The 1153433-nt window shown below is 45.6% G+C and overlaps 1 protein-coding gene across 6 annotated transcripts; it reads right to left on the minus strand.

Annotated features, from left to right (window-relative positions):
- Positions 1-11675: 11675 nt before the first annotated feature.
- SLC67A1 (solute carrier family 67 member 1) lies at positions 11676-949659 on the minus strand. Of its 6 annotated transcripts, none has more exons than XM_085644744.1 (11): positions 949558-949659; positions 858332-858534; positions 845178-845275; positions 808869-809014; positions 741860-741992; positions 375653-375762; positions 361417-361527; positions 336909-337009; positions 231275-231376; positions 37452-37572; positions 11676-11915 (listed from the first exon to the last, which is right to left on the minus strand). In XM_085644744.1, the coding sequence occupies exons 2-11, from the start codon at positions 858506-858508 to the stop codon at positions 11728-11730; spliced, it is 1287 nt and encodes a 428-aa protein (XP_085500870.1). In that variant the 5' UTR covers positions 858509-858534; positions 949558-949659; the 3' UTR covers positions 11676-11727. The 6 variants fall into 6 exon arrangements, with proteins under 6 accessions (XP_085500870.1, XP_085500873.1, XP_085500871.1 ...); XM_085644747.1 differs by lacking the exon at positions 949558-949659 and adding an exon at positions 893631-893689; XM_085644745.1 differs by lacking the exon at positions 949558-949659 and adding an exon at positions 877971-878213.
- Positions 949660-1153433: the final 203774 nt, after the last annotated feature.

Genomic DNA, 1153433 nt, shown 5'->3' on the forward strand with positions numbered 1-1153433 from the left:
GCATTACTTTGTCTTGCCCCTTTTTGTCTTAAATCTTTAGAAATTCAGATCTCCAGTTCCCATTTGTGTTGTTTTGGCATCCTTTTACTCAATACATATTTCTCTATTTTTCTTAACTGGTTGTGGGATTTTTCTTGTGTTGTGTTTTCACTTTTTTCTTACTATGAAATACTTCACACATTTTCCATTACTACATTGATTATTTAAGAATATCCGTACAGAACGACAGGGGTTTTCCCGGGACCTGGGCCTTTTGAAATTAAAACATAAGGGGCAGTATATTGTAGGGATAAATTTGGTGAACTTTCCCCCACACTTTGCAAGTGACGGACCGGAGCAACTGCACGTAGCAAATTCACAATAAAGACAGAATTCCTTTGTCTCCTCAGTACATTTTTCCTGCACTATGAGGAAGTAGCTTAGCTTTAAGCCCCCGGAGGAGTCAGGTTCTCTTACCTTCCTTTGTCCTGATGAGGCCTTAAATCATAATCGCCAAAACGCGCCAGCCTTTAGTTTGGAGGAATCCAACAATATATATTAAGGTTTGATTAAACCAATCATAAGGAGAAAGTGAGGGGTTATTACACTGAAGGCCTGCCTTGTCTCTGTGACTATCTCCTGGTGGATAGAAAGTCAGATTAATGATATAACCACCTTCACATCTTTAATAATAAGTAAGCAACAAGGAACACAAGGACAATGAGCTATTCTGCAGATCCTTGTAATATATGAGAGGTTTTGTTTTTGTGATTGTCATTTCTTAATTTTCTTTCCAGATACCTAGAAGTAGGTTATGTTATGATATAGGCGGATGATACATTGATATGAGAAACCTAGGTTTGATTGGGTCAAATTCACAATGGAATTAATTATTATCAAAGTATACACGACAGACAGTGTGGAAATATAATTGAGTGATTATATGGGGTGAATTCAAAAGAGGTTTGGGGAAAGACTTTAAATGAGAGGAAGAGGTGTGGTGCAGTGGCCAGGGCAACTGACTCCGGAACCCGGGGGCTCACGGTTCGATCCCCGTTGCCTGTGGCAGATCAGCCCAGTACCATGTGACTTTGGGCAATAGCTCTCTTAATCTTCCCGATGGCCCCCAGTGTCTTGACACCTTCTGGTAATTGTTTGCCCTTTACAAATACTGGACATTTACATCAACTAATTTTAGAGAAACATCACATGATTAGGTAAACTGTGGATTGGGATTGAGATAGATGTCTATCAGTTTGCTTATTTTGTGTTGTCAATTAAGCCTTTTATCATCAAATCTTGAATTTACAACCAGTTTTTTAATTAATTTATTTGTACCTATGTTAAATACAATACATATTTAGACATAATAATATATAAATGATCAACCTGATGCAGTAGACAATGGGTTTGTCTATCAGTTTGCTTATTTTGTGTTGTCAATTAAGCCTTTTATCATCAAATCTTGAATTTACAACCAGTTTTTTAATTAATTTATTTGTACCTATGTTAAATACAATACATATTTAGACATAATAATATATAAATGATCAACCTGATGCAGTAGACAATGGGTTTGTGCTAAGGGCCTCTTGTTTCTCCCTTTTCAGTTATCTTCAACCCTATTTGGGTTCAAAGTAAATATTTGCAGGAGAGATGTGAGATGAAAAAAGTTAAACGTATGAGCTGTTTAACTCAAAAGATGGTGCAATTCTTAGGCTGGAAATTAGTGGTAAACAACTAGGGACCTCATTTAGAGGTCTGCAAGTTGCCAGTTTTAGAGTTTCCCACCCGTTCAGGTTGAAATGTTTGGTCAAAAATGAATTCAACGAACAGGCAGAAGCAAATTCAGCAAAAAAAAAGAATGATATCTAGCCCTTCACGCCTTGGCAACAAAAATATTTCTCCTCGTTACGCCTGCCTTGAGGAGGGGTGAGATTTCCGTGCAAATCCCGGTCTACAAATGTTCGGTAGATAGGGACTTGGTCCATGGGCGGTTGCGAAGGAACGTCTATGTACCACCTAGGAAACATCCTTTGACTCAAAGTAATGCAAAGCAGTGCATGTCAACGTCCCATAATTCATCTGCTCTGCCACATCTCGGGCAAGTGGCTTATCTTGTTGTGTATATCCTATTAAGTTGTAGTTTAGCATAGTAGGTGTGGTGTAAGTAATAAAATGTGTCAATTTAAACTTGACATTGCCACATTCTGCATCAATGAAAGGCTATGCTTCATTCACTCTCAAACACGGGTTCCAACAGATCAGCATTCATGACATTGAGCCTTTAGCATCACTTTCTTCTTGTCCCTTTTTAAGGCATCACATGGGGTTAAAGATAAGGCACTTGTAAGACCCCCAAATATAACAACAATTACAGAGTCTGAGATGTCTTAGGCAGGGCCGAGAAACCATTCCAAATTTCACTCAAAGCTTTTGACAGTTTGGTGAACTTAAGAAATTGGCCTGGGCTTGTCCCAGAAGACAGCTCGGCTTCCTGAAATGTAAGAAATCCCTCCCCAGCGTACAGGTTGCCAACATTTGGCATTCGCCGTCCCGCCATCTCTGTAAGCATATAACCTCTTGTATCCAGTGGAATGGTTGCAATCACCAGAAATGTACCTGCCTAGCAAAAGGCACTCCGTTCTTCCTTACCACAGCCTCCCAAACTATGGAGACTACATTAGGACAGTCCGCTGGAACTTGTTCTCCACTCATGAGGTACACCAGGAGCTCCCCAACCCCAACTGTGCCAGCTAGAAACCTTTGGATACAAAGAGGAATCATTATCACACCAATTTACCGCATGTTGGAGCTGTCTTGCCATATAATAAAGCTGTAGATCTCAAATTTCGAAGCCCCTTTCGCTAGTATCTTGTTTTAATGTGTCTAAGTTGAATCTACTTCTAATATCAGCCCATGTGAGAGAGATCAATAAACTATTCAACCGCCTAAAAATCGACCATGGAACCGGGCATATAGTTGACTGAGGGACACAAAGAAACCAGGGGAGAAGCACCATTTTGCTAATTGCTATGCGACCCACCACCGAGACTGGCAGCATATTCTAAAACTTCACTGAAGCCGCAAACCCCCAAACAAAGCTACCCATGTTGTAAGCATACTGTTTGTCAGGTGTATGTGTGACGTTAATCCCCAGATAGTGGTACTTATCCTATTTCCAGGACATCTCCACATTTAGGCGATTCATTAAGTCCCTCCGAACCAGGCCGGATAAGGGGAAAAAGGACCATCTTCTGTGTGTTAATAAAGAGACCAGAACCTTGGTTAAATGAGTCCAAAGCGTCCAACATTACAGACCTCAAACTTTGAGGATGCTGAAGATAAATTAATGCATCATCAGCATACATTTACACTATGTGCATGCTATGACCAACCTTAATACCCCACTCCTGTAGTACTCTTCCCAAATGTTTTGCAAGCAGATCCATCACTAACGCAAACAGCAAACGGGAAAACAAGCACCCCTGTCTGGTGCTCCTCTGAACCTCTCAGTTGGCAGAACATGCCTCAATTTCATCAATCCAATAAATTTAGGGCCAAAGCCCATCCGCTGTAACACCAACAGCATCTTCTCCCATCCAAAAGCATTCTCAATGTCGAGCAACACAAGTGCACCCTCCATCTCCTTGCCCTCTACCATAAGCATCACATGGTTGAGTCGTCTCAGGTTCATGCGTATACCCCAACTAGGCATACAACCACAGTAATCCTCATGAAGCAAGGAGCTTACGTTTCTGTACAGTCTTTCAACCAGAGCCTTGTACAGGACCTTTGTATCCACGTTTATCAATGAGAGAGGCCTATATGAACCAGGAAGCATGGAATCCTTATTTGGTTTTAATATCATTATTATAATAGCCACCCTCGTAGATTGCAGCAAGTCACTCTTTTCTTTAGCCTGGGACAGACCTTGTAACAGTCTGTAAGGGAGCTGAGACAGGAAGGTGATACATCTTTGAAGGGAGGCCATCTGCCCCCAGCACCTTGCAACGTGGCACTGTGTTTATAGCTTCAAGCAGTTCCTTCCTTCCAAGGTTCATCTCAAAGACAGAGATCCCTGTTCAGGTATAAGCTTGGTATCGAGACCATGCTCAGAAAATCCCTCACACTGGAGCTATTCTGTGGGGGTGGATTTGGTATAAAATTATCAAGAAGAACCTCATTGATGCCCATCTGTGTTATTACTAGTGTGCCATCTAGTCTAGACAATGTCAGTATCATAGCTAGAGGCAGTTGTCTCTTAAGAAGCCAGGCTAACAGTCTCCCTGCTCTGTATCCATCTGTGTAACTGTTGTCTATACTCACTATGAGTAAAAAGCTCAAGCATCCAATGTATCACTCACCCTAGGCATGCCCATCAACATCTCCTCTCCATGTGACAAATCCTTAGGGTACACCTTGTAGTCAGGCTAATCCGTCTCTCATATTCTTACAGAGCTAGCTGCAGCTGTTGCCACATGCCATATATTGTATTAAGACACCCCCCCCATTGAGCACCACCATAAGTGCCTCTCACTCCTGCATCCTGGTATCTGTTGAGACCCAATCGAGATCTAAATATGTGGTTTTGGAAACCTGTAAATCAGCCTTAAACCTCTTAGTTAGTATTAAATGTGTTTAATCTCCAGAGGGGAATACAAGTAACCCACCCACTAGTATATGCGATCACTAAAGGGGCATTGATCTGAGAGGAATCTATGCAAGTATACTGCCACTAGAAAGTAGGATATGTTCTAATCGCTATGTGTATCGTGTACTGAAGAATAATTGGAGAATAACATGAGAATGCTTCACATTCTGAGAGTAACTCCCTCCAAATATCTATATAGTTTATATTCTTCATTACCTTAATCAATATATTTGTTCATTGCTGGCTTTGTATTCATTTTAGGAGGTAGTCTGTCCAGTCTAACTCATAATTATAATCTCCAGCACAGATTACTGGGATATCAATATATGGTGTGATCACCTCCCTTGAAACCCCCAAAAAGGCTTTGTCATCTACATTAGGGTTGAACACATTCACAAAGCATATTTCAAATCCATCCAAGGCCTTACACCAATATATACCTGCCCTCCACATCTTCTTTGAAGTATCTTAACTGAAAGGGCAGAGTCAGAGCCATATTAATACCCAAATGGAAGACAAATCTGGCCCCTCTATTTCCTGCCAACCTTTGGTCCTTACCAATGCACCAAATCGTTTTTTTTAAGGAAAACAATCCCGCTATTAAGGTCTTTCAAAAAGAAGTGCAGTCTGTATCTTTTCGTATAATTATGCATCCCACAGGTATTCCACCAAGCCATCCTTCTGGATCCTGCCACCAATTTTCATGTTGGTTCTGAAAAGTTATCCCTGACCACGGGCTGTTTTGTTCATGTATGCACATCACCAACTCACACCAAGACCCAAAGGGTATTCCACAGCAAAGCAGCTGTTCTCACCTGTGAAGCTGCACATTAAACTTAATAATATCCACCTCCCAGTCCATGGGTAAACACTCAAGATATCAAACCATCTGTGTCTGACCATCATAACTGCCCTTCAGTTTCAACTTACTCAACTCTGGGTTCACTATCAGCTAACCCAGCTATCACAGATCTTGTAAAAGCTTCAATCAGCCCAGAAAGGGGTGTTCCCCCAGCAAACCTAGCCTATAATGATGAGTTCAGACCCAACCATATCCACATGAGGGGGAATGGGAGGCGTGAGGGGATTAGGCACAGTGGCACATCAAATCTTTCTCCATAAAGCGTAATCAAGTTCACCAGGCCGCACTGTTCCAACAATATAGTCTTCATGGAATAAGACGCCAGTTGACATCTCCACTTTTACTCACTTGAGGATATTACCTACATTTTATAACCAGGCACCTAACACACAGAGAACCATTTTTCCCCTCTCTACACCCACTTCACTGCCCCATAAGGCAAGTACATCCACAAGCATCATTTCTTATAGTTGACTTGGCTTGAGCACTTCCCTGTGTCACCATTTTTAGCACAGTCATATGCTTCAAACTGTCTATACTGTGTCCTAGACTGTTTCTGGAGACCTCATTTCCTCCTCCTGCTGGCCCTCTAGAGCTATTGTTCCTTCTTGTCTGATCACAACTCTGTAACTATCCTATAGAGGCTAAGTTATTGTCTGGGTCTCCTAGACAACAATCTGATCCCTTTCCATGGGATCTTTGGAATCTAATTGGGCCCTTTTCTGAGCCACACACGGCCCCTGCTATGGGTGACTTTGAGCCAATCCCACACCATCCAGGGGTGTGTGAAAAAGGAGACTTTCTGCTATATAGTTCCTGCAGTATACCGAGGTATAATAACATATATTTGAAGTCCATAGCTTTAGATTTAGGGTTCACCTCCACAAAGGATTTTCTGTTTTTGGCCATTTTACGGATAGTCTGGGAATTGCTGTCCAATTTAGTGCTAGTCTCTGGATTTTCTGACAGCTTGTAAAATCACATTCCTATGGTGGTAATTCTGCATTTTTGCAATGACAGTTCTTGGGGGTGCCCCCAGCGGCGGGGCAGCCAAGGCCATACTGCTCACGCCATCACAGAAATTTTGGATAGTCTCTCTGGTCTCAGGACATACCTGATCTATTGCTGTAGGAAAAGTTTGGGGGGTATTCCTTCCCCCTCAGGGAATTTGAAAAAAATGTCAGTTACAGCAACTAGACCAACCCTCAGCATCTTCTAGCCTGTTATCCAGCCATCAGGTGAGGGCCGTAAAAGAGCAGACAGTGGATCTGAGTGACTTCACCTCTTTTTGCAGCCTTTGGACATTCTGTCGCCTGACTCCTCTCCACAAATATTCGCAGATCTGCAAAGAGATAATGACATTTATTTCCTCCAGAACGAATTTAGAGTTCTTGATCGCAACCAATCTCTGTGCACCAGAGAGACCTTGCAATTTCTGTGGCCTGACTGCCGAGCTGTCCTCGTTCTGGACCCTGCTTGCTCCACCGCTTCCAGACTCATACCAGCCCATTTTTGTCTGTTTGGTAGCCTTTGTGTGCCTGTCTTTACCCATTGTCTTACTATAGTGTCCTTATAGCACCCAAACCAAGCCAGTAAGCAGAAAGCCACAACCACCTCATTCTAGCAACCGCATTCTCCAGACTAACCCTTCCGTAGCACAGGAGGAGATCAAGCAGTCAGCAGTGCTTCACAGCTACTGCTGTCCTCAGGTCAAAGCCACAGTCGCCTGCCTCAGGAATCATACCTAGGTGCTCTGCGGTTCAGACACTCATGCTCGTCCTTTTGGCCTCTTAAGGCAGGCCTCATTTCCAGGTAAGAATCCAGGACTGCAATCCCTCATGGGCATCATTTCCACCTCATCTTATGTCAGCCGGGACGGACCTCCCTGTTTCTAAAAGGTCATCCTGCCATCCTGGGGCTCCCTCCTCGGATCTCTGCAGCCAGGCCACTGGGGGTAGGGTGACCAGATTTTGAAAAGCAAAACTCAGGACACGCCAGAAATAAAAGTTGAACTAAAGCCTTTAGTCTTACTAAAAGCCTGTCCTGGTTTATGCTTAGCCCTGTAACTGTGTGCCTACATACATACATACATGTATGCATAAATATATAAATATAGGAAACTATAACTCATGCCTTAAGGTAACTATAACTTGCGCACCCGCCCTGCACAGTATTCTCATCAATAATTTCATTACAAATGTTGCAGTGATATTATCAATAGAAGATGTCATGATTGATGTAATATGTGGGGTACTTACCAATGCATGGTGAGGGTGCGAGTTATACTTTCTTGAGATAACTATAACTGCTGAATTTCTATCATTTTACGTGTGTAAAATCTGAACCCAACTATAACGTTCCTGTAACCTTTGCTTTTTTCAGTGAATTTCAAGTTTTTTTAAAATGGAAAGATCTATTTAATTACCATACGTTATTCCAACCGCTACCGTACATCACCTTCAGCCCTGCGGCCAACCTCTGTGGCCCCTGGGTGTGTATGCGGCTGTGTGGGTCTGTGAGTGTGTGTGTCACTAGCTGTATGAGTGTGTATGTGGCTGTGAGAGTGTTTGACTGGGAACGTACGTTCTGTGTGGGTCAGTCAGTGGTTGTATGAATGGTTCTCTGGGTCTGTACATGGGGGTGAGAGTGGCTGTTTGAGTGTGTGCATGTGTGAGTGGTTCCTGGGTCTCTGACTGGGTATGCGAGTGGCTGTGGGAGTGGTTTTCAGGGTCTGTCAATGGGTGCGTGAGTGGCTGTATGGGTGTCTGAGTGGATGTGTGAGTGGTTGTGTGAATGCCTGAGTGGGTCTGTGAGTGGGTGTGTGAGTGGTTTTCAGGGTCTCCGAGTGGATGGACCAGTGACTGTATGAGTGTGTGAGTGGCTATATGGATGTATGACTGGGTGTGTGAGTGGCTGTATGAGTGTGCACATGGGTGTGTGAATGGTTTTCTGGGTCTCTGGCTGGGTGTGTGAGTGCATGAGTGGGTCTGTGATTGGTGGTGTGAGTGGTTCTCTGAGTGGATGTATCAGTGACGGTGTGTTAGTGGCATTATGGATGTGTGGCTGGGTGTGTGAGTGGTTAACTGGGTCTCTGAGTGAGTGTGTAAGTGGCTATATGGGTGTGTGAGTGGGTGTGTGGGTGGTTGTGTAAGTGAGCATGTGAGTGTGTGATGGGTGGGTGTGTAAGTGGCTGTGTGGTGCTCTGAATGGTGTATGAGTGGCTGTATGGGTGTGAGTGGGTGTGGCAGTGGTTTTGCTATACTGGAGTGTGAGTGAGAATGTAAATGGCTGTGTGGGTCTGAGAGTCCAAAATCTAGCTTTCTGCCAAATTTCTGAGTAATTCTGTTCACTTTTTCTGGCTGTAGTCATGTCCTGTTCAGGTATAAGCTTGGTATCGAGACCATGCTCAGAAAATCCCTCACACTGGAGCTATTCTGTGGGGGTGGATTTGGTATACAATTATCAGGAAGAACCTCATTGATGCCCATCTGTGTTATTACTAGTGTGCCATCTAGTCTAGACAATGTCAGTATCATAGCTAGAGGCAGTTGTCTCTTAAGAAGCCAGGCTAACAGTCTCCCTGCTCTGTATCCATCTGTGTAACTGTTGTCTATACTCACTATGAGTAAAAAGCTCAAGCATCCCATGTATCACTCACCCTAGGCATGCCCATCAACATCTCCTCTCCATGTGACAAATCCTTAGGGTACACCTTGTAGTCAGGCTAATCCGTCTCTCATATTCTTACAGAGCTAGCTGCAGCTGTTGCCACATGCCATATATTGTATTAAGACACCCCCCGACCCCTTGAGCACCACCATAAGTGCCTCTCACTCCTGCATCCTGGTATCTGTTGAGACCCAATCGAGATCTAAATATGTGGTTTTGGAAACCTGTAAATCAGCCTTAAACCTCTTAGTTAGTATTAAATGTGTTTAATCTCCAGAGGGGAATACAAGTAACCCACCCACTAGTATATGCGATCACTAAAGGGGCATTGATCTGAGAGGAATCTATGCAAGTATACTGCCACTAGAAAGTAGGATATGTTCTAATCGCTATGTGTATCGTGTACTGAAGAATAATTGGAGAATAACATGAGAATGCTTCACATTCTGAGAGTAACTCCCTCCAAATATCTATATAGTTTATATTCTTCATTACCTTAATCAATATATTTGTTCATTGCTGGCTTTGTATTCATTTTAGGAGGTAGTCTGTCCAGTCTAACTCATAATTATAATCTCCAGCACAGATTACTGGGATATCAATATATGGTGTGATCACCTCCCTTGAAACCCCCAAAAAGGCTTTGTCATCTACATTAGGGTTGAACACATTCACAAAGCATATTTCAAATCCATCCAAGGCCTTACACCAATATATACCTGCCCTCCACATCTTCTTTGAAGTATCTTAACTGAAAGGGCAGAGTCAGAGCCATATTAATACCCAAATGGAAGAAAAATCTGGCCCCTCTATTTCCTGCCAACCTTTGGTCCTTACCAATGCACCAAATCGTTTTTTTTAAGGAAAACAATCCGGCTATTAAGGTCTTTCAAAAAGAAGTGCAGTCTGTATCTTTTCATATAATTATGCATCCCACAGGTATTCCACCAAGCCATCCTTCTGGATCCTGCCACCAATTTTCATGTTGGTTCTGAAAAGTTATCCCTGACCACGGGCTGTTTTGTTCATGTATGCACATCACCAACTCACACCAAGACCCAAAGGGTATTCCACAGCAAAGCAGCTGTTCTCACCTGTGAAGCTGCACATTAAACTTAATAATATCCACCTCCCAGTCCATGGGTAAACACTCAAGATATCAAACCATCTGTGTCTGACCATCATAACTGCCCTTCAGTTTCAACTTACTCAACTCTGGGTTCACTATCAGCTAACCCAGCTATCACAGATCTTGTAAAAGCTTCAATCAGCCCAGAAAGGGGTGTTCCCCCAGCAAACCTAGCCTATAATGATGAGTTCAGACCCAACCATATCCACATGAGGGGGAATGGGGGGCGTGAGGGGATTAGGCACAGTGGCACATCAAATCTTTCTCCATAAAGCGTAATCAAGTTCACCAGGCCGCACTGTTCCAACAATATAGTCTTCATGGAATAAGACGCCAGTTGACATCTCCACTTTTACTCACTTGAGGATATTACCTACATTTTATAACCAGGCACCTAACACAAAGAGAACCATTTTTCCCCTCTCTACACCCACTTCACTGCCCCATAAGGCAAGTACATCCACAAGCATCATTTCTTATAGTTGACATGGCTTGAGCACTTCCCTGTGTCACCACTTAAGGGCTGTAGTCATGTCTAAAATTCCTATGGGAATTTGAATGGGGAAAATGTGTTTTGGGACCCCTCCTTTTTCTCAGCCCCCACTTGACAAATCACCCTGATACTTTCAAGACAGCAGCTGAAGTGAGTGGCAAACTAGTTTTGAAAATAATTGTGAAGATTCGTCAAATTACCCCAAAGTTATTAGCAAAAAAAAGTGGCTGCATGGGTATTTATGTGGCTGTGGGAGTGGGTGTGTGAGTGCCTGTGTGCGTCTGTGAGTGGGTGTGTGAGTGATTCTCTGGCTGAGGAGATGTATCAGTGACTGTATTTGTGTGTAAGAGGATGTGCGAGTGAGTGTATGGATGTGTGAATGGGTGTGTCAGTGTGTGAGTGGGTGTTTTTTTTTTTATTGGGGTCAGGATCCGCAGATCTGTTGCAGATTTACAAGGGGGCCGCACAGAGTGCCATGGTGGAAACGCAGATCCTCGCGCTTGAAAAATAAAACGTTTTTGGACAATGTCTTGCCCATCGGTCCCATGGGGTCAGGATGCCTCAATCCTGACCCCTTGTAGCCTATTTCTACTTTATTACCTCTTCAGGGCTGCGGCGCTGCCTCACCACCATTTTACAGCTGACGCAACGGGCCCTCTACTCTCCGTCTTCTAGCACCGTGGGAGCAAGATCAGCTACCAGGTGGCCTGTATCCTTTTATTCATATTGCATCACACAGGTCCAGTTCGATTTAGGGACCGCCGGGGCACAGGATATTGACGGATTTCACCTGGGATGCAGGAGCTCCAATTTAGTACCTGCGATCAGGCATCTGGTCAGCCACGCTCCCCACTTCACCCACTTCACAAAGAAATGCAAAACGAAAATGAAAAGCTTACATTCTTTTTTTTATTAACCACTCAACTTCTTTACTACAAAGGCTATTCCAGTTTTTGCCCTTTAGAGTGAAAGCTCCTTCTTAAAAGATAGAACACAAGAATTAAATTAATTGTAAAATGCAAACATCCAAATGCTGAAACGCCAAAGCTTTGGAAAAGAACTCCTCCGATGGTGGGTGCCACTGTGCGAGTTAAAGGGTGAATTGATGAACAAATCCCCAGCATGGCCCCTAGTAATATAAACAGAATACAACAGTTATATCTGAGTTTGTTTTCTGGTACTACCAAAGAGCCAGATGTATTAATCTTCATTCTTATAATTGTTAACATTGATTTTTTTCACTTTGTCATTACTTACATCCGTTCTCATTTCAAGGCAAGAAGGCCAGTCTTACCCAACAGATCTGAACACCAGTGGATTATTAAGGATAATAAAGTGCACGTGGGCTCCTTATAGAGTCACTATAAAGCATACATTAAAATCGTTACAAGGTCATAGTCATTTATTTGCATTTCAAGCTGGCACGTTAGGGCTTTCAGTAAACTTATTTCCCTCTGTTTATGCAAATGTATACTCAACGTTCGGTAACACATATTATTGTTTGAAATCTTTCTGCTTCTAAATACTGGCAAAGGAACAGCCAACATAGTGTTATCGACTTCAAAGTTATTGTTTCCTCCCTGTTACATGAGGGTTCACAGATAAATGTAATTCATTTTCGTGTACTCAAAGACTACAGGAAAATATGTCATACAGTACTTCCAACATTGCCTTTTTAGTGAAAAATACTATTCATGTTGCTTGGTATATACTCATCTTAACAACTCATAATGTTCATTTATGCTCTCTACTTCTCATTCTTAAATAGAGAATGTGATAAAACGTCATTGCTTTTATCAAAATGCCCAGTGGCATCAGAACAAGAAAGTTTCTGATGGATGGCAATACCATTCAAGCAGGAGATCGGTTACCGTCAAGGCACTAAGGGGCATATTATCAAGACAGGCGATAAAATTATCGCGCAGAAAACTGCCGCTAAAACGGCGATAATGGGCTTGATAATATGCTCTATGGAATTCCAATTGAAGCCCATGTTAGATGTGAAGGACGTCTAACATGGACTTCAATTGGAATTCCATAGAGCATATTTTCAAGCCCATTATCGCCGTTTTAGTGGCAGTTTTCTGCCGCTAAAGCGGCGATAATTTTATCGCCTGTCTTGATAATATGCCCCAGAGTGACTAATGCTTTGCGCCGGGTTGGAGTTACCAGATCTGGATTTGCGTTGGATAGTATCCCAAAGTAACACAAACTTGTGCAATGTGCAGCCTTATGTTACTCTACATAATGGGGGTGTTTCATGGGTGGTGCAGGGGTTTTACCATTCAATCACCCATAGATTTTGACGCAAAGCCCAATCTACAAAGAATCATAGACAGAGACTTGAGCTCAAATCCTCCTCGAGGCAGTCACAGGAAGGATAAATGTTTTAATTTCGCCTCGCTTTTTTTTACTTTGCGCATGAGCTGCATTGTACAGCACACATACAAAGTGGGAAAAGACTTTAAGCATAATTTTTGTTGTGAAAGAGACCTCTTCCAGTACAAAACCTTTGCTTTAGAGAATGAAGATACCCAAGACAGTGATACACACTGTGCGGGGCTGATGGGTGGGGTGGCACTTTTGACCCTCTTGCCCCTTACATGTGGCCTTCCTGGTGAACAGCAGCACAAGCTGCTTTTTACTAGCTGGGCACTAATATTCTGAAATACGGGCAAGCATTTATTTGCAGGTTAATTTAAGTCAGGAAGTAACTACGGTGGTGTCCTGCGCCACCTAACTTTAGTTAACCTGCAAATAAATGCTTGCCCGTTTAACATTTTTTTAGACCTCCTTACATATCCAACCAGAATCCCTACTACCACCCTGCTGGCATCAGTGCGGCCATCGGTCACACCACAGACCATATTTTGTGGCCGCCGGGTAAATGTTTGCTAGTACTCATGCCCTAGCACGAGGGCTCAAGGGAGTCAATCAATCAATCAATCAATCAATCAATCAATCAGGGGCATCTAAGGTGCGCTACTCACCCGTGAGGGTCTCAAGGCGCTGGGGGGGAAGGGGGGGGGGGGGGGGGGGTGAGAATGGGGATGCAGTTCCAGGGCAGTCGAAAAGCCAGGTCATGAGGCACTTCCTGAAGGTGTGCAGCGTAGGGGAGCGTCTGATGTTGACTGGGAGCTTGGGCCAAGCCCTGGGCTGTGTCTTGGGAGAAGGCTCTTCCACCTGCTCTGGTTCTGAGGACGTGCAGGGACTCGGCTAGGGCGAGGTTGGCAGAGTCGAGGTTTCTTTTGGGTACGTGGAAAGAGACTCTTTCGTTGAGGTATTTGGGTCCGATGTTGTGGAGGGATTTGTAGGCGTGGGTGAGTAGCCTGAAAGTTACTCTCTTCTCGAGGGGGAGCCATTGGAGGTCATGCAGGTGTTGGGTCATGTGCTCATGTTGTGGGATGCTGAGGAGGAGTCTTCCTGCGGTGTTCTGGATGGTTTGGAGTTTGTGTAGTAGGGATTTGTTGATTCTAGCGTAGAGGTCATTTCTGTAGTCCAGTCTGCTCGTTATGAGTGCGTGGGTGATGGTCTTCCTGGCTTCGTAGGGGATCCACTTGAAGTTCTTGTGGAGGGAGTTGAAACATGTGGAGGCGACAGTGTTGATCTGGCGAGTCATGGTGAGGGAGGAGTCAAGAATTATGCCGAGGTTCTGGGCGTGGTCCGTCGGGGTGGGTGGGTTTCTAAGGGCCACCAGGTGTTGTCCCCAGCGGTGAGGGAGGGTCCAAGGACGAGGACCTCCATCTTCTCCGAGTTGAGCTTTAGGCAGCTGTTGCTCATCCATGCTGTGACGTCTTTCATTCCTTCTGGAAGCTGCCTGGTGTCTTCAGGGTTCTTCGTGAGGGAGAGAATGAGCTGGGTGTCATCAGCATATGATACTTTGCTGAGCCCATGTTGTCTGACGATGGTGGCGAGGGGGGCCATGTATATGTTGAAGAGCGTAGGGCTGAGCGATGATCCTTGGGGTACTCCGCAGTAGATCTCTGTGGGTTTGGAGAGGAAGGGAGGGAGACTGATCCTTTGAGTTCTGCCGGATCCAGTCGAGGGCGGGTCCCCGTATGCCAGAGTCGAGGAGCCTGGCAGCAAGAGTGCAGTGGGAGACGGTGTTGAAGGCTGTGGAGAGGTCTAGCAGGATGAGGGCCGCGGTGTGGCCCTGGTCAAGTAGCATGCGGATGTCGTCGTTGGCGGCCAGGAGGGTGGTCTCGGTGCTGTGGTTGCTGCGGAATCTGGATGGGGAAGAGTAGAGGATGGCGTTCTCTTCTATGAAGATGGTCAGCTTGGCGTTGACGAATTTCTCGGTGTCTTTGGCTACGAAGGGAAGGAGAGAGATGGGCCGGTAGTTTTTCAGATCCGTTGGGTCAGCCAATGGTTTTTTGAGGAGGGGCTTGACCTCTGCCCGCTTCCAGTCATCGGGGAAGATGCCAGATACGAAGGTGTCGTTGATTGTCCGGCATAGTTCGGAAGCTATGGCGGCAGCGGCTCTGTGGAAGATGTGAGGCGTTAACACATGGCTGCCAAAAGTGCTCCAGCGGAAGGAAAGAGAACAATGCCACATCTTAGTGGACAAGGCGCTGGTCTTCTCTCTCCTTTTCAGCAACTTTAGTTATTGCACAGCATTGTGTGATTTCTCAGTAAATGGAGCACAAGCAGCCCCAATCCGTCACTTGCCCTTGTCTAACCTCTGCACCATTCCTCCGTTTGCCAGGATGACATTCACATAAACTGAAGAGAAAGAGGTGTCCTCCTTTTAATGTGCTATGTTATGCTCCCTTTCTGCAACTTTTCTAGAATTCTAGATTCTAGACCATCTGGCGGACACCCGACAAAGGAACCGAAGAGGCAGCAGGTGGGAATACTTTGGCATGGTATGACAGACATGCCAATTTAGTAGGCTGCATAGCACCTATGCTATCTGTGCAGGAAGGCTGCTTCAAAGTACTGAAGGGAAACAAAGGGGGAGGTGTGCGCATGAGGGAAATGTGAGAAGGGGAAGAAAAGGAGGCATAAGAGGGAGGGAAGTAGGAGAATCAATGTTATATCATGTGGTTTTCTTGATTAGAACTCAGGGCCACTCCTGTGCCAGCCCCCAGGGTAAGCAGGGGTCGCAAACAAGTCTTCCCCCAAGGCACTTCATGCAGGCCGGAAGGACAAGGTGGGAGGGGGTCTCAAAGGAGGGAGTTAGGGGCGGGGCAGGTTGGTCTATAAAGTTAACAGGAAGAGAGGTTCGGGCCTCTTTCCTGACACCTCGCACCACCGGGTTAGGGCAAAGAAAGATAGTTAGTAGTAAGTGCAGGCAGCTGTTAGTTGGGTTAGAAAGGCGCTTTCGAACGGAGGCCCCTTCTTTTAGAGTCAGTGTGAAGTGGGGGTCATAAGACTGCCTTCCTTGACAATCGGCGTCGAGATGGTGGAGCTGACAATGACATGGTGCATGAGGTGCTGCGGGTGCTGGGACAGGCAGGCCGGGTGGACCTCCTCCGACCCGGCGTGCTGGAACAAGCACCGTTCGGCATGGTCCGACCTCCGCGGTCCGTGTCAGTGGGTGTGGCGGCGTGCTGCGATGAGCCACCAACTGCAAAGAAGTCGTCTGGGCCCAGAGGGCGGAACCAAAACAAGACGCTGCAGAGCGGATGCAGGAGACAGAGCCTGCCCGCGCGGCTACCTGAAACAATTGAGCACGGTGAGGACAGTGGAGAGGCGAGGCTGGTCCCATCACAAGCCGGCACCACTGAGCACAGGCGCCGGCAAGATAGTTAATGAGCCTGAGGCCCAAGGGAGAGCGGCCCATTAGACCTCATGTGGAGGCCTTCCACCGGGGCTGGGACAGAGGAGGAAGTTGCAGGTCTGGCCCCTGCGTTAAATAACAGTTGACGGGGGCCCAGGTGACAGCCCAGATTGCGGGATCCACGGGCAGGGTGCTGGGGGCCACAGAAGTGTCCACTGGGGGGGGCTGGGGCAGGACGATTTTTCCCTCCTTCTTTACCTCTTTGGGAGAGTTTAAGCCTCGAGGACAAAATAAGGGAGCAGAGGCGAATCATTCATGACAGTGAGGAGAGACGGGCAGCCATGTCCGAGGCCAGAGAGAGGGCTGGGCTGGGAGATTTTGGGTGGGTGGAGGAGGTGGATGCAGGAGGTATGCAGGAGCCTGAAGACGAGACGGCAGGAGGCAAGTGGGTATGGATCACTGCTAAGCAGCAGACAGGGTAGAAAACAGGGACAGCCAGCACGGCGGTGAGACCCGGTGGTGCAGGGGACCCCCCAGGTTGGAGCAGCCTGGTGGGGGTGGAGAAACTGGCGGGTGAGGCTAGTAGGTGCGGGGTGACACCAGTGGGGCACACAACGGCTCCAGAAGGCTAGCCAGAAGCAGCAGGGTGGTCCGCGGCGGCCTACTCGCCAACGAGGGAGCGCGCAACGCCCGCGGCAACAAAGAAGTGGGCCGTTAAGACTGGTGTAGTTGTGAGAGGACAGAAGAGGGTGGTGCAGGAGGAGGTGAGAGAGACAATGTTGAATGAAGCTGAAGTGGTGTTGGATCACTAGGAGAAGAGTGACGAGTGGGAAGAAGGTGAAGTGCGAGATGATGACGAAGGAATTATGGGGGCCCCCGGGGTCTCTAAGAAGGCAACCAAGAGAGTTGGTGTTTTACAGGATACAAACACGGCCAAGGACAAATTGAAGGCAGTGGCGCAGAAAAAGCACAGCAGCCGGGGCAAAGACAAAGAGATCCAAGGAAGACCCTCAGGTACTGGGGACTGGTGGACAGCTTGGGGGGGGGGGGCTGAAGGTAAAAAGGGGAAATCCTGCCGGTCGGTGGGTGTTGGTGAAGGGAAGGTAAGGGATTTGGTGTTAGACGCATCACCCACTTTTAGCGGTCAAAGAGACTGGAGGAGCTACAAGCTTAGTAGGAGCAGGTGTCCAGACGGACAAAACTGAAGTGACTGAAGGGAAGGAGAATAAAATAGATGACAAGCACCACAAAAAACTGCCATACATGGGTTCACACCTCTCTGACAAGACAAAAAACAGGATTTGGAAGCACGAATACGTCTACGTTTTTAAGTTATTGCAGAGAGAGATACAGGCTAAGGAGGGGTCGAAAGAAGAAGAATGAGAATTGACAAGGAGACCGAGGGTGACCATTAATATGGAAAACTAGACCTCGGCATTCCTGATATACGCTAGCATTTACTGCGAGAAGTACCTGGACAGGGTGGTCGCCTTGTTAAAATACATGGATATTATCTGAAAAGCTCAGACGAATTTCGGTGGTTTCGCATGGCTGAGCTATGATAAAGAATTTAGGGCCAGGGTTAGCATCAATCCTAACAAGCCGTGGGGGGAGGTGGATCAAGAACTATGGATGCAGTGGATGTCATCCACACAATACTAGGCATCCATGAATACGGCCAACGGCCTGCCGGTGACGTCTCGGTCCTTTCAGGCACGTCCCGGTCAACAAGGGGCAGGAGGGGCTAGTTTCAGGACAAGTGGAGCTAGTGGGCCACCAAAACCGATGGGAGCCACAACTGGGGCATGCTGGAACTTCAATAAGGGCTTTTGTTCCAGGCACCCATGTAAATTCAAACATGAATGCTCCAAATGCGGGGGCAGACACCCAATCATGCAGTGTTTTACCCTGGCCACAACAAGTGAACAGTGGATATCCACGAAGGGGAGGGGACAGTCTGGACAGAAGGGCCCCTACTCCAGTTAAGATTGTGGCTATGGGCCTGTGGCTCTCGATTTACCCCTAAATGAGAAACTGCAGTCATCAGGCTCAACTTATAATGGGACAGTCCCATGTCACTATTGTGGAGATTGCAACAGTATCATCAAAGGCAATATATTGACCCACCCCACCCAAGGCACTCCCATCAAATTAAAAGTTAATGCTACATGTGATACCACCAACGTCGTATATCTACTTAAATTTCTATGCGGTTTACCCTATGTGGGAAAACCGGAACGAAAAATCAAAATTATACTCACTGAACATAAAAGTAACATACGGACCAAAAATACTAAATCATTTGTAGCCACCCATTTTACAGAAATGGATCACAACGTCAGCCAATTATGGTTTATGGTGCTTGAAAAAATTATGGATACTGAAGGAATAGATAATAAGAAATTCTTGCTCCAACGTGAACTGTTCTGGATACACAGATTGGACTCCCTACACCCGAAAGGGTTAAATGAAAGACTTGAATTCAGTTGTTTTCTATAACATTCTAGTATAGCTATACATTGTTCTACCTGTGATACTTTGATCTCTCTTGACTGTGTCCGGTATGGTCTCTTTTTTCCTTCTCCGAAACTTCCTTGCTTCCTAGTTTTCTCTTCTATTATAATATTACAATATTCGTATACTCCTTCATTACAGCTTCATTTACATAAAAAAAATTCTCCTCTTTACCACTCTTTTCTTGCTACCTGTTTAATCCCATACTTTGCTGCAATCACACCCTATGTCATCTTTTCTTCTTCGACTTTCACATATAATATGTTGTTGTAATTGTTCACATTGTTTGTGTATAATTCTAATTCCGGTTGTGTTTTACTTTAGCACACTCTTGCAGCTGTTCTTTCGGAGTTCAATTAACTTGATTGACATGCCTTCTCGTATCTCCGCTCTATGCGCGGTCTGTCCTTTATTTTTACTTACACTCGGGTTCCATTTCCGGTTCACAGGTTTTTACATCCTGGGTCACCTCGTACTTTCCACTCACCCTGGTGGCGTCCATGGATCACCTGCACGCTTACTAGATACCACAGGTTACAGCCTACAGGTATTGCATTTTTGGATTAAATAGTTACGTTCCATTATGTTAGCACAAGGCACTGGTGTTTTTTTTGTTTTGAGTTTCGGGTCTACGACATGCTGCTACACACTTTGTACCACTGTTACTGCTTTCAGCGCCGACACGCTCTTAACAGCACGCCGTTTGATTATGTAATTGACACTTGGATACCCTTGGCACTTATCAGCCTTTTATGCACTGTATATTTGCACAACAATTGCGCGGCACTCCGCGTACGTATTTCTAGTGCCACTTTTCCTTTCCTATGTCACAAGCCTTTTTACCGTTCCTCGGTACACAGTTTTTTCACTCTGTCCTTATATTCGCCTTTTACTCTATTATATGCACATTTTGGACAACTCTTGGTTTTGCACATAGTGTTTTTTCTCTATTTTTTCTGAATATTTCCCCTGAAGAAGGGCACCCAGCCCGAAATGCATCGGGAACTAATCTAAAATCTGGCGACCCGATTGTATACTTGTATCTGTTCGAAAAGTCTTCACTTACTTTTGGAATACATAAACACCATGATCACATTATTTCATATGACGTAATATGAAAGAATAAAACTTACGAATAAAACCTTTATGGTTGAAGATTACAAATTGTTTGCTTGAATAAACTTTCAGAAAACAATTTCATCGTTCTGGAGTGCTTTAGATTTAAGCCCTTCCCGTCGAAGGGTATTCTACATACTCTCGATTTACCCCGACAGGGAGGCGGCCTTGTGTTTGCAATGGGGTTTTATTGAGAGCTTCAGGGTAGGTAATCGGGGTCCACGGGGACGTAGATGGGCGGACAACTTTAAATCAGCCAAAGACTTACCGAAGGTGATGGCAGCAAAACTGGGAAAAGAAGTTGAGGAGGGAAGGATGGCAGGCCCATTCACGGACTGGCAACTTGAAGATTTGATTGTGTCACCCCTAGAGGTGGTCCCCAAAAAGGACCCAGGGGAGTTCAGAATGATTCATTACCTATCATGGCCAGAAGGGGGATCAGTCAACGATTCCATTGCTGAGGAAGACTCTAGGTTACTGTATGCCCCAGAGGACGATACCGTCCACTTGGTGAGGGCTTGTGGGTGGGGAGCGGAAATGGCAAAGTGTGATATCAAGTCTGCTTTCCGTCTACTGCCCATACACCCGGTGGATTTTCCATTACTAGGGATGCAGTTTGAGGGGGCCATCCATGTGGACAAAGTCTTGCCCATGGGGTGCGTGATTTCTTGCGCACTGTTTGAGATGTTCAGTACATTCCTGCGGTGGGTGTTCGTCAAGAGCCGTGGTCACAGAGAGGTGTCACATTACCTGGATGACTTCCTGTTCGCAGGGAAAGGAGGCTCCAGAGAATGCGAGAGAGGGTTACACCAGTTTGAGGGATTGACACAAACATTTCGGGTGCTGTTGGCACCAGAGAAAACAGCTGGTCCCAGCTGCAGGATGACTTTTCTGGGCATAGAACTGGACTCTGTGCACTGGATAGCATGACTGCCCAAAGAGAAAGTGGATGACATTCAGGCCTTCCTGGTACAATTGATGGGTGAAAGGAAGATTGAGTTGAGGGCTGTGCAGAAGTTGCTGGGTTTCCTGAACTTTGCTTGCAGGGTGGTGAGAGTGGGGAGGACTTTTTGCAGGCGACTTAGCATGGCCATGTCATGCACAGTATTACCACACCACAGGGTCAGGATCTCAATGGGGGTCAGGGCAGATTTGGGAGTGTGGCAGACGTTTTTGGCTGAATGCAATGGTATATCTTTGGATTTTGTGGAGAAGAACAGAGTCTGGCAAGTTCAGGTATCTTCGGATGCTGCAGGCACTTCAGGTTTGGGTTTATTCTGGGATGGACGTTGGTGTACAGAGAGTTGGCCGGCACATTGGTTGAGACAAGGGTGGAGCATTGCATTTTTGCAGTTTTTCCCACTTCTAGTGGCATTGGCGGTGTGGGGCAGCGAACTGCAGAATCGGACGGTGCTTTTTCATGTAGACAACATAACAGTGGTGGAACTGGTAAACAGACAGAAGGTGAGGGATTTGAGGGTGTTGAGACTGTTGCGCAGGTTTATGCTGAAGTGTCTGTAGTTGAATGTGGTTTCGCGTGCTAAACACGTTCCAGCGGCTAGCAATGACGTTGCAGACTCTTTGTCTTGTTCGCAGTGGCAGCGATTTCGAAGACTGGCGCCCGGAGCGGAGAAGTGCAAGACAGAGTTGCCGGACGACATCTGGGCTTGGGGGGAGTGAGAGTTGTAGACCTGGTCGAAAGGTCATTGGCGGACTCCACACGACGGAGTTACAGGCTGGCATTGTCCGAGTTTGGGGAGTTTTTGGGTCAAGCGGTGGCGACAATGAGTATCACACACCAAGTGGCAGAGCAGGGAGTTTTGTGTTACCTTGCATAGATAAAGGTTTGTCACAGACAACAATAGCAGGGAAGTCAGCTGGAATATCCTTTTACAGTAAGCTATATCTTGGTTTTGATCCCGCCAAGGATGAAATTCTGAGTAGCTGAAAGGTTGGGGACGGGAGCGGGGGGCTTAGGGGAGAGCTTTGAGAGAAGCCATCACGTTCGATTTCTTGAGGGAGTTGTTGGGGGTTTAACCAGATTGTTGTTATGACACAGTTGAAGTGTTCATATTCAGATTATGCATGATCTGGATGTTTTGGGGGCTTTCAGGGTCTCGGAATTGTTGGGATCACTACGGCAGGCGAGGCTGTCATATGGTGAGGTGTGTTTGGACCAAAGAAGACTGGGAATTTGGCTGAGTCACTCCAAGACGGATCAGGCAGGTAGGGGAAGATGGGTGTGATTGAAGGAGAGTGGGTGCAGCGAGGTGTGGCCGGTGCGGGAATGGCAGGAGTACATGTCAAGTTTGGGGCAGTCCAAAGAGGTGGTTTTCTGTCATGCTTCAGGGGAGCGAGTGGCGGCTTTCCAGTTACTTGCGGTATTACGCCGGGCACCTCGGGTGGTGGGTAGAGAGCCAGCTGGCTATAGGACACATTCCTTCCGCATAGGCGTGGCCACATCAGCTGCACATTTGGGTTGGTCATGGGGCAAAATTCGCCAAATAGGACGATGGCTTTCCAGATGTTGTGAGAAATATGTGAGGAAATAAAGGGTGGAACTGGGGGTAGAATAACGGGGGATAAAGGGCCGAGTGGGTGATGAAGAGGTTTGTTTTCTGGAGACTAATCACCATCTCTTTATACTACAGGCTGCGTGAGAGGACTGGGAACCAAGACGGTTACCTGGATTGTGGGACACTCTTTCGTGCACTGGGCAGCCAAGTATGCAGACCAGCAAGTGTATGGACGTACCCTGGGTTTGAAGAGCAGCCATCATGAAGTTTGTTGGTAGGGAAAAGGTGAGATGCACTACTGGGGTGCTTTACTGCCATGGTTGACAAAGATGTTACCTCAGAGGGGTTGCCCAGATAGGCTTGTGTTACACCTAGGAGAAAATTACTTAGTGAGAGTGGCAGGACTGGCACTGCTGCAGCACATGCAAGGGGACTTGGAGGTGTTGAAGAAGAATTTGGCAGGAACATGCGTAATATAGACTAAGTTGGTGCCTCGTAGAGTGTGGAGGAGGGCCATCAGTCATGCGGCCATTGACAAAGAACGCAGAAAATTGAATAGCGCTATGAGGGTTTTCTGCCAGACAAAGGATATACAGGTGATCGCCCATGGGGGGGTTAAGGCTGGATGAGCCAGTCCTGTTCAGGGATGATGGGGTGCACCTTTTGAGGATGGGGAATGCATACTATATGATGGTGCTACGGGATGTGATTAGCAAATTATGGAACAAGCTCATATGGTGTCGCAGGGAATACTGAAGGATACAAAAGGTGCACAGGATAGGTTGAAATGGGGCAGGTAACCGGCCCTACGCGGGTTCCCTGTTTGGCGAGTCTTTGGAGAGGTGGTGAGTCACATACGGGCGGAGCTACCCCTCGGGGGAGGGGAGGTACACAGGTGACTGATAGAGGGGCGCAGGATGCAAAAAGCAACAGAAGAAAGTCAAGAGAGGATGTTTTAGAGGGCAGTGTAGGTGATAATGGATGTATGGAGGAGGTTGCAGAGAGAAAGGGAAGGAGGGAAACAGGTGAGACGGTTTGAGAATGGAGGGGGAGAATGAGTTATTGTTGTGATAAAAGTTATACATTTGCATTTATGTTTTGTTAATCGAATTGGATTTATGGCAACCTTGTCATGATAAAATGGCCTTTTACACTTCAAGTAACAGTGTGGAGTGTAGTAATTGCGTGATGCCGGCCCCCGGGGGAAGCAAGGGTCACAGACCAGTCTTCCCCCGGGGCACTTTGCGCAGGCCGGAAGGACAAGGTGGGAGGGGGGTCTCAAAGGAAGGAGTTAGGGGCGGGCCAGGGGTGGCCTATGAAGGTGTCAGGAAGAGAGGTTCCGGCCTCTTTTCTGACACCTCGCACCACCGGGTTAGGGCAAAGAAAGTTAGTCTACCCACCCACCCTACAGGTAATAAAGAAAGGGTGTTGGTGAGGGCCCAAGTATTCCAGTTTAGGACAGGTTGCAAGGCTCTAGGGCAGAGGTCTTCAAACCTTTTTGCTCTGAGCCCCCCAAAGCAAAATGTTTTGAGGTCGGGCCCCGCTCCAAAACATTATGGCAAGGATTGGGAGAGCAGGATGGACATGGCTAGGTGCAGGAGGCGGGGCTTATGAGATGATTTCAGGAGTACTTTTTCTATAGTCATAAACCACACTAAATATGAGACTTATAAAACAGCAAATGCATCAAACAAAAACATGTATTGACCCAAAGACTGGTAACCAGAATTGGGTTAGTTTGTGAGCCCCTTACACCCTTGGACCCGAATGCAACTACACCTACTGGACTAATGATAACTGCAGTCCTGAGTAGCAGGCTATCTCCTCTGCATCTTTCACCTCTTCCCCATCATGCCTGACCATCACTCCAATCTTGAAACAGGCTCTCTGTTCCGTTTGAAAAAAAGACCTCCCATGTTGTATCCCTTTTTTCTGCAAGGGTGAACTCTGTCGTAATGATAGAAAGGAAAATAATCTCCCATGCCCCTTTTTTAAAGGTAGACAGTCATATTTGTGAAGCAGTGGGCCCCTTAACCCCCTGGGCCCCAGCCCTGCTGCATCTACTTTATTAATGATAACCAACAGTGGCCACTCACACACCTGGCAGCAGGACCTGCTGCACTGATGAATGGCACTTTGAGGAAAAAAAAAGAAAAGGCCACTTATATTGTCCCCTTCTTTGGGGTATCGCTCTGAAGAAGCTGTCTCTGGCCATTTGTAAACATAAACATTAGTCCCCATACAGTGCTTCCTATTCTGGGTCATCTATTTGACAACATCCATGAATCTCACTCCTTTTCTTTTTCTCCTGGACCATTACTCTGAGGTCCCAGGGTCGAGAGGATTAAGGCTCTACATCTGAATGCAACCCAGCTGGCCTTCTACCTGCCTCCCCATGGACTTGGCTATCACAATAAAAACTGTCCCTGAACAGTTAATGCTGCCTTTGAGGTGCCTCTGCCTGAAAATGAAGGGTGTGGTCGTAGTGTAGAAAGTTAAAGAAGAAATCAGCGTTCTTACCAGCCTTAATTGATTTAGTCACTTGAAGCCAGGGTCACCAGAATTATGAGTTTCTGCAGCAGCAGCGTTTTCCACATAATTATGGGCTCACCGCATTTGCTACATAATCCATCATCTCCTGCATAATCTGCAGAATTTAGCCCAAAGAAAATTTATTCCAGCTCAAATGGAACAAAAGTTACTTAAAACGTAACAAAGTGTTCAGGAGCAGTGGAAGGTCTTTTGGAAAGATTGACTGGTAATCTTGTAGCTGCTTATTGCTGTATTTGGGTGTTAAACTGGTACTAATGAGGTGAAAAATTGCCCCTAACAGCATAACCATGAGGTCAAATGTCAAAATAATGAAGTAATGCTAACCACAAAATGTGCTGCATTGTGCTGTATAATTTATCTTTTCTAGCTGCATAATTTATTCAACCCTTCCGCATAATGTGGTCCTCTCCTGCTGAATAATTACAGTAGCTCTGCTTAAAGCTTCATAGTGGAAAATATTTATTCTGTTTGAGATGTAATGTTGGGGTGCTATCAGCTGAGTTCTGGAATAATAGAGACATAAAAATGTCTGCATTAGATACAGTCTGATTACTTATTACTAACAACTATATTTTGTAAAAACTTGCTTTATCTCAAACACTGCATCAATTTGCAGCAGCCTAGCTTAGACAATGCGAAATACTATTTTAAAATAAGGACTTACATTACAGTGCTTTCTGCCACAGGCTGGGACCTCACAGCACTACAAACAGGGCCACTGGAATTATGTGGCCGGAGAAGGCCAAATTATACAGCAGGGTTAACAACATTTTGCAGCAAACAAAGGCGAATTATGCAAAATGATGCTGAACATTTTGTGATAGCATTACTGAATTATATTGCCATTTTTTTTACACTTGTTAACCCGGCATATTTTCCTTCATAAGTACCAGTTTAATACCCACATATAGCAATAATGCACTTATATTACTGCGAATACACATAAGGAAGACTTTGGGGCAGATTTACAAGCCCCATGCCCACATTTACGCCGCCGTCACTTCTGTGACGTAAACCATGCGCCACGTTGCGCCTTATTTACAACGTGACGCATCTAGGGATATGCGTCACGTTGTAAAGCCCTGGGCAGAATGCAAGGAGCAACAGAAGAAAGTCAAGAGAGGATGTTTTATAGGGCAGTGAAGGTGAGACTGGATGTATGAAGGAGGTTGCAGAGAGAAAGGGGAGAAGCGAAACAGGTGAGACAGTTTGAGAATGGAAGGGGAGAATGAGTTATTGTTGTGATAAAAGTTATACAGTTGCATTTATGTTTCGTTAATCAAATTGGATTTATGACAACCTTGTCCTAATAAAATGGTCTTTTACGCTTCAAGTAAGAGAGTGGAGTGGAGTTACTGCGCGAAGAACAGCAAAAGAGCGGACCAGAGATGGAGCAGACATAAGAGGGAGGGAGGAAGGGGACACCATGTTGGTAGCCTTTACAGTTAATGTACTTCCCTTTGACCACTTCAGAGCTCTGAGGTCAAACTGATGAGAATAGGATAAGAAAGGGAAGGATGAAACAAGAAAGAGTGAAGAGGAGAACATGGTGTTATGGCATGGTGTTTGCTTGTACAGTCTGTGTTGTATGCTGTCATAAAACTACTTCAAAGGGATTGGCGAACATAATAGAAAAGAATTTGGTCCCTTCGCGCAATGGCATTCTTTGCATTCTGCTAGGTACTGTGTAAGAAGGGTGGTGAAAGGTAGAATGAGGAAGTCAGAAGGCCAGTACAAAGCCTGAGAAATGAAACAAAAAACACAATATTTGCACACTTGCCGTCAGTTGGCTTTCATCCAATATTAGAGGCAAGGTACAGCCAGACAATCCAGGTTTGGTCTGCAGGGGAGCTGACTTTGCATTAATCAGTTGGGCAAATACAGTGATGGGGGCAGCGCTGGAGAACAAGGTAACCACAATTACCACTGGCTTTGGGACAATTTCCCTCGCCTCTACAGATTCAACAGGCATTAGCAAAGACAATAGGTCTTGTGTTGACTGCCAGCCTTTTGGCTTTGAAAATTATTAATTTGACATGTTTTTTTAAAAACAGATTGTTGGGGGAGCTACTGGCCCTAATCAATATAACAAACAAATGTTTTGACTAAAAGCAAAAATATGTTTTTGGTATCAAAAAGGCACATTACCTCAGTAGTCCCTGACGCAGTAAGGAACTACTTGGGGTGCTGATGTGGTCTTTGAGACAGAGCAAAATACCATCACTCACAGTGAAGTCAGCCAATGTGTGAACTGGGCTGATTTACTGCCCCACGCTGTATCGTAGTGGGTGGAAGAAAAATTAAAATGCCACAATAACAGGTCAAAGGATGAATGAAAGTTCCTACAAGTAAGTGCATTATGCATGTACTAGCTTCTGTATGCTGGTTTGGAGTGAAATATATATAAATATATATATATTTTTGCTCTCACTGTAAACAGGACATATGAGGAAAGATATATACATGTATACATATATACATATATATATATATATAGCCCTCGTGTGCGTGATATTATCTACTGGCGGTCGCCAGTAGATAGTTATAGTTAGGATCGTGTTTCCATAAGAAATCTCAAAATTCTATTTTGAATAACTTTGGGGCCGGTTGACGAACCCTCGCGAAATTTTCAAAACAAATGGGGCGCTCCGCTCAGCTCTTACCCTGAAAGTCTCGGAGTGATTCGTCAAGCGGGGGCCGAGAAAAAAGGGGGGGTCCCAAAACGCGTTTTCTCCATGCATTTTTCCATAGGACCTTTAGTCGAAGGTACAGCCCGAACGGCTGAACAGAATTACTTGAAATTTGGCAGAGAGGTAGTCCTCAGGTCAGGGAAGTGCCTTTTGCAGGTCTGGTGTCAATCTGTTCAGTATTTCCTGAGAAAATAGCATTTAAAAGCATATAAATATCTATACGTGCGCACCGTGCGCGCACGGTGTCGTGCGCACCGTGCTCGCACAGTGCCGTGCGCGAGCGAAATTCTGATTGGTTGTTAGATGTCGGTAAACATTCGAATCGGTCGAAATCAGGAAGTGTCGGCCGCCATTTTGTCTCTCGCACTGAAAAGGAAAGGGGGAAAAAGGTGGAAAACGTCAAAAGGGGGCAGGGAAGAGAGTTCCTGACCCCTAGCCTTTGTCAGGGGGTCACAGAAGGACCCCCAAGGGGATTTTTTTTTTTTTTTTAAAACGTACAAATTCACTTAAAAAACCATAGGTTTCACACAGGTTATAGTTAGGTGGATATTTCACTCGTAAAAAACCAATGAAATTCCCCCGTTATAGTTTGTTCAGATAACTATAACTCGCACGACCGCCAATCTATCACAAGGATGATGTCATCAGTGATGTCATGAGTGATGCCACTGACCATGTCATGAGTGATGTAATATGTGACGTCATGAGCAGTGGATTGCGGGCGCGCGAGTTATAGTTATCTGAACTAACTAACGGGGGAATTTCATTGGTTTTTTACGAGTGAAATATCCACCTAACTATAACCTGTGTGAAAACCTATGGTTTTTTAAGTGATATATATATATATATATATATATATATATGCAGTTTACTTCGCCAAGTAGAATTTTCTGCCAAAGGATGACGAATGCAGACCCGTTACTGGTGCAAGTTTACTTTATTTCGTGGATGCCCTGCAGCACCGCCATGACGCGTTTCGGGCAACGCAGTGCCCTCGATCACATGACGCGCATGTGGAGTGCTTTCATATATTTAAAGTGACGGTGCTAGCACGTGATAGTTTCAAAAAAATGCATTGGCGTAATAGACATAGAAGAAACTTATATTAAATTGCTTAAAAAGACACTGCAATGTCCCAATGCATATATGGACAGAGATACATATATCATAGTCAATATTAATATACACATTAAAGAGCACATGTTGGTGAAATATTTACAACAATTGATAACTATTTAAAACCAAACACGGGTAAAGCAAATTTGGAAAAATTTAAAAAAGATGCTATAAACGGCCTTAACAAGTGTTTCACTGAAACAATTGTCATAAACAGGAAAAAACCAATGTTCAATCCTGAAACCATACATAAATCAGTCAATTGGCCACGATACCTGTGTACAGACTATGTATGAGTACTGAATCTGGTCTGATAATACCGTTTTGCAGTAAGGGGTACAAAATGCAGTTAATTTAGCCGAGTCCTGCCCAAGTGGGCTTTAATTAAAGATGTTTCTATGACTAAAGTTGCCTAAAGTGCATGTGTGAATAGTGCAAAAAATTCACCTGTAAAAATCACGACCGTGACTTACTAAAGTGCAAATGTACAAGAAAGTAGAAAATGAAAGCTAAAAAATGTTTATCTTGTAGGCAGCAGCTAAATGAGTTTAAGATCATACTTAAAACATCATTTAAAAGCAAATGGAATCAATTACAGACATGTGTAAAAATCTTCACTTGAATTCAGACCCTGGGGTATCTTACTATCGAGTTCTAGGATGTACCTAATCTCAAGTCTCCTGAGCATGGCTTCCCGGTTGCCTCCTCGTTTTTGGGGAAGGATCGTATCTAGGAAAAAGTATCTCGGATTGTCTAATTTACTATCATGATGTTCCTTGAATTGTCGGGCAACCGGGTAGGTGGCATTGTTGTTTGTGATGGCCCTCAGGTGCTGGAGCACTCGTTTATGCATCTGCAATTTTGTGCTTCCTACATACTGCAGGTTACATGAGCACTCCAGCATGTAAACAGCATATTCTGTTTTGCGATTGAGACTTTTGGTAATAGGTACTGGATTGGATTTGAATGGAGTTATATATCTGGTTTTATTAACCCCATATTTACATGCCTTGCAATTAGTGCAGCACGTAAATCCTTTTCTAGAACTCAACCATGTTTTAGGTATCACCACCTCTGGGCTACTTTTGACTAAGGAATTGCTCATAGAGTGAGCCTTCCTATAGGTAATGCAAGGGGATCTTGTGACCTGACTGCTCAAGCCAGAATCACTTCGCACCAAAGCCCAGTTCTTATTAATGATTTTATGTAGGGCTTTTTGTTGTAAATTGTAAGTAAGGATCAGTCGTGTGGGTAACTCAGAATGCTTATCATCAAAATCTTTGTTGCTGATTTTGGCGAGTGCTTGGGATCAATCTATACGGGCAGTTCTGTTCATAGCCCTATTGAGCATTTTTTCGGAATAGCCCCTGTCCAGGAACCTATCCCTACTTTGTATCTGGGCCAACCTGCACTAAGTGTCAGAGCTACAAATTCTATGGATGCAGAGCATCTCCCCGTATGGGATGCTGTTAATCAAACGTGAGGGGTGATGACTTGAGGCATGTAAAACTGTGTTTCCAGCAGTTATCTTTCTGTGTAGTCTAGTTTCCATCTGGTTACTGGCAATGAATACCTCTACATCAAGAAAGCAGATTGTTTCTCCACTCATCTGTGCTGTGAAGCTTAAATTCAGGTTGTTACAATTAATTTCCTCCACAAATTTGTTAGCACTGCTATCCGTACCTTTCCAGATCAGAAATATGTCATCAATATATCTATACCAGCATAAGACATGCTTTGATATAATTTTACCATAAGAAACCATGAAGACCGGTTCCTCCCATAGCCCCGTATGTAGACAGGCATAACTGGAAGAAAAACAGGCCCCCATGGCTACACCCCTGATCTGATTAAAAACCTGATTATTTTGGTATTTAAAAAGGGGAGATTTGACTGCAGGTCTTGCCTGAACCAGAACTGATGCAGCCCAGATCCGGATTCACCCTTAATATGGGCTTATGAGCAAAGTATAGCTTGATTCCAGTGGCACAGTGAGCACAGTACCCACGTCTGGGCATACCCATCAAATTTAGGGCATCAAAAAACAAACTGATGGATGGAATGCTTGAATTAATCTCAGCCACTGTTAATCGCTTGGGGTCACATCCCAAGCCATAATTTTTTGCCCGCCATGTCAGCCTTGACCCTTCTCCAATAGGAACAGTCCAGCCCAAGATGCCCAGCCAGGTCCTCCTGGCTCTGCCCTTAGTATGGGCTCATCAGCTAGGCATATCTTAATTCCAGTGACACAGTGAGCACGGGAACCTCGTCGGGGCACATATGTATAATCATTTTACAAGGCAGCTTCCGGTTGCATTGACGTTGTATGACATAAATCCAAACCCATAATGGTGAGGAATATTATTGCTAACTTACTGTCTTTGTCTGGAGAACAGAAAGTATTTATGTGACTCTATTTACATTTTGTACATTACTTTTTGTAAAGGAGGTTTTCAGTGAAACTGTTTCCAAGGTTACAAACTTAGATATTAGTCATGATGGTGTTTTCTGAATGTGTGGGAAAGACAATAAGGCAGTTATCTGTACTGGCAACTTTGATTCTATTAACAGGAGGTTGCTAATGAAGTAATTAAGTTTTCATTTTTTTTATCTCGAACTCCTATCTGAATGTCTCTAGGGCATTTATCTATGATGGAGAAATTACACGCTCTTCTACTTTAACTGTAATCAGTTGTCCTCTGCACAGGAATGTAATTGTATCCTATATTTTCACATTTTTTAGAATGAGGAATGACGCTTACAAGCACTGGGAAGATTTGAAATAACATAATTAAATGGGATTAATTCCATTAGAGACAACTAGCATTTCCAATGCAGGAATTCAAATCTGAAAATGGTGGTATTTATCACTGAAAATTAAAAGGAGCTATGTGCTGGTCAGCACTGGCAAATTCATAGACAACTTCCACTTTCACATTTGAAGGCTAGGTTGGCCACTATACATTTGACCATTGACTTGACTTGACTATTGAAGCGATCATTTTTCGGCTATACACCACTCTGTTTCTACTCATTCATATGAAGCTCTCCATTTTTCGTTCACACTCAATCCCAAAGTGACCTTCAAGGGGATTCTTCTCTATCGTCCTCCAGGTACCCGCAACACTTTTTTAACCAATTTGGATATTCTGTTCGAGCCAGTGATTTTAAATTCAGATTTTAGTATTCTTGGAGATTTTAACTTCCATTTAGAAGATTTAGAAAATAAAGACACAATGGGGTTATTAGATACCTTAAGATCATTTGGACTCACTCAATTGGTGCAGTCACCGACGCACACAGCCGGGCATACGCTGGATGGCGTTTTTTCATCAGCCCATGGCCTTACGGTCAAGGAAACTCTTCCACTAACTTGGTCAGATCATTCTTTAATTAAGTTTAACCTCCCTTTCTCCAAGGTGGGAGAGGGTGACATCACTAAACGTCCAGCCTCTATCGGGAAAGCTTGGAACAAAGTGGACAAGTCATCCCTTTTTACTTATCTAGAAACCTTTCGCCCACCCCCTCAGAACCAGGTGGACTTAGCCGTTACCAACTACACTAACTGGATTCTGGGTGCAGTTAGCGCTTCGGTTCCTTTAAAAACATTTTCAGGCAATAGGACTACGCCATCCGCTCCCTGGTTTTCTGAATGTCTTCGGATAGAAAAACAGATGTGCCGCCATCTAGAACGACGCTGGCGTTTAAATTATGATGAGCCAGATAAATTAGCCTACAAAATGGCGCTATCAACCTACAAAAATTCTTATTTCAGAAAAGAAAAAATATTTTACTCTTCAGATTGATTCAGCTGCCAATTCCCCCAAGGAATTGTTTGCGGTGATTAACAAACTGGCCACATCCAATAATACAGGCAGGAAGGTCAATCAAAAATTTTGCAATGACATCGCCAATATCTTCAAATCTAAGGTCCTAGATATCTTTCAAGCATTTAAAGAGATTTCTGATTCATGCCCTTTACCACTCTCATGCGGCTTAGACACTACCAATCACTTGTCATTTGCGTTCTCCCCGGTTTCATTAGACGAAGTAAGAAAATATGTACTTCAATCTAAGTCTGCTTCACCTTTGGATCCTTGTCCACCGACTTTCCTTAAAGGATTGGCAAATCTGGTGAGCCCAGGCCTTACAGATATTTTTAATTTGATGTTTTCCTCCGGTGTTTTTCCGACCAGCTGGAATGAGACATCTATTTTGCCTCTACTAAAAAAATCCACCTTAGACGCTTCCAACCCCATCAATTATCGACCCATTGCGAGACTGCCTTTGCCAGCAAAAATAGTGGACAAAATTATGAACAATCAACTGTCACAATTCATTATTGCGAATAGCTTGCTGGATCATACCCAGTTCGGCTTTCGCAAAGATCATAGCACGGAGACTGCACTGATCAAAGCTTCAGAAGAGATTAGTGCAGTTATGGATGGAGGAGGCGCGGCGGCTCTCGTGCTTCTTGATCTATCCGCTGCTTTTGATACGGTGGATCACTCCCTTTTGCAAAATTGTTTGGAGAAATTGGGAGTAGGAGAGACGGCGCAGGCACTCTTGACCTCCTTTCTCACTGATCGAAGATCCACCGTATCTATTGATGGCTTTAACTCAGACCCCTACACTCTTCCATGTGGTGTCCCTCAGGGCAGTTCACTAAGCCCCTCATTGTTCAATATCTACATCTCTGAATTGGCCCCTCTCATCCGGGAATTTTGGTTCAATTTGACCACGTATGTCGATGATACCCAGATTGTGGTAGCGGCACATAAACCTCAACATTCCCCGGCCTCGCAGTTTAGATGCTGTATGAGTGCCATTAATAAATGGATGACGTCACACTGCCTAAAACTCAATTCCAATAAAACGGAAGTCCTGATCTTTGGCAGTATACAGCCTCTCTGGAATGATCTGTGGTGGCCAGCAGAATTGGGTCCTCCACCAAAGCCAGTGGTTAAAGCAAAGAATCTGGGTGTGTTAATGGACAACAGATTGACTCTCTGCCATCATACGAACGCCGTGGTGTCTGCCTCTTACTTTCTCATAAAGAAAATAAGGAAAATGTTCCCTTACATTCCTGACAACACCAGGAAAACAGTAGTTTCTTCCCTTATTCAATCTAAGCTAAACTACTGTAACAGCTTATACCTCAACGCCCAGAAGCAGTGTCTGAGAAAACTTCAGATGATTCAGAACTCGGCAGCTCGCCTTCTTTCTGCGATCCCCAGACACTGCTCAGTCTCTAATGAAATTCGTAATCTTCATTGGCTTCCAGTATCTTGGCGTATTGAATTCAAGACTCTATGTATCGTATTCAAAGCTCTACACCACCTAGGCCCATCTTTTCTGCAGGATCTTTTTAAATGGGACCAACCAACTAGACATCTTCGGTCTTTAGGGGCACGACTGTTGCTGGTGCCGAGAATTCATACGGCTCACTGGGGAGGCCGTAGTTTTTATTATGGTGCATCGAAATTGTGGAACTCTCTTCCCTTTCAACTCAGGAATGCTAGCTCCTTGACGGTTTTTAGAAAGCAACTAAAAACCTGGCTCCTTCAGTACTAGGGGCGAGTTTGCGGCTGGCATTTTCCAGCGCCAAGACACCTCTGGGTATTTGTGCGCTCTTATAAATCTTTTTAACATAACATAACATAACAAGGGGGGATGTTTCTGTCACAGTGCACTTATCAATGGCTTGCCATATCATGATCATTGACGCATATTCATACTGATTTTTTCCTCAAGGAACCATTGTGATACATGTGTCGGTTTTGCTCCTGGCCCCAGGTGATTTTTCTTAGAGCAGTCCCTATTTCTGTTGAGCTTATGTGAAAGCTAAGAACAGGTGACAATTGTCAGAGATTCTATTTTACGCATGGTGTCTCTGTTTTAGAGGCAAGATTTAGTTCATGAAGGCATAAATGATGTTTTGACTGCTGTGGTACCAGAGGTGTTATATAAATCAGTTGAGGAAAACAGGGTAACCAAAGGCTGAGCAGTATTAAGTCTGCTCTGTCTTTGGAGTTTGACACTTTGTAATGCTTTTGCTTATGACAAACTATATCTCATGGCCTTGTGACCAATTTAAATATGAAATACTACAAGAAAGCTTTTACACCAACGTCAGCATTGGTTCTTGCATTTTATCCAATAACAGTATCCCAGTATCAAGTGGTTTAGCAATGCCACGCTGAAAAAATATACAAAATCATAAAGTGAACAAAGTTTTCTTGACATAGCAATGTGGCAAAAATTACAGTCTCCTAGCAACAACTAATGCTTCTTTACATATGGGTAGGCTTTTCTGTTTTAAATGTTGTTTTTGTTGTGAATTCTGGTGAGGTATTTGCAATGTTTTTCAGTTTTCCCCAAAAATATCAAAATCAGTGGTTATCAGTGTTCACACTTTTGTGCTCTGTGAAAAATAATGAGGATGGTGTTTTTCCAGTACTGATAAAGAATTTGGCTATTATTTTCTTCCTTGCCTCATTCATTCTGGCTTGTATTACTTCCTTCCTTATTTCTTGTTCCTAATGAGCTTATCTGTACATTTCCCTTGAACTTGCTTTACCAAAGATCATTTATTATTTTCCGCACTTCCCTGCCTGTCGCATTTTCCAGCACTCGAACTCCTCTTTCGAGCAGCCCAGCCCGGTCCTTCATCCACGCGCATGGATGGTGATGTTTGCACCCCATTGGAATTTAATCGCAGCAGATAAAATGTTAATGACGAGTATTTAACACACATCCCTGCTGCACTATTCTTCGGACAAATGACAACTTTTCACTGAATAAAGATTTTCTACTTGGGACAGGAAATATATTTAGAGACGCTCCTTGCTCTGGTATTGCTAACCAAGGTCACTCTGCCCTGTTCTATGTCTTGAGGTACCAAGAAGGGGCCGGGCTAATAAATACGTTACTGTTGTCTGGTTCGAACATCTCGCTGCTCAACATGGTCAGAGGGAAGATCTCTGCTAAGGAATTAATATGCAGACTGTCTTGTGTGACAGCAAACTCTGCTGCTTTCCAGCTGAGGTAGAAGACTTTTCATGACCTCCCTTGGGTTGTTTGCCTGTGCAAATGACACCATGAATACCTTTATTTTACATTCTTGGCCACGCCTAAAGGATTTTGAGTTTATTTGAAGGCTAGCTCAAGTACTGCTAAAAATAGTTTTTGCCAAGCATATGGGCCTTTGTTTATTTGAAAGCAGTGCGGGGACTGTGTTCCACCTTGGAGAAAAGCCCAAACACAGCTCTCTATGACTCAATTAAATACATCACCTTAGTTGGTACAGGTGATTTAGTCAAGTAATAGGGTTTCTTTCAGTATTATAGGTTCCATCATTTTCATTGGTTAGCAACAGGACTCAAAATTGAAGTTGGTCGTGCTAGAGCTGAATCAAGAACATGTTCTATTTCATTATGCGGGCTCAGATCCGGTCCATGCACCTATTTTTACTCATATTGCGCTGTCTGCAGCACATACTTGAAAACAAAGAGTGGTGGTTGTCTTTTCATGTCTCTAAGATGTATTGTCTGCAACTTATACATTAACTTGTAGGTTTACTGAGTTAATGTGTGCACCGTAGGCAGCTCCGTTTCAGCAAAACCGGTGCATGGATCTCGTCTGAGCCTTTTCTGGGTTCCTGAAGATGTTCATTGGCATGTAAATCATTCGAACAAGAGTGTTAGGTGCAGCACTTTAAGAGAGGACATTGATTCTTGAGGTATCTGTATGCACAGTGATCTTTGTTGCCACAATCTTAATATATGAGCTTTCAGACAGCAAAGCTCCGATCCACTCTCATAGTAGGAGGGTAACACCATGATGATGCCCACTGTCAGGAATGAGACCCTACTCATAGTTCAGCTGTGAACCTGCTAGCCACCACACAGCAATGTGCAGTAAACAGTGAGCCGAATCCATATAACATGAGCCATACTTCCAAAGTGGGAGTATAAGTAGGATCAGGAAGTCCATGAAGCTAGAGGATGGTCAAAAGGGCACATACGTAGCTTACCATGGCCCAAGACTGTCATAGCGGGAGCATCCATCACGGAAGTGCTTAGAGGTTGAGCCTACTCTCTTACTGCTTTCATACTGGAGGGCGGCGAAGCAGAAAAAAGTGCAGCAAAATCCATTGTTTTCCAGTTTCCCTTTGGTGGCATTTTGTCAGTTAAAATCATCATTGAGTGAAAACCAGACACCCTGCATATGGATAATGTAGCAACGCTACTGTTTACTAGAGAAAATCATATATTGTCTGCAGGCCTAATAAATAGGGCTGTATGAACCTGTTGGACTTAAATAGTCATTTGTTGTGTATTAAAAAGGATGACAAAAAGCATAACACTTGCGATGTACAACAAGACATATATATGATAGAACATGACGGCAGACAAAAAGTTGCTTTTAGAACTCACCAGTGTCTGATGAAGGGACTGATTTTGTCAAAATGCTGTCAGTAATCACTGTCAGAATGGCGAGTGCAAATACCAGTGGAATGGCAATAACACAGAAATGAAACACATTGCCCATCAGCGCCTGCAACATTAAATTAAGAAACATAAACAAATGTCAGTTTAAGCTTCTTCCATTACGATTGCACTATCCAATTTATATTCCATTGGCATAAAAAAACACATGGACAGCCAGGCTCCCTGTAAATGTGTTTAGGTCTCCTGAAATTCTAGCAACCTGCCCTGGGACTGAGATTGCCACCCTGCACAGTATGGAACCATGTTACCCTTATTTGGGTTAATAAATGAGACCCGAAGGAACAAAATGTGTGCTTAGCTGAAATAATGGTCTCCAGTTTGGGTGGCTTTTTTTCTGACCGAGACAAGACAGTGCCATAATATAAAGTACCAGCATAGAGCAAGCAATGTAACGCACTGTGATTGAAGTACTGCTTTTATTTTTTCTCCGTCCATGTTGTCCTTCTTGAACCTCATGCCATTTGTATCTATATGTTACTTTTCCACACACTTCAAAAAAGCCATTTCTGCTTTGAAATGGATTTTTACTGAGACAACAGATGTTATCTGCTTTTATTGTGACAACAGATGTTACCTGCTTCCAAATGTATTTTCACAAAGGCATGGACATGGCCGCAATTGTTTTCTTTATGTGATAGGATTTTTTGCCAAATGTCATATTTTTTTCTTTTTCATGCATGGGCAGATTAACTGATTTGCTCTGAATCACATGGGCGTTGTGCCGAGACCCAACAAGCATTGGCAGCGCCAATAGGTCTTGCCTGTGAATCTATTGGCTCTGCCACTTCCTTTGTTCATGCTGTCCACCATAGGCGGTGGCAACTTTGGCCATGATTTGTAGCTATGCTGTATAGCAGCATGGCTGCTGTTTCGCATAGCCAAGAAATAATAATATTAAAAAAAGGACTATGATGCATCCAGCACTAATGTACTTTTAAAATAAGAAGTGCATTAGCCTTGGCTATGTCATAACACTTTTTAAAATTGATTTTAGACACACTGCAAAGCATCTGCACAACTGTACAGTATGGCTACAAAACATTGTCAAAGCCAAGAGTTCTAAGAGGCGATCCCTATTGGCTTTGCCAAACCTTGATCTACATTCCAACATAAGAAAAGGACAGATTTCCTTCAGATTCTTTAATAGAGGATCTATAGAGGGCAATATCTTATTAATATGTGGTGACTAGGCTAAATTGTTATTAATAGCGACCCCTTCCTTTACTGCAGTTGCCACCAGGACAGAGGATGGCTTATCGTGACAGCCACCACTCTGACAGAAGGCTATCTTCCTGACCCCCAAAAATCAGGATTTATGTCTTATCAGTGTTGAGTTTTAAGGAACTCTCTCTCCCATCCACTGGGTATCGTGTAGGTGAATCACTATCTGGGTATCATAAGCCTATCTCATAAATATTAGACCTAGAGATCTAATTAGCTGTGCCAGGGGAGCTACAGGGTGTGCACTGTGGTACACCCTGTTCTACTGGCTTGAATGTTGAAAGAAAAGAAGACAGTTTTACTGCTTGGCATCTGTCCTGTAATTATGATCAAAGACATTTTCGGGAAATTCTGCTGATCCTCATGTGATTAATTCTGGCATCCAAGATATCATGGAACATGGTGTGAAAGATGGCAGAGAGAGCGAGATAAATCAACGCTACTCTGCCACCCTCATCTAACACCCAGTGGATGTCATCCAAAATGGATGCTGAGACTATAATCTGTGTTGTAACTGCTGACTGTGCTGCAGAGTCTAAAGCTGCTTGCTAAATTAGGAAGGCAGATGGTTGTCCCATTACATGTTTTCCAAGAAATTAACTGGTATTGAAAGTTGAGAGATGGGATAATAATTACTTGGAATGTTTGGGTCCACTGACAGCTTTTTAGGTTTCACCTAGACAACACATGTGCTGTCTCTTCGAGACATTTTTTTTCCTAACAGTGGGCTTGAAGACCGCCTAATACTTACCATTAGTTTTCTTAATTGTCACTCATTTCCTTGCTTCTTATTGGTCAGCTGCCAAAGGCTCCTTCCTCTTCATGGGTTTGTCCCTCCCTTGGACCATGGACGCATTACTTGTGTCCTTCCACTGCTCATTTTTTTGGCACTGCTTTCATTTGTTCTTAAGCACTCTATGAGTGACCGTCTTTTTGAGCTGTCTTGCTCATGTACTTACGCCCCCTCCATTTCCCTCCACCCTGCTGCCCCAGTGCTGTCTGTTTGCTAGCCCCAGCCCCTCTCTCCCACCCTCTGTTTTAATCAGCTTGCCACCAGCCCCTCTTTCCTCTTGCTGCTGTCTGTCTGCTTGTCTCCCTTCCCTTACTTCCTGCCCTTTGTTGTGGTTAGCTTGATCCAGCACTTCCCTTCCACCTTTCATTATCGTAATCTTGCCCTAGCCCCTCCATCCTTCTAACCTCCGACATCATCAGCCTTCCCCAGCCCCTCTCTCCTACACTCTGTTTTCATCAGATAGTTCTCAGCCCTCCATCCTTGCTACCTACCACAGAGCTGCGGCCGTTCCATTGGGGCTGAGGGGCCATGCACCCCCACCTTTTGCCCCTCACGAACAGTGTCTGTAAGGCTGAACAAAGGTCAGCCTGACAGACACTGTTCATTTTCAAATCAGGCAGCCAGGTGCCAGACATGTGCTAAATGCGCAGGCTCCTGGCTGCCTGAGATTATTTTTGCTGGGCAGAGGAAGTCACAGCTCCTGTGGGCGTAACCTCCTCAGCTCAGCAAAGTTCCCTGAAGCCCTCCCCTCAGTGACGAGAGGTAGCGTCACTGATTGCCTCGCACCTGGACGATTCAGTTTTAAGCCCTGAAGTGCCCAGGGTCGAGAGTCAATTAGTGACACTTCATCGTGGGGTGGGGTCAGCAGTCTCACTGATCCCATCCCACTCTGTGATGACGTTGGGACTGATGCCTTCCCTCATTGGCTGACCTTAGCTGTCCCAAGCCTCCTAGGACCTCCGAGGCAGAGCTGCAGGAACGAGTGTGTATTTTTAAAATTAATGTTTGGTGCATGAGTGAGTGTATGCAGCAGCGGCGGGCACAGGTAAGCACGGTGGGGGCAGGGCGTGGCGGAGGGGAAGTCAAAAGATGACGGAATAGGTATTATTTATTTATTTATTAAACCTATTCCGTCGTCTGTCGACTTCCCCCGACTCCCACCCCACCCCGCCCTGCCCACTGCGCTTACTTGTCCCGGCCGCCGCTGCATGTATGTATCAATGTTTGCTGATGAGTGTTGTGAATGGAGGTGTTTGTGTGTGCGCGTGTGAATGCATGGCTGTGAGTGTTTATGTGTATATGTTTGTCCCGTCCGCCCCCCTCCCTCCTAAACTTACCAGCCACCACTGCTGCTGGTGGAAAGTTTTTCAGCATTCACCTGTCAATCATCATTTGTTTAGCAATTAATTCAGAGTCCCTAAGCTGAGCAATTAATATGTAAATGAGAGGCCCGGGTGCAGCCGCATAACGAGTGAACACATTCATTGAGAATTTTACACCTGGGATTGGGAAGAAAGAAGCAGAATTAAACACTTCAGATTATCTGACCCGGAAGCGCAGTAAACTCTGCTGTTTTCTTTTACAACATAAATTTAGTTGGCGAGAGAAGTCATGTTGCCGTCCGGAATTGCACATGGCGCCAAATAGAAAGCACAAAATGCCTACGTCTACTATCTGTTGGTTTCATAAAATGGCATAACATCGGGCATCACAGGGTGGACACTGACTGCAGCCGAGCCTCGCCGCCTCCACTTTTATTACTTGGGCCCTGGCTGGTGTCCAAGAACGCCAGCCGCCCCCAGGGGGCACAGCCGCACTCAGGCACACAGTCACCCCCGCCTGTGGACGACGCCCAGGGCTCGAGTGGGGATCAGCGCCCGGTCTCGGGGTGTCGGACCCCATTCCAAAAATACAAGCGTGCGTGAACTCGGTTCACCAATGGGTTGTTATACCACTGTATTCCGTGCAATAAACCAACACTAGCCTGTAATATGCACATCCTCGCCTTATTACGAAAGAATACCGTCACGTCACACACTGCAGCAGTATCGGTTTATTATATTATTTTTATTATTTCCACCAAGGAAATCAGTGAAAATGAAAAGGCACCGCTTCATTTGATAGAGCGGCTCCGGGAGCCCCGGGCCCTCGCTCGCAGCCTTGATTTTCCTAAACACATATTGTTATTTTAAGTATTCTGCCAGGCTCCTGTTAATTGAATGATTTCCCCACGTCAGCCTCCATGACAAATGAAGGACAAAAGGCAGCATTTTCGTTCCAATACTCCTAACCCCACTGGAAGCGTGACGAAAACACCCCCAGTACTCACTGTTTTCAGCTTGATCAAGGGATTTCTCTCGGACCGGGTTGAAGCTGGTTCAAGAAAGGAGGGAAATGCGAAGTTCGAACTCAGCGCAGGAAGCAGTACTTGAAATCCCGCCTCTGAGTCTTGTCATAGGGTGACTGTATCAATGTCATCCAGTCAGAGGAGGAGGCGGGATCCAGGCTAGAAGAATGTTCTGAGCTACGTCAGAGATCCGGGCGAGCCGAAAATTCGACCGAAGTCCTGGAAAACCAGCTGCTTCAGGTAGCGCCTGCTTACCCTCACCACTGCCTCACAGACACCCTCTGCACATGCGTGACTTGGGCGTTATTGAAGTCGAACGTCCACCACACATCATGCGCAGGGTGTGTGCACTGCTACCAGAGTGACGCAGCCTCAGACCACCAGTCTCCTTTCAAGGTGTCTCTCTTGTCTTCCTCCGACCCGATCCCCGGAGGCTGGTGGGGCAACACCCCATTCGCCCCTATGCACCAGCCGCCCTTGACCAGCAGCAAGATCCACAACTTGCTGAATGTTAATCGTTTCCAGGTGCCGGTGGTTATCTCAGCAAGCTCCAGGCCCGCAGTTGTGCGCTGACTGATAGCCATCTCCCCGCACCGTCCGGCAGGGCCTCGCGTGTCAGTGTGAGGGATTTAAGAGGAGAAGAAGACAGAGGGAGAGGAGGATGGGAAAGGGGTAGAAGAGGTGAAAAGGGCAGAAGAAGATCACAGGGCAGAAGGGGGGCAGAGCGTAGATGGGGTGCATCAGAGTGTAGAAGAGGAGCATAAGGCGCGGAGGATCAGAGGGCTGAGGAGGTACATAAAGCTGAGGAGGTACGTAAGGCAGAGGAGGCACAGAGGGTAGAAGAGGCACGTAAGGCAGAGGAGGCGCGGAGGGCACAGAAAGCGCAGAGGGCAGAGGAGACACGTAAGGCAGAGGAGGCACAGAGGGTAGAAGAGGCACGTAGAGCAGAGGAGGCTCGTTTAGTGCTGTAAGATATGGGGTATTTTGTAATGTATTTGCATATTTCAAGTCTACACCTTCAGAATTGCTTTATAAACATTCTTGCCCTCTCAAATTTGCTGTAAAATGCTCCATTTGCACACACTTCTCAAGTCCCTCTCCCCTCGAGTCCCTCCTATGATAGTCGGCTCGCTCGCTATCGACATAACACTTATCCTCAACTTTTACGTCCCACCAATTTCAAATGTCACCAGCCGCCCCTGAGTTTACTACTACTGTCCCGTCAAACACAAATGCATGATTGGGTTGTCTGTCCAGGGTAAACAGTGTGAGCATTACCAAATTACATTTTTAAGGGAGGAACAAATTCTAGCTACAGTGTAGCCGCTTTCTGTGTCAGGAAAAAATGCACGTATTATGATTTTATGCCCCCCTCCTCCTATCTTGACAAGCATTTGCTCTGATAATTTTATATCTTGGCGGAATGACCAGCAGTAAATCATGCTCCGAAGTGCAAAGAAAGGTCCACTCGAGGAATATTCTTGAAAGCTTTATTCACATTGGAGCACCAATGTAAAAGTAACGCGCAATGACATATACATCCTGCTCCAATCCTTCCTCCAGGCAACTGACATCTCAAGGTTCTACATCTTGTTCAAAAGATCTAGAACACCAAGAGGCTGCAAGCGATAATGCAAAAACCTACAAAGTGTACAATGTTTACATTTATAACATTCCAATATATGTCTTTACATATCTTCCCCTCTTACCAATAAAAAAATAAAAAATAAAAATAACAAAAAACACTATCCCTCTAACCCCTCATTGTCATCTTCTCACACATAGTACGATAACCATTGGGGCTTCACACGTACCCTCCTACCACAACTACTCTCCTCTACCCTAAATCAATTGCCAGTAGGTATATTCTCCATCTGATTGCTATCTACCTCGTCAACTTCCTCTTGCAGTACCGTACAGTCAGAACTAGAGTTTTCCTCCAGCTTCACCAGACCATTCTCGCATTCAGAGTCACTTTCCCATACCACAGGACTCTCAACTTCAGAAGATGCTAATTCAAAGCCATTCATTGTCAAAGGATTACACTCCAACCCATCACTTTCAAAAGAGTCCCTCAGTGCATGAACTGCCACCTCAAACCTCTACTTATACACCGCAAAATCACTCTTCAAAACCGCAATCCTTCTAAGGATCCCAACTATACCATCACTCAATTGAACAGCATTGAGCAACAATCTAGAAACCCTCAAAGGTTCAGAAAACTGGAGTTCATCCTTCCTTACCTTCCAAGCTTTTTTGACTTCTTTAACCACCACACCTTCCGTACCTCTCTTCCAATCAAACATCTCCTTATACTTCCAATGATTGTCAATAATCTTTTTTCTCACTTCCTCAACAGATACATTAGCACATAAGGACTGCAAGGACTGCGACATCCACTTGGGATTAAATTTAGTTCTCGCTCCTCCTCCCCCCATAACTTCAAAAGGAGACACTTCTAGGACCTCATAAATAGTAGTACTATACATCCATACAGTTTTAAATCTTGCACTTCCCAATCATCTTTATTCATCACCGCTAGCTGCACTGCATTTTTAACTACTCTATTAAACTGTTCAATAATTCCATTTCCAATTAGATTATAAAGTGAAGTAGTTCTGTGTTTCACTTCCACTTTCACAAAATAACTCTTTGCCTTGTTAGAAGTAAACTGAACACCATAAAACATTTTGTCGATGAATTTCAGAACCTCAGTGGTAGCCACCTTGTCCACAATTTTGTCAACGGGCCACATTGAAAACACATGTATCAATGCAATATTATATTTGGATTGAGAACCAATGGATCCCATAATGTCTATAGCCACCTTTCTTTAGGACTATGGGCTGACATATATTTGGTCTCAAAGACCTTAAAGACTTGTCTAAATTAGCACACAACACACAATTCCTCATCACTCTCTCCAGAATTATATCCATTCCTGGCCACCAATATCACTTCTTCACCCTCTGCTTAATTTTTACAATGCCCCCGTGACCTTCTTGACCAATTTTCACAAGAACGTTTCTCATGGTAACCAGTGGAACAATCATGTGACCCCTATGGATATGGAAATTTGTGCCACAGATAATTATTTTCTAATCTCCCACAACTGTTTCAACTCTGGGGTAACTTTTAGATTTCCTAGGCCACTTATCTTCCAAGAAACTTTCACGTTTCTGTAAACCTGTGTCCTTAATGTATTTATGATTCCATTTCTCCTCATTGAAGGTTGGTATGCCTTGGTCATGGATCAAAGCCAACTGATGCTCTTTCCACTCACTCCTGACACATTCCTGAAATCAACAGACACCATGGCAAACAATCTGTCGTTACATCATAGCATAACATGTGTATTTGTAAAGCGGATGTTCACCCTAGGGTATCTTTGCGCTGAGATGTTTATTGTTACTCAATCAATTGCACTTATCCTGTTTCCCAGGTTTGTACTCCATTTTATAGGTACATTTTGCAGTCTCATTGACATTCTCTCTATCCTTGCAATTAAACCTTCTTTAGTTAACAATTTGACAATGGTTTATGGTCACTATACAATGCACTGTTTACCCCACACAAATGACCTACAATACTGTAATGCCCAGATACACGCAAGAGTTTCTTTTTCAATTACCGAAAATGTTCTTCAACTGGTGATAAAGCACGTGAAGCATAAGCAACAATAGTTTAATTTCCTTCTGCATCTTTTTGCGAAAGGACTCCCACCAATTCGTTATTACTAGCATCTGTAGTATAAACGTTCTCCAAATCAGTATCGAAATATTTCAATGCTGGGGCTGTAAAAATTGCTTTTTTAATGCCATCAAATTCTTTCTGAAATTTCTCGGACCATGCAAACTTGATTTTGTTTTTTAAAAGTCGCCTAACATGAGAGACCTTGTGTGAGTATCCCTTCACAAATTTAGAATAGAAGTAAACCAGGCCAAGGAATGACCTAACTTCATCTTTCCTTGAAGGAGGCGGAGCATTTTGCCTCTACTAATGCAGATTTTGGAGAAACACCATCTTCACTCAAACACGTCACACACTGAACTGTAAATGTACACTTAGAATACTCTAAGCATGTTTGCTCCAAGGTACTCAAAACTCCATCGTGTTACTGCGTATCCTTGCCATATATCCATATATCATCCTGAAAGCATCTTACATTCTTAAACCTTCCAAATAACTGATGCATAAGTCTCTAAAATACCGCAGCAGCCGATGCTAACCCAAAAGGCATTCTTTTATACTGGTGACAACCCATCGGGGTAATAAAGGCTGTGCATTTCTTGCTTTATCCCTGCATGGAAATTTGATGGTATGCTGCAGACAGATTCATCGTGGAACACAATTTTGCACCTTTAACTAATCCCAACATTTCAGATATCTTAGGAAATAAGAACGTATCTACAACAATATTGTTGTTCAAATAATGCCAGTCAATCCAAAGTCTGATCTTCCAACTGCTATGTCTGGCCACTACCACAGGGGAAATCTATTCAAATGACTCTATTGGCCCAATGATGTCAGCACTCACTATTTTCTCAAGTTCTCTTTCAACCTCATCCGTGAGTAAAATGGGAATATTTCTAACCTTGTGAACCTTTGGATGTACAACAGTTTTCACAATTATGTGGAGTTCAAATCCTGTAAGATTACACATTTTTTTACTGAACACATTAGAGAACTTCCTCAACATTGCTGCACCAATATTTTCACCTTTATCCACAATCATAACCGTTCTGGGTTTTCCGATTCAATATCATGTGTAGATTACCTTGATAGTGCTATCCTAGAATCTAGATCCTCTTTTATCAATGCATAGTTTCCCAAGGGTCTTTCTGTTTTTAAATCTATAAACTAATGGTCTGTACCCTCCCATATCAATTTGTTCTCCAGAAAACCTCTCAGGGTGTATGTTTGGCTCAAGTAATTTGTCTCCTATGCTGTTCACAAAGTCCCCCTTCCAAACTTCTTCATTGACAATAGTACATGGATTACAGGAGTCGGCATTCATTTGCACCTCTACATCCCCAATTGACATCAAGCACAGAGGATTTTTTCCTATCTTTTCAGGGCCACCATCAATATTCAGAATGAAGTCCTCCTTGGACTCAAAAATATTCTTAGCCTTATTTTCTTCATTACTACTGATATTCTTAACTCTATTTTCTTCAACACTAGCATTTCCCTCATCTACACATTTCACAATAAGATTCTTCACATTCCTACATACCTTTCTGAAGTGTCCAACTAACCCATATGACAAACATTATTGTTTGATAGCTGGGCAGGACTTACTTGAAGCTAGGTGGGAACTTTTATCACAACCGTAACACTTCGGACCCTCTTTAGTAGGCTCTTTACCTTTGGAATTGTCCTTTTGCTACTTAACTAATTCTTTGTTTCTTATTTTACCTACTACATCCGTGTGGGAGTCTCTAGACTCTGCTTTTGCAGTTTAGCTCTGCAACTGCACAACTCAGATACGCTAAAATATCCGTAAGTTCTACATCCCAGTTAACCCATTGCCTCTCTAAAATAAAGGGACCCCTGGTATGCATAACAGCTTGATCCCTAATCAGCTGTCCCTGTAACCAACCAAATTTACAATCTAAAGATAATTTCCTAAGTGATGCAACATATTCATCAATAGCTTCAATCACTTCCTGCTTCATTTTGAAGAATTTATATCTTACGACGTCAATTGAAACAGGTGCAAAATAATTGTCAAAATCCCCTGTTGCTTCATCAAATACATTTTGTCAATTGTTTCTAAGTTGTTGGGGAAATAGGATTCCCACTCAGCCCACTTCATGCAAGGGTTACCTCATGCTGTCCAAAATGCTTGTGGAGGCTGAAATTAGAAATTCTGTAAACTCATGGTTATTCTCTTCCAAGTCTTGTTTGTAATGACAAACACAACAGAGGAGAGTAGTGCCCCTTCACCCAGATGAATGGGACTAGGTCACACAAACAGTACCCCTGCATAAAACATTGTCCAACTCCAGGAAAATAAAATAAAATTGGGGTAAGTATCAAAATCATTCTCTTACTCTTGCAGTTAAGAAAGGTCCACAGTCAAACACCTTTAAATTGTAGAACTTCCTGACCAACAAAGATTTCCACACATTGCATTAATAGACCCCCAAACACCAGAAAATAGTGATTAACACAACATCGAAGATGGCGACATGTATTCTCACGCTGTGTGAACTTGGCGTCCTAAAGAGATAACATACTGTAGTGTAGACGAATCTGACGAGAGAGAGGATGCAGACCGAGCTACACTTTAACATGGGGCTCTATGTCGCATGGGTCGCCAACATTCCAATGGCCTCAAGACGGAAAGTGCACTGGATTTAAAGGATGCATGCCAACTGCTGCTGCACTGACATGCAGTATATTTAAAAATAGCGGTATGTTTAAAAAAAATAGGGTAAAAAAATTACCCAAAACGATCCAGTAAGATTGGAAACTTCGTTCTCACTTTTGCCACCTTGACAGAATTGCTGCATATATCCAGTGTACAATAAACAAAAAAATGCCAAAAGAAATCCTTAAGTCGTGGGTTCACTGGTGTTCCAGCAGCTAGTCACGAATACTGTAAAGTAAGATCTACTCAGGATAAATTCTTGAAAGCTTTATTCACACTGGAACACCAATTGATGAGTAACGAGCAATGACATATACATCCTGCTCCAATCCTTCCTTTAGACAACTGACATCTTAAGGTTCTATGGGGCACATGAATCAAGCAAAATACCGGTCGCAAACGGGCCGATTTGCAGAATCGGCCCCTTTGCGACTGGCATTTTGCCATTTGGGATGCATCAAGCCCAAAGCAAATCGCAAATTAGGGAATCGCAATATTTGCGATTATATATTTTGCTAATGCATTTAGGGAATCGCAATTTGCAATTCCCTAAATTCCCTAAATGCAATGTAGTAAGCAAGAAAAAATTGCGACCCTACATTAAGGAATCACAATTTACCACCAATTTCAAGTTGGTGGTAAATTGCAAATCCTTAGAACAGTCACTTTTTTGCATTTTTCTAACTGCCATGTGGCGCACAAACAAGCCCTTAGGGCATGTATTTGTGCCACATGTGCACACTTACTTGTTTTGGGGGATGCAGCAGGGTGGTCTTTTGGCCCCCTATGACCCTTGAAACTGCATTTGCAATTTGCGAGTACCTATTTGGTACTCGCAAATTGCGAATGCCTACCCATTCATTCCTATGGGACCACAGGAATGAATAGGAAGATATTCCTTAATAGCGAATCGCAATTTGCGATTCGCTATTAAGGAATATGTAGGAATCGCAATTTCATTCACGAAACCTACATGTATAGGTAATTGCGACTCCCTAATAGCGATTCCTTAATAATCGCTATTAAGGATTCGCAATTGCCGACTTTGATGCATGTGGCCCTATATCTTGTGCAAAAGATCTAGAACACTAAGAGGCTGCTTGCTGGAAGAATGTTAACACTACTACTTGAATGATAGAAAATCATACAAAGTGTAAAATGGTTAGGTTTACAACAAAGTGTACAATGTTTATGTTTACAACATACCAATATACATGACATTACACGAAGCTTTGCGCAACCAAGTCAGAAATGAAATGTCAATGCACAATGTTATTGGCACAATGTCATGAAAAGAATTGAAGCGCAATTTGCAAATATAGGTGACTTTTCTTTTTGATGGCAGCCAGTTGCTTGTCAAAGGATGTACATTGGCAGACAATACCAAGTCATCAGCCACATCTTGGAGAGCCTGTGTTAGGTCAAGTAGGCTGGTACAGCTGTATTTCTATAAAATGTATAGGCGTATTCCTAAAGTAGGAACTGTGAAACCAATCATGTATTTCTATTGCTTTAATATCAATGTGCACTGTGTTTTATATTCCAATATGTATTTTGTTTTCTTATTAGCCTGAAGGGCCCTATTGCCTCAATATACCTCCTAGGTATCATGTTTCTAATAGGCTTATAAGGCCTTTTATTTGCAGTAGTACATTTTCATATTTCCTACATCTCGTTGTAAAAGCGTAGTCTCAGTTTGAGTGAATTTAAGAAAATTAATGAAGTCAGCAGTGTATGTATTGTATTGTTGCTTCAGTGATCTCTTTCATTTTCTCCTTGAGAAGATCCTGCCACCTGTTCATTACATAGGTTTTCATGAAAGTAACAAGTTTCTGTCACCTGTTTGAGCCCCATAGACTTGAATGGAGAGGAAAATGCATATATACTATTCAATGTTACATGCTTTTTAGCATTACTTGATCCAGCTGGCTGCTTTGGAAAACTGCTCTTATCAATTCAAATGGCAATTGTCTCTTGATTATTTGCTGAGCTACTTTTGCATTAAACACGTTAGACTGTTTGGCTTTCCATTGTGTTGGTGGCGAAAAATCAACTCCCCAGCAATAGAGAGGAGAGTGCAGGACTGCACTCTACACAATCACCACAGGCTCCACAGGTAAGGGATAGGATTCTCCAGGAGGACTGTGGTGGATCATGGCCCAGCACTAGACCTGAAGACCTGTCTAAAAGCGTGAGCACAATTGAACCAAAATGTTGGTAAAGTTATGATATATTTGTTCGCTTGCTTGCTTTGCATGTCCTGAGTTGTTTTACAGAAGTAAATGTGTTGTTAAAAAAGAGAGCACACAATTGTCGGGGGAGGAAACAACAGTGGAAATATGGTGATTGGGCAGGTATGATTTGCAGCATCACCTGCCTCGAAGGCGAATATGTGTGAGAAAGAGGCTCTCAGATCTACCTGCACTGATCCCTTTATGAGCCACGCCTCCGGGTGTTGACTAAAGGTTCGAACTTAAGGAGATCCTGGCGTGAGAGTGTGTGATATCTTCTCCCCTCCCCTCCCCAGGAGATCAAGTTAGAAGAAATATAACTGAGGGAATCCTGGTCTGGTTTTCGGTCTCCTTTTTCATTCAACCCTCTCCCCCTCCCGCCCCAACCACCAAGAGATGAGCGCCTTCTTTGTTACTCATGTGTGAGTGAGCAATAAGAAGCAGAGAGAGAGGCAGAAAAATCTAAATGTAGAGAGCCCCCCATTGAAGGGACTCCTACCCACACTGTGTCAACAATACGGTATGCTACCTTTGCAATAGAAAAATTAGCACATTTAAAGAAGAAACTGAAGAATCCCAAAAATAAAATAGATACTGAGCAACGGCCTCTCTTTCTACAATGGCATGAAGAGGCACACAGGCATAAGCATGAATCCAAAGTTGAGAAATAAAATATACCCAGGAGAAACTAGAGTACCAAGTCAGTCAACTTAGGAACAGAGTTAGGACTTGTGCTAACTGCTCTGCCTCCTCCTCACACCTATTCCTCCAGTTTACTAAAAAGAGAAGGAGCGAGAGGTCCCCGGGGAGAGGATGCTGGCTGAAGAGGCTGGGAGTGCCACCGCAGATGCACCCAGAAATGGAGCAGCGCAGTGGAGTTGGGGGGACATGGGGAGTGGATTGCGGAAGGGCCGCCTTATGGAAGATGGGTGGGGGTGAAGGCCAGCCAGGAAAACTGAGATGCATTTGAACATATAACCGATGTGCCTAAGTTGCTGTTGTTTGTTGATTCTCAAATATTGGGTTTTGTTTTACAAAAATATCAATAAACTGTGATTTTCAAAAAAAAGATATGGAGCAGCACTTACAGGATCGCCGGAGACAGGAGCACAAAGAGATAAAGCGCAAGCGAGCACCGCAATATGACTGACTGCCAGTAAAGCGCCTAGCAGTGGAGTCGAGTAAGCATACAAGAGGCTGACTCCACTGCTATGGATTGGTCAAGGACCCGGGTATGGCCAGTCCTGGGCAGTAGACTGTAGTGGACAAAGCCCTACTATAACTCTCAAACGTTTTGAGACAAACTGCAGAATGACTGTTTAGGGGGTGTTTCCCTTCTACTCACTCAACTGACACTAATCATAAAGACCCTTCCTCCTCCACCCTTCTTCCCTCGAGGGACTACCCCAAAGCTGGGGGTAGAATTATGGTCCCCATCCCTCTGACCCATTCTGATTTAATGCGTATTAGGAAACAACACTACTCAGTTCTAAGAGAAACTGTAGAGTGTTTTAGAAGAATACAGCTCTAACTGGGAGGATGTGAATCACATACTGTGATTGGTGGGTCCAAGTGAATTGTGAGAAAGATTGGCGGAGAAGTTTCTGTGGCCGAGGGTTGCCCCTGGTAATGGAGAGTTAACTGCAGCAAAGGATACAATGCTAAATGGGAAGGCAGATGTGTTACGGATGAAAATCAACTTCAGTAATATTTAGAACTGTAAGCGCTGGCTGATTATTTAAACAGACTTAAGGATGTGTGTTAGAGATATTCTGGTATAGCCCATCCTAAAGAGATACCTCAGAACTCTGAAGGTGCTGCTATTGTGCATGGATTATTGAAGAATGTTTGGAGTCAGTTGCTGACTTTCTGCATCGGATACAGATAAGAGAGTAAGATAAGGGAGTGAGAAGGTGGTCGAATTGGTGACGGTGGGTAACCATTGAGCAGTGTCGCTGTAGAGAAAGAAGGAGAACATACAATCAAATCTGATGTCGCTGCAACAGAAGAATATGCAAAGGACAGTTCCGGGTGGGGGCGTGGAGCCCTACAGAAGGAGGAAGGGAAAGAGGGTAGGGAGAGCTGGGAGAGCAATGGACGAGGCAGGGAAGAAGCCCCGGGAGCCGAAGGGTCTTGTTTTGCTTGCAGACAGCTGAGGCATTGGAAACAGAATAGTCTCAACACTATGTTTAATGCACCCGCCTTCGCTGATCAATCTGGGTTTTATCAGATTACTCAAAACTCTTATCTTGAAATTTAGGATTTGGCCCTAGCGGTTCTGACTGTATGATGAATATCTTAATTGTAACTGCCGACATAAAGATCCCAACTTCAATGAGAGGGGCAGATGTTAGGTTAAGGGCCCGTAGGGCATCCCCAGTGTAGCAAAGTCTGACCTCCTGTCCTGGGTCTCGGCGAGCAGCATGGCTGGTGCTGGCCACCTCCGGGACGCTGACGGGCGCTGACGGGCGCAGACAGGCTTGCCTTCGGCACACCAAGGGTGCACCCGCAGTACACGTCCTCTGCGCATCCGCGCAGCGCGCATTGAAATAGCCCCAGCCGCCAAAAGACTAGAGAGCGCACTATCAAAAAATGGCGTCTCTCAGTGGCAGCACGGGGAAACAGGAAGTGAATTAATGGCAGCGGTCCGATTCAATAGAAGCAGCACACACAATACTAGAACAACATGTTTTAAAAAGGTTAGTGGTTTCAAATTGATTAAAAATATTCAGAGGGCAAAAGATCTTGTGCAAAATAGGCAAACAGTGCAATTTGCATGCTGAGGAAACCTGTTTTCTCCTTCCTACAGAGTTTAGTCTCTAAAATTGTGATGTCAATGTTCCTCGTCTAGCATTGACCTCAGGGCCATAGCCACGGGGTAGAGCCTGAGGGGCTGGGCTAGTTCATATTTGATTTGTTTGGCCTCCCTTGAAATGTAGAGCGATAAAGAGGGTTGCGAATTCTAGATCATTCTAGACCACAGATGCCTAGCTGGGACAGTTCCTCACAGTCACACTGCAGTTATTTTGAGACCTGGCACCAAAGTGCATGTGGGGAGTCAGATTCTATTCCTTGCTTGGCGGTGCACAGCAAGTGACAGGCCGGTGTTAGGCATTGCAAAAAGTGCCCCATCTGCTTTCTGCAGCACATGGCACCAATGGCACAAACTGACTGTAAGCATAGCGCACACAGGAGGCAAAAGGCACGAACTGTACCATGGATGAACATGGACTGCAGATGAAACTCAAGTCTCTCTTTCAGTTTGCCCAGGCCACTGGGTTGTGGCCTTGTCTTGCCCATATATATCAGGCACTACACCGTCCACTATCTCCTCTGACAGTCTCCTGCTGCTGACCACGGCTTTGTTATTGCCCTGCAGAGGGTACACAAATTCTACTGTAATGTTTCAGTGCATGCCATTAACATGCAAATATTATATGATGAGAAAGAGATAGGATATTTCATATTTTAAAATCACTAAATAGTGTGATGATGAGGTCCATACAGTTTTCTATGTTTCAGCAAGATGTTTAATATGCTCTATGCGCAACAGTGGTGCAAATTTTCCTAACAATTGTGTAAAATTGTCGTAACACTATATTATGTTATGACTTGAAATGCTTTAAAATGCACTATTTTTCACCTATTTCTCCCAAACATGTGGAGAAGAGAACTATAGTCATAAATTAAAATATGTTAAAATCTCCCTAGTATAGCATAACTATATAAAAAATATTAAGGAGATGGAACTCTCCTTCCCCAAACCATCCTCAAGTTTATGTCTTGCCTACACAGCGCATATGCTGTGCTGTGTGACTTATTGTTTACAATTCAGTGTGCGTACAATCCGCTGGAACTGCTAGAAACCGGTCCCCGGATGCTTGGTTCCGGTTCAGGGAAGACCTGGCTTGGCAGTTCGGGCTGGATTGTTCCCATGAGGCACAGGGTCAAGACTGATTTGCATATAGCTGGGTCTGAACTGAGGTGGCAAAGTGAGCTAAAGAATGATGATCGATTCAACTCAGATCTGTGCCTGGAGGTGAGTGTTTGAAAAATGTCAGCGCTCCGTCCATCATTTCCTTGTGTTTGCTTTGTTCACTCTAAGCTGGCAGGGTATGCCCGGATGTGGTTCCCTTGCTCACTTTGCCACTGGATTCAAGCTAGCCTGGCTGATGAATAGCGTTACCCAGAAACTGGTCCCAGGATGCTCGTTTCTGGTTCAGGGAGGACCTGGCTTGGCAGTTCGGGCTGGACTGGTCCCATGAGGCACAGGGTCAAGACTGATTTGCATATACCTGGGTCTGAACTGAGGTGGCGAAGTGAGCTAAAGAATGAGGATGGATTCAACCCAGATCTGTGACTGGGGGTGAGTGTCTGAAATGTTTTAGCGCTCCGTCCATCATCTCCTTGTGTTTACAATCCGCCCACAGCATATCATTACTTGTTTTCGTCATCACTCTCATTTACAATCTTTCGATTGGTTAGCGCCCATAGGCTTCTCTTCCTTTTTTTTGTTAGCTCCTCCCTGGAGCATGGACCAAGTACATGTGTTCTTCCTCATCTTTGTACTTCCTCGTCTTTTTGCAACATACTATTTGTTTTATTTTATGAGCATGTTGGTATTATTCCTGAACGTGCAACCTGCCTTGCTACTGTTACGACAGTCATATTAGTTATGTTTCTTTCACTCTATCTGCCATCTATATTGATGCCTTAGTTACTTACACCCACAAATGTACTACTCTATGCCACTCTTCTCTAAGCCACTTCCCTCTATGCCACTCCACTCTACTCCACTCCACTCTACTCTATGCCACTCCACACAATGCCACTCTACGGCCCTCTACTCTGTTCCACTTTACTATACGCCACTCCAAGCCACTATACGCCACTCCACCCCGTCTATGCTACTCTACGCCAATCCATGCCACTCTCTGCTACTCCACTCTAAGACACTCTATGCCATTCCACTCTACTATATGCCACTCCACTCTACGGCACTCCACTTCACTCAACACCACTCTGCTCTATGCAACTCTACTCCACACCATTCTACTCCACCTCCCACACTCTATGCCACTCTGCTCCACATCACTCCACTCTACACCAACCACTCCATGCCATCTTGATTCATCTCTTTTCCACGCCACTCTACACCACGCCACTCAATTCTAAGCCACTCCACTCTAGTCTACTTCACGCCACACAATGCCACTCTATGGCACTCCACTCTACTGTGACCCACTCCACTCTACGTCACTCTACTCTAGCACACTCCATGCAATGCCACTCCACTCTATGCCACCTCACTCCACTCTATGACACTGCACTTCACTCTATGCCACCTCACCCCACTCTATACCACTATACCTTACACCACTCCAGTCTATTCTCTGTCACACCACTGCACGCACTCTATGCTACTCTCCACCACTCTACGCCACGCCACTCCACTCTATGCAACTACATTCTACACAACTCTACTCCACCCCACTCTATGCCACTCTACCCTACACCACTCTACTCTATGCCACCCAAACTCTTTACCAATCAACTCTATGCCACTCTACTAATGCCACTCTATGCCACACCACTCTGTCTATGCCACGCTTCTCTATACCACTCCACGCCATTCTAACCTACGCAACTACACTCAAAGCCACTTAACTGTACACCACTCTACTCTATGCCCCTCCATTCTATGCCACTCTTCTCTATGCTACGCCACTCTACTCTATGTCATTCTACTCTACTGAATGCCACTCTTCTGTACACCACTCCACTCTATGCCACTCCACTTTACACCAGTCTACCCTATGCCACTCCACACCACAACACTATATTCCAGTCTACGCCATTTGCCATTCAAGCCTATGCCATTCTACTCCACTCTCCTCTATGGCACTCGCCTCTACGCCACTCTACTTTACACCACTAACTTTTAGCCATGCTGAACAACAGCCACGTTGCTGTAAAACATGGCTAAAACACATTGGCAAAGCCATTAGCCATCCCATTAGCGAGATCTATTGGCGTTGCCAATGCGAGTTGTGATTACTGAGGACTGTGCCCTTCAAAACAAATACTGCTGGGTACAGCCGATTGACCTCCAGCTGCTGTTAGTTTATTAGCTACACACACAAAGGTCTCGGTGCAGAGGGCCTTGTAAGTGATGCAGCTTAATTTGACGGTGACCAGGCTTACACGCCGAGCCAATGTAGATCCTTTAGCTTGAGGGTGATGTGGTAGAATTTCTTCAGCCTCCAAACACACTCCTCAAACTTTCCAGGCAGGTACCTGTTTGGGTTTGGTTGTTTTTACAATACCAACTTATTATTTGCACATCTTGCAGCTGTTAGAAAATAGGTAAAATAAGATCAGTAGGTGGAGTAGAGTGTGAAATTATTTTGTAAGGCAGGGCATATGTTGCAGCCATCTTTCCAGAAAAGCCTTTGCATGACCCTGCGCTGTTCACGTCACCTCAGATGTACCTCACACAGGTTACACAAAAACAGACAGGTCTGTGCCAACAAGGGCTTGGGTTTTTAAGCAAATCCTCCTCCAGCTATCTGCTCTTAGCAGGAGACCCAGTCCTGACATGCTCTGGTGAACAGGCGGATGTCTTCTCTTCAACCCTTTCAAATGTGAGATTTTAGGTAAGCGCCACTTGGCTAGCAACCACTCTGCAGCTGCGTTTTTTTTGGCAATAATGGCTGTGAGCGGCATTCATTTCGGATCTCTGTCTTTCAACTACTCCTGGCAGGCAGGATGTTGGGAGCCCTCCGGGCTTGTACTAATTGGTACCTTCGAACAAAGGCGCAGGCTTCTTGTCAGCTGCCCGCGTGGGTTTGAATTTCAGTGAAACTGTTGGGAGCTGTTCGCTGTCACGGCAAGAACTTGAACCCCACATTGACAAGACTTCGAAAAAGAAAGTACAAAATATTTCAAAATGCCAAGCTTGCTTCGTTATGTTGCCTCTACATGTACAGTTTTACTACATAACAAAATCAAAAAATTATATCAGCATGAACTCAAACGACACAGTTCCCTGCCCCAAAGTTGCTAATCACAAAAAGAAACAAGCATTTGCAAGGCAATAGGTCTCGCATTTACGAAAGTTTGAGCTATTGGCATTGTAAATGACAGTGTCTTTTATTTAGGTTTTGGTTTTATAAACATAAATAAAAGGCATTGTCATTTACAATGCCAATAGCTTAAACTCGCGTAAATGCGAGACCTATTGCATTCCAAATGCTTGTCTCTGGAAACCATGAGATGGGCAGAGGCTATTCAAGTCAGATGAGTACCTTGGCCTCAACTGTTTGCGAGATTTGGGTGACACTCTCCAGATGGAAGCTGTACATCAAAACGGGGAAGAGCAAAAATAAAACCTAGCACTCCGCTGGGCCTGACTACAGATTAAACAAGCCCCAGGCTGAAAAGGGCGAGGGCAGCGCTGCCCCACAGCATGCTACCAGCAGGCGGTGGTCTCAGCCCCTGCTGTCGCTCGGCTTTGAAGCACTGTGAGGAAGAGCAAGAGCTTGGCCGTAGGGTACAGTTTTATTTCTGCCCCCAAGGCAGCCTAAAGCAGAGGACATGAAAACCACCAACTGTTGCTGCCAGTGAGTTTGCACCACGGCCGGCGACGGGCAAACTTAAACCAGCACTTCCCAGGAAGACGGTGCGAGCTCTTGTCATACACGCTCCCCCATCGCCAGGGATATCCTCCTGGCTTCTGTCCCACATTATACTGCTTTCTCACTCTTAGTTTAACTTTTAACAGTGTCAGGATGTTTAAACAAGCACTGGCAAAGCCAATAGGTCTCGCAATGGCTTTGTTTTTTTTATATTCTGATACGAGTTGGCTTTGTAAATGATATAAAAATGTCGGCACAAAAGTAATTTCTTTGGGCAGTAGTAACACAGAGGACTATGCGGTTCTCCGGTAATATTCCGATTTTCGAGAACCTCGCCAACACACTTACCTGTCTATTGCCGTGAGGGAAACGGCCAGCAAGAGACTCAGCAGCCATCCTTCCGCGTCTTGCATCCTGCCGTGAGCGGAACGGCCAACGTGAAGTACACCTCCCAGCGGCCCTGCGCTCACCCCAGGCGCTTGCCTTTGATGCCAGCAGGCAGCGCCGGGGGAGCATAAAGCCGCTACTGGTGCCCCGCAGCGCGGGACTCGCCGATATTCGAGAACCTCGCCAACACACTTACCTGTCTATTGCCGTCAGGGAAACGGCCAGCAAGAGACTCAGCAGCCATCCTTCCGCGTCTTGCATCCCGCCGTGAGGGGAACGGCCAACGTGAACTACACCTCCCAGCGGCCCTGCGCTCAGCCCAGGCGCTTGCCTTTGATGCCAGCAGGCAGCGCCGGGGGAGCATAAAGTCGCTACTGGTGCCCCGCAGCGCGGGACGCGCGCGGGATGCGCCCGGGCGAAGCCTGGGCCAAGGGCGGGCCCGTCCAAGCCTGTCACAGACCGAAGGAGACCGGACCGGGCCAACCCTCTGACCTCTAGTAGGAACTGTGAGTACCATCTATAACCTGTTCCTAATTCTTATTTCTGACTATCATGGCAGCCAGAAGGGGTACGAAACCGACACCAACAGGGCATGTAGCTGGGACCCTAGATCAATTTATCCTGAGAGCATCATCGGTATTGGAACGTGAAATCGCAATGACGGAACGCCGTCTGTCCCAGGATCCGGTCTTCTTAAGGAGATCTTCCTTGGGCCCTGCCGCACAAGCATGCTCACCAGGTTCCTCCCAGCAAAATATAGTTACTGAAGGGATTTCTACCAATTTAAACCCCACCGAAATCAACATACTAGACCTGGCGGATGGGCCAACTCAACTATTATGTGGGCAGACTATAAACACGACACCTGCCCACTCAGAACCGAGTAAAAACCCGCCGGACACGACAAGATGCAAAGAGGGTGCTATTCCTAAAAGGAAGAGGGCCGGCGCCCCACTTCGGGGTAGAAAACCCAAAACAGTCTAAACATAACAGCCAACTGGATTCCTCAATTGCAGAACAACATGAGCACAGTGCTCATGTGGTTTCCTTAGATAGCTCTGTTAGGGTTGGCACCGATTTTACACCTATATGCCCCATTGACTTAGACCTACTGGTGGGAAAACTAAGTAAGGTTTTATCTACTGCTATCCAGCCCATGGAGCAAAGATTGAAATCTATAGAAAAAAGGCTGGGGAATATGGAGGAATTGCGTGTGAAAAACATGGGTCTAGCAAAGGATCCATTGGTCATCCAAGCTTAAGTTAATGCCCTGGCCATCACAGCGAATGTCCCGCAGACCCAGCACAAGCCAATACCTACTACTCCTAATGGTTGACCCATTGCGACCACTAACCAGGGGTCTAACCCAAGCTTCGGCAAAACTGGCCCTAAAACTGGTCCCACAGCTGTGAAAAAGGCACAGCCCTTGCTATCGGCTAATCCTGTAAAAATTAAAACCCCAGGAAAAGAGTCCACAAACCGACCTTGGGGAAACGACTTCTCTTCAGATCTACCATGCATCAACTTATCCCCGGATTGTGCTCCGTACGTGGTCGTCCTTATAGGGGTTCCTAAGTTGACGAATGACAGACATGAATCGTACGAGGAACTTAAGAATAAGACGATGCATTGGTTGAACACCCATAGACCCTTGCCTAGAACCATCCAAAGAAAAATGTTGTTTGTTAGAAGGGTGGGGTGGGTGGGTTGTAAACCAAAAAATGTGGACGGGGACTGTGTAATTATTAACTTTGAGGATCATATGGCAGTTGACCATGTATGTAGTAGGCACCATACAAGCCCAGATACAACTATCAAAACACTGAGGCTAGACCACTTTTACCAAATGGCCAATGTACACCGCGCCATTAACCATAGGCCCTATGATCTATGGCCTCAGCAAGAGGATTCCTGGCACTATGTAGACAGAAGTAGGCGTGGACTGACTTCATATGCCTCCCAGCCCCCTAATGGTCCATCCAATGGATGCTAATAAAAGGGAGGGCGGTTTGAAGTCTACCAGGATGGATTATTTGGGGGTGGCGAACATCGTAACCGACCTTCCACCCTCCACTGAAGCAAGAATGTTCCCTGAGGGAAAATCTTATGCAACTATAGGGGAGCCAGGGGATGGCCCACTTCCTCCTGCGATTGATAACCTTATACCCTTGCCGCAACATCAGATTGCCCGCCCACACTTGGACCAGCATTCAGCTGGTCCTGGAGTGCGTGGTCTTGCCAGGCTTGGTCAGGAGGGAACTTTGGGAAATAGGCAGACATTGACGAAGGGGACCCTTAAAATTTTATCCTGGAATATAGCGGGTCTCGCATCCAACCTAGACATCCCGGATTGGTGCACATTCGTGGATTCACACGGGGTCTGCTTATTCCAGGAAACATGGGCGGTAGACCCCACTCATAGAATGGGTTGCGTAACCTTTGCGGAACCTGCAGTAAAAGGCCCGAGAGGTAGACCATCAGGGGGGCTGTGCATATGGGTGGGCGTCCATCTTGGAATCACACTGAAAAGGCTAGAAAAAAATAGTCCTGATCTAACGTGTATCCTGATGTCAAACAAGGAAACACCAAAATTGGCACTCATTAATATATACTCACGGCCAGTGCGATTGGGGGGAACTTCTAACACCTTAGACAAACTGACCACCCTATTGCATTCGCTTGGGGGTGACATTGCCTTGTTGATCGGAGGAGACTTCAACTGTCATTTCCAACCGTTACAAGGGGTCCCTCCGATCACAACTGAAGAAGACGAAACCTGGTCAGTACCGCCCCCCAACGCCTACCCTGTGGGAAATTGGACAGCTCTTGCCCTCCAGTTGACTTCCCTCACTTACACGTTTTCCATTAGAGCTTGTAATGGCCGATTTCAGAGTGACACTCCAGCTCAGCTAACTTATAGTGGCATGGGGCATGCATCTGTAATAGACTATTTTATGGCCAGCTTGGTCCTCTGGCCTCAAATTATAGACTTTAGTGTCCCTCCTCGCATTGAAAGTGATCATAATCCCCTGATAATTGAGATGGACTTTCAACTGACCAGTGAGGATAGTGCAATGATGATTACCCCAAGTAGTGACTTGAGAATAGTGCAAGGTGGGAGAAGAATCCGATGGGCAGCTGTGAAATTGTCCACCGAAAATCTGGCGAAAATGTATCGAGATGTAATCCCCCTGCTTGAAAGGGTAAACTCCAGCATTATTAATCCCTTGGATAATGATATGGGTGGCCTTACAGGCATCCATAGGGAAATGGTTTTAACATTGAAGGACACCTTTTATAAGACAGGTCTCACCAAGCCTAAACTTTGTGATGATGGGAATCCATGGTTTAATAGGTGCTGTAGGGACGCGAAAGAGGCACTATTGCTGGCCCTAAGGCAAGGTAACAAACTTTGTGTTACAGAAGCCAGGCAGGTATACAATAAGATGCTAAGTAACGCAAAATCAGAATGGGAAGCAGATCGTTGGTCTGCTATCACATCTGCACTTGCGGCAAAGGACCTAAGGTCATTTTGGAATCTTGTCCATACTGGAAAACCAGAGGGCAGGACTACAATTGACCCAAACATCTCTGAAGAAGCATGGTCTTCTTATTTTAAAGACCTTTACTCTCTCCCCTCTACATTTATAAGTGAGCCCCCACCGAGCCTATTGGCCCTGAATCCCACGTGGTCAATACAACCTTTCACGATGGTTGAAGTTCAATCAGCCATTTCAAGTATCCAATCGAATAAAGCACCGGGATTGGATAGGATCCCAGGTGATCTATATAGAGAAGAACCGACAGTTTGGGCCCCATACCTTTTAGTTCTATTTAATGCGATATTGCAGGGCTTACCACTTCCAAGTACTTGGCTGGGGCGGAGATAATTCCCATTTATAAGAAGGGCTCTCCGCTCCAACCCTCTAATTACAGGCCTATTAGCCTTATCGATGTGACCCAAAAAATGTATGCCAGGCTCCTTCTACAACGTCTACAGGCCTGGACTAATGACAATAATACTTTGACTCCGCTCCAGGCGGGATTTAGGGCTAAAACAGCAACAATTGACCAATTATTCCGGCTGCAGGTCCTTCACTGGAAGCATGTGGTCTTGGATGGGGGTAGGCTATATCTTACATTTGTGGACCTAAAGTCCGCATTTGACATGGTGGATCGGAACCAGTTATGGACCATTTTATTATCAATGGGGGTTCCGCCATATCTATGTCATCAATTTAAGATCTTACACGAAGGCACTTTTGCCAGAGTTCGTTTTGGCAAGCAAGGCCAGTTAACTGGACCATTTCCGATTAGAAAGGCGTTAGACAGGGTTGTGTGCTTGCCCCGTCCCCGTTTTCCCTCTTCCTCAACGGGCTTATAGAAGATCTTCTTGCCATAAACGACATTGACTCCCTCAAACTGGCCGCCCAAAGATTTCCCGCATTAATGTTTGCGGACGACACTCTGTTGCTTTCAAAGTCTCCAATGGGTATGCAGCGGGTGTTGAATCAATTTGTCAAATTCTGTAATAAAAGGAACCTGGTGGTCAACATCAATAAGACCAAGTACATGGTTTTTAATGCTAGTACCACCAACTGTCCCCATCCTATGATGGAAGGCAGACCCCTCAAAAGGGTCCCAATTTTTGATTACCTGGGTTTAACCTTGAACGATAAAATGGGGTGGGGTCCTCAATTGGCCAAGGCCAATCTAAGATTAACTCAGGCAGCTGGGGGTATCTTAAAAGTGCAGAAGAATTGTACCCACAAAATAATAAGCGCCCCCCCTTGAAATTTTTAGAGTTCAAGCCAGAGCATCATCCCTTTATGGGGCGGAACTCTGGGGACATATATCAGCAAGTGACTTATCCATAACGCAAAACAATTTCTTAAGGCAACTACTGGATTTGCCAAGAAGTACTCCCTTGGGCCCGCTCAGATTGGACTTGAACATTCGCCCAATCGCAGACGCTATTGCTGTTCGGCCCCTACTCTATTGGAGGCGGCTGTGGAGCACTCCTGAGCTGGTGAATTATAAGGAGGAAATTAAAGTGGTCATGGCTTTACCAGGATCTGGTAGGATCCCTTGGCTATCATTTGTAAGACGATCACTCACATCGATTGGGCTCGAGGATCTCTGGTTAAACCCTGAGGTCTCTTGCCCATCCATTAAAAAAAAAAAACATGACATGTGTTGTAAAAGATTTTAATTTAAGGAATCTCTTCCGCTCAGCAAAAATTTCAAGTTTAACTGACATCTTCCTGGATGTTAAATCTTTTTATAGTTTTGAGCCAGAGATTGATGCAATACAACCCACTTTGGCGAAGAAGCTCTACCTCCTATTCAGATATGGCACTTTGCCTCTTTATTCCAACATTGATAGGTGGAGAGGGGGCCCACACATCCTTGCCCAGGTTGCCGAACTGAGGAAGAAACTCCCGTACATGTTATCCTTTTCTGTCCAGCATATGTTAACATTAGGAGGAAATGGATAATTCAGTTGTGTAAAAATCTGGGTGTAAAGCAATATTTGGTTTTTTTCAGGATCTTAAAAACTGACACCAATGCAGTGATTGTGTCTGCAGTAGCCAAATATTTGTTTTCAATGTGGTCAATTCGAAGGAACTTGACAATTAATATTGTTACACATCTGCACTAAGTCTAATGGACCAGGAGAGAACAGATAGTATTTTATCAGCATAATAACCATTGTTTTTATCAATTTTAGGGCTCTAGACACTATTTAAATTTTATAGTTTTAAAGGATATGTTCACCAACCTAGTTATACAATTGTGATATACGCATGAGTTGTATTGATTGATTAACATATTGTATAGAATTGTTTTTTATATGCTTTTATGGTAAATCAAACCGCAATAAAGCTTAAAGAAGAAGAAGAAGAATCTTTAATTTGATTCTGAGGCCCTCACTATACGCTACTGCTCCAACACTTGGCTTGCTACTGGCCATGTTATACTTGTCAACAGAGGAAGGTGTGTGCACACTGCAATCTGCCACCATTTGGGATTCCACTAATTTTGAAATGTATGCTTCTAACATTTTTTTAAATTAAGTCCTATAACTACGGTGGACACTCTACGCCATGTCACTACAGACATTGTTTCTAGTCCTGTGCTTCTCACACTTAAATAATGGATATCATGTGTTAGTTTAATTAGATCCACTGACACTAAGACTACAATGTCGAGAATGCATTACTTTGTCATACACAAGCTTAGTCTTGGAAAGTGACAGTAATGACACGGAGTGAGGTTTTCACCTTGGCTATGAACTAAGTCCCAAAGTGTAAAGTAGGCTGCGACCTAAACTGGGGCAACTTTGGTGATTCCAGATGATTCTAAATTAGGTGTGAGTAGTTAAAGTAATAATTTTTCTTCCTGTGACTTCTGATACTTGTGCTGCTCACAATGTTAAGCGCTGAAGAGCCTTGGGCCCAAAAATAAAACAAGAATTAAACGTTATGCTCTGCACTATTTTCTTTTTCAGCTGCTTGCGTCCGAGTGTCCCTCAAAGTGTTACACGAGACATTTAAATTTCACAAGTACGCATACTGAAAACTTGGAAGCTATATTTTGTGATGTTGCATCCTGGTGGACAGTAAAGTCATCATTTACTGTGCTTTAAAAAAGAATACAATCGAGTACATAATAAAAAATATTTTGCGGAACGCTCTCCTTTTTGCCATTTCCCCCCACAACCGATACGGTGTTCGGGAAGGTGGAGCACAAAGGATTATCTGCAGAAGAGCACCCCTTTGGAGTAATGCAGACCCCTGAAGTCGATTTTAGGCGCATGGCCTCACCCAGAGAGTGGGGTTTGAATAGAGCATTCCCAGCTGGGTGCTAGCTCCTCGCGCCCACATGCTCACAGAGGCGCTACATGGAAACCCGAGGGGAAGAGCTCCTGCCAAGGACAGCGCCTCGCCCCCTCAGCCCTTCAGCTGGGAGCTTTGCTTAACAGGTATTATTTTAAGTGGGTTTCAGAAGAGCCGAGTGTAATGTCCGGCACGCGTGAGGCGTTCTAGCCTTCCGCGCTGCCGGGGTGCGCTAGCGCTGACGCGTGACGTCAGACGCTAGCGTGTATAAATAAAAAGGCGTGGCCTCGGCGCTGCAGTCGGGCATGTAGATAATAGTGTTAGAAACGCTACACTGGCGATGAGGGGTGTATTGAGCCCTGCTTTGATGTCTCTCTGCCCCTCAGTGTGGTACATCGGCCACCCATGTATCCTGGGCCTGTACCTGGTGTCCCCTCCTCATGGTGACCTGGCTGTGCATGCTGTTGGTTCCGGTGGGAGACACTGAAAGAGCCCTGAAGGCCCATCCTGCAGCCTGTGGAGACACTGAGAGGGCCCTGGAGCTCCATCCTGCAGCCTGTGAGGGGTATGTCTCGCCTGGGTGGTGGAAGGCCTGATGCCACGAGGAGCCTGACGACGGCCGCACCCTGCCCCAGAGCAAGCCCGAGCCTGGTGGAATCGCCCAAGCCCCTGAACGCCCTGAGGGTCCCGATGATGACTCCTGGAGGTATGCGCGCCCGCTGGATGGTGTAGAGGCACGGTGAGAGACCATGCGCGACACCCACAAGGGGGTGCCCACCTATCGGCTTCGAAGAAGAAGAGAGGTAGCTGGTTTCCACCGCGTGCTGCGCACGTGCCAAGATGGCGTCGATTCCCGCCATTGAGCCGTTCGTCGTTGACGGCGCCCCGTCGTCCCTCGCCCCGCGCTGGAGGGATTGGACAGACAGCCTACAAATTTATTTTGAAGGGGCAGGCATCTCGAGGGAAAGGCGCAGAGCACTGCTACTCCACCTAGGAGGCAAAGACATCCACCGCATCTACAAAACCCTTGTGGAGGCAACGCCGAAAACTTACCGCACGATGCTGAACGCTCTCAACGCCCATTTCGAACCCATGGCGAACAGAGACTATGAAAGGTTCATCTTTCGTCAAGCCAAACAGGAGGCGGAAGAGTCCCTTGATGCGTTCCACGGCAGACTGAAGGAGTTAGCTAGCACGTGCGGGTTCCGCGATGAGCAAGAGGAGATCCGAGGGCAGATCATACAAGGGTACTACTCGTCCAAGCTCCGGGTCACAGTCCTCCAGGAAGAAGGAAAGCCCCTCGCGGACATCCTCACCCTCGGACTGTCGAAGGAGCTCTCGCAGGCGAGGGCCTCGCACATGGAAGCAGCCCTACATCGTCCCGTGAAAACGGAACAAGTGCAGGTGGCGGAAACGGTGAACGTGGTACGGCCCAAAGGGAGACCAGCCGGAGGGAAAAGACAACCGGAGACGAAGAAGAAAGAATGCGGATACTGTGGCGGCCAGCCCCACCGCATGCAAGACTGTCCCGCCAGAGGGGAAAAGTGCAGCGCCTGCGGGTGGATGAACCACTTTGCGGCGGTGTGCCGGTCCACCAGGGTCAAGAAAGAGGCAGCCCATGCGGTGCAGGAAGGGGCGGACAGCGAAGACATGGACGATGACACCGAAGAGTACCCAGTCCATTATGTGTTTGCGATCAACCAGCCACAAAAGAAGAAGCGCAGACTTCCGAAATGTCGCATCTTGGTCCAACAACAGGTGGTAAAGGCGACAATTGATACTGGGGCATCCATTGAGCTGATGGCCGCCAATGTCTACCACCAACTGCGCACCAATCCTCCGCTGCGAGAGGCGAAGATTCGAGTGTTCGCGTACGGCCAGAAGACACCCATCCCTCTCATCGGGTGCTTCAAGACTGAGCTGCAACATGGAGAGAGGAGGATCAGCACCACCGTCTATGTCACAGAAGAGGGCAGCGGGATGCTACTGAGCGGGCAATCGGCCGAAGAGCTGAGACTGATCTCGTTTGCCATGGCAGTCCTAGAGGAAGAACTGGATACCATCATGGAAGAGTTCGGAGAAGTGTTCAAAGGCATCGGGTGCCTGAAAGGAAAGGAAGTGTCCTTACACATCGACCCGTCGGTCCAACCAGTGGCACTGAGGCACAGGCGAATCGCGTTCCATCTGAGGCAAAAGGTCGAGGAGGAGCTGGAGGCCCTGGAGAGACAAGGCATCATCGAAAAGGTCAGCGGGCCAACCCCGTGGGTATCCCCGATCGTCATCGCCAGGAAGCCGAAACAGCCAGGACAAGTCCGCATTTGCGTGGACAAGCGCCTCCCCAACGCCGCAGTAAAGAGGGAATGACACCTGACGCCCACCATTGATGACATCCTGGGAGAGCTGAACGGGGCCAGGTGGTTTTCGAAGATGGACCTACGATCAGGCTATCACCAGCTGCCACTCCACCCGGACTCGAGGTACATTACCACGTTCTCCACACATGTGGGCCTCAGACGGTATCGGCGTCTCAACTTCGGCATCTCGTGCCGCCGAGGTATTCCAAAATACCATCAGAGAAGTCCTCAGCGGGCTCCCCGGCGTGCTTAATGTGAGCGACGACCTGCTGATATACGCGTCAACCATAGAGGAACACCACCAGCGGTTGAGAGGGGTCCTCAAAAGAATTCAGGAGTCAGGCTTGACCCTGCACCGAGAGAAGTGTCAATTCCTGCAGAGCAAGATTAGCTTCTTCAGACACACCTTCTCGGACCAAGGAGTGGCCCCAGACCCGGACAAGGTGAAGGATGTCCAAGAAGCCCCCGCCTCGACTAACATCTCGGAGGCCAGGAGTTTCCTGGGCATGGTCAACTTCTGCGGCCGCTTCATTCCAGATCCCTACAACCTCACCAAACCCCTCAGGGAGTTGACCAAGTCGTCGACCACGTGGCAGTGGGGCCCGGAACAGGAGCAAGCATTCCAAGCAACGAAGGCGGCCCTCTCGGCGGACACTACCCTCTCGTACTTCGACCCGGCGAAGCCCACCAATGTGGCGGTGGACGCAAGCCCTTTTGGTCTGGGAGCGGTATTGACTCAACTCCAGAGCAACGGAGAGTGGGCCCCCATCGCCTATGCCAGCAGGTCCCTGACCGAGACTGAGCAGCGTTACTCGCAAATCGAGCGAGAAGCCATTGCCATTCACTGGGCCTGCCAGCACTTTCATGTATATGTGTACGGCCATCACTTCACGGTGACAACCGATCACAAGCCCCTCATACCTCATGGTCAGCCTCGAAGCCGCCACCCTGGATCGAAAAGTGGATACTCCAACTACAAGGGTACGACTACAAGGTGGAGTACAAACCGGGGGCAATGAACCCGGCGGATTATCTGTCAAGGCACCCGCAGAAAGCCACATCGGAAGAAAAGGAAGAGGCAGAGGATACAGAGGAGTACGTCCGGTATGTGACAGAGTGATCACGACCCCTCCCGATGAGCCTAGCTGCAATCATAGAAGCGTCGAGAGGTGATGAATGCTTGAGAGCAGCGGCAGAGGCCGTCAGGTCGGGGGATTGGAGAACAATCCAAGAGTCGCTAAGTCGTAGGACCCCCCAAGCCAAACTGACACTGGAATCCTTCTTGAGAGTGAAGAGCGAACTGTCCGTTGACGCCCAAGGATGTCTTCTGCGTGGCCCGAGACTGGTCATGCCGGCAAGCCTCACCCAACAGGCGGTAGACCTCGCCCACAGGGGGCATCAAGGAATGGTGAAAACGAAGGGCAGGCTCCGAGCCAAAGTATGGTTCTCTGGCATGGATGCGATGGTGGAGCAGGCGGTGAGAACCTGCACGTGGTGCCAAGCGGCAGGACAGCCGGATCGCCCTCACCCGGTGGCGACCGAAGAAAACCCCCTGAGGCCGTGGGAGTGCGTGAGCGCCGACTTCGGACACCTCCCGGATGCACGGTACGCGTTAGTCATCATTGATGACTTCACCAAATACCCAGAGGTCGAAATCGTGGGGAGCCAGACAGCCACTGAAGTAATAGCGAAGTTTGAGAAAACCATCGCCACTCATGGCATATTCGGGTTGGTCAAGACTGACAATGGATCCCCCTTCCAGGGGCAGGAGTTTGCAGAATATCTCAAGAGCTGGGGGATCCATCATCGCAAAGTGACACCATGATGGCCCCAAGCCAATGGAGAGGTGGAGTGGTTTATGAGGACACTCAACAAAACCATACGCATAGCCATGGCTTACGGATCTCCACTGGAGAGGGCGATCTACAGTTTCCTGAGGGAATACCGGATGACCCCCCCATGTCACAACAGAGGCAACGCCAGGAACAGCCACCATGGGGAGAATAGTGAGTGACACGATCCCTCACCACCCGACTTGGATCCCGGCACAAGCCACTAATTAAAAAAAAACCTAGCCAATCGGACGCGCTCGAATGACCAAGCCAGCCGACGAAGTGGAGCTAAGGAGTCCACGATACAATGGCAGGATCAAGTGTATGTGAAGGACCGCTACCCAGGCAGCAAGTTCAGACTTCCTTTCGAACCACAACCGTGGATCGTCACCCGCCGGACAGGCACGATGGTGACCGCCCAAAGAGAAGCTGAAACGGTCACCCGAGATGTGTCCTTTTTCAAAAAAGTCCATCCAGGGACACCTTCACATCCCGGGGCCGAACCAGAGGGACCCGGCCCCGACCAGCTGAGCGGAGACCAGGAAGGGGAGGACGGTCTGGGTGAAGACTGTGACTCCCAGTCTATACCAGCCACACCTGGGGGTAACCTGCCCGGCTGCTCCCCGTCCCGGGAGGAGCATAAAACCCCAAGGCGCAGAACCCCCGAGGTTCGCCCTACCCAGAGGCGGCCAATCCCGGTACAGCCTGCGGAAGAACCCGGCACCGTCGTCCCAGTTGGCGGACTATATGGTGTGACCTGAAAGGACTGGCAGACTGGTAACAGACTCATCGTTGGTTTTGATTTTGCATTTTGATTTAATGTTTTATAAAGGTTGGAAGGAGTGTAATGTCCGGCGCGCGCGAGGCGTTCTAGCCTTCCGCGCTGCCGGGGTGCACTAGCGCTGACGCGTGACGTCAGACGCTAGCGGGTATAAATAAAAAGGCGTGGCCTCGGCGCGGCAGTCGGGAGCCGCGTGTAAAGTATAAAGTACCGGCTCCTGTGATCTTTTAGCGCGACTGCGCGAGCATGTAGATAATAGTGTTAGAAACGCTACACCGACAATACCAAGGAGCCTTCTAATCACGGGTAAATGGATCAAAGGCCAGCGCCTCCCGCGGATCCAAACACCGTGTCAATGGCAGGCAGTTATTGAGGAAGATAATTTACTTAGCACTGCTAAGCACTTCCAGAAGCAGGCCCGCTCGGAAATCAATCTTTAATAACATTATCCCTTAAAACTCTCACATTTACCTTTCACACACGCGGCCCCTCTCTCTGCCCTGCGTGTCATGGGCTCTTCCTTAAACTATCTCCCATGATAATAATGTCGCCAGCTGCCGAAGTTAGACCTGCAGGGCCAGTGGATGGCCAAAGATCGCCTGCGCCTGGGACCAAAGCATCTTTCCGCCTGCTGCCACCTTTTTTTGCTGATTTTTAGGTGATTTTTGCACTAAGTGCACAATGTGCCAGTGCCTGTCGCAAGGGACTGGCCTCCCACTGCCCACTGGGTTAACATGCCCCGCTGTGGGCACATGAGGCTGAAGGCTCACAAGTCCTTCACGGCCATCAGCATTCCAGACAATGAGGTGGCCCCTATGCCCACCCAGTCACTGCTGCCACCGTCACAGAGGGGCAACCGGCACGATGGGGCCCAGGCTACAAGGGAATGATGTGCCTCCACCCCTCCATGCTGACGAAGAACCCACCCGGGGCTTTCAAGCTGACGACCCTCTGCCATCCGGGTGTTGAGGATGTGGATGAGTTTTAAGGCCCTGATGCCAACACTCAGGCAGCCGTGAAAACCTCCTGGGGGCGATATTTAACAGGGCTGGAGCAGGACCTCCCGGCCCACTTGTGATGTAATGGCCAATGGCCACATTTTAGGAGGAGGGCGGGGTCCTGTTTAAAGGACAGAAGCCACATTCCTTCATTAAGGCCGACAGCAAGCGACTTAACCCTCGGAAAGTGTCTGGAAGGTTAAATGCCCTAAGACAGTGCGTCTATTATTAACAGAACGTGTTCACGCTGCACGGCCTGGCACTGATGTGGTTCCTCCAGCAACGGTTTTAGAATACAAATGGTATTTTTTCTTTTTTTGAGCCACAGTGTAAAGCCAGACGCAATTGTCCAGAGAGGATGTGCCGTTTCCAGAAAGACCTGCCTCGCTGTTCTGCTTAAGCAAATACAGTTTCATCGTAAAGCATATGTTGATGCAAACACATTTTAGAAAGATGATCCGTGCATTGTAAAAGCAGAAGTGATGGAAACAAGGCACTTGCCACCAAAACAGAGTGCACTCCTGTAGACATACTCCTGCCCATTATGGATTAGAAGTAACAACGTATACAATATTTTTATATTTTCGACAATATTGATGAAAAATGCAGCTCTCACCCACTTTCAGCATGCACAGCCACACCTACCTCAAAGGTTAAAAATAAAAATACCACAGCAGCACTGCTGCCAGTGCACAAGATCCCCTCCAAAGACCCGGCGTGGATCACAAGAGCACACTGGAAGAAGGAGAGGTAGTTAGAAAGTTTATGAAGCAGCTGTAAACAGTAACCTGACCTACGAAGAATGCTGCTTGTAATGTCCGGCGCGCGCCGAGGCGTTCTAGCCTTCCGCGCTGCCGGAGTGCGCTAGCGCTGACGCGTGACGTCAGACGCTGGCGGTTATAAATAAAGAGGCGTGGCCTCGACGAGTCAGTCAGAGCCGCGTGTGAAGTCTAAATCACCGGCTCCTGTGGTTCTTTAGCGCGAGCGCGCTAATATGTAAATTAGCATAAAACAAACGCTACACTGGCGACGAGGGAGTGTTTTGGACCCTGTTAAATGTACCCATGTCCCTACAGGGCTGAGTGCCTGCACCATGCTGGTGGCCAGAGATCGGTGATCTCCCCCTGGAGGCCTGCAGAGGCGGCTGGTACTGCGTGTGGGAGGAGAGGTGAGAGCCCCATCCATGTGCCCCGGGAGCATTGCCCAACGACCTCCTGGTGGCTGATAATGAACTTGGTGTTTGCCAGCTCATGCCTGTACAGTGACCCGGAGCAGGCCCATGCCCTGTTGCAGCGTCAAGACTCCTAGGACCCTGCAGCTGAATCCATGAGTGATGTGCCCCCGCAGGGTGGAGGGGTAAGGAGGGACCACACCGGAAGCGCATAGGGCGTCGCCCTCATTTGTGGCCGTCCAGGGGAAGTGAAGCAGACAGTCTCCGCAGCACGCTGTGCACGTGCCAAGATGGCGTCGATTCCCGCCCTGGAGCCATTCGTCATTGATGGTGCCCCGTCGTCCCTTGCCCCGCGCTGGAGGGATTGGACAGACCGCCTACAAATATATTTTGAGGGGGCAGGCATCTCGAGGGAAAGACGCAGAGCATTGCTACTCCACCTGGGAGGCAAAGACATCCACCGCATCTACAAGACCATCGTGGAGGCAACGCCGAAGACTTACCTCACGCTGCTGAACGCTCTAAACGCCCATTTCGAACCCATGGCGAACAGAGACTATGAAAGATTTATCTTTCGTCAAGCCAAGCAGGAGGCGGAAGAGTCCCTAGATGCGTTCCACGGCAGACTGAAGGAGCTAGCCAGCACCTGTGGGTTCCGAGATCAGCAGGGGGAGATCCGAGGACAGATCATACAAGGGTGTTACTCGTCCAAGCTCCGAGTCACTGTCCTCCAGGAAGACGGCAAGCCCCTGGCGGACATCCTCACACTAGGATGGTCAAAGGAGCTATCGCAGGCGAGGGCCTCGCACATGGAAGCAGCCCTGCATCGCCCTGTGAAGACTGAACAAGTACAGGTGGCGGAAACGGTGAATGTGGTACGGCCCAAGGTGAGACCTGCCGGAGGGAAAAGACAACCGGACACGAAAAAGAAAGAATGCGGGTATTGCGGAGGCCAGCCCCACCGCATACAAGACTGTCCGGCAAGAGGGAAAAAATGCAGCACATGCGGATGGATGAACCACTTCGCAGCGGTGTGCAGGTCCACCAGAGTCAAGAAAGAAGCTGCACATGCGGTGCGAGAGGAGGCAGATAGCGAAGACATTGACGATGACACCGAGGAGTACCCAGTCCACTACGTGTTCGCGATTAACCAGCCACAAAGGAAGAAGCGCAGACTTCCAAAATGTCGCATCTTGATCCACCAACAGGAAATAAAAGCGACCATTGATACAGGGGCGTCCATTGAGCTGATGGCCTCCAACGTCTATCACCAGCTACGCACCAAACTCCCGCTGCGAGAAGCAAAGATCCGAGTATTTGCATACGGCCAGAAGACGCCCATCCCTCTCATCGGGTGTTTCAAGACGGAACTGCAACACGGGGAGAGGAAAATAGGCGCCACCATCTATGTCACAGAAGAAGGCAGCGGGATGCTGTTGAGCGGGCAATCGGCCGAAGAGCTGAGACTGATATCGTTTGCCATGGCGGTCCTAGAGGAGGAGCTGGATACCATCTTGGAAGAGTTCGGAGAAGTTTTCAAAGGAATCGGGTGCCTGAAAGGGAAGGAAGTGTCCTTACATATTGATCCATCTGTCCAACCGGTGGCGCTGAGGCACAGGCGAATTGCGTTCCATCTGAGGCAAAAGGTCGAAGAGGAGCTGGAGGCTCTGGAAAAACAAGGCATCATAGAGAAGGTCAGCGGGCCAACCCCATGGGTATCCCCGATCGTCATTGCCAGGAAGCCAGAACAGCCCGGACAAGTCCGTATCTGTGTGGATATGCGCCTCCCCAATGCCGCCGTAAAAAGGGAACGACACCTGACGCCCACCATTGATGACATCTTAGGGGAGTTGAATGGGGCCAGGTGGTTCTCTAAAATGGACCTCCGATCAGGCTACCACCAGCTGCCACTCCATCCGGACTCGAGGTACATAACCACCTTCTCCACACATGTGGGCCTCAGACGGTATCGGCGTCTAAACTTCGGCATCTCGAGTGCCGCCGAGGTATTCCAAAATACCATTAGAGAAGTCCTCAGCGGGCTCCCTGGAGTGCTAAATGTAAGCGATGATCTGCTGATCTATGCGTCAACCATAGAGGAACACCACCAGAGGTTGAGGGGAGTCCTCAAAAGGATCCAGGAGTCAGGCCTGACCCTGCACCGGGAGAAATGCCAATTCTTGCAGAACAAGATTAGTTTCTTCGGGTACACCTTCTCGGATCAAGGAGTGGCCCCAGACCCAGACAAGGTGAAGGACGTTCAGGAAGCCCCAGCCCCAACAAACATCTCAGAAGCCAGGAGTTTCCTGGGCATGGTAAATTCCTGCGGACGCTTCATCCCTGACCTCTCCAACCTCACCAAACCTCTCAGGGAATTGACAAAATCATCGACCACATGGCAATGGGGCCCCGAACAAGAGCAAGCTTTTCAAGCAATGAAAGCAGCCCTTTCGGCAGACACCACCTTATCGTACTTCGACCCTGTGAAGCCCACCAACGTGGCGGTGGACGCAAGCCCCTATGGTCTGGGAGCGGTGTTGGCTCAACTTCAGAGCAATGGAGAGTGGGCCCCCATCGCTTACGCGAGCCGGTCCCTGACCGAGACAGAACAGCGCTACTCGCAGATTGAGCGAGAGGCCATTGCCATCCACTGGGCCTGTAGACATTTTTACGTATACGTGTATGGCCACCACTTCACGGTGGTGACTGATCATAAGCCCCTCATACCTCTCTTCCAAGGGTCAGCATCGAAACCACCACCCCGAATCGAAAAATGGATACTCCAATTACAAGGGTACGACTACCGGGTGGAGTACAAACCGGGGGCCACGAACCCGGCGGATTATCTGTCGAGGCACCCGCGGAAAGCCACCAAGGAAGAAAAGGAAGAGGCGGAGGACACAGAGGAATATGTCCGGTTTGTGACGGAGCGGTCACGACCCCTTCCGATGAGCCTAGCTGCAATCATCGAAGCGGCGAGAGGAGACGAATGTTTGTGAGCAGCGGCGGAGGCCGTCAAGTCAGGGGATTGGAAGGCAATCCAAGAATCGCTAAATCGGAGGACACCCCAAGCCAAACTGACACTGGAATCCATCCTGAGAATCAAGGGAGAACTGTCTATTGACGGCCAAAGATGTCTTCTACGAGGCCCCAGACTGGTCATGCCGGCCAGCCTCGCCCAGCAGGCAGTAGACCTAGCCCACAGAGGGCACTAAGGAATGGTGAAAACTAAGGGCAGGCTCAGAGCCAAGGTATGGTTCCCTGGCATGGACGCTTTGGTAGAGCAGACTGTGAGAACCTGCAATTGGTGCCAAGTGGCAGGACAGCCGGACCGCCCTCACCCAGTGGTAACCGAAGCAAACCCCCAGAGGCCGTGGGAGTGTGTGAGTGCAGACTTCGGACACCTCCCAGATGGACGTTATGCACTAGTCATCATCGATGATTTTACCAAATATCCAGAGGTCGAAATAGTGGGGAGCCAGACAGCCACCGAGGTGATAGCGAAGTTTGAGAAAACCATCGCCACTCATGGCATATTTGAAGTGGTCAAGACTGACAACGGACCCCCCTTCCAAGGGTAGGAGTTTGCAGAGTACCTCAGGAGCTGGGGGATCCATCATCGCAAGGTGACACCACGCTGGCCCCAAGCCAACGGAGAGGTGGAGAGATTTATGCGAACCCTCAATAAGACAATACGTATAGCCATGGCAGACGGCTCTCCATTGGAAAGGGCGATTTATAGTTTCCTGAGGGAATACCGGATGACCCCCCATGTCACAACAGAGGCAGCGCCGGGAACGGCCACCATGGGAAGAATAGTGAGTGACATGCTTCCCCACCACCCGACCTGGGTTCCGGTACAGGCCAGTAACGAGAAGACTCTGGCCAATCGGACTCGCTCGAATGATCAAGCCAGCAGACGGAGAGGAGCCAAGGAGTCAACGATCCAATGGCAAGATCAGGTGTATGTCAAGGACCGATACCCTGGAAGCAAATTCAGACTCCCTTTCGAACCACGACCATGGACCGTCACCCGCCGGACAGGCACGATGGTGACCGCCCAGAGAGGAGCGGAAACTGTTACCCGAGACGTGTCCTTCTTCAAGAAAGTCCATCCTGGGACGCCTTCACGGCCCGGGCTCGAGCCAGAGGGACGAAGCCCCAGCCAACTGAGCGGAGACCAGGAGGGGGAGGAAGGTCCGGATGAAGATGAAGATGGTGATCCCAGAGATTGTGACTCCCAGTCCCTGTCAGCCACTCCTGGGGGTAACCTGCCCAGCTGCTCCCCGTCCCGGGAGGAGCACAACACCCCAAAGCGCAGGACCCCCGAGGTGGCCCTATCCAGAGGCGGCCAATCCCGCTACGGCCTGCGGAAGAATCCCGCACCATCGTCCCAGTTGGCTGACTATCTGGTGTAACCCGCAAGGACTGGCAGACTGGTAACAGATCCATCATTCATTTGCATTTTGTGTTAATTAGTTGTTGTTTTGATAAAGTTTGGAAGGAGTGTAATGTCCGGCGTTCTAGCCTTCCGCGCTGCCGGAGTGCGCTAGCGCTGACGCGTGACGTCAGACGCTGGCGGTTATAAATAAAGAGGCGTGGCCTCGATGAGCCAGTTGGAGCCGCATGTGAAGTCTAAATCACCGGCTCCTGTGGTTCTTTAGCGCGAGCGCGCTAATATGTAAATTAGCATAAAACAAACGCTACACCGCTGACCGCGGCCCCCGCAGGGGGCCAATCAGCGGTCGGCGCCTTAGTGCCCCCGGGGCACCGGCCACCCCTCCCCACCCCACCCCCTCCCACAGGGAGGGGGCGGGGATGCCGACCGGAGCCCCCCTCCTCGGGTTGGCCGGAAGTGACGCGCAATGCGTGTCACTTCCTGGCCCTGGTGTGAGGGGGAGGCTATTTAGCCTTCCCCCACCCTCCTGGCGACCTCTTTGTCGCCCACCTCGCCACATATCGGTCGTGTATCGTCGCTCGTATCCACGCTGCATCGCTCGCCGTCTTGTATCTCACGGTGAGTCTTGTTGCACCCACTCCACCCTGGCCCTGTCCCTGGGCATGACCAGGTTGACGGGGCCCTGTGGCTCGGCTGGCCACGGGCGGAGGGGGCGCAAGATTAGGCATGGGTGGCGAGTTTAATGGGCGGTTGCCGCGGTCGTCGGCGGCGATGCCGAAGGGCGGCTAGGAGCAGTACAGCAGGGAACGTAGCCTTATTAGTAGAGAGCGCGAAAGTGTAGCGGGATCAATGCCCGCACCCCCCACTTTATTGTAATCTCCGTAGGGGGGCTGGCCTTGAAGCTGTTCGATCCCGGGTTAATGGTTCACCCTCCCCCGCACCTCGAGCTAGGGTTGGGGGGGGGTCGAGGCAGCGGTGCCCGCACTCTTGGGCAAAATGGTCCTACTGTCCTCGCTGCCGCTATGGTGCGGGGAAGTAGCCTCGAGCCGTGAGGCAGTGTCCTCGGATCCTGGCCGATTGCATTTAACCCCCCCCCATGCCTCAGTTGGTCCGGGTGGGGTTGGGGTAGTGGGCGATATCAGGCCTCTGTGCGTGTGTGGTCTGGCTGCTGTGCGGCCGTCTTTGGGGTGGCAAGTCGATTTCCGGGCCTCGTGGTTTTATGCGGATGTCATTTGCCCCCCCCGTGCCTCGAGTCCGGGGGGCGGCACCTGAACTGCAGCGCTGAGGGGAAGATACAGGACCCCCCACCACCTCAGGCTGGTGCGGGGAGTTTCGTGTCAACTAACAGGGACTCCATAGCGCTCAGTCAGCGCATGAGTATCCAGGCACTAATTTCAAGAGCACTGAGAACCCAGTATCCGACTGTCGCCGGACACAGCCATCATGGCATCGGCACCTCCCTCGAAGGCATCACTTCCTCATCGAGGTTTCCCCGGGTCAGATCGACCATTCACTCTGGGTCCGGTCGATTCCTGAGTTTGGGACACCGTAACACCAGGGATCCACCGCCTAACCCGTGGCTTCTTTAAGAGCTCTCCAGTTTCGGGAGGGGATGTAGCACAGTGGTAGAGCGCATGCTTTGCGTGTAAGAGGCCCGGGTTCAATCCCCGGCATCGGCAGATGGGCTTTGGGTTAACTGTCTGCTTGAGTAGCTCAATCGGTGATGATGTATCTTTGATTAGTGGGGGGGGGTAGTCTTACCCGTATATTTGTAAAAGCTAGATTACAAATATCCGAGTGGCTATGGACTCGCAAGCCCTTTTGACACCTGACCAAATACCTGAATTGAAGTGACAGAGCGGTTTGTCCATGGGTGTTAACATTACACGACATCAAGCATCTGCAATGCCATCCCTTGGCAACCCAAGGCATTCTGGGGGTTGTAGTCTTGGTTGCTCCCAGCGAACTAATAAGGCTTCCACAGCTGATAGAAGTGGCCTTCATTCACCGCTGCATTGGAGGGGCAAAGCACTTATCTCCCTGTGCTGGAATGGTAATGTAAATACGGGGCTCATGTAAAGCGCGCCAATACCTGCGGGTCGAGTTCGCACGATATAGATATGTTGAGCTACAAAAGAGGGGGAGCATCAATTTCGCACTGTGCTTGGATGATGAAATAAGGTTTTGTAACACTTTAAAGATAGTGTGGAAATGTGGATTTTCCTGATCAGTTATGTCCCCTATCTTGGACCCCAACGGTTCTATATGCATGTTACAAGTACATGTATGTTCCCTCCAGTTCCAGTTTCTAAGACGCAAACATATGTGTGTCTACCGTCGACATGTTCTCTGTCAGATCCGCCATCAATGGGCTGGATATTCGATTCCTAAGCATGAAAGGCCACCGACTTTATATGGCTAAGTTACTCAATTTTTACAGTTCAGGCAAGTAGGCCCGATTCTGTCCTCAAAGCCTTTCCCTGCTCTCTGTCTTTTGACAGCTTCAGCTTGAGCTCGCATCTGTATCCATGAACTTTGTCCTACTCCCTGTGCAGCTAACGGTGCCTGCCTCGGCCAGTTTTCGCCTGCCTGCCAAGAAGCTGTATTTCACCTTCGAATTATCTATTTTGCTCTCCAGCCGATGCATTCCTGTCTAGTGATTTAGGTAAACATTTCCTTTAGCTCACAAGCAAAGGACTCAGCCTTTCCGTCCTCCTGCAAGTGATTCATAGCCCTGCTGCCATGGAAAGTTTTCTGCCTCTCGCATCTCATATAGACACTTAGGCGTTTGTGCACGCACACAGTCAGTATAGACTAGATTCTGTCCGAGAGTCCTTCCTTGTGGATAACATAGTTCTTTAAACATAGGATGTTAGATATGATTTGGGATTAGGTTGACTTGACCCCCCAGACTTCTCGTCTCCACATGTAGAGCTAAATGTCAAGTCCCTTCACCCCCTAGTTGCACGTCAATCACACGTCATGCTGCTGCGCGCGCATCTATGCCAAGTATTATCTTATAGATCCACCTATGTCTGATAATCCTAACCAATCATGTTTCTTTTATTCCTTATTACGCCTAGTTTCGATTACGTACCTGTTTTGTCACTTTTCTTATCAAATGTTACGCCTTCTACATTCGTTTCATTGTAATGTACTTATTATAAAAATGCATGTCTGTCAATAAAGTATTGTACTTCACTTCCTGAACCCTCGTGGTGACGGAACCTGAAGGCCGCGACTCGAGTCGGCCATTTTTGATGGAATAAAGCCCATTTAGAAACTCTTATACCACGGATTCTGCCTCTTGTTATTCTGAGCTATTTTATTTTATTTCAAGATCCCGTATGAAATTCAGTCCGGTAAAGAAGATTTTTGTTTACCACATAATGGCGCCCGAATAGGGACACTTTCTCATCTCACGCGCCGGCGGTGCGTTGCAGGCCCGGTCTCCTGCCACAACTGGACGGACCATAAACGCGTACCAGCAGGATTTCCTGTAAGCTCCCTCCGGTCAAGCGGGGGCGACTGAGGCTGCGATCAACCCAGACGAGGCGGTGAGAAGTGCGAAGTATCCCGACCAGAGCCTAGCTGAGAGAGCAAGATCCGAGGTATACAGAGGCCCACCAGTTATTTCGAAATCCCGATGTCCAGAGGGTCCGCTGTCCGCAGTCATCGAGTCCTGTCCATTCTCTGAGGCCTTCCGTTTCAAGGAGCTACTCGGTGAGTACCATCGCCGGGGAGGCGTGTTGACGCGCACATAGGTTGTGCCGGTCAAGACGGATTTGGGTACACAAATCCGGTCTGCACTGTTTAGCAGTGTATATGTACTGTTTAGCAGTATATCAAGTATTCCGAAGTATGCAGTTATTGTCAAGAATTCAGCGTGGTGATTAGTTAGGCAGACTGTCATCATTGTCGGTCGTTGTTAAAATGTTTAATGTTTAATGTTTAAAGTGTTCAAATATTGTGGTATGAATGAGTGTTCATTGTTCACTGTTCATTATTGTGTTTTTCGTATTAAGTGAGTTCAAGAGTAAGTATCAGATCAGTTGTCAATATGCCGCTCTTCTCGAAGTTAGGACAGATTACTACCAGAAAAGGGGTGCTTGAAGAAGCAGTTCCTATTCCTCCTAGGGACACTCCAGGGCATTTTATGTACCATAAGCATGGCTTAGATGCCATATTGTTTCTTGATCTATGGGTAGACTATACCAAGGGATTGCCGGAAAGTCAAAGGTGGCCCGTAGCGGGAACCTGGGATGCAGAGTGCATCATGAAAGTGGAGGAAGAGTTATGGAAAAGAAAGGTCAGACAGTCACAGAAAGACGCTGTTGAGTTATGGCGTAAAGAATCTCATAGACGAACAGAAAAAGCACGTAGACAAGAAGAGAGGAGTAAAGAAAGTTCAAATAAAGCTCAAGAAAATCTATTAATTGAGGAAGGTATCCGAGTGAAATCAGAACAAGTAAATAGACAAAGAAATGCTCTTATGAATGGTATGTATCCCCTTCTAGCCGAAGGACTACCTAAGGCTGCTCCAGAAATGCCAAAAGACTTGCCACCCCCATTATTTCCAATTAAGGTACATCCAAAAGGGCATCCCAGAACCGCAGAAGATGTTTTTCTTTCCTCATATCTAGACGACGCAGCTCCCGAATATGCTAACGCCGCACCACATAGACCGTCTGGTGTAGGGGTTCAACGTCAGGATCAGGTATCTGTCCCCGTGCAACAGCAAGTCCCGACGCAAGCGTCAGCAAGCACATCTGTTTCCGCATCTGTCTCCGCAGTCGATTCTACAGGGGTATCGACACCCATAGTTGCTGTGTCACGTTCAACGAACCCATTCACACCCGACGCCCCAGATGGGGCCACGGGAGGTGCTAGCATTACCTTTACACCACCCAGAATAAATAAACTTGTTTTTCAAGAGTCAGCGCATTCACGTACACCTAAATTCGTAAGTGAACGTACGCTTAAGGAACTCCTTGTAAATTGTAGATATGACCCGGTGGTTGGTAAAGAGGACGAAATGGTCCTGGCATCATTACGTATCAGGCGAGCCGCAGAGTATTTAGCAAGGTTACCAGGAATGATTACGCATCTAGATAACATATATCATTTTGTTCAAACAGGACGAGATCCAGGATGTATTAACAGAGCTATGGAATTCCAGAAAGTAGAGATACAGGGGGAACTGTTACGTTTCCTCATAAACTGTGTGATCAGAAATCAAGACCGCCCGGGGGTAGACCCGAATACAATGCTTATTCTTACAAGATGGAGTCAGAATATATCAGAAGGGAGACACGATAAGCAAAATTGTATAATAGCCATGTGCCGAAAAATCCGTAAAGAAATAGAGCGTATTCATGAAGAAAGATTGGGAACAGACGAGTTTGAGCAAGATGAAGTGTCCGAATCAGGGAATTCCGCAAGACAGTCAGAGACCATAGCCTATGTAGGCAGAGGAAGATCCTGTGATAATGCTAGATGTTTTTCTGATCCCATACACTCTGTATGCCCAAATAATAGCAGAACGTATCCGACGCCTATAATAAATCTGAAGTCTCCTGAACATTCGTTTCAAGCCGCAGATAAAATACTACGAGAACGAAGGGGTTACCACCTCCTCGATTCCATGGATGAGCAAGAATTAGCCAGATCAGCCGTTCACTGGATTGACAGTCCTGAAAAATACGGTGATGAGACCGTAGCACACACGTTTTTTAATCTCAGTACAGATGAACAACGTTTAGCTGGAATCTATATGATTCAGCAACTCCTCATATTATATAAGAGCCAACATGCTGACCCTGGTCCTTTACCTGATATATTAACGGAACTACTCACGAACAGATGGAGAGGTTCTAGTAACAAGCTAATTAAAGAGATATTAGTGTCACGTAAGCAGTATGTCCTTTTTGTAAGTCCGGATTCTCTCTCGCTGCCCCGCAGAGAAAGAGCGCCGTACTATATGGATAGACAAAATCCCCTACGAGAAGTGCACCCAATAAAAGGCGAAGACAATGAGTTTCACCGTGTATTTGTTTACACACCCATATCAAAAATGGAATTATTGGAAATGAAGAAAGTAGTACCTAGTCATGACAAAGACCCAGCGGGTTTCCACCGAGAAATTAAAGACATGTTACTGATGGGAGAGTACACCTTTCCTGATATTATGACGATATTAAAGGTGCTTTTGCCTGCTGGCATTTATGAAAAACTGAAAGAAAAAGAGTGGGAAGTGGGTGACCAAAAGATAGACTGGACAGCATTAGCAGAGGAAGAAAGGGGCCGAACTGCAGGTTCAGGGCTCGGGGATAAAGTTAAACTGTTACCAGGTTTACTAGTACAGGTACTGCCACGTTTATTAACTACAAAAAAGGAAGATTGGGGTGCAATCACAGCCTGCAAACAAAAGCAAGATGAAGACACAAGCGATTATTATGCTCGATTTGAAAAATGTTTTGGTATAAATAGTGGTATAAAAGCAAGTAGTGACTCATATCCACATTTATTTGTGACAAAATTAGTGGAAAATGCATTGCCTCCAGTAAAGAATAGAATATTGAAATTCGAGAGTACCTGGCAAAGTAACACTCCGTCGCAAATGCTACAAATGTTACAGTATCATCACAATAGAATTAGGGATGAACAAGAACACGAGCATAGACGCATGAAGGATACAAAAATGAAAATGCTAGTTTCTCAGACAGTACCAGCAGATGGTCACAAAAAGGGTGTGACACATTCTGGTGATTCTGCAGTTCCTGTAAAAGGAAGCTGCAATTACTGTAAACAACTGGGCCATTATGTACACGATTGTCCAGTCCTGAAACGTAATATAGCTACAGGTATTGCAAAGGAGAGACCACGATTAGTTAGACAAGATCAGAATGAACAAGGAGCTATGCAGCATGGACAGTCCATGCCAGTTCAACAACAGTCCATGCCAGCCTCACAGCAACCCATACAGTTTGTGCCAGCTGCACCACCGTTGCCTGCTACTGCCACACAAACCACAACACGACAAATGTATCAGACTGCACAGTATGAATACCCTGAGTATCAGCGTTACGCATGAACCAGCCTAGAGAGGGAAGTTGACTTACCGCTTATCGAGATTCCTGTAGATCAAGAAGGACCTTATGTACATAGTGAATTATTAGGTCAAGATAGAAAATTCTTACTCGATACAGGGGCAAGTCGAACAACCATAAAACGTAGTGAAGTTCCAGGGGCACCCCTCTCAGGCTCTCAAAATATTTCCCTTGGTTTTTCGGGAAAACCTATTGTTAATGAAGTATCACAGCCTCTACCACTTACGATAGGACCTTTGACACGAACTACAGATTTATTGCTTACTAAATCATGCCCAGAAAATCTGTTAGGAATTAAAACTCTGAAAGCACTAGGAGCCATAATATGTTGTTCTCCGGAAGGAGTAAGGTTGTTTTTACGTGATTTTAAAGGTCACTATGTGTCTAGAGACATGGATCCCCGACTACAGACTTTACCAGTACATCTATGGGCACAAGGCCCTACGGATGTTGGCTGCATGAACATTACACCCTATCGAGTCACCCTGAAAGCAGGAGTGGTACTACCACGAATGCGCCAATACAAGTTACCGCATGATGCTGTAGTGGCTTTGCTGAAAATCATTGATGAGCTGATTGTCCAGGGAGTAGTTGTAGAAACAGACTCCAATGTATGTAATTCACCGATAATTCCGATTCTTAAACGAACTGATCCTACTGCCCCACCAGTGTACCGATTGGTTATTGATTTGCGTGAACTAAACAAGTGTATTGTACCACAATTCCCTGTGGTCCCTGATATATCATCATTGTTGACAGCAATTGATTCCGAAGCAACATTCTTTACTGTAATCGATCTCAAGAATGCCTTTTTCAGCGTCCCAATAGATCCGGAAAACCAATATTTGTTCGGATTCAGTTTAAATGGGCGCAGCTTTAAATTCTCACGCGCTCCCCAAGGATTCACAGAAAGCCCCAGCATCTACAGCCAAGCACTGAAACGAGAACTTGACAGTATCCACATGCCAGTCAATACTGCACTGCTTCAATATGTCGATGATCTGCTGATCACAGCGAGAAGCGAGCCAGAATGTGAAAAGGCTTCTCTGACAGTTTTACATTTTCTAGCCGACAAGGGGCACAAGGTGTCTCCTTTTAAGCTGCAATTCTGTGTCCAGCGAGTTATTTATCTTGGTCATTCGCTGTCCAAGGAGGGAAGGCAGCTTACACCAGATCGCATCCAGTTAATTGCTAACATGTCAATACCCCAGACACAAAAGGAGGTGCGGGCTTTCATAGGCCTCACTTCATATTGTAGGCAGTGGATCCCTCAGTACGCATTTCTAGCAAAACCACTCATTCAGTTAACCACACAGGAGGCAGCCACATCGACTGTTCTCCCTTGGACTCAGGAACATACACAAGCTTTTGAAAGCCTAAAGGAAGCTTTATGTCAAGCACCTGTTTTAGCAACACCATGTTATAGCAAACATTTTACACTCTTTGTTACAGAACGCGAAGGTACTGCCTTGTCAGTACTCACTCAGGATCAAGCAGGATCACGCAAGCCATGTGCTTATTTTTCCAGTACATTAGATCCCGTAGCTCAGGCTTTGCCTGCATGCCTGAAATCAGTGGCAGCGACAGCTTTAGCAATCAGACAAAGCGATGCCATAGTGTTAGGACATCCATTGACAGTACAAGTACCACATGCAGTAGAGGTTCTTGTGAACCGAACACAAACACAACACTTGACCATAGCAAGACTTACCGGTTATGAACTGACATTGTTTCAACCACACATAGAGATCCGACGGTGTAATACATTGAATCCTGCTACACTATTACCTGTAATTGGAACAGACCCACTAGCTCATGATTGTGTTGAAATCATTGAAATAAAGACGAAACCTAGACAAGACTTGACAGACGTTCCATTGTTAGATCCAGACCTGACGTTGTATGTAGACGGATCGTGCATGAGAACAAGTACAGGAGATTTAGTGGCCGCGTATGCAGTCACAACAGACACTGAAGTTATTGAGACAAATTGTATAGATACTTTGTCAGCCCAAGCAGCAGAACTTATTGCTCTAACACAAGCCTGTATTCAAGCCACAAATAAGAAAGTTAATGTATACACTGACTCACGTTATGCATTTGGAGTTGTACACGACTTCGGCGTGCTGTGGCGAGAGAGAGGTTATTTAACCTCCCATGGTGCCCACATTCAGCACGGACCCCTCATTCATGCTTTGTTAGACTCAATACATCTACCCACTGCTATATCGATTATGAAATGTAAAGCACACACGAAGGTTACTGATACCATTTCTCAAGGCAATGATTTAGCTGACAGAACAGCTAAACAGACTGCTCAGAATCGCACATTAGACATGACAAAGCCAATAGTTCAGACACCAACACAGTGTATGACAATTAAGGATCCCGCACTTGACGTAATTGACATACAGACACATGCCACAGCAGAAGAAATAAAGAAATGGACTGAACTAGGAGGGATCCAGACAGATCAAGGATGGATGACGAAGGAGAAATCTGTATGGTTTCTCCCTGATTCCATGGTTCAAGCCATTATAGCTACAGTTCACAGTCCAGCACATTTAGGAGAGAAGGCTATGCTAGACAGCATTCAGCACATTTGGTTCAACAAACATTTACGAGCAGCAGCTAAACAAAAAGTTCGTACCTGTATGATATGTTGTCAGTTTAATCCAGGAAAGAGTGTTCCCGTAGAGCAGGGTGGATTTCAGCCTCCTGATCATCCTTTTGAAGTGCTCCAAATGGATTATATCCAGATGGAACGATGTCGAGGATTCAAATATGTTCTTGTAGTTGTCTGCGCTCTCTCCCGTTGGACAGAGGCGTATCCCGTATCAGATTACACTGCCCCGACTACTGCCAAGCAGCTAGTTCGAGAATTCTTCCCACGGTACGGTTTACCACGTGTTGTATATTCAGATAACGGCCAGCCTTTCTCATCCGAATTAATGAAACATGTCTCACTTTTGTTGGGATATCAGTGGAAGTTCCACTGTGTCCGACACCCCGAGGCAGCAGGTCTCGTGGAACGACATAATCAAATTTTGAAAATCAGATTGTCTAAAATATGTAAGGAGAAAGGTGTTGATTGGATAGTAGCCTTACCAGTTGCACTATTTTACATAAGAATGGTAGCACACTCTCGAACAGGGCTATCCCCGTATGAGGTGATCTTCGGAAGACCACCAAATATGTGGGGGACGCCTGTACCACGTAAAATAACTGATGTTAATTGTAATATGCTGACAGATTACCTGGCTTCCTTGATGTCTGCACTACAATCTTGTCGTTCACAGGTAGCTGCAGCTTTTCCTGACAACACTGAGGTGAAACCCCATGACGTTGCTCCGGGGGATCTGGTGTTTGTGAGGAATTTCGATCGGAAAACCCAATTGGAGCCCAGGTGGAAAACACCGAAGCTAGTCCTGCTGACCACAAGAACAGCCGTGAAAGTGGAGGGCCGCAAAGGATGGATACATTCCAGTCACGTTAAGAAATTTCATGGACTATCCTCGGATATAGACACTGTGCCCTGCACTCCCTCACAGACTGATTCAAAACTTCCCTTTGTTGAAAGGAATGACTCTCAGAACTATAAATTAAAACTTAGGCCCAAACAGTCGAGCAATTTGATTGTTTAAGTCCTCTCCAAGGTGAAGCGGTTGAATTGTCTCTGACATGTATCCCTTGGACCTGAGTAGAGAAAATACCAGAGAAATGTTGAAACGACAGGCGTATTGTAAATCACTGCGTAGCTACTGTGTGAGGACATTATTAATTCTGTTTTTATTGAGTGTTTTAATAATCATTACGAGTGTGATTTTGCACATATATCATCCTATTTCTAGACATGTTTATAATATTACTGCTGAACATTCTTTTAGTGACCTACCCCACATGAATTGTCCTATAGACTTGCGCTGCGCAATAACACCTTCATTAGTATGTTACATCATTCCCATCAGACTAGTAATGCCACCAATTGTTGGGTGTGTGGCCGACTCCCTCCCTATCAGAATAACAAAGGAGTTCTGCCTTTCTTTCCACATCCGTTCACACACAATGGCTCCTGTGGAGCATGGTTTAGTTTATTAAATTCCATAGACCCAGACACAGCAGTTTATCAACAACATTGGATATGGGGAAATCTGAATCTAGTTTTATTCAAAGTCTGTCACCCTAATAAGGAGGGTCACCCCAGTAGAACAGGAACTGATTTAGAAAATGAAGTGTATAAATTAGGTAATTTTACACCTAATCTTATGATTTTGAATGTCAAAACCGAAGTTGAACTAATTCTGCCCACTATGTCTGTATTTCCAGTTAAGGGTGAATTATGTGTGAGAAAAGTTGGTTCCATACATATGGGCCATAGCCAATGCGTTACTACAGTAGAATATCGTGATCAAGGTAAATCTTCATTTAGAGCTTCTCGCCATTCTTACTTTATATGTGGTCAGACTGCATATATGCGTCTGCCTCTAGATTGGGATGGTACCTGTTACATAGCATTCCTTCTGCCACCTGTTTTCCTAGCCCCCCCTGATTATTATCGAAATGTTCATTTAGTACACAATAGAGAGCGAAGAGATCTCCCAGTTGTCGATTATACTGAGACGGCATGGGACAAGTATGTAGATTTCAATAAAGGTATCTTTCCCTATATAGGTACAATATCAAATAGTAAGCTGATACGCAGACTAACCAAGACTCTTGAAGCTGTAGTAAACGAGACTATAGCCGCCCTAGGCAATCTGACAGAAGAACAATCAGTGATGAGAATTGTTGTTCTCCAGAATCGTCTTGTCCTTGACGTCATCCTGGCCGATAGGGGCGGAGCTTGCAGGGTCATCGGATCCAGCTGCTGCATATTTATACCAGAAAATTCGCCATCTGTATATAAAGCTATAACACGCCTTCATAAGATTGTGAGCCAGATACACGAGAATCCAGGCACTTGGACGTGGTCCGGGTGGTTTTGGAGTGTGATATCAGCCTGGGGATGGAGAGTTCTATCCTTCCTAGGTATTGGCCTTCTTATGCTCTTCAGTTGTTGTTTATGCCTGCAATGTGGACCAGCGATTTGTGGTCTGTGTGCCACATCATGCATTCCATATCACAGTTCTCGTTCAAAATACCGGAAGAAGAAGGAAGAAGAAATGATGCTCCATGAGCAAATCGATGGAATGATGAAGATTGATATCTCTTGAAGGGCAAGTAGGGGACAAGGAGGGAATGTGGAAATGTGGATTTTCCTGATCAGTTATGTCCCCTATCTTGGACCCCAACGGTTCTATATGCATGTTACAAGTACATGTATGTTCCCTCCAGTTCCAGTTTCTAAGACGCAAACATATGTGTGTCTACCGTCGACATGTTCTCTGTCAGATCCGCCATCAATGGGCTGGATATTCGATTCCTAAGCATGAAAGGCCACCGACTTTATATGGCTAAGTTACTCCATTTTTACAGTTCAGGCAAGTAGGCCCGATTCTGTCCTCAAAGCCTTTCCCTGCTCTCTGTCTTTTGACAGCTTCAGCTTGAGCTCGCATCTGTATCCATGAACTTTGTCCTACTCCCTGTGCAGCTAACGGTGCCTGCCTCGGCCAGTTTTCGCCTGCCTGCCAAGAAGCTGTATTTCACCTTCGAATTATCTATTTTGCTCTCCAGCCGATGCATTCCTGTCTAGTGATTTAGGTAAACATTTCCTTTAGCTCACAAGCAAAGGACTCAGCCTTTCCGTCCTCCTGCAAGTGATTCATAGCCCTGCTGCCATGGAAAGTTTTCTGCCTCTCGCATCTCATATAGACACTTAGGCGTTTGTGCACGCACACAGTCAGTATAGACTAGATTCTGTCCGAGAGTCCTTCCTTGTGGATAACATAGTTCTTTAAACATAGGATGTTAGATATGATTTGGGATTAGGTTGACTTGACCCCCCAGACTTCTCGTCTCCACATGTAGAGCTAAATGTCAAGTCCCTTCACCCCCTAGTTGCACGTCAATCACACGTCATGCTGCTGCGCGCGCATCTATGCCAAGTATTATCTTATAGATCCACCTATGTCTGATAATCCTAACCAATCATGTTTCTTTTATTCCTTATTACGCCTAGTTTCGATTACGTACCTGTTTTGTCACTTTTCTTATCAAATGTTACGCCTTCTACATTCGTTTCATTGTAATGTACTTATTATAAAAATGCATGTCTGTCAATAAAGTATTGTACTTCACTTCCTGAACCCTCGTGGTGACGGAACCTGAAGGCCGCGACTCGAGTCGGCCATTTTTGATGGAATAAAGCCCATTTAGAAACTCTTATACCACGGATTCTGCCTCTTGTTATTCTGAGCTATTTTATTTTATTTCAAGATCCCGTATGAAATTCAGTCCGGTAAAGAAGATTTTTGTTTACCACAATAGCCTAAAATTAGCACCTTCAAAACAATGCAGATAAGCTTGTAACACGATAGGGTGCTCCAGCTCCATACGCTGTGCTGGGTTAAGCGCTCCAATACCTTCGGGTCGCACACGCGCTAGATAATAGGCAATCAAGAGCCCTCCCTTTATCCTGACTCGGAGAGGACGGGAGTTGAACGATGTGTCTTCACGGTTTGCAGTGAGGCGGGAACCCGGGCGGGCTCTCCCTCCTTTGCCTGCGACATGTACGTGTTAAGATTCCCGTTTTTGAACGGACTGCGTGCTCTGCCGCCACTGCCTAGTGCATGGCTCCCTGGTTTAGGATTGGTCGATATTAAGGCAATTAGGCAAGCCAATTCACCCAATGATTGAGCTGTTTTGATCGGCGGGTATCGCTGTACTAGGTTCAGCGCTCCAATACCTTCGGGTCGCGCTCGCGCTCGTTAACATACATTTACGAGCCCTTCTTTTACACGGCGCATGAAGCTGTAATGTGCACGCTGTGCCGGGGAAGCGCTCTAATACCTTCGGGTCGTGCGCGCGCTAGATAACAGGCATTTTATTTACCCTGTGCCTGGATCGGTAATGTAAGCGGTGTGCTGTGTGAAGCGCTCCAATACCTTGTGCCCGCGCTAGATAATATGCAATTCAGAGCCCCAGTGCATGGCTCCCTGTGAAGCGCTCCAATACCTTGTGCCGCGCTAGATAATATGCAATTAAGAGCCCCAGTGCATGGCTCCCTGGTTTTGATTGGTCGGTATCACGGCAATCCACACACCAATACCACGCAGGTGTTGCGGTAGAGGTACCATACAGTGGATGACGGGTATAGTGGCTTCAGGGCCCGTGCTTGGTTATCATGTCAGGCATACCAAATCACCAAAAAATCGAACTGTTCCTGATAAATAAGGATGCAAAGTAGTGAAGGGTGTCAATCAATCCAGTGCGAATAAACGCACGTGACTTGCTGCTTGGAGGTATAGATCAGGCAGCGGAGCAGCGGTCAGCAGGGAGGCTAAACATTGTGGTCAAGAGCGCGCATCCAGGTGGAGGTCTAGACCCGACGGCTGAGTAGCGGTCGGCAGGGAAGTGGGGCGGAGAAGTGCGCGAGCAGCGCAAATTCACCTCTCAACGCCGCAGCAGTTGTGTACGTGCCGCGGCTAAACATTGCGGGGGAAGTAGGGAACCCCCCCCACCCACCCCCCCCATTCTGGGCATGTGTGTTCCTGGGCACGTGTGTTCCTTGTCTCACATATGGTTTGTTGTTACAGCATCATTCTCGCCAGATTACAGTTGGACACGGCTAACTGAGGGACCAGCAAACGACAGCGGACGTCCATCTGCAATTCCCATCGTTTTAGGGTGTAAGTACAGGCTAGTCGGGGGGGATCGGAGCCGCATCCATTGTCCTAGGAGCAAGGCTTCGAGTGCCTCAGGGGAGGAGCATAGCGCTAAATGTTGTCTTTTCCCTCCCCACAGACCAGAAGCGGGAGGGTGGGGCACAGGGGTGCGCGAGCCGGCGTGAAGTGACCCCTCCACGCCGCAGCAGCCGCGTGCGTGCCGCGGCTAGATTGCGGGGGGAGAAGGTACCCCCTCCTCCCCAATAACACTAATCTCCCCGTGCCTGAAAAGGTAAACGTCATTCGGGGCGAATCTCTGAACCCACCCCCCCCCTGTGCCTGAATATGTAATATAAATACGGCACTGCGCTCCAACACCTTCGGGCGAGTCCGCGCACCGGCTGACTGACTGTCTAATCTATAAAGACAGTCACTAGTTACAGGCTTGCCCATCTTGCAAACGGTACGCCAACGGTGGCACTGTTGACTAACATTAATCATAGATGTGCATGTCTAAATTGACAACAGTCCCACAATATCGATGTCAGCACAGTTTACTGCATGTGTTTTAGCAGCGGCGGCATGAATGATGCTTCGCAGACGCCTCCACACATGCCATGTGGGAGTTCGTCACCAATTAGGGAGTTAACTGTTGGTGCCATCGAGAGAATTCGAACTGTACCGGCAGATTGCATCACGGGTCCCGCGGCCCCAACATTTTGCTGATTAGGGCCATGGGCAGGCTGTTATTGACATCCAAACCCCCATTGCTTAGGGATTCGCGCTCCCAAGTGCAGTAGACCTTGGGCAGGGCGGACCAGAGGGGGATAGTCCTAACGTAGACCGGTCATTGGGCTGGGCTAGTAATGTTAAACATGGAACGCTGCCTACAGGCTAAAGAGGTGGGCTATAGCCGCAACTCTACCCCCCCCCAACGTGCTCATGCGGGCCCTGACCTGAGCACGGTGTGGGGGTGCTCGCAATAAGGGGCCAGTCTTAGTCCTTCACCTGCCACTCCGAGTTGCACTGATGTGGGAGAAACCACACATAGCTAACTGAATCCTAGCCACCCAGGTGGGTGCCTAGTTCTTGGTGGGCAAGGCAACCGAGATAGAATGGTAGTTTAGTATCTAATGCAGATGGAAGCCTGGAGTACGCCAATAGATGGGTGTAGATATGGGTGTAGCTTAGTGCCCCAATCGCATCGAATACGGGGATGCACCGACATAGCGGCAAAAGAATAAGTGGTCACCACATAGCGCCTCACTAGGGCCTAAATCACGACACAAAGTTCCAGTGTGATTTGACCAAGTGTTTTCGGGTGCGCCGCTCGCAAGCGAATTGCGAACTGGCGCTGGGGATAGTCTGCCACAAGCTGGTGCGGCCTGTAGATAGTAGAGATGACCCAACAGGCTTGGATCTATGCGTTTGGGATGGAATTCACTGTTGCCAGCCGAATAAGTATACAGGGTTCCGTATAACTGCCTTGCGGCGGAGGAGCGCGCGTATGCCAATTTCTAGTTTTGCGTTCCTGGTTCTCTAGGTACATTTTGCCGCGAATAGCTCTAGGTTGGTGGTTGTTTGTCACTCTGCCTACAGCTGGCACTAATCAACCCGATCGGGTTGCATGTGATCACTCAGTTGTTCATTGTTCCCAGGACCCCCGCCCCAGCATCCGTGCAAGTCAGTGGGAATAAGAGGGGCCTCCAGAGAGGTACATCTCTTCTTCAGCGGGTGGGACTTGCGGGGTTTGCTGTGCAGACGGTCCATGCGCGGGCGTATGGGGCCGCCAGCCCCTCACTTGATAGTCAAGCAAAGCTTTACGAACACTAGATTATGCGGCCTAGAATTTTAGAAGGCACAACATTGCACAGGGCAGGCTGTAAGCACACTGCCCTGTGGGGTGCCAGGCAGAGAACATTAGCATGGGACTACCCACAGGCCACGTTGCGTAGCATAACGTTGGCCGAATGGCGACACGGTGCCCGCGGCACATGCCAGGGGCGAGCTTGCTATTCACTGAAGGGAGACACCTAGGCTGGTCAACACAGAAAGGTGACAGTCCCACCATTTCAGAATGGAAGCAACTTTGATAGGCTACGAAGCGAAGCCAGAACTGTGGCTTCGGTCATCTTCTCCAACTCACAAGCCTCGTCGAGCCATCGGCACTGGGGGTTGTAGGGGTAGTGTGATCTTGAAATATACATTTGGAGCCTGAGGCGGGGGGGGGTGCAATTCCTGCTCCGGCGTCTCAAATAAGTCGATAGGTACGCGGGGGTGGAGGTACCATGCAGGTCCTGTCCACCACTGGGTTTCCCCCCAGGCGATGGGATCAATCCAGGTGGGACCACGAAGTCAACGAGTCCTGGGTAGCTGCCAGTGGTAGGGCATTTAGCAACAGATAAAGTATCAGCGAGTGGGTAACAGACTTCGGCTCTCCAGTGTGGAAATGTGGATTTTCCTGATCAGTTATGTCCCCTATCTTGGACCCCAACGGTTCTATATGCATGTTACAAGTACATGTATGTTCCCTCCAGTTCCAGTTTCTAAGACGCAAACATATGTGTGTCTACCGTCGACATGTTCTCTGTCAGATCCGCCATCAATGGGCTGGATATTCGATTCCTAAGCATGAAAGGCCACCGACTTTATATGGCTAAGTTACTCCATTTTTCCAGTTCAGGCAAGTAGGCCCGATTCTGTCCTCAAAACCTTTCCCTGCTCTCTGTCTTTTGACAGCTTCAGCTTGAGCTCGCATCTGTATCCATGAACTTTGTCCTACTCCCTGTGCAGCTAACGGTGCCTGCCTCGGCCAGTTTTCGCCTGCCTGCCAAGAAGCTGTATTTCACCTTCGAATTATCTATTTTGCTCTTCAGCCGATGCATTCCTGTCTAGTGATTTAGGTAAACATTTCCTTTAGCTCACAAGCAAAGGACTCAGCCTTTCCGTCCTCCTGCAAGTGATTCATAGCCCTGCTGTCATGGAAAGTTTTCTGCCCCTCGCATCTCATATAGACACTTAGGCGTTTGTGCACGCACACAGTCAGTATAGACTAGATTCTGTCCGAGAGTCCTTCCTTGTGGATAACATAGTTCTTTAAACATAGGATGTTAGATATGATTTGGGATTAGGTTGACTTGACCCCCCAGACTTCTCGTCTCCACATGTAGAGCTAAATATCAAGTCCCCTTCACCCCCTAGTTGCACGTCAATCACACGTCATGCTGCTGCGCGCGCATCTATGCCAAGTATTATCTTATAGATCCACCTATGTCTGATAATCCTAACCAATCATGTTTCTTTTATTCCTTATTACGCCTAGTTTCGATTACGTACCTGTTTTGTCACTTTTCTTATCAAATGTTACGCCTTCTACATTCGTTTCATTGTAATGTACTTATTATAAAAATGCATGTCTGTCAATAAATTATTGTACTTCACTTCCTGAACCCTCGTGGTGACGGAACCTGAAGGCCGCGACTCGAGTCGGCCATTTTTGATGGAATAAAGCCCATTTAGAAACTCTTATACCACGGATTCTGCCTCTTGTTATTCTGAGCTATTTTATTTTATTTCAAGATCCCGTATGAAATTCAGTCCGGTAAAGAAGATTTTTGTTTACCACATAATGGCGCCCGAACAGGGACACTTTCTCATCTCACGCGCCGGCGGTGCGTTGCAGGCCCGGTCTCCTGCCACAACTGGACGGACCATAAACGCGTACCAGCAGGATTTCCTGTAAGCTCCCTCCGGTCAAGCGGGGGCGACTGAGGCTGCGATCAACCCAGACGAGGCGGTGAGAAGTGCGAAGTATCCCGACCAGAGCCTAGCTGAGAGAGCAAGATCCGAGGTATACAGAGGCCCACCAGTTATTTCGAAATCCCGATGTCCAGAGGGTCCGCTGTCCGCAGTCATCGAGTCCTGTCCATTCTCTGAGGCCTTCCGTTTCAAGGAGCTACTCGGTGAGTACCATCGCCGGGGAGGCGTGTTGACGCGCACATAGGTTGTGCCGGTCAAGACGGATTTGGGTACACAAATCCGGTCTGCACTGTTTAGCAGTGTATATGTACTGTTTAGCAGTATATCAAGTATTCCGAAGTATGCAGTTATTGTCAAGAATTCAGCGTGGTGATTAGTTAGGCAGACTGTCATCATTGTCGGTCGTTGTTAAAATGTTTAATGTTTAATGTTTAAAGTGTTCAAATATTGTGGTATGAATGAGTGTTCATTGTTCACTGTTCATTATTGTGTTTTTCGTATTAAGTGAGTTCAAGAGTAAGTATCAGATCAGTTGTCAATATGCCGCTCTTCTCGAAGTTAAGACAGATTACTACCAGAAAAGGGGTGCTTGAAGAAGCAGTTCCTATTCCTCCTAGGGACACTCCAGGGCATTTTATGTACCATAAGCATGGCTTAGATGCCATATTGTTTCTTGATCTATGGGTAGACTATACCAAGGGATTGCCGGAAAGTCAAAGGTGGCCCGTAGCGGGAACCTGGGATGCAGAGTGCATCATGAAAGTGGAGGAAGAGTTATGGAAAAGAAAGGTCAGACAGTCACAGAAAGACGCTGTTGAGTTATGGCGTAAAGAATCTCATAGACGTACAGAAAAAGCACGTAGACAAGAAGAGAGGAGTAAAGAAAGTTCAAATAAAGTTCAAGAAAATCTATTAATTGAGGAAGGTATCCGAGTGAAATCAGAACAAGTAAATAGACAAAGAAATGCTCTTATGAATGGTATGTATCCCCTTCTAGCCGAAGGACTACCTAAGGCTGCTCCAGAAATGCCAAAAGACTTGCCACCCCCATTATTTCCAATTAAGGTACATCCCAAAGGGCATCCCAGAACCGCAGAAGATGTTTTTCTTTCCTCATATTTAGACGACGCAGCTCCCGAGTATGCTAACGCCGCACCACATAGACCGTCTGGTGTAGGGGTTCAACGTCAGGATCAGGTATCTGTCCCCGTGCAACAGCAAGTCCCGACACAAGCTTCGGCAAGCACATCTGTTTCCGCATCTGTCTCCGCAGTCGATCCTACAGGGGTATCGACACCCATAGTTGCTGTGTCACGTTCAACGAATCCATTCACACCCGACGCCCCAGATGGGGCCACGGGAGGTGCTAGCATTACCTTTACACCACCCAGAATAAATAAACTTGTTTTTCAAGAGTCAGCGCATTCACGTACACCTAAATTCGTAAGTGAACGTACGCTTAAGGAACTCCTTGTAAATTGTAGATATGACCCGGTGGTTGGTAAAGAGGACGAAATGGTCCTGGCATCATTACGTATCAGGCGAGCCGCAGAGTATTTAGCAAGGTTACCAGGAATGATTACGCATCTAGATAACATATATCATTTTGTTCAAACAGGACGAGATCCAGGATGTATTAACAGAGCTATGGAATTCCAGAAAGTAGAGATACAGGGGGAACTGTTACGTTTCCTCATAAACTGTGTGATCAGAAATCAAGACCGCCCGGGGGTAGACCCGAATACAATGCTTATTCTTACAAGATGGAGTCAGAATATATCAGAAGGGAGACACGATAAGCAAAATTGTATAATAGCCATGTGCCGAAAAATCCGTAAAGAAATAGAGCGTATTCATGAAGAAAGATTGGGAACAGACGAGTTTGAGCAAGATGAAGTGTCCGAATCAGGGAATTCCGCAAGACAGTCAGAGACCATAGCCTATGTAGGCAGAGGAAGATCCTGTGATAATGCTAGATGTTTTTCTGATCCCATACACTCTGTATGCCCAAATAATAGCAGAACGTATCCGACGCCTATAATAAATCTGAAGTCTCCTGAACATTCGTTTCAAGCCGCAGATAAAATACTACGAGAACGAAGGGGTTACCACCTCCTCGATTCCATGGATGAGCAAGAATTAGCCAGATCAGCCGTTCACTGGATTGACAGTCCTGAAAAATACGGTGATGAGACCGTAGCACACACGTTTTTTAATCTCAGTACAGATGAACAACGTTTAGCTGGAATCTATATGATTCAGCAACTCCTCATATTATATAAGAGCCAACATGCTGACCCTGGTCCTTTACCTGATATATTAACGGAACTACTCACGAACAGATGGAGAGGTTCTAGTAACAAGCTAATTAAAGAGATATTAGTGTCACGTAAGCAGTATGTCCTTTTTGTAAGTCCGGATTCTCTCTCGCTGCCCCGCAGAGAAAGAGCGCCGTACTATATGGATAGACAAAATCCCCTACGAGAAGTGCACCCAATAAAAGGCGAAGACAATGAGTTTCACCGTGTATTTGTTTACACACCCATATCAAAAATGGAATTATTGGAAATGAAGAAAGTAGTACCTAGTCATGACAAAGACCCAGCGGGTTTCCACCGAGAAATTAAAGACATGTTACTGATGGGAGAGTACACCTTTCCTGATATTATGACGATATTAAAGGTGCTTTTGCCTGCTGGCATTTATGAAAAACTGAAAGAAAAAGAGTGGGAAGTGGGTGACCAAAAGATAGACTGGACAGCATTAGCAGAGGAAGAAAGGGGCCGAACTGCAGGTTCAGGGCTCGGGGATAAAGTTAAACTGTTACCAGGTTTACTAGTACAGGTACTGCCACGTTTATTAACTACAAAAAAGGAAGATTGGGGTGCAATCACAGCCTGCAAACAAAAGCAAGATGAAGACACAAGCGATTATTATGCTCGATTTGAAAAATGTTTTGGTATAAATAGTGGTATAAAAGCAAGTAGTGACTCATATCCACATTTATTTGTGACAAAATTAGTGGAAAATGCATTGCCTCCAGTAAAGAATAGAATATTGAAATTCGAGAGTACCTGGCAAAGTAACACTCCGTCGCAAATGCTACAAATGTTACAGTATCATCACAATAGAATTAGGGATGAACAAGAACACGAGCATAGACGCATGAAGGATACGAAAATGAAAATGCTAGTTTCTCAGACAGTACCAGCAGATGGTCACAAAAAGGGTGTGACACATTCTGGTGATTCTGCAGTTCCTGTAAAGGGAACCTGCAATTACTGTAAACAACTGGGCCATTATGTACACGATTGTCCAGTCCTGAAACGTAATATAGCTACAGGTATTGCAAAGGAGAGACCACGATTAGTTAGACAAGATCAGAATGAACAAGGAGCTATGCAGCATGGACAGTCCATGCCAGTTCAACAACAGTCCATGCCAGCCTCACAGCAACCCATACAGTTTGTGTCAGCTGCACCGCCGTTGCCTGCTACTGCCACACAAACCACAACACGACAAATGTATCAGACTGCACAGTATGAATACCCTGAGTATCAGCGTTACGCATGAACCAGCCTAGAGAGGGAAGTTGACTTACCGCTTATCGAGATTCCTGTAGATCAAGAAGGACCTTATGTACATAGTGAATTATTAGGTCAAGATAGAAAATTCTTACTCGATACAGGGGCAAGTCGAACAACCATAAAACGTAGTGAAGTTCCAGGGGCACCCCTCTCAGGCTCTCAAAATGTTTCCCTTGGTTTTTCAGGAAAACCTATTGTTAATGAAGTATCACAGCCTCTACCACTTACGATAGGACCTTTGACACGAACTACAGATTTATTGCTTACTAAATCATGCCCAGAAAATCTGTTAGGAATTAAAACTCTGAAAGCACTAGGAGCCATAATATGTTGTTCTCCGGAAGGAGTAAGGTTGTTTTTACGTGATTTTAAAGGTCACTATGTGTCTAGAGACATGGATCCCCGACTACAGACTTTACCAGTACATCTATGGGCACAAGGCCCTACGGATGTTGGCCGCATGAACATTACACCCTATCGAGTCACCCTGAAAGCAGGAGTGGTACTACCACGAATGCGACAATACAAGTTACCGCATGATGCTGTAGTGGCTTTGCTGAAAATCATTGATGAGCTGATTGTCCAGGGAGTAGTTGTAGAAACAGACTCCAATGTATGTAATTCACCGATAATTCCGATTCTTAAACGAACTGATCCTACTGCCCCACCAGTGTACCGATTGGTTATTGATTTGCGTGAACTAAACAAGTGTATTGTACCACAATTCCCTGTGGTCCCTGATATATCATCATTGTTGACAGCAATTGATTCCGAAGCAACATTCTTTACTGTAATCGATCTCAAGAATGCCTTTTTCAGCGTCCCAATAGATCCGGAAAGCCAATATTTGTTCGGATTCAGTTTAAATGGGCGCAGTTTTAAATTCTCACGCGCTCCCCAAGGATTCACAGAAAGCCCCAGCATCTACAGCCAAGCACTGAAACGAGAACTTGACAGTATCCACATGCCAGTCAATACTGCACTGCTTCAATATGTCGATGATCTGCTGATCACCGCAAGAAGCGAGCCAGAATGTGAAAAAGCTTCTCTGACAGTTTTACATTTTCTAGCCGACAAGGGGCACAAGGTGTCTCCTTCTAAGCTGCAATTCTGTGTCCAGCGAGTTATTTATCTTGGTCATTCGCTGTCCAAGGAGGGAAGGCAGCTTACACCAGATCGCATCCAGTTAATTGCTAACATGTCAATACCCCAGACACAAAAGGAGGTGCGAGCTTTCATAGGCCTCACTTCATATTGTAGGCAGTGGATCCCTCAGTACGCATTTCTAGCAAAACCACTCATTCAGTTAACCACACAGGAGGCAGCCACATCGACTGTTCTCCCTTGGACTCAGGAACATACACAAGCTTTTGAAAGCCTAAAGGAAGCTTTATGTCAAGCACCTGTTTTAGCAACACCATGTTATAGCAAACATTTTACACTCTTTGTTACAGAACGCGAAGGTACTGCCTTGTCAGTACTCACTCAGGATCAAGCAGGATCACGCAAGCCATGTGCTTATTTTTCCAGTACATTAGATCCCGTAGCTCAGGCTTTGCCTGCATGCCTGAAATCAGTGGCAGCGACAGCTTTAGCAATCAGACAAAGCGATGCCATAGTGTTAGGACATCCATTGACAGTACAAGTACCACATGCAGTAGAGGTTCTTGTGAACCGAACACAAACACAACACTTGACCATAGCAAGACTTACCGGTTATGAACTGACATTGTTTCAACCACACATAGAGATCCGACGGTGTAATACATTGAATCCTGCTACACTATTACCTGTAATTGGAACAGACCCACTAGCTCATGATTGTGTTGAAATCATTGAAATAAAGACGAAACCTAGACAAGACTTGACAGACGTTCCATTGTTAGATCCAGACCTGACGTTGTATGTAGACGGATCGTGCATGAGAACAAGTACAGGAGATTTAGTGGCCGCGTATGCAGTCACAACAGACACTGAAGTTATTGAGACAAATTGTATAGATACTTTGTCAGCCCAAGCAGCAGAACTTATTGCTCTAACACAAGCCTGTATTCAAGCCACAAATAAGAAAGTTAATGTATACACTGACTCACGTTATGCATTCGGAGTTGTACACGACTTCGGCGTGCTGTGGCGAGAGAGAGGTTATTTAACCTCCCATGGTGCCCACATTCAGCACGGACCCCTCATTCATGCTTTGTTAGACGCAATACATTTACCCACTGCTATATCGATTATGAAATGTAAAGCACACACGAAGGTTACTGATACCATTTCTCAAGGCAATGATTTAGCTGACAGAACAGCTAAACAGACTGCTCAGAATCGCACATTAGACATGACAAAGCCAATAGTTCAGACACCAACACAGTGTATGACAATTAAGGATCCCGCACTTGACGTAATTGACATACAGACACATGCCACAGCAGAAGAATTAAAGAAATGGACTGAACTAGGAGGGATCCAGACAGATCAAGGATGGATGACGAAGGAGAAATCTGTATGGTTTCTCCCTGATTCCATGGTTCAAGCCATTATAGCTACAGTTCACAGTCCAGCACATTTAGGAGAGAAGGCTATGCTAGACAGCATTCAACACATTTGGTTCAATAAACATCTACGAGCAGCAGCTAAACAAAAGGTCCGTACCTGTATGATATGTTGTCAGTTCAACCCGGGAAAAAGTGTTCCCGTAGAACAGGGTGGATTCCAGACCCCTGATCATCCTTTTGAAGTGCTCCAAATGGATTATATCCAGATGGAACGATGTCGAGGATTCAAATATGTTCTTGTAGTTGTCTGCGCTCTCTCCCGTTGGACAGAGGCGTATCCCGTATCAGATTACACTGCCCCGACTACTGCCAAGCAGCTAGTTCGAGAATTCTTCCCACGGTACGGTTTACCACGTGTTGTATATTCAGATAACGGCCAGCCTTTCTCATCCGAATTAATGAAACATGTCTCACTTTTGTTGGGATATCAGTGGAAGTTCCACTGTGTCCGACACCCCGAGGCAGCAGGTCTCGTGGAACGACATAATCAAATTTTGAAAATCAGATTGTCTAAAATATGTAAGGAGAAAGGTGTTGATTGGATAGTAGCCTTACCAGTTGCACTATTTTACATAAGAATGGTAGCACACTCTCGAACAGGGCTATCCCCGTATGAGGTGATCTTCGGAAGACCACCAAATATGTGGGGGACGCCTGTACCACGTAAAATAACTGATGTTAATTGTAATATGCTGACAGATTACCTGGCTTCCTTGATGTCTGCACTACAATCTTGTCGTTCACAGGTAGCTGCAGCTTTTCCTGACAACACTGAGGTGAAACCCCATGACGTTGCTCCGGGGGATCTGGTGTTTGTGAGGAATTTCGATCGGAAAACCCAATTGGAGCCCAGGTGGAAAACACCGAAGCTAGTCCTGCTGACCACAAGAACAGCCGTGAAAGTGGAGGGCCGCAAAGGATGGATACATTCCAGTCACGTCAAGAAATTTCATGGACTATCCTCGGATATAGACACTGTGCCCTGCACTCCCTCACAGACTGATTCAAAACTTCCCTTTGTTGAAAGGAATGACTCTCAGAACTATAAATTAAAACTTAGGCCCAAACAGTCGAGCAATTTGATTGTTTAAGTCCTCTCCAAGGTGAAGCGGTTGAATTGTCTCTGACATGTATCCCTTGGACCTGAGTAGAGAAAATACCAGAGAAATGTTGAAACGACAGGCGTATTGTAAATCACTGCGTAGCTACTGTGTGAGGACATTATTAATTCTGTTTTTATTGAGTGTTTTAATAATCATTACGAGTGTGATTTTGCACATATATCATCCTATTTCTAGACATGTTTATAATATTACTGCTGAACATTCTTTTAGTGACCTACCGCCACATGAATTATCTTATAGACTTGCGCTGCGCAATAACACCTTCATTAGTATGTTACATCATTCCCATCAGACTAGTAATGCCACCAATTGTTGGGTGTGTGGCCGACTCCCTCCCTATCAGAATAACAAAGGAGTTCTGCCTTTCTTTCCACATCCGTTCACACACAATGGCTCCTGTGGAGCATGGTTTAGTTTATTAAATTCCATAGACCCAGACACAGCAGTTTATCAACAACATTGGATATGGGGAAATCTGAATCTAGTTTTATTCAAAGTCTGTCACCCTAATAAGGAGGGTCACCCCAGTAGAACAGGAACTGATTTAGAAAATGAAGTGTATAAATTAGGTAATTTTACACCTAATCTTATGATTTTGAATGTCAAAACCGAAGTTGAACTAATTCTGCCCACTATGTCTGTATTTCCAGTTAAGGGTGAATTATGTGTAAGAAAAGTTGGTTCCATACATATGGGCCATAGCCAATGCGTTACTACAGTAGAATATCGTGATCAAGGTAAATCTTCATTTAGAGCTTCTCGCCATTCTTACTTTATATGTGGTCAGACGGCATATATGCGTCTGCCTCTAGATTGGGATGGTACCTGTTACATAGCATTCCTTCTGCCACCTGTTTTCCTAGCTCCCCCTGATTATTATCGAAATGTTCATTTAGTACACAATAGAGAGCGAAGAGATCTCCCAGTTGTCGATTATACTGAGACGGCATGGGACAAGTATGTAGATTTCAATAAAGGTATCTTTCCCTATATAGGTACAATATCAAATAGTAAGCTGATACGCAGACTAACCAAGACTCTTGAAGCTGTAGTAAACGAGACTATAGCCGCCCTAGGCAATCTGACAGAAGAACAATCAGTGATGAGAATTGTTGTTCTCCAGAATCGTCTTGTCCTTGACGTCATCCTGGCCGATAGGGGCGGAGCTTGCAGGGTCATCGGATCCAGCTGCTGCATATTTATACCAGAAAATTCGCCATCTGTATATAAAGCTATAACACGCCTTCATAAGATTGTGAGCCAGATACACGAGAATCCAGGCACTTGGACGTGGTCCGGGTGGTTTTGGAGTGTGATATCAGCCTGGGGATGGAGAGTTCTATCCTTCCTAGGTATTGGCCTTCTTATGCTCTTCAGTTGTTGTTTATGCCTGCAATGTGGACCAGCGATTTGTGGTCTGTGTGCCACATCATGCATTCCATATCACAGTTCTCGTTCAAAATACCGGAAGAAGAAGGAAGAAGAAATGATGCTCCATGAGCAAATCGATGGAATGATGAAGATTGATATCTCTTGAAGGGCAAGTAGGGGACAAGGAGGGAATGTGGAAATGTGGATTTTCCTGATCAGTTATGTCCCCTATCTTGGACCCCAACGGTTCTATATGCATGTTACAAGTACATGTATGTTCCCTCCAGTTCCAGTTTCTAAGACGCAAACATATGTGTGTCTACCGTCGACATGTTCTCTGTCAGATCCGCCATCAATGGGCTGGATATTCGATTCCTAAGCATGAAAGGCCACCGACTTTATATGGCTAAGTTACTCCATTTTTCCAGTTCAGGCAAGTAGGCCCGATTCTGTCCTCAAAACCTTTCCCTGCTCTCTGTCTTTTGACAGCTTCAGCTTGAGCTCGCATCTGTATCCATGAACTTTGTCCTACTCCCTGTGCAGCTAACGGTGCCTGCCTCGGCCAGTTTTCGCCTGCCTGCCAAGAAGCTGTATTTCACCTTCGAATTATCTATTTTGCTCTTCAGCCGATGCATTCCTGTCTAGTGATTTAGGTAAACATTTCCTTTAGCTCACAAGCAAAGGACTCAGCCTTTCCGTCCTCCTGCAAGTGATTCATAGCCCTGCTGTCATGGAAAGTTTTCTGCCCCTCGCATCTCATATAGACACTTAGGCGTTTGTGCACGCACACAGTCAGTATAGACTAGATTCTGTCCGAGAGTCCTTCCTTGTGGATAACATAGTTCTTTAAACATAGGATGTTAGATATGATTTGGGATTAGGTTGACTTGACCCCCCAGACTTCTCGTCTCCACATGTAGAGCTAAATATCAAGTCCCCTTCACCCCCTAGTTGCACGTCAATCACACGTCATGCTGCTGCGCGCGCATCTATGCCAAGTATTATCTTATAGATCCACCTATGTCTGATAATCCTAACCAATCATGTTTCTTTTATTCCTTATTACGCCTAGTTTCGATTACGTACCTGTTTTGTCACTTTTCTTATCAAATGTTACGCCTTCTACATTCGTTTCATTGTAATGTACTTATTATAAAAATGCATGTCTGTCAATAAATTATTGTACTTCACTTCCTGAACCCTCGTGGTGACGGAACCTGAAGGCCGCGACTCGAGTCGGCCATTTTTGATGGAATAAAGCCCATTTAGAAACTCTTATACCACGGATTCTGCCTCTTGTTATTCTGAGCTATTTTATTTTATTTCAAGATCCCGTATGAAATTCAGTCCGGTAAAGAAGATTTTTGTTTACCACACCAGCAGCACCATGCCCTGGGAGCATGTGTGTTGCCCAAACTCTGAGGCCTACCCATAAGGGGGAAGAGTAGCAAGAAACAAGTAAATAGGTTTCATAGGCGGGCCTCACAGCTTTGGGAAAACAACATCATTCAGAGATAGGCACTGGTAAGAATAGGGCATTTCTGAATGTCCGGAAGACCGTTGCAATTGGTGGTATCCCCTAGCGGAGTCACCGGTCGAGTACTGCAGCTGCAGGAAACTGGGAACCTGGTTCACGGACACTTTTACCCCACTTTAGGGGATGCGGCCAGCTAACATATGGTGCTGCCGTCCCAATAACTGGGGTGTCAGCGGGCCAAGCACAAGGGGACATTATGTCAATAGAACATTTGGCACGCCCAAGGGGTCACTAAAACTCTACTTCAACGGAGCAGGAACTTGGCACCGCAGGGGATGCTCTGGGCTGGCGGGGGGGCACCCCCCTACCACCCTCCCACCGGGGAGCATGATGGGAGGGGCGAAATAGGACTTAGTCAAGCCTCAATGCTTGAACCATACAGACAGCGCGCACTGCTAAAACCAGACAGATTCCCGAAGCTGGCATACCAAGGGGTTTCATCACTGAGGAATCTGTAGGGGCATAAGTCCCATGAGAAATATGGGACGGTGGGCAGAGTCGCTCCTTGTCCATGGTCACGCACTGTCAGCTAGGAGCACTCCTGTGCACCAGGTTTAGCATACAGAAGGGACTGTCCAAAGGTTAAGTAAAACCCTTCTCGCCATATTAGCCAAAGCAGGTGGGCGAGCGGTCACCCAGCGAGTGGGCTGCTGTCCCAGAGATGGGCACGCAGGTTCAGGCTCACCCGGGGCGGAGGGCGGCAGCCAGGTGAGGTCATCAAATTGATGGGGCTTTGCGAGCCTGGCTGCCGGCTTCCTCCCACCCAGACTTGTGAAGAGGGGTAACTTTCCCGCAGGAGGGCCAATAGTTCTTGGCACATCCTCACAGGCCCAACGGGTCCCTTATTTCAGCAGACCCTTTCCGACCCAGGATAGCGTCTAGGGCTTTGGGGACATAGATGGGGCCATCTACAACACCAGGAGCTATAGCTCACTGGTAAGTCCTGTGCCTATGGTTGTAAAGGATCTCACAGGGCAAGGGTTTGTGTCCCTTTAGCGCTGTCAAAGGGTCTTAAGGTGGCAACATTGCAAACTCACCTTTCTGCAGGGATGGTTCCCTTCTAGCTAGATGCTGCCCTAGACAGGAGAGGTTGCAGGGAAGACTATAGCGGGTTGGTGGGGAGCCCTGGTTGCGACGGTGAGCCGCCTCCAGGGATGTGGCGGAGTTACAGGGCGATCTGGAAGCAGGCCGGTACAAAGGGTACCTCTGCACGGCACCATAAGGGGTGCCTGAGCAAAAACAGAGTGTAGCCGTGTCGGCGCCCCACTAGTCCTGCGGGTGGTTGTGTGCCTGAACAACCGTGGGCTTGCTAAGCGACGCTCTGCCCCGAGTAGGGGGGCGTGAGTAGAATTTACCAACGGCTCATCAGGCGGGCAGGCGACCCAGTTGGTTGCCTGCCCTTGGATCACTCGTAAGATAACCCACCCATTACATATTCTGGAAGTATGTAATAAACCTGCAGCATTGTTACCCAACACCAACTGTCTTGTGTGTGTCATTTGGGTAACCTACCATGGGGGAGGGGGGACAGCGGGGTGCCCCTGGGGGTACTATGCCGCTGACCGCGGCCCCCGCAGGGGGCCAATCAGCGGTCGGTGCCTTAGTGCCCCCGGGGCACCGGTCACCCCTCCCCACCCCCTCCCACAGGGAAGGGGCGGGGACGCCGACCGGAGCCCCCCTCCTCGGGTTGGCCGGAAGTGACGCGCAATGCGTGTCACTTCCTGGCCCTGGTGTGAGGGGGAGGCTATTTAGCCTTCCCCCACTCTCCTGGCGACCTCTTTGTCGCCCACCTCGCCACATCCCTCCCTACCGCTTACCCAGCGTAGGCGTTGGGTGGGGGGGGGGGTTTCTGAGCGTTGTAATATTTTCTTTTTTCGTTGCAGGCGGAGTTACAGGGCGATCTGGAAGCAGGCCGGTACAAAGGGTACCTCTGCGCGGCACCATAAGGGGTGCCTGAGCCAAAACAGAGGAGCCTCATGGGAGGGTCCCGGAAGCCGTGTCGGCGCCCCACTAGTCCTGCGGGCGGTTGAGGGCCTGAACAACCGGGGGCTTGCTAAGCGACGCTCCGCCCCGAGTAGGGGGGCGTGAGTAGAATTTACCAACGGCACGTGATCGTAGAAAGAATCACATGGATGGCAGCATCAGCGGGCATCGCTCCCGCGCTGCCCGGCTCATCAGGCGGGAAGGCGACTCAGTTGGTTGCCTGCCCTTGGATCGCCCGTAAGATAACCCACCCATTACATATTCTGGAATTATGTAATAAACCTGCAGCATTGTTACCCAACACCAACTGTCTTGTGTGTGGCATTTGGGTAACCTACCATGGGGGAGGGGGGACAGCGGGGTGCCCCTGGGGGTACTATGCAGCTGCCATCCTGCGCACTGCTGCTCGGTCCCGAGAGCAAAACGTGGGGGGAGTCAGACCCACACGAAGTAGTTTAGAGTAGTTACAAGAAGCCTCGCAGAGTGCGCTGCTGCTCTAGGCTCGACCTAATAACCAGCGTGAAAAGGAGCAGCGGGGGGTGGTGTAGGATGGCGCAAGAGCAGAGGCAAAGAAAACAAGCATGAAAGGCAGCAAGGGGCGGGTGGTGGTGAATGGACGGTGCGCGAGCTGAGGCAAAACAAAAAGTAGTGCACCAAAAGTACTTCAGTGGTTAAAAGTGAACTGATCCATGTAACTGAGTCAGTCGCCAGGGCAGAAACAAAAAAACAAAAGGCAGGACAAAGACATCAAAGGTACCATTCAAAAGCAAGATTTTACATGGGGCTCTACAAAGAACCAATTACAAGTGATGGGCCTGGCCACACAACACAGATGGAATAGACCATGCCTCGCAGGCAGCGCATGGCACTGCTTAGGCTCGACCTAAATGTTCGCCGTTTTTATTATTTTTATATTGCTGTCACTCTGAGCATCTGACGCTGTGCAGCGCTGCAAGGTTGTTTCAGAGCATTTCAAAATCTGTCTTGGCTTTTATTTAACACAGCGGACAGCATTCCAGAACATTCTGGTGCTTGTAGGGTTCAAAGTTCGTATTCGATTCTGCTGAAGTGGGAGAAAGTGCATAGGACATACAGGGTCTGAATCACAAACCTCTGCAGGTTTAAGTCTAATGTACACATGTAAATAGCCTTTATTTTGAGTGCAAAACCACTTTTGTAAATAATGTTAGTCTTGAACTCTTAGAAAGGATTTACTACCACGTTGGTTTCTGTCTAAGTGAATCTAATGTGGGTGTGCAGTGGGCATTTCTCAGTTGGAAGACTATTGATGTTTGTGAGTACTTAAAATGTAATGATTGTGGATATTCATAAACCATTTCCAACCCTTTCTACCCTGGAAATGTTTCGAGATTTACTCCTGTTATTGGTAAAAGTAAATTCCTTTCCAAATTCATAATGGAAAACACATACATTTTTCTGAGGGTACAGCATGGCTCATATTTTCACTTGAGGAAAAACATATTTCCGGATTATATCTGGTCAGCCGCAGCTGGCTGGATTTACAGGATTCACCTGAGAAAGTTTTGTCAATTCCACTCATTCCACACTCTTGCAAAATAGTAAATCTGTAGGAGCAGATGTACGACAGGTGTTTCCAGTAGCAATTCTAATAAGAGATTCCAAGGTGAAATAATCTGTAAAGGTCTGCCAACACAAAAAAACAAGCATTTGCAATGCAATAGGTCTCGAATTTATAGGAGTTTGAGCTATTGGCAATATAAATGACAATGCTTTTTATTTAAGTTTGTTTTTTTTAAAACATATAAAAGGCACTGTCATTTATAATGCCAATAGCTCAAACTCGTATAACTGCGAGACCTATTGCATTGCAAATGTTTGTTTTAAATACAAGAGGAGAGGACGAAAAAGTGAAGAGGAAGATGGTAGGAGAGAAGGAGGTACATTGCGGTGGATGAAGGACCAGGCAAAGGGTTAGAGGGAATGAGTGAGAAAAAGAGAGGAAGGCGGTAGATGATGTCAGTAGTAGGCAGAAGAAAGAAAAAAACGAAAAGTTGAAAGAGGGCAGATGAAACAGGTTTTGATGGAATCAGTAGGAGGCAGGGGAGGGTGCAGTGAATAGAGGATGAAGAGGGGTAGGACAAAGGAAAAAGGTTGATGAAAATAAACGAGAGGGAGGCTCTGACTAAGGGAGAAGTGCCTTATTGCTTTCCCCAGAGCCCAGCTTTGGCTCAATACTCGCTATGTTATTCAAGAGTATCAGTAAAATGTAAGCTCCTGCTGAGCCCCGAATGGAAAAGGCTTTTCACTGCAGAGTTAGAATGTCAGAGGAAGGGGGTGCATGTCACTGAAGGAAGTGTTTGGACTGCAAGAGGGTTCCTCCCCCTACATGAAAATGGCTGCACAAAGAATTCTGGAGACGGAGCGATCGTGACGAAGTGGCTGGGGGTACCTAAAGCATCATCATAGCAGCTGCTCGCACGAAAAAAATAGGTCTTGAACCACAACCAAAAATATCAGGAGGAATAACCATAAAACATGCTGAGAACATAAGAATGCGCCACTGTAATGTGGAATAATTGATCAAAAATGCTATTGCTAGGACCTAAGTCCAAAGCAGATTGCTGCTGCTCAAGCCATGTCATCCAGTTTTGTAGCAGAGAAAGTGCACAATTACCCCTTCTTCCTGACAAAACTCTGACTTAATCTTGAGTTGATCATCTGTTAAGCAACCACAAAAAACAAGCATGCAGGACTTAAACACATGGGGGCAGATTTACAAGCCCCTTGTGCCACTTTTGCGTCACTTTTAACATGGGAATAGTGACACAAAAGTGGCGCAAGGGGCTTGTAAATCTGCTCCATGATGAGCTGTTTCACAACATATTGAACGGATGCAATCTTCCTTTAGTATTCACCGAGATGTTTACAAAGGGGCACCCCTCGCAAGTATTTCAGTTCAGCGCCCACGCAATCATTGAAACAGGAACAGTGGGTAAGCAATATTAAAATTAAGGACCAAAGATAGGAAAGTGAGCTAATATTAAACAAAACGCACACAGATACTTTGCAGTCTTAGACAGTACTGCATAGCAGAGGACACATGCCGCCTGATACTTTACAGCCTTGGACATTACGGTAGAGAGCACCCGCCGCCTGAATGAAGTGTACTCGTTCCCCAGGCAAATCTATGCACCCCTGCGAATTCGAAGAAAGAAAAGTGGATGAGAACAACAGATACGATATCCCCTAAACACACTCTGAGTAAAAAGAGCGGCAGTGAGCAATTAAAGAAATATCAAATGGATGTAATGGAGCGAAGGAACAGCTTACCATCACATTAACAAGCCAGGTATGAAGATTGCCGGCTAGCCAGAGATGCAGAAAGTTCTATCGAGCAGGAGACCTATGTATTTGTTCAGAAACTTCAGACACAAACTTCAAGAGACACCAACCAAAACAAGTGAGCGGCACTCAGGAGCAAGGGAAATGTTCGAAGATGGATGAGGGGTGGGAGATGAAAGGCTGGGGCAGGAAAGCAAGTTCAATCAACAGTGAACAGCGGGAGGGGAGGGGGGCGAATTGGTGACGGGAAAAGAACCAGCTGTCGACTGAACACATTCGGAAAGGCAATAAATTAGTTTGCCAGTCTGAAATAAAGAAATTAAAATACACTGTAGAGGTTTGTGGAAGAAAGCGGCACAATTCATACACAGATGTAGGCGCGCGCTTAAAGTCAAAGCAGTGCCGTTCACAAATAAAGGCACGAGGCCATGCCATGTGTTATAGCGTGGCGCTCACCTCTGCCACTCCTTATATTTCAATTGAAAGTGGGGTAGTAGAGAAAAGATAAAGGTGCACTACTATGCCACTCCTTAAATTTAAGTTGAAAGCAGCACCATGCAGAAATGAAGAAAAGCGTGTGCCATGCTGTGTAATAAGCAGAAACGTTTTGCAGTCATGAAAAACAAGCATTCGGCCGCGCGGCCGAAAACGAAAGTAATAGCGATCGCGATCAAAGCGAAAGTGATCGCGATCGCTTGGACGGGAGCGCTGTGTGGCAAGCACGCGAGTGGTGCGCGCGCAGCAGTGATTGGCGGCTGCGCGCGTGCACGTTCACGTGCACTGTAGCTTTAGGCCACGGCAGCACTTTGAAAAGCCCAGTTATAAAATGTCTCTTCGAGCCTTTGGCTCGCGAGACCTAATGACACTTCTCACCAATGATGTATTCCTGAATTGAACGTGAACGTGGGAACGAGGAACAAAGAGAGAAAGAGGAAAGCTAATAATGAGAAACAGAAACAGTAAGAGGAACAAACAAACAATAAAACAAGAGATTGATTAAAAACGAGAAGGAAGAAGAGTTAGGATAACAGGGAGCAGAGCGAGAAAAAGAAACAGAGAGAAATCGTGGAAAAGATAGGGAGGAAACGGAGACTAGCGAGATAAAACGTGGAAGAGAGAGTAAAAACAAGGAGCAGAGAGAAAGGAGACAACAAAAACAGAGAACAGAGAGAGAATAGTGAATAGAGAGGAACCTAGAAACAGAGATGATACAGGTTAGACAGAGAAAGAGAACAGGGAATAGAGAGAATAAAGGGATGAGAGAGGAAATAGAAACACGGAGAGAGAGCAAAACTGACAATTCATGCTTTAGGAATCTGCTTTGTTGGAACATGCCATATGGACAATAAGAATTTAGAAATTGAGAACACAATTGGGCTGGATGTATCGAATCTGCATATTCGCATCACTGAGTGATGATACCTCAATCCCAACAATTTACATAATGGTTTGAGGCAACATACACAATATCTTTTATAGGCAGGACAAAAAAATAAAACATGTTCAAGAGATTCCACAACTGCACATCCCATAGGGCAGATATTTCACTTAGTGACACCATCTTCCCAAGTGCTGGTAAAAGCTAATACAGGTAAAATATAAAGTGCACATGTTTAGGGTTTAAGAACCATATCTAATTAAGAATCATATTCAAAAGTACATTTATGGGAGAGTAACAGGTCTGCCAAACTATACGCTGTCGTACTTTGAATTTTTCCCTAGGACTAAATTCCAATAGGCCACCATTAATATTGTTTTTGATTTACATGGCAGGTCTAGGGGGGTGGGACCAAAAGTCTCCTAAACCAAGCCTAAAAAGACAGCTTTTTATATGTCTCCCCCGGGGATTTTATCAACACATGAATCCACCAGAAAGCATTGGAGCCAATCGCGAAATACTTCTAAATCCTCTGTTGCCCATACCTTTAGCCAGTACAGTATCAGTCTCAATGTCACAATATCTGAAATAGATCTCGTATTTAGATCCATACCAATGGGAAATGTTGGGGTACTGAGGGCTAATCTTAATAGCGATCGTAGAAAAGTATTCTCTGCAACTTCAAGCAAATTTAATTTGCAATGCCCCCACACTTCTGCCCCATATAATACGGCCCCACATGCTTGGCTTCTACAGATTTCAATTAGAGGGCTATCGAGAAAGTAGTAGCCCTATTCGTAATTATTATGATTGGCCCCACACCCTGTGTTAACCAAAGGGTACTGTTTTAAATCTGGGCTGACAATTTATGGGAGTCCTCCAAACTCACTCCCACATAAACAAACTCAGAAACTTTTTCAAGGGACTCTCCATCCAGCTTTTTATTTCTTCTACGCTTTTGCTTTCTATCTCCAAAGACCATATACTTTGTTTTAATCTTATTAATGTCCAGACTTTAATCCCTACAAAAGAGTGTAAACTTCTCTAGAAGTTTTGATAGTCCTTTTGGTGTTTTAGATATCAACAAAGTATCATCAGCAAATAGTAAACATGGAGTCATACTATATTTAATCTTTGGAGAATCATTCTCACAGTCAAACAGGTAAGGGAGGCACTCATCATTATAAATGAGGAAAAACGTATGGCGTACATCTCTTACCGGATTGATTTCATTAGTTAGTTCACCCTTACATTCTCACATTCTTCTTGCAAAATTATCCACCTGGAATCCCTTATAATCTTAAGAAACCCCAACGGTACCCCATGCCTCGCCAATGTTTCTCATAGTTTAGACCTGGGGACAAGGTTGAATGCAGATCTAAGATCTATGAAAGCTACAAATAATTTCCCTCCTTCTAAATCTACAGTTTTCCATTTAGTAGCTAAAAAGCGTATAATTTGGTCAACCGTACTTATTTTGTTGCAGAACCCTGATTGCAAATTCGAGAGAATCTCTGCATGTTCTATCCAGTCCAATAGCCTATTCAATATTTTGGAACAAAATATTTTTTGCGTGTTGTCAATCAAACTTATGGGCCTGGTATTTCTCTGTCCCCCTTTTTGTGAATCAGTACAATAATGGCACCTTTCCATGAACCTGGGATCTGTCCTCCAACCAAAATAGCGCTGTACACAGCGATTAAATAAGGACCCCATATCAGAGGTTCACTCCTATAAAGGTCCATAGGTATGGTATCTAAAACAAGGGGCTTTCCCCGATTTCTGTACTAAAATGGCATTAATGTTTTCCTTAAGGGAAAACTCCATGGGACCTGCCTCCTCCACCAAGGAAACTAGAGCTCGAAAAGAGGCATCTGTTTCCATTTGGGGGGAGTTCGTCCTCATACAGACTTCGGAAATGGGAGACCCATGCGTCTGGGAGAATATGACACTCTGGCCTAGCTGTATCACAGCGCCCATGCTGGGCGACCAATTTCCAAAGACGCCTGCTATTTTTGGCTATCACTGCTGTTAAAAAATTGTCCCATACTGCTCCCTCCCACTGCGCTTTACTAGCTTTAGGCATCCAAACCAAGGCTATTAAGGGGGGTTTCGCGTCTCAGTGGGTGCAGGTTTAACCACCCTTCATATAGGACTGAAATACAGGACAAAAACAGAATATTCTCTGCTGACGCCTGATGTGGTCTGCGTGTAAGCAGAACATGGACTATGGACACCTAGGTTTAGAATAATTTGCACTACCGTTTTTATGGTCTCTCAATGAAACCAAAGCTCCACTTCCAAGTACCGCCCTCACCCAGCTGAGCTTTCAAAGGTATTTTTATAAGCAATTTTCAGAGGAGGGATGGATTGCTTTGAAGTCATTATCTTATCGCCTTTCATTGATATATCCCACTATAAAGTTTCATTGCATCTTACCATCAACCGCTGCTCTATAGAGAAAGCAATGCTGGTAATCTGTGAAATATGATCAGCAGTGACTAAGGTGGCCTATCTCAGGTTTAATGTTTGACTATTCTGCTCTCGACAATGGGCGAAAAGGTTAATAGGAACACCGGTGAATGGCATTCCACCTCCAGGTTGATACCATTGATTATAGTCCAAAGCCTGATTGGTGCTAACACCCGCCTTATTTCACTGAAGCTCTTTGAAATGGTTGCCAACGGCGTCCTTAAAGTACCCTGGACCCAAATGTTCTTAAAATAACTTACATTTTAGAATTTTCGGTATATTGCTTTCAATTCCAGTCCGACGAGATGGTCTCCAGAGCAGCCACATCCCACCATGTCACTAACAGTAAGGAACCCAACGTATTTGTATCCTTTTTTTGGGCAAGGAGCCCTTTCAGTTGTTGAAACAAAATACAGAGCCGTTATAGAATAAGAAAAACAAAAAATAAGCAGATTACGAGGCAACAACCCAATCTTTCCAAGGTAGGCCAAACAAGGCAAAGTCCCCAAAAAGCATTGGCAAATTCAATGTTTCACATATGGGCAAGCTATTGGCTCTCCCAATCTAGTGGGGGTGGAAAATGGGGGGCGGTTGTAAGGAGGGAATGGGGCGGCTTAAAAAAAAACAAGCACTATGAAGCGGCCGCATCATAGTACTTTTTTCCCTCATGGTGATTGGGAAGGAGGCAAGAGGGACAACGTGAGGGTGGGAGAGAATAAGCAACAGGAGGAGTGGCAGGGGATTATGCAATATAGTCGGGGGGAGTGGATGAAGCAACATGGATGGGGTGGGAGTGAAAGATGCAAGATGGATAGGGGTGTGGAAGAGGAAGAAGCAACACGGACTGGGCAAGGTGGTAAGGAAACAAGCAACACAGACTGGGGCGTGGGATGGGAAGAAGCAACATGAACGTGGGTGGGAGAAGAAGAAGCACAAATGGGGAGTGGGAGGGGAAGAAGCAACTGGTTGAAAGAAGAAATCAAAGTGAATTGTGTTCCTACCAAAATTATTAATGCAGCCATCTGACAAATTTGTTTCAAAGAAATTAGCTCTGTAGCAATTGATCCTGCAAAACACAGTGAATATAGTTTCCCACCCATAGTACGCTGAGCACTTCAACCTGTAAATACTTTTAAAACATACAGCAACGTCTAAATTGTGGCATTGAGGCCAGATTATCCAGCAGTATTACAAGAACAATAATCTTTCAACGGATCCGCCTGAAAGAAATTCTCAACGGAAATACTTCACACTTAAAAGGCGAAAGAATGGGTCAGTAGAAATACTACTTATGGCGGTCTGAGATAGCTGGAATGGATGAGGAGAAACACCTGCCTAGCAGGGAGCCGTGGAGAACGTTCTGCATGAACTGAAGACCTCAACCAGCCGGTGGTACAGAGTAAGAGAGATTGAATTAAAGAGACCCAAAGTACAAGTGGGGAATCGCAGAGGTCGGGTCAGCAAGAATGGAGGTGACGCGCTCATCAATAAGCACAGGCTCGGTGGCTCTCCAGTAAGAAATTGCGCCAAGACAAGGTGATCCAAACCTGAGCCAACTGAAACCGCGTCTACCTAAAAAAACTTACCAGTATTACTCCCATTCACACAAGTCACTGAAGGCTTCCGATTGCTTTCTACACTGGGTAAGTGGCTCATCAGACAGACTGCATTGTCAAGTCCCGAACTGTATATTATGTGATTCCAACTCTGAAATCCAAAAGCAAGCATGATCTCCCCATGAAACGAAGCCCAAAAGAAGTGCAAGTTCTACCAAACAAAGCCCAAAACAAGACTAGCTCCTAAATAACATGAACACAGTTTGAAAAGAATAGATGGTAATTAACAAATCAAAACAAAGATGTATTTATATAAAATTATTCAGATAAAACTCAGTCGTTTAAAAGACAAGTGCAGCACAAGCGTGTTGCAGGCAAAACCTTAAGACAATAGCTCCCCTAAAGCAGATGGAAACAGTACTTTGTTGCCGAGAAACTGATAAGAAAAGCACACGAGGAAAACATGAGGAACAACAGGAACAGTATGCTGCAGACAATAGAAACAGAGGAAAAGTAAATGGCAAGCACAGGAACCAATGAAAGGTAAGGAAAGCAAGGGTTTGGGATGTAAGCTCCTTTTAAGATTTATATTAAATACAATAGATTTCAGAAGCACAGCCAGGCGCTGTGCAGCAAAACCTTAAAATAGAAGCTTCTCTCTTCTAAGCAGATGTTTAGAATACTTCAAAATCAACTGTCGCTCAGAGCTGAGAGAAAGAGCTGTAGCCCCAGTGAATTTCAGAAAAGCACTGGCTGTCTTATTCCGTATCTCACATTCGCACATATATGTTTTGCACAAATCAGTGATTGACTGGCCCTTATATAAGCTCAACGTGAATCACCTTAATCACACAGATATTCCGGTACCCTCAGACAGGTTCTTTGACCTTACAGCGACAAGCTTCCTTTACCATCACAGCGACAAGACTCTACTTACTCATTTTACACTGTCTACCCCCAGCCATCAGAATAACAGAGGACACCTTAAAAAGTTGGGAATGCCTTCAAACGTTCATGGTCCTTTAAATACCCTTTCAATGTGGGTTTGAAGTTCACAGAACTGTGGGTAGTTGGATTATAGTCTAGAGGAGTTCCAAAGAAGGCCCAAAAGGAAAGTTAGACTCTACTGAAGCACAATTGTTAAGAGTGCCCCTCAAGAGAATATTGAAATGATATTGGCTAGCTATATAATTCAGAATAACTGCCTCAACTATGTTGTATGTGACTTGCTAGATGCCCACTTTTACAGATCCCAAGATACTACAATCTCAAACAGAAGCAAAACCTTTCTCTCGCTGCAAGACGTAGGGTAAGGACTGATAGCATGGTCTGTGTATTCTCTGGCTTCTCACCCTGGCCAAAATGTTTTACTTTCCTACCCCCCTTACATCATAGAGCTCAACTGAGCTTTGTGTGGGCTTGGGTATAGTGCGGGGGACGATGGTGGGGGGGGGGGGGGTGATCACTCAAAACATGACTGTAACAGCCTGGCTGTGCATATGCATGGCATATAACGTCAACATATGTCAGCGCCGGGCTCTCATGTGATGCACGAGGTGCAGGGCACCCAGGTCATTTCTGGTACGGCTCTAGGCTGTCAGGGAGCACAACATACTCACACAAAGATGAACCTAGACCATGAATAGCTTTGCATTTTCACAGCTGACCAGGGGCCGGAGGTACTTTCCATTCACCTAACAGCACTACTGGCTTTCACCTAACAGCACTACTGGCTTTCTGGATGGAGTAGTTTAGGTTGGGGGCAAGGCTGGTAATCGTAATCAGAAAGCAACCTCCGTAAACTTTGTGAGTGAGGCACCATTAAGAAGATAATAAACACGCCTGCTTTCGCAGTTTATAGGACAGTTATTATGTAAATCATTAATGCTTATTTGATAACAGAAAGCTGTCCCATGTACCGCACCCTTCCTACCTGAAATCAAATATTTTGGTGCATTAAATTAACTCCATATCATATGTTAGCCACATTGGCTTCTTCAGTCCCTCCTGGGTGTCCATCCTCATTGCATTATCAATATGTGTGAAAGAGCGCTGGACACTACAACGTGGTCTCTTAGTCATATCATTAAAGATTTTCCCCATTGGTCGTATGGACCTTTGTTGGTTGATGTGATGCATTAAAAGGGAGAAGACATCAACAATACATTTCAGTATTGTGAAGTGACTCCATAATAAGGACCAGGAATCGCCAAATATAGTGAAAGGGTTCTATTTGGATTGCCAATCAATCCAGTATATATACTAACCAAAAGTAAGTTCAATAGATACAGTAATACAGCAGATAAGCTGAAATGTCTTAGTTAATTGAGTCACAATAGAATGAGATACAGAATTGTTATAGTCATGACAATAAAGAAGATAAAGATAATGATTAAAGTAAGCAGGTGTTCCATAAAGAAACTTCCCTTCTCTCTTCTAAACATAGAGCAAATATAGGATCATCTATCAAGGGTCTCATGCATGGATCAGAGCAGCGAATGACAAGAAAACAGATAGAAGTCAAGAAAGAGTGAAGAGGTCAATCAGGGCATTCCAAGATGCAAGGTGGGATGCACTAGAGAAGAGGTGGAGAGTGGAAACGATTGAGGGGGATAGATTGTACCCACTACTAGAGAAAACATAAAGTGCGAAGGCAAAGAGCGTAGAAGAGGATGATAGTGATACGGATGACAGTTTGGTAGAGAGGTTGTTGTCAGAAAGACCGCCTCAGTTCAATCCAGATTCCTACGAAGGAAAGTTGACCCTAGCAGAAGGGACTAGTGGACTACAGATTCAGCCAGATATGAGAGTAGAAGGGAAAATTTTGGCAGGAACGGAGGACATGAGAATCTAGTCTTTAGCGAGTACACAAGCTGCGAAGGGTGCGAGGTTACCGGATGCCTTAAAAGTACCGGCTACCATTGGACCCATAGTTTCAGTCTATAACCCAGATCCAGAGAAAGTTGGTAGTCTAGCACAGTCAACTGCAGGACAATGGAATGCTGCTGAAGGAAATGGTACAGTGAGTGAGATGGAACAGCTCCGAGACCTATAGAATGGAGTACGCCATTGCCAGCCACCGCAGACTCCTCTAGAGGACAGGTGGATGTGAGACCGGTAAGATCAAGGCCTTTGGCCGAGTCAAGATCAGATCTGAGAATGTGGGAACCACCTGCGAGGAATCAGAATGGTAGGATAACAGGGAATTGGGAACTAGATGAGTCGGGTAACAGATCAGGATCTAGGGACACGTCAGAAGAGAGTAGGTCGAGAGATCAGAGCTGCGAGGGGAATGAACGCAATGGAACAGCTTGTCGAGAACCATTGAGAGGTGCCATGAGGGCACAAATGTTAGAGGTAGTGAGATTGAAAGCAGAAGTGGATGAAATAATAAATGGGAATTTGCCTCTGGACAGGATAGAGATTTATGAACAAGATGAGTTGCTCTTTGTAGCCAAGGATGTGACTCGTAAGGCAAGGACTGCACATGAGAAACTGACTGATTTGGCCAAGAAATACGAGGTAGATCTGTCTAAGATGAAGTCACTGCAAGGGAGCCACAGGCTGCAGTAGAGTGACCAAGAACTGGAAGAGAAAAGGGTCAAAGGACTGAGGACACATATCAGAGACCTGATTGTAGGGATGCGTGCATGGATTATGCTTGACAAATGGGAAGAAAGGTGGTCTAAGAAGAAGAGTTCCAAAAGGACTGTAGGAGAGACGCCGCCTCCAGGTGGAGGGATGCTAGGCATAGGGTATTACCCTTTACGAGAGGTACAAAATAAAGGGTACATGCATGTGCCATGGACTAGGGGTGATTTGGCTGCATTCACAAATGATTTTCCTGGGCTGAGGGAGAAGCCTGTAGAATGGTACAAGCAGGTTGATCTCTTTGTTAAGATCTCGAAAGTATTGTGGATTGATTTGAACAAGTTGTTTGACATCATGGTTCCAGGGGATTTATGGTCTGCATGCAAAGTTGCTGTTGAATGGCCGACTTCGGAGCCTGAAAAAGGGATCCTGTCACGAATGGTCCGTCACCCATAGTTATGAAAAAGTTTGAGCAAGTGATTACATGTTTAAAATTGAAGATCTCGCCTCAAGATATCTATTTGGTTAAGATAGATTGGACTGTTCAAGAACCAAAAGAGACGGTACATGAGTATTACAAACGCCTTTTGCAAGCCTTCAAACAGTACAGTGGATTAGATACCTTGGATTCTAAGGACATGGGACAGTTTGTTTCGAAATTTGTTTTGGGATTGAGGCCAGAGGTTAGTCTCATGATACAGCATCATTTGTTTTTTTGGCAGAACAAGCAGGTAGATGAAATCTTGCGGTATGCCAGGTACTGCAGTGATGAGGTAGATTCGAAACACAGAAAGCTAAAGGATAAAATGATGCTTGTCCAAATGCAAACAGCCCAAGCTCAGTCTAATGGAGGGACGTTAGGAAGGAGACATGGAAATAACCAAGGAGGGAGTCAGGACGTGCAAGGTCAGGGAAGAGTAAAGTCTGTTGATTCTAAGACAGGAGTGGATGTGGCGACATTGAAGAAGACCACTGCGTGTCATCTTTGTCACCAGACTGGACATTGGAAGCGCGAGTGTCCTTTGAACCCAATTAATTAGGTGCAGCAGGAGGTAGAGATAGTTCAGGTACCTGTACCTGAAGCGGTTCCTACGGTGACTAGACCAAGGTCAATGAAAGGGGGGATGTTCAGTCTGCAGGTACAAGTTCCCCAGCCACCTAGGGTTCAGCAGGGAACTTGGACTTACCAGCAAATGCCCTTGTTTGAAGGGTATGATGGTTACAATCCAGACCCGTTGGCATGACGGTGCCTGAGGGGGGAGGAAGACTGCACACTTGGGGCAGTCTTGGAGGTAGATTAGAGGGGACCTTTTGTGGAAGCAGATGCTGATGGTTACCTACCACCTTTTTGGTTGACACTGGTGCTACCGGTTCTACTGTAAGATCAGCAGTAGTCCCTAACCTACCCCTCTCGGGACAATCCAAGTTGTTGGAGTAGCGAACAAGAAAATGACTAGTCTGTTAACAGAGCCGATTCCTGTAAGAATAGGAACCTTCCGAGATCGACATCAGTTTGTGGTGTGCGACATGAGTCCAGTATGCCTGTTGGGAAGAGACCTGCTGTGCAAGTTAAATTGCACCATCTATTGCACACCTAAGAGAGTTAAAGTACAGACAAAGGACGACGACGTGACTTTTAAGGTTGCCAATCAGCACTTGTTTATAGAAATGTACCCAGCGCTGACAGTGGAAGAGATTCCACTTGACCTGAGAGATTCTGTGTCACACGAGGTGTGGGACTTCACCGGAGAAGAGATTGGGTTGATCAAAGGTGTAGAACCAGTGAAGATTCAGGTCAAGCAGAATGTAGAATTCCCTAGGACGCCCCAGTACAATTTGTCACCCGAGACTATTGCAGGGATCAAACCTGTAATTGAATCCATGATCAAGTAGGGAATTCTGAAGAAGATTATGGGTAGCCCATGTAATTCACCTATCATGGGACAGCAGAAACGGAGCAGGAAATTCAGAATCGTGCAAGAGCTGCGAAAGGTTAACACAATAGTTGTTCCATGTTGTCCAGTGGTACCGAATCCATCTGTGATACTGTTTCAGATCCCATGTGAGGCTGAGTGGTTTATGGTGATTGATCTGTGTCAAGCATTCTCCTCGATACCACTCCATGAGGAAAGCCAATTTATTTTTGCTTTCCGGCTGGAGAATCGTGTATTAATGTGGTGTCGTATCCCTCAAGGGAATACAGAGAGTCCATCAATCTTTAATCAGATCTTGAAGAAGAACCTTGAGAGTCTTGTGTTGCGGCAGAACTCAGTTCTTGTGCAATACATCGACGACCTACTTATTGCGTCAGAAACGGAAGACGCTTGCAGGATCGATACTATCGCTCTACTGAATCATTTGGCAGAGAATGGACACAAAGTGTCTCCGAACAAATTGCAGTACTGTTTGAGCGAGTACAATATTTGGGTCACAGAATTGAGAAGGGCAAGAGGAAGGTGTCGCCAGATCGCATTGAGGCAATTATGAACATGTCTGTGCCTACCACACAGAGAGAGGTCAGAATGTTCCTGGGGGTGGTTGGCTACTGCCGCCAATGGATTCCCAACTTCTCTTTCGAGTCGAAGCCTTTACAGCGACTGACACACAAGGATGTGAGTGATCCGGTACCATGGGACAACAACTGTTTGATGTCGTTCTTAAAGCTGAGAGAGGCTATGTGTCGTGCCCAAGCTTTGGGAATGGCTGATTACAACAAGGCTTTCTCAGTGTTCTGCTGCGAGAGAGAAGGTTGTGCATTGTCAGTTCTGACTCAGAGTCATGGAGGTGTCCGTAGACCAGTTGCCTACTTTTCAGCTACTTTAGATCCAGTAGCTTCTGCGTTGCCCGGATGTCTCAAATCCATTGCTGCAACAGGTGTCAGCATTGAGAGGTATCAGAGTATTGTGATGGGACACCCACTGACAGTCTATGTACCACATTCTGTTGAATTTTTAATGACGAGGACCAAAACACAACACCTCACGAACAACAGATTAACACGCTATGAGCAAGTTATACTTGCCACAGAAAATGTGACTTTGAAGAGGTGTTCTGTTTTGAATCCTGTGACATTGATGCCTATTCCCAATGCAGATGATGAAGATTGTGAGGACCATGATTGTCTCGATGTAACTGAACTATGCACCAAATCGAGACCGGACATTGTCGATGAACCACTCCCTGATCCTGATGAAATTTTCTTCGTGGATGGTTCATACTTAAGAGACAATGTTGGTAGATTAAGAGCAACATTTGCTGTATGTACCATCACTGGAGTTGTTGAAGCTGCTTGTCTAGAAGGAGTACACTCCGCACAGGTAGCTGAAATCATTGCTTTGACCCGTGCCTGTATGGCTGCTGATCAGATTCGGATAATGATCTACACTGACAGTCAGTACGGGTTTGGTGTGGTTCATGACTTTGGGCAGTTATGGTCACAGAGAGGTTTCATGACATCTTCAGGTTCGCCCATCATAAATGGGGAATATGTGAGACAGTTGTTAGAAGCATTACAGTGTCCCAAGGAAATTGCAGTTGTCAAATGTTCCGCTCATGGGACTGATTTTGTTTCGTTGGGTAATAATTACGCGGACGAAGTTGCCCGCTTCTTTGCCGAACAAGGATGCATATTTACAGGAGGTTACACCGGAGAGAACCAAGAAAGAACCAAGCTCAGCATGATGTTAGCCATGGCAGACACTTGGGAGGAACTAAAACGATTGCAAGATGAGGTTACCGAACAGGAACGAGATGGCTGGATAAGGTCAGGATGTGAGAAAGGAGATGTGGATGTGTGGGTCTCAAGTGATGGTCAAGCTGTGTTACCGGAACGTTTGTTGAACCCGATGGCAAGACTGATACATGGTGCAGTACATCTTGGCAGGGATGCAATGGTGCGAGTGTTTAGGCAGACATGGTACAATCCGAAGTTTTGTGCGGTTGCTGAAGCTGTATGCCAGAGATGTGTTACGTGCCAACAGATGAATGCAGGAAAGAAGACTGTGGTTACTTTGAGTCATATTGGGAGGTCGAGAGGACCCTTCAATAGGATACAGTTGGATTTCATTGAGATGCCAAAATGTAATGGGTTGAGGTACATTTTAGTTGTGGTGTGTGTTTTCTCAAGATGGGTGGAGGCTTACCCAACACGTAGATTTGACACTCTCACTGTAGCTAAGCTGTTGTTGAGGGAGCTTTTTCCAAGGTTCGGTTTTCCGACCTCTTTGGAATCAGATAGAGGGACACATTTCCACAACGAAATCATGAAGTTGCTCTGTGCTGCATAGAATGTGGATCAGAGACTACATTGCAGCTATTGACCTGAGGCTTCTGGGATTGTAGAGCAGGATAATGGAACTTTGAAAGCACGGATGGCAAAAGTGTGTACATCGACATCTCTGAAATGGCTTGGTGCATTGCCTTTGGTCCTTATGAGTATTCGCAGTGTCCCAGACAGGGGAACTGGGTTGTCACCACATGAAATTTTGATGGGGAGGGCAATGCGACTGCCAGCAATACAAGCTACCACTCTAATTAGCATCACTGATGCCTTGATTCTCGATTACTGCAAAAGACTGGTTGATGTGGTCCGTTCTGTGTCTCAGCAGGTGCAAGCAGCAACTGTTCCAGCCTCGAGTGACCTGTGCCACGACCTGTGTCCGGGAGACTGGGTGCTTGTCTGTAAGCACGTGAGGAAGAGTTGCCTGGATGCTCGGCGGCGTGGCCCGTACCAGGTAGTACTGGTCATGAACACAGCAGTGAAGTGTGGAGGGTTGCCGAACTGGGTGCATGCCTCCCATACCCGCAGAGTTCCAGCGCCCTTGGAAGAGACAGACCCTCTCGTGAATGAAAATCCAGCTGAGGTGCAGAGCCATTTGAGAGGGCAAGTCAAGCTGTAAGGGTTGCTGATGCAGCTGGTTGTGCACCGGATCGAGTTGAAGGGGGTTGCGACAATCAGAGCTCCGAATTTGACTCAGACGGAGAAAGTACCGCTGTGGGTGGAGTAGAGTCAAATTCAGCCAAAGAAGGAAGTAGTGCACAGGGTACCCAGGGAGAGAGCTGAAGTGCGACCAGAGCAGAAGAGGTTTGGCCCATGAGCCAGAGACGGCTGAACCTGAGGTTGGCACCTGAGAGAGATCTTGCCCGAGTTTCTGAAACATCTGAATCCGAACAGAGTGACGAAGAACAAGCTCGGGGAGGTCTGAGGAGGTCCAGGAGAGCAAGAGTGCCGTATCAGAGATACGCCACACCGGAGTGGACGTATGTTGTGACTGATGCCAGGAGTGGTGAGTTCGGGGAGGTTGAGGTTCTTGACTGTGGTCAGCAGGATCCCGAATGGGAAGATCGATGTGGGATTGGTAGTCCCAGGTCTCGAAATTGAAGGAGTACTGACCCTAACGGTTCCGAATCCCCCACTTCTGAGTAAAGTCCGTGAACTGATTCTGCAAAGATTGGTCTTTTCAATGTTTGGGTTTGAGGCATCGACCCATGAGGTGATCATTCTTCGTCTTGAACTTTTGCAACATGTTTTAGAGATTCTGGGAGCTGATCTTATTTTGGACTGAAAGTGCACTTGTTGTAAATAAATGTCTATGAAGAAGATAACCTAGGCCAGAGTGGAAGAAGAATAAACTTAGGGAATTTCCGCAGAGAGGACGAAAGGAGGGCTAGGAAGTCTTTTTATGGACTGTGTAAATAAGGAAGTGAAATTGCAAGGGGATTTCCAGCTATTGAAGTATTGTTCGAACTGGTTAGCAAGCGACGTTTGGAGGAGAAAAGAGACTCTTAATTGTTTGTTGCTGAGACCAAGAACTTTGAGAACTTCACGAGATCATGGACGCTGGAGATACCCATTGTAGATCCAGATTAGTAGCAGGTACACTTGTAGGTGGAGTGATAGTTTCTATAATCATAACAGTTGTAGTTTCATATATTGTTCCACATGAGCAGGGAGCAGAGGTACAGGGAACACCTACGCCTACCACCCCTAGCCAAAAGGAGGTCACCATAGGAGCTGAAAGAGCTTTACTAATCGAAGAAAGTCGTAGATTTCACATAGATTTGTCCACCAGTGATTTGAAGCTTAATGCGTATGCAAGGCTGCTATATGAGTACGTAGATGCTATGGATGCGAAGGATTGCTAGGTATGTATTGAGTTACCTGCCTCAGTGGACGAGAGTATTAGATAGCACCATCTTCCACTTACGTATGGGATTTCATGTAGTTTATTCCTTAGTATCTTTTATGAAAGAGGTCAGTTTGAGTATTTATTTTCCAATTACGATGTAGTGCTTCCTGAAGTTCCAGCTTACAAGCACCTGAATAAGTATGACTATTACAAGTCAGAGGACAGGCTTAGGGAGTACTTCAAACCATCTTTGGAACGGGATACGGCTTATGCTCATCGGCATAACCTGACCTGTTCATTGTCAGATGTAGAGAAGAAGTTTGTAGATCAGGTAGAAGATAGATATAGAAAACTAACACAGACACAGGAGACAGTCCAGTAGATTGGACTGAAGAGGAAAGATCTGACAGAGCTAGAGGGAGTTATGGTCCTATAGCATTGGACAAGGAACAGAGAGGAAAGCTGTGTGTGAGACGTTATCAGATCTATTATGAAAAGATCCCGGTGGGACAAAGTACGTGTGATCATATTTTCACTATGGAAGATTCTGCTAAGAACTTTTTGCAAGGCTCTGTACAAGTGATTCCAACTGTTTATTATGTGTGTGGAAAGAATGCCTATATATCAGGTTGCCTGCGAACTGGTATGGTGCGTGCTATTTGGGGATTATTTTCCCGAAGATTTACCATGCAGAGGATTTGGAGCTTTTGGAGGATGGACGGCATTCGAGAGTGAAGAGAGCTGAGAGTGCAGGAGCAGTGACTGGGGATGTCTTTGGAGCGATAATACCAAGTTTGGGTGTGGTTTTGAATGATGTGAAGATCAGACGATTGGCGACTGTGGTTGATGAGTTGTCGATAAATACAGCAAAGTCACTATTACTTGTGGATAGAGAGATGTTGTCGATAAGGACGATGGATTTGCAGAACCGCCTTGCTTTAGATGTATTATTAGCAAAAGAGGGCGGAGTCTGTAAATTACTGATGGTCCAGGAACGTTGTACGTATATTCCTGACAACAGTAAGGATTTGGAGCAATATGTAAGTAATATTACTACGATCCATCATGAGGTAGAGGATTTGACTGAAGGGGGTGTTTGGGAAAAAGTTGGTAATGGATTTAGCCGAGTGGGAAGCTGGTTTGCCAATTTGGGGAAAGGGTTCCTTGGCTTTGTGTTAAGACCACTCATCATTGTTTTGGTTTGTGTGGTTTGCTTGTGGGGTTTTGTCAGAGCCTATAAGTGGTATTAGGGAAACGGAGTTGAGAGAGTGAAATGCGAAAGGCCAGACTGCAGGACAGTCAATATCAGAACCTAAAGAACATGGAGAGACTCCGACGGGGGAGGATGGCAACAAGCACTGTTTAGGTCGGTTCTTTCTCCAAGGGAATTGTGAAATGGTGTGATGACACTAGTCATCAAAGGGGGAAACTGATAGAGCGCCATGTTATCCTGAAATTTGTAGGGGTGTATCATAATCACTGTTAGTCCGCACCCATATATTTAGTGGAAATGTATTAACGTGTGTCTTAGGATTTTAATACTAAAAGCAGCATATATTAGAACGAATTAGAAATGTAATCATGTCATTATGAAGCTAAAGTGCAGTGTTAATCGAAAATGTATTAGAACAACGCAAAATGAATTGGTTCCCGTATAATGTGATGCATTAGGGTTAAACGTGCACCATATTAAAGTCTGCACGTGTAGGTTGCTTACTCATAATTGTTGAGTAATGAAATCAATTCTTATAATGGGGAATTAGAAATGTGTGTTTAGATTGTGTAAAGGCCTGATCGCATATAGGTTTAAGAGAGGCCTGTTCGTTTCTTATGTTAGCTAAACATTGTAGGTCGAAAATGATTTTCCTTGGTAAGGCTCTGGGTTTCAGGGATGTTAGAAAAATCTCAGAGAAGTGGAAAGTTTCTTGTTCCCATGTTTCTGTTGCAGGTGCAAGGACTGATTTACTGTATATGACTTGGACTACCCTGTTGTAGCCTTAGTTAAGACTGCATAGATTCAGGGGTGTAGCTTCAGGGGGTGTTGGGGTGTGATTCTCCCTCCCCCCCCCCCCCCGAATAAAGGCATTCTTGGGTTTGGTAGTTGGGTCTGGTGGCCCGAGTCGGGTCTGTTATCTCTGTGTGTTTTCTCTCGTCCTGAACCAAGATTGAAAGACAAAACAGCGACCTTAGATGAAAACAGGAAAGAGACCGTGATACCCATCTGATGGTTGAAATCCAAAATATAAAAAAAGATAACCTGGAATCAACACCGGCTTCTCTGCTTGACCAAATTGCGTGATTCTAGGCTAATAGTTTATTTCACATAGCCTCCTTTTTCTTTACTGCTACATATGACCGCACTTTTAAAAACTTTTCAGGATGTGTGCTGTACAAGCACTTCTTATATTCGATTTTATAAATTGCAATGTTGCTCCATCTATAAGAAGAATCTAGGCCACATTTAGGGTTTACATGACTACTGACTTGCCTCTTAGTTCAGTAATGGCATTGTCGTTGGGGGGGGGGGGGGAGCCATGAATGCTTCTAAAAACCATTACTTATAATAAATGTCTGTTTATACAGTGATATAATCTGATGTACTAAGGTGGAATGCTTCTGCATGCACATTTGTTAATATTGAATTATATTTGTACATTATTTTTCTTGCATGATATACATGCCCAACGTTTTAGCGCATCTTTAGATGTAGTTACGTTTGTATCTTTACAAACGTTACACAGGTAATACATGTAAGACTGGGACAGGTGATAATAATATGCATTAACTGCTCTCTGTATATTACATAGAGCAGTGGTTCTCAATCTGTGGTCTGGGGGACACCTGGAGGTCCGCAAAGCCAATTAGGGAGTCCGTGACTGCTTCGAAAATTGGATAATATTAACAGATTAATAAAGTGTTTATAAATAAAGAAGCAACATGTACAATTGAAACATTCTTTAAATGTAAAGGAATTTGATATTGGAGGCAAACAATTAAGTTAATATCCTCAGAATGATTCATGGGAGCAGTGCATCAAACATAATATATCATAGACAATAAGTAGCCTCAATTAAATTTACAAAAGCTACAACCTTCTGATTAAAATTAAAATCTAGATTATAAAAATATTTATTTAAGAATTAAATTAAATAATTCCTGATTCATATATTTGTTTGATGAATGTTTGTTTCTATGTATTTTATGTAGTTTTTTCCAGTTAAAACTATTGGAAATGCTTATGCTGGGGCCCCTGGCTTACAGTAATTACTCAGTGGGGGTCTGCGAATTCCAATAATGATTTGGGGGGGGATCCCTGGGTTCCATTAATGTTTACATGGAGGTCCACACAGGTCAAAAGGTTAAAAACCACTGACAGAGGACACATACTACTCCTATTCCAAACTGTATTTTTTTTATCGTGTATGTTCTGCAATGTCCAGTAAGTTAACGTATTTTTACAAAGAAGTTATGAATGAAAGAGTGAAAGCCCAAATACATTTCAGGGGGTGAAGATTTGTAATTGGCAACTAATCTCTTTAGCCATTAGGCTTTAGCATATAAAGTTTGCCTCTGTCATTATTCCTCCTTGCGTCAATGATTTATACCTACCTTGTGCTACGTTACTTGTTGGTCAAATATTAGCAGCATCATATTATGTCAAATAATTATCCAATTTCTGATTTACACCTGTAGCTTGGTTCTTACAGTACTTCCAGATAAGCACTAGTAAAATGCCATCTAATCAACCAAGTAACCTTTTCAGATGAAGTGGTGAGATGTTCTCCACATTAACACACACGAAATTCCAGCAGCTAGACCCAGAAACCATTTTTAGGTCTCACCTGAAGCAGTGCATGCGCTGACACTTGCGAGTTAATAAAATTTAAAACATTTAAAAAGAGCTTAGTGCCCACCCATTATTTACAACTGGCTGGCTTCGACATCACTCTCATTTTCTTGCTTCTCATTGGCAGCTACTACGGTTTTCCTGTTCTATTTTTGTATATGTTGGGTTCTGTGGAGTATGGATAAGTACAGCTTCTTGTCTGCAGCTAGTGTCCATTCATAGGCATATGTCATGAAGGAGGCCTCCAGACAAGGAGTTCTTGGATGCACTGTGATCCAAGAGGTACAGCCAGACCTATGTCTGTATATCTAGGGCCTCATTTATGGCATTTTGGCATGAAGCACCTTGCTGCGCTGCCTAACGCCAATGTAAAAGGGCAGGAATGCACCATATTAAGCAATACGGTGCATTCCTGTCCCTTCTGACTGCGCTGGCGCCGTATTGGCAGCCTAGCGCTAACGCAGGCACCCTTGCAAGGTGCATCCGTTGCAGGCAGGATTGTTTTTGTGCTGTAAGGGGCACCTTCCTGCACAAACACAATCCTATGAGGCGTTTTCCTCTTTCTATGTGTGCTGCAGAATGCACGGAAGAAATAAATGATGACAAGTTTCATGTTGAAGAGAATATTGTAAAGAAACAAAGTTTATTACGATCAAGTTCATAACACAAAATCTAAATTGTTTAAGGTTGGAGATTGGGTTATTGTTAAAAAATACAGTGAGAGTACAAAATGGAGAATCAGTATATTCTTCACCTGCACAGGTGTTGAAAATATGAGACAGTGTTTTACTTTTAAAGGACAGAGGATGGTGGAACTAAGGTGCAGTTGTTCTACTTACACCAGGTCAAGAGATCATGTTGAGTAATAAGGAAAAAGCATCTTGTGGTGATGTTATGTGTATTAGATGTTACTGTTGAAATAAAACAGACGTGATATCTTTCCTCTTTGAGTGCTGAAATCTTTCACTACAACACCCATTTATTGTAATCTTTATACACATGTGGTTAACAGTTCCTGCATGGTGTATAAGCAGTTGTGTAACAGGGTTCTGTGGGGCTGTGTCTCTATCACTCCTGGGTGGACCCCACACGGCAAATTGTCTAGTTGTTAAACACTGGTTGTCTTACATTGCTTGTTTAACTTTGCCTCCAACGATTGGGGCTCTCTCACTTCCAGATGTATCCCTTGTAACATACCCTCGAGTGGACTTCACCTATCCCCAAGCTATGTGCTCTATGATGGTCTCAGTTTTATGATACCGGTTGCTTCAAAAACAATAGACAGAAATGGCTGCATTTATTCTCACATTCTCTGCAACACCCCATATTTGTGCACAGACACTTTGCTGCTGTGTCTGAAGATTACCTTTGAATACTGCAATCCTCATCCAACATATGCCAGAGTCCATCCAACACCTAAACAATCAAGGCCTCCAAAAGCGTGCCAAGAATTTGGTGCAAATGAGAGTGTTCCCTCACTTGTCTGGGCTATGATTTGCATTATAAATTTTACAATAGAATTTTTGAGATGAAAAAGTTATCTGCATAGTAAGAGACGTGTACCCCTGCCCTGCGTGCCCAACTGTACTGTTGTCTGTATCCCTAATGCAAATTGTTTTGTAAAGACGAACATGAATCGTGTGTGTGCCATGACATAGGCCTGTTTCACAGACTGAACAGGACCTTTTTTCCCAGTGTCACTGGAGTGAGACCTACAGGCTCACTCACCTTTTTAAAAGTTCTGCTGCAGTATGCTTAACTCACTATTGAAGTTCTGCTTAGCACAGGAGTAGTGACTCTGCTTTAGTTGTATGTGTGACTGGGAAGGGTACAGTACAACGATTAAGCAATTCTGTGCAGTACATGTGAGGTTAGTACATGTGCTGGGTGTATTTATACCCAATTGGAATATATTACTTGAGAGATGTAGAGCTGGGTGTATGTGTGCCTGCATGAAGTACAATACATGAAGAGTGAAGTGTTGTGCAGCACATGCGTAGTGAGTGTGTATGCTGGCAGTGTGTGTGTTTGTGAATAGCATACCCTGATGAAAGAGGGAAAAGCTTCAGTGCTGAACAGTATATGCAGATTTAGTGTGTGAACTGAATGCATGTGTGCATATACAAGTTGTAGGAAAGAAGGATCTGCTTTTATAGTTACCCCCACTTTTTGCTTGATATAATGCTGCTTCTGATTAGTCTGACTGGAATCCTGCTAATCAGGACGCCAATCTGTGTGCTTTCTCCCCTAAATTGGTTTGGTAATACTTGGGTACATCCCAGATTGGATACTGGTATCATCTTATCAGTCCATAGTAGATGGTACTAAGGTAACCATGGCATAGGTACACCAGGGGTCCCCTATGGGCTGAAGCATGTATTATGCCACCTTTGGGAGACCACACAATTTGTAACGACAGGCCTGCCATTGCAGCCTGTGTAAGCTGGTGCTAGATAAAGATATAGGTTTCCATATATCTAAGGTCACTACACTTAAAACCTATAAGTCACCCCTAAAGCAGGCCTTTCAATCCTGAAGGCAGGGTGCTCGGTTGTAAGTGTGAGTGTGCCCCTGCATGAGCAGGACAGCCCTACAGACCATGGAGTCCTTTCTCCCGGGTTGTAAGTGAGACAGCCATATGACATAGAGAGAGACACCTTGTCATCACGCGGTGACCATCTCGAAACTGGCTGTAACGAATCAGTGGCATAACGAAACTTGAGGAGACCCCCCCTGCAAAGCACATGGAGGGGGCCCTCCCGGTGGCCCGGCCCACCACCTACCACTTTGCCCCACCACCCTAAAATCTGGGATATTTTGCTTTGAAACCTCCAACATTGAAATGAAATGCCTCTATATTGTATTTCTCAAAGTTCTAATGAGAAAGTGGGAAACCCTCTTAACATATAAGCTAAGCCATTTGTAACAATAATGTCAAAAGTAAGGAATAGGCAGAGTGTGGCCCAGGGGGTACTGGAACCAGAAAAAAATTTAAGCCTCAGTAACCAGTTTACAAAGGTATGAAAATATGCAAATGGTCTCTGGCCTCAAGGCAGTTGCCTTAAACCCCCTTGCTGCTGGGCCTGGAAGCTCAGTTCACCTGCATCCATCGCACGCGGCACGCACCATTTAATTTATGAGGCAGGAATGTTATGAGGCAAGTGGCAACTCACTGGTTCAACCAACGCCGGTGAGAGTATAGTGCTGCCTGTGTGCGCTACAGCGCTAATGGGCCCCTGGAGGCTGGAACACGGGGGCTGCTGCGGGGATAGCTGCCAAGGTTTGATTGCCATGTGTGACATTTTCATAATTTCAGTGTAATTATGAGTGACATTTCAACAACTATGAGTGACACTTTCTTGCAAACAAAATTACGCAATGAAGACGATCAAAACATATAAATATCAGAAATTACACCCATTTGAGCAAAGAGAAACTCTGAGAAGATCTTAAAGCACCAGAAATGGAAGGGCAACCTGAAATGGAATGGCATGATATGGCCTCTCTTTGTATAGTAGATGGGCATGTACTGTGTGTGTCCTTCCCCTTTAAAACTACTACAGCCACCTTGCATATCCTCAAACCAAAAAATTGTAAAAGGTGCCTGAAACGTTACAATCACCTGAATCCGGTATACTCCAGAACAACAACACAAATGACAACCTCCCTACAGAACATCCATCCACCCACATAATGCTTCACATGGATATAATACAAGATCAAGTCAGCTAGATAGTTTAACGCACCAGTAAACAATAGTTTAGTGCACACCATCCTGCCAGTCGCCATCCAAAAATGTGTCCTATCTAAATGAAATGAAACATATCCAAATGCAATATCAACAGCTCACTTTTGTTCCAGAACTGCAAATGGTGCCCAGTTTCAGAAAGGGCTTCGATGGTGGGAATGTGCTATACAAACGCACGTGATGTAACATTTATATGGCATACACCACAGGCTTATTAAACCTTTGTCATAAAAATAGTAGGCGATGTTATCACCCAGGATAATCATAGTCACGGTATCGAACACTGAAGGATCGAGGGCTAAGGTAACACTCCCAGATTTCAGACCAGTAGCCATACACGGAGCTGTGCAGCTGCCCTCAACCCGCTGAGCTATGTGGTGTGGCTATTATTATAACTGATAAAACATACACGGAAATTTGTGAATCTCAAACTGGATCGAACGAATGATGTCATGCAGCAAAATGTTCCATTCTATCTTTTTATTAGCATCAATATTTTATCAGTTTTATAAATCGTAATTTTTAGCACTATATTCTTTACTTTGTCGTGAAGGTTAAAGTCCCAGCACCTCACTGAGTCAGCGAAATGTATAAAATATTAGTCTACGATGTATCATTGAGACTGCACTAGTGAACCCGTGAAATAATGACAAATCGATGCAAAGCACATGTGTAAATAACTGCCTCTCACTCCCTTGGCAGGGCAGGGAGGCCATTGTGAGAGGTGGATCTCGTCAAAAACTTACCACGCTTCCTAGATCAGCCTTTTAAATGTTATTCACTCCCACAGCACTGCACAGGTGTTAGAAAGTACAGTCTTCTTAGATTAATACATTTAAACAAGCTTTTTTTTATCGAACTGATCATTGGTGCGTGGTGGCGGCAGGCCTGCAGCTTCGGAGGAAGGTGCGAGCGGGCAGCAGAAGACAGGGCAAGGCTAGCCAGGCATGGGCCAGTACTCTAGTAATAATTAAATTATCCTGGCACGGCGGCCGCACCCTTCTCAGTACAGTAGTCTCTGGCTGGGTCCTCCTGGGATGCCTCACCACAAGTCATGCACACTTTTAATTGCAATGCGAATAGAAATGGTAGGCATTGGTCACCAGCCCCACCCTGGACTATGCCCCACCCTGAAGACCGCGGCACCGCGGACACAACTGCGCCATGCACCATTTCAGTATGAAGAGCCTCAGAGGCCCGCACCGTCCAGCCCGGGGCCCGGGCGTACTGCGCACCAACTATTTAATTAATTTATTAAGAGGCCGTCAGGCAGGGCATGCGCACGGCACCATTTAATTAATGAAGAGGCTTAGAGGCCGTCACCGCGGCGTCTGACATCCGCGTGTGCACCATTTAATTTATGGGGACTTCGGGAGGTCGTGCGCAGTTGCGCACCATTTGATTTAATTCGTGGAGACTTGAAGAGGCTTGCTTGCAGCCGGCTCTGCTGAGTGAGGGGACCCCTGGAGCGCGGGGGACCCCCCGCACCTGTAACGAATCCTAGCATGTTTGGTATCAAACATGGTGTGGAGGTATGATGCCATGCATCGTAAAGCTCCTCTGGGAGGCCCTCCGTGCTCCCTGTACCAGTTTTCCAGACCCGAACAGCAAGCTAGGGCTGCTGCCAGACAGACACGTTTCTGCCCTCCTGCTGCTGGGCCAAGCTCGGGCAGAGGAAGGCAAAACAATAGGTATCCTGTCACAGGGAGGTGTGACCACCTTCCAGGCAGAGTTTAGTGCATAGGGGCAGGGTAGGGGCTCTTGCCAGGGCCACATAGACTTGGTGCCCTCCATGCATAGTCTGGATCAAACCAGTTCAGGGAGCCGTTGGCTCTCGTGCGAAACTGGACAAAGGACAGAGGAGTATCTTTCTCTTTGTCCCGCCCCTTAAGGAGGGACCCCTGAATTGTCCCAACCCTTTCCTTAGGGTATTTAAGGGCTTACCTGTGGGTGGGTCCCTAGATTCGTCGAGGGACAAGATTAATTTCAGACACCACTTCTTCTTTAACGGTCTGGGCTCTCTGGACTCCGCTCTGGGTATCAAGGCTGCAATAGGGAAGACTCCTGCTGCTCCTGATCTCCTCACTCTGCTCGTCTGCTGCAACATTTGTGCCTGTGCACCTTTCAGGAACGTTCCAAGGCCCGTGGGCATCCAAGACACCTGAAGGAATCTCCCTTGAAGTGAAGGAATCACTTTCCTGCATCTGCAGGCACTGTAACTAGTCTGACCGGTCTGCTGATCCTGGGCTCCCACGGACTCCGAAAGGCTCAACAACACAGGTGGTGGTTCTTCTCATCCCCCAAGGGATGCCCTGTCCTCTCACCAGTATCTCTCGTTGGAGCTGCAGAAACCGAACTCCTGTGCACCGTGTCGACTTGCAGTTGCAAAGGCTTGTTGGCTTCCTTCCACCAAGATCTTATGGCTGCAAGTAGCCCCAACCACAAGCATCTTCTGTGATCTAGATCTTCGTCCTCAACGCATCACGTGCACCGTGGGCTTGCATCTTTGGTGAGCTGCTCGAGGTCCTCTCGTGACTCCAGTACCTCCGGTCTGTGGGTCCTCTTGAGGGTCATCTTTGGATTCTTTGGGCTGCCCTGATTGCTCGGGCGTGCCTCGACTCTCCTGCTTGTGGTGAGTCTCCTGGACCTTGTTGGTCCCAACATTGCACCTTCTTCGACTTCCCTGTTGGTTGCAGTTGCCAAGGCTTGTTGGTGATCCCGACGGTCACTGACCCCTCAACTCTCGACATCCAGCATGGGACAACTTGTATCTGGCTCCTGATCATCCACAGCATCGCCTTGTCCGCACAGCTGCTGTTTTAAGGTCAACGTCAGCTTCCCTTCAGCACTCGACATCGGTGGGCATTCGTCTTCCATGCCTCCTGGTCACTACTGATTGGCATAGACTCTGTCCCCTCTGGTTGCAGGTTCTTCACAGTTTGAACCCACCTTTGGGTTCCACCGGATACTTTCACCTTCTCCAGCAACGGCATCTTCCTGAAGTCCTCCATTGAGTTTGACTACTGTTTCCGATGCCAATTCACACCTATGCACCCGGCTTCCCTGGGGCAGGTATCCTGTCTCCTAAGGTATCCATGGGTGGGGTGGCTCTCCAACCTTCTGTCTTCCACTGGGTTTCTTCAGAGTCCACTAAAATTGCAATTGCGACTTACCCGTTGACTTGCATTGATCCCACTCTGCACACGACCTCTGTGGGGTTCCTGGTTACTTACCTTGAGTGGTTCCTTGGGTCCCCAGCACTTCTACATCTCCTCGTTATAGTCTTTACTCAAGTTGAGGTTTGCATACCACTATTTTAGTATATGGTTTGGTCTCCCACTAGTGACCAACATGTATTTCGTGCTACTTACCTGTTTCTATTGGAAAAGTATTGTGTGCATTGTGTATATCTCCGGCTATGTGTTAGTAAGCGTCTTATAATAAATACATATTTTTATAAATACACTGTGTTGTTCTTTTTCACTTAATCTATACCTATAAGTTGTATTCTGGTACAACACGCTGCTTTAAACTCCTTCTGGTCTAAGTCTGAAGGCTGATGTCCACAGCTACCACTTAGAGAGCTTTCTAAGGTTGTCTAAGAACACTAAAATCACCTTAAGGGTTGTCTGGATTGGTGTAGGGTGCTCACTTACAAAAGTGTGCATCATATACCAAGCCAGCTTTGCACAAGAGTACAATGCATAGAGGTAACGGTGCTAGACCCAGTGTGCTGTGAATGTACACTGAGTGAGTGTGCCTGCAATGGTACAGTGTATGGAGGACCCTGGGTTGTATTTTGGGAAGCCCAGGCATGCCTGGTAAAATACATGAGGAGGAGAGGAATCCCCCAGATACGTAGATTGCTGCTTTCTTTTGAACTGAGTGGGCACACACCTTTGAGGTAAGGAAGAGACTCCCTTTCCTCTCAAAGTACTGCTCTTTGAGTCAGTGATAAATCACAAGGAAGGGGCCTGGACACATCTTAGGAGGGAAATGGGGCTGATAAGCAAATCATAAAGAGTAGGGTTGGGGGTCTGAGATTAACCCTTTGATGCAAATATCACTGTAGCTGACACCCAGGTGTAAACTCTGGTCACTCCCATGATTTATGTTGTAGACACTTAGGTTTGGAGGCTTTCCTGCTGTCACAGACCTCTTTCATGAAGGAAGATGAAAAGGAGAAGTGCCCAATTCAAAAGAAGTAGAATCCCAACATAAAACTTCAAAGACCCAGAACCAAAATTTCATTTGCTGTCTGTAAAAGGTCTATATAAAAGGGAGGTGAGCCCGAAAAATGTGTAATTTGCCAAGCAGCCAGATGGGCTGTGTGAGAAGGATAAGTCTTCAAGACTTCCTATCGTGACCAGGACTGGGGGCAAAGGCCTGCTAGTCTCCCTGCTGGGTGACACCAAGATCACCTGCCCTGGAGCCTGGACCACCATCGCCTGCTTGCCAAGACCAGTGTGTCCTGTAATGGGGAGGAGAGCATTGGCGTGAGCAAGGTCCAATAGGGAGTCCTGCACGAAGATTCCCTGAGCAAGGTGTGGCTGGGCACTAATCGGGCCGCTGCCCGTGTGCCTTATCAGCTCTGCAAACCTTGTATGTTAGGAGAAGGCTGCATTGTTCTGAGTCATATTGGAAGGGCTGGTTGGGAAGCACCAAGCCACACTGTTGCAGTGACCCTGTATGCCAGAGGGAGTCACCAGTTAACTGAGTTTGGGCCAAGTGCACAGGACCTGTGACTGCAGAGATCAGCGACCCCATATGCCAGGAGGGTCCGCCGTAGTGAGGATGATCACCTAAGGAGAGTCTGCCCCCTAATTGTGAGTACCGTGTAAACCCTGTATGCCAGGAGCGGCGGCTGGTACCACTTTGGCCTACAGTTCGGTCCATCGCCTCGGTCACCTAAATTCCTCTTTCACTACTGTGAGACCGAATATGCCTATAGGTTAAAATTGGGAATTGCTTGATACACTTTTAAGCTGTAATTCAGGATTAGACCCTTCTTTGAAGTTACCACCACTTCAAAGACACAGCTGGGTATAAGTACTGGGTACCTGACTCCACCAAATCAGACACTTCTGGACCTGTAAAGAAACCTTGGAGAGAAGAACTGCTGTGCTGCTACAAGGACTGTCACTCAGCTGGACTGCTGCTCTGGAAGAACCTCTTTTCAGCTGTGCTGCCCTGCTGCCTGCTGCTCGCCGACCCTGCTGAGGGAGAGCTAGACTCTTCCTTGTACCCAGAATGATCTCCAAGGGCTCATTGGCTTGCCTTCTGTTGCTTGAGACTCAGAGCTATCAAAGTCTCTATCCCTGCTCCTGTGCCTGGGTCTCTGGAAGTGGACCAAGATACTTGCACCAGAGAAATCAATGCATCTCCAGTCTGCTTGGAGCAGAACCGACGCATCGACCTTGTTGCAGGAATAGAATCGGCGCAACTCACATGGACCCGCCGCATCCAACCGGAACTACCGCTTTGGAACCAATGCATCGCTGCCACTGCGTGGAGAAGATCGAATCATCACCCCTCCAGCATGGATTAACCTAGCACATTGCCTTCAGAACCGCCGCACTTGGAACTGGTACTTTGCTCAATGGACCTGATGCATTGCTGCAGTTGCATGGTGAAATCCAGCGCAACTCCCCCCCTGCATTGGGTTCATCGACGCATCTTGTGCTGCGGCAAGTGTAAGGACTTTGCATGGGTACTGTAGCCAGCCTGCGCTCTATCGCGGGCGGAGGGAACTCTTGACTTTGTCCTGGCCCAGCGTGACCAGATATCCCCCATTGGTGATTATTGGTTTTAAGCGCTAGAACTCTTTTTATTCTTTAAAAATTCATACCTCGAATTCTACTCATTGGAGTTTTGCCATTTTGGTCTTGATTTATTTATAAAACTATTGTCTATTTTCCTAAACCTGTGTAGAGCCTTTTTGTGGGGTTTCCATTGTGTTACTGTGTGTGTGTTGCACAAATACTTTACACATTGCCTGCTTAGATAAACCTGACTACTCCATGCCAAGCTACCAGAGGGTAAGCATAGGTTATCTTTTAGTGTGTATCTGATTTACCCTTAATAGGATTGTGGTTCTTACTTGGACAGGGTGCATACCAGTGCCAACCAGAAACCCAATTTCTAACTCTGAGGTTCACTGAGATGCAGCCAAGAATGTTGCATGCTCGTTGGAGCTCTGGTCGAGAGCCAGGGGGTCACATCAGCAGCCCCTGCTTACCCTCTGCTAGGGGGAAGAGCAACTTACATTTTGTGTCTTCCATCCCCTGGTAACTGACTGGCAGTGCTGCTCGACAGGAAAAAAACATTCTGTCGGGTGCTGTCGGGTCCATCAAGAGCAGTTCGACTTCGCCGTCCAGGATCCGGATTGGGGAGCGTCAGATGAGAGGACGCCTGCTGCACCGCTGAACACTGCCAGACCTCCAGAGCGGGCAGGACTGAAACTGGGCCTAGAAGACTCTGGAGGCCTTTCTACTAACGGTGCTATGGCACCATAGACAGTTTTGACTAAGTTCTTAAAAGGTCAGAAGGGAGAATTCTTGAGTACAGCCCAATAGTTAGAGTTCCCTGATGTGGCCACCAGTGAATGGCGAATAACCCTGAAAACGTTACACTAAGGGAAGGAGGGTGGGAGAGGAAGTCGCCTGACAACTACTAAAGCTCTGACCTCAAGGGGGATTGTTTTTGCATTTGAATGTTTCACCTCTTGACATGCGTAGAATTATAAATAAAATACTACCTTTGCTTTTAAAACCAAGTATTAGGCTGGATATTGATTTATTGTTCGTACTGTTTGCGTTTTGAGTTATGAGACGTGTTTACTGGCCTGTATTGACATCCACTGAGGGAGCCTTGATTGCTCAGCTACAGCTGTCACTGAGAGTAAAATGCAGAAGAGTTACTTGGCCCAGTTGAGCGGCGTCCATAGTAGGTCGGGGCCCGGGACATTAGGAGTAAAGGGCCTGAACCACATCGCTTGGGCCCAGTAACCCCTGCGTGCCCGGTGGCCCTCTGAAAGGGGTTCTGACAACAATATTGCCTGCAGCGCCATCAGCGTCACAAAAAGTTGGCTGCTGAAGTGTGTGTGCACATTTGTATGCAGGTGCCTGTCAGCCTATGCAGGCATTGAGCTTCATCAAAGGGCATGTCCTTTGCTCATGAGAGGATAGTAATGATGGCTTCAATAATGTTTGGGGAGGCCTGTTGTCTTGGCTTTTCTTAAAGATTGCACATTAGGTTGGTTGCTTTGCGTCTTTGGGTTGCACCTAACTTGTATGAGCAGGTTTCCATTGCTGGATCTCAGGTACCAGCAGGAATGTAATTCTGAGTTGGGAGATATTTTTTGCTGTGACCAAGCAAGAGCTTTAAAAACAGATGCAGAGAAGTTTCAGCTTAATTCTCTTTGAGCCTGCTAGCCATTGCAGGGCTTCCGAGGCTGGTGTCATCTGGGCAGATTTCTTTCAAATGAAACAGGATCTAGCGGCGTGGTGCTGCGGTCTTTGGAGTGCCAAGATCTCTTATTTAAGGCTCAGGCACAGACAATATTGCAGCATTGACATTTCAATAACACCAAGGTCCTGGTCGACTCGATGCGGTGTTGTAACAGGAGCACTGAAAGGATCTTTTTCAGCAGCAAGAGCTACAGGTGAAAGCTGTAATTTCATTCGCAAATGTTATTTCTGAGTCAAAGCAAACTCTGATTTCTTTACTTCTTAGGGAGGAAAGTCGGGTTGTGCCTAATTCCGACAGCTAACAAACATAGGTACAGTGTCTGTCGCATGTCTGACTGTAAGAACTTCAGGCTTTGTTCCGTTTATTCTGAGGTAAATCTCCTTTATCTGGATGGAAATACGTTTCAGGCAGGAAGCAATGGAATTGCGTCAATCTTTACCCTTGACAAATGGAGGGGGTAATAATAGAGCAACTGAACAAAGAGAGAGAGAGCGAAATAAGAAAACAAGACGACGTGAAGGGATGGGAAAAAAAGCTGCAGACAAGCTGAAAATAAGAGACGAGATGGATAAAAAAGGAAAGGAATGAATACATAAAACTAGCAGAAAGATAAACTTGCTCTTTATGTTACTGGTTAAAATATGTTAAAACCACATGAAATTAATGTATCTATTGCAGAGAACTAGGTCTCTGGTTTCAATTCTTGTCATATAGTGCACTGACTGAGTTCATATCCTGACTCCATAGAGATATTGTGTATGTGTGTTCCTCCGATCCATCGTGCAGGTCACAGATCCTAACCCAGTGAGATAACTCTGATCGTAAATATACCTAATTCAGAGATCGGTGTTTATCCTGCAGGCCATGGATTCTTATCCAAGTGAGAAAACCCTTGGGGTTAATGTACCTCATAGTGATAATTCGCTCTGAGTTTGGGGTCACTTTTTCTAATGTTATTTCTAGGCCTGGGCGGTGAATTCCGTTCCGCTCGCGGACTTTGCAGGATTTGGGTAATTTTGCGTTCTCCGCGGAATTGGCAAAAATCCTGCGATCCGCGGCTTCGCGGAATTTTTTTGCTTGTTCGCGCTATAAAATTGCGTGTTCGCGAGATATTCCCCCCCGAGCACGCAAACAGCGTTCGCGAACAGGAAAAAAGCATTGCGAATGGGCGGAACAAGCAATTCCGCGTGCTCACAGAATTTCTGCGCGCTCGCTGAGATTTGTTACCGTTACGCGGAGCTTTGCGTTGCGCGACTACGCAAATTCCGCCCACCCCTAGTTATTTCCTTGGTGCCAGAGGGCACTTTTTGTTCTTTCATGTCTTACATAGAGGCATCTATTTGGATCCACATTTTTATGATATTATCATGACTGTTGCTGTAAAAGACCAGAACTTGCAACGTTGGTATAACCTTTCAGATATGTTTACTGTCAGAATGAGAATCGTCTCTGTAACCTGAACAGAAACTGGACTGCCTGAGCCTGTGAGATCTTTCACTTGAGAGGTATGTCTGCTGTGCACTGCCTGAAGTTATGCGGTCTCTATTACTTTTCACCTTTTCCACCTCACCCCTTCCAAGTACATTTCTCAGTCATAATAAATGACTAAGAATTTACTTGCAATGTGCAGGATGGAGTAAGACTAAACCGGGGAAGAATGCTACTAATGTATGAAAAAACGCAAGAAGTCCATTTAAAATGTTAAGGCTTGATTATTTGAATGACTTTCAAATGCTTTGAAATATTAGCCAAATTATTTAAAAGACACATAGCAAAAAACACAATTTGGCTCAATTTCTTTAAAACAATCTCAAAGACAATCACCCTTGAACCAATCTGCAAGAAGCCAAGCATTCTCGCTTCATTCACTCAGTGGAGTTTTCAGTGCCTATTCATGCCCCACCACTGATGACTTGGGAGTGAAAGGAAGGAAAGGAAAAGGCCATCAGAATTGTTAGCCGGCAGTGACTTCATACTCCCTCTTTTGTTGCCGGGTACACAAGTTACTCTTGTTCTGAATGTTGAGGTGGACCACACCACTATTCGCCCTAAGTTCACAGAGTCACACCTCAGACATTATTAATGTACAGCTGTACCACATGTGCGGTAGGGGCCTATTTTCTATGTCACACTGTATATGGCAAAATGATACCCGTCATGCACAATGGCATTTTTAGGCCGTTTATTTTGAGAATGTGGAAAAGTCCTTGTGTTGAGGAACATGAGTAGGTACAGAGGAATTTTCCTACGAAAAGTTCAGAATTTGCTGTCATGCCTCTGCATTTGCTGTGCCTTTTCCTCTGTCACCTTAGCCCTTCTTTCGCCATCTATCTTCCTTTTCTTTCCATTCTTCTTTCTTTTTTGTTCTCTCTCTATCAGTGTCTATTTGTCACATGCTCCATTTTTCTCTATCTTTCTCCCTTCAAAAAACGTAGTATGTGACTGACATTCCCACGCCTCCAAATCTTGGGATAGAGCCCTGTGAATGTTGCAGCGAGACTCTAAAGTCCAATACATACAGCTGGTCCAATATCTCATTTTTTAAATGTTCCAGTTTATCGCCTAGAAGCTGCTGAGCAAAGAGGTCAAAGCGTGCAGCACATGACCAACACTGGATTGCCAACGGTCAAAATGATGATAATGTTCTCTTCTTTTATGCAAATTTGATGCTGCTTATTGAGTTTTATAAAGCACACTGCTACCCAAAAAGAGTGTCCTGGTGCTAGACAATACACATAGCTAAGGGACCAGAAAAAGGGATGATAGATTATAACTACATGTGAAATAGCCAGTTTTTTAGGTGCTTTCTTAACAATGGGTGAGATTGGATGGTTTTGAGAATGGGAGAGAGAGAGGTCCAATATTTAGCCGCAACGATGAAGAATTAGCCACCAATAAGACTATGCTAAAAATTTGTGGAACCAGAACAAGATTGGAGAGTATAGGCGACACGTTCGGAGATAAGGCACAATTTTGTCATAAATGAATGTAGGACCAGAATTGGACAGGGTATTATGAACTACGCCAAGAGATTTGAAAATTGAATTTACCTGATGCAAAGCTAGTGAATTGCACGTAAGTGAGAGTCAACTGATTGACGGTTTGGAAGATTGAGACTACAATGGACCGCTAAATTCTTCACTGCCTATAGGGGAGAAATAAGATATGAGGAATGGCGGGGTAAAGTGAACTGCCGTAATCCTGGTGTGGGCTTGGATTACTGATTCTTGCAAAGAGTTTCAAAGTGAAGGATTGACTTTTCTTAGGGATATCAATAGGACAAAATAGATAGAGGCAACTTGATTGATTGAACAAGGAAATTCAGATTGTTAAAGTGGATGGGAATAGGGGTCCAGAGGTGACACTGATTAAATGAGCCAAATGGACGTTGTGATGTATTTTTTAGTTTAAAAGGCTGCTCCACAACATCAGATTGACCTCTTCTCCACCCTTGTTCTTCAGGTTGGATATCACTCTTTCCCCACTCACCCTAAAAGTGCTAAATAACTCAAAAGAGCGAATTAAATTGAGCAGCTCATTATAAAATAGAAATGTAAAGATACACAGCAATAAACCCCTTGCATAAGAGTCCGGAGGGCGAGGTGTGGCAGATAAACTAGCCATTCAAGTTTAACCATTGAAGCAGAAGAGGCCATCTCGTGGCTTTCGCAGAACTTCATGTCAAGTCGCAATGCGTTCTTTGGGAATTTTGAAGGATACTTCAAACTACAGATTCTTCACTATAGGATACTCCTCAGTCACTAGACACGATGGGGAAACTTTATTAGGAATTTTCACCGCTCATGCAAATTCATGTTCAAATCACAGCCATTGTTCTCACAGTAGCAGTTATTGCAAAAGGATGCTCAGAGTTGAGAAGGAAAAGAAATATTTCAATTTGTGTAGCTCTTTTTAAGGTTTAAAGCGGCTGTTAGTGAAACACTTATATAACACATTGGTAATGTAGAATATTGTTCTGCACGTCTCTTTTTGGGACAGTTTCAGAAAGTTGTAGGCTGCCCGTGTACACCTGTGCTACGATTCCAGTGGAGCAATGCATCACTACTACATACTATACATATAGCCACTCTACACCATTTTTTTACACAAACTTTATTGCATTTTAGTGATTCATATCTATTACTTGCATGTCACAACACGATGTATAACAGTCAAGCCATAGAAACAGTAAGAATTACCGACAGTAATACAGTAGCTGTGTTGACAAACAAAGCAGCTTGTAAATACCTCAGCCAAACTCACCGGTGAACTGGCATGTAGAAACATTGCAAGTAATATTAGCGTCAGTAAGCTTGACCAGACATATGTATGGATCTATATAATGCAAACAAAATAATATAAGTTACAATCCCATATTGCCACCTCACCCCCTCACTCTTCCCCAAACTCGTCATCGCCTGCATGTACTTGTATGCATGGGTGGTGTGCAAACATCTGCATCACCTTTGCAGCCGGTAAGTAGTGTCCGTCTCTGAAGTATCGAACAGTGAGGGAGTAAGTACGCTTGCGCTGCATGCCCATGCACAGGCAGGGTCTACAACCATGAAAATATGGCCAGCAGGGGTGGGGTGAGTGCGCAAGCGCGCGCTGCTCGGCTAAATGCTTCTGGCTGTGTGAAGTGCTACGTGCCAGTATCCCCCGCTATTCGCAGTGAGCGGAGAGCCGGAGCCGCAATCAAGACAAGCATTGAAAATGCAATAGGTCTCGCCTTTGAATAAGTTACAGCTATTTGCTTTGCTAATGGTATTGTATAGCAAAGCAAATGGCTTTAACTTAATAAAAGGCGAGACCTATTGCATTTTTAATGCTTGTTCTAAAGGGTCAACAGTGGTCTGCTGAGCTGGTTTATACCGTTAATTTCCGTAACATTAAAGCAAGCATTGCCTGCAACAAGATCGCGTCCCACGCATTAGTCAATATTTTGGAAAACACTCATACCCCGTGTCTTTACAAAGTTCAAATAAGGGCCACTTTTTTCTCTCACTAATTCCCTTTTATAATGGTGCCCGGGGGCATTGTCTCTCCCGGCCCTGGCCTTACCCCATTGCGCTGCAGTTACCCACCTCTGTAGTTAGCTGCTCTTGACTGTCCGGGAGCGGATCGGCTGCAGGGCCAGCCAGGTCTGCTCTCTGCAGCTCCTCATTCAAGTTTCACAGTTATACTGAGCCACCGGCCAATCAAAAACATTTAACGGGTTATGGCCGGGCAAGGTATTTCTGGGAAATCATGCCGATGTAAAGCAGTGCTGACTCTGCACTCCAGACACCTGCCCCTCCCCCACCCCTTTCTTTTTATGTTCTTGTTCCTGTGGCGCACGCGCCACACTGGCGCGCAATGTGCCCGTGTTTTGTAAGAGAAAAGCTCATTTTTCAGAAGATTTATAAACACCTTTTTTTTTATACAAAGGAAATGTAGCGCCGACGCCGAGCAGGCGCTTTACATTAAACCATGGCGGTTAACTGCTCCATTCGATTACATTTATTAGGCACTTTCAGCGCACAGAACGCACAAAGGGAAACACAATGCACAAACACAGGGAGAAATTAAACAATCACAAGGACTGGTAAAGCAAAAGGGCCTGGATACGTCAAAAGTAAAATCATGCCGAAGTAAAGCAGTAAAGTTAAGGACATTAATATAAGGCCCGATAGGGACCCGTTTCAATGTCCATTTTTAATTAGTGCTGGGTCTGAGACCCAGCCCACTTACAGTTCTGCATGTTCCTGAATGCGTGCATGTGAGGCAGCGTGGGGACAGGTGACCTAGAGAACCTGTATTATCCTGCCCCATTCATTTTTTTCTGGTCAGCCTTACGTTTTTAACCAGTGAAATAGAGGATATGTAGGTCCACCTGAGGTGCTACACATTATGACAGGTGTTAAACAAGAGCTTACACTCTACTTACACGGCGCAGACCAAGTGTTTAGAATAGTAGGGTTGAGATTTTTGTAGGGTATGGCACGAAGCATAAAGAAAAAGAGAGAGAGAATGTGGCTTCAGGTACAACACCTAGTGTACAGTTCCACAGGACGACGGTGAGTCAAATGCATACATCCAAGGTTCTGCACCGTAGCGCAGATCCCGCTGATTGAGAATCTAAAACCTTGAAGCCTAATCTGAATCACCTCACAACCCATAAAATTCAAAGACCGTCTAAAATCTATGTGCAGAGGCTTGCTGCATGTACCTCACACGTGGAGTACCATTTTAAGCACTTTGTGTAACCCTCATGTCTTCAACAACAATTACTCATTAGGTCGAAGGCTCATATTGGAACTTTATTATTGGCCATTTTCAAACGCCAAGCTGGCCCTAAAAGAGCCCGAAGCTCTATAATCCTAATTTTGCCGATAAACTATTAACACGTTGCCCAAGGACACAAAGTATCGTTCCTAAAAGACTTTGAACCACTAAGATGTGACTGACACTAAGACGTGCACTAAACCAAGATGACTTCAGATTGAGCGAGACCGGGCGAGTGTGTATTCTAGTGGTCACACTATGTAGTAAACACGGGTGGCTAAACTATGGGACTAAGGCACAGTTCCCAATTAAAATGCATATTGTTTGTACAGAAAAAGGCTCATTTAAAAAATAATATATTTTCAACAATAATTGCCGTCACAAATTACGTCAGGGTTCAAAAGCAGAGAGGCATTTCGGTTAAGAACGGCAGTAAAATCGTAGTAATGCTGAGGGCAACCCCTGTTTCTTCGCCTCACTTTTAACGAAACACTCCTTCGGTAGACCAGCTCACGCGAGTCCGAGGATCCGGAGCTTTGAGCAGGCGACGTCGGTGCAGCGTTGACTAAATAGTGACCGTATGGAGGTCACGGGGCTGTCTAAAATTAATATTTCCATTTACGGGTGGGGGGGATGAGCCCGCTGGTCTACCGACAATCGTATGTTTTCTACGACTGTAAATATTGAGTAACTAAAATGGAGAATCCAAACCTGTTTCTCAAACCAGACACACCAGATAAAACCATGAAAGGCGGAACACCGCGGCCACTGTCAACGAGCGCTTGCCATGACATATTTGCTCGGCTTTCTCGCCTGCTAAAAGGTTTCTTGTCTTTATGGGGCCATCCATAAAGATAAGAAACCTTTTGCGATGAACGCAAAGCAGGCGAGGCTGTCCAAATGGGACGGCCGAAAAAGCCGAGCAACTACGTCACAAGGAGCTCTTTTCCAATGGCTGGCCACCGTTTAGCATAAACGGTGACGCCAGCCAATGGAAAAGAGGGGCGGGGCTTAATGACCCTTACAGAAAATACCCCATAGCATTAAATCTCGCCAGCGAGACTGCGCATGCGCGCAGCCTATGCCAGTCGAGACCTAAAAAACAAGATAAATGGTGTGAGCTGCAGGCCATTTCTTGATGTGGACTAACATATCAGAGCCACACGGCACATGCAGCTACTAACTTTGACCATGTTTTCTGGCCATGGATCATGACACTGCTGCTACGAAGCTCTCTTCTTTCCTGTTGCTCATGAAGTGCATACAGAGTCTGTGATCTTAAATCTTAGCAGCAGCAGTGCCACCGTGTGAGTGTTAGTACTGTCCAATAACTGAGAAATGGAATCGAAGCATCCTGAAGGGAAGAACAGTTTTTGAAATAAAAAAAAAGTATTCCTTGGTGATATGACCTTGTCTCTAACTGTGAAGAGTTGCTCTCTGCAAAGATAGAGCATTATTGGGACAACAAGGGGTTAATGCACCTGCTTGGGAGATATGTGGGCAACCCTGCAGGCCACATATATATATTTTTTGTAATTCTTTTTGTTGAACAAGTGTCAGCTTGCATATACATTTGCATAAACACAGATTATAATACAGGTGCCTCATCAACATTCACAATTTACGTATTATACACATATAGGGCCAGTTGTAACACCTTTGAGTTCTACCTGTATGACCTCAACCACCCACCATTCCCTCTCCTCCTATCTATCGGATGCCCCCCCAATCCCCCTAAAAACGTCCCAGTGGTGCCATCCTTTCTCATATTTTTTGGGGCAGCCCCAGCTCTCATAAATTGTCTTTTCTGCCGCGCAGCACCAGTCCATATCTTTCTTCCATTGGGACACTGTCAGCGGTTGACTTGCCCTCCACGCCCCCGCCACATTTCTCTTAGCCAGTATAGCAGCCACATGCAGCCAGATCCTATGATACTTGGGCCATGTCAATTCCCCAGAGATACATAATACGTGCCAACTGGCATCTAGGGGGACTTCCTGTTCAATCACCTATGACATAATCCTAGTCACCTTCCTCCAGTATTCCTGTACTATCGGGCAATGCCACAGGATATGGAAGAATGTACCCATATGGTTGCACCCCCTATGACATTTCTCCGTTGGAATACGTCCTAGCTTGAACATGAGTGTACTAGTATAATATGATCTATGTAGGATTCTCAACTGGACCAACCTGAATCGTGCCCGGATCGCCACCTCCCTAGGACTCTGCACCGCTTCCGCTCAATTGTCATCTTCTAATAGGCTCATTTCGGATTCCCACGCCTCCCGCAACTTTATGAGTAGGTCTGGGAAATTGTTCATTATCTTCTTGTATGTGTATGAAGGAGCCTTTTCTGGAATGGGGATCAGGAGTACCCTGTCCTCCATCGGACTATATTCGGGGATCTGTTCCCCTTTCTTGAGGTGCCTGCCCAATGCATGTTTCAGTTGCAGGTATCTGTATTGTTCTGTGGTTGCCAATTGATATTCTTTCTGCAGCTCCGGAAGTGGAATCATTGCTTGCCTCTTCCACACATCTCTCAGGTGTGCAATATCTAATAATTTCCACTTCGAAAAGCTCTGTAGTCTATAAACTTCCCTGAGTATTTCATTGCACCACAGAGGAGTCTGTTCCTTTAGCCGGTTAGCCCAACCCAAAAATCCATTGGTCTTTGACCACACTGTCAGTACAATCTGCGTTTGTGAGGGCATGCTACCCTTTCTCACTTAGCCGTACAATGCCCCCAGACACCCAGCGGTCCCCATGGCCAAATGGTCCACCTTGTATGAGGGTCGTTCTGTCTACGAATACCCAATCATTAATGACCATTAGGTGCGCAGCCCAGTAGTATTTTTGAAGGTCTGGGATAGCCAACCCTCCCTTGTACACCCCCTTCTGTAATTTGGCAAGTGCAATCCGTGCTCCCCCCGCCATCCCACAGTAACGTTCTTAGCTCGCTGTCAACATCTTTAAAGAATTTTTCCGGTATTAGGCAAGGGGTATTTTGTAGGATGTACAGTAACCTCGGCAGGGACATCCTTTTGAAGAGGACTGCTCTGCCCATAAGTGATATTGGAAACGTCCTCCAGTGGGCCACATCCCTCCTCAACCATTCCAGTTGTGGCTTTAGGTTCTTTGTCAAAAACTCTGAGTCTGTTTTCCCTATATGTATGCCCAGATATTTAAAACTATCTTTAATCTGAAGCTTGGAGTCTGCTCCCAGTAGGGGGGGTGGCCCATTCGATAACATATATAGGAGTGACTTATCCCAGTTAATATGGTATCCAGAGTATCCTTCAAAAAGCTTAAAGATCTGGAGGAGCCAGCTAATTGTGAACCGCAGTCTCAATGGATCAATAGAACGTCGTCCGCGTGTAAAGATATTCTCATCTCCCACTGCTCTCTCCCAAATATGCCAGATATCATCGGGTCCCCCCGGACCCAGGCCGCCAGTGGTTCCAGCGCCAGTGCAAATAATATCGGTGATAAGGGGCACCCTTGTCTCGTACCCTTCCGGAGAGCAGAAGAGCGGGACACCGCACCATTCACTCGGACTCTGGCCCGGGGCTGCGTGTACAGCAGCTTGATCCGTGATTGAAATTGAAGGCCGAAACCCATCCGCTTCAGGACTTTGAATAGATAGTGCCATTCTATACTAGCGAAAGCCATACGGGCGTTCAGTGACAACAGCGCTTGCACTCCTGGGTTGGTCTTTACCAGATGCATCACCCCATACAACTGGCGAAAATTAAGTCTGGTGCTTCGGCTGGGAATGAAGCCCGATTGGTCTCGGTGTATTAGGGTCGCGATCGGCACCAAAAGTCTGTTCACTAGGACCTTGGCCAATACCTTAACCTCAACATTTAACAAAAATATTGGCCGGTACGAACTACACTGATCTGCTGGCTTACCTACTTTAGGGATTACTACAATAGTGGCCGTCTGCTGGTCAAGCCATTGAACATAGCTAAAAGATGTGGGGCCGCAGGCCACATATTTGAATCTATGTAGGGCTAACTCTAAGGAGTATTTTCCAGAGGCAATGGAACACGTACCATTGTGTTTGGTACCAACCGGTTGCGCAACTAGGTCAGAACTTCGGGAGAGGGGCTAACACTCCAAGCCAAGGCTGGCCCTAGCACTGATCGCAGATGGTGCAACAGTCTTTTTTGACGTCCCCTCCCCCATTTCCTCCTTCTCCATGAGTTCCCTCAGTACCACTCATCTCTCTATAGCACCTTTCTGACAACCTTTCATTTTTTAAAGCGCTACTCATAGTTTACTCACACTCAGTTCTGTGATAAGCATGGTACACGTTCTTTGTAGCAGGGACATTAACCCTCTGCGCTGTGTGGGTGCAGGAGTGCCCATGTGAGTGCATGGCTATTGGCTTTGTCAAAGGTTGTTAGTTGCATAAGATAACTGCACTACATGCATACACACAACTATGGCTTTGTTGTATATAATATTAAAAATGCTTTAGCTCTTGTACAAGAGATTGTGGTGTAATGGATACAGCTGCCAACTTTGGAGCTGTCATGTCCTTTAGGCTAGTCCTGTCATGTATGCCTCCTTTTTTACATACATTGTCCCATCCACACGGCATTACCGGCTCTGAATAGGTGACCTTTTACCTAGTAGTTTGCTCCTTTCTCTTCAACACCAGGCTCTTAGTATTTTATCATAATCCCTGTACCTGATGCACATAAACATGTCCTCAGGCACTGTATAATTATTTTGTATAAGGGTCACCACTTCCTTGGCCAAAAGGCCCGCTGTGCATGATCACATTGTCTAGAAAAATATTTATGATTATTTTCAAAATATATCAATTCCAGAAGAAACCCTGGTGTGACCACTCTAGTATATATAGACCCTTATTCCTCCCTGCAAATTAGAGGAGAATTCCTTCCACCGTGACACATGGTCCTGCATGCTGAATCTTCAACACGCAGCGGTCTGACATCCCTTGTGGGGCGTCATCCACGGAGCAGAGACAGTGTCCTTCATTCTCTACCATCGGGTGAGGGGGTTGGTTCTTCCATAGGGGATTCTTGGCAATACACATATATATCTATAATATACATGCTACACCTACATATCTACGCTAGGTACATTTACGCAAATTAAGGAGGGCGCACATTGTAGGAGTATGCAAGTGCTACTGTCTTATCTGAACTGTATATGTTCATCTTCTTAGCACTATAGTAGAAATGTGTCTACTGTTTACTATATTGGTACTTGCGATTTCTTTCGTATGCTTCTGTCTCCTGATTTTCACAGCAAATATGTTTTACATAAGACTGACGCTGGACCAATAAATACTTATTGAAACGTCCTAGCCGCCATCCTGTGTATTTTCTGAGAATAATTAAGCACGAGTGACTGAATGAAAAGTCCTGTACTGTTTTCCACGATCCCTGAGGAATCGGGGTTGTCATGTTCAGTGGTTGCCAGAAACTACCTACACCACTGTAAGATATAGGGGGGTGGTAGTGGAACTGTAGAAGTAGCTGATCTAACGGCTGACGCATCCTGGGGGGTGTCCGGAATGGGTTTGGACACCAAGCCCTCAGTTTAGGTCATCCAAAATGTGCAGGTCCTGAGGATTCCTAGGAACTACACAACAGAGCTGAGGAAGCAGGTTTGAGTGAGTGTCTTCCCAACATCCTGTGCCTCTGGGCAAATCACTTAAGATGTCCTTGATGGTGCTCGTGTAAAGCACTTCGAGTTTAGCAATACAGAACTGCAAAAAAATAAAAGTTACATCAAAACAGTAAACTGCTGCAGAGTTAAGATTTTTTTTGCATGCTGAGTGTGAGGGTGAAAATGAAGAGCCTGATAGGAACCCGTCTCCGCGCCTGCTTTCAAGAACTACTGATGCTGAACACTGACAGGACCTGGCCCACTTAAAGCACTGCTATTATGGCATTTGATTTGATTTGAAATTTGTAAAGGGCAGCAATCACCCTAGGCGCTGAAGACCAGCCATCCGGAAGGAAATTGAAAAACCACCCCAGATAGAAAGGTAGACAGAAAAAAGCCATGTCTTAATCAGTATTAATCAGGGATTGAGGGTGGAGGAAATAAATAATGTGCTGATCCTGCAACAAACTTCCAGTTTTATGATTAGGGTTGCCAGTTTATTATTTTGATGTCCCAGACGGTACAAAAATAAACAGTCACCTAAAGCGGTATTTTCACCACTTATCTGTGCATACTTCGAAGAGCAAATATAAATTGAAATCACTTTTAATTGTGTTCTAGGGCTGCCTGAATGATCCATGATAATTAAATGGAACAAAGACAGAGAAGTCACATTACAGATGAATGCATACTTTTGTGTTTATCACCCTATTTAGTGTCAAGACAAGGTCTTTGCAGACTCTATAAACAACACATGGATGGCATTTTTCTTTTGGCAAAGCTACTTTATATTCCTTTTCATGAAATGCATTCTCACACTACGGCAGTAAATGCAAAATACAAATGTAAGGGGGGCTATGGGGTACTGGAACCAGAAAAATAACTAAGCCTTGGTAACCAGTTTGCAAAGGTATGTAAATGGTCTTTAAAGACCTGTGTAAAACCTGGGCGTGCCGGAGACCAGACTCCAGACACTGCACAGCTGAGCCCATAGCAGCCCGGGCTAAGACACACAACAGGGGGTGGGGAAGGGGCTGGAGCCCTTTTAGCCTTATGGGCGTTGCATGCCTGGTACCAACAGTATCTTATAATTAATGCATTTTGGGGCTGCATCAAACACTGTATGAAAAATAATGTATGCTTCTTATGTCACGAGGAAAAACTGGAGAGTACAGTCATACAAACCCATAATGACCCCACATCGTGTAATGTCTCAGCAACCAACATGTCTGGGTCCCCAAACCACAGAGGAAGCACAATCTTATTCCCCAGCCCTCTGCCCCAGCCAAGTTAGCCTTCAGAAGGAAATAAGAGACAAGCAGGAAGTAAAGGCAGCAGGACGAGACTTGGCACAAGGGTTTGCCAAGGCATTAATCATTTAAAAGCTTAAAAATGTTTAAATATTGCGGGACGCAGCAGTCAGTATACAAAAGATACAAAGATGTTCTGAGAAAATCATGCCCGTCGTAAGGGATGTCGACAGTGAAAAAACAGGTCTTTCGAGCTCATATCTTATCCAGCAGGAGCAGGAGCAGGAGCAGGAGCACAATGCCAGCCATGTTTACCCATCCCTCCACATGGGCAGGTGCATAATGCTCACTGAGTAGTGCATAAAAGGCACTTCAATCTCCACATCATCTCCACAGCCCCGCGCAAATGAGGGAATGCCCTCTTGAAATACCACTGGTGCTACGTGTTTGCTAGTGCTATCTGTTTTGCAGAGGAGGCTGCACAAGCTTTTCCGGCCCCTTCTGTAATACCAAAGTGCCCCGAGGGCACGAAAAGCGGACGCAAATGTCTGTTGCGCTCTTGGGGCACTTAGGTTATACAGCACCAGGAGTCATAACGATGCACACAAGATCTGAATAAATACTGCTTTTTCAAATAGTTTACCTATAAACGGTCAGCTTAATTTGAGTCTGCAGTTTAACAGGTCAGCATGAGTGAGTCCTTGATATTAGTTGCCTGGGTTGGTATGACCCTAGGGCATGTTCAGAGGATGTCTTGAACAGTGGCGGCTGGCATCTATAGGGGGCTGTGCGCAAATATTAATATTAAAATAAAAATTACCTGAACCGACATCCTCTGCTCCGGACCTCTTCTGAAGAATTGGATGCTGCAGTGTGGGTGCCAATCATGGCGTTGCTCTTATGCTGTGAGAGCAGTGCCCTGATTGGAGGGAGCAGTCTCATTTGGCACTCCCCAGCCCCCTAGAGGCCGCCTTTAGACAGCTGGGTTAGAGGTTTTTAAAAATTGCATGTCTGGCTGGCTGTTCCAAGACGGCCGGCCAAAGAGACCTGCGCACTTTGAAAAGTGCACAAACTTCCCACCCTCCTCCCTGCTGTTGTCATTCAGCAGCGGCCCCTGTCCCCATCCAGACGCTCGGTTCAGGATGGAAGGATGAAAAATAAAATGGTAATGAATAACCATTTTTTTTTTCATCTTTGGGGGTAATATAAGTGGGGCAACACTCCTCCGCTCCAATGGAGGAGCTGCCCCTGGTCTTGAATATATTTGAGGGCAAGAGTATAATCTCACTGGCAGAACTCAGAGGGTCAGACTCCCTCCCTACCTCTTGGAACTGACAGAGACCAACTGTGACGTGCACCAGGGCACCTCCCTCAGCCCCACCCTCTTCAACGTCTACATGGCCCGCTCGCAACCATCATCAGGAACCACGGGCTCAACATCGTCTCCCATGCCGACAGCAACCAGATTATCCTCTTCTTCACCAACAAACCCAACATCACCAAAAACAACTTCCAAGAAGGGACGAAAGCTGGCGCCACCAGGATGAGGAACAGCTGCCTGAAACTCAGCTTCAAGAAAAGAGAAGTCCTCATTCCTGGCTCCAACCCCTCCGCATGGGACCACTCCTGGTGCCCTCCCCCACCCTCGGAAATCCCCCTACCCCGACGGACCATGCACAAAACCTCTGCATCATACTAGACCAGGGGTCTCCAACCGGTCGTTCGAGAGCTACCGGCAGCTCGCCGAGACCCAGTGAGTAGCTCGCGATGGCATTTTAATTTTTTAGCCCTTTATAGTCTTTATAAATTTTTAGGCCTTTTTTTAAGAGCCGTTGCCCGCCCTCACCTTAACCAGGTGCTCTGATAGGCCCAAGAGCTTTGCTGGGGCGCGGTGGGGTGAGCTGAAGAGGATGACGTTATTTGTATCATCGTAGCGTAGCCCATCTGCTCCCCCTACCTTCAAGAGCCTGGCACCGCGCTTTTCATTCTGCGCAACGTGTGCACTACTGGAATGAAGCTGCTCCCACTCCCTTCAGGAGCCCTGCACAGCACTTACATCCTGCGCGACGTGCGCACTGCAGGTGCGGAGCAGCAGGGCCGAAAAGCTTGTTGGCAAGTGGCATGGCACAGGCAGTATTGAACTGCACCAGCCCTATCAGTGCCTGCGCCACTTGCCTTTTCCGAGTCCGACTCCGAGTCTTTCTCTAGGTAAGTCCTGGCCAGATCTAGTTGCTGCGCCCTGGCCACTGAATTAATTGTTAGCCCCTGCCCTAGCCTTATTCTTTCTAAGCCCCTGGTGCCAAAAATATTCTTGCCCAGAGCCACAGTCAATAAAGAGAAGAGGGCATGCCGTGGAGAGGGTGAGGAGGGGGAGAAGAGATCAATAATGCACTCGTAATTTATATATAGGAAAAAAATATCCGTCACAGGTATGGAACTGAACGTTTTAAAAATGCTGTCTTGCTTAATTTAGATCGAAAAAAAACTATTTTAATTTTTCTTTGAATTGACGCTTTCTCTCATTAGAAAGTTCATGCCTCCTCTCTTGTAATATTTTTTTTACATGTAGTAGTGATGTAGAACCACCAAAAAATCATGGTGATTGTGTGGTGGTTCCACATCACTACTTGCATGTAAAAAAATATTTCGAGTTTGGAACTCTGCTCCCCCACCTCTGTAAACTCAAGAAGATTGAGCCCAATATTCCAAAGACGTTTTTTCATTTTACTTCAGAAGATGCGCCGATCCCTTTGTCACTGGCCTTTCTAATGGCAAAAAAGGACATGGGCTTGGTAACTTCTCATCTACCTTGAACATGGGTGTCCACACCTGCTCCTCAAACCCTAGATCCATGGCACATTTTCAGGACAGTGATTGAATTTGTATTTTTATTCATGGTATGTTTCACCTGTTGCTATTCCTAACACCCAGCATACTGGACCTCATGAACTCATACTAGACGCCCCTTGCCTAAAAAATATGTATGACGTCCCACTGACATCCTCTTGGTCCCTTCTTAAGAGTTAGCTTTTATGCCTATTGGCAAGACAATATTGATGAACATGGTAACCAAAAGGGTTCAGTTATATTTCTTCAGCACATTCATCAGCAATGAATTTGCAGTACACATCTGGTGTCCATATGCTCTGCTGTTAAAGAACATACTAATTTATTCAAAATAAGAACATCGTATTTCCGCTGTGCAGTGTCAAGTCTGTTGAATGCTCTGCTGCTTTGGAGCAACTGTTTAAAGCAAATGCCTTCTTATGTTTCCTACCTTCACAAAGGAGTCAGTTAAAAAAATGTTTTTACTTCGTGCAAAGAATTCATATTAAGCTAAGTCAAAGGCTCCCGGTGGGGTGGTATTCTGCTGTTACCATCTGCTTGTGACAACAAGTGTTACAGTCGATCGGCTATCCTTCTATGTTTATGATCAGCCTGGTTTTCATCCAGACATCCTTTCATTTTCAGTTTCTGGTCTGATTATCATTCTAATCTATATATATATGTATTGAGCAATGAGTAGGCACACATGCCACTCTGCACACGAAGGGCTGACTTCTGAAACAGGCAGACATGATGGCTGAACATTTGAAATGCAGCAGAGAACGGGAGCTCTGTATGTGAGGTGAAGGGACAGATAAACATGATGATATGTGAGGTGTAGGGAACACACTGATGCTGCGAATGTGGGGCACAGGGAGGGGGTCACTCAAGAAGCTGCACTTGAGGGGCTGGCACACATGAAGATGTGCATGTGAGGTGTAAGAAACAAGCAAATATGACTGTGCATGTGAGGTGCAGGGAACACATTTACATGACAGTGAATGTGAGGTGCAGGTGCAGAGGCTGTACATGTGCCAAGCGGGGAGGCATTCATGAGGTTGTGCATTTGAAATACAAGCACAAGATGGCATGATGCTTTGCGTGTGAAGAGAAGGGAGCAAATAGACGACTGCATGTAAAATACGGGGAACAAACCTATGACATTGCATGTGAGATGCAGGGAGCAGGCACTCACAAGGCTGTGTATGTGAGGTACATGGAAAACCCTGTTTTTCCTGTCTGTTCAATAAGTGCTGTGCGCCAAGGTATTGTTTTTGAGAGCACGTTAAAATCTAAATGGGAGTACTGAGACACCTTCAGTACCAGCCTCCATCTTCCTATTGCCAGGGATCAGAACCCCATACTCAGCTGCCCAGTCTAGTCAGGACGCAGCTTCTGTTCCATTTATAACAGCATTCAGGTGTTTTCCTTTCCCTTCCAACACTCTCTGTTTTGTTTGTAGCTCAACTAGAGAGTGCCCTTCAGAAACCGTATCATCATGGCATGTACCGCTTGAATGTGAGGGTGACTTGTGATGTTTTAGTAATCGAAGATGGAATGAGTACTATGGAATCATTGAAATAAAGCAGAATTTTTTAAGCGTTTAATGTGCCCTAGAGTAAAATTTGAAACATGAGAATATATTCTATGGAACTTTAAGTATTTTGTTCAAACCACAGTATGGGCTCACGATGATTTTCACTGATCAGAAGTAGCTCTCACTACAGAAGAGGTTGGAGACCCCTGTACTAGACTCATCGCTCACAATGAACCACCATATCAACGCCGTATCCTCGACCTGCTTCAACACCCTCCGCATGCTTCGTAAGATGTTCAGATGGATCCCATCCGCATCCCAAAAAACTATCACGCACGCTCTCATCAGCAGCAGACTGGACTACGGCAAAGCTCTACGCCGGAATCAACAAGAAACTCCTTTACAAACTCTAGACCTTCCCTAATGCTGCAGCCAGACTGATCCTTGACATCCAGTCACATCACTCAAAACACTTCAAGATACAGGCCAGCCCTACCACCACTCTCCGAGGAACTCTCATCTACCGACCCCCCGTACCCTGCGGATCTTTCACCAACTCCATCACGGATATCATCTCCACGCAAGCCATTGCATCCACCAACTACACCCTGCTGGGAGACCTCAACTTCCACCTCGACAACCAACTAGACTCCAACATCACATCCCTCCTGGACAACCTCCACAACATTGGGCTCCGCCAGATCATGACTGAACCCATGCACTCAGCAGGACACACCCTCTACCCCCTCTTCACAACAGGAAACTCCATCACTTTAAGCCACACCACCGAACTCCCATGGACAGACCACCAAAGCGTCCACTTTACCTTCAGAACACCCACCATCCACCGACACCAGCATCTGCTCCCACAAAGAAACTGGACCAGAATTACCGATGACCAGCTCACCTCCTCAATCAGCAATTCCACCCCAACCATTGTGAAAGACGACGACCCCAACACCGCAGCCCGAACTCTGCACAGATTGATCTCCGACACCACCAACACCATAGTCTCCCTCAAGAAAAACAACAACACACACGCCAAGAAAGCCAGATAGTTTACCACCGAACTTCGAGAGTCCAGACGCACATGCCGCCACCTGGAAAAGGCCTGGAGGAACTCCAAATCCACAGAAGCCCACAACAACCTCAGAGCCGCCACCAACTCCCACCACCAACTCATCAGAAAAACGAGGAAAAAAGCGATTGAAGACATAATCTCCACACACGCGCACAACAGCAAAGAACTCTTCAGCATCATCAAGGAGTTCGCCCAACCCACCAGCGAGTCTACTGACATTCCTCCCTGACAAGATCTCTGCAACAAACTCAGCACCTTCTTCCATCACAAACTCAAGAACATTTACGACAACTTCGACGAAGACAACCAACACGCTGAACCCTCGCCAGCCACCCCTGACACCCTGAAGCTAATGATTGAAAACTGGACAGCCCTCACCACCGAAGACACACTGAAGTCAATGAATTCAATCCACTCCGGGGCCCCCACGAACCCCTGCCCCCACCACATCTTCAACAGAGCCGCCGACACCATCGCACCCATGCTCTGCCACACCATCAACCGCTCCCTGGCGAACGCCTTGTTCCCTGATGACTGGAAACACACCAAGATCAACCCCCTCCTAAAGAAGCCCTCAGTGGACCCCACCTACCTCAAAAACTACAGACCCATCTACCTGCTCCCGTTCCCAGTGAAAGTCATCGAGAAAGCCATCAGCAGCAACTCGCCACCTTCATCGAAGAGAACAACATCCTCGACTCCTTCCAATCGGCTTCGGAAAAAACCACAGCACAGAAACCACTCTCCTCGCCACAACAGACGACATCCGCACCCTACTGGACAGAGGAGAAACAGTAGCGCTCATCCTCCTTGACCTCTCAGCGGCCTTCCACACAATCTCTCACTGCACCCTAATACGCAGACTCCATGACACAGGGATCCGGGACAAGGCCCTCGACTGGATCCACTCCTTCCTCTCTGGCAGAACGCAGAGGGTCAGACTCCCTCCTTTCCTCTAGGACCCTACACCAACCACCTGCGGAGTCCCCCAGGGGTCCTCCCTCAGCCCCATGCTCTTCAACGTCTACATGGCTCCACTCGCCCCCATCGTCAGAACATTGTGTCATACGCAGATGACACCCAACTCATCCTCTCCCTATCCAACAAACCCAACACCGCCAGACAGAACTTTCAAGTAGGCATGGAAGCTGTCGCCAAATGGATGAAAAGCAGCTGTCTACAACTCAACACCGAAAAAACAGAAGTACTCATCATGGGCCCAAACCCCGACGGCTGGAACAACACCTGGTGGCCCCACGCCCTTGGAAGCCCACCCACCCCCACGGACCACGCACGCAACCTCGGAATCATCCTGGACACTGAGCTCAAAATGGACTGCCAGATCAACTCCGTTGCATCCTCCTGCTCCTACATAAGACCTTCAAATGGATCCCCCTCGAGCACAGAAAGACCGTCACTCACGCCCTCGTCACCAGCAGACTCGACTACGGCAACGCACTCTACGCCGGAATAAACAAAAACCTCACCTGCAAGCTACAAAACATCCAGAACGCCGCGGCAAGACTGGTCCTCAACCGGCCAAGACACTGCCATATCTCCCAGCACCTGCGCACACTCCACTGGCTCCCCATCAAGTCTAGAATCACCTTCAAGATTCTCACCCACGCACTCAAGGCCCTCCACGACACCGGACCAGCATACCTGAACAGCTGACTCAAATTCCACGCACCCCAAAGGACCCTACGATCAGCCCAGCTCTCCTACACCGTGGTCCCCTGCATCAGAAAGACCAGATCGGGAGGCTGCTCCTTCTCCTTCCTCGCGGCCAGAGCCTGGAACGCCCTACCGCTCCACTTCAGACAGACAACATCACTCCCAATCTTCGCGAGAAACCTCAAAACATGGCTCTTTGACAGACCCCCTCCTTGATGGACTGGAACCTGCACATCCCCCCCCCCCCCCCCCCCCAGCGCCTTCAGACCCTTACGGGTGAGTAGTGGCGCTTAACAAACACCTGATTGATTGATCTCCACTGGCTCCCAGTCGAAAGAAGAATAACCTTAAAATTCCTCACCCACTCATACAAGGCCCTTCACAACACCAGACCCACACACCTGAACAACCGTCTCTCCTTCTACGCACCCAAAAGACACCTCTGATCATCCGACCTCTCTCTGGCCACCGTCCCACATATCTACAAGACCAGAACAGGAGGAAAGTCCTTCTCCTACCTGGCAGCCAAAGCCTGGAACAACCTACCCCTCCATCTCCGAAAAGCTCCCACATTGCTCCAGTTCAGGAAGGACCTCAAGACCTGGCTTTTCGGATGACCCCAGCACTCCCCCTTACCCCCATTGCCATGAGACCCTGATGGGTGAGTAGTTGCGCTTTACCAACCCTGACTGATGATAATTTTGATCAGCATTGGGTTTATTCTATGGAGATTACTTTGTTTGAGCTGAGATTTAATTTTTGATTAGCACAGGCAAGTTTGGGCTTATTTGGAGGATGCTTGTGTCGTTGGCTGTCTTTGATAGTAAGAAGGTTCCAAGTTCATTGGCTTTTATTATTAGGTGTTGCATATTTCTTAAGTGTGCTTCATACTGTATAAGGTGCATGCAGGTTTCAAAATTCTGAAATCATTTGGAGTGTTTTTGGTCAAATACCATGCCTCTGTAATGAGATGTGAGTTTTCAGGCTTTTTTAACACTTGCTTTATACATTTTGCATTGTTGCTGTACTTTTCTTCGTTATGCTTTTTTCTCCCCTTTCATTCAAGACTGTGATTTTCCTTTGTTATAGTTTTATGTTGAAATCAGAGTCAACCAGATTTCTGGTGAGGCTGCTGATTTCTTGCCAGTCTCAAGGGGACCACTTTGTCAAAAATGTCTCTTATCCAAACATCAAACTGATTGATAGACATTAGTGGGTTCAGAGGCCTTGTTGCAGAAAGTACTGATTAGAATGGATTTATGACAAACCCCTTCGATTATGGTCTGTCAAAGGATAGCGAGTTGGGTGTTGTTGGGGACTGGGGCAGAAGTGAGAGGATAAGGTTGTATTTGATGATGTGGTGATCACTCCAGGCGGTGGGAATGGTTCATTTTACTGAGATAAGATTGATTGAGGTGAAAATGCAGCCAAGGGTCTGGTCTGCACCATGTGCCAAACCTGTGAGCACTTCAAGATTGGAAGTTTGGGTTTGCTCATCCAAGAGTTTAGATCTCCCAGTATGCATAGGCTTGGTGGTTGATTGTGATATCCAATACAGAGTCAAGGAGAGCCTCATGAAGACTGTTTTATGTGGAGCTGGTTGATAGATGATAAGAAATGAGAAATAAGAGGTGTTGGACTTGGACTTTTTGGCTTAAGTTCCCTAAACTTTATGCCTTCCCCCTAGACCTTTTTTCTGACATGGTGTTGCCAACTTAGATGCTGTGGGCGCTTTGCCACTGCTGATCAGTGTGAAAGTGCACGTGCTCCATGTATAAAGTGTTATGGTACTTGGTTGTCCATAATTAGTATGTTTGCCTTACTAGTAAAGTCCCTAGTAAAGTGCATGGTGTGTGCCAGGGCTGGTAATGCAAATGCTACTAGTGGGCCGGCAGCACTAATTGTGCCACCCACACAAGTAGCTCTAAAGAGAGAACTCAGGCCTGCCACTGCAGTGACTGCGCGCAGTTTGTTAAACTGCCTTGTTGTCCTGACAAGTGCACCCACTTGCCAGGCCTTAACCTTACCTTTTTATGCACATCAGACACCCCTATGGTAGGTCCAGGGTACACCCCTGGGCAGGGTGCAGTGTATGTGAAATGTAGGACATGTACTGAGGTGTGTACCATGTCCTAACAGTGAAATACTCTCCATTTCGTTTTTCACTGTTGCAAGGCCATCTTGGCTTAGGACAGAATGGGGAAGGCTGTGTAATATGTTTCCAGCCTATCTTCCCATAGGTTTGAGATGGAGAGGTGAAGTTGAGTGTGCCTGAACTCACAATTTAATAACACATCTTTTTGTGAAGGTGGTTTTTGCATTGTGTGTTTAGAAACCGCGCTTTTAGAAGTGGCTGGTTTCTTTGTTTTAACAATTCTGTGTGTCTCTGCTTGGTTGTGGATTGACTGTCTCGATTTGAATGTGAAATGATCTGGGAAATGTTTTGAGCCAGTGGAGGAGGTGAGACAGCAACAGGCTGACCTGCATCTGGAGTGTAGGGGGGAGGAGTAGCCACTGCAGGTGAAGAGGCCTGGGCTGCTGCCATAAAACAATGGCTCCATCTCCTCCTGAGTGATTGAGGATCCAGACCCCCACTATCGAAGGAAGAAGGTGTCACTGGCAGGGAGACACCCAGAACTGGTTTGGACAGGGGTCAGTGCCCCCTGAACACAAAGCCTTCAAAGACATTTAGGGGTATAACTATGAGAGCTGAAACCCCTGAACGTTGGACTGATCAAGACTGAAAAGGATTGAAACGACTTCGTGGTCAAGAGGAACCTCTGCAAAGAAAGAACAGCTGAAGAGACTGAAGAGAAGGACTGACCCTTGCTGTGTGTTCTGGAGCTGGCCTGCAGTTTGCTGATTTAACTAAGGAGAGGCTAAGGGACTTTGCTGTGTGCTGTGTCCCCCTGCTTGAAAGGACTTTGCTGTGTGCTGTGTCCTGAAGTAACTTGTCCCCAAGGGCCCGAGGAGAGCTGGCTCCCTGTTGTGGAAACTCAGGAACATAAAAGTTTCCAAGTGTGTCTCAGCAACGCTGTGTGCACGTGCTTTTTGTAGCCTGAGACCTTCGTAAGAACTGCCCCATGATCGTGTGCACCTGGAGTCCAAGTGAGTCTCAGCGACGCTGTGTGCGTGTGCTTCAGGCAGCCTGAGACCTTCGTCAGGATTGTCCTGTGAACGCGTGCACCCGGAGTCCAAGTGAGTCTCAGCGATGCTGTGTGCATGTGCCCTGTTGCAGCCTGAGACCTTCGTGAGAAATTGCCCCGTGACTGTGTGTCCCGGAGCAGTCTTGTTCTCTGCTTCGATCGACAGCGTGACCAGAAGTGCTGCGATCGTCCTTACCATCGGCCCGGACCGGCATCCCCAGAGGAGCTGTGAGAATTCACTGCCGCCAGCCCGAGCCTGCCTTTGCCATGGAGAGACCTCAAACCATCACCGTCGGGGGTCCGAGTTGCATTGCCCAAGATCAACGAAGTCGCATCGGAGGCCCAAGCCGAGAGGAGAGTGAGATCGTACCCCCCCAGGTAACGCTCAGCGAGCGTGCGTGTGTCGACGCCTGGGGCGGGGTGTGGGCTATGAGAGAAACGCTCTTGGCCTTTCCCATCTTTGCAGCGCGAGCCTCCGCTCAAGTTCGTATCGCGGCCTGTACTTGCTGAGGAGTGGCAGTACTGGGGCCGGAGTGTGGAGCTGCACTTTGTTTCCATCATACCCGTGTGGGGGGCATATTTTGGCAGTAACTGACTGAGTCAGTAAGAGTGGCATAGAGACCATCCAGAGCACCGCGATCGGTGTCGGAGTACATTATTTTGGCATTACAAACTGCCTGATTGTTGCATTACGCATTGCATTATTTTTGCATTACAAACTGCCTGATTGTTGCATTACGAACTGCATTATTTTTGCATTACGAACTGCCTGATTGTTGCATTGCGCATTACATTATTTTGGCATTACGAACTGCCCGATTGTTGCATTACGTATTGCATTATTTTTGCATTACGAACTGCCAGATTGTTGCATTACGAATTGCATTATTTTTGCATAATGAACTGCCTGATTGTTGCATTATAAACTGCATTATTTTTACATTACGAAGTGCCTGATTCTTGCATTACGAACTGCATAGCATTGCATTAGGACTGCATTGGATCATCGAGAATTGTTCACTAATACTGCAAGAACCTACAAGGGCTTGCTGGCCTAATAAGCGGCAAGGTGAAATATTACAAATACGCATAAGTTGGACTGTTATCGTGTGGTCTCATCGTATATCTTTTTTATAAACATATCATTGTTTTTTATGAAACTCGTGTGGAGTCCATTTGTGGTGTTGTCACTGGGTTACTGAGAGCATGGTTGCAAACACTTTACACATTTCCCTTGGAGATAAGCCTGGCTGCTCGTGCCAAGCTACCGAGGGGGTGAGCACGGGCTATCTGAGAAGGTGTCCTTCCTTTCCCTTACTTAGAAGCAAGGGTCCCTATTTGGGCTAAGGTACCTACCTCAGCCAACTAGAAACCCCCCAGTTCTAACAAGAGGTTGGGAGAGGGAAACCGCAAACAATTGGGATTTACACTTTGTTATTGAGTGATCTTTCATGAAGGTGGTAGCTAGTGCATTCTTGTAGGTTATAACAAGCCCCACAATGCACCCAGTGGCGTCACTAGGGGGGTGCGGGGGGTGCGGACCGCACCGGGTGACACCATCACATGGGGTGACACCATGTGGAGGTACGGACACGGAGGAGTGTGTAGCAGCGCAACAGTTAATAAAGCAGAAGTCGAGTCGTACACCCGCCCTCGCGCTGCCCTGCCCCTTGAAATATTTCCGTTTCCGGACAGCGCGCACGATAGCACCTCAGACAGTAATTGTAATGATGCTTCAGCCTGTCGTGGAAGGGGGACTTAGGTTGGTTTGGCGAGTGGGGAAACTGTTGATAACGACGTCTGTTCTGAGCTATAGTCTGTAAGAGCCCAGCGGGGCCATTATCTTTTGAAGTTGTGCCATGTTCCTGTTCCTGTGGCTTGCAGCACCAAGCACGCAGGCAGGTGGTTCCTCAACGCCTCACCAGTGCCAGGGCACATATCGTAAGTGGGATGGCTCATGCGCGCGGAGGCGTTTGCCGCTTTTCCATGAGTATTAGTGTTAGAGCTTTCAAAGTGTTAGAAACGGGCCGTGCAGCGTTGAAGTGCAAAATTCTTTACTGCGCAGCACGCCGAAGGCTTAGCCACTTTTGCATTTTGGACACTGTACGGTTGTCCTTGGGTGTTTCAAACTTCAAACTGATTAAATTAATCCAGCAAACGTGGACATGTCATATTGGCCAGGAATCGCGACTAAAATAACACGCGCAGGTTGCGTTGGAGCCATTTCAAAAAGCTAATTTACCACAAATCAAACTCAAATGTTTTGATTTCATTCTGGACATATTTCTGAAGTTTGATGCCGTTAACCGGTCCAGAAACAATTTTATGCAATGACCATGGCCAATTTATTACACCTTCATATTTCATGTTCAGTAGAGAAGTGTGCCTTTGTTTAATGCAAAGAGTGAGCATGTGCTATTGACTTTCATCTCCTGTAGACTCAGGCCAATGTGGAACGCTGCGAGGAAAACAAAAACGTGTTTAGTGGAATTGTCGAATTAATCCCAGCCACTGGCAATTAAGAGGGGTCAGAAAACTACTTCTGTAGCATGCTCTGAAACGCGTGTGATTTGCGTAAAATAAAATGATAACCTCACTGCTGAAGACTGGGGAGTAATGTAAAAACACAGTGTTACACCACTTTTCAAAAACAATTAATGTACTAACAAGGTAAGTGACACTACAAGTCAGGTTTTGTAAAATAACATTGCCAGTGGAAGGTGAAATGGAACCACTGAAAACAGGGCAGAGAGACCCTATGAACAACACACAGACTCGAGCGAAGGCCTGTGAAGGAATGAAAGACTCCTTGGCACAAAGCGCAGACTCACATCTTTCCTTTTCATGTGGCGAGGCTCGTATTACTTTGGACTGAAGCACTGTTTCTACATGCTCTAGGATTAGGTGGTGATATCCCACAGTTATGCGGTTGAGATGGGCATGTGGCTTCATCACTGTAAAATTCGGCATTTTGGAGTCAGGACAACTAATGGTTTATAAAGATGAGGACCCGAGTCACAAATGTAAACTTACACTTTTGTGTAAGTTTACTATGTGGTATTCACAAACTATGTGCAGTGTTTAACTATTCTACACTCCCTATACTTACGTGGGCGGAGTTCTCCCCCCGAATACGAAGTCGCTGGGTACGGAGAACTCTGCACACATAGCATAGAGCTAGTGGCGCCACTAGGGGGGGTGGGGACCGCACGTCACCATGAGTTACCGCACTGGGTGACAACAACCCTAGTGACGCCGCTGGTAACCATGTTGTTTCTGCTTACATTTCACATGCTTTACTTAATATTGCATTCCCTATGAGTGGTTGCTTTAACTTTTTTTGTTAGGCAGCATATTACTCTTATCAAGTGCATAATTTGAATTGAGCCACATCGAAGTGTTTATAGCGGGCACAATTAGGTTGTAGCTGAAGGCTGTGCGAGTTTCTCTCAGTGGGGCAGTATGGTGTTCAGTGGGGGAGAGGATGTGGCACTATGGCCAGAGCTGTCGAATTTGGAACTGGGGAATTGGGTTCAGCCTTCATGAGCAGTCCACCAGACCACTCTACTGAGGGAGCATATTCCCATGCTAGACCTTACAAGGCCCCACTAGACCTTAGAAGGCTTGATGTCTAAGCACAAGCAGGTGTACCCTAGTGGTGGCAGTCCTGATTGTGCAAACCCAATGCAGAACGGTTACAACCTTATCTCCTGTAATAGTAAAATTTAAAGTTTAATGTCGAAAAAGTAACATTTTCTATGTAGTTCTTAGTTCTTAACTTATTACAGTCTTTTACCTCTGACCTTGTTGAATTAAATTTTTCTTCTATAGCCTTTGTAAATATAGGACCTACATTTACAAACGTTACTAAGGATTCTGTATGGTCCCGTTATTTGCCAACTGTGTCCACTGGTGGACTCGGAGCGGAGGAGGTCCATGCGGTAAGTCGTGAGGGGGTGACACCATGAGTTACCCGCCCCGGGTGACACCAACCCTAGTGACACCACTGAATGCACCTGTTTGGGTAGTTTCTGTGTTGAGCGACTGGCACTTAATTTGAATACCCATACCAATCAGTTCGACTGGACGTCATCAGCAATCCAAGTTTCTGTGATGAAGAGGCGTCGAGGTCTTGACTCAGAAAGTAAGCCATGCATTAGATTCCATTCGTTCTCACTGATCTTGCATTGATCAGGATGCAGGGGTGGTAATTGTGATGAAAATACAATAAAAACAAATACAAAATGCCATGAATGACATCATTAAACGGGTGCTATCAAATAGGAGGCACCCAAAAGACTAATATCCTCCTTGATTGTGGAGGTGCCACAAATTGACATTGCCAGTGAAAAGGTTGTCATTCTGCCATGTTTTATTTTTACAAGTTCGATGCTCGCTTCATCGTATTTGCAAAATAATTACATATTCAAAACATTAACTGTTTAAAACTATGTATTGTTTCATGCGACTCGTGCTCCTCATTACAAATTTGTGAGGGTCACAGCATATGTTAACCCAGGAATGTATATATAAATAGTTTAGTTGTCATGTGGTTTGTAACCAGAATAGGGGACTAAGTGAAAATAGAGTTTAAAGGACAGTGCTGAACAATAGTGCTGCCTTATCGCCTTTCCATCTGAGCACATTGGAATGTTGAATGTCATGTTGTGACTTCCTTAGTTACGTCAACGTAGAACAGAGTGTTACACAACACATAGGAAAAGCAGCAAAAGAGACCGACAGGAATGTTCTGCCAGTGCTGGTCGGGCCGGCATATTTTGCAAACCGAGTTTCAAACCCCTCATTGTACGAGACTGTAAAAGGAAGTCCGTCAAAAAAACTTCCCGATGGAGATCTCAAACTCTGACGTCCTCTAGATTTTTCTGCCATGCAAAAAAAACCTATATTTTTAGCAATTTGGGTTTTATTGTTTCCATATGCCTGATAAGACGCCTAGAAGCCATTTCTATGTTCTGAAGGCGCACTCCGTGATTGTACTGTTGAGTTTATAACGAAAGCATTTTTTTAATTTGTGTTCCCTTGTATTTATTTATTCCTAGATATTAAGGATTCAGGGAAAGGTTTTTATAAATAAATTATTCCATTAGGAGGCCATTGTTGTTTATATTGCTGAGACAAGTTGTTTTGATCTAAGATTTATTTTTTCATCCATGAGTTTATCTGAATCTGAAGAGGCCAAATTATCTCCTAGAGTCTTCAGTATTTAAATTTAATTATTGAAAAGACCCCACTGATCAGCCACCTTTGTCCTTAAGAACTTACTAACAATTAATCTCAAACAGGAAGATTGTTATCTGGTCCACTTGTGAAGAGAGGAGAAATCTAGCAATAAAATTATCAGCACTGTCCAATCTTAGAATAACATAACAGAAATACATAGTTCTACAGATCAAATTCATCCCTTGGGGCTGAATAACAGGATGGGTGAAATGCTGAGCGCACTTGCTGGGATTCAAACCCGTGGTGGTGAGGCGAAACACAGGCCTCTAGAGGGGTGCATTAGTCCACTGAGCCACGAGACTCAGCCGCGCTCGTGCCCTCCCTGCACATACATGGCCTGTCTACTCACTAAAGGTGACTGGTGACATTAAAAGGTGGTGGGATGTAATATTATATCATTGCAGTTAATTTCTGTTACCATTTTAGAAATGCAATCAAATACATGATTGCCAAACATACTATTCTGGTTAGGCAGGCGTTAGTAACGTGTAACGTGTCTATGTATCCACAGTGTGTTTATTAGAAATGAGGGTGGGTGTTTGGAGATTATTTGGAGTCCCTTCCCTTTTGACACACACTCCCAGCCAGGATATAAATGATAAAAGATGTCAGTGATGGATCATTGCAGGGCAGCTTACTGCAACTCATTTTTCCACTGAAAACAAAGCAGTTGTCAGCATAATGCTTCTTTTGGCCAGAGTCTGGCGCCCCCTCCCCACCCATCACTTGAGGCCCCCCTAGGGGTGCCAGCCCCCAGTTTAAAGACCCCTGGGTTAACTCCCTGGCAAGCCTGTGAACAGGCCGACGAGTGAGGAGCTCGAAAAGGGGAGCTCCGAGGCTATGGATCGAAAAATGCCCAATATCCCTATTAGCCCCCAGCCATGCTCAGATAACGTAACCAGATTACAACAGAAACAGATACATCTGAAACGGACTTCAACCGAAATGGATTGATTGGCACTACTCACCCTCATGGGAGGTCGTAACCTCGTTGCGGAGAAGCTGAACGAACCCGGAGCAGCTCGGGCATCACTGGAACCGGACCTCTCCTTGCGAAACAGGGCGAACGGAGCAGTCTTGATGGGAGGTGAGGAGGGCTTTGGACTCTTGGACACGCCAGAGACAGGTGATCGTTTTCACCGGCTCTGAGCAGATCCAGGCGTCTCCCGCGAGTTCTCTACTCGAAGTGGAGGCAGGCACGAAAGACATTGGAGGGAGCGCCCTTGTTGCCAGACCCCCTTTCATCAGCTGGGGTTAGGCGACGGAGCAGTTTGCCCTCACCCGCGGTGCCAATGCGCGTTCACGCAGAGCACACAGGGACAGTTGACGGTGCTCGGAGGCTGTGAGGACCCAACCCCGACGCGAACGACCATCGCGGGAGCATGAAACAGCCGTGGGCTGTCGGCCTGCATGTACTGCCTCCCGGGCGAGAGGTCGTAGTCTCTTTTGGGATCCCCTTCCACTCTCAACGAGCCCCACCTCGAACCTAGGCTCATCAGGAGGGATTGCATTGCTCGCAGAACTAACTTTGCTGACATTGTTTTATTTTTTTCCGTTCTGCCCAAGTTATCTCCTGCTTATGGAATGCCACACACGTATTTCATAACTCAAGGGGGCATTACAGGGACCCCATTTTGAAACCCATGAAAACGACTTTTTCCAGATCCCCTTCGCAGGCAAGATGGCACACAGAAAGAGTGATAAGATTAATCTCCACACAACCCTCCACGAAAAGGAAAAAAGGACCACCCTAATTCAGTTCATATAGAGAGGTACATAGGACTTCGCCCCCAAAACTGTCCCACTCACAGAAAGAGTGATAGGACAGGACAGGACTGCTCCCCCCTCACTTCCCCTCCTTTCCCGTTACCTCTCACTCTTCCCCTTTCCCCCTTTCCCGTGACCTCTCTCCCCCTCACAGTACCTAACTTATCGCACCCCTAATTGCACAGGACCGGCCCTGTTACCAGCCACAACTCACGACCACTGTTCCCTTTAAGGTGCGCATGCGCAAACCTCTCTTCCTGCGAGCACGCACTGCCGTGTGGAGCGCTCGCTCACACCGGACATCCCGAGAGAGTTCGCGTCGCCGCTCTAAAAAAGCGAGCGCGCAAAAATCTTCCTGGATGCGGCGTTTGGACTCTGGAGTGCAGGTAAGGCTGTCTGGCTTGGGGCTTGGGGTTTCCAGCTGTTAGGAAAGCGCTGTGCGGGGCATATTGTGCGCTTTAGTTTAAGTATTCGTGTTAATCACAATCCCTCACGAGCTGTGATTAACATGAATACTTAGACAAAGGCACACAATGTGCCCGCACAGCGCTTTACTTACAAGAGTACAGCAAGTTTAAAAACACAGCATGTACTTTCAGAATAAATTGAAAGTACACGCTGTGTTTTTAAACTCTTTTGAGTAAAGCGCTATGTCCCAAAAAGGAGGCAAGTTTAAGGTTCAGGTACCCATAGCTGCCAAGGTTTCAGATCGCTATGTGTGACATTTTTATAATTTTAGTGAAATTATGAGTGACATTTCAACAACTATGAGTGACACTTTCTTTGCAAGCTAAAGCAAGCAATGAAAACGCGGGAAACATAAATATCAGAAACTATACCCATTAGAGCAACGTGACTGTGACACCAAAAGCAATTTTATATACCATAGCAAGTCAGTGCAACAGTAGGAGATCAGGACGTACACCTCAGCAAACACGGTTTCAGGGTGTCCTCATAGCAATGTACGTGTTTTGCATGCCAGATTCCATCCATTTAAGCGTACTGCAGGGTTTTCTTTCCTTCAGAAAAATCTGCAGTCCTGTCCAGCCCTAGCTCGATAAGCCCATAAACAGACAAAACACTGACCTGACCTGCCACCTCAAGATCGGAAAGCACTGGTGGCAGAACAGCAACGAAAGAGATAGCTGCAACCTCATCTCAGGGGGCAAATCACCATGGTCTCAGCTCTACCCTTCGTGCGCTGACAAAAAGCTTGAGGCCAGTGTAGGCTTCATTGAAGCTCCGGGCAGCCCACCCGTCCAGCGCCAAGTTAGTTATAGATTCTCTCATTGTGGCTAGTCCAGACACAACCCCTTCCACCCTCCAGGGCACAGGCTTCCTCGCTGTGCAGTTCTGGGGTCAGGAGGAGCGATCTGCTCCTCTCAGTGCTTGAATGTCTGCTGCAATTGTGTAGTGCGCATTCACTTTACAGCTGCAAACTCTGTCCTGCACAGGGTAACCTAACGGTGCTCTGGCCTGTGTCACCCGAGATTCGCTGTAGGTGGGCGGGATCAGCTGGCACCACCACTGCTCCCCGATACTATGCCGATGTGGCCCTTTCTGCCTTAGAGTCCCGGTCAGAACCGAAATGAAAGGTTGCCGGGCACGAGTCCCAGTCAGGATCGAACTCGTGGCTCACGGGGCACCGGACACTGAGACAGGGCGTGAGCAGAGCTGTGACAGGCTCTCGGCATGTATGCTCATGACGCTTTAAAATTAAAAAATAATTAGGATTTACCTTACCTGTGAGTAGACTGGCAGAGTGAGCCACGGTACTGCAGACAAGCTTATGAGAGGCTGTAGGCCCCAAACTCGACTCCGGCAGCTACGGCTTGGATGAACTCATTAAGCGGAGATGCTTGCAAGCACTGGATGTTAACTCTCTCTCCAGGACTGCAGCGGCAGCAGGTTCAACTCTCTGGTCCAGACTCTACTGACCACAGCACATTGATGAGTCGAGGCTGCAGCACGCACCATACAGGCCGGCAGTGCGAGCAGCGGCACACTCCACGCTGGTGTTAATCGGCAGAGAGTGTGGGCTGGAAGACAGCCTGGTGGGCGGAGCCGCGGGCAGCCCGGAAATTAATTAATTAATGCAGCCACGCTGGCAGGCGGCTGAGGCCACAAATGTAACATTGTAGCACTGCAACCAGCACTCTCAGTGACTCACTCAACCAGAGCTGAGGAGAGCACAATAATTTAACTGTTTATGAGCCACACAGCCAGAGCTGCTGGCGGCAAGTCTGGAGCAGCAGAGCCGGCGCGCTAGCACCAGTGCGGTAGCCAGTTTCAGTGGCATTAAATATGCGTGACAAAGCATTTCAGTGTGGTGATGTGGAACACCACACTGAAATGCGTTAGTGTCACACGTGATGCGTGATACTTGGCAGGACTGGGTACCAGGTCAACGCAATCCTTTCTGCTTTTGAAGCAGCCGCCGCGAGAACCCATTGCAGCAAGGCAACAGTGCACGCATCTTTGAGGCGGTGTATAGCCACAGAATCATACATAGCTGCCAAGGTTTCAGATTGCTATATGTGACATTTTCATAAATTCTGTGCAATTTTGAGTGACATTCAACAACTATGAGTGACACCGTCTCGTGAGCAAAAATCAAGCAATGAAGATGAGGGAGACATATAAATATTAGAAATTACACCTATTTGAGCAGCCAGAAACTCTAAGATCTCAAACCGCTGCAAACCACCAGTGATGCTGGGAAATTCCATCTGTAGTTGGCTCTGCATGAGGCTGTTATTGTACAGAAGTAGCGCTCCTACCGGCCCACCCGCTCCTCTAGTGGTTATCAATGCTGCTGGCCTCAGTCAGTGAGCACCTCGTCAGCTTCAGTGCTCCCAGGTCCCACGTATCTCCAGCGTGCTCATCAGGCGGTTATGCCTATTTTTTGGTGCATTTTCACATAGCATGTCGTGATTCCTCCCAAGCCTTACAGGCCCGTATGCTTCCCCGCGTCATGATCGTGTCTTTGTGGTGCAGGCCCACGGGCACTGCAAGCAGGTAGGGGGGGGGGTAGGCTCTGGTACTGTTAGTGTTAGGTGATGCACCCCGGGCGCGCCCCAGCCCTAGAATGTGTTGCAGAACATTGTGGTGAGAGTGGTCCCCAGGTGGCACCTGCTAGCAGCTTCAGTTTAACTGGGGCCTAGGGCAGTGAGGGAATAGTGCGGCCCTCCGGCCGTCTCAGGTCACATCCTCCGGGTTTGCACACTGCACTGCAGCCATGTCAGAAGTCTTGCGCACGTACAGCTGCCAGTCAGAAGTAGGCTAAACGTCAAAGGCTGCTGCATTAGTCCAGGGGGCAGGGAGATTCACAAGTGCCAGCCTGCAGGGTGGTGGGGGCGCAATAGAAATGTAGCCATGTGCAATAAGTTTGCTACCATTAGCAAGAAATTAGATGGGTAAGCAATACTTTATTGCCTGCTGGGACGGCATTCCAGCTAGTTTCATTCAGCATAGAAGCGCTACGGCTTAACTACCGAGCCAAGCGCTATACCTAAAATGCGTGATTTTCCATTTCAGTGCGGTGATGTGGGTCACCACACTGAAATGCGTTAGTCCCACGCCTGGTGCGTGGCACTTGGCAGGCATGCACATAAATGATGCTGTTAATGTCGGTATCTATCGCACTGTGATTGATTGCTGAGCCCGTCGGTTGCTCCTTAGCGCTGCGAAGTGCCCATGGAGCTATGTTTAATGTGATGCTCCTGTTACTGAGATCTTCGTGTAACCTCCAGCGCGCTGTGTTTTTAAACTTGCTGTACTCTTTTGAGTAAACCACAGTGCGGGGCATATTGTGTGCTTTAGTTTAAGTATTCATGTTAATCACAGCCCCTTCACGAGCTGTGATTAACATGAATACTTAAATAACAGCACACAATGTGCCCCGCACCGCGCTTTACTCAAAAGAGTACAGCAAGTTTAAAAACACAGTGTGTACTTTCAATTTATTCTGAAAGTACACGCTGTGTTTTTTAACTTGCTGTACTCGTTTTTTTGTTAGTAAAGCGCAGTTCGGGGCACATTGTGTGCTTTTGTCTAAGTATTCATGTTAATCACAGCTCATGAAGGGGCTGTGATTAACATGAATACAGCAGTGAACAATCGGGGTTATGGCAGAACGGAGCAGAGAAAGCTGGCGTTTCTGACTTAGTAAAATTGTATGATGGTACCACTGTTGGCGTCTTGTGCTTTTCTAAACCTGAAGTGTACATGTCTGTGTAACCAATTCATGTCATGGCGTGTTTATCCAATTTGTAAACCTGCTTTAAGACCCTTAATGTGGCGCTGTATGTGTGGAAATGCTGAATCTTTTCACTTTTTTAAGTAAACGTTTAGTGACATTTGGCTCTGCACACACGTGCGGTCTAGTTCCTGGCGCACGTAGCCATGGTTGCAGCGCTCAGAGACCCTCCACTGCCGCACACAGAGGAAGAAAATTAGAGGGAACATTGCTCACGACCGCTCATAATCCCTCCCTCACGCCGCACATCACCCCTCCACCATTAGTGCACTCCCCCTACCTGTCTACCCCTCATTTAAGCACCAATATCACGATGGAGCGCTCAGGTCAACATACTTATAACATCAAGTACCCCCTAACGTCTAAAAAAAGCAGCCAAACTTAAACTTTTGCTGCTAAAAACATACCCCGAGACCCCAATATCAGACCCTTATACTCTACAAATACGGGCTCTTTAATCAATGACATTATTTTTTACACAAAGAGAAGAGCTCAATGGAGGAAAGCTTTCTACGCCCTGCTCTCAGTTTCCTCGTCCAGGAAAACAGCACACGGTCTCAAGATCTCTATCATCCCCTCCACGCTTTACAATGCATCAGCTACAATCACCATTTATCACAATGGGATCATCCTCATGCAATCTTCTGACCGAAATTAAATTTTACTCGACAACATTTTCCCTCTTATCAAAGATAAAGTCCTTAGACCCTTTTCCCCCGCCACAGGCACCCCTAATTCCATAACGCCCCCCATGTCCACGCCGATAACCCCCCCCATGGCATTCTCCTTCGAACCTTTCCTTCCATACTCCCACCCAGACGCCAGGAGACATCCCAGCTTTTCAGAACCACACCCACAACTCCTACATCACCACCACCTCATCTAGTATCCAATCAATTAACATCCCTTACAATCGACCCCCGTACACTAGGACCCGCCCATGCCCCTAATCTCGACGCACACCCCTCCGATCCATACCTCTCCCCCTTTGGCAATTCCCCCCTCCCCCTCCCCAGACAGCCTTACTGGTAGATCTCACTATGCAGACTCAGATCACTGCTACCCCTCCAATCTACACCCCAAACCCATCCCCACCTACCCTACCCCCAGACCAAACTATTAACACGCCTCCCACACCAGACCCTAGACTCGATGAAATCCTACTTTCACTACAATATATTAAAGATAACCTCCAAACGCTACGGAACCTGCTCTGGCAGCAACCCAAGATTAGACGACATGTCGATGATAAGAACTGGAACCCTCACAGCAACAGCCCCACACTCCAGCATCAGTTGCAATTACGATCCCCTAATCATCCGTCCCCAAGATGGAGAACAGTACCTAACCGCAATTCCACAACCCGACCGATCCACAGGAAGAATACTCTATCTGCCAAGGATATACACTCCCTACTCCTTATGATCCCCCGCCCACCCAGCCAGACCACAGTAGACCCGAACAATCCGAATAAACCCTCCCTAATCGAAACCATCCATCTCATTACACACAGAGCCCCTACTCACAACACCAGAGGTATAACCCTTGAGAATCTGATGCAAGTTCCATTAACACTGGAACCTCCAACTACCACCAAGCCGTGTCTCAAATGCATTCTACTAAATTGTAGATCAGCCTCAAAATACGCAGCTGACATAGCTGACCTAATACTCATTCATGAACCTGACCTCCTAATCCTAACCGAAACATGGCTAAATGAGTCGTCCACGCCGATCCCAGACATACTGGTTCCCCCCAAACATGACATCACCAGACTTGACAGACCTGATAAGACTAGTAGGCGGTATTGCCCACATTCACCGGAAGAGTCTCTCAGTGAACCGCTCACCTTCACCGGATCTATCTTCATGTGAATACCTCTGCTTAGATATCACAATTAATAACAAAACAATCGGGGAGGAGCCTAGCGCGCATCCAAGATGGTCGCGTGAGCACAGGGCTCCCCGGACCCTTTCTGCTCCTCGGAATTTATCCTGAGTATATCCTGATGTGGTTTATGGAATCTGGGAGATGAAGACCTGCTGAGCACATATCTCTTTTCAAAAATCATCTCGGACCTGGGAATCCTGAGTTGTCGTCGTCGGAACTTTTGGGACCCACCCGACGGAGGTGACCGGGGTGAAGGTGACCCGTGGGGCCGGGCTGCAATTGAACAACAGCGGCTTCAGCGCGGTGCCAGTTGCCGATCCACCACTGTCGGTTTCGGTTTTGGACTTCAGGAGACCAGCTGGCGGGTGCGCTCGGGGTGGCGAGGTGCTTCCTGGGCCTCTGCACGAGGTTTTCCTCCACCTGCCACTAGAGTGCCTATCGCCTCGGACCCCCTATACCGACATTTTGAGGTCTTCTTGCTGTTGCCCTTACACCTCTGGATTGGAGGTCCCCTTGAGTGACCGTGTTCACATGGGGGGCAAAGGGGGTCCCGAGGGGCGCAAGACCAAGGCCTCCCTCCGCGGGGGAGCGATCCAGAGCAACAACATGGACCGCTACACCCAGGGCAGGGGGTCCCCTGGCACTGCTGGCCTCCCCCCGGACGCTGCAGGGGGAGGCACGAACGTCTCTACGGAACTTTCCCTGCAGGACATTATGGGCGCCATCGCTGGCATCAGGGAAACCATCGCCACGCAATACGAGGCCCTGGCCCGTAAGATCGACACCGTCGCGATTGATGTCACCCTGATCCGGGCCGACCTCTCCAAAACTAACGAGAGGGTCCAGGCCCTCGATACACGGACCTCCACCCTCGGTGCGGAGGTGTCGGATCTGCGGGCCGCGCTTGGAGACATCAGGGTGGTCAACGATCATATGGCCCGGCGGCTTGAGGACTTCGAGGGACGGGCCCGACGCAACAACATCCGCGTCATAGGTGTACCGGAGTCCTCCGACGGCCGCCCGGTTGACCTCGTGGTCGAGGAACTTATCCTGCAACAGTTGTCCCCGGCTGGCCTCAGTAAGTTCTTTGCCGTGGAGCGGGCCCATCGAGTTCCGGGCGGTCGGCCACGGCCGGGGGCCCCCCCGAGGCCTATCGTGGCCAAACTATTCCACTACAGGGACCGCGACGCTATTCTGCAGGCCTCACAGACCCACGGCCCGGTTCGTCACGAGAGCTCGACCATCAATTTTTACCCGGACTTCACGCAACTGGTCCAGAAACAGCGGATGGGATTCCAAGGGGTGAAGCGTCGTCTCCGCGAGCTGGGCCTAAAGTATTCGATGCTCTACCCTGCAAAACTCCGAGTGGAACATGGGGATCGGACAGCCTTTTTTGACTCTCCTGTGGCCGCAAGTGACTGGCTGGACTCGCTGCCGGACGGAGGTGGCCGTCCCGGACCCTCTGCGGGCACCGCAGGTGACGGGTCCCCTTTAGAATGACTTTTGGTCCTTGATTTTGACGTTTTGCACTGTTCAGTTTGGTCTTACTTCTTTTGTATATTGTGTTTCACCAGGACCTGTGAGGGGGGCGGGCGGGGACGGGTCCCTTTCCTCCTCCGGGGTCTTTTCGTAGAATGGGGTTAGTGGGGCGACAGGCACACTGCAAGTTGGGGGGGTTTTTTGGCCCGCAGGGGTGCAGGGTGGGGGGAGTTGGACTTGGGGTGGGGTTGGGGGGGAGGAGGGGTTGTTTTGTTGTGTGTTTTTTGTTTACAGGGCGAGGTATTGATTTTTGTTCACATCTGGGAACTGTGCTGCAGGCTGGGGGACCCTTGATCTATTGGAGGGGATGGGGGGGGACGGGTTGAAGCTTATGTCATGGAACGTCAATGGGTTGGGGGACCGTATCAAGCGGGGTGTAGTGCTGCAATATTTGCGTCGTTTGACTCCTGATGTGGTGTTTCTCCAGGAGACGCATCTGGTTGGTAATGTTTGTCATGCAATGAACAGGGGGGGATATCGCCTCGTAGCCCATTCTGGTTTCACAACTGGTTCCAGGGGGGTGGGCATTCTCCTGCGAACCTCCCTTCCGGTGGAGATCACTAAGATAGTCTCTGATGACAGAGGGCGCTATGTGTGTTTGATTGGGAGGTGGGAGGGGCAGCCCCTTACCCTGGTTTCAGTCTACGTCCCCCCGGGCCTCCAGAACTCCACCTTCACTGACTTGGGTCGAATGCTGCTTGACCTTCCGGACAGCCTCCTGCTCATGGGCGGGGACTTTAATTCTGTGGTTTCGGGTGAACTGGATCGTCACCCACCAAGGACCCTCCCCGCTGCCCAGGCATGGCTGGGTGGGATGTTGGAGACCTTCGGCCTGGTGGATAGCTGGAGATTAATGCATCCGACCCAATGTCAGTTCACCTTTCACTCGGGGGCGCATGGGAGTCTCTCTAGGTTAGACTACTTCCTTATGCCCGCGGCGCAGACTGGTCGGATTAGAGAGGTCAGGCACCTGGCGCGGGGTATCTCCGACCATTCTCCGCTGTGGCTTCTTTTTGACACCGGGTCGCGGTCTGCAGGGCGGATCGCTCCCATTAACCCATGGTACCTGCGAGACCCTACGACTCGCGACAGCCTGGTTAAGGCTATGGACCAATACTTCCTTGATAACGAGGGGTCGGTGTCGTCTGCAATGTCCCTGTGGGAAGCCTTTAAAACCGTGATCCGCGGACACGCCCTCTCCCAGATAGTGGTGGCTAAGAGGGTCAAGAGTGAGGCAGTGGTGAGGCTGGAGACTGACATCTCGGGGCTGGAGTCGGCCTTGGAGGCGAATGTCACTCCGGACGGGCTCCATGCCCTCAGCCTGAAACAGTTTGAATATAGGTCCCTGGTCACTGACGCGGCCAAAACTATGTATAGGGAGCAGCAGGGTAGACTGTACGACGCCGGGGACAAGGCGGGAAAGTTGATTGCGTGGCTGGACAAAAAGGAGAGAGTGAATCGTGTGGTCCCGGAGTTGCGTGCTGCGGAAGGTGTGTGTGTGACTGAGCCGGATGAGATTGTGGAATGTTTCGCCGACCACCTCCGGGCTGTGTACTCCCCAGTGACTGACAGAGATGAGGACGACTCTCGCCTTCTACTGAGGGATATTGCCTTGCCCGGCCTGTCCGTTGAGGACCGTGAGCGGCTGGACGCCCCCTTGTCGGCGGATGAAATAGCGACCGCGATCCGCTCCCTTCGCTCGGGCAAGGCTATGGGTCCCAACGGGCTGCCCATTGAGCTATATAATATGCGCCCTGATAAGCTTGCGCCCTTCCTCAGTCGCATGTTCCGTGAGTCTCTCGCGGCGGGTTCCCTTCCGGCTGACCAGCGTTTGGCCACGATAGTCGTGATCCCCAAGGAGGGCAAGCCGCGAGACCGCTGTACTTCCTACCGGCCTATTTCACTGCTAAATGCAGAGCCTAAAATCCTGGCGAAAGTCCTTGCCAATCGTTTGTTGAGCGTCGTGTGCGATCTTATTCATCCGGACCAATGCGGCTTCATCCCGCACCGCAACACCGCTCTTAACTTGCGGCGTCTTCACGGCGCCCTGGCCAGGGCGGAGCTCCTCTCCGAACCGGCCGTGCTGGTTTCTTTGGATGCCACGATGGCTTTTGACACCATCGAGTGGCCATTCCTCTGGGCTGTCTTGGCTAAATTTGGCTTTGGGGAGGGATTTATTGGCTGGGTGAAGCTTCTTTACACGGGACCCATGGCTCAGGTGGTGGTGAATGGGCGCGTCTCTCGGCCCTTCGCCCTCGGCAGGGGCACGAGGCAGGGGTGCCCGTTGTCCCCTTTGCTCTTTGCTCTCGCCCTGGAGCCACTCGCTGCTTGGCTCCGCTGGGAGCCCTCGCTTAGGGGGATCCGGTGGGCCCCGGGCTTCGAAGATCGGGTCTCGCTGTATGCGGACGATATTCTCCTGTATCTCACCTCACCGCGGCAGTCGCTCAACGTCCTCTTTGACGTTCTGACTTCATTTGGGAACAATTCGGGTCTCACGATCAATTGGTCTAAATCCTGCGTCTATCCCATCTCTGGTGGTCCTCCTCTCCTGCCGCCTCGGCTTCCGATCCAAATATCTCTGAGCGGCTTTAAGTACCTGGGGATATACGTTTCGCTGGACCCGGTGGCCCGCTATGAGCAGAATCTCCTGCGTCCACTCCGGCGATTGCGGGAGGACACGGCCCGGTGGTGCAGGCTGCCCCTGTCCCCGCTGGGTCGGGCCACGCTGTTCAAAATGATGTCCCTTCCCAGGTTCCTCTATGCACTCCAGAACTCCTTCGACGTTATCCCGGTGGCCTACTTTCGGGAGGTGGAGAGCCTGCAGAGGAGACTGGTGTGGGACGGGCGGGCGCGTATTGCTCTTGCTAAGCTTACTCTCCCATGGTACGACGGGGGCATCGCGCTTCCTGACATTCGCAGGTACTATTGGGCCTCGCAGCTATCGGCCATTAACCATGCCACGTATGCGCCTGGCTTGAATCCGGCGTATGAGATGGACAAGTTCCTGCTTCCCGGCGGGAACTATAACAGGGCACTTTACTCCCGCTCGGCTGGCCGGACCCTTACGGGTCCTACTAAGATTGCGGTGCGGACCTGGAGGGCTGCCACTGTGGCCACGGGCTGGAGTGAGCGACTAACATGTGCTACTCCTTTGTTTGCCTCCGACCGCCTGGGCAGCCTCTGGACTACGAAGGGGTTTGACCAGTGGGATACGATTGGTATCAGCAAAGTGGGAGACCTGTGGCATAAGGGCACGGTTAAGACTTTCGCGGCACTCCAGGCCGAATACGAGCTTACGGACAGGGAGTTCTTCCGCTATGCCCAGGTTCGACACGCCCTGCTCTCGGTCTTTGGGGAGGGGACCAAGATCCCGGTTTCCTCGCCCCTCGAGGACCGCATACTTGACGGACATGTCCCTGACAGTACCATTTCTTTAACTTATAAAAAACTGATTAATCATCGGGCTGACCTCTTTGTGCGCCTCCGGGAGGCTTGGATGGGGGATGGGGTGGAATTGGACGACGAGGACTGGCAGTCTGCACTGTCGTCCCCCAAGGAGGTCGCCATTCCGGCCCGTCTCCGGTTGGTACAGCTCAAGATTCTTCACCGGGTGTATGTGACGGGTCCTCGCTTGGTCTCGATGGGATTTTCCGACGACGGGCTCTGTAAGCGGGGTTGTGGGCTCAGCGCCACCTTTCTTCATATCCTGTGGGAGTGCCGCGAGGTGGCGGACTACTGGCGCCGGGTCCATACTATTATGGGACAGGTCACTGGGGTTGTGCTGCTGCCGGAGGTGCGTCGCTGTGTCCTGAATGTGTGGGAGCCCAATGATTACAGCGCGGCTCAGACTCGGTGGGCGGCCCTGGGGAACATGATTGCCAAGAGAGATATAGCGCAGCTTTGGGGCGCCCAACGGCCGCCCACCGTGTCAATATGGAAGGAGAATATGGACTGGTGTATGTTCAGGGAGAAGACTGTGTATGTGGCCCGTGGTAAGCCGGGGGCATGGGGTAGAATCTGGGGGCAATGGAATGCGTATCGCGGGGGTATTTGTACGCCCCCCCTGGTGGACACCGATATCGCCATGTCCCCCTGACCCTTGATGGTTCCTGGCACCTTTTGTAATAACTACATATGGACGTTCATCTTCCTTGACCCCCCCCCCCCGTCCCCAGCCTCCCGGTACTCCTTCCTTTTGCCGACTGCTTAATGGTCTGCACTGAAGTTCCCCGGAGGAAGCCTGACCCGCACTGTTTGCCCTTATGCCTCGCCTTTTGTTTCTCTTTTAGTTTTTGTGTCTGTTGGACTTAAGTCTCCTGTTCCTTTAGACCTATCCGGAGCCACTAAAGGGCTGCGCCCCGGGACTTGACTGCAGCCTTGATAAATGTATATTCCATTCTGTACCTAGCGGCCGGCCCTGGTGGTTGTAGGCCCGTGCTTGTAACCGAATTATTGCTCACTAAAAATTAAAAAAAAAAAAAAAAAAAAAAAAAAAAATCTGTTCACTGCACACATTCTACCACCCGCCAGGCGATAACATCACCTTCGTCGAGCAATTCAAGGATATCGTGACCACTCATACTGGTCAACAAAATACCCAAATATTCCTTGTTGATTTCAATCTCCATTGGAATGACCCTAACGACCCAGCAGTAAATAGCCTCAAAACATTCCTTTCGGACCTTGACCTCACCCAAATCTGCAATAGCCCCACACATGTCAAAGGCTCAACCCTTGACTTGGTTATTGCCAACCCAGAGGCTATCCAGCTTAACACAATCCTCCCATGTGATTGGTCTGATCATCATGCCATCACCTTCTTCATCAAGGAATCAGTTAAACTACCCTTAGTACAACCTTCGAGACCTAAAATATGGAAGAGGAACCTAAAAAAAAACCTCACAGACCTATCCACATCTGCCAGTGTCAACCTCTTGCTCCCCCCGGAAGACCTAACTGATGTTCAAGCTTTGACACAACACTACTTTAACTCTATGTCCACAATTTTAGATACAACCGCGCTTCCACAACTGAAGAGGCTCTCCACAAAAGACTCTAAACCTTGGTATGACAGCAGACTCAACGAGGACAGACGAGCCCTTAGATTAGCTAAACGGCGATGGAGGTCATCTCCATCCACGGATCACCTCAAACTGCTCAGATCCATCAGAAACTCATCATATAGAAAGATCAGACACTCAAAGGCAAATTTTTTCAAAAATCAGCTAGATCAAGCCAAGAACCGACCCAAAAAACTATTTGAACTAGTCAAAACTCAATCTATTGGCTTAGCTCACCCTCCCCAAGCTGGACAATGTACTCCACCCAGCTGCGAAGAATTTTCCTCCTTCTTCATGAAAAAGACGGAACTCCTGAAAACGGACCTACTTAAGGCATCATTAGCTCAGACTGACACTCAGAAGGACTCGTCATCTCACACTCTAGCAACCCCAATCACCTGCACATCTAAGCTCGCCCTAAAAAATAACGCCTCCTTCACAACCGGTAGCGAAGAAGCAATTCTAAAAGCACTCACGTCCTTGAACCCCACCAACCACTTCTCAGACCCCCTGTCTGCAAACTACCTTAAAGATCTCATACCGGCGCTACTGCCACTTTGGACAAAGATTATCAATGACTCCTAAGTCCAAGGTATTATTCCTGAAATTCTCAAATCGGGACAAGTTTCCCCAACCTAAAAAAACCAACAGCGGACCCCGCAGACCTAAATAACTACTGACCAATTCCCAGCATCCCAACTCTGGCTAAACTCCTTGAAAATGTGTTCTCAGCCAGTTAGACAACCAGATCACCAATTTCCACCTGCTCAATAAATTCCAATCTGGCTTCCGGGCAGGGCATAGTACTGAATCGGCTATGACCCACATAATAGATGACGCACTAAAAATCCTAGACCAGAACAAAACCTGCCTACTTATCCTGCTTGACTTATCTTCGGCCTTTGACACCGTCAAACATGATAATCTACTAGACCTCTTGCACTACAGAATGGGCTTATCATGGTCAGTACTAAATTGGTCTACCTCTTTCCTGTGGAATAGATCCCAAAGGTTCATGGTCAACCAATGCCTGTCCATGGCCGTCCCAGTCACATTAGGAGTTCCGCAGGGCTCCTCCCTCTCACCTACACTGTTCAAAATATTCATGGACCCGCTCACTGAGATTCTCAACTCATCAAATATCCACTTTCACATGTACGCAGACAACACGCCACTATACTTAAAGATAAACTCTCCAGATTACATCAAATCTCTCAATCTAACTTTACAAAAAACGCAGTCATGGTTGACTGAAAACCACCTCAAAATAAAACCCTCAAAACTGAATTCCTACTAATCCCCCCACCTAACCAACCAGCCACCATACACGAATGGCTTAAAGAACTTACAGCGCTCAACTGCCAACCTCTTATAATCGATTCAGCAAAATCACTGGGGGTAACTCTGAACAGTAACCTAAACATTTAAAAACACATCAGTGCCGCAGCAAAAGGAACAAACTTTCAGATGAACACTCTGAGAAAATTAAAACCCTTCCTCCCAGTAAATGACTTCAAGCTGGCAATCCAAGCACTAGTAATTCTCAGACTAGAATATGGTAGTGCAACTCTCTGTGGACTCCCTAGATCTACAACTGCCCCTCTAAGAGCATCACTCAACTCAGCAGCCAGGCTCATCATAGGTTCCAAAAGAAATAGCCACATTTCCCCTGACTTCAAACCGCTCAATTGGCTACCCTTCGAAGCAAGAATTCAATAAAAAAAATCGCCTCCATGACGCACAAAGCCATACATCACAACACCCCGAAGTATCTGGCCCAGAAACTGGATCTCTCGTGTGGAAACAGATCATCCAGGAGCACCAGCAACCTTCTTCTAAAGCCTCAAAGATTTGCCAAGAAGAAAACATATAACCGCGCCTTCTCTGGAATTGCTCCAAGGATTTGGAATGCACTATCCACAGAAACCAGACTTAACCCCTCAACTGCCTCCTTCAAAAAAGAAGTCATATCTCTTCTCATGACGAAATTCACTTGAACATTGAATCAGACTCTTAGAACAACCAGCTGGAACTTAAGACATTATTTCGAAATACTATGTTTCTTTTGTACATTGTCGCTTTTGTATAACTACCTCACTTGTAAAGCACTCTGATACCCGCAAGGGTCATGTTCGCGCTATATAAAACCTTCAAAATAAAAAAATAAAAAAATTAAATAAACCCTACATGTCAAAAATTACTTTCCTTACAACCTCCAGCATGCAATGGCCAGCATTTTGTCACGGGTGACACAGTATGTCACAGAAGCCAAACTTTTGCCAAGAAATACTTTCAATATGCCAGTGCCAGACTTTGACCCTGGGTCTCCCCCCCCCCCCCCACACCCATGTACCAAGGGGCATATATAGATCCTCCAGTATGCAAGGGCCAGCATTTTGTCATATTGGTGCCCTCTGCTATGCCATAAATCACTTCCAATCTGTCAGCACTTGCATTGTGACATGGATGTATCCACATGCTCAGAATTATCTCCAGTATGCCAGAGTCTGCATTTTACCCCAGGTAACTCTGCACCAATGTGCCATGGGTGCCTTGGCACATAAGGCAAGAATAGGCTGAAGTATGCCAGGGCCAGCAGCACACCTACGAACATAACACAGAAACCACCTCCCACGTTTAAAGACAGACTCTACATGACACAAGCAATTGTTAACTGGTCTTCTCTGTACCTCACCTTACTTAAAGAATCTCCTATTTTTCGTAGGACAGATGAATTACACCAAAAAGTTACAAAGCAGTCAAAAACATTATGCATAGAAGCTAGTCAGATTTGAGCAATAGACCATGTATAAAGTCTTTTTAGTTTCAAAGCTTATTTGAATTGTGTCTCAGCCGGCTACGCAAACACTTCACATTGGATGAAAGGTAAAGTATATACAACCACGTGGTCTATGGTAATACAAGTGGTGCTTGGTAACAAACACATTCGACACACTATTTTAAAGTCAAATCAAATGGCATTGTCGACGCTTGTTTCCATAGATGATGTGAATAAAGTAGCACACTTTCCTAAAATAGGTGCACACGGTTTATTTATAGTTGGTTTTATTTAATGAGACTAAAGCAGTAAAAATATTGGAAATGGACTAGACCAGATTTTAAAACAGCGTCTAGGTGATCTGAGGTCACGTGAGATTCCTTCAAACTAGCCAATCTGAATGGTGGGATTTTCAACCGCTGCTCAATGTGAAAACAGCCAACAAGCCTCAGAATGCAGCATTGTATTGTCGTGCATTGTAGTGCCTGAAAAGCCAGGACTGGCTCACGGTGGAGCCACACAGGAAAATGGGCCCACTGGCAACCCTTTAAAAAGTTTAAAAAACATCATGTTTCTAATGTTGAGCCTTAACTGTTAGAATCAATCAAAGGTTAATCACTGCAATAGTGAAAGAGCAGAGACTTCACTTTAATTAATGGGCAAAATTCACACTCCTTTCAAACAATATAGCCTACTAAAAACTTTAGTGCCTACCACAACGAGAGCCACCAGGGGCCGTTGGCCCTAAGGCCTGGTGTCATCTCCAGTCCCCACCCCTCCTGTCCAGCAGCAGCCTCAGAGGGAAGGAAACTGAAATTAGAAGAGAAATAAAAGACTCACTGCCGGACCCTCTCTTCATAGGCAGGGCCCAGGCTTTGAGGCTCTGCATAAGAACTGCGTTAAGCTTTGACAAGCCCCTCAATTGAAGTATTGTTGGGGCTCGACCCCAGTCCCCCACAGAAGCTGGCATCCATGCCTGTGATCAGAAAGTATACCAGGACTAGAGAAGGAATATAAGAGGGGTTTTGGGGTCTTAGTTTGTAGGAGCAAAGGTTAGGGAATATTAGAAGAATTATTCTCATGGCCTTAAAAGCAGATTCTGTGAAGCCCTGGCCCGCTGCTCCACGCGACCAAGACATGACGAGTCAGTCAGTGCAGACTTTCGGTAAAGGGCCGTGTAGATAAATCGACAGAGAGCCCCAGGTGTGGGTGGGGTGGGGAGTCGGGAATTAGTGTGGCTGGAGTTTCAGGCGGTTTTGTCAGCGAGTGACACTGGTACATTCTTTTCATCTCATTTTCTGGTTTCCATTTTTAGGTCGCGCCTAGAGCAGCGCATGCGCTGCGTGCTCGACTTTTAGTACAGGGGTAAAAAAAAGTGCTACCAGATGCTGCCATGGCCGGCCTAGAGCTTGAGTGCATGTGCGCGGGTGAGCGCTTTGCGTGCCTCCCTCCGCGCTTCAATTCCCTCCCCCTCCCCCATCACAGATCTCATCACTCTGCTGGCCTCATTAAGTGCATCACGATCGCGATCACTTTCACTTTCACACACAACTCCCAGACTTCTCTTGCGTTTCTTCCCCCACTGTTCTTCCTTTAATTCCGGCTTCAGCGTCAGCTCTTGTTTTCTCTTTCCTACCATTCCCCGTACTTCTCTTCACCTACTGCTCCTCCCTCTCACCTTGCGTCTCTTTCACTGCTGGTTTCTCTCGTCCTATACTGTTGCCATTCCCCGCTATTACCTCACTAAGGTAATAGGTGCATCTGTCCATCTCGTTTTTCTCTCTCCTTTCCGTTGCTCTCCCGCTTGCTGTTTCTGCCCCAACCTTCTGATTGTCTCTCCCTGTTGTCTCTCCTTTTTCTCCCCCCACTTCTGTTTCTCCGCCTTTCCCTCTACTCCACCACCGTATTTTTTGTGTTGCAGTCCAAAGGTGCTCTATAAAAATATTACTTTCTCTCTTCAACAACCCACTCATCTCCTGGACTTCTGTCACCACTTCTCCTGCCAACTGTTGCCTGTGCTGCTTGTGAATATTTTCCTTTCCCTCCTCCTGCCTTCAGAAACCCTTTTGTCTTCCTCTCCACATCAGTCTTTCATATTTTTCTCATGTCATAACTCCTCTTAAAACGCACCTGCGGCCTCTCATGATCTGCCCGCCCACTCCTTGTAAACAGCCGCTCGTCTGCGCCTCTTTCATGCATGCAATTAGGTGTGAAAGATTCCATTAATAGACGGAGAACACTTTGGGTAAAACGTTATTTACATGTGCAATGATAAAAGGCACCCACCACACAATTTGCACTCTGATTTACTGTCTGAGCCCACTCACTTTATCCAGTTGGGCGAGTTTTTCTCTTCTTTGTTGAAGACGTTGTTTTGTCATGGAGGTCGACGGCGACATGGATAGAAGGTGGGTACACAGTTGTTTGCGTTTTTGGGCACATTGCCACCTAGAGTCATTTACCCAAACCTGATTTTTTGACCTCCAGCAGTACACTTCGGTTTACATTTTCTTACGATCCCTGCATCACTGATTTGGTGCATTGGTGCTTTATCAGTATTTATTCAATTGTAGCCTGGTGCCAGAAAATGCCACTTCACAGCACTACTTAGGTCATCGGATTGGATGCAGGTGGAAATAGTGTCTTCACCAATGTTTGGTTGGAGCACGTCTCAGTGTTGGCAGATGCAGGGGCACTGTGGAGGGTGGTCTGTCTGCTTGGTCCGCATTAGAAAGAAGCCTTCTATTAATGTGCATGCTGCCAATGCGGTGGATTTTAGGATGACACTTGTTATTTGAGGGGTTTGGTCCCAAGATCTGCGTGGCATGTTCATGTTCTGCCACCCTTGTTGAAAAGGAGGGTATCGGGGCTAAAGTTGCTGCCAGCTTGCTCTATTAGTGGGGCATTGATAGAGTTAATGTTTCTGCCGGCATGTTTCTGATGTTTAGTTGGGCTCAAACACGTGGCCAGGTTGTGGAGGCACTGGGAAAATTCTTGAATTCAAAGATTGTCCAGAAGTGGGCAATAACACGTTTCCATCGAACATTTAAAGATGCACTGGCAGGAAGCTCTGTATTTTGCCATCGAGTAGCCTGGTTTTGATTGTACCAGCTCACCAGCTATGACATCATAGCAGCTTGCAACCTATCGCACTAACAAGCTCCAAATGGGTCACAAAGCAAACATGGCTGAACCCTGAACATCTCTGAGAGAAGTTTGTCTTGTCAGATAAAACCCTGTTTGCCCTGTGCAGTTGTGGGCATGGTTAAGATAAAACAGCAAACTAAATCCATTGACAATCTGAAAAGGGAAGCCCGTGTTAGAATTTTGGGCACACTCCAGTGCTCAAAGAGGATTCTCTTACTACAGTGGTAAATTGTTTCACAATCTGTTGGAGCTTCAGAGTGAAGGAATCAGCAGAGGGGTGTGTAAAGATTACAAGCTGCCGTCAATCCAAAGGGAAGTGACCCCCAAAATTTGGGGTACCATGATGCTCTCCCTGTCATCAGCAGGCATCCACCACGTTGGACGTCAATTCACCAAAATGCCAGAGGTAGCGGAAGGTACTTCACATGCCCCTTGACCTTCACTTTCACTCACACATACATATGCTTGTATATACACTCACATTCACACACACACACACACTCTGCCTACACATGCACACACATACACACACTCTGTCTTATATAAACACACTAGAACGGCAAGCACGCACACAACATACATACATTTAAAAGCATTTTTTTTTACTTATCTCAGCTGCCAGGGAAAGTCATATTCCCGCTATTTGCAAATAATGTAATGTTATTCACTACTAATATAATAAGAAATTGACAAAAAAAACGAGGTGAGTGAAGCCCCCACTCACATCCATAAGGACTTGCTGTTTTACTTCTCTGTTTACCTTTCTTGGTATCCATTTCTAGTACCTTTTTCCTTCTGCTTCACTCTTTCACTTCTCTGTTCCTTGTTCTCCGCCAAGAGCAATGGTGCCAGTGAACTGGCAGCTACATTACAATGTTCTTCACTGCGCAGTTCATTTTGAGCTCGTAAAGATCTCAGTATAAAGTGCATGCCTACAGCAGGGCATGACTGGCACAGGGAAAACGTGTAAGATAGGGGGCAAGGGGACTGGTCTTGTGAAATCTTGACGACCATGCCCTCTGGAAAATCCGCTTAGGAAGAGTGTGGTGCAAGGGTGCATGTGTTACAGGAAGGATTGTTTTTGTGCAGGAAAGGATTCCTTCCCGCACAAAAACAACCCTACAAGGATTTTTCCTCTTTGTGTGCTGCATTCTGCAGCACACGTATGAGAAAAAATACTGGAGAAATAAAGATATCTCTCCTAATGCTTTCCCTGGGGTATCATTCAGACGCATACCCATGTCTACCACTCATGGTAAATGTGGGAATGCTTCAGAATCCATAGATGGATGCATGGGAACACATACACTCCACCCATGGAACGTCTCCCTGGGGCAGAGTAACGCAAGGCAGCGACTTGGTAAATCTTATTAAAGGTTTTGGGCTGCCCTGCGCCCCCTTGCGTGGCACAAGGACGACGCAAAATCCTTGATAAATATGCCCTTATACGCATGAATCTCAGTTCAAAACTTAATTGCAAAGTCAATTGTTTTACATTGTTGACTTACTCAATGGCGGCTGGTGACATTTCAAAGTGGTAAGCCGAGCAAACATAGCAGCTTCACCACAGTCTAAGTAACTGTGCTCTTTACAGGCACACAGGTGCCAATGCCAAGAAGGTGGTGTGGAATCCCAGCCTCAGTGCTGCACCTGTTCGAAATGTTGAGTGCCGTCAGTGTATCTGATTCAATAACTGTTTTGGTGGCTGGGCCTATTTTCTGTCCCAGTCGGACCTTGTTACCTGATCAGCTGTATGGAATATATCACGTAAAAAACACAAACTAAGAAGAGTAGAATACGTTATTTTTTTCTGTATCGTAACCAAATGTTTTAATATCCTACAGGAATAAAACTTGGTAAGTAAGAGCCAGTGGTGTGGCTGTATGCTTTTCTGATATCGGCTGTTCATCTGTTTTGCAATTTCCTATTCAGTGTAAAATGGGGCTGTATTGCAAGGGTGACACATGCACTTATCTTCATTATCGCTCTGTAAATGTTGCTGCCCAGGTGATAATGCGCGAGCCAGCATGCGCATCAAGAAACAAACGTCGGAGACCATCATGACTGAAAGGGTGTGTGGGAGTAGCGGGGCGAGCGAGCGCCCAGACGCACAAATAAAGTACGGATTCACGAATATTTTTCCATTATGAGTAAAATGTACACCTTGAAAAATTAGCAACTTGCGAGTGTGTGCTTTAGGGTTGATTCACACAGCATGAAATGAAACACGCATAAATGCATACAGTGGCAAACCTGCAACCTTTAGAGGTTTCTGCTGCAATTGTCTACTCTCACCTCCGGTACTTTCATTACTACATTCAGTGCCAGTGCCTCGCCCGCCCATAGTCGGTGATGTCCCTAGAGCCCACTCCCCTAACTAATCTCACCCCTGCTTTCATGCTGTTACCTAACATGAAAGCAGCCTCGGGATTGCTTGGAGCAGGCTGGCTCACCGCTCATACTGGCACTAGGAGCTGGTGCGGTCTATGCACCCATACAGTATAACAGCTTGGGCTGAAGTATTTTAAACTGCGCAGGTCAAGCTGGCTGTCAAAAGAAAGCCGGCCAAAGTGACATGAGCAGTTTCACCTGGGGTGGCCACGCACCTCTCCGCTCCCAGTCTGCACTGTGCAATGGCCGCGCCCCGCAATGCCCTAACACTCAGGCTCGGCAGCTGGCAGAGCAGAAAATAAAATGGTAATTAAGCCACTTTATTACCATTTTATTTTTCGCTTTTCCTGTGCCCACAGCAGGGGGGCAACGCTCCTCTGTTGAAATGGAGCAGCCGCCGCTGGACTTACTACGTGTAGCGAGATCAATATAGTGTGTTATGGGAGGAAAGTGGAGAAGGTGGCATTATTGAGAAAGTACGTTGTAGTCAGGGGAATAATGATGACCCCTGCAGCCTCTGTGGCGTATGAGGGGAACCTTTCAAAGGAGGGGCGGGGTGGACAAAGCCACAGGGGGCCTTCATTCAGCCAAGGGCCAATGAATATCTGTGAGATATGGGAGACTCAGGGGGCCACATCACAGTGGGATACATCATTTTGCGTTAAACCACAGGTTGTGGGAAGGGAGGGAAGGAAATGAGAGGAAGATGTAACAAGCATTGGCATAACCAATAGGTCTCGCCTTTGGGACCTTATAAGTGTTTAGCCATGCATCACCTTATGGGATTGAAGAGCTATACAATTACTACACACTAGGTCATCTGGTCTGACTCAGGAATACGTCCTGGCTATTTCAAAATACTCACATTGACCATTTATTTAGACTTTTTTGCTTAGTAGAAACACACACCGTATTAAAGACATTTGAAACTGGCTAGGGAGTTCACGGTGGTTTCATGACAAAGTGCACTGCGCTCTCTTGTACTTAAAACCCCAAAAAACTGAGAAAAAATAGTTACATTGTTGGCAAAAACAGGGCACTAACTGAATACATAAAAGATACTTTTACAAAAGCACAAAGGGAGCCTGCAAATTGTTTTAAACAAAGACTGAGCGTGTCAACAGATATTCACCATGAACCCGGCTTCTTAAAAGTCAAACAAAGAAATACCGTTCACACAAAGAGTGAACATATAGGACAAGGCCCACAAACGAAAACGTACATTTTAGGACTCTTCTGGAGAAGTTATTGTATCAACACTAAAGGGAGAAAAAAAAAAAAAAAAAGTGGAGTGCCTTGTTTAACTAGATACTATAACTACCAAGTAGAAAGCATGAAGCTGCAGGCTGGTAAATTATTCAGACTACACACATCTCCCCTCGCCGCCTGAACAGCTGTGGGGGCCATTACACCCATCACATGGTGCACGTACTTAAAGCACGGTGCTTTTCCAAATGCTGAAAGGGCATGAATAAAGGTAGCCTTGAAAGAGGGGTCCGCTGCCTTTAAATCAAGATTACTGCAGACTGAAATTAAGAGGTGCAGCTCCTGATGAGGGGCTCGGCTTTTACATCATAGTAGAGGAGAATGAGGGCGGTGGTGCCTGTCCCAGCGGAGGGCTTCACAGCACGGTGGAAGCTCGAGAAAGTCCGTGGTGGGGCTTGAGAATGGTCCACCGTAAGCTCCGTATGAACTGCTCTAGCCCTACAGGCCACTTGGAATGCTGCATGTTCCCCTTTAAGGCAGTTACGTCTTCAACAAGACTTCTCGTTCAGCCCAAACTGAACGAACCCATTAAATGTCCCAGTCAGTTTTTCTTTCTAAAGAAATGATTAGTTTCACTTTTAAGGCTCCACAAACGGGCAGTTCGTTACCAACACCAACTGGACGCCCGCCCTGCCGGAAACTTCTCAACAAAGGTTGGAAAGGGTGTATTTTTGGCCAGCTGTTGTCCCCGTGATCGCGTGCTCAGCCTGCGCGTATCTGAAGGCATCCTGAACTGACCCGCTCCACACTCGACAGAACTGCAAAAACAAACCTGGATCAAGCAAGTGTCGAGAGTTCCTAACAAGTGGGAGGGGTGGGGGGAGTGCAGCCGAGAGCACACACAGCGTTTCCCTTGCGGGAGCGAGCAGGGGCACCATCTGTTTGCAAGTTAATTACAAACAGATGTCGCCAAAGCTCGCTCCCGCAAGGGAATCGCCAAACGTGCACGCGTTGCCATTGAAAGCAATGTGTGCATGTTTTTGGCCTAAAAAGCAAATCTATTCCAAGAGGTCTCCTCCTATGCAGCGCATGTGCGCTGCGTAGGCGAGACCTAAAAACAGCACAAGGATAAGGGATTGAAATGGAAAGGAGGGTGAGGAGGTAAGAGGAGAGACAGGAAAAAGGGAGTGAGGAGGAAGGTAAGGGAAAAGAAAGCAGTGGGTGTGAGAGAAAATAATCCATGTCCACATCAGAAGAGACTACCTTGTGGACGGCCTTTGTAAGAGAGTCAGCTGGTTACATTATTAGAGATATTTTAGGGGGGGCTTGAGAGCAAGGCGTTTGTATAGTTTGTACACCATCATGTGGATGACAGAAAGTAAAATGGGAGCGTTTGGAGATAAACTTTAAGGAGCTCGAGGTGAAGCAGGAGGACACGTGGGTCCTATGTGTAATGGGCAGTAGGAATACCATGGGTGAACGAAAACGTTCTTCATGTGCTGTACTTGTCAAGGTTTTCAAAACAACAATCTTTTTCCTGGGTGGACACTTTAATTGACATGAGTAGTAGTGCGTTGGCACAGAGGCTGATCATCACGGCAGGGCAGGATGACCCAGTTTATCAGTCTCTAGGTCATCTTCATGGTGATACATATGCATAATGATCAGAGGGGATGGAGGACATACAGATATCTGACCGTGGCACAGGCAAAATGCGCAGAAGGAAAAGGAAACACAGGTGAGGCATGAAGACCGAATACCATGACAGTAAACCATAAAGTACCAGTACACAATGTCAAGCGCAGAGGTGTAGCAATAGCCCACAAATCCCCCACAGTGTGGGAAGGCCCTGAGCTCCAGGGGCCCCCTCCGGGACTCTGCAGCGGATCCCTGATCTGAGAGCTCCTTACTGTGTACAGAACTTGGGGGACGCCCTCCATGTACTTTGCAGGAGGGCACCCTCAAGTTTCGTTACTCCATTAGTCAAACGCATGCATCCCGTTTCAGTATAACATTGTGCATTTGCATAAAGTAAATCGCAATCCACATTGTAGTGCAATTCATATAGATCGCAGAAGCGGCCAGTATTCGGGCAGAGTGGCGGGGGGGAGGGGTTAGGGAGACAGATGACGACAATACAAAAACAAAAAACAGAACTTACCTGTTTTGCTGCCCGCCACATCGCCACTCATCTGCTCCTCACTGCAGCACAGGCTCCCAGTCTCCCCTGCGTCCAAACAGAACGCTGCTCTCATGCATGAGAGCAGCGCCAGGATGGGTCTGAGCGCACTTGCTTTGCTCTCCCAGGGAAACTGGGAGCCTGTGCTTTGCTGTCTCCAACCCTGCAAAGCAGCTGGGTTGAAGACAGCTCAGGGCGCCTATCAGGTGGGCAAGGCTCCTCCACCATAGCAGAGGAGTCGCCATTGATCTGTGGCATGACCACTTTACAGGAGAATGACACGTATGGCAGGAGAATAAGCAGCAAGGTTGGAAAGTGACAGTGCTGTGGGTTACTTTGTGTCTAGCTCCATTCTTCATCAAGCATCTCTATAATATGGCTCTGATGTCTTGCAGTACACCATGAGAAGCCAAACTATAATAAGCACTGGCAATGAAACATATTGCCTTTGCCACTGCTTCTTTGTTGGGTAGCCACCATTAATGCTTGCACATCCATGGTGGTCTTTTAAAAATGGATTTGTTCAACTATTGCAAATGCATTTAGAGTGGATGAACAAACCTATTAAAATATGGCCATGGTGGATGTGTGCATATCCACAGCAGTGATCTTTGAATTGGTTTGCTCAAATAATGCAAATCCATTTCTTGGTGCTGCCAACCATGTATGCACACTTGTGGGAGGCCATCCTGAAATAGGTAAAAACCCCATCTTAAGTTGATCACTTGCCAACAGCCAAGCTGGAGAAAAAAAGTTGAAGGGGAGCTGGGGTGCGGGGAGTTAGAAGCAGGGGGGCCGGGGTGGTCTGGCGACAGGGGAAGGAGGCAAAATACTGTGAGGGTGAGAAAGAAGGACTATGTTTTGAAAAAAAGAGTGGGATGGAAAGGAAATAGGAGGAGCTGCGAGAAACACAGGAAGCAACTGCCGTGCTGGGGATGATGGAGGAAGCAATGTAGAGTGAGGAAGATGGGCAAAGTGAAGGGGGAAGCAACAGAGATACAGATCAAGAAACCATATTCACTGCCATGGAGGTTTAAAGTAGAAAAGAGAAAATGGTTCCCTGAATGTAAGAAATGTCAGCACTGAATGGATGCAAGTCAACAAATCTGTAAATTGTGAGAACGAAATAATCCTGAGCAGGAAAAACTCAAGCAAAGGGAGGCAAGGCACTGAAATTAAGAGAATCAAAAGAATACAACAGAGATAGGCAACTAAGGCATCCAATTATGAGCAAGAGGCTGACTCAAAATTCACTCTCAATATACATTATAAAGAAGAGGTCTGGCCAAAGCAAGATCTAAAAAATGATCTACATGACAATCAATCTGAAAATGGGTGATATAGGTAGATTACCTATAAAATCAGTGTTAGAAATTGAGATTTCTGGTTAACAGAGTAAACACCCTGTCAAAGCAGGAGCCACAATCCTAGTCAGGGTAAGTCAGATACACAACATAAATGAACCTGTGCTCACCCTCTGGTAGCTTGGCACAGAGCAGTCAGGCTTAACTTAAGAGACAATGTGTAAAGTATTTGTGCAAAGCTTGAATTACAGTAACACAATGAAAACACCACGAAAAGACTCCACACCAGTTTAGACGAATAGAGAATATTTATCTGAGCAAATAAAGACCAATATACCAAAAGTACAATAAGTAGAAGTCGAGATGTGAATTTTTAATGACTGAATCAAAAAGCAGTGCATCAGCCTGGTGATGGGCCGTCTGGAAGCAAATGCCACACCCCTTTTCCCTTTGTGTGACTGTCTAGAGGGAATGCACAAAGCCTAGCTGTCACCCAACCCAGATGTGCATTCAGAGATAGGCAGAGGCGGAGAATGGTTAAAGTAAGAAAATGCCAACTTTCTAAAAGTAAAAGACACACAATTGAGGACGAATTGCAGAACAAATCAAAACATGCACCCCCAGTCAAGATTCAAGCTGGTTTCAAGCTAGCATGGCTGATGAGGAGTGTTACCCCAAAACTGATCCCGGGATGCTTGTTTCCAGTTCAGGGAAGACCTGGCCTAGCAGTTCGGGCTAGACTAATCCCATGAGGCACAGGGTCAAGACTGATTTGCATATAGCTGGGTCTGATCTGAGGTGGCGAAGTGAGCTAAAGAATGATGATGGATACAAACCAGATCTGTGACTGGGAGTGAGTGTCTGAAAAGTTCAGCCCTCCGTCCATCATCTCCTTGGGTTTGCTTTGTTTGCCCTAAGTTGGCAGGGTATGCCCAGACGTGGGTCCGTTGCTCACTTTGCCACTGGATTCTGGCTAGCCTGGCTGATGAGGGGTGATACTCCGAAACCGGTCCCAGGATGTTTGTTTCCGATTCAGGGAAGACCTGGCTTGGAAGTTCGGGCTGGACTGTTCCCATGAGGCACAGGGTCAATACCAATTTGCATTTAGCTGGGTCTGAAATGAGGTGGCGAAGTGAGCTAAAGAATGATGATGGATTCAACCCAGATCTGTGACTGAGGTTGTGTCTGAAAAGTTTCAGAGCTCCGTCCATCATTTTCCTGTGTTTGCTTTGTTACACCAGAGTTGGCAGGGTATGCCGAGACGTGGGTCCCTTCTTTACTTTGCCACTGGATTCAAGCTAGCCTGGCTGATGAGGGATGTGTAGGAAGGTGGATATCTGACTATGGTTACCCCCAACTTTTTGCCTAGTGTCTAGCTGGTTTTTCGACTTAGTTGGCCTGAGATCCTGCCATTCAGGGTCTCAGGCTGTCTGCTCTCTCTGTAAAATGGACTCCATGTACCCTAGGTACATAACCAATTGGTAAGGATCACCTTATTGGACCCTGTACAGTGTACCCTAGGTACCCAGGGCATAGGTGTACCCTAGGCCTCCCAGGGGCTGCAGCATGTATTATGCCACCCCTGGTCTGGCCTTCCAATCAGACACAACTGGCTGATCACTCAGCTGGGGCAAGGTCGTGTAATCACCCCTTGCTTAGATATAGTATGCCTATATCTACCCTTATATATAGACACATGTGTACCTATCAGTCACTCCTATGGCAGGCCTTAACAATCCTGGAGGCAGAGTGCTTGGTAACATGTGAGATGGTGCTCTAGCATGAGCTGAGCCTGTCTGCAGCGTTCGGAACCATGTCCTTATAGCTGTTCTATGATATAGCCTACCATATACTCTTAAAGTGCCTTATAATCTTAAACGGTTATGGTAACTATGGTTTGGCTTTATCAAAACATGTCGTGTAAGGTGTCTAACACTTTGGAATAATACCCCCATACCATTTCTGGTGATGAGGATATTATTCCTCCCTTCTAGAGGGAGAGACATGTTAAAATCCTACTTTGCTGTTTAACTCTAACCAAAGCCTCAGCATCACAAAATGGATGCTGCTGCCACAGACACAAGTCTGACCTCCTGCTGCTGGGAGTGATCCCAGCCAGGGAGGCCTGGACAATAGGTTTCCTGCTTGGGGAGGTGCTAGCACCTCCCCAGACAGCCTTTAGTGTATTGGGGCAGGGTGGGCTGAAAGGAATGAGACATGCCTGGGGCACACAAGGTGTTCCTTGCATAGTCCAGTTCAAACCGGCGCTGGGGCACTCCAGCCCCAGCTCTGGCGCGAAACTGGACAAAGGGAAGTGGGTGTAACCACCCCCTCCCAGGTCCCACCCATAAGGCGTGACCTAGCAGGTATCCCAGCCCCCCAGATTAGTATAAGAGTGGGAGTTGGGCCTCAAGACTTTAGATTATCCTGAACCTGCAAAACTGAACAGAAACTCTGGACCTTCGACATTCGACGAAAGAAGAAGACTGAAGAATCTCCCTTGTAGCCAAGGAGTGGCTACCCTGTGCAAACAGGCACCATCAAGAGACTACCCTTTGCTTTGCGACACGTTCGACGAGGAACCGACTGCAGAGCCCGACCAGAGCCTTGATTTCCAGACTTCTCCGACCCTCATCCACATCTGCAGCAGAGCTGAGATCCGTGGAGGCGACGAGCGACGTGGGACCGGCTACCTGGGAAAAGTGGCTAGTAACTTACAGCGCAGCTTCTGAGGTACCCTCGAAGTTGTACACCGGGGATTGAGAAGCCCCAACCCCAAGCACCATCTGCACCAAAGACCAGCCCCCCACACTCCACGAGTCCTGCGTGGGGCCCTTCAGCATTTTCCTGCTTGCCGCGTCTGTCCGGTTGCTTGCCCGCTGGCTAGTGGCCTCGGTGACGACGCTCCCTGAAATCTTCTGCGCTGGTTTGGCTCCTCCCGACTGGCTCCCGCTTCTCTGCAAAGAAGAAGCACCCCAGACCTTCCTGGTCTGCACCAGAAGCAAGTCCCTTGTTCTTCGTGGGTTCCGCTTGCCAAGGCTTGGTGAGTCCTAGTCCAACTTCGACGCCGCCGACAGCAAGAGCCTTCGTGGGACAGCTCGCCTCCTGGTCCTGGTGGTCCTCGACGCTTCCTGGTCCTCCTGGCTGCAGCGACAAGCTTCACCTTCACCTGCAACTCTTCACGACATCGCCTGGTTCCTTCCTGGTTCCACGTGGTCACTGGCTAGTGACCTTGACTCTGTCCCCTCTGCTTGCAGGTTTCTTCTCTTCGTGATCCCAGCCTTGGGATCCACCGGACACTCTCCCCTGACTGCCTGTCAGCATCTTTCTTCAGGCATCCATAGGAGTCGACGACGAAAACGACGCATCTTCACCCCTATGCACCCGCAGCCTGTGGGCTAGGTAACTTGGGTACTCCGGTGCTCATCAGGATAGTGACTATCCTAGTGTCTAGTTTTCAAGTCTCAACTTCCTAGCTACTCCGGAAGTGTCCTAAATCTATCTATTTCTAAACTGTAACATTGCTATTGACTTTTACGCATTACGCGTGAGTGTTTCCACTCTGCACACGAATCCCGTGGGCCTCCCACTTCCTAACTAACGCTAGTGTAGTGTAGCCCCAGCGATTCCCTAGGCCTAGGCCTATTCTATTTCCGTGACAGTGGTTCTTATACCACTTACTTAGTATATGGTTTGCGTGGCCCCTAGGGCCTAACTGTATTACTTTCCTGTGTGACTTACTGTATGCATTAATAAGACTGTGTTGTACTTACCTCTAAACTCATAAAGAGTGCTGAGGGTTTGCTTAGAATAAATACACTTTATTTTATATATATATCTGTTGTGGTGTCCTTTCATTTGGTATTCAAGGGATTATATATGGTATCACAGCTGGCTTCACATGCCATTCAGAGTTTAGCCTAAGACTGCTCTTGTCCATGCTACCACTAGGATAGCTGGTCTATAAGGTTGACTTTACAACCAATCACCATAAGGGTATTTGGACTGATATAAGGTGTACACTATAACTAGTGACATCATACATCAGGCCAACTTCTCACATTGGTGAGCAGCGGTTGGGATCTGAGCTTGCTGTTGTAATACCATTGTAATCTTGAGATACTAAATTGAAAGATCACACAGATATTGTCTAGGTACATATAACATAGTTATAATACTTAAGTCCTACTGGACTTAGTAGTTGTAGGTTGAAGGGAGTAACACACCCTGACTACAACTACTAGAGAGGTTTAGTAGATACAACTAGTGTAGGTAGGTGCACACACCACACCCTCACTAGAATCATGCCCCTGGATGGAGATCACACTGATGCTCCCTCAGGAGAGGAGAATCCTAGACAGGTTCCCTCTAGGTATGATGCATTCACATTCCAGGAGATGAGACAATTGTGTACCTCCAGAGGAATAAAACAGGGTGCAAACCCTACCCTTAGACAGCTAGTGGAGCTTCTGGAGGCCTATGATGCTGAAAGAGCTGCCAGGGATGGTGCCATAGCTGTAGATAAGGGTCTACCCACCACAGATGAGTCAGATGGGACTTCAGAGGAAGAGGTAGACAGCCAGGGCCAAGTAGGAAGACTTAGCCAGGCTAACCTAAGTTTACATGGGAGTTTGCATGGGGTCCCCCCATACAGACCCACAAGTAGGCATTCACAGAGAAGCAGGAGGGACAGATCCCCTTCAAGGGAATCCATCCACTCCCATGTTTCTAGCATCTCTAATGCTTCCTCTCACAGGGGAATGACTTCACCTGAGAGAAAGGAGCATAAAGCCAGAATGAGGGAAGCTAATCTGAGGATTCAGAGGGAAGAAATTGCCCTTGCCAAAGAGAAGCTTGCTCTGGCTAGAGAGCAAAAATTGTGTGGGTCAGAACCCACTGGTGGCAGCAACATTCCTAGAGATAGGGATAGGTCTTATGACCATAGAAACCTAAGCAAGATAGTCCCCCCATATCAGAATGGGGATGACATCCACAAATGGATGACTGCTTTGGAGAGGGCCTGCAAAGTACAGCAGGTACCCCAAAGTCAGTGGGCAGCTATCTTGTGGCTCTCCTTTTCTGACAAAGGTAGAGACAAGCTCCTCACAGTCAGTGATGAGGATGCAAACAATTGCAAAGTCCTGAAGAGTGCTCTGATAGATGGGTTTGGCTTAACCACTGAGCAATATAGGTTGTTGTTCAGAGACACCCAGAAGACACAGACACAGGACTGGTCTGATTTTGTGGATTGTGCCACTAAGGCTTTGGAAGGTTGGTTAAATGGCAGCAAGGTGCAGGACTATACAGGATTGTACAACTTGATTATGAGGGAGCAGATCCTTAATAATTGTCAGAACCAGCTTCTCCATCAACACCTGGTAGACTCAGATTTGACCTCTCCCCAAGAATTGGGAAAGAGGGCAGATAAATGGGTCAGGACCAGGATTAGGCCTAAAAATCAGGGTGGTGACCAAAAAAAAGATACCACCAAGCCTCAAGAGAAGGGTGGGGATAAAACAAAAGAGAAATCTTCCTCAGGGCCCCAAAACTCCACACAGGGTGGTGGGTCCCAAGCTCCCTCCTCTACCACAGTTAAAAAGCCTTACTGCCATGTGTGTAAAACACCTGGGCATTGGAAAACTGACAGCAGTTGCCCACAGGCTAAAAACAAAACTGTTCCTCCAACTACTCCTGTCACACCACCTATTGCTGTCAGCAGTAATCCCCCAGGTGGGGGGAGTGCCCCCAAAAATTTGGTTGGGTTTTCTTGGGGAACACAGGGGGATCCTGGCTTAGCCAATTCCCCTGCAGCAGCTACTCTTGTCTGTGATGGTGGCATGGGGTTTGCCAACTTCACTGCCTGTCCCAACACTTTGGGTAGGTACAGACAGGAACCCTACATCAATGGTAGAAAAGCTGAGGCCTACAGAGACACTGGAGCTAGCATCACTATGGTGGCCCATAGGCTAGTTCCCTCTGAGCAGCTTTTGCCTGGTTTCTCATACCAGGTAACTAACATTGATGGCAAACAGAACAGTCATCCCATGGCAGAGGTATGTCTCAGCTGGGGAGGTGTCACTGGCCCTAAAAGGGTGGCAGTGTCTCCAACCTTGCCTGTGGACTGCTTGCTGGGGAATGACTTAGAACTCTCAGCTTGGGCTGGAGTTGAACAAGACACCCATTCTAAAATGGTAGGCCTTTCCAAAAAGGGTAGTGGGGTTGTGCCAGTCACAACCCCTGTCCAAGTAGCTTTCCTCCCTGAAAAGGTTGGAAGGGCAGTGGTAGCCACAGCCCAGGCCCAGACAGACTTCCCTGTAGAAATTGGCAGAGCTGTGACAGTCACAGCTCAAACACAAACTGAGTGCCTTCCTGAAAAGGTTGGCAAGGCTGTAATGGTCTCAGCCCACACTCAGACTGATATAGGTGTAGTGAAGCCTGAAACTATGGATCACTCCACACAAACAGAGAGTAGTGGGGAGGAAGAAAAGTCTCCCTCTCCCCAGACATTAGGAAAAGGTCAGCCTCCTCAGGGATCTGACCTCACCCCTTGTGAAGGAACTGCCCCAGAGGTAGCCAGGCCTGGCCTGGCAGAGCCTCTGATGTCAGTGGCCCCTTCCAAGGTGGGACCCAGTCTGGTGCAGGTAGCCTGCCTCTCTCTACCCTGCCTCAGTCAGCCCAGGGCTGCAGAGGTCAGGGAGGCCAGTGGACCCCAAGAGGGCCCCTGTCCACAAGAACCCCCCCTTCAAAAGAATGAGGATTGCCTGGTTAGTTGCCCTAGCCAGGTGATGGGTAAAAACATTCCTGAGGGATCCCCTTCACAGGTAGTTAGGGACCTCCCCCAGAGGGACTCTGTTGGGCACAGGCAAACCTGGGACCTTAGGGCCCCAAACCTGACCTGTCCCTCCAGTAAGCCCACAAAAGGGACCCAGCCTCCAGCTTTAGGTAGCCAGAGGCTGACCCTGAGAGCACAGTGCAACTCAGTTAGAGAAAGAAAGGCATCCATGGTGGAGGATGATTGGAGGAAGCTGAGGCCTCACTTTGGGGACACTCACTTCAGTACTCCATCTCAACACCAGCCTTTTACTTTGCAAAGACACACCAAAGGTAGAGATTCCCTATGGTGGAGACCCTATGATATCCTTAGGATGAGGGATTGCTTAGTGGACCATGAGACAGGGGGTAACCATGCCAGTGCTGGTTCTTCCTTATATGGCCACTCAGGCAATAGAGGCTTACCTTGTCAAGGCCAGCCTTATCTCCTTTCGTTTGGGGGGGGGGTTGTGTAGGAAGGTGGATATCTGACTATGGTTACCCCCAACTTTTTGCCTAGTGTCTAGCTGGTTTTTCGACTTAGTTGGCCTGAGATCCTGCCATTCAGGGTCTCAGGCTGTCTGCTCTCTCTGTAAAATGGACTCCATGTACCCTAGGTACATAACCAATTGGTAAGGATCACCTTATTGGACCCTGTACAGTGTACCCTAGGTACCCAGGGCATAGGTGTACCCTAGGCCTCCCAGGGGCTGCAGCATGTATTATGCCACCCCTGGTCTGGCCTTCCAATCAGACACAACTGGCTGATCACTCAGCTGGGGCAAGGTCGTGTAATCACCCCTTGCTTAGATATAGTATGCCTATATCTACCCTTATATATAGACACATGTGTACCTATCAGTCACTCCTATGGCAGGCCTTAACAATCCTGGAGGCAGAGTGCTTGGTAACATGTGAGATGGTGCTCTAGCATGAGCTGAGCCTGTCTGCAGCGTTCGGAACCATGTCCTTATAGCTGTTCTATGATATAGCCTACCATATACTCTTAAAGTGCCTTATAATCTTAAACGGTTATGGTAACTATGGTTTGGCTTTATCAAAACATGTCGTGTAAGGTGTCTAACACTTTGGAATAATACCCCCATACCATTTCTGGTGATGAGGATATTATTCCTCCCTTCTAGAGGGAGAGACATGTTAAAATCCTACTTTGCTGTTTAACTCTAACCAAAGCCTCAGCATCACAAAATGGATGCTGCTGCCACAGACACAAGTCTGACCTCCTGCTGCTGGGAGTGATCCCAGCCAGGGAGGCCTGGACAATAGGTTTCCTGCTTGGGGAGGTGCTAGCACCTCCCCAGACAGCCTTTAGTGTATTGGGGCAGGGTGGGCTGAAAGGAATGAGACATGCCTGGGGCACACACGGTGTTCCTTGCATAGTCCAGTTCAAACCGGCGCTGGGGCACTCCAGCCCCAGCTCTGGCGCGAAACTGGACAAAGGGAAGTGGGTGTAACCACCCCCTCCCAGGTCCCACCCATAAGGCGTGACCTAGCAGGTATCCCAGCCCCCCAGATTAGTATAAGAGTGGGAGTTGGGCCTCAAGACTTTAGATTATCCTGAACCTGCAAAACTGAACAGAAACTCTGGACCTTCGACATTCGACGAAAGAAGAAGACTGAAGAATCTCCCTTGTAGCCAAGGAGTGGCTACCCTGTGCAAACAGGCACCATCAAGAGACTACCCTTTGCTTTGCGACACGTTCGACGAGGAACCGACTGCAGAGCCCGACCAGAGCCTTGATTTCCAGACTTCTCCGACCCTCATCCACATCTGCAGCAGAGCTGAGATCTGTGGAGGCGACGAGCGACGTGGGACCGGCTACCTGGGAAAAGTGGCTAGTAACTTACAGCGCAGCTTCTGAGGTACCCTCGAAGTAGTACACCGGGGATTGAGAAGCCCCAACCCCAAGCACCATCTGCACCAAAGACCAGCCCCCCACACTCCACGAGTCCTGCGTGGGGCCCTTCAGCATTTTCCTGCTTGCCGCGTCTGTCCGGTTGCTTGCCCGCTGGCTAGTGGCCTCGGTGACGACGCTCCCTGAAATCTTCTGCGCTGGTTTGGCTCCTCCCGACTGGCTCCCGCTTCTCTGCAAAGAAGAAGCACCCCAGACCTTCCTGGTCTGCACCAGAAGCAAGTCCCTTGTTCTTCGTGGGTTCCGCTTGCCAAGGCTTGGTGAGTCCTAGTCCAACTTCGACGCCGCCGACAGCAAGAGCCTTCGTGGGACAGCTCGCCTCCTGGTCCTGGTCGTCCTCGACGCTTCCTGGTCCTCCTGGCTGCAGCGACAAGCTTCACCTTCACCTGCAACTCTTCACGACATCGCCTGGTTCCTTCCTGGTTCCACGTGGTCACTGGCTAGTGACCTTGACTCTGTCCCCTCTGCTTGCAGGTTTCTTCTCTTCGTGATCCCAGCCTTGGGATCCACCGGACACTCTCCCCTGACTGCCTGTCAGCATCTTTCTTCAGGCATCCATAGGAGTCGACGACGAAAACGACGCATCTTCACCCCTATGCACCCGCAGCCTGTGGGCTAGGTAACTTGGGTACTCCGGTGCTCATCAGGATAGTGACTATCCTAGTGTCTAGTTTTCAAGTCTCAACTTCCTAGCTACTCCGGAAGTGTCCTAAATCTATCTATTTCTAAACTGTAACATTGCTATTGACTTTTACGCATTACGCGTGAGTGTTTCCACTCTGCACACGAATCCCGTGGACCTCCCACTTCCTAACTAACGCTAGTGTAGTGTAGCCCCAGCGATTCCCTAGGCCTAGGCCTATTCTATTTCCGTGACAGTGGTTCTTATACCACTTACTTAGTATATGGTTTGCGTGGCCCCTAGGGCCTAACTGTATTACTTACCTGTGTGACTTACTGTATGCATTAATAAGACTGTGTTGTACTTACCTCTAAACTCATAAAGAGTGCTGAGGGTTTGCTTAGAATAAATACACTTTATTTTATATATATATCTGTTGTGGTGTCCTTTCATTTGGTATTCAAGGGATTATATATGGTATCACAGCTGGCTTCACATGCCATTCAGAGTTTAGCCTAAGACTGCTCTTGTCCATGCTACCACTAGGATAGCTGGTCTATAAGGTTGACTTTACAACCAATCACCATAAGGGTATTTGGACTGATATAAGGTGTACACTATAACTAGTGACATCATACATCAGGCCAACTTCTCACAGGATGTTACTCCAAAACCGGTCTCAGGATTATTGTTTCTGGTTCAGGGAAGACCTGGCTTGACAGTTCTGGCTGACCTGTTCCCATGACGCACAGGGTCAAGACTGATTTGCATATAGCTGGGTCTGGACTGAGGTGGCGAAGTGAGCTAAAGAATGATAATGGATTCAACCCAGATCTGTGACTGGGGGTGAGTGTCTGAAAAGTTTCAGCACTCCGTCCATCATCTCCTTGTGTTTACTTTCTAAAAGTGGGACTTTCAGACTTACAATTTTTAAAATCCGACTTCGCCATAAGTTGTGGTTTTAAATTTTGAATTCAGAGATACTAAACTCCAAATCTCCATCTTTTCCTAATTGGAAATTACACTTAAAAGATGTTTTAAGGCAATCCCAATATTATCCTATGGGAGAGATAGGCTTAGCAGTAGTGAAAAACAAATGTAATAGTTTTTCACTACCAGGGCATGTAAAACTCAAAAGTACATTTGCTACCTTTTAAATACACTTCATCCTGCCCATAGGGCTGCCTAGGGACTACATCAGGGCTGATTTATATATAATAAAAGGGAATGTTCGGTCCTGGCAAGTAGGTTAACTTGCCAGGTCGAAATGGCAGTTTAAAACTGCAAACACAGGCTCTGCAGTGGCAGAGCTGAGGCATGCTTAATGGGCTACTGAGTGGGTGGCACATTCAGTGCTGCAGACCCACCAGTAGCATTTAATTTACAGGTCCTGGGCATATATAGTGCACTTTACTAGGGGCCTAGAGGTAATTTAAATATGCCAATTGTGTATAAGCCAATGTTGCCATGTTTTCAGAACAGAGCATATGCACTTTAGCACTGGTTAGCTAAAGTCCTAAAGCCAACAAAAACAAATTCAGCAAAAAGGGGAGGAGGAAGGCAATAGGTTTAGAGGTGACCCTGCAGAAAGGGCCCTTGCCATCAACCAGGCTGCAGGCCTTCCTCACACGCATGGTATCCAAGCTCAACTCTGCCAATTGCATATAGCTTTGTGCCCCAGTATTTATTATAAGTAAACCAAAACAAAATTCAGAATGTTGCAGCAAGAATACTCCTCTATCTACAATCCAGGTAGCACATCACTCCTATGAGGATTCCACTGGCTATGGGTAGCGAGAAGACTAGTGCGCAAAGCACTATGCACAGAACCTCCCAAGGAAATGGACCTCTATACTTTCAAATAAAATTTAAACTGTACAAAGAAAACAGACATCTTTGCTCCAGATTAGCCCCTCACATTAGCATACTTTCTGACAATAAAAAATCTATAGGAAGATGTTATCTTCCAATCTGCAGGCAAAGGTCGGCTGCATCCCCTAACACTTAAAGTTCAAGAGAGAGTTGGAACCCCTGCCATTCCCTAGACAGCCAACCCCAATACCCTGAAACATCATAATCCAGTAGACAGTAACTTCTGTTGGCTGGCTCAGCAAGACCTGTCTCTATATGAGATGGTTACCCTCACCCCTCCTTTTTGGCCAGCTGCTATGTTAAACACCAAAGTGTATCATTTTCACCTGTAACTAAGACAAGCTATAAGATGCAGCTACCCCATCCATATATGAATATGATCAAAACACATTAATACACTAGGTGATGACATTTGCACACATTATCATTATATGCGGTAAAATCGTATCTCGCTGCAAATGTACTCACTTGACACAATATGCCACTCCAGTCTATGCCCCTTCACTCCACTTATCCCATTCCACTCTACCCCACTCCAATCTACCCCACACCATTCCAATCTATCCCACCACACTCCATACCAATGCACCCCATCCACTTCACTCCAATCTACCCTAATCTACTCCATTCCAATCTACCCCACTCAATTCCACCCAATCTACCCCACTTGAGTCTACCCCCAATTTGCCCAGCCCACCCCAATCTACCCCACTCTAACACATTCTACCCCACTTCCCTCCAACCTACCCCAATCCACTCCAATCTAATCTACTCCACTCCAATCTACGCTCCTCACTCCACAATAAAATACACCACTCCATTCTATGCCCCACCGCTCCACACCACTTATCCCACTCGACTCTAACTCTCTCCAATCTACCCCACTTAATTCCAATCTATCCCACTCCACTCTACACCAATGTACTGCAATCTCCCCCCACTCCACTCCACTTTGCTACAATCTACCCTAATCTACTCCACTCCAAGCTACCCCACTCTGCGCCATCCAATCTACCCCATGTAGGAAGGTGGATATCTGACTATGGTTACCCCCAACTTTTTGCCTAGTGTCTAGCTGGTTTTTCGACTTAGTTGGCCTGAGATCCTGCCATTCAGGGTCTCAGGCTGTCTGCTCTCTCTTTAAAATGGACTCCATGTACCCTAGGTACATAACCAATTGGTAAGGATCACCTTATTGGACCCTGTACAGTGTACCCTAGGTACCCAGGGCATAGGTGTACCCTAGGCCTCCCAGGGGCTGCAGCATGTATTATGCCACCCCTGGTCTGGCCTTCCAATCAGACACAACTGGCTGATCACTCAGCTGGGGCAAGGTCGTGTAATCACCCCTTGCTTAGGTGTAGTATTCCTATACCTACCTTATATATAGACACATGTGTACCTATCAGTCACTCCTATGGCAGGCCTTGACAATCCTGGAGGCAGAGTGCTTGGTAACATGTGAGATGGTGCTCTAGCATGAGCTGAGCCTGTCTGCAGCTTTCGGAACCATGTCCTTATAGTTGTTCTATGATATAGCCTACCATATACTCTTAAAGTGCCTTATAATCTTAAACGGTTATGGTAACTATGGTTTGGCTTTATCAAAACATGTCGTGTAAGGTGTCTAACACTTTGGAATAATACCCCCATACCATTTCTGGTGATGAGGATATTATTCCTCCCTTCTAGAGGGAGAGACATGTTAAAATCCTACTTTGCTGTTTATCTCTAACCAAAGCCTCAGCATCACAAAATGGATGCTGCTGCCACAGACACAAGTCTGACCTCCTGCTGCTGGGAGTGATCCCAGCCAGGGAGGCCTGGACAATAGGTTTCCTGCTTGGGGAGGTGCTAGCACCTCCCCAGACAGCCTTTAGTGTATTGGGGCAGGGTGGGCTGAAAGGAATGAGACATGCCTGGGGCACACAAGGTGTTCCTTGCATAGTCCAGTTCAAACCGGCGCTGGGGCACTCCAGCCCCAGCTCTGGCGCGAAACTGGACAAAGGGAAGTGGGTGTAACCACCCCCTCCCAGGTCCCACCCATAAGGCGTGACCTAGCAGGTATCCCAGCCCCCCAGATTAGTATAAGAGTGGGAGTTGGGCCTCAAGACTTTAGATTATCCTGAACCTGCAAAACTGAACAGAAACTCTGGACCTTCGACATTCGACGAAAGAAGAAGACTGAAGAATCTCCCTTGTAGCCAAGGAGTGGCTACCCTGTGCAAACAGGCACCATCAAGAGACTACCCTTTGCTTTGCGACCGTTCTACGAGGAACCGACTGCAGAGCCCGACCAGAGCCTTGACTTCCAGACTTCTCCGACCCTCATCCACATCTGCAGCAGAGCTGAGATCCGTGGAGGCGACGAGTGACGTGGGACCGGCTACCTGGGAAAAGTGGCTAGTAACTTACAGCGCAGCTTCTGAGGTACCCTCGAAGTTGTGCACCGGGGATTGAGAAGCCCCAACCCCAAGCACCATCTGCACAGAAGATCAGCCCCCCACACTCCACGAGTCCTGCGTGGGGCCCTTCAGCATTTTCCTGCTTGCCGCGTCTGTCCGGTTGCTTGCCCGCTGGCTAGTGGCCTCTGTGACGACGCACCCTGAAATCTTCTGCGCTGGTTTGGCTCCTCCAGACTGGCTCCCGCTTCTCTGCAAAGAAGAAGCACCCCAGACCTTCCTGGTCTGCACCAGAAGCAAGTCCTTTGTTCTTCGTGGGTTCCGCTTTGTGGTAAACAAAAATCTTCTTTACCGGACTGAATTTCATACGGGATCTTGAAATAAAATAAAATAGCTCAAAATAACAAGAGGCAGAATCCGTGGTATAAGAGGTTTTCTAAATGGGCTTTATTCCACTCAAAATGGCCGACTCGAGTCGCGGCCTTCAGGTTCCGTCACCACGAGGGTTCAGGAAGTGAAGTACAATACTTTATTGACAGACATGCATTTTTATAATAAGTACATTACAATGAAACGAATGTAGAAGGCGTAACATTTGATAAGAAAAGTGACAAAACAGGTACGTAATCGAAACTAGGCGTAATAAGGAATAAAAGAAACATGATTGGTTAGGATTATCAGACATAGGTGGATCTATACGATAATACTTAACATAGATGCGCGCGCAGCAGCATGACGTGTGATTGACGTGCAACTAGGGGGTGAAGGGGACTTGACATTTAGCTCTACATGTGGAGACGAGAAGTCTGGGGGGTCAAGTCAACCTAATCCCAAATCATATCTAACATCCTATGTTTAAAGAACTATGTTATCCACAAGGAAGGACTCTCGGACAGAATCTAGTCTATACTGACTGTGTGCGTGCACAAACGCCTAAGTGTCTATATGAGATGCGAGGGGCAGAAAACTTTCCATGGCAGCAGGGCTATGAATCACTTGCAGGAGGACGGAAAGGCTGAGTCCTTTGCTTGTGAGCTAAAGGAAATGTTTACCTAAATCACTAGACAGGAATGCATCGGCTGAAGAGCAAAATAGATAATTCGAAGGTGAAATACAGCTTCTTGGCAGGCAGGCGAAAACTGGCCGAGGCAGGCACCGTTAGCTGCACAGGGAGTAGGACAAAGTTCATGGATACAGATGCGAGCTCAAGCTGAAGCTGTCAAAAGACAGAGAGCAGGGAAAAGCTTTGAGGACAGAATCGGGCCTACTTGCCTGAACTGTAAAAATGGAGTAACTTAGCCATATAAAGTCGGTGGCCTTTCATGCTTAGGAATCGAATATCCAGCCCATTGATGGCGGATCTGACAGAGAACATGTCGACGGTAGACACACATATGTTTGCGTCTTAGAAACTGGAACTGGAGGGAACATACATGTACTTGTAACATGCATATAGAACCGTTGGGGTCCAAGATAGGGGACATAACTGATCAGGAAAATCCACATTTCCACATTCCCTCCTTGTCCCCTACTTGCCCTTCAAGAGATATCAATCTTCATCATTCCATCGATTTGCTCATGGAGCATCATTTCTTCTTCCTTCTTCTTCCGGCATTTTGAACGAGAACTGTGATATGGAATGCATGATGTGGCACACAGACCACAAATCGCTGGTCCACATTGCAGGCATAAACAACAACTGAAGAGCATAAGAAGGCCAATACCTAGGAAGGATAGAACTCTCCATCCCCAGGCTGATATCACACTCCAAAACCACCCGGACCACGTCCAAGTGCCTGGATTCTCGTGTATCTGGCTCACAATCTTATGAAGGCGTGTTATAGCTTTATATACAGATGGCGAATTTTCTGGTATAAATATGCAGCAGCTGGATCCGATGACCCTGCAAGCTCCGCCCCTATCGGCCAGGATGACGTCAAGGACAAGACGATTCTGGAGAACAACAATTCTCATCACTGATTGTTCCTCTGTCAGATTGCCTAGGGCGGCTATAGTCTCATTTACTACAGCTTCAAGAGTCTTGGTGAGTCTACGTATCAGCTTACTATTTGATATTGTACCTATATAGGGAAAGATACCTTTATTGAAATCTGCATACTTGTCCCATGCCGTCTCAGTATAATCGACAACTGGGAGATCTCTTCGCTCTCTATTGTGTACTAAATGAACATTTCGATAATAATCAGGGGGGGCTAGGAAAACAGGTGGCAGAAGGAATGCTATGTAACAGGTACCATCCCAATCTAGAGGCAGACGCATATATGCCGTCTGACCACATATAAAGTAAGAATGGCGAGAAGCTCTAAATGAAGATTTACCTTGATCACGATATTCTACTGTAGTAACGCATTGGCTATGGCCCATATGTATGGAACCAACTTTTCTCACACATAATTCACCCTTAACTGGAAATACAGACATAGTGGGCAGAATTAGTTCAACTTCGGTTTTGACATTCAAAATCATAAGATTAGGTGTAAAATTACCTAATTTATACACTTCATTTTCTAAATCAGTTCCTGTTCTACTGGGGTGACCCTCCTTATTAGGGTGACAGATTTTGAATAAAACTAGATTCAGATTTCCCCATATCCAATGTTGTTGATAAACTGCTGTGTCTGGGTCTATGGAATTTAATAAACTAAACCATGCTCCACAGGAGCCATTGTGTGTGAACGGATGTGGAAAGAAAGGCAGAACTCCTTTGTTATTCTGATAGGGAGGGAGTCGGCCACACACCCAACAATTGGTGGCATTACTAGTCTGATGGGAATGATGTAACATACTAATGAAGGTGTTATTGCGCAGCGCAAGTCTATAGGACAACTCATGTGGGGGGAATTCACTATAAGAATGTTCATCAGTTATATTGAAAGCACGTTTAGAAACAGGATAATACATATGCAACAATATACTTGCAGTAACTAAAAAATTCAAGAAAAACAAAATTAATAAAGTCACAATACAGTGGTTACGCAGTAATTTACAATAAGCATGTCGTTTCATTATGATTCTGGACTCTACATGATTCAGACCTAAGGGATACATGTCGGGACAGATTCAACCGCTTCACCTTGGAGAGGACTTAAACAATCAAATCGTCCGACAGTTTAGATCTGGACCTGAGTTTTAATTTATAGTTCTGAGAGTCATTCCTTTCAACAAAGGGAAGTTTTGAATCAGTCTGTGAGGGAGTGCAGGGCACAGAGTCTATATCCGAGGATAGTCCATGAAATTTCTTGACGTGACTGGAATGTATCCATCCTTTGCGGCCCTCCACTTTCACGGCTGTTCTTGTGGTCAGCAGGACTAGCTTCGGTGTTTTCCACCTGGGCTCCAATTGGGTTTTCCGATCGAAATTCCTCACAAACACCAGATCCCCCGGAGCAACGTCATGGGGTTTCACCTCAGTGTTGTCAGGAAAAGCTGCAGCTACCTGTGAACGACAAGATTGTAGTGCAGACATCAAGGAAGCCAGGTAATCTGTCAGCATATTACAATTAACATCAGTTATTTTACGTGGTACAGGCGTCCCCCACATATTTGGTGGTCTTCCGAAGATCACCTCATACGGGGATAGCCCTGTTCGAGAGTGTGCTACCATTCTTATGTAAAATAGTGCAACTGGTAAGGCTACTATCCAATCAACACCTTTCTCCTTACATATTTTAGACAATCTGATTTTCAAAATTTGATTATGTCGTTCCACGAGACCTGCTGCCTCGGGGTGTCGGACACAGTGGAACTTCCACTGATATCCCAACAAAAGTGAAACATGTTTCATTAATTCGGATGAGAAAGGCTGGCCGTTATCTGAATATACAACACGTGGTAAACCGTACCGTGGGAAGAATTCTCGAACTAGCTGCTTGGCAGTAGTCGGGGCAGTGTAATCTGATACGGGATACGCCTCTGTCCAACGGGAGAGAGCGCAGACAACTACAAGAACATATTTGAATCCTCGACATCGTTCCATCTGGATATAATCCATTTGGAGCACTTCAAAAGGATGATCAGGGGTCTGGAATCCACCCTGTTCTACGGGAACACTTTTTCCCGGGTTGAACTGACAACATATCATACAGGTACGAACTTTTTGTTTAGCTGCTGCTCGTAAATGTTTGTTGAACCAAATGTGCTGGATGCTGTCTAGCATAGCCTTCTCTCCTAAATGTGCTGGACTGTGAACTGTAGCTATAATGGCTTGAACCATGGAATCAGGGAGAAACCATACAGATTTCTCCTTCGTCATCCATCCTTGATCTGTCTGGATCCCTCCTAGTTCAGTCCATTTCTTTATTTCTTCTGCTGTGGCATGTGTCTGTATGTCAATTACGTCAAGTGCGGGATCCTTAATTGTCATACACTGTGTTGGTGTCTGAACTATTGGCTTTGTCATGTCTAATGTGCGATTCTGAGCAGTCTGTTTAGCTGTTCTGTCAGCTAAATCATTGCCTTGAGAAATGGTATCAGTAACCTTCGTGTGTGCTTTACATTTCATAATCGATATAGCAGTGGGTAAATGTATTGCGTCTAACAAAGCATGAATGAGGGGTCCGTGCTGAATGTGGGCACCATGGGAGGTTAAATAACCTCTCTCTCGCCACAGCACGCCGAAGTCGTGTACAACTCCGAATGCATAACGTGAGTCAGTGTATACATTAACTTTCTTATTTGTGGCTTGAATACAGGCTTGTGTTAGAGCAATAAGTTCTGCTGCTTGGGCTGACAAAGTATCTATACAATTTGTCTCAATAACTTCAGTGTCTGTTGTGACTGCATACGCGGCCACTAAATCTCCTGTACTTGTTCTCATGCACGATCCGTCTACATACAACGTCAGGTCTGGATCTAACAATGGAACGTCTGTCAAGTCTTGTCTAGGTTTCGTCTTTATTTCAATGATTTCAACACAATCATGAGCTAGTGGGTCTGTTCCAATTACAGGTAATAGTGTAGCAGGATTCAATGTATTACACCGTCGGATCTCTATGTGTGGTTGAAACAATGTCAGTTCATAACCGGTAAGTCTTGCTATGGTCAAGTGTTGTGTTTGTGTTCGGTTCACAAGAACCTCTACTGCATGTGGTACTTGTACTGTCAATGGATGTCCTAACACTATGGCATCGCTTTGTCTGATTGCTAAAGCTGTCGCTGCCACTGATTTCAGGCATGCAGGCAAAGCCTGAGCTACGGGATCTAATGTACTGGAAAAATAAGCACATGGCTTGCGTGATCCTGCTTGATCCTGAGTGAGTACTGACAAGGCAGTACCTTCGCGTTCTGTAACAAAGAGTGTAAAATGTTTGCTATAACATGGTGTTGCTAAAACAGGTGCTTGACATAAAGCTTCCTTTAAGCTTTCAAAAGCTTGTGTATGTTCCTGAGTCCAAGGGAGAACAGTCGATGTGGCTGCCTCCTGTGTGGTTAACTGAATGAGTGGTTTTGCTAGAAATGCGTACTGAGGGATCCACTGCCTACAATATGAAGTGAGGCCTATGAAAGCCCGCACCTCCTTTTGTGTCTGGGGTATTGACATGTTAGCAATTAACTGGATGCGATCTGGTGTAAGCTGCCTTCCCTCCTTGGACAGCGAATGACCAAGATAAATAACTCGCTGGACACAGAATTGCAGCTTAAAAGGAGACACCTTGTGCCCCTTGTCGGCTAGAAAATGTAAAACTGTCAGAGAAGCCTTTTCACATTCTGGCTCGCTTCTTGCGGTGATCAGCAGATCATCGACATATTGAAGCAGTGCAGTATTGACTGGCATGTGGATACTGTCAAGTTCTCGTTTCAGTGCTTGGCTGTAGATGCTGGGGCTTTCTGTGAATCCTTGGGGAGCGCGTGAGAATTTAAAGCTGCGCCCATTTAAACTGAATCCGAACAAATATTGGCTTTCCGGATCTATTGGGACGCTGAAAAAGGCATTCTTGAGATCGATTACAGTAAAGAATGTTGCTTCGGAATCAATTGCTGTCAACAATGATGATATATCAGGGACCACAGGGAATTGTGGTACAATGCACTTGTTTAGTTCACGCAAATCAATAACCAATCGGTACACTGGTGGGGCAGTAGGATCAGTTCGTTTAAGAATCGGAATTATCGGTGAATTACATACATTGGAGTCTGTTTCTACAACTACTCCCTGGGCAATCAGCTCATCAATGATTTTCAGCAAAGCCACTACAGCATCATGCGGTAACTTGTATTGTCGCATTCGTGGTAGTACCACTCCTGCTTTCAGGGTGACTCGATAGGGTGTAATGTTCATGCAGCCAACATCCGTAGGGCCTTGTGCCCATAGATGTACTGGTAAAGTCTGTAGTCGGGGATCCATGTCTCTAGACACATAGTGACCTTTAAAATCACGTAAAAACAACCTTACTCCTTCCGGAGAACAACATATTATGGCTCCTAGTGCTTTCAGAGTTTTAATTCCTAACAGATTTTCTGGGCATGATTTAGTAAGCAATAAATCTGTAGTTCGTGTCAAAGGTCCTATCGTAAGTGGTAGAGGCTGTGATACTTCATTAACAATAGGTTTTCCTGAAAAACCAAGGGAAACATTTTGAGAGCCTGAGAGGGGTGCCCCTGGAACTTCACTACGTTTTATGGTTGTTCGACTTGCCCCTGTATCGAGTAAGAATTTTCTATCTTGGCCTAATAATTCACTATGTACATAAGGTCCTTCTTGATCTACAGGAATCTCGATAAGCGGTAAGTCAACTTCCCTCTCTAGGCTGGTTCATGCGTAACGCTGATACTCAGGGTATTCATACTGTGCAGTCTGATACATTTGTCGTGTTGTGGTTTGTGTGGCAGTAGCAGGCAACGGTGGTGCAGCTGGCACAAACTGTATGGGTTGCTGTGAGGCTGGCATGGACTGTTGTTGAACTGGCATGGACTGTCCATGCTGCATAGCTCCTTGTTCATTCTGATCTTGTCTAACTAATCGTGGTCTCTCCTTTGCAATACCTGTAGCTATATTACGTTTCAGGACTGGACAATCGTGTACATAATGGCCCAGTTGTTTACAGTAATTGCAGGTTCCCTTTACAGGAACTGCAGAATCACCAGAATGTGTCACACCCTTTTTGTGACCATCTGCTGGTACTGTCTGAGAAACTAGCATTTTCATTTTTGTATCCTTCATGCGTCTATGTTCGTGTTCTTGTTCATCCCTAATTCTATTGTGATGATACTGTAACATTTGTAGCATTTGCGACGGAGTGTTACTTTGCCAGGTACTCTCGAATTTCAATATTCTATTCTTTACTGGAGGCAATGCATTTTCCACTAATTTTGTCACAAATAAATGTGGATATGAGTCACTACTTGCTTTTATACCACTATTTATACCAAAACATTTTTCAAATCGAGCATAATAATCGCTTGTGTCTTCATCTTGCTTTTGTTTGCAGGCTGTGATTGCACCCCAATCTTCCTTTTTTGTAGTTAATAAACGTGGCAGTACCTGTACTAGTAAACCTGGTAACAGTTTAACTTTATCCCCGAGCCCTGAACCTGCAGTTCGGCCCCTTTCTTCCTCTGCTAATGCTGTCCAGTCTATCTTTTGGTCACCCACTTCCCACTCTTTTTCTTTCAGTTTTTCATAAATGCCAGCAGGCAAAAGCACCTTTAATATCGTCATAATATCAGGAAAGGTGTACTCTCCCATCAGTAACATGTCTTTAATTTCTCGGTGGAAACCCGCTGGGTCTTTGTCATGACTAGGTACTACTTTCTTCATTTCCAATAATTCCATTTTTGATATGGGTGTGTAAACAAATACACGGTGGAACTCATTGTCTTCGCCTTTTATTGGGTGCACTTCTCGTAGGGGATTTTGTCTATCCATATAGTACGGCGCTCTTTCTCTGCGGGGCAGCGAGAGAGAATCCGGACTTACAAAAAGGACATACTGCTTACGTGACACTAATATCTCTTTAATTAGCTTGTTACTAGAACCTCTCCATCTGTTCGTGAGTAGTTCCGTTAATATATCAGGTAAAGGACCAGGGTCAGCATGTTGGCTCTTATATAATATGAGGAGTTGCTGAATCATATAGATTCCAGCTAAACGTTGTTCATCTGTACTGAGATTAAAAAACGTGTGTGCTACGGTCTCATCACCGTATTTTTCAGGACTGTCAATCCAGTGAACGGCTGATCTGGCTAATTCTTGCTCATCCATGGAATCGAGGAGGTGGTAACCCCTTCGTTCTCGTAGTATTTTATCTGCGGCTTGAAACGAATGTTCAGGAGACTTCAGATTTATTATAGGCGTCGGATACGTTCTGCTATTATTTGGGCATACAGAGTGTATGGGATCAGAAAAACATCTAGCATTATCACAGGATCTTCCTCTGCCTACATAGGCTATGGTCTCTGACTGTCTTGCGGAATTCCCTGATTCGGACACTTCATCTTGCTCAAACTCGTCTGTTCCCAATCTTTCTTCATGAATACGCTCTATTTCCTTACGGATTTTTCGGCACATGGCTATTATACAATTTTGCTTATCGTGTCTCCCTTCTGATATATTCTGACTCCATCTTGTAAGAATAAGCATTGTATTCGGGTCTACCCCCGGGCGGTCTTGATTTCTGATCACACAGTTTATGAGGAAACGTAACAGTTCCCCCTGTATCTCTACTTTCTGGAATTCCATAGCTCTGTTAATACATCCTGGATCTCGTCCTGTTTGAACAAAATGATATATGTTATCTAGATGCGTAATCATTCCTGGTAACCTTGCTAAATACTCTGCGGCTCGCCTGATACGTAATGATGCCAGGACCATTTCGTCCTCTTTACCAACCACCGGGTCATATCTACAATTTACAAGGAGTTCCTTAAGCGTACGTTCACTTACGAATTTAGGTGTACGTGAATGCGCTGACTCTTGAAAAACAAGTTTATTTATTCTGGGTGGTGTAAAGGTAATGCTAGCACCTCCCGTGGCCCCATCTGGGGCGTCGGGTGTGAATGGATTCGTTGAACGTGACACAGCAACTATGGGTGTCGATACCCCTGTAGGATCGACTGCGGAGACAGATGCGGAAACAGATGTGCTTGCCGAAGCTTGTGTCGGGACTTGCTGTTGCACGGGGACAGATACCTGATCCTGACGTTGAACCCCTACACCAGACGGTCTATGTGGTGCGGCGTTAGCATACTCGGGAGCTGCGTCGTCTAGATATGAGGAAAGAAAAACATCTTCTGCGGTTCTGGGATGCCCTTTTGGATGTACCTTAATTGGAAATAATGGGGGTGGCAAGTCTTTTGGCATCTCTGGAGCAGCCTTAGGTAGTCCTTCGGCTAGAAGGGGATACATACCATTCATAAGAGCATTTCTTTGTCTATTTACTTGTTCTGATTTCACTCGGATACCTTCCTCAATTAATAGATTTTCTTGAACTTTATTTGAACTTTCTTTACTCCTCTCTTCTTGTCTACGTGCTTTTTCTGTACGTCTATGAGATTCTTTACGCCATAACTCAACAGCGTCTTTCTGTGACTGTCTGACCTTTCTTTTCCATAACTCTTCCTCTACTTTCATGATGCATTCTGCATCCCAGGTTCCCGCTACGGGCCACCTTTGACTTTCCGGCAATCCCTTGGTATAATCTACCCATAGATCAAGAAACAATATGGCATCTAAGCCATGCTTATGGTACATAAAATGCCCTGGAGTGTCCCTAGGAGGAATAGGAACTGCTTCTTCAAGCACCCCTTTTCTGGTAGTAATCTGTCTTAACTTCGAGAAGAGCGGCATATTGACAACTGATCTGATACTTACTCTTGAACTCACTTTATACGAAAAACACAATAATGAACAGTGAACAATGAACACTCATTCATACCACAATATTTGAACACTTTAAACATTAAACATTAAACATTTTAACAACGACCGACAATGATGACAGTCTGCCTAACTAATCACCACGCTGAATTCTTGACAATAACTGCATACTTCGGAATACTTGATATACTGCTAAACAGTACATATACACTGCTAAACAGTGCAGACCGGATTTGTGTACCCAAATCCGTCTTGACCGGCACAACCTATGTGCGCGTCAACACGCCTCCCCGGCGATGGTACTCACCGAGTAGCTCCTTGAAACGGAAGGCCTCAGAGAATGGACAGGACTCGATGACTGCGGACAGCGGACCCTCTGGACATCGGGATTTCGAGAAACCTGGTGGGCCTCTGTATACCTCGGATCTTGCTCTCTCAGCTAGGCTCTGGTCGGGATACTTCGCACTTCTCACCGCCTCGTCTGGGTTGATCGCAGCCTCAGTCGCCCCCGCTTGACCGGAGGGAGCTTACAGGAAATCCTGCTGGTACGCGTTTATGGTCCGTCCAGTTGTGGCAGGAGACCGGGCCTGCAACGCACCGCCGGCGCGTGAGATGAGAAAGTGTCCCTGTTCGGGCGCCATTATGTGGTAAACAAAAATCTTCTTTACCGGACTGAATTTCATACGGGATCTTGAAATAAAATAAAATAGCTCAAAATAACAAGAGGCAGAATCCGTGGTATAAGAGGTTTTCTAAATGGGCTTTATTCCACTCAAAATGGCCGACTCGAGTCGCGGCCTTCAGGTTCCGTCACCACGAGGGTTCAGGAAGTGAAGTACAATACTTTATTGACAGACATGCATTTTTATAATAAGTACATTACAATGAAACGAATGTAGAAGGCGTAACATTTGATAAGAAAAGTGACAAAACAGGTACGTAATCGAAACTAGGCGTAATAAGGAATAAAAGAAACATGATTGGTTAGGATTATCAGACATAGGTGGATCTATACGATAATACTTAACATAGATGCGCGCGCAGCAGCATGACGTGTGATTGACGTGCAACTAGGGGGTGAAGGGGACTTGACATTTAGCTCTACATGTGGAGACGAGAAGTCTGGGGGGTCAAGTCAACCTAATCCCAAATCATATCTAACATCCTATGTTTAAAGAACTATGTTATCCACAAGGAAGGACTCTCGGACAGAATCTAGTCTATACTGACTGTGTGCGTGCACAAACGCCTAAGTGTCTATATGAGATGCGAGGGGCAGAAAACTTTCCATGGCAGCAGGGCTATGAATCACTTGCAGGAGGACGGAAAGGCTGAGTCCTTTGCTTGTGAGCTAAAGGAAATGTTTACCTAAATCACTAGACAGGAATGCATCGGCTGAAGAGCAAAATAGATAATTCGAAGGTGAAATACAGCTTCTTGGCAGGCAGGCGAAAACTGGCCGAGGCAGGCACCGTTAGCTGCACAGGGAGTAGGACAAAGTTCATGGATACAGATGCGAGCTCAAGCTGAAGCTGTCAAAAGACAGAGAGCAGGGAAAAGCTTTGAGGACAGAATCGGGCCTACTTGCCTGAACTGTAAAAATGGAGTAACTTAGCCATATAAAGTCGGTGGCCTTTCATGCTTAGGAATCGAATATCCAGCCCATTGATGGCGGATCTGACAGAGAACATGTCGACGGTAGACACACATATGTTTGCGTCTTAGAAACTGGAACTGGAGGGAACATACATGTACTTGTAACATGCATATAGAACCGTTGGGGTCCAAGATAGGGGACATAACTGATCAGGAAAATCCACATTTCCACAGCTTGCCAAGGCTTGGTGAGTCCTAGTCCAACTTCGACACCGCCGACAGCAAGAGCCTTCGTGGGACAGCTCGCCTCCTGGTCCTGGTCGTCCTCGACGCTTCCTGGTCCTCCTGGCTGCAGCGACATGCTTCACCTTCACCTGCAACTCTTCACGACATCGCCTGGTTCCTTCCTGGTTCCACGTGGTCACTGGCTAGTGACCTTGACTCTGTCCCTTCTGCTTGCAGGTTTCTTCTCTTCTTGATCCCAGCCTTGGGATCCACCGGACACTCTTCACTGACTGCCTGTCAGCATCTTTCTTCAGGCATCCATAGGAGTCGACGACGAAAACGACGCATCTTCACCCCTATGCACCCGCAGCCTGTGGGCTAGGTAACGTGGGTACTCCGGTGCTCATCAGGATAGTGACTATTCTAGTGTCTAGTTTTCAAGTCTCAACTTCCTAGCTAATCCGGAAGTGTCCTAAATCTATCTATTTCTAAACTGTAACATTGCTATTGACTTTTACGCATTACGCGTGAGGGTTTCCACTCTGCACACGAATCCCGTGGGCCTCCCACTTCCTAACTAACGCTAGTGTAGTGTAGCCCCAGCGATTCCCTAGGCCTAGGCCTATTCTATTTCCGTGACAGTGGTTCTTATACCACTTACTTAGTATATGGTTTGCGTGGCCCCTAGGGCCTAACTGTATTACTTACCTGTGTGACTTACTGTATGCATTAATAAGACTGTGTTGTACTTACCTCTAATCTCATAAAGAGTGCTGAGGGTTTGCTTAGAATAAATACACTTTATTTTATATATATATCTGTTGTGGTGTCCTTTCATTTGGTATTCAAGGGATTATATATGGTATCACAGCTGGCTTCACATGCCATTCAGAGTTTAGCCTAAGACTGCTCTTGTCCATGCTACCACTAGGATAGCTGGTCTATAAGGTTGACTTTACAACCAATCACCATAAGGGTATTTGGACTGATATAAGGTGTACACTATAACTAGTGACATCATACATCAGGCCAACTTCTCACATTGGTGAGCAGCGGTTGGGATCTGAGCTTGCTGTTGTAATACCATTGTAATCTTGAGATACTAAATTGAAAGATCACACAGATATTGTCTAGGTACATATAACATAGTTTATAATACTTAAGTCCTACTGGACTTAGTAGTTGTAGGTTGAAGGGAGTAACACACCCTGACTACAACTACTAGAGAGGTTTAGTAGATACAACTAGTGTAGGTAGGTGCACACACCACACCCTCACTAGAATCATGCCCCTGGGTGGAGATCACACTGATGCTCCCTCAGGAGAGGAGAATCCTAGACAGGTTCCCTCTAGGTATGATGCATTCACATTCCAGGAGATGAGACAATTGTGTACCTCCAGAGGAATAAAACAGGGTGCAAACCCTACCCTTAGACAGCTAGTGGAGCTTCTGGAGGCCTATGATGCTGAAAGAGCTGCCAGGGATGGTGCCATAGCTGTAGATGGGGGTCTACCCACCACAGATGAGTCAGATGGGGAGGTAGACAGCCAGGGCCAAGTAGGAAGACTTAGCCAGGCTAACCTAAGCTTACATGGGAGTTTGCATGGGGTCCCCCCATACAGACCCCCAAGTAGGTTTTCACAAAGAAGCAGGAGGGACAGATCCCCTTCAAGGGAATCCATCCACTCCCAGGTCTCTAGCATCTCTAATGCTTCCTCTCACAGGGGAATGACTTCACCTGAGAGAAAGGAGCATAAAGCCAGAATGAGGGAAGCTAATCTGAGGATTCAGAGGGAAGAAATTGCCCTTGCCAAAGAGAAGCTTGCTCTGGCTAGAGAGCAAAAATTGTGTGGGTCAGAACCCACTGGTGGCAGCAACATCCCTAGAGATAGGGATAGGTCTTATGACCATAGAAACCTAAGCAAGATAGTCCCCCCATATCAGAATGGGGATGACATCCACAAATGGATGACTGCTTTGGAGAGGGCCTGCAAAGTACAGCAGGTACCCCAAAGTCAGTGGGCAGCTATCTTGTGGCTCTCCTTTTCTGACAAAGGTAGAGACAAGCTCCTCACAGTCAGTGATGAGGATGCAAACAATTACAAAGTCCTGAAGAGTGCTCTGATAGATGGGTTTGGCTTAACCACTGAGCAATATAGGTTGTTGTTCAGAGACACCCAGAAGACACAGACACAGGACTGGTCTGATTTTGTGGATTGTGCCACTAAGGCTTTGGAAGGTTGGTTAAATGGCAGCAAGGTGCAGGACTATACAGGATTGTACAACTTGATTATGAGGGAGCAGATCCTTAATAATTGTCAGAACCAGCTTCTCCATCAACACCTGGTAGACTCAGATTTGACCTCTCCCGAAGAATTGGGAAAGAGGGCAGATAAATGGGTCAGGACCAGGATTAGGCCTAAAAATCAGGGTGGTGACCAAAAGAAAGATACCACCAAGCCTCAAGACAAGGGTGGGGATAAAGCAAAAGAGAAATCTTCCTCAGGGCCCCAAAACTCCACACCGGGTGGTGGGTCCCAAGCTCCCTCCTCTACCACAGTTAAAAAGCCTTACTGCCATGTGTGTAAAACACCTGGGCATTGGAAAACTGACAGCAGTTGTCCACAGGCTAAAAACAAAACTGTTCCTCCAACTACTCCTGTCACACCACCTATTACTGTCAGCAGTAATCCCCCAGGTGGTGGGAGTGCCCCCAAAAATTTGGTTGGGTTTTCTTGGGGAACACAGGGGGATCCTGGCTTAGCCAATTCCCCTGCAGCAGCTACTCTTGTCTGTGATGGTGGCATGGGGTTTGCCAACTTCACTGCCTGTCCCAACACTTTGGGTAGGTACAGACAGGAACCCTACATCAATGGTAGAAAAGCTGAGGCCTACAGAGACACTGGAGCTAGCATCACTATGGTGGCCCATAGGCTAGTTCCCTCTGAGCAGCTTTTGCCTGGTTTCTCATACCAGGTGACTAACATTAATGGCAACCAGAACAGTCATCCCATGGCAGAGGTATGTCTCAGCTGGGGAGGTGTCACTGGCCCTAAAAGGGTGGCAGTGTCTCCAACCTTGCCTGTGGACTGCTTGCTGGGGAATGACTTAGAACTCTCAGCTTGGGCTGGAGTTGAACAAGACACCCATTCTAAAATGGTAGGCCTTTCCAAAAAGGGTAGTGGGGTTGTGCCAGTCACAACCCCTGTCCAAGTAGCTTTCCTCCCTGAAAGGGTTGGAAGGGCAGTGGTAGCCACAGCCCAGGCACAGACAGACTTCCCTGTAGAAATTGGCAGAGCTGTGACAGTCACAGCTCAAACACAAACTGAGTGCCTTCCTGAAAAGGTTGGCAAGGCTGTAATGGTCTCAGCCCTCACTCAGACTGATATAGGTATAGTGAAGCCTGAAACTATGGATCACTCCACACAAACAGAGAGTAGTGGGGAGGAAGAAAAGTCTCCCTCTCCCCAGACATTAGGAAGAGGTCAGCCTCCTCAGGGATCTGACCTCACCCCTTGTGAAGGAACTGCCCCAGAGGTAGCCAAGCCTGGCCTGGCAGAGCCTCTGATGTCAGTGGCCCCTTCCAAGGTGGGACCCAGTCTGGTGCAAGTAGCCTGCCTCTCTCTACCCTGCCTCAGTCAGCCCAGGGCTGCAGAGGTCAGGGAGGCCAGTGGACCCCAAGAGGGCCCCTGTCCACAAGAACCCCCCCTTCAAAAGAATGAGGATTGCCTGGTTAGTTGCCCTAGCCAGGTAATGGGTAAAAACATTCCTGAGGGATCCCCTTCACAGGTAGTTAGGGACCTCCCCCAGAGGGATTCTGTTGGGCACAGGCAAACATGGGACCTTAGGGCCCCAAACCTGACCTGTCCCTCCAGTAAGCCCACAAAAAGGACCCAGCCTCCAGCTTTAGGTAGCCAGAGGCTGACCCTGAGAGCACAGTGCAACTCAGTTAGAGAAAGAAAGGCATCCATGGTGGAGGATGATTGGAGGAAGCTGAGGCCTCACTTTGAGGACACTCACTTCAGTACTCCATCTCAACACCAGCCTTTTACTTTGCAAAGACACACCAAAGGTAGAGATTCCCTATGGTGGAGACCCTATGATATCTTTAGGATGAGGGATTGCTTAGTGGACCATGAGACAGGGGGTAACCATGCCAGTGCTGGTTCTTCCTTATATGGCCACTCAGGCAATAGAGGCTTACCTTGTCAAGGCCAGCCTTATCTCCTTTCGTTTGGGGGGGGGGTTGTGTAGGAAGGTGGATATCTGACTATGGTTACCCCCAACTTTTTGCCTAGTGTCTAGCTGGTTTTTCGACTTAGTTGGCCTGAGATCCTGCCATTCATGGTCTCAGGCTGTCTGCTCTCTCTTTAAAATGGACTCCATGTACCCTAGGTACATAACCAATTGGTAAGGATCACCTTATTGGACCCTGTACAGTGTACCCTAGGTACCCAGGGCATAGGTGTACCCTAGGCCTCCCAGGGGCTGCAGCATGTATTATGCCACCCCTGGTCTGGCCTTCCAATCAGACACAACTGGCTGATCACTCAGCTGGGGCAAGGTCGTGTAATCACCCCTTGCTTAGGTGTAGTATTCCTATACCTACCTTATATATAGACACATGTGTACCTATCAGTCACTCCTATGGCAGGCCTTGACAATCCTGGAGGCAGAGTGCTTGGTAACATGTGAGATGGTGCTCTAGCATGAGCTGAGCCTGTCTGCAGCTTTCGGAACCATGTCCTTATAGCTGTTCTATGATATAGCCTACCATATACTCTTAAAGTGCCTTATAATCTTAAACGGTTATGGTAACTATGGTTTGGCTTTATCAAAACATGTCGTGTAAGGTGTCTAACACTTTGGAATAATACCCCCATACCATTTCTGGTGATGAGGATATTATTCCTCCCTTCTAGAGGGAGAGACATGTTAAAATCCTACTTTGCTGTTTATCTCTAACCAAAGCCTCAGCATCACAAAATGGATGCTGCTGCCACAGACACAAGTCTGACCTCCTGCTGCTGGGAGTGATCCCAGCCAGGGAGGCCTGGACAATAGGTTTCCTGCTTGGGGAGGTGCTAGCACCTCCCCAGACAGCCTTTAGTGTATTGGGGCAGGGTGGGCTGAAAGGAATGAGACATGCCTGGGGCACACAAGGTGTTCCTTGCATAGTCCAGTTCAAACCGGCGCTGGGGCACTCCAGCCCCAGCTCTGGAGCGAAACTGGACAAAGGGAAGTGGGTGTAACCACCCCCTCCCAGGTCCCACCCATAAGGCGTGACCTAGCAGGTATCCCAGCCCCCCAGATTAGTATAAGAGTGGGAGTTGGGCCTCAAGACTTTAGATTATCCTGAACCTGCAAAACTGAACAGAAACTCTGGACCTTCGACATTCGACGAAAGAAGAAGACTGAAGAATCTCCCTTGTAGCCAAGGAGTGGCTACCCTGTGCAAACAGGCACCATCAAGAGACTACCCTTTGCTTTGCGACCGTTCTACGAGGAACCGACTGCAGAGCCCGACCAGAGCCTTGACTTCCAGACTTCTCCGACCCTCATCCACATCTGCAGCAGAGCTGAGATCCGTGGAGGCGACGAGCGACGTGGGACCGGCTACCTGGGAAAAGTGGCTAGTAACTTACAGCGCAGCTTCTGAGGTACCCTCAAAGTTGTGCACCGGGGATTGAGAAGCCCCAACCCCAAGCACCATCTGCACCGAAGATCAGCCCCCCACACTCCACGAGTCCTGCGTGGGGCCCTTCAGCATTTTCCTGCTTGCCGCGTCTGTCCGGTTGCTTGCCCACTGGCTAGTGGCCTCTGTGACGACGCACCCTGAAATCTTCTGCGCTGGTTTGGCTCCTCCAGACTGGCTCCCGCTTCTCTGCAAAGAAGAAGCACCCCAGACCTTCCTGGTCTGCACCAGAAGCAAGTCCTTTGTTCTTCGTGGGTTCCGCTTGCCAAGGCTTGGTGAGTCCTAGTCCAACTTCGACGCCGCCGACAGCAAGAGCCTTCGTGGGACAGCTCGCCTCCTGGTCCTGGTCGTCCTCGACGCTTCCTGGTCCTCCTGGCTGCAGCGACAAGCTTCACCTTCACCTGCAACTCTTCACGACATCGCCTGGTTCCTTCCTGGTTCCACGTGGTCACTGGCTAGTGACCTTGACTCTGTCCCTTCTGCTTGCAGGTTTCTTCTCTTCTTGATCCCAGCCTTGGGATCCACCGGACACTCTTCACTGACTGCCTGTCAGCATCTTTCTTCAGGCATCCATAGGAGTCGACGACGAAAACGACGCATCTTCACCCCTATGCACCCGCAGCCTGTGGGCTAGGTAACGTGGGTACTCCGGTGCTCATCAGGATAGTGACTATCCTAGTGTCTAGTTTTCAAGTCTCAACTTCCTAGCTAATCCGGAAGTGTCCTAAATCTATCTATTTCTAAACTGTAACATTGCTATTGACTTTTACGCATTACGCGTGAGGGTTTCCACTCTGCACACGAATCCCGTGGGCCTCCCACTTCCTAACTAACGCTAGTGTAGTGTAGCCCCAGCGATTCCCTAGGCCTAGGCCTATTCTATTTCCGTGACAGTGGTTCTTATACCACTTACTTAGTATATGGTTTGCGTGGCCCCTAGGGCCTAACTGTATTACTTACCTGTGTGACTTACTGTATGCATTAATAAGACTGTGTTGTACTTACCTCTAATCTCATAAAGAGTGCTGAGGGTTTGCTTAGAATAAATACACTTTATTTTATATATATATCTGTTGTGGTGTCCTTTCATTTGGTATTCAAGGGATTATATATGGTATCACAGCTGGCTTCACATGCCATTCAGAGTTTAGCCTAAGACTGCTCTTGTCCATGCTACCACTAGGATAGCTGGTCTATAAGGTTGACTTTACAACCAATCACCATAAGGGTATTTGGACTGATATAAGGTGTACACTATAACTAGTGACATCATACATCAGGCCAACTTCTCACACCCCATGCCACTCCAATCTACCACACTCGAGTCTACCCCACCCCAATTTACCCACTACAACCCAATCTACCCCACATCACTGCAATCTACCCCAATCTACCCAATCAAACCCAGTCCACCCGCTACAATCTGCTCCACTCTACCCCACCCCACTCAATGTAACGCAATCATCCCCACCCCACTCTACCCCCACTCCACTCTTTCACAATCCACTCAAATCTACCCTACTCGGCTCCAAACGGCCCGCCTATCCCTTCCACTCCAATGAACCCCAATCCACCGCACTCAAATGTACCGCAATCCAACCTACCCCATTCCAATTTACCACACTCCATTCCAATTTTCCCCACTCCAATCCAAACTCCACTGCAATCTATCCAGCTCCTCTCCACTCTAATCTACCCCACTCCACTCCAATCTATCCCACTCCACACCAATGTAACCCACCCACTTGACTACAATCTACCCAAATCTACTCCACTCCTATCTACCCCACTCTACTCTACCCATTCTACCCCTGTCCAGTCTACCCCCTCAATGAATCCACTCCGGCCCAATCTACTGTACACCAATCCAATCTATCCCACTTCCCTCCAATCTACCCCAATCCGCTCCAATCTAATATACTATACTCCAATCTACCCCACTCCACACCAATCTAAGCCCCACACTCCACAATAAAATATTCCACTCCATGCCCCTTCACTCCACAACACTCATCCCATTCCACTCTACCTCACTCCAATCTACCCCACTCCATTCCAGTCTATCCAACTCCACACCAATTTACTTCAAGCTACCCCAGTGCACTTTGCTACAATTTACCCAAATCTACTCCACTCTAACCTACCCTACTCTTCTCTATCCAATCTACCCCATGCCACTCCAATCTACCTCGCTACAGTCTACCCCCGATTTACCCACCACACCCCAATTTACCCCACACCACTACAATCTACTCCACTCTACCCCACTCCATTCAATATAACTCAATCAATCCCCATCCCACTCTACCTCACTCCGCTCCACTCCAATCTTCCACAATCCACTCAAATTGACCCCACTCTGCTCCAAACGACCCACCTGCCCCATCCACTCCAATGCACCCCAATCCACCACACTCAAATGTACCGCAATCCAACCCACTCCACTCCAATTTAGCCCAAGCCATTCCAATTTACTCCACTACACTCCAAACTCCACTGCCATCTATCCAGCTCTTCTCCATTCGAATCTACCCCACCCCACTCCAATCCAATCTACCTCACTCCAGTCTACCACAACCTATCCACTCCACTCCAATCTACCACTCTCCAATCCACCCAATCTACCCCACTTCACTCCAATCTACCCCACTACACTCTATCAAACTCCACTCCAATCTACCACACTCCTATCTACCCCACCCCATTCTACCCCAATCTACCCCTATCTACTTCATTCCAATCTACTCCACTCCACTCCAATTCAACTACATAATACAAAGTATAGCAAACTAGAGCTGAAAGTAAAAGACAAACATAAATCGCATTTTGGTCAGGAGACAGCTACAACAACTATTGACAGGCACTCAGCACTAACATAATAAGGCAGAAAGAAAGCTTACCATAGCCACGCCCACTGCGCTGGAGACAGCCACGCTTAGTAAGAGAAGAGTGTCATCAGAATATCGCTTGGTCAGTCGCCCAATCACAACGGCTTGCATAAACTGGAAACGAGATCAGAGAAAACAAAGGAAGTCATATATGTATATAATATATTCCACATACCAAGAATTCTTTTTTTGCAGATACACAAATTTTTAGCTCGTTTGTCAGGCAAATACACTGCCCTAAGTACAATAACAAACAAGGCTGCTGCTCGCACAGTGAAGTAGGTGATGCCAGATCAGACGACCAAAGTCTGTTCCATCTTTAGCCTCTATTAAGAAAAACCTAATGTATACTGCTGGGCAAACTTTAAACAATGTTACAGGGATGTCACAGGAGACAGGCTCAGCATTTCAGCTACATTGTGTGCTGAAAAACACCCAGCCCGGGTCATGGTTGTCGATTTCCTAGTCAGGACCGATGCACGCCATAGAAGGACGCCACAGAGTGGTACCTACAAATGATGAAAGTAGCACCATCTCTCAGAGGATTTCTTTCTTTTCTCTTCATTTGGCATAATTGGACCCCCACAAGCTTAGTAAGAAATAAGAAGCCAGACTCCCTTAACTAATATTCACCAGCGTATAAACAACACTGTCAGAACAATAGCTGAGTAAATGTATAAACATCAACTTGAATGACAAAGGATACGTTACAAGTTTCGCTTGAATGCTTTGTTCGCACACGGTTCCGGGCAACTAAAATGAATGGCAAAATACAGCCACACCATACACATCTACCTGACATCAAACTTACCAACAATGTTTGGTGAACTTATGTATTTTTCTACTCATGCAGCACATTAAAAACCATGGGATTGGACCTATGTGATGTGATTTAAGACATATTGACCCTGCATCTTGCAACTTAATGGGTGTTGACACACATCAGCATGACCAGAGATCTGTTTTAATCCACTCACCATTTTTTAAATATCTCACATCAATCTACAATTGTCTTGATATTACAAAATAGTAATGACAATAATTTACGTGAGCTTTATCTAAGCAGCACCCACATCTTAAAAGCACTATAACCCTGTTACATCGCACTTTCTTCACTGAGACAATGACACTTATAAAGCAGCATTAGAGTACACGGTTCCCCTACAGTTTCAGACTGGAGGATTTCCTACGGTTACAGTAGTGAGACGGCCCTCGAAGTGTATCCTGTCCTGTGACTATTATATCATGCCGGGAATGGGCACGGCTCTGCAGAGCGGCGAGTATCTGCATGCCTAGCTTGCAGTCCACGTCATGTGGTGAGCAAACTCTGCCTTTTCTTTGCTGCAACTGGAAGTTGGTCCAGGACTGTATCCGGATAGTATACAGAATTAGAGGCACCTGTTGTTGAGGGCTAACACCAGCCCTAATCAAGACTTCACAAAATAAACTCACTTTTGAGACAGTTGTGAAAACACTACATTTGTTAGAAGGAAACAGCATGCGTTTCTAAAAAGTTAGACCGAACCAAACTTAGTGCAGGAAAACAAAACAATATTAATAAAATACCCATATTATATCAACAGAAGGGTGTTCAACAGAGCTTCATTTGTGCGGGTGGTTGTAGGTGGTGGACACTGGCACTTAGTTTGTGAGGACCGGACCGAGGCTTACATTTCATCGTCAGACTTTGCCCCAGAGTAAGAGAGTGAAAGGCAGAAAAGGGTGAAAGAAGGCAGAAGAAAAAGATGGGAAAGGAGACAAAGGGAGAAAGAAACACAGGATGAAGAAGGAGCTCTTAAGTGAGATAAAGAGACAGGAAGCGTAGGGTGGCTCAGAGAGGGGCATGAGGTAGAACCAAGACCAGCACTCCCTGGCATCCATTAACAGCGGCATTCGCCAACTCTGGAGAAGGGCCCGAAGTAAAATATTTGGCCACATTATTTATTTATTTATCTTAATTAAGGACTTGTCTCTAAGGAGGCCCCACGGACTGTGCGGTCTATTCTCCCGTGCGCCCCATTATTGTAATGTGTCAGGCCTGCCTACGCGGATACCCGGAAAGAGAAGCCGAGTGTAGGACTGCTACAGTGGGGCGCAGTCTTCTTCCGACCCTCACACACCGGAGGGCACGCAACCAGGGCTGTCTTACAGACTGGAATCTCTGCTAGTGTGACCGGGTTGGTATTTAGTGTCTATTTTGTGATATATGATACGACATAAGTTACTTGGTGGTGTCGAGTTAAGGTAACCGAATATAAAGGTGTCTGTAAAGAACACACACAAGTCCTCAGTTCCCAGGTAAAAGAACACCAGCCGTGAGTGAAACGGACCCTGCAAGTAGCCTGACACATATACTAATCCAGGCTCTTTTGCCGGAGGAATGATATTGAGAAAGGTTAGTCAGCCAGTAAAGTACCTAAGATGGTGTCACGGTGATACAGAGCACACTGATATGCCCTGAAACTGGCTTGGTAACTGATTTATGCGGAATATTGTGAAACATAACATGCAATTCGATCTTCTGTGACTCTGTGATCAAACAGTGATGGTGGCGGTAGTCAACATGTTAAGTCGTATTCACACACGGTTATATTGTTTGCCATGGACTCTGTGATATTGGTAAGCCGTGATCTTGATATGCACTGGTATAATACCAGTGAGCATGGGTCCCATACTCTGAGTTACCATCAGAGCCCTAATGCTTTCCGCCAGGTTTGGGATACTTTTGTAACGCAAACTCCACGCAAAGTGTTATGCTGGGATTTACTAACCAAGGCAATTCAAATTTTGTGCTGGTTAGCATCCCAAAGCAATGAAGAGTTGCCATGCCACCAACCTTGGGGTTTGACACAAATCCCTAACTACAAACAGTTGTAGACGGATTTGCATCAAAATCTTACACTTCCTCGAAGGAAGGAGAAATGTTTTCATTGCTCCCGTTTTTCCTACTTTGCATACATTGTACAGCACACATACAAAGCAGGAGAAGTCTTTAAGGACAGTTTTTGTAATAGACGTGGCTCCTTCCTGTACAAAAACAATTCCTTACAGAACGCACACACCCTAGCACTGTGGCGCAAGGGTTTGTGCATTAGTGCATCGCAGTCTAAAACAGAAAGACAAGAAAACAGTTCCATATCTTAGGAGCTGTGCCGCTGTTCTGCACACTTCCATTTACACATTGCGTGCATTTTTTATAAATTTGGATCGAGATATATAGAATAAAACTATGCTTCTGCCACATATTTAAAATATTTCTTTTAAAAAGCTCACAGCATGGACCAGGCAGCTCTCTCACTGTAAGTACACTGGGTAATAAGTGTATCTCAGAGATGTCGGGCTGTTGCACTGGTGTTGTGTGTTGTAAGTGATAACCAGACAAGAAAAGGTCTAAAACAGACTCTGCTCTTCATTGTTCAGACGTTTGGGACATGCCACTGTCAGCTGTTGTTAGGCAGCTGTCATAAGAAGTGTACGTTGTCATTTGTTTACCTATTTATGGTACCTTGTATTTTTTTTATGGCTTAAAGGATATAAAATCAGAATAAAGTCTTCCTAAAGATAAATGTATGCATATAGATGCCAAAAACAGCATAGTTTTGTTACTTCGTCTCTCACCCTTGATGTGCAGAGTGCCTGTTTAGCTTGGTCCTGAGTTACAACCCGACTGGTGCTCACGTGCCTTTGAAGGTCTGAAAGGTGCTTGGGCCGTGAACCCCTCCTCAAAATATTGGCTTCCTTCGGCTCACCAGAAGTGGGTGGACACTGAGCCTTATAAAGTTTGTGTAGCTTCTGCTCATGTTGTCAGCCTTGATTGCTATTTCACATCCTTCCTCTTTCGCAGGATGTACTTATTCAGCCGTAGACAGTGTCACTGCCTTTATCATAAAATTAAATATAATGGTGCATATTTACTTATGTTATCAATTCCCATTCTTGCCCTTTTGGTATCCTTTAACTAATTTGACAACATCTCTTTGTGGCGTATGTTGCAGTATGGATTACTGGGCCTTCTCTGATTACCCGCCCTACCCCTTTTTGGTCAATTGGTACACAGCATCCAACTGCCCCTGTGGCTAAGCTGGTTAGTCCTTGGTATAATTTACATGTCTATCTCACATAGCCTCACCCATCACACCACCAGGTGCTGCGTCCCATAACACGATAACCACATCTCAGTGGTACTCCCCCAAAATATGACAACACTTCTCGTGTAGGCTCAAGACAAAAACATTGCCCTCCAACCATACATACTACACCAGGGGTCTCCAACATGTTCAATGAAATTATGCTGAACTGCTAACATTATTAGTGTTGTAATAATGACCACCTCAGACAAGATTACATTACTGCCCACCATATATGCAAGATTACTAGCAGTGATCACCGCACTTCATCAGGAAAGGTCGTCAGCAGCAAGGTAAAAAAAAGTCTTTGTCAATTGTGAATGCCTCTACACAGAGTCAGACTGGAACAGAAAATAGGCTAGGGCAATAGTTCTTAAACTTTTGACTTCTGTGAACTCCAACTTAGGGGCCTATTAGTATGGGGGGGCAGATCGCCAACCGCCTAAACAGCGGTGGCAATCTGCCCGCCATAAAATACCACCCGCATGCACATTACCCCCCGCCATATCAGTATGGCGGGCGGTACCGCGATGGACGGTAAGACCGTCCGCCGCTTTTCCGCATGGTCGACGAGTTGACCGGGCGGAAAAGGGTTTAATATGGTGGCAGTGTCTGCTAGACACCGCCATCCATATCAAGATGCAGGCGGGAGGCAGCCTTTCCGTGGCGCCTTTGCCGCCACGGACAGGCATGCGGATTTTGATGTTGGGGGCCCGTTGCGGGCCTGTTGGGGAGGTGGGGGGGCCACATGAAGGGTACCTGCATTTGCATGCACAACATGGCAGGCATCGCGCGGTGCCTGCCAGGATGTACATGCAAATGCACAACATGCATTTTTGGCATTGCAGCGGGTGATGCTGAAAGCACCGCCCGCCGCAATGTTAAAAATGCAGGATGCACCCGCCAGTGTGGCGGGCGCATCCTAATCACCCCCACGGGACCGTCGCACTTATGGCGGGCGGTACCTTTTTACGTCAGGATGGTGGGCGGACAAAGTCCGCCTGCCTTCCTAATGATGCCCCTAATCTTTACTGGAACTTAGGGACCCCCACTAAATCGGTATTGTAATCTGGGGACCCCCAGTGATTAATTACTGGAAGCCAGAGACCCCGAGCTAAGCATTTGCGATGATTTGAACCACAAAACAATACACAAAAAATACAGAAAAAAACACTCATCAAACAAATAGGCAAATGATGAAATATTTTCTTTAATATTTAGACAGATATACAAAAAAAATCAAAATGTTTATTTTAATAGGAAGATGGAGCTTTTCTAAGTTCAATTGAAGCCACTTATTGTCCATACTGTATTCTGTTTGTTGCACTTGCACTCGCCCTACAAACCAATCCGATACTAACAAAGGGCCTTATTATGATGCCGGTCGGAGGCGCATCATTTTTGGGATGGAAGCCGCCCAACTAGTAGTCAACGAGTATCATCTGACAAATTAGGATGCAACTGCCCATGAGGCGTACATATACATCCATTTTTCCATTGTGGCTTGTGTTGCGGCCAGAAAAGGGCCGGAGCACAAGCCACATTGGAAAAATGGATGTTTCAAACATTCATGCACTGTGTGTGCCTGCCACGAGGACTATTGATGCTTGGGGGGGCTCCACAGGTGCCCCCCCAGGCCTCATAGCGGAGGCCGTGGGGAGACAGGGCCCTGCTAGGGGTCTCCAAAGTCACTTTTGACAATTTTTTTTATGGCAGTCGGACCGCCATTGAAATGATATCTGAAAGGTACATCGTCATTTTTACGGTGGTGCCTGAGCAGGCACCGCCTCTATTGTATGGCAAACAACACAAGAGTGGTAGTAATGTATAGCGGATTGCACCTCAGAGAGCAGTATATAATCAAACTGGGCAGTCAAAATATTTTACTTAATTTTCTTATTCACAAATGACAAAAAGCAATTTGTTGTGGTGCCACTCGGGATAACAAATGCACCTTACTATCTTAGGTGCATAAATACACAGATCCTACAAATAGTCACTATGTGAAGCAATATAATATACAAGTATCCCGGCACTCAAAAGTGATACCCTGTTTTTTCCCGTATATAACCATTATAAGCAAACTACATATAATTGTGTCAATATATCACTGGCGACAAAAAAAGATAGATTCATACAAAAATGTTCTTTTTAATTTAAAAAAACATGGTGTAAAACATCACAATTTTCAAGCAAGACCATAAAGACCCATTGTCCCTAAACAAGCATTACATTGAAGAGTCTATTTATAAAGGGTATTTGTAGCTTTACAGTCTTGATCCGAATGAGCAACAGCCTGTATGGTCCGATGGGCTCCTTGAGCCTGTCAGAAGCATCAGTCAGTCCCTCCATCAGCTGCCTCCGACTGCTCACAGCATATTGTGGTGGTTGGACCGCGGCACAAGATGTCGGTCGGCCTGGAATCGATGGCCTGTCGGTGATGATCTGACCAACATCATAATGAGGCCCTTAATTTTTAGCCTCCAATTAAAATTCCTTCATGTTTTCTGACCTTCCCTGGTAGGTCACTCCCCCCGCTGCAGCTCCGCCTGCACCCCCGCTGTCTCTGCTGCTGCCGGTGAAATCGAGGCCCTCCACCACCCGCAGGCTTCCACCTGCGCCTCATCCCTGGTGGCCAGTGGTGGCCTTAGGTTCGTTTCCGCTTGTTGCCTATTGCTTGTGTGCCTGTAACTGTCTGCCCGCTCCTCTTCTGTGCCCCCCTACCCCCCGCTCGCCGCTTTGCTTCCGTGCCCCCTTCTGATTTCTGTACCCCTCGCCAACCTCTGTGCCCACTTTTATTCTGTACCGACTGACTTCTGTGCCTTCTGTGCCCCTTTGATTTTGTACCCCTTGTGCTTTTTTTGTACTTCTGTGCCCCCTTCTCGAGTCCATGCCCCACGCTGGTCTCCTTTCCCCCGTCCCCGCCGCTGCTTCCCCTGCGGCCCCGCCCCCTCCGTGCCCATTCGTTCCACCTGTCCCTCGCCTCCCGCCTCCCAGCTGCTCCTCCCTCCCCACCTCCCCATATATGGCGGCCGCTGCACGGTGAGGAGAGCGACCCTTGACCTTCCCTGGTAGGTCGCTCCCCCGCTGCAGCTCCACCTGCACCCCCGCTGTCTCTGCTGCCGCTGGTGAAATCGAAGCCCTCCACCATCCCTGGTGGCCAGTGGTGGCCTTAGGTTCGTTTCCGCTTGTTGCCTGTTGCTTGTGTGCCTGTAACTGTCTGCCAGCTCCTCTTCTGTGCACCCCTGTCGCCAACTCGCCGCTTTGCTTCCGTGTCCCCTTCTGATTTCTGTACCTCTCGCCAACCTCTGTGCCCCCTTTTATTCTGTACCGACTGACTTCTGTGCCTTCTGTGCCCCTTTGATTTTGTACCCCTTGTGCTTTTTTTGTACTTCTGTGCCCCCTTCGCGAGTCCGTGCCCCGCGTCGGTCTCCTTTCCCCCGTCCCTGCCGCTGCTTCCCCTGCGGCCCCGCCCCCTCCGCGCCCATTCGCTCCTCCCATCCCTCGACTCCCGCCTCCCAGCTGCTCCTCCCTGCCCACCTCCCCATATATGGCGGCCGCTGTGTGGCCGCGCGCAGCAGGTGCGCTGCTGGCACGCCAAAGCACGCCTAAGGCAAGCCCGTCTGTGCCCAGCGCCAGAACCCCTGCCCCCCGCAGCAGCCACGAGGACCGCTGACGCTACGACGCCAACACCCTCGTCGCTCTCAACCCAGGAAGGACCCACAGCTGCTGCAAGGCCGCCCCGAAGCGCACCCAAGGTCCATTCACCTGCCTGAACTGCAGCTTCTCCTGCCTCAAAAGCGCAGAGACGCCTGCCACGACGGGACCCAACCAGCTTAGATGCATCCTGATCAACACCCGCTCTGCACACAAACACGCCGTCGAACTCTGGGACCTACTCGACACCGCATCACTGGACATCGCCTTCCTGACCGAGACCTGGATGAACGAAGCCTCCTTGCCGGACATCGCCATAGCCATCCCAGACGGGTACAAGATCACCCGCAGAGACCACACCAACAGGGCCGGAGGAGGAATCGCCATCGTCCACAAAAACACCATCAGGGTCTCAACAAACACCAACGACACCCTCAGCACCGCCGAACACATGCACTTCCAGATCCACACGGACCCCAAGACCACCCTAAGAGGCACCCTCGTCTACAGACCGCCAGGACCATGGCCTCAATTATGCGACTCCATCGCCTACCTCATCAGCACGCACGCGCTGACCTCCACCGACTACATCCTCCTCGGAGACCTGAACCATCACCTGGAGAACAACTCCTCCACCCTGATCGACAACCTCGCCAACCTTGGACTGAAACAACTCGTCACGACGCCGACCCACATCGCCGGCAACACGCTAGATGCCATCTTCTCCTCAAGCCCCCACGTCACCTTCAGCCACGCCTCCGAACTCACCTGGACAGACCACCACTGCATCCACTTCTCCTTCCGAAAACCCCTCACACACCACCGCACCCTACAGACCCCCCGCCGCTGCTGGGGCAAAGTCACTGAAGAACAACTACAGACAAGCCTCGCACTCAACCCTCCAACTAACCCCACCAACCCCGATGAGGGTGCACTCACCCTCGAACGCTGGATGAACGACTGCGCCAACACCGTAGCCCCGCTGAAAAAACCCACAACAGAGACCCCAGTAAAAGAGTCAGCTGGTTCACCCCGGATCTCCTCGACTCAAAACGCACCTGCCGGAAATTGGAGAACATATGGCACAGCGACAAGACGCCAGACAGCCGCGCTGCCCACAAAGACACCATCCGCAACCACCACCACCTCATCAGGACCGTCAAAAGGACCTCCTTCACAGACCGCCTTGACAACAACGCACACAACAGCAAGGAGCTCTTCACCATCGTGAAGGAACTCTCCAACCCCAGCGCCAATGACATCCCACCATCGCAAGCCCTGTGCGACTCCCTCGCCACCTTCTTTCACCGGAAAATCACCGACATCCATGACAGTTTCGAACCCCGGATGACCCCTGCAGACCTCGCCGCACCGGACCCACTGCACCCCACCGCTCACGACACCCTGACAACCTGGGCCAACGTGAGCATCGAGGACACAATCAAAACCATGGGCACAATCCACTCCGGATCCCCGTCCAACCCTCTCCCACTCCACATCTTCAACAAAGCCAGCAACTCCATCGCACCCCACCTGCACAAAATCATCAACCTCTCCTTCGAGACCGCCACCTTCCCTGAGAACTGGAAGCACGCAGAGATCAACGCCCTACTGAAGAACCCCAAGGCGGATCCGAGCGACCTCATGAACTTCCGACCCATCTCCCTGCTTCCGTTCCCAGCAAAGGTCATCGAGAAGATAGTTAACACCCAGCTCACCCGTCACCTCGAAGACAACAACATCCTGGACCCCTCCCAATCAGGATTCTGCAGCAACCACAGCACCGAGAACGCCCTCATCGCAGCCACAGACGACATCAGGATCCTTCTAGACAACGGCGAGACGGCGGCCCTCATCCTCCTGGATCTCTCTGCCGCCTTCGACACCGTCTGCCACCATACACTACGCACTCGATTCCAAGACGCAGGGATCTGGGAGAAGACCTTGGACAGGACCACCTCCTTCCTCTCCGGCAGAACTCAGAGAGTCCGCCTCCCCTCGTTCCAGTCCGAGGCCTCTGAGATCATCTGCGGCTTCCCTCAAGGATCTTCCCTCAGCCCGACGCTGTTCAACGTCTACATGGCACCACTAGCACGCATCGCCCAACAGCACGACCTCAACATAATCTCCTACTCCGACGATACGCAGCTGATCCTCTCCCTCACCAAGGACCCTCTCACCACCAAATCCAACCTCCACCAGGGAATGAAGGCAATCGCCGACTGGATGAAGGAAAGCCGACTTAAGCTGAACTCAGACAAGACGTAGATCCTCATCCTCGGGTCCAACCCCTCAGCATGGGACGACTCATGGTGGCCTGCATCACTGGGGACCCCCCTGGCCCCCACCGACCACGCACGCAACCTGGGAATCATTCTCGACTCAAAACACACCATGACCAAACACGTCAATTCAGTCTCCTCCACCTGCTTCAACACCCTCCGCATGCTCCGCAAGATCTACAGATGGAACCCGACAAACACGAGGAAAACAGTCACCCAGGCCCTAGTCAGCAGCAGACTCGACTACGGAAACGCCCTCTACGCCAGAGCCTCGTCCAAGCTCATCAACAGACTGCAGAGAATCCAGAACGCCTCTGCACGCCTGATCCTCGACGTCCCGTGCCGCGACCACATCACCCCCCACCTGAGGAACCTGCACTGGCTCCCCGTCGACAGGAGAATCTCCTTCAAGCTCCTGATCCACGCACACAAGGCACTCCACAAGACCGGACCAGCCTATCTCAACAGTCGACTCTCCTTCTACGTACCTGACAGGAAACTCCGCTCTGCTGACCATGCCCTGGCCACGGTCCCGCGCATCCGTAGAACAACTTCCGGAGGCAGGTCCTTCTCCCACCACGCCGCCAGGACCTGGAACACCCTCCCCCTCTACCTACGACAAACCGAAGACCTGCTGACTTTCAGGAGACAACTCAAGACCTGGCTCTTCGACCAGTAGCAGCAGCACCCCCCTTACACCCCCAGCGCCTTGAAACCCTTACAGGTATGTAGTGCGCTTTACAAATTACATGATTGATTGATTGATTGAATGTTTTAAACATTTTCTAGTCTACATTTCTCATATTTATTTATATACACTTTATTAATCTGTTAATATTATTTCATTTTCTAAGCAGTTGTAGACCTTCTGAGTAGACTTCGTGGACCCCCAGAGGTCCCTGGTCCAGAGATTAATAACCACTGGGCTAGGGCCCAAAAATAAAAGCGGCCCTCACTAATGAATAAAACAGTTAAAAAACAGAAGTCCATATTTGCAATTGGGGGCAGTTTTGAACTTGCAAATTCGCGTTATCTGAGTGTTGCAAGGAAGCAGTGACTGTATGCATTTGTGCTTGCTGCAGGCTATGTTTGAGACAATATCAGGGAAATCAATAATCCAAAAACGTCCCAGCATACTGTGAGATGTTGGCCTGATGTATGATGTCACTAGTTCTAGTGTACACCTTATATGAGTCCAAACAACCCTTATGGTGATTGGTTGTAAAGTCAACCTTATAGACCAGCTATCCTAGTGGTAGCATGGACAAGAGCAGTCTTAGGCTAAACTCTGAATGGCATGTGAAGCCAGCTGTGATACCATATATAATCCCTTGAATACCAAATGAAAGGACACCACAACAGATATATATATAAAATAAAGTGTATTTATTCTAGTCAAACCCTCAGCACTCTTTATGAGATTCGAGGTATGTACAACACAGTCTTATTTAAGCATACATTAAGTCACACAGGTAAGTAATACAGTTAGGCCCTAGGGGCCACGCAAACCATATACTAAGAAAGTGGTATAAGGACCACTGTCACGGAAATAGGATAGGCCTAGGCCTAGGGAATCGCTGGGGCTACACTACACTAGCAACAGTTAGGAAGTGGGAGGCCCACGGGATTCAGGTGCAGAGTGGAAACACTCACGTGTAATGCGTAAAAGTCGATAGAATTACTAGCAGTTAGAAATTAACAGTTTAAGGACACTTCTGAAGCAGCTAGAGAGTCGAGACTCGGAAACTAGACCCTAGGATAGTCACTACCCTTGTGAGCACCGAAGTACCCAAGTTACCTAGCCCACAGGCTGCGGGTGCATAGGTGTGAACTTGCGTCGGGTTTCGTCGTGGACTTCTATGGATGCCTGAAGGAAAGTTGCTGACAGGCAGTCAGTGAAGAGTGTCCGGTGGATCCCAAGGCTGGGATCAAGAAGAGAGGATACCTGCAAGCAGAAGGGACAGAGTCTGGGTCACTAGCCAGTGACCACGTGGAACCAGGAAGGAACCAGGCGATGTCATGAAGATTGCAGGTGAAGAGGTGAAGCTTGTCGCAGCAGCCAGGGGTACCAGGAGACGTCGAGGACGACCAGGACAAGGAGGCGAGCTGTCCCACGAAGGCTCTTGCTGTCGGCGGCGTCGAAGTCGAACTAGGACTCACCAAGCCTTGGCAAGCGGAACCCACGAAGAATGGAGGACTTGCTTCTGGTGCAGACCAGGAAGGTCTGGGGTGCTTCTCTTTTGCAAAGAAGCGGGAGCCAGTCTGGAGGAGCCAAACCAGCAGTGAAGATTCAAAGGTGTGTCGTCACAAAGGCCGCTAGCCAACGGGCAAGCAAACGGACCGACGCGGCAAGCAGGAAAATGCAGAAGGGCCCCACGCAGGACTCGTGGAGTGTGGGGGGCTGATCTTTGGTGCAGATGGTGCTTGGGGTTGGGGCTTCTCAATCCCCGGTGCACAACTTTGAGGGTGCCTCAGAAGCTGCACTGGAAGATACTCGCCACTTTTCCCAGGTAGCCAGTCCCACGTCTCTCGTCGCCTCCACGGATCTCAGCTCGGCTGTGGATGTGGATCAGGGTCGGAGAAGTCTGGAAGTCAAGGCTCTGGTCGGGCTCTGCAGTCGGTCCCTCGTAGAACTTCAGCAAAGCAAACGGTAGTCTCTTGATGGTGCCTGTTTGCACAGGGTAGCCACTCCTTGGCCACAAGGGAGATTCTTCAGTCTTCTTCTTTCGTTGAATGTCGAAGGTCCAGAGTTTCTGTTCAAGTTGCAGGTTCAGGATAGTCTAATCTCCTGGGGCCCAGCTACCACTCTTATCCAAATCTGGGGGGCTGGGGAACCTGCTAGGTCACGCCTTATGGGTGGGAGCTGGGAGGGGGGTGGTTACACCCCCTTCCCTTTGTCCAGTTTCGCGCCAGGACTGGGGCTGGTGTGCCCCAGCACCGGTTTGAACTGGACTATGCATGGGACAGCTTGTGTGCCCCAGGCATGTCTCATTTCTTTCAGCCCTCCCTGCCCCAATACACTAAAGTCTGTCTGGGGAGGTGCTAGCACCTCCCCAAGCAGGAAACCTATTGTCCAAGCCTCCCTTGCCGGGATCACTCCCAGCAGCAGGAGGTCAGACTCGTGTCTGTGGCAGCAGCATCCATTTTGTGATGCTGAGGCTTTGGTTAGAGTTAAACAGCAAAGTAGGATTTTAACATGTCTCTCCCTCTAGAAGGGGGGAATAATATCCTCATCACCAGAAATGGTATGGGGGTATTATTCCAAAGTGTTAGACACCTTACACGACATGTTTTGATAAAGCCAAACCATAGTTACCATAACCGTTTAAGATTATAAGGCACTTTAAGAGTATATGGTAGGCTATATCATAGAACAGCTATAAGGACATGGTTCCGAAAGCTGCAGACAGGCTCAGCTCATGCTAGAGCACCATCTCACATGTTACCAAGCACTCTGCCTCCAGGATTGTTAAGGCCTGCCATAGGAGTGGCTGATAGGTACACATGTGTCTATTTTAAGGGTAGATATAGGTATACTATATCTAAGCAAGAGGTGATTACACGACCTTGCCCCAGCTGAGTGATCAGCCAGTTGTGTCTGATTGGAAGGCCAGACCAGGGGTGGCATAATACATGCTGCAGCCCCTGGGAGGCCTAGGGTACACCTATGCCCTGGGTACCTAAGGTACACTGTACAGGGTCCAATAAGGTGATCCTTACCAATTGTGTATGTACCTAGGTTACATGGAGTCCATTTTAAATAGAGAGCAGACAGCCTGAGACCCTGAATGGCAGGATCTCAGGCCAACTAAGTCGAAAAACCAGCTAGACACTAGGCAAAAAGTTGGGGGTAACCATAGTCAGATATCCACCTTCCTACACAGACCATAAACAGGCCCACAATCCGCCATGGAAAAGGCCAACACACTGACCTGTAATGTAGACTATAAGGCACAGCACCTTGCCATATAGACCAGTCCGACACTGCATATACATAGGTAATAACGGCTATAGTCGCAACCGCACTGACACCAAAATAATAAGCATCCCCAATGTGACATGATTTATCACTTAGATATCAGTGTTCAAATTTAGAAATGACTTCCTTTTTCGCCAAACATACACTCTCAATGTTGATATTCATATCCTTTCGATGAAGCAAAAGCTTCTAATTAGTAAGGTGGGCTGCACAGAGGTGAGCTACCAGTAGCTCACAAATTACTCATTGGGGAAGCCTGCCATACAGGGGCCGCTGCTCCGCATCCCCCCACTGCTCAGAGAGGAGTTTGAAAAGGAAAAATAAAATGATAATCATCTAGCTATTGTCATTTATTTTTCAATCCTGGTTCAGCTGGGGCGGGGCGGGGCTGGGCTGGGCCATCACAGGTGGAGTGGAGGCCTCTCTCTTAAGTGCGCGTGACGGATTGGCTGGCTGTCTTGGGCCGGCCAAACAGTCATGCGCACTTTGCATGTTCTCCACCGGCTGTAATGCACAGCCTGGGTGGAGAACATGCAGAGGCTCCCAGTCCCTGTCTGAGAGCCGAACCACGGTGTCAGACCAATCTAGCTTCGCGATTGGCTTGAGGAGCCTGGGAGCTTTCTGCCTCCTGGTCGAGGACCCAGTGGCGATGGCCGGCCTGAAGGTAAGTGGATTGTTATTGTGCCCTAGGAATGCACATTGTGTTAACTGTGAACAGACGCTGCCTATATCATGGCTGCCATCGCCTGGCACTGCATACTGTGATGTTGTTACCTGGCTCTACACAGCGGAGCTGCTGCATCTGACTGACACTGCACGCATCAGATACTGAGGCCTAATACTCAACGTGGTATTGGCAGTGACCTAGCTATACCCGTTGCTCCGACGACATGCCCGTGCTGTGACGTCGTGGCTATCTTAAGTAGGACTGTACATCGAGGGAGAGACCTCAGTGACTGTACCTCACCCATGATTAGTGTATTCTGATTCTTGGAGGAAAAAATTCCAATTCAAAGCAAGTTGATTTAAACGTGAGCTAGTCCTTTATTTGCACTCATACATAGGGGTGGGTATGAGAAAAAACCAAGGGGTGGCACAGCCAACACGTGTTTCGCCCCCTACATGGCCTATAGGCCTGGGGCTTCTTCAGGGCTGTTCATTTTAAGGGTAGGTAAAAAACATTTGGGATATGCGAATGCATATGACATGTTAAGCACAAGAGTTAAAGAGAAAACAGGCCAGTGAGTCAAAATGTAAGAACGTTAATGGGAGAAGAAAACAGAAAGAACAATAAGATACACATTTAGGAGTAATGTTTAACAGCGGAGAATTAGTAGGGAAAAGGATAGTGCGTTTTATAGAAGAAAGCCAAAGGAAAAAAGAAGGGGGGTTTGTTTTAATTATTTGGAGAGGTCACGTGAGGGTTAGTGTGGACGGTACAGTAGGTATCAAGAATAAGTAAGTTAAAGGTACAGTGTGTGACATATTATAGGATACAATACAATATTGTGCATGTCCATATTAGAGAAAGAAGGATCACAGGACGTAATGGAGGTCATCAAGACCAAAGAAGTCAAAGGTTCCATATGCCACAGATCATTCGAGTGTATAAACAGAAACATTGTCATATATCGAGAAAAATACGTTATTTGTATCAATTTACAGGGTAAATGTAATGTGATCCACATACGCGTAACGGTATGAAATTTTCGACAAGTCATAGAGTATGGAACACGAGAGTGAATAAATAACAGTGCCAAAAAAGTATACATTGGTGAAGAACGGCAATGACGAAACGTATATATGACACATTGTGGGCCAACAAAACATTAAAGTTTGGTGTGTAAATAAGTAAAAGTTATATATTTACAGGTTTGTACCGGGTCATGGGCATCAGGGTGATGAGTTGATATTGCGTCGGTAGGGTTTGTCACGAGAGAGAGGATTTAAATTAGTCTTTATAATGGAACTGGTCGTAGCGCATGCAAGGCGAGTATGGTGATATCTCAATTATAGACGAGAAAAATGAGAAGGCTTAAAGCCAAGTGGTCGTGATTCAGTGATCAGGTAAAATCAGGTGGCGTGGTTGTTGTGTAATAAAATGCTCGAGGTGAGTATCTTGGTTGGTTGTACGCGAGATCGTGAATAGGGTAATCAAGGAGGGAATTTACAGGCGTCTGAATCATTCGAAAGAGTTCATTAACGTGCACTAGGTATTTCATGCGTGAACTTATAAATCGGCCGTCAAAAAGTCGAGGTCGGCAGCACGGCAAATTGTGGTCCCAAACGGGATAGACGTATTTATATTTACGTGGCGCGGTATTGTGAGGGCATATGTAAAAGGTTTAGCGTGCTCTTGAATGATGAAGTTAAGTAGAAACTGATAATACAGTGGTGACAAGACTTGACGTGATTACAGCAAGACGTGATCAGAGAGGCGTTTTCACTGTGCGTGTTTAATTTTAAATTTAAAAGTATAACAAAATACGAGTATTGTGGTCGTGCAGATTTATATTTTACAGTGATGGTATTCGTGACGAGTGAGGTATTTAAGCGTTAGAGGCAAGGAAGGGCAGAGTAGAGCTTACCGGGTATTACTGAAAATGGTCTTGATGACCTCCATTACGTCCTGTGATCCTTCTTTCTCTAATATGGACATGCACAATATTGTATTGTATCCTATAATATGTCACACACTGTACCTTTAACTTACTTATTCTTGATACCTACTGTACCGTCCACACTAACCCTCACGTGACCTCTCCAAATAATTAAAACAAACCCCCCTTCTTTTTTCCTTTGGCTTTCTTCTATAAAACGCACTATCCTTTTCCCTACTAATTCTCCGCTGTTAAACATTACTCCTAAATGTGTATCTTATTGTTCTTTCTGTTTTCTTCTCCCATTAACGTTCTTACATTTTGACTCACTGGCCTGTTTTCTCTTTAACTCTTGTGCTTAACATGTCATATGCATTCGCATATCCCAAATGTTTTTTACCTACCCTTAAAATGAACAGCCCTGAAGAAGCCCCAGGCCTATAGGCCATGTAGGGGGCGAAACACGTGTTGGCTGTGCCACCCCTTGGTTTTTTCTCATACCCACCCCTATGTATGAGTGCAAATAAAGGACTAGCTCACGTTTAAATCAACTTGCTTTGAATTGGAATTTTTTCCTCCAAGAATCAGAATACACTAATCTTGCCTTGACAACCCATCAGAACTTTTGCTAAAACTAGGGGGATAGGGGTTTCCCCCTGTCATTGGGCAAGAACCAGTACCTCTCGACTAACGCTTATTACCTGGCGAGTAAGGGATAGGGGCCTTTCTCCCCTCTTCCGAAGAAAAACTGTACCTCACCCATGCACTGCTCTCAGTTTTAAAGCCACCTGGACTCCAATATGGCGTCGGGTAGATTCCATTTTGTTTCCGCCAAAGGACCCGTTGCTAAGTAAGGCATTGCCACCGCAGCTGATCCCGTCAGCCGGAGGGCAGAGTTCTGGTGACAGGTGACCAGAGCTGGTTCTCACAGCCTGTGCTGTACCGGAAGGCGGTGTTATCTCCTGGAATGGCAGGCGCTCCGCCTTCCTGTGGTGCGGTAAAGCCGCATACCTGGGAGTGGAGGCATTCTGCGCCGTCACAAAAGCTCGCATACCTCGCGCGCTCAGGGAGGTCTTGCCTTTGAAGCTGAGCCTTTCATTGCACTTCTGCTTCTATATTTATCGCAGGTGTACCTTTGCCTCGTTCTGTAAATGTTAACCATCTGAGCGATAGGCCGCGTGCTTCAACAACAGCTGGCACATTTCCCCGCAGATACCGCCTGCTATCTGCCCAGGTCGAAGCAGCTTGGGTAATAAAGACATTACTTTCGTTTCCATTTCTTTCACACTATTTATTATGCCGGGAATTGGGTGCCATTAGTTGTGGATACTCGCATTTATCGGATCTCACGAACAGTGTCAAGGTAGTTCGCGTTCTCGCCTCTGTGGGCGGATCACAAGACCTTCATTCCACTGCTCCATGTACCTGCCTGATCCGCTCCCAGCTCGCCTCACCCGGAGATGCGTGCATTCACCTCCCGCGCGGTCACATCTGAAGCCACACTGAGGGGTCTGACACTTGTTTTTAGCATCATGGCGCGGTTTAGGGGCCTAGTAGCAGTGGCACGGGCTCTAATGCAAGCAAGAACGAGCATTGCCAATAGGCCCCCGAGGACCAACTGACTTTGTCAATGTCCTTTGGAAATGCTGTACAGCGTCAGCAAGAGGCTGCGCAGCATGGCCCAAGGAATAGAAAAAACAAGCACAATGGAGTGATTGCAGCGCATACATCATTATGCAATTGCACCTGCGGGTGGCAATTTTATTGCTATTTACCAATCTAAAATGAATTGGTAAAAAAAAAAACAAGAAGTAAAGTGGAAGTATTTTTTTTTAGAGGAGGAGAGTCTCACAGCAATTTGCTGCCATGTCTGCCCTCCCACCCGCCCCATAAAAACGTTATAAAAAAAACAAAAACAAAAGATGGTGAGCATGAGGGGCAACCGAGGAGCAGGTGAGGAGAAAAGCAGCATATGAGGGTGAAGCATAAAAGTGTGAAAGCAACACAGAGCCAGGGGAGGGAGTATGGCGGCTGGGAGGGGGGGCGGGAGGGGATAAAGAGCCCACAAAAGAGAGCTTGCAACATGATGGAGACAGCAACAAGGAACCTGGGGGGAGGGGCTGTTTGGCAGTAGGCAGGTGAAGCATAAGAGGGACTGGAAACCACTTGCATTCTCATGCACTGATTAAGCAACAAGAAAAAAGTAGTTCCCTGAAAGTGAGACAGGCAAGTAAAGTCAGTCAAAAGGAAGCAAGTATATGAGACTGACAATAAAGCGAACCAATGGCAAGCAGTGGCTGGGCTGTAAGCCCCTGTAAGTTCTTGGTCAGACCACAACAGGTGTTTTGTAACCAGACAACCAGCGCTGTCTAGTACACTCAACCTAAAAATGGGCTCTAGCCACTGGTTGAGCAGTAAAAGACTGCCTTGTTTGGGGTTCATTGGGCCCCTCACGCCAATAGTTCCTGGTGTCACTGCATCTACTGTTATATTGTCAGCTGCACCACTGTCATGGTATGCAAATTCTGAGTAGAAAAGGTGGAAGATAATTCATCTGTTGGACTCACAGCAGAGAGATAGGGGGATAGGTACGAATGGGAAAAGAAGCCATTGTTTTCAGTCATGTTACAAATTGACTCAGTCAATATTTGGATGCCACATGAGGAGAAACAGAGATATTTTAGGAACATCAAAACTTATCTATGTCTTATGAGTGATATCTACGTGCAGAGCATAGGCAACAGAGGCGTGGGTGGCAGCACTGTGATACATACAGAGCCACCACCATGGTGCTGCATTGGCAGTTGCCAGCCGCAGCCTATGAAGGTAAGAGCGGTGGGGCGGTGGGGCCGGGTGGGGGGGATTTTGACAAATAACGACAAGGGAAAATTGATTATTTCTTTAATTTTCCCTCCTCGTCTGTCTACATTTTCCCCCAACCGGCCCACCGCCACATTGCTCTTACCTGTCTGGGCCGCGGCTGGCACTTGCCCTTCACCTCATTTCCCTAGATGGATTTTGAACTAGTACTGTTGTATAGTAACTTATTACTGCTTTTGTAACACTCTCGATACCTCTTGCAAGGGCTACAGAGCTTGATTAGGACAGATACATGGAATGAAGGATTCCACACTTCGAGATCTCAGGTAAGTTTTATTCAAGAAGCAGCCCTTGGAGCAGCAGTATAGACCACTCCATTAGCAACTCCTCCCTTCAACTAAGTGGTTCCTAAACTTTTGACTCCTGAGGACCCCACTGTGTTACCACTGGAAGTCGGGGACCCCCACGCAATTTGTATGATTTAAATTTCAAACTTTAAAACTGTAATTCGAAAAAAATAAACACATGTGTGCACACAAAACAAATACTCGAATTACTAAGGATTTTAGGGGCATATTTACAAACCCCTACCACCATGGAAACATCACTTTTTGCAACATCGCGTGTCGATAGGGGCTTCGCCTTATTTACAAGGCAGCGGTAAGCCACTTAACATGCTGCCTTGTAAATAAGGCCCCCTTTCGCGCAATGCTTAGCGTGACAGGGGTGGGTAGTGGGTTTTGCAGTGGGCGTTCCACCGCAAAACCCATTGATTTTGATTCTTAACTTGGCGAAACGAGGAGAAATGCTTTATTTCTCCTCATTTTTGCTTTTTCCATGTGTGCTGCCTTGTGCAGCACAAATGGAAAAAGCAAAACGCCTTGCATTGTTTATGTTCAGGAAGGTGACCCTTCCGGCACATAAATAATCATTAAAAAAAATGGCATTTTGTAACTTCCATGTGTGCTGCATTAAGCAGCACACATACAAGTGACAAAACCCCATTTCAAGATTGTTTATGTGCAGGAAGGGGGCACCTTCCTTTACATAAACAATCTTCCCCTGCACGCAGACACCCTTGCACTGTGTTGCAAGCCTGCATTGGCGCTACACTGCTAAGCGTAGGACCAGCACAGGGCGAAATGTGGGGTTGCACTATATTCTTGTAAATATGGTGCAGTCCAGTGTTTCTGAAGTGGCGGCGAGTGTCGTTAAGCCACAGAGGCTAACGACACGCTCCACCACTTCTTTTGTAAATATCCCCCTTTGTTTTTTTTATTGAAAGAATTTGCAAAAAACTAAAATTTTAATGGGCAGGTTAGTGCTGCATCTCTGTGACTAACTTTTAAATGGTTGGTTTTATTTTGCAGTGAGAGGCTCCTACTCCTGCCAGGGCCAGACTGGAAACCCAAAGCAGCCCTGGCAAATGTTTTCAGACCATTCTCCATACGGTGCACACCAAGTACATTGAGTGTGCCTGATCACTACAGAGGGGGCTTTGGGAGGCTCTACCCCCAAAGAAATTTAGGAAACAATGGTGCAGTCTACAACACGTTTATCACTTTACATCACACACATATAGAGACAATTAATCATAAGTGTAAATCAGTGTATAGAAAATGTTACATAAGGCAAAGGGGACTACAAGGTGTAGGATTCACATGTCATTTATACTGGTAGGCATTTTTAAAGAGTGCTTGGTCTGGAGAAGCACAAAAAACTCGGGATTCAGAACATAAGACAGTGGTTAGCATTGACTTTAACAATAAAAATGTATTTCCACCCTTTTTAGCAGCATCGGGATAATGAAAGACTGGGGGAAAAACATAAGTTACTAACTTGTACCATGCAGTTTGCAAGCAGCTCTTTGATGACAGTTTATAGGTCACTGTGCTAGATTAAGGTTGTCACTTATGTACTGCACAGTAACAAAATAATCTTTGTGACAAAAGCAGTAACCCACTCGCCTATGCACATAAAATACTGTTATTTAAAATGCATGGTACACGTTCTTTGCAGTAGGCATATTAACCCTCTGTGCTACATTAGATAACTCAAAGCTGCCACAGGACAAAACTCTAATTTCTCTCCAGCAGGTACATTAATCACTGTGTTATCTTGACACTTTTATTGTTGCTGGAAAACAGCTAATTATACAAGTGCAGTGCTTTCTAAACTGCTGTCTGCGGACCCCCTGGGAAAGTGTCAGGGACCCCTGGGGGTCCCCGGACCACAGTTTGGGAAACACTGAACTATGCAATCCAAGAGTTGCTCACATTCTTACAATACAGAATGTTCCACGTTACACTTACATAGCCACGCCCCCTTTAAGAAGCGGGCTATTTTACCATGCGCAGTGCCCATCGGCACTGGTCTCAGCTCCCATGAGGAGTGCTAGGCTATCAGCCGATCATCACTGCTGATACATTGTTGCATTCCTTTCCTTGTATCGCTTAGACCGCGTGGAGGTGCCGGCCTCAATACTTTTTGGGAGCCATCTTAGAAGAGGCTACACATAGTGCTTTTAATGCATTTATAATTTATGTTTCTCACTTTTTTGTGTGCTTGTACTCTCATCTGGCAGGGAAGCTTCCAGGAGGGAGGGGAGCTGCTGGGTTCCAGGTTGTTTTATCTTGCCCTCCAGGTTTTGGTATTTGTCATGACCATAGCCGTTTTAGGAGGTGGGCTATTTTACCATGCATGATGTGCGTCCGTGCACAGTGGGTGCACCGCTGGCGTGCCGAAGGCACACTTAAGGCAAGCCCATTCGTGCCAGGACGGTGCCTGGGACCAGAACCCCTGGTTGGTTTGGGTCAGCTCCCTTGCAGAACTCTAATTTAGAGCTGCTGAACCTCGGGACCTCTCAGCCCAACATGCTGGAACCTGCTGTGACAAATGTGGGTTCTTTGTATCACCCTCCTTGGCCACGATTGGGGAGGTAAGTGTCCCAGCCTCAGCTTTCTGCTAATTTATTTTCTCTTAACTGCAGGCCGCTAATTAGGCATAAACTTGAGGTTTATGATTTTATTTAAGAGCATATGCCGGATGCAGTCTTTCTGACTGAAACCTGTCTTACTGAACATGCCTCCCCTGACATAATACAAGCCATTCCCCAAGGTTTCACGATTGTGAGACTGAACAGGTGAACCCAGAGAGGGTGAGAAGTTGCCATCATCTTTAAGCAGACACTGCACTGCTCCTTCTCTGAGTTATCTATGGATGGGTGTGGCCACCTGCTCAGCCGCCACGGAGGGCTTACAGCTCTCTCTCATACTTAGGCATACTCTCAATCCCATGTTTTAAGATCATGTCCTTTTTGTGACTGATTCTCCCCTTCCACTTACCTGGTCTGACCACTCTGCTATCCTTTTTTTTGTTTCCTATGTTAAGCCGCCCACTAGTCATGCTCCAGCCCATGTTGCACGGACTCGTCAGTGGGCTAAAATTACCCCCTTAATATTCACCCAAACGCTAGACATCAGCCGACCCAACATGGATAGCTGTGTCAACAAGGGCAAAACACAACTGGAATACTGGATGTGTTGAGTTCTCGACCAAATAGCCCACCACCCTTTGTAAATCGGACTTTTAACAGTCAAAAACAATTGGCTGACTGGTTTAACGACAAACTCGAACACCTCTGGCACAGAGTTTATGGTCCAACTTGCAAAGCCAATTACCTAATTGAGACAGGATGTGGCAAAATGGCTAGAGCGGCCGACTTTTCGAAGTGGGGGAACTGGATACGAGTCTTGTCGGGAAGCTCAACATCCCGTGATTCTGGACAAATCACTTAATGTCTCCGTGCCTAAAAATTAATGTGTCCATCTGTAATGCAACTGGTGCTCATGTAAAGTGCTTTGATACCCTCGGGTCGAGTTCGCACTATATAAAACTGCAAAAAACAAAAACAAAACAACAGCTCTGAAATTCTACCTTTGCCATATTAAGCAAACTTCTTGCAACTATTACTTAAATAACATTTAATTTACCCAGAACTTCTCTCAGGAAATTGTCGCCACTGTTAAGTCACTCTCCTAGCTGTCCCTAGTCTCAGCTTGAGAAACTTTAACGTAACTTCAGGCAGTGCACAATTGACTTTCAAGTGATTTATTCAACTCTCCTGCTTTACTATTGTGGCACGCACATAATACAACATGTCATACGATGAAATCGCAAACTTGACGGAATCCAGGGCGGAAACATTTGCTTTCGCCAATGAAGAAGTATCCAGAATATACGCGTTGATACAAGAGGAAACAACTGAACACACTACTAATCACACCAAAGAACAGAACATCAGGCAACTACTATATTTATCGAGAAAGGAAATCAATCAACGATTGCACGCTAGCACGATGATAAGATACCACAAGGCGCAAAGAATCCCGAGGGGCCTGAGAATATCCCTAAAACCTTCACTATGTAAAAATGCACAAAAGTTCACAGACAGATGGTACGCCATATTAAACAAATGTTCCTTGGATTTGATCCTACTAATTATAGAGGAACTTTCGAATATATTGGAAGAACTAAATCAAGAAATTCTGCAAGTGAAAACAGAGCTAGATAAATCTATGTCTGCTGAAGAACTCACGAAAGTATTAGAAGACATCAACAGCCAGCTCCTCAAACACACACAAGAAGTTAATGAAAGAAAAGTTTGCAAATATCGTAGAGATACGATTGATTACAAGATGGGGGAAGTTTACACGTGGGCTGACATTTACGCAAAAAGGCGACAGAATAGACCATACACCACGCAGACCGATACTTCATCTTCAGAAAATGAAACTACAGCAACACAAAGACGCAAACAGAAACCCTCAACTACGCAAGAAATGCAAGTTCCAACTACTCGCGAAACTCCTTTTTTAGAAGTAAGCCGCGAAGAACAGGACGACCCAGGCGGGGAAAAAGAAAAAGACAGAATGAAAGGGAAGGATCAACCCCAAACAAGGAATGTCACAGCAGCCTAAAGGGACAAGAACAAAAAGGGAACACAATAGAGAATTTGTTGATAAATATATCTGATCATCATTTCAACGATTTTGAACTTAAAACATTATAGAAGGGAACGTCTTTTGTACCCACAACACATTCGAATCAGTGGGAACTTCACATTAGCCTCTACAAATTCATGAGGAAAATACGTCTTCGACATTTCTTTGAGAACATCATAACGGAACAGGTTACAAAAGCAGAAGACCCTTTGAGAGGTTTGAGACCCACCAGCACATATGTGGCCCCTATGAGCCACAAAACCATAGATTTATTTGAACAACTGGTCAAGCAAGATCTTGCTAAGATTAACTTTTATAAAAAGATACAACATCGAAATCTCAGCACCAAAGAATTTGCGGTTTTAAGATCAATATCCAACAACACCATGATTACATGTCAAAAGGCGGACAAAGGGGGAGCCCTTGTGATACTTAACACTACTTACTACCTGGAATAGGTAGAATCACACTTAAATAATGAGAACACCTATATGGAAATGGCAACAAATCCCACAGAGGAATTCAAAGCAATCTTATTACACATAATACAAAGAGCAATGGATGGAGGCATCATTAATGAAAAAGTGAAGAAATATTTAATTCAAAACCACCCTAAAAGTCCCAAGTTCTATATGGTACCAAAGATTCACAAAGACCCAATTCAACCACCTTGTCGTCCAATAGTCTTGACTCGAGGAAGCCTTCATGAACCAGTTGGCAAATTTCTGGACAGCTATCTACAACCATGTGTATTGAAAATGAGATCATTTCTTAAGGATACTACTGATTTTCTCAATAAACTTAATCAAATCAACATCACAGAAGAGGAATCCACATTACTTTGCACCACAGATGTAAAATCTTTATATACATCGATCCCTCATCAAGCAGGCATAGAGTCCGTTGGAAAGGCTCTATTAAATACCGAATATGAAGAAGGTATGAAGGTGTTTTTGATGGAACTCCTGGAATTCATTCTTTTACACTCTTACTTTAAGTGGCAGAACACATGGTATTTACAGAAGACCGGCACTTCGATGGGCAACTGTGCCGCGCCCACGTATGCCAATATTTTCATGAACGCCTATGAGGAAGAGCATATTCTAAACGTTTAACCTTGGAAGAATCAAATATTACTATACTTGAGATTTATTGATGACATTTTTTTGATATGGAAAGGTGCAGAAAAAGAACTAGAGGATCAAATTCACTTACTCAATCTAATAGACGACAGAATACAATTCACGCATGAGATAAATGAACACACCATCAATTTTTTGGATTTAAAAGTCACCAAAACTTCCACAGGTTTTGAAACGAATCTTTACAGAAAAACCACAGACAGAAACAACACCTTGGCATATGACAGCTTCCATCCTCAACCTCTTAAACAACATTTACCATATTCTCAATTATTGAGGGTCAAAAGGATTGTCTCAGACTCCACGAAAAGACACAGAACAACAAGAAGAAATGCTACAAAGATTCAGAACGAGAGGATATTCGGAACACATACTAACACAAGCTAAAGATCGTGTTAATAACACAACCAGACAACAATTACTATCCATGCAACCCAAAACTAAGGCAGACAGAATAACATGCGTAAGCAAATACTCAACCATGAGTCAACATTTCAAGAGAATCATCAGAAAACACTGGACGTTGTTACAATTAGAACAAGACTTCAAAAACATCTTTATCCAGGAACCAATGTTCGCCTACACTCGTGACAAAAACATAGGTGAATTGATTAAACACCCTAATACGGAGAAGCTTCAAGTTGCACATAAAGGCACCATCCCGTGTTGGAACTGCAGCAACTGCAACAATATAATTAAGGGCCCTATATCACGCACCCTATAAAAGGCCATAAAATCAAACTGCAAGTTATGGCTACATGCGACACATCCAACATAATATACCTGTTGAAATGCCCTTGTGGGAAAGCATACGTTGGTCAAACAGAACGGAAACTAAAAGTTCGGATGAATGAACATAAAAGCAACATTAGGACCAAACAAATGAAATCAATGGTAGCTCACCATTTCATTGAAGCACAGCATCACAACAGTCAACTAAAAGCTTGTGTACTAGAGATAGTACAAAAACAAGAAGGGAAAGACAATCACATGTCATTACTTCAAAGAGAAAACTTCTGGATATACCATTTGAATACATTACAGCCACACGGAATGAATGACAGAGTGGAGTTTTCATGCTATCTTTAAACCATTTACAGTGCATAGACACTCGCATAACATTGTAGTAATTGTCTACAACACCAAGACATTAACCCATTTGTTTACTTTGGGTACCATGTCGGACTGCCAGCGAGACATCGTTGTGTTTACATCATTACATTGCACATTGTGAATTTATACATACATATGAATGTATAGCCGCAGATATAAGCTATTCAAATATCCATATATGAACTTTGAAAATAATTGCATCATAGACGCACCAATTATCTGCTAAGGTCGACACTTCATTCACTCCAGCACTTTTTTCGTTCTTGAATTACTTTATTAACACATACAACGGGTCTCAACACACCAAGATCTGTCCTCTTTTTATGTTTAGTTAAAACACGCAAGTACGCTATTCACGTTATAAACCACGTAACGGGTAGTCAGGAATTATCACCACACAGACGGCAGGTCCCGAGCAGAGAGGCATGCTACCACGAAGCACCGGTAAGATTCAGAAAGATTAGGCAATCAATCAGCTGGGTATCAAAGGTTAGTTTCACACTAAAAACCCATTCACGCTTTTTAATGCTAACATCACTAACTGGAAGACAACATCATTAGCATTCACCAACACGTTTATCTATGTTAAAGTCACACCGTGTATGAAAAGAGACTAACGCACCTTGATTAAATGCACGTTATTATCACACATTTTAGTTGCGTTTATCACGGATAATCTGTTACGAAACCGTACAACTATAAAACATTGTAAACTTTCCTTAAGACAATAACATGATGCGATAAAAATAGTGATTCATGTAAAAAAAAAATGTTGTATTACACACAGATGAATTTTGATTTTTATAGATGTTCCCTGATGAAGGCGACTCGCCGAAATGCATTGGAACGCTAAATAAGAGGTTGCATTGATGCATACATAAATATTGCATCCTGGGAAATGAAGTTTTTTTGGAATACAAAGATGTGATTGTGAAAATAAAACAATCTTGAATATTCAGCAATTGATTGAGAAGCACATTGCGTCATTTATAATCAAGTGAAAGGCTAATCTAGCCACAGACCATTGCCCAGGGAGACACCCCACGAAGGTGGGGTTGCTACCATTCAGCTTCCACTTCACCATTGGAGGATGGCTGCAGTGCCATAGCTCAATTTCTTTCAGAAAAGGTGGCAAATATTTATGCCTCTTTTCCTGCTAATGTCAGAGATGCTCCTTGCCTAAACACCTGGTTCGATCCTTCAGATGAGAGGTCTAGGCTGCTGCACTTTAAGTCCATAGAATCTTAGGAGCTGGCCTTTCTTTACACTTCAATCAAGTCAGGCTCACCCGCTCGATCCAGCATTCCCCTCCTTCCTGGAGTCGGGTCTGGAAGTTGTCCATCCTATACTATGTGATCTATTAAACAGTTCCATGGCCTCGGACCCCGCAGCGGTTGAAGCATGGTGTAATGGTTCCTCTTCTTAAAAACCCTCTGCTGGACCCCACTAAACCCAAAAAAATATTCCTCCCTTTCGCTGCTTCCACTATTCTCCAAAATCACAGAGAAACATGTCAACAAACAGATTTCTACCTTTATTGAGGCCAATGATCTGCTTCACATGACCCAGTCAGGTTTGTGTCCCTCCTATCACACCGAGTCAACCTTGCTGCTAGCTACATAATCTATCTTTCAAATTGTGGATGCTGGTGACTTGGCAGCACTATCAATGATGGATCTCAGTGCTGCATTCAACACTGTGTCTAATAACATCCTTGACTGAATTTTTTTGGAAGTGCAGTATCAGCCATAAAGCCCTGGTTTGGGTTGCCTCCTTTCTGCAGGAGCATACCTTCCAGGTGTCCCAAAAATCATTTCAGTCTAAGGTGCTCTCATTGCAGCAAGAAGTGCCACAGGGCTCCTCCCTGAGCCCAACTTTCTTTAAAATATACGTTCGCACCCTGGCTGAGGTCATCAGACGCCGTGGGTTTACCATCATCTCATATGCGGATAACACTCAGCTCTTCATCACTCTACTACATAACACTACCCATATGACCTCCTCTCCATGCATTTGCCTTGCGGAGGTCGCCAAGTAGATGGACTCAAACTGTTGGGTACCCAACAGAGGTACTGATGCTGTGTAAACAACCTAACATCAGGTCTACTGCTTGGTGGCCTGATAACCTTGGTCCATTGCCTCTTCCCAAGGCCAAGAATTTGGGAATTTGGTTTCATGAGAAGCTCTCCTTTAATAGCCAAATCAGTGCACTTGCAGGAAAATGTTTTGGGCTGCTAATGACTAAAAGAATCTTCCACTTCCTGCCAGAGTCTGTAAAAAAAACAGTAGTTGAGGCACTGATCATGTCTAGGCTAGACTACTGTATAGTTCTGTACCTAGTTGTATCACAGACTCGGGTGAATAGACTCCAATGAGTGCAGAATGCTGTGGCATGTTTCCTGCTGAATCTCCCAAAATGGGTCTGTATCGGGGCTGCGCTCACCAAGCTGCATTGGCTACCACTGAAGCAGAGATCCTCCTTCAAAGCCCTGTGCTACTGTTACAAGGCACTCACCAACAATGGCCCACAGTATCTCCAATCTTTTATCAAACCTTATGCGTCATCTAGAAACTTGAAATTCTCAGGTGTCATGCTTGCTAGCATCCCCAAGGTGAAGAGAGCCTGGATTGGTGGTCATTTCTACTGTTGTCTAGTGCCCAATCTTTGGAACTCTCACTCTCCTTCAGTCTGTGAGGCCCTTTTGGAATCTCTTTTTCAGAAAAAGCTAAAAACCTGGCTATTTAGATTGGGCTGTTACGATGGAAATTGTTGCGCTTTTGACTTGCGAGTGTCTGGACCTTAGCGCTGGGACATTTCACCTGAAGTTGTTACGTGCTCTACAAGCTCCATTATTTTTATATTATTCATTTTATTATTAGCAGAAACATAAGCCCCACTACAATACATTTATCACTTCCAGCAGTGCTCAGTCATTTCCTGGTGGCAATCATAGGTCTGGGCGACAAGCTTTTAAAGAAGACCAGCCTTCCCATGGACCGTGCATTAATTTAGTGTAGGACATTATGCATCCATACAGACTGTCTCATTAGGTACCTTAAATCCTGGCTGAGATGTTTTACAGCTTGTTTCTTTAATTTTACGTTTGTAATTATCTCTTTCCTACACTATGGAGGTAGTGGTCACGGATATGAGTACTGTAACATCAACAGTTGAGAATCTAGTGGCCATTTTTACACCCAATAGGCAGCAGTCGACACTTGAACATGACAGCATGAGATTGTCAGAATGGCCAGCAACCCTGGTGGGGATTCCATGCCATGACTTGAGTTTGCCCACCTTTGGCATGAAAAAATACACTTCTCAAGGGAGCCTTGAAAATGGACTTTATTCCTGGCTAGGCATGACAGCCACATCAAGTACTTGAATCCTGGAATTTAGAGGAGAAGACTTAAGTTCTAGATTCCTTAAATCAGGGCAGGTGTTTTTAGACTGTTCAGATAAACACTTTCATAGAGCCACCCACTCCTCCCACATTAGATATTATGGAGAATATTAATGCAAGACTCAATCTCACCCTTGGCCTGACATCCATCGGATGGACATACAGCACAGTCTAAAAAATTACAACAGCTTACAGTTGTACCTGATAGAGCACACATTTCACTTCCTTCTATGTTACCAGTAGAAAGTACTGTTTGACCAATGGTACTCAACGGACTGCGATATATGTATTTTTAAAAATCTCTTCTCAGTACAGTAGCTCCAGCATGTTTGATTTATCCTGATCTGATGGTGAGGGTGGGCATTGCCTCCCTGGATGGAGAGCCTCCATTGATGGAAGCAATAATTCATCATTCTAATGGAGATGCACTACACCAACATCAATGCTTTCAGAAGAACTTCCATTTTATGATCTCCTGTGTAAATGTACCTCCACCTGTTGGCCTGTGAATGAGCCAACACAATAGGAGTCAAGGGGGAAATGAAGGCCAGGCCGCCCCCCACTCAAAGTCTTATAAACAACAAATGGCCTCGCCTACACTACACCCAATCCTTAGACTATGACAACAGGGTTTTCAATATTTTTCAATTCCCTAGAGTGTGTGCCCTATCACTACTCAGATTGTCATAGTGTATCAAGTTAATGTCTTAAAAAACATCAGCGGCTAAACCCAACCCGAAAATAACCAAAGGAATGTAAAAAATGTGAGAAAAGAGAGAGAGTACCTCACGGTAGAAGCACCCAGAGGGCGGACCGCACCGGGTGACACCAACACATGGGGTGACACCACACCATCGGGGGACTGGGGGCGTGCTTTCCAAATGGAGCCATTGACTTCCTTTAGGCCATCCACCTGACGCATATGCGCACTTCTCCGTGCCTACACAGACACCGAACATGAAAGGAACCACTGCAGCGCCGCGAACGCAGGAGCCTGGTGTACACAACTGACACACAATGAAGAAATACAGGTAAACCATAAAGAAGGAAACACAAGGGGGCCGAGGGGAGCAATTAGGGAGAAAACAACAAAAGTAAGGGAGCGGAAATGCAGTGAGCGAACTCTAGCAAGCATCGAAAGAATCACAACAATCATTGCTGCAAGGCGGCTTGCCCAGGCACACATATGAGCTTAAATGCTCTGTTTGCCACTTCCAACCCTTAAGCGTGCCCGTGGGAAATAATCCCTACTGTGGCTCGAATGCAATGATATTTCACACAGACCGCCAACATCGGAAATAAACACAGGATGTTTTTGGCGCCCTAGAAAAAGGCAAACTAACACAATTTCCTTGACACTCTTGCTTTGTAAACTTGAGTGGCACACTATTATTACTGACAATTGCGTCTGGCAAGCTGTCGCTCTCTCGTGACGTTAAGTCGGCCACGAGTAAGGTGAAATAATGGCAGGTGTCAGGGCCCTTCCGGATACTTCATTTGACCACTAAACTTGAAGTCGTTTGCCGCCTGATAAACCTCTGGCTTGCCTGTCTCCCCACCGAGGAGGCAGCTGCCTGTCAAGGGATGCTCTCGAGGGGAGGGGCGACCAGCGCGGCAGCTCCTGTCCAGTGGCGTCACTGGGCGGGTGCGGGGGGGGGTGCGGACCGCACGGTTGACACCCAGTTACCGCACTGGGTGACACCAACCCTAGTGACGCCGCTGGTAGGCGAGGTCATTTGTTGTTTATAAGGCCTGTGAATGAGACCTGATCAGTTGATATTATCTATCAATGTGCTCCAAGTCAGGCCACAGATTAAAACTCAGCTTTTAATACAGAAGCTCAGTTTCATAATACGATCTATTTGCTGTAAGAGAACAAGCCTCTACCAGGAGTATGGTATAGTGTCATCCTACCGAGAGTGTGGCAACGCAAATGCTGTGAGAGTTATGCTGGCGTGGCCCATTTGATACTCCTCAGAGTGAACTATGATGTGCATGAATAAGGAAGGCCCAAAAGCATGCTCAAACCTGCCAATGTTTCTGGCTCTACAAAACACCATTTCATTCACATGGTATGTTTCCTATTGACTCCAAAATATTGCCTGACCATAACATCAAGATCAAAATATCTCCAAATTGGTCTCCACTTTAAACGTGGGAACGTGCTATGGGTTCCAGACTTCCTTTTTTGCATAGTTTACATGGCAGTCTAAGCCTGAATGGGCGTTGCTTTGACTTGGAGTGGATGTTCCATTATGTCTGGAATAGCTATGTTTCTGTACAGAGCACTAAAAAGAAAAAAATATTGCTTTTATTCATTCCAGGTCGGTTTGGATGGTAATTTACAAAGGTGTAATACTGTGCCTGGAGTGGTAAAAGGCTTTTATCATTTTTCAGCTAGGGTGGATGACACTAGTTAATTGTGTGCTTTAAAGACTTTGATATAAAAATGGCAAAAGACTTTGTCACATTGCTAGCTCGACGTGGATGATACCATTCAAATCCTATTCTTAAAAACTCTGTTGGATAAAACAGACATTTTAGGTGAACAGTTTTAAATTGTCTATGGTGATTTAGATTGAAATATGAAGGAGCTGCACTCCACCTAAAACTTGGGAACTAAACGGAGAGAGATATCCTACTGGCGGTTGACAGTAGGTGGTTATAGTTAGAACCTAGATTCCATTGGAAAAGCATTTTTTGACTAGCCTAAAATTTGGCGTCGTTTGACCAATCTTCATGAAATTTTCCAAAACAAGTGTCAAAATATGTTCTGTGTGTCATGGAAAGTTTGGAGGTTATCCGTGCAGTGGGGACCGAGAAATAGGTGCGCAATATAAGGGCGCGTTTGTAATGTTTATTCCCATAGAAATGCGTTGTCGAACCTACAGCCTGAACCGCTTACACCAAATTTGGCAGAAAGGTACATGTTGTTACGCAGATTGGTGCAAACCCGTTCAGTAGTTTTTGAGAAATTAAATCCGAACAATATAGTGATATATCTGGCCATGGATATTTTGCAACGGTTTAGCAGTGATTGCGGTTAAATCGTGACGAGTTTCCGGTAAATCGCGAAGATGTGCGCCAATAGGGATGCTCTGATTTGCTTGATGCAACCTGAACAGAAAGTTGCGGCTGCAATTTAATCGATCGAGAACAGTTCTCGGGGCTGAAATTTTTTGTCAAAGCTAAGATAAGGGGTCAGAGTGGAGATACTCTGACCCAATGTTTGAGAAATGGGGGTATTAGTGACACAAGTTGTGTCCAAAACTGATTTTGTTTTTTAATCGCAGGCGATATATGCTAGAATGCAGCGATCGCCAGTGTGGCCGCCCATGTACCATCACCGGGACGTTGCGAATATCGTGGCGACACCATGAATATTACTGGAAATATAAAACAAAAAAAATATTTATATATTTGTACACACTCGCTGGTCACTGTCACAGACTCATGCATTATACACCCATTCACATACCCACTCACATACTTATACATTCAGTCGCATACCCACTCAGATACTCATGCACCCATTCACATACTCATTCAGGTACTCATGTACCCACTTACAGACTCACGTGGAGAGTGACGTACCCATGTACAGACCCACTCAGAGATACACGCACCTACTTAGAGACCCACTCATAGACTCATGCGCATAGTCTCATACCCACTTAGAGACTCTTACACCCACTCACAGACCTACCTGGGCAATCGTGCACCCACTCACAGACCCACTCAGGTGCTCATGCATCCACTTACAGACTGAGTCGGAGAGTCACGCACCCATGTACAGATCCAGTCAGAGATTTATGCACCCACTTAAAGATCCACTCACGTATTTACTTACAGATGCTCCAAAGAAACCCATACACCCACTGACAGACCCAGTGAGCCACTCATACACCCACTCTCAGACCAACTCAAACACACACACACACGTAGTCACTCACACACCCACTCAGAAACATATGCATCCAGTCACTCATACACTCAGAGATGCATGCACCCACTCACAGTTGCACTCAGAGACCCACTCACCCACTCACAGAGCCACTCAGACACTCACACTACCAGTCATAGACCCACTGAGACTCATGCACTTAGTCACAGCCCCACTCAGACACTCATGCACCCACCCACTCACCCACTGAGACATGCACTTAGACACTTATGTATCCACTCACAGATCCAGTCAGACAGTTATATACTTACTTACAAAGGCACTCATGCACTGACTCACAGATTGACTGAGAGAGTCATGCAATGAATCACAGACCCATTGAGACACTCATGCATCCACTCATAGATGCACTGAGACAGTCACGCAGTCTCTAACAGAACCACTGACAGACTGATGCACCGTCTCACAGATCTACTCAAATACTTTTACAGTGAATGAGAGACTTACTGACACGGTGATCCATGCAGTCATAGATTCCATTGAAAGAGTTATACACTGTATTATAGAGATATTAAGGGAGTTATACATGCTATTATAGAGTCATTTAGATAGTAATGTGTTTAGTGTGTTGGTTAAATCTATTTTGCAGTTATAAGTTCTGAATGTGGTGGTGGATAAAAGTCACTTAAAAAACCAAAGGTTGCAGGTATGTTATGGTTAGGAATTAGAATTTAAAAACCTTATAAAGTCACTGAAAAAAACAAAGGTTACAGGGGCATTATAGTTAGGCTGACATTTCACTCGTACAAACCCATATAGAGTTTAGGGAGTCCCTCCATCAATGTTATGTTCCACAACCCAGAAATCAGTTCTGAATAGGATTGTGTCGAAGAGCCTGATTAAGATCTTTGCAGGACTACCGCTGTCCTGCCGCAGCAGTTGTTCCAAGTACTTCATCAAGCTGATGGCAGTCCGCCCGCCCGCCATATTTAGATGTTGTGGCAATAGATAGTTGACCGCCACTGCAGCAGTCTTCTATGCTGGTTAACAGTACTCCGTCCCCGTCATGCCTGCGGGTTTGCTCCGAGACGATTTAGTGTTCCTGTTGTGCTTGGGGTGTTAAGGAAGCAGGGTCCTGATGGAGTGAGGCCATGGTGATGTGGGGAGAGGTAAGTACTGCTCATCATTATCTAACTCCACATATATGTTGTGAATGTGTCGTAATGTATGTGTAGGTAGTGTGTCATGGTCTTTATTTACATATAGCATTGCACTCCAACACCATACACACACTATTGAATGTACACCCACATGCACCACAAGCACCACACCCACAAGCACAACAACAATATTTTTTTTTTAAGTGTCAATATGTTGTTCGTTATCAGTGACACCATCTTTGCTGGACTCTTCTGCATTCATGGCTTTCAAGTCCATCCTCCGATAGTTCCACTCACGACCCAATAGAGTCTTTCACCTTTCCAAGTCCAGCTTTATCTCTGTCAGTGCAAGGTTTGCTACTGCCTGATTCTCCTTAGCAGCCAGGGCTTTAGCTGCCTTATTGTCTTTAGCTACCAGACTGTTGTATGTTCTAATGAAGCACATGGGCGGCCTCTCTCTCCTCAGCAGACAGAGCAGCTGTGGAGTTTCTCTTTAAGGACAAAGATTGCCTTTTTTTCTTCAAGTGCAAGAGCAGCAGATTTCAATTTCTGATCCCTCTCAGCCTTGCTGTCCTCATATTCCAACGTGGAATCCTCCGGTTCTCATGGTGACAATCTATGAGAAGAAGTACCACTCAAACCCTGGAAAAAACAGTCAAAGAAGCTCCATGAGGCAGCCCATCTTTTGCACTGCTGCTTCTTCAATGCCCTCATCATCAGAGGTGACCTGCACTTGGCTAGCTTCTTGCCAAGGCTTTCTAAAATTCAACCTTCTTGGAATTGTGGCACAATTTAAGGTCCCCTTACCTTGCCCATGGTCTTCATCTCCTCCATGATAAGGTGAATTAGGGTAGACAGAGCCACTTCTGTGTTCAAGGTGCAAACATTTGATCAAAAATTTAAAAAACAAAAATATTTCTTAATCGAAAATGAGCAAAAATACTTCTTGCCACTTAATTTAAATCTGAAAAGGATGCTCACCTGTTAAAGCTGAATGGCAACCGGTAAAGAATATTCTATCCTACCAGTGACACCAATGTCAGAAATTGGGTTACTGATTTGTGAGGAATTTACCCCTCACAACTTAGCAAAATCTGTTTAAGTTACAACATAGAATTTCTGGTAGCAATGGCACAAGCAGCAGAAAAGTTCCCCAGAGAAATATGCACCACATTCAAGCTGTAGGCATAATTAAAGTCAAGAACACAAAACAATAACATTTCCAAATCAATTTAAAAAAATGAAGAAATAATGAATGGGCAAAAATAAACCAAAAGGATTAAAATTGTATAAGGGAAACTCGAGATATCAATTTTTAAAGCAAAGCTTTAAGACAAAAAGTGTCAAGAAAACTCAAAATCATGGACTGGACTACTGGTAAACCAAATAGATCTCACTGGTTAAAGTTTTTACCTTGGAACCTAAACGATTTTTTAGTTTTAAGGCATTTACACTGCCCAGTGCAGCACATGGTGGTCTCTACTGCGGGGTAGGGGTGGAGTGGTGTGGGAAGAGGTTCAGCGTTTTACAACCCTCGAGGGCGGTATCCCATTCCATTGAAATTAGACGTTTGCGCAACCCTCTCGCCTCTTCTCGCCTGAGTGCTGAACTCTCTGCGCTACACCATCGTACAACCTCGTCAGACCATGCAGATTGCGTAGGGGGTCTCGTGGATTTCCATCACATGGTAATTGCACGTATAGCTAGGATAAGGGCAAGATCTAGGAAGCAAAGTTGAACCTTTTGGGCGCTTGTGCGCCTGCGGAGACCCAGTAAGCATTCAGTTATATTGTTTTCAATCTGTAAGTGTGTAACCTCCCTAATTGCATCTCGCACTCCCTCCCAATAGTTACTAAGATGGGGACAAGCCCATTGCATGTGGACGGAGTCCGCCTCCTCACTCTTGCAACGAGGACAGCAGTGTTGGGTGTCTGATAACATACGGTGTAAATGTCGCGGGGTTAAATAGGATCTGAGCAGAACGATTAATTTCACATACTTTTGTTGAAAATTCACATTATTAGCAAATTGCACAAATTTTGCACACAACTTGAAAAAATCATCCTTACAACTCCCAGGTTCAAAAGGCAGGTAATAGGCAAAAAGTCTGGCCAATTAAGGCTATTTAATTTTCGAGTCCACAGCTGTGCCTTCTTTAAGTCAGGGAGCCCTTCTCCCACTTGTGCCCCTGTAGTAGCCACAGAAGCCCGACCCTTCGGGGACAGTTCCAATTATTCGGTTCCAGCAATTCTTACGGCTTCCTTTTCCAGCAATCAAGCAGATTCTTCTTCTGTTCTGATGTTTCTTTTTGGGTCCAGGAATGTTCTGAGGAGGTGGCAGAGAATGCCTATCTTATCCTCTGCACTAGCTATCGACTGAAGAATTATCTACACCAAATCCTGGCAACTTCCTTACAAAAAAATCAACCTTGAGCACTTCCATGCTCGGTTTACTACAAACCTTCCATGAACCTTCATTCAAAAGGGCGCTGCCTTTTCTCCAGCTACAAGAGCCTCCTCCCTCCTTCTAACCACTCCTCTGTGGACATAAATGGCCAGATTTATATACTGGCAAAAGGGCATTCCATCGCAACGGTGACGGAGTTCCCTACCCGCCAATATAGTGGTACTTAAGTTCAGCCTCAGAGGAGGCTACTCTGTCTACATGTCGGCCCACCCAAATTAGATTGGCAGACATGTAGTCATTTTTTCTTGTTTCTTACAGACGAACAGTAAAATCATTAGAATGCTCTCCCTGTCAGGGGAAGAAGACTCCTATGGTGATTGGAGCATTCTATTTTTTCTTTCAGAAAGATAACCCTATTTTGGGATTTAAAAAAAATGAATAAAAGAAATACAACCGGGCTATGTCCTGCTGGTGCAACGCCGTAGCAGAGAGTAAAATGCATCAACAGGAAACTCAGTTGCTGTGGTTCCTGGCAATGCTTTATAAATGACTACCTGCCTGTCATTTATAAATCTGGCGGGCAGTCCTACCATCAGGGCAATGGAGTAATTTACTCTGTTGCCCTGGAGGACCCATGGGCAGTCTGCCAGCATTTAAATCAGGCCCAAAGTGTCCTCACTCTGTGAGTACTGAAACAGGTTTCCACTCTTCCTGGAAGCACAGACAGAAAGGCTATGGTGGCTCTTGGCAGGAATGATTTCGATTTCTGAGATCCACATTTGGGATCTCCACTTCAAAAAGAAGCTGGGAAAGCAGTCATTTCTGATACCTACTCTTCCAATACCCTTCCAGATGGGTATATTCTGCTAATTGCCTACACTTTACCATTTCAGCCTTCCTGCTTCTGGAGGCACTCAATTTTCCTGCAAGAGGTAGCAGCCAGCCAAAAATATATTTTCAGTCTCTAAAGTAGGGCTGCTTGACAAACCAGCTCTAAAGTAGTCTGATCTCAGGCAGCACAAAGTACACTTTTATAAAGTTATTTTTGCACTAACGTTATCAAAATTATACTTTCGCCTTTGAGCTAGATTTTTAATACCAAGCAGAAATAGCTTTTGTTTGGAAGTGCTATTACTTTCCCAGGTGAAGATACAATATAGAGGTTTTTATTTATAACTAAGCCTATTCATGGAAAGCTTTCTTTACCTATAACCTCAACTACGCAGCGACTAACAGAGTTTTGTAGCTGTTCAGTATGGGGACATAATGTTTCTTAATGTGTTGTGTGTCTTACTTTTATACATTAAGTACAAAGCCATCTGTACTTTCAGAGCATACTCTAACCGTTACGTTGCATACATATAAAAGTACGTTTTCCTTTATGGCAAAACACTTTCTCTTGCAATGTGACACTGTAGACTTTTAAACTTCAGCCCAGCCAGAGCCCAATGGTGCTCTTTTGAGCTGTACACTTTAGTCATAAATGTGAGTGATTGTATCCAACGTATGACATTTAACTTCCACAACACTGGTGCATTTTCTGCACCAACTACAACGCCCGTAATGGAAGGTTACATTTGACAATTGGGTAAATTTAATTTTTAGTATATTTTGAGGGACAGAGTTCAGTCACATTGGCACCGACTGGCATTGTCACACTGCGCAAAAAGAATTCCCAGAGAATGATGAAAATAGAGACACAGCAGAAAAAGACATTTCCCTTAAATGAGATTTTAGCAATTATAGTCGATCAAGAGATTCAGCTGAACCCAAAACCTTGCAGGAGGAGATAGCATGCTGAAAAATGTATCTAGAAGTTATTCCATTCACTGTACAGTAAGATGGACAGATCACATCTGAAGTAATGAAACTAGACCCAGGCAGCGTCCTATTCTGTGAATGACAGGCAAGTGAACATCAGAAGCATGGCTCCTCCCCCCAAAGCAGATATTACCTCATTCAGTTGTAATGGTCAAAAAATGTCACTCACCTGCTTAACATACTTCTAAGTGCAAAATATGCTGCAGGCAAGAGCGACCTGAAAAAAACACCTTGTCAGATGGACGTGACTGACAAAACGTTACCCAGAGTGACGCAAAGCAACCTTTACTTTCAAGTGTTCAAATATTTCCGAAAAGGAACGCATTTATTTTAGGAACCCTCATTGTACGTTGATAGGAATTCACCTGTAGCTCTTGGAATGCGCTGCATTTAGAGTGCACAACACGCTTGCTTTTCTTTATGTGGTGCAAAGTAGTCTCAAAATTACAAAATATTGTAACTAACAAACTAACGAGGCACTGATTTTCAATCTTTGTGAAATTACAAGTCTTGAAAAATAGTTTTACAGGTAAAACGTGAAAGCACCATTTTTGGAAGGCACACAAAATATGCTGTTCCGCATTGTGGTTTGTTTTTAAGTTGTATTGTTGGAGCTTTGCAGTGATGTTGTCGGGTTCTCCTAGCTACATATACAGTGTATTAATATATAGACAACGCACTATTGCTTTGGCTACAAGTTGTAGCTGAGCATGATTCAATGTATGTATGTCATGCATTTGATTCCAGAAGTGCTGCTGACCGGCGGAATACTGTGGTGCAAGAGTGCAGTGTGGTGGGGCGCTTCAAAGCAGCTACTGTGCTTCTGAGTGCAGGCGCCCGCCTCTCATTAATGCAGCAGGTGCACTGGCACCAGAGCACTAGCTTGTGAAGGTCCCATTGTAGTGTATTTATAGTAGTCTTTACTACCCACCCTTATTGGGGAGGGGTTGGGGGGCACAAATCCTTTGGTTTTTAGGGCTGTGCTGACGAACATCAGAGCCCACCAGTTTAAAAAAGCATTTGACCTAGTGCTAATGTATGTGCACCACCCTGCACACTAATTTGTAAGACACACACTTGTTGCAGTTGTGTTTAGTATAGCAGAGAAAAGTGCTGTAACTCGTTGGTGTAAGGTAAAGAGGGGCTTCTGATAATCCCATAGGGGCTTATTGCGAGTCTGGTAGTCGACGGACTGCCAGACTTGCGGGGGCACAGCAGTGGCTTTCTTCTGACCACCCTATTAGGACCAGGGCAGTTGGGTTGCCCTAGGACCACTGCAACTGCCAGGGATCAGAGGACAGAATTTGCTTGGTGGGGCCACTGCGGCTCGCCAAGCATATTACACGTTTCCTCACCACCACACTTTTCATGGCGGTGCGACCACCATAAAAAGTGTGGCGGTGAGGAACGCCACGTGGATGCACACAGGGAGGTACAACATGTGCCCCCCTGTGTGCATGCACACCAGTACCTGCACGACATAGACTGCAGCATTCCATGCCGTGTAGGTACTTCCTTTGACGTTCCCATTGCGGTGCCTATTTCATAGGCACCACCCTGGGAATGCCAAAGAACTTCCCACCAGACAAGGTGTCATGTAGTTCCTAGGAATCCCTCAGGACCTGCGCGTTTTGGGTGACATAAACTGAGGGCTTGGTGTCCCGACCACTTCCGGACACCCCCACAGGATATGTCAGCCGTTAGACCAGCTAGCTCTACAGAGCCACTACCACCCCCCTGTATCTTACAGTGGTGTAGGTAGTTTCTGGCAACCACTGAACATGCCAAAGTTCATTCCTCAGGGACTGTGGAAAACAATACAGTAGATTTCGCTCAGACACTCGTGCTTGCTTACTCTCAGAAAATACACAGGATGGCGATTAGGACATTTCGATAAGTATTTATTGGTCTAGCGACAGCCTTGTGTAAAACATATGTGCTGCGACAATCAGGAGACAGAAGCATACAAAAGAGATTGCTAGTATCAATATAGTAAATAGTAGATACATCTCTACCATAGTGCTAATAAGATGAACATAAGCAGTTCAGATAAAAACAGTAGCAACTTGCATATTCCTAAAATGCGGGCCCTAAGTAAATTTGCCTAAATGTACCTAGCCTAGATCTGTATGTGTAGCATGTATATGCATGTAGCTATGTCTATCTGTAGCCAAGAAACCCCTAGGGAAGAACCAGCCCCCTCACCGGATGGTTGAGAACGAAGGACCCCGTCTCGGTTTTGAGGATGACACCCCGCAAAGGATGTCAGACCGCTGTGTGTAGAAGATTCAGCATGCAGGACCCCGTGTCAGCTTGGAAGGAATTCTCCTTTAATTTGTAGGGAGAAATAAGGGTCTTTCACACTAGAGTGGTCACTCCAGGGTTTCTTCTAGAATCAATATGTTTTGAAAACAATCATAAAGTTTTTGGAAACAATCATGAATGTTTTTTCAAACAAATGCAATCATGCACAGCTGGCTGTAGGCCAAGGATGAAAAAAGTGTTGACCCTTACACAGAATAATTATACCGTGCCTGAAGACATGTTTATGTACGTCAGCTACAGGGATTATGATAGAATACCGAGAGCCTGGTGTCGAAGAGACAGGAGCAAGCTACTAGGTAAAAGGTCACCTGTTTAGAATCGTTATTGTCGTGTGGATGGGACAATGTATGTAAAATGGAGTATACATGACAGGACTATCATAAAGGACATGACAAAGGAGAAAACACCTGATCTGGCAGGTGGGTCCTACACGGGTTTGGCGGTGTGGGAGCGGGATGGTCCTGCTCCCGCTCTGCCAAACTCATAAGAAAGCCCATAGGCTACAGTTGCAGAAAGCTCTTTGGATAGGCAGGTATATGTAGTGCTTAATTTGAGACAGTGGTTTCAGGTGCTGGGCACGGCACTTAATTCTTAGTAGTGGCACTTGTGACAGTGTGCCAGATGGTGGAACCATCTGCTAAGTTTTGGTACAAGCAAAACAGCTTGGTACTGAAATTGGCAGTACTGGCAGGGGCAATGGATGGTGCAAGCTGCCATGTCCTCCTGACGAGGGCCCTGGCAAATTAACCACTGAGTGCATGTCGGAAGGGTGTAGTATTCTGCACAATATCGGGTTTGTGCCTCTTCTATAACATAATAGACGTTTCATTTAGTCATGGTCACAGATCCATTACTGAGGTGGAACATTGTGCCTGCAACATCATACGTATAATATGTCCTGAACTCTACTTGAAGGCAAGTGAACTCAGGGATGAAATGAATTATTTTTGAGCCTGAAGGTCCTGGGCCCCATCAATCGTTCAGCCGTGCAAGTGTCTCCCTACAGCTAAGGCTCGCCCTTCCAATGTTGATTGACAGCCAGGGAGTTGATAGTTCATCATATTGCATCGAATAGTTAACGACACTTACATAACAATAGAGTGATTCAGAAATAGGTGAATCCAAGGTCTACATCTTTAACAACCGACTTTTTCCGTCTGTTTCTTTAGGCCAAGAACACAACAAATAGCCAGATACGACCTAAACTGTAGGCCTATAGTCGTTTATGGAGTTTGGCACACGTTGTCAGTTTCACAAAAATGTTGCACACTGTGTGGCTTAAATGTGCACAACAAGTGGAATGTGCGTTCGGAATTACTGACTACTGATTCAGGGATTCGCGAATTGCAGATTTCTTTTCACTGCAGACTCCACTTGCTCGTGGGGAAGTCTGCAAGCAGGCCTTTTACTGGCAGCAATAGGTGTGAGATCAGGGGTGAAACATGGGTCGTCTCAAGGAGAGGGATGCTGTGGCTTACACAAAGGCTGACCTTTTGTCGGGATTCACAAGCATTTTACATGTCCTTGAACTATACATCAATTTTCACCTACAGAAATGTGTATATCAACATATTTCATGAAGGTGGAGTAGTTTCTCTGCCTTGAAGTATGTTTTCCAGGCACATGGAATGAACACAAATTGCCTTTGCTATTGCATTGCACCGCTTTACTTATTCCTATGGGTTGTCCACACTATGAACTCCAAAGGGATAAGTCTAGGGTCAAAGGAGTAAGCATTGAATATAGAATAAGATAGATTTCCATGGTTACTCCTGTGGATGTAAGAGGATGCCATAAAAGGTCTAAGATCTTCTGCAACCTTTGGAGAAAAACACTGAAATATTGATTTCTGACTGACAGCTTCTTCTGTCTACCAGAGCTTGGGTCATCAGTACAAAGTACATCCAGAGAGGCCTTGGGGCCACTGCTTGTTTGGAAGGGACCTTCACATTTCGGACCAGCAGGGACTGAATCCATTCAGCAGTGTGTGAATCACTCTGGGTGCAGTTTAGCCTTCTTGTGCAGGCTGATCATCTGAATGGCCAGGAGTTGTTTGAAACCACCAGAGAAGAGACACAGTCTTTTCCTGAGTCACAGCTGTGGGCTTAGGAAGAAGGAGCTGGTGGTAGATGGAACTGGAAGACAGTGCCCTATGATCTCGCTGTACGTAGCTGGGTGTAATGGCATGAGCAGCAATACATTGTGCAGTGCTGCATTAGGCTCCTTCTCTACTCCTCTCTAACTTACATGGGAGAGGGGGGAACATGAGATGACAACCCCTACACAACAACGGGAGCAGTGTGAACTTATTCGTCATCCTTGGAGGTGCAGATGTGGCCTTCCAGGCCAATTTGATGATCAATGGTGAGGTGTAGTTGGGCTTCCCAGGTTGATTCTGTATCCAACAGCAAGGTGCATCTGTATTTCATGGTTCACAACTGCAGCGGCAGCCTAGCCTGGTTGAGTACAGTTGTTTGGTCAGTTCCTTGTCAATAACCGCATAGAGAGACCAGGGGTACCCCATCACATTCTGGGTCCCTTCTGCCTTCCTCACTCTCAGCTTCTGCTTTCTCTGGGTGCTCCACGCACAGAGAAAATACTGCCCTTCTCTTCCTTGATAGTCTCTCCTACTGCAGGACCAACCACACCGTTTCCTCTCTCAGCAGGCATGCAGGCTTCTAGGAGGCTGGCTGTCAGGCAGGCAGAAAGTAGCTCTGATTACAGGGAAGCTCTTCAAGAACTCCGAGGAGGACTACCTTCTTTGGTCATGAAGAACATGAAACTGGAGCAAAGGTGGGTGGTTCGGATCCCACTTTAATCCACATTTTCTAGGCAGAGGGTGTGGATCCACTGTCTCAAACTTCAGAACCCCTTGAGTGTGGCTCTCTTTCAAATGTCCTTTTTAGGGACATCTCCAGATGCAGCCTTTATGAAAAGTGATGCAACAGACCCCAACATATTTGCACCATGAAATGTCAGATCTCTGCACCTGGCTGTCATCAGCCTTTCTAAAGCATTAATCAAGGACAGACAAAAGGGCAGGTCTGGCCTAGGATCTTCCTCACGTTGAACAACAGAAACTGCAGTGCCAACCTGCATCCCTACAATCTACCAAAGAGCAAAGCTAATCAGCGGCCGGATGCTGCCAAATTCTTCATGCAATTTAAAATGGTAGCCCTGCCTTCATTCTTATCACTTCAATGTCTGAATCACTGCTTTCCAGCACAGGAATGCAGGCAATACACTTTCACGATCTGGGAAAGCTGCTCTCATCCTCCATCTTGTGTAGTACTGAACCAGCAGGATCCTAGTGCGGGCAGGCTCGCAGGTATTTAGGAATAAAGAAATAAGTAGGAGTTTGGGCTGGGAAACCATGAATAGGATATATACTTAGACGTAAGAGGGGAAGGCAGGGTTGGTTTTCACAGATGAGTAGTGTTTACTAGAGGATGGGACTCAATAGTCAATACTGTTAGGACAGTGTTTAAAGTAATTTAGAGTATGTGGCTAAACCAATGGATGTAAACAGTGTGAGCTCTAGTTGCTTCAATAAAGCAGCCTTTTTCTCAATACACTGAGTGAGTGGGTGGTTTGTCCTGCCCCAAAGATTCATGGTCACATGGACGCTGTCCGTGTGAAAGTTCTGCTTTGTTACCTACTGACACACCTTCCCCAGGATAGGAGATCTTTTGGCAGGTTGCATTGCAGACTAAGAGACAACAAGCCCAGGGTTGGACCGGTTAACCTGGTGTCCACACACTGCACATCTCACAAGATGTGCTGTGCTTCCCTCTCCTGTGGTGTAATTTCTCGAAGACTCAGGCTGCAAGGTAGGTGTTGTTTGTACTCTGTAGTTGTATGGTGTACAGCAGAATGCCGGTTTTACTACACATCCCCTCCATCTCTTTAATTGCCTGCACCTTCCAAACTCAGAGGTACAGAAACGGATTCATTTTATGACGTCAGCATGTGAAAACACCTTTAAGGAATGCTGAGCCCATATGGCGATCTTGCTCCCTGCTCCTAACTATTATCTGAAGCCCAGATAACCAAGCTTCTCATCCACACTGCGCAGTGCTACAGTAGGGGCTGGAGGGCAGCGGCCGCTCTTCCGCTAAGGTGGAGGAGCATCGCCCAACTGCTTTTCAGCAGTGCAAAACAAGGAATAATAAAAGAATAATAACACAATGGTATTATCATTTTATTTTTTCCTGCTGAGGCAGTTTTGCGGGGCAGGGTGGGGTTGAACAGCTCACAGAGCAGGGGGAGGAGTGGTTGGGGCACTTTCTATGTGTGCATGACAGTTTGGCTGGCTGTCTTAGGCCGGACCAGGCGCGGCTGCTCCCGGGAAGCAGCAGTGGGGCGGGGAGGGGGCAAGTATTTTTTTTAAACTGGACAACGTGAAAGAGAAAACAAATTGTAAAATGATGGTTCGCAGTAACCTTGGACCACAAGAGATATATTCACGGAGCTGCCTGTGAAAATCAATTGCAAACCGTTTTTTGTAAACTTTTCAAGCGAGGAGGTGAGGTGCCGTCCCGTCTGCCTTTCGTGGATGGCTGAACCTGGATGGGGAACACAGTTGCGGTTTTGCAAGTCCTGGCCAGAAGTAGCAGCCTTTAAGGCTAGTGTACAAATGCAGAAATAAGGATTCTAGGGGGGCTCGAAAGCAGCCTCCACTCAGGACTTGGGTGGGGCAGGACTCGGAGGCTCAGAATTCATGTTAGCCCTTTCGATTGTATTTCACTTGAGTTTTGCACATCTTAAATGCTGGCTCCATCAAATAGTTTCTCACACTTTTTGAGACAGATCGTTGGTTGATCAGAGCCCTAGCTCAATTTACTGCTGTCAGTTGCTCAAATGTTTGGTGGCTGTGCGGAGCTGTTTTTTTACATATTTTTAATTGGTTTGCGATTCTCTTCCAAATATCTTTTTTACTGCGACAGCATGTGGGTTTTTTTTGGGGGGGGGGGTTTGCATAAAAAGAATCCATGCTCAGATTAAACAGCGGAAACCAGAACATGTCCTGCACATACGTAATGTGGTTCTAAGTAGCACTTGTGTGAACATTTTCACAGTTAAAAAAATCCCTCCATGCCATGCAGTTTATGTAATGTATCTGCATATATATGGTATGGTGGTAGTTCTGTAATCAGTATTTGGGCTTACAGTTGTATTTCCTTTTAATATTTTCATAGGAATTCCATGGCAGGAACTGCAATCAATATATAAGAAAAAAAGTTACAACTATTTTTACTTTTGTCAAAAGGTAAAACGGAGATCAGGCTTTTATGCACGAATGTATGAGTGCTTTTGAATCTTTCATGCAACTATACAATGTATGCTCTTTGGACATACATGAGGATGAATGTGCACCTAATGACCTGCAAAATGACCGGTGCCGTTTTATGCAGTGGTCATACAGTGAGCTAATAAGGTAAACAGAACTGTTTCTACCTTCCCACCATATAGGTAAGATACATTTTTTTAAATGGTAATCTTGGATCATGCAGAGAAACTCACATTTTTTGCAGTAGTGAGCCCATCATACAGATTCAGGCTCAAATTGTTTTCTGTGGAGTGGCTTTAAATGTTGAAAAATGTGTCAGTCATTCTTTCAAACAAACAGAAAGAAATGTAATGCATATCACAGGAGCCGCAAGATTGTCTTTAACAGAACTGTCAGCACTCTTCAGCTTCAGGGCAGGGGAGAGTTCCAAGCAGGCAGTTTAACCTTGCTAATAAAAATTCGCCGGCTCTCCCACAAACCCTTAATGCAGTGATTAAGCCAGCCTGGATGTATATGTCCTTGCTGCTTCTGTCAGTCGGGGGACGACTGAAGCAATTTCTGGTGACACACTTTGAGGAATCAGAGCCAATTAGGCTGCAGTGTTGTTTACCGGTGTAGGATACCAACAGTGCTGTAGCAGTACTTTATTAGTACAAATGATAACACCCAATATGTTCCCCGGTATGGCAAGCCCTGCTCACCCTGTGATCTACGAGCATCAATTTGAACCTCAACTTTCTCTCGAGGGAGGGAAATCTCGCAACCAGCAGTTGACGGAGCTAAGCACGGTTGGCAACGTACAATTGCAAACAAAAACAAACTGATGAGGGAGTCAGAGCTGAGGCACAGGCGTCACTAGGGTTGGTTTCACCCAGTGCGGGTAACTCATGGTGTCACCCCCTCATGACTTACCGCATGGTCCTCCTCCGCTCCGAGTCCGCCAGTGGACACAGTTGGCAAATAACGGGACCATACAGAATCCTTAGTAACGTTTGCAAATGTAGGTCCTATATTTACAAAATGTGCCTGTTAACGACAGTGTGATAATGACTCATTAATCAGGTGGTACAGTGGGCTACCTGCTAGTCAACAGTTTATTGGAATTTATAATATCATAGGTATGGTACGTTTTACTGATGTGGTGTTCCCACTATCCAGCAACATGATATATCAGTGGTCGAAGTGGGGGAAAAAAAGTAGGGGAACTGTGGGCGGAGAATCAGAGGGCGGGAATAACCCAAGGATTGGATCAGTGGGCAGAGACATATTAGAGCCATCTGGGACATAACATTATGCCTGCTGGTCTCTAGTTCTTTATAAGCACAATGTATGATAATTGATTTATCTTCCTGTAGGTGATGATTGCATCCTGCAAATGAAGGCTTCGCACCAAGCGAGGTTGTATGGTTCTTCTTATTAAAGTGTTTAGAAGTTGCTTGGTTAATGTGCAGTAGCTGCGATTTGGTCCTGAAGAAAGCCTGGATCACTTCCGTTTAGGCTGAAACATGTTGACCATGTATAAGGAGTCACAGTGTTTTCTGCTATGAATCAGTAGCGGGGGCTTTAGTTAACTCCTTTTGTTTTTACTAGGTGTGAGGAAAGAGATATTGTCAAAACATCTTTTCACATAACCTTTTTATATCTCACTGCACTGCATTACATAGTTTTTTCACAGTTTTTTCTATGTTTTTTCAACACACTGTGGCATTATTGGTTTGCCTTGGTGGGGAATGGCATCCACGAAGAGCGTATGAGCTCGCCACGGAGGGCACCCTTATGATCTAAAGGTCACCCTCATGGATGTGGCAGATTACCACGTGATAATAATGACCTACAGGGCTTGATAATTTAGCTCTATTACACGACACAATTTGATGGAAATCATGCTCAGCTCGGTTTGCCAGGGATAAAAGAAGACCTTCTATCAGCATACACATCACTTATTGTGCTTTCTCGTAGACCCCCAGTCCCTTTTTTGTAGTTGCATTAGTTTGGAATAGGGGATTTGGACTTGGGCAGGTCTTTAAATTATTTTTCCCTTAGACCCTCCTCTCACTTGCTGTTTTGATGTTCTTGAGCAGCTGTTTAGCTGCGGGTCGGTGTTCATAACTACACTATTTGGTAGTTTCATTCCATATCAGGTTAGTGGGATTTTCTATTATTTCTCTCACCCCCTTATCTTCTCTTTGGACCTTCTCCTGTTCAGGTGTTTAAGGACTTGTTTTGATTGACTGACCAAGATGGCAGAATTTAGTGGCTTGGCATACGATGACACAGTATATCAGGCGATCTTGGACAACATGCCAAGTATTTTGGATATAGCTAGTACTTCCTTGCCGGATGCTAGTAATGACTGGGGCAAAGTTTTGTTTTTGAAAAAATCTCATTCACGGGCCTCTATACATGGCGCAATAATGGCGGAATATTTACGGGCCAATTGTGCCCCTCCAGGCTTGATAGTAAACAATGCACCAAGACTTTTTTTAGAAGATAAGACCTTTCGGAAAGACTGGTCTTTAATAGCTTGGCGATGTACCAGAGATTGGTTAATTTTAATAATCAGCACCGCCAAGCGAGTTGCAGACTCTATCCTTGTAGAGATACAAGTATTGGAGGCACAAATAAAAACCACTGTGACAGCAACCCTCTTCAAAAAAAACCTGGAGGAATCTAATAAGAGTAATAAAGAGTTCAAAGACTCAATATTATTGGCCAAAATTGATAAGTTCAAAAAAGAGTTAGCGAAATTCAAACCTGAGAAAGTCTATCCTTATACGAGTGAAGATTACTCACCACCAGAATTCAAGAGTAATGGCAAAAGATATGGATCAACTTATTCTGCATCCAGTTCTGATGATATCTCAAGTGATACTGATGAACCCAACAATCAGCGGCCTAGATTTAGAGGTAGAGGGAGGGGGATGCGACCGTTCAACCAACGAGGTCCTTACAATCCACATTTCCAACAATGGTGGCAACCACCACCCCCTTGGGGTTTTCAAACACCTATGTTCCCTACCCCCATGACACCCTATCAAGCAACATACGATGACCAGTCTTTTTTAGGCTATGGCCCACCAAGACCAAGAGGCAAAAGAAGAAACCAACAGGCCCAGGTTCATTGGGACCCAAGTACAGGCCCACATACAGGGACCAGGAGCAACACAAGGAAGAACTCAGCTCAGACAGGCCCATAACAGAACCTAACCTAGTAGTGAATTTGAGCAGACGGACCTTAGCCGAAGATGAGGAACGTGTGCTAAATAGGGGTCTGGGTTTCGTCATAACATCTGAGGGCGATCCTTTCCAAATACAGTGTGAGCTTGCAAAGTTTTTTAGAAAAATCAGGCTGCACTATTTCTTTAAGGACAAAGATATGACTACAACAGAGGATATTGAACGGAATACAGGTATGAGAACAAAATCCACGTTCAACCCTCCTAGCCATGTGGTTCCACCACAGGTTTTAGCCTTTGAAAACACAGTCAGGAGTGAGATCAGTGATCTATGCACTCGACGCAACAACAGTTATAAAAACTTACCACGTTCGGAACAGTTGGCTCTTCAAACCTTAGCCAAACAAGATGATATTGTCAAAGCCGGCGGATAAGGGTGGGGCTATAGTCATCCTAAATGCTGATGACTATAGAACTGAATGCCTCCGCCAATTACACAATGTGAATTCCTACAGGCTTTTGCATGATGATCCTACTAACAGATTGAAGACCACTATTCTAGAATGTAGTGAAGAGGCACTTAATGAGGGATGGATCACAGCACAGGAAGCTCAGTTTCTAAGAACTCCATTTCCTGTCACTCCCTATTTTTACATCCTCCCGAAGATACATAAAGAGCAAAGACCTCCGCCCGGAAGACCTATCATCTCGGGCCAGGGCTCTATTCTAGAGCCTCTGTCCACTTTTGTGGATTTCTTCTTAAGACCGATTGTACAACAGATGCCGACGTATCTTCAGGATACCAAAGATGTATTGAGACTATTACCGACAATTGAATTCGATGAGGAGAGGGACTACTTGGTCTCTTTTGACGTAGAGTCCCTCTATACTTCGATTCCCCAGGATGAAACCTTGGAGACCATCATGTCTATTTTAGAGGCCACTGATCTGCACTCTATAACCCCTGTCCATTTCATCATGACATTGGCACGCCTGGCCATGAAAGAAAACTTTTTCAGATATGAAGACTCCTTATACTTGCAGACTTCCGGCACAAGTATGGGAAGTGTCTTCGCGCCCAGCTTGGCGAATTTATATGTGCATGCATTCGAACAGGAACACGTCCTAGCTCCCACCAATCCATTTTTGGCATCCATTCGCTTGTGGAAGCGATATATTGACGACGTCCTGGTCGTTTGGCGTGGAGACCTTGATTCCATCTTTGAGTTCCACCAGTGGCTAAATGCACAAAATGAATTCCTCAAATTTACAGTCGAAGCGAGTAAGACCAGGTTGGCATTTCTCGACCTGTCCATCTTTGTAACATCTTTTGGCCTAGAGAGCGAAATCTATAGAAAGCCGATGGCGAAGAACTCGCTGCTCAGATATGACAGCCAGCACCCCAAGGCACTCAGAGACAACTTGCCTTACGGACAATTTCTTCGAGTGAGGAGAAACTGTTCCACTACGGAGGGTTTTAAAACACATACCCAGTTGCTGACTGCCAATCTTCTGGAAAGATATTACCCTCAGAGTTTGATAAGACGCGCCCGCAGGAGAGCTGCTAACAATCACCGGGAGTCCCTTTTAGAGCCACCGATGCAGAAGCCTCCTGTAGATAGACTCACTTTTGTACATACTTTTAGTACACTCTCAAACCAGGTACAGAAGTGTATCAGACACCATTGGCGTTTACTGAATTCGAGCAAAGAAAAGATCCCTCTTCCCTTGTTTGCATTCAAAAGAGGCAGTAATATCAAGGACAAATTGGTTCATACACGCCCCAAGTCACCATTACCGAGACAACTGGGTACGCTCTGGGGTTTACCGGCGGCCACAGGCCACCATCCCTGTGGCGAATGCTCTATTTGTCCACAGACCTCTCATTCAACAACTATTGATATAGGAACCAGCAAACCTTGGGTTCAATATCAATTCACTAACTGTAACAGCAGCAATCTGATCTATTTGATCACTTGCTCGTGCCGGATTAACTATGTCGGGATGACCACTCGAAAAGTTAAGGCACGTATGTTAGAGCACAAAAGTACATTTAGATGTAAGAAGCTCACTACAAAACTCATGAGACATTTCAATGAATATCATGGACCAGAAGATTTCAAATGGACTGTTCTTGAAAAACCCAGTATACCCCTCTCTGTCAGTGATATATCTAGATATCTATTTGTTAAAGAGCAGAAATGGGTGTACAGACTGCACAGTGATACTCTGGGTCTGAATGATGACATTCCCTGGGTTAATCTTTAATTTGTTGGCAGGTCCTAATAAGTCTCAGTACACTACATACCCGATGGTTTGGTCATTGGGGATTACGGCTCTGACTGGTCACTATGTAACTTATATAAACATCATGGCTACCACTAGTATATGATGGCCATTAGATGACCATCAAGAGTTCCCAACACGAGATGGAGCACGTAGATATAATGTAACAATGTAAATCTATGTACAACTGAGCCGACTAGAGGCATGCCTTTTATAAGATACATATGGTGACATCACTTGTTTGAGGGTACACACCATGAATGGGATGTTCATTCCACTTCTTTTGCAGTGTTGATTAATTTAATAGGATTAATAGGGACGTTTGAACTATCACCATTGCCCTCTGATTATTTAAAAAAAAATTCTTTAAATCTAGTGACACGTGTTGAGGAATACGGAATGTTATTCTGCCTGTCCCCTAAGACAATATTTGGTGTTCGATTCTTTACATATGGGGCGATCACTACTTAAAGGGCAATACACAATGTAGGGTATGTTTCCTCCACCACTAGGGATGTACCTGTTCTAGCCTTGACTAACACAATAAGATTAATAGGGACGCTTGAACATTAATTACTGCCCTATGATTACAAAGAATATATTTTTTCCCCTATTTCTAGCGATACTGGGGAGTGAACACAGCATTTTGCCCTTTCCTAAATAATCGATGGAGATGATAATTGGTTTTGACCTCCTAACTAAAAAAAATGTTCGCGCCTGACTTGTGTGTAAACGATAGATTGAACTACTGGACAGTGACGCGTGACGTCATTCTGTAGTCTAGCGGCGCCACGACATTTTATACCAAGCGCGCGCTTCTTGAAACTACAGAAAAGAAACGCGTGACGTCATTATGTAGTCCGGCGCTGTTATGCCGCCGTTAGCAGGAGTGCGCGCTTTCCAAACCGGAATTAGACCAAGCACTAGAAAGTGTATTTAAACCCAAGAAGGTTACGACTCCGGTGCCTCCTTCCCTGAACTCGGCGGGAGTCCAGAGGTACCGACGGACAGGTTAGTGTGTGCCTGAATGAGAGCAAGTAACGTAATTATGTAGCGCTACGGAAATCAATCCCCTAGTTAGGGTCCCTTCATGTAGCGGTGCAGTAGCCCAAGTCAGTTGAGAACACACATTTGCTCACTGACGCCGGGCTTCTAATTTATAACTTTTTACGTTTGGGCTATTGTCTATTTTCTATTTTCTATAATGAAGACGTTCTTCTCATTTCTGTCCTGATAAAGGGAATTATTCAGACTTGGGCTTAACATATACCATGTCTATTTTGACTGATTGATTTTTTAAGTGTGCTTTTGAGAACTTGGAGCCACTAGACACTAACAGGATACCCATGAAGATTAGGAGACGTAGAGTAGGCACACAGCTAGCTGAGCCTGCGGCTGTGTCTCCTCCTCACAATAGTAGTTCCTACGATCTTCACAGGTCATTGACCTCTGGCAGGTTTTTGTTTTAAAGAGTTTAAGGGAGTGAAGTGTGATTGATATGTAATCTGGCTGGACTCTATACTTCGGATAGGGTTTTCTTTGGTTTTTGAGTTTTGGTGTTGGTTGAAGAGCCCTTCCCCTTTTGTTCTCCCCTCTTTCATTATAGAGCGGGGCCTCATCTACACCCGAGGAAGGTTCCAGGGAGGTGAGGTTTGGGCCTTGACCACTCAGGGTAAGCAAACATATTAGAGCCATCTGGGACATAACATTATGCCTGCTGGTCTCTAGTTCTTTATAAGCACAATGTATGATAATTGATTTATCTTCCTGTAGGTGATGATTGCATCCTGCAAATGAAGGCTTCGCACCAAGCGAGGTTGTATGGTTCTTCTTATTAAAGTGTTTAGAAGTTGCTTGGTTAATGTGCAGTAGCTGCGATTTGGTCCTGAAGAAAGCCTGGATCACTTCCGTTTAGGCTGAAACATGTTGACCATGTATAAGGAGTCACAGTGTTTTCTGCTATGAATCAGTAGCGGGGGCTTTAGTTAACTCCTTTTGTTTTTACTAGGTGTGAGGAAAGAGATATTGTCAAAACATCTTTTCACATAACCTTTTTATATCTCACTGCACTGCATTACATAGTTTTTTCACAGTTTTTTCTATGTTTTTTCAACACACTGTGGCATTATTGGTTTGCCTTGGTGGGGAATGGCATCTACGAAGAGCGTATGAGCTCGCCACGGAGGGGACCCTTATGATCTAAAGGTCACCCTCATGGATGTGGCAGATTACCACGTGATAATAATGACCTACAGGGCTTGATAATTTAGCTCTATTACACGACACAATTTGATGGAAATCATGCTCAGCTCGGTTTGCCAGGGATAAAAGAAGACCTTCTATCAGCATACATATCACTTATTGTGCTTTCTCGTAGACCCCCAGTCCTTTTTTTGTAGTTGCATTAGTTTGGAATAGGGGATTTGGACTTGGGCAGGTCTTTAAATTATTTTTCCCTTAGACCCTTCTCTCACTTGCTGTTTTGAGAGCTAGAGACGTGGCCAGAATGCGCAAACATCCCAATTTTTTGTATTTGTTTGGTTTCACTGCCCAGTTTTATCAACCAATGGATACACATGATTATTTAAGGTTATAATGAGTTATTGACAGTAAAATGTATTCACAAAGTGGGATATGCTTCTAATCAAAGAATGTCCCCAAATACGATAAAATGTGGAAGCACAAGCCATTTGTCTCCGAGCCATGGAGTGTCTGTCATCAGCACTTCTCCCTTTTCCAAAACAGCAGTTCAAACATGAATGGCTAAAAATCCTAGTTTGCAAATGTTTTCTAAATAATAATGGCTCTGCCATATTTGACTCATAATGCAAGATCTGCAGCATGATCTGACCATTTAAACTGATAAATTGTTTGTAGCTCAAACGTATCAAAAGTTAATAAAAAATGTGACTTGTGTTGCTGCGGAGTAGATGACAGTTAATAGCTCACTGTTCTATGTTAGGATTTTAACTTATAAACTGCAAGTAACAAAAGGATCTCTCTGACAAAAGCAGTAGCCCACTGGCCTATTTACATTATGTGCACTTTGTGATCTGCATGGTACATGTTCTTTGCAGCAGGTACATTAACCCTCTGAGCTACCTTTCCATCAGTCAAATCTTCCATTAGACAAAATTCCGATCTCTCTCTAGGAAGAACATTAATCATCAGTCATCATGACATTTTTATTGTTACCGAAAATTACTGGAGGCCAGGAAGGAGGCAGCAAGTGCTTTTAAAACCATAATATACTTGCAAAAATTATGCCTCCACCTAAAGTCAGCACCTGGTGCGGCCACACCGGTTGCACCACCCTAGAGCTGGCCCTTCTCAAGGGCCCTGTAATCTCAGTGACAGGGTCACTGTTGTTCTAGGGTGTACTGCTTCATAGGCCTGCCCGCAAGACTGGAGGTGAACTTCAGTATGAATAGAGGTGGACAAGCCTTGAAGGTTAACCTACACTTGTCATGCTAGGGTCCACCTGCTGGTGCTAAGACACCAGCGCTTCTAAGGTCTTGCGAAGCCTTCTAAGGTCTAGCATGGGATTGTGCTCTCTCAGGAGAGTGGTCTGGTGGACTGGTTATTAAGGCTGAACCTGGTTCCCCAGTTCCAAATTCAGCAGCTCTGGCCATAGTGCCACATCCTCTCCCCCACTGAACACCATACTGCCCCACTGAGAAAAACTCAGACTGCCTTCAACTACAACCCAATTGTTGCCGGCTATAAACACCTGGATGCGGCTCAATTTAAATTACGCACTTGGCAAGAGCAATATGTGGCCTACTAAAAAAGTGACAGCATCCTGGAAAAAGCAAACAATCATAGGGAATGCAATATTTTGCAAACCATGTGAAATGTAAGCAGGAACAACATGGTTACCTTAACGCTTTTACACTCACTGTTCAGAAATCAGTGAGTGTTTTTGCCTGAAAAGTTAAGGACATGACAACAGGGCCCTGAATGGACCCATTTCAATGGCCATTGCTTATATCCTTACAAAACGTAAGCAGTATGGTAAAAAAAGACAACATCCCTAGATGCAGAGCAGCAGTACAAATTTTGTTTTTCAATCCTCACATTGCAGTACCTCCAGGATTGGTGCACTAGTTCCAAGCCCAGGGAAAACAAAGCCAAGACAACAAAAATAGCTCTTCACTGGCAAACTCTGTAAAAGTGGCGCTAATGTGTTTGGGTGTGAATAAAATCAATCTGGCCAGTTTGCTACCACTCTGTCTTACTTTATTTAGTTATTTATTTTTCATATTTTTAAACTTTTATTCCAGATGCTGCACTTTGGAATTAAATGTCCGAAAAGTACGACATTGATTTCCGGCAAAAGTGATTTTCTTTTTTGGATCCATTTCACAGGGAAGCAAATAAAAGAAAGGAGAGGAGACAGTGCTACTGCGCACAGGCACCTCCTCCTCCTAAAAGGTTAAGTTGCTCTGCGCACACCGGCCCTGTTGGTGTCACCCCATGTGAGGGTGTCACCCGGTGTGGTCCGCACCCCCATAGTGACGCCGCTGATCTGAGGTTTAGGGCCACCGAGCGTGGTGTGCAGACGATAATACTGATCATGTGGCAATGCCTGGACCAATCAGGGAGTGAGGCTTTATTTACCACCACTTCCAAAACGAACTGATTTTACTATGCTGTGTTTTTAGGCTGCTGGGGAAAGGATGTCAAATCATGGAATGGGTGTGGGGCGGCCCTACCCGTAAAGTGTGTGAGGCGTTACAGTGTACTAAAAACAAAACTGCACTCAGTAATGAATGTTCTGCACATTTTAACCATCGATAGGCAAAAACCTCACCCTTCTTCCCTTCGTTATTATGTGCAAAAACATACAAGACATACGGGAGAAGGCTATAGTAGGTGTGTTAAAAAGATGAGTAAGATGTGGTGCCAAAAATGAATATGCCCCGTTTAAAGGATGTCTTTGAGTGCGTGGTGCCAGAAGGGCATCTAAGCGAATGCTCGGATCTGGTGTAAGATGAGAAAATGAAAATCCTGCTCTGGGTCAGACCAGACGCAATGTGAGATCAGTCACCTGAGCATATCTTATGATTTGTCCAAAGAAGCGGGAGTCAACCACGTTTTGGAAGGGCTCACTCTCCTGACATTAATAAGTTCCCTTTCCAGGACTGTCACACGAAACAGAAGTCTTTGGCAGAGCTTTTTTTAGCAGCCCCTTACTCCACAGAGAATGAGTTAGCTCCTCCCACGACTATCACGACGATTAGTTGCCTGGAACAGTAAAGTGTACGAATGGTTTTAAGCAGAGGTGTGCGAGCCGAGGTGTGCGAGCCGCGCTATGCTAAACAAAAGAAATGTGCGGCCGCCATACTTAAAGATAATATTTCAAAACACAAGAGCGACCCATATGTCCTTGTGAACTGGGTATTTGCAAGAAGCAAGAAACAATGTTCACAAGGAACTTATTTTGTATATACCACTTTGTCAATGAAAAGCAAAAATTACTTGCAACTGGTTAAATCAAAATAAACATTCGGATAATTTGAGACATTAAATCAATTAGATCACGGCACGGATTAATTACCATATATGACTGTAAATTAATACTAAGAAAGCCCAGGAAAAGGTTATTTACTTCAGCCAAAGTAAATATAATTTATTTCATGTTCATCAATTAAACTGTGATTATCATCCTTGCCACAGTAACATTTTTATTATTGCACAACAGGCACAACATTGTGAAGGATGAAAAAGTGAGTCCCAGTGAAGTGATCTTAGCCTAAGAAAGTGAAAATTAAGTGAAAATGAAAAAAGGGCATTAAGAACAACAAAGAGGGGCTTCCAGTAATGCGATGAATCTTTCTTGCCCTCTCTTTGTAAATGTCGACGGCGTTTCGACCCACTCTTGATATGGGGTCTCTTCAGGACAACTTATCTAGGGACTATAAGTTACTTAGTCTTGTGTTCCCACAAATCTGGAACCACTGGACAATGCAGGGCTACGACTTGCACTTGACCGTATTTATAAGGGCACAATCGGGTAGGTGTGTCACCGTTGATTCAATTAATAGTAGAGGAGCGTTTAAGGATTGGAGCGGTTTAGCGCTTCTTCTTTAGAGTTATACATTAACTCAAGGAAGGCAGGATACTTCGGTTCAAATTATCTGAATGCTTATTTTGATTTAACCCGTTGCAAGTAATGTTTGCTTTTCATTGACAGAGTGGTATATACAAAATAAGTTCCTTGTGAACATTGTTTCTTGCTTCATACTTAAAGGTAAAGCATGGCATACCCCGCTGGAAGTGCTCCGTGTCAAAGTGAAAGTAAAGCGCAGCATGCCGCGCTGGAAGTGCTCAGTGTCAAAGGAAAATTTTTTTTAAAGATAAAGCGTGGCATGCCGCACTGGAAGTGCTCCGTGTCACCGTAAAAAAAAGTTACAAATACAGGACATACAATAGCACAAGTGAAAGACGACAAGTCCTGGGGGTGATCCATGAGAGTCAACAATCGAGAAAAAAAGTGGCACATGCAGGAACCATTTGCCAATTAGAAGCAACACTTTTTGAAGGACACTGATAAAAGCCAAGCAGAACCTGGAGGTGGGCTGTAAGCCCATAGACTGAATACAGCATGTCAAAAGACAGTGCATGCGCTGCCTAAGCTCAACCTAAAAACACACTGGAAGGCTGATTATCCTCTTCGCTTCACTGTGATCAGTGCACCACTAACGAAAAACAATGTTTAAATCAAATTAATAATCTTAAAGTTGTAAGCAATAGAGCCGATCGCGTAGGGCATTGATCACTACCTAGACTGCAAATTTGGTGATCGCGAGTCAGGAATATCAGACTGAGGTCAAGCCCTGCATTCGCTGGGACTCCAGCCAGGCCAGGTTCTAGAGGGAGGGCCAGGCCCTCCCAAGGTAGTCCCATGGACTACCCGAGACCAATATACAAGAAGAAAACCAGCTTTTATTCTTTTCCTAATGATTCACCTGGGCCTTCAGCCTCTCTTTCTCATCTTAATTGTTTGGCTTTCATGATAAGCACCAATGTCCTGGGCAGATCAACGTGCCTGGGATATGTATAAAGTCAGTCAGGATGGTGGCTGTAATAATGCATATCTGAATAGCAGGGTTACCTGTGACACTCCCGCTACATCAGAAGAGACCGCCCCAAGCTCTCATCACATAGTACGTAAGAGATGCCATATTGCAGAAACAATCTGATAGGATTTTGCCATTCTAATAAAAGTAATTGAAAAATGAGCGTATATATATGCATGTATGTAGTGGTTTGCATTATTTTCTTCCTGCTGCGAATCTATGCTTAACCCATGTCCATATATGTAAAAGAATTTCTGCGAACAGACTTTAGCTAATTGTCATGGAACAGCACTGGAAGCTCTCTTGAGGCAGGACCGCCAGCACATGCTGTCATTGTGCAACGCAACTTATGCTGCCACTGTCCTGCCTACTCCCAATATCCTGAGTATGCTAATATAATTTGACTGAACGTTAGGCTTAGATACCACACTTTGCGGCACTGGTGGCTGTGCATTTATTCTCTCACAAAAAGTGGTCTCTTTTGTGTATATGAACTAGAAAGCACTGCTGCAACAGGTCCTAAACTGATAAAATAATATTGTTGGCTAATGCACTTGCTACTCAGATGTTCCTACAATTTGTGGTTTCACAAGTTCAAATTTTCTTACTCAGCCTTTTGACCCAAAAATGGGGCAGTAGCGCTGCAAATAACTTTAATGTCCTGTCACTGATGTAAAAATTCTGAGTGGCTAGTTGATTTGGATAGACATACTTATTTGAGTTTTAAATAATTGTGATGTTTTGGGGCATTTTGAAAGGTAGATTTGTGGAAATGTGCTTCTTAATGAGCACACCGGTGCCGGGGTCACCCTTCTCTATCCACGGGTCCTTAGACCAACAAAATAGAGATTGGCACTGAAGCTGGTATTCAAATAACAAGTTTATTAATCACTCATGAGTGGGACTACATCTACACAGCACTCTCAAGTGCTGTCTGAGGTAGTACATTGAAGTCACAGAACACAGGCCTTATATACAGCTTTTTCTGCAGTGGTAAGCATGTGGATACAAATAGAAGGTACAGGCCTACACAGGAATAGTTACCGACAAACATGGGCAGATGGGAAATCACCTAGTCAGCAAAGTGGGAGGGGGAGCTGTTGTGTTTCGATTTAGATACCCGTACATAGGTTTCCCTGAATCATGTCCTTATATAGGCACAATTCGCATTGCCCTTATTTAGGCATAGAATCCCAGTCCTTATTTAGGCATTTGCCATGCTATCCAAATACAGGCATGGTCACCTACATCCGTCCATCCCATGTCACAACAAGTTCTTAGAAACCAGACCCTTAAGCCATTGGAACGTTCCGTAGCTAGGATTATTGATTTCTCCAGGAACTCATCTATTATGCATGATCTCCTATTCCTTAGGGGTTCATCCATGACGTCTTCCTCTGCCCGACCTTACGTCAATGCTAGCATTCCTAAGCACCTTCCAGGTATAAATATACCTTCCCTTACCATGGCAAACCACGGCACGGCTCGGCACGACTTGACTGCACGGTTCGCCATGGCAAGTTCAGAAGAGACCATATCCCGGTCTGATGCACTGACCAGACGCTGTCATCCCTGCTCGTAGAGAATCCGGCTTCTAGTGTTCTGCCTCCCTTCGAGGGGTGTTAGAGTTTGAGACCCGGAAAGAGATTCCCACCTCTCTCATTCTAAGGTATGAAGTTGACAAGAACCTAGAGGGACTTTTGGCATATAAACTTAGTATATATAATACTATAGAAAACAGCAAACTCTTACCTTGTACTCCACTTAGGTTAGGTACACTGGGGTAGAACTATTTAGAAGCATCGGACGAGTATTCACTTTTTAGCCTGTGTTATTTATGTATGTATATATGAATATATGTCATAGCTAAAAGACAATGCTATTGCAGAATTATTTCTTCTTACTGTTTACGCTGTGCGTATTATATCTTGCTTACTGTCTAATGATTGTAACAGCTCATATCTCTTACACGAGAAACAAGACTGTTGAATAAACCCTTTTATTGAAACGCTCGTCTATCTATTTCTGTGTAACTCTGAAGAAACTAAGCATGCATGATTGACTAAGTTAAACTGTTAGCTATTGTTTCCACGATTTTGAGACGCGTTCCGATTCTAAGGGAAACAAAGTTGTCATGTTTATGCGGTTGTCAGAAACTAATCCCATCTTGTTCATTCGAGAAGCTTCTAGTGACCCCTGAGTTAGCTGGCACACACAAGTAATTAAGTTTAATGTACTCGATAGGAGAATACTGACCTTAATCCTATGCAAAAACTATAGTGTATATTATTCCAATGCGCAGAGCCTATAAGGGAAATAGCAACTACACTACAGAGCAGGAGTGCTTATGGCAGCAGTAAGAGATTCGACTGTTGAGTCTGAGACCAGGTTTTATGGCAGCTACAAACTCTTAGCATGCATATTGCTTTTAGCTGAGTCAGGAAGTCAACTAAAATAGACAACACAGGCAGGGAAAAAGACGAGCAGCAGAGGATGGGAGAATTACAAAGCCAACAAAATGGATGCCACAACCAAGATGGCTTCAGCTTATGCTAACAGAAATTATTCCAGATTTCCACAGATTGAATATACCAGTAAATCTTATTATCTATTGAGTAAGCAGAAACTGTGAACGTGGTGGAGTCCTTGCATCAGAAGTCCTGGAAAATACAGGGCCAACGTTTTCACAACCGTGGTGCTAATGCAAAGCGAACATGATCAAACATTCTAGGATCTGGACAAGAGGAAACTGTGACAGGGCACAGAGGTGGGAGATAGAGAGTGATTATAGAAACGAGGGAGGATTGAAAATATGAGGGCAAGGAAAAAGAAAAGGAAGAATAAGAAAAAATGAACGGTAAGTAAAGAGGTGGAGAAAATAATAATGAAGGAGTGAGTAGAAGGGAAAAGAAGAAATATCATGACAGAGAGGGTAAATAAGAGAGGAGTAGGAGGGTCATGACTGTCAAAGTAGAGAAGGCACTAAAGATGTTGTGAGAGGTGGATGGAGGAAGATGAAAGAGGAGTCTAAGGAAGTAGGACGATAGTGCAGCTGGAGCAGGGGAATGATAAGCAGTGTTTGTTGGGTGGAGGGCAACGGGTAGGCAGGTGCTAAGAGTGGGGGCCATGAGTGGTGATTAGAGTGAGAGAAGTAGGGAAGTGTGAAGTGTGAAGTGTGAAGGCAAAGGATGAGGATGCTGAAGGACGAGTATGAGGAGAATGAAAGGTGGTCAGAATGAAGGGTGATGAGCAAGTGATCACGGGTGAGGGAGAGACCAGGGAATACAGGTGAAGAGACCTGACGAGATTCGTAGAACAAAAGAGACAGTGGAGAGTGACTGAGAAGGAAATAGAGGGTGAAAGGACTAGGAGAGACTAGTGAGAAAAAGGAAGAAAATGTGAAAGAGGAAGGATCATGCCAGTCGCAATTTAGGAGAGACAAGTCAGATTTGAGGCACTCAGAGCTGTACATTCCTATTTGTTTGCCTTAAAATGGATTCTGCTCAAGGAACTGACAACAAGATATTCTGTCAGAAAATAGCCCCCAAATGAGAAGCCCAGCCGTCAACCTCAGAATGTGCACTCCTGGCGGCGCAGTGCGCAGCTATAGGTAGAAACAGGCCCACATTTGATGTTCGGTCGGTTCTCCTCAGGTGGCCAACTTTGATTGCTCTTCCAATTGTCATCGCTCTTGTTTGGAGTAAATGTACAGCAGAAGGCGCTATTCTCAACGATAAAACATTGCACAGCTTCTCACTATCTGTACTACTGTACAGGTATTTAGAGCAACCAGGAGTGCACACACTAGCAAACCACACAAGTGCATGTCCACACACTTGGATGGCAGCAGTTCAAGCTTCCTTTACATGCACCAAACCACTGCCCCATATGCAGCAGCAGTGAAGGTGATGCTGACAGAAGATGCTGAGGTGGAGAGAGAGGGGAATGAGGTGGAGAGAGAGGGGAATGAGATGGAGAGAGAGAGCGAGGGAGAAAGAGAGAGAGAGAGGAGGATGAGGTGGAGAGATAGAGAGAGAGAGAGGAGGAGGCCACAGCAAGGAGAAAGGAGGATGAGGTGGAGAAAAAGAAGGTGAGGCAGAGAAAGAGGAGGATGAGGTGGAGAAAAAGAAGGTAGGGCAGAGAAAGAGGAGGATGAGGTGGAGAGAGAAGATGAAGTGGGAGGAAGCAGAGGGTGAGGTGGGCAGGAGAGCAGGGTGAACGGGAGAACGCAGAGTATGAGGGCGAGGCAGAGAGAGCAGAAGAGATGAAGCACATAGTTACAAGCCCTCTGGAAATACAGAGTAAAATTAGTAGGACGGCCCCAACAGTAGCTAGAGTATGCTACTCATAGCCCTACAGAAGCATCCTGCATGTACAGAGCCAGCTCGCAGGCACTTGGCAGACCATAGGCAGCCCCATTCATCTCATTACTGCCCCCCCCCCCCCCCCCCCCCCCCCCCCAATGCTGCATCATGGCCCGCAGATCGAGAATCCTGGAGCCAGGTCTGACTCCAGCTACCCAAATATCTGACATTCTGAATTTTACAGTGCTTTTAAGTAATTGAGGTGTAGTGCAGCGCTATATAAAACTCCTGAATAAACCTCCCCTTTCCTGTCGACATCTGCTGCGGATGTTTCCCCCAGGTGCCGAAGATTGTTTTTGTTTGGACACAGGTTGACCGAGTACTCTGCAAGAGTGATCGCATCAAGGAATGAATCTGTCAGTCATATGCGCGCGCCTGCCCTGGGCGAGATCCGGGCACATTGTTCACGCGCAGCGCGGCTCTGTAACCCGACCGTCCCCGAGCGTGGAGAAGAAAGGATCACGGTTTACGGGAACCGGCTCTGTCATTAGCACACAAAGGAGAAAGGAAATAGTTTGCAAGTGAAATGGCCGAGCCACCCATATTTGTTTATGGATTCCGGCGATGAAATGTTTCCAATACAGGCAATCCGGCCCCGCCTCAAACGGAAACACGTTACTGAAACCGCACAAACCGAAGCCATACCCCGGCCCGTCATGTGCCGTGAACATTTATTAAGAGCAAAGGATGTGACATGAGGCTACACTTAAATCAGTGCCCCGATTGTTCAAGTACTGTTCGTACGGACATGAGATGCTTTTGAAGTGGGAACATTCCAATTAAGAGGGTCTACGGCCCACTCTTGATGGAGTGACGCAAATACGCGAAGCCACAAATATGTCCACACAAAGAGTAGGCGAGCTTTGAGGTTCCGACTTGTACATATGCTGCCCTATAAAAGGCACAATTCATAATTAAATAATGTAAGGTATGTATGCAATCTGTTGATGTTGCTTGTCATTTGCTGTTTCAACAAAACCAGTTTTATTGCCACTCTAGGATAATGTGCATTTGAGCCATCGGAGGCTGTCTTGTAACCCCGTCTGCCGTTTCAGCAGTATGTGCCCCAACCAGCTGTCTTTGCTTGTGCTTAAATGTATGACGCCCTACCTTTTATACCGCCATCCTTGGTGAGACCAGGTGTAACAGGTAAGTGACAACCGACTGTCAGAGGCAGACGCGAACATTGCAGCTCTGCCATAGTTCAAGGTACAGACTGGTGAACTATCGTTTTATTAAATAGCCTATTTCTTCCCGACGCCCTTAATTCAGTCATATAAAGTAAATGTGCCTCGTGACATCAGCCTGTACATTGTAGGCTTTTTTTTGCATATTTATATAGCGCGAACTCGACCCGAAGGTATTGGAGCGCTTTACATGAGCACCGTATTTACATTACACATTCAGGCACGGGGAGATTAAGTGATTTGCCCAGAATCACAGGATGTGGACGCGACCTCGAGGCTCCAACTCTGGTTTCTAGCACCAAAATTGGTAGTTTAAGCCGACGGACCACACATCCTACATCTACCAACGTTCTGAGCCCTGCTCTAGGGCTGTATTTGCAACTTCCCCGTAGAGCTGGTACACGTGTGACTTGAAGTGTACAATTATCCCGTTCTCGGCCCCAGTTATGTCCATAAAGGCGAAGAGGATGTTCTGAATGACGATGGTCCCTGTGCTGATGTCAGAAGGGAGGTGGACAATGGATGGAATTCAGCTGCATTTGTACTAAAAAGATTGTTTCTACTCAAACCACGTGCCACGTGTGAGGATACACTTTATTAAGACTTAAAAGTGGTCTTGTTAAAGACTTTTAGCTACGTGGAGCAAATGGTCTCAATGTAGTGACCAAGGGCGGGCGCTGTGGATTTCAGCTTTGCTTCTGCATTGAAACTTCACCCTCCCCAAGCGCTACCACCACCAATCCTGGTGAAACATGCATAGCTCGGATGTATTTAACACAGTGCACTGAACTAGCGCCTCAAAGAATTGAGAACAACAAATTAAGCTTTGATCCAAAATGGGAGAGAGAAAAAAATAACCATGTAGTGGCCAAATTGCACAACGTAAAACCAGGAAAACGTGGATCAGTCCAACTTTCATATGAACACATTGTGTGATCCTGGGAAATGACTTTTTTTCACAGTGCCTCCTCTTCCTTCATCATCACAGGAGAGCACCTTTAAATACATCACTTCAGAGTGTGCTTTGCACACAAAAAGGACTGTAATAAGGTCTATAATAACACCCTAATCCACAGATGGGGCAAAAGACAAAAAGATAACTGACTTCCCTCTTCCTTCACTAACAGCCTTGTCGTCAGAGCAGTGGCTGAGGGGTGTGAATGATTCTAAGTTCATGATTAGGATCGCTTCTAACAAATTTCACTCAAGGTAATGGTATCTTGGATCTTAAAAGGGTGGAGCAGTCTTTTGTCAGAAATTTAATTGGTCTACCGCCTAGTACGCCTTTGATCCCTCTCAGATTCGATCTTGGGTTGATTCCAATTGAGGAGATCATAAGCGCTAGACCAATTATGTACTGGAAGAGGTTGTGGTCTGTTTCCGAACTGGCTGACTATAGAGTAGAATTCTCTGAGATTTGGCCTATTCTTAGACATAAAGCGATCCCTTGGCTTCAGCACATCAGTACAGTTTGTACTCGGCTTGGCTTCTCCGGACTATGGGATACTCCGGAGACTAATTGCACTGGGATATCTAAGAATATACTCCTTTCTCATATTCATATGCTAAACCATCAGATGTTAATGAGCTCTACATCATTAGGTAGGCTGTCATCTGAGTTCCTCTTAATAAAAACAGAGCCTAAGGCCGAGGAATTCATGGACTTAATTGAACCTCCAGCTGCCCGTAAGCTGTATATTCAGCTAAGACACGGCACCCTTCCCATAAGGTCTTTCACTTCTAAATGGACCAAATCGAACACTGAAGCTTGCCCTGCATGCACCTACAATATTGAGAATATTTCTCATGTTTTGTTTTTCTGTCCTGCCTATTCTGCACTTAGAAAACGTTGGTTGATCCCTATTTGCAGGAACTTGGGATTCCTGCATTTTACACAGGCTTGCAGGATATTGACTTACGATACCCATCCTCCTATTGTGTTTGCGGTTTCTCGCTTCCTTTTGTATATGTGGCGTAGTAGGCAGAACTTTTTAACCTAACTGTTGTATTTATTGCTTTATTTTTTTAAGGTTTATTGTACTTTTTATGGTCTGTTGACCGAAATAAAGTTATTACAACAACAACAGGTATCATTTAATTAACTAAACTGAAAGTGTTGCAACAATCCCATTTTAAAAGCATGCACTTTTGTTTGTTTATATATGTGCTGGATTCTCTGGGATAAGCAACAGCAGACCCTTCCCCGCCCCCTTCTCACTGAATCCCTGAAGATCTGCGCCGCTCATGACAACCCTATAGGAGACAGGAACCAAGCAAATGCAAAGCAAATGCTTTTGAAGCAAGCGTGGTGAGACTGGGAACACTTTGAAATCATTTGTTGCACATGGTTTGTCTGTAAAGCACTAAAGTGTTGCAGGCACTTTGGCTGACTCAACCCCCAGAAACAAAACTGGCCCCTACCAGAAGTAAGACCAGTCACGAGTCACCACCATGCCTGCCCACAGGAAAACATCTGGTGTCTGCTACGGCCAGTCCAGTCCAATCCAAGGTGTGCTGCCATGAAAGGCCTTCTCCTGAGAGGGAGTGGGTGGAGCTTCCCTATACTGGATAGAGAACTAGGAAGTGGCGGCTTCTGCGCTAAGGCAGAGGAGCGTCGCCCCACTGCTTTTAAAGCAGTGAAAAGGGGAAAAATAAAATGATAATAACAAGGTTTTTATTGGGTTTTATTTGGTTGCTGCGGGCTGGGGCGGTGCTGGTGGCTCAGGGTGGGAGGTCGTTTTGGCCGGCCAAGCTGTCAGTGCACTTTGCATATTCCCCATCAGGCTGTAACGAACAGCCTGGTGGGGAATATGCACATGCTCCCTGTCCCGATCTGAGTGCCGATCCATGGCGCTCAGCCCAATCACAACGCTGCATTGCAGCGTTGTGATTGGCTCAGGGGAGTCTGTATGCCGGGTGCTTCCTGCAGCTTCTTCCGGACTGGAGTCAGGAAGAGCAGAGAAGCAGGGGAGAGACGCGGCCATCGGAAAAGGTACGTGTTTTAATAAATATACATTTTCAACACCCCCCTCACCACCCCCATTCCCTACCAGCCGCCACTGGAACTAGGAGGCTCATCTGAGCCACTGGAGTTCAATCCTTTGGGTCAGAGCCTGGCGTGGACTGTGTAGGTTGGAGAGTAGAATGGATCCTGATTGCTATAACAGAGCAGGAGCAAACTGGAATCAGCGCAGTAGACATGTGTTTAACAATATCAAGTACCACTAATGTTTTTAACAATCTAAAGTACCACTAGTCAAAGCCTAAAGAAGTGCCTCAGAAAATCTTCTCACTGTATTATTATTATTTTATTTTTTTAAGTGTGAACATTGCCAAAAATACCTTAGGGAGCACAGTATATTAAAAAATCATGAATAAATATATGACAACAAATACAATACCTTTCAGAAAGCAAAATAAAAACATCAACAAAAACAGCAATAATACAAGAGTCCCAAGATGAGATTTTAATTTCTTCGTAGAAGACGGAAGAAAAGGATCAATACTCATAGTCAAAGGGATGACAATCCATCAAGTGAGTTTTTTTTTATTCGAGGGCAATTGATTCACAAAAGTCTAAAAGTAAGTGCAGCGATGTACACCTCTGCTTAAATGTACATTTATACTTTTTTCTATTTCACAAACTTTTCCAGTAGTATGACACAGAAGCTGGGGGTTTACATGGGCACACCTGGTTAAGACGTGACTTCTTGTGAGGCCGAAGCATTTTCACGGTATAGATGTTTTTCAATTTGGGAAATGCAACAGCGCTGGAAATAAATACATTTTTCCCCATGGAAAAATTTCTTTTACTACATTCTCACCAAAGTTAGGGTGGTTTCTTTCCGCCCCACCCTGTTAATGCAAACCACATGTTGTAACACCAACTTCCCACCCCTTGAATAGGATTTACACATGCATAATTATATACTATTGTAGTTTATAATTACATAGGCTTAATGGATTTACATCTGCTACACAGTCATTTGTGAATACCTGGCAGACATAAGTTCAGCCATTGTTGGCTGTAAATGTACGCTTAATTCACAAAATACCTTTGTGAGTCAGGCCTTAGGAATCTAAAGATGAAAGATTTTCTTGCTTTTTTAGGTCAAAGCCTACCAGACAGACAGATTTGCTAATGACATATTGGGGACATTCGGAACACTTCCCTGGGCATGCATTCCACCCACTGCTTAGCATTGGCTTTGCGGTTTGTGTCGTGTCGCAGCGCCGCAAGAAAGACACAGTATACGGTAGGGTGTATGTAACCTTTATTCTTCTTCACTCCGTGTGCCCACGTCTGCCCTGCTCCTCCGCTTCCTGCCTTCTGTCCCCTCCCCACACCCTTGACCGGATGTGGTGTCCGGTGACCTCCCTGCCCTTCGCCCAGTTCAGGGTCCTAGTGTCCATTCCCAGGACACTACATCTCCCTCCTTTGTCACAAATCAGAGATGCACAAGTTAGGTGAATGATAGTTTGATAACCTAGATGGAACATAGATAGATACATCTAATAGGTGTATCACATTTCTTCTATTAGTCTTTTCGGTCTGTTTGTTGTTGTTCTTGGCCGTTGCCCCATGTCCTGGACCCCTGCTGTCTCCCGGTCACCTTCTGTTTCTGTGTCATGTCGTTCCCGCTCTGCTGTTCCTTCTGTGCTTGGTGTTTGCTCTTCTTTCACCTCCTCTTTCAGTCCTTTGAAGTGTGAGCTGTTTCGCGTGATCCTTTGGCGTCCTGACTCTGCCGTGATCATGGTTCCCTTCACTTTGGTGATTGTCAGCGGATCATGTGAAAACGTGCTGTCAGATTTCCGGTGCTGTCGCTGTCGCACTATCACGGCGTCTCCCTCTTGTAGATGTGACGTGGTGGCATTTCGTCTGCTATCCGCATATTCTTTCATTCTTTCTTTTGCCTCCTTGTCTCTGTCTGCTATGCTCTCATGCCCTGATGTTGTTGTTGTCTCTGCTTGCGGGAGTCTTGTCCTGCTTGTCCTCCCCAATACTAGCTCCGCTGGGCATTTTCCTGTGGAGCCATGTGGTGTGTTCCTGTAGTCGCGTAGCACTTGGCAGAGTGCTTGGCCTAGCGAGATCTGTGACAGTTTCGCTCTCTGAACCGCCTTCGTAATGTTCCCCATGAACCTTTCGACCATGCCATTTGCCTGGGGCCACAGCGGCGTTATTTTCTTATGTTGTATTCCGAGGTATGTCATGAATCTTCTGAATTCACCTCCTGAGAATGGGGGACCGTTGTCTGTTTTCAAGCTTTCTGGGGAGCCCCATGCTGCAAAGATGTCATCCAAGATCGGTAAAGTTGCTGTTGCTGACGTTGACGAGGCTGGCCTCACGATGTGGAACCTAGAGTACTCGTCAATGACTACCAGTAGATACTTTCCTGTATCCAGCGGTCCAAAGAAATCAGCTGCTAATGTTGTCCATACCGCTCTTGGCAGTTCTGACATGTGTAGTGGTTCTCGCCTTGCTGGCTGTCCTGTCACTTGACAGAGGTGACATGTCGCGATGGTGTCTTCCACTAGATGGTCTAGCCCAGGGAACCATACTTTCTCTCTCAGCAGCTTCTTGGTTGCAACGATGCCTCTGTGCGATTCATGTGCAATGTTGACTACTTGGCGCCGTAGTGAATACGGTATCACTATCCTGGTGCCTCGCATTATTATGCCCTGACTTGCTTCCGACAGTTCTTCACTTATTTTCTGCAATGCAAGCATCTCTTCTTTGTTCACTCCCCTTCTCCACGTGGAGTTGTTGTTCACATGTCTCCACCGTTGTTGTCTCATTGTCTCTTTGGCCATTTGTAGCGTGGCGTCTTCCTCAGTCTCCTTTCCTATCTCCGCTAGTGTTATGGGTGCTGGAGAGCTTTGTTTTAGCACGAAGTTGAGGTATTCCTCTGCTACTGACGCTTTCTCTTCTCCATTCGGTAATGGGTGTCTCGACATGTAGTCTGCTGGATTGTGCTCTTTCCCCGGTTTGTGGACAATCGTGAAATCATAGTCCATTAACCGGATTCCCCAACGCTCGATTCGTGGCGGCATCTTTGCTGACGGGTTGCCATATATTGTTACCAGTGCTTGGTGATCCGTGATGATCGTGAATTGTTTCCCATATATGAACATGTGATAATGCTCACACGCCCATACCACCGCTAAGCTTTCTTTTTCTGGCTGCGAATACGCCCTTTCAATGTCCGTAAGGCTTTTGCTGGCGTAGGCAACAATTCTCCTTGGTGAGTCCCTCCCTGGTTGGTGTTGCGCTAGTATCGCCCCTAGTCCTACAGGGCTTGCATCCACCGTCAGTTCAGTGCAGAGTAGAGGGTTGAAATATGCTAGATGTTCCACTGTCATCACTGCCTTCCTGATCTCCTCGAACGCCTCGTTGCATTGCTGAGACCAGATTAACTTTTGGCCCTGTTTGGTCAGTTCCCTCAGCGGGGTGCTCACCGTTGCAAAGTCTTGTATGTATCTGGCGCAGTAGCTGGCCAGTCCTAAAAATGACCTTATTTCCGCTGCATCTTTTGGTGGTTTCGTGTTCTTCAGCGTCTCCACTTTGCTGGGATCTGGCCTCATCCCTTTTTTTGAAAATATGTGTCCGAAAAATACCAGTTCTTTTCTTTCTAGTTCACATTTTTCTCCGTTTAGTGTCAACCCTGCTTGTTCCAGCTGCTTGTATACTTGACGTAGAGCACTGTTGTGCTCCTCATCAGACTTCCCAAATACTAGAATGTCATCGCTGTAGTTGAAACTATTTTGTACTGGTCGTATTACTTGCCGTATTGTCTCCTGGAATATCTCAGCAGCCGATGATATTCCAAAACTTAATCTTTTGTACCTGAATAGGCCTAGGTGCGTGGAGAAAGTTGTTATATATCTTGATTGTGGGTTTAGTTCTAGTTGATGATACCCTTTACACAAATCTAGCTTCGAGAACCTACACGCCCCTGTTAGACGGCTTATCATGTCATTCAAATGCGGTCCCGGATGGCGTTCTCTCGAGATGGCTGTGTTCGGTATTCTCATGTCCACACAGATCCGTATTTTGGAGGTGTTCTTCTTCGGAACTGCCACTATTGGTGATACCCACGGTGTTGGTCCTTCCGCCGGTTCAATTATGTCTTGCGCCAGTAAGTTTTTTCTTCTTCTACTTGTGGTTGTAGATGTATCGGGACCCTCCTGTGGTGCTGGGCCACCGGTCGGACTGCTTCATTGATGTGCAGCGTTATCTGCTTCCCTTTCAATTTTCCCAAACCTTCTAGTATTTTCGGGTATTCTTGCAATATTGTCTCTTTTTCTGACATGTGATAAGTCATGGCAAGTAGCCCCATGACCTGTGCCGTTACATTGCTCAACAGGCAAGGTGCTGGGACGTCACCTTTCAGTACGTGTATGTCTTCTTGGTACGTCCTATCCTTGTATGTTAAAGTCTCTGTGAATTTTCCCATGTTTTCCACCGGTTTCATTGAACCCCAGGTGAACACATCTACTGTCGATGGTCGTAATGTTGGCTTGATTCTCATTTTCATGTATTCAGACATGCACATGATGTTGCATGTCGCTCCACTGTCAAGCACAAACTTTGCTAGGTGGTTCCCGACCTCGATGTCCACAGTGGCAGTCTTTTTTATTGTCTGCTTCTCTACCAGCTGGATGTGTTCTTGCTGTCTTTCTTCTTTGGGCACATCGGACATTAGATAGAGCCGAGCTTCTCTCCCAGGTGCTGTAGTGCCGTCCGACTCGTCGGACAAGCTTCTCTCCGCCGTCTCTATGTGTCTGGCATATCTGGTGTTGGTCATCCTTGTTCTGGCTGCACGTCCTCTCTCACTTCTGAACTGTCTGCTCATGCACGTACTTGCGAAGTGATTGTCTCTGTTGCATTTTCTGCACTTCTGGCCCATTGCTGGGCAGGTGCCGACATGGGGAAACTCAAGACCGCACCTGTAGCATGTGTTGTTGGTCTTCCTGGGAGGTGGTCGCTCTCGGTGTTCCTTTTTCCTGAAGTTTCCAGTGACATGATGTGCCAGTGCCGTTCCTTTTTCTTGGCCCATTTGGATTTGCTTGGCGTGCTCCATGGCCCGTGCTTCTGTGCGGGCCATCATCAATATTTTTTCAAGTGACGTAGGTTCCTTCAGAATGCGTGCTCGGAACTCCACCGACTGACATCCTTCAATGAGACGCAGACGTATCGCTTGGTCGTTGTCAAACTTTTCAAATTCGCAGTGTGTGACTAATTTCCGCAGCCGTGTCGCAAAGTCATCCATACTCTCCTCTGGCCTTTGGCACGCCGTGTTGAACGTGTATCTCTCGAAATCAATGTTGCGTTGGGGGTCAAATTTCTCCGTGAGGCATGCTAGTGAGCCTTTGTAGTCTGTTATTTTGTCGCTGGGAAACGTCAGGAGCAAATCCTCTATGTCGTCTCCCCCAAGATTCACGAGCAGATCCAGTTTCTTGCCCTCCACGACGTCCGTTGCCCGCATGTAGCGTTCAAATTTCCTTATCCATTTCTCGCATCTGATGCCCGCTTGAGGTTCCGATGTGTTGAATGGTAGTGGCCTGCGGAAGACAGCTTGTGTGCTCTTTTTGTCGTCGTCACTCATCTTCTTTATTTTTTTTTCTCTTTTTGCTTCCTTGTTTATTTCTTTATGTCACCCTTTTCCTTCTTTTATTTGTCTTTTGTTTCTCTATTTCCACTATTTGTCGTTGTTTTGTTGTTATTTCCCTTCAATTCAGTCTTTTTTTCTTTTTTTTGTGCTTGTTTTGTACTTGCCTGGCCTTTCAAAATGGCCGCCCTGTATTCATGGCTCCTTATTGGTCCTCTCGCCTGACTTCAAATTGGCCGCCGTGATCTCGTGAGAGTTCGTTAAACTCAGGCGCGCGAGATCCTTATCTCTCCAGTTCACCGCTCGCCAGCCTCGCGTGATGCTCCTTCCCAGCTTTCCTTCTTACTTGGTTGCCACTACCGGGATGGGCTCCCGCACCGACGTTTGTTCGTCCTTTCCTCTTCTTCTTGGCGCTCCGGACCAGGGTGGGCACCTGGCTCCGATTTTAGCGACACCGGGTGGGCTCCGACAGTCGCAGCGACGATATTCTTCGGGATCCCACCTTCGTCGCCAGATGTCGTGTCGCAGCGCCGCAAGAAAGACACAGTATACGGTAGGGTGTATGTAACCTTTATTCTTCTTCACTCCGTGTGCCCACGTCTGCCCTGCTCCTCCGCTTCCTGCCTTCTGTCCCCTCCCCACACCCTTGACCGGATGTGGTGTCCGGTGATCTCCCTGGCCTTCACCCAGTTCAGGGTCCTAGTGTCCATTCCCAGGACACTACAGTTTGTAACTCACATGTGCTTGCTTTCTATTTGTTGGCTCTATCTGCTTTAGACTGTCTAGCTTGAGTTCGTCCCTTCCCTTGCCCAAACCCTATTTACTGTATTCTTCCACCAGTGCTTCAAGAAACGTAATAATGGCACGCAGGCACTATCTCTTCTTGAAGACAAAATCACGTTTTCAAACGAGCGCACTCCTGGTTCATCATCCATTCGTACAAATCCCTGGCACAACAACCTTACTTAACTTCCTGCTGGCCTTCCAATGCAATACAAAGGTTTCTGCGGCTACGTTTGGGAGACTTTCCAACTTTAGATCTGTACCCAAAATGGCTTATAACAGCAAACGGCAACTACGGGGGGCGTGGCCAAGCCGGCTACCATGGCGGCTGCATCTTACTAGGGCTCCGCGATCGGGCCGGACAAGTGGCCACTTCCAGACGTTGCACCCCCTCGGAAAACGCACCTCTGGGCTTCGGAGGGTCCCGGGCATCTGCTGCTCCGTTGCGGTGCAACGCTGAAGGGGAGAAGCGGAGTGGCGGCATGATACAGCTCCGGACCGGGACCCGGGATCGCAAGATGGCGGCGAGCGGACCCTGAAGTCCGCGATCGAGGGACCGGAGGACCACTGGACAACGGGTACAGTCGGCAAACCTACCCTGTGACCCCCGCTGAGCCTAACCTGGTACCTGCATGCCGCTGAGGGATGGTGGAGCCCCGGAGACAGGCTGTAAGCGTGAGCGTCCCCTTCCCTGTCCTGGCGCGAAGAGAGAGAGCGGCCATGACACCTGCAGAGCGCGTCCCACGCAGCAATCGGCCCCGCAGCTGAGAGGACGAGGCACACCGGATAAGAACCGACGCTTTCCCTGGGGGCGCCTGGAGGCTACGACGCCCGCGGTGAGTGCGGAGCTGCGGGGGGAGCCGTGGTGGGTCTGGAGACAGGATCGGGATGCCTGACCCTAAGATGGCGCCCGACGGGACGTCACCACATTAAGGCCTGGAGCCCATCACTGAGAGCGGAGGGCGCCGGTATTAAGGGAGAGCGGCCTACATTCCTCCCGGATCCTACCCAGGATACCCCACCCTGCGGGACGGCATAAACCCGGACGGCACCCAGAACTCGAACATCACCGATGGGGGTGGCCACCCTGGGGACCTATCGAAGAGTGCCGAGCGGTGGAGTGCCTTGCGGGGGCTCGCTTTGAGGGAAGACACGAGACGGGATGACGCCTCCCATATGCTGTGAATAACGATCCCCGAGATCGACGGATGGCGGCCTCCTCATAGCGCACAGACAGGAGCAGGATAGCGGAGGATCTCGTGGAGCTACGGAGGCCTGTGGCGGAGCACGGAGAGCCCTAGTGGGGGCACTAATCCTTGGTGAGAGCGAGATCGGAGCAGAAGCGCGCCCCCCCCCTGCCTCTTCGGGAGGAGAGGGAGCCCGCGTCCCCCGGCAGACGGGCGCGGAGGATCACGCGGAGCTGAGGAGGCCGGTGGCGGAGTACGGGGAGCCCCGGTGGGGACATAAACCATTGGTGTGAGCGAAACCGACGACGAGACGACCCCCCTGCCTCCTCGGGAGGAGAGGGAGCCCGTGTCCCCCAACGGACGTACCTCGACCACAACCATGGGGAAGCCCCGGGGGACCCAACAGACGGCGGTTCCCGAGACGGCCCCAGAGAAGATGCCCAGAGCCCGGACGTGGGTGGGCGCGGCGGAGCCGCTGCCTGACTCCTCGGTATCTGTCAAGTTGGACCAGGTTCTGGCCGCCATAGAGCACTCCAGGGTCTCCATGGAGGAGCGGCTCGGGACACTAGCGACGGACATTAGCCTTATCCGGGATGACCATCGGAAGCTGGTGGATAGAGTGAAGGACGGAGAGAAGAAGATGGAAGACGTACAGCCAACGCTCGATAAACACCAGCAGACGCTCCAGGAGGTGCTGCATCGCCTAACCATCATGGAGGAGCGGGCGGACGATTTAGAAGGGCGCTCACGACGCTGCAACATTCGCGTAATAGGGCTACCTGAAGGAATCGAAGGCACAGACCCCCTGCAATACTTAGAGACTTGGGTGAAATCCTTCACCCCGGATAAGGATCGCTCCACATTCTTCTCTCTGGAACGAGCCCACAGGGTCCCGGCCCGCCGACCGCCCCCAGGGGCGCCCCCGAGGCGCTGCTAGCGAAATTCCTCCACTTCCGCGACAGGGATGCGGTGCTACGCGCGGCACGAGTGGCGGGCACCCTGCGGGTCGACAACCAACGTGTTATGGTGTTCCCCGACTATGCACGAGCAGTTCAACAACAACGTGCCTCCTTTCTGAATGTAAAGAGACGTCTGCGCGAGAACAATATCCACTACTCCTTGCTTTTCCCGGCCCGTCTCAGGGTGGTCTATGCCGACTCTACTGTGTTCTTCACGAACGCCACGGAAGCTCAAGATTGGGCAGACCAGCACTGCGCACGACAATCTAGGGCGGAGATCGCAAGAGACCCGCATCCTAAGCCTCCACGATCCGGAAGGCGGTCGCAACGGCGCCCACGCGAGGGCGTGAGTGGCAGAGCACGTGCCCGCACCCAAGACTCTCCTGACCTCGAGCAAATCGTGAAAGAACGGAGGGAGGCCTTGCAAGCGGTGATCGACCTGCAGGCATCTCCTCTACCGGATGACATTGATCGGCCACCGCATATCTTTACCTCGGAGGAGGAGAATGACAGTGATGGAACAGGGACGGGGGAGAACTCCGTGACACCCCCCATGGTCACTCCGCAGACGGCGGACCTCATTCTAGATGGACAATCTGGCTCCCATGCGAAATGAAAGGGGACTCTTGTACCTACCATTGGGCCAAATGTACTTTCTTCCCCGCCTATTGAACTTCGGCCCTAATCTCGTAGCCTGCTATAGCAGGTGCAACGTCCATTTCTCCTACTACTGGCCCGATTCGTTTCTGGCCCAGCACGCATGCACTGCCGCCCCCTTCATATATTGTTGTATTTCCCCTTAAGTGGGTAAACAGGTTTGGACGCACCGTCCTTGATGATGGGTCCTAGGCATTGGGGATGTTCCCCGACCCCTTTGGTTCAGTTGTATACCCCAGTTGCACACCTTTCCCACCCCTCATATGGAATGAAACAGATCCAGCCATCTCCCACATATGCTTATGCGGCGTCGGGGGACGCAGACACCCTTAGCCACCTGGAGCGACCGAGGTATACGCACCTCAATAGGCGTAGTCCCTGTGCTTGGCGAACAGACACAGACCATGACGCATCACACGCCACACACTGATGTCACCATCCTCACCCTGAATGTTAGGGGGCTTCACACTCCACGCAAACGATATGCGGTGTATTCCTACGCAAATCGTCACAACACCCCGATAGTCTTTTTGCAAGAGACGCACCTCATTGCAAAAGAGGTCGGGAAACTACAGTTGAAATGGCGGGGCCTCCTGTGTGCCACAACCTACTCTGCGTATGCGCGCGGGGCGCTGGTCTGGGTGCGACCGGGAACTCCCTTCCGGGAGCTTCGGAGAGTAGTCGACAAAGAAGGTAGATATGCACTACTGGAGGGTCTTTTAGACGGACAGGTAGTACTTCTCGGTAGCATTTACGCCCCTAATGTTGACCAAGACAAGTTTTGGGACCATCTCACAGGGGTCCTTGCCCCATTTGCTTCTATACCCTGGGTTCTGGGAGGAGACTATAATTGCTCACTTGACCTGCACCTTGACCGATCGCACCCACCTCCACTGCACTCCCCGGCACATAAGCAAACCACTAGATTCCAGGCATGGATTTCACACTGGTCGCTAACTGATGCCTGGCGGCTGCGCCACCCCCTGGTCCGCTTGTATTCCTTTCATTCCATCCCACACAACTTGCGCGTCCGACTTGACCGCTTCTTATGTACGGCGACTATCCTACCCAGGATCGCCCACACAGACTACCTGGGCAGGATTATATCCGATCACGATGCTCACATTCTCCAGTTACACTGGCGGCCCCCACACCCACCGGTCCCCACGTGGCGCTTGCCGCGGGACTGTCTATCGGACCAGATCTTTCGTCACGATCAGGAGGGTAGCATCCAAGACTATTTCACGCGCAACTCGGGGACGGCGTCCTCTAGGTTGGTGGAATGGGATGCGTTTAAGGTGGTGGCCCGGGGAGAGTGCCTCAGGCAAATAACGGGTGTTAGACGCGTGTTGGAACAGGCCCTCACCACCGCGGAACACCGCCTGGCGACCCTCACCAAACGGGATGCTACGTCCGAAGAGGAGACGCGGCGTATAGCAGAAGCCAAAACGGCCTATCACTCGGCCTCCGCGGATCTGCGAAGGTGCAACTTCCGATCATATGCTACCCGGATGCATAACGAGAGGGACAAGACGGGCACTCTACTGGCGTGGTTAGCCAGGCAAGACACGGAAGTCAAACCCATCACCGAGATACTGGACCCTGGGGGGGTGTTAGTGCACTCCCAAGCGGAGATTCTAGGGGCCTTCCGCGACTACTATGCCGAGACGTATAGCGACCCCACCTCTACCCCGCAGGATGTAGTGGATCACTTTCTCGATCCTTTACCTCTCCCAACAATCACGAGGACAGAGCAAGAGGCCCTAGATACCATACTAGTTTCGGCGGATGTGACGCGGGCCCTGCGTGCCCTGGCCCGAAATAAAGCTCCGGGGCTGGATGGGTTCCCCCTAGAATATTACACAACGTTTTCAGTGCACCTAGTCCCTCGGTTAGTGGAGGTGTTTGCGGCGGCGTTGAAGAAAGGAGAACTGCCGGAATCCATGCGAGAATCCGTAATCGTGACATTCCTGAAACCGCATAGGGACCCACAACGAATGGCCTCCTACCGTCCGATATCGCTATTGTCTGCCGATTGTAAACTCTTCGGGAAGACCTTGGCGGATAGATATGTCCAAATTATACGCTCTCTGGTTCACCCGGATCAGTGCGGATTTATACCCGGCAGATGTACGTCCCAGAACATACGTCGAGTCTTCCACATTCAGGATCAGGTACAGGGGATATACCCTCGAGCGGCCTGTCTCATCTTAGATCTCGAGAAGGCCTTCGATTCCCTCACATGGCAGTTTCTGTTCTCGGTGCTGCAGCGAGTAGGCATAGGGCCCACCCTCCTCGCCTATACGCGCTTACTGTACACCGGACTGACCTCGCGGGTGCACCTAGGCCTATACATATCGACGGAGTTTGCGGTTCAGAGAGGCACGCGACAGGGCTGCCCGCTATCCCCTCTGCTTTTTGCCCTGGCGGTGGAGCCTCTAGCCATACGACTTCGGCGGGAAGGAGAGGGCTGGGGCATGCCGATAGCAGGCACGGTGCATAGTGTTTCCTTATACGCGGATGACCTGCTGATCTATGTGCGGGACATTGCGGACGATCTGACACCCCTCTGGGAAACTTTGCAGGAATTTACCGTGGCCTCAGGACTACGAGTAAATTGGGATAAATCCACAATTTATCCGCTGCATCCGGGACTACCTCCACAGGAGGTTCACATAGGAACCCAGCGAGTGCCTTGGAGCGCGGAGGCCCCCCGGTACCTTGGTATTCGTCTCTACCACTCCTCCACAGATATGTTCGAGGGTAACCATTGCAAGGCACTGGTGAGCATTAGGGCTTCGATCGGATTTTGGAAGAGCCTCCCATTGGCTCCAATTGGGAGAGTAGCGTTGGCCAAAATGATCATGGTTCCGAGATTGCTGTATTTTTTTACCAACCTGCCCGTAATCCCGCCCAGGACCTTTTTCCAGGACCTAGACTCCCTTCTTAGTGCGCTCATCTGGGGGTCCAACAGACACAGAATAGCCCTGACAAAACTACAACTGCCCACCACGCAGGGTGGCTTGGGAGCCCCATCATTCGAAGCCGACTTCTTAGCAGCACAACTGCAATGGCTGTCTCATTGGACAGCAGACAGGTACACTGTGGAAACTCATACCATCGCAGGACGGGTATCGGTTCCGGAGATCCGTCGCTTGCTCCTCCCTGGCACACACCCAAAGCCCACGTACCCCTTACAGGTGTTGGTCGCACGTAAGTGCATGCTGCGGATACACCGCATGTCCCCGGGGACCCCGTTGTACTCCCCTTTACTCACTCTGGTAGGATGGCCCAATCGGGAACACTACTACACGAATAGCGCGCTTCGCACATGGACGGGGTGTGACTTAACGGAGGCAGCGTCCCTTTTCGAGGACGGGCAACTAAGACCGTTCCTTAGTTTGGTGGAGGAATACGGGCTTCCCCCAGGGCAGTTCCTGCTTCACCGCCAACTCCTAGATAGTTACCGACCGCATCAGGACCTAAGTAGCGGGGAACCACACCCACACCCAGTGCTACACACGATCCTACATATGGGAGCAGGACGCCATCTAACTACATGGCTTTACAAAGCCATACGGGAATTGACTAATAAACCATTGGCGACCCTCCGGGCCACCTGGGAGGCAGAAATCGGGCAGGTGCTCCATGAAGGGGAGTGGGAGAAGGCTTTGAGATACCCTAAGAAAGTCTCCAGAAACGCACGATTTAAAAACATCCAATATTATATCCTACACAGGGCCTATCTCACACCTGGACGCCTCCAACGATTCTACCCTGACACTCAGTTCCTATGCCCCAGATGTCACGAACAAAATGCAGACTTTCGGCATATGTTTTGGAGCTGCTCCGTCATTCAAATCTTCTGGCACCACATTCACACCGCTTTGGGTACCCTCACTGGGCTAACTTGCATGAACACTTGGGAGGCCAGCGCCATAGGCATCTTTCGCGTCAGTAAGCAGCACAAGGTGCAGACTCGCTTCCTCTCCTTAGCGGTGCTCTTGGCCAAACGCAGCATAGCCATGCATTGGCGTTCCCCCACCGGCCCTCCGGTGGCAGCGTGGGTGGGAGCTACACTCAAATGGGCGGCGGCGGAGGAGGAGACATTACGGGAGGAGGAGGTGAAAGGGACTCGCAAGCACCCTATATCAATGGAATGGGCCATGTTATTATACCAGTTTAGGCAGCTCTCCCCGGGGGCGGACCCACCAGATGACGCATCTACACAACTAATCCGGAGTACACAGTCACAGGCTCTGCCCACCTGAATCCGTAGGCTCCCAGCCGCGCGAGGTCTTGACAAACCCTAGCTCCAGGCACACTATTACGATTTTCGGTCGTAACGACCAGGATAGGCAAACATGAGTATCAGAGGTGCCTCACCATCACGACGCTGCATTCCCCCCCTAGTGCAATTGGATATATTCTTCCATATTCATTCCCTAGTTTATACCTCTGTTAAACCCCAGTTCCTTTGCCATATATGGAACCCGAGATCGTAGGATGTGAACGTCACGATAACTGTATACACTGTTTATGCCTCTTGGTAACGAATCATCAATCAATACAATTGTTAAGTATCCTTACAGGATGTATGATCGAACACGACCACTTGAAGAATATGAATGATGTACAATGTATGAAATGTGAAAATGGCAATAAAAATAAGTTTAAAAAAAAAATAAAAAAAAAAAAAACAGCAAACGGCAACTACTGCAGAGGACTTAACAAAGCACCTGAAACTATCAGCACATAATCTGCGTCTGCCCAGCATTCCAAAGCGAGCGCCGGTACAAATTGAGCCTTTGTTTCAATAGTCTGAGAATAAGTACTTCATGGCAAGAAGAAATAGCATGTTTATTGAGGCAAACACAAGCTTAAATGCACAAATGTCAAAATTGCTGCCTCACGATGCAAAAAAACTCTGCATAAAACATAGTCACAAGTCAATACATGTAAATGAACTCATGAACACAAATCCGAGTGCTCCTTGAACGAATCTTATAAATAACCAGGCACTTTATGCAAACTGCATCCTACCGCCCTGTGTCTTTGAGAATGTATACTCATATGATTGACTCATTTTGAAAGTCCCCCAAATTTTAATACTTTTTATCAGTGTATTTTATGGAATGGTTTTTATTAACTAAGCATATAATACAATTTTGAAATGTTCTACCAGTGCTCGATTTCAGTAAAAAGGCCTTTAAATCCTGTTCTTATCTTGCCACAATTGCTGTGCATTCAAAGACAGAGGTCAGATGCCATGGAGCTTGGGGTTTAGTTTTCTTTCTCTGACTTCAAAGTGAGTGTGCTTGACAAAGACTTGACAATTTTGCTTTTTCTAGCAAACAAAATATAAATGTATGTAAAAAAGCTGTGCCGATATTTCAGAATATATCAGAAATAGAAAAGCACAAATGAAGCACATTTTTGAGTAATTCAGTAGTGTGGTGGGAACAAATATTTTAATATGATCAAAACAAATAAATCACTAGGTGATTCCATTTCCACTCATTATCGTTTGTGCACTGTATACTTTTAACAGAAAAACTGTATGACTGCGCAAATGTAAAGGTCATTTCAACTGAAGATGTGTTGTGTGTAATGGCAATATGCTACCACACCATGCATACTCCACTTTACCCCACTTAACTCTACTCTGCACTGCTGCACACCACTGCAGTCTACTCTGCACCACTCCACACTACGCCACTTCACTCTATGCCTCTCTCAGGGGCGTAACACAGGCCCCAGCAGCCCCTGCGGTGCAGGGGGGCCCCAAGCTAGAGGGGGCCCCCTCAGCACAGCACTCTGGCTGCAGAACTCCTGATTGAGCCTGGAGGGGTCCCTCCACGTGCTTTGCAGGGAGGCCCCCTCAGTTTCGTTACGCCAGGGGCCTCTCTGCTCTACACCACTCTACTCTATGACAATGCACTGTGCCACTCCGCTCTACAAAACTGCATTCTACTCTGCATCACTGCACTCTACACCACTTCACTCAAAACCAATGCACTCTATGCCCCTCTACTCTACATCAGTGCACTCTACACCACTCTATTCTACTCTGCACCACTGTACTTTATGCCACTTCTCTCTAAGCCAGTGTACTCTATGCCACTCTATTATACACCACTGCACTCTATGACAATCTACTCTGCAACACTGCACTCTATGCCACTGAATCAGCCTAATCTATGCAACACGACTCTTGCCATGGCACTCTAAGCCACTGCACCACTATATGCCACTATACTCCATGTCTCTACACTATGCATCACTCCACTCTATGCCACTACACTCTATCCTGCACCACCCACTCTGTACCACTTCACCTTATGCCATTTCACTCTGCACTCTATGCCATTAAACTCTACACCACTCTTCTCTGCACCACTGCACTCTATGCCACTGCACTTTACTCTGCACCACTCTACTGCACTCTACGGTAATGCACTGTGTGCTGCTACATTCTAAACCACTCTACTCTGCATTGTTACACCACTGCATTCTATGCCAATCCACTCTAATGTACTCTGCACCACTGCAATCTACCCTGCGCCACTCCGTGCCTCTCTACTCTAAGCCACTTCACTCTACACCACTTTACTCAAAACCAATACACACTATGCCACTGTACTCTAGGCCAATCTACTCTACACCACTGCACTGTCCGCCACTATACTCTATTATGCAATCCTCTATGCCACTGCACTCTACAAAAATGCACTCTACACCACTGCACTCTACAATACTCTACTCTGCAACACTGCACTCTCTGTCACTGAACTCTATGCCACTCTTCTCTGCACCACTGCACTCTACTCTATACCAATCTACTACACTCTACGTCAATGCACTGTAAGCCACTAAACTCTACACCACTCCACTCGTAGGGGCCTATTATGATGGCGATCTGCCCGCCATAACTCCCCGCCGGGCCGCCATATTAGCATGGCGGGGGTACCACGGCGGACGGCCCCCGCTTTTCCGCCAGCAGGCAATCGTCATGATTGCCTGCCGGGCGGAAAAGGCCCACAATATGGTGGTGCTGCCTTGCAGGCACCGCCATCCATATTATGATGACTTTGGGTGACTTTGGGGGCCCATTGGGGGCTCCCAGGGGAGTGGTGGGTGGGTGGCTCCACTGGAGGGTACCTATGGTACCCCCTACCCCCCTTCATTGCCATACACAATGTGGCAGGCACCGCACAGTGCCTGTCACGTTGTGCATTGCAATGCACAACATGCACCTTTAACATTGTGGTGGGTGCTGTGCACAGCACCGCCTGCCGCAATGTTAAAGGCAAGAGGCGGCGCATCCTAATTGGCCCCGTGGGACCGCCGCACCTCTGGCTGTCGGTCCCATTTTCCGTTACTGTGTGCGCCCGCCATCATAATGGGGCCCTAAAACACTCTAATCTACAGAGAACCACTGCACTGTATGCCTCTCTACTCTGAACCACTGTACTGTATGTCAGTGCACTCTATCCCACTCTACTATGCACCACTGCATTTTACACCACTCCAGTCCAGGCCACTCCACTCTACTCTTTACCACTCCACTCTATGTCACTCTACTCGCGAACACTGCACTCTATGCCAATGCAGTCTACACCATTACTCTATGCCACTGAAGTCTGCCCTGCACCATTCTACCGTGCACCACTCCACTCTACACCACTTGACTCTACTGTAAAACAGTCAACTCTACACCCCAGCACTCTACGCCACTCTTCTCCACTCTGCACCACTCTACTCTATGCCACTGCACTCTACCCTGCACAACCCCACTCTACGCCACTCTACTCCACTCTGCGCCACTATATACGCATATGGTATTTTACGCTGCGCCACTCTAATCCAATCTACTCTGCACCACTCCACCTTACGCCACTGTGCTCAATGCCACTCTACTCTAAACCACGGCACTCTACGCCAACACACTAAACACCACTTTACTCAAAACCAATGTAAATGTATTGTAAATGTATTTGTACTTATATAGCGCACTTCTACCCAGAGGTCTCGTAGCGCTGTATTCATACCGCTGTGGAACCCCTCCTGGTTTTTCCTGTGAGATGTCCACTCCTGGGCACCCCCCAAGGTGAAGCCAGGCATCCTAGAGCATGCTACTGCAAGTTACCCCACGCTCAACGCTGCGCTCTATGTCACTGCACTCTATGCCATTCTATTCTACTTTGCAACACTGTACTCTAGTCTACTGCTCTCTGCGCCACTCTACTCTGCATCTGTCAACTCTACACCAATCTACTGCACTCTACGCCACTATACTCTACATCACTACACTCTACGTCTTTACACTCTGCATCACTCCATGCAACTGTAAACTACTCTGTATCACTGCACTCCCCAGCACTGCTCTCTACACCTCTCTGCTCTATGCCACTGCACTCAATGCCTTTGCTGTACCCTGCACCACTTCACTCTACTAACAAACAATCTACTCTATGCCACTGCAATCTACTCTGCAACACTCTACGCCACTGCACTCTTCTTTGCTCTATGTCACTGCACCCAACACCAATTTTACTCAAAGCCAATGCACTCTACGACAATTTACTCTGCACCACTGTACTTTATGTAACTTCACTCTATGACATTCTACTCTCTGACGTGCAACTCCATTAAACTCCACTACACAACACTCTACAACCCTACTCCACTTTATGACTCTCTATGCAACTCTCTCTATGCCACTTTACTTCACTGTATTCTATGACACTCTCCTCTACACCACTCCACTCTATGCCACTCCACTCCATGCCACTCCACTCCATGACACTCCACTGTATGACACTTTATGCCACTTGACTCTACAACACTCTACTCTACACCATTCCACTCTCCTGCACTACTCCACTCTATGCCACACCACGGCAATCTACTCCGCTTTATGCCACTCTACAACACACTTCTCCACTCTATGCAACACCCTCTACACCACTCCACAACACTCTATGCCACTTCACTCTATTCCACTCTGACACTCTACTCAAATCTACTTCCCTCTATGCTCTTCTACTCTACAACACTCCATTCCCTCCATGACATTCCACAACAATCTACACCACTCCACGCCCTTCCGTGACACTCCACACCACTCAACTCTACGCCACTCCATAACACTCCACTCTACTCTACTCCACTTTACGACAAACCACTCCACGTCACTCTCCCTTATCCCACTAATTTTTAGCCCTGCTGAACAGCAACCACGCTGGTGTACAACAATGGCTAAAACATATTAGCAAAGCCATTAGCTCTTGCATAGGTGAGACCTACTCGCTTTGCCAATGGTTGTTCCTTGTTCTTTCTTCCCTCTAGCTACCACAAGTTTCGAAGCCAAAGAGACAGGCTTCCATATCAAAACGGGTTAAAACACACAACCTTCCTTTAAATGAGGCCTAGAGGTAAGAGGCACCCAGTGGAGAGACCGGATTATAGGCGCGAGCCTATCATATATCTGACGGCCCAGCTTAAGTAAGTGACAGAGACACCCTCTAGTGGCAGAAAGTAGCATTGAAGGAGCACAAATAAGCTGCATTTTTTTCTACTTCAGAAATGTAAATAACTTGGACCTCTGAACTTACAAAAGAAAATCTACCTTAAGCTCTCAGTCTGAAGGTTGTGGAGTTCAAATTCTCAAAGATACCAGTAAGTAAGTAAAGTACCCAGGGTACCTGCAGGTCTCTTACTATGCTCATTTTACTACCTTACTCGTCCCTACTGTGGCCCTGTTTCCTTAGTGGTGAGTTGGTCCCTTACCTGTATACCTGTAGTGTTTGAATTACCCTGCACAAACCCTAAATATTACCAATAAGGCACGTGCGATTGGGTTTGAGAGTGCGTACTGCATCTATGTTGACTCCGGCTTCAAAATGCACAGTAAAACTCCTCCTGTAAGCACGCAGTCTATAAGGAAGTCCTGGAGCTGGTATTTCATCTGTCCGAGAGGGCTTCACCCATAATACACAAGATGGATAGCATGACTTGTAAGTAAAGACAAACCCCTGTGGCACTCTCTTCTCCCAAAAACTCTCTAACTCAGAAAAACCCTAAGGTATTTTTTTCTCTCTACAAAGTGTACACACTGCTTCAGGGCTACAAACAATACATATATATTTATAAAATTAATATACATTATTTACAAAAAATTATTTTTATAATACACTTTATACACTACAAACAGTCATTACATCTCGTTTTATAAAATAAGCAAACCATGTTGTTTCGAGTTTCTTAATTCTTTCTAACAAAGCAATAATTCAACAATTCTTTTAACATGTAAAAATAAGGCAAAAGGCTTCTAATATAGCTCCTTCTTTTACCCATTCTTATTCATCTTATATAGGATCTTGATCAATCTGCTGATTTCAATGTTAAAAAGGAACAGTTTTATACTATATTCCTAAGGCATATCATTTTCTTACATTCATGTATATTTTTTGCATGAATATTTTTAGTCATACTGGAGCATCACAAAACCTTTAGCCATTAACACAGTAGTATCAATTCCATATCGCTTACCATTAGTTAGTGACTTTATTTTTCTGTGGTCTGTGCTCTACCGTTTAAAATTGCAGAATTCTTTCTTTATGGTCTTTTTGTGTACTCTTACGATATCTATCAAAGAAATCATTTGTTTTTTTAGAGCACAACACATACATGGCTTGAGTGACATATTGTCAAAGATTATTATTAGTTTTATGCTATTTTTTCATGGATATTTGGTAAAGTTCACTATCCATACCTGAGGGGGAGTTATGGCGATTAGATGCTTCGTATTCTTTGTTTTCACAGTTCGTTAAATTATTCAATATCAGCCATCCCTCAATCAGTAGTTATCTATCCATTGAAACAAACAGCATTGAGTATGTAACTACTCATATCCATAAACATCACAATCTAATATACATAGGTCTCTTTACCGCATTAAAGAGCATAGTAATTTAAAAAAAGATACCTGTCTAATACACTCAGCTTTTATACCAATTTCTCAAAGAGATGATGTTAATTATTTATCTACAGCGAGATAAGTTTAGGTCCCAGTCCCATATTTTTATATGAATATAAATTAAGCACACTCATAGTAAGGCTGCCAGCTCATAAGGTGTCCCTCCATCCTGTTATTAGGTACATATAAACTTCCTCATTATTTCATAAACATTTGTTTTAAGTTAAAATGTATTGTCTTACTTTTTTATCACACATATATTAGGGCTGCTAGCTTAGGCAGTCTACCTACTGTCTTATTCACCCCCCACTAGGCTCAAATCTATTCCATCTATAAATCCATAAACTTACTTGTCAATTTCAGTTTGCCGGCATAGTCGCGTGGCATCAGAGTAGCGAATTACAGCTTACTCACCGAGTTTAAATACCCCGCTGATATTATCAGGATTCAAAACACCTGCACGAACTAAGTCGTCTCGCCCATTTTTCTGCCTAATCTTGGCCGCCATCTTGGAATGGTTAATTCGTCGTGGATTACATGCCTTTTACATCTTTTATTTGCATAAGAAATTTGAAATTCGACTCAATCATATTTACATAATTATTTTATTTAAAAACATGTTACAAACTCTAATAATGTAAGTATATTTTGTTTTGGTTTTAGTATTCCAAATGCGCATATTATCGGCGCTATTTGTTTACCATAGTGCGCTATATAGTATGTCCTATTCGTTCAATTTTCAGATCTTTTTTTCTCCTAAGCATGATACGGTGAGCCATCTTTTAAAAATTCCACATCGTCATTTTAGAGTGGAAGAATTTTGTTTATGTAAGAAGCGCACCGCCATTTTGGAATGGGAAGGTTTTAGTATGTTTCAAATCTTCTCGTTTTACAAATGCACATATATTAGTGCCATATACTCATTTGTGGATAATATAAAGTTCCACATCAGCTTTTGATAGTGGAAGAGTTCTGTTAGTTTCGTTCCGAATCTTCTCATATATGGAGTAGACACCGCCATTTTGGAATGGGAAGGTTTAATTTATTTCGAATTTTCTCGTTTTTCGAAATGCACATGTATTAATGCAATATGAGCATATTGCATTAATACATGTGCATTTCGAAAAACGAGAAAATTCGAAATAAATTAAACCTTCCCATTCCAAAATGGCGGTGTCTACTCCATATATGAGAAGATTCGGAACGAAACTAACAGAACTCTTCCACTATCAAAAGCTGATGTGGAACTTTATATTATCCACAAATGAGTATATGGCACTAATATATGTGCATTTGTAAAACGAGAAGATTTGAAACATACTAAAACCTTCCCATTCCAAAATGGCGGTGCGCTTCTTACATAAACAAAATTCTTCCACTCTAAAATGACGATGTGGAATTTTTAAAAGATGGCTCACCGTATCATGCTTAGGAGAAAAAAAGATCTGAAAATTGAACGAATAGGACATACTATATAGCGCACTATGGTAAACAAATAGCGCCGATAATATGCGCATTTGGAATACTAAAACCAAAACAAAATATACTTACATTATTAGAGTTTGTAACATGTTTTTAAATAAAATAATTATGTAAATATGATTGAGTCGAATTTCAAATTTCTTATGCAAATAAAAGATGTAAAAGGCATGTAATCCACGACGAATTAACCATTCCAAGATGGCGGCCAAGATTAGGCAGAAAAATGGGCGAGACGACTTAGTTCGTGCAGGTGTTTTGAATCCTGATAATATCAGCGGGGTATTTAAACTCGGTGAGTAAGCTGTAATTCGCTACTCTGATGCCACGCGACTATGCCGGCAAACTGAAATTGACAAGTAAGTTTATGGATTTATAGATGGAATAGATTTGAGCCTAGTGGGGGGTGAATAAGACAGTAGGTAGACTGCCTAAGCTAGCAGCCCTAATATATGTGTGATAAAAAAGTAAGACAATACATTTTAACTTAAAACAAATGTTTATGAAATAATGAGGAAGTTTATATGTACCTAATAACAGGATGGAGGGACACCTTATGAGCTGGCAGCCTTACTATGAGTGTGCTTAATTTATATTCATATAAAAATATGGGACTGGGACCTAAACTTATCTCGCTGTAGATAAATAATTAACATCATCTCTTTGAGAAATTGGTATAAAAGCTGAATGTATTAGACAGGTATCTTTTTTTAAATTACTATGCTCTTTAATGCGGTAAAGAGACCTATGTATATTAGATTGTGATGTTTATGGATATGAGTAGTTACATACTCAATGCTGTTTGTTTCAATGGATAGATAACTACTGATTGAGGGATGGCTGATATTGAATAATTTAACGAACTGTGAAAACAAAGAATACGAAGCATCTAATCGCCATAACTCCCCCTCAGGTATGGATAGTGAACTTTACCAAATATCCATGAAAAAATAGCATAAAACTAATAATAATCTTTGACAATATGTCACTCAAGCCATGTATGTGTTGTGCTCTAAAAAAACAAATGATTTCTTTGATAGATATCGTAAGAGTACACAAAAAGACCATAAAGAAAGAATTCTGCAATTTTAAACGGTAGAGCACAGACCACAGAAAAATAAAGTCACTAACTAATGGTAAGCGATATGGAATTGATACTACTGTGTTAATGGCTAAAGGTTTTGTGATGCTCCAGTCTGACTAAAAATATTCATGCAAAAAATATACATAAATGTAAGAAAATGATATGCTTTAGGAATATAGTATAAAACTGTTCCTTTTTAACATTGAAATCAGCAGATTGATCAAGATCCTATATAAGATGAATAAGAATGGGTAAAAGAAGGAGCTATATTAGAAGCCTTTTGCCTTATTTTTACATGTTAAAAGAATTGTTGAATTATTGCTTTGTTAGAAAGAATTAAGAAACTCGAAACAACATGGTTTGCTTATTTTATAAAACGAGATGTAATGACTGTTTGTAGTGTATAAAGTGTATTATAAAAATAATTTTTTGTAAATAATGTATATTAATTTTATAAATATATATGTATTGTTTATAGCCCTGAAGAAGTCCGCGAGGATGAAACGCGTTGGCTATGGTCTGTTTTAACATGTTTGAAAGAAATTTCTGAATAAAGGATCGAAGAAAAAACCAACTCTGCTGAAAGTCCATGTTCTTTTATGGAAGATAATCTGTTGACAATTACTTGTGTCATAACAATGTTTAATACTTGAATTGCATTTTGGGTGCTGGACCATTGGATTGTGTTTATGGTTATTTGAAGCGTTGAGCCTCAGGAGATTTAGGGGTTTTGGATCTCCGGTCATTAGCACCATATTTATATAAAACTCCACTAGGGATAGGTGCAATTGTGCTTTGCCCCAAACCCTTTCTTTTTTCGCTTAAATAAAGTGTACACACTGCTATTTGTTTCCATTCACAGGGTCAAGCTGGTGTTCAAATCGGGGACTCTCTGTTAACACTTAGTACTCAGTTACACATCCTATACAGAAGTGCCCTCACCTGTGTATTTATACAGGCGTGGCCTCCTTCATAGTGGAATAGAACAGCACACCTCACTGCCCTCCAGTAGATTACTTAGGGGAATGAGAAGTTACAACTACTCCATACATGAGGGTGGACATGCAACACAATGGAATCATGGTGTACAGAAAGCTCAGAAAGATACTTTTTTCCCATTATTCCTACAAGGTCAGCCAATTTTGGTGTAACAAAAATCTAGATTTTGCCTACGTTTCGCCAACTGCTGAATGCTTCAGTTGTTTTACAGAAATAAATGTGACACTCTAGTCTTCCGCTTCATTCTCCCTATATGATCATTATGCTACACATCATTTGTTGTTCACCATCAACCAAGGGGTTGAGAGACAGATGGAACAGCATCATTCAAGTTGTAGGATTTTATAGAAAAAACCACGCTGGGAACGCATAGCTACAAAATAGCTTTTCCCACAAGGATTTGTAGGAGGCACACTGTCGATTTTATACAAGAGACTGAATTTAATAAAATGGCTGACGTAGTACCGACGGACTGAGTATAGAGAGGTGAAGTTGTATATTTAAACTGTTCAATATGTGTACAAAATACATATCGAAACAGAAATGGTGATTTCGCATTCTGAAAATATTTTAACAAGCTAAAAAAAAAAAAGAGTTCTTAAGGTAGTCAAGACAAACAGCAAACAAGTGGTTGAAAATGAATGAATAAGTCATGTTACATCGCATGCATTTACAACGCACGCCATTACAACGCGGTCATTACAACGACCGTGCAGTTACATCGTATTCCATTACAACGTAAGTCATTACAAAGACTTGCTGTAGGGGGGTGCTAGGTTTTGGAATAGTATAGTTTACTATCCCAACTCCAGTCTGTTCAACAGTAGGGACGGTGTTGGATTTTAAATCTAACACCTTCTGCCCCCTACAGCAAGGCGTTGTAATGACTTGCATTGTAATGGTATGCGAAGTAACAAAGCGGTCGTTGTAATGACCACGTTATAATGGCATGCGTTGTATCGCATCCGTGGTAAACGATGCTTGCCAAAATACATAGTTTTCCCAAAATACAGTCAAACGGACATAGTCATCTTTTTTGATAGACCAAGCCGAAGACAAGAGAGCTCTTTACAAATATCACATAATTAAAAAATATACGTCTTTCATGAGCAACACAGGACAGAAAACAGTCAGCTAGACTATGGGAGTTTGGGGATGGTCCCAGTAAAAGCAAGCAAAATATATTTTTGGCCCAAACAGAATTTAAAGCAATAATGAAGGTTATGCCTCAAAATTTTAGACACTGGTAAGAGTACAGAACTATGTGCAGGAAAAATTCCACACAGAAGTTACCACAAAAGACACGAGGCACGATGCAAATTTGGATATTTCTATTTGGACATTTTAAATCTTTTTTTTGAGAAGCAGATATTCTCTCCCCCACCTGATGCCAGTGCATTTTTGTTCAGCTGAGGTTTGTGCAATAGTTTACAGTGCACCTAAGAAATTCAATTGGGCGAGGAGGCACAGGACTCCTTGGTCAAACCGCAATAAGATGTCTTACACTAGCTGGTTCTGGCAGTTTCTTTGCTACACCAAGTGGGACATATCAAACAGGTCCTCGTCACCCAGGGTCATCAAGTTTGTCAACACACCAACATAGTGCAGGTGTCTGCATGCTGATATTTCGTCTAAGCAACACTACCTTGGTTTCAGTTCATGAAAGTCTTCACTGGCTCTCTAAAAAGATAAACCAGAGTATTCAAGGCTATAAGAGGGCAGCATTGACCATTCAAACCTCTGTTTCATAAAGTAAGGCTGACAGTGGAGCACAGTGGATTACTGTGCTTGCTGGTGAGATTTATGCACAACTTTTAAATGGCCTGCTCCAGCAGGCAATGGCTGTCGGAGCCTGTCATCCTCCTGAGATTGAGATAATCAGTACCACTGACAAGAGTAAAATAAAAAGCCTAACAAATTTGGCCCCAAAACCCTCTCTAGGAAAATCTGACACAGCCAAGATTGGAAAGACACAAATACGCAGATCTTATCATCAAAGCTCACTTTACCAATATAAAACATGAGACACACCAAGCAAAAACACATGAAAAAGATTGTTAGGACAGTGAGAAGATCCACAAACCCAAGTCAGATGATGTCACCAACATCACCAAAGAAATATGTGAGCAGCTATCCACATTCTTTGCAAAGAAAGAGAAAAACATATAACTCCTCTTCACCTCATGAATTCATAAAATAAAGAGTCAGAAATCGCCTGCTTTACAAACGTCAAACCCTATTATTCAACCTATGCTTAAGATTTTGATACATGCCCACAAATTCCTTAAGAGTAACCAGAGACTACATAAAAAGGCTACCACATCGCATAACACTGATATTTAGAAAAGATAAACAGACTATTTCCTGGGATATATGGAAGAGAGAAGGTATTCTGATATTGGATCACCTGCTCACTCTAGAAGGTGAGCTTAACTCCTTTACCACGGCGCAAATTTCGCCATGGTGTGGGAGTTCTAAAGAGTGGGCGGGGCTGCGTCGGCCAACGATCGTGCGCAGCACTGGGCAGGTAGAGCTTGCGTCGGCAGTTGGCCGACGCAAGCACAGAACGGGTTAAAACCTTTGAAATGCTTCAGATAGAATTTCAATTCTGTAGCTCTCAAGAGGGGACATACAACTAAAACAAGGTCTATTTAAAAGACTAGGAGCATATCAGTGAATACTTGAATGAATAGGAGCTCTGGACAGTATACGCTGTAAGAAACATTGAAAAGGAGCTACTAATTCTGGTTTAGATATTTTATGGAATTAGTTAGGACTAAGTCGATCCCAGCAGCTATTGCAAGGGGCACACTTCATTTTTTTTTCTTTTAGCTTTTACATTCCATCAGATGCAGCTAAGTCTCTCTGTTGGTTGGAAGAAAGAGATGGTAATGCCATTGGCTTTAAAAAAATGTGCAATGTCCAATATGTTTAAAGTAATCTAGCATCCACAGTTTATAGCTGGTGATAATACTGTATAAGTGTTTTATGATATCATGCACTTTCCAACATATATTATCAGCCATATCTCAAGCTTCTAGTACAAGTCAATGTGTGTAATTGTGTGTTTTGTGAGACACAGACAGAAATGTACCCCTTCTGTCCCCAAAATGTGGGGCACAGCAGTTGCCCTGCTTTTGTGGGTCTATTCCCTATAAAGCCTAGTGGCCAAGTACAGAGCAATGACTTCGCTTTGTAGACTCACCCTTTTACATTGTCTAGAAAAACTAGTGTCTTCAATTTGAGAATCCTGTATTTTGTAATTTCATTGTGTAGGAAGAGTAGGGGTTTTCGTGCTGGAATTCTTTATTTAAAAAATAAATAAAAAAATAACCATAGGTTTTCCGAAGCCGACATAACAGAGAACCCTGATATAAGACTTACTTTTTGCTAACTTATAATCATGTTTACAGTTTGGTACAGTTGTTAAGAAGTGGCTTTATCTACAAATACGGTGGCTTGGCACCGGGCTAGAACAAGGCTGGGGAAATAGCAGAATAGACCCCAAACTACGTTAACCGCAAGCTGGGCCAAAGGCAGCATTCCTTCAGTTTTATTACCTAAAAAGTATTGAAAATAGTGCTGAAGTACGTTTTCACAAAGTGCTAATCGCTTTTCTAAATTGAAAACGTGACAGGAAACACTGCAACTGACTAGAGGTAAGTGTCATCTCAATACGATGCTACTGTGCAAAAGGTGGTCTTTCAGTACAGAAAAGTAACATACCATGCCACCAGCAGGGGTGGTGGCTATAGGCACTGTTGGGTGCTGAAGGCGGCACAGTAACCTTAAAAAGTGCACCTCCCTTTATTATGTAACCTTCTAAAGAGAAGATCTGCTGTCAAAAGTTCTACTTGCTGTCAGGTGTGTATGCCTCTTTCCCCATGCCCTTCACTCTCTCATGTGTGTGTTTGAGTTCCCACCTCCCCATGCTGCAGGTTGGAACTTCTCTTCCCTGCAGGGTTTTTCTCCTGCCTTCCGTGTATGCTGGATGAATGGAGACTGGGAAAAGCAGGCCATGCTAGCCTGCCTAGTACAGCGCTTGTGTCTCCTTACCTTCTCTGACCCTCGCTACCCTTACCCAGTAGCGTGCTCAAAGCAGTGTTTAATTTGTGAAATAAAGAGTCCCGGTGCCCGAAGCTCCTGCTCTGAAGTCCACGGCCGCTGCAATTAAACTTCGGCCTCTCTAATCCACCAACAGAAACTTCGTGTCCCTTTATCTCAGACTTGCAAGTTGCTGCTTTCTCCCATTGTGACAGTTTTTTGTCTTTCTCTTTCCCCGTTTTTTACAATTTGTGTTTTTCCCCCTGTTGCTCTTGGGGAATAACTGATGCGAAAAAATAAGTGCCTGTGGCCCCCACCAGCAACCCCGGCTCAAATTCACACTGGTCCAGGGTGGGCGGTGCTGTAAGAATGCAGAGCTGTACTAAGTTACCAACTTCACCGCAATCTGTCAATTTCCCAGAGGCGATTCAAGTGTTTTGGGGGGAAGCTAATCGAGTTTCTATGCTTGGTACCAGTACTAATTGTTTTAGTCCACCAGTGCTTTTTTTTGCTCGAACCTAATTAGGGCTAATCAAGAAATATAGTGCTAATATTTACACCTGTTCTCACAGACAATCTTTATTTTACCGCTCTGTTCTACCATTTATTTTTGACATCAATCCCTAAACGACTCTCTAATTCTGTTAAAAAGCTTCGAGATGTTACTGATGCCGTGCTTGTAATGTAACTATTTAACAGAAACGTGCCTGGCCCCATCACAGGGCAGCGTATGTGTCTTCTGTCACGGCTTCTCCAACATAACCTGATTTATGAAACTCAAAGGCCGAGTTTTGAATTCTCTCAACCTGCTCTTTGTGTGAGAGGTACACTGCCCATGCGTTCCTCCTCCGCTCCCAGCCGGATGTTTGTCGTGTTACAAGGTCTATTTTTGGTGCGGATGCTTTATCGGCAATCGCTGGAGTTTTGAGTGTACACAGAAGCAGAGGTATTTTAAAGTTTAAAGTAAATAAAGCTTCTGGCAATATTTCTATTGGCGACGTGAAAGAAGGCAGCTGCTTGCAAAGCCGCACTTTGTCCGGACAGAAAGAATTTACACAAACACTATCTCGGATTCTAATCGTGGGGCCTGTTGGAAAGGAGAGGGAAGCAACTTTCATGGCTGGAGTTAAACCTGCTTCCTACATGGGAAAGACAGAGGTGTCTGCCACGTTTGGATAGCTTCAAATTCTAGAGAATCTAGTTCCAGTTTTATCATTGATCCTTCTTATTGGATTCTGATACCCGTTATCAATGGAATAGAGATAGAGGAGACATTGTGCAGCCTTAGAAAGGATAGTTGGAACTAGGCAGACGTGTTCGTGACCGACTTCAACTTTCTGGCATTTGCCAGATTACAGGATATTTTCTAGGATGGTCTAAAATACGTTCTAAGCTGGGATGAAGATAAGTCTCGCAGTAGGTACTAAGATCTAAAGTTACATTTTTAAAACAACAGAACTCAGTAGAACGATAGTGCAAAAGACAAATGGAAAAATCAATAAATATATTTTGAAAAATCCATATTTCGTGATACTTGCTGTCATCCAAATCAGTTAAGAGGTTAATAAAAGCCTCCATGATTGTAAAATAATGTGAAATCTTAGTAACTAGGATATTGATTTAACCTATCCTAGATAAATAAACAATATTTATTGTTCTCTTTCAAGGAAATTTAAGCCTGTTGCTTCTAGTGATAAACAAAAACATAAAATCAACATAATTATAGTGCAAATCTAGCACACAGGTAGGATAGTTTTCTGAGTAATTCAGAACAGCAGGCTGGCTGTTAATTCTTAATCTTTGAAAAAAACAGTGACAAAGTATTCACAAACTAAGACAAGGGAGTCTTTTGAAAAAATCCAAACTTTTGTCTATGTAATGTAATAAGAGAAGAATCCAAAAAGAGAGTAGGGCTCAACTGGCTGGATGCCTAAAATGCATGTATTTTCCAAGGGTCCCGCTTCGCATCTGGGGGCATTTGGACGCTTGAAGCAGTTACCGGCATCGGATGTGCTTGGAGGCTGAGGGGGCGCCTCTGGGTTGTCACAGCGCGAGGAGGTCGTAGCACGGGACTCCAGAGCCCAGGAGTCCGTGCGAGGTACCAGCTGTGTTCCCGCCCGCCCACCCGCCCACTACCTCGTTATTACAGCTCGCGGAACCCGCTGGCGCGGGTCCCGCTTCGCATCTGGGGGCATTTGGACGCTTGAAGCAGTTACCGGCATCGGATGTGCTTGGAGGCTGAGGGGGCGCCTCGGGGTTGTCACAGCGCGAGGAGGTCGTAGCACGGGACTCCAGAGTCCAGGAATCCGTGCGAGGTACCAGCTGTGTTCCCGCCCGCCCACCCGCCCACTACCTCGTTATTACAGCTCGCGGAACCCGCTGGCGCGGGTCCCGCTTCGCATCTGGGGGCATTTGGACGCTTGAAGCAGTAACCGGCATCGGATGTGCTTGGAGGCTGAGGGGGCGCCTCGGGGTTGTCACAGCACGAGGAGGTCGTAGCACGGGACTCCAGAGCCCAGGAGTCTGTGCGAGGTACCAGCTGTGTTCCCGCCCGCCCATTCGCCTATTGGTCTTCGCCCCTATTTCATCTCGTGTCTGCCGCTACGCGGGACGCGCCGGACGAAGCCCGGACAAAGGGCGGGCCGTCTGTGGCCATCAGGGGCCGGAGGAGGCTGGGCTGGGACACCCCCCTTGATTTCCACATCCGGGAAACTAACAGTGAGTTATGCCTGTTGTGACTTAGTGACTGTAAAAACAGACATATAGTCCTGTTATCCGAGACTTCGCCATTTGTTACAATAACTTTGCTTGCATTGTATTGCGTGCAAGCCGTGATAGGGGTGGAGGGGATACAATTGTTTTAATTCCACGCCGGGTGTAGTGAAGGTGAGGTTTGGCGTAGGGTGAACAAGTATCCCCACGACACCTTTAAGGGCAAGGACCAATTGTTGCTGGGAGCATGACAGGTAAAACTGTCACACGCTCGATAAGAGCAAAGCTCAACACTCCCTCTGCACCCCAGGAGCACAAAGCGGATACTAGTTCACCATTCCCCGTTATTATGCAGCCTACAGCTATTAATCGTATGCTCAAAAGAGCATTAGGGGCTGTGTCTAGTGAAATCGAGCGCACAGAGAGGCGCCTGTCCCTAACCCCAGCATTTGACCCTTCCGTAGCTACTCAAGATCAGGACCAGGAGGTCGTGTTAATCCCATCGCCCAGCACGCCAGAGTCTAGCGAGCAGGATATCCCGTGCGCTCAACTGATTACCACTGGGAAAAGGGAGGATTTAGGCCTACCCAAAAGCGCTACTTTGCATAGGAAAAAGAAAGGCTGCCCAAAGAAGCAAAAGACCAAAAAGAGCACAGATAGTTCCTCCCATTTTGTGAGTAGAAACAACACTGGGGTAGAGCGAGCAATACAGACAACCTCTCAAACAGATCCACTAATATGGTTGACTCAAATCACGTTAGATCTACAAGCTCACCTAGAAACATTTATTGTAAATCAGCTGAAACCATTGGCAAGCAGGCTGGACAAGATTCTAAGTGAATTAAAAATAGGGAGACAAAAGGCAGATTAGTAGGGGAACTAAGTAATTCCATTAGCACCCCAGCCACTAATTTAGTGCCCCAAAGGCATAGGAACCCCAGTAATACAAGGGATGCACAAATAATAACTGTAGAGACCCATATACCCCCGGCTCCTCAAACACAAGTGCACAAGCCCAATAACCCATATGATAGAGGAATGCACACTCTTAATGGTCCAGGTGTCCAACAACCGGACAAGCGACCCCAACTCTCTGCTGACCCCAAAGTAAGAACAGTACATAATGGAGAGAGGGCTACTACAACAAACCCCCATTAAGGTACTACCCACTGTAAATTTACCACCGGAGTCATGCCCACTGGTGGTAGTTTTTGCTGGGGTCCCGGAATTAAAATACGACCAGAGAGAATCACACCAGGAGCTAAAAAATAAACTTATCTATTGGCTGACCCAAAATAGACCACTAGCTGACAATCAAGATGGGGAAATCCTTCTGGTTAGAAGAGTGAACTGGTTAGGAATCAGACCCAAAAACATTGAAGGCAATTGTATTATTTCTAACTTTAGGGATAGGGGGGTGGTTGAGCATATTCTCAGACAGGGGCCACTTGGGAGTGGGAGTGGCATAAGGCCTCTGTCACTTAGTTATTTTTATCTGAGGCAGCAGGAAACCAATGAGGGACAGTTTAACACATGGAGAAGCTGGGAGGGATAAATTTGATCTCAAATAGGGCCCCAAATTGCACACGAGGAATGGCAGGGATTTGGGAAGGTGGACACCCATGCTGGGTAAATAGGTTTAGCCCATTAAGGTCTCTAGAAGAGACTGATTGACTAATCGCCCCATATACCCCAGTAAAGCAGGTCGACATGGTACACAAGAATCTTGATTTGGACGTATTGACTGGGGGAATATCACCCACATATTTTTTGGTCAAAGAGGGTAGACAGCCAATATTAGGGGTGGGAAGGTGTAGGACCCCAATAAAGATCATGGAACCCTCTAACCCCATTGCCAAGGGACACCCGCAAGTACCCTCAGGGACAGGAGTTATAGCCCCTGATCCAACACAGCAGGGCAGGGATTTACAGAGGCCACTTCTTAGGAACCAAGAGGGGTTGGTTAACATCTTTCAAGGCATGGCCGGGACAGGGACTGAAAACACTGAGAAAGAGGGACTGAGAATTATTTCTTGGAACATAGCAGGTCTTGCAGGTAAATTTGATAACGAGGATTGGCGGCAATATATGGCCCACTTCCATATAATTTGCCTGCAAGAGACCTGGGTAACGGACAACACCCACTTTCATATGGCTGGATATAAATGTTTTTTTATCCCAGCACAAAAAACCACCTCAGGCAGAGCCAAGGGAGGATTGTCCATGTATGTTAACCTAATAATACAAGGTAAATGGTCCAGTGTGGACTGGTTCACATGGAACATCCAGGCCCTGAGGTTTAGGAATAAAGGGTTAAGGCTCGTGTTGTTTAATGTGTATAACACTGGTTCTCCAGGAAATGACACTCCCATTCTGAGGGAACTTGACTCCAGACTGAGCCAAGAACTGGTGTCTGTCAACGGTGCTCCGACCCCATCGACACTAGTAGTGGGTGATTTGAACTGCCACTTATGTCCCCTGTTGTTCCCGATTAATGTGAACTGGTCACAATGCCCAGTGGAAAAAGGTCCCCATTTTAGCCACTCATTGAGCGGTATAGAACTGGGAAAGCTCCTATATTCTCATGATCTGGAACACACGGTTGATATGATCCCACTGGGGCCAGATGGCACACTCCCCCCCACTTTTAAAGGGAGAGGGTGCTCCTCCCACATAGATAATATTTTTGCCTCTAGTTGTTTAAAGAACCGGATCACTGACGTAGGAATTGAGTGGAGTCCCTTCAGCGACCACAATCCCTTGGTCATGGAGTTTTTGTACCTGGCGAAACAAAAGAACAGCTCTGCTGGGGGCATCTCTGAAAGAGTGACGGACCAAGGTAGAAGACTTAGGTGGGCAAAATTAGACGAGGATAGATTTTACCGGTCCTTAATGTAAAAAGGTAAACCACTCATTGACGAATGTTTAGATCTCTCTGTGGCAGGGGCTCGTTTAATGAATGCATTTGGCCAAATAATTTGCCTGGTGGAAGGGCTATTGTGGACCAAGGCCCCAAAGAAAAACAACTCCAATTCTCCGAGCTGGTTTGACGGGGACTGCACACGAGCATTGAGCGAGTTAAAAAAAGCCCTTAGTAGTAAACCTAGGGACTCAATAAAAGTCAACATGTGCAGATTAAAATATAGGAAGGAGCAAAAAAGAAGGAAAGCAGCACTGCAGGGTGAAGCGTGGGCGGCCTTGAGGGAGGCCTCCGAAAGAAGGTACATCACAGAATTTTGGAGACTAATAAACACCCCTTGTTTTCAAGATAAAAACGCCCCTGTGGTTGCTACAAATATCCTCCCGGAACAGTGGACAGCCCACTTTGAGGGCCTGTACAACCACGGGGCGGAAGACAGGGCAGAGGAGATGCGGGTGGCTAAGCAGGGACAGGCACTGGAGTTTCCCCTAGAAGAAATTGTTTTGGGTATTGAGGGACTCACTAAAAACAAAGCCCCAGGCCCGGATGGGATCCCCCCGGACCTGTTTTTGAGTAATGTGGAGTTATGGGCCCCCATTTTAACCAGAGTAATAAATGCAGCCATTAAGGTCGGCCTGCCCCGGTCTTGGTCACTGGCTATTATAGTTCCCATTTTTAAAAAGGGCAACAGAGATAACCCCCAATGTTATCGCCCAATTTCTTTGATACACGTCACAGCTAAAATCCTAGGAAGAGTAATCCTGAATCGCCTGACTGTATGGGCCGAGGATAATATTATTATCTCGGAGGTTCAATACGGTTTTCGGTCCGGCAGGTCCACCAGTGACCAATGCTTGAACCTCTACATGCTGGTGGCAAAGTATACTAAAACCAGCAATGAAGCCATTTACCTGGGGTTCATGGATTTGGCCGCTGCATTCGACCATGTTAATAGGAATAAGCTGTGGGCGATGATGAACCACCTGGGAATTGACCCAGGTATAATTTGTACCCTGAGGGAATTGCATAGAGAAACCTCTGCTAGAGTACGTTACAATATGGATGGGGGGATGACTGATTCTTTTAGATGCACTAGTGGTGTGAGGCAGGGTTGCATATTAGCCCCTTTTTTATTTACGTTATACTTAAACAATTTAGAGCAGTCCCTGACCAATTTAAAAACAGATTGCCCAAGGGTGGGGACACGCAACATCCCAGTGTTGCTGTACGCAGATGATGCGGTTCTTTTGGCGCGAACCCCCAAAAGCTTGCAGATTCTAATTGATGGGTTTGTCAAATTCATGGATGCGTTAGATCTGTCTGTCAACTTAAAAAAATCTTATGTAATGGCAGCAGGTCATAAACCACGGACTAGCTTCCCATATAGAATTGGAAATCACACACTAGAAAGGGTGCAATCCTTCTCGTACTTAGGGGTGCTCTTTGATGAGTCACTGAAATTTGCCCCTTTGGTACAGGAAAGGTGTGGCAAATTGGTGGCATCAACTGGGGCCATAGCAGGTTACGGGAGAAGAGTTGGCCGCTGGTGTCCGGAACAAACAATGAACCTTTATGGTTCAATGTGTTGTTCCAAAACCATGTACGGCTCAGAAGTATGGGGTTTTACAAATCTTGAGTCACTGCAAAGGGAGGAAAATAAACTCTTTCGCTCAATATTGAAAGTCCCTAACTGCACACCAGCTGTTATAGTTCACAGAGAATTAGGAAGACCCTACCTAGAGGACTTGATCAAATTTAGACCAATTCTGGCCTGGCTCAAAATTTGGATAAACCCGGATGCCGCGCTGAGTAGGTAGATCCTAAAAGACTGCCTTGGCAGAGATAAAAGCCTGAATATTCCATGGCTTAACTATGTCAAAACTAGCTTGGAAAATATGGGTTGCAAGGAGTTTTTCTCAAACCCTTCAGTGATCACCTCACAGGATAAGTTTCACCTCAAGAGAATTTTTCTGGATCTTAGATCATCTGTTAGAACCACACTGGAAGGGGTTAAACCATCAGTGAGTGCTCACAGCAAGCTTGAAACCACTGAGGGGATGGAACCGTATCTTTGTGTTTTGTATAATGCTCAAGAAAGGTTTTTAATGTCACGTTTTAGGCTCAATTTTTTTATCATACTTGCTAGCCGACCCAGCTGGTTTTAGTCATTCAATTGAGCAGAAGGGTGCCTGCGGCTGCGACAATAGGTCTCCGCAGGACACCCTTCATTTTGTACTCTTATGTCCTCTATATGCAATACCAAGACGAAGATTTTTAAAGGAAATTTAAAAAAAGGCTAGGTTCACTCGAGCCAAAGAGGCACTGATTTTTTTTACAAAGGGCTAGTGACCCACTAACACTGTGTTCTGTTATAAGTTTTTTTAAATTTGCACTAAGATTAAGGGTAACCAGAGGCCAGAACCCCTTGTGATTCCTGCAGGTTTCCCTACCCGTTACTCTGTTCAAGCCACCAAGGTGGACTCATTGTGAATAATGAATTATTTTATGTATAGAGATTCAGTCAATGTTCTTGTATAATGATTTAATACTATTTTAATTGTATATATGTGTACTCTTTTATGATGGTTTTTAACCACCGAATAAAGAATTATTGAATTGAATTGAATTGAGTAATTCAGAACAGCAGGCTGGCTGTTAATTCTTAATCTTGGAAAAAAACAGTGACAAAGTATTCACAAACTAAGACAAGGGAGTCTTAAAAAAATCCAAACTTTTGTCTATGTAATGTAATAAGAGAAGAATCCAAAAAGAGAGTAGGGCTCAACTCGCTGGGTGCCTAAAATACATGTATTTTCCAATGATCCCTCAACAGAGGAGCTAAGTTAAATAGTGGAAGTTCTTCACTTGATCTAGGTGAAAATGGTTGTGTAATGCACATATATTATGGGACACATGTACAATGGTGTCGTTTAATGCAGCCAGTTGTATTTGCAGAGCTGTATTGTGCTTTTACTGTCTGTCCAAACACAATGATCCCTTTTCATCAGGCAGGGGCTGAGCTCTAAAACCGAAACAGAGTTGCTTTTAGATGTTTTAAAAAAAAACAAATGGACTTTTATAACTCTATTGTTCAGCAGATCATGGTTAACAGGCAGGGCGCGCCTGTGAGGGGAAAACCTGACCCACCCTGACTGTCTTCTTGGGTCTGGGTACTGGAAGAAGGAGGACGGCTTTTCCTTAGAAAACGAGGGCCAGGATGATGAAAAGCTCGACAGGCCATACACTTGGATTTCCAGGCCAATCCCTTTTCACTTACAAACTAATGTAGCTTTTATTTAGCTCTGTAGTGATATGGTTGTTTTTGGGCCATTTAAGAATCCTGCATACCACATGTTTTGTGCTCCCTGCAAACTGGGAACAAGAAGTCTCAGTGAGTGGCGCTAGATCCTATTCAGATACTTATTTACCACCCGAACAGAGCCAGAACCACTTGAATTTTGTGATAAAAAATGAGTTAAGAGAACATGAAGCACAGTAGGTTTACCTTACTGCTGTACTTGACAGGATCCATGCAATGGGATTGCTTGCTGTCTAGTAGACAGAATGTGGCCAGTTCTGAACCCTTCTTCTGCTGAGATGATCCTCTGTTCTTCTGAGAGAGTTTTGCCAAATTTCACCCTCACTGCAGTTTCCTTGTATTGGAGAAGACTTAGGGAGCTTTGGAAACTAAAACATTGCTAAAGCTGTCTCTAGGACACAATACATCATACAGGCCTGGATACAGTGTGGAGAGTTCTGAAAAGCTTGATATTAGTACACAAAGCTGAGAGTCCACAGCATGCTGGTGGATGATGGTAGGATACTGCAGGAGTAATAATGTAAGTACAATTTGTATGTAAAGTAGAAGAAATACCGCTGGTGCAAACTTCAAGGTTAGGCCTATGGGTACCATTGGTCACAATGGTAAATTAGCCTTGATTTTGCAACGAATGTGGCAGTAACAGACAAACACAGCTAGAAATTACAAGACAACTCAAAAAGCAAATGTACTGGAGCATGCACTTTATAATGCATTTCTTCTCGTTTTTCTAGAAGTGTTTTTTTCGGATTAGTTGTCTTGCAAAGTGAAACATTTGTCCTTACCATTTGAATGACTCCAAAATACGACATCAAATATCCAGATTGTTGAGGATCCAGTCCAAAAACATTGATACAGATGACAGCAAACATAATCATGAACAGGCCTGAAAAAGAATAAAAGTGTTGGAAAAGTTATTAACAAGTAAGGATTTTGCATTAAGATGTTCTTCATCGTGCAGCTAAACAAACATATGCATTCAAAATCTTAAACCAAAAAAACGAAAAATCTATTTATAAAGGATATTAAAAATTGCATGTTTGTTACTGCAACATTAACTCCAATTTTTGGGAGTAGGTCTTTGAATAAACATATAGCCCAAAAAAGCGTTTAAATAGCACATGCAATAGAACAAAACAAAAGTGGAGAATACATCGTTGCAAAGAGATGAAAGGCGCATGGCCATTTCACTTACATTAATGTATTTATCATGGATAGTTCTGACTGACACTCAGATCTTACTAGCCCATTGTTACTCGCCATTTTGACCAACTCGCCTCCCAGCACTCGGGCTGTTCCGTGGGTTTGCATAGGTGGATGTTATTTGTTGTTCCAATCCACAACTACGAGTAATAATAATAATCCACATTTGTAAAGCACGAACAATCACCCGTAAGGGCCTCTAGGCGCTTGGGGCCGTCGGGAAGATTAAGCAAGCTATTGGCCAGAGTCACATGGTGCTGGGCTGACCTGCCGCCGGTGCCAGGGATCGAACCGTGATCCCCAGATTCCGGAGTCAGTCGCCCTGGCCGCGGCGCCAGTGCCACACCTCTTCCCTGTAGCCTGTAGATGTGCACATTTTGCCAGTTGTGCAGACAAGGAAGCATAGAACACAGGTTGATGGATGTCTTCGCTTCCGGTGGTGTTATATGGCTATTACAGCATATCATTACAAAGTTTTTGTTTTTAAATTATTAAGTCTTCAGCACACCTTTTGTTTTTCTATTTCCTTCATTGTCTCTTCCCTCCTTTCTACAGTTTAGCCATCTCCGTTTCAGAATGAAGGCTTCAGAATCATGAAATGCATTCGAGACCGGGAAGTTAGTGAAACATAATTAGGTGAAATTGAGAAATGAATGGACACAAAAGTGGAAACTTACACATGAATAAAGTGGAATATATTAATAAAGCAAGATATGAATATAGAACCTGCTGAATCTCTGGTATAGTTCCACGGAGAAAGAAAAAGCAATTGTGAATCAAGGAAGTGGTTATAGGAAACAGAAGTTGTGCCTGCGTAAAGGATGCCGTGCAAAGAATCTACAGCATTTCACACCACCCTCTATTCTATGACCTCTTTCTCTATCGGGCTCCACAACCTGCTTTTCCTCATATCTCACCCTTCCCTGCGGGACAGAAACCACATCCACTTCCTCCCAAACCTTAAACACAAGCTCGTAATTCTTGTATTCTTTATGGCCTGCGCTGCGCTCGAGGCATTGAGAATCGGGGGATCAGGCTACAAGTTCAGAAGGGGGCCGTGTAACCCTGTGTTGCTGAAAGTTCTCCTTTAGAAGCACCCTTGCCCATCCGTTTCCTCCAGGTGTCAGCACATGTTGTTCAGTGCCCTCCCACTAACCTCATATCCTCTACGCTCACACTGTGTTCAGTGGCGGCTCCTCCACTAAGGCGGAGGAGCGTCGCCTCACTGCTCATAAGGAAAAATATAATGATAATGCATTATTATCATCATTTTATTTTTCCTATTGAGCTCAATGGCTCTCAGGGTGGGGATAGCCAGAGCAGGGATAGGAGTGGATTACACTCCTTAAGTGGGCGTGTCTGCTTTGCAGGCCCTCTCTGGCCGGCTCAACAGTCCTGAGCACTTTGCATCTTACCCACCAGGCTTGCTTTACACAACCTGGTTAGGAACATGCAGAGCCTCCCAGTCCCCGTCTGAACGCCGAACCACAGTGCTCAGACCAATCACCACGGTGCAATGCCTCAATGACGCCATCGCATAAGGTGCCGACATGTGGAAATATTTAGTGTTTCTGCTATAGTTTATATTTCATATTGTGGACGGATTTTATAGTTATGTTCCATTTAGAGCTGGTATTCAAAGGGTATTTGTTACAGTGCGTGGTTGTGTCGGTCGTAATGTTTTGAAGTTTGTATGCATTGTGTATATTTATTTGTGAAGAACAGAGGGGTGATATTATCTCACTTGTCAAATTCTATACACAGTATGTGTCCTGACTCTTCTAAGGTTGACTAGGGTGTTTGTATTGTATGATGGGTTTTGATGGGAAATACCATTTTATTCAGTTAGTGCGTAAAGGAGTTAAGTTGGTTCCATGGTACCTCATCATTGAGACTGAGTATATGTGTCCTCAGGCGGTGCACCCACCTCTGTTCTTTTGTTAGGAGTGTTTTGTATGGATCATTTGTACATTTTATCTTTTCAATGATGTTCCACCGTAAATCAGTGTCAGTGTTGTCTTTTTCAAGCAAGTGTGCCGCCAGTTCAGTGGTCGCACGTCTACACCTGATGGTGCTCCTATGCTCATTTTTGCGGATCTTCACTTTGCGGGTAGTCATCCCGACATATCTGAGACTGCATGGGCACATGATTGTGTATAACACGTTTGAGCTATTACAGTTTGTGTGGGATCTTTGTTCCCACGGAGTTCTCATTCCCAGATCTACACTGTTAGTGTGGGATGTAAATGGGCATACAGAGCAGTTCCCGCACGGGAAGTGTCCCAGGACTGGCGGTAGGTTCCACAGGGTACTTTGTTCCGTAGTTGTCTTTCTATTCATGTCACTGTGGACCACTCTGTCTCTAATACTCCGATTTCTCCTGAAGGAGAACAAGGGTTTCTCAAAATCCAAGGTATTGTAAGGGAGAATACGCCAGTATTTGTTGATTGTTTCTCAAAATTTGAACCAGTGTTGTAGGTCATGACACAAACGAGGTTGTTCTTGGCTGGGCGATCTGTTTTCTCTAGAAGGGAGTCTCTTGGAATGTTCCGTACTCTTATTCACGCCTTTTCAACAATGTGAGCAGGGTATTGTTCACTATGTAATTTGTTTGCCAGGTTTTCAGCCTCCTTTCTGTAGTCTTTTAGTCTGGAGCAGTTGCGGCGTATGCGCATAAACTGACCTACTGGGAGGTTCTCCCGGAGTGCCCTGGGATGGGCATTCTCGAAGTGCAGCAAACTGCTGCGATCCGTAGGCTTCGTATATAACGATGTGTAGAGTTTGCCATCTTCTGCCACAATGTTAACATCTAGAAATTAGACCTTCTCATTGTTGTGGGTCATGGTGTATTTTAAGTAGGGATTCCTCTCATTAAGCCATTCATTCAGAGATTCAGGAAGTACATTGGGAGTACTCCAAATGACCAAGATGTCATCTTTGTACCTGACCCACATCTGTATCTTGTCTGCAAGGGGGTTGTTCCATATATTTAGGTCCTCAAACCACCCCATGTACAGACATGCCACACTTGGGGCAAAAGTGCTGTCCATGGAAGTCCCATGACGTTGCAGATAGAATCCATCCTCAAACCTGGAAACGTTTTCTGTTAGGGCCATTTTGGCTAGCTGCATCACCCAGTCTATTGGTGCATACCCTTTCCATTCTTCAGTGCGTAGTAGGTCATAAATAACCGCAAGACTTTCCTCTTGAGGGATACTTATATAGAGTGATTCCACATCTAGACAGATTAACGTTTCTTGTCCAGAGTCGAAAGTTCTAGTATGGAACCGATTCCTGAGACTATCGGTCTCCCTGGGGGCGGTGTGCGCCCCTTATGTATTTTTGGTATGGTGTGGAATCTAGGGGTCCTGGGTTCTTTTGCCCTAAGGAATTCTTTCTCCTTTTGGTTAATCAATCCCAATAATTTGCCAGACCAGGAGTCTTATGTTTACTCTATACGACGGGGTCACGTAGCCCACCAGTTATGACATTTCCACTAACATCCTTCTGAGCCCGTAGCCACACCCAATCAGGGTCCACAACGTGAACCAGGAGGCGGGGAGATGACGTGGACCTATGGGCGTGACCAATCGGTATGCGCTGGGCCAGCTGCACAGAAAGGCCGGTATTTAGCTGCAGCAAGCTCCCACGGCACTCGTGCAAGCCGGGGAGCCCGCGGACTACTAAATCCATGCAGGGAGTACCTTTGACGAAGTAAGTAGGTGGGGTGGCTGGTCCTATGAGGGGCAGCCTGGGGCGCAATTAAAAGTCTTTTAAGGGGCACTTTAAATGAATTTGATTTACGGGCACGTTTTGAATTAATCTACTATGATTTGGCCATTTATTTCACGCTCATAATATTGCGCAAAACACTTACGCGTACTCCATTTTAAAAGCCGCAGTACAGACAGTAACAGTATCACTTTAAGTTTTTGGTAAAGGCTGAAACATTGCCGATCCACATAACGCGAAAGGAGTGTGTGGGTTAAGGACAGACACTAATATAATATCACTCTAAAATGAAAGCAAATTATTCCCGGCTCAGGTGCTTGAATATACAGGCATACGGTATCGAGCATTAAAAAATGCCTGAGATAACACATGGCAGCACCTTCAAGTTACCGTCTGTATACACCAAACGGATTACGACCAAATATGACAATAATTCGTAAGTTGTTTACTATCTTCTTATTGTCACCCACAGAGTGTGACAATAAGGCCTCCCTCCCGAGCTCCCTCAGGGACGCCTATGCCCTGAGTTACAGGGGTAAGTGCCTTTGAATCTTCCCCTACCACATAATGTTGACAATGGAAGAGTATCAGATTCTGTGGCTGGATGAATGATCAGTGATGAGTATATTGTGAAAGAAATAATGCATGTCTGCATTTATGCATACCACATGTGAAAGGCACATGAGTAGAAGTGCATGAAGCATTTTGAATACAATCACACCAGCAAATTGCTGAAACTTTGGGTTTACAGGGTGCAGCACACCCACTTTTACCACAATACTGGATATAAAGGGAACAAAGTGTTAATGGTGGTCAAACGATAATTACCTTATGTATGTTGTGTTTTATGCATATAATTTGTGCTTTTCTCTTCATACATGTAATTCCTCAACAAGACCAGTGACAAGTATTAGGCTTGCTCCTTTTTCAATTCACGTAAGAGTGCCTGAAACAAGTAGTTGACACGCACGTCTTTGGGGGAAGTAACTTCTTTACATCCCACCCTGACAAAAGCCCGGGACCTTGTTAGGCCAGTTAGTTGAGGCTGAAACATGTTGGTGCTAGAATAAGGGTCATAGGACCATCACATCCTTAGTCACCCTGTTTGTTTATATTTTAACCTTCCCTCCCACTCTATTATTAAAGATTTCTTTAGGAGTGGGTGAGGAATGTTATCTTTAATAGTACGCCCCATACAAAATATCATTAAGTGCTCGCTGAAACATGGTTGAGCCCACCCCGACCTTTAGCAGTCGGGGTGAGCCCTATGATGAAGCATGTTACGATTAGAGCGAGTTTAGGGCTATTTAAAGAAAAGGGTAATTTTCCCTTCCCACCCTTAACAATGGGTTGGACACCATTTGAATATTTCCCTTGTGACTGTGTTCATGAGAGAATCACCATTATACATTTAGGGACCACCACCCAGTCGGGATCGCCCTCGAGTTGCTTTGACCTACACAATGAAAAGCAACCAGTTGACCAGTGAAGGGACATTCTTGTGCATATGGGTAGTTTCTGGCAACCACCAAACACGACAACCCTGATTCCTCAAGGATCGTGGAAAACAGTACAGTAATTTTCGCTCAGTCACTTGTGCTTACTTATTCTAAGAAAATACACAGGATGGCAATTAGGATGTTTCAATAAGTATTTATTGGTCGAGTGTCATTCTTGTGTAAAACATATTTGCTGCGACAATCAGAAGACAAAAGTATACAATAGAAATCGCAAGTACTAATATAGCAAACAGTAGATACATTTCTTCCACAGTGCTAAGAAGATGAACATATACAGTTCAGATATGACAGTAGCACTTGCATACTCCTAGAATGCACTCCCTATGTAGTTTACCTAAGTTTACCTAGCCTAGATATATAGATGTAGCATGTACGTGTAGAGCTATATATATGTGTGTAGCCACGAAACCCCTAGGGAAGAACCAACTCCCTCGACTTGATGGTAGAGAATGAAGGACCCAGTCTCTGCTCCGAGGATGACATACCGCAAGGGATGTCAGACTGCTGCGTGTTGAAGATTCAGCATGCAGGACCCATGTCAGCATGGAAGGAATTCTCCTCTAATTTGTAGAGGGGAATAAGGGTCTTATATACTAGAGTGGTCACTCCAGGGTTTCTTCTAGAATCAATGTGTTTTGAAAACAATCATAAATGATTTTCCAAACAAATGCGATAATGCACAGCGGGCTGTTGGCCAAGGATGAAAAACAGTTCTGACCTTTATACAGAATAATTATGCAGTGCCTGAGGACATGTTTATGTACGTCAGGTACAGGGATTATGATAGAATACTAAGAGCCTGGTGTCGAAGAGAAAGGAGCAAGCTACTAGGTAAAAGGTAACCCTGGGCGTAGTGGGCGTAGTGGGGCTACGTGGAGCATCGCGCAGTGTGGCCAAATCTATGCACACTCGCGAGAAATGCGCATGCGCAGGCGTCCGCGCATGCGCTTCTGTGAGGAAGAAGTTGCCGCTGAACCAGGATGAAGGAGCCCCGGGACGCCGCACCTCAGGTAAGGCATTTTCTTACTTTAAAATACTTTAAGTTATTTTAAAATGAGGGCAGGCGGGAGGCGGGTGGCGGGCAGCTCTGCTCCGCTGTGGCATGTGCGTAGCGCTGCCTGCTACGCCTACTTCGTGGACCACGAAGCAGGCAGCACTACGTACACTCCGCGGGCGGAGCGGAGCACTACGCCCACCCTTAGTAAAAGGTCACCTGTTCAGAACCGTTATTGTTGTGCCGATGGGACAATGTGTGTAAAAAGGGGGCATACATGACAGGACTATTCTAAAGGACATGACAGGACAACATCGGCCTCAAGCAGCTTGTCACTGACCCCACGCACAAAGCAGGACACACGCTGGACCCTATTTTCACGCCCAGCAACAGAATCAAATACAGGCACGCCTCGGAACTCACTTGTTTGGACCACTCCATTATATACTTCATCCTCGCCGGACCTCTCCGCACTGGCCCCCAAATATCCACAGCGCCCCCTACTGCAACTGGACCAAGGTCACTCAGCAACAATGGACAGACGCCCTCAGAATCGCACAGCCCAACATCACCGCCAACATGGACCAGGCAGTAGAGAAAATCAATGCATGGATCACCTGCGCTGCCAACCTATTTGCCCCCTCCAAACCAGCCAAAATGCACAGGCCTACCAAACAAGCCACCTGGTGGACTCCGGAACTCAGTACGTCGAAGCTCAGGTGCAAACAACTGGAAAGTAGATGGCGCAGCAGCACGAACTACACCGACTGAGTTACCTTCAAATCAGCCCTCAATGACTACCACCGCCAGCTCAAAGCTGCAAAATTTGAGGCCCTAACCCACCGGATCGAGACCAGCACCAGCCAAACCAAGGAACTCTTCATCATCGTCAAGTAGTTCACCTGCCTGTCAGCCATCGAAAACTCGATCCCCATCTCACAGTAACTCTGCGACGCCCAACCTGACCACTTCCACAACAAGATAGCAACCATCTATAGAAACTTCGTTCCCCAACACTCTGACCTCTTCAGCATGCGATTGACCACCACGCCAACCACTCACTCACCACCTGGGAACAACTCAGCACACTGAACACAACCACTCTTATAAACTTCATCCTCTCTGGAGCACCCACCAATGCATGTCTCCAAAAGGCTTTTTAAACCCGGAAGAGATGAGATCAGCCACCAGCTGCCCTGATTCTGCATGACCTCTCTGTGGGCTTTGACACCATCTCTCACCCCACACTCATCCATCGACTACGCCAGATATTGGAATAACAGACGTGCTCAGATGGATGGCATTTTTTTTCACGGATCACACACAGAGAGTCCGTCTTCCTCCATTCACCTCACAGCCCAGACACACCATCTGCAGCGTACCCCTCAGTTCAACCCTTTTCAACATCTACATGATTCCACTAGCAGACATCGTCAAATCGCATAACATCAACATCATCTCCTATGCTGACAATACCCAGCTTGTCCTCTTGCTCTCAGTAGACCCCACCTCGACGAAGACCAATTTCCACAACTGTATGAAGAACGTCTCAGCCTGGATAATGGACAACTGCCTAAAGTTCAACACAGAAAAAACAGAAGTTCTACCCTTCAGTAGACACACCGACCTCTGGAATGACTATTGGTGGCCTATCAGAGCTCGGATCCACCCTCAAGCTGAAAGACCACACCTCCAACCTCTGCATCTTCCTGGACAGCGAACTCTCCATGAAACTTCAGGTCAACGCTGTCTCTTCAGCCTGCTTCCACATGCGCTGCACACTCTGCAAAGTTTTCAAATGGCTCCCCATTCGCACCAGGAAAACGGTGACGCAGGCCCTCATCACCAGCCGAGTGGATTAAGGTGACGCACTCTATGCAGGCATCACCACCGAAGTCATGAAAAGACTCCAAACGATCCACAACGGAGCCGCCAGACTGATACTCATTCTGCCCAAGAGGACCCACTTCACCCAGCACCTGAAGGACTTCCACTGGCTCCCTGTCCAGAAGAGATGCCATTTCAAGCTTCTGACCCATGTCTACAAAGCCCTCCACAGCCAAGGACCTGTCTACATGAACCATTGCCTGCACTTCCACTGACCTCTCAGAAATCTCTGGTCCGCACACAATGGCCCTCGCACAGATACCATGCATCCGCCGCTCCTGCTCCGTAGGACGCTCCTTCCGCCTCACCGCCAAAGCCTGGAACACCCTTCCCCTTCACCTCAGCATTGCACCCTCGCTGACCCACTTCAGAAAAGGGCTCAAGACCCGACTCTTTGACTGATACCTGCAGCACAGCATGTGGATACCTTTTTGGGTGAGAAGCCATGTTATACAAGTAATACTTGATTGATTGATGATACTCTAGCCACCTTTGCACTACAATTTAGGAAACTAGGGCAGTGCAGATTACCGAACGGAAAGTCTGATCATTATATGTTCGATAAAGTGTGCAATCCAAATGCAATAGTTAATTCATTAATTCAGATGAATTCCAGAGCTACCATCTTCTATTACACAAAACAGAATGCCTGCATATCAAACTAGGCTGTATCAATCTGCTGTTTTAGGAGAATTCCATTATGCACCATGCAAGTAAGCCCCTTGTCCAAGATCCATGTACATGTATATGTATGGGTATTTCACTATTTTGCCATTTTATTACACTATACTGTCTGGGAAAAAGTTTCACCTCATTTTTACAATGATCAAATACACAAATCAAAATTCAATTGTGTAACAGTAGGAGCAGAAATCTCAAGATAGAGAAGCAAACAAACACACATACCCAGAAGAATTGGACTGGGCTTGGCTCCCCACAGCTTTTACGACTACAGGGCGCTCAAACTCCAAATATCCAAGGTAAGTCGAAAGTGATTGGCTCCTGTGCCATAGGAGTTTTCAACCTCGGGACGCCAGCAGTCCACGTCTTAGTCGAGCGCATGGATTAAGAAGTGGACTGCTGGCGTCCCAAGGCCAATCAATTTCAACTTACCTTGGATATAGAGGGTACAAGCCGACTGTGGAGTTACAGACAGTTTGAACTTTGCTGCGTAATTGCATTTCAAACCAGAGTTAAAAACTTGAAACTCATATCAATTAATGAGCCCAGTTGAAGTCCTCTGAAGTGGTACGAAACGCGTTGGCTGCTTGGTGCTTTTTATCAAAAAAGAAGAATAAAGAAACTTAATAGTAACAACATTGGATGGACCAAATTATTCTTTGGATCTTGAGTTTGGTGGTGCAACCCACAGTTGTGAAGACTGCTCTGTAGAAACAGCGGGATCGGTGGTGGTGCACACCATTGGAGTGTAATACTCCAAGCATTGGACCTTCTGTGGGATATTTGTGTGGGAAACTTTTGTATCTTCCTTCGGGGGAGGTGCGTCACATACACACTTAGTGTGTATGTTTGGTTTCGCTGTTTCTTTCTTGTATTACAATACATTATGGCCACCTTGCGTATCCAGGAAGGTTAACTGAGACATTAGCGCGCAGTCTCACAACCTCATATAAGAAAATATTTGGCATGCCAACCAACACTCAGCGCATCCTAATCCAGCTGGAATTCAATCTAGCAACCATGGACATAATCAAATGTTATCTTCAGGTGAGCTGGGCAGATCTTGAGTCTTTGCATGGTGCCCTTAAGGCAATGTTTTCAGACAAGAAAGGAGCTTGGGCGAAGTAGCTGGACAGAGCCAGATTAACGCTAAATATGGACCCAGCACTCTTGTTAGCTTCCCCAATCACTAAAGCACAACTAAATAATAAACTAAAGACACACACCAGGAAGAGTTTGAGGGAATTGGACATAAACCAAGTAAAAAGCATCACAGGACCCATTAACTGACTTTTAGCCCTCGTACTGCTGCTTGTGAGGATCCCGGTCGCGGGTGTTGAAACCCGCCAACGCCGCATATGAAGGTGCTTGCCGCCGCTGTTTGTTTGCTGCCCCAATCATCTTGACTGCCCTTGGGAACCACATCACCCAGGGTGCATCACGGCCAGCCACAGCTGTTCCAGGACCCGCTGACGAGGGGGAGGCACTGGTCCATCTCAGCACATAAAGCGCAGCCTCTACCCCCGCAGTGCGGGACGTGCCGGGCGAAGCCCGGGCCAAGGGCGGGCCCGTCTGAGCCCGTCAGAGACAGGAGGCCATCTTATTGACAATTTAACCTGTGTAAGCTGTTCTCTGCTTTTCTGTTGTTGGTTTCACCTTCGTATATGCATCTGTCTTTACACTTTTGCTGTCTAAACAGCGTGGGGTAATGAGTAGAAACAAGCGTAGGGGAGGAGGGGGCCTGGTGTAGTGGGCACACTGGATGCGTGTCTGTCGCGGGCTGAATCAGTTTTAACACATGAGATTCAGCTGACAGAAAGAAGACTCTCTCTAGAACCTTAGAGTCTCTCCAGTGGAACCATACCAATTGTATTATCATCAGTTTCTGAACATACAGATGTTACTGACTGCCCCCCTCAACCGAGGCAATCCCCCCCGGAGTGTCAGCATAATGAGCCCCCCACGCTAGACTGCTCAGCTAGTACTCTTACTACTCCATGTAACTCCATTGCCAGTACACTAACCCGCCAGTTAAGGAGTTCTATAGCGGTAGGGGTGGCACATAATCAGAAAAAAAGGAAAGCGTGCGCCCTTCCTAAATCAACGCAACAGGCATCCAAAATGGTGAAAAGGAAGTCCGTGCCTTGCGGGCGCAAGGGAGGCTCCAATGAAGTGATAATTTCAGATGCTCAGGGATTATGTAGACCTAGTAATGTAAGTAGTACTAACGAGACTGAGTTCCTAAATAGAGTCGAGGAAAAACTTATGGCCCTTTTAGATCCGCTAATAGTAAAACTGGCCTGCATAGATAAGAGACTGGCCACAATGGAGCGGCATCTATTTAGTGCACCCCATCCCCCCAGCAGACAGGGACAAGGACAAGTGGGTATGGTGAGTCCAGACAGGAGAGGATTGATGATAACAGACCTTCCACAAGTGCATCTATCCCAACTTCCCATGTTGAGGAAAGGGCGTTAATGACCAACCTCTTAGTACCTCCAAATACTAATACAACCCATAGAGGGGGTTTAGTTGGTCTGCGGGCTCCCAAGCAACTACAGGGGGGGATGTGAATGCTTTTACGTCCTTGCATCTCCCATCTGAAGCAACACCCTACACAGTTGTACTGGCAAATGTAACACTGCCCCTCTCTAACACACAGGAGCATTGGTCATCGATTAAGAGCCCTACATCTGTTAAATGCTAGATTAGTGGTAGGGAACACACTATTTAGTGAATTTAAAATGGTGCGAAGAATTCCCTGGGTTGGTAAATCCCCAAAGGCTTTTATGGGAAATTGCGTGGTCCTAAGCTTTAGGTCTCCGCGATTGGTCCAGGAAATTTTGGAAAGGGCTGGGACTGGATGCTTAACTAAGGACGATATTAGTATACTTCCCTTGGGTTTCTTCTATAAACCGCGTGGTAATCATGCTAGAGCTAGGGGAGCCCTGAGCGACGTTTTTTGTGAACAAGGCATATATAATTATGCGGTCCCTACATGTAATAGGTTTGAAGTATTCACCTCCCTAGAGGATATTGATTGACTTGGACGCAAATTAAGTGCCATTAATCACACAGTGCCTACGACCACCTGTATATCAGCTACGCTCATTTTCACTAACATCATTAAATGAAAACAGACTGGATAGATCCCCGGGTAACAATACGGTGTGTGAAGAAGGGGATTGTGGCTTATCACATCGGAGTATTACGACAGGTGAGGGGGTCCTAGGGATTGTTCATGTACGCCAACCATGGCCATCGGTGTGTAAAGTAAACAAGTCTCACTTTGGCCCTGTTTTGAAATTAGTTTCCTGGAATGTAGCAGGGTTATGTTCTAAGATAACCTCAGTGGACTGGGCTACTTTTATTGAAGGTCATGATATAATGATCTTCCAGGAAACTTGGGCATTGGACCACGTTTATTTCCAGGGTTTTATACATTTCTCTAAACTGGCTCAAGGAGGATTGAGGGGAAGACCTTTGGGGGGACTAACAACATGGGTAAGGCAGTCCGATTGTTTTAGGGTGGACACACTGTTTATTGATTGCAGGGACATTCTAATAATTAGACTACAGATGTTAGATGTCCCTGATTTGTTGTTTATTAATGTTTATGCTAGGGGTATGCAAGGTGGGAAAGCCTCCCCCACTGTGGCTCTCCTAGATATGTTTTTAAATGATTATAAAGGTGTAAGCAATATGATAATAGCTGTAGATTTTAATTGCTCTTTTGAGCCCCTTGATGATAATGATGTCAACCTCAGTTATGAGGAGGATGCCCTGTGGAATATACCACATTTGGATATTCCTCCTATTAAAAAATGGACTGGTGTCAGCCCTGCAGTTAAAAGTGTTTTGCTTGGAACAAGGGGTAAGGGCTGTAAATGGAAGATCTCTTTTGGATAGGCAGGGCTCACATACTTTTAATAACGGATTGCGAAGTAGTCGCATTGATTTTATTTTCCTTAACAAGGAATTTTGGCCCTCCCTATTAGATATGGTAGTTTGGGAGGGGGCTGAGAGCGATCACAACCCATTAGTGCTCTCTATGCAGCTCAAAGGTATTCCCATTATCGATAAGCAGGTGCCGGGAACTGCTTATGTAGAAGTTCACACAACAAATGACGCAAGGAGGGTTTAATGGACAAAAGTTATTAATAATGTAGAGTATTTACATCAGATGAGGGAGCTAGTGACGAGTGCATTAGCTACTCTACAAATTTGTGCCACTCAAGAGGAGGTGAACTCAAAGGTGGCACGGGTCCACAGTGAATTGTTTAGTAAGCTAAAAGTTTTTTTTACCAACTCGGGCAATCAATCTAAAAGCCGATCTGGCGTTAAGGCTGCCACCTGGTATGGCGATTCATGTAGAGCAGCATATAGACTCTTAGCTAGGGCCATAAGATCTAAAAACCGGGAGGATATAAGAAAGGCTAGGGAGGGGTATAAGTCGGCCCAATTGAAAGCAAAAAGGGAATGGGATGACCAATATTGGGTGGAGCTGCTTAAGGCTTGTACAGGGAGAAGCATGGCTGCTTTTTGGCATCTTGTGAAATGGGGCAAGGGAGATTCGAATCGGGTGCCAGAAAACCATGTACCTCTCGCACACTGGGTATCCTATTTTAAGACCCAGTTTGCAATTATGAACCCCTCCCAGGAAATATTTGAATTGACACCTTCTGAATCCTTCTTGTATTTTACCAAAAAAGAGGTGGAAATAACACTTAAATCAGTCCCAAGAGGCAGGGCACCCGGGTTAGACGGTATTCCGGCGGATCTGTTCCTTTACGATATAGATATTTGGGCATCCTCTATCCAGCTCCTTGTGAATGCTATCGCTAGTGGAGCAACCATGCCCGATCTTGGTCAGGAGCGGAAATCCTCCTGATTTTCAAGAAAGGAGACCGTTCTAACCCGGGTAATTATAGGCCAATAAGCCTCATTGACTGTATATAGAAAATTTCTGCTAGAATGGTACTGTGCCGAATCCAAGCCTGGATGGAGGAATTTGACATTTTGTCACCGCTCCAGGCGGGTTTCCGCTCATGTTCCAGCACCATCGACCAGGTTTTTAGGTTTATTTTAGTTTAATGGCGTGTGGTTATTTCAGGTGGGGGTACAATCTATGCTGCATTTGTCGACCTTAAGTCAGCTTTTGATCTTGTTCCCCATGCCAAAATGTGGAGAACCTGTTTAGAATTAGGTATGCCACTAGAAATTTTAGCCTTTTTAGTTACTCTACATGATGCAAATTATGCGCAGGTACGTTGTGACTCTCAAGGAAGTGATACGCAAAGGTTTCCTATAGCTAAAGGGGTTCGACAGGGGTGCGTTTTAGCACCAACCCTTTTTTCATTGTATATTAATAAGGTAGTCCACTACTTTCAGCATTTTCCCACAGATGCTCCCACGTTAGCAGGCCTGAAAATCCCCTTGCTTATGTTTGCAGACGACACCCTCATACTTTCTAAGACTCAGAAGGGTTTACAGTTAGCTTTGGGGAGATTTGAGGAGTTTTGTCATGACCATGTTCTCCTAGAGAATGTGGAGAAAACAAATTCATGGTCCTACATAAGCACAAGGTGATTAATGGTAGAGTAGAAATGAAGGAAGGTATTCTGGAACAGACCCAGTCTTTTACTTATTTTGGGGGTAACAATTGGCAGCAAACTTAGTTGGAAGCCTCAGATCAATCTATTAACTTTTAGGCATACTCAGCTGTCAGGTGCCCTGTTGAAGAACCAGCAATCTTCATATACCAAACCCGTCACTCCAGTTTTGAAAATTTATAATACAAAAATTAGTGCTTCGGTCTTGTATGGGGCCGAATTGTGGGGATTTGAGAATCTTGCCCCCCTTATAACAGCCCAAAATAAATTTTTGAGGGTATTGACTGGTCTCCCTCAGTCAACTCCCTTATTGCCCCTATTTTTAGATCTTGGCTGTTATTCTGTCGAAGATACGGCGCAATTCAGACCAGTAGCGTACTGGAGAAGATTATGGGTCACCCCGGAACTGTCCCAGTACGCACAACCCCTTTTGGAAGTTAGGGAGGCTGATAGCATGCATAAAAGTTCATGGCTGAGACGAGTAAAAATTACCTTGTCGGAGATGGGAATGAGTAGTTTGTGGCAAAATCCCATCAAAAACTCCTTTCCTTCTAAGAGCGAATACAAGGCAGCATATTGGAACATGATCAAAATGAAGCGCTTCTCTGCCATAACAGAATCATCCTTATCCAGAGACTTTTTAGAACATAAACATGAAGTTAAGTATGAAAAGTACTGGGATTTTATTACCTCCAAACAAGATAGGAAACTGTACAACCAATTTAGGGTGGGATCTCTTCCCACCAATTTATTCGCTAGTAAATGGAATGGTCTGTACCACAGTAAATGTCCGTTTTGCCCCACACAGAATGAATCATTGGCACATATTTTATTTGCTTGTCCAGCTTACAAAGTCCCTAGGCATAGATGGTTAAAGCCTGTCTGTTTGATCTTTGGGACTAGGTGAAGCAGCGAAGCTTTTAGGGTTCTAAAAACATCTACAAATGAACCAATTGTGATTGCCGTCGCCAAATTTCCAAGCTGGATGTGGGCTATACATGCTAAAGAGAGGAGGCAATGTTAAACTTACTCTTCTTCGAGTACGTGTTGGGGGCGATTAATTAATTAAATGTATTGTGATGCATTGACCTTAATGTATCCAATTGGCAGCCTTTATAGGATTTTATGAGTGTTACGCTAATTATGGTGGGGGATCTTTTTTTAAAAAAATTATTTTTATTTTTTATTTTTTAGTGAATTGTATTATTTGTTTTTTTAAGTACATTCTAACTTTGGACCGGTTATCTTTCTGTTCATCACCTTTTAAAGGAACAATTTTTGCTAAATACCCATGAATTGCTAATGTTATATTTTGATGTATTTCGATTCTTTTAACCTGGTTTTAAACGGTATTGTCTTTTATGATATTTTATCGAAATAAATACTTATTGAATTGAATTGCATCACAGGAGTGGAGGAGCTTGCAGCATCCCATGAAGCCTTCTATTGCCCGAGCAGCTGTTGGAAAATATGCGTTCAGAAATATTTTATCAGTTAGGCTCCTAATAACGGCCACAAGGGAATACAGGGCACTTTGGAAGAACTGGGCTCAGGGACAGTAGCAATGCAGCCTGTGCCAATACCACTCTGAATTGGTTGCCTACATTGTATGTTGCTGCATAAGCTTATTACAACAGAGGCGGTGGTACTTGAGGTCAATGTTTATGCAGCATGGGATAAGAACATGCAAGTAAGCACTATTGCTCATTCACATCTCTGCTATAATTTCTTAAATATTTGATGGTGCTTCCACTTGCATTTATTGTAGTATAGCTTTACTCAACTTACACAATTTACATAGATGCAGTTTGGCCCAGTAAATATCACATAAGTAGATACAACTAGTGTACTGCACCTCAGATATGAGGTTAGTGAATATTATGTAGTAAAACATGGTCTGAGTTTACAATGAAATCCAGACTATTGTGCGGGGTTCCACATGGTCTGCCTGTTCAACTGCTCATTTGCATAAGCCTATCCAACCCATCTAAGTATGCACATGTCGTTCTGGCACTTTTTATATAGCACCTGATTGAACTGAAAAATCAGATGTGTAATTGTATAGATTTTAAGTTTGATTCAACCATGTTTGCAATATTTTTGTTTTGTTTAATCTATTTTAATGGACCTAATTGTCTAAATTAATTAAATTAAATTATAAGTATTTATAAATGATTATAATCATAATCTTTGTGTGAAGCATATATTAAGCCTCAACTGAAGAATGTTGCCAGTGAGGCAGTTTTAGTCAACACAACGCACAATGTACTTTATGGTCCCTGTAAACCAGGCCATGGTCACATTGCTTATTTTGTACACTGAATCAACCTCTTAATTTTGAAACATCTAATTAACTTCGAAATGTTTATTATGTTCCTTTTAAAGAATGAAGCTTGTGCATTTCTAGCTAACCTCATGAGTTCTGCGCTGCCAAATAATGTATGTTGCTTTGACTATTTCTACACAAGGAATTAATATTTGATGACAAGTTAATCAAGTTTATTTTAACTAAACAACAAACCTACACTAATCAGCAACTAAAGGTCACTGGTTAAACTTTGCAAAGGATCAGCCTGGCACAGCACAGCACCACAGGTGCACCCTTTTGAAGGAACCTTTGATCCATTTGAGCTAGAAACTGCTTTGCTTAAATCTGCAAATTATACAACAGATGGGTTATGTGGCAGTAAATCCATAATTATGTGGAATACGCAGTGGCCCTGGTTATATTGTAAGACACATTTTCTTTCACTTGATAAAAGAAAACTAAAAACTGAGATTTGGCAAAAATTATATGGTCTTTATCTGAGGTGGCAAAACTTCTAGACATTGAACAAATAAATGTATAATCATACTCTCTCAATCTCTCAATGTCATTCTTAAAGAAAACTCTTTCAAAACAGTTATGTCTTGGGTTATTTGAAGAGGATAAAAAATATATGGTGCATAACAATTCTCATAGTGGCTTTTCCTGTTACAAAAATTTGAAAGAATCCTGTATCTCTTTCATGACTCAAGAGATAAATCAGCTCTCCATCATGGCCATAGTGGGATCTTTGGAAAGGGAAGGATTAAAAGCCAATCAATCCAGACTAGGCATCTTAGTACATTAAACTGACCTGCAGGCATTATTGGATTGTTATTTTATTTTAAGGTAAATTAACGGATTATATACTGCCAATAATTGATTTGTCATATTAATTCAGCCAAATAATATTTTAAGTTATTTGTAAACTTTACAATAAATCACAGAAATACGATGAATTGCTGAATACTTGTACTTGTTTTATCTAAGTTACATACAAGCCTGATAAATATTTATAATTGTTTGCAATAAAACATCTATAAGATTGGAGGTGAAACATCTGAGGATCATGTCTACTTTCCAGTTTTGAACCAATGATTGAATGGCACAACTTGACTGCACAACAGAAGGAATTCAGCCTTTGTTGAGTCGAGGTTAGGTAGTTGCTTTTTATCCAGGCACGTTTTAAGTCCAAGTGTATCCTCCACTGAGGATATTTTGAAGTAGAGTTGTGTGTCATTGGCATACTGTTGGAGTGTGATGTTATTGTTGGTGAGTAAAGTACCTATGGATTCACATGGATGATAAAGTAGGACAGAGGATAGGTTCTCAGGTGACTCTGCAGGAGATGGGACATTTCCCATCAGGAAGGAACAGGTCAGTTGTTAAGGTAAGAGATGAGCCATTGTAGGACTTCATTGGCAAAACCATCTGAGTTTCAAGGGTGTTGCTAAGCGAAAAGATAAGGAGGAAGGGACAATGTTTGTCACTGATGAGTAGATATCTTTGCGCTGAAGTGCAGTCTGATCTGAATGATAAATCTGTAGGAGACTATTCTTGAGGATCTGGTGTTGCAGTTGGAGACACACCACTTTTATGATGATTTGTCTGATGAAAGAGAAGTGAGTAATAGGTTGTTTGTTTGTGGGTTCATCTGCATTCAGGTAAGGTTTTTTCAATGAGCAGATTATCTTTCCTTTTTTGCAGTCACCTGGAGAGGTTTGATCCTTCCAAAATAAAACATTTGTAATGGTGGAATAATTGAGTACAAAGTAGGCTTTTTAATTAAGGGAGTGACCTTCGCCTGCCACAGGGCCTCAATCTCTGAAAACTCAAAAAAAAAGCAATCATGAAGCGGATATTCTTTATGGCTAATTCAGAAATATAAAAATTCATAGTGGAGCTAGAGGTGGTTTTAATATTATTAATGATGTCAAACATGCCACAAGAGGTGTAAATATAACACTTGAAAGATAATCTAGGGCTGCTTACTTGCCAAACCTATTGTATTTACCTTGAGATGATTTGCCAAGATCACTGTTATTAGATGGCAAGAGTAGCTTGCAGCTATGCTCGGACATCACCCTGATACCAGTGCATGCTCTTATTCTTATAGACTTCTTATAGAATACTCACAATGTTGTTGTTTATTGCATAGTTTCAAGCATGCAAAAGTTGACATCTCAACTTTCGAGAAATGTAGTGAATTTACTTCTTAGTAAATTCGATTTTAACATGAAATATCACTGCTTGAAGACCTTACTTACTTCTGAGTTATCGTTCCCATTATATTTGTGGGATATTTCTACATGTTCTCCAGCTTGTGCAGGTAACGTTTAATCTGTGACAATACCACCACTGATTTAAAGGTTAGGGTTTTGACCTTTTTCATCTCATGTGGTACAGATTGCAACGGGACTCACTTGAGGAGATGTGTTTCAGGAGGAAGACAGAGCATCTTTGAGTCGCAGTGGCATGTTCCCTTGGACTCACAACTTTCAAGATGAATACAGCATATCTTGGTTTCTCACAGTCATGGTGCAATCGGTTTTCCTCCAGACTGCCCAGCTTACACCAGCGTCTCAGCAGTTGCCTAGAGTGGTTGTCACAAATGAAGTAGACTGCTGATTGGCTAAATGGCTGTCAGCCTGTAGCGACATGAAGAATGTCAAACATGGAGTTTCCCTTCTGTTGCTTACCATCTCTTGGAAACCCAATTCTCCCAGAAGCTTAGAGGTAATTAGGCTTTTGTTTATGCCCATTCAAGACGGTCTTCAGTGTTTGCTCCCCGAAGTTCTCAATCAAAGATGGTGTTAACCTCTGTGCTGTAATTTCATGCTTAGACTATACTTATGAAGGTGTTTACAAAAGAAGGATGCATCACAATGCACTTCATTCCCTTATTTTTTGTTGCACTCATCGTCCATTCAGAACCCCTTTTGTCTCTTTTTCTTCAGTAGGATAAGTTTTGGATTATTTCTTCTGGAAGATCATACGCTGGACTCTTTCTTCACCCTGAATCAGGGGGATTTTGGTGTTACCCTAAGTGACAAGGGTATTCCCAGATGTGGCGTCCCGTGCTCACTCTGCTACTGAACCAAGCTATACCTGGCTGATGAGCCCTTATCATGGCGAAACCATCATAGGTTGCTTGTCTTCAGTGAGGAGCTGATCTGGCAGTTCAGCTAGACTGTTCCCATCAGGAGCAGAGTCGAGACTGATTTGCAAATGGCTGGGTCCAAACTGAGGTGGTATGGTGTGCAAAAGAACAATGGGTTGGAGTGCTACCTTAAGCTATTCTTCCAATCACATATTGTGTGTTTGATGTACTGCCCTAAGCAGCAAAGGTATGCCCAGAGTGGGTCCCATGCTCACTGTGCCACCCGAACCAAGCTATACCTGGCTGATGAGCCCTTCTCTTGGCAAAATCGGTCCTAGGTTGCTTGTGTTCCTGTTCAGTGAGGCCCGGACCTGGCCTGGACTGTAACAATGAGGAGCCGAGTAAAGGTTGATTTGCATATGACTGAGTTCAAACTGAGGTGGCATGATGTGCAAAAGAACGATGGGTTGGGATGCTACCCGGAGTGACTCCCAGTAGTTAGACAAATTGCAAGCATTCCTTCCATCACCTTCTGTGTGTTTTGCATTTCGACCTCTGAATTACCCATCAGCTACACTAAAGAATTACACAAATTGCCAGAAAGGTTTTTCCTGCATCTTATCTAGGACCATATTAAGGTGAGTCTTGACATCTTTTTCACGTATACAATGCAGGGCACAGCAGGCTACTGGAATATCCATTTCCTTGGATAATCAAGAGGAGACTAGAGGTGCCTTTACTGTGTACAGTCCATGATTGTCAGGTGCATAAATTTCAGTGATGTGTAGAGCGGAACAAAGCCAATGTGACACTGACAGAGCTGGCGGACACCCACTAGGTGACAAATGTCAGTGAATTCATTAGAAATACACTGAATGGTTAGTGTTGAAGCAATAAATTAAAGCGATAATGTTTAACACTGAAAAAAACAATTTTTCAAAATGAAAACACATAATAAAAGTAACTGGACGAATTAAAATGAAAGGCCTAACATGATCACAAACAAAAAATATTAAAAACAGACATTGGCTTTTAATGAATAACTTACTAGATACACACCATGTCATCTTTCCTTAATTAATAACTAACTATGAGTGCATCCTACTCTTTGGCTCCATAGTCCCTCATGCATTGCTTCACGTTACTTTGTTTAATATGAAGCATAATGGAAAGCCCATGGACTCCCTAAACACGTCTCTCACGCATAATCTTCTACAAATACAATTTAAAGAGGGGGCTTGGAACATAACGCAGCCATCCCTGCCTTCTTCACGTAAAAATAGTAAATTTTTATACCAATGCAACCTCTCCTTAGTGCCTTGAGTAAACTTTTCAACCCACATTTGGGGCCTCATGTAGGTAGCCAAATACCGGTCGGTAACGGCCGATTTTCGGTAATTATACCGTTACCGACCGGTATTTTGGCTTTTGAGATGTAGGGGGAGAATTTCTGTATTCGGAAATTACCGAATCGGTAAAATTACCGATTCGGTAATTTTACCGAATCGGTAAATTCCGAATACAGAAATGAGATGTAGGGGGACTGTGTGGTGTGTGTGGGGATTCGTTATTTACCACCAACTAATAGTTGGTGGTAAATGACGAATATGTGTGTAAATGCAATTTTTTGCCCGTAGATGTGTGCAATATGGCAGACACACATGCCCTCAGGGCATGTATGTGTGCCACATGTGCACACATGGCCGATTCAGGGGTGCAACAGGGTGTCAATGTGACACCCTGCCACCCTTGCATGTGCTCCCCCATTACCGAATCGGTATTTACCGATTCGGTAATGAGGCATACCTTCCCATCAATGGGAAGGTATGCCTCATTACCGAATCGTTAAATACCGATTCGGTAATTACCGAATTTTTCCGAATCGGTAATATTTACCGACCAATTACCTACATAGCATTTACCACTTCATAAATACCGAATCGGTATGATTCGGTATTTATGAAGTGGTAAATGCCAGCCCACCTACATGAGGCCCTAAATATATAATTTGAAATATACAAATAAAAAATGCATTAACATCACCCTGTCTGGATCACTCTACATCCATAAAAATGCAGTTTTATAAAAACACAAGTGACAGCCACAAAACCTAAACAATAGGCAAATACAACAATTTGAAAAACACTTATAAATGGATGTTTTTCAACTAGTTTGCCTTTCTTAAGCATGAATGCGAATAGCTTTTTTAAATACTGAGGCGCTTATTACGATGTTGGTCAGAGTTGCCTCCAACCAACACCATCTCGGACTCCGGACCGACCAACTTCAGGTCGCAGTTCCGACTGCCTGATTACAATGTGACCGAACACTGTTCGTCGCATACTCACTTTACTCTATGGGAGCTTGGGTCATGGCTGTAAACCGTCCATAATACAGGCTCTTATAGAGAAATGGGTGTGTGTGTAAAACCCTGCACCATGTGGCAGGCACCCCATGTAGCCTGCCACACAATGCATGAGCTTACAGGGGGGTACCCTAGGTACCCTCAATAATCAACCGTAGACCTCGGTGCAAGGGGGCCCTGTTAGGTCCCCCAAAGTTGCTTTCTGACAGCCTTTCCATCTCGGAAAGGCCGGCACGGAAATGCTATGGGAAACTAACATCGTAATTGGCCCCTTTTGTGAATAAACACAACACCTAATTTAATGGGGATGTTGTCATACCCAAAAATTATTGCCCATATTTTGCTGAAATAGGATCATGGCTATAGATTATGGATTTCATCTTGTTTTAGTCTGATTTCCTTCTCTTCAGTTAATTAGTCTCTAAGCATGTCAATATGTTTGAATGATAAAAACAACAAAACAGACTACTTCTTAGCTTCAACGTTGCTCTTTGTTTAATCAACATCTTTCCATCAAAGGTAAACAAAATCTCTACGTTCTGATTGCAATTATGGTCCACTATTAGCTGGATTACCAAGAGCAGCTTCAAAAATCATCACTTTTCAGACAAATGTGGTTCTGAACCGCACCTTCTCAACAACGTAATAGAACATTTGTATTGTTTTTACTAAAGAAAACCAACCAGTATTGTCCAGTATTTACTTACTATCTTCACAGAGTATGATCCTGTGTACTTAACTGTTTCTACTATTCCTGTAATCAATTCCAACATTTCATGTACTTTTCAGAGATGAGACACCAGGGACCTAATTTTATTTTGCACATCAAGGGTCTTCTAGCAGTTTGACAGTAGCGTTAATTTGGATATTTGTTGCCTCATAGTGTTGTATTTTCTCACTATATTTGAAATGTTTAAACATGCTTTGCATAGCCCCAGTGCCCCTCTTTGCGCTAGCTGTTACGGTCTCCAATTTCATCTCTGCTGATGCCACAGCTACCTCTAGCTTGTAAGTTTCAATGTGGAGGTGAGTAAGGAAAGCCCTCTAAGCTCCTTCATAAAGCTCACCTAATTAGAATAATTACCTATGCAGTGCCTTCTTTGTGAGTCTAGGGCTTGGAGAACCTTTGCCCTTAACTGCTTACCTCTTTTGTCCATCATGCTCTCTTTCGCCCATAGCACCATGACAAAGTTTCTGTAATAGGTATTGTAGAATCAATCAAAGTCTTGACACCTGCGGCTAAGAGTTCCACTCCATCACACTCTAGATAACTCTTCCCCTTGATCACTGCATCAAAGCCTATTGGACTATGCCACTCTGAGGGTTCGGAAAACCTTCTCCACCACACAAGGATCCTGCCACCTCAGTCTGTCACAGGCACATAGCAATCTTATGGTCTTGTCCACAAAGTCCAGGCATCTGGTGCCCCACAGTTTCAGTTGAACTGTGGGCCCCCCCAAGATCTGGCCTCACGCCCCGCCACTAACCCACAAAATTGCATTTATGAGACTCACCAGATGCCATGCTCCAAGACAGCACACTCTGTTTCAGACTACTCTACCATTTGTACAGCTGTAAGGCTGTTCTTCCGCTGTGTTCCCATTGGGAAGTGCAAGAGCTGGGTCCGCTGCCTGGTGGAATCACTGCAAAAATTGAAGAAATTTCCAGGTTCCATATCAGTTCAGGCCCCTTAATGCAACCCTTGACAGCACCTGTTCATCAGGAGGTCGACCTAGCACCAACACCTAACCAACACCGTCTTCGAGCATGGCCAACTCTGCCCACATAGGATTTTGTGCAGTAATATCTGCTCTTTCGTGCCTCTGTATTAGTTATGCATACTTGTGACAGCCTTATACAAAACATGCCAAATAAAAGAAAAAATTTTACTTACCAACTGGAAGTCCTGATAAAAGCTTGACTGTGAAAATTGGCGTAACTCCAGGTAACCTCATCAATCGCGTTATTTCTCTGATGTTAAAAACACTGCTTGGCTTTGACGGATCTGAGAAAAAAAATACAAAGTTGATACCTTAATTGTATATAGTTTCTTGTCAGTGCACAGATTTGGGCGCTGGCCACATTGGTTCCATATTCATTAGTAAACAACCCTACAAGATTGCTGCTTAGTTTAACATGCTCAGGTTAATTGTTTGCATTAAAATTGGACTGACCCAGTAATCAGTTTCACAAGCAATGCTCATCAATCTAAAAAGCTAATTATCTTGAAGCCATAACTACACCTCTGCAAAAACACCTACTGCCTCGAGCATATAATCACAACACACCTTTATTGTATATTGAATGTACTTCTTATCATACAACAGAGGAGATGCCACACCTGTGCTCTTACAGATACTGGAAATAAGGATGCGGATATAAACAAACCTTGGGAGGTGACAGCAGGCGGCTATTGTGTTTTAAGAAACATGTGGTCAAGGTGGTGATATACATATATTCCCATTGGTTCCCCATGTCTTTTGGAGGAGGAGAGGCTTCAGAATGGGAGAAATATATTGCCAAGGAGGGATCATAAATAGCTTGATTTACATACATCTGAGGATACTGTAGAGAAGAAGAGAGGACGTCCACAATGAGTGGGGCATCCGATAACCGATATGTACCTTCATGGTAACTAGAATAGACAGGTGGAACGCAGATAACTTTGGGATTTACTCTACAGTGCTTTAAATTTGGGATATAGAGCACAGTTGATGACCTGTGGTACCTTGTAGTATGAGGAGTAGCATGGAGGTACTAGCATTGATAGATAGTTTTAGAGGGACTATTGAAGGTGCCACATGAAGGTCGCTCCGATATCCCAATGAATAAGTCATTTGGTCTAGAGTGACAAAGGACAGACGGTAAAGATTGATTTCAGTTCTGCCATGACTTATAGATAATAGAGTCTATTAAACCGCCTTCACAAGAATACATGGCCACACAGTTCCTGATATCACGTATTGTTCTTTCTCAGTGAATCAATCTTAGCAATATATTTGCATATTTCTTTAAATGTAATGAGTATAGCAGTATACATGTGGTAGGGTGTAGAAAGTACATACTGGATTGCTACTCTGCCCAGAATTATCTGCAAAATGTCTTCTCATTTAGTATCTATTAGTACTTGAGAGGCTTGGGGTGGAATCTGATTTACAAAGGGGACAGCTTCTCCTATGTTTATTGCTCTGGGTGGGGGATACAACATTCCCCTCTTCATGACATCATGGCCTGGATTTCTTTTAAAGAAACTCCTTAAAAAGAAATGGTTCTAGGCAGGGAAAGCGAACGCAGGGATGGTGGTCTTCTATTCCTTTAAGGGCTTTACCTCTATGTCTGCTGCCTCTCTCAGGGTCACAAAATGCCTCCTGGCTCCCTAAAATTAATGGGGTGAGAGATTCTGTTACCTCCTGCGAATATCCATATTGCCGTGCGACTGATTAGTGCATCGGTTGCATTACTAAATGAAGGGCAGTTCACAAACCAGTCGTTGTGTAGTTATCACATGTTGTATCGCGAACTGCCCTAACCACTTCAGGCCCTAAATGTGGAAGCTGTAGTGGGCGAGGAAAATGCAGTTTAACCAATTAAAAGAAACAGATGCATCATCAAACACTCTAAAATATTAATAAAATGGATTCCTTTTGACTGCAAACGCCTGTTTGGACATTAGGGAAGGTATATGGCTTAGTGGGACAAGCCTGGAGGTAGAGAAAGCAAGGAGAAGCAACAAAAATAAAATGCCAAAATTGAACATTTCAACATTTTATAGATGATCCCTCAAGTTTGGAAATAAGACTTTCATGAATGAGTCAAGAATATGTGGTCCGAACTGTGCTGACCTGGCAAGCGCTTCATTTGGTGGATTGTATATTTGATGATTCCATTACAACATGGAAAAATAAATAAAAATGGATTATTTATAAAGTTAATATAAAAAACAATATAGGAGAAACGGGGAAAACACAGTAACATGTAAATGCATAATCCAATGTGACATTTCTGATTAACTGGTAGTAGTGATCTACTGTCATTTTAAAGCAGTTGGGGGTCGAAGTGACAGTGCCGGCTGTGCTTCAGGACACTTCCTCATGGGTACACTGCACTCAAACCTACATATGCAGTGAAATCACTATTTGGAAAAGGAGCTTTTAAAAGACTGTACAATGTACTGTTGTCTTCTGTGTGGAAGACTGTCATATTGGTCCTCTGTGTCACTGAGAAGTCTTGGCACCTTCTTTAGCTTCCAGGGACATTTTTTAGGTCTCGCCTGACCCAGCGCATGAGAGGGCTCCAAAAAGTGCTACCAGGCCAGCCTAGAGCTACAGTGCATGTGCGCGGGTGCGCGCGCTGCGCTTTACCGTGATTACTTTCACTTTCGTGGCCGCACGGCCGCTTTGATGTTTGATCGTGATCGCAATCACTTTCACTTTCGCGGCCGCAGGGCTGCTTGGCATAGCCAATAGGTCTCGCTTTTGGGACCTTATAAGCATTTAGTTATGCAACTGTTGCATGGCTAAACACTTATAAGGTCCCAAAGGCGAGACCTATTGGCTATGCCAATGCTTGTTATAATTTGGTAATCACACTTCTTCTTTTGAGCATCCCCATAACACCCCTTTAGAGTTCCTACTATCATGTGCATGTTGCCCCCTACATAATTGTTTCTTGACCACAGACAGAAGTTGGATTCTCTTCTTACTCTCCATCCAAGCACAGTTGATGATTCTTTTCAAGGATGCCTTGACTTTGAAGGTCTCTTGTAAAGCCCCATTACCACCGTATTGCGATGTTATCTTTTTTCTAACCTTAGCACGTATTGCCTATAATAATTAGCACACTAGTCAAAAAAATTGATTCTTTCATATATTCTTCTTACACAAACATGCATCCTGCCTTCTTTTCTGTACATCCTTAAGTGCAGAGGTTTTTCCTCCCAGTCCTGAGCCATTTTTGGCATTTTGGCCAGCATGCAGTAATGCCTGCATGTTTTTTTTCATAAAAAATATTCAGTATAAATGGGGAAAAGTGTTGTACAAGAAGGGAGGGGCCATTTTTTATGAAACATGGCTACAACAAAATGTTTGCTGTGCCAAGATCACCCTCATCACAGCTTTCAGGAACAAACAAAGGAGTTAAAAAATAATTTTTTTAGACGATGTACGAAGTTGTCATGCAGCGCAGTGGAGCAACCAAATTTACATTGCATGAGAGGGAGACAGCAGGACAGTGCCATATCTACTACGATAACCACTTATGCTGTCTTACATAGCGCTGGCCTAAAACCAGGGTGCCTAGTGCCACAAACACACCTTTTTACCATAGTACAAAGGTGTCTGCGTGATGTCTAGCATAGGATTTTACTGGAAGGTTACCCTTCCAATATAAAACACTAAACTAAGACAAACTTTACAACTTTTCCCATTTTGAATGTATGCTGTACAGTGCAGCACAAATGCAAAGTTAGAACATTTTTTTTTTTTTTTTGAAACCTTTATTACAAATTTCAATAGATATACAGGTACGGGCCTACAACCTCCGGGCCGGCCGCTAGTAAACAATAAGGTCATAAACATATAGATATAAACACAAGCAGCAAGCAGTGTAGGTCCCAAGGATCCGAAATATCATTTGCGGCTATAGGCCTTGACATCCCAAATGACGGTTTCATTTTAAATGAAAAAAGAAACAAACCCACAAGGCGGCAAAAGTCCAGGTGACATTATGCGCTCCCCTCGGGAGGGGCCTACCAAACTACAATGGAAGGAGGGGGGGGAAGGGCAGGGGGCAGAGACAAAGGTATCCCGATAACACAGAATCATGGAGATGCGCAGACTAGGGAGACAGGGCCTCAGCAGAGTCACGCGTTAGGGGCGGGGCGCAAATTCCGCCACGATAGGAGTTCCAGGGGCCCCACACCTTTACCCATTTCCCAGGCTTGCCTCTCGCCACATACACAGTCTTTTCTCGGAACATACACCAATCCATATTTTCCTTCCACACCGAAATCGTGGGTGACCTCTGGGAGCCCCACAATTGTGCTATGTCACGCTTGGCCACCATATATCCCAATGTCACCCACCACGTTTGCGCCACCGTGTAATCAGTCGGCTCCCAAACATTCAACAAACACCTCCTCACCTCGGGGAACAATGCAACATGCGTGACCGCCTGCAATAGTGCATGCACGCCACGCCAGAACCGAGTCACCTCCGGACATTCCCACAAAACATGGAGGAAGGTCCCAATCATACCACACCCACGCTTACACATCCCATCCACCGCATATCCCATACGCATCAGGCCAGGACCCGTAACATACACCCTGTGGAGTATCTTGAGCTGGACGAACCGAAGGCGGGCCGGTATGGCCACCTCTTTCGGGGAGGCCACCGCAGACACCCAATCCTCGTCATCCAGCTCCAATCCATCAGCGACCCATGCCTCACGAAGGGCGGCCAGCAGCCCCGAGCGATCATTGACGAGCTTTTTATAGATTAATGAAATAGTGCTATCCGGCACATACCCATCTAGTACTCTATCTTCCAATGGGGAGCACTCCGGGATGGACGCGACCTCCGGGAATACGGAGAGCAACGCATGACGAACCTGCGCATACCGAAAGTACTCCCTGTCATGCAATTGGTACTCCGCTTTCAGCACATCAAACGTTTTAAATCCCCCCTTCGTCCAGAGATCCCCTACCCTGCTAATGCCGATCGTGTCCCACTTCTCAAAGCCTTTCGTCGTCCACAAACAACCCAATCGCTCAGAAGCATACAATGGCGTCGCCCGGGTCAACCGATCCTTCCACCCCATCGCCGAGTTTGCCGCGTGCCACACACGTACCGCGACCCGTGTCGGACATCAAGTCCTCCACAAAGAGATCCGCAGCCGAATCCTCCAATCCCTCAGGCACTCCGATAATGCGGACGTTGTTCCTCCGGGCCCTACTCTCGGAATCCTCCAGTCGCCGATCCGTGAGAGCACTGGCCTGCCGGAGCCGACGTACCTCCGTTTGGAGGGCAGCCACCTCAGTCGTGAGGCCCGACGCGGTGAGGGCCAAAGAGTCAACCCTATCATTTGTCTTGGAAAGATCAGCCCTAACAAGGTTGACATCGATGAGAACCGCGTCAAGTTTGTGCGCCAGGGTGTCAAACTGTTGACCCACCGAGGTCTTCATCTCCGCTATGGCGCCCATGATATCCTGCAAGGTCAGGTCCGTTGGCAAATCCGGGGCATCCGCGGGCCGCTCCGGAGACTTATGCGACCCGCCGGGAGAACCTTTCGGCAGGGTGTAGCGATCCATAACGTTGGCCTGGGTGGAGGCACCACGCCGGGCCGATTTGGCCTTCAGCCTCTCTCCATCCTGCTTCATCGCCATCGCCCTGTAATCCGTGCACACACGAGTCCAGCGACGGGGGGCGAACAATCGAGGCCGAAGACCCCAGAGGTCGCCTCAGGAAGGCGGAACGGGTCCCCGCAGAGTAGGCAGGGTCTCCCAGTGAGCCAACCACCACACTCCGCGAAAGAGCCGAGATCCCACTTGTGATGATGGCGAGAGGGCTCGAAAGCGAAAGTGAAAGTGAGGGGTGCGCGCCCCGCCAGGCTCGTCCCGCCGTTGTTATTCACTTCACCACTGGATCGCCCCTCAACTCAAGTCCGGGGTCAGAGGAGAAGCAGGCCGCAAACTTCAAGCGAAGCCCATCACGGCACCCGGGGTCCGATTCGAAAACGGAAAACGGGCACCACCTCGGCTCAGGTTCACAAACAAAGTCCCCTCAACCAAATCAGGATGAGGACAGGATAGATGTAGGAGTTCGTGGAGGTCCTCGGGAGCCTCGCACCTACGTGGCCATCTTGGTTGCGCGCTAGGCTCCTCCCTGCAAAGTTTCAGTTAGAACATTTTTGAGAAATAAAATAATTACTCCATTTTAACACCTGCCTCAAAGAGGTGTTAATGTTTGGCGTAAAACCCGGTCTACCATTGCTAGTAGTTAGGCTTGGCATCAAAAACCATGGGTAGTTGCATGGGAACCCAGTGTATCATCCATGGAATGTCCCGCTGATGCTGGGTAATGCAAAACAGTGCAAAGTCCTGATTTGCTTTACCTTCAGGCAACTTTCCAGCACAAAACTAATCTTACACTGGAAAATCTAAATAAACATTTTTCACCCGTTTGCATAACTCAGCGCAAAATGTTAGTACATCTTCCCTGTTTGTTGACTGGCCAAAAGCACGAGATACTCAGAGCCATCAACCTAGCAGCAGCTTGCAATGATTTTTCAACACGTATGAAAATGCATCAGTTCGTAAGGTAAACTCTAATGAATGTAAAAGAGGTGTGAAGGAAAGCAATGGGGTTTTTAAAGGTGCCAAAGAATATAAGGTTTCCCATAATATCATGTGATTTCAAGGTCTTTTTGCAAACTGTGTTCTTTTTTGCACACTGATTTACATTTGAAAGCCACCAACTGAGAGAAACTATATAGCTAATACCAAATATTCTACTATTCTGTGTTCCCACACTTCCCTGACAAAAAATTGTCATGATTGTGTGGATGGGATTATCACCTATAACAGGAAAGGCCCCAAAATGCAATGTGGAGTCGTCAAGAGTTTCTCTTCGAATTTTACTCTTGCTGTGGAAGTGGGTAGCTGTGACACTTGGATCAAACATCACTGGAATGCATGGGACCAACCAATCCCATACATTTTCTGAAAATTAGACACCCAGAGAAGTAGTGAAACCTAGCAACCACAGACATTTATGAAAACTAGATAAACGTGGAAGTCCAGGGTGGTGTTGTTGCATGGATCCCAATAACTTTTCTGACCCCGAATGCCCTTTGCAAACACCGAGGGTCATATTTATCAATTTTTCACGCAACGCAAAGCAGCAAAGTACCTACTGCCCTGTGCTGCGAGAAAGGGAGAGGACAGGAATGTGCCATATCTCTCAAGATTTGCACTGGAGCGATTTTTGCTGCCTAGTGCCAACGCATGCACCATGGTGCAAGGGTCCCTGTTGTTGCAGGCAGGATTGTTTTTGTGCAGGTAATCCTTCCTGCACAAAAACAATCCTTTACGGCTTTTTCTTCTTTCTACATGTGCTGTAAACTGCAGCACATGTAGAAAGAGGAAATAATTAGGAGAAATACAAAATATTTCTCCTGGATTACCCTTTCTTGGGAAGGCATAGCATTTTGATGCATTTCCAGGTCAACCACTCATGGTAAATCTGGAATGCGCCACAATCCATGGGTGGATGAATGCGAACACCCACACTCTACCCATGGAACGCCTCCCATGGGCAGAGTAATAGAAGGCAATAACTTGCACTTCCTTTGCGTTACTCCAGATTTACCAAGCACTGCAGGGCCACGCAAAGTGGCCTTGCACGGCTTAGTAAATCTCATTTAGGTTTTGTGTCACCCTTGTATTACCTTACATTGCACAAGGGTGACACAAAACTTTAATAACTATGGCCCAATTGTCTACTAAAATCACAGATTTTCTCATATTTCAATGATTGAAAATTCTGAAATCTCCAGGAATGGACAAAAGTCCTGTCATCCAGAGTTTCCATACTTCTGATGAAAATCATACCCCACTTATGTGGGTGAGCCTATCTCCCACGACAAGAACAAGTCAAAACTTAGATCATGAGACATCAATGTAGAGTCAAAGTGATCTTCATAGAAGAACAGTTTTAGTCTGCTCCCATGGCATGGGTTAGGGCCACCACACATGGGGAAGGGGGTGGGGGGTAGTGTTTTTTATCGACAGAAGTATCGGAATGCAGGGTGGCAAGACATCAGCCTCAGATTTCTGTGACATAAATATGGGGAAATTGTGTTTGTTTGACCAATACTGCAACATTCTCAGGTATTCTGGATATGAAAATGTACTGATATTCAAGCAAGCCACACCACCCTGGATTTCCCTGGGTCACTAGGTTTCAGAAAAGCCTAGGTTTGAAAGTGTTCCCTGGCTGCCATACAACCCCAAACTGTTGCAGCAATTCTTCAAGGAAAGAGAGAGGACACTGCATGCATTAGGTATGGTTCGGACATTTGTGGGACACACAGAGAAAGTAAACATGCTAGGATCCAGACAAGTCACACCACCCTAATTCCCCAGGGTCTTTAGATGTCAGAAATGCTGACCCCGGGATGAAATGTTGCAACTATTCCAAGTGGATAGTAAAAGGTAGCTGTGTTTGAGGCATATTTTTCCTATTTGCAGGATATTCTGTGCAAAACAAATGTTGGGTCTTTAGATTTTGGGAAACTGGGATTTCTATGGTTTAATATTTTCGACATATGTGGTGAAGAGATAGGCTAAAACCCCCATTCTGCCACCACGGATGCATAGGTACTGTCTGGTGCCCAGGTGTGGGGCTTGATGCGAAGACGGTCAAGTGCCCCACTAGCCCTTTTAACTACTCTATGGTCTCCTCTCACAAGGATCTTTAAGCGAACTGTATTTAATTTCCACTTCAAAACTGGGGTTTTCTGGAAGTTATTAGGATTTTTATCACACCAATGCTAATATCAGTAGGAATGTTAACATTTCTAATAATAATAATTATGATAATTTTACTATCTCTAATAATAGTCTATAATTATTATTATTATTGTTGTTGTTCTTACTATCATCATCATGATTGAGGTAAAAAATATACAAACTGAAAACGACAGCTAGGTGACGTTTAAGTAGGAACCAAAAATGACTAGTGATTAGACGAACAGAAGAAGTGAGTAGTAAGTGGCATTGGCATCTCAAGTTAAGCAACCAAAAAGTAAAATGTAGTGAGCCAATGAAGAGGAGGCAGCTGCAAAGTGTGAAGAGACTGGCGTTTCAGAAGGACAAAGGTGGTACATGATTGGTGATTGGCCTGCCTTCTTAAGTGGCATGAGACATAGGCAGGTGACTCATCAGGTTTCTGGAGTGGTGTGGCCATTGCACACAGAGCAGTGAAAGAAGGTGCCCTGTTAGGTGTGCCACATTAGCATCTTGCGGAGAGTCATCAATGGTAGGTGTACTTGATGTCACCATTTTGAGGATGCCCCAATCTACATCTCAAGCAGGTGCTGATTTATTGGATATTGTATTGCATTGTAATTGCATTTATATAGAGCTTTCTACCCCCGACGAGGCGTGGTAGCGCTATTTCGCAGAGTAGCACGCTACTCTGGAACCCATAAAGGATTAGTGGTGAATTAGTATAGTGAAAAACTAAAGTAATTTGAGTGGTGGATATGTTAGTCTGTTATTTAGATTGAGAAGGATGGTGGGGGGATAGAAGAGGGAAAAAGATTTGTATTTATATAGCATTTGTTACCCCTGATGAGGTGTTGAAGCACACTTTCTGCGAGTAGCACGCTACTCCGGAACCCACAAAGGATTAGTGGTGAATTAGTATAGGGAAATATGAAAGTAATGTGAGTGGTGGATATGTTAGTCAGTTATTTGGATTGAGAATGATAGCGGAGGGATAGAAGAGAGAAAAAGGTTTGCATTTGTATTGCGCTTGCTACCCTTGAAGAGGTGTTGAAGCACTTTTTCGGCAAGTAGCACGCTGCTCCGGAACCCATAAATGATTAGTGGTGAATTAGTATAGTCAAATATGAAATTAATTTGAGTGGTGGACATGTAAGCCTAATATTTGGATAGAAAAGGATAGCAGAGGGATGTTTTGGAGCTCTTAGCAGTAGGAGGAGGCTTGGGATGAGTACAAGGGAGATGGAGGGGGAAGAGTCAGAGTGAAAGGTTTAGAAAAGCTTATTTTGGGTATCAGAATAGTAAAAGAGGTATGAGATGATGCAAGGAGGGGTAGAGCAGGGATGACTCTGGAAAGGGTTATTTTGGGATCATGCTAGTGGTATGGGCTTTTGGATGAATGAGAGAGTGGAGATAGAGGATATATTGATAGAGATATAGTGGGAGAGATAGGGTAGTGAATTGGAAAGAGTAGTAGAAAGATGTTTGAGATGAGTCAGAGAGTTGAGGTAGAGGATATATTGAGAACGGTATAAAGTGAGAAAGATCTGAAGGTCTATAGTATTTTATAGGAAATTGTCATCTCTTATATGAAATAAACAATTGAGCGCATACCACTCAAACCTCTCTCAACCTTAAAACAGTGCTGTGAAGAGAACAAGACACCTTGGTGTAGATTTATTAAAAGTTATGGCAAGTCAGGAAGAAGGTTAAAGCCAGGAGGTCAAACAGCAACAAGTAGGGTATACTCAGGAGAGTACTAGACAGAGGAAGCTTAAGTGTACCCAGGAAGAAGTTGATATTTTAATCAGGGAGGCAACCGAGCAAAGTTTCCATTACCTAAAAAGGCTAGTTTGTGGAGAGTAGCCTGTTGACCAAGTCCATGCTGTAGCACCAACACACAGCATGGAAAAATTAGTTTTTTATTGATTTGGGTCCCAAATCTGAGGCCACAATATAAAAAGATTGCATAGTCACAAAAATAAATAACCCTTCTAACCAGGTTGCAAAACAAGAATCTTAAAATGACAAGCATCATAATATATCATTTAATTTGGTTGAATTCATCAGTATAAAATACATTTGTAGACTGAAAACAGCATATTGTGCAACCTTGATATAAATTTAAAAAGTATTAAAAAATAAAATATTTTGCAATACAATTTAATTTGGTGGATTATATAAAAGGCTATGTGCTTTATGTACAATGGAAATCTCACTGTATATAAATAATGGTTTTAAAAACTTTAGTTGTTGCAAATATAACACTGGGCAGACGAAAACTGCACGATCTAGGTCCTGGATTCCTTTTGAGGATAGGGGGCGAAATCTTTCATTTCTCTTGATATCCCAAGCTCCAGTCACACTCCTTAATGGCAGCATTTGAAGTTTAATAAGCAAACTTTGTGCCATATATTCCAACGCAAATTAGGCTGCATTTGTTTTATAGTGCACGAGGATCGGATCCATTCCTATCTAATCGGGGCAAAGCACCGGGCCATATCTAATTGCATGCTTAACTCCGGCCTTGAGCCCTTAAGGAAAGCCTTTAATTCCAGACGAGACAGGGCCCTAGTGGGTCTTGCTTTAATTTAAATAGATCTAGGGCAGTGGTAAAGTTTCCCTGAAGATGCTCTCTGGTAGCTGCTCTATGAATATGTCTCTACAGAGCAGCTTTCTTAAGGCGCCCTCAGAGTGAAGTAAACGATAACCTCAGCGGATGATAGCCATCAGGCACAACACGTGTGCGGGTTAGGCCAATTTCCAAACGAAGCGCACTTACAGAGAATAAGCAGTTCAACCCACAACGTTTATGGAGAATTTTACCCTCGATAGTGTTCATGAAAGATCAATGATCAGTTCCCACAATCTCCATTGCATACCACAGACGGGGCAGAAATTTTAGGCAAAACAAAAGGAGTGTGGCAAAGTGTCTCCTCTGTGACCAATATAGAACCTCCTCAGGCTGTTTGCTGACTCCACGCTTTGGAGCTAAGGTGAGAGACATGATCCTTCTCCAGTAGACTAGGACTGAATGTCTTCCCCAAGTAGAAATCATTTTTGACCAGTTTCGTTTTTCTTTTCTTTCCTCGAGTACTTGCTAAAATGTATTGGCTTTAAACAAGGCTTTCCTTTGAATGTAAGTATTTTGCTTTTGGAAATCTTTATTTTTAGATTTCATCTGCATAGGATTGGAGTAGATAAAGTGATCTAGACTCTTGTAGGCATTTGGGGGTAAGGTCTAGTGGCACTTTATCCTCCGCGTATAGTAACCAGCTTATTTTTTCACCACCAACTCTTGGGGGGGTCCCCTTTACTGATGCGAGGCCTGCTGGTAGATTGTAGACGTACAAAGAAAACAACTTAGGGGCAAACAAGCACCCCTGTTTTAGCCCATTATTTGAATCTACATTTGTAGAAAGACCCTGGTTTCCTCCCAGCAGCACTTTACACTAGGTCAAAGTGTGTAGTGCTACTATTAGATTCAACAAACATTGGGTAATGCCAAGAGACGTTAATTTGTTTCAAAGAGTCAGTCTAAATGCTGCAGAATAATCTATGAAAGCTATACAAACTACCTCCTTGTCTGTACATATTTTTCAGTAATTGCTTGAATGATTGCAATATTGTCAAGTATGACACATTTCAGTCTGAAACCTGCCTGTTCTCTCGGGAGGATCATTTTTTTGTGAGCCCAACTTTGTAAATGGAGTAAAATCCTTTCTGCGCATAACTTGCCAGACACTTCCAGCAGTGTTATTTGTAGGTGGATACTCATCACGGCCCGATTCTGATCTCGTTCCAAAAGCATACCGACCGAATCGGTTCTGAAATACTTTCCGTACAACTCGGATCAGGGGAGTACGACTGAGCGATTTGGATGCATCCGTATGCATCCGGATATGATTTGGTCTCAAATCCAATTGACTCCAATGGGAGCCTGTGTTCCGAATGTGAATATAGGCTCCCATTGAAGAAAGGGGTGGGTAGGGAAATTCGTAAACCCTGTGGTGGGCACCCCATGGTGCCTTCCACACTGTGCATGGTTGGGAAGGGGGGTCCCATGGGTACCCCCATGGGCCCGATTCGGAGGGCCCCAGGTGAAGGGGGGCCTTCTACAGGCTCCCAAATACCGATTCTGATAGCCGTTTTGTTCCAGGCAAACTGAATCGGAAAGGCTGTCCGGTCATCGTACTCACTTGCTCGGAAACCGAGTCCATAGAGCTGCACGAATCGGCTCCAGAAAGGGTTGACCTGTCCAAATGCTTTTTGGAACCGAGTCGGACAGCCCTAACGGTTTCCAGGCATCGAACTTGGTTGTTCGGAAGTGTGTCCAAATTGGTCAGAAACGAGGGCTCTGGATCGGATTCAGCAAACCCGAATCCGATTCGGAGCCCTGCCGACCGACATTGGAATCGACTCCTCAGAAGGGATCATTCTAAAGAAAAGGTTTGCAGATTTCTGTGCAGAACATCCATGATCTAAGAAGAGATTTAACCCACTATCTACAGCTATACTAGGCTTTGGGAAATGTAGGCTTTTCAGGTTAAAGAGGCTGCCAACAGCAACGATTTGTGCTCCACCAAACAAGAAATCCCTTGGCATGAGTAAACCGCTCAGTATTGTAGCTGGTGATGGGTATCGTTGGTGTAGGGTAGCTTGGCTTGGCACGGGTGGGATAAGAAATGTGTAGTGCATGGTTCAAAGGGGCCGGATGGTGGGAGAGATTACCCTCTCTCTTCACTGATGTTGCTACCCTGTGTGGCTTTGTTTTTTGGCAACAGGGTTGTTTTATTATGAAATGTGGTGTTTGTCCTGGCTGGTATCAGATCTCACCGTGTGCTGTATTACTAAGATCAGCTTATCACGCTCATTTTATGTTCCTGCGCACAGGAAGGATGTGTTTATCTAGTACACGGCAATATTTTAGCAGATGAAGGGATCAAGCATGGGCCGCGTGCAGTATAATTTATCTCGCGCACACAGAGGCGCTGTGGTGACAGGTTTACTCTGGTTTGCTTCCAGCCCATGAGGGGTTTTGTTGTGGTTCCACTGAGAGCCGGCTTTGTTGATGTACTGGGAGGGCTGCATCCAATGTCTGCTAAGACAACACTTTAAGATAAAGAGGAAAGCATGGTAAAGCGTGGCACGGTTACAGGATTACTTCACTGAGCTGAAAGATAAGAGGAAAATATCTAACACTGCATGAATTACAGTCGAAAGTGTACGGGTCTTGATATTGTAAATATCAAAGGAATGAGGGAGCGCCTCACCACTGCTGTGTACCGCGCAGGGACAGCGTCAGTATGCAGAGGTGCACACTGGGAAGGTCACACTGGCTCGTCCTGTTCACTGCTCTGGAAGAGTGTGAATCCGCTAATCAAAGCTGTGTGTGAGGACTGCTAGTGAAGAGCTTTCCTCCATCTCCCCCCACAACTATACAATATGCATAATGAAATACAGAAAATATGTATGTGTGCTTCCTGCGCATTGCGCCCCCCTCTTGAACAACCATTGTATATCCCTCGGCACCTCTGTCAAGCACACACCTACTGCAGTAACAGCACACCGATAAAAGCTTCGACCAGACTCCACACCGCATCACTGCCTCCCCCACACTTACTCGCTTGGGTCCCGCGTTCATCTGGCACCGTCCGGGGTGGGATGTAAACCAGTACTGCCGGGATGCACAGAAGATTTACTGTCAGCGCAACAAATGTTGGAAACTGCAGCCTGTTTAAAGAAAGGAATACAATAATTAACTTATCAAACTGTGAAATATGAATATGTTAGGTGCACACGCCACTGCGTTTTCTGACAGCCTTCGTAACTGTGATAGGAACCATGTGTATTACATGGTCTGTGTGGCTCTTGATTCATTGCAATATGAAACACGAAAATCTACATACAGCTAAACCTAGCTGCACTTGAAAAGAGAGAACACACCGTAACAACACATATGACCCCCTCTCCACCCATAGCCACAGAAGCCTTGCATTAAGTTTTACGCAGATATATCTCTCAACCATTCTAACTCCATTAAACTCATCATAAATAGTTCACAGCTCATCAATTAGTCGTTACTAACCCTCCTAATTTTATATCTTAAAAAGATAGGCCTCAACCATCGTTATCTTCAACTGAGATTTAAAAAGAAAAACAGAACAAAACAAGCGTTGGCAAAGCCAATAGGTCTTTGTCATGTTGTACACCAGTGTGGCTTATGTTTAGGATGGCTAAAAGTTAGTGGAATTAAGGGGAGTGGAGTGTCATAAAATGGAATAGCTTGGAGTGTTATGGAGTGGCGTAGAGAGTCGTGGAGTGGTGTAGAGTGGAAGTGGAGTGTCATGGAATGGAATAGAGTAGAGTGGTGCAGAGTGTTATGGAGTCTCGTGGAGGGAGTAGAGTGTCGTAGAGTGGAAGGGCACAGAGTGGAGTAGAGTGGAGTGGCGAAGAGTGCCAGAGTGTAGTAGAGTGTTGAAGAGTGGAGTGGCATAGGGGGTTGTAGAATGTTGTAGGGCAGAGTGGAGTGGAATAGAGAGTGTTGCGTAGAGTTTTGCAGAGGTACGTAGAACGGAGCAGCTTGTCGTGGAGTAGAGTGTTGTAGAGTTGAGTGGTGTAGAGTAGAGTTAAGAGGAATACAATGGAGTAGAGTAGCGTGTTGTGGAATCGAGTGGAGTAAAGTGGCATGAAGTGGCATGGAGGGAGGTGTATTGAGTGTTGTAGAGTGGAGTAGTGTCGTAGAGTGGCATAGAGTTGAGTAGAATGTCACAGAGTGGAGTAGAGCGTCAGAGAGGAGTATTGTGGAGTGGAGTGTCGTAGAGCGGGCTGGAGTAAATTAGTGTAAAGTACAGTGGTGCAGAGTAGGCTGGCATGTAGTGCATTGGTTTTGAGTAAAGTGGTGCAGAGTCCATTGGTGTAGAGTGTAGTGATGTAACGTGGCACAGAGTGGAGTGCAGTGGCGTAGAATAGATTGTTTCTGAGTAGAGTGAAGTGGCGTAGAGTGGTGCAGGGTAGAGTGCAGAGGTGTAGGCTAGAGTGGTGTAGAGTGCAGGGGCATACAGTAGAGTGGTGTCAAGTACAGTGTCATGAAGTAAAGTGGTGCATAACAGATTAGAGTGGTGTAGAGTAATGTAACGTGTAGTGGCGTTGTGTGTAGTGGCGTAGAGTGCATTGGTGTAGAGTGCAGTAGAGTGGTACAGAGTTGAGTGGTACACAGTGCAGTGGTGTAGAGAGCCGTGACAGAGATTGCAGTGGCATATAGTAGAATGTCGAGTTCAATAGCGGAGAGTGCAGTCTTGCAGAGTGTAGTGTTGGAGAATGCAGTGGAGTAGAGTGCAGTGGAGTAGAATGCAGTGACTTATACTAGAGTGGTGCAGAGTACAGTAGTGCAATGGCAAAGAGAGCAAGGGTGCAGAGTAGAGTGGGGTAGAGTGCACTGGCATGGAGTAAAGTGATGCAGAATAGAAAGGCAAAGAGTGAAGTGGCGTAAAGTGCAGTGTCATATAGTGCAGTGGTGCACAGTAGATTAGAGTGGTGCATAGTAGAGTGCAGTGGCAGAGTAGAGGGGGTCAGAGTAGAGTGGCGCAGAGTTCAGTGGCAGAGAGTGAAGTGTTGTGGAGTAGAGTGTCAGAGTGCAGTGGTATACAGTGGCGTAGAGTGCATTAGTCTACAGTGCAGTGGCAGAGAGTGGTGCAGAGTAGATTGGCATATAGTATAGTGGCTTAGAGTGAAGTGGGGTGGAGTTCAGTGCGGTGGAAAGCAGCAAGGTAGAGTGCAGTGGAGGGGCACAGGATAGATTGCAGTGGAATGGCGTGGTATAGAGTGACATGGCTCAGACTTAAATAGAGTGGCGTAGAGTAGATTGTTTCAGAGTAGAGTGAAGTGGAGAAGAGTGAAGCGGCATAGAGTGCAGTGTCATAGAGAGCAGTGGTGCAGAGTAGATTAGAGTGGTTTAGAGCGAATTGGCATAGAGTGCAGTGTCGTAGAGTGCAGTGGTGCAGAGTTGATTAGAGTGGCTTAGAGTAAATTGGAATAGACTCCAGTGGTGCATAATAGAGTGGTGTGCTGTAGAGTGAATTGGAATAGAGTAGAGTGGTGTAGAGTAGAGAGGCGTTGTGTGGAGTGGTGAAGAGTAGAGCGCAGTGGTGTAGAGTGGTGCAGAGTGGAGTGGAGTGAGATAAAGTGGAATATGCATGGTGTGCTAGTGCACTGCCATTACAGTAAACACATCTTCACCTAGTGTATTGATTTGTTTTTATTGTATTAAAATATTTGTTTCCACCATACTTCAGAATTACCAGAAAATGTGCTTCATTTGTGCTTTCAATATTCTGTAGTACCTGTACAGCTCATTTACAGATCTTTACATTCTATTTTGTGCTAGAAAATCGCACAGCATTATGTCTGGGAGGAGTTTGGTGGTTCTGCCTCACTCCACAGAGTTCCGCGAGCGCCGGAGTGCAGCAAGTGCGGTTCTCGTGCTGATTTTTGCACCGGGAGTTTGCTCTGCACTGTAAAATCAGCATGAACGGCGCAGCACTCAGCGCAAGAGGGCGCAGCTTCTATCTGCTCAGGCGGCAGGTTTCTCAGCGCAAGTAGTAGCGACCTGCTGTGACCACCCTGTGTTGAGAACTCTCGCCAAGAGGGGTCTAGCGCATGATATAACTTTGGTGAACCATGTGGGAGAAAAAACTCTGCGCCACTTTGCAAAGATTTTCGGAACTCTGCACGGAGTGGGCAACACTTCACAAACTCTGCCGGTGGGATGGAATTCATCACCCATCCCTATAAGGTACCCCCAAGAAGCCAGCATGATTGTCACATAAATCCTCTCACTTTGAAGTCAGAGAAAGAAAAGTAAACACCAATCTCCCTCGACGACAGCGTCTGACTTTAACCTCTATCTCTGAGGCACAGCAAATGTGACAATATAAGAACCAGGTTTAAATGCCTGTTTACAGAACTTCAGTACTGGTGGAAGAATAAATTAAATTGAATTTGTGCAAGGGACGGGACAAACTCAAGCTGGACAGCCTAAAACGAATAAAGCCATTAAACAGAAAGCAAGCAAATGTGAGTTACAAACCACAAAGACAATGGTAAGCAATGAGTGAATTGCATTCCAGGTGAAGCTTTCAGAATGTCCCCAAGATGTTGTTAGCAAATCAGAACGCTGCGCTGTCTGGAAGGATTCGATCTAAAAAAGTATATCAACGGCTCCTATGATAACTCATCAGATATGCAGGTAGAATGTTTATATTGATTCGTGGAATTCGTCCACTGTGCATTTGTTGTTGTGAAGAGTACAATCCCCAATCAAAAAATAAGAAATAAGGACCAGATGCACAGAGCATTTTTGCACAAATTATCCGATTCGGAGTTCCTGACTGCAAAAATGCTTTTTCTTATGTACAAGTCCTATTTTAGCAGTCGGTAAACTATTATGGAATCCTAAAATGGGATTGCAACATGCTACCAAATTATTTGGAAGGGGTATGTTGTGGCCATCCCTTTCAAATACCAAATTAGTGTTATATGTATCAATGTTCTGTAACCCAAATCTGGGCCCGTATTATGATAAGGGCGCACTTTCCTCGTTCGAACAACGCGCACCTTCAAACAGGTGTGCCATGTGCAAACAGGTAAAGTGTGACCTATAATGTTGAATGCGATGCCCTCAGAGCAGCCGCAAACCTGTGCTGCTCTGGGGGAAGCGCATTCAAGTGAAACACAGAGCAGCTGCTTCAAAGCTGCTGCGTAGTTCACTGTGCAGGCGGCAACCCGACTGCACTTTCAAAAGGGATTAGAGATCCCCTTGCAGGCGGGTGCAGTTAGTGACTACACTCAACTGTAAGGGGATGTCTGAGAGGTCAATAGGACCCCCCTTTCTCCACTCTAGAGGGCTGCCATCAAGGGTTGCACTGACAGTGTGCCACCTTTTTGTGGTAAATTTTCAGTGCGCCTCCTAACTGCTTCTCTGTCTTTGTGCCTGCATCTATAAAACAGTATGGGCCAGAGGTAAAGAAATTCCCTAATTTGCATAGAGCCATGCCCCCATGCAAATGAAGGAACCTGCTCTTGAGATAGTGCTGGTGCTACATGTACAAGCATCTACGGCCCCTTCTTTAATACCAAAGTGCTCCGGGGGCACACGCCCATTGTACCCCTATGGCACTTTCTGCAATACAGCCACGGGTAATAAAATATTGAAAAAATACAGACTCCCGAATTGGGTTGGTAATGCATTTACAAAAGGGAACGGGTGCCCTTGAGACCCTTTCCATGTGAATTTTAAAAGGTGTGATGGCGAGTAGGCAGAGATCAAGGGGTACAACTACCAAGTCTGAAATAAACTTCTGAAAAAAGTAAACTTTTTCTAAATCAAGCCCTTTTTCATTCAAGGAAAAGGGAGTACATTTAAAAAACATTTAAGTTTACTTTCTTAAAAAGTGATCACAGACATGAACGTCTGATAACCCTAGCAGGCTACCATCTCGTTTATGTCCTACAATCATAATGAGTTGTAATTTGCAACCTACCTCACTAATACTCATGGGGTAGGTCGGATTACAACCCTCTATGATTCATAATTTTATGAACTGACCACTCAATACACAGGTTAGTTTGTAAAATTCTTTACAGGTCACAAAAATACTGGTGCAGATTGTGAGTAGAACAAAGATTGGGGCATGCTTTTACCTAGAGACACCTGGGCTAACTGTACTCACTCTTAACATGAAGCAGTTCAAAAACACATTGAAAAGGTTGGGGCGAGTAGACAGCGCTAGCGTACACCGGTCTCACTGGCAAAAGGCCCAAAAAGCTCTACTCAATAGTACCATATGTTAATTGATTCCCAAGAGCCTGAAGTATCCCAGAAATTCCACAATAAAGATCAGTTCAGCAAAAAAAAAGCATCACTCATTTCAACAGAGTGCAAGAATAGATGGCCTCTATCTAGAGGTAAAGCAGATAAAGCTAATCATTTGTTCCAAGTTCGTGAAGCTCTGCTTGGTAGAGGAGATGATGTGCTTATTTAGGATGCTCTTAATCTGTGGTAGCACAGTTTCGGAAAATATTTTGCCCACAGTAAGATAGGGGACTCAGGCACCTGCTTTTATATATATGCCCAATCTCCGCTCCTTTCCACTAGGAAGGAACCTTACTGGTAGACAAATAGCATTAAAGATACAATGTACCACCGAAGAACGCATGCCTTTACCAAGCATCCTTTACCACGCATTGCCTTTACCATACATTGCCTTTGCAATACAAGCCTTCACCATGCATATATCTTTACCACGCATGACATTACAGCGCAAGGTAATTATATACAAGATAAGTGAAACACATATATATATATATATATATATATGTATCTATATATATATCCACACTACTCCGGCGATCCAGTCAATTGTCATTCGTTTTCACAAGAAAATCACTGGTGCCGTGGCCTCTATAAACAAACGTGTTTTTTTCGCAACACTGCCACGTTTAATCACTCACTTATAGAGTCAGTCATGCACCAACAAAATTATCCATTCACACACTTATACACCCACTCATTCTTCAATATGCCTTTCCCTATATATAATAAACCTATTTAAACTTTACAGAAACACACAGACACTGGATGATGTCATCAGTGATGTCATCGGTGATGTCATTTGAGATGTCATTAGTGATGTCACTGACCATGTCATGAGTGATGTAATATGTGACGTCATCAGCAGTGCATTACGGGGGCGCAAGTTATAGTTAGCTGAACTAACTATAATGGGGGAATTTCTATGGTTTTGTACGAGTGAAATGTCCTGCTAACTATAACGCCCCTGAAACCTATGTTTTTTTCAGTGAGTATATATATATATATATACACATACGTACATATACACATACATACATATATATATATACACATACATATACACATACATACATACATATATATTTGGCGTGCTGTGTGGGTGCTGATTAACATTAAATACCTGTGAAGCACGAGTTGGTGTCCGTGTGCTTCTTCCTCGCCGGTTGGAGGTGGGAGACAGCTGTTTGGATTTACATACATATATATATACACATACATACACATACATACATACACATATTTAGATATAGATATATATATATTCTTCATTTGAAGACCAACAGGCATTACACGTTTCGAGTGCTACGACTCTTAATCATATGCCACTTGCTGTGAAGTCAGTGGGTTTGTTTGATTTTAAATCGATTTGTTCCTTCGTTGCAGATTTTATTAGTTCTTAGCCACGCCTATCGGGACTGCCACTCCCAAAATGCTCCATAACTACCCTTTTCATTTTTTACTGGTTTTCAAAGTCGATTTTGCCAACACAGCACTTATTTCACTGTGTGCCGAGTGCAACACTTGCTTTTAAAAGGACAGTTCCATAGCTCGGTCACAGTGTACCTAAGTAAAGCCCCGCTACCACTGAGTTTCTGTACAGCTGTAGTTTGCCTTTCAAAGCCATTACCTCAAGCACGAAGTGCTAAGGAAAGTTCCTCTTGCAAATCCTGGCTGCTGAAAAAATTAACTGCCCCTTTAAATCTGGATGACTGGACGGTTGTCCTTTTTCAATGTCTTAGTAGTTACGTTATTTAAAATCAAACGAACCCACTGACTTCACAGCAAGTGGCATATGATTAAGAGTCATAGGACTCAAAACGCGTAATGCCTGTTGGTCTTCAAATAAAGAATCTTTTAAAGCACTGTTGGTGTGGCCCGTACTGCGTTGCAGAATATATATATATTTCCTAATTAAACAGAGGTTAAAGGGATGCTATAGTTAGTTTCAGATTTTACACACACAAAACCATAGAAATTCGGCAGTTAGAGTTATCTCAAGTAACTATAACACATGTCCTAAGTTAACTATAACTCGCGCCCCCCACAATGCACAGTTTTCTCATCAATTAGTTCAATGCAGTGATATTATCAATGATGTCGTAGTAGATTTCAAGAGTGATGTAATATGTGGGGTAATTAGCAGTGTATGGCAAGGGTGTGCGTTATAGGTAACTTAGGGCACAAGCTATAATTACTCCTTCCTGGTTTTGGGGTAATCCGTCCAGTGGGAACTAAGAAAAAGGGGGGTCCCAAAATGTAAAATCCCCATGCATTTTCCATAGACATCTTTAAGACGGGCCACAGCAAAAACTGTTGAACGGAATTACACCAAATTTGGCAGGAAGCTAGATCTTGGTACACAGATTGAGACTGAGATTTTGAGAAATTAAGGGTTAACAATAATTTCATATTGGGACGGTTGTGTCCGCGAGAGTCTCATGAGAGTCCCACAAATTCAAAACTAGAGTCCTGTGATTGGTCGAGAAGCCCCACGAGTCCCTCAAGAGAAAGTGCTCTGATTGGCTGGCTGTTGGAGGTTTGGAAATTAAATGGCCACAGTAAAGGTATCCTGTCCCCCTAGATTTTGACATGAGGTCCCTAAGGTATAAGTACTCCAAAAAAAGTAATTGTATATTGTTTTAAAAGAAATGTTTAGGTATTGTAGGTGAGTTGTTAAAACACTCTACTAGTATAAATGCATATTGTGCCCTATATATTATTGAGAGAAGGTGTATAAGACATAAGAACTGTGATGGCCAAAATGTTAATACTTAAACAAAAAAAATTACAATCTTGTGAGACACTTATGAGATTGTGATAAGTAGGAAGGAGTAGCTGATCTTTAAATGCACTCTGGTATGCACACTTGTTACTGAAGGAAGGAGTCTTAGCGGAGATGGTGTTATTCAGAGCCTGCTATTTATGCCCATCTGCTTTGGAAGAGCTCTGAGTAGAGTTAAGACTCTTCCAATAACCTGCTATGCACAGTCGTCATACAATAGAGGGGTATCACCGGAGAGGTCAGTCCCTCCACACACCCTATTAGGCACATCCGTCATCTGAGAGAGAGGTCTAAGTAGAGAGGCTAGTCCCTCCACACTCCCTACTATGCTCACCTGTCATCCGAGACAGAGGTTTCAGAGGAGAGACTTGTACCTCCCCCATACCCTACTATGCACACTAATTATCTAATTATCCAATAGAGGGGTCTCTGTTCACCCTACTATGCACACTCATCATTCCATAGAGAGGTCTCAGCAGAGAGGTAGTACCTCCATATATCCTACTATGTATGTACATCATCTGACAAAGGGGTCTCTGTGGAGAAGCCAGTCCTCCCACACACCCTACTATGCACACTTGTAATCCAAGAGAGGGGTCTCAGTGGAGAGGCCAGTTCCTCAACACACTCTACTAAGCACACCGTCGTCTGAGAGATAGGTGTGAAAGGAGAGGCCAGTCCCTCTTCACTCCTTACTATGTACACCCATCATCCAAGAGAGAGGTCTTAGCAGAGAGGACAGTCCCTCCCCACACTGGCGGAGGTTGGCTTTATTTATGATAACAAAATATTACTTTACGGGGAACAAAACCAGAAATTCACCTAAAAAAACTGTTAAAGTAATGTTATAGTTAGGTATAATAAAAAGATCTGTTTTTATTTAAAAAAAAGAAACCTTACAAATTCACTGAAAAAAACATATGTTAAAGTAACGCTGAATTTAGATGAATTTCTCAGTGACAACATTAACGTTTTGAACTACAAAAACCGCAGAAATGTACCAGTTATAGCTAGCAGAGCTAACTATATCTTGCTCCCCATCATCTGCTTATGACGTCACATATTACATCACTCATGACATGTTCTATGACATCACTGATGACATCTCAAAATCAATATTGATGACATCACTGATGACATCATTGATGAAATCATCCAAGCTTCTTTTGTTCACATTGCTATATAAACGGGTATAGCATTAGAGCTCTGAAAGTAAGTACAAAATAGCTAAGAAGAATATGAGGCATCATTAATGCAATCACAGAAACAACTCCCTTAGGCATAGAAAACATGGGTTTTGTGCCATAATGACCCTATACCATACACTTCACGGGTTGTGCAGTTCACATTAACAATCAACCGCAAATATATGGGAAACCCTCATTGCATACGGTGTTCAATCTCTATACAAATGTTGAGAGAAAGACAAGTTCCTGAAAATACTGAACGTCTGTTCCAAAACGAATGCTCTACCATGGACAGATTTTATCTGTATCAAACCCCTGAGAGTCACCGAACCTACATTGAGAAATGAAGTTGATATGAGTAGCGAAGTGGGTACTGTAAACAGTATTCACTCCGTGGAGAGAGTTTACCCTGTACCACACTGTTTGCAAACAGTGAAACTCTCATGAGACATACACTACAGAGTATTAAAAAGTATAGTAACACCAGTGAACACTCTATGCAAAACTTGGCAAAAAAGATTATATTTACTTAAAATAAGCAACGTCTGATGGTGCTGATGATTATGCTACCTGCAGACTCCATACTGCGGTGAAAACTTTACTGATAGCCCATCTTCTGAAACAAAACAAGCACATATACATAGCTTAATACCTGGTGCACACAGTCTTCTATATGAGATAGAAATTGTCATACTGAGAAGATTCTGTCTAATAACTCAAGACTGCTTGCAATACTTAGTATGCTGTATGTAGAATCTTTCACCTGTTGCAAACGTTTTCTGCAGAGCCTAAAAACGGGTGTGGAACATAATGGGCACAAGTTGTCAACTGTCATCCGCACACAGGGTTACTCTTCAATGCAAACATTTATAACCTGTTCAATACCGCTACACACCTCTGATGCAGTAGGAGCACAAGTGTTTTGCAAACACAAACACCCATTAGCTGGACCCAGGCTTTACACAAATAGGCAGAAAAATAATATGTTAGTTACTCCCCACTATGTAACCTCTAAAACAAACTAGCACACTCATTGGATGATGTAATCAGTGATGTCATCGATGATGTCACCTGAGATGTCATGAGTAATGTCATAAATGATGTTATAGAACATGTCATGAGTGATGTAATATATGAGTTCTTCAGCAGTGCATTTCACGAGCACAAGTTATAGTTAGCTATGCTAAATATAATTGGTGCATTTCTGTGTTTCATTAGTTTAAAGCAGTAATGTTGCCACTAACAAATTCAACTAACTATAATGTTTCTTTTAACTTCGGATTTTTTCAGTGTATATATATATATATATATATTATCTACTGGCGGTCGCCAGTAGATAGTTATAGTTAGGACCGTGTTTCCATAGGAAATCCGCAACATTCTATTTGGAATAACTTTGGCGCTGGTTGACGAATCCTCGCGAAATTTTCAAAATAGGTGGGGCGCTCCGCTCCGCTCCTACCCTGAAAGTCTCGGGGGGATTCGTCAAGCGGGGGATGAGAAAAAAGGGGGGTCCCAAAACGCGTTTTCCCCATGCATTTTCCCATAGGACCTTTAGTCCGAGCTACAGCCCGAACGGCTGAACAGAATTACTTGAAATTTGGCAGAGAGGTAGTCCTCAGGTCAGAGATGTGCCTTTTGCAGGTCTGGTGTAAATCTGTTCAGTAGGTCCTGAGAAAATAGTATTTAAATCAATATATATATCTGTAAGCGCGCTCCGTGCGCTTACGGTAAGCTTACCGTACGCGTACGGTGCTGTGCGCGAGCTCAATTCTGATTGGTGGTTACATGACTGTAAACATTCGAATCAGTCGAAATCAGAAAGTGTCGGCCGCCATTTTCTGTCTCTCGCACTGAAAAACAAAGGTGGATAACGTGAAAAGGGGGCAACAAAGAGAGTTGCAGACCCCCTAGCGTTTGTCAGGGGGTCCACGAAGGACCAAAAAGTACGAAAAATACATTTAATAATTTTTAAAAAAAATCGCGGAGTGCGCGTACGGTTAGCTTACCGTACGCGCACGTCAAAAAAAATTTTTCAAAAAAAAAAAACGAAATAACAATCACATTTATTAAATAAATTGAAGGACCCGCAAGGGAGAAAAAAAAATTGTTACTGTGTAAAAAAAAGGCGAGGCACGCACGGTATGAACTGCGCAACGTGGGAGCTCGGTGAGCGAAGCGCACCGAGTGCCCACAGCGCGCGCACCGTGCGCGCAGGGTGTGCGCACGGTGAAAAATCAGAAAATAAATAAATAAATAAATACATAACTTAGCATTTAAAAAACCGTATAAATTCACAGAAAAAACCATAGGTTTCACACACGTTATAGTTAGGAATTGGCATTTAAAAAACCTTGCAAATTCACTTAAAAAACCATAGGTTTCACACATGTTATAGTAAGCTGTACATTTCACTCGTAAAAAACCAATGAAATTCCACGTTATAGTTAGATCAGGTAACTATAACTTGCGCGACCGCAATCCACAATGTGTCATTTCAGATGTCATCATTGATGTGATGAGTGATGTCACTGACCATGTCATGAGTGATGTAATATGTGACGTCATCAGCAGTTTATTGTGGGCACGCAAGTTATAGTTACCTGATCTACCTATAACGTGGAATTTCATTGGTTTTTTACGAGTGAAATGTACAGCTAACTATAACATGTGTGAAACCTATGGTTTTTTAAGTGAATATATATATATATATATATATATATATATATATATATATATATATATATATATTCACTTAAAAAACCATAGGTTTCACGCACGTTATAGTTAGGAATTAGCATTTAAAAAACCTTGCAAATTCACTTAAAAAAACCATAGGTTTCACACATGTTATAGTTAGCTGGACATTTCACTCGTAAAAAACCATTGAAATTCCCACGTTATAGTTAGTTCAGATAACTATAACTCGCGCGCCCGCAATCCACTGCTCATGACGTCACATATTACATCACTCATGACATGGTCAGTGGCATCACTCATGACATCACTGATGATATCATCCTTGTGATAGAGTGGCGGTCGCGCGAGTTATAGTTATCTGAACTAACTATAACGTGGGAATTTCAATGGTTTTTTACAAGTGAAATGTCCAGCTAACTATAACATGTGTGAAACCTATGGTTTTTTTAAGTGAATTTGCAAGGTTTTTTAAATGCGAATTCCTAACTATAACGTGCGTGAAACCTATGGTTTTTTAAGTGAATTTGTAAGGTTTTTTAAATGCTAAGTTATGTATGTTTTATTATATTTTTTATATATTTATATATTTTTTTGATGTTTTTGTCCGTGCGCGCACCGTGCGTGCACCCCGCGATTTTTTGAGAAAAAAAAATGTTTTTTTCAACCTTGGGGGTCCTTCAGGGACCCCTGACAAAGACTAGGGGGTCAGGAACTCTCTACCCTGCCCCCTTTTCACGTTCTCCATCTTTCTTTTTCACTGTCACACACAACACACACAAAATGGCGGACGACACTTCCTGATTTCGACACTTCCTGATTTCGACCGATTCAAACGTTGACTGACATGTAACAACCAATCAGAATTACGCTCGCGCGCACGGTGCGCGCCAAGAGATATTTATGTACTTTTAACTGCAATTTTCTCAGGAACCACTGAACAGATTGACTCCATATATGCAAAAGGCACATCCCTGACCTGAGGACTACCTCTTTGCCAAATTTCAAGTAATTCTGTTCAGCCGTTCGTGCTGTACCTTCGACTAAAGGTCCTATGGGAAAATGCATGGGGAAAACGTGTTTTGGGACCCCCCCTTTTTCTCAGCCCCCGCTTGACGAATCCCCCTGAGACTTTCAGGGAAGGAGCAGAGCGGAGCGCCCCACCTATTTTGAAAATTTCGCGAGGATTCGTCAATCGGCGCCAAAGTTATTCAAAATAGAATATTGCGGATTTCCTATGGAAACACGATCCTAACTATGACTATCTACTGGCGACCGCCAGTAGATAATATATATATATATATATATATTCACTGAAAAAACCATAGGTTTCAGGGGTGTTATAGTTAGCTGGACTTTTCACTTGTACAAAACCATTGAAATTCCCCCGTTATAGTTAGTTCAGCTAACTATAAACTCGCGCGCCCGCAATGCACTGCTGATGACGTCACATATTACATCACTCATGACATGGTCAGTGACATCACTCATGACATCACTGATGACATCTCAAATGACATCACTGATGACATCACTGATGACATCATCCAGTGAATGTGTGTTATTCTGAAAATTAAATATGTTTTATATATGTATATCTCAAGGTCGATGGAAGAATAAATGGGTATATAAGTGTCTAAATGGATGATTTGTTTTTGAAAAATTGATTGTGTAACTGACTGATTAAGTGTATCATAGTGAATACATGGCTTAGTGAGTAATGTTTAAATATGTAAATATCTGTATCAGTCTCTCACTTTGTGTATAAGTGGCTGCATGGGTTGGTGAGTAGCTACATGGGTGTCTATATAGGTTATTAGTTGGTTTTTTGAATATCAGTCTGAGTGTCTGCATGGTTCGGTGGGGGTATTACGTAGTGCATAGGTGCATGAATGAGTGACTCACTGTTTGTATGTGTTGAACACAGTATGTGTGCAGGACTGTATGGGTGGATGAGTGTGTGTATGGGTGTGTTAGTGAGTGAATGACTGTCTCAATAGTGTCTTTATGAGTAACTACATATGTTTTAAACTAGTATATGTGACTATTGGTGTATATATGTGAGTATATGTGAGAGTGAGAGATTGAAAGAGTTCCTGTATGAATAAGTATGTGTTTCTATAAGTGATTGTTTAAAAGACTAAGTATGTGTAAGTTTCCGTAGAAGTAAGTGTGGTGGTGTGTGTATAACTGTATATGCAAGTAAATGTATGTTTGATTCTTTATTAGCATGAGTGACTATGTGTGTGAGTAACTCTATGGATGAGTGGCATTGTGTAACAGGATGTATAGGTGTATGAGTACATATGATGAGTGAGTACATGTATGAGTGACTGTATTGGACTGTTGGTGAATGAGTGGATGTGTATGTGGATCTTAGAATTACTGAAGAGGTTGTTGTAACTGGTATTGGTATGTCCATTGTTTTGAAAATTTTAGTCTCTATTTTTGAATGTGTGTATCAAAGGTTATATTAGGGTGAGAGGAGGTCTGCCACTCTATCACAAGGATGATGTCATCAGTGATGTCATCAGTGATGTCATGAGTGATGTCACTGACCATGTCATGAGTGATGTAATATGTGACGTCATCAGCAGTGCATTGCGGGCGCGCGAGTTATAGTTAGCTGAACTAACTATAACGGGGGAATTTCAATGGTTTTGTACAAGTGAAAAGTCCAGCTAACTATAACACCCCTGAAACCTATGGTTTTTTCAGTGAATTTCTGAGGTTTTTTAAATGCTAATTCCTAACTATAACGTGCCTGAAACCTATGGTTTTTTCTGTTAATTTCAAAGGTTTTTTAAATGCTAATTTCTAACTATGCCTACAGAGATAGGACATGTGAAGAAAGAAGAAAAAGTGCACAGAAAGAAACAAAAGAAGTGCAGAAAGAAGCAACAGAAGTCCTCAAATACGAAGATAAGTGCAGGAAGAAGGATAACGTGCAGAAAGAACAAAAAGAAGAGCAGAAAGAAGCCTTGTTGCAAAATCATCCTGTACCCTCAACTTTTTCAGACGGATACTGGTGGTAACTGAGTCTGACTAACCAGTCCTAGAGCCAGTGCTATGTTAAAAGACACTTAGAATACAGTGAAAACCCCTACATACACTAGGGAACATTATGCGTTGGGGTCGCCCTGTGATTAGCCTTACCTCCTCTATAAGCCCCTAGTATATAATAGGGCATGGGGATTAAAACTACCTCTTAAAACAGGCCACAGGGCGTTTTTGCATACGTTAACTCAGGCCCCGTCCCCTCCTTTCACCATTGTGTAAACACGCCCTGTGTCCGTTTTTAGTTGGGAGATTAAGTTCATTTGAGTCCTGAGGGTCCCTAGGGTCCAACTAGCCCACTAGGTACCTCCAGTAAGTGCCACAGAGCTGCGTTGCAGAGAGGTGTAAAAAGTGGCACGGCCTGGACCACCTCTCTGCAATGCAGCTCAGTGGCGCTTACTGGAAGCACTTGGTGGGCTAGTTAGCCCCCAGGGGCCCTCAGTATTGAAGGGAAATTATATCCCCAATTTAAAACGTGCCATGGTGCGTGTTTGCACACGTCACCTCAGGCCCCGTCCCCTCCCTTCACCACTGTGTAAACGCGCCCTGTGGCTGTTCTAAGTTGAGAGATTAAGTCCCCTTGAATCCTAAGGGTCCCTAGGGTCACACTAGACCACTAGGTACCTCCAGTAAGCGCCACAGAGCTGTGTTGCAGAAAGGTGTAAAAAGGGGCTTGGCCTCAGAACACCTGTCTGCAGCGCAGCTCCCTGGCGCATACTGGAGATGCCTGTTGGGGGCGCGTTTGCAGAGTGCTGCATGGAGGGGGCATGGCCTCCGGCACGATGCCAGTCTTTTATTTATTTTATTTTTTTAAGAAGGGGGGCTGTGTGGTTCCCCTTCTTATTCTAATTTATTGGCCCTGATGACCCCATCCCCCAGGGCCTGTCTCCTAATTATATTTTTTTGACCCCAATCCCCAGGGCCGGCCACTGTTTTTTATTATTTTTAAAAAATATATATTTATAGACACACCTAGGACATGCTGGACAAACCGTACGTACCTATCACCATGACGATTTGCGTGATATTCATTAAAAGGCGACTATGCATGCAATTAATCCACGTGGAATGTATTTACACCACTAGTGAAGCTCTGACATGTCTGATGCTCTACCGTGCCTAATCCCGGTAGACACCCTTGTCGTTTATTTATACAAACATGGGTAGCTATTGACGGGCACATTTAATACACATGCACACCAAGCCATTCAAAGGGGATTCGACAAAAATTCGACCAAAACTATGCAAGAAACCCCCCTCACAGTTAATAAAACACACATCCACTGCCGGATGTGTAATACTTTTTATTTTACTCTCTGGAAAGGGGACGAACATCACTTGCGAGTCACAGCGCGCTCCTGACAGAGCCCAATGCTGTGTTACACCCACCATTGCCTGCCGAGTGCCACACACCTCTGTATTGTATTCCACTAGCTAGTGCATATGCTATGACACTCTCTAGCCCATGTGCACTGTAACACCACCCCGTGAAAATGTCATGCCACACTTGTCTTCGCACGGGTTATATTGCCCCATCTAACGTGCCTTCCTCGATGCCTATGTTATAACGCACAGTGCTATGCCATACATATTACAATTTGGGATCCGTATCTTTGTCACAGTGCATATGCAACGTTACACTCCCCAGCACATATTTTATATTACAACTTTAGAGACTAGTTAGGTTACACAACACTGCCCTGTGCATATTACACTCCAAGGCGCATATCGCATAGCACGCGCTAGTGCCTGTGCTATCTCGCGCTCTCCAATGAATCTGTCATTGCGCACAATGTATTGCATATTATATTTCACGCCTGGTTCATCTTATATCACACTTTTTGGTGCATAGTTTATACCATACACTATATCTAGTTTTCATTTTCAATCGTGCTCTCAGGACTATGTTCTATATAACACTGTGTTCACCTACCCTTTTCACGGGCATTACATTTTGCGATAGGGGGTGGAGGGTCAGGGGGTGTTTTTGCCAAGTGAGCCCGGAGTCACAGTCACTAACGTCTTCTTCTTCCTGAATAAAAGTGAGATTATGCTGCATACTTGTTCATATTTTAAGTAGTTTGCACAGACAAAATGTTTTAAAAACAATAAAGTTTCTAATACCCGCCTTCTCTGAACAGTTAGCTTGCTGCCCCATCCCCCTCCTCCCTATCCTCTGTTGTGTGAATCCATGGACTAGCCTCCTCCCTCCTGCCATGCATGGTCTGATGTGCTGCCACTGCCCTCAATTTAGTATGATGTACCAGTCCACTCCTCCTGCCCTCCATTGCCCAATTCTATGCCCCATCATTGACCTCCTGCTTAAACTCTGTGCTTAGCTTGCTGCCCCTATTCTCCTTCCCCCTGCCCTCCGATGTCTTTGTGCATGCCCCTGCTCCATCCTTTTTGCCCACCATGTCCCATGGACCTGCCACTCCTATCTACTCTGAGTGTTCTGTTGAGCTGCCACTCCCCTCCCACCTGCCTAGCATTGTCAGATGACTGTAACCTGTCCCTGCCACCTCCACCCTGCCTGTCCACATGTCATGCCTCTATCCTCTTCCTCCTGTCCTACATGGTCCATTGTACTGCCACACCCTTCTGCCCTCCCTGGTCTGTTGTGCTGCAACTGCTCCTCCTGCCTGCCCCGTGTGGTCTGTTGTGAGGCCCCTTCCCCTGAACTTTCTTGTCTGTGCACAGGTCCTGACCCTCCCTTCTATCCTCCATCGTCCTTTGTGCATGCCCCTGCACCCTCCTTCTTGCCCATCATAGCCATTGTGCTGCCACTAACCCTCCCACTTGCCATGCATGGTCTTCTGTGCTGCCATGGCCCCTCCCACCTTCCCTGTGTGGTCAGTTAGCTGCCCCTGACCCCCTCCCACCTTCCCTCCATGGTCTGTGTGTATGCCATCACAGTCTCACTGTTGCTGTTCATGTTGTGTCTTGCTTCTAGTGCCCATCCTGCCTGACCTCCATGGCCATCTTGCTGCTCCTGCCCTGCCCCCTTGCCCCCAGCCCTCTGTTTACATGTGCAGACCCCTACTCCCTCCCTCCTGGCTTGTCTGTTCCATTGTAATGCCCCTGATCCGTCCCTCCTGCCCTTTATGGTCTGTTATGCTGCAGCCTTCTCTCCTGTTTGTCCATTATGGTCAGCTAGCTACCATTGCCTCTTGCCCCTCTGTTCTCTGTTGTCCATGTGCATGGTCCTGTCCCCTCCCTCTTGCTTTCTATGGATTGTTGTGCTGCACTCCCATCCTGCATGCCCTGTGTGGTGTATTGTGCTGCTGCAAACCCTGATGCCTGCCCTGCAGGGTCAGTTTGGTGCACCTCTCCATGTCTCTCCTGTCCTCTGTTATCCAAGTCCATGTCCCTATCCCATTTCCTTCCATGATCCAATGTACCATACTTGCGAACATTTTGAACTTGGTAAGAGGGAGATTTTGAAACAAACTGGGGTATTGATTTTCCCCTTTGAGTTACATTGAAAAAGAGGATATTGTAGACAGGAGACAGATCAAATAAAGCCCATTTGAGCTTAAAAACATTGGACGTTTCCTGGCTGAATCGGGTCTGTTGGCATGTATGGTTGTACTACCATTGCCTCTTCCTTCTGCCCACAATGGTCTATTACATTGCCACAGCCTTGAAGGAGGGTAGATTTTGTATCACAGGGGGCCCCTGGCCCGTTCTGTCCACACCTGAAGTATGAGACCCTTGTCCTTGCCCTGCCAGCCGCATTTGTAGGCCGTATTAAATTGACCAGCGGGTCCTGTGTTGCTATATAATTATCCTGAGACATCCTTACCACTCAGCCAGCATAAAACCCCTGTGTAGGCCCTTCTGTTCAATATGTAGGCCTCTTTGTTAAATTGACCATAGCTCTGCAATTTTAGTGTATAGCAGTCTGAAGGCAGGTCTGCGAGGCCTTCTGCTCCAAACTAGTAGCCCCCACCCTACCCGAGTGCTCCGTGCTCGGTATCAAAGTTCAACATCCCCCTGAAGCTGTCGACATACAGTAGGCTGCATCCTGGACTGGTACTTGCTTCCTGGGCAGGTTTCCCGCTTTTAAGGAAGTGGCAACCGCAGAGCGTCAAGTTAGGAGAACTGAGGAGATTTTATACATGAATATATTGAATTCCTGTACAATACCCATTATTTTCTGCTTGCTCTATGGAACTTACGATAAGCGATTGGCCTGAGAGACTGACCTTTTCACCCAGTCCATTGTCAGCATTAAGTGGGTAAATGACGAAATGTCTGGTAAAATCTGCAGACGAAGCTTTTGGGTAGCATACGTAGGTAGATGTAGCGTGCAAAGGAGCCCACAAAATGATATAAAAAGGGAGCACCCACAGATATCGACGGACAACCTCGCCGTCTGTATGTAGGTTAACAGGCTGTGCAGGTTTTCCCCAAGAACTGGGAGCTCTTGTCTTCCTTTGCTTAAAATGTCTTGCTCTGCTTTGCTTGAAGTATCCTATTCTATTTTACCTATATGAAATGTCATGTTATGTTTAACCATTGTTCTCTTTACTTTTGCATTTAAAAGATGTTGTATTGTAATTGCAGGAATGCTTGCTCTAAGAGTAAATGTGAGTGTCCCTAGGTAACATTTTCCTTGGTGTAACTTGTTTCTCATGATGCATTTATAGATGTGTTTTCTCTCTCTCTCTGTCAGTCCATTAATTGAGATACAGAGAATATCATGACAGCTGTATGATTATCTGGATTCTGTATTTTGTACTTTATGTCTCTATTCTGCGGTTTCTTTGAAGTTGCATCTTCTCATTAAACTGCCATTGTATTCTGCCTCCAATTCCATGTCTCATATGTCTGTTTTCTTCATTTTTGGAGCAAGCGTTCCTAGGCACCCCGGCTCAAATTAAGGTGCCCCTTTTGTCCCTGACTCACTCTCCTGCTCAGTTCTGTGGTGGCTCCCGGGGCTCTGGGGACCGCCCCTAGCTTCCTTGACCCGTAATAGATCTTCCCTCCAACAGCCTCTCTTGCAAGTCCTGTATTGTTGGTTTGTTGCCCCTGCCCCCCTTTCCACTGCCCTCCATAGTCTGTTGTGCTTCCACGGCCCTTCCTGCCTGCTCAGTGTGGTTAAATTGTTGCCTTTGCACCCTCCTACCTGCCTTCAATTTTCAGAGTCCGTGCCCCTGGCCTCTGCCTCTCAACAGTATCCTAATGAACAACTAGATTGCTAACATTCTATATTTATTACAAAAGTGTGGAACGCCTGACATCATCTTGATGTAATCAAAACTGTAATACCTAGAGCATTCCTTTAGAAATTACATATATGAGAGGGTCTTATTGGCATCAAAATTATGGTTAGTGCTCTAAAAGACTAAAATAAGGACATATTTTCTGAGTTTTCAAATAGCGACAAAGCACTTTTAAATTATTTGTTATCTTTATGCTTTTTTATCTAGTTGACAACTTGATTAAATGTTGCACTTAGGGGAGAGGATGTGGTGTTACTTCCAGAACTGCAGACTTTGCAACTGGGGAACCAGGTTGAAGTTTCTGCTTCAGCTCGACATTCTGTGATTCTGGTCAAATCACTTAGTCTCCCCATGTCTACAACCAAAATGAATTTGTTCTTGTGTGATGTAACCAATGCTCATGTAAAGCACTCCAATACCTGACAAGTCTGCACTATATAACACTGCAAAAACACAAAATAATAAGTGTTTTGCAGACTTCTGTCATTGGGCTATATTTGGGCTATATCTGGGTGATTTTGGGCTACATTTGGGCTCTTTTGTCTCCGGTGGCCATCTTGGGAGATTTATTTGTTATGAAGTTTCCTAATTTCCTCATGTACTGCAGTCTCCTCAGTCGGAAATGCTTTCAGTTTTTTACTTTGATTCCATCATGAAGGTATTCAGATATGTCACACATTTGCCATGAATTCTGAATGTTAGCACTCTAGTTGCTCATTAGATCACTGTAGTAAAACTACTGTTCACCATGGAAGTCTGCTCCTGGTATTAAAAGTGCATGTTTCAGTCTGCATGTCAGAATTTTTTAATGAAATAGAAGAGGATTTGAGAAGTCACTCAAAATGTGCCCTCATTTTCTTTCTTCAGCATTAATCATAATTTCTATGGCAAAATGAACCCCCTCATTGTGTTCCTTTTTAAATTAAATGTTTTAAGTGTTACCAGTTTATTCCAATCAAGATGGCTTCAGGTGTGCCATACTTTTGTCATAATGAAGACAGTAAGTGCTCTAGTTGTTTTTAAGAACATTCTTGGACATTCTGTCATTGGGCTATACTTGGGCTACATCTGGGTGATATTTGGGCTACATTTGGGCTCTTTTGTCTCTGGTGGCCATCTTGGGAGACTTATTTGTTATGAAGTTTCCTAATTTCCTCATTTACTGCAGTCTCCTCAGTAGGAAATACTTTCAGTTTTTTACTTTGATTCCATCAAGAAGGCATTCAAATGTGTCACACATTTGCCATAAAATCAGAATGTTAGCACTCTTTTTGCTCATTAGATCACTGTAGTAAAGCTACTGCTCACCAGGGAAAACTGCTGCTGGTATTGAAAGTGCATGTTTCAGTCTGCATGCCAGGATTTGAGAAGTCACTCAAAATGTGCCCTAATTTTTCTTTCTGCAGCACTAATCATACTTTTTATGGAAAAATGAACCACCTCATTTTGTTCCTTTTTAAATTAAATGTTTTAAGAGTTACCACTTTAATCCAAGCAAGATGGCTTCAGGTGTGCCATACATTTATCATAAGTAGGACGGTTAGCTCTCTAGTAGTTCTTTGGAACACTCTGGAAAGCTGCAGTAGAACACAAAGGAATCAACTGACAGTCTCTGCCCTTGTTGGATGTACATGTTTTACTGAGAATGTCAGACTTCATTCTCACATGACTGAGAAAGATAATGTGAATTTACAGAAAATAAGCTCTCAGTTTAGCTTATAGATCACCTTCCAAACCTCTGTGGTAAAAGCATGAGAAAATATTTTTCTCTCAATCATGATATCCCAGCAGAAGGCTTTTTCACATGGTGAAATCACCTTAGAACATACCACAATTCCTAAAATGAGTATGGTACCATCAACAAATGATTTATAATGTAACTAAAGTCTTAAAATCTTCTATTAACTGCAATGCTTTTTAATGAGGTGCTATCATGTATATTGGTCCCAAGATGGCTGCCAACACTTCTTGGATGAAGTGCTGACAGCCAATCAGATCTCAGGATGAGATGTGTGGTTAGGCTCCGCCCACATATATATATTGATTTAAATGCTATTTTCTCAGGAACTACTGAACAGATTTACACCAGACCTACAAAAGGCACTTCCTTGACCTGAGGACTACCTCTCTGCCAAATTTCAAGTAACTCTGTTCAGCCGTTCGGGCTGTAGCTGTGTCTAAAGGTCCTATGGAAAAATGCATGGGAAAAACGCGTTTTGGGACCCCCCTTTTTTCTCAGCCCCCGCTTGACGAATCCCCCCGAGACTTTCAGGGTAGGAGCGGAGCGTAGCGCCCCACCTATTTTGAAAATTTCGCGAGGATTCATCGACCGGCGCCAAAGTTATTCCAAATAGAATGTTGCAGATTTCCTATGGAAACAGGGTCCTAACTATAACTATCTACTGGCGACCGCCAGTAGATAATATATATATATATATATATATATATATTCCAAAAACCAGCAAACTATACGCTCTCAGGATAAGAGGCAGGACAACAGACCAGTTAATCCAAGTTTAATTCACAACGCGTTTCGACTGAGGACAGTCTTGATCACGTGAAATGAACACACAAATAATGGTAGCTAATAAAGTTGTACACATGTGAAATTCATAAAAATAGAAAGAGGAATAATCTTATGACCGCGGCGGCCATATTGAAAAGGTATAACAAGCATTGCTCAATGTATGAATAAATACATTTCAATAATATGCCCGTAAATTATACCAATGCAAGACATACATGAGTTGGTCAAACTGTATGTAATTTGGCATTTCTAACATGACTTAAATGACGGCTCAAGTTCCAAAATATCGAATCTATGCCATATGGCCAATGAAACTTACAGGACTAAACCGAAAGTGCAAAGGACGTGTTAGTGCCGTTGGCGGCCATATTGGAAGAATGAAAAAAGCATGTCTAAAATAGAGATACATACAAATTCCGATTCTATACACAAACACTATCAAAATGTAATTGTTCCCGATGTACAAAACAGCCTAGTTGTATTGTAAGTACCGATACTTAGTGTATTTACGAACAGTACATCTATAAGTATAAAAGTGTAAAAGGAATTTGTATGTATCTCTATTTTAGACATGCTTTTTACATTCTTCCAATATGGCCGCCAACGGCACTAACACGTCTTTTGCACTTTCGATTTAGTCCTGTAAGCTTCATTGTCCTGTAAGCTTCATTGGCAGTCGCGCATTCAAAGTGTACACATCACGGTGGGTGCGCGCATTCTAGCCGCCATTTTTGAAAAGTCAAGAAGGATCCGTGTATGGTGTGCGACGGCTGCGTGTTTTTCAGTTACATCATATAAATTTAATATCACGTGCTATGCGCGATTGGTATGCGACCAGTCTGCGACTCCTGCTCCTGCGCATTCGTGACACATGCGCATTACGGTACGATATGTTTGCACGCTTGCGGGTCCCGCGTGACATCATATACGTGCTGGGGCGCGCTGGGTGCGCGACTCCCGCAAAAAAAATTATGATATGTATGTGTCTTTAATATACATATTAAGGCAAGAGATTATGTAAGATATTCATCAAAATAATATATTTGTACTTATAAGAAACTTACATTATTTTTAAATATATTTTCGTGAAGTCGGGTGCGTGCGTCGTGAGTGCAGAAAACCAGGTCCGCAGAGCTGCTGTAGAGCCAGAGAACCAGGTCAGCAGAGCTGCTCTAGAGCCTAAGAACTAGGTCAGCAGAGCTGCTCTAGAGTCGGAGAACCAGGTCAGCAGAGCTGCTGTAGAGCCAGAGAAACCAGGTCAGCAGAGCTGCTTTAGAGGGAGAGAACCAGGTCAGCAGAGCTGCTTTAGAGCCAGAGAACCAGGCCAGCAGAGCTGCTTTAGATCCAGAGAACCAGGTTAGTAGAGCTGCTTTAGAGCCAGAGAACCAGGTCAGCAGAGCTACTTAGAGCCAGAGAACCAAATCAGCAGAGCTGCTTTAGAGCCATAGAACCAGGTCAGCAGAGCTGCTTTAGAGCCAGAGAACCAGGTCAGTAGAGCTGGTCTAGAGCCTAAGAACCAGGTCAACAGAGCTGCTCTAGAGCCAGAGAACCAGGTCAGCAGAGCTGCTGCAGAGCCAGAGAAACCAGGTCAGTAGAGCTGCTTTAGAGGGAGAGAACCAGGTCAGCAGAGCTTCTATAGAGCCAGTGAACCATGTCAGCAGAACTGCTTCAGAGCCATAGAACTGGGTCAACGGAGCTGCTTTAGAGCCAGAGAACCAGGTCTGCAGAGCTGTTGTAGAGCCAGAGAACTAGATCAGCAGAGCTGCTCTGTAGCATAAGAACTAGGTCAGCAGAGCTGCTCTAGAGCCAGAGAACCAGGTCAGCAGACCTGCTGTAGAGCCAGAGAAACCAGGTCAGCAGAGCTGATTTAGAGAGAGAGAACCAGGTCAGAAGAGCTGCTTTAGAGCCAGAGAACCAGATCAGCAGAGCTGCTCTAGCTGACACTGACTGACTGACACTGATTGACACTGACTGACACTGACTGACTGACACTGACTGACTAACACTGATTGACTGACACTGACTGACACTGATTGACTGACACTGACAGACTGACTGACACTGACTGACTGACATTGACTGACATTGACTGACACTGACTGACTACTCTCTACTACTCTACTACTGACTCTCTACTACTCTACTACTCTCTCTCTACTACTCTCTCTCTTCTACTCTCTACTACTCACTCTCTACTACTCTACTACTCTCTACTACTCTTTCTCTACTACTCACTCTCAACTACTCACTCTCTACTACTCTACTACTCACTCTCTACTACTCACTCGCTACTACTCTCTACTACTCACTCTCTACTACTCACTCTCTACTACTCTCTACTATTCACTCTCTACTACTCACTCTACTACTTTCTACTACTCTCTACCACTCACTCTCTACTACTCTACTACTCAGTCTCTACTACTCACTCGCTACTACTCTCTACTACTCACTCTCTACTACACTCTCTACTACTCTCTCTCTACTACTCACTCTCTACTATTCACTCTCTACTACTCACTCTCTACTACTCTACTACTCTCTCTCTACTACTCACTCTCTACTACTCTCTCTCTACTACTCTCTACTACTCCTCACTCTACCACTCTCTACTACTCACTCTCTACTACTCTCTCTCTACTACTCACTCTCTACTATTCACTCTCTACTACTCACTCTCTACTACTCGCTCTCTACTACTCACTCTCCACTACTAACTCTCTACTACTCGCTCTCTACTACTCACTCTCTGCTACTCACTCTCTACTACTCACTCTCTACTACTCTACTACTCTCTACTACTCACTCTCTACTACTCACTCTCTACTACTCTACTACTCTCTACTACTCACTCTCTACTATTCTCTACTACTCACTCTACTACTCTCTCCTACTCTCTACCACTCACTCTCTACTACTCTACTACTCACTCTCTACTACTCACTCTACTACTCTATACTACTCACTCTGTACTACTCACTCTGTACTACTCACTCTCTACTACTCACTCTCTACTACTCTCTACTGCTCACTCTCAACTACTGATTCTCTACTACTCGCTCTCAACTACTCTCTACTACTCACTCTACTACTCACTCTCTACTACTCTACTACTCCCTCTATTTCTCTCTCTACTACTCTCTCTACTACTCACTCTCTACTACTCACTCTCTACTACACACTCTCTACTACACACTCTCTACTACTTGCTCTCTGCTACTCGCTCTCTACTACTCTCTAGTACTCACTCTAATACTCACTCTCTACTACTCTCTACTACTCACTCTCTACCACTCCACTACTCTCTACTACTCACTCTCTACTACTCACGCTCTACTACTCTACTACTCTCTACTACTCTCTCTCTACTACTCACTCTCTACTACTCACTCTACCACTCTCTACTACTCACTCTCTACTACCCTCCACTACTCACTCTCTACTACTCTCTCTCACTCACTCTGCTACTCACTCTCTACTACTCTCTACTACTCACTCTTTACTACTCACTCTACTACTCACTCTCTACTACTCTCTACTACTTTCTACTACTCACTCTACTACTGACTCTCTACTACTCTCAACTACTCACTCTCTACTACTCACTCTCTACTACTCACTCTACTACTCTCTACTACTCACTCTCTGATACTTTCTCTACTACTCTCTACTACTCTCTACTACTCACTCTCTGATACTTTCTCTACTACTATCTACTACTCTCTACTACTCACTCTCTACTCTCTATTACTCGCTTTCTACTCTCTACCTCTCTACCTCTCTCTACTACTCTCTACCTCTCTACCTCTACCTCTCTACCTCTACACCTCTACCTATACACCTCTACCTCTCTACCTCTCTGTACATGCACACATATGCACATATACATATGCATATGTATTTATATATATGTATGTGTGTATATATATATACATATATAAACATATAAATATAATCTGCATATCTATATAAATATAAATTCATGCAAACATATACATATACATATATGCATACATATGCATGGTATGTATATGAAAGTTTGAAAAACTCTAATACAAGCAAAGCTAAAAAGCCACTTAATTACAAACAGAATTGCTTTAACTTAAACGAGGGCGAGACCTATTGCATTTTCAGTGCTTGTTTACTTTGATTCCATCAAGAAGGCATTCAGATGTGTCACACATTTTCCATAAATTCTGAATGGTAGCACTCTAGTTGCTCATTAGATCACTGTAGTAAAGCTACTGCTCACCAGGGAAGTCTGCTGCTGGTATTGAAAGTGCATGTTTCAGTCTGCATGGCAGAATTTTTTAATGAAATAGAAGAGGATTTGAGAAGTCACTCAAAATGTGCCCTAATTTTTCTTTTTTCCTCACTAATCATAATTTCTATGGCAAAATGAACCTCCTCATTGTATTCCTTTTAAATTAAACTACTCACTCGCTACTACTTTCTACTACTCACTCTCTACTACTCACTCTCTACTACTCACTTTCTACTACTCTCTAGTACTCTACTACTCTCTACTACTACTCTCTACTACTCACTCTCTACTACTCTCTACTACTCTCTACCATTCACTCTCTACTACTCTACTACTCACTCTCTACTACTCTCTACTACTCTCTCTCTACTACTCCCTCTCTACTACTCACTCTACTACTCTCTACTACTCACTCTCTACTACTCTACTACTCTCTACTACTCTCTAGTACTCACTCTCAACTACTCACTCTACTACTCTCCACTACTCACTCTACTACTCTCTACCACTCACTCTCTACTACTCTCACTCTACTACTCTCTCTCTACTACTCACTCTACTACTCTCTACTACTCTCTCTGCTACTCACTCTCTACTACTCTCTACTACTCACTCTCTACTACTCTACTACTCTCTACTACTCTCTCTACTACTCACTCTCTACTACTCTCTACTGCTCTCTCTCTACTACACACTCTCTTCTACTTGCTCTCTACTACTCACTCTACTACTCACTCTCTACTACTCCCTCTCTACTACTCTCTACTACTCACTCTCTACTAATCCACTACTCTCTACTAATCACTCTCTACTACTCACTCTGTACTACTCTCTACTACTCACTCTCTACTACTCACTCTCTACTACTCACTCTCTACTACTCTCTCTCTACTTCTCTCTACTACTCTCTACTACTCTCTCTCTACTACTCTCGATTACTCACTCTCTACTACTCTCCCTACTACTCTCTACTACTCACTCTACTACTAATTCTCTACTACACATTCTCTACTACTCTCTCTCTGCTACTCAGTCTCCACTACTCACTCTCTACTACTCTCTACTACTCACTCTCTATTACTCTCTACTACTCCCTCTACTACTCACTCTCTACTACTCTCTACTACTCTCTACTTCTCACTCTCTACTACTCACTCTACTACTCTCTCCTACTCACTCTCTGCTACTCTCTCTCTACTCTCTATTATTCATCCTCTACTCTCTGCCTCTCTACCTTTCTCTACCTCTCTCTCTACTACTCTCTACCTCTCTACCTCTACCTCTCTACCTCTACGTCTCTACCTCTACACCTCTACCTCTCTACCTCTCTCTACCTCTCTCTACACGCAGACATGTGCACATATATGCATATGCATTTATATATATGTATGTGTATATATATATATATACATACATATATAAACATATATATAATCTGCATATCTATATAAATACAAATATAAATGCATGCATACATATACATATATGCATGTTATGTACATGAAATTTTGAAAAACACTAATAAAAGCAAAGCTAAAAAGCCACCTAATTACAAACAGAATTGCTTTAACTTAAACGAGGGCGAGACCTATTGCTTTTCCAATGCTTGTTTACTTTGGTTCCATCAAGAAGGCATTCAGATGTGACACATTTGCCATAAATTCTGAATGGTAGCACTCTAGTTCCTCATTAGATCACTGTAACAAAGCTACTGCTCACCAGGGAAGTCTGCTGCTGGTGTTCAAAGTGCATGTTTCAGTCTGCATGTCAGAACTTTTTAATGAAATAGAAGAGGATTTGAGAAGTCAAAATGTGCCCTAAGTTTTCTTTCTGCAGCACTAATCATAATTTCTATGGCAAAATGAACCCCCTCATTTTGTTCCTTTGCAAATTAAATGTTTTAAATGTTACCACTTTATTCCAATCAAGATGGCTTCAGGTGTGCCATACCTTTGCCATAAGTAAGACTGTTAGCGCTCTAGTTGTTCTTTAAAACACTCTGGGATTTCTGTCATTGGGCTATACTTGGGCTACATCTCGGTGATATTTGTGCTACATTTGGGCTCTTTTGTCTCTGGTGGCCATCTTGGGAGACTTGTTATGAAGTTTCCTAATTTCCTCATTTACTGCAGTCTCCTCAGTAGGCATACTGTCAGTTTTTTACTTTGATTCAATGAAGAAGGCATTCAGATGTGTCACACATTTGCCATAAATTCAGAATGTTAGCACTCTAGTTGCTCATTAGATCACTGTAATAAAGCTACTGCTCACCAGGGAAGTCTGCTGCTGGTATTGAAAGTGCATGTTTCAGTCTGCATGTCAGAATTTTTTAATGAAATAGAAGAGGATTTGAGAAGTCACTCAAAATGTGCCCTAATTTTTCTTTCTGCAGCACTAATCATACATTCTATGGCAAAATGAACCCTCTCATTTTGTTCCTTTTTAAATTAAATGTATTAAATGTTACCACTTTATTCCAATCAAGATGGCTTCAGGTGTGCCATACCTTTGTCATAAGTAACACTGTTAGCGCTCTAGCTGTTCTTTGGAACACTCTGGGAAGCTGCAGTAGAACACAAAGGAATCAACTGACAGTCTCTGCCCTTGTTGGATGTACATGTTTTACTGAGAATGTCAGACTTCATTCTCACATGACTGAGAAAGATAATGTGAATTTACAGAAAATATGCTCTCAGTTTAGCTTATAGATCACCTTCCAAACCTCTGTGGGAAAAGCATGTGAAAATAGTTTTCTCTCAAAGATGATTCATGATATCCCAGCAGAAGGCTTTTTCACATGGTAAAATCACCTTAGAACACACCACAATTCCTAAAATGAGTATGGTACCATCAACAAATGATTTACAATGTAACTAAAGTCTTAAAACCTTCTATTAACTGCAATGCTTTTTAATGAGGTATATTGGTCCCAAGATGGCTGCCAACACTTCTTGGATGAAGTGCTGACAGCCAATCAGATCTCACAATGAGATGTGGTTAGGCTCCGCCCAGATATGTATAGGATTTTACTTTTGATTTTCTCAGGAACTACTGAACGGATTTACACCATATATGCAAAAGGCACATGCCTGACCTGAGGACTACCTCTTTGCCAAATTTAAAGTAATTCTGTTCAGCCGTTCAGGCTGTACCTTCGACTAAAGGTCCTATGGGAAAATGCATGGGGAAAACGCGTTTTGGGACCCCCCTTTTTTCTCAGCCCCCGCTTGACGAATCACCCCGAGACTTTCAGGGTAGAAGCTGAGCGGAGCGCCACATTAGTTTTGAAAATTTCACGAACATAAGTCAACCGGCGCCAAAGTTATTCAAAATAGAATTTTCAGATTTCCTATGGGAACTCGGTCCTAACTATAACTATCTACTGGCGACCGCCAGTAGATAATATATATATATATATATATATATACATACATAAATATGTATATATATATATATATATATTTTCACTGAAAAAACCATAGGTTTCATGCACGTTATAGTTAGGAATTGGCATTTAAAAAACCTTTGAAATTCACAGAAAAAACCATAGGTTTCAGACACGTTATAGTTAGGAATTGGCATTTAAAAAACCTTTGAAATTCACAGAAAAAACCATAGGTTTCAGACACGTTATAGTTAGGAATTGGCATTTAAAAAACCTTAGAAATTCACTGAAAAAAACATAGGTTTCTGGGGCGTTATAGTTAGCTGGACATTTCCCTCGTACAAAACCCTAGAAATTCCCCTGTTATAGTTAGTTCAGCTAACTGTAACTCGCACCCCCGCAATGCACTGCTGATGACGTCACATATTACATCACTCATGACATGGTCAGTGACATCACTGATGACATCACTGATGACATCTCAAATTACATCATTGATGACATCATCCATTGAGTATGTGTTTCTGAACAGTTTTATTATGTTTAATATATAAAGGGAAAGGCCTGTTGAAGAATAAGTGGGTGTACAAGTGTGTGAATGGATGATTTTCTAGGTGCGTAACTGACTCTATAAGTGAGTCATTAAATGTATCTTACTGCAGACTAGTGACTAAACTGTGTGAATGTCTGTATGTGTCTGTGTGTTGGTGTATAAGTGGCTGCATGGTTTTGTGAATAGCTATATGAGTGTCTATATGGGTTATTGATTGGTTGTCTGAGTATCTGTATGGGTGCCTGAGTGTTTGTGTGGGTAGGGTGTGTGTGACTCTGTGACTAGATGTGTGAGTGGGTGATTCACTGGGTGCATGGTTTTAAGAGTGCATCTGTGATGGACTGTATGGTTGGGTGAGTGTATGTATGGGTGTGTTAGTGATTGAATGTATATCTCAGTTGTACATGTGTCAGTAACTACATATGTGAAACGCAGTGTATATGTGTGTAAGAGTATATAACTATCTATATGTGAGAGTGTGTGATTTTGGGAGTGGCTGTATGCGCCATAGTGCAAGGATATTTGTGTCATGTGCGGTTTGTTTTTTCTGCAGGAAGACACAGAATTTGTTAGTATTTTTATGAGTAAGTGAACTTGAGTGTGTTTAACTGTATAGGTGAGTAAATTGGACTGTGATTAATTATTTGCATGACTGACTAGATGTGTCAGTACCTCAATGGATGATTGGCAGTGTGTTAGTGTCTATATAGGTGTATAACTGCACAGAGTGACTGTAAGTATGAGTGACTGTAGAGGTGAGTGAGTGGACATGTATGTAGACCTAAAAGTCAATGAGCGGGTGAGTAGTTATTGGTATTGGAGTATCTATGGTTGTCAAAATGGCCATCTGAAATTTTGAGTCGGTGTATCAAAGGTTATATTAGGGTGTGAGAAGATGCACTAATTTATCACATGAATGACGTCATCAGTGATGTCATTTGAGATCTCATCAGTGATGTCACTGACCATGTCATGAGTGATGTAATATGTGACGTCATCAGCAGTGCATTGCGGGGGCGCAAGTTATAGTTAGCTGAACTAACTATAACAGGGGAATTTCTAGGGTTTTGTACGAGGGAAATGTCCAGGTAACTATAACGCCCCTGAAACCTATGGTTTTTTCAGTGAATTTCTAAGGTTTTTTAAATGCCAATTCCTAACTATAACGTGCCTGAAACCTATGGTTTTTTTCAGTGAATTTCAAAGGTTTTTTAAATGGCAATTCCTAACTATAACGTGCATGAAACCTATGGTTTTTTCAGTGAATTTCAAAGGTTTTTTAAATGCTAATTCCTATCTATAACTTATCTCTGAAGATATCATGTTTAATGATTTTGATTGGATTTCTATATTTTTCAAATTCAGTGTGTCATTTCATTAATTACATTTTTTTTTAAATACTTTTTTATCACCATTTTTAAACGTATTTTTTCAATTAATTCTTTTAAAAATTAAAAAATATTATTTGAACTTAATGGGTTTTTCAAACATATTTTTTATATTTTTCAAAATATTTGTTTAACTATATGTGCAAAACTTTATTTTATATATATTTTTTCCATGTTTTTGGATCCGCGCACCCTGCGCGCACTGTTCTCGATCCCTACGCAGTAGCATCCGTGCATGGTATGCGTCGGGTACGTGGTTAATGCGCAATTCCAATGCGACCGGTACGCGACTCCCAGCCTATACGCGACACGTTCGATGTACGTAACGTGATGTTTACGCGCTTCCGCGATGCGTCATCTGCGTCTATGACGCGGTGGGTGCGCGGATTCCGCAAAGTATTTAACATTTAAAAAAACATATTTATGTATTTCATGTGAATATTAATTGAAGACAAACTCTAAACTAGTCTTAAAAGTAATATAATTTGACATCTAATCCTATATTTCTTTTTAATTCAATTTCGCGGATGCGCGCTGGGTGCGTGCTGCGTATGTGCAGGGTGCGCGGATCCCATGTGGCCTGCAAAAAAAGAGATTTGATTGGTTCATTACACTTCCTGTTCTAACTACTGAAAGACCCCACCCATTTCAATCATTCTTCTTTGAGCTTCTTTTTAGAACCACCTCTTTGGAGAGAAGAAGATTTTTTAGACTAAGTTTACACTTAGCTTTAACTTTTTTCAACCAAAAAAGGCTTCAGGGCAGCAGGCATCACCTGCATCACCTCATAGTTCTGAGGATGAATTTTTGCCGGAGGCACCACTCAAAACACGTTTTTCTTCAGTGGTGTGGAAATGTTTTACTTTTCCTGAGGGGCAGAATAAGACCAATGCCACCTTGGTCACGTGCAAGATTTGCAAAAGAGTCCTATCGAGAGGGGATCCTAACAAGAAATACTCTTGCGGCACGGCAAGTATGATGAAGCACATAAGGACCCTTCATCCAAACAATCTTGCAAAAGAAGAGTGCCGACGGATGAGAAACACTCCTGCTCCTGCGCCATTCACCTCATCGCAGCCGAGCACATCAAGAGTGCATCCATCAGCCCAAACCTTGGACATCCGTCCTCAATTTCAATTTTTAAAAGTGCTCTGCACTAAGTGTAATAAGACTTTGTGCTATGGCGAGCAGTCGATCGATCTGATCTGCCGCCGCCAAGAAAGTCACATTTGCTAGTTATTTTTTTTTTTTTTATTGTTCCCTGAAGTTCATTGTTTGGTTTCTCCGGTTTTTTTTGTGGTTTTTTCAGAAAAACCAAAAAAATCACAAAATTGTTAGAAACCCCCCAAAAAAATATAAAAGAAGAAAGAAGAAAAAAAAAAGTTCTTGTAAGAACTAACTTTCCTGGTTTAAACAAAGAGCTACATTTCTTTGTTAGTGTGTGAAAGTTTAGATGAATGTATCTGTAGTACGTAATTGACTGAATGAATGCATTAGTAGCGTATGGTGAATGTATAAGTGCAGAACTATAAGGAAGTGCTGCAGCATCACACAGTAACCTCTTTAACTGCAGTGTGCTGTAGTACTTCCGAAGCACAGGGATGCAACATATGTACATAAATAGGTTGCAAATCTATGCTTCTGTCTGCACGGCTGCTTAAACTGCAGCCATGTGGTGACACAGGCCCCCTTGCACCGTAGTGCAAGGATATCTGTGTCATGTGCTGTTTGTTTTTCTACAGGAAGACACTCCTTCCTGCACAAAAACAATGAGAAAATGCATTTTTCTCCTTCAATGTATGCTGAACATTTCAGCATGCATTGAAGATATAAAAATGTGGAGAAATTAAAACAATTCTCTTTGTTGTGCTTTCCTACACCAATTTTAGAATGGTGCACCACATATTGAGATTTATGATTTCTGATAAATCTAGACATGTGTCTTGTTCTATGAGTATTAAGTGCAATCATGCACAACAACACTTATAGAACACCCTTTCAACACAAAGTGGTCTAAATGATGACGTTGTATTTACATGGAGTATAAAAGTGCACAGAGTGCCTTTTCCTCTCTTTGTAAATATAAAAGAGTATCTTGCACAATAACTATGTTACAAAAAGTGACATATTTCCGTTTTTAAATTTCCTTGCGAATGATAGAAGGTAAGCACAGAGTTTTGTCTGCAAAGATGTTCAAAGAAGAATGATTGAAATGATTGCGGTCCTTCAAGAGCTAAAAAGGTGAAATATTATGAACCCCTCAAATCTCTTTTTTTGCAGGTCACATGATATCTGATTATGGTCAGATTTCAAAACTACATAAACAGAGTGTTTTTAGAAACGTGTTTCAACTTTGTAGCTTCTTGCAGGCCTCTTCATTCTGCATATTGAGACTTAGTTAAACTTACCTTCACAGTAATAGGAATAAAAAATGGTATTCATTTTTTGCTGTTTTTCATTCAAATATAAATTCTTAAAAATTGCTTATTTTAAAATTTGGATCTGTGAAAGAAAAGAAAAAAAAATTATAACATATAATAATACTTTTTTTACAACACAACATTAATTTCCACAAAGTAATTTGTTTGCCTTTTTGCTGTTCTCAGAATATATTGAATTTCACTAAAAATAGTGATTTCAATCGTACTCATCACTTAACAGCGGGCAAAAAAAAACAATCAGAAAGATTGTTAAAAAAAACAACAACAATGCTATTCTCAGCAAAATACCACAAGATACAAATCACAGATATATAAAGTGCTTACAGCTAACAAAAACTCATTCACTAGTCGACAAGAGGTAAGGGTACTACACACAATCTACATATTTAAGTACTGCACTTTAAATGAGTCAGGCATTGACACTAATCAACGCATAAGCAATGACTGGCTTCTAATGCTACTAAAACTTGACAACATGACAGGTTTTAAAACAGTTATCTGTCAGCAAATACACGATGTTACCAAACGCTTCTCTCACAGTGGTTCCCAAATGCACACAGACTCACAGTGTGATTCTAGACAAGCACCACTATCCCTAGGAGTTTACCAAAACACATTCACTACAGTGGAAGTGGTAAGGGAACTGCACACAATCTACATATTTCACGACTGCACTTTAGTGTCAATGCCTGACTCATTTAATCAACGCATAAGCAATGACTGGCTTCTAATGCTACTAAAACTTGACAACATGACAGGATTTAAAATAGTTATCTGTCAGCAAATACACAATGTTACCATATGCTTCTCTCACATTGGTTCCCAAATGCACACAGACTCACAGTGTGATTCTAGACAACAACCACTATCCCTACGAGTTTATCAAACTTTATTTACTACTATGGAAGTGGTAAGGGAACTGCACACAATGTGCATATTTCAAAAGTGCACTTTTGTATCAAAGCCTGACTCATTTAATCAACGCATAAGTAAAGACTGGCTTCTAATGCTACTAAAACTTGACAACATGACAGGTTTTAAAAGAGTTATCTGTCAGCAAATACAATATATTACTAAATGCTTCTCTCACAGTGGTTCCCAAATGCACACAGGCTCTCTGTGTGATTCTAGACAAACAACACTATCCCTTGCACTATACCAAAACACATTTCTTCATCTACAAGGAGTACTACAGTTTAACATAACTCATTTCACAAATTCATAAACAATGACTGGTTTCTAATTCTACCAAAATATAAAAACTGCATAGTTATCTGTCTACAAACACATGAAAAAAACAAATCCTTGTCACAAAATGGTTCCTACATGCACACACACTGTCAATAAGATTGTAGAGAGAAGAAAGTACTCCCTACACTTTAGCAGAAGAAATACATTACTCTGATTAAAATAAAAATAGTCTACATACATCCCCTCACAATTAAATAACTCACCTTTCAAGATGTTTTGTAGATTAAGAAGTATATCAGTCACACACCAGATATCAGTCACACACCAGATTTTCTTATACAGAATCTCTGCACTGTGCACCTGTTAGCAGAACCAAAGAATGACAAAGTTTCCCTCTCATTTTCCACACATATACATGTAAACATCAAATCACATTCCTTCCCCCATAAATTCAAAAGCAAACACACATTTCTATTGGTTAAACATTTCAACCCTTTCCAAATGACATAAACTTCAACCCTTCCCCCAATCTGCCTTCTGCCTGTTACCATAGAAACAGGTCATGGAACACTGTACTGAGCACACAGGTCACAAGTTCAGCACACACAATGTTGCTAATCAAAACAGCAAGTGTGCTTGACTTCTCAACATATCAGCTTATCATATATAATGTTCCTTACAATCAGTTTTTGTTAACCAATAAGAATCATGCGTTTAAAAAACAGAAATATGCACCCCACCTTTCAGTGTAGAAGGTTGTTAAACAACCAATGATTTCTTGTCTTTTTTCAAAATTGCATCTTAGCCTCCATTTTAGAAACATCTTACTTTCCAAACTGCCATTTCATTTACAGAGACCATCTGAGTGCATCCCGACCTCCTTACAAGATGCTTACAGTGTGGATTGTGGGACACAGCTACATTTTCTGGAGCCAAAGGTATGCAGAAAACAAAGGCATTCACAAAGACCTAGGTTTGCCAAATGTAGACATTAAATGGATTGGACAGAGAGGGTTAAAGTGGCACCAATTGATGCCATTGGTGAAATCCTTCATGCAAATCCAACACCCTGACCTCATAATAGTGCACTGTGGTGGCAATGATCTAGGCACTTTGACTGGGGTAGGTCTGGAAATGCTTATGAAGGACACCTTTGCACAACTGATTTCACTTGTCCCTAAAACGGCCTTTGTGTACTCTAACATATGCCAAAAGCAGAAATGGAACTGGTCCGATCATTTTTGTCCACAGATTGAGAAAGCTAGGAAACATGTGAATAAATCTGTTTCTGCTTTTCTCCGAGACTACAGAATGGGGTCCATTTACAATAACAATCAGTGCTTTCATATGCAAGAGATGTGTAGGAGAGATGGAGTACACTTTACTGATGAAGGAAAAAGAGTCTTCCTCAACAACTTTAGACTCTGTATAGGTACTTACTTATAAGTACCAAAAACTCTCAATGAACACAACAGCTCTTTTTAGAGCCACTCAAGAACAAAACACTTAAGCGTAATCTTTATCTCCCAACAATTTCATTTTTTTCCCTTGGATCCGCGAACCCACCGCGAGAGGATCCGTGCATCCAACGCGATAGGATGCACGCACCATGCGCGCATTTTGCTGTTTTTTTTGTTTTGAAAAGGGGGGCCAGAGGGGGTCCTTCTGGGACCCCCTAAGCACCTCTAGAGGGTCAGAGTATTTCCACTCTGCCCCCTTTATATGTTTTACACACTTATTCCCCTTGCTTCTTCAGCCTCGCTTCTACCGAGGCAGAAAATGGCCGCCAACAGTTCCTGGTTTCGAATGTAGAGAGACACTCGACAGCCAATTAGCATTCAGCGCACGATCGGGAGGGTGCACGCTCGGTTCGGAGAGGGTGCGCGTACGGTGCGTGTACGGTCCGCGGATCCTCTGCGGCCATAGATATCACTAACTTTTTTACCCTAATTTTCAAAGGAACTACTGAACAGATTCACACCATTTATGCAAAAGGCACGAGTCTGAACTGAGGACTACCTCTTTGCCAAATTTGGTGTCATTCCGTTCAGCGGTTCGGGCTGTAGCTGCGACAACAGATCCTATGGGAAATTGCATGGGGAAAACGCGTTTTGGGACCCCCCTTTTTTCTCGGCCCCCGCTTGACAAATCACCACAAAACTTTCAGGGTAGGAGCGGAGCGGAGCTGGCCAAAAGTTTGGAAAATTTCGCGAAGATACGTCAATCAGCGCCAGACTTATTGGGAATAGAATGTTACGGATTTCCTATGGAAAATAGGTCCTAACTATAACTACCTACTGGCGACCGCCAGTAGGTAATATACATATATATATATATATATATATGTCATAGTTGGAAATGGTATTTAAACCTATATGACAAAATAACTGACTCCGTCGTGGTTATGGAAAACCACAATATCTAAACAGTACGGTCAGTTTGCTCACTTTGCACATCATCTTTTTTAAGTCTTACAGATATATTTGTATTACTTATAATGTTTTTAACTTGTTGGAAGTTTAATGAAATGAATTATATTTGCGGGCGATAAGACAAAGGTGATTGAGTACTCAGTAAGCCTGCTGTTATCTCAAAAGTAGATGTTGGGTATTTATACCATAATTCAGTGGCTGATCTGTGTATAGGGACAATTATAAAAGAAATGTCCATGAAAAGTTTAACAGATTGTAGGGTCTAAAACTGTGTTTACATACAAATATGACTGATACTTTGTTTGTTTGTTTATATATGCACTGGTCACTTTAAACACAGAGAAAGAAATGGTATACAAAAGATCAGCTGACTATACAGCGTGTCGTGTGATCAAGACTCTCAGGAGCCGAAACGCGTAATGGCCGGCATGCTGATGGGAAAATAAAACTATTATTCAGCACCTTATACGTGGTCCGTGCTCCATTCTTCAAGATCGAAGCGCCAGTGGCAAGTGGAGTATTTGGGATATTGAAAACCGGTTTAGTTTTCTCTGGTTGAACACAGACACCCTCTTGATGTGGGCAGGCAGCTCGCAAAGAAAACACAGTCTGGAAACGGAAACCACTCTGCAATCCAGTAAGATGTACGGTGTCCTGCCCCCCAGCAGCGCTAACGTTAACAGCTACAGGCTCCACGTCAGGACAGACTCGAGTCGGAAGACGCGGGGTGAGCTGACAACAGAACCAAGGTAGGATTACGATAGGCAATACGCAGGGTAGAGAGGTGTGCTAATGATCTCCGGGGGGTGTTTTGACGAAGAAAGTTTAAAACGCCAAACCCCGAACTTGGTCGAATTACGAAATCCAATCCCTTAAACATGTCGACCGATGTGCTGAGAGACCGCGAGGCAGCCGCAGCAGAAATGTTCAGTGACAGGCATACACCCATTATGGACTCATTAGTCCAGAATGTACCAGTAGGAGCACGGAATACTAGTCTCAGGAACAAATACAAGACATTGGAAAAACTGATGAAGAATGAACAAAGTGGTGGGAGGGGAAGTCCCTCCAACGTCACCTCGATTATGGGAGAATACAAAGAAGATTAAGAATCCTTATAGCCCCAAGCTATGAGACACCGGATCCCAGAATGATGAAGGAATGGGTCGAGACTAATTTAGAATCATCCAGAAAATTAGTAACCATATTGGTGAAATATGCAGAATTGGACAGACTTAAGTTGCAAGAACAAATAGAAGCCCTCAATGAGGAAATTAGTAAGATGGGACGCAGTGAGGAGGAAACCAAACTTAAGGAGGAGATGACTATAAACACCTTTAAAAGGAAGAGGATAAAATAAGAGAATGAAAGACATAAATACCATAGAGATAAAGCTGACTACGAATGCGGGAGAATATTTACGTTCACAAAAAAATACGACTCAATGAAGATATCAAAATACAGTGGTCCCTCCACAACACAACTTGGAAGCAACAGAGGCAAAAAGGTAGACTCCTCAACTTCAGAATTAAGTTCAGCAATCGAAAGTGAATCTGAAACGGAAACCAGAAATAGGGAAGGTACACAAGCACCAGCAACCATCTCACTGGAAGAAGAGCTGAATTTGTTAGTGGAGGAGAGAAAAGAGACATTACGACCCCGGCAACAGCAAAATACAAAAGGAAAAGCAAAACAATCAAACTCCGGGAAAGGAGACTTGCCAAACGAAGGTGAACCGAACAAAAAATATCAGACACGTCGATGGACCCCCAGATAAATTCGAACACAAAGCCGGGACAGACCAACAACATCACTGTAATGAATTTAGCTCATATAGATCTAAACAGAGCATAACTGCAGTTACTCTCTCATGGACTCTCATTCTGTCCTGAGAACATGTCTGATTATGCCGCAACTAGGATGGATATATTTAAAGGCATTAGAAAACTTAAACTTAAAAAATATCATCTCCTCAAAGACAAAACCAATGATGAAACACAAAAAGAGGGAGATATGGAGCTTGGACAAATCTCATCCCCATATAACCTAACTGCGGAAGACATGCCATTCCTAAGTGATCTTCGGGACCTGGCTCAAGAGAATACAACACAAGGAACTTGCAGCCAAATGTCAACTACAGAGGCTATAAATAGACCCAAAGCCCATGCAAACTTGTTCAAAGCAAGATCTACTTTCATCCCCGTCACGCATAGGGATGCAATAGACACATTCCATGAACAGATCACGTTGGGGCTTAAACAACTAAATCGCAAAATCGAAAATACAAGGAGAATCAAAAAGAGTAAACAAGAAATTGAATACCATCAATTAATGATCAAACTTAAAAACAACAAAGATATTATCATAAGGAATGTGGACAAAGGGGGCAATTTGTTCATTTGGGCTAAAGGAGACTACAGAAAAGAAGCCATGGAGCAACTGGCTGACAGACAATGTTATCGAAGGAGTGATCCAGCATTCTTAAAAGCCACATACAACACCTATTACAGTAAACTAATGGCTTGGAAAGGTATGGGCCTAATTACAAAGGATGAATACAAATTCCTAACAAACGATACACTAACAACTCTGGTAATCTACTTTATACCCAAACTCCATAAAAACCCATTGAAATCACCAGGCCGCCCAATTATATCCACCATGAATGGACTAACGGAATAAACCTCCCAGTATGTTGATCACTTTCTTCAGGAGTTTGTTCAACAACTACCATCATTTTTAAGAGATACAGGAGATTTCCTGGCTAAAATTCTCAATTTTTCTTGGCAACCTGATTATCTGCTGAATACCATGGACATCACAGCGCTCTATACGAGTATTAATCATAAAGATGGGCTGAAAGCGGTACAACATTATCTCAGAAAAAGAGCGGTGAAAGAAGAACAGCACAGTAAAATGCTCTTGGACATGATAGACTTTTGTCTAAATAATAACATCTTTTTATTTCAGAGCACGCTATTTCAGCAGCTACGGGGTGTAGCCATGGGGGCCAGCTTCTCCCCCAGCTATGCTTGCCTCCACACGGTTTGGTGAGAGGAGCTGGTCCTACACAGAAATTTGAAAAGACCCTCAATACGAATGTAAAAACATGGCTGAGGTATATTGATGACTTGTTTTTAATATGGCATGGGTCAGAGTCAGAAGCAAAGAGTTTTATTGAGCAACTCAATGTAAATGAAATTAATCTACAATTCACCGCTAACATCAGCCCAGTAATGGTTGCGTTTCTAGATATAGAAGTATACATTCATAATGGCAAACTAGAGACCAAGGTACACAGGAAACCGGCAGCGGTAAATTCTGTCTTGCATGCGGCTAGTGCACAACCTAAACATCTCATCCAAAGTATTCCCTACGGGGAGATGATTCGATTAAAAAGAATCTGTAGTACTGAGATAGAGCTACACGCCGCTCAGGAAATCAGTCGAACAGGCTTCTAGGAAAAAGGGATACACCAAAAAATGTATACATGCCGCCATACTCAAAAGCCAGAAGATAGGCAGGGTTACCCAACTAAAACTTGAAGAATCACAACCAAATGTAGCCACAATACAAAAGGCTGCCAACATAAATAGTAAACAAACCACTGAAGATACCTTCAGAATGATAGTAGGGTACAGTAAAACAAAACAAAACCATTAATCGGAGTATTAAAAGAAACTGGCCAATCGTGTGTAATGATCCCATGATTGGTCATTTACTACCAAAAAGACTGTCTATCACCCACAGAAGAGCGCCCAACATGAAAGACCAGTTGGTGCAAAATAATTCCATTGATAGACAGAAGGGGAACTGGCTGAGTCAAAGAAAAGGGTTTTACAAATGTAAAACCTGTAAGGCCTGTCAACATGGCACTAACAAAGTATCCTATATGACAGCGTTCAGCAACCAGGAGCAGTGTATAACCAAGGCTCTGACATGTAAGACAGAGTTTGTTGTATATGACCTGGAGTGTCCCTGTGGGCTTCGGTACGTGGGAAGTACCAAGCTACAGGGACAAAAAAGGATATTAAGAGCAATAAAAAACCACGACCCTGTGTACCCTGTAGCGCGTCACTTTGAGGAATACCATCACTCAGACCCCAAGGATCTAAAATATTACCTTATAGACAGTGTATCAGCTACTAAAGGGGGTGGTGAAAGGGAAAGAGCATTACGAAAGCTAGAAACAAGGTACATTTTAGAATTCGATTCCAAAAATCCGGGAGGGTTAAATACCACCGAAGACCTTTACACATGTCTCTAAAAAGCTCAAAGTTATAAGCAAGATTATACAGAAACAGAGAAGAAGCCACTTAATTTATCATGATGGATGCTGCTAACAGTCAAACGGTAACAAAAGTCAGCAGAGTAGTAATGATTTTAACGTTTTTTTATTGATATCTTTTCTATATATGTACATTTAGGAATATACTAACACCAGCACTTTCAAATATATTTGTACTAATTTCACTCTTATGGTCATATTATTACACAGATTCTATTGTTTAAGCCATTTACAATCTGGTGGGTTATAATAAGAGTGCCACGGTTAGACTACTACTGTATATTATGCGTAATTTGCACAAGAAATAGGCATGTTCATGCAATTTAATTTTTGGTTTTATAATTTTTAGACCAAAGCTTTTATTGTAAAAATATATCATAGTATTTACATTTCAAATAAAATCCCCAGGGAGAGAGGCAATGTCATAGTTGGAAATGGTATTTAAACCTATATGACGAAATAACTGACTCCGTCGTGGTTATGGAAAAACACAATTTCTAAACAGAACGGTCAGTTTGCACATAATCTTTTTTAAGTCTTACAGATATACTTGTATTACTTATAATGTTTATAACTCGTTGGAGGTTTAATGAAATTAATTATACTTTGCGGGCGATAAGACAAAGGTGATTGAGTACTCAGTAAGCCTGCTGTTATCTCAAAAGTAGATGTTGGGTATTTATACCATAATTCAGTTGGGGAGTATAGGGACAATTATAAAAGAACTGTCCATGAAAAGTTTAAGAGATTGTAGGGTCTAAAACTGTGTTTACATACAAATATGACTGATACTTTGTTTGTTTGTTTATATATGCACTGGTCACTTTAAACACAGAGAAAAAATGGTATAAAAAAGATCAGCTGACTATACATCGTGTCATGTGATCAAGGCTCTCAGGAGCCGAAACGTGTAATGGCCGGCATCCTGATGGGAAAATAAAACTATTATTCAGCACCTTATACGTGGTCCGTGCTCCATTCTTCAAGATCGAAGCGCCAGTGACAAGTGTTTGGGAGATATATATATATATCTCCCAAACAACGCAAAAAACGCTTTTCCTACGGAAACATGGTCCTAACTATAACTACCTACTGGCAACCGGCCGTGGGAGTTTCTGTAGGAAAAGCGTTTTTTTTTACCTGCCTATATCTTTGACGCTAGTTGACGAATCATCATGAAATTTAAAAAAAAGTGCCCCAGTGATTCTTGTTGTATATGGAAAGTGTCTGGGAGATCTGATCCGTCAAGCAGGGTCGAGAAAATGGGGGGGGGGGGGGGAAATAATAAAAAAAATTATTTCCCATGCTAATTCCTACAGGAATTTTAGACCCTACTACAGACCCAACCTTTGAATGGAATAAGATCAAATTTGGGAGAAAGATGGCTGATGTTCCAGAAAGCGACCTTTTTGTGAATTGGTGTAAATCCGTTCAGTAGTTTCAGAGATATTACAGAAGATTCAACTGTTCAATTATAGGGACGCAAAGGTTTTGAAAACCCTCCCAATCTCTTGCTGAGATCTGATTGGCTGCCAACACTTTAACCAGGAAGTGTTGGCAGCCATCTTGGGACTCAACTTCAGCCGAGTCCCAGAAAAAACATAAAAAAATAAAAAAGGGGCCACGGTAGGAAGACCCTGACTACTTAGCTCTCATCATGGGGTCCAAGAAGGACCCAGACAGGGTCAGAATCCATGTTTCTAAAAATAAATGAAGCGAAAATGCAATGGAGCTGCAAATCCGCTGCCCCCCCCCCCAAAAAAAATAATAATAAGCGCGGGCTCCCACTCTTGTTTTGAATATAGCCCCCAGGTAGGCCAGGCTGCAGGGGCATTTTTTTTTTTTTTAAAAGGGTCGGGGTGCACGGGCACCCTTTCTGAGGTTTATTGAGCCCCAGGGACCACCACCTCCCCGCGGCTTAATAAAGAATAACGGGGGGCTGTACGGACCCTCCGAGCCCTGGTAACCACCACCTCCCCGGGGCAAAATAACAAGTAAGTCACAGCCACAGCAGGATTGCTATGACTTTGTCGGCAGACCCACCCTGAAAAGAGGCCTCCTGGTGCACTACTGGTTGGGGGGATAAAGTCCCCTTGGCTGCTGAGGGTCGTTGGGGGCCAAAAACCCCTATTGTTGCCACAAGTAAGTCCCCAACAGCGGGAATGTTCAGACCTCGTCAGACGACATGTCCCCTTTTCTCAACCACTCTGCAAAGGGATCTCCAGGTGCACTACTGGCTAGGGGATGACGTCCCCTTGGCTGCTGAAGATCGTTGGGGGCCAAGAACCCTTATTGTTGCCACAAGTAAGTCCCCCACAGAGGGATTGCTCAGACCACGTCGGAGGCCCCGCCCCCTTTTCTCAACCATTTTGCAAAGGGTCATCCTGGCGCACTACTGGTTGGGGATGAAGTCCCCTTGGCTACTGAAGGTCGTTGGGGGCCAAGAATCACTATTGTTGCCACATGCAAGTCTCTCTCAGCGGGACTGCTCAGACCTTGTTGGAGGCCAGCCCCCTTTCTCAACCACTCTGCAAAAGGGCCTCCTGGTGCATACTGGTTGGGGGATAAAGTCTCCTTGGCTGCTGAAGGTCGTTGGGGGCCAAGAATCACTATTGTTGCCACAAGTAAGTCTACCACAGCTGGACTGCTCAGACGTTGTTGGAGGCCCACCCCCTTTTTCAATCACTCTGCAAAGGGGCATCCTGGTGCATACTGGCTGGTGGATGGAGTCCTCTTGGCTGCTGAGGGTCGTTGGGGGCCAAGAACCCTATTATTACCACAAGTAAGTCCCTCACAGCGGTACTGCTCAAACCTCATTGGAGGCCTAGCCCCTTTCTCAACCACGCTGCAAAAAGGCCTCCTGGCACATTACTGGTTGGGGGATGTAGTCCCCTTGGCTGCTTAGGGTTGTTGGGGGCCCAGGACACCAATTGTTACCATAAGCAAGTCCCCCACAGCAGGATTGCTCAGACCTTATCGGAGGCCACCTCCTTTGTCAACCACTTTTGAAAGGAGCCTCCTGGCGCACTACTGGTTGGAGGATGAAGTCTAGGGGTGAGGGCTCTGGTAAACTCCGCTCCACCGGTGGTTGGCGCAACTTTTGCTGATCTCTGCATTTCAAGTAGACCGCAGAGTGACAAAACTCAGCAAACCCTTCCAGTGGAGCAACGTTTACCACCCACCCCTATCAGAGACTCACACACCTACTCACAAACTCATATACCCACGTACAGCCACACTCATACTCTCTCACAACCACTTACAAACCTACTCAGACACTCATACACCCGCCAAGACACTCATGCACTCATTCACACACTTAGTGTCAAAGGTTAGCAGTTACAGTTAGAAAATAAGATTGAAAAAACCTTACAAATTCACTTAAAAAACCAAAGGTTACAGAGATGTTAAAAACTGTAGAAATTCACTGAAGAGATCAGAGGTTACAGGGATGTTATAGTCAGTAAATTGAATTATAAAAACCTTAGAAATTCACTGAAAACACAAAGGTTACAGGGACATTATAGTTAGCCTCAGATTTCACTCATACAAAACCAGTGAAATTCAGCAGCTATAGTTACCTGAGCGAACTATAACTTGCGCTCCTGCAATGCACTGCTTAAGACCTCACCTATTACATCACTCATGACATGGTCAGTGACATCATTGATGACATCTCAATGATATCACTGATGACATCACTGATGACGTTCATCCAGTGACTGAGTGTTTTAAAAAAAAATATGAGTGTTAAATATATATAACCACGGTGTATTGGTGAATAAGTGGGTGTATGAGTGCCTGTATGGATGATTCCCGTGGGTGTGTGACTGACTGTATAGGTGAGTGATTATGTGCCCCAGTGAATGTATGGGTGAGTGACTGGTTGTGTGAATGTTTGTATCAGTCTGGTAGTTGATGTCTAAGTGGCTGTATTGATGTGTGAGTGGGTACTTCAGTGGCTGTATGGGTGACTGGTTATCAGAGTACATGTATAGGTGTCTGACTGTGTGGGTGGGTGAGGGTGTGTGTGACTGTGTTGGAAGAGTGAGTGGGTAAGTCTGTGGCTGTATGGGTTTCGTGAGTGTGTGTGAAGGGCTGTATGGGTGAGTGAGAGTGTGTATGGCTGTGTGGGTGAGAGGATTTGTCAGCGGTATATGGGTGAGTACTTAGTATATGAAAAAAGCATACATGAGTGATGGAGTATATGAGTGACTGTATGGGTGAGTGAGTGAATGTGAGTGGAGTATGGGTGAGTGTGTGCTTGTGTCAGTGACTGTATAGGTGAGTGAGTATGTGTTAGTATCTGTATGAGTAAGCAAGTGGGTGGGTGTAAGTGTATGGGTGAGTAAGTGGCTGTGGATATGTCAGTGGCTCTATTAGTGAGTGAGTGCTGTATGGATGAGTGAGTGGATTTGTGTATAGATCTATGAATCAGTGAGTGGGTGTGTAAGTACTGGTATAGGTTTGTGAATGGTTGTGTGGGAGTGGGTGTACGAAAGGTTCTATGGGGTGTGAGTAGGTGCGTTAGTAATGCTGTGATGATGTCATCAGTGATGTCATTTGAGACGTTGTCAGTGATGTCACTGACCATGTCATGGGTGATGTAATATGTGAGATCATAAGCAGTGTCTTGCCGGGGCTCGAGGATGTTAACTATAACTGATGAATTTCACTGATTTTATAGTAGAGTGAAATCTGACCCTAATTATAACAACCCTGTAACCTTTGTTTTTTCCGTAATACATATATATATATATATATATAGAGAGAGAGAGAGAGAGAGATACACACACATCTTAACTATACATACCTTTCTTTGTAAAGGCATATTTGCTGTAAAGGCATGCGTGGTAAAGGAAATGTGTGGTAAAGGCAGTGCATGGTAAATGATGCGTGGTAAAGGCATGTCGATGTAAATAAACACTGCATTGTAAAGCCTGTCTCCCTTAAAGATAGAACAGAAAGCTGAAACCTAGACGTCTATTTCACTTCAGTAAAATTCAACCAAGATACAATCTAATTCTAAACCCAAAGTCTGGAATAAACTGTGGGCACCGAAAGCATTCCATACCACTGTCAAAGTAACCGGTGGTAACCCGCCCAGATTTGCATTAGCACAACACACGACGTAAGGGTTGGAGTCACTCATTCAAGAAGAGCCACTAGTATATAGTAGAACAGTGGTTAAGCCAGGGTGATTTTGATATGTTAAGTGACCCCAATGGGGTAGCACTACTCATGCCCTAATCAATCAGTGACTAACAAAGCAACCAGTTACCAACAAGACTGCTCTCTTTGTATTTTCCCAAACACACCCATTGGTTCCCTCTTTACATTCAATTGGTCTTCTTATTGAACAGCTGGCAATTAGCGCCCTTAACAAGATGACCATAAACTTGTATCACTTTTTACCATTCACTGCAAGCCAGCAAGGTGAAAGCAACATTATATGAAGAAAAGTAAGTGTGACCGTCCAATCTCATCTCAACTACATTAGGTGTAGTACAGTATAAAAGCAGAACCAGAACCTTAGACCACGAACACTGTTTCACAAAGAGAGACTTGGATCCTCTAACCCAATGTCTGGTAATACTATGCTTTTACAAAGGTCACAACCATTATATCTATATACACAACACATAGTCCCAAACCATCGCCCACTAGATATAAATCAAATGTTAAATTCACCACATATGTGGGCACAGTCATTGAATATAGCTTGTTTAGACATGAAATTGAATCAGCCATCTTGTACAGTGTGATTTCAGTCTGGAACTACATCATTGGTGAATTGTGACATAGTTATTTGTTTATTTAAGCTCAGAAGCTTCGGGGGCACTGCGATCAATGCGAGATAGCACAACAGGCGCATGACCAAATGGCAGAAATCCGGCTCTATTGGATACCAGCAATTTTAGGCCTTGTAACTGCTATTGTGTCGAAACGGGAATGGCGGTGCATCTGCGATGCATGTCTCCCTTTGGGTTTTGGGAGATGATGAATTTTACTTGAAGGCAACTTGAAGTATTTTTTTTGCTTTTTTGTGGTCAATTCTTTTATGCAGTTCAGGCATGACAATGTTGGCACTATATGTATTAATTTTGTGAGTCATGCTATTTTTTTGTGTTCGCAAAGGCGCAGGTATTATGTGAATCCACAGCTTCTTCTATGTAAATATGTATTTATCATGCCTTGAACATAATCCATCAGCTGCCTAATGTGCAGATTTTAACAAAAAGAATTGTTTCTAGCTCACACAGGTATAACGTTAATACTAAAAAATCACGTACACGGTACGCAATGGTGCGCCAAACGCTTTGTAAAATGTAATTGATCACCTTTCAGATGTTGACTGCTCTATTCAAGCTTTTAGGGAGGTGACAATTTTGCACACGTGATGATAACATCCCCGATTAATTGGCTGGTGGAAGGGCTGTTTGCAGGAAGAAACAAAAAACGATGCTTGCAAATATAATTAGACGGAGTAAAAAAGAAGGTTTCCTTCCTTATTACGCAAATGCATGTTTACATTACAGACATGGTTATCAAACTATAACTTATTTAACAGACACCATTCTCAAAACAACACCTAACAGCACTCCTACTTAAGAACAATCTCAAACAAGTGGCATCCTCTTTTAAAGGTTGACGTTATAAATCATAAAGTAATTCCTGTTGAGATCTGTACATAATAAATAATTAAAACAATAAATCCCTGTAAGTTTAGGAAAATCCCCGTAAATTAAGCTGTAAACACATTGGGGGAAAAAGGTTTGCTGGCGGATGACACGCGGGTAGGGATAGGGACGATTCCACAATTGCTTCATGAGGGGGGGAGAGGTGATGCTGTGGTACCATATCTAATGAAACATAAAGCCATATTTTTGGAACGAACAGTGAAGGTGGTACTGAGATGTGCTCCCTTCGCCAGAGACTTTGTATTCTGGGACCTCCTGGCATTCTGCCTGTTGACCGCCGCGGTGGAAGCTACTGCCTGGAGAGAGGGGAGGTGGAGGGGTGTCGTGTTGAGGGCGCTAGGCCCACATGGTGCTTAATGAACGACACAGACACCGTGATTGTAATCACTCAACTGGCCACGAGCACGTGCACTCGGGCCCCTTTATTAGCCAGGTCACGTCACTCGTGACGCCGGTGATGGATGGGTGTGGGGTGTGTGTGTGCCCACTCCCATAGGGGAGTGGCTACTAACTCTGTGCCTGTCGAGACACTAGAACGTGTCTCGCAGGACACAACATTCCTCCCAAATTTTAATAAAAACAACAGTTCCCTAGTCCAACCTGTAGGGAGAAATAACAATGAAATATACACCACAGGATCCATGAGTTTCTCAAGTCAGGCATGCAGAAAACAATAGACCAGGACGGGTGACTCCAACGGTAGCAGGACGATCTCGGCGAGCCTTCATCATTTAACCTGTGTGATTCAGGATACGAATGCTTGCTTGAAGATGTCTGCGGCACTCTAGTAACGTGTCTATGGAATCAGGCCCTTTGGTCCCAGATGGCTTCTTTTCGCTGACCTTGAGGATGGTAGGTGGTGATTAAGAACAGTTCATTAACTGGGTGCGTCAAGATCATGGTTGGAGTCTATGGTGAAAGTTCACTGGATTATTTCTGTAAAGCCGGAAGTCTCTATGAGGCTGCTTTGCTGTGTCCGGTGACCTAACGGTGGGACAATGTCTCTTCCAGCTCTCCCGCCTGGGGAGGCCCTTCTTCGGACTTGCAACGAGACTGCTGATCAGCTGCGATTGGGGTTGCGTATGTGCCGGCTGGGGGCAGCTGCAAGCCGCCGAGGAGCCAGTAGCCAGTCTCTCGCATAAACCTCAAGGGTGCATGGATCTTGGTCAGGACATGCTCTCGCTGCCGCAGTTCAGGTGCAGACCAGGTTAGCAGGTAGCCTCTGAGTTTTCTTGTTGGCTAGTTTGGCAATAGCATAAGACTCCACTCCATGTGTCTTCGAGATTGTGTCGGTTGACGCACTTGATGAGGACTGGCATGGTGACGTTGCCAGCCGGGTGGTGAATCTGGACTGTGGCGGGTGACGACTTGCCTTGATGGATGCAGGCATCTGGTCGGGAGTCGATTACCTGAGGCAGGGAGCGGCCAGGTACCTCCATGTTCTCTGGGGAGGCATTGGCATTTGTGAACCTGTGCTTCTTGGGCTGTTGGGACTTTGATGAAGGAGGAGTGATGAACACGCTGAGAAATGTAAGGCTTGAGACTCGGTTCGCGCAGGCTGTGCGGCTTACTCTCGGACTCCCGCTGTGCGGCTGCCAGTTCCTTCTCGGGCTATCATCCTCTTCCCTTGCTGTCGCTGTGTCAGGACTCACTCCTGTTGTAGCTTGGGTTCTCTTCATCGTCCGGCCCTGCCAATCATGACTCCCCCTTCTGGCCTCAGTTGGTTGTCCGATTCTTGGTGCGGACCCTCCGGTCACACTTCCACGTTTCCTGCTGAGTGCGGTGTCATGCACATGGCACTGATGACATAGCTGCCATTGGGCCTGGACGACAGGTGGTGACGATTAACTAGGAGATGAAGCTTCTGGACGGACGTCGTAGCCACATGATTGCCTCTTCTGGATCTTCTATTGCACCTCTGGCATTTGCGGTCAGGAGCAGGGATGCCACTCAACTCCAATTGCCGACACTCGGGGCTAGACGGTCTCACTGTGAAGCGATGGGAGCAACGCGGTTTGCGCTTGCTGCGGCTTACGTGTGGTTCTCCCTTGGTGCTGTCGCCAGGGCCGTCGGTCCACCTTAGTGGCTGTCTGGGGTCTTTGGTGGTGTTCTCGGCTTGTGGTGCTATGAGTCCTCTTGCTTCTCCTTCCTGTGTCTTTGACACACCTCCGTTTGTCCAGCTCGTCGGGGTGACACGACCTTCACTCTTCTTCTGCTTCTCCTCCGGATGCAGTGACATGCACCGTGTTCTAACAAGGCCAACGGGCCTATTAACTTCAATGGTCTCTTGACCATTCAGGCGAACTTTCAGTCGCTCTTCTCGGCTGCATGGCGAGCAGCCATTCATCTTGGATGCTCCTTCTTCAGGCAGCTTCTCAAAGCTCCTGCTCCGGGTGTTCCCTCTCCAGGTAATGGTTTCCGCGGGCAGTGGTGAGCTGTGGTGGCGGCTGGCCACTTGTGGTGTACGACTCTCCTCTCGTCAGCCTTGGGTCACTGACGACACCGGCGTGAGGCCGTGTGAGGGAGGACACTGTTCTGCGTTTGGCCCCTTCTAAGCTTCGTTGAGGCGACGGAGATTCTTTTTGATGCCTTCGGCATTTACCCTTCTCCTCGAGAAGGTCTTGCTCTCCTGGGCGACTGCCCATGCAATCAACTTTTGGGTGCCTTTGTCACGCACCTCTGACTTGGCGCTCTTCTACCCTCTTCTGGGTATTCGTGCTTCTGTGCGTCTGCGCAACCACTTCTCTGTGTTCTCTCTGTTTGCATCGCTTCGGCGAGATTCTGACTGCACCCTTCGCTTGCTTCATTGCTGCGGCGGAGATGTTGGGGCTCTCCCTGCTGATTCCAGCAGTGCTTCTGTTCTTTTCTCCGGAGAGGCCTCTTTCCTTCCTGGGCATTGACCCCTGTGGGTGCGCTTCTGAGCGCATGTGGCACACACCTCGGATGGCACACTCTTCGTCGTCTGTTTGGGTGCCCTCTTCTGGCACCTCACGTGCCTGCTGGTCCTCTCTGCGGTGTTAGTCGTTCACCGCTAGGGGCGTGTGGCGCGCTTTCTTCACCAGCATTTCTTTTCCTTCCTGCAGGGATGGCCACCTTGAGACATTGGTGTCTTGTGGATTCTCCAACCTTGCTGGTGGCCGCAGTCGTTGGCGTTGCTGCTTTGGCCCCCCTGTTTTGGCTTGACCTTGCGTTGCGTGTGCAGACCTTGTGCAGGTTCTCGGTAGAGTGAGCAGTCTCTCTCTGTCAACCTGACAGGCATCCCATGGGGCCATGTGGCACGGTCTTGATCCGTCTATTGCTGTGAGATTTGGCAGCGCTCAGTGTCTCCAACTCTTCCCTCTTCTGATGGTTGCGCTGCGCCGTGATCTGTGCAGTAGGGTTGGGCACCTGCTCTCTCTTTTCCTTGTCCAGTGCTGTACACAGTGTTGCGTTACATTGTGCCCTGCCTTGCTGCTCTGGTACTTGGCAGCAGCTCTGGGTTGCAGGGGTGGTGGTGTACACTAGGAGACACCAGGGTGCGCAGTCTGCCCGCATTGTGGGTTGTCTTTCCTTTGGGGTGACTACCATCAGGGGCCTTCCTGTGCTTACTTTCGCCTGGGCTAGGGCAGGGCTGGATATGCCGGTGCAGGGTTTTCCTCAGAGCAGGCACACTGTATCCTCCTGGTACTAGGCGGCGCTGCAGTCACTTTCCACGCGTTCACGGCCAGCTACAGCCTCTCACCATCTGTGCTGTGTAAGGGAGTCCTTGTGTTCCTACTCCCAGGCCGGGCTGGATCGGTGGATATGGGACAGAGATGAAGGGTCTCACCTCTCATGGTGGAGCGCTGCCCTTCTCTGTTGGCTTCCTTCCTAGTATACATGTGTTTGTCTGCAGCCTGAGTGAATCACCTGTGACAGTCTGGGTTGTGCTTTCCTTGGTGTGCTGTGGTGGGGTTAGCTGCAGTATCACTGGTGATCCCTGTGTGGCAGTACCATCACTCCTTTTCCTTTTGGGGATGACCCTTTCATCTTTGCGTATTTTTTTTTTTTTAAATTAATTTATTTTCCTCTGGGGACACTTCTCAGGTGTTGTGCGCTTGTGCTGAGCCTCGGGCTGAAATCGGGGGTGTACAGGTCAATCTGCATTGGCGCAGAGTGCTTTACCCATGCAGGAGCAGCAGGAGTTCTCCTTCACTCCGAGGGCCGCTTGGTGTCCAGGATAGCCTCTGCGTTTCTGCATGCAGGCAGGCTGGGCAGCTCGATTTGACTTGGGGTGCAGTGCTCACAGTCGACCGCTAGGTGGCACTGTTTGAACGTAGGCCTCTGCAGCGCTGTGGGCGTTGAGTTTGCTGGGCCTTCTCCGTCGACGGTGCGGCGGCTGCTTGGATGCCGCGGGTTGTCTGGCCCCCATGGGCCTCACGGGAGCAGCTGCAGAGAAGAATCGATGGCTCGGCACGCACGGTGCCTCGCCATCCACCGGGTGAGTGTCCCTGCGCAGAGGCGGCCACACTGTATCATCCGGCAGGTGGGGCACAGCGCTCGTATTTGCAGCGGCGTCCTGTCTGCCCTAACCTTCAGTCTTGGGGGTTGATGACTGGAACACTGGGGCACGAGCACCACAGCGTTGTTGGGAAGCACACGCGGCCGCCCCACTACAGGTGCATGGCAGGAACACACCCACCTCCGGCTGTGCAGTAATAGGGAGCCTGCGGGAGCCGAAGCGTCTCCTTCTCGCTGTCCGTTGCCGTTTAAGGATCTCTTAATTGCGGAGGCAGCAGTCTAGGCGCAGCGGCAGGCACATTGCAATGGTAGCGGGGGTCTGGGGGCCCTCCCGGACTACAGGCAGGTGCTGGGTCACTAGGTTCTCTGGACGTGCAAGTGAGCCGGGCAGCGGGTGTATTGCTGGCATTGCGGGGCATTCGCACTCACCAGGGTCGCATGTCTTCCCCTCCACCGCAGACGCTGGTGGGGATGAGGCAATGGCTGGGCTCCGATCGTTGCTTCGTACACTCGGAGATCACTGCCATCATGGGTGACCATGGATAGCTCGTTGAGAGGTGCCGCCTGCCGGGCCCATTTCCTCCCCCACGACGCAGATCAGAGTAGCATGCACGCAGGTTTGACTACCCGCCTCGTCGCCAATGTCGTGTTGAGGGCGCTAGGCCCACATGGTGCTTAATGAATGACACAGACACCGTGATTGTAATCACTCAACTGGCCACGAGCACGTGCACTCGGGCCCCTTTATTAGCCAGGTCAGGTCACTCGTGACGCCGGTGATGGATGGGTGTGGGGTGTGTGTGTGCCCACTCCCATTGGGGAGTGGCTACTAACTCTGTGCCTGTCGAGACACTAGAACGTGTCTCGCAGGAAACAACAGAGGGGGTGGGGGATTCGTGTTTGACCTCTACCCCACTGATATGTTTATTACGTTTGAGGCGGCGCAGGAGACTTTTGGTGTGGGGAGAGGACAGTTTCTATTGTATGCAAGTCTTGTGGACATAGTGCATGACATCTTACCTACATACCCGGATGTACCAAGTTCCTCCGAAGTGTCGAGGGAGCTGTTAGAATTTGGCACTTAGCATCACACTTATATAAAGCCATGATTATAGATAAACCTAGGATCAGGTTTCGGGCTAGGACAGCCTGGGAAGAAGAACTGGGGGCACCGATAGAGGATACACCGTGGAAAGGTATTTACACATTAGTTAAGCAGGAAACGTGTAATATGAGGTTCAAAGTTGTACACTTCAATTACATACATCACACATATATCACCCCGGTGTTACTGCATCGAATAGACCCCATCAAAACAGACAGATGCCACAGGTGTCATAGCCAGCCTGCAACCTCTCGATATTTAGCCTGGTACTGTGCTGCTTCGGTGCATGCTTATTGGTAATTAGTGGTTCAGAGACTGCAAGAGTGTGGTGGTGGAACTGGACCCGACCACATGCCTGTTGGAGATTGTCAGGAAGCAAAAGGGCAGGAAAATGGAATGGAAATGTTTGCACCTAGCCATACTGCTAGCAAAATGTCAGGTCGCCATTTCATGGATGCACTCACTCGGTCCTAATGATCAAGGATGGTTCAAAGATGATAAAGTGAGAGTGGTACTACAAGAAGTCCGACTTCGGCAGTGTAGGAGGGACAAGCATGTGGAGGAAGATTTGAAAATCTGGGGGGGCCCTAGCAAGGTTTGAAGAGGTGAAAGAGATGTCTGAGCAAGAATCTGAGTGGTAGGTGTGTGTTGGTATTCATCCTTGGAAGAAGGAATAACCAATGGTAAAATCTAATGTACTGTAAAGTAATCACTGGTTCCAGGAAGTAGGAATATTCCTGATCTACTATGTGTTTGGGAAGATGGCTAAAATGTTTCAAATTGTTAAAGGTGCAGTGTGTTTTTCTTTTGTCTTCAAATTCAATAGAAACTTAAGGCTTCTGATTTTTTTCAAAAACATACTACCAGTCACAGAAGAAAAAGAACAGCCAGCATTTAAAGAATTGAAACCTCATAGCACATACACCGCTCCAGTCTCACACGAAATGTTGTATACTTTTGAAATCCTTATAACAAAGATTTAGCCACAATAAATCTTCAATCAAAATGCAGACCAATCTTAATCAATAATGAGTACAGAATTCGCAGAGATTTGTCTCAATCTCAACAGATAATTTTTCAACCTGCTGATAAAGGCGGAGCTTTAGTGGTCATGGACAGGAGCTTCTACTTGAAGATTGTAAAAGAACATGTCATGGATTCCTCTACATACTTACGATTAGAAAATGATCCAACATCTGACATTAAGAAGACTCTAACTGTGGTCCTGGAAAAAGCAGCAGAAATGGAATGAATTTCACCAAAAACACAAAGTTTTCTTACAGTACAACATCCAAGACGTCCTCAATTATATATGCTTCCAAAAGTGCATATAAATCTCCATGATCCTCCATTCAGACCAATTGTATCAGGGTGCGATACCCTGTTTGAACCACTACGTAGATTACTTTTTGCAACCATTTGTACAAACTTGGAAATCCTACATAAATGACACCACACATTTCTTACAACTTTTGCAAGACCGTGATTGCAGAATATACAATTAAGGGTTAATTTGTACAATCAATGTCACATTGTAGTGTAGTTGCTATATCCCTGATAGGCTCTGCGCATTGGAATAATATACACTATAGTTTTGACATAGGACTGAGGTCAGTATGTCTTTATCAAGTACATTAAACTTAATTACTTGTGTGTGCCACCTAACTCAGAGGTCACTAGAAACTTCTCGAATAAACAAGAAGGGATTAGTTTCTGACATCCGCATAAACATGACAACTTTGTTTCCCTTAGTGTCGGAACAATCTCAGAACCGTGGAAACAATAGATAACAGTTTCACTCAGTCAATCGTGCATGCTTCATTTCTACGGAGTTGCACAGAAATAGAGAGACGGGCATTTCAATAAAAAGGGTTTATTGAACAGTCTTATTTCTCATGCAAGAGATATGAACTGCTACAATCGTAAGACAGGATACGAAGTACAATACGTACTGAGTTAGCAGTAGGATAAAATAATACTAAAATAGCATGGTTTGTAGCTATGACATATATTAATAAAATACATGCATATATAACACAGGCTAAAATGTGGATACTCATCTGATGCTTCTAAATAGTCCTACCCCAGTGTACCTAACCTAAGTGCAGTATGAGGTAAGAAGTTGGTGCTGTTTTCTAAAGTATAGCTAGCTATAGTTTTAGTTTTGCCAAGAGTTGCCAAAAGTTTCTCTAAGTTCTAGTCTGCTCCATTCCTTAGAATGTGCGAGGTTGGAATCTCTTTCCGGGACTCGATGTCTAACACCCCGCAAGGAGAATCAGAAACACTGGAGCTGGATTCTTTGCGAGGAGGATGACAGCGTCTGGTCAGTGCATCAGGCGGGAACTCGATCTCCTTCCGAACTTGCAGTGGCGAACCGCAAGTAGGCAGTCAAACTGGACCGTACGGGAACCGTGGTTTGCAAGGGCAGGTGCAGGTATATTTATACCTTGAAGGTGTTTGAGAATGCCTGTATTGACGTAAAAGTCGGGCATCGGAACGTCATGAATGAACCCCTAAGGAATAGATGTTCATGCATACTAAATGAGTTCTTGGAGAAATCAATATCCAAGCAAGGGAAATTCCTAAAGGCTTAAGAGTCTGGTTTTCCAAGAACTCGTTGTGACGTGGATTGATGGATGTGGGAGGCCATGCCTGTATTTGGTTAGCATGGACAATGCCTAAATAAAGCCTGGATTTTCTATGCCTAAATAAGGGCAAAATGAATTGAACCTATATATGGGCATAAATCGGGAAACCTATATACGGAATCTAAATCTACACACAACACCCACTCCAGTTTCGTATGAACGACATTACTAAATCCCAAACATACTAAACATATCTAAAAGAGAGTATCGCATGATTAGCTAAAACATGCTACAACATATCTAAATACATTTGTCCTAAAAATGCACTAAAAAACCATTGCTATGCATAAGGTGCTGTACATATTAAAAGCAATATTTCATTCTAAGCATATGTGTGTAATGGTAATGCTAAAAAGAATGAACCAGAAATATATATACAAGATGAAATGGCTCGTTAATACAGAAGAAAAAGGGCCGAAACCATTTCATATCAGGTTAACACAAATCAATTGTTGATGTAACAAGGTGGCAAAATGTCCCTGGAAGATATTCAAAGAATTCTGTTCTCTATGAATAGTTCTACTATAAGCAGATTACTGTGCCATAAAATTAAAAAAATTCAAATTTGGCAAAAAAAATTAATCATTGGAAAAACGTTCCAAAGTTAGTCCCATGTCTGAAAAGAATGAAGGACAAATTCAGAGTCTCATCGTAACAGTGTGTGCCTGAATCAAAAGTCAGTGTGTGGGCCTGGAGAAAACATGAAATCTTCAAATGCTGTAGACAAAAAGTCGTCTACCGTAGTAGGTGAAAGTTGGAATACCTCGTTTAGAAGATTAATTGCACAAAGATGTGAACTATCGCCTTCAGCATTGGTTGCTTCAGCAATGTTCGAACCGGATGTTACCTGCGTGCCTGATGTTTCCTCTCGTACCTCAGCAGTAGCAATTTGCGTCTGTGAGAACTCAATGAATGTCGTCATCAGGATTGGTAGCCGCTGAGGACAACACACAGCATGGGCCGTTACCGGGTCCAACAGAGAATCGATATCCGTAGGCATGACTGATGGGAGTGTTAGACAGATGTCTAGCACGCATTCTTCACCGCAGAGCAGGCAGCGTAGAACAGGTAACATGCAATCTTGCCAGATTGGTCTGAATGACAGAAACCATGTGGTGTTTAATTCTCGTAGACGAGGTAAACCCAAAATGTGGACGATGCGACACTTCAACTCCAATAGAGCTCTCTCTCTCTTTGACTGCATAAATTGGGCATACTTGCAGAAAGTTATTAAATACAATAATCTAGGCCAGAATTCTTCTAGGATAATCGCTAACATATACTCGGCTCCCATAGGGAAAATACTTATCAATGGTTGTGTATCAAAAGGTTTTCAAATTAAAAGAGGCACCAGACAAGGGTGCCCGCTTTCCCCCCACCTTTTTAACTTATATATAGAACCCTTAGCTAATATGATCAGGACCTCTAGAGAAATTACCCCCTTTAGTTTTAAGGGCTGAAATTTGAAAGTGGCACTATATGCTAATGACTTAATGATTTATACGAGCAATCTAAATGACTCTTCTAATAGCATAACATACTTATTAACAGAATTTGGGAACATCTCCGGTTATCAAATTAATCATCAAAAAACTGAGGTTATGCATTGGAATATGCCTAGGCCACTGATAAAACCTAAGAATAGAATCAAATATCTCGGGATCCATGTCTTATAAAACATTGATGAAATTGCCCAAGTAAATTTGGAGCTAAAAACCAAAGAGATGAGGAAACTATTAAAATCATGGAGTTGTTTATCTCTCACTTTTATGGAGAAAACTAACGTGATAAAAATGGCCCTACTACCGAAGTTTACTTTTGTTTTTAACGCAATTCCTTTGGAATTTAATTCATTTTGCATAAAAAAGATCCAGAGTGAACACCTTTATCTGGGCCTCCAAAGGTGCTAGGATAGCATGGAATAAGCTTCGCCAGAAGAAAAATCGAGGAGGGATAGATAGCCCAGATCTTATGATGTATTACAAAGTTTTCCACTTCAAGAATGTAAGACATCTTTTTCGAAGTTATGGGACCTACCCTGCCTACTGGAAAGCAGTTATTAATCATGACCACTGCCTCTACACATTTGGCCACCAAAAGTCCTTTAAAAAAATTAGGCTGAAGGTACCAAGAACAGCGTTTAAACTATGGTAAGAGATAAGGAAACTATGGCACTTCCCATATTGTAGTCCCCAAGCTCCAATATGGAACTCTCCCGGAACTCCAGAGTGTATGAAAGATTCATTAGCAGATCCTCTGAAAAGAGCAGGGATTGACAAGTGGGGAGATCTCCTGGAAAATGGTAATTTAAAGTCATGGGACGAACTAGCGAAAAAAACCAACAATGAACCATCTACGTTTAAATAGGTTTAAATACTACCAGCTGGTCAGCTGGTCAAGTGACAATCATTTGTTTACTTTGCACAGATCCTACTGGACGCCTGAAAAACTCTCAAAAATGAATAACCAAGAGATGAAAAAATGTCCTAAATGTGGTGAGAGGAAAGCAAATGATATCCACATGTTTTATACATGTTCCCACCATGAAGCATTTTGGAACGAAGTTGGTAAGATCATTGATAAGACTTTAAATACCAGCATCAAGGTAAGCGCTTTTATTATTATCTTTGGCATTACGGATATCGATGATTCTAACAACATTTTAACTAAAAATCAGAAATATCTCTTATTTACATTCATGTAGCTTGCCAGACGTGAGGTGTGTATAAATTGGATTCTCCCATCCTCTCCAGTAGTAGAGAAATGGGGTCGGGCAGTAGAAAAGTTCAGGAATCTGGATAAGTCCAAAGGCGAAAGTAAACGTACAAAACACTGGAAACTTTGGGATAACACTTATGAGGTAGGGCAGGAAGGGACGTCCAATGATTTAAATTAACGCGATCAAAAATTCTTGAGTCTCTTTGTAGTGACATTATGACATATAAACTCGAAGAAAGTGCTGGTTATTAAGACATGGTTTCACTTCATCTCCAAGGGTCCCTAAATAAGAGGTGACCCTGTTGCTATAACCACTAAGATCGCATAAATGAGGACAAAAAAATAGGATCCCTGCAACGAGTGCTAAAAGGAGCGGCAGTCCGCCAAACACAGAGTGCACGAAGTTTGGAAATATGCTGAGGACTACTTGAAAAGGTGCTAACAGTCCTGCACATACGGTCTTAAATATATGTATAACACCGCCCGTATCAGACATGTTTAAGATACAACATAACATTTCTGAGAAATGTACAGGGCAGTTTGTATACAAAAGGGTATGTATCTCGGCAGAAGTCCTTGTGACTTGCAGATCATAGGTTTCTTTGGCCGAGGTCAGTGGCACTGTTTTCTGTAAAAGAATGGCTTTCATTCTGCTTAGAGTATCAATTCGTATAGAAGAGATGTTCAGTGAAGGCCATAAAGGCGACTCCCTGACTGTGTCTATTTGTGGAAACAAGACTTGCATACAGCAAGTGACCCTGGATGTAACCGTAACTAGATATGGAATACCTGGCAACATGCCACAGCAGCTGTGATCATTCAACATAATGTACCTCCCATTAGAAAGTTGGCTGCAAATTGGATTAATCACTGCAGCCGGTGAACCTTGTAGGCGACAGGATAAGTTTGTAGCGCAACCATCACAGGCCCGTGTAAGTGAATACCCAGACAAAGGAGAGAACCGCTTAGTGCGTGTTCACAGTTTTCACCGCTAAGAAACACTTCACGTTCCCCACTCCAACATCTATGTGTGTAAGGTAAATCCCAGGATGCTCTGATGTATTCTTTACCCAACCTTTCAAATTTGTCTGCTGGTATATGTTTTAGGCAATACTGAAAATGGAAAGTTGTAACAGGCAGAGTAATTGTACCATGTATGATCCACTCAGTAGCTGGTTTTTCTGCCACTGTGAATGGTAATTTTTCCAGTTTTTCAATGCTTAGCATAGTGTAGTCTGCTCCCCTTTGTGCCAGTCTGATCTGTTTATCAGTGTGATTGAATTCTGAAAACAGTGACGTAGTGTTGATTAAACGCCAAGGCACATAGCCTGCATGCAAGTTTTGTAGCGTCCAGCCCAATAGTATGATAGAACGTAGCTGGGACTGACCATGTTGCAACATGACCAAGTCTTGTTCCATGATGTCTATGACAGAAGACACAATGCTGTCCAATGAATATATTCTGGACGACAGAGTCGTTAACCCATTGTCTACTACAGAGAGAGTTTTCTCTAAATTAATACGATCAATTTCTCGTATTAGTTCTGCAGTCTCTGCTTGGGTAACCTTCAATGCTTCATTATAAGCAGCGTAGATACCAGCATATATGAAACGTTTTTGATGCGGTTTTCTTGGTCCTAGCAAGAATTCCCTAAGGTCTGCACCTTCTTGAAGTAAAGTTAAGTGTTGTTTTACATCCTTCAGTGTAGCTTTCTGTAGCCAACCAAGGCAGAGTTTCCCTACACTGTATGTTGTTACTACCCCTAGATGCTGTCTTTCAACATAGAGTGGGTCTGGCCTATTGATAGTGAAACCCTGTGTTTTGTTCAGGAATCGATCTTGACAGTTGTTTGTGTCTGTGGGCCAGAGCAACCATTTTTTACATTCTGGATCTGATCTGTTGTGATGCAAAATATTATGTACGTCGACCTCCCCCCTTGTAGTGCTATTACTTGCAGGTATAGGTATGGTCGGTGTGTTCATGTCTTTGATCTTGGCTACCCCAAGGCAACACGTTTGTTGGACAGTGTCATTCAAAAACATAATTTGCTCTTGCCAATCTTTTGTACCCCAGACAGATTTTGTCTCAATGTTGTCTTTCCAAAAGTCGAAACCCTGTCTAAACAGTTGGGCAATAAAGGCTGCAGAATAAATCTGTTTCGTATTGGTTAACAGATTTTTCGTTCCTGTCTTGTTCACATTTTTAAAGTAAAACGTTTCTGGATTGGACAAATTGTAGCCTGAAAAATATGGAAATTTCATTGCAAAAGTTTTCGAACTACCCTTTGGAGGTGTAGGACAATGTTCCCATTGGTTATACATAAATACATTTCTAGGTGATGCAGTTTTATGCAAGAAATGATGACCATAGTGATTATAACAATACATTTGTTCATAGTCTGATTAACCCTCAAAATATTCATGATTTGTGAATACTGCAGACATTTCTAGATCAGACAGCATGTTATTAACAGTTTCGAAGTCCCAATCATCAGAAAAGGTAGTAGAGGTAATAAGGTCACTTAATGAAATCTTAAATACATGTGGAATCTTCAAAAGCTCCGAGGGCCAAAAATGTCATATTCAGTGCTGTCCCAAACTATACCATCCGGTATAGGAACGGCTGTGATGTTCACTGCTGACAAGTCTCTTGCTTCGCGATGGGATGATTTGTGTGGCTGGAGAAGTAAGTTCACTCTTTTACTTGCTGTGTCCATTTGAATATATCTTCCATTTATCAGCATACCCAGAGTTATTACCAGAGCTAACCAAAGTAGAAAGAAAAATATTCCCAAAACAATCCATAGTTCAATCCAAGGTGAAACCAGATAAGTCTTTTTCAGGAGATGAAAAAAGTCTGTTGCTTGCTCTTTGAAAGTTCTTTGTGCTGGCGTCGTTTCAGGTTCGCTGGGATCCTCAGAAAACGTATCAAAGTTCATGAAATAGCCAGAGACAGTTCTGTCAATGGTTTGAATTGCATCAGGATTCGTTGAAATTGCTGGAACCAGTTGATCACTTGTTACTTCGTTGTAGACAGGTGTATCAGGACGAACTGCTATTTGGGTTTCAAGAGGGACAAGTTCCATAGCTTTGGTGCTTAGTCCTTTACTTCTCACTGCAGAATCTTCAAAGGTGATGAGTCTCTCAGTTTGAACCTCTTGGATTGTAGCTGGAGGAGTGTGTCTGCTACATTGGCGGAGTCCACTTGGCCTACTGCTTAGTATCGGCCACATAGTGTGGTTTGATCAGGTTGATGGACACAAATCTTTTCTCCTTTTTACCAGAAAGGGGCGGCAAAAGTACTGTTCTTGATCCGTGGATTGCTAGGACAGGTACTGGTTGTCTGTAAGAAGGCCCAAATTATTCTTGTCCGCGATCTTTTCTCTGACTAGATCACCAAGCTTTGGGATCCAGACAGGCGTTGCTGAGACGGCCGGTTTTTCCCCAGTGATGGTTGGCTTCAGGAGCATGTTGCTTTGTTTCGTTCTTAGTTCATTTAAGTCCTGTAAAAAAGCCAAACCATCTTTGATATCAAACTTTTTATTTTCCATCTCTGTGCCTTGCATATCAAGGTCCGGTACCAACATTCTAGTTCCAAATAGAACTTCATTTGGATTGACTCCCCCTAGGGAACTTCTTAGCAAGTTGTTAAGGGCGCGCTGGACCCCATAAAGGTGTTTGACCCACCTATCACCCGAACCTAAAACCCTAGCTGTAATAGACTGCTTTATGTCCCGGTTTCTTCTTTCCACAACAGGATTTCCATCAGGATGGAATGGAGAACAATACCGCAATACTACGCCCAAACTGGCCATGGTTTCTTTGTAAGCTCGAGAGCTAAACGCAGGACCGTGGTCAAAATGTAGTGTGCCAGTTGTGTAAGTGTCGATAAAGACTCGCAAATATTTTATAACAGTTTGAGCGTCAGCCGAGTGCTGAGGCCATATCCACGGGAACCTTGATTTAGTGTTTGTGGGAGTGCATTTGTCCGAGAGGACAACTGCACGTAGATAGTCTAATGCTGTCTAATAATGGTGTTCGAACTGGGCTGGCTATGTTGTAGTCAGGTATCTGGCAGCGTTCTGTACTGCGATCTTTATTGCAGTCTATGCAGTTATTGATGAAGATATGAATCAGTGCATTCATTCCTGGCCACCAGTACATCTCTTTTAGTTCTAAAATAGTTTTAGAGATCCCCTGATGTGTCAGACCCTCTCCCAAATGTGCTTCGTAAATCAAAGCTGCACTTCGTTCCATGTTTGGTATTACCCTATCCCCCACTCCAGGGATTCGAGCAAACGGAACATTGTTCGCATCAATTATATATGAGTGGAAATTTTTTAGGTAACGCCGAACCACTGCCTTTGCTTGAAGCATTGACAGCCAGCATTATTTCACGGTCTATTTTTGTTTTTGAACGAGTGATTGCAGCTAAGGAAGCCGTTTGCACAGCCCCTTTTGCGGCTTCATCAGCCAATGAATTCCCTTCAACGTGAACGCCATCACGTTGATGACTCAGTGTGTGTATCACGTGAGTCTTTTGTAGTCCTTTTCCCAACTGAACTACTTGTTCCCAAAGCGTTTTATGCTTGATTGTGCCACCTTTTTCATCTTTGAAACCATTTTGAAGCCAATTCTGTAAATATTCATTGTAAGATTGAACACAGTAAAAAGAATGGCACACTATGAGTGTGGGGAATTCGCGATCCGTGTTTTCAAGTGCCATCTTGAATGCTTGTAGTTCAGCTCGCTGAGCTGTACAATCTCCTAGAGATTGCATTTTTGTGACCATTGGTCTGAATTTTCCATCGCGCATGCAATGTTTAACGATCGCGCACGCTGCACTGTAAGCTTGTTTACTCGCCGTAGCGGGTTGTGCAGATCCGTCAGTATAAATTATAAATTCGGACTGATCAAGAGGGAGAATTTCGGTAGGCAGAGGACATTTGTGTTCGTATTGCAGGAATGCTTGTGTTTTCAAATAAGGATCAAAAACATATTCAACATCAGTTGCAGCAAGAGAATTAACCCATTGTATCTATCTTGGATGTAAACTTTTGCATTCGGAATGCTAGCTTTAGTAACTGCCTCTAAGACTTGTACAGGAGTCACAACCATAACGAGTTTCCCCTGTGCTAGGGCTCTTTCTTTTGCTACAGCGGTTTGAACTGCTTTCAGAATCTTTTCTGTAGAAGTGCATTTCATTTCTGCTTGTGTATACAAGTGTGATTTGTATGCAATTGGTACTTTTTCACCTTCATTAAAAGTTAAGTAGGTGAATCCGCATTGACCCAGAATGATTCGGATCACTAAGTTGTGAACATTGATGCGTGTTTGCAAGTGTTTTGTTGCTAACATGTCTGTTTGAAGTGCACGCAGAATATCTGTGTGTTCTTGTGCCCAAGTTGTGGCTTTGAAATCAGGTTTGATTAATTTGTAGAGAGGTTTAACCCTCTCTGTGTAGTTTAGAATGTATGTTCTTCCAAAATTCAGGAAACATGGAATCGACTGTATGTTCTTCAGCGTCTTTGGAGGTTGGAGCAGCGCACACTTTTCTAAAAAGTTGTCTGCCAGGCTTTTGCCTTCACTTGAAAATTCATATCCCAACGAAAAGGACGTTGTGATGGGCAATTCTGGACTTTTTAAAGTTGAATTTGTAACCCTCAGAGGAGAAGCCCAATATAATGGTGTTCAACCTGTTCAAGTGTCTGTCCAGGTCATCGTCTGTCAGATATATATCATCGACATATGACAATGCCTCGTCATCATAAATTTGTAGTAACTCTGTTACTCTTGCTGAGAATAACCCTGGGCTGTTCTTGAACCCTTGTGGGAGTCGTCAAAATTTACTCTGAGTCCCCATTATTGAGAAAGCGGTCAAATATCTACTTTCAGGTGCAATATTTTGACAAAAGAAACCGTTAGAAATATCTTATGTGGTTTTATATTTTTTATGCACAATGTTATTTATGAATGCTGTACTCTGTGCATTTTGCACTGCAAATGTTTTACAACATGAGTTTAGGTGTCTGTACTCAAAAACTAGACAATATGTATTGTCTGGTTTGGAGACAGGAAACAAAGGATTGTTCATTGATGAAGTGCATGTTTCAATCACCCCCTGGTATTCAAGTTGATCTAAGATCTCCCTGACTTGTTTTTTAGCTTCTTGCTTAACTGGGTACTGTCTTTGTGCAGTTGGTTGATTTTTTAACTGGATTTTGTGATGAGGTGAGTCCTCATCCCATCCTACATGATTCTTATATAATGCTGGGGCTTGGGCCACTGCCCATATCCTGGCATAAGTATATTTTAAATGTACTGGAACATGGTTAGAGAAGGCTGGCATGATGATATATTTGCCATGTGGGCACTCCCTGACACATTCTGGTGGCCAGTCTTGTTCTGCTAGAAGTATCTCATAACCCTTTAAAAGTCGCTCCCAAAAGAGTGCTTTCACTTTTCTTGATATGTCTCCCTCCATCCGGAGTGTTATTTCATATAACCTATGCGGAGAACTAACCCTGGTATCTGCAGTTTCAACATGAATGTCCTCATTCAAGTCCACTGTCTCCAGAAACCCCTTCAGGTTCTGGCGAGCTACTGTAACTTCTGCTGCGCTTTCCAACATTGTCTGAGCCCATTCTCCGTTCTTTAGTTGTGTTCTCAGAATCCTCGGCATGTCTAATCTTCAGACCTGCTACTTTCTTCTTGGAGAATTGAGGTTTCGGCTTGTTTTTCTGAACGTGCTGATCGTCTTTGGACTTCACGCGTTCTTCTTTGTTCTCTGACCGTCCTCTTCTTTCGGATGTCTGTGATGATATCTGAAAGGTACGAGAGGAACGTGTATCAGTATCTTGATACCTGTCAGGTTTTCTCAAATTATCCCTATTCCTGAGGTTATACCTCCTTTCAGAGGGCTCCTTTTGAGGAGACCTACCTCAGGATTGAGACTCTTTATCTTTTGAATGTTGTTTGTTATTTTCCCACTTCTTTTTAGAAGAGGTAGGATTGTTTTTAGTAAAGGCCTTTTCAGGACTTTCAGACAGTTGTGGTTTGACTGGTTTCCCTCCCAAACTGTCTCGGCCTAATTCTTCATAGGATTTTTCAATTATTCTGGCTAGTTCTTGTGGTTGTTCTGTTACATCAAATTCCCTTAATTTCTGGCGGATTGCCACTGAAGTTGCCTCCCCGATAATATTATTGTTGAGACCTGGTCGAAATTTCTAAGTAACTTCATACTTAAATTCAGAGCAGGCTCTGCCTCGTATTCGTTTTGAATCTGTTTCAGGACATCAGGTATTAACGCCATAGACGGAACACCATGTGTTTTTGTGTAGATTGCAGCAAAGACTGTGCCCCAAGTGGTACAGTCTTCCAGATATGGTGTGATCCTCATTGGTAAACAGATTGTTAGAATCCTGTGTTTTTCATAAGGGCTGGTATAAGGAAATACTGCTTCGATTTGAGTAATTTTTTGAGCTATCCAGAATGGAGTTTGTTCACATTTTGTGGGCATTTTGCCCATTACTGCGTGTAGAGTCTGTGGAGTAATTTTTTGTGTATTCCCCTGAGGAGGGGCTGGATTTTGAATGGTTAATGGTGGTTGGACTGTGAAAGTCCGCATGACATATTGAACCAATTGTCTGTAGATTTTGATTAACTCCTTGAGTTGAGCAAGTAATTCTACGTCTGACATTTCTTCAATGTCAGGATGAGGTGTGTAGCCGGCTAAAATCAGCCATGTTGCTCCTGGTCTACCTAGTGGACCGAGCCTGGTAATGGGATTGTAATGTTTTAGGGCACCTTTAAACCAGAGAGCATGCTCCTGGTATGTGAGTGGAATTTCAATATCCTCGAAAGGAATATATTCCTCAGGTGGTTCATCTTCTTTGAAGAAGTAAAACAAATGTGTTACTGGATTTAATTCTGGGAATGTAATCCATGAGTAGAATACCTCTGTCTGGTGAGATTTGTGTGCCTCTATTACAAAAATTGCTCTACCACCTCTTGGTGTTAGGCCATGTTTTAGAGTGATGGCTCTTCTTAAATTTGGAGGGATGATTATAGCATCCTCGTCGGTTTCTTGGAAACCTGTACGATTGAAAGCTGCTGCGACTTGGTCAGGTACAGCCCTACCGGTCACGGTGTTTGTGCCGCTATCGGACATGTTGAAATGAAATATGCAGAGCAAGTTTCAAGGGAACAAAGATAAGGTGCACAATATTTTGGAACACTGTATCCTTCAACGTTGAACAAACCAAACAGCTAATACATAGGATTTTCGTCCTACTCAGCTATGGCGGATATTATCCCTACCCACTCCAGATGTCTTATGGAGTATTATGAGTGGGGGTCTCTGAGAAAAGCACGACGGAGTTACTTCAGTATCTAGCGTTAAATTAGTGCCTTACCAAACCGTTGGGCGTCATGTAGTGTAGTTCCTATATCCTTGATAGGCTCTGCACATTGGAATAATATACACTATAGTTTTGACATAGGACTACGGTCAGTATGTCTCTATCGAGTACATTAAACTTAATTACTTGTGTGTGCCAGCTAACTCAGAGGTCACTAGAAACTTCTCGAATAAACAAGAAGGGATTTGTTTCTGACAACCGCATAAACATGAGAACTTTGTTTCCCTTAGAGTCAGAACAATCACAGAACCGTGGAAACAATAGATAACAGCTTCACTCAGTCAATCGTGCATGCTTCGTTTCTACAGAGTTGCACAGAAATAGAGAGAAGGGCGCTTCAATAAAAAGGGTTTATTGAACAGTCTCATTTCTCATGCAAGAGATATGAACTGCTACAATCGTAAGACAGGATGCGAAGTACAATATGTACAGAGTTAGCAGTAGGATAAAATAATACTGCAATAGCATGGTTTGTAGCTATGACATATATTCATAAAATACATACATAAATAACACAGGCTAAAATGTGGATACTCATCTGATGCTTCCAAATAGTTCTACCCCAGTGTACCTAACCTAAGTGCAGTACGAGGTAAGAAGTAGGTGCTGTTTTCTAAAGTATAGCTAGCTATAGTTTTAGTTTTGCCAAGAGTTGCTAAAAGTTTCTCTAAGTTCTAGTCTGCTCCATACCTTAGAATGTGTGAGGCTGGAATATCTTTCCAGGACTCGATGTCTAACACCCCGCAAGGGGAATCAGAAACACTGGAGCTGGATTCTCTGCAAGGAGGATGACAGCGTCTGGTCAGTGCCTCAGGCGGGAACTCGATCTCCTTCAGAACCTGCTATGGTGAACCGCAAGTAGGCAGTCAAACTGGACCGTACCGGAACCGTGGTTTGCCAGGGCAAGTGCAGGTATATCTATACCTTGAAGGTGTTTAGGAATGCCTGTATTGATGTAAAGTCGGGCATCGGAACGTCATGAATGAATCCCTAAGGAATAGATGTTCATGCATACTAAATGAGTTCTTGGAGATATCAATATCCAAGCAAGGGAAATTCCTAAAGGCTTAGGAGTCTGGTTTTCCAAGAACTCGTTGTGACGTGGATTGATGGATGTAGGAGACCTGTATTTGGTTACCATGGACAATGCCTAAAAAAGGGCAGGATTTTCTATTTCTAAATAAGGGCAATATGAATTGTACCTATACAAGTTCATAAATCAGGAAACCTATATAAGGAATCTAAATCTACACACAACATGACTGTACACTTCCATCCCTTTACAAGAAGGGATTGAAGCTTATGAATGGGTGTTACTTCAAAAACCAGTCATTCAAGCCAACAAAGTTTTAATACTGGAAATTCTAGAGTTTTGCTTATATCATAGTTATTTCATGTGGAACAATGAGCTCTATTTTCAATTGAGTGGTACTTCAATGGGCTTTGTATGGGCACTGGCATACGCAAATTTTTTATCTCTAAGTTTGAGCAAGATCAGATCTTTACTAACCCTGAATGGAATTTTAATCTGACCTTCTATTGCCGCTTCATCTATGATATTTTTCTGATATGGAATAATACTCAAGAAACATTTGAGACTAAAATCAAGGATCTTAACCAAATAAATGCAACAATTCAATTCACGTATGATATCAGTACTAAAAGTATACCTTTTCTGGCCGTACAAGTCACAAAAATTAACATGAGATTGGAAACCACAGACCGAAATAATCTCCTGCCGTTCCACAGCTTTCATCCAGCCAGCCTTATTCACAACTTACCTCTCTCACAGATGTTTAGAATTAAAAGAATATCCTCAACACAAGACGCTTTGCTGACAGCACTTGCAGAACAAAAACGCACGCCACTCTGAACAAAGGTACCCTGTGAGTATATTACACATAGCAGAAGCAAGAACATCTTCAATTGAAAGGCGCATATTGTTGTCGACCAGAGATATAGACCCACAGGACCGTATGGTCTTCGTATCTAAATTCTCAGCTAAATCTTCTGTAATTAAAAAGATCATTTACAAATGTTAGGAACTTCTGCAACATGAACCTGATTTAAAAAAATCATTTGATGAAAAGCCGCTATTCGCATACACAAGGAGCAAGAATATCAAAGAAATGTTAGCAAATCCTAAACCGCGATGCAGTACTTCTGCAAATGGCACGAAGAAATGTCATAATTGCATACACTGCAATAATGTCATTACTGAAAACAATATTACACATCCAATGACGGGAAAACCAGTAAAACTTTGCCATTCAGCAAACTGTAATTCAACTTCTGTAATTTACTGCATTAAATACCCTTGCGGTTTAATGTACATCAGCAAGACTGAACAGAAAATTAAAATAAGAATCACAGAACACAAAAGTATGATACGCAACCACAACACCAACTCTAACCTAGTTGCAGATTGGTTAGAAAACAAACATAACATAGCCCAATTGAGGTTCCTTATTTTAGAAACAATACAAATCAGCAACGATAAAGACAACTCTAAACTATTGTCCCTGAGGGAAATCTGGTGGATTAAAAAGATTAATACAATGACCCCTTTTGTCTTGAACAATAACATTGATATGAGTTGTTATTTATACCTCACATACGGGCACAATGTGCCCTTCTGCATGTGACATTATATAACACACAATGTTTTATTATTACCAATGAACTGATGATTGATGCCTTAGAACATGATAAATATAATGCATTGTTCTTGTAATCGTGTTGTATTTGCATTCTTACTGAGACCACTAAATGGAAAATTACAGTTGTTAATTATTGATCTGAGCAATGTAATATGCGTTTTGTTGTAAAAGCTTTCCTTCTTCTCTTCTATACTTTTAACTTCACTCAGGTGTCTTTTATATCAGCTTATTTCTGGCAGGAGGGTATTCATTATTTCTATCACAGAATTATTTAGCATACAGCCTCATTTATAGGACTGCACCATTCAATATGCTCAGAACAGTCCACGAGCATAAGGTCATTGATTTAAGATTTTTCACCTTCGGAGTTAATTTTGGTATTCGATACTGTTAGAAATGGGGGTCTCTAGTTGGCAATGTCCAAGTAGGGACCCTTCTTCCTAAGTCAGAGTAAGCAGCCTACACCCTTTGACAACCCCTGCTCAACCCTGTGGTAACGTAGCACGAGCAGCTAGGCTTATCTCAGAGGCAGTGTGTGAAGCATTTATGACCATACACAGTAATATAATGAGGAACACTACAAATGGACACCACTCAAGTAGTTATGAAAAATAGGTATTTTTATATAGACTTAATCACAAGACCAATAACAGTAAAAATCCACAATACTATAAAAAAATATAATTACTTTAGAAAGGCTGCAAGGAAAAATAGTTCAGGATGCACAAAATGATGTTTAGTTCAAGGCAGGGGTCTCTGCGACCCTTTTACTCACAAAGTATCTGGTTCCTGGAGCAAAGCAACAAAAAATGTCGCTAAGGCGTTGTAGCGAGAAATTTCCTCACGCTAACCAGCGATGCGTTGAATCCTTACCGCGAGGGAGGATGATGCGCTGGGTTGCGGGCAGGACAAAGCGACAAACTTCCTCACGCTAAGCCGGTGATGCGATGAAATCCTTGCCGCGAAGGGAGGATGATGCACCGAGCCTGTTGCGTGTGCGATCTTGCTGCGTTGACAAAGATGGCGCTCCGCGAGGGAGCGACGATCCGGATTCGATGCGGGGAAAATGGCGAACGCTCGGCGTCCGCGCTGCGATGATCCTGTTGCGATGATTTCAGATAGCGGGCGTTTTCAGGCCCGCAGACAGGTGCTGCGACGATCTTCGGATAGCGGGCGTTTTCAGGCCCGCAGACAGGTGCTGCGACGTTCTCCGGGGTTAGCGAGCGCTCGGCGACAGCGGAGCGGCGATTTTTCTCACGCTCACCAGCTGCAGCGGCTCGCTAACGGAGGTTAGCGACGATTTTCAGCGCTCTCTTCTCAACAGTAGAAATAGAGGTCCTGGAACACACAGGAGCCTCACCTGCAGATAGTAATCCTCGCTGGGAGGAAACAGGAGGCTGATGGTGGAGTCTGATGTGCCTGAGACTCCAGCAGGAGGCTAGCTCTCTCCTAGCCCTTGGGTAGTTGCTGTAGCAAAAGAAATAAAAGTCCAATCAAAGTTCCTTTCCTCTTCTTGAAGTCCAGTAGTAACAGCTGCAGGCCAGTCCCAGAAACAGCACACAAGGCACAAGGACAGTCCTTCTCTTGCAGATTCCTGTAGCCACACGGACAGAGGTTCTTCTTGTTATCCAGGAGCAATACAAATTGTAGGGGTTTGTGCACAAATATTTATACCCCCAAAGTCTTTGTTCTTAGGGGTCCCAAGCCTCTGAACCCAGCCAGAACCAGTTTTTCCCAGCCCTGGAGCACTTTGTTGATCAGGCTGCATCCTTCCTTTCAGAAAGAGGGGGTCTGCCTCAGACGCACAGTGGGAGGTGGAGCCAGCTTTCACCTTGCCAGGCACAGCCCTATTCAAGTGCAGGAGCTACCCCTCCCCTCACACCTAGGCAGGTCGCTCTATTCAACCTAGGTCTGACTCAGCCTGGCCTGTCCCTCCAAAACCAGACAGCCAATACACATAATAGCAGAGCAACTGGAAGGCTTAGGCAAGAAAGTACCTATACTCTAAAAGTGGTAGTTTCAAACACAGAATATAAAAATAACCTTCACTAAAAGATGTATTTTAATATTCTGAGCTCAGGCATACTAGATTCGTTTTTCTACCATGTTCTGTGGGTCAGTTAGGACTATAGGATGTAATAGCCCAGACCTCCCATTCTGGCCTATGGAGAACAGGTAGCCTTACAGTAGTGAAAAACGAAATTGGGTGTAATTCACTACTAGGACATGCTACATACAACAGGGCATGTCCTACCTTACACATACAATGCGCCCTATCATAAGGGGGGCTTACATGATGCCAAGGGAAGGTTTAGGGGCTGGGAAGCGGGTGCACTTCACAGCCAAGATGGCAGTTCTGGACTGCACGCAGACACTGCAGTGGCAGGTCTGAGACACACTTTACAAGCTGCTTCTGTGGGTGGCACAAACCAGTGCTGCAGGCCCACCAGCAGCATTCGGTTTACCAGCCCTGGGCACACACCGGCCACGCTACTAGGGACTAACAGGTAAACTGAATAAGCCAATCATGGATGTACCAATTCCTATGTCATCTTTACAAAGGGAGCATTCGCGCTGTGGCACTGAATGGCAGCGGCACAGCGCCCAGAGCATCTATAACCAGCAAAAACAGAGGAGACACAGCGAAAAAAGGAAGGGAGACTCACGCCAATGGTGCCAGGTCTAACAGATACGCACAACAACATTGGATTTAATCGCTCAATTTTTTTTTGACATTGTAGACAGAGAATAGCTCACTTTATTAGTTCTCACAATTAGCAATTTTTTTTTATCAACCCGGTGTACTTTCAAGATGCAACCTAATCTCAATGAGGATGACTAATCCCAAAAACACCAGTCTTGTTTCTATCGCAATCTTTTTTTAACACTGCACTCCAAACACCAGATACCGCCATCACTGCAACGCGCAATGGATAGCATATATACAAATACGGCATCTTACGAAGGTAAAAAGTTCCTTTGCATCTCTCAGTACCAGGTGTTATCTAAACAGCAGGCACGTATATGTTACAGCCTTGTTGTTTATTACTTTACAGGGATATCATTTATTAATTTGTGCGTTTTAGACTACTCCTGGACATAACAGCTTTCTCTTGAGGAAAGAACTTAAAGGTATTACCAAGTATATACTTTCCACCTAGTTCCAACTTGTTTAGTAAAATCTATTGAACAATATTTCATTTCAACACTTATTACTTTATCGGCTATATCTTTGAAATGAGCGTACACAAAGATTTTCCTAACAAGTACACATAGTTTCATTTCAAGTAAGCAGCCATTCTTTTATCACAGCAGTTCAGCGACGTGTCTTATTGAGTGTCTTTAATGATTAGCATGCTGGAACAATATTGTAGGACCATTGACCTTCTTCTGATATCTTCATCTTTCCTCACATCACAGCTACTAATGATTCAGTATCCCTTTAACTGACTAGGTGATGGTATCATTTTCAATGTTTTTGTTTTTTCTTGGCAATGAACACCTTGTTCGGTGGGTGAAGGAATTGCTTATGCTAACCTTGCAGATAAGCAGAATAAACTAGTAATGTCACAGTTCTCTGTGAGCATTTCTCTCTATTTTTTTCACATCCAAACATGCATGTGTGGGGGCGTGGCTTGAGCGCCAATGACGATGGCGGCCAGCTGTTAGCGCTCTGGGTGGTGATCAGAGGAAACGGCCCCGCGGCAAGTCTTGATAATAGAACTTGCTCGCACAACATTTCCCGCATCGGAAGACGTCTGTGTTTTGCCGTGATAAGCCCGCATTACTTCAAAGCTCATCTTTGACATGTGGCGCGCTGCCATTTTGTGCTTCTTACTAACTCTTTTCGCCTCACACAAATGACGCACTGAAGAAATTGTTTTCTATTCTGGAAATGAATAACAACTTACAGCGGTAAGCCCACTTCCCTTCTGAAATGTACAATGATAGGTGGCACGCTTTATGAATGACTTTAAAACCATTATTTTATGCTTTTCAGCGTTTTTTTTTTTGCTCCATGTAGCTGTCTTCCCTCTTATAAATTACTGCTCTGAATGGGATATGTATTATGTTGGAAGACACTGCATATTTTCTATGCTGATAAATCCCACGTCATTTCTAAAAACCCACATCTACATGTAATACACTCAATACCAAAACTACAAACGCCATTTTACGATCTTCTGAGTGTTTGCTTCATGTAATGGTTTTTTCATCAGCAAAATGCAGTGTTTGTTAACAAGCACTTCTTCAACATCAACCATGTTTTAAATGCTAAACATTGTGACATAATTTAGCTATTAACTTCTAGATAGTGCTACTATTTTCACTCTGGGCGTTTTGATATATCTACACCTTACTGTGAGTTTCCTGGCATTTTATCCTGCAGTTCCTTGTCTGTATTTCTCTCTAATGTCTTTGGGGAGAACCAGAGGTGGACGAGGCAACGTTTTAGCTAACAGTCTACTTCTCGCTCGAAATCTAACATATTACCTACTTCTAATCCATTTTCTGTCCTGCAAGACGACATGGATAACTCTGCGCAAACCAGTACACCTCATCTCAGCGAATCGTCGTCCAACATATCTTCCCTTGTGCCTGCTTCTGGATCTCCTTCCTCTCAAGTCAACATTAAAAATACACCTAAAACAAATACTTCATCATTCAAAAAAGATCCTCCTACACCTACTGTCTCTCCTCCGCCTCCATCAATAGAATTACCCCTGGCTGAAATACGGGCTCTTAAGCCGTACATGGAGAAAATGAACACTCGTCTACAAGGTTAGGAGGATAATTGGTTTTCACTTCAAAGTAAGATCACTTCTGTGGAAAATCATGTCGAGTCACTGTAACTCTCCTCACGGCAATTTCCTCCTATGAAAGCAGAAATTGTACAACTTCAGAAACAAGTTGAAAATCTTGAGAATCGTAGTAGACGTAAATCTACGTATTTATGGTTTATCTGAAGGATTGGAATGATCCAACCCTTTAGCCTTCTTTCAGTGTTTTCTCCCCCAATTGCTTGATATTCCGGAATCTCCTCCACTGAACATACAAAGAGCTCACAGATTAGGTCGCCCTCCTTCTACTTCTTCACCTCAACTCAAACCAAGAGGCGTAATACTCTACTTCTTAGAATATACTGACTTGTTAAAAGTTTTGCAGGCAGTCAAAATCAAATGTCGTATTTCCTGGCAAATTTCACAGCTATTTTTCTCACAAGATTATGCCAAAGCCACTGCAGACAAAAGGAAAAGCTCTCTTGCAATGCAACCATAACTACGTGATTTGAATGCCAGATTTGGTTTGATACACCTTTGCCTCTTTAAAGTGACATATAAAAATAAGACAACCACATATGAAGATCCAGCTATGCTTCAATGTTTTCTTGAGAACTGCAGAGAAGAATCTATGGACTTTGCAAGATCGTCCTCTTCATGAGAATCTTATTATCTGTTTCTGTTTTAAAATTTCGCTGTTATGTATTCATCTCTTATCTTCCTTATTTCGTGACAGTTTGAACTAATTTTTTCTCCTTTTTATATGTCTTCCCTTCCAGGTGTCGATTCCCTCCTGTTCTTATCCTCCATTGTATAATATCGTCTACACTAGATAGTTCCTCGTGGTTTCTGCTGGTTTCGTCCTCTCGTCCTGTTGCCTCAACACCCTCCACCCATGTTTGAGTCTCCGGTATGTTTTGATGTTCTTCTTTTACCTTTCCTCTATATTTCCTTCCTTTATCCTTTCCTATCTCTCTCCTTTGTTCCCCTCTCCTCTTTTACTTACTTTTTCCTATTTCAACATCATTTTCTCTCTGTTTCTTACTTTCTTATTGAAAAGCTTGTCACTATTTTTTTCTTTCTATGTATTATGAATTGTTTATTACATTTAAGTTTTTGTTGTAATATTTTAATAGTTCTATTTTATATGATTGATTAATGATGTTGCGTGTAACCTCTTGGAATGTTAAAGGTTTGGGTACACCTATTAAACGACAACGAGTACTTTCTCATTTAACTAATCTTAAATCAGACATTGTTTTCCTACAGGAATCCCATTTAATAGCTTTGGAAACACCTAAACTTAAGAGACATTTGGTAGGACATGTTTTTTCTTCTTCAGGCAATAGTAAAAGAAATGGGACTGTAATTCTTATTCATAAAAAACTTAAAGTTTCTCTTCTTTCTCAAGATTTAGATGATGATGGTCGATGGCTCATTTTTCACCTTAAAATCAATGATATCCCTATTTCTTTATTTAGCATATATGCACCTACTCAACCTGACAATACTTTTTGGCCACACATTTCTTCCCTTTTGATTTCTATTGATACACCATACGCAATTTTTGGAGGGGATTGTAATTTAATTGTTGACCCTTATATTGATCGTTCATCTAAGGCATTTTTTACTCCTTCACCCATGCATCAACAGTTTACCAATCTCATCTCTCATAGATCTCTCGTAGACTCCTGGAGACTTTGCCACCCACAACTTCGTGAATACACCTTTTTCTCCCCCACCCACCCTTCACAATCACGCATAGATTATTTATCTTTCTTGAAAGCTCTAACACAATCTATCCTACAAGCAGACATTGGATCCATTCTGATCGCTGATCACGCTCCTGTTACATTAGACTTATAATTACTTTCAATTACTAACTCTAATAAAAGATGCCGCTTTAATACTTCTTTATTAGCTAATCAATCTTTTACTTCCTCTTTTGAAGATTTCATTAATAACTTTTTTAAACATAATGTATCCTCTGTTTCATCCTTCTCTACTGTTTGGGACTCCTTTAAAGCTTCAGCCAGAGCTTTCATTATTTCTTATGTGGCTAAAAAGAAACGTCAAAATTCTCATAAAGCAAATTAACTTCTTAAATCCTTTAAATTATTAGAATCTCTCTACACATCAACCAATTCTATAGTGGACCTTAATAATCTAATCAAAGAAAAATTTATATATATTAAATTATCCACAGAAAATGCTTCCACCTACCTTCTCCGAGGCATTGCTCGCTATTATGGTGGTCAAAACAAAGCCGGCAAGCTCCTTGCTTCATATCTTAAAATTAAAAAAGATCAATCCAATATTTTTTTTTTTTTTTTTTTTGAAACCGTTTATTACAGGTCTTAAAAGTATACAAGTATGGGCCCACAACCTTCCGGCCGGCCGCTAGCAATAGTAGGAACACACGACATATATACATGGAACACGTGGTATTACAGGAGGAGCATTTCTCAATAGATAACAATGTCGAAAAACCACATCATCCAGGCCCCATTATGCGGTTTCATTTTAAATTAAAACAACAAAAATTAAAACCACACCCACAAGGCAACCCACAATCAAAAATAGCAGCACGTGCTCCCCAAGAGGGGGGATCCCAACTATACACAGAAGTGTGAAGAGGGGGAAGAGAGCAAAGCGAGGACTGGGGGAACCCAATGCCCGGCAGCGGGGGAATGAGTCGGCTAAGGGGATGGGGCTGGCGAGGGATCAGGCAGCAGCGGCGGCGCACAGATACCCCCGTGGTAGGCGTTCCAGGGGCCCCATACTTTCACCCACGTCCCAGGCTTACCCCTCGCCACATACACCACTTTTTCGCGAAACATGCACCAGTCCATGTGTTCTTTCCAGGCCGAGACCGTCGGGGGCCTCTGGGATCCCCACAGTTGAGCAATATCACGCTTGGCTACCATATATCCCAGAGTCACCCACCACTTCTGCGGCGCTGAGTAATCAGTCGGTTCCCACACATTCAACAGGCATCTTCTCGCTTCAGGCGACAGCGCCACATGCGTAACCAGACGCAGCACCTCATGTACACCACGCCAGAACCCCTCTACCTCCGGGCACTCCCACAAAATATGCATAAAGGTCCCCAAAGCACCACACCCACGCTTACATAACCCATCTCCGGCATAGCCCATACGCAGAAGCTTTGGCCCCGTCATGTAGACCCGGTGGAGTATCTTGAGCTGGACGAAGCGAAGGCGAGCCGGTATGGCCACCTCCTTCGGGGAGGCCACCGCGGAGGTCCAGTCCTCGTCGTCCAGCTCCAGCCCGTCGGCAACCCAAGCCGCACGAAGGGCAGTCAACAGGCCCGAGCGGTCGTTTATCAGCTTTTTATATATAAGTGAGATCGTGCTGTCCGGGACATGCCCATCCAGCACTCTATCTTCCAGGGGGGAATATTCCGGGATGGAGGCAACATCCATGAAGACGGAACCCAGCGCATGACGGACCTGCAAATACCGGAAGTATTCACTGCCCTGCAACTGAAATTCCGTCTGCAGCATATCGAACGTTTTAAATCCTCCCCTCGTCCAAAGATCCCCCACTTTACTGATACCTATCATGTCCCACCTCTCAAAGCCCTTAGAGGTCCACAGGGAACCTAACCGCTCAGACGCGTATAGTGGTGATGCCCGGGTCAAACGGTCCCTCCACCCCATAGCTGCATTGGCCGCGTGCCAGACTTGCACCATGACACGCGTGGGGCCCGTCAGACGAGCGTCGGGCGCGCTAGAGTAGAGCGCTCGATTGTAGTCGCCACCTGGCAGGAGCATCTTGTCCATTTCAAAAGCCGGGTTTAAGGCGGGCCCGTAGAGGCCATGGTTAATGGCAGCGAGCTGGGAGGCCCAATAGTACCGTTTAATATCCGGGAGGGCAATCCCCCCGTCAAACCATGGGAGCGTCAGCTTAGCCAGAGCAATGCGCGGCCTCCCGTCCCAGAACAGGAGGCGTTGCAGACTCTCCACCTCACGGAAGTAGCGCGCCGGGACCAAGTCCATAGTGTTCTGCAAAGCGTACAGAAAACGCGGCAGAGACATCATCTTGAACAATGCTGCCCGGCCGAGCGGCAAAAGCGGCAGGCGCCGCCAGCGTGCGACATCTACCCGCAGACGCTGGAGGGGGGGAAGCAGATTCCGTTCATACTGGGCCTCCGGGTCCAGAGTAATGAAGACACCCAGGTACCGAAATCCCTGCGGGGCGATCTGGATCGGACAGCCCCGCGGGAGAATAGGAGCCTCCCCAGAGAGAACATACACACACGATTTAGCCCAATTGATGACGAGACCGGAGTTACGACCAAACGAGTGTAAAACATCAACTAGGACTATAAGTGATTTGCGTGGGGAGGCTAGGTACAGAAGGATGTCATCAGCGTATAGGGATACGCGATCCTCATACTCGGGGGTCCAACGGAGACCTCGGATGGAAGGCTCCCACCGCAGCCACTCCGCCAGGGGCTCCAAGGCAAGCGCAAAAAGAAGCGGCGACAGGGGACAGCCCTGCCGCGTGCCCCGGCCCAGCTCGAACGGGGCCGATACTCTTCCGTTCACGACCACCTGTGCCAATGGGCCCGCATACAGCAATTTGACCCAACTGATGAATCCTGGGCCAAACCCGAACTTAGCAAGCATCGCCCAGATGTATGGCCACTCAAGCGTATCAAACGCCATGGTGGCGTCTAAGGACGCCAGAATGGCCGGTTCCCGTATGAATGGGACGCGCGCAAGCACCCCATGCAAACGCCGCAGATTAAGGGCTGTATTGCGATGGGGAATGAAGCCAGACTGGTCCTGATGAACCAGATCTCCCACCACACTGACCAGCCGATTGGCGAGTACCTTAGCGAGAATTTTAGGCTCCGCATTCAGTAGTGAGATAGGCCGATAAGAAGTAACCCGATCTCGAGGTCTCCCTTCCTTGTGGATCACCACGATTGTAGCCAGACGCTGGTCAAGCGGGAGGGAGCCCACTGAGTGGGCCGCAAGGAACATTGCGCGGAGGTGAGGCGCCAATGTATCCGGTCGCAGCTTGTACAGCTCGATAGGGATACCATTCGGGCCCATGGCCTTGCCAGAAGCGACCGAGCGTATGGCGAGGGCAATTTCGTCGGAGGTGGGAGCGGCGTCCAGCAACACCCTGTCCTCCCCGGACAGGGAAGGCAGTGCGATATCTCTGAGCAGGGCACGGGAATCCTCTTCCGAGCAAGAGGAGACCGGGGAATACACCTCGCGGAAATACTCCGCGAAGCACGAGACAATGTCTTCTGGTTCAGTTACACACACACCATTCGTTTTCTCAATCAGCGGGACCACACGATTCGCTCTTTCCTTTTTATCCAACCACGCTATCAGTTTACCAGCCTTATCACCCACATCATACAGCCGCCCCTGTTGCTCTCTGCTAAGGCCCCTGGCCGCCTCCGTAACGAGGGCCCTATATGCCGCCTGCTTGAGCTGGAGGACATGTAGTGCAGCGTCCGTCACCCCATCTTCTAGATTACCCTCCAGCTCCGCTATTTCAGCCTCCACCCGGGTCACCTCTTCCCGCTCACGCCTCCGGGCGTGGGAAATAAGGGATAGGGCCTCCCCTCTAAGTACTGTTTTGAAGGCCTCCCACAGGGAGATAGCTGAAGGCACTGACCCCACGTTCTCCTCAAAATAGCGCTGGAGGGATTTAATCAAGTCAGCGCGAATGGTGGGGTCGCGCAGGTACCAGGAGTTGATTGGGACCACCCTGCTCTCAGCCCTCGGAAAGACATCAACATGCAACAATAGCGGGGAGTGGTCCGAGATACCCCGTGCCAAATGGCGCACCTCCCCCACCCTCCCGACATGGGCCGCCGGGACAAGGACATAATCAAGCCGTGAGAGACTACCATGGGCCCCCGAGTGGAAAGTGTATTGCAACTGTGTGGGATGTTTTAAGCGCCAGCAGTCCACCAATCCCAGTGTATCCAAGAGGCCGGATAGCCACGCCTGTGCCCGGGGGAGGTCCCTAGGGGGGTGACGATCCACAGTTCCAGAAACCACCGCGTTGAAATCCCCCCCCACCACCAGAAGCCCCCCCGGAAGGCCAAGGAGGAGGCGCCCCAGATCTGCAAAGGTGGTCGACTGCAACCCCGGTGGGACGTACACTGACACAAAGACAACCACTTTGCCCTCCATTCTCCCCACCAAGACAGTGTAACGTCCCCTGTCATCATGGAGTACCTCATCAATTTCTAACGGGAGCGAGTTCTTTACCATGATACCCACACCCCTCGAGCCTGACGTGAAGCCCGAGTGGGCCACGAGGCGGTACCCACGCCGATTCATGGCGCAGAAGGAATTGCCAATAAGGTGTGTCTCCTGCAGGAAGACCACATCAGGCGAGAGTCGCTTCAGATACTGTAGGACCACACCTCGTTTGATCCTGTCCCCCAGTCCATTAACGTTCCAAGACAACAAAGTCAATTCTCTACCCCCCATCATACACAAAGACCATCATTCGTCCCCCCGAGAGCACAGTAGAGCCTACACAAAAAAAGGGTTGCCTTGTGAGAATAACAAACAACGCCCCATCCCTACCCACCCACCCCAACAAAACTCCCCCCTCCCTGCACCCCTGCATGAGCCCAGACAGCCCCCCCAATGTGCAGTGTGCCTGTCGCCCCATAGATAGTTAAACTAACTAGACCCCCAGAGGAGGAGGGAGAACCCCCAAGAGACCCCACACAACCTCCATAGGAGGGGAAATTAAGCAATCCGACGTATAGTCAAAAAGTGGCATCATTTTTGTCCCGAGCGAGGCCTAATATTAGTCCCTCAGTCTTGATCCGGCGAGCCCTCTCCCCCGGCCGCTCCCCCCCCGCCACCCCGATCCCGATCTCCAGACAGAGTATCCAGCCAGTCCCCGGCCGCTTCGGGACGATCAAAAAAGTGTGTGCGACCTTCCACCTCCACTCGCAGCTTAGCTGGGAAGAGCATGGCGTACTTGATGTTTAGGTCCCGAAGACGGCGCTTGACACCAAGGAAGCTCAGTCTCTGCTTCTGGACCGCAGGGGTGAAATCAGGATAAAAATTAATATCCATATTATCAAGTCTAATCGGTCCCTGTAGTCTGGAGGATTGCAGGATAGCGTCTCTGTCCCGAAAATTAAAAATCCGGGCGATGAGAGGTCTCGGAGCGGCTCCGACCTTAGGCCTTCCCCCGGGAACCCTGTGGGCTCTCTCCACAGCAAAGAATTTACTCAGCCCCCGTGGCTGGAGATGGTTGACGATCAGGTCTTCCACGAAAAGGTCCGCCGCCGCTTCCTCATGTCCCTCAGGCACCCCGATGAGACGGATGTTGTTACGCCGGGCCCGACTCTCGGAGTCCTCCAGGCGACGATCCATTAGCGCACTCGCCCGAGCAAATCGGCGCACCTCCGTTTGCAGGGCCGCCACATCTGTCGTAAGGCCCGATGCGGTGTGGGCCAAAGAATCAACTCGGTCGTTGGTCTTGGAGAGATCGGCCCTTATCAGGCCAACATCTACGAGGACCGAGTCGATCTTCTGCGCCAGTGTGTCAAAACGCTGGCCCACAGAGGCCTTCATCTCGGCGATGGCGCCCATGACATCCCGCAGAGTCAGATCCGTGGGCAAATCGGGGGCATCAGTAGGGCCCTCAGGGGACTTGCGGGGCACCTCAGGAGATCCCTTCTGGAGGGTATAGCGATCCATGCTGTTGGACTGCGCCACGCCGGGTCGATTTTACCTTTGCCCGATCGCCATCTTGTTTCGTGGCCATGGTCCCAGTCTCCCGATCGCACCAGCCACGTCGTGAAGGGCAGGCAAGCCGGTCCACGGGCTCCGGGGGGGTGCCACCCCAGATCTGCAGGGCGGATCACAGCTGGCGGGCAGGCGGGGTCCCCCAGAGAGGCCACACAAACACACAAAGCCCCGTGACCCAACCTCGCAGAGACAGCCAGGAGGGTACGAAAGTGAAAGTGCGGGTTCCGCGAGCCACCAAACCCTGCCCGCCGCTGTTATTCACTTCGTCACTGGATCGCCCCACAACGCAAATCCGGGGTTCGGCTAGGAGAAGGCCGCAAACCTCGATCGGTGGTAGAGTCGGTGTCCGAGGTCCGATTTGGAAGCGGAAAACGGGCGCCACCTCAGCTCGGGCTCACCAACACAGTCCCCTCATCTGGGACAGGATATGTTCAGGATAGTGATAGGAGGTCGCGGAGGTCCTCGGGAGCCTCGCACCTACGCGGCCATCTTGGTTGCGCGCTAGGCTCCTCCTCCGATCAATCCAATATTGATTATATACTAATTTCTGCCTCTGTCCCAATAACTAAACATCCAGAGATCCTAGAAGAATTCAATAAATATTATACCTCCCTTCATACTCCTGAATCTTCTCCAAATCCTATAGATATACAAAATTACCTTGCTTCCATACAAAAACAATTTCCTTCAGATATTGATTTTTCTTCACTAGAACAAGATATTACTATCAATGATATCTCTCAGGCCTTAAAACTTCTTAAGACAGGAAAAGATGGGATCCCTGTGGACTTTTACTCCCATTTTTCTAAAGTCCTTCTTCCTTACCTTCTCTCTTTGTTTTTACATTTTATCTCTTCTAATACATCCTCTGGCACCTTTCAAGATGCTTTCATTTGTTTAATCCCTAAAGAAGGGAAAGATCCTAATTTTTGTAAAAATACAGACCAATATCATTAATCAATTCTGATTATAAAATATTTGCTAAAATCCTTGCTCTTCGATTGGAACTTCTATTACAATCCCTCATTTGTAAAGAACAAAGTGGCTTTATTAAAGGACGGAATATCTCGGATAATACCCGGACTTTCTTTAATATATTACAGAATTCTAATAAATATCCCCACCACTAGCAGCCATTTCTTTAGATGCAGAGAAAGCTTTTGACCGTATGGACTGGTCTTTTATTTTTCATACTTTATCTTGGTTTGGCTGTGGTCCCAAATTTATTTCTTACATTTCTCTATTATACACCTCAACCAAAGCCTTTGTTTTTGCTAATGGTTCTTTCTCTAACTCTTTTACGCTACAGAGAGGAGTTCGCCAAGGATGCCCCCTTTCCCCTCTTCTTTTCATTTGAGCACTAGAACCATTTTTAGCTAAAATTAAACAAAACTCTAACATACATGGTTTTCAACGTGACAACCTTCATGTTAATGAGTGTCTATGCTGATGACATTCTATTATTTCTATCCAAACCAGAATGCTCTATTCCAACTTTCATTGCAGAAGTCAATACTTTCTCTTTACTTTGCGGTTACTAACTAAACCATGATAAATGTGAAATTCTGCCATTGAATATTCTTTGTTATAAACAGGATTTATTTCTACAAATGTTTCATGGAACTCTCAAAAAATTTAATATTTAGGTCTTTGGTTTACTTCCTCTACTAAACAAACACTTTCCCTTAATATGAACCATCTCTTCTCTACTGCATCTACTTCTACTTCCAAATGGCACCTTTTATACTGATCCTGGTGGGGTAGACTTGACACCATTAAAATGATGCTTGCTCCCATTATTTTTTATATGATTTCAGCTATCCTTCACCTTTTTGCAAACTTTTTCAAAAACATTTATTCTATCCTTTCATTGTTTTTGTGGAATAAGAAAAACCCATGTATGTCTTTAATTAATTTAAAGCGTCTCAAATCACAGGGTGGAGTTAATTTTCCAGATTTTCAACTTTACCATAAAGCTTTAATTCTTAAGCAATTCTCTAAATCTTTAAATGATTCTACTCCTAACCCCTTCCCATTATGGAGAGATCTGGAAAATTATTTCTTATCTCCCTTCTCTCTTACTGAGTCCCTCACTTTTACTCATAAGTCACATTTTCTATCTTCACCTATGCATAATACTGCTCACAACCTATTTCATTATTTTATGTTGTCACACCTCTCAGCTAAAAACCGTTTTCTTAATTCATCTATCTGGCATAATAATCTTCTTAAAACTAAAAACAAACCTATTTTCTGGAAAACGGGGCGGGACAGAGGTTTACTATGGATCCATCAGTTATACTCAAACGACTCTTTCCTTACTTTTTCCGATGCAAAATTACTGTATAAGCTACCAAAATCCTTCTCTGTTAAGTTTAATTTATTGATTCAACATATAACCAATTCTCTGCTCCTCATATCCTACATCTCCCCCTCAACTCAACGCAATATTCTCTCCATTTTAAGTGATCAACCTAATGCCCCCTCTATTTACAAATTCCTTACTACACCCATTGAACATAGGTCTAAAACTCCTACAGAACTCCAATGGGAATCTGATTTCCACTCCTCTACTTTGGGATAAACTGTGGTTGAAACTCCGCAAAACCTCAAGATCAGCCAGCACCACACAAACACTTTTCTTCCTATATAATCGCCTCATGTTCACACCAATGTCTCTATCCAAATTTCAACCCTAAATTTCTTCTACTTGCTGGTCTTGTAATACGCCCCATGCAGACTTATTCCACATGCTCTTTCTTGCCCTCCTACATATCATTTCTGGTTTAAAGTATGGTCTCAAATTAATACCATCTGTCATACTCATGTTCCCTTTTCTTCTGAAGCTATATTTTTGGGTACATTATCTGTTCATTGCCAAACCCTCTCTCATACCATGGATATTGTGGATTTATTAATTGCAATTGCTTTCCAACAAATAATGAAAAATTGGAAACAATCCACATAACTTTCTTTTCAATCTTGGTGGTATAGTGTATGTTATAATCATCGATTGGATCGTGCCTATGTTTCTCCTATGTCTCTACTCCTGAAAAGAGAACGCATATGGTCCCCTGTGAATATTTTCTTGGACACTTCTGCACAAAAACACACCCAACATGATCCTTCGTCAGAAGAAGTTCCCAAACCACCATGAAATGCTTATAATATACTGTTTAATTATGTTGTATTATTATATAAATGTTCCCCTTTTTTCTTTCTTAATTGTTATCGTATTCTATTTTACAACAATTATAACCTATACTGTTTTGATGTCTCTTATAGAGTATTAAGCTTTTACTTTTACATATATATATATGCAACTATGTTATCAATATCTCCCTTGTTTCTACCCTCCCTCCCCAACTTTTTTCCCCTTCCATATATTATCATAGCAACAGTTATGTATGCAACTATTTTATATTTATTGCCTCTCTTTCTATTTTCCATATGTTTTAGCTCACTTAATATTCTTAATTGTTTTCTGATATTTATTTCATTGCTTGTACTTGGCTGCATTTTTTCAACAATAAAATTTGTGTAGGTATACCTCCTTCCTGTATATTGTTGCACAACTAAACAAGCATATTTATAGACTATTTTTACAGTGTCCCCTGAAGAAGGGATCTTTCCGAAACGCATTGGACATGCACCACAATTTCTTGAGAGAGCATGGATTTTTGTCAAATAGGAAACTTTGTAAAGTTCTTTTCAAAAACGCTTATGTTGGAGTCATAAAAATTAATGTATGATTAATTTAATACTGTTCATTTGAATAAGTGTTTTACAGGTGTGGAAAGTCACCTAAAAACAAAAAACAAAAGTGTAACTAACTTTAAATTTGTTCTCATTTCAAGCATTATGATGTAAAATTTGTCAAAGATAGTTAGATTAATCTCAATGCTGTGCGGTTAGGCAACAAGTGACACTGTACATTTGCTATAGATACAATTTCTTACTGTACTGTCAGAACAGCTGAAATAAATAAAATTAAAAATTAAAAAAAAGTTAAACTGTGAACAGTGGGTAAGTAAGTCCAAAGCTGAAGACTCGTTTTACAACAAAAGGGAATTAAAGAGGCACGCCTATTTTACGCTATGAGACAGAAAAAACAGTGTTTATTAAATGGGGTTGCTGTTTTAGGTGCAAGATAAAATCAATAATTTCTTACGAATAACATTTCGAACAGATCTACTGAATGGGTGCAGTTTTTTTTCTTTAAGACACCTATATTTTATATATCGCTACAATCACTTTTTAAATTAATTTGCATTAAAATGTTAAAAATAACTAAATATTTATGCCACAGAATGTGCCACGTGATTGTGATGATCCGAAATAAAAATGCCACAACACATGCTACATAATTTGCCTTTCCTTCCCACACAACTTTACCTCCCTTTTTTTGGACTGATATAGTATAGTATATGCTTTTGTTGGGCCGACCAACCATAAGGCTCGTTAGATGCCAATATTCCAGCGAATACTACTAGATTTGTCAGCGGCTTTTGAAACGGTGTCCCATCATAAACTATTACATAGGCTACAGGAGATTGGCTACCATGGGACAGCCCTAAACTGGCTCAGCAATTTCCTGACCAACAGAACGCAAACCATCATCCTTGGCTCTTTTAAATCTCGTACCGTACCATTACAAAAAGGGGTTCCCCGGAGCTCCTGTCTCAGCCCGCTGCTCTCTAACATATATGTGGCCCCTCTTGCTAACATTGTAAGAGCTTTCGGGTTTGAGATTATTTCTTATGCTGACCACACTCTGTCAGTAATTTCCTTAAAAAAAGACCTTGCTGACATAAAACAAAGTTTTTGAGCCGGTCTGACTGCAATTGCCTCTTGGATGATAGAAAGCTGTCTCCAGCTTAATGTGGAAAAATCTGAGATTATGTTTTTGGAAAGGTGCAACAAATGTGGTCTACCGACTGGTGGCCTGTTGAACTTGGAACTGCTCCCTCACCTAAGTTGGTGGTTAAGAATCTGGGAGTCAATTTGGATCAACCCCTTTCAATGAAAGAACAGGTGATGTCTACTTTTGGCTCCTGCTTTCATACTATGCGCCTACTGAGAAGAGCTCTCCCCGTTATCCCACTTGCTGCTCGAAAAACAGTGGTCCAGGCGCTGGTGATCAGTCACCTCGACTATTGTAATGTATTGCTGACCTCTGCAAATGAAACACTGCTATCTAAATTGCAGGTGTTGCAGAACACTGCGGCCCGCCTTATTTGTAATCAGCCGGCTATGACCGCTTCGGCGCCCCTCCTTCAAACTCTTCACTGGCTTTCAGTTTGGAAGAGACTTATCTTCAAGTTGTGCTGTCTTACACACAGAGCCTTAACCGGATGTGACTCCGTCAATCTAGCCTCCAAACTTAAACAGTACCACCCACCTAGACGGCTGAGATCCAGTGTCAAAGCACTGTTAATTATCCCACGTATCAAGAAGACCCACTTAGGTGGAAGTTCTTGTTCCTAAGTGGCTCCGCTTTACTTGAAAAAGCTCCCACCCTATATCAGGACCTGCTTAGACAATTTTTGCTTCAGGAAACTCCTGAAGACAGCTCTGTTTTGAGCTGGTTACGCTATGCTGCTTGGCTTCCTGGTCACGCCCAGATATCCCATTGGGTGATTTGTGTGCGTTATAAATGGCTTTCACGTTAACATTATAGTCAGCCACATAATTTGGTCATCTATTACCAGATAATTCTGCTGCTTATTGGTAATAAGTGAGAGGCTTTTAGTGAAGGCTTGACAGTGATAAATTGTGAAAATATAGTTTACCAATTGTCACATGCACAAATATAGAAAATAATGTTTTTAAGAAATTCGAATGTTTTTACTGCCTTAGGTAAACAGTTTTATTGTCCAAATAACATTATTAACTATGTAACGAGTAACATCTGCGTTGTGGATCAGAGAAACAGAATTCTGCTATATCTTTGCCAAATATCTGGACTCTATGATGCTAATGTCAAAACACTGATTTTACGAAAACAAGTGTTTTCACCCGATTCAGCATTCTAAGTGATGCGTTATTACCCGCGTGAAGCTTGGCCACATTCACTCTTACTGGGCACACATTTCAGCAGGCCAACTCTGGCGTGATCTGTTCATGAAGCATGGCTTGGAATTCAGGAGTTACCTAAGGAAACCAGTGTGATAGTGCAAAAGGGCAAGCATTGAATATCTCAGTAATTCTGCGCTCACACATTTCTGACCCTCATGGTATTGGTAGTTTTGGGTGCAAAATCACAGCATCACTTTTACAGCTAACTTCGAATAAGTGTTCGCAATCTGCATGGCCTTTGTCATTTAGCCACAAAGATAGCTTTGTTTGAGTCCTGCAATCTGAGGTCCCTGGTGTGGTAGCAATTTGCCATCGTCTTCATTTTATCATTCGGACCGACCTAGAATGTTTTTCTGTGCAACAGACATGTGTCACAAGACGTATGCATGATGATAATACATGATTTTAGATAGTGCTCACCAACAGAGAGCGAAGATTGCTTTGGGACTGAGGTGCACCAAAAGTGGTAGTCCCTTTATTATGTGCTAACTGGGAGGAACGGAATCGCTGGAGTGTGCACTGACTGAATTTTTTATTATTTTAAAATTCACTGCTTGTAACCAAATCCTACCGCACTTTCTTCGACAGGAAGCGCAATTTTGGTTAGCGCTCCGGTTATTGAGCTGAGATCTCTGTAAGATGAACAGTTGAGAGTGTCAGCACCACTTAGGGTTACTTGGTCTGACCACTTTTTACTTTCACTTTCTTTGGAATCCTGTAAACTACCCCTAAATAGAGCACCGGTTACCCGTAAAGACCCAGCCTGGTCTAAACTGCCCTTGGAAATATGGAAACAGGCTCTAGAGAATTCTGAACCATCCCTTGGGTCTCTAGGGCTTTCTAAACCATCCATAACCAATGACAAATTTTCTCAGTGGTTAGAATCATCATTGGACAAAGTAATCCCTCTAAAGTCCCACACTGATAGAGGCAAGGATAAATCGGCACCATGGTACTGCCCTCATCTCCAAACACTTAAAAAAGCCTGCATAAAAGCAGAAAGAGCCTGTAGAAGAGATTATGGAGAAGTCACTATAAAGAAATATCGGGATACCATCAGAGCCTATCATACAGAGATTAAAAAGCTCAGGTCACCTATTTTGAGGAGAAGATTAATAGAGCTACCAATGCTCCGCGCAAAATCTTTCACGTTGCGAAACATCTCCTAGATCCCTCATTAACAGCCCCCCCTTGAAACTCCTCCCGCTCGATGTAATCACTTGGCAAAAGTCTTCCAGAGGAAAATTCAGAACATCTACGACACTTTTCAACCTGCCCCCAAGTCGGACAATAATTTGCCCAGAGAAAAGGTTTTAAAAAAATTCTTTTTATTAATTTTTCAAATAAGATTTGCAGTACTGCTCTAGGAAGCAGTATAACAATAACAAACCTTACAACAACGCTGTGACCTACTGAGCACATAGTAATACAGTACTGATATACATCTTATCTCCAATGTGAAACACCTTGATAGTCCATTACAGGGACTCTTACACCAATATCTCGTTATTCAGTCTGTGGGGTGATATCAGTTTGCTGAAGGAGGTATTTCTTGAGCGGCTCCCATATGTCTCTTGGCCTGGAAATCATAGTCAGTTCTTCTGCATACAGTGCTAATTGCTCATTACAATACACCATATCCCTGATCCACAATTTAATGGTCGGGGCTAGAACACTTTCCCAATCTAACGCCACACGACGCTTAGCCAGCAGGAGTGCAATACGTATGAACTTTCCCAATGCTCCCCTCAGCTGTGGCACAAAACATAATAAGCAGATAATAGGTGTACACTGTAAGGTGTGGTAGGATTGGTGGATGTATTTGAAATGTATTATGCGCAAATTTCCATTAGGTGTAAGGGACCCAGTCAGTCTACAAATATGCTCCCAATCTTTGTCTGATAGTTGAGGAGTTACACTTTGGTTCCATCGAGCTAGACTTCTGACCGGCATAGGGACACTCTCTTCCCTCACTTCCCTGTACAATTTTGTAACCAATTTGCGTCGAGATGGCATTACCAACAGCATCTGTAGGGCTCGTAGTTTTGGTGGTTCGTCTGGGTATGTGTGATAGTGATCCCTAACCGCGCACCTCAACCTGAAGATGGTAAAATTAAACAATAGTGAGGGATTTTTTATATAGTATAAGTGTTCCTCTGTAATAATGTGCCCTTCCGCATATATATCCATAATGCATACGAGACCGACTTCCCTCATAGCTTTAATGGGGCCTTCTTCTTGTGTGAGAGAGAGGGCTGCATGGTGTGCTATAGGTAATGCCAGTGCATATAGAGGCAAGATGTTTGTAAATTTTCCTATGGCTTGCCACGCTCCTATGGTTGTGTCTACTGAATTAATTTCAGCGCGGGGCGTGTTCCTGCAGATGTGTGTGTGAACCCCCGCCAGCGGAACCGGGTGTGAGTCGCCATCTTCTACCTCAATATGCGGCGTGAAAGCATGCGGCCTGAACCAGTGATATGCGTATTGTGCCTGAGCACATAAGTAATAAAGATATAGGTCTGGTGCATTGAATCCACCCCTAGCATAATCTAGCGTCAGTGTAGCCCAGATTACTCTGGCATGCTTACCTCCCCATATCAAGTGAAGGAGCAAGGATTGAACTTCCTTGAAGAATTGGCATGTCAATTTAATCTGAATGTTGGTGAACAAATAGAGAAGACGCGGCAACACAACTATTTAGACGATCGCTACAAGATCAGCAAGGGAAAGTGGTAACCTGTTCCATCTGTCCACCTGCTGGTCCAATTTTATGCATGCCCTGCCATAATTTTCTCTGACCACGAGATCAGGGTCACAATGTACCCAAACACTTCACCGGCTCTATGATCCACACCAATGGGTAGTCGATGCTGGGGGATATCGTTTTGGTCGTGAGTGGTATAGTAATCGATTTATCCCAGTTAATCTGCAGTCCCGAAAGAAGACCAAATCGTATATATTCCCGCAACACTTCCGCCAAATATCGACCCGGCGCTCTTAAAAATAGTACCATGTCATCAGCATAGAGCGGTATGCCAACCGGTCGATGTAAAACATTTAGTGCCGACTCCTTGTGGCGCTGGCGAATTACACATGCCAACGGCTCGAGGGCCAGTGCGAATAATAGCGGTGATAGAGGGCATCCCTGGCGGGTGCCCCTTTGAATTTTAAATGGTCGGGACATCAGTCCTCCAACCGGCACTAGCGCTGAGGGTTCAGCGTATAAAAGCTGCACCCATCCGAGAAATAGTGGCGGAAATCCCATTCTTCTCAATATATGGAACGTATATATTCCCATTCAAGTGAATCGAATGCCTTTGCTGCGTCCAAAACAGAACCGCGGCAGCGGGCAGATCAGGATCTAAAACATGAAACATAGCGAAGATCATTTGCAAATTGTAAGACGTTGATCTTTCCGGAATGAAGCCCGATTGATCTGGGAGAATCAGACTAGGCATTAAGGGCTGTAATCTAGTAGCCAATATCTTTGCCAAGATCTTGGCATCAATATTTATTAACGACAGCAGTCGATAAGATTCGCAGGTGTCAGGGGCTTTGTCCTTTTTCAACAGCGTAATAATCAAGGCTTGGCGAAGAGTTGGTGGCAATCAGCCAGATTCAGGCGCCTCCGCATACATCTCAAGTATGTGGGGGGTAACTAAATCTATGTAAGCTTTGTAGAATTCGTCCATGAGCCCATCTGGCCCTGACGCTTTCTGATTAGGCATTGACCGTATAGCCGCTTTGATATCTGCCTCGTCAATTGGTTAATCTAAGTATTGATGGTGATGGTCTGATAGCCATGCGCAGGCTATGTCTGCCAAGTAGGCATCCAACTCCGGCTCCGCCGCGCTTCCCCGCGATGAATAGAGATCAGAGTAGAAGTGGTGAAACTGCTCCACTATCGCCTTCGGGGCATGGTGGGTCACCCCTTGGGTGTCTGTGATTTTAGTAATGTGGTGGACGTCCTCCTGCACTTTGATTTTTATGGCTAGATTACGGCCCGGGCAAACCCCCACCCCATAAACACGTACAACCCGCTGGCGTGCTATATAGCGAATCTCAGATTCCGCTAAAGAATCATAGTTTTATAACAGGTCGTGAATGCCTGACAATATATCAGGACTGGGAGTGGGTTTATATTGTCGTTCGGTCTCCGCCAGCTTGTGCTCAACCTGAGCAAGCTGCCCACGGATATCTTTTAAAATACCGGCCGTGGTGCTGATGCAAACCCCTCTGATGGTTATTTTAAATGCCTCCCATAGCGTGACGGCACTGTCCACTGTGCCTACGTTAATGTTAAAATATTGCTCTATGGCCGTCCGTATTGCGTCATTATAAAGAGGATCCAATAGTGCCTGCACCCCGAAAGCGCCACGTATAGGGTTGGCACTTATTGGACTCTACTGTAAATGTAAGTAGCACTGGGTTTGATCTGACAGCGTACGAGGGAGTATCACCACATCTGTAACCCAATCATTCGCCTCACCATTTAAAAGCCAATAATCAAGGCGAGACCAGCTATTATGTGTTGGCGTGGCATGTGTGCCCACTTTAGACGAGCCATTCCGTTGTCTCCACACATCCACAAGACCAAATTCCAGCATAGCGTCATTGATATGACGCACAATTTTAGGTGTGCATAGGCCTTGGGGCTTTGATTTATCTAGCTGAGGATCTAAGTATGTACTAAAGTTCCCTCCCCACACTGTGGCTGCCTCGGGCCACGCACGCATAGTGCTGTAGAGTCGTGTGAAGGTTTCTAGATCATCCCCTATGGGGCCATAAATGTTGATTAGGGTAATGAGGGAAGTGCCTAATTTACCGTGTAGAATGGCTCATGGCCCACCCCTATCTGTGTAAGTGCTGATAGGTGTAAAGTGGACACCCCACTTCACCAGAATAAGCACTCCTCTAGCGTATGAGGAGTATGATGAAGCCAATTTGTATCCCGCCCATCTAAGTGCAATCTTAGCCTCGGAAGCCGCGGTTAGATGCGTCTCCTGTAGGAGAGCGATCTGAATATCATGGCGGTCTAGATAGGCGAAACTTTGCTGATTTTTTGAACGGTGTTGAGATCGCAGACATTCCATGTGATACATTTGTATTTCTCACCCACGCTCATACTTATGTAACTGAATTGCCAATGTCATTGTCGTGTAGCTATCCACAACAGATGTATTCAACAGTCGTCTCGTCCGTACAGTCGGTATGGACACAGCAAGCAATCCTAACATTAACCAACGCCCTCCCCCCACCCACTTCAGCAGTCCCAATTCGCCAAAGCCATCCCTTAACAGTACCCGGCCCCTTGCTCCCACCTCCCCCAAGCAAACCCCATAGAAATGTAACATTTTGTGTGGTATACACACGGGGACAGGAGCAGCCAACCAGTAGACCCAGTGACAGCCGTCACGTGGGGGTCGCCTTAAATGTACAATGACACCCAACTCCACCCTCCTGTGTCAACCATGAAACAACTCAATAAAAATAAGGCCTGGTGCAATACTGCACTCTCTGCAAGAGTCCTCTACCCACCAAGACCAGGCAGAGCAAAAGTATATATTGTGAGTTTGGGTTGAGCACTTATCTGCGTCCTTATGGTCTGCTGTCAAAGTTGTCCAGGAGTCCACAACCCTCTGCAATGTTCGACATAGGATATACGACTGTTATTCCACATTCGATGCTTGCTCCTGAGGCACTTGCTCGCCCCTGGGCGATCGCCTGCGCGTGTGCCTGTGCGCCTCTCTGTTTCAAGAATTTTTGCACCTCGTTAGGGTCGTTGTAAAGTCTGCTTTTGCCCCCCTCCGTAACACGGAGACGAGCGGGGTAGATCATTGCGTATGGAATATTTTGGTCACGTAACGCTTTCTTGGCTTCTACAAACTTTTTCCGTGCCTCTTGAACTTGTTGCGTAAAATCTGGGTAGATGGAAATAGTCATTCCTTCGTGTGACAGTGTACCCAGTTCCCTTGGTTTTCGGAGCGACGCGTCCCGATCTCTGTAATTTAGACGTTTTGCTATAATGGGGCGCGGACTCGCTCCAGGTGGAGGGAGGGGCGCCATGACCTATGCGCCCTTTCAACAATAAAGACAGGTGAAAAGGTATCTTTGTCCAGCAGCGTAATCAGCAAGGACTCTATATCACGTTCCATGGGACCCATGTTGGTCGATTCCGCTATTCCCATAAAGCGTAGGTTGGTGCGGCGAGACCTCGCTTCCAAGTCCTCTGATTTCGCCATGAGTGTCGCCAGGACTTTATCTGTTTTTTCCTGTTTTGTTTCTGTTTGGCGCTGTAAGTCCTCAACGTCAGAAATCCGCCTCTCTGCCATATCTATCCGTTCCGTGTGTCGATCCAGCCTTTCGGACATGCGGTCCACTCTATAGGTCAATGTATCAATCTTCCCATCTATGTTGGTTAGCGTCGCTTGGACCGTCGCGAACATAGATTGAAAGTCCACAGTGGTAGCGGGTTGTGTGTCCGCCACAGGCGCTGATACTTGTTTTGCCCCAGGGTTATCCACCATTTTTTTTGCCTGCTCAAAATTAAGCCTGGGCTGATTACGGTCCGGCTTGCCCATAGTCGCTGTTCAGTAATCGCTGAGGCGCCAGTCTGATATTAAGCAACAGTCAGGCCGGGGAGGCAGATTCTGCTGGTTGGGCGCTACAGTGTGCGTGCCCACGCCGAGTGCGCGGTTTGTGGAAGTGGCTGAATTCAGTGGATGTTCTCAGGGCAATGGTGCACTTTAGAAGGGTAGCAGGAGCTCCCCGTACCCGAGCCCCACCGCCTCACGAGCTGCCCAAGTAGTGTGTGTATCCGCGCTGATATTGCGACTTGCTTCAGTAGCTGCGTTCAGTGGGCATTCTTGGGGCAAGAATACGTGTTGGATTTGCAGCAGAAGTTCAGTGCACGCGGGCCCTGTCACCTTATAGGCCTCCTGACAAGGCCTCTAATCGCAGGTCACCGGCCAGTGCCGCCATGCAATAGCACCTCCACGCCTGTGAAACTCAAGACCCCAGTTGTGTAGTCCAGGACATGGGCTGCAAAACCAGCGCTGGGCAGAAGACGGGGGGTACAGCTAGACAGCCTGCAGCTGGTGTGGGACTCGCTCTTATCGGCGTGTTCTGTAGGGGTGCCGCGTAGGGCCCACCATTGGGCGCCGAGTCGCACCGGCTGGGCCCAGATCACTTTGCCGACTGTGTGCCAGGGGGGGATCAGAGGAGGGCCATGACCATGCAGAACAGAGGCGCTCACCCCCAGGGCAGGGTCCACACCGTCGCTCGGTACCGCGGCTGTCCGCCTCACTCTCACCACAGTTGGGCTCTGATCAAGGGCACAGTCCGCCACCTCAGGCCGCTCATACCTCGATTCCTCAGCACGATCAAAGCCCCCATGACCTTCGTTTCCAGCAACGCTGCAACGGCCAGTCTCACTGCCCCATCAGCGGTGTCCCCCGAGCAGGAGAGGGAACGCACAGACGGCGCCCTGTGGCCCCCTCATCACCACCGCTCCAAGGCTGCGCAAGCACCCCTCACATGCCCTGCGATGTTGGCAGTGTCGTCGCCATTAGCAATGTCTTACCGGGCGATAACAATTTTAAACTTCGGCGCCATCGTTTGCTACAGTGCTCCGGTGCGTGCATCTGTGGATTCTGGTGCATAGAACAGGCTGGAGATGGAGGATAATGACAGGATTGTTAGGCGATCGCAAGGAGCTCGCCTACGAAGCGGCCATCTTGCAGGCTGGGCTAGCTCTGCCCTCCCGCCCAGAGAAAAGGTTGCAGGTATCACTTCACCCATGCTGAACATGTTTCCAGCCTTAACTATGGAGAGTTTCACAGATATCTTGAGCAAAATAAAATCGGACTCCCCCCCTTGCAGGGATGTGGCCCCTCCTTGTTTCTTGGCCAAAGGAGCAGAGGTAATCCTACCTACCTTGCTCAAAGTAGCAAATCTTTCTTTATCCTCAGGCACTGTTCCAGTGGCGTAGAAACACACCATAGTGGACGCATTAAAAAAAAAATCTGTCTCTTTCAGAATTTCTTGAGAACCATGATATTTTGTACCCTACACAAACAGGCTTTCGTTCATTTCAAGGAACTGACACAGCCTTATTGGCAGTGGTGGAAGAGGCCAAAAGGCTGCTCGCTCTGGGAGGATCAGCTGCAATCATCCTCCTAGATCTTAGCTCAGACTTCAACACCGTAAGCCATAATACTCTTGCAGAGAGATTACGGAGTGCTGAAATTGGTGGATCATCTTTAGTCTGGGTTAAGTCTTTCCTGAAAGATAGAACGTTTCAGATTTTTGAAGCAGATAGGTCCACAGTAAGCCTCCCCCGAAAATGTGGAGTTCCCCAGGGCTCATCATTGAGCTCTGCGTTTTTAATTTATATATGAGGCCACTGGTGGACATCGTTCTCCCTTTTGGGATTTCATTGATTTCGTATGCAGACGAAACACAGCGTGTCTTTTCGCTGTCACAGACCGATGGTCTTGCCTCTCCTTCTCTAGGTCCGTGTCTAGAGAAGGTTGCTTAGTAGATGGAGAGCTTGTGTCTAAAACTAAATGGGGAAAAGACAGTACTGATGCTCTTGGGCAATAAACTGACCCATTTTTAGGTCTCGCCTGACCCAGCGCATGCGCTGGTCTGGCGAGACTTATTGGGAGGGCTCCAAAAAGTGCTACCAGGCCAGCCTAGAGCTACAGTGCATGTGCGCGGGCGCGCGCGCCGCACTTTACCGCGATTACTTTCACTTTTGATGTTTGATCGCGATCACTTTCACTTTCGCGGCCGCTTTGCATAGCCAATAGGTCTCGCTTTTGGGACCTTATAAGTATTTAGTTATGCAACTGTTGCATGGCTAAACACTTATAAGGTCCCAAAGGCGAGACCTATTGGCTATGCCAATGCTTGTTACACTTGGGCTGGCCAAGCCACTTGGCGCCTTCTCCCAAACCCTTCATTAAGAGACTAGGGATGTGGCAGGATGAGTCTTTTAAATTCGACTCCGAAGCCGGTAAATTAGCTGCCACCTGCTAGGGCATATTGAGGATTCTGCACATAGTTCTTCCCCTCCTCCACTTTACATCAAAAAGATTGGTAGTCTAAACGCACATCCTCTCTAACCTGGACTACGGTAATTCACTTTATTTGGGAGTGCCTAAAGCTACAGTAAAGAAATTACAGGTGGTTCAGAACTCTGCTGCACAATTCCTGTATAACATTCCAAGATACCAATCTGCGTAACAAGCCCTCCGCCGCCTTCATTGGCTCCTGGTGGGAGAGGATACAATTTAAATCCCTCTGCATTGCCCTTAGACCTTTTCATGATAAAGGGCCAATGATCTCTTGGTCTCTGATCTCCCATTATAATAATAATAATAATAATAATAATAATAATAATAATAATAATAATAAAAGAGCTTGTAAAGCGCCTGGTTACACTAGCTAGTGTGTCCCCGCGCTGCGGCCGGAAGATGCTGCCTGAGATGCGATAAAAATGCAGGCAGAAACATAAGGAAGACTGTGTAGATATCTGCGCTCCTCTAATGCCCATTTCGCTATGATCCAGATCATCAGGAGAGAAAAATGCGGGGGAAGATCCTTTTCCTTGAATGCAGCGACATTGTGGAATATGCTCCACTCCCCCCTCCCTTCATGCTATTGATAATGAACTTTTCTTCCACAAATCATTAAAAACCTGGCTCTTCCACAACTTGTCCCTGTAATCCCCGTTGTATGACATGGTGATTCCTTCGGTGCGGCACTAACAGCGCTGGGATGCCTACGGGTAGCCATGCACTTTACAAGTGCTCTTTGAAAAGAATAAAATGTCCATGACAAGCTGTGAAATGGCAAACAGTTGATTGCAGCTGTTTATAGCCTAGGGTATACTAGACCTCCACTCCTATGGGATGACTGCCTACTGGCTGGCCATTTGTACTTCTGTGTAGAATGTCATGACTGTGCCACTCCCCCTTCAATGTAAAAGGTGTGTGTAGAAAGGCTCGGATACGTGAAGTTAAGGGTGCCTCCAGTTGCTCTTCTCCTCTAGGGTTATAAGGTACAGAATTAGTGTTAGCCGGAGCTGCACTCATTACAAAGCCACATGTTTGCGCCTCATTAGGATTCACAAAGATTTCAATGGGGCAGGAATGCTTCATGATGTTCACCTCTCCTGGAAGAAGCAATTTCCTGGAATTCAGCCAAGGCAGCCAGAATGTTGGCTCTGACATGCTTGTGGTCATTTTTAGCATGTTGGTGCCACCCATAGCATACTGTGAAAATGTAGGTAATTGGAGGTCATGCAAGCATGATGATGCTGACATTGGGTGAAATGTTGGCCCTTACATGTTGATGTTGACTATTTGAGTTTTGCAAGCGTCCATAGCATGGTTGTTCCCAAAGCCACCCTAGCAATATTGATGGGCCTATTATAACAGTGGTAAGTGGCATACTGGGAGAGCCATGGCCAGACAAGGTGACTGTTTATCCATAAGCAGTAGGCATGAGTACTTGATGAGAAAGATAAGTTAATACTTTGGTACAGAGCATGCATTTATTAAAAATCAAAAGCGGTATTTCATGAAAAAGATAAAAGTGGTTTTCATGAATATGATTAGCCTTTGTTTAAGGGAATAAAGTTTTTGTTTTTTAAAAATGTGACTATATTCATAAACTGCCAAGCTGATGTTTGGGGGTGAAATTATTGAAGTTAAAAATGAGAATCGAATGCAGTGCCCTGCTGTGCACACTGCTCTTGGGCTTGTAAACTGTGTCTAACTCCGCTATTTTGCTCAAGACGTCAAGATTTGAATATTCTTAATGTTTCCACCCTGCACATTTCAATATCCTTAGTGAGAAAATATGATGTAGGTAAAATGGAAAAATTAAATTAAATGTATTATTGTAGAATAATGCAGTGTACGTGACATGCGGAAATTGGGGTACAGGTGGCGCTCCTTACTGGGGGCAAATCCCGAGTTCCCTGATGGAACATTTATGAGGGGTGGTCTCCCTCAGGGGACGCCTCCTAATAGCGGGTCCTTTGATGCCCCTCTGCAGGGACAGGCTAGGAGAGCTCCCTACGCGTACAGCAGCCTTTGAAACGTCTTTGCTTCCTTCAGTGTAGACCAGTATCACTGACCCGTGCAGCAGGAAACTGGACAGACTGACAGGAACTGTCTTCATCGTGAGAGTTTGCCCTTGTGGGAGTGCTGCGGTGACTGCGTCTGGCGGGCCCAGCTGTGCCCGTGGCATGAAGGTGACTCACCGGGGAATAAAGGAAGGACAGGAAAACCTGCACATCCCACGCCCTCCTGAGATCAATGAAGAAGTCGGTCAAACAGAAGGTTTCACTTCACTGCACAAAGGCAATGCTAATCTTTCAAAATGTGCAAGCATTACAAAACATGATAACGTATTACACACCCTGCACACCTGGAACGGTGCGGCGGGAAGGGAGGCAAGCACAGATACCTGGGCAGATGATAGGAGGGCTCTGAGCGCCTAGATAGCTCCAAACGGAACCTGTTTTATAATGGTGACCACCACAACAGTGCTAAGGGTCCCGGGACATGTGCACAGATAATGAGAAAAGATGAAATGTCCTCATGCTGACCCTGTATCAGAAGAAAAAAATGAAATGGTTTAAAAAATGATAGCACACATTGCATATGACCCGTGATTCCGATCTCTTCCCTAACGTTGTGGCTGAACTGTATAGGTTTGCCCTTGGCATCGAAGAGGTTCGCAACTGAGCACTTTTTATCCGGACTTGACATTACGGAGTTAATTTCTGAAGGTGAAACCAAACGTCCTTTCTAACTTTCCCGGTGTGTTCTTTTCAGAGGGGTGTCATTGTTGGTTATTCAGTCCCCTTGTATTCGTGGTTGTGCTGAGCTATAATTATCTTGGTTTTCAGATAAAGCACGTCGTGCACTTTACATGAACTTTTGTACTATGTGATTCTGCAATATTCAATATTTTCACTGTCGGGACTTGTATAGCTAGGTACACAAACATCATAATCCATCATGATTTAATAAATGGCTTATCATTTCATATAGGAACAGCGCAGCTGCGTGACTGTACATATGCCCCGCTCCCAGCCGTCTTTTGTTTGTTTTGGGCGGAGACGCTTCTGGGACTTGCCTTTTCATCTTCTGCCTTTTCATCATTTCCCGAGGGGGTGCGAGTTAAGCGCTGGGGCTGCCTGAACCTGTTGCAACGGATCTATTGTTTTCAGTGAATACGCGTGGTTTCGGTTTTTCCGGAGAGGCCTGGCTGTCCAATAGGATCGTCGCAGACCCAAGCTTGATAGGGCGGGCAGCGGTCTGTGATCCATGAGGTTCTCGTTCCCGGTCAGAGTCGAACCTGGCTTCAGGGGGTCCTTTGTTCACTCAGGCTCTGAGAATGCCTGTTCTCCAGGTCTGAAGTGGAAAGGCGTTCAACAGTTGCCACTGCTCCAGTCACGGGGAGAGAGTTGCGATTGCAATTACAAGGCTTATGTCGAGAGTAAGCATGACTTTTAGGAAATAAATCACGCATAACTCGTGACTGGGCTCTTAGTTAGAGTTTGCTGGTTGAACAAGATGCACCGTCACAAGTTTGGTGGATGTGCCGGCCACCGTATTACAAGTGCATTATAGCCTATGGCACTTGCAATACGGGGCATCCGTCATGTTTCGACAGAGCATGCTGTCCTCCTGACTGTAATGAGGCCCTTGTCACACTAGCTCACAGAAAGCGCTCTGTGACTAGAGCCCGGCTCTAAAGGGCTTCAAACCTGGAGTGGTAACGGGGCTAGCTTCCCCAGCTAACCATCTCCAAACATCCTTACATCAGTTATTCACTTGTACAGCAGTGCCCACGGCCAAACTGAGAACGCCGACCAGCCCTGGCAAGGAAGACGGACTGGCCCCGTGGATGGAGGGGGGGGGGGGAGGCGGTTCGGGATGTTTCTGGTGGGAAACACTGCTGCTGCTTTTGTTATTGTGTTACAATGGCCCAATATTGCAGCACTGCAGCAAACCCCGCCCCCAGTAACAGAAAAACGTCTCCCACCACTCCAAAACCGGCCCCCACCCTTTCGGCCCACCGCGAAATCGCCCAGTGCTCCCTACCACCGGTCCGGCCCTGGCAGTGCTGCACTCTCAGGGCACTTACTGACTCCTTCCAGAAGCATGTAAAAGAAAATTACTCTAGTACACAAGCCATCATGAGGCCATATCACAAAATAAATTGAATTAAATGGGTCCTGCTGCACTATCTTACTCGGGTGTTACGAAAGAAAATATATGTACAGCTGCCGTATAAGCGGGGGATGCAATTCGGGCTCTATTTGTTCAGTGAACATACATAGTGTTTAAACCAGTAGTGTTGAAACCTTTATACATTCAGCATCAGGTGACCAAGTGCAAGAAAAGACAGCGTTACTGAAGGCCACGCCATGCACTGAAACGTGTGCCGCTTACAGGCACTCTTCATCAACACCTTGCTAGCGGTAAGAGGGTGTTTCTCAGTCCAACCTACAGGCATGGTCACGTACATGTATTCACCTGCACATGGTGCAGCGTGAGATCTGCCTGATGTTCAATATATATTTTTTTAACATTTATAGTTGATAGCGCGGTTTGCATAACATTTATTATGCTTGATATTCACATATGATTTGTTGACATTAATAGATATAATTACTGTGCTTTGTTTACACAAGCTTCAGCTTATGGTTGATATAATTATTATGGGCAGTTATTCTGGATAAACCTGCATAATTGGATACATTCACACATATGCAGAATTTGTATTACTTATATATTGTACTAGTGTATTCATGAACATTGCATCATAAACAATATTGTAGATAAATAATGTCTCATGTGCCCCATTAGCCACTCCTAAAGTAAAAGATAAGCTATGCTTCAGGGAATATATGACCAAAAAGCCCTGACAATCAATCCAACTGTTGGAAAATGGCCCTCTCTGGGGGGTCACCCCTAAAGTTTTGCCTTCCTCCTCCTCTTTTTCTGACCTTTTTGTTGGCTTTAGGGCTCTGGGTACTTTACCACTGCTGACCAGTGCTAAGTGCATGTGCTCTCTCCTCTAAACATGGTATAATTGGTTTACACCTGTTTGACATGCATGATTCACTTGTAAATCCCTTGCAAAGTGGTATACCATATACCCCGAGCTTGTACTTCAAATGCTAATAGTAGGCTAGCAGCACCGATTGTGCCATCAACAGAAGTAGCCTTTCAAACCTGTCTCAGGCCTGCCAATTCAGGGCTTGTGCAGTTTACTGCCACTTCGACTTGGCATTTAAAACCATTTGCCAAGCCTTACACTCCCCTTTTATTACATATAAGTCAACCCTAAGTTAGGCCCTAGTTAGCCCTAATGGCAGGGTGCTATGGTAGGACATATACTTTTATGATTTGCATGTCCTGGTAGTAACAAACACCCTATTTCATTTTACACAACTGTGAGGCCTACTCCGCTCATAGGTCAGCATTGGGAATCCCTTAAATGCACTTTTAAGCTGTAATTCCTGATCAGAGAGGACTAGCTTTTTCATAGTTCAAATGTTTGGAATGGTAATGACAAAACCTCCTGTCGGGATTCCAACATCCCACAAGAAAGAGGGGAGGGTAAAGAGGGAGATGTATCCCCGGACGAATGGTTGTCTGCCTCACAAGAAACCCGTCGTCTTCTTTCCTTGCAGCCCGATGTCTGGGAGGTAAAAAGAGACCCGGCGTGGGACACCGATATCCCTTTTGTTGAACCCTATCCCTTTAAGGAGAAGGCATCATGTGGAGACTCCGCCCAGGCCTACGACGTCACCCTCCCGGGGCCAATCCCAAGGAGCCAACGCTGTAGGAGCGAGGATGGAAAACCCGGAAGAAGCGAAGAAGGTCTGTTCGTGGACGCCTTGCGGGTAATGGAGGGGACGCCGGAAGACGAACAGCCACTGCGGTCGGAGAACGCTACGGAGCTGGGAGCAAGCGGAAAGCCAGGAGGCCAACAACATCACTCTGCGTCCAGCCACTCTCCTGGAGGAGCGTGGCTTAACCAGGTACGTGAACGTTTGGCGGGGTGGGTTGAAAGGCGGGAGAAGGATAGCGATTGGAGCGTCCCTCTGGTGCTTATTCTCTACCGGTACTTCCCCTGCACTTGCTCACATCCCAAGGCATAACTCCGAGCATTGGTGATCCCTCACTCCCTTTCCCCAAATATTGCTTCTGGACAAACAGTCTCATGCTTGCCTCTTATCTTCTTTGCCTGAGTGTCCCATAACTCCAGAGGAAGAAGAAGACGGAAGGAGCCGCTGCCCCAAAGCCTGAAGAACGGATAAGAGGAATTATCCGCCCCCAAATCCCCCCCTTGGACTCTAGCGACCCACAAGAGACGTGTTTATAGAAAAATAAATCCCAGTTTAGCCCGATTTGGTGTGGACCTTGATCCTTGTCTAGTCCCCAACCTCAGACCCCCATTACACCTCCTTACTGGTGAAGTTAGATTTAGCATTACTGTTTTAGAAATGCCACTTTTAGAAAGAGGACATTTCTAGGTACTTACTGCTCTTTGTGCCTGACAGCCTGTCTCCAGTACATGTGTGGGTTGGGTGAAAGCTACACTTTGTGCATTCCCTCTAGCACTCACCTTTTATTCATCTGCATTCTGATGGGTCTTCCTGGGCAGGGAGGAATGGGAGGGGCTGACACTTACACTTTTACTAGGTGGTGTTCTGCCCACACACAGAAGCACTGAATTAACCCCCCCCCGGGTTGGCCCAGCAGACAGGACTGGGTTGAAAGGGTTCCTTGTACACTTTAGAGAGTTTACTTTTGTCCTCCAGCACACGCTAAGATTAAATCCAAAGAGTGTATTTGTATTTGTTTGATATTTCCACAGGTTTCTTTTTATTCTTTCAATCCTTATGTTCAGTTCTAATGAACTCTTTGCATATGATATTAGCATGTGCTGGAACATAAAAGTATACTATATTGGTGATTGTATTGGGTCACATATTGGGGAGTAGGGTGGGTTTCCCTACCTCATAAGCGCTGCACTTATAGTTACAGGACAAAAAATAACATGTGGAAATATTGAGAGAGACAACTCCCTTCAATTAATCACCTGTTCATTCAGTAGACATACTTCAGAGAGTTCCTTTGAAGTCATACCATACATCAAAGGCACTTTTGGTTATAAGTACTAGGTCTCCGACCCCCCTAAAAACAGACACTTTCTGGATCTTGAACTGGACCTCTTTCAGAAGGACTGCTGTGCTGTTTAAAGGACTCAACTGGAACGCTTTTCATGAAGGACTGCTTTGCTGCTTGTTGCGCTGCTGCCTGCTACTTCCTGACTCTGCTGGAAGGAGAGCCGACTCTGTTTTCCCTCTAAGTGATCTCTAAGGGCTTGTTGGCTAGCCCCCTGTTTCAGTAGTCTCAGGGCCATCAAAGAAATCCCTATTGCCGTGGGACTCTGCTGTCTGGGAGTCCAGCAGTTGTTATTCTAGCCCTCGCTCTGCTTGAGAAAAGATCGAGCACTTCTCGCTTCACCCAGGAGCAGAGCAGGCCTTATCGCCAGCGTGTTGAGTGAAATCCAGTGCGCTTTTGGTTTCCTCAAGTGTCCGAGCTCAGCAAGCTCTCTGTGCTGCCAAATGATGCTGCCGCACCGAAGGAAGCCCGCTTTCAACGCTGCTTCAGGTTGCCTTACCAACGTGGAGGTTTCTGATGATGTCAGCTGTTCGCCGCAATGCCAGAGGGTGGGGCTTGACCACTGCGTCATTTTGCCAAGTATCCGACCGCCGAACCTGCCCAGACTCCTTAAGGTAAGCCCGGCGTGGCCCTTCAATTCACCTTCTTCCGACACCTCTGCTATAGAAAGGTACTTTGATTAGTGCACCGGGCCAGCGAGGTCCTTAAAGCCGGCCTGCACGCTCTCGGGTGGGTGAACTTACTGATCCTTTCAATGAGTGCCAGTTGGGCACAAGATTACATGGGCACTCTTTCCGAAGCCCATCAATCCACTGCTTGGATGGGAAAACTTTCAACTACAAATCTGCGAGTGCTCTAGCATTCTATTTATTATTATGCTTTCGATTTTATAACTTGAAAAGTATACATTGGATTCTTGTTGTTTTGGCCTTAATGTCTCTATAATATACCAAGCTATTTTTATAAACCGGTGTGGAGTCTAATTGTGTGTGTGTGTGTGCGCGTGTGTCTGTGTGTGTTTTAGTTACAAATACTTTACACACATTGCCTCTTTTGATGAGCCTGCCTGCTCTGTGCCAAGCTATTAGAGGGTGAGCCAGGTTATCTTAGTTGTGTATCTAGCTGACCCTGACTAGCTAACATCAGCCATAAGTCATGCTCCTTCAGTGTTTTTTTCTTTACAGCCGGCCACATCCAAAAATGTCCTCAAGGACTTCATACACCACTATCATCTACAAGCTCTGCATACACAAGACAAGGCAGTCAGTAGCCTGGCAGTACAGGTGAGTGCCTTTTCATCTACGCTTACTCGTGAGGAAAGAGCTAGATAGACTACAGGAGATGGACATTCCTTGGGTGCCTCAGATGATAACAAAGTTCAAGCAACCAGGAGCCTTGCAGCTCTGCACAGATGCTATGGCATTCAAAGCTAGATCTTATCACCAGTTATGTTTTCAAAGCTTGATCTTATCACCAGCTACTCTTAGACCCAGCAAGGAAATACATAATTACATTTTCAATGCATTTGAGGCTCAGCAGATACAATAGGCTCAATGTCAGCATTTCATCTGCAGATTAAGTATTCCAAAACACAGTAAATCAGAGAGCATATGGGCTGTAGGGGTATCTCCTCATAAGCAATGATATTCTGATATACTCAAACACAGTCAAAGAGCATCCACACCAACTCAGAGCAAACCTAAAAAGAATCTCAGGCCACTGTCTACACAAGGACAAATGTAAGGTCTTCGAGACCCAAACTGAGGGCCTGATTTAGATCTTGGTGAATGGATTACTCTGTCACAAGGGTGATGGATATCCCATCCACCAAAATATAATTCCCATAGGATATAATTAGACTCATATTTTGACGGATGGGATATCCTTAACCGCTGTGACAGAGTAACCTGTCTGGTGAGATCTAAATCAAGCTCTGAGTATTTTGGGTACATCTGCTCCAAGGAGGAAATTAAAGTAAATCCACAAACGTTTGATGACATATGGAAGCCCCCACCTCAGCAACGTAGGTGTGGAGTTTCCTGGGCATAGCTAATTCCAGTGGATGAATCATAACTAGGGCTCCCGGTTTTATGGTATTTATTTTTTTGACATTTCCGCCTGTATTGATCCATATTTGTTTTTTGCCAAATTTATCTGTTTTTATCCAAATTTATTATTGGTTTTGTGAAAAAATAAAGCAAAAACTGGTATATTTCCACATTTATTTAACCAATAAATATGCAGTCATGCTTGAATGCCTGCCAGGTTTCAGTGATCTGAACACCCACAGAAGATAAATCAATGCACTTATACGAAAATATGCACATTTCAGTATCAGCCTTGTGCATATTTACTGCTGTTTAAGCCTCCTTACTAAAATCCCTTTCTTTTTTAATCCCTTTACCTATCAATCCACACAGTAATTGGCCGGGCAGTCATGGCAAAGTGTATTTAGAATCACTCAAAAAGCAACCCATTTCTGTTTTTATCCACATTTAAAAATAAATACAGACAAGAAAATAAATGGTTATCTGTCTTCATTTATCTGTAAAAATCAGTAAAAATGGAAAACAGGGAGTCTTAATCATAACTAATTTAGCAACATTAACTGAGTAACTGCAAGCACTTACGAGAGGAAAAGTTAAATGAGAATGGGGGCCAATGCATGAAGAGACATTATGCTGGGTAATAGGGGCACTTCTCCACAATACCATGACGATGTATTTCAATGTCCAAAAAAACAAAGAGTTGGTCAAAAATGTGGGTCCTGAAGGGCTTGAGCTGTCCGAGTACAGGACCAAGGAACCGGGCACCTGTTGCATTTGTAAATCTAGAGCTCACAGACATTAAAGCCCATTTTACCTAGATACAGTGGGGAGTGCTTGTCATCAAATGGGAGTTTGCCCACTTCCATTTAGACCTTATATGGGAGAGAGTTCAAAGTGATCATTGACCACAAACCTCTGGTCAATCTATTAGCTGGGACATCCCAACACCCACCGTCCCAAATCGAACAGAGGGTGGCCAAGCTGCAGCAGTATTGATTCACAGTCATCTAACGGCCAGGAGCACACAACCCAGCTGATTACCGGTTGAGGTATGCAAATAAAGAGGCAGCAGCAGTCCTTCGACTGGCAGAGGAAACTGTAAAGTATGTTCAGGTGATCTCCCAGGCATAATGCCCCAATGCTCTGGTGTTGGGAGAATAAAGCAAGGAGCCGCTCCACAATAATTGTGCCCAAAAAGTAATCCAAGCAAGTAAGCCTGCAAAATTCTACAACCATAGCTACAGGCCAATGGCAACATGGAATGCTGCTGCAGATTGGGGTGGAACAAGGTGGCAATCCAGAATGGACACTCCACAACTTTCTGAAAATATACAGAAACACCCACTATCACACCACAAACTTCTTTTTAACCACGCTGATGTTCAGAACACCATTAAGAAACACTGTCCCCACAGCCCACAGTGGTAGCCTACATGGCTAGATGCCACCGCCAAAGAACAATGGTGGTTGAAGAACAACACATAGAGCAGCCAAAGTAATAAAGCAACTCTGACACCTTTGCATGAAAGTCCTCATGAGCTTGATACCCAGATGGAAATTCTGGACACTCTATGACAGGGTTCTAAGAACCCGGCAGGTCCAGAAATTGACCAAGAGTATGACATAGCATAGGACTGGGCCAACAACACTCACGACCTATGTGGCACTCTCCCTTGATCCCCAAGAGCGAGTATTGTCTGTGTGAGCACCTGCAAAGTCACCAGCATCCTTGAGGGAGAGAGAACAAACTCAGCAGTGGGGCCAGATTCACAATCTCAGATCCAACCAGGCTCCCAGCCTTAGACTGAGGGACTGTGTTTTTGTACAGTTTAAAAACTATTAGTGGTAACAAAATAGTTTACTTGTGATCCATGAGTTTACTTGTCATCCAAAGTGAGAAGGGAAGTAGTGATCTGTCTGGCAATGGCGACGAAGTGAGGTCTCGCATCACATGCAACCTGCATCCGGGCGCAGCTTAAAGGGAAGTCGGACCACTTGTGGTGCACTGAAGATAGTACTGATGGTGTGTGTGGCTCGTCATCCCAGGGTTGTGTGTGACATGAGGCCTAAACCAAACCACCCCATTCCCTACAGGAAGTAGGGCCGGCTCTAGGGCGGTGCTACCGGAGCGACCACACCGGGTGCTGACTTCGGCTGGGGCGTTGTATTTGGAAGTATAGTGTGATTTTAAAAGCACCTGCTGCGGCATTCCTGTCCTCCAGAAATTTACAAGCAAAAATATAAATGTCAAGATAACTCTGGTGATTAATGTGCTTCTGAGAGATTGGAGGTTCATCTTTTGGAAGTTTTGACTTGTTGTAAGGTAGCGCAGAGGGTTAATATGCCTGCTGTAAAGAACATGTACCATTCAGATCACAAAGCACATATAATACAAATAGGTCAGGGGGTTACTGTTTTTTTCCGGAGCAATCCTTTTGTGATTTACAGTTTATAAATTAATAATCCCAACATAAAACAGTGAGCTATTAACTGTTACCAAAGAGCTGCATAAAAACTGCAAGGCACAGATTAGAGCGTTATGATATTATCCCGTCTTTCATTATCCTAATGTTGGAAAAACGGGATCATTTGGATAGAAATCAATTCTGATTATTAAAAAGAACCCCAAACATGGTGTTACGGTTTAAATTCAGAGTTTGTGCTTCTCCAGACCAAGCACTGTTAAACTATACTGTCTCCCAGAATGGATGACGGGACACCTGTACGTTATAGTCCTCTGTTTTATTTAACATTTCTTATACACTGATCTACACACCTTTGATTGATTGTCTCTGTGTAGTGTGTGTGATGTAAAGTGCTCTGACACCCTACACTAGTATGAGTGACAACAGCGCTATAAAACCAATTAAACGCATCTGAGAGAGAGTGGTTATGGAGACTGAAGGGACACTGTCAAAGGGTGGTATTAAGGGAATCTGTAACGGAGGTGGTAATTGGGGGGACGCCAACAAACATTGTCGCACAGGGCGCCACCAACGCTAAAGCCGGCCCTGACAGGAAGTGATATTTCATGGTAAACTGAGTGAATGGACCTGCAAGCACTCGCTGAGTGGAACTTCAGCACACATTTTACAATTTATTTTGAACTATCAACAAATACACCCCGTATTTAGCGTCAGCCAGTCCGGAAGCTTTGGTACATTCCTTAAAGCTGTTTAGATGAAGACATCCGCTTCTTTTGGCAGAAGACTCGCATTAGTACTGCATTCTGTGACAGTAAATTGTAGACGTCACATATTTATCCAGCATGTTTTAGTACCTTCAGTGGTGTGTAGAAGAAGCTAAACAAAAGTCCTGACGAAACTACAAAACGCACACTATTACTGGCAAAATAAAGTTTAAATGAGTCAGAATTGGCAGCTTAATCTGTGTCCACTTTAAGAACGTCACTAAACTTTGAACAAAAACAAGCTTTTCCCACACAAGTCTGACACAGCACAGAGGACTGGGAAGACACTGCTACCTCCATTCAAAAGATTTGACTGGAAATACTGGCATGCCGCACACACGCAGGCGCACACTGAGGTAAATGTGCCACTCAAAATGGATCGGGTCAGTAGTTTGTCTCCATCTTTCTGGTAATGCAGCACAAGCGATTGAATGAACATTGATACTGCCTTGGAAAGGATTAACCTTATGGTTACCAGTGTGTAGTAATCACACTGGATCCCATGCTCACTGAGTCACTGGAACCATCTGTAGCCAGCTGATGAGCCCATAACTAGGGCAAAACCGGTCCTGGGTTGCTTGTGTTACGGTTCAAGGAGAACGTGGCTTGGCAGTTCGGGCTGGACTGTTCCCATTGGAGCAGGGTCAAGACTGATGTGCATATAGCTGGGTCCAGACTGAGGTGGTATGGTGAGCAAAGCAACTATGGGTTGGAGTGCTACCTCGAGCTATTGCCATGGCTAGACATTGCAAGCACCCTCCCACCACCTATATACATTGGTGTATATATACATATTTATATATTTTTTTTTCACTGTAAAAACAAAGGTTAAAGTAACGTTATAGTCGGGTGAATTTGTCAGTGTGTATATTAACATTTTGAACTAAAAAACCACAGAAATTCAACAGTTATAGTTAGCAGCGCTAACTAAGCAGCGCTAACTATAACTTGTGCCCCGCCATTCACTGCATTTATGACATCAATGACAACATCTCAAATGACATAATTGTAAATTACATTATATATATATATATTCACTTAAAAAACCATAGGTTTCACACATGTTATAGTTAGCTGGACATTTCCCTCGTAAAAAACCAATGAAATTCCCCCGTTATAGTTAGTGCAGGCAACTATAACTCACGCGACCGCAATCCTCTGCTGATGACGTCAGATATTACATCACTGTATTTAGACACCTATTTACCCATGTCTTCTTCCATTAATCTTTAGCTATACATATATTACAAATATTTATTTTTCAGAAAGACACATATGTAATCAGTGATGTAATATCTGACGTCATCAGCAGAGCATTGCAGTCGCGTGAGTTATAGTTGCCTGCACTAACTATAACGGGGGAATTTCATTGGTTTTTTACGAGGGAAATGTCCAGCTAACTATAACATGTGTGATACCTATGGTTTTTTAAGTGAATTTGCAAGGTTTTTTAAATGCTAATTCCTAACTGTAACGTGTGTGAAACCTATGGTTTTTTAAGTGAATTTGTACGTTTTTTTAAATGCTAAGTTATGTATTTATTAATATTTTTTTTTTCAGGTTTTTCACCGTGCGCGCGCTGTGGGCACTCGGTGAGCTTCGCGCACCGAGCGCCCACGATGCGTTGTGCGTGCCGTGCGCGCACGGTGCGCGCACCCCGCGCTTTTTCGTCAAAAAAATAAATGTTTTTTTCACCCTTGGGGTCCTTCAGTGACCCCCTGACAAAGGCTAGGGGGTCAGGAACTGTCCACCCTGCCCCCTTTTCACGTTCTCCACCTTTGTTTTTCACTGCCTCAGACTGCGAGAGACAAAATGACGGCCGACACTTCCTGATTTCGACCGATTCGAATGTTTACTGACATCTAACAACCAATCAGAATTGCGCTCGCGCACGTCACCGTGCGCGCACCGTGCGCGCTTATAGATATATATGTACTTTTAACTGAAATTTTCTCAGGAACTACTGAAGAGATTGACTCCAGATATTCAAACGGCACATCCCTGACCTGAGGACTACCTCTCTGCCAAATTTCAAGTAATTCTGTTCAGCCGTTCGGGCTGTACCTTGGACTAAAGGTCCTATGGAAAAATGCATGGGGAAAACGCGTTTTGGGACCCCCCTTTTTTATCGGCCCCCGCTTGACTAATCACCCCGAGACTTTCAGGGTAGGAGCAGAGCGCCCCACCTATTTTGAAAAATTTGCGAGGATTCGTCAACCGGCGCCAAAGTTATTCAAAATAGAATTTTCAGATTTCCTATGGAAACACGGTCCTAGATAGTTATAGTTAGGACCGTGTTTCCATAGGAAATCCGCAACATTCTATTTGGAATAACTTTGGCGCCGATTAACGAATCCTCGCGAAATTTTCAAAATAGGTGGGGCGCTCCGCTCCTTCCCTGAAAGTCTCGGGGGGATTCGTCAAGCGGGGGCTGAGAAAAAGGGGGGGTCCCAAAACGCATTTTCCCCATGCATTTTTCCATAGGACCTTTAGTCCAAGCTACAGCCCGAACGGCTGAACAGATTTACTTGAAATCTGGCAGAGAGGTAGTCCTCAGTTCAGGGATGTGCCTTTTGCAGGTCTTGTGTAAATCTGTTCATTAGTTCCTGAGAAAATTGCAGTTAAAAGCATATATATATCTATAAGCGCGCACCGTGCGCGTACGGTAAGCATACCGTACGCGCACGGTGACGTGCGCGAGCGCAATTCTGATTGGTTGTTAGATGTCAGTAAACATTCGAATCGGTCGAAATCAGGAAGTCTCGCCCGCCATTTTGTCTCTCGCAGTCTGAGGCAATGAAAAACAAAGGGGGAAAACGTGAGAAGGGGGCAGGATGGACAGGTCCTGACCTCCTAGCCTTTGTCAGGGGGCCACTGAAGGACCCCCAAAGGTAAAAAAAAGTATTTTTTTTTTGCGAAAAATCGTGGGGTGCGCGCACCGTACGCGCACGGCACGAACAACGCATCGTGGGCGCTTGGGGCGCTTGGGGCGCGAAGCGCACCAAGCGCTCACAGCGCGCGCACGGTGAAAAAACTTTAAAAAAACATAACTTAGCATTTAAAAAAACCGTACAAATTCACTGAAAAAACCATAGGTTTCACACACGTTATAGTTAGGAATTAGCATTTAAAAAACCTTGCAAATTCACTTAAAAAACCATAGGTTTCACACATGTTAAGGTTAGCTGGACATTTCACTCGTGAAAAACCATTGAAATTCCCCCGCTATAGTTGGTGCAGGCAACTATAACTCACGCGACCGCAATCCTCTGCAATCCTCCTTTCCCAAGTGGGCGGTAACTGCAGCTCCCTTGGAATTGTGGATCCTGTAGTGTAAGGGGGCTGGATACACTGACCTTCACCCAACCAACAATACTTCCAGTGCGCCGGGATACCTTCGCCTAAGTAAGCAGAGGCATCTCAATGAAGTCATCACCCAGTGGTAACTGGCCTGGCAATGCGCTGAGAGTTGCGGTGATCCGGCGTTTTCCCAAGCACTTTGGGACATACCAACAGCTGCCACGAACCGCCGGATTCTTGAGGGTGGGGGCTCTTAGTGCGAGTGGCCACGCACACAACATCCGAACCAAGCCGTCTCCTCCTGCAGGAATGACGAGAGACCACACAGGTAAGTTGATCCACCACCTTTAATTCCAGTTAAAAGCGAGCGTGCATTATGCATTTCGGCACTCCGTGCCTTCCTCAGATGCCTTGCTCGTTTAAAATTCGCTGTCCACCAAAGGAAACGGGGCGTCTCACTGGGATATACGGAGACACTCCTTCCACTTTTGAAGGGAAGATTTTCCGGACTCGCTGCCCCGAGCCCTTTTGCTGCAGTGACACAAGCGGAAGTCCTTTCCCAAGTGGGCGGTAACTGCAGCTCCCTTAGAATTGTGGATCCTGTAGTGTAAGGGGGCTGGATACACTGACCTTCACCCAACCAACAATACTTCCAGTGCGCCGGGATACCTTCGCCTGTTGCTGCACAGTGCGATTTCCTCTGCATTTCTCCAGTAACTGCTTGTCATGCGATGTTGTAGGAAAATGAAACATCAGTCTCCTCTCCCTTTCTCAATCAAAAACTGCCAAATTGCAATGGAAATCCTTCGTGCTGGCGCTTTTGAGAGCGGATCATGCCCCCTCCAATTAATGTCACAAGAAAATCTCCACTTTACTGGGGGCCCCCAATCCTGCAGGGCGGGCTCAAAAGCCAGGAATGGATATATATATATATATATATATATATATATATATATATATATATATATAAAACCTACTGGCGGTCTACGCATAGATATATATATATATATATATATATATATATATATATACATATATATATAATGTTATATATATATATATATATATATATATATATATATAGAGAGAGAGATATATATATATATATATATATCTATATTACATACTGGCAGCCGCCAGTAGGTAGTTATACTTACAACCTAGTTTCCATAGGAAAAGCATTTTTTGATTTGCTAATAACTTTGGCGCTGTTTGATGAATCCTTGCGCAATTCTCCAAAGAAAAAGTCTATCCAGGTCAGCTCCTATACTGAAAATTTGGGGATGATTCGTCAAGCGGGGGCTGAGAAAAAAGGGGGGTCCCAAAACACGAACTGCTGAACAGAATTACCCCAAATTTGGCAGAAAGGTAGAGCTTGGTTCAGAAAGTGACCTTTTTTTTTAAATGGTGTAAATCCGTTCAGTAGATTTTGAGAAATTCAAAAAATGAGAGTCAAAAAATCAATTTCCCATAGGAAACTTTGTGCAAGGCTACAGCCGAAACTACTGAACGGAATTACCCCAAATTTGGCAAAAAGGTAGTGCTTGGATCAGAAAACGACCTTTTTTTTTAAAATGGTGTAAATCTGTTCAGTAGTTGCTGAGAAATTAGAAAAATAAAAGTTTTGATTTCTGGGCGGAGCCTAAGTCCCGAGCACGAGCTTCACTGTGATTGGCTGTCAACACTCCAAACCATTAAGTGTTGGCAGCCATCTTGTGGCTCGGTAGAAGCAAGTCACCCAAAAACAAAGGTATAAAACAAGAGAAGAGGCCAGGGTAGAAAGACCCTGACCGCCTAGGCCTGCTCAGGGGGTCCCAGAAGGACCCCCAGGGTCCAAAAAATAAATCTTTCTTTTTTTTTTTCCGGCATGTTGCACAGTGGTGCAGGGAGGGGGTGGGGCTTGACATAGCAAGTGTGCAAACGCACCCCCTGGCACATTGTAATTTGGGGAATTAAGTCACCTTCAATCCTGAGGGTCCCTGGGGGCAAACTAGCCCACCAAGTACCTCCAGTATGCGCCAGGGAGCTGCGTTGCCGAGAGGTGTTGAGAGGCCACGCCTCTTTTTACACCTCTCTGCAACGCAGCTCTGTGGTGCTTACTGGAGGTAGCTGGTGGGCTAGTTGGCCCCCAGGGACCCTTAGGACTCAAGGGGATGTAATTCCCCAATTTACAACGCTCCAGGGCGTGCGTTTGCATAGTGGTGCTGGGAAAGAGCGTGGCCTGATGTGACAAGTGTGCAAACGTGCCCTGTGGCGCATTTTAAGTTGGGGGATTAAGTCCCCTTGAATCCTGAAGGTCCCTGGGGGCCAACTAGACCACCAGGTACCTCCAGTAAGCGCCAGGGAGCTGCATTGCAGAGAGGTGGTCCAAGGCCACGCCCCTTTTTACACCACTCTGCAACGCAGCTCTGTGGCGCTTACTGGCGGTAGCTGGTGGGCTAGTTGGCCCCCAGGGACCGTCAGGACTCAAGGGGACTTAATCCCCCAATTTACAACGCATGAGGGGGTGCGTTTGCACAGTGGTGAAGGGAGGGGGCGTGGCCTGATGTGACAAGTGTGCAAACGCACCCTGTGGTGTGTTTTAAATTGGGGGATTAAGTCCCCTTGAATCCTTAGGGTCCCTGGGGGCCAACTAGCCCACCAGGTACCTCAAGTATGCACCAGGGAGCTGAGTGGCAGAGAGGTGTTCAGAGGCCACGCCCCTGTTTACACCTCTCCGCAACGCAGCTTTGTGGCGCTTACTGGAGGTACCTGGTGGGCAAGTTGGCCCCCAGGGACCATCAGGACTCAAGGGGAATTAATCCCCCAACTTAAAATGCACCAGGGGGCACGTTTGCACAGTGGTGAAGGGAGAGGGTGGGGCCTGACCTTGCAAGTGTGCAAACCCACCCACTGGCACATTGTAAATTGGGTGATTAAGTCTCCTTCAATCCTGAGGGTCCCTGGGGGCGAACTAGCCCACCAGGTACCTCCAGTATGCGCCAGGGAGCTGCTGCAAAGAGGTGTTGAGAGGCCACGCCCCTTTTTACACCTCTCTGCAACGCGGCTCTGTGGTGCTTACTGAAGGTAGCTGGCGGGCTAGTTGGCCCCCATGGACCCACAGGACTCAAGGGGATTTAATCCCCCAATTTATAACGCTCCAGGGGGCGCCGTTTGCACAGTGGTGCAGGGAGGGGGCGTGGCCTAATGTGACAAGTGTGCAAGCGTGCCTTGTGGCGTGTTTTAAGTTGGGGGATTAAGTCCCCTTGAATCCTGAGGGTCCCTGGGGGCCAACTAGCCCACCAGGTACCTCCAGTAAGCAAGCGCCAGGGAGCTGCATTGAAGAGAGGTGGTCCAAGGCCACGCCCCCTTTTTACACCACTCTGCGACTCAGCTCTGTGGCGCTTACTGGAGGTAGCTGGGTGGCTATTTGGCCCTCAGGGACCCTCAGGACTCAAGGGGACTTAATCCTCCAAATTACAACGCACCAGGGTGTGTGTTTGCACAGTGGTGCAGGGAGGGGGCGTGGCCTGATGTGACAAGTGTGCAAACGCGCCCTGTGGTGCGTTTTAAGTTGGGGGATTAAGTCCCCTTGAATCCTGAGGGTCCCTGGGGGCCAACTAGCCCACCAGGTACCTCCAGTATGCGCCAGGGAGCTGTGTTGTAGAGAGATGTTGAAAGGCCACGCCCCTTTTTACACCTCTCTGCAACGCTGCTTTGTGGCACTTACTGGAGGTACCTGGTGGGCAAGTTGGCCCCCAGGGACCATCAGGACTCAAGGGGAATTAATCCCCCAATTTAAAACGCTCCAGGGGGCGCATTTGCACAGTGGAGAAGGGAGGGGACGGGGCCTGACATAGCAAGTGTGCAAACACACCCCCTGGCACATTGTAAATTGGGGATTAAGTCCCCTTCTATCCTGAGGGTCCCTGGGGGCAAACTAGCCCTCCAGTTACTTCCAGTCTGCGCCAGGGAGCTGCGTTGCAGAGAGGTGTTGAAAGGCCGTGCCCCTTTTTACACCTCTCTGCAATGCAGCTCTGTGGCACTTACTGGAGGCAGCTGGTGTGCAAGTTGGCCCCCAGGAACCCTCAGGACTCAAGGGGATTTAATCCCCCAATTTACAACGCTCTAGGGGGCGCGTTTGCACACTGGTACAGGGAGGGAGCGTGGCCTGATGTGACAAGTGTGCAAACGCGCCCCGTGGCGCGTTTTAAGTTGGGGGATTAAGTCCTCTTGAATCCTGAGGGTCCCTGTGGGCCAACTAGCCCACCAGGTACGTCCAGTAAGCGCCAAAGAGTTGCGTTGCAGAGAACTGTAAAAAGGGGCGTGGCCTCGGACCACCTCTCTGCAACACAGCTCTGTGGCGCTTACTGGAGGTACCTGGTGGGCTAGTTGGCCCCTAGGGACCCTCAGGTTTCAAGGGGAATTAATCCCCCAAATTAAAACCCGCCAAGGGGCGCGTTTGAACAGTGGTGAAGGGAGGGTGCGGGCCTGATAAGACATGTGTGTACTTATGCAATCACTCCGCCAAAACCCAAACACTTATAAATTCACCATGCACTCTCCTTGCAGCACTCTAATCATCCAGTCACTACCCATGCACTCATGCAATGACTCATGCACTAACTAATGCACTGCTACAATACCCTGAGCAGTACCCATGCAGTCCAGCCATCGCCCTGTCACTACCCATGCACTCCTCCAATCACCCAGCGAGCAACATGTACTTATCCAATCACTCCACCAAAACCCAGGCACTTATAAATTCACCATGCATTGTCCTTGCAGTACTCTAATCATCCAATCAGTACCCATGTACTCATGGAATGACCCAGGCACTAACACATGCACTGCTACAATCCCCTGTACACTACCCATGCAGACCTCTAACCACCTACACAGTAGTGATTCACTCCTCCAATTATCCAGGTTGTACCCATGCACTCCAGAAATCCCTCTGTCACTACCCATGCACTCCTCAAATCAGCCACCCAATCATGTACTTATCCAATGACTCCGCCAAAACCCAAGCAGTTATAAAATCAGCATGCACTGTCCTTGCAGCACTCTAATCATCCAGTCACTACCCATGTATCCATGCAATGACCCAGGCACTAACTCAAGGCAAATACAGAGGAGGTCATGCTAATTACAGGGGTACCCCAACACATAGTGTTCCCTAGTGTATGTAGGTGTTTTTACTGTATTCTAAGTGTCTTTTAGCATAGCACTGGCTCTGGTCCTGGTTAGTCAGAGTCAGTTACCACCAGTACCCGCCACTAAAAGGTTGGGGGCGCAGGAGGACGTTGTGCTCCTCTGTTGGTTCTTTCTGCACATCTCTTGCTTCTTCCTGCAGTTTTCTTCGTCTTTCTGGACTTCTTTTGCCTCTTTCTGCATTTGTCTTGCTTCTTTCTGCGCTTTTCTTCCTCTTTCTTCAAATGTCCTAACTTTGAAGGCATAGTTAGAAATTAGCATTTAAAAAACCATTGAAATTCACTGAAAAAAAACATAGTTTTCAGGCACGTTATAGTTAGAAATTAGCATTTTAAAAAACCTTAGAAATTCACTGAAAAAACCATAGGTTTCAGGAACGTTATAGTTAGTTGGACATTTCACTCGTACAAAACCATAGCAATTCCCCCGTTATAGTTAGTTCAGTTAACTATTACTCGCGCCCCCGCAATGCACTGCTGATGACGTCACATATTACATCATTCATGACATGGTCAGTGACATCACTGGTGACATCACTGATGACATCTCAAATGACATCACTGATGACATCATCCATGTGAAAATCTGATGCACCTCCTCACACTCTAATATAACCTTTGATACACCCACTGTAAAATACAGACTATCCTTTTCAAAACCATCAACACACCAATACCAGTCACCTCATATGCACTCATTGATTCCTAGGTCTACACACACATCCACACAATCACTCATACATACAGTCACTCATCAATAAAACACTATCATATGCACTCACACACCTATAGAGACACTCACACAGTGCCAATCTTTCATGGAGTTACTCACACACCTAGTCAGTAATGCAAAGAATCAATCACACTTCCATTTACTGAACTATAGAGTTATACACACAACAGATCACTTATTCAAACAGAAACAAACACATAATTACTCTTATACAATCACTGATACAAGTAAAAACTCAGCCACTCTCACAATCACTGACTCTCACATATAGTCATTTATATACTCCAACTCTCACATACACTGCCTTTTACATATGTAGTTACTTGGAAATGTACCACTGAGACATCCATTCACTCAGTAACACACCCATACACACACTGACCCACCCATACAGCTGCTTCCACATGAACTATTGAACCCATACAGCCAGTGAATCAATCACTCAAACATGTATACAGAGTCACACACCTCCCACGCACCCACACACACACTCAGGCACCCATACAAATACTCTGGCAACCAATCAATAACCCATATAGACACTCATGTAGCTACTAACCAACCCATGGAGCAGCTTATACAACAGCAGCCAGACTGATACAGACATTCACACAGTTTAGTCACTAACCCATGCATTCAAAAAGACCCATGTAATAACTCACTTAAACAGTCAGTGACGCACCTACTAAATCCTCCATCCAGACACTTATACACCCACTCATTCTTCAATACACCTCGGCATATATATAATACATATTTAAACTTTATAGAAACACACAGTCACTGGATGATGTCATCAGTGATGTCATTTGAGATGTCATCAGTGATGTCACTGACCATGTCATGAATGATGTAATATGTGACGTCACCAGCAGTGCATTGCGGGGGCGCAAGTTATAGTTAATTGAACTAACTATAACAGGGGAATTTCTATGGTTTTTTACGAGTGAATTGTCCAACTAACTATAACGTCCCTGAAACCTATGGTTTTTTCAGTGACTTTCTAAGGTTTTTTAAATGCTAATTTATAACTATAACGTGCTTGAAACCTATGGTGTTTTTCAGTGAATTTTAATGTTTTTTTAAATGCTAATTTCTAACTATAATGTGCCTGTAACCTATGTTTTTTCCAGTGAATATATATATATATACATATATATATATATGTATATGTATATATGTAGATCGGCTCTGCTTCCACAAGTGCCTTTCCAGCAACAATTTGTGAGTGAGTGCTGGTACCAATGTCCCTGTCTTCCCCCACACTATCCCCTCCTGCACAAATATACCAGCAGCTTTTCCGAATCCAGATGCTGTGAAAGGCATCCCCTCACCTTCCTCTCCTCTGGCCCCCTTTGCTTGTGTGTACACTATGTTCCATTGTAGTGGATAGGCGTGCCTGGGTGGCTGTGTCACTTGGGCTGCTTGGCTTTCCTGCAAAGGCTATGCTAGTGCCTATTGTTCAACGCAGCATACATGCTTTGAAATTTAACGAGTATCTCAGTCAGAGCCGGCAGTTTTGTTAGACTATTTGATGGCTGCTACTACTGCATCCCTTTTTGACCCCAAATATTTTCCTTCCTTTTTAGGTCTCGGCTCGAAGGCTGCGCTTGCGCAGTCTCGGTCCGAGATTTAATGACTTGGAGAAGAGGGGCTTGAACCCGCCCCTCTTCTCCCCTGTTCTCCATTGGCTGGCCTCTTGAATGCTGGCCAGCCATTGGAGAAGAGGTCCGTCACTCCGAACAGGCCCCGTCCTTTTCGGATTCGGGGGCGTGTTTTTTCCAACTCAGCCAATGGCAAGAGGAGAACACGCCCCGAATCCGAATCCGCCGCTGCCTTTCTCCGAGGCATTTGTGCTTCGCCTCGGAGAAAGGCAGTTGTGTCTCTCTCTCTGACAGATGACATTGCTTTGATATAAACGTATGTACTACAGGGGAACACGAGCATTCAAGAAATAACCTATTTTTAATTGGAATCACATCTTTTACATAAAGCTTGCTGTGCGGTTTACATTCAAAATATTTTGACGGCTCGACTCGGGTTTTAGCTTTTAGGATCAAGCTAGATCCCGGATTCAACCTTGCCGCAACGGCTATGTCAAAGTTCCTGACTAGCCATTTTCTAGAGCCACAACGTTAACTGCTGCATCGAGTTGCCGGAGTACAGGAAGGACAAGAGCAGTACATTCAAGCCGCCTTATGACCGGAAGGTAATGGAGTACCGGTAAAGTCAGATACGGACGAAACAGGAAACTGTCAATGCAAAGTTGTATGGTGCAACTCGCAACACCACATCCAATGAAAAAGTGTTTGTTTCAGCCAATCGTGAGCGACAGTAAAATAGCTGTAGCCTCCAGCAATAGAACGACGGTGTGTTACTTCTAAAGCCAATCCTTTGACAAGATTCAGCCTAACCAATCCATGGTTATCGTGCTATCCACCACGATCAGAATTTCGTTCCTCTTTCTTCATTGGTTATGAGACCGGGATTCCTCAAGGGCCAACCCTGCTTACTGAATTAAGGGACAGAAGACGTCCCTTAAAGAGGTGATAACGGAGGACGGTCCAGGGAAATTTTGAGACAGCGATCACCCTGTCTGACAACAGCCATGGTGAGCGAGGGGTCGTGGGTTAGAGGCCATCGCAGACATTTGTCAGAAACCCGGGAGAAAGAGAGATTATTGGGGAGGAGGGAAGGCATTTTAGGGAATGACACATTGGTAAACCATTATAATAAGACTATGATTGTATCGTGAGAGGCGGAAGAAAGGAGAGGAGTCGAGACTGTAACGGAGACAGAAGGTGTGGCTGACAGATGTGGAATTTAGAGGAAAGGAGGGCGTGACCATTAGGGACAGAGAAAGGGTGAGACCCCGGGGATGGAAAAAAACTCAAGGGAGCAGGGAAAGACGAGTGGTCTGACTGTTATCAGGACAGACTAGCATAGCTATCAAGTGTCATGCCTAGTACCTTTACTTATTGCTAGCTTTTTAGTTAACGATATTTTGCCTGCATCGGTGTAGGAGCTCAGTCTTGCCACGTCAGAAGTTAAACTACAAGTCCCATAATGCAACTTTATCGGCAAAACAAGCATTTACAATGCAACGGTCTCGGCATTGTTAAAGTTAGAGCTATTGGCATTGCTCATGACAATGCCGTTTCTTTAAATGTTTTAAAAACAAAAACATAAACAAAAATAATGTCATGAGCAATGCCAATAGCTCTAACTTTACCAATGCCGAGACCATTGCATTGTAAATGCTTGTTTAATGTTTTATTGGTTTTCTCTTTGCCTGAAAATTCAGAGAGAAACAGGAAATATGAGGCTAATTTCCTAAGTGTGAAAATCTGTGTAGATTAGGAAAATAATCTTAATCTGGTGGAACTGAGACTTCCAAAGAGAAAGATGATCCCTGCATTTTCTGCAAAAAATATTTGCGGCAGATTTGGACTGATGCTAATCATGGTGGAACCTTTCAAAAATTGATTCCTTTACCATACCATATATTTTACGTTCCTGACCCCCAATTTTATTGTCAGGGCCACTGGAATTATGTGCAGGAGAGAGCCAAATTATGCAGCAGAAAAGGCAAATGATGCAGCACATTTTGTAATAGTATCACCTCATTATTTCATCATTTCTAAACTTTAATACTCTCTGGGCATTGGGTGCCCATTATTAGTGCCAGTTTAACATAAAAATATAGCAATAAGCAACAGAAAGGTGACCACTTCAGCTTTGGAAAGGGCCTCCCACTACGCAGCAACATGTGCTGTTGCTTTTTTAGTAACTTTTGAACTGTTTGCACTAGAATCAAAATTAGGGCCTGATTACGACTGCGACGGTCTTCTGTCCGCCGCACTCGCAGAGGCGCAGTGGTAGCGGTCCACAGTCTGCTGGATTATGACTTTTAAATTCGTACCGCTGCTGGACCACCGCCTGCGCCAGGGAACCGCCGTTCCCTCGAGTGGCACGGCGGAGGCCCAATGTAACTTGCTGAGCAGGACTGGTGCAGTCCCACTGAGCCTATTACGAGTTTCTCTGCCGCCAGCCATTTCACGGTGGAGGTTCAAAGGGGGCCCTATAGGGTCCCCATGCTCCCCGCCATTGTAGTGCATTCAGGGGGGGGCACAACATGTGCACCCCTGTCTGCTTGCACCCCCTGTTCCAGCATGGCATGGATGTCACCGTTCATGCCGTGCTGGAACGTTTTTGCCATTCCCATTGTGATGCCTGTTCTTCTGGCACCTCCATGGGAACGGTAAAGAGGCCGTCCGCCAGCATGAGAAAAACATGCAATCAGGGGGGCAATCTTTGCGTGGCTATGGTGCAGCCACCAGGCGGAGAGCTGGCACAACTGCGCCAAAGTTGTAATCTGGACCTTCGTTTTTTGTTAAAATCTGCAGATTATGTTGCAGATAATGGATTATGTTGCAAATCTATAATTATGTCAAAATCGCCTTAGCCGCACAATCACATAATTCCAGTTGCCCTGCATATAGTTCTGAAAATATACAGAATATCCTTCTACCCTCCCTACCGCCATTCCGTCCCTTCTTCATCTCAGTAAATTTAAATTGATATACAAAGTTCTGCCACCATTCTCCACCCACCCCTCTAAATATGACTTCTTCAATGACAGTTTGTCATTTTTCATGCATTATTCAACTTCTATATGTACTTTTGTAGACCCGAGCGAGGTGGATGAAGGTGGGAGGGATCTCGCCATGCTGAGAGTGACTTTCGCGGACCCGCTGCCAGCGCTGCACCTGCTCTCTCATTGAAAGAGGTGAATTCAGGGCAGGAGGGTAAAGGAGGGCATAGGGAAAGGTGGGTATCAGTGTCTGGCCAAGCTCCAGCTTCAAAACCAGTTTTTCAATTTTTTGGTGTATTAAGAGTGGAAAAAGTGTTTTTTCACTCCTCGCATGTCAGAACAGTGAATAAGCACATTTCAAACCTGGTATTATTACTAATCTCTGTCAAAGAAAGCCATGCACGACTACTTAATTCTCTTCTGTGCTGAATGGGATACACTGACACTGAGATGTACACCATATTGTTATGTGAATATTTAAAAAACCCTCCCATTGAGGCGGTGAGCAGAAGTAGAGGCTTTTTCACACCTCTCCCTGTCAAGCGTCCCTACCCACTCTACATTTATAACACACGGCCAACAAATGGTTTCACCCTGGAACACCATAAGGTCTAAAATAGAATTTTTACCAATTTATTTGTTGCCTTTATACGATGCTTGTGATAGGTTGAGAGCCGTGTCTAAGCACTATGGTCTTAGACGAAGGCTACAAACAGAAGAGGGAGGATGATGGACCACACGCAAGAGGCTCATGAGGCGGTGAGCAAGCCGAGTCAAGCGAAGTCATCATCTGAAGAGCAGAACCTTGTTTGAACACGTTGGCTTTCTGTGCTTTCCTGGATTTCTTCTGCTTTTCTTCTGCCCTGTCCCTTTACAAAGTGCTAAGTGGGGACTGTTCTATAAGTAGAGCCTTCAACTTGTAGGTTATCAGCCCTAACATATTCAAGCCTCTCTGGGCAGCAGTTGAGAAGGCAGGTGTGGCGCCAATAATTTGGTAAGAGTGCAGGCTGCCAGATGCTGCAAAGCCATAATATCTTGAATCCAAACCCTTACAGAAGTCATCCGTAGATAAACACTGCTCCCACCCTCACCATCTTATAGGACATAAAGAAGGATTCCAGCTTCATTATAGAAATGGTTTTACTGCTATCTGGTGATTTTATTAATAGCAATTACTGGCTTTAATTAGTATTTTTTTTCGGCCAGGAAAATTCCTCATATTTGGTCCCTTGGTTGGTTCTAAGTTTAATGTTCTTCTCTACCAAGAGATGGAATCTAAAGGCTTTGACAATTGTACTAATCACTTTACGAATGCCTGCCTGGCAGTGGGAAGCAATATTATTAGAAACAATCCAGCTCTCAATACAATTTATCAGTAATCACCCAAATATTCTTTGGCTGTTATCTATAAGAATGATAGGTCTGTAATTGACAGGACCAATACTATAGACTTTTTATGGCAATTTGAGCATCAAGCCAAGTTGTTGTTTGCGCCATTCTGAATGATGGAATTAATTCAATTCACAAGATAATATCCTCAAGTTTGTGGTTCAACCTTAAATAGGTCCATATGCGCTCTTGCTTAGCCTGGGGCTCGGACACCTTTTTGGGACTATATGGCATCAAATACCTCTTCCAACATGAATCATACTGGATTTCAGAACTGGTCCACAGGAATACCTAATACACCTAACGTGAAGTGGCATAGAGTAGAGTGGCACTGTGTGGAGTAGAGTGGGGTAGAGTGGGGTAGCGTGGCACTGGATACAGTGGAGTGGGGTGGCGTGGAATGGACTGGCATAGAGTGTTGTGTAGGGGAGTGGCATAAAGTGTAGTCATGTAGAGTGGTGTACAGTGGAGTTGCATAAAGTAGAGTAAAGTGGACTGGCGTAGAGTGTTGAAGAATTGCATAGAATTCATTGGTGTAGAGAGGAGTGGTGCAGAGTAGAGAGGCGTACAGTGCAGTAGTGTAGAATGCAGTGGTATAGAATGCAGTGGCATACAATCCAGCATTGTAGAATGTAGTGGCGTAGAATGCAGTGACTGAGATTAGAGTGGTGCAGAGTAGAGTAGCCTAGAGTGCAGTGGCGTTGAGTGCAGTGACGTAGAGTGCAGAGTAGAATGGCATAGAGTGGTGCAGAGAAGAGTGGCATAGAGTGCTGTGTCATAGAATGCAGTAGGGTAGAGTAGAGTGGTGCAGAGTAGAGTAGTGTTGCATAAAATGCAGTTGATACAGTAATGCAGTAAAGAGGTGCAGAGTAGAGTGCAATGGCATAGAGTGGAGTGCTGCAGAGTAGAGTAGCCTAGAGTGCAGTGGCGTTGAGTGCAGTGACGTAGAGTGCAGAGTAGAGTGGCATAGAGTGGTGCAGAGAAGAGTGGCATAGAGTGCTGTGTCATAGAATGCAGTAGGGTAGAGTAGAGTGGTGCAGAGTAGAGTAGTGTTGCATAAAATGCAGTTGCGTACAGTAATGCAGTAAAGAGGTGCAGAGTAGAGTGCAATGGCATAGAGTGGAGTGCTGCAGAGTAGAGTAGCCTAGAGTGCAGTGGCGTTGAGTGCAGTGACGTAGAGTGCAGAGTAGAGTGGCATAGAGTGGTGCAGAGAAGAGTGGCATAGAGTGCTGTGTCATAGAATGCAGTAGGGTAGAGTAGAGTGGTGCAGAGTAGAGTAGTGTTGCATAAAATGCAGTTGCGTACAGTAATGCAGTAAAGAGGTGCAGAGTAGAGTGCAATGGCATAGAGTGGAGTGCTGCAGAGTAGAGTAGCCTAGAGTGCAGTGGCGTTGAGTGCAGTGACGTAGAGTGCAGAGTAGAGTGGCATAGAGTGGTGCAGAGAAGAGTGGCATAGAGTGCTGTGTCATAGAATGCAGTAGGGTAGAGTAGAGTGGTGCAGAGTAGAGTAGTGTTGCATAAAATGCAGTTGCGTAGAGTAATGCAGTAAAGAGGTGCAGAGTAGAGTGCAATGGCATAGAGTGGAGTGCTGCAGAGTAGAGTGGCGTAGAGAGCAGTGGCATAGAGTCGAGTGATGCACAGTAGAGTGTAAGAGTGCATTGGCATACAGTGCAATAGAGTGGCATAGAGTAGAGTGGTGCAGAGCAGAGTTCAGTGGCATAGAGTGCAGTGGCTTAGAGTATAGTGGTGTAGAGTTCAGTGGCATAGAGTGCAGTGGCCTAGAGTATAGTGGTGTAGAGTTCAGTGGCATAGAGTGCAGTGGCACAGAGTATAGTGGTGTAGAGTTCAGTGGCAGAGAGTGCAGTGTTGTAGAGCAAATACTTGCCACCTTTGTCTTTAATGAAATCAGGACTCTCCTTCACAATTGGCTTGGGCAATCTGCAATTTACTTCTAACAAATACAGACAACTCTTCATATAACAATAAAATCCGTCGGAAAAATACAATTCCAACAGGAAACAGTCTGCCTGCGAAGGCCCCGGAAGCAAAGAATGACCACTGTGAAACGGTGCATAATGCAGATGCTGAAGGGAACAGTGCTGTCATATGCGAGGTAGCACGTCGTGCTTCCTTCAGATACTGGTTGTATAATAGGTCCTTTGTTGTATGAGGCATGTCCATTTTCTCGAGTCTCCAGAAGGCCGAAGTATTGGGTAGTTTGTCGGTGACCTGCTCCCACTTCAGACCCACACTGCATAAGGCGAGCATTCATTCCCATAAAGAGCTTTGTGGGGAAACTTGGATGCCTTTCGGACTGACCTACAGCACACACTATGTTCAAATGCTTTAAAAACAAACATTCTGGAAGACAGACAATGATCTCCACAGAAGTAAACGTCTTATAAAAAGAAAAACGTTTTCTGCAAATTTGCTCTAGCATTATATATCACAATTGCTGTATTTATTCGCAATGTTCTGAAAGAATTCCGAAAGTGCCCCTGTTGGTTTCTTTCAAATATTATGCGCATTTGTTCTGCTTTCCAGGCCAGCTACTAAGACATCTGAATAAAATGAATTACTACCCGACCGGACTATAAAGGCTGATTAATTAAAGTGTGTGTGTGCGTGTGTGTGTGCGTGCGTGTGTGTGTGTGTGTGTGTGTGTGTGTGTGTGTATGGGGGTGTTTATGTGTATTTGTGTCTGTGTAGGTCAGTGGGTCAAGCTGTCGCCTGAATGGGCACCAATGGGGGGGAGGTCAGCAATGCACGCAATTATCATTAACCCACGTGCTGTGCACAATTATGAATAACATCTTCATGTTGCAAGTTCGCTACCCACTCTGTTATCTGGCCTGATAAATACTGTGAACACAGTGCCACAATTGTGCACTTCCGGGGGCGTCTCTCTAGCACAGCTACAACTAGTGGGGGCAATGGATATTGTTCACTTCCTTCCTGAATTCTGAGACACAACCGAAACCAAATAGTGTGCATCAGCGAGCTGTCATCCCGAAACTAGACCTTTTTCGCAACATTCCAGAAGGGAAAGGTCATATTTTCCACAGCTAAGGGAATGCAATCCAGGCGCGCGCACAGTGGGTGGGGATCTGCTATGACGACAGCATATTAGGAAGTCTCGGGATTTTCTTTGTGAAAGGATTGCCGGCAGACAAAGACGGGCAGCACACACACGCTAGAATTGCACACAGTACAACATCAGGTCCTGTTTGTCGTCACAAAAAGCTCGCTGCCATAACAGCCCTGAACACAACACCCTTCAGGCATAAAGAGAGTTTAGTGGGCTCATTATAAAATCCACATTGTGATACAGAGACATTGGATTCAGCACTAGAAGGCATGCCTGCCCCAGGTATGCCACATCTGCAGGCAGACTGGAGGAAATTGTCATGTTTGCAGGCAAACCTCTTCCCGTTTACAGCTCTTCAATACTGATTAACTCGGCCTCTTCCTTTAAGAGACATAGATCGTTGAAGACTGTTTTGTTTGTAGATATAATTTCCATATTTTTGCACATTTTTACCGTGTGCCTAAAACCAAATGGTTTTACACGTCTAACTGCATTGTCCCCAGACTTGTGTTTCTAATGTAGTTTGACAATAATCTATTAAGGTGGCTGACCAGGGTCAAGTAGCTATATTCATTTTCAGAAATCTATTATAATACGTTTCCTTGTTTCCACAAATGCCATTTTGATGGAATTCAAAAAATGTTGGGACCCAATTCACAAAATGTATCTTTGGATGCAAGATGCCCTCTTCCAAAGTGTGCCTGTTCGAAAAAGCAGATGTAGGGCAATCCACAAAGGTTTCTCTGCAATTTGTGTTAACAACTCCCTCCCCTATTTCAAGATACACAAGTGCAGGGAACCCCACAGACTTACCTTACAAAAGTATTTTCTAGAATCTTGTAAACTTGTCCTGCACAAACATATTTTGTGTTGAATCAAGCCAAGGAGACATGTTTATCTGGCGGTCCATTGTGAGCGAGGAGTCCAGTATGATGCCGAGGTTTCGTGCGTGGTTCGTGGAAGTAGGGGGGACTTCATTGAGAAGAGGACCACAGGAGCCATTCCAAGTGGTGGGGGAGGCGCCAAGGATGACGACTACTGTCGTGTCTGAGTTGAGCTTCAGGCAGCTGTCCTTCACCGAGACGGAGATGGCTTGCATTCCTTGGTGGGAGTTTTTCCTGGCGACAGTGGATTCTTTGGTGAGGTAGAGGATCAGCTGGGTGTAGTTGGAGTAGGAGACAATGTTGAGCCCGTGGTTCCTGATGATGGCTGCGAGGAGGGGCATGTTGACATTGAAGATGGTGGGGCTGTGGGAGGAGCACTTGGGTACTCCGTAGCTGATCTTTGTTGGTTTTGAGAGGTATGGTGGGAGTCTCACCCATTGTGTTCTGCTGGTGAGGACGGAGCGGATCCAGTTGAGGGCCTTGTCGTGGATACCAGCGTCATGGAGTCTTGTGGCTGGGGTGCGGTGGGAGACAGTGTCGAAGGTCGCAGAGAGGTCCAGTAGGACGAGGGCCGCGGTTTCGCCCTGGTCAAGGAGGGAGTGGATGTCGTCAGTGGCGGTGAGGAGGGTGGTCTCAGTGCTATGATTGCTTCGGAATCCGGATTGGGAGATGTCCAGGACGTGGTTGGTTTTGATAAAGTCGGCGAGCTGGAAGTTGAAGGCTTTTTGATGACTTTGGCTGGGAAGGGTGCAGGGAGATGGGCCTGAAGTTCTTGAGGTCCGTTGGGTCAGCGGATGTTTTTTTTAGGAGTTGGTTGATCTCAGTGTGTTTCCAGCCATTAGAGAAGGTGGTGGTCTTGAGGGAGCAGTTGATGGCTTGGCATGTTATGTTATGTTATGTTAAAATTACTTGTAAAGCGCTCGTACACCAAAGCGGTTTCATGGCGCTGTAGCAACAGTGTACTGAACCAAGAGGTTATAGGTAAGCCTGGGTGAATAAAAGAGTTTTCAGGAGAGTTCTGAAACGCGGAAAAGATGTTTCAAGTCTGAGTTCCGAGGGAAGAGAGTTCCATATATGGGGAGCCAAAAAAGAAAATGTGAGTCCACCGTGTTTTTTCCGGTTATAGCGTGGAATAGTGAGAAGGTTAGCATGAGATGAGCGAAGGGCCCGAGAAGGAATGTAGCAAGATATTAAGGAGGAAATAAAGGCCGGACCAAGACCGGCTAAGGCCTTGAAGGTGGTACAGCCCAGTTTGAACAGACAGCGCTTGGCCACTGGAAGCCAATGAAGGCGTTTCAGCAGGGGGCAGACGTGTTGAGAGCGTGGTTGATGAAAGATAAGCCGAGCAGCTTGGTTCTGGACCAATTGAAGCCGGTGGAGTTGATACACAGGAATACCAACGTAGAGTGAGTTGGCATAGTCTAGCCGAGAAATGACTAGAGCCATGAGGACCACAGTAAGAGCCTCGGTGGTTAGAAATCACGAGATCTTGCGGATTCTGCGATGATGGAAAAAGCATGAAGATGTAACAGCGCTGATCTGAGATTTCATGGTCAAGTCATTACTGATAATCACTCCAATGCTTTTGACGAACTTAGTAGGTAGCGGGGGGTTGCCTAATGTAGGAGGCCAAAAGTTGTTGTTCCAGGGATTGGAGGTACCGCTCAAAACCAGCTCGGTCTTATCCGGGTTAAGCTTGAGTTGGCTGGCGTTCATCCAAACCCTAATGAAGCATAAGGTGGCCTGAAAGCTGGTAACCGACGTAGTGGAGGTATTGATGTTAAACACAAGTTGGGGATCGTCAGCGTAGTTAAAGCAAGCTACCTCGAAGTTGCGGAGGGAGATTGGATAAGAGGGACCATGTACAAATTAAATAGAAGAGGGGAGGACCCCTGAGGGACACCACAGGTCAAACTGGTCCTCGTAGCAGAGAAAGTATCAAGGCGAACGGCCTGCGACCGATTCTCCAAAAAAGAGGAGATCCATTTTAGAGCCGTGCCATGAATGCCAGCTTCCCTGACACGGTCGATTAAGAGTTTGTGATCGACCGTGTCAAAGGCAGCAGAGAGATCCAAAAGGACAAGGGCCTGGGAAAGATTGTTTTCGGCCCCCTTTCTGAGCTCATTCATGACAGCAAGTATGACCTGCTCGGTGGAATGAGCAGGCCTAAAACCAGCCTGTTGGGGGTCGAGAAAAGACGAACGTTCGATAAAGGAGCTAAGGCAATGCGTGACATGAGATTCTAAGATCTTACTAAGATAAGGAAGAAGGGAAATGGGGCGATAGTTAGTGAGGTTGGAGGGGTCAGCGTTAGGTTTCTTCAGAATAGGAACGACCTCTGCCACTTTAAAGGAGTCAGGGACAACGCCTGTTTTTAAGGAATTGTTAAGGAGTGCAAGGGGGGGATCAGGGCAGGAAGAAAAAGCTGCCTGGAGAAAGAGGGGGAGACAGGGATCTAAAGGGGAACCAGAGCCGATCTTTTTTAGAAGTGTAAAGAAGTCCTCTTTGGAGATCAGAGGTATTTGATCTAGTACTTGCGTATTCTTAGGCAGGGTCCCCGAGACTGTAGGAGGGGTGGGTGGAGGAATACTCCTTTTGATAGTAATAATTTTCTGAACAAAAAAATCATTAAGTGCGTCACAAAGGTGTTGAGTTGGTGAAGGTTTGATAGCTATTCTATCAGGCAGAGATAGTTCATTCACGATAGAAAAGATGTCTTTAGTTTTGGTGGCGGAGCTCATAATCTTTGAGGAAAAATATGAGGATTTAGCCACAATGATAGATCTTTTATATTCATTTAGAAGCCCAATGAAGATGCATTTTTTGTCTGGAGAGTCGTTACGTCTCCAACAACGTTCCGCTTGTCTAAGAGAGAGTTTTTTTTGTTTAAGATCCTCGGAGAACCAACGCTGGGCGTCGTAAGGTCGTCTGAGTGTAGAGAGTTTGTAGGGGGCAACGGTATCACTGGCAGAGACTAGCCAGTTATTGATGACGGTTGCCTGATCGTTGAGACAATCAGTTTCTGTGGGTAAGGAGGTGGAGAGTAGGGAGCAGAACTCATCTTTGTTAGCTCGGGTGCGATGGCCGAGGCTGCTCTGTGGAAGATGCAGTGTGTGCAGGGGTCCAAAGGTGCTCAGAAGTGGGTGCTTTTTTTAGTCTTTATGGTGTTGTCTGTGGTGAGTGGGGACCAGCTGTGCAGAGTCAGTCGGGAGCGGGGGGAGGCGGCTGTTGTGGTGGTTGCTGGCATGGTGGGGTGGTCCTGGGTGGTGAAATTGTCGTAGTTAGTCTTGATCTTGTGATAGAAGGAAGTGCTGAGTCTGTTGCAGAGGTCTTGGGAGGGTGGGACGTCTGTGGCCTCACTGTTAGGTTTGGCGAACTCCTTGATGATGCTGATGAGTTCTTTGCTATTGTGTCTGTTGTTGGTGACTCTGTCTTGGAGGGCTTTCTTCCTTGTGGTTTTGGTGAGGTGATGGTGTGCGGTGGTGACTGCTTTGAGGGAGGTGTGGGCTTCCAGGATTTTGTTGTTTCTATATGTTTTTTCAAGCTGTCTGCAGGTGTGTCTGGACTCTTGAAGCGTGGGGTTGAACTATTGCAATAATGAAAACATTGAAATAATGCAGCACAATAGTACAGCAGCATAAAAACAACAAAAGGACATCACTACCACAACAAATATGCACAAACATTCTTATATGATCACTTCCATAATCCTGATTAATAGGACTGTGGTAACAAGTGCTTGGAGCAAGAAGTGCCTTAACTTACCACCAAGGACATAAAATGGCACCAGCCACCCTACACTATTTGTAATCAAGAAATTCTTTAGGATCGAAGGAAAAGGCAGATGAGAATCACAATTTTTGCTTTAACTGATGTTGTATAAGTCCCAATTTAATACTAATAACATACTTCCAGATACGATTTAATTGCAGAACATAGTATTCTTCTCATTTGCAATGCCACTATGCACAGAAAAGCTCTTCACAGGTAAACTGGGGGAAAAAACCTCTCAAAACATTTGAGGCTGTGCTTTGAAAAATTCTGCAAAGAGACAACCTTCATAGAAAAGTTTTGCACGAATTTTACAGATCGGTTAGGTATGATGAGAGAGAAATTACTTACATTTCATGAAAGATCACATGGGCAAATTAAACTAGGAATCTTTGTAAACGTTAGATAGTGCTCAAATCTGCCATTTACCAATACCTAGGAAAACAAGCATTTGAAATGCATTAGGTCTCGCATTTACGCGAGTTTGAGCTATTGACGTTGCAAATAACAATGCCTATTGGCATTGTCATTTACAATGCCAATAGCTTTAACTCGTGTAACTGCGAGACCTATTGCATTGCAAATACTTGTTTTATTTGTGGTATGCTTGTGTGCATTTAAAGACACGTGGTTTTGACTTTATTTCTATGGATTTATATTGATAATGTTGTATTCTGTTGAGATGGTTTGATATAACTACATGGAACTGTGCATCCTATTTGTTTCTAATATAAAGGCCTTTAGGAGGTTGGAAAGCGAGTTGGTAGGCACATTGTTTGCGTACATTTTTTCTGATCGGGGAAGAGAGACGCTGCCAGCATGCAAGCTGTTCGGAAAGGCTGAGTGAGATCTTATTGTATTGGAAGTGAAAAGGGTGCGACAAGGGGGATGGGTGGGGGCAGGGGGGGGGGGTGGGCTGGATGACAGCTAAATACTTTCTGGTTGTGTTGTGAAACCACACGCATAGCTATAAAGATTGCTATCACTCTCGTGAGCTGCATATGGCTCTTGTTTGGCAATGTATCCCTTCAGGGAATTGTCCGAAATTACAGGGTGGGAAGCTTCCCTCGAGATATGACCCTAGTTTACCATCTGCAAATAAGTTTGATGTAGCTACAAAACCACGTCTGGTGTGTTTTACAAATATTTTAGTTTCTACAGAGTAAATAGTCGTGTTTTGGTGGAAAATGTGCGTTTAGAGCATCTAAAAGGCAGCGCTTGTTTTAGTTCTTATCTATGTTTTTTAATTGCAAACGTTGGATACATAGACAAGCACATTATTTGAACAGTATACCTATAAACACAGTATTTTCAATTTCAAAACATAAATTTGAAAGAAAAGACACAACTTTTCAGATGCCCCTAAAAACAATTGTAAAAGACACAGCCTTTTAATTCGCATAAATGCAGCGATAAACGTCAAATTCTGAATAATTAAGTACATACTTTTTAATAAACCACAAACACGATGTAGAATAAAATACTGTAGCAGTTTAGCAAACGAGAGAAGGAGGCGCTGTTTTTCTATTCGCAGGCGCTTTGTGTCGCATAAAAAGGCAGCGTGTCTCTCCTTTGCTAAACTTTTACAGTATTTTAAGCTAGGTCGCATTTAATCCTAATGAAAAGTATCAGCTTTTTTAGTTGTGACTTTGGACAAATTGAAAGGGAATGGGAGGCAGTTGCAGTTGGGGCTGTTTAAAAGTACGATGGAATGTCTGAAAGAAAATGGTCTACCCAAAATTGGGCTACTGAGGAAAAAATACGAGCGACATGCAAATAGAGGTCAAAATACTGAGCACAACTCTGAGCATAAGAAGGAAGGAGGCGGGAAAATGTGTTGGAAGATGTCGGGAGCACGACCGAAGGCCTGAATGGAGGAAAGAGGCGCAGATAGCTAAGAAGGCACAGAAACCGGCACAACAACTGGTGAAAGAGGAGATGCAGAAGGGCGAAAAAGCAAACGAAAGGCAAGAGTGAAAAAAAAGTGAAAAGAGGCTCAGAGGGGATAGAAAAACGTAAAAAAGGAGTAGATGAGAGGCAAGCGCTCCGATACCTTCAGTTCGCGTTGGCGCTTAGTAAAATGACTTTAAGAAAGAACAGTAGGAGTGGGAGGAGATAGGAAGCACAAGCAGAGGGAAGGGTGAAGCAGCACGAAGGAGCCAGAGGGCATGGAGAGTGTAAGCCCAAAAAAACAAGCAGGAAGTGGGATAAGGGAGGGGCTGGCAAATGGTGATCACTTTCGCGGCCGCTTTGATGTTCTCAGTGGCCGCGCGGCACACTGAGAACATCAAAGCGGCCGCGAAAGTGATCAGCAGGCTGACAAATGGTGCGCGCGCCCGGCGCACATGCACTGTAGTTGGCGGCCCGAAAAGCACTAGTGTGCACTTCCAAAACCCGCTTTCCACAGCTCTCGCCAGAGCAGCGCTAAAGCGCTGGCTCAGGCGAGACCTAAAAAGGTGCATAGCATCTAATGTCACAGTTTGAGTGGTGTAATGCGATATGGCAGGGCACCCGCCAGAATGTGATGAGGAGCTCCTCGGTCTCCCATATCACACAGATATTCTTTGACCTTGGACTGAATAGGGCTCCCATAAAAGGTTGGGGCCCCCCCTGGGGGGTAGGGGCCCCCCTCCACTGCACATTCATAACCACACGTTCAAGAAGGACTCTTAAATTAGGTTGGTTTTCCCTCAGCGAGTAGGGTGAAAGCCATACCACATTGGATTGAATGTAATTATGGGCAGAGTGATGGATTTCTACCAGGCTTCCTCTAGCGCCGATGGGAAAAAATGAAGGTCTTGCAATTGTTGGCAGTGCAGGATGGAAGAGTATTCAATTTCGAAGCTAAAGGGAGTGTGATAGTGGCCAGTCCACACACAGCCATGAACAGTTTAGAATTTTAGAAGCAGACTAAGAGATGGCCTTTGGGCTAAAGTTATGGAGCACAAAAATAAATCCTTTCTTTGGATCCACTCACAATGAACATTAATAACCGGGGAGAGAGATCATTAATCCTCTCCTTTTTCTTGGGTGTTAGACCTGGCATCCTTGGCATGGTTTTCTCCCTAACTTTTCGCCATAAACCCTTCTGTTTTGCTAACTTGGTTTTTGCTGGCTTTAGGACTCTGCACTGTTTACCACTGCTAACCAGTGCTAAAGTGCTTGTGCTTTCTCCTTGAGACATGGCAGAATTGGCTTATAGCCAATTGGCATATTTAACTTTCCTGTACGTCCCTAGTAAAGTGACATTACCAGTGCCCAAAGCCTGTAAATTACATGGTAATAGTGGACCTGCAGCACTGAATGTGCCACCCACTAAAGTAGCCCTTTAAACAGGTCTCGTGTCTGCCCTTGCAGTCAGTGAGTGCAGTTTTAAACAGCTTTTTTGACCTAGCAAAATAAACCTTTTGCCAGGTTGAAACCTTCTTTTTTCATATATATTTATATATCACCCCTAGGATAGGCCCTGGACAGCCCAGAGGGTAGGGTGCTGTGCATTTAACTTGTTGGACATGTACTTTAAGTTTTACATATCCTGGTGATGAAAAACTTTTGCAGTCGTATTTCACTGTTGCAAAGCCTACCTCTCTCATAGGATAACATTGGAGTAATCTGATTACATTTAATAAGATGTAAATTCCAAGTGAGAAGAGGTAACCATTTCATGTTTGGTTTCTTTGAAATTGTAATGATAAATCCTCTCTTATCGTAAAGTCGAATTTTAAATTACAATTTTGAAAATGCCACTTTTAGAAAGTGGAATGGCATGGTGAGCAAAAACACTATGGATTTAGGCTCAGATCTCTGTACTGGGATGAATGTATGACATTGTTCTACATTCTGTCCATCAACTGTTCTGTTTGCATTTGTCACCCCAAGTGGGACGGGTATGCCCAGACGTGGTTCCAGTGCTCGCCATGTCACTGGAGTCAAGCTATCCTGGCTGATAAGGGGTGAAACCCCCAAACCGATCCTAGGATGCTTGTTTCCAGTCCAGGGAGGACCAGGCTTGGCAGTTCAGGCTAGACTGTTCCCATGGGGCACAGGATCAAGACTGATTCGCATACGGCTGGGTTCAAACTGGAATGGCATGAGCAAAAGAACACTGGATTTAGGCCCAGATCTCTGTACTCGGGTGAATGTATGACATTGTTCTACATTCTCTCCATGAATTGTTCTTTTTGCATTTGTCACCCCGAGTGGGATGGGTATGCCCAGTTGTGGGTCCCGCACTCGCCCTGCCACTGGAGTCAAGCTATCCTAGCTGATGAGGGGTGAAACGCCGAAACTGGTCCTAGGTTGCTTGTTTCCAGTCCAGGGAGAACCTGGCCTGGCAGTTAGGGCTGGACTGTTCCCATTAGGCACAGGGTCAAGACTGATTTGCATATGGCTGGGTTCAAACTGGAATGGCATGGTGAGCAAAAAAACGATGGATTAAGGCCCAGATCTCTGTACTGGGGCAAATGTATAACATTGTTCTACATTCTGTCCATCAATTGTTCTTTTTGCATTTGTTACCCAGAGTGGGACGGGTATCCCCAGACGTGAGTCCCGTGCTCGCCATGCCACTGGAGTCAAGCTATCCTGGGTGATGAGGGGTGAAACCATGAAACCGGTCCTAGGATGCTTGTTTCCAGTCCAGGGTGGACATGGCCTGGCAGTTCTGGAGGGACTGTTGTCATTGGGAACAGGGTCAAGACTGATTTGCATATGGCTGGGTTCAAACTGGAATGGCATGGTGAGCAAAAATACGATGGATTTATGCCTAGATCTCTTTACTGGGGTGAATGTATGACATTGTTCTGCATTCTGTCCACCAATTGTTCTTTTTACTTTTAGCAAGTTGGCATTTTCCTGCCTAAGCCATTTAATGCCTGCATGCAGCTGACAGCTGGGCTTTGTTTATTCCTTCTAGACAGCCACACACAAAACAGAGCTTAGGCATGCCTGGATGGGCCATCACTTGCAGGATGGAAGGGTGGAGCTGGGCATAGCCCTACTTACACTTGAATAGGCTGTGTCCTGCCTCCACACAAAGGACTGCAAACCCCATGTAGTTTGTCCGGAGCCAGGGTGGGGGAGGCAGGAAACCTGTGCACTTCAAAGGTAGCCCTCTAGAAGCTTCTTCTACTTCAAAGAAGGCACCTGATATAAATATTGTACCTTAGACACCAACTCTTCATACACTTCTGGGCCTGTGGAAACTCTGCCAGGAAGAAGGACTGCCATGCTGCTGAAAGGACTGCCAATCTGCTGGACTACTGCCCTGCTGGACTACTGCCTTGCTGGACTGCTGCCTGAGTATGGGGAATTGGACCTGCACCTGTAACCAGGACTCAGAGAATGATTCCAAGGGCTAGTCCGCTGACCTCCTGTTCAGAGTCACAGGGGTATAACAGGCTCTCAACCAACTAAACCAGCACCCAGATCCAAACGGAGTATGCTCCTGACCCTCAAATAGTGCCCCTCAGGTCCTGGCACTTGGTGTGGCCTCAGCGGAGCTGAGTTAATGTTTGTGGACTCTTCATGACTGCGAACGGGCCAGTTGGCGCCAAAACCTTGTTGCCCGTACTGCCTGCTAATGCAAAATTCCATAAACCTGATCCTTCACGTTACAGCATCGACCTCTCAAGGGGAGGGCCACTGCGAAGCTGCAGCCCGACCATTTCCGACGACAACATGATCTGTGCACTACAGCAACAACCATTTGGGATGCTCAAGATGCTCATTGCGCTTCAACGTCTTTCCTGCTCCATACGATCCTCTTTCACGACAAACAGGACTCTTTGTGCTATAATGGCAAGGTAACTTGTTTGCTCTCTAAAACACTAACACCACACACTGCATATCTATCCTCAAAACGTGTATGGTAGTTGCACTCAGGCATTTCCGTCACATCTCGCAAAAAATATTCATCTCGAACACAGCATCAGCAGCAGCCTCTCTACAATCACGAGGCTTGCCAACATGAGCCCTCTGTCTGGAAAGTTAACCCCTTCAAAATGAATAACCATTTAAAGACAACCTCCTACCACTGCTTTTTAGGTCTCGCGCCTAGCGTTGCAGTGCGCAACTCTGCTCGCGCAGCGAGTGACCTCATGTAGGGGGTTCTGAAAGCTGACCACACGCTCGTGCATGTGCTTTTGTTTTTGTCAGCTGCTATTGGCTTATGCGTGCGTCTTTGTAAACAAGCATTTGCAATGCAATAGGTCTCGCATTTGCAAGAGTTTGAGCTATTGGCATTGTAAATGACAATGCCTTTTATTTATGTGTTTTGAAAACCCGCAAGCGGGCGTAAACACGCACTTTGTACTTATACTCCTTGCTTATGAGAAGCAAGGCTGGCAGTAAAAGAGGCGCAGTTACTGCCAGTCTTGCTTCTCGTAAGCAATGACTATAAGCACAAAGTGTGTGTTTGCGCACCTCTTGCAGGTTTTCAAAACGTAGCTCAAACTCTCGCAAATGCGAGACCTATTGCATTGCAAATGCTTGTTATGTTATTTTTTATTACCTTACACCATACTGATACTTCTTAAATATAATGTCGTTTTGGTGTTCCTCTTCTTGTTTCACGTGCACTTTTTTCCGAGTTAGGTCTTGTTGCTTCTGCCACACTTTCAAGGATACGTTTGGAATTCCTCGAAACAACCTGTTTTTACGTTTTTTACGCTAGAAAGTTTTGTTTGTACAGGAGCAAAGCCACGGCTCACATCAGGGCTAGGCCTCTCTTCCCACAGCCTAACAATTTGCTTTCCTTCAATTATACATGCTTTCATTAACTGGGCAGTTCTGAGAAGCTTCAAGATGTATGTATTCCCCTTAACTATCGAAAATGGGCTGGAAATGCAATATTTACAGTTTAGGTGTAAGTGAAACTAAATAATGCATGTGCCTTCACTGTTGCGAGTGATGCAATTAAGTAAGTATAAGTTGGCAGAAGGTCACTAGAATAAGACTGTGTAAAGGATAATTGTCTTACTAGTAGTGTTGCAATCATTGATTTCAGTATGCTAATTTCATGATTTTATTGCGATTGTCTGGCCATATTTTTTTTACCTTTCATATCCAGGAATGTTGTACCTGTGCTGCAAATGTTTAGTTGGTTTGTATGAATTGGTAGAAAACAATTACAAAGGAAGTGGAAGAGTGTGGAAAGGAAAGTGATATTAACATGGAGACAGAAATGAGCTGAGATAAAGAGTGTGATGGGAAGATAAAAATGAATAGTAAGACAGAGTGAAGGGGGAAGGGACAGAAGAGAGAGAGATAAGGGGTAAAGGGTGAATAGACAGTAAATGAACATTAAGGTGGAATGATGAGAGAACAGATAGGAAAGAAAAAACAGAAAGGCGGGGCAGCCGAACGGACAGTCGTGAGACATGGTTGTGGGGGCAGAGGGAAAATATGGGTGGGAGAGAGAGTAAATTAGAAGTGATTCTTTCTACTCTGCATACTGGTACATGCTTTCCGTGTGGCAGTGATAGAGGTAAAATCCAGCAGCGTACAGATGTAGTGCATCACCTTGCGACGGGATCTGTGATCCGAGGATTCTGACTGTGTCCCACAGGTTCTCGCAGAACAGGCCGTCAGGTGCCACAGCGGGAAGACGTGCACGGCCGCCTCTGCCCCGCGAACATCCTAGTGGTAGCTGTGGAGAGCAGCCTTCAGGCTAAGTCTCAGAGGAATGTAAAGCAGCTTGTTTTACCTTATAATCTCTTGAATTACCAAATGAAAGGCCACCACACAGGTATATATATAAAATATATATGTATTTATTACTAGACACACTCTACTAATCTCTTTATGAGATTAGAAGTCAGGAACATATGCAAATATCAACGTTTCACAATAAGTTAAGCACAAATATGGCTGGGGCCCTAGGGGCGTAGCAGACCATATACTAAAAAAGAGGTTTAGGAATGTCAACTTGCAAGGGGACAAGGCCTAGGGCCTGTAGAATCGCTGGGGCCTCACTAATCCACCCAAGGCAGGTAAGTAAAGGACCCACGGGAGACACGTGCAGTGTGAGAACACAGCCGCGGGTTCCTTATTGATTTCAATGGAGCAAGTCACGGTTGGACTTTTTAAGTTTTAGGGTACTTCTAGAGAGTCTACAAGCAGTCACTTACAAGGTAAGTAGTTCGAGGGCCAACACGCACAGGAGCACCAGAGTGCACGAGTTACCTCACCCAGGGAAGCCGGGTGCATAGGTGTCTTTTGGTGTCGGGTCGCGTCGTCGTTTTCAATGGAAGCCGAAGACGTTTTGCTGCTTGTGAAGACTGGAGAAGTGGCAGGTGGAATCCAAGGCTGGATTCAAGATGAAGAAGACCTGAAAGCAGAAGGGACAGTGTTCACAGTCACTTGCCAGTGACCTGGGGCCAGGAAGATGGATGCCCACGGAAGTCGGGTGATTTCAGGTGATCAAGGGTGTTTTGACTCTTCAGCCACGTGGTCCAGGAGGCATCGATGATGACCAGGAGCTGGATTCGGGGTGTCCCACAAAGTCTGCAGCTTACTGAGGTGTTGGCAACCGGATTGGAGCCAACAAGCCTTGGCAACAGCAAGTCTTGTGGAAAGTGAAGAAAATCAGCGGTGCAGACCAGCAAGGTCTGAGGCACTCACCCAGCAAGGGTAAGTGAGGGCAGGCCTGGATCAACCAGCGGAGCCCTTTGGTTTGATGAGAAAGTCTTCAGGGGACCCACAAGATAACGGGCAAGGGATCGCAAAGACGCCTCGTGAGGATTCACTTCACAGGAACCCAAGGTCACCCGGGACGAGGTAGGCCTCTGATTTTTTAGGGACATTCTGCTGGAAGTTTGGGCCACACGTGGTCCAATGCACAAGTTCGTAGAATGTCGTGGAGGGGTTGCACTCGACAATAGTGCATGGTACCCGGGTATTGCTGTTCCTCGTCACTCGTGGGGTCCACTCGCCTCAGCTTTACTGGGGACTCACAATGGCTGTCAAGAAGTCAGGAAATCCACTTCCGGGGCTGCAGGGACTTCGGACTCCGGCGGGAGTGGGAAAGTTTGCGACCGTTGATTCAACTTTTTGGTGCCTGCCAAGCAGGGGAGTCACTCTTTGACTCCAAGGGAGATTCTTCTGTCTTCCAAAGGTAGTGGAATGTCGAAGGGCCAGGATTCTTCTTTGTAGAGCGTCGTCCAGGGTTATCTGCTTTGCAATGGCAAGGGTTCCCTATCTTATACTAAAAGAAAGGGAGGGACTAGCTCTATGACCACTCCTCTGGGAGGGTCAGGGGAGTGGGTGGTTATACCCACTTCCCTTTGTCCAGTTTCACGCCAGAGCAGGGGCAGGTAGCCCCTGAACCAGTTTGAGCTGGCATATGCACTGAGGAGCCTATTGCTCCCCCAGTGCAGGACTTCAAAGCACTCTAAGTGTGCACCCACCCAGCCCCACTACACTAAATCCTGTCTGGAAGGTGGTGACACCTCCCTGTGACAGGATGCCTATTGTTGGGCCTCCTCCACTGCGAGTTTCAGTCAGCAGCAGGAGGGCAGCCCAGTGTCTGTGCTGGTGGCATCCATTTTGTGATGCCAGGGCTGTTTCAGATTTCTACCGTGTATCCACAGTAGGTACATGTCGTCCCCTCTAGAAGGGTGGGATCATACTGCCACACCAGTTACTGGCGTGGGGGTATGATTCCAAGTTGTTTGACACCAAACATGACATGTTTTGATGCAGTCATTCCAAAGTTAGCATTTACCGGTAGGTTATAATGCACTTAAGAGTATATGGTTTAACCGCATCCACAAACAGCCACAGAGAATAGACTCTGCCAGCTGCAGAGTGGCACTGCTCATGCAGAGGCACCCCCTCACATTGTAAACCAAGCACCCTGCCCTCAGGATTGATAGGGCCTGCCTTAGGGGTGACTGATAGGTTTATATGTGTGTATGGTGAGATATAGGGAACCTATGCCCTAGTGAGGAGTGCTAACGCTATCTCACCCAGGCTGCAGTAGCAGGCCTGTGGTGTCAGATTTAGTCTGCGTCCAGGGGTGGCATAATACATGCTTCAGCCCCTGGTAGACCTGTGAAGTACCTATGCCCTTGGTACCTAAGGTACCATATACTAGAGGCTCATAAGGTACCACAGTATCCAATCACTAGTGCATCTAATATGCACACCAGTCATTTAAGGGAGTAAGCAGATAGGATAGCAGGATCCCAGCCAGACTAGTCAAAAACCATTCAAACACCAGGAAAAAAGAGGGGGCAACCATGCAGTCAAATTCCACCTTCCTACAATATGGAATATGTATATTTTGTGCCCGGATGGCACAATCCTCACTGGTGTGCGGCCATCTTGGTCGCGTGCCACCTAGCGCCCCCTCCTACCACTGCTTTAAGAAGAAAGGTGGTCACAGAGTCATACAAAATAAAGAGGAACCCCAGGTCCCCCTCACTCCTCACTGGGCTTCTGCCAGCAGCCAGCATTGACACTACTTGTTGATGGATTTAAGGGTGGGCGACTACAGGCTATTCCTCCATTGCCTCATTCCATCTCTAGAAAGGCCCCTGTCATTGCCACAAGACTCCTGCTGCACGTCCACACAAGTTCCTTTAACCATTCATTAGTCACCACACTGTTGAAGTTGGAGGGCAGGGTTGCTATACAAGAGTCAAGGTCCTTTCAGGTAGAAGGTAAGTTCTTTATTCCATATTCGACCCTTAGGTTACAGTCACAGCAGACACCTGTAGGGACATATTCAACTTGAATCAGCTCTGAGGCTCTCCCACACAGACACTAATGTACAAAGCATCGCCATATTCTGAGAGCATCCACACTCCCCAATCTCAAGCTTGCTGGCTCAGCCCATGCACACACTGAAACCATATCAGGTTCCTCATTTCACAGTGAAACTGCTGGCAAGCCTTGGATCAGCTCCTTCATAGGTAATGCAAACCTACGCCCTCGCATCTGTCTAGCCTGAACAATGACACACTAGTTTGGCATAAAACACTTATGTTACTGAAAATTCTGAGTGCTGAAACATGTTCAGCAGTTTCGATTTCAAGCAAAAACTGAAGTCTGTCAAAATGTTAATGATGTCTCCCATTTTCACATCAAAACGAATTGCTTAACCCTCCACATGTTCAGACAACAGCTATTGAATGATGTAAATGTGCATCATATCCTCAATAATATCAGCTACAATGACGCTGTAATTGCACATACTAGCTCTGGAAAGGGCTACAATAAAGCTGTGCTATGTTATCATATGCAAGGTTAACTGGCAATATATCAAAGTGGCTCTTTCCTACATAACTCGAATCCAAAGTCAGCAGGCAACCTTAGAAAATGGCGGGGCTAGTGAAATGCCCCACCACTTCCCAAAAAAACGAAATAAAGCACCCTGTCCCTCCAAAAGGTCATAATTACACACCGCCTCCAAAAAAGCCCAAAATAATGCAATGCTTCCCTCCAAAAGCCTGTATAAAGCAAACCCTCCCTCCAGGGAGTCACCACTAACCACCACCTCATCAGAACAAGGAAGAAAGCGGCTCTGCAATAAAGGATCAACGCCAACGCACTCAATAGTAAAGAACTTTTCACAGTGGTCAAAGAATTCACCAGACCCAGAACAGAGACAGCAAACATCCCCACCACCAAGACCTCTGCAACAACCTCAGCACCTACTTCCACTGCAAGATCAAGGAGATATACGACAGCTTCAAAAGCATCGTTACTCAAGACCCTCCCACCCCACCCGCAACCACCACACCCTACGACGTCAGACCCCAACAGATCTTGCTCAACTCGACTCCTCTAACTGCAGAGGACACCTTCAAAATCATGAAGAGAATCTACTCTGGGACACCTTCGAACCCCTGCCCGTGCCACATCTTCAATAAAGCAGCCACCAACATTGCCCCCAAACTCTTCCACACCATCAACTTTTTACTGTCACCATTTACTCTGTCACCTTCCCGGAAGACTAGAAACACGCAGATAACAACCCCTTCGTGAAGAAACCCTCTACTGACCCAACAGACCTCAAGAACTTCAGATCCATCTCTCTTCTCCTCTTCCCAGCCAAAGTCATTGGGAAGGCCATCAACGCCCAACTTTCTGAGTTCATCGAAGCCAACCACGCCCTGGGCATCTCCCAATCCGGCTTCTGGAGCAACCACAGCACCGAGACCGACCTCCTCGCTGCCACAGACAACGTCCGCGCCCTCCTCGACCGCAGTCCTCATCCTCCTTGACCTCTTGAACGCCTTCAATACCATCTGTCACCACCCCCTATGCACAAGACTTCACAAAGCTGGCATGAGAAACAAAGCCCTGGAAAGGATCCACTACTTCCTCACCAGCCGGACACAGAGAGTCAGACTACCTCCGTTCCTTTCGACACCTACAGAGATCAGCTGCAGAGTGCCTCAGGGCTCCTCCCTGAGCCCCACTCTTTTCAACATTTACATTGCCCCCCTCATAGCCATTGTAAGGAACCAGCAACATCGTCTACTATGCCGATTACACACAGCTGATTCTCTCCCTCACCAACGAACCCTCATTTACCGAGAACAACTTTCACAACGGGATGAAGGCCGTTGCAACCTAGATGAAGAAAAGCTGCCTCACACTCAATTCAGAGAAGGCCGAAGTCCTCATCATGGGCTCCACCCCCTTGGCCTGGGACAACTCCTAGTGGGCTGCAGTGCTTGGAATCCCCCCCCCCCCCACAGACCACGCAAGGAACCTCGGCATCATCCTGGATTCCGCACTCACCATGAGCTGCCAGATCAACGCTGTCTGATTATCCTGCATCCACACACTGAGCCTGCTCCGAAAGATTTTCAAGTGGATCCCCATGGAGTCCAGAAAGATGGTCACTCATGCACTCATCAGTAGCAGAATCGACTACGGCAATGCAATCTACGCCGGTATCACCCAGAAACTTCTCATGAAACTGCAGAACATTCCGATCGCCTCTGCCAGACTCATCCTCAACATCCCCTGCCACAGCCACATCACCAGCCACGTGAGAGACCTCCACTGGCTCCCAGTTAACAAATGAATTACCTACAAGCTCCTCACACATACCTACAACCCCGACACAACGAGGGAACCTGCATACCTCAACCACCACCTCGCATTTTATGCACCCACCAGAGACCTCCGCTTCGCCTAACTGGCCCTAGCTACTGCCCTATGTATCCGCAAATATGGAGGAAAATCCTTCTCCTACCTCGCAGCGAAGACCTGGAGCACACTACCCTCTCCACTTCAGGCAATCATCGTCACTGCCTCACTTCAGGAAGGACCTCAAGACCTGGCTCTTTGACTGAACCATAGTGCCCTGTCGAACCAGCAGCTACCCCCTTCCTCCAGCGCCTTGAGACTCTTATCGGTGAGTAGTCACACTTTACAAGACATATGATTGATTGATTGATTGATTGCTTGACAAAAATAACACTAACATTTTAAATAAATAAAAGTTAAATAAACAGTACTTACCGACTGCCACACGGTGTCCGGTCCTCCGCGCTGAAACTGCAGTCTGCTGAGGAGCTCCCCTACCCAATCCTAATGCTCCTCTCATGCTGCATGAGAGAAGTGCCATGATTGGATGGAGCGGGCCCTGGAGGCCTTTGCTTGCTCTCCACTCAGTTGTCTAAGCTGCAAAGTGCACATGTCAAGCTGGCCGTCGCAAGACGGCCATCCAATCTGACATGCACACCTTAGAGCATGTGCCCAGTGTGTCAATCCTTTATGCTGCCAATCAGCAGCTGGGAACACGCCCCTTTCTTGGCTCAGGGCCCTGCATGCGGCGTGCACATTGGAAAAATAAAATGGCAATGACATAATTTATCTCATTGCCATTTTTTTCAGACAGCTCTCAGCTGCTGGGGTGGCGACGCTCCCGCGCCCTCGTGTAGAAACCACCGCTGTCCAAAGCTAGTAAGGTAGACAGAGGAGTGCTATTGGGGCAATCTCCAACTGATTTCATTTAACATATACTTATTCAATTTCTTTTCAGAATGGCAGGTGACAGTTCAATCCTATGATGATCACGCACAAGTACATATCAAATTCTCCCAAAGTCTCAAACCGGACTAAGACCTTGATTCACTTTAAGAGGAAATCAAAAAGGGACATGTAGCAAGTACTTGCAATTAAATGCCTCAAGGACTGAGCTTAGTACTTTTGGACGAAAGAGCTCCTCATTGGGGTCCTTGAAGCTATCAATTCATCTGTTTAACCTGCAGATGAAAGTTAAAAGTCTTGGCTTATCTTTGATACTGATGTCAACTTAGCCTACAAATTAGCATAGCTGTTAATAGTTGCCCTACACAGATGAAAAAAAAGCTAGATGTTTCCTCTTCTATCTGAAAAACATCGACCAACCTTAATTGTGTGACGTAGTTAAGTTTTATGTTAGAACTCTCTCTCTGGTGATGAGGCAGAGAGAGAATGTTTAACTTCAATGGTGGGGACAGTTGAGCGCTGGTGACCACTGGTGGATAAGGTGAAATAAAGAACTCCTGCCACAACAACATTCCAAAGTTCTTTCAACCCTATTTGACATTTGGCGACGAGTGCAGGATGCGCTACACACTGTGCTGCCCCTTCACCTCAACATCAGTGCGTAGCAAGGCTTTATGTTACCTTACCTCTGGGCCCAAAGTTAGAGCAGTACTCACCAGGCCTGTGGTGGTGGAAGTAAGCCCTGAGTGAAGTGGCTGTGATGCGGATGCACAGCTTGGAGCTCTGTTTGGAGAGGTGAGAGTGTTCAGGAGAGGCCCAGGAACCTGATGAGAAGTGAAAGCTTGTCACATTTCATTGACGTCAGTGGGAACGTTTCACATGGAATTAGACCATATCGCGTTGTGTGGTCATGCATGGTGGCCATTTTGAGAGATTGGACTATACTGCTTAAGAAAAAAGGCCAATCTCCCACGGAAATAGGTCGCAACACATTGCATGGTCACGCTAGGCGGCTATTTTGACAAATTAGGCTCGACTACATAGTAACAAAACTGTGACATGGGATTTTGCTACACAGCCTCCAGTTTGGTAGGACGAGAAGATTCAAACTGACTGTCTGGAAGAATAAGTCATAACCCTTTTCTATTTTTAAAGTGACAGGCACACACAGATTGAAGTGCCTGACTTATTGGAACTGTGACTGGCACACCAATAATCCTGCCTATCTAAACGGTGATAGGCACACCTTTACTCTTTAGAAAATTGAGGTGTCTGACTTATTGAAGCGGTGATAGGCACACCACATTGGGCCTATCGAAACAGTGACAGCCCATCATAGAAAGAAAAACGGTTGGTCAATATCTGAGGTTTCACTTTTAACCATGCAGAACGTCACGCCACCACCATTTTTTCTGTTTTGTCCATGGGAACCACCAATAAAGTGGCAGAAATGGAAGAAGATTTTTGTCAATTATGCTAGGATATGTGACAATAATTTATGTGCAGAACGTAAATATTCTCCTCTATTGGGTGGAGAAGTACAAGAGGTTTTATAAACATTACCAGAATTGAGTGCGGCTGATCAAAGATCTTTAGATGAATATGAAATATGCATTCTTAAAATCGATCTTCATTACTTACCTAAGGTCATCACAATAATGGTACTATTTTGGGATGAGAGAACAAGGGAAAGATGAGTCGATGGAGAATTTTGTGAAGAGCCTCAGAAAGCTAGCTTCAAGTTGCGAATTTGGTGGATTGACAGAAAACAGGATTAGAGACAAATTTGTTTTGAAACATTACAATGATAAGATAAGGACTTTAATTAAAAGACAAACCACTATTGGAGGAAGTGATTGTAATAGCAAAGTGTGTTGATCACATGGTCAAGTGTGTAGTTGAATTGAGTAAGGAGAACAAGCAAAGTGTTTATACAGACAAGGTAGAAGAAATTGTATACCAAGTTAAACATAAGACAAATGCTAATGTAAGTATGGGAAACATGACTTAGTCAATGGTTGGAACTGATTTTCAGTGAACATGCTTCAGGAGTGGTAGGTTTGGGCACAAGGCTAATGCTTTGATATGATTGGCAATTCATGTTTTATGCAATGCTTGTGGGAAGAAAGGTCATTGGAGGCTCTCACAATCTTTTGGGCATTATGGAAATTCAGAAATCTGATATGAGGAACCTCTTTTAGGGTAAGCTCAGACCATAAACCCTGAAAATTAATTTTTCAAAGGAATGGTTTCGATTCAGTTTCAGCTAGAATAAGAAGGTGGCTTATTGCTCTTCAAGAGTATGACTTCACGGTTGAGTATATCCCAAGAGCAAAACATTTCATAGCTGATTGGTTATCAAGCTTGGTTGACACAGTGAATTCACAAGATTTACAGGATAGCATAGATTATTTCCTGGAACAAGAAGTAAATGCGTGTGAGATTACCATGAGGGCAATAAATGAGGTTGAGTGGAAAGCTGAAATTGTTATGGATTCTGCTCTATTGACTGCTATGGAATTAATATTGGCAGGCAACATGAACAATCGGAGGAAACCATAGTCTATGGTCAAGGATGAATTGACTGTAATTGATGGTATTTTCTCAAGAGGCACTAGATTAGTTCCACCTGAAGGGTTGAGGAGTAAATTGATTTCATTAGCAATGAAGGCCATCTGGGGATAGCATAAAAGAAATAACATGTACGACAATATTTCTGGTGGTCTGGAATAGATATAACAATGGAACGTGCAGTGAGAAACTGTGCACAATGTAATATGAGTGACAAAGTGCTAAAAGCTAGAGAGATTCCCATGGTATGTAGAGACTGCCAAAATGTCCATGGGAGGAGGTAGCAATAGATATTTTGGGTCCTCTCCAGGGTGATCATCACACACCTTACTTAATAGAATTGCTTAACTTATAATCGCAATGGATTGTAGTGAGTTGTGTGCATAATATCTCATCATATAAATCCATCAGATATAGGGAGGAAGTATTTAAAAGGGAGAGTTATCTTCACTTTATTCTGTCAAACAATGGTCCACAATTCTGCTCACAAGAAATGGATAACTATCGGAAGGATTGTGGAATATGTCATTAAAAAAACCTCTCAGTATCATGCAATTGAAAGGTTTAAACAAAACCATGAAAGAAAGTTTTCAATTGGCAAGAATAAACTATCTAGACTGGAAAAGGGTGTTGCAAGAAAACAAATCACACCTTACAGGTTGTCACCACATGCCATTACTGGTAAAACACCATTTGAACTGTTTAAAGAGAGGTCTGCTAACACAAAACTATGTCTGGGCTGGAAGTTACTAAACAAAGGTGTAAAGTGTAATGGTATTGGTGAATGAAGAGAGAGAGAGAGAACTGAAACTCCATGGTGACAGAAAGAAACATTTTGATGTACATAAATGTGTTTAAAACATACAAAATTCAGGTCGGTGACTGGATAAGCAGTAAAGTACCAGTTGGGTTTTAAATGTGGTCCAAATTTACAAAGGAAAACACGTCGTCAAACAACTTAAAAATGGCATTAAAACTGATGATGGTAGAATCTAAACCTTGAATTGGGTAGTAGAATCCCGTCACAGACCTGATTGTGACAAAACTGAAAGTGATTGGTTCGCAGACAAGAGACCAGATGAGCATGGATGGCCTGAACAAGCAGGAAATGGCAGGAAGAGTGAGAGGATACGCAAAGTCCCAAAATATGTAAAGGATTATATAAGAAACTAGAAGAATAGCGAAGTATCTGTATATTTAAAATGCATTCTTTTGTCAGTACATGGTATTTATCCTGTATCTTTCTAAGTGTTCGGAGGTTATAGTTTTTGTGATAGGTGTGGGATTACTTTAGGGGCATTCACTGTTTATAAGGAGGGAGAAGTGTGAGGTAGTTAAGTTCTACGTTAGAACTCTCTCTCTTTTGATGTGGGAGAGAGGGATGTTTAGTTTCAAATGGTGGTGACAGTTGAGGGTTGATAACCACTGGTGGATGAGAAGTAACGGACTCCTGCTACAACAAATCCCACTATCTATGTGGAGTCCTTTCAACTCTACTTGACAAATAGGAGCTTTTAATCAGCTCCTTATTAGAATACTGCAAAGAGCAGGGCCGGACTGGGAACAGAAACTGCCCCTGGCAAACTGCTCAGCCCTCCCCCCCCCCCCCCCCCCCCCGGGGTGAGGGGGAGTGCAGCCGAGCAGTTTGCGAGGGCCAGTTTCGGCCGATTTTGTTACAGGGGGCAGATATTGCCGACCCCCGGTAACAAAAACGGCCCCCAGGGGCCTATCGGGGAAACGCCCGGTGCCCGCTATGGCCAGTCCGGCCCTGGCAATGAAATGCCAGGTTGTTCCGACTATAGAGAGTCCAAAATGTAAGGCCAGAGCAATTACTCATTTAAGCAAAAGAAACCATTTGTTCTCAGTTCACAGATATCTGCGTTCGCCACCATATTCACAGTAAAATAGTGTATCTTGTAATCCAATGCCTCAACTACCAGACCCCTTATTACCTCTTTGCCAGAGTACCATCTTATCTTCCTAACCATTATCTTTGCACTTAATATAATGTGATGTTAGCAGTCCTTAAATTTCACATAGCTTATCATGGAGGTTGCATCTTTTCTGTGCAGGCCTTCATAGTTTCGAATACTGTCCATTATACATGGCCACCGGATGTCTTCAGAAAGACGCTGAAGATCAGCTTGTTTGGTTAGACAGGTGTAATGTTCTTATATACTTATCATTGTGCCTGTGTTATTGTTCTAGTCCCTTTAAGATTTGAATCTTGGCATTGGCATTTCTTGGTAAGGGTCCCACGCTGCCAGTTGCTGTGGAAGTCTGGAGCAGTCACCAGGGATAGTCATGTGCTGTCTATTTACTATTTTGGGGGATAAATACTGATTTCCCATCGCAAACGTGTGACTGGAGCTTCATTCCGAACGCAACAACAAGTTTATGCAAAAGCAGTGCCGATAGTTTCAGCTGGGTAAATGTACTACATAAAAGTTGTCTTGTTCTCTTTCTCTATTTAAAGAGTGATGAAAAGTTATCTAGGAGGGATGGCCATGCTGCCCAGTGGTGTAACAAAAATTGAGGGGGCCACCTGCAAAGTACATGTAGGAGGCCCCCCACACTCCAGACCCAGTCAAGGGATCTCAGGCTCGCTGCCTGTGCACAGTGCCTGAGGGGGCTGCAGGGGCTAATGTTACACCACTAACGCTGCCTCCTCGATAGTGGAGGTTAGAGGGAGTGCTAAGGTGGCAGCCATGTTGCAAACGTGTTTCAAGTACAGACAGCCAAGATGGACACAGCAATGGGCACTAATTAGGTGGGAAGACCATGTAACACTGTGATCCCTCGGAATCTGCTGACCCATAACTGATACCTCGTCATTAGATGGTGGTAGCTTCATTTGAAATAGGCACAGCGGGATTGGGGAATGCTCTACTATCTACTGTCTTTCTGTTTCATTTTGGCAGTACAAGATGCAATATATTTGAGAAAACCAGAATCTTACCAAACAACACCAGACTATTCCATGCTGTCTAAAATTTTGATTGAAATGGAATGCTATTAAATTGCAACTATACTGAAAGGAGCGTAAACTTATGGCAGGAGTAGACTGGGATACATGGGTCGGCCCTGTCTGAAATAGTTACTTGAATCTAGATGGCACTGTACTCTTTTTGAGAAGTTGTTGAGAGTATAATGTGCATTCAACAAGCAACCTGATCAGAAGGGATGCCTTTCTTCCTCGATTTTCTTTTGAGCCTCCATTTGTTTTCCTGTGCCTTCATCTTTTATTGCTTAGACTCGGGGGGAACAGTGCTTGAATTCTCCTTGCGCTCAGCATCACCAGCAGCTCCAGTGCTACCACACTAGGCCAGTAATTCAATTCAACTGTAGGTGGGCACTGAGACCTTAAGAGGCAGAATCACGCTAAGTTATTTTGGATCTCCAATATGGCTGTGTACCACCTTGACACTGGCCTTTTGTCTTTTTTCACTTTTTTTTTACACCTGTCTTATTTCTCCACCTACGACATGATCTGACCAAAATCTTTCCTTGGACCTCTTCTTTGCCCTGGTTTGCCCCAAGTGGCCCAATTGAGCTACGTTGATAATCCTTTCCTGCAACCCTCCAGTCGGCACAAATTTGTCATTCCTTATTATCACAGCCATGCCACCCAGGGTTAGTTCACCCACGATTTTCACATATGGCCTCAAGGGAAGATCATTGGTACTCTACCTCCGTCCACCACACACTACCATTTGTTTCACCCACTCCTTTAAGTACCTGATCATCCTCCCTACATCTATTCCATTTTTCCGCCGTGAACACTCCACACGCACATTCTTCCAAATCGTAAAACCATGCCACAGTTCCCTCCTGTTCTCTGGCCAAAATATTTGGACCATCGACTTCAGTCCAATCTAAGGACATTCTTGAGAGACAGCTGGCTTACGCATTCTTCCATCCCGGAGAATGCTTAACACGAAACGGATATTGATGTAACCTGGCACACCCCTTCCGTCCTCCTCCTGGACTCAACACCTTAATCAAGGGTTGGTCATCCTTGCGAATACAAAAATCTAATCCCCACAAGAACGTTGTGAAATGCTCTATAGACCACGCTGCTGCCAAGGCCTCATGCTCTATTGCTGAATACCGACGCTCACTCTCTGTCAAGGAGCGTGAGGCAAAAGCCATAGTTCTCTCTCTCCGTCCACAAATTTGGGACAATCCCGCCCCCACACAAAATGTGCTGGCATCCACCGTCAATTTAGATCTACGCTGGTATCAAATAGCACCAATATGCCTGTTTCACACATATTTTTTCTCACCACATCAAATGCTCTTTGTTGTTCCTCTCCCCAATCCTTTTCTCAAAAGAATTCTCAAGCAAAATTTACTGACACATTTCAAGTAATATTCAATAAGACCCATAAAGGATCGCAACTGATCTTTATCACTAGGAATGGGTGCTGATCTGATTGCCTTCAACAAGTCATCCTTGGGTCTGACACACTCAGCCGAGATAGTATGTCCCAAGTATTACATTTCATCAACTTGAAACTTGCATTTGTCTCCTCTCAGGGTGAGGCCTGCTTCTGGCAGTCTGCCCAACACTGATCTTAAGACGTTGTTGTGTTCTTGCATAAACTCTCTGAACACCAAAATGTTATGTTGGAAAAAAATCACAATCCCCACATTTTTAAATACATCAGACATTATACGTTGGAACGCGCTCGCAGCAAAGGACAACAGAAAAGGCATCTTTGTAAACTGGAAGGTTCCCTCCATCGTGTTAAATGCAGTTAAGCCTTTAGACTCTTCGTACAACCTGATCTGACGGTTAGCACTTTTTATGTCAAGTTTTGAAAAGTACCTTCCACCCTTGAGCAATAAGAGAAGTCCGTTAATGTTAGCAGAAATGTGTCTGTCACTACATGCTAGTTCAGACTGTGCAGGTCCACACAAAACCTGAGCCTGCTATTGCTTTTTTTTGTTATAACTACTTGGGTGACCCAGTCAGAGGCTTCAATAGATTCTATGACCCCTTCTTTTAACATATCCCCTAACATTATCTTTACCTCTCCCCTAACAATAACTGGCACTCTCATTAACTTATGTTTCACAGGAACCGTACTTTGTTTCAACCTTATACTGCGAACATATCTCTTTATTTGCCCCAATTTTTTTATTGAATACATCCTTTATCTTATTCAGCACCTCCCCCAAACTTAAAGCATTCATAACCAACACCTTGCCTGGAGCATGGGGATCAATCACAATGTGAAAGACATATTGATGCACCCATCCCAATATCGGTGGTCCATTTTCTGCCACGTACATCTTTTCCTTTGATCATCTCAACTTGAACTCAATCGGAGATAGAAAGTATCCTAAGACATCTATTTTCTTGCCCTGATAACCACATGGATCTATTTCGTTAGGCAATAATGTGACTTGTGGACACTCCTTCTCCCACATCTTCTTTGGGACAACAGTGTAAATAGAGCCAGAGTCTACCATTACTTCAATGTTCTTGGGCAATACCACAAAGGGCGCCTTTGGTCTGACTCTACCCCCATCCTCAATTGCTTCGGGATGCACGAGAAACAACTCAATCACCATTGCTGTCCTCCCAGAATGTCTCTTCTATGATGGCCACCCGAAATGTACTGTTGTCTTTACACATACAAGCATAATGGCCTTTGCCACTGCACCTCCTGCATTCTTTGTTAGCCCCAAAGCACCACTTCGAATCACTTGCATGTAATGTGCTTCCATATCTTGAGCACAACTTTGTATTGACTCCTCTCTGTGACTTGTTGTTGTGCTTGCCTACTGCTCCTATATTATCTAGAGACTCCTCTTTCTCCCCCACTGCAGCAACTTTGCCTACTGCACTAACTACATCTTTCTTGCTCATTTCTCGCATGCGTTGTTCAGACTCTTCCACAATGTTTGCAATGCTGAGAGCAACATTCATAGACTGATTCTTTGCAAAACACAGCCGTTCCTGAATCTTCTTGCTCCTACACTGAACAATGAGTTGGTCTCTGATTAGCTCGTCTGTCTTTTGCACAAACTTGCATTTAACTGAAAATTCGCATAGATCAGAAACAAAGTCATTTAACGATTCTCCAGTTATCTGTGGCCTTGTATAAAACTTGTAACAGGATATGACAATATTTTCTACCTTAGCAAATCTACGTTCCAAATGCAGTTTATCCTCCTTGTACACATCCTCCATGGGTTGATTGTCATTTTCTACTTCAGGTAAGTACTTAAAAATATTATGTTCCTCTTTGCTTATGGTACCCAACAATAATACTTTCTTTCTTTCTTTCTTTCTTTCTTTCTGGTGCAAACTCTTGACCATCCAGTGATACACAGTAAGCCAACAAAATTGAAGGGATTGAAATACCTTGCCAAAATTCATCCAAAATGCAAGAACTGATGAAAGAGCTGCTACATAGGTGTTTTCCGTTAGCAGTAACTTGCGGCACATGACATGAGTGTTGTATTCACTACAGGACAGACTGCAGAGTACAGGGGGTCTAGGACGTCTAAAAAGTAGGTGAGCCGCACAAGTGTAATATCTAGGCTGCATGTATGGGCGCATGGATTGCTCTCCTAGGAGTAGCGTAATGAAAGTTTAAGGGGCCTCCCTAAAATGTACACGGAGGGGCCCCGCTCCGGATTTAATCCGGAGCTCTCAGACCTGAGTACTGTGCTGAGGGGGCACCCTGCAGATCGGTCGCCCCCCCCCGCACTGCAGGGGAAGCGGGTGCCTATGTTACGCCCCTGGTTTTAGGCCACCTGGGTTTCTGACTCTATGAAGAGCGACTATATGCGTGGAGATCTGCGCATGTGCGAAGACGCTTGAGACAAATGTCCCCATCTCGTGGTGTGTGCTCGAGCCACCTGATCTGTTGCTGCTGCTCTGCAATTTGAGAAAGATTACTCACTGTAAACTAGCAAACCAGCTTAATGATCGCTGATTTCATCTGATTGTCTCCCTCTTCACAGCTGACCTCTTTAAGAAGTGCACGGATTGCGCAAGGCCGGATTGGCCGTAGCTGCCATCGGACATTTCCCGGGAGGCTGGAAAGGTGTGGGGGAGGGGGGGAGGGGCGGTTTTGAAGCAGTGCTGCAATATCGGGCCCCTGTAACAAAAGCAGCAGTGTTTTACTCTTAGGGGGAGGCAGGGGCTGGTCTGACAAAATTGCCAGGACTTATTTGGATTCCCAGTCTGGCCCTGGCGTTGCGGTGCAACTTATGGCCTGATACAGGTGGAGGACCAAGGGTTCTTGATCAAGTCCTGCTTGGCTTTCTAATAGTGGCTGGCTGTTGTTGCCAATAATGTGGTGTTGAAACAACCGCCACACGTTGTATCACTTTAAAGTATTTAATACATGAAGCCAGCAGATACAGGCTCCTTCTTTCGCCAGCCACAAATCAACTGACACTGAAGGAATCACCACAGTGCAAGGGTTCTAAAAGAACCATGGCAAAATAACATTCCAACCATTAAAGGCATAATACAGTTACATAAAACACAGCCAAATTAAAAGCTACCCATTGCTACATCTTTCCTGACAGCTAATGGCGAAACTGGCAGGAGTGGGCTTTGAAAAGAGTCCGGGTCTAATCAAGTCTGTTGCTAGGCAACTTTCAAAAGCATTGTTTCAAAGAGACCTCAGCTACAGGAGCAGTTTTTTGATACATTTAATAGAGCACTGTGAGATCCAGGGAACTCCAGTGCCAAGGTCAGTGTGGGAAGGAGGTATTGGTAGACTAGCAGGACCAGCAATCGGGAAGTAAAGTTTACCCACTGGTTGGTAAGATGCATCTTTGAGAGATGAGATACCTTTCTTCCTTACAAAGAACTATGAGCCTGATTGAGAGTTTAGTGGAGAGGGTACTTAGTCCCAATTGTGATGGTTTACAGGTAGGTGGACCTTCAGTATCTACTCCAGTTCCATTACTGATATAGAGCCCCGACAGCCCAATGGAGTGTGGGCCATCAGACTTTTGATGATTCGATCGCCTGCTGAATTTAGAGAGGGCGGTCAAATGGACTGTTTTCACTGTCCGTGAACGCCGGGTAAAACCTGGCAGTAAGGGATGGTGAAAGCATTTAAATGACCTCCACACCATGGGAAATAACTTCTATGGTGTAGGGGGGTACTTAGATTTTGAGTTTTAAACAACAAACTCCTGCTTTGGGAGTTTGTTTTCGAAAAAACAAAAACATGTTAAAAGTTTGGAGAACTTCTGTCAATTTGACTTATATCTCTAAAAGAGAAGCACGACTATTCCGCCAAGGCAAAGGAGCATTTTCTTCTGTCGCCCACAAACCGCCCTCTGCACTCTAAATCAGACCAATACCATAGAGACAGGGAAGAAAAGCAATGTGGACTCCACATGGGCTTACATTCCCCTTGCTTGATAAAGGTCGCCGAGTAGGGAGACATCACCAGTCTAGGAACAAGAGAGTTATTTATCTTTCTATGGCACAATGAGATTTTTTTTTTTAACAGAGTTTTATATAGCGCAAACTTGACCCAAAGGTATCGGGTATCAGAGTGCTTTACACGAGCACCAGTTGCGTTACATGAGGACCCATTCATTTTTCGTTAGGCACGGGTAGATTAAGTGATTTGCCCAGAATCAAAGGATGTTCAGCGTTATTGCCGAGACTCAAACCCAGTTCCCCAAATTCGAGGTCGACCACTCTAGCCGTTAGGCCAACTCCACTCCCCTGGGGCTTCTGTAGATATTCCAACCCCACAACTAGGTTTTGGAACAAGTTAGAAATAACTCAGGCTCAGGAAAGCAAGGTGTTTAAAAATAATTTAATTGGGTGACAATGTCAACTGGCATTATAGCCCAACTTGCACTGAAAGAGATTTGTTGGGTAGGAACCCTTCAGGACCCATACGGTCAAAATAATCTGTCTACATAGCTGAGAAAGGGGCTAAGTCGTGAAAGAATATGAAGTACAAAGAAAGCTCTGCTTGCTAAAAGAGTCCTTTTCAAACGTGAGTGGGCATATAGAAATGTAATAAGTGAAAACGGGGGTCAGGTGAGAGAGCTTCTTTTCACCGGGGTATCTAAGGAAGGGATCTGAGCCTGAGGAAATCCATAATGATGAAACAGACCCCATGGCAGAAAGAAAGAAGCTGCTATTATGTGGTAAGTGTGTTAAATAAAGTAGGAACAGTGCACACCCAAAGTGGAGTGTGGACTATGTTCAGTGTACGTGAGCACTTTACAAGTAATGAATGGGGTGACTTCTCCGTTCCCAGAAGTAACGTGTGAAAGTTTGGGTCACTTAGCACAAATGACAGAGTAATTCAAGAAGTTCGCCATGGTGACCCCTTTGTTGCAAAACACACATTAAGGTGAAACATTCTGTAATTATTTGCACTGACTAATCTATGAGCGTTTTGGAACAAAAGAATTCAAGAAACCTTGCACCACAATGAAGGTAAAGTGAGTACCTCCAGTACAACACCGTGTCTGTGCCTAGCACACAGATGCAAATGGGGTGGTGGCGGGCGCTCTGCTGTGAGAGCCAAGTGACCAGTAACACACACCATATATGCAACATGGCGGCGCTAAATTAAAGCTAAAACCTCCTCCTCAATTATTTTAATTGCAGACCACGGTTCTTTTAGCTCATTGTAGAGGAGACCAACTGAGCAGCACCTTCAAGGGGGTGTGATTTCTGAGATACCACTGAAGCACCTGTTGCGCCCTATGTCCATCATCTCACCCAGCTCCCCCGTGTAGACATCTTCACTGTTCACCTAAAACCATCAACCAAGAGGTTTTTCATAACAGCCGTCTGCATTCACCACACAAGAGGATTTACCTTCGTCAACGAAGATGACTTCGCTATCTTTATTAAGGGTGGGCGTAGTTCGCGAAGTAGCATTTCGCGAAGCTACGCAAAGTGAATTTCGCACTACGCGAGCTACGCGTAGCACTTCGCGAACTGCGAAGTAACATGTTCGCACTGTGCAAGATGTTGTTTTCAATGATTGCACAGTGCGGACAAGCAACCGGCACTGTGCAATCATTGAAAATGGCATCTTGCACAGTGCGAGCTGTAGTTTTCTGCTGCTCGAGTAGATTTTTCCTCGAGCTGCAGCTTTCTCAACGCGAACTGGTAGTTTCTCATCGCGAGCGGTCGCGAGCATACGCGACCCCTCGCAATGAGAAACCTGACCTTCTCGCGTTGTGAATCTCGCCGGGAGGTTTATTTTCCATGCTCGCGATCGCGAACAAGGAAAAAGTCTCGCCAGGATGTCATTTTGCTTGCTCGCGGTCGCCAACTTGACGTTGAGGACCGCGAGCAAGCAAAAAATGACCGCAGCACTACGCAACACTACGCTACGCGTGTTCGCACTGTGCTACGTGCAGTTCGCGTAGTGCGAAGTAGCGCGAACTTCGCAAACTACGCGAGCGTAGCGTAGTGCTTCGCCCAGGCCTAATCTTTATACCAATTAAAGTCTACCTCGAAGAGACATTGTGCTGAATGCTGTGTTGGAATGTCTGGATGCAACAAGGTAGGTATTCTCACAGGTAGGTGTTGCCCACATGTCGGCGCTCCCTTCGTTTCTCTGTGCTGTTTCCCAGGCCCAGCCCTTGGCAGACACAATGAAAACCGCTGTACAGGGCGCGAATTAATTAATGATACAGAGTTTGGCTACAAGGAGCAGGTATCATCAAAGAGCATAATTCAATCCTAATTGGCAGTGGACCAACAACAAACATAGGAACACATATTTCCCACTCATATAAAGGTGCCAATTAAATCTGGAAAAAGCGCTGCAGCAGCCCCAGGGGCCTTTCCTAAAATACCCGGTCTAGCTGCCTCTGCTCTTAATGACATGCCCTTCAACGTCTCAGGAATGGAGGTGTCTGATGACTCAGAGGCTAAGGCAGCACCTGGAGTCGGCAGCAAGTACAACAAATATTGTGCATTGCCCTGGAAACAAAACGCGTCTTCAGAGAAAGAGCCAGTGAGCAGTGCACAACTGCCTGGGAAGGAACTATGTAAAAAGGTACAGGGCAATGACCTGTTTAACAAAAAAAACATACAACTCCCCGAAAAAACCACATGCGACTCCAAACTGTAATCTGCCAAAATCTCAACCATACATCCATATTTCACTACAAAAATGTAATTTTACTAGGGGTGGGCGGAATTTGCGAAATTCACTTTCGCAAATTATCGCGAAAATGTTAAAAATCTCAGCAAACACGCGGAAATATCGCAAAGATGCGGAAGTTTTTTTCCCGCCCGTTCGCAGTATTTTCTGCGTGGTCACGGCTCGCCAACTTACCCAAGCGGTTGCTCGCGGGCGCGGCCATCTTGTTTTCACTAGTCTCGCGGTGCATGATCGCGAGAAGAAAGACGTGATCACGCGACGCATGACGTTACTGCGGGCGCGAACTGTCGCGAGACAGCGCAAATGGCTACCAACAATCCAACATCTCGTGGAGAACGCGACCAGATCGGGAAAACTTGTCGGCGAACGCGGGGATTCAGGTAAGGCGATCGCGCGCACGCGAGAATGTATTATTTTACAGCGCGAGCAAGCAAAACATTTCCGGTAAAATGCGGATTGCGGAAATTTTGACATTTTTGCGCTCTCCACGGAACGGGAAAATGTCAAATTATCGCAATTTCCGCGAGCGGAACGAATTTTTGGCCCAGGCCTACATTTTACTTCATTCCAATTGCCAGCCAACCAAATCCTCAAATGTTCAATAGGGCTAAGCACAGTATAATAACTCCAGTCCTATCATATTTGGGAGCAAGTGCTTGACAGTGGGTTTAATTGTAAGCGGAAGCATGTGGAAGAAGATACTTAGATATGGTCCCAAATGTAACTAGTCTGTTTTGTAGCCTATTTTATTCCAAAGGGTATTTTTGCAATCTCCCTTTAAATGTGCTACCGAACAGCATTCTTTATCTTTAATGCGGGAGGGAGAATATCCCCTAGGGAAGCTGCTAAGTGCTTTTCTGGCAGCCCAGAATCTGTGGTTTGAGTCTTAAACTAGGAATAAAGTCTACTTTTGTGCAGGGCTAAAGGAGTCCAGTACTAGCACATACTCCCAGTCTCTCTGATCTTCCCTCCAGACCACCTCCGAAGAGTGCAACATGTATTAGAACATTGGAATGGTGAACGCCCCATTGAAAAGAATGGAGTACTCCAGGCTTCTAATGGCTGGTAGAAGCCCAGAGCATCAACAGTCCAATGTTTGTTCACATCTGTTGCTGTGAATAATGGCCTCACTGAGACCGACACCATTAGAACCCCCTTGGGTTCCGTGAGGCCTTTGTTTTACAAGTTCGAACATTCTGTCCTCCAGGGGCAGAATGTTTTAATAGCCTTTAAGCCCTCCGTAGTGGGCTCTGCAGGACATTAAAGGCCCGAGCCGAATGCTAGAGCGGGCTTTAATGGCCAGCAGAGTCCACTACGGCAGGCTCAAAAGCTATAGTAGTCCACCTGTATTGGGAATCATAAAACAGTAGTAGTTACCCATTCTTTAGAAGCCTCTTTTAGTTCGGGACAGAAGAAAATTAGAATTCCTGTGATTGGGCTTCAAAATGCTTCTCTAGTAATAACCTTCAATGCATCTGCAGTACAATAATCGCTACATCATCACAGGTGTCTTCTATGTGCTATTTTCCAACTCAAATTAGCTAGACCCAGTTAATCCATTCACTTCTCAGTTCAGGCCTCAACTCCCCAGAATCCTGATCCTTGTTTCTCATCAGAACAAGTCTCTCACTCCTCTTGCAAGGTTGAAAGTCCCATGTGCAGTAGCACTTTAAGCCTCGCTCCTCTTTTCATCATTTCTGATGTACCGAGTATGATCCTTGCACGGTAACCCCACACTGTGAGTACGCTAGCTGGGTCTCTACATGGCTTCTAGTAAGTTGCACTTAGCAGAGTCCGGAACCCTGCTGTAGATGGACTCCACTATAAATAGTTCTCTTTTAAACATGATCATCGCCATAGGGCCATGGCAAAACAACAGTAATGTCATGGCGCTAGCTCAGGCCATAACACACTTAGGGTTGATGAGTCAGGTTGGCTATAGGAAGTATTGCCTGCACCGAAAGTTGCAGGTCCGTCTGTGGTATACAAAGGAATTTTAACTTGAAAAAAACATGTAGCCAAGAATATGGTCGCTGCTAATGTCATGAAAAAGAAGATATTCTGAATATTGAATTGCAGTCCTTGAGGTCGGCTCAGGCAGAAGAGGACTGAAGCTCATCAGGAAGAGCCCGATTGCTAAAAGGCTATCTGAAAGGAATCCACAGTTTTTGGTGGCGATAAGGGGAGGAGAGGTGGTCTAATGGCTAAAGTGCCAACATTGGTACCTGGGTTGTAATCATGGCTCACCCACTTACTGGAAAATTGTGTGACTCTGTGTAAATCTCTTAATATATTTGTCCTTAAATCTTTAAATATAGGTGAAATGCAACACAGTTCTAAATGTGTGAAATATCATGTCATTGTGTAGTTTGAAGATGTAAATCCCTAATTTGTGTGCTCAAGTCTTCTGACACAACACATACATGCACAATGCTTTGCTGCTACCCAGTGAATTATGTGCTACAAAAATACAAATATAAATTATGAGGAAAATGCCATTTTGATTGGACCAGAGACACTGAAAACATTTTAGGAAGTTTGTTATTAAGAGCCTGGGCTGAAATTTGAGAAAGATCCATTTAAACCCAATTACATCTCAAATTGGCCATTGGCGTGTTGAATGTTACCGTGACAGCAAAGGATGGTGCTTTGGGGCAGGTAAATGTGTCACCCTTGAATTGCAGTGGATACTCAATGCTCAACCAAAAGAAAGATTGTTCCAGAAGCAAGAACAGTTGCTGACCTCCCATGGCCAAAAGCCAAACTGATGGAGGAAAAGGCTTACCTTGCTGTAATCTGAGGGCGGTATAATGCTCTGCAAGTGAAACACCAAGTGAACCCATGACCACACTTTTGTAGTTCTGTGAATACCAATGCCCAAAGCTTAGCAAGTTGTTGAGACCCAATGAAAATACCCAAAGCCACGCTGGCCTAGTATTTTGGAAACCAATGCACAATCATAGTTGTTGAGACTCAATGAAAGGACCAAGAGCCGCGCTGGCCTCGAGCTGTGCTGACTGATGCCTGAATCATAGTAAGTTACAACACAAGGACCAACAGCCAAGAGGGCCTCCTGCTGAGAAAAATAATGCCTGAAGACAAATGAGTTGCAGAGACCATAGACTTGTGCCACTGCTCAGCCTGACGCCAAGTACATCATGAAGAGCAAAGTTATGGTCACCATCCTCAGAAAGAGAATAAAATATAGATTCCTTTTGCCTACCAACAGGAGTTGAAGGTGCCAGCTTGAGCACTACCAGTAAGAAATGCTGAACCTTGCAGCTTGCCTGAAGTACCCAATCCTCCTTTCATCCCAATGTTTAACTGTATGCACTGACTGCTACATCAAAGAGCTCGTTGTGCCCTTCATGTGGTTCCATGAAAAGCGACGCACCCAACTTCGAAGGTTATATCATTCTCTAAAGGCCGCAGTCCTGTTTGTGTGCCAGACCTGCCATCTGCTCAATCAACTGCTGATCTTGACTACACAAGTTGTCAATTGACTGTGGCATTTCTCTGGCTACAGAGACTCCACCATGCACAGCTCTGACAATCACATCAGTGATTGCCAGGATGAAACTCCGACTGCGTGTTTCTGGGTCTTAAGATTGCAGACTACATCACTAGTCTATGTGAACCCAATCAAACAAACAGTAAGGCTCTTGTAACAAATGCACAGAACATTCTGAACTCTTTCCCTCTAGATCAGACCTCACTGGTACAGCATTTGGTTGTACACCTGTCTTGATTTCCATATCTAAATTCAAGCCTCACCCCCAAATATACCTTGAAGAGTTAAATTGTCCACACACAGGAGCGTAGGAGCATCGCGCCACTAATTAAAATGCCCCAGAGATGAAAAATAAAATGTCAATAAAGTAAATTTATTACCATTTTATTTTTCACTACCCGCGTCCCGAGCCGAGTTTCAGAATGGGGCCGCTGCTGAGTGGCAACAGCGGGGAAGAGTGGTGAGCTAGCCGCGTGTCTCTTTGGCCCGCTGTCTTGCAACAGCCAGCCAGACATACACACTTGAAACCTCGCAGCACCAGGATTGGTTAGCGGTGTTCACTGGGGCCCGTGCTGGAGGAGAGAAGATCACTGGGACCGGGGCGAGGACATTCAGGGCTGGACTGGCCGCAGCGGACATCGGGCGTTTGTCCGGGAAGGGTGGGAGCCGGTTTTGGAGCAGTGGGGGCGGTTTTGCAGCAATATCGACCTCCCAGTAACAAAAGCAGCAGTGCTAGAGCCATTTTTGTCAAGCAGTAATGCTTCACACTTGCACCCTTCCTCCCAGGGTGAGGGCCGGTCTGACACAATTACCAGGCTGCTTTCGGGTCTCTGTCCGGCCCTGCTTTTATTTCCGTTTTTAAAGGTATTTTATGTCTGTCACTCTAACTGCTCAAGAGCACTAAGTCGCCGACATGCTTTACATTATCGTTGTAAAGGCACACATTTTAACTTTAAAACGATAATGTAATGCATGTCGGCAATTTAGCGTGTACTTGCACACTCTACCCTTTTACCCGCCCACCACTCCCCGTTGACAACAGCCGCGACTGTCCACACACCACCCCACCCCTCATGAGTAAGTCCTGAGAGCTCGCCTTAGCTACCGACTTTGAGTCAATAACTCGAGGGGAGGTTGCCATTCAATGAGCTTCTAGAAATGCATCCGGTTACTGTGGATCAAGGGATGGCAGGCAGTACTTGGTAAAAGTGCTCCCAGTTACTTTCAAGATCCCTAGAACTGGCTCAATAAAGCATTAACAATGTCCTTCTCGTGCAAACTTTACCAAAGTCCTTTTTTAGTTGCTGAACGTGTTCTGTGTTTACATTCAATCGGTTGTATTAGTGGTATGTATTTTCCAAGTTGAATACAGTGACATGAGCTGACAGGACACATTTAATAATGTCATTTCTGCATCGGGGGGTCACATGGAATATAGGAAAACAGTAATCTGCTTGGCTGTGAACTTGTGACTCTTGAAAGAGTGGTGTTGCCAGAAAATCTAGATAAGCACAAAAGTCCAGATGTGAGCATCAGAAACAATCATGTTAGACAACATTTATGTAGTGGACATTGTGATATGTTAGCTGGGTTTTGGATATGAGATAGAAATGCTATCCCTCAGCAGAGCTGACGCTAGAGCGCAACGACATGGTAGCAAAGCGAGGCAGGGGTGATATACCGTGGCCGTGTAATAATGGCCCATAACCCTACAGCATTTAGGAACGTTACTCAAGAGTGATGCAGGACATGAAGCTGCTTTATTCAGATTCACACTGCAGGTTCTGGTCGCCGCCTGATGAAGGAGTTACACAACAGGTGAAGCAGCGGCTGAACCAGCTCTGGTTATCGAAAACACCCAACACTTCGGGCAGGTTCAGACTTCACACTGGAATCCCTGAGAAACTGATTACTGCAAACCGTTGGGCAACCTTAATCTCTATCTCGCCGCTAAGTACAGAAGCTCCTCAGTTGGTAACAGCTTCACACAGGAAAAAGGCCTGAGGGGAGTATCAAAGGTCACCATGTCTGCATCCTTGATGGCACATGCGAGCCACGCATGCACCCTGCATTGCAAAGGCGGTGGCTGTAGACTTGAAAATGATGGCACAGTAGGGTGTTTTTCTAGACATGGGGAAGACCATGCCCCTCAAGCGCTTTTCATTTAAGTCAATAATGGTCAGGAAGCGCAAGGGATGCCAGTCTCCTAAATGGAGTGTGAAAGTGAGGCCGCGCTGGACTGATATTAAAATGGCGGACCTGGCACTCGATTAAATACGCCTGTGTGGATCTCTGATGAGAACTGAGTTTGCATTTACGTTCATACATATATGCAGATACTCAGTGCCTTTTGTCTGCAGGTGGTGAAGCTGGCACTGTGACTCAATGGAATTAGGAAAGAATAGGTGTGCCATCTTTGTCAGAGAATCACAATCACAATTATGTTGAAAAATATGAACACCAAACCACAAATGGCTTGGACTTGTTGAGATGAGAGCAGAATACATCAAAATTGCTTATGGATTGAACAATATGCCCTTAAGGGGTCCTTTCAGTGTGGTGCGGTGCGCAAACACACTGATGATCTCTGCATTTTTTTTCCTGATATTGCCTATCTACAGTGCATTTATTTAATCCAAAAAGCTGTGAGTTAATGCACAGACAAGGAAAGCCAAATATTGCTCTGAGGAGGTGAGTGTTTCTAACTGAACTGAGATTTCCTACAGGTCAGAAACAAATATTGAGCTGTTGCTATATCGCATCTCCAATGTGTTTCTCGCATCACCAGTTCTTGTACCTCAGTTTCATTGTCTGTTTATCTCGGAGTTTGTTTCTTCCAGCATCCGCGCCTATTTGGGAAAACAAATGTCACCCTCTCACAGATGGAAACATGCATTGAGATCAGCGCACAGAATCCTGGTTCAGCTACTCTCAAAATGGCAGCCGTAGTTTACTGATGGCTCTATGCTGGCCATAAAACTGCTGTATTTCACAATCCTTTTGTCTAAAAACACTTTTTTGTGGCAATTGCAATTATAGTGTGGCAATGAACCACTCTTGTTTTTAGGAGTCACCTAGGCAGCACTTGTGCTGTGTCTTCAAGACATGCTGTGTTCAGGATATGGGCATTAAACTCTCCCCATTTCCCGCCCATGTTTTTAATTGGCTCTTGTGACTGTCTTGTGTGAATGCTTTTTTATCTTTGGTCAGTTTGCTTAGTAGTCCCTCCTTAGTCCCTCCTTCTCTACTCTTGTAACCTCCAGTAAGGACTGCTCTTCTTATATGTGCTGTTACACTGTGTGTTTCATTTACATTGTCAGAGTACTATTTTCTTAATAAGCTGGTGTTGCAGGCAGCTGCTACCACTTCCCGACCGTACTTCCCCAACCCTATTGGTATTTTGTTTCTTTCTTATGTTGAAGTATGGCTGCCGCGCACAGCTCGCCCACCTCCATTTTTCAAATACATAACTTAAAACATAATTTAACACTAATTTTTCATGAGCACCATGCTTTATCTTTTACATGCAACTTTGGCGCTGTATCTCCCCGTGAGGTGCACTCCTTCCCTCCATAGAAAAAAGCCCTGCCCGCTGCCTGCTTATGGAGACTGGGCCTTTAACATCAGCCGGCCTCTCTGCTTGGAATAAATGCACTGCGGCCCCCATTTCAGATTATTTATTTTGTTGCAGCAATGTATCTAATGATGTTTTTAATTTCTTTTCTTTTGTTGCACCGCACATTCTGCGATTTATCTTCAAAGATGGCAGCCTGGGGAGAGCGTTCGGGGGTTGCGCCCATGGCTCAGATATCGGGACAGGATCACAGTGCATTGAAAATTGAGCACAGCCGGGATGTTTGCAGGAGATAGTGGATTTGAAATTGGAGGCGTGGGTGGGGTGCGAGAAACATAGGCGGGCATGCGGTATGGGGTGTCTAAGAATCGGGGATACTTTAGCATGAGTGGAGCATGTATTCATAATGTAAAGAAAGCAGTCTGGAAGCTTGATAAGTAGCTGAGAATACACACAGGGTGCTGGCGCTTATGAACTTGAGAAGGATGCCTTATGAAGGAAATGGAAGCGATTAATCCAACAGATTTGTGAACGTAGGGGTCAAGCGAACATCAGAGTGGACCCAATGCAGTTTTCGAGGACGAAGTGGGGCTACACTCGGGGTTAGTGCAATTCTATAAAATAAGGGCACTCAGCAGACAAAATCAGAGGTGGCATCGCAGTTTGGTGCACGTCAAAGGCATGAAGAACTCATATAAAATGTTCCCCCAACCTATCCGAACAGGACTTAGGTGGTCAACGTTTTCTTGGAGAGGGGAAAATGAACATGCCCCGTTTCTTTCACATTACGGTGTCCAAAAACAACATGAAAGGGTTTAGCGATTGATCTACGATCTAATTTGATTGTTGCTGTTGCCCAATTAAGCAGCTACCAGATCTAATCGAAGGCGCTATGTAACTTCCTGGTCCGCCTCTCGGAGAGCCATGTCGACCTCACTCCAACCCCACATACATTTCTCTAGTTTTAGTGACACTTGGGTACCCACAACCTGGGACGCATTAATATCTGCTTGCTCACAATGGTTTGTTATAGATTTTTAAAGTGGGGTTTATTTTATAGGTTATAACTCCACACCCCCATACTTATCCCCCTCCCCCTGTCTGGAAAAGTGTCTCTTGCCTTTGGCAGCAAGTCAATGTTTTTGTATGTTCTGCTAAATTGGCACATCCCCTTTCCCCTCCCATCCCCCAAGCCCCATCTCCTCTCTGCGAAGGATGTAGCTAATTGCTCTCGGCTCCTTCTCAGCAGAGCCTGCATGCATCTCACCTCCCCCTCTCTATGCATTTTTGTGAAGGGGGCTCATTATCTATGCAGGTTCACTAACAGTTAACGAATGGAGTGTAGGATGAAAGGTTATCTGGACCAGCAAGCGTTGTACACCTTCCCAAACGTGATTATCCTCTTTACTCTGAATCCATACGTTAGTCCTCACTTTGATCATATCAATTTCGTTTTTTTGTTAAGCTTTAAAAAGATAATGCTATTGATAGAGACGACCTGGAGTCTTTCCTCCACATTTTCAATGTAAAAAACGTACACAATTGTTTGTCCTTATTTGCAGACCATGTGGTTTCACAGTATCAGGGATAAGTGGTTTGATATGCCACGTACGACTGGTGAGCAAGTGTGCTATGGAGTAAATGAGCGTCTCTAAGAAATACTTAATACATAGTATTTTGCATTTTTCTAAATTTGTTGGGATATGTACAGTACTTGCCATGGCTAGTTCTCTATTTTGTTAATTACTGCTTTCCTTCCTTCTCTCTTGTATTAGCACCTAAATGTGTCCCTGGTTCATTGCACAAGTACCGCTGAGGTACTCTTGTACACTGTGCTATAAAAAGCCATAATTTCAGCTGTATAGTTGTTCTGCTGCATGTGTCTTACAGTGTGTTTGGGTATCAGGATGCTTAGTGAACAATATAGCCTTTATTACTATTGACTAAATATAGGAAGGCACCTTCGTAACACAATGCTGCTTCTCTGGTCCCAGTGGTAATTCTTCATTCTTAATCCTCTAGGCAGTGCTGCAGCTGCTTCTCTGGTCCCGTCAGAAACTGCTCCTTCTAAATCCTCTAGGCAATGCTGCGGGCTACTACCCTGGTTCAGTCAGAAATTCCTCATTCTAAGTCCTATAGGCAGTACTGCCACTGCCTCTACAAAGTGCTGCAGCTGTGTCTTCTGTTCCCAGGGGTAATTCCTCATTCTTAGTCCTCTAGGCAGTGCTGCAGTTGTGTCTCTGTTCCCAGTGGTAATTCCTCATTCTAAATCCTCCCATTATAAATCCTCTACACAGTGCTGTAGCTGTGTCTTCTGTTCCAAGTGGTAATTCCCCATTCTTACTCCTCTAGGCAGTGCTGCAGCTGCGTCTCGGTTCCCAGTGGCAATTCCTCATTCTTAGTCCTATAGGCAGTGCTTCTCGCTGCTACTCTGGTTTTGTTGGAATTTCCTCTAGGGAGTGCTGCAGCTGTGTCTCGGTTCCCAGTGGTAATTCCTCACTCCAAATCCTCCCATTCTAAGTCCTCTACACAGTGCTGCAGCTGTGTCTTCTGTTCCAAGTGGTAATTCCCCATTCTTAGTCTTTTAGGCAGTGCTGCAGCGGTGTCTTTGTTCCCAGTGGTAATTCCTCATTCTTAGTCCTCTAGGCAGTGGTGCCAGGTGGTTCTCTGGTCCCAGTGGTAATTCCTCATTCTTAGTCCTCTAGGCAGTGCTGCTAGCTGCTTCTCTGGTCCCAGTGGCAGTTCCTTATTCTATATCCTTTAGGCAGTGCTGCAGCTCTCTCTCGTCCCAGTGGTAATTCCTCATTCTTGGTCCTCCTAACTCCTCTAGTAAAAAAATATATAATTTACAACGCCAATAGCTCTAACTTTAAAAAATGCAAGACCTATTGCATTGCAAAAGCTTGTTGAAAACTGTTGTGTGTAACGGGCAGGGAAAGAAGCAGGTGTGTGATCATTCCTCTGTGACACAAGCTTAGTACTCTGTTGCAACCAAACAGAGAAGATTTTGGAAGTTCAGAAATATTAACTTCCGAGAATGAGTGAATGCTGTTACCTCCGGGTGAACTTAAAAGCATAATGTTTATAAATTCCCCCCACGACGGATGTGTTTTCTACTTCTCTAGTTCCTTTACACACTTATGCCGTGCTTTCTTGATAGCACATTGGTGAACACCTGGTTACACTACAGCAAAGCGAGCTTGTTGGGGAATTCCAAAGGGAGTCTCTACTAGCTACAGGGGGCTTCCAATTTGGTAGTCCGACTGGCTATAGTTTGGAGTTGGGCTATTTAAAGTCAGTCCTGGAGGGCCGGATACATGCTAGATTTTTAACATATCCCCATTTAGATATATGTAGTCATCTTAAACATCTGGCATGGATCCGGATTTCGAGAAACTTGGTATGGAGGAGCAGCGATCACCTTTCCACTATCAGATGACTTCTTCACTAGCTCCCAGTGAGGGCTATCAGCCATGTCAAAGGCCTGACCATAAACCACATATGTCTTGATGGGTCAGCCCCTAGCTTCATCTTGATGTTACCGTGCAAAGTCTATGGTCGAATGATCCAAGCCTCCTCCCCCCTGTCTCCTGGTCTCTATGGTTGAATGGTGAAATGGGTCTCTGGGTCCTTTCTGAAACCCAGGTAATGGTCACTTGGCAGACCAGCACGTAGAGGCAGTGTCTGCATTAGTGCGCTATATAAAGTGTTTACGTTCACCCCAGTGTAGTCCCTGGCAACTGAGAATGACACTACGCAATAGCCACGAGCTGCATCACTCACCTGTAGAACGGCCAGTGTGACTTCATCCAGTGTAAGGGAAGTATCTCATGTTACCACTGCTGTGATGCGGCCCTTTCTAAGTGCCTATTAAGAGTGGTTGTTACGTAACAGGGCAGGAGTCCAGGCTGCGGATGCTCGTGGTTAAGGAGTTGTACAAGACGCAGGTGGACAGCATGATGCAAGCGAAGCCGCAAAGTTCCTGATCTGCCTCTGAATCACCAAACCTCTTCCTCCTAATCCCCTGCTTCCTCCGTTCGCGCCAAGATACATCTATTATTTCCGACAGTGTCTGGAAAGCCACGTTGTACCAGCATAAGAAGTAAATATTTAGGCCCAGAGCTTCTCAAAGCGCGATTTTAACAAGCAGCCACATCCTCCCGGTCTTAACCTGTTTTCATTCATTGCATCCTGTGTGGCTCACAATGTTACAACTGCTTGCAGATGAAGCATAAAGATGCGTTTTGGTAGGATATTTCAGAGAGGTTCGGTTTTAAGGACATATATACATGTTAATCAAAAGGCAGGGTTCCTTGAATTATACCTACAGAGATGACCAAATTATGCGGCAGTGTTGACTAATTATGCATCAAAAAAGGCAAATTATGCTGCATAAAATGCAGCATATTTTTTTATAGAATTATTTCATTATCTTGTCACTTATACGCATGGTAAAACTGCCTGGGCAAAGATTTCAACTCATTAGTACATGTTTAACAACAAAACGCAGAAATATGCAACTGAAAGGTGACTAGTCAACTTTTGCGAAGGGCCTTTCACTGCGCGGGAATGGACGTTGATACATTTTTAGTAACTTTCATCTAGAAACATATTTTTGTGTGGAAACCAGTAGATTATGCAGCAGATGATGATTTATGGGGTAAATACAGCAAATCCATAATTATGTGGAAAATGCCACAGAATCACATAATTCCAGTGATCCTGATATATGAATATGGTTGTGAGAACACACACAATTTATATCTATCTTAGAGTAAGTGCACCACTTATTCCAACCATACAGTTTTTGGACAACAATTTTCAATATCTTGGGGCCTGATTTACATTTCAGTGGATGGGTTACTCCGTTACAACGGTGACGGATATCCCATCTGCTGAAATATAAACCCAACAGGATATTATGGGATTCATATTTCAGTGGATGGGATAGCCGTCGCCGTTGTGACGGAGTAACCTGTCTGCCAAGATCTAAATCAGGCCCTTGGTTTGTGTCACCAGAATAATCTATCCATCCCTCCATCCCTTCTCCATCCCTCCATCCATCAAATGCATCCTTCCATCCCTCCATCCATCCTTCCTTCCCTTCCTCCTTTACTCCCTCCCTTCTTCCATCCATTCTCCTGCGGCAAAATAATCGATATTATAAAAACAAACACATAAATTCTGAGCCATTAGTCTAATCCTCACTTAATAAAATACTTCATTCACATCAGCAGGAAGTGCAGGTCTGAATTTAGAGGGTACATGAGCCTTGACTTTAAAAACACCGGCAGCATCAGGCTGTGGAAGACAGTCAAGGATCAGAGACTCACATACCTGCAGGAAGAATGCGTGTTATAGGCAGATGGGGAAGAACCACTGTTCTGTGAAGTAGGGGCCTGGAAGAAGTGAGGAAGTGGGAGAGGGGTCTATGGTCTCTCCCATATCCCAGGATAAACAGGTTCTAGAGGGTGGGAGAATGTGTAAGTCAGGTCACTGTGAACTCCTCTACTGTAGAAAGGAGAGGTCCTGGAAGAAAGGAAACTGTGGATGCCAGATGTGCGGGTTTCCAGTTGTACCATAAGACATTGCAGTAATGTATGGAGTGTACGATACCTTTAATAACTTATGAGCGAGCGATCTCCTTCTTTGCGGAGGGAGCTCACTTGTCAAAGGTAAATGCATCCTGGTTGCTATGTTTCCTTTTAAGTTACTGCTTTATGGCCCACACTGCTGTCCTGCGTCAGTTGCTCAGTTTACGTTGGGCATCTGATGCATGGGGACAAGATGTGTTTGGGCTTCTTATTTATTACCTTATACTACACCAAATAAACACTGTACTTATCTCCGCTTGGCTGTCGAAGTATCCATGTTACACTCCCGTCTTCTAGAAAGGACAAGAATTTGAGGAAGGGATGATGTAGAAGCAGGGGATAGAGGACTTCCCCTATCCTGGAAGAAGTGAGAAAGCAGAAGGAACTTCTATATAGTTTTCCCTGTCATTGGAAGGCACGGTCCATGAAGAAGAGGTGATAGGGGAGCCGGGTTTACGGGGTCTCCCCTATCCTGCGAGGTGCAGGCCTTGGAAGCAGGGGCAATGAGGAAAGAATGTGTTTAGAGCAGAGACATGGAAGAATGGAGGGTGTGGGAGCAGGAACTAATAGTCTCTCTTCTGCTCTATGAAGTCAGGCCATAGAAGATGGGATGCTGTGAAAGCTGGTGCTTGGGTGTCTCCACAATCGTTTGAACGACACATTCTAGAAGAAAGGTAGCTGTGGTTGAAGGGTTTGTTGTGTCTCCCCTTTTCTGGGCAAGCTGGTTCTTGGAAAAAGTTAGGATGTGGAAGACAAGATACTGCATGAATGAAATATGCTGAAGCCATGTGTATGGATCTCCCATATCGTGAAAATGAGAGGCCCCCAGAACAAGGGAGGAAAGGAAAGCTTGCTTTATAGTCTCTCCTATTCTGGGAAGGCTGGGATCTGGTGGCAGGGAGGGGGTGGAGGCTGGGTGATAGTTTTGTCTCTATTTTGGGAGGTAAGTTCCTGGAAGAAGGGCGGATGTGGAAGCTGGTCTATGGGGTTTTGTCGATCCCGGGGCGGACATGTCTTGCAAGAAGGGAGGATATGGAAGTGTGTTATATAATCTGGGAAGGAAAGGATGTATGAGAAGGGGAGCACTCCTCTGTGGAGTCACTGCAGTCTTTGGAAGGACGGGGATGGAACAAGCAAGGATGTGGAAGCCCGTCTGAGTGCTCTCCCTGTTCCCTATCCTGCCCTCATGCAAGACCAGGAGGTTTGGCTATGGCATCGAAGGCAGGAACCTGCAATACCGGAGGATGTGGGAGCAGAGTCTGTGGAGTCACTGCAGTCTTTTGAAGGACGGGGATGGAACAAGCAAGGATGTGGAAGCCAGTCTGAGGGCTCTCCCTGTTCCTGGTCTTGCATGAGGGCAGGATAGGGAGGTTTGGCTATGGCATTGAAGGCAGGAACCTGCAATACCGGAGTTTGTGGGGGCAGGTGCTGAGGAGTCACTGCAGCCTTTTGAAGGACAGGTTCTGGAAAAAGGGAGTATGTGGAAGGCAGTCTGTGAGCTCACCCTGATTCTGGGATATTTCAAAAGTGGGGGATAGGGAAGTTTAGTATGAGCACCGGGCCCTTCTATGAAGGCAGGAACCTGCCAGAACGGGGGCTGTGGGGGCAGGTGCTGTGGAGTCACTGCAGCCTTTTGAAGGACAGGTTCTGGAAAAAGGGAGTATGTGGAAGGCAGTCTGTGAGCTCACCCTGATTCTGGGATATTTCAAAAGTGGGGGATCGGGAAGTTTAGTAAGAGCACCGGGCCCTTCTATGAAGGCAGGAACCTGCCAGAACGGGGGCTGTGGGGGCAGGTGCTGTGGAGTCACTGCAGCCTTTTGAAGGACAGGTTCTGGAAAAAGGGAGTATGTGGAAGGCAGTCTGTGAGCTCACCCTGATTCTGGGATATTTCAAAAGTGGGGGATCGGGAAGTTTAGTAAGAGCACCGGGCCCTTCTATGAAGGCAGGAACCTGCCAGAACGGGGGCTGTGGGGGCAGGTGCTGAGGAGTCACTGCAGCCTTTTGAAGGACAGGTTCTGGAAAAAGGGAGTATGTGGAAGGCAGTCTGTGAGCTCACCCTGATTCTGGGATATTTCAAAAGTGGGGGATCGGGAAGTTTAGTAAGAGCACCGGGCCCTTCTATGAAGGCAGGAACCTGCCAGAACGGGGGCTGTGGGGGCAGGTGCTGTGGAGTCACTGCAGCCTTTTGAAGGACAGGTTCTGGAAAAAGGGAGTATGTGGAAGGCAGTCTGTGAGCTCACCCTGATTCTGGGATATTTCAAAAGTGGGGGATAGGGAAGTTTAGTATGAGCACCGGGCCCTTCTATGAAGGCAGGAACCTGCCAGAACGGGGGCTGTGGGGGCAGGTGCTGTGGAGTCACTGCAGCCTTTTGAAGGACAGGTTCTGGAAAAAGGGAGTATGTGGAAGGCAGTCTGTGAGCTCACCCTGATTCTGGGATATTTCAAAAGTGGGGGATCGGGAAGTTTAGTAAGAGCACCGGGCCCTTCTATGAAGGCAGGAACCTGCCAGAACGGGGGCTGTGGGGGCAGGTGCTGTGGAGTCACTGCAGCCTTTTGAAGGACAGGTTCTGGAAAAAGGGAGTATGTGGAAGGCAGTCTGTGAGCTCACCCTGATTCTGGGATATTTCAAAAGTGGGGGATAGGGAAGTTTAGTAAGAGCACCGGGCCCTTCTATGAAGGCAGGAACCTGCAAGAACGGGGGCTGTGGGGGCAGGTGTAGCGGAGTCGCCGCAGTCTTTTGAAGGACTGGTTCTGGAAGAAGTGAGGATCTGGGCGAGAATCACAGAGGGTCTCCCTGCCTCACAGAAAGGCATGGGTGTGCAGTTATCAGATCTGGACATTACAATGCCTCCGCAGGGCTGTGTGCCATGCACATAAATACCGAGGATGTGGCGCGTGTCCAGCACGGATGCTGTTGCTAGGGGTCCTTGTTACATCCGGCTGGGCGGGCGGTAGAGTCTGAGTCAGGGCGCTTTATCAGCTGTGGACAAGCCCTTAATAATGAAGCGGGCAAGCCTCAACAAGTCCTGCAGGCTGTGGTTAACAAGGAGATAAGGCACTCGGGGCCCTCAGCATGTCACGGAGTCTGCATTCCTGGCATACTCCAGTCTGCATTTCTCAATGAGAGGGACGCGGACCGACAGGAATGCTTTGAGAGCTGACACAGGTACTTGCCTCGCCCAGGTCAGCGAGTGTCAGATTCATTCTTGAGTCTGGCAGCACGTCACACAGTCACCTGGGCCTGGCCCTGCTCGCAGACACTGCAGATAGGCTGTCAGAGCCTGAAGGGCAAAGGCTAACCCCACTCTCGCTTTGCATCTCACTAAACCATGGGAACTACTCGGTCTAAGGGAGCAGGGAAACGTGAATCATAGTGTTAACAAGGTCAGAAGATGAGATGCAGATAATCACCCATCCATCAACTGGCGGCTCTCCTCTGTGTTGATGCGTACAGCAGTTATAATAACAGGTCAAACAGGCAAAGAATGGACAGCTGTCACTTTTATAAATTCTTGCACTATGCATATGCTGCACAATGCAGGAAACCAGAGAGTAAAGCAGAGGCTGTAGTGTTTAATTTGTGAAAAAATAAGTGCTAGGGCTCTCCTCAGGAGGCCACTGTGGCATGCATCACCCATTGCCCCTGCCAGCTGCCAATGATCGTAACAACACAACTACTAACCATCACACTCTTACAAGGGTGACAATTCGGACTTGTACAGGCCCCCAATGCTATAAGAATAGCTTGGGCGGCAGGAAATAGTCCCTTTTAATGTATTAAGAATAAATAATTGACTGTTGTCATCTCTAAATTAGCCGGACAGTGCCACCTTGTGTCAGACTGTCGCAAGCTCCGGTGCTGACAATTTAGTGCCGGTGCGAGCATCGGAACCCACTGGCTGAAATTAAGCACTGACAAGCTAGTGAGTCTACCCTGGTGTGAATTAGCGGTAGGTATCAGGTGCGTAACGCCCATTTGGCTGAATGGGCTTCAGCCCCCTCCCCCGTCGTGTGTCTCAGCCCGGGCTGCTGCAGCTAGATCTGCTGTGGGCTCGGCTGGGCAGTGTCTGGAGTCTTATCTCCGACACGCTGGAAGTCTTTCACAGGTCTTTAAAGTCCTTTTGCATATTTACATACCTTTGTTAACTGGTTACCGAGGCTTAGCTTTTTTCTGGTTCCAATACCCACCCCCTGGCCCCCACTCTACCCATTCCTAAATTTGCATTTTACATTTACTGCCTAGAGTGAGAATGACTTTCATGAAAAGAAATAAAAAGTAGGATTGCCAAAAGAAAAATGCCAGCCATGTGTTGTTTTTATAGAGACTGCAAAGACCTCGTCTTGACACTAAAGAGGGTTATAAATAAAAAAGTATGTATTCATTTGTAATGTGACTTTTCTCTCTTTGTTCCCTTTAATTATCAGTCATGGATCATTCAGGCAGCCCTAGAACACAATTAAAAGTGCTTTCTAGTTATACTTGCTGTTTGAAGTATACACAGATAAGCGCTGAAAATATAGCTTTAGGTGACTGCTTATTTTTGTGCCGTCTGGGACATCAAAATAATGAGGTGGCAACCCTAATCATATGTCTGGAAGTTTGTTGCAGAATCAGCACATTATTCATTTCCTCCACCCTCCATCCCTGATTAATGCCATAATAGCAATAGTTTAACTTATATCTGAAACCCTACGATGCTATCAATAACATGCTGAGTTACTTCAAGTGTCTGGGAATGCACCCTGGATTCAGACAACGCACTCCTCATTCTCGCCCTTCACTTTCACCCTCACCTTGCACTCACAGTGATCACAATGCCCTCACACTAATGACCATGCACTCACACCATTCACCCACTCACCCTGCACTCACAGTGATCACTCTGCACACACAATGCACATGCGCTGTTCACGCTGTACCTCAATCTGCAGTCACACGAGCACACTACTCACCCTGCACTAATGTGAGACTTCACTCACCTGTCCCCCCAAACAAGCCCATCACTAAACATGCATTAATTAGTTCCACTCTGCACTTACATCCGCACCCAAATTCATATGGCCACAGCACACACCCTGCAGTCACTCCTCTTATTCTAGTCTCACACTGTCACATCGCTCACCGTGCACTCACATGGGCATGCCTGCCGCCCACACAGCACAGAGGGTTAATGTGCCTGCTGCAAAGAGCGTGTATCATGCAGATCACAGAACTGAGTGTGAGTAAACTATGAGTAGTGCTATAAAAAAATGAAATGTTTGTCAGAAAGGTGCTGTAGAGAGGATGAGGTGCACTGTTGGTGAGTGGTAGTGAGGGAATTCATGGAGAAGGAGGAAATGGGGGAGGGGCGCCAAAATCAGACTGTTGCACCATGTGCGACCAGTGCCAGGGCCAGCCCTGGCTGGGAGTGTTAACCCCCTGCCCCCCCAAAGTTTGGGTCTAGTTGTGCCCCTGGTAGGTAAAAACACTCAGTGAACATACCACTGGGGAGTGCCAAGAGTCTGCCTGCTTTTAGGAAATCAACAATATTTCCACGAGCACAATCGTCACGTGTTTCAAGCAGCAATTAAAGGAAATGTTGGTGAAGCTTAAAAGCGTTTATGTGTATGCGCAGATACATGCAAAATGTAATACAGGATACAATTGTTCATGCCAAAATTGTTCACATAAATACATTTGCAATTTTATTTTTATTATTTATTTTTTTCTACAGGGAAAATATTTTTTCCCGTGCATAAATCGCTTTCCCTATAGCCGCATCAATTTTGGACACAGACCATTTTCAACACATGCCTCCGTTTTGAGTGCCACATAAAATTCTGAGACCCATGCAAATGCTGTTTTACGGTGTTGGAACAGTGGCGGTGCATCCATTGGGGGCGTTGGGGCGTTGCCCCACTAATTCCACGGCCCCAAATTCTTCGTTCTACTTCTCTGCGTCGGAGAAGTAGAACGAGGGACGCTGGGGTGGGGGCGGGGCTGCAGCAGCACTGACTCAGGGAGTTGAGTGACAGGCCAGCAGCGCAGTTGCAGTCCCAGCAATAGTGCGCATGTTCATTTTTGGGCTGTTCATTTTTATGATCAGCCCGAACATGCGCACTTTAGGCTGCACATTAGGAGACCGAGGGTTTGATGCCGCAGCCCCCCGGTCTCCTAATGGGCAGGGAATATCCCTGCCCTCAACCAATCCTCGCGGCGCTGCTGGAGTAGCGTCAGTAGAGGGGTTGGCACTGCAGTGACGTTGCGGCTGTTCCTGTTTGCTCCTGGGTCCCGCGCTCTTCAACAGTCGTGCAGAGGCGGCGCGGACCGGTAAGTTTTCATTCTTTTATTATATTATGTAAATCTTCCCCGGTCCTCCCCCCTCCCCCACGAGTATATTTGTGTTTATTTAAGCCCGGAGAAAAAGCATTCTGTGTGTGTGTCATGTGTGTCATGACGTGAATATTTGAGCTGTGTGAGCTGAGGGGTACTGTGTGAGAGTTGGGTGCATTGCTTGTGTGGGTGTGTTGAGGGTATGTGGAAGTGGAAGTATTCGGAGCTAGTGATGTGTTTGGAGGCCGTTGTGTGCATGTGTGTGTTGATAGATACACATGTGTTGTTTGAGGTGGTGGCATTGGTTTGGGACACAGTTTCTATGTTTCATCATGCTCAGTGCTTGAATTGGACAGGTACTGAGTACCTGCACCTCTTTAATTTGAAAGGGAACATACAACACTCCTCAGTGGCAAACAGATAGGGAGTATGAGCACTTCTTTATTTTTTATTTTACGCACTGGTTTTGTACTGTTAGTGTTTGTGTAGTGCACACGGGACACGTGCAGTGCTTAATATGCTACGTAGAACTCAGAACCGGGGAGCTGGGTAAAACTGGGGGCGCTGGGGAAAACCAGAAAAAACAACATACAATAGGTGCAGTCTAGAGACACTAATAGTGCTGTGATATGCAGTGCCGCACATCGGAGTTCTAAGTGTATATGCAGTTTAGGACCTGCTGATTGCAGGCCTCTGTGTGTATTTAGTGGGTGTGGGGAGGACATGTGCCTAGTGGGTGCGGGGTGGACATGTGCTGCTTTGCTACAGGGCATCTCACGCACTAAGTCTTGTTCGGAGAGTTTATTTGGCATACAACTGGAAACCAAGCTGCACATTAAAGGGCAGAATTTGTAGTATGGGTACAAAATGCGAGGAGTTTGCATGAGAGCGAAGTAAAGGGTTAAAGTTTGCTGCTCGTGCCTGCCTCTGTAGCTACGAAGCATGTGTGGACTTGTAACTGGAGAGGATTGGCCAAGCATACAGCGAGATATGACTTGCAGATTAATATAAGATAGGAGACGGCAGCTGGGGGTGGGGTGGGATCGAACCTGGTAGATACGGGGGCTGAAAGTTCAGACATGGAAAAAAGGTGAGCAGTTGAGGATGGTACCTATGATGTTTATTAACCTTCTTGCTTTCTCAAATTTTCTTGAAAATGCACCATATTCCCACTCTTCTTTCAAGATTTTCTCGGACCCCCCTTAGGTTGTTTGGGCTCGCTCGCTCGCTTCGCTCGCCGCGGTGCACTCAAACACAAATTTTACGCTCACCACTTTCAAATGTCACCAGCCGCCACTGTGTTGGAATTATGTCTGATTTCTTCACCAGCCAGGTTTTTAACCTGATTCAATTCGGCAAGATGAACCTGCTGCCTAGTGTGGTAAGCACACGATTCAATGTTTTATGGCTCACTTTCAGGGCAAAGCTCTTAGTTACCGCTATTTATCACAGCTAATAAAAAACGAAATCAGTGTATTAGTTATCGGGTTCCTCGAAAGCCATACCCTTCAGAAAATACCTTTTGGAACTTTATACACCCCAGCCCTGACAGTAATAAGATTACTTATGGGGGAAGTAAATCGATCCCAGAGGACTCAGTGTCATTCTGTTTATCACCACCTTTTGCTTCCAGCCTATAGAATCATGTCTTATGACTCGAATAAGTGTCAGAATCATACATCGGCCCTGAAACTCCTCTAAGTACTTGTGATTTTAGATGACACAGCAGGATGCCTTGGGCAAGGCGCCTGGTTTAGAAATGGGTGTTACCGGGACCCCAGTTAAAACAGGCCTTGGCAATGCTAACAGGTCTGGCTTATAAATGAAAGTATCTCTTCTTGCACTAACTGATAGCGGCCCTGTCTGGTACACGGCGCCCTTTCCAAGACTTTGTGTTTCTTGTGATTTTAGAGTTCTTGTCATCTTTTTCACAGATGTATCCTTTTATAAATAGAGCAACAAAGCCAGTGGAATTGCTAGTAAGATTTTAATAATTAGAGATCTGATACCTTCTTTTAGCATGAAGTTAAAACTTAACAATTTACTACGGGTCCATAACTGTGATCCAATGGAAAGGGCTTTCGCCTAGAATTAATCCTGTGATTTTTCTGAAAGGCAGTCTTAGCTCAAGCAGCATCAAATCAGAGAAACTATGACATTTTAACGGATGCCGACTTGGTTTCACCCAATCATTTATTGTTAAATATCTTAATCTCTTATTGCTTGCTATTTAAATGTGAAGTTATTAATGGACTAAGGGCTGTACTCAGGATTCCCATAAAATGCGAAGAAAACATGTAGCATGGATTTAGAAACGAATGATTTTTTTCTTTTTTGGGGTGTAAATATCCTAACTATCAATTGTTACATATTTTATTTTTCGTACGTTCACTAATGTAATGGTTTTTATAAATCAAACAATAAAGCATTATTATTAGCATAGTAACTGTTGCTTCAGTCATTCAGTGACCAGACGCTCAATAAGCCATCATACATGCACTCTGTCACTCAACCTTGCACTCAACTCATCTATTTCACATCCACCGACTCATTTTTGTGTTCACCCCCTTACACAACCACAATAAAACACCGACCCCAACACTCGGCAGCATATGCAAGATAAATTAAAATAATTAAAGTAATAAAAAGAAAATATGTTGCTGCAAACCGTGGCTGGCATATGTTTGCAATAATAAATAAGATACAATTTAGCAGTTGGTGGGCATCTTGCAATGGTATTTTATATACTTTACTTTTGTCTTAAAGTTTCAGCATGGCCGTCCTGTTTAGAACCAATTTGTTGGCTATCTTGCAATGGTAAAGCAATGATACATTAAAACATTTCATGTTGGTTTACTGGTCTAGAGGCAGTGACCACAATGGATGTAGTGCACTGCAGATGAAATCAGTGGAAAGCAAGCAGCCCGCTAGCACTGTCTGGTGAAACGTAGTATGTTTGAAGAAATGAAAGTAAAAAGAGTAGAAGGAAAGACATCAAAGTGGAACTATAAAAGGAGAAAATGGAAAACTAAAGGATTGGCCCATTAGGCCTAACATTGAAAGGTATTCATTTTCAGGTGGATGTGCGCATGTGAACAGACAAATTCTATCACTCACAGGGCAGGAGAGACAATGGCAGAAGTGGGCTGGCCCTCTGCCCCATGAAGTAAAGGATGGACGTGCAGTGCAAATGAGACCCATACCAACCACCAATGGCCAAAGAGAGTGGAGCCAGAGCCTTTGATGTATATATATACCAGAGCGTCAACGTCTCACATGCAAACCAATGAAAGTAACTTTTCTTCAGTTGAATCAAGCAGTGTGGATAGTAGCGGTGGATCAGATGACAACATCGGCAGTAAAAATTCACAAGTTCCCACTAATTTTGCTCCGGGAGAAGAATTATCTTTTTTAGTCGAAGACCGCCGGCAAACTCTGAGACCACAAAACCAGACAACGGGTCAGGAAATAGAAAGAACCAACGGAGGAAACAGAGGCGGAAAAGGAAATTACAGAGGAAGAGGCAAGAAGAATTACAACAATCGAAAGTAAATGAGGTAAATGGCGAAACTATGGACAATACTGTAATCAATCTATCAGAGATAACGCTATCAATTGCTGAACAACAACTGTTATCCTTAGGCTTGTCTTTCTGTCCAACTAACTGTTTTAAATACACACAAACAAGAGTGGATGTTTTTAAATTTATTCGCAAGTTAAAATTGAAAAAACATTTCCATCTCAAAAGCGCAGTGAATATTGCAGCACAAATTAAAGCGCCGCAAGGATTACATATGAACCTGCAAGCTTCAGATGTAGATACATTGTTGGCAGTACATTCGCTAACACATGACAATAACCCCATAGGGAACTCTACACAAGAAGATCTCAGTGAAGCAGGTATCATATGCAATATTCCAGCGATTAGTCCATTCAAGCCTCCGTCCACATTTATCCCCATGATGCCTAGAGACGCAATTGATGTTTTCAGTGACTGTATAATTGAAGATCTCAAAAAAATAAATTGCAATGTTCTAAAACAGAAAAGACGCAACAACCACTCTGAACTACAATATTTTAAACTTATCCATAAACTACAAAAACATACGGAAGTAATTATAAACAAAGCGGACAAGGGCGGCAATATTGTCTTATGGCCTAGATCCCTATATATGGAGGAAGCAGGGCGCCATTTGAATGATGCCAGCTGTTATAAGAAAGCCAGCTTTCAGGAATTACGTCAAATAAAAGACAACATATTTGCTGAACTTTTGCAGTGGAAACGAGTGGGCTTATTAACTAAAAATGAATATAATTTTTTGAAAAATGACCACCCAATGACTCCCTATTTATACTTCATCCCGAAAGTACATCAAAATTTAACACCAGTTCCAGGCTGACCCATTATATCGACACAAAAAAGCTTACTGGAAGCTATGTCCAAATATATAGACTATTTTTTACATGAATTTGTGGAAAGTTTGCCGTCATATATAAGGGACACTGGACATTTTTTAGCTAAATTAAAAAATGTAAAATGGGAAAATGATTGTCATTTAATAGTGATGGACATTTGTTCATTATATACGAGTATTAACCATAGTGATGGTATGAATGCAGTTCGCTATTATTTGGACAAAAGGAGTATAAATATGTATGAGCATAACAAAATGATTATAAAAATGATTGCCACTTGTTTAACCAACAATTACTTTCTTTTTAATAAGGAAGTATTTCAACAGCTGCGTGGCGTGGCCATGGGAGCATGCTTCTCCCCCAGTTACGCATGTTTACATGTGGGCTGGTGGGAGGAGCACGTTTTGATGGCCACCCATAAAATTATGTTTGAACAGCATGTGCTCCATTGGTGGAGATTTATCGATGATGTTTTTTTTAATTTGGAAAGGAACCAGAGAGTCAGCTAACATCTTTATAGATGAAATCAATAAAAACACATTGAATCTTAGGTTCACCTCAGATATAAGCAATATTGCAGTACAATTTTTGGATGTTGAAATTTTTATTAAAGAAGACACATTACACACTAGAATGCACAGAAAAGTAACAGCCGGGAACTCTGTATTACACGCTAAGAGTTCTCATCCTCGCCATCTGATTCGTAGTATCCCCTATGGGGAATTTTTAAGAACTAAACGGATGTGCAGCCATGAGGAAGATTTGAAAACCTGTCAAACTGAGACGTTTGAAAGATTTCTAAGGAGAGGTTATAAGGCCTCTGATCTACACATAGCTCGAGACAAGGCAAATGATACAGCTCTGGTTGCTTATCAACACATTGCTCCTAAGGCCCAAGAACTGATAAGGCCTAGTACTAATGATACGGACTCTACTATCCCGGAATCGATAAGTAACATCAGGTTAATAACTAACTATTGCAGACAAGAAAGACAGATTCGTAGAATCTTATATAAAAATTGGCCAATAGTTAAGACAGATATCACCATGTCTGAAATTCTGCCAGAACTTCCCCTATTGACATTTAGAAGGGCACCCTCAATGAGGGATGCTTTAGTCAAAAATAGTCCAGAGGTTCAGAAATGGCTTTTTCAAGTGTAATTCTTGTCGCGCTTGCAAGTTCGGAAAAAATGTCTCAGAATATGTCACAGCATTTAGTCCTGAGCCAGTTAAGATAAAAGGACATCTAACTTGCAGAACTGAGTATGCAATCTATGTTTTAGAATGCACTTGCCATCTATTATATGTGGGCAGTACGAAGTTGCAAGTCTTCAACAGGATCCTTCAACATCTTAGAGCTGTGGTGAATTCCGATCCCACATACCCTGTAGCGAGACATTTGAAATTGGTACACAAAAACAACCTCAATGACCTCAGATATTATGTCATCAGTGCAATATCGAAAAACATCAGAGGTGGAAATAGGGAGAAAAGATTGAGACAAGTAGAGTCTGAATTCATTATGTTATTAGATACTAAGATGCCAAATGGGCTTAATAATAATGAAGATCTGCATAACTTTTTATAATGAATTGTTGAATTCAAGGATGTTGAGGAATTAATGAGTTCCTGGTTGCTTTTGAACTGACGTTTTATTTTTAATTTTACCATGTTTTGTCTAGGTTTCTGGACTTTGTTTGGTTTTATTGGATTTTAGTGTTGGTTTTAAGCTTCCAGATTTTATTCATTTTAGACATCTATTTAAAGCTGTGCAAACTAGATGTGGTTTGTGTCTGTTAACCTCTGATCATTTAACGATGTTTACTAAACTATGCACTTTATTCAACTTTTCAAGAGTTCAAATATCTCTAGATATGTGTCCAAATTCTAATTTGTAAATAATTTTGACTTCCTCATTTTATCAGATGCCAGCGATAAGAATGTTTTGGAGAAACTGTTGCGTGCTACTGTATGAACATTGCACTTTTGAATATTGAAACATGAAAAACTCGGAAACGTCAACTACAAGCTGCTATGTATTATACATTGATCATATTTATATATATTTATAAGTTTACTTTGTTATGCACTTTACCATTATTAATGGGTATTACACTTTTTTGCACTAGTTTTACAAATCACCGCTACGTATGCCAAATATATTCTTTAAGAAATTGATGATTTGAAGATGCATTGTATATATAGAACTAAACATGGGCAAACGAGTTAATTATTAGATGCCAACTAAAAATGCTTTTTACCTATCGATACAAATTTTGACAGAAGTTATTGGTTTCCATTATAGAGAAACCGATCAATTGTGAATCGTAAAATAAATGAACACTATGTTCTTATTGAAAAATTATTCGATTGACAATGTTAGATGATATAAAATTATATTTCACTTTGCGCATCGTGAGAACTATGCTCTGACTGGATGTTAAAAATTACATGTCTGATGTATATCTAGTTTAAAAACATTTCTGCATTTAACAAAGTTTGGCAAACATATTGAGATATAGCTCAAAGTGAAGTCCCATGTTTATGTTTAACAGCAAACTGTGTTGGCAATTGTCTAAGCGGTGTTGTAATTGGTCAGCTTATATAAGGATATAGATTGGTCCTGCGCGTCATGTGATCAAGACTGCCGTGGGCAGTCGAAACGCGTCAGGCTGAGCTGAGCACTTGCTTGAAAATGCACTATGCACTTTAATTTGCACCATCAGTAAAAAGAAACTATCTCCACGAAGTGGTCCGTACCTGCTTTCTTTGGATCCTATCGGATTGTTCCAGGACTTGTGGCTGATATATACGTATATATATATATATATATATATATATATATATTCACTGAAAAAACCATAGGTTTCACACATGTTATAGTTAGTGGAAATTTTACTGATAAAAAACCAATGAAATTGCCCCGTTATAGTTAGCGCAGGCAACTATAACTCACGCGACCGCAATCCTCTGCTGATGCTAATACTGTATTTAGACACTTATTTGCCCATGTCTTCTTCCATACATTTTTAGCTATACATATATTACAAATATTTTTTTTTCATAAAGACACATATGTCATCAGCAGAGGATTGCGGTCGCGTGAGTTATAGTTGCCTGCGCTAACTATAACGGGGCAATTTCATTGGTTTTTTATCAGTAAAATTTCCACTAACTATAACATGTGTGAAACCTATGGTTTTTTCAGTGAATTTGCAAGGTTTTTTAAATGCTAATTCCCAACTATAACGTGTGTGAAACCTATGGTTTTTTCAGTGAATTAGTACGGTTTTTTAAATGCTAAGTTTTTTTCCCTTATAATAAGCCCTGTACATTTGGTGGCCTACGGCCACCAAAAGCACAGGGGGTGGGGTAAGTGTGGATAGTGTTTTTTTCCATTGTAATAAGCCCAGCACATTTGGTGGCCTTCGGCCACCAAAAGCACAGGGGGTGGGGTAAGTGTGGATAGTGTTTTTTTTATTTTTATTTTTTTACCGTACGCTTACCGTAAGCGTACGGTAAGCGTACCCCGCGAAATTGCCGAAAAAAAAATAAAACCGTTTTTGCACTTGGGGGATGTTTGGGGACTCCCTCAACATGACTATGTGGGAGGGAGTTGTCAAATCAGCCCCTTTACATGTTTTTGGGCTTCCGATTTTAAAAATCTCTCTCAGTGCGAGAGACAAAATGGCGGCCGCCGCTTCCTGGTTTCGGCCGATTCGAATGTTTACTAAGATCTAAGAGCCAATCAGAATCGCGCTCGCGCACGCCACCGTACGCTTACCGTAAGCGTACGGTAAGCGTACCGTAAGCTGGCTCAGATATATATATTGATTTAAAGGCTATTTTCTCAGAATCTACTGAACAGATTTACACCAAACCTACAAAAGGCACTTCCTTGACCTAGGGACTACCTCTCTGCCAAATTTTGAGTAATTCTGTTCAGCCATTCGGGCTGTAGCTCGTTCTAAAGGTCCTATGGAAAAATGCATGGGAAAAACGCGTTTTGGGACCCCCCTTTTATCTCAGCCCCCGCTTGACGAATCCCCCCGAGACTTTCAGGGTAGGAGCGGAGCGTAGCGCCCCACCTATTTTGAGAAATTCGCGAGGATTCGTCGACCGGCGCCAAAGTTATTCAAAATAGAATGTTGAGGTTTTCCTATGGAAACGTGGTCCTAACTATAACTACCTACTGGCTATCGCCAGTAGGTAATATATCTCAAAGGACAAGCCATCTCCACACTTCCAAGATTATTAGTTAAAGAGCTGCAAATCTGACGTGTTTCGGGCCGTTGCCCTTGCTCACAGATAGCCAGATCTTGGCCCGCCATTTTTTAAATATGCTTAAAAAACACCACGTGATGTGATAAACAGAAACAAAATACTATGCAAGAGCTGTATGTGTAACATATAAGTTAGTCTGTTTTCCAACTGGCTGAAAATACATCTTTTAAAATCTTGTCGATTATTACAAGACAACAGGCATATTGAGATACAAAACCATAAATGGTTTGTATACGCAAATGTAAATAAACCCAAGCAAAATTGTATAATGAAAATAGGGATACAGCAAATGGCAAAATACCATGTATAAACAGTGTGTATTTGCTATATAAAAATTGGAACTGATAGGCAATGCATAAATATGTACCCATTATGGTTAAAATATATTATATGCAAATGGCCAATATGCTGCATGTTTTAATGCTGATAATGCTAAGAGAAATATGCAACACCAAATGGAACGATATGTGCAATATCCTGCAATCAATATATAGATGTGCAAATTCCGCTTACACCTATTATGTACATCATAATAAAATCTTTTCAAATGTGCAAAATACGCACACATAAAAATTTCTTTATAGAATTTTTTTTTAAAGCAGCATTTATGGATATCCCTGTGTAAATACAGCATGGTTCTAATGTGCAAAATTAAGCAAATAATTCGTAAACATGTAAAACATGTGCAAATTAACGCAAAATTAGTAAAACCATATACACTTTTGTGCAAATACCGCCTCTTGTACATCCAAAGTTCCTGATATTGTTCCCTATGAACACGTTCAAATTAGATGTATTGATGATCACTGTATGTGAACAGAATTTGGGTTTATTAAAAAACATTGTTTGCCTGACGAACTGTATTTTATACTGATGTAACTATATGAAAATCATTGAACCTAAGTCCTGTCATCAGCTTATTAAACGTGCAAACATAATGTGTAAATGGATAAAGATTCCATAGTGAGAAATTATTAAAGAAATATTTCTTAGTGTATGTGTTTGTGTTTAAAAAAATGACGCCTTTGCAGGGAGGCAGCTAAAAAGTTATAATCAGTGCTAAATTCTCAGAAGACAACCAATGTATATATATAATAATTTGATTCTGAACTTATAAGAAATGATACAGATCCTCTGTCGTGTTTAGTCCATTTGGGAATTTGCTGTCTAGTTCTAAAATTGTTTTGGATTCCAACCAGCTCAGCATCTTGTCTCTGTCCCCACCTCTACGTGGTCTGGGAACTCCCGCTATTACAATGTAACTAAGACACTGCAAGTCATTTTTGTGTATTTGCCTAAAGTGTCTTGCGACTGGATATGAGCTATCGTTATTCACGATTGCTCGAAGATGCTGGAGGATTCTGACATGCACCTGCAGCTTGGTGCTGCCCACGTATCTTAAGCCGCAGTTGCATGTCAGAACATAGACAGCATATTCAGTTCTACAGTTGTGATTCCCTTTGATGTAAATCATTTGTGGACTAAAAGGGGTGGCGTACTGGGTGGTGTTGGTTCCAAACTTGCAGGCCCTGCAGCTGGAACATTTTATAAACCCCGGCCGGGGTTGTAGCCGCATTTGATCTGTTTTTTGTAAATTCTTTTTATTGGCATTTGTTATTACAGAAGTTGAGCATGTGCATTTTGTAAACATTAAGATTGTACATGTGCATCTAAATCAGCTGTTATCATTATAGACATTTACATTTGCGTCAATTTCACGTAGATGCTATATGCGCTGTAGCTGGTGTTTACCAAGAAGAAAACCGGGGGGAGAACCAAACTAGGGGTCGTCATGGAATTCTAGGTGGCAGGGCCAGAAGGATGTATGGTTTCTCGGGTATCTAATTGGCGGCACAGTTGCATCTCGCTAAGGAGAATATGGGTGTGCGGGTGGGTGCGGGAGATAGGTTAGTGTGTCGGGTTAGTGGGATCGGGAGACGAGCGGGCCCTCGGGAGGTGTGAGTAACCGGGAGGGGTCCCCTGCTGTGCGGGCATGCACAGTAGGTAGCTGTGTGGTGTCAGGGGTTGCCACGCCAGTGATCGGGTCATCGTGGGACCGAGACTATTTGAATTGGTGCAGTAGGAGTGCCCATTCCAGGAAATTGGGGTTTTACGTATACCTTTAGCTTCCTCATCGCGCACTGCGTCCTCCTCAGCTGCAGCTCATTTGAGTACCGCCCCCACCCATGCTGCGATCGGGGGGCCCGAAGAGGAGCACCAGTGCATAGCTATGCAGCGTTTAGCCAGTAGGTGGGCTAGTGAGACAAAGCGTATGGGTAATTTGTGACGTTTCCTCCGTCTGATTATGCCTAACGCACAACACTCCCATGTGGTTAGGTGGGTGAGTCCGGTGAGGTCTTGAAGCGCCATGTGGATAGAAGACCAATAGGCTTGGCCCAAAACATATGGTAAAAATCTGCATCTTGCACCTGACAACGGGGGCAAAGGAAAGTCGTATCGGGGTAGAAACGCTGAAGGCGTGCTGGTGTCAGATAAGCCCTATGTAGAATGTGAAATTGTATATTCTTAAAACGGGCATTCCTAGATACTTTTTTGGGGAAAACAAGCGCCCTCTCCCATTCTTTGCCGTGAAATGACCGTCCCGCTTCCTCCTCCCAGAGAGTCCGTAGGGGTTCTAGTAGTGGAGGTGCCAATTTCCTGATCGATTTGTACAACCATGTGGTAAGAGTGCGGCCTGCTCCCATTCGTAATATTGTGTGAAGGACTGGGTGTGTGGGGGGCTCCCCTAGTGTGAGGTCGTAGTACGGTCGGTAGTGGCTGAGGAGTTGGCGGTGCAGTAAGAACTGACCTGGGGGGAGGTCGTAGTTGTCAGCGAGTTGTTGGAATGGTCTAAGTTGTCCCTCTTCGAATAGTATTTCTGCTTCGGCGATGTCTCTGGATGTCCATTCCTGGAGCATGGCAGGAGTAAAAAACTGGGTGTGTTTGGGCCAGCCTACTAACGGCAGTAATGGTGTATATGGGGGTCGGTCTGATGTCATGCGGTGTATGCGTTGGATACATTTTCGGGCTATTTCCACCTGGAGGGGGTAGGTCCTTGTGGGACGGGATCCCGGTATGAGCAGGCGGCGCAACTCTGGTGCCGTCACCCGGCCTGCGGCAGTGTATGTTTCGGATGTGTAGCTATCTGCCGTCCAGTAGGAAAGCCACTGAAGCTGCGCTGCCAGAAAAAAGGCTTCGAAGGATGGAGCGCCGAGGCCTCCCTGTGTCGTGGATAGTTTTAATTTTGCCAGCGCAATCCTGTGTCGTCCTTTACCCCATATTAGAGAACTAAGGAGTGAGTCCAAATCTTTAAAGTAGGATCGGGGCGGGATTACTGGAAGGTTGGTTAAGTAGTAGAGCAGGTAGCCACATTTGATCTTTATTCAAATCTGGAAAGATTTTGGTGATTTGAGTTCTCATAGAGGGTCCTTTCCTATATGTGATGGTCGGGGTGGCGGGGAGCCTAGGAGCCATCACACCATCCGTTAGTAATATGGGCCAGCTTTTTGTTTAAATGGCTCTGATCTTTCTTTCTTGGTGATTATAGGTTGTTATAAATCTAGGAACAGATTCATTGTCTTTTTTATCTTTTTGGTCAAGATTTATATCATTCGCCTCTTTTTCTCTAAGAAGTGAATCCCTGGGCTTGGCATTCATTTTATTGATTGCCTGATTTAGAATAATGTCCTTATACCCTCTTTGTTTGAATCTCGTAAGGGCTTGATTTGTACATATGGCTAAATCTTCTTCGGTGCTGCAAATACGTTTCAGCCTTAACAGCTCACTGTAAGGAATATTATTAATGACATGTTTTGGATGAGCACTGCTGGCATGTAGTATGGAATTGCCAGCAGTGCTCTTCCTATGGAGGGTGGTAGCTATTTGTCCCTCACGGATAAAGATGGTAACATCTAAAAAGTCTACCTGATGTCTGTTGATATTGCTAGTAAATTTTAAATTTTCATGATTTACATTGATCTTTTCAACAAATTCAATGGCGGTTTTATCATCTCCTCTCCATATAATAAAAACGTCATCAATATATCGCATCCACTTTAAGACATGATCAGTAAAAATAGAATTGTGAGTGCGCTTGAGGACCTGCTCCTCTCACCAGCCCACGTGCAAACACGCGTAGCTGGGAGAGAAGCAGGCCCCCATCGCCACGCCCCGCTTCTGTAAATGTACCTCATTGCCAAACAAAAAATAATTGTTATTGAGACACCAAGATACTAATTCCATAATCATTTTGTTGTGATTATAACATTGTAACGGTCTAGTACCCCAAAAATACTCCAATGCTTTTAACCCAGCAAGATGTTCTATACTGGTATAAAGGGTCTCGATATCTAATGTGATGAATATCGAGTCCTCTGTCCATGGAATATGCTTAATCTTTTTTAAAAAGTCACCGGTGTCTTTGATATAAGTTGGCAAACTTGTAACCAGATCATGCAGAAAATAGTCAATATACTGGGTGATATGTTCTGCAACACTCTGTATTGCTGATATGATGGGTCTTCCAGGCACTGGTAATGTTTTTTTGTGCACTTTAGGTATCAAATATAGTCTTGGTAGAACAGGATTTTCAACATGTAAGAACTTAAGTTCCTCTGCGGAAATCATTCCCTCTCTTTTCCATTTCAAGAGTGTTTTCTTCAGATTATCTTTTGCACTGTTGTACTCTTTTAAGGTAGATTTCTCATAGCACGTTAGATCATTCAATTGTCTTCGTTCTTCTACGTATTCTTTTTGCGGCCAAATGACAATATTACCGCCTTTGTCTGACGTGGTGACAACAATTTGATGGTCATTGCTCTATTTATAGATCAGTGCTTTATATTGATTTTCCTGTTCACTTTTATATCTTTTTCTTTTGATTTGATAGTGCAATTTTTTAAGATCATCCACTATAACATCAGGGAAGATGTCAATGGCATCCTTAAGCATATTTGGCACGAAAATAGATTTAGGCTTAAAGGGACTTATTTGAGCTCCTATTTGGGAAATAGCTGCTTCAGTTAGTTCTTCTTGGGTAGATATGCTCAGTTCCGAAGCACTGTTATCCTGAGCAAGTTGGTGCATTGTAAGCAGGGTTCTTGTGTCTGATGCCATTAGTTGAACATTGGTCTGATTGTCAAAATCAGTTTTCTGGTCCTTGAGACCCTCTTTGATGCTAAAGAATTTTTTCAGCTTGAGTTTTCGAATGTAACAAAAGACGTCTACACGCGTCCGTGTGTAGTCAAAATCACGGATAGGGCAAAATGACAAACCGAGGCTTAAAAGTTGTTTTTCCGCCTCCGATAACGTAATGTTGGAAATATTTACGATTGTATTGTCTTTAATTGATTCTTTCGCCAATATTGCTTTCTTGAATTTTTGTGAGAGTTTCCGCTTTTTGCGGCGTTCTCTCTGTCTTTTGTTAATTCTTGTTCTTTTTTCTTTTGATTTCGGGGTCTCAATGTCTGCAGGCGATCGTATACTAAAAAAATCGATCTCTTCACCCAGATCCAAAATCTTAGTCTTATCAAATGTCCCTGTTCTGTTTGTGCTGCCTTCATCTGAGGACATGCTGCTTATCAATGAATCATTGTCACTGCTGTCTGGGGCTGAATCGATATTAGTACTTGTTGCTTCTGCTTGTGACATTGGATTAGCAGGCTTTAGATTCAGTTTGGATTTTTTAGCGTTTTCATATTTTCGCGCAAAAGTGTAAATACGCCCCTGCTCGTAATCTTCTTTGTCACGAGCGAATTTATGCAATTTGCGAGCTTTGATTTTATCCTCCTGCTTGACCAAACTTTCCTGCATTTCTTTTTTAGATTTCACAATGAGCTCGTTAGGATCAAATTTCGATAGTAGTGCATTGAATTCATCAATTTCTTTTACAAGAGCCTGTCTATCGATTTCCACATATTTAACCAAAATCTTCACTAAATTTGCCGACGCTTCCAAATTGCTGTGTCCCCATTCCTTGAGTATTTCAGGATTGGGGTTCTCGTAGCTTGGGGCTAATAAAATGCATAGCCCCCTAGGTACTCGGCCCTCTTATATATATATTTCGATAGTGACTTATGCTCCCACCATTTTGTTATCTCGGAGCGCATGCATTTCTCCAATCGTTTCAGTAAGTTTTTTATTTGACCCTCGCTGGACAAGTCAATGTTGCTAAGTGTTGCCGTTGCCCCTTTATTGGTTGTTTTGGGGAGATTCGAGAATAACGCATCTTCATATATATATATATAAAAATATATATATATATTTATTATCTACTGGCGGTCGCCAGTAGATAGTTATAGTTAGGACCGTGTTTCCATAGGAAATCCGCAACATTCTATTTGGAATAACTTTAGCGCCGGTTGACGAATCCTCGTGAAATTTTCAAAATAGGTGGGGCGCTCCGCTCCGCTCCTACCCTGAAAGTCTCGGGGGGATTCGTCAAGCGGGGGCTGAGAAAAAAGGGGGGTCCCAAAACGTGTTTTCCCCATGCATTTTCCCATAGGACCTTTAGTCCGAGCTACAGCCCGAACGGCTGAACAGAATTACTTGAAATTTGGCAGAGAGGTAGTCCTCAGGTCAGGGATGTGCCTTTTGCAGGTCTGGTGTAAATCTGTTCAGTAGTTCCTGAGAAAATAGCATTTAAAAGCATATATATATCTGTAAGCGCGCTCCGAGCGCGTACTGTAAGCTTACCGTACGCGTACGGTGCCGTGCGCGAGCTCAATTCTGATTGGTGGTTACATGACTGTAAACATTCGAATCGGTCGAAATCAGAAAGTGTCGGCTGCCATTTTCTGTCTCTCACACTGAAAAACAAAGGTGGAGAACGTGAAAAGGGGGCAACGAAGAGAGTTGCAGACCCCCTAGCGTTTGTCAGGGGGTCCAAGAAGGACCCAAAAGTAAGAAAAATACATTTTATAATTTAAAAAAAAAAACGCGGAGTGCGCGTACGGTAAGCTTACCGTACGCGCACGGCAAAAAAAAAAAAAAAAAGAAATAACAATCACATTTAATATATAAATCGAAGGACCTCCAAGGGAGAAAAAAACAATTGTTATTTTGTACAAAATGGCGAGGCGCGCATGGCACGAAATGTGCAACGTGGGCGCTCGGTGCGCGAAGCGCACCGAGTGCCCACGGTGCGCAAAGCGCACCGTGCGCGCAGGGTGTGTGCACGGTGAAAAACCAGAAAAAAATATAAAAAATAAATACATAACTTAGCATTTAAAAAACGTACAAATTCACTGAAAAAACCATAGGTTTCACACACGTTATAGTTAGGAATTGCATTTAAAAAACCTTGCAAATTCACTTAAAAAACCATAGGTTTCACACATGTTATAGTTAGCTGTACATTTCACTCGTAAAAAACCAATGAAATTCCACATTATAGTTAGATCAGGTAACTATAACTTGCGCGACCGCAATCCACAATGTGTCATTTCAGATGTCATCATTGATGTCATGAGTGATGTCACTGACCATGTCATGAGTGATGTAATATGTGACGTCATCAGCAGTTTATTGTGGGCGCGCAAGTTATAGTTACCTGATCTAACTATAACGTGGAATTTCATTGGTTTTTTACGAGTGAAATGTACAGCTAACTATAACATGTGTGAAACCTATGGTTTTTTAAGTGAATATATATATATATACACACACACACACACATATATATATATATCTATATATTTACCTACTGGCGGTCGCTGGTAGGTAGTTATAGTTAGGACCAAAGTTTCCATAGGAAAAGAGTTTTTTGTTTTGCCAATAACTTTGGCGCCGCTTGACTAATCTTCATGAAATTTTCACAAAAGTCCCCTTTTTGGCTCAGCTGCTGTGTTTAAAGTTTCGGGGTGATCTGTCAAGCAGGGGAGATGAAAAACACAGGGGCCCCAAATCGTGTTCTCCCATGTTAAGTCTACAGGGATTTTTCATTTTTTTAACACGACTACAGCCCAAACTGCTGAACAGAATTACACCAAATTTGGCAAAAAGCTTGATGTTGGTCCAGAAAGTGTGCTTTTTGTGATTTGGTGTAAATCCTTTCAGTAGTTTTGTGATATCTATCTTTAAAAAATATAGATATCTGGGGATGCGAGTCTTTGCAGTGGACTCGCGAATCCTACTAACATTTGATTAGCTGTCAACACTTCAACCAGGAAGTGTTGGTAGCTATCGTGGGACTTGGCTTGAAGTTGAGTCCCAGAAAAAAATTACGAAAAAAAAGAAAAAGGGGCTCGGTAGGAATACCCTGACCCTCCAGATACGGTAGGGGGGTTCCCACATGGACCCCGACGGGGGAAAAAGCATTTTTTTAAAGTTTTGATGCAGACTTGCGGGCGGATTCGCTGCAAATTTTTATTTTAAAAGCATGCACGGGCTCCCGCAATTATTTGGAATAATCCCGGAGTGAGCCAGGTCCTGGGGGCATTGTGGAAATGTAGGAGGGGAGTGCACATGCCCCCTCCTAGGGCTCATCAAAGCCCCGGGGCCGCCACCTTCCTGGGGCAGTATCATTAATAAATGCAGGGGAGCCTCACGGAACCCCCGCTGCCCAGGGGACCGGCACCTCTCTGCGACATAAATGTAATATAAAAAAATGCAGGGGAGACCCTATGGCCTCCCTCCGCAGCCCTGGGGACCGCCCCATCCCCGGCCAGTAACTTAATTATATGCGGGGGAGTCTCGCGGCTCCCCTGCTGCCCCGCCACTTTTCCGGGGCACTGTCATATAAAAATGCGGGGGGACCACTCGGCTCTCCCGCTGCCCTGGGGACTGCCAACTCTCCGGGACACATACATTAAATATTTTTTTTCAAAAACAATGCGGAGGAGGCCTTAATGCCTACCCCACAGCCCCGTAGACCACCACCACCTCCAGGGCCAGCTCCAGCTATGTCCCGGCGTGTCCAGACCTGGGACATTGCAGTTTGCAATGGCTTGGCGGGTGAAAACCATAGCAAACTCTCTGCTTTCAGCAAGCGAAAGCAAACGTGCTCTTGCTTGCTGAAAGCAGAGCATGTCTGTTTCACTGCCCGCTGCGAAGTGAGCAGGGAAACAGACATTGCTTTGGGATCCAGGGAGCTGCATGTTAGCTGCTCCCTGGGTCTCAAAGCAATGCCAGCTCCCGCAAGAGGCAGGGAGCCGGCAATTGACCCCGGGGGCCTTGATGCTCCCGCTGCGGTCCCCAACAATGAGGCCGGGCCCGGGAGGATGGGGTCCTCAAGGACGAAATCAGCCCAGGGAGGGAGGCCTCCCGGGCTCCCTTTCCCATTTTTTACAATAAATAAAGGCCTGGCCCAAGGGGCTGATATCGGCTCGGGAGGAGTGATGTGCCCCTCTCTCTTCTTTCTTTAAAAAACAAAATATATTTAAAAAAAGGGGCAGGCCCTGGGGGATGCCCCCCCCTTTCTCCACCACTCTGCAAACATGCCTCCTCGTGCTCTGCTAGTTGGGTGATGATGTCCCCTAGGCTGCTGAGGGTCCTTAGGGGCCAACAAGACATCCTGTTACCTCCAGTAAGTCCCACACAGCGAGATTGCTGTGAGATAGTCGGAGGCCACGCCCCCTTTCTCCATCACTCTGCAAATGCGCCACATAGTGTCCTTGCAATAAAAGGTATGTGGGCGGCATCATTCATTCTGTCAAAAAGAAAATTCTGAAGCACATGAGAGCTATTGACAATGATGATCCCCGTTACTTCATGTCCCAAAACATTAAGGAGATTTATTATAGTGATGCAACCTAACTCTCTTACTTTGCGACTGAACAGATCCCCCACAATATCTGCGAGAGTAACAGAACGTTGATGTTAAGAAGAAGAAAACAATGCAAGTACATCATCAGTCTGGAGATTAAAGTGTTTTACTTTGCGACTGAACAGATCCCCACAATATCCGAGGAGTAACAGAACGTTGATGTTTAGAAAAAGTCCAAGTACATCATCGGTCTGGAGACTAAAGTCCCTGGTGGGTGGAACACTGAGGAGGAGATGAAAGTACATTTGTGAGATAACTGAATTATAGACTATTTTATTTGTCATGACCTGCGGTCTGTATCAGCTGCATTTGTTTTAACCTTGATATATATGTTCTTTCCTTTTAGGAGGAAAGGGAGGGAATCTCAACAGAGATGTGATGCCCAGTTGGGCGACAGCCCCATACCCTTTTTAATCACTTCACACCTGGGTGTTTGGAGCACTCTCACAATTTTCTTGCACTGTTGCATGTTTTCTAGACGCTACCTTGATACTACCATTTGTGACTATATTATGAATTTTGCACTTCGATGAGGCTCTTTAATCTGGTGTTTTTAGATATCTGGGCTGGTTAGACTCCCTAGTTTTTCACTCACCCCAAGTGATGTACGAGGGCTTTATTGTGGCATGCATCGTTCATAGTAGCCCACATGGGCAGGTCTTACATGACTGTATTATGTTCTGTTCATCATTTTCCTTGGCGTGTTTACCAATCCACTTGGGCGAATTTTCTTGTGACATCAATGTGCTAAGTTTAACATGATGTAAAGATTATTGTCCTTCCTGACATTTGTGGCCATAGCACTATGTATATGAGAAATAAGATTTTCTCTTACATATGTTTTCACTGTCTATACTGTTGGTTTTTATGCCAACTGGGTGTGTTTATTTCACTGTAGGAAGGTGGGACCTAACCTCTATCTCTCATTCTGTTTCGTTTTGTTGAACATTTATTCGCACCTTTTAGGTGCAGACTTGCCCTGTGGGCTATGTAAATAAGCATTTGTAATGCATTAGACCTCGCAATTGCAAGATTTTGAGCTATTGCTTTGTAAATGACAATGCCTTTTATTTATGTGTTTAAAAAACCTGCAATAATAAAAGGCATTGACATTCACAATACGAATAGGCCTAGGTTTCTAAAATGCGAGACCTATTGCATTGCAAATGCTTGTTGTCTACAAGCGCCCCTGCTGCGCTTTCACATTAATAGAGGCCTCGCCCCTTTCTTTAGACCAGTCCTGTCTAAAGAAAGGTCCGTGGCTGCTATTAAAGGAAATTGCAGTATGGGGCGCTTTTACCCAAAAAAGCATTTGTTTGTCAAGTTGACAAACAAATGCTTTTTTTTGTAGCAGCGCCCTGTGAAAGAGCGCATGGTGCACTGAATGTGCTGAATGTTGCAGGAAAGCATGTAGTGCCTGTAGTAGGAGAAACTCATTAAAGAAAATAGTGTTACTGACTAAATAAGATGTACCGTGTAACAACTGAAGTAAAAGGGCCAGTCCTCATGGGAGGTTACAAATGAAGACAAGGCGGTACTAAGGAGGGACTAACAAGCCTATTAATGAATCAGAAGCCAGCATTTACAAAGGACAATGACACAAGCCAATTATAAATATGTGCGGAGAGTGGGAGGGGCATCAAGTACATACTCCAATACAGCATGCCTCGCAGAGCAGTGCATGCACTGCCCAGGCTCGACCTAAAAATGATGATCCGGGCCATTGTATACTTGTATTGGTTGCGTTTGTTATATTGTAGACTTGTTAAGATGGCGCCTGTTTTTCACATTTCATTTGTGTCTGTTCTTTATGTTCACATGGCATGTGGGGACAGCCACTGCCGGTCATGTGACCAAGGCCGAATTTTGCCAAAAAGTGTCTTGAGTTCATGCTGCCAAAAATAAACTCCAGTAAATTTCCTCTGCAATTGCCTTGAATGAGCGCCTTATTTGGAATTTTATGTTGGCTAGCATGCTCTACCACCCTATGGGAAGGTTTCTGGAGATTTATATATATTGTCCCAAACACCTGTCTTAATGCATCAAAAACAGGCTCCGACACAGCTCAGGTTCACAATGCATGAGCAGTTTATTGTCAGGGCATGACTACTCAGTAACCCGTTACGGCCAAAGAAGATGCCTTTTTCACATTATATATATATATATATATATATCTCATGTGATCAAGGTCGTGGTAACACGGCCGAAACGTGTCATGCTGTTTTTCATGCAATAAAGAGCACTCTATGAACTTTCAGCACGGTGTGGTCTGGACTGTACCTGATTATCCTAGGAGTTGGAGTGACGGGATTGTGGTGTTATATATATATATATGTAAGATTTTGTATTACAATATAATTTCATACAACTAAACTTGTCAGGCCATCCTAAATGATTCTAGCAAGATTGATTATAGTGCAAATGTTCTACCCCAGAGGTTTGTCAAAGGGGTAATCAACACAAAAAAATATTGCCTACAAAGATAAACTGTGAGGCTGCATGTACCACTATAGATGTATTCAAGTTTTAACCCAATGCTATAACAATCCACCTTTAAAGGCATATTGGTTTTACATATGGGTTTCATAATAAAAAAAATCAGGCCTACGAGAATAAACAGATCAGACCTCTGGCATCTGAAATAACCTTCCCCGATGACCCATTCAGGCCTATGGATGGCGTTTATTTTTGGCTTGTCACACTAACCTGCTCTGAACCACTGAACGAGCATAAGATTCCTTGCGAGGCACTTGTGTGGTATAATAAAATTAGAAGTATGCTCAAAATTATAGTTTTCAAAGCATTATAAAATCCCTGAGTGGACCACATAAGGATTAAAATAGCGCAAACCTTTTGTAGAGGGGTCACCAGCACCCAAGTCCAGGCCTGCTATGGTAAGCGTCTCATCCTCACAAGCATTTGAGGGATAACGCTCAACGCGCGGCGCGGCGCGGGGCTCTGTAGGGCACTCTAACCTACCCTGTCCCTACCCAGCAGATCAGGGGGCCAGGGCCTGACCTTGCCATTGCCAATGGCATCAGAAACCCAACCCCGCCTCACCACGGTGGCCGCACGCGCTCTCTCATAACACTGCAGTGTTAAAAAAAGAAATATTTGAAGAACAAAAATAACGATGGTAGAAAAAAGAAGTTCGCTAGTAAAGAGTAAGAAATAGAAAACAATAACGATTTGACATAAAGTATACTCGCTGTCGCAGAACATGTGTTTTTATTACTAAATAATAAACCTCTAGAAGAAGTAAATGCTGCGGAGTATTATGAATGAAACATCCTATGGGCACCTCCTATTTATTTATGCTCTGATTATTTCTGAGAGGAAAGTTCTTATCTTGGACAGACTTTGTGCTCACATAGAGGCGTGTCCCCGCTTCCCACACTCGTCGATCACAGCTCAGGGGTCCCGCCCTAAGGCGGGGAGTTCAGGTGCTGACGAAAAGGAAATCCCCGAACACAAGTTTTTAACACTATTTTTTTTGTGTTCGGGGATTTCCAGTTCCCACCTGAACGCACCTGAAACGTGAAGGCAGTGATTAATGCTTTGTAACATTTTTCTTGATTTAAAACGTTCAAAGCTTTGTCGCTTATGCCAGGAGTGTTGTTACATCATGCATATTTTTTAGTGCACTTGAGTTTTCTAATTGTAGGCTGAAAGGTTTTTTTCGTAACAAATGAGATCATTTGGGACCAGTAAAGCCTGCCACTAGAACAAGACCTACTTTGTTACCAAAAGACGCTTCCTTCATTTGTGTTACGGCCGATCATCCCATGGTTTTATTCGCGGCAGCAGAGCGCCCCCTAGAGGGTGGATTACGGCAGCTTTACCTTAAAGGACATCTCAACCTGATGCCTTTCTTTTAATAATACGTGTTCATCTTCGCGAGCGTCTTCGTTGCTTTCCTTCTAGCACTTGAGAGGTTTAAAAAAGCACTTTGTGTTGCGCCAATTAACTTCAGAACCACCCCGTTCCAAATCCCATCTGTGGCAGCTATGGAGGGAGGCTGTAATCTGAAAAGTCTCGGGCCCTAGGCCAGGCCCGGTTCCAGGAATTTTTATCTGGGTGGGCCAAGGGTGCGTTTGGGTGGGGCCACCAATGCGGCCCATTTTTATAACAATTCTGAAGGTAGACTACAAGCCCTAGAGTTACACATGGACATCGATTCACCAAAATGCCCGGGGTAGCAGAAATTCCCACACATCCTTGACCTTAATGACATCTCAAGAAGTGACATCCTATGACCTCTAACCCTCAATCTTAATACGAAGTGATGTCACAGGACCTTAACGTTTATAACATCACAATAATTGACATCACTGAAGCTATAATAAAAGCCATAATAAAGCATGACTAATACAATAACAGAACGTTGAAAAATGTCTGTTTTAGATACCACTTTAATTAGGGTGTTGACAAGGAATCATAAATCGTTTTTTCTTAGTTTTACATAGAAAATTATGGGTTCTTCTGAAGAGGATAATTCCACATATATTCTTAGATAATGGTCGGACATTTATGATTCCCTTGTGGCTGCTTATGCAATGAGGCATGCACTGGCACTATGGGAATATTATAATGTATGCCACATCCTACATAATATAACTGTGTGCATCATACATAGACTAAAATACATAAACACCTTCAGAATCCACACACAGAAACAGTCGGGTCTGCTGGACTAATGCGTCCACTATAGGGGCCTGTGTTGGGCCTCATGGTCACAAGTTTAAGTCTCTGCGGGCCCACTCAGCATTCCATCCTTCTGAAGTCAATAAAATGAGTACCATTGAGTTGGGTAACAATAAACCTTGGTTATTCAGTGCTAAGATGCCCATGGGTGAACGTGAATTTTACAAATACACGTTATGTTAGATAATTGAGATGCAAAAGGGAGAGGATATAGCCTTACTGCTAGAGCGATCGACCTCGAAGCTGTGGAACCGGATTCGAGTCTCAGCAACGGCGCTCAATATCCTGTAATTCTGGGCAAATCACTTAATCTCCCCGTGCCTAGCAAAAATGAATGTGTCCTCATGTAATGAAACTGGTGCTCATGTAAAGTGCTCTGATACCCGATGTCTAGGGTCTAGTTCGTGCTATATAAAACTCTAAAAAAAATAATAATAAAAAAGGACACTAACAGGTCTGGGCTTGGGTGCCACTGCACCTGCTGCATCATTGGCTGGTAACACCTTGTCCCCACTCCCTCATGCACACCACGTAACTGCAGCTTGCCTCCGACATGAGGTACGGTTACCAAATTGCCGTTCTCTTCCGACATGAATATTTGAATGTCTCAGTCAGTGTAAAAATAGAGAAAATCACCCAAAGTCAGCATTTTTCCCCTTTACAGTCCATACTTAGAACAGTATTTATAAAATCAAAGCACTTTAAAATGTGTTCTAGAGGTTCCTTAATTACACCTGACTAGGGTTGCCACCTGGCAGATTTTTTACTGACACCACCAGTATTATAATGCCCCAGTTGGTACATAAATTATCAAAACCATCTAAAGCAAGAATTTTTACCCCTTATCTGTACCTAATTCAAACAACAAATATAAATGAAAACACTTTTAAATGGATTCTAGAGCTGCAAAGATTCCCGACTATTAAATATAGCCAAAACAGTCGGAAAAGTCATGGTACAAATGTATACATACAATTTGTTTTCATAGTTCTATTTAGTATCATGTCCATGCCTGGGCACACTCTTAAAACTACAACAAATAGCTGGTATTTCTTTTTGAAAGGTGACAAAGTTACCCCAGATTGATAATTAATGTAAACAAAGTCAAAAAGCATCACAATGTTTGGCCTCTTCTGCTGACTGGGAGGGCCAAAGGTCATGTTTGGTTGGGCCTGGCCCACCCCGCCCACCCGCTAGAACCGGGCCTGCCCTAGGCCCACATGATAAATTATGATACGAACACTTGTATGGAACTCAACTGGAGCTGGGCACGTGCGCTTGGCCCCTTTCATTAGCAGGATCATCTGACTGTTGACGTCTGTGATGAATCGGTGTGGGGTGGGTGTAGACACTGTTCCTAGGGAGGGAATGCTATATGACGTGTCCAGCAGGACACTACATTCCTTCCAAAAGAAACAAACATTTACAATACAATAAGTCCAGCACGCAACACGACCCGTGGCCGCCATGATTGATTGTTAAAAAAAAAAAGACTATTTGGGCGAGCTGCGAACAAGAAGATGTGCGGCCACCATGATTTAATGTAAATTTAAAAAAAACAAGTCATGCGAACTGGCTTCTGCTGTAAAAATAAAGCTGCACCCACTATTGTTTGCATTGCCCGTGCTGTTGTTTAAATGAAAGCGGGCACCTTCCTGAAATATTAAGCACAGCGCCCTGGTCATGGGGCAGAGAGCTGATAAGCGGTCCCCTGGCGATGAGGAGCAGAGAGCTGATAAGCAGTCCCCTGGCGATGAGGAGCAGAGAGCTGATAAGAAGTCCTCGGGCGATGAGGAGCATAGAGTTCAAAAGCGGTCCACTGCAGGAAAGCAGGTACTGCTGCAATAGGAGAAAGTCATTACAAAAAATAGTGCTCACAGACCTAAATGAAACACATGGAGTAACAACACAAGTAAAAGAGCCAGTCCTTATGGGAGGTTCCAAACTTCTAAGCCTATTCACGAATCCAAAGCAACCATTTAGAAAGGACAGTAACAGGAGCCAATTGAAAAGATGGGCAGGAAATGGGAAGAGCGTCTATTCCATACCTCAATACAGCATGCCTCACAGAGCAACGCATGTGCTGCCCAGGCTCGACCTAAAAAGACAAAGAACCGGTGGAAACAAAACAAACTGGATACCAGGTAGCCCATCAGTCCCTAGAGTTAAGCAGCAGTGGACATATGGATGGGTGACGCTGGCTGCACCAGGACATCTCTGCTCGCATTGATAATTTAACATGGTATGAGTCAGGACATGAACACTGGTGCAAAGAAGTCCAAAACCTGCTGGCCGCCAGCCGGCTGGAGTCATGTACATATTGTGGAGTTGGTATGCTCTGCTGATACTCCAGATGATTTGTGGTTGGTGTTAACAATTCAAAACAGGGTGTGTCAGCAGCATTGTCAGAGTCCAATACAAAGAGTCCATTACAAAGCATACTTTGGTGATGTTCCTTAGCTTGCTGAAGTCTGTCTTCTTGTGTTTCAACCTGTACGAGTTTCCACAGCAAGACCTTGCTACATCCTGGAATCCTTCGGTGGGGCAGTGTCAAGTCCATCTCTTGTGGAGGCCCCTTGGATGGGTTGCCACAGGACTGTATGTGGTCTGTGCTGGGGCTGCCTGTGTGCCGCTGCAAGACTGCCAAAGAACCACTGCCTAGTTGCTCATGCAACCACAGGGGTAGATGGTTCCTGGTCAAAATTCACTCTCGACACCAGAATCAGGATGCAGGGTCACTCTGTAGTTGCTGGTTGACTGATTCTTCAAAGTGCTACTGGTGCTCCTTGTTTGCAGGTGTAGCAACGGTGTTGGACCTTTCTCTGCTTTTTTGATGCTCCATTAGTGGTAGTGATGACACATTTTACAGGGACTAACATGATGAGGTTTCCAGATGTTTAGTCAACGTGTACGATAGGTGGTGACGACTTGCCTTGATAGTCGCGGGCATTCCTTCTTGGGTCGTCAACAACTTGGAGTGATGGTGGCCAAGTGCTTATATCTTTTTCCTGTGGAGGCATTTGAAGCTTGTATGCTGGGAGTTGCTAAACTGACGGTTACTGTGTCTGGATGGTTATGCTGGGAAGCGTAGGGCAGAGACTCAGTTCGCACATGCTTGCAGTTTAATCTCAGTTCTCCTGCTGTTCGTTCACCAGGTCATCCTTGTTTCACCTCAGTGACTCCCTTGTGGGGATTGATGCACTCTGTCAGCGACTTGAATCTTCTTGAGTATGCCTTTTAGGCCCAGTCACTCTTGTTCTTCCCTCCTGGGCTTGACTGGTTGTCAGGTTTCCCCATGTGAACCGGCAGGTCACACTTACTTCTAATCTTCCTTCCTGTAGTTTTAGCCTGCACCTTCTTTTGACTTATGCTGGCAAGATTTCTCATCGCTCATGTCTCTCCTTCAGAGTGCAGTGGTGTGCACTTTCTTTGAGCCTTCCCAATAGGGTCTCTCAGTGGTTGATTGACTATACTCCTGCCACCGGCCTGGGGCTTTGGGCTCTGACTTGGTGATGATCAGAGTAGTTGCTGATCCAATTCTCCTTGTCTTCTCTAGGGCTGTGTGGCGTCCAGCTACACATCACATCTCATCTTCTGGGACCCTCATGGAGTGCTCAATCTGTGGGTAGATGTATGTGTGGCTGGCTCTCTGCAATGAGGGTCTTCTTTCTGCCTGACACTCTTCGTCTCTGGGTCAGTGTGAGTAATGCCATGTGTTGCTATTTCCTCATCAGGGACCTTCTTGGAGCTCCTACTCCATGGTATTTCCTCTTCTGGGACCACCTTCAGTGGGCAGTAGGAAGGTGTAGCTCTGTCCCACTTTCTACGAGTGGCCCAGGACTTGTACTTTGAGACATCGCTACCATCAGGCCTGGTTGGTGGGGTGTAGCACAGTGTTTACTTGAGGTTGTGGGATGATGCCGATCTAGTGTCTGGACCATGGTCATAGTGTTGTGTGCTTCTGTTCACCTTCCATCTTGCTCTGCTTTCCTTGAACCTTCTTGTGCTTGGGTCTGTGTCCATCTGGCAGTCTTAGACAGACAATGTGATGTATCTGGGGTCTCAGTCTCTTTCGTGGGTGGCACTCAGTGGGTTGCATCTCGTAATCTGGGTGCCTTCCTGGGGTGCTTCCACATCTCTGTTGTGCTGAGGCAGTGTCAGAGCAAACAAGTATCTTTTGCTGTTCGGCTCTTCCAATCCTCATTCAGGCAACAGGCTCTCTGGTGGTGCCACAATGCAGTAGCAGTCTCTCCTTTCGGCTTGTCAGACTGTACCTGGGTGTCACTGGTGCTGACTGCTGCTGTCAGTTCTTGGCTGGAGTGGATTTGTAGGCTTTGCCACCCTGACGCATTCCTGTCACGGGCACCAGCCTTACCCACACAAGTACAAGCATTTGTATTGGGAGACTTGGGGGAATGGTAGGTGGTAGGGAATTTGTGGCTCCTTACAGATTCCAAAGGTTTTCCTCACAGAAATGTTAGGAACATGTGTTTTTTAGTCAGAGTTTGAAATGGCAAGGTCTTCTGGGTAGAGCCATGTAAGCCACACCACCCTTGATTCCCCAGGGTGTCTAGTTTTAAAACATGTACAGGTTTGCTAGGTTACCCTAGGTGCCAGTTAAGCTAGGGCCCAAAATCCCCAACTAGCCACATTGCAATAAAAGGATGAAATTTCAGTGGAAAAATGTGATGTGTCCCAAGTGTCAGTTTCTTGTCGCGGGCACCAGTCCTACCCAAACAAGTGAGGTACCATTTTTTATCGGCAGTCATGTGGGAATACAGGATATTAGAACAATTATCACCCACTGTATTTCTCTGCATTAGTGCCTTCCAAACGCAAGCCAGTGTGTAAGAAAGAAGACACTTTTAAAAATGCCCTCTGAATCACGTTAGTAAGGGTACCCACAAATTCAGAGATGTACAAATAACCACTGCCCCTAAACGCCATACGTATCTGGTTTATTTAAAAAAGACATAGGTTTCCTTAATACACTTTTTTCAGTATTTATATTTTACCATATGAATTGCTCTATACCTGGTACACAATGGAAAACCATTGTAAGGTGCAGTTCAGTTGTTGGTTCTGGGTACCTCGGGTTCTTTGAAACCCTACAAACAAAGGTCTAGTGGACATAATGGCATACTGCTTTGTAAATTGGCCATCATGACAAATAGTTACACATGAAAAAGTTGTCATAAATGGACATTTTTTCCTACTCATTTTCAATATTGTTTGATTTCAACAGTTAATTATTTGGGAAAATCTTGAAGGATCTACACAAACGACCCCTGATGAACTCAGAATTTGGTCTACTTTTCAGAAATCTATAGATTTCCTGGATCACCCATGGATTTCACCCCGGTGTCCACCACAAACGAAGTAGGTTGAAAGCACAAAAATTGGGACAAATGGCCTACCTCTTTGAAAATGACAAAACTGTCATACAAAATTGGGTTTCTTAATTTAGCTCTGCACGACCCTGAAAGCCAGGAAAATTGTGACTTTAGCACAGCAAATCTTTTGCTAATGCAATTAAAAAAAATACACTTTTCCTGGTATGGCCATCCAAATTATTCCTCCAGTGTAAACCATATCAGGGGTAAGTTAGAGGACCTTAATGTTAGAGGAGCAGATCCTCAATGACATTTCAAAAGCTCGAGTGCTGTACGACAGACGGTGAAAGGTGAAGAAGGGCGTGGGACAAAGTGCTATGAAGGTGGATTATTGGCACAGTGCCATCCAGGTGAGGTGAGTAACCTAGGATGTAGGGAGAGACAGTCACACTGTGTGGAGTACTAGTTCAAAAACTAAGGATCTTTTAGACCTTACTAAGCATACCGTCAGCCCCCAGGTCAGCAAAGACATACCTCTGCTATCCATGCAGAAGAGTACTTGCTATATTTAGATATCCCTGCCATGCAATCAGAGTTGGGTCAGTTGAATGTGCTCTTGCCAATATGACGGGAGCACTTTCTTCAAAACTGCAAAGCTGGCTGAGGACTATCCACTATTTTTAGTTTTGCAGAATCAAACCCATAAAGTGTGGGTTTATTTCTCTTAAACTAGGTGCTCGCAATTTACTTCCAGTGTGTGCGTGTGAGGGGTGGGGGATATCTGGTCATTTTTCCAGCCCGGGGCACCAAATCTTGGAAAGCCTGCCCTAAACAGGGTTGATCTCAGACATACACCTACTGGCATCTCTCTGAAGGATGGGCCACTGGTCAATGGTTTCAGATCTTAGAGCCAGTGTGGTCTCTGCCATTGCAAAACTAGCGCGTGCCCTACCTCTAAAATGGAAGTGAAATCCTAAGCGGTATATTTACGATATTTTGGCAAAGGGCAGTGCCACAAGCATTCTAGCTCCACTGCCCTAAGTCAAAAGAAAAGGGCAGAAATATGCCGTATTTACAAGATACGGAGCATTCCTGTCCTATCTGCCAGCACCGACGCACAAACTGCAGTCGAGCGCCAACACAGGCCCCCTTGCACCATGGTACAAGGGTGTCTGTGTTGTTGGCACGCTTGTTTTTGTGCAGGAAGTGACAGCTTCCTGCACACAAAAAATAAACGGAAGCCTTTTCCTCGTTCTATGTGTGCTGCAGATTGCAGCACATGTGGAAAGAGGAAAAAGCAAGGACAAATGTAAACATTTCTCCTTGTTACGCCTGCTTTGTGAAAGCATTAGTTTTGGCACTGCCCCAAATTTACGCTATGGTGTAAATCTGGGGCAGTGTCAAAAACCATGAGTATTGTGTGGGAACACACACAGCGACACCCATGGAACGCCCTTTAGACGCAGAGTAAGGCATTGACTTACTCCACATGTACAAAGCTGTGAAAATCCATGCAGGGTGGCTTTGTAAATATGGGCCGGCAAACTGCGTCTCTGGAACATCTGCGTTAAACTGCTGCATTGTACATACACCCGCAAGTTTGCTGGTGAAGGAGCCAAGCCTTCCTCCAGCAAGGCTTCCACTCTGCCACCTCTAAATGACCCCAAAGGCTTTTGTATGTACTGTGCCAAACTTTTATTGCTATCTTGTTAATGACTTTTACTCAGGGTAAAATATGCATTTCAAAATTATCCAGTAAGTGACAAATAACAAAAATAACTTCATGACTTCGGAGATGTGCTTCCAAGGCAACCAAAGCTGGATGGCTACAACTTACTTCAACTATAAGAACACAAACTGGAACTCTCGAGAATGAATCAAAATCACCACAGCAGAGAGCTGCAATACTCAACTCCCAAAAATCCTTCACAACACCACTAGTACATCAAGAGCACGAAGAAAGACTGGCAAGCGGCCGCTGCACCCTCACAATTCTCCTTTGCATCCTAAGTAGCCTCTAATGCACTCAACTTGCCTAAAAAAGCCGTGATATTCAGCAGTAGGATAAGCAGAGAAGGGAACGTCTCTGGATCATACTTCATACAACAACAAATATTCCCGCGTACGTTGTAGAAACCTATATACACCGTATAACCCTGAGCTTTGTGCACTACGTTTTTTTAGTTCCAACCTCGATAACCAAGGGCGCCTTGTATTCCGCTTGTGAACTAATATCTTTCTGTCTGGCATTATTAAACTCCTGCTCTCAGAGAGCTAAAATGGGTACCAACCGAAATGTGCGCCAGCTTCAGAACAGCCTGTCTCACTCACAAAGCCCTGCATACCAGCAAACCTGCATACCTCGCCGCCAAACTAAACAAAGCCGGTCAGTCAAGGAACCTAAGGAGTACTAACACTCTACTTCTCATCCCGCCAAAAACTCGCAAACATAAAGCCTCATCACACGCCTTCTCTAGAAATGCACCCAAAATTTGGAACACCATCCCAGTTCATATCAGGACTAACCTCTCCTTTCCAAAATTCAAAAGCCAGGTCAAAGACCTTTTCCTCAACCAAACTCTTCCGAATGGATAGTTTTTTAAATTTTTTATTACATTTTTCACCTCAACAACATGAGACTCATATTAGCATCAAATACATTACATTTGGGGATTGCAGTTAAGTACTTCACTACAAAAAGAATATCAAGAATACAGCATTAGTTGCACATTACACATGCGTCTGTATCGGCCTCTCACTCCTAGCATTTACATCAAGCAATGTTACCACTCGTCGGAACACATTGACCGAAGATAGAGACACTAGTACTCCCATACCAGCCGCACACATTAGCGCCCAGACAGTGCTTCTACTCTCTCCTCATTTGCAATGTCACCCCCTTGTCAGCCTTGCCCTCTACATAGGTTTTATACACTGTCCAGAAATGTTTTGGTCTATTTCGTGGTGGGAGCAAATCACTGTATACCTCAGTTTGCGTACTGCAATAAAGCATATCCCTTGACCATTGTGCAAGTGTGGGAGGGGGTCCTCGCATCCAGCATATCGCTACACACCATTTTGCTAACAACAGACCCATATCAAATAATCTCCGTGCCCCTTTGGTATAGCCTTAGAGTATCCCAGTAAGGCGAGCGCCGGCTCTGGTATTAACGACAAGTTTGCCACTCGATTTAGTTCAGCAAAAACCATCCCCCAAAAAAGTGCTATTCCCGGGCAGGTCCAGGCCAAATGAAGAAAATCAGCACCCTGTGCATTGCACCTATCACATGTCGACTCCACTCGGAGCCCGTATCTATGCAATCGTTACGGGGTGTAATATATCCTGTTAAGGTATTTGAAGTGTATTAATCTATGCCTCCCATTCAAGGATATACGTTTTGTGCTGAGGCAACAGTACGTCCACATCTCGTCAGTGATGTTTCTCTGAAGATCACGCTGCCAGGCCATCCACGCCTTATTGTAGTCACCACTCCTAGTAGACATCGAGATATGGTAAACCCTGGATACTATTTTAGTAGGGACATGTATAGTGAGAAGGTTGGTCAGGGCTTTCAGTTCAGGGGGTCCTGACATGTCCTCTCCCAGCAGCTCACTGAGTGCGTGGGGGACTCTATGAAATTGGAATCTTGTAAGTAGTGTCGGGGTCTCACCCTTTGTGATCAAATCCCCCCAGCTTTTTGCCAACCCATCTGAAAAAAGGTCTCCTATTGTGTGTATCCCAAGTGTACTCAGTGCTGTAACAACCCGGCGATAACCATCGACACCAGTCAAGTCTAGCCACTGGGGAATATAGGATGACACCTGCCTGAAACTGTAATAGATAGTGCCAAGCATGTACGACGGTATTTAGAGAGTCCATGATCCCCGTACGTCTATCAGGGGGCTTAAACAGCAGAGCTGGAAGCAGGGTGGGGTCGGCCACAACAGATTCTATACGCATATACGGTATTTCAAGTGGTCCATGAACCCAATGGTAGCGTGTGCGCACTGAGCTGCTCTGTAATATAGATCTAAGTCAGGGGCACCAAGTCCCCCCATAGAGTACGGGAGAGTAAGGATCTGCCAGCTAACTCACGCCTGCTTGCCAGCCCATGCCAGATGGATCAATAGAGATTGAAGTCACTGGAAAAAACCTTTGGCAGCACCATACGGATATTTGTGAAAAGGAATAGGAACCGAGGCAGAATAACCATCTTCATAATGGATACTCTGCCCATCAAGGACAGTGGTAAGCGAATCCACCTCTCTATATCTTCTTCAAGCTTATTAACCGCTACCCCATAGTTCTCCCGGAACACCACTTCCGAGTCTGTGTGCAATTTAATACCCAGATATCTCACAACATCCGTAGACCACCGCAATGGGTATTCTGGTTTAAAGACCAAAGTGGATGAAGTTAGAGGAAATATAATAGACTTGTTCCAACTGATCCGCAAACCTGACAAGGCAGCAAAGAGTACCACTTCACGTAGTATTGGGGAGAGGTAATCTTCAGGTTGGCGGACATACAGCAACGTGTCATCCGCATAGGTAGAGACAATTAGTGCGTATACCGGAAATCTCTTGCCTCTATGGTTATGATACTCCCATAGCGCACAGGCTAGGGGTTCAGCCACTAGGGCATATAGTATAGGGGACAGAGGGCAGCCCTGCCGAGTACCTCTGGATATCCGAATAGGGTCTGTAACCAGGTTACCTATTTTTATGCGGGCTACAGGAGAGTTGTACTGCACCCCAAGCAATTGAATAAAGATTGGTACCACCTCCATCTGGGAGAGAACGAGCCGTAGGAAAGGCCACTCAACGGAGTCGAATGCCTTCTCCATATCCAAAAATACCACAACAGCAGGGATCTCCAATCTAGTATGTTGTAATGCAGCAACACCGTTCGGAGATTATACGTCAGATTTCGGCCCGGAACAAAGCCAGCCTGTTCTGGCGCCATCAGAGTGGGCACCAGTGGGATCAGGCGATTCGCTAAAATTTTAGCAAAAAGTTTTGTGTCCACGTTAAGTAGGGACAGGGGCCGATATGAAGCACAATCGTCCGGAGGTTTACCCGGCTTGAGGATTGCAACAATAATCGCTTCCCTCATGGATGGTGGCATTGTCCCGGTAAAGCACATATCCTCAAACAACGTAGTCAAGTGCAGTAGTAGTAGGTCTAAGAACGCCTTATAGAAGGCTACCGTCAGGCCATCCCACCCTGGTGCACTACCCGCTCTCATACTTGATAGTGCCAGCAATAGCTCCTCCCGCTCAATGGGTCGCATTAAAAATTCCCGATGAGTTTTAGTGAGCCATGGCAATTTGATATGGGTCAGGTAATCTAACACGTGTTCGTCCGAGCTGCCCCCCCCAGGTGGAATATAGTTCCGAGTAGTATTGGTGGAATTCCTCCACCACTTCCGAATCTGTAAGTAGTGAGTTGGCGTTCGGAGTCACAAACTCAGGTACCGCCAGCTGTTCCCTGCGCTGCCTAAGTAGTTGTGTGAGTACCGCCCCAGGGCGCTCCCCCTCTCCGTACACTCGAGCCGTGGCATACTTGCCCAAATGTTTAACCTCCGCGTCCGCCTCTGTATAGAACTCAGTCAGTGTAGTCTTTAGTTCCTGCGCTATCGCCTCATCAGGCCCAGGAAGTTGGGTCCTTTCCAGGGACACTAATTTCCGCTCCAGGTCCGTAAGTCGTTGACGGATCGACCGGAGGACACCTGCATGTTTAGACATAGCCACTCCCCTTATATATACCTTAAACGCCTCCCACACAGTCTGGAAGTTGTCTACTGATCCTACGTTTTTCTCAAAAAATATTTCAATAGCTTCCGCGATTTCTTCCTTGAAGGCTGCGTCTAACAGTGAGTAAGGGGGGAATCTCCAAGTAAAGGGGGATATGCGCGCTTTTGGTGTGTCGAGCACCAACGATAATGGGGAGGGATCAGAGTAGGTGCAGGGAAGAATTTTACACGTATGGATAGTTGGAAGCAGTTGCCTAGATACGAACAATAATCTATTCTGGTGTAGAGGTTATGGTATGCAGAATAGTGAGTGTATCGCCCCTGCATCGGGTGTCGGAGGCGCCATACATCACTCATATCGAGGCGGACCAGAGTGCTATCCATAGCTTTAGTCGAGGATGATACGCGTCTCTCCGGACCACCAGATCTGTCCAGAGCCGGGTCCCTAATCAGATTAAAATCACCACCCCAGAGGAGTCGACCACCCAAATGAGAGCTTACAATGTCAGTCAGTTTCTGGTAAAAACCTGGATCATCATAATTTGGTCCATATACGTTAACCATTAGGAATTCAATCCCCCTCCCTTTACATCTTGTGATTACAAATCGACCCTCCTTGTCCGTCTCTACAGGTTCAAGCTTCAATGCCTTCTTAGGATTCGCCCACGTCAAGACCCCTCTAGCGTGTGTGGTGAATCCAGCAGCGTGAGTGTTACCTTGCAACCTCCTAATGCGCAGCATAGGGCTGTCCAGTGGTAAGTGCGTCTCCTGTAACATCAACGTCGTGTCTGGTCAAATAACTCAATACCTTATGTATTTTCCGGTGGTCATTCAGGTCTCTCACGTTCCACGTGAGTGTGTTTACAGTGTCAAGGCCCGTGTTTCTAAGGGTACTATCCATACTTTCTGTGTGGTAGCTTTACATATTGCCGCCTGTCTTGTTCCACTACCGTGTAAATGTACATGCCATACTTGTCAGTTCTAAGTGTACTATTGCCTGAAACTAACCCTGTGAGTCTCAATACCGTCCCTCCCTCCACCCACGCTGAGCAAACCCCAACTGTGCTTGGCCACCAAGAACCCTCCCATCTCTCCCCAAAAACCCCCCATAACAATATCAAACAGTGTGATACACCTAAGGGCAGATGTTGCGAGCTAGAGCAGTACATGAGCAATATAGGAAACTAACGCATGCTCCAATATTCCGCCCAACCTTCGTGGTTCCGCTGCACTAATCACCTCCACTACTAAGCATTTAAAACAATGACGGAGCTTCATAAACATTCTCTAGGTAAACACCAATAAGTTTGCATATCTGTGAAATCACAACTAGAATCTTCGGAAACACAGAAACCGCCACCCATCATCGATTTTGCTTACTGAAACCCCAACTGAAACCCCAACGGTGTCCTGGTCCTCTAGGACACCACCAGTAGCTCCCAGCAGCTCCTCGCTGTCTCGACAGGGGCGTTTCTCTTTGGACCACTCTTTCAAGGCCTTTTGGAGAGTCTTTGGTTTCGTGAAAATGTGGGAGTGGCCATTCAGTTAATTCTTAGTCTGGCAGGGTATAACATGGCACAGTCTATTTTCAGGACTCTCATCTGCCGTTTCAAAGGGGCAAACTGTCTACGCACCTCCTGGACACGCGCCATGAAGTCCGGATACAAGGAGATCGAAGACCCCTCATACTGCAGAGACTGTTTGTTCTGAGCTGCTGCCAGCACCGAGTCCCTGTCCCTATAGTTCAGCAGCCGCGCTATTATAGGTCGAAGAGGTGCCCCTGGTGGAGGACAGGGACCCAATGATCGATGCGCTCTTTCAACCACGAACATTGTAGAGAACACTTCATCCCCCAGCAGTGTGGTCAGCATCTTCTCAACAAACTTCTCCATATTACCGGTGGGCGTCGATTCAGGGACTCCCATAATCCGTAAGTTGTGGCAACGTGAGCGCTTCTCCAAATCCTTGGCCCTGTCCTGAAGAACCTGTAGAGCTTTGCCCATTCGCTTGTGGTCAGTGTCCATCATCGTCTGTGCTTCCTCCACCTCAGTGACCCTGCCCAAAACAAGACTGCAGGCAGAGGAAGCCACAACTCCGTCCAGTGCAGCGCTAATTAAAGGTGCTTACAGGAGCGCCAGAGCAGCCAGAACACTGCACGAGATTAAGATGCGTCTCGCATCGGCTTGGTCAGGCCCGTCTTCTGGGTCTCCACCACACTACTCTACCAGAGCAGTAGAGTCCCGTCAGTTACACATTGCCAGGCGCCAAAGCTTCCTACAACACGCCCCTGCGCTAGCCAGCAGGGCTCCGCACCAAATGCTAGTCTCCACTGGGAATAAAGATGTCACCTGCATTTAATGGAACAATCGTGGGCAGGGCGTCGCCACGCAATTTCTCAAAGCTCAGCGTTCTGAAGTTCCGCTTGTCAATGCACCATTACAACGTGCAATTTCCCTGCAATTTGTTCTGGGCACTGCGGTCGTCGCTCCACGCCACCAGGTGTTGCGATCCGGTCCCCAATCCAGGGCTATCTGAACGTGGTTCCTTAGTGTGTGCTCTAGGGGTGTCAGCTGCGCATTACAATCACAAGTGAGTGCAGTCGTCCCAGTGCCTCCCGCCTTGTTCTGCCAGCCACTCACAGCTATCCCAGTTACGCCGTCCCTGGTCAAAGGCGCCTGGAGCTAAGATGGTGTCCGCGCTCGTTCGCCAGGGGCCGCAGCACAGTGTTTGATGACAAGCCGCCCACTAGACCGTGTCGAATAGGCCCGCGGGGGAGCCACTCCCAATATGTGCCTCTGAAGAACAGCAGCGCCTCTGAACGGCCTCAGCAATGCCTAATGGCGGAGTTGAATTCGCACGGCAACCGCACCTCCTAGGGCCGGGGAGGGTGCAGGGTCGCAGGCAATGTCTCAGAAGGGTCCAGCGCCAACAAATCTGATGAGACGCTCAACGAATCCGGGCTCCATGGGCACCAGGGGATGTACAGCGTTCCGACTGCGAGGAGCGTGATCCTAACACCTCGCGTCTCTCCTCACTTTAGTCCGGCGCCGTCACTCCAGTCTAGGGCCACAACAGTCCATCGTACCCCGCTCACTGCAGCAGTGTCGTAGAGGGCTCAAAAGCAGATCGTCACATTTCCTGTGTTTTCGGATCGCCTCGCTATGGTGTTTCCAGGCTGGTGTGACCAGCAGAACCAGGATAAATGTAGGTTTGTTCGGCGGTTGCTCGGAGCCAAGCGCTCAAGCGGCCATCCTGCAGCTCACAAGCTCCGCCCCTTCCGAATGGATAGTTGACGCTCCACATCGAGTCCCTCTCACTGCAGTATACAATCACTCTGTTAAGAGGACCAATACCTCTCTTGTTGCGGGGATTCTGCTCATGCACAGAACTATGCGCAGGAAACCAGGACCTCAGTGAATTGTGGTGTACCAAAAAAACTCACCTCAGTACCTAGAACCCCTATCCGACTAGCATTAGTGTCTCATTCGTTCTCCATACTATCTCGAAGCTACCAATGATTAGACAACCCAGAACAAACAACTTAGAATACTCTCAGGAATAGTGGGAATCAAGAACACCTTTTCGTTGTTATTCTCATATCAGTCCACAACGTGAGTAACCAGAGACACGGAAAAGTTTAACATTTTTATTTTTAACTATGTGCTCTAAGATGCAGTATTTTGGCTAACATAAGCAAACAAATTATTAGAAATAATACCATCAGCATTATTACAATTCCATAGAAAACAAAGGGAGAAATCATATTATAATGATATTGGAAACAGGTCCTATAATACCTTGTGTACCACCCTCCCCTGGCTAATAAGCTAGTTTTATATAATAATAGAAGGTCTCTAGGTATGAATGGGGAACCCCATACCTCCAAGATCAGCTTAGGTGAGTCACATCACAGGATCAGCACTGCTCTCTATGTCTGGAAAAGTTTTCTCCAAGAGTGCCAGCATCATGCATGCAATGCAATATTAAAGGCACCCTAGTTTCAGATATTCGCAGCTGTGTGCTTGTTGTGTCTAGAGCGTGGGCCGATCAACCTGAATTCAACAGCATACATTGTTATTTGACCTTGACGGTTTCTGCACACAGTGTTCAGACTAAGGTTGCGGTGCACGTCTAGGGATGTGAAAAACAGACCGTTCTTATGTGAAGAAAAAGCAAGCAAGCAGTTTTACTTATAATAACAGCTACCTGTAGTATCGTGTGCAAAAGCAGCAAAGTGGCAAGATGGCGTTAACATCTAAATTGCTTATTCTAACATAGCAATGTGTGCAGACAAAATCCTGTCTTCACTACAGCCTCCCTTGATCGGACCACAAACAGAATAAGGAAGTAATGTAGGAACGCAGAGTTCAAGTTCGAGTGAGACAGAACCAAGTTCATATATTGCCAATCCGTATAATTGGTAGTGAAAGTTCGAAAAGTTTGTTGGGAAAAAAAGTAAAAAACAAAAACATCACTCAGGGGCAATACACAGCCCAGTCTGGAGTAAAAAATAAAAAGTAAAAAATTAGAGTTAGTACCTGCGGAAGATGGACAACTGCCAATTTAATCCATCAACGTATAGGCACAGTATGTCGCAACAGCCTCCAAAAGGAAGTAATTGTAATCTTCAGTAAATGACTCACCCATCCAACAAATCCAGAGCCCATTCAAATGAACAATCTAGGCAATGGAAAACAGGTTGCACGCAAGTAAAGTATGAGAACCGGAAGGACAATCCATAGGCTACGCTCAAAGTGGCCAGAGGTTGTGTACCATAGTATTCAAGCATCCGGTTGCGCAGTTGGAGCATCCGGGGCAGACTGTCGTGTGACACAGATTGTGCAGCCATTGCGGAGCAAACAAATCAACAGCAGCACACCAGCAGTCAAGGTGAGGATTAATGGAAGCCCGCCGAAGACGCTGGAAAAAATAGAATGAAAAAATGCCGGTATCACACCAAATATTGTTTGGAACGAGGTCACAAGGCAGGAGCCCACAACTTTGAAAAAATGTGCCAAGCCAGTTGTTGACGAGGCATTGAATATAGCGTGAATCAGAGCACCAAAATGAAGTGGGAGATCAGTATTTAAAAGAGCATGCACCTCGGTGCTGGTGATCGCTACATGAAGGACAAATGTTTCACGAGAGGAAGTTAGGACGACTTCTTTTTGAGACAATAGAGCCCTTATTCTGCTCATCTTATTGAACTCTGCTTTTAAGGTTAGGATGGAAGGCCAGATGGATACATCGAGTCTCCCATGCGGGGGTGGGAAAAGCACATTCTTACAACAGACTACTCGTTGTGAGACAGTTACATTGTACGGAATCCCTGCTTGCATCCCGTAACATGACTCATTATTTAAAAGCAAATAGCTTCCGTTAGCTAATAACGTGAAAGTTGGCATAATTGCTGGCACAGGATTTCCCTTCAAAATGCAAGCTAAATTTGGGGCGTGAACATTGCAAGCGCCATGCAATTGGATGTTCCTACAAACTACTGAATAAGCAGGTGTGGAAGTGCACTCCTCTCCTTTTAAGTAAACCTCTTTACCTTCTCTCATGCACCTGTATGTAAATGGGAGTGACCAAACTTCATGTAGGAAAGCGGTACCTAGTGGTTCATATCTGCCTAAGGCATAGAGTTTCATACATGAACTGAACTTAAACAATGGAAAAGGTAGTGTGATTAACCATGGATAAGCCACACAGCTGAGTTCAATTTGGCCACAGAGAATGGTAAAGGTTCCGACTTTTCAATATACAATAGTGAATATGTCGCATCCTTCATGGACATGAACTGTTGTTTATCAGTCAGATTAAACGGCAGGAATAAAGATGATGTATTCATGTAGTCCCGGGAACTTTCCCAGTCTTCAATGTTTGTAAAGTCCATGCAAACTGCATTATAGAACGCAATTGATTTTGACCATGTTATAGGACAGACATGTCATGCTGTACAATATCCACAACAGATGAAACAATATTATCTAATGTGTAAATCCTGGAAGAAAGAGTGTTAATGCTATTATCAATGACAGCAAGCACTTGTTCTAAATTTGCTTGATCAATAGCTCTCAATCTAGAAGCAACTTCAATTTGAGATAATTTCCAAACTTCATTGTAAATAGCATATATCCATCTTTTGGGCCTGCCACCCACAGGGCCTTTAACATAATCATTCAAATCTACATCGTCAGTTAATTTGGACAAATGAAGTTTAACTGACGCCAAGTTGGAATGTTTAAGCCAGTTTTGACATAATTTTCCTACTGAATAGGTAGTAGCAGAATGGGAGGATTCAAACCGGGGGTCAACCCTAACCTGTGTGTAGCCGGATTTCAGCCCCAGAAAACGATGTTGACACGAGTCAGAAGTTTTTTGCCATATCAACCATCCTTGGCGATCGAAGCTGGAAATATTGAAGGATGTATTTGTAATCAGTGACTGCAATTCATCCATGGACAGATCTATGTGATTATCCCAAGAAGGATAAGCACCAGATCAGGAATAGTAGAGGCTTTCATCTTTTTAGAAGTAGCCAATCCAAAGCAGGTGGTTTGAAAAATAGTAGAATTTAAAAATAACATATGGTTTGGGATAACACACGATGCAAAGCCTCAGAGCCTTGCACCTGCTAGGTTTTAGAACCCAATCAGTTTTAAGCTCAATGGTATTTTTCCACAGCTCATAGCCCCCTATAGCCAATTCATCCATAAGGGACTTTGAATACAGTAATTTTGTATGTGTCAGTCTAACTTTGGAAGCTGACCCAGCAGACATTTTAAAATAAAAGGCTTCAGGTTCAGATACACTGAAATCAGTAAAATATGTAAATATCTTCACTAATGTTTTGGAGCCGCCTTCAATGGGAGCTAGACAATGTTCCCATTGTGTATAATTAACGATATTTCTAGATGTATTTGCTTTATGCAGGAAATGATTGCCATAGTGTTGGTAGCAAAACAACTCTCCCTAGTTCGCTGAATCTAAATACAAATCTTCAGCATCAAAAGCAGCATAATATTTCAAATCAGAATAAAGAGCCTCAACTGCTTGGACATCCCAATCATCAGAGCGTATGTTTTGTTTCACAACATCCCACATAGAAACACAAAGTACATTGGGGACATTAATCACCTCTGTAGGGCCATGAATTTGAAATTTTACAGCATCCCATACAATCCCATCTAACTCAGGCCAGGCAGTAATATTAACAAAAGTCTGGTCTCTCTTCATGATGTGTGATGAGGAGTGGGGTGCCAAAGTGCCATCAATTAATCTAATTGCTGATCTTTTGGTTAGATAATGTCCATTCACTAGACAAAAAAAGACAACCACAAATCCAATGGACATGAACAAAACAATAGATATGAGCACCAGCCAAATGTAAGTCCAAGGGGGAATTAAAAAATATCTTTTAAACAAAACAGCAAAATTTGAAATTTTCTATGGGGCACTCGATGTTGTAGAGTTAGTGTCAAATAAAAAACGTGACTGGTCAACTGCACTTGATTGCACACCAGGCAACGACACATCTGTGGGATAGGTATACTCAGTATCTTCATGGGGACCACCAGCCAGTGGAGTCAATAAAGGATTAGTAACTGTATGCATCTCGATGGCAATGTCAGGCCTGTTCGTATTTGCCGGAGCCAAAACAGAATTCCTCAGTATTGCTGGACAAGAGACTGCTGGAGTCATACTAAGAAGAATGGGCCACTCGTTGTAGTTTGACATTGTCAATGGAGATGTACCTGTTATCCTTGCGACCAGGAAGTGGAGGTAAAATGACTGTTCTTGTACCCTGCACGCCAAGCACTGGAACAGGTGCACGTTAAAAGGGGCCGAACTTCTTCTTGTTCTCCATCTTCTCACGGACCAGGTCACCAACTCGAGGTAGCCAGCCAACTACCGGAATCTGAAGTGCAGCATCAGTTGTGGAGGGCAAGTGTTCCTTTGCAAGACTGTTTCGGGTCTCTTGTAGATTCTGTAACACAGCAGAATGATCATCTACATCAAAGGGTGCGGCTGACGCCGCCATGTCTAGACCATCAAGGTCCGGGACAAAAATGTTATGCCAAAGAGCATTTCGTATGGGGTACGTCCACCCAGAGACCTTCTAGGGAGATTATTAAGTGCACGTTGAACGCTATACAAATGGGCCAACGTTCATTCGCTCCACAACAGAAATGCCCTCAGGCCTATATGGAGATGAAAATTTGACTTGGACCCCCAAAGATCTCTGGCATCCTTGTACGCCTTAGAGGCGAACGCCGGACCCTGGTCCGAATGGAGGGTACAACATGGAAAAATTCCCACAAAGACACGCAAATCCCTGATGACAGTTCAAGCATCAGCACTCCTTTGTGGCCAGATGCATAGAAAACGTGTGCACGAATCCACTGCAACTAAGATGTACTTATACACAGTATCAGAGGAGAAAGGACCGCAGTGATCTAAATAAACACACCCAAGTGGTTTATTAGATATGTACAACTGTGTTTGAGGTGGACGCGCAGCAGTCGAAGGTTTAATCTGCTGGCAAATGTAACAAGTAAGGACATAATCATGAGTCTGCTTATACAATCCGCGCCACCAGTAAAGTTGTTGTAAGATAGTAACAGTCACTGAAACGCCTGCATGGGCTGAGGCCATATCTTCGTGAGCGGCAGTTATCAAGGCAAATCTGCGGTCCGCGTTGGGAATCAACCTGTCACCAACGTCGTTAATTCTCACATAGGGAACTTTATCAGGACTTAAATGATAAGAGTATTTAGAAGGGAAACCTCAAGGGTAATTATCACCCTTCTCTGTTGCAGCAATGGCTTCCAAGAGGTCATCATCAATTTTACTTTTGGATCTTGTAACTGCTGCTATCAGATATGTTGCCACTACTGTTTTCACTGCTTCGTCAGCTAAACTGTTGCCAACAGCGTGTACCCCTACACTCTGGTGACCAAGAGTATGAATTACATTCACGAGCGGCAGACATTGTTTAAGTTCTATGACTAGAACCCAAAGCATTTTATGTTTGATTGTGCTACCTTTGGAATCATGATAATCATTTTGAGACCAAAAGAATAAATTGTCGTTGAAAGACTGTACACAGTAGTATGAGTCACTCACAATAAGAGTAGTCACTCGAGGATCAGCAAACTCCAGTGCAAGCACCAGAGCCCGTAGCTCTGCCAACTGGGCCGTACAATCACCCAATGTCTGCGTATGCACATCAGACTTGAATTCTCCATTCACAAAAGTACCAGCCACTATTGCGCAGGCCGCTGAATAAGCATGCTTAGATGCCGTCGCCTGTTGCGCCGAACCGTCAGTGTAAATGATACAATGGTAATCCTCAAGCGGGCGCAAGGACAGAGGAGCTGGATGAACAAATTCATACTGCAAATACTCCTGAGTCTGAAATAAGGCATCAAAGATGAATGTGACATCCGGAGACGTCAAAGAAGTGGCCCATTGTATCCACCGTGGATGCAAAGCTTTAGAATTTGGTACACTGGCCTTCGTCACTGCCTCAAGGGCAGGATACGGTGTGACAACCAACATGCGTTTTCCTTGTGATAGCGCTCTCTCTTTTAGAATCGCCATCTGTACTGCAGTTAACACCTTTTCTACTGTGGAAAAGCACATTTCGGCCGAAGTGTACAAGTGTAACTCGTAAGCAATGGGGACGGTGTCCCCTTCATTAAACGTCAAGTACGTGAAACCCACTGCGCCAGGCACTACTCTGATTACGAGGTTTGTGTGGTTATCACGTGTCAATAAGTACTTAGAAGCAAGAAGATCAGCCTGCAAAGAGTGAAAGATAGCTGAATGTTCTGGCAGCCAGCTCGATTTGGTAAAAGTAGGTTGTACCAAGGCATATAGTGGCTTGATACGCTGGGCATAATCGGGAATGTAAGTACGCCCGAACTTCAAAAAACCCAACAAAGACTGTAGTTTTTTCAGAGTTGTAGGAGCGCGCAAACATGCACATTTCTCCAGGAAGTGAGGTGCTAAACCTCGTTCTTTGTTGAGTTCATAGCCCAAAAACAACACTGTGTACTCTGCAATGTGTGATTTTGCTAAGTTACATATGTAACCGAAGTCCGCAAACATAACAATGATGTGGTCAACGCGACACAGATGCGGCCATAATTCGTTGTCTGTGAGATAAATATCATCAACACACAAGTACGCATCAGGGTCTATGCTCTCTAACAGAGAGACTACACATGCGGCAAAGACTCCTGGACCGTTTTTGTAGCCCATGGCTAATCTTCTAAACTGTTTTTGTTTGCCGCCAGAAGTAAAGGCTGTCCATTGACTACTAATAGAGGACAGGTTATGGCTATAAAAGCCATTGGAGATGTCAAGTGTGGTCTTAAATCTTTTTCTCATGAGACTATCAACGAGGGCCGAACTGTGGGTATTCTGTACCGCGCACGTCCAACAATGAGAATTCAAATGCCGATAATCCAAAACTAGGCGGTTCGACCCATCAGGTTTGGTTACAGTGAATAGAGGATTATTCATGGGTGACACACATGTTTCAATTACACCTTGATATTCCAAGTGTTCAAGGATTTCTGCGACGTGAGATCTAGGTTCTCGGTGCATGGGATATTGGGGTTGTGGCTGTGGCATAGACCGTAATGGAATCTCATGGCTTGGTGATAATTTATCCCACCCAACCTGAGTACGGTACAACACTGGAGCAAGCACCTGTGCCCATTCTTCTGCAAAGTTCTGAGCTTGCTCCTTAGGCACAATGTGCGCGAATGATGGGAGGATAAACTCCTCCCCTCTGGGAGCAGCCAAAACGAAAGCTGGGGGCCAGTCCGCCTCTGCTAACAAAATGTCATATGTGGAAGTCAGATTCTCCCAAAAAATCCCTTTTATGGTACGTTGTATGTCACCTTCAATTAAAAGGTCTATGTCATACATTCTGTCAGGGGGAGCCACTCTAGTGTCAGAAGTTTCTACAGTAATAAATGTGTCAGTTACTGTCACCTTCAGAGATGGACACAGTGCTTGCCACACTATTGTAACCTCCGCTGCGCTGTCTAGCAGCGTTAGTGCCCTTGTCAGGTTCCGAAGCTGTGTTCTCACTGTCTGTGGCATACCTCGCTGTTAGTGCAGCAACTTTCTTTTTCTGAAACGGTGTTCGTTGACGCGCAAATTCGTCCTGCTTGCCTTTACCATCAGCCGGGCGGGAATGCTCATGTCCTTGAAGGGCACCCCGACCTCTGCCACGTTCTCCTCCACCGGACTGTGAGTCCGATGTTTCCTGTGAAGAACGAGGAGAACGTTGATCAGGAACCTGAAATCTATCAGGAGACCTAATTCTGGTGCAATCACGCAATACATAAGTGCGTTTCGTAGTCACTGGTATTGGTGACGCGGGACGAGACCCCTGTTTCTGTTGCTGCTTCCCCGGTTTCTTAGTTTTTTAATTTTGTTTAGGAAAAGCTGGACGGTCGTCTTTAGTAGACTTAACCATCTGAGTTTACGGTTGCGCTGCTGTTTTAGCAAAACGCTTAACACCCAAACTATTGCGGCCAATGGTCTTATAAGCCTTCGCAATAATTCTCGGTAACTGCCGGAGTTTATCGACGTTGCGACGAGGCGCAGCTCATTCGACACTTGAAAGTTAACTCCATCTCCCTTGACATCAGCAAGGATGAGATCAGCAACTACGTCGAACACGCCGACAAGCCTCATTCCAAACTCGACCGCCGCCTCCGGACCGTGCTCATCCTGAACACGCTTAATCACGGAGGGCAGTACAGTCATAGACGGTGAGCAGAAGCACTTCGCGTAGACCGCTGCAAATACTTTACCCCAGTTCTCACAATCTGTTACTTCTGGAACTAAGTCTTTCTGCAAACTAATTGTAAGGATCCTGTGTTTTTCCACAGGAGTAGAATTAGGAAATACTGCTTCCAGTTAGTCAAATTTCTCAGCAAGCCAATAAGGCATATCGTCCTTATTCTGGGGCGTTTGCCCGTCACCGAAATAACCATGACGGGACTAATAGTGATCCCAGCCGGTCCAACTGGTTGCGTTGCAACCCCAGGTGCCCCCACCTGGAAATTGCGAGAGACGTATTGCACCATAAGTCATCCACCGGGGCTTGCAAATATCGTGGATGAGGTGTGAACCCGGCCAAGACTGTCCAAGTGGCCCCAGGAATGGACAAGGGACCTAACCGAACCGGTGTTACTGTGTGGGGGAGGGCACCATTGACCCAAATACGATGCTGCCAAGCAGAAATAGGAATTTCCTGCGTCCTAAGCGGCGTGTAATTCGCTGGAACTGCCCTAAGAGTGTACGAGTGGAACGTCTTATCATCCGCATTCACAGGTAGCCCAAGAGTAAAAAAGCTCATAGGGGTACGATGCATCGGCACTCACTACAAAGATTATTGACATTCCATCGTCTGGCACCCCGAACTGCGTCAAATGACGCCGGAGAGGTGCGCGACTATGCACTGCAATAGCAACTTCAGCCATAAGGACGCAGAGAAGACAAACAATCTATATTAAACCGTAGCACAAAAAGGGTCAATAAATCAAAAATGAAACCTTTTTAATTGTCAAGCTTGAATGAACCTATAAATCAACTATATAGGTAGGCTTAAACCGTCACTCCCGTCAACCGGAAACAAGAGTGAGGGTGTTGTGGACAAATATAAGAACTACTAAGGCGTCTCAATCATAAGACCAAAACGTTAGGTGCGCCATGTTGCGGGGATTCTGCTCATGCACAGAACTATGCGCAGGAAACCAGGACCTCAGTGCATTGTGGTGTACCAAAAAACTCACCTCAGTACCTAGAATCCCTATCCGACTAGCATCAGTGTCTCATTCGTTCTCCATATTATCTCGAAGCCACCAATGATTAGACAACCCAGAACAAGCGACTTAGAATACTCTCAGGAATGGTGGGAATCAAGAACACCTTTTCGTTGTTATTCTCATATCAGTCCATAACGTGAGTAACCAGAGACACGGAAAAGTTTAAAATGTTTATTTTTAACTACGTGCTCTAAGATGCAGTATTTTGGCTAACATAAGCAAACAAATTATTAGAAATAATACCATCAGCATTGTTACATTTCCATAGAAAACGAAGGGAGAAACCATATTATAATGATAGTGGAAACAGGTCCTATAATACCTTGTGTACCACCCTCCCCTGGCTAATAAGCTAGTTTTATATAATAATAGAAGGTCTCTAGGTATGAATGGGGAACCCCATACCTCCAAGATCAGCTTAGGTGAATCACATCACAAGATCAGTACAGCTCTCTGTCTCTGGAAAAGTTTTCTCCAAGAATGCCAGCATCATGCATGCAATGCAATATTAAAGGCACCCGAGTTTCAGATATTTTCAGCTATGTGCTTGTTGTGTCTCGAGCGTGGACCGATCAACCTGAATTCAACAGCGTACATTGTTATTTGACCTTGACGGTTTCTGCACACAGTGTTCAGACTAAGGTCGCGGTGCACGTCTAGGGATGTGAAAAACAGACCGTTCTCATGTGAAGAAAAAGCAAGCAAGCAGTTTTACTTATAATAACAGCTACCTGTAGTGTCGTGTGCAAAAGCAGCATAGTGGCAAGATGGCATTAACATCTAAAACGCTTATGCTAACATAGCAATGTGTGCAGACAAAACCCTGTCTTCACTACACTCTTACCTCTCGTCTCGCTCCTGTGCTCCCCCTCACCAATCTGGAGTTGTCTCGAATCATGGAGTCATTCGGTTACGCTTTATGTTTGAACTGTTCACGTCACGTATCATTACGTCCGATTTGCTACTCTGTGTGTTTGAACTTTACTCGTCACAAATCACTATGCTCTACTATGTTCACTTCTTATGTTTGATTGCATCTTTGTTACATGTTGTAAAGCGCGCTGATACCCTCGGGTATGGCCTGCGCTATATAAAACTACTAAATAAATAAATAATTAAGTAGCATTACACACCCATGGGTGGCACAATCCACCTAGCTGGGCTCCGTCCATCGCAAATAATAAGTGAATGAACGGGATATGATCACCACTTCTCATGGACCAGAGAAGACCGCACTACCACTGGGTCCGAATGGCAGCACATCTCCATCTTTCAAGGCAAGGCGGCAAGGGCAAGAAGACTCCATCTTGAAAGACACACCATTTTGGTGCCTGAAGCTCAGCCTTAGGAAAATCCAGTAAAGTACAGGGCTTCCCCATGCTACTTCTCCAGGGATGATGAAATTTTGCTCTTAGCTCGTCATAACGAAGGGGGAGAAAGAGCCTAGAAATAATTCTATTTACGCGCTTGCTTGACCTTCACTTGTGGTAGAAGACCCCGGCGTGGCCGAGTTGCACCAGAATAGATAACGAATAGATAACGAAGAAGAGTAAAAATGTCTGGAGTGCCCTAAACTCGCAAGACAACACACGATCCACATTTGAGTCCTGCTGTCCAGCCAAAGGCTGTTTCTTCCACACGTTGAGGCATTTGGGAGGTAACAACAGTTTCTTTAGACACACAATGGCCTGACAGAGGTTACACCCGTTGCACAAAACTAGGGGCAGGCTCGGGGGAGGGATGGGGGGAGAGAGAGATAGAGAGAGAGAGAATATATATATACAAATATGTTTATAAAATCTTTCAAAAAGTGGACACTGGGGACATATCGTAGACAGGGGCGGCTGGTGTATACGGGCGAGATGGGCGTCGCCCTGCCACCCTGGGGGATTAAAAAAAATGTGAGATCAAACACCGAGCAGATAGCAATAAAGTTGGCTGGCTGCTCGGTGGACAAATATGTGCACATCCAGGTTTTTTTTAGGGGGTGGGGGAGGATGGCCCTTAGCTCTGCTGCACATGCTTTTGGCTGGGCGAAGATTTCTTCGACCTTGAGCCAGAAAGCAGAGCAGTGACGACACACAGGAGGCAGGATCTGTGTATCACTGCCAAAATAGCTTTTGATTTGGGCGTTATTTGTAAAGCCCAGGGAGGAGTCAGAAGCTCCCCATTTATTCCAATGGCAGGGGGCAGGGCAATCTGTTTTAGAGAATGACATAGTGGGTGTGGCAGTGGCCTCTTCCACGAGGCTCAGCAACAGTTGCTTATTGGTGTGCTGGAGTCTGGGGGAGGAGTTGTCCAAATCCAGCATTTTCCAGTCTGCAGTCACGAGGAGCCCCGCTCGAGAACGTTCCGGTGTAGGTGATAAAATGCTGCAGGACCATCGTCAGTGAAGTGTTTTCAGTGGGGGCGTGGCTTCGGAGCCGTTGGTAATGGCCGCCGTTTTCGGGAGCTCCGCGGCAACGTAGGCAGCAGGGAGTCTCCAGGCTTCTTTCCTCGGTATCGGACCACGGAAAGCGGCATTTCAATCGTTGGAATACCTCAGCTACCGCTGTGATGATTCGCGGAGAGTTTCCATGCCGTTAAGGTGATTTTATATCGTCAAATCCAGTCAGTCAGAGCAGCGGCCGCCATTTTGTTTTCTGTGATGTTATTTTCCTGACGCACTCGGTGCCTTATTATCAGTGCCATTCTCTTTAGGATTTCTGCTATTAACATATGCACAAAGGTTTTTTCCTCAACTGGGTTACAAATTCTCTGGACTTCTTTGTAATAGTTATTGGAGTACCTCCTGCAGCCTCTTTTTTCCTCATTTTTCTTTTTTTCTTTCCATCAACGCTTCTTTGCGGAATTCCTCTAACTTTGACAATTATTGCTATTCGAACCTTCTTTCCTTGTGACCTTCTCTACCATTACCAAAAGGGACTTTGTTTTCTTTCTCTTCATGGCAATGCCGCGTGGTGCTCGTAGTGGGGCTCACCAAGCTAACTCCCCTCCATTGGCTGATAATAACCCTTTTAATGTCCTACGTGATAATATGGATGAAGCTCCCCCGGAGTCCTCTGACTCTAAAGCCTCCTCTTCGGCGGGCACTCGCCCCAAACAACTCTCCAAGTTACCAGCGGCTTCTCCTTCCGGCAAAAGGGTAAAAACTAATCCTCCTTCTCCTACTAATCCACCCTCTTCAGTCTCTATGGAGCTTCTCCTTGATGAAATTCGTGCTCTGAAGCCCTATATGGAGGAAACTAATTTGCGCTTACAAAGCCTTGAAGACAATTGGTCTCACACCATCCAGAGAGTTGTGGTCTTTGAACAAAGAGTTGACGCGTCAGAGGAGACCATGCATCAAGTCCCCATTTTACATACAGAGATTGATCATCTTAAACAACAGGTTGAACAATTGGAAAACCGCAACAGGCGCAATAACCTGCGTATTTATGGTTTGGTTGAAGGTCTTGAAGGTTCTAATCCACTCTCATTTTTCCAGTCATTTTTACCTTCTCTTCTTGGTCTTCCTGAATCTCCTCCTTTGAACATTCAACGCGCTCATCGTTTGGGCCGGATGTCTGCCTCTTCCTCCTCTTCAACGAGACCTAGAGGTGTTATCTTATATTTTCTGGAATATACTGACTTGCTCAAGGTACTCCAAGCTGCCAAACAAAAAGGCAAGATTTCTTGGCATGGCTCCAATCTATTTTTTACTCAGGACTATGCCAAAGTGACTGCAGATCGTCGGAAAAGGTTCCTGGAAATGAGACCTGCTCTTCGAAGTCTTAATGCTAGATATGGCCTTTTTCATCCCTGCCTTTTTAAAGTGACGTATATCAACAAGACTACATCTTATGAAGACCCGGCTGTTCTTCAACAATTTTTGAATACATGTCGTCATGATTCTATGGATGTATCCAGATTGTAATTGTTTTGTTTTCCTCATGTAGACTGCTTGCTGTTTTGCTGTATTTGGCTCTAATGTTCTACACTGTTAATATATGTATTTTGTCTTTTTCTCTTTAGTTTTGGATATTTGGGCCTCTGTATGTTATCCTCTTCAGTCTTCCTGGATGACGTCCTCCCTGTCGTTGTTGTCCTGCGGTTTCCCGTTCGGCGTCCCATTTCCCTGATGTGGTTCCAACACCCTCATCCTTTCTTGTTCTCGTGTGGTATGTCTTTTGCTAATGTGCTCTTATGTTTATGGAGTTGCTTTATTTTGCTTTGTTGTTCTCTTCTCTTTATTCTATTTTCTTCTTTTGCTTCTCATACCTTCTTTTGCTACCGTTGTTTCACTTCTTTTCTCTTTATTCTTACTTCTTGTTCTTTTCTTTCTCTTTATCTCTTTCTTTTTAACCATTTACTTCAATCTATTTTTTGCTTCTCTTTTTCATCCGTTTATCCCCATTCTCTTCACCTGCTTCAATTTCGAATCTTTCTTTATTCTTTGATTTCCTTGCCTTTTCAATACAATGTGTTTATGGCGGTCCTTCAGTTGTATTTACTTGGTTATGTATCTTCTTTCCTTTTTTGTATTTGGTACTATTTCTTCTCCCTGCAATGTTCTGTTTTTCCTTCTCTTACAAATGTAATGATTATTACCCAGTTTTTAATTATTCATGCTTTTCTGTTTTCTTTCTATTTGCATTTTCTCCCTTATCTGTAGATGTCTTTGAATATTTTATCTTGGAATGTTAAAGGTCTTGGTTCACCTATTAAACGTCAAAGAGTTTTGTCGCATGTGGCAAATTTAAAAGGGGATATTGTTTTATTACAAGAAATTCATGTTAAAGATACTGAAATTCCTAAATTACGTCGTCATTGGGTTGGTCATGTTTTTGCCTCTCCTGGGTCTGGGAAGCGTAATGGTGTCGCTATTTTATGTCATAAGAGGCTAGATGTTCATCTTGTCAAACAAGTTAATGATTCAGATGGTAGGTGGGTAGCAGTCTCTTTGTTGATTAATAAAATTCCTCTGACTATTATTAATATTTATGCTCCCACTGTTCCGGATAAAGTCTTTTGGCCCCATATTCTTTCCCTGCTCATGCAATACACTGATGATTATCTGATTTTGGGTGGTGATTGTAATATGGTTATAGACCCCTTTTTAGACAGAAGATCTGATTCTAGGTTCTCCCCCTCCCACATGCATTCTTTGTTTACCTCCACTATTTCCCAAAGAGCTCTTGTTGATTCTCGGAGGCTTTGCCACCCTACTCTTCGAGAATACACTTTTTACTCACCTCCTCACTCTTCCCAATCCCGATTAGATTATATTTTCATTTCCAAAGCCCTCACTCAACTCATTACTCACTCTGACATAGGTTCTATTTTACTTTCTGATCACGCTCCAGTCTCTTTAAGTCTAGATCTACTCCCCCCCATGAAAGGCACTAGGAGATGGAGGTTTAATAACTCTCTTTTATTGGACCCACAGTTTACACCAGCCTTTATGGATTTTGCCTCTTCATTTTTTGAGGACAATGACTCGTCTCAGTTAACCCCTTCCCTTATTTGGGATACCTTTAAAGCCGCTTCTAGAGATTTCATTATTACATTTGTTGCCCGTAAGCGTCGTAAAGCCTCTCAATCTATTCATTTGCTTAACGCACAAATTAAACAATTAGAACACTCCTTTTATCTCTCTAAGAAACAATCTGACCTAGATGATCTTATTAAGGCTAAACTTTCCTTTAATAAAATTTCTACTGACTCTGCCAATTTGTTTTTACTTAAGTCTAGTGCTAAATACTACACCGCACAAAATAAAGCCGGTAATCTTTTAGCTAGATACCTCAAAGTTAAGAAGGAGCGTACTAAAATTGAATCCATTGTTACTTCCTCTAATGTTGTGGTTCATAAAGACGAGGATATTTTAGCTGAATTCACGGATTTTTATCAACGTTTATATACTCCTGAGTCCTCTCCTGTCTTGTCTGAAATTACTCGATATTTATCCTCCATTTCTCCACCTTCCTCTTCAGAGGTTGACTTCTCCCCTTTAGAAGCTGATATCACGCATAAAGATATTCTGGAGGCTATCCAAGTTCTAAAGAGGGGTAAGGCCCCTGGCCCCGATGGGTTTACTATAGAATTTTATTCCCATTTTTCCTCCCTACTTCTTCCAAGAATTCATCAACTATTTTCATCCTTTATTGCATCTCAACAATCTGAGGGCACCTTTCAGGAAGCCCTTATTTGTCTTCTCCCTAAAGATGGTAAAGATCACACTTTTTGTAAGAATTATAGGCCCATTTCCTTAATTAATCTAGATTATAAAATTTTTGCCAAGATCCTTGCACTTCGTTTAGAAAAAATTCTTCCACAATTAATCGCTAAAGAACAGTGTGGTTTTATCAAAGGACGTCATCTATCTGATAATACCCGTCTCTTCTTTAATGTCTTAAGTAAATCTCATTCGCATAAGACGTCATTGGCAGCTGTTGCATTGGACGCTGAGAAAGCTTTTGACAGAGTCAACTGGCAATTTATTTTTTCTTCCCTTTCTTGGTTCGGTTTTGGCCCTAAGTTTCTTTCATATGTCTCAATGCTCTACTCTTCTCCTAGGTCCTTTATTTTGGCCAATGGCCTTGTCTCTTCTTCCTTTCCTCTTCTTCGTGGTGTCCGGCAGGGTTGTCCGCTTTCTCCGCTCCTATTTATTTTAGCATTAGAACCTTTCTTAACTAAGATTCGTATAAACGATGACATTTCTGGTTTCCCTTATGGTCCTACACAGTTAAAGATCTCTGCATACGCAGATGATATTCTTTTATTTATCTCGAACCCTCATACGTCTCTCCCATCATTTTTATTAGAGGTTTCGAACTATGCATCAGTGTCTGGCTATAAGCTTAATGTAGACAAATGCGAAATCCTTCCTCTCAATAAATTCTGTTTTCATGCTGACTTCTTAGCTTCTTCCTTCCACTGGAGTCCAAATAAAATCAAATATCTTGGTCTTTGGTTTACACCTTCTATTAAGGATACTGTGGCTTTGAACCTTAAAAATTTACTATCAGCTCTTACTGCCTCTACGAAACAATGGCATCCCTTGTTCTTATCTTGGTGGGGTAGATTAGATTCTATCAAAATGATGTTGGTTCCGGTAGTCTTATTTCTCTTGTCGAATCTTCCAGTTAACATCCCCAAATCTTATTACAAGAATATTTATTCCATATTATCTAAATTTTTATGGCAAAACAAAACTGCCAGAATGTCTTTTTCTAAACTTAAATCTCCTAAACATTTAGGTGGTGTTAATTTTCCTGACTTTTCCTCATATCATACTTCCTTTTTTCTCACTCACTCTACCTCTTTCCTTTCTGATCATATTCCTGATCCCTCTTCCCGTCCTTTGTGGGTAGAGGTTGAAACTTCCTTTTTTCATCCCTTTGCGTTTGAAGAGTTTGTTTCATTGTCGCAAGCTCCAAATAAATTTTCTCTTCCCATCCTTCAACATGTTCGCAAGACCTTTCAACCTATTATTTTGCATAACTTGGATGATCGTGCTCGTTTTTTACAATCTCCTATTTGGTATAATTCTCTTATCAAAATTAAAAATAGATCTATTTTTTGGAGTGACTGGTTATCTCTTGGTCTTAAATGGACTCATCAGCTTTTTCATGATGGTTCTTTTATCCCCTTTTCTGTTCTTCAAGACCGTTTCTCTCTCCCCCTCTCTTCTTATCCCAAATATACTCTATTAAGAACGCGGCTCAAGCTACTTTTGATGCTCTTACGGGTACTTCCATTCAATATAATTCTTCTCTCATTTCCTTACCATTTTTACACTCTTCCCCATCTGCTTCTCAAATTTACAAAAAATTGCGAGATTCGTCTGCTCATCGAGTGAAGTCTGCTGTGGAGTGTGCTTGGGAATCAGATTTAGATGACTGTTTTCCTCTTTCTACCTGGGATAACATTTGGATCAAAATAAGGAAATCATCTAGAGCGGCAAATACAACCCAAACTCTATTTTTTATATACAATAGACTTTTAATTACCCCATGCAAACTACATCACATTGACTCTTCTATCCCGTCTATCTGTTGGTCCTGTTCGGCTTTGGTGGCTGATCTTAAACATATGTTGTTTACTTGTCCTGCTGTTCACCTTTTCTGGTGCAAAGTATGGCAACAAATTAATTCCATTTTCTCCACCAATTTCCCCTTTTCTCTTTCTCATATTTTTCTTGGTAGTCTTTCACAAATATGGTCCTCCTCCAGTGCTAATACCTCCATTGTTGATCTCCTTCTTGCTGTGGCATTTCAACAGATCACGAAAGCTTAGAAGGATACCTCCCGTATTTCTTATCAAGCCTGGTGGTACGGGGTTTGCTATAATCATAGACTAGATAGAGCTTATGTTCACCCTATTTCCCTTGCGATTAAAAGGGACTTATTATGGTTACCCATTACCTCCTTTCTGAACTTGTCTGCCCAACCCCTTCCTTTACATAATCCTTGCAGGGAGGAAGTATCTAAACCTCCTTGATTTTCTTGTTATTATTAATGATTCTGATATTATTAATGTATGAAGATTGCCAATTTTGTTCTATCTCTTGTTGAATTATTAATTCCTGTATTATGAAGTTGTATTTTTTCTTTATTCTGCCATTTATTTATTATATATTGTTGTAATATGTTTCTGATGATACCCCTTTTTCTTTTCTTCTTTTCTTCTCTCTCTCTTTCTCTCTACTCCTTTTTATTTTTTCTGAAATGTCTTGCAATTTATTCTTTCCTACAAAATGTATATTACTACTTTACTGGAACTTTTTTGTTCTTCAATAAAATCCTCTTTAAACTGAAAAAAAAGTGAAGTGTTTTCAGGTCAGTGTTTGTGTGGCATGTTCCAGACCGTACAGGTGCTTTATATTACTGTAGGTGCATGCCTGTAATGTCGGTGAGTCTGTTTGGGGGCAATTGTACCTTTACGTTTTTGACACTGTTCGGTTTATTAATACACAGCCTGCAAACCTTTCCTGCCGGTTAGCCATTTCTTTAAATGTATTCCCTTGAATAAACTTTCCCTTTGTTAAATCATTTTCCATCTCAGGGAGCACCGCCGGCACAGCGCGCGCAGGACTTACTGCAAGGAGAATCGTAAATAGAGATTAAAAAAATAATAATTTTGGTGCGAGTGATAAAGCTGCGAGAGGGCCACCAGGGGATGTGGTGGAGGGCGGGCGTTGGGTGCATGTAAAATAGGCCTGAATAACTTTACTGCCACCAAAGGAGTGCCTGCCTTAAAGTTAGTTAACCCATCCACTTATATAAATTATTTACATTTCTGCTGGATGGATGCATCTGAGTAACTGCCTTTAACTTTTTCATTGACGCATCGCGCAGGCTTCGCCTGAAACTATAGATTATATTTTCGCATAATTTTGCGGGCAAGTGCATGATGGTCATGATAATGATATTACACTTTAGAATTGACAGAGAAAGACGAAACCCAGTTACCCGACTGACCTCCTGCCCTGAGCCTCAGAGCCTGATGCGATGCCTCTCCTAGTCACAAAGTCCCGGATAGCCTTGTTGTATTAATTATGTTCAGCCCCCTCCCTCTCGAGTCCCCAGGGACCAGGCCCCGTGTGTCTTTTCAACCCCTACCCCCACCAGCAGACTGGCTGATCAAAACAAAACAGTGTGCACCGGGAATGCCTTTTTCATGTCAGGAAATACGAAACAATCCATGGATTCCATTAACAGCAAAGCACTGTTGTGTAACGTAAAAAAAGCAGTTTCCAATGTACATTCTTTTCTCAGTTTGCAATGGCTGTGCGTTACTTTGGACGTGGTGACTTGTATTTGCTGTGTCACACGCTGCGTAGCGACTTTGTTCAATGAACCCCAAATAGTCAAATTCCGTGTGAATGGTATTTATGTGCGTGAGGCAAACCTGCTCCGCCACCCCTGGAGAGGTGGAATGTTCCCTTTGGCTTCCACCCATTGCACCCCTTCTTCCTGCAGAGCCAATTCTGGGCAATTCATTTAATCTACCCGTGCCTATCCAAAAGCAAAAGAGAACATATCCTTGTGTAACGTAACTGCTCTGATATAAAGTGCTCTGATACCTTCAGGCCACGTTCAGTCTATATAAAATTGCAAACAAACCTGAGAACATTGTAAAAATATGTTTTGCATTAATAATTCAAATTAGTGATTATTTGTTTTTGATACTTTCTCAGTAACAGCTGCCTTAAATCATGTCACAGACTGGTGAACTCAAATGTCTGTACTATGTTCTAACAGCCTTTTGTCAATCTATGTAGCGCGCCAGATAGGTGCCCGGTGACGTCCTGCCTCGCTTGAGACATCACAGATCACTGAGGCCAGTGTGCAGATAAATCCCATTTGTACAGGAATGATGCCACCTCCAAGTACATAAACTCAGAATGGATGCCATTAATGCACCAGATGCACCAATAAAAGATATGCTTTAGAACATTCTTGTAGGTTTGGCTTTATGAACGACACAAACCAGCATCCACATTGTGCAAAGGTTAATGGAGGCAATATCTTCTCTTGTGCAAGAAGAGTAATTGTTGGACACAATTAGTTGTGTCTGGAGTGATAATGTTTCAGAGGCACACAGTAAATAAAAATATTTGAAAACATTACTTAGGAGGCCCTTTATGTTCAGGATGTTAGACACTGAAAAGCACAGATAATGTTAGAGCAGTGGAGCAAAAACACAACTTATTATTTATTCTTCCTTTTTCATTTATCTGTCAATATCCATAGCTGCTTAGAGGCCCCTGTCATTTGTGATTCCTTCAGGTAGTTCGTTTTTTTTCCGTCTATAGAACATTCTATCAAGGAACTGGAAGTTTTGATTGGCAACACCAATTATAGGCTTAAAAATCCAAGGGACATATTTACAAGGGCATTGCGCCATGGGCGCGTCACTTTTTACGACGCTCCAGTCGCGCAATGCCCTGCTTCACATTTACAATGCAGCGCTAAGCCACTTTTCATGGGTAAATGCCATATTGTAAATATTGTACTCTTTGTACCCATTGTTTTCTGACACTGCCCCGAATTACAAGGATGTGTAAATCTAAGGCTGCGCCAAAAACTAATGCCATTAAAAAGGAGGTGTCAGAATGGCGCAACGAGGAGAAATATTTTTATTTCTCCTCGTTTTTAAATCTTTTTATGTGTGTTGCATTCTGAGGAGCAAACTGCAAATAATCATGGTTTATGTGCAGGAAGGTTATCCCTTCCTGAACATAAACAATAATCCTTGCAATGCTGGCACCCTTGCATCATGGCGCAATGATGCCTGCATTGGCGCTAGGCAGCTTTATTTGCGCTGGCGCAGGGGTGAGAACAGGGATGTGCCTTATTACTGTTAATACAACGCTTCCCTGTATTTTTTTAAATGACGGAGCTCGGCGCAGCAGATTTGCTTGCAGCGCAGCTCTGTGCCATTTCATTGTAAATATCCCCCCAAGTGTTCAAAATCTGAGATAGACTGAAGGTATAATACATAAAATGGGGCACATTAACATGTTCCTTCCACGTACTGCAGTACAGGCACCCTTTGTAAATATCTATGCTTACCGTGCTGCACATCACACTGTGCCATCATAATTAAAGCTCCCTGTTTTCAGTTTTTACTGATTTTTACAGATACAAAGTTATTTATTTTCTTGTCTGTATATTTTTTTTAATGTGGATAAAAACGGAAATTAGTTTTTTAAAGTGATTCTAACAACCCTTTACCATGACTGCCAAGCCAATAACTGTTTGAATTGATATGTAAGGGGGTTAAAAACAGAAAGGAATTTTAGTAAAGAGGCTTAAACAACAGTAGCTATGCACAAGATTGCTACTGAAATGCCCCTTTTATCATATAAGTGCTATCTTCTGCTGGTGTTCATATGTTATGTTATGTTATTTGGATTTGTAGCTTGCACAGATACTCCAAGGAGTGTCCCAGCGCGAACCTTAAGGAGTGAGGGGAAGCTGATTAGATGAAAAGGAACGTTTTCAGTTTTTTTTTTTTTAAATGAGTGGGATCCTGAATGCTACGGAGAGGGAAAGGCAGCGAATTCCAAGCCAGAGCAGCCCTCAAGGCAAGGGAACTGCCGCCCATCTTTTGCAGTCGAAAGCGGGGGACATGAGCTAGGAGTTGAGAAGCAGAGCGCAGTTGTCTAGTTGGAGTGTAGAAAATAAAACGTTTCCGCAAATAGATTGGACCGGAAGCATGCAGGGCACGGTGCGCCATGACCAGAGCTTTGAACTTAACTCGTTCGGCCACGGGCAACCAGTGAAGTGAGCGCAGATGCTGTCTCACACTGCTTCTGATCGAGATGTTGAAGAGAAGCCTGACCGCCGCATTCTAGACTACTTGTAGTTTGCTAAGCAAATAGCCCGGGAGGCCAATGTACAAGGCATTGGCATAATCAGTGCGCGATAAAATTAGGGCTCGGCTGACCGTTACTTTAGCAGTCCTGGGAAGAAATGGAGAAACCGAAACAGTTCCCAGCAAGCCTCTTGATCTGCACATCAGCAGTGCCGGGAAAAGCAAATGCAGGCCTGGGAAAAATAATCAAACCATGCATCTTCGCTTCACTCCATCCCTTTGGTCTAGCTCTTTCTTTCTTTCCATTCATCCATTCTCACTCTCCTTCACACTACTCTCTCTTCTTTCTCTCAGATCGTTTTTTGCTACCTCCCTCACTCTCTTCCTCTCTTTTGGAACCCCACTGTGCCTTCTGCAATCAACCTTGGAGAGCTGGGAATGGTGCCAGAGGTACTAGCAGCGGCATCCAATGTCTCCAGTCCACCGGGGAATTGCATGATTAATTAAAAGACCAGTTCGGCCCTTTACATCACCCACTGACCCCCTGATACACAGCAGTCAGTGGTTCCAGGATCCTCGTTATCATTTCTCCCTGGGTGGGTGGTCATGCATTTCACCCTGTGTTTGGCTGCAGTTCTTCACCTTATGTCCCTCACTGCACATCGTCCTGTGCTCGTGCTATACATGGTTGTGTATGCCTTCTATTCTGTGTCCAGTGATGATATATATATATATATTCTCTTTCTCTCCCCCTCTCTCTCTCTCCCTCTCTCCCTCTCTCTCTCTTTCTCTCTCTCTCTCTCCCTCTCCCTCTCCCTCCCCCCTCCCCCCCTACCGAACCCGGCTCAGGGAAAGGTAATTGCAGAGTCGAAAAGAAGCGTTTTAAGCCTTTTTCTGAAAACCTTTCCAGATGGACAGCAATATTATATGGGTGCATACATGCCCTGTACATGTGCAAATCTATATATTGGCTGTGCCAATGCTTATTTTGTTCCTTCGGATCTCTGATGTTAAGACACTTGTTTGAATTAGTTGTAGTCTGGAGTGTAAGTAAGCCTGTAAGGACCAATCTTCCCCATTGGAATGTGATGGTTCTTCTACTGTGTGTTCGCATCCATGAGACCCTCCTTTCCCGTTCCCTTCCAAGGTGCCGCGTGTAGGACAATCTAGACTTGAGCTTTTGCCTCCAGTTACAGGATGGAGGTTTTACAACCTGAGCAACGGCCGTTCTATTTTGAAGTTTAGCACAAGTGGGGAACCTGCACCCGGCTAGGTAGTGGGTGCCCCTATTTTAGAGGCTGTGTGCGAGGGCCAGCTCTCCTCCGTGTGAGTGTGGGTGTGGAAGGTACACTATAGTGTCTGAACCGGAGCCACTTCCTACCTGAGGGCCAAAGTGCGTCAAATTTAGGATTACGAAATCAACATTTCCAATGAGAAATAAAGATAAAACAAAGTTCAGGTCAATAACTGGTGATGTAGCAAAAGCTGAGATTTCGAGGAACTCACAAGTGCCTCGTTTCCGGACCAAAGCACTGAAAGTTCAGAGCCTTGTCGAAGCTGCGTTTGTGTTAATGGAGAAGTTCCAAAGAACGTGAGGCAGCAGCAACCAGGGACGGAGGAGGACAAATAAGGTGCCCGGCACTAAATTAAAAGTGTCTCCCATTAGCGATGCAGATAGCTAAAAAAAACTGACCAATATTTGCAGATCAAGACAGCTTTGAACTTAAAAAGAGACGCTGTGTAGGTGTTCTGTAAAGTATGGGAGACTGCATGGGTAAGGGCTTGTTGCAGGAAACGTTTGTGGTGGAGAAAGCAACAATAAAACTGACCCGCCAGTCCTTAAAAGGGGGCAGAAATAGCTAGAAAACAGCCCATACACTTCGGTGTCATACCAGCCCTTTGGCCACTGCAGGAGTTCCGTGATGGAAGGTCCGTCCCTGGCAGCAGTGTGAGCCGAGTGTCCTCACTTGACCCATGTTGTCTACAGTGTGTGACTGGCCATACACGTCTACACAGCATCAACCAGTTCGGCTTGTATCTAGAAGCCTATGTCCACGAAGGAGCGTGTTGACACAATACAGTATGTGGGTCGAGACTGCCTAGTTACCTCATAAAACGCCACACGTAAAGTGTACACCCATCCCCGCCGAGCACGTGCAATTCAATTACTCACCCTCCAGTGAAAGGCAAATATGACGTGGTCGTTCTGTTTTGACTCATCAAAATGTCAAAATATATGAAACAAATGTTTATAATGAAAACTTAATGGAGAAAGAAATTACAGCTTACTAGCATGTGAAACTGAAATGTGTGAGGTACACAAACATAATTACTTGTTTCGTCACTAACAGTGTGAAGCAAGGAAGAAAGAGTTCGCCTTTTCTGAATGGACTCCGCAGGCATTTCATTCGCCGTTGTGCCTAACACCTGCACGACTGGAAACACGGCGTTCACGAGGCAGCTCTCAAACAGAGGTGCGCGCCTCGGTTTTCATGCCTGGCAAGGCGCAAGCTCTGATGAGTAAGCTCCAAGGCGGAGGCGCGAAGGCTTGACAAGTCCTCTCGACCAGAGAATGGAAACTGTGTGCTGGCAGTTTTCCTTGTGTTCTTTGCACCGTATGCACATAATAAATGCCAACTGGTTAGCTGCAGCGTCCATGGTTCAATCTTCGAGTATAGCAGACAGTCGCGAGTTCAGCGCACAAGCGCTAGACCCTGCACCCAGTCCTCACAGCGCATGGTGAAAGGTTGCACACTTACGGTTTGGCAGGAGAGAGGTAGGTGGATTTCTTGGCCACAGGACCACTCCTGCACCCGGAGCCCACTGTGTGTTTGTCCAGCAGGCCGTGGGCTACTGGTTCAGTGGGACAGCGTGGGACCGCTCGTGCCCAGAGCCAGCGACACCTAGCTGAAGGCCAGCACAGCTGGTTAAATGTACAGGGCCTGGCATAGGGACTACTCCTGCCCAGAGCCAGAGACACCTAGCTGGAGGCCAGCACAGCTGGTTAAGTAGACAGTGCCTGGCATAGGGACCACTCATGCCCAGAAGCAGCGACACCTAACGGAAGGCCAGCACAGCTGGTTAAGCAGACAGGCCCTGGCAAAAGACCTGGCCACAAACCAGACTCCACACAGAACCCACTGTGAATAGCTGAGAGCTGTGCACCACCTGCTGAAGGGAGGCGGGATGCACCCAGAGGTTGCTGTGAACAGCCAAAGATCAAACACCACAGGAGGGAAGGGTTCAGGAGAGTCCCTCCACCCAAAGCATCCCGTGCATTACTGAAAGAGGTGTGCCAAAGTCTTTGTGGCATAGAAGCCAATGCCCAGAGGCCACAGTCTTGAGAGACTTCCTGAAGGTTTCAGGGAGGGGGCGCATCTGATGTCTGTCAAGAGCTTGTTCCAGGTCTTGGCCGTGATGTACGAGAAGGATCTTCCTCCTGCTTTGGCTCTGAGGATGCGTGGGGTTTCGACGAGGACGAGGTTGGCTGATCGGAGGTTTCTTTTGGGTACGTGGAGGGTGATTCGGTCGTTGAGGTATTTGGGTCTGGTGTTGTGTAGGCATTTGTAGGCGTGAATGAGGATCTTGAAAGTGACTCTCTTTTCAACGGGGAGCCAGTGGAGCTTCGTAGGTGTTGGCTGATGTGCTTGTGTCCAGGGATACCGAGGACAAGTCTGGCGGCGGTGTTCTGTATTGTCTGGAGTTGGCAGAGTAGGGACTTGTTCATGCCGGCGCACTCATCACCAGCAGGCTGCACTATGGAAACGCGGGTCACTGTCCTCCTTGACTCGGGGGATCCATTTGAACGTCTTATGGAGGATACGGAGGGTGGTGAAGCAGCCGGAAGCGACGGCGTTGACCTGTCGGTTCATAGAGAGGGATGAGTTGAGTACAATGCCGAGGTTTCTGGCATGGTCTGTGGGGGTCGGTGGGCTGCCAAGGGCCACCAGGTGTTGTCCCATGCTGAAGGGGGGGTTCCAAGTACGAGGACTTCTGTCTTTTCAGAGTTGAGCTTTAGGCAGCTGTTGGTCATCCAGGCTGCGACATCCTGCATTCCTTTCTGGAAATTGAGTCTGGCAGTGGTGAGGTCCCTGGTGAGGGTCAAGTGCAGCTGTTTTCTGAGGCAGGGGCTCTTGTAGTAGCTGGCCTCAGGCCGGCTTCTGCACCCAGGGCAGCCAAAAGTCGTATGTAGCATACTACATCAACATGGAAGCTAGATGCAGTTTGTCATAAAAAATAAAATATCTCAAAAAACGTTATTGAAGATAAGTTCTGATTAGCGTTGCTCATAAAGGTGATTTAAAAAAAAACAGAAATAGAGAGAAAAGACCACAGTTAAAGTGCCTTTTTTGTTATGTTTTTCATTTGAAGGACCACTGATATATACCAATTAGGGTTAACCATAATTTTTCCGAATGCACTGCTCCTGACCTCTCACACAATGTCACGGACTACATCACAAATTAAATCAATGCTGACATCACATATGACCTTACCGTGACATCACAAAGTCTTATGGATAACATTCACCATAACTTGACGTTTTATCAGGGAAGATAACTACACGTACATGCGTTTACAATACATATGCATATCCCAGTGTGCATTAAGCTACTTGTGATTGTTGAGTGTCGGGAGGTCAATGACTCAGGAGAGGCGAAGCCTTGAGTGGGCTAATGATGCCCCTTTTCCTCTTTCAATAATGGTAATACATGTAATAGATTGCATATTACACTCTGCCTCTGCATATATGTTTATGCCATGGCATTTTCCATATGTGAGCTAAAAATTAAACTATAACCAGTATCGATGGAGACTGGTTCTTACTATGAGGAGAAAAATCACACTGAAGCGGCCTGAGTCCAGTGCTTAATTTGTCAAAGAAAGAGTGCGGTTGTCCAAATCTCAGCGCAGGAGCCCACGGCCGGAGCAATTGAACGTCAGTGCGCCGAATACCAAGGCTGGAAGCGTTAAACCCACCACCGCACACTCCCTGCCGCTTTATCTCACTCGTGTTAATTCTTGCATTCTCACTTGTGACGGGTGTTCCGTCTTTCTCCTTCTATGTCCACCGATTGTTGTTTTTCCATCCCTTGCTCTCGATAACTGCGGGGAAATAAGTGTCAGTCCCCAAATATAAGTACCGCCCCCCCCTGTCGTCCCCCCCCCCCCGACTCGAATTCCGCACTGCTGTCTGACTATATGCAGAGATGTTGCTCTGTGTGAAGTCATTATACTGTACAATCTGTGAGGCAGTAAACAGGGTTGGTTACTGTCCTGTGCGAATAAAATTTATTTTGACCTCTGCACTATAGTCACAAATGTGTGAATGTGCGTTTATTAGTACAGTTACTCCAAATCCCAGGTGTTTTTGAATCTCATTCATTTTCACTGTCATGGTGTAAGCATGTACACGCGACTGTGTCCCCTGCGTGACTCGGCATGAGGACGCAAGTACCATATCTGCACACTAGCGGGCAGATTTATGTTTGACTTGCGCCTCATTTACGCCGCCGTTGCGTCACTTTTGTGACGCAGCAGCGGCGCAAATCCTGCGCCATGGTGCGGGGTATTTACAACGTGACGCATCTGGGAGATGCGTCACGTTGTAAAGCCTTGCGCCACATGTAGGCGTTCCAGGGCAGGTGGGGGCGTTCCGGCGCAGGAACGCCTCCTAAAAGTGGCTGAGTGAAATCTACAAGATTTCACTCAGTCACTTTTGAGCCCATGCTGCGTCAAAACCCTGCGCCTGCTTGAAGCAGGCATAAGGATTGATGCAGCATTGTGAAGATAGGGCCCCCCAGAGCATTGCTGGAGCTGCGTCGCGCTTGCGACGCAACTCCAGCAATGCGTCACTTTTACGGCACAGATGCGTGACGCATCTGTGCCGTTTTTGCTCCATGGTGCGCCGCATTATAAATGCGGCGCATCCAAGGTGGCGGAGCTGGGGCGCACAATAACTGGCGCATCCCTGCTGATATGCAGGGATGCGTCAGTTATTATAAATATGCCCCAAGGTGCTTTATTTTGGTACCGGTTTGCGCAGGCTCAGCTGTGTTCTTATAGGCATTAATTAACACATTGTGCTTGACATCACAGGGAGGAATACCGCTAGGGTTATGTAGTCACAGAACAGTGCATACATTGCCATGCCTCTTGCGCCAGTTCCAGGCCATTCCCAGGGTTGTTCTGAGGAACCTTTCACCTGGGTGGCGTAAATTCGTGCGCATTTTCCTCTCATCACGATGCACTTTCTTTAGACAGAGGCTCAGACTTATTAGTTCTGACTTTCCCACTGAATGTATTCAGAGGGAACAATGGCGCTGAACAAGAAAAGCAGCAAAGGCTGCATGGAAGGGAATGTTCCCTCTCACAATATGAAATGAATACTTCTAACTTCACATTGCACAATCCCCTCTTTGTTCGAGGCTTTTCTAGCCGGAGGGAGGGGCGGGTAGAAGCGGTGGCGGGCGCAGGTGTGGGCCTGATCCTCGCGCGCCTCCGAAAGGTACCGCGAGGACAAGGGGTCGGTAAAGGCCTCACATTGAAGGTGAAGCACAGACGGTTAAAAAACGTGCGTCAGGCATAACGTCTCTTCTACATTTAAAATTTCTTAGCAAAACAGACCCTCAGCCCTCGGCGTTCCTTTAGGAACCATCCAGCATGCAGCTGCCCGCCTGACTCTGAACCTGCCGAGAAGGGCACCTTCTAAGAATGCACTGAAGACCCTGCACTGGTTGCCTGTGCAGAAACGGATCACATTCAAGGCACTGCGTTTTGGCCATCGTATATTGCAGGTGAAAGGCCCTGCTTATCTGCACAACCTCTCCTACCATACAAAACGGAACGCCAGTTAAGATCTACAGGGACACACCAGGTAAAACTCCCCAGGATAAAAAGAGCGCGCATGGGCTCACGCTCCTTCAGATATTTGGCAGCAAAGAGCTGTAATGAGCTTCCCATGTCCCTTCGAGAGGAACAATCACATATTATTTTCCGCAAGAAATTAAAAACGTGGCTTTTTACACAGTTAGACGGGGGAAAGAAAAAGTAAATACCACTTCCCTCTGCCGGAACAGGCAGCATCCAGGCTTCCCTGAGCCAATCACAATGCTGCAGTGCAGCGTTGTGATTGGTCTGAGCGCTGTGGTCCGGCGCTCATACAAGGACTGGGGGCCTGGGCATGTTCTCCACCCAGGCTGTAATGCAGCCTGGGTGGCAAACATGCACAGTGAGCATGACTATTTGGCCGGCCCATTCATGCACACTTTACAGAGTGCTCACTACTCCTCACCTGCACTGAGCGCAGAGCAGCCCCGCCCGCCAAGCTACTGCACTGCAGCAGCAGGAAAAAACAAAATGATAACAACATTGGTTATTATCATTTTATTTTTTCTTTATTTACACTGCTTAAAAGCAGTGGGGCGACACTCTCCCACCTTAGCGGAGGACCCGCCAAGGACATGAGTCGTAAGGTCCTCCACCACAAGACACCTGTCTATCTGGCTAAGACAACTTGAAGTGACGGGTGGTAGGCGTTCCTCAAGAGGATCTAACTCTCTACTGCTGAAGCCACAGAAGTTCAACAAAAAGGAGACTTACAACCACTATTCTCTGGCCTAGCCCCACGAATGTGGAATGCATTGTCCCCAGAAACTGGGACAAACCCCTCTACCATCTTCAAAAAAGAAGTAGGATAGCTTCTATTTAATGGATTCTTCCCTTAGTTGTCTTTAGTCACTCAGCTTGACCTTTGTCACGTGGACATAACCAGATCATTCATCCACCAAGTCGCTGTGGTTTACTGTATCTGATTCTGCGATTTGCTTTGCTCCCTATATTTCGTTCCTTGCATTTCACCTGTTATGTATGACCTGACTGCTATATGTACAGCGCTCGGATCGTGGTTTACTGTATCTGCTCCTGTGTTTTGCTTTGGTCCCTATATTTCCTCCTTGCATTTCACCTGTTATGTATGACTGAATGCTATGTGTACAGTGTTTTGATACTTGGAAGGGTCATGTTCGTTTGCGCTTTATAAAACTAAGCAAATAAATAAATACCATTCTGGGCACTGCAGTCTAGTGTCATTACAACTGAACCAACCAGGCTATCACATGAAATCAATGATTAATAAAAAGAAAGCCAAGGACTGGAACATAGTGTAGCTGATGGCATGAAGCCATTTGGTAACTTTACTATGGTAACCTTAGTGAAGACAACACATAAAACGCAAGTTTAGCACACACAAAAAGTAGCGTAGTACTGGAAAAACAGGTGAAGCAAAGTTTGAAAATAAAAAGGTGAGAGAAAAAGTATAAATGAAGAAAAGGATAATTAGTTAAAATAATTTTGTTTTGGGCTGATATAGTCACCATGTGCATTTAAGATGCCGATAAGGACAGGCAGGAATTTCAGCATGGAGAGAGTTTTAATTAAGATTGTGTAGTGATTTTGTCGTTATTTTCAATATTTGCATATGGCTCACTGAAATGGGGCTATATTCTAGAAGCTTCACCATGTGGACTTAGACATTGCTTCCTCTTCTTCAGCCAGACCCTCTCCACCTGCTAAGAAGTGGACCACGGAATTGAGGAAGAAAGAGTGACGAGATTAATATTGGAAAAAACCGATGACTTTAAAAAAGGCGCTGCAAAAGATTATATTTCTGAGGCTGCTTCCTCACCAGATGGGGCATAGTTTTCTTATTGGTCTGGAACTGAAAGGGAAACTGTAGTAACACCAGATTATTGGAAAGGTAAATACATTGGTAGAGACTCGCTTCCAGTTCTTGCTGATATGCGTCAAAACAACGGTATTCCCACAGCTGAAACTCCCGGTCTTGGTTGGACACTTTTTTGAGACAGTTTTAGAATCTGGCACAAATTGGTATGCCTGTTTATCCACACGTGGTGGCTGTGATTTTAGGAGAGTGGGAACATCCTGATAAAATCCTGTGCGCCAAGGTTTATGGCAAATCTATATCCATTGGAGCAAATGGAAGAGAATATTCCGGATGCATAGGTGGTCAACTCCTTTGTTGGAAGTCTTGTGGTAAGAACACTAAGGCGACCAGTACAAGCATTAAAGACCAACAGATAAAGTGGATTTGTGTTCAAAAAGTTATATTCCTGCTCACATCTGGGGCCCAGAGCTGGAGAGTGTGGTGCCTAAACAGTTTCATCCTTGATAACCTTGAAGCTATTGAAGAGGGTTACGAATGTTCAGAGCTCTTCGGAAAGGATGGGAGACAGACTGAGTTCTTTACAGGAGTATCCCTGGATGCAATTAGGGCTTCAGTCTTAACTGGATAAGAGTTTGTTTCAGTCAGTAGAAATCTAGTGCTGAAAAACTGGAATACAAACGCTCACCAACAAGCATCAGCTCTTCTTATGCCATTTCAATGCATTAAACTCTTTAGCTCTGAATTGGAAGAAAGACTTCATCGATTGTTCCAAGAAAGAAAATACATGCCTACTTTCAGACATCAACAATATCAGTCAGGATTGTCAAGTTCATTCGAAAAATCCTATTTTAGACACCCATCAACAACCTTCTCAATATTGTAAGGAAGACAAGAACTGTTATGAAAAGTACAAAAGAAACAAAATCCTGTTCTCTAAGCAAACAGATGCGCTCTGGGCTTGTCCGATCATTTCCAGTGCAGTGACAGATTCAACATTTAATGGACAGTTGGGAAAAATCCACCTCAGACGCACATGTTCACCAGGTAATCCAAAAGGGATGGTTATATGATAAATGTAATATCCATTGCTCCAGAATCAGGGGTCAAGTCAGCACCGCGGTCCAGAAGTCCATAAAAACAGGTCTGCCTCAAGAAAGCCATCCACGACCTTCAAATGAAGACAGCCTTGATCCCTATTCCAGAGAAATAGAAGTAAACAGGTGTTTATTCCATAATGTTTCTAGTTCTAAAAGTATCAGGGGGCCTCAAAAAGGTAACAGAGATGAAATATGTTCTTTGGGTGAAGTCAATACCATTAAAAATGGAAACCTTCAGAAAACATTCCACTCATTCTAGAGGACAGTTTTTTGATAACTGTAGACCTAATGGATACATTTTTCATGTTCCAGTAGCATCACCACACCAAAAGAACGTGAGAGTTTGCTTCAAGAATCAGCATTTTCAATTTGAGTTCTTCCATCCAGCTTGAAATTAGCACCTCGGGTCTTCACAAAGCACCGCTGGTGGAGGGATGGAAAGATGTTCACAAATGTCTGGAACAACATGGCTTTGTTTCTTTTTAGTTTTAACAGTTATTAACCTCTTCCTACAAAGGAGAAGATTCAATACTCAGATGGTCAAAGTTTCACTTCCACATCACAGGGCTAAGGCAATTCAGAATATAGTATCATTGCTTTTTCAGAGGCCGAGTGTTTCAGCACAACTGGGGCTACGGCTACAGAGACTAGCGGCATCTTTTCATCTATATCCCATTCTAATATATCTTTATACACAGTGGTCTTCGATATCTCGGGAGTACAAGAAACTGGTTCCAGTCACGCTTCAAGAGCGACAGCAAATGCCAGTGTGGCTGGACTTTTCAAAACCTGATGAATGGTTCTCTTCATCCAGGGGAACCATGTATTATCACAACAGATGCAAGTTCCTAAGGGCAGGAAGCCACATTGATGGATTGAGGGACATCTTCATTCAGTGTCAAGGGTCTCTACTGGTAAGTCTTCATCCAACTTGTGAGAATTGTTGGTGGTAGAAAAAGCTTTAAGGAGATTTTAGAACATGATCCTGGGAAAGCATATTTTGAGGTCTGACAACTTGGTGTCATTGGTGTACCCTGAGGAAGGAGCATGGGGGTAGATGTTCTGATAGTAAAATGGCATGAGAACCTACTTTATGCCTTTCTATATTTTCCCCTGAATCCCCAAACAATTTCATTTTAATAGACAGGAGTCTCAAGAGGTGATCTTAATAGTAACATTTTGGCCAACAATGTCATGGCCTCTCTGTTGCAGTCCATTACTCTGATCTCTCTAAGGCTTCTATCTCAGCATCCTTTTCTTTTAAAGGAAACTTTGCCTCAAAGTCCACCCCTCTTCACAGATTTATCAACAAGTTGGAAGGGAAGGGTTGCAAAGCAAAGGGCTTCCTCTCTATCTAGCTGAGGCAATTCAAAGGGTTGCAGGCCTTTGGCAATGAAGCTTACGCAGAACACTGGAGGAGTTTTCAGAAGTGGTGCAATGATTATTCTTGCTCTGCTCTTTAAAGTGAATTGCTTATGGGGTTACAGTTTTTGTGGGAAAGTTTGCTAAAAATTGGTTTCTTTCCAATTTGAAATTTTAGTGTGCTTCTATCAAGATTTCAGAGATCTTGGGGAGAATTTGGGGAAGGTGAACATCTTGCCTTTCATCTACTTAAGAGCTTTTCTATAGCAAATCTCAGTTCTAGGGCTTTCACTCTTGTTCTGGATTTACCATTAGTTTTGTGAACATCCACTGATGCCTCTAGAATCAGCTGATATTAGATTTCTGTCTATGAATCAACTATCTATTGTCTGCTTGTGGCAGAATGTGTGCTTTGTACATTGATCAAATCAACACGAGTTGTGCTTAAACCACAATATACAGCTGGGCCTACACATCACCAACTTCCACTTACTAGACAACTTCCAATCGGGTTCAGACCTGGACACAGCACTGAAACCACCCTCCTCCACATCGTGGATGATGCCCACCAAGGCAAAACCTGTCTTCTTATCCTCCTATCCTATCCTCAGCTTTCGATACGGTCAACCACGAAACACTCCTTGAACGCATCAAAATCAGGATGGGCTTGGACGGCACCGTTCTTGAATGGTTTAGGTCCTTCCTCCAGATTCGCTCACAGAGAGTCCTAATTAACAGCAACCTGTCCGCTCCCTCTCCGATCACGGTGGGAGTCCTTCAAGGCTCAACCCTGTCTCCTACCCTTTTCAATCTTTACCTGGAACCGCTCGCAGAGGTGCTACGCACCGCCAATATCTCCTACCACATGTACGCCGACGACACACAGATCGAAATTAAAATCTCCTCTCCTAAGGACATTCTCTCCCTGAATGAGGCCTTGAAGCTGACTGTTCACTGGCTCAGATCTAACCAGCTCAAACTTAATGCAAAAAATACCTGAGTTTCTTCTTCTCTCCCCACCCAAAACCAATCCAGACATCCAAGAATGGATCAAGGCTATCACAGCTCTAAACTGCCCTCCTACCATTGTGGACTCTGCTAAATCCCTTGGAATAACTCTAGACGGCAGCTTGAACATGCGTGGCCATATCAACTCGATGGCCAAAGCTGCCAGATTTCACCTGAGTTACCTAAGAAACCTGAAACCCTTCCTCGACACTCCCAACCTAAAAATGGCAACCCAGGCACTAGTCATCTCCAGACTATAATACAGGTGCTCTACTCTCGCAGGTCTACCTAAGAACTCTCTGGCCCCACTGAAAGCCTGCCTCAGTGCCTCCGCCAGACTCCTAACCGGTTCAAAGAAATTCAACCACATCTCCCCCACCTTAAAGCTCTGAACTGACTTCCTCTCGAGGCCAGAATCCAACTTAAGATGGCCTGCATTACTCACAAGGCTCTATACTCCAATTCCCATGCATTCCTCGCCCAGAAACTCGTAATATCCGGAGGAGCCAGAAACTCCCTGTCTGCCAGAGACCTTTTGCTCCAACCAGCTCGCTTCCGAAAAAAAACCCCTACAATCGGGCCTTCTCTGGGGCCTCTCTAAGAATATGGAACTCTCTCCCGCCCACCATCAGAAGACTGTCGTCTTTGGTACGCTTCAAAAAGGAGACCAACATTTTCCTTATGGGCAAATTCCTCTCCTAACGATCGCATTACAATCTCCTCTACGACCTTGTTCCCCCCACCATTACGGCATTATCCTTGACTTCTTCCGGGTGATATCTTCCCGGCCCTTCTGGGCATCCCACCTGGGATCTGAGACTACTTATTTTCTTGTATAATGATTCTACCTGTTTTTATCCCAAATATATCCGGAATTTGAGACTGCTTGTTTTTCCAGTACAATGTACCTAACCCTTTGTATCCCATTGAGATCCTCCCCTCCTAAGTCCTTTGTATACCACCCTTCAATCCTGTAAAGCGCTCTGATACCCTCACGGGTCTGGTTCGCGCTCTATAAAACTTTAAAATAAATAAATAAACCTGAGCGACCCGTCACCCCGCTGTCTCCTGCTGCCGCCGGTGATTCGAGGCCCTCCACCACCCGCAGGCTCCACCTGCGCCTCATTCCTGGTGGCCAGTGGTGGCCTAAGGTTTGTTTCCGCTGTGTCTGTGCCCCCCTTATATTCTGTACCACTGACTTCTGTGCCCCTCTGATTTTGTGCTTGTGATTTTGTACTTCTGTTCCCCCTTACATTCTGTGCCTCTGTCTTCTGTGCCCCTCTGATATTGTGCTGTTTTATACTTCTGTGCCCCTGCTCGAGTCCGTGCCCCGCACCGATCTCCTTTCCCCCGCCGATGCCACCCCTGCGGCCCCACTCCCTCCGTGCCCATTCGCACCACCCGCCCCTCGCCTCCCGCCTCCCAGCTGCTCCTCCCTCCCCACCGCCCCATATATGGCTGTCGCGCCGCTGGCGCGCCTAAGGCAAGCCCGTCTGCGCCTGGACCGCACCACCCAGGAAGACCGCCTCCGTTACGACGCCAGCACCCTCGTCGCTCTCAACCCAGGAAGACCCCACACCTGCTGCAAGGCCGCCCCGAAGCGCACCCACGGTCCCTTCTCCTGCCTCGAAAGCGCCAAGACGCCTGCCACGCCAGAACCCAACCAGCTTAGATGCATCCTGATCAACACCCGCTCCGCACACAAACACGCCGTCGAACTCTGGGACCAACTCAACACCACATCACCGGACGTCGCCTTCCTGACCGAGACCTGGATGAACGAAACCTCCTCGCCAGACATCGCCATAGCCATCCCAGAAGGGTACAAGATCACCCGCAGAGACCGCACCAACAGGGCCGGAGGAGGAATCGCCATCGTCCACAAAAACACCATTCAGGGTCTCAACAAACACCAACGACACCCTCAGCACTGCCGAACACATGCACTTCCAGATCCACATGGACCCCAAGACCACCCTAAGAGGCACCCTCGTCTACAGACCACCAGGACCCCGGCCTCAATTCTGCAACTCCATCGCTGACCTCATCAGCACGCACACGCTGAGCTCCACCGACTACATCCTCCTCGGAGACATGAACTATCACCTGGAGAACAACAACGACAGCAACTCCTCCACCCTGATCGACAATCTCGCCAACCTTGGACTAAAACAGCTCATCACGACGCCGACCCACATCGCCGGCCACACGCTAGATGCCATCTTCAACTCAAGCCCCCACGCACCTTCAGCCACGCCTCCGAACTCACCTGGACAGACCACCACTGCATCCACTTCTCCTTCCAAAAACCCCTCACACACCACCGCACACTACAGACCCCCGCCGCTGCTGGGGCAAAGTCACCCAAGAACAACTACAGACAAGCCTCGCACTCAACCCACCGACGGACCCCACCAACCCAGATGAAGGTGCACTCACCCTCAAACGCTGGATGAACGGCTGCGCCAACACCGTCGCCCCGCTAAAAAAAAACCACCAGCAGAAGAGTCAGGTGGTTCACCCCGGAACTCCTCGACTCAAAACGCACCTGCTGGAAACTGGAAAACATATGGCACAGCGACAAGACGCCAGATAGCCGCACTGTCCACAAAGACGCCATCCGCAACCACCACCACCTCATCAGGACCGCCAAAAGAACCTCCTTCACAGACCGCCTTGACAACAACACACACAACAGCAAGGAGCTCTTCACCATCGTGAAGGAACTCTCCAACCCCAGCTCCAACGCCAATGACATCCCACCATCGCAAGCCCTGTGCAACTCCCTCGCCACCTTCTTTCACCGGAAAATCACCGACATCCATTACAGCTTCAGACCCCGGACAACCCCTGCCGACCACACCGCACTGAACCCACCACACCCCATCGCCCACGACACCCTGACAACCTGGGCCAAAGTGAGCATCGAGGACACAATCAAGACCATGGGAACAATCCACTCCGGATCCCCATCCGACCCTCTCCCGCACCACATCTTCAACAAAGCCAGCAATTCCATCGCACCCCACCTGCACAAAATCATCAACCTCTCCTTCGAGACCGCCACCTTCCCTGAGAACTGGAAGCACGCAGAGATCAACGCCCTACTGAAGAAACCCAAGGTGGATCCAAGCGACCTCAAGAACTTCCTCAAGAATCCATCTCCCTGCTTCCGTTCCCAGCAAAGGTCATCGAGAAGGTAGTAAACACCCAGCTCACCCGTCACCTCGAAGACAACAACATCCTGGACCCGTCCCAATCAGGATTCCGCAGCAACCACAGCACCGAGACCGCCCTCATCACCGCCACACACCACATCAGGATCCTGCTAGACAACGGCGAGGCGGCGGCCTTCATCCTCCTGGACCTCTCCGCCGCCTTCGACACCGTCTGCCACCGCACACTATGCACGCACCTCCACGACGCAGGGATCAGAGACAAGGCCCTGGACTGGACCACCTCCTTCCTCTCTGGCAGAACTCAGAGAGTCCGCCTCCCCCGTTCCGATCCGATGCCTCCGAGATCATCTGCGGCGTCCCTCAAGGATCTTCCCTCAGCCCGACGCTGTTCAACGTCTACATGGCACCACTAGCACGCATTGCCCGACAGCACGACCTCAACATAATCTCCTACGCCGACGACACTCAGCTGATCCTCTCCAACACCAAGGACCCCCTCACCACCAAATCCAACCTCCACCAGGGAATGAAGGCCGTCGCAGACTGGATGGAGGACAGCCGCCTCAAACTGAACACAGACAAGACGGATATCCTCATCCTCGGTTCCAACCCCTCCGCATGCATGGGACTCCCCCCGGCCCCCACCGACCACGCACGCACCTGGGAGTCATCCTCGACTCGAAACTCTCCATGACCAAACAAGTCAACGCAGTCTCCTCCACCTGTTTCAACACCCTCCGCATGCCCCGCAAGATCTACAGATGGATCCCAACAAACACGAGGAAAACAGTCACCCAGGCCCTAGTCAGCAGCAGACTCGACTACGGAAACGCCCTCTACGCCGGAGCCTCGTCCAAGCTCATCAGCAGATTACAGAGAATCCAGAATGCCTCCGGACGCCTGATCCTCGAAGTCCCGCGCCACGACCACATCACCCCCCACCTGAGGAACCTGCACTGGCTCTCCTTCAAGCTCCTGATCCACGCACACAAGGCACTTCACAATACCGGCCCAGCCTATCTCAACAGTCGACTGTCCTTCTACGTACCCAACAGGAAACTCCGTTCCGCCGACCACGCCCTGGCCACAATCCCAAGCATCCGGAGAACTACTTCCGGAGGCAGATCCTTCTCCCATCGCGCCGCTAGGACCTTGAACACCCTTCCCCTCTACCTGCGATAGGCCGAAGACCTGCTGCCCTTCAGGAGACAACTCAAGACCTGGCTCTACGACCAATAGCAGCAGCACCCGCCCCAAGCGCCTTGAAACCCTCACGGGTATGTAGTGCGCTTTACAAATTATGTGATTGATTGATTGATTGACGGGGCATTAATTCGCAGGGTGTTTTGTTCTCAGGCACTCAAGTTCAGGACCATTTGAAAATGCAGCAGCAGTTTTTAGTGTAACCTAGCCAAGCCTTGATGTGTGACTGAACATAAAACTCAAAGGTATATGTGTAGCCAGAAATAGGGATAATAGGTAAGTCAATCCAAAGGTCAAAAGAGCAATACAAACATAATACTTGATGAAAATCAGACAGAATAAGCCAAAGAAGTAAAAGAACCTTCCTGTAAATTGTGCATCAACTTAGTCCCATGAGCTAATGAAGTATGTGAGTCTGTTGTGTTTCTTCCATTTTTATATGGCATATGAGTAGCCCTTAGTCCTTGATTAACCAATAAACAGGCAGTGGCTGCTGTTGAACATTTAAAGTGGTGAGTTGGGTAAGGCCACACAATATTACACTGAGCTTCAAGACTCACTAAGACCCACCTTCTCAGGATCTCAAAGTATAAAATTATCCTGCGTACCCTAGTTTTCTGGTCTAGTCACATTTCACATTCAGGTCTTTGACAATGTGGTAAGTGGCTTCTAATCACGTTTTTGGAAGCGGTTCCTACCACAATGCTGTTTGGAAACGTGTTGTTTGTGTAAACGCCATGATCCAGATTTACTTACTAAATCGCTCAACGTAGTGCATCAAGTAAAGTAGGTACGCTGTATTGTGTGAAAAGGAAAGAGCAGAACAGCGCCATATTTTCTAAGATGTGGGGATATTCTGCTCCCTCCCTGCACAGGCACGCTTTTGGCTACCCTGTGCTAAAGCAGGCACTCTCGTGATTGATTGATTTGACAAATTTGACAAATTGATTTGACACCTCTCACTCGTTGCTAGAATTAGCATAGGGCTTTAAGAACATACGTGTTGACACAATGCCATCACAATGACTCAAACACACTTAGATACGCACTGTTTATTAGAAACCACACTATTGCAATTGAATTTGAATCAACTCATGTTAACATCAAATCTATCATTATCATCTAGCGTGGATTCTATGTATATAGTACAACACATGTTTTAGCACACTACTCATCGCCATGACAACTCTTGAGTCTTTTTTCCATTTTTGTATCCAAATCGGCATTTGGACCAATTACGTATAATCACATACATTGTTCTTTCAGCCATGGTATAATTACTGAATCATAACAGTTTATATTGCTGGCCTATATGGTGCTTTTTGACACCATTTGAGTTCTTTAGACTTTTGGACACTTTATTATCCTCATATCGACGAATACATCAGCGGCGCAAGTCTTTTCACTACCTCTATTATTTGAACTCTTTTTAGCACGATTCACTTCCGGGACACGCATTCGCTTTACTCGCACAATCGTGTGCACGAAACTCGAAGACTGGATTTTTGAATACGTGAGAAAATGTATTCACGAAGAGGTAAGCGATCTATAGCTTTATTACCTTTACCATACCGTGCCGGTAACATGGACGCTGCTTAATCATCTTTTCATTTTTTACCGGTAGCTCGAAAACCAACCGAGCCTCGTATTTGAAATTTACCCGTCAATGTAAGTTACCATCATGTTCAAACACTGTGTTTATGTTCGTTTTCTTCACCTTCACATTTTCTAACCGCGCATGTTTATAAACTGGGACTTTGTTCTCACCCTTTCAATTTTTTTTTTAAAACGCACATGTTGCACTTTTTTATCCACTCGATTCGTACACCTTTTAAAACCTCGAGCGCACTGGTTTTTCTATACACGTATTGGGCACCACATGATCACACACTTTCTCCGAAGGGTTGTCAGACCATTTGAGGCACTCTTAGAGTTTAATGACACTTGTTTATGGATTAAGATGGTGTGTCACTAAAAAGTAATTTTGAATGACTTTGTGATGTGATCCAGAGACTATGGTTAATTGAACATCGCCACCTAAAAGTATGTATTTAAGCATACTGCAGTCATTGTGAAATTTAATGTGATGAGATATAATTTTGTTCTGAACTGAACGTTTCCTCTATATTACAGCTACATACCCCTGAAGAAGGGCCACCAGCCCGAAATGCATTGGGCAAAGTTGAATGTATTCATACTAAATGTTATGATGTAATAACATAAGAAAAATTAATGGATCAACTACAAATGAATAAGAATGAATAATCAAAATAAAAATTTTCTGGAACAAAACATTTGAAAGACTGTCTATATGACATACATTGACATTGAGTGCATGAGGATAATTCGCCTCTGGGTCAGAGGTCAGCATCCACCGATACTATAATTTTTCATCCTCATACTCAGGAGGGTAATCCGACTGCACCACCCACCTGCTCAATCAAGAGGAAATCTTTATCGCAAACAGAGGAGTGTGTTTCACTGGACAATCTTTGATTGTTGCATTGTATTCCCATACAACCATTCGGGTTTTGATGAAAATCCCAATCTACATAGAATTGTAGACCGGCATTTACGCCAAAATCCTGCACATTCTTGAATATTTGTATTTCTTCTTGTTGTTCCCGCTTTGCATATATGCTGCATTCTACAGCACACATACAAAGCTGGAATTGCATTAAAACAATGTTTTTGTACAAGAAGGGCCACCCTCCTGTACAAAAACTATACTTACCACATTGCAGACACTGTTGCAGTATGGCACGAGAGTGCCTGCTTTAGCACAGGGTAGCCAAATGTGATGAGATATAACTATTTTTGTTCTGAACTGAACGTTTCCTCTATATTACAGCTACATAGCCTCTGAAAAAGGGCCACCAGCCCGAAATGCATTGGTCAAAGTTGAATGTATTCATACTAAATGTTATTATGTGATAACATAAGAAAAGATAATGGATCAACTATAAAATGAATAAGAATGAATAATCGAAATAAAAATTTTCTGGAACAAAACATTTGAAAGACTGTCTATATGATATACATTGCCATTGAGTGCACGAGGATAATGCGCCTCGGGGTCAGAGGTCAGCATCTACCGATACAGTACAATGCAACACCCATGGACCTCCTCCCTAGACGCAACATAATGAAAGGCAGCGCATTGCGCAGCTTTGCACTACTTTTGGATACAATTTGCATTGGACTATAAATACCACCACTACAATGTGTGTCAAGTTTGCGTTAAAAAAGTAACGCAAAAGTTTTGCAAATCTGGGTCCATGGGTTTGTACATTGCGCAGTAAAGCCCAATTTGAGTTTTCACACACATTTTAATACTGCTTTTTATTCTCAGTGTCCTTTAGGCTATCACATATTTAGATAATTTAGAACAGCTGTTCTTAACCTTTTGACTTCTGTGGACCCCCCACTGAATCATTAATGGAATCCGAAGACCCCACTGAATCGATATTGGGAGCCAGGGACCCCTCCCTAAACAATTGCTCCGCTTTAAAACTCAAAATAATACATAAAAATACAGAAACAAGTATACACTAAACATATAAAACATACTGAAACATTTAAATATTTCGTTTAATTCACAGTCAAATGTAGAAAGTTTCAAAATGTTAAAGTTTCTTTCTTTATATGTATATACTTTATTAATTTAATTGTACTAATTTTATTATTCAGTTTTGTAAAACAAGATGCGGACCCCCTGAGTAGGTTTCAAGAACCCCCAGGTTTCCTCGGACCACAGGTTAAGATCCACTGACTTAGAACAAATTATGCTACTGCTATTCCCAAGTGTAAGGAAATACATCTTTTTGTATGGTCACTCCCAAAGTTTGAGACGGATGCTTCTGGTTTTTCCAGTCAGAGTGCACTGAGGCCTGCCAACCAGCCCTCAGGGCTAGTCCCCTGACGCATGAACGTGTATGCTTGATTGGACTATACCCAATTGGCACAAGCTAACTTACCAGGGGTACCCAGGGCCTGTAAGTTAGAGTGTCCCCCCGGGGACTGCGGCACATTTTATGCAATGGCAAAGCCCAAACTCCCTTTTAATGTGTGTAAGTCACTCCTACAGCAGGAATATCAAGTCCTAAGGCAGGGTACAGCATATTAAAAAGTAGATCAGAGCAATTGTCATTTTTACTTTGAGAGAGACTAGTAGCCCCATTCACGAGTCTGAAGTTACATGCAAACAACTCAGCTTCGTTAACTTCTGAATAGGACTACCAAAGTTGGTACTTAGAGGTCTCAAACAAGGCATTACATTAACCCTATAGATGGGTTGCCATGCTGTTGCACAGTTTTCTAGGGGCCGTTTGCTGAGACTGGCCACAAGACAGTCTTCTTCCCACCTGGGGAGACATGTCAATGGCTCCTAGGACAGGAAGCAATAGAGGCCTGTCACTGGAAGAGGCGATACCTTCTCCTAGAAGCACAGGTAGTTAGCCTAAAAGGTGACCTTAGAAGGGGAAGATGACTGCCATGCTGAGCCTGGAAACTGTCTGCACCGAAGCTGCACTCCACCTGCTGCTCCTTGGGCTAGCAAAGGAAAGTACAGTGACTCCTGTGTCCTGCTTGTGGAAAAGTCATTCCCAAGTCCAGCCAGAAGTCATCCTACAAGCTCCTCCAAGAGTCCGTTGGCTGACTTCCTGTTAACAGTACGGTGTCACAAAAGCTGAATGAAGAAGCCTGCCTGGGCAAGTTTGTAGCGCAGATCACCGGATCATTACTCATCGTCGCAGTGGAGTTTGGGAGATCACGACCCAGCTCTCAAAAGTTGCACCCAAGTCTGCTGGACCCGGGAGAGTCATCTAAGTGCTGTTTGGTCACCCAGAAAGAGAGTTATCACTAAAAGAAGGAAACTACTGGGTTTATTGTGCTCGGTGACGAGTAGTGGCAACTGGACTTTTGCCACACAAAAGAGGACTTTGAGAGCCGTCGACTCCTGTGGCCAAAGTCTCCCCTTTAGGACCGAGGAGTGGCCCCAGGAAGGCCCCATAGACCGCATAGCACATTCGCACCCTTGAGCATCGGCAGCATCCTGTACCTCTTGCATCAGGACCAATCCATAGAAGTCAATGGCATGGGGCCACTGACACTGGATTGGAACTAAAGTCTTGATGACGTAACTGTTTCTTCAGACCTTGTTGGTCCCCTTGAATGGCTCCATGCTAGAGCTGGTCACCCAATGTGACCCTAATTAACCACATTCCACCTTGACCAAAGTTTTCTTGAATAACATTTCTAAGTATCAAATTCAGTGAATTTTCCGATGCTTGTTCACAGTAAAGTGAAAAGTTGTGAGTTACTGTTTCTTTAGAAAATCTATATCTCCTGAACACTCTGGTGATCTTTTTGTTTTGTTGTCTATAAATTCACAGCAATAACAATATATTTTTATAAATTGGTGTTGGATTTCTTGAGCATCGGATTTCTTTCTACTACAAATAAATTAGTGCTGTTTAAGTGCTTTACACATGTTCCTTTGTTGAAACCTTACTGCTCAAAGCCACAGCTACCCAGGATTGAGCTATGGTTCGACAAACAAAACGTAACTGGTCCTTGAAGGGTTGGTAGTGTATTACACAGTGAGGTGTCACAACCACAGCATATAATACACCCCATTTCCTCACAACAACCACTTAGTAACTTTAGGCCTCAAAAAGTATAGAATGGCGACCCTACGAGCTTCTCAAAGAAATAATTTTTATTGCTTTATGGTTATGATAAAAAATAAAATCACTGACATTTCCTAGCTATGGTTGACTATGTATCCACAATGCACCCCCTACAGTGATAAAGATGTCACACCTGACAACACAGATGACATCACAAATGGCATCATCAAAGTAGCAAGACTTAATACCACGGTTCACATCTAGATGGCCTCATATTAAGTATGCACACAAGGGGCTTCGGTGCTTACCCTACCAAAATACATTTGGAAGGCTGCAATGTCAATTTCAAAATCTAGATGCCTTTCAAGGGTATATAGAAAAACAGCAGAGGTAGTCACAAACATTTTACAAGGGAGCAAAAACCACGAATAGATGTTTGAGCAACAGATTCTGCTCCCCACAGACCAATCTTACACCCAACAAAATTCATCCCAAAGAAAGTAAAGTTTGCCAAAAATAATTTGTTGTTCATAAATGTTAGTGATTGATGTATAAACAAAGTTTATTTAAGTGTGTTGGGTCAGTAACATTTTTGAAACAATTTAATTATTTAAAGCAGAGATCTCCCGAGTAGACCGAGGAGAGTGGACCCAAAGCCAGATTTTCAGGATAATTGATTTTCACATGTTTTCGATTTAGAGGCACTGTTGCTTAATTGATATGGCTCTACATTGGACACAGACAGGGGCGACAGACCGCAAATGACTTTGCGGATTCAGTAGTGTGAAACTATGGGAACTAAATCACTTGAGCCAATATTATTGGTAAAATATTCTACTGGTTAAAGACCATGTAAACAGGGGCTTGAGGTCTCTCGCCCAAGGATTTATTTGGACCAATAGTAACAAATTATGCAATTTAAAACACATTCACCCATTACTGTTGGTAAAACATGAGACGATGTATAAATCACTTCAGAAACTTGACTGGAGTTCTGCTCCAAGGAAAATTTAAGAAAAAATGCAGCAACTTGTGCACTGAGAATCAATTCAGGCAACACATGAATTGACGCAAGGATCACAGTTCAGGATATTTGTAGAGATATGCAAAGGGTGCATTTTAAAGCATATAGGACTAGTCACAGTGATCGATGCATGAAAGAATGATAGAATGGCGACCCTCCATACTTTTAAAAGAAATCATTTCTTCCCATTTCCCAGATGCCAGCAGACACACCTCGAGCAACAGATAATGCCAGGCTTCACATACTTAGGACCAGGTATTGCTATTTTCCATATGAAAATCCATAACAGTTTGACATATTGAGTAGCAGCCTAGCAGGGCTCGAGGCACACCATCAGTTTCAACAACATTTTAGCAGTAATCCAACATAACTAATTGCACAACGAAATAGTTGAGTCACACTTGAATATTGTGGTACAGGAAGTAAGCTGCTTGGCAAATCAAAGCACCATTTCTGGTATTGTTATATTTTTGGTCTAATAACTGGCTACTATAAATCTTTATTATTTTTCATGACCTAAGATTTTCAATGGTAATATTTTCACACACACTGCTTCTGATGCGGCTCAAAATATGTGAGCGCTCTGCTGCCTGTTCCTGATACTGGCCACATCACTCTCTGATGTGCAAATGCACACATCTTTTTAGGGGAATACGTGTAGAGGCTGTACTGTCTATTAGGGAATCTTCTCCGGATGTAGCACTACTTTTAAAATGAAGATTTTCAGTTACCACCCAACCCATCAACAAAACTGGTGCTAGACGGAATAAACTAGATAGTTATGGACATTAATGGCTTTCTTATTTTCCCACCAGCAACATGTATCTATGATAAAGTACCACTTTGTTTGCATGCATATGTACCATTTCCTCTGACATTAAGTCACAGTTTCTCCAATCCAGAGGCATCAGTGAATATTTGTATAGGTAGTTTGTATTCTCCCTAAAACAACATGGCCGGAGAAATGATGGCATCGCTTTCCATGCCTGATGGAATACATTGTACTAGGTCTTCGGTTGAAGGTGGTTTGGACAGAAATGGCTGTAAAGGTGTTTGAGCGGGGCGTTATGCATGAGTTTTATGCTCATACAGGCCAATGGGAATATAGAACGTTTTTTATTAGTATAGAGTCTGAGGTTTACAAAGGGAATTTGGTGGAAACAGACACCACCAACAGTACAGCGGCATGTTGACACAGGCACCAAGGGACTCATGCAGGTCCAGCGGGAAGGCAAGAATGAGGACACAGACAGGGTATCAAATTGGATCCAAAGACAGCAACAGTGGTCAGGGCCAGAGATTAATCCGAGTAAGATGTGTTAGGCAGAGTGCTCAGTGCCACTGCAAACAGGCCATGTTATCTGTGTCTGACAGGAGACGGCAGCGCTCCATGGGTCTCAATGCACTTTAGAGTGTCAAGTTAGAAAGACGTCAGATGCCGCGGATGCAGGATTCAGTTGCAGTATGGAGGAAGTCAAACTTGGGCCTCTTCTTTGCTTGACCAACAAACACCATGAAAGTAATAAACCTTACAAATAGTTCACTTCATTTCATAGTGCTAGTCTATCAATTGGATGTTATCTGAGGTTACCAAGAGGTAATAGAGTCTTATCCTGGGATGTCAGTTCCTGTTTTAATCCTATATAAAGGCGGTGAATATGAGAGGAAGATGTGTCGCAAAACACATTCTTTCACTGATTTTTTCATTGCATTCAGTACCTCGTGCTAATGCTCATGGCTTTTGTTTTTGGCTACCAGGGTAAGGAACTCATTCTGGATTTATGTCTTACTCTGTTCTCCTATGATATATCAGAAGAGTTTGGTGCGTTGCTCATCACATCATCGTTTAATTTCATCTTCAATCAAGAGCTTTGGGATTGCTAAGGAAGTTTTTATCTCCTGTGTTTTGTTTTTTACTTCTAACTGGGACCCTTTGTGATGTCATAGAACAACCCAGTATCAGGATTTCACTTCTGAGTGTTCAGAAGCAGTTGGCTGGTGGGATTCCAATGTTGTTACTTGCTGAGCAGTGGCTGAGGTGTTCAGATTAAACTTGTGTCGCTCTCGCCTGCACATATGTGCCTCTTAATTATACTGTGCCCCACTTGTGGTACTTTGTCATTCTAATGTCAAGGGGCTTTGAAAGCACTGGATAGACACATCAACATACTAGTACCAATTACAAGAAGTACTAAATGCAACAGAGTACTACTGCTGATAGAGTCATCTGCGTGGTTGGAAGAAGGGTGCTGTGCCCACCCCAGATATGAAAGCAAAGAAAGATCTAGGAGGAGGAGATAATTGTTGTGAAGAGATTTTGGTAATTGGGCACGAGAACCACCAATGTATGCAGTAGAATGCAAAGAGTGTGTATGTGTGTTTTCCAAAGAAACATCACGTTGATGTCAGAATGTGTGCTGGCTGTGTGCGGGCAGAAGAACTGTTTATGTGACAAATGTACCGTCTTTAGTTTGAGGAAAATCAGGGGAAGCATGCCCAGGTGTCAGCCTGAAGGTGCAAGTGAGTCAGATAGGCTCATCTTATGAGTAAATTAACAGTGGATCAAAGAAAAGTAAAGGTATTTTGTTCTACTCTATCTGACAGAGCATTTACCAGAGTTGTAGAACTTCTGGCGTCAGGTGGGCCTGTCAGTGATGGGCACACCTGATCAGTGACAACCGAGGTTCATGGACGAGCAACTACTTAATCCAGTCTTAGCCAGGGCATACTGTAGATGAGTGGCAAAGGGTGTACTATATCTAAGCCTTTGCCTAGGAATACATTTCAAATAGTCTGGAGGGTGTCTATATTATTAGTTTTGGGTTGCATGGGACCTGCCTACTTAATCGGCCTATCCTGTGGATCAGTTTAAGTTCTTTAAGGTAGCTTCTGGTGGGGTTCCTGGTGGTGCTATTATAAGAAGCATCTCAATATCACTTCCCCCCCTAGTTTTAGGTCTCAGCCAGACAGCGCATGTGCTGTCTCAAAAGACTGTTGTATTCAATATGTGGACTTCCCATTTACTGGCTCCATTGTCGCTCTCATATTTATTTCCCCATTTGTTCATAGCATGCATTCGTCATGCCTCTTCCTGTGTTTAGCCCTCCTAGAGCATAAACCATTTACTACTATTAATCCACTGGAAGTGTTTTAGGAACTACTTTTTCCTTTGTTTAGGAGCACTTAACACGAACGCTCGTATTTTCACTCGCTCCAAGCTCCTTTTCCATAAACAGGCCTATAAATCTTGTTCTTATCTTGGCACATTTGCTGTGCATTCAAAGACTGAGGTCGAATGTCAGATGCTGTTTCCTAAGCGCGCCTTTTTACTTTCCTTTCTCTGACTTCAAAGGGAGAGGATATTTTTTTCAAATTAATGTCCCTGTGTGGCTTGACCCGTCTCCCCACCGGCTCACTGATCGCTGATTGCTTTGTGTGTCATTAAGAATCTCCTGGCTATTTTCAACAAAATTGTAGTTGCTAATTCTTACTAATGTTTTGCCAAGAACTTTGAAGCATTAGTTGCGTCCCCTAACTTTATGCAAGCAGGTTAACAAAATTATATTCATGATTAGGAATAGAAGCGAACTGGTTTCCGCAATTATTTGCCATCACACACCACACATTTCTAGTTATATTTCCTAACATCACCGTTTTACACAACATTCCAATTTCACTGCCAGTCCTATCTACGAAGCAAAAAGCACCTTTACCGGTTCCATTTGGAAATTTTTTTTTTTAATAAGGAAGAATTTTTGCAACTGGAGGAAAGTTGGTGGCTTTGCTATTTCCTCATTAGAGCTGCAATTGTTCACAAAATGCCGCAGTATGAAAACATCAGCCACTTTGGAGTTCCACTTGCTGATGCAAGTTATCATGCATTGTATTGGCTGGGTGTTTGGAATCTCAGTATACATTTCTTACATAGGTCCGCGATTATTTGCTATCATGCACCATGCTTTTCGAATTAAATTTCCTTACATTAAAGTATTCCATGATATTCCAAATTCACTGCCGGTCAGAGGTAAAAAGAGCACCCCTCATACCCCAACATATTGTTGCAGGGTAAGCCAAATCTTAACAGTGGTGTCTCCCTCTAACATAATCCATATTTTTCTGCGCATAATGCCTAAATATAAATCAGTATTCAAAAACATTATCAAACTCTTGAGCAGGAGCAGCTCATGTTAGGGAAAAGACGTAGGGCGGGTGAGGTAGGGTGGTTGGGAGACGACAGAGAAAAATAAAAAAATAAAATGAACTTACTTGCCGCCGTCCAGCATCGCGCTCTTCTGCTCCTCTCCGCTGCAGCCACAAGCTCGCAGACTGCCTTCCGGCCAATACTGAAGCTGCTCTCATGCTTGAGAGCAGCTTCAGGGTAGGCCTGAGTGCCGTGAATTTGCACTCCCAGACAAAATGGAAGCCTGTCTCCAAACCAGCAATGCAGCTCGGGTTGGAGAGAGCTTCCGTGCGCATGACGGTTTGGCAGTTCTGAGACAGCTGGCCAAATCATCATGCGCACTGATAACAGTGCATAACACTCCCCCTCCAGTACTGCCACCCCCCCCGATCCCACCCCCAAGACTTGACACACAGTCACTTAGAAGAAAAATAAAATGATAATAAAACGCGGTTTATTTATTTTTAGTGTGCTGGCAGGGGGGGATGACGCTCCTACGCCATAGCGGAGGAGCCACCGCTTGTCTTGAGTACCGATAGTTTTACAGCTCATGGCCTTCATGTCGATCAGCATATATCTAACACGTCATATTTTAAATGCACATCATCTTCCCAGCCTATTTATAGAAGGAAAACTAAAACAATAAAATATATTTGGAGTATATTTTACTTACTATTCAATTGGGACCACATTAAGACCACAAATATTAATGGGTCATGTGATATGCATATTATTTCACTGCTGTACCTGTGAGGCGTGGTTAGGCCTCGTTTAGAACGGCCAAGTTATCCATCGTGGATGGCACTATCGGTTTAATAATGGCACTATCAGTTTAATGGGAACACTCATTCCATCACAAACAAGTTGCAACTGTTCCACTGTCGGCTCAGCAGGTTCCATCGCTTTCCTGAGGTTGATAAACCTGCTTCTGTTGGCAGGCACCAGGCTCCAAACCTTGTGGTTTCTATCAACATTGCGCCAGACTGGTCTTTTCTTTACAAAACACGTTTTTGTTTGTTACGGAACAAAGAAAAAAGACCCGGTGAGGGTTGAACATTTTAAGTTAAAATATAATTGGCGTTCGCTGTACGCTATTTTGGGCGGTGGCGAGAGTCACAGATCACACATCTCAAAGAAGAAAATTAAGTCCAGAAAATCATGCAAGTCCTAACAAGAAATTCCAAAGAGAAAGACTCATTTCAAAAGACAGGAAAGCCAGGGAGGAGACTTATATACTGCATACATTTTAGAAACTTTACATTGTGTAAAATAATATTCCTTCCTCAATCGTATTCAATTCTTCTCTTGAATTCTTGAAAGCAAAGATAAAAATTCTACTCTTCCAACAATTCCTCCTCAATGGCTCCCTTACCTTCTCCTTGCAACTCATTCCCACTGAAACTCCAAATTAAGAAGGATGGACCGCTCTCTATATTCATTATTATGCAACGCTTGAGAGAGGCTTGATACAAACAACCTTGCCCTACATTGCAATGATCAAGAGGGACTTACCTGCCCGGTTTCTTCAAAGATAACCCTGGACGTGGCTTCCTCACCGACTGAGACCTGCCAATCTCACAGTTCCGCACTGACCCTAGGGCGACTCACACCCAGACCATTCCTCAGTATCCTCTGCAAAGCCGTTCGTATCCCACCCTTCTCATTTACCTATGCTATGCCATTGCATTTCTTTGCCTCTAATTGCTATGGACATTATGAACTAAACTAGAACAGATACGATTCGCACACTCGTTCACGCTAATGTATAGTGTACATCGTTCTACAGAATTTGCTTTCTTGTTTTTAACATATTCAGTTGTGTATTTTGTAAAGCGCTCTGACACCTCTTGGGAGTAGAGTGTGTGCTGTGTAAAAACCCCAAGTAAATAAATCTTACATCTAAACTAGGAATTAAACAATGGCCTTTCCAATGAGTTTGTCAATGAGGGGTATTAAATCCGAAACAAAACTGCGTATTCCAATGCATTTGTGACACCGAGAAAATAAAACAGACAGTAATAAGTGAATCTTCAACCGGAGGTGCACACCTATGAAAACGGAGCCAATCAAAACTTACACCACTCCAACCCAGGTCTAAACCCCAGCGCTTTCGGATCCCATGCAGATATTCCTGGAAGTGTCATATTTCTGGGCTAATATAAAACGTTTATTATCTCTCATGGCATCACAGACATAATTAAAATCCAGCATAGACTTCCTGCAAATCCGTAACTGGCTAGCTATGAAAATGTCAACATACATCATAAACACAGAGCACTTTAATATACACACATAGCATGTGAAAAGTTAGCTAACACATCAAAGAAACACGCCTTGGCAAAGTCAATAGGTCTCACCTTTGGCAAAGTCAATAGGTCTCACCTTTGAGACCTATTGGCTCTGCCAATGTCTTTTGTTCTTGCTGTACAAAAGTATCAAAAAGGCAGCTGCTGTACTGCATAAACAAAAGGAAAAAAGAGCAATGTTGCGGCCACATCATTTTATTGACATGGCTGTGTTGTTTTGTAGGGCTGTATACGTCTCATGATTAACGCACCCACATGCGTCATGACACATATGCGTGCATGTACATGACTCGGTGGCTTTTTTTATTTACAGATTTGACATGCATCAATAAATAAATAAAAAATATGAAAACGGAGCAGCACAAAAGCCTTTTATTTATAAAGCAGAAGGGCTGGCAGCAAATTGCTGCCCGGCGCTCAAACAAACACTAAAATATGCACGCTCGCAGCCGCCATCTGCCTCCCTTCCAGCGCGATCGCTTTCACTTTTTCGTGCGTCACTAGCGTGTTTCTTTTTACATTACTACAAGTTTCCCGCGTCGCGCGGCCAATGCTTGTTTCAATTAATGCCCCGATTACTTACCGGTAATCTTCATTACTCCGAGTTAGTCTTCCTCGCCACATGACTAACGAAGTGAGCTTCAGCTCCACCACAGAACCCTCCAAAGCAAAAGTTAGCCTCCCATGCCTCCCATCCCTTCCCAATATGGCCGACCCCTACCCCTATGACCACTATAAGAGAAGGGCCGGCCCAACCCCAAAGCCTGAAACTACCAAGCAAAACATGAAGCCGATAGCCAGACAGGGAGGGAGGGACGGGAACTCATGTGGCGAGGAAGACTAACTCGGAGTAATGAAGATTACCGGTAAGTAATCGGGGCATTACCTCCTCGTTAGTCATCCTCGCCACATGACTAACGAAGTGAGCACATACCCAAGCCAAACGGCTTCATGGTATACACAAAACACCACCAAGGCGATAAAAGGTTAACAAAATAACTTTAATACAACGTGTAATGAAAACCACAAATAAAAACAGGCCAACCAAGGACAAATCAAGGGGCGGCAGAACCCGCACTCAGAACCGCCCCCGCAAAGTCCCCAGGGGGAGATCCCCCCAGGACCACCCGGTAATGCTCCATGAACATGTGGGGAGAGGACCATGTAGCCGCCCGGCAAATCTCTTCAGTGGACACACCCTTGAACGAGACCCAAGACACTGAGACACCCCGGGTGGAACGCCCCTGGACAGCCCCCGGGAGGTCAGACCCCTGGGCGCTGTAAGCCAGCAGGATAGCCTGCTTCAGCCAGCGACTGAGAGTGGAAACGGAAGGCTTGTGCCCCGACCGCACCGGGCCAAAGGTCACAAACAAGCTATCACACTGACAAAAAGAGGCGGTGCGATCCAAGTAGATCTCCACCGCCCGACGGACATCCAACAAGGACAGGGGAACGCCCACCGAGGGGGAAAAGGAAGGCAAGGAAACCTCACGAGAGCAGTTAGCCAAGGAGGGAATCTTAGGCAGAAACCGGGGATCATGGCGCAGGACCAGCCGGCAGGACCCTCAAGAAGGGGGGAGACCGAAGAAAGGACCCCAGTTCGCCCATACGGCCGGCCGAGACAATGGCGACCAAGAAAACCACCTTGAAGGTGAGAAACTTCGGATCCACCGACAGAAGTGGCTCAAATGGCGGACCTTGCAGAGCCCGCAGGACCAAGGGAAGGTCCCAAGGGGGGGAGAGGCAAACAGCCCTAGGCCGCCTCAGAGAAAAGCTGCGCAGCAAGCGGGCCACCAAGGGATCTAGGAGGTCCAGGTCCGGACTGCAGAAGACCCGCAGGGCAGCCCACTGAGCCCAAAGAGTGGAGGTAGCCAACCCCAGGGAAAAACCCTCCGCCAAGAAATCCAGAACCCTCATGGGATCCACTGATACCGGGTCAGAACCCAGCAACCCGCACCAACAGGAAAAAGAGGACCAGTGCCTGGAATAGGACAACAAGGTTGAAGACCGCCGAGACCCCTGCAATAAAGCAACCACCCCCGGGGAACACCCCTGGGCCAACAAGGTCACCCTCTCAACAGCCAAGCCTGCAGATGGAGCCGGCGCAACACCGCCCCGGGCAGAGGAGGGCCCCGCAAGGGGAACGGGTGATCCGGAATCGGCCAGCAAGACCGAATCGCCAGCTCGCCCAGGAGAGGATACCAGGAGCGTCGCACCCAACCGGGAACCACCAAGAGCACCAGAGCCCGGTCCAAACGGATCTTGCAAAGGACCCGAGAAATCAAGGGGAACGGAGGGAAGGCATAAAGGAGACCCCGAGGCCACTGGAAGGACAGAGCATCCACCCTCCAGACCCCCGGACACGGATGGAGAGCGCAGAAGCAGGGCAGGAGGGCATTCTCTGACTCCGCGAACAAGCCCACCCGGGGAAGGCCAAACAGGCCCACCAGAAGGCGAAAGACCGACGGCGACAGGGAGAGGGCACTCACAGGCGCGAACACCCGACTGAGATGGTCCGCCACCACATTCTCCGACCCCGGGAGATAGACCGCCCTGATCGACAAGACCGCACCCTCCGCCCAGGACAACAGTTCCCGGGACAGAAACCACAGGGAGCGCACCCGGCAACCCCCCTGGTGGTTGATGTAACACCGCACCACCTGGTTGTCTGTCCGCACCAGAACATGATGACCCTGGAGGGAGGGAGCAAAGTCCCAGCAAGCCAGCAGGACCGCCTTCAGCTCGCTGTAGTTGGAGGAGCAGCGGGAGAGAATAGGATCCCACGGACCCTGAACTGACCGGGACCCCAAGGTCGCCCCCCAGCCCAGGTGGCTGGCATCGGTCGTGACAACTCGGGACGGGGAGACCAGAAAGGGAAGCCCCTCCGAGAGATGGGACTCCACAAGCCACCAGCCCAGGTCAGACCTGATCTGGGGAGACACCTGGACCGGAGCCTCGTAGTCCTCGGAGCGGGGGGTCCCAAAGTGAAAGGAGGTGATTGACTAAGGGGTACAGGTGAAGGCGAGCCCAGGGGAGAACATTGATGGTAGCAGACATCAGCCCCTGAACCCGCAACCACAGACTCACAGGAGCACAATCCCGCCCCAGAAGAGCCCCCAGATCCCGCCACAAGACACTGCGGCGTGCCATGGGCAAGAACACCTTCCCCTGAAGCATGTCCAACCGGCCCTGCAGACAGGACCTCGCAGACCCTCTTGACGTGAATCCGCCCCGTCGAGAAAGAAGAAGCAGAGATTAACCAGTCATCCAGGTAGGGAAAGACCCTGATCCCCTCCCGGTGAAGAACGCCCACCAGGGGCACCAGAACCTTGGTGAACACCCTCGGGGCAGAAGACAAATCAAAAGGGAGTACCTGGAATCGGAAGTGGCAGGAACCCACACAGAACCGGAGGAAGGGCTGAGAAGATAGGTGTACCGGCACATGGAGGTAGGCATCCAAAAGATCCAGGGAAGCCACCACCTCCCCCTGGACCAGCAGTGGCAGAATCTCCTGCAGGGAAAGCATTTTGAACTTAATGTGAGGAATGAATGAATTCACCTGTTTTAAGTCCAAAACAGGCCGAAAATCCCCAGACACCTTTCTTACCAGGAACAGAATGGAGTAAACGCCGAGTCCCCGCTGAGACGGCGGAACAGGCCGGATGGCCCCCTTCAGGAGCAGGTCTTGGATGCCAGTGAGCAAGGCCGCCCTCTTGACCGGAGAGGAAGGCAGCGGGGTAGCGCGGAAGGCGCCCGGAGGAGGGGAACTGAAGGAGATGGTGAGACCCTCCCTCACGATCCGAAGAACCCAAAGGTCCGAGACAGAGGACTCCCAAGCCGGAAGGAAGTGGCGAAGACGGCCGCCCACTGGAGGCCCAACCGGCGGGGCCAGAAGATAGTCAGGACTTGGAAGCGGAGGTGGAAGCAGCAGGCTGAGACCGGGACTTGGAGAAGAAGGGGGCGCCCCGGCCGCGACCCCGACCTCGAAAGGGCGCACTCCCCCTGGGCGTGGACGAGGTGGAAAACGCCCTCTTGGGACCCGGAAAGCGGGCCCTGGATGAACGAAGGGGAGCCAGCAGCTTCCTGTCCTCAGCCGACTTCTTGATCATCTCCTCCAGGGAAGATCCGAAATGCTTCGGTCCGGAAAAGGGAATCCTCATCAACAAGGCCTTTTGGGCAGCCTCCGCCTTCCAATTGCGCAACCAAATCTGTCGCCTGGCCTGAATAGCAGCGCCCCCAGCCGCAGCAGAAGCCCCCAAGGTGTCAAAGGAGATGTCAGACAGGAGCCGGGTCTGCTGCTCCATAAGCGCCAGGGTAGGTACCACATCCGCCCCCTCTTCCAGCAACTCCGCCAAGGACTGGAAATCCTTCAACAAGGACTGCACCGTGTAGGACAGGTAGGCAGAGGCGCGAATGGAAAAATTGGCCGCCGAATAAGCTGGTTTGGCCGCAGCCTCCACCCGCCTGTCAACAGGGTCCGAGGGCGAGGCGCCCTCGGAAATGATGGAACCCTGCGAGGCAAGCCCCGCCATCAGAGAGTCAACCTTGACAGAAGAAGGGAACTCCTTGGCAAAGTCCTGGATGGCATAGCGCTTCGCCAGGTATCTCGGGAAGGCCTGCTTGTCAATCTCCAACCACTCCCCCTCCAGCACCTTTTTGACGGAGGAATGAAGAGGCAGAGACTCCGGCTCCTTACGCTGATACTGTAAGAAGAAGTCTTCTGAAAGGGCCGAAGCCGCCGGAGCACGGAAAGGCCAAGTTCTGCTTGATGTGAAGAAGGACCTCCCGCAACTCCTGCCCCTGCACATAGCGCCCCCGTAAATCCTCCTCCTCCCCCTCAGCGTCAGAAACCGAGGAGGGATCCAAGCGAGGACGTTTAGGGGAGGAGGGACCCGGCACCGAGCGCTGCGCAAAAGTAGCCGAAACTGCGGCCTGAATCATATCCTGAATGGACTGCAGGGTGATCGTCTCAGGAGGAGCCTGGGAGGGCTGGACATCCCCAACAGGGACATACCCACGTTCCACCAATGAAGACCAAGTCCTGGGTGGGTTCGAGGTGGGATTTCTGGAGGTTGATCAGGAAGCCGTGTGACGAAGGAATAGAAAGAATTCCAACACACCAGCGAGCAAGGTAAAGACACACCAGGCACAGGGATCCGACAGAACTAGAAAGAAAATCCCCGGATCCGAAAAAGGCAAAGGAAGGCGGGAGAAACACCTGGCGGGACAAGCCCCCAACGAAGCCCCGCCCCCGGGACAATGAGCCGGCCCACAGCCGCGAGAACGAACTAACAGCGCGCACGAAGCAACGCCGCTGTCCCCGGAGCACACAGCCCAGCCGGAAGAGAGCACCACAGGACACAGGTGAGCAAGCGCCACAGCACCCCCACGGCCGCTCCGGCGCAGAAATCGCAGCGCCGGAGTCGAACAGACCGGTCTAAAACCCCGCAGAGCCGCCGCCTCCCCCAACGCCACGAGGGGCAGGTGGGCAGACGAATACGCGGCTCGGGGACGTGAGGAGAAAACCACCCGCCCGCCCACCATAAAACAAGGAGACAGGCGGAAGCCATAAGGACAGTGCCGCACAGCCGCCGCCCGCATGTAAACAATGAAAGGCGGGCGGCGAAGGCAACGGTACGAGAGACGCGTCGACCCGGCACCAAGTCCAGGGAAACACAGAAGGGAACCGGAAAGACCGGCCCCCACGCATCTCCCCCCCTCCCCCCCTGAAAACCCACGGCTCGCTAAAGCAGAGCCTAACCGGCACCAAGGTAGCAGTAACCGCCAAACACACCGGGGGCAATATGCAGGGGAAACAAACAAGGTCCAAGCCCCTAGGGTCCGCTAGAGCAGGACCTCCAACCTGAGAACCAAGTACCCGCTACAGCAGGCACCACTTACCTGACGCACTCTGGAGAGACGTGTGCAGAACAAAAAAAACAGGCTTTGGGCCGGCCCTTCTCTTAAGGTGGTCATAGGGGTAGGGGTCGGCCATATTGGGAAGGGATGGGAGGCATGGGAGGCTAACTTTTGCTTTGGAGGGTTCTGTGGTGGAGCTGAAGCTCACTTCGTTAGTCATGTGGCGAGGATGACTAACGAGGAGGTAATGCTAGTGTTACAGTGTACATGGGCGCCATGCTTTGTTTTAGCACAGCACCCACTTGTTTTTATTTCCTTCCCTGGCCCACCTCAGTAGCTTCCATTGGCAGTTCGGCAAAGGGAGAAATGAGTTGCAGGCTTCTGCTGTTGCCTTCTCCCTGTCTCTGCGCATTATTATACTCTTTCTCGTCCTGTGATGTTTGCGGAGTAAAGAGGAGCCTGGAAAGTGACAAACGGCGGCGCCCCCACCCCCGCCATGACGGTAGGTGTACGCCTCTCATAATTCTTTTTTTCTTCATTGCATTACTCGATGCACTTCTATGCCGTCCCCCCACTGTCATCACTGGTACCGCCACCCACCCTCGGTGTCGTCCCCGCCCCTCCTCCTTGTTTTTAATTGATGCCTCCTGCGTTGACCTTTGTTTGTTTTCTTTGTTAAAGGAGGCCTCACTTGTTATAGACGTCACACCTCTGGACTTCCCCCCTCAGCAAGTTACAGGCATGCTTAATACACGTTGTTTAGAGGGTTAGGGCATGGCTGCAAGGTGACCTTTCCAGAGCAAAGCTTACGTGTTTTATCTTTTTTAAAGTAAAAATATTCTTTGAATTATACTAAGCACCACTGTTTTCTTATACTTATATTTTTGTTTGATGGTCTTTTAATTATATGGACCTCTTCCCAGCCTACTTGACATGTTTATAATGTGTTTTTGGTCGCAACCGTCGCAATCATTTTTATTTCCCCCCGAGTCAAAGGAGGCATCACTTTCCTATTATAGACGGCGCGCCTCTGGCCTTCTGCCCCGGCAAGTTACAGCCATACTTAATACTCGTTGTTTAGAGGGTTAGAGCAAGGCTGCAAGGTGACCTTTCACAAGCTACGTTTACTCGTTACATTTTTTTGAAAAGTAAATATTGTCTTGAAATTTTAATGAGCACCACTGCTTTTTCACAGGGTTACAGTGCGCTTCCTGTGCTGTATCTAATCTCTAATCCGCGTATGTCACTGTGTTAAAGATTACAATGTTTACCTTTAAGCTATTTTTATCTTTATTGCACTGTACGTGTTTGCTTTCAGAAGATGTGCAATTGAAAAGCTCATGCCAACACAGACTTTTTGTATAAAAAAAAAAGTATAATTGCATTATAAGCAGCATTTCTGGGACAGCTTACTTAAATAAGCCAATGTTGCATTTTTCGTGTTTTTTACATGATTAAACAGTTGTACTTTAAAGCCGAAATCGCTATATATACTATTATACTGCAAGCTTCCTTCCCTCACCTTCGCCAGCAGATCGTTAGAGGCTCACATCACAAGCATCCTTACTAATGCATAGGTCCAAAGCAAAGTGACCTCTTCCTAGCCCATCTAACCTTTCCAAACACTTAATATGCAGAAATCTTCAAAGAGTTCAAGCTTTGTCCCCTGGACGTCTCCCCCAGCTACTTACAGGTATACATAACAAGCATTGGCTTAGCCAATAGGTCTCGCCTTTGGGACTTTATAAGTGTTTAGCCATGCAACAGTTGGTGTTGTTGCACCAAGGATATTGTGCTGCATAACTAAATGCTTATAAGGTCTCAAAAGCGAGACCTATTGGCTATGCCAATGCTTGCTTTTTTAAAAATAGCACTACCGGAGGGCCAGGGAGGCAATCGATGGGTGAGATGGGTGGGAGATGGGGTAGGAAGGAAAAAGATGCACACGAGGGAGTGAGCAACAAGAAGTGCGGGGGAAGACGTACAGAAGAGAGCAAAATGGGGGCGACTGGGACATAGCGTAGCCAATAATATTAGGGGGTGTGTGAGACTAAAATGTCCCAACAGGCAACATAGTACGCTCAACTAAAAAGTGCATTTGCTGGTCTGGGGGTGGTCGGGTTGGGTGGAGATGGGAAACATAGTTTGGAGCTTAAAAAATCAAGTAATATTCTTGGTAGCATAAATATATAGATAGATCCTTCCACTGGCAAAATAACCTCACACATCTCTAAGCATTACCATGCGACAAAGCCCAGTTGAATAATAATTAAAAAAAGTTAGACAGTAAAATAAGCCACGTACAGGACAGAGTGCTGCATTACATATGGGCACAATGGAATGTCACATTCGCATGGCATGCGCTAGTATGAATGCACAACAGACATGGGATTGTGCTACTTCAGTATTATGTTGTGTACTTGCCTTGGGTCACTGAATTGTGCTTTTTTCTCAATTGGGTACTTCAACGTGGGTCCTACTTTAAAAAATGCCCAATGGAAAATTGTGGGCCAAACAACTGTGCAGGGAAGTAATGCGATACAGCTGTATACTGAATCAAAGTTGAAGAAATACTGCAAAAAAAATACACTTTTTCTCTGATGTCCTGACCCTATCACCACCACTACTGCAGCCTGTAGAGAAGCTAGGTATTTAGCAAGGCATTCAATCCTATCTGGCATTCACCACAGTTGAATAACTTGAAGACAGGAAAGTGGACTGTTCTCATGCATGAACTAAATCTGTTTAGCAAACAGCAAGGGCCTCATCCTGATGATCCATGCCATCACTCCGACCGCTGAATTACAATTACGGCGGTCAGAGTGTGTTTGGCGGGGGAAAGACCGCAGCATCAGACAGGTTCAAGAAGGCTGTGGAGATAGCGGACAGATTCCTAATCCCTACAATGGGGCGGTGCATGAACAGGCACCGCTGTGGAATAAGGTTATCCCTTTCCGACTGCCTGTTCATGGCGGTCCCACTGCAATGAACATGCAGCCGGAAAGGGACTATGAGGGTTCCTAGCTGGGCTCCAATCCCCCATGGTCCTTTGCAGGGCACATATGGTGCCCCCCAAACATCTATGCACTGTGTTCCAGGCATCACATTGTACCTGGCACACGGTGCATGGATGTTTGCAAACATGCCCTTTTCTATTGCGTCTTGTGCTGTGGCCCTTTACCAGGCCGCAGCACAAGCCGTAATATAAAAGGGCATGTTTCCGACCGCCTACAGGGCGTTCGCATCAGAATATGTTGGGTGGAACCACTGAGTACTCGTCAGATGGTTACCATCCCGCAATGACAGTAGTCAGACACTCGTCCGACCACCATCGTAATAAGGCACCAACTTTTAAATAGTGGATGTTAATAGGGATGGTGGACTATATTCTCTGCTCCAGTACCATTCATTGACACAGCAATGCAGCGCAGGGAGGACAAGAAGAACTGACCTAGCACTAGCCTTATTCTAGCAACAGAAGAGCTAGCTGAGTTGGGGTGGGGGAGGAGGCCAGGGCAGCAACAGCAGACTTATTTGCAGCCCAAGTCAGCAGTAGATCAGGCTAGTCTAGAGAAGTGTGTGTGCAGAAAGAACTTTCAGGGGCTAAATGAAAAACAATAGTTACAAATTCTGCTTGGTAAAAAAACTGCGATAGCAGGAAAAGAGGCTGAATACCTAGCAGCATGAAACAACTAAAGGCACCCAAAACTCCAAGGACAATATAGGAATGTTTAACACTACAACAATTTTTAACTGCTTGCTAGAAGTACCAAGCAAGACTGACCCTTCCTGTTTGTGTTGTAGATTCATTCATCCCAAGACAATTTACAGAAATTTGCTTGAAAATGGTACAATCAGACATCTCTTGTTCAGTACTTACATTGAAGTTTCTGCACTTCAAAAGACTTTATAAAATACTAGGTACCTTCAAATATCCTCAAAGCCTACCGCGGTGAAGATCTCAGCTCCTATGCATGGAGCACAGCATGAAGGAGGCAGGTAATAAGGCTGTGGTATGTCATTAAAAACCTTGCCAACTAGCCTATTTAGGAGGAAGCTCGTTTAGTCTCTTCCCTAGGTTAGTAGACTAAAAAGGTCTGTGCTGCATTTGTATGTGTACTCCAGGTTGCAAGCCAAAATACCTTTTTGTGTAGGCAGGTAGATTGAGGATAAGCACACACAGGCATAACAAAAAATTGAATCATACATAGAGATGAGTGAAGGGTCGCTTATACTGTCCATTCTCTTGTGTTCCTCGTTGACTTGGTCAACATACTCAAAGCCCAATACTGTAGCCAAATCTATTCCACTGCCTGGTGTTGTAGTAGGGAGTAGCTGGACATATGCAAGTATGTTCTCTCTTCAGTGATTGTGATACAGAGAATTTGCCCTGGAAAGGATGTTTCAATGTGTTTTGATTCTGTTGGTCTGCTTTATGTGGCTTGTTGGCCAATGATTCCAGTGTACATGTCATAGGGTCAGAATCGAAAGGGTGAACACAGTGCTTGCTCAAGCTTAGCAGATAAATGAGGTGTGTATTAGCACAAAACTTCATGCAGAGGTTTCAGTCCAGACAACCTATGCCCCCTTGCATCTTGCTATCCACAGATCAGCTGACCCATGAAGGGTTCCTAGTTCCAGGATAAATACCCCGTCATACATTATGAGAGCTTCCACCTCTCAGATATTAGGCATGTGGTACAACCTGCATCTGAAAATGTGAGACTGTGTAGCAAAGTATATATAAAATGAAGCTACAATTAGTGCAGACCCAGTTCACCAATGTCGACTAAGTCGAACCTCAATTTGCACCCAAGTCATTCACATTAACCCTGGATACCGACCTCACTTTCAAGGAACACATCAGCAAGAAAACCAAGACAGTTTTAGCTAGTAAAGAAAGTTTAAAAAGTAGGTTATTGTTATGTATGCTATATCACATGTTGTCTCATTACATTTCCCTTTACCCTCACCACCCACTTTTGTAAATGGTACGTTCTATACAACATCGAGATGAGGACTTATATGACTGTTGGGATCCGCACCATTTTATTAATTTAAATTGCTCCCACAGAAATGTTCGAATAATCAGCTTTCTGTTCTAACTTTGCCTCATGTTGTAACATTCCTTCGCTTTGTGCATGAGTCTGCCTTTGTCATTGGACAAAAACGGCCTCAGGGATCCTCCAGTAACCAACTGCATCCTTCCGCCCCGGTGTCCCTGGGTCCATTCCAAAAGCATGTATGTATGCATGTATGTATGTATGTAGGGGATTTATACCCCATGCACTGGAATCACTCCTGCATGGGGTATCTCCGCGCTGCCATAGAAAGGGTTCAGGACAGGCACAGATCAGTCCCGAAATAATTCCGTCTTCAGGAGTTTCCTAAAGCAAAAAAGACTAGGGCACTTGCGCAAGGCCTCCGGCAAGGTATTCCAATATTTTGGGCAAGGTAGGCGACAGTTTTACCGCCTGTTTGTATTTTCCTATAGCGGGGGACCACTAGCAGACCTTTATCTTCCGATCTGAGTAGACGGGTTAGGGCAGTACACTTTACACTTGTAGCTGGGGCTTGTACCATAGAGTGCTTTATGAGCGAGGCAGCAAAGCTTGAATGTAATTCTCAGGCAGATAGGGAGCCAGTGGAGTTGTTCTAGCAATGGCCCGAGGAGGTGCAAAGCAGCTTTTTTAGGCGTGCAACAACATTCTGTACAATCTGTAATCTGCTCAGAAGAGATTGGTTAGCAGATGCCAGTAGAGCATTGCAATATTCCAGCCGACCAATGATCAAAGCCTGGATCAGAGTTCTACGAACAGAAAGAGGCAGTCACTGGAAAACTCTGCGCAGCAGACTCAGGGTATGGTAGCAGGTCCCTACGGTAGTGCCTACAGTAGTAGTAGCCCTGGAAGAGGCACTGATAATGCGGCATGGGCTGTACTGTCAGTATCTGTAAGGGCCACTACAGCCCTGAGGGGGGTTGAAGGTCCTATAACAGAGGATAATACTTGCTGAGGACCCCATGTCGGCTGGGACCTTCAGGCATGGCATTAGATCACAGAAGTCACATGCACAGCAGAACATTGAGTGCAGGTGAACTGCTCTTCCATGTTTGTGTGCTGCATAGAGTGGTCACTATTAACGTAACAATGGACGACACTCCCTTCCAGGAGTGTAGAAAATGACATCCTTATTGGGGTGCAGAGGGCCCCTCACCTACAGGGCCACAGTGCCACTGTACCTTCTGTACTAATGATAGTTACACTTCAGGCTGCACAGTCTACCGCATACATACCCACTCTTTGAGTGAGAGTATGTACTGAAGGCAATGTTTTTGTTATTAATGGGGTTCACAGTCCCAGTCTGTGCCTCAAGCGTCCCAGTAAAGTGTTCTCAAGCGCAAACCAGGGTCATAAAAACCTTCAATACTCTGACCATTTATTTATTTATTTATTTATTAGGCGATTTATTAAGCGCACAACTACCCGGAGGTGTCTCGGCGCTATAGGACAGCTTAGAACAGTCAGTCAGGTGAGACGAAGAGTATTATTTGAATAACCATGTTTTTATATACTTCCGAAAAGATAAAAGAGTGGAGGCACTCTTAATATGTAGCGGAAGTTCATTCCAGAGTTTGGTTGTTGCCACGATGAATCTCTTATCGCCCCAGGTAGCTTTCTTGGTTCTAGGGACCCTTAGCAGCTGATTAGAGCTAGAGCGTAGATTCCTGATAGGTCTATACTGGCAAAAGCTTCTCCTAAGGAATTCAGGTCCTGAGCCATGGATTGATTTATAGGCTATACATAATGCCTTAAATTTGGATCTGCTTTTGATAGGCAGCCAATGAAGCTGTCGAATGACTCCTGAAATTGGTTTAAATTTAGGAGTACCCGAGAGAATCCTAGCCGCGGCATTCTGTACCATTTGTAACTTTTTTTGGACTTTTTCTTGTGCATTTATAAATAGTCCATTGCAATAGTCTATTCTAGACATGACAAGGGTACTGATAAGAGTTTTTCCTGCGCTAGGAGGAAGATAGGGTAGAAGCTTCTTTATCATTCTGATGGTGTAGAATGAGGATGAGGTGATATAATTAGCGTGTGGCATGAATGTTAATTTGTCATCAAATAAAACTCCAAGGTTTTTAACTCTAGTGACCGGAACCGGGGGGGAACCTAGTTCCTCAGGCCACCAGGAGGATGACCAGCTGGGGTGAGGCTTTCCAAAAATCATCACCTCCGTTTTGTCAGAGTTTAGTTTTAGACAATTTTTTGACATCCAGGTGCAAATGGTGGACATTCCTTTTTTAAAATTGTCTGCAGTGATGTTTCCATTTTCGTATATTTCAATGACAATTTGGGTGTCATCAGCATATGATGAGAGTCGCAGATCGTGCGATTTTATGATTTTAGCAAGGTCTGCAACATAAAGATTAAACAGCGTAGGGCTCAATGAGGAGCCCTGCGGGACACCACATGGTTGGGAAAAGGGAGGTGAGAGAAAGCTTCCCAATTTAACTTGTTGTGAACGATTGTCAAGAAAGGAGGCTAATAAGGCCTTGGCTTTGTCTTTAATTCCTATGGCTGATATACGGTTAATGAGGGTTGAGTGGTCCACCGTATCAAATGCTGCTGAAAGATCCAACAGCACCAGAATTGCAGCTCCACCCTTATCCATAGTTGTACGTATTTCATCAGCTGTTTTAATAAGCGCTGTCTCTGTTCCATGCCCTTTCCTGAATCCGAATTGGGTTTCATCTAGACAGTTGTTGTTTTCGATGTATTCGGCCAACTGAGTGTTCATCACCTTTTCTATGATTTTTGCTGGAAGAGGAAGACCTGCTATGGGTCTGTAGTTACAACAGTCGGAGGGGTCAAGGTTGGTTTTTTTTAAAAGAGGTCTGATTATTGTTTCTTTCCAGATAGAGGGGAATATTCCAGTTTCAAACATAGAGTTACAAATTTTCGTCAGTTCTGGGGCTATGGTTTCTGCAATGGTTTTTATTATGTTGGGTGGGCAAGGGTCATTGGGAGATCCAGATTTGGATTTAACAATGAGGTCAGTTATGTGTTCGTTTGTGATTTTTTTAAATTCTGAAAAGGAGGGAGGAAGGTCCTGATTCTTGTTTTGGAATGCTGGACTGTTGTATGGGGAGAGGTCCATAATAGGTATAGTGGTTTGTGCAGAGAAACTGGAGTAAATGTCCATTACCTTATTCTGAAAAAAACTGGCAAGATTATCACAGAGAATTTGGGTAGGTGTTACTGACGGGGGTGTGTTTAATCCTGATAATTCGGTAACAACTTTATAAAGTTGTTTCGTGGAGTCTTGAGATGATTAAATTTGATTAGTATAAAATTTACTTTTCTCTGTTATTAATAATTTTTTGTAATTGGAAAGTGCTTCCTTGTACTGAGTTTTAGCTGTGCTAAGGCTCTATATTTCTGGGCAGTACTTAGGTTGCATTTCAGCAAAACTCCAAAGGCCCCATTTATTGCTCCAGATGTTTTCTTCATGCTGGTTACTTCCTGCAGATGAGAGTAGGGTCATCAATCACTCAACCGATTAAGAAAATGTTTTGAATGGTTCTGAACAGCTTTTAGAAATTTACGAAAATAATCTGCTATAAAGTGTATTCAGGATTATTAGCAACATGCTATGCGGACTGTGTGTCATAGGATACTCATGTCTAGTATTGTGTTGCACACACAACCGCTTGGCTATTGGGACCGATCGCTGGATTTAAAGTCTGATACCAGTATGGCGTTTGGCCCTTTAAGAACGGTTTAAGGTGGGTCCTATCACAAATATAATAACCAAAGAGTCCTTCAGCTAACAATTCACTGTATCTCATGTTACTCAAAACATGGACATAACTCTGGCACTTTCGAAAATAATTTATACTTAGAGTAATATTTCATGTTTTTTAGAAATCATGACATAACAAGCATATTGTTATGCCATTGTTTTAACCATTAACTTTGTGACCCCTCATGTCAGAGCGTGATAATCATTCAAAAGTTATTACAAATTAAAGAGACCATTCTTCAAATATCCCTAAATTATTCACAACCCAAGACGGGATAGGGACCACCATTCTGGTCACTCCAGCATGGCACAAAAAAGGTTCCCACACTGACCTCCTTGCAAATACAACACACCTCCAACTAGTCACTTCTACATGGTGTAGCGTTCAACCCTTCGCCACCTCATCAGAGGCTTTATAAATGCAATTCCAATTGCATTCATTAATTCATGAAACTTTATTTCGGCTATTGCGGCCATAAAAGTACATACATATGCACAACCACTTAAAATTAATATCAAGAAAGAATACGATGTCGTAAGAACCACTTATTATAAAATAGTACAAGCATAGATAGCAGTAATAATCACTCATTGGGACACAGGGGAATAAAATTATAATCATCTCTATGGGAAATATCATCAGTGCAAACCAATCATTAAAAATATAAATTAAACTAAAAAAGTTAAAAGGAAATTCACAGCCTATGTTTTTATATAAAACCTAAGTCGCAGTAGCAGCGAATTAAAAGCAGGTCTTAATAGATCTCGTATCAATTGTTTGATAAAATACCTACGATTACAGGCTAGGTTTTTGCCCAAACTAGGGTCACAGCAGTTGACAAGTGGGAGCGGGTATTACTAATTCTCACATCGATTTTTCAATAGATACCTTCGCTTACACAACATTGCAAAAAAGAAACTTAGAAATTGCAACAACAAAAACAGGGTTAGTATCAGATTTTAAAACCCTGTAGGATTCCATAGGTTAAACTAGAAGAGCTAGCGGTCTGTAAAATGCGTGACAATTTATACTCCTTCAGTACACAAACCAAGGATCTTTTTGAAATAGCTGAGCATGACTCCTCCGGTGCCGACCATAGGTGCTCCCTTCCTGTCGCACGGAATGAGTCTCTGATAAAGGAGAACCACGAGATACTACCCACCCCCAGAGTGGACATTACAGCCTTTAATTCCTCTCTATAATGTCCTAGCTCTGGCGTACTCCACAGCCGTCGCCAATAAAGCAGTGGGCGTGAAGCAATTAGGTCTGCAATGGGAAGGATGCCCAAATGCATCCTAAGTGGCGTTAAAGGAGTACTTTTGGGCAAACACAGGATTTGTCTCATAAAATTATTTTCTGTTATAATGATGGCATTAACTAAGCTATGTCCCCAAAGTTCGGCCCCATAAATAGTTGCCCCCCTAGCTTGAACCTTGTAGATTTCTACAGGTGGGCTTATAACCTTTAGGGCGCATTTTCTTATAAACCTTTAAAATCCCCCCGACTGCCTGAATTAGCTTTAAATTAGCTTTATTGATTTGGGGTCCCCACCCCATTTTGCCATTTAGTGTGAGGCCCAAATAATCGAAGATAGGAACCCTTTCTAAAGGTCCATCATACATTCTTGGGTGCGGACAGTTTATGGAGTCAGCGTTGAAGACCATATATTTTGTTTTCTTAATATTTACTACCAAATTCCTCCTTTTACAAAACAGACTAAATTCCTCTAATACACGCTGCATCCCCATAGGTGATTTCGAGAGGAGCAGGGTGTCGTCCGCAAACATTAGGGCAGGAAATTTGCGGTTGGCTAGTTTTGGGGAGTCAATGCCCTTAAGGGCAAGAAGGTCTCCTATTAGCCCGTTGCGAAAGAGTGAGAAAAGGGTTGGTGCAAGGCCACAACCCTGCCTCACCCCCTTTCCTACAGGGAAAGGAGCCGTTAATTTCCCATTCTTGACAAACCTTACCCTAGCAAATGTTCCCTTGTGGAGGTGTTTAAACTGGTGGCAGAGGTATGGTGGTACTCCCATATCCAGCAAGATTCCCCACAGCTGATCACGATCCACCATGTCAAACGCCGATTTAAGATCCAGAAATGTAAGGTACCGACTACCACCCTCCAAAACTATATGCTTCCAATAGATCAATTGAAGTCTAAACAACTGATCTATAGTAGATGTTTTACATCTGAAGCCTGCCTGTAAAGGAGTTAAAATATTAAGGTCTTCTATCCATTCCTGGAGTCTTCCCAGTAAGACTCTAGCAAAAATCTTTTGAGTTACATCGATGAGGCTTAATGGCCTGTAATTTGCCGGCTCTATGGGAGACCCTTTTGTATAAATAGGAATGATCTCTGCCCCGGCCCACGTGGGGGGGTGGGGGGTGACATGCCATAAAGAATGGCATTAAATAATGTCTGGAGGTATGAGGCCCAAACAATCTGTTCATTTCTATACAGGTCCCCGGGGATTCTATCCAGCCCAGGAGCTTTGTTTGGCAGTATTTTGGCTAAGGCAGATAATACCTCAGTCAAGGTACATGGAGGTATATTCCCAAGGGAATCCTTGCAAATACAACACACCTCCAACTAGTCACTTCTACATGGTGTAGCGTGCAACCCTTCGCCGCCTCATCAGAGGCTATATAAATGCAATTCCAATTGCAACAGTTTAAGCCTCTGGGCAACCAGTTCCCAACATGATACACAAAATATCCTCTTGGTAATGCTATTTTTATATGATTATTAAAATAATCTGCCTGTTCCTAGGAAATGTTGGAAAAAGTGTTTATTGCTGTAACACGGACTACTCTTAAACTGTAGATTACCATACATTGCTCTGACGCCTGTAGGGACAGAGTCGACACTCCACAAACCACACACATAATTAATAAATAAATATATAAGTTCATAACTTGGCCAATAACGTAAAATAAATAATTTACTCAAAATCGAAAAAAGGGTTGTAAGCTTTTTCTCTTTTGCTGGTGAAGCGTTACAAAGTAATTCAAAAGCGAATAAGACGTCTTCAGTTAAACACATAGGCTCAGATTTCCCAAGTTTTGGCTCCATCGCAAAGTAAAGTATCGGTATTTATATTCGAGCACAAAATTTACTATTCTCTGGAATGGTGTCCTTTGTGCAGCTTTGGGTCATGGGGACAATACTCATAGCTTTTGGCCCAAACCCCGATCTACTAAGATAGCCTGTTCGGGCTTTGCATCAGAAACGAATGTCTCCTTGAAGCAGGCATTAACAAGGAGAATGTTTTCATTTATCAGCAGGCATTGCATGTGTGCTGAAGTGCACAACATGCATGCAGTGCGTGGGGGCTTGCTGATTTTACCCAAGCACAGGCATTTTCATTGGAAGAGAATACTTCTACCACAAATCCTCACCAAGGTAGTGCACACTCATCACTGACTGCACTGCGGGGTTAGGCTGTGCGCGGTGCAAGGCAGCCTGCTCTGGAGAGGAGTGACAGCAGCAGGCCAGTCTTAGTGGATATGGCTGCGTTGTGTTTTCCACCTTGCACAGTCCAGCACAGTAAAGTTGATTACCTCGCTGTGCTGTGTGAAAAACGAGCAAATGTTTAAGGTTCACAGATGAAAAAACACATAAAATGAAACAGTAAACAACTGTTGATCTCTGGAAAATAATTTAAAACCCCGAAATAAGTTCTTCCAAAAATGTCATATATAAGGCCATTTTGCGAAAACAATTTTTTTTACTGAAACTTAAAGATCCACGTTTGTGCTTGGTTTTCTTGTATTTATAATTGTTAATGCATACACATTTTCTGAGATTACTACATGCGATCAAAGTACTCAAAACTTTATCCCACAAAGGAGCTGTGCGGATCTTTGGTGGCCCCTGGTGGTCAAATATTATATATGTGCAATATACATTCAATTTCCTGCGTTTCAAAATATTAGAAATTGACGATGCTGGTTTATTGCTTTTAGAAGATTAATGTTTAGCTCTTAGAAATTGTTATGAGAACAGAACATATTTTGGGAAGAAATTCTTGACCAAACACAAGAAAACAATCTTTTCATAGTGATGACGCTTTCTTATAGGCGCATTTGATGAAAGCATTACACTGTAAAATTAAAGTGAATATACGTTTTTAAAACTCTTGCATAGTTTTTTTTATGTTGAATATTTCTTTATTGATGATTTCACAACAATAAGGAGACAACATTCAACAGTGAATTTAGAAAGTGTACAATATCGGCATAATGCTTACTTTCGACCTATTACACGGTTATCACAGTATACAGTGTTAATACTTTGTATATTGCCACACATTCTTCGTATCTTCATAAAAACACTGATGCTAATGTTGCCTTTGTACATTTCACATTGGAAGAAATACCCAGAACATGTAACACATGGAAGAAATAACTGTTGGACCTCAACTGAGCGCTGTATAATGACAGGAATTATGTGTTCTGTGGAGGAGGGAATTGACAAGCGCGGAAACATTAAGGAGGCCAGTGCGGCACTTGCCTCCTTAAGGCCAGGCCACCGGCAGAGGGGAGGCACGGGGGAGGAGTGGAAGGACGGTCCATCACAACAACAAGGCGCTGCATGGGCAATCTACGCGTCTCCCTGAATTGTGTGAGCCCCAGTATGTATTACCCTTCAGGCGCGGGAAGCCATTAGTCTGGCCTCAGCCACTGCCTAGTATTTCTTTCAATCTGGGGGGTCGGGTACGACAGAGTATCCCTTCATGGCGCCATGCAATATCTCCAGTTCAGCCATAATACCAGTAGGTAAGTCGGTGAGCCATAGCTGGATGGGAGGTGATGACATCACTGACTTCTAGCTCATGGCTATCCTGTGTTTGGCTAACACCAGCACCAGGTCCAGAAACGTGTTTGGGGCCTTGAGCGCTGCCACTCGGGAGGGGACCCCCAAAGCGTAATGCGGACTGTCCAATTGTACAGTGTCTCCGACAGCCTCAGACAGAACTGCTGCCATCCCAGTCCAATAAGATGTCAATTGTGGGCACGACCATACCACATGGATGAAATGTGCTTCAGCATTGTGGTAGAGTGGGCAGGAGATTGGAGAGCCCTGGTACAGCCGCGCAAGTCTGTGGGGTGTGAGGTATGTATGATGAAGATAGTTTAACTGGGCATATTTAAGCCTGGCATTCAGGGAGATGCACTTCGGAACCCCCAGACACTGCACCTCGGCGAACGCTGTAGAGATCGCCTCATCCCAATAAGCGCGGAGCGTGGTAAGAGGGACACCCCTGTCCCCGTGTATGGATTTATATAGCATTGTTATAAGACGACGGCCAGTCCCATGTGAAATGATGGTTTGGAGGGTTCTGATGTTTCGGGTTCATCAAGTGTTTTACCCCAGACTTTATTTAAGTGTCGGATAAGCGAGGAGCACTGGAAGAAGGAGCCCAGTGAGATCCCATAGTCGTCCATCAGGCTCTGAAATGTGCAAAGAATCTTGTCAGAGAAAGATCACGAAAGACGTGAGGCCCGCCATCGTCTATGCGGTTGCTTCTGGCCTGGAACCTAGGGCTATACAACCAAGCATCACCCATAGGAGTAACTCAGGGGCATAGCAGGTAAAGGGCCACTCTTGAGCAAGTAAGTTGTCCAGCAAGAACAAGCTGTGGACATAAGGATATTCCCTGCCTTCTTTGGGATCGTGCCCTTTGAGCCCAATAGCCATTCCAACACCCTAGTTGGGTGTTTCCCGGTCACCCAGTACCACAGTTCTGTCATATTTTGGCCGGTTAAGCAGCGCATTGGCCATTGTAGTTGCGTGGCCGTGTAATAGTATTCATAATTTGGGGCAACCAGGCCTCCCTACAGCAGGAGAGTATATCATTTAGTTAGAGACACTTGTTTTCTACCTTTAACCCATATTAAGGGAACTAAAAGTGCCCTTTAATCCTGAAATATTTTTAGGAGCAAAAATAACTGGAGATAGGGGGCAACCCTATTAGGTACCCCATTCTATGGGGATGAGGCCAGAAATGGTGGCTGAAGTTTTTACCCACACCACTGGAGAGTTCTATAGTAATGAGATCTCTTTAAAGAAGCTGGGGCCCATTCCAAAGCACAGTTTTCAAGTAACGCCCTCCCACAGTGTCAAAAGCCTTCTCAATGTAAAGGGAGGCAATCCATGGGCATGCGCCGGTCTCATGTGCCCAGTCCATTAACATAAAGAGCCTATGCAGATTTAGGAAGGTGTTCCTGCCGGGTACAAACCCATTTTGGGCATGATGCACCACAGTTTGCACTACCGAGATCAGTCTGTTGACTTGGACCCTTTCAAGTATCTTATAGTTTGAATTCAAGAGGGATAGGGGTCAATAGGACCCTAAAAGTAGTGGGTTCCTGCCTGGTTTGGGTAGGACTACCAACACTGCTTCCCTGAGGGACAGGAGCAACTTTCCCTTTGCATATGATTCGTAAATTTGGAGCAGGTGGGGGACCAATTGCTTTCTATAAGTAGAGTAGGATTACAAGGGCCAGCCATCCGATCCAGTGATCCTGCCCCATGCTATCTGCTTAATTGCGTCACATATTTCAGTTTCGGTAATGGGGGATTTTAACTCCTCTCGTTGAGTGGGCCCAATGCAGCGGGGAGTGACCTCCCTGCTGCATTGGGACCACACAGCGTCCATTCCTTATAGCTGTAATTGGGTTCCTAGGCGAGTCCGAATGAAGCAGCCACACCAGTAATCTACCAGCCCTGTCCCTTCAGCGTGTCGTCTAGCCAAGTATTCCCTGTGGCCGAGGCCTCCCAGCTTTTGGAGAGTAGTTTTATGCGTTAGCCTGGCCCGAACTGTATGGGCTGCAACCGACTGGTCAGTGAGGAATAATTGCTCTCACTGTCGTATGTCAGTCTCTAGGGTACCAAGATCCCTGTGAAGGGTTAACTTAGTGCTGTAAATCACTTTAATCATGTAACCACAGCGCACAACCTTAACTTATCCCACTCATCCCCAGCTCCTGAGGCAGAGCCCTCATTGTCCCGAAAGTAAGAAGTAATGTTGTCTGAGAGAGTAGAGTGGAGCGGGATGTCGCGGACTGCCTCCAGGGGTAAACGCCATGTTGGGATTTTAGGCTTACTTTTCCCCAGGTCAAAAGCAGTTATAAAGGACAGTGATCTGAAAGGGTGCACACAAGGTATTCTGCCCATGACACCCTAGCAAGGGCTTCCTGTGTGCAGTAAACAATGTCAATTCTAGGGTGTACATCATGTAGCCCTGAATAAAATCAATATTCCCAAGCATCCGGATGCAGAGTTCACTAAGCATCCTGTACCGAAATGTCAGTGGCCCATTTCTGCAAATGCTGTGCAAGAGATATCGGCTGCGCTCCTGGCAATGGAGGGCGGGAGGGGTCATTATCAAGGTCCGGGTGCAGTTACAGTCCCACACCCAATAATTCAGCAACGCTGTTGTGGAACACATTGGCTCTGTCATAGATTGCAGAAAGAGAGCCTGGTTAGCGTTAGGGGAATAAAGCGATATTAATGAAAGTGGGAAACCATTAAGCAGCCCATGCAGCACAGCATAACGGCCCTCCGGGTCAATTTGAGTGTGTAAAACCTCTAGAGGTAAACTTGGAGCCACTCAAATCAACGCCCCTCTGGCATAACATCAACACCCCTCTCCAACGTCTGTGCATAGATTCTAGTGTTTGTGACGTAAGATGCATCTCCTGGAGGAGTGTAATTTGGATCTTGTGTCTGCAGAAGTATTGGTAAACACGATAACGTTTAGCATAACCTGCCATGCCACGGACATTCCAGGTCAGTAACAAAACTGAGGATCCCTGCGCATTTATATTAAGCTTCATTACATTGTATAGAAGGCCGCTTCCTCCAACACCACCAGCCCACCCAGCACTCAACCCCCAGCCCCCTCACCCCACCCCCAGCCCCCTCACACATACAGCATATCACATCTTCCACTAGAAGAAAAGGAAATTCCACATTGCCAATAACATAAAAATAACAATATTAACACCCAACGTCCATTCGCAGGCCAGTACACCAACGGGTGGCCAGCCATTGGCACTGTGATGTAATACTAACATCTCTAAATAATAGTCTTTACCAGTGGTACTTTGTAGGCAAGAGGGTAGCACCCAACAACAGCAGTGGGCCTGCATGCAAGTAGCCTCAACCCGCTACCCTCTATTTGGTGCCGATTGTTAAGTCACATGTCCAAATATAACCACAAACACAGCACCCACCAACCCGGACCCCACCAAACCTGAAAGGTGTAGATCATAGCAAGTCCTCAGTAGTCTGTGGGGTGGCCGCTGCCCAGCAGTGCAGTAACCTGTGATTCAGTCATTACTGGTGAGTCTGTGTGCCGGCTCTCCGCCTCTGAGGCCGAAGGAGATGGAAAGTGGGTTACTGCACGTTTCTCCACATCCTCCACTACACAGGCCCTTTCCTTGGCTGCTTGCTCTCTAGTGGGGCTCCTTGGTCAACATCTGTTAAGGGGCTTATGTTGCCGCTGTGCTTGCCATGAGGTGGAGGGTGCAGTATTGCCCTGAGATAAGGATACAAGACCTCGGTGTTCTAGCCAGGACCAAGCATCCTCCAGAGTTGGACAGAATGAAGTGGTGCCCTCATGTAGAACACAAAGGGTAACGGGGAACTACAAGGCATATTTAATGCCATGATCCTGGAGGCATTTCTTTACTTCCATAAAGGAAAATCTGTGTCACTGGACTTCCAGGGTATGGTCGGGATAAATGTGTACTTGGGCATTCTCGATATTCCACGGTCCCCTGGCTCTCATCACCTGCAGTATATGTTCCCTGTCCCTATAGTTGAACAGGCGGGGAACCACTTGCCGTGGAGGAGAGCCCAGGCGAGGAGGTCTTCCAGGGACTCTGAGGGCTCTCTAGATGGAGCAAAAGGTGGATTGTTTACCCTGAAGAATCATGTACTCAAGGTACAGCTCCACGTTCGGGCCCTCTCCCTGCTCCGGGAGGCCCACAATCTGCACACTATTCCTCCTTGAGCTACCTTCCGGGTCCTCCACTCGGCCACGCACATATTTTACCTCTTCCTGCATGGCTCGGAGATGTTTGTCAGAATCTGCTACCGTGGTTCGTAAGGCAGCCAGCGTGTATTCCGTATTTTTGACTCAGGTCTTTAAATTTTTTCTGGTCCTCCCGGAGGAGGCCCATGTCAATACACAAAGAGTCCAGCATAGGTTCAAGAGTGAATTTAATGCCCTGGACGGCAGATAGGAGTTTGTCGAATCGACGAGAATGATCTGATTGCATGGCTGCCAGCATCAAATCCACAGGCTTGCTGGCATTTATGCGTTCCTTGCTCTCATGAGCACCCCCAATTGCCACTGGTGCTCTATCCAACTTTGTTTTCACCATGTTGGGGGCAGTATAGTTGTTGGTTTCACTTCACCCCAGAGCAATGAATGGCATCGCTGGTGAGAAGGCGTCAGATTCTGTCCAAGAATACGTTCTGATTTGCAAGAAACAGAAAGGCCCAGCAAGCCCAGTGTTTAATACTCTTAACAGGGAGGGCCTGGCTGCCACAATCTGCTCCCCAACTTGAGCTGCACCACCACAGGAGGAGCAATAGCCTGGGCATTCTCATTAACGGGTTTATTGTATGGACGGTAGAGGCCTGTCAAGGCGACCAGTGTCAATATGGGTGGTGTCGGGGAGGTTGTCACCTCAGGTATACACCAGTAGGTGTAACAATGCCTTAGTGCCAAAGGGGTTGCTGTAGGGCAATAAACTCCCAGTTGATAAAAAAAAATAGGTGATGTAAGTCACCTCGGAGGTTCCCTTAACGTCTGCGCCACATTGCTGCCTCAGGGTCTGTCGTAAATGTGCCAATGGTGGTCGCGAAGACGCACTGGGCCCCAGCACTGCAGCATTCCAGGAAGTCCCTTCCAATGTTTCTGAGCCCCAGTTCACGGGGAGGACCCAGCTCAGGCCCTCTTCCAGGGCCACATATCACCTGACTCACACCGCTGGGCAGGGGGGTAGGGAGCACAGGTCCTCCAGGGGAGCAGAACCACTAAGTCCAGAGGCCAAACAACAGCGGGAGGCGTGGTCCAACCGACCACATTATGGTAGTGGGCGTGGGCCGATGGGCAGTGAAGTCTGCATCTCCTCCGAGGCACCGATGTGAAGGGCGCGTCCACCAGAAATCGAGTCAGTCTGGCCTTCAGGGTCCCGGGACAGGACTCATCAGCAGAACATGGCCAACGTACTCTGCTGTCCATGCTGCGACAGTCTCGAGCTCAACGCAGGGCATGGCGGAATTACTAACCACACAGCCTAGAGTGATTGGGGCCACCGGTCAAGAGCAGTTCGCTGGTGCTTACGTCGCTACAAGTCGATCCTGCGACTCAGATCGCATTGAGTGTAGCCGCCTAAATACGCGCGGCTCCAGGAATACTAACAGCAGACAGCATCAGGTGGGTTGTGGATGTATTAACAGGATGTTTAGCGTGCCTGGTGCAGAGTTCTTCAATATGAGTCCAACCCAGCTGCCATTTGGCCACACCCCTCAAAACGTTTGCATATATATTTGAAAGCTTTTAAGAATAAATTCGAGAGAGACCATTAAAAAAAAGAAAAGGTACATTTAAAAGCTTACATTAAACTGACAGTTTTAAAGAGAAACAGACATTGGCAAACTCAATGGGCCTTGGCTCTTAAAAGCAGAGAGATTGGCTTTTTCATTGGCATTCACAAGTGAACACATCATCATGAAGCAAGTGTATGCATGACCAGCAATCTTGCTGCTGGTTTTCTATTAAGGAAGATCCATTCCAGCATCACAGCTGGAGCGTATGCATGCTTCATGATGCAGGGAGACTATTTTCAATTTACTGATCTAACACAGTAGACTATTTCACAATGGTAAAATAAAAGTACTAAAAAATGAAAAACAGTGCGTGCGAATGCAAAAAAAGGAAGTAAGTAGCAGGGAGCACTTTGTGGGTTCTGGGCCCTCATAAAATGAAGAGTATCATGGAAGTGGAAATAAAAAGAGAGTGTATAGGGGAGGGATGGGGCACAGTTACAAGCAGGGTAGAAAGCAAGAAAACACATGCACTGCCATGGAGTGTTGCATGAAAAAGAAACAAGCACTGGCTTATTTTTTGCAAGAAGATTAAACAAGCATTGGCATAGCCAATAGGTCTCGCCTTTGGGACCTTATAAGTGCATAGCCATGCAACAGTTGCATAACTAAATACTTATAAGGTCCCAAAAGCGAGAACTATTGGCTATGCCCAGCGGCCGTGCGGCCGCGAAAGGAAAATGATCGCAATCAAACATCAAAGCGGCAATGCGGCCGCGAAAGTAATGGCGGTCAAGCGCGGCACGCGCGCACATGCACTGTAGCTCTAGGCTGGCCTGGTAGCACTTTTTGGAGCCCTCTCAATAAGTCTCGCCAGACCAGCGCATGCGCTGGGTCAGGCGAGACCTAAAAAGAATACAAGTCTAAAAGTAATGAAACAAAATAATGAACTACAGTCATCTTAACCCCTTGCATGCTTCTGACGGAACCACTCCGTCATGAGCCACGGGCGCCGTGTGCTCATGACGGAGTGGTTCCGTCATGGTGCGGCTGTAGTTGCCGCTCCGCCCACGCGGCGCTGTTTCCCCGCCTGTGCGGGCGATCAGCGCAAGTGGGTGGAGTCATGACGGAACCACGCCATCATGAGCACAGCTCGCCCGTGACTCATGACGGCGTGGTTCCGTCATGAGCATGGCGGCGCCGTGCTCACCCCAACACCCCCAGCGCTGCGGCAGAATTCGCGCCGCAGCGAAGGGGTTAAAGTGACGTTTATATTTGTAAAAAGAAAATAAGTAAAAAGTGATCCATCACAATAAGAGAAAACATGAAAACGAAAGCAGAGAGTGGCACACCAGCCATGGTATGGAAGAGGGTTATTTTTTTAGGTGGATTAGCATGATAACCATTTTTTTTTTTTAAAGTAAGGTTTGGCTCTCAGCCAGACCTAAAAAAACATCCCCCTCAAACCAGCAGCGGATCCATACAAATCATCAGAACACTGAAAGACCGAAAAGCGAAAAGCTCTTGGACACGATGAACAAGTATAGGCAGGACATGAATCTTTCGTCACAGAGTGGGCCACGGTAGTGGTCATGGGATCCTGAGCGGCCAATGCCTGCAGCTATACTAATGACGGCATCATTTACAAGGGGGTTCCCTGTTGTTGCACGTGGCAGTGAGGGACGGCAGCTCACCTCATCTACATCAGATCTCCAAGGACAGATTTTCAGGGGATGAGCTCTGCACGCTGCATATTGCACCCCCACCCTATGGTTCTTTCAAGGCCAACGTGGTGCTGAGAGAGACCTCTCACATCACATAACAGTCAAGTACTGATGTTTTGGGCTACCTACTGTTCAGGATTAAGAGGTATTACTGGCAGCCAGCTGAGAGCTCTATGAGCACACATCTCACTCCACTGGCTGCTGGCCACAGCACAACCTTTCTTTCCTCTTATTCTGTTCGCCCCTTCCCTAGAGCATAGCTCATTTACCATCCTTCTGACTGGACAACTTGAATTCTTCTACTGTTTCATTCAAGGACCTGTCTTGTCTTCTTATTTGACAATCCATGGGAGTGTGTTTGCTTTCTCCGTCTCTTCTTCAGTGTGCTGCGTCCCCTCCTATAATCCCCCATGTTTCTCGTGTTGCTCCCCTTTCACCCATACAGCTAGTCTGTTGCTTCTCCTGGCCATGCCCATTACAAGCTACTTGCTCTCTCTTTCCTCCAACTCCCACTCAAGTTTCTCACATTTCTATTTTTTTTTTTTTACTTCAAATGGCTTCCGTCCTGTACACAGCTCCTCTGTTGCTACCCCTGATTGCTACCACCACTCACTCCACCCTGTACACCAAGTCATTGGTCTGCCCTTCCCATATAATTAAAATACAAATTGGTGGGGAAGGCTCAGCATCTGTAATTGCTGCCTGGCTGCTCCTTTCTAGAAAGAAACCAATAAGATGCAGGTTTTATGTTTCTTTATTTACCATTCAGCAATAATAATTGTTATTAGTTTTCACCTGCACAAAGCTTGCACTGTGCTTGTGAAATCTATTGTAATCAATATAAATCTAAAAAAGGGCTTACATCACGCCCTTACTTTTCATTGTTTGTGGGCTTGCCACTTACATTTCCTCCATTCCTGTTTGCTGAAGCAGGCTATACCCTGTTGTTCTAAATGTGTTTTTCTTATCAGTGCAGCCCGGCCCAAGCACTCCTACTTCCTGTTAAGTTTTCATTCGCTTTTTTGTGGACCTTCTCTGTTAGTTGTGAGTGAACATGTTTAGAGGACGCATGTGATTGTAGTTTTGTCCCCGCACTCCGTGTCGGATTGTTATACATGAGCAAGCTGCATTACACACAGACACAATCCTTTTTAGGCATGAAGAGAAGAGATTAAATTGTTTGCTCAGAACCACAGAATGTTCTTGAACCCAATTCACCAGCTTGAAAGTAGACCACTCTAGCCACTACGCCATATCATCTCTCATCCACTTCATTGCCCCGTTCTGCCCCCCCCGGCGCCAATCACAGGCTGTTGAGTCTCCTGCCAAGAATAAGTTGGTGATAGATTTACTTGTTGTACGGTGGACATGATGAAACGCAATCAGGTGTTTTTTTCTCTCAATCACTAATAATGCCACTACATTTAGTGCAATTATTGCTTTGGCCTCCTAAATATTTTCTGTTTTAGCAGTCGCTACCCTTTTTTTCTCAACAGCTGTTCCCGATTATTTGCTTCTGTCACATATAAAATATGGGCGTACAAATAAAAGGCAAACTCAGACAACTTGTGCAAAATAAGAAAAGAAGGAAGCAGACTCTCGGCGATCATGAAGGATGGGTGCAGGATTCGTACGCATAAGGTGGCCATTGTCTGAGAAAGTATTAGCCCGCGGCTATGCGATGTCCCCAATTATCTCCATCCTGCGTTTATGGCTGTTCAAACCCAGATTCTGGCTGTGAGACCAGCAGTCTGCAGAGGACCCTGTTAGTCTTTCATTACGAACGAGCACATCTGCAGGCCGTCACACAAGACTGCACAAGCGTTGTGCTGCTTGGGAAGTACATACAGCATTAAAATATTTGCTCTTATGATGTAAAACACTTAATTTAGTGCACATCTGTCCAAAATTGGTCCCCTCATAGGAGCATGTTTTTGCACAAAGTCATGATTTGCAAATGTGTGCCACATTGTTTTGGGTCCCAGGGCCTTGCCTGTTTTTGCTACTAGTCCAACCCTGGAATCCCCTCTATGTCAGAGACTCAGTCTCTTAACTTTTCCACTGGCAGCGGGCGCATTCTGAGAGGATTCTCAAAAGCAGAGCCCGTGATGGCACCGCCACAAAACAAAAACTTGTATCCCTGTACTCTATCCATGGGCGGCGTTGCAAGGAGTGGGCCGATGGCTTGAAATATAACACGATAAAAATGTGTAAGGGTGATTTCATTATAGAGCGGTGCTGATTTTATATTTTATTCCACCTCTTACCACACTCGCTGTTAGTTACACCCACATGCAAGTTAGCTGGAACCCTCACTTCCAGTAATAAGCCATCAGACTACCCCAATACAACTCCTAAAATGGCGATCTGTGTGCCAAGAGCAAACTGCTCTAAAACATGTTAAAGCATTTTGACAGGAAAAGCACAAGGAGCAACACTGCAATTTCTGTTTTGCAGTTTTTAGGTCTCGGCCGGACGTAAGCAGCGCATGCGTGTCCCAGCTCTGCCTTCAGTTCTCATTTGTGCGCGTCTGTTGGCGTCACAAATTATGCCAAAGGCTGTGCAATGATTGCACCTAAGGCATGCCAGTCACTGCTTGTTGCCACCCTGTCTCCTTTTAGCCACGCCCAGCGGAATTGGATCTTTTACCCGCGGCGTGACACAGTAGGTTAATTATTAGCTTGCCGCACTTTAAAATTTTGATTCGGAGCGCGGTGCCCGCTTTAGGGACACCACGCTCCGTTTATTTACTTTTTTTTTATTGCTTTGTTTTGGAGCACGGTGCCCGCTTCAGGGACACCGCGCTCTGTTTATGTACTTTTTAGGTCTTGCCTGGCGTAGGCTGTGCGCATTCGCAGTCTCGCTGGCGAGATTTAATGATATGGGTATTTTCTGTAAGGGGCATTAAGCCCCGCCCCTCTTTACCATTGGCTGGCGTCATCGTTTATGCTAAACAGTGGCCAGCCATTGGAAAAGAGCTCCTTGTGACTTATTCGCTCTGCTTTTTCGGCAGTTTGGACGGCCTCGCCTGCTTTCCGTTCGTCGCAAAAGGTTTCTTATCTTTATGGGGCCAAACACATGGTCCCATAAAGACAAGAAACTTTTTAGCAGGCGAGTAAGCCGAGCAAATACATCATGGCGAGCGCGTGTTTATACACGCAGCTGACTTTGTGGTACCGCGCTTGTTTAAGCCCAACGCACACACAATGCCCTCTAATAACTGATTACACCTGGGCCATCCGGGAGCTTTGGTTTCACTTCGGAGGCAGTAGGAGGAGGCCTGGGAGCTGCAACGGAACCTGGAGCGGCAGCGCTGAAAGGTAAACTGCCCCCACGCTACAGAGGCGAAGACACCCCGTCTCCCCCGCTAACGTCATAGTGCCTCCTTTGTGAGAGGTCTGTGACTGTGGCTGGTGTCCCCTTCAGACAGTTAATGGGATTGGGAAGGGGTCGGGGGAGGGAGGCAGATTCTCCTGTTAATTTGGGGAGGAGGTGCGAGCGTAACAAGGTCAGTTCAGCTCCCCGCTCACCCATAGACAACCTGCGCGGTTTGCATTGCGCAATCGCTACCCGCCCCGACCGTCCTCCCAGCGGGCCATCCCTCTTGGCCCTCTGCAATGGTCTGTGTGGAAGGGATCCAGTCTCCGGCTATGACAGTGACGGTGAGTCATTGTGCCTGTATATTCCTTTAACGTGAGGGGCCGTGAAGTGTTGTTTAAAGAAGGGGTCTAGACTCTACTACCCCTTTACAACCCCAGTCAAAGACAGTTCTCCTCGCGGGCTGCTCACAGCTCCCCTAAACCACCCTACACCTCCCCTAAGCCACTGGGGCGGCCTGTATCCACCCCCTTCTAGGAAGGACTAGGGCCCATACATCCACCACCATTTTGTAGAGAAGAGGCGGAGTCGGGAGGGGTCACCGGTCAGAGAGTTGCCTCATTTCCACATTGTGGCCGTCAGTGACTGCTGGGCCGTGCGTTTTATAGACAGCCTCATGTGTGCTCTGCTTAATGTATCTTCAACGGTCTACGAAAGCCTGTGTACTCCAAGTAGTTTACTGCATGTGGGGACTAGTGTTTTTCGTAAGAACGTTTGTACTATTTATGGTTATAGTATTATTGTCTATTAGATTATGCTTTACATTCGGGCCTCAGCGTGGTTGCCTTTGTTGCCTTAACATACGCGCGTGTTTTAAGTGCTGACTTGCGCAGCTTATGGGACAGTGCTGAGAATAACAAAGAGCAAGGCAGGGGTGTATCAGCTGCTGCTCCACAATTCTAGCATTAAACTGAAGAATTCTGCTGCGGGCACATTAACCCACTGAGTTTTCTCTGAAACATTTCAAGTGTTTTTCTTGGCAGAAGAGAGTTAAGGGCTGCATGCTGTTTCACATCTTCACTACTAAACGGTTCTGCAGCGGCTGAGTTCTCTCCAGCCGGGCCGGGGTGTGTGTTTTGCAGAGTTCTCTCCAGCCGGGCCGGGGTGTGTATTTTGCAGAGTTCTCTCCAGCCAGGCCGGGGTGAGTGTTTTGCAGGGCTCCCTCGCCTCTTCCCAGTCCTGCGTGTTGATACGCCGTCGGCCCGTTCCATCCCCCTCCTCTCCCACGGAATAATTTTTGGGGAGTTCGAGATTGGACAGCAGAGAGGCCCAGCCGTGGCTCTCGTTAGACTCGGGCTTTGAAAGTCTGCTGCGCTCCCACGAGCAGAGCTGCAGCACAGCGAGCTCCACACACACACTTCCTGGACCAGGAGGGAGCCAAGGGGGACCCCAGAAGGGACTAGTGGCGGAATCCGCAGCTCCTGGTGAAAGACGGGGACAACTCGAGGGAATGGCAGCACTAAAGGTGAGTGCCCGACTCTCAGACCGGCTGTGGAGCCGAGACCGGCTGATTACTCATCCCCTGGGAAATCAGCATCAGGTGATCTGGTCTCCAATCCCAGCGCCACGCATACACACACCCTGTGATCGTGGGCAAACAGTTCCACCTTCCACTGCCTGCGATCGCTCATTAGCAAAACTGAAAGTTATTTTAGGGGTGTATAGCGCAGACCCACATGATAGGCCATGTGTCAGATATGTAGGCTAATCTAAACTGTTTTCCTTTATATGTACATTTTTTTTCTGTGGACAGCCAGGAAAAATGAAAGGCAATCTCCCCACCCTCTCCCCACCGACCCCTCCATCCCGATCTATATTCGACACCTCTGGATATTTTCATTTTGCAACACATCTGGACTTCTGTGCAGAAGTCAGACTGTAGAAACGCCTGTGACTGACTCTGCCCCAGCTCTCCTGGAGTTGGAGGTGTTCTGACAAACCAGCTGCCTCTCGCCTGCAACTGAAAGAGTGAAAAGACACTCTGTGGCAGTGAACACGCGCCACGCTTGAAAGACGCCTTCAATGAAATGAAGTGCAGATTCTTGGCCCTGTGTAGTGGTTTCACAGCCAAGGGCCCCTGTATGTACCTTATTGTACTGTTTGTTACAATTTAGAAATGTACTTCCTCCTGTCGAGGCCCGAGATCTTTTGTGGGGAAGAAAGTAGTTTCATATATTCACAGCAATGTGTATTAAAGTAGCACCTTCCACAGAATGTACCTGCTTCTCAGCGCTTTCGTGCCAGTTCCTAAATTAATAGCATGTTTGTACTTCTAAAACGCTCGCCCGCCAACTGAGGAGTTTTAGCGCTGAATAACAGATATTTATAGTTGCCCAACTCAATGGTAGTCCTTTAAACGCCCTTAGAAGGATGAAACGCTTAGTGAATCTGCAGGGATTCAAACCGGTGGCCCCGAGGTAACACACAGATTTCTGAAGTGGGAACGGCAGACGTATGAACCGCCTCGTGAAGATGAAAGGCTGATTTGATCCTGACAGAGCCGATCTTGAGACCTGAGGGTACAGCCATAACTGAGCGGAGGGTGCAATTTCCTCTTAACTACCCTACCATCTGGAGTTCCTTGTTAACTTGTGAAAACCACATCTGGAGTACCCTCTTCACTTGTGAAAACCACATCTGGAGTAATGTACCAGGCCCTGGGAGCCTGTTGGCTTCACTGTGCCCACATAGAAGATACCCCCCTGCAGTTGTGTTGTGTGGACCAACCCCTGGATTATTGTGTACAGTTGTGTCACGCCTCGCTTGGCGTGTTGGGCCCAGCCTTGGAGGTCCCATCTCAGATGTAGTGTCCTGTGCTGCAAGTCCCGGCTTGAGCACTGTGTCCTTCTCGAGAGACACCGCTTTGCGTGTGTTTATTGTGCAACCCTAACAACAAGAGTTGCCTTTTCATAAGATCACAGGCGTCGTGAGTTCCAGAGGGAGGTCTGAAGTGGAGTGCTGCACACAACTCTAGGGGTACCAACAGGAGAGCCGTGCCAAGTTCTGGGGGTGGCCCGGGGCACAATGGCGAGTCCAGAAGCTGCGTCTCGGCACTCTGTCCAGTTCTGGAAGCCTCATCTCCACTCCTCACTGTCCAGTCCTGGTGACCACGCCTGACATGTTTGTGGAGCACTGGAGGTCACATCTGTGGTATCTCCAAAGCACTGCGCCTAGGTCTTTAGGCAACATCTGGACTCGGGCACGAAGGTCCCACCTGGAGTAGTGAATGCAAGGAATGCAGTATTGAGCAATCAGTCATAAGATGGCAGAGTGAGCGCCTTCCCTCATTCTCAAGTTCAGAGTCTCTGGATGAAGACAAGAGGTCGGGTTCAGTGAACATCCTCTTATGTCTTAAAGCGCGTCAAAGCCCCTTCTTCAGGAGTAGTAGATGCTATATCAATTCAATAAAAAAAGCAGTATTTAAGACAACTGTGAGTGTCTTCGTTCTTGGCTGGAATCCCTCCAAGCAGACGCTGTGTGGTGCCTGCATTCCTAAAGGACGTGGGTAGTTTGTATGTATTTAGTAGGATTTATAAAGCACACACACAGATATAGAGCGCCAGAGCAGGGCGGAGGAGCACAGAGGAGGTGGGCGAAGCGGGGGTGCATACACCACAACAGACCACCAGCTGGTAGCCATCCTCCAGACACTTCACGTGAAGCTACGGTGCTCTTTGCAGAGAAGGGCCTGCACCTTCTTCTCGAACAGCACACAGCCTCGATTCTCTCTCCACACCCGTGTAATCTCTAGCCCAGTCTCTTTTCCTGTCCTTCACACACTGGGTTAATTATTTTTATGCCACAGTGACCCACCTCAAACGGGACAAAAAATGCCAGTGATTGTTGAACATCTTTGAGTGGCGTCTATCGTTGGCTGACAAAGGTACGGTCAACATGGTGCCGTCTTTACTTAGGATACCAAGGTAAACCTATGATGGCAGGCGCAGAAGCGCCTCGAAGCACGGCTTTCCTTCCGTACAGCTGCCCTGTGCCTTTGTTCAGGGTTGAAGCCTCTCAGTGAATGGTTGTGGGTCATTGTACTGTAAGTAAATTATGGTGGGGTTGAGGTCGACTGGGAAGTAGGGAACTGGGCATTTATATTGGAATCCAGTCTAAACATCTGCACTCTAATTCCGGCCCATGCACTGGGTAGACAAGCATAAAAAATGCAATAGGTCTCGCCTTTGATTAAGTTAAAGTCATTTGGTTTGCTAATGGTATTGTATAGCAAAGCAAATGGCTTTAACTTAATAAAAGGCGAGACCTATTGCATTTTTAATGCTTGTTTTTTAGGTCTCGCCTGACCCAGCGCATGCGCTGGTATGGCGAGACTTATTGAGAGGGCTCCAAAAAGTGCTACCAGGCCAGCCTAGAGCTACAGCGCATGTGCGCGGGCGCGCACGCCGCGCACGCCGCGCTTTACTGCGATTACTTTCACTTTCGCGGCCGCAGGGCCGCTTTGATGTTCGATCGCGATCACTTTCGCGGCTGCACGGCCGCTTGGCATAGCCAATAGGTCTCGCTTTTGGGACCTTATAAGTATTTAGTTATGCAACTGTTGCATGGCTAAACACTTATAAGGTCCCAAAGGCGAGACCTATTGCATTTTTATGCTTGTTTTTATTGCTTTGTGTTGGAGCGTGGTGCCCGCTTCAGGGACACCGCGCTCTTTGTCATTTTCTCATCACGGCCCACCTCGGCCGCACTTGTTAAGTCTCGGTGATAATCCTAGTTGTGAAAGGATGCCTCGATGAGGCAGTACCCTGACTACGCCCCGGTCTGCGGAGAGCCCTGTTTCCTTGTGCCACTCCTCTACCCAGGGAGAAAAAGCTTTATCTCTGTGCCATCCGCCTCACCATCCTCAGAGGTGGAAAACTACTGCCTGGAGCCATCGCAGCTGAAGACACGGGCGTAGTTTCTGCCACCAAACTTGCTCGCTATAAATAGCCCCGACTGGACATGCGCACCTCACTGCGGGAGCGGGCACGAGCTGGTGCGATAGGATCCTGCCGCTGGCACTGGTCCTCGGAGGGTCCGAGTCACCCCCACACCACTGCACATGAGTCCAAGACTGCGTAGAAACTGTACCAGTATTGCAGATTTTTATCACCACGCAGAGATCACAAAAATGAAGCTACAAGCAAGAGGCTATCCCAAAAAATTAATAAAGAATTCCTTGAAAAGGGCCAGGTTTTATAATAGAGATAGTCTCTTAGATGTTGAAAAAGAGAAGAAGAAAAATATAGCTAGTGAGAGAGTGGTGTTTGTGACTCAGTTCTCAAACATCAGCAATCAAATTAAAAACATCGTAAATAGGAATTGGAAAATTTTAAACCATGGCACAGACATCCAGCTCAATAAACCACTGTTCTCATTCAGGAGAAATAAAACCATCAGAAATGCACTGGTGAGAACATATCCAGGAGAAGTGGAAAAACAAAGCACTCTAAAAGGCGACAAAGCAAAGGGTAACCATAAGTGCGGCACCTGCTCAATATGTGCACAATGCTTGGAAGGCAAAAACATCACCTTTGCTGGTAAAAACTTGACAAGCACTACATTGAATAATTGCCGCAGTAAAAACATCGTCTACCTTCTAACCTGCCCATGTGGGTTAGGCTATGTAGGGGAAACGGGCAGGGAACTACGTGTTCGTCTGCTAGAACATAGATCGGCAATAAGAACGAAAAAAGAGAATGCGCCCCTGGTAGATCACTTTGTCACAACAAACCATGACTGTAATGATTTCAAGTGGTTTATATTGGAAAAGATTTTGATGAATAGAAGAGGAGGCAATCCAGAGTACACTCGTAAGAAAAGAGAACAATGGTATATTTGCTACCTCAATACCGTAGAAAAAGGCCTTAACTCCAGAGAGGATTGGATGAAGCTCTTACTCACTGAGTCATGTTAAGCGTATATCCATCCTTTCTGGAATCTACATGTCAAAAGCCGCCCTAAGCATTAAGAATTTCTGTTGACTTGTCCACTTTATGAATTTCCTGGTGCTTCTATGAGACAGTTGACAAACTGAGATATGAGGAGTTTTAGGATAAAAATGATTCCTCAGGCACTTGCACTTTATAAAGAAGCCTTTTTGACAAACTGTCTGTGTCAGGCTGCTTGCATTTACCTCATATTTACTTCACAAATATCTAGTTAGTATACTAGGAACAAAGAACAAATAATAAAGCATAAATAACAAAGTTAACATAACATGGTAAGCATAACACGCAGATGGCAGCCATTAGCATACATTCGTGGTTACAAATTCCTCCCAGATCACGTAATGCTTTTAATATTTAGGTGACACACGGACATTAGGTTTCAGTAGGTGTAACTAAGAAAAGGAGTTAATAAGATCATGACATATTGGGCTTCCCTACTAGGGCCATGTAATATTTAAACGCGGCGAGAAAACAATAAAGTTAGGACTGAGAAACAAATAAGAAAAAAAGAAAAAAAGAAAAAAACACACTCAAAAGGAAAAAAAAGTCATGTGCCGTTCACAACCAATCCCTGTGTGTCTTAGTAAGATTCCTTTTGAGCATGCACCATGGAAGACACGTCAGGTGCAGCGTGCAACCAATCCGAACGCGCAGCACAATAATGAGCTCTTTGGAGTACGAGTCATGTGTGAGTAGCAAACCAATAAGAGATAGGTTTACTAATTATAAATTGGAAATGCCAAAACAAGAGAGCGATTTTGCTCCGATCCAGCAACAAACACGACGGACAGAACACAGCGTAATTGAGGTGAGGGAATAGAAACGCTTATATGGTAGAAAGTAAGACCGTTGATTGCGTATAGACTAAATATGTTTACAGTGTTCCCCCCTCTTTATTTGTAGACACGCTGTAGAAAAGAAGAAGACGTATATGTAATTCCTCGGTGTGATTAAGTGGCACCATCAACTCAAAGAAGAAAATTTTTTTTTAAAATATATACACCTTTTATACCAACGAAAAGGTAATTATTAGGCAAATAACAGAGACACGGTTATTATTTAGTTAGTCCAGTAATAAGGATGGTAGTGTATTGAAGGTATGCTACATATTTCTTTGCCTCTATTGCAGACAATAGGCAACACACCATTGTACTTATCAGGAGAAACATATATGGCAAGTTGGTGTTTGCTCAATATCTACAGAGCCAGGAGCACATAGAAAAGTCTCTTAAAATACAGGTGAGGAGTCGCTTGAGTTTAACAATTGATAGAGAAAAGGTAAAAAACAAGTTTTGGTAGAACTAATTCATAGAACTCCACCCAATACGGGGAAGGATGAACGTAGGTGGGTTCGAACAACTAAAAAAGCTAATAGTAGAACTGAGAGCCTAATAACGCATGCGTAATTTAAATAGTATGTGCCATATCGGATGAGAGGGCCACTGGAATGTAATCAACCAAGTAGAGGGCCCATAAGATTACTAGCACGGAAAAATCTCCAAAAATTTCTAAGAACCCTATTGGGAGAAATATAGACAATCCAGAACAGTAAAATTAATTATTTGTATTTGTCTGTTTTAGGAATTGCATGTATTGTGGAGGGAGACAGTATAAAGTTGTCTTGATAAAGATGGTCGCATCCCATTGAGCCATCGAAACGCGTCGACGCAGAGGATTTGCACAATCAAAGCCCCAATACAGATTCAATTATGCACAGATTTATCCACGTGTAACAAGCTGTATTTTAGGGTTCCTCTTGATGTGCATCTGAAAAAGAGTAGTTGGATCTTGTTATTTTTGTCTGTCTCCATTTATGCTGGTTATAATTGGGTTACAATTGTATATGTGATTGAGATCAAATGAATGTGTATTATATGATGTTTTTACTAATGTGATTTAATGTAACATGAAATGTTTTTATGATTGTGTATGTTTTTAAGGATAAACATGTTTTTTAAGAGAATAATAAATATTTGATATAGAATACCCCACCCCTTTTTATTTTGACATAACATTGTATGCTCTTTTAAGTGTAACAACAAGGGAATATTTCTCTCTTTACTGGCATGAGTCCAAGTCAGACAGGCACCGGTGGTGGAGTTCGATAATGCGCCCGCCGACCTTTTTGCCTACTCCCCAGCCCCCACCACCACTTGCATTTCATGTTATGGCCTTGTTTTTTGTTACAGCTCCTTACTCCATAATGGCCTGCCTTCATAGCGCTGTGGGTGTAATGGGCGGGATCGAGTAAAGCTTAGAGAAGGAAATGAGCCGAATAAAGGAGAGAACGTGGCATCTGCTTTTCTTGTATCGCCCTTCACCAACCCCAGTAGCAGGAGTCGTTTCCGATCCGGGGACACCCAACCCGGGTACGTGCCTTGTGATTTTCTGTGGTTCACTTATACCCGTCCGGGGTATGCACCTTGTCTTTTTATTGGTTCCTGTAGTGTTGCGTTCTAGTCCTCACGCGCTACGTGGTGACGTAGCGTGCGAGGACGCGTGAAGACGAGCGAAATGCGCATGCGCGAAGCGCGATTAGACCCGCGAGGTCGTGTCTTTCCCGGCGCTCTCCCGCCGACGTGAAATAAATGATTTTCTTGCTAACTACTTACTCCTGGTGTTGTGTATAGACAGCAGAGCGAGCAACTTTACAGTGGTGACGAGGATGCGGTCCTAGAGGAGGAATAAGGAAACAAAAGGGGGGAACTTAGTCACCCCACCAAGAAGTGCTGGCTGGCTGGAAGGCACCAGAGAGGACCACAGGAGGGGAACCAACCTCAAGGAGCACTATACGGCGGGAGAGCGTGGCAGAGGCAGCAATAAGGGACAGAAGACAACCACAGGGTGAAGTACCAGGAAAAAAATAATAAATAAATAAAACGACGAAGACAAACTCCAATCAAAAGAGACCCTGGCGGAAGCAGCAGCACGCAGATACAGGGGAGCGGGAGAACCCCGACAAGATCAAGCACAAGGTGAGAGCGCGGACGCGCCAGGCAGTCCGAGAGGCCAGGGGCGGTGCCAGAAGGACGCGTCACGATGAGCACGCAAGCATCTTCGCTGACGACGCCAATCCCGTTCCTGCCGAGACCAGGAGAACCTCAAATGAAATGGGAGGATTGGAGAGAGTACTTCAAGAACTATATTGCAGCTCTGGAAGACGAAAATGGGGAGGCCTTCCCCAGTGCGCGGAAGAAAAGGATCTTACTGCACAATTTAGGCCCGGAAGGGATAAGAGTCTTTCAGAACCTGGTACCCGCAACCAGGCCGGACACGGATGATGACGTATTCAGACACGCAATAGAAGACCTCGACACCCACTACCACGCTGCGGTGTGCTTCTCCATTGACCGGTATAATTAACAGCAAAGGAAACAGGAACCCGGCGAGTCCATAGATGATTATGTGGCAACGTTGAGGAAGTTGGCGGTAACGTGCAGGTACGGAGTCCTGAATGACGAGTTTATAAAAGATCAGATAGTTATGCACACCACCAACAAAACAGTGCAAGACAAGTTGTGGACAAACAGTGAAGCATCACTGAAGGAAGTAATAGCCATGGTGAAAAAGGCGGAAATGTCGAAAAGGTGTGCCGACGCAGCAAAAAGGGAGACCATCCAGAAGACCATGGTGAACAAGGTGGATGATGCTGAACCACAGGGAAGGAGCAAAATCATGCTGCCCGAAGGGAAAGGACTAAATAAATGGAAAGGGAAACCGGGACAAACATGGAAGACGAATAGAGACAACAGTACGATGTGCTACAGGTGTGGTAGTCCAGCGCATGCTGCCCAGGACAAACGTTGCCCAGCGTTCCGAGCAAAATGTATGTTCTGCGTCATAATGGGGCACTACGAAAAAGTGTGTCGCCGGAAAACGAAAAGACCAATGGTGAAGTATGTGATGCAAGACCAACAGGAGGAAGAAGAAGAACAAGAAGAGGAAGACGGTGTGTTATGCGTGGACGAGCAAGTGCTAGGCATCGAGGGCAAGCGCTCCCGCAAACCACAATGCGACATGGTAATAGGAGGTGTGAAAATCAAGATTGTAGCAGACTCGGGATCTCCATACACCATAGTCCAAAGAGCAGTGTGGAGGGAAGACTTTGAGCCCAGCTTGGGGTCAAGGCTAGAACCACTGGACATACGACCAGTGTCGTACACAGGCGAACCCATTCCCATGGTGGGATACAGGAAGCTGACCTTCGAATTTAAGGGAAGAAGTGCGGAGTGCAAATTAGATGTAGCAGAAAAAGGCCCATCCGTCCTAGGATGGATGGACCAAGGGGATCTAGGGATCAAGTTAGACCCAGGAGGGGAAACGCAAGTGCTACTGACAGCGCCAGGGAGCTGGCCGGATCTAGAAGAAATGAAAAGCAAATTCCCGAAGGTATGTGGCGGGAAAGTGGGCAAATTGGAGAAATTCATACACAAGATCGTACTCAAGGAAAACTCAAGACCGGTATCACACAAAGTCCGCAACGTACCCTTAGCCATAAAAGAAGCTGTACAGAGGGAACTACGTAGACTAGAAGAAAATGGAATAATAGAGCCCATAGACAGCTCGGAATGGCTGGCCCCCTTGGTAGTAGCCATGAAACCCAATGGGAAAGTTCGTCTGTGTGTGGACCTTCGAGAACTGAACAAGTGCCTAGTAGTGGAAAAATTCCCATTGCCACGCATTGAAGAAATGTTGTCCAAAACAAAGGGGATAAAGTGGTTTTCCACTATCGACCTCACCTCCGCCTATCACCAGATTGATCTACATCCAACAATCCGGAAACTGACATCCTTTATAACGCCTTTTGGATGCTATCAATTCCGCAGGATGCCGTTTGGTCTCGCAGAAATTAATGCATCGCCTCTTCAAGGACATCGAGTGCATCCAATATTTCTAGGATGACATACTGGTGATGGGGTCAGACAGGAAGGACCATGACAAGAAGTTAGATAAGGTACTTCGTGTGTTGGAAACCAACGGCCTGACCGCAGAATGGGAAAAGTGGCGACTAGGAATGACGTCTGTCACATATTTGGGACATGAAATAGGAGGACAAGGCATCACGCCGAAACCCGCAAACGTAAAAGCGATCTGCAATGCTATGGCTCCATCCAACAAAGAAGAAGTGAGATCCTTCCTAGAGATGGCAGAATATTATGGCAAATTCGTGCAACACTTTGCCACCAAGACACACCACCTGAGACAGTTGATAAGGGACAAAACAGCGTTCAAGTGGACAGAAGAAACACAAAAAGAATTTGAAGCGTGGAAGGGCGACATCAGCCAAGCCGTACCACTGCAGGGATACAACCCGCTGGGACAATCAATATTGACGACGGATGCCAGTGAGAAGGGATTGGGGGCAGTCCTCATGCAGGAGAGGAGAGAAGGGACAACGGAGACCCTCTGTTTCGCATCCAGATCATTATCGCCAACAGAACAGAAATATAGTGTAATTGAGAAGGAGATGCTAGTGGTGGTGTGGGCCATGGGAAGGTTCCGTCAATTCCTATGGGGCACGAGGTTTAAACTCAAAACTGATCACAAGCCACTAGTCAAAGTACTCACCTCAAGTGGACATGCCAGCGCCACGCCGCGCATTGCCAAGATGACACTAAAGTTACTAGAATACAGGTATGATGTGGAGTACATACCAGGGACACGAAACAAAGTCGCGGATTACCTCAGTAGAGCGGCAGCAATGGAAGAAGCCCCCAACCCAGCAGCAGAAGAGGAAGAGTTGGTAGCAGTGATGGAAGACCCCGAAAGGGTGACAAGTAAGCAAGAGTGGACCCAAGCATACGAAGACGACAGTGAGATTAGGGAGGTCAAAGAACACATAATACATGGATGGCCCGAGAAAAGACTGTTGCGAGAGGCACTCAGGAAGTTCTATGAAGTCAGAGAGGAGCTGTCAGTGGGAGACAAAGGGATTTTCCTGTACAGAGGTGATAAAGTTGTTCCCCCGGCAGCGTTAGTACCTCGCCTGGTCGTGCTGTTTCACGAAGGACACCTAGGAATAGTGAAAACCAAGATGAGAGCGAAGCATATGTACTGGTGGCCCGGAATGGATATCCAGGTGGAGAGACATGTAAGAGAATGCGACCAGTGCCAAAGAGCAGACAAGACACTGAATCCTTTAAGGCCGGCATTGGGAAAATTCGTTCTACCGAAAGATCCGTGGGAAGAAGTGGCGGTGGACATTCTAGGACCAGTGCTGGACAACCAGGGGACACCCAAATATCTGTGCGTTCTGGTAGACAAATACTCTAAATGGCCGGAGATACATATTCAGGAAGCAATGGATACGGAAACAGTGGTTAAGTTCTTGACTTCAGTTTTCCTCAGGGAAGGAATCCCGAGAACCATCCTGAGCGACAATGGACCGCAATTCACCTCAGAAAAGTGGTACAAGTATGCAGAGAGGAATGGGCAAAATGCAACACACTTCCGTGTATCATCCGTCGAGTAATGGACAGGTGGAACGCTTCAATAGAGTCATCATGGGATCCATCCAAGCAGCCATCATGATGGGCAAAGACTGGGAGAAGGAGATACAGAACATGATATAGGCACACCGTATCACCCCCACAGGCACGGGGTATAGCCCTTTTCAAATCTTGAGAGGAAGGCATCCATTCACCAAGGACAATGTAACATGGAGAGAAAAGACGATAACTAGTAAGTGGTCTCCGGCAGTAGTACAGCACAACCATGAGAAGGCCCAAAGGATATATTCTGAATATTACAATCAAAGGAAAAGAGTGAAGGCCTCAACCCTGGAGAGAGGGGAATGGGTGAGAGTCAGATTAGCCATAAAGAAAAAGAAAGGAGACAGCAAATACAGCCTACCTCTACAAGTGAAAGAAGTGTACGATAGGGCAGCATTGCTCAGTGATGGGAATGTGTGGTCCCAAGACCGTATGTCCACATGTAACAAGATCCTACGATGGCCCCCGGAGGAGAGTGAAAGGACACTACAAGACTTAAGCCCAAGAGAAAATGAAGGAAGTAACGCAACTGTAGAGAAAGACATGAGAGTAGAAGAAAGCAGCGAGGAGCATGGGGAGCAAGTAACACCGGAGATTGGGGAACAGAGTGGAGAGGAGAGTAGAACCCCGAGGAGAGAGGAACTGGGCACACCGAGAAGCCAAGCGGGAAGCCCCGCTGACTAAGGTACCCAAGAAGATTCCTCCACTCCGGTAAGGCGCACTAGAGCGGGCAGAGTGGTAGTAAGACCAAGCCACTTCCGAGACTTTGAACTAGAGGGTAGCTAAGCGACCCGAGGGACTATATGGACCATTAAATCTTTGTGTAATAAAAGAAGGGAGATATGTAGTGTTGCGCTCTAGCCTTCACGCGCTACGTGGTGATGTAGCACGCGAGGACTCATGAAGACGAGCGAAATGCGCATGCGCGAAGCGCTATTAGACCCGCGAGGTCGAGTCTTTCCCGGTGCTCCCCCGCCGACGTGAAATAAACGATTTTCTTGCTAACTACTTACTCCTGGTGTTGTGTATAGACAGCAGAGCGAGCAACTTTACAGTTCCCTCGTGCTCTTTAGGGGGCACACCTTTTTTGTACGTGGCCTGTTATTGTCACAAACTGGGGCCCGGACAGGTGGGTGCTATACTCGAGGTCCTGACTTCCGCTTGGGTCCGCATATGCCCATAGTCATTTTTATACCCACACTTGAGTTTTGGGTTCTGCTCACCCCCACATACGTATTTTATCCTGACGATGCCCATTGGACGACAGCCTGGTCACCAGCACGCACAACATAGTGCCAGGACACTAGAAAACAGGTGTTGTGAACATGTTATTCTCTTGCCTCATATGCAGATACCCACGGTCCTCACGTCTGTTCACCAACTGGTGACAATCAATATTGACGCTATACTTCCCAGCACCATCACGTTCAGCCTTTAAAGCTTAGAGAAGGAAATGAGCAGAATAAAGGAGGGAACGTGGCATCCGCTTTTCTTGTATAGCGCCTTATGATGACCTGGTAGTCTTTTGGGGGTAATAGAATAGAGGAGAAGGGGGGACAGGAGTGCTAGAGGAAAAGCAGGGACATTAAACCGTTCATAGGTGACGGTGAAAGAGAGGGAACGTGATGGTTTCAATTTGGTTTCTCTCCGTGCTTTGACACACTACTGGTGCTTCAAAGAGTGGTAAAGGGACAGGAGGAAGGGATGGGAAGGAGGCAGGAAATATTCTATTATTGATGCACCATGTTCTTTTGGTCTAGTACTTTACCCCACACTAGTTCTGTTGGGGTGACCCCAGTACGACCCGAGGACCCTTCCAGCCGAAAGAGCAACTAGCATAATTGAGTTTTCAGAGGGGATTTTGTACAGAAAGAACCAGTCACCGATGGCACAGCCCAGCATTTATCGATGGACAGGAGACCATTCTTGGAAGAGTGTGGGGTGAAACAAGATGCCTTAGTATGCGGGGTGAAGCGAGGTGCCTCAGTATGTGGGGTGAAGTGAGGCGCCTCAGTATGTGGGGTGAAACGAGGCACCTCAGTATGTGGGGTGAAGTGAGGCGCCTCAGTATGTGGGGTGAAACGAGGTGCCTCAGTATGTGGGGTGAAGTGAGGCACCTCAGTATGTGGGGTGAAGCCAGGCGCCTCAGTATGTGGGGTGAAGCGAGGCACCTCTGCATGTGGGGTGAAGCGAGGTGCCTCTGCATGTGGGGTGAAGTGAGGTGCCTCAGTATGTGGGGTGTAGCCAGGCGCCTCAGTATGTGTGGTGAAGCCAGGCACCTCTGTATGTGGGGTGAAGCCAGGTGCCTCAGTATGTGGGGTGAAGCCAGGCACCTCAGTATGTTGGGTGGAGTGAGGCACCTCAGTATGTGGGGTGAAGCCAGGTGCCTCAGTATGTGAGGTGAAGCCAGGCACCTCAGTATGTGGGGTGAAGCGGGGCACATCAGTATGTGGGGTGAAGCGGGGCGCCTCAGTATGTGGGGTGCTGCTTGGAAAAGACAAGGCAACCCAGCAAGTGGGCTTCTAAAACAGCTCTGCTTATGTTCCTGTGTAAGCAGTGGGTCGGTGGACACGTGAGCCTGTGCCACACTGTGATCATGTGAGTGCTCACCAGACCCTCTCAAAAACCGAGACATTTCTTTGTTGTAGAAAAAAGTGTTGGTGTGCCAGGAGTGTCCGAGCAAATCCGGGAAATCTGGCCACCCTACCTGAAGGGAGCTGAGAGAAACTTTTGATAGCATATTGCTACACTCGTTCTCAGATCAACCCCTTTTCAAGTGCCTCCTTCAAATGACCGTCTCGGTGATGGATAAACCAGTCTTGAAAGCAAACTCGTGCTGATGGTGAAACTGGCAAGGGTTACGGTTGGGATTCCCTTGACGGATTCCATACGTGCCCACTTCAAGAAAAACCTCACCGTGTGAGGAGAGGTCGGGGCTTCGTGCTGAGAAGTACCTAGGAGGCACTTTTGAACCCCACCCCGCACTCAAGCTCCCAACCCCCCAAAAAAAACTTGCTGGGGATGATGTCCTGAAGTGTTTTCACACCCATAAATAGACTTCTGCAGTTCAAAGCCTCAAACGAGCCGAAAACCACAGTGGTTTTCAGCTCGTTTTCCCTGTCACCGTGTGATATCGGTTCCTCATTGGGAGACCATGTGATGGGATCCGATATCGTGTGTCACACGGTGGCGCTGTGTGGGTTGGCAGGTTTGGATTATATGAGGGTTTATCCAGTGCTTGAAATAGAAAAATAAAAGTGCAGGTACTCTGTAGCAGAGTACCTGCTTGTTTCTGAGAAGTGCCGCTACTCTCCTATTAAAGGTATTGCATTTCTCTTGAGAAGTGCCGGTACTCTCCTCCTCAAAATAAACAAGCATTAAAAATGCAATAGGTCTCGCCTTTGATTACGTTAAAGTCATTTGCTTTGCTAAAGGTATTATATAGCAAAGCAAATGGCTTTAACTTAATGAAGGGCGAGACCTATTGCATTTTTAATGCTGGTTATATAGAGCGAACTCGACCTGAAGGTACTGGAGAGCTTTACATGAGCATCAGTTACATTACACAAGCATAAATTCATTTTTTGTAGACACTGAGTGATTAAGTGATTTACCCAGAATCACAGGATGTTGAGCCGAAGCCAAGATTCAAAACTGGTTCCCCAGTTCCAAAGTCGACAGCTCTGGTTGTTATGCCACATCCTCTCTTTATGATGCAGGAGCGTCTTTCAGAAAATAAAGTGGTAATAGGTGTAAAAACATTTTATTCCTGTGTACAGAATCATACCACTTTTTAGTGAAAGCATAGTTTCAAAGAAAAAAAAATCAATAACTGGGAAGTAAAGCGTTTCACATTCAGCACGGGCCAGAAAGAGAACGATGTACATGCTCAAATAATCAAAAATAGCGCTTTCGAGAAGGTAGAGAATACAGTATGTTCGCCAAGAATGGCACAAGTGGCTCACTGTACAGCCAGGTAGTGCAGTGCGAGAGCCCAGATCAATTTAACTACACAGAATGAGGTAAAATTGACTATTTTGATTCCAATCATTTTGGGAAAGTGCAAGTTCTTAAAATCTTTATTTAAACTAGTAGAATGGTAATGGCAGCATCACAACAGTGTTAGTACACAATGCTCAGGATGGTGGATACAATGAGTCACACTGCATGTACAAATATTAAACTCGATCTCAGCAAGAAGAACCTAGGCGAGTACATATAATTAAATGACATTTGCAGGAGTGCATATTCTGAGGTTTCGTGTCAAACAGGGCCAACCGGCAGGATACAACTGGCATGCAGGGATGACTCCAGCCCCTGGGGGATCTTGTTTTATGTAAGTCTTAACCCGCTAAGTGCTTAAACATTCCCCTGTAGCCCTAATTACGAGTTGCATTTCACTGGAAAAAATGAGTCAGGTTCTTGAACACCAGGCACAATCTGCAATAACAAAATAATATAAAAGGAAAAGATAAAAGATTTTACTTGTTTTCGTTGCCATTTCTGAATAGCATCAGCAAAAAGGAATTGCAAATTCAGTACATTTGCACTGGCAAAATCAAAATGCAAGACCAATGCCAGTGCTTGTTAACAGGAAGACCCACTGACAGAACCACTCAGGAGACTTTGTTGCAGTTACTAATACAAAACTCACTAGCAAAATATTCAGCATGAGCCGATGTGGAGGCCCTCTCAACTCACCAACACCTTGACAGTTTATCGCTTCTGCACACAATAAACTAGAAGTTGTGTTCCAGATTCATTAGAAGTGTTTTTCTTTAATGCCCACAGCCATGCCTGCATGCACCTTGAAAGCTACCGCCTTTGAAAACAAAAGCTTTTATTACAGGTTTAAATAAGCAGCCGCTAGGTGGGAGGGGTGGAAAAGAGGCAGCGGTGGGTGGGGGGGGGGGATGTTTAAAGAGAGAGAGAGGATTAAGGGAGAGGAGAGAGACAAAAGTGTGACTTGCGAGCACTGCAAAACAAGAACTAACATAAGCCATTGAAAGATACATTAACCAATCAAAACACTATACGACTGAAATGCTTCTGGGTGGGACAAACAAGAATCGGGAAAAGTGCCATTTACTTTGCAGAAGAGAATGAGAAACAACAAAGTCATCCAACGATGTGCAAGGGGCTGACCCAAAGCTCACTATTTAAGTAAATGGACCATATTGGAAGCAATTGGCCTTCCAGCACACAGCTAAAGCGCTCTGTAGCCGAGACCTAAAAAGAGATAAAGCCTCCAGATGGTTCTTATGTTCAAGTTCCTAATTTCCTTCAGATACCTTATTGTTTTCAACAGCATAAGGAATTGTTATGGTTCTGCCACATCAAAGACAATGAAATGCCACCAAAGCCGCAATGTCACCAACTCAGGCAGCTATTGGTAACAGACAACGTTTTAGGTGGTAATCACAAAATGGTTTAGTGTAGTAACTACTACAAAACGAAACTCAGTAGTATTGGACTCATTATCAATCAAAGACAAATAAAAAATACTGCAATTTGGCGCCAGGTCACAGAATTATGGTGGTCAGTGACACCTTGAAATAGTTTTGTGATTCATGACTTCCTGAACAGCACTCGCACCCATGCTTGCCAGACTCCCCGATTGGGTAGTTCTTGGACATGATAGAGTGAGAGCCTACCTGAAGCAGGCACACACTCACAGGAAGGGGGCCACCCAATGCCTCATCAACCTGTTGCTGCGGTGCGTCAAACCTCGGAAGGTAGAATGACTACGAGGCTGCAACACAGTAGAAAATAGCAAAGCCCACTAAGGAGCGGTGGCATGGGAGCAGGGGGGGAGAGTTTGGGGCAGGGAGTGGTGCGGTTGTTGAATACTATGTGCCTTTTGATACCTCATAACTGAAAGGAGGGATATCGGGGGATAGGTGTACACCTGCAATCCTGCAGTCCAAGCAAGGATGGTTTGGAGGTCCTCAGCCAGGCTGTGGTTGTGGTGAGGAAAAGAACGTTGGTTTTGGGGATGGGGGCGGCAAATGAGACAAAAGGGAAGGCACAGGACAAGACATTTGACCCTACACTCCTACGATACATATTGGTGTCTTGTGCTGAAGGGCCTTGGCTTTTACTGTGTACCAGCAGTTGTTATTTTTGGTTGGTTAGAGGTCAAGACTGAGACCTAGGAAGGGCCACTCTCATACCCTCTGATAGCGGTGCGAGGTCCATTAGAACATCCTCACATGTTTGCCTGAGACATTCTCTTCTGATCGAAACCCATAGGTAGCCCTGCAAAAAATACTGGTTTTGTAAGGTCAAAAAGTGCCTTGAAGGCATGAAATCAGGATGACAGACCCCCGGTGTATTGCCTTCCTAAAGAGCTTTATATAAGGATTTAGCTGCTGAGGGGTTGTTTCTACTGTCATACAAGACTTCATATATAAATAAACAGTCACACAAGAGCATACTTTGTCCCCTCTGAGGACCAGAAAACGACTGACAAAATACAAGTAGCAGCTTTGACATCAGGCCCATTAGCCCAAGTCAGCAGAGAATATGTCAGAAATCAGGAGCAGTTTCGAGACATACTGGGTCAACTACAACCACACTAAGAAAATTTGCATATTTATTTTAAATAGTTCTTCACATCAAGACTAGTGGTTCTACTGACATGAGATCCAAATAAGTTCACACACAACCTAAACAAAACTCTAGTTAGAGGAAAAAGAGATCAAATTCAAAACCAGTCAAATCAAAAGCCAACGGGCGGTCGCCCCCAATAATTTACCAGTCTTGTCAAAAGACGTGTTAGATTAGAAACAAATGTGGGACTTCCCAACAGAGAAATAGCTTCTGTTAGCCCAATAGTGTTCAAGGGTCGGAATATAGGCATGTTGAACACCTCAAACCAAGTACCCTCCTAACCTGTCTCTTAAATGCTCTCTTAGATTCACTTGCGCAGTTCTGTGGCAAACCGAACAGATAATCAGGGCCAGGTTTGCATAAAACCTAAAAGCATCTTGGTAGTAGTTTGAACACAACAGGATGTAGTGGGAGAGAATACAGAAAGGTCATTCACAAATACCTACTGTTCAAATAAGGACACTTCACATAACTAAGCACTGGAAATAAATGTAACCATTGGCAATCAATTCAATCAAACCAGGTTTGATATTTAAAGCCCTGAGCCAGGCAAACATCGAAATATCGAAGAGGGAGTCCAAGTAGAAAGAAAATCACTGTGTGAAAAGCAAGAAAAGTAAAACAGCCTACGATGAGAGTCGCGGTTACCAGAGCCACTCAAAAGACAATTGGAGGAGAAGAACAACGGGTGGAAAAGCCTGGTATGTTGATGGGGAGACTTGTGGAAAAGCAGAAAAAATCATGGTTGGGCTGGTGCAATAGAAACACGCGAAGGAGAAAACGAGTGATTAATACACTATAACAGCAACACAAATGTTGTATCAGGGAACAGCTGGAGGTGTAGCAGACAAGAGAGCCATTGCCACCCTCAATCAACTAGTATCATCCTTGCACATGAACGAAGGGGCAAGGAAAAGAGCACTATAACCTTATATTCAGAATATGAAGGTGAGGAAATTGAAAGACCTATTCGATGGCAAAATAAATGAGGACAAGCCACGAAAGTGGAGAAACCTAAGGAGACTGAGTCTATCCACACTTTAAAAGATAAGTCATCTTATAGCCATCATCTAAACACGCACTAGAGATGGCTGATGCAGTAGAGACGGGGCAGTAGATCAGGGGCCTTGAGTTGGCTGAAGACCCTCCATGTGGAATATCTTGCTAAACACTGAAGAGTCAGAGGCACATGGGCCACAGCAGACAGCCTTGCTGATATTCTGTGTGATTAGTATAATATTTAAATATTCTAATATCAAGAAAAGCTCTAGTGATTTAAAAATGAAAGATGGCCCTGTTTTGTGAAAATTTCTGCATTCATAAATTAGTGACCGTCAGTGATGAAACTGAGGATAGAAGGGAAGTACTTTAAATGGTTGAGAAAGTAATTGATTTAAACAAGTAAAGCTGGGCTCCTAATGTAGCATATTAATGATCTGAGCTATAGAACCCTCGTGGTTCTGGGCGGACTCTGGAGAGAAAACGTGATATTCAGGGAGGTGGTAGGGTTTGGTTAACATGAAGTATGATGTAGTGCGCAGTGTGCGAGTGTATGCTCAGGAAAAAAGTAATGCTTGATAGCAACTCCTGTATGGCAGAATTCTTCTATATGCTCTAGAGCTGGACGCTACAACTGGTGACGAGTAGGGGATACATGCTGGAGAAGACAAGACTACTCTCCTTGAGAGTTTGTAGCAATATCGCAAACTGCTTGTGCATGCCACGTGTGCCCAGAATTGAGGCAGAGCGGTCTGCGACCAGCACATGTAGAGGCAAATCCCTGCTCCAGCCCATAAACGGCCGCAGAAGAAATCAAAGGCCCCACAGAAGAACATATTCAAAACGCCTGCCAAAACCACCAATGAGGTGGTCGACCGTGACACTGCGCTGTGCCCCAAAAGACAGAACGATTATTCGGACGAAGCAAGAAATAATGATCATGTCACCAAGGTACGAGAAATGGAGAAAGTACTCAGCGTCAAGGGCGACTGAAGAACACAGCAGCGGATACTACGTCAGTGACCTCTATTCGCAGGAATTGATGGTGTCACCCTGCATGGCGAAATATGTCTGGACAGCATGTGCTCTAAATGGCGGCAAAAGGTAGCACGAAATACACTACAGCCGTGTTCCTGAATCCACCACCACCTTTCGACACTTCTAAGAAACAGAACATTTGTGCCAGGTTGGCTGCGTGGATCAACGACTTCATACATACACTGGAGGAAGAAGATGACATGGTGATCAACAGATATTTGAAAAACCTTGCAGGCGATGGAGAGAAAGAAGTGCCAAAGAAAATCTCACAGACTGATGTAAAATCGTACCAAAAGGTAAAAGGCGCATTGGAGCCCAGGTTCAATTCAATGTCAAATGTTGATTATGAAAGATATATCCTCAACCAAGCACAACAACAGGTTAGTGAAACAATGGAAGAGTTTGTTGAAAGACGTGTTGCACTCATTAAACATTGCAAGCTTTGCGAGTTCACCGACAATGAAGCTATGCACCTCAGACTCATTGAAGGCTGCCTTTCAGATTCGTTTAGAAGGGGCATGCTGAAAGAACCAGTTTAGAAAAAATGTTGATGGCTGTGATAGCAGAAGAGGGAGCAAACCAACAAGCTTCTGACATGGAAGCAGGTACAGCACACAATGAATAGGAATTGACCATGAAAAGCAAGAACAAGCATAAACAAGATACACGTAAGTCAATGTATTCAAGGACAGCAAAGCTATGCTTCTGATTTGGATTTTCGCTTCCCCATGAAGGAATATGTCCAGCCATAGGACAAGTCTGCAAATATTGTGGGAAAGAGAACCACAATATGACTAGCTATGAAAAAGTCAAGTGTGCCACGACGGCAAGAACAGTGAGGCGCAAAATAGTTTCAGAAGCATTCTCCCCATGCCCCTACAACCAAAAAGCAACATCAGCTACGACAAATTAAAACCAGTCATGCTCAATCGTTGTCAAGCTCCTTGTACCAAGGTTCTTCTACGTCACTCATCGTACAAAGGTTCTTCGACGTCACTATCGGGTATCTTCAAAGAAGATGGGTGTGCGCTGATGAGATCTACCAAACAACGGCGTGCACTTCTGGGGTTAGCTGCCTATAAAGAAGATCACAGTTCAAAGAAAGCTCACCAAATAAAGCAACAAATCTCATTAGACACTGTCCCAGAATCACATTGAAGGTGAACTATCACCCACTTCATCATAGACAATGGAACATCGATTAACATCATGCCAGTGGAAAAGTTTAATAGCCTATCCCCTGTATCTCGCCTCAGTCCGTCAGGCATGAAGGTATATACTTGGGCCACTTTTGAGCCACTATAAAGTCAAGGGCTATTCACAGCGACAATGAGACACAAAAAGACATCGGTGCAAGCCACCATTTACGTTCTACAAGGGATTTTGCCAAGTGCCTGTTTGCCCAGTTTTGCCACTGCTGCTGACATGTGGTTGATATCTCTCAACTGCAACCTCTGTGCTCAGTCTGTGATCACAAGCTGATTCCAGTTGTTGTTTCATGGCCTGGGTAAACTCAAGAAAAAGAAAGTACAGCTTCATAACAACAAAGACATTCCCCTTGTTGCTCAGCGACAACGAAGAGTTGCTTTTCATCTACAAGAAGCTGTAGAGAAAGTTATAATCACTCTTAAAATATGACATCATCAAACACTTCACAGGCCCAATGCCATGGGTTCTGCCCATAATAGTAGTACCAAAAAAGGACAGTAATGGAGCAGTGTGCATTTGCGGTGATATGCACCAGGCAAACAAAGCCATTGAGAGATAGAGAGACACTCTGGTCCACACATCGCGGACATGATCATGCAATTGAACAGAGTCAAAGTGTTTTCCCGTCTTCACCTGAACAAAAGTTAGGATCAACTTGAGCTGGAGGAAAACTGCAGGGACATTACTACCTTTTCGACTCACGTTGGTTTGTTCAGCTACAAAAGACTGAGTTTTGGAGTATCTTCAGCTTCAATGCTCGACCTCAAGGAAAGCTAAAGCCTTTCTCAACTTTATTGTGAGATTCAGCACACCAGCGGCTCTGTCTGTGGAACAGCTCATTGTTGCCACCAATACAGATAAGGACATGACCACAATCAAATAACTCATTACCACGCACTCCTGGAGGAAAATTAACCGGCCCCTTGCAGATGATGTTGAATTCCAAAAGTTCCGAAATGTACAGGATGAATTAGAAGTCACCCAAGAAGGAGAAATACCGCGAGGCTAGAGAATCATCATACCTGGAAGCCTAAGACAGCGGAACATCAAGCTGGCCCATGAAGGATACCGTGGTATCATAGCCACCAGAAGAACCCTAAGAGATTGTGTGGTTCCCTCAGCTAGATGATCAAGTTGAAAAGGAACTGAAGTCATGCCACATTTGCAATTGTTTGTCCCCCCAGGTGACAAAGCACCCAGTGACAATGCCTGGCCTTCCTGCCCATGTGTGGGAAAGGGTTGCAGTTCACTTTTTTGGGCCTTTAGACAGTGGACATCATTTCATGGTAGTCACAGATGAGTATTCACATTTTCTTTTGGTCGAACACCTATTTTTGGAAACCCATTGTAAAGTCATAGAATGGCTTGATGGCATCTTCACAATGTGGGGCATCCCCAACAGTCTTAAATCTGATAAGGGCCCACCCTTTAACAGCAAAGAGTTCATAGAATTTCTTGTTTGACTCAACGTCAAACACCAAAAGAGTACACCCCTCTGGCCCCAGGCCAATGCTGTAGTTGAACGATTCATGGGCACCCTCAAGAGGGTCATTCAACGAGCGTCCATGGAGGAAAATGATCAAACATAGCCCTGTGCCATGTCCTCCGGGCCCATCGATCAACCCCTCACTCCACAACTGTTGAGAGTCCAGCCACCTTGATATTTGGGAGAGCCTTTGGAAAAAAACTTCCTCAATCGCCCCACGATCGATCAATGAATGATGACAAGGTTTGAGACACCGACACAACTCGGAAAAGAAAAACGAAAGCGTATGCAGATCAACGTCACCATGCACCAGAGATAGTCTTTGACAGAGGAAACTGGGTACTGGTTAAGCATAGACGAAGACAGAAAATGGACACTCCCTTTGCCACTGATCCATTACAGGTTGTGGCGTGCAGGGGACATATGGTGACAGCACATCGTCCTGGACAATCCATCACTTGGGACACATCTAATTTTAAACAACTACGAGACACTGCTTATGTCCTGATCAGGGTGGACCCCGATCATCTCGGATCACCTGAGCTAGTGTGAACGCCTTGTTGACTAATTGAGGAAATGGGATTTTAGTGATGTCTGCCACTTTGTATTTAAAAAAGGGGTAGATTTAGCATATTGACGTTGTACGCTCTAGGACCCCTGTGATTGGAAACACATAATATGAGGGGAGGTGTTAGGGTGTGGTTAACGTGAAGTATGATGTAATGCACAGTGTGTGAGTGCATCCTGAGGAATAAAGTAATGCTTGATAACAGCTCCTGCGTGGCGTAATTCATCTACATGCTTGTGGCCTGGGGAAAACGTTACAACAACAGCTGGGAAACAGCACTTACTCAGAGATACTGAATCCCTACCTTTGGTGAGGACTTCACTCTTCAATTGAAGAGTACTTGGAAATTAGTGGGTCATTAAAAAAGTGCAACTTCCATGTTTGCAATCGTTCCAAGAACAGTTTTGCTACAACCTTTCACGGCAACAGCATGCGATATCCATAGCAGCCTTCAATTATACCTGTGCTTTAATTCACTGCCAAATTGTGTCACAAAGTGCAAGTATGAGGTAAAAGTTGAGACCCTCCATATGTCTGAGAATAAGAAAATGCAAGAATGAAAGATAAGATGCCAAGCGTTCTCCATCCCATTTCACAGCAAGCAGACAGCATGCCTTCTCTAACCTTATGATGCTCAACTCTATGAGGAGTACTTCACTTCCCTTTAACTTCATCGGCATTACTTTCCCTGTCCTTCTCCTTCCATCCCCATCAGCCCAAAGCATCCTCCTGTGTCCTATTCTGTGCTAAATACTCTAACCCTGTCTTGAGAGTTACCCAGGAACCCCATCCCTCCATTCTTCTACCACATTTTCCCTTCTCTTCATCTCTCATTATCATAACCTCTCTCCATAGAGTGTGGAGCACAGTTCTTTAAACTGTGGGGCGCGCCCTCCTGGGGGGGCGTGGATGGGTTCCCAGGGGGGCGCGAAGGCCTCTGCAAGCACATGTAAATGAAGACGCCTGGAAGTGCAGCGATGTTTATTTGCTGCATTTCCAGGCTGTCTTCATTTACTCTGAAGCCCTCAGAGTGCCATGGGGCCAGAGGTCATTGGGTGTGCTGCTGGGGGCTCGGCTGGGCAGTGTCTGGAGTCTTATTAAGACTCCAGCACGCCCCGGTTTTTCACAGGTCTTTAAAGACCATTTACATACCTTTGGAAACTGGTTACGGACGCTGTTTTTTTTTCTTTTTCCAGTACCTCCTGGGCCCCGACTGCCTTTTCCTCCTTACATTTGTATTTTACATATACTGCTGTAGTGTGAAATGCATTTCATGAAAAGGAATATAAAAAAGGGTTGTCAATAGAAAAAATGCCAGCCATGTATGTTTAAAGAGCCTGCAAAGACCTTGCTTTGACACTAAATAGGGTCTTAAATAAAAAAAGTATGTATTCATTTGTAATTTGACTTTCTGTCTGTTCCTTTTATTTTCAGTCATTAAACATTCAGGCAGCCCTAGAACACATTTAAAAGTGCTTTATATTTGCTTTTCAAAGAATGCACAGATAAGTGCTGAAAATAGGGCTTTAGGTGACTGTTTCTTTTTGTACCGTCTGCAACATCCAAATAATGAGCTGGCAACCCTAATCATAAGACTGGAAGTTTGTTGCAGGATCAGCACATTATTTATTTCCTTCACCCTCAATTCCCTGATTTAATTCCATAGTAGCAATAGTTTAACTTGTATCTGAAACCCTACGCCCCGTCAATAACATGCTGATTAACTTCAAGTGTCTGGGAATTCACCCTGCATTCAGACAACTCACTCCTCATTCTCACCCTTCACTTTCACACTCGCCCTGCACTCACAGCGCATAGTTATGGGTTTCCCGCATTTGCCACACAATCCATCATCTGCTGTATAATTTGCAGATTGAAAAATGCAGCAACACATGTTACCTCACAGTGGAAGGCCCTTTCTAAATGTTGACTGGTCACCTTTCTGTTGCTTACTGCTATATGTGGGTGTTAATGTGGTACTTATGAGGGGCAATAAAGGCCAGGACAATGTTAACAAGTGTAAAAATAGCAAAATAGTGCAGTAATGCTATCACAAAATATGCAGCATAATTTGCCTTTGCTTGCTGCAGAATTTAGTCAACCATGCTGCATAATTTGGTCTTCTCCTGCCGCATAATTCCAATGGCCCTGTATATAGTGCTATGAGGTCCCAGCCTGTGGCAGAAAGCACAGTGAATATGTAAGTCATTATTTTAAAACAGTATTTACAAACTCTAAGCTAGACAGCGGCAACATGATGCAGTGATTGAGATAAAATAAGTTCTTACAAAACATACTTTTTAGTAATAAGTAATCAAACTGTATCAAATGCAGACATTTTTGTAAGTATCTCCACTAGTCAAGATCCTAGCTGATAACTCCTTTACATTACATCTTAAAAAGAATAGATCTTTGCCACCATAAAGCTTTAAGCAGATCCACTGGAATTATTCAGCAGAAGAGGACAACATTATGCGGCAGGTTTGACTAAATTATGCAGCAAAAAAAGGTAAATTATGCGGCACAATGCGCCACATTTTGTGGTTAGCATTACTTCATTATTTTGTCATTTTAACTCACGGTAACACTGTCAGGGGAAATATTTCACCTCATTAGTACCAGTGTAGCACCTAAATACAGCAGTAAGCAACCACAAGATTACCAGTCAATCTTTGCAAAGGGCCTTCCACTGCTCCGGAACACTTTGTCACGCTTTAAGTAACTTTTGTTCCTTTTGAGCCAGAATCAAGTTTTTTTTGTTGAAATCTGCAGATTATGTAGCAAATGCAATACACTGGTAATTATGTGGAAAACGCTGCTGCAGAAACTCATAATTCCATGGTTTCCTTTTTAACTTTCTGCACTACCACCCGCACTTCAATTTCAGGCAGAGGCATCTCAAAGTCAGTATTAACCATTCAGGGGCAGTTTATTTGTGAAAGCTGAGTCCATGGGGTGTCAGGTAGAAGGCCAGCAGGATTACATTCAGCTGCAGAGCCCTAATCCTCTCGATCCCTGGGGCCTCATAGTAATGGTCTAGGAGACAGAGGAAAGGAGCGAGATTCATGGATATTGATAAAGAGAGGGCCCAGAATAGGGAGCACTGTATGGGCACTCATTTTTATGTTTACAAATGGACAGAGACCACTTCTTCATCGAGATACCCCAAAGAAGGGGACAATATAAGTGTTTTTGTTTTTTTAGAAGGGAGATTCATTAGTGAAGCTGGTACTGCTGTCAAGTGTAAGTGGCCACTGCTGGTTATCATAAAGGAGCAGATGCAGCAGGACTGGGGCCCATGGATTTGGGGGGCCCACTGCATCACAATTATGACCGTCTACCATTAAAAAAAGGGGCATCAGAGCTTATTGTCCTTTCAAGTATTAGGACAGAGGTGATGATCCATCATGGAGGGGAAGAGGTAAAAAAGGCAAAGGAGATAGCCTGCTACTCAGGACTGCAGTTATCATTAATGCAGCAGGTATAGTTGCATTGGTGTCAAAGAGTGTGAGGGGCTCACAACACCCCAATTATGGGGAGAAGTTTGTTTGGGATATCTGTTTTTGTTTGATGCATTTGCTGTTTTATATTTGGTGCAGTTCATAAGCTATAGAAAAAGTATTCTTGAAATCATCTCATAAGCCCCGCTCCCTGCACGCAGCCATGTCCCTCCCGCTCCCCCAATCCTTGTCATGAAGTTTTGGAGGGGGGCCTGACCTCAAAACATTTTGCTTAGGGGGGGCTCAGAGTAAAAAAGTTTGAAGACCTCTGGTGTAGAGGGTCTTACCTTACTTTTCTTCTGTGCTGCTCAGGTGCTCTGTAGCAAGGTCAGTGCTTTATAAATCACATACATGGATACATACATACAGACAAACAGACAGACAGACACACAAAGAGCAGATCAAGGAGATATTTATTCAGCAGAAGAACCTAAAACATGAGGTGCTGTACATAGAACAAGGAATCTAACTAAATAATTTCATACTTTTAGTTTTAACTAAATGTAAAGGAAGGGTACCTCTTTAAAATAGTATTACTTTGAATACAGTAATAGTTTACATGCATGTCTTCTGGCAAAGAGGATGCAGTGCTGGGGAAAACTGATACGACCTAGGATCCTAGCTGACATGCTAAGGCAACGAGAAGGCATCCTGTAGAAAGGTCATAACACTGACATGCAACTGAAGACAACCAGGGCTGGACTGGCCGCAGTGGGCACCAGGCGTTTCTCTGATGGGCGGCCAGGGTGGGGGCCGGTTCTGTACCCCTGGTGGCCGTTTTTGTTACCAAGGACCGGTTTTGCAGCATAGCTGCAATCGACCCCCTCTAACAAAAGCGTCCGAAACTGGCACTGGCAAACAGCTCCTCCATCCACCGCCCCACCCCACCGTCCTCATCGCGGCTGGACGAGCTGTTTCCCAGGAACGGTTTCGATTCCCAGTCTGGCCCTGAACACAACCCACACTGAAAGCTTTCTCTAGCACCTAGAAAGGACTACTGAAAGAAACTGTAATTCCCTGAGATCACAAAATCACTGAAAAGGCTCTCATAGGTGACGCTTTCATGATACTGATCCTATAATTCTGACAATGCACTCTGGAAAAGGCTCAATTAGCTAAAGTTCTCAATCGCTGAGAAGGCACTGCTGGAATAAATGAGGCACCTACATTGAAAGAGTCATCTTCTACTGAGAAGCTCTCACTGCTGAAGTTCTCTCGAACAGAGACACTTCAGGATTCACTCTCTAACTGCGGGGTATGAGCTATGTGACCTTACCTCTGTGGCTACTGTCTGCATCATTTGGATTCATGATTCTGCTAAATTGATTGAGATCACTCCAGGACACTTGGCAGTACTTTCTGGTGCTGCTGGGCTCGGCAGGCTCAGTCTTCACACTTCCTGCTCTAGAGGATGACATCACAGTAACCTTCTGGTTACAGAGTGTGCAATGTTGCAGCATGATGATATGTCTTCTAAGTGACCCCACCAAGAAATAGCTAATGCCATCCAGGGGTGGCTCCTCCGTTGGAGTGGAGGAGCGTCGCCCCACTTAAGTTACCCCACAAAGAATTTTAAAAAAAATGGTAATACATTACCATTTTATTTTTCATCCTCCCATCCTGACACTCGCGTCGGGATGGGGGCAGGGCTGCTGCTGAATGACAGCAGAAGGGAGGAAGGTGGGCTTTTCAAAGTGCGCATGTCTTTTTGGCCAGGTGTCTTGCGACAGCCAGCCACACAGGCACTTTGAAACCTCTAACCAAGCTATCTTAAGACAGCTGGGTAAGAGGAAGTGCAGGGCTCCAGTGTCCTTGGGAGTGGCGAGTGAGGCCACTCCCTCCAATCAGGGCGATGCTCTAATAGTGTGAGAGCAGCGTCAGGATTGGTGCCCGCACTGCAGCATCGGGTTGCGGTTGAGATGAGGTCTGGAGCTGAAGAAGTCGGAGGATGTCGGTTCGGTTAAGGTAAGATTAAAAAAAAATAAAGGTGTGTGTGTGTGTGTGTGTGTATATATATATATATATATATATATATATATATATATATAATGTATATCATGCTAATCACACCCCGGTTTAGAACCAAAATTCATGGAGCGGGACAACAGGCACTCGAGAGTAGCCACAGTAGATTGCAACACCCTTTTAAATCTGCCACTCGGCAATTTCAACTGCACCACTTTGCTTTCTTTTTCTGTCTTAAATTACACATAAGTTGTGCATTTAATTATTTTCATTGCATTACAAACTTGTTTTCATGAATTGTGATTATCATGTCATTCTACAATGAAAAAGTTTTTATAGTCTGTCTTCCAATTGCTTAGAAGTACTTGTTACATGCACTGTGTTTCTATGTTTACCATTACACAGGAAGTGTTTAAAAGCTCACTTCCACTTCCGGGTCTTTGTATGACTTTTTGACAAAGACCGTGCTGTCGAAACGCGTCAAGTCAATAAATACTTAATTTCCACGATTTTCAAATCCTGAGTGCGACTCTTCTTGCGCTCCAGCGGCGCGAGGCATTTGGAATATATAGCTGGTCCAGCGCCCACCTGTCAGCACCAACCCCAACTGGTGGATGAGATCGGAAGAAAGGCTGGACTTCTCCCGAGATCTAATCTTATCCGATTCCCGCCGCCATCTTCACATTTGGGAAGGTTTCCCACTTCGGAATTGCCAAACAGGCACAACACGGAGGAAGTCTTTACAGGACCGCTGCCAGTGCGGATGAACTCCTTGGGGTGAATTCACTACGAGCAGCCAACTGAAAGGGATCCCCGTTGTAACCACAGCGTTCCGGTAATTTGAAGAAACGGCAGGGGTGCCTCTGTCCCGACCGAGCGCAGCTGCGCTAAGTCCGTGATACAGGGGAGGATTTTTTGACGTGGGACACAACAGCCGTAGCGGAAGGAGAGAGAATACATGGAATATCTCTTTGAGACCCAGGAGCGATAACGATGTGTGACGCTATTCGTATTAGATTGGGTGAAGCTAAAACCCTGTTCACGGAAACGGACACAGATAACCGAGGGACTCCCAAGAGGAACCAAGACGGGGTAACCAGTGGTGATAAAACCTTGAAACCGCATCTGTACAGACTTGAGAAACTCTGCAAGAAAGAAATAAACCGCAGCTGGGAAGTGATATCACTGGATAATTATATTGAAGTGGGGCGGGTCCCAAGGCGATTGAGAATCTTGGTGACCCCCACTTACCAAAATCCTAACCCAATAGTACTGGAGGAATGGTCCGATTTAATGGCGACGACATGTAAGCAGATGCTGGGTCTCCTCTCGAAGTACGCTGCAATTGAGCTGCAACAAATCGAGGAAGAGCTGTAGAAACTGCGTGACGCGCCAAGTAAAATGACGGAAGAAGAAGAAATCGCAAACTTCACCAAACACATGACGGCGAGGCTGACTAAATATGAAGATGGTATCAAGGCGAGAAAAAGGTGGAAGTTCATAAGGGACAGAAAGGACTACGCGCAAGGGCGTATACTCACCTTTAGCCAGAAATATGACGCCATCAGGAAGGATTACAAGAATATCGAGGCATCACGAGCCAATGAATCGGAAACTTCTGGGTCAAGCTCTGCTGCACCATTGGACGATGAGGACCGGCAAGGAGTACAGGGCCCTGACAGAGGACCCTTCACCTCTTTGGAGGGGTACCGTTTTGTACAACTGAGCCTCAGCTCAAAGAAAGGAGCACCACGGGGATGAGGAAAAGGAGCAGGCAAGAAGGACCAGGATGAGGCGGCGAAGGCCAGCGACAGCGGAATGCCACGTGGGAGAGGCATCAGGCGATCAAAGAGGAACAAATGAAAGGTGAGCAACCAAATTTCTCTATTATTAACCTTCCCTACACGGCATCACCGCCGAGGAAAGATCAGTCTTGGAGTTAGGCCTTTCTTTCTGCCCCACAGCCAATTTTGATTTTGCAAAGACACGAATTGACCTCTTTCTCTTTATGCGCAAATTGAAACTTTTAAAACTACATGCTTTGAGAAACATCAGAGGCGCTAACATTACTACAGAGACATCAGGCATTGCCGACACTGTAGAGGAAGTGCTCTCCATTAGGGATATCAAGACTATTGCAACTCTCAGGGAATTTGAGATAGGAACCAAGAACTGGGCCACAGATCGTGACCTACTAATCAGCATGGATATGGAGATTAGAAGGAGGTCTAGGAATGATTTCATACCTAGGTCCAAATTCAACCCAGTAACTTTGCATGATGGGATTGACACATTCCATGAGACCATTCAAATGGATTTCCTGGAACTATGGAGAAAACAAGGAAATAACTTTGCCAGTAACCTGACACCATCACAAAGGGTGGGACTTCAGTCCCTGAAGCAAGCGACTACCTTTGTGATCAAGCCATCGGATAAGGGGGGCAATGTTGTCCTATGGGACATCAACAAATATCGAACTGAGGCGAAACGGCAATTGGAATTCTCAGGAAGTTACCTGAGATCGAGTGCAGCGAGGTATAATAAAACAATACAGGATTACCATCACCTGCTCAAAGATTGCCAGGGGAAAGAGAAGCTGAGCCAAAATGAATTCCTTTTCCTCCTGGTGCAGAAACCAGTGATGCCAGTGTTTTACCTATTGCCAAAAGTGCACAAACACCTCACCGATCCTTCTGGCAGGCCCATAATATCTGCCAATCAAAGGCTCCTAGATAACACCTCCATTTACCAGGATTATTATCTGTGCCCATACGTATTCAGTTTGCCCTCATACTGCAAAGACACAATGGACTTCTTGTCTAAAATACAGGAAATCCCGTGGAAGGACTCGTACATTTTGTCAACAATTGACGTTGTTGCCCTCTACACCTGTATTGAGCACGATTTGGGCATAAAGGCGTGCAAATATTATCTCAGGGATAGACCTCTGACCATGTATGATCATAGGATGGTCCTGTTACAAATGTTAAGGTTTTGCCTCAATAACAATTGTTTCCTGTTCGAGGATCAGTGGTATGAGCAGTACACCAGTACCACCATGGGAAGTTGCTTCGCTCCCAGCTACGCCTGTCTGTTCATGGGGTGGTGGGAGGCAGGCGGAGCACCTATGGCATGAAGACAATACAATATATTTGAACAATGTTATCCTGTGGACCCCCTACATAGACGATATTTTTCTGATATGGGATGGTCCACAGGATGACTAGGACAAATGTATCCATGGTTTGTCCAGTAACAGCCTGAATCTTCAATTTACCAGAAGAACTGACCCCACTATCATAGAGTTCCTAGACGTTCAGGTTGAGGCAAGAGAGGGGACAATACATACCAGCCTATTTAGGAATCCTACTTCTGGCAACAGTATCTTGCACGCACATAGTCACCACCCCACCGGTTTGAAGAGGAGTATAACTCTAAAGAGCAAAACGAAATTGCAGCTCTCCCGACTCCTACGAAAAGGACGCCAAAAACATGCATGGCCGTTTTAAAAACAGGGGCTACACTGGTAAGAACATTAGAGCAGCCTTCGAAAAGGCCAACGCCAGAGACAGGAACAGCCTTCTTATCCCAAAGAGTAAGGATACGGGTAATGAGGAGGTGAGACTGATCACCACATTTAACCATGCTTCACAAGATATCCATAAGATAGTGCGCAAACACTGGCACATCATCAAGAGTGACGTCATAATAGGCAAATTGGTCAGTCAATCACCCCATATCACATATCGTAAATGCAAATCTCTGAAGGACCTCCTGGTACATAGTCACCTCTCCACGAAGAACAAAACACAGACCACTTGGTTGAGGGATCTCCCGGGTTTTCACAAATGTGGGAGGTGCAAGGCCTGTAGTCAGAGTACCAATGTGAAGATCTACAGTCTTCCTAATGGGCAAACAGTGAAAATACATAATTTCATCAATTGCAATACTGATTTTGTTGTTTATGTTTTAACCTGTATTTGTGGCTTGTGCTATGTGGGGAGCACTATCTTCCCGGTCAAAAAGCGCATCTTAGAGCACCTACGTGCAGTCAGAAATGGTGACTTGTCTTATGCCATAGCGAAGCATTGTAATTTGATGCATGCAAACATCAAAGATTTGAGTACTAAAATCACTTATTTTGGAATTGACAGGGTCCCAGTGTCACCAAGAGGAGGAGATCGGGAACGTCATCTGCGACGCCTGGAATCTGAATATATTGTTAAACTTCATACCAAGAGCCCGAGAGGCCTCAACCATGAGGAGGACCTCCACGTGCATTTAGGTTAGGTGATTACTATTGACTCTTGATCGGAATCATGTTGCTAATGTTTTCGCTCAACGTCTCAGTGACAATATAATCAGATTGTCCTCCTGCACCTGTGTCCCCAAAATACGCACTGGTATTGTTTCATGTACCCCAGAAGACCATTACGGTAGGAGCGGCTGCTCCACCACTCAGCACTGGTGCTTCTTTGCTACCTCCCCTTTCACTTATGCCGTTGTATAATACACCTTTTCATTTTTTATTTGACCCGGAGTGGACATAACATAGTGACCTCCACGTCCTTTCCAGACATTCCCTGGGTGGCAATATAAAACTTTGGCACTGGCCAGTAATCATGATGTAAGACCTTCTCATGCAAATCACACTCCGGTTTAGAACCAAAATTCATGGAGCGGGACAACAGGCACTCGAGAGTAGCCACAGTAGGTTGCAGCCCCCTTTTAAATCTGCCACTCGGCAATTTCAACTGCACCACTTGGCTTACTTTTTCCGTCCTAAATTACACATAAGTTGTGCATTTAATTATTTTCACTGCATTACAAACTTGTTTTCATAAATTGTGATTATCATGTCATTCTACAATGAAAAAGTTTTTATAGTCTGTCTTCCAATTGCTTAGACGTACTTGTTACATGCACTGTGTGTTTATGTTTACCATTACGCAGGAAGTGTTTATAAGCTCACTTCCACTTCCGGGTCTTTGCATGACTTTTTGACAAAGATCGTGCTGTCGAAACGCGTCAAGTCAATAAATACTTAATTTCCACAATTTACAAATCCTGAGTGCGACTCTTCTTGCGCTCCAGCGGCGCGAGGCATTTGGAACATACATATATATTAAACCACCCCAACTACTCCCCGTAGATGCCAGCAGTCATTGTTGCCATCCCGCAGCCTTACATGCTTATTGCGCAACTTGTCAACATTTTGTAAATTGACAAATTGAGGGCTACAAACAGTGAATCTTAGCATGATTTAGTCTTGATATAAAAGTTCTATAAAACACAACCATTTGAAAAGAGCAGCTTCAAAGTTCTTCCAACATGGTCTTCATAATCTAGTAGTAAATATTAGGCAGTCCCTGACATCAACCCCACAAAATCTTCTGGGGGTCAGATTCCCTCGGTTGTCCACTATCCCCATACACACACCTTCCTCTACCGATCCTATGTCCATGCATTAAGTATTTTTCCCAGAGAACATTCGATTGTTGTGTTTTATAGTTGGGGAATCACTTGTTCCGTTTTCCTTCTTTGAGCTGACGTGGCGCTTCAGTAAATGGCCCTGCATAATATGATCCACCAGGAAGTGATGTTCAAGGATTTCTCTTCAGCCAGACTAGTCATTCCACACATTGCTGGCCTCGTGGGAAATGCTTATGCTATTATTGTGCAGAGTATTGTATTTCAGTTTGTTCATTTCATAGTACAGGGAACTGTAACCAGGAATTAAGCCCCACCCATAATTCTGAAGCACGTGGAGCCAGGGGAGTTTCAGAAGGCAGAATGGAACAGGTAAACAGAAGTCAATAAGCACGAGGTGGCCTCTGCACTGCGTGTACCAGGTCACCGTTGGATGTGGGGCAGTGACCGGAGTGTGACCTCTCAGGCATCATCGTCCCGGCTATGCATCGCGGCAGGTACAGAAGGTAAAAGCCACGCTGTTTCAGCCATGTTACGCATATTCTACAGTACATAGAGAATGCAGTCAGGCTACCTTTTCCTCATTCAGACCTCTCGTCGAGAGCATCTGGAAACATAAGAACAAAGACAGAGGAGTGTAGGGCAACGGTGTCGGTCCCCAAGTCACACCTGCTGCCAGCTCTCAAGATCTGGGAAGGGATCATCATTTCCCCGACTTGTGTTTTTGGTGCCTGTTCCAGTGGCCCTGCTGACAGTTTTTTTCTTTCTCTGCAATGGACAGCCATGACTGTTATATTCCTAGATATTGTGCTCCTAAAAAAAATCAACATGATGTAGACCTCATGGTCTTAGTGCAGCTTTTACAGACGTTTAAGGGCTCACTGCCAGAGATCACTCTAAAGGAGGGGGTGCCTATATTCCTAAATCACAACAACTTCATGTAACACTAGATCTGCAGCCTCATTCATGGACCAGATCTCGATAGCGAGGCTGCAGGGAGCTGTTTTCACCTTCTCGTTTATCATTGGGGGATTGATACAGAAGAGGCCATGCAGGAGGCCGCTTTCCATAATACGGTGGACCAGGAGAAGCTACAGATCCCTTGTTTACCAGCACACGATTTACAGTACATTTGACCCTTGAGATAGAGTCTACCTCGCCCTGTGCTGTCAGTCGCACGGATGCAAGGCTGAGTGAGTAGGAGACACCGCCGCCAGCTCACACTCTCAGGTTGCTTGGTTGAAGACCCTAATACGAATACTAGCGCACTGACTCACTCACTAACTGCTGAGAGCATTAGAAACTGATAACATTCAAGACCTTTTACTGCTCATCACAATCAACTTCCACTGATTATCAAACATTTTTATAATTGAAATATTTTAAAGGAAATCAATACACTTCAAATCTAGTTATGAACAAAAACGATATTAGGCAAGAATATAACTACTGGACTAATGCAAACATAGTTGCATAGTGCAATTTTGAATATTATAATGATTGTCAACCTCAAACACTCGCACCTCATACAAATTGCTACCCTTCCACAGTTCCACAAGAAATCACTACCGAGTCAAGCCCACCTTATCTGCTTTGTCCTTGGCTTGAAGACCCAAGCCTGACAAGTATGTGGCTCACACAGATGTTGTCTAGGCCCAGAGGTGTAACTGTCATTGTTGCCATAGGACCAAAGACACTAGGGGGCATAAATGTTAGGAGCCTAATGCACCCAAAGTATGGCTGTCTTTACTGCCCAGCCAGTGTAAGGGGAGGGGGTAGGGGCATTAGGGCCTATGGCACCATGGCTGCGCCCCTAACTAGGTTCACCTCATCAACGTCAATTAAAGTGGCTAGAGAGTCCTATAAAAAACTGAACAATACAAAACAAAGACACGACGACTGTGAATTCAACTGCAACGGTTTATATACGTGTTACTTCTTGGTTGATTATACTCATAAGGCCAAGTAGGGTTCATCTTACACAAATGAAGGGAGAAGTGGAACGTGGCACATGAACACACCCGTTCAAACTACTTGCAGCCACTGGTTGAGTTAGCTGAATGTCTTCTCTCGCCTCTAAAGAAAGTGAAACCATTCTTCTCACACCGAGACTCATCCAGGGCCTACAGAAACATACCCTTGGCCCGCTTTTTGGCCAGGTTTATACTATACAATACCACGTAATACATACAAACACACCTGCAACCAATCAGAGCAGCCACAAAGTCAGCTCCATATTAACTGATATTCGTCTTAAGCTTCAGAGACTGTAGGATGTGAACTAATCGAGTCTGAGGATGGGAAGGACTAATCCCATCATGTGTAGCACTTCATAGGTAATTTGAAAAGCAGCCATATGGATTCTTCGACCAGCAGAATATCCAAGGAGCCCTAGCATCCTCATTGCGTGCACCGATGTATGAGTTATCCTTCTACAATGGATTTACAAGTCCAGTGTGTAAGGTGTTATTTATTAGTACCTTTTTAAAAGAACTTTTGTTTATTGAAATTTTGGTCAGACATATACATGGTATATGCATATTTGTACGGTGACACTGCACAGCATTACTCAAAATTGCATCGTTATTATACATTGTGAAACAGCAACATGTAATAAAAGAAAAAACAAATATGTGTGTGTGTCTAGTGCGTTTTGTTCATACCTGGCGCATGGAGATGTGAGGCGGAGCCAGAGTCCAATTGCTACTCAGTCGACTGTTGCAGAGCCCTGAGCCCCGTGCATGCCGTGTTTCTTTGTGGTGCTTGTGTTGTTTCTTCGAGGGTAAGCAAGGTGGCTAGAGTCGGCTGCCACAGAGAGTGAGCCCTGGGTCTCCTGCAGAAGTGGCCCGGCCAGGACCGGGTGCAGCTTGTGGGTGCGCCCGGCATGCCCAGCTCGTGCCCATAACATCACTGCTCCGCCGACACCTCTCTTGCTGACTTCTGCCCTTTCCCCTATTTTCTGCCACCGGGACTTCCCACAGAAAAGTGGCTGATGGTTGGCGTTGTACCCCTGCTGAATTCATTTAGGCCACAGAACCGAGTCTCCATGTCAGAGGTGGAAGTGGGACCGCACTCACCAAGTATCTCTGCGGCCTTGGCAGCCAGACATTCCCCCAAAGCAAAGGACCTCTCCCAGCACAGGGTTAAGGTTTTCATCTGGTTTACGGATGTATAACGTTATATCGTCTGCATACATTGATATTATCAGTCCCCTGTCTGTGAATCCCAGACCACGAGTGGTATGGTGCTGGCAAAGTCTGGCTGCTAAAGGCTCCATCACCACTGCGAATAGCAGTGGTGAGAGTGGGCATCCTTGCCTGGTGCCACGAGTTATAAAGAATGGTTCCAATATTAGATTATTTGCTCTGAGACGGGCTGTGAGCTTAGTATAAAGCAGGGCTTTTAATTTAATAAAGTTGGGACTGAATCCTAATCCTGGTAGTATCGTGAAAAAGATAGGCCACTCAAAGGAATCAAACGCCTTGGTTGTGTCAAGAATTATTTATTAGTACTTCATGCAACTCTTTATTCAAATGTTAGTGCAGATGTGACACTAAACTACTGAGTTACTCTTCAAGAGTCTAGTCTGGTGTGGATCAAGGTCGGATGGCTGTCTGTCAGGAGGAGGCAGGACGGGTGGCAAGTGCACTCGAAAGGGTGAACTACATGGTTACTCATGGTTGTGATTGGGCACCTGATGCTTCCAACCCTGGTCAGGAAATGCAGGGCACATCCCTGCCAGGACTCTGGTGACATGTGCCGAGTACAACTGATAAAAAATTGCAAGGCAACCTCTGGCCTTGCTTGGAGTCAATATTAAGATACACAAAGAGGATTGTGATTCAATGCCCTGGTCCTGCTGACTAGCAAGCTCAAGAATGAGCTGTTGTAAGAATCAAGATCACAGCACACACTAAAGATAGGGACACAATGACCTGGACTTGCTGGAAGTTAGAACTAAGAATGCACTTGAACAAAAGCCTATAGGACAAGCCGGTACTGAAGAGTCTCACCATTTCTCAGTCACAATCATTAATTGAGCAAGGCAAGGTACCCCTGAGTGGAATGAGTCATGAGACTCAAATTCCAAAACCCAGCATGCATAACTAGTGAGACTATACAAGGGTCTTCACCCAGAAAATTCAGTGAAATACTTCATTATTGGACCCTCATCCTAAAATGAATGTCCAATAGGGTGGGCTCAACCAGGGATCTTGGAGTTCTTTGACATTGCAGGGATGCGAGAAGCTAACATTATCTAGGATGTAACCATAAGAAAATTTTTTAACGATGGTTATCCTGATCAAACTAAAAGCAGTGAGACGAGTACTGTCATTGGACTATAATGGATGCCTGAGGGTAATAATGGCCTCTACGTCCTCTAATGTCGTCTTCATGTTATAGCCATCGTTAATTGCCCAGATGGGTCATGCATCCTTTGTCAGGACCAATATATCACTAAGTAATTAGGTCTTTTGACAGCTTTTGACACCATTAATCACTACATTCTATTCTCTAATCTGGATGAAACTGGAATTTGAGGTTCTGTCCTTCAGGGGATCAAGTCTAGTCTAACTCATATAAATCTACAGGTTGTATTGCCACCTATGTATTCGGGTTTAAAAACCCTCACCTTCAGTATCCCTCAGCGATCTGCTATACCACCTTTTCTGCCTAATCTGTACATGTGTCTCCTGATATCCAACAGATTTTTGCTTTCCCTTATTCTGGAATACATACTATAATACATATATGAAAAGTGATGGATGAAATGCTTAAAATAATCTCAGTCACTAGTAATTACTCTGGGCCGCATCCCAGTCCATCATTATTATGCACACCATGTGACCTCAGTTTGGACTCAGCCATATGCAAATTAGTCTTGAACCTGCTCCAATGTAAACAGTCCAGCTCGAACTGTCAGGCCAGGTCTTCCCTGAACCTGAACACAAGAAACCCAGGACCGGTTTCGTCCTTGTTATGGGCTCATCAGCCAGGTATAGCTTGGTTCCAATGACACAGTTATCACAGGACCCACGTCTGGGCATAAAAAACAATGGATTGGGAAGCGGCCCCATGCGATAGCCAGTGGGTGAGATTATTTCAAGCCTTCCATGCATAACCTTGTTTTTTTGATGCCCCTTGTTCTGGAGAACAACGTTCACCTATAGAAGTTCATTATTTCCTTGCAAATGTTTTGTCCATGGTTCATTGGTGGACATCAGTCAATTTCTTGTGTTACAATCCAGCGAAAACTGAGACTCTGGTGGTCCCTCCTTCTTGCTGGTGGCCCGAAATTATGGACCCTCTCCCATCCCAGATAAAACAGGTTTGTTATCTATGTTGGTTTATGGATAGTGCCTTATCGCTAGAAAATCTAGTTACAAAAGTTACTCCAACCTGTTTTCTTTAGCTCTAGACTTTAAAAAAATCTCGCCTTACCTACCACCTGGTCTTCTATCACCTTGACTGAGCATACCTGGCGCATGGAGATGTGAGGCGGAGCCAGAGTTCGATTGCTAGGCAGTCGACTGTTGCAGAGCCCTGAGCCCAGAGCCCAGTGCATGCTGTGTTTCTTTGTGGCGCTTGTGTTGTTTCTTCGAGGGCAAGCAAGGTGGCTATAGCCAGCTGCCACAGAGAGTGAGCCCCGGGTCTCCTGCAGAAGTGGCTCGGCCAGGACCGGGTGCAGCTTGTGGGTGCCCCCGGCGTGCCCCACTCGTGCCCATAACATCACTGCTCGGCAGACACCTCTCTTGCTGACTTCTGCCCTTTCCCCTGTTTTCTGTGACCGGGACTTCCCACAGAAAGGTGGGTGGCGGTTGGTGTTGTACCCCCGCTGAATTCATTGAGGCCACAGAACCGAGTCTCCGTGTCTGAGATGGAAGCGAGACCGCACTCACCAAGTATCTCTGCGACCTTGGAGGCCATCTCCGTCCTCTGGCCATGTCTGCCTTGAGGTGAGCGGACAGCACGGGCGAGTGCCTGGGTGCCACTGTGAGAGTACTTGGGACCTCATGGAATTGGTCTCGGTTAGGGACAGGTCCCGGGACCGGGATGTGGCTTACAGGGACCACACCACTTATTTCAATATATAATACAGTTATTTTAAATGCTTCGACATGATTCCATATACAGCACTTGTGACAGCTGCCAGTGATTTATTCGTCCACCCAGCATTGAAAGCCGTCCTGCAGTAGCGTGCTCGTGCTTCTGGTCTTTGCCCTGATATGAAAAAACTGGGAAGCACGCGACGCTACCATCACTTAGCCACGTCAACTCAACATCTGCTAGAATGCAAACAAAGGTTTTATGTTAAACATTGGCATTATGGCAAAAAGTAAAATCACACCTCGTAAGAAAGGAAGCAACCTTCCAACTGACCTTTCAACGCTGCCATTAGCAATCGCCACTCAAGAGTCCGAGCTTTCTGCTCCCTCTCTGAAGAAGAAACCGGTCAAGGGGCACAACTACTGCAGCAGCGGCTGATCAGTGATTACTTTCGTAATGGTCCGCTCCAGGAAGAGCAACAACCGACCCCATCTGATTAACTAGAGCCTGGAAGGCTCTCAACAACTGTGCTGGAAACAGCTATCTGCTCCAAGCCAGGCCAATATCTCGCCAGTCACTTTCCTGTGCATGTTTACGCCAGGAGGACCATAGCAATATGGAGCTCTCCCCACGGCTTTGCTCACCATGCCACAAGGAGTCATTGACTCCAGCAACCAGCGAGAGCCCAGAAACAATGGGTGATCGCTATCCCACATGCACTGAGATCACAGAGACCAGGGCGATAGAAGACCGGCCAGGCACTCAATGCCCGCGGGTGGTAACAACATCCGCACAAGTGCATGTGAACGAGATTGCTTCTTCACCCAAAGAGACTCCATTGGGATGCCAACAGGGAAGAAACACACAAGTGCTAATTCCTACTCAGTCACCCTTAAAGATCCCCAGGAGGGAAAGCATCTCTGACCAGGCGCTGGCAACCTATCTGAACACGTCCTAGCCACACTGGAAGCCCAGATTGAAGTATCACTTGTACAAACACCAGTATTTGGAAGAGCGCTCCAAAACAGTTCCATCAGTCAGATTCTGGTCAGGGCACACGTATCCCCTCCCTTTAAGCTTTCTAACCCCGCTTTGGTTTCTTTCTCGTCCCTAAGCATCAAGCAAGACACGATTTCCAGAGCACTTTTACGGCAATCTCAGACAATGGAACTCGAAATAGACTTAATTCAAATCCATTGCCGCAAGCTTGGTGGACTTGGGGCTCAGACTGACCTCGCTGGAAAACCTCATAGGTCTTGCAGGGGCCGACAACTCATGTCAATGCTCCGCACTGATTGATAAATTAAGTACTTTACCAGAAATGCTATGCTCACTTGTAGAAAGTGTTAAGAGTAAGGTCTGCTGCCACAGAACAAACACAGATAAACCACTACAGAAAAGTAAGTCTCCATTCAAATCAACTGTCACCTGCACCTTTTCCTCCCCTGCAGCCAGGGGAACAATCGTCCATCAGGAACAGGGGCCTGACTCTGCCAGTAATCAATGAGTGCAAATATCAGGCTCTATCATGGACAAGCCCTCTTCAAGTCTGACAGAAGATGGGGGTCTAGTCCAACAATGTTCCTCAGCGGTCATGTTCACACAGAGAGTGACCTTAGAAGGGGAATCAGTTTAACAAAATGGATCCTCAAAATCCCCCGCCCTGTAAAAAACAGCACAGTCACAAAAGGGTAAAAAAGACATTAAAAAGAAACCAATGTTTTGCAAAAAGAACATCCCTGACTCTGCGGGCTATTAACACTCATCAGGAGCTCAAAGAACAGGGGCCTACAAAGTTTTCCCCCATATTTAACCTCACAAAGAGTGCTAAGGTCGGTGTGCAATCATAAGCTTGTCCCCATGGTATGGAGGAAACTAAACACGTGGGAGGTCCCCGCTTAATTGCCTGGGGCTATTATCTGCTTGTATTCTACTATGTGGGTCCAGGTGAGACCAGGACCTCAGACAGTCCCCTCCAAAATCACTATTGATGGTGGCCTGAAGCAGGGGTGAGTGCTTGCTTCAATCCTCTTTAATCTTTATACAACAAATCTGGGAAACATTTGGAAAACTAACTGCTTGGTACCCCCACAATTAACCCAGTTAAATTGACACATTTTAGAGGGCGTCAACAATATTGTTTTAATGGATCCCACCAAAGTCGGGATTCAGCAAGCACTGGGTAAACTTCAGGAATATAGTGAACAGAATGTCCTTACGATCAGCCATGGTAAGACCTAAGTCTTGGTCTTGGGCAATTACAAGGACAAGAAATTCCCAACATGGCGTATTGGGGCAGAGGTCATTAAATCAACAACAAAGTGCAACTATCTGGGGGAATAGTTCAGTGAGTCCTCCAAACCAACAGCCCATATAGTCGCCTTGAAAAAGAAAGCTGGAGCATTCTTATATGGTCTTATGTGCCTCAACAAGAAGCTAAATAGCCCCTCGGCTGAACCTATTTTGATGGTCATCAAATCTTCCATTCTCCCTGCACTGCACTACAGGCAGCAGGTCTTACCGCAGGCCTGTGCCCCTGTCTAGATCATGTACAATGTATGGCCACAGGAAAGTATACCAACTCCCAAGATACACTCGGAGGACCAGATTCTGCCTGGAACTTGGTTTATCAAGGCAAACGTTAACCTGTGAGACGGACACTTTGAAATTTTGCATCAAGGTCCTGAAAGCCCCAGTGAACTCGCTCAAATGCCATATACAGGCAGCTGCAAATAACTTTGCATTTGCTGGACACTAGCCCCCTTAAGTCGACCACTCAGAAGCTATTAATAGACTGGCACGCAGAGACATTGTATACATGTGCCTATTAGGCCTTGGCAGATTTCAATTCATGAGCCTGTCCGGGCAAGGAGGGGGCGTGTAGACTCTACAACTACAGCAGGAATCATAGCTGGACCTCCTGTGCTGCTGTTCCACGCCTGACGCCACCTGGCGGACCCTCTTAAACCCAATGTATTTAACAATGTGAGTCCGCTCTTGTTTGGAGGACTTGTAGATGTGTTTTCCCAAAACCAACAAAAGGACTCTTTCAACATGTGGTAAATTCATTAAGGTGTACAGGGACCTTCTCCGTCCCAGCCCTGCAGATTCGCAGCCCATCTCCTAAAAACTAATGACGGACTATTACATGAAGAGATCTTGAAGCAGGTACTGACGAGGCAATGGTTTCCTAGGGCAGGCACTGCAGGAATCACCCACACCCAAGAGTCAGTCAATGCTAGATCATTGCTGAAAGCCAGAAAAGAAAGAAATCTTGGTGCAGTTTGGGGCTCTCAAACAATGTCTTTCAAGTAGCCCCCCGTGTCTTTGGCTCAGCTACTTAGAAATGTGACTGAGATCTGGACGGGCGTGATTAATGTCCTGAACCACATGACGTTTCTTACTTCACTCTGGGAAGGGTTCTATCATGATTGCAATTCGTTTTCATCAATCGCATCCACAGTGTAACCTAAACCCACTTACTCTTTCTAACTCTTTTTCAACACCAGGGGGATATTCATTTCTTGACTTTGCAAATTATGACTCATTATTTATCTTCTTCTAAACGTATATTTCATAGGATGTTAGGTTTTTCCTAATTTTTAACAAGTATATAATTATTGTTCATCTTACTTCTGTAACATATGTTTTTGGATGGCAGCTGATATCTATTTAACACCGTTTGACAGTAAATTGGTATGGCTTTTACTAACTATTACAATAAAGTTAAATTATTTACTGGGTCATCACATTCCTGTATTTAATGCTTTGGCTCAGTCAAGGCTGGATTATGCCAACGCAATCTAACGTTCTGCACCTCAAAAACCTCTTTATCAATTCAACTGATTTACTATACAGCTGCCCGTTTGTAGACATATCCTGCCAGATGTGCCCACATACTCTTTCATTGAGATTTTTTCATTAGCTTCCCATCAAGTCTAGGATCTTCTTTAAATGTAAAGCAAATGTACATAATGACGTCTTTTCCAATACTCCTGCCTTTTTAGCCAAAACATTCACCTTACATCATCCCTTTCGCAGTTTTAGATCTGCCTGTCTCTTGCTACCTAGAGCTTGTACTTTGTCTTTTACTGACAGCACTTTCTCCATTGGAGCTGCCAAACAATGGAATAGCCTCGGACTAACCCTCCTATCTCGACAGAATCTTCTCTCGCTTTGACGGTTAAAAAAACCTGCACTTGTAATCTTTCTAGTTTCCAGAAGTTATACCCCAGTGATGTTTTACAACCAAGCAGTTTTGCATAGCTTGCACTCAGTAAATTAACATAAAATAACAGGTCAGATCTCAAAATGTCCAATCATGGGTGGTCACAGAACAAACTATATAATGAATATTAATTAAGCAGGCTGCTATTTTCGACTGTCTCTGATTGGGGGAAGCACAGGGATGGTCGCCTACAAAGAACAACAGAACACCATCTTTTTATTTGAATGTCCAAATGGGAAACTTCTTTTTGCCTGTGTCCCTTAAAGGAACCTGCACTGCTTTATTAAAAAAATCCCAATTTGGAGCACATTGAGGGAAGTAGGTGGTGGTCCTCTGAACCGCTGCCTTCTTCCCCTGAAGCCAACTGAGACAATTTCCAAAGGAAAAGCAGTATAACGGGAAAAGCTTTCCCCCTATGGATCTGTTAGTACTTCCTGAGAAGTCAATAACGTTTTGACGGTTTTAGACCGCAATTGCAGTCTAAAACTATAAGATATGTGAAGGACCATCATGGATCGGACGTGAGTGTGGAGGTTGCTAAGATATCTGGAGTTCGCCACTCTCCTCCTAGCAGAGCTAGGTGGGCTCAGAGCAGGAGTTGCTCAGCAATCCCTTTGTCTTTGTGAAAAGTGATACTGAGTAACAAGACCCCAGAGTGAAGGCTGATGAATCTGGCTCAAATGGTGTAGCTTGTTACGATATAGAAGAAAATAACCGTGAGCAATTCCCTTCAGAAGATTAACAATGATCAAACAAATTCCTCCATCTTTTTTTAGGACAGTTTTGATACTTATATCAAATTATGTTTTTATGATGTTGTCACTCTCAGTGGTTGATACAAGAGATGAACAGCTGTGCAATTAAATTAGAAATCAATCAATCAATCAGGGTCGATAAAACACAACTACTCACCCGTGAGGGGCTGAAAGCACTGAGAAAGAAACTATGGAAAGGTGTATGCTTTTCTATTACTGATTGGATATTTATTTATAAACGTCGTGTAACTCCACGAACACTCCTCTTCTGAAGGGTGACCAGTGTCTCATAAAACACACTTTTCAAAGACTGTGAGTCCTACTGCATCTAGAATACCCAATATCGCCCTTGAAATACCTCGTGAATATTGCAAATACCAAAATCTACTAATGCTTGCTCCAGTAGTAGGCGATACTGGAAGGAAGACTTTCCATCCATTTGGACACTTTTTATGTGGCAGAAACTAGAAAAGATGCATAAATGTTCCTCATATTAAAGCACAGAGAATACATTGACTAGTCCTGTACTCACAAGAGTATAAACTACAAGAGATCGGGTCAATTGAAGATAAAACTCTTATTGTTTGAACTATCTTCTTTCTAAACGGAAGACAAGTTCTTTAACGGGGGCAAACACACCAAAAGGTCCATACCTGAAGTGGCTGAGTTGATTGAAAAAAATCTCAAAATAACATTGGTCTGCACACAAATGGTTGATAAAGTAGGTTTTGCCGAAATATCTCTGCAAATGTTAATCTGCACATTTGCTCATCTCCTATTCCCAACATTGCCTATATGGGCAATTATGCCTTGTCCCCTGGATCTAAAATGTAGATGATATTTAAAAGTAACAGCCTGATTCTCTTCCTAGTTCCATTAGTATCTAAAATTCAGCTACCTTATTGGTGTTTCCAGCCATGGACCGTTTGAATGAGCTGGCAAAACATTCCAATCTGAGAAAAGTGAGGTGTTATTTACACTTCACAAAATTTAGATATACCACTCCCATATACAGCATGCCATTCCTGTTTCATTGTCTATTTCTATTCATTTTATCCAACTGAAAGCAGGAGTGATTAGAGTGTTTACAGTCATATGAACAAAGAATGAGGTGAAGACAAAATGAAAGCGTTTTAACCATTGACTATTCTAGAACTACTGCTCTGGTTGAACTGTAGCATTCCATGACGTGGCATTACTCTGAGGGGAGATTTTGCAGAGACTCAGACACATTTAAATATTTGTAAGTGGAATTTAGCCAAAATATCCCTGGGCACTGACACTAGTAAGACCATAAAGCAAAGATAAGATGTAGGGTCCCAACTAGGGGTGGCACTGACAAAACCAGTAAACCCCTGCCACGATAAACCGGTGGTTCCCGTCCCTCTATTTATGATCAGCGGGGCTCTCTGAGTTATTGTTGGTAGAGTCTCCACAGGCTTTGCCAACAGTAACCCCTGACCCACAGGTCTGTCCGCCACAGAACCGCTTGGTCACAGAGACTGATGTTTAACCCTATTGAGCTGTTCCAGATCTACCCCCAGAAGTCCCTGCAGGAGCCTGAGGCCAGTTGCTGGGGAGTTTTGTGATTCAGGTGGATCTTTCGTGATTGGAGTGTCTGGGTTCAACGCTGTTATATGCATTCGATTAGTGTCTGTCTTCTTGCCGCTGACCCACATGAGGTTAGTCAGTCTCTTCCTGGTCAATGTACAGGAATATATCTGGGTTAGAAGGATAAATGCAATATTTCCATAAAGAAGTGATGTTTGATATGGGAATTGGCATGGAAACAAAAAATGTTTTGCGCCCAATGCGTTATTTTTGTTACAAAACACATTTGATAGAATTGTAACAACCAGGAGAGCCTGCCTTGCACTGGCCACACAGAGGTCTAAACCTCAGCGATACAGCAGGTGCACCCCCACCTCTATTCTACCACAGTTCAACTTATTTGGGTTTGCATATCCCAGCAGTCCCCGCGGTGCCCTCATGCCCATTTATAAGTGGGAATGAAGACAGAAGAACTAGCTGCTGAATACGAATTAGCTAGACCATGCTAAAAGAGTGTAACTTTTTTTGGGCTCCTCAAAAAGATCGCTAAGACCCACTCACTCCCACTGGCAGAGCTGTGAGGACTGCAGAGTCAGTCTGAATGGGTGACAATGCAGAGCTGTTCCAATGCTTTGGCGTAAGTGCTACTCTGATCATGCGATGCTCATCAGGTCAGAAAGAATCTACTACAGTACCTAATGGAGAAGATCTCTGGCTGATGAGGCCGGGGCAAGGGTCTGCGGGGCACGAATAAACCACTCCGTAAACGGGTGGGGGACTTGCCCATGTCACCTTTGAAAGGGCATGTCTGTGGGAGCACCAACAGCAAGTCTGAAATATAATACAGGTCTGTCAGAAGTTTTTACAGGGCTGGATCAAAAACATAATGCGGGGTCATTTGGCGTTCTTCCATTTATGACTGAGGACTTGTAAGTATAAACATTATCCTCGAAGGAAAGAGAAAACAGCACCTGGCATCATCTACTGGTATGGCCTTGTTTAGCCACCTCTTCAATATTAAACATACAGGCCCGCTTTACAATCTAAAAATTAATTTTGCAGGTGGACTGTGGGCTCTGAAATAGCAATGGGCCTGGAGCCTAATCCCCTTTTTGATGGAGCAAACACATGGGCCAATGCTTCCCCTCATCTGCACAGGGCCACTGCCATGCAAACAGGGAAGGAGCCACTTCACATCGCTCCAGTGTTACACGAGTGCCTGTGCAATGGGTAATACTGAAGCAGCTGCACATTCTGTAATATGTACGAGGCTCCGGAGCACAATCATCTGCGACTTCAATACATCTTCCATCAGCTGCAAGCCTTTTGTCTTTGCCAATGTTTGTTTTGTTTTATCACGTTTTCTTGCAAAACTTTATTGTTGGCAAAGCTCCTAAGCACTCTTCAATCGAAAAACAAGCATTACCAAAGCCCAAAGATCTGGAGTTGGTCACCGCCTTGGCAATTTTTGTTTTGTTATTGTTTTTGCAAATCTTTATTGTTTGTGAATAGACGAGCCCTCAATCTAAAAAAATAATTTGCTACAGGCAAAAAAATGTTTATGTCTCAAAACAAACACACTTTATCATAGTACTCTCTGGCACTGAAGGAAACTACTTAAAATGTCAATCAGTCTGGCATTGGCTGCATGTCTCCTGCATTCGACAGAAACAAACAAAGAGAGAAAGGGAAAAAGAGAGAGAAAGGGGAAAAGAGAGAAATAAAGGGAAAAAGAGAGAGAGAGGAAGGGAAAAAGAGAGAGAAAGAAAGTGAAATGGAAAAAGAAACAGAAACAGAAAAAAGAGAAACGGAAAGAAAGAAAGAAGCAAAGGAAGAAAGGAAGATAAATAGTAGCATTAGGAAGAGGGAAAGAGAAAAAGAGGGGGAAGAGAGAAAAAGATGGGGAAGAGAGGGAAAGAGAAGGCAAAAATGCAAGAGAAATTATAAAAGAAGGAAAGAGAAGGAAAGAAAACGAAAGAGAAGGAAAGAAAGAGAGCAATGGAAAGTAAAAGAAAGAAGGAAAAGGAAAAAAGAAGGAAAGAGAAGAAGAGAGAATAAAATAAGGCAAGAATAAACAAGGAAGAGAAATAAAAAGAAAGAATGGAAGAAGGGAAGAGAAAGAAAGAAGGAAAGAAACAAAGAAAAAAAGTAAAAATAGGATTACTTAATAAAGAACAGTTTCAAATGGTCACAATCTGGTATGCTGTGAAATAGCAACTGTTAGAAAAGCAAGACAGTCCAAAAGGAAGGAACGTCATTGGAAGGAGATAGGCTCTGATAAAGATGGAATGTGAATTAGAAGTACCCTGCTATCGCATCAGGTTCTAAACACAAAGGTCACACTAAAGTAATTATAAAGTAAAAACAAAAACCCTGGCACTGAAGGGAACTAGGTGTGGATCTGCTCCTTGTGAGAGATTAAAATGCAGTCACTCAAAGTGAAGTTAACTAGTGACTTAAGTAGGTCCTATGCTATATGTTGTTGTGGGCGGAAGCTAAATGTAAATGACAACAACAGACCAATAGATGAAGAGAGGTGTCTGAAAGCCCCTGTATGTAAGCATATTATACCTACTTTAGTAGAATCAAAAGGTCTTAGCTAATGTCAGACCTAAAAGCAGCTAAAAGGAATATATTATTTTGTTCTATAAAGCAAACATTCTCATAGTAGTCTCTGGAACTGAAGGGAACACTACTTTGTGCATGGATGTACTCCTGGTGAAGGGGCAAAAGGCCATTTCTCACAGTAAATTTTGCCAACAGCTGAAGTGGACTGACCGACTCCTCAAGCTATTGTAGGTGGAAGAAAAAAGTGAATGACACAATAACAGACCAATATATTAAGAAGTGGGCAGGCTTTTTAAAAGTTCCTCTAAGTCAGCATACAATTTTTATCAAAACAAAAAAGTCATGGGTAATGACATACATAACAAGCATTGACAAAGGCAATAGGACTCGCCTATGCGCGATCTATTATCTTTGTCAATTATTATTTATCGTGTTGTACAGCAGCTGAGATTAAAAAACAAAAAGAAACAAAAAGCACTAGCTTGCAGTTAATGCTATCTGTGTTGTAGCGCTTTTTAGGTCTCGCCTACGCAGGGCGCATGCGCTGCATAGGAAAAAGAACTTTAGTAATCGGCACAGCTTTGTGGGCAAAAACGTGCACGCGTTGCAATGCTTTGAATGGCAACGCGTGCACGTTTGGCGAGTCCCTTGCGGGAGCAAGCTTTCATACCATATGTTTGTAATTAACTCGCTCGCTCCCACAAGGGAACAAGGCCCAGGCTCCCTCCTCTATCCCCTCCCCCTGCTGCTTTTTACTTTTAGCGCGAGGTGCGCGCTTATATTTTGTTACTGCTGAGGCTTACAGTCGTCCATTACTTGTTATTTTAATGATTGATATTTTTGGGATTTCATTTTCAACGGTTTCTCAGTTTTTCCCAATGTGATGCATTTCTCTTTATTTTATGTTATCTTTTTGTGTTTTCTACTGTGTCTCGATGGTCGTTTTTGTCCGATTGCATTAGCTGCCAAATGCTAAAACACAGCAAAAATATTGCGATTTGATGTAAATGTCGTATCTTTATTGAACGTTCCTTGGCTGCTCAGCTGAGCCGTCCAGGACCAAAGCCTTGAAGGTCATTGTCTTGACATCATCTTTCGCACATCCATATCTTCCTCACCACACACATTCTCTGTTTCTCACCCTTGCCTTTTTCAAACTTGGAACTTTCTTTTGCTTGACTTTCTTCCAATCGAATCCCGAGACTCCAGCTTATCTTTTTTTACATATCACTCCTTTCTTTACGTCCGTCTTCATCTATGTACTGTTGGCCTTCTGCAATCCAGTATCGATGCCTTAATCCACACACTCTTTAAACTTTCTCTTTCCTCTTATCTCTTCCCACACCGTTATGTTCTAGCCCCTTCCTTTTAATTCCAAAACGTGTTGATTTTTATAGTCTTTAAATGTATTTATTATTTTGTCCCTTCATACCTGATAGAGAGAGAGGGAGACAGTGTGTGTGTGTGTAGAGAGAGAGCGAGAGAGAGAGTGTGTGGGTGTGTGTGTGTGTGTGCGTGCATTTGTGTGGAAAGAGAGAGAGAGAGAGAGAGGGCAATTTACATTGATGTCCATGGTGAGAGGTGACATTATGTTTAACTTGCACTGACTACACTTTGTCTTCGAGGTTCAAACAACATGACTTGGAAGTATATGTTGTCCAACAGTGGCTGATGAGCAATGTCCCCAGTGAGAATACAGGTCCAATAGAAGTAATTAAATGGAAGAAAACAGTTTATGTTGTTGCACCAAGGATATTGTACTGCATAACTAAATACTTGTAAGGTTCCAAAGGCGAGACCTATTGGCTATGACAATACTTGTTTCTTTTACTCTTGGCCATGCTGCACCGTAGTCGCGCTGCTGCACAACATGGGCAAAAAAACATAGACAGAGCCAATAGATCTCGCATAGCAGAGTCCTGTTGGCTTTGTCAGTCATTGTTTCAGTTACGATCTCTACTATCTGAGCAATGCTTTTCCAGCGATAAGAAAGAGAAGAAGACCAAACGTCTCTTTTATGTGTACACTTCGTTTCCTAATGCTGAACAGTGCACATGCTCAACATTCATGTACCTAGAAGCCACCATCACCCTATCTTTGCGCCTGTGTGAAACAATAATAGCCCCACACTCTCATCCAAAGACATACTGCGCTCCAGGATACGATACCTGAGCTGGCTGTTACTGCATACATCCTCTAGAGGCAGAGCTACAATTTGCTCTCCGACCAGTATTTGTACAAAAATAAACCAGTTTGAAACAAGTCACATTTCTTACAAAAAAAAGATTGAATTCACTGCCAAAACATCCTATAAATTAGGAAACGTAGTGTTGAGGAGATCAGACACAGTGTAAATTACTCAAAAGAGTAAGAAGAGCTTTGCTTTGTGGCCACAGTTCTCTTCAGTTATAAATGCAATCCACATTATAATCAAAGGTTATCATTTGCTCCTTATCAAAATTGATTCGTCCAAAATCATAGGGTGGGGTGAATTTCCCTGATTTTCTCATTTCCCATAAATCCTTTCTACTGCATCAGGCTTCGAGATGGCTCTCTGAGCCTTATATTAACCGTCCTCTTTGGACCACGCTTGGAAAGTCCCTCATTTCCCCATTCTCATTTCGAGAAAATTTGTCTTTTACACGTAAGCCGCAATCTGTGTCCACTCCTGTAATTAAACATACCTCTAAGATTCTATTATCTATTTCCTCCTTGAACTCCAATGATTGGACCTCATTTCTCAACTCCACCATATGGCACAATGTTTTTATTTTAATAAATAATAAACCCCTATTTTGGAAATCTTGGAGTAAGCGAGGTCTGGTCTGGGTACGGCAGTTGTATTTCCAGGATGAGATTATGTCTTTTTCACAAGCCAGCGGCTTTTTTGATTTGCCTGCATCTTTCCACCCAAAATATTCCCTTTTATCACAAGCCATCCAAAATGCCCATGTTCATTATAAAACTCCGTCCCTTTCTGCTTCGCGTGAATCTACTTCCGCAGATGAGCTACACACTCTTCTAATTCACAACTCTAGGGCCTCTGTCATATATAAATTCTTACACAGTTCACTCATTCCAAGAGAAAAAACTGAAGTAGAGTTATCTTGGGAGAAGGATTTAAAAGCTTCTTGGTCTGTGGAACTTTGGGATAGAATTTGGCTTAAACTTGGGAAGTCCTCTAGAGCTGCAAACACTACACAGACACTCTTTTTTTATTTACAATAGGCTCCTCCTCTCCCCCTTTATTCTCAATGCAAGACATAAGGCACTCTCAGATGTATGTTGGACTTGTTCCTCGCCACTTGCGGATTTATATCATTTACTCTTTACATGTACACTTGTTCACAGTTTTTGGGAAAAGGTGTGGTCTCAAATTAATTTGATCTTTGGCTCCCGTCATCCTTTCTCTGTTTCACATATCTTTTTGGGTAGTTTATCCCCTATTTGGGCAAGTTTTGGTTCCAATGTAAAAATTATTGATTTGTTGTTAGCAGTTGCCTTTCAGCAAATAACTAAGAATTGGAAAGACTTTACTAAATTGTTGTATCAAGCATGGTGGTATACTGTCTGCTATAATCACAGATTGGACACAACTTTTGTATACCCATTGCATATGGCATCCAAACGTTTGGACCTATGGTCGCCTGTTACACTGTTTATTGATGCTAGTGCTCAACGCTCTCTGTCTCTCACTCCCCTTCAGCAAGAAGTGACTAAACCTCCATGACTTCCTTCATATTGTTATTTTATGGTCTAACTATGTTTTATCTTGTAGTGCGCATATTCCCATATTTGTAATATTCATATGTTCACCGATTCTTTATATCATATCGTTCTTTCTCTTACAGTTGGCATGTTTACTTGACTTACATTTTTTGATCCTTTAAGTTTCTCAACATTGCATTGCTTTATTATGTGTAATTTTTAATTTTTTTAATTTTTTTATTATCCTTAAATTTTCTGTGCTAGTATTTTCTTTTATCTCAATAAACTTCCTTTTGAACTGAAAAAGGTTTTCATTTTCAATGTACTCACAACAACTACTTTCGCCCTGGCTAAGTCTAAAGAAGTGGAGGTGGGCAAAGGGCAAATTCATGCAAGATGGTTAATGCTTCAGATGCCTCTTTATCCAGATATATTAATTGGTATTAGAACATTGGAACGTTGGCAGCTCCATTGAAGACAATGGAGCGCTCCGGGCTAATACTGGCCGGTATAAGCCCGGAGCACCAACATTCCAATTTGTCTTTGTTCACAGCTCTGGCTGTGAACAAAGACTTCAGGGAGCCTGAGGGGATTTCAATCCCCTCGCGCTCCCTGAATGGCTTTGTTTTGGTAGAACATTCTGCCCTCTAGTGGCAGAATGTTCTAATAGCCTTATAGCCCTTCGTAGCAGGGCTATACCGCTGTTAATGGCCCGCTGCTGTTGTTAAAGTCCCTCGCCTTCGGCTCGGGCCTTTAACGCTGCAGCGGGCCATTAACAGCTGGTATAGCCCGCTACGGCGGGCTATAAGGCTATAGTAAAGCCCAATAGTACCCTAGACAGCTAACTTTCATAGAGGCACAAGTGCATCATGCAACAGAACTTACACAAGAGTCGACATTGTAACCGCAATGTGCACAAGAGTATGCATTTCCATTTCAGCGCAGAGGTAATAAACAACTTGTTCAATGATTTAAGTAACAGTTTGAGTAAGAAGGTGTGTGCATGTCTCACCACCAGAGGCACACAGGGTCTCCCCTAAACGCTGGTCACTACGGATTACCAATGGTTAGTTCATCGTGCTATCCCAGAACATCACCTCACACAATCCGCTAAGCATCATCGGACACGCGCTCTTGTACATGGCACACAAGCCACATTTCATGCGCAAGAACTAGACCAACACACTGCACACTATGACAACGACACTTCTGTCCTCACTACTCATAGGCACCCCACATTCCCAAGACACAAATGCTACAAATGGAACATGTGGCTCACTTAAATTATAATATTAGAATTTGTTTTATGTAATATACGCCTACCAAATGTGTCTTGTTGAGAGGCTTGTCGATGCAGACAGATGATATATGCACATAAAATTAAGAAATGGCAAATATATAATGGCAGCCCAACAAAAACAAACTGAGAAAACTGAGTTAGTTGCAGATACCAACATTCTCTCAAGCCTGGTGGGCCTCCCAGTCTTCTGAAGGATCATTGTAAGTGCTACAACAGGAGTTTCCAGTGCAGAGGAGGGCTAGAGTGACCCAGACAAGATTTTTAGGATTAATGTAAAATAAATGCGCATACTGTGAATCTAAATGTAACGTATATGAAACAATAAATACTGCACTTCTTCTGTAGCTGGAAGAACAGAACTTATACCGCCAGTAGTAGTTCTCTCTAATAACATGCGTAGGCTTAGGTGGCGGGAGGTGGCGACTAATGATGTGTCCATTGGTAAAATTGAAGCAGAGTTAGCTAGTGTTATCTTGCAACTAGAGGGTGTAGCGGCCTCTGGTGAAGTTGTAACGCAGGCAACCAGCGTCCACGAGTTATTTTTTGAGGGTATAAAGAAATATTTCTTAAAGCCAGCTACCAAGGGCAAAAAGCCCCCTCCTAGGCGGCTTAGCTGGTATGATGGGGAATGTAGAAACGCAAGAGCATATCTAGTTGCTGCTCTTTCTAGCGGTCAAAGGATTGGCATACAGATGGCTAGGCAGGCATACAAAAAATGCCTTGCTCAAGCTAAAAAGAATTGGGATGAACTCTTCTGGCAGGACCTGAAGGAAGCAAGTTATGGGAATGATTCTAGAAAGTTCTGGAGAATCATTAAATGGTACCGGGGTGGCCTGCCTGACACTCCTTTAAATTATGTCTCCCAGGATGAGTGGCTCAAGTATTTTAAGCCTCAATACGCCTGCAGCCTCTTACACAACCCCCCTGTGACAATTTCATATGTCTTTTACAGTAAAGGCCCTTTCGACCCTAAAGACGTCCTATTAGTTCTGGGTTCGGTAGCTGCTGGTCGCGCCCCTGGATCCGACGGGGTTCCGTCTGATGTCTTTCTCCAGAATAGAACTTGCTGGAGTAAGTACATCGCTCTATTGGCCAACGCGGTGGCTGAAGGTGCCCCTGTACCCAAATCCTGGGGGGGTGCTATAATTATCCCAGTCTTTAAAAAAGGAGACAAGTCACTCCCATGTAACTACAGACCTATTAGTCTGATAGATACAATCCAGAAGATTATTGGGAGGATGGTCCTAAATTTAATTTTAGATTGGGAAGAGGCCAACGGGGTTTTATCCACATTTCCAGCTGGCTTTCGCAAAGCTATTAGCACAGTGGATCAGGTTTTCCGCTTTATCCAATTATACTGGAAGGTTGTGACTCTGGGGAAAGGTAGCCTCTTTGTCGCTTTTGTTGACTTAAGAGCTGCCTTTGACCTTGTCCCACGCTCAAGGCTGTGGCTCGCCCTAGCAAAGTTGGGGCTTCTTCCTGAAGTCCTGACCTTGGTTATGAGATTACACAAGTCCAACTTTGCTAAAATCCAGTGGGGAGGTTTTGACGAAGTTACTCCAGAGTTCCCGGTCGAGCGCGGTGTTCGCCAAGGCTGTACCATGGCCCCGACGCTCTTCTCTTTGTATATAAATGGGATTGTTGATTGTATGCTCAGTGCTTCCACGGACGCTCCTAAGTTGGCAGGGATAGCTACCCCAATATTGATGTTTGCGGACGACACTCTTATTGTGTCAAAAACGCCAAGTGGTCTGCAAAAAGCCCTATCTGTCTTTGATGATTTCTGCCTCGCACAGGGCTTGGAAGTAAACGTATCTAAGACTAAACTTATGATCTTTAATTCCCCTCCCAGCTACAGGCCTAGGAAGTTTTTTATGAATGCCCAGCCACTTGAGGAGGTCAATGATTTTATATATCTTGGCATGCACATAACTAATGACAACAAGTGGAGTAAGCATGTCATGATGTCCTCTTTGAAACTTCGGCAGATTACTGGGGTTCTACTTAATGAGTTTAAAACTTCTCTTACAAAGCCGATTAAACCTGTGCTTCAAGTCTATGAGGCAAAGGCTTTAAGCTCCGTTTTATATGGGGCCGAGTTATGGGGCCTCGACTCATTAAGCGCATTAACGATAGTCGAAAACAAATTTTTACGTAGTATTACAGGCCTCACCCAGAGTACCCCCTTGGTTCCTCTAAGATATGACCTAGGTAGGAGGGCTATCCTGGAATTAGCCAATCTCCGCCCGGTTTTATACTGGCGGAGGTTGTGGTCCACGCCGGAGCTCTCCTCCTATGCCAGAGGGCTCCTAGATGTAATTAAGTTAGATACATCTCATAAGATTGGCTGGCTGAGGAAGTTACGTGCGGCCCTCGTCGATTTGGGTCTGACGGGGGTGTGGAGCGATCCAGTTGCTGTGACATTCCTCTCCAAGAGTTCCTTGAAAACGTTATATTGGGAACACATTGACTATAAGACTTGGAGCCATGGTAATCGTTCTTGGATGACTAAGTGGTATTTGGAGGTGAAGGTCACCCCAGCTCTTGAAACCTTCTGGGATCTGATTACCAAACCAAATGACAGGAAATTATATTTCCAGTTTCGAGTAGGCTCCTTACCACTCAGGTCCCTTACAAGTAGGTGGTTAAGTGCAGGGAGTGATATATGCCCTGTATGTGGCATGCAAACGGAATCAATTGGCCATTTTTTGTTTGTCTGCCCCGCCTACGTCGATCCAAGACGCACTTGGTTGTCTCCATTGTGCAAAGCTTTGGCCACAAGGAGTAGTCTTGTGGCCTTAAGGATCTTACGCACTAATACTACACCGCTTATTTCCATCGGTCTTGCCAAATATCTGGGTTGGGCATGGCACATAAGGTCTAAATTATCATGTTCACTCTGTTAGTCTCTAACTTGCCTTTGTATGGCTGGGCTATGAAATCATTTTAAATCCTTCGTATTTTACATTCTACCCCACCATCTAGTCGTTCGATCTACTGTTTAATGTCTTTTTATATTCACATTTTAATATTTATGATGATGTATTTTATGGTCTCTGCATCCATTATGGTGCTTTTATTGTAATTGTATTTGTAATTTCTTGTGATACTTGTGTCTTTTATGAATTTGAACTTTCGAATAAAGACTATGATGATGATGAACAATAAATACAGTGAAATTCAAGCATGAATCCGCCCGTCATGGACCTACTCTGGACACCGCTGCAGCCCGTGTTTTTTGGCATAGAATATTGTTGTAATGGTATTTCTCTTCTTCTTTCTTTCTCTGACACTTCTTCCCTGTTCAGCCTGGTTGAGTGTAGAATGTTTGATGATGTCATGAATGCATGGGTTGCTTGGAGATCTGGTATGTGTCAGTGGGAGATTGCAGGCTGAGCAGCAGGGAGGCTGCTCCTAGTGGGCCTACAGTACAGCTACAATACATCTACTTACCATCTTATTTACCATCTACTTGGATTGTATCTGAAACTTAATAAAGTACCATCTTGGAACCTAAATCTGGTCTACATTTGGACTTCTTTATACTACGACAAATATCTTATTCATGCCCTAAACAAACTGCAGAACAGGAAACGCATACTACTAAAATTATTACAACATAAAGAGAACTTACTTTGCTGGCGCCACAAATGCTCTTATTTTTCTTACAATGTTTACATTAAGCAACAGGTTTAAATAGTAAACGCAGACAAACAAGCATATACGTACACGATATAAAGTTATTTGCACATACAATATTCTGGCCGACCCGTAATCATACACACATGAACAAAGTTAAAGCAACCTGTTTTTTCAATAAAACATTTGCATCCTTAGAAAAATATTGTAAACATGAGAAACCATGTACCAAAATCAAGTGAATATAGAAAATCACCAAGGACAATTATTAAATAAAAAACACACTGTGTGGGACCAGCCCAAAAACTAAAAGAATGTGTTTATAGCTCCATACACTGAAAGCAACATTCCGGATAAATGAGTTAACATTCGTCAAATACTACCAAGCTAGAAATCTCCATATTTTATATGTACAGATTAAGCAACAGGAATTGACACAACTGGGCCAAAAAGTGTTTAACAAGATGACGTTATTTTTGCACTACAATTTGCTCACCAACCCCCAAGTTTCCAAACTTAAACCAATTTGAAACAAATAATTTTTCCTGCTTAAGGAAACAATATTTGCGTCCAAAACATCCCCAAAAAAATCAGAAAACATATATTTAATTAAAAATATATTTAACTAATCAAGGCAATAGATGAGGAGGGGCAACAACAACATAAACGCAACTTAAAACAAGATTGTCACACAAGTCCTCTCACTTTGAAGACAGAGAAAGGAAATTAAACAAGCACCGTTGGAAGAAAGTGCTTGACATTTGACCTCGGTCTTTGAATGTACAGCAAATGTGACCAGATAAGATCATGATTTACAGGCCCCTTTACAGAAAATGGGTTTGTGTAAGAATACGGTAAATATGGTTTAGGCAAGTGAAGGACGATTGAACCTAGACAGCCTAAAGCAAATAAAGCCAGCAAATGGAAAGCAAGAATACGTGAGCTAGAAACCACAGAGCCAATAGCAAGCAACGGGCGGAATGTATTCTTAGGTCAATTTTCTGAAAGCCCCCAAGATGTCTTTAGCAAACGCAGACAGCTGCAGCTGGAAGGGTGCGACCTAAAAAGGTGCAGTAAAAGCATAGAGTCCTCAGGGTTCTCTCACATTATGGCCACTGATCTGAAAACAGCATCCGACGGGGTGCATTCCAAAGTCAACAAAAGAAATTCTTGTGGTATAATAGGTGACGACATCTCAGGGGCACAGCCTAAAGATGCAATCTACCTCTTGAGACTAAATTCCTACCCTGTTTACAGATGCTATTCTGAGGAAACTGGATTACTGTAACCCCTTGAGCCCTAGGGTTTCATCAACATTTATCAGCACCTAAAGACAGTTTCAGCAGGGGAGTGTGCACACATTCATTAGAAGCAAAACTAGGTTAACTTCACAAAAACAATCTAGAAAATAATTTTCAAAACATATGCAGCGTTTTACTCCTCTTTTTCCCACCTCACAGTATTCTAATCTCACCTCCCATTGCCCAGTTTCCCCAAAACTCTCTGCCGGCACTGCAGATTGCCCCAGAGCCCGCCATCCATGGTCTCCCTAAGCCTCCCTTGCACTAACTTGCCCTCGCGACGAGGCTCTCCTCTCCCCCACTCTCTCTTGAATAACCTCCCCACTCCTGTCAGTGCACTGAGCTCTAGTGCCTTACAATGGATATACACGGCTCAAAGAAAGGGTGTAACGTAAGGCTGTGTAAACACTTTCTACTCAGCCAGCAAAGCAGATATTTAGAACATCTGCTTACTCAGATAAGGCAAATGTCTCACGGTGGAAAACCACAACTCAAAACTATAGGCATAAGTAGGGTTATAGAGAACAAATACTTAAAAATGTTCAGTTGCTGCCAGTGAAGTAGATCCATTAAACTAATCAGAATACACAAGATAATTATTGAAAGAGGGTTGCAAGATTTAGAAATATACCTGCCAATATGACTCTAAAGCACTTACAAAATAATGCAATAGGGTGGAAAGAACTTCAACAGCGCCCCACTGCTTCTGCATTATACAAATAACACATCTAAAGATAGCTCAAACATCAGCAGCCTACAGTGGTCAAACTGTTGACCAGGAAGACACCTGAATGCTTGAAAAGATCAGTCCATCTTTCAGAACTTCCCAAAATCCAATAAGATATTGATATTCATCGGCTGACTGTCTCCCCTTTGCTAGCCAACTCTCTACCTATGACTTTGCTTTAGGCATTTCACAAGGAGGACCACTCAGTTTCACCCACAACTGTACCAATGTGTTTCTGCTTTTAAGTCTGGTCTTATTACCCATTCACGGCTCCTTGGCCTCGGGTTCCAGACTCAGCTCAAATGTGAAGTTCAGAACACTTGACATGTTCTGTTATCAGTGATGTACTGCCACGCAAGATGTTGTCCGTGATACTGGAAGTTGAAAGGATACCACGCAACAGTCGAGCCATTAAAGGCAGCTAAAAACACTATGCCCAGAGTTCAGAGAGCAAAAGTAGCCTTTAACCATTTGAGAACAAAGGCAGATTTTTATTTTGCATTTTCTTAGGCTTCATCCTAGTCCTGCTGTAGAAAGTGGTAGGATATATCAAGCAAACAGAAAACTACATTCACTTCCGTTATGGCATCTCCCTATCTGGCCAGCGTTGCTGATCAAAGTTTTTTCATTCACAAATCCATTATTGACATTCCCACCAGGGCTGGCCATAAATCAGACTGACCGGGACATTGCCCTGGGCAGAAAGAACATTTGGAGTCTGTTGTGGGGAAAAGGGGGGTCGTTGCGGTGTGACAGCAGGAGGTGTGAGGAAGATGGGAGGAGGGCAAAGGGTTCATGGGATGCTAACAATTACGTTAAGGTACATTAAGGACTGATTACAAAGTCTTTAACGGAACCTGATTGTGACCAAGTTTGATGGGCGAGCTGCTGTTTTCATGACATTAAGTCAAGCAGACCCCTGCTGCGCCCCTCAGAATATTTGGCACCCAGGGCTTGTGCCCAGCTAGCTCATACCCAAGGCTGGCCCTTCTTCCCATCCAACATAGGACTCAGGCTGGAATAAGATGTGACGGGCGGCCCATCTGACTCGCAGAGCAGTAAACAAAGAAAAAATAAATAATTAAATCCAGCTGCTGATGAGCCCCATGGCTCACCAGTTACTGATGTATCATCCTGGGCCCATGCCTTCTTGTCTTTGTTCCTCTTCCAGTGCAGCCTGGGGACGTACGGGAGGGGGAATGGTCATGTATGGTGAAGTAGGTAACCGCCTCCCTGCTTGTCAATCACCTAGGGAAAGAATTTGTTTGTCTAACCAGCTGCCATCTAGGGTTTTCGGCTTGGGAAATAAAGGGGATGAATATAGGGCCTCTCACACTTTCAACCAAAAGTTCTCTGATCAGCTACGTTTGTCACACATTTGAAACAAATTGTTACAAAGGTGATGCAAAAGAGACCTCTACTCATGTAGACTGACAAGTGGCCCGCCAACCTGCCAGAGGCAACAAGAGTCCCCTAACCTCCACTTCCCTTGTGGATGGCAATATCCAGAAATCTTGCCTGCCTAGCTAGCGGGGGTGTCTCTACCTACAATGCATCAGCTGAATGCCAAAAGGGCAAACGTTTTCAGCATTTTTTTTTTTTTTTTACAAAAAACACTCCCAAAGTAGGAGTTTGTGAAAAATTAAAAAATGAATGGCCCTTCCACGCGGGGAGTTTTCTCCCTATGGGTGAGGGTCATTGTTTCTTTTCCCTGCTGGGTACTGACGCACATGAGAAACCTGTGAAGAAGGAGTGAATTCTCCATTAGGGCTCTGGGGCTGTGCCCCCCCTGAAATTCCTTCACATTCATGTGCAAATATTAAATAGATCGATTTATTTAGAGATACCATCGCATCTCTAAACAAATCGATGTATTTAAGTCTTGGCTGTCAGTCCCAGGCTGCCTGCCCCATCTTGCTCTGAAGCAGGAGACGGAAGCCAGGCAGTAATCAACTTTCTGAGCTGTGATGCACGACGCTGGGCTTACCGTTCTAAAGCCCTTCATAATGAATCATTGACATTGTATTCGATGGCAGCATCCACTATAGGTTAGTAACGCTTTCAGCGTCATGGTTTCAGGCACTGGAGTCTCCTTCCCTGCATGAGAGAAGCTGTCTGTCATTCACAGGCATAGATAGATCCAACCCTTTCCCATTCGTCATCCTTAGGAGTGGTTGCAAGCACATGTGTTTTGGTGCCTTGTTCTCTGTGATGGTAATTGTTAGAATGCTAATATTCTGTTACGTATACTGTGCTGAGACCCCTCACTACGCTAACCTCCCCCACTGTGACACCCCAGGCTCTGGCTGCATGGTGCTGGCCTCATTATAAATGTAGCTGCTGTATTTGTTCCCTTGCTAAATTGATACAAAAAGCACGCAGACCAGGGTTCTTGTTCTCTTGTGAAGTTGATCCAAATATTTGAGTCAAGCTCAAAGTGAGAGATATGTGTTTACTGTAGACAGTTATCTGCTGTATGACATTAAAACTGGCCCTAGATTCATGCCTTTAACAACATCAATGCCAAAAATATGGATTGATTCACGAACAAGTGTTAAAAATGTTGAGGCAATACATGTCAGCGATTAAGTTCCTCTCTTATTTCAAGTATTACTTAATCTGACCTTTCTCAAGAGTTAGTTATTTAATAAAGTTGTGTTTCTTGCTGTATTTTGTTTCCGTGCATACTTTGAGCTGTGCAGGTATTTATGAGGGGCTTTGATTTAGAGTACGGACACTAAAGCCAAAGCAAAGTGTCTGTCAGTGGGTTGGCCTCTCTGCAGAGCACAGAGAGCAATGGTCATCCATTCCAGTAGTACTTGTAATTTTGTGAAAAGGTGTGTGAAGGGATTGCACAGATGGCAAAATATTTACAGGGCAAAAGTAAATAAATTGCTTGAATGTGAGTGAGTGCAGTATATGTTTGTAAGTGGTGAAGGGAGAGAGATACGAGGAAGTGCATTCAGGGTACAGTGAAAAAAGGGTGCTGAGGAGGAAAGAGAGTTGGGTGAAGATATGCAGATAGACAAGATGTGCAGAGAAAATGGACATATATATCCAACATAAAGCACACATAACTGAAGGCCAAAACTAATTTCACAGGCCTCAATACTATTGAAATTTCAGAATTGAAACATTTTGAAGGTTAACTATTTATAACAAATCCTGGTTGTTAATTATTTATGTTAAACAGCTTACATCCATAGACAAAGCCAATCGTACTGACAGGTTTTAGGTGTAGGTCAGTTATTGTGTCATATTTCCAGATGCATTTACTTCTCAGAGAGAAACCAAAATACCAATCGGTTGGCACACTATGGGAATCACAGAAATTTATTGTACGTGTTCCCTTTTAGAGAGTCTCCACATTTTTCATCCCACTTAAAAACCTGACTTCACATATTTCTATATGACTGATTGCAATCAACAGCTGTTGGTACTTCCCAAAGCCTGGTTAGAGCATTTTCTTCCAAGGTAGATGCCGCATGCAGTGCATTACACAGGGAGAGCACACACTTTAAAAGGCTGAAGTTGTTGCATTGTACAATTTGCATATTACAGTAACTGTTGAACATATACATGCAGTAAGATAGAGAGCAGTTTTGTATGTGTTTAATATTTCAAAACTATATGTTTCCACTGCTTTATACGCCTTGCTTTATCACTGAATTAATTTGCCTTAAAATGCACCATTTACCAATATTATTTGAAGATAATTCTGGAGGAGGATCCAACCTGTCACCCACGATTGTCCATTAAGCTTGCCTGCGCCACTCACTACATAAAAGTCATACCAAACTTTAACGTCCTACCACTTTCAAATGTCACCAGCTGCCACTGCTGTGAAGAGAACATCAATACCAATGACCTTACTGTGTGCAGGCAGGATGACCACTACTTGGATCCAGGAGTTCTGTGGCGAAAGACTGCCTGGTTAAGGGTTTCTGGCAGAGGAGACAGTTGAATAGCCATCGCTAGGAACAAATTGGTTACCCCATCTCAAAATGAGGTGGAGAAACATTAATTCAGTGGGTTGGGAATTCCAGCAATTTATAGCAGAGACCTCTGCTTTACCAAACTCTAAATAAGCTCTCTTGTTTTTACTAAAAAAACGAATACCCAAAACTGCATCTTTATTCTGAAAAAATAAGTCTTCAGAAACAATTTTGGATAGGCTCGAACACTCATAGATGGGCTGTGCTCAACTAAAAGGGACTAAGTCAGCAACTGAAACCTACAATACTATTTCATGTCTGGACAGAAGAGCACATATATTTTTTGCCAGTGAGTTGTGTAACCTTACAGAAACTGAAAACACATGTTTTAATAAATTATTGTGGCTAATAGGAGCTCCTGGTGTGGAATCAAAGCTTCGTACGTCAGGAAGACTGATTTTGTGCGGCAAACATTGTACACTGTGGTACTCAAAAGACACTCCTGTGTAAATTCTCAAAACACCACATTGAAGTACTATATAGAGCAGCAATCTAAACATTTGGACCATGTTTCACTCATTTCTAATGATAAAATGTTAAAAAGCAGGGCCTGCACTACAATTCTGAAGAGCATTTTTAATGACATGAAATGTTCACAGAGGCCAAATGGCACTTACCCAAATTTTGTAGCTAGGACTCCCCCAAGAGATGATCCGATAATCATTCCCAGTCCTATACAAAGTCCAAATTTCCCCAATGCGCCTGCACGTTCACTAGGCGTTGTCCAATTGGTCACCACCATCTGGGCTCCTACAGACAAATTGTGACACAGGTTTTAAGACACCACCCAAGAGGCATGACATGTCTCCTAGGCCTTGAACATCAATTTACAGACTTGCACATGACATGCTGGACGTCTGTGCTCTTAGATGTAAACTCTAAAAGAACATTATCCAAGTCAATGATGCTTTAAAAGAGAAGTTACTCCCATTATTTTGATCACGACCTTGAATAACAGTGAGCCTCTTTTTAAGTAAATGGTGTTATAACAGTATACTTTTTAAGGTAGACTTTACCGAAGAAAATTGGACATTGTATGAAGCATTATTCTCTGGTATCCTGTGTCTAGTAATGTGGTCACGTAATAAAAACAAAAATGAATCAAGCTTACTGTAGACTGCTTGGTGTCAGCTAAACTCCAGTGTTATGCCAATAACCGCAGGCATTGAAAGGGGTACACCAAGGAGCTTACAAGCGCACATCCAAACGCCTGCTTGAGTAGCAAAGGGGAAACAGCTTCGATAAACTTGATATTTAAATACATAACCAACATCTAAGGTTTTAAAGGAAATCTATCAGAAAAGCCAAGAAGGGGCAAATTGCTTCTTTTCTACACACACTGCCACTCCAAGAGACTTTTAAAGATATTATCAACAGCTTGCACTGCTACATTAGTCCTCTCACAACACTCTTCAGTCTCTGTAGCTGCAGACCTTTGAGCAAAAGGAATATCTCTTGAAACCTACCTTGCAGAATAGATGATTACTCGGGGTCACATGCAATATGTCCATTCCTTTCCTCTACAACCAGCTCCATCTGATGCCCTTTGCTCCTTTTCACAGTTGTGTCAGCTTCATAAAGTAGTTCTGTCATCCTATGATTTTTAAGGCTCTTCTTAGTGTCTTCTGAACTCTCTGTTTAGATGAACTTTGCTGAACCCCTGGCTTTCACTTCGAATTCTTCCCTGCAACCTAAAACTCTCAGACATCAACTCAATACTGAAGAAATGTTTATTCCCTCTTTAGAGGCTGGATGATTACAGAACTGTTATTCAATGGACTCTTATTAAGTGAACTGATTAAAAAGGCATCCTCCTAGAATGCCTTTAAAGGATTCAGAATACGCTTTAAGATTCTTTGCTTAACGCATAAGAATATGTACGTGAAAGGTCCGGGCTTTTGGGCCAAAAAGTTAAGCTGGTATCAACCTGGCAGAACTTTGAGATCCAGTAACTTAGCACTCCTCGCATCTCCTAGAATTCGTACCACCACAAATGGAGGCAGATCTTTCTCCTTCCTTGCCCCGGCGTTCTGGAACAAACTGCCCCCTCATCTACGCACCATAATTGATCATAACTGTTTTCGTAGAAAGTTGAAGACATCTCAGAGTCATCCACCAGCGCCATGAGACTTTTGAGTGATATGTGCGCTTAACAAATACCCCATGATTTGATTTGATTTGATCAAGGATTCAATTTCATCATCAAGGAAAAGTATCAGGCCTGTTCTCCAGATACCCCATAATCTCTCAACAGCTTAAATGTCCCTCTCCATTTTTCATTGTGCACTAAATGGTGCAGGACTTATATTTCCTGTAAGAGAGTTACAGACTCTCTGCCTTAAATGCAAGCTTTGCTTGAAGATTCAGCTCTGAACTGAAATCCCACAGTTCAACAAATCACAACAAGAATACCCCTCTAACCAACAAGAGGAGTATTCATGATCACCTTGCCTTACACTAAGGAGCATGAAGACCTAATTTCTCTCATGCAGGTAACTACCACAATCACCGAGAGCCATCTGGAATATATAGCATTGCCAGTTTTTGCAGTATAATTGTTGAACCTCATGGTACAGCCAATCCTACTGAATCTCTCATCTGTGCCATTATCTGAGTGGATGTCTGTACCTTATGCAAGACACCAACACGTACATTTAAAACCTATCTCCATGTTTTTACACTCAAAGACTGCCTGCATCCTGCTTATGAACTTCTCTTAACACATCTTGCTATCATTTTCCTCAGCTATGCCACATCAAGTCTGAAACACGATGACCAGAGCGTATGACTGGTTCTCACATTCATTGGCCAACTTTCCACACCTTAGTCACAACACGCAGTACATGTTTGTCATGAATCATTTGTTTTCTAGAACAGTGCTATGATGCTACACATGTGGCGGTCACCTCTGAGTAGTTACAGTAAGGTCAGAAAAGCGTTTTTTTGTTTTGCTGATATCTTTGGTGCCTTTTGATGAATGTCCACAACACTTTCCAAAAAATAGCTCATACACCTCAGCTCATTCCTGAAACTTAAGGGGTGATCTGTCAAGTAGGGAAAAAGGGGATGGGGGGCAAAAGGCTACCCCCATGCAATTCCCATAGGATAATTTACTTAGAAAGCACGCTTTTTGTATGTCTGCACAGTAGTTTTTGGGAAATTAAGGTTTAAAAATGTATTGATATATGTTGCAGTAGGATTAATGCAAGAATCTTGTGGGACTCTTGCGAGAAAAAAAAGAAATATGCATTCTTATTGGTTGGGCCCATGAGACTCCCCAGGGTACAAGCATTGTGACTGGTGTCCGGAACATGAAGAAAAATGTTGCTGCTGCTATTTCAGGGTGCAGAAACTATAAAATCTGAAAAATAATATTAATACATACATAACAGGATACTGTAGGGGAATCCCAACCCCCTGGCCTTTTTGGGGGCACCGAGAGGGACCCCCGCAGTGTAAAATTAAAATTTGGTTGCTGGTTTCTTTGGGGAATTGTTAGAATTGGCATCTTTTGGTGTGTTTCCCTTGTCTTTTTGCTTTCTGATCTCCCGGTTTTTATCTGTTTTTTCTGGTTTATTGTCTCTGCTCACTTTCTCACTGCTGTTCAGTGTTAAATGTAAGTCCTCCTGTTCTAAATGGTGTTATGGATTGGTGTTTCCATGATTGGCATATTTGATTTACTGGTAAGTCCCTAGTAAAGTCTACTAGGAGTGCTAGGGCCTGTAAATCAAATGCTACAATGGGCCTGCAGCACTGATTGTGCCACCCTCAGAAGCAGCCCTGTAAATGTATCTCAGATCTTCCACTGCAGTCTGCGCGCATGTCAACTTGGCTAGTGCACCCTCATGCCAGGCCCTAATCTCCCCTTTTCCTCCATATAAGTCACCCCTAAGGTAGGCACAAGGGACCCCTGTGGGCAGGGTGCTGAGTACGTTAAACGTAGGACATGTACTGGTGTGTGTGACATATCCTGGTAGCGAATTACAGTGCATTTCGTTTTTCACTATGGAAAGGCTGTCTGTTCCATAGGATTGAATGGGAATTTACTTATAACATCTTATAAGCATAACTTTCCATTGGGACAAGATGGGGAAATGGAGTTTAGTATGCCTGGACTCAGAATGTTAAAATGCATCTTTTAGTAAAGATGATTTTATGTAATGTGTTTGAAAATACCACTTTTAAAAAGTAGGTATTTTCTTGCCTAGCCATTCTGCGGGCCTCTGCTGGGTTTGTGGATTGACTGTCAGACTTTGGAGTGACAGGGGCTGGGGATGTGCATTTTTTTTCAGACAGCCCCTTCAGGGGTTGAGGTGTGTCCTGCCTTTCCTGGATGAGTCGGGCTGGGCTGAATAGACCTGGGCTGCATTTAGAGTAGTGGGAGGAGATTTCCTTGCACCTGAATGGGTCTAGTATGCTGTAGACAATGCGGTCTCCACCTCCTGCTGGGAAGCTAAGCCACAGAGGACCAAACTGGTTTAAACTAAGCAGAGACACTCTCTTCCTGAGAGAACGAAGGAATCTTGAGTATAAATATTGGGTCCCAGACCCCAGAACTTTAGAACTCGCTGGAATCAAGGAACCTGACAGGAAGAACAGCTGGAAGAGCTGCCCGGAGAAATACTGCCCCTTTGCTGTGTTGTTGCTTTGTTGGGTTGGCCTGAAGTTGCTGCTTCTGTCTTGGACAGTGAAAGGACTGGACTAAACTTTCTTTACTTGTGCTGAGTATCTCCAAGAGCTTGAATTAGAGCTTGCCTCCTGTTCTGAAATCTCAGGGACTGCAAAGACTTCCCCATCCTCTGGATACCACTTCTGGAACCGTTGTTTCAGGGGAAAGAAGGGAAAAGCAACCAACTCTGTTGCTGGTTCTGTATCCTGCAGGCACCGCAGAAGGCACTGCCGTATCTCGCACCACAGCCTGCACCGTGTCCTGTGGGCACCGCACTCCACACCGCCTCGTTTCACCCTGCCTGGTCGTCACCAACACTGTCGCTGCACGACCCTCACATCGACCGGCTCCGTCACCTGCGCCGCAACCTACCAGCACCGAATCGAGCACGGCCTCACTCCGCATTGTATGCCTTGGTCTCACCGACGCAGTCTGGACGATCGTCACTGAGCCGCTGCCTGCACTGCATCCTGAGGGCACCGCATCCTGCACCTCTTTTATTTTGCAATGCAAACACAATGGTTGTCCCGACCGACTCACACCCACGTGTCGGCCGCAACGAGAAAGGTACTGTTTACAAGTCTGTCAACACTGTAGCTGACCCGTACCGGTGCTGTCAGCTGGAATTGTTAGACTCTGTCATTTTCAGCATCACAGTAGCCCCGGATTGAGCTACCGACTCGGAAGAACAATGTTTTTGAGATATTTGTGCAATTTTAAAGGATATCTTGCAAAGTATATATTTTTAAATACTGTATGTTGGATTCTTATAATTTTGGTCTTGTTTTGGATATATAAAACTATTGAATATTTTGCTAAACTGGTGTGGTGTTCTTTTGTAGTGTTTTCACTGTATTACTGTTGGTTATGTGCAAATTCTTTACACACAGCCTCTGAGATCAGCCTGACTGCTCGTGCCAAGCTACCAAGGGGTTAAGCTGCGGTTATTTTAGGAGTGTAACTCCTTTATACTGACTAGTAGGAAGGGTCCCTACTTGGACACAGGTGCAAACCATTGCCAACTAGAGACCCCCATTTCTAACAGTAATCATGCGAGAACCAGCGTGGCTGAGTGTTCTCACGAACTCCCAGAACACTCTTACGAGTCTTCCACAGGACAAAAAAAAGAATTTAAAAAAATTAAAAAACGAACAAACCCTACTATGCACAGCTTTAGCCATGTGCAGAGGTCTTCGTGCAGAGTCTAGTCCATCACCAAACCCTACTACACATAGTCTGTGCTAAGTGTTCAGAGTGTGAGTTTACAGCCAATTTCTTCTAGATACCTACGCCCTATTTTGCGGGGAAGCTACTATTACACACAGCCTGCGCTCTCTGGACAGCTTTTCATGGTCAGCCTATTCCCTCCACGTAGTCAAGCTTTCTTATGTAGCCGAGGGCCTGCTACGTACAGTTAGGTATGTTAGTAATATTTTCCTCTATATTTAAAAAAAATCCTAGCAATTCACTGACAAAACCAAAGGTTAAAGTGACGATATAGTTAGGGAGGTAACAATTTGCTTCATTACATAAGGGAAATTCACTGAAAAAAATGTTAAAGTGACGCTGTAGTTAGGCATGGTAATATCTTACTCAACGCTAAGAAAACATACACATTCAGTGGGAAAAACCCCCAAAAGTTAGAGCGTCAGTTAAACAACAAAAACACTGACATTCACTAGTTATAGTTTAAAGAGCTAACTATGACTTTGCAGCTGTCATGCACTGCTTATGACCTCACATTTATATCCCTTATGACATGTTTAACCACACCATTGATGACATCAAATACTGTGAGCTCAAAATATGCAAACTGATTGGCTGGAGTGGTACTCCCTCGGTACTACTGCGAGATCCAAATACGCAATATGATTGGCTGGCTGCAACAAGAAGAGAATGCTACGTCTGCCACTTTATGGTTTGGAAACTCAGTCCCTGTGTCGTAAAAATATAACTAAAAATAATGAAAAAGGGAGCAGGGTAGGAGTACCCTGACCCCTTGGCATTTGTGGGGGGTATCAAAGGGACACCCATGGGATCAAATTAAAAAGATTTCTTTTGCGACACGACAGTACTGTGGTATTACTGTGACACTCAGAGCCACCGGTGTAATTTTAAGGCAGTAACTCAGAGCCACGAAAAAAAGGGGTTGGGGTTTGGGTGCTGCAAGCCCATGGGGTTAGCCAGCAATGGGATCTTGGCCACCAGTGGGGAGCTTTGTGTATTGCCTGGCTGCAGGTCATGTGGCCAACCTCCTGCTGTACTCGATCAAAGGCCATGTGTGGTGTGGGCGTTGGCTGCCCGCAGCCAACCCCCCGCCACAAATCGCTTTTGGATGTGTACAGCAGGAGGTTGGCTGTCCTGAGGGGGTTGAGCGAGGCCAGGCCTTGGTCTAACTCCATGCAGCAAGCCATGTGCAGCGAGGGGTAGGCCTAGTTAGGTATACTAAAGATTAATTTCCCTTTAAAAAACATAGAAAGTCACTGAAAAAACGTAAGGTTATAGTGACATTATAGTCAGATGAAAATGTCAGTTAAAACATAACGTTTTAAACTAAAAAGCAACACTAAAATTAACTATCCATAGTTAACTGCAGTAACAGGGACTTACACTCTCGCCATACACTGCTTATTACCTCACATATTACATCACTTATGACATATTCTATTACATCATTGATTACATCAATGCATCATCTGAAATGATATAATTGATAACAACTCTGTGCACGGGCAGGGCACAACTTATAGTTAGTTCAGTTAACTATAACTTGTGAATTTCAGTGTTTTTTTTTGTTTAAAACAAAACCTTTAAATTGACATTTTCACCTAACAATACGCCGCTTTAACCTTTGTTATTTTCAGTGAACTTCTAGGGTTTTATTAATGTAAAGTAATATATTATAACCATACCTAACTATAACATAACTTTAACCTTTGTGTTTTTTTAATTACTACATATATTGTTAGAAATGGGATTCCTGGTTGGCTGGCGTAAATTGGAGACGGGCTGTCAGGCACACAGAGTAGTAAGTGCAGAGAAATGTCCACTTTTTAAAAGTGTCATTTCTAAAACAGTAATGTTAAGTCCAACTGCACCAGTCAGGAGTATTTCTAATTAGCATGTCAAAGATATAAAACATGAAAAAGCTACTCCTCTCTTTTCAGGAATTACAACTTAAAAGTGTATTAAGGAATTCCCAATGCTAGCCTGTGAGAGGGTTAGGCCTCACAATAGTGAAAAACGAATTTGGGTGTTTATCACTACTAGAACATGTAAAGATTAAACACACATGTCCTACCTTTTACTTACATGGCACTCTGTCCTTAGGGTTACTTACGGTGTACCTTAGGGGTGATTTATATAAAATAAAAGGGGGGTTTCAAGGCATGGCAAGTAGTTTTAGATGCCATTTCAAAGTGACAGTAAACTGCACACACAGGTCCTGCAGTGGCAGGACTGAGATAGGTTTAAATGGCTACTTATGTGGGTGACACAATCACTGCTGCACGCCCGCTAGTAGCATTTCACTTACAAGCCCTGAGTATTTGTTATAATACTCTATAAGGGATTTACTAGTATATCAAATATGCCAATCAGGTATACACCAATGACATCAAGTTTAGGGGAGAAGCACATGAACTTTAGCACTGGTTAGCATTGGTAAAGGTCTCCCAATACTAAGGGAAACAAAGTGAATCAACAAAACAGGAGGTAAAAGGCAACAATTCTGGGTAAAGACAAACCTATGTATGACAGGTCTAACACGTGTGTCCTCCAGTTGAAAATGGGAAGATCTACCCAATCTCTACGGAGTTCTCATCACTAAGGCGGAAAAACCTAGGTAGACAATCACCATTGGCGTGGTCTATCCCAGGTCTGTGTTCCACCCTGAAGTCCATACCCTTTAGGGAAATGAACCACCTCAACAGTTTTAGGTTCTCACCCCTCATTTGCATGAGCCACTTGAGGGGCCTGTGGTCAGTCTGAATCACGAAGTGAGTGCCAAACAGGTATGGCCTCAACTTCTTTAGTGCCAAGACGTCATCAAAAGCTTCTCTCTCAATAGCACTCCACCGCTGTCCCCTGGGGACTAACATACTTGAGATGAAGACTACAGTTTGGTCTTGGCCCTCCTCATTAAGTTGAGATAGTTATGCCCCTATGCCATGCTTCAAGGCATCTGTCTAAATGCTATACTCCTTGGAGAAGTCAAAGGCCCTAAGCTGCTTCTTGCAGGTCAGCTCAGTCAGGGGGGCAACAATAGTGCTATGTCACTTGACAAACATACTATAGTACCCAGTGAGGCCAAAAGTGCTCTGACCTCAGTCAGGGTTTTGGTGGGCTGCCAAGCCATGAAGGTTTCTATCTTGGCCTGAAGAAGCTGCACCTGTCCCCTGTCCACCAGGTGTCCCAAGTACAGCACTGACCCCTGCCCTATTTGGCACTTACTTACTTTGATAGTCAGGCCTGCCTCTTGTAGAGCCTGAAGCACTTCCTGGAGGTAAAAAGGTGGTCCTTCGAGCTGCTACTGAAGACAGCTATGCCATTCAGTTAGGCAGCACAGAAGGTCTCTAACAGGTGGCAGGGGCATCCTTTAATCCAAGGGCATCTCCCTAAACTGATAGTGGCCTTCTGGAGTGTAGAAGGCTGACCTCTCCTTTGCTCTCTGTGTTAGGGTGATCTGCCAGTATTCTAATGTAAGATCATAGGTACTGAGATACTGGGCAGCCTCTTAACCTGACGATCAGCTCATCAGCCAGAGAGTGGGGTGAGCATCTGTCTTCGTCACTGAATTTAACCCTTTGTAATCCACACATAACCTCAGTTTAGGTGTTGTGCCTGGTGGGGCAGCTTTTGATACCAGAACCACAGGACTAGACCAGGGGCTATTGGAGGGTTCAATCACCCTCAACTCCAGAATTTTGGACACTTCAGCCTTAATGCTGGAACTCACCTTATCTGAAAGGCTGTAAAACTTATTCTTAACAGGGAAGTTGTACCCTGTGTACACAGGTGGGTAGTCCCAGGGATAAGGGAGAACAGAGACGAGTACTGTCCCAACACTTAGTGGTAGTCTCTCTGTTATTCAGGAGTTAGAGTAGGGAAAATCAATCAATCAGGACATTTGTACTCCTTCCACAGACCCATTCTTCTCCTTGGAGTTCACTCTTCTCTTCTTCATTTGTCAGAAACAGCATGGTGAGCTCTGACCTTTCAAAGTTTGGTTAGAGGCGATTTACATGTGAGATTCTCAGGGGTTGCCTAAGGGTCTTGAGGTACACCAGGTATGTGACCTCACTCTTTCTTTGAATCACCTCATGGGGCCTATTCAGTGATCGTGGAGGGTCTCGGTTTCAACCGGCTCCATCACCCACACTTTCTGACCAGGTTGTTACCCCACAGTGGTAGACATTTTGTCATACCACTCCTTCAAGACGTCCTGGCTGGCTTCTAGGTTACTAGAAGCTTGGTTCCATAACTTAGCCATTTGGCTCCTGAAGGCCAGCATGTAGCTCACTACATCCTGGAGTACCTTCCTGGGAGCTTCCTTCACCAAACTCAGAGGTCCTCTGACTGGGTGCCCATGCAACAACTTGAAGGAGCTGAAAGCCGCTCCCCTCTGTGGCACCTCTCTGTATGGCATGGTAAGAGGATAGCCCACTTTTTCCTCAAGGCCTCAAACATGCCTCTAATCATCCCCTTCAAGGTCATGTTGAACCTCTCACAAAGCCCATTGGTTTGTGAATGGAATGGTGAGTGGAGAAATTGTACGTTACCCCACACTCCTTCCACAATGACTGCATATAAGCAGACATGAAGTTAATGCCACAGTTAAAGACACAGCTTCCTTGGGGAAACCCACTTGAGTAAAAATCCCCATCAGGGCTTTTGCCGCTACAGGTGCAGTCATGATTCTCAGAGAGATTGCCTCTGGATACCTTTTGGCATGATCCACCAGAAACAGGATAAACCTGTTGCCTGATGCAGTCTGGGGATCTATAGGCCCACAATGTCAATGTCCACCCTCTCAAAGGGTATGCCAACAACAGGCAACAGATTTAGGGGGGCTTGATGTCTCTTCCCTGTCTTCCCACTGGCCAGGCAGCTCACACAAGTACTACAGAACGCATCTGGGGAATTCTTGACTCTAGACCAATAGAAGTGGGGGAAAACCCGTGCAAAGGTGTTGTCTTGAATCAGGTGCCCTGCCGCGGGATTTTTATCGTGACCCAGCTCCAGTAGGAAGGCCCTGTAGCATCGGGGAACCACCAGGGCCCTGCTGTCCCATGCGCCTTATGCTCACTGTAAAGGAGGTTGTCCTCCCAGTAAATGTGGTGACTACCAGAGGCATCTGCTTCAGCCTGTTGCCTCATGTCCTCAAGAGTTGGACACTCCATTTGAGCACTACAGAACTCATCCTCGGTGGGTTCTCCTTCCACATGCCATCCAGCAAGCTCAGGCATCTCAACAAGGGAAGCAATGTCCTCCTCAGTGGACTCTGGGGCTGCCACCGCAGGTGCCACATCTCACTGGAGGTGCATTCAGGTTGGTTTCCCACGGCCCCTGTCTCTTCCCTTCCTAGCAGCTGGGTGGGCCATTGTTCCAGGCTGCAGCCCTTTTTGAATCCCATCCTGGACAGCCATGGACCGTGTGATAGTCCAGATAAGCCTTGAGCTCTACTTCCTTCAAGGTAGTGTACTCCAGGTCATTACCAACAGTCAACAGGCATGGCAGAGCTCACTGTAACTTGCAGAAGACCTGAACCCTCCCACCCCCCAATCAAATTGAACAAGGGCCACAGGATAGGGACCCTCTCTTTTGTCAGCCACCACAACATGGAATGCATGGGTAATTACCTGCTCTGGGGAAACCAACTGACTCCATACTATAGTCATACTGGCTCCTGTATCCCTCAGAGCCCCAACCCCTTGCCTACTGACGGACGAAGATCCATTGCCTATACTTTGTAGTACTTAAGGCACATGGCTCTTTGGAACCATCTCACAGTCACCCAGGGACACTAGGGTAACCCCACAAAACTTCCCCCCCCCCATTAACCAGGCCAAACTCCTCCCCCAGCACTAAACTAGCCACCCATGGAATCTTTACTCCAGTGGGAGGTGGTGCTCTTTTGGACACTTGGGATCCCCTTGTAGTGTCCATACTCAAAGCGCTCATAGCACTTGATGGGCTTGGACTGCTGACCTTTGTCAGGGTAGTTTTTCTTCTGGTGGTCAGATTGGGAATGTGAACCAGACCCTTTCCCCTGTGAGTTGTTCTGGGGGTCTGAAGAAAACTTTTTTTTCTCTCCCTACTCATTCCTCTGGTGGGAACCCTGACCATCCTTTTGGGAGTCCTTCACCCCCCCCCCCCCCCGCCCCCGATACCTTCTCAGCAAGCTTCTTGGAGTCAGTAAGCTTGACATCAACAGGTGTTAGTGAAGATCTGGAAAACAAGTATCAAGATTGTGCTCCTTTACCAGCATAGTCCAAGAAATCCACCCATGTTTGTGTAGAGAGTTTGTGTCTGGCCTTGAACCATTGCCTATACTGCTCAGGGGTCAGCCCAAACTTGCTGAATAAAATGGCCTTCATTGTAGCGTAGCTTGTCTGGTCCCCAACCTCGAATGTAAGGAGTGTGTCCCTCCCCACTGTGGGCATGTATCGCCATAGACTACCTGCCAGAACTCCTCTGGGACCCTGTGCACTTTCAAAGCCACTTCATAGGCTCCCACCCATTTATCTATGTCAACCCCCACTCCATAACTGGGCACCATATCTTTTGGGATATGAAATCTGGACTCATGTGAAGACACTGCAGGTATGCTGCTACCAATATTATTGTTGCTGGACCCCACTAAGAGGGCTCTGATATCCAGATCTCTGAGGCTCAGCTCATGGGCTATCTTCCTTTCCTCCAAGGCAAGCCTCTTCTCTTCTAGAGCTTGCTCCTTCTCAAGCTTAGCAAGCGCAAGGGTCTGCTCCTTGTCCTTCTCCATCTTCGCAAGCTCTAGCTTTAGTTTTCTTTCTTTCCTCCTGTCCTCCAGCTTCTCTGGGGATAGGTTGTTTGAGGACACGCTGCTGCCTGGTCTAGAGTGGACTTTCAGTCCTGGGAGAAAATTGCTCCCACCCTCTGTAGACTGCATAAAAGACCCTCTGTCAGGTCCCACTCCAATACTTCATGAGACTCCGATCTCTCTTCCTCATCCACATCTCCTTCTGGGTGGGCTGCTACCCATGTTCTTAAGGCTTTGTGAAGCTGTGCCTTCTTGGCACTTTCCTTATGGAACACCCTTCTCTCCTGACAGAACTCCCTGAGCTTGGCCACTGTGTATGCCTCCAGACTGGCCAGCTCGAAATCCATTTTGCCAGGTGGGACTTGGGCAAAAGGACTTTTGGAAAAATCAAAGTAGTCAGATCAGCGAGAATTGAAAAGGGCTCAAATTGGTCTTAGTACACATTTGTAGTATACAATGAGTTACTATATGGTATTGTACAACCACAAGCCCTATCCCACACCTGTCAGCAATGTTAGAAATGGATTCCTGTTTGTCTGAGGTATGCACCCAGGCAGGAACAACCAACCTAATCAGGGTAAGCTAGCTACACACTAAAAGTTAACATGTGCTCCTCCACTAGTAGTTTGGCACAAGCAGTCAGGCTTATCTAAAGAGGCAATGTGCAAAGTATTTGTGCTACACACTCACACAGTAACACAATGAATACACCACAAAAAGACTCCACACCGGTTTAGGAAAATAGATTATTATATTCTGAACAAAGAAGTCCAAAACAACAAAAATCCAATGTATAGAAGTTGCAATATTACATTTTAAAGGAATAAAGGCAGATAGGCGCTTACAAGCAAGTAGCGCTAAAAAGGTTACGTTAGGGCGCGCTGGACTGGGGCAAAGTTAAAGTTCGGGCGGACGGAGATCCAGCCTGCCACAGGATCCACACAAGCCCTGGTGAACAAAGTACTTTTCCTGGTCGCAAACAGCAAGATGAGTCAATGTCGAGGTCCACAGGTGCAGAATGCGTCGATCTTCTCCATGCAGGAAAGGCAAAGAGCCGGTTCCTGAAACGGGTACAGGAGTCGAGAGGCATTGAGCGATCAACCAGATTCAGACACGTGGTCGAGGGGATGTGTCAATCTCACAATACGCTGTCCGATGCGTCGATCTCTGGAGGCAAAGCACTAGTTCCGAGGCATGGCGCCAATTTTACTAGCGTAACTGGGTCGATGCACCAGTTCTGCCTATGAGCAGACAGGAAATGAGTCAAAATCCCTCATGCAAGTATTTGGGCCACTTCCAGTGAGCCAAGCAGAAGAGCAGGGATAGAGATTTTGACATCCTGGAGTCTCAAGCAAATGGAGGCAAGTCAACAAACCTTTGGAGATCACGTGGAGTGAAAGCAGAGTCCATCTCTCCCTCAGCAGAGTCAGAGAGCAGCAGGCAGCAGAGCAACAAACAGAAAAGCAGGCCTTTCCAGATCAGCAGTACAGTTGAGTCTTTTAAACAGCACAGCAGTTCTTCTGACAGAGCTTCAGTTACAAGTCCAGTTGTGTCTGATTTAAGGGGGTCAGAGACCCAGTACTTATACCCAGGAGTGCCTTTGATGTGTGGGTGACTTCAAAGAAGCTCCTCAAAGTGCACAAGTATCCCTTTCAACCCAGTGCTAACTGACAGGCTATCTGTGGGAGGGGGGCAATCAGTCCTTTGTGTGGTGACAGGAAACTGCCTATTCAAGTGAAGTGTTAGCCTCTCCCTTACATCCTGCCCAGGCAAGGCTATCAGAATGCAGATGTACTCAGACACACCTATCCTTCGTGTGTTGCAACTGGGCAACAGGCAATCAGGAACACACTGCCTTAAGTGTAGAGAAATGTCCACTTTCTAAAAGTGGCATTTCTAAAATAGTAATGTTAAATCCATCTTCTCCAGTGAGGAGGATTGATCATTACCATTCCAAAGATATGAAATATGAAAAAGCTAATCCTCTCTGACCAGGAATTACAGCTTAGAAGTTTATTAAGACATTCCCAATGCTAGCTTATAAGAAGGGTAGGCCTCACTGTACTGAAAAGAGCGAATTTGGGAGGTTACAACTACCAGGACATGTAAAGATTAAATGCACATGTCCTACCTTTTACTAACAATGCACCCTGGCCTTAGAGTTACTTGGGGCGTACCATAGGAGTGACTTATATGGAACAAAAGGGGTGTTTTAAGGCTTGCCAAGTCGAAGTGGCAGTAAACTGCATACACAGGCCCGGCAGTGGTAGGCCTGAGACAGGTTTAAAAGGCTACTTATGTGGGTGCCACAATCAGTGCTGCAAACCCACTAGCAGCATTTGACTTTTAGGCTGTGGGTATATGTTATATTAATTTACAAGGGACTTACTAGTAAATCAAAAAGGCCAATCAGGTATTCCCAATGGCACCATGTTTAGAGCAGTGGCTAACAGTGGTAAAGTGAACGGAGTCCTAGAGCCAGCAAAAAAGATTCAGCAAACAGGTAAAAGTTAGGTAGGTATGTGTATGTATATATATATATATTCCCCCGTTATAGTTAGTGCAGGCAACTATAACTCACGCGACCGCAATCCTCTGCTGATGCTAATACTGTGTTTAGACACTTATTTGCCCATGTCTTCTTCCATTAAATTTTAGCTATACATATATTACAAATATTTTTTTTTCATAAAGACACATATGTCATCAGCAGAGGATTGCGGTCGCGTGAGTTATAGTTGCCTGCACTAACTATAACGGGGGAATTTCATTGGTTTTTTACGAGTGAAATGTACAGCTAACTATAACTTGTGTGAAACCTATGGTTTTTTCAGTGAATTTGCAAGGTTTTTTAAATGCTAATTCCTAACTATATCGTGTGTGAAACCTATGGTTTTTTCAGTGAATTTGTACGGTTTTTTAAATGCTAAGTTACTTTACGCCATTCGTGGCGTGCGTGCCCAGTTAACGCAGTTCGTTCAGTGCGCGCACGGTGCGCTTCGCGCACCGCGCGCCCACTTTACGCAGTTAGTGCCGCGCATGCACGGTGGTCACGCGGTGCGCTGCGCGCACCGCGTGCCCACGTTATGCAGGATGGGCCATGTACGCACGATGCGCTTCGCGCACCGTGCGCACATGGGGGACATATTATGCGCTTCGTTGTGAAAAGGTATTGATTTGTACTATTTCGTGAAGATATAAGCCATGCACAAATGGTGCTCTTCGGGCACCATTTGCACACGGGGTGTGGAGAGTGTGGATAATTTTTTTTTTTTTTATAATTTTAACCGTACGCGTAATCGGCGATTTTTCGAAAAAAAATAAAATTGTTTTTTTGGCCTTGGGGGTTGTTTGGGGACACCTATATCGATGCTGGGTGGTTAAGAACTGAATATACTGCCCCTTTAGATGGTTTTTGTCTTTGTTTTTGCTGCCCTCCTCAGAGTGCGAGAGAGAAAATGGCGGCCGCCGCTTCCTGGTTTCGACCGATTCGAATGTTTACTTAGATCGAACAGCCAATCAGAATCGCGCTCGCGCACGTCACCGTACGCGTACGGTAAGCGCACCGTAAGCTGGCTCAGATATATATATTGATTTAAAGGCTATTTTCTCAGAATCTACTGAACAGATTTACACCAAACCTACAAAAGGCACTTCCTTGACCTGTAGACTACCTCTCTGCCAAATTTCAAGGAACTCTGTTCAGCCGTTCGGGCTGTAGCTGTGTCTAAAGGTCCTATGGAAAAATGCATGGGAAAAACGCGTTTTGGGACCCCCCTTTTATCTCAGCCCCCGCATGACGAATCACCCCGAGACTTTCAGGGTAGGAGCGGAGCGCAGCGCCCCACCTATTTTGAAAATTTCACGAGGATTCGTCGTCGACCGGCGCCAAAGTTATTCAAAATAGAATGTTGCGGTTTTCCTATGGAAACAGGGTCCTAACTATAACTACCTACTGGCGACCGCCAGTAGGTAATATATATATATATATATATATATATATATATATATACAAACACGCTAGTGAGGATTTCTTTACATGCCTGTAATGAAGTCATTTCGCACTACTTGCACACAACTTACATGATATTCTCATTGGTCCAGCAACCGTTTGTATATACTTAAAATAATTTTAGCTTTTTCTAATTGTTTTCAATAGGGTACACTTTTTTAGCACTTTACTGCACTAGCACTTTAGTATTTTTACACGGAGGTCCAATATGATGCCCACTGGGGCATGACTGTTGATTTTTTTTTCTGTACCAGCACTCCTGACTCTTTTAGGCTTTTTAATCTCTTCAGATGGCAATTTTTAAATAGTAACTTTTTAATGTAAAGGTTTCATGCTTATTCTAAATTGCCTTGTATATATATATATATTCACTGAAAAACGATAGGTTTCACACACGTTATAGTTAGGAATTAGCATTTAAAAAACCTTGCAAATTCACTGAAAAAACCATAGGTTTCACACATGTTATAGTTAGCGGAAATTTTACTGATAAAAAACCAATGAAATTCCCCGTTATAGTTAGTGCAGGCAACTATAACTCACGCGACCGCAATCCTCTGCTGATGCTAATACTGTATTTAGACACTTATTTGCCCATGTCTTCTTCCATAAATTTTTAGCTATACATATATTACAAATATTTTTTTTTCATAAAGACACATATGTCATCAGCAGAAGATTGCGGTCGCGTGAGTTATAGTTGCCTGCACTAACTATAACGGGGGAATTTCATTGGTTTTTTATCAGTAAAATTTCCGCTAACTATAACATGTGTGAAACCTATGGTTTTTTCAGTGAATTTGCAAGGTTTTTTAAATGCTAATTCCTAACTATAACGTGTGTGAAACCTATGGTTTTTTCAGTGAATTTGTACGGTTTTTTAAATGCTAAGTTACTTTACGCCATTCGTGGCGTGCGCGCCCACTTAACGCAGTTCGTTCCGTGCGCGCACGGTGCGCTTCGCGCACCGTGCGCGCACAGTGAGCACGCGGTGCGCTTCGCGCACCGCGCGCCCACTTTACGCAGTTAGTGCCGTGCACGCACGGTGGGCACGCGGTGCGCTACGTGCACCGCGTGCCCACGTTACGCTAGATGGGCCATGTACGCACGATGCGCTTCGCGCACCGTGCGCACATTGAGGACATATGATGCACTTCGTTCTGAAAGGTAATATTTAAATTTTTCACACCACTTATAAGCCATGCACAAATGGTGCCCTTCGGGCACCATTTGCACACGGGGTGGGGAGAGTGTGGATAATTTTTTTTTTTAAATATTTTTTTACTGTATGCGTACGGTAAGCGTGATCGGCGAAATTAGCGAAAAAATAAAAATACGGTTTTTGGCCTTGGGGGATCATTGGGGACTCCCACAATAAGGCTAGGTGTTTTGGAGCTGTCCAAACAGCCCCTTTACATGTTTTTCTGCTTTGTATTTTATTCCACACTCTCAGTGCGAGAGAGAAAATGGCGGCCGCCGCTTCCTGGTTTCGGCCGATTCGAATGTTTACTAAGATCTAAGAGCCAATCAGAATCGCGCTCGCGCACGCCACCGTACGCGTACGGTAAGCGTACCGTAAGCGCACCGTAAGCTGGCTCAGATATATATATTGATTTAAAGGCTATTTTCTCAGAATCTACTGAACAGATTTACACCAAACCTACAAAAGGCACTTCCTTGACCTGAGGACTACCTCTCTGCCAAATTTCTAGTAATTCTGTTCAGCCGTTCGGGCTGTAGCTGTGTCTAAAGGTCCTATGGAAAAATGCATGGGAAAAACGCGTTTTGGGACCCCCCTTTTATCTCAGCCCCCGCTTGACGAATCCCCCCGAGACTTTCAGGGTAGGAGCGGAGCGTAGCGCCCCACCTATTTTGGAAAATTCGCGAGGATTCGTCGACCGGCGCCAAAGTTATTCAAAATAGAATGTTGCGGATTTCCTATGGAAACGTGGTCCTAACTATAACTACCTACTGGCGACCGCCAGTAGGTTATATATATATATACACATACACACATGTTTCAATCAATTGTACATTCAGCAAATTTTGAATATCAACTAGATTGGTTATATTTGAGATTATACGCCTAGTCATGTGTAACAGTTAATAATGGTTCTGTCGTTGCTTTAACTTATGAGTCGTTACCACTTGGGTTTCATACCATTGCAATTTTGTATTAAGCAAGGTTTTTAACATCAGGTATTTTAACTAAATTTAAAAATTCCCTGACTTTACTGTTTTTTAAGTGCATTTAATAATCATGATGTAATGTTTATTTTAGCGTTTAAATTAATGTCAATTGTGCAGGTACTTTTTCAAATTGGGCACTTACCCATTTCATTTGAATGTTTCCTCTATGTCTATTGTCATGCGCTTTAAGCTAATTCACTTTTTACGCACTTATCACTTTAAATAATGTTCACTCCTCCATAAATGTCATGTGATCAAGGCCCTGAAGGCCGAAACACGTCATAGCGGACACGAAGGGCATCTAAAAAACTAAATTATACTGCGCACCGAGTACTGGGTCTGTTTTCGTCTGTTCCGGAGCATTGGATTCCTGTGGCGAAGTTTACGGCATATATATATATATATATATATTATATTATCTACTGGCGGTCGCCAGTAGATAGTTATAGTTATAGTTAGGACCGTGTTTCCATAGGAAATCTGAAAATTCTATTTTGAATAACTTTGGCGCCGGTTGACGAATCCTCGCGAATTTTTCAAAATAGGAGGGGCGCTCCGCTCCTACCTTGAAAGTCTCGGGGTGATTAGGGGGTCCCAAAACGCGTTTTCCCCCTGCATTTTTCCATAGGACCTTTAGTCGAAGGTACAGCCCAACGGCTGAACAGAATTACGTGAAATTTGGCAGAGAGGTAGCCATAAGGTCAAGGAAGTGCCTTTTGAAGGTCTCGTGTAAATCTGTTCAGTTTTTCCTGAGAAAATAGCATTTAAAACCATATCAATATCTATACGCGCGCACCGTGCGCGCACTGTGCGCGCACCCTGCCGTGCGCGAGCGCAATTCTGATTGGTTGTTAGATGTCAGTAAACATTTGAATCGGTTGAAATCAGGAAGTGGCGGCCGCCATTTTGTCTCTCGCAGCCTGAGGCAGTGAAAAACAAAGGTGGAGAACGTGAAAAGGGGGGAGGGTGGACAGTTCCTGACCCCCTAGCCTTTGTCAGGGGGTCACTGAAGGACCCCCAAGGGTGAAAAAAACATTTATTGTTTTGACAAAAAAGCGCGGGGTGCGAGCTCGGAGCGTACACGGTGCGCACACGGCATGCACAACGCTTCGTGGGTGCTCGGTGCGCGAAGCACACCGAGTGGCCACAGCGCGCGCACCAATGACATTCCCCCGTTATAGTTAGTGCAGGCAACTATAACTCACGCGACCGCAATCCTCTGCTGATGACGTCAGATATTACATCACGGATTACATATGTGTCTTTCTGGAAAATAAATATTTGTAATATATGTATCAGCAGAGGATTGCGGTCACGTGAGTTATAGTTGCCTGCACTAACTATAACGGGGGAATTTCATTGGTTTTTTACGAGGGAAATGTCCAGCTAACTATAACATGTGTAAAACCTATGGTTTTTTAAGTGAATTTGCAAGGTTTTTTAAATGCTAATTCCTAACTATAACGTGTGTGAAACCTATGGTTTTTTAAGTGAATATAGATGTATATATCTATATATATATATATATATATATATATATATATACATACCTACTTTTTACCTCCTGTTTTGCTGAATCTTTTTGCTATATATATATATATATATATATTCACTTAAAAAACCATAGGTTTCACACATGTTATAGTTAGCTGGGCATTTCCCTCGTAAAAAACCAATGAAATTCCCCCGTTATAGTTAGTGCAGGCAACTATAACTCACGCGACCGCAATCCTCTGCTGATGACGTCAGATATTACATCACTGTATTTAGACACTTATTTACCCATGTCTTCTTCCATTCATCTTTAGCTATACATATATTACATTTTTTTTTTTCAGAAAGACACATATGTCATCAGTGATGTAATATCTGACGTCATCAGCAGAGGATTGCGGTCGCGTGAGTTATAGTTGCCTGCACTAACTATAACGGGGGAATTTCATTGGTTTTTTACGAGGGAAATGCCCAGCTAACTATAACATGTGTGAAACCTATGGTTTTTTAAGTGAATTTGCAAGGTTTTTTAAATGCTAATTCCTAACTATAACGTGTGTGAAACCTATGGTTTTTTCAGTGAATTTGTATGGTTTTTTAAATGCTAAGGTATGTATTTATTAATATATTTTTTTAAACAAAACTTTTTCATGGCGCGTGCACGGTGCGCTTCACGCGCCGTGCGCGCATGGTGTGCACGCGGTGCACTTCACGCACCGCTCGCCCACTTTACACAGTTCGTGCCATGCGCGCACTGAGCGCTTCGCGCACCGTGTGCGCGCGGTGGGCACACGGTGCGCTTCGCGCACCGCCCGGCCACTTTACAAAGTTCGTACCGTGCGCACACAGAGCGCTTCGCCCCCAAGGGCCAAATACATTTTTTTTTTTCGATAAATCGCGGAGTGCGTGCACGCTGCGCGAACTTCGCAGAATTTTTTCCGTTTGGGTGGTGCGCGCAGGGTGCGCGCACTCGGCGATTTTTCGAAAAAAAAAACAATTGTTTTTTGGCCCTTGGGGGTCCTTCTGGGACCCCCTGACCACGGCTAGGGGGTCAGGAACTGTCCACCCTGCCCCCTTTTCACGTTCTCCACATTTGTTTTTCACCCCCTCAGAGTGCGAGAGACAAAATGGCGGCAGACACTTCCTGGTTTCGACCGATTCGAATGTTTACTAAGATCTAACAACCAATCAGAATTGCGCTCGCGCACGGCAAGGTGCGCGCGCTCAGCGCGCACGCTGCGCGCGTACAGATATATATATTGATTTAAATGCTATTTTCTCTGGAAATACTGAACAGATTTACACCAAACCTGCAAAAGGCACTTCATGGACCTTATGGCTACCTCTCTGCCAAATTTCACGTAATTCTGTTCAGCCGTTCGGGCTGTAGCTGCGACTAAAGTCCCTATGGAAAAATCCATGGGGAAAACGCGTTTTGGGACCCCCCCTTTTTCTCGGCTCCCGCTTGACGAATCACCCCGAGACTTTCAGGGTAGGAGCAGAGTGGAGCGCCCCATTAGTTTTGAAAAATTCGCGAGGATTCGTCGACCGGCGCCAAAGTTATTCAAAATAGAATGTTGCGGATTTCCTATGGAAACGTGGTCCTAACTATAACTACCTACTGGCGACCGCCAGTAGGTAATATATATATATACACATACACACATGTTTCAATCAATTGTACATTCAGCAAATTTTGAATATCAACTAGATTGGTTATATTTGAGATTATACGCCTAGTCATGTGTAACAGTTAATAATGGTTCTGTCGTTGCTTTAACTTATGAGTCGTTACCACTTGGGTTTCATACCATTGCAATTTTGTATTAAGCAAGGTTTTTAACATCAGGTATTTTAACTAAATTTAAAAATTCCCTGACTTTACTGTTTTTTAAGTGCATTTAATAATCATGATGTAATGTTTATTTTAGCGTTTAAATTAATGTCAATTGTGCAGGTACTTTTTCAAATTGGGCACTTACCCATTTCATTTGAATGTTTCCTCTATGTCTATTGTCATGCGCTTTAAGCTAATTCACTTTTTACGCACTTATCACTTTAAATAATGTTCACTCCTCCATAAATGTCATGTGATCAAGGCCCTGAAGGCCGAAACACGTCATAGCGGACACGAAGGGCATCTAAAAAACTAAATTATACTGCGCACCGAGTACTGGGTCTGTTTTCGTCTGTTCCGGAGCATTGGATTCCTGTGGCGAAGTTTACGGCATATATATATATATATATATATTATATTATCTACTGGCGGTCGCCAGTAGATAGTTATAGTTATAGTTAGGACCGTGTTTCCATAGGAAATCTGAAAATTCTATTTTGAATAACTTTGGCGCCGGTTGACGAATCCTCGCAAATTTTTCAAAATAGGAGGGGTGCTCCGCTCCTACCTTGAAAGTCTCGGGGTGATTAGGGGGTCCCAAAACGCCTATTCCCCCTGCATTTTTCCATAGGACCTTTAGTCGAAGGTACAGCCCAACGGCTGAACAGAATTACGTGAAATTTGGCAGAGAGGTAGCCATAAGGTCAAGGAAGTGCCTTTTGAAGGTCTCGTGTAAATCTGTTCAGTTTTTCCTGAGAAAATAGCATTTAAAACCATATCAATATCTATACGCGCGCACCGTGCGCGCACTGTGCGCGCACCCTGCCGTGCGCGAGCGCAATTCTGATTGGTTGTTAGATGTCAGTAAACATTTGAATAGGTTGAAATCAGGAAGTGGCGGCCGCCATTTTGTCTCTCGCAGCCTGAGGCAGTGAAAAACAAAGGTGGAGAACGTGAAAAGGGGGGAGGGTGGACAGTTCCTGACCCCCTAGCCTTTGTCAGGGGGTCACTGAAGGACCCCCAAGGGTGAAAAAAACATTTATTGTTTTGACAAAAAAGCGCGGGGTGCGAGCTCGGAGCGTACACGGTGCGCGCACGGCATGCACAACGCTTCGTGGGTGCTCGGTGCGCGAAGCACACCGAGTGGCCACAGCGCGCGCACCAATGACATTCCCCCGTTATAGTTAGTGCAGGCAACTATAACTCACGCGACCGCAATCCTCTGCTGATGACGTCAGATATTACATCACGGATTACATATGTGTCTTTCTGGAAAATAAATATTTGTAATATATGTATCAGCAGAGGATTGCGGTCGCGCGAGTTATAGTTGCCTGCACTAACTATAACGGGGGAATTTCATTGGTTTTTTACGAGGGAAATGTCCAGCTAACTATAACATGTGTAAAACCTATGGTTTTTTAAGTGAATTTGCAAGGTTTTTTAAATGCTAATTTCTAACTATAACGTGTGTGAAACCTATGGTTTTTTAAGTGAATATAGATGTATATATCTATATATATATATATATATATATACATACCTACTTTTTACCTCCTGTTTTGCTGAATCTTTTTGCTATATATATATATATATATATATATATATATATATATATATATATATATATTCACTTAAAAAACCATAGGTTTCACACATGTTGTAGTTAGCTGGGCATTTCCCTCGTAAAAAAACAATGAAATCCCCCCATTATAGTTAGTGCAGGCAACTATAACTCACGCGACCGCAATCCTCTGCTGATGACGTCAGATATTACATCACTGTATTTAGACACTTATTTACCCATGTCTTCTTCCATTCATCTTTAGCTATACATATATTACATTTTTTTTTTTTCAGAAAGACACATATGTCATCAGTGATGTAATATCTGACGTCATCAGCAGAGGATTGCGGTCGCGTGAGTTATAGTTGCCTGCACTAACTATAACGGGGGAATTTCATTGGTTTTTTACGAGGGAAATGCCCAGCTAACTATAACATGTGTGAAACCTATGGTTTTTTAAGTGAATTTGCAAGGTTTTTTAAATGCTAATTCCTAACTATAACGTGTGTGAAACCTATGGTTTTTTCAGTGAATTTGTATGGTTTTTTAAATGCTAAGTTATGTATTTATTAATATATTTTTTTAAACAAAACTTTTTCATGGCGCGTGCACGGTGCGCTTCACGCGCCGTGCGCGCATGGTGTGCACGCGGTGCACTTCACGCACCGCTCGCCCACTTTACACAGTTCGTGCCATGCGCGCACTGAGCGTTTCGCGCACCGTGTGCGCGCGGTGGGCACACGGTGCGCTTCGCGCACCGCCCGGCCACTTTACAAAGTTCGTACCGTGCGCACACAGAGCGCTTCGCCCCCAAGGGCCAAATACATTTTTTTTTTTTCGATAAATCGCGGAGTGCGTGCACGCTGCGCGAACTTCGCAGAATTTTTTCCGTTTGGGTGGTGCGCGCAGGGTGCGCGCACTCGGCGATTTTTCGAAAAAAAAATAAATTGTTTTTTGGCCCTTGGGGGTCCTTCTGGGACCCCCTGACCACGGCTAGGGGGTCAGGAACTGTCCACCCTGCCCCCTTTTCACGTTCTCCACATTTGTTTTTCACCCCCTCAGAGTGCGAGAGACAAAATGGCGGCAGACACTTCCTGGTTTCGACCGATTCGAATGTTTACTAAGATCTAACAACCAATCAGAATTGCGCTCGCGCACGGCAAGGTGCGCGCACTCAGCGCGCACGCTGCGCGCGTACAGATATATATATTGATTTAAATGCTATTTTCTCTGGAAATACTGAACAGATTTACACCAAACCTGCATAAGGCACTTCATGGACCTTATGGCTACCTCTCTGCCATATTTCACGTAATTCTGTTCAGCCGTTCGGGCTGTAGCTGCGACTAAAGTCCCTAAGGAAAAATCCATGGGGAAAACGCGTTTTGGGACCCCCCCTTTTTCTCGGCTCCCGCTTGACGAATCACCCCGAGACTTTCAGGGTAGGAGCAGAGTGGAGCGCCCCATTAGTTTTGAAAATTTCGCGAGGATTCGTCAATCGGCGCCAAAGTTATTCAAAATAGAATTTTGAGATTTCCTATGGAAACTCGGTCCTAACTATAACTATCTACTGGCGACCGCCAGTAGATAATATATTGCAAAAGACAATGAGAAGTAAGCATGGTGGGGAAACCGAGGAAAGTCTGGAAACCAGGTATTCTTATTTGCCAGGCCTCAAACACATCCCAACCACAACTAGACACAGGGTCCTTGGGAACCCCAGCAGCACACAGACTCAACAAATCAATATTCTTCCCCATTAACAAAAACAATCTAAACGCAGCCAGAAGCAGGCCATTCGGAAGCTGTATCCTCACGTACTGGTTGCATGAGCCTGTTGCCTCAAGCTAGAAACAGGATACTGTGCACCCAGTGGCAACCTTAACACACAGTATTCTGTGCCAGCAATGGAGAATACAGGTTGCACCCGGATCGTATGCACCAGTATTGTCAAACTACATGTGGCACTTTTAAAAGTTAGAAAGATTTACTGCCTTTTTAGGTTGCAGAGCTGTTGGGATTGCATTATTTGCTGCTACTTAAAGTTCTGTGCATTCAGTACTAGACATTGAGGAAGAAATACACACAAATGCGCATACACACACAAACACACTGAAATTGTGTGTGTACATCCCATACAGTAACAAACAGATTAGAACAAATACCTGGATGGTACATCAAGAGTGCTTATGTCCTCAGACTTACATGACAGCCACGTAAATGGCTGCTCTTTATTTTAACAAGGAGGGCTCATATTAGAGTGATGACATATCAGTTATAAAGCAGCAGGTCTGGGGCATGTGCGTGGGTGGTACCACGGGATGTACTAGGATCCAGTGGACTGGCAGTGATTGTTGACAATATGTATTTTAAGTCAATGAGAAAGTGTGCAGCAATGACTGAAGCCCTGCACTAGAAATTTGCAGTTGTGGATACACATGACAGCGCACTGCGCTTGCCCACCATTTTTAGGTCGAGCATTCAAGACCTGTTGTAACTTCTGTAGTGGGCTTAAAGATATCCCCCTGCTTTCCTTTTGTTTGCTTCAATGTCCTTTAAAAATCCATGCTTGCTAGTGGTCAGTCCTGCCTCTTTGTCCCTCCTTTTTCTCTTCAGTTCCTCCCAGGAAGCAGGGACTAAGTACTGTCTCAATCCGCTATGGTTCTTTATGTGTTCTTTGGGGGACTATTTTTTTTATTGATTTCCTGGTCTGTTACTGTTTGCCTGTGTTCAGTTTTGGCACCATAGCTGTTTATATTTAAATATATAGTATTCCTCCCTCCCATCTCCTTTTACTGCCCCAGTTGTGTTGGTGCTGCCTCACACACTCTGACTCCCGCTCTGTTTATTGTATTTTTTTTGCTTTTTTAAACTTTTCGATGTCCACTGCAATTGGGCTTCTTTTCGGTAGGATATTTGTTTTATTTTGGGCTTTCTTTTAAAGAGCATTGGCCTTATTTCAATTTGCTTACCGGAGCTGCAGTCATGGTTGCAGCCCAACCAGTCTGTGAGCATCGCTGAATTGGAGCAGCTAGGTGTCTTCTACTGGAAGGTAAGTGCCCCGGCAGTCAGCTCTCTCCCAACACTGCTATTGTTTGTGCAATTTTTTATAGTGCAAACTTGACAAGCGGCTTTGACAGCGCTTTACATGAGCAGCTGTTGTATCACAGACACAGCAAAACCAAAGGGTATGATGGACGGAGTGTTAAACATTGAAAGTACTTATCCTCAGTCAACTGATCTGGGTTTAATCCATCATCATTCTTTAGCTCACTCCGCCACCCCAGTTCAGACATGGCCATATGCAAATCAGTCTGACCCTGTGCCTCATGGGAACACTCCAGCCCGAACTGCCAAGCCATGTCTTCCCTGGACCTGTTCTGCATTCTGTCCATCAACTGTTGTTTTTGCATTTGTCACCCCGAGCGGGACGGGTATGCTCAGACGTGAGTCCCGTGCTCTCCATGCCACTGGAATCAAGCTATCCTGGCTGAAGAGGGGTGAAACCCCGAAACCGGTCCTAGGATGCTTGTTTCCATTCCAGGGAGGACCTGGCTTGGCAGTTCTCGCTGGACTGTTCCCATGAGGCACAGCGTCAAGCCTGATTTGCATATGGCTGGGTACAAACTGGAATGGCATGGTGAGCAAAAAAACGATGGATTTAGGCCCAGATCTCTGCACTGGGGTGAACATTGTTCTGCATTCTGGCCATCAACTGTTGTTTTTGCATGCATCACAGACACATTCATTTTTCAGGCACAGGAGATTAAGGGATTTGCCCTAAATCACAGGATGCTTGAGCATTCTGCCATTAGGCTACAAAAATACGGAGGAAAGGGAGAGGCAATAATTTCTCTTATCCTCGCATTTAAAGACACTAACTAGATGCCGTGCCCTTCCAATATGGTGCTGAATGTAGCTACCGTGTCTCGCCCCTCATCCAAGATAGGCGGGAGGAGGTGGCTGGTAACCTGCGCATTCTAAACTTTCGCCCTATCTCCAGGCTGCCTGAGTCAAAAAGTGCGCGTGGCCGCGGAGCCCCCGTTCTGTGCCACTCTTAGTGTCTCGCGCCAGGGAGTGTGCAGCCTGTGCAAGGAGCAGGAAGTCAGTCCTAAGTTAGACTTTTGGTCTAAACTTAGACCAAATGTCTAACTTTAGTAGTAGTAAAGTTACCCTTTTGGTCTAAGTTAGACTTTTGGTCTAACTTTACCTCTGTGAATCAGGCCCTTGGTTTTCATTTAACATTTGATTTTTAAACCAATCAATTCTGGGAGATGTAGTCTTATTTGACATTCAATTGCTTTGTAGCATTTAAATACCTAATCAGATTTTCTTCTTCCTGTGAAGTTTAAACATGAAGTAATTCTCGAATTTTTTAACATGATTGTAAGTTCTTCGGTAGCAAAGGTGTTTTTAGGAAAACAGGTTTACCTCCTGAGGTTTGCTCTGTCTTGGCAGTGAGGGAGCTCATTACAACTCACATCTGGAACATGATATCCCTCCGCTTTGCCAGCCAGGACTTATTTCCTACAACAAAACTTGATATTAAGACAATGTAGATTTGCACAATGTAAGGGTTCATTGTAGAATTTCGATTGTTGAGGCCTCTACCCTGTTCTAATGATAGCTATTTTTTGTTTAACTTTGTTTTTATTATTATTGTTACTATAATCACTGTATACAGTACATTTACACGAGGGTGTGTCACCATACAGACTGAATCTATGTGTAAACAACTAATATATTTGTGATGTTCCACATTTCCACATTTCCAACACCATCAACTTTTACAGGCTCCAATTGCGGATCTTTAGCATGCTATCTTTGCATACAGATTTAAACAATGAGCAAGTAAATAAAAACAGATATACAACTCTAAACAGTGTACCCCACTGCCTGGAACACTTACAATGAATCCCTGCACTGTTGTGTGCCCTTCATCTATGACCCACCGTCCGCACCATAGCAGCCCGCTTAACTATGACTGCTAATTCGCAGCGTGCACTCTAGTGTGCCATGCCTTCCAGTATATCATGACCACTGGCAGGTTGTGTGTGTTGCTGCTCTGGGGCTGATTATGCATCCGGGCAAAGAGAGCAAGCTGTTTGCCCGGGAGAAGGAGGGGAAGGAAGGGAGGAGGGGTGGGGAAGTGGGGATGGGGGGGGCAGGCAGGTGCGGGGAAGGTGGAAAAACACAGCATGTCCGAACTCCATATGCATAAGCTATCATACTAAACAGTCACGCGCCTCCCCTGTCTGCCTGCGGGTTGTAAGTTAGTAGCTATTGCTCAGCCAGTATCCGCCGCAGGATCATCCACCTGCGTCTCCAAGCGGTCACGCCAGGCCACGTGGAAGTCAGACAGTATTGTGTCCCATGCCTCTGCTATCGGCTGTTTACGCAACCCCGTGGCGTCTTCACGGCAGAGTGTCACACTTTCCACTTGCACCCAACATAGTAAGGACTGGTACCAAGCTATTGCTACTGGGGGGGACGGGAGACTTCCAGCGACGCATGAGTAGATGTTTGGTGACTATAAGACCCAAATCTATGAACCTAGAAGTCACTTTGAGCCCTCTGGATCTTGGGAAGAGTCCCAGAATACACACCTCCCACGACCAGTCCAGAGTGCGTTCCGTGCACTGGGCTAGACAGTCGGTAACGGTTCCCCAATACGTTTGAATAGTAGAGCATGACCAGAGCATGTGTAGTAGGTTTGCGTCAGCCTCCTCACATCGTGCGCACAAAATATCTATGTATGCGGTCCGGCATCAGGTAGGCTCTATGGACAACGTAATACTGAATAAGACGAAATCTGACGTTGCGTGGGATTCGCATTGGACTCTCGAGTATCTTCTCCCACTCCTTGTCAGTGGTGGGTCGTCCGAGGTCTGCATCCCAGGGGGCTCGAAGGGACATCAGATGAGGTGACGTGTGGATCCTGAGGGACTACGCAAACCACTTAGTCAGGTGACGGCCGATGCCCAGCTCATGCAGGTATTGAGTAGATAGATGGGTAGGAGGCTCCTGCGCCACGTTGCCCCACAGCACGGTGAGTGGATGCATCACTGGGGTATGCAATAGGAACTGACCCCACGGTAAGTCCAAGCTCTCGGCGAGATCTGCGAACGGGACGAGCCGACCATCATTGTACAGATCGTCTAATGTGTATATACCAGCCTCCTCCCAGTGCACCAGCTCCACGCTTGTTACAGCCTTAAGCCTCTTGGGTGTACCTAATAGAGGGAGTGACGGTGCATATGGCACTACATGGCGCGTAATGCGTAGGCTGTGCTGATACCAATGATATGCCACTTTAACCAGCCTCCCGCTTGACCCGGATTAAACAGTGCGACGATTTGGAGATGGGTGAACCCGGGCACCTGCTCTGCTGTGTCCTCAAGGTGGCGCACGCTGAGCCAGCGCGCCACCCATTGGAGCTGCGTGGCTAGGTAATATTGCTCCATGTTGGGTAGAGAAAGTCCGCCCTTCGCTGTCAGCGGATACACCTTAGCTAAGGAGACTCTGCTCCGCAACCTGTGCCATGTAAATTGTCTCATATCCGCTTCCAATGTTTTAAAAAAGGGTGGCCTAAGGTGCAGCGGCAAGTTTGTGAAATAATAAAGACGACACGACACGACCACCATTTTTAACAATGCGATCCTACCCATGACCGCTAATGGCAGGGTGGCCCAACTGGACGTCTGAGCCCTCACCGCCGTGAAAGCGCGAACTAAATTTCCCTCTAGGAGGTCCTGTGGGTCTCTGTATACAAGAACCCCTAAATATCGGAATGCGTCAGTCTGCCAGTGCACAGCCCTGCCATTGACCACAAAGTGCGGATTAGGAGTAGACTCCACGAACAGGTACAGACATGACTATTCCCAGTTCACTTTTAACCCCGACACAGAGGCGAACCCATGAAGAGTGGCTTCAATTGTGCCGCACGGCTGCATTACGTCCCTGAGGTATATTAACAGGTCATCAGCATATAGGGAGACAACATTCGCTAATCCCCCGGCGGGATACCCCCATCAACTTGTGTGAGACAGAGAGCCTCAGGCAGTGGCTCAATGGCAAGCGCAAATAACAGTGGGGAAAGCGGACAGCCCTGTCTTGTACCGCGCTCTATGGGGACCGATGCGTTTTCCATTGATAGCTATATGAGGAATTTAATAAGACTTAAAACAAACTTGACACAAAAATGCATACATGTTTTATTCCTCTTTTATTACTTAATCATAGTTCCCTCTCATTAGCTTAGGTCTTGTAATTAGGCTTTGGGAGAAGTTGAAAACATTTCTCTGTGAAACTTGTGCTAGACTTAAAAGAAATTATGTACAATTATCTGTTATTAGCCAAATTCCCAACTTTGTCCTTTTGCACTATTTTGTAAGAGGGAAATGCATACTTGTGTCTATTTTTGCTCCAAGGATGCATTTTCACTTTTACCCAAAAAAAATTCTCATTATAGGCTTTTACTAGTAGCGTTAGTGAGGGTCTCCCTTATCATATTTGCTGGACCCTTTGCTTTAGCCATCATTTTATCAATCTTGATTTTGCGTTTCTATACGAGGTAAAAGTCGCATCTAGTAAATAGTGTGCATCCCCAATTTTCCTTTTTTTCTTATTCATATATGCAGTCATATTTCAGAATTTTTGGACATGTGACTTACACAATTGTCTATACCAAACACCTCAAATGAAACAAAGGTACTGCCTTAGAAATCTCTGCGGGTTATATTATACCCTGTACTATACTTTGAATTCACTTGTGACTATAAGTTAAGAGTATGCACATCAGTGCTTGGCTGTACACAAGTGAGAACTTTTTTTCATACCACAGAGAGCCTGCTTTGCGGTTGAGAACTTGTGTAATGCCAGAAAGAGCACATTCATAAGCATACATTCCAGAGTCTATGTCCTACCTTAATGTGGCAAACTGTAGTAAGATGAGGCCCAATTTTAATAATACCACTTGCCACATCCCCTTTCTTTTTCTCACTCCGTGTCCAACCTTATTTCTTCCCCAATCTTCTTTTTCTCCCTGGGAAAAGCAGTTGATTTGTGTCTAGCTTAGTCGCGTCTCCGCCTGCGGACAAACTCTCCTTTTGCCTTACACAGCCAAGCATCATCATGCATTCAAAAATACCACACATATACAGGAGTGAGTGGAACGAAACACTAACGGCAAAGAGTTAAGCGCAAACCTCAGACACGTCAAGCCTGTATTGTTATCATTTTTCAGGATGATGGGAAGTTTTTTTCCCCTGTATGTTCACATTCCACAGAGATGTTGTATGCGCCAAGCTTTATTCAGAATAAGCTTGGTAGGATGAAGCATTCTTTCATGGATACTCTCCTAACACAAGTACCAGTTTACTATCGATATAAACACAGATGAGAATGTTAAAATACAATTCTAACCTCCAGGATCACCACTGAAGAGAGCTTAACAGAGTTATGTTACCAAAACTAGCATCAGCCATAAGTAACTGCTCGAGTTGCGAAGATGAGCCCAGGATACTACAATCCCTGCCTGGTTAACTTGGCTGTTTTAGGTTTCGCCTAGGCAGCGTTTGCGCTGTTTCTCCGAAACATGCTGCATTCAGGATATGGGCTTTAAAAGCTCTGCCCATTTTCAAGGACTGCCCCTGATACATGTGCAGTTTACTAAGAGCTTGTAGGCACTATTTCTTTCTTTAAGATGGATCATTTGAGACCAGTGCCTGTGGTTTACAGAGCTCTGTTATAAACAGAGCTATAAATGTTGCTCTTATCTTGCCACATTTCCTGTGCATTCAAAGACCGATGTCTGTTTGGCTGCAGATGCCTCTTCCTCTCTCCTGCTTTTGTAGCACAAGGCCTGACCTCACAGTTCCTACCTTCCTATAGCTGCTGCTGCCTCAGTGTCACAGCTCAACAAGCATTTGCAATGCAATAAATCTCGCATTTGCGAGAGTTTGAGCTACTGGCATTATAAATGACTGACTTTTATTTATGTGTTTTGAAAACCTAAAAGCGGTGCGTAAACACACACTTGGTACTTACAGTCCTTGCTTACGAGAAGCAAGGCTGGCAATAACTGCGCCTCTTTTATTGTTGTAGCATGAGTAAAGCTTTTCAAAAACTCTTCTAAAGGTGGATATAATATTATGAAATGGATTTGGCTAACCTTTTTTGGAGTATGTTAATGCATTTTTTTAATTGAAAAAAATCCACAACGAAGAAAGGATAATTTATATATAATATTTTGAGAATTTATTAATTTAAATGGAGAAAGTAACTCATGGTTATTGATTAATTACTACAGATATATATAGATATTGCTAGAATGTTAAATGAATACAATATGATATGAAATATGTACATTTTAACATATTCCAAGATGGCGCCACATAAAAAAAAGGAATAGTTTGTATTTTATTTTACCGGCAAGTAACTCTAACCAATAGAAATGGTAAATGGGGGTTAAATACCTCAAGAAATGCCGGTGTATCCGACATTGATAAAGTCTTATAGCCAAAACGCATTTGTCGGAGTGTTTTGTGGCTCATTAAAAGCATTTTGCAACAAATTCCCATGAGTGCCCGGTTTCCTCTTTTATCGAAAATAATGTGAAATTCCGTCTTTACCATCGCAGCAGCCGCCATGTTAAGTGGTGCGGCAGCGAGACCAGGCGGAGCTGGTGAAAAGAAATATATATATATATATATATATATATATATATATATATATATATATATATATAAAAAAAGTCAAGTCGCTTAATGTCTATTCATAAATCTTTCCTCAGTTCAATCAAACATTGAATATATTGGCCCCCGCCTAGCAAATGGAGATAGAAGGTAGCAATTGAATAAAAAGCAAGGCAGGTCTACAATGTCTAATATCAGCACATCTCAAAATCAACATCAGGAAAGATTTCCTGAGAGAAACATAACATTTGCAGTAAAGCATAAAGCGCAGGGTTGTCTGAGGAAAAAAAGAATGGCATTGACATGCAGGTAACTTAGCAAAGTACCGGCCAGGTTCCGGGGAGTCATCCAAATATTGTCTCGAGCTTTTGACATTTGAGTAAATACCTGTGTTGTGTGTTTGTGACCGACATTAAATAAGGTTCCATAACTTGCATAGTGGTGACTAACAGATGATCGGTCACTGTATGGGTCAGAAATTCAGACCGTTCTGAACAGGGAGAGGGACAATTAGTGGAACCCCAACTCCTCTTTCATGAATGAATAACACACGATTCACTAAGTAACAGTATATGCATTTTATAATATTTATTTTAAAACTAAAATCCTAATCCAAGTGCACACAATATGAATTGTAAACACAAAGAAAATAAATATTAAGACAGTAAGAAAGTTTAGGGAGAGTATAAAAGCAAATAGCACTCACACCCTCGTTTGTTACTTCACAACACTGTACCAGTTTTAGCACACTAGCACATGAAGCACCTGTTCTGAGTTTCAGGGATGGTTCACGCCTGCATACCTGTTTCCAGAAGAATACGTTCAGTTAAATAGCAAGCCTGCTATTTTAGGCTTATGAAGGCAGTTGTGTGTCCATTATTAGCACATCCAGCCTGACAGCCAGAGTAGGCCGATTAACTCCCAGCGGCCTTCAGTGAGGGTCCGTGCACGATTGTGCCTCTTCCCCTTTATCATCTGGCATGAAGGCCCACTCCACATCTTAGCTCCCTATGCACAGTTTATATATGATTATTCAGAAGCTTGTTGAGGACTCTCAGTATTAACAATCAACATGAATGGAGTAATGCCCTTTCAGCTATTTTCACTCTATAAAAGTGGCATTTTGAAAATTGTATGGAAAGGTGCGTAACGATTGACTTTTATTTAAGAAAATGGGGGTTTAAGGCTAGGCAAAGGGTTTTAAATGTGAAGTCAACATGGCAGTGTGGCACTGCATTCAAGCTGTAATGGCAGGCCTGGGACAAGTAAGTTTAGAGAGCTACTTAGGTGGGTGGCACAATAAGTGCTGCAGATCCACTGGTAGCATTTTAATTTACAGTCCCTGGATTTATCGTATACCACCCTACAAGGGACTTACCAGTAAAAGAGTAGCGACAGAGCGTTGAAGGGAAGCTCTCGGACAGGAATGCAGGCTTTGATGGAGAAGATTCACTGAGCCAATCATGTCCAGTTCTGGGGCACACACAGACGGCAATTGAAAGCTATCGAGCGGTGGACAGAGGGCGAACAGCAGGCGGATCGGAGCAGAGCGGAGGAGCGGTGAGGAGCTTCCCCCGCCCCCGCCCCACCTCAAGCTCTCGGCTCCCTCCAGCTCCCAGGCCAGCCCGACCCCCGGCTGGTTGGTGCAACGGCGGTCGGCGGGGAGCTCCAGACACCCAGACCCCCGACTTCCTGAGCCATTCTACCCAATTTGACTCTCGAGGCCCCTGACCCCGGCAAAAGAGAAGCGCAAGGTCTCAGCAGATGGGACCAATATATGACTCATGGCTGGCAGGAGAGGATTCGCGAGGTCACAGACACAGTTGCAGTCGGAGCCAGCCAGTCATCATCAATGAGTGAGTAGAGGAGTGCGGAGAATAGAAGCGAAGTGTGCAGAGTTGCAGAGCGCAGAGCACGGCCGCTTCTAGTGGCGGCCGCTGACTGTTGAGCCCAGTTGACCACGGAAGCAGCCCAACTAGGTTGGGTTCGGCTTGTGGTCAGTCTTGAGTGCCCTGCTCCTGCTCACACTTGGAGTGTGTTTGGTGCACACTCCCAGCATTTTCTCCCTCTAGTCTCACTTCAAACTCACCAAACCAACTCTCACCTCCACTCCCACACGAAACCTCTCAAAGGAAAACACTAAGGACCGTGCAACTAAATGATATCTGCCACAAGTACCATAAGTACCACAAGGACCTACATATAACTAAACCAACTACAAATCAACTCAACTACAAATCAAAAACAAAAACAACAAATCAAATCAGAAAGAAATAAGTAAAACATGGGAAGCAAAGTAAAAAGAGCAAAGCAAAAAGCAATAAGAGTAAAAGAAGTGCAAAAGAAGGCGTAAAAAGTGAGGGAACCAGGAGCCTTGAGATATGCAATCTGGGAAAGTTAGAACCGAGGTCAAGCCAAAGAAAAAAGCCAGACAAAACAGTAGGAGAAACACCAGAAGAGACTCTGTCTCACTCACAGAAGCGACACAATTGAAAGAAAATCCGGAACCATCGCCCACAGTATTGCCAACAGCGTTACCAACATCAAATAAAAAGCTAGTAGGAAGGAATTTGAAAATCACGGACTTCCTAATTTCCCCTAGTTTCAGAGTTCAGAAAAGAACATCGAGGCCTCAAGATAAAACCACACATATGTAGTTTTTAGCTGGATCCAAAACACCATCCCACATGAAAAGAGTGCAAATCAATATTCCACTGGAAGACAGTTGCAGCACCCCAAAGACTTTAAAAACAACCGGCAAACAAGTAATCATGGCAGCTCAGATAAATGCAAGTGAAGCACTACAAAAATCACGAATGAGCCCAAAAAAAGTTACGCCAGAAGCTACCATGAAGAGGTGGTCTGCAAGTCTCGTTTCACTCTCAAGTACTCGTGTGACCAAATCCAGTGAAGGCCAAGTATGTGTTGCTTCCAAAGCCAGTGTGGATCGCATGAGTAAGAGGGATGAAAACATCTTGGGGAGACCATTGGCAACCCCGCCCAGACTAGCATCAGGAACTCAAGAGTGCCTAATAAGCCCATTTAGGCTAAAACATGAAACCCCGATGGCATAAATTCCTCTCTTCACCCCAAAAGACCTACTGAAAGACCAACCATTAACAGGACTCCTCTATGATTACAATCACAATTACAACTCATCACTGTCCCCAATATAGACGCGATCAGGGATTGGACCCGTAGTTAACCCAAGTACAGAACAATTAACAAAGTCTCAAACGGGGTAGGGCCCCATTGTTCAACCAAGTACAAGCCCGATAGGAGACCCCAATGGCAGCACCATGATCAAACCAGGAGACAACACTCACCCCTGCCAGCAACTGGACGCAAATCAGGCAGACCATCTTTCACTCTCACATGCTCCGTTATGGCCCCCATTCATTAACATAATAGAAACAATTTTATCAGCTTTATTCCAACACTCAGAAAAACTAGAGTTGTAAGTAGATCTCCTGCAAGTCCTCGCCCTACACGTCTCCGGTATAGAAAGAAAAATTCAAGCATTAAACTCCATCATTGAGCGGGTGCAAAAGACCCACACACCACATATCATAACTGCCAATGTACAAGCACCATGTATCAACTAAAGTCCATCCCGGAGATTCTCACAGACATACTGTCAGAAGCAAAAAAAAAAAAACAACAGACATGGTTACCCCGGCGGACAGCATTCTCACAAAAACAACGGTGACTCAGCAGAACCCTATATTTCCTCCTGGCCCTTTGGAATGCACGGAGGGAATGGCTGGCAACTTAAGAGAACCAAACCCTGACAATCAGACAGACACATCAAATAACTCATTGGTCCGAAGCAATCTCCAAAACGAACAACACTACGACGAACCAGGGCCCGAGGCAGCAGTTTTAAAATCGTAGCAACAAAACCCCATTAACCAACTAACAAAACGGGAACGCAAAAGACTGAGAAAGTCAAGGCATAATAAGGAAAAAAAGATGCCAAGCAATAATTCAGATTTCTCAAAAACAGGCTCAAGAACAATCTACTATAAGTGAATTTTCAGGAAACAACTCCAGAAAACGGGCTAGCGGAAGAGATGGCAAACAAGCAAAACATTGAAAAGTCGTCTGAACCGAAATATCAACCCAATAATCATGGAATAATTACTGGACCATTAGACCTGGCAACAATGCAAACAATCAATCAAAAAGACCCCTGACAACCGGTCCCTTCCAACAAGCACCAAAATAAAAACGGAAAATTACAGCAAACCCCACGAGTAGAACTACAAAGTATATCCCAATACTTTCCCAAACAAGCAAAAGCCCAAACCAGCAAAAATTTGGTAGAACAGCAGGACCCACCGAAACCCAGGCATAGCTCAGAAATTCAGACAAATCCATCCCCATTATCAGGAGAACAAGCCAATATGCAAAAAACAAAAGCTGATAGAACCAATCCCGTTGTGATAAACACAACTTGCCCCCAAATTTCAACCAAGGGGAATCTTTGGACAGAAGAGGCCATACTCAGTGGAATTTCTGCAAGTTTACACCGCCATAAATTTGATCACCGGAAAAGCAATGAAGGACAAATTTGTCCAGAAGGTCTAGTAACTTTGGAACTGATTCCACATTACATCTCAAGAGGAACCATTGACATTCTTAACTGCAGCACAATACTTAAGCTTGCAAACTCAATTGAAACACTAAAACATCTAAACACAAACCATATAGTAAGCATTTAATTCAAATCACTACCAAATGCAAATGGTAGGGAAATGACGGTCGTAACCTGGAATGATCCAAAAACTACAATGGATGTTTGGAGTCACAGAGATTCCTTTGCTAAATGTGGAATAGAAATAAAAACAATAGAAACAGAACGATACCCAGACCCTCTAAATCAAACAGCCGAATCAAGATCTATAAGGCATAGTGGATTACTCCGGGGGGCAGTAGGACCCACAGTAAATGCCCAGCAGAGTTGGTCAAACCTACGTATTGTCAATCAAGATACATAACAAGTAACAAGTCAAGCGCGAAAAGTCCTTTTTTCAACTACTGGGAGCATGGAGATTAAGGTAAATAAAGCATGAAATAACAGATCACAACTGTGCTCCTGGAACATTAACGGCTTAGGCAGAAAGGTAGAGGAGGTAGATTTACAAACTTTTCTATAAAATTTGATATACTACTACTTTAGGAAACCTGGACCATGGCACCAACACAGATCAGCAGTTTTAGAGAACTCCAGCAAACCGCCACAAAAGGTAAGGCATCAGGCGGTCTATCAACCTACCTCGGCACAAACATACCATGGTCCTACGAACAGATCGAGCTAGGACAAACCTGGATCCAATGTATAGAAATCGTACTTTCGCAAGATCCCCTTAATCGCCTGCAGCATAACAAAGAGGAAAGGCTCTTAATAATTTGTAACATTTACATTCATCCAGCTCCAAAAGAAAAACAAGAGAAAATCATGACTCTCAAAGTGTTGATCAAATCATTGCAATCAACCTTCCCGCAAGCAGGAATCATGCTGTCAGGCGACTTTAATATGTTCTTAATTCAAAAGGACCAGGTGAAAATGAAACAACAAACCAAATTAAATCGGCAAAAGATTCCCCCAGCAATTACCAATTATCGTAAAAAAGATCACTATCTCCAATTCTGTGCTTCAATATTAACTGAGACAGAAATGATAACCCTAAACGGTCGCTTCCCATAAGATCAACCAGCAAAACCGACCAGAATATCTAAGCAGGCACACTCTGTCCTAGACTATACAATAGTGGACATTGAGCTATTACATAGGATCTCAAGCTATCAAATAATACACAGACTCGAAAGCGATCATAGCCCTCAGTCAATTGACCTTCAAATTCACACACGAAGAGCTGTAGAAGACAATGAGCTGTCCGAAATTTCGAGCCTGTACAATCTAAAAAGGCTTGTGTGGGATGGCAAAAAAGTGGATGAAATAATGAATTATCTAAAAAATGTACCATCGATCACTCAAGTACAAAACTCGACACAGCCCTCGGCAATTTGGGTGAATATGACCACAATGCTGATTTCCAAATTTCCATCACAGAACAGACATCAAGGGAGCAATCAACGTGCAAAAAAACAACAACAGAGCCCTTAGGCTCCTTAGCAGTGAAAACAAGCATTTACAATGCAATAGGTCTCGCAACTGCGAATTTTGGAGCTATTGGCATTGTAAATTTACAATATCAAAAGCAACACCTATTGCTTCTCCCTAGAGCCCCTTTTACATGGAGAGTCGAGATTTGCACAATGTAAATCTAGGGGAATATAGAACCATGTCCAAATCTGAAAAATATAAAATACTGGCATGGCCTCCATCAGAGGTATGAAAAAGAGAAAAACGGTCCGAAATTGGAAAATAGCAACAACTTGCCTGGTCCAGATTTGGAATTAAAAACACCCAATATTGGTACAAAGTCAGCACATTAGGTGGACTGTCTTCGTTCAATAACAAATGCACTAGGCTGATCCAAATCGAGAATAAAGGGAACCAACGTAATTACAATCGGGATAAAAAAAACGGATCGTCCTGTTCCAAATCGGACACGAATACAATCTGAGAGCCTGGACCGAGGAATGAAACAAACTATCTGCTGTTAATCACCGGAGACATTAAAGGTACTGGAACCCTACAAAAACACGGGCCGGTTCGGCATGAGGAGGATCAAGACTTTGGGAAGAGTCCAGCCCCCTTAGGCACAAATGTTATCTGTGAGCATAGAGCTGCGCACACAGCCTGGTGTTAGAATGCTGTCTGGTTGCTTCCAGTCCATTACTTTAACTCACCGCAGCAAACCTGCACACTGAAGCACCCTTCTCCACTGATTCTGGGTGCTTGCCGGGTTCTTCAATGTGCATTGATGCACTACTGCCAGTTCACTTGTTTGTATGCAGAAAACGTCATTAGGCGCTTCAGAGCCTCGTCAGAGGTAGAAAGCGCTGCATAAACCTTACTGCATCACAATTTCCATCACCATTGTTTTCCTACACACTGTTTTGTGATCTCTCCAATTCCGGGGAGTGAGGAGAGGGATGGGGTCTTTTGTACGACTATTCTCCCTGCTACAAAGGGAATAACCATTTCTAGTAGGTGGCGTGGACCGCAAAGAAAGCGCCCGCCTATAATTAAAGGTTCACGGTCTAGTGTTTGAAATAACCATTGCGCATGTGCCGTTATGAAGTATTATTGCGTTCCAAATGGTAATTTAGGCTGACGTCATCACGCAGAGTTGCTCGCATTTTACCCTGGTCCGTTCTTCAAGCGAAATTTAATTATCCAGTAGTGGTGGGGTTCGAAAAACAACGTTAACGGGAGGCAAAACTCTTCGTAATCATGATGTATGTATGCTATCTCTGTGATGTTGCTTTTTAAAGTACCGCGTTGTTTTAAAACAAGCTAATGTCATTCTCATTTCCACGTGGTGTGCGTGCAATGTACACAGAGTCGCCACACCTACTCTTGTTTCGCTGCAGTCATGCTTTTCTGAAGCTGTGCTGGTTGCTGCCTCCTAAGCCTTCGGAAAAGCTCCAATTTGTATTTTTTGCACCTACTTACTTGTAGTGGTCTCTCGCTGCATTCCTTACGATTGGGATGTCGTCTGTCACAACTTCCGTACAACTTTGAGAGAGGATGTGGCACTATGGCCAGAATTGCTGACTTTGGAAGTCGGAAGACTTGGGTTCTAGTCTCAGCGTCGGTTCCACGTTCCGTGCTTCCGTAAAATCACTTAATATCAACGTGCCCAAAATAATTTTTTTAAAAACAACGAACGTGTGTGTCCTTGTGCAAAGTGACTGGTGCTCATGTAACGCAGCCCAATACTTTAGGGTAAAATTTGCGCTACATTAGAAAAACAAGCGCTCCCACAGGCCTCAGTGTGCAGGGTAGTGCCTGCAGACTTTCTTATCTTTAGGGGGGCCATCTGTTTCTAATTAGCATGGCCGCGCTAAGGCCATGCTAATTAGAAACAGATGGCCCCCCCTAAAGATAAGAAAGTGCTTCACGACAACCATGAAGCAGACAAGCCAGTCCGGATGGGCCGGACCAAAGGGAGAAAGGGCAGTGGCCCAAAAGCATAATTTTCAATGGGAAGCCAGTGTTTAGCATAAATGCTGACGCGACCCAATGAAAATGATGGGCGGGGCTTCAAGTCCCCTTCTGAAATCTCCTCTCCCACTATAGGTCTCGCCGAGCGAGCAGCGCATGTGCTGCAATGCTAGGCAGAACCTAAAAAGGACACTGAAACAAGAAATAAGAAAATTAAATAGAAATGCCCCAACGACCAGTGAAGGGGAAAACCAACAAATACATGAGTTAAGACAGAATTATAAAAAAGAGGTTTGGATGGCAAAGAAAACATGACAAACTGAAATCAGGCTAAAACTACTGGAAACAAGTAAATCAAATAACAACAAAAATTTCTGGGCGGAAATAGATAGCATAACAAACGGATCCTTCCGTCAACATAACACAAATATCCTAGAGGCAGACTGGATAGCCCATCTAACTAAAAACCACAAAGACAAGAACACCAATTACCAAAATAAGAATACAGATAACAACGCTGCATATCAACCAAAAAATGACAACAAAGGAAATCAGTTTGAGGAAAACTGGATGCGATCCAACCAAATTGAAATGATCATAAAAAAATTAAGATCCAACGGAGCGCCAGTTCCAAACGGCCTACCGAATGGACTACTTAAACAAGATAGCTCCCAGTTTTTTCAACATCTTCACGCATACCTGGACAAGAGGCTGTCAGAAGTTCGAAGTGACCCCCCGAAAATCGCTCACTGTAAAATAAGAAGGCTGCAATACGCAGACGACATCATTCTATGCAGCCAGACGCCAGCAGGCCTACAGCGCTCAATCACAAAACTGGTTGAATATACTGACGACCACGGCATGTCCTTGAACCTGAACAAAACTAAGGTTATGTGTTTCTCAGCAAAGACAGCGCCAAATAGGAAAAAATACCAGTAGTATGCAGTAGGAAACAGAATAGAGCAGTGTGACTCCTACAAATATCTGGGAGTAGTGGTCGACAAAAGGTTCTCTCTTAAAGAACATCTAAACTTCAGAAAAGCTCAAGCAAACAAACTCCGTTTTGCATTAAACATGTTAAAACTGAAACTACAGTGCCCTTCAAACTCGCACCTACTAAAAGTCATTATTGCCAAATTTCTCCTGACCCTTACTTAAGGCTCCGAATTATTCAAAGGTCAAGAAGCCAACTTCCTGAATCTCCAACAATCAGGTATATTCAAACGAATTTTCCGTATTCCGCAATTCAAGTCACAAGCTCAAGTTCGCTTAGAATTTGGGTTATCAAATCAACATCCCGTCGGACAAGCTGCAATAATAAAAATGTACTGGAAATTAAAAGCAGCGCAAGAGGATTCCTTGTTGGGGTATTGTTGGAGAGAAATGAAGAACCAACCCAAAAGGACAAAAGTCTGGCACACCGTCCTCGAACACGCACTAACAATGCTAGACATGCACGACGCCTGGCACATTGATTATAGTTTCACAGCATTTTAAAAAAAATAGTCAATAACGCTGCAAAACAAAAAGCTTGGATAATGGACAAAGCTGCTCTATCAAAGAAAAAACATGGCTGGATGGTCCTATCTACATATGAGACTCGATCGCCCCAGCCATATCTTGTCCAGCATATAACTCCATCAATCCAGCATCAGCTACTCTTGGTCAGATTGGGAGCATTTACATCAAAAGACCAGGTTACAACATGGAAACAATCATGGCCAACCATGCTTTGCAGACTTTGTGGAGAGGCGGAAGAATCCCTTATACACCTAGTGTGTATTTGTCCAGCTGTGAACCATTTGAGAAGGCATTATTTACTCTACGCATTCCATTCCTTCCAAGTTAGATCTTGTCGACCAGCCATAATGCTACTACTAAATAGCCATTCATTACAGATCTCAAGTAGGGCAGCCAGATTTCTGGAGAAAGTTAAACAACTATTATCAAAATCAAACACATAGTGTTCACATGTATATCGTAGTAGCATAGTGACAAGTACATATGCCATTTGCATACGGCTTTTAACCACACCTGCTATTTGCACAAAACTTTGAACCATGTAATAGATGACTGATAACCGGAGGTCTTGTAATATTAAGTTTACATTTGCACTTTGCACATGACTTCAGTCAAGTATTTCATGACTTATGCACACTTAGCACCTCAAACACACAACCATTGCTAAACACATGATTCTAGCAACGTCATCGAGCATCCGCGTGCATTCGCACTTTTCGCACACTATCATTACAAAGAAAGTTGATGACTGCCAACAATGAGCGACAGCATTGTATTGTGAAATTGCAACACTGCCTATGATTTTAGCACAGGATTTTAGACATATGTCAAAAGATGGACACAATAGAGAAATTATTTATACACAGATTATTGTTGACTTACGTTGATGAATGTAGAATTTTGAAAAAAGGACATTTCCCACTTTTATTAATCATTCATTGTTTCTGACAAATCAATGATTTTTAACACAAATTGCAATGGTTTTAATTAACTATATGCAATAAAAATTACTTTTGTTTTTTCTCTTACCAGTAAATTAAATATGCCAATTAGGTATATGTCAATTATATCATGTTTCAGGGAGCAAGCACAAGCACTCTAGCACCGTTTAGCAGTGGTAAAGTGCACAGAGTCCTAAGGCCAACAAAAACAAATTCAGCAAAAAGTAGGAGGATGAAGGCAAAAGGTTTGGGGGTGACCCTGCAGAGAGATCCATTATCAACAATTACCTAGCCAATCTTTTCTGGTTAGCTAAAGAGCTGATCCCTTGGCTTTTCACTAAGATTGTTAAAGAATGAGCAACTGTTCAAATATATTGTATTGCATAAGTGAATGTTTTCGTACCTTCTTATTAGTCATTTAGGATATGACTATGATATGAGTTTTACAATGAAAAGCTGCATCATACCATCCACCCTTTTTCTGTGTAGCTGGATTTGGAAACATGTTAGGAGTCAGCTGGTAATTTAGTATATATTCCAATGGGCACTAACTGAGGACATGCTACAAGCCTCTGACTTGACATTTGTTGTTGGGCATTGTCTTTTTGACATACTGTGCATGTCCCGGACATGAAATGTCTCTACTAATGAATATTGTGCTATTTGTGCCAAAACAACACATCGCATATTGAATGTGCATCAGCTCACATTTACTACTTTTATTCTCTTTCCTGGATATGTTTAAACCTGTGCGCCATCTTCATGACCACTATTGTATCATACTGCGCATCTGAAAACAATTTGAACAATGCTTCTTTCAGTTTATGTCATTAGAGATGTCATCAGTGATGTCACTGACCATGTCATGAGTGATGCAATATGTGAGGTCATAAGCAGTGCTTTGCGGGGGCACAAGTTATAGTTAGCTCAGCTAACTATAACTGCTGAATTTCTCTGGTTTTGTACGAGTGAAATGTCAGCCTAACTAAAATGTCCCTGTAACGTTTGTTTTTTTCAGTAGTGAAAAAAAGATGATAGATAGATAGATAGATAGATAGATAGATAGATAGATAGATAGATAGATAGATAGATAGATAGATAGATAGATAGATAGATAGATAGATAGATAGATAGATAGATCCATCTGGAGGTCGTCAGCAGGTAGTTATAGTTAGAACCTAGTTTCTATAGGAAAGGTAGGAAAAGCATTTTTTGACTTGCCTATAACTTTGGCTTGGTTCGACCAATCCTCATGTAATTTTCCAAAAGTGTCAAGGTAGGTTCTGGGTGTCATGTAAAATTTGGGGGTGATCCGAGCAGTGGGGCCCGAGAAATAGGGGCGTGAAATAACCATGAGTTTTTAATGTGAATTCCCATAGGAACGCGTTGTTGAACCTACAGCCCGAACCGCTGGGCAGAATTACACCAAATGTGGCAGAAAGGTAGATGCTGTTACACAGATTGTGCTTTTTGTTATTTGGTGCAAATCTGTTCAGTAGTTTTTCTTAGATTAAATCCGAAAAATATAGTGATATCTCTGGCTGCGGATATTTCATGGCGGTTTTGTTGTGATTGCAGTTAAATTGCAATGATGCCGCTGTAAATCGTGAATGCACACGCCGACAATGCTTTGATTGCTGGACGCAAACAGAACAGAAAGTTGCAGCCGCCATTTTATCGATTGGGAATGGTTACTGTGGCTGAATATTTGTGTCAAAGCTAACATAAGGGGTCAGGGTGGAGATACTCTGACCCCATGTTAAAGAAAATGGGGTATTAGTGACACAATAATGTGTCCAAAATTGTTTTTATAATCATGCACGATATTCGTGACGACACCGTGATCGCCAGCACGGCCCCCAAGTACCATCACAGTGACACCGCGAATATCGCAGTGACACCGTGAATATTGGTAAAAATATAAAAAATATATATTTGTATACACTCGCTGGTCACTGTCACAGATTCATGTAAGCATTAACAAACTCATTCAGACACTTACACACCCATTCACATACCCACTCGCACACTTATACATTCAGTCAGATACCCACCCAGATACTCATGCACCCACTCAAATACTCATTCAGGTACTCATGCACCCACTTACAGACATGCTCAGAGAATGAAGCATCCATGTACAGACTCACTCAGACTCAAGCACATACTTAGAGAGCCATTCATAGACTCATGTGCGCAGTCTCATACCCACTTAGAGACTATTACACCCACTTACAGATGCACGTGGGCACTCATGTACCCACTCACAGACCCACTCATATACTCATACACCCACTTACAGACTCACCCAGAGTCACACACCCATGTACATACCAGTCAGATTTATGCACCCACTCACAGCTTCACTCACACAGGAACGTATGTACTCACAGACCCACAGAGACACTCACACACCCACTGACAGGCCCTGTGAGACACTTGTACACCCACTCACAGATCCACTCAGATACTCATACACCCATTTACACACCAATACAGTCACACACACTTAGTCACAAATCCTTTCAAAGAGGTTTGCACTCACTCACACATTCAGAGACTCACCGCCTACTCACAGACTCACTCAGATATATATGCACCCACTCAAAAACTCACGCACCCACTCACAGACCCACCCAGACACTCAGCCTCCCAGTCAGAGACCTACTTAAGAAAATCATGCATGCACCCATTCACTCATCCACTCAGAGACTTATGCTCTCACTCACAGACCCATTGAGCCACTCATATACCTACTCACAGATCCGTTCAGACAGTCATACACCCACTCACAGACCCACTCAGACACTCACACGCCCACTCACAGACCCACTAAGAGAATTATTCACCCAGTCACTCATACACTCACAGTCCCACTCAGAGACCCATGCACCCACTCACAGAACCACTCAGCCACTCATTCACCCAGTCACTGACCCACTGAAAGACTCATGCACTCACTCAGACTTAATTAGATAGTCATGCACCCACTCAGACACCCACTTAGAGACTCCTGTGTCCACTCACAGATCCAGTCAGACATTCATATACTTACTTTCAAATTCACACGGTCATGCCCCTATTCACAGATCGACTGAGAGACTCATCTTACCAAATCACAGACCCATTGAGACACTGATGAACCCAGTCTTGGATACACTGAGACAGTCATGCAGTTAGTTACAGAAACATTAATAGATTCCACTGAAAGAGTTATACACTGTGTTATAGCAATATTAAGGGAGTTATACATGCTATTACAGAGTCATTTACATAGTAATGTGTTTAGTGTATTGGTTATAATCCAGTTTGCAGTTATAAGTTTTGAATGTGGTGGTGGCTGGAATTCACTTAAAAAGCAAATGTTACAAGGACATTATAGGCAGGAATTAGCATTTAAAAAACCTTAGAAATTCACTGTAAAAACCTGAGGTTATAGCGATGTTATATTTAGGAATTAATATTTTAAAAACCTTAGAAATTCACTGAAAAAAACAAAGGTTACAGGGCCATTCTAATTAGGAAATATAATTGAAAAAACCTTTCAAATTCACTGAAAAAACAATGTATGCCCTGAATGGGACGCTCTGCCGCGACTCGCTGAGCATTATGGGCCTTGTAGTGCCCTTTATCTCCAAATGGAGCGCGCGATGTTGCTGCTGTGACATTGAATACCCCCAGATTGGCCTCGGTGTGCCGGTGGATATGCTAAATCCATTGCTGATAAAGGACACTACAAGGCCCATAAGGCACTGCACGTCGCGGCAGAGCGTCCCATTAAGGACATGCATTGGAGCATTTAAATAATGAGGGTGGTGTCCTATGCGCCTTCAATTGCCAAAGCCTCTGGACAGAAGTGGGGACACTTCGAAATGCGTCAGGCATCCATGGCACATTGAACTGTTTAAAGTTATCGTTGTACTGGCGGACTGTATACCATAAAGGCTCTTTAGAAGCATATTGCTACTCGAGTGCTCCTTGTACGTTGGGTACTTGGATATAGATATATATATATATATATATATATATATACACACATATATATACATATATACGTTTATATATACACATACACATATATATATATATATATATACACACTTATATATATACACACATATATATATATACACACACATGTATATATATACATATATACACACACATATATATACATATATACATTTATATATACACATACACGCAGCGAGTTAATGTAAAAGCATTTCCTTGCCTTGGTAGGAATCAAGATTAGTCGAGGAAATGTCCTTAGTAGTTCAGGCTTGCCGTGCTGCTCGGATGGACATAGTTCCCAGCCGCAGCCTCTACACTTTAGATGGTGCTCTCCTGCGCGGCCGAACAACCGCGCTAATAATTTGTATCCCAATGAGTCCGTAGCTAACAGAAGTCACTCAACAGCTCGCCTACCAAGGCAAGGAAATACTTTTACATTACCTCGCTGCCTGGAGCTCACTGTGGGTAATTAATTTTCACTTCTGGGACCACATGTCCCTGCATACAGTTCGGCGCACGGAGAGCAAGTATGCATAAATTAAGGAGAGTGTTCAGGCGCCAGTAATGAAAGCCAGCCCCTGATGAGAGGCGGATGGTCTCGAAATGCGTAGGGCTCACTAATTGACATTCAAGATGCCGAGGCAGAGGCAAGCTGTTGAGTGACTCCTGAAAGCTACGGGCTCAATGGGATACAAAATATTAGAGCGGTTGTTCGGCCGCGCAGGAGGGAAGGAAGGGAATGGGGCCTTCGGTGACGTGTGCAAACACGCCCTGTGGCGTGTTTTAAGTTGTTGAATTAATTCCCCTTCACTCCTGAGGGCCCCTGGGGGCCAACTAGCCCACCAGGTGCTTCCAGTAAGCGCCACTGTGCTGCGTTGCAGAGAGGTGGTCCAGGCCGTGACACTTTTTACACCTCTCTGCAACGCAGCTCTGTGGCGCTAACTGGAGATACCTGGTGAGCTAGTTGGACCCAAGGGACACTCAGGATTCAAGGGGACTTTATTCCCCAAATTAAAACGGCCACAGGGCGTGGTTGCACATGTCAGCTCAGCTCCCCCCTCCCTTCACCAGTGTGCAAACGCGCCCTGTGGCGTGTTTTAAGAGGTAGTTTTAATCCCCCTGCCCTATTATGTACTAGGGCCTTATAGAGGAGGTCATGCTAATCACAGGGGTACTGCAACGCATAGTGTTCCCTAGTGTATGTAGGTGTTTTCACTGTATTCCAAGTGTCTTTTAGCATAGCACTGGCTCTAGGCCTGGTTAGTCAGAGTCAGTTACCACCAGTACCCGTCTGAAAAAGTTGTGGGCACAGGATGATTTTGCAACAAGGCCTCTTTCTTTTCTTCTGTTGCTTCTTCCTGCAATTTTCTTCATCTTTGTGGACTTCTGTTGCCTCTTTCTGCATTTCTTTTGCTTCTTTCTGTGCGTTTTTTCTTCTTTCTTCACATATGTCCTATCTCTGTAGGCATAGTTAGAATCTAGCATTTAAAAAACCTTTGAAATTCACTGAAAAAACCATAGGTTTCAGGCACGTTATAGTTGGAAATTAGCATTTAACAAACCTTAGAAATTCACTGAAAAAAACCATAGTTTTAGGGAAAGTTATAGTTAGCTGGACATTTCACTCGTACAAAACCATAGAAATTCCTCCATTATAGTTAGTTCAGCTAACTATAACTCGCGCCCCCGCAATGCGCTGCTGATGACGTCACATATTACATCACTCATGACATGGTCAGTGACATCACTGATGACATCGCTGATGACATCATCCATGTGATAATTTGATGCATCTTCTCACACCCTAATATAACTTTTGATACACCCACTCTAAATTACAGTCTGCCATTTTCAAAACTATAGACACTCCAAGACCAATAACTAGATACCCACTCACTGATTCTTAAGTCTACACACACATCCACTCACTCACCCGCACAGTCACTCATACTTTCGGTCACTCAGGACAGGACTATCATATGCACACATACACCTATATAGACACTCACACACCGCCACTCATCCACAGAGGTACTCACACACCTAGTCAGTGATGTAAAAAATGAATCACACTCCCATTTACTCACCTATACAGTTATACACACACCAGCTCACTTACTCATACAAATACTAGCACATACTTATGCTCCTATACAAGCACAGACTCATCCATACAGCCACTCTCACAATCACACACTCTCAGTTATAGCCATTTATATACTCCAACACACATATATACTGCCTTTCACATATGTAGTTACTCACACATATACAACTGAGATATACATTCACTCACTAACACACCCATACACACACTCACCCACCCATACAGTCTATCACAGATGCACTCTTGAAACCATGCACCCAGTTAATTCACCCACTTACACATCTATGTACAGAGTCACACACACCCCACCCACACAAACTCAGGCACCCATACAGATACTCAGACAAGCAATCAATAACCCATATAGACACTCAGGTAGCTATTCGCAAACCCATGCAGCCGCTTACACACCAACAGACAGACGGATACAGACATTCACACAGTTTACTCACTAACCCATGCATTCAGTAACATAAGTTTAATCACTCACTTATAGAGTCAGTCACGCACCTACTAAATCATCCATTCAGACACTTATACACCCACTCATTCTTCAATACGCCTTTCCCTTTATATATTAAACATATTTAAACTTTACAGAAGCACACAGTCACTGGATGATGTCCTCAGTGATGTCATTTGAGATGTCATCAGTGATGTCATGAGTGATGTCACTGACCATGTCATGAGTGATGTAATATGTGATGTCATCAGCAGTGCCATGCAGGGGCGCGAGTTATAGTTAGCTGAACTAACTATAACGGGGAAATTTCTATTGTTTTGTACGAGTAAAATGTTCATCAACTATAACTTTTCCTAAAACCTATGTTTTTTTCAGTGAATTTCTAAGGTTTGTTAAATGCTAATTTCTAACGATGACGTGCCTGAAACCTATGGTTTTTTCAGTGAATATATACACACATATATATATATATATATACAAATTCACTGAAAAAACCATAGGTTTCACACATGTTATAGTTAGCGGAAATTTTACTGATAAAAAACCAATGAAATTGCCCCGTTATAGTTAGCGCTGGCAACTATAACTCACGCGACCGCAATCCTCTGCTGATGCTAATACTGTATTTAGACACTTATTTGCCCATGTCTTCTTCCATACATTTTTAGCTATACATATATTACAAATATTTTTTTTTCATAAAGACACATATGTCATCAGCAGAAGATTGCGGTCGCGTGAGTTATAGTTGCCAGCACTAACTATAACGGGGCAATTTCACTGGTTTTTTATCAGTAAAATTTCCGCTAACTATAACATGTGTGAAACCTATGGTTTTTTCAGTGAATTTGCAAGGTTTTTTAAATGCTAATTCCTAACTATAACGTGTGTGAAACCTATGGTTTTTTCAGTGAATTTGTACGGTTTTTTAAATGCTAAGTTACTTTACGCCATTCGAGGCGTGCGCGCCCACTTAACGCAGTTCGTTCCGTGCACGGTTTTTATCAACTTTAATAAGCCCTGTACATTTGGTGGCCTTCGGCCACCAAAAGCACAGGGGGTGGGGTCAATGTGGATAGTGGTTTTTTTATTTCGATTTTATAATTTCATGTTGCCAAAATTTAGTTTTTTTTACCTATTAATAAGCCCTGTACAATTGGTGGTCTACGGCCACCAAAAGCACAGGGGGTGGGGTAAGTGTGGATAGTGTTTTTTTTTTTTTTTTTTTTTTACCGTACGCTTACGGTAAGCGTACGGTAAGCGTACTCGGCGAAATTGCCGAAAAAAAAATAAAACCGTTTTTGCTCTTGGGGGATGTTTGGGGACTCCCTCAACATGACTATGTGGGAGGGAGTTGTCAAAACAGCCCCGTAACATGTTTTTGGCCATCTTGTTTGATAAACAACACTCAGTGCGAGAGACAAAATGGCGGCCGCCGCTTCCTGGTTTCGGCCGATTCGAATGTTTACTAAGATCTAAGAGCCAATCAGAATCGTGCTCGCGCACGCCACCGTACGCTTACGGTAAGCGTACGGTAAGCGTACCGTAAGCGGGCTCAGATATATATATTGATTTAAAGGCTATTTTCTCAGAATCTACTGAACAGATTTACACCAAACCTACAAAAGGCACTTCCTTGACCTAGGGACTACCTCTCTGCCAAATTTCTAGTAATTCTTTCAGCCGTTCGGGCTGTAGCTCGTTCTAAAGGTCCTATGGAAAAATGCATGGGAAAAACGCGTTTTGGGACCCCCCTTTTATCTCAGCCCCCGCTTGACGAATCCCCCCGAGACTTTCAGGGTAGGAGCGGAGCGTAGCGCCCCACCTATTTTGAGAAATTCGCGAGGATTCATCGACCGGCGCCAAAGTTATTCAAAATAGAATGTTGAGGTTTTCCTATGGAAAAGGGGTCCTAACTATAACTACCTACTGGCGACCGCCAGTAGGTAATATATATATATATATATATATATATATATATATATATATATTACCAACTGGCAGTCGCCAGTAGGTAGTTATAGTTAGGACCTATTTTCCATAGGAAATCCGCAACATTCTATTTGGAATAACGTTGGCGTCGATTGATGAATCTTCGTGAAATTTTCCAAACTTTTGGCCAACTCTGCTCCGCCCCTATCCTGAAAATTTCCCGGTGATTCGTCAAGCGGGGGCCGAGAAAAAAGGGGGGTCCCAAAATGTGTTTTCCCCATGCATTTTCCCATAGGACCTGTTGACGCAGCTACAGCCCGAAGTGCTGAACGGAATTACACCAAATTTGGCAAGTTCAGACTCGTGCCTTTTGCTTAAATGGTGTAAATCCGTTCAGTAGATCCTGAGAAAATCAAAAGTAAAATCACATATATATCTGGGCGGAGCCTAACCACACATCTCATGTTGAGATCTGATTGGCTGTCAGCACTTCATCCAAGAAGTGTTGGCAGCCATCTTGGGACCAATATACATGATAGCACCTCATTAAAAAGCATTGCAGTTAATAAAAGGGTTTAAGACTTTAGTTACATTATAAATCATTTGTTGATGGTACCATACTCATTTTAGGAATTGTGGTGTGTTCTAAGGTGATTTTACCATTTGAAAAAGCCTTCTGCTGAGATATCATGAATCATGTTTGAGAGAAAACTATTTTCTCACGCTTTTCCCACAGAGGTTTGGAAGGTGATCTATAAGCTAAACTCAGAGCATATTTTCTGTAAATTCACATTATCTTTCTCAGTCATGTGAGAATGAAGTCTGACATTCTCAGTAAAACATGTACATCCAACAAGGGCAGAGACTGTCAGTTGATTCCTTTGTGTTCTACTGCAGCTTCCCAGAGTGTTCTAAAGAACAACTAGAGCGCTAACAGTCCTACTTATGACAAATGCAGCACAAATATCACCCAGATGTAGCCCACATGTAGAGGTGTGCAAAACACTTATTTTTTGTGTATTTGCAGTTTTATATAGTGCAGACATGTCAGGTATTGGAGTGCTTTACATGAGCATTGGTTACATCACACAAGATCAAATTCATTTTGGTTGTAGACATGGGGAGATTAAGTGATTTGACCAGAATCACAGAATGTTGAGCTGAAGCAGAAACTCCAACCTGGTTCCCCAGTTGCAAAGTCTGCAGCTCTGGAAGTAACACCACATCCTCTACCCTAGGTGCAACATTTAATCAAGTGGTCAACTGGATAAAAAAACATAAAGATTACAAATAATTTAAAAGTTCTTTGTCGCTATTTGAAAACTCAGAAAATATGTCCTCATTTTAGTTTTTTAGAGCACTAACTATAATTTTGATGCAAGTAAGACCCTCTCATATATGTAATGTCTAAAGGAAATACTCTAGGTATCACAGTTTTGATTACATCAAGATGACGTCAGGCGTTCCACACTTTTGTAATAAATATAGAATGTTAGCAATCTAGTTGTTCATTGGGATACTGTTGAGAGGCAGAGGCCAGGGGCACGGACTCTGAAAATTGAAGGCAGGTAGGAGAGTGCAGAGGCAACAATTTGACCACACTGGGCAGGCAGGAAGGGCAGTGGCAGCACAACAGACTATGGATGGCAGTGGAAAGGGGGGCAGGGGCAACAAACCAACAATACAGGACTGGCAAGAGAGGCTGTTGCAATATAATAGACCATTGTGGGCAGAAGGAAGAGGCAGTGGTAGTACAACCATACATGCCAACAGACCCGTTTCAGCCAGGAAACGTCCAATGTTTTTAGGCTCAAATGGGCTTTATTTGATCTGTCTCCTGTCTACAATCTCCTCTTTTTCAATCTAACTCAAAGGGGAAAATCAATACCCCAGTTTTTTTTCAAAATCTCCCTCTTACCAAGTTCAAAATGTTCGCAAGTATGGTACATTGGATCATGGTAGGCAGGAGAAATTGGGGTAGGGACGTGGACTCGGATAACAGAGGACAGGAGAGACATGGAGAGGTGCACCAAACTGACCCTACAGGGCAGGCATCAGGGTTTGCAGCAGCACAATACACCACACAGTGCATGTGGGACGGGAGTGCAGCACAACAATCCATAGAAAGCAATAGGGAGGGGACAGGACCATGCACATGGACAACAGAGAACAGAGGGGAAAGAGGCAATGGTAACTAGCTGACCATAATGGACAGACAGGAGAGAAAGCTGCAGCATAACAGACCATAAAGGGCAGGAGGCATTACAATGGAAGAGATAAGCCAGGAGGGAGGGAATAGGGGTCTGCACATGGAAACAGAGGGCTGGGGGCAGGGCAGGAGCAGCAAGATGACCATGGAGGTCAGGCAGGATGGGCACTAGAAACAAGACACACCATGGAGAGCAACAATGAGACTATGATGGCATACACACAGACCATGGAGGGAAGGTGGGAGGGGGTCAGGGGCAGCTAGCTGACCACACAGGAAGGTGGGAGGGGCCATGGCAGCACAGAAGACCATGCAGGGCAAGCAGGAGGGTTAGTGGCAGCACAATGGCTATGATGGGCAAGAAGGAGGGTGCAGGGGCATGCACAAAGGACCATGGAGGATAGAAGGGAGGGTCAGGACCTGGGCACAGACAAGAGAGTTCAGGGGAAGGGGCCTCACAACAGAACGCGCGGGGCAGGCAGGAGGAGTAGTTGCAGCACAACAGACCAGGGAGGGCAGAAGGGTGTGGCAGTAAAATGGACCATGGAGGACAGGAGGAAGGGGATAGGGGCATGGCATGTGGACAGGCAGGGTGGTGGTGGCAGGGACAGGTTACAGTCATCTGACAATGCTAGGCAGGTGGGAGGGGAGTGGCAGCTCAACAGAACACTCAGAGTAGATAGGAGTGGCAGGTCCATGGAACATGGTGGGCAAAAAGGATGGCGCAGGGGCATGCACAAAGACATCGGAGGGCAGGGGGAAGGAGAATAGGGGCAGAAAGCTAAGCACAGAGGCTAAGCAGGAGGTCAATGATGGGCCATAGAATAGGGCAATGGAGGGCAGGAGGAGTGGACTGGTACATCATGCTAAATGGAGGGCAGTGGCAGCACATCAGACCATGCATGGCAGGAGGGAGGAGGCTAGTCCATGGATTCAGACAACAGAGGATAGGGAGGAGGTGGATGGGGCAGCAAGCTAACTGTTCAGATAAGGTGGGTATTAGGAACTTTATTGTTTTTAAAATGTCTGTCTGTGCGAACTACTTAAAATATGAACAAGTATGCAGGATAATCTCACTTTTATTCAGGAAGAAGAGGATGTTTGTGACTGTGACTCTGGGCTCACTTGGCAGAAACACCCCCTGACCCTCCACCCTCCATTGCAAAATGTAATGCCCGTGAAAAGGGTAGGTGGACGCAGTGTTATATAGAACATAGTCCTGAGAGCACGATTGAAAATGAAAACTATATATAGTATATGGTATAAACTATGCACCAAAAAGTGTGATATAAGATGAACCGGGGCGTGAAATATAATATGCAATACATTGTGCGCAATGAAAGATTCATTGGAGAGCGCGAGATAGCACAGGCACTAGCGCGTGCTATGCGATATGCGCCTTGGAGTGTAATATGCACAGGGCAGTGTTGTGTAACATAACTAGTCTCTAAAGTTGTAATATAAAATATGTGCTGGGGAGTGTAACGGTGCATATGCACTGTGACAAATATATGGATCCCAGATTGTAATATGTATGGCATAGCGCTGTGCGTTATAACATAGGCATCGAGGAAGGCACGTTAGATGGGGCAATATAACCCGTGCGTAGGCAAGTGTGGCATGACATATTCACGGGGTGGTGTTACAGTGTACATGGGCTAGAGAGTGTCATAGCATACGCACTAGCTGGTGGAATACAACACAGAGGTGTGCACTGGTGGGTGTAACACAGCATTGGGCTCAGCCAGGAGCACGCTGTGACTCTCAAGTGAGGTTTGTCTCCTTTCCAGAGAGTAAAATAAAAAGTATTACACATCCGGCGGTGGATGTGTGTTTTATTAACCGTGAGGGGGGTTTCTGGCATAGTTTGGTCGAATTTTTGTCGAATCCCCTTTGAATGGCTTGGTGTGCGTGTATATTAAATGTACCCGTCAATAGCTACCTATGTTTGTATAAATAAACAACAAGGGTGCCTACTTGGAGAGTACCCACCGGCGGGGTTGCCGGGATTAGGCATGGTAGGGCGTCAGAAACGTCAGAGCTTCACTAGCGGTGTAAATACATTCCATGTGGATTCATTCTATGCATAGTCGCCTTTCAATGAATATCACGCAATCATCATGGTGATAGGTACATACGGTTTGTCCAGCATGTCCTAGGTGTTTCTATAAATATATATTTTTTTTAAATAATAAAAAAACAAAGGCCGGCCCCGGGGGATGGGGTCCCCGGGGCCATAAGTGGTCTGAGGAGGGGGGCAACGCAGCCCCCTCCTAAAGAATTTTAAAAAGGCCATGACCTGGGGGTTGGGGTCCCCGGGGCCGATTAAGGCCTTGGGAGGGCCAAATTAATTTTTTTCAACAAAAAAAATGAGGGAGCAGGCCCTGGGGGATAGGGTCACCAGGGCCAGTAAATTAGAAAAAGAAGGGGGGCCACACAGCCCTCCTTCTTAAAAAAATAAAATAAATAAAAGACCGGCATCACGCCGGAGGCCACACCCCCTCCATGCAGCACTCTGCAAACGCGCCCCCTGGCCAGTTGTAAGTTGGGGAATTAATTCCCCTTCAATACTGAGGGTCCCTGAGGGCCAACTAGCCCAACAGGTATCTCCAGTATGCGCCAGGGCGCTGCGTTGCAGACAGGTGTTCTGAGGCCACGCCCCTTTTTACACCTCTATGCAACGCAGCTCAGTGGCGCTTACTGGAGGTACCTAGTGGGCTAGTTTGACCCTAGAGACCCTTAGGATTCAAGGGGACTTAATCTCTCAACTTAGAACGGCCACAGGGCGCGTTTACACAGTGGTGAAGGGAGGGGACGGGGCCTGAGGTGACGTGTGCAAACACGCCCTGTGGCACGTTTTAAGTTGGGGAAATAATTCCCTTTCAATCCTGAGGGACCCTGGGGCCAACTAGCCCACAAGGTGCTTCCAGTAAGCGCCACTGCTCTGCGTTGCAGAGAGGTGGTGCAAGCCGTGCCCCTTTTTACACCTCTCTGCAATGCAGCTCTGTGGCGCTTACTGGAGGCACCTAGTGGGCTAGTTGGACCATAGGGACCCTCAGGATTCAAATAAACTTAATCTCCCAACTAAAAACGGCCACAGGGCGTGTTTACACAGTGGTGAAGAGAGGGGACGGGGCCTGAGTTACCGTGTGCAAACAAGCCCTGTGGCGTGTTTTAAGTTGGGGAAATAATTCCCCTTCAATCCTGAGGGAGCCTGGGGGCCAACTAGCCCACCAGGTGCTTCCAGTAAGAGCCACTGCGCTGCGTTGCAGAGAGGTGGTCTAGGCCGTGCCCCTTTTTACATCTCTCTGCAACGCATCTCTTCGGCGCTTACTGGAGGTACCTAGTGGTCTAGTTGGACCCTAGGGACCCTCAGGATTCAAGGGTACTTAATTTCCCAACTTAAAACGGCCACAGGGCGTGTTTACACAGTGGGGAAGTGAGGGGACGGGGCCTGAGGTGACGTGTGCAAACACGTCCTGTGGCACGTTTTAAGAGGTAGTTTTAATCCCCTGCCCTATTATATACTAGGGGCTTACAGAGGAGGTCATGCTGATCACAGGGGGACCCCAACGCATAGTGTTCCCTAGTGTATGTAGGTGGTTTCACTGTATTCTGAGTGTCTTTTAACATAGCTCTGGCTCTAGGACCGGTTAGTCAGACTCAGTTAACACCAGTATACGTCTGAAAAAGTTGAGGGTACAGGATGATTTTGCAACAAGGCTTCTTTCTGCTCTTCTGTTTGTTCTTTCTGCACGTTATCCTTCTTCCTGCACTTTTCTTCGTCTTTGAGGACTTCTGTTGCTTCTTTCTGCATTTCTTTTTTTTCTTTCTGTGCGTTTTTTCTTCTTTCTTCACATGTTCTATCTCTGTAGGCATAGTTAGAAATTAGCATTTAAAAAACCTTTGTAATTCACTGAAAAAACCATAGGTTTCAGGCACGTTATAGTTAGGAATTAGCATTTAAAAAACCTTAGAAATTCACACATACAAACAATGAGTCACTCATTCATGCACCTATGCACTACGTAATACCCCCCACCGAACCATACAGACACTCAGACACTCATACTAATACTCAAAAAACCAACTAATAACCTATATAGACACTCATGTAGCTACTCACCAACCCATGCAGCCACTTATACACAAAGTGAGAGACTGATACAGATATTTACATATTTAAACATTACTCACTAAGCCCTGTATTCACTAAGATACACTTAATTAGTCAGTTATACAATCAATTTTTCAAAAACAAATCATCCATTTAGACACTTATATACCCATTTATTCTTCCATCGACCTTGAGATATACATATATAAAACATATGTAATTTTCAGAAAAACACACATTCACTGGATGATGTCATCAGTGATGTCATTTGAGATGTCATCAGTGATGTCATGAGTGATGTCACTGACCATGTCATGAGTGATGTAATATGTGACGTCATCAGCAGTGCATTGCGGGCGCGCGAGTTATGGTTAGCTGAACTAACTATAACGGGGGAATTTCAATGGTTTTGTAAGAGTGAAAAGTCCAGCTAACTATAACGCCCCTGAAACCTATGGTTTTTTCAGTGAATTTCTAAGGTTTTTTTAAATGCTAATTCCTAACTATAACGTGCCTGAAACCTATGTTTTTTTCAGTGAATATATAAATACACATATATATATATACAGATATATATATATATATGTATATATATATATATATATATATATATATAAAAACTCGTGCGCCCGCAATGCACTGCTGATGATGTCACATATTACATCACTCATGACATGGTCAGTGACATCACTCATGACATCACTGATGACATCTCAAATGACATCACTGATGACATCATCCAGTGAATGTGTGTTTTTCTGAAAATTAAATATGTTTTATATAGGTATATCTCAAGGTCGATGGAAGAATAAATGGGTATATAAGTGTCTAAATGGATGATGTTTCTTTTTGAAAAATTGATTGTATAACTGACTGATTAAGTGTATCTTAGTGAATACATGGGTTAGTGAGTAATGTTTTAAATATGTAAATATCTGTATCAGTCTCTCACTTTGTGTATAAGTGGCTGCATGGGTTGGTGAGTAGCTACATGAGTGTCTATATGAGTTATTACTTTGTTTTTCGAGTATCAGTATGAGTGTCTGAATGTCTGTATGGTTCAGTGGGGGTATTACTTGGTGCATAGATGCATGAATGAGTGAGTCACTGTTTGTATGTGTTGAAGACAGTATGTGTGCAGGACTGTATGGGTGGATGAGTGTGTGTATGGGTGTGTTAGTGAGTGAATGACTGTCTCAATAGTGTCTTTATAAGTAACTACATATATTTTAAGCTAGTATATGTGAGTATTGGTGTATATAAGTGAGTATATGTGAGAGCATATGTGAGAGTGAGAGCTTGGAAGAGTTTCTGTATGAATAAGTATGTGTTTCTATAAGTGATTCTTTGAAAGAGTAAGTATGTGTAAGTTTCTGTAGAAGTAAGTGTGGTGGTGTGTGTATAACTGTATATGCAAGTAAATGGATGTTTGATTCTTTGTTAGCATGAGTGACTATGTGTGTGAGTAATTGTGGATGAGTAGCGGTGTGTAACAGGATGTATAGGTGTATGAGTACATATGATGAGTGAGTACATGTATGAGTGACTATATAGGACTGTTGGTGAATGAGTGGATGTGTATGTAGATCTTGGAATAACTGAATAGGTTGTTGTAACTGGTATTGGTATGTCCATTGTTTTGAAAATTTTAGTTTCTATTTTTGAATGTGCATCAAAGGTTATATTAGGGTGAGAGGAGGTCTGCCACTCTATCACAAGGATGATGTCATCAGTGATGTCATTTGAGATGTCATCAGTGATGTCATCAGTGATGTAATATGTGACGTCATCAGCAGTGCATTGTTTGCGAGTTATAGTTAGCTGAACTAACTATAACGGGGCAATTTCAATGGTTTTGTACGAGAGAAATGCCCAGCTAACTATAACGCCCCTGAAACCTATGGTTTTTTCAGTGAATTTCTAAGGTTTTTTTAAATGCTAATTCCTAACTATAACGTGACTGAAACCTATGGTTTTTTAAGTGAATTTCCAAGGTTTTTTAAATGCTAGTTTCTAACTATGCCTACAGAGGTAGGACGTGAAGAAAGAAGAAAAAACGCACAGAAAGAAAAAAAAGAAATGCAGAAAGAAGCAACAGAAGTCCTCAAAGACGAAGAAAAGTTCAGGAAGAAGGAAAACGTGCAGAAAGAACAAACAGAGGAGCAGAAAGAAGCCTTTTTGCAAAATCATCCTGTACCCTCAACTTTTTCAGATGGGTACTGGTGGTAACTGAGTGTTAAAAGACACTTAGAATACAGTTAAAACACCTACATACACTAGGGAACACTATGCGTTGGGGTCCCCCTGTGATTATCATGACCTCCTCTGTAAGCCCCTAGTATATAATAGGGCAGGGGGATTAAAACTACCTCTTCAAATGCACCATAGGGTGCGTTTGCACAGTGGTGAAGGGAGGGGGGACCTGAGATGACATGTGTGCAAACACGACCTGTGGGCGTTTTAAGTTGGGGGATAAAGTCCCTTTGAATCCTGAGGGTTCCTAGGGTCCAACTACCCACTAGGTACCTCCAGTAAGCACCACAGAGCTGCGTTGCAGAGAGGTGTAAAAAGAGGCACGGCCTGGACCACCTCTCTGCAACACAGCGCAGTGGCGCTAACTGGAAGCACCTGCTGGGCTAGTTGGCCCCCAAGGGCCCTCAGGATTAAAGGGGAATTATATCCCCAACTTAAAACGCGCCACAGGGTGTGTTTGCACACGTCACCTCAGGCCCCGTCCCCTCCCTTCCCCACTGTGTAAACACGCCCTGTGTCCGTTTTAAGTTGGGAGATTAAGTCCCCTTGAATCCTGAAGGTCCCTAGGGTCAAACTAGCCCACTAGGTACCTCCAGTAAGCGCCGTTGCAGAGAGGTGTAAAAAGGGGTACGGCCTCGACCACCTCTCTGCAACGCAGCGCAATGGCACTTACTGGAAGCACCTGGTGGGCTAGTTGGCCCCCGGGGGCTCTCAGGATTGAAGGGGAATAATTTCCCCAACTTAAAACACGCCACAGGGCGTGTTTGCACATGTCACCTCAGGCCTGTCCCCTTGAATCCTGAGGGTCCCTAGGGTCTAACTAGCCCACTAGGTACCTCCAGTAAGCGCCACAGAGTTGCCTTGCAGAGAGGTGGAAAAAGAGGCGTGGCCTCTGAACACCTCTCTGCAACACAGCTCCCTGGCGCATACTGGAGGTTCCTGGTGGGCTAGTTGGCCCCCAGGGACCCCCAGTATTCAAGGGGAATTACTTCCCCATCTGCAAACGCACAAGGGGGCGCGTTTGCAGAGTGCTGCAGGGAGGGGGCGGGGCCTCCGGGGCGATGCCGGTCTTTTTTTCCTGTTTTTTTTTAAGAAGGGGGGCTGTGTGGCCCCCTTTCTTTTCCTAATTTATTGGGTCTGTTCCCTAATTAAAAAAAAAAAATAGATTTGGAGGGAGGACGCGTGGCCCCCCTCCAGAGGCCATAATCGGCCCCGGGGACCCCATCCCCCGGGGCTTGGCCTTTTTTAAAAATGTAATTTAATTGGAGGGGGGCTGCGTGGCCCCTCTCAACTGGCCATTTATGGCCTCGGGGACCCCATCCCCCGGGGCCGGCCTTTCTTTTTTTTTTTCTTTTTAAAATTATTTATTTATAATTGGGAAGGGGGAATTAGTGGACATTTTTCTGATTTAATAAGGTTTCCGTGCATAGTCAAAAATAGATACAAATATTCTATTTGTTATGGTTGTATGAATTAAACATATATGCATGATGTAATTATTATTCATTTCCCCCCAAAAGTGTGTGTGTATATACTTTGTTTTCTTATTATCACTGTTTACCTTTGGCACTTTCAAAGATGGCCGCCAATTCTCAGGGCCGGCTCTACCGTCTTTTGTGTTTACTTTTTCACTGTGTGATTATCACATGCACCTATCAGGGTGTATTTAAGTCTGCAATCGACTTGGAGACACTGACATTGAGGAAGGCGTTCTACACCGAAACGCGTCTGTCAGTGCGGGGGGGGGGGGTCCGCACAATAAAGATAACGAGAGATTGACCCGAGAGTGCATCCTTTGTTGCCAACACTGTGCCGCTGTGGAAGAATATATATATATATTATCTACTGGCGGTCGCCAGTAGAGAGTTATAGTTAGGACTGTGTTTCCATAGGAAATCTGAAAATTCTATTTTGAATAACTTTGGCGCCGGTTGACGAATCCTCGCGAAATTTTCAAAACTAATGGGGCGCTCCGCTCACCTCCTACCCTGAAAGTCTCGGGGTGATTCGTCAAGCGGGGGCTGAGAAAAAAGGGAGGTCCCAAAACGCGTTTTCCCCATGCATTTTCCCATAGGACCTTTAGTCGAAGGTACAGCCCGAACGGCTGAACAGAATTACTTGAAATTTGGCAAAGAGGTAGTCCTCAGGTCAGGCATGTGCCTTTTGCACATATGGTGTCAATCTGTTCAGTAGTTCCTCAGAAAATTGCATTTAAATGTACATAAATATCTATAAGCGCGCACCGTGCGCGCACCCTAACGTGTGCGAGCGCAATTCTGATTGGTGGTTGCATGTCAGTCAACATTCGAATCGGTCGAAATCAGGAAGTGTCGGCCGCCATTTTGTGTGTTTGGTGTGTGACAGTGAAAAAGAAAGGTGGAGAACGTGAAAAGGGGGCAGGGTAGAGAGTTCCTGACCCCCTAGCCTTTGTCAGGGGGTCCCTGAAGGACCCCGAAGGGTGAAAAAAACATTCTATTTTTTTTTCAAAAATTTGCGGGGTGCGCGCACCGTGCGCGCACGGTGAAAAACCTTAAAATAAAAAATAAAAAACATTTTAAACGAGCCATTCCATATTACAGGATACAGTCAATCTATAACTATATACATAGGTAGTTTATTGTAAAATAAATATATAATAATACATACATAACTTAGCATTTAAAAAACCTTACAAATTCACTTAAAAAACCATAGGTTTCACACACGTTATAGTTAGGAATTAGCATTTAAAAAACCTTGCAAATTCACTTAAAAAACCAAAGGTTTCACACATGTTATAGTTAGCTGGACATTTCACTCGTAAAAAACCAATGAAATTCCCCCGTTATAGTTAGTTCAGATAACTATAACTCGCGCGACCGCCACTCTATCACAAGGATGATGTCATCAGTGATGTCATGAGTGATGCCACTGACCATGTCATGAGTGATGTAATATGTGACGTCATGAGCAGTGGATTGCGGGCGCGCGTGTTATAGTTATCTGAACTAACTATAACGGGGAAGTTTTATTGGTTTTTTACGAGTGAAATATCCAGCTAACTATAACATGTGTGAAACCTATGGTTTTTTAAGTGATATATATATATATATATGTATATATATATATAAATTCACTGAAAAAACCATAGGTTTCACACATGTTATAGTTAGCTGGACATTTTACTGATAAAAAACCAATGAAATTCCCCCGTTATAGTTACTGTAGGCAACTATAACTCACGCGACCGCAATCCTCTGCTGATGCTAATACTGTATTTAGACACTTATTTGCCCATATCTTCTTCCATTAAATTTTAGCTATACATATATTACAAATATTTTTTTTTCATAAAGACACATATGTCATCAGCAGAGGATTACGGTCGCGTGAGTTATAGTTGCCTACAGTAACTATAACGGGGGAATTTCATTGGTTTTTTATCAGTAAAATGTCCAGCTAACTATAACATGTGTGAAACCTATGGTTTTTTCAGTGAATTAGCAAGGTTTTTTAAATGCTATTTCCTAACTATAACGTGTGTGAAACCTATGGTTTTTTCAGTGAATTTGTACGGTTTTTTAAATGCTAAGTTACTTTACGCCATTTGTGGCGTGCGCGCCCACTTAACGCAGTTCGTTCCGTGCACGGTTTTTATCAACTTTAATAAGCCCTGTACATTTGGTGGCCTTCGGCCACCAAAAGCACAGGGGGTGAGGTCAATGTGGATAGTGTTTTTTTTATTTCGATTTTATAATTTCATGTTGCCAAAATTACGTTTTTTTTCTCTATTAATAAGCCCTGCACATTTGGTGGCCTGCGGCCACCAAAAGCACAGGGGGTGGGGTAAGTGTGGATAGTGTTTTTTTTATTTTTATTTTTTTACCGTAAGCGTACGGTAAGCTTACGGTAAGCGTACGGTAAGCGTACGGTAAGCGTACCCCGCGAAATTGCCGAAAAAAAAATAAAACCGTTTTTGCTCTTGGGGGATGTTTGGGGACTCCCTCAACATGACTATGTGGGAGGGAGTTGTCAAAACAGCCCCGTAACATGTTTTTGGCCATCATGTTTGATAAACAACACTCAGTGCGAGAGACAAAATGGCGGACGCCGCTTCCTGGTTTCGGCCGATTCGAATGTTTACTAAGATCTAAGAGCCAATCAGAATCGCGCTCGCGCACGCCACCGTAAGCTTACGGTAAGCGTACGGTAAGCGTACGGTAAGCGTACCGTAAGCGGGCTCAGATATATATATTGATTTAAAGGCTATTTTCTCAGAATCTACTGAACAGATTTACACCAAACCTACAAAAGGCACTTCCTTGACCTAGGGACTACCTCTCTGCCAAATTTCTAGTAATTCTGTTCAGCCGTTCGGGCTGTAGCTTGTTCTAAAGGTCCTATGGAAAAATGCATGGGAAAAACGCGTTTTGGGACCCCCCTTTTATCTCAGCCCCCGCTTGACGAATCCCCCCGAGACTTTCAGGGTAGGAGCGGAGCGTAGCGCCCCACCTATTTTGAGAAATTCGCGAGGATTCGTCGACCGGCGCCAAAGTTATTCAAAATAGAATGTTGAGGTTTTCCTATGGAAACGTGGTCCTAACTATAACTACCTACTGGCGACCGCCAGTAGGTAATATGTATATATATTTTTTTTCTTTAATCCATGTTGCACTATTGTTCGTAAGTTTTCAATGTTTTAGATGAGTCCTATTAGGAGGTTTCTTGAACTATAATGTTGAAATAAGTTTGAATTGTTTTATATATTGTGAGTCCATGAGATGTCATGTACCTAGGTTTTTAAATATTTCTGTATCATTATTAATTTTTATAATCAAATAAAGAATATTTTGATAATGATGAACTATCCCAGTCATGCTGAAGGGATTGATCGTGACCTAAAACACATCTTATGTAAATATTGCTGAGTAGATTGTGTATGGGTTAGATTGTTTTTCTGATTCGGGTTGGCACACTGACTGAGTCCTTAGTGCCAGAGGGTCTTGAAAAAAAAACTCTTGTTCGAAAAAATAGAAACACTATCACCATAGGGATCTGCATTCAGCTCCCAAGGAGACTGATGCAAAGAATGATGGTGGTGATGCTCCACTTAGCTCTTATATTCACAACCAGCAGCCCTCAAACACCTTCGTTTCTATGAAAAAGTACAAAGAAACCAGGTTTGAAGAAGCTACAGAGGGATCTGCAAGCTTCTCCCAAGGTGACTGTCACAAAGAAAGGTGGAAGGGATGCTCCTCTGTAATTTTATATTCACACACAGGCCCCATCTCATGCGGTTGCAATCTGTGAACAGGAAAGCATGGATGGAATCTAAAATCACTGCAGTGTAAATGGGCTGAAAGCAACGTCGGGCAGGGGTTCTGCTATTGAATTAGCACTGCAGAAGCTGGAAGCAGGTTCCACAGCTGTTACTAATTTCTCTTAGCCGCAGGATGTCAACAGTATGGCATCTGACTTTTAACAATTCTCAGTGGCAATGAGCTCTAATCTGGAAAACAGAGCTTTCAACATTCCATTAAAGGGGAGGATTACCAATGAGAAAGGCCAGGGAATGATGTGGGCCATCTCACCGGAGGATTCGCTGACGGAACCGATTCTGATACAGACAGCTAAAAGAAAAAACATTCTCTATCAATGCCAGAGATTGCTGGTGTTTCCAGGTGCGAGTTTGGCAACGGTGAAGAGAAGGAGCTGTTTGCAAGTATCGTGAAATGTCTTTATTGATCTAAAGATTTATGCCAATGTTCTATTTCCAGGAAAATTAAAGTCGATGGTGGCAAAAAGACCTCAGTATTTACTTAGTAGGAGATGATGGAAGGTTTTTGAGAGGTCTCTGGGGGCAAATCTGGCTGACAACTGCTGTGTTGTGCCATGTTGCTACTATTTCATCTTGGTGATACAATTTGGGCGGGCCAGACTTTTATAATACTTTAGAATTAAGGGTGGTTTAGCCTGTACTCCTTGATTTCTGAAAGGTTATTGAAGTTGTAATAGATGATCTGAATAGGGAGTTCATAATGTAAGTTTTCAGCAACCTTTATGCCTACCATGGTGTATTCTTTCATTCAACTATTAGGCAGGTGATCTTCAAAATAAAACGTGATGGTTTGGTTATTCTATTAGGTTTTCAGGTTTTTGTGTTTGTTATAGAGGGTTCTTTTTCGATTATCACATGCCTCTTCGCACAAAATATTCCCTTACACTTTCCAATAATATTGCATGACTAATTTCAGATGCTTTTATAAAAGCATATTTAACAAAAAAGCTGGCTTAGCTTCGGGCGTCCAGACTTTGAGGACAGCACGGCAGAACCACTCATGTCTCCAGCTTTGGCATGACCAAAAATATCATGTATATTGTATCCTGTAACATGATCCTGGGCAAACTTGTGCATCAAGTGGTCATGTCCATGGGGACAATCATCTTTAAACACTATTAACCTTTCTTCTACGTCCCACAGTCAAATGAAAAATATGAATGAATGTGTAATAATGTTGCACTGTACCTGGGAGCCCATGCATGAACAGTGATGGAATCCGGGACACGAACAAGAGTGGAATATTTGTAGCGATGCCAAGTAAGAGATAAAACAAGGATCCACATAAGAAGGAAAGTGTTAAGGCAGCCCGTACACCAAACTGGTCTGAAAACCTAGAAGGGTATAAAAATAAAAGATTTTAGGAACATGTGCATCACATTGAAGATAAATTACTTACACCTTCTGTGCAAGGCCATTCTTTTTTTATATATATATTACCACTGTTTAGAGGCTTCATTTGACCTGTGCAAACATAAAGATGCTTCAATTTCAGACACGTCCTAAACCAAATGACATGGAAGTTGACTATCTATTAGGAGTGCCCTCATTTCCAAAGCTTCCCAATGCAGCACTTGTGTGGGTGATGGGCGGGAAGCAGCCTCACAAGGCTTTGATGGACTCTCCAGTAAAAGCATCAATGGCTTTAACATTAACATGCACACAGCACTGCTTTGTGGAGATGCGACAGGTAATAAGGTCTTATGATGTAACAGTTTTTCAGCCCTTTGATTCTGAGGACAGTTGGCGAGCTCACAGAAATATGAGAGACAATACAGCAACCTGATGGGGAGAGGTACCTAGAACACCCTTTTAGTATTTGCCAAAATATGTCCTCACACTTTCCAATATCATATATATTGAATTACATCATTGACGATGTACACTGCAGTTGAATCGGATAATTTTCAAGACAGAATCTAAAATTTTCAAAAGAATTGTAAAATCTTCATGTGTCCCCATAAAAAATTGCCCTCTCATTTATGGTTAGGTTAAGTGACCATGTCTTCTCACACATGATGAAACAAATGTGTTGTAGAGTTATCGGCTCTAGGAATAACGATTTTTAAAAATGTTCTATTTTCAATAGGGTCACATTACATACTAGAAGGACAGATCAAGAAGTAGAAACTAAAGACGGAAATAATCAGATACGATATAGTACGGAAAGCAGCATTCCAGAGTAGGATGTTAAAGTATCAACAACAGAAACACCGTTCTACCAAAATATCTCATCCACAATATGAAGCACCAAAATACAGAGAAGGAGTTCATATTAAGGAGGAATACCCATAGCAGAACCAACAGACTATAACGCTGGGTTCACAGTTAAGTAATTTTTAATAGCAGTTTTGCATAACATTACTTAACACTCTACAAAGTCATTAAATGGTGAGCTTACGCCTTCTCGTCGTATAGATTGTTCACATGTTGCCTGCCCTACTGCAGTCCCAGGGCCGCTCATGCTATATAAAATTACAATTTATACAATTTTAGGTCTCGCCTAGCGACGCAGCGCATGCATTGCTCGCTTGGCGAGATCTATTGCTGTTGATTTTGCTTGCGAAGGGGGACAGGAGATGTGCACGCGTACAGACGACAGGGGATGTGCACACGTACCATGTGCGCGCATCGCTTCGACTTTAATTACATTGCATTTTCCCCAGTCCCATGGTTGTCTCTTTTCGTCACAGCGCGCACATGGTGCACTTTCACTGTCGCGCGCGGCATTGGTATACACAGACGCTTTAGCACGCGTTCTGTTACTGTACAAGTGGTTATCTTAAGGCGAGCCACAGTGTCACAATAAAGATCTTGTAATGGCATGCGTACAGAGGACAGGAGATGTGCACGCGTACCATGTGCGCACATCGTTTACACTTTAATTACATTGCATTTTCCCCAGTCCCGCGGTCGTCTCTTTTTGTCACAGCGCGCACATGGTACGCTTTCACTTTCGCGCGCGGCTGCTTAATGGGTGTCGCTCTATAACTTGTAAATACGCTCCTTTCCCCCCTCCCTCCCCCACTGCATGGATGCCTGCTAAGCAGATGCTGTCTTAAGGTGCCTGCTTTTATAAAGCACCGTAGCCGCCTCCTAATTAACAAGAACACCGGGTGCTTTTTTTTCTCTTCAGTCCGGCGTGCCCAACTTCCTTCGTCCTTCCTCCGGTACATCTCTCCGTATTGGAACAAAGCCCGTGAAAAAGATAGCTCTTGGGTGTGACTTATGCTTGGCGGTATCACATGGGCATAAAGGGGGTGCCGCCTTTCTTTAGTTTTGCACACCGTGGCATGCTCCTTAAAGCTCTATTTGCTTTCCCCCTCCCACTTCGGATTAAGAGCCCTCCCCCCACACGGCACAAACACAACCTTTCTCTTAATGAGGTGACAATGCCTCTTCAATACTCACTACTCCACTGCATTTGCTGCTCTGCCTGACCACCTCCCTCTGTCCCCGGGGGTCTCCCAGCTCCACCATGGCCCAAATCCGCCTTCACTTAGTAAGTACACATGTTTTTAATTAACCACACTCAATTGTTAAATAAGTGAAATACCTAAGAATGCAAGGCAAGGATGGTCTGACTTTCTTTTGCAAACAAAGAAACAATAGTTTGAAAACTGCTTTTTACTAAGAATGCATCTACTGACCAGTATCTTGTGATCGTTATCGCTTTTTGGGGTTTCCGATCTATGTATATTGCCTTGAACATATTTTTTCTTTTAAGGCAGAGACCGGCAAAATAGCATTTGTTACAGTGCAGTAGAGCCAACTGAGGAAGTGACTAGCAAACCCTATTCTTCTGGTCCCACCCTGTAGACCTCTGTATTCGGACTTTCAGTTTTTAAATGTTGTGTCTGTGATAACGAAGTTGTTGACAAACGTTGTTTAAAGCATCACATCCAAGAAATCTGACAGCGTTGTAAAGGTTTTGGAAACATCTGCCTGATCCGCATGTTAAAAATCGGGGTAGCAAGGCAAGAGAAAAGATGCTTTAAATAATTGCAGAGATGTTTGTGTGGATTTGGTTGTTTACCTTGACGTTAAACCCTTCCGCTTCCCCTCTTTAAATGGTAGTTTGACCAGATCGGAGCAAATCAATTTGTTCAGCATCTTTTGGCGCTTCATTTACATTTAATGATATCCTTTCGGCGCGCAGCTGCAGGTGTGGAACAACTCACCTTCCCAGACCTGCAGTCTAGCTTCACAGGCGGGTTAGTTCTTGCCTTTCGGTTCCCCTACTCTGCACGCCTTTATCAAGCCTCTTTTGTGCTACTTCTTTCTAATATTTTTCACATCCCCTTTCTGCTATGAACTTTCAACACTTCTCGTTTGCGGGTGTCCCTCATTTTCCCCCACCTTAGAGTTGCTTCTTCCCTTTTCATATAAACTAGCGCTCTTTCACCTTCTTCGTTTAGAACTAGTGTGCTCTGGTGTGTTGCAGAACCATCATGACGCTGGTGTGCTCACCCTTCGTGGGACCTGTTTGTGTGCATCCATCCCTAGAGAGGTGCCAACCCGATCCAACCAACATAATCCCACTCCTTACTACATACATCCACTCCAAACAAAAAAAAAATAGGTAAAAGACATTGCCATTTAGAACATCAAGAGCTCTAACTCTCACAAATGCGAGACCTATTGCATTGCAAATGCTTGTTAAACAATGTTACAGCCCACTTCGTTCTGTTTACTATCTGCTACATGTATTGTCCAACAGCCCCCTCTTCCATTCTCCCTGTCTATTTCTGGTGTCCCATTTAGCGGTGAACACCTTATCTCACGGCTTAAAAATGATAATTAGGATAATAATTTATAAGGTCTCCATTTTGGGCTTCCAATGTTTTTATGGCACAACCTTTGTTTTCTCCCCCTATAAAGGACACTATCACTTCCACCCATAGATCTGCTAAAGGCTTTTTGGGGACTCCCCACTGCTCCTCTGTTTACATGGCAGCCCCATCTGCAATGGCCAGGCTCTCTACTGCTCTCTTCCACCTGACTTGCAGAGGTCCATCCGGTGATCAATGTAGGAGAAAGCTCGACCACTGGAGATGGTTTCCTTATGCGCTGGAGGTGTGCAAGTAAGAGTCCAGAAGAGAAAAGGTGTTTGGAAGGTTTGCTAGGCCAGTGTTATGCCTTGAAAGTGTGGGTGAGGAGGTTAAATTGTGCCTGTTTGTGTATGGGGAGCCTATAGAGTTCCTTCAGGTGTGGTGAGATGTGAGTGCAGTGTAGGAGGATGACAGTGATTCTTGCCGCCGAGTTCTGAATGGTCTGAAGCCTTCTGGTGATTTTGTTGCAGCACAGAGAGTGTTTTCGTAAGTCCAGCTTGCTTGTGATCAGGATGCGCGTTGCAGTTCTCCTGGGGCTGATTGGGAGCCATTTGAAAATATTCCTCATTATCTTAAGGGTATGGAAGCATGAGGAGTTGACGGGGTTGACTTGAATGGCTATGTCGACTTTTCTGTCAATGCTGATCCCGGGGTCCCTGGCATGGGTGGTGGGGGTGAGTGTTGGTCCTAGCTCTGTTGGCCATCAGATGGAGTCCAAAGGTGAAGTGCTCTTCCCAAAGATCACAATACCACTCAATCTTGTTTCAGACCCAACCACAGCATTGAAATGTCCCTCATCGTCGCCATGGATGATTTCCGCATGACTCTGAAGAGAGGAGACATGGTAGCCCTCATCTTCCTAGACCTCTCCGCAGCATGTGACACAGTCTCACACAGTATCCTGATCCAACGTCTACAACATCCAAGGCAACATACTCCATTGAATCTGCTTCTTCCTGACTGAAAGGACCCATGTATGAATGGCATGCTTGGAGCCAGTGCCAGTACCCCTTTCTACGAGAAGTATCACTTTATATAAAGGCTATGAAGGAGAGCAGCCTTAGAAGGATATTTGAAAGAGAACCAACAGAAACGGATTCTGAAGTTTGAGAATGAAGATCCACATCCCCATCTAGAAAATGTGTACTAAAGTGGGACTGTAGCCCCCCCACATTGTTCCGGTTGCCAGACCTCAATGGACTGTGGTGTAACCAGGGCCAGAGCCTGTGTGACACCATGCAAGGATATATCACCCAAAGCCAACACTTTCTGCTGCTGGAGCTGAAGGTCTGCCTAAAAATCTTAGACGTCTACAGGCTTGCTGAGACAGGGGAGCAATGTGCCTGGTCCTGCAAGAAGAGAGACTGTCCAGGACATGTGATTTCCATAGGAAGGTGATGACCCTAGAAAGTGTGCCAGGGGACACATGTGATGAAAAGGTCCTGCCTCTCCGTGCAGTTCATCAAATGAGTTGCACCAATTTTGTGGGATACACTTGTTACTCGTCAGTCAGCAGTTGGTCTGATCAACTGGTGCTGCCACTGCCGCCAAAGACCTGAGTCACTGTTGAGCGGAGAGCTCGATCTGCCTTGGGCTACCAGTGCCTGAAGGTACCACTGCAAGATGTTTGAACTTAAGAACGCAACTACATCTGCACCTACCCACAGCTGACCAAGAAGTCCGACGCTGCTAACCTGGGAGCTGCAGCGAACATCCACCTCTCCAAATTGATCTTGCAGTGATGCACAGCAATGCAACAATGCACTGCTGCGGCTCTACTGAAAAGAATACACACTGCGAAGGTGGGAAGGTGTGACTGTATCCGCCGTATTCCCAGAGACTGTCAAGAGCAACTTGCAAGTAAGCTGCTGTGGTTTAGCCTGGGCCATAGGAGGAGAGATGTGAAAGCATGTGGGTTGCACTCATTAGAGTTTAATGTAAAAGGAATGATGAACTGTGAACTGAGCTGCATATTTAAAGTGGTGGGAATATTTTAGCTAACTGCACCAAGCCAAATTCTGCCTAAATCTATAGAAGAGTAAACGACAACAAGAGAAAACCCATATGCCCATTTGAGACCTGGGTGACTGATAATAGCATTCAACAATGTCTCAACAAGTGTTAATATGGAAATAAATTCACAAAGTAAAATAATTACATAGAAAAAGAAGAGAAACACCAAAGGTTGACTATCCCAGTCTGTATTTATAGACAAGCATAAGAATACATTCGGACAGCAATAATATAATTACTCTATGTATGTGCAATCTATATAAAGTGCACACTTAGTGCTCATGAAAAAAGTGTCATGTGAGACAGGTGACAAAGTGAAGGTAACAGTGAGAGGTCATTACTTTAAAGTGGTAAAAACATGAATACCGTAGGAAATAATTTTACAGAAGCATGTTAAGTGCCAAAGGCTGTAAATCCGCTGCATTGTGTCGACGGCGTTTCGACATGTATTATGTTAGGTCATCATCAGGACAGAGATTACACAAATCACTTTTAATTCTGGGTGCAGTCTGTCAGCTTTGAAGCAATCATGAATGTGGAGGATTCCAGACCGCTGTCTGATTTTCTCTCTGCAGCCCTCTGACCACATCGCTTGCCTCACAGGGTTGGTTTTGCTCTACCGATAGCATTCAACAGCGCAGTTTCTAACTTCCCCCAGACACTGGACTAAATTTACTGCCCATATGGAATAAGTGGTTGTGCTCCACAGTGTACCCACCTTTTACACTTTAGGTCTCTCTACCCTTGGAACCTATTCTATGATTCTTGTAGAGTACATGGCTACTTGTAGGCCTCCCAGCGCTGGAACTGTCATCATAAAAACTAGAACGCCACTGTTGCGTAAGTAAGTTGCTAAAAAGCAAGGTTTTCATGGCCTTGTGAAAAGAGAATTTGTTAGTTAGCTGACGAATTTCAAGTAAGAGGGTATTCCAGAGGTTGGGGGCCAGATGAGAGAGCGAATGGCCTCCCCAATGAGATTTCTTAACCATGGGAACCTGGAGCAAATGAGCTGATGAGGATCTGAGAGACCTCCCAGATATGAATGGGGTGGCTAGCGATCTTTTCAAAAAGGGGTCTCTCTTGTGAAGTGATCTGTGCAAAATGCATAGGGCGTTAAATTGCAATCGCTGCTTCTCCGGAAGCCAGTATAGAACCTAATCTTAAGACGTCCTTTCCTCATGGTGAGGTCCTTTCCCCACTCCAGAACTCTTGTTCCAGCACCTAAACTACACGCATGCAGACAGACTGCGCCAAGCATTAAAAGGTGATTTGTGTAATCTCTGTCCTGATGATTGCCTGATGTAACACAGGTTGAAACGACGTTGACACAATCCAGTGGATTTATAGCCTCTGGCACTTAACATGCTTCTGTAAGGGAGCGTGGCCTGGCACCAACTAAGATGGCTGCTTGAGAAGCGAGCTCCGCCGGAGCCGAGGCCCTAAACCCTCATACCTCCATTAGTAATCCGGCAGGACGAGTCCCAGGATACCGCACGAGCTGGCGTAGTCCAGTGGGACCAGATCACCGAAAAAGCAGCCGAAAACGGATGCCCTGCGGCCGCACGGCGCTCCAGAGAACGCCGCGCCGGCGACTGGTGAGGAGGGGCGCGGCTGGAGGATACGGAGGCGGCCGCTGGCGTGCGCGGCGCACGCTCTTCCCCGGAGGTTGTAGAACTCATTGCCGTACCCTCCGATCGTGTTGGAGAGGGGCTGCTGGGCCCGTAATGTCTGTTGTGCTGCTATCGAGGAAGTGAGGGTCGGGAGGAGGTGGCCGGAGGAAGGAGAGCAGTGCTGCAGATCCAGCTCCGACCAAACGCTCTGGTGAGCGTCACGCGCACCCCGTGGCCAAGCGCACACTTGCTCCCGGTGGTGGCCTGAGGGGGAAGCGACCTGCCCCCCGGAGGCGAGTACAGTGAAGAGCTCCATGGTGGTACTGTGAGGCCCGCCTCCCCCCCCCCTCCTCCCTCCCATTTGAAAGACGTGCTGCTGCAGGACGGTGAAAGGTGGGCACCATCGGTTGGGGAGTGGCGGCGGACCCGTGGGCCAAGCACACACACTACACGCAGCGCGGGATGAGCAACCGCCACACAGTAACTTTTCAAGGCTCCCACCGCTTCCATTGACTACCTCCACGAGCGGAGGCCGGATCGTGGCGCACTAGACCTGGTCGCACCGCTGGGGAGCGGACGGCGTTGGATAAGTCGCACCAGCTGAGCCAGTAGGCGGGGAGCACACCTCCTCCCCTGAGGTGGGGACTACGACACCGGCGGCGGGCTGCTGGGGTGCCGTGCGCCGAGGGCATGGGCCACGACGGAGGCGGTCACACACAGGCAGAGCCAACCTCTTCGGCGGATTGGGGAGCAGCGGACCAGCAACGGTGAGTCCCCGTCGGTGCTCGCAGGTGGAATAAGCGAGGAGGGGGCATACGCCTCCAGACATCTCAGGCCGCTTCACCAGCCAGATACACGACCTAGCTAGCACAACAAGACACCCCCGAAGAACGCAGGGAGGGACGCCCATCCGGCCGCGCTCCGTGGGACGGACGGCGGCCCCCGGCAGCACTCCTCAAGTGGCATACAATCAACTTGGAAAGGTGTCAACCCAGCGCGGTGTGACCCAGTCGGTGGAACTGCACAATGAAGCCCAAAAATGCCACATCAGTACAATCTAACAAACTGGACAAGTACGCTGTCCCGAAACCAACGCCGCAGGACGACATGACACAGGGAGACCAGCCTGGCAAGGGAGAACCATCTCTCCAATCCATAATGGCAGCTATCAAGGGCCTGGGGACTACCCTCGAAACAAAAATGGATAAAATGTCCATCGAAATGAACTTGATGCAAACAGACATGAACAAAACGGCGGACAAGGTTAAAACCAACGAAGCCAACGTGTTAGGACTCCAGACCTCTACAAAAAAACTTGAGGAGCGAATCAACACTCTTACACACCAGCATCGCCAAATGGCCCTGAAGCTCGAAGACCAAGAAGGGAGGGCCTGCCGGAGTAACATTAGAGTGGTTGGGGTTCCGGAGGGCCTGGAAGGGCCGAGCGTGGACCTCTTCCTGGAAGATCTCATCTTAAATCATCTTAAACCAAAACGGCTCTCTTCGCTCTTCACTATTGAGAAGGCGCACCGGGCGCCGATCCCCAGGCCCAAACCGGGAGCAGCTCCCAGGACCATTATCGCCAAAATCCTCAACTATAGAGACCGCGACGCAATTTTACAGGCGGCTCGGGCCCAGGGAGACTTGCACAACGAAAATTCGACTATCTGTTTTTTCCCGGACTTTACACTTAAAGTCCAGCAGGAACGACGCTCCTTCGAGGGGGTGAAGGCAGCCCTGCTGCAACGTGGAATAAAGTACATGATGTTCTCCCCAGTGAAACTTAAAGTAATAGCGGCCGGAAAGACGCTCTTCTTTGCCACACCGATAGAGGTACAGGATTGGCTAGACGGGAAGGCAACACAGAAGAAGACTTCCGCATTAAGAGACAGTTGGAGGGACCCCCACACTCGCGAATCGGGATCGACAGGTGAGCGGTCCGACACAGAACGGCGCGGCACGCGCTCATGGAGATCGAGATCAAGCAACCCGGGGGTGCGTGCAGCGCAGAGAGACTGACGGAAACTGGGTTCTTGAACTGGACTCAAAGAGACAATATCTGCAAACCGTAATGTATAAATTGTTTTTGTTGATATAATTTGGGGCGGGCGGCCGGTGCGGCCCGGTCTGCCGGGAAGGTGGTCATTCCATCTCTTCGTTAACTCCTGGCGGCGCTGGGGGTGTATCGGACAGGCTAACTGACTCTGCATTATTGAGTGTTAGGCGGGAGCCTTGCAGAAACAGGGGCAGTGACACGTGTGTTTTTGATGGGAATGTCCCTACCCTGGGAGCTCAACAACCTGGTGAAAATCGTATGTACAGGAGGGGAGAGGGAAGCTTGAGGCAGCCGTAGTTGGTACTAGCCCACTTCCTCACGTCACAGTTGACTAGTTTACGGGGCGATAGGCACTCTGCTAGTTGGGGATGTGGGTAGTTTTAGACCTATGTGGCAGGGTAGCAGGGAGGGGGTTGGGGGAGTAGGGGAGTATTACCGGTTAGCAAAGTTCTGCCTTACTATTGGTTATTTGTGGAGGGAGGGTACCGGCAGGGTTGTTCATTGGTCATGCATGGTACACAATATAACGAATCGGTGGTACTGCAGGTGGCGCAGATTGTACAGGGAAAGCCAGTGTCACACTCGATATGTATTGGGATAAAAGTCTGAAACTACTGAGTTGGAACGTCAATGGGTTGGGAGACAAAATGAAAAGGAGTATAGTACTCCAGTATCTTAAGCGACATCTCCTGGATGCCGTGCTGCTCCAGGAGACGCACCTGATTGGGAATACCTGTAAAGCACTTAACAGATGGGGATACACAATGGTGGCGCATGCCGGCTTTATGTCGAGGTCCAGAGGGGTGGGTGTCTTACTCAAACGCACCTTCCCATTCAGTATCCAGCACACTTGGGCGGACCCACTGGGGTGCTTCACGGCCGTCTCGGGGCAATGGGAGGGACATACATTGACACTGTTAGCAGTTTACATCCCCCCAGGCCTCCAAACACTGTCCTACAAGGACCTTCGAACGCTCCTACTTTCCCTACCAGAGGGGGTACTCATAATCGGGGGAGATTTCAACTCGGTCGTCTCAGGAGTGATGGACTGGCTCCCGCCAGGGACATCAGTGCCGGTCAAAACTGGCTCCCTAATTTCATCGAGGCATTTGACCTTGCAGATCTCTGGAGACGGCGTCACCCCACCCTCCGGGAATATACGTTCCTATCGGGAACATATAATACCCTCTCGAGAATAGATTATATCCTTATGCACCTGTACCAGAACATGACCACTCAGGAAATCAAACACCTAGCGCAAGGCATCTCGGGCCATTCCCCCCTATGGGTCCACCTCACGTTTGGGGAGAGGAGGGTGGGCTGTGTTGCACCGATAAATCCCTGGTACCTCCACAATCGGGAAACTAAAGCCACCCTCACGCGGGCCATAGACCAATACTTCTTAGAAAACGAGGGTACGGTGGATTCCCCCACCACACTGTGGGAAGCATTTAAAACGGTATTAAGGGGTCAAGCCCTCTCAGCCATAGCGGGGGTGCGAAAAGAGACAGACAAACAAATGGTCGCTATCGAACAAGACCTTACTCGCCTTGAAGAGAAGGCGGGGGAGGGCGCGGACCACGCTGCTATCCACCAACTGCAAATAAAAGCGGCTGAATACAAGGCCCTGGCCACTGACGGTGCAAAAACCCTCGCTAGAGACAGGGATGGACGGCTGTACAACCACGGTGACAAAGCTGGCAAAATGATAGCCTGGTTAGATAAAAAAGAGAGGGCGCGGAGAGTGGTGCCAGAGCTAAAAACTTGCTTGGGTACGGTTCTCACCGAGCCCCACGATATCGTCAGAGAATTTACAACGCACTTCGAGAGTGAGTACAAAAGGGGCTCGGAACTCTCAGGGGAAAATTCCTCTGATTTATTGGCAAACATACAACTGCCGACCCTCTCTGACTTGGACCGAGAGACATTAGATAGTACGCTTACAAACGACGAAGTGGCCAAGGCAATACGGGACCTCCGCCCGGCAAGGCACCAGGCCCTAACGGCCTACCCATTGAACTATACAAGCTCAAACCAGACAGAAAGGCACCCTACCTTAAAAGTATGTATGAGGACAGTAAGAAACGGGGGCTGTTGCCGAGAGACCAACATATGGCCACACTGGTGGCCATACCTAAAGAAGGGAAACCCAAAGACAATTGTGCTTCCTATAGACCTATCTCCCTACTAAATGCAGAACCCAAAATACGTGCTAAGCTTTTGGCAAATAGACTCCGTCCAATAATAGCTAAGCTGGTACACCCAGATCAATCGGGCTTTATGCCGCACTGTAAAACCGCCCTCAAGCTGAGGCGTCTACACGGAATACTGGGGCGCTGCTCCACAATACAAGAAGATGCGATGGTGGTCTCCTTGGACGCCACCATGGCGTTCAACACTTTGGAATGGGCATATCTCATGACAGTATTAAAAAGGATGGGTTTTGGCCCTAACTTTGTCGGATGGGTACAGCTCCTCTATGCGGAACCCTTGGCACAAGTAGTAGTCAACAACAAAATCTCGGGCGTATTTACACTTGGAAGGGGGACAAGGCAAGGATGTCCGTTCTCACCGCTGCTCTTTGCGCTCTCTCTAGAGCCACTGGCGGCCTGGATACGAGGGGATGCATCGATTTGTGGCCTTAAATGGGCTGAGGGGTGGGAGGACCGGATCTTCTTGTATGCAGACAACATCCTTCTCTATCTGGCCTCCCCCAGAAGTCATTAAGAGTGGTATTGGACATTTTCACTAGTTTCGGGAAGAACTCCGGATATAAAATGAACTGGAGGACATCGTTGATATATGTCCTACATGGGAGTCCCCCGCCTCTGCCAACCAACTGTCCTATTCAGGTGGCCACGGAAGGCTTTAAATACCTGGGTGTATTTATCACCATCGACACTAAGGCCCGCTTCGAGCGGAACCTCCTCCCACCATTGCAAAGATTCAGGCGTGACACTGACACTTGGAAAACACTCCCCCTGTCCCTCCTGGGACGAGCGGCGCTCTTTAAAATGATGGCTCTGCCCCGTTTCCTCTATGCTCTCCAGAACTACCCGGACCCAGTCCCAAGCAAGTACTTCGCGGACATTGAAACCACACAAAGGGACCGACTATGGGACGGGAAACCCCGAATAGCTCTCCAAAAACTAACTCTAGGATGGTACGACGGAGGTATTGCCCTTCCCGATATCAGAAAGTACTACTGGGCAGCGCACCTATCCGCCATAAACCAGTGTGTGTACAGCAATGGTGACGACCCAGCCTATAGTATGGACAGGTGGCTTCTCCCGGGTGGAGACTTTACGAGGGCACTGTACTCTACACCGCACAAGTTCTCCCTCACAGGACCCACCAGACATGCAGTACATCTTTGGCATGTGGTCAACCTTAACCTGGGGTGGGCCAACAGACTCACACTTGCAACACCACTCTGGGATTCGGAACGGCTGGGCACACTGGGGCGGACTAAAGGGTTTGATAAATGGGATCTCATAGGGATCTCCCGTATAGGAGATCTCTGGGGGCAAAATGGAATGGTGTCCTTTGCGTCATTACAGCACACGCGCGAGATGGCAGACTCGGAGTACTTTAGGTACGCACAAGTCAGACACTCCCTTCAGGCCAATATCCCGCAGGGGTCATCATTGCCAGAGTCCTCCCCTCTCGAGGATAGACTCCTAGACGGACACCTGCCTGAAAGAAGTATATCCCTTACATATAAAAAATTAATACACCATACCCCAGACCCCCTACTAGCGTTGAGGGAGAAATGGGGGAGGGACGGTCTAGAAATAGACTTCGAGGAATGGCAGGAGGCCCTATCCTCCCCCAAGGAAGTAGCCATTTTGGCGAAGCTACGGCTGGTCCAATTGAAAATTCTGCATCGGGTTTACTTTTCTGAACGACAATTATCCCATATGGGTAGGAGTGCAGACGGTATGTGTAGGAGAAAACGTGGCCTGGAGGGGACCTTCCTGCACACGCTCTGGGAGTGTCTACTGGAAAAAAGTGCACGAGTGCATGAGTGTGATTTGGGGGGTTCCACTACGGCCCGAGGTAAAAATATGTCTCCTGCATATCTGGGAGCCCACGGACCTGAACACAAAGGGTAAGCTCTGGGTGACGCTGGGACAGATGGTCGCCAAGCGAAATATAGCTAGACACTGGGAAACAACAATGCCGCCAACGATTAACACCTGGAAAGAGGACATGGACTGGTTTATGGCAAGGGAGAAAATGGTTTATGTGGCCCGTGGCTGTCCTCGTAAATGGATACTGCTCTGGACTAAATGGAATATGTACCGTGGAAACGTGTGTGAACCCCCATATGTCCCCTCCCTTGACGAACAATTAACGCTCTGCAGTCCAAGAAGTGTGACAGCGTAGTAAAACGAGTCAGTATCAGACATAATGCTATAACCTGTGAAAGACACTGTACCCTAAAAAGTCAAATGATAACCTTTCGTTTGTTCAATAAAAAAACATGCTTCTGTAAAATTATTCCCTCCTGTATTCATGTTTTGTACCATTTTAAAGTAATACCCTCTCGCTGTTGCCTTCACTTTGTCACACGCACCGTTTACTTTTTTCACGAGCACTATGAGTGCGCTCTATATCTATTGCACATACATAGAGTAATTCTATTATTGCCTATTTATTCGAATGCTTGTCTATGAACACAGACCGTGATAGTCAACCTTTGGTGTTTCTCTTCTAAATCTATAGAAGAGAAGGAATAGTAACAGCAAGAATCTTCGCTTTAGAGGAAAGGAGGACAATTAAATGGAAGTGAAGGAAACATTCTGCAACCCTATATGTCATAGCCATTGCATTGTACAGTAATACGTTTTGCTGTAACATTTACATGCAGATAAACATACAGATAAACACTGGGCTGAACAGTACCTGATTGTTTCTGTTGGTTGATTGTTGAGTTCATACACCCACGCTACTTCCCTGAGCAGCCTGTGACTGCTTGTCCTTGCTACCTTGACAGTCAAGTACAGGAAAGGTTGTACTTGGCCCTGTTTGGAGAGCCACAGTATGGTGTACCCCAGGATACCTGTGACAAAGAACCTCAATGACAGGTGTTAAGGCCCAGGGTTCCCTCTGTTCCCTAAGCCCCTCCCAAATGGGATCTGACATTGATTACACAAGCGATCCAAGATCACATACTTCTTGTTGAGCTGAATAATTAATTCAGCTTGCATTTTACATAGGTGACTGTGCAAATATGTGAAAAACAACGTGTGTGGAAATTTATATCAAAGCTGCATACTACGACAAGCTTGCAGGCAAGGCTTGTACATCAAGTGCGCCAGATTCTTCCCTGTCACAAGGCTGACATGCCCCACAATTTGTGACTATGTGTGCATTTAAACAGGTTCATAACTAAGTTAAGGTTCTACCCGGTTCTACTGCATGTGAACCATGCTACAAGACAGATGATGAAGGTCTCATGGCTCCCAACTTAAAACAAGCCATCGGCCTGTTTTATTCTCAGTAGATTACAAAAGTAATGAAACTTTTCTGCTAAAGTGTGTGTACCAGCTGTGTGATTCAAAGCAGGTGCACTAGGCACCTATTGTTTGACGGTGTGGCATGCTGAGACTTAAGGTAATCATGGTTAAGGAATGCATGAAGCTTTAACTTCACTGTACATATATCAAGGTTACTAAGGACAAAACGTCTTGAAAGTGCTGATGAACTGTTGTTTTTGTGCCAAGTCTGTATTCCCCACTCAAGCATGCACATCAATTAGGGTTGCAACTGCGATCCCTAAGCCACCCCTTGCAACCCCTGCCACATTGCTTGCGACCCCTGGCTGTTTGTTGTCTACCTGGGGTAAGCGCTCCGACAGCAGAAAATCAGCGCGAGCAGCGCAGCGCTAGAATGCACTGCTGAAGCCCTACATCACGATGGCCTGCAAGATGGGCCTAGGGGAAAGAACGAGAATGATTTGTTGCTATGGTGACCCTCACCAGGCTGTCTGGCACAGTCCTTCCTTTCTAGATACATTGTATGGATCTGCTGCGGGCGGCAGGCCTAGGCCTCTCAGTGACATGATGGTGGAGTAGACAGGATCATAGTGCCAATATCGGCAACCGTTATCACAGCACACATCAGTACATAATCATAATAAAACACACGACACTGAATGTAAGTGGAGAAATATTGCTGCAGGTTTATTAGCATAATAAATATGCAAACACGGTGGGTTATCTTACGGGCGATCCCAGGGCAGGCCAGCCCCATGCCGCCTGCCCGTCTGATAAGCCTAGAGTCACCATGGCAACGCCAATTGGTGTATACCAAATGTTGGGAGGGTCCCCCCCCTCCCATCCGTGGACCTCCAGTCCACATGCTTCACACGCCCCCCCGTGATGGGTGGGCGGAGCATACATGGCAGCCCCCGGTTGCTCAGACCCACAACCGCCTGTCGGTTAGCGGGGCGCCGTAGGTCTTCCAGTGGACACGCTAAAGATCCCTGGGTATCCTGGCTTAGCACCACACGGTGCTGCTGCATGCTATACCCCTTGGTATGTGCAGACCCTGGATCGCCCTGTAACTCCTCCTGCAACACAAAGTGAAAATTGTTAGAAAAACCTGCCCCCCCCTTTGTCCCTCCGGATGCCGGGTAAGCGGATGGGCGGGCAAGGCGAACGAGCGGACAAGAGGGCGAGGAGGGGGCGGAGACAGAATATGTACCCCCCTTTGCTCCTCCCCGCCGGAAGCAGCTACCTGTCTGGGGTCTCCCTTGGTCAAACCCAGGGACACGACCTCCCACCCCTGTGCCTTCCTGTGGCACTAAGGCGGCCGCCCTCAAAGGGGCGGGCCGCTGCGCAACCCCCCCCCCCGGGCAGCCTTACATAGTGCCAATATCGGCAACCGTTATCACAGCACACATCAGTACATAATCATAATAAAACACACGACACTGAATGTAAGTGGAGAAATATTGCTGCAGGTTTATTAGCATAATAAATATGCAAACACGGTGGGTTATCTTACGGGCGATCCCAGGGCAGGCCAGCCCCATGCCGCCTGCCCGTCTGATAAGCCTAGAGTCACCATGGCAACGCCAATTGGTGTATACCAAATGTTGGGAGGGTCCCCCCCTCCCATCCGTGGACCTCCAGTCCACATGCTTCACACGCCCCCCCGTGATGGGTGGGCGGAGCATACATGGCAGCCCCCGGTTGCTCAGACCCACAACCGCCTGTCGGTTAGCGGGGCGCCGTAGGTCTTCCAGTGGACACGCTAAAGATCCCTGGGTATCCTGGCTTAGCACCACACGGTGCTGCTGCATGCTATACCCCTTGGCATGTGCAGACCCTGGATCGCCCTGTAACTCCTCCACAGCCTTGGGAGTGGCCACCGTCACTACCAGGGCCCCCCCACCAAGGTAGCCTATTTCCTTACAACCTGCTGCAGCCAAAGCTTCCCCTCGGTCCACAGGAAAGGATCCATGCCTAAACTAGAGAGGTGCACCCCATCTCCCTCCAAACACCCTGTGGACTCGGCGTGTATAAGACCATGCCTGATGAAGCCAGAAACCACTTATTGCCGGGCTTCTCCCAGGTCCAGACAAAACAAGTCTTAACCAATACCCTGCCAGAGGCCATCATGCCCCAACACGACATGTGCCCCCATCCATTCTAAACTCCCCATGGATTTATGACCGAATATACCTGACTAAAGATAGGCGACGGTCCAAAGATACATTTGCCTGGCTGAAGAACAAGACCTATTCCAAGCTCCTCCAGCCAAGAAGTGCCCATGCGAGTGTAGTTAAGAGTTGACAAGCCCGCTCTACCTCCTCTTACCTGACATGGCTGAATCTAGCACTAGCCGGAGTACAACCATCACCTTCCGACAGTCATCACCCTAAGTGAAGCCTTGCCCTCCCAGACTTCTGCTCGCATACCAGGGAGCAGACAGGACAGCGTGACCCAGGGGGGAACCAGAGCGTAAATACCTCTCTCCGTTGAATACTGGGAATGCCCGTAGTTCTCCTGCTACTTAGTAGCCCAAAATGTTTCCCAGGAGTTTCCCCCAATCCTATGGACCAACGCCCTTGTTGGAAGGCCACTTCCACAAACTGCATAGCTGCCAGCCAGTGCTGGAGGGCGGAAGAAGTTGCCCTTTACCGTTACTCCCATCAATGGTACCTGTTTCGTCTAACTCAAGGACGGGCTGCTAAGTGGGCTTGCCAGGCTCCGCCCTTGAAATAGTGGTCAAACCCAAGCCCATCGAAGTTCTGCTGCTTCACCTGCCCGTTAACCGAATAACTGGAGCAACTGAACCACTTATCGCCGTGTACATGTCCACCTGGACAGGTGCACGGGTACCTGTCCAAGCAACCAAACGCAACCAGACAGGGTAATATCACTGATCTAGTCTGAGATATGTATGCGCTACCTCAGGGATCTATCTCAAGATTCGCCTATCTGTCAGACACCGATCACTCATCCTGTGCTTTGTGTGATCTTGGCCCACTTTGGTGTGAGCAGATCCCTGTGAAGTATTTCTTGGCTTGTAGGCCAATAATGCACAAGTGGTAGGTGAAAGATGAAACCATACTTGCCGACCCCAGGCCAAAACTGACAACCATTTTACCATCTGTCAACAGTAGAACATGCCTCAATAAGACATTGATAAGGGCCACCTGCATACCTCCTGGTGGCCAAAGGCCTTGTTGGCCAAGCAGCGAAATCTTCGCTCAAAGCAAAATACGAAAAAGACTTCTCGCGGCGCCCGCCACCCATGCGCCGGACAGGACACCGAGGATTCACCGAAAAAACCCCAGATTACCACAAGCCAAACCATTGTCAGTCGATACTTTTATTTCCATAAGGTAACTAGGCCACAATTAAAGCGACGTAACAAGCCAGGCGAGGGCCCGCCGCCTACATCCCTAGCTGCCAAGGTTTCATATTGCTATGTATGACATTTTCATAATGACCGCGCCCCTGTGGGTGACATTCCAAGACTATAAATGACACTAAAGTAGGAGGGAAATCCGTCAATGATACGGCGCATGTCCAACCTACCCATGCACATTTACTGAAACATGTTAGGGCGGCGGGACCTGTGATGCTGACTGCCGGTATAGTTCAAATTGTCTCACTGGCTCCAGAAGTCAACCCCATCATGGGAAAGAACTCTCCCTCAGTCTGTGCCCCTAGCTGTATTTGCATTGAGTGGTCCTATAATGAAATTAATCAAATTGTGTGCTTGTGTGAGGCGTCTGCGAAGCATGGCTCATGTCGTGGCTGCTCAAACACGTGACGTAACTTGTGCTGACCTCGACACTGTGGGACTGTTGTTCAATGGACATGCTCATCTATGGCCTAATATTGGTCAAACAGTGCAGCACACGACAACGGAAATAAATTCCACTGTATCACACCACACCTACTTTAGGCAGTGCATAATTTAAAATAACTGTCAGGCCAGGGCACCCGTCAAGAACCACTCCAGCTTCCTTCACCTATTCCCCGTGCCAACGCTGCCAAGTACCTGTGTGTAAGTGCGACTATTCAAGGTCTTCAGAAACCCCCAATTAATACAAACATCATGGGCAGTGGTCAGCCCGGTAGCCACTGGACCAGTATGTGGTACCTTCAGTGAGCTAGAGCTATCATCTATCTTCAGCAACGAACCGTGACCTGCAGCGCAGAGTGGTTGAGGTTCTGCTCCGTTACTCTTTGTCAACTGTGGAAGTCTGACCTGATGAATTCTGAAATTAGTGAACTCAGCTTGGAGCAAGGCATTACGACAGAATTGGGACCTCTGTGGAAGGGAAGGGGACGTGAGACCAAACATTTGCTCTAACACTAATGCATCCCGCCTATCAACTGCACACCACATAATGCACCTACCGTCTGTGCGTTATTAAATATCGCAGTAAAGCAGAGGTACGTGTGGCTACTGTACCCAGGGCTGTAATGTGCCCGTAAATAAGAAACCATCAACGATTAATGGCCCACACCATGTCCCGGGGACCAGTTCCCGAACCTGACCTCCCTCACCATTTCTGCAAAACTTCTCAGACATCCCCCACAGACTGCTGCAGATAGAACAATTATACTGCTGTATGACCAGTAGGCAAAGATTGGGTGCTATGCAATAGCCGCATCAGCCAAACCTACACAGATGATCTGGGTTCAAAAACACATTGAACAAAGCAGCCAAAGTTTAGACTGCTATGTGTGACCGTCCCCTAAGTCAGTGTAATTCGTGAGAATGCACCTATGAGTGACACTTTATCACGAGCGTAATCCAAACAAGACGACGGCGAAAAAATTCTCAGCACTTGCATCAGTTTGAGAAACAAAACCCCTAGAGGATCGCACCCCTGCCGCAAGGCACCCGAAGCAGGAGGGCCCTTGGTGCGAAAAGTTTGCTGTTTGAAAGGGCAGACTGACTGTGGTATGTGATCAGCCGCATGGCACGACATTCCTTTTAGATACCATTTTAATCACACCTTTAATGAAGCTGCCACTGTAACTGGAAAATTATCCTCACAAGAGACACAAACTCCATCTCTCAATTGTGCCAGTATCGCAGCACATCTTCAAGCTCAGAATTGGGCCAACTATCCCTACGCATTATAAATACTCATCTCCTTAAACCGAATGAAAGCCGATTCTGTGTGAGACCCAGGGCATTTTCCCTTGCAGTTAGAGGCGGACACTCGTTCCCACACATACAGCAAAGTACCTCGGCTGAAATTGTTTCCTCAAATCACTCTGCCTCCCAGGCCCGCGCGGGGCCGGGCACCGGCCCGCCGAGATTAATGCAGCGTTACTTAGACTATAAAGAAGAGTTAGAAATTTTGCCAATTTATGATACTATGACAGCTTTTGCGGAACTCAAACCCTTGTCCTTTGTGGCCCGTTCCAACCACCGGTACAAGACGTACCATTGAGCAATAGCTCCTGGTAAAGCGCGAAGCCATATACCTTTGCTCGTGTTGCCAGCAAGCGCCACGCTCGATTCCCCGTAAATGCACCTCACGTGCGGGGCGGCCATTGCTGCGAACAAGCACATCCGTTGAAGGATAAAAGTAACGGGTGGCAATTTGGATCTGGTCATGCAACATAACTACCCGATTATAGGTCACAAAATTAGTTGCTTGCCAAATTCTGTCCCTAAGGGACCCCAACCTTAAGGAAGGGTACCGCACATCTGGTGGTGCGGCACCTGGGGGAGGTAATGAAAGCATGAGAAATGAGTGGCTAGGGGGGGGGCGGCGCGCGCGAGGAATGGGCGGCAGGTCTACTGAAGGTGACTGGAGGATGTACGAATATTGTATGTCTCCCACTACGTCGTGCCGTCCCAACTGGCAATAAGTTCAAGAACTGCATCAACCAGTAGCTCTGCCCATGTGACTGCGCCCATACTTCGAGACCCGGGCATGAAGGACTGTGACCGCCCCAATCTCCTTGCCCTAACACCGGCCCAGCTGTGTCCAAAAGACCTCACAATTCAGCGCGTAAAGGCTTAACTCGTATAAAACTCTGTCATGGCTGACACTAGGCGGCCCATTATCTTGCGCCATACATACTCCCGCCGTGCTGCCTTTATTAAAGCACTCTACTAGCTAAACATAGTGACGTTACACTCCCAGCATGCCCTACAGGGGGATAGCTACACCTAGGATGGTAGTGTCCAATGCTAGAGTGAAATGTGCAAAGATTAAGAAACGCTTAAGATATCCGTCCAGTACCGAGCGAGACCCACCGGTCTGCCGGACACCTGGCACGATCCAAGAGAGAAGCGAGAGGTTAAAACAGTTTTTTTTTTTTTTTTTAAATCCGATAATGGAAAGCAGCCGCCAGCTGGCGGTGTGCACCTAGTGCTGGCAAGTGCGGGCCCGGGGAGATAGAGTGATTTGCCCAGGGACACAGCGCGAATGCGAAGGTGTTGGAGCGCTGTACAAAAGCACCATACTTACATGCATATTCGGGCACTGGGTTAAAGTGATTTGCCCAGGGACACTGCACGACTCGAACCGAAGGTGTTGGAGTGCTGTACATAAGCACCGTCTGTACATGAATATCTGCCGCGGGGAGATAAGTGATTTGCCCTTGAGACACAGCGCGAACACGACCCGAAGATACTGGAGCGCAAAATGAGCACCAAATTCCGCACAAGTACGGGCGCAGGGAGAGAGTATACACCGCACGAACGCGACCCGAACTGAGTAGGAGCGCTGAGCCTGAGCGCCGTATTAAGTACAATTCGCGCACTGGGAGAAATTGAATCACCGCACGAACCCGCCCCGAAAGAAGTCGGAGCACTGTCCGGCAGCGAGCGAGTTCGCCTGGTACGCCTAACCCTTGGCACGATCTGGATGGAGAAAGGAGAGGTTTTTTTTTTTTTTTTTTTTTTGAAACTTCCTTGCTTTGTAACCTGCATGCATGCCCCCAAAAACAAAACCTGCGCTGAAAGTGGATGGGGGGGGGGGGGCGCCAGCGGTGCGGTAAGAAGGGTTGAAATTGCCAACTTGTGACCCTTAAGGCACTTGCAATTGGCCACCGACAGCCATTCATTGATTTCACATGGGGATCCCAGGGCCGGCGATTAAGAAAATTTGCCCAGAATCACAGAATGTTAGAAACATTCCTACAAACTCCCGAACCCAACGCCAGCAACAGGCTCAGGTGCACTAGCCGTTAAGTCACATCCGCTCCCCCGCTGGAGATGAACCACGGTAGAGTCTGCGGGGAGGGCGCGCACGCCGCGTAAAAGCCACCCGCGTGGCGTAAACGCCCCGAACACGAAAAGCCACGAGCCAAATGCCGGAAGAGGGGGGGGGGAAACTGACTGCGAGGCTTATTTCTCCCCGGGAAGCTCACAGTGCTCGACGGGGCTAGCGCAGCCATGCGCTTGACAACCCGCACCAACAGCGCCCCTGAAGCGGAGAAGCGCACAGGAAAGGAGCATGAAATTCCCATTAATAATAATTTATTTATTAATTTTTTTTTTTTTAAATTGCAGCCCCGACTCAGCATACCCTTCCCGCCCGGGGTACCCGGCTGATGCACAAAGAAAAAAAAAAAACCCGGACGCGAGTAGGGACATCGCGATAGGTGCTGGCTTGCACGTTAGGCCTGGGGGGGGAGGGCGGGGGCCAGGGGCGGCGGGGCGCCCTTGAGCGAGCGCGCACCGGGAGAATATCGAAGCCCCTCCAGGACTTGCAACCGAGGCGCGCACCCCCGTAGCTATAGCCGCCGGCAGGGAGGAAGGACAAACTACAAACTTGCTCCGGACGTGCTTCGAACACGCAACCTGCTGAGCTAGCGTCAAACGCGATACCGTTCCGGGCCCTGGAAACCCCCGACTCAAAATACGCACTGATACGAGTCAAGGTTTTAAAGACATGTTGTTGCCATTCAGCAAGCTAGCCGGGTAACTGATCCTGTGGTTGCAGGGGCACGAGGAGTCGCTTGCTACCAAGATCACACAGTTGCGCCTTAGTTTCCAAATGCTCCATGTAAATCCTGGGGCAAGATGTTATAATGCTGAAACGAAAACGAAGCAGGCTTCTGTGAGGCCAACAGGGCCACCATGAGCATCGGAGGGTGGATACTGTACATGTCCGTATTCATTTAAAACAAGCACTGCGAAAGCCAGTAGGTCTGGCATTGGCTTCGTGTGTCCCACATAGTTCTTGGGAACAATGGGCAGGATGCAGGATTACAGGCACAGAGGGGTCGCTGGGATCTGGCCGCGGCCTGATACTGATGTGAGATGTAGGTGTTCTAGAAGGAGTACGCCTTCCACTGTCTCCTAAACTGGAGCATGGCTGAGGCACACAGGGGCAACATTCCCGACTCTGGGCTCTTTAAGACTGGGGAGCGCGCGCGGCAAAGTCTGCCTGAACCCTCGTTCCAAGGCTCGAAACCGTGGGCCCGACCGCCATGCCACCCTACATAAACTCCATTTCGCAGCGAGGCCATCCTTACTTAGCTGTCCAGCCGCCTCAACGATCCCCATGACCCGCCCGAGGCCACCACTGGCCGGGAGTCAACAATGCGAAGGGTGGGGGGGGGGGGGTTAAACATACCTAAACACAACATACCGACGCTCAACAGCAGTGAGCAGTAAAGATTATGCCACCCCCCAACGCCGATATCCTCCGGTCCCTGCAAGTAGCGATGAGGGGGGGGGGGGGCGGTGAGCGCGAGCGGGAAGCAGAGGTCGCGTACCCTTTAACGAGAGCAAAGCGAGAGATGGGCTCCCGTACCACTGAGCCACAGATTGTGGCCTTACCGTGAGCCACAGCTTGTGGCCTTACCGTGCCTAACCGCCGTGGTGTCCCGCCCACGCACGCACCAGATATGTCTACGCTGGCATTCCCCCCTTTGCTGTCGCCTCAAGTTCGCCCAGCGGCCCCTTCCCCCACCACGCACACGGTCCCGTGCCCCGCCACAACCTCGAACCCCGCGCACGGCCCCCCCCGCCCGTGGTACGCCGACCACAGGGCCCCGTCTCCTGGTACTGCCCAGGGACAAGGCCGGGCGAGAGGGAAGTAACCGGCAGACTCACCACGAAAGGCTGCAGCGGCGAGCGACACGACGGAGCACGACAAACTGCTGGCAAGGCGAACGAGCGGACAAGAGGGCGAGGAGGGGGCGGAGACAGAATATGTACCCCCCTTTGCTCCTCCCCGCCGGAAGCAGCTACCTGTCTGGGGTCTCCCTTGGTCAAACCCAGGGACACGACCTCCCACCCCTGTGCCTTCCTGTGGCACTAAGGCGGCCGCCCTCAAAGGGGCGGGCCGCTGCGCAACCCCCCCCCGGGCAGCCTTACACATGCACCACTGTGATCACTTAGCAAGGTCTTTGTGTAATAGTAAGGCGCGACAGCCTGCCAAGGCCCACGGGTCTGCTCTGTCACTATCTGTCTAGACACAGGCCTGCAAATGTTACTGTGCAGTGCACACCACAAAGGCAGGAAGAGCTCAGGCTACTGTGAGGCATTAGGAACCCTATCTTCTAAGCTCAGTGCTTACAAAAGACACGGTGCAGTACCCCTACGCGCACATCCGTTACATATCACCGTTTGACCTTGTTTTAAAAAAGCTACTCTGTTGACTTTCCGGGACGTTGCTGTGCGTAAAGTTATTATCTATTTTCCCGATATATAAAATGCAACAGTTTTGTCTCAGCTATGTGCAATTTCAGGTTTCCTTATGCAAAGCCAAAGCGCTTCGCTGATAGCGCTACATCGTCTCAATATATAAGTAAATGTTACAGTATCACTGGCCTGCTGCCTTTGGAAGCAGAGTATGTTCTGAGAAGAAATGTGGCATGTTGTTACGTGGGGCAGCAGGGCTATCTATCAAAGCTGCAGTGGTGCGGGGGCGGGGCCCAGGAGGCCGAGAGGCTCACTGGTACTACACCGTTATTATGCATAATATGCCTGCCAAGTGAGAGGTACAGGTACCCATTTTTGCGAGCATTAGGGCAATTTACACCACTGCCATAGAGGGAATTGTCACTGATCTGTCATGATTAGAAGTTTGGAAGGGGTCGGAGAATGAATTGAAGGATTTAAATGAGGTGAATGAAAGAATACAATTTACCTATGGGATCAGCTACACCAAGATAACTTTCTCAGATGTTCTAATTTCGAAAGTGCAAAACAAATTGGAAACAAACATACACAGAAAAGAAACTGACCGCAGTAACTTGCTACATTACAACAGCTTTCACAAAAACTCATTGAAAAATCATTTCCCTTATTCACAACTGTTAAGGGTGAAAAGGATTGTTTCTAACCCTGAGGTATTGGATGAACAAGTCAGAGAAATGACCTAGAAATTTGGGAACAGAAGATATCCTCAAAAGGTCCTAATGGAAGCCAAAGAACGCTGTGCCTTGAAAACACGACAGCAACAATTGGTCCTGGGCAAGGGGCAGACGCCTACAGGAGGGGCATTCAGCGAGGCAGACACCCACAGTAAGGGAAAAGTCGGGGTACCTGCACAAGCAGTGCTTTAAATGAGCAGGTGCCGAGTGCCCTCGGGGCTTTCTATCGCAAGTGAGAGTACCTGCACTTCTCGGCAGAGGTGCAGTAGTAATTAGAGAGTACCAACACTTTTCAGTAGTCAGTACCATTCATCTACTCCGAGTCCGCGAGGGCTTATTCTTCTGTATTCCAGTTTCAAGCATTAAGCCCAAGTGCTGTTCAACGGGTTTTTAGTTTAGTGTACTCAATCAGGTATAATGTGCGCAGTTGGCTACAGTGCCAATTTTGTAATTTACCACCAGCATATTGATTAAGGGTACGCTGGGGGGTCACACAATTTTACCCGAAGCAGAACTTGAGTCAATATTTCATAGTTGCAGGATCGGACTGGCCTATAGGCAGGGCCACTGAAATTGTGTGGCAGGAGAGGGCTAAATTATGTGGCAAGGTTGAGTAAATTCTGCAGCAAGGCAAATTATGAAGCTTTATGCGGCACATCTTGTAATAGTATTACTTCATTACTTCTTTAGTTTTTAAAATTGGTAACACTGTCTAGGCATTGGTTGCACCTCATTAGTACCAGTTTAGTACCCAAATATAGCAATAAGCAATAGGAAGGCGGCCAGTCCTGCTTTGTAAAGGGCCTTTCACTACGCTGCAACATTTTTAGTAGCTTTTGAATCATTTAAGCAAGAAACAAATTTTGTTAAAATCTGCAGATTGTGCGGAAGATGATGGACTGTGTGGCAAACATGGCAAATCTCAAATTAGCAGCCGCACAATAGCATAATTCCAGTGGCCCTGCCTTTAGGGCAATCTGGCAGTGCCCAATGGTCTGGTCTGATTGGTCAGTGTGTGGGCTGTCTTTTTATGTTTGTGTCCTGTTTTATTGTCTTATGGGCTGGTTTTTACTGTTGATTTCCCTGACAGTAGCATAAACATGGTCTTCAGAAAGCACAAATAGTTGCAGTCTTCCATATCTTGCAAAACACACAGCGTGTTTTTACAACTTTAAAAGTGTGCCAATTTGCATACATGAGAGACTTTTCTAGCTTTCTGATTCACTATTGGGGCAACTTTTTCTTTTCAGTCCTGGGTCTATTTTCCTCCCAGTGCAACACTGCAGAGCTGCATTGATAAACAGTGTTAGTGAAAAACAAATTTGAGGCAAATTTCAACCTGCACCTTGTTTTAAAAGGGGACTCCTTAGGTGCAGGCTTGCTGTACTTTCGGGCTGTGAATGTTAAATTAGCATTGTCGATTTCATTGAACAATTTTAGCGCCTGCCGCTCCGAGAGCCCTTCGAGAAATAACGACTGGTGGAGAGATCTGGGAAGGCAAACTGAGGGGACGGGAGGGGACGGTGGTAGGTGTTGGGGGTGCAGAACGCGCCTGTGAGTTGATGTAGCACTGAGAATGGCATAGCAATAAGGTAGTCATGGCTTTGGCAGCAGGGAGGTATCTGGGCAAGTAAACAGTTGCAAGATTAAACGTTTTCCGGGACATAAACATGTACAAAGGGGAATTTTTTTTTTTTTTTTTTACGTAACTAAAGCTGCATCAAAGGGAGAGAGGAACATAGGGGCATATTTACAAGCCCTTATCGCCCAGGAATGTCACTTTTTCTGACATTCCTGTGGCGATAAACCCTTCGTCTTATTTACGAGGTGGCATTAAACCACTGAACTTGGCTTAAAGCCACCTAGTAAATTAGACCCCATTTCACACTGCTGTGCAGCACACATAGAAACAGCAAAACTCCATGAATGTCAATTTGCAACTTCTATGTGTGCTGCATAATGAAGTTACAAATCACGATTTGTTTATGTGCAGGAAGGGACAACTTCCTGCACATAAACAGACATTCCCACCCTTGCACTATGGTTCAAGTTTGCCTGCGTTGGCGCTAGACAGCTAGATTTAGCACCAGCGCCAAGGGAAACACAGGGGTGCACCGCATTCTTGTGAATACGGTGCATCCCTGCATTTTCAGAATGGCGGAGTGAGGCATTAGCAATGTTTGTTTAATGCCTCATTTCGGCATGTGAATTTGCCCCTTAGTACCATGTTCGTAATATATGGCGCTGCTTCTCTCCACCGCTGCTGGCGCATCTAAGTTCCCTTCCTTTCTGGTGCTTTGCAGCTGTTAGAGTTTCTCTTTGCTCAAATGGGAGTAATTTCTGGTATTTATGTTTCCCTTCGTCTTCATTGCTTGATTTTGCTTGGGAGAAAGTGTCACTCATAGTCATTGAAATGTCACTCATAATTACACTAAAATTATGAAAATGTCACTCATAGCCATCTGAAATCTTGGCAGTTATGAGTCGAGTCTGGGGCAGTGGCAGTGGCAGTGCTGGGCGATTTGCTGCAGTCTGCAGCAGAACCAACCCCTTCAGTAGAGACCCTGCCACCACTGTGGCGTACTGGAGCCTGAGGAAGGTAAGAGCTAAGTAGTTGTCACGAGGGGAGGAAAGGATCTTTGGTGAGTCGCAGGGCAGTGGGCACAAGTCCTATGAAAAGAAGTGGGGGGGACTAACCAAGTTAGGCAGTCAGCAAATGACATCATGACACGTGCCATCCATAGCTGCCAAGGTTTCAGATTGCTATGTGTGACATGTTCATAATTTCAGTGTGGTTTTGTTTTTATGAGTGACTTTTGACACTTTCTTGTGAGCAAAAATCAAGAAATGAAGATGAGGAAACATAAATATCAGAAATTATACCCATTTGAGCAACGAAAAACTCTTAGAAGATCTAAAACTGCTTCAAACGCCTGCTGCAGCTGACTATAATTAAAATGACAGCTATGGACCTCTAGAAAGCAGTTCACATGGCTCCGCTAAGAATGAACACCAAAAAGAGCAAGGACCTGCGGTTCGTCTGTAGAACCGCTGGAGCGAAGCTGTGCAATAAGAACCACTGACAATACAAGACAACAGTTTAGTAGAGAACACAGATCTTTACTGGACCCCACTAATGTAGAAGGGGTATTGCTGGGTGCACATGAGGCATTCAGAGTTGTAGTGGCATGAGCATCACCAGAGCCTGCCTTGATGTCCTGGCATAAATATTTCTAGTGTCGCACAGCGAGTGACAAGTTACACACCAAGTATAAATACACCAGACGACACTTCAAGCAAAGATTGAAAAAAAAAAATCTGCCCATGGCACATAAGCAGTTTGGTCTTCAGTCAGGTATTCAGTCCACCCTGCATTGCTGTTTAAAGCCTGCAGCACAGCAGGTGTCGAAAGACCCCTAAATCCAACACCCCACCTTCAGATCCAGATTCACACAGGTAAGTGCAAAAGTAGTCTGTCTCGAGTGACAGTCACAACACACGCTGATGAGAGTACCTGTCTGTGAACATGTGGCATTGTGGCTGTTTGGAGAGAGCTCAAATAAACCAGGAGAGAAGAATCACTAAACTCCATGCTGCTCTCTCTGTCCCACATGGGACCTGAGCCCAGATTATAACAGGGTGTGAAAGGCCCTAACACAAATCTCAATTGCTTCAGGCCTATGCCATAAATTCATTAGAGTCAGCTAACTCACGGACTCCGGCCACCACAGTGAGCATGTGCGGGATAGCATGATTGCTGGGCAAGCCTCGGGAGAGCCTGTGAGACACCCATAGCGGTCACAGTCAGGCAGGATGACAAATATGTTTGAAAGTATTTGAAAAAATCACATCAGTATAATTAAGCGAGTGGCCCAGGGGTGCTGTGCGCAAGTTCAGATAGTTAACACTTACTTGCACTAGTTAATAAACCAATGTAAAACTAGTATTCCAATGATACATGTGAGAAGCATTTGTGCCCGAAATTTGACAGTGAGGTGAGATTCAAAATTTGAGTCCGAGACTTAAGCTCACACAATCACAGGGATACGGATGCCAGGGGCGGCAATCTGAGGGATAGCCCCGGGCGCCACGAGCTCTAGCTACGCCACTGTCTAAAACGCCCATGCGGATTGGATTACATAGGGATAACTGAAAGAAAAATGAAAACAAGGTTCCATGAACATAAGAGTAACATACGGACACAAAATTTAAAATCAGTGCTTGCGGCTCACTTCTTAGAATTTTGTCACAACATCTGTCAACTCAAATTCATGGTTTTGGAAACAGTAGAAATAAAGGAGGGAAGATACAATCACCTCCTCCATTGAGAGAACTACTGGATTAAAAGATTGGACACCTTAATGGCGAATGGTTTGAATGATAGGATGGAATTCAGTTGTTATATGTAATTATATTACCTTCATTACGAACCCTCAGTCGTGGACATCTAACATTATTTTAATTTACTAAGTGAGATTGAACACTCAATAATGGCTTCCACTATTTCTTTATAATGTGCCCATGTACCAACCTTTTGGTGATTTTGATTTACTTGCAAGATTGAACACTCCGACATGGCCCTAAAAACTGTATATTTTCGTTTAGAACATTATCACGATTTTCTCATGTTGTATCTACTTATGGAATTTTCTATTTATTTATTTCACATCACACATTGCATGTTTTAAGATGGCTACCACAATGTCCACACTTTTCACTAACTGTCCCAATTCACACGGGTAGCTTTAATGCTTCTGGGTAACTTCTCGGACTACCGCTGACCAGAGAAAGCGTCTACTACTCCTCACCGACCTAAGAGCTTTGTAAGTCTTTTCTGACTACTTTATCTTATTTTTTATTAGAACTGGGACAAGTTTACAGTTTTCTGTTTCGTGTGTAAACTGTAGGTCACATACTCTTTTACTGTAATCATCGCCACAAGACACGCTTTCTAAGATTCAAAAGTTCCATTATTTCCTTATCGCCGCTTGGTAGTTTACCAAGCCGTGAAGGGGATTGTGTTCACCAGTTTGCGTTTGAGTACCTACTGTCTCACCAGCCAGCATTTCTTCACCTTGTGACACATTTTTGACTGTCACGCACAAAATGTTTTTTCAAAACCGGCACTGGCACTTTGACTAAAATACGAGGATTTGGTTTATTTCAGTTTATTCCACTTTATGTTTTCCAATGCACTTGTATAAAGGGGCATGATTGACTGGTGCTCTGTATAAACACGGTTGGCTTGAATTTTTCATTTCACCCCGTGGAGTTCACCATCGGGATTACTCAGGCACTAGGACACAGTTTGTTGAAATTATATTTTTGGAGAGGAGGTGCATCTGTCACATTCAAAACATATATATATTGTACATACATGATTTATGTTGGTACAGCTAAGAGGATGGCTATTGGTGTGACTCTTGTATATTACTGTTTTGCAGATTTATGAGCCCCTGACGAAGGGCTAATACAGCCCGAAATGCATTGGGATGGGACGGCTATATTTTTGGTGGATTTTGAACAAGTTCTCTGATTTGTGAAATTTGAATTGATTACTCATATGGATATGAATGACAATTACCTACAACAACTTCATTGATAATTGATGAATAAGAAATTGATTCAGAAAATTTGAGTCTTCAATCGCGATTAGGATTCATGAACTTTACAAACAAACCTACTGCTTAGGGTTTCAAGCAGTGCAGAGAGGGGACGAACCCCAGCGGGGAACGCTTGTGAATCGTGATTAGAAGCAAGGCACAGCCTTTTTGTTATGTGCCAAAGGCAGAGACTTAATGTAGCGCTCTCCTCTATGTACATAGGCTGTGAGTAGAAGCACTAGCCTGTCCTATTCATGAATGTCACATCATGAGATGCAAGCTGGGCATGACTGGACAGTGAGTCAGAGTCAGAAACTAGTAGGAACTACTAAAAGTGCTGTAGCACGTGTGTGTAACTGCTAGCGCACCAGCTGTGCATGTGTTGCCACCTTAGCTGAGGTGGTGCAGTGTGTATGTACCATGTTTGTATCACAGGATCGTCAATATAGTATCGCAATAGCGTTACCAATGATGGCCCTGGTAAGATTTATTAGCCAGTCCTGTGCGGCACTCTTTATAAAGCCACGATGACGTGGCGCATCCGGGTGACTGACGGAGTCGGGCTTGTCACTTGTGTCTCTAACTTGATTGTGTGAGTGACCATCAAGACCAATGACTAACAGGGGCAGCTAGTGACATTTGAAAGTGGTGCGGCTAATCAGCAACAACAAGTCTCAGGCTAACGCATACATGGCACTAGACCCGATACGGCTACGAGATTCGCAATTTTTCAAGCCAAAAATCTGCTTTATTTTAGTAACAGAGACAATATTAGTTGATGAGTTTACAGTAGGCTGGGCTGATTGTCTTTTGATAGGCACTGGAAAGAGTCTGCTGGACCCGTCATGGGTCGTGCAGCCTGGGTAGAGAACATGCAAAAAGCACATGAATGTGTGGAAAGCCTGAGATGGCCAGCCAAACATTCATGTGCACTTGGAGTAGGCAAACCACTCCTCCTGCTTCTGTGTGAGCAGCCCAGCCCGCCCGCTCGCAAAGCTACAGCAGCAGGAAAAAATAAAATGATATTAACAGTGAGTTATTATCATTTTATGTTTCATTATTTCACTGCTGCAAAGCAGTGCGGCAACGCTCATCCATCTTTGTAGAGGAGATGCCACTGATGACCAAAAACAGCAGCGTGGAAGGCAGTCTCGAGTGAGACACACACTGACAGTAAAGTAATGGCCGACTGAGTCACTCGGACCTCAGGCGGAGCGGGTTATGTGAGAGAGTGAGACAGACAGTAGACTGACTGACTGAGTCATCGTCACTTATCTCTCGACTCTGTGACTCCCCTCTTGGTGCTGGCCTGATGCTTGTTGTGACTGCGTGAGCAAACCTCTGCTGCTCTAAAGAAGTAAGCAGCAAATAGAAGTAAGTAGTAAGTACCTCGCCTTCTTTTATTTAATTCCATATTCCATAAGTTCCAAGTTAGTCACAAATGCATCATTATCATCGTCCCTCAGGGCAGTGGCCAGGGCATGGCCTGCAGTGGTTCAGCTGTCTGCTAAGCGCTGGCCCCTGCACTGAAAACTGTCACAGTCTGAGTCTAACAGGGCTGGCTAGGTCCTAATCGGTTTAATGGGGACAAGGCACCCTCAGTGAAAATAAAATGTGGTGTTTGTTTGTAAACTCCCTCTCACTGCAGGATTTTCTCCTTCCTCTTGTGTAGCCAGCGTCCCACATGTATTATGCTGCACCGCGAGCACAGCCAGGTCCCCGTCTTGCCTGACTATGGTTGGAACATGAGTCTATACAATAATATGACCACGCCCCAAACCTTGGCATCATACTCAACTCCTCCCTCACCATGACCCGACAGATCAACGCCCTCTCCTCCTCGTGCTACAACACCCTCTCCATCCTTCACAAGACCTTCAAGTGGATCCCCCCGGAACCAAGAAAGACTATCACCCAGGGCACTCATAATTATCAGACTAGACTATGGAAACGCCCTCTATGCTGGAATCAACAAATCCCTGCTCTGGAAACTCCAGACCGTCCAGAACACAGCTGCCAGGCTCGTCCTCGGCATCCCACGACAGGAAGACCAAGCACCTACGAGATCTCGACTGGCTCCCCGATGGGAAGAGAGTAACTTTCAAGTTAGTCACTCACGCCTACAAATCCCTCCACAACACCGGACCCCAATACCTCAATGAAAGAGTCTCCTTTCACGCACTTAAGAGAAACCTCTGCTCCGCTGATCTCGCCCTCGCCGAAACCCTGTGCATAAGCAGAGCCAGAACATGTAGAAGAGCCTACTCCTACATCGCAGCAAAGACCTGGAACTAACTCCCGCTCAACATCAGACATTCCCCCACTCTGCACACCTTCAGGAAGAGCCTCAAAACCTGCTTCTTCAGCTGAATCAGAGCTGCACGCCCCCCGCCCCCCCCCCCCAGCACCTTGAGACCTTCACGGGTAGGTAGCACGCTTCAAAAATCCCTGACTGATTGATTGAATATGCCCCCCATGGTGTACAAGAGTCTCCTCACTCCCACACTTTAGTCCTCGGAGTTCCCACTCAAGTGAGTCACTAAACATCAGCTGTATAATTCTGTTCTCACAGCTGGGGTGGATGGCCGATGAATAGGTTCCTTTCAGTGAAATGGCCGCCCTTATTAACACCAAACCTCAGTTCTCTACTCTCCTGTATAAATTATGTTCTTCCACTCTAAGCCATGCAGCTTTATTCATAACAACTTTCTAATGCTGATTTTTTTTCAGTTGCGAATATTCAACTTTTTCCTCCATGTCTCATCTAATTCCGCTCTGTCTACCTCCCAATAGCAGCACTACGTGCCACTGGCTTCGCGTTATCAAAGTATACTTTAATAGCTGTGAATTGAAGCACTCCTTGTCTTGTATCCCCTCTGATCATAATATGACATTTTCAGCAAACATTAAAATCAAATATTGAACAAGGCTGAATTAATACTAAGTCAACATAATGCTCTGTATAACAAGTACAAGTCAGGTGCCAATGTATATTCATGTGAAAGACTCTTGTTTGGCAAACACTGATCAAAAGCACAATATGACGTTTGTTTCCCTTCTGTCTGAAATATTTAATAATAATGTTATATTGTAGGTTAGTAACATATATATTAAGCATGCAAGATTATTTTGAATGTTGAATTAGGTAAAGGTTAGATTTATTAAAATACTTAACAACGTCATATATTGTGCTAGGATTCAGGAGGTCTCACGTATACACCACATGCGCATATTGTAACCACAGCCCCATAGAGAAATGTGCTTTAAAACGGGTTTCTCCATGGCGCCTTTTCCCTCGTACATGTTTCTCCGTGCTGTGTGCAATTAATTTAGATACATACACAGATGAGGACGCAAAAACGAGTTGTAGCAATCACCCTTAAACACAATCTAGCAATGTTTATCATCCCAAAAAAATAAAATTCAACTGAAATGTGTCTTAAGCTTGTTACCTATATTTTTCAGCACAAGGACCAATTAGTGCAAGGGCACAAAATCTGATCTGATAAACACATTGCAAAATTAGAACTGTGTACTCTATGACTGGCTTAACTCCATTTTCATTTAGGAAAACGGAGGTAAATTTAATTTGCATATGTTTTGATATTTCCAAAAGTTAGTATGAGTGGGATGGGGTTGCACTTTTAGACCATGTTTGGCTTCCTTAGTTACCTCCTAATTTGTTGCTTGTGTTCTACTAATGTGAGTGACTATCTTTTCCTCCAGTTTAGTAGTGTACTTGAGTGAACATACTCCATCCCCCCTTCATTACTGAACTTCTGGTGGTTATAACTGGTCTGCTCGCACATCAGGAAAAAGCTAGGATCTAGTCCTGTGGTCACAAAAACCTGGGTATAGCATGTGGATTTCACATGAAGTAGAGCGGATTTTCATGAACCTCCCATAACCCAAACTTCAAAGGGTGAAAACTTGATAAGAGCACAGCATCAGAATGACCCCCACTGGTGACATTTGCAGAGCAGCCCCTGCTCCACTTCTTCAAGGTAGTGCACATCACAGCTGTGTTAATGTTAGCCCATTCGCAGTGAGATGCTTGCATTTGAAAGACACTGCCATCTCACTCACTAGTGGAGTTATCCTGTGGCTGCGTACACTAGGGGTCTCCAACCTTGTCTGTAGTGACAGCTACATCTGAGCAGTGAAAATCATTGTGAGCTACTGAAGGCCAAGCCCCTTGCGCAGTGTTACTAGACACCCCAACACCAAGCTTCATTGACTTTATGCCTAATGTCCATAGAGTCAGATATTATGGGTTCATTAAAATACTTTGACTAGGGGCACTATGACAGGGCTGCCATGTATGTCTGTGAGCACGTGGTCTGTAGGTATGAACATGTGTGTATGAAATTGGATGTTTATAGGGTACTTCCGGTATATCTGAAGAAGTTTCCAGCCTCTATGTGTGATAAGTAACCAAAAGTTAGATGCATCACTTCCTGTGATAGCACCAAGTCAAAGTTCATGCAATGTCACTTCCTTTGATGCCACCAGGTCAAAGTTTGGGTGATGTCACTTTGAATGATATCATCAGGGTGGGTCAAAGGGCATGATGTCACTTCTTGTGATGTCATCAGGACATAGCTCGCATGATGTCACTTCCTGTGGAATATGATGTCACTTCCGCCACCCCTGGCACTTTGATGACTCAACGTCCATGCACTCAAGCTGCTTTCAGCAAATTATTTAAAGGTACAATGGGGACCTGAAATCTAAAGAAAAATAATGGGTCTTCCTGACTGTTTAGCCCTTGCTGTATTTCTTTCATGAGTTTTGAGAAAATTATTTACAATTTTGAAATGTTTTTCTTTTTACATTTGTTGCACTGGTTTCAATCTGGAAATTCTGCATTACTCTGTAGTATGCTGAAAATACCTAACCACTACTTAGGTGAAAATGACGTCCCAGTCACGTAAGGCTTTGATCTCATTATTGGAAGGTCTGATCAAACGAATATCAGTTTTTTGAATCAACACTGATATCGGCATGTTATGCCACACTCTTTAGGGACCGATAGGAGATTGACTCTAGTAATACTGTAATGCAGCATTACAGAAAAGGAAACACCGGTGCCTCTTAATGGAAGTTTTAGTGGCACCTATATTTCAGTCTCTGGAGAGGCATTTACATAAGCTGCACGTGTCCTTCCCAGCTTGCGGGGAGTACGGCACCATCACAAGATGTGTTTCTTGTCCTCCTCTTTTCACCTAAAATATGGTAACAGCAAATATAAAACATTTTAAAAGGTGCACTGTATTTTCAAAGCATTCTAGAAACAAATTATCCTAGACTCTTTGTTTAGGACAAGCTGTATAGGGCCGCACCCAGACATTCGAAAACATAGGCTTGCTTCATATGTAAAAAGGCTTTGGGGCATTATAAAACTATATGTGTAGCTGACAACGGATCTTGGAACATGCCGTGCCTCGTCCTAGGTTTCAATCGCTCAATCTGGTAATTTTGCCTTTCGCTTCAGTTTTCGAAAATGATTTTCGTGTCTCTCCTTGAGGGACCCCTATACATTTATATGTTGGTTACCTGCCAAATACAGGACCTCCAATGAGTTGAAGAACGCCAAATGTTGTCTGAAGACTGCCAAAACCAACGGAATCCAAGCCAAGATTCTTCGCCAGGTACTAAAGACAAAAAAAAAACAGATGTGTCAAGGATTCATTATATTACACAACTGGACCCAGAACACCTTGCATCAGTGAAAGGCGGTTTGCACTGATATTTGAAGGAAATATTCATGGCAAAAATGTCATATTACTGTCCAACTGGCACGAAATAAGTTCTTTTTTGCACGCGGCAGGCTGTGGGAATATCATTTTTGCAAAGGTAAGTTAGTGCAAATGCAGTTGTTGCGCTGGAGGACAAGTACAGATGTTGGTTCAAGGAGAGCCCTGCACGGGGGCACATGTGTGTAATAAGGCCCCAGTGCCTGAGTCACAAGCACTAACAAAATGTGGACGGAATAGCGAGGTTCAACCTGCTAAATGCTATTTCCAGCAAAAAGTAACTATTGCCATTTCATCTAGGTGGAAATAGTATTTGAAAACTTATTTTTTATAAGCCTCACAAAATCCAAAACAATTTCAAAGCTATACCATGTGCACAAGGACAACCAGAACCATGTGTGCACCAATCACCTGCACAATAGTGCTTTGCAAAGATCCTCTATTTTACTCACGAAAGCCCTGATTATGAAACGAGTGGAGCAGAATCACCGGGTAAGAAGCCGCTCCGCACTGATCCCAACTGGCCCTGGTTTCCCGCCCCTGGATCTTCTGGGTGCGGGGGCAACAGGCTGAGTCGGCCTCACACAATCCTGCTTTCCCCTCTTTCATTAGCTGAACAGTCCATCAAATGTGACCCCCCCCCCCCCCAAGCTCTGCTTTTCAATCATATTGTTTAATCTGTTTGTACAGCATTGGGGGAATTAATTGGGTCTTCCTGGTTTAAATCCCTATCGAAATCTGACCACCAGTTTTTGGACAGAATTGGACGGGTGGGAGAGTACCTACTGCCATCCAGGATTCCTATTCTGGCGAGGGGGTGGGGGTGGGGGTACGGGGGATGAGACCGCTCTGGTTCAACAGGCTTTGGCCTCATATTGTAGACAGATGGTCACAAAAGTGGGGGGCAATAGGATGAAAAATTGGAATCGGAAGCAAGTCCACCAATCTCATTGGTTGAAGCCAAGTGTACAGAGGCCTGGGATGGGGGAAAGACCACTGATAAATAACAAGTATGATAACAGGTACATTTATGATGTTTGGTTACTGAATGGAAGTGGTATGACTTGCACCTGTCTGGGACGGTAAGGAGTGGATGAACCTACAGCTGGTGTTTGGGGAAAGAAAAACGTTATTTCAGAACTAGTATGCCTCCAGAGTGGAGCTATGAAGCTACTCTAGGGGTACTGCATTTACATATATGTAAGTTACTAATCCATTCTAAATAAGAAAAGTGCAGAACACAATAAAGTTATTTTTCCCAGAAAGAGCAACGATAGACTAATATATATCCCTGGCATTTCCTGTTTGGAGCCACCTACACACATCTATGGTGTGAATGTCCAAGAACCTATGTCTTGTTACAATCGGGGACTTTCTAAAAGTAGCCCTGTAATCTGTCCCTAAGCGAGGGGAAACTTCGAAAACACTAATGACCCCTTTCTCTACAGAGCAAGAGATAAGGATCACTGTTGTGTTGGGTAACAGGTCCAAATATGAGAAAAAATATGGAACACAACTCACGGCATCGGGGCAAAATAAAGCACAAATGAATGGGACAACATCCCACCCACAACTAACCTGACTGCCCATGTAGAACCCCTGATGTAATCACACCCTATGTTTCACATTCTACAACATTCACACATTTCACATTCAAGCAGTCCACGTACTGGCCTATCACACACATCATGCCATAACACACACCCCTTTTACAGCACACAAAACTCATCCAACATCGCTACAAATAAGAAAGAAAAACATGACACTAGCAAGAATCAGATGTGTCAATCATTACACCAAACTGGTGATGCCATCACATGAACACTTCTCCTGACGGTACCATCATTATTTCATAAAAGCCAAAGTCAGGTGTGGAGAGGAACCTTCCCCATTTGATACAAGACCTTCATGAAACTTATAACCAGGTCCTGCGGCTTCTGCCGGACTAAGCTGAACTTGGGCCATTCTGCCGCCCTTGCTCCCAACACTAACAGCGATAGCAGGTTCACATCCACGCGGAAATATCTTGTCCATAAGGAAAATAATTTCAATCCTTTTCAAACTTCACAGTGCCACTGATGCCGCTTGTGCACCATATCGTTCCATATTTTTTTCTCTTATCACTCTTTAAGGCCACAGTCATATTTAAACATATGCGTGCCAAAAAAACTTTTATGCCCACCGATAATACTTTTATTTTTCTTTGACATATGTAGGGATGAGGAAGATTGTCGCTCATGAATCAACATAAATTGTAACCTACCATTAACTAAATTGGGGTGGTTTTATATGAACACCCTGTTTTTACCACATTTGCATCAGCCAAACCACCCCAACAGCCAAGAATGTGCATGTGCTCATTCAGGCGATCATTTACTACTGCTGCATGTCAATTACTTTTAGGATCGTCTAAGGCAGCGCACATATGCTTAATTAGATCACATACGTCTGCTGAGGGACAGTAATATCAATGGCCTTACAAAATTAACTCTTATTTTGACCTGTGAATCAACTGGACAATCAGCAACGCCCAGCTCTGGATCAAACGTTTAAACGCTCTGAGCATGCATTTTTACCACACACCCACCTTAATCGCCACAGGCCACCAGAATTCTATTACAGGACCGGAGGCTTCGTATTATGCTTCTCTTTCTTATTTATTGCTACTCACAGCAGCCAATGAAAATTTATCTTATGTAAAACAAACTACATTTCCCATGATGCATGCACCACATCACTTCCTGCAGAGCCCCATAAGAGCCAGTAATACCGGAACCAGTCCTCTTTCTTTGCTGCTCACGCACAGTTAAGTTGAGCTCTTCGTTATTGGCATCGCTAATTTGTGATTTTTTACGTTTGATGCTTTAATTGCTGCAAGCGGCGCATTGTCAGTATGTTTACAGCTTAAATAACTAACGCCGCTTTGCTTATTAAATCACTGTCCGAATATTGCCTTCCGTGACCGCTGTGTAGGCGGGTCGGATTTTCACGCCCTTGGCGCTACGGGGCTCCCGCTGGGAGCGGGGATGCTTTCATGAGCTTTGCCGAGTCCTCCAAGTACGGCGGTCGATGCGGGTGTGCATTGCGCCGATTTTGCATCTAAAGACGCGGCGCTCGGCCGCATTGCCATAATAAATTCCAGCGCATTTAGTGCTTCCTCAGAGCAGAGTGAGATAGCGCGAAGGCTCCCCTCATATGCCGGTGCGCTTGGAGCCTGTCACTTTTACTTTTGGTTTAGGTTCCCACGTGCGTAGGCCAATTGGGCTATTTTGGTAGGATTTGGGCTACGTATGTCGTAACTGCCCGTTTTTCTTTAGTTTTTGCCATTCCAGGCTGAGATTCATACAGAGAGCACTGCCTTATGCCTGGCTGGCTGCAAAAACGACCTGGGCCTGGAGGGAGCACACCTCCTTGGATATTTTCTTGCTCTTTTGGCTCCACTACGCCCTGTGGGCTGTAATAATTGAGATACAGCTTTGGCTGAGGAGCTAGGTACCTGTGCTGTTGTGCTGTGGGTTGGCTCCCCCCCTTTACTCCTCCTTACTGTTGCCTTATGAGCAAGTATGTCTATAACTTTAGCTCCACCATGGAAAATTGGGTGCACTATGAGGAGGATGACACCTTATACGAGGAGGAAGTAGGTACACCTTCCATCGAGGAAAATATTGTTGAGGCCCTGGACGCTTCCGTGCAGGAGTCGGTCAACAAGGCCCTGGAGAAGGCAGTTCCGGAAACTGTGCAGCAGGCATTGGCGACTGCATTGAAGCCTATTACCGGGCAATTGGAGAGGTTCGCGAAGCCTCATGGCTTCACTACCCCAGCAGGGGTTCCGTCAGAAGGCCCACAGCCTAAGCCTTGGCCTCATTCTGCCTCTTACTCTTCACTCCCACGCCCCGAGACGGAAAAAGAGAGGGTTCAGGATACCGATTCGGAACCTGGTTCCACAGAATCTGACTCCCCAGATGATTCCCCTCCTAGGAAGAAAACTAGGAAGGCAAAGAATGTGGAAACTCCACAGACGACTCCGACTCCTTTTACGTTCAACCCCTCGGACATTGTTCATCCTAGGTCCTCTGATTGGCTGCCCGCTCCAGAGGTGGCGGCGTACCTGCATGAGAATTTGCGCAAGAGTTTTGACAAAGAGGTGTGCAACAGACTGCGGTCTGAATGTCTCAGGCCGGATCTCTCGGACAAGGTGGCCGAAATGCCTGAAATTGATTCCAGCCTATTAACTTTCCTTAAAAAGTTTGCTAAGGACCCTAAGAAGGGTATAGATCGCGCCTGGCGAGGGTGTCAAGACAAGCTTCTTGATGTGGTCGGTCCCTTGGCCAAGATCTTGGAGATGGCTCTGGAGGCGCAAGAATCAGGAACCACCATTGACTCCCATGTGTTGGCGGCTGGACCCAGCGGGCCATCTGCCTCTTAGGTAATGGCAACTGCGCAATTTCCACGGAGCGCCGGAAGTCCATTCTTATGCGTATGGACTCTAATGTAACGGAGGTGGCGGCAGCAGAGCCGGGGCCATTGGCAGACGGAAACCTCTTTGGAGACCGTTTCGTCAAGGATGTGGCGAAATACGCGGGCACCTTCACTACCCTGGATAAAGCACAGGCAGGAATCAAACGTGTGTTTCAAGCCGGGGTTTTCAACAGGGCCGGACGAGGCCGGGGACGCTCGTTTGGCCGTCAGTTCTCCCAAGGTCCTCAGCGAGGAGATTTCGGTCGCGGCAGGGGAAAGTGGGACTCTACCCGCGGCGGCACCTTCTACCCCACCAGGCAGCGCTTCAATAAGCGACGCTTTAATAAAGGCTCCTATCGGAGAGGATTCCAGAACACCGAGTCTTCAGGTGAGTGCTCCAGACTTATTCCTTCTTCCCTTGGGGGGACGTATTCAGCAGTTTTATCACAATTGGGTTCAACTATCGCAGGATGCCTGGGTTTTGCAGACAGTTCAGGGGTTTCATCTAGATTTCTTTCAGACTCCTTATCAGGTTCATCGGCCCAGACAGCTTTCTTTTTCCCGACTAGAGTGCGATTTCATAGATTCAGAAATAGAAGGATTGCTGCAGAAAAACGCGATAGCACCTTGCGACGAGGGCCCTCGCGGTTTCTGCAGCAATATTTTTCTGGTGCAGAAGAAGGGCGGTGGTTACAGGTTGGTACTCAATTTGAAGGATTTCAACCAGTACATGACTTACAAACACTTCAAGATGGAGGGCATCCATCTGTTGGCAGACCTGAAGCAGGGGGACTGGTTGGTCCGTTTGGACCTGAAGGACGCCTATCTGTCCATCCCCATATTTCGACCACATTGCATATTCCTTCAATTTCAATGGCGGAACCGGTGGTACGAATATTTGGTCCTTCCTTTCGGACTTCCCTCAGCACCGTGGTGCTTCACCAAGGTTCTGAAACCTGTAGTAGCTTACCTCAGGGAACAAGGGGTTCGCATGATTGTCTGTCTAGACGACATGCTCATCATGGCGCAGTCCGAGATGTTGGCGGTTCAGCACTTGCGCATGACCATTCGTATCTTGCAGAACCTGGGGTTCGTGATCAACGAACCGAAGTCGGTTCTGTGTCCCACGCAGACGATAGATTTCTTGGGGTTCGTCATAAACTCTCAGACGGCCCAGCTCAGTCTTCCACGTTCCAAACTTTGGGATATCAAAAAGGAGCTTCGCTCCCTCTTAACCAAACAAATGGTCTCTCTCAGGGTGATTGCCCGGATAGTGGGACTTCTTGCGTCGTCCATTCAGGCTATATTTCCGGGACCCCTACACTACAGGGCCCTTCACCGACTCAAAATTCAGCACTTGCAGAAGGGTCTTTCCTACACAGACTTAGTCCCTCTTTCCTCGGAAGTGCTGGAGGAGATACAGTGGTGGCTTGCCAACGTGGAAGCGTGGAACGGCAGAGCAATTTTCGGCTCCCTACCAGAAGTGGTCATAGAATCCGACGCCAGTCGTTGGGGCTGAGGAGCGCGCTGCGGAAATATTTCCACAGGGGGACGTTGGTCCCTAGACGAGTTAAATCTACACATAAATTGTCTAGAACTCCTTGCAGGGTCATTTGCGATCAGGACCCTATCTCCCAGACAGGTCTCATGTTGCATCCTTCTTCGGATGGACAACATATCGGCGGTACGGTACATCAACAAACTGGGGGGCACGAGGTCCTCAATGCTGGTAGAGATAGCGAAGGACTTTTGGCATTATTGCCTGAGTCATCAGATTTCGGTCATAGCCGAATACATTCCGGGTCAGTCCAATGTAGTGGTGGATTGGAACTCACGCCACCTCAAGGACTACAGCGACTGGCAACTCCTCCCACGGGTAGTCCAGTGGTTGCAGGAGATATGGTGGTTTTGCGAGATCGACCGGTTTACCTCCAGGCTGAATCGTCAAATGACGAAGTTTTTCAGCTGGAGGCCGGACCCATTGGCTCTGGCGACGGATGCCTTTGCACAGGAGTGGACTCAGACTTTGAATTATGCGTTTCCACCCTTCATTCTCATTCCTCGCGTGTTCACTCAGGTGATGCGCCAGAAAGCGGAGGTGATATTAGTGACTCCCTTGTGGAAGTCGCAGCCTTGGTTCCCGTTGTTGCTGGAGGCGAGTTGCGACTTCCCCAGGAGGATCCCATGGTCCTCAACAATGCTCCAGGACCCTCATGGAGAGAAGCACCCGATGGTTCTATCGGGGCATCTGTCTCTGATGGCCTGGAGACTTTCAGGCAGCATTGGCAAATGCTAGGTTTTTCGGAACAAGCTTCAGGCTTCATCAACCAAGCGTGGGCCCCCTCTACCCTGAAGCGATATTCTTCAGCCTGGGGATGCTGGGTTCGTTGGTGCATGGGACAGCATGTGGATCCCGTGGGGGCAGAATTACCCTTTAATGTAAACTTCCTGTCCGAAAAAGCGTTGGAAGGTTTAGCGTATCGCTCTGTTAATAATTTCCGTTCAGCCATATCGGCGGGCCACTCTCAGATCGAGGGCAAACCTGTCGGGATGCATCCTTTAATATGCAAACTCCTAAAGGGTATCAGAGTAGCTAATCCACCCAAACCAAAATATTCTTCCTTGTGGGATGTCTCGCTGGTTCTTTCCCTGTTTAACAGATGGCCCAACAACAATATGTTGTCCAGGAAACAATTATCAGCCAAACTGGCCATGTTGCTATGTCTAGCAGCTTGTAGACGTTCTTCGGATGTTAAGGCTCTAGATATTACAGGTAGAGTATTTACTCCGGAGGGAGTTTCTGTAGTTTTTAATCAGCGTTAAACTAGCATAATACGAAGCCTCCGGTCCTGTAATAGAATAAATAATTAGCTAGCATTCGCGCCAAGAATTTTCAATTCTATTAATGACACGGAGGCGAGGATTATCCCACCCGGTTAAATTACAGCATTTTAATTATTGCCCACCCGTTTGCATACATATTCTGGTTATACAGAAGTTACGGGTTCTATCTCTGCTTTTTTCAGGATCCGAAAAGAAGATGGATTAGTCGTAATCCTGCTTGAAGTTGACGTTCCTCCCAGCTGGGCTGGTTCTTCCACGTTGGAAGCTGTTGTTGGACTTTTGTTATAATTATTGGACTTTAATGTTCGGAGCAAAGAAAGAGGACTGGTTCCGGAATTACTGGCTCTTATAGGGCTCTGCAGGAAGTGATGTGGTGCCTGCATCATGGGAAATGTAGTTTGTTTTACATAAGCTAAGTTTTCATTGGCTGCTGTGAGTAGCAATAAATAAGAAAGAGAAGCATAATCATTGCCTTCGTGTCCTTAATAGAATTGAAAATTCTTGACGCGAATGCTAGCTAATTTTTTATTCACCTCCACACACCCACCTTAATCACCACAGGCCACCAGAATTCACCTCTAAGCTTCCTCTTTTTCAATGTAATGCATGATCATAAGCCCAACTTCACTTCTCACCACCTCTGGTGGAAGTACGTTATCTGCAGGCACACATCAATCACAGTGTACCCATAACTTTTCCCAGGCTATAGACAAGGCTTCAGCTGGCACACTGCGGGTGATAGACCAATTCTGTTTGATCTATTAACACATCAAACACAACACAGGAGGTTTTTTTCACACACACTTCTCCCTATATCTATCTGGGTCTTTCTTCGTCATCAAAAAACAAACATCTTGTGCACAGAGACACCCAGAATCATCCTCCTGGGCCACATGTGCCCCTGCATCCTATGGCACAGGGTGGCATGAGGTACAAGAGGTCGTTGGGAACTTAAATTATTGTTATATGTGCAGCACTGTGATGTGGCAGCATAGGGGGACACCCTATCGGCCCCACCCTGAGTTGTCAAAGTCAACTTATGATGAGATTGAAATGTAAATCGAGTTCCCACATATATGTTCAAAAATGATGAATAGATCAATTTTAATTGACGGTCTGCGAACAATTTCTGCAAATTTGAGCTTCGTGGCACCAAAAATACTTAGTTCTTTGACATTTAATTACTATTACCTAGAATCTGGCCATGCTTTTTTGGGCCTGGTGATTTTTCGTTACTCATTAATGTCCTATTAACTGACTGGAATTCCTACAGAGTTATGTAGTATGCCCCTGTATCTTTCTTCTGTCCTGGGATAGAACTCTTGCCCATACACCTGAATACTTTTCTGCTAACAGTGCCTCCATGTACTGTGGTTTGTGCCTTCAAATTGTTACGTTTGTTTTTTACCAGCAACGCTTTCCCAAGAATTCTTCTTCTATGAATATTCTGACCCCAGTTGATCAGCATAGTTTTCCATTTTGCAAGTTCCTATACCTCTCAAACCTAAATTATAATGAAGGTCCTGGGTTATACTGGGCAGTTGCTTTCATGGTTAAAATCTACCCTTCTATCATCACATGTCTCTGGGGAGAAGGGAGGATAAACTGTTTCTCCAGCCACAACACAGGACCCTCATATGGTTTCAATGTTTCCTCTCAAACCTTCAGTTCCGCCATTTATATGTTGTTCCAAGTTTGTAGACTCTTCTGAGCTATGTTCTAGAGCAATCATAATGTTTGGCCTCTCTTTTTCCCCCGGATAAATGACAAAACACGTTCTCATTCTAGCAGTAGAACGTGTGCCGGACATGAATTTTCAAAGAAAGCTGCAGGTGCCTGCACACGTCTTACATCTAGATGTGGGCACGTTTGTATCATGGAAATCTCACGATAATTTGCATCACAGCACTTTCCTGGATTGTTGCTCCCATACACAATGCTACAATGGCTGTAGTCTCTTCTCATTGGGCCAGATGTATCAAAGGGTTTTGCCCATTCTGTGTCTATGGGGAAATGTGTTGATATATATGGCCCATTGTTCTTTAGCGGGACACAGACATGACAAAATGTTATTATCACTGCTTATAACCCAGTGCCTAGGGTGACTTTCGAAAAATAAACGTTGTGGGTTTTCTTCTATGTTGTCTCTGCACCCTCATACACACACTGCTTGTGAATGGGGCGTGTCACATTAAATCATCATGTATCACTTTAGCTCCAGGTTTGCAATCCTTCTCACTCTGCAGTGCCAGGCTGCAAGCCACCACTCAAACACGAGAGGCGGGAACTGCAGACACCTGCACATTCAGTACTTCACCTTCTACAACACTTGAAACATGCGGCTTGCCTGGACCCTCATTGCTAATGTCAAACTGGGTCAACAGAGGCAGAAATATTTGCAGACGTGTTGCATGCATCCTTATTGGAGCACAGAACTTATTATGTAAGGTTCAATTTATTGACACAAAGGTGCTGGAAATATTTGTCAGGTGGAAAGATAAATGAGCATGAAAGGCAGAATTTGACAATGTGTGCGAGGTGCGCGTGAGTGATTGATATAAAATGACAACCTGATGTTTCAGCAACAAACATTTTTTAACTAAATTGAAAAACTGTTATTTCAGGAAAAAAAATAAGAGTTTTTCTTGAAAAAAGCAAGCTAACGTCTCAGTCCATAGAGCCTATTTATCGAAAAATGTATGTATTCTCATAAAATAACAAGATGGCGTACGTCACAAAAATGTTGCATTTCTTCAGAATACTTAAGCCGAAATTTGAGACATAATTCATGGTGATTTTGTGAAATTAATTACTGATCTTTGTTCCTTCACGCCAGAGAGCGATTACAGCTATTGCTGTTATTTTAATATGCATGAGGGTTAATTTGATTATATCTATTGATAAATATTTTTTACAATATTATCCCTACTCATGACAGATGGTTGGTTGAGCATTTAGTATGTAACATGTCTACTTTCTGACCCTGTAAGGTCTTTCACACTTGAGCAATAGCTCTGCTGTAGAGACCTGCGAGATTTTGTCAAATTGTACTGACTATGACCAGTAACTCTGAGAGGTGCATACTTTTTCATTAATCCAGGCCATCCCTTTCAAATCTATTCACAGTCATAATAACTATGCGAATCTATTTGGAAGGTGCAGATTATTAAAAATGAAAGTGGAATGTAGAAATGAGTCAGCATGCTATATGAGTTTTGCAAAATGATAGACCCAGTGAAAAGGCATACCTAGATAGTTTGAACTGCTTGTGATACCAATCGTTTTTTGGGGAATCTGTGAACAAAATGCATTGATGTGCCGCCATTTTTTCCTAAATTGTCTTTAGTACGGTGAAGTGCTAGTGCTTCATTTGTACAGCAAATTCGTTCAGGGTCAAAACTTTTCGGTGCTACAGAATGCTGGGGTTGCCAACTACTAAAGCGGTCTTGTTTTGATATCACCTCATGAGTATTTCTCCCTTCACCCTACAATTCATTCTTGCAGTCTCTTTTTCATCCATGCTTTCTCTCCTTCTCAATGTTTCCTATCTCTCTTTTTACTTCCTTCTTTCTCTCTATTCTGCCCTTCTCTGTCTCTTCCTCTGGGTTTAAAGTCTGATGATATCAAATAAGTCCGCAACCACCTTCAAAAATACACATCATGACTATATTATAATATTTTAACAATACCCATACAAAAGACTATGGAGCTTTTGCCAAATCATGTAGAAAAACTGTGCTGTAAATACACCATTTGACAGTGTAAAATCTTTAGAGCAAAGGGCATACACATGCAGATGAGCAGAGTATAATATTCTATGGATTACCATTGGTGGAGGAGGGGAGAAGACTCATGACTCATGAGATGCTCTGCCTCTCCCTGCTCTGCACATCTGCATATGTACTACATATCACATGTGTCGTGGCTTTGGTTGCAAAAGATAAGGTGGTATAAAAGCACATATTTCACAAGGAACTGTGAAACATGGGAGATAGTGTGCACTTTCATTAGCACATTGATTGCCCCCAAAGCACTTTGCACAGCTTTACCATTGTTAGGGCCACTAGGGTTATGTGGCAAAAGAGAGAAATTATGCAGATCATTCTCTGGCAATATTGTTTTCATCTATCTGAGCTAGAAATAACATAAGTGATGTGGCAAATGCTGCAGCCACCAATCCCATACATCCACTGGCCCTCACTACTGTCCATTGTTTTATCAGACGTGTAATCATGAAAGGGAAACCTAATGATTTGTATTCTAATCAGTGCCCATTGTTTGCTGCACTTTCAAGGAAACAGCTTTTTTAAACTAACTACCACAAAATAAACATGCAATATTAGGAGTAATGAATGAATGAATGACATTTTTTATGGTATCAATTAACAAAAATTGTTACAAAAAGTTTCCTATAAAATACCCACAAAACTTGCTATTAGGGGTACTTAATAGCTAATGGGTAACATGGTCCTATTTTGCCATCTCGAGGTTACAGTGACATTAACAAATCACTGAGCCTTTAGCATCGTAGTTTACGATCCCGCCAGAACGCCTAATGGACCGATATTACACATGTAACCTGTTATGCACCCTCTACAAATATTTGATAACCACTTAGGCTACCTTCTTATTTAAATATAAGAGACCACATGCAAACGTTTTTCCCGTGATTAAGCACGATTTACAGATATTCAGGACTTAGTCGCACCTCTCTCCAGAGATAACATTTTCTCATAGAGTGTAAATTGAAACATATAATTAAAGTTGCTTTAGTTTGAGGGTATGCCAGCACACTTGCAGTTGAAACATTTTGCTATGCATTATGGGCCTGATTTAGAAAAGTGTGGTAATCTACAGCATGCTGAAATGTAACAACATTTCCTCAATTAATGCAATTTCCACTAGAGAGGAGGCTGTGTGGCCAAGTGGTTCATAGGCTAACATTGGGACCTGGGTTGGAATCCCGCCCTGGCACTGGACTGAAAATCAATATATTGTGCGACAGTCCTCGTACTTACTAAAAATGTATATAGGTGAAATCCAACTGTAAATATGAGAAGTATAATTCAAAAATGTAAATCCACATTAGGTGTACATTGTATTGTAATTGCATTTATATAGCGCTTACTACCCCTGACGAGGCGTCAAAGCGCTTTTTCGGCGAGTAGCACACTACTGCGGAACCCATAAAGGATTAGCGTTGAATTAGTATAGTGTAATATGAAAGTCATTTGAGTGGTGGATAGGTTAGTCAGTTATTTAGATTCAGAAGGATCGGGGAAGGATAGAAGAGGGAAAAAGGTTTGTATTTATATAGCGCTTGTTACCCCTGGTGGGGTACATGGTCGTGTATGGTCTCCAGCAGAGTGTACAGTGCCCTGGCACTTATGAACTTGGTCGAGCTATGTAAATACCAATATTTAACACAATATAATCATATCATCACTAGTGGAACATTCCAAAATTGCTCCCCAGCAAAAGAGAGACACCAAAAGAATGCATGCGGACACTCTAGGTCTTAGTAAGGCGTATTGTATTGGCTTGTAATGCTTCATAAACAATAACAGTTCCTGAAAACCAAAGAGTGGAGCAGCAAGAACGCTGACAATTCTCTTCGTGGGAGCCTAAAATAAGTTCTAACCCCATACTTACAGGGATGGTTGAAAACTGCATGAATAAACAGGACATGTCCAGCGCTGCGAGCAGGTAGGCAAGCAGGATCACACGTTGCTTTTGACTCGCGCGTTCAGCCTCTCTCGGTTTCGCTTCATCTTTTTGGTTCCGTTCTTGATACTTTTTACTGTTTCGTAAACTTGCCCCTTCATTCATCCTGTCGGCGAGGGTGTAGTCCGAGGCTAAAATGAAAAAGGAATATTTTTACTTTAGTCGCGTCCTTTTTGCAGAGTGAAGGACAAAGGTCAACTAAGAGAGACACATTTCGCTGAGTCATGTTACAGAAGCAAACAATGGCTCCGAGCAACACGTTACTTAACACGTTTTGGCAATGCTAGTCGTTTCGGGGTTTGTATAGTAAAACGTATCTCATGATTAAGTAAATGACGCAAGGCCATAGCTATGGGAACCTAAATCCGATGCCCTTCTAGCTCAGATTTCATAGTGTTTTTTATTTTTTAATTGATGGTGATGGTGCGACAACATATCCTTCACGTAATGGTGGGCTCTAGGGAATAAAAGACTCTTACCTGCGGCCATCTTTGGCGTATGGGCGGAGGGGATTTGCTGAGAAGTCCAAGGCAGCAGTTGACAAGGGGCCCGGGCCCAGAGCGCCAACCTTCACATGGGCGCAGTATTGTATGCATTAACATCATGTAAAGGACAGCGTCCCTCTCAATTGGCTCAAGTGAGTCAGTTTAAAATGCTTTAAATAATTTACGGGTCACAGGCGATTTTTTAATGCCCATTATTCTCTTTCCTTGGCCTCTCATCTTCCACCCCCCGCTGCCCCACACCAACGGTCTTCTTTTTGCCCCAAAACATAACTTGGCACAGAGCTAAGCTGTGAGTGATGCAGGTTAGCTGGGGAAGTGTGGAACTGTTTGTGTTCAGAGGCCAGTACCTGCTCTGGTATACTCAGCCACGATTAACCTGTTGTTGGCCCTGACATGGTTAGCATGATAGTACCCCAAACGTTTTGCCTTCACTCCTCCTGCTTTGATGAATTTGTTTTTGTTAATATTAGGATTCTGTGCACTTTACCACTGCTAACTTGTTCTAAATTGCTTGTGCTCTTTCATTCAAACCATTGTAAAATTGGCTTGCACCTAATTGTACATTTAATTTACTTTGATATCCCTAATAAATGGTAATACACGTTCCCAGGGTCACTAAATTATATGCTACTAGTGGGCCTGAATCACTCATTGTGCCACCCAATAAAGTAGCCTTTTAAAACATGGTATGGGCCTGCAACTGCAGCCTGTAGTGGCGAGGATGTGGTGCAGTGACCAGCAGTGGCGGCTCCTCTGATTAGGCGAAGGAGCATCACCTCACCGCTATTGCAGCAGTGAAAAAAAGAAAAAGAAAATGATAATAACAAGACGTTATTATAATTTACTTTCTCTTTCAGGAGTCGGGGTGGAGCTGGCTCCCCGATGCCAGAGCTGGGGAGGAGTGGTTTACCTCTAGGGCCGGCCAAACCGTTATGCGCACTTGGCATGTTCTCCATTGGGCTGTGTTGCGCAGCCCTGCGGAGAACATGCCCAGCCTCCCCAGGCACTGCCAGAGCGTCCAAACAGGACTACAGCGTCATGATTGGCTGAGGGATCCCGGAACCCTGAGAGCTTCCGGTGCTTCCAGCAGAGGAGGAGAGGCATGTGGCAGCGGGAGAGGCGTGCGGCGGAGAAGGTAAACTTTTTATTTCTGTTTAATCCATTCCCCCCGCGTCACCACCCCCGTTGGAGCAAGCCGCCACCTGTGACCTCTGCTGCCTACTCGGGAACTGGGGATCCGAGTTTGGATCTCAGCGTCGGCGCAATATCCTGTGATTCTGGGCAAACCCCTTAATCGCCCGAGCCCATGAACAACACCTCGGTACCCTCGCAGGTGATAAGCCACGCTATATAAACATATAAACTTAAAGTTAAACTAGGGCAGTTTTAAAACTGACTATTCGACCAGACCAAATAAACCTGTTGCCAGGCCTACACTTTCATTTTAATACAAATAAGTCAACCCTAAGGTAGGGCCTAAAGACCCATGGGGTAGGGTTCATGGTATTTTAAAAGTAGGACATGTAGGTTTAGGCTTTACATGTCCTGGTAGTGAAAAACTCCTAAAATCGTTCTCCACTACAGTAAGTTCTATCTTTCCCATTGAATAACACGAGGTTACCTTATTGCATTTAATAAGCGATAACTTTTTGATTGGGAGCAGATAGAAATATGGTGTGGTATTTTATTTATTAAAATATACTCAATTTTCTAAATTGGTTTAAGATTTTTCTTGTGTTGTGTTTTCACTGTATTACTGTTTGTGTGCTGCACACATACTTTACACCCTGCCTATAAGGTAAGCCTGACTGCCTTGTGCCCAGGGCCGGACTGGGAACCAAAACCGGCCCTGGCAAAGTGCTTGGCCGTTCCCCCGGGGGGTTTGGGGGTGTGGCCAAGCTGTTTGCCACGGCCGGTTTCGGATGATTTCATTACAGCGGCTGATATTGCAGCTATGCTGCAAGAACGGCCCTGTAACAAAATTGGCCCCAAGGGCCCAAAATCGCCCCCAACCATGGCGGCCGACTGGGGAAATGCCCGGTGCCCGCTACGGCCAGTGCAGCCTTGCTTGTGCCAAGCAACCAGAGGGTTAAGCACAGGTTAAATTCGTGATTTTTGTAGTTCACCCTGACAAAGATTGTGGTTGTTGCCTTTGTTGCATCCACCCCTCAACCAACAACATGATTTCTTACACCTGTGAACACATAAGGGGCCCCTGCTGCCTCACTTTATACACCAGCAACAGTGAGGGCGCTGAATGTCTTCTCCTCCCTGTGTACTTTGTTGCTTCTGACCAGAGGCCGACACTGGTCCAAAACAACACCTTGCTAGGAGGTTCTTTAAGTCTTTTGCTGCACGTGGTCTATAGTCAATGATAATGTTGTGACAAGAATTTAATCCGAATGTCAATATGCACTGTAGTCCACACAGCCGAAGTACACTCGAGGGACAGCTGAACAGTACCACTCATGCCTCTCATCAAACAGTGTCAGAACATATTCCTATGCCTGTAATTTAAAAGATGTCAAACACCTACCTGCTCCACACAGCATCCCGAGCTCCCATTAATGATGTTTTCACCAAGTCCCTGTTGACACTCTTAGGTGGAAAACCCAGCATTCAGAGTAGCCAGCATTCAGAGTTGTACGGCCAGACTGCCTTGCATGCAAAAATGTCAAATCACCTCTCACTTCTCTCTGCACATATGCGGACACTTGGCTGATGCAGCTTGGTGGGTAAACAACACTATCAAATGTAGTGTATAGGACTTAATAATGCTGCTCATGGTGGTTCTGGGCATAAACAAATCTCAATAGCGCAGGGACTCAGATGCAATGGAGTTGGCAGTTTTGTGGGGGTTTACGCAATGGGGGAAGTAGTTTCAATGGCTGTTCTTTGGAAACAGTTTCTCAACTTCTAAATAAGGTGTGGGAACTGAGGGTAAACAAACAGGGGTTCATTTAGACATGGGTAGTTACAGGTAGTCCACCAAAGATCATTGGACGCCCTGACTACTATCACTAAATTAGGCCCTAAATGTTTGCTCTCAACATACTCCAATACCGGATCACTTCAATACTGATTTCTGTATGCATTTTTCAGGAAACTGTCTCCCATTACCTAGCCCTCCAACTTACATCTGGAGAAAGGGAACTCAATCACAGAAACTACTTTTTCCTTGATGCAAAGGAACGTTTCAAACTTACTGCTAACATCCACTGTTTGCACTCAACCTAGATGCAGAGAGCTTGGTAAAACAATAGCAACCAGACATGAACTCTCCATATCCAAAATACGATGTTGAACAAGTAGAGTTTACAAGAGGAAGGCAAACCTTTTACAAAGTTTTACAAAAAATAAATAATCAGGAGAGGGTTTCAACATTGCTCAAAGAATTGCGGTGTCATTCCGAATTACCAAAACCGAATGCTACTTTACTTAACTAGGATGTCTCTGTGACACACTTCAACATGTTTAGGAGCATGCCAATTTTACTAATTAGGTTTGACGTTAACAAAGACCTTTTGATTTAACTAAAATTATAGGTATAATAAATGTACTTAAAGGGGCTTTCAGTCAGCCCTATTCATCTGCTGGTCTGTTGTGTCATTCACATTGTGTTCCGCCCACTACAGCATACAGCTTGGAGCAATGGATCAGCCCACTTCAGCCATTGGCTAACCTTATTGTTATGAGTGCTGTGCTGTGCAGTGCTGTGTCTTTTTACAAGGAGCACATTCACACACAAAGTAGCTCCATTAAGTGCCAGGAACTACCATGGGAATGTGTACTTGTTTGCAACCCAAAAATATTTTACATTTTAGCCAAATTCTTTTTTTTAGATTGATGAGGGCCTTGAAGCTTCTCCATCAATAAAGTTTTGCAACAACCATGACAAAAGAATCATTGACTGGCACTCAACGCCAGACCTACTGGCTTTGCCAGTGCTTGTTTTTAGTTACAGGAAAACTTGATCTCTCTTATTTGTGGCCTAAAATAAGCATGGAAAAGCAAATACAAAAATATAGGGATAACCATCAAGTACTTGGAAGAAAAAAGACTTTGCGTTTCTCCAACTTAAATGTAGGACTGTTTTTAGATTGAAAATCGGCTGAAGGTTTTGGAGTACAAGGATTTACTCCCTTCAATTTAGGTAAGCAGCAGGCAGTCTAAAGAGTGTACATGTCAGTTATCAAGAGCTCATCAAAAATTGTTGTCGACCGCGGACATGTGATGATGGACTAAAAAAGTGTGCAATGTAACTGTTGAATATAACTGTCTTACAAAATAAGTGCAAATGCAATTTTGAGATTGACCAGTTACAAAATCAATAAAAAATGTTAAACCCCCCAAAAAAAGAATTGTTGCCATGCAGTGGAGCCAGTACTAAAAAATGGCTTGGCTAAAGAAGCATAACCTGGAGGGACCGGGGGTAGAGCCGAGGCAAGGACTCCATTTCCCAGGCTCCCCCACACTGAATTGCACCGCTGATGAACTCTCTGCACCCGGAGGCACATAAGGCTGCTGGAGGCTTCCCGCTGCCCGGGACGCGCTTCTGGAGACACCGGGGGTAGAGCCGAGCAGGGACTCCATTTCCGAGGCTTCCCCCGCACCGCTCCACTGACACCCTCTCTGCGCCCGAAGGTGCATAAGGCTGCTGGAGGCTCCCCGCTGCGCGGGACACGGGTGGGCGGCGCCCGGGCGAAGATCGGGCCAAGACAGTACTGTCTTAGCCCGTCAGAGACCGGAGAAGGCCGGGCTGGACCAGGTCCCTTGGCTTCACGTTCCTGGTTGTGAAAATATAAGGTACTGTATAGCGGGCTGCCCTCACGTGTTCAGGAGACTTGGTAGACGTAGCCGAGATGTATTTCATGTAGTTTATTAAGCCCATAAGAAGAATAGATACAGAGCCCCAGCAGGAGCAGCCTGCTAGCTGCTCAGCCCATCTTCCAACTGACAACACTCTCACCAGGCACCCAAGCATTTCACTCATGTCAATCACACCAACATTCTACACGGAATACTAACACTGGCTGAGCAGCTAGGGACAAGGTGAAAGGGAACATTACAGTATAACATGAGAATACTACATATCCTCCCCCTTTTATATTGAAAAATAAATAGAACCACATTAAAATGAAAACAACTATACACAGCAATGTACAAATGATGAAAACAGTCCATAAACCCTGGGATGAATGGTAAAACCACATCACGAGAGGCAAAACAGACAATACACAGCAATGTACAAATGATGAAAACAGTCCATAAACCCTGGGATGAATGGTAAAACCACATCACGAGAGGCAAAAGAGACAAACAAAGGAGGAAAGGAGAATGAAAGGATAAAACACACTAACACCATCCTCCTTCTTTAAAAGAGAACAAAAAGCGAAAAAGAAAGTAGCGCATGAACAGCTCACATATACCAAGTGAGCAACAAGCACATTGAAAGTAAAGAGGGAAACGTACCCCAAGACTAAAACACTGTGGGCAGACAGCACCCAAGAGACTACTCCTCATGTAAGAAAACTGTGGGGAAGGGAATCATGACCCAACACACCACCCGTCATGTGAGGGACACATGCTTAAAGCAGTGTAACAGCTAGTGTAGAATGGGACTAACACCCAAGAACAAGTGCAGCACGAGAAAACAACACAGGTGCAGCACAGTGTGGCAAACACACACAATGAATATGTCAACGTGAAGCACAAGGTGACTTACACACACAACATGATGATGTAAAAGCAGGATGAGGCGCATGGCGACTTACACACAACACGACAATGTGAGGCACAGGGCGGCTTACACACAACATGACTAAGTGAAGCGCAGGGCGACTTACACACTACATGACAATGTGAGGCGCGGGGCGACTTACAGACGACTTGACAACGTGAGGCGCAGGACGACTTACACACAAAATGGCAATGTGAGGCGCGGGCGGCTTACACACAGAACACAACAAGGTGAGGCGCGGCGCAACTTACACACAACATGGCAAGGTGAGGCACAGGGTGACTTACTCACTGAACACAACAAGGTGAGGCGCGGGGCGACTTACACACAACATGCCTAAAATCGAGGTGGTGGGATTAACACCCATAACACACCCGAAATGTGAAGATGTATCTAACATACGCAAATGAGGAAAACATCCCATAACCCAAACGGCGTAAGGGTTAACAACGTAAAATGTGACATCACAACACAAATGTGCTGTAAATATAAAATCACAACTTAAACTCTAAACAATGCAAACCCCATTTGCAATTACCATAAGTCAAAATGGGCTCTGTCATTAATTCTTACACTCTTATCGTGCTACAGAATACATATTGTGCCAAACCATTAAATCATGGTCAACAGAATACAACAGCTGGATGCACGGGGGGCAACAATGCAACAACTATTGACTCTTTTTTAACAAGGGTGGCCAGTGTTATCTCCAAAGAGATAGCTCTTACTGAAAGAAGGCTAGCTTTGGAAATATGAAAATATACCCCCGCTCAAATAAACAAGCATTTGGAATGCAATAGGTCTCGCAATTGCGAGAGTTTCAGCTATTGGCATTGTAAATGACAATGCCTTTTATTTATGTGTTTTGAAACCCTACAATGCGTGCTTAAACACACACTTTGTACTTTTAGTAGTAGTTGCTTAGGAGAAGCAAGGCTGTTAGTAACTGTGCCTGTTTTACTGTCAGCCGTGCATTTCGCAAGCAAGGACCATAAGTACAAAGTATATATTTACACGCGCTTGCAGGCTTTTAAAATACATAAATAAAAGGCCTTGGAATTTACAATGCCAATAGGGCAAACTCTCACAAATGCGAGACCTAGTGCATCGAAAATGCTTGTTGTGTGTTGTAGGCATGAGGCATTTGGACATTAATATATGCAGTACAATTGTTGGTGTTTAATATTGGTTTATTAGACCTTTTTACGTAGCATATAAACATTTTGGTTTTTTTGCGTGGCAGTTTGAGAAGGGTACAGTTTAGGAATGTTGGAGGCGTGTTAATATTTATAGGTTGTACCTTATGTAGTATTTACAGCTTATTGTGTGCTAAGGACTGAGTTAGATAATACCACCTGAAGTACACTTTTGCTGGTTTTATAATTTGCTGGGGTTTACTGGGCCCCCAAGCCCCTACCTGTACCGTTCCAAATTTCTACTTTAACTTAACTGAGTGTGTTATAAACGTTTGGGCTTTATGAGTTTTGCAAAGGGCCCTAATGGAGAGAAATAAGGAGGGAGCATTTGTTAAAGAGGAAAAGCAAACAGAAGCAGCACCTAATAGAAGCAGAAGGGGCCTAATAAGGACAGGGAAGGAGGTAGGGAGCGAGCGAGCAGTAATTGAGCGAATGTCCAGTGCTGGTGCATAAAAAAGGTTGGTTTTGAAAATGTTGTAGCATAGAATGGAGGGCAGAAAGACTGTTGGCAAAGGAAATAGATAGTAATGAGGGGTGAATGGAAGGCTGTATGGAAGGCAGCTATTGTGTTTAAGGTGGGACAAATGAGCGCGCAGGGTAGGAAAAAAGTGACAAAGGGTGATTGCACGGATATGAATGAATGTAGAAGGGGCATTATATAAGGTAAGCATTAAGGTATGACTGGGACGAAACATAGTAACTGAACGCGTGGCATGTATAATATGTATTGTTTTTATCAGTGGTGTAAAACATATAAAGTGGTAGTGTATAACATTGTTTATGTTTGGAAACAGAAGAGGCCGGATAAAGACAGGAAGGGAGCGAGACGAAGGAGCACGGCTAACGCTGCGAGCTGTACACGTGCATTTGTGCTGCCCTTTGTGCGCGTAGGGAAAGGAAGTGTGTATGGAATGGCACTATTGTGTGTTGAGGCGGCAAAAGTGACGTGTATAACAGGAAGAAAGTGGTAAAGATGGAGGGAGAAAAGGGAAAAGCAAATGGTGAAAACCAAAAGTAAATACAAGCGTCAGTTATAACAGCAAGAAGCAAGAGGAGCTTGATAACGATAGGGAGGGAGCGAGGGACTAGTAGTTGGGCAAATGCCTTGAGTTGAATGTGTGCATATGTCCTGTGCTGCATGCCCTAGGTAAAAAGCATACGTGGGGGCATGTATGGTTGTGGTAGGGTGGGATATCACAAAAGCAGAAGGGGCCTGATAGAGGCCGTAATAGAAAGTGTGCCTTTGACGAGCGCTGATCTTGTAATACAGAATGTAGGGCAAAAGGCTGTAGGGGAAGGGAAATGGGGAGTAATGTAGCGGTGTGAAGCATAGACAGTAGTGGTGCATAATGTGCCAGGGCATAGCAATGTTTGGCTTTAATGTGCTTTAATACAGAATGGAGTGTGAAAGGCTGTAGGGATAGGGAAATAGGGAGCAATGTAGCGGCATAAAGCATAGACAGTAGCTGCGTATAGCTACGTTGGGTTTGATGAGCTTTGGAAAGGGCCTTAATGGAGGGAGAAAAGGAGAGAGCGTGCGGTGAACAGGAAAAGCAAACAGGAGCGGCATTTAATAGAAGCAAAAGGGGTCTGATAGAGACAGGGAAGAAAAGAGGAAGCAAGCGAGTAGGAGTTGAGGTAATGTCCTGTGCTGGTGCATAGCAACGGTTGGTTTTTACATGTTGCAACACAGAATGGAGGGTAAAAAGACTGTCGGAAAAGGAAAATAGTTAGTAATGAGGGGTGAATGGAAGGTTGTATGGAAGGCAGCTATTGTGTGTTAAGGTAGGAGAAATGAGCACGCAGAAATGGAAAAAATGAGGGAAAGGGTGAGTAAACGAATATGCAGTGATGCAGAAGTGGCACCATATAAAGTAAGCATTAAGGTACGACTGGGGCTAAACACAAAACTGAATGCGTGGTATGTATAGTATGTATTGTTTCTGGTAGTGGTGTAAAACATATAAAGTGGCAGTGTATAGCATCACGCCACGCGCAGCGAAAGAAAGTGTGTATGGAACGGCACTATTGTGTGGTAAAGATGGAGGGAGATAAGAAAAAAAAAGAATGATGAAAAGCAAAAGTAAATACCAGCGGCAGTTAAAAGAGTAAGAAGCAAGAGGAGCGAGATAACGACAGGGAAGGAGCGAGTGACTACTAGCTGGGCAAACGGCGCCAGGTGAACGCATGCACATGTCCTGGGCTGCATGTGCTAGTTAAAAAGAAAAAAAGCATATGTGGGGGCATGTGTTGTTGCGGTAGGGTTGGGTATCAAAAAAGCAGAAGGGGCCTGTTAGAGGGAGAAAAAAGAACTAAAAACAGAGTGAAGAAAAGCAAAAGTAAATACAGTGCGGCAACGAAAGCAAAGCGCATGCATATGTTTTGTCCTTAAGAACGAAAGCAGAGCGTGCGTGTATGTTTTGTCCTGGGTGCGCACAGACACGGAAGGAGAGCGCGTGCATATGTTTTGTCCTGCGTGCGCACAGACACGGAAGGAGAGAGGGAGCAACCGAGCAGAGCCGTACGCGTGCACATCTCCTGTCACCCGTACGCGCACATCTGCTGTGTCTTCAGCTAAGCTGTTAGACAGACGTACACATGCACATGTCCTGTCTTTAACACGCGTGCACATGTCCTGTCCCCCTTCGCCCACCAAACCAACAACAATAGGTCTCGCCAAGGCGAGCAGCGCATGCGCTGCATCGCTAGGCAAGGCCTATAAAAGATAAGCCTGTGTAGTTAATGCCATGTTTTAAAACATGCAAACAAAAATCCTGTGCTTCACACTGCATGCCGCCTTAAAAGTATTTGGGTGCATCTCTATATGTTTTTAGGTCGTGCCTGGGAAGAGCATGCGCTGCTCTGAGAGGCATGCTGTATAAGAGTATGCACTTGACGCTCCGCCCATTCTCTGCCCATATTTTTCATTGGATTGTGTCTTTGTCCTTTGTAAATGCTGGCTTTTGATTCAGTAATCTGCTTGTTAGTCCCTCCTTAGTACCCCCATGTCTTCATTTGTAACCTCGCATGAGGATTGGCCCTTTTACTCCAGCTGTTACACCATCTGTGTTATTTAGTCTGTAAGCACTATTTTCTTTAGTCAGTTTTGTCTTACTTCCAGCACGACAAGCTTTCCTTACATTCAGCGCACCTTGCGTGCTTTCACTTTCCAAGCAGCCAGGATAATGGCGGCAGCTTTTTAGGTCTCGCCTAGCACAGCGCGCATGTGCTGTTATAGAAGAGGGCTCTTGGAATCACTTCAGACTTCCAAGAGCCTTCTCCGTGTGCCTCCTCCCACACATCCCATTGGCCATTGCGTGTGGCTTTCAATAATTGAAAGCACACAAATGGCCAAAGACGGGTGCATGTCCCTTAAACCTTTCACTCCCATGGCCTAGGGGTCTCGGGAGTGAGCAGTGGCGCGCAGGGTGCCATCTGTTGTGGATCATGTTACGGTCGCTTTCGCGGCTGAGCAACAGCGCTTGTCTCTCTCTTCCTTTGAAACTGACACTGTTTATTGGCAGGGTGCTCTGGAGAGGTGGCACAGGCAATCCCTTACTTGTAAAGTCATGACTCAAACTTGGAAACAAAAGCCACGCGCTGGTGCTATCGCTTTTATGGCACCCTATAAACACTCGGCAAACTCCGTTTGAACTGTTTCTTCCTTTTAGCAAGGGGAAGGTATTTGTTCCAAAAAATGATTACGTTTTCGTCGAAAAAAGGAGCTTGAGTTGTTTTTGTTACGTGCTTTGAATTATAGGGCTGAAGACGTAGCAGCGTGACAAGCTGGAAAGATGATCTTTTTATGTTTACATATTTTGTGCCTGTAATTTATGGCATGCTAACTTGCGGATATGTTATGTTTTCAGCGTTTGTGTAGCGCTTTCCTGTCGAGTGTAAGGCCTCACAGCACACGTACTCACGAAAAGGCCGGTGAGGAGTTGCTTGTTTCGGACGTGCTTCCTCAATGCTAAATGGCAACAGATCCCTTGCGGTCAACGGAAATCCATGCAAAATGCTGCCTCCTCGCATTCTGTCTATGTGAACAGTCGCATCTGTTGCGCATTCTTAGTTCAGCAGTTGTGGAAGGCCTCTCTTGCACACTGCGCCCCCTTTGTTGCTTGACCTTGCGCTGCATGATGTAAGTCTCCAGATATAAGCTGGTCTTTTGCCACCACCCATATGTGCAGCCGGGGACGTGTGGAAGTCAGCTGCAAAGCCCAACGCACAAAGGCAGACAATAAATATAGAAACTGCAGTGCCAGCAACTGTCGGGAATTTATAAACACAAGGATAAAGTTTTCAAGGAGGACACAGCCCTTTATCCAGAACTAGGGTCAAGAATAGAAATTGTGCCTGGCAGTAGTAGCGCGGACTTGTGCTCAGCGGAACTACTGCTTTGTGACACTCTCCTTGAAGCTGCTTTTATACTCTAAATTTTGAGTGGTGCGATCTAAACCATCTCTTTAGAGGGCCGGTGTTGGGCCTTTGTTTCTTCTCTTCCGTCTCACCTGCCTTGCATTGTGAATGCAGTACTGTAACTGACCACTACAGAGAAAGCACATCTTAACAAGCATTGGCTTAGCCAATAGGTCTCGCCTTTGGGAGCTTATAAGTGTTTAACCATACAGCATATTACCATGGGTGCTGTGCTGTTACGGATTGAAGAGCGATATAATTACTACACACTGGGTCATGCAGTCTGATTAAGGAATACATGCTTGCCTCAGGAAACAGAATTAAATCTTGGTTAGTGCAGCGGAGAATAGTGACTTGTGTCTTTTTAGTGCTACGAGGACAGAGCCTGTGTGTATATGTAAGTTATTTAAAAAGTGCATTGCACACAGTATAATATAGACTGCTACATAATGCGCAAAAAGGGGCTTCTAAATATATATAGATAGATAGATAGATAGATAGATAGATAGATAGATAGATAGATAGATAGATAGATAGATAGATAGATAGATAGATAGATAGATAGATAGATAGATAGATAGATAGATAGATATAGATTGTAAAACAAAGGCCCAAAAGCTTTAGGGGCGCACTCGCAGTTTATTAACCATCCGGCTATCTCACAGGGAAAAAACACTCATTGCTGCTCACGGCTTTCAATCCACTGACCTGACGCGTTTCAAGGCTGTCTGCCTCTTTATCAAAGGTCTCCGTGTAATGACACTCACAGGCAGTTTCCACAACACTCGTTTTATTAGCAACTCACGCCCTCAGTGGGCCGCGCTGGTGCACGTCTTGCTTTCTGGGATTAGTAGTCCCTTTAGGAAACAAAATAACATCTCCTTTAGTAGGTCCTGTAAAGCCGCTACATTAACCCACATACTTGTACCTCAAGTGGGTCCCAGGTTTGCTTTGTCCCAATTAACTGTGCCGTATGCGGGTCACGATGCAGTTCTGACCCACGGCCTCCTCCACAGTTGAAAGGATGTTGCGGCCCCCCCACGGCATGGGTACCGTGATTATAAATTGTTCAACAAAGGCCCAAAAGCTTTAGGGGCGCACTCGCAGTTAATTAACCATCCGGCTATCTCACAGGGAAAAACCACTCATTGCTGCTCACGGCATTCAATCCACTGACCTGATGCGTTTCAAGGCTGTCTGCCTCTTTATCAAAGGTCTCCGTGTAATGACACTCACAGGCAGTTTCCACAACACTCGTTTTATTAGCAAGCCACGCCCTCAGTGGGCCGCGCTGGTGCACGTCTTGCTTTCTGGGATTAGTAGTCCCTTTAGGAAACAAAATAACATCTCTTTTAGTGGGTCCTGTAAAGCTGCCACAATAACCCACATACTTGTACCCCAAGTGGGCCCCAGAGCAGCGCGTTGGTTTGCATTGTCCCAATTAACTGTGCCGTATGCGGGTCACGATGCCGTTCTGACCCACGGCCTCCTCCACAGTTGAAAGGATGTTGCTACCCCCCACGGCAGATATCAATATATGGATATCTCGAAAATACGCCAAGCATCCAGTCCTTCTAAACCTACATTAATAACATCCTGGGAACAATATCCAAACTTACTAGAAATTAAATATATACAATGTGAATGTAAACACACAAACATTATTAAGGCCAACCTCACAGAGTAGCTTAAGGGACTAGTCGTTTCCTACAGCAAACAAGTCAGCAAACAATTAGATTTCTTTCCAAATGTTTTTTTTTTTTTATTATTATCTTTACTTGGGGTATAGTGTTTCTGAGTTTTACAGCCATAGACGTTTTTGTTATAGAGGAAATTAAAAGAACAAGCATTGGTATAGCCAATAGGTCTTGCTTTTGGGACCTTATACGTATTTAGTTATGCAGCACAATATCCTTGCATGGCTAAACACTTATAAGGTCCCAAAGGCGAGACCTATTGGCTATGCTAATGCTTGTTCTATTGGGAGGCTCATTCAGGTAGACTGTGCAATCATTTCGTGGTACAGCACAATGCTTTTAGAAGAAAGACTCAGAGGACTCTTTGTATGAAGCTGCTAGGTGGCCCCAATGTATAATTCTTATCTGCGAATCACTATGCTCTTCACTACAGATCGGAGTAATAGTCAACGATATATTAAATGTCCTGCATCCATAGCAGTGGTATACTGTTCATCATGCTGTACAGTAGCTAAGGCATAGTTCACTTTGGCTAACAGAAATACAATTTGTGCTTACGCTTCTTACATGTCTCACTAAAGTAGCATTACACTAAAGTTCTCTCTGTTGTGGGCCAGACAGGGGGAGAGTAAAATGTTGAAGGCTCCCTTATAATAGGAGACAGAATGTTCTTGTTAATAACACTGTTAGTGACATCTGTTTTAAAATCTTCAGACAAAGAAAACATATATTTATAACAATCCACAATGCCAGATTATTCCCTTGGAAACTTCGGAACACTCGTTCAATTATAGGGGGAACTAACTCTAACCCACTTTCTGGAGCCTGGCGTTCACCCTCCGTCGTTGGCATCAGACACATCAGAGTAATGTATGGTTCCTCTAGCTGCAAGAGTAATATTTTACACTTGGTCTTCCATCATACAAGCAAATAATATCTTTCTGAGTAGGTGCAGTAGAAGTCGTAGCCAAACAACTGTGTGGATGCAGGGACAGGTTGGCAAGGACATGTCAAAGTCCAGCAGGATAAACGTGTGCACTCAGAGTGTGAATAAAGACATGCAAAGCCAGATTCAGGCGTTAAGTAGGGGAGGTGTACAAATTAGATAATTGCGACAAGATAGTACCTGCTCTGGTTCTGGTCGCATCTCTGGGATTAAAACGATGTCCGTGTTTGGTAAGCCTTTAATATCCTCAACCGTGACTCATACTGTCCCACGAGGGAATGAACTGTAGTCCAAAGGCTCAAATGCAAGAATGAGCTCGAGAATTTGTAGGTCTAAACATTTTTACGTAAGTATAAAAAATATATATATTTGCTGCTCTTTAATTATGTTGGTGTTTAAAGCACCCAGGGCGATTTCAGATTCCATCAAACTTTATCAATTCTTCGGGTAATACAGTCCATATTCCTTTCATAAACATTTATACTCTGTCTTCACGTATTTTAATGGGCTCCCCACAAAACTCAACTAGTATCTGGCTTAGTGAATGAAACATTTAGAATGTCATGTCCTAGAACACAGTGGCGCTGAATCCCAATACTGTCAGTCTGTGGCCAAAGAGTTAATTAACATCAATATGTTTGCTATGTTCTTTGGGTTCCATTACGCTCACATGCTATTAAACGTTTGTTCAAATTATTTAAATGCAATAAAAACGAAAGGTCACTCTGAATTCTATGCTTGGCGTAGAATTGGACACCGTGGAAAAAAACAGCCTCCTTCGTCCAGAAATGCCCTGGATTTTGAGCTCTGAACTGGAAAAGTTTTAGATATGGCTTAAAAAATATATATATATCACACAACACCTAAAAACGTCCAACACAAGCATAAAGACAGGGGTAGTCTAATGTTACCTCACTGGCATTTGTGTAGCACACGTTATTACGCTGTTAATGCCTCATTCATAGCACTTAAGTGAATCTCATCCTATACAGTTTAATCCTATAAACAAGTCCATTAAAATATATACATTTTAATCATAAACCTGAAGAGCCCGAGGCCAAGTGTCAGTGTTCTTTACATTATGGTACGCGTAGTACTAGACGTATGACGAGGTCAGCAAAAACACTTCTATCAGAATACAAATAAAAAGATAACTGCATGAGAATTGGCATCCTATAATTATCAATCTGACTAGGTGTAGTTGTAGCAGTTATTACAACATTCTACAATCACAACACATCCAACAACTTAATAACCCATGAGAGCTATCAGCCAAAATCTACCTTGACTGTCGGAAGAGGGATTAAGGCAGGGTGCCACTTCAGAATAGGGTCCGCAGCACAGTGGCGAGCGATGCACGAAGTATTTTAAGGGCGAGAACCAGGCTGGCATAACGGTTCTAGTTTCTTGGCCACTGCTTGGTAACAAATTAATACTGGCCTCTTTATTATATGCATGGACAAACGCCCGGTCGAGAAGGACAATGTGCATCGTGGTTTATCTTAGGTTATATCAATATTGGTGGCTTTATCAAACAGTTTTAACATAAAAATAGAAGATGAAAAGTGTCTACAAATCTGCAGCAATACTGCGGTGTCTGGGCAGCCCATCCTGCCTCCTAAACTCTAAGCCCGGCAAGGTCTAACCTTCAAGCACTGCAAAAGTGCAGACTCCCTTACTTACCTAGTACCCTGAAGCGTGCGCCTGATCCCTCCTCTGGTTCACCTTCCACAATGTAGACTACGAGCCTCCCTGAATGACAGACAACAAGCAGAGCAGTCAGCTGATGCCATCATGTGACGGGGAGGTGTTGAGTGGTCATGTGACATAATCCCAAAAGAATATAGGTTCATTGCTTGAGATTCCATAGAAAGAGAAAACGTTTTACCGATAAACTCTGATGCAGCAGTAAGCCTCACATTCAAAACAAGCATTGGCCGCGCGGCCCTGAAAGTGACGTGGCCGCGAAAGCGAAAGTGTTCTGCTTAATGAGGAAGAGATGGGGGGGCGGGTTGGCGCGGCCCTGAAAGTGACGGGGGAACTGCTTAATGAGGAAGAGAGGGGGGCCGGTTGGCGGCCCTGAGAGTGTTCTGCTTAATGAGGAAGACAGTTATGTGCGATCTGTGGTGGGGAAGGGGGAGGGGATTGAAGTGCAAGCAAAGCGGAGAGAGGCACGCAAGGCTTAATGAGCCATGACACAAACCCACATGGCGGCTGAGCGCATGCACGTGCGACCGCAAACTTTAGGCCAGCAAAAGCCTCTGGTAGCACTTTGAAAACCCCCTTACCAAATGTCCCGCAGAGCAGCACATGCGCTGGCGCAGGTGAGACCTAAAAACGGCCCTCCTCCACAGAGCCGGTGATGCGTATCAAATTGCACCTAAGGAAAATTGAGTTTCTCCCACCAGGCCTCAGCTTAACAAGATGCTTCTTTATGGCTGACACAGATACCAGCCCGGATCAAAGGCACAGCATTCCAAGTCGGCGCTTAAATATCAATCAGCCGGACTTCAAGGCTTCGTATCGAAAATGGGCCCAACGTCAATTAACATGTCCTTTTAAGCTGCACGAGGTTGTTTGTGAGAGGTAAATACTGTACTCCAGCACAAAATGCATGCAATGTGAAAGTCTTTGTTCTGCACCCGGGACCTGTGGGTCACCTGCAGGCTACGGGAACACCAAAGGCAAAATCTCTCAAAATGTGTGCGCACTCAATTTTACATATTTTTTTTTGTCCTTGTTTGAGGAGATACAGTGTTGCGTGGACAATAGAAATTAGACAATAGAGACACGTTCTCGTTAAACCAGTCTCCTGGTTGGTGTCTGTAACTTCTGTAGGCGAGGTCGTCCCCTGGCGAACAGATTCCACGCCAGGTACATTCTTACACAGCATGCTTTATTGAAAAATATAAACATCTCACTCCTCCTCTAACTTTACCCAACATTTATGAAGTGCAGCGTACATCACATAGTAAAATGTGGTTAGAGGGAGCCAGGCATGCGACTGACACTGCCCCAGCCCTGCCGGTCCCAGAAATATGTCACCAACATTCCTCGCTGCCCTACAGAACAGAACGCCCCTAGTTATCGGTTGAGCTGAGGAGTTCATTGGCAACAGTCTGACCGCCCCCCAACCCGCCTTTCTACAAAAGGCCCCACACATAACATGAAAGAGCAGCGCGAGTGAATGGAAGGTCACTTCTGCGCATTTCAGGAGGAACCAGTTATTTTGTGAGGGGCCTCCCGAGGGATTATGTTTTCACATGTTTTCTCTTCTAATGCCAAAGGAATCAAGTCCCTGGCTGCAGCCTCCCGACGTTTCTGTCACCCTGAACTGAGCCCCATTCCTTAAGATAGCTAGCTGCAATCAGCCGAGGCCAGGAAGGAAAACAAGGGGAGGCAAAGAAGGGAGAGGCTGCTGGGGGTGGGCTGCTTAGTGCGTGGGCACCCCGGTATCTGGAGGCTGCTCGAGAGCTCAGTGCGAGGACACACTGGGATTTGAAGACTGCTGGGGAGCTCAGTGCGAGCTGCAAAGACAACCCAGTGTGCGAGGGCATGTGAAGGCTGGTGGGAGGTCAGTATGAGGGAAGCTGGGTCTCTGGAGGCTACAGGGGAGCTCAGTGCAAGAGTTTACCGGTATGTGAAATATGCTAGGGTGGGCTGGTGGGAGCTCAGTGTGAAGGCGTATCTTAAGGCTGCTCGAGAGCTCAGTATGAGGACAGTCTGGTATATGGAGACTGCCGGAGCTGGGCCCGGAGCTGGGCCAGGGAGCTCATTGCAAGGGCACCCCAGTATCTGAGTTGCTGGGGAAAGGCTGGTGGGAGCTCACTGTGAAGGCACACTTTATTGCTATTAAGTGCATGTGTGGCATTGGGTGCTTGGAAACTAACAATATTTGCAATTCAATAGGTCTCACATTTGCGAGAATTTAAGCTATTGACATTTACAGTGCCAATAGCTCAAAGTCTCGTAAATGCAAGACCTATTGCATTGCCAATGCTTGTATTTTGAGTTATTGCAACATGACATGCCACACAAGAGAAACCCACATACTTAAAACAAGCCAGATCTACTAGCTTTGCCAGTGCTTGAGTGCTCTATCAGATAAATGAATAACAAAATGTATTTCATTGTGAATAATTAGAATTGAAAATGTTTCAATTCTGAAAATATGTGACTGAGTTAAACATTACTAAGGTTTATGGAAGTGGTAGTAGCCTTCATGGTGTCGTAGACACCCCCGTTCTCCTCTTACCTTTCTTCTGTAGTCTCTCGCTGCAGACACCTACACCCTTTCAATCTTTGTTTCTGAAATCCCTTATTTGCATATATTTCACTTTCCCCCAATTACCATTACCACATATATGATTATTTCTTATATGGGTTCTGCAGAGAGGTCAAGGATTGGATGTGCATGGAGTCTGCAGACCTCTATGGCCCACTGACAGACACTGTGAGAAAATCCCACAGCCCTCTGCTTCAACTTCAGAACTCAGAGTTGTGCAGCTCATAAACACCCATCCACAAACTGAATTTACACTGACAACCACAAGTGACTCAGTTAAATCAATGCTGCATGAAAAACAACTGAGAAACAGCAACTGAGAAAAAAGCAAATACTCTATAAGATGAAGTAAAGCATTTAAAATGTAAACCGGGATTGCATCATTGATATATAATACCTTTAGAAGTACTGTTAAGGACATCAATACAGAATCCGCATCAAAGTCGGTCTGAGACCGGGCAGGACCCGGCCCACTTAAAACAGTTTTAATTTGGGCTGAACTGAAGACACTGCTTTCATGTGTAAATTCCCAGTCCCCCAGACAAACCGTACAATTCTGCACATTGTATGGCACTTTACAACTTTTGGCTAAGCTTTGAATCGTAGATATCGCTGTATCTGACAGAAAGATTACTGCGGGAGGTCGGAGGACTGCAGTGATTTCCAAACAAATTATAAAACACATTACATTTCTATGCCACAGCTCCGGTTTCAACATGAGCACTAAAAAAACATTAATTCAGTGTCTGCCGAAGTAGATCGAGGACATCTGACTCACCGCGCCTTCACAAATCCTGGCCGGGTTTCTCTTCCACGGTGAGGTCGGAGCATAAAGTGTCTGGGAGGTGTAATCCTACAACTTCCTGCTTTACAAGCACGGGAAAGTTCAGGGAGGGACTGAAAATTACCATTGCTCTGAAAGCCTGTTAAACCGCTTATTTGTGTAAGGTCCTTACACTGCTAAAGGCGCGCGCTCTTGTGGGCGATTGCAGCAGAACTCACTTAAACTGCAGCGTAGTGTTCGTTCGATGGGCATGACATTAAACAGTGGCGGCTGGTGGGATCTGAAAGTAGTGGGGCGTAAAAGTCCGAAACAGTAACACACAGGATATCACACAGAACACAACAGTAACACGCATGACATCACACAGAACACAACTGTAACACACAGGACCTTACACAGAGCACAACCGTATTACACAGGAAATCACACAGAGCACAATAGTAACTCAGAACACAACAACAACACACAGGACATCACACAGAACAACGGTTGGTTGTTGGGAGAATACTTGTCACAACACGCATCACACAATACTGTCAGTTGAATGTTTTTGGAGCAGGCCCAACATCACATATTTTAAACAAAAAACTCTTGAAAAGATTTTCAAGGTTGAACTCAGGTTGTGCCAACCTCAGGACCAGTAATGAAAGTAATTATTCTGCCTTTCCAACGTCAACACTTTTATCGGTGCTAGGAAGATAAGGGCTATGAGAGGAATAAAAATCTGTTATATCAGATGGGGCTGAAGTTTGGAAATGCTTTACTTTTTTTGAGGAAACAAGGAAAATTAAAGCCCCTACTGCCCCAAGCCATAAATTAATGTATCTTTAAAGGCAGCAGCACGAGGGACGCTGAAACTCATCGCTCGGACTGCATCGTGCTCCGAGCTGATTCCCTGATAACGTGCTCCTAGTCTCCCCCTCCTCTGCTCGCACCACAGCCAGAGTTTCCTCCGGAAGCTGAAACACCAATATCACGGGAGCTGTGCCCCTATGCTACCGTTCACCTCAACCACCAGCATGAAAACAACAATGTAAAATCGCATCTTAGTAAAAAAAAAAAAAACACTGCATAGTGTCCTTACCTCCATGCTCCATGTTGAAATTCGTGCTCTGAAATACACCTTTCTGCCCAGCATAAAGACATGATGGTATGCAAGCGTCGGAAGTATTTTACATATTGCTTGACGTTATAACCCCCGCACTGCGCCCAACCGGTGGAACTTATTCTCTAGCCCCCAGCCCCACTGGCATCCCAAGAAACTCAGCCAACAAGGATGTTAATTGTTGTGGTCGTTTATTATGGTTATACACAAACTGGTTATCCGTCACATTGGGGTTATTTGCGAACTGCCATGTCTTCGGTCACAAAGCCTTGTCCACATTGCATTAGCAGCTCCTGTTGTGGTACATCCAGTTCGTAAATACCCCCAACCAGTTCTGTTGTTAGTCCTTGGTAGTCCTTTTTTGTCCTGTTACCACTGGGACCACCATTTGGTTGGTCACCCACGCCCTTTGCGTGTAGGGAGGGGTAGCTTTTCCCCGGAGTTAGGCCCCCAACTCGCTACCTTTTGTGCTCTGCCGACAGGCCGAGTCTGGGCCGCGAGCGCCGTCTCCGTTTGCTACCCTCCTCCTTGGCCCGGCCACCTCACCCTGCCATGCGGCATCCCAAGGTGAGAGGGCCTTCTTCTACACACCGCCCTGTCGGTGTGTCTCCTTAGCCAACCATTGTACAGTTTTTCCACCAACGCTCGTGTTGCTGTCCAGCACTGCGACACTGCTGCTTCGTAGGTGTGGGTGGGTGGGTTCCGAAAATTCTTCCTGGTGCGCCACTCTCCCTGCTCCACGAAGGTAGGAGTTACCTGGGAGAGCGGCTGCTTATATCCCCCCCACGTTTCCCGCCGTCCGTGCAACGCACCCCCATTGGGGGGTTCGTACCTCGCTTCGCCCCCACATTGGACGAGGTGGGGGGGGGTTTGTCGCCACTACGATGTCCCGGGGGCGGGGGCTCCCACCTGCCGCCTCTGGTCGCCGTCGGCGCCCAGAACCGGTTTCTCCCCACCTTTGGCGCGGCGTGGGTTATGGCGCCGGCCCCTGAGCCTCTCTCCCCCTTCGGGTGAGCCCGGCGGCCTCTGCAATAACCCCCGCACTGCGCCCAACCGGTGGAACTTATTCTCTAGCCCCCAGCCCCACTGGCATCCCAAGAAACTCAGCCAACAAGGATGGTAATTGTTGTGGTCGTTGCTGGCCGCAGATTTTATTATGGTTACACACAAACTGGTTATCCGTCACATTGGGGTTATTTGCGAACTGCCATGTCTTCGGTCACAAAGCCTTGTCCACATTGCATTAGCAGCTCCTGTTGTGGTACATCCAGTTCGTAAATGCCCCCCAACCAGTTCTGTTGTTAGTCCTTGGTAGTCCTCTTTTGTCCTGTTACCACTGGGACCACCATTTGGTTGGTCACCCACGCCCTTTGCGTGTAGGGAGGGGTAGCTTCTCCCCCGGAGTTAGGCCCCCAACTCTCTACCTTTTGTGCTCTGCCGACAGGCCGAGTCTGGGCCGCGAGCGCCGTCTCCGTTTGCTACCCTCCTCCTTGGCCCGGCCACCTCACCCTGCCGTGCGGCATCCCAAGGTGAGAGGGCCTTCTTCTACACACCGCCCTGTCGGTGTGTCTCCTTAGCCAACCATTGTACAGTTTTTCCGCCACGCCGCAAGGAGGCTCACGTCTTCTTGTGGCTCCCCCCTTCGCTATTGTGGGCTTTTTTTTTTTTTTTTTATCTCCAACCTGCCATAGCCATTGCGCCCCAAAGGTAGTACCAAAATACTTGCAATCCTTCCTCTGACAGATGGACCCCGTCCTTGCCATACAACTCTTGGCGCCCGGGGTGGATCAGACCGTGTCTGATGGATTCCATACCGTTGATTTTGCAAAATTTGTGCATAGCGATGTTCAATTTCCTTCTGGCATTTTCTACTGCTTTGTGCGATTCAGCACCCCTCCATTGCCTCCTGCTGATCATGTCGGATCATATGATGGTCGTGCCATCGAGGGCTGCGGATGCCCTCGTGAGGTCATCCTGGATGGCCTGACCTAAACCTTTCCTTCCCATCTGGGTCAAGTCGTTGCCCCCGAGGTGGATGATCAGGATGTCTGGGTGCCATGCTGCGTCCGCCTGCAGGTTTTCAAGTGTCGGCCTCAGCTGGCTCCATTTCATCCCTGGCTGGCCCAGCCACCGGATGCACGTGTCTTTGGGCTTGCCCGCCATCCTGTGGCCTGTCTGCTGCCACCATGTACGCATCCTGGACACGAATGAATGGCCCACTACCCACACCAGCCGGGGGCGCTCTCCTGCTGAAGAAAGGATCCGCACATCAGACAGTCATTATGCAGCTCTCCCCTTGTTTTTTTTTTTGTTTTTTCTTGTTTCTTTCGTGGCCCCTGCCGTGCGGCATCCCAAGGTGCCACACTGTGCCACTCACCCTGCCGTGCGGCATCCCAAAGTGAGTGGCACTGACCCTTCCCCGGTGTGGCCTAAAGCAGTTGTGGTCTGATGTATGCTTTGTATGCCCTGGACCGCCACCGGCCCACTTCCTGGATTCTAGCCTCCGGCATACCGTGCTGCGACGCCGCTGTTGCTGCGCCAATCCTGAAAGAGTGAGGGGCAAATGCTCGCGGGGGCAGCCCGGCTTTGGCGAGGGCCTGTCGCATCAGGGCAGTAAATTGGAATCTACTCAGGTTGCTTCCGTGAGGGCTTGACCACGCCGCGAGGGAGGCGTACGTCTTCCTGCGGATCCCCCCTCTCTGTGATGCTCGTAATTTTTTACTTCTGCTGCTCTTTATATGCAGCCTGTTGTCAATGGTGTGCTCTGCTCCCTTGCCATGATATAGCGGTACTCTTGCTCACCATTCTGCTTCATCAGCATCGTCTCATCTCGCCGTGGGCCAAACCAGATATCAACTGGCAGCTGGAAGTTGGCCTGCTGCCTTCATCTTGCCATGCATGCCACTTACTTCTGCACGTTTATTCAATGCGCATGTGATATACAATTGATCACCAAAAGAAAAACAACTTGGACTTCAACAAGTGGGTTGTGGTCTCTGGTATCTCTCCAGCTGCTTGTCCCTGTGTGCTTTCTCACACTCTCAAGCAAGAACCTATGCCTTGGATGCCATCGTGTATGCCTTGCGTTGTATAGAAAATGGCTGCCGCTGAACTGCCCCTTTAAGTTCAAAGCAGCATGTTGGCAATTAACCTGATTGCGCTGCTCTGGAGCATTTGACTCCTGCTTTAAAGGTAGCGCCATGATTGGAGCTCCTGTGAGTTATTGGAATCTATTTCTACCTAAGTTTACCTGTTTCTGCAGTGTTAGGATACGAAGACTGGAGAAATCGTGCATTCTGCACTATACCTTGCACCATACATTGCTGGTACCTGTGGCTCCTGCCGTTAAACCGGCGGCACTGCTAAAGCCGAGGTTATGTTTAACCTCGGTGTGCTCCATACTGAGAAGAGGTGGAAGGGGTCTGGCTTAGCTGGTAATAACTCGGTGGTCACTGAACTCACGCAGTTTGCCGCAACCCCCAAGTCCTTGTGTTACACTGGGAATCACTTCAGTTCTCCATCAATCTCCTGACTCCTGTGTCAGGAGCGTGACATGTGACCACGCACCATGCCGGGGTTATGGATCAATACAATTTGCATTTGGCACACCGCTCTATGTTTGAATCACAGCTTCTGATACCGGCTGCATGGGTACATCTGTCAGTTTTGCTGAAAGGTCTCAACTCCATTTGAGCCCACCCTCATACCGCAAATGTATTGTCTGCCGCAACGAGGATCTCCTCGCACGGCACAGGTGTATGGCATAGTAACAGCTTTTGTTTCCACTGCTTCCTGGGACTCCCTTCCTCCTACACGTAAATTTGGTTGTCAACTCGCAATTCCCCATGTCCCTCCTGCACATTTAAGCATGAGTCATACGCGCAATTCAATCAAGTGGCGTGGGTGCACCAGATCGCACTCTCGCCCATGTCCTCAAGGACCAGTATACTCTAAGGTAGCTGCTTGTGACATGCTCCATTGGATTACCGTAACTCATTTCCACTTGGTAAAATTTTTGCATTGGCAAAGAATCATTTGCCTTGACTTTGTAAGCGCGCCCAATCCACATTAGTATTTTCGGACTATTATTATTATTTATTACCACTATAATTTGTTTTAATTTATATATATTTTTTTTAAATTGCAACTTTAATATACAGTATACCACGTAATTGTGCATTTCTTTGTGGTATTTGTTTACATCGGACATCTTACGTCACCATACCCCCCAACTCGACAGGGCTTATTTCGTACTTGGAGAGCCAGCATCACGAGTTGGCCCCACTGGGTTACGTATTTGTAAAGCGCACGTTCTCACAGGATATCTCGGCGCTCCGTAACAGATGTTTATTGTTATGAATAAAACTTTGCCCTCATGGAGCTTAAAGTGAGTTTCGCATTAGTGTCCCTGACTGACGTTCATCAGACGCATTTATTAACCGTCCCCGCACTGGTTGTCTTTTCATAAAAGTAGGGAAGCTTTTTTATTTTATTTTTAAATTATTATTATTTATTTTTTTAAATTACAGGCACATCATTCCCTTCTTGCCTGCTTCGACTTCAGTTTGTAACACATACTTGCACCCACCAGCAATTTTACCAAACGTACTCGGTTTAACTTAATGGGCTGACCATGTTGGCAGGCGCGTGCGCCTTTGTAGCTGGTCATAACTCGTCCTGATCATGCACCAGGCTGGTGCCAGGCCCGCCCTGTTCCAGGAAGTACCCCGACTTTCCACGGCCCTCGCTATGCATGCTACTAACTCCCTTGCGAGGGGACTCTACTTACTTTTGATCCATTTACATAGAAATATTCTATTTGCATAGTTTTTCGCACAGAGTACTTTACAGTGAGGATAGGTTGGGGAGGTAATTTCCCCTTACCCTTGAGTCATCAAGTAACCCTCATAAAAATTGTATCTAGAAGGTCGCACTTGGGGGGGTTTGCAAGGAAGGACAGTTTCGCTACAATTACATCAACAAGCGCCAGGTCTACCAGTGCATTTGGTAGTAAAATGAAAGACCCTGTCTGGATCTCGGGTACCTGAAGCCACATGGTAACACTACTAGATACGCCTATTTCATGTCCAACCTACATGAAATTTGTCTTTTACATTTTTCTCAGGTCGCGCACGCTCCTCCTTGTTGCCCTTACACTCAAAACAAGGTTATCTGTAACCGTAATTCAACAACTCTTTGATATAAATTATTAATCTACTGGCATTTGCCTGTAGCTCTGTGCATGAGAATTGCCTGGAATCTCCTGACCTCGCGGTGACTACCAAACACCTCATGCTTACTGTTGGCATTGCCACCCACAATTCACCATGTGCACAAAATGCTTACTTTCCTTACCGTCTGTAAAGAGTTTTGAAGCACATTCGAGGCCTGGCAAAAGTGCTATAGAATGGTGCACCACCATATATACAATGCTTTAAACATATTCCTAATCATTCTGCAACATTGCAGAGAGAACGAGGAGCCCTTGCCTCTGTGGACGCTCCCTCCCTCCTTTTAGGAATTACTTCCGGAAATTGCACAGCTATCACGGGATGTTTGGCCAACGTGCTGATCGCATCTCTCTGTTGTGCAAGCGATCGTGCGCTGTCAAGCAATGGCCCCCGTTCTGCCAGTGTCTATGCATTGCAAACTATCTACCCCAGGCTGGAAGGCCAAAACTCATTATGGAGCGACATCACACCAGCACCCTATGCTCCCCCCATTACCTTCTGCGCATGACCCAGGCCAGTGCTCACCTCAACCTCGCCTTTGTCACCGCCCGCCTTTTCATGGTGTTCTCCGTGGGCAGCTGGGCACTGCCTCCTTTTCGGATCGCGGGAGTTCGGCGGCGCCACAATCACTGGCTCCTCGTGGCCGGCCATGCAGAGTTACGTCACTGCCCCCGCTGCTGTCCTCCACCATCCAGATTCCCTCTGCCCCGGGTGGCGAGGGGAATCTTGCTATTCGCCTCAGGCCTTAAATCGATGGCGCTCAGATGCCTTAGACGTCCCACAGGCCTGGGGGAGTGATTCTTCCATGATCGGGCACCATTTTTCCTCACAGGTTGCAGCCATCATCACGGATCTCTTGCCTCGCCCGCTGGGCGCCCCGTCCTACCTCGGAATGCTCGTCAGAGGCAGGAGGCGGCAGCACCCGGGGCTTGTCCGGGCGCCCAACTAACGCCGCGTGTTTCGCCGACTCCGCCCCGGCTGGGCCCCGCTGCGGCACTCCTCTCCTGTCGCTTGAACCCCTCGTGGAGCTTGGGGAGAGATCTTACCACCACCATATGGTGCAATGGGTCCTCCGGCTGAAAGCCGAAAATTCTTCCTGGTGCGCCGCTCTCCCTGCTCCACGAAGGTAGGAGCTACCTGGGAGAGCGGCTGCTTATACCCCCCCCCACGTTTCCCACCGTCCATGCAACGCACCCCCATTGGGGGGTTCGTACCTCGCTTCGCCCCCCCATTGGACGAGGTGGGGGGGTTTGTCACCACTACGATGTCCCGGGGGCTCCCACCTGCCGCTTCTGGTCGCCGTCGGCGCCCAGAACCAGTTTCTCCCCACCTTTGGCGCGGCGTGGGTTATGGCGCCGGCCCCTGAGCCTCTCTCCCCCTTCGGGGGAGCCTGGCGGCCTCTGCAATTCCCGGTGGAATGCCTGACGTCTGTATGCTTCTGCCTGACTTGCTTAGGGGAATTGGTTTCACTAGGCGATGCAAACTGAAGCCCCGCATGGTGCCAATCTTGGCAGACTTGAAGCCACCGACACCGAGAGATTCGCACGAGCTTCGTGCCCTGGCAGCTGTAATTCTCTGGCGCTGGGAAAGGCCTCCCATCAGAAGCATATGCCCCCCTTGCATCGCCCGATGCCTCTGTGCTGAAAGATGCCCGGCATTGATCAGCCCCCACCTGCCCTCTCGTGCTTCCACCCTGCACGCCCCCCGCTCATTTCCGTTACACGTCCTGATCTGTTTTTTACTTTATGCATCTCCCGGTGATGTTGAGGCATCCTGTGCATGTGCCGACCCGGCCCGCAGGTTGTTATTAAAAACACTTCTGGGCCCTCTACTATTGTTTAGTAGAAGTGAAGCCTCCAGTCGGCACGGCGCTTTCCCGGCTCCCTGCACGCCTCGTCACACCGCATCTCTTTTTATTTTTGGCACAGGGTGCATGCATGCACAAATCTTTTAAGTTAAAGCTCACCTTTCATTCGCTGCATGCATAAATAAAAACATCTTAGCTCACAGGCGTATCTCAGTCCTCACCCTACACTGCGGGTACATTGCTCAGACTGCAAACATGGCGTCCCTCAAAAGTACAGGTACCTGTTTTAAACTGAAAACAACAATTTAAGGAAGCGATTTCAAAAGTCGCAGCCCTCGAGTCATGATGCCGCCGCCCGACTTTACATGGGAGCCAATGATAACGCTGTGAGGCGCAGTAGAGAGCGCCCCAGCCGCGCCATTTTCTCTATGTAGGCTGCATGCAGCAGCCTACCTAGAGAACAAGCATTTACAATGCAATGGTCTCGGCATTGTTAAAGTTAAAGCTATTGGCATTGCTCATGACATTATTTTTGTTTATGTTTTTGTGTTTAAAACATTTAAAGAAACGGCATTGTTATTTACAATGTCAATAGCTTAATCACTCTCAAATGCGAGCACTGATCGCTACTTCTGACCCACTTCCGCCCCTTTACCCCTTTCAGTCCGAGCTTAAAATTCAAACAGCACTCGGTGGCTCTCAGTGCTTCACGAGGTACAGCCCCTCTCTCAAGAATGTTGCAAAGAAAAACGTTCTAGTGTTATTTCCTTACACGTCTTTCAAAACGTGAGAGCAGGGAAGACAGGCCAGATAATTAAAAGCAGCCCAGACCTTAAAAAGAAACCGAAACATGGAAAACGTCCGCTTCTGGAAGCCCCGCTGCTAGCAGTGAACAAATGTTGAAAAATGCATCATCCCGGGACCACCGAGCAATACAGAGAAAAAACGTACTCGATGTAGAAATATAGATAGATTAGTGTCATACTAGTAGCTTAGTCAGGGTGGTACACTTCACATAACGTGAAAGACATCGCAGTAGTAGTGTGATACACATCGCATGACACTCAAGGCTGACATCACACAAACCTGACTCCCCCCTGGTAATGAGGTCCGATGCTAACGGGTCTGCCAAATGAGCACTTCGTTGCTCGATTCTGTAAAAATAAAATCAACAAAAGGCGGGCAGCCGCACACATCTAAACATAAGCACATGTCATACAATCTTACCGGCCTCTTCATAAACTGTTCAATTTTAGACGAATAAGGACGCTACTTACAAAAGGGTGGCACGCAACTAGCGGACATCCTAACCCTGCTCTGGCTCCTGTGGTTATGCCTACTTGGTGTTCCGTATTAATGCAACTCGTCATAGCGTTGTTACGTGAAACGCTAAAATGCGGATGAGGGCGGCCATCTTAGGAGCGTCAATTGAACTTTATTCAGAGTACTGTGCATCTAGCGGTGCTGGAGTGAAAGTAAATATATCTAAAGCTTCCTCTAATATAAAGAGGATGTATAATGTTCCCACAATGTCGCCAAGGATCAAGTGGACATTCGAGGACGGTAACCAAATAGATTAGAGTACATTGTAAGGTACCTTTATACCCAGCGTTAAGTGTTCATTTGTGATTATAAATGGGACATGGACGCGGTTTTCGAGCGCATCTCTTCGCCCCTTGCCCAGATAGTGCAAGCGGTGCTGTCTAAGACTGTTCTCAACAGGTGGGGGAGGAAGCATGCCTCAAACGGAGAAGAGCCAGCCTAAAATACAAGTCACTCCAGAGATGGTCGGAGTGCATGCATAGGTACAGAACACCACCGCCTTTCTCCGAGGCGAAGCAGAAATGCCTCGGAGAAACGCAGTGTTGTTTTCGGAATCGGGGGCGTGTTTTTCTTTTCTCTCCTCTTGCCATTGGCTGGAGGAGAAAATGAGAAAAGTAGCAAAAAACACGCCCCCGAATCCGAAAAGGACGGGGCCTGTTCAGAGAGACAAATCTCTTCTCCAATGGCTGGCCAGCATTCAAGAGGCCAGCCAATGGAGAAGAGGGGAGAAGAGGGGCAGGTTCAAGCCCCTCTTCTCCAAGTCATTAAATCTCGCGAGCGAGACTGCGCAAGCGCAGCCTTCGCTAGCCGAGACCTAAAAATGGAGAATGGGCGGTCCTGCTCAAGGGCAGGGGGGGAGTGGCCTACCCACTGTTGTGGGTCCTGACTGTTTGGTCGGCTCCAGGGCCGACCAAACAGTCAGTACCCACAACAGTGGGTAAGCCACTCCCCCCTGCCCTTGAGCAGGACCGCCCACTCTCCCGCACCAAACCAGGCACGTCTGCTTTCTCGCAGTGCGAGAAGCAGAAACATAAAATGGTCGTTTTAACCTTTGTCTGTTTCTGCCTTCTCGCACTGCGAGAAAGCAGTGGGCAACGATTGGCACCATGCGGGGCTTCAGTTTGCATCGCCTAGTGAAACCAATTCCCCTAAGCACAGGCCTGGGGGAGTGATTCTTCCATGATCGGGCACCATTTTTCCTCACAGGTTGCAGCCATCATCACGGATCTCTTGCCTCGCCCGCTGGGCGCCCCGTCCTACCTCGGAATGCTCGTCAGAGGCAGGAGGCGGCAGCACCTGGGGCTTGTCCGGGCGCCCAACTAACGCCGCGTGTTTCGCCGACTCCGCCCCGGCTGGGCCCCGCTGCGGCACTCCTCTCCTGTCGCTTGAACCCCTCGTGGAGCTTGGGGAGAGATCTTACCACCACCATATGGTGCAATGGGTCCTCCGGCTGAAAGCCGAAAATTCTTCCTGGTGCGCCGCTCTCCCTGCTCCACGAAGGTAGGAGCTACCTGGGAGAGCGGCTGCTTATACCCCCCCCACGTTTCCCGCCGTCCATGCAACACACCCCCATTGGGGGGTTCGTACCTCGCTTCGCCCCCCCATTGGACGAGGTGGGGGGGTTTGTCACCACTACGATGTCCCGGGGGCTCCCACCTGCCGCTTCTGGTCGCCGTCGGCGCCCAGAACCAGTTTCTCCCCACCTTTGGCGCGGCGTGGGTTATGGCGCCGGCCCCTGAGCCTCTCTCCCCCTTCGGGGGAGCCTGGCGGCCTCTGCAATTCCCGGTGGAATGCCTGACGTCTGTATGCTTCTGCCTGACTTGCTTAGGGGAATTGGTTTCACTAGGCGATGCAAACTGAAGCCCCGCATGGTGCCAATCTTGGCAGACTTGAAGCCACCGACACCGAGAGATTCGCACGAGCTTCGTGCCCTGGCAGCTGTAATTCTCTGGCGCTGGGAAAGGCCTCCCATCAGAAGCAAATGCCCCCCTTGCATCGCCCGATGCCTCTGTGCTGAAAGATGCCCGGCATTGATCAGCCCCCACCTGCCCTCTCGTGCTTCCAGCCTGCACGCCCCCCGCTCATTTCCGTTACACGTCCTGATCTGTTTTTTACTTTATGCATCTCCCGGTGATGTTGAGGCATCCTGTGCATGTGCCGACCCGGCCCGCAGGTTGTTATTAAAAACACTTCTGGGCCCTCTACTATTGTTTAGTAGAAGTGAAGCCTCCAGTCGGCACGGCGCTTTCCCGGCTCCCTGCACGCCTCGTCACACTGCATCTCTTTTTATTTTTGGCACAGGGTGCATGCATGCACAAATCTTTTAAGTTAAAGCTCACCTTTCATTCGCTGCATGCATAAATAAAAACATCTTAGCTCACAGGCGTATCTCAGTCCTCACCCTACACTGCGGGTACATTGCTCAGACTGCAAACATGGCGTCCCTCAAAAGTACAGGTACCTGTTTTAAACTGAAAACAACAATTTAAGGAAGCGATTTCAAAAGTCGCAGCCCTCGAGTCATGATGCCGCCGCCCGACTTTACATGGGAGCCAATGATAACGCTGTGAGGCGCAGTAGAGAGCGCCCCAGCCGCGCCATTTTCTCTATGTAGGCTGCATGCAGCAGCCTACCTAGAGAACAAGCATTTACAATGCAATGGTCTCGGCATTGTTAAAGTTAAAGCTATTGGCATTGCTCATGACATTATTTTTGTTTATGTTTTTGTGTTTAAAACATTTAAAGAAACGGCATTGTTATTTACAATGTCAATAGCTTAATCACTCTCAAATGCGAGCACTGATCGCTACTTCTGACCCACTTCCGCCCCTTTACCCCTTTCAGTCCGAGCTTAAAATTCAAACAGCACTCGGTGGCTCTCAGTGCTTCACGAGGTACAGCCCCTCTCTCAAGAATGTTGCAAAGAAAAACGTTCTAGTGTTATTTCCTTACACGTCTTTCAAAACGTGAGAGCAGGGAAGACAGGCCAGATAATTAAAAGCAGCCCAGACCTTAAAAAGAAACCGAAACATGGAAAACGTCCGCTTCTGGAAGCCCCGCTGCTAGCAGTGAACAAATGTTGAAAAATGCATCATCCCGGGACCACCGAGCAATACAGAGAAAAAACGTACTCGATGTAGAAATATAGATAGATTAGTGTCATACTAGTAGCTTAGTCAGGGTGGTACACTTCACATAACGTGAAAGACATCGCAGTAGTAGTGTGATACACATCGCATGACACTCAAGGCTGACATCACACAAACCTGACTCCCCCCTGGTAATGAGGTCCGATGCTAACGGGTCTGCCAAATGAGCACTTCGTTGCTCGATTCTGTAAAAATAAAATCAACAAAAGGCGGGCAGCCGCACACATCTAAACATAAGCACATGTCATACAATCTTACCGGCCTCTTCATAAACTGTTCAATTTTAGACGAATAAGGACGCTACTTACAAAAGGGTGGCGCGCAACTAGCGGACATCCTAACCCTGCTCTGGCTCCTGTGGTTATGCCTACTTGGTGTTCCGTATTAATGCAACTCGTCATAGCGTTGTTACGTGAAACGCTAAAATGCGGATGAGGGCGGCCATCTTAGGAGCGTCAATTGAACTTTATTTAGAGTACTGTGCATCTAGCGGTGCTGGAGTGAAAGTAAATATATCTAAAGCTTCCTCTAATATAAAGAGGATGTATAATGTTCCCACAATGTCGCCAAGGATCAAGTGGACATTCGAGGACGGTAACCAAATAGATTAGAGTACATTGTAAGGTACCTTTATACCCAGCGTTAAGTGTTCATTTGTGATTATAAATGGGACATGGACGCGGTTTTCGAGCGCATCTCTTCGCCCCTTGCCCAGATAGTGCAAGCGGTGCCGTCTAAGACTGTTCTCAACAGGTGGGGGAGGAAGCATGCCTCAAACGGAGAAGAGCCAGCCTAAAATACAAGTCACTCCAGAGATGGTCGGAGTGCATGCATAGGTACAGAACACCACCGCCTTTCTCCGAGGCGAAGCAGAAATGCCTCGGAGAAACGCAGTGTTGTTTTCGGAATCGGGGCCGTGTTTTTCTTTTCTCTCCTCTTGCCAATGGCTGGAGGAGAAAATGAGAAAAGTAGCAAAAAACACGCCCCCGAATCCGAAAAGGACGGGGCCTGTTCAGAGAGACAAACCTCTTCTCCAATGGCTGGCCAGCATTCAAGAGGCCAGCCAATGGAGAAGAGGGGAGAAGAGGGGCAGGTTCAAGCCCCTCTTCTCCAAGTCATTAAATCTCGCGAGCGAGACTGCGCAAGCGCAGCCTTCGCTAGCCGAGACCTAAAAATGGAGAATGGGCGGTCCTGCTCAAGGGCAGGGGGGGAGTGGCCTACCCACTGTTGTGGGTCCTGACTGTTTGGTCGGCTCCAGGGCCGACCAAACAGTCAGTACCCACAACAGTGGGTAAGCCACTCCCCCCTGCCCTTGAGCAGGACCGCCCACTCTCCCGCACCAAACCAGGCACGTCTGCTTTCTCGCAGTGCGAGAAGCAGAAACATAAAATGGTCGTTTTAACCTTTGTCTGTTTCTGCCTTCTCGCACTGCGAGAAAGCAGTGGGCAACGCCCAAACGCCCCTATGGAGGAGCCGCCACTGACATTAAAGAAACCGTTCATCCAGATAGTAGGGCAGGCAAGGGACTTATCTGCCTTACATGAAGTCATGCCTTTATTGGAGCATTTGCACAGTGCTTACTACTCCTATGTGCGGCACTGAAGCGCTTTCCCGCATGGGTACTGTAGTGACCTGCTGGTCACTGGCAGTGCTTAATTTGTGAAATATTTAGTGCCAGGGCTCTGACCAGGAGGCCACTGCAACTTGCACCACCCATCGCCCTTGTCATCCCTGCCAAAACAACTACTAACCATATCTCTCACATGTAAATGCGACAGTTCAGATTATTCCAGGCCCCAAAGCAAAAGGAATGGCTTGGGAGGCAGGTATTAGCAATTTAAATATATATTGTAATCCTAAACTGCCGTTGTTCTGCTCATCTCTAAATTAGATGAGCAGCGCCCCAATGTTGTGGACTGTTCTAAGTTTGGTGTTGACAATTAGGTGCCGGCCGAGTCCCGGAAACCAATTAAGTGCAGGTGCTGAGCACGGGAAAGCACCGGATCAAATTAAGCACTGGTTACTGGTCTAGTGTTCCTCTGTACCAGCCACTCCCAGAGGGCTGGCTGACACCCCACACCCATCCAGCACAGGCGTGACAGGACATGTGACCCTGAGAATAAAAGGGGATGGGCGCAGGTGCCCTGGGCCAGTTCCACCCAGTAACTAATGGTGTCTGTGTCTCAGTCATTAATACATTGGCGACGAGCGGGGAGCCCAAGTGTGCAGCTGCCTTGTTGTTTGGTGGCTGAGGGGGAGAGTGCTGCCCGTGTCGAGGTCACACCCTGCTTCTAGTCGTAGGAGGTGCCTAACCGCCTGCGGAGTATGGAAAAAGCACGCATGGAGAAGGAGGTGATCAGGAACCCACCCCGCGCTTGATGTGCCTGTGAATATATAGCGGCACTCAACAGCAGTAAGAACTGCGTGGGGAAAGCGAGAGCCCCGTATGGCGAAGTTAGGAAGCTGGTGGCATGCTCCGGCTACCGGCTTGCAGAGGCCCCAACTGAAGAGAGACCTGAGCATCGGAAGTGACTGCCCGCTGGGCATGAGGTGAGCCTGAGCGGGTGCATTGAAGTAGTCGGGTGAAGGGAAGAGCTAGCGTGGGGGAAAGGAAAATACCTCCAGAAGCCAGCGATGAGGCGGACCCCAAACCGGCACCGGTGAAGGACCGAAAGAGTGCGGCAAGGGAGAAGCGTGGCAGAATGGTGCCAGTCAGCCATACCGTCCAAGCAGCAGGAGGAGGAGCCGCTGTTCTGCTGGAGGCACCCGGTCGCTGGAGGTCATGGTGCTTGCTGACGTATCCTGCCTGAAGGGCATGCAGACCTGTGCAGCCAGATAAGGTGACCGGGTGCAGACTTGAGGAATGGTGTCTCTCCCCTCCCAGCGGATGAAGTTAGCACTGGACGCCGCACAGAATGAGGCATGAAAGACACCGGGAGGTGGAGCCGTTATAATACCCAAGACGCTGAGGAAGCCAGCAAGTCTCACCCCTCCCCGCCCCACCCGCATTGAACAAAAAAAAAGGAAAAAACAACTTACTGTGCAGGGGAGGAAGTCCTTCTGCAAAGTTCTGCTGCCTGTATGTGGCCCGCAGAGTAGATTCGGGCAGCGGGCCGTCTGAGAAGGTGCCCCATCCATGAGACTGGAGAGTGTGCGGCCAGCAGGATTCAGGGGGCGGACCTGGAGGTGCCCGCTATCAGCCGGTAATAGAGACAACTGGCGAGGGAGAGGCCAGGGGCGACCAGCAGCGAGAGAGAACCGACTGAGGCCATGCCGTGCGTGGGAGGGACTGGCGGCATGGGGGAAGCTGTTTCAATGACACATGACGCCGCAGACATTGACCAAGTGCCTGTCCTGTGAGCCGCTCTGTGGGGCGTAAGTGAAGAGCACCCAGCTGGGGATCGAGAGTGAGGGTGGTCGGTATTTTCAGTGTTTCCAAAAAAAGGCTGCAGCGTCTGGAAAGCTGCAGTGACCTGCGCTGTGAAGAGTGCAGCACTTCCACCTAGTGGCAGTAGACAGCAACGGCGCCAGGAACATAGTAAATGTTGTGGTGAGGAACGATGACCAAGGAAATGACTGCAGCACAGGGACAATTGATTCAGCGTAAAGGCGAAGGTGAGGAAAGTGCATAGGATTTGACTGAAATGGAAGACTCCCCCCGCCCCCCAGACCGTGTCATGCCATGTAAATAGTGATAGGAAGATACATTGATGATCAAGAGAGGCAGCATGGCCTGCCACGTGAGGAAAGTAGACCAGAGCACAGGGACTGCTCCTGTGACCCCCCCGTAAAGTGAGGACAATGGCTATACAGGAACTTGGAAGGACAAAGGCTGCCAGGTCCTGGGAGAAGGAATGCAGTGACACTTTGTGGCCACAGGTGGTCACTACAGCAGTAAGGACACCAGTGAAGTACTGCACTTGGACAGCAGGTCGGGTACAGGACTACAGCCCCAGGCAGCAAGTCTCTGAGGGACCGGAGGAAGTGCACAGCATGCGCGCCCAGTGGCGAAAGGATGCCACCCCAAGTGGAAGAAGGAAGTGTGCAAGCCGCCTGACGCAGGAGTACCCTCAAAGCAAGGAGAAAAGTGTGCCAAAGATCGTACCCTAGACACTGACGGTACAGGCTGTAGCCCGAGAGCGAGAAGTCAGTGAGGATGACCAGCGAGGTCAGGGAGAGAAGGTGACCTCAGAGAGAGAAGATATAGCCTGCAAGAGGTCAGCGAAGATGACCTGCAAGAGGACCTGCAAGAGGTCAGAAAGATGACCTGCAAGAGGTCAGCAAAGATGACCTGCATGAGGTCAGTGAGGATGACCTGCAAGAGGTCAGGAAGAAGATGGCCTGCCAGAGGTCAGGGAGAAGATTGACCTGCCAGTGGTCAGGGAGAAGATGACCTGCCAGAGGTCAGAGAAGGCGACCGAGGAGACGGACGTGAAGAGGACCAAGGAAAAGTCCGTGAAGAGGACCGAGGAGAGGTCCATGAAGAGGACCAAAGAGAGGTCAGTAACGAGGACCGAGGAGAGGTCAGTGATGATGACCAAGGAGAGGTCAGTGACAATGATCAAGGAGAGGTCTGACAAGATTGGCCAGAAGTCAACGTATGAAAGCCTACGAGAAGTAGTGAAAGGAAGAAGGTTGTGACGACAAGTCTGGTCACCGAACGAAGAGATTGCATTGTCCTAGGGGTAGGACAGGGCCAGGGAGACCCGTATGAAGTGCATCTCACATGGAGAGGCCTGGTCAGAGAAGAAGTGCAAGACCTGATGGGAATAGACCCCATCGCAAAGTGAAAGAACCAGAAAGAAGAAATCTTGTGGCATGACACCACTGCTGAAGAAATTTCAAGAAGAGAAAAGGAGAGGAGTGTGTTATCAGATAATTTGCACACCAAAAGATAAAGAAGATGACTGAGTGCAAGAACATCTGGAATGGAGCACAGTACCTTGGTAACAGCGGTGGCACCAGGAAAAGCTAGCTAGTCTCAGTCATTAATGCCTAGGGCCCTGCACCATTACAGGTACTAGGACGCTATATTGTGCGAGGTGTATCGTTAAGAGTGTGTTGTGTCGTGAGCCTATATGGGAAGTGTACTATTGCTAGCCAATGTGGGAAGTGTTTTGGTGTCGTGCTTGAGTGACCAGAGAATTGTTGTTATTATCTTGTCTTGAGAGACCTAATACCTCCATTTTATCGGTACACCACTTTTTATTCTTCGACTTTGCATTTACATATCATTGTCATTAGATCTTTTGATCCAATTAGCTCGATTAAAATGCACAGATATGCTAAATGACACCCTGAGTTAGAAATGCTGTGTCCCAGTGACATTTTTTCTTTCTGCAATTTTTTTTATATAGCGCAAACTCTGACCCGAAGGTATTGGAGTGCTTTACATGAGCACAGGTTACATCACACAAGGACACATTCATTTTTGTTAGGTACGGGGAGATCGAGTAATTTGCCCAGAAGCACAGGATGTTGAGCCGACCTCGAGACTCAAACTGGTTCCCCAGTATCAAAGTTGGTAGCTCTGGCCGTTAGTCTACATCCTCTCCTTTGACATGGAGTTATCCATCCACCCTGCTCGACAACCTCGCCAACCTCGGACTCAAACAGCTCGTCACGACTCTCACCCAGTCCGCCGGACACACGCTTGATCCCATCTTCTTCGCTAGCCCCCACATCTCCTTCAGCCACACCACCGTACTCTACTGGACCGATCATCGCTGCATCCACTTCACCCTCGAGAAGCCCACCACGCTCCACCACACCCAACAGACCCCCCGCCGCTGATGAAGCAAAATCACCGAAGACCAACTACACACTGCACTGAAACTGCCCTCATCGCCGCCACCGATGACATCAGGGCCCTGCTGGACAACGGTGAGACCTCATTCTTCTGGACCTGTCAGCCGCCTTCGACACCGTCTGCCACCGAACCCTACGCACCCGCCTCCACGACGCAGGAATCCGAGGCAAAGCACTGGTCTGGACCACCTCCTTCCTCTCCGGCAGAACACAGAGCATCCGCCTCCCTCCCTTCTGATCTGAAGCCACCAAGATCACCTGCGGTGTACCCCAAGGATCCTCGATCAGCCCGACGCTGTTCAACATATACATGGTCCCACTCACCCACGTCGCCAGACTGCACGACCTCAACATCATCTTCTATGCCGACGACACACAACTGATCCTCTTACTCACCAAGGACCCTACCACCGCCAAAGCCAACCTCCACGAAGGCATGAAAGACGTTGCCGAATGGATGAAGAACAGCCGTCTGAAGCTGAACTCGGACAAGATGGAGGTCCTCATCCTCGGCCCCACGCCTGGGACGACTCCTGGTGGCCGACCGCCCTGGAAGCAGCTCCAACACCCACCGACCATGCACTCAACCTGGGATTCATCCTCGACTCTACACTCTCCATGACCAAGCAAGTCAACGCCATCTCATCCTCCTGTTTCAACACCCTCCGCATGCTTCGAAAGATCTACATGTGGATCCCCACCGACACTAGAAGAACGGTCACCCAGGCCCTTGTCAGCAGCAGACTGGACTACGGTAACGCCCCCCTCTACGCGGGAGCCCCTGCCAAACTGCTGAAACGACTGCAATGCATACAGAACGCCTCTGCCCGCTTGATCCTCGACATCCCTCGCCACAGCCACATCACACCCCACCTGAGAGACCTGCACTGGCTTCCCGTCAACAAGAGGATCACCTTCAAGCTCCTCACCCACGCACACAAAGCCCTCCACAACACCGGTCCAGCATACCTCAACAAATGGCTCACCTTCTACACCCCAAACCGCCAGCTCTGCTCCGCCGACCTCGCCCTCGCCACCGCCCCCCATATCAGGAGAACGACCACCAGCGGCAGATCATTCTCCTACCTCGCCGCCAAGCCCTGGAACACCCTCTCCATCCTCCTTCGGCAGACCTAAGAACTACTAACCTTCAGGAGGCTACTCAAGACCTGGCTGTTCAAGCAGTAGTAGCACCCCCACAACACCCCCAGCGCCTTGAAACCCTCACGGGTGAGTAGCGCACTTTACAAATGTTTTGATTGATTGATTGATTGGTGGGTAGAACAAGTGTGAGTGGATGCTAGTTACATTAGCACAGCCCCTCAATGCACTTTTAAAGGAATCAGGGAATACATTTTACGAAGCAACCATACAGAAGCAAACACCCACAGGGTTGGACTGTTATTTAACTCAGATTATCTACTGTTTTGAGGGGTGTTTTTTTTTTTGCTTTAGTGGGACCACAACATAAAGGCAGCTACATTACACCATCTTAGCCAGAGGGACAGCAGGGTTCTGAGTGCAATTACACCAAAAGGAGAGTGATCACAGAAGGCCGAGTGGTCCAAATGGCACTATATGTAAGGCATGGATACTTTGAAGGGAATAACACGCCTAACCGCTGAAAAAAAAGTTGGAGCAAGACAGGAACTTGGTGAGAAGAGCAGAGCCAAACAGCGTTTAAGGCAGAGATAGTGCATACAACTAAATACACGATAACTGAGGTCCCAGACGTAATTTACTCTAGCTATGACAAAAGGGGTCGAATTATGGAGCATGGGTTCAATCCCCAAGCCCAAAGGTGGATAGGCACCATTCGCCCGAGACGGGTAGTGGCTCTGACTCCCTCCTTGCACAGATGCATAGTGCCAATAGTAACAAGAAGCATAGTCAAACCCAACAGGTCTAGCCTTGGTAAGCTGATGTGATTGGTGTTTTTTTAGAAATTATTTTATTTTTTATTTCAGACGTGTTACTAAAAAACACAGAGGAACAAATTAAAGCGTGCCACAAGTGCATGGGGAGGCCATATTATTCTAGTATAAATAAATAAATTCACCACTGCATATACTTTTAAGAGCAATGCATGAGTATTGGTTTTGAATTACTGTAACATGAAGACATACTTACAACACACAAGGATAACCAAAAAAAAGCAGTGGCGGCTCCTCCGCTATGGTTGAGGAGCCTCGCCCCACTGCTTTCAAGCAGTGCAAGAGGGGGAAACATAACATGATAATACGTTTTAGTTATTATCATGTTATGTTTCCTTTGCGGGCGGGTTTGGGGGCAGGGCTGCTCTGCTCACAGAACAGGGCAGGGGCAGAGTTGTTTGCCCACTCAAGTGCACCATGGCCACCCAAACCAGTCAAGCGCAATTTCCCCTTCTTAATGCAGTCTGCATTACAGCCTGCATTGAGAACAAGCCCAAGCTTCCATTCCCTGGTTGAGCGTCCAACCAGGACTCTCACAACCAATCACAATGCTGCATTGCAGCATTGTGATTGGTCAGGGAGCCTGAGTGACTAACAATCAGGGGCTGTACAGTGCTTCCGGAGAAGAGCAGCAGCTGGAGAAGAGACACAGGACCCGGCAGGAAGGTAAGTTAATTTTATTTAATTTGTTTAAATTATGCCCGGCCACCCGTAGCAATCCCCCCCTCCTCCTGCATGACCCGCCCTCCTCGCCAACTCCTAGCCATGCCGGCCGCTGTTGACAAAAAGGATAAAGAACGGAAATAAAATGCATTTGTAAAGTAAAGCATTAACTCGCTAGCCTGGGTGCTATTCTTTTTGAGCAGGTGTGCATAGGTAAATTGGCAAAAGCTATCATTTTGATATTCAAAATCATGCCTGTCCCACAATTTCAGGACGATTACACATCCCCCATTTTAAAATCCTAGCACATTGCCAAGTTATGTTTTCCAGTTTCAAAATCATAGCCTGTCCTCATGAATGTTGCCGCCCGCGTCCTACGCAGGGGGACATCAGCAGGGCAGCTCTCTAGTGGCCACCCGTCGGAGCCTCTCCCCCCCCCCCGTTCCATCTCTCTCGAGAGGCCGCGCCTTGGGGAGGAGAGGCCCCAATGGGCATTGCTGGGGGAGGCGGGCTACTGGGCTGGGCGGGGCCAGGCCCTATTTATGCCTCCCGCCCCCGTAGATCGCCCTCTGCTTCCTGGTACGCTCCTGACATTAGAGCATGTGAATGTCACACCAAGCCCCCCGTGCCTCGATGCGAACTGTTCGACGGCGATTTCCAGGAGCCGTAGCTCTACCAGGTAGCATGCGAAGCCCCGCTGTAACTCAAGGGTAAGTCCTGTGCCTGGGGTAAAAAAGGATCTCTCAGGACAAGGGTTCGGGACCCGGTAACGCTGTCCAAGGGTCATAAGTTGGCAAATTTCAAACCCTTCTTTAGGATCGGGGATATTGGAGCAGGGGATGTGGTACCAAGCCCCCATTGCCGTCATGTCTGTTTTGAATGCGGCGCTCACGCAAAGCGCTCCGCGAGGTGGGGTTTTAAATACGGCGCTCCCGCCGAGCGCTCCCATACCTTTTGGTTGCATGTGCGCTAGCCACCAGGTAGCATGTGGAGCCTTCTTTAGGATCGGGGTTATTGGAGCAGGAGATGTGTTACCTAGCCCCCATTGCCGTCAGGTCTGTTTTAAATGCGGCGCTCCGTGATGGGGGTTTTAAATACGGCACCCACGCAAAGCGCTCCAATACCTTCTGGTCGTAGGCGCGCTATATATGACGTGCAGCATGCCAAACCCCCAGTGGCGTAATGTGTGATTCATACGGCGCCCACGCAAAACGTTCCAATACCTTCTGGTCAAATTCGCGCTATATAAGCACGCAGCATGTAGTGGCCGGCTAGCTAGAAGACCGATATTTGAGGCAGGGTTTGCATTGTCCGCGAGCATGCTGTGAAGAGTGGGTGCAGAGTAGATTACAGAGTGCGCGTGGTGCACGTGTGTCAGCGGGCTTGCCGCTTTCAAGAGGCATCCTTTAGTTACTTAAAAATTTCGATTTGAGGTTCTCAGATGTACACAACGCAGACAGCTTACATTATTAAAATACTGTATATGTAGCAGAAGGGGTTAATTTGGCCAGAGATCGTCTCGCAAGATGCTGATTATCCGCTCGGTGGTTCCTCAGCCTGCGAACTTATCGGTGTAGTGAGGGACATAGCCCCGATTGGTAGAGCTCCTGATGGCGTGCTAAGGGATCGATGCCCGCACCCCACGTTTTGCAAGCAGGTAATCCCTCGGGTGAGGTTGGCTTCGAAGCCGCCCACCCACCCTGTGGCTAGTCATTTAGTATCCCCACGCCGCGTGATCCTGGCAAATTAATCCCCCCCCCCTCCGCCTCGAGTGGGTCAAAGTGGGGGTTGCTGATGCGGGGCCCTGTGGCACGGATTGTCATGGGCGGAGGGGGGGCAAGGTCAATAGCTGGCGGCGAACAAAGAGGGCTGCCATTCTCTGTGTACTGCGGTCCAATACCTTCGGGAGAGTCGCGCCGTGACCCGGGGGCTAATCTATTAAATCCCGAGTTCGCTATGTACTGCACCCTGGGCAAATCACTTAATCTGGCCCGTGCCTGGATATGTCTGTAAATCTATTAAATCCCGAGTTCGCTATGTACTGCACTCTAAGCAAATCACTTAATCTGCCCCGTGCCAAGATATGTGTGTAAAAACGGAGCTCATGTACTGCGCTCCAATGCCTTCGGGTCGAGTCGCGCGGTGAATATGGGCGGCGCGACCGGGGCCATCGCACCGAGTGCGGGCTTCCTGGGGGCGCCGGGTTTGGAAGTCTATTATACTTGAAGCACCGGATGCTGTGTTTCTTTCCTCGGCAAGTACCAGGCCTTAATAAATGTCAAGATAACTCGTGTGATTCATTATCTTCCTGGAGAGAGATCAGGATTTTGTATAGTTGAGGTTTTGGCTTCGGTGCAGCTAGTGCAGAGGGTTAATGGGCCTGCTGCAAAGAACGTGTGCCAAGTAGATTGCAGAGTGCGTATGATGTAAATAGGTCAGCAGGTTACTGTGTTCATAAGAGGCATCCTTTTGTGACTTGCAATGTATATCTTAAAGCCCTAATAGTCAACAGTGAGCTACGAACGTTCATCCTAGAGCTGCATACACGCCGCTAAGCATACATTATTAGAACATTGATTAATGTTGCACAACGGGTTAATTTGGCTAGAAATCGACTGAGCTTGTGCTTCTCCACACCTAGCAACCTTAAAATACACTGCCTGCCAGTAGGGATGACATTTACCGCGAGAGTGCGTGAGTTCTACAACACTTGAGTCATTCCACACACAGCAAGCACAATGTGCAGCGGAGCGTGTTTGATGCTGTTATGTTGTAATTATGTTGGGCGCACGATTGTTAGGGGCAATTATATTCCCCTCCTCGCCAATGAGCGTAAGTGCAAATGCGGCGATATGTAAAGCGCTCCTATGCCTTCGGGCCCATGGCGCACTGATTTCCTGTGCACTGTTTGCATGGCCGCAGATTTGGGGGCCTGCTCCTGCTCGGGAAGCTCGCTCGCGTGCTCGATGGGGTGGGCCGCCGCCAGTGTCTTTCCACCTTCACATGAGCAGTTTGTATGAGATAGAGGTGGAAGTGAAGTGGTGCTTTACTGTTTTCGAAAACATGCCACGATTGTCTAATGATGCATCCCTTCTATGAAACTTTAGTTGATTACGTCGTCCACCGGGAGTGAGTTGCTTTCAGTAAGCAAATGTTACCTTTTCGATTCGGTGGGGTCTATAGGAGCCTCTGCTCAGGTCTTGCTACGGTAGTTCAGTTTGTTGTGAAGGGGCTATATATGTTATGATGTCCTCAGGTTCCGTGCCACACACTGGAGTTTCACTCTCGCTTCATCACAGGCCGTTACATGTTAGTGGATGTTACTCGCGTAGGCTCATTTATTTACTCTGAATATTTCTCGATCCCAGTGTGTTACCCTGGGCAGGCTCGCGTCCTGAGCCACGAGTGCCAGCCCCCTCCTGTGGATACCACGAGAATTGAATTTCTGTTTTACATTTTCGGGTATGTTAAGCTCCTGGAATTCAGGGTTTGTGGCATTCGGATTCCCTTTGTTCCCTCGGGGCAGGCGGTGGGGCGCCTGAGCTGGCACCGGCTCAGCTGCGTGCACTGTTGACCGTACATTTCTTTGCGTTGGTTTTGGGTGTGTGGCGATCGCGTGGCCTTTGAGCGCTGTCGAGTTGGGTCATTCCCCCTTGCGGGGTGGATGCTCTGGGTGGCGGCGCCGTGCGGGGGTGGCATGCGGACCAGCTGCTGCGGGTGTCCTCTCCGAATGTTGTCTTAACACCATGCTCATATTGGCCCCTATACTGTAATTCTTATTGCAGCCCACCCACTGGTGGAACTACAGTCCATGCAAGCAACCTATGGGGCAGTTTCCCAAGCTCGAGTTGAGTTAGTGGTCTCTCTTAACTTGACGGATGTTCCATTCCTGAAAGCCCTGAACCAGAGGCCACCATCACTATTCACACTATTGTCCCCAAGCTTTCCTTCGATTCCTGGCCTCATGTTGAAAATGCATGGCTTTATATTTCAAATGTACTCTTTTGCGGGCCACTCGCCATTTTACTAAGGAAGTAGGCCCAGGCTGATGGTGATTAAGATAGTCACATGTGATCAAAGATTGGTTAAAGATTTGGATTTGGAATACCGATGTTATTATTGTGAGTTCCACGCTTGAGTCAAGAGGTGCTGCTGTCTTTCATCTTTGCCTTGCTATCCAAAAACAGCTGGTGTAATGTTTCTTTCAAATCACAGTCACAGTGGCAGCTTAGTCTATACAGAAAAGTCAGCAGCTTGAGCTGTGTTGAGACAAGCTGAGGGCCTGGGTTTGTGGGTCATACATAACATCTTGAAGGTATTTATTATTGTGAGTTCCACGCTTAAGTCAAGAGATGCTGCGGCATTTCATCTTTTAGCCTTGCTATTCGGAAGCAGCTGGTGTAATGTTTTCTTCAACTCACAGTCATAGTGGCACCTTAGTCTATACAGGAAAGTCATCAGCCTGAGCTGTTTTGAGACAAGCGGAAGGCCTGGGTTTGTGTGTCATACACTGATTAACCAATAGAGGGGCTTGTTTCATGTTGTGCCCAGTGTGTAGTAAATATATGGATGCGATGATGTGCTTAGTATGGTACGTAACTGGAGCTCATTACTGCTACTACTGTCGTTATTATTAAACACAACTAGTACTCGTGGTACTGCTATGTGCACCCACACAATAGGTACTCTAGGACGCATGTCCCCCATTACACACATCTCCGGACAGGACTGCCCCTCCTCCTCCCCTCCAATTCTTGGAGCAATAGGGGTCCAAATACTTGTGGGGTTGGCAGGCTTGGACAGAGGTTGGTGGCGAGCTCCCACATCATTCGGTAGGAGGATTTCGTAGAGTCTTGGGGCAGGTCACCGGCCGCTTCCTCTCGCTGTGTTTGTTCTTTTAGGCGTGGTCGGGTCAAGTGACGGAAGAGAGCAATCATCGCATGGTATATCTGGGCATGAAGGAACGCCAGACAAGATTGTAGCGTAGGTAGATAGTGGTACTTATCGGGGACTGGAGGTTGGTCTCAATGGCATGCCGCCATGCAAGGGGACCATGTACCTAGGTCACGTACATCAGGCAGTGACAGGTGAACTGGGACCATAAGTACTAGAATATCCAGGAGTGGTTCCCACCACGGTTGGTCATATGGAAGCGGTCATTATTCTCACTGGATACCCTTACTCCATCACTCCTATTGTAAGCTGAGGATGCCTGTTGACGCTGTTAGACCTGCTATTAGTTATTACATTCACCTGCGTGCCTTGGCATGGTTTGTCTCGCATTTGGGCCAGTTTGGGGTTACTGGCGAATTGTTTGCTCTAGGGCTGAAGCGGGCGCTACTAGAACAGGGCAAGATTGATTAGGCCAGGCGGCATGACAAAGGTCTTTTCGGCACTGGCTGAATGGTGCAGGCTGCGAAGTAGTGCCATTACTGAACATAGATTTGTCAACATTCTGCTAGGAAATGATTAGCAGCAGGAAGGTATTGAACCATGCTGAGCAATTGGTTGTGGGTTTGTGCTCAACAGGAGCAAGGGAATTGCTTTCTGTTCCATCAGGCTACGGGTACCGTCTATAGCACCAGAAACTTTAGAGCTGCTATTTTCACCTGGGGCTGGCAATGTCCGCTAACTTTGCGGCCAGACACTGAATAGGCAAAGACAGACTTGCGTTGGTGCTACGGGCACTCAGCAGTAGTCAGCGGAGTATCATCACACCCTGGTATCTGTCTGTGATAAAACGCAAGGTTGTGTCTACACTCGAACAGGCACTCTAGGGCAGCTGGGGTGGGAGTGTGCCAGTGCCCGGAGGGTGCGGGTTGCCGGGTTAGGGCTGCCTGTTGGGAGGGAGCACTAATACGGATAGCCGCAAGAGCGCGTTTGCAGGCAGAGAAGGCTAAATTGATTCTTTTATGGCAGGGTGCCAGTTGCTTCAGTTATGCGCGTGTTCCTTGGCAGTGTCAGGAACATCCAGAATGCAATGCTGGTGGTCAGCCTGTTGTCCTGCTTTTCAGAGGTGTCTTAAGCTCAGGCATGGCCAAGCATGGGTCAGAGGCCGGGGTCTGCCCTGGGGATTCGTGTTAACAGGCAGGTGAAGCAGCAGAACTTAGAGGGGCTTGGGTCGGACCCCTGGTTTCAAGGGCAGAGCCTGGTCAGCTCACTTAGTAGCCTGTCCTTTAGTTCGACAATACAGGTACATCTATAGTGAGTAACGGTAAGGGGTGACTTCTCCCGCCCTCTAGCACTGCCTGGCAACTATGCAGGCTGTGGAAGTGGCCTTCCCACGGGGGCGATTGGGTCCATATGTTTGGGGCAAACTCCTAGGAGGCATATTTGGGCTGCAAAGTAGCAGGAGTATCACTGGCATTCCCAGTATTAACATAGTGAGGCAATTATGCTTTGGTTCCCCCCTGGGTCACGCTGTCTTGTCTGCTCGCTGGTATGCGGGCAGAACTTTGGGAGGGCTAGGCTTCACATAGGGTGCTGACTGTCGGAAGGTGATGGTCATACTCCGACTAGGGCTAGACTCAGACAACTGAGGTAAGAGGAAGTAGAGCGGGTTTGTCAACTCTTACCTCCACCCGCGGGCACTTCCTGGCAGGAGTGGCTTGTCATAGGTATTGTTCTTCAGCCATGCAAAGGTAACATTGGACCAACGCCTAATTTTAGGTTTCGGGTCACTCAGTCAAAATCCACGGGGAGTTTTGATAGAATGGGGGCACCTACCTGAGGGGGCATGCCGGCTCCGGGCCTGCATGGGCTAAGACTGGTTTGGCTGGACCTGGGGAAGCCCGGTTATCAGTTGCAAATTATTGCCGTTATTTACGGGTTACAGAACAGGATCCATAAGTTAGCCCACTAAAGCTAGCTCGCAGGGGCAGGGCACCTATAACAGCGAAGGGAGGAAGGGGGGGCTCTGGCAGCGACGGGAGCCTCCCCAGAGCTGTGGCGGAGTTACAGGGCGATCTGGAGGCAGAAGGGTACAGTAAGGGTACCTCTGCGACAGTCGGTACAGTAAGGGTACCCCTGTCCGGCACAGTAAGGGTGCCCGAGCCAAGGTCCGGGAGCCGAAGGAGGTTCTGGGAAGACCGCGACGGCGCCCCGTTAGTCCTTCGGGCGGTTGGGGGGCCTGACCAACCGGGGGTGTGCCATAACACGCTCCGCCCCCGTTAAAAGGGGCGGGAGTATTACACAGATCACGTGATCCACAGAAGGATCTGAAAAATGTGCCGCACTGCCGGGCATCGACCCACCGTGCGTGCTGGCTCGCAAGGCGGGTGGAGCAGCGAGGGGCTGCTTGCCCTGGATCGCCCGTAAGATAACCCACTCTATCGTCATACTTATGTTGTATGAAATAAACCTGCAGCAGTTCTTCACCCATAACTAATGTGTCAGTGTAATCATTGGGTGATGTCTGTGCATACGTGTTGAGTGGAGCGGATGACGGTGTGGTCACTATTGGAAACATAACATGGCCACAAGATTCTGAAGCATGGCATGGCCCTCCGATTTTTGTAGCTATCCCCTTCATCTGTTCATGCCACTGAACAATTTCCAGAGGCTGACTGAGACCCAAACCTGGAAATAAAAGTGCCCACCGTTACTGAATCTGATAGGTAAAAAAAGTGGTTCACTTCGTAAATCAGGACAGTTTTAAATTTTGTAAATACACACTGTATAGAAGTTTTGCAAGTTGTAGGAGACAGTTCGCATTTGGCTTGCTGCAAGCAATGCTTGTAGTATTATTAGGGAAATGAACAGTAAAAACAGGCACAGCAGACCATAAAACAGGTACTCAAACTGACTGACCTATTTTTTATTTTTTTTAGCAGATTTTTATATAGCGTGAACTTGACCCGAATCCAATCAGGTATCAGAGCGCTTTACATAGCATCATTTACGCTACATGAGGACACACATTCTTTTAATTTTATTTTTTTAGGTCTCGGCTAGCGAAGGCTGCGCTTGCGCAGTCTCGCTCGCGAGATTTAAAGACTTGGAGAAGAGGGGCTTGAACCCGCCCCTCTTCTCCCCTCTTCTCCATTGGCTGGCCTCTTGAATGCTGGCCAGCCATTGGAGAAGAGGTTTGTCTCTCCGAACAGGCCCCAAATCCGAAATCGCCGCTGCCTTTCTCCGAGGCATTTCTGCTTCGCCTCGGAGAAAGGCGGCGGTGTTCGGCTGCTGCTCTGGTCTCCTCCCCCCGTGTTGTTATACCAATCTCAGGCCGGCGTCCTCCGTTGTCACTCTATTTTCATATCTGAGAATATCATGATGACGCTTGAACTAAGATGACGCGTGAGCACCAGCAGCCCGCGCGAGCCTCCCGAGGGACAGCCGCTAACCGTGGCAACAAAGACGTCACGGAAGTTAGAGAGTGCTTTGCAGTGCGACCCTTGATTTCCTGTGTGCGCAGAAAGGGGGAGAGTTGTGTGCTTGGGTTTTGCCAGTCGCGTAAAGTAACTTGCAGGCGTAGCCCTGCAAAGTGCATGGAGTAGGGCCCCCACGCTCAGGACCCGGTCAGTTCTCAGCCCCCGCGCACAGGGCTAGTGTGGGTCCCCTGGATGTCGCCCCCCAGCCTCGCACTGCGGGGCTATTGTTACGCCTCCGGGTTTGCATGCCATCGATCAGATTGCCTCACACAGCCCTCACTGCAATTAGTGCAAATTCTGCAGCGAGGGCTGGTTAACATTTTCTCTATTTAGCAGAACGCTGTTCTGATGTAAGCGGCACTAACCGATAGTCCGTTTTTTCTATCTAGTACCCCAGACATACCTCGGAAAGCGTCGCCCATGTGGATCGTTGGCTTTGTTGGCGTGCGGACCAATGAATCACTGGGTTGTACATCCGACCAATCGCCTGCAGCCTTGGATATTCGGCCAATTCAGACCCTCCCACGCTCATGGATGCGTGTGACGCTGGATCTTTGATATCGCCCTCAGAGGAGAACCTGCTTTCCCCCTGCATGTTGGGACCCGTGCTTGAATTCTGTCCCGGTTTGGATCACTACAGACGCCGGGGTGACAGCTCGACCGTCCGTGCTCACCAGAAGTAAGAATTCTCGCCTTTTTCTTTCCCCTGGTGTAGATATAGAGGACCTTGCCACTTTATTAGCTTCTTCCCATGGGGTATATTGATCCCTCATGAGTACACCACTATATGTTGCCGTCCTCCTAGTTATACTTTTTTCAAATGTCCTTTTCTTCATCGACTCTTATCGGACTGTCGCTGATATGTACCGGAATTGGTAGTCCATATTTTTAGGTATCCTCTTTTGGATATTTGTCTGATCAGACCCCGCTCCGGCTGAGTCTCCTGGTTGACCATTGTAAAGTTTATGGAGTTGTTAACCCATCGTCATCCGGACTGACTTCTGAAAAACAGACTGCTCCAGGTATAAGCACAGTATCTTTGTTTTCTATAGAGCAGCGTGCAAAAACTTTAGATCTGTGGTCATTCTTGCTCCTTATCCAACTAATCCACAGTTCATGTGCTGTTTTACCTTTCATACTTATAGATCCGATCATATTCTGATCCATTGGCTTCGGACTTCCTTCTGGTGGAAGCAATATTCCATTATATGCGACTGATGGCGGTCTACTGAGTGTCTCTTTAGTGCTTCACTCTTTAGTAAGGTAGCCTGTGCCTTTATTGCCCCCTTTTTTTCATTTTTTCATTCTTTCTTTTCCACGTAGCCTGAATATGAACACCCCTATATTTTGCATGTGGTTATACTTTATATGCTCACGGAACGTCAGTGAAAGATAGATTCAACAGAGCATAAGTGGCATTTAGAGAGGCTTCTCTGTTGGTTTGGAGCAGCCATGTCTTGTGAAGCTTTATCTTTGAGTCCAGGGTGATCGGAGTTTGCTGGGCGGTATGGGTGGTGAGTACTGTAATTTGCATCCGCTTTAATAACCGTGGTTCGGGTAATCCTCCTAAACCTTCCACATGGTGTACAAACGCTCTATCCAATATTGTCAATAGCCCAAATGGGGCACTCTAAGGATCCCCTTACAACATTCAACTGCAAGGTTTGGGAAACAGTTGTTCCATAAAAACCTTAAAGAGACAGCAAAGTCTTGTCTTCTAGGAAGGTGACATCAGTCTAAGGTAGTTATTTTTTTCTGCCATGAAGATGGGTGATGCTCAGCCCACTTGGTGTCTGAGCCTGATTTCTTGATGGCCACATGACTGCACTGTGCATGCCCCTCCAACCTCCTCCCCTCCCCATGTCCTGAGCTTAACTGACCATCTTCCTGCCTCTTTGATTTGCTTATAATCTAGAGCCTGGCACGACAAGTTGAGGAGACTAAGGTTTTTCTTTTGGAGATGCCCTAGACTTGCCCCATTGTTCCTTCTCCCACTGTTCGGTACAATAGATTTAGGTTCCCATTAGAGCAGTCAGACCTTCTGAGGTGAATGAGTGACATTTTTCACAAGTCGAGTAACCAGCGCCGTAGACTTACTTAAGTGTTTTTCCACATTTTGTGTCTGAAATAAGTTACTCTGTAGAGTAGCATCATCTGAATTTGCCTGCCTATTGCATTATGTCATGTTGGTTGCACATAATGTAAATAGGTCAGTGGGCTACTGCGTGTGTGTGTGTAGGTGGCTCTATTTGTGTGTGGGTTGCTCTATGTGAGTGGCTCTGTGGGTGGCTCTGTGTGTGTGGGTGGCTTTGTGTGTGTGGGTGCAAATGCAATAGGTCTCGCATTTGAGAGTGATTAAGCTATTGACATTGTAAATAACAATGCAGTTTCTTAAAATGTTTTAAAAACAAAAACATAAACAAAAATAATGTCATGAGCAATGCCAATAGCTCTAACTTTAACAATGCCGAGACCATTGCATTGTAAATGCTTGTTTTTGTTAGGCACGGGGAAATTAAGTTATTTTCCCAGAGTCACAGGATGTTTTAGCGTCGTTACCGAGACTCGAACCCAGTTCCCCCAGGTCCGAGGTCGAGCGCCCCTCCCAATTGAAGACTGGTACCATGGCATGGACTGCTTTGCAGCAACTGAAAAAATGGCGTAGAAATGGAGGGGATGTACAGGAAAGGCCCAGAGGATGTGGGGTTTGTGGCCCTCCAGGCAACATATGTAGGTGGTGGTGAGATGGCCCCTCCCATCATTTGAACACACACACATAATATTCTTTGTTAGGTTATGCATAAAAGAAAAAATACAGATACATAAAAAATAGAATTGCCCAGTACTGATTGTGCTGGACTTGGCACACTCTGCGGTGTCATCATCAAGTGTTTTGCCTTCACCCTTCTGTTCTCCGAACATAGAGGAGGGTGCAGTGTATCTAAAAATATGGGCATGTACTTTTAACTTTTACTACTGCAAGGCCAGCCTCTCCCATAGGATAACAATGGGTGACCTTATTACATCTAATAAGTGATATCATTCAATAGGGAGCAGGTAGGAAAGTCTGCCCTCAGGAAGACCCCGTTCAAATAAACATTTGGATCGAAAAGTTGATGCTGTGTAGTTTTTGTCAGGACCTGACGGGGTGCCCAGAGTTCTTTTTAAATCATGTAAGCACCTCTGGGCCCACTAATCACTCAACACCTGAATTATGTAGCCCGTGGCCATATCCCTACATCATGGAAACAATCAATTATTCTACCTGTTTTCAAAAAGCACAACTGAGAGGACCCAACATGCTACCGGCCTATATCATTAATAGATGCTGAGGTAAAGGTTCTGGGCAGGATTCTCTTAAAACGATTGGCGACTGGTCTGATTGCAAAGAAATGTTGTCCGATATCCAATACGGCTTTAGGTCTGGCCGGGGGACAATTGAACAGAAACTTAATCGCTATTTGGTGATTATTAAATATACAACTGTGAAAAAGGGCAGCATACAGCAGGCCTTCATGGACCTCAGCACAGCATTTGACACAGTGGATAGATATAAACTGTGGGCTGTGCTGAGGGACATGGGGGTGGATGAGGCCCTTGTAGCCTTCCTGCTCTATCTGCACACAGGCCTAGAGGCTTCAGTGAGGTTTGGCCCCACAGGAGAATGTGCTACGCACTTAAAGGTAGGGCAGGGGGGCCGTCAAGGCTGTATTTTGGCCCCTATGCTCTTTATCCTGCATATTAATAGGCTAGGCCAGATTTTAAGAGAACGCTGCCGGACATGCCAAAGGTGGTCTAGAATGGTCCCGCCATTATTGTATGCGAATGACTCTGTTCTTGTAGAGCGGACATCAAATGGTTTACAGTTATTATTAAATCTCTTCTGCAAATTTATGGAGGATTTAGGACTGAAAATTAATTATCTTATGTCTTATACCATGATAATAGGCCCAAAAAAAATGTGAAATTGACAGCCCACTACATTAAGGACCATTGTCTAGGGAAAGAGGATCGGTTTTGTAATTTAGGTATTTTGCTGGATAATCAATTAAATTGGGGAGCTCTGGTAAGAGCTCATATACAATCTTTTAACAGGGCAGCTCATGGCAAACACTCCTTGCTAAGCGCCTTGGACATAGCCACATTAAATCTATATTACATCTCTATAACGCGAAGTGCGTCCCTGGCGTGGCTTTTATTGCAGAAATTTGGGGAGATATACAAACTCTATTGCCCAATATAAACCACTGAAAACACATTTTTTCAGGAGGTTACTACGAATTCCCTAGAGTGTTACAGAGGAAATTGTGCACGAAGAGATGGGAACAGATTTTATTTCTGATTTTTTTCAACTCTGCCCAATACTTCTTTGGTTCTCGCTATGGCTTAAGAGTGAGTTAGAATTTAATAGAAAGATTGTGATGGACTATGAATATGCGTCCCAGTCGTGGCTTTTGTTGCAGAAATTTGGGCATATAAACAAACCCTGTTGCCCAATACAAACCTCTGAAAACAATTTTTTTTAGGATGTTACTACCAGGCCCGGACTGGCCGTAGCGGGCACCGGGCAATCCCCCGGTGCGCCGCACGGTTGGGGGCTGGTTTTGGCCCTTTGGGGCCGTATTTGTTACCGGGCCGTTTTTGCACAATACCTGCAAAATCGACCCTGTAACAAAATCGACCAAAATCCGGCCCTGGCAAAGCGCTCGGCGGCACCCCCAAGCCCCGGGGGGCCGGCTGAGCACTTTGCCAGGACCGGTTTTGGTTCTCAGTCCGGCCCTGGTCACTACGAATTTCCTAGAGTGTTCAAGAGGAAATTTTGCACGAAGAGATGGGAGCAGATTTTATTTCTGATTTTATTAAACTCCGCCCAATACTTCTTTGGCTCTCTATATGGCTTAAAAGTGAGTTGGAATTTAATATATTAGACTTGCCTAAAGTCTGCTGCTTTTTATCTCGGTTTCTGGCAGGGGTGTATTTTGCTAATTTCTGGAAATATTAATTCTGTGACAAAGCATTATTTTATTAACACGTTTTCTTAATAATATGATTTTTTTGATTGTATAAGCAAATTGTATAAAGATATTTAGAAGATGATGATTATATTAATGGTTTTAGGTGGCCGGATTATTTCCTTCTAACATAGTGGACCCTAAAATAGAGGTTTATGTGTGTTAGGTTTTATTAGGATGAGGTCCTACACTGTCTGCTCACAACCATTTATTCCTTATTCTTAAATGTCTCTCATTGTTTACCTTTAAATTTTAAATAAGCTAGACAAGCATCACTGTATTTGCTACTTATAGATAATTGTACTGTATGCTGCAATTTATCTAGATTTTTATCGAGGGTCTTATATGGTTATGTATGAATTTGTAACTTCTGGCTAGCTCATGTATTTACCGAAGATTTTTAACTGTTTTAAATGTTTGTACTGTGCTTTTATGATTGCTACTGCAAATCGACTAAACAAAATTTGATTGATTGTATAGTTTTTCTCACTCTTTCATTGTTGGCCAATAAATGATCCTGAACTGTCATATGTCTGGATTATGATTCATCTGTGTCCGCGTGACTAAGACTTATTGTACATAACTGTGCACTGTATTATTTTTCACCACTGTCAGTTGTACTGTGTCTACACCAGGAGCACCTATGTTTTGAACCTTTCAACCTACAGTTATTGTTTACATTATAATTCCATGAAATCACGCGAAAACAGTTATTTGTGGTGTGTTATTTGCCATCAGGGATTTTGCTTGGCACTCGTTTGAGGCTCCCTAAATTAGTGAAAGCATCTTTGAATGAATCCAAATGGAACATAGCGTGTGCACATACACAAACATTCACAGGTTCCTAGGAATACAGGGATTACCCCGTTGTTGTTGTGTCATTACTGTGCAGCCCGTGCTGTGAGGGTCTTTCATTACTGAGGAACCTTCTGTCCAACATTATTTCCACTTCATTTAGATAACCTTATCCTCCTCCGATATGTCGGAGTAGGATGCTCTTTCTAATACACAAGAGTGTATTCTAAATTGTTGAAAATGTCATAATTGTTGGTACAAGTTCAGGTTCCTGTTACTAATACCCTTAATTAGAAGGTAGAGAAACCTGAGAAACAACCCAAAAAGCTGACACATACACAATTGCTTATTATGACCTAGTACCTCCAATCTGACATAGTCCATTCAGGTCTCCAAGTTAATAATGAACCAGCCATATTTATTGATGACCCTAAATTCTGTGAAAACCTCAGAAAAAAGACATAGCTTATCCTACCAAAGAAATCTTAGAACATCAGTCTCTAAATAATGCCAAAGGACCATTATCGGCACCAAAGACAACCTTCTCTGAATTTAAGATCATTACTCAAGAAAAGAAACGTGACAAATTAGCTTGTGACATTACAAACTATGATAAGGCCAAACTGTATCAATACCTAGCTGAGGGATTTAAGCAACAAGACAAAAACTGAAGATTTCCTAACAGAGGCCACCACCCAGATACAAAGCCTAGCACCAGCAGCACAGCACTCCCTGTTGGACATACAACTACTGACACCTCCAACCAATCCTCTTTTTAGAACGAGGCAACCTTGTACCAGTTTCCAATCCGAGATGCCAATTGACGCTATCAAAGTTCCTGGGGCAGAGGCAGAGGGAGAGGTTGTGAGATGGCACCCTACCAGGTAGATACACAGATGTATGACTATACAACTCGATCATTTAGATCACGGTACATTATATCACGGTTTTTACAACGCAAGTCGTTACAGCGACTTGCGCTGGAGGGCGCTGGACTTAGGAATAGTATGATTTACTATTCTAACTCCAGCCTACGTAACAGTAGGGAAGGTGTTGGAATACTAAATCACACTATTCCTTAGTCTAGGGCGCCATCCATCTCAAGTCGTTGTTGTAATGACAGCAAAGTAAATGTATTGCGGTGTTTGACCGCGTTGTAAAGGTCATTTTCCAGATACACACAGGGAGAGGCAAACCTGCAAGCAGAAGTACGAATTGTAGGAGACACACCATTCACTAATGCTCAGATTACTTACCTGTAAGCTTCTTTATCAATGTGAGTCATAGTCTTCCTCGTCACAGTCTAAAAGGATTAAGCTGCTTCTCCATACAGCACAGATCTCACCTTTCTGTTGGCCCTTCCTAAGATTGGTGTCCTACCAATACCCATCACCTGACCTATAAAAAAGGGGCCATACCAGAAGAACTTCCTATAATAACCTTGTACTAATATTTACACCAAATGTAAAAATAATTACCACTCTCCAACAATTTCCCCAAGAGAAAGGAGGGTGGGAAAGACGGACTGTGACTTGGAAGTATATGATTTAGAGTAATGATTATTACCATTAAGTAACCTAATCATTATCTTCCTTGTCCGTCTTCCACATCACAGCCCTCACGCATTGATTATATATCCAAGCCATGTAAAAACATATTCAGAAAACACACCAACAGAATAATAATTGCTAGTGCAGATTTATTAAATGAGAACAGGAAATGATTGTGCTTAGGACAATACAGCTGAACCAAAGGAAGAAGACACAACCACACCCATTTGCAATTTGTGGTGAGAAATTTAAGTATTTGAGGAGGACCAAGTTGCTGTGACAAAGATATACTTCAGAGAAACCCTCTTAAAAGCTACACATGAAGAAGACACATTCCTAGTGGACCAACCTTGTATCAAAGAGGGAACTGGAATATTTGATTTTGGCAAAAAAACATAGCTATTCTCACCCATCTGCTGAGAGTAGATGTTGAAGGGTGATAACCGTTGTTTGTCATGCTAAATGTGACAAATAAGAAATCTGCTGTTTGACCCAAATCAGTTCTACATAGATAAATAGATAGAGCCTTATATACATCCAATAAAGGCCAAAGAGATTCCTGCTCAGTGGAAGGAGAAGGAAAATACCGGTAAAACTAGAGTTTGAGATAAGTGAAATCAAGAAGAATCCTTGGGAAGGAAGGAGGGGCCTGGTATGAGAACCACCCTGTCTCTGAAAAAACCCCAGAAAAAAGATTCAATAGCAAGAAGGGCCCCAATCTCACCTATTTGATGCCCTGGGGATATAGCCATGAGAAAACACACTTTAAGAGTCTAGAACTTTAATGGGACTGATTCATAAGCTTCAAATGGAGGACCCTGAAGTGCTACCAAGACCAATAGCAGGTGCCTGGAAGGAACGGAAGTACGAACCACAAGTCTTTTAATGAAAAAAGTTCTCAAGAGCATAGAAGCTAGAGAGCCCAAAGCTTCAATAGAAGAGCCTCCTATGACCCTAATCACTGCTCACTGGCTACGTAAATTGGAAATCGATAAACCTATCAGGAATGCATCTCTTAAACATTTCAGAGTTAGAGAACCCTCACATGAGAAAGAAACCACCTCTGTTAAAATATCCAATGTCTCTCCTACCACTTGAGAGTACTGAGTCATCTCGGATTCTGGATAGAGAGACAGGAGAACAACCTAAAGACTCTAACCTCTGCCTTTCAATCACCAAGCCATGAGGGAAAGACAACTGAGAGTCTTCTCTGGAAGTACTAGGTATTTCAGGAGAGATGGAGAAATTGAGAGTGTTCAAGGTGGTCCCACCATCAGCTGGCAAAGAAGAGAAAACCCAGTATCATGGGACCACTGAGGAACCACAAGGAGTACTTCCACTCATTCCTCCCTGATCTTGACTTAAAGTTTGCTAAGTAAAGCAAACAAAGCAAATGCGAAAAGGGCCAACTGAAGCTCATTGCATCGACTGCAGATGACTGCAGTTGTGGCAGAAGGCTCCACAATTTCAGAAGAAGAGCATCCTGAGGAGGGTGAATGAGTGATTTAATCTGACAGCGTAGACATTCTCCCTCCCTGGAAGATAAATTGCTGTTAGAGAAAGAACTGTTGCTTCTGCCCAGATCCCTGTGAACTCCGCTACATGGGCTAACTCCAGAACTCTTATGCTTCCTAAGTAGTTCACATATACCCTTGTAACCTGATTGTCTGTTTGGACTCTCAATGCCTGATCCTTTTAAAAGGGTGCAAATGGCAGAATAACTTTGTAAACAACTGATAGTTACTTACAATTGGAAGAGCTGCTCTGCTGTTCCTTGGACCAGAGTCCCTGAACTGAATGAACCTTCACTGTTGCACCCCAACTTAGACTGCCAGAGTCTGTGTTCACTGTAACTGGAAAAGGAGAGGCTAACAAAACCCCCTTGTTTAAGTTGGAAGGGTTCAGCTACCATTGAAACTTGTTCACTGTTTCCAGAGAGATCAGAACCATAATATTGTAACCCTTTGACCCTGTGTTCCTGTGCGCCAAAACGTAATCCACCAGGTGATAGAGGTGAAGATGAGCCCAATGAGGCTTCCATGTCTCAGTGAATTGCAAGCGAATGTCTCGCCATTGCTTCTGTAAAGGTGAGGAAAAATCTCAAAGGACTGATCAGTTTTTCCTGTCTTGCTGGAGAAAGAAACACCCTTCCAACATCTGTCATGAATAGGGCTCCGACAAGTTGCAGTTTCTGAACTGGCAGAAGCTATGACTTGTTTTTTTCATCAGTAGAAAGCCGTAGGATGATAGCACCTTGCAAACCACTTGGACTGCTTCAGTCACCCTTTGAAAAAGAAGAGGTAGAAATTAGCCAGTCATCAAGGTAGGGAAAGACTAACAAAGCATGCAGGTTAACCACCGTGGAACCAGAGTCTTTGTGAACACCTCAGGGCTGATGCTAGTCTAAATGCAGGACAGAAAACTGACAATGATTTCTAAAAACACAGAACCTTAGATACTCCTGAGAACTGTAATGAATCGGGATATGCAGTTATGCATCTTGGGGTACTAGAAAGCACGAAACTTTGCAGGAGTCACCAATGGCAGGATGGCTTGTAAAGTCACCATTTTAAACTGCTAGTATGTTTTTCATTTGCTGACTCCTTTTAGGTCCAGCACAATACGGAATTCTTTTTATGCTTTTGTGCACCAAGAACATCGAGGAGGAACAGCCCAGTCCTCTTTCATGATCTGGAACTGGGGTAGTAGTGCCTTTGTCGAGGAGGTTTTGAATTTCTTTACTTTAGTCTGTAGGTTTTCAGGGCACAGAGAAGTTGAAGTTGCCAGGAACAAATCATCTGGTTCTGTCAAAAACCCCATTCAATAACTCTCCTGCACAACTTGAAGGACCACACATATGACATGTCTGCTTGCTACTCCTTTAGGAAATGCTGAATCCTTCTGCCCACCTCATTGCCATAGTCATGACTTTGGGACAGCTGAAGGGTTTACAGTAACTGGAGGCTGTTGTCAGGCTTTATTCCAGAGAGTACCTCCCCGGTCATGTCCCCTGCCATAAAAAGGCTGACCGGTCCCACTAGACCAAAAGGCTGGCAATAACCAAAACCTCTTCCTCTACCAAGAGGCCAGACTGAACCCAGAAACTTCCAGTCCTCTGCTGTTCTTTTTAGCAAGACCCTCCACTTGAGGGACAAACACTTTGTTGCCTGTAAATGGTAGATGACTCAACAGAGATTTTTGGGTGTTGTCCGCTCTCCATGACCTCATCCAAATGTGTCGCCTAACTGTCACTGCTGAACCAGAAGCAGAAGCAGCCGTGCATAAACTGCCGAAAGAAATGTCAGAGAGGAAGGGGACTTGTTGCTCTATTAATGCTAAACTGGCAGTTTCATCTTCTTTCCAGCTAATGCATGACAATCATGAAGGATCGACTGAACTATGTATGTTGCATACGTTTCAGCCTTAGAGCAAAGTTTTTTGTTTTTAAAAAAAATCTTTTATTTTGATTTTAGCATATAGCATAACAGTACACAGTAACTATATAGCAGGTCGCATATTGTGATAATGAACAGTTACTGAAATCGTCGCAAGCATGAGGCAATAAGTATATTTGTCTGGTATTACATACACTTGTGACAAATTACTCATACAGGTGTGGTATCTGTAAGCATATTTGGAACATCAGATGCACAATTCAGCCTTGGTCCATAATAACCTATTCACATACTTTGCAGAACCCTTGCCCCACATTATCCAGTAGTAACAGCCTCCGGGCATGTGTTTTCAGGGTGTCAGGAGTAACAGGAGGCCCCACAGATCCGTCATGCGCTAGTGGTGAGATTGGTGTCCACTTCATCTGAATCCCGCTGGAGAAGGTAGCCTTGTAGAGGTCCCCATATGTCTCTAGGTCTGGACGCACTAGGAAGTATTTCCGCATATGTAGTTGTTTGTTCCTGACAATATATTAAATCTGCCAACCAATCTTTGAACTTGGGGGCCCGCCCCCTACCCCATCTGCAGGCTACTCTATGTTTGGCGAGTATTATGGCTAGAAGTTTCCGATATGGCTTGGGAATCTGTGCAGTATAGCTCAGGAGGGCCATCACGGGGTCTCTCTCCAGTGTGGTATTTATCATTTTCCCAAGCGCCTCATAGACCTGTTCCCAGAACTCCTGCACTGCCGAACACTCCCATGCCAGGTGTAAAAAAAACGCCCCTGCCCTGCCACATCTATGACATCTATCATGATCTTGCAATTTAAAGCGGTATTTTTTTACAGGTGTGTAATATAAGCGTTGCAGGAATTTATAATGTATCACCCGCAATCTGCAACTGGCAGATATTTGTGATGTTTGTGTACAGCAGTAGTCCCATTGTTCATCAGTCATCTCCTGCCCCAGCTCCTCATCCCAATGCCTGCGAGCTGCACTAGGGGTTGTCTCCTGTTGAGCGCGTATGCACTTATAAAGGCCTGACACTAGGTGTTTCCTGTCTGTGGATCCCAGCATCTTATGCAATGGGACACGGCTTGCTGGCTCTTTAGGAAAATCCGTGAGAACCGCTCTCATCCCTTGGCTCAGTCGCACATAAAGGAATACGTCCAGTGGAGTGGGTTGTATCCCCTGAAATAAGTGTTCCGACGGACGGAACGTTCCCTCATGAAATAAGTCTCCCAATGCATTGATATGTATACGTTTGCATAAGTTCGGAAACCCCTTTTCCTGTAGCAGGGACACCACGGGATGATATGTCAGTGGCAGCCGCGATGAGTATAAGAGTGGCACAGAGAGGTTATCGGCTATACGATTCCAGGCATCTACTGTACTGGTAACTGTGGTGGGCGGTGTTGCTCGTGTGCGGCTGGGACCGTGTATGATGCCATTTAGTGGTATAGGTTATGCAAGCCAATCTTCGGTGGCTATCTGTGGCATATATCTAGGGGGGTAGATCCAGTAATATGCATAATGGGCTTGCGCGCTTAAATAATAGACTTCAAAGTCTGGAATGTCAAACCCGCCGTGTTCGTACGGCTTGGTGAGGGTTGTCCATTTGAGCCGTGGTTGTTTTCCTCCCCAGAGCAGTCTGGTCAGTTCAGCGTGTAGGGTTTTAAATAAAATAAAGGTCCTGGATGATAGGGTACATTTAAGAAAAGGTATAGGAATTGTGGAAGCACAATAATTTTTATAAGGGAGGCCCGGCCTGCCATTGACAGAGGCAAAGAGATCCAGCGCGTGAGATTGCTGTTAAACCTTGTGATAGCTGTACCATAGTTAAGCCGGATCGTATCTTCCCTGTCCCTGGTCACCTGTATGCCTAGATATCGAAGGTCTATGTCTCACCACTCCAATGGAAAGTCAAGTTGGAATTTGGGGACCGCTGCCGTAAGAGGAAAGACTTGAGATTTCCCCCAATTAATATTAATACTGGACAATTGACCAAACACTATAAACTCCCGCACCAAGGGACTGATATTGTGTTAAGAGTCCCTGATATATAATGTCATATCGTCCGCATATAAGGAGATCAAAATTTGGCGCAAGCAGCAGCGGAATGCCTTATCTTGGTGGCGTTGCCGAAGCCTGGAGGCCAGCGGTTTGATTGCTATGGCGAATAAGAGTGGGGACAACGGGCATCCTTGACGGGTGCCCCTCGAGATGGAGAGCATAGGGGACATATTCCCATTGATCAATATTTTAGCTGTGGGTTGATGGTATAACAGTTTAATCCAAGATATAAATAATAGTGGGAATCCCATACGCTGTAACACACCGAAGAGGTAGTCCCACTCCACAGAATCAAACGCCTTGGTGGCATCCAAGAAAACTGCAGCCAGCGGGAATTCAGGCGCCACTGTCTGAATCAGAGAGAATAGAGTGTGGAGGTTATGGGAGGTGGCTCTTCCAGGAAAAAACCTGATTGGTCAGGAAGTATGAGTTTATCCATTAGAAGAGTTAGGCGGTTAGCTAGCACTTTGGCAAATATCTTTGTGTCGCAATTGATCAGCGACAACGGGCGATATGAATCACAAGAGTTGGGGGGTTTCTGGTTTTTAATAGAGACGTAACCAACGCCTCCCTCATCGAAGGGGGGAGTATCCCAACTTCCAGGGATTCCTCATATACTTCCTTGAGGACCGGCACCATAATGTCTATGTAGTTCTTATACAATTCAGCGGGAAGCCCATCTGACCCCGGCGCTTTCCCATTTTTCAGTTGCATAATAGCTTCCCTAATTTCGTCTATTTTGAAAGGCAGACTGAGGAATCCCTGTTGCGTGTCACTTAACCATCCAAGCGCTATGTCTCCCATGAAATCATCTAGCTCTACTGTCCCGCGTCCTTGTGAGGTTAACAGTGTTTTGTAGTGTGTGGTGAACACATCAAGTATGTCGAGTGTGTCACGATGTATTAGCTCCCCGGGTCCTTCTATCTCTAGTATATGAGTCGTGAATCGTGGGCATCTTGTCACCTCTGCCAGCGCTTTCCCCGGTCTTTCCCCTTCACCATATTTGCGAGCCACCCAACATCGTCCTTTTAATTTCACCTCCCTTGCCGCAGTCTCTTCACATTCCTATAGCTTTTCTCGGAACTCTTGCTGTCCCCTCTCCCCATTCTCCTCTCCAGTTCCTTCAGTACCCGGTCTAGTTTTTGGATCGTTCTGTGTATGTCCCTAAGTACTCCAAAGCTCTTGGATATACAGTACCCCCTAATTGTGGCTTTAAACGCCTCCCATATTACCTCCACGCTGTCCACTGACCCCTTGTTTCTAACAAAGAAGTCTTTTATTTCTTCTCCCAGTTCAGCTTGAAAGACTGCATCCAACATAGCGTGCGGTTGTAATCTCCAGCTAGGGCGGGCCTATCGTATCCGGGCAGTACGTTAGCTTCACGGGACAATGGTCTGAGAAAGTCCTGGCAAGGTGAACAACGTTGCGGATGGTGGAACCCAATCCCCGCAAAAGCAAACAGTAGTCAATACGTGCCCATATCCCCGTGTGTGACGTGAAGTGCGTGCCTTCTTTCCCCTGTGGGTAGATGTAATGCCATCTATCTATTAAGCCGCCTTCCTTCATGATTCCCTGCATCACCCCTTGGGAGTTATTATAATGGTGTTTTGCCGGGTTAGACCTATCGTGGGCCGGGTGTAGGGCTCCATTAAAATCGCCTCCCCATATTATATGAGTGAATCCTACGTTGAGTATTTTCCCCCATACTGTAGTGAAGAATTCAGGTGTATCTACATTATCAACCCTTCAGACTGCATCACACGCATATGCACGTAAGAATAATCACTACTTAAGATCAGACGTTGGTAATTGACGGCTTTGATAAAGGTTGTATTTGACAGAAAAACGCTACAGCTCATAACCTCCCAATCTCGAGGGAAGAACCAGTAGGAATACAACCTCATCATTCGTCATCACCCGCCCCTTTGAGTTACATCACACGCATACGCACGTAAAATAATCACGTGATGGGAACCAGGAAGTATTTACTTCCGGGTTCCCCATTCACTCACTAAGATCCGGGCCGAGGAGGACAGATCGAGGTTGATCGCGGGAGTGTGCGAGCATGGAAGTAAGTTGACGAACCGCTTTCCTGACACCGCATTAGGTTCCTTCCAACTTTTATTCCAAAAGCAGATGATAACAATTATGATTTGCTTTTTTATCTCGCCAGATACTATAGCTCACTACCCCCCTCCCGGACCCATGATGTTAGTAACAACTACAACATAAGTAAGAGGGCCATTTGGTTTTTCCATGCAGCTGTTTTAAATGATAGACATGCTTTGGAGCAACGGCGCCTGGCAAACACCTCAGACGCTTGTTTTTAGCATGCCTGCCACTTCACGAGTTCGCTATATGTTCGACATTCACTCCGGCCAATTAGCCACTACGATTGCACGTTGTCAGTAGTTCTGACATCACTTGATGTAATCGAATGTAGACACAAGTAGTGTTTATGGTCTTGTGAATAATAGTCCACATTTTCACAAGTTTATGTACGACGAATAATCACTCGTATGGAGGTGTCGATAGCTATTATCGCTACCAGGACACCCACTCTCGCTCCACAGCACGGTTCCAAAAAAGTTTTGTTCACACAAGCACGTTTAAACAATGCAATCAAACAATGTTTTGTCTATGTATGTCTTTTTATATGTGGTTTGTCTGTCTTATCTTCTTTTTCAGGCATTCTTAGCCCCGGATAAATAGGAGGCTCCTCGGTAAAACCGTGAGTTTTACCATTTGATCTCCACAGGTTAGGGTGCGCCTTAGCGTGTGCATACCGCCGTGGAGACCCTCGTGGTCCTGATGAAAGCTTAGCCGACTGGGCGCTAAAAGCAGAAACATGTCGACCTAAAAATTGGTCAAGCCCTGGTTAACATCACTAACCAGATCTTGCCCAACTCACGTTTTTATTGGTCTTTGATTTGCCAAGAATAAACTTGTCATTGGTTAAAATCATTTACCTTTTAATCTCACTTCCCTTCACAACCAGAAACCAGCTCCGCTGTAACACAGGCGTCGCAGCACACCAGAGAGGCATTCGGCCTCTCTGGTGGGAACCCGATGATGAAGCATGTCACCAACTAGGTTGGTGAGTGAGGGTTCTTTTAACAAATATTTTTGGTTTTTGCCCGTGCCTTTTTTGCTCCCTATCCCCTTGTCACTCTTTTGTTGTTTAATTGATTAATCAGGGGGAACAAGAGTGATAGTCCCTCACCCTCTTTGTGTTCTTGTGGTATCTACATTAGGGCCATAGCAGTTTGCCAAAGTAACCGACTCCCTACCGAGCCGCCCCCACGCTATAACATATCTCCCATAGGGATCTTCTATCGCCCCCGCCATCACAAACGGTGTCTGCTTTTTTATCAGTATGGCTGTACCTCAGGCGTAAGAGGAATAGGAAGCGAAAAGCCTCGTGCCCGCCCACTTGCTGGCGAACGTGTTTGGGGATCTTGGGTTAATATGTGTTTCTTGTAGGAATGCTACTTGTATCTGCTGTCTGTCCAAGTATGCCAGAATTTGTCTATGTTTTCTCGGATCTCCTAAGCCCCTGATATTCCACGATAGTACCTTCAGTGTACATTCATCTCCCATATCCATCGCGCCATCCCACACTACAAAATGTATATAATAGTAATGCGACAATTTTTGATAGTTGTTTGATTAATGAGCCAATATACCTGAATATAGTATACCTGCTAGTGACATCGAAACATGTAACCCCCCCCCCCACTTCCCCCCACCCACTGAAGCATCCCAATTATGCCAGGTACATCCATCCCACCCCCCTCCCCAGTATCCAAAATCCCGTCTGTTAAAATATATGTCTCCAACTTAATTATCCCAGACTAGTTCTGAAATTGAGACAACTGAAAACAAAAACAGATACTTCGAAAGAAAAATAGTGGGGTACACCGTTTTGGGGATGTTCTGCTGGGTGGCCCACGGGTACCTCTCGCCTCTCCAGGTGGCCAGCGTCGCTGACCAAGTTCCTGGGTAAGCTCCGAGGGTGTCCGGCTGCTTGTTAACTGTACGTCCTAGCCAGTAAGAGTGGCATTTCAGACATGTTGTGTCCCATGAGCACCGGGAACCTGTTATGGAATCTCCTGCCTTGGTGATATAATGCTTTGTTCATGTGGAACACAGAGGAAATGTCTGTCTGTAATCCGTCATCTGTTCTTGCTAGTTATCATTCCACAGCCGATGTCTGTGCTCCTGGAGATTCGTCCGGTGCAGGCGACATTTTTTTTGTTTCTTGATCTTTTTGAGGAAGTCTTCTGCTTGCTGAGGTGTAGTGAAGATCGTTTGGGTTCCTTAATGGGTGATGCGAAGTCGAGCTGGATAGAGTAGGGCATAGTCTATTTGGGCCTGTCTCAGTTTTTGGTTAACTGAGATACATTTACGTCGTTCCTCTTGAACGTGCATTGTAAAATCCGGATACATGGTAAAGGGCACCCCTTCATAATGCAATTGTTTTTTCTCTCTGGCCACTTGTAAAGCTGTATCTCTGTCTCTATAATTTAAGAGGCGCGCGATGATAGGTCTGGGTACGCTTCCCGGGGGTGGTCTTGGCCCCAGCAAGTGATGAGCCCGTTCTACAATGAAGTGTGGGGACAGGGATTCCGTTCCCACTACCGCTCTGATAAGTTTTTCTACATACTCCTCCATCTTGCCCGTGTTTGCACTCTCCGGTATTCCCAAAATGCAAATGTTGTTTCTTCTACCGCGCGCCTCTCTGTCCTCATTCTTGGTTGCTATGATTTTTAACAGCTTATCCATTTGTGTAACTGTTTTTTTAATGTGGGCTGTGGTGTCTTCCGTCTCGGATATTCGCTGTTCGGCATCTTTTATGCGTGTTTCATGCCCTTCGAGTTTGCGAGCTATCGCATCCATACGAGTTGTCAACGTGTCTATCTTGTCTGCAATAGTCGCGAATCCTTGTCGTACCTCCGCGAGCATTGATTTCAGATCTTCACCTGATTCTGCTTGGTGATCCTGTTGTACGCCCTCTACCCCATTATCTTCTTCTATCGATTGCTGTCGGGTGCTTTTCTTAGCCTCGAACGTGAGTCGCGGTTGGCGTGTGTCTGTTTTCCCCATTGTGGCACCTAGAACTGTCGAGGGGCAAGAGAAACAAGACAGGCGCTTTGTGTGGTTCGCCCTTGTTGTTTTTTACTTCCTTCTATTGTGACGTGGGGGCTGGCATAGAGTATGTGGTCTGATGCTAGATGTTCAACTGCTATACCTTCAGGATTTTGTATTCCTGCGCCTTTTTACGTGGTGGCATTCATGTTTTGGTGTAGTATTGTGGTCGTGCGCAATGCCGTTCTTCCGGTCTGCCTACACGACCGTGACTGCGCGCGCATTAGGCCCCAGTCGCGCCAGTGTGTGAGCCACACGATGCAGTGGTTGATGTAGATAACGCTTGTCCTATGTTCATCTCCCGCCTCCATAGCTCATCGCTTGGGGCGAGGTATGCAGCGTTTCCAGAGTGCAAAAACAACAGTTGATGGATAGAATTCAGAACAATGTCATACATTCACCCCAGTCCAGAGATCTGGACCTAAATCCATCGTTTTTTTGCTCCCCATGCCGTTCCAATTTGAACCCAGCCATATGCAAATCAGTCTTGACCCTGTGCCTCATGGGTACAGTCGAGCCCGAACTGCCAAGCCAGGTCCTCCCTGGTCTGGAAACAAGCATCCTAGGACCGGTTTCGGGGTTTCACCCCTCTTCAGCCAGGATAGCTTGATTCCAGTGGCATGGAGAGCACAGGACCCACGTCTGGGCATACCCTTCCCACTCGGGTGACAAATGCAAAAACAACAGTTGATGGATAGAATGCAGAACAATGTCATACATTCACCCCAGTACAGAGATCTGGGCCTAAATCCATCGTTTTTTTGCTCACCATGCCGTTCCAGTTTGAACCTAGCCATATGCAAATCAGTCTTGACCCTGTGCCTCATGGGTACAGTCCAGCCCGAACTTCCAAGCCAGGTCCTCCCTGGACTGGAAACAAGCATCCTAGGACCAGTTTCGGGGTTTCACCCCTCTTCAGCCAGGATAGCTTGATTCCAGTGGCATGGAGAGCACGGGACCCACGTCTTGGCATACCCTTCCCACTCGGGGTGACAAATGCAAAAACAACAGTTGATGGATAGAATGCAGAACAATGTCATGCATTCACCCCAGTACAGAGATCTGGGCCTAAATCCATAGTTTTTTTGCTCACCATGCCGTTCGAGTTTGAACCCAGCCATATGCAAATCAGTCTTGACCCTGTGCCTCATGGTTACAGTGCAGCCCGAACTGCCAAGCCAGGTCCTCCATCGACTGGAAACAAGCATCCTAGGACCGGTTTCGGGGTTTCACCCCTCTTCAGCCAGGATAGCTTGATTCCAGTGGCATAGAGAGCACGGGACCCACGTCTGGGCATGCCCTTCCTCTCAGGGTGACAAATGCAAAAACACGTGGGACGTGGGTCCCTTTCTCACTTTGCCACTGGATTCAAGATAGCCTGGCTGATGAGGGTTACGAACCCAAAACCGGTCCCAGGATGCTTGTTTCCGGTCCAGGAAAGACATGGCTTGGCAGTTCGGGCTGGACTGTTCCCATGAGGCACAGGGTCAGACTGATTTGCATATGGCCATGTCTGAACTGGGGTGGTGGAGTGAGCTGGGGGTGAGTGTTTGATTTGCTCAAACGCTCCGTCCATCATCCCCTTTAGTATCGCTGCTTTCCCAGAGTGGCGTTACTGACAGTTCAAACTGATGCGTATATTTCGCCGCTTATGGCCGCCCCAGAAGAACACTTAATAGAGCTCTGCTGCTCCTTTATCTGTGCTTACCGCCTCAGCGCAGTGTCCCCATGTTATTGTTAGATGCTCCTGAATGCGCCTCGGGGTCTGGACGAACAGGCGCCGTCCCAGAGAGAGCCGCGTTACTGCCACAGCACCGCCATGTTTTCTGATCGGCCCAGTCACCGCGTGTGTGCCTCGGGTCTCGCGTGCACACCGCACCCCACTCACAGCTCCAGAAGGACCAGGGGTGCAGCCCGGTCTCAGCTGCCCTGCACTATTCACCGCCGTAGATCGCTGCAGACACCGCGAAGTTCAGCTCCGCTCCTTCCTCATGTGTTCCGCTGCATTACCCAGTGTGCCCTCGTGTACAGCAATATATTTGGACGAGGATAAATGAAGTATTTCGGCCGGACTGCGGGAGCCTCACGCAATGGCGGCCGTTCCACTCGTGCGCCACCTAGCGCCCCCCCCAGCCTTAGAGCAAACTTGAAGGCAGAGTAAGCTCTTTTGATAACTCCCTCCTCTTTTTTGGCAATTGCAACAAGAATTCTTCTGAAATTGTGGTACCACACATAGCAAGCCTTGCCATCAGAGAGTCCCCTTTGATATTGAAGGGGAATAGTGATTCTCAAAATAAAGTGCCTAGAGAAGCTGCATTTCATTAAAGACAAGGAGGCTAGCATTATGCATTAATCCTTTAATGCTACTCATTTACCCTTAATGCTACTCTATTCAGCATTCTAAAGAATTAATTACATCATAAAACATTAACAATCCAGAACCAGAACCTTCTTCCATATATAAATAGTCCCTTCTTGGAATCCTCGTCCTCTATTAAATGCAAAATATTGTTTCTTCTAATCCTGTTCTTACAATCGTCCCCCTTGCATACCATTTTCTCCAAAATATTCATTCTCCGCCCACTGAATTCTTATTGATTGTTTTCTGAAACAAAAATAAATTGCTAAAAAAATCCTCTTCAAATACAAAATAACCAAAGTCATTCACAGAACACTTCTCTTTCCATCCCCCCCTTTTTTAAAACATATATTTACATCTCTTTCTCCAATAAACAACAGAGAGTGGTAGGTGGGATAATGCTAGCCTCTGAATTAAATTCTGATTCTCTAGGCACTTTATTTGGAGAATTGTTTTTTCACTACAAGACCGAAAGCTATCCTTATGCATGTTGATAGCCCTCTAATACCTTATTTGCCATATGTTCAATTTGCTTAGCATACCGTTTTTTGAAAACAGAAGCATTTGACTAATCATCCGTTCTCATAATGTCTTCCCCCTCCCATTTTTGCAAAAGTCTTGGCTTGCCATTGCCCCTTTCATTGAATGAGCTTTAAAGTTTTGTAAATCAACACCAGCTAGTTGCATAGCACATTTCACCCATCTTGAAGTCACAGCCTTAAATAGCTTCACAAAAGAAATCATGAATTGAGTCACTCTATAAGGACGACATGCTTCCATTCTAGAAGCATACTTTTTCATACAATCTACTAGACACAGCTTCTTACAAGCCTTGAAATTCAGATGGGAAATCGTATCCAACATTGTCTTAGTTCTTTTCGGAATATCAAATGTCACCCCAAAAGGATAAAAAAGTCTGGTACTCACCTCCAAGGCCATCACATCTTAAATTCTGTGACATGACGCTAAACATAGTAAAGATGCTGACTTCATAGTCAGTCTTTTCAACTCTAAATACCTAATACTAGACCTGGAGTTCAACAGAGATAATACCATATTGACACCCCACAAAACCTCAAATCTTGCCCTAGGAGGTCTCTGTAATCTGACACTTTTTAACACCCTACAAGCCAACACATTTGTACCCACACTTCTACCATCAACCTGACTGTGTTTGGTGAACACTGCAGATCTGTAGCAATTTATAATTCTTGAACTAAGTCCTTTTACAAATTGCTTTGCCAGAAAATTAACCACTTCTACTATAGGTGCCTCTACGGGATCCAAACTCCTGGTGCCTAGGATTCCCCAAGTAATTCCTCTGCCTTTCCCAAACATCCTGACACACCTGAAGATCAGCTGACACTTTCCAGTCAATAAGGTTCAAAACACCTGTCTGAAAGAAAGGATGTTTCTTTCCATCTATTTGTCTCAATAGGCCAACTTTCAAAGAAATATGAAAAGGTATCTCGCCTTCGAGCTCCAAAAGTATCGGAAACCAGGCCTGCAACACTCAAAACAGAGTTACCAACACTAGAAGACATTTCTCTCTCCTCACGTTCTGCAAAACCCTCTGAATGATAGCAAAGGGGAGAACCACATAAGAGCTTACTCCCTTCCAACTGTGGAGAAAAGCATCCACTGCTAAAGCACCTAATTCTGGCATCCAACTGTAATCCTTTATCTCCTGAGACCCCAAAAGCCAGTCTATCCTCCTGAAACTTTCCTGATTCAACTTCCAATCACTGAAACCCTTCAAAAACCTTGAATTTCAATCAGCAGTTACATTTAACTTCCAGGCAAACATTCTGTTCTCAGACTGATCTTGTGCTCTAAACAAAATACCCAAAGCTCTTTCATCAATTTCATCAGTGCCTGGCACCTTGTGCCCCTTAATTGACTTATATATGCCACCACACCCTTAAGTAGCTTTGAGTGATACAAAGTATTCCATTTTGGAGAATGATTTTATGATCGTCCCCTCTGAAATACTGTCCATTAGTCAGTATTGTGTTCTGTCCATTCTCATTGTGCTCAGTGATCCCACCGCATTCTCATTTTGAAGGTACTGGTACATTGTATCCTTAGCATACAACACTGGTATTATACTTAATATAGTCATGTGCTTTGAGTGTTATGTTTTCAAGAGACTTAACCCTTTTTATTCCCTGAATCTATCTGTTTGTTATGCCTGAGGTGTTACTAAAAGTGTTGTGAAAACACAACCACTGTCTAGTTAGTCAAATTGTTGCTGGGATACCATGTTATACTTTACCTAAACTCACCCCAAATAATCTTGATTGTAGCCTTGTGCTGTTCATCTATGTCTGCCCAGGGAGTCAAAGACAGATAGGGCCTGATTTAGATCTCGGTGGATGGGTTACTCCATCACAATGATGACAGATATCCTGTTCGCCGAAATGTAAATCCCAGTATATCCTATGAGATTTATATTTCGGCGACCAGAATATCCGTCATCGTTGTGATGGAGTAACCCGTCTGCGGAAATCAAAATCAGGCCCTTATGTACGACACAATTACTGTTGCAGATCATGTACCTTAGGGCTAATTGCTAGCACCCAGAGCTCCCACCCCTTTAGTGAGCTCTGTATCCCTTATAATTACCCACTCTGTGGAAAATGACCTATCATGTAACTTGTAAGGAGGCAACTACAGGCTGTATGTAATAGGGATTTGATTGTACAGAAATCATGATGTGACATCTGTGTTCTGCTTACTCTTACAGATTCTAGATGGTTGGGAGAACTTGGAGAATTGATTTGTATTATTTAAGGGAACTTTCAGCACTACCCATTGGCCTATTTCCCATTTTTGTTCTTTGACCGTCCATTTTCTGTCATACCAGGATTTGTACTTATTTTGGTGGACAAGAACAGATTCTACCATGATCTCTCTATCAACCCACATGGGATGACCACCGTTCAGCCAGTTTGGAGTGAGTTTGGAACACAGTTTTATGTCTTTTGGGGCTGTGAAAGGAGATATTCAAGATATAGAATTGTGAGAAATGTGGTATGACTACAACATAGTTCTTGCAAATTGACTTGCCTGAAGTGTGGGCTAATTGGATAGCATGTTTAATCATTTTGTTTCTTCCTTCAATCGATCCATTGGCTTTATGGCAGTATGGAGATGTTTTTATGACAGTGATAGATAGTCTGACAAGGAAGGTATGCATAACTTCAGATACAAATTGTACTCAGTTGTCAGTAACTATAGCGCATGAATGTCTGGGCTCCACTTCCTGTTTCTGGAACGACTCCTGGTGGGCCACAGCACTCAGATCCCCACACCCACAGACCACACACAAAACCATCATCATCCTGGACTCCTCGGTCTCAATGAACCGCCAAATCAACGCCGCCTCATCCTTCTGCTTCCACACACACTGCCAGCTTCATAAGCTCTTCAAGTGGATCCCCACTTAGTCCAAGAAAATGGTCACTCATGCGCTCGTCAGCAGACTCGACTACGGCAATGCACTCTATGCCAGTACCACCCAAAAACTACTAAAGGAACAGCAGAATATCCAGAACGCCTCCGCCAGACTCATCCTAAACATCCCCCGCCACTGCCACATCACCGGTCACCTGAGAGACCTTCACTGGCTACCTATCAACAAAAGAATTACCTTCAAGCTCGTCACGTACACCTGCAAAGCCCTCCACAACACCGGACCTGCATACCTCAATCACCGGCTCTCCTTCTACACTCCCACCAGACATCTCTGCTCTGCCCAATTGACCCTGGCCACCATCCCACGAATCTGCAAGACTACAGCTGGAGAAAGATCTTTCTCCTACCTCACTGAGAAGACCTGGAACTCCCTGTCTCTAAACCTCAGGCAATCACCGTCACTGCCTTAATTCAGGAAGGACCTTAAGATCTGGCTCTTCGACTACACAGCAGATCCACCCCCCACTACTCAGTGCCTTGAGACCCTAACAGGTGAGTAGTTGCGCTTTGCAAGAACCCTGATTGATTGATTGATTGATTGATTGATTGATGCCTTCTTGCACAAATATGTAATTTAGGAATTCTATTAAGGATTCAGTGTTAGTGTAATTAGTGAATTTAATGGTGGTCCAGTGGGGGTGATAATCAACTAGTACAACTATGAACTTGTGGTCAATTCCAGAAAATTTGCTGGGACCTAATATGTCTGGTCCCAACTTGTCCCTTGGTTTGGATGAATCATCAGTGGGTGATAGGGGAGCTTTATGTGATTCTTTAGTTATATCACTGCTGCTACATACATAGCAGTCTCCTACTTTGCTTTCTAGTATTTTGTCCAGATTGGGGAACCTCTTTGTGAAGAGCTACTTGGTGGTATGCGGCAGACAGGTCGAGTACATGGAAATATTTGACACAATGAATCAAACTCAACATTTTGTTTATTCTAGGTAGTGGATGCCTGTCTACCCAAATGTTTGCATTTAGATCACAAAGGTCAACACATAACCTAATGTCTTTGGAATTGCTCTTGTGGGCAATGACTGTAGATACTAGCCATTTGGACGTTTCTTTCTTTTCAATAACTCCTTTGATTCTTATCGATTCAGCTCATTTTTTAAAGGGTAATGCGATAGGTGATGTTTTATGGACCACAGTAACAGCATTATTCTTTAATTCAATCTTTTGAATGAAGTTTTTTTAGCAGGCCTAGGCCATCAGTAAATACTTCTAGGAATTCTTCACATACATATAAGCCCACAACTCATCTGTCAACCATGAGTACTTGCTTTTCGTTGTTGGGGTACAACTTGATGCCCATTTCCTTCTGATGTGCTACTCATTTGGTTAAATACACTTTCCCTTCTGTAATCCTATCCTTGAATGATATGCACACACTGCTCATTCCTGAGAATGGGGTCTTGGTTATAACCCCCGGGTTTAATATCTGCTGGTTCTATGTTCTACATTTTCCCATTAATTTTTCTTTAAAGATATTACAGTCTATAAAAGTGTGAGGAGAACACAAGTCAGCAAAGACATTGAAAACCCCATCATCAAAAAGAATATCACAAAGAGGATAATTAAAAAGTTTTTGTTGTTCAATGGAGTTAACTTGAAAAACAATTCTATTATCCTCTGCACACTCGTCATCTAAAGTCTTTACTAACTCAACTTCTTTAGTCTCAATATCTCTACCGTCCTTTTTAAACCACCCTGTCTTCTTACATTTTCCACACATTGCCGTTGTTGCGGAACGTTTGGGGCTGTTTGCTAAATGATTGGTGTTGCTGCAACTGAAGCATTTCAATCTTTCACTTTTGTTGACTTTTTTATTAGATTTTCGGAACTGGATATTTTTCACCTTGCATATTCCTTCTGTTTTACCTAAGTTGTTAACATCTGTGGAATCTTTACTTAATTCTTCTTTCATGTCAATCTTCATTTATTTTATACATATTACAGTATACTCTATTTCCCTAGCTATATCCATGGCTTCTTGTGGGTTAGGGGTTTAGGCCAATCTTTTTCTTGAACTTTGGGGTTGTGCATGCAACTTACCAGCTGGTCTCTAGTAAGAGTCTGTAGGCTGACAAAAATTGCAGGTAGCAGACAACCCTCTCAGTACTGCAATACAATAGGCTACTTTCTCTTCTTTACTATGTACCCTGCTAAAGAATTTGTGTTTCTCTGAGACTATATTAATTTTCTCCTTAAAATAGTTTTCTAGTCTTTCCAATGTAACTTCATAGACATTATGTTGTGCTCCTTCCCCTTCGCCCTCCCCCTTTTAGTGTAGTCTAGGAGATCTTCATACATCTTTTTAGCATGGATACTTACGTTATATAATAGTACATGCTGTTTCCATATAGAGTTACATTTCCCTCCCCCTGTGGCAATTAGGTAGGATTCAAAGATTTTATCAATTTCTCCCAAGGTAAATCTGGTTCTCCTACTTCGTTCATGAAGGACAGAGGTTGGTTCATACTAGCTGCTGCCATAATATGGAGATAAGGCACACACCTTTATAAATAAGTTCAACAAAGATATACACAAGACAGAGTGACTGTTGAAGATACTTAGGTAGATCAGATGTGTCAAATAAGACACTAGGATGTAACACAGATACATTTGTAGCCAAATAAATTAGAATTCCCATTCAGTTTGTAAGGTAAATAAAATAATGTAGGAAGTACACCTGTTATACTCTACATTTCAGTAAAGTTAATTCAGTATGACACTGGAGAGATATCAATGTATGCAGAATACCCTGAACAGAAACTGTCTCACCAAGCAGGCTGATCCTGTTTCAGCCTATACCCCAGTTCTTCATGTGGAACGTGAACCCCTAAGCAGATCTGCTCAAAGATAGTCTATTTTTATGCAGTAGCGTGCAGAAATGCAGCAATGAGGTGCTGAATTGGGAACTGTTACCAGTTTGCCATGTGTTGGGCAGGAAGGTGTGGCAATGTAGCAATGAAACGTTGCACCACCTTTCCTCAGACAGGCTCCAATGCTCACTGTAGGTCGAGTGTGAGCAGACTTGAATGTTGAAGGGATAAATGTGGTGACACCCAGCTCCGATGCAGCTCCACTCGATTTGGTGGTGCATCTAGGTTCGCCCCAGGTGCGGCTTCCTTAGTTCCTCACTGAGTAGGCGTTACTCACTAAGACAAGCAAGGAAGTGTAATGACATTCCCTCAAACCCGGCTTTTCTCTTGCTTCTTGCCCGCAAGGTAGGCATGACCTCAGCCTGGGCAGAGACACCGCATAACCAGGGAAGTGATGCCAACTTGGAGCACGACCTGCCACGCTACTCGTCCTGGCTGGGAGGCGTGACCTTGGCTGGCTGGGTGGAACCTTGCCTTGAGTCCTGTAATGCCGGCAGGTGAGACTCAGTCACAACAAGTAAAGAGGTGTGGCTAGGATGTACACCCACCTCAGGCACTGCTTGTCAGATTGAAGCGCAATACCTTCCTCGGGCTTAGATAGCCATGAATCGTGTTTCCTCTATGCTGCACTATGCTGCTCCCCTCACCTCATGTCGCTTTCCTGGGGCTCCAAACACCTCTTTAATCTTTCATGCCACTGCTCCCACTGAGAAGCTTGTGGAGCAAAACGTGACGATAGCCTAATATCAGAAGAGCAGGAATACGATCAACGAGACATCCACATAACAATGAGATGGAGAACTTTTAATCTCCAAGGAGGAATGAAGATGGTGAAAAATATATCCACGGGGTGGAGACACTTAGCTGTCCCCTGCACAGCAATCCTTCTCGCCAATCTGAAGTAACAAAGTCCCAAATAGAGGTAAGTACTTTATTGAAATGAATCAGCCATAATAAACTAAAACAAGTGTCACCAGTGCCACCACGCAGGGTAATCTGACAGACCTATCAAGATTCTAAATGAACTCCATTGGAGTGTTCCAAGTGGACAATTCAAAGGGAGGGAGGAAAGGTAAGTCACAAAAGCTATGTACCTTATTCAGAATGGATCCCATGCAATACAGCATGGCTGAGTTGGTGGTGAGAACAGACCCAGCACTGGATGTTGCAAAGCAGATAGAATTTAGAATTGAAGAGGGAATGCAGGTCATGGACCTCATTTGGATGTAGTCAGGGGTCGCAGCTGCGACCTCTAGCTTTCTCCCTGCTACTCCTGGTTCTTCCTTTGCGACCCCTGGCCTCACAGAAGGCAATGTTTGCCTCCTCTGAGGCCAGGGATCGCTAAGCAAGTGTCAGGAGTAGCAGGAAGCAATCTAGATACCCCTGATTGCCCCCAAAGGATGTCCTTGGGGCCGGGGTGTTACCCTTTTGTCACAAAGTCTTCCAACTCGTCCCTGAGTGCCTAGAAACCTCTGTTCCTTTAATTGGGTATATGCAGAGCAATAATTCACTCTGTTTTTCTTCAGTGAAGCCAGACAGATCCTTACATTTTCTGCAGTATTGAATCTGTCATACAGTCACTTCTACCTGAAGTGAAGATTTTGTTTAGAGTTTCAGAAGTATATTCTTCTGTACCACATTCCAATAACCAGTATTAATCATTTTGTACACAACATAAGCCCAGGCAAGTACACTCTATAATAAATTAGAAATTGACCACCTCACTATCAAAGTGATGCTATAATTATTTCAGAAATGTTATGTCATTATCGCTACCTATTAGGAAATATGACGGAATGTTTTTAAATGTGTTTAAAAATCCTACAACTTAGATACACAATGTGGATCACCATGTTACTGGAGATATGCCAGAGTCATGACAAAAACTGGTAATTTGCCTCAAAAGATTTATGTCTAGTTGATGGTGCAGATTAGCTTTTTTTTGTTATTTACCAATATTCCCAATAGTACACCTGAAAATCTGTTTGGGGCCAGGTTATCAAGCACATACCTAGTTGTGCTTTTTCCAATCTGCATATTTCTCCATGCAGAGAAGTCCACACAGGATAAATGGGCTCCCCTCTACAAACAGACACTTTGTAGTCTGTAGGGAAAATATTCCCCCTGGAAAAAGTCCTTTACCAAATGTGAGAGTGATGCGTTCCCCTTCTCATCCTTGGTATCCGCTTATGGGCATTTCCAGTAGCGGCTGCTACCAGATGGGGGTGCTGGGGTGAAGAATGAACAAAAAAAAGGCTTATCTGCAATGGCCGCCGCCTCACCTTCATCTCCTCTTACACCTTCCTTTTTATTGTCTCCAGTCCCGGCCGGCAGCAGGAATCACCCGGGCTCCGAGGCTCACCAGGGCCTGGTGGGGAACATGCAAAGTGAGCCTAAGAGGGCCGGCCAAACAGTCATGGGCACTTAGTGAGTGCAAACCACTCCTCCCCCTGCTCTGGCCATCACCGCCCTGCCGCTGATGCAACAGGAAAAATAAAAGGATAATAACGATACGTTATTATCCTTTTATTTTTCCTTTTGAGCGGTGGAGCGACACTCCTCCGCCTTACTCGAGGAGCCGCCACTGGGCATTCCTAAACTTCCAGGACAAACCTTGCCTTGCAACACCCATTTCCCACTCTTCAAGTGGAATTTATGATCGTGATTTTTTCTGCATATGGTAGACAAGTGCACACTCATATAGCCATTTATGGCTGCAGGAATGCCTTTCTCGATTCTTAGAAGTCAAATCAAAGGAAGACTCCATAAGCTTACATTTAAGAGTAAATTCACCTTTCTGGAACAGGCCAATAATAATTTCCTCAAACACTCAAGGGGTGATGGGAGGAATGCTTGCAATTTATCTAACCATTGGCATTAATAATTTCCTTACAGCTGTTTATTAAAATTATTCTACGGGGTTTTAGTGAAAACTTTGAAAAATGTAAATGAAGATTTAGCACTAGTACTGAAGCACTTTAGCATTTTTACAGATCACTTTCTTGACGTATGTCGCCATTCAATGTCTGTTCCATGGCTTACCTTTTACAAAATATTTATGAACACATCAGCACTATTATAACCATCCATATAGACACTATTCTGTCCAAGAAATGACTCTCAGCTGAACGAGAAGACTCAAAGGTCTTACTGGACATTGCTACGGGCAGGTAAGGCTCTACAATAATTGTCTTTGTATTTTAAAACAGCAAACACTAGACACCAGTTTCATCTATATCATATTCCTTTAGAAATGTCTTACATTTCCTCTCTCTCATCATAATAAGCAGACAGAGGCTGTTATTATGCAGTCTCTTACTGTTTTCGTCGCAGCCATTTAAAGTACTACATATCCCATAATGCATTTTTCCACAAGAAATGACAAAAATCAACCGAAATTAGGTTCATAGTATATAAGAACCATCAACCCTGTGCACCACCTCTTTTCTGTCCGCCAAAAGTTCAGTGGCTGCTGGCATGGATTGGGGGTGGCAGGCGAGAGGGAGAAAAAAAGAATTACACTTACTTCCTCACGGCTTCCGTCTCTCCTCCGTCGTCTACTTTTCTCTTCCTGACGAGTCCTGGAAGCAAGAAGCACACAGGCTCTCCTAAGCCAATCACGGTGCTGCTGTCACCAGCATGACCGCAGCTTCGTGACTGGTCTGAGCGCCATGGTTTGGTGCTCAGACAGGGAGGGGAAGCCTATGGGTGTTCTCCACCGAGGCTGTGCAATACAGCCGCCTGGAGAGCATGCTAAGTGCGTATGACTTTTTGGCCGTCCAACCCATTATGCCACTTAGAGAGTGCCACCACTCTTCCCCCTGCACTGGACTGCCCAGCGCCGCCTTAGGCACGACGGAACAATAACATGGTAATATTCCATTATTTTCATTTTATTTTTCCATTTTTGCACTGCTGAAAAGCAGTGGGGCGTCGCTCCTCGAGGAGCCACATCTGTAAAGTGTTTGGTGTGGATGACGCTGCTTTGCCGAGTATTTATTGTCAAGCTGAAGAGAGCATGTTCCTATTTGGGGGACATTCGTTTTGTAAATCGTGCGCGTGCGCTGAGGCGCAATGCTGCTTTCATGGTGAAACTGTTCTGGGCTGAAAAGATCAACTGTAGCCGGTCGCACCTGCGGTCGGATGCGCTCGATTTGCTTGGAGAGCGAGAGGTTAAGTAATTGTTCCTCGGGCGGCGCGTGCGAAAAGCTAACTCTGTCCTCCATGGAGTATTTATTCAGCTGTAACTGTTTGTTTAGAAGTATTACCCGGAGCGCGTGGGTTTGGCGCAGAGGGAAAATAAATGGAATTGTTTTGCATTTTGTTTTTCCTAACGTTTTGCTATGAAGATTTCTGTTTCATTGTATTTGGGTATTGCCAAAAAAAGGTCGCTTCATTATATAAATAATAACCCATGTTATATATGCACGAATTTCTGTTAAATATTTGTGTTTGATTTATAAACAGGGAGTCTCCTAGGGCTGGAGTTCGTTAACCCATGCATGGGGGTTCCCTTTAAAAGCAGAACATTGGAAGTATTTGAGAAATAATTTATTTGGTAGAAGGACTTTCAAAATAATTTCTCAAGCAGACATACTGAATTCACTGTAGAAAAAGAAATCTTTAAGCATAATCTCTGTTGCCTTTCAGATAACTCAGTAGGCCAATCAGTAAACAGGTGGAGGCACAAAGTGACCTGCTGGAGCATGGTGGTGTTGGCGCTTCTGAGCCGCATGATGGTTGGGATCTTGATTCCATAGGGTATGGCAGTGATGAGTCCAAATGGGGGTCAATTTAAGGGACCATTTCAGTTCATCCAAAATGCACATAAGGATTGGGGACAAGGACACCCTAAATCGGTGATAGGGCCTGGTCTTCGTGCAGTGATGTTTTGGGACCCTCGCTAAAATATTTTGTGCTGCTGAAGAGCCAAGGAGTTTGGAGGAAATATTGAAAACACAAGTGGTTTCTTATAGGGTCTAAAGAGCCATCTATTTCATAGGAAATGCCAACGGAGCTTTCCTTTGAGAGAATGAAAAGTTTGTTGTTAAGAATAGACCCCTAATGTGGAAGTATGGCAGAGTCGGAAGTAGAATGAACCATGCAGGGTCTCTGTTCGCAGACGAGTACATCAAGGAAATTGGTAAATTAGTACAGGCTTATTCCTCCCTGGATAAGGTGCATACTTCACTATTCAAAGTGTTTGGGTTTCCCCAGGGCCAGTAAATGTAGGGGTAATTTCGCCAGCCGAGCAAATGTCTACAGGCCCTTTTCAACAGTCAGTTTGAGTTCTCCAGACCATTGTTCTTTCTGCACAGAAGGAGGGGTGGCCATCTTGGATGGAGGACTAGCAAGGGGCGGGGGAGCCTAAAGTAAGAGTTCTTACCCTACCCCTAGGAAGGGTTGGGGACAAGTTAGCCATTTTTGTGAAAGAGTGGTGTCATATCTCAGGATCCATGGGTGTTACATAGAGTGAGTGGATTTAAAATAGTCTTTTTTCTCCTCCCTTTCAGGACAAGTTTCCTTTTTTAATGACATTCTTCCAGGGTGAAGCAGAGTTGATTTCCATGGAGGCCTGGGATCTCCTTTGCAGAAGGGCAATAGAGAGGTTTTACTGGCATCCAGGCAGTTTGGCAGCAATATTTTCTCATTACAGAAAAAGAACAATAAATTCAGGACTGACATAAAGTAAGAGAACATAATCAATTTGTGCTCATCATCATCATCATCATAGTCTTTATTCGAATTAAGATAATTCATACAAGACACAAACACAAAAAACAAATACAAATAAAACAAATCACTAAATAATTAAAAATCTAAAATCTTTTCAATAAATAGCTAAAAGTCTTAGATAAAAGGGATATTAAACGTTGAGGTAGACAAGATGATATGCATTAAACGTCAATAATCAAATGGTGCTAAAAAAGTTAATACACGAATAATGATCATATTTGAGGCCCTACCTATGTTCCTTTTCACTAGACCGGAGGGCTTTTAATCTGAGGGACCATGCCCACCCCATGTATTTGGCTAAAACTACTGAGTGGAATGGTAAGGTGCTTGTGAGTAGAATTCTGATGGCTACGGCGGATCTCCTTGTGCCCAAAAGTTTACATAAAGGAGAGAGCCAATGACGCCTTGGGATGACATATACCGGGCAGACAAACAAGAAGTGAGCAATTGTTTCTTCTTTGGCGCCACAAGCAGGACAGGTGCATATAGTTATACCAAACCACCCGCAAGTTAGAGCCCTTAGTGGAAGGGAGCCTGCTCTGAATTGGAAATAAAGTTTCCTGTCAGTTGGCGAAGTGATCAAATCCCAGTAAGGTTCTAGGAAAGGTGAGACCTTTGCCTCTAGAAAGCGGCTGGTCATTGTAGGGGCAGAAAAGGAACCCCATACCCTGTGATTTACCTGTTCCCAATATAATGTTTTCAGTAGCTTTTTGGCTGGAAACACGGCACCAACTGGATCGTTCCATAGATCTTCCAACCCCAGTGCTTTTAAAGATTCACGAAGGTTCCTTAACCATCCAATCTTGTGAAACTTATCAACCTGGATTATGTCCAAGATACCCAATGCGTAGGGTTGTAGCTCCGGTGTAGTTCATAGTCTCCTCCAGTATAGAACCGGACGGAGGCTAGCCAAATCATTAATGCCCTTTCTACCTAGGTCATAACGCAATGGGACCATTGGCGTACTTTGTGGCAAGCCGATAATGTAACGAAAAAATGTATTTTCTACGGCTATTAGGGGTGTTAATGAGTCAAAACCCCAAAGCTCTGCCCCATACAGGACAGAGTTTAGGGCCTTTGCCTCATATACTTGTAGCACTGGTTTGACAGGTTTAGTGAGCGATTTTTTTATGCTCTTTAACCAGCGCCCCCGTGATCTGGGTGAATTTCAACGTGGACAATTCCAGATGTCTATTCCACCGATTATTATGGGAGACATGAATGCCCAGGTAAGGAAGTTTGTTACCTCCTCCAGAATTTGTGCTATTCTGGTACTTTAAGATGGAGACAATAATATGCCCACTGGATATTCTCCTTCCTACCTTTGGAATTGCATGATGAGGTTAGACCTGAAAGATGCATAACTAACCAGTCCCAATTTTCAGGCTCTTCACTTTTTTTGGCTGGGTCAGATGCAAAGGTTAAGGGCCCTGCCTTCCAGACTCTCTTCGGCTCTTTATGTTTCACCAAGGTGTTGAGACCAGTGGCAGCTCATCTCAGATGCATGAGAATGGTGGTCTAGCTAGATGATATCATATTTGAGGGGGCAAGAAAAGCAACTTCTGGTATCAGAAGTTCAGAAGGTGGTGGATGTAATTCAAAACCTGAGGTTCATTATAAATGTAGAGAAATCAAATTTGGCACCATCAAGAAGGAAGGATTTCTTAGGTGTTTTAGTGGATTTAGAGAGAGAGGAGTTAAGGCTTCTGGAGTCAAAGTTAAAATCTGAGAACTGAGGAAACCTTTAGCACATCCACTAATCTTTCTCAGGCATCTTGCAAAAGTAGTAAGACTGATTTCATATTCAAATCAAGGAATATCCCCGGTGCTGCTCCATTACAGGGCATTGAAAAGATTAAAAATAACATATTTACAAAGAGAACCAAGTTATTCTCAGTAGATTCATCTAGAAAATAGGGCTCAAGAGTAGATAGAATGGTGATCAATCCACATAGAAGCCTGAGAAGTGCATGTTGTCCTCCCGAAGCATGCAGATCTGCTATTAGATTTAGATGCCAGTCAATGAAGATAGGGTGCAAAGTAAGGCATCTTCTGGTTAGAGAGGGAGTCCTTAATGCACCTAGATTGTTTAGAGCTTATTGAAGGCTCATTTGCAATTCAAAGCCTAGAAAAAGGAAGGCTGCAATGTACAATACTCCCTCACATGGACAAACTGATGGCAGTGAAGTATATCAACATGTTGGAGGTTACCAGGTATCATCCTCTGCTGGAGATTGCGGAGGCATTATGGGAGTTCTACTTCTAGCAAGGGATCTCCTTAAGGGCAGAATATCTTCCAGTGGAAGTCAATGTGGTGGCAGATTGGTACTTGTGAAGGCTTTACGACAGCAGAGAGGGGAGGTTAGGTGGACAGGTTTTTAGGTTTTTAAAAGACGTGTGGTGACCTTTCAGCATGAATCTCTTTACCTCCAGGCTGACAGCACAGTTGAGCAAGTTCTTCAACTGTAGGCTGGATCCAGGAGCTGTGGCAATGGATGAGTTTCTCTAGGATTAGTCTAGAGGAATTCACTTTGCTTTTCCTCTTTTTCCACTGGTTTCCAGAAGTTTGGCCTAGTGAAGCAGTTAGCGAGGGTGGTAGTGATCACACCATTGTGGAGGAGTTAGCCATGGGATCCGGGATCACTGGAGTTGTCAATAGATTATCCAACGTTGCTTCTCACGTTCCCTCAGGTTTTGAAGACAAAATCACGTTCTGGTCATGCAGGGCAGGCTGGATCTGGTGCTATGGAATCTTTCAGCTCATTTGCAGATATGCCAGGAATTTCAGAGGCGGCATTAGGACACCTCAGGGCCTCTGAAACCAAGGCTACTATCGAGGTATATAAATCAGCATGGGGAGCATGAATTAGCTAGTGTGTGGAAAGACAGATTAGCTAATTCACAAACACATTCACACAAATAGGCACAATTCAGCGCATGTTGCAGGGGTTTTGAATTACATGGCATCATTTGCAGCTGTGCAGAAGTCATACATAATCATTACTGGTTACAGATTACTTATTTTCTCAGCACATGTGAATGTAGTTGGTAAGCCAATAGAGGAACATCCCTTGGTATGCTGTCTAATAAAGGGAGTATGGTGTGTGAATCCACCTAAGCGTAGGTAAACAGCTATATGGGATGTAAACAAGGTTTACATTTATTTGAGTCTTGAGGAGATAATGATAAGCTATCTTTTAAATTACTGTCTGCTACGTTGATGATGTCATTGTGTCTAGTGTCATTCAGAAGGGTGTCAGATGTTAGGGCCCTTGGCACTTTTCAAATGAGAGCCATATGGTGTACATTTCAACATTGCAAAGCTAACAAAGTGTTCATCTACTCATGTGCACTTTCCAAACATCCCTCTTCATCCAAAATTGTGTGTGGTAAGATGCCTTAAGCAACATGTGTAGGTAACTAAGGAGTTAAGGACAGAAGCCGCTCAGATATTAATAGGTTTACATAGACCTTTTACTCCTGTAAAAGGGCGGATACAATATAATTGGTTGCACATTCAGCCTTTAAAGCTTAATGGGCAGGGGCTAGGTTAGCAGATATCATAAAAGCAGCAGGTTGTCTAGGATATCAACTTTAAGACATTTTATTGTTAACTAGTGCAACGTGCAGTGATGACAGTTGTAACTATGGTTCAACATTCATAATAAGAGCCTCTGTCTGGCAATACATTTTCAGATTCTCCTAGCCAGTTGTGAAGAAGAGTCCTGATTATTTTAAAGACATAGACTCGATTATTATCCCACCCCTGTATATGCACCACCATGGAAATGCATTTTAATCTGTATTTTGTTCTGCCTATTGCCACACTCAGCTGGTCAAGCCATGGTCTAAATTGTCAAAGCCTGATTTGAAAATTAGATGCTACTATTCAAATCTACAACAGACATCTCGGATAGGGGTGGGCGGAATTTGCGAAATCCACTTTCGCAAATTATCGCGAAAATGTTAAAAATTATCGCAAACACGCGGAAATATCGCGAAGATGCGGAAGTTTTTTTTCCCGCATGTTCGTGAGATTTTCTGCATGGTTGCGGCTCGCCAACTTACCCATGTGGTTGCTCGCGGGCGCAGCCATCTTGTTTTCAGTTGTCTCGCGGTGCATGATCGCGAGAAGAAAGACGTGATCGCGCGACGCATGACGTCACTGCGGGCGCGAACTGTCGCGAGACAGCGCAAATGGCTAAAAACAATACAACATCTCATGGAGAACGTGACTGGATCAAGAAAACTTGTCGGCGAACGCAGGGATTCAGGTAAGGCGATCGCGCGCGAGAATGTATTATTTTACAGCGCGAGCAAGAAACAAATTATCGCCAAGCTGCGGAATGCGGAAATTTGGACATTTTCGCGCTCTCCGCGGATCGCGAAAATGTCAAATTATCGCAATTTCCGCGAACGGAACGAAATTTTCGCCCAGGCCTAATCTCAGATGGTCAATGGACAGCGACAAAATGAGTTGGTTTGGTTCGGTTTGGTATTTTTTACATTCTTTTTGTTCCTCAGGATTGCATATGGACTGTGAACGTTTGGAAGCACATCCAGGAAAGAGGTCGAGTGCAGGGTTGAAGGTTCTTATGTACTGTTGACTTAACTGGGGTTTATTTTTGTCATTTCCTATGGAGAAATGCATTATGGTATATGTAGTACATTAAATGGTTGTGAAATAAACAGTAAGAAAAGAGACAGCTTAATAATAAGCTCTTTGTCATTAAACAAATCAGGACGCTCCACTGGCTAGGAGAATCTGCAATTGTATAAACCTCAAAAATGCCTACCAAACAATAGTAAGATACTAGAAAATTGAGTAATATTCTAAATCCAGAAAAACCTAGTGGGCAAGAGCTCACTACATAACTGACAATCTGGTTTCAGATCTAGTACATGAAATGGAAATGGTAGATGTGGTCTAACAACCAAAAGTGCAGACTTTGGAACTAGGGACCAAGTTTGTGTCTTGGAGTATCAACGTCATGTGATTCTGGGCAAATCACTTATTCTCCACGTGCCTTACAAAAACTGATCCTCTATAATGTAATCTGGTGCTCGTGTAAAGTACTGTGATACGTTTGGGCCAATTTGTTTTGTGTAAGATTGAAAAATAAACAAAACAACATTGATAGACATTCACCGGTACAGATTGTCTTTCTACGGGATATGGACGTGCAACACCTCCTGGAGGAAAGATGTTATTGTTAAGATAGTTGATAGATCTTTAATTGTAATTGAAGCATTGTCTATTGCTTTTGATATTTACCTAGTTTTCATCAACAGCTACAGTAATATTTGTAGCTCTATCACCTCCATTTTCCCTCCCAATTGTTAGTCAGGTTACTTTTTTCCAGTTCAAAAAGATTTTATTGATAAAAATAGAAAATGTCACAACATGTTACAATATAATAAATATACATCATACAAAAGAAAATCCACAATGTTATTAATGAATCAGGTTAAAAGAATAAAATTAAGGGTAATAAAGCATTAGAAGCGATAATACAAAATACTTGAAAAAACAACTAAAGGCGGAACGGTTGGGGTGATTCAGGGGGGTTTCGGGACTTCTTGTTGGGACGGACGCAGTTGAAAAGAATGACTAGCACATGCATCTAAATAGGTGGTAATAGGAGACCATAAAGCTAGTCTTTTTGGCCTCAAGTAGATGGGGTATACAAAGGAGGTATCCAACCTGTGATTATGACAAACAGCATACCACCATGCCCTATAAGAAATTTTTGAGGAATCTTTCCAATTAGCTGTGACTTGCTGTAACGCAACTGCTAATAATAAATCAACAATTTTGACATTGACTGCAACGTTCTCCCAACAAGAGGACAGGCTCCCTAAGAAAACATGAGTATAGGCAAAAGGAAATGTAGTGCCGAAAATCAAATTGATTTGAGACCAGACCCGCTTCCAAAAAGCACACACAATAGAGCAGGAAAATAACATATGAAATAAATCAGCCTTTGGTGAGGAGCAAGTCCAGCAAATATCAGGTACATTAGTGTAATTTGATATCAAAAGTCTGTTATACACAAAAAACAATGTTTGCGTTGTGTTTGCAGCTCTAGAGGATTTGCGAATCTTAACCCATATCTTATTCCATAGAGACACTGGCCAAGATAGTGCAAAATCACGTTCCCAAACTTCTTCGATTTTGTATTTCTGTCGGACTTTATCAATGTTATGCAGAAATGTATATGGTGTGGAAGCCTTAGGTGATGTTGCTAATAAGGAGCGTAGTTGTGAGGGAGGATCTGGAGTAGTAGAGACTGGATGTGTTGGTGAGAACTGTGCACGTACGTCCAGCACAGCGTTTTTAAGTATGAAGTATTTATGGATGAATGAAGGAGGTAAATTAAAGGAGCGACTAAGTGAAGAAAAAGATAGAAAATCTGAATGTGAAAAAAGCTGATGAATCCAGACTAAACCTCTATGATGCCAAGATTTCCAGTAAAAGGGTTTATTACGTATGAGCAAACTCTTATTATGCCAAATTGTAGAGTTTAGAAAGGAGTCAAAAGTATTATGAGGAAAAGGGAATAAAGGTGTTAAAAGTTTAGAAGTAAATTTAATAATGGGAGTAGCTAGGGCTTGCGGTTTACGTGAAAAAGAGAGGTATTCGCTAAAGGTAAAGGGGGACAAAGAGAGGCGCTCAATTGTGGTCCATAGGGGGCAATCATCTTTAGAGTCACGCAACCACAACGAGGCCTGACGGAGAAGAAATGCTTTTCGATATGCTGGAAAATCAGGAAAGTTAACTCCACCCTCAGATTTGGGACGAATTAACCTGTGTAGAGACATTCAAGGTTTCTTAGAGTTCCAAAGGAAGGAAGAAAGAATAGAATTAATTTTCCTAAAGAATTTTTGCGGGGTGGAAACTGGGATGTTGGAGATAGTGTATATAATTATGGGTGACAACATCATTTTGATGGTATCCAAACCACCCCACCATGATAAGTAAAGGGGGTGCCATTTGGTAGTTAAATCCGAAATCTTCTGCGTACATTTATCCATACATAATGAAACCGTGTCTGAAATTGAGGATGTGACATTTAAACCCAAATATTTAATGTGGAGAGGACTCCAAGTAAATTTAGAGGCAGCAAAATCAAGTTTAAATGTGTACTTTGTCAAAGGTAGGATCTCACATTTGTTATTATTCAGTTTCTACCCCGAAATATCAGAGTAAGCTTGTACTTCCGCTAGAAAAGCGGGGATTGAGTCAGTTGGATGGGACATGAAAAGCAAGATATCATCTGCATATGCTGCAAGTTTAATGTGAGAATGGGACGCCTGGAATCCATGCAAATTAGGATTCTGGCGCAGTTTTGATAAAAATGGTTCCAGAGCCAAGTTAAAAAGAAAAGGGGAGAAGGGGCATCCTTGACGCACCCCTCTTCCGAGGTCAAAAAAGGGAGATATCAATCCATTAGCACAGACCTCCGCTCTAGGTCTAGAATAAAGGAGAGAGATCAAAGATATGAAATTGGGACCAAAGCCAAACCAATTAAGAGTATAAAAAAGGTATGCCCACTCAACCCTATCAAAGGCTTTTTCAGCATCCAGCGCTATTGCTGCCAAGGAGTCTTTAAAGCGTGAGGATTTGGACAAAATGTCAAACAAGAGTCGTGTATTATCAGTTATGTAACGACCTTTAACAAAACCAGACTGCTCTGTCCCTAACAGGTCAGGTAAGAAAGAATCCAATCGCAGGGCTAGTGCTTTAGAAAAAATCTTGTAATCAATGTTTACCAGGGATATGGGTCTATAGTTCTTGCAATATTTAGAATCTTTATCTTCTTTGGGGATAAGGCATATATGAGCATCAGAGAAAGAACCAGAGGAATGTCCTAATGTACTGAAAGAGTGTAATAAAGAATATAGTTTCGGTAGTAGAAGCTTGGAAAAGTGCAGATAAAATTCAACTGTAAAACCATCAGGTCCAAGAGCCTTATCACATTTGAGGGAGTGAAGGGCGTTTGACAACTCTAGCTGCGTTAAATCAGATTCTAAAGAAGTCAAATCTGGAGTGACATTTAGGGGCTTTTGAATAGTGGAGAAAAAATGTGACAAGGCCCGGTCAGTGGGTTGTGTTTCGGAGGCATACAGTGTTTTGTAAAAAGGAGAAAATTTGTTCAGAATGTCAGTATCCTTGAACTTTAGATCTAATTGTGCATCATAAATGGATTCAATATTCAACTTATTATGCTTAACTTTCAGGTAGTTGGCTAGAGTTTTCCCAGCTTTATTTTTGCCACCATAAAATTTAGCACTGGATTTTAATAGATACAATGAGGCATCCTCTGTGGACTTTTTATTATATTGGAATTTAGCTTGAACAAGAGCTTTTAAACTGTCATTGGTATGTGAAGTATAATAAGAGTGCTCCAGTCTCTTAATGTCTTGGAGAAGGTCTGAAGTCTGTTTACGAGCGTTTTTACGCTTCTTTGCAACAAAGGATATTATAAAGTCTCTAGCAGAGGCTTTAAAGGCATCCCAAATCGTAGAGAGAGCCATGAAATCACTTTGATTTATCATAAAAAATTCATCAAAGAAGGTGGTGAATGTAGCCGTGAATTTTGGGTCCAGGAGAAGGGAATTATTAAAACGCCACCTCCTGGGGCCGGTAGTTTTAGTTAAAATATCAATGCCAATGGAAACTGGGGCGTGATCTGAAATCAAAATGGGACCAATCTCTGCATGAGTAAGGGTTTGTGAAAGGTTATGAGAGACAAAGATATAATTGATTCTTGATTGGGAGTGATGAGACGGGGAATAAAAAGTAAATTCCTTGGTAGTTGGGTTACAAAGTCGCCAAGCATCAAAAAGCTTATGTTGGTTTATAGTGTGAACAAAAGATTTATGTGGCTTGTTGGGTATAAAGGGAAACTTAGAGTTCCTGTCTATGAATGGGTCAAGTACCTGGTTACAGTCACCTGCTAAGATAAAATTATCATCTATGCAGACAGATATGTGCTTGGCGAGTGTGGGCCAAAAGGAGGGTTCTCCGCACGTGGGGGCATAAACGTTCAGAAGTGAGACTGGAGCACCCTTAAAAGATAACTTAACATTTAACCATCTAACACTAGCATCCGACTCTTGAGACAAGAGCGAAAGCGAAAGGGATTTGTGGCAAAGTATCGCTACACCATTACGTTTGCCGTCACCTGAAGAAAAGAAAACCTCTCCCACCCAGCCCCTCTTTAACTTTAATGATTCAACTTCAGAGAGATGAGTCTCTTGTAAAAATGCAATGTCCACATGTAGTTTGGCTAGATAAGTCTCTTAGTGAGAGAGTTCAAACCCCGTACATTCCAAGTCATTAATTTTAATGACATAGATTAATAAAAACTAAAAAGCCTAAAATCGTAAGAGAAGAACCCAATTCAAACAAAGAAAGATCAAAAATACAGGAAGGAAAATGAAAAGACATGTAAGTCGCCATCAAAATAAAAAGAATATATGAACTGTATAACAAAAACCAGTAGAAAAGTTGTAAAAGAGGGAATGAACATGATATACCATCAACGTAGAAGAAAAATGTTGTGACTGATAAAGAAAAACATACAGAAATTACAAAAGGTGAACATACAAAGACAAATGTAAAAGAAAAGTAGAAAGAAAGAAGGTAAGAAAAGGTGTTGAAGGCAGAAAAGAAGCAAATAAATACCATTTGTAGAACAAGTGACATAGATAGAGAGAATGCAACACAAAAATCAAAAAACAAAACGAAGAACATACCTACGAAGGGGAAATGTGAAGGAGGGGGAGGTGAGACCACATGGACAGACGGAACATCCGAGCACGAACACACGGAAAGCCAGGGAGAAACCACGTCAGGAGAAAAAAGGGACCTGCGGAAGCAAAGAAGAACATTTTACACAAATGAAGAGCAGGACAAAATATGTGCCCTGAATTCAATACTAAGCAATAACTGGTGTGAACCTACAAACAGCTTTACTAGAGAAGACAACCTGTGTAAAGTAAACTACAAAGAGCAGGAAAAAACTTATGCAAAGACCAACAAAATGGTGCAAAACACTGAACAATATCTAAATATTACGTTTGGAATGATGAAGAGGCAGTCGAGTTCATGCTGGTCGGCCCGCAGGAATTGATGAAGCTTCGAAGCCTTATCGGGTCTTCATACGTGGTTGTCCTATTATTATAGGTGACCTTAAAGAGACAAGGATGAAAGAGTCCATAGTGAGCTCCCTACGATCGAAGATCAGATCTCATGTTCAGGAAGGCTTTGCGTCTATTTGCAGTAGCTTTTGCATAATCTTGAGCAAAAAGTATAGTAGAGCCGGACCACGTAATTTTTGGAATGGATTTGGCCGCTTACAGAATCTTTAACAAGTCTGTATACTCCAAAAAATATATGATTACACCTCTTGGCCTCTGCGATGGTGAAGAATTAGAGGCAACACGGCCCAACCTGTGCGCGCGTTGAATATTGAGTGCAGTACCATCTGGTAAGTGGAGTAACTTAGGAAGGAAGGACTTAAAAAAGGCGGGAGCATCCGACCCCTCAAGTCCTTCCACCAGGCCATAAATGCGAAGGTTATTCCTCCGATTGCGATTTTCAAAATCCTCGACTTGGCGCTGAAGCGTCAAAACTTGGGTATGAAGTTGTGAGACGGTGGCACAAGATTCCTGGAGTGAGGTGACACTTTGCTCAACTACTGAGACTCTGGCGTCCAACTGGGACCGGTTCTCTGTAAGAACTTGAAGTTTAGCATTAGTGTCCTCCATAAACGGTCGAAGTGCTTTAATTTCTTCCAGCAAGAGTTTCAAGGAGACTGGTGAGGCAGATTTAGGAGGAGAAGGGGGGTCCTTTTTCAGGCACTTGGTAACAGATTTCCCGGAAGCTGCAGAAGTGGAATCCATGTTAGGCTCCAGAGATCGTGGCAAAGGCAGTAAAGAATCCTCGAGATTGGAAAATTCTGTGAAAAGTTTTGAGTTTTTAATAAAAGTTCGCCGCAGTTTCTAAGACATCTTGGTTCTGCCCATCAAACAAACAAAAACGTGAGGCAATGATGGGCGTATGTCAAAAAGAATGACCAAAACAAAGATATTCTCCTTTAAACAGCCGTTGAAAAAGTGAATAGTACGTAGAGCATAAGGAGATGGTTGCCAGTTGGGCCAGAGCATCAGCAAAAATCAGACTTGCAGGCAACAAAATGCACGGTGCTGTATAGAAACATTCCTCACAATCATTCACCCTAAAATTGCCGCCGGGGAAATCCACTCACAATTGGCACGAACTTGCTTGAGAAATAAGGCACAACAGCTTGACGACCGGTAACCAAAGGTGAAAAAGTGCTCCAATACATTGCCAAGTGATTAACCATGCAGGAGGCAGGCAAAAACAGGCTGTGTCTTCTGAAAACTCCATACACGGCAAAGAAGAAAATGGCGGCCGCTACAGAGCGTCCCTGTGTGGAAGCGCAAGAGGCATGAAAAATGCTCGTTTCAACGCGCGCTCTCCAAAGACGAGACCCGCATTGCATGCAGCATACCTTCCGGTAACAGGAAATGCAGGAAGCTTCAGCCGTACATAACGATTAGCGCGGTTTCACCAAGGCAAGCCCGGGAGCCTCACTCGGGCGCCGCCATGCTCTGTGGGCGTCAAGCCACGCCCCCCTTAGTCAGGTTACTTTGATGCATGGAATATATGCTATTGTCAGGGGTCTTTTGTTAACTGAGTCTTAATTACATTGCTTGCTTGCATTCCTCAATTCATTTCAGCCAGAGACATCATAAGGATTTTTCGCGGCCCCGGGTCAAAGATATTTTGGGAGCCCTGATCAGAACAGTTTTGATTTAATGATCCAACTTCAGCTTTTTCATGCCCCCTTTGGCCAGTTACTGACACTTTAGAGGCAGACAGGTCAAAATTGTAAATGTTTTTCCATCTAATATTCAGGGACAGTGATGTGTGTTTTCAATATTGTAACATAGCCGCAGATCAGTAATATTATTCCAAATAATCTCTATGACCCACGATTATTTCTCATGTGTGAGATCCTCTTTTGATCTAAAAGGAACTTTTTTTCTGGATGTTGCATGGTTTTGAAAAATATAAACCCAACATATCTGTGGCAAAATGTCTGTGATAGACTCCCACACATTACACATAATAACAATAAATTAAAGAAAAATTGTATTTAAATCAATCTATGTTTAAAAATCATTCAATGTTATCAGGGCAGGACTGTGCGGAGAACAGAGCCCGGTCTATATGGGGGACCCCTGAAAGGCTGGGTCCCTTGGCCAGAGCCCACTTTGCCCATGACTTAAAACGTCTCTGATCAGCGGCATTACACTTTGAACCCCACCGCTAGGTGAAAGAACCTTTGGCTCACTTGTGTCTGTGAGCAGCTGGAGTTGGAGTTTGTGGAGGCTGGCTGCAGTGCATTCTGCCCTTAGTTCCTCTTTCACAACTCCTTGGTCACTGGCTTGCTCACACGTGGTTTTGGTGGCGATTAATATTCAGTAGAGCGAAGTGCAACGTCATGCTTTTTGAGTGTTGAGTCACTGGGGAGTCATACATGTGCTACAGTTATCATGATGAGGAGCAAACAATTCTCAGTAAGTTACCACACAAGGAAAACCATACAATAAACAGTCTGAAGCCTCCAACACTTCAACCACCACCGTATATAGGTTGACCACCCAGTTCCACCACTTGCCTCTGTGACTAGGAGGTGGAAAACCTAACTGTATTAAATCATCAGAAGAGCTGATGTTTTCCTTATCTATGGTCTGCTGCCATTCTGCTTCAAAATCATTTTGGGTGCCAATATCAACAAGAAGCAAATAGCAAGGAAGCCACTCCCAAAAAGCCAGTATGTATAAAGTATTTCTGAAGTTAGTCGTTGCACTTCCACGGATCAGCACTTGAATAGTTCACAGGTGTTGACCCCTAATGCAGACAATGCATTCTGGTACTAATAACTTTGGAATATATATTTTCACTTTCTCAGCAGAGTCATTGTAGACAATCAGATTAGTTTCCTAACATATACTTCATTCACATTCTTAAGGGATCATCAGTGGTGCCAATATTAACCTTTTACAAGGTAAGCTGCCATGGTGCTTCAAAATCATTTTGGTTCCAATACAACCCAAGATGTGTTGCAAAAAAGCAAAGGTTTCTAAATTCCCGAACATTCTCTGAAATACTCCTAGAAAGCTGTGCCAGGGGACAGTTCCATTTATACTTCTGGGAATGTCATTTGTGCCTTTTTTCAAAAAGTTCCTATTCCTCCAGTGCAAAGTTTTCATTAGCAGAAACGTCTCACTAATTTCGCTTTAAACATAAATGGATTTAGAATTAATCCAAAAACTGAACTGATTAATGCAAACATTGAATAAGAAAACATGTCCACTATATTTACTGAGTTTTCTGGAAAGTCTAGCCCAAGTGGGTTGCTTCATGAACACATTTCCTGATAATTTCATTTTCAACTTAAATTGATGTAAAATTCATCAAAAATCGAACTAATAAAATCGAACAAAACTGGTATTTTAAAATATATTTTCACTGTCTTTTCCAGGCAATCTAGCCCCAGTGAGCCTACTTCATGAACACAATTTTCACATCATGATGAACAGCAAGACAACACTTTCATATGTGCGCATTTTCAGGTACTTAATGTAGCCCAAGCGGGCAATTCCATATAAAAAATCAACAAATTCATCCCAACTATTGAACACTTTCGCTCAAGATTCATTACACTTAAAACAATGTAACACCTAATGCCCATTTTTAGGGATCCCCTTTAAAACAGTTAAAGAAACGGGAAATCATTTAGTTCATTATGAAAATTATATGGAACAGACATTCCATTATAAACGTGTGCACTGTTCTTCCTCCATTGTAAGCCCCACAGGACATTTACTTGTGGAGTTTGCTCTAGTGCTGTTATGCACTGGATTTTATTTAATCTATACTCACGCGTCCTGCACTGATTGCACTTGCGGAATCTTTAATCAATGCTGAGCGGGGCTCTCTTGCAATGGAACCTTCCTGTCTCGCAGCACTGATCATATTTAAGGGATGAGGCAATAGTTTGCCAGCCATACTTTTGTAAACCTCAATCGCTAGGCCATTAGGTCCAGGGGCCTTCCCGGCCTGCAGGAGTTTAATCATTTCTTCTATTTCCTCAATTGTTATCTGTGAGTCCAGGGCAGCCCTATTGGCTACATTAATACGTGGTATTGATATGTTTACCATAACATTCCTCACTTTATCCTCCAAACACTAACAGGCAGAGGCATATAGGTTTCTATAATAGTCACTAACAGGCACATGCATCAAAGAAAAAACCGGTCGCTAACGGACAGATTCTCAGAATCTGCCCCTTTGCGACCGGTATTTTTGCATTTGGGATGCATCATCCCAAATGCAAAAATCGCAATTTAAGGAATCTCTCAATTGCGATTACTTAAATTGCAATTGCATTTAAGGAATCCCAAATTGAGATTGCTTAAATGCAATGCATTAAAGTAAAAAACAATAGCGATTTCGCTAATAGGGGGAGCAAATTACCATGAAGCTGAACTTCATGGTAATTTGCATAAACTTTGAAAAATTCACTTTTGTGCATTTTTCTAAGTTTCATGTTGCGCACACACATGCCCTTAGGGCATGTGTGTGTGCAACATATGTGCACAGATCAATTTCAGGGGTGCAATAGGGTGTCATTTTGACACCCTTGCACCCTTGAAATTGCTTGAGCTATTTGCAAGTACCTACTGGTACTCGCAAATTGCTCATGCAATCTCCAATTCATTCCTATGGGCCTGCAGGCCCATAGGAATGAATGGGACGGCATTCCTTAATTGCGACTCGCAATTTGCGAGTCGCAATTAAGGAATGTGTAGGAATCGCTATTTTTACAGAGATTCCTACATGCATAGGCTTTTGCAATTCCTTAATTGCGATTCCTTAATAATCGCAATTAAGGAATCGCAAAAGCCTACGTTGATGCATGTGCCAGTATATGCCCCAGCAATACTGCGATTCCTGGTAACCTTCTACCTTTACTGGTCTGGATCTCACTAACCCAGTTCATCTCTTGCTCTCTCCTGCCCAACCATGCAAGCAATATTCCAGCGTCGTCGCCCACATCATGGAGCTTTGTTTTTAATTGCCAGTGTGAGAAATTGGGTTGTTGGTCCTTCTCAAGCAATAGCCACAATCCTTGTCAAGATGAACCACAAAAAGTCTCTAAATTATACTGTGATTAACCATCTGGTAGGGTGGCATAGAAGCAGTCAGGCTTTCCTAGGAGGCAGAGTGTAAAGTATTTATGCAGCACACAAACAGCAATACAATGACAGCACAACACAACAAAAATCCCACACAAATTCAGAAAATTAGAGTAAACTTTAATAAATCATTTGACACCGAAACAACAAAAATCAATAGAACCGGAGATTTACAATTTCAAAGATTTACGGTAAGTATTGTGCCTTAAAAGCACAAAAAAACAATCAAAGTTATCTGGTCTTGCAAGACTGGTCAAAAGTCACGAGTAGAGGCTGACCATGATGTGGGCAGGGGACAGAGACCAATATAGTCTCACTGAAAAAGTTACCTTCTAAATAGGGGTGGGTGGAACTTGCTGAGTTTAAAAACTCCGCAAGATTCCACGGAGTTCCGGCCACCCCTAGTCGTTTCGGTGAGACTGTGTGTATTGGCTGTTTGTGAGAGTGATACCATCAGCTTCACTATGTGAGAAGGAGACGGATTCTGGGTGTGTGTCGGTGCTGTTCGTGCCAATGATACTTCCTCGGACTCACCGTGCAAATGTCTGTGAGAATAATACACTCAGGTTTCCCTGGGTGCCTGCTGCATGAGAACAGACTTTCTCATCTGGGTGTCAGAATCAGAATGATACACGCTTGGGCTCCACATGCATCGAACTGGCATGTGAGAACGCAGAATTAATTCTGTATTCGTCTACCTGCTGTGTGAGAATGCAGGCTGTGCTGGCCACACTCCCTCACTGCTCCGAGCCATCTCTGTTGCTGGTGAAAGGGTCAGACCGCACGACTTCCCGGCAGGCAGAGGCTATAAGAGCAAGGTGTTCTTCCTCATGCTTGCAGTGTAAGATATAGCACTTCGCGAGCACCTACACACTTGCATGTGTACAAAATAAATGCATCGACCCTCTCCTTGTGATAGGCACCTCTCCAGCACAGAGCAGCAATAGCAGGCACCAGACCTCCATCACTCTGCAACCACCCAGCATAGGTGAGTCTCAACATAGAACAGCTGTACACAGCTCTGTTTGCTGTCAAGTGTGCAGCTCGGCTGAGGTCATAGCAGCAGGAGCGTTTAGGGAGGTTTTACTGTTGCATTAGATTGAAGGAGTGTCTTAATAGGCATGCAAGCATCAAGGTATAGGAGCAGTTTCCACTTTGCCCCCAACATACTAACAGTAAGGAATGACAACCGCCTAGCTAGAGACAGTGATGTAGGATTATGGCTTAGGGTTATGAAGACAGGTCAGTGAGTAGTCCTAACCATACTGCTGAAGTACTCCTCCTGTTGCTTGGAGCAGATGAGCGCCTTGTTCTACTCCCCTGGTCTCCTGTGATCAGAGCAGGTCTAAGACTAATTAACTGCATCTGTCACCTGTCGGCAGCACCGCCTCATTAGAGGAAGGCACCAAAGACAAGCGGGGTTGACGGCTCTGTGGACTGATGTATCCCCTGCATAGTGCTGAATGATTGATTCCGCTGAGCAGTGCAGCGGAATTTATTATATACATTTCTCCAATTCCACCAGCGGAATTAAAAATTGCACCCACCCCTACTTCTAGAGTTCCATTAGCAGTGAAGGACAGAGTCATAAATGGTCGTCGTAGCACGAAGAGCAGGCCGAGCATCATGGGCGGCAGTAACTGAAGATTCACATTGGTGGCCACCGTGGGCTGTTGATGTTGTAGAGCGAAGTGCAGACTTCACGTTGCCTGTCATCGCTGGCTGTCAATGTAGCACAAAGAGTTGGGATCGCCGGAGCTTTGCATTGGCGCTTAGATCGGTGGCAAAACCTTGGTGTAAACTTACCCGTTTGCATTCATGAAGAGCCCAAAACTTCAGGATTTCTTCTTTTCTTCGCAGAGGAGCTCAATTGATGACACGCCAAGGGTCTGGGACCTGAGAGAAACCTCTTGGCGATCAGGAACACACTCCTGCAGAGGCCAACAGGGCTCAGCCACTTTCAGTTGCAGGTCCAATTACAGGTCAAGGTCGTACGCCAGTTGGCAAGATGCAAAGAGGCCTCTGGTGCTTGTTATGGCCAGCAGCACAGAACAGGAGGTCAGTCAGCAGCCCCTTGAAGTCATTTCAGCCTGGGATAAACGGTGCAGGTCCTTCTCATCAAGCAGGGCAGGCATCAATCAGCAGGGTGTCTTTCTTCTGTGGTATCCACAGGTCCAGGAGTATACTGAAGAGTGGGTCCGAGTGTCCCTTTTTATACCTGATGATCAATTTGAAGTGGGAGAAACTTCTGGAGTTTCCCCAAATAGAGGTGTCTGGAATTTCCTGCCTCCCTGCCTTGGTACCAGTCTGACTGGAGGCACAATAGGCTAGTGTGAAGTTCATTGTGTGTGAGCTGTGCTAGTACCTTTGAATTGCAAATGTGGTAGGTGACAGCTCTGCCCCCATCCTGTCAGAGATGGTCTATCGTGCCAACACCCAGACTCTATTGTGATGCAGTTTGACAGGGATACACAGAGCTCAACTGCCAACTACACGTAGTCATATGCCTCCGGAACAGGCTGTTGTCACCAAATGGTTGGGACAAGAAAAATCCAACTTTCTAAATGTGGCATTTTCAGAATTGTGACTTAAAATCTGACTTTACCAATAAAGAGTATTTGAAATTACAATTCCTTAGACACCAAGGTGACTGTCTTACCTACTCCCATTCAAAGGTTATCACTTAAAAATATAATAATGTAATGCAATGTTATCCTATGGGAGAGGTAGGCCTTGCATTAGTGAAAAACAAATGTAGGAGTTTTTCACTACCTGCACATGTAAAACTTAAAAATGCATGTTCAGCTTCTTGAATACAATGCACCCTGACTATGGGCAGTTTAGGGCCTACCCTAGGGGTGACATATTTATTAAAAAGGATGTTTTAGGCCTTGCAAAGGGTTTGTTTAGCCGGGTTGAAATGGCAGTTCAAAACTGCACACAGAGGCTGCAATGGCACAGCTGAGACATGTTTAAAGGGCTACTTAAGTCGGTGGCAAAATGAATGTTTCAGGCCCACAAGTAGTATTTAATTTTTTAGGTTCTGGGTACCTATAGTACCACTTTACTAGGGACTTATAAGTAAATTAAATGTGTGGGTGTAACCGATTTTATTATGCTGAAAGGAGAGCTCACAAGCACTTTGGCACTGGTTAGCAGAGGTAAAAAGTGTGTAGTTCTAAAGCCAACAAAAATGAAATCAACAAAACAGGGGGAGCGAAGGTGAAAGGTTTGGGGGGAGACCACCCCAAGGCTGACAGGTTTCACAGCCAAGCAATGCATTGGAGGCCAACTCTTGATATTCAGCATGTAAAATGTCTAATGGTGGCACATGTCGGTCTGTAGTTTTTAAGTATACTTGTTTACCAGTCTCAGTATATGCTCTTCTACCCTCCTTATCTCCTCCCATCACAGTTTGTGTTTAGCCCAAACCATAGAGATCCTCTGCCTCGCAGTACCACTTTGTATACATCTTGCAAACTTGAGCTTCTCTGAAGATTTGTAAAAAATGTGGTATGTACTTTTGGAGATTGCTCAACTGCACTTTGATACTGACATTAATTTGAGTAAAACTATGACAAAGTGTGACGGTAGGTAAAGGCTGCAAGTATTAGAATACACTAGGCTCTCAGTGGCGACCAACACCGGAATATTATAAATGCCAAATCTATGCCTAAAATATTTGGCCAACCTAGTACCAACTGAAATTTAACACAGTTGTTGACAATGGACCACCAGTCAAATGTATTATCCTACATCTTGGATTTTCTTTTGACTCTGATTTACCTTCAGTCCTTTCAGCAACATATGCATCCGTTCTGTTGTTTGCATTTAAAACGAATTACAAAAGGGTTTTCACAACTCTCTAATATATACCACCCATCAGACTCAAGCAGAAACCATGAGTCCTAATTCTTGTATTATGCGACCAGTTTATATCTTGGTTGGCATGCCTGTCTAATAAAGGGCAACTGTGAGTCCAACATGCTGTTACTTTGTCTTTAACAACGACTTTTCAAAGGAGAGCATATATTATGTGTTTATTAATGCATGCATTGATATGTTTATCTATGAATTTAAGAGGTTTGCGGAGTGCTAGGTGTCCCTTTTTACTTTCTTCGGTGCACTGGAGTCTTGAGGGCAAGGTCTGCTTTGATCAGTTTATGATTTGTGAGGTAAGCCTTGTTCGGTATTCTTCAATGATGATACATTTCATACGTTTTAGGAAACTTTGATTCCTATTGTTTTCGGGGCCTTACGTTGTTTGCTTTGTCTCTCAGGTTTGGATTCCAAACATTCTATAATTAAGGCCTTACATTTTCAGGGATCTGTTACCATGTTTCAGTCATTTGAAGCTTCACTGGATTATGCCATTAGTGGTCTTTGAGGAAGTATTACAGACTGGTGCATAGTGGAGGCCCACAGAAAATAATTGTTCTCATTCTTTTCCCCAATTGGCTTTTTGGACAACACATAGGAACTTAGCCTCGAAAGCCAATGCAGTGCTTTAGTGCTAGTTTGCGGTGGTAGCCTTTGAAGCATATTTTGGCTGGCTGGTTTTGTGGCATTGGAGCCTCTTAACCAGTTTCTTAGATAGACCTGTCTGCTTGACATTAGCGGTGTTCCAGTGGATGTGCTGGAACAACCTCCAGTGCAATACGTTTCTTGAGGAAGTTTGTGTTCCTTCTTCCAGCTACTTGCCAGAAGATGGCAGTCCATACCTTTATAACACCTCGGCATGACTATGTAAGTGTACTACACTGGGGTCTCTCTTCATACCTACTTAAGAGACTCCAGTTGGTGCAGAATGCTCCAGCCCGGCTCCTGATGAACATCCTGTGGAACTCCTCAGTTCAGGTCTATCTTAAGGAGTTGCATTAGCTTCCCATACCAGCAAGAGTGAAGTTTAAGGGTCTGGTGCTAGCCCATAGAGCTTTCAATGGACTAGGCCCTTATTATCTAACTCAGGGTATCTGTCACTACCACCCATCTAGAACTCTAGGGTCTGCTGATGCATTGCTGGCAGTAGTGCCTAAGACACGGAGGAAGAAATGGGGAGGTACTTCCTTTTCTGCGTTGGCGGCCGCTAGCTGGAATGCTCTTCCCCTGAACCTGAGTGCAACTAAGGATGCAAGCTCTTTCAAGCATAGCTTGAAAAGTTCACTTTTTAATGAGGGCTTTTAAATTATAACCCCTTCCTGGTGAGGGCAGCGCTTAACAAACTTGTAGCGCTGGGACATTCTTGGAGTAGTCGTGTGCTTTATAAGTTCCCATGATTTGATTTGATTTGACATTGCAATAGCGTGGGTGTCTCAAGACCAAAGCTCTTGTGATGCATGGTATGATCAAACCTAAATAGAGAAGGGAATTTTCCAAGCACGGAGGAGTGCATTTTGAGACCTTAACACTGCATTAATTTGAGGCATAACATGAGTTCAGTGTATAAAATGAAATATAGCAGCAACTTGGAATATTTCAACAGAAATAACCACAACATTATATTAACAATGAATCGCAGCCAACATGAAACTGTGTATTCAGATGCCTTAGTGACAGTACAGGGGAATAAATTGGTAACCACTGTTCATAGGAAAGATACAGCGGCCAACGCATTATTCCATTCTACATCCCACCATCGTTTGTCTCTGATAAAAAGTATTTGTTATGGAGAATATTTACAAGATTTACAAGGCAGATGAAATTGCAGTACTTCTTAGATTATTTAAAAGGAGCCTAATAGGATCACAACATGATTTTGGGAGCAAGGTTATTAAACTAAATTTCTAAATGAAGCGTGAAAAGGGCTTCTGTCTAAAAGAGAGATTCAGTTCTCTAACAGTACAAATGAGTAACCAACAAACCAGAATTGGCGGGGTAGATAAAAACCCGCTTTGACAATCCAACCTCATCTGTGTTTTAAAAAATATATAATCAACACTACTGTGCACACATCTCACCTGTATCAGGTTGAATTCGAAGTCCCTCAAGCCAATGCTTCCAATCTTCAAATCTTGTGTGCTCATGTCTCAGCAATAATCCTGAGTGTGTCCGGTGAGTCACACTCCTTTGGGGGCATATTATCAAGAAACGGCGTTAAAATTATCACCGCTTCAGCGGCAGATAACTGCCGCTAAAGCGGCGATAATGGGCTTGATAATATGCCCTTGAGAATTCCCATAGAAGCCCATGTTCTGGTGTCAACATGGCTTCTATTGGAATTCTCTGCGGCATATTATCAAGCCCATTATCGCCGCTTTAGAGGCAGTTTTCTGCCGCTAAAGCGGAGATAATTTTAACGCCGTGCTTGATAATATGCCCCATGGTTTCTATTCTGCAATGTAAAGCCTGTCAATGGAATGATCACCCGCTACTCTAAGCTATTCCACTTAGTTCCCAGTCTCGTCAGTTCCCCCACATCAATTTAAATCAGGAGCTTACCTGCAGGTGAGTACGCTTGCACGATCAAAGCAGCGCATATTAGTTGCCTTGTCCTAATTGGACTAATGCGGAACCACAACAAATGATCTTGGTGAGAATGCTACTCACCTATTGTGAGAAAAACGGAGGAGAATAAAAAGCGTAAAAGAGAATTACGCACTTACCACCCATCAGTTAAAAGGGCATGTGGTGGTTTGAGTCATGTTGAATGTATGCGATCTCTCTTGAATTTAGTTGGGCGTGCAGAGAAAAGGCGAACAATCAGCCCACTAGACTGTCTACTGCACCTTATAAATAAATATATAAATGACCTGGTCTCCTGCCACCTGTTATGTTGTGACGCAGACACATTGGTTCTGATCACACAAGTGGCCACGAGCACGTGCACCCGGGCCCTTTTATTAACAGGCTCACGTCACTTGTGACGCCTGTGAGGGATGCATGTGGGGTGCAAGTGTGCCCACTCCCATAGGGGGAGTGGCTCTAAACTCTATGCCTGTCGAGAGCCTAGAACGTGTCTCGCAGGACATAACATTCCTCCCAAATTTTAATAAAACAAAAGCTCCATAGTTCAACCTGTAGGGATAAACAGAAACAAAGTATACACCACAGGGTCCATCAGTTTATAGGGCCCGGCATCAGGAAGACGGCAGACAAAGACCGGTGACCTCGATGGTGGCAGGACAATCTCCGCAGGTATTCATCATTTAACCTGATCGGTTCAGGACACAAACTCTTGCTTGAAGATGTCATCTGTGCACTGGGAACGTGCCAGTGTAAGCATGTCCTTTAGTCCCACGTAACTTCCGTCTGCTTACCTGGATGATGGTATGTGGTATGTAACAACAGTTCATTAACTGGGTGCGTCAAGATCATGGTGGGAGTCCATGGTGAAAATTTACTGGATTATTTCAGGATTGCCTGAAGTTTCTCTTGGGCTGTCTTGCTGTGTCCTGTGACCTGTCGGTTGGGCAATGTCTCTTCCAGCTCTCCCGCCTGGGGAGGCCCTTCGTCGGGCTTGCCACGGGACTGCTGGTAGGCTGCGATGGGGCTGCATGTGTGCCGGCTGAGGGCAGCTGCAAACCGCCGATGAGCCAGTAGCAAGTCTCTCGCACAAACCTCAAGGGTGTATGGGTCCTGGTCAGGACATGCTCTCGCTGCCGCAGTTTAGGTGTAGACCAGGTTAGCAGGTAGCCTCTGAGTTTTCTTGTTGGCTAGTTTGACAATAGCGTAGGACTCCACTCCATGTGTCTTCGAGATGGTGTCGGTTGACGCACTTGATGAGGGCTGGCATGGTGGCATTGCCAGGCGTGTGGTGAATATGGATGATGGCGGGTGACGACTTGCCTTGATGGATGCAGGCGTCTAGTCGGGAGTCGATTACCTGAGGCAGGGAGTGGCCAGGTACCTCCATGTTCTCTGGGGAGGCACTTGCATTCATGTACTTGTACTTCTTGGGCTGTTGGGACTTTGACGGAGGAGTGATGAACTCGCTGAGAAGCGTAAGGCTTGAGACTCGGTTCGCGCAGGCTGTGCGGCTTACTCTCGGACTCCCGCTGTGCGGTTGCCAGTTCCTTCTCGGGTTATCCCCCTCTTCCCTTGCTGTCGCTGTGTCAGGACTCACTCCTGTTGTAGCTTGGGTTGTCTTCATTGTCCGGCCCTGCCACTCACGACTTCCTCTTCTGACCTCAGCTGGTTGTCCGACTGTTGGTGTAGACCCTCAGGTCACACTTCCACGTTTCTTGCTGAGTGTGGTGTCATGCACATGGCACTGATGACGTAGCTGCCATGGGGCCTGGAGGACAGGTGGTGATGATTAACTAGGAGAGGAAGTTTTGGAATGGACGTCGTAGCCACGTGACCGCCTCTTCTGAATCTTCTCTTGCACCTCTGGCATCTGTGGTCAGGGGCAGGGATGCCGTTCGACTCCAACTGCCGACACTCGGGGCTGGATGGTCTCACTGTGAAGCGATGGGAGCAACGCGGTCTGCGCTTGCTGTGGCTTACGTGTGGTTCTCCCTTGGTGCTGTCGCCAGGGCCATCGGTCCGTCTTGGTGTCTTTGGAGGTCTTCTCGGCTTGTGGTGCTATGAGTCCTCATGCTTCCCCTCTCGTGTCTGTGACACACCTGTGTTTGTCCAGTTCTTCTGGGTGACACGATTTCCACTCTTCTTCTACTTCTTCTCCAGGTGCAATGACATGCACCATGTTCTAACACGGCCAACGTGGCCGTTGAACTTCAATGGTCTCCTGACCACTCAGGCAAACCTTCAGTCGCTCTTCTCGGCTGCATGGCGAGCAGCCACTCATCTTGGGTGCTCCTTTTCCAGGCAGCTTCTTGTCGCTCCTACTCAGGGTGTTCCCTCTCCAGGGAATGGCTTCCACAGGCAGTAGGGAGCGAAGCTCCTACTCCGGGTGTTCCCTCTCCAGGGAATGGCTTCCACGGGCAGTGGAGAGCGAGGCTCCTGCTCTGGGTGTTCCCACTCCAGGGAATGGCTTCCACGGGCAGTAGAGAGCTGAGGTGGTGGCTGGCCACTTGTGGTGTATGACTCTCCTCTCGTCAGCCTTGGGTCACTGACGACTCCTGCGTGAGGCAGTGTGAGGGAGGACACTGTTCTGCATTGGGCCCCTTCCGGGCTTCGTTGCTGCTGTGGAGATGTATGGGATCTCGCTGCTGATTCCAGCAGTGCTTCTTTCCTTTGGAGAGGTCTCTTTTCCTCCTTGGCATTCACCTCTGCTGACGCACTTCCTAGTGCATGTGGCGCACACCTCAGACTGCGCATGCTTCTCCGTTTCTGGGGCACCTCTTCTGGCACAAGGTGTGCCTACACTTTCTTCTTACGGTGGTGGTCGTTCACCACCAGGGTTGTGGGGGCCTGCTGTTCTCACTTGCTGTGGCGTTGGACCACCGCTGGTGGCGCACATTCTGCACCAGTCTTTTCTTGCACTCTTGGCAGGTAGGCTCCCTTGAGCTGTTGCTTGATCAGTGGACCTTGCTGTGAAAAATTGTTGTCGACGTGGCTGCTGTGGACTTTTGGTCCCCTTGCTTTGGTTGTACGTTACGAGGCGGCGCCTGGGCAGGCTTCAGGCAGGCCTGCTGCAAATTGAGCAGTCTCTTTATGTCAACTTGACATGCAGTCCATGTGGGATAGGTGACACTTTTCTGATCCTTCTATTGCTGTGATGTCTTGAGCAGTGCTCAGTGTCTTCCACACTGTCGGCTCCTTGTAGTTGGGCTGCGCCGTGATCAGGTCGGTGGGCGTGGGCACCTGTTGTTTTAGGTGCAGTGTTGCGTTACCTCATGCACTCACTGTGTCGCTGCTCTGGCACTTGGCGGCAGTGCAGTGTTTTCCTGGGGCTTGTTTTACCCTGACTGGCTTGTGTCCGCAACCGGCTGCTTGATTCACCCTGGCTGTTCTTCTGGGAGCTGGCCTTCTTCGGAAGTCTTTTCCCCTTGTTAGAATTTCACTGCTTTGTGGCATGTAGATGCGATGCAGCAGCATGCCACCAGATGGCGCCGGATTTGCTGCGCTCAAGCTATTGTAGCAGTTGGTAGTCTCAGCTGACGAAGGAGTGTACTGGGAGGGACTCGCCTTGCCATGATTGACTGTCTTTAGCTTGTATGGTTCCAGTTCCCCTTGGATGTATGAATGTTTCCCCTCAGCTGCTCAGACACTGTCCGCAGGGATGTGCTGATGGCCATCCTGCCTCCTGGGGAAATACTTATCCCAGTGCTGCTTTGGCGAGGTGTCGTGACTCAGCCACTAGGCGGCGCTGTAGGTGCTTTGGCTGTCTCCCTCTGGAGTCACCGGGATTGAGTGCGGGGACCGGAGCTGGTCCTGATGGTGCGGCTTTATGACAATCCACCCTTTCCTCGGGGCTGTGGTGCGATACTATGTGTCGCCGGTGGGGTGCTGCAGCTGCCTCTTGCGTGCTGTGACGATGACCTGCAGTGGCAGGAGAGCCGAGAACCGGAGCACTTCCCGCCCCCGCTAGGCCACGGCACCTTGTTGCATGGGATCAGCACACTGAGGCGAGTGCAGAGGTGAGTGCTGGTTGGTGCGCCTTGGTGATCCGCCAGGCTGTACCGGGCTGGGATTGCCGGTGTGGGCTTCACAGTGCTGGGGCTGGCGTGACATGTAGCGCGGGCAGCTATTGGCACTTTGGCCGCTTCGCTGGGGCAGCAGTTTCCTCGCTTGTGCCGGTATGTTTTGTCAGTCTCTGGCCGGCGTGGGAGCGTGGGACGCACGCGTGCAGGCGGCTATCGGTGGATTTTTTGGGATAGTTGCGGTCGTGCTAAGCCTGAACAGGGGACTCCGCCTCACCTCGAGGGGTCACCTGGATGCTTCCTTCCTTTTTGGTGCAGAGCTGGCAGGATGCCTCAGGGCTGCGTGCTTCGCGGGTCAGAAGCACGGCTGCCTCGGCGTGGCGCTAGCAGTGGTGCTTCCTCTCGCGCCTGTTCTGTACCCCTCACTGACCTGTCACGGCTGGGCTGGTTGGTGACAGGGCTGCAGCGATGGCAGTATGGTGGCGGCTGCGGTGCCGGTATGTGCACCGGGTGACCCTCCTTCGCCCAAGCACGCCCTCGGCCAGCGAGATGCCTGTATAAACCTTCCAGCAGACTGCGCTGACTCTCCAGGTCTAGGAGGTGGCGATGTCGCAGGTCGGGCTCATTTCCTCCCTCTGAGGGACAATGCTGCGCCGAGCGGCAGGCACGTGGGGTCAGACCCGCCTCGTCGCCATTGTTATGTTGTGGGCCCTAGGCCTACATGCTAGGGAATGACTGACGCAGACACATTGGTTCTGATCACACAGCTGGCCACGAGCACATGCACCCGGGCCCTTTTATTAACAGGCTCACGTCACTCGTGACGCCTGTGAGGGATGCATGTGGGGTGCAAGTGTGCCCACTCCCATGAGGGGAGTGGCTCTAAACTCTATGCCTGTCGAGACACTAGAACGTGTCTCGCAGGACATAACACCACCCACCACCTCTGTGCACTTCCAAAGTCTGCCAGCCCAAAGCCATGTTCCCATCTCTCACACACAGAGCAGAGAGTTGGCACCACATCGACAGTGGCTCAGTGAGATAGCCTGTCAACTTTGCTTCATTTCTTCTCTTAGCGCAAGGCTGCAGCGATGTGCGCTGACAGGGACTAAGGCAGTTGCCGTGTGTAAATGCCAAACATTTTAGAAGAGGAAAGTGGGAGATTTTTTTTTCAATGATCAGGCATATTAATTTCCTCCATTGACTTCTATTGAAGGCGAGGCACTTTCAGGCGGGACACAGCCAAAAGAAAGCATTGTTTTTTGCTTTAAAAACCGATAGTCGGAATCTTCTTTTGGCCGGCGCTCTCCCATCTCGGATTTGGAAGACCCCAGAAGAGGTGGGAGAAGGCGGGTAAAACTGCCAATCGCCATTCCACCTACGCTCGTGTCTCTGGAGACCCGGGTGAGAAAGTAGACTAAAGGGGAAGCTAGCGCTTATTACGTCACCAATGTTCAGTAATGTACTTAAAGTAATCAAAAGAGACGCTAAAGCATTTAAATCTTGATCTAATGTTAAATGATGCCAACGTTTATCTGCGATTTTACGACTCTGCCTGTAGTTTGTTATTAATCTGATTTTATTATTCTTACAAGTCGGTTTAACTACCCGGTCAGTTCTATTTATTATTCATTAGTACTGTTGATCTTCCACAAGATGGTGCCATTGTGCTTTAAAAGGTTTGACTTTTAAACCTGCCGCACGTACGTTTTACTTTTCGCTTTCAATATTGAAATACTTTTATGGAATAATGGCTAGTTGCATTTAACAGAGCATGAACTGGCGTCAAAAAGGCAGTGAATTGTTTCAGGGAAGCTGATATGCCTTTAGTGTGGGGTCCTTATCTAGATGTTAATCAGAGGCGCAACTAGAGCCAAATTTCGGGGGGGGCTGAGCAAAAATTTCGGGGGGGGCTGAACTTTAAGCAATAGGCAGAGGGGAGCTGCAGAGGCTCTTAGAAGGGGTGAAACAACAGCAAGGCCTCATTAACATGCAAATGGTCATTTAAAGACCTGTGAAGTGCTCGGGTGCGGCTGCTTTTTTGCCCGGGAATCCGTCTCATCCCGGGCTGCCACACACGACGGGGGGGGGGGGGGGGGGAGGGGGGGCTGAAGCCCTTTGAGTCCAATGGGTGTTGCGCGCCTGATGTTAATTATTTAATAATAAATAAACATTTAGCGGGAAATGGCCATTTGAGAGACATGTCTACGACGATGAAATCCAGTGCTCTGTTTTACTCGTTTTCGTGCTCCAGATGAACCCAGGAGCAGGGCACAAGTGGACAATATGCAAATGACCTAATGACGTCACGACATAGCGCTATAAAAGAAATAAAATAGTGCTACCTAAATCATTTGTGCAAATACAGGGACCGACCCATCTGACAGTCTTACAGTGTCTGCATTTCTATACAGGGACAGAACAAAGGCAAAAGCATGCCTCTCTTAAGTACCTGTGAAGAGAAGGCAAGCTGTGTGTCTTTGTTTCCCTCTGTGGCATTTACATTTAAATTTAAGGTTCCAGGCGGCCCCCAGTCAGCATATACAAACAAAAGGACCCTTATCTTTGGCCCAGAAGGAGGTGAAAAGAGGCTCCCTCACTGCTGCTGCTGGGAATAGAAAGCAGGCAACGTCAGGTGCTGCTGAACGTGTCCCGGTGTCTGAAAATGACACCGGGACAAGTTCAGAATATTTCTGTGGCGGCCAACTTCTTGGCAGGGAGGATGGCGTCCACCCTGTGAAAAGAGTGGGGAGGCGCCGTGTACCTGCGTGTACCCTCGACTCGTGCCCTGCCCAGGAGAGTATTTCTCCTGAAACACAGCGTTTTGCTATGGGGTGCTTTTATTTAGCACTGGATATTTTCTACTTTTAGATGTCTGTGGTCGATTTTGAGGGTGTCAAACTAAGTTTTGACTATGTTTCAAATATGCTTTAGAGGCAGACATGTGCAGTGAGTGCCGGTGTTCTGAAAAGTTTTGTGCAAACGGTTCCCCATTATTCCTTTTTTCTTTGACACCTCAGGGAAGTTAACACATATACACATATAATACATTGCAATGAGGACAGCAGTTCAAGGAAAATATAATCCCCAAGTTCCTTTTTTTTTGGTGAAGAAGAAGGAGGCATTCCCAGGTCTTGCACCAGGTGGAAAGCAGTGTTATCTGCACATTCTTAGGTTTCTCCTGCACAGCGCTTATGCGGTGCTTGTGAAATCCATTGTAATAAATATATTTTAAAAGGGACATACATCCCTCCCCCTTGCTTCCCTTGCTTTTCATTGGTTCCTATAGTTGCCACTTACTTTTTCTCCATTTCAATTGACTGTTTCATACTGTTTCCTGCATTTACCAATGCTTTTTCCAGTGGGCTTCTCTTATCAGTTTCCCGTCTCGGAATTACTGTTTACATCCGCTTTTTGGTATGTTGTAATGTGAGCATGTTGGGGGCTGTGTGTGCACTAATGCCCTTTGCTTCGTATCTGCTGCCCAGCTGCAGCGCCCTGCGGCGCCCGTGGTCCCTCACTATTTACTTAAGTCTCAAGTTCCAATTTTAGTATATATGCTCCGTCCATCACCACCCCCTTTTGTACCGCTTTGTTCGCCATAAGTTGGCAGGGTATGCTCAGACGTGAGTCCCTTGCTCACTTTGCCACTGGATTCAAGCAAGCCTGGCTGAAGACGGCTGAAATGCCAGAAACCGGTCCTAGGAAGCTTGTTTCCGGTCCAGGGAAGGCATGGCTTGGCAGTTCGGGCTGGACTGTTCCCATGAGGCACAGGGTCAGACTGATTTGCATATGGCCATGTCTGAACTGGGGTGGTAGAGTGGGCTAAAGAACGGTGATGGATCAAACCCAGATCTGTTGACTGGGTGTGAGTGTTTGATTGGTTCTGATGCTCCGTCCATCACCACCCCCTTTTGTACCGCTTTGTTCGCCATAAGTTGGCAGGGTATGCTCAGACGTGAGTCCCTTGCTCACTTTGCCACTGGATTCAAGCAAGCCTGGCTGAAGACGGCTGAAATGCCAGAAACCGGTCCTAGGAAGCTTGTTTCCGGTCCAGGGAAGGCATGGCTTGGCAGTTCGGGCTGGACTGTTCCCATGAGGCACAGGGTCAGACTGATTTGCATATGGCCATGTCTGAACTGGGGTGGTAGAGTGGGCTAAAGAACGGTGATGGATCAAACCCAGATCTGTTGACTGGGTGTGAGTGTTTGATTGGTTCTGATGCTCCGTCCATCACCACCCCCTTTTGTACCGCTTTGTTCGCCATAAGTTGGCAGGGTATGCTCAGACGTGAGTCCCTTGCTCACTTTGCCACTGGATTCAAGCAAGCCTGGCTGAAGACGGCTGAAATGCCAGAAACCGGTCCTAGGAAGCTTGTTTCCGGTCCAGGGAAGGCATGGCTTGGCAGTTCGGGCTGGACTGTTCCCATGAGGCACAGGGTCAGACTGATTTGCATATGGCCATGTCTGAACTGGGGTGGTAGAGTGGGCTAAAGAACGGTGATGGATCAAACCCAGATCTGTTGACTGGGTGTGAGTGTTTGATTGGTTCTGATGCTCCGTCCATCACCACCCCCTTTTGTACCGCTTTGTTCGCCATAAGTTGGCAGGGTATGCTCAGACGTGAGTCCCTTGCTCACTTTGCCACTGGATTCAAGCAAGCCTGGCTGAAGACGGCTGAAATGCCAGAAACCGGTCCTAGGAAGCTTGTTTCCGGTCCAGGGAAGGCATGGCTTGGCAGTTCGGGCTGGACTGTTCCCATGAGGCACAGGGTCAGACTGATTTGCATATGGCCATGTCTGAACTGGGGTGGTAGAGTGGGCTAAAGAACGGTGATGGATCAAACCCAGATCTGTTGACTGGGTGTGAGTGTTTGATTGGTTCTGATGCTCCGTCCATCACCACCCCCTTTTGTACCGCTTTGTTCGCCATAAGTTGGCAGGGTATGCTCAGACGTGAGTCCCTTGCTCACTTTGCCACTGGATTCAAGCAAGCCTGGCTGAAGACGGCTGAAATGCCAGAAACCGGTCCTAGGAAGCTTGTTTCCGGTCCAGGGAAGGCATGGCTTGGCAGTTCGGGCTGGACTGTTCCCATGAGGCACAGGGTCAGACTGATTTGCATATGGCCATGTCTGAACTGGGGTGGTAGAGTGGGCTAAAGAACGGTGATGGATCAAACCCAGATCTGTTGACTGGGTGTGAGTGTTTGATTGGTTCTGATGCTCCGTCCATCACCACCCCCTTTTGTACCGCTTTGTTCGCCATAAGTTGGCAGGGTATGCTCAGACGTGAGTCCCTTGCTCACTTTGCCACTGGATTCAAGCAAGCCTGGCTGAAGACGGCTGAAATGCCAGAAACCGGTCCTAGGAAGCTTGTTTCCGGTCCAGGGAAGGCATGGCTTGGCAGTTCGGGCTGGACTGTTCCCATGAGGCACAGGGTCAGACTGATTTGCATATGGCCATGTCTGAACTGGGGTGGTAGAGTGGGCTAAAGAACGGTGATGGATCAAACCCAGATCTGTTGACTGGGTGTGAGTGTTTGATTGGTTCTGATGCTCCGTCCATCACCACCCCCTTTTGTACCGCTTTGTTCGCCATAAGTTGGCAGGGTATGCTCAGACGTGAGTCCCTTGCTCACTTTGCCACTGGATTCAAGCAAGCCTGGCTGAAGACGGCTGAAATGCCAGAAACCGGTCCTAGGAAGCTTGTTTCCGGTCCAGGGAAGGCATGGCTTGGCAGTTCGGGCTGGACTGTTCCCATGAGGCACAGGGTCAGACTGATTTGCATATGGCCATGTCTGAACTGGGGTGGTAGAGTGGGCTAAAGAACGGTGATGGATCAAACCCAGATCTGTTGACTGGGTGTGAGTGTTTGATTGGTTCTGATGCTCCGTCCATCACCACCCCCTTTTGTACCGCTTTGTTCGCCATAAGTTGGCAGGGTATGCTCAGACGTGAGTCCCTTGCTCACTTTGCCACTGGATTCAAGCAAGCCTGGCTGAAGACGGCTGAAATGCCAGAAACCGGTCCTAGGAAGCTTGTTTCCGGTCCAGGGAAGGCATGGCTTGGCAGTTCGGGCTGGACTGTTCCCATGAGGCACAGGGTCAGACTGATTTGCATATGGCCATGTCTGAACTGGGGTGGTAGAGTGGGCTAAAGAACGGTGATGGATCAAACCCAGATCTGGCGACTGGGTGTGAGTGTTTGATTGGTTCTGATGCTCCGTCCATCACCACCCCCTTTTGTACCGCTTTGTTCGCCATAAGTTGGCAGGGTATGCTCAGACGTGAGTCCCTTGCTCACTTTGCCACTGGATTCAAGCAAGCCTGGCTGAAGACGGCTGAAATGCCAGAAACCGGTCCTAGGAAGCTTGTTTCCGGTCCAGGGAAGGCATGGCTTGGCAGTTCGGGCTGGACTGTTCCCATGAGGCACAGGGTCAGACTGATTTGCATATGGCCATGTCTGAACTGGGGTGGTAGAGTGGGCTAAAGAACGGTGATGGATCAAACCCAGATCTGTTGACTGGGTGTGAGTGTTTGATTGGTTCTGATGCTCCGTCCATCACCACCCCCTTTTGTACCGCTTTGTTCGCCATAAGTTGGCAGGGTATGCTCAGACGTGAGTCCCTTGCTCACTTTGCCACTGGATTCAAGCAAGCCCGGCTGAAGACGGCTGAAATGCCAGAAACCGGTCCTAGGAAGCTTGTTTCCGGTCCAGGGAAGGCATGGCTTGGCAGTTCGGGCTGGACTGTTCCCATGAGGCACAGGGTCAGACTGATTTGCATATGGCCATGTCTGAACTGGGGTGGTAGAGTGGGCTAAAGAACGGTGATGGATCAAACCCAGATCTGTTGACTGGGTGTGAGTGTTTGATTGGTTCTGATGCTCCGTCCATCACCACCCCCTTTTGTACCGCTTTGTTCGCCATAAGTTGGCAGGGTATGCTCAGACGTGAGTCCCTTGCTCACTTTGCCACTGGATTCAAGCAAGCCTGGCTGAAGACGGCTGAAATGCCAGAAACCGGTCCTAGGAAGCTTGTTTCCGGTCCAGGGAAGGCATGGCTTGGCAGTTCGGGCTGGACTGTTCCCATGAGGCACAGGGTCAGACTGATTTGCATATGGCCATGTCTGAACTGGGGTGGTAGAGTGGGCTAAAGAACGGTGATGGATCAAACCCAGATCTGTTGACTGGGTGTGAGTGTTTGATTGGTTCTGATGCTCCGTCCATCACCACCCCCTTTTGTACCGATCTGCGCTGAGCCGCATAGCTCTTCATGATTCGGGCCCTTCTCTAAAATCAGACCGCGCCCCTCCCTATTCACCCTCTCCTCGCCTCTACCCGCAACCCACGGGAAAAGGCCAGAGTGGTAAAATGGCCAGCCTGGCTGTGACTAGTAAAAGATAAATGAAAAAAGTAAACCAAAAAGTTGGATACAATTAACTGAGATGAACAAATTAATTTAAATATATCGGCAATATAAATCAGCACAGGACTATATGATATTCAGATGTTTGTGAAATTACAAAGAATATCCAGCTAATAAGTGACATCTTCCGAAAAGCAAATTGAGCAACCTCAATTATTTTTCTTCACATTTTAAAAGCAGCAAGATCAATGGGTGTCCATCCTCTTGACAGTTAGTGCATGCGATCTACTTCCAGCTAATTAGCATCCTCTTGTGACAGTTCGCCGTTTATTCTCAAACACCTGAAAATTACGCGCATGCTTTCTAGATAGTATCGTCATCATCGGTCTTCCTCCTGCTTTTTCTGTCTTCTTACAAAATGCAATGTGGTGATCAAACTGTAATTTTATTTCAGCGGCTGTTCACTCCTTTCTTTGGAGATTTAAGAACATTGCTCGAATAGTTAATTTTCAGCTACAACTGGGCCATATTACGAAAAACATATGTGCAAAAACATATGTGCTAATGCCTACACCTCCTAGTGCACATATTCAGAAGCTCTTCAGTGATGAGCATGCCTAAACAGCACTTGGCAAAAATCTCCTTTGTTATGATTAGCACATATGTGCATATTATAATTGTTATAACTTAGTGCACATTTTAAGAAATAGTTCCTAACTGAGAAAACTATTTTCTAGGAACTTAAATCAGTCCTCTCCAATCAAGTAAAATTATGAACATTACGGTGCTCTGGAGCATTTTTACAGTACAGAAGATTCTAGGATATATGTTTTACATATCTGAAAAACATATCCTGAATGGAAACATTCGTAATTTTACCTAAGGGAAAAGCATTGCTATAAATGAAGTTCTTGGTTAGGACCAACTTCATAGAAAGTGCACTGATAAAAAAAAAAAATTACTATGCGCATACGTGCTGCTAACCAGACAAGACTCGAGATGCACAGCCTATGGATTAGCCATATAAAACCTACCAACATGGCTCCACTTGTGCAGTGGCCCGCAGCCCATTTTTTTTTCCACGGCACGCTTTATTTATGATGTGGGGCTCAGGTGTTTGCTTGACTCCAAAAAGTAAAATTTTGGTACCTTTATCCCATTTCTTGATCCACTGAGAAATGTCTGATCCTCCTTATCGTTTTAGCAACATTTTCAATTCTAATATCTTTTTTACTTCGCACTGATTGCTGATAAAATATTCCTTTTTCATTTTCCTCTGGCAGTTCTTAACATGTTGCTAGAACTCTGTTTGTAATGGGAGCACTGCTCTCTGCAGACCTCAAAGGAGACTCGAACTCCACCTTCTCCTTGAACACATCTTTCTGAAAGTGAACTCTTGCGACGCTCTTTCATTTTCACGTGGCTTTGAATCCAAGGTAACTAAACGTCAGCTTTCCCTTTGCAGCCTCACTCCCCCAAGTAAGCAGAGCTATCACCCAAATTGCCCAGAGCAAACATGCACAGGTCTGGGATAGCTTTACTTTGGGTTTCACATACTTAACAGGCTCAGCGGTTATACAGCAGAGCTATCTCCTACGTTACACATGCCTCCGACAGTAAAATATCCTCTCACCCTGAACTCAAACTCCTCATCCTGCATTTATACTGTTGACATACCGTTCACCATATACTTGCATACCTCTTACCTTGGACAGGGTAACATCTCTCACCCTCTACACACACACAATTCTCATTCTGCACTGAACTCGCATCAATCACCATACATTGACGCACTTTCACCCTGCACTCAGACACTTATCCATCTTCATTCATGCATCACTGCACAGAGAGCACTCACACCATTCTCCATGCATTCATACACAGCTCCCAAACCTCTTAACTTATTATTAATCTCCTAGGCGAAAACTAATGCATTTACCAATGCGTGTTTGTCCTGTACTTTCTTCCTTTAAGCAAACAAATTATATTTGAACCAGTGCTTTACATGGACAGGAACTCTCCGGTACTGGGTACCTGCACACAGTGGTGACCATCACATACAAAAAGTATTGGGCAGGTGGCTGGGGTGCGGTGGTAGCGCGGGAGGGAGAGAGCGGGGGAAGTTGTTTAATATATATATTTTTTAAATGGCTTACCTGAAGCTGCCGGTCACCTCCCGCGTCGCGCCTCGGTGGCCTTCTTCCTTCTTCCTGGTACCAGCAGGCACTGGGGCAGCATCAGACTCCCTGTGCAATCCCTGCGCTGCTTTCATGCTATGAGAGCAGTGCGGCGATTGGCCTGAGTAGCCAGTTTTGATGCTCCGTTCAGGACAAGGAGTCTGTTCTGTTTCTCCAACACACCTGTTCAATACAGCTGGGTTGAAGAAACCTAAGGGGCCTATTAGGATGCCGAACGGATCGACACCGCCCGCATGGCGGTGGCGATCCGCCCGACATTACCCTCCGCCTGCATGCCATTTCCCCCCGCCATATTAGTATGGCGGGGGACCCTGGCGGATGGAAAGACCGTCCGTCTGTTTTCCGCCGGTCACACAGGTGACCGGGCAGAAAAGGGGCCTGATATGATGGTGGTGTCTGCTAGACACCGCCATTCATATTATGATGGCAGCGGGAAGTTGCCTTTCTGTGAAGAAAGGCATGTGTTCTTTGACTATGGGGGCCCGTAGCAGGCCCCTAGGTAGTTGGGGAGTGGGGGGTGCACATGGGGGGTCATTGGCATGGACCAAGTGGTAGGCACGGCGCGTGCATGCCAATACACAATGTGCATTCCCAACTTTGTGGCGGGCGGTGGCATCCTAATTGCCGGTGTGGGACCGCCGCACCACTGGAAGCCGGTCGCCCGCCATCCTGATAGACCCCTGAGTGCGTATGTGTGTTTGGCTGGCCTGAGACAACCCGGTCAAACACACATGGACATTTAAGAGTGCACATAGCACTCCTTCTCTCTCTTCCATGTCCTAGCCCGCCCCTCCTTACACACGCTGGCGCAGGCAGCAAGTAAAAAATAAAACGATGATAGAACATCGTTTTATTTTTCAACTGCTGGCTCTGAGCCTATGGGGCGATGCTCCACTGCCATTGTGGAGAAGCAGGCTCTGCCTGCACTTCTTTATTTGAAAGGGAGAGTACCTGCCCTTCTCAGCACTGTTGCAATGCATTTAATGGGTGAGTACCAGCACTTCTCAGAAGCAAACAGGTACTGTGTATAATGAGTAGAGACACTTCTCAGTTTTCATTCAAAGCAGTGGTTTGAACTCCATGCAGTGCGAATTTTACCAATCTGCAGGAAGGCCCCTCCTTTACTTTAGCCATGTCTGATGAATCATTTCCATTCTGAGGGTTATGGTTAGCAGTCTACTCCCTGTTATCAGTTCAAAAGAACAAGACAGACAGTATGCAAATAATGATGTGCGTTCACGTGATAAAACTGTAGAAAATAGGGTAACCACCTGGCATGGATGCAAATTCTTTGCAGTGACTGTAAAAAGGCAGGACAAATGTTCAAAGTTCAGGACAGAAATTCAGCACAAAAGGTACATGTTACGGACAAATATGTGTATGGCAAGGAATAATATAAAATCAGTTAATACTATCTACTAAATAAACAGCACAGACAACTACAACTCACAACAGGTTTATGTTCTTTAATTTCTATAATACACACGAGTATTGAGTAAATTGATGTGTAACAGGCTTATTTACAGATTACAAATGTATACACACTAAGCAGAATTTGGCACCCGACATAAGGGGCAGTTGTCACATCATCTTACCACCTTACCATGAAAGAGAGTACCAGAAGCAGTGCTCTTTTGATTAACATTAATTTCCAGTACATAGGCAGTATCACTACTACTGCTAGAGGAAGGGAGAGAGAGAAAAATGTTGAATAAATGGTTAGATCAAATTTGAGGGAGATGGTATGTGTGTGTGCGTGTGTGCGTGAGTGTGTGTTGTGTGTGTATTTTGCTGTTGTTATTTATGACAAAACTAGTGGAGGGTTTATTCATCCTCCCATCCATGCAAGTTGCTGCCTCTACCAGCATAGACACATGCTCAGGCTGTAGCTTCACGGTCTTATGGTCTTATATTAGAAGAAATGCCAGACTGCAGCATGATTAAACATAAACAAGCATTGGAAAAGCCAACAGATTTGATACTTCCATTTGAGTGCTGACAAAAAGTGTTCACTGACAACATATTGAAAACCTAAATATCGTGATACAGAAATATTGTGTCAAAAATATCGATCACAAAAATATAGTTTTCCTATACTTATAATGTAAATGACAAAAATATTTACACTAATATAGAAAAATATATACAAAAATATTGTTTTTTAAGATATATTTAGTTACAAATAGTAAATATTAAACATATTAACATGTAATAGTAATATAATGTTAATCAAATATATTTAGATAATATATAAAATATATATCAATATATATTTATTTAAACAGACACACATATATATGTATGAATGTATGTTTAAGTACACGAATATAATGTAAAACTATTTTTTAAATACTGATTTTAATTTATATTATACTTTTCACATTTTTTAAAGTTAATAATATAACAAGTATACATACACACACACACACACAAACAATAAATTAAAAACATAAATGAACTGGAAAAAAATCCTCATTTAATTACTCATAAAAAAGTACATGATATTAAACATACATTTTACTAAAAATATATATTATAAAACTTACTATATACAAAATATATATATATATATATATATATATATATTAGAGAAAGCCTTGGATTCAGGAGGGGTTACATTTACCAATCCCACTCCAGTCAGTGCAAAAGCGTTGGACTCCAGAGGGATAAAATCTACTATTCCCACTCCAGTCTGTTCAACAGTAGGGAAAGCGTTAGACTCAAGAGCGGCAACATTTACTATTCCCAATCCAGCCTGTTCACAGTAGGGAAAGCATTGGACTAAGGAAGGGTAACATTTACTACTCCCTTTCCAGACCTTTGTACTCTGAAGGGGAACAATTTACTATTCCCACCCCACTTAGTGCAACAGTAGGGAAAGTGTTAGACTCAGAAGGGGCAAAATGTACTATTCCCACTCCAGCCAGTGCAACAGTAGGGAAAGCGTTGGACTCAGGAGGGAGAAATGTTACTATTCCTACTCCAGTCTGCGCAACAGTAGGGAAAGTACTTCATTTGAAACCACATTTTACTTCAAGTATTAATTTTATAAAATTATACAATTATAAACATACAATTAAATATATACATTAAAAAAACAATTTAAATAATTATACATGTTTAAAATAATTACAATTAAAAAGTTATATTTTTTCATTAAATTCCCACATTATACTCCCAGATACCCAGCAGCCCACATGTAACTTATGTGTAAATTAAAAAATTATAACACAAATAATATATTAAGTAATAAACAAATGTAATTACTAATACATCAGTAATAAGTTGTTAATTCATTTTTACTAAATTAACTTCCCACCCCACCCCCTAAAACTCCAACACACTCCTAAATTATCACTTACGATATATATTAAGTACACAATGACAATTAATTATCAATTAAACAACTAATAATTAGTTATTAAGAAAGTATTACTTAATTAACTTCCCACCCTGTTCCCCTACAAACCCGACAATCCACACCTAAAATATAACTTAATGAATATTCATTACACAATTTGATTAATTGATTATCAATGAAATAATTAAAACTAAATCAATAATTAATTACAGAAAAAGTAGTTAATTAACGTCCCACCCTATACCCGTACAAACCCAACAACCCACCCCTAAAAGATCATTTAAAAATATATAGTAGTTACACAATTTAAATAATTAAGAAACAATTAATTAATTAATCATCAGTAAATTAATTATTAATCTTTTATTTAATTAACTTCCCACTCTATGTTCCTGCAAACCCAACAACCTGCACCTAAAATATAACATCAAAAACATTACTTCCACAATTTCCATAATTAATTATCAAACAAATAATTACTATTAATTAAAAAATAAATAATAAGTAATTATACTTTTCTATGTTTGTATTTCTTTTATTAGTTTCAGAGAATATAACAGAATACATAAGGAAACAAAAACACCGGTCCCAAGGTAAAGGTGGAGTTATACATACAGCAATCCTAAAGCAATTCAGTTTTATGTTGTCGCACTTTGTTATACATTCTTACCACTGTTATGTTACAACATTAGAATACGCAAGGAGGGATACATGATGTCCATATTGTAGAATATCTGGCCAACCTAAATAGCGTGGTACCTGTTTGTAGGGGGGGATTGTGCATTATCAGGAAGTATGGTTCCTCACATAGTGGGTGTTGTATAGGTGGGAAGGGGAAGGTAGGGGAGAGGGTGGGGATGGTGGGGAGGGAGGGAGGGTGAGAGGGTATTGTGGAATGTGCGATTAAAGAACATTTTGATTATTTATCTTGTTGTGTTCTGTGTATCAATCAGGGGAGTGGTCTCTGTTTTCAAGTGAAAACATCTGTAGATACGATCTCAGAGGGTGCCATATGTTTTTTTGGCCAAACTCCTATTCCGGTAACCCAGGTGAAGAATCTGGGGGTTTTGCTTGATGCCAACTTATCATTTACCCTTCACACAAAAAAAGTGGCGGGTACCTGTTTTGGTGTTCTTCAGAGCCTTAGGCCTATTTTTAAATTTTTCGACGCCTCTACTAGGCAACTTATAGTTCAGGCCATGATTCTCTCTAGATTAGATGATGCCAGCGCACTTTTATTGGGCACCAACCAAGCAGAGCTCACACGCCTTCAGCGTGTGCAAAATGCGGCCGCTCGAATGTTGATTGGTTTGCCTAAGTTTTGCTCAGTCAGGCATCCCATTTCTGATCTTCATTGGTTGCCCGTTAGGCAGAGGATAAAATTCAAAGTACTGTGCCTGGTTTTTAAAATTCTGAAGTATGCCTCTCCTCCTATTTTAGCTCAGACCATCTCCTACTACACCCCTGCTAGAACACTACGTTCAACGGGTCAATTCCTGGTTAAGGTTCCCCGTTTTAAAAAAGCCAGAATGGGCGGCCGTTCATTTGGGGTTTTGGCAGCGAGCCTCTGGAACACACTGCCTGTTAGCATCCGTTCTATTTCTGACTTGCTGCCTTTCAGAAAACCTGTGAAAACTTTTTTGTTTCCTTTGGTTTAGTGGTCGTGGCTGGTACTATATATCTGGTGTTATGTTGCTCGTCCTTTTATAGCGCCGGGACGCCGCTTGGCTGTGGCATCTGTGCGCTTTATAAATATAAAATAACATAACATAACATAACATATGTTTTAGGTCTGGATGCGGGAGCCTGGAGAGAGGCGTAAATGTCACCTGTAGTATCGCAATTTACCAGGTCCTGCGTCCAGCATTTGACTGTAGGATGAGACGTTGCCCCCCAATGTATAGCGCAGGATTCCTTTTGACTATAACAGAATGTAACCCAGTGGGGCTGTAAGTGGAGAAGGGTCAATTTTGATCTCTATCATCTGTGACAAGGTATGGAATACTTCCTTCCAGTATACAAGTATAAGTGAACAGTTCCAGGCTAGATGTATAAAGTCATCGTGGTCTGACGCGCATTTAGGGCAAATTGGGGTTAGGTGGGATCGAATTTGGACATTAGATGCGGGGTGGAGTAGGATCGATGCAAATACTTCAAATGTAGTAGCTTGTGTTGGTCGTTGTTTGAGACTAATCTAGTCTGTTCACAACAGCAGAACCACATATCGTCAGGTAAAGGGGAAGCCCAAACCTCTCTCCCAGGTCGCGCTCGCACCCCTATCAGCAATAGGTGTCATGGTGGGTGCTGTGTGATAAAGTCTGGATACTAAGGGCCATATGTAGGTAGCAACACATTTACTGATTCATAAATACCGAATTTTACCGATTGGGTATTTATGAATCAGTAAATGTGATGTAGGTAATGATTCGGTAAATTTTATCGAATCGGAAACATTCGGTAAATATGAATCGTATTTACCGATTCGGTAATGGGGCATACCTTCCCATTGATTCCTATGGGCCTGGAGGCCCATAGGAATCAATGGGAAGCCAGTCACCATTACCGATTCGGTAAATACCGATTCGGTAATGGGGGAGCATATACAAGGGTGGCAGGGTGTCACATTGACACCCTGTTGCACCCCTGATTCTTGCATGTGTGCACATGTGGCGCACATACATGCCCTAAGGGCATGTATGTCTGCCACATGGCACTCTTACATCTGCAAAATATTGCGTTTTGCAAGGTATTCGTTATTTATCACCAACCTGTATTTGGTGGTAAATAACGAATTCTTAATTCTAATTTGCACTCTTTAGAGTGCTCTCTACATTCAGGATTCGGTATTTACTGATTCGGTATTTTACCGATTCGGTAATTTACCGAATCCTGAATTATGCCTCCTACATCCCAAATAGCTAAATACCGGTCGGTAACGGGATATTTACCGAATTTCGGCCGTTACCGACCGGTATTTAGCTACCTACATGAGGCCCTAAATGTGCTCCATCTTGAGTCATAATTGCCAATGATAGCAAGGGGAATTTAGGTGGCTCAAGGGTAGCAGAAGGAACCGTGGCACACAGCGCGTTATGTAATCTGTGTAGAATTAATCTATCCATGTGTGTGACATTGTGTCCCTCTGCGAGTGATGAGACCGAGCGTAATCCAGTCTCATCAAACACATCGCCTATTTTTTGTATACAGCAGGTGCATAGAGTTCCCTTGATGAGTGTTCAGTTGTGATAGGTAACCATGCATTATCTGCTTTAGGAATGTACGGAGCATACAAGTGTTTAAAACCGAGATATCTTTAGAGTTTGGTCCATGCCCAACATGTAGTTGCGATTGTTTGGATATCTGAGATGCTTCTGGGTAGGCCGCGCAGCAGGAGTGTATCAAGTGGATAAGGGAGGATTTGTGAACTTTCAGACTTGAGAAATTGAAGTTGTGCGTCATGGTGATACCAGTGGTGGGTAAATGCACTTGCGCCACTAGGTAATAAAGGTAAAGATCAGGGGCTCTGAAACCTCCGCGTTCATAAGGTAATATTAGCATTCTCCAACGAATCCTAGGATGCTTACCTGCCCTTATTAATCATGTTAATATGCTTCAAAGGTTATCAAAGAAGGCGTTAGTTAGCACAATTGGGACATTTAAGAATAAATATAAAGAACCGGGGCAGTACTACCATCTTTATTATTGCGATTCTTCCAGCCACGGATAAAGGAAGCTTTATCCATTTGTCGATTAGTGTAGTTAGTTTATCCAAAGCGGGCCGTGGTTCAGTCTTACCACCTCAGAGCTTTGACGATGTTGGTAGACACCGAGATATTTGGGAGGATCTGAGCACCATTGGAGGGAGAAGTCTAAAGAAGACTGGACTGTGGTGTCTATCAGTGAGAATATCTTAAACTTAGCCTAGCTAATTGTAAGACCAGACAGTGCTCCAAAGCGAACTGGGGAGAGGTTAGATTCAGGGTTTCTGAAAAAAAGTATAATATCATCTGCATATAGGGATACTAACTGTGGCCTGTGTTGGAATCTAAGTCCTCTCTTTAAGTGGTGCTCTTGTAAATGTCAGACAAGGGGGTCCATTGCTATTATAAATAGAGGGGGGATAGCTGGCATCCCTGCCGCGTACCTCGGACAGAAGGAACTGGTCCGTAATGGTGCCATTCACTTTTAAATACGCTATGGGAGCCATGTACAACAGGCAGACAAGATCACAAAAACCCCTTGGGCAGCCAAGTTTGTTTAATGTGGCTAGCAAAAAGGACCATTCCAATTAATCAAATGCTTTCTCCGTGTCAAGTAGGACTGCAGCTGCTGGGATTTCAGAGTTTATTGGATTAAGGACTGCGCATATAGTTTATAGGTTTGCTGACATGTAACGTTGGGAAACAATACCCGACTGTAACGGGGAAATGATTGTGTTTATTAGGAGAGACAGGTGCGTGGCTAGCACTTAGGCCAACATTTTATTATCACGATTTAATAAGGAAAACTGTTGACAGGATGAGCATTATTCTGGTTGGTTTGCCAGGTATTAATAGGATGGTTATAATAGTTTCTCGCATTTGTCGCTTGACAGGGCCTCTGCATTTATCTCAAGAAGTTACGGGTTAATTTGTTTTTTATATGCTTTATAAAACGCCCAGTGAAGTAATCCAGTCCAGGGCCTCGTGTGCTGTTAAGATCGTCTATTGCTTGGGCAATCTCTTCACAAGCGATAGGCGCAGCTAAAACCTGTTGCTGTCCCACTTCCAACCAAACCATAGCAATTTCCACAAGGTAATCTGCAATGGTATCTTTAGTGGCATTGCATTTTTATGTTTATAATTGAGTATAATACTGCATGAATGTGCGGATTAAGTCTTCCGTTGCTGTAACTTTGGCTCCGTCTTCTAAGTGTAGGGACACAGTCGTTGTCACCTGATACGGAAGTAAGGTATTGGCCAGTGTGCGGCCAAGCCTTCTACCTCTCTGTATGCTTTCACTCTGGCATACTTACATAAGTATTTAACTTCGTAGAAGGCCAGGTTTTGAAATTTCTGCTAGTAACAAAGCCCTTCTACGTAAATGAGTAGGGTGATCGCCTGCAAGCATCTCAATGTCGAGTAGTTCTAGTGCTTGTTGTACTTGCTCCAGTTCTCTACGTATTGATCGCAGCACTCCGGAGTGCTTTGCAATACATATCCCCCGGATATATGCTTTAAAGCATCCCATAGTGTCGAATAGTGCTGCACCGTATGCTTATTTGTGTTGAAAAAATTCTGTGATGCACCTCGCACTTGAGCACGGAAGACCTCGTCCAATAATGCATTTGTAGGGACACGCCAGGGCGTGAGTGGTCGTGAACCATCAGACATCTCTAATGTGAGTAGCATGGGTGAATGATCTGAAAGTGTTCTGGGCAGGTGCGAAATATCAGTGAGTGCTAGTGATAGGTTTGGTGTGATGAACCAATGGTCAATACGAGACCAGGTACCTTGGGGGGCCGAGTAGAATGTAGGGAGAGAGTTGGAAGCAGCCGGGTCATAGATGACTGCACCACCAGAACTAGTCACAACTGTTTATCATATTGCCCACCTCAAATGATCTGCTGCTTGTGGATCACAAAAATAACTACGTGAATTTGGTTGGATGAGAGGCAATACATAGGAGCAGGCACTTAGGTACACAAGAACACGTAATAACAAGCATTTACAGATTAATGTATTTATGGTGTTTTTATTCTTTGTTGCGCTTCACATGATACATTCAACCAACGCGTTTCGCCCAAACATGGGCTTCTTCAGGGCTGTAATGGCATACAACATGAGAATATTTTAGAATTGGGGGTATAAGACCATGAACAGCATTATTGCCAAACTAAAACAAAGTGGGGATTAGAAGAGGAAGTTTGTAGAGAGGCAGGAACAGAGAAAACTATAAGTGCAAAATGTGACAAAAATAAAGGTTAAGAAAATGTGGGGGAAAAATCTAGTTATTTATTCATAAATAGCGTGAGCAGAGAAGTTTTTGTGATGTTTCCTGCCACACAGAGGTAAGTGAAACATCAATGCGCGGCATTATAGAATGACACCAAACGTGAGGCTACCTTGTAAACCAGTATAAAAGTACAGTGAGTTCTGCTAAGGCTAGATAAACTGGCTTACCTATATGGTATTACGATAGGCGTGTCCTGTGACGCGTGTGTCCAAGAGGATTATTAGAAACGAATCCTAAACAGCGCCAAACAGAATGTAAAATAAGCATGGCTACAACCAAATGATAGAAAGGCCCAAAAGCTAGGCGAACAGTAAAGCTCAACATACCTAGTGCATAAACGTTAAGCTCATGGTAGAGCGAAGTTCTGCGGGTATTTTGGAGAATGGAGTTCCTGCAAAGAGAATAAAGAATATGTTGCGGATGCTCCAGAGTTCTATCTACATGTGTAAAATAAAGTAATAACGAGGGCGTGGCCAGTGACTAGACAAGGGTTTCCTGAGGTTTACGAGAAAGATTAAGACCTGTGAGGAACTATTAAAGTGCACCCATAACGTGTGGTTTAAAAGAGCAAACCGTAATGAAACTGTGCATATATTAAGCATAGGAATTTGCAAGTGACAACGAGATTTATATCACATAGTGTTAGTGCTGTGCCCAGGGAAATGGATTGCAGTTTAACCTCAGTCCACCGCAGTATTTGACTGCCCAGTGGACCGTAGTTTCCAGTGACCGCGCATGGGTAGAATAAGGAAAAGGAAGTTAATGGGGAAGAGTAATGGGACATAAGCATATAGACAAAAGTCAGAAACTGAATAGTGAAAGAGTAATGGGACATTGGCTAAACGTTACACTCCAGTCGCGAGCGAGCGTAGGCAAGGGAGGAACAATAAATAGGGAAATGTACAGGGACATAAATTCAGCGTTATGCTCGAGTCGCGAGCGAACGTGTGATAAGAAAACTCAATGCGTTGCGGTTGACAGAGCTGAAACCCGAATTAAACATTAATGGATGACCTCACACCTTACTGTACCCAGACCTATAGATAAGAGGCCATAGAGCTACTAGTGTCAAAGAGTAGCAGCCAATAACATGCTTGGAAGGCAGTGCTGCGCTAGAACCTGAACTAGCAAGGAAAACGAATTCAATCAAGCGCTAGGTACCAGGCATTCAGTAGGAGCCCACACAACCGAGTTACGCTTATCTATTGCACGACAGCGAAAGAATCGTACGGAAGTTTGGAAATAATGCTGTTCATGGTCTTATACCCCCAATTCTAAAATATTCTCATGTTGTATGCCATTACAGCCCTGAAGAAGCCCATGTTTGGGCGAAACGCGTTGGCTGAATGTATCATGTGAAGCGCAAAAAAGAATAAAACACCATAAATACATTCATCTGTAAATGCTTGTTATTACGTGTTCTTGTGTACCTAAGTGCCTGTTCCTATGTATTGCCTCTCATCCAACCAAATTCGCCGAGTAGAATGTGTATCCCTCTGTATTTAGGTGTTTGAAGCACCATGCACTGGTTAGAAGGTGGGATTTTGAGAACGCGGATAAGGCACATAATAATTGTGGTTTCGTGACATGACATGTACTTGTCGTGTCAAGTAATGGTTCCGGGGAGAGGTTAAAATCACCTCTCATGAAAATAGTGGAAGTATGCAATAGAGTAAGTTTTGCAGATATGACCGTGTATATTTCGGGGGAATCCATGTTCGGTGCGTAAATGTTAGCTAACAATAGGGGGATGGAGGCTAATGTGCCTGCAACAACAAGGTAATGACTTCCGGGATCGGCAATCACTTACCTCGCGATAAAGAGCATTGCCTTGTGTACCAGGTAGCATACCCCTCTTGAGTATGTGCTATAGTTCGCAATGAACTGATTCGTACCCCAAGCAGAGGCATATCGAGGTTTTGCATCAGGGGCTCAATGGGTTTCCTGGAGGAAGACGACTTGCACTCCATTTCTGGTTATATAGGATAGTACTTGCTGGCCATTCCGCGGGTTGGATAGCCCCCGCACATTCCAGGTCATGCATTTCAATGGATACCGGCCGTGGCCTTAGTGGGTGCGCTTATTGACAGCTGTAATTAGCAAAAGCAAAAGAAAAGTATGTGCGATAAAACCATCCAGGGTAAGGCAATCTATTTGTATAGGATACTTTCTGTACAATGCACACGCATTGAGACCAATAGAGCAAAAAAGAAAAGTAAAAGAAGAACAAGTAGTACAACATATAGCCCCCTAGTACCCTCTCCCACTTCTGGCAGTGAATCTAAATAAACGTACCCCTAACATGAAATAAGAACATTTTAAAGGCGTCATCCTAGGGGGGAACCAACGCTCATGGAGTGCACCTATTGATTATGGGTATGCATATATAATAATGGCCTAGTTAGAAAAGAGATCACTGTGTCTATCTCATCTACAATGCAACAAGCAATCACAAATTGTTACTTCATCCACTTGGAGAAATACGCTGCCTCATTATCTCCCCCAAAGGGGGGAAGACTTCAGTTTCCTGTAAGAAGCTAAAGTTGAAAAATGTGGAACAATCAATTCCTGGTAGTCACCAAGTCCAGTGTAACATTATGTAGGGGATAGCTGGGCGGAAGATGAATCATCGGTCGCCTTGTTCATAGTTGCAAGTTCAGCTCGATTGCGTTTACAGAACTGGGCAGCTTCATCCGGTGTTTCGAATATATGCTTTTTACCACTGTATTGTCTGCAAAGTTTTGCTAAATAGAGCATTGAGTATTTCACTTTGGCAGTGTGTAAAATTTGTTTGACATCTGTAAATTTGCGCCTTGCTCCTGCACAAGTGAGGAGTAGTCTGGATAAAACGACGGTGTTATGCCTTGATATTGCAGTGAGTCTTTTTCCCGGGCAAGACGTAGTATAGTGTCACGATCTTGGTAATTGATTGGTTTAGCAATAATCAATCTAGGAGGTGCACCAGGAACTGGTCTGTGAGCCCTCCCGATTGTGAACAAGGTTGAGAAAGTCTCTCTACCAAAGAGATCAGTGAGCAGTTGTTCCACATAGGTGCACATGCTCCCCATGTGGATGGATTCTGGAATTCCTGATATGCGTATGTTATTTTTACAGGATCTCGCCTCCAAATCTTCCGCCTTGTTTAAGTTGTTTCTGCAGGTTGTCAATCTGCTTGATGCCGGAAGATTGCAAGTCCGTTGCGGATAGGCGAACTTCTTGTTCATCAAGAAGCTCATGCATGCCCTCCAGTTTAGCCGCTATACCATCTGGATGGATATCTACAGCTCTGAAACCCACCTTCAGCTTGGCAAGAATGGCTGCAGTTCCCTCCAGTCATCGCAGTACCTGCATTCTCTGAGTGGGAGTCAGCACCACCATGAGGCTCGTCATCCTGTCGTCTTGGGGTCTTGAATGAGTCGAAGGTCATGGGATGCAGGCGAGGATCCGTGCATCCTATCACGGTAAGTGTGCACCCAGGGGGCAGTTGGTGGTGTGCACGGATGTGAGCTGGGACCTTGGTGCTGCGTCGGTGTGTAAAAATTTACTTTCACTACAACAAGATTAGCCCCTACGTGGCAGTTGGTGACAGCGTGCTAGTAAGGCATTCACAGTATTAGCGCTTTTTCCCCCTTACACAAGGAGGCACTTCAGGCAGCATAAAACAGAATGGCACTGGATGCGGAGTAGGCTGTCTAATACCTGGTGTTGCGTGAAGGACCCTTTCTGCTGGTGTCCAAGCCAGCGTCTGGGAGTCCCTTCTTGCAGCCCAAGGGGAGAGCTCACTCCGGAGAAGTGACACAGCAGGTCATGCCGGCATGGTTCCATCTGCCCCGCCGGTTCCCAGGAATATTCAGTTTCCCTCAGCTGATGTTATAGTGCCAGTGAGTCAACACACATGAGTCAAGTAACTGGTCGCCGGTGTGGTCACGCCCAGCGGGGAGCAGCAGACAGCTGCTAAATATAATTTTATTGAGACTCACTGGTGACACGGGGTCCGCCCCCCATTGTGCCAACTCGAGCACCATCTTCGGAGCCCCATTTATGCGGCGGGCAGCGCAGCACGTGGAGTAGGCCAGCCACCGTGTCCCGTCTCAATTGAGCCGCAGCCCTCAGGCTCGTCTGTGGCCCCTGTAACAGCGGAGCCTCCGAGGCCCATATCAGGCCCCAGTCGCCGTCAGCCGGAACGCAGCTTCTTGGGATGCTGCAAAGGCCCTGCAGGGGTCAGGAGGGTCTCTGGAACCCCTGAGGTGTTACAGCATTTATAGGGCTGATGAAGCAGGTTTAGGTTTAGGTTGATGGTGCAAACTCTGGAGCTTCAGGCTCAAGCGCCCATCTTGGTCCTCGGCCAGGTCACGCTCCCCAATAATTAATTATACTTGATTAACTTCACACCCTCTACTCCTGCAAACCTCACAACAATAGTATAAATTACTAATTTACAATTACATTAAAAATATAAATTACTTAAGATTACAAACTATATTTAAAAACATTAACAACTATTACCAAACAATTTAAAACATATGTAATAAAATATTATTTAAACACATAAAGAAACTTACAAAACAATGGGGCTTATTACGATGGCTCACCCCCCCAGATTACGATGTGACCACCGTGTAGGCGGTCGGAAACACCCCTTTTTCTATTGCTGGTTATGCTGCGGCCTGGGAAAGGGCTACACCACAAGCCGCAATAGAAAAAGGGATGTTTTTAAACATCCATGCACTGTGCCCTTTCTGGCAGCCTTTCCATGGCGTTGGGGCTACCATGAAAAGCCTGTTGGAAATGGACATCGTAATCCCTATGGCAGTGCCTGCACAGGCAAAGCCCCCATTGTAGGGATTACAGTCACACTGATGCCCCGACGGGCTCCTTGAGACTGTCGAAAGCGTCTCTCTGTCCTTCTGACTGCTGCAATCCGACCAAACACATCATAATATGGCGGTCGGATTGCTATCCTGGCCGTTGGGCGGACCGCCACCGATGACCTGGTCGTGGCGGTCCACCCGACATCCTAATAAGGCCTAATATTACTTGCCTTAAAAAAATCTATATTTTTGTCAACTATATTTTTGCACACAATATTTCTGTGTCACAATATTAATCATTTTCTTTTCACATACCGCCTCTAATAATTACACTGAAGAAACTAGTATACCACAAAGTAACTGTGATGCAGAGGATGGTTTCCCTCAGCATTCAAATCAACCTTAATAACCAACAGATTGACCACTAACTTTGTCAGGGGTAGTAAGCGCTTTATAAATGCAATTTCAATTGTGATATAAATGTATTATGAAAGTATGTGCTTTTCAGATGTCAAATGGTCCCTCATGCTTTCCAATAGAGTGGTAGGATACACCCACACAACCAATAAAAAGAAAGTCCGACTGCATTATTTTTGTGGTCAAATCCAAGATGTGATCAACAATGTCTTAAACCAATAGCTAAAGGTTTGTGAGCAAAAGAAGCTACTGACTGAAGAAGGCTAAACCAAAGGCCTTTGAGTAGGTTGAGAAAACATTTTATTTACCCTGAATGGTATAAGAAACATTACATATCAAATTTAAAAACGTGAATAATATATAGAAAAGGAGCACATGCGGCAATTTGAAAAGAATACACATATGTTCACCTTAATCATCATACCAGGGATATGTCAAACAGTTCGCAACCATGTTATCCATCCTGTGCTCCACGATGCATCATTACCCACTGCGAAATGTACCCTTACCAATGGCATAGTGCACCACCCCACATTGCACAGGTCACTACCATTTACAAAACAGTGCACCACCACCCTCAGCACATTCAACTTCAACTTAAGTCACACTGCAACACCACCATCAGTACAGTGCACCAAACCCTGCAGCAGAGTTCACGACCGCCACCTTCACAGTATTCCCTCAGCTGTGGCATAGTGCACTACCACACACAGCACAAGGCACTACTATCACGGAATAGTGCACTATCACTCTCTACAGAGTGAATCTAATCATCAGCACACTCCTTCACCCTCAGAACCCTTAAGCATATAATGGACTTTTCCTGGGACTCATATGTTTTTTAAAGAACAATGCCAAAGGCTGCCTAAGATCAGCCATCATTAAGTTTTGACAGACAACTCTTCCATACCAGTTAAGGGCCTGATTACGGGTTTGGCGGTCGCCATGCCAGCACCCCACTCCAGGACTGCAAAACTTGACTGACGGCCACCCGCCAGATTGCGAGTAATCTTGTAGTGGCCGGTCCTTTAGTGTTCCCACAGCGATGCCTATGTCTTTTTAGACACTGCAATGGGAATACCAAACCCTGTTCCTGCACGGCATGGACAGCAAAGTCCATCTCATACAGGAAAGCGGGTGACTGCACACAGGGGGTACAACATGTGCCCCCCTACAGGCAGCCCTTGGCAGCCCTTGGCCCTAAGGCCCCCTTTGATTCCTCACCGCCAGCACTTTCACTGTTGTGAGAAAACTTGTAATATGCTTGGCTTTGTTGCAGCGGCACCACCAAGCATATTTAGGACTCAAGACCGCCACACCAATGCCTAGGATTACAGATCCCTGGCAATTGCGGTGGTACCATGGAGGTCCAACTGCCATACTTGTAATACGGCGATTGGACCGCTGGTGTGGTGGTCCCCGACCACCACAGCACCTCCACCGCCGATTATTTAGAGGTCCTATGGACAACCAAACTTGTAATTAGGCCTTAACTCTTTACCATCTACACATCACATAGAGATCTTCACCATAATCCTAGTTATTATCAGCATCATTTATAACATATTCATAAATTTTTGACCTCCAGGCATTGAGTATTGTCTATTCAGGCAGGATCATAAATATCCAGACTATTCCCCACGCATGCAGGTGCTGACCATACATTACATTTTGCACCAGTGTCAGAGTCTAAAAAATAACGCTCTTCTCATCAGGCAACCAGTTCATGTTGTGCACAATGGGTGATAAATGCACTCCCTCCTCACAACCCCGACTACTGCCATAGCCAAGCAACCTTGAAACACCTGTAATTTCCTCAGATTGGACTTTGAGGTCATGGAAGATTATCTTTCTATCAGAGGAAAGGCTTCATAGTTTACCTGGATACATGTCTCAGCAATGAAGCCAGCAACAGAAAAGGCAAAGGGACAGAATGAGGGGCACACTTTGGCGAACTCTGGTGGCACACACCGGTGGTGCTTGTGGTTTGGTTTAGTTTGAGTAGGTCTACGTGAGGGCATGGACCAGCCATCACTTCAATGGTCAGTGAATCCTCAGAAGCAATGAGCCTATTGGCTGGCCAAAGGGAGGCTCCAATACCCCAAAGTAACTCCAAGCATTAACTCACAGGGCCCCTGAGAACAGGACATGCTACGTGGAGAGTGCTTGGGGTGAACTATAAGGCAATTCTTACAGTGTGGCTGCAGCCCAGGGCAGCAATTGGAGGATGTAGTCAGCCACATGAATGGCTGTCAAGAAGTAGCATTTAAATTACCGACAAATGCCATCTGGTATGAGATCAATTATGGTTAATGGACAAGTCTGCTATTAAATGTAATTAGACAGGCTCACAGTAGAAAAGTGGAACAGTGCTGAAAAAAATGGATAAATGCTGTCCTCTGTCAGATCAATAACAGACAATTTATGGACAGTCCATGTTATTAGTGGACAGGTGGTCACTCAACCTCAGGGAAGCATTCAAGAGAGCTACACTGGCTGCCAGAATATTTGTAGCATCATCCAATCTATGAAAGGGTTTCAATCCCTCTTTGCTACTTTAAGATTTTTATCAAATGTTTTCTGGCTGTAAAATACCAACAGGGTTTTAATTAAAGTCTACCTTCTTATGCACTGCTGAGCATACTGCGTATCAGGCTACAGGAGCGCTTTACAGGGAAGGGAGTTGACCTATCCATGTTGTGTCACACTAGGTGAACCACTCCTTTAACAATCAAGTTGCATTAGAGTATTACATTTACACGGTCCAATGCTCATTTCGATTATGTCACAAGACGCCCGAAGACCACAATGTGTGTCTGAAGGCCTCCAATGATTTGAAACTACTGCTGGGGTTTCCTGGTAGTGAGAGGGGTAGCAACAGCTTCCTTGTATCAGTCCAAGTCAAAAGGCCTCGCCCTTCTGCTGATACAGCGAACTGCAGCCCATGTAATACCGAGGTTCAGCAAACAAGTTAGAAATTGTTGAGGTGGCAATGTCCCTTGCTTTGTATACAGAGGAGTTTCTCTGCTCTGAGTGCCCGGCTGCACGTTTCTGGTATCCCTAGTTATGATTTTTGGTCCTGACACCACGCTGTGTACAGAGGCTTAGGCATGTCACGGCCATGAATGGATGCTGAACTTATCCTGTGGCCTGAAGGGTCAAACAGTAAACTTCTGTCCCTGTCATGGGTTTGGCACATATAGTAGTGGTGGCAGCTTACCATGTTTGGAGAATCCAGTGTGACCAGAACTTATTTTTACATGAGTCACTGGAGTCTAGGCTTCCTGGCCACTTATGTAAAGTTCCACTTCCATGTCCATTGCTCTAACACCCAGACTGCCTGTTAAGTGTGTTGATGTGTGTACCCTATGTGTGATATGCAGGGTGTGTGAGTGAACCAGAGTAATGGGGGCAAGTGGGATCTAGCCTGCCTTTGCACCACATGGAGGTGTGGTGGAGGCAGTGGAGGTGTTTTGCATATTTTCCTGAAGCTGGGGGGAGGTGACCTAGACTCTGAAGTGAAGGGGGGGTTGGAATGAGGGCTCCTCTAAATACTTGATTAGACCTTTTGCTTAATAAGAAGCTGCTGATTGTTCACCCTGCACACTGCCATTTGGTGGGTGGTAGGGATTTGGGGAGGGACTGCAGACTCCATTGTGTAAGGGGAGAAACGTTTAGGCATAACCTGTCCTTTTGCTTTTCCCTGATTAAATCTTCTGTAAGGCTGATGACAGCCAGTGACCGAAACCTCACACACAAGCTGGAGACTGTCCTGCTGCAAGAAGCTTCCCTCTGCACTAAAGCTGTGTCTGGAGAGCAGCCTGGAAAGGCCACTCGTAGATGAACCAATGTAAACCGCTGTTACAGTTTCAGACAGTGGAAACACATCTCCTGTCTGCCACGTTATGAACATGGGACTCACCACTGCACTTGTTTCAGTTCCAAGTCTTCTATAGCCAGGGCCACTGGAATTATGTGACAAGGAAAGGACAAATTATGCGGCAATGTTGAGTAAATTATGGAGCAAGAAAAGGCAAATTATGTGGCATGATGTGGCACATTTCGCTAGTAGTATTACTTCATTATTTCGGCATTTTTAAACTTGGTAACACTGTATGGGCATTGGTTGCACCTCCTTAGTGTCAGTTTAACACCCAAATATAACAATAGGCAACCAAAAAGTGACCCGTCAAGCTTTGCCAAGAGCCTTTCACTCCACAGCAACATGGCTTGCTGCATTTTTCGTAACTTTTGAACCGTTTCAGCTAGAAACAATTCTTTTGTTAAAATCTGCCGATTATGCAGCAGATGTTGGGTTATGTGGCATATCTATAATTAGGTGAAAATTGCCAGACAATCCCATAATTCCAGTGGTCTTGTCTATAGCCAAGGAATGGAGTACTCCATGGAGTACTCAGGGACTTCTGTGCAACCAAGTGCCGGGTCTCTGCCTGACAGCCAGCCTCCCACAGATGAGATACCCTCTTGCTGGAAGAGTTAGACACCTATCCTGAAGTATCTAGAAGCCTGCCTGCCTGCTTATAGAAGGAAGGAGACTGCCAACCCTGCAGGAGGACTCTCTGTCCTTTTAGGAGTGAGGTGCAGCATCTCCCCGGTGTCTGCGGCACACTCAGAAGAGAGGACTGCAGGAAAGGGGTCTGTTGGCCCGGACGTCAGCAAACTTACAGACTCTCTGTGCTGATTCTTGGTGAGAACTGCAACTCTGCAACAGCAATTGCCGATACCTGGTTGGGTCTGTATTTGTGTGCTGGGATCGGCCAGTGCATGGTCTCAACTGCCAACTTCAAGGTCAGCTTGTGCATGGCTGTGCTTGCTCCACGTGGCCCAATTGACGCCCCATCAAGGAGCTGCTAGCCTCGGCGAGGGCCATCACAAGACCTTGAGGTCTATGACTCACTGACGGTGCGGCTGGCACTGTGCTGCTTCCTACTCTGACTTGCAGAAAGGATCTGGAGTGGGTGCATCACCATATGCGGCCCCCTGCCTGAAGAAGGATACACATAGAACTACCAGGTGGTGTGCTTCCACTCCGCTAGAGTGTATGGGGGTGCCCAAGTAGTGAGGTAGTCAAAGCCGGCCTAAGGGGACTAATTCTAGAGAGTGATAATATACTTGTCAAGACTTGTTGTGCTCTCACTATATGGAGGTGAGTCTACCTGCACTTGAGCTATATTCAGACTACTACTTTTGGCCCCTTGGCAAAGGGGAGGCCCACCTAGAACCAGAAGAGCAAAAAAGGCTGGTCATGAGGGAACAGTCAGAGAGTTACTGAAGTGAGGCACTGACCCAAATAGTGCTCAGTGACCCTCAGCTGTTTTCTGCCATGAGCAGTGTGTAGTATTGTGTTCCAATAAAGTATTTTTTTTCTTGAAAAGATAAGCGCTGGGCTGGACATTCACTTCTTTGGATGCTGATTGACTGCTGAGCTCTGAGCTCATACATCCCCACACAACGTCCTGCAAAAGATGTGACTGCTCACCAATGCTACCACTGAGAACCAAGTTTAGAAGGTATTTTACTTGTCCCAGTTTGGAGAAACATAGTAGTATGGATCTCGAAGCATCAGCAACAAACATCCTCAACCACCGTGGTTGCGGTCCAGTAGTCTCTGTTTGGTCCGGACGCTCAAACAGGATCTGACAATAATATGTTGTTCCTCATATGAACAGTATGCATTAAGAGTTTGTTCACATCCATCCCTCAGACACTCATCCATTCATCCAGTTTTTCCACCCATCCAAGCACCCACCAGATCAATTCATCCACCCAGCACTTATCAGTCCTTTCACCCATCTACCTGTCTATTCACTGACAAAAAACCATCCATCCAGCCAGAGCCTCTATTGAAACGCCCATTCATCCTCCCATCTATCTATACATGCATCTAACAAGATCCATTAACCCATCCATCCACGCAGTCAAGATCCATCCCTTCACCCAGATCCATCCATCCAAGCACCCATCAGTCCTCCCCAGCAATGCCACCATTTATTCAGCTATTCACCCATTTACACTCTCTTTGCTCATCGACACACACTCTGTGCATCCATCAATCCATTCACACAGCCATCCCTTCATTCATCCATCCTCTCTCCACTCCAAACAATAATAATAGAAACATCAACATGATCAGGTTAAATGAAAACCTGCTATGCAAGTAAAAATCTTTGTGCCAACTTATATGAGAGGATTACAGTAAAAATGTAAATAAATTGGAAACCATAATAATAAATCGAAGACAGCCAACAGGCTCTAGTAGAGCTTTTGAAATGTTATTATGTTCTGTCGAAAATACCTCTGGTCCGTTTAGTAACCAATAACCTTTGATACCTCACTGGAAGCCATTCAGTATTCATTCTGAAGAAAAATACATCATGGTAGCAGCTGGCTGCATAAAATGCCAGAAAGCTGTGAAACTAACAGTGCTGAAATTACAGACAAATAAATGCATTGTAAACTCATTTGACAAAGAACATAAGGCTCAAATTACAGACAGTCCGTGTAGTAAACAGAGAGGTGGTCGTCTCAGTAGAAATGCGTTGTTATGGAACTTCTGCAGGCTGGAACTGAAGAGCTCTCTGCAGGGACCTCAGAGGGACAGGGAAGTCGAAGCTTTTTGCTCTAGGCAGGTCGTATGCATTTTGTAGCCCAGATCAATAACAGTTTAGTCTTGTTCTTTCTTAATGCAGAGCGCAAAGAGCACCACTAGATGGCGCAAATACCATGTTTTCACTTTCCTCAGAGTACGTCTCCCTACACACGAGCTGCTTCCTGGACAAGAAACCTAAGAGATAGTGACTGTGACCCCATGAAGGTTTTGACTCCAGGCTGCACCAAAGCTTCTGACATGCCTACCTGGCTGTCCACGTCAGGCGGGCAACTAGAGCCAAATTTCGGGGGGGGGGGGGGCTGAAAAAATTTCGGGGGGGCTAAGTCTTCCAGCCACAGGCAGAGCGGCTGTAAAAAGGGGTGAAAATACAACAAAAGCCTCATTAACGAGTAAATGGTCTTTTAAAGACCTGTTAAGTACTCGGGTCCGTCTGCAATTAGACAGAGGCCAGCCCGCGAGGCTGTCTCAGCCGGGCTGACACACATGACGGGGGGGGGCTGAAGCCCGGTGAGCCCAATGGGTGTTGCGCACCTGGTCCACGTTGCAAAAGGACTCTCAGATCCTTGCAGCGTCTTTATTTTGATGCCTGGAATGGCGCCATGACGGCTGATCGCCAGGAACATGGGACGTTGTTTGCTCCCAAGACTGTGTTAAATATGTTAGTCAGGTCAAAGCACCAGTCCTTGTAGTCAAGGCGAACCATATCAACTGGTTCAGAGTCAAGCCCGGGAGCTTTATTATCCTTCTTCTGGTCCAGGATTGCTCTTGCAACTTCTGGGCGCACGATGAAAAACTGCCCCGTTGGCGGGAGGCATTGTGTTGCTACCAGGGCTGGTGTAAGGTCACCACTGGAATATACGGTTTTGTAGTGATCTCCTCAGATATGTGCTGGAAAATGGTAGCCCTAGGATCCTGGACCTTCTCTGAATATTTTGGCAATTTTCCTATTGGAGGATTTTCTGTTTTTTTCTTCTGCTGCCTTGAGCAGATCTTGCCACACTTCTTGCTAGTAATTCAATATTTTACCCGTAAGTAGGGGTTTGTATTCTCTCCTTATGGCCATAAAGGTATTTTCTTTTACTGGGGAGGCATGCCAGTCATTATATGTCAATTTGAGCGCCTGCTTGGCAGCTCTGCGCTCTTTATTATACCATCCTCTGTCAGGTTTCCTGCATTTGCTCCTTGTTGACCATGGTGCAGATCGGTGGCACATGAGTTTTCTAGTCTTGAGAGTTTATTATAAATTATGAATATCGTCTCATGCTCGTTGCTATCCATCATACTGGTCAGAAAGTGATCCAGGCAGCCTTCAGTGAGGTCTAGTCATTCAAAAAGTTCTCTCTGCTCCACTTTACAACTCTTCTGCTGTTGCTCGGAACGACACTGGCAGCAAGTTTTGGGCCTTTTTAGGTCGAGCCTAGCGTAGTGCGCATGAGCTGCACTGCGAGACTTTTAGTAAGGGGCTTCAGAAAGCTCACCACAGGTGTGTGTTTTTGTTTTTCTCACAGGCTATTGGGCTTTACGGGCGTCTTTCTAAGAAAGACAGCACACAATTGGGCAAAGGCGGGTGTATGTCCTGCCTTTGCTCCGCCCACGGCCTATTGCTTGCGGTTACCCGCACGGGCCACATCTGTTTTCAATTATCGTGCACAGATGCGTGCATGATAATGCAAAACAGATGTCTCGCCGTGGCACGCGCGTGCACCACTCGCGTGCTTGTTCTTTGGAGGTACATTGTTTTCCATTTCCAGCGCTGCCCCACTTGGCCCTTTTGGTCACACTTAAAGCACTGTAGTCCGACTTCTGACTACCCGGGGCTCTTTTTGAGACTCAGTAGCGCCTCCAGCCACATGCTCATCACCTGACACTAGAACTGGCACTTCCTACCAAATCATGGGCTTCTGCCGCACACTCGTGTGTCCCAAAACACACTGACTTCTTCTCAGACATAAATATGGCACAGTCCTCTGTAGCGCCTCCAACCATATGCTAATCACCCGAAAATATAACTAGCATTCCTGCCAACTCATGGGCTTCTGCCGGCCGTTCATGTGCCCCAAAACACACTGACGTCTTCTCAGACATTGATACGGCACAGGCCTCCGCACTACTCTGCAGCTGTAGCACTGCTTCTGATTCTGCCAGCATGCGGAATTTAAATCCCTCATTCATGCTGGAGTTGTATCTTCCCGGGGCAGCCAGCTCTCATGCTCCTTTTGCCAGCAGACGCAGCTGGCAGCAGGTTACCGGCTTGCAAAGTTTCGGAACACACAGTTTTTTGTGGTGTCGGTCCCCTTGTAGCTGAGCAATGTTTTCCGGGGCAGTTCAGCAACCGCTTCCGGTGCAGCGGGGGTCGATTTCTTCAGTATTGGATAGCCGTGCTGCTCGTTGCAACCAATCGCAGGAGCTTAGCGGGAGGTGCAGCCCGACAGACACTCCCAACGAGGCACCCTGGCCTGTCCATCACAACAAACCCAGCTTTCCCAATTATCTCTCTGGTTGGCGATGGTTAGAGTTGGAAGCAAAGAAAAAGAAGCCTGGTGTTCTTGGGGTGGTAGTTAAAGTGCACGCTCGGGTTTCTTCAGATTGTGAGGCTAACATCAGTGTTTCCTCTTAACAAACTCAATAGAAATTAGAGCAAAATAATTTCACGGTGTCGCTTTGGGCACTTAACTTTCTTAATATTTCAAAGTTGAAGCTTGTACTTCAGTTTGTCAAACGTATGTTTGACGCTGTGCGCTTAAGTTCCACAATGCTGCTTGCGAGTGAAAGTATTTGGTAATGTGATACATTTGAATGTTAAAACAATTCGCGCCCCTTTGTGTGAGCCTGTGACAGCAGCGCCTAAACTTCACCGCCCATTTCGCAGCTGCTCAAAGTTGCATTGTTGCTTCCCTGTTTATTTGGCTCACTACATATGATAAACATTCATCGAATTGCTCCTTTAGCAGGGATAATAGCGGTTTATAAAGATAACCAAAAAAGGACATGTTGCTAAAAAACCTACGTAAAAAGTTCTCTTCATTCGCAATGCTCATGGCTGCCACACAGGTTCCATGTTATGTGCAGCATCTTACTCTATGCCTGCTGTTTTTAGATAGCCAAGGGCATTTCTGCTTTCAGGGATATGTATTTTTGTGTGGCAAAACGTAAGTAACAGTGATTCTGGGCAAATCACTTAATGACCCCGTGGCTCCCAAAAAAAATGCATTGCATAGCCAATAGGTCTCGCCTTTGGGACCTTATAAGTGTTTAGTTATCCAGCACAATATCCTTGGTGCAACAACATCAAGTTGCATGACTAAACACTTATAAGGTCCCAAAGGCGAAACCTATTGGCTATGCCAATGCTTGTTCTACTCAGTCAGGACATTGCACTTGAAGCATAAAGGATCGTGGTCACTCTTGGGTCTTTTGATTACTTCCATGTCCAACACCAGATTCCTCCCAGTGTTCCTTTAGGAAGAGAATATAGTCGATCGGGATAGTTCTTCTACTATTCCAAAATGTTGGTGTTGCAGGGCTGTCTGATATAGTTTGACCATTTAGAAAGGTTGTTTGCAATTCGGAAATCGCTGAATACCTTCCCTTTCCATGTAACTGCTAAGAGGAAGAGAACTTCGCAGTTCGGGTAACGGGATGCCGCAACTGTCCTCCTCGGCGCTTTTTCGGTCCTCCGGTGGATAGATGTTATAGTCACTGCAGACGGCGAGACCGCAGTGCTTACCATTACGGAGAGCCTTGCTCCCTATGTCGCAGACAATTGCTTTTAAGGCTGCAAGTTTGTCCTTGAGTTTATTGCCATTACTTGGATTCAGGTACACATTTAGAACAACCAGCGTGATGGAAGTCTGTACAGTCCAGTTTCATTTAAATTCGGGTGATTAATCCCCCTGCTGCTCTCCCTCTGCTTAGCTTACTGATCTCAACAGCAGACCATATAAATCCGAGGTCGCCAACGAGGCAAGGCTAGTATTTGGCACCCACGTCTCCCAGAAGCAACATGTCTCCTTTGTGCTTACACATTCCCTTCAGTCGATGTCCTCAGCTTTTGATCGCAGTCACGCTAGGTTCTATGACAGGATAGTAATCCCGTTGGCCCCACTTTGGGCATTATCACTGCTCATGGTCTTATGGGAGAGACCAGGAGATGGGGCATTGCTTCCATTTAAAACGTGTGGTCGAAACTGGGCCAACTCTCGGCCAGGGTGATTCAGAGCTACTGCGGACTGCTGGCAACCATCGCCAGTTTGCTTCGTCTCTTCGGAGATCAGGCCTTTTGTCCTGTTTGATATTGACTGTCTGTCCGCAGTCGTACTTTGCTTTGTCCCTATCATGTTTCTTGCATCGCTTAACATGCCTGTCATGAGTTCTTAGCTGCCTTCTGGTCTTTATGGAGGATCCTGTGGCTCTTGTTGCCCGCTTGGTGCCACGCACAACTTCATTTGATGATCAAGTTGTGTGTCAGCTAGCTTTGCCCTTCTTTGTGGGGGCATATCCAAGCTCATCACATGGAGGCAGTCTATGTCATCACTGATCAACTTTGGGGGGACTGATATATAAACCTGTACGTTGCTGTAGGTATCCTTTCTTATTGCCTCAGATGCTGCTGGTGCCAGCTACCCGGATTTGCTAGTTTTATGTCCCGCAATGATATCATGCAACCTTCAGCAGACGCGCACGATGTAACTGGCTTGTGTGCTCAGGGTCTGGAAAAAGGTTGATAAAGGTAAATTATGTCGGTACGTAGATGGCCTCTCTATGAGGGAAATAGGTGATCCTTGGATTGTTGATTCGGAATCAAGATAGAGAAAAACGCTCTTGCACAAGGGGTTAGTGACACCAGGCCTGAAGGGAAGGCGTCCTGGGATTCCTCAGTGGTGGAACCTGTGGTTCCTTAGGCCATCACACTTAGGGAGCTAGTAGTTGCTTGCTCAACACTCCTGCCTGGAATTGTAACTGGTAGAAGGCAGGTGATTTTGCAACCTCTCTTCATTTTTGATACACGTTTTTGGGCTATTTTGTTGTTTTTTTACTTCCTTTGTCTTTCAATTGGCCGCTTTTGTTTGTCATTTTTTCCTCCTTTCTTTAAACTTTCCCTTCAATTGAGCCTCTTTGTTGCCCTCTTTTTTTGCCTACCTCTTATAGGCACTGTGCTAGCTTACTGATTACAACTTTATGTTTGGCGGACTTCAGCATCTGGCTTGCAGCTTTGATTGGCAGTTCTGTTACTGCATGGATGCTTGTGTCGCCTTTAGGGTCTGTGCAGCCGCGATCAGCATTTCCTAATAGAGTGTGATTCGGTGCTTCACCCGATGGAATATTGCAACTTGGGTTTACTGCACTGCGAGAGCCTGGGCTAGAATACACCTCATTCAATCGGCCCCTATCAGTAAACCCAGTCTCTGCCTCCCAGACCTCCCACTGGTATGTTTTTGCCCCTGATGCTAGGATTTCTCCAGATATCAGAGGAGTGGAAATGGGGTTGATGGTCTAGGTGGCGGAACAGATTAAGTACTTGCACTAACGCTTGTTTGCGTTGAGCCTTCATTCTTAGATTGTTTCATGGCCATAGCTTCCAGTATGAGGGTAAAGAAATTGGTGCTGTAGTCATTATCACAGACGATGCTCTCAAGTAATGTGAGTACTGAGTTCAGTCACCGTTCCACTCAGAACAAGGCCCTAGAGATGATATGGTCAGGATCCAGGGCAGCTGGCGGCGCTCTGTGCAATCAAGTTCTCCTCAAAGGAAGTGCCAGGGTCTAAAGGTAGGGGTGCTGTGAAACTGACACCCAACAGCTCGTTCACGGATGTGTTAAAATTTAGTGGGACTGCCCGTCTTTACTGGCGAGATGCTTAGTTCCTGGTTGATTGTCCTTTAAGTCAATATATGGATAAGAACACTTGGCAGCGTGTAGTCATTCAGTAGTTGCAGATTAGTTGTGCTACTTCCCAGAAAGGGGCCAAGGCAACTTTGTAATGTTTCTCCATTTTCTTTTACTTCCCTCTGTGGGTAAACCACTCCCACAGTTGGAGTATTAGATGATTTAGAGCTCAGAGATCCCGTGTTTTTGTAGTGGTCATGTGGGCTGCAGATGGAGATTCTTGCTTGTCTGAATTAAGGGGAGGATGTGGTGGTAGGGTAGTTTCAGGTACACATAAACCTGCGTGTAACCAAACTAAGAAGCTAGATCTGAATTTAGTCTTTTTGGTTACTAGTTTTTGGATGTCACATGGAAGCACGCAATGAAACGTGGAGAATGTGAGTAGTTTACTAATCACTCTGTACGTGGTCTTAGATTCTAATACAAGAGTTGCCGTGGTAGGCATCTCCATGGGATCATTGGTGGACACTTTATGATTTACTCTGGGATTTTTAGTGTACAGGTGGTGTTAATCGCTGCGGTGATGCTTTTAAATTGTCTCTGAATGATTAAGATCCCACACTGGAAATGCCACTATATTCACACCCATTCATTGGTCTTTACATTTCTTTCTACTTTCTTTTTCTTGTTTATAACTGTTGTGTTTTGTCTCTATGTTATGTTTTTCTATAATGGAGGTGTTTCCAAACTATATATTCCTTAATATGCTGTACGCTATCAAATATGATTGCTTTATATATGCTTTGTAAAATAGGGTGTCCATTTAGATTGCTGAATTGGAAACTTGTAACTGTTTGTTTTTTATTGATACTTTAGTTTCTATCTGTCTTTTTAATCACTTTGTTGGGATTGGATGTTTTATCCCATACATGTTACTCTGTTTGTTTCTGTGTATTTTTGTTTTATGTTAAATGTACATTTGCATGTTTTTCTGTATGTACTTGCAGCCCTAAAGAAGCCTTCGTGTTGGGGCGAACCGCGTTGGCTGTGTCATTTTACTATTGGATACTCAAGTGTGAAAATAAGAAAAAAGAATTATAAATACAACTTGTCTAACAAAAATGGGAATCATGAACTAACTTGCACATTGCATGGATATTGGACTGATACGTAAACACATTTGATTTGGAAGTGTGTTGCCTCTCATCCTTTTGGATTATTTGTATTTGATTTGTGGCCATGTGACAGCTGGTCATTTGAGGTGGGCAGCGCTGATAAAACGAAATTTGTGATTGACTAGTGTGGGTGGTGCAGTGAGTTACTTAGCCTAGATGCCACTATTTCCTCAGTACAATTAAAACATTTTTCAGGCATAGTCCAAATGGACAACCAGAGAAGAAGCGGTCAAATCTGAATATTGTCAGAGACATAATCAAGCTAGAATGCAGGATGACAGCTGTAAGTACTAGAGCTCTGGGGTAGAGCCAAAACTCTTCCAAGACAACCCATTTTCGATTTTCCGGATAATTGGGTAGAGCTTTGACATAAATTGCCGTGGACAGGCATTTAGCTTAATATGTCTCTAGTGATTTTCAGAGGGGCTTGGATCCCAGGTTCCTTAAAAACTTAAAGAGTGCCCCACATTTCTAGCAAAGTTTGCTGCCATGTGACAACCTAGCTATTTCCAAGTACAGGTGTTGTCCAACAGAATCCCAAAATAGGGAAAGTTGGGAATAGGGGGAATTTTTGTCTCATTTACCACAAAAGATTTAAATGTGCTCTTGCTTGATTCATATACTATAATACGTGTCTTAAATTCATTAACTGTTAATTCAACGTCTGTCATAAAAAAAAAAAAAACTTGTCAAGCAATTTCTGAAGCCCTACGGGCAACGTTGCAATGAGAACTGCATCGTCCACATAAAGTAGCGCATGGACTGGGAGAGACCCAACTCTCAGGACATTCACATTCAGATAAACTATCTGCCTTTCCAATCCATTTATAGATAAAGAAAATAAAAAGGATGTCCACATGCAACCCTGGCGCACTCCCCTTGATAAAGTGAATGGTGCCGTTTTTGCCCCCTATAGACCGTACTTTGCACTTGCAATTACACCACATTGCAATTGCCTTAAAAAACGAATGATATTAACTTCCACCCCCAAACCTGCCATAATGTCCCATAGTTTTGAGAGGTTAACAAGATCAAAAGCTGATCGGAGATCCATAAAAGCAACATAGACTTTCACCACCGTGGCTAAAGTATATTTATTAATTAAAATGTACAGATTCAAACACTGCTCCAATGTTCCTACTCCAGCACAAAATCCCAACTGCACATCTGAAATAATGTAATTTTGTTGGCCCTAAGTTTGTAAAGGTTGTCAAATTCTACACTTGGTTTTGGCAGTTGAATTACCTAGTGAAATAGGGTGATAGCAGTTTGAGTCACATCTATTTCCCATTTCTAATATGGGTTTAAATGTTGAATGTGACCATGATTAAGCCGTCCATCCAAAAAGCATTCAACATGTTTGTCAAAAGGGGTGCCCATAAATCGAAGGTGTCTTTGAAGCAATCTGCAGGGACAAGGTCTGGGCCTGGAGCTTTGCCTGCTGGGCATCTGTCTACAGGGCTATGACCTCTTGCAACTTACCTTTCAAGCCAACCAACCCTCTCCTCTGACTTTCTTCGTCTAATGACGGTGAATACAGTATTAGAGTAAATAGTTGTGAAATGATCAACCCAGACATCAGGTCGATCACGGTATCAATCCCAGACTCCGTGGGGTTTCTAAAAAACGAGTGAGTGAATAATCACGTGCCAGAATTCACAAGTCTTTCAAAGAACTTGCCATTAATAAAGATTCACAGGCATCACTTCCATTGTAATGTTTCCTGCCAGCAATAGGGCTTTTATAAGCCCCTACATTTGCATACTAGGCAAAATCTTGTGGTACCATTTTAATAGCTTTTAGCAATCAGTGTGTGTTTTTTTTAAAAGAAATGTCGAACCATCTATAGGGTTTCGACTTGTAAGGAGGAACTAGGATGGTCAACAAGTCCCTAATAGAGCGACACAACGAATAATAGCACTGTGAGATCTCTGCTGATCCCGCCCCCTCATCCACACATGTGAACAACTCGGCACTATTGCTAGTGATGATAATGCTACTGGTAGCTTAGGTTTATCAATACGCTCCCGTACCAGCAGTACTCATTTATTTTCAGAAGCATATAAAGGCGCAGAGCCCATTGGAATCTCAACAGGTGGTTAGCTATATTGGTGGGATATAGAAAGTCAATTGTGATCACTAAAAACATTATCTAGGGCCACATAATCAGTGAACAAATGATATAGATAATTAAAAAACAGAATAAAATCAATGATGCTGTAATTCTCGCTTCCCCTATAAGTTGGTTTTAAAACTGGGGACTCTGTGAATGAATCAGAGGTAAACTGAAGGCTGTATTTAGCAATGCGCAAGGGAAGAGCTTCCCCGTAAGGGTTATGAGAGAGTATGTTTGGGGTTCTCCTCGAGGGTACTGTGCAGGAGGTAATCATGTATTACCACTCACAGCATCGAATGGTATCACCCATCCATAGTAGTGAAATGGACTCTCCCTGTTTAGTGTAAAGTCCTCAAGTACATTAGTCGCCTAAGGGTGGGCGGCAGATACAAAGGGTCTCAAGGGGAACGAGAAAGTCAGCGGTTCAAGGATGCGCAGGAACTGCAGGGGCTTGAAAGTGAAGGGAGGAGAAACTTCAATAACTTGAGCATTCTCAGGAGTCTCCGGCTCTAGTGTGAGCAGGAGCTTCGGGGACGTCAATCTTTACCAGGAGCCTCCAGGGACCTGGGTTCGGCCAAGAGCCTCCGGGAAACAAAGGCGAGCAGGAGCCTTGCGTACCCGAGGGTGGCCAAGAGCAGGAGGGAGCTTGGTAGAGGCCTGGGGGCAAGCAGGAGCATCAGGGACATGAGTGAGCAACTGTTTCAAGGACATTAAGGTAAACTGGAGCCTCACAGATCAGAACCAATCAAAACACTTGAAGCTCCTGCTCGCGCCTTTGCCCTCTGTGGGAACTGGCAGGGCACAGGAGCTTCCTGTCCTTAGGGCGAGCAGAGCCCTTGGGGATTTCACCGGAGGGCAAACATAGGAATCCGAGCTTCTCCGGTGAACATGGCTCTCAGTAACCTGAGCGTGAGCCGGAGCTTCATGTCCTTAGGGCGAGCAAAGCCCTTGGGGATTTCACCGGAGGGCAAATATAGGAATCAGAGCTTCTCCGGTGAACATGGCTCATAGTCACCTGAGTGTGAGCTGGAGCTTCATGTCCTTAGGGCGAGCAGAGCCCTTGGGGATTTCACCGGAGGGCAAACATAGGAATCAGAGCTTCTCCGATGAACATGGCTCACAATGACCTGAGCGTGAGCTGGAGCTTCATGTCCTTAGGGCGAGCAGAGCCCTTGGGGATTTCACCGGAGGGCAAACATAGGAATCAGAGCTTCTCCGGTGAAAATGGCTCACAATGACCTGAGCGTGAGCCGGAGCTTCATGTCCTTAGGGCGAGCAGAGCCCTTGGGGATTTCACCGGAGGGCAAACATAGGAATCCGAGCTTCTCCGGTGAACATGGCTCTCAGTGACCTGAGCGTGAGCCGGAGCTTCATGTCCTTAGGGCGAGCAGAGCCCTTGGGGATTTCACCGGAGGGCAAACATAGTAATCCGAACTTCTCCGATGAACATGGCTCACAATGACCTGAGCGTGAGCCGGAGCTTCATGTCCTTAGGGCGAGCAAAGCCCTTGGGGATTTCACCGGAGGGCAAACATAGGAATCCGAGCTTCTCCGATGAACATGGCTCTCAGTAACCTGAGCGTGAGCCGGAGCTTCATGTCCTTAGGGCGAGCAGAGCCCTTGGGGATTTCACCGGAGGGCAAACATAGGAATCAGAGCTTCTCCGGTGAACATGGCTCATAGTCACCTGAGTGTGAGCTGGAGCTTCATGTCCTTAGGGCGAGCAGAGCCCTTGGGGATTTCACCGGAGGGCAAACATAGGAATCAGAGCTTCTCCGGTGAACATGGCTCATAGTCACCTGAGTGTGAGCCGGAGCTTCATGTCCTTAGGGCGAGCAGAGCCCTTGGGGATTTCACCGGAGGGCACACATAGGAATCAGAGCTTCTCCGGTGAACATGGCTCATAGTCACCTGAGTGTGAGCCGGAGCTTCATGTCCTTAGGGCGAGCAGAGCCCTTGGGGATTTCACCGGAGGGCAAACATAGGAATCCGAGCTTCTCCGGTGAACATGGCTCTCAGTAACCTGAGCGTGAGCCGGAGCTTCATGTCCTTAGGGCGAGCAGAGCCCTTGGGGATTTCACCGGAGGGCAAACATAGGAATCAGAGCTTCTCCGGTGAACATGGCTCATAGTGACCTGAGCGTGAGCCGGAGCTTCATGTCCTTAGGGCGAGCAGAGCCCTTGGGGATTTCACCGGAGGGCAAACATAGGAATCCGAGCTTCTCCGGTGAACATGGCTCTCAGTGACCTGAGCGTGAGCCGGAGCTTCATGTCCTTAGGGCGAGCAGAGCCCTTGGGGATTTCACCGGAGGGCAAACATAGGAATCCGAGCTTCTCCGGTGAACATGGCTCACAGTGACCTGAGCGTGAGCTGGAGCTTCAGGTCCTTAGGGCGAGCAGAGCCCTTGGGGATTTCACCGGAGGGCAAACATAGGAATCCGAGCTTCTCCGGTGAACATGGCTCTCAGTAACCTGAGCGTGAGCCGGAGCTTCAGGTCCTTAGGGCGAGCAGAGCCCTTGGGGATTTCACCGGAGGGCAAACATAGGAATCAGAGCTTCTCCGGTGAACATGGCTCTCAGTGACCTGAGCGTGAGCTGGAGCTTCATGTCCTTAGGGCGAGCAGAGCCCTTGGGGATTTCACCGGAGGGCAAACATAGGAATCAGAGCTTCTCCGGTGAACATGGCTCATAGTGACCTGAGCGTGAGCCGGAGCTTCATGTCCTTAGGGCGAGCAGAGCCCTTGGGGATTTCACCGGAGGGCAAACATAGGAATCCGAGCTTCTCCGATGAACATGGCTCTCAGTAACCTGAGCGTGAGCCGGAGCTTCATGTCCTTAGGGCGAGCAGAGCCCTTGGGGATTTCACCGGAGGGCAAACCTAGGAATCAGAGCTTCTCCGGTGAACATGGCTCATAGTCACCTGAGTGTGAGCCGGAGCTTCATGTCCTTAGGGCGAGCAGAGCCCTTGGGGATTTCACCGGAGGGCAAACATAGGAATCAGAGCTTCTCCGGTGAACATGGCTCATAGTCACCTGAGTGTGAGCTGGAGCTTCATGTCCTTAGGGCGAGCAGAGCCCTTGGGGATTTCACCGGAGGGCAAACATAGGAATCCGAGCTTCTCCGGTGAACATGGCTCATAGTCACCTGAGTGTGAGCCGGAGCTTCTAAGAGTGAACAGGAGCGACAGGGGCCAAGAAGGATCAACAGGGAGATCAGGTGGGCTGAATGCCATTGGCATCTGAGAGTGAACGGAGCCCCTCTTTACCCCAGTGCGAGCAGGAGCATTGGGGACTGAGCACGGAAATGAGCTTAATGGCCCTGTTGGTGCATGACGAGCTTTAGCACTAACTAATGATGAGCAGGTGTCTCGCGGCCCCAGGATGAGAAGGGCCCCTGGTTCCTTGAGGGTGAACAGGAAGCTCGAGACAGGAATGATGCGCCTGGTTCCCTGACACATGGCCTGATGTCATACAGGACATTCGGGGATCTTTGGGGGAGCACAGACTAAGGGACCAATGGGTGGCTAGCACATTCAGGGACCCAAAGTAGGCAAAATGTATAGGCCTGAAGACCGGGGGAGACCTGTGGGTGAGTTGCAGTGGAATGAAGGTGTGTCTAGTGTTGGCCAAGGAGCCTATGAGTTTAGAAAGCTTAATTTATCAGAGATTTGTCTCAGTATTACTTCCCTGATACTTAGCAATGTTTTATGAAAGGCCATTATCCACAAATGTGAGCCACTATTTCTTTGGGCGCCCGGACCTAGTCTTGGTACCAATGCGACCCTGTAGTCCACACACTCACACCTCACCCTTGCATTCTAACCCGGACATTAAACACACAAGCATCCCACCACTCATCCGCCACACACTAAGCACACGCAGTTACAGCAGACCACAAGACCCCACGGGATCACGACCCGCCACGACGGCTTTATTAGTGCAATTTAAAACAGCACTTGTCATACTTTTACGAGTTGGCATTGCATAGTATACATCCAATCTGGGGAAAAGCACTCCTCGAAATGAAGGTCATGGTAGAAAATGTGAGAACTGTAGTGAAGGGTCTGGTGTAAAACAAAAATGAGAGGAAGCAAAATCAGTGTGTCAGTTGTTAAAAACGTGCTGCAAACCAGGAAGAACAGCAGCAGTACAGCGGATCGAGGCTAAAGCTGCAGGGTGTGTATGCGCGCGCCCGCTGCAGGGTGAGTATGCGCGCGCCCGTGCGTTCGTGTTGATTGTATGTGTGAGAGAAGGGTGGTGAACACAATGGACCCAGTCACTTGTTCTTATGCTCCATTCTCACAATATCTTGCTGCGTTTCCTTCTAGGAATAAAAATAGAAATAAAAAAGAATTGAAATGACATCAGTCCATTATTAGTAAGAGTATAAGGAACTCGAAATTCATAAAAGAAAGTATCAAACTCGGGGTTAAGTCTTCTTACATAATCACTAGGTGGCGCCCACGACCCAGTGAACATCAGACATTTGGTTAATTTCTTCCTCTCCTGTAAACAGTGAATAGCCCTTTCTACTTCACTATTTAAAGCGGTTGTACTCATATAGTCATAAATCAGTTAACGGGGGGAGTGCCGATAATTCGCGCGCATGCTTGTTTTTGCACATTAGCATGTCCTTTCGGCATTCCCGAAACCGTACATGTAAGGCTCACCTGTCCTAGACTATCAACGACTCGATCGCAGAGGCTCTCGCCTCATGATATCCCATATGACGCAAGCGGCGATATATTGTGTGATGTCACCACCCTCTTTTCAGTCAATTGTTTTCCTCAGCCCCCATGACCATGACATCTTTTAGCGTGGTACATAAACACCCAGTGATGGGGAGGTTGCCTCTTTCTCACACACACAGGCCGGGTTACCTTACATTTTTTTTGCAGTTTTATGTAGAGTGGACTTGGCCAAGGGCGTTATAGCACTTTACTTCACTTGAGTACCAGCTTACATTTTACAAGGTCAGATTCATTTTTGGGGGATGTAGGCTAGTAAGGGGGTGGGGCTGCGGGGGCCACTGGGAGATTCCGTGATTGGCCCAGAGTCGCAGGAAGTTCAGATCAGGTGAAACTGGCAGCTCTGTAGCATTGGCGACATCTCTCCTCCCCAAGCTAAACTCGGTGCTGGGAGAGTGGGGACCAATCAGATGCCGGTTCCTAGAACTATTTCCGATCCAGACTGGTATCCGGCCGGGCCAGTACCACCGAGTGTTCCTAACTGTGCCGTAGTGGTGTCTCGTGACACGTTCAGGGGTCTCACCCACATTCACTGCTCTTTGCTGTGTTGAGCTGCAGGGGGCGATGGTTATTCCCCACCCGGTGCTGCTGGCATTTAATGGCTCACTTTGCGGGAATCACTCATTCCATTTGTTGGAGTCCTGCGTCCTGCCGGGGGCTGCAGGAGATCAACATAGCGGCTCAGCGGGGCCGTGCCCCAGAGCCAGCAACAAAGCAAGACCTTTCTAAGAGATCAAGTACGATTTAAAAGTGTTTCAAGCTCCACAAGTAAGAGCGAGAGCATTTCTAGAAGAATCTAAAATCTTGCTAATCATTGCTGCCCGGAGAGCAGAAGCGCCAAATGATGTATACACTAATAACACGCTGTTTTAAAATCGGCATTGTTTTCAACATAGATTAAGCACTTGATAAACAATCGTATTAGATGGATCACGTAAACACACACACACTGCAAGTTGTTACGCTCTGCTCTTTGACAACAAGTCGCAGAAAGAGAGTTCTTAAAGTTTTTATGGCAGACCTGGAGGCCCGGACAAACAGAGATTAAGTGGTGACAAACTCACTCTTTGGACACTTAAGTCTTTATTTTTACCTAACTGAATGCATTTCGTCAGCCTTAAATATGAACAATTTGACTTAAAACTTGTGAAAATATGTCCTACAGTTCGAAGTACACGCAACTTAACTTACTGAGCTATTTAACATGTGTGTAACTCATGACCAGTAGGCCAAGTAAAGATCTCTGCAACAAAAACATGAACCCACCGCACTATCTGACAGGTGTATTTGTAAGGCACGTATCATCCATACGGACCTCTTGGCACTGGATAACATATGTTCATGTTAGTTACCTACTCAACACATGAAGCTATCTAATGTTATACCACCTGTTATCTTACCAATGTTATACATTGTGACATGGATCCCTGCAGCAAGTGCATTAACCCCATAAGCTTTTTCGTATGGTACATGACTCTTCGGAGTCAGCGCTTGTGAAAAAGATAATGCATCGGATGACTTCCAATAAGTAACTCCTTATGACTCCACCCTTCATAACGACGTCCATTTCAGTCAAAATCCAGCGCCTCCAATTTGTGCGTTCTTGGAGTATTTTGCTTTTCCATTTCCAACCATGCCTAATTTTTTGGCCAACGGCGCTGGACCTGCAGGTTGGCCACCAAGTTTCCTTTAAGACGTGCAATGCACAGCAAAGGTAAAAAGAGCACAGCAACAGACTGACTGCCCACATATGGCCAGGTTTTGCCGAGTCCCCACCCAATGAAAACGTCCCCTCCAACCATGAGTCCCTGGGTACCACAACCCCTCCACTCCCACCCCCCAGGCATAAACCGATATCCACTCAATTGTCTTGGGTTAGGGGTCCGCATAACCCTGGCCGTATTTTATTGAAAACAAACAACGTATTACAATTTTTCATATTTACAATATGCAGAGAACTCGACCATCAGTCCAGAGTATTCATATCCCAATTTTATACAATGCATTAACTTTATTTGATATTGTATGGTTAACCATAACATATCTAATACATAGCCATTCCTAACCTAACTGAATTATTATATTATCATTTTTCTGCGTAGCCCAAATTGAGCCTACGGGCAAGGTCATGACTGGTCCAACTACGTGCTAGGTCCACCTCTCCTACCGGATGACCTTGTGCAGGAGGCCCGGTTGCCCAGAAGGTTACCTCCTTCGGGCACCCCCTACGCCCTCAATACTACCTCTCAGGGGCTGTGCTGTTATGCCAACTTGGCACTGATGCGCCTGTGCGGGGATTAGCCCAAATGCCTGCCGGAAAAAGAACTTCTCTACCCCCTCACCCTCCAGCCTACGCCCCCAATACTACCTCCCAGGGGCTGTGCTGTTATGCCAATTTGGCGCCAATGCGTCTGTGCGGGAATTGGCCCAAAGGCCTACCGGGAGTGGAACTTCTCTACCCCACACCCTCCAGCCTACCGGCCGTAAACGCCCCGTGTAGTTCTATGAGAGAACACTGTCCCTCCAGGCGTCCCCATTGACAATGGTGATGCCTACTAAGGACCGTAAAATGCCCCACCAATCATGACCTTACAACAGACCAAGGATACAATCACATAAAATACGACAATGACGCCCTGCAAGAGAAAATGGTCTATGTACAATCCTTAGGGCAGACATAAAAAATATACCAGCAGACTACTTATGAATATTTCAAATAGTGTATTGAACGTCCCAGAAGCCTAAAGGGATACATGAGGGATGCTTTGGTGGGAGTTTAAACAAACACCAAAGCACATAAAAGCGTTAAGGCCAATTCAGAGATCCTTCTTTCTTCTGTGGTGGAGATACCAGGGCTAGAAGTAAAGATTCTGGTTGGTATTCCCGCGTGAGTTATAGGGGTTCGAATGTTAAACTCCCACGGATGGGAATTTTCGCAGATTCCAAAGAGTTTAATACTAATATGTGTCACATGTTCTAAGCAGGTAGTAATTATCGGGGGGGTTGAGGGGGACAAAAGAGGATAGACAAAGGGGATAGCGATAGTGAGATGTGTAAGGGTTGGGGCTCTACGCCCCTAAGCAGTTATAATGACCACGCAGACACACTGGTATACTATCTGGAACTGGCCCAGGGAACCTGTGCCTGACCCTTTTATTAGCAGGATCACTTGAGCTGTGACTCCTGTGAGTGTGGAAGCCATCTTTTTAGGAGTGGCTGGTGGAAGCACATTACTTAAACACTAGAACATGACTTGCCGGTCACTACATCCCTCCCACACTGTACTAAAAATGGGACAACAAGTCCAACCTGTGGGAGAGAACAAAATGTCAAACACAAATTCCACTGAGTCTATTCAGGCTGCTTACTGGACAGGTGCAGCTGGGAGTACTAGACAACTCGGCACACCTCTGTTGTATTACCCAGACTACTCTGTGCACGAATGGCAGTGTAAATGAAGTCCAGATTTCTCGCTCGCCAGTCCAAGTTGTCACAGTCTACTTGGGCACTGTGGGTCCTGTCCCACCTGGTCTCACTGCATGGAAGTCTATTTACTATGTTCGCAGTGAGGGTGCATTTGGAGCAATAGTGAAGTAGGTTGCTGATACATTTTCAAAGGTGCCCTGGCTCCATGGGTAGCAAGCCTTCAAAGACAGATGAGGTCTGGACGATTGTTGACAAGTTTTCCTCAGATGCCGCAGTGCTTCCATCTGCCTGATGGTGGAACAAATTCCAGCTTCCCTCTCTCACCAGAATTCCCCTCTCTTACCAGGATTCCCCTCTCATGGGAGTCTCATGAGGTCCTCTGCACTGGGCTTCCATGGGACTATGTGGACTATGCAGTATCTCTCCAATGCTATACCATAGGCCCATGGAGGAATCAACACCAGTCCCACCTTCAAGTAACTCACTCCGCCTCAAGGGTAGTTGTTCCAAGGTCAGTGTACTCCTGCCATCCAGACTCTGGTGCACATGCACATACTGGCAGTCTTTGGGGTGACCCAGTCTCCATGCGCTCTTTCCTTGCTTCCTAATACCTGTCTTGGAGTGGCAGCAGACACATCTCTCTTGGCCGGACCTCCCTCTCATGGGAGCGCCTTGAGGCCCTTGACCCTGGATTGCCATGGAACTACGTGGGCTTTGCTGGCCTCTCATAGGCATCGCTAAGGGGTCACTGAAGAACTCCCATCAGGGCCATGTCCAAGTGTCAAGTGCAATCCCAAGGGTGGATGTTCTAGTGGGCGAGATTGCTCTCACCAGCAGGCATCAGGTACACTGGTGCACACATTGCTGGTTCTTTGGGTGTTTCATAGGCACAGGGCTCCATTTTAGATGTCAAGTGCTTCTTGGATGTTCTTAGGGATTCACTTTATTGCGATAACACTCAGAGTTCTTAATCTGCAATTTGCGGTGTGCCAGGTGTCTACTGCACACCTTTCTATTCTATTCTTCTTTTTCTTCGCACTTTAGTGCTTAGGCATCGTGCCACACTTTATTTCTCCTTTTCCATCTTCTTTCCTTTCCTTCTTCGCCTCTTCCTCCAGACCAGGCCTCTCCATGTGATGTGCACTTCACTTGGACTTTCCTGGTCACGTCCTACCCCCTCTTTTCTCTTCTTTCTCGCTCCTGACCAGGCCTCTCACAGTGATCTTCCTTTCACCGGGACCTCCCTGGTCCTGTCATAACTGTAGGACCAGAAACTTCTGTGTGTCGTGGCCCTCTCACAGGTCCTCTCTTCATAGACCTGTTACAGGTCTTCTCTTCAGGGACCTCTCATAGGTCTCCTCTCCGTGGACCTCTCACAGGTCTTCTCTTCGTGGACCTTTCACAGGTCTCCTCTACGAGGACCTCTCACAGGTCTCCTCTACGTGGACCTCTCACAAGTCTCCTCTTCATGGACCTCTCTCCAGTGACGGCTCCTCCGCTAAGGCAAAGGAGCGTCGCACCACTGCTTTCAGCAGTGTAAACAAAGGAAAAATAAAAAGATAATAACTTACTGTCTTGGTGTTCGAGGCCGCTCTTGCCGGCCTACCACATCGCGGTAACTGTTGACTCTGCGTGTATTGTTTTTCTCTTTCCTATTATTATTATTCTTTGTGCTCATTATTGTGCATTTGTTGCCCCATTCTCTTATGTTTTTCCTTACTCATTCATCCACTGTGCCCACCGTCGCATCGGGGTAACTGTTGACTCTACATGTACTGTTTTTCTCTAGCCCATTATTTTTTTTTCTCTTCGCTCATTAATGTGCATCTGTTGCTCCGTTCTCTTGTGTTTTTCTCTACTCAATCATCCACTGTACCCACGGCCCCTCTCTCTCCCCTCACCGTTCCCTTCTCCCTGATTCCTGCCGCTGCTGACGCATGGCCCCTCCCCCCTGCCCTAGCCTGTTTCTCGCCTCCCAGCTGAGCATCCCTCCCCTACAAAATACTGACCTCTGCGCAGTCGCGCCTCTGGCACGCCGAAGGCGCACCTAAGGCAAGACCGTCTGTCCCCGTCCGCGTTCTGACCGTGGCCAGTGCCAGGAATCCTGGCTCCCCAGAGCCCCACCGATATGACGCCGCCACCCTCCTCGCTCTCAATCCCGGAAGACACCCAGACTGCCAGAACTCCTCACCAACCACCACCCACGGACCTTTCTCCTGCAGACACCGCCACCGTTCCTTCACCATCTGCAGCACCCCCACGTCCGCCATAGGCCCACGGGACACTCGTGCCACCGAAGCCCTGACGTGCATCCTCCTCAATGTGCGCTCCCTCCACAGACACGCCGTAGAGATCTGGAACCTGATCGACACCCTCGCCCCCGACATCACCTTCTTCACGGAAACCTGGACCAACCCCACCTCCAGTTCCGACATCGCCACCGCTATCCCCGACGGTTACAAGATCCAGAGTGTTAGATTTGGGGGTCTCTATTTGGCACAGGTAGGTACTTGTGACAAATAGGGACCCTTGCCTCTAGTCAGGGTAAGGGGGTACACTCCTAAAATAACCCCTGCTCACCCCCTTGGTAGCTTGGCATGAGCAGACAGGCTTATCTCTGAGGCAGTGTGTAAAGCATTTGTGACCACATACAGTAATCCAGTGACAACACAACAAATGGACACCACACAGGGTTTATATAAAAAAATAAGTATGCTTTACATAGATTTTACCACAAGACCATAAACGACAAAAATACACAATACTATTACTTTAAGATGGTAGTTTTTAGCTTAGTTCAGTTCTTAAGATGCGACACTTTGCGTCAATGTACCTTACGATGCGTTGCGCTTCCACGACAAGCAATGTCGCAGCGATCGAAATGCGGCAAAGTTCTGGTGCAAAGAAATAAAGACGTGAAGATCTTCCAGATGCGGCACGCTCCGGGGATGCGAGAAGTTCTCGGTTCGATGCGTGGACTGCAGCGGTTTGTTCAGAAGTGCGACGGCAACAGTTCCAACTGCGACACTCTTCTCCCATGATGCGTGAAGCTTCCACGCGATGCGACAACTACAGCGGCGACATCCTTGTTCAGAAATGCGACGGTAGCAGCTCCGACGGCAGCGCGCTTCTCGGGGATGCGAGGCGCTTTCTCCGATGCAGTGCAATGCGACAGCAGTGATGGCGACATGCTTCTTCCTCGTTGTGAGACTCTTCTCTCGATGCAATGCGACAACTCCAGTGGCGACACCCTTGTTCAGAAGTGCGACGACAGGCAGCAGCGACACGCTTCCTCTTCATTGCGAGACGCTTCTCTCGATGCGGTGCAGTGCGTCCACTCCAGCGGCGACACCCTTGTTCAGAAGTGTGACGGCAGCGGCGGCGACACGCTTCAGCTTCGTTGAGTCGCGCTTCCAGCTCCTTTCGACACACAGTCCCTCAGAAGGCCCCAAATCAGCAGCAGGCACTTCCAAAGAACTCTGAGGAGCTGGGGGTTGAAGTCTGTTGTCCCTGAGACTTCAGCAGGAGGCAAGCTCTGTTCCAAGCCCTTGGAGATCCTTACAAGTTGAAATAAGCACACAAAGTCTCTTCTCCTTCCTTTGGCAGTCAGGCAAACCACTGCAGGCCAATCCCCCACGCAGCACTTCAGCTTAGGGATAGTCTCTCCTCAGTTTCTTCAGGTTCCGCTCCTCAGTAAAGGTTTCTTCTTGTTACAAAAGTGATCTAATTTCTTGGGATCAGGGTCCCAATATTTATACCCCAAAATCCTTTGTCCTCTGAGGGCAGAGGGGCCTTTGACCAGTCCAAACCAGTTCTTGAGCACTCTGTTTACATGACTACTTCTTTCCTTTCACAGTGCAGGGCAGAAACATGAGACGCCCCACAGGGGGTGGAGCCAGCACTGTGGGGGGCAGGCACTGTTCTATTCAGGTCCCAGGTGCAACTCCTCCCTCCCATCTAGATGCAGATCTCTCTATTCACCACTGGGCGGACTCACCCTGTCTCCTGGAATTCCCCAGCCTTGTCACTCAAACTCCAGACAGGGAATACACAGCCTAGCAGAAGCAGGTTTGAATGGTTAGGCAAGAAAATACCTACTTTCTAAAAGTGGTATTTTCAAACCCAGAATGTTAAAAGCACCTTCACTAAAATATGTACTTTATCATTCTGAGTTCAGGCATACTAAACTCGAATTTCTACCATGTTCTCTGAGTCTGTTAAGATTATAAACACGTAATAATCTAACAGCCCATTCTGGCCTATGGAGAACAGGTAGCCTTGCAATAGTGAAAAACAAAAATGGCTGTAATTCACTATCAGGACATGCCACACAGGGCATGTCCTACCTTATACTTACAATGCACCCTGCCCTTGGGCCTACCATAGGGGTGTCTGATATGAAGAAAAGGGAAGGTTTAAGGACTGGCAAGTGGGTGCACTTTCCCAGTCAGCATGACAGTACCAGACTGCACGCAGGCTCTGCAATGGCAGACCTTAGACACATTTTACAGGGCTGCTTCTGTGGATGGCACAACCAGTGCTGCAAGCCCACCAGCAGCATTTGGATATACAAGCCCTGGGCACACTCAGTGCACTATACTAGGGTCTGACAAGTAAACCAAATCAGTCAATCATGGAATCACTAATCAATACATTCATTTACAGTAGGGAGCACTCGCACTGTGGCACTGGACAGCAGTGGCACAGTGCCCAAAGCATCTAACACCAGCAAAACATATGAGGCAACAGCAAAAATGAAAGGGAGACCCACGCCAATGGTGCCAGGTCTAACACGTGTCCCTTCCAGCTGAAATGTGGGGAGAACTACCCTACCTCCTTGGAGTTCTCATCACTAAGGCGGAAAAAATCTGGAAAGACCATCAGTGTTGGCGTGTTCTGTACCACCGTAAAGTCCATACCCTGTAGGGAAATGGACCACCTCAACAGCTTTGGATTCTCACCCCTCATCTGCATTAACCATCTGAGGGGCCTGTGGTCGGTCTGAACCCGGAAGTGAGTCCCAAACAGGTAGGGTCTCAGCTTCTTCAGTGCCCAGACCACAGCAAATGCCTCACGCTCAATAGCACTCCACCTCTGTTCCTGTGGAAGTAGCCTCCTACTGATGAAGGCTACAGGTTGATCTAGGCCCTCTTCATTCATCTGTGACAAAACAGCCCCCACACCATGCTCTGAAGCGTCTGTCTGAACGATAAACTCTTTGGAGAAGTTGGGTGCCAGGAGCATGGGCGCCGTGCACATGGCAGCTTTCAGGGCCTCAAAAGCTTTCTGACAGGTGTCAGTCCAAATCACTTTCCTGGGCTGCTTCCTGGAAGTCAGCTCTGTCAAGGGTGCAACAATGTTGCCATACCCCTTGACAAACCTCCTGTAGTACCCGCTGAGTCCTAAAAAGGCTCTCACCTCTGTCTGGGTTTTGGGGGTTCCCAAGCCAGGATGGTTTCAATCTTGGGCTGTAGGGGCGCCACCTGGCCGCTCCCAACTTGGTGTCCCAATTACACCACGGAACCCTGCCCGATCTGGCACTTACTCGCCTTGATCGTGAGGCCTGCCTTCCGCAGCGCCAACAACACTTCCCAGAGGTGGTGCAGATGTTCTTCCCATGCACGGAAGCCTTTCACCCGCTGTGTACCAGAGAGATCTTTGCTCCGTGTTTATTTGTTATTCCTGCCGGCGAATATAGGCCTCAACGCATTTATTACTCGCTTCTAAATTCTTCCATCTTGCTCAACTGACGGGGAGGCTGCTGTGTCCCGATTTTCCTCCTGACGAAAGAAAAACCTCCACTTGCCTTAATCCATCGGTGACGAGTCATTCTCTGCCCCCGTTCGAATAAGGATTGATCTTCAGACGATCTACGGATACATAACCTCCCCAGGCCTTCATCCTTTCCCAGAAGCCAGCTCTCCACTTGAGAACCACCATATTTGCCGATTGGTGGAAAATCCTTTGACCGCTAGGTGTGCCTGTCCTACTACTCCTGCCCTCCTTCGCCCTGATGAAGGTGCAGCCCCTGCTGGGGCTTGTACACCGAAACGCGCGTTGGCGTTCTTAAGCCTATTTTTGGCTGCTTAAATTGTGCTCATTGGCGCTTTTTAGCCCTCCGGGCTGTTGAAACTTTATTCATTGAACTTGAACTGTGGAATTACTATTCAACTACGTATATGTTTTTATCTCTGTGTATTGATGTGATGTGGTGCATGATGTCGCTGTCGAATGAGTGCTAGTATGATCGTGTTGTTTTGAAGGAGCTTTGTGGGACTGTTAGCAATTTTATGTATAGGAATTGTGTCATGTTTTGATATTCATTTTTGGTTTTTGATGTTAACCAACACACGCAAAAAAATCACGGTATATACATAAACAAAAATGATAAAATAAAAAAATAATTAAAAGATCTATAAATCTATCTGTATCTCTACTTGGTTGTTCTTTGTCCTGGTTTGCCTATTGGCTGTGGTCATTAACTGCTTGGACCCTGTTTAGGGCCTTGTTCTTTTATCAATCTGTGGCAGGTATTCTCCTCTCTTTTTGGTAGTTCTTCCCAACTGGCACTGAACACTGCGATGTCATCCAGGTAGGCGGCACTGAACTCATCCAGTCCAACCAACACCTGGTTGACCAACCTCTGAAAGGTGGCAGGGGCATTCTTCATCCCAAAGGGCATAACCAGGAACTGGAAATGCCCATCTGGTGTGGAGAATACTGACCTCTCCTTTGCCCCATCAGTCAAGGCGATCTGCCAGTACCCAGACGTTAAATCAAACGTGCTGAGGTACCGTGCAGCCCCTAGCCGATCAATGAGCTCATTAGCTCTGGGGATCGGGTGCGCGTCAGTCTTCGTGACCGAATTGAGCCCTCGGTAGTCCACACAGAACCGGAGTTCTGGTGTGGCACCCGGCACTGCAGCCTTTGGGACCAAGACCACTGGGCTGGCCCAAGGACTGCTAGAGGACTCAATCACCCCTAGCGCAAGCATCTTTGAGACCTCCTCTTTAATGCAAGCCCTCACCCTGTCAGTTACCCTGTAAGTTTTGTGCTTCACAGGTAAGCTGTCTCCTGTATCCACATCAAGGACACACCAATCTGTGATACCAGGAACCAGGAGAACAGGTCAGAAAAATGTCCCAGCAACTGGCGGCAGTCATTCTGTTGCTCAGGGGTCAGGGTGGAAGAGAGGTTAACTCCATCCACTGACCCATCTTGCTCTGTGGTAGACAGGAGGTCAGGAAGAGGCTCAGTCTCCTCCTCCATTCCAGCATCTGTTGCTAGGAGCATGCCCACTTCGGACCTCTCCAAATGGGGCTTAAGGCGGTTGACATGCAGGACCCTCAAGGGGTTCCTGGGAGACCGCAAGTCCACCAAGTAGGTAACTGGACTCTTGCGCTCCACAACCTCAAACGGTCAGGTCCACTTATCTTGAAGCCGCCAAGGCCTCACTGCGGCCATGACTCACACTTTCTGACCAGGCTGAAGCTCTACCAGAGTGGCATTCTGGTCATACCATCGCTTCATCTCCTCCTGGCTGGCTTCCAGATTCGCCTCAGCGAGTTGCCTGAAACGCCGAGTCTGGTTCCTGAAGGCCAGCATGTAGCTATATACATCCTTGGGAGGTTTCCTGGGAGATTGCTCCCAGCCTTCCTTGACCAGACTCAGAGGTCCTCTGACTGGGTGTCCATAGAGAAGCTCAAAGGGACTAAACCCTAGAGATTTCTGTGGCACCTCACGGTAGGCAAAGAGTAGGCATGGTAGGAGGACGTCCCACTTAGGCCTCATGGGTTCCTCAAGACTCATTATCATGCCATTCAGGGTGCGGTTAAACCTCTCAACCAACCCGTTTCCTTGGGGGTGGTAAGGAGTGGTGAACTTGTAAGTTACCCCACACTCCTGGGGACTTCATATACTTAGAGATGAAGTTGGTTTCCAGGTCAGACTCTACCTCGCGAGGGAATCCCACTCGGGAGAAAATTCCCATCAGTGCTCGTCCCACCACGGGGGCCGTCACTGTCCTCAGAGGTATGGCTTCCGGGTACCGGGTGGCTTGGTCCACCAAGACCAGGATGAACCTGTTGCCCATGGCTGTCTTGGGGTCCAGTGGCCCCACAATGTCAATCCCCACCCGTTCAAAGGGGGTACTGACCACAGGGAATGGCTGGAGAGGAGCCTTCTGCTTCCTCCCACTCTTTCCACTTGCCTGGCAAGTCTGACAGATCCTGCAATGGGTGTCTGAATGCTTGCGCATTTGGGGCCAATGAAAGTGGGTGACAAGCCTTTCAAAGGTCTTGTCCTGCCCCAAATGTCCTGCTAACGGCACATCATGAGCCAGCCCCAGTAGGAAGGCTCTGAAACTCTGGGGCACCACCAGCACATGGGCTGACCCAGGTTCAGCAACCTTAGGCTCACTATACAGGAGTCCATTCTCCCAGTAAATCCAATGTGATCCTGACTGATCACCTCCTGCCTGGCTTGCAGCCTGTCGCCGCAAACCCTCAAGAGAAGGGTATTCTCTCTGCTCCCTGCAGAATTCTTCCCTGGAGGGGCCTCCTTCTTGCTGCCAATGGGTCAGCTCAGGCAGGTCCCCCAGTTCAGCTACTTGCTCCCCGGTAGGCTCCAGGGCATCCCCCTCAGGGTCTACCTCCTCCTGGGCCGTGGGAACTCCGGGGTCCGGTTTCCCGCACCCCCAACCTCTTCTCTCTAAGGCAGGTTCCTGGGCCTCCCTCTCAGGCTCCAGGTTCTCTTGAGCACCCCTACTGGCTACCATTGACCGGGTGGTCACACACGCCCAGTCAGGCAGACCCAACATCTCCAGGTGAGTACTCTTTTCCACCTTTTCCCAAGGTGAGCTCTCCAAATCGTTCCCCAACAAACAGTCAACAGGGATGGCGGCCTCACAGCTACCTGAAGAGTATCAGAGACCCCCCCCCACTCAAAGGGAACCTGAGCCATTGGACAATGGCTCTCTGTGTTGTCGGCGGCAACAACTCTGCAAAATGCATGAGGGACAATCTGCTCTTGAGACACCAGGTGACACTTGACAGCTGTCACACTGGCTCCTGTATCTCTAAGAGCCTCCAGCTTGTGGCCATTGATGGTCACCCACTGCCCATATTTCTTAGTGTTCCTGGGCAGTTGGGTCCCTGGGACCACCTCACAGTCTCCTAAAGAGACAATGGACATCTCTGCGGGACCCCACCCACCTTGGACATTAATCTCCTCCCCAAGGCTACACTAGCTACCTGCCGGGGCGGAGTACCAGTGGGTGCTGTCTTTCCAAATAGGCGGCACCTGGAATCATTCGCCTTATGACCCAAGTCCCCACATTTGTAACATTTCAGGGGCCCCTGTGGAACAGGACTACATGTCAGGACCCCCTGCTTTCTCTCAGGGGGAGGCTGGGAACCTTTCCCTTGGTTCCCTTGAGGATTACTTTGGGGCCCTGTACGGAACTCCTTCTGTTTACCCTTGTCCCCCCACTCTTCTGCTGGGGACCCTGCCCACCTTTGTCTGAGTCTCCCATGTGACCCTTGTGGACCCTGGTGCTAACCCAGCGGTCTGCCTCCTCAGCAAGCTTCCTAGGGTTAGTCAGCTTGCTATCTATCAGATGCTGGCGCAGCTCTGGAAAACAATTATCAGACAAGTGCTCCCATGCAATCAAATCAAAGAGACCTTGAAAATCATTAACCTTGCTGCCCTTCACCCAACCATCCAATGCTCTGCAAAAGAAAGTGACATATTCTACCCAGGTACTGTTTTCTAACTTTTTGCATTTCCTGAACCTCTGTCTATAGAGTTCAGGGGTCAAACCATACCTAGACATTAATGCATCCTTCATGTGGCTGTATGAATTGTGGACGTCTGAAGGTAAGTCTAACAGTGTGTCCTACCCCTCACTAAGGAACCTTCCCCACAACCCTGCTCCCTAATCTCTCTCAGGGACCCGGTGGGAAGACATGGCTACCTCATAGGCTCTGAACCACTGCCCAATATCATCATTTTTATAAAATTCTTTCACCACATCTTTGGGAATGTATATTCTAGCTTCCACAGGCACTGACGGTACGCTACCACCAGAGGGAGTAACCTCTAAACTCTTGGTTTTAAACTCCAATTCCCTCAAAATCTTGTCATGCTAAAACTGTAACCTTTTTTCCTCTAGGTCCTATTTTCTAACTCCAGTTGCCTGTTCACCTTGAACTTGGTCATCTCCATTTTGTGCCTCCTAGATCTCTCTCTGTCCTCCAACTCCTCTGGAGACAGACTCTTGCCAGAAGCACTGCTACCTGTGGGGGAAGGTACTTTCCTTCCTCCTCGGCCCACTGGCCCCCCCCAGCTGTACATCTGCATGGTCATCCCCCTCCTCAATTTCAGGGGTTTTCCTTGCTTCTACCCAGGCCCTCAGCGCCTTGTAGAATTCTTCCTTCACTCTGAACCCAGAAGTGGAAACATTAAATTTCTTGCAGAAGTATTTCAGCTGTGATACTTTGTAGCTTTCCAGCCTCTCTTCTTCCCAATGACAATCAATAGAGGCTACAGATTCTGCTCTCTCCATGACAACTGAATTTGGCATCTTTCAAAAATAGAAAATTCAAAAAGGGATCTACCAAAAAGTATGTGGTTGCGTTATGGTCTGCACTCACTAAGTAGTGTTCACCAATCACTGTACATAAGTCACAAATGCAAGTCTAGAATCCCACCGCTGCCACCAATGTTAGATTTGGGGGTCTCTAGTTGGCACAGGTAGGTACTTGTGACAAATAGGGACCCTTGCGTCTAGTCAGGGTAAGGGGGTACACTCCTAAAATAACCCCTGCTCACCCCCCTGGTAGCTTGGCACGAGCAGATAGGCTTATCTCAGAGGCAGTGTGTAAAGCATTTGTGACCACATACAGTAATCCAGTGACAACACTACAAATCGACACCACACAGGTTTTATATAAAAAATAAGTATGGTTTATATAGATTTACCACAAGACCATAAACGACAAAAATACACAATGCTATTACTTTAAGATGGTAGTTGTTAGCTTAGTTCAGTTCAGTTCTTAAGATGCGACACTTTGCATCAATGTACCTTACGATACTTTGCGCTTTCACGACAAGCAATGTCGCAGCGATGGAAATGCGGCAAAGTTCTGGTGCAAAGAAATAAAGACGTGAAGATCTTCCAGATGCGGCACGCTTCTCAGGGGATGCGAGAAGTTCTCGGTTCGATGCGTGGACTACAGCGGTGCACCCTTGTTCAGAAGTGCGACGGCAACAGCTCCAACTGCGACACTCTTCTCCCACGATGCGTGAAGCTTCCGCACGATGCGACAACTACAGTGGCGACATCCTTGTTCAGAAATGCGACGGCAGCAGCTCCGACGGCGGCGCGCTTCTCGGGGAAGCGAGGCGCTTTCTCCGATGCGGTGCAATGCGACAGTTCCAGCGGTGACACCCTTGTTCAGAAGTGCGATGGCAGCAACAGCGACGGCGACACACTTCTTCCTCGTTGCAAGACTCTTCTCTCGATGCGGTGCAGTGCGACAACTCCAGCGGCGACACCCTTGTTCAGAAGTGTGACAGCAGGCAGCAGCGACAGCGACACGCTTCCTTTTCGTTGCGAGACGCTTCTCTCGATGCGGTGCAGTGTGACCACTCCAGCGGTGACACCCTTGTTCAGAAGTGCAACGGCACCGACGGCGACACGCTTCGGCTTCGTTGAGTCGCGCTTCCAGCTCCTTGCGACACGCAGTCCCTCAGAAGGTCCCAAAACAGCAGTAGGCACTTCCAAAGAACTCTGAGGAGCTGGGGGGTGAAGTCTATTGTCCCTGAGACTTCAGCAGGAGGCAAGCTCTGTTCCAAGCCCTTGGAGATCCTTACAAGTTGAAATAAGCACACAAAGTCTCTTCTCCTTCCTTTGGCAGTCAGGCAAACCACTGCAGGCCAATCCCCCAAGCAGCACTTCAGCTTAGGGATAGTCTCTCCTCAGTTTCTTCAGGTTCCGCTTCTCAGTAAAGGTTTCTTCTTGTTCAAAAAGTGATCTAATTTCTTGGGATCAGGGTCCCAATATTTATACCTCAAAATCCTTTGTCCTCTGAGGGCAGAGGGGCCTTTGCCCAGTCCAAACCAGATCTTGAGCACTCTGTTTACATGACTCGTTCTTTTCTTTCACAGTGCAGGGCAGAAACATGAGACGGCCCACAGGAGGTGGAGCCAGCATTGTGGAGGGAAAGCACAGCCCTGGAGCACTTTGCTGACATGATTCCTTCTCTCCTTTCACAGTGCAGGGCAGAGACATCAGACTCACCACAGAGGGTGGAGCCAGCACTGTGGGGGGCAGGCACTGTCCTATTCAGGTCCCAGGTGCAACTCCTCCCTCCCATCTAGATGCAGATCTCTCTATTCACCACTGGGGGGGACTCACCCTGTCTCCTGGAATTCCCCAGCCCTGTCAGTCAAACTCCAGACAGGGAATACACAGCCTAGCAGAGGCAGGTTTGAATGGTTAGGCAAGAAAATACCTACTTTCTAAAAGTGGTATTTTCAAACACAGAATGTTAAAACCACCTTCACTAAAATATGTACTTTATCATTCTGAGTTCAGGCATACTAAACTCGAATTTCTACCATGTTCTCTGAGTCAGTTAAGATTATAAACATGTAATAATCTAACAGCCCATTCTGGCCTATGGAGAACAGGTAGCCTTGCAATAGTGAAAAACAAAAATGGCTGTAATTCACTATCAGGACATGCCACACACATCAGGGCATGTCCTACCTTATACTTACAATGCACCCTGCCCTTGGGCCTACCATAGGGGTGTCTGATATGAAGAAAAGGGAAGGTTTAAGGACTGGCAAGTGGGTGCACTTGCCCAGTCAGCATGCCAGTACCAGACTGCACGCAGGCTCTGCAATGGCAGACCTTAGACACATTTTACAGGGCTGCTTCTGTGGGTGGCACAACCAGTGCTGCAAGCCCACCAGCAGCATTTGGATTTACAAGCCCTGGGCACACTCAGTGCACTATACTAGGGTCTGACAAGTAAACCAAATCAGTCAATCATGGAATCACTAATCAATACATTCACTTACAGTAGGGAGCACTCGCACTGTGGCACTGGACAGCAGTGGCACAGTGCCCAAAGCATCTAACACCAGCAAAAACATATGAGGCAACAGCAAAAATGGAAGGGAGACCCACGCCAATGGTGCCAGGTCTAACACGGAGGAAGGACCGCCCCCACCGCCCAGGAGGAGAACTGGCTATTGCACACAAGACCTCCCTCCGACTCTCCACCTCCAGCTCGAGTGACCCCCACTCCAACACTGAACACCTCCACTTCCAGATCTATACCTACCCCAGGACCACGCCACACGGCACTCTTGCCTACTGACCCCCGGGACCCCACTCCCTGGCCACTACAAAAATCACCGACCTCGTCGAACCCCAGGCCATCACCTCCACGGACTACATCCTACTCGAAGACCTGAACTTCAACCTCGACAACCGCAGTGACCCCGACTCCAGCGCCCTCATCGACAACCTTTCCAACCTCAGACTGAAGCAGCTCGTCAACACCTCCATACACAGAGCAGGACACACCCTCGACCCCATCTTCGCAGGAGAGTCAAATGTCCGCTTCAGCCACACCACACAGCCCCCCTGGACCGACCACCACTACGTACATTTCACCTTCAACACCACCACCGCACCCAAACCAGCCCCCTGCCCGCCACGAAGGAACTGGAGCAAAATCACAGGGAAACATATCAACTCCACCCTCCTCCTTGACCCCCCCATCACCACGATGACGCCAACGCCGCAGCCAAAGAACTTCACAGATGGATCTCCAGATGCGCCGACAAGTTTGCTCCCCTCCACCACCCTGAAGGCTGCCTGGTTCACCACCGAACTCCAAGTCGCCAGGCGCAACTGCAGACGCCATGAGGAAAAATGGCAAAGCCAGAAAACCACAGAAGACCTAAACAATTTTAGGAGCACCGTGAAGGAGTATCACCAGCTTATAAGGGGTACCAAACGGAGCTTCATCAAGAACAAAATCGACACCAATGCCAAAGAACTCTTCAACGTCATACAGCAATTCACCAAACCCGCCAGCGAGGCCACGGACGTCACACCTTCCCAGGAACTCTGCTACAAGCTCAGCTCCTACTTCCATCGGAAGATCAAGGCCCTCGACCACTTCAGCGACCAGATGCTGCTCCCCACCCTCCCTCCTCCACCGACATCCAGCCAACCATCACCATCTGGACGCCTGCCACAGTGGAGCTCATCACCACGACTATGATGAAATCCCGGACTGGGGCCCCCATGGACCCCTGCCCACCGTACATCTACCAGAGGGCTGCCACCACAATGGACCCCGAACTAGGACGGATCATCAACGCCTCCCTCCAATCCGGCATCTTCCCTGATGACTGGAAGCGGGCGGAAGTCAAGCCCCTCCTTAAGAAGCCCACTGCCGACCCAACGGACCTGAAGAACTACTGACCCATCTCTCGCTTCTCCCTTTCACCGCCAAAGTCACCGAAAGACTCGTAAATGCCCAGCTGACCGCATTCATCTAAGAGAACTCCATCCTAGACGCCTCCCAGTCTGGATTCCCCAGCAACCACAGCACCGAGACCGCCCTCCTCGCCGCCGCTAACGGCATCCGAATGCTACTCGACCAGGGACACACCGCAGCCCTCATACTACTAGACATCTCCGTGGCCTTCGACACCGTCTCACACCACACCCTCGCAGCTAGACTGCATGATGCAGGGATACAAAGTACCGCCCTCAACTGGATCCGATCCGTTCTCTCCAGCAGAACCCAGAGGATAAGACTCCCCCCTTTCATCTCCGAATCGACTGAGATCAACTGCGGAGTACCACAGGGATCATCGCTTAGCCCCACGCTCTTCAACATCTACATGGCCCCCCTCACCGCCATCGCCAGACAGCATGGGCTCAACATAGTATCTTACGTCGATGACACCCAGCTCATCCTCTCCCTCACGAAGGATCCCGAAGACACCAGGCTCAATTTTCAGGAAGGAATGAAGGACGTCGCGGCCAGGATGAAGGACAGCTGCCTGAAGCTCAACACTGAGAAAACCGAGGTCACCGTCCTGGGACCTTTCACCTCCGCCTAGGATGACACATGGTGGCCCTCCACCCTCGGGAGTCTTCCCACACCAACAGACCATGCTCGGAACCTCGGCAAAATCCTCTACTCTTCCCTCACCATGACCCACCAGATCAATGCCGTCGCCTCCCCCAGCTTCAACTGCCTCCGCATCCTCCGAAAGACCTTCAAATGGATCCCCCCGAACACAGAAAAACCGTCATCCATGCACTCATAACCAGCAGACTGGACTATAGAAACACCCTCTATGCCAGTGTCAACAGGGCCCTTCTACACAAGCTCCAAACCATCCAGAACGCCGCGGCCAGACTCGTCCTCGGGACCCCTCGGCATGAACACATGACTCAACACCTTCGAGACCTACACTGGCTCCCCGTCAAGAAGAGAATAACCTTCAAGCTTCTCACCCGCACCTACAAATCCCTCCACATCGGACCCAAATACCTCAACGAGAGAGTCTGCTTCCACGCACCCAAAAAAAATCTCCGATTCGCCGACCTCGCACTAGCAGATACCTCCCGCATTCGCAGAAGCAGAGCAGGAGGAATGGCCTTCTCCTACATCTCAGCCAAGACCTGGAACGATCTCCCAGTCAGCATCAGACGCTCCCCAAACCTGCACGCCTTCTGGAAGGACCTCAAGACCTTGCTCTTTGACACTGAGCCGGAGATGCCCCCCCTCCCCCAGGGCCTTGAGACCCTCACGGGTGAGTAGCGCGCTCTATAAACCCCCTGATTGATTGATCATTTTCTCTGTTCCTGATGCAGCGTCTTTGCGGGGCAGGACTGCCCTGCTCTCAGAGCAGGGGGGGAGGAGTGGTGGGCACTCTGTAAGTGTGCAATGACTGTTTGGCTAGCCCTCTCGGGCCGGCCAAACAGGCATGCGCACTTTGCATGTTCTCCCCCCCGGGCTGCATTACAGCCCAGTGGGAGAACATGCCCAGGCTCACATTCCCTGGCTGAGCACCAAATCACAGTGCTCAGACCAACCGCAATGCTGCATTGCAGCGTTGTGATTGGTATGGGGAGCCTGGGTGCTTCCTGTTCCAGCTGAGTGGAGGTACAACGCGAAGAAACGACGGAGGAGAGACGCGGCAAGGAGGTACGTTTTATTTATTATTTCTTTACCCCTCCCCCACTGTCCGTCTCGCCACCCCGATCCGTGCCAGCTGCCACTGCCTCTCACAGGTCTCTTCAGGGGTGGTGCGATCGGTACTACCCCACTGGGCATTGACTTGGGGTGGGGGCGCCATGTTTATTGTTTTAAAAGCACCTGATGCCACGTTCCTTGTCCCAGCAATTTTCAAACATCAATAAACATGTCAAGATAACTACGTGATTAATGTTCTTTCTGTAGAGAGACCTGGAGCTTTGTCTGGTAGTGAAAGTTTTGACTCACCGTAGCGTAGAGGGTTAATACGCCTGCTGCAAAGAATGTGTCCTATTCAGATCACAAAGTACATGTACTCTAAATAGGTCAATGGGTTATCATTTTCGTCAGAGAGATCCTTTTGTTACTTGCAGTTTAAAAGTTAAAATCCTAATATAGAGCAGTGAGCTATTAACTTCAAAGGGTTGCATGCAAACTGCAAGGAATATATTACAGCTACATGTGTTTTTTGCCCAGTCCTTCCATATCCTAATATTGCAAAAAGGGTTCATTTGGGTAGAAATCAATTTTTACTATTAAAGAAAACCCCTAACAAATGATGTTACATTTTAAATTCTGAATTTGTGCATTTCCAGACCAAGGACTTTTAAACTATACTGCCTATTAGCATGGGTGACATGTGACTCCTACACCTTGCAGGCCTCTGTCTTATGTAACATTTCCTAAAAACTGAATTACACATGTATGATTGTCTCTGTGCAATGTATGTGTGATGTAAAGTGTTCTGACAACTTAAAATGGTATGAGTGGCACTAGAAAACAAAATGAATTTAAGAGACAGTGGTTATGGAGACCAGGGGGGGCATTGTCAAATAGTGAGGGAATCCGTGGCGAGGTGGTCATTGGGGAGGCGCCAACAAACATTGTCGCACAGGGCCCCACCATGTACTAAAGCCGGCCCTGGTCTCCTCTTCATGGACCTTTCACAGGTCTCCTCTCCACGAACCTCTCATAGGTCTCCTTCACTTGAGAACGCACTCCTTGTGTATCACTCGCTCCTGCATCCACTCAGGAAGGCTTTGCAGGGTCTGTTATACCCTGTGACTGCATTGGTTTCTCTTCCATGCAGGGCTTTCACTCCCAGGCTCCTGCCCATGCAGTCAGCTTCACTGGTGCGGTCCTCGGTGCGCTTCTGACTTTGCACCCTCCGTCCTTTACTTTCGGTGCACCTTTCTGCTGCTGCCTTGTGCACCCGGTTCTTCTTCTTGCAGTGGTGTCCTTTTGCCACTGGGGATGCAGTCACCGCTCTCCTCCTGAACACGGTGGCGGTACACAACGCATATGGTACTTCCCTTTTCAAATGCCTGGCAGTCCTCTTGGCCAAACACTGTTGTAGTGTCATGGGTCAAGGCACAGTGTCTTCTCTGCCCATGACCACATGCAGCACCTCTGGGGTGCTTCTTGTTCTGGGCTCGGGCAGCCTTACTTTACTAGGGGTTCTCTACAGTGGGGGCACATAGTCTCTCACCCCTCAACAGTTTATGTCCCTGGGTGCTGCCACTAGTTTAACTGTGGTAGAGGCAGCTTGCTCTGCACTTTAAATCATTCCTCTACGATGTGCTATGCAACAGGTGCAGTAGCCACTTGTGGCCACTAGGTGGTTCCGTCCCATCAGTTCTGGATGTCCCAACAACGTATGTGCACAGTAGGCTGCTCCTCCTCGCCAGTTTACAGTTATTAAGCTCCTCTCCAAGGCGAGCCTCCCACCCCTCCACCCCCTTCAGGGAACTAGGTCCGGTGCTGCCGGAACATCACAGTGTGGGCACACCCAGGACTCTCCCTCGTCGACCGCATCTCCTTAACCGGCCGAGTGCCAGCCCCACCCAGGACTGCCTCCTGAATCCTGCTGGCCACGTGCTCTCTTGACCTGCGGGCGGGGCACCGTCTCCACAGGCCGCCACTTGATTACATGCATAACAATTAACAGGAGTAAGGCCCGTTAACCCAGGTGAGACCGGGCGCAGTTTGCAACAAAAAACAATGTCTCAGCTGGAGAATATTAAAAGAGGACTATTCAAAACAGTGAAATAAATCACAATTGGGAAGGGGGACAAAGGGAGGGAGACCACAACATGCGGGTAGGGTGAAGTAAATTAAACTATAATTCCGTAAGTAGTTAAGAAGCACTACAGTACATAATTATACAATGACCATAACACACAAAGTGAGCACTGGGCGTGCTAGTGAGGGTGGACGGCGCAGTGACATAAGGGTGTGAAAAACAGCATGAACGGCGAGAAAAGGTAAAATAAAGGTGGTCAAAAAATATGCAGATTATATACAGTCTTTAATTTATATACAAGATAGTCAGATAATTGAATTTGACCACAGTAGCGCCTGTGTTCTAGGCTGGATAGTCGACGGCGTTTCAACCTGAATGATTGCAGGTCATCATCAGGACAATGGTCATTAATTTGAGGGTAGTGCTCTATGGGAAAATGGAGGGGAGGGTGCATCAAAACATGAGTGGTCCGAGGGGACAAGGGAGCGAAGATAAGGAGAAAATTGAGAAAGGTAGAAATTACCTAGTTAAGAGAGTACAAGGTGGGTGTGAGGGATCACGAAATAATCAAGATCTGCGATTCTTCAGCAAGGCTTGTGAAGTCTGGTGGGAAATAGACAGAGTAAGGGAGTTGTAGGGGTATTAGGTAAGGAACAGGTGCTGAAGGGGACAGTGTGTATAAGAATGTAGATAGTTACCCAGGTTATAAATCCAAGAGCGCGGTGGCAATGTGAGAGGGATCAGGGAGGAGCCTTGGAAGTAATCCAGAATTAGCCTGGTTAATGGGCGTGGAGGATAAGTCTGAAAAAAGGCATGAGGAAAAGAGTCAAAACGGCGTCCTGACCGCTGGATAATCGATCGCATGGGACAGAGAGGCCGGGTATGGTGAGCACTTACTTGTGAAACGTAGTCAGGACGGTGTCCATAGAATACGCAGAGCGATGGCAGGGGGAATAAATCACTGTAGCAGAGGAACGAAACCTCTGTGCTGCAGGAGGACGAGTGAAGGGTCCGGATCCAACGGAGTGAATGGGAGGGAGGTAGAAAAGGACCCGGTAATTGGTCACGTGACAAGAGTCACGAGGGGCGGGAAGACTAGACAGGGGAAAGGGTAGCGTCAGTTAGGCCCCCTGGGGGGGCCAAGGAGTGTAATTAAAGGATAAATCAAACATGAAAGAAAAAATAGCAACAATTGCCAGAATAAATGGTACTCAGCAGGTGCACATAACATAAATTAAAGGTAGTGACAACCACATGGCATTAATGTAACGGAAGGAGAACGTAAACACAGCCAATGTAGGGTAACACTTATAATAAAAAAAGAATAAAAAGCACAGTTAAATTAGCATGTGGCTACGGTGGCAACATCCTGACATTGAATGCTAATTCGGAAGATGAGGGATACAGAGTGCAATGGCAGTCAATCAGCTAATGGTGTGGATGCCACATAATGGCGTTCCAAAAACTATTTATAAAGATTAAATGAAACAAATTAAATGGGCAAATAGAGTCAATCCACGTAGCTAATGGAAGCCCATCAATAAATTATAACATCAAAGGTATTGCACAGATAGAAAGGTAACATAATCAAGTGATAATGCATGGTGTAATCAAGTAATTGCAACAGGTTACAGCGGGATAATGGGTACCAACTTATGAGCTCAGTGTGATAGGTCCTAAATCAAAGGGTGAGGTAGCCCAGAGGCGGGAGGCGGGTTCATGTGGCTGTAATGACCGTGTTCCATTCATCAAGGGTGTTGAGCTTGTTTTTAACAGAATTACTGCGTGCAATCCATCTACATTCCCATTTGTTCAATAACAACTGTAGATTACCGCCCCTGAGTGGAAGCGTGGGGTGGTCAATCACCAGCCAGGTCAAGTCTGTTTCGGAGTGATTTTTTTCTTTGTAATGGCTGACCAGGGGTGCTGTTTCAACATTACATCTAATGCGACTTTGGTGTTGGAGGATACGCTGTTTAACCATCTGGGTGGTTTGGCCTATGTATAACAGATCACAAGGGCATTGTATGACAGTTGGTGAAATTGTTCAGTTTGTATGTATGTCCTGCATGAACAAATTCCTTTGTGTTGGAGGTGAAATTACATGCTGTACAAGATTGGCATTTATAGTGACCAAGGATCGGCGGTAGTCCCCACAGTGAGGTGACTGTTTGATTCTTCTTGTCAGTTTTGGGCCAGGTGATAGCGTGGACCAGTTTGTCTGCAATGTTGTTACCCCTTTTGTAGGAGAAGAAGGGAGGTTCTTTAAATGGTGCATGGGTCCGTAGTATTGACCAGTTTATTTTTATGACCCTGCTGACCAAGTTGCTAGAAGGGCTGTATGTGGAGACAAAAGGGATGTGTGAATTGATCCGTTTAGGTGAGAGGGAGAGTAGGACCTCCCTGTGGCACTACCATGCCCTTTTAGATGCACAGGAAAGAATTCATTTCGGATAGCCTCTTGTGATCAATTTTTGTGAAAGGATGGCAGCTTCCTTGAAGTAGTCTTTACGCCATTTACAAATTCTATGGATCCGAAGAAATTGACCGTAGGGTTAGCCATCCCTGAGGCCCCTGGGATGGTAGCTTGAGTACATCAAGAGAGTGTTGCATTCAGTGGGTTTGCGGTAGAGGACGGTACCGATGAACCCATCCTCCGCATGTAGAGTGAGGTCGAGGAAGGGTAAGTCATTGGTTCTAAAATCAGACGTGAATTTCAGATGGTTTTGGCAATTGTTGAGCCAGTTCATGAAAGATGCTAGGTCTTCATGTGTGCCGTGCCAGAGTAGGAGAATATCGTCGATGTAGCGACGCCAGAGGTTGATTTTATTGAGGAATGGATTGTGTGTAAATAGAAACAGGGTGGTTTCGAGATGGTGGACATAGAGGATAGCAAAGTTGGGGGCGAAGCAAGCCCCCATGGCCACGCCTTTGATTTATAAATAAAATGTATCTTTATAGAGGAAATAGTTTTCTGTGAGTGCGATGCGTAGTAAGTCAGTAATGAAGTCAGTGGGAATGCGAACAGGGTTTTGGACGTGAATCAAGGAGTTGTGCAATGACAGAGAGGCCTTCAGTGTGGGGAATATTGGTTTATATTGCCTCGATATCTAGACCTATCATGAGGCCATTATTATCATCAAATGGTGTGTCCTCAATGATGTTGATGAGATGTGTGCTATCCCTTACAAAGGTATCGGTAAGTTGGACAAATTCCTTAAGAAAGGAGACAATGTATTTGCCCAAGGGTTCCAGAATAGATCCACAGCCGGACACTATTGGTCGTCTAGTTGTGTTTTTATGGACCTTGGGTAGTGTATAAATGACTGGAGTATGTGGGTATGAGTTGTTCATGCTTACATGCGGCGAGAGATCTCCTGCAGGAGTACCTCCTCCCTACTGGGGCGCGCGGGGGTCCTGACACCCAGCGGGCACAGCCTTGTCTCTGGCCCTGCATCACCTACCTTCAGGGAAAACAACTGCTGGCAGCAGACTCAAGTCACAGGACATCTTCCGCCGGCCTGCAGCTCTGTTCTTATTCCTGCAGTCATGGGGATGGCAAGATCTGTTTCTTCAGGAGCATCAGCTGCCACACGGTGGGTGTAGTATTGTTGCCCACACGGGCCCTTGGGTGTGGGAGGCGGGGGTGTCTTGCCTGGTGTCAGTGCAGCCTTTTCTCAACAGGCGAGGCCACACACCCAGTCATCACAGCTCCAACAGGGCCGCTGCTCACCATCTACCACACTGCCATTGCCGGTTGCGATGCTTCCACTCACCTCTTGGTGGTCATTGCCACGGCTTCTACTATGCAGCTGGCACTTCAGATGAGGGGTGGGCTCCAGGTCAGCTCCACCATTAAGGGCCCATGCACCAGACCTGGCACTCCACCATTTATTTCACCAGGGTAACGCCAAGGCTCAGCTGAACCTCCTACACCCTGTAGGCTCACCTCACACCCGACGGGTCGTCAGGCACTTTGCCTGATCCGCGACGACCTCACAGGTGTCGCGACAGGCAGAACACTTGGCCAGCACATCCGTCTTTGTCTCTGAGGACACCACGCTCGGTGCTGGCACAGACTCACGGCAGTCAGCTGCTACAGGGTTGTGCACAGGCAGGAGCCATCTTCCTCACCTACCTCTTGCAGCTTGTTGGCATGGGAGCCATAGCACAGGCTACACTTGCCCCATGCCAACCTCCAGGCTGCCGCACCTAAACACGTTGGTCCAACCTGCTTGTCGCCAATGTAAGGGTTCGGCCCCAAGCCCCCATGCAGTTAAAATGACCACGCATACACAGTGGTATACTATCTGGAACTGGCCCAGGGCACGTGCGCCCGGCCCCTTTTATTAGCAGGGTCACATGACCTGGAAGCCAGCCATCTAGAAGTGGCCGGTGAAAGCACATTATTTAGAAACACTAGATCTTGACCAGCCGGTCACTACAAGATGTATTTACGGGCATCTGGGGGTGAGGAGGCTGTGGGCTCTCTGGGGGGGGGGGGGAGTGCCTGCTCCCCCTAGGGTGCTGGAGGGGTTGAGAAGAGCCCAGGCTCTGCCTCTGTCCACAGTACCTACCCTTACCCACAAGCGGTTTTACCACGTGCACCCAGAATGATAGGCCCAGTGTTTCCAGACCTGACAATTTTTGAGCCAGAAACAGCTATTCACTCATAGTTGTCCAGGGTGGTACCCTCGTGGGGGATACTCTGTCTGTCAAATCATAGGAGGGGCCTCTGGTGTAGCCCATTTACTGTTGTCAGTAAGCATTAAGCAAATTTGGATTTTTCTTCACGAAAATGAAGAGATCTCCACTTAAATATGATATTAAGTAATGTGTGATATTGCTTTTCACTCCTGCAACATTTCTATACTGTGGTGGTAGTCCTCTTTGTGAATGCACACCATTCTTTGCTTACTCGCCATCATGAGTTTTCGAACTATGAACATGGATTGTACTTCTGAATGAGATGAAAAAACTCACAGCCCCGGACATCTTAGCTCAGCAGGTCTGCTTCACCCAGAAACACTGAGGGGCATATTCTCAAGAACGTGTGAAAACCATTGCAAAAGTTACTTCACACAACTTACAACAGCGCAGTCCATCGCAGGAATTTTATGCCATGTTAACCAGGTATTCACAACACGGTGGTACCATGTGATAGCCACCAGATAACGCGTCAACTGACCGTGTTAAAATCAACACCACACCGCAAAAATGCGAAATGCGAACGCCAAAAAAGCTGCGATGAGGCCAAGCGCGATACAAAAAGCTGCAAAAACCAGCCACAGGCCTGCAAATCTTACGTGTCTGGCGGGAAATGCAACCGAAAAGCAGAGTAAACAAACTATGAGATGACAACCTGCGAGCACAATCCCACAGCTGTGACACAGAACAAATTACCATTGTCCAAATCAGATAGGCATTTCCCCACAAACAGCCACAATGCACATAGACATGCATTCAGTATGTAACCTGCGCCAATCCGGACACAAACATGGTACACACTGTGAAACCGCATCCCCCCCCTCACATTGCAGAGGGACAAACAACACCCCCTGCACACCGACGTGCCATGTACATGACCAGACAAGAATGAAAGCATGGACCAATGCAGGGGCCGTGCCTCCCCCATACGCACATGTTGCCCATGTTGTGGGCTTTGAGTCACAGGGTGCATCCCTGCATCATGGCTGCACATATCAGAGCACAAACACATACCTGTTGTCACCTGTAGGCCACAAATGCCAGCCAAAATGGAATGACATGGGACACATGTGAAACTCCGAAGAGTGGGATACCCTAACAACTGTGACACACAGAACTGGCAGTTAGTATACATCACATCATAAACAGCCCCACTGCACAGAGGTGACACACCCACCATCCATCAACAAATCCCTCAATTGACAGCACAACATGTTGCACCCACACATGTCTGAGTGAAGTGCCTGTACATATGAGTGACATGCACGCAGGGAATGTGTATTGGAATACTTTATGTAGCACATGCAGTGCCTGTGGCAGTCAACGTACTGTGCTATTACTGCGAAGGACCCACACAATGTGACGTCAACCAGAGAAGAAACTGTCAATGATGTAGTCTCTACGGGCTATTCCTGCTGCGGCTGCAGTGGGGTGTGGTCCACCTGCCTCATCTTCATCATCATCGTCAGGTGCATCTGGCGCTCGTATCCATGGGGCTTTGCTGCGTACACATATATTGTGCAACACACAACATGCAACGATCATCTTGCACACGAAGTCTGGGCTGTACAAGAGCTTACCACTTGTGACGTCCAGGCACCTGAAACATAACTTCAACACGCCAAATGTGTGTTACACGATGCCCCTGGTGCGTTTGTGGGCCAAATTGTACTGCCTCTGAGGCTGTGTGTTCGGGGCTCGGAGGAGTGTCATCATCCAAGCGCAGAGTGCATATCCTTGGTCACCTGTGACAGTGCAGAGAGACATGAGTCATGATTACATACTGCATGATGTGTTGGCAGGCTCACTGGGTCATTGCTGTTGGATGTGTGACTTAGTAATCCCTGTATGACATGTACTGCGTGTTGCAAATGAGCTGCATCACTGTGCACCTCCTCCCAAGCACATTCACTAGTGTGCGCAGCACGCTTACATCTCATGCACCCCTACGGCACCCCATTGACATGCCTGTCTGCGCATGTCTACAGGCCAGAGTACGACAGTCATGATGCTGTGCAGTATGTGGCCTGCCACGTGTGTGTAGGCCCATTGCAAGGATAGTGCTGACACAGATGTAGAGCACCTGCCTGGCTGAACTCGACATGCCATTGAGGGTACATCTTTGGCTCATGCTGCGCTAATAGCAACACACACAACAGCTGGCATGTGTGATCCCTGCCCCGAGCGGCATGCCCTCCCCCATGTACCCCTTAGGCTGACCACACACACAGGGGACATGCCAAATAGCAACATTGTCGATTGCGTGATGGGTGGCGCAGACACTACAACAGAGACACATGCATCAGCCACATCCTTGTCAAGGCCCACACTGAACCACGCCCAGATCCACGTGTGTAGGAGCCACACCCCTACGCAGTACTGTTGTACGCTGGGCCAGTCCACTCCGCTCACGCTTACAGGGGGGATGTAACAAGCTACATTTCCGGGATCTTCCCCACTGGCTGGGGTGAAATGGTTGCGTCCACTGTCCACTACACTCCATTCACCAGCGGTGTGTGTCGACATGGATATGTGTGTGGTCTGCATTCTGAAGTCAGGCCAGCACATCCACGCCACACTTGGCATTGTGTACATGCTTATTAATGCGTCACTTGCCTCTTTTGCACATGCCTTGTTCCCGTCTCTCCCCATAATTTTCTATTGTGTGGCTGAGGTGCCATGCAGTTGATGGCTCATGTACATGGCTAGCCCAGGTTACCACAGTAAGTTGTGCTGTCGTGTCTTGTAGGTGGGCATGTTGTTTGGCATGTTGCATGTGAGTTTGTAACATGTGCATTCCCAGAGTTGTGAGTTGCACGATTGTGGAGTTGAGGTGGGTGGTGTGTTCATTTGGTACTTACCAACGAGCAGGGCATTTCTGTAGGTGCCATTCTAGAAGCGCCGGTTGATGATAGACTGTCAGAATCATGCACACTGTCTTGGTAGTTGGCGACGACATTGGTGAAGAGTCCCCGGTGGTCCACTATTGCCTGCACATTGATGGAATGTGTGTGCTTTCTGTTGTGGTAGTTGTGTGCTGTGTCGGCAGGAGGCACAAGTAGGACATGTGTGCAGTCAATTGCCCCCAACACGTGCAGGAATGCAGCTATGGCGTAGAAGCCTTGCTTGGTCTCCAGCTGTTCCTGCGCAGTGTGGGGTAAGTATAGGTACTGGGGTACCAAGCTGATTATGGCATCCAGGACAGGTTTGAGGAACTTTGAAAGGGCTGGCTGTGAGACTCCTCCAACTCTGACGGTTGTTGGTTGGAAGGTACCAGAGGCCAACAGGTGCAGCACAGCCAGCAGCTTTGTCTGAGGTGGGATGTTGGTTGTCCGCTGTGTTGGTACCATCAGCCTGTGGGCAATGATGTTCAGGATGCGGAGGATGGTTGTCCTTTTGAGCCTGTAGTGGGCAATGACATACTCTGGTGTCATGTCTGTGAGGCTGGTGCGTTTTCGTAAAAGGTCCGCGGTCTGTGTCTGCGCTGGCTCTGTGGTGGTCCAGTGGGGTGCGGGGGGGGGTCCGGGAGGTGGTGGTGGGCCTGGGGGTGGTGACGGTGGGTGTTGTGGGCCTGTTGGGGCTCCGAGCTGCATGATGAGTAGCTCCATGGCATCTGTTGTTCTTCAGGTGTGGCTGTGGGCTGGGCTCCCTTTTGTGGTGCCGGCTGCCGTCCGACTTTACACCAGGTGTTAATTTACTGCTGCTAACGTGCCTTATTGCATGTTTTGTGGTTGTATCGCCGATCTGGCTGGCCGTTGATAATGTTGTGGAGTGGTGTTGTTGCGGCTTTTTGCACAGCTATGCCTACTCTGCATCTCATTAGCGATAGTTGTGGGGGTCATCTGTGGCGATGTTTTTTGCAGCTGCTATCGCAGGTTAACTGGTGCTATGGGCTGTTGGCACCAGCTTGTGAATGGGGTGATGAATTTATCGCAAGTTTGGCTGTGCTAAGGTGCTGTTAACTCGGAGATATCTCCTTGAGAATATGGCCCACAGTGTTACCTGGAGTGGAAAATAGTGCCTGTTTTAGCAACCACAGAAAGCAAAAACTTACTAAATTAAATACGTATTTGTTGCTTTGGTCTGAGATAAGGGCTGGGGAGCGACATCACAGGCCCAGAGACGCATAGCTTGCATAGGCACCTAGGGCTCTGTGGAGCTCTTGGGAGGGATATCACTGACCCAGAGCTGCATAGCTCCCATGGGCACTTAGGGGGTCTGTGGAGCTATTGGGAGTGACATCGAAGGCGCAGAGCTGTTTAGCTCGCGCAAGCACCTAGGGGTATGTGGAGCTCTTGGGAGTAACATCACAGGCCCAGAGCCGCAGAGTTCGCACGAGCACCTAGGGGTCTGTGGAGCTCTTGGCAGTGACATCACAGGCCCAGAGCCGCATTGCTCTCACGGTCAGCCAGAGAGGTCTGTAGAGGTATTCTAAGCAATCTTTTCATAGAGTTATGTTAAATGAACTGCAAGGTTTGGCCCTGTTTGCATGCCTAATGCTTGTATTAGCCTTAGTGATTTGTTACAGCCTTTACATCTTTGGATGGACATTTTAGGGAAAGATCGACAATTTTCCCTTTTTGGTTAGTTTTAAAGTTAACTCATAACACGTATACTTCAAATGTACATTGGTGGTATTAACCCGGAATCTTGGACTTCTCCACTGCCCCTATGTTACATTCATCTTTATTATAAACAAATAATAACAATAAAGTTAAAGATATCTAATCCTAACGAAAAGCTTGTAATTTCAACTACATGGACCAAAAACAATATAAATAATTAATATAGAAATGTTCTTTAAAATTTATTTAACCCATTAATAGCTGGGGTTCCTTGACAGCTTGCCTCTCCTGTGTTGAGTCATCGTTTGGACATTTGAGGCAGTTTACGATTAAGCCTTCGTAAGACATTTAGGTCAAATTTGCGTTATTATTCCCCATGAGTTCGCAATTTTAAAGGTACTAATTTACTCAGGGGTTGTGAGTTACTTCAGAGGGGCACGAGAAAGTATAAATGGGAATAGGAAATTTTGATTTTACAAAACAATATGGAAAAAGTGTTGTATAAGAATGTGTGTTTTTTTTCCTGAAAATTGCATAAAACTTTGCTAATCTAACTAAACCCAGGAACTGGCTTAGTGGGAAAAATACATTTTCCCTCCACACTTTTCCCATTTTCTAAATTGTTGCCAATATTTCCTATTGTAGGGGGCACGTGGCTAGCAGCTGACAGGAATGGTCGCTCTCTACAGCGGCTCCGCAGCCCTCGCCTAAATATCCGTGTATTTCTGCGACTACTCGATTGTAGGTTCCCCGATCACATCGGGAATCTAAGCACGACCCTATCCGGCACGCAGACGATACCTGGAGAAGAGTTCCGCCCGGATTTCGCGCTGGGAGAGGCAGCCGTCTTGCGACGATCTGAGGGAGTTAAGATGGTGGTCGGAGGAAATTTGTGCTAGCTCCGATGTTACCCCGCGGCACGTACCTGCACCTCGTGATCGGCGCAACTGGAAGCAGCTAGACCCCCACCTCCTTCCCCCCTGGGGGCTGCTGGTGAGCGGAGCGGGTGCGTAAACAGCCGAAAGACACCGCGGCCGATAACGGGGGTGGGGTGCATCTACGGCCTGCGGAAGCTGATCATCGGCCAAGAGTCACCTAAATCTTGGCCCTGACTTTGGAGCCTGCCCGCGAGGCCGCCGGAGCACCCGGCACATCACGGAGTCCTCGGTGATCACCGAGAGAAGCAAGGCCCAAGAAGCAGTGGCAGGGGTCCCCTCTAATGAGACTACATAGCAAGGCACCAGTCTGTTGCTTCCCATCGAGGATACATTGGACATTACTGAGGAACAAGAAGCGCATATCTTAGCTGAATAGCGACATTGCTGCGAGCAGGAGACAATTTGAATTCCTGTTTACTCTGTAGGCCCACCTGGAACACCGACAGGCCGACGGAGGGTAGTCTTCTCCTCCGGGTAGACGGCGGCCAATACAGGTGTGTTTCCCCACGAGGTTACGTCTCTTTGGTTTCCTACACAGTCAACATGGAAAGCACCAAGGGACTAAAATCTCAAACACAAAAGTAACTGGCAAAATTTGCCTGGGACAGGCAGGGTGAAGTTGTCGCTGTGACACCCGAAGATGATCCCAAAACCGCCCATCAGCTAAAATTCTTACCCTTGAGGACTTCATGGAGGCAATAGTGGGAGTACGGACATCTTTAGAGATGCGAATAGACTCAGTAAATTTCAAAGTAACTCTCCTGCGAGCAGACCTTAAGAAAATGGATTCTAGAGTTAAAGAGGTGGAATCCACAACAACGGCCCTTGTCTCTGACACCTCTATGCTGCAGCGCCACGTTAATCAACTCCAGGATCAACAGCAACGGATTGAAGAGCTCCTGGACAACTATGATGGGAGGGCAAGACGCAACAACATCCGAATCCTTGGAGTCCCTTGGAGGGGCCTGCCGTGGACCCCTTCGTGGAAGACCTAGTGCTCAATAAACTCAAACCTAAGCGGCTCTCCAGCTATTTTTCCATCAAACGGGCCCACAGAGTTCCCGGGGAACGACCAAAGCTGGGAGCACACTGACTTGGGTCAAGCGACCTCAAATTCTTGATGTTTTTCTTGGTCATTTATGCTCTCATTCAAGTCTGAGACTAAGCAGCCTAAGCACTATAACATTCTAAGTAACTATTGACACTATCCCCGGGGCGGGGCTGTTTGTGTCAGGCATACGCCTCACAATCTTCCAGCCGACTGGCGGCCAACATAAGGATGGGACTAAACTTAATTGCCTCTAAGTGTACCATGAACATATTAAGCTGATAAGGCGAGGGGTGGGGGTGGTTAGTCAGACACCTCACATATGGAAGAGTGGGCGACAGGCACTCTCCCTTGTTGGGGAGTGGAAAGTTTGAATTCCACTGGCAGGGGGGCAGGGAGGGGATGCAGAGGGGGGGAAGAGGGATAGTTGGGGTTTTCATTGTTGTTTGTTTTCTTGCACAGAACATTCCAGTGAACTGCCTCCACCACACTTAAAGGTTACACTACAGTTACCATTGATGTATCTAGGGAGGTGGACCAGGAGAGGTTCCGCAAATACTGTTATAGTATCTCACTTCTCCCACATAGGCTGGTCATATATGCTACCAATAGTGACACAGTACTTCTCCTTCCTTTTGCTCTTTTCAATTAAAAGGATATGGCAGACTCGAAAGAAATGAGGTTATCAATACTGACCTGGAATGTCAATGGTCTGGGTAGTAAGATAAAGAGGGGAGTGGTGCTGCAATACCTTAAGAGACAATCACTAGATCTGGTTCTCCTACAAGAAACCCACTTGGTAGGTAATAGTTGTAAAGCTCTCCATAGATGGGGATACAAGCTTGTGGCACACGCAGGGTTCACATCAGGGTCCAGGGGCACGGGTATTCTCGTTCGGAAAAATTTAGCCATTACACCTACCCGTATATGGACTGACCCACAAGGTGGATTTGCGGTGTTGGAGGCACTTTAGGAGGGTAAATCACTGAATATCATATCGGCCTATCTTCCTCCGGCTTTGGGGAAATTTGCATTGCAAGACCTGGGCAAGATATTGGTAGATCTCCCACCGGGCACTCTCATACTGGGGGGAGACTTCAATATGATAATGGACGAAACAATCGACAGACAACCCCCAAAACCATCCCCCAGACGTAATACATACTTAGCTGACTTCTCCCAAGCTATGGGTATTGTGGACATTTGGCGGGTACTAAATCCTGGGAAAGCTCACTTCACACACTATTCCAATGCACATAAAAGTCAGTCCCCCATTGACTATTTCTTCACGTCTCTCGCAGATATAGGCCATTTCCAACATACTCAGGGGTTCCCACGAGGCATCTCTGACCACTCTCCCCTCAGGGCTGACATTACCTTTCACCAGCGGAATACCCGGGGCCCCATAATCATCAATCCCTGGATTATTACTATTCCTGACAGCAAAGAGGACCTTGCTGAGCAAACAGAACATTATTTCACGGAAAACGTTGGATCCGTTGATTCAGCAAACACTCTTTGGGAGTCCTACAAGGCAGTAATTAAGGGGCGTGCCCTGGCACTAAAGATTGGATATCTCCGTAAACAAAATGAACAATTGACCCAATTGGAAAGTGACTTGCTCCTCTCAGAGACGGAGCACAATACCTCTCCCACTGAGATCACAGCCCATAAGCTGAGAAACAAACAGCTAGAATATAAGGCCCTAGCACGCAAAAAAACCCAGGCAAGACTTCTTCATACACGCCATCGAATCTATGAACTCGGTGAAAGAGCGGGCAAGATGTTAGCATGGCTAGAAAGGCGATATCAGGAGACACAATGGGTCCACGAGATTTTGCTTGAGGATGGAAGGCGAGTGGTAGACCCCCGTGCAGTAGCAGAAGCATTGGCGGACCACCTGGAGGCAGTCTATACCTCCAAGACCACCACCTCCTCTGCCCACTCCCGTCAGCTATTGGAAGAAATGAACCTTCCCACACTCTCAGAGGCCGATAGAGATGCCCTAGACGCAGACCTAACAGCGGAGGAGATCTGCAAGGCCATCTTTGCCATTAACTCTGGGAGGGCAATGGGGCCCAACGGTATTCCGAATGAGTTCCTCAAGGGGATGGCCATTAAAGTGGCTCCTCACCTCACAAACATGTATGAAGACGGTCTTGAAAGAGGGGTTCTTCTTTTAGATCAACGGCTTGCCTCTATAGTTGTCATACGGAAACCCAGTAAACCGGCCTCTCACTGTAGCTTATATAGGCCCATCTCCCTAATCAGTTCAGAAGCTAAGGTATTAGCTAAACTTCTTGCATCTCGTCTTATTGCGGTTCTTCCATCCCTGGTCCACGAAGACCAATCAGGGTTTGTACAGGGCCGGAATACGGCCTTAAATATTCGCCGTGTCCACAACGTCCTAGGTAGACAGCCATACTTGCAAGAAGACGCGGTTATACTATCGTTAGACGCCACAATGGCGTTTGATTCAATAGAGTGGCCTTACCTTTTCGAAGTATTGACAAGGATCGGTTTCAGTCCGCGATTCCGGCAATGGGTGGCATTGCTCTATACCGCACTATTGGGTCAAGTCAGAGTTAATAATCACACATCACGTGTATTTGCTTTACAGAGAGGGACCAGGCAGGGATGCCCCTTGTCCCCCCTTCTATTTGCACTGACCCTGGAGCCCCTAACCCACTGGGTCAGCGAGATGTCTCGATACGAGGACTGAGATGGAGCGAAGCTAAAGAGGACAAAATATCGTTATATGCTGACGACATCTTAATATAGTTAGCATCCCCTCGAGCTTCTATTAATAGTTTATTTAACGTTATTACCAATTTTGGCAAATATGCAGGCTATACCATCAATTGGTCCAAATCGGTATTATATGTTTTACATGGCCCCCCGCCCCGACTACCTCGCGGCTATATGATAGAATTAGCAACCAACGGTTTTAAGTACTTGGGTGTTTTTATTACACCAGATCCAAAAAGGTTCTGCAATCACAATCTACAGGGCCCCCTCAAGCGATTGCAAGAAGATACCAAACATTGGAGGTTGCTGCCCTTATCTCTTCTGGGGAGGGCAGCCTTATTTAAAATGTTAGCACTTCCTAGATTCTTATACATACTTCAAAACAGCCCATTCCCAATCGCTGACACGTATTTTACCACTATTGAAGGAGAACTCCGTACATTATTATGGGATGGAAAAGCGCCTTGCATCGCCCTCCAGAAGCTAACAAAGGGGTGGTATGACGGAGGGATTGCCCTTCCAGGCCTACGCCTCTACTATTGGGCCTCGCAATTGGTGGCTGTCAACCACTGGATATATAGTTCTCCGTCGAACCCGGCATTCCACCTAGAGCAATACCAAACTGGGCAGGAGGGCTATCTGGGTGCTCTTCACAGCACGGTACAAAGAGGCCGATATTTGGGACCCATGTCACAAACGGTTGCCATCTGGCATAAGGCTACTAGATGCCTGGGATGGGTGGATAACTTCACGAACGCTACACCACTGTGGTCCTCTCAGAGGTTGGGATCGCTTTGTAATCATGTGGGGTACGATAAACGGGACACCATCGGCATAGCCAACATAGGAAACTTGATCGGTAAGGGAAAGCTCCTCACATTTAAGGACTTACAGACTAAGTATGATATAGCACCAAGTGAGATCTCCCAATACCTACAGATCAGACACGCCCTTCTCACATGCGTTCTGGACCTGTCCTCTTTGCCGGAGTCCTCCCCATTGGAGGATCGCCTGCTCTCGGAACCGCTCTTGAAGGGGGCTGTTTCCTGTAGATATCGTAAACTTTGTAACAATTTGCCTGACTCTTTCCATGCTCTTTGAGAACGCTGGCAAACAGATTTAGGGCCCTTAGACGAGGAGGATTGGCAAACTGCATTAATGTCCCCAAGGGAAACTGCAATAAATCACCGTTTTAATCTCATACAACTGAAAATACTTCACAGGTCCTATCTCTCTGTGGTACTCCTGGCCAAAATAGGAAGCCGAATAGATGTGTCATGCCTTAGAGGATGCGGCCAAGACAGTACCTTTTACTACGTCCTGTGGGAATGTCCCGTCCTACGCCCCCTATGGGACGGTGCTACTAACAAAATGAGAGCCACACTGGGTAAACCCCTTCAGCTGTCACCGCAGATGGGGATTCTGAATATATGTGAGGCCACCGATTTAGAGCAACAGTGGGTAGCACTGGGATACTTGCTGGTGAAACGAGTTATAGCGATGCACAGTGGATCCAACACACGCCCATTGACGGTGGGATGGGTGGCAGAGATGGATCGCTGCATGACAGCTGGGACTACCCTAAGAAGTGGGATAGGAAGTGGGGTGGGTGGAACACATACAGAGGGGAGATCTGTACCTCTCCATCAGAGGATATGGCGATAAGGAACAATCGAAACAGGGATCCAGCAAATATTTAACTGTTTGTCATATATGTATATTGAACAGCATTTAAGGGGAGATCTAAAACTCTCTATCAGAAGATATGGCACTGAGAGGAAATTGTAACAGTAAAATCTCCAAATTTTCACATAAATGTAATCTATGTATAATGAGGCACTATGGCATCCGTAATCTGACCTCTAATGTGATATTGTAATTATGACAATGTGCGTTAATTCTAATAAAAACTTTTACAAAGAAAACATATATATATTTCCTATTGTAGGATTCATGCCTACTTGCAATGTGTTGGTATAAAGGGTTGTGAAACCATGGGTGACCACAGAAAGCTATATATTTCTGAAAACTAGGAACATTCTGAATTCTGCAAAAGATCATTTCTATAGATCGCTCAAGGGAGGCCAAAAGAAACTAATGGTTGAATTGAAAAACAAAACTAAAAGTAAGTAGTGGAAAAAGAGAAATAGGTGACAAGTTTCTGCACTGAAGACCAATCTAAAACATAACATGCCATTTCATGTGGTAGACTCTTCAAAGTTGGAGAGAGGTATAGTTTTTCTTTTATGCCAAAAAATCCACAATACCCAGAGATATCAATGAGCCATGGCTTGCAATAACTTCATTATGTACCGATTGCACATCACCTCAGAAGGAACAACTGAATGAATAAAATGGGTGAGAAGGAAAGTTATGGATTTTTTAAATGCAGTCAAGAATCTGAGTTTTGGGACAGAGAGTTTTAGTATCACACCAAATTCTGATTTACTCATGACTCCAGGTTACACAGAGGACCAGACATTCAATAGATAATACCAAATGGCCTACCATTCTGCAAACCCAGCATTGTTCCAAAAAAACAGTATTCTACTTGTAGCCAACGTGACAGGCAGGGTCCAAAATTGAGTGATTAGTGGAAATGATGTTTGGGTAAGATCGACTTTAGCGATGGTGCTTGCCTATTTTAATTGGGACTGGGGTCTACTTACACTCAAAGAAGCCTATCAACCTCAAATATTTTTCAAACCTGAGGCTAGTGCGGTCCAGTGTTGTGTGGAAATGTGGATTTTCCTGATCAGTTATGTCCCCTATCTTGGACCCCAACGATTCTATGTGCATGTCACAAGTACATGTGTGTTCCCTCCAGTTCCAGTTTCCAAGACGCAAACATATGTGTGTCTACCGTCGACATGTTCTCTGTCAGATCCGCCATCAATGGGCTGGATATTCGATTCCTAAGCATGAAAGGCCACCGACTTTATATGGCTAAGTTACTCCATTTTTACAGTTCAGACAAGTAGGCCCGATTCTGTCCTCAAAGCCTTTCCCTGCTCTCTGTCTCTGACAGTTTCAGCTTGAGCTCGCATCTGTATCCATGAACTTTGTCCTACTCCCTGTGCAGCTAACGGTGCCTGCCTCGGCCAGTTTTCGCCTGCCTGCCAAGAAGCTGTATTTCACCTTCGAATTATCTATTTTGCTCTTCAGCCGATGCATTCCTGTCTAGTGATTTAGGTAAACATTTCCTTTAGCTCACAAGCAAAGGACTCAGCCTTTCCGTCCTCCTGCAAGTGATTCATAGCCCTGCTGCCATGGAAAGTTTTCTGCCTCTCGCTTCTCATATAGACACTTAGACGCTTGTACACGCACATACAGTTAGTATAGAATAGATTCTGTCCGAGAGTCCTTCCTTGTGGATAACATAGTTCTCTAAACATAGGATGTTAGATATGATTTGGGATTAGGTTGACATGACCCCCTAGACTTCTCGTCTCCACATGTGGAGCTAAATGTCAAGTCCCTTCACCCCCTAGTTGCACGTCAATTACACGTCATGCTGCTGCGCGCGCATCTATGCCAAGTATTATCTTATAGATCCACCTATGTCTGATAATCCTAACCAATCATGTTTCTTTTATTCCTTATTACGCCTAGTTTCGACTACGTACCTGTCATGTCACTTTTCTTATCAAATGTTACGCCTTCTACATTCGTTTCATTGTAATGTACTTATTATAAAAATGCATGTCTGTCAATAAAGTATTGTACTTCACTTCCTGAACCCTCGTGGTGACGGAACCTGAAGGCCGCGACTTGAGTCGGCCATTTTGAATGGAATAAAGCCCATTTAGAAACTCTTATACCACGGATTCTGCCTCTTGTTATTTTGAGCTATTTTACTTTATTTTAAGATCCCGTATGAAATTCAGTCCGGTAAAGAAGATTTTATTTACCACATAATGGCGCCCGAACAGGGACACTTTCTCATCTCACGCGCCGGCGGTGCGTTGCAGGCCCGGTCTCCTGCCACAGCTGGACGGACCATAAACGCGTACCAGCAGGATTTCCTGTAAAGCTCCCTCCGGTCAAGCGGGGGCGACTGAGGCTGCGATCAACCCAGACGAGGCGGTGAGAAGTGCGAAGTATCCCGACCAGAGCCTAGCTGAGAGAGCAAGATCCGAGGTATACAGAGGCCCACCAGGTTTCTCGAAATCCCGATGTCCAGAGGGTCCGCTGTCCGCAGTCATCGAGTCCTGTCCATTCTCTGAGGCCTTCCGTTTCAAGGAGCTACTCGGTGAGTACCATCGCCGAGGAGGCGTGTTGACGCGCACATAGGTTGTGCCGGTCAAGACGGATTTGGGTACACAAATCCGGTCTGCACTGTTTAGCAGTGTATATGTACTGTTTAGCAGTATATCAAGTATTCCGAAGTATTCAGTTATTGTCAAGAATTCAGCGTGGTGATTAGTTAGGCAGACTGTCATCATTGTCGGTCATTGTTAAAATGTTTAATGTTTAATGTTTAAAGTGTTCAAATATTGTGGTATGAATGAGTGTTCATTGTTCACTGTTCATTATTGTGTTTTTCGTATTAAGTGAGTTCAAGAGTAAGTATCAGATCAGTTGTCAATATGCCGCTCTTCTCGAAGTTAAGACAGATTACTACCAGAAAAGGGGTGCTTGAAGAAGCAGTTCCTATTCCTCCTAGGGACACTCCAGGGCATTTTATGTACCATAAGCATGGCTTAGATGCCATATTGTTTCTTGATCTATGGGTAGATTATACCAAGGGATTGCCGGAAAGTCAAAGGTGGCCCGCAGCGGGAACCTGGGATGCAGAGTGCATCATGAAAGTGGAGGAAGAGTTATGGAAAAGAAAGGTCAGACAGTCACAGAAAGACGCTGTTGAGTTATGGCGTAAAGAATCTCATAGACGTACAGAAAAAGCACGTAGACAAGAAGAGAGGAGTAAAGAAAGTTCAAATAAAGTTCAAGAAAATCTATTAATTGAGGAAGGTATCCGAGTGAAGTCAGAACAAGTAAATAGACAAAGAAATGCTCTTATGAATGGTATGTATCCCCTTCTAGCCGAAGGACTACCAAAAGCTGTTCCAGGGATGCCAAAAGACTTGCCACCCCCGTTATTTCCAATAAAGGTACATCAAAAAGGGCATCCCAGAACCGCAGAAGATGTTTTTCTTTCCTCATATCTAGACGACACAGCTCCCGAGTATACTAACGCCACACTACATAGACCGTCTGGCGGAGGGGTTCAACGTCAGGATCAGGTATCCGACCCCGTGCAACAGCAAGTCCCGATACAAGCTTCGGCAAGCACATCTGTCCCCGCAGTCGATTCTACAGTGGTATCGACACCCATAGTTGCTGTGTCACGTTCAACGAACCCATTCACACCCGATGCCCCAGATGGGGCCACGGGAGGTGCTAGCAATACCTTTACACCACCCAGAATAAATAAACTTGTTTTTCAAGAATCAGCGCATTCACGTACACCTAAATTCGTAAGTGAACGTACGCTTAAGGAACTCCTTGTAAATTGTAGATATGACCCAGTGGTTGGTAAAGAGGACGAAATGGTCCTGGCATCATTACGTATCAGGCGAGCCGCAGAGTATTTAGCAAGGTTACCAGGAATGACTACGCATCTAGATAACATATATCATTTTGTTCAAACAGGACGAGATCCAGGATGTATTAACAGAGCTATGGAATTCCAGAAAGTAGAGATACAGGGGGAACTGTTACGTTTCCTCATAAACTGTGTGATCAGAAATCAAGACCGTCCGGGGGTAGACCCGAATGCAATGCTTATTCTTACAAGATGGAGTCAGAATATATCAGAAGGGAGACACGATAAGCAAAATTGTATAATAGCCATGTGCCGAAAAATCCGTAAAGAAATAGAGCGTATTCATGAAGAAAGATTGGGAACAGACGGGTTTGAGCAAGATGAAGTGTCCGAATCAGGGAATTCCGCAAGACAGTCAGAGACCATAGCCTATGTAGGCAGAGGAGGATCCTGTGATAATGCTAGATGTTTTTCTGATCCCATACACTCAGTATGCCCAAATAATAGCAGAACGTATCCGACGCCTGTAATGAATCTGAAGTCTCCTGAACATTTGTTTCAAGCCGCAGATAAAATACTACGAGAACGAAGAGGTTACCACCTCCTCGATTCCATGGATGAGCAAGAATTAGCCAGATCAGCCGTTCACTGGATTGACAGTCCTGAAAAATACGGTGATGAGACCGTAGCACACACGTTTTTTAATCTCAGTACAGATGAACAACGTTTAGCTGGAATATATATGATTCAGCAACTCCTCATATTATATAAGAGCCAACATGCTGACCCTGGTCCTTTACCTGATATATTAACGGAACTACTCACGAACAGATGGAGAGGTTCTAGTAACAAGCTAATTAAAGAGATATTAGTGTCACGTAAGCAGTATGTCCTTTTTGTAAGTCCGGATCCTCTCTCGCTGCCCCGCAGAGAAAGAGCGCCGTACTATATGGATAGACAAAATCCCCTACGAGAAGTGCACCCAATAAAAGGCGAAGACAATGAGTTTCACCGTGTATTCGTTTACACACCCATATCAAAAATGGAATTATTAGAAATGAAAAAAGTAGTACCTAGTCATGACAAAGACCCAGCGGGTTTCCACCGAGAAATTAAAGACATGTTACTGATGGGAGAGTACACCTTTCCTGATATTATGACGATATTAAAGGTGCTTTTGCCTGCTGGCATTTATGAAAAACTGAAAGAAAAAGAGTGGGAAGTGGGTGACCAAAAGATAGACTGGACAGCATTAGCAGAGGAAGAAAGGGGCCGAACTGCAGGTTCAGGGCTCGGGGATAAAGTTAAACTGTTACCAGGTTTACTAGTACAGGTACTGCCACGTTTATTAACTACAAAAAAGGAAGATTGGGGTGCAATCACAGCCTGCAAACAAAAGCAAGATGAAGACACAAGCGATTATTATGCTCGATTTGAAAAATGTTTTGGTATAAATAGTGGTATAAAAGCAAGTAGTGACTCATATCCACATTTATTTGTGACAAAATTAGTGGAAAATGCATTGCCTCCAGTAAAGAATAGAATATTGAAATTCGAGAGTACCTGGCAAAGTAACACTCCGTCGCAAATGCTACAAATGTTACAGTATCATCACAATAGAATTAGGGATGAACAAGAACACGAGCATAGACGCATGAAGGATACAAAAATGAAAATGCTAGTTTCTCAGACAGTACCAGCAGATGGTCACAAAAGGGGTGTGACACATTCTGGTGATTCTGCAGTTCCTGTAAAAGGAACCTGCAATTACTGTAAACAACTGGGCCATTATGTACACGATTGTCCAGTCCTGAAACGTAATATAGCTACAGGTATTGCAAAGGAGAGACCACGATTAGTTAGACAAGATCAGAATGAACAAGGAACTATGCAGCATGGACAGTCCATGCCAGTTCAGCAACAGTCCATGCCAGCCTCACAGCAACCCATACAGTTTGTGCCAGCTGCACCACCGTTGCCTGCTACTGCCACACAAACCACGACACGACAAATGTATCAGACTGCACAGTATGAATACCCTGAGTATCAGCGTTACGCATGAACCAGCCTAGAGAGGGAAGTTGACTTACCGCTTATCGAGATTCCTGTAGATCAAGAAGGACCTTATGTACATAGTGAATTATTAGGTCAGGATAGAAAATTCTTACTCGATACAGGGGCAAGTCGAACAACTATAAAACGTAGTGAAGTTCCAGGGGCACCCCTCTCAGGCTCTCAAAATGTTTCCCTTGGTTTTTCAGGAAAACCTATTGTTAATGAAGTATCACAGCCTCTACCACTTACGATAGGACCTTTGACACGAACTACAGATTTATTGCTTACTAAATCATGCCCAGAAAATCTGTTAGGAATTAAAACTCTGAAAGCACTAGGAGCCATAATATGTTGTTCTCCGGAAGGAGTAAGGTTGTTTCTACGTGATTTTAAAGGTCACTATGTGTCTAGAGACATGGATTCCCGACTACAGACTTTACCAGTACATCTATGGGCACAAGGCCCTACGGATGTTGGCTGCATGAACATTACACCCTATCGAGTCACACTGAAAGCAGGAGTGGTACTACCACGAATGCGACAATACAAGTTACCACATGATGCTGTAGTGGCTTTGCTGAAAATCATTGATGAGCTGATTGCCCAGGGAGTAGTTGTAGAAACAGACTCCAATGTATGTAATTCACCGATAATTCCGATTCTTAAACGAACTGATCCTACTGCCCCACCAGTGTACCGATTGGTTATTGATTTGCGTGAACTAAACAAGTGCATTGTACCACAATTCCCTGTGGTCCCTGATATATCATCATTGTTGACAGCAATTGATTCCGAAGCAACATTCTTTACTGTAATCGATCTCAAGAATGCCTTTTTCAGCGTCCCAATAGATCCGGAAAGCCAATACTTGTTCGGATTCAGTTTAAATGGGCGCAGTTTTAAATTCTCACGCGCTCCCCAAGAATTCACAGAAAGCCCCAGCATTTACAGCCAAGCACTGAAACGAGAACTTGACAGTATCCACATGCCAGTCAATACTGCACTGCTTCAATATGTCGATGATCTGCTGATCACCGCGAGAAGCGAACCTGAATGTGAAAAGGCTTCTCTGACAGTTTTACATTTTCTAGCCGACAAGGGGCACAAGGTGTCTCCTTCTAAGCTGCAATTCTGTGTCCAGCGAGTTATTTATCTTGGTCACTCGCTGTCCAAGGAGGGAAGGCAGCTTACACCAGATCGCATCCAGTTAATTGCTAACATGTCAATACCCCAGACACAAAAGGAGGTGCGGGCTTTCATAGGCCTCACTTCATATTGTAGGCAGTGGATCCCTCAGTACGCATTTCTAGCAAAACCACTCATTCAGTTAACCACACAGGAGGCAGCCACATCGACTGTTCTCCCTTGGACTCAGGAACATACACAAGCTTTTGAAAACCTAAAGGAAGCTTTATGTCAAGCACCTGTTTTAGCAACACCATGTTATAGCAAACATTTTACACTCTTTGTTACAGAACGCGAAGGTACTGCCTTGTCAGTACTCACTCAGGATCAAGCAGGATCACGCAAGCCATGTGCTTATTTTTCCAGTACATTAGATCCCGTAGCTCAGGCTTTGCCTGCATGCCTGAAATCAGTGGCGGCGACAGCTTTAGCAATCAGACAAAGCGATGCCATAGTATTAGGACATCCATTGACAGTACAAGTACCACATGCAGTAGAGGTTCTTGTGAACCGAACACAAACACAACACTTGACCATAGCAAGACTTACCGGTTATGAACTGACATTGTTTCAACCACACATAGAGATCCGACGGTGTAATACATTGAATCCTGCTACACTATTACCTGTAATTGGAACAGACCCACTAGCTCATGATTGTGTTGAAATCATTGAAATAAAGACGAAACCTAGACAAGACTTGACAGACGTTCCATTGTTAGATCCAGACCTGACGTTGTATGTAGACGGATCGTGCATGAGAACAAGTACAGGAGATTTAGTGGCCGCGTATGCAGTCACAACAGACACTGAAGTTATTGAGACAAATTGTATAGATACTTTGTCAGCCCAAGCAGCAGAACTTATTGCTCTAACACAAGCCTGTATTCAAGCCACAAATAAGAAAGTTAATATATACACTGACTCACGTTATGCATTCGGAGTTGTACACGACTTCGGCGTGCTGTGGCGAGAGAGAGGTTATTTAACTTCCCATGGTGCCCACATTCAGCACGGACCCCTCATTCATGCTTTGTTAGATGCAATACATCTACCCACTGCTATATCGATTATGAAATGTAAAGCACACACGAAGGTTACTGATACCATTTCTCAAGGCAATGATTTAGCTGACAGAACAGCTAAACAGACTGCTCAGAATCGCACATTAGACATGACAAAGCCAATAGTTCAGACACCAACACAGTGTATGACAATTAAGGATCCCGCACTTGACGTAATTGACATACAGACACATGCCACAGCAGAAGAAATAAAGAAGTGGACTGAACTAGGAGGGATCCAGACAGATCAAGGATGGATGACGAAGGAGAAATCTGTATGGTTTCTCCCTGATTCCATGGTTCAAGCCATTATAGCTACAGTTCACAGTCCAGCACATTTAGGAGAGAAGGCTATGCTAGACAGCATTCAGCACATTTGGTTCAACAAACATTTACGAGCAGCAGCTAAACAAAAAGTTCGTACCTGTATGATATGTTGTCAGTTTAATCCAGGAAAGAGTGTTCCCGTAGAGCAGGGTGGATTTCAGCCTCCTGACCATCCTTTTGAAGTCCTCCAGATGGATTATATTCAGATGGAACGTTGTCGAGGATTCAAATATGTTCTCGTAGTTGTCTGCGCTCTCTCCCGTTGGACAGAGGCGTATCCCGTATCAGATTACACTGCCCCGACTACTGCCAAGCAGCTAGTTCGAGAATTCTTCCCACGGTACGGTTTACCACGTGTTGTATATTCAGATAACGGCCAGCCTTTCTCATCCGAATTAATGAAACATGTCTCACTTTTGTTGGGATATCAGTGGAAATTCCACTGTGTCCGACACCCCGAGGCAGCAGGTCTCGTGGAACGACATAATCAACTTTTAAAAATCAGACTGTCTAAAATATGTCAGGAAAAAGGTGTGGACTGGATAGTAGCCTTACCAGTTGCGCTATTTTACATGAGGATGGTAGCACACTCTCGAACAGGGCTATCCCCTTATGAGGTGATCTTTGGTAGACCACCGAATATGTGGGGGACGCCTATACCCCGTAAAATAACTGATGTTGACTGTAATATGCTGACAGATTACCTGGCTTCCTTGATGTCTGCACTACAATCTTGTCGTTCACAGGTAGTCGCAGCTTTTCCCGACAACACCGAGGTGAAACCTCATGACGTAATTCCCGGCGATTATGTTCTCGTCAGGAATTTCGATCGGAAAACCCAACTGGAGCCAAGGTGGAGGCTTCCTAAGTTGGTCCTGCTGACGACCAGAACAGCTGTGAAGATCGAAGGGAGAAAGGGCTGGGTGCATTCCAGCCATATAAAGAAATTTCATGGACTTCCTCCAGACACAAACAGTACTCCCCGTGTGTCTTCCCCCATTGACTCAAAGCTACCTTTGGCTGAAGCCAGTAGCACCGAACTCTATAAGCAGAAACTCAGGTCCAGATCCAAACTGTCGGACGATTTGATTGTTTAAGTCCTCTCCAAGGTGAAGCGGTTGAATCTGTCCCGACATGTATCCCTTAGGTCTGAATGATGTAGAGTCCAGAATCATAATGAAACGACATGCTTATTGTAAATTACTGCGTAGCCACTGTATTGTGACTTTATTAATTTTGTTTTTCTTGAGTTTTTTAATAGTTACTGCAAGTATATTGTTGCATATGTATTATCCTGTTTCTAAACGTGCTTTCAATATAACTGATGAACATTCTTTTAGTGAATTACCCCCACATGAGTTGTCCTATAGACTTGCGCTGCGCAACAACACCTTCATTAGTATGTTACATCATTCCCATCAGACTAGTAATGCCACCAATTGTTGGGTGTGTGGCCGACTCCCTCCCTATCAGAATAACAAAGGAGTTCTGCCTCTCTTTCCACATCCGTTCACACACAATGGCTCCTGTGGAGCATGGTTTAGTTTATTAAATTCCATAGACCCAGACACAGCAGTTTATCAACAACATTGGATATGGGGAAATCTGAATCTAGTTTTATTCAAAGTCTGTCACCCTAATAAGGAGGGTCACCCCAGTAGAACAGGAACTGATTTAGAAAATGAAGTGTATAAATTAGGTAATTTTACGCCTAATCTTATGATTTTGAATGTCAAATCCGAAGTTGAACTAATTCTGCCCACTATGTCAGTATTTCCAGTTAAGGGTGAATTATGTGTAAGAAAAGTTGGTTCCATACACATGGGCCATAGCCAATGCGTTACTACAGTAGAATATAGTGATCAAGGTAAATCTTCATTTAGAGCTTCTCGCCATTCTTACTTTATATGTGGTCAGACTGCATATATGCGTCTGCCTCTAGATTGGGATGGTACCTGTTACATAGCATTCCTTTTGCCACCTGTTTTCCTAGCTCCCCCTGATTATTATCGAAATGTTCATTTAGTACACAATAGAGAGCGAAGAGATCTCCCAGTTGTCGATTATACTGAGACGGCATGGGACAAGTATGTAGATTTCAATAAAGGTATCTTTCCCTATATAGGTACAATATCAAATAGTAAGCTGATACGCAGACTCACCAAGACTCTTGAAGCTGTAGTAAACGAGACTATAGCCGCCCTAGGCAATCTGACAGAGGAACAATCAGTGATGAGAATTGTTGTTCTCCAGAATCGTCTTGTCCTTGACGTCATCCTGGCCGATAGGGGCGGAGCTTGCAGGGTCATCGGATCCAGCTGCTGCATATTCATACCAGAAAATTCGCCATCTGTATATAAAGCTATAACACGCCTTCATAAGATTGTAAGCCAGATACACGAGAATCCAGGCACTTGGACGTGGTCCGGGTGGTTTTGGAGTGTGATATCGGCCTGGGGATGGAGAGTTCTATCCTTCCTAGGTATTGGCCTTCTTATGCTCTTCAGTTGTTGTTTATGCCTACAATGTGGACCAGCGATTTGTGGTCTGTGTGCCACATCATGCATTCCATATCAAAGTTCTCGTTCAAAATGCCGGAAAAAGAAGGAAGAAGAAATGATGCTCCATGAGCAAATCGATGGAATAATGAAGATTGATATCTCTTGAAGGGCAAGTAGGGGACAAGGAGGGAATGTGGAAATGTGGATTTTCCTGATCAGTTATGTCCCCTATCTTGGACCCCAACGATTCTATGTGCATGTCACAAGTACATGTGTGTTCCCTCCAGTTCCAGTTTCCAAGACGCAAACATATGTGTGTCTACCGTCGACATGTTCTCTGTCAGATCCGCCATCAATGGGCTCGATATTCGATTCCTAAGCATGAAAGGCCACCGACTTTATATGGCTAAGTTACTCCATTTTTACAGTTCAGACAAGTAGGCCCGATTCTGTCCTCAAAGCCTTTCCCTGCTCTCTGTCTCTGACAGTTTCAGCTTGAGCTCGCATCTGTATCCATGAACTTTGTCCTACTCCCTGTGCAGCTAACGGTGCCTGCCTCGGCCAGTTTTCGCCTGCCTGCCAAGAAGCTGTATTTCACCTTCGAATTATCTATTTTGCTCTTCAGCCGATGCATTCCTGTCTAGTGATTTAGGTAAACATTTCCTTTAGCTCACAAGCAAAGGACTCAGCCTTTCCGTCCTCCTGCAAGTGATTCATAGCCCTGCTGCCATGGAAAGTTTTCTGCCTCTCGCTTCTCATATAGACACTTAGACGCTTGTACACGCACATACAGTTAGTATAGAATAGATTCTGTCCGAGAGTCCTTCCTTGTGGATAACATAGTTCTCTAAACATAGGATGTTAGATATGATTTGGGATTAGGTTGACATGACCCCCTAGACTTCTCGTCTCCACATGTGGAGCTAAATGTCAAGTCCCTTCACCCCCTAGTTGCACGTCAATTACACGTCATGCTGCTGCGCGCGCATCTATGCCAAGTATTATCTTATAGATCCACCTATGTCTGATAATCCTAACCAATCATGTTTCTTTTATTCCTTATTACGCCTAGTTTCGACTACGTACCTGTCATGTCACTTTTCTTATCAAATGTTACGCCTTCTACATTCGTTTCATTGTAATGTACTTATTATAAAAATGCATGTCTGTCAATAAAGTATTGTACTTCACTTCCTGAACCCTCGTGGTGACGGAACCTGAAGGCCGCGACTTGAGTCGGCCATTTTGAATGGAATAAAGCCCATTTAGAAACTCTTATACCACGGATTCTGCCTCTTGTTATTTTGAGCTATTTTACTTTATTTTAAGATCCCGTATGAAATTCAGTCCGGTAAAGAAGATTTTATTTACCACAGTTGCATAGTCTGTATGGAAACCCCCCCCCATTCTTCTACCCATAAGCTCTGCAAACATCAATCCATGCTTGTATAAATCAGACTTTCCTCACATTTAGGGTAAAATAATGTGTATGTCTATGCTCTATACTGACGTCACTTGCTCCAAGATGAAGCACGGCCGTATATTATGAAAATGTTGTGGGTTATAAGAAGTCATTATAACACTGTTATTAGATGCGAAGATTGGTCCTGCATCATATCTGTTTAGGTGGCCTTATACTCATTCTTGTTGAAAGTGCACCAATTTACCCTGTCCTGAAGAAGGCCCCATTGAATTTAATAGATACCTTGAGGTGAAAATGTCGACACTGTTATTCGTAGACTCTGATACATGTGTTTGTATGTGAATTTGCAAATATTACGACTCATCCCAGTGTTCAGTTGCCAAATGCCACCAAAATCTGAGTAAATGGTGTACACGATTTTGTGAATTTATAATGTATATTTTGCTACTATTTTATTATTACTCTTTACACTGTAATGCTTCACTTATCTTCATATGGAGCACCTATTATGTTCACAATATATCTACATGAAATACAAAAGATATTTAAGGGGACTACATTTGTGTGGACTAAGAACTCCTCTTTTTTGTTTATTAATTGTCGGGAGGATTTCTCTGACCTCTCAAAATGCATCTAATTAATGTTTTTGAATCAATCCGTATGCTTTGTACTATGTTTTATTACCCAGGTTCTGTGCATTAAAGGGTTACCCGATCCGTTAGAGGAGGGAGGGCAGCATAAAACATGAGTTTGGGTATCCCAGCCAAGTGAATCGGGAGTGGCGCCTTTCCTGTATTACTATTTTTCAGCAATTAACTGCCTGGTGCTACCGCACCCACTCCTGCTTAGTGTTAGTGCTACTGACATGACATCTTTGACGACCCTATTTGCAGAAGATCACACTGTTCTTTCATTTTGAATTGGCGCCCTCCGCCAGAGTAGTGCGGCTGGCGCCTGTCAGGTCGGTGCACTTGGACAGACTCTGTCAGACTATGACCCACCCCCCAACGCATGGCTACGCCCCGGAGACTACTGACTTCGTAATAGTTGCAAACAACGTGACGCAGTCACGCAGCGCGTTGTGTTCGTACAAAGCGAGCTTTTATTCCAAAATGCCAGCCTGCTGCCTGAACCAAACCCCCTGTCTCTTCAGGCCTGGCAGAGCCCCGAGGGTGGCGAATGGAGGTTCGTGCCCCTGGTGGAGCACCTCACCCTCCACTACGGAGAGAGCTGGGGTGTGCGGCGTGTTTGGTACCCTGAAAACTGGAGCTGCTCTCCTTGGACTGGGCCATCTTCCGCAACTGGGAGGAGGTGGCCGCGGAGCACTGGCGGGTAGGTGAGTCCAGGGCAGAGGGGCACGCAGTGCAAGTGTGTCCAGGACAGCAGGCGACGCAACTCAGAGTGTCCTAGCTAGACAAGCAGTGCACAGTGTGTACAGGATAAGTGTGGCCTGCAGTGCAAGTGTGTCCAGTGTGCAGTGTGAGCCCAGGTTAGTAGGGCATTCTGGGCCTGCAGTGCAAGTGTGTCCAGTGCGCAGTGTGAGTCCAGGGCAGAGGGGCACGCAGGTCTGTATGTCCAGTATAGCACGCAATGCCACGCAGAATGTGTCGTAGCTGGACAAACAGTGCACAGTATGTCCAGGATAATATGGCCTGCAGTGCAAGTGTGTCCAGTGAACCGTGTAAGTCCAGGGTAGTAGGGCCCGCTGGGCCCGCACTGCAAGTGTGTCCAGGACAGCAAGGCCCATAAATACAGCGTGTGTCCAAGATAACAGGGCATGCCGGGCAGGGTGTCCAGGGTGTCAAGTCCTGCAGTCAGAGTGTGACCGGGATAGCTGGTAACGCAGGGCAGAGTGTGCTCAGGATAGAACATGAATTGCAGAATTTGTCCTGACTAGAATAAACGTGACGGCTGTATTAAAACACCCTTGCATCTGGACAGGGTTCTCAGGTGACCTCGTCCACAGCGCTGCCCTGCAGAGGCCCCTCTCGCATCTCGCTCACTACCTGGATCCAGCAGAACTTCCAGTTTGGAGATCTCCTCAGCATGTGCAAGTAGGAGTCCTATCACAGTGTGACACGCTCACCCCCTCCTTCGGACAATGTCACTATCCCTGTCTCACCTTCTTCTATCCCGTGCCCTCCTGCCAACTCACCTCCTTCTAGCCCTGTCACACCTATCTCTCTCTTGCCCCCTCACACCTTCTGCTCGCTGTCTGTCATGCCTCCCTCCCTCTATCTCCTCACATGCCCTCCTCTTATTCTGGGATCTCCTCAGGGCTCCTTAGCTCTTATTTGGGGTGTTCTGTCACGGGGGGCTCTCCCTAGGGCTCACATTATTCAAATTTCTACATCCTGTCTATCCTACCTGGACTTGGAGCACTCATTTTCACCTTTCTTATTAGGCGCTGCGTCCTATCACATGATAACCGCACCTCACCTCGGAGGTCATCACGCATGACAGGGAAATACTTCCCACATAGGATAAAAAACAAAGACAAAACCCTTCCAACCACACACTATACATGGCTTAGCTTCTGCCCATGTAGGTGAGTGCTTTAGTGCCCCACATAAGGGTAGTAGGTGCTATATATTGGGGAGAGGATGTAGCCTTACGGCTAGAGCGGTCGACCTCGAAACTGGGGAACCGGGTTCGAGTCTAGGCAAGGACGCTCAACATTCTGTGATTCTGGGCAAATCACTTAATCTCCCTGTGCCTAACAAAAACAAGATGCATTGGCATAGCCAATAGGTCTCGCCTTTGGGATCTTTAAGTGTTTAGCCATGCAACAGTTGATGTTGTTGCACCAAGGATATTGTGCTGCATAACTAAATACTTATAAGGTCCCAAAAGCAAGACCTATTTGCTATGCCAATGCTTCACAGAGGATGTGCCCCTCCGCCCCTGCAATGTTGACACTATGAGGTCAGCCACAGGTTTTCAATGGTGGAGAATCCCGTTGGCTGGGTGTACTAAATGAATAGTGCAGAGAGAGGGGGCCATGTGTATACCCTGTAACAGGATAGAAAAGAGACACAACATTCCTAAAGAAACAAACATATAGCTCTGTAATATCATACTATCTATCAGAGTTCGATACTCACATAAAAAAAAGAAGGAAACAAAAAAAGGTCACTCATACATGCCGTCATGACCTTGGCAACACCATCCTGAAGAGACCAGCAGATAATTAAGGAAAAGAAACTTCCTTTCACAGGAAGCTTGTAGCAATTACCCTCCAAATAATCCAGGAGAAAAGTACTGGAAGAAGAGCTCTCGAAGTGGCCCCCTTCATAGCTCAAACAATGAAGCCCATGCTCCGCAAACCCTCCCAAATCCTCTCAGCTGGAGGTAATGTTGCCTGGCAGAGAGGTGCTTACAAGCGTAATGTTTAACGCAAAATCAAAGGCTCTCACACTCACCTGCGGTAATATATAGTATACTGAACGGTTCATGCCTCTTCCGTGTACACATGCGGTGAAGGTAAATGTAAATGGCTCCTGCCGCTTTGGGGCATACTTGCGGTGAGAGTGAGTTGTTCACGGCACCTGCCGCTTCGGCATAACCCCACATGAAAGGAACAAAGAGAAACGGCTCCTGCCGCTTCTGCGTACACACGCGGTAAAAGGAAATGCAAACAACTGCCGCTTGCAAGCACACTCGCTGGGAAAATATAGATATACACAGCTCCTGCCACTTGCTTAACGGGAGGTTCGTAGCTGGAGAATGCGGCTATTATTCGCAACAGGAAGCCGCTAATGAGTCTCACAATAGGGAGCCCCGTCGAGGGTCGAAATCCGCTGACGAAGGGGTGAATGTTTTCATATGGAAATTAGACTCCTGCTAATGTCTCAAGGTCCGTGCTCAAGAGAAAAAATGAAACATGGGCATGGTGTTTACACAGTTTGGTAATATGAAAAGTTACGCCTTACTACAATACTGATGGTTACAGTATGAAACATATGGCCCCTGTGCGCCTGTAGATGCTGAGGGGGGAGGGGTGGGGGAGTGTGGCCAAGAGCACACACAGCATTTCCCTTGAGGGAGCGAGCAAGGGCACCATCTGTTTGAAAGTTAGTTACAAACAGATGGTTTCAAAGCTCGCTCCCACAAGGGAATCGCCAAATGTGCACGCGTTGCCATTGAAAGCAATGCAATGCGTGCACGTTATTGGCCTAAAAAGCGAATCGATTCCAAGATGTCTCCTCCTATGCAGCGCATGCGCGCTGTGTAGGCGAGACCTAAAAATGAATGTGTCCATCTGTAACTAAACTGGTGCTCATGTAAAGCGCTCTGATACCTGATATCCTCGGGTCTAGTTCGAGCTATATAAAACTCTAAAATATATATATATATATAACTGTTACAATACAGGGTCACTGGGGCTCTTCATCTGCATTCCCTGTGGTTGTGTTTGTTGGGTCCATGGGGCTCCTGAGGTCGCTGAGTCCTGGCCTCCTTTTCTAGGGTTCCTCTAGGCTTCTGTTTTGGAGCCCCAGGGGCACTTCTGGGTCCCTTTGGCTCCTACTGTGGGGTCTTCGAATCTCATGTTCTGTGGTGCCCTCTGTACTTCCACTCTGGGGTTCTCCTGTTTGTTCCTTTTTCGAGGTCCCACTGCACACCTCTTCAACAGCCTGTGTGTTCTTATTGTAGGTCCCCTGTCTGCTACACGTCTTCGGTTCCCAACATATTCTCTTGTGTAATAGTTATCTGTTAAATACCCTTAGGTAGAACACTGGTTGAACCTTCATAATTCCAACACGTTTTTGGGGGGAGGTGCTTCTAGCCTGGATGACAGGGGGAGAGAGTGATGGTAGTAAAAGGGAGGGGGCGGCATTTTTCATTTCTCGACTAGGGCGGCAAAACACCTAGAAACGGCCCTGGTAAATAGTGGGGAAGGTGGCACATGGCTCCCATCCCCAAGCCATTAGGATTCTGGGAACCCCATTCTCCGGAGCAAATTTTATTTAATTAAGGTGAGGGGGTGAGCAGCCCTCCTCCCCGTGCCACTACAGGCCCCAGGGATCCCATTCCTTGGGTAGTTGTTTTTATTTAAATGGCTGCCCCTCTCACCGAGCCAATAGTGGCCCGGGCACCCCATCCCTGGTGCCTAAACATATATTTAAAGGAGAGTGGGTGTGTGCCCCCTCTCCCACAGCCAATATTGGCATCAGGGGCCCTAGCTCCTGGGGCCTATTTCTTTTAATTTAAATGGGGGGGCACTTGGCCTCCCTCCCCAAAGCAATATAGGCCCTGTGGTCCCCAGAGGGAATTTCCTTTTCAAAGGGAATGGGGGCCTGGACCCCCTCCACCGAACCTCATTGAGGCACCGGGCATCCAATCCCCTGGGGCAGATATTAAATTTATGGGAAGAGGGGGAAATGCTGTCCCTCTCCCAAGTTTTAAAAGGCCCTGGGGACCCATCCCCCAGGGCCAAAATGTATAATGTTAGGGGAGGGATCATGGGGCTTGCCTCCCCAACCCTCTATACGCCCCAAAGTCCCCATTTCCCAGGGCATGGGACTATAAATTTGGGGGCGGACTCCCCTAGGGGGGCATCAAGTGATCCTGAGCGGGCGCCAGGCTCTGGCCAAAAGAAGCATTATGCTGATAACAGTGCTTTGTTTTAAGCAGAAAAGAATGAACGCCAGTAAGCCGCTCTGTAATGGGTCTTCACTAACATCTTTTTCATTTAGATCCTAGCTGGGAGTATGTGCCTAAAGGGAAGGGACTCCAAATATTCTTCAAAACCCCCACTCCGATTTCTAATAACCAAACTGGGTATACTTTTAACATGTTAGTAAGGCCTGCCTGACCAGAATAGTATGCCTGGCAATCATGTATTTGATTGCATTTATAAAAAAGGTAACAGAACTTCACTGCAATGCTTAAATTTGATAATTGGCAATTTAATAGCCTAATTATGAATAATTTTGATGGGGGTCCCCATTGATTAATTTTTTCCACTAGGGAACACAGCATTACAAAGTTTGAAGACCACTGTCCAGGGCCTTGTTTTTAATGAAGACAAGGGGTCTCACAGCCCCCCTACTGAGCCACCACTGGCCCCAGGAACCCTAACCCCTGGGTCCTTTTATTTTTGTGTTTTTATTGGAGGGTAGTGCGTGGACCTCTCCCTGGGCCACTATTGACCCTGGGGACCACATCCTCCGATACCTTCATTTTTTAAAGGGGGGAGACTCCCAACTCCCCTCCCGAAGCTTCTAGAGGCGCCGGGGACCCCATCACGGGGCCTTTTCTATTGTAAATGGGCACCCACAAAACATAACTCTGCAGCCCCAGCCAGCTCCCCGCATGGGAGCCGGCATTTCTCCCGCCCGGTGGTAACAGCTGTTTGTGCTTGCTTCCGGCCACATTTGCCTGCCTGCAAGAGCACGGGGAAAAAGGTGGACTTCTACCTGGTGGAAGAATTTTCAAAGTTCCCACTGGGTGGAAGCACACTTGCTCTCCTGGCCTGCACTCCTGGAGCAGAGAAAACTACTGTGTTCTAGGGTTCGGCTCCCCGGGACACAGTTAAAAAGGCGGTCTCTGGGATGGGATCCCTGGGGCCTTTCAAGGCTCAGGGAAGGAGGCTGTATGTACCCTGTTGTAATAGAAATGTTTTCAGCACTGGGGGATGAGCTCTCTGGGGCCTCTACAGGTTTTGGGAGGGGGGTCCATGCACCCTGTCACCTAATATTATATTTTTGTGCCCTGTGGGTGGTATAACTGGGGCCTTTTAAGGGCTGGGGAGGAGGGCTGTTCGCCCCTCCCCTTTAAACTATACTTAGCCCGGTGATGGGGTCCTCGGGCCCTGTGTGGCTCAGGGAGGGGAGGCGACACTCACACCCTATAATAATATTGTAGTTTATGTAAAATGCCTGCGGCGCACACCCCCCGATAGGGCTTAGGGATGCAGGGTATCCCTACCCTGCCCCTAAACCCAGGACATGTGACTAAGTCTCCGAATACTGTAATTGCCGCCTGCAACATTTTTCTTCAGGCTGCAGGCAGCTAATCAGTGTCTTGCTGATGCTGGAACCTTGTTCCTGAAGGACCAAGATAGTCCAAGGGTAAAAAAGTTCTCTGGGCAATCAGAAGGCTCTACTCATGAGAGTCCATTGAACCCAACCATTCAGATATACAAGTATATTTGATTTTTTTATATTCACAAAAAGTCTGAATGGATTTACACTTAATTACAAAAAGCACGCTTTCTGGACCAAGCTCTAGCTTCTTGCCAAATTTAGTGTAATTCCGTTCAGCAGTTTTTGCGGTAGTGCTTCTTTAAATCATCTATGGAAAATAAATGGAGAGTTTGTGTTTTGTGACCCTTTTTTTCTAGGTCTACATTTTATGGATCACCCAAAAAGTTTCCCGGAAAGAGTTGATGTGGATGACGTTTTTTACTGGAACTTTTCATGAAGATTCATAAAATGGCGCTAATGTTATTAGAAAACTAAATAACACTCTTCATATGAAAACTCAGCCCTAACTTACAACCCAGTGGCCACTCTTGTTCTTTGTCCTAAAAGAATGTTATTAAGCACCATGAAATGAAACATCCACGCGTTTTGGCTGCTTAACACAGCCTTGTTCACGACCATGAGCACCATCTTACGCTATTCCACTACATGCCACTCCACTCTACGCTATTCCACTCAACTCCAATTCACTCCACTCTACCCTACTCCAGTCTCTGCCATTCCACTCTATACCACTCCAGTGAACACTACTCCACTCAATGCTATTCCACTTGTTGTAGGGATTCTGCACATATACAGAACTATGCGCAGGAAACCAGGACCTCGGTAGATAGTGGTGTACCAACCTATCACCTCAGCACCCAAAATCCCCAAAACCGACTAGCTATAGTGTCTCATTCGTTCTCCGTCTAACAGCGAAGCTACCAATGATTAGACAACCCAGAACACAACACTCCCGACTCTCCCATTCAGATATACAAGTATATTTGATTTTTTTATATTCACAAAAAGTCTGAATGGATTTACACTTAATTACAAAAAGCACGCTTTCTGGACCAAGCTCTAGCTTCTTGCCAAATTTAGTGTAATTCCGTTCAGCAGTTTTTGCGGTAGTGCTTCTTTAAATCATCTATGGAAAATAAATGGAGAGTTTGTGTTTTGTGACCCTTTTTTTCTAGGTCTACATTTTATGGATCACCCAAAAAGTTTCCCGGAAAGAGTTGATGTGGATGACGTTTTTTACTGGAACTTTTCATGAAGATTCATAAAATGGCGCTAATGTTATTAGAAAACTAAATAACACTCTTCATATGAAAACTCAGCCCTAACTTACAACCCAGTGGCCACTCTTGTTCTTTGTCCTAAAAGAATGTTATTAAGCACCATGAAATGAAACATCCACGCGTTTTGGCTGCTTAACACAGCCTTGTTCACGACCATGAGCACCATCTTACGCTATTCCACTACATGCCACTCCACTCTACGCTATTCCACTCAACTCCAATTCACTCCACTCTACCCTACTCCAGTCTCTGCCATTCCACTCTATACCACTCCAGTGAACACTACTCCACTCAATGCTATTCCACTTGTTGTAGGGATTCTGCACATATACAGAACTATGCGCAGGAAACCAGGACCTCGGTAGATAGTGGTGTACCAACCTATCACCTCAGCACCCAAAATCCCCAAAACCGACTAGCTATAGTGTCTCATTCGTTCTCCGTCTAACAGCGAAGCTACCAATGATTAGACAACCCAGAACACAACACTCCCGACTCTCCCAGGAATCGCGGGAGCAAGACGTACTCTTTCGGTCACTCACTCACACTTGTCCACAATAAGAGTAATCAGAGTCACAGTATAGTTTAAAATGTTTATTTTAACTAAGGTACAGTACACATGCCATTACTAGCAGCAAAATGCATAAACACCATATCGTCAGCATTGTCACAATTCCATAGAATACAAACGGGGATATCATTTTATAAAGACAGTGGAAAAGGGCTACAGTGCCTAACCACACTCCCCGTGATAAGATATAGTTTATTATAAAAAAGAAGACCTCTGGGCTTTGTCAGTAGACCCCATACCTCAAGGCCTAGATGAAAGGTTTACATCTCAGGACCAGCACAGCTCTTCTCTCTGGAAAGCTCTCTCTCCAATTGTGTGAACAACATGCTTCGCAGCAATATTAAAGCACACAACTTTCAGTAGAACAGCTGTGTGTCATGTTCTGTCTAGGTGCGAGGGACTGACCAGAACATAATAACAAGGGGCATTGTTTTTCGACCTTGTACATCGCGTGCAGACTAAATCCCAGAGAACAGAAGAGAACGCGAAAATCACACAGTTCCCATGTGAAAGGCACAAGCAGAGTCTTGCAAAAACAAAGGCATGTAGTATTGTGCGCAAAAGCAGCCTCATGGCAGCGAAGCTCATGCTAACTTAGCAATGTCGACAATGAACCTACCCTCCATACAACACACTGCATGCCACTCCACTGTGTAACTCCACTCTCCACCACTCCATTCTATGCTATTCCACTGTATGCCACTTCACTTTACGCTATGCCATTCTATGCCAATCCACTATATGCCACTCCACTCTATGCAACTCCAATGAAAGCCATTCCACACCAATACAATGTACACCACTCCACTCTATGCCACTCCACTCTACGCTATTCGACTCTATGCCACTCCACCACTCCACCACCCCACTCTACGCCACTCCACTTTACGCTATGTGACTCTATGCCACTCCACTCGACTCTACCCTATTTTACTGTATGCCACTCCTCTCTACTTCGATCAACTTATGCCACTCCACTCTACAATTTCCACTCTACACCACTCCACTATATGCCACTCTACCCTACTTCACTCTACAGTATTCCACTATATACCACTCTACTCTATACCACTCCACTATATGCCAGTCCACACTACGCCACCACACACTAAGTCACTCCATTCTACACTATGCCACTCCACTCTACACCACTCCACTGTACACTATTCCAGTCTATGCTAATCATCTTTACTCCACTCTACTGTATGCCACTCCATTGTACGCGACTCCACTCTATGTGATTCCACTCTACACTCCACTCTACATCATTCTACTCTACACTACTCCGCTCTATGGCACTTCACTCTAAACTATTCAACTCTATGCCACTCGACACTACGCCACTTGACTCGGTGCCACTCAATCCTATGCAACTCTATTGTTTGTCATTCCACTCTATGCCTCTCCACTCTACGTTATTCCACTACACGCCACTCATCTCTATGCCATTATACGCCACTCCACTCTATGCTATTCAACTCTATGCCACTCCACTCCACTCTATGCAACTCCACTCTACACTATTCCACTCAATTCTATGCCACCTCAGTCTATGCCATTCCACTGGAAGCAACTCCACTCTATGACATTCCCCTCTATACCACTTCACTGTATGTCATTCCACTCTATGCCACTCTACTGCATACTACTCCACTGTATGCCACTCTACACAATGTTATTCCAATCTATGCCACTACACTCTACGCAACTCCCCTCTATGCCACTCCACTCTATGCCACTCCCCTCTATGCCACTATACTGGACGTAACTAGGTTCTATGCAACTCTACTCTACACCACTGTACCATACAACACTCCACTCGCCTCCACTCTACTCTAATGCACTCTATGCTATTTTACTATACACCACTCAACTCGATGCCACTATACACCACTCCACCCTAAACTATTCCACTCAATGCCACTCCATTCTATGCCACTATACTGGACGCAACTGGGCTCTACGCAACTCTACTCTACACCACTGTACCATACACCACTCCACTCTACTCTATGCTATATCTCTCTATGCCAATCAACTTTGCACCCACTCTATGCCACTACACTCTACAGTATTCCACTCTACGCCACTGCACTATACGCCACTCCACTCCACTCGCAACCACTCTACTCTATTGCACTCTATGCTATTCCAATAGACGCCACTCAACCAACTTGGTGCCACTGTACACCACTCTACCCTGAGCTATTCCACTCTAGGACACTCCATTCAATGCCACTCCACTCTATGCTATTCCACTCCACTCTAATCGACTCCACTCTACGCCGCTCAAGTCTATGCTATTTCCACTCTATGCCACTCCACTGTCCACCACTCCACTCTCTGTTATGCCACTTCACTGTGTGTCACTACACTCGACGCCACTCCACTCTACACCACTCCACTGTATGGAATTCCACTCTAAACCACTATACTCTATGCCATTTCACTCTACACCACTCTACTGCACTCCACTGTACGGTATTCCACTCTACGCCACTTCTCTGTAAGCTATGGTACTCTATGCCACTCCATTCTACACCACTCTACTCCTCTACTCTACATTATTCCACACGATGACACTTGGCTCTATGCCACTTCACACGACTCCACACCATGGTATTCCACTCTATGGCACTCCACTCTATGCTATTCCACTATACGCCACTCCACTCTACATCAATGTACACCACTCCATTCCATACTATTCCACTCTATGCCACTCCACTCTACACCAATGTACACCACTCCATTCCATACTATTCCACTCTGTGCCACTCCACTTTATGCAACTCTACTCTATGCTATTCCACTCTACGCTACTCCACTCTACGCCACTAGAGGTGCAGCAAGGGGAAAGAGGGATGCAGAAAGAGGCAAGAGAAGTGCAAAAAGAAGCAACAGAGGTGCAGAAGGTGGCAAGAGAACTGTAGAAAGAAGCAAGAGGGTTGCAGAAACAGGCAAAAGAGGAGGGGCAGAAAGAGAGAACAGGGGTGCAGACAGAGGCAAGAGAGGTGCAGAAAGAGGGAAGAGGGGTGCAGAAATTTGCAAGAGCAGTGCAGAAAGAACCACCAGAGGTGCAGAAAGAGGCATGAGAGATGAAGAAAGAAGAACGAGAGGAGCAGAAAGAGGCAAGAGAGGTGCACAAAGAGAGAAGAAGGATGAAGAAAGAGGCAAGAGGGGTGTAGAAAGAAGCAAGAAAGGTGCAGAAAGAAGCAAGAGAAGTGCAGAAAGAAACAACAGAGGTACAGAAAGTGGCAAGAGACATGCAGAAAGAGGCAAGAGAAATGTAGAAACAGGCAGGAGATATGTAGAAAGAGGGAAGAGGGGTGCAAAAAGGGGCACAAAAGTTACAGAAAGAAGGAAGAGAGGTGCAGAAGGAGGCAACAGGGGTGCAGAAAGAAGCAAGTGAGGTGCAGAAAGAGGCAAGACAGGTGCATAAACAGGTAAGAGAAGTGCAGAAAGAAGCAAGAGATGTGTAGAAAGAAGCAAGAGAAGTGATGAAAGAGACAAGAGAGTTGTAGAAAGAAACAAGAGAGGTGCAGAAAAAAGCAATAGAAGTGCATAAAGAGGCAAGTGAAGTGCAGAAAGAGGCAAGAGAAGTGCAGAAAGAGGAAAGAGGAAAGAGAGGTGCAGAAAGAGGCAAGTGAGGTACAGAAAGAGGCAAGAGGGGTGCAGAAAGAGGAAAGAGAAGTACAGAAAGAAGCAACTGAGGTGCAGAAAGAGGCAAGAGGGGTGCAGAAAGAGGTAAGAGAAGTGCAGAAAGAAGCAACAGAGGTGCAGAAAGATGCAAGAGAACTGCAGAAAGAGGCAATAGAGTTGCAGAAACAGGCAAAAGAGGTGCAGAAAGAGAGAACAGGGTGCAGACAGAGGCAAGAGAGGTGCAGAAAGAGAGAAGTGCAGAAAGAACCAACAGAGGTACAGAAAAAAGTAAGAGTGGTGCAGAAGAAAGAAGCAAGAGAGGTGCAGAAAGATGCAAGAAAGGTGAAAGAGGATGGGAGGTGCAGAAAGCAAAAGAGATGTGCAGAAAGAGGTAAGAGAAATGCAGAAAAAGGCAAGAGAAGCGTAGAAAGAATTAAGAGTGGTTTGCGCACCATTAGTACAAATTTAACACCCACATTTAGCACTAAGTAACAGGTGACTATTCCAGGTTTGCAAAGGGCCTTCCACCATGCTGTAACACTTGTAGCTGCATTTTTCGTAACATTTGAGCCGTTTGAGCTACAAACAAGATTTATTTTGTTCAAATCTGCAGACTATGCAGCAGATGATGGATTATGTGGCAAATGCGGAAAATATCTAATTATGTGAAAATCGGTGCAGCCGAACAGTTGCATAATTCCAATGGCCCTCCTCATACATCCGGCTAGGTCCAGAAGTGCTCCTCAGTGGTTCCTTCTTTTTTTGTCTCGCTGAGTTTATAGGTTAGCTTCTATGGAAACGAGGAAGGCTAAACCTGAGGTTATCACTCCACAACACAGACTGCTATATGACATAATTACACTCCATAACACATACTCTACATAATTCCTATACACTAAATTGAACATACTTTCTATTCACATAATTTCACTGCACAACATACCACTACACACAAAGTACATCCACTCCACTCCAAAAAACATTAGTAAAAAACGTTTACATTTACAATGCCAATAGCCCCAACTTTTGCAAATGTGAGACCTATTACATTACAAAGGCTTCTTCAACTAGTAGTGGTGGAGAAAGGGGGCTGGGCCTCCGACCAGCACTCAGAAATTCTGCTGTGTAGGACTTACAGGAGGTACCAGGAGGGCTTCTTGGCCCCCAAAGTCCCTCAGTAGTAAACTGGATTTCATCCCCAAACCAGTAGTGTGCCAGGAGGTGCATTTGCAGAGTGGTGGAGAAAGGGGGGCCTGGCCTCAGGAGACCTCTTAGCAATCTCACTATGTTGGATTTACTGGAGGTAACAGGAGGGGTAGTTAGCCCCCAAGGACATCCTTGGGAGCCAAATACCCTCCTATTACCTCCAGTAAGTCCCACGCAGGAGGATTGCTAAGTTCTCATAGCAGGCCATGCAGCCCTTTTCCTACCACTCTGCAAATGCGCTCCCTGGCGCACTCTTGGATGGGGATTGAAGTCCCCTTCGCTGCTGGGTTTCCTGAGGGCCAACTAGCCTACCTGTTACCTCGAGTTTTCCCCACACGGGGATTACTGAGAGGTGGACACATGCCATGCACCCTTTGTTTACCACTCTGCATAAGCACCTCCTGTTGCGCTCTTGGTTGGGGGATGAAGTCCCCTTGCCTCCTGAGGGTTCCTGGGGGCCAACTAGCCCTCCTGTTATCTATAGTAAGCCCCACACAGCTGGATTGCTGTGAGTGGTCAGAGGCCACGCCCCCTTTTTACACCACTCTGCAAACGCGCCTCCTGGTGCACTGCTGCTTGGGGAATGAAGTCCACTTTAGTCCTCAAGTCCTCAGGTTAGAAGAGGACCTCATCGCCCCGCCAACCGTGCGCCAAGAGGCACGTTTGCAGAGTGGTGTAGAAAGGGGCATGGCCTTGGACCACCTCTCAGCAATCCCACTGTGTGGGGCTCACTGGAGGTACCTGGTGGCCTAGTTGGCCTCCAAGGACCCTTGGGATTCAAGGGGACTTAATCTCCCAACCCAGAACACCGCAGGAGGTGTGCTTGCATAGTGGTGCATGGAGGGGGCGGGGCCTCCGGCGAGATGCTGCCTTCTCTTTATTGTCTTCTTTGTGGAAGGGGGGGCTGTATGGCCCCCCTTCCCTTAATACTTTTTGGGTCCTGGGGACCCCATCCCCCAGGGCCTGAGGCATTTTTAAAACATTGCTTTTAAAAAACGGGAAGGGGGCCGCGTGGTCCCCCTCCTGAGGCTGATTTTGGCCGAGGGACCCTATCCCCCAGGGCCTGGCCACTTATTTTTTTAAATACCTTTATTTTAAGCAGGGGGCTGTGCGCCCCCTTCCTGAGGCTATTTTCGGCCCTGTGGCCCCCTCTTTGCCTCTTTTAATTTTTTGTGTACTTTTGTATTTTATGGGAGTGGGGCCACGTGGTCCCGCTTTCCTGGGCCGCTTTTGGCCCCGGGGACCACATAAAAAAAAAAATCTTTTCCAAAGGAGGGGGACTACCCGGCCCCCCTCCCCAGGCTCATTTTGGCCCCAGGGACCCCATCCCCCCGGGGCCCGGCTATTATTTTTTTTAATTAAGTAAAGGGAGGGTGGCCCAGGGCTTGGCCTCTCATTGGGAACCGTGGGGGGAGCCCCAATGCCCCCACGGTCCCAGCCGGCTACCCGCCTCCTGCTGGAGCCTGCATTGCTTTTGGACAAAGGAAGCTGCTAACATGCAGCTCCCTTTGCCCAAAAGCAATTCTGGTTTGCTTCATGGAAGCGAAAGCAGGTTTCCTGCCCTTGCTTCCATGAAGCAAAGCAGTGTTTGCTATGACAGGGCAGGAGCTGTGCTCCCTCCCTGCCATAGCAAACTGCAATGTCCCGGGGGTGGGCACCCTGGGACATTGCTGTAGCCGGCCCTGGAGGGTGGCGGTCACCAGGGCAAAAGAGGGCTTCATGAGGGGGGCCATGCGGCCCCCCTTCAACATATGTTTAAAGCCCCGGGGAGGTGGGGGCCCCTAGGACCGGGGGTTCACTACATACCTCCATATTTAAATTCCTCTAGAGCAGGTGGTGGTCCCTGGGGCAGTGTGGGGGCCAGGCATCCTCCCACATCTTTTTTATTTAAACAAAGCCCCAGGAGGGTGGCGATCCCCAGGGCAGCGGGGGGTGCGAGGCCCCCCGCATTTAAAGTTGAAAGCCCCGGGAGGTGGCGGTCCTCGGGGCAGTGTGGGAGGGCAGGAGGCCCCCACACACTTTATTTAAACACAGCCTCAGGGAGGTGGCGGTCTCCGGGGCTGCGGGGGGCTGCGTGCCCCTGCATAATATAAACAAAGCCCTGGGGAGGTGGCGTCCCCGGCGCAGCATGGGGTGGCAGGAGACATGGGGAGGTGGCAGTTCCTGGGGCTGCAGGGGTACCCACAGGCCCCCGCACCATAATTAAACATTGCCCCCGGGACATGGCTCACCCTAGGGCTTCAGGAAAACAAAGTGTGGGAGACCCCACTTTGTTTAAAAAAAAAGAAATGGTCGGATTCGCGGACCCTATGCGAATCCTGCCAACATTTAAAAACAAAATGCTTTTTGAGGCCCTCTGGGTCCCTGTGGAATCCCGTGAGCAGCCCTAGGGGGTTGGAGTGATCCTACCCTGACCCCTTTTCTTTTTTCTCACCTTTTTAGGATTAGCACAGTGCCATCTATGCTGAGCTAGAAAGTGACAAAGCTTTTCAGCATTTATACAGAGCAATGTTTTAAAAAACAGGATTAGCTTGTACCATCCACGCCATGCTGAAAAATGACAAAATCCTTTTACCACTTCAGACACTGCATTACAGCTTTAGATTGTTAATATATCATTGAGGCCAACCTGGAAAGAATAAAAACAACTCCTGACACATGTTGCGCTCTTGTAGGATACGCCATATGAATGAGCTACTTTCCACCTAAACTTGGGAGCTACCTAGATTTCCCTGCTTCCTCCTTTGAATAATTTAAGTGGCACTCTAAGCATGGAAAGGTATTGTCTTTACTTATACTGGGTGCTCCTTTGTGTCTGGACAAAGCTATAACCCTTTGATGAACTCTAAACAGAGCATCACTAATGGTAAATTGAAAAGCCAGTTCTTCAGCTTTTTGCTGAATTCAAGAATAGAGTAAAAGGCTCTGATGTGGATTGGAAGGTACTTCTATGCTTTAAGGGTGATGTAAAAGAAGACCTGTCCTCCTGATCTGGTTCTGTGTATGTGTGGGATGTGAGTAGGAGTCCTGCAGAGCAGAGGTGTGAGGGTGGTTTGTGTAAGGAGATGCGACTGTTCAGGTAGGTGGGGCCCAAGTTGCGTAATGCCTTGAATGTGTGTGTGAGGAATTTGAAATTACCACATGTGTGTATCGGGAGGCTGTGGATCTCCCACAGGTGTCTTGTGATGTTATTTCTGTGTGGGAGGTTGAGGATGAGTCTGGCTGCTGAGTTCTGGATGTTTTGTAGTCCTCTAGTATGGTACGTGGTGATCCTGGCTTAGAGGGTGTTCCCGTACTCCATCTTTATGGTGCCTAGGGAGTGACTGACAGTTTTTATGGTGTCACTTGGGAGACAATTGAAGATCTTACTTAGCATCTCCAGGGTGTGGTAGCAGACTGCAGTTATGCTGTTGATGATGATTCCAAAGTTCCTTGCGTTGGTGCTGGGTGCTGTTTGTGGGCACGAGTTCGCCCAGCCACCAGTTGGAGTCCCTTGGGGAGAAGTTCTTGCTGAACATCGCTACTCCTGTCTTGTCAGTGTTGAGCTTGAAACAGTTGGCTTTCATCCAGTTAACAACTTCGATCATGCAGGCAGTGAACTCGGCATAGGAAAGGATGTTGATGTCATGTGCGCAGATTACATTGTAGTATTATTATGTATTTGTTGTAGAGGGGGTGCTGAACGATGATCCTTGAGGCACTCCGCAGAAGAGCTTGCAAGTTTCCGAGGAGTAATGGGCCAGGCTGACATCTTGTATTCTATCACTTAAGAAGGAGCAGATACAACGGAGAGCAGGTCCTCGGATGCCTATCTTGTGCAGGTGCCAGATAATGATGGGGTGTGAGATGGTGTTAAATGCTGAAGAGATCCAGAGAATGAGTGCTGCCATGTTCCTTCTGTCAGGGACCATGCGGATGTCGTCTGTGGCATCGATGAGTGCTATTTCTGTACTGTGGTTGGATCTGAATCCCGACTTAAAGGCGAGAAGGAGCTGTTGGTTCCTGAGGTGGTCGGTGAGATGTGGTTTGAGTTGGTTCTGTATGACCTTGGACTGGTGAGGTGGGAGGGAGATGGGTCTGTAGTTGGAGAGCATGGCTGGGTCGGCGGATTGTTTCTTGAGCAGATGGGTGATGGTGGCGTGTCTCTGTCAAGACTGCGCCTAAACCTCCGAAAAATTGTTGGGACTGCTACAAGTCCACTGACGTTAGGGACATTCCTGGCCTTTTTGCTAGATGGTCTAGGTCTGCATACTCTGGGTTGAGTCTGCATACACTGTGTTTTTGTTTTGATAAGTTTCAGTTCATTAGAAACATTCTCCCTAAAACACAATGTGACCCAGACCACTCCAAAACAAAAAAACAATTCATGTGGTATAATGCTTTTTAATATTTTAAATGTCCCCAAAATGTGTCTATAGTTTGTGGACTCCAAATCAAGCCATTACACTCACAACAAACCCAAATAGTGAGTTTCATCTTCAAACTCCATATAAGGTCCACAAAATATGACAAGGGCCCAAGATTGGTACACTCGTTTCATAGTTTCCAAACTCTGTATGGAGTCGCAAATTACGCCACGGGACCCAATATGGAGCCCAGAGTTTTATAGTTTGCAAACTCTGTACAGAATGAAAAGTCAAAAAAACTGTAAAGTCAAAAAATTCCCTTTGGAACCTCAATCAATCACAACTCATTATCTTCAGCCATTCATTCTAGCGTTCACCACCATAGTCTCATATATCATTCAATACTGTCTCCAAAACGTAACAATTGAAATGCTAAATTCTTTTAATCTTTAATGCCGATATATTACATCTCATGCAACAAGTAAAATATACTTAACATTTCAAGCGTCACGTTGGGCTAAATCTGAGGAACAAAAGGATACAATCATGTATCTTAATTGTTGATTCTTATGGATTATCAAATTAGAAAGACAGATGTAATAGTCTTGTGCGTTCTCCCCGTTTTAGTAATCTTTTTTATTGTATGTGAATAATGGTATATTTGTTATTAAACGGAATGTTATGTATATTTTACTTGTTGCCTGAGATGTAAAATATCGGCATTAAAGATTAAAAGAGTTTCGTATTTTTTGCAACATTTGAATTGTCTACTTTTGGGGACAGTATTGAAGGCTATATGATAATATGATGGTGAATGCTAGAATGAATGGCTGAAGATAATGTGTTGTGATTAATTGAATTCCCAAATTGAGTTTTTTTTTTACTTTTCAGTTTTTTACGGACCCCTGTCCTTTTAGTCGAAAGGCCCCACTCATTCCTCTAACTCTGTACAGAGGCCGCATACTAATACAGGTTGTAATATGGCTCTACAAGTATCGTAGTTCGTGAACTCAGCTCAGAATTCACAAACTTCAAGGTGAGTTCACAGGTGTTAGGGGCCTGCCCCTCATCTGCAGTACGCAAATGCTGAGCAGTGCTTGAGGACGCCGAACAATAAACTAATTTTTTTTATTTTAAAATTATGGGAGTCCCTTAAATTCTACATCCCCCTCACCACATGAACCTGGATGTCAAGATGTTCCAACCATTCCCTCTTCTGTGGTCTTTTACTTTTTTCAGTCATGATGTGGAGATTATACTCCATGTCCTGCAATGGGGTCCAGCAAGACAAAAACTCAGTTCACAAACTCAAAATGGCCGACAGGAATGTAATCTTCTTTGTCCAATGGAGTGCCTTTATTTTTTTAATTTGTTTCCACAAACAGTTCTTGAAATTGGGTTTACAAGCTGTTTGTTGATTAATGTTCCAGATATCTCTATAATTTAATCCGTTGAAGTCCACATGACACATTTCTGTATCACTGATTTCTCAAAATCTACTGAACAGATTTTCAGGAGACAAGGCTCAGGCACTCCTCTGAGTGAAGTTTTAGTTTCATGCATTGAGCGCTCGTGGAATTTGAGAGTAGTGTTGTGTAAGACCAATTAACAAATTTTGGCACACAAGCTAAGTGAGCGAGCTCGACATCTCTCGCGTGTGGTTGTCGGAGGTGGGGGTTTTAAAATTTGGTGCATATTGGTGCAATGTCCAGCACTATTTCTGTGATAAATGGAGCAAAATCAAGGTTATTTTTGGCAAAGGAAATCCCTAAAATAGTTCATAGAATTTTTGGTTTGCCAAGGAAGACTGACCTCTGAAGAGGCTCTTGACTGGGGGCGTTGGGTCTCCATCCTCCCAGTTTTGGGAGCTATGGGGATTTAATTACCAACCACATGATATTTCTAATTTAAAAATATTTAAGCCTCAGTGCCCTACAGTCTTGGTTTCTCTATCCTTGGCTGTCACAAGGGTCAGGCTGGCAGCCAGGCACTTTACAAAGGCACATGCACTAGTGCACTTGTGCCACATAGCATTTTTTTTCTTTTTTCTTTATCTGAGCAGGCTCAGAGCTGACCTAGCACCAAAAATGAAACCTTTTTTGTACAGCACATATACTGGACTCACTTATTTTAAGCCACTCTCATATGTGTTCATGATTTAATTAGCACATGCATGTGCTACATCCTGAGCTTATATGTGCTAATGACTTCATTAGCTCATATTACAATGCCATGAAATACATGAGTTCAGGATGTGCGCTGTACAAATAAAAGATTCCTTTTTGACAGTACACATCCAGGGACTCAATGCCTGGCTTGCTTCACCAGAGAGCATCAGATAGACTGAGTACTCTGTTCGGGATAGTAATTAAAGGTAGTAGGGCGCGGCACGCAACACTGGCACTATGTGGGAAGTGGAAGTGGGCAAACCACTGGAGGCTAAAGGCAAGCATGAGCCAGGTGCCCAGTTCTGGCTCAGCTCAAGGGTCTCTTGAACCCTTGGTCCCAAAATGAGAAATGCCTTCATGTAGCTCCTGAGGACCACCCACGCTGTAATGTGAAGCATCAAGCAATAACAAGCATTTGTAATGCAATAGGTCTCGCATTTACGTGAGTTTCGTAAATGGGACACCTATTGCATTACAAATGCTAGTTTGAATAAAAACGCCCATGCGGTGCTTTAACTTTAATGGTGGCCCCGCCACTTTCTTTGATGAACCGTGTCTAAACAAAGGGGCGTGGCCGCCATTAAAGTGAAAATGCGGCATGGGTGCTTTTACCAAAAAAAGCATGTGTTTGTCAAGCAGTCAAACAAATATATTTTTTTGTAAAATAGCCCCATACCGTGCTTTCACTTTAATGGTGGCCAGGCCCCTTTCCTTAGACTCGGCTTGTTTAAGGAAAGGGGCGCGTCCGAAATTAAAGTGTAAGTGCGGCACTGGGCAATTTAAAATAAATAAATATTTTTTTTTTAAAACATGTGGCTGCATTTACGGCAAGTAAAGCAAAGGCACTGCCACCACTACCAGCGTAGCATGCTATGTAAAAAAAAATAAAGCTGTTGCGAGAGAGAAAAACATTAAACGAAATAGTGCTCAGAGGCTCTAATTAAAGCCTACCGAGCAACAACACAGGTAAAAGGGGGTGTCTTCATGGGAGGTTACAAATGAAAACAAGGCAGTACTAAGAAGGGACTAACAAGCCTATTTACAAATCAGAAGCTAGCGTTTACGAAGGACAATGACACAGGCCAATGACAAATATGGGCAGGCGAGTGGGCGGGGCTTCAAGTGCATACTCCAATGCAGCATGCCTGTGCTGCCAAGGCTCGACCTAAAAAAACGAAATGTTAATTTTTTTGTGATATATAGTAAAACAAGAAACCCTTGTGATGGTTAAATTACACAATGGGTCAATCCCAGCAGCCCTGCATGACCACTTTGTCTGACTGTGATGAATATATTTTCTCACTGAACCTCTTGTTTTGTATGGTCACATAAGAGAACACTTTCAAATGAGCAAGTTCAGGATGTACGCTGAAGAAAACCCTCTTGATTTTAGTTAACACTATAATATTGCTGGTGCACCATCTCTAATAAGAATCGGGGCCAAACATGGGGTACACATGACAAGAAGCTTGATTTTTAGCTCATTAATGGCATTGTCGGCGGGGTGGGTGGACACATTAACATTTCTAAATTAATGTTTAAAAACTATCACGGTATCTCTTTTATTAGAAATGCTCTCTATGCAGTTATGTAATCAGAGCTATTAAAGGGGAATACTCCCACATGTCAAAGAGGTACACTTTTTTGAACATTGAAGAGAGCGGAGGGAAGAGTTATCCTCCCATCGCCATTAGTGCACATTCTGAACTCACACGTGTTTGAAGGTGCTGTCATTCAAGTGTGCTAATGGCTTCATTGACACATATGAGAGCATCTCCAAATACCTGAACTCAGGATGTTTGCTGTACAAAAATGAAACATCTTGTGCACAGCGCACCTCCTGAGCTCAGGTATTTCAAGGCGCACAGCGCTAATGACTTCATTAATACACATGAGCGCGCCTTGGAATATGTCAGCTCCGGATATATGTCAGCTCAGGATGTGCCCTGTAAAAAGTAAAAGGTTTCCTTCTTGTACAAAGCACATCCTGAATTCATGTACTTCAAGGCGTTCTCATGTGTGTTGATGAATTCATTAGCACATATGAGAGCGTCTTGAAATAATTGAGTTCAGGATGTGCGCACTGAAATTAGAGAAACTCCCGGCATCCTCTCCTCCAGCCTTGAGGATGAAAGCAAGCACGCGCTCGGCTTACCTCACAGAAGGTCCTCAAAAATGAAAGACTCGCTCGGCACGCTACATTGGCAGCAAGGGCTGACCTTCCTTTGGCCCTCAGTGCTCCTGGAGTGCACTAGTGTAATGCCCGGATTACTTACCGGTAATCTTCATTACTCCGAGTCCTAGTCTTCCTCGCCACAGTATTCACCAATGAGCCTCCGGCTCCACACAGAACTCCAAGTAACTTAAAAGAGCAGCGCTCTAGTCTCCCCTCCCTCCTCCAACATGGCCCCCAGTGGCTTCAGCCAATCCCATAAAGGGATACAAACCAGCCAGCCCGATCTGATAATCAAAGCCGCAGACATGAAGCCACCACCAGGGCCGGGAGGGAAGGGAAACTATACTGTGGCGAGGAAGACTAGGACTCGGAGTAATGAAGATTACCGGTAAGTAATCCGGGCATTACCTCCTCGTCCAGTCTTCCTCGCCACAGTATTCACCAATGAGCCGATACCAAAGCAATCAGCTTCATGTAAGGAAAAGACCACAGCAAAGTGCAGTGAAACTAGATTTAATATACAGAGGTACAGCAATCAAATACAACCCCTCAAGGCATCCCCGCAGTCAACACAGAAGATGCAAATGAAACAGAACCCCCACCCCCAACCTGGAGGCGGTAATGGGACATGAATGTATGAGGTGAAGACCAAGTAGCAGCCCGGCAAACATCCTCCATGGACACCCCTTTGAAGGAGGCCCAAGACACAGCAACAGAGCGGGTGGAACGCCCCTGAACAGGAAGGGAGGGAACTTCAGCAACCGAAGCATACGCCAACAAAATGGCCTCCTTAATCCAGCGACTGATCGTCGAGAGGGAGGGTTTCAGACCCTGACGTGACAAACCATAATTGACAAACAAGTTGTCCACTTTGCAAAACGAAGACGTGCGCGATAAATATATCAATAAAGCACGCCGAACATCCAAGAGGTGCAACAGGGATTCCTCATCCGAGGAAGGATCAGGACAAAGACATGGAAGCACCACCTCAGAAGACCTATGAAAATAAGAACCCACTTTAGGAATGAACGTAGGATGAGGGCGCAACACCACCCTGTCCGGCAAAACCAACAAAAAGGGAGCAGAACGAAGGAATGCACCCAGCTCCCCCATACGTCTGGCAGAAGCAATCGCCACAAGAAACACCACCTTGAGTGTCAAAAACTTCAACTCCACCGACTCCAAAGGCTCGAACGGAGCCAACTGCAAGGAGCGCAAAACCAAAGGCAGGTCCCAAGGTGGAGGACACATAATAGGACGGGGGCGTTGGAAAGATAGAGACTTAAAAAGTCTAGCAACCAAAGGTGAAACAGAAATCAAAGGAAGGACGTGGAACGCCTGAATCGCAGCCCACTGAGCCCTAAGAGTCGAAATGGCCAAGCCTAGCACAAACCCATCATTCAAAAAATCCAAAATGCGAGCCGGATCCAAAGAAGCCACCGACAGATCGCGACCCAGACACCAAGAAACAAAATTATCCCAGTGTTTAGCATAGGACTTAAGGGTAGAAGGTCTCCTGGACTGCTGAATGACCCCAGCTACAGCCAAGGAACAGCCAGTTCGCATCAACGAATCCCTCTCAAGAGCCAGGCCCGCAGACCCAAGGACCGGAACACAGGCAGAGGAAGAGGAGGGCCCAACAGAGGGTAAGGACTGAATGGCAAGGCCCACCCCGGAGACACAGCCAATTCCAACATCAGGGGATACCAAGGGCGACGCACCCAACCCGGAGCAATGAGAAGCACAAAGGATCCCTCCCTCTTGATCTTCTGCAAGACCGCCGGAATCAGGGGAACAGGAGGAAAGGCATACAAGAGACCCTTCGGCCAAGGGAACGACAGGGCATCCACCCTCCAAGCATCCCGGCAAGGCATAATTGTGCAATAGCAACGGATCTTGAAATTGTCCTGGGAAGCAAAGAGGTCGACAATCGGACAACCAAACATCCGTCGCAACCTCCTGAAAATCACAGGCGTCAGGGACAAAGAGCCCATGGAGGGAAACACCCGGCTCAGACAATCCGCCACAGTGTTCTCCGTGCCAGGAAGATAAATGGCAGACAGGGACTCCAGATTCAACTCCGCCCAACCACAAATCTGACGGCCGAGGCAACTGAGGGATCGAACTCTGCACCCTCCCTGATGGTTTATATAGGACATCACAACCTGATTGTCCGTTCGAACCTGCACATGGTGACCCTGAACCAGACTCGAGAAATCCAACAAACCCAGAAGGACGGCTTTCAGCTCCTTGTAGTTGGAGGAACATGACACCACCGACTGAGGCCAAACCCCCTGAGTCGTCGAATCCCCCAGAGTAGCACCCCACCCCAGCAGGCTGGCATCGGTAGTGACCACGCGGGTGGGAACAATCAGAAAAGGGCGGCCCCTGGACAGATGACCGTCGACCAACCACCAACCCAGGACCACCCGAACCTCTTCCGACATAGGAATCAAAACAGTCATATCCAGGGAACAGGGGTCCCAATGCGACAAAATGTGCGATACCACCGGGTACATGTGAAGGCGAGCCCACGGCACCGTCAACAATGACGCCGACATCAGACCCTGAACCCTCAGCCATAGGCTCACAGGATGAGACAGTCCCACCAACAGGGCACGAACAGCAGACATCAGGGACAGAATCCTGGGAGGAGGAAGGAACACCATACCCAACTGAGTCCTGAACAGAGCCCCAATGAAAGTCAATTCCTGTGCAGGAACCAGGGAGGACTTCGGGACATTCACGAGGAACCCATGACGTTCCAGGACATGGCACACCCTCTTGACATGCAACTCCGCCTTGGGAAGAGAAGAAGCAGAAATTAAAATGTCGTCCAGATAAGGAAACACACTAATGCCCTCCCCATGCAATAGGCCAATAAGAGGAGCCAGAACCTTAGTAAAGACCCTGGGAGCAGAGCAGAGTCCAAATGGCAGTACCTGGAATTGGTAATGCTGACCCATCACGCAAAATCGGAGAAACTTCTGGGAATCCGGATGAACCGGGACATGGAGATAAGCATCCCTCAAGTCTATCGATGCAAGGAAGTCGCCCCGAGAAATCAGAGGAAGGATCAACGGAAGGGAAACCATCTTGAACTTCTCGTGAGGGATGTAAGTATTCACCCACTTCAGGTCCATCACAGGGCGAAGATCTCCAGTGCGCTTCGACACCAGGAACAGGATGGAATACACGCCCAGCCCCAACTGATCGATGGGAACAGGAACCACCGCACCCTTGACCACCAGTGAGTCGACGCCGTCCAAAAGCGCCAATCTCCTTACAGGATCTCTGGGACAAGGAGTAGCCCTGAAACAGTCTGGGGGAGTCAGGATAAACCCAATCCGCAAACCCTCTGAAACCACCTGCAGCACCCATTTGTCCGAAACAGACCGTCTCCAAGACTCCAGGAAGAAACGGAGGCGACCCCCAACCGGACCCATACCAGGAGCGATCCAGTCACGACTTAGGTGCAGGAGTGGAGGAGGAAGAGGAACCGGAGAACCGGGTCTTACCAAAGGAAGGAGCACCCCGGCCACGCCCCCTCCCACGAAAGGGCTGACCAGCACGACCCCTCCGAGAAGGGCCAAAAGCTCTCTGAGAACCAAAGGAACGGAAGTGACCCGCTCGCTCAGGAGCCAGTAGCTTACGGTCCTCCGCCGTTTTCTTAACCATGTCATCCATCAGTGACCCAAAAAGTTTAACCCCAGAAAAAGGAATCTTCATCAGGAGATTTTTCTGCGCAGCATCAGCCTTCCACGAACGAAGCCACAACTGACGCCTCGCAGCCACCGAAGACCCAGCTGCGGAAGCCGCAGCCCCTAAAGAGTCAAAGGAGACATCCGAAAGCAACCGAACCTGTTGCTCCATCATCGCCAGGGTAGAAGAAACATCCTCCCCTTGGTCCATCAATTCAGACAGGGACTGAAAATCCTTCAGCAAGGATTGTATAGTGTAAGATGCATAGGCAGCCGCCCTGATAGAGAAATTAGCAGCCGCAAAAGTGCGTTTCACCGCACCATCCACTTTACGGTCAACCGGGTCAGCAGGAGAAGAATCCTCAGACACCACAGTACCATGAGACACCATGCTGGCCAACAATGAATCAACCTTCACCGAAGAAGGGAACTTCACATCAAAGTCCTGCAGCGGGTATCGCTTACTCAAAAAGCGTGGAAAGGAGCCTCTGTCCACATCTTTCCATTCATTCTCCAGGACCTTCAAGACCGAAGAGTGTAAAGGCAAAGAATCAGGCGCAGGACGCTGGTATTGCGCAAAGAGATCGTCATCCAGAGGAACCACAGAAGTAGGAAACACCAAGTTCTCTCTAATGTGACCCAGCACCTCCTTCAGGTCGGCACCCTGCACAAAACGACCTCTGACATCAACATCCTCCTCAACGTCAGAATCAGCAGCCGCAGCTACCTCCACCTTAGCCCGCTTAGCAGGAGGAACAGGCGTCTGACTTTGCAGAGCAGCAGCAACAGCAGAATTGATCAGCTGCTGTAACACAGCCATAGACGGTATCTGGACACCAGAACCAGAAGCCTCAGGAGCAGAATCAGGAACATCACCACACTCCATGACAGCAACACACCAGTGAACGCACGAAGAGAACACAGGCAGAGGAGAAGACAACACGCCTGGCTTAAAAGGCCCCGGGGTTGCTAGGTAACCAAACCAGCCAGAACCCGTAACCAGACCAACCAACCATAAAGGGAGGAGAAACAGCCTCGCGCATGGTCACATACCCAGCCAGCGAGGACCGAGGCAGAGGTGAACAAGGAACACACCACGAAGAAGCCGTGAAAGAAACGCCCACGGGAGCCACCCGCCCCCACAGCACGCACACGCTCCAGGAACAGCAGGTAAGCAATGAGACCGGGAGCCTCGGGCCCCCAGATCAAAGGCATCCGGCCGCGCTACGTCCGCTGAGCAGGACGCGCGGCCGGGAAATGAAGCAGACCACGAGGGATCGTCAGTTTCACCGAACGACACAGGCCAACAAACAAACAAGACGAACGCCGCTGAAAGTCCGCTAGAGCAGGACCAGCGGCGTCAAAGGCAGTAGCAGGAGGTACAACACAACCATTTAATCGAACTACTACCCCCAAACTAAATACCCAAGGGCATAACGGGACCGCTGAAGCAGGAACCCAGCCCCACTCACCTGAGGACACCACCGGTCAACACAGGCAACGCAGCACTCGGAGAAGTGCAGAAAAAAAGAACAGATCGGGCTGGCTGGTTTGTATCCCTTTATGGGATTGGCTGAAGCCACTGGGGGCCATGTTGGAGGAGGGAGGGGAGACTAGAGCGCTGCTCTTTTAAGTTACTTGGAGTTCTGTGTGGAGCCGGAGGCTCATTGGTGAATACTGTGGCGAGGAAGACTGGACGAGGAGGTAATGCTCTGAGGAGTGAGGAGACTGAAAAAGGCTCTTAATTGATACACTGTGCACTCTAGAGCATGCGCAGTGTATCTGTTGCAGTATTCATGTGACCCGATGTCAAACAGTCACAAGTTGCGAGCCTCATGGATCTATGCCCCCAGGTCACATTTTATTCATCATTCGCACATAGGCAGCATGCTGTAACCACACCCTTTCCAGCTCATCCCAGGGTTGCTTGGGGTCAGTTATGCTTTCTGTCCCCAATCCAGCTCACGCTGTGATAACTTGGAAAAGGTGGGGTGGTGAGGAAATTTCACATTGCAGCCTGTAATGATTGACAAGCAGCAACAGGAAGTGCTGTGGCTGCTTTAAAATGTGACGCTGCCGAGCTTCATGAGTGGGTGATCTCTTGAAACCAGGGGCAGGGGTGTCACTCCCTTTCTCTCGCTGGGCCGGCCCATTCATGTATGCAGATTGTGCGGGGCCAGTGGGCCTGAGCAGAAGTGGCCTCACTTGTATTCAGGTGTGTTTCACCAGTGTGAACTAATCGTGCATTTTTTTTTTATCCAAGTAAAGTTTAGAAAACATGCCTCTGTCAGAGCCCCCTCCCCCCCCCCCCTCCCTCTTTTTATAAAACTTCGCCGAAGCAGTGCTTTGTGAAAAGGCAATATGCAAATGTGGGCCATTTATTTTTTTACGTGCCCGGGCCGATTTTTAATCCCAATCCAACCCTGCATGAAACCCCAGAGAATTGCAGGCTGGGGTTATTACTAGATCAGCCTACACAAGTAAAAAAAAAAAAAGAATAAAAATGACCTCTGGCACATGCGCTGTTGACCATGTGCCTCTGGAGGCACAGCCGTTGTTTACTGTAAATGTTATGCGGATGACAATTGCTCTTAGCAATTACCATTCACATAACTCACAAAAGTGAGTCAGCAGAGTCCCAATGCCCTGAGTCAGGACCAGCCCCTGGTTTCATGCTTAGTTTGTTGTAATTCCATGTAGCATTCTTTTTGTAGCAGACAGTTAATTTTACAATGGGAATTAAAACGGGAAACACTTTTTTTTATCCCATCCCCTTCATTTACCCACCTCAGACAGATATACACAAAACATGATATGCCGGATCCTAAATCAAATGTACTCTTTTTTTGTATAGATTCATGCAGGTTCGCCAATGACATAAGCAAAACAAATTTGGTTTTTCAATAGAAACTACAATGAAATATGGATTTCATCATCTTATTAACAGCTTCCAAAATACAATACAGAGCTTCACTATTGTCAGGGTTACTATAAATATGCAGACTGGAGGACTGGATTATGCAGCAAAAATGATATCTAAATGATGCAATGAAAATGATGTGGTACATTCTCTGCAATATTATTTTCATCCATCTGAGCAGGTAGCAACGTTTATGGGGAAATCTGCAAAGTATGCAAATCATTTGTCAACTGCATTAAATCAATACACTGCAGCCACAGAATCTCCTGAATCCACTGACCCTAACCACTGCTCATTGTTCTCCTAATGATTTATTCAGGAAAAGTAAACAAAACCTAAACATACTAATACCAATTAGAGCCCATTGTTAGCAGCACTTTGAGGAAAACAGCTTTTTCAAATTAACTATCCCAAAGTAAACATCTGAGAGAAAATCACATAATAGATAATGTGTGATATGGTCCTATACTGCCATCTCGAGGTACTGGTGACATTTACAAACGTCTTAGCCTTTGGGATCCTGGTTCATGATGTCACCAGAACCCCTCAAATGCCATATTGAACTAAATTATAAGTTTAACCGTTATGTATTTTTTTTTTATTAAAGTAGAAAGTTTGAATGACATGATACACTGTAGAGCACTAATCAACCTAAGCCATTTCAGGTACAAGACAGTCATTTTAATAGCTGAGGGGTGTCTAACATCAACTGAAACAAAAATGGCCTATCTCATGGGAGACATAACATTTTTTGAAAGATTTGTAAAATACCAAAGCAACAATTCTAACTTTGATATTCCAATCTGTTCTACAGATCTATTAAAGAAGATAAACATTCCTGTATTTTGGACTCCCCACGGTGGTAGGAATCCTGAATCTGAAACATATCTATGGTGGCAACACTGAGCATCTGTGTGACGGAAACAATAAGACTTTCTAAAATATTTAATGCGAGACTCACTGAGAATTTCACATATGTCTTTTTGTTCAAAGATAGACTGCACAAATGTATTTGTTACTTCACCATATATAGGTGATTATCTTATCTATAGTAACATATTAATATATGGAGAGCTTCAGGCCTGATATTCTTTCCTTAAAATGTAATTTTCAACTTCTCCAAAATAGGGAATTGTTTTATTTGTTGCAGGTTAATCAAATAATGACTTTGGATCTGCATAGATAGTATAAACAAACATTTGCTGGATCCATTGAACAGTTCCCCTGATGTCTTGAAATCAGCACCAGCACTGCTTGCATTGGCAGATCTTAGGAAGTAATACAAGTCACACTTGTTCGGAGCACATTTCAGTGTTCAGGGGTGTCGTTCAGGTCTGGATACGGTGGCTCAATTTTGGTGCCCTTAGAGAGGGCAGACTAACCCTCTCTGAAATAACAGATTAGAACCATTTCCCCCAGAATTCACTTAACCTCTATGGGACTGGAAAGTAACTCTATGCTTCATTTTCCCATTTTTTATTCTTTGTGGAAGTTGCTTTTTGGGACTTACTGTCCTTTACCAGGCATTGTCTCTATTCTCGTGGTTACCAGAACAGATGCCATTGAGTGATTTTGTTGAGTCGCCCTGAAGAAGTCCAGCTTATATTGGACGAAACACATTGGCTGGTGTTATGAGAACGTTTTAAGAAGCATTAATAAAAGAAGGAGACCATTTGGATTTGTGAATTGCATTATGACTATGTATCAAAGAAGTTATTTGTTCTGAAGATTTCCTTATGTGATGGCAGCATCCTTTGGGGCAGAGGACGCATATAGAGTAGTGCACACGGTACGAGATACATCTATCCAATTGATTTAACTTAGGGTGCTTATGGTGTGGGTGCGGCAATATGTTGAGGTCCACTGCTCTCCTTTTGTTGCTTCTCATGGGGGCCATAGCATAAGTCCCCGATCTGCCCCCGGGGGCAGAAAGCCCACTAAGCACCAGAGATATGTTTATGGGCACACATTTTGGTTGCTTCTGCCCCTCCTGCTCTCAAGGGGGGCAGAAAATCACTAGATACTAGCGAAAGTTTCTGTGTGTGTGTGTGTGAGAACGAGTTTGGTCGATGGCCTGGGTTTAGTGGCATTAGGCTGGCTGTGTGTGAACCTGTATTTTGCTGGTGGTGTGTGTGGATGTGTGCTTAGCTGGCAGGGTGTGTGGACTGTTGCTTGGCTAGCAGTCTGCGTGGATGGCACATGTCTGACCGTGTGCGTGGATTGTCGCTTGGCTGGTGATGTGCTTGGATGATGCTTGGCTGCCGGTTTGCGTGGATGGCGCTTGGCTGGTGGTATACGTGGATGGAGCTTGGCTGCTGGTATACATGGATGGCGCTTCGCTGGCGGTGTGGCTTGCGTGGATCCTCCAGCGTTTCATTACCCAGAATCCCCTCCAAACCTCAAATTTAGCTTAAAAATCACATTTTCCTCACATTTCTGTGTGGTAAAGTTGTGGGATCACCAGGCCGACATAAATTTCCTACCCCCCAGCATTCAGGGAAGGGCCCAAAACGTATTGTGGAGACATCAAAATTATGTATCACAAAAGGACCTGGTTTTGCAAGGGGGCCAGCTGCCTTTTTGGTCCTGGGCTAGGCGGCCATCTAGGGAAACCTACCAAACCCAGACATTTCTGAAAGCTAGACTCCCGGGGGAGTCCAGGGAGGTGTGACTTGTGTGGATCCCCCATCGTTTTCCTACCCAGAATCCACTGCAAACCTCAAATTTAGCTCAAAGAAATTGAATTTTCCTTACATTCTGGGATCACCACACCAGCACAAATTTCCTACCAACCAGACTTGGGGGAATGCTGAGTGGGTGGAAGTTTGTGGCTCCCTACAGATTCCAGAACTTTCCATCACAGAAATGAGAGGAATTTTTTTTTTTTTTTTTTTTTACAAAGTTTGAGGTTTGCATGGGATTCTGGGTAACAGAACCTGGTGAGAGCCACATAAGCTAACCTATCCTGAATTCCCCTGGGTGTCTAATTTTAAAAAAATTACAGTTTTTCTAGGTTTCCCTAGGTGCTGGCTGAGCTAGGGCCCGAAATCCATAGCTAGGCACATAGCAAAAAAGGATCAGTTTTCACTAGAAAGATGTGATGTTTCCACGTTGAGTTTTGGGCCGTTTCCTGTCGCGGACACTAGGCCTACCCACACAAGTGAGATACCATTTTTTTTGGCAGACTGGGGGAATGCTGAGTGGGTGGAAGTTTGTGGCTCCCTACAGATTCCAGAACTTTCCATCACAGAAATCTGAGGAAAATGTGTTTTATTTAATAAAGTTTGAGGTTTGCAAGGGATTCTGGGTAACAGAACCTGGTGAGAGCCACAAAAGTCGCCCGATCCTGGATTCCCCTTGGTGTCTAGTTTAAAAAAATGTAAAGGTTTGCTAGGTTTCTCTAGGTGCAGGCTGAGCTAGGGTCCAAAATCCACAGCTATGAACATTGCAAAAAAGGGTAGTTTTTAACTGGAAACAAGTGAGGTGCCATTTTTAGGTCTCGCCTGACCCAGCGCATGCGCTGGTCTGGCGAGACTTATTGAGAGGGCTCCAAAAAGTGCTACCAGGCCAGCCTGGAGCTACAGTGCATGTGCGCGGGCGCGCGCGCCACGCTTTACCGCGATTACTTTCACTTTAGCGGCCGCACGGCCGCTTTGATGTTTGATCGTGATCGCGATCACTTTTACTTTCGCGGCCGCACGGCCGCTTTGCATAGCCAATAGGTCTCGCTTTTGGGACCTTATAAGTATTTAGTTATGCAACTGTTGCATTGCTAAACACTTAAAAGGTCCCAAAGGCGAGACCTATTGGCTATGCCAATGCTTGTTATAAGGAGTCTTAGGGAAACACAGAATAGTAGAACAAATGTTATTACTATTTGTCTTTCTATGCAATTTACTCCACCCAACTGTAAGACCGTGTGTAAAAAAGAAGTCAATTTGAACAATACCCTCTAATTCACATGCTAATATGGGTGCCCACAAATTCAGAGATGCACAAATAACCACTGCTTTTAAACTCCATATCTTGTACCAATTTCAGAAGTACATAGGTTTACTTGATACCGATTTTTTACTCTTTATATTTTACCAAATGAATTACTGTATACCCGGTACACAATGAAAAAACATTGCAAGGTGCAACTCAGTTATTGGCTCTGGGTACCTAGGGTTCTTGGTGAACCTAGAAGCCTCATATAACCCCGCAACCAGAAGTGTCCCTCGGACGTAACGGTCTAAAGCTTTGATGTTTGATCGTGATCGCGATCACTTTTACTTTCGCGGCCGCACGGCCGCTTTGCATAGCCAATAGGTCTCGCTTTTGGGACCTTATAAGTATTTAGTTATGCAACTGTTGCATTGCTAAACACTTAAAAGGTCCCAAAGGCGAGACCTATTGGCTATGCCAATGCTTGTTATAAGGAGTCTTAGGGAAACACAGAATAGTAGAACAAATGTTATTACTATTTGTCTTTCTATGCAATTTACTCCACCCAACTGTAAGACCGTGTGTAAAAAAGAAGTCAATTTGAACAATACCCTCTAATTCACATGCTAATATGTGTGCCCACAAATTCAGAGATGCACAAATAACCACTGCTTTTAAACTCCATATCTTGTACCAATTTCAGAAGTACATAGGTTTACTTGATACCGATTTTTTACTCTTTATATTTTACCAAATGAATTACTGTATACCCGGTACACAATGAAAAAACATTGCAAGGTGCAACTCAGTTATTGGCTCTGGGTACCTAGGGTTCTTGGTGAACCTAGAAGCCTCATATAACCCAGCAACCAGAAGTGTCCATCGGACGTAACGGTCTAAAGCTTTAAAAAATCTACCATAGTTAGAAGTTACAGGTGAAAATGTAGGCACAAATGGCTTTTTTTTTCAACTACATTTCAATATTCTATTATTTCAACTGTTACTTTCCATAGGAAAACCTTGAAGGAGGATCTACACAAATGACCCATTACTGAATTCAGAATGTTGTCTACTTTTCAGAAATGTATAGCTTTACAGGATCCATTATTGGTTTCCCATCCATTTCTACCACTAACTAGAAGGAGGTGTAAAGCACAAAAAATAGGAAAAATATGCTATGTCCCCGTAAAATGCCAAAACTGTGTAAAAAACGTTGGTTTTCGGACAAAAGTCTGCCTGTTCCTGAAAGCTGGGAAGATAGTGATTTTAGTACCACAAACCCTCCATTGATACCATTTGCAGGGAAGAAGCCAGACGCTTTCTTCTGCAGCACTTTTATCTAATTTTTCCCCCCAAAAAATAGATTTAGCTCTATAGTGCCTAATTTCTCCGTCCCCTCCAAAGGAATCCACAAACCCTGGTATCTGTAGAATTCCCTGGGTGTTGAAAGAAAAGGACACAAATTTGGCGTGGATACCTTATGTGAACAAAAAGTTATGGGGGCTAAGCGTGAACTGCCCCAAATAGTCAAAAAAGGGCATGGCAAGGGGGGAAGGCCTAGTAGAGAAGGGGTTAACACACCCACAGCCAGCAGAATATCAGGCTGATGACAAAGAAGTGTAGGAAAGAAAAAACAAGGCAACATGCTTTCTTCACCTATGGACAACAGCTTCTGCAATAACATCTCCATTTCCATCAGGATGGTCCAACCATGCTCCAAATTAGGAACAAGCTGAAGATGCACTTCTTTAAAGCACAAAGTGTCCCGATGCAATGACTTCCACTTTTGCTCTTATAAACTACTCACCACTCCTATCATATGTTAACTGTATGATTCTTGTATGGTTTCTGTATTGTATTGCAACTTGCAACATTTAGGAAGTGCTGACATCCTTATGTGGGGAGCTGAAGAGACATTTTCCGAAGTTATAATCTGATTCCCATACTCATTTATAAGTGCACTACCATCATTTTCTTCTTCTGTTCTACATTACTATAACTGAATGTAATAAGTCATTTGAATGACATTGAAAACTATCCCTATTACTTAGATGCTCAAGATGTAGTGTAGCATGTCTCATGCTATACAGCTACCACACAGATCACACCTCTTTTAAGGTGTAAACAACCATTTTCCACATATTGTGAAATGTACAGTAACAGACATGTAGGGTAAAACAAGGTGAAAGAACGTCCACACATTTATTGAGGCTTCCACACCTTACATGGATCAAGCTTTTACTTCACTGTTAACCCAGAGTAAATTGTCAAAAGCAGACAGCATGTTTATAGGCAGGTGCTTAATTTTACAAAGAGAAAACAAAAAACTGATGGGTGGATTACTTGAATTATTTTCAATCGCTGGTAATTACTCTGGGTCCTAACACAGTCTAAAGTTTATTTGCCCACCATGCCACCTCAAGCAGCCTTATGTAAATCAGCCTTGGTCCTACTCCAACAAGAATAGTCCAGCTGGAGGACACGTATGGTGCCCTCCAACCAAGCAAAAAAACATCTTTGTGCCACGTTTTGAGGAGCTCGGAACAAGCTATTCCTTTTCTCCTTTCAGTTAATCTGCGTGTCTATCTGATTCTATAGCAAAAAATAATATCACTGCTTGGTTAAAACTCTCTTCATTAAATAGAGCTTCACTACTTATGCAGTTATGCATTCACATGTCTTTTGACCCCTTCCATGCGTCGGATGCGCGGGAGCCGTCCGACGCATAAGTTCTAATGTGCGTCGGACAGCTCCCGCGCGTCCGACGCCATTGCAGAAGAAATCCCTCTGGTGCAGGCACCAGAGGGATTTCTTTTATTCCCCCAAAGCCTCGGAGCTGGGGAAGAGCTTCCCCAGCTCCTGAGGTCCCCCCCCCCACCCTGTTTCTGTGAAATGACGATCAGCGCGCACGTTGCGCTGACGTCATTTCACAGAAACCAAAACTGAAATGAGCCTTTAGGCTCATTTCAGTTTCACTTTCTACATGCTCAGGGGGCTATCTCAGCCCCCTGAGGACGTAGAAAGACGGGAGAGGTATCATTGGAAAGGCGAGAATCTCCCCAGTGGATCCCTGCTTGGGGATCACCCTAGAAGGACGATCCCCAAGCAGGGATCCATCCACTTGACACCAGGGGGGGAGCGGACCCTTGGGCAAGGGCCTTTGCTCTGACCAAATAATTTGGCCAAATTCAGTCTTTCTACCTCCCCTAGGGGGCAGTAGCCCCCAATCATCCCCCCTGGGTCCTACCACTCAGCGTTCCCCCAGGTCTCACAACAAAAAAGGCACCTCACTTGTGTGGGTAGGCATAATGGCTGCTTCAGGAAATGGCCCACATCGTACTGTGGAGATTTCAAAATTACCTTTAAGAAAACCACCTGGTTTTGGGGGGGAGGGGCACCTGGGGTTTTGGCCCTGGGCTCACCGCCATCTAGGGAAACCTACCAAACCCACACATTTCTGAAAACTAGACACCCTGGGAAGTCCAATGAGGTATGGCTTTCGTGGATCCTTCAACGTTTCCCTACCCAGAATCCCCTGCAAACCTCAAATTTAGCTGAAAAAAACACATTTTTCCACATATGTTTGTGTGGAATCACCGTGGCGGCACAAATGTCCTACCCCGCAGCCTTTTCCTTAGTGTCCCGAGTAAAATGATACCTCACTTGTTTCGGTATCCAATGCAGAATTGGCTAAAAACATATTTTTTAAAAATAAATTGCGCTTAGAATTCTCGGTGCTATACCCTTATTCCCTATGTTTTGTGCTCTTCCCAGTCACAGGCCCTTCCACTGCCCACACAAGTGAGGTATCATTTAAATCGGGAGACTGAGGGGAACGCTGTGCGGTAGGACATTTGTGCCGGCACGGTGATTCCACCCAAAATATGTGGAAAATGTTTTTTTTCAACTAAATTTGAGGTTTGCAGAGCATTCTGGGTAGGAAAACATTGGGGAACCCACGTAAGCCATACCTCACTGGACTCCCCTGGGTGTCTAGTTTTCAGAAATGTGTGGGTTTGGTAGGTTTCCCAAGAAGGCCACGAACCTGGGGCCAAAAACCTAGGTGACTCCCCTTGCAAAACCAGGTTGTTGTGTGATGGGTCATTTTGATGTCTCCTCAATATGTTTTGGGCCCATGCCTGTAGCGGGAACTTGACCCAGCCACACAAATGAGGTATCAATTTTATCGGAAGACCTGGGGGAACACTGGGTGGTAGGAAATTTGTGGATCCACTTGCATTCCAGAATTTTCCCACACAGAAATTTGAGAAAAAAGTGATTTGTTTCAGCTAAATTTGAGGTTTTAAAGGCATTCTGGGTAGGAAAACATTGGGGGACCCAAGCAAGCCATACCTCGCTGGACTCCCCCGAGTGTCTAGTTTCCATAGATGTGTGGGTTTGGTAGTTTTCCAAGATGGCCACTGAGCCCGGGGCCAAAAACCCAGGTGACCTCCCTTGCAAAACCAGGTTGTTTTGTAATAGGTCATTTTGATGTCTCCTCAATACGTTTTGGGCCCTTGCCTGTCGCGGGTACTTGACCCACCCATGCGAGTGTGGCATAATTTTAATAGGGAGACCTGGGGAAATGCTGGGTGGTAGGAAATTTGCGGATCCACGCAGATTCCAGAACTTTCCCACACAGAAATGTGAGAAAAAAGTGATTTTTTCAGCTAAATTTGAGGTTTTAAAGGCATTCTGGGTAGGAAAACATTGGGGTATACACGCATGCCATACTTTGCTGGACTCTCCCGGGTGTCTAGTTTTCAGAAATGTGTGGGTTTGGTAGGTTTCTCAAGAAGGCCACCGAGCCTGGGGCATAAATCCCAGGTGACCACTCTTGTTTTGTGACGTCATTTTGATGTCTCCTCAATACATTTTGGGCCCTTTCCTGTCGTGGGTACTTGACCCACCTATGCGAGTGAGGTACCATTTTCATCGGAAGACCTGGGGGAATGCTGGGTGGCAGGAAATTTCTGGATCCACGTTGATTCCAGAACTTACCTACATAGAAATTGGCGAAAAAAGTGATATTTTCATAAAAATGTGAGGTTTGTAGGAGATTCTGGGTAGAGAAACGTTGGGGGATCCACGCAAGCCATACCTTCCTGGACTCCCCTGGGTCTCTAGTTTTCAGAAATGTGTGAGTTTGGTAGGTTTCTCTAGATGGCGGCCGACTCAGGACCAAAAACTCAGATGCCCCCTTTGTATCCGAAAATGACCTGGTTTTGCAAGGGGGGGTCACATGAGTTTTTGGTCCCGGGCTTGGCGGCCATCTAGGAGACCTATCAAACCCACACATTTCTGAAAACGAGAGAGTCCGGGAAGGTATGGCTTGCGTGGATCCCCAATGTTTCTCTACCCAGAATCCCCTGGAAACCTCAAATTTGTATGAAAAAATCACTTTTTTTCTCAAATTTCTGTGTGGGTAAGTTCAGGAATCTATGTGGATCCACAAATTTCCTACCACTCAGCATTCCCCCAGGTCTCCCGATGAAAATGGTACCTCACTCGCATGGATGGGTCAAGTACCCACGACAGGCAAGGGCCCAAAACGTATTGAGGAGACATCAAAATGACCTATCACAAAATGACCTGGTTTTGTAAGGGGGGTCACCTGGGTTTTTTGCCCCGGGCTCGGAGGCCTTCTTGGGAAACCTACCAAACCCACACATTTCTGAAAACTAGACACCTGGGGGAGTCCAGTGAGGTATGGCTTGCGTGGATCGCCCAGCGTTTTCCTACTCAGAAGGCCCTGCAAACCTCAAATTTAGCTGAAAAAATACCACATTTTCCACATATTTTTGGGTAGAATCACCGTGCCGGTACAAATGTCCTACACCACTGCGTTCCCCTCAGTCTCCCGAGTAAAATGATACCTCACTTTTGTGGGTGGGGCAAGGGCCCGTGACTGGGAAGAGCCCAAAACATAGGGAATAAGGGTATACCACCGAGAATTCAAATCGCTACATTGTTTTTAAAATACGTTTTTAGCCAATTCTGCATCGGACACCCACACAAGTGAGCTATCATTTTACTCTGGACATTAAGGAGAACGCTGTGGGGTAGGACATTTGTGCTGCCATGGTGATTCCACACAAAAATATGTGGAAAATGTATTTGTTTCAGGTAAATTTGAGGTTTGCAGGGTATTCTGGGTAGGGAAACATTGGGGGATCCACGCAAGCCATGGGAAATATAATTTACATCGCGGTGTTTACACCGCAATACCTTTACAACGCGGGCATTACAACGCAAGTCAAATGACTTGCGCTGGATGGTGCTCTAACCTAAGGAATAGTATGATTTACTATTCCAACACCTTCCCTACTGTATGTGAACCGGAGTTGGAATAGTAAATCATACTATTCCTAAGTCCAGTGCCCTCCAGCGTAAGTCGTTGTAACAACTTGCATTGTAATGCCTGCGCGTCATATATTCCTCAAGCCATACCTCACTGGACTCCCCAGGGTGTCTAGTTTTCAGAAATGTGTGGGTTTGGTAGGTTTCACTAGATGGCGGCGAGCCTAGGCCAAAACCCGAGGTGCCCCCCCCACCCAAAACCAGGTAGTTTTGTTATAGGTAATTTTGAAGTCTCCACAGTACGATTTGGGCCATTTTCTGTTGCAGCCACTATGCCTACCCACACAAGTGAGGTACCATTTGTATCGGGAGACCTGGCGGAACGCTGGGTGGTAGGAAATTTGTGTCAGTCCGGTGGTCCTACAACTTTCTCACACAGAAATGTGAGAACAAATACATTTTTTCAACAAAATTAGAGGTTTGCAGGGGATTCTGGGTAGGGAAATGTTGGGGGACCCACGCAAGTCATACCTTGCTGGACTCCCCCGAGTGTCTAGTTTTCAGAAATGTGTTGGTTTGGTAGGTTTCCCTAGGTGGCCGCCGAGCCCGGGGCCAAAAACTCATGGGACTTCCCTTGCAAAACCAGGGTGTTATATGATAGGTAATTTTGATGTTGCCTCAATAGGTTTTGGGCCCTTGCCTGTTGCGGGTACTTGATCCACCCTCACAAGTGAGGTACCATTTTTCTCAGAAGACTTTGGGGAATCCGCGCTGGGTGGAATTTTGTGGATCACACAGATTCCAGAACTTTCCACCACAGAAATGTGAGGAAAATGTGTTGTTTTGGACAAATTGTGAGGTTTGCAAGGGATTCTGGGTAACAGAACCTGGTGAGAGCCAGCCAAGTCACTCCATCCTAGATTCCCCTGTGTGTCTAGTTTTCAAAAATATATAGGTTTGCTAGATTTCCCTAGGTGCCGGCAGAGCTAGGGTTCAAAACCTACAGCTAGGCACTTTGCGAAAAAAGGGTCAGTTTTCACTGTGAAAATGTGTTGTACCCACGTTGCTTTTTGGGCTGTTTCCTGTCGCGGGCACTAGGCCTACCCACACAAGTGAGGTACCATTTTTCTCTGAAGGCTTTGGGGAATGTGGGCTGGGTGATGTTTGTGTGGATCCACGCAGATTCCAGAACTTTCTACCACAGAAATGTGAGGAAAATGTGTTTTGTTTTACAAATTTTGAGGTTTGCAAGGGATTCTGGGTAACAGAACCTAGTGAGAGCCAGCCAAGTCACCCCATCCTGGATTCCCCTGGGTGTTTAGTTTTCAAAAATGTATAGGTTTGCTAGGTTTCCCTAGGTACCGGCAGAGCTAGGGTTCAACATCTACAGCTGGGCACTTTGTAAAATAGTTTCAGTTTTCACTGTAAAATGTGGTGTGTCCACGTTGCGTTTTGGGCAGTGAACTGTCGCGGGCACTATGCTTACCCACACAAGTGAGGTCCCATTTTTCTCTGAAGACTTTGGGGAATACGGGGTGGGTAGAATTTTGTGGAGCCACGCAGATTCCAGAACTTTCGACCACAGAAATGTGAGGAAAATGTGTTTTTTTGGACAAATTTTGAGGTTTGCAAGGGATTCTGGGTAACAGAACCTGGTGAGAGTCAGTCATGATACCCCATCCTAGATTCCCCTGGATGTCTAGTTTTCAAAAATGTGTACGTTTGCTAGGTTTCCCTAGGTGCTTGTAGAGCTAGGGTCCAAAATTTACAGCTAGGCACTTTACAAAAAAAGGGTCAGTTTGCACTGTAAAATTAAGTGTGTCCACGTTGCGTTTTGCGCGGGCACTAGACCTACCCTCACAAGTGAGGTACCATTTTTATCGGGAGACGTAGGGTAACATAGAATTGTAGAGCAACTGTTATTAGCTATTGACTTTCGATGCATTTCTGCCTTCCAAATGAAAGACAATGTGTAAAAAAGAAGTCATTTAGAAAAATGACCTATAATTCTCATGCTAGTATGGGTACTCACAATTTCGGAAATGTGCAAATATCTTCTGTTTCTAAACTCTACGTTTTGTTCCAATTCAGAAATACATAGGTGTCTTTCATACCGATTTATCTATGTATATATTTTCCCAAATGAATTGCTATATACCTGGTATATCATAAAAAAACATTGCAAGACGCTGCTCAGTTATTGGCTCTGGGTTCGTCTGGTTCTTGGTGATCCTACAAGTCCTATATATCCCCACAACCTGAAAGGTCCAGCGGATGTAACGGTATATTGCTTTCAAACAGCTGTCATAATTAGAAGAAGTTATAGGTGAAAACGTTGACACAAATGGCTGTTGTTTTCAACTAATTTGCAGTTTTTCCTACATTCAACTGTTAGTTTCTATAAAGAAAACTTGAAGGATCTACACAAATGACCCCTTGCTGAATTCAGAATTTTGTCTACTTTCCTAAAATGAATAGCTTTCCATGATCCATTATTGCTTTACTACCCATTTCTACCATTAACTGGAAAGAGGTGAAAGCACAAAAAATTGCAAAGATAGGCTATGTCTCAGAAAATTGCCCAAACTGTAAAATATTTTGGTTTTCTGACAAAAGTCTGCTTGTCCCTGAAATCTGGGAAGATGGGGATTTCAGCACCACAACCCCTTTTTTGATACCATTTGCAGGGAAAAAAACAGACGCTTTCATCCGTGGCCCTTTTTCCCCATTTAAAAAATAAATAAAAATTGCCTGTATTTTGGCTAATTCCTGGGTGTCCTCTAGGGGAATCCACAAACCCTGGGTACCTTTAGAATCCCCATGATGTTGGACAAAAAGGACGCAAATTTGACGTGGATACCTTATGTGGTCAAAAAGTTACAGGGGCCTAAGCGCAAACTACCCCAAATAGCCAAAAAAAAGGCTTAGCACAGGGGGGAACATGCCTAGCAGCGAAGGGGTAAATATGTTGCAGAAATCTAACTTTACATTTTTTCATTTTTTCCATTTCTGCTTATGGTGGTCATTTAGTTTTTCGACCAACCTGTCTTTTTTTTATTTTGGTCATAGATTTCAGTAGATTATTTCTCTGCAACAAACCCTTCAGTTTTATATTCCCACAAGACTGTTGATTTCATCTGTTTTTTTGGCACATTATTTTCTCTTTGTCTATCAGTTTATGCACCTCGTTTTGTGAACGTTTCTTTTTCATTGCCTTTCTCTGCTTCTTTCTGAGAATCACAATTTCTTCACAAACAACTCTCTCTGACCTATATGTTGGCATTGCCATCAGTCGTTTTCTTCTCCTGTATTGTAGTCACTGTTTTACTCCAGGAGAGTTCCGGGAAAAATCTCTGTCCCTTAAAGGCATTTTCTCTGGTCTGCTTCTTTTCTCTGAAATAATAATATAATTGTAATTTCCGAAGAAGAACTGAGCTAAAGCACAACAGTTCTGGTTAGGAAAGAAATAAAGCAATTCACATTAAACACAGAGTCTTTGTTTTAATTTTACTTCTGCAGAGCGCTGACAAAAAATAAAAAAAGAGTTTTTGTTATGCATCCTAGATGTTCAAAATCATTTTTGGATCTTTATTTTCAGGAGAGCAAATGGCAGGGATCTGGGCTTCAGGGTTACACATCAGCACACTTCCTTACTTAGTGAATCTTTCCTGGTTCTCATAGCTCCTCTATTATTGGAGGGAACAATTGTGTGAAAATATACCACAATAGGGATAGCTGTAAGGATTGCTTTTGCACCTAAAGCACAGTTGGTCATGGTCACTTTCGAGGCATCAGGATTAACTGTTAAGTAATAAATAATCAATCACACTAGATTTTCTATTGCTCCTAAAAGCTGGTGCTGCAGGCTGTCTGAGATAGTGCTACACCCGAGGAAGCTGAAATGGCAGATAGCTAACAGAATTCCAAACACCTTCTCTTTTCTTGTGTTGGTCAACTTGACGCTATTTGGTATACCTGCTGCCGGAATAATGTGATCATCCCATAACACTACCGGCAGAGAGACATTAAAGTCTCTGCAAACTATCAGGACATATTTTGAAAGGGCATTAGCACGTGATAGCAAACACCCGTGGAAGGTGGCACACACGCCAGCGGAGCGCTGGCAATATAATCCACTCGAGACAGTCCAAAGTACGTGCGCTCTCAAGATCAAAAACACACAATCCAAAGTAGAGATGCAACCAGGTCTATTCCGCAATGCGTTTGGACTGCGTCCGCAGCCTTGTTCACGTGTCCTACATGCACGAAAATAAAGATGTTTTATAACATCAGACAGGGAGTCTGCAACACAAACAAAGGACACAATAGTAGCTTACATTGGCAGCCATATTGTAGTGGTAAATAGGAACCACAAGTGTTGTGATACATCATAGAATCCAAAATTAAGTAAATGGGATGGTCCACATAATATCATAGTTGAATTGATGCATAGTTAATACATATTATTACAAGTGCATTGGTAATACATCTCGCTTGGCTTGTAGTGCAAAAATTAAAATAAAATAAAATATAACAGAGTCTGTGTTGCTGGTCCAAAAATGGGATCACAGTGATCAGAAGTAATTTATATTCCCCCGCTGGCTGTGATGAAAATGCGGTTTACAAGTCGTCCGAATATATATATATATACTTGCTTTGTGCGCTGTCAAATGGGTATCCTGAAGAAGTACTATCTGTGCATCCCTTCTCTTTAAGTATGTATGGGTGTTTAACCGTTTGAGCGCAAAGTCCAGCCCCTTAACATTACACTTCAGGAACATGTATTTCGAAAAAATCATCACAGCATCGGTGTGTCAGTGGTCACGGGTCCTTAGGATAACCTGTGTTCAAAGCTGGTATCCTCCCTGGGAGTATGGGCACCCGCTCACTGCTGTTTAGGTCCTCCTGGTCGATCTTGTGTGGTGGATGTAAAATTAACAACTTGAAAACATTTCCCAAGATTCCCAATCCCCAGGACCAGTGGCAATAGCTTCCCATCCATAACAAATCTTTGTTGAAGGTGAAAAATGTGTGAGTCCTCTCCATTCTAAGAAGGAAAAGATATCAGGGTATAGTGTGGGTTATCAAATTAATCTCTCGCTTCCCCACCCATTCGACATCAGTCACTGCAGGTCTCAAACATTTCATGATACCCAGTGCCATCATGATCACACAAATGATAGGTGCCTTTCATGTTCCACAGCTCTCCTCATAGCACACATCGCCGTCCACAGTCGCCTGTGGTCTTAAGGTCAGTTCACTTATCTCTTCTTCCTGCTGCACCCACTGCTAATGTCACCGGTCATCAGCCAGACAAGGCATGAGGGTGGGCAGTGCAGGACTCCAGAAACTCCAGCCCATTAACAGAGTGATCTTCTGAGGTTTCAGGGGTTGTAGAGTCTCCCCTCATGCTTTTGGTGTTCATCACCAGCCCCACAGCCACGGCAGCCTCCCGTCCTTCTTCCCTCTGTTCCCTCATAGGGAGCTTGGAATTTTTCAGTCTTTTCAGTGGGGCCCATTGTCTTTTAGGTACAGGATTTGGGAAAGTGTGTACCCCACCCATCTCAGCTTGTAGGCCTCCAGCCAATCCCATGTAGCCAAGGTAACCGTGAAAAATGTTTATCCATCAACATGGCCGGGTATAACAGAGCATATCGGATGTCCCACTGGTCTTGGTGGAACACCATGGAGGAGGGTGGCGTGCTGGAACATGATGCGCCCTGTCCAGGACAAAGAACCTGGTAACTGCCTGGGGGACCACCTCTCCACCAACCATGTCTCTAGGTACAACACCATGTCTTGGCCTTCTGCTGCTTCGGGCATCCCCATGATCCTCATGTTATTCCTGTGGTTGGGCCCTTCTGCGTCATCTAGCCTCTATTCCAGGGTGCATAGTTGTTATGACAGGCTTGTTAATGCAAACCAAGTCTGCCAAGTCTGTATTGTCTTGTTGCACCTTCTCGGACAAGTTCCTCTGATCTTTGGTGCAAGAGACCCAAATCCACTACCAAAGCATCTATTTTGCCTCCAGGGTTTCTCTGGAGCAGCCAATGGCAGCCAATAGTTTGGCTGATCCAGAGAGTCAGTTGTCAGTGGTTTGTGCGATTGGGGAATGTCCCAATTCTCATGCTGCGATGGGCGGCAGGAACTATGCCCCGGTTTGGCTGGAGTGACCCTAGGAAACCTCCCCCTTTGCCTTGCACTCATTGGACTGAGCCCCAAATGCCCCGTGAGAGGGTCCTGCACCATGGCGGGTGTGCGTGTCTGTTATGGTGGCACAGGCCGCGATTACAATGTTCTCCAGAATGGAGCAGGCACATGCACTCCCATATATTAGGTTCCTAAAGTTCACTCTCTGATCCCCATTGCACCCCACTCAGCCCAGGTGCTTCTAGTTGCAGGCCTGTATATCACAAATTTGAGCCTCTGTTCTCCCTGGGGGGCAGCACTCAGCATTGGGAAGAGCCGTCACAACCTGGGACTATTTCAATTGTGCATGCAGCCAAAGGCCTCACAGTGCTTCTCCATTTATCACGGCCCCACCACATCATGTTTTCCATCGCACATGCTGATGCTTGAGATTTGAGAATTTATTTGTAAAGCGCAACTATCACTCCGTGAGGAGTATCTTGGTGCTAGCGTCACGAGCGAGGTGAGAAAAAAGGTAACCAGACCAGGAAATTAAATCAGAGCAAAACAACATTCATCAGTGATGCCGTAAATCCATGTTTTTAGGGCTTTCCTGAATAAAAGTTTGGTGTTACATGATTTCATCCCTCAATTCCTCTCCTCCTGGTGCTGGATCACTGGAGCAAAGGTGTTCCATGCTTCCCACTTCTGGGGCCAGGAGGTCCACACAGGTGCCAGCGGGCCACCCCACTTGCTGACCGGCGCTCTGTGCTCTATCAGGTTCCAAATGGTGAGTCAGGAGCCCCAGAGGCCAGTCCGCACCCCAGTCGTCAATCGCGGCAGTTGCCTCTCAATACCCAGTCTTGCATGGCCCCCATTTTGAGCTCATTCGAGTGAACCGCTGGACTCTTGTTTCAGTGAGTCATTGCCACCCACCGTATCACGGGGCCACCAGCTTCCTGCTCATCAGCACCACCCCTCCGGGGCACCTGTGCCTCACACTTTGGGTGGGTTTAATGAAGTTTCCCAGTGGCCGGGTGCGAGCTCACAGGAGCTGTGGCTTCACCGCATGGGTGCTAAACCACACCCCCATTTTCTTTAATTTACTTATTGGGCTAGTAACATTTGGAGAGTCTAATTCCACTTGGGTCTTGGCACTGTCTTTGTTGTTATTTGAGTACACATATAAGGCGGTTCTGTCAGATTAGCTTTCAAATACAATTTTTTACTCAGAGGCAGTCCAGATAACTGATCCTTCCCACATTAATGCCTGAAACTTTCACATATACACATAGACCAAAAGAATATTTTCAAAAAACAATATGTATCGTATTCACATAATTCATTGCAGCAAGGAACATATTATAATAGTGAGCCAAATCAGAGGACGGGTGCTTGTTTGCGCAGTGCATATAAAGTGCTTTAGCCAAAAAGTATGCCTGATATAACAAAATATTTTTTTATGTGTACAATATATTAAAACATCTTAGGAAATCTGTCCATAGCGCAATTTTTAGAACTTAGGACTGTATTGTCACTAGTACATTCTTCAAGTTATTGCCCTTTTTATTGGTACAGATAGATGTAATCGTTGAATGTTTCGATCCCAACAATCCAACGTGAGATTATAAATGTCAACAGGGATCTCCATCAGGACGACAAAGTGAGAAAAATTAATAGAGACACGCTAAAAATGAAAGTGGGAATATAATGTTACTGCCATGTGTATACAAAGGTAACACCATGTCTTCACAATAGTTTTTGCCGGTAAGACACTCACCTCAACTAAAAGATGTGAGTGCTCAAAAGTTCCCTCAATAAAGTTTTAATGTCGACTCAGGGGGCAATCTTAATTTGCTTAATATTTCACAAGAGCATAACCGCATATAAAAAAGATATCCGCCTCAAAAGAGCAGACTTAATTGTATTATGAGCTATATCTCAAACCAACCATGTAAATATAAGGGAAGAAGGTCTAAAGCGTGAAATATAGTCAATTTGTGTTTCCTAGCATCAATCCTAAAAAATCTAAAATTCAACAATAATGTATCAGTGTAAAATATTTTTTTTAAATCATATTTGTGAATAAAACAATTTTGGAGGTAAAAGGCTGCTCACTGACCTCTTTTGTATAATGTAGGTGGTGCCTCTCAGTTAAAATGGAAATTCTCAGTACTCTGTCTTAAAAGAACTCTGTCTTAAAAGAAAATTTAGAAAAGCAAATGAATGTATAGCATGGGCTAAAAATGCAAATAAATCCACAAACTACATGCCATAAGAGCCTAACAGCCCTTACCTCTACACACGCATTAGAATGGACGAATACTCAAGAACATGAGTAAGATGAGCCCGGAGATATACGTCAGCGTGCTCGTGGGAGATACAATATACAGTCAAGATGGCCACTGCATGATGTGCACTTCAACTTCGTATCCAAATGAAAGTGATGTTAACGGAGCTGATTAAAAATACGTAACAAATTCCCTGCTAAATGAATCAAAGAAAAAATTGTGATTACTAAAAATTCATCATGAGGACTCACAGGACAAAAACAACAAGCATTGGCATGGCCAATAGGTCTCGCCTTTGGGGCCTTATAAGTATTTAGTTATGCAGCACAATATCCTTGGTGCAACAACATCAACTGTTGCATGGCTAAACACTTATAAGGTCACAAAGGCGAGACCTATTGGCTATGCCAATGCTTGTTACTTGATTACGCCGACTGATACTGCTTTCGCTCTTCCCCCTTCTGTCGCTCGTGTATTGAACAGCAGACAGAAATTACCATTGCCTAGCTTTTAAATGGGCACAGATGTGTCACACTGGATGCCGAGCTTCCCAACTCAATATGGCCAACCTGTTGTGTCTGAAGGATGTGACACCTTCAGCGATTTCCGAACAGGTTACAGACACCAAGTTTCCTGCATGTTGTCACCTGATGATGCGTAGTTAGCTGCAGTGGACAAATTAATATTACTCTAATACAAATGCTGCCTGGAGTTACGGATAGGTGGGTGTACTTGAATAGTTGGACCACCGGAAAGCTGACGGTCGTCCTCACCTAAGATGGCCGACTTGTTGCGTCAGCTGAGCTGCCTGGACAGCTCAGAAACTTCCCCACCCAACATGGTAGGCCACTCGCATCTGCAGCGATGCGGAGTCGCAGAGAGACAGCCTGTGGTGCTCTTCCCCCTGGTCCTGTAAGGAGACTCCGAGCACCATGCACCTCCTGGGGTGGCCTATGGGAAAACCGGGGCTAAAGGTGCCATGGTGGGTGTGTATATCTGGGAGCAGCAGGAGACAGCTGCAGCGCTGAGCGGTGTGAGCCTGGCGCCCAGTTCTGACAGGTGAACAGCTCCCCATCTTCCCTCTGCCCACCTTATCTTTATCCTCTGAAGAGTCTCCCCTGCTTCCCTGCTTTTAGCCCCATGGCAATCTCTTCCCGAGTTCAGTCACCCCCCTTGGGGCGCAGTTAGTATTCTCCAGTCAGCCACTCAGTGCTATGCCGTCAGTCACCATTGCAGAGTGCAAGTCGGGACATCCTGCAGTGTGCAGTCGCGACACCCTGCGGAGTGATGTCGCAACACCCTGCAGAGTACAGCCAGGACATCCGGCGGACTGAAGCTACTGCTAACATCTATGGACTGCAGAGAAGACACACGTGGGCTGCAGCGCCCTCATCCCAGCCTACCCCCCACCCCAACCCCTTCCACAGCCCAGCTGCAGCTCGGATCCTTCGACTGGAGTGGGCCCGAGGTGACTGCGGACTGAAGCTTGATTCTTCAGCTACGACCAGGGCGAGGGACTGAGGTAAAGGCCCCCGTGGGCCGAAGAAGGACGACCTGGGAGCTAAAAAGGGTATCCCGTCGGAAAACCAGGACCCACCATGTGCCTTTTGCGAGCTGAAGTCGGTGGACCCTGCAGAATGCCGGTAGGTGCCCGGGGCAGCTCACCTGGCCAGCAGCGGTGAGATCGCTGTTCATGCTCCGCACAAACTTTGGTCCGGAGTCCCCTCCTCCCTCTGTTCGGCGTTGTAGGGCTGCTGCTGGGCTCTCACTTCCTCCTCGACAGGTCATGTGATAGTGAAACTCACAACCAGGAAGAGCTCATGAAAGAGGGGCAGTGGTGGCGCATCGACAACGTCACTCCCCTAGCCAGCGCCGCTGCTAATTAAACAAGTAGGAGGGGGGGGATTGCGGCCGAGAGCAGGGTCATGCAGCGTTTACCTTGCTGGAGCAAGCGCGATAATTGGTAACACATGGCGCCACTGCTCGATCCCGCAAGGGAAACGCCAAACGTGCAAGCGTTGCAATACAAAGCAATGCAAAACGTGCACGTTTTTGCTCAAAAAGTTAATCGATTCCAAAAGGTCCCTTCCTATGCAGCGCATGCGCGCTGCATAGGCGAGACCTAAAAATGTAAATGGATTCCCCATGCACTAGGCCAGTTCAGAGTACTTCATTAACATGGGAAAATAGGACATATTCATGCTGGGTCATTACTAAAACAAATATTGGAATACTTGAAAAACATTACTAGAACAACATTAAGAGAAAAACAACGATGGTAGATTACACTGCAAGTATGCTGGGTGGTACAAACAAAAAGGCCATATGACATAGCTATCCACGATTGAAATGAATTACCTCTCTGCTAATCTCTTCCTACTCATTTAAGCCATTGCTGACGGCGTTCAAAGGATATATTCACTTGCATTCCATAAAGTTGAGGGTGGCATTGAAGTCTCCGCCCCTGGAGTTCTGTGTAATGTTTTCTAGAACAAGCCATCTGATGTCACAAGCCTGGTGATTTGAGTTCTTGAAGTGTTCAACTAAAAGGTGCCCCCTGTGTTTCACAGCACACCCTACTGCAATGTTGCAATATTCTAGTCTTCACTTTTTGTCTAGTTTGTCTCACTTCGATCATGTCACAAGGACACTTCACCATGTAAATCACATCAGTACTGGAGCAATTTGAGAAATCATTAAGAACAATGTGTCAGGTTGCATGCTCTACAACTACCACATTTGATATTCCCAACAATGGAGATCAATTTCGAGAACAGCACATGTTAGGTAGGTTTGGAAATGGTAATAAAGCTTTAACAACACAGTCTCTATTATTTCCCCTTCTTGAAAGCAAACAGTGTTTTTTCTGATGTGCAAAGCTCATCTTGAACAGGGTTTCAATGACGGTTAATCACTTTCCTGATTTCATTGCTATGAGTGATAAACGTGGTAACACATACTATTCTGTTATTACTGTTGTTCCTTTCCTTGGATTCCAGAAGGCCCTCTGTAGGGTAATTCCATCCCCTCTTTATAGGTCTTCTAAGCAGCCCATTGTGATAACCCCTTTTCAGGAGTTTATTAATCCAGAGGTAAGAATCATAAAAGTAATCCTAAGGATACACAAAAAACTGCCACAAAAGGCAGATTAGCCTTCAAACCTCTGTGATGATGGCTATAGTATTGTAATGGTGTGTTTCTTTCTATTAGCTCATGATACATGGACATGTGCAACTCGTTGTGTTTGACCCAGATCATAATATGTTGGAAGTTGAATTGCTGTCTGTTATGAGTCATGCTAAACTGAATATCTTTGCATTTGTCATTAAGCCATTTAAAGAACAACTCCAGGTTATTTTCATCACCTTACCTTATAAGCATAAAATCGTACAAGTATCTTCTCGAAAGGACGATGTTTATTCCCAAAAGGCTTACAATACTTATTGCTTTTGAAAATATCTCTTTGGTCTATCTGTATATGTCAAACTTGCAGGCATTAAGTTGGGCGAATCAGTAATTTGGAATTATATATTAAAGCTGCTCCGACAGAACCACCTTATACGTGTACTGTAATTAATTTAGACTTGGATGAACACAGTGTAATCCCGTACTGTGTTTCGTATTTCATTAACAGGTGCATACCACCAAGGGTTTTTCCTGCTAGTAGTACATTTGAGTTTTTTCTTTACCCCTTACAGAACTCATTATGGTGGGTTTAGGGGGTGATGTAACTCGTGTTATTCAGTGTATCATAATCTGATGGAATTACCTAAAAAATCTGCAAGATTACACTTAAATAATGTAAGAACAGTAATTCTGTGTTTAGCACTATTTCTTACTGAATAAATGCTCCCTCTCACCCAAAAATGGATGTGAGGATGCATTTTGTGCTACGAAATAGCAATAAATGCAACAGATCTTGAATAGTGAGCACAAGCGGCCGCTCAGGGTCACTGAAGGTGCTCTTGGATTTGGATTCTTTCCTCAATGTATTACTGACATTTAGTGCTAAATGCAGCAGAATATAAATAGCGGGTGCGAGTGGCACTCGTACTCGCTAAATGTGCTTTTGCGTTAAAATTTCCCCCCTAATTACTCTCAATTACACAAGGAGGAGTAACCACATAATTATCGGTAATTCTGCATCAAAGAGTAATGTGAAGTTACCGAAATTGCTCCAATTACTACGGAGTAATTGAAATTCTGCCCAGGTCTAATAGAGTTCTTTACATAGAAATGTCAGATAAAGAAACTTTATCTTACATGGAGGAATACATGAAGAAACTGTTTCAAGGCACTTCCATATGTGCATTTTTGGACACCAGTTCAAATCCTGTCAATAACACCTTATGAGAAAATTAAACAAACTAGAAAAACTAGAATATAAACTAGTCAGGACCCAGCTGCATGGGCACTTGCTTACTAAATATCTCCAGTCAAACATTATACTTGTAGGTCTTCAGGTGAAGAATAAACCTGAGATCTTTATAGACGGTCCAAATTTCAGGAAGAATTTTAGCTTTGTAGCAAATAGTTGTTTCAGGCAATGGATGGTGCTAGAGGTTGACACGGCACTTGAATATATATGTAAATTGACAAAAAAAAATGTTAATTTTAAAGAAAGAAATTCATGATGATGAAGATTTAACAACTGAAAAGGAGGCCCTAGATACATTGGAAAAGACAGTGTAGGACTTCAGACAGTTTACCAAGGACAATAAACTGGATAAGTTAGCAAATGATATTAGATTTTACAACAAGTTCAATACTATCAACAGGACACCAAGGATCACCATACTTACAAGGGAAAGCAATCTCAGAAAAGATGCACTACTTTCTTAGAATGTTCTATTTCAAGTGATTTTGATAACAAATAACCTTTTACAAGCACATCTAGTTACACATCAGATCAGCAATACACTGATATCAATCAAGGCAACCCTTTTTAGGGTAAGGAGCATGGAGGGGGAACAATGGCATGGCTCCGGACAGGGTACAAGGCAGAGGCAGAAGCAGGGGCAGAAGCACACCAGACATCAATATTACTGCTGATAGTATCGAACAGTATAGATATGCCCAGTACTATCCACAATTTGTCTAAACACTGTTTAAGCCCTAAGGAGCTCGAAGTACTGAATACAGGCCTTTCCTCTGTCCCCATTACCATCTCCCAAAAATGTAACGTCACAATGAAACCATCATTTGTTCAGAAAGATAAGATTGAAACACTACTTTAATAAGATCCCATTTGAAGCAAGATAGGATGCCATAGTCCTTTGGCTTCCCTCTACGTTTACTCCTTCATCACACATGATGTCCCAAAGAGTCTTAGCATCTGAGAAGGTAGTCTTGAGAGATGTAACAGAACTTCTCAGCAGAAAACATTATGTGAAATAGAATACCAACATAGAAGAGATGATGGCCCTAGATTCCATCAGAAACAGTAAGGCCATAGTTATGAAGCCCACTGACAAGGGTAGAGCCATTGTGATACCTGTGGCAGCTCGCACGATCAGGGGTTGCGGAGTGGGGGAGAGAGGGATGACAGGGGAGGTGGGGTGTTGAGTAGAAAAGAAAATTCACTTACCTTTTCACTGGTCGCATCTCTCCTCCACTTCCCTTCCGACGATTCCGGAACAGAAGCAGGAAAATACAGGCTTCCCCTAAGCCAATTACAATGCTGCAATGCAGTGTTGTGATTTATCTGAGCACTGTGGTTTAGCGCTCAAACGGGGATAGGGAGCCTGGGCATGTTACTCATCAGGCTGTGTATTACATCCTGGTAGGGAACATGCAAAGTGTGCATGACTGTTTGGCCGGCACAAGACAGCCTGCCAAACACTCATGCATACTTAAGTGCCCAACACCACTCCCCCTGCTCTATGAGCAGCCTAGCCACGCCCCGCAAAACTGCATTAGCAGGGAAAAATAAAAGGATAACAACAGCGTGTTGTTATCATTTTCTTTTTTGCACAGTTGAAAGCAGTGGAGCGACGCTCCTATGCCTTAGCGGAGGAGCAGCCACTGTGTGGTACAGGATTTTAAGGATTACAAAAACTAGATGTTGCTCCAATTGGAGGAGCAAGAACATTGCCCAAACTCGTGAATAACCCCACTGATGAGGTGGGAGGTCTTATTAAATCCATAACAGTCATAGGTTTGTTGATGGTTATTTCAGCAAATATGAGCATGCATGTTTGAACAGGAAATTTGGGAGTAGAAAAGATAAAATCACTCACCTCTTCGCCAGTCGCATCTCTCCTCTGCTTCCCTTCCGATGATTCCGGAATGGAAGCAGGAAAACACAGGCTACCCCGAAGCCAATCACAATTCTGCAATGCAATGTTGTGATTGGTTTGAGCGCCGTCGTTCGGAGCTCAAACGGGGACAGGGAGCCTGGGCATGTTCTTTACCAGGCTGTGTATTATAGCCTGGTGGGGAACATGAAAAGTGTGCATGACTGTTTGGCCAGCCCAAGGCAGCCTGCCAAACAGTCATGCGTACTTACGTGCTCACCACTACTCCCCTGCTCTATGAGCAGCCTAGCCTGCCCCGCAAAACTGCCTCAGTAGGGAAAAATAAAATGATAACAACAGCGTGTTGATATAAGTTTCTTTTTGACACAGCTGAGAACAGTGCGGTGACGCTCCTCCACCTTAGTGGAGGAGCCGCCACTGTGTCATACAGGATTTTAGGGATTACAAAAATTAGATTTTGTTCCAATTGGAGGAGCAAGAACATTGCCCAAACTCATGAATAACCTCACTGTCGAGGTGGGAGGTCTAACTAAATCCATAACATACATGGGTTTGTCTGATGGTTATCTCAGTGAATATGAGCATACATGTTTGAACAGGAAATTTTTACTTTACACACACTGACCATTCACACATTGTCTAAAATACACAAACATCTGTAAAAACTACCTGGATTCCCTGTAGTCTCTGGCTGTGGTTCACTGTTGGACCCCTTATGCAAAAACATAGATATAGTCATAAAACCCTTTGTCGAAAAAAACAGGGCCTTCATAAGAGACACAGTGGACATCATTAGATTGATAGAAGACCACCCTTATATGCCACAGAATCAGATCTTAGGTATTATTGATGTCACTTCACTTTACACAAACATTTCTGAGAGAGAAGCACTTGAGGTTATCAGGACAGTTTGGGAAAATAGGGAAAGGCACTTTCAAGTACCTAGTGATTTTATTGTGGCACTCCTTGAAGTCGCTCTAACTAAAAACGTCTTCATTTTTCAGAATACCTTTTACTATTAATCTAAAGGCATAACAACGGGAGCTGACATTGCACCTGATCTAGCTAACCTTTTCATGGATCAGTATGAGAAAACACATGTATACCCTATGTCTAACCCTTTTATAGACATCATCCTTTGGAGATGATACAGTGACGATGTTTTGCTTATATGGCAGGTGATGAAAATATACTGGAGTTCTTCTTTAATTGGCTTAATGACAGATGTAAGGACATTTAGTTTAGCATGACTCATACCAGACAGGAAAGAAACATGCTGAATATTACAATTTGTGTCAAAGACAATGAGTTGTACACAACCATGTATCATAAGCCAACAGGAAGAAGCACTCCATCATCCTAGAGGTTTAAGGGATAATCTGCCTTTTGGGCAGTTTCTGCATATCCACAGGAACTGTGCCCTTAGAGTAGATCACTTTTATGAGTGTGACTTATTGATTAACAAACTCCTGGAAAGGGGATATCCCAAAGGTCTGTTCAGAAAAACTAGAAAGAGGGCAATTTGTTTCCCATTTTTACATTAGCTCTATTAACATCCCTTTCATTTAAATACAAACCTGAATTTACACAAAACTAGTGAGTATCATTCAGTGGCCATCTTGGAAGAGGACGATACATCGCATCTCCCGAATGCACGCTGATGTATATCTCCGGGCCCATCCTGACCGCGCCCTTCAGTAATCTTCCTGTCAGACGCGTGTGTGAAGGCAAGAAGCGTTAGGCTCTCATTACGTGTGGTTTTAGGGATTTCTTCGCATTTTCAACGCAAGCAATACATTTGTTCTCTTTTCTAAATTTTCTTTTAGATAGAGTACTCAGTGGATGCAAGGATTACCATTTTAACTGAGACACTCCCCCTACATTATACAATAGAGGCCAGTGAACAGCCTTTTTCCTCCATAACTGATTTATTCACGGTTAAGATTTTTTTTATTTTAACATGGATATATTTATGTTGCATTTTAGAATTTTGGGGATTGTTGTGAGGAAGCACAAGTTGATTATATTTCCTGCTTTGGACCTCCTTCATGATGTCAGTTCCTTATGTTTCCATGTTCAGTTTGAGATACTGCTTGTAATACAATCAAGTTTTCTCTTTTGAGCCTAATCTCTTTTATATACGTTGTTTATGTCCATGTGAAATATTAAGGAAATGAGAATTTCCTCCTGAGTGGACATTAAAGCCTTATATGGGAAACCTCTGAACACTCACATCTTGTGAGTTGAGATGTATGTCTTAAGGGCAAAAACAATTGCGAATACATGATTTCGCCTTCAAATACACCTGGAAGTAACATTATATTCTTACTTTAATTTTTAGGGTGCCTCTCTTATTTGTTCTCTCTTTGTTGTCCTGAAGAAGACCCCTGTTGATGTTTAAAATCTCACGTTGAATTTTTGGGGTCAAAACATCAACGATTACAACCATCTGTACCACTAAAATGGGTTGTCACTTGAGGGTTGAATTGGTGACTATAAAGCCCTGAGTGCTAAAAAGTGTACTATGGACAGATTACCAAACATGTTTGAATCTATGGTACATATAAAAAATGTTTTGTTAAATCACGCTTACTTTTTTGCACAAGCACTTTATATGTACTGTCCACATGAGCACCCTTTCTCTGATTTGGCTCACTATCATGATATGTTACTTGATGCAATTAATTATATGGATACTATACAGATTGTTTTTGAAAATATTGTTCTGGTCTATGTGTATATTTGAAAGTTGCAAGCACTAATTTGGTAGAATTGGTTATAATTTAAAGTAAACAATTATATTTGAAAGCTGATCCTACAGTACCACCTAATATGTGTACTGTATAGCACTAGGAGGGGACGGAATTTTTAAATCCGCTTGCAGAATTGAAGGACTTATGTAACGCTGAATTACTAATAAATTTGCAGCTCCGCCAGGGAAATTAATCTGAACTGGTATCCTCCACACATAATCACTGTTAGCTTGGAAAAGCACATACTGAATCCTTGAAACATATGGTGCTGATTCATGAATATTCAAAGTACGGACCTAGAGGTGGATCGGCCTGCAAACAAAATGCATGAAAAAATCCATCAATTTTGTTATACTTTTTCAAGAGTGATTTAAACTGGCCACTTGTCAAGAAATAAGCACTCACCCGATCAACAACAAAAACTGTGCATCCTAGTTCAAACTCATCGCCGAATCATCAAAAAAAGTAATACAGAGCCTCTGGGAGTCAGCCTGAAAATAAATAAAAGCTCTCACTGCTACTAACTTTTCAATACATCAAGGGTGATAGAGTGACAGTGATGGCTACTTCTCATGAAATATCCTAACTCACCCGAAATACTAGTTGGCCTGCAGCACTCATTACGCCACCCACTTAAGTAGCTCTTTAAACATGTCTCAGGCCTGCCGTTGTGGCCTGTGTTTGCAGTTTTGAACTGTTTTTCGATTTGTCAAAATAAACCGGTTGTCAGGTCTACACCTTTATTTTTAGTACATATAAGTCACCCCTAAGGTAGGCCCTTAACAGCGCATAAGTCAGGGTGCAGTGTATTAAAACGTTGGGCATGTACTTTTAAGTTTTACATGTTCAGGCAGTGAAAAACTCTCAAATTTGTTTTTCACTACTGCAAGGCCAGCCTCTCCCATAGGATAAAATTGGGTTAACTTATTACATTTAATAAGTGCTAACTTTCATTTGGGAGCAGGTAGGAATGTCAAGTTTGGTGTCTAAAGAATTGTAAATTTAAACCCTCTTTAACAGTAAAGTCGGATTTATAAGTCCCAATTCTGAAAATACTGCTTTTAGAAAGTTGGCGTTTTCTTGATCCAACCATTTGATGCCTGCAGCTTGTATCCTGGCTCATATGACTAGCTGTAACTGGCAGTTGGTCTTTGTGTATTGCCAGGCACGGCCTGCAAAGTTAAGAGCAGTTGGGCGGGGGTGGGGCAGGGTGGGGGGGGAGTCAACAGACAACGGGATAGGTGAAATAAATAAATAAATAAAAAACACTTACCTTGCGCTCGCCATATCGGCAATGCAGCAAGCACAAGGTAAGTGCTTTTATTTATTTTTTATTTAATTTTACCTATCCCATTATCTGTCGACTAACCCCTCCCCACCATGGCCCTCCCTCGCCCCACCGCTCTTACCTGTGCCAGCTGCTCCTGCGTATTGCTTCCAGATGATGAGAAAAAGGGAGAATAGTTGTTAGCAGGATGGGCCATCTCTGACTCGAAGAGGGGAAGGAGCTGTCAACTGCCACACTGGCAGATCACAAAGGCTCTGCCCAGCACTCTCACAAAGGGCTGTGACACTAGCCTTTTGTGACCTCAGACAAGCTGGGGGCAGGGCAGAGAGGCAGGAAGTTTAAAACATCTCTGAGGGTACAAACCTCCGGAACCTTCCCCTACTTCGAAGTTGGCATCAGGTATAAATAGAGGTGCCTCAGACCCACCTATATTGTACACCTCTGGACATGTGGAAGACTCAGAAGGACTGCTGTGCTTCTCTGCAAGAAGAACTGTTACTTTGCTGCCCTTACTTCCTGAAAGAGAAGGACTGGACCTGCATCTTGAACCTAGGACCACCAGTGACTCAAAGGTCTAGTTGGTTGGCCTTCTGATGAGTGCCCCAGGGACAGAAATGGCTCCAATCACATTGAATCCAGCACCTGGACTCTACTTGCTGTGATTCTTTTCCCCTAAGTGGTGCCACTGCAGTCCTGGACCCTTGGAAGTGGACCTGAAGGTGCTCTGCCAGTCCAGTTGTCATCCTGTGAGCAAAAAATGATGCAGCACAATCAATCTCCTCGACGCTACCGATGCAGGGTCTCACATCACATCCTGCACCTTCCTCGGAACCACCGCTGCGCTATGCATCCTCGATGCAGGCTTTTGCATCGTAAACCACTCATCGATGATGATGCAGGACTTCGCACTGCCGCTTCTTCAAACCACTGCTGTGCGATGCATCCATCGATGCTGAATTTTGCTTCATAAGCTCCTCATCTTTGGCATCCTCGATGATGACACAGGACTCCACATCACAGTACAGCTGATCCTTGGAACCAGCGCTGCGCCACTCATCCTTGATGCGGGATCTTGCAACACTCTGCAAACCAGGATTTAAGATACTTTGTATAGTGGGCCTAACTCGCTCTCTGTATCCTGCCCACTCTTCATCATGGTAGACCTGACCTTTTGACTTTGTACTGGTCCAGTGCGACCAGATAACCACAGTTAGCTCTTTGTGCTTTTAGGGCCTAGGCAGTATTTCACTTAAATATGTAAAATTGCATATCTCTGGTTCTACTGATTTTTTTTTTTTGCCATTTAGTTTGAAAGAATTTATTACATTTCACTCTATTTTTCCAAATTGGTGTGAGATTTTTCTTGTGTTTTGTTTCCCCTTTTTACTGTTTGAAATGCTGCATAAATACTTTATACATTGCCTCTAGGGTAAGCCAGACTGCTTTTGTGCCAAGCTACTAGAAGGTTAAGCATAGGTTAATTTGAATATGGGGTTTGTTTGTGACTTCACCCTGAAAGAAATTCACCCCCTCAACAAATAACCCATTTTCCAACAGTGGTACATTGATCATATCAACATATGTTATACATTCTCGAGATCATGTTTTCTTAAGAAAACAAAGGGGCATATTCTCAAGGAGCTATCGCCGAGTTATCGGCACTTTATCGCAGCCAAAGTCACGATAAATGTACCGCCCCATTCCCAAGCTGATGCTAACAGCTGGTACCACCACTTTTCCGGCGATAGCCTCCTCAAAAAACATCGCCATGGATGACCCCGGCAACTATCGCTAATGAGATGCGGAGTAGGCATTCCCGAGCAAAAACCTCCAACAATTCCACTCCACAACATTCTCAACAACCAGCCAGTTCAGCGATAAGAACACAAAACATGCAAAAAGGCGCGGTAGCAGAAGGAAACTAACACCTGCTCTGACCTGGTGTAAAGTCGGACGACGACCGGCAGCAGTCAAGGGAGCACAGCCCATAGCCAAACCTGAAGAACAACAGATGCCCCCGAGCAACTGAACATGCAGCCGGAGCCCCAATAGGGCAACAACACCCACCGCCACCACCCCCAGGACCATCCCACCCACCACCACCCCCCCTTTGGACAAAGATAATGCACATCAACTCCAAGAAACCATGAAGCAAACAAATCGCCTGAAGTCGCACAATCACAACACCTAACATAGTGGTGCAGCCAGAAACATGGAAACCATACATTCAAATCATATAATCCAAAAAACAACTTTATTACAGAGTAAACAGAAAACAACAATCTCGAAGAGGCACGGCGTGTCTTCTCCGGGCTTTCTGCAAGTCACAGCCTGCAAGACAGAAATACAGATAAGAAGGTGTGTCATGTGCCCATCAAAGTACAGAGAGAGGGAAAGAGAGAGAGAGAGAGAGAGAGAGGGGGGGGGAGAGGGGGAGGGAGAAAGAGAGAGGGACGGAGAGAGAAAGAGAGAGAGAGAGAGAGAGAGAGGAAGAGAGAGAGAGGGAGAGAGAAAGAGAGGGAGAGGGAGAGAGAGAGAGAGAGAGAGAGAGAGAGAAAGAGAGAGAGAGGGAGAGAGAAAGAGAGAGAGGGAGAAAGAAAGAGAGAGAGAGGGAGAGAGAGAGAGAGAGAAAGCGAGGGAGAGGGAAAGAGAGAGAGAAAGAGACGGAGAGGGAGAGAAAAAGAGAGGGAGCGAGAAAGAAAGAGAGGGAGAGAGAGAGAAAGAGAGAGAGAGGGACAGGGAAAGAGAGAGAGAGGGAGATAGAGAGAGAGGGAGAGAGAGAGAAAGAGAGGGAAAGAGAGTTCCGACACTGTAGACCCAGGCCTCACTGCTCACCTGCAGCCACCAGTGTGTCTCCAACCACGTGCCGGTACACACTGCAGTCCCCCAGGTCCCTCATCTGAAACAGTTGCCAGAGACATGAATGGCAGAGTCCATACAGAAGCACAGGCCGTCCGCGCTTGCCTGCCCCTGCGCACACAGGCCGCTGTACCTCAGCCCCTCCCGCCGCCCAGCGGTGATTGCCCACCCCTGCGCAACCAGGCCTCCCTGCTCACCTTCCGCCACTGGCGTGTCTCCAAGAGGGCTCACCACGTGCCGCTGGGAGCACCAAGCCAGGGGCTCGCGACCATGGCACCCTCCACATCATGCAGCCCCGCACCGCGTTCCACCAGGTCACACACCTGATTCTGGGTCTTGATTTCGCTATGGCAGAGAACATATTAGTGTACCCGGCCTCATCGCAGGCTGCACACCCGATCAGCACAAGAGGTGCCACTAACTCTGTGAACTGCGAGGCGACGCCACGTGGTGGTAGGCCTGCACTGCCCGCTGGCTCAGGCCTACACTGCGGTCCAGCAGGTCTCACACCAATGCCACCATTCTGGACCGCCTGAACGGCGCATCATCGCAGGCTGCACGCCCACTCAGCACTTACGGTGCACCTACTTCAGTGCACCGAAAGACACCGTCCCATGGCGGTGTGCCTGTGCCTGCCACAGTGTATCCGGTGCCCCCAAGTCTGTGCCCCGCAAGACATGGACCCTTTATTATTGGGTCTCGTTGTGCGGATGCCATGATGTCACCCCCGGCACCGGGCAATGTGCTGCTCCCGGACCTTAGGCCCTCAGGCAGAAATGATCACCACACACATCCAGCACGTGCGCCAGGCCCTTTTTATTGGCAGGGTCACATGTCCTGTGACACCTGTGCTGGATGGGTGTGGTGTGGGTGTATACCAGCCGTGAGGGAGTGGCTGTGGCATGCTGACAACTAGACCTGTGAGCAGCAGATCACTACAGGGAAGGCCTTGGACTGTGAGCGTAAGCGGAGTGGGCTGGCCTGGCTTATGCCAGTCCAGTGTACTGGTGTGAACAATGACCCCAGGACTCTGTGCATGGTTCCGGTCCGGGCTGGACAAGGAAGTAACAAGTGCGTGTGACTCCATTCTAGTGTCGACGCCACCCGGCACGCATTCGGCAATGTGACACCCTATGACCCAAGTCCCACAACATGAGCAACATGGACGTAAGGGGGAATCATTGATCCTACATGCATCCATACTTCCACACTTGCAAGAACATAGACATGATACATCAGTGTGACAAAGAATGTTTAATGCACATTTAATGGAGTGTTGTAGCTGGAGCAGTACAGGGCAATGCAAAACCCACGCCACAGTGACAGCCCGTGGAGGGCCAGCCAGAGTCCTTCAGGGAATGACAAGTACATCAGATGAGGATGAGTTCAGTCCGCAGTCTGATAGCTGTGTCATTGGTGACCATACAGAATATGGCAGTCCATGTCGAGGTCCAAGGTGAGTGTCGCAGAGTGCATTGGGGGACAGTGGAAGGTGATGATGCGGGCAGAACCAAGCAGAAACAGGCCATAGGTGGAGATAAATGCTACCTCTTCCTTCTGACCACGAGGGCAGATTCATCCGCATCTTCGTCCTCTGCTGTGACAGGTGCCTCACATGTGGGTGGTGGTGTTCTGTGTCCAGCACTGTGTGGCACTGACAGCTTAGGGGCCGGAGGTGGAATGTCTGCCGCAGTGTGTGGCACTGACACATCAGGGGCCGGGGATGTGGATGGGGTGGCAGCATGTATCAGCGCCATGCCTTGTGGCAGCAATGCCATGAGGAGGGTCTTTATGGCATTGAGTGACCCAGCTACCTCTTGCTCGTGTGCAGCCGTGGAAGCCGCTCTTTCCGCTCGTGTCAGCTCCATTTTCTCCATGAGCCTTCGCATGAGTCCCAACTCCCGGGCAAGCTCGCTGGAGCCACTCTGACTAGACAGTCGCTCTTGTCGCAAAGTCAGGACTCTGGCGATGTCAGCCATGGTTCGTTGGAGAGCATGAAGCGGACTGTGGGTGTCCGTTAGGGACTGTGAGTGGTCCCTGATGGGACTTAGACACCCACTTATGGCAACTGGTTTGTCTGCCATGCAGTCGAACCCCACCTGCACCTGTTCAGCCAGCTTCTCCTGGCACCCCAACACACAGCGTTGGAAGGCCATGTGTTTGTCGTGGGCGTCCTGGGAGGCAGCCGGGATGGTGGGTGCTGCCTGCTGTGTGTTCTGTGCAGGGGGTGGGTTCTCCTCGTAGCAGCTGCCATTGTGGCCATATTCCCCCGTCCCCCCAGTCCCTGGTTGTTACTCACCCTGTTGCTGTTGTGTCCGGTCATGTTGAGCAGTGTCCGGTCCCCCAGCACCTGCCACCGTCTCCCCACTGATGACTGTGGACACCATTTCCTCCCTCTCATCCAGCTCCTCCTGTGGAGCTGGGCTCCCACCTCCAGTCTGCATTGCTGCCTTCCGGTTGTTTGCGAGTTTATGCTTGGTTTTGCGTTTGACATCATTCCAGCACCTCTTGACCTCTTCCATTGTCCTCTTCAGCACTCCGATTGCATTCACCTTGTCCACGATGGTCTGCCATATTCCATTTTTAGTTGCCAGTGACACAGTGGAGGTGACGAACAGTAGTTGATGGTGTTCTATCACCTCGGTTATCAGGATCCTGTTTTCCTGAGGACTGAGGCTTTTCTTCCTGCTTTTCTTGTCCTTGCCCTTCCCTGACCCTGAGGTTCCAGGCTGGTCCTCCGGGGGGCTTGTGGGGTTCTGGTTGTCCTCTGCACTTGCTCCGTATGCCTCCACTGTGCTTCGCTGTTTGGCTTTTGTAGTGCATTTTCCCGCATGTCACGTGGGGAGTGCAGGCCTGTGGCTGGTTTTCGCTGTTTTTTGTATCGCGATTTGCGTCATCGCAGCTTTTTTCGCGTTGATGTTTCGCATTTTTGATGCGTTGCGTTGATTTTAACGCGTTCATTTGTCACGTTATCGTCGGTCTATCACATGGTACCGCCGTGTTGTGAATACCACGTTGACACGGTGTTATTTTCCAGCGATAGACTGCGATGTGAAGAGTTGCGTTAAGCTACGTTTGCGGTAGTTTTCTCACGTTCTTGAGAATATCCCCCACAGTGCCTTTGTGGTTCTTGTGTAAATAACACAATGTGTTGAATATATGATTCATCCCAATGGCAATTACAAGAAAAAGAAAAATGACAATTGTAAGAGGAATCAAAATATTCTATTATCTGGCTGTATCAATATCATCAAAGATATATGCCCAAGCTCAATTTGGTACAAATCACCATACTATCAACTGCTACATATTGCCACCTGCTTATTGATTTCCTCCAACTTATTCAATCCATTCAGAGCTGAGGAAAGTCAGCAACAGGTTCTTGGACGTGGTTCTCATCCTAGCCAAAAGGCAGACAGCTATAGCCTGGAAGTCCAGAACGGGCCCTGTGGCGGTGAAGTGGAGGAAATACGTGACCCTGTGGGCCAGGTCTGAGGAAAGGGTGTTACTCAGGGAGGATGCCAAGGGAGCGCAAAGGAGCCTGATTGCGGGACTGTGGTCAGAGGTGCTGGAGACATGGGAGAATTCTGTGTGAAAAGAGGAACCCAATCTTACAGAACAGGATGAACAAACTGGGACTTACGCAGTGGATAAATAATTGACCTTAGACAAATTGGGCAACCGCCTGGCCGGACTGCTCTCCCATCTCTGTTGGATGGCCCCCCCCTTTCACTGGTAGTCCTGAAACTCATGCCCCCTTGGACTATTAGGGACATGCCCAGAATGTCATGCTACCCTGAACCCGCATAGGCAGCCCTCAACGGGCTCCCCCTGCACACATTAGCCACAGCCCCTTAGAGATAGACGTTTTGGAGTTCTTCCACTTGTTTAATTTGTTTATTGCCTTTTTCCTATTAGTTAACCAGCTGTTATACATATACATCAACAAATGCATTACATGCTTGGCTCGCAAATAGTTGAAGGTGAGCTCTTGGAGAAGCTCGGCCCGAACCAGATAGCTATGCCACGCAATTGCAGATCTCCCACAAACTTAGTAATATGTGCACCCGGTGACCGCCCATTGGGTTACTTACGGTACAACTAGCTCAATAAACCTCTATGATCCTCCACATACACACTGACAAGGCCAAATTATTTCAAAACTACACGTGATATGACTGTAGAAAAATGTGCTCCTGTATATGATACACAGACGCCAAAGTTACTTTTATGGAAATGTATTTACATGTCTACAAAATGTATAATTGAAACATCAATAAACACAGTTTAACCTCTTCGGTGCTCGGCCTTTTCCCCCCAGTGCTAAGCTTTTTTTTGGCTATTTGGGTTAATTCACGCTTAGGTATTGATGTAAAATTTGCATCCTGTTCTTCCAACATCCTGAGGATTCTAAAGGTATCCAGCGTTTGTGGATTCCTCTGCATGGGACCGAGAAATTAGCCAAAATACAACAAAATTTGTTTTTTGGGGGGAAAAATTGGGAAAAAAAGTGCTTCAGAAACAAGCGTCTGTTAGTTACCCTGCAAATGGTATCAACAAAGGGTTTGTGGTGCTAAAATCACAATCTTCCTAGCTTTCAGGGACAGGCAGACTTTTGTCAGAAAACAAAACTTTTTTTACAAAGTTTTGGCATTTTACTGGGACATAGCCTAGTTGGGCTATTTTTTCAACCTCCTTCCAGTTAGTGGTAGAAATGCGTGTGAAAGCAATAATGGATCCTGGAAAACTATTAATTTCTGAAAAGTAGATAAAAGTCTGAATTCAGCAAGGGGTCATTTGTGTACATCCTTCAAGGTTTTTCTACAGAAACTAACAGTTGAAATAAATAAATATTGAAACTGAGTTTAAAAAAACTGCCAATTGTGCCAATGTTTTCACCTGTAACTTTTTGAAAGCAATACACAGTTACGTCTACTGGACCCTTCTGGTTGCAGGGATATATAGGACTTGTAGGTTCAATAAGAACCCGGGGTACCCAGAGTCAATAACTGAGCTACGCCTTGCAATGGTTTTCCATTGTGTTCCGGGTATATAGCAATTAATTTGTTCAAATATAAAGAGTGAAAAATAGGTATGAAGGACACCTATTTATTTCCTAAATGGAAACAAAATATAGAGTTTAGAAGCAGTGGTTATTTGCACTTCTCTGTAATTGTGGGTACCCGTACTAGCATGTGAATTCGAGGACATTTTTCAAAATGACTTCTTTTTCACATATTGTCTTACATTTGGAAGGCAGAAATGATAGAACGTCAAATGGTAATAACACTTGTTCTACTATTCTGTGTCCCCTCAAGTCTCTTGATACAAATGGTACCACAGTTGTGTGGGTAGGCCTAGTGCCCGGAACAGGAAACAGCCCAAATCGCAACGTGGACCCATCATATTTTTACCGTGAAAACTGACCCTTTTCTCACAATGTGCCTAGCTGTGGGGTTTGGATCCTAGCTCAGCCGGCACCAAGGGAAACCTAGCAAACGTATATATTTTTGAAAGCTAGACACCCAGGGGAATCCAGGATGGGATGACTTGTGTGGCTCTCACCAGGTTCTGTTACCCAGAATCCGTTGCAAACCTCAAACTTTGTCAAAATAAACACATTTTCCTCACATTTCTGTGATAAAAGTTCTGGAATCTGTGGGGAGCCACAAACTTCCACGCACCCAGCATTCCCCCAAGTCTCCCAATAAAAATTGCACATCACTTGTGTAGGTAGGCCTAGTGCCTGCGACAGGAAACGACTGAAAACGCAACTTGGCACATCACATTTTTCCAGTAAAAATGTACCCTTTTTTTACAATGTGCCTAGCTGTGGATTTGGGACGCTAGCTCAGCCGGCACCTAGAGAAATGTTGTGATCTTCCTGTCACCATGGCTGCGCGACGCGTGCCTTGGTGGAATGTTATTGACTGTCAACGTTCTAATGTAAACGCTGCACTCGCATCCTGGCAGTTGGACAGCCGCTGGCCGAAGGATGAGGCGTGCTAGTGTTATGTGCAGAGATAAATAAACGTATTAAACCTATATTCCTTCTACGTGCCATGTTGTGGTCACAACATGTTCTTGGCGACGAGCTGAAGGTCAGCGGAGCACGTAACACACAGCAAAGAACCTATGCGTGCTGAGTGATGATCAGATTTCTGCCTGCACAGGAACGACAGATTCTCCGAGGGGTGGCAAAACGTCTATTGAGATACAGCTCGATCTAACTGTGAGTTAAAGAAGCGCTGGGAGGTGTCATAGAGCGAGATGTGATGCGGGGTGAAGAGATGCCCACAGTGAACCCCAACATTTCGCATGAGTTTGACAACCTTCAGAGAACAGACGTATATTGAGATACAGCGCGATCAGTCTGTGAGTGAAAGAAGCGCTGAGAGGTGTCATAGAGCGAGATGTAATGCGGGGTGAAGAGATGCCCACAGTGAACCCCCAACGTTTCGCACGTGCTTCACAACCGTCAGAGAACACCTCCTTCACTTTTAGCGCACTCTGACTGTAAATAAATTTTGCGCTTGTGGGAGTAAAAGAGCGACATTTGGTGAAGAAAGAGGAGACGTCTATAGTTAAAACCCCTTATCACCGTCCTATGAGGTGTCAGGGTACGTTACAGTGTGCGGGGTGAAGAGACGCCGGGAGCGAACTTCTTTGTGTTGCCCCGTCAGAGAGGAGATGAAGAGACGCACATAGTGTAAACCCAACGTTTTGCCCAGGAGTGTGTGGATAGTACAGTGAACCCGTTACCTCTACTGGGAGGTGCGTATTGGTGCCGATAAAGTTGTCTGAGGAGACGCTTGTGGTGAACTCCCACACGTTGACCCGTGAGCGAGGTGAGTGATGTGGTCCTGGTAGGGTTGCGCTGCTGTGATTACACATCAGCAAAGCTTATAGTTTATTTGGTTACGTCACAGCGGTATTTCCCCTTCTCAACGAGTTATCTGTGGAGTGTCAGCCGGCCGTCAGCGGTCACCTGACAGGGAACTGACACGTCTAGAGATTACTCCCTCGCTGCTTATTAACCCCTGCGTGCCTCTCCCCAAGTGTTGGTAGCTGTCAAGAAGCCTGTGAAGTTAGACGCTGCCATCTGGTGGAGAAAGGTTAGAAGCACATCCCTTCCTGCCCATTACACACGCCGGGAACCATTTTTATACCACAGCACACAACCAATTTTGGAGTGAACATGGATATTACAGCCTTAGACGTATCAGCTGTCTCTTCTCCTCCGCATTTCCTCAGTCAACCAGGCAGTCCCAGCATAGAGTGAGATGAGTGGATAGAAATGTTTGACAATTACTTGGAAGCATTAGATGCTCAAGATTACAGCTAAAATAGAAAAAAGCGATTTTGCTCACCAATTTGGGAAAAGAGGGTCAACATATTTTCAAATTCTTGCCTGTTGTCACCAATGAACGTAGTCAACCCATTAAAGATGCTTTTCAAGAAGCACGTAAAAGATTGGAAGTCAGGTTTGCAAAGGAGACTAATGTACTCATGAGGAGATACAAGTTTTATACCCAACCTCAAAAAATTGGTGAATCCATAGATGCTTTTGTTACCAGACTACGTGAGCTTTCATTAAAATGTAAATTTGGTTCCATGGTTGAAGAGATGATAAGAGACCAACTCATAGTGCAATGCAGAAGCAGAAAGACACAGGAACTCTTATGGACTGCCAAAGACCCATCACTCAAAGATGCAATTGACATTTCAAAAATCATTAAGGAATCTGAATTCTGCATGAAGGAGATGGATCGTAGAGATTCAAAACTGAATGTTGCTAATGAGAGTGAAACATCTGTTGTAGAGGGTGGTGAAGGAGATGTATCTGCCTCTACCACGTTTAAAGGTGGGAGGAGTACTTATGGCAGCAAGTTGTACCCTAGTAAGTTTGGCAGTAAGACTTGTGGCAAGTGCGGGAGTACTTATCACACGTCTGACTCAAGAAATTGCTGGGCCATTGGCAAAGAATGTAGAAAGTGTGGCCGTAAAGGTCATTTCACCAGGATGTGTAGAGATGCCAACAAGGGAAAGGTTGCAATGTTGTCTGAAGAGGGAAACATTGGTGAATGCTTGTTCAGAGCAGACAGAATTCTTTGTGTGGAACCTTAACTAATTGATGTTGTAAACAATGAAGATCTTCTTCCCACCACTCCCTCTACCTCAAATGATAAAAGGAGACGTAGGGCCAAAGCTGAGTTTATTATTGCCAACAAGAAAGTTGATTTGATGGTGGATTCAGGGTCCTTATATAACATCATGCCTAAGAGGATATACCAACAGGAAGGGCCCCACATGAACCTATTACCCAATGACTTAAATCCCAGAGGGTATCAAGGCGAGCAGATAGATATATTGGGTTACATCTTGACAGACATTCTCTTCAAGAACAGGTCTGTCAAAGGGAAGGTCTATGTGGCTGAATCTGGGCCTCCCATACTTGGTTGGTACCACCAGTATGACCTCCATTTTAGGATTGACCCTCACGCTGTTGAACAGGTAATGGTGGTAGATGACCTCTCTGTTGAAGACATTTTGGAGGGAGGCAAAGGAGTTTTCAGAGACCAATTTGGTAATTTGGAAGGGTACATCCATAAAATAAAACTCAAACACGGTGCCATCCCCGTCCAGCATAAGCTTAGGAAAGTTCCCATCATGGTAAGAGGGGAGGTCAAGAAGATGTTAGATTAAATGTTATCCAGCTGTGTTTTTGAGCCCGTTGAGTGATCCCCTTGGGTTTCTCCCGTTGTTATTTCAGAGAAGGCAGATGGAAATTTGCGTTTTTGTGTTGTTCTGAGGAGTCTAAACCATAATATCATTCTCAACACTCTTCCTCTACCCAATATCAATGAGTTAATGGTATTGTTACAAGGAGCAAATTTTTCTCTAAACTAGACCTTTGTCATGCCTATCACCAAATACGTTTGCAAGACTCCTCTAAACACTTGACAGCCATTATCACCACAGAAGGTATCTTTCAGTTTACTAGGATGCCTTTCGGCTTGTCCTCGGCTGCTAGTGTTTTTCAGAGGATGGTCTCAGAAGTGTTCAAAGGTCTAAAAAATATCATCTACTTCCAAGATTATATTCTGGTATTTGGTGATAGCGTGAACAGCCACAATTTAGGAATCTGGATTAACGCTACGTAGAGAAAAATGTTCTTTCCTTGCCACAGAGGTGGAGTACTTAGGATACTCCATCTTTTCTGAAGGTGTTAAACCCAAAAGAGATTTACTTGCATCTGCAAAATTGGCTCCTGTTCCCAGCAACAGAGACCAGCTACGCTCCTTCATTGGATTAATTGAGTACTACTCAAAGTTTGTGAGAAATTTTGCAAGCAAAACTGAACCTTTAAAGGTACTCATGAGGAAAGGAATCAATTTCATTTGGGGTACTGATCAACAAAACTGTTTTGATAATATCAAACTTAAAATCCGTAATGCCGGAGTCTTGGTTCCTTTCAATGTCAATGCAAAAACTATTATGACTGTTGATGCCAGTGACACTGGCATTGGGGCCGTGTTAACCCAGAATGATGGCACCTCAGAGCAAACTGTTGCGTTCTCTTCCCGAACTTTGACTTCTACTGAACGTCATTACTCTGTTATAGAGAAAGAAACCCTAACTGCCACATGGGGTATCGAATATTTTAGAACGTATGTGTGGGGGCGCAGATTCCTCCTTCGTACTGACCACAAAACATTACTAAAAATTCTGTCACCTGGTGGAACTGGGAAAGGGTCGGCTAGACTAGCTTGCTTAGCCTCCAGATTGCAAGAGTATAACTTCAACATTGATTTTATTTCTGGATGGCGCAATGTTCAAGCTGACTGCCTGTCGCGCCTGCCCTTAGACTGGGAGAAAGTGCACAAATGTGGTGTGTCTAAGAGTGAAAGAGAAGGAGCTATCTCCAGCGTCGACGACATTGTTCAGTGGAACTGTGGTGTAGTCAGTAGAGAAGAATGGGTGGAAGCCATGTCACAAGATGAGGTCCTTAAGGGTGTCCTCAACCTCATTCTTAAAGGTAGACGTAGGGAGAGTACCCTACCCACCAGCGTTAGACCCTTTAATGCTGTCAATGACGAACTATCCACTGTCGCTGATTAAATTGTCATGCATGGCGACAAGATAATTCCCCCGTTTGGCATCCATGAAAGACTATTCAACTTAGTCCATGATTGACATCTAGGGCAAACTTTGATCAAAAAAACATTTGCGGAATTAATTTTGGTAGCCAGGAATGGATAGTGAGGTGGTTGATTAGGTTGAAATATGCAGTGAATGCAGAGAATGCGAGAAGAGACTTAAGGTTGGACCCCAATCCATCCACGATCCTGGTGTGGTGTGGCATAGCATTTGCCTTGACTTCATTGGACCCATGCCAAGAGTCCACCCTAGCAAAAGATTTGGCATGGTTGTAATGGATGTCCACTCTAGATGGCTTATCGTGTACTTGCTTCCAGAGATCACCACTAGAGTCACCATTAAAGTGCTGCGCACCATTTTTAAAGAGTAAGATTTTCCCACAGTCCTTATTATGGACAATGGCACCCAATTAACTTCCACGGAAATGTGTGAGTTCCTCCGTGAGTGTGGCATCAAACATTCCCTCACCACACTGTACAATCCCCAGTCCAATGGTATTGTGGAAAGAGTCAACCGCATGATTAAAAGGGCTGTTGGTTTGGCTCTCACCAACAACCTGGACATTGATGAAACCTTAAATGAACTAGTGTGGGCTTACCGTACCACTGAAAATTCCACCACTGGTGTTGTTCCCTTTGTTGTCATGTGAAGTAGAAAACCTTCTTCCAAACTCGTACCTTCATGGGTCAGAGGGTTGTTGGAATGGAAGATTGTGAGTGGCAGTGACAAGGGTACCCCCGTGCATGTTATTGTTCACCCTCCCATACATTCCCAAGACAAATCTTCTGTCTATCTCCTTGTTGGAGACTGGGTCAAGGTCAGATCTGGTCGTTGGATCAAAGGCTTATGTAAATTTCATGGTCCTTTCAAAGTTCAAGAGGTGCATCCTTTGTATGTTGTGTTGGCCAACGGGGAAAAGTGGAACTTACGCAGGGTGGCCAAGTATCGCTCATGAGACAACCCTCCTAAAGCTATGGTCAACAGGAATTCCTGTTTGGGATACATGTTAGCCCACAATCATCAATTGCTCAACAGTTCCCGCACCTGTACAGAGTTGAGAGTGACAGGTCCCAGTGGTGACAATTTGAGTAACAGCCTAAGGCTTAATGTTGATAATCCAGCACCTCAGGGTCCCCAAGATACTCAGCTGTGTCAAAGACCTTTACGAGCTAGGAGACTCCCTCAACACTTACAAGATTTCATGGTGGGGTGATTTGCCCTCATTTCTGTAATTTATTGGGGGTGGTTTTCCTCTTTCTGTTTTCTTATTGCTCTGTTTTCCCTTTGATCTTCTCTTCTGTTCTTCCTCTATTTTATTGCTCTACCTGCGTGTAGAGGAAAGGGGGGTATGATCTTCCTGTCACCGTGGCCGCACGACACGCGCCTTGGTGGAATGTTATTGACTGTCAACGTTCCAATGTAAACGCTGCGCTCGCATCCTTGAAGTTGGAGAGCCGCTGGCCGAAGGATGAGGCGCGCTGGTGTTATGTGCCGAGATAAATAAACGTATTAAATCTATCTTCCTTCTACGTGTCATGTTGTGGTCACAACTAGAAACCTAGTAAAACTCTAAATTTTTTAAAACTAGACACCGAGGGGAATCTAGAATGGAGTGACTTGTGTGGCTCTCACCAGCTTCTGTTACCCAGTATCCCTTGCAAACCTCAAACATTGTCAAATAAAACACATTTTTCACACATTTCTGTGATGGAAAGTTCTGTAATCCATGGGGAGCCACAATCTTCCACCCACCCAGCATTCCCTAAGTCTTCCAATAAAAATGGTACCTCACTTGTGTGGGTAGGCCTAGTGCCCGTGACAGGAAACGCCCAAAAAGTCTTGATTTTGCGAGGGAGACCCCTGCGTTTTTGGTCCCGGGCTCGGCGGCCATCTAGGGAAACCTACCAAACCCAGATATTTTTTAAATGTAGACACGCAGGGAAGTCCAGGGAGGTGTGGCTTGCGTGGAGCTCCCAACATTTTCCTACCCAGAATCCCCTGTAAATCTCAAATTTAGCTAAAATAAAATAACATTTTCCTCACATTACTGTGTGGGAAATTTGCGGGATAACCAGGCTGAAACAAATTTCCTACCATCCAGCATTTCCCTAGGTCTCCCGATAAAAAATTAAACCTCACTTGTGTGGGTGCCCAATGTAGAGCCAGCCTAAAACGTATATAAAAATAATATTGGGCTTAGAGCTCACTGTGCTATCCCCTCAATCTATACATTTTGGCCCTTTTCAGTCGCAGGCTCTTGGTCCACCCTCACTTTACTCGAGAGATAGGGAAATGCTGGTTGTTAGGAAAGTTGTACTGGTGCGTTGATCCTACAACTTTCCCACACAGAAATGTCAGGAAAGTACAACGTTTTAGCTAAATTTGAGGTTTGCAAGGGATTCTGGGTAAAAAAAACTGGGGGATCTACACTGCCAGTCCACGTTCACCCAGGTGCGGCCGGTGTGCTGGGCAAGCAGCGGGGTGGGCATGGCTGACGGGGGACGTGGCGCAGGCATAAGTGTCAAGGGTGGGAAAAATAAATTTACAAACAAACCTTACCTGCAGCTGGCTGCTTCGCGCTCTTCTCCTCTTCTTCTCCAGGTGGCACAGGCTGCCAGAATGTCCTGTGGCCAATCCTGAAGCTGATCTTACACATGACAGCAGCTTCAGGATTGGCCTGAGCGCCCTGGAGTGGCTCCCCAGGACAGACTGTGGGATTGTGCCTGCTCTTTCCAACCCAGGTGCGTTGATGGGTTGGGGAGAGTTTTCACTGCGCATGCAGGTTTGGATGGCCTGAGATGTCCAGCCAAACCATCATGTGCAGTGAAGGGAGTGCATATATCACCCCCACCCAAGTCATCCCCCTGGCTTCGCTCCCAAGACTTGCCGTTTTTGGGGGGTCAAGGCTTCACTGCCATAGCGGACGAGCCGCTGCTGCGTACACCACCAGCCAAGCGCCATCCATGCACACTGCCAACCAAATACCATCCACACACACCGCCTGCCAAGCACCATCCACGCACACCATCAGTCAAGCACCAGTCTACGCACACCGCCAGCCAAGCACCATTCACACACACTGCCAAGCTAGCGTCAGTCTACACACACCGTCACCAAGCGCTAGTCCACACACACACACCACCAGCCAAGTGCGAGTCCACACACACGCCAGAAAAATGCCAGTACAGACACAGCTAGTCAAACGCCAGTACACTCAGACTGTCATCAGAACTCCAGTTTACACACACACACACACAGAAATTTTCCATGGTATCTAGTGGTTTTCAGTCCCCCTCGGAGGTCAGCTGAGCCTAAACATGTTGGAAACAGCCAAAATGTGCCCCCAGAAAAAAGACGGAGCGACTCTTGTTTAGGGGCCCGCTCTCTGACATGCACATAAACATATCCCTGATGTCTAGTAGGCTTTCTGCCCCCCTGTGGGACAGACTGAGGGTAATAATCCCCAACTGGCACTCAAGGGGAGCAGAAAGACTGTCCAATTTGTGTTTGGGGGCGCTGGTATGTCCGATTTGCGCAGCCCCCAACCCTACATATAAAAAGAAAAGAATAGCTGGTGCCTAGTGGGCTTTCTGCTCCCCGGGGTGCAGATCAGGGGCTATTGCCCCATCTGCCTCCCAAGGGGGCAGAAAGTCTGTGGCAAATGTTTTAGGGGTGAGGCATTGGCATGCCTATTCTAGGAAGCCCTGACCACTAACCTACAAAACAAAATAGTCCCAGACTTCCTAGTGGGCTTTCTGCCCGATCGCGGACTATTTCCCCCAAGTGCCACCAAGGGGAGCAGACAGACTGTCCCCTTTATTTCGGGGGGGTGAGGGCAGCCCAAAATGGGCATGCCAGTGCCCCTACCCCTACATATAAAAAAACATAATCCCTGGTGCTTAGTGGGCTTTCAGCCCCCCTCCCGGGGGGGCAGATAGGGGCAATTGCCCTCATCTGCCTCCCGGGGGCAGAAAGACTGTGGCAGTTTTATTAGGGGGAGGGGCCCTGGCATGCCCATTTTCCCCAGCCCCCACCCCTAAATGTACATAAATAAAACTCCTTGGTGCATATTGTGCTTTCCGCCCCCACCTTGGTACTGCTTTGTGGCCCCACCCCGTGCTTAACCTAACCCCCAGAAATTGGCCCCAGCAACCGATCTACTCACCGGTAGTGTGGCTACAGGCACTCCCTGTCTCCATTGAAAAGCATTGGGCCAAACTCCAATTGGGACCTCTGCACCCGGCTGCCCCTATGCCGCTGATTGTGCAGTTTTGGTACTCACCTTACCCTTGCCCCTTGCTGACCTTCAGTCCTGAAGACTGGAATTGTAAGTGCATTACTTACCTGTTTAACCGGAATATTGTTTTCCCTATAGGATAACATTGAACAGTGTTAAAACGTTTCTAAGCGTTGATTTTTCAAAATGAAAAGTATTTTAATTTTAAAACACACTTACCTTATTGCGAAGATCTTGGTCTTCAAATAAAATACAAACAATGTATAATTTTATAAAATTGGTCTGGAACTCCTTCTTGAGTCGTGTGTCCATTATTTATACTGTTGTGCAATAAATGTCTCACACTCCTCTGTGCTAGGCCTAAGGCTGCTGTCCTACACTACCACTAATGGAGCACTTTGGGTTTGACATTGAGCCCTGTACTCTTCTGGAGAACCTCTGGACTCTGTGCACAGCATAACCACATAGTGGTAATACCATATTCAGAGCCAGCTTGACCTCCTGGTAGGTCGCTCCCCCCCCGCTGCAGCTCCGCCTGCACCCCCGCTGTCGCTGTTCGCTGCTGCCGCCGCCAGTGAATTCGAGGCCCTCCTCCACCCGCAGGCTTCCACCTGCGCCTTATCCCTGGTGGCCAGTTGTGGCCTTTAGGTTCGTTTTCATTGTTTTGATTTGCTGCCTGTTGCCTTGTTCTTGCATCTGTCTGTGCCCCCTGACCCCGCTCGCCGCTCTGCTCTGTGCCCCCTGTATTTTGTATTTTGTATTTTGCTCGCCGCTCTGCTCTGTGCCACTTGTATTTTGTATTTTGTATTTTGCTCGCCACTCTGCTCTGTGCCCCTCGTATTTTGCATTTTGTATTTAGCTCGCCGCTCTGCTCTGTGCCCCTTGTATTTTGTACCCATCGCCAATGTCTGTGCCTCCGTTCTCATTCCCCTGTGCTGACACGTGCCCTGTGCCCCTTTTATTTTGTACCCCTTTCGCTCCTCTGTGCCCCGCACCGGTCTCCCGTCCTCCGTCCCCGCCGCTGCCTCCCCTGCGGCCCCGCCTCCTCCACGCCCATTCGTCACACCCGTCCTTCGCCTCCCTCCTCCCAGCTGCTCCTCCCTCCCCACCTCCCCATATATGGCGGCCGCGCAGCGGGCGCACGCAGGCGCGCCTAAGGCAAGCCCGTCTGCACCCGTCCGCGCCTGGACCGCGCCCAGCACCAGAACCCGTGGCTCCCGCACCTGTCAGGAAGACCGCCTCCGCTACGACGCCAAGACCCTCATCGCTCTCAACCCAGGAAGAACTCACACCTGCTGCAAGGCCGCCCCGAGGCGCACCCACGGTCCCTTCACCTGCTGGTACTGCAGCTTCTCCTGCCACGAATGTGCCAAGACACCCACCACAACTGAAGCCAACCAGCTCCGCACACAAACATGCCGTCGAACTCTGGGACCTACTCGACACCACATCACCGGACGTCGTCTTCCTGACCGAGACCTGGATGAACGAAGCCTCCTCGCCAGACATCGCCATAGCCATCCCAGACGGGTACAAGACCACCCGCAGAGACCGCACCAACAGGGCCGGAGGAGGAATCGCCATCGTCCACAAAAACACCTTCAAAATCTCAACAAACACCAACGACACCCTCAGCACCGCCGAACACATGCACTTCCAGATCCACACGGACCCAAAGACCACCCTAAGAGGCACCCTCGTCTACTGACCTCCAGGACCCCGGCCTCAATTCTGCGACTCCATCGCCGACCTCATCAGCACACACACGCTGACCTCCACCGACTACATCCTCCTCGGAGACCTGAACTTTCACCTGGAGAACAACAACGACAGCAACTCCTCCACCGTGATCGACAATCTCGCCAACCTCGGACTGAAACAGCTCGTCACGACGCCAACCCACAGCGCCGGCCACGCGCTAGATGTCATCTTCTCCTCAAGCCCTCACGTCACCTTCAGCCACGCCACTGAACTCACCTGGACAGACCACCACTGCATCCACTTCTCCTTCCGAAAAACATCCTCACACCTCTGCACCCTACAGACCCCCAGCCGCCGCTTGGGCAAAATCACTGAAGAACAACTACAGACAAACCTCGCACTCAACCCCCCGAAGACCCCAACCAACCCGGATGAAGGTGCACTCGCCCTCAAACGCTGGATGAATGACTGCGCCAACACCGTCGCTCTGCTGAAAAACCCCACCAACAGAGACACCAGCAGAAGAGTCAGCTGGTTCACCCCGGAACTCCTCAACTCCAAACGTACCTGCCGGAAACTGGAAAACATATGGCACAGCGACAAGACGCCAGACAGCCGCACTGCCTACAAAGACGCCATCTGCAACCACCACCACCTCATCAGGACCGCCAAAAGAACCTCCTTCACAGACCGCCTTGACAACAACGCACACAACAGCAAGGAGCTCTTCACCATCGTGAAGGAACTCTCCAACCCCAGCTCCAACGCCAATGACATCCCACCATCGCAAGCCCTGTGTGACTCCCTCGCCACCTTCCTTCACTGGAAAATCACCGACATCCATGACAGCTTCAGACCCCGGACGACCCTTGCCGACCACACTGCACCGAACCCACTGCACCCCACCGCCCACGACACCCTGACAACCTGGGTAGACGTGAGCATCGAGGACACAATCAAGACCATGGGAACAATCCACTCCGGTTCCCCATCCGACCCCCTCCCGCATCACATCTTCAACAAAGCCAGCAAGTCCATCGCACCCCACCTACACAAAATCATCAACCTCTCGTTCGAGACCGCCACCTTCCCTGAGAACTGGAAGCACGCAGAGATGAACGCCCTACTGAAGAAACCCAAGGCGGACCCGAGCGACCTCAAGAACTTCCGGCCCATCTCCTTGCGTCCGTTCCCAGCAAAGGTCATCGAGAAGATAGTAAACACCCAGCTCACCCAGCACCTTGAAGACAACAACATTCTAGACCCGTCCCAATCAGGATTCCGCAGCAACCACAGCACCGAGACCGCCCTCATCGCCGCCACAGACGACATCAGGATCCTGCTAGACAACGGCAAAACGGTGGCCCTCATCCTCCTGGACCTCTCCGCTGCCTTCGACACCGTCTGCCACCGCACACTACGCAAGCGCCTCCACGACGCAGGGATCCGAAACAAGGCCCTGGACTGGACCACCTCCTTCCTCTCCGGCAGAACTCAGAGAGTCCACCTCCCCCCGTTCCGATCCGAGGCCTCCAAAATCATCTGTGGCGTCCCTCAAGGATCCTCCCTCAGCCCGACACTGTTCAACATCTACATGGCACCACTAGCACGCATCGCCCGACAGCACGACCTCAACATAATCGCCTACGCCGACGACACTCAGCTGATCCTCTCCCTCACATAGGACCCCCTCACCGCCAAATCCAACCTCCACCAGGGAATGAAGGCCGTCGCCGACTGGATGGAGGACAGCCGCCTCAAACTGAACACAGACAAGACGGAGATCCTCATCCTCGGATCCAACCCCTCCGCATGGGACGACTCTTGGTGGCCCACATCACTGGGGTCCTCCCCGGCCCCCACTGACCACGCACGCAACCTGAGAGTCATCCTCGACTCGAAACTCTCCATGACCAAACAAGTCAACGCAGTCTCCTCCACCTGTTTCAACACCCTCCGCATGCTCCGCAAAATCTACAGATGGATCCCGACTAACACAAGGAAAACAGTCACCCAGGCCCTAGTCAGCAGCAGACTCGAGAACGGAAACGCCCTCTACGCCGGAGCCCCGTCCAAGCTCATCAGCAGACTACAGAGAATCCAGAATGCCTCCGCACGCCTGATCCTCGACGTCCTGTGCCGCGACCACATCACCCCCCACCTGAGGAATCGGCACTGGCTCCCCGTCGACAAAAGAATCTCCTTCAAGCTCCTGATCCACGCACACAAGGCACTCCACAAAACCGGCCCAGCCTATCTCAACAGTCGACTCTCCTTCTACGTACCCAACAGGAAACTCCGCTCCGCTGACCACGCCCTGGCCACGCATCCGGAGAACCACTTCCGGAGGCAGATCCTTCTCCCATCGCGCCGCCAAGACCTGGAACACCCTCCCCCTCGACCTGTGACAAACTGAAGACCTGCTGACTTTCAGGAGACAACTCAAGACCTGGCTCTTCGACCAGTAACAGCACCCCCCCACCCCCACCCCCAGCGCCTTGAGACCCTACCGGGTGTGTAGTGCGCTTTATAAATTATGTGATTGATTGTGCTTCCTACATTTCCCTAGATGCCAGCTGAGCTAGGTTTCGGCTGATCTGGGGCCCAAAATCCACAGCTACCCCCTTTGCAAAAAAAGGGTCCATTTTGAATGGAAAAATGTGATTTATTCATGATGCGTTTTAGGCCCTTCTTGTAAACGGCACTCGGCCTACCCACCAAGTGAGGTACTATTTTTATCAGAATACTTGAGGGAATGCTGGGTGGGAGGAAGTATGTGGCTCCCTTCAAATTCCAGAACTTTTAATCACAGAAATGTGAGGAAAAGGCATTTTGTTTTAGTCAAGGTATGAGGTTTGCAAGGGATTCTGAGTAAAAAGAAACCTTGTGAGAGACACGCAAGTTTGTTAAGTTCTGGCTGAGCTAGGACACAAAATCCACAGCTACTCATAATGGCAAAAATGGTCAGATTCCTGTAGAAAAATGTGATGCATTCATGTTGTGTATTGGCTCGTTTCCTGTCAAGGGCACTAGGTCTACCCACACAAGTGAGGTACCATTTTTATCAGAAGACATGAGGGGGCATAAAATAGTAGAACATTTGTTATTGTTAATTTTCACTGCATTTGTCCCTTCCAAATGTATAGTCAGTGTGTAAGAAAGGAGAAATTTTGAAAAATACCATCTAAATGATATGCTAGTATGGGTACCCGCAATTTCATAGATGTACAAATAAACACTGCTCCTAAACTCCTTATCTTGAGCCCATTTAAGAAATACAGAGGTTTCCTTGATACCCATTTTTCACTCTACATATTTCCACATATGAATGGGTCTATACACAGTGAAAAAACTTGGTACTCTGCAGCTCAGTTATTGGCTCTGGATACCTCAGGTCCTTGGAGAACCTACAAACCCTACATCCCTGCAACGTGAGTCTAGCAGACGTAAGGGCATATTGCTTTTGTAAATTGGCCACAGTGACAAAATGTTACAGATAAAAAGATGTCACAAATGACATTTGTTTTCCTACTTGTTTTCAATGTTTCTTTATTTAGTTTCTTTAGGACAACCTTGAGGAATCTACAGATATGACCCCTTGCTGAATTGAGAATTTTATCTACGTTTCAGAAATCTATAGCTTTTCTGGATAACCCATGGGTTTCACATTTGTTTACGCCACAAACTGGAAGGAGGCTGAGAGCAGAAAAAATAGGGACAATGGGCTACATCTTTGAAAAATGCAAAAAGTGTGGCAGAAATTTAGTTTTTTGATTCAGCTGCTCTGCATGTTCATGGAAAGCTGCAAACATGGTGACTTTAGCACAGCAAATAGTTAATTAACGCCATTTTTAGGGGAAAAACTGACCTTTTTATCTGGAGCACTTTTTCTTCTTTTTTCCCCAACAAAACTCAAAACGTAGCTATATTTTGCCAATTTTCTCAGTCCTCTCCAAGGGACTCCACAAATGCTGGGTATCTTTAAAATTCCCAGGATGTTGGAAAAAAAGGATGCAATTTTGGCATGAATACCTTATATGGATAAAAAGGTATGGAGCCCTAAGCATGAACTTACCAAAATAGCTAATAAAACTAGCATCTATGTCTTTATGTTTTCAGGTAACAAATGTAAATTCAATACTCAGGCTCCCAATGAAGTGACTGCTGGCACAAAATGTACTGAGAAAATACCAAAGGTTACTTCTGAATATACAATGTTGCAAAAGGAACATACAGTCTCTTAAAATAAGACATAGCTACCATTTATCTATGGGTAGGCGGAACTCGTGGAGTTTCACTCTGCTGAATTCTGCAGAGTTCCATAAAACCTCAGCGAGATTCTGTGGAGTTTTGCCAATAGGCAGAAAATATGCACCACATTGTGCAATTTAACACCAGTAGTTTGAGCAGTGCTGAAAAATCCGCACAAACGGCAGAATACATTGTGCAAGAACGCGCTGGCATTTGAGGTGATTTTGCTGTCGCTCGAGTTGCATATCGAATTGAGGGGCGGCAAATCTACTCAACCGCCAGCCCTCGGACCGCTACCGCCCGTGACTGTCTGTGACAAACTGCATTAGAAAATTGCACTTCTCACTCGAGCTCGCCAGCTCACATTTTCTGGAGCCTCGTGGGAGAAAAATTCCACCATGTGGGCGATTTGTGGAATTTGTTTGGAACTCCAAGTTAAAGAGTAACGCAGTGTGAACAATATTCCACCAATTCCCCGGGTGGAACAAAACATTCCGCCCATCCCTACATTTTTCTAGTCCTCACTAAATCCTAAAGGCAGACATGTTTAACATCATTTGATAAATAGCACAAGTCAATTTTAATTTGTCGTCTTTTATTAAACAATAAACTTAGCCAATATTGAGAAGTCTTGTGTGAAAAGGTGTACCCTCACAACCTCCATGTTAGTTAACAAACTAAATAGACTCAAGTTATCTTAAAGAGGTGCATATCATTTCCTAATCATCAATAAATGCTTCCACCTACATATAAAATCAGAAACATGGTCAGTTTAATCCAAAGTATTCAGCTTTTTGCCAATATATACATGTGACAATCTCACAGAAATACTAGTTGCTGGTCATCAGTTGAGATGAGAGCAAAAACCAAAGGAAATGATGGACGGAGTGTTGAACACTGCAAGCACTCACCCCCAGTCAACTGATCTGGGTTTAATCCATCACCGTTCTTTAGCCCACTCTGCCACCCCAGTTCAGACATGGCCATATGCAAATCAGTCTGACCCTGTGCCTCATGGGACAGTCCAGCCCGAACTGCCAAGCCATGTCTTCCCTGGACCGGAAACAAGCTTCCTAGGACCGGTTTCTGGCATTTAAGTTGAGATGAGTCATAAAACCATTTCTAAACAATATGGAGTCTGTAGGAAATCTGCTTTTTCTGTGTCGGCACCCTAGTGTCTTTTCTTCCCTTTTGCTGGACCATATAGTTTTGCTAGCTTTAGAACACTGTGCACTTTATCCCTGCTAACCAGTGGTAAAGTGTCTATGCTCCCCCTTTAAACATGGTTGAATTCGCAGTCTCATTATCTGTATATTTAACTTACCTGTAAGTTACTAGTATACAGTACAAATGTACCTAAGTTAAGTTTGTAGATTTATATAGCGCAGCTTATCACCCGTGAGGGTATCCAAGCGCTGTCCATGGGCATGGGAAGATTAAGTGATTTGCCCAGAATCACATAATGTTGCGCTGATGCTGAGACAGAAACCCGTATACCCAGCTCCTGAGTCAACTGCTCTGCCTGCTGCGCCGCATCCACTCGCCCGTCACATCCTCTAGGACCTGGATGTTACATGCTGCTAGTGCACTGCATCACCCACTGTGCTGTCCACTACGGTGGCAGTGCAAACATGGCTTCAGATCTACCATTGTAGCCTAACTGTAGCAGTGTAAAAACTGCAATTCATCCTTTCAAAATAAACCCTTTTGTCAGGTAAAAATCCTAATTTAAAATGTTCAAATATTAAAAGTCACCCCAAGGAGGCCGTGTCACCCACAGGGCACGGAGTGTGATATTTAAAAGTAGGACACACAGAAATGTATTGTGAACATAGCCATACAGTGACTAGAACAAAAAGCTATTTTCATTGTGGCAGGCCTAGCTGTCCTATGCAAAAACAAGATACAGAATAAAATTATAATACTGAATGTCAGAAATGGGACCACCTAGAAAAATAAGTAAGCAACTATTTTAAATAGTTATAAAAAAAATACAACTCAGTGGTGAAGTTGGATTTTTTTTTTTTTTTTTTTTTTTAAAAAACCTTTATTTGTGCATAGTAAAAGAACAAATACGGGCCTACAACCATCCGGCCGGCCACAATACGGTTGAGCACAGAGACAAACAATACATCCCCTGTGCGTCAAGGTCAAGATTAGCAACGATTCAGGATTCATACACTGGAGGGATCCTTGACACCGGGGGAAGGAGAAGTGAAGGTTAATTTTAAGGTTTTCAAAAAAATTTTTATCGGGAAAAAAGTCAGTAAAGGATAGAAACAAGGAGATTCGAGTCCGCAAGTCGGCTTCATACACTGGAGAGCAGCAGCATCATGAAAACAGCCATAGAAAATCTCATACAGTAAGGCGATGCAATTAGATAACAGGATCATCACAGTAGTAAATACGCACCCCCTAAAAGCCGCCCCCACTCAATCCACCCCACACCCGGACCCCGAATCGAAACAAGTATAGCGCAGAGACATGAAAGAAAGAGGCCCATAGAACTAAAAAAGAAACAGTAAATTACCCCCCCACCCTACACCAATGCGGAGGCTATGGCCTACCCCCCCCCCCAGCATAGTGCCTGTCGCCCAATGAACCCGAAATATAGACGAGAGAGAAAGTAGGAATAGAGTAAAGAAACTAAGAGAAGAAAGAAGAAAGGAGGCGGGGAGGAGCCCACGTATCCTCAGGAGCGCCCGACACCACCGGCCAACCAAGCCTCCACACACTGAAACCCCACTACACCCAAAGGCGGTCGTGGGAAGATAGCATGTAACACCACGGAAATGAAGGCAGACAGATCGCGACGAGTGCGCACAACATAAGTAGACAATTCCAGTCCCAGTCCAGCCCGGCCGTGAAGCCATGATGATAGAAAGTAATCTAGCCCTGGCCCGATCGCGGGCGTACGATTAGACCCGCCCCCTCGTGAATGCCCCGCATCCCGAACAGACAAAGACAATATGGCCACTTGGGAGAAGATGGAGAAGTAGAGTCACAAAATGGCCGCCGATCATCTATTGAGGTCCCCTTGCACACCATATAAAATCCAGACCTGGCTTGTAAAGTACATGAGTTCCACATAAAAGGAGTCGCAGGCCACCGTGAACAGTTCCTCGAGGTCGCCAGGTGTAGTTCAGCTGGAAACTCCTGCGGGCACGGTGAGGCAGGCAACAACAAAGCAGGCAGCAATGACCGGGGAAACAAAGTATCTGCCATTGAGCGGGAGAGCGATTGATCCTGAGCGCCGGGAAAGCCAAATGCAGACACCAGTGTAGCACCGTTATACCCAGTCGTTGCTTCCCCGCAGGAGGACCACAGCACTGGCAGACTCACGTCTTGTTGATCACAAACGGGGCGCTCACGGCCCGCAGCAGACAGTGTAGAGTCGAACCGCTCACTCAGCGTTTGCAAGCCGACACACAATTGCAGACGAAAGTCCCGCAGGGCAGCCAGAACGGAGCCGTATGTCAGCGGAAGCTGCGTCCCCCCAACGGCAGCAATCCGGGACGGCACTGGGGAGCTGGAGTCTGGTAGAGGGAGGGCGAAGCGGGCAGCGGGCGAGACCGGAGCATCACCCCCCAGCAGCGAGCAGGCAATCAGCGCCATGTTTTACCGTTGAACGGTACCGTGGCCAGGGGGGGGATCGTGACAAGGAGGCAATTCCCAACAGGTCTGCGCCGCAACAGGTGAAAGCCAGCAGTCTCTTCCCCTCCCTCAGGCTCTCTTTGCAGCCGACTAGACCATAGAAGAAGGGGGTCTGCAGCCTTCTACAGCGTGGTCCACAGAGCGGGGTAGGAGACCCGCCACACCGGGGCTTACCCTCTGGCTCCAGCCCATCAGATGCAGGGTACAGGAGGTGTCCGGGCGTCTCTCTCCCGGCTCTTCTGGCGACCGTGCGTGGCGTGCGGCGGGATCGGGACCTCGGGCTCAGATTTGCACCAGCGGGTCCGGTGACTGCAACGATTCCAGGGGGCCGGCCGAGGCCACAGTAGAGCAAGGGTCCAGGGCGGGGAACAAAGGCACCAAAAACTCCGGCATCCGGGCGGGCTAAGACTTCGGGAAAGCGGCGGCGCAGTCAGCGCGTCGTCGCACGCGTTGCACCTCGAAAATCGGCAAGGATAGGAATCAGGATGATAGTCCGAGGCCAAGGGCCGACGGAGCCGGGCGCTCAAGCGACTGCTCCGGTCGCCATCTTGGCTCCTCCTCCTGTGAAGTTGGATTTTTAATAAATATTAAGGAAGTGACTTTTGAAAAATTATATTTTCCCTGCCTGAAGTTCCTAGGGGCTAATTTGCATCGATTCTCTATCTTTCCCCAGACAGTAATTAGCCTTGAATAGTTGTGAATAGGTGTGAAATGCCACAGAATATACAGGGTGGGGGATCTGGGCATTCCTTTTGACACTACACTGTAAAATTCCGCTTGAGTGTCAAATCCTCTTTGACAGGTCAGCTGGGTTCACACATAACACTTGGGACACAGGAACAGGATGCCCAGACAATTCTTGTGGACCCACTGGCTGATTGCTGAAGGACACTGCATTTCTCCTACCAGACATTTCTCTCTGGGGTTACGTATAACCCTTGGGGTACACTTGAAAGTGAAGAGACCAGGATGTGAAGGCAATTCTTGTGGATCCACTGTCTGGTTGCTGAAGGACTCTGCTATTGTCCAACCAGACTTCTGTCTCTGAGTTTGTTGTGGGTACAGTGCTTGCCTCTAACTAGATTTTAGTGTTAGGTATGAGAGGGAACTTAAATTTCTATAGTACACTCCACACTTTCTGGAACTGAAGAAGATCAGAAGAGGACTAGACCTGCTATCTGTGCCCTGAGAGAAGCCCTGAATGATTGGACCTGCCCCCTCTTGTACCCAGGATGAAGAAGTTTTGCACGATCACCCCCAGAATTTTAGACTGATGCTGTTGGGTTTTCAACTCTGGGAGTGCACGGAGGCCTGCTAACCAGACCCCAGTGCCTGTGTTCTAACCCTTTTCAAAATGTATGTTGAACTGACAACCCCCAATTGGCATAAGTTAACTTACTTATAAGTCCCTTATACACTGGAACAAGGTACCCAGGATCTGTAAGTTAAAGTGTCCACTCAGGGTTGCAGTACCGGAAGAGCAGTTTTAAACTGCTAGTTTGACTTTTCCATTTAAACCAATGGCAAAGCCCACACTTCCCTTAACAATATATGTAACTCTTCCCTAAGGAAGGCCTTTCAAGGAGTAAGGCAGGGAGCTATATAGTAGGACATATATTTGTATATGCTCTAACAGCAAAAACGTTAAATTCTAGTGTTTACTATGTATAATTCGGTGGACCCACTGGCTAGTAGAGTTACACACTGACCCTTCAGCTGTGCTAACTTCTGAATGGGACCACCAAAATGGGTAGTTCAAGATATCAAATTAATCGTGGCACTAAACCGATTGATGCCCAAGTCAAATTTAATGTCACTATTAAGCAAAAGTAACTTTTAGAAAGTTGCCACTCTGTTGCCCAGTTTTTCCAGTAGCCACTCGCAGTTGCTGGCCGCCAGACAGCCTTCTGCCGTGCTGGGGAGTCATGTGAAGTACTCCTCAGCCATAAAATAATAGAGGACTGTTAAAGAGGTAGGTGTTATCTCCCTCTCACAGGAAGCTACACAGGGTGTTGGTCCAAAAGGCGAGATTCAACGGAGAAGCCACCTTTGATGGGCAAATGGCAACCAACCACAAGAGGGGCAGCCTCTTTGTTCAGATAGACGGGCTGGCATCAGAAACAGAGAGGGGAAACTAGTTGCCAAACTGCTTTTTTATATGGGTGTTTAGCCCACAGGTAACCCCACCATTAGGGTGGACTACCAAGATCCTCACATAAAGCGAGGGGTTCAGACATCTTAAGAGTGGGCAGAACAATGCACTCTGGGATTGCTAAAATGCCACACACCGCTGGAAATTTTCATAAGATAGGAGGAAAACTGGTAGCTCGTTGCCTAGTGACAGCTTCGTCCCTTCAGGGCAATTTCTGCGCATAAATATGTCACCTCTGGCACTTCACGCCACATCTGGAGAAAATGCAGAGATAGTGGACTGGAGAAAGGACCAAAGAAGGACTGCACTGCTGACCCCTGGAACTTGCAAGAGAGGCTACACCAACCACCGTACTGCACCTGCTGTTCCTTGGGCTAGCAAAAAGCTGAAAAATATGTGCAAACTGCACCATGGGTTGCACAAGAAAGTGCAGGCATGTGAGGTGATTCAAGGTGATTTTGCTGCCACTCAAGTCAAATATCTACGAACAGCAAAGTACCTGTGGTACCTGGCTTTTGGAAAAAATGCTCCTGAGCCCCAGACAGAAAAGGTGAACTTAAAGAGTCAGCTGGTTGACTCCCTGTTCCAACACCAGGGCCATTTAAGCTGAAGTAGCCTGTTCTGGCTGGCTGGTAGCCACTTCCTTTGAATCACTACTAACCACCGATATGTAGCCAAGAGGACTGCTCCTCTATGCTCAAAAGTTGCACCTGAGTTCGGCAGACCCAGGAGAGTCTTCAGAGTGCAGATTGTTCAACCAAGACGGAAACTTGCCTTTGCCAAAGGATACCCCGGTTCTGCTGTAACTGGAGATCAGTAGCCCAGTCGTGAATGGAGTTCTGCTGGCTGGAAGAGGACTTTGAGGGACGTTGATCCTGTGGCCAAAGTCACACCATCAAACTCGTCGACAGAGAAGTACCCCAGGACCACCCCCATCTACCGCACAGCACCCAGTGCATCTTTCAGCATCCTCAGCATCAGGACCACTATATTGAAGTCCACTGCAGTTCTTGAGTAAAGTGTGAAAGTTTTGGTGATCAGGTACTGTCCAAATACACCTTATTAGCCACCTAGACCTTTTTCATGTCAGAATTGATCACCCAGACCGGTCCAGGGAAGCTAAACACAACTCTTTAAAACTTATCAAAATAACTAATGCTTGTTTGTACCGAACAATCTATAGCTCCTGAACCCTCCAGTGGATTTTCCTCAACTTAGAGTCTAAAAATTAATAAAAATATAATCTATTTTTATAAATTGATGTTGCATTTCTTTTGTGTTGTGTGACTCTCCTATTCTGTTGTTTGGTGCTTCTAAGTGCTTTACAATAGTTCCTTTCTTTAAGCCTTATTGTTAAAAACCACAGCTGCACAGGATTGAACAAGAGGTTTTAAAAACGAGCCTGACTGGACCCCAGATGGTTTTGTGAGTGTCATGAGGCCTTCTTGGGCCCACTTTGGATCTCCTTTTAAGATTTATATTTCACACGTTTTTGCAGACATCGTTTTAGCAATGTTACTTTTACATGTTTTGCTTGCAAGAAATTATTTGGTGAAGACGCTGTACATGTTCCTTTTTTTTAGAATGTCTTTCTTGCTATGTAATCAGTGCACTTTGCTCAAGGCTAGGAACACAGAACAAGACATCCAAGAGCTTGTGTTGCCTGTTCAGAGACAGCTTTTAACATCTAGACATAACATTGCATCAGAGCTGTACCTCTAACAGAGTGGCTTTTATTATATAAATTATGCACTGCCCTTTTACAGGTCGGTGGAGCACTCGTGACACGACTGTCCTGCAACAAATCTTGCGTTCGACATGCAGCTCTGCCGACGCTGATCTACCATCCTGCAAAGAAGGCCTGCCAATCCCACTTCAGGCCGATTCCTTGGCCAAGTTATCCAGGTAGGGGGGCTCAGGTGGCTAATCTAAGAGATGGGGAAGAGGGTACACCCACTATGTTCTCAGAATAGGGGTAGTGATAGGTAGAAATATATATAGCAATCAGACTGCCATGGTTGGACTGGTTATTCTTTTCATCATGTTCAATATGCTTGTTATATTGCTTTGTTTTATCTGCCTAGTAATCACAGCTCATTCTTTCTATGCAAGACTAAGATTGTTTCAATAAATGTATTGAAAACTTTTTCTGAATCTTTCTTGTGCTTACTATGGGCATTTATAAGTATAGAATAAAAGGGGTAAGAGCTGTTTCCACGATTCCCATGGGATTCAGAGTGTCAAGTTCAAGGTTGCCAAAATCACCTGTCACCCCAGGAAGGTTAGTTTGGGTGAGGCACTGTAAGCTAGCTAGGAATTAGACCGACCTTCTCGGATGGTGTAGATGGACTCAGTCGCTACATTCTGACGTTCTGTTGTCCTTATACACAGTCCTACGTTTTCTAGTGGGAACTGTATAACATGACGCCACCAACATTCACGGTCAACCACGAAAAACTACTCGAACACCTCAAACTCAGGATGGGATTGGATGGCACGGTTCTAATATGGTTTAAGTCCTTCCTCCATAACCGGTCACAGAGATTCCTAATCAATGGCAACCTATTGTCACCATCCTCGGTCACGGTTGGAGTCCCACAAGGATCAAACCTTCCTCCAACTCTTTTCAACCTTTACCTAGAACCGCTTACCGAAGTATTACGCGCAGCTAATATCTCCTATCATATGTACGCTGATGACACCCAGATCTACATCAAAACCTCATCTCTCGAAGAGATTCTCTCCCTAAACGAAGCCCTGAAACTCACCGTCCAATGGCTCGCATCCAATCAACTCAAACTCAATGCAAAGAAAACAGAATTTCTCCTGGTCTCCCTCCCAATACCAACCTCGAGATTCAATCATGGATTAAGGCTATCACAGCCTTAAATTGCCCTCCGACCATTGTGAACTCGGACAAATCCCAGGGAATTACCCTTGACAGCAACCTGAACATGCGGGACCACATCAATTTGATGACCAAAACAGCTACATTCCACCTGTGCTACCTTGGGAAATTGAAACCCTTTCTCGATGCTCCCGACCTAAAAATGGCAGTCCAAGCACTTGTCATCTCCAGACTGGAATACGGCTGCTCAACCCTCTTGGGTTTACCCAAGATCTCCCTGGCACCTCTTAAAGCCTGCCTCAATGCGACCGCCAGACTACTTACCGGCACAAAGAAATACGATAATATTTCCCCACACCTGAAAGCTCTCAACTGGCTTTCCCTGGAGGCAGGAATACAGCTCAAACTAGCATGCATCACGCACAAAGCTTTATACTCTAACTCCCCTGCATATCTGGCACAGAAACTTGTGATCTCCGGAGGAACCAGAAACTCCCGATCTGCCAGAGACCTTTCGGGAAAAAAACTTACAATCAGGCCTTCTCCGGAGCTGCTCCAAGAATATGGAACTCTCTCCCACCCGACATCAGAAGAATCCCCTCTCTGACTCGCTTCAAAAAGGATGCCAAAACCTTCCTTATGGGTAAATTTCTTGTTTAAATTTTGCCTCAACCACCACTATGGCCCGATCCATGGCTGTCCACTGCCTCCCTTCGGACTACCTAGTCACCCCCATCAGAACCTTGTGGCCTGTCTTGAATAATTGTAAACGTAATCTGTAAATATGTTATCTCGTCTTGAGTAATTGTTTATGTAATCTGTAGATACGTGCTCTTCTTTCCTTTATGTATCCGGCACCCCGCCCCCCTACTACTCGATCTGTTACTGGTTGATTCTATGCCTGTCTGTATATTGCTTTGCTCTCCTGTAAAGCGCTCTGATACCCTAACGGGTCAAGTTTGCGCTCTATAAAATACAAATAAATAAATAAAATAATAAACATTCATATGTCAGGTATTTATTTAACGGGTCTTCTGAGTAGTTCTTGTGTGTGCCCAAGTTCCCTAATTCACCTTTAAATGGAGATGTCTGTGGTGTTAGGGATGAATTCTCCTCAGCATTATACAGACCTCCCCAGGATACTGCGGCATGGAAGAGCCAATTATGCGGCACAAATATAGGAATTTTACAGCATTTTTGCAGCACTTTATTTTGCAATTTTTTCAACACCAATGCAGAGACCTTATTTTTTTTAGGTATTTTACAACATGAAAGTTTACACCAAAGCACTGTGTACAGTATTTATGCTGCCAGGTTTATCTACTTTATGTATCATGTAGTATTTATGTTCACATTACTTTCAGCATGAGAACTGTGCCATCATTACTTATGAATCTGTATACATTTTTGGGAGAATATGATTGTAATTCTTTCCAATGGGAAGGCATATGTATATTTTGTTTATTTACAATTCAGGCAATTTGTTGTGGGTCAGGGGCCACATATATGACATAAACCTGTTAATGAAGTATGCCCACAGAACCTGTATGCTTATCTGCTTAGGTTTTAATCTTGGCCATGTATGTGCAATTCTTCTTAGCAGTCTAAATCCAGCCCGATATTGTGCTGCTGAGTATAATGCAAAAAACAATAATGCTCGTATGGATTGCTCTGAGAGAGTTTGGCGTCTGACTGACAAAATAATTTTGTTAAATGCCTTTGCTCCTTTCAGCATCTAAAGAACTGGTCACACAGTCCTTGTACACAGCTGTAAGCTCTGACAGTACTGGATTGCGGTCAGCCAACCCACACCAAATGAGGTCAGTATCGATTGCCCCTGAAACTGATGTCTGTATTGCTTCTGGGCCTATATATTCAGTAGAGGTGAAGCTCCTGATCAGGAACTTCGCTCAAACCAGTGAAGGCTGAATATGCACTCTTGTCCTTGGGTAGGATGCAGAGTTGTGCAGGATTGAAAAGGCCTGATTGGACCTCCCCCATGTACTTATCCACCTTTTCAAGGGAATTTTCAAATGCTTCATTAAGCTGGGCTGTTATTTTTTTTTCTGTGCCAGAGTTAATTTAGCCCCTGCAGTGGTCTCTAGAAATGGTTGCAGTGAGTCCAGATTGAGGACTGAATGTTTTGTGAGGTTCATGTGGAGGTGCTTTAGATAATCATACACCTTCATTGTCACTGGTGTCTGACTCTGGAAAAAGTCCGTCAGATTTAAATGTTTTGGCATTTTCTACCACAATGTCCAATTGAACTTTAAAACAGTTTTTTGGTCACTGTTCAGAATCCTGTTCTGATTTCCAAGGGAATCTGGGGGAGACTTGCTGAGTTGCATCTCAGACTCAACAAACCCAGCATAGGCATCAAAGTGCTTACAGTTGTACTGGACAGCAGCAGACCAAGAATTCCAGCAGGTACTGCAAGGGTCAAGTGCCATGCGTGGTTCTCAGCAAGGTGTTGCAGTTACCTTCGCTTTCTACTACCAGCCACGTAAAAGATTCACGAGAAGTACAGAAGAAAATAATGTTGCTCCACAAAAGGCTTCCTATATGACTCTCCAACAAGGTTCATAATGTGTGCCAAGCAGGTGATATGTATGGAGTTTCTATAAAGATTTCTCAACACAGTGTTGTATGCTTTGAGCATGTATGTCGCATTGTCCGTATTAAAGAAAATAACGTTCTGAAAGGCTATGTTGTACTCTGTGAGAATCCTCACAACTGCTGCCGCTACCATGGTTGCACTGTGAGAGGGACATTTTGTCTGCTAGGTGGGTTTGGATTTGATGCCATCCTGTGAATAGACCACAGCAAATAAAACATTAAACACATATCGCCCTTCAACATCAGGAGTCTCATCAAATATAACACTGATCATGCAATTGTTCTTTTAGATCGTTCTTGGCTCCTACACATCTCTCTGGGAGATAACGTCTTGAAGCTGATGACGACTAGGTATCGCTTCACCATTCCAAACTCCATTGTGGAGAAACTTGCGCAACACAGGATGGACAGTTTTGCTCCAGTGAAATGTTCAGTGCTGTGCAGACTTTGACCCACTCATTTATTATTTCCTGCTTTGAGGGACTCTTTGTGAAAAGTGAGTTCACGGTCATTTGACTGGCAATTTTTGGTGAAGAGTGAGGGTCTGGAGCATCTGTTCAAAGCTTCAAGTGTTTTTAGGACCACACGTGCATATCCGCAGTGTGTTTCTGGATGCGGTCCACCACCACATTACACACACCGCAAAACAGCACCCGACCATCAGCATGCATCATGTCACTGTACTCTCTGGCCCGAACTGCTGCTGTTATCTGGGTAGGTAGATGTGATCGGTGCTTCACAGCCTTCACAGATTGTATACACTTCTTTATCCTGCTTTTGGTTTGCTGGTTCATTGCTCCCTTGGAATCCAAAAGATCTTTGGGGGTTGTGGCACAGTCAGGGGACTCACCGACAAATACATTTAGGGGCATATTCACAAGGAACTATTGCCCAGTTAACGGCACTTTATCGCAGACAAAGTTGCGATAAATTTATC

This window comes from Triturus cristatus, chromosome 3_1 (genome assembly GCF_964204655.1).
Source record: "Triturus cristatus chromosome 3_1, aTriCri1.1, whole genome shotgun sequence".
NCBI lineage: Eukaryota > Metazoa > Chordata > Amphibia > Caudata > Salamandridae > Triturus > Triturus cristatus.

Coding starts and splice junctions, on each gene's coding strand:
- SLC67A1 (XM_085644744.1), bottom strand. CDS start 858,508: ATGAATGAAGGGGCAAGTTTACGAAACAGTAAAAAGTATCAAGAACGG. Junction 375,763..741,859: donor GTCCTAGCTACAAAATTTGG/GTAAGTGCCATT, acceptor TTCTTTAAACAG/GCTGCAGTTTCCAACATTTG. Junction 337,010..361,416: donor TTTATCAGGACTTCCAGTTG/GTAAGTAAAATT, acceptor ATTCTTTTTCAG/GCCTGTTCATGATTATGTTT.